Raw genomic sequence first — 917500 nt, forward strand, 5'->3', positions numbered from 1 at the left:
GATCTATAATTAAACCTATTTTAAACGTCTACTTTAGGTCTATAAATCAACCTAAGGGTCTATAAATCAACCTAATTTAGGCGTCTATTTTAGGTCTATATATCAACCTATTTTAGATCTAAAAATCAACCTATTTTTAGACGTCTATTTCTGGTCTATAAATCAACCTATTTAGATCTATTTTAAACGTCTACTTTAGGTCTATAAATCAACCTAAGGGTCTATAAATCAACCTAATTAAGGCGTCTATTTTAGGTCTATATATCAACCTATTTTAGATCTAAAAATCAACCTATTTAGACGTCTATTTCTGGTCTATTTTAGATCTATAAATAAACCTATTTTAAACGTCTACTTTAGGTCTATAAATCAACCTAAGGGTCTATAAATCAACCTAATTTAGGCGTCTATTTTAGGTCTATATATCAACCTATTTTAGATCCAAAAATCAACCTATTTTAGACGTCTATTTCTGGTCTATAAATCAACCTATTTTAGATCTATTTTAAACGTCTACTTTAGGTCTATAAATCAACCTAAGGGTCTATAATCAAACCTAATTTAGGCGTCTATTTTAGGTCTATATATCAACCTATTTTAGATCTAAAAATCAACCTATTTAGACGTCTATTTCTGGTCTATAAATCACCTATTTTAGATCTATTTTAAACGTCTACTTTAGGCCTATAAATCAACCTAAGGGTCTATAAATCAACCTAATTTAGGCGTCTATTTTAGGTCCATATATCAACCTATTTTAGATCTAAAAATCAACCTATTTTAGACGTCTATTTCTGGTCTATAAATCAACCTATTTTAGATCTATAAATAAACCTATTTTAAACGTCTACGTTAGGTCTATAAATCAACCTAAGGGTCTATAAATCAACCTAATCTAGGCGTCTATTTTAGGTCTATATATCAACCTATTTTAGAATCTAAAAAATCAACCTATTTTAGACGTCTATTTCTGGTCTATAAATCAACCTATTTTAGATCCAATTTAAACGTCTACTTTTAGGTCTATAAATCAACCTAAGGGTCTAAAAATCAACCTAATTTAGGCGTCTATTTTAAGTCTATATATCAACCTAATTTAGATCTAAAAATCAACCTATTTTAGACGTCTATTTCTGGTCTATAAATCAACCTATTTTAGATCTATTTTAAACGTCTACTTTAGGTCTATAAATCAACCTAAGGGTCTATAAATCAACCTAATTTAGGCGTCTATTTTAGGTCTATATATCAACCTATTTTAGATCTAAAATCAACCTATTTTAGACGTCTATTTCTGGTCTATTTTAGATCTATAAATAAACCTATTTTAAACGTCTACTTTAGGTCTATAAATCAACCTAAGGGTCTATAAATCAACCTAATTTAGGCGTCTATTTTAGGTCTATATATCAACCTATTTTAGATCTAAAAATCAACCTATTTTAGACGTCTATTTCTGGTCTATAAATCAACCTATTTTAGATCTATTTTAAACGTCTACTTTAGTCTATAAATCAACCTAAGGGTCTATAAATCAACCTAATTTAGGCGTCTATTTTAGGTCTCATATATCAACCTATTTTAGATCTAAAAATCAACCTATTTTAGACGTCTATTTCTGGTCTATTTTAGATCTATAAATAAACCTATTTTAAACGTCTACTTTAGTCTATAAATCAACCTATGGGTCTATAAATCAACCTAATTTAGGCGTCTATTTAGGTTTATATATCAACCTATTTTAGATCTAAAAATCAACCTATTTTAGACGTCTATTTCTGGTCTATAAATCGTCTATTTTAGGTCTATATATCAACCTATTTTAGATCTAAAAATCAACCTATTTTAGACGTCTATTTCTGGTCTATTTGAGATCTATAATTAAACCTATTTTAAACGTCTACTTTAGGTCTATAAATCACCTAAGGGTCTATAAATCAACCTAATTTAGGCGTCTATTTTAGGTCTATATATCAACCTATTTTAGATCTAAAAATCAACCTATTTTAGACGTCTATTTCTGGTCTATTTTAGATCTATAAATAAACCTATTTTAAACGTCTACTTTAGGGCTATAAATCAACCTAAGGGTCTATAAATCAACCTAATTTAGGCGTCTATTTTAGGTCTATATATCAACCTATTTTAGATCTAAAAATCAACCTATTTTAGACGTCTATTTCTGGTCTATGAATCAACCTATTTTAGATCTATAAATAAACCTATTTAAACGTCTACGTTAGGTCTATAAATCAACCTAAGGGTCTATAAATCAACCTAATCTAGGCGTCTATTTTAGGTCTATATATCAACCTAGTTTAGATCTAAAAATCAACCTATTTAGACGTCTATTTCTGGTCTATAAATCAACCTATTTTAGATCTATTTAAACGTCTACTTTAGGCCTATAAATCAAGCTAAGGGTCTATAAATCAACCTAATTTAGGCGTCTATTTTTAGGTCCATATATCAACCTATTTTAGATCTAAAAATCAACCTATTTTAGACGTCTATTTCTGGTGTATAAATCAACCTAAGGGTCTATAAATCAACCTAATTTAGGCGTCTATTTTAGGTCTATATATCAACCTATTTTTAGATCTAAAAATCAACCTATTTTAGACGTCTATTTCTGCGTCTATAAATCAACCTATTTTAGATCTATTTTAAACGTCTACTTTAGGTCTATAAATCAACCTAAGGTCTATAAATCAACCTAATTTAGGCGTCTATTTTAGGTCTATATATCAACCTATTTTAGATCTAAAAATCAACCTATTTTAGACGTCTATTTCTGGTCTATTTTAGATCTATAAATAAACCTATTTTAAACGTCTACTTTAGGTCTATAAATCAACCTATGGGTCTATAAATCAACCTAATTTAGGCGTCTATTTTAGGTTTATATATCAACCTATTTTAGATCTAAAAATCAACCTATTTTAGACGTCTATTTCTGGTCTATAAATCGTCTATTTTAGGTCTATATATCAACCTATTTTAGATCTAAAAATCAACCTATTTTAGACGTCTATTTCTGGTCTATTTGAGATCTATAATTAAACCTATTTTAAACGTCTACTTTAGGTCTATAAATCAACCTAAGGGTCTATAAATCAACTAATTTAGGCGTCTATTTTAGGTCTATATATCAACCTATTTTAGATCTAAAAATCAACCTATTTTAGACGTCTATTTCTGGTCTATTTTAGATCTATAAATAAACCTATTTTAAACGTCTACTTTAGGTCTATAAATCAACCTAAGGGTCTATAAATCAACCTAATTTAGGCGTCTATTTTAGGTCTATATATCAACCTATTTTAGATCTAAAAATCAACCTATTTTAGACGTCTATTTCTGGTCTATGAATCAACCTATTTTAGATCTATAAATAAACCTATTTTAAACGTCTACGTTAGGTCTATAAATCAACCTAAGGGTCTATAAATCAACCTAATCTAGGCGTCTATTTTAGGTCTATATATCAACCTAGTTTAGATCTAAAAATCAACCTATTTAGACGTCTATTTCTGGTCTATAAATCAACCTATTTTAGATCTATTTTAAACGTCTACTTTAGGCCTATAAATCAAGCTAAGGGTCTATAAATCAACCTAATTTAGGCGTCTATTTTAGGTCCATATATCAACCTATTTTAGATCTAAAAATCAACCTATTTTAGACGTCTATTTCTGGTGTATAAATCAACCTATTTTAGATCTATAAATAAACCTATTTTAAACGTCTACGTTAGGTCTATAAATCAACCTAAGGGTCTATAAATCAACCTAATCTAGGCGTCTATTTTAGGTCTATATATCAACCTATTTTAGATCTAAAAAATCAACCTATTTTAGACGTCTATTTCTGGTCTATAAATCAACCTACTTTAGATCCATTTTAAACGTCTACTTTAGGTCTATAAATCAACCTAAGGGTCTAAAAATCAACCTAATTTAGGCGTCTATTTTAGGTCTATATATCAACCTATTTTAGATCTAAAAATCAACCTATTTTAGACGTCTATTTCTGGTCTATAAATCAACCTATTTTAGATCTATTTTAAACGTCTACTTTAGGTCTATAAATCAACCTAAGGGTCTATAAATCAACCTAATTTAGGCGTCTATTTTAGGTCTATATATCAACCTATTTTAGATCTAAAAATCAACCTATTTTAGACGTCTATTTCTGGTCTATTTTAGATCTATAAATAAACCTATTTTAAACGTCTACTTTAGGTCTATAAATCAACCTAAGGGTCTATAAATCAACCTAATTTAGGCGTCTATTTTAGGTCTATATATCAACCTATTTTAGATCTAAAAATTAACCTATTTTAGACGTCTATTTCTGGTCTATAAATCGTCTATTTTAGGTCTATATATCAACCTATTTTAGATCTAAAAATAAACCTATTTTAAACGTCTACTTTAGGTCTATAAATCGTCTATTTTAGGTCTATATATCAACCTATTTTAGATCTAAAAATCAACCTATTTTAGACGTCTATTTCTGGTCTATAAATCGTCTATTTTAGGTCTATATATCAACCTATTTTAGATCTAAAAATAAACCTATTTTAAACGTCTACTTTAGGTCTATAAATCAACCTAAGGGTCTATAAGTCGACCTAATTTAGGCGTCTATTTTAGGTCTATATATCAACCTATTTTAGATCTAAAAATCAACCTATTTTAGACGTCTATTTCTGGTCTATAAATCGTCTATTTTAGATCTATATATCAACCTATTTTAGATCTAAAAATCAACCTATTTTAGACGTCTATTTCTGGTCTATTTGAGATCTATAATTAAACCTATTTTAAACGTCTACTTTAGGTCTATAAATAAACCTAAGGGTCTATAAATCAACCTAATTTAGGCGTCTATTTTAGGTCTATATATCAACCTATTTTAGATCTAAAAATCAACCTATTTTAGACGTCTATTTCTGGTCTATAAATCAACCTATTATAGATCTATTTTAAACGTCTACTTTAGGTCTATAAATCAACCTAAGGGTCTATAAATCAACCTAATTTAGGCGTCTATTTTAGGTCTATATATCAACCTATTTTAGGTCTAAAAATCAACCTATTTTAGACGTCTATTTCTGGTCTATTTTAGATCTATAAATAAACCTATTTTAAACGTCTACTTTAGGTCTATAAATCAACCTAAGGGTCTATAAATCAACCTAATTTAGGCGTCTATTTTAGGTCTATATATCAACCTATTTTAGATCTAAAAATCAACCTATTTTAGACGTCTATTTCTGGTCTATAAATCAACCTATTTTAGATCTATTTTAAACGTCTACTTTAGGTCTATAAATCAACCTAAGGGTCTATAAATCAACCTAATTCAGGCGTCTATTTTAGGTCTATATATCAACCTATTTTAGATCTAAAAATCAACCTATTTTAGACGTCTATTTCTGGTCTATAAATCAACCTATTTTAGATCTATAAATAAACCTATTTTAAACGTCTACGTTAGGTCTATAAATCAACCTAATCTAGGCGTCTATTTTAGGTCTATATATCAACCTATTTTAGATCTAAAAAATCAACCTATTTTAGACGTCTATTTCTGGTCTATAAATCAACCTATTTTAGATCTATTTTAAACGTCTACTTTAGGTCTATAAATCAACCTAAGGGTCTAAAAATCAACTTAATTTAGGCGTCTATTTTAGGTCTATATATCAACCTATTTTAGATCTAAAAATCAACCTATTTTAGACGTCTATTTCTGGTCTATAAATCAACCTATTTTAGATCTATTTTAAACGTCTACTTTAGGTCTATAAATCAACCTAAGGGTCTATAAATCAACCTAATTTAGGCGTCTATTTTAGGTCTATATATCAACCTATTTTAGATCTAAAAATCAACCTATTTTAGACTTCTATTTCTGGTCTATAAATCAACCTATTTTAGATCTATAAATAAACCTATTTTAAACGTCTACGTTAGGTCTATAAATCAACCTAAGGGTCTATAAATCAACCTAATCTAGGCGTCTATTTTCGGTCTATATATCAACCTATTTTAGATCTAAAAAATCAACCTATTTTAGACGTCTATTTCTGGTCTATAAATCAACCTATTTTAGATCTATAAATAAACCTATTTTAAACGTCTACTTTAGGTCTATAAATCAACCTAAGGGTCTAAAAATCAACCTAATTTAGGCGTCTATTTTAGGTCTATATATCAACCTATTTTAGATCTAAAAATCAACCTATTTTAGATGTCTATTTCTGGTCTATAAATCGTCTATTTTAGGTCTATATATCAACCTATTTTAGATCTAAAAATCAACCTATTTTAGACGTCTATTTCTGGTCTATAAATCAACCTAAGGGTCTATAAGTCAACCTAATTTAGGCGTCTATTTTAGGTCTATATATCAACCTATTTTAGATCTAAAAATCAACCTATTTTAGACGTCTATTTCTGGTCTATAAATCGTCTATTTTAGGTCTATATATCAACCTATTTTAGATCTAAAAATCAACCTATTTTAGACGTCTATTTCTGGTCTATTTGAGATCTATAATTAAACCTATTTTAAACGTCTACTTTAGGTCTATAAATCAACCTAAGGGTCTATAAATCAACCTAATTTAGGCGTCTATTTTAGGTCTATATATCAACCTATTTTAGGTCTAAAAATCAACCTATTTTAGACGTCTATTTCTGGTCTATTTTAGATCTATAAATAAACCTATTTTAAACGTCTACTTTAGGTCTATAAATCAACCTAAGGGTCTATAAATCAACCTAATTTAGGCGTCTATTTTAGGTCTATATATCAACCTATTTTAGATCTAAAAATCAACCTATTTAGACGTCTATTTCTGGTCTATAAATCAACCTATTTTAGATCTATTTTAAACGTCTACTTTAGGCCTATAAATCAACCTAAGGGTCTATAAATCAACCTAATTTAGGCGTCTATTTTAGGTCCATATATCAACCTATTTTAGATCTAAAAATCAACCTATTTTAGACGTCTATTTCTGGTCTATAAATCAACCTATTTTAGATCTATAAATAAACCTATTTTAAACGTCTACGTTAGGTCTATAAATCAACCTAAGGGTCTATAAATCAACCTAATCTAGGCGTCTATTTTAGGTCTATATATCAACCTATTTTAGATCTAAAAAATCAACCTATTTTAGACGTCTATTTCTGGTCTATAAATCAACCTATTTTAGATCCATTTTAAACGTCTACTTTAGGTCTATAAATCAACCTAAGGGTCTAAAAATCAACCTAATTTAGGCGTCTATTTTAGGTCTATATATCAACCTATTTTAGATCTAAAAATCAACCTATTTTAGACGTCTATTTCTGGTCTATAAATCAACCTATTTTAGATCTATTTTAAACGTCTACTTTAGGTCTATAAATCAACCTAAGGGTCTATAAATCAACCTAATTTAGGCGTCTATTTTAGGTCTATATATCAACCTATTTTAGATCTAAAAATCAACCTATTTTAGACGTCTATTTCTGGTCTATTTTAGATCTATAAATAAACCTATTTTAAACGTCTACTTTAGGTCTATAAATCAACCTAAGGGTCTATAAATCAACCTAATTTAGGCGTCTATTTTAGGTCTATATATCAACCTATTTTAGATCTAAAAATCAACCTATTTTAGACGTCTATTTCTGGTCTATAAATCGTCTATTTTAGGTCTATATATCAACCTATTTTAGATCTAAAAATAAACCTATTTTAAACGTCTACTTTAGGTCTATAAATCAACCTAAGGGTCTATAAGTCAACCTAATTTAGGCGTCTATTTTAGGTCTATATATCAACCTATTTTAGATCTAAAAATCAACCTATTTTAGACGTCTATTTCTGGTCTATAAATCGTCTATTTTAGGTCTATATATCAACCTATTTTAGATCTAAAAATCAACCTATTTTAGACGTCTATTTCTGGTCTATAAATCGTCTATTTTAGGTCTATATATCAACCTATTTTAGATCTAAAAATAAACCTATTTTAAACGTCTACTTTACGTCTATAAATCAACCTAAGGGTCTATAAGTCAACCTAATTTAGGCGTCTATTTTAGGTCTATATATCAACCTATTTTAGATCTAAAAATCAACCTATTTTAGACGTCTATTTCTGGTCTATAAATCGTCTATTTTAGGTCTATATATCAACCTATTTTAGATCTAAAAATCAACCTATTTTAGACGTCTATTTCTGGTCTATTTGAGATCTATAAATAAACCTATTTTAAACGTCTACTTTAGGTCTATAAATCAACCTAAGGGTCTATAAATCAACCTAATTTAGGCGTCTATTTTAGGTCTATATATCAACCTATTTTAGATCTAAAAATCAACCTATTTTAGACGTCTATTTCTGGTCTATAAATCAACCTATTTTAGATCTATTTTAAACGTCTACTTTAGGTCTATAAATCAACCTAAGGGTCTATAAATCAACCTAATTTAGGCGTCTATTTTAGGTCTATATATCAACCTATTTTAGATCTAAAAATCAACCTATTTTAGACGTCTATTTCTGGTCTATAAATCAACCTATTTTAGATCTATAAATAAACCTATTTTAAACGTCTACGTTAGGTCTATAAATCAACCTAAGGGTCTATAAATCAACCTAATCTAGGCGTCTATTTTAGGTCTATATATCAACCTATTTTAGATCTAAAAAGTCAACCTATTTTAGACGCCTATTTCTGGTCTATAAATCAACCTATTTTAGATCTATTTTAAACGTCTACTTTAGGTCTATAAATCAACCTAAGGGTCTATAAATCAACCTAATTTAGGCGTCTACTTTAGGTCTATATATCAACCTATTTTAGATCTAAAAATCAACCTATTTTAGACGTCTATTTCTGGTCTATTTTAGATCTATAAATAAACCTATTTTAAACGTCTACTTTAGGTCTATAAATCAACCTAAGGGTCTATAAATCAACCTAATTTAGGCGTCTATTTTAGGTCTATATATCAACCTATTTTAGATCTAAAAATCAACCTATTTTAGACGTCTATTTCTGGTCTATTTTAGATCTATAAATAAACCTATTTTAAACGTCTACTTTAGGTCTATAAATCAACCTAAGGGTCTATAAATCAACCTAATTTAGGCGTCTATTTTAGGTTTATATATCAACCTATTTTAGATCTAAAAATCAACCTATTTTAGACGTCTATTTCTGGTCTATAAATCGTCTATTTTAGGTCTATATATCAACCTATTTTAGATCTAAAAATCAACCTATTTTAGACGTCTATTTCTGGTCTATTTGAGATCTATAATTAAACCTATTTTAAACGTCTACTTTAGGTCTATAAATCAACCTAAGGGTCTATAAATCAACCTAATTTAGGCGTCTATTTTAGGTCTATATATCAACCTATTTTAGATCTAAAAATCAACCTCATTTAGACGTCTATTTCTGGTCTATAAATCAACCTATTTTAGATCTATTTTAAACGTCTACTTTAGGTCTATAAATCAACCTAAGGGTCTATAAATCAACCTAATTTAGGCGTCTATTTTAGGTCTATATATCAACCTATTTTAGATCTAAAAATCAACCTATTTTAGACGTCTATTTCTGGTCTATTTTAGATCTATAAATAAACCTATTTTAAACGTCTACTTTAGGTCGATAAATCAACCTAAGGGTCTATAAATCAACCTAATTTAGGCGTCTATTTTAGGTCTATATATCAACCTATTTTAGATCTAAAAATCAACCTATTTTAGACGTCTATTTCTGGTCTTTAAATCAACCTATTTTAGATCTATAAATAAACCTATTTTAAACGTCTACGTTAGGTCTATAAATCAACCTAAGGGTCTATAAATCAACCTAATCTAGGCGTCTGTTTTCGGTCTATATATCAACCTATTTTAGATCTAAAAAATCAACCTATTTTAGACGTCTATTTCTGGTCTATAAATCAACCTATTTTAGATCTATAAATAAACCTATTTTAAACGTCTACTTTAGGTCTATAAATCAACCTAAGGGTCTATAAATCAACCTAATTTAGGTGTCTATTTTAGGTCTATATATCAACCTATTTTAGATCTAAAAATCAACCTATTTTAGACGTCTATTTCTGGTCTATTTTAGATCTACAAATAAACCTATTTTAAACGTCTACTTTAGGTCTATAAATCAACCTAAGGGTCTATAAATCAACCTAATTTAGGCGTCTATTTTAGGTCTATAAATCAACCTAAGGGTCTATAAATCAACCTAATTTAGGCGTCTATTTTAGGTCTATATATCAACCTATTTTAGATCTAAAAATCAACCTATTTTAGACGTCTATTTCTGGTCTATAAATCGTCTATTTTAGGTCTATATATCAACCTATTTTAGATCTAAAAATAAACCTATTTTAAACGTCTACTTTAGGTCTATAAATCAACCTAAGGGTCTATAAATCAACCTAATTTAGGCGTCTATTTTAGGTTTATATATCAACCTATTTTAGATCTAAAAATCAACCTATTTTAGACGTCTATTTCTGGTCTATAAATCGTCTATTTTAGGTCTATATATCAACCTATTTTAGATCTAAAAATCAACCTATTTTAGACGTCTATTTCTGGTCTATTTGAGATCTATAATTAAACCTATTTTAAACGTCTACTTTAGGTCTATATATCAACCTAAGGGTCTATAAATCAACCTAATTTAGGCGTCTATTTTAGGTCTATATATCAACCTATTTTAGATCTAAAAATCAACCTATTTTAGACGTCTATTTCTGGTCTATAAATCAACCTATTTTAGATCTATTTTAAACGTCTACTTTAGGTCTATAAATCAACCTAAGGGTCTATAAATCAACCTAATTAAGGCGGTCTATTTTAGGTCTATATATCAACCTATTTTAGATCTAAAAATCAACCTATTTTAGACGTCTATTTCTGGTCTATTTTAGATCTATAAATAAACCTATTTTAAACGTCTACTTTAGGTCTATAAATCAACCTAAGGGTCTATAAATCAACCTAATTTAGGCATCTATTTTAGGTCTATATATCAACCTATTTTAGATCTAAAAATCAACCTATTTTAGACGTCTATTCTGGTCTATAAATCAACCTATTTTAGATCTATTTTAAACGTCTACTTTAGGTCTATAAATCAACCTAAGGGTCTATAAATCAACCTAATTTAGGCGTCTATTTTAGGTCTATATATCAACCTATTTTAGATCTAAAAATCAACCTATTTTAGACGTCTATTTCTGGTCTATTAATCAACCTATTTTAGATCTATTTTAAACGTCTACTTTAGGTCTATAAATCAACCTAAGGGTCTATAAATCAACCTAATTTAGGCGTCTACTTTAGGTCTATATATCAACCTATTTTAGATCTAAAAATCAACCTATTTTAGACGTCTATTTCTGGTCTATTTTAGATCTATAAATAACCTATTTTAAACGTCTACTTTAGGTCTATAAATCAACCTAAGGGTCTATAAATCAACCTAATTTAGGCGTCTATTTTAGGTCTATATATCAACCTATTTTAGATCTAAAAATCAACCTATTTTAGACGTCTATTTCTGGTCTATAAATCAACCTATTTTAGATCTATAAATAAACCTATTTTAAACGTCTACGTTAGGTCTATAAATCAACCTAAGGGTCTATAAATCAACCTAATCTAGGCGTCTATTTTAGGTCTATATATCAACCCATTTTAGATCTAAAAAATCAACCTATTTTAGACGTCTATTTCTGGTCTATAAATCAACCTATTTTAGATCTATTTTAAACGTCTACTTTAGGTCTATAAATCAACCTAAGGTCTATAAATCAACCTAATTTAGGCGTCTATTTTAGGTCTATATATCAACCTATTTTAGATCTAAAAATCAACCTATTTTAGATGTCTATTTTTGGTTTAAAAATCAACCTTTTTCAGACGTCTATTTTTGGTCTAAAAATCAACCTATTTAGACGTCTATTTTTGGTTTAAAAATCAACCTATTTTAGACGTCTATTTTTGGTTTAAAAATCAACCTATTTTAGACGTCTATTTTTTGTTTAAAAATCAACCTTTTTTAGACGTCTATTTCTTGTCTATAAATCAACCTATTTTAGATCTATTTTAAACGTCTACTTTAGGTCTATAAATCAACCTAAGGGTCTATAAATCAACCTAATTAGGCGTCTATTTTAGGTCTATATATCAACCTATTTTAGATCTAAAAATCAACCTATTTAGACGTCTATTTCTGGTCTATAAATCAACCTATTTTAGATCTAGTTTAAACGTCTACTTTAGGTCTATAAATCAACCTAAGGGTCTATAAATCAACCTAATTAAGGCGTCTATTTTAGGTCTATATATCAACCTATTTTAGATCTAAAAATCAACCTATTTTAGACGTCTATTTCTGGTCTATTTTAGATCTATAAATAAACCTATTTTAAACGTCTACTTTAGGTCTATAAATCAACCTAAGGGTCTATAAATCAACCTAATTTAGGCGTCTATTTTAGGTCTATATATCAACCTATTTTAGATCTAAAAATCAACCTATTTTAGACGTCTATTTCTGGTCTATAAATCGTCTATTTTAGGTCTATATATCAACCTATTTTAGATCTAAAAATAAACCTATTTTAAACGTCTACTTTAGGTCTATAAATCAACCTAAGGGTCTATAAATCAACCTAATTTAGGCGTCTATTTTAGGTTTATATATCAACCTATTTTAGATCTAAAAATCAACCTATTTTAGACGTCTATTTCTGGTCTATAAATCGTCTATTTTAGGTCTATATATCAACCTATTTTAGATCTAAAAATCAACCCATTTTAGACGTCTATTTCTGGTCTATTTGAGATCTATAATTAAACCTATTTTAAACGTCTACTTTAGGTCTATAAATCCACCTAAGGGTCTATAAATAAACCTAATTTAGGCGTCTATTTTAGGTCTATATATCAACCTATTTTAGATCTAAAAATCAACCTATTTTAGACGTCTATTTCTGGTCTATAAATCAACCTATTTTAGATCTATTTTAAACGTCTACTTTAGGTCTATAAATCAACCTAAGGGTCTATAAATCAACCTAATTAAGGCGTCTATTTTAGGTCTATATATCAACCTATTTTAGATCTAAAAATCAACCTATTTTAGACGTCTATTTCTGGTCTATTTTAGATCTATAAATAAACCTATTTTAAACGTCTACTTTAGGTCTATAAATCAACCTAAGGGTCTATAAATCAACCTGATTTAGGCGTCTATTTTAGGTCTATATATCAACCTATTTTAGATCTAAAAATCAACCTATTTTAGACGTCTATTTCTGGTCTATAAATCAACCTATTTTAGATCTATTTTAAACGTCTACTTTAGGTCTATAAATCAACCTAAGGGTCTATAAATCAACCTAATTTAGGCGTCTATTTTAGGTCTATATATCAACCTATTTTAGATCTAAAAATCAACCTATTTAGACGTCTATTTCTGGTCTATAAATCAACCTATTTTAGATCTATTTTAAACGTCTACTTTAGGCCTATAAATCAACCTAAGGGTCTATAAATCAACCTAATTTAGGCGTCTATTTTAGGTCCATATATCAACCTATTTTAGATCTAAAAATCAACCTATTTTAGACGTCTATTTCTGGTCTATAAATCAACCTATTTTAGATCTATAAATAAACCTATTTTAAACGTCTACGTTAGGTCTATAAATCAACCTAAGGGTCTATAAATCAACCTAATCTAGGCGTCTATTTTAGGTCTATATATCAACCTATTTTAGATCTAAAAAATCAACCTATTTTAGACGTCTATTTCTGGTCTATAAATCAACCTATTTTAGATCCATTTTAAACGTCTACTTTAGGTCTATAAATCAACCTAAGGGTCTAAAAATCAACCTAATTTAGGCGTCTATTTTAGGTCTATATATCAACCTATTTTAGATCTAAAAATCAACCTATTTTAGACGTCTATTTCTGGTCTATAAATCAACCTATTTTAGATCTATTTTAAACGTCTACTTTAGGTCTATAAATCAACCTAAGGGTCTATAAATCAACCTAATTTAGGCGTCTATTTTAGGTCTATATATCAACCTATTTTAGATCTAAAAATCAACCTATTTTAGACGTCTATTTCTGGTCTATTTTAGATCTATAAATAAACCTATTTTAAACGTCTACTTTAGGTCTATAAATCAACCTAAGGGTCTATAAATCAACCTAATTTAGGCGTCTATTTTAGGTCTATATATCAACCTATTTTAGATCTAAAAATCAACCTATTTTAGACGTCTATTTCTGGTCTATAAATCGTCTATTTTAGGTCTATATATCAACCTATTTTAGATCTAAAAATAAACCTATTTTAAACGTCTACTTTAGGTCTATAAATCAACCTAAGGGTCTATAAGTCAACCTAATTTAGGCGTCTATTTTAGGTCTATATATCAACCTATTTTAGATCTAAAAATCAACCTATTTTAGACGTCTATTTCTGGTCTATAAATCGTCTATTTTAGGTCTATATATCAACCTATTTTAGATCTAAAAATCAACCTATTTTAGACGTCTATTTCTGGTCTATAAATCAACCTATTTTAGATCTATTTTAAACGTCTACTTTAGGTCTATAAATCAACCTAAGGGTCTATAAATCAACCTAATTTAGGCGTCTATTTTAGGTCTTTATATCAACCTATTTTAGGTCTAAAAATCAACCTATTTTAGACGTCTATTTCTGGTCTATTTTAGATCTATAAATAAACCTATTTTAAACGTCTACTTTAGGTCTATAAATAAACCTAAGGGTCTATAAATCAACCTAATTTAGGCGTCTATTTTAGGTCTATATATCAACCTATTTTAGATCTAAAAATCAACCTATTTTAGACGTCTATTTCTGGTCTATAAATCAACCTATTTTAGATCTATTTTAAACGTCTACTTTAGGTCTATAAATCAACCTAAGGGTCTATAAATCAACCTAATTTAGGCGTCTATTTTAGGTCTATATATCAACCTATTTAAGATCTAAAAATCAACCTATTTTAGACGTCTATTTCTGGTCTATAAATCGTCTATTTTAGGTCTATATATCAACCTATTTTAGATCTAAAAATAAACCTATTTTAAACGTCTACTTTAGGTCTATAAATCAACCTAAGGGTCTATAAATCAACCTAATTTAGGCGTCTATTTTAGGTTTATATATCAACCTATTTTAGATCTAAAAATCAACCTATTTTAGACGTCTATTTCTGGTCTATAAATCGTCTATTTTAGGTCTATATATCAACCTATTTTAGATCTAAAAATCAACCCATTTTAGACGTCTATTTCTGGTCTATTTGAGATCTATAATTAAACCTATTTTAAACGTCTACTTTAGGTCTATAAATCCACCTAAGGGTCTATAAATAAACCTAATTTAGGCGTCTATTTTAGTTCTATATATCAACCTATTTTAGATCTAAAAATCAACCTATTTTAGACGTCTATTTCTGGTCTATAAATCAACCTATTTTAGATCTATTTTAAACGTCTACTTTAGGTCTATAAATCAACCTAAGGGTCTATAAATCAACCTAATTAAGGCGTCTATTTTAGGTCTATATATCAACCTATTTTAGATCTAAAAATCAACCTATTTTAGACGTCTATTTCTGGTCTATTTTAGATCTATAAATAAACCTATTTTAAACGTCTACTTTAGGTCTATAAATCAACCTAAGGGTCTATAAATCAACCTAATTTAGGCGTCTATTTTAGGTCTATATATCAACCTATTTTAGATCTAAAAATCAACCTATTTTAGACGTCTATTTCTGGTCTATAAATCAACCTATTTTAGATCTATTTTAAACGTCTACTTTAGGTCTATAAATCAACCTAAGGGTCTATAAATCAACCTAATTTAGGCGTCTATTTTAGGTCTATATATCAACCTATTTTAGACGTCTATTTCTGGTCTATAAATCAACCTATTTTAGATCTATAAATAAACCTATTTTAAACGTCTACGTTAGGTCTATAAATCAACCTAAGGGTCTATAAATCAACCTAATCTAGGCGTCTATTTTAGGTCTATATATCAACCTATTTTAGATCTAAAAATCAACCTATTTTAGACGTCTATTTCTGGTCTATAAATCAACCTATTTTAGATCTATTTTAAACGTCTACTTTAGGTCTATAAATCAACCTAAGGGTCTATAAATCAACCTAATTTAGGCGTCTGTTTTAGGTCTATATATCAACCTATTTTAGATCTAAAAATCAACCTATTTTAGACGTCTATTTCTGGTCTATAAATCGTCTATTTTAGGTCTATATATCAACCTATTTTAGATCTAAAAATAAACCTATTTTAAACGTCTACTTTAGGTCTATAAATCAACCTAAGGGTCTATAAGTCAACCTAATTTAGGCGTCTATTTTAGGTCTATATATCAACCTATTTTAGATCTAAAAATCAACCTATTTTAGACGTCTATTTCTGGTCTATAAATCGTCTATTTTAGGTCTATATATCAACCTATTTTAGATCTAAAAATCAACCTATTTTAGACGTCTATTTCTGGTCTATAAATCTTCTATTTTAGGTCTATATATCAACCTATTTTAGATCTAAAAATAAACCTATTTTAAACGTTTACTTTAGGCCAATAAATCAACCTAAGGGTCTATAAGTCAACCTAATTTAGGCGTCTATTTTAGGTCTATATATCAACCTATTTTAGATCTAAAAATCAACCTATTTTAGACGTCTATTTCTGGTCTATAAATCGTCTATTTTAGGTCTATATATCAACCTATTTTAAACGTCCACGTTAGGTCTATAAATCAACCTAAGAGTCTATAAATCAACCTAATCTAGGCGTCTATTTTAGGTCTATATATCAACCTATTTTAGATCTAAAAAATCAACCTATTTTAGACGTCTATTTCTGGTCTATAAATCAACCTATTTTAGATCTATAAATAAACCTATTTTGAACGTCTACTTTAGGTCTATAAATCAACCTAAGGGTCTCTAAATCAACCTAATTTAGGTGTCTATTTTTGGTCTATATATCAACCTATTTTAGATCTAAAAATCAATCTATTCTAGACGTCTATTTCTGGTTTAAAAATTAACCTATTTTAGACGTCTATTTTTGGTTTAAAAATCAACCTTTTTTAGACGTCTATTTTTGGTCTAAAAATCAACCTATTTTAGACGTCTATTTTTGGTTTAAAAATCAACCTTTTTTAGATGTCTATTTTTGGTTTAAAAATCAACCTATTTTAGACGTCTATTTTTGGTTTAAAAATCAACCTATTTTAGACGTCTATTTTTGGTTTAAAAATCAACCTATTTTATACGTCTATTTTTTGTTTAAAAATCAACCTTTTTTAGACGTCTATTTCTGGTCTATAAATAAACCTATTTTAGATCTATTTTAAACGTCTACTTTAGGTCTATAAATCAACCTAAGGGTCTATAAATCAACCTAATTTAGGCGTCTATTTTAGGTCTATATATCAACCTATTTTAGATCTAAAAATCAACCTATTTTAGACGTCTATTTCTGGTCTATAAATCGTCTATTTTAGGTCTATATATCAACCTATTTTAGATCTAAAAATAAACCTATTTTAAACGTCTACTTTAGGTCTATAAATCAACCTAAGGGTCTATAAATCAACCTAATTAAGGCGTCTATTTTAGGTCTATATATCAACCTATTTTAGATCTAAAAATCAACCAATTTTAGACGTCTATTTCTGGTCTATAAATCGTCTATTTTAGGTCTATATATCAACCTATTTTAGATCTAAAAATCAACCTATTTTAGACGTCTATTTCTGGTCTATAAATCAACCTATTTTAGATCTATTTTAAACGTCTACTTTAGGTCTATAAATCAACCTAAGGGTCTATAAATCAACCTAATTTAGGCGTCTATTTTAGGTCTATATATCAACCTATTTTAGATCTAAAAATCAACCTATTTTAGACGTCTATTTCTGGTCTATTTTAGATCTATAAATAAACCTATTTTAAACTTCTACTTTAGGTCTATAAATCAACCTAATTTAGGCGTCTATTTTAGGTCTATATATCAACCTATTTTAGATCTAAAAATCAACCTATTTTAGACGTCTATTTCTGGTCTATAAATCAACCTATTTTAGATCTATTTTAAACGTCTACTTTAGGTCTATAAATCAACCTAAGGGTCTATAAATCAACCTAATTTAGGCGTCTATTTTAGGTCTATATATCAACCTATTTTAGACGTCTATTTCTGGTCTATAAATCAACCTATTTTAGATCTATAAATAAACCTATTTTAAACGTCTACGTTAGGTCTATAAATCAACCTAAGGGTCTATAAATCAACCTAATCTAGGCGTCTATTTTAGGTCTATATATCAATCTATTTTAGATCTAAAAAATCAACCTATTTTAGACGTCTATTTCTGGTCTATAAATCAACCTATTTTAGATCTATTTTAAACGTCTACTTTAGGTCTATAAATCAACCTAAGGGTCTATAAATAGACCTAATTTAGGCGTCTATTTTAGGTCTATATATCAACCTATTTTAGATCTAAAAATCAACCTATTTTAAACGTCTATTTCTGGTCTATAAATCGTCTATTTTAGGTCTATATATCAACCTATTTTAGATCTAAAAATAAACCTATTTTAAACGTCTACTTTAGGTCTATAAATCAACCTAAGGGTCTATAAGTCAACCTAATTTAGGCGTCTATTTTAGGTCTATATATCAACCTATTTTAGATCTAAAAATCAACCTATTTTAGACGTCTATTTCTGGTCTATAAATCGTCTATTTTAGGTCTCTATATCAACCTATTTTAGATCTAAAAATCAACCTATTTTAGACGTCTATTTCTGGTCTATAAATCTTCTATTTTAGGTCTATATATCAACCTATTTTAGATCTAAAAATAAACCTATTTTAAACGTCTACTTTAGGCCTATAAATCAACCTAAGGGTCTATAAGTCAACCTAATTTAGGCGTCTATTTTAGGTCTATATATCAACCTATTTTAGATCTAAAAATCAACCTATTTTAGACGTCTATTTCTGGTCTATAAATCGTCTATTTTAGGTCTATATATCAACCTATTTTAAACGTCCACGTTAGGTCTATAAATCAACCTAAGGGTCTATAAATCAACCTAATCTAGGCGTCTATTTTAGGTCTATATATCAACCTATTTTAGATCTAAAAAATCAACCTATTTTAGACGTCTATTTCTGGTCTATAAATCAACCTATTTTAGATCTATTTTAAACGTCTACTTTAGGTCTATAAATCAACCTAAGGGTCTATAAATCAACCTAATTTAGGCGTCTATTTTAGGTCTATATATCAACCTATTTTAGATCTAAAAATCAACCTTTTTTAGACGTCTATTTCTTGTCTATAAATCAACCTATTTTATATCTATTTTAAACGTCTACTTTAGGTCTATAAATCAACCTAAGGGTCTATAAATCAACCTAATTTAGGCGTCTATTTTAGGTCTATATATCAACCTATTTTAGATCTAAAAATCAACCTATTTTAGACGTCTATTTCTGGTCTATTTTAGATCTATAAATAAACCTATTTTAAACGTCTACTTTAGGTCTATAAATCAACCTAAGGGTCTATAAATCAACCTAATTTAGGCGTCTATTTTAGGTCTATATATCAACCTATTTTAGATCTAAAAATCAACCTATTTTAGACGTCTATTTCTGGTCTATAAATCGTCTATTTTAGGTCTATATATCAACCTATTTTAGATCTAAAAATAAACCTATTTTAAACGTCTACTTTAGGTCTATAAATCAACCTAAGGGTCTATAAGTCAACCTAATTTAGGCGTCTATTTTAGGTCTATATATCAACCTATTTTAGATCTAAAAATCAACCTATTTTAGACGTCTATTTCTGGTCTATAAATCGTCTATTTTAGGTCTATATATCAACCTATTTTAGATCTAAAAATCAACCTATTTTAGACGTCTATTTCTGGTCTATAAATCGTCTATTTTAGGTCTATATATACACCTATTTTAGATCTAAAAATAAACCTATTTTAAACGTCTACTTTAGGTCTATAAATCAACCTAAGGGTCTATAAGTCAACCTAATTTAGGCGTCTATTTTAGGTCTATATATCAACCTATTTTAGATCTAAAAATCAACCTATTTTAGACGTCTATTTCTGGTCTATTTTAGATCTATAAATAAACCTATTTTAAACTTCTACTTTAGGTCTATAAATCAACCTAATTTAGGCGTCTATTTTAGGTCTATATATCAACCTATTTTAGATCTAAAAATCAACCTATTTTAGACGTCTATTTCTGGTCTATAAATCAACCTATTTTAGATCTATTTTAAACGTCTACTTTAGGTCTATAAATCAACCTAAGGGTCTATAAATCAACCTAATTTAGGCGTCTATTTTAGGTCTATATATCAACCTATTTTAGACGTCTATTTCTGGTCTATAAATCAACCTATTTTAGATCTATAAATAAACCTATTTTAAACGTCTACGTTAGGTCTATAAATCAACCTAAGGGTCTATAAATCAACCTAATCTAGGCGTCTATTTTAGGTCTATATATCAATCTATTTTAGATCTAAAAAATCAACCTATTTTAGACGTCTATTTCTGGTCTATAAATCAACCTATTTTAGATCTATTTTAAACGTCTACTTTAGGTCTATAAATCAACCTAAGGGTCTATAAATCAACCTAATTTAGGCGTCTATTTTAGGTCTATATATCAACCTATTTTAGATCTAAAAATCAACCTATTTTAGACGTCTATTTCTGGTCTATAAATCAACCTATTTTAGATCTATTTTAAACGTCTACTTTAGGTCTATAAATCAACCTAAGGGTCTATAAATCAACCTAATTTAGGCGTCTAATTTAGGTCTATATATCAACCTATTTTAGATCTAAAAATCAACCTATCCATCCATCCATCCATCCATCTTCTTCCGCTTATCCGGGGTCGGGTCGCGGGGGCAGCAGCTTCAGGAGGGACTCCCAGACTTCCCTCTCCCCAGCCACTTCATCTAACTCATCCCGGGGGATCCCAAGGCGTTCCCAGGCCAGCTGAGAGACATAGTCTCTCCAGCGCGTCCTGGGTCGTCCCCGGGGTCTCCTACCGGTGGGACATGCCCGGAACACCTCCCCAGGGAGGCGTCCAGGAGGCATCCTGATGAGATGCCCAAGCCACCTCATCTGGCTCCTCTCAACGTGGAGGAGTAGTGACTCTACTCCGAGTCTCTCCCGGATGACCGAACTTCTCACCCTATCTCTAAGGGAGAGCCCGGACATCCTGCGGAGAAAACTCATTTCGGCCGCTTGTATCCGGGATCTCGTTCTTTCGGTCACGACCCATAGCTCGTGACCATAGGTGAGGGTAGGAGCGTAAATCGACCGGTAAATTGAGAGCTTTGCCTTTTGGCTCAGCTCTCTCTTCACCACGACGGATCGGTACAGAGTCCGCATTACTGCCGACGCTGCACCGATCCGCCTGTCGATCTCGCGCCCCATCCTCCCCTCACTCGTGAACAAGACCCCAAGATACTTAAACTCCTCCACTTGGGGCAGGATCTCATCCCCAATCTGGAGAGGGCATTCCACCCTTTTACGATCGAGGACCATGGACTCGGATTTGGAGGTGCTGACCCTCATCCCAACCGCTTCGCACTCGGCTGCAGACCGCTCCAGTGAGAGCTGGAGATCACAGCCTGAAGAAGCCAACAGCACCACGTCGTCTGCAAAAAGCAGAGACGCGATGCTGAGGTCCCCAAACCGGACACCCTCAACGCCTCGGCTGCGCCTAGAAATTCGTTCCATAAAAATTATAAACAGAATCGGTGACAAAGGGCAGCCTTGGCGGAGTCCAACCCTCACTGGGAACGAATCCGACTTACTGCCGGAAATGCGGACCAAACTCTGGCATCGGTGATACAGGGACCGAACCGCCCTTATCAGTTGGCTCGGTACCCCGTACTCCCGAAGCACCCCCCACAGGACCTCCCGAGGGACACGGTCGAACGCTTTCTCCAAGTCCACAAAACACATGTGGACTGGTTGGGCGAACTCCCATGCACCCTCGAGGATCCTGCTGAGGGTGAAGAGCTGGTCCACTGTTCCACGGCCAGGACGAAAGCCACACTGTTCCTCCTGAATCCGAGGTTCGACCTCCCGACGGACCCTCCTCTCCAGCACCCCTGAATAGACCTTACCAGGGAGGCTGAGGAGTGTAATTCCCCTGTAATTGGAACACACCCTCCGGTCCCCCTTCTTAAAGAGGGGAACCACCACCCCAGTCTGCCAATCCAGAGGCACTGTCCCCGATGTCCACGCGATGCCGTAGAGACGTGTCAGCCATGACAGCCCCACGGCATCCAGAGCCCTTAAGAAATCCGGGCGGATCTCATCCACCCCCGGGGCCTTGCCACCGAGGAGTTTTTTAACTACCTCAGTGACTTCAACCCCAGAGATTGGAGAGTCCGCCTCAGAGTCCCCAGGCCCTGCCTCCACAATGGAAGGCGTGTCGGTGGAATTGAGGAGGTCTTCGAAGTATTCTCCCCACCGACACACGACGTCCCGAGTCGAGGTCAGCAGCACGCCATCTCCACTGTAAACAGTGTTGACGTTGCACTGCTTCCCCCTCCTGAGACGCCGCATGGTGGACCAGAATTTCCTCGAAGCCGTCCGGAAGTCATTCTCCATGGCCTCGCCAAACTCCTCCCACGCCCGGGTTTTTGCCTCAGCAACCGCCGAAGCCGCGTTCCGCTTGGCCATCCGGTACCTGTCAGCTGCCTCGGGAGTCCCGCAGGCCAAAACGGCCCGATAGGACTCCTTCTTCAGCTTGACGGCATCCCTTACCGCCGGTGTCCACCAGCGGGTTCGGGGATTGCCGCCACGACAGGCACCAATGACCTTACGTCCACAGCTCCGGTCGGCCGCCTCCACAATGGAGGCGCGGAACAAGGTCCACTCGGACTCAATGTCCCCCGCCTCCCCCGGGACGTGGGAAAAGTTCTGCCGGAGGTGGGAGTTGAAGCTCTTCCTGACAGGGGATTCCGCCAGACGTTCCCAGCAGACCCTCACAGAACGTTTGGGTCTGCCAGGTCGGACCGGCATCTTCCCCCACCATCGGAGCCAACCCACCACCAGGTGGTGATCAGTTGACAGCTCCGCCCCTCTCTTCGCCCGAGTGTCCAAAACATGCGGCCGCAAATCCGATGACACGACTACAAAGTCGATCATCGAACTGCGGCCTAGGGTGTCCTGGTGCCAAGTGCACACATGGACACCCTTATGTTTGAACATGGTGTTCATTATAGAAAATCCGTGTCGAGCACAGAAGTCCAACAATAGAACACCGCTCGGGTTCAGATCGGGGGGGCCGTTCCTCCCAATCACGCCCTTCCAGGTCTCGCTGTCATTGCCCACGTGAGCATTGAAGTCACCCAGTAGAACTATGGAATCCCCAGCAGGAGCGCTCTCCAGCACCTCCTCCAGGGACTCCAAAAAGGGTGGGTACTCTGAACTGCCGTTTGGTGCATAGACACAAACAACAGTCAGGACCCGTCCCCCCACCCGAAGGCGGAGGGAGGCTACCCTCTCGTTCACCGGGGTGAACCCCAATGTGCAGGCGCCCAGCCGGGGGGCAATAAGTATACCCACACCTGCTCGACGCCTCTCACCGTGGGCAACTCCAGAGTGGAAGAGAGTCCAGCCCCTCTCGAGAGGGCTTGTACCGGAACCCAAACTGTGCGTGGAGGCAAGTCCGACTATATCTAGTCGGAACTTTTCTGCCTCGCACACCAGCTCGGGCTCTTTACCAGCCAGAGAGGTGACATTCCATGTCCCAAGAGCCAGCTTCTGCAGCCGGGGATCAGACCGCCAAGGTCCCTGCCTTTGGCCGCCGCCCAGCTTGCAATGCACCCGACCCCTTTGGCCCCTCCCACAGGTGGTGAGCCCATGGGAAGGGGAACCCACGTTTCCTTTTCGGGCTGAGCCCGGCCGGGCCCCATGGGCGAAGGCCCGGCCACCAGACGCTCGCCTTCGAGCCCCGCCTCCAGGCCTGGCTCCAGAGGGGGGCCCCGGTGACCCGCGTCCGGGCGAGGGAAAACGTCGTTCAATAATGGTTTGCATCATAAGGGGTAGTGTGAGCCGTGCTTTGTCTGGCCCCTCACCTAGGACCCGTTTGCCATGGGTGACCCTACCAGGGGCATGAAGCCCCAGACAACATGGCTCCTAGGATCATAGGGGCACGCAAACCCCTCCACCACGATAAGGTGACGACTCAAAATCAACCTATTTAGACGTCTATTTCTGGTCTATAAATCAACCTATTTTAGATCTATTTTAAACGTCTACTTTAGGCCTATAAATCAACCTAAGGGTCTATAAATCAACCTAATTTAGGCGTCTATTTTAGGTCCATATATCAACCTATTTTAGATCTAAAAATCAACCTATTTTAGACGTCTATTTCTGGTCTATAAATCAACCTATTTTAGATCTATAAATAAACCTATTTTAAACGTCTACGTTAGGTCTATAAATCAACCTAAGGGTCTATAAATCAACCTAATCTAGGCGTCTATTTTAGGTCTATATATCAACCTATTTTAGATCTAAAAAATCAACCTATTTTAGACGTCTATTTCTGGTCTATAAATCAACCTATTTTAGATCCATTTTAAACGTCTACTTTAGGTCTATAAATCAACCTAAGGGTCTAAAAATCAACCTAATTTAGGCGTCTATTTTAAGTCTATATATCAACCTATTTTAGATCTAAAAATCAACCTATTTTAGACGTCTATTTCTGGTCTATAAATCTTCTATTTTAGGTCTATATATCAACCTATTTTAGATCTAAAAATAAACCTATTTTAAACGTCTACTTTAGGCCTATAAATCAACCTAAGGGTCTATAAGTCAACCTAATTTAGGCGTCTATTTTAGGTCTATATATCAACCTATTTTAGATCTAAAAATCAACCTATTTTAGACATCTATTTCTGGTCTATAAATCGTCTATTTTAGGTCTATATATCAACCTATTTTAGATCTAAAAATAAACCTATTTTAAACGTCTACTTTAGGTCTATAAATCAACCTAAGGGTCTATAAATCAACCTAATTTAGGCGTCTATTTTAGGTTTATATATCAACCTATTTTAGATCTAAAAATCAACCTATTTTAGACGTCTATTTCTGGTCTATAAATCGTCTATTTTAGGTCTATATATCAACCTATTTTAGATCTAAAAATCAACCTATTTTAGACGTCTATTTCTGGTCTATTTGAGATCTATAATTAAACCTATTTTAAACGTCTACTTTAGGTCTATAAATCAACCTAAGGGTCTATAAATCAACCTAATTTAGGCGTCTATTTTAGGTCTATATATCAACCTATTTTAGATCTAAAAATCAACCTATTTTAGACGTCTATTTCTGGTCTATAAATCAACCTATTTTAGATCTATTTTAAACGTCTACTTTAGGTCTATAAATCAACCTAAGGGTCTATAAATCAACCTAATTAAGGCGTCTATTTTAGGTCTATATATCAACCTATTTTAGATCTAAAAATCAACCTATTTTAGACGTCTATTTCTGGTCTATTTTAGATCTATAAATAAACCTATTTTAAACGTCTACTTTAGGTCTATAAATCAACCTAAGGGTCTATAAATCAACCTAATTTAGGCGTCTATTTTAGGTCTATATATCAACCTATTTTAGATCTAAAAATCAACCTATTTTAGACGTCTATTTCTGGTCTATAAATCAACCTATTTTAGATCTATTTTAAACGTCTACTTTAGGTCTATAAATCAACCTAAGGGTCTATAAATCAACCTAATTTAGGCGTCTATTTTAGGTCTATATATCAACCTATTTTAGATCTAAAAATCAACCTATTTAGACGTCTATTTCTGGTCTATAAATCAACCTATTTTAGATCTATTTTAAACGTCTACTTTAGGCCTATAAATCAACCTAAGGGTCTATAAATCAACCTAATTTAGGCGTCTATTTTAGGTCCATATATCAACCTATTTTAGATCTAAAAATCAACCTATTTTAGACGTCTATTTCTGGTCTATTTTAGATCTAAAAATAAACCTATTTTAAACGTCTACTTTAGGTCTATAAATCAACCTAAGGGTCTATAAATCAACCTAATTTAGGCGTCTATTTTAGGTCTATATATCAACCTATTTTAGATCTAAAAATCAACCTATTTTAGACGTCTATTTCTGGTCTATAAATCAACCTATTTTAGATCTATTTTAAACGTCTACTTTAGGTCTATAAATCAACCTAAGGGTCTATAAATCAACCTAATTTAGGCGTCTATTTTAGGTCTATATATCAACCTATTTTAGATCTAAAAATCAACCTATTTTAGACGTCTATTTCTGGTCTATAAATCAACCTATTTTAGATCTATAAATAAACCTATTTTAAACGTCTACGTTAGGTCTATAAATCAACCTAAGGGTCTATAAATCAACCTATTTTAGATCTATAAATAAACCTATTTTAAACGTCTACGTTAGGTCTATAAATCAACCTAAGGGTCTATAAATCAACCTAATCTAGGCGTCTATTTTAGGTCTATATATCAACCTATTTTAGATCTAAAAAATCAACCTATTTTAGACGTCTATTTCTGGTCTATAAATCAACCTATTTTAGATCCATTTTAAACGTCTACTTTAGGTCTATAAATCAACCTAAGGGTCTAAAAATCAACCTAATTTAGGCGTCTATTTTAAGTCTATATATCAACCTATTTTAGATCTAAAAATCAACCTATTTTAGACGTCTATTTCTGGTCTATAAATCAACCTATTTTAGATCTATTTTAAACGTCTACTTTAGGTCTATAAATCAACCTAAGGGTCTATAAATCAACCTAATTTAGGCGTCTATTTTAGGTCTATATATCAACCTATTTTAGATCTAAAAATCAACCTATTTTAGATGTCTATTTCTGGTCTATAAATCAACCTATTTTAGATCTATTTTAAACGTCTACTTTAGGTCTATAAATCAACCTAAGGGTCTATAAATCAACCTAATTTAGGCGTCTATTTTAGGTCTATATATCAACCTATTTTAGATCTAAAAATCAACCTATTTTAGACGTCTATTTTTGGTTTAAAAATCAACCTTTTTCAGACGTCTATTTTTGGTCTAAAAATCAACCTATTTTAGACGTCTATTTTTGGTTTAAAAATCAACCTATTTTAGACGTCTATTTTTGGTTTAAAAATCAACCTATTTTAGACGTCTATTTTTTGTTTAAAAATCAACCTTTTTTAGACGTCTATTTCTTGTCTATAAATCAACCTATTTTAGATCTATTTTAAACGTCTACTTTAGGTCTATAAATCAACCTAAGGGTCTATAAATCAACCTAATTTAGGCGTCTATTTTAGGTCTATATATCAACCTATTTTAGATCTAAAAATCAACCTATTTTAGACGTCTATTTCTGGTCTATTTTAGATCTATAAATGAACCTATTTTAAACGTCTACTTTAGGTCTATAAATCAACCTAAGGGTCTATAAATCAACCTAATTTAGGCGTCTATTTTAGGTCTATATATCAACCTATTTTAGATCTAAAAATCAACCTATTTTAGACGTCTATTTCTGGTCTATAAATCGTCTATTTTAGGTCTATATATCAACCTATTTTAGATCTAAAAATAAACCTATTTTAAACGTCTACTTTAGGTCTATAAATCAACCTAAGGGTCTATAAATCAACCTAATTTAGGCGTCTATTTTAGGTCTATATATCAACCTATTTTAGATCTAAAAATCAACCTATTTTAGACGTCTATTTCTGGTCTACAAATCGTCTATTTTAGGTCTATATATCAACCTATTTTAGATCTAAAAATAAACCTATTTTAAACGTCTACTTTAGGTCTATAAATCAACCTAAGGGTCTATAAATCAACCTAATTTAGGCGTCTATTTTAGGTCTATATATCAACCTATTTTAGATCTAAAAATCAACCTATTTTAGACGTCTATTTCTGGTCTATAAATCGTCTATTTTAGGTCTATATATCAACCTATTTTAGATCTAAAAATCAACCTATTTTAGACGTCTATTTCTGGTCTATTTGAGATCTATAATTAAACCTATTTTAAACGTCTACTTTAGGTCTATAAATCAACCTAAGGGTCTATAAATCAACCTAATTTAGGCGTCTATTTTAGGTCTATATATCAACCTATTTTAGATCTAAAAATCAACCTATTTTAGACGTCTATTTCTGGTCTATTTTAGATCTATAAATAAACCTATTTTAAACGTCTACTTTAGGTCTATAAATCAACCTAAGGGTCTATAAATCAACCTAATTTAGGCGTCTATTTTAGGTCTATATATCAACCTATTTTAGATCTAAAAATCAACCTATTTTAGACGTCTATTTCTGGTCTATGAATCAACCTATTTTAGATCTATAAATAAACCTATTTTAAACGTCTACGTTAGGTCTATAAATCAACCTAAGGGTCTATAAATCAACCTAATCTAGGCGTCTATTTTAGGTCTATATATCAACCTAGTTTAGATCTAAAAATCAACCTATTTAGACGTCTATTTCTGGTCTATAAATCAACCTATTTTAGATCTATTTTAAACGTCTACTTTAGGCCTATAAATCAAGCTAAGGGTCTATAAATCAACCTAATTTAGGCGTCTATTTTAGGTCCATATATCAACCTATTTTAGATCTAAAAATCAACCTATTTTAGACGTCTATTTCTGGTGTATAAATCAACCTATTTTAGATCTATAAATAAACCTATTTTAAACGTCTACGTTAGGTCTATAAATCAACCTAAGGGTCTATAAATCAACCTAATCTAGGCGTCTATTTTAGGTCTATATATCAACCTATTTTAGATCTAAAAAATCAACCTATTTTAGACGTCTATTTCTGGTCTATAAATCAACCTATTTTAGATCCATTTTAAACGTCTACTTTAGGTCTATAAATCAACCTAAGGGTCTAAAAATCAACCTAATTTAGGCGTCTATTTTAGGTCTATATATCAACCTATTTTAGATCTAAAAATCAACCTATTTTAGACGTCTATTTCTGGTCTATAAATCAACCTATTTTAGATCTATTTTAAACGTCTACTTTAGGTCTATAAATCAACCTAAGGGTCTATAAATCAACCTAATTTAGGCGTCTATTTTAGGTCTATATATCAACCTATTTTAGATCTAAAAATCGACCTATTTTAGACGTCTATTTCTGGTCTATTTTAGATCTATAAATAAACCTATTTTAAACGTCTACTTTAGGTCTATAAATCAACCTAAGGGTCTATAAATCAACCTAATTTAGGCGTCTATTTTAGGTCTATATATCAACCTATTTTAGATCTAAAAATTAACCTATTTTAGACGTCTATTTCTGGTCTATAAATCGTCTATTTTAGGTCTATATATCAACCTATTTTAGATCTAAAAATAAACCTATTTTAAACCTCTACTTTAGGTCTATAAATCAACCTAAGGGTCTATAAGTCAACCTAATTTAGGCGTCTATTTTAGGTCTATATATCAACCTATTTTAGATCTAAAAATCAACCTATTTTAGACGTCTATTTCTGGTCTATAAATCGTCTATTTTAGGTCTATATATCAACCTATTTTAGATCTAAAAATCAACCTATTTTAGACGTCTATTTCTGGTCTATAAATCGTCTATTTTAGGTCTATATATCAACCTATTTTAGATCTAAAAATCAACCTATTTTAGACGTCTATTTCTGGTCTATAAATCGTCTATTTTAGGTCTATATATCAACCTATTTTAGATCTAAAAATAAACCTATTTTAAACGTCTACTTTAGGTCTATAAATCAACCTAAGGGTCTATAAGTCAACCTAATTTAGGCGTCTATTTTAGGTCTATATATCAACCTATTTTAGATCTAAAAATCAACCTATTTTAGACGTCTATTTCTGGTCTATAAATCGTCTATTTTAGGTCTATATATCAACCTATTTTAGATCTAAAAATCAACCTATTTTAGACGTCTATTTCTGGTCTATTTGAGATCTATAATTAAACCTATTTTAAACGTCTACTTTAGGTCTATAAATAAACCTAAGGGTCTATAAATCAACCTAATTTAGGCGTCTATTTTAGGTCTATATATCAACCTATTTTAGATCTAAAAATCAACCTATTTTAGACGTCTATTTCTGGTCTATAAATCAACCTATTATAGATCTATTTTAAACGTCTACTTTAGGTCTATAAATCAACCTAAGGGTCTATAAATCAACCTAATTTAGGCGTCTATTTTAGGTCTATATATCAACCTATTTTAGGTCTAAAAATCAACCTATTTTAGACGTCTATTTCTGGTCTATTTTAGATCTATAAATAAACCTATTTTAAACGTCTACTTTAGGTCTATAAATCAACCTAAGGGTCTATAAATCAACCTAATTTAGGCGTCTATTTTAGGTCTATATATCAACCTATTTTAGATCTAAAAATCAACCTATTTTAGACGTCTATTTCTGGTCTATAAATCGTCTATTTTAGGTCTATATATCAACCTATTTTAGATCTAAAAATCAACCTATTTTAGACGTCTATTTCTGGTCTATAAATCAACCTATTTTAGATCTATAAATAAACCTATTTTAAACGTCTACGTTAGGTCTATAAATCAACCTAAGGGTCTATAAATCAACCTAATCTAGGCGTCTATTAGGTCTAAAAATCAACCTATTTTAGACGTCTATTTCTGGTCTATTTTAGATCTATAAATAAACCTATTTTAAACGTCTACTTTAGGTCTATAAATCAACCTAATTTAGGTGTCTATTTTAGGTCTATATATCAACCTATTTTAGATCTAAAAATCAACCTATTTTAGACGTCTATTTCTGGTCTATTTTAGATCTACAAATAAACCTATTTTAAACGTCTACTTTTTAGATCTAAAAATCAACCTATTTTAGACGTCTATTTCTGGTCTATGAATCAACCTATTTTAGATCTATAAATAAACCTATTTTAAACGTCTACGTTAGGTCTATAAATCAACCTAAGGGTCTATAAATCAACCTAATCTAGGCGTCTATTTTCGGTCTATATATCAACCTATTTTAGATCTAAAAAATCAACCTATTTTAGACGTCTATTTCTGGTCTATAAATCAACCTATTTTAGATCTATAAATAAACCTATTTTAAACGTCTACTTTAGGTCTATAAATCAACCTAAGGGTCTATAAATCAACCTAATTTAGGCGTCTATTTTAGGTCTATATATCAACCTATTTTAGATCTAAAAATCAACCTATTTAGACGTCTATTTCTGGTCTATAAATCAACCTATTTTAGATCTATTTTAAACGTCTACTTTAGGCCTATAAATCAAGCTAAGGGTCTATAAATCAACCTAATTTAGGCGTCTATTTTAGGTCCATATATCAACCTATTTTAGATCTAAAAATCAACCTATTTTAGACGTTTATTTCTGGTGTATAAATCAACCTATTTTAGATCTATAAATAAACCTATTTTAAACGTCTACGTTAGGTCTATAAATCAACCTAAGGGTCTATAAATCAACCTAATCTAGGCGTCTATTTTAGGTCTATATATCAACCTATTTTAGATCTAAAAAATCAACCTATTTTAGACGTCTATTTCTGGTCTATAAATCAACCTATTTTAGATCCATTTTAAACGTCTACTTTAGGTCTATAAATCAACCTAAGGGTCTAAAAATCAACCTAATTTAGGCGTCTATTTTAGGTCTATATATCAACCTATTTTAGATCTAAAAATCAACCTATTTTAGACGTCTATTTCTGGTCTATAAATCAACCTATTTTAGATCTATTTTAAACGTCTACTTTAGGTCTATAAATCAACCTAAGGGTCTATAAATCAACCTAATTTAGGCGTCTATTTTAGGTCTATATATCAACCTATTTTAGATCTAAAAATCAACCTATTTTAGACGTCTATTTCTGGTCTATTTTAGATCTATAAATAAACCTATTTTAAACGTCTACTTTAGGTCTATAAATCAACCTAAGGGTCTATAAATCAACCTAATTTAGGCGTCTATTTTAGGTCTATATATCAACCTATTTTAGATCTAAAAATTAACCTATTTTAGACGTCTATTTCTGGTCTATAAATCGTCTATTTTAGGTCTATATATCAACCTATTTTAGATCTAAAAATAAACCTATTTTAAACGTCTACTTTAGGTCTATAAATCAACCTAAGGGTCTATAAGTCAACCTAATTTAGGCGTCTATTTTAGGTCTATATATCAACCTATTTTAGATCTAAAAATCAACCTATTTTAGACGTCTATTTCTGGTCTATAAATCAACCTATTTTAGATCTATTTTAAACGTCTACTTTAGGTCTATAAATCAACCTAAGGGTCTATAAATCAACCTAATTCAGGCGTCTATTTTAGGTCTATATATCAACCTATTTTAGATCTAAAAATCAAACTATTTTAGACGTCTATTTCTGGTCTATAAATCAACCTATTTTAGATCTATAAATAAACCTATTTTAAACGTCTACGTTAGGTCTATAAATCAACCTAATCTAGGCGTCTATTTTAGGTCTATATATCAACCTATTTTAGATCTAAAAAATCAACCTATTTTAGACGTCTATTTCTGGTCTATAAATCAACCTATTTTAGATCTATTTTAAACGTCTACTTTAGGTCTATAAATCAACCTAAGGGTCTAAAAATCAACCTAATTTAGGCGTCTATTTTAGGTCTATATATCAACCTATTTTAGATCTAAAAATCAACCTATTTTAGACGTCTATTTCTGGTCTATAAATCAACCTATTTTAGATCTATTTTAAACGTCTACTTTAGGTCTATAAATCAACCTAAGGGTCTATAAATCAACCTAATTTAGGCGTCTATTTTAGGTCTATATATCAACCTATTTTAGATCTAAAAATCAACCTATTTTAGACTTCTATTTCTGGTCTATAAATCGTCTATTTTAGGTCTATATATCAACCTATTTTAGATCTAAAAATAAACCTATTTTAAACGTCTACTTTAGGTCTATAAATCAACCTAAGGGTCTATAAATCAACCTAATTTAGGCGTCTATTTTAGGTCTATATATCAACCTATTTTAGATCTAAAAATCAACCTATTTTAGATGTCTATTTCTGGTCTATAAATCGTCTATTTTAGGTCTATATATCAACCTATTTTAGATCTAAAAATCAACCTATTTTAGACGTCTATTTCTGGTCTATAAATCAACCTAAGAGTCTATAAGTCAACCTAATTTAGGCGTCTATTTTAGGTCTATATATCAACCTATTTTAGATCTAAAAATCAACCTATTTTAGACGTCTATTTCTGGTCTATAAATCGTCTATTTTAGGTCTATATATCAACCTATTTTAGATCTAAAAATCAACCTATTTTAGACGTCTATTTCTGGTCTATTTGAGATCTATAATTAAACCTATTTTAAACGTCTACTTTAGGTCTATAAATCAACCTAAGGGTCTATAAATCAACCTAATTTAGGCGTCTATTTTAGGTCTATATATCAACCTATTTTAGATCTAAAAATCAACCTATTTTAGACGTCTATTTCTGGTCTATAAATCAACCTATTTTAGATCTATTTTAAACGTCTACTTTAGGTCTATAAATCAACCTAAGGGTCTATAAATCAACCTAATTTAGGCGTCTATTTTAGGTCTATATATCAACCTATTTTAGATCTAAAAATCAACCTATTTTAGACGTCTATTTCTGGTCTATTTTAGATCTAAAAATAAACCTATTTTAAACGTCTACTTTAGGTCTATAAATCAACCTAAGGGTCTATAAATCAACCTAATTTAGGCGTCTATTTTAGGTCTATATATCAACCTATTTTAGATCTAAAAATCAACCTATTTTAGACGTCTATTTCTTGTCTATAAATCAACCTATTTTAGATCTATTTTAAACGTCTACTTTAGGTCTATAAATCAACCTAAGGGTCTATAAATCAACCTAATTTAGGCGTCTATTTTAGGTCTATATATCAACCTATTTTAGATCTAAAAATCAACCTATTTTAGACGTCTATTTCTGGTCTATTTTAGATCTATAAATAAACCTATTTTAAACGTCTACTTTAGGTCTATAAATCAACCTAAGGGTCTATAAATCAACCTAATTTAGGCGTCTATTTTAGGTTTATATATCAACCTATTTTAGATCTAAAAATCAACCTATTTTAGACGTCTATTTCTGGTCTATAAATCGTCTATTTTAGGTCTATATATCAACCTATTTTAGATCTAAAAATCAACCTATTTTAGACGTCTATTTCTGGTCTATTTGAGATCTATAATTAAACCTATTTTAAACGTCTACTTTAGGTCTATAAATCAACCTAAGGGTCTATAAATCAACCTAATTTAGGCGTCTATTTTAGGTCTATATATCAACCTATTTTAGATCTAAAAATCAACCTATTTTAGACGTCTATTTCTGGTCTATAAATCAACCTATTTTAGATCTATTTTAAACGTCTACTTTAGGTCTATAAATCAACCTAAGGGTCTATAAATCAACCTAATTTAGGCGTCTATTTTAGGTCTATATATCAACCTATTTTAGATCTAAAAATCAACCTATTTTAGACGTCTATTTCTGGTCTATTTTAGATCTATAAATAAACCTATTTTAAACGTCTACTTTAGGTCTATAAATCAACCTAAGGGTCTATAAATCAACCTAATTTAGGCGTCTATTTTAGGTCTATATATCAACCTATTTTAGATCTAAAAATCAACCTATTTTAGACGTCTATTTCTGGTCTATAAATCGTCTATTTTAGGTCTATATATCAACCTATTTTAGATCTAAAAATCAACCTATTTTAGACGTCTATTTCTGGTCTATTTGAGATCTATAATTAAACCTATTTTAAACGTCTACTTTAGGTCTATAAATCAACCTAAGGGTCTATAAATCAACCTAATTTAGGCGTCTATTTTAGGTCTATATATCAACCTATTTTAGATCTAAAAATCAACCTATTTTAGACGTCTATTTCTGGTCTATAAATCAACCTATTTTAGATCTATTTTAAACGTCTACTTTAGGTCTATAAATCAACCTAAGGGTCTATAAATCAACCTAATTAAGGCGTCTATTTTAGGTCTATATATCAACCTATTTTAGATCTAAAAATCAACCTATTTTAGACGTCTATTTCTGGTCTATTTTAGATCTATAAATAAACCTATTTTAAACGTCTACTTTAGGTCTATAAATCAACCTAAGGGTCTATAAATCAACCTAATTTAGGCGTCTATTTTAGGTCTATATATCAACCTATTATAGATCTAAAAATCAACCTATTTTAGACGTCTATTTCTGGTCTATAAATCAACCTATTTTAGATCTATTTTAAACGTCTACTTTAGGTCTATAAATCAACCTAAGGGTCTATAAATCAACCTAATTTAGGCGTCTATTTTAGGTCTATATATCAACCTATTTTAGATCTAAAAATCAACCTATTTAGACGTCTATTTCTGGTCTATAAATCAACCTATTTTAGATCTATTTTAAACGTCTACTTTAGGCCTATAAATCAACCTAAGGGTCTATAAATCAACCTAATTTAGGCGTCTATTTTAGGTCCATATATCAACCTATTTTAGATCTAAAAATCAACCTATTTTAGACGTCTATTTCTGGTCTATAAATCAACCTATTTTAGATCTATAAATAAACCTATTTTAAACGTCTACGTTAGGTCTATAAATCAACCTAAGGGTCTATAAATCAACCTAATCTAGGCGTCTATTTTAGGTCTATATATCAACCTATTTTAGATCTAAAAAATCAACCTATTTTAGACGTCTATTTCTGGTCTATAAATCAACCTATTTTAGATCCATTTTAAACGTCTACTTTAGGTCTATAAATCAACCTAAGGGTCTAAAAATCAACCTAATTTAGGCGTCTATTTTAAGTCTATATATCAACCTATTTTAGATCTAAAAATCAACCTATTTTAGACGTCTATTTCTGGTCTATAAATCAACCTATTTTAGATCTATTTTAAACGTCTACTTTAGGTCTATAAATCAACCTAAGGGTCTATAAATCAACCTAATTTAGGCGTCTATTTTAGGTCTATATATCAACCTATTTTAGATCTAAAAATCAACCTATTTTAGACGTCTATTTCTGGTCTATTTTAGATCTATAAATAAACCTATTTTAAACGTCTACTTTAGGTCTATAAATCAACCTAAGGGTCTATAAATCAACCTAATTTAGGCGTCTATTTTAGGTCTATATATCAACCTATTTTAGATCTAAAAATCAACCTATTTTAGACGTCTATTTCTGGTCTATAAATCGTCTATTTTAGATCTATAAATAAACCTATTTTAAACATCTACGTTAGGTCTATAAATCAACCTAAGGGTCTATAAATCAACCTAATCTAGACGTCTATTTTCGGTCTATATATCAACCTATTTTAGATCTAAAAAATCAACCTATTTTAGACGTCTATTTCTGGTCTATAAATCAACCTATTTTAGATCTATAAATAAACCTATTTTAAACGTCTACTTTAGGTCTATAAATCAACCTAAGGGTCTATAAATCAACCTAATTTAGGCGTCTATTTTAGGTCTATATATCAACCTATTTTAGATCTAAAAATCAACCTATTTAGACGTCTATTTCTGGTCTATAAATCAACCTATTTTAGATCTATTTTAAACGTCTACTTTAGGCCTATAAATCAACCTAAGGGTCTATAAATCAACCTAATTTAGGCGTCTATTTTAGGTCCATATATCAACCTATTTTAGATCTAAAAATCAACCTATTTTAGACGTCTATTTCTGGTGTATAAATCAACCAATTTTAGATCTATAAATAAACCTATTTTAAACGTCTACGTTAGGTCTATAAATCAACCTAAGGGTCTATAAATCAACCTAATCTAGGCGTCTATTTTAGGTCTATATATCAACCTATTTTAGATCTAAAAAATCAACCTATTTTAGACGTCTATTTCTGGTCTATAAATCAACCTATTTTAGATCTATTTTAAACGTCTACTTTAGGTCTATAAATCAACCTAAGGGTCTATAAATCAACCTAATTTAGGCGTCTATTTTAGGTCTATATATCAACCTATTTTAGATCTAAAAATCAACCTTTTTTAGACGTCTATTTCTTGTCTATAAATCAACCTATTTTATATCTATTTTAAACGTCTACTTTAGGTCTATAAATCAACCTAAGGGTCTATAAATCAACCTAATTTAGGCGTCTATTTTAGGTCTATATATCAACCTATTTTAGATCTAAAAATCAACCTATTTTAGACGTCTATTTCTGGTCTATAAATCGTCTATTTTAGGTCTATATATCAACCTATTTTAGATCTAAAAATCAACCTATTTTAGACGTCTATTTCTGGTCTATAAATCGTCTATTTTAGGTCTATATATACACCTATTTTAGATCTAAAAATAAACCTATTTTAAACGTCTACTTTAGGTCTATAAATCAACCTAAGGGTCTATAAGTCAACCTAATTTAGGCGTCTATTTTAGGTCTATATATCAACCTATTTTAGATCTAAAAATCAACCTATTTTAGACGTCTATTTCTGGTCTATAAATCGTCTATTTTAGGTCTATATATCAACCTATTTTAGATCTAAAAATCAACCTATTTTAGACGTCTATTTCTGGTCTATAAATCAACCTATTTTAGATCTATTTTAAACGTCTACTTTAGGTCTATAAATCAACCTAAGGGTCTATAAATCAACCTAATTTATGCGTCTATTTTAGGTCTTTATATCAACCTATTTTAGGTCTAAAAATCAACCTATTTTAGACGTCTATTTCTGGTCTATTTTAGATCTATAAATAAACCTATTTTAAACGTCTACTTTAGGTCTATAAATCAACCTAAGGGTCTATAAATCAACCTAATTTAGGCGTCTATTTTAGGTCTATATATCAACCTATTTTAGATCTAAAAATCAACCTATTTTAGACGTCTATTTCTGGTCTATAAATCAACCTATTTTAGATCTATTTTAAACGTCTACTTTAGGTCTATAAATCAACCTAAGGGTCTATAAATCAACCTAATTTAGGCGTCTATTTTAGGTCTATATATCAACCTATTTTAGATCTAAAAATCAACCTATTTTAGACGTCTATTTCTGGTCTATAAATCAACCTATTTTAGATCTATAAATAAACCTATTTTAAACGTCTACGTTAGGTCTATAAATCAACCTAATCTAGGCGTCTATTTTAGGTCTATATATCAACCTATTTTAGATCTAAAAAATCAACCTATTTTAGACGTCGTCTATTTCTGGTCTATTTTAGATCTATAAATAAACCTATTTTAAACGTCTACTTTAGGTCTATAAATCAACATAAGGGTCTATAAATCAACCTAATTTAGGCGTCTATTTTAGGTCTATATATCAACCTATTTTAGATCTAAAAATCAACCTATTTTAGACGTCTATTTCTGGTCTATAAATCGTCTATTTTAGGTCTATATATTAACCTATTTTAGATCTAAAAATAAACCTATTTTAAACGTCTACTTTAGGTCTATAAATCAACCTAAGGGTCTATAAATCAACCTAATTTAGGCGTCTATTTTAGGTTTATATATCAACCTATTTTAGATCTAAAAATCAACCTATTTTAGACGTCTATTTCTGGTCTATAAATCGTCTATTTTAGGTCTATATATCAACCTATTTTAGATCTAAAAATCAACCCGTTTTAGACGTCTATTTCTGGTCTATTTGAGATCTATAATTAAACCTATTTTAAACGTCTACTTTAGGTCTATAAATCCACCTAAGGGTCTATAAATAAACCTAATTTAGGCGTCTATTTTAGGTCTATATATCAACCTATTTTAGATCTAAAAATCAACCTATTTTAGACGTCTATTTCTGGTCTATAAATCAACCTATTTTAGATCTATTTTAAACGTCTACTTTAGGTCTATAAATCAACCTAAGGGTCTATAAATCAACCTAATTAAGGCGTCTATTTTAGGTCTATATATCAACCTATTTTAGATCTAAAAATCAACCTATTTTAGACGTCTATTTCTGGTCTATTTTAGATCTATAAATAAACCTATTTTAAACGTCTACTTTAGGTCTATAAATCAACCTAAGGGTCTATAAATCAACCTAATTTAGGCGTCTATTTTAGGTCTATATATCAACCTATTTTAGATCTAAAAATCAACCTATTTTAGACGTCTATTTCTGGTCTATAAATCGTCTATTTTAGGTCTATATATCAACCTATTTTAGATCTAAAAATAAACCTATTTTAAACGTCTACTTTAGGTCTATAAATCAACCTAAGGGTCTATAAATCAACCTAATTTAGGCGTCTATTTTAGGTTTATATATCAACCTATTTTAGATCTAAAAATCAACCTATTTTAGACGTCTATTTCTGGTCTATAAATCGTCTATTTTAGGTCTATATATCAACCTATTTTAGATCTAAAAATCAACCCATTTTAGACGTCTATTTCTGGTCTATTTGAGATCTATAATTAAACCTATTTTAAACGTCTACTTTAGGTCTATAAATCCACCTAAGGGTCTATAAATAAACCTAATTTAGGCGTCTATTTTAGTTCTATATATCAACCTATTTTAGATCTAAAAATCAACCTTTTTTAGACGTCTATTTCTGGTCTATAAATCAACCTATTTTAGATCTATTTTAAACGTCTACTTTAGGTCTATAAATCAACCTAAGGGTCTATAAATCAACCTAATTAAGGCGTCTATTTTAGGTCTATATATCAACCTATTTTAGATCTAAAAATCAACCTATTTTAGACGTCTATTTCTGGTCTATTTTAGATCTATAAATAAACCTATTTTAAACGTCTACTTTAGGTCTATAAATCAACCTAAGGGTCTATAAATCAACCCAATTTAGGCGTCTATTTTAGGTCTATATATCAACCTATTTTAGATCTAAAAATCAACCTATTTTAGACGTCTATTTCTGGTCTATAAATCAACCTATTTTAGATCTATTTTAAACGTCTACTTTAGGTCTATAAATCAACCTAAGGGTCTATAAATCAACCTAATTTAGGCGTCTATTTTAGGTCTATATGTCAACCTATTTTAGACGTCTATTTCTGGTCTATAAATCAACCTATTTTAGATCTATAAATAAACCTATTTTAAACGTCTACGTTAGGTCTATAAATCAACCTAAGGGTCTATAAATCAACCTAATCTAGGCGTCTATTTTAGGTCTATATATCAACCTATTTTAGATCTAAAAATCAACCTATTTTAGACGTCTATTTCTGGTCTATAAATCAACCTATTTTAGATCTATTTTAAACGTCTACTTTAGGTCTATAAATCAACCTAAGGGTCTATAAATCAACCTAATTTAGGCGTCTGTTTTAGGTCTATATATCAACCTATTTTAGATCTAAAAATCAACCTATTTTAGACGTCTATTTCTGGTCTATAAATCGTCTATTTTAGGTCTATATATCAACCTATTTTAGATCTAAAAATAAACCTATTTTAAACGTCTACTTTAGGTCTATAAATCAACCTAAGGGTCTATAAGTCAACCTAATTTAGGCGTCTATTTTAGGTCTATATATCAACCTATTTTAGATCTAAAAATCAACCTATTTTAGACGTCTATTTCTGGTCTATAAATCGTCTATTTTAGGTCTATATATCAACCTATTTTAGATCTAAAAATCAACCTATTTTAGACGTCTATTTCTGGTCTATAAATCTTCTATTTTAGGTCTATATATCAACCTATTTTAGATCTAAAAATAAACCTATTTTAAACGTCTACTTTAGGCCTATAAATCAACCTAAGGGTCTATAAGTCAACCTAATTTAGGCGTCTATTTTAGGTCTATATATCAACCTATTTTAGATCTAAAAATCAACCTATTTTAGACGTCTATTTCTGGTCTATAAATCGTCTATTTTAGGTCTATATATCAACCTATTTTAAACGTCCACGTTAGGTCTATAAATCAACCTAAGAGTCTATAAATCAACCTAATCTAGGCGTCTATTTTAGGTCTATATATCAACCTATTTTAGATCTAAAAAATCAACCTATTTTAGACGTCTATTTCTGGTCTATAAATCAACCTATTTTAGATCTATAAATAAACCTATTTTGAACGTCTACTTTAGGTCTATAAATCAACCTAAGGGTCTCTAAATCAACCTAATTTAGGTGTCTATTTTAGGTCTATATATCAACCTATTTTAGATCTAAAAATCAATCTATTCTAGACGTCTATTTCTGGTTTAAAAATTAACCTATTTTAGACGTCTATTTTTGATTTAAAAATCAACCTTTTTTAGACGTCTATTTTTGGTCTAAAAATCAACCTATTTTAGACGTCTATTTTTGGTTTAAAAATCAACCTTTTTTAGATGTCTATTTTTGGTTTAAAAATCAACCTATTTTAGACGTCTATTTTTGGTTTAAAAATCAACCTATTTTAGACGTCTATTTTTGGTTTAAAAATCAACCTATTTTATACGTCTATTTTTTGTTTAAAAATCAACCTTTTTTAGACGTCTATTTCTGGTCTATAAATAAACCTATTTTAGATCTATTTTAAACGTCTACTTTAGGTCTATAAATCAACCTAAGGGTCTATAAATCAACCTAATTTAGGCGTCTATTTTAGGTCTATATATCAACCTATTTTAGATCTAAAAATCAACCTATTTTAGACGTCTATTTCTGGTCTATAAATCGTCTATTTTAGGTCTATATATCAACCTATTTTAGATCTAAAAATAAACCTATTTTAAACGTCTACTTTAGGTCTATAAATCAACCTAAGGGTCTATAAATCAACCTAATTAAGGCGTCTATTTTAGGTCTATATATCAACCTATTTTAGATCTAAAAATCAACCAATTTTAGACGTCTATTTCTGGTCTATAAATCGTCTATTTTAGGTCTATATATCAACCTATTTTAGATCTAAAAATCAACCTATTTTAGACGTCTATTTCTGGTCTATAAATCAACCTATTTTAGATCTATTTTAAACGTCTACTTTAGGTCTATAAATCAACCTAAGGGTCTATAAATCAACCTAATTTAGGCGTCTATTTTAGGTCTATATATCAACCTATTTTAGATCTAAAAATCAACCTATTTTAGACGTCTATTTCTGGTCTGTTTTAGATCTATAAATAAACCTATTTTAAACTTCTACTTTAGGTCTATAAATCAACCTAATTTAGGCGTCTATTTTAGGTCTATATATCAACCTATTTTAGATCTAAAAATCAACCTATTTTAGACGTCTATTTCTGGTCTATAAATCAACCTATTTTAGATCTATTTTAAACGTCTACTTTAGGTCTATAAATCAACCTAAGGGTCTATAAATCAACCTAATTTAGGCGTCTATTTTAGGTCTTTATATCAACCTATTTTAGACGTCTATTTCTGGTCTATAAATCAACCTATTTTAGATCTATAAATAAACCTATTTTAAACGTCTACGTTAGGTCTATAAATCAACCTAAGGGTCTATAAATCAACCTAATCTAGGCGTCTATTTTAGGTCTATATATCAACCTATTTTAGATCTAAAAATCAACCTATTTTAGACGTCTATTTCTGGTCTATAAATCAACCTATTTTAGATCTATTTTAAACGTCTACTTTAGGTCTAAAAACCAACCTAAGGGTCTATAAATAGACCTAATTTAGGCGTCTATTTTAGGTCTATATATCAACCTATTTTAGATCTAAAAATCAACCTATTTTAGACGTCTATTTCTGGTCTATAAATCGTCTATTTTAGGTCTATATATCAACCTATTTTAGATCTAAAAATAAACCTATTTTAAACGTCTACTTTAGGTCTATAAATCAACCTAAGGGTCTATAAATCAACCTAATTTAGGCGTCTATTTTAGGTCTATATATCAACCTATTTTAGATCTAAAAATCAACCTATTTTAGACGTCTATTTCTGGTCTATAAATCAACCTATTTTAGATCTATTTTAAACGTCTACTTTAGGTCTATAAATCAACCTAAGGGTCTATAAATCAACCTAATTTAGGCGTCTATTTTAGGTCTATATATCAACCTATTTTAGATCTAAAAATCAACCTATTTTAGACGTCTATTTCTGGTCTATAAATCAACCTATTTTAGATCTATAAATAAACCTATTTTAAACGTCTACGTTAGGTCTATAAATCAACCTAAGGGTCTATAAATCAACCTATTTTAGATCTATAAATAAACCTATTTTAAACGTCTACGTTAGGTCTATAAATCAACCTAAGGGTCTATAAATCAACCTAATCTAGGCGTCTATTTTAGGTCTATATATCAACCTATTTTAGATCTAAAAAATCAACCTATTTTAGACGTCTATTTCTGGTCTATAAATCAACCTATTTTAGATCCATTTTAAACGTCTACTTTAGGTCTATAAATCAACCTAAGGGTCTAAAAATCAACCTAATTTAGGCGTCTATTTTAAGTCTATATATCAACCTATTTTAGATCTAAAAATCAACCTATTTTAGACGTCTATTTCTGGTCTATAAATCTTCTATTTTAGGTCTATATATCAACCTATTTTAGATCTAAAAATAAACCTATTTTAAACGTCTACTTTAGGCCTATAAATCAACCTAAGGGTCTATAAGTCAACCTAATTTAGGCGTCTATTTTAGGTCTATATATCAACCTATTTTAGATCTAAAAATCAACCTATTTTAGACATCTATTTCTGGTCTATAAATCGTCTATTTTAGGTCTATATATCAACCTATTTTAGATCTAAAAATAAACCTATTTTAAACGTCTACTTTAGGTCTATAAATCAACCTAAGGGTCTATAAATCAACCTAATTTAGGCGTCTATTTTAGGTTTATATATCAACCTATTTTAGATCTAAAAATCAACCTATTTTAGACGTCTATTTCTGGTCTATAAATCGTCTATTTTAGGTCTATATATCAACCTATTTTAGATCTAAAAATCAACCTATTTTAGACGTCTATTTCTGGTCTATTTGAGATCTATAATTAAACCTATTTTAAACGTCTACTTTAGGTCTATAAATCAACCTAAGGGTCTATAAATCAACCTAATTTAGGCGTCTATTTTAGGTCTATATATCAACCTATTTTAGATCTAAAAATCAACCTATTTTAGACGTCTATTTCTGGTCTATAAATCAACCTATTTTAGATCTATTTTAAACGTCTACTTTAGGTCTATAAATCAACCTAAGGGTCTATAAATCAACCTAATTAAGGCGTCTATTTTAGGTCTATATATCAACCTATTTTAGATCTAAAAATCAACCTATTTTAGACGTCTATTTCTGGTCTATTTTAGATCTATAAATAAACCTATTTTAAACGTCTACTTTAGGTCTATAAATCAACCTAAGGGTCTATAAATCAACCTAATTTAGGCGTCTATTTTAGGTCTATATATCAACCTATTTTAGATCTAAAAATCAACCTATTTTAGACGTCTATTTCTGGTCTATAAATCAACCTATTTTAGATCTATTTTAAACGTCTACTTTAGGTCTATAAATCAACCTAAGGGTCTATAAATCAACCTAATTTAGGCGTCTATTTTAGGTCTATATATCAACCTATTTTGGATCTAAAAATCAACCTATTTAGACGTCTATTTCTGGTCTATAAATCAACCTATTTTAGATCTATTTTAAACGTCTACTTTAGGCCTATAAATCAACCTAAGGGTCTATAAATCAACCTAATTTAGGCGTCTATTTTAGGTCCATATATCAACCTATTTTAGATCTAAAAATCAACCTATTTTAGACGTCTATTTCTGGTCTATAAATCAACCTATTTTAGATCTATAAATAAACCTATTTTAAACGTCTACGTTAGGTCTATAAATCAACCTAAGGGTCTATAAATCAACCTAATCTAGGCGTCTATTTTAGGTCTATATATCAACCTATTTTAGATCTAAAAAATCAACCTATTTTAGACGTCTATTTCTGGTCTATAAATCAACCTATTTTAGATCCATTTTAAACGTCTACTTTAGGTCTATAAATCAACCTAAGGGTCTAAAAATCAACCTAATTTAGGCGTCTATTTTAAGTCTATATATCAACCTATTTTAGATCTAAAAATCAACCTATTTTAGACGTCTATTTCTGGTCTATAAATCAACCTATTTTAGATCTATTTTAAACGTCTACTTTAGGTCTATAAATCAACCTAAGGGTCTATAAATCAACCTAATTTAGGCGTCTATTTTAGGTCTATATATCAACCTATTTTAGATCTAAAAATCAACCTATTTTAGACGTCTATTTCTGGTCTATTTTAGATCTATAAATAAACCTATTTTAAACGTCTACTTTAGGTCTATAAATCAACCTAAGGGTCTATAAATTAACCTAATTTAGGCGTCTATTTTAGGTCTATATATCAACCTATTTTAGATCTAAAAATCAACCTATTTTAGACGTCTATTTCTGGTCTATAAATCAACCTATTTTAGATCTATAAATAAACCTATTTTAAACGTCTACGTTAGGTCTATAAATCAACCTAAGGGTCTATAAATCAACCTAATCTAGGCGTCTATTTTCGGTCTATATATCAACCTATTTTAGATCTAAAAAATCAACCTATTTTAGACGTCTATTTCTGGTCTATAAATCAACCTATTTTAGATCTATAAATAAACCTATTTTAAACGTCTACTTTAGGTCTATAAATCAACCTAAGGGTCTATAAATCAACCTAATTTAGGCGTCTATTTTAGGTCTATATATCAACCTATTTTAGATCTAAAAATCAACCTATTTTAGATGTCTATTTCTGGTCTATAAATCGTCTATTTTAGGTCTATATATCAACCTATTTTAGATCTAAAAATCAACCTATTTTAGACGTCTATTTCTGGTCTATAAATCAACCTAAGGGTCTATAAGTCAACCTAATTTAGGCGTCTATTTTAGGTCTATATATCAACCTATTTTAGATCTAAAAATCAACCTATTTTAGACGTCTATTTCTGGTCTATAAATCGTCTATTTTAGGTCTATATATCAACCTATTTTAGATCTAAAAATCAACCTATTTTAGACGTCTATTTCTGGTCTATTTGAGATCTATAATTAAACCTATTTTAAACGTCTACTTTAGGTCTATAAATCAACCTAAGGGTCTATAAATCAACCTAATTTAGGCGTCTATTTTAGGTCTATATATCAACCTATTTTAGATCTAAAAATCAACCTATTTTAGACGTCTATTTCTGGTCTATAAATCAACCTATTTTAGATCTATAAATAAACCTATTTTAAACGTCTACGTTAGGTCTATAAATCAACCTAATCTAGGCGTCTATTTTAGGTCTATATATCAACCTATTTTAGATCTAAAAAATCAACCTATTTTAGACGTCGTCTATTTCTGGTCTATTTTAGATCTATAAATAAACCTATTTTAAACGTCTACTTTAGGTCTATAAATCAACATAAGGGTCTATAAATCAACCTAATTTAGGCGTCTATTTTAGGTCTATATATCAACCTATTTTAGATCTAAAAATCAACCTATTTTAGACGTCTATTTCTGGTCTATAAATCAACCTATTTTAGATCTATTTTAAACGTCTACTTTAGGTCTATAAATCAACCTAAGGGTCTATAAATCAACCTAATTTAGGCGTCTATTTTAGGTCTATATATCAACCTATTTTAGGTCTAAAAATCAACCTATTTTAGACGTCTATTTCTGGTCTATTTTAGATCTATAAATAAACCTATTTTAAACGTCTACTTTAGGTCTATAAATCAACCTAAGGGTCTATAAATCAACCTAATTTAGGCGTCTATTTTAGGTCTATATATCAACCTATTTTAGATCTAAAAATCAACCTATTTAGACGTCTATTTCTGGTCTATAAATCAACCTATTTTAGATCTATTTTAAACGTCTACTTTAGGCCTATAAATCAACCTAAGGGTCTATAAATCAACCTAATTTAGGCGTCTATTTTAGGTCCATATATCAACCTATTTTAGATCTAAAAATCAACCTATTTTAGACGTCTATTTCTGGTGTATAAATCAACCTATTTTAGATCTATAAATAAACCTATTTTAAACGTCTACGTTAGGTCTATAAATCAACCTAAGGGTCTATAAATCAACCTAATCTAGGCGTCTATTTTAGGTCTATATATCAACCTATTTTAGATCTAAAAATCAACCTATTTTAGACGTCTATTTCTGGTCTATAAATCAACCTATTTTAGATCTATTTTAAACGTCTACTTTAGGTCTAAAAACCAACCTAAGGGTCTATAAATAAACCTAATTTAGGCGTCTATTTTAGGTCTATATATCAACCTATTTTAGATCTAAAAATCAACCTATTTTAGACTTCTATTTCTGGTCTATAAATCGTCTATTTTAGGTCTATATATCAACCTATTTTAGATCTAAAAATAAACCTATTTTAAACGTCTACTTTAGGTCTATAAATCAACCTAAGGGTCTATAAATCAACCTAATTTAGGCGTCTATTTTAGGTCTATATATCAACCTATTTTAGATCTAAAAATCAACCTATTTTAGATGTCTATTTCTGGTCTATAAATCAACCTATTTTAGATCTATTTTAAACGTCTACTTTAGGTCTATAAATCAACCTAAGGGTCTATAAATCAACCTAATTTAGGCGTCTATTTTAGGTCTATATATCAACCTATTTTAGATCTAAAAATCAACCTATTTTAGACGTCTATTTTTGGTTTAAAAATCAACCTTTTTCAGACGTCTATTTTTGGTCTAAAAATCAACCTATTTTAGACGTCTATTTTTGGTTTAAAAATCAACCTATTTTAGACGTCTATTTTTGGTTTAAAAAATCAACCTATTTTAGACGTCTATTTTTTGTTTAAAAATCAACCTTTTTTAGACGTCTATTTCTTGTCTATAAATCAACCTATTTTAGATTTATTTTAAACGTCTACTTTAGGTCTATAAATCAACCTAAGGGTCTATAAATCAACCTAATTTAGGCGTCTATTTTAGGTCTATATATCAACCTATTTTAGATCTAAAAATCAACCTATTTTAGACGTCTATTTCTGGTCTATTTTAGATCTATAAATAAACCTATTTTAAACGTCTACTTTAGGTCTATAAATCAACCTAAGGGTCTATAAATCAACCTAATTTAGGCGTCTATTTTAGGTCTATATATCAACCTATTTTAGATCTAAAATCAACCTATTTTAGACGTCTATTTCTGGTCTATTTTAGATCTATAAATAAACCTATTTTAAACGTCTACTTTAGGTCTATAAATCAACCTAAGGGTCTATAAATCAACCTAATTTAGGCGTCTATTTTAGGTCTATATATCAACCTATTTTAGATCTAAAAATCAACCTATTTTAGACGTCTATTTCTGGTCTATAAATCAACCTATTTTAGATCTATTTTAAACGTCTACTTTAGGTCTATAAATCAACCTAAGGGTCTATAAATCAACCTAATTTAGGCGTCTATTTTAGGTCTATATATCAACCTATTTTAGATCTAAAAATCAACCTATTTTAGACGTCTATTTCTGGTCTATTTTAGATCTATAAATAAACCTATTTTAAACGTCTACTTTAGGTCTATAAATCAACCTAAGGGTCTATAAATCAACCTAATTTAGGCGTCTATTTTAGGTTTATATATCAACCTATTTTAGATCTAAAAATCAACCTATTTTAGACGTCTATTTCTGGTCTATAAATCGTCTATTTTAGGTCTATATATCAACCTATTTTAGATCTAAAAATCAACCTATTTTAGACGTCTATTTCTGGTCTATTTGAGATCTATAATTAAACCTATTTTAAACGTCTACTTTAGGTCTATAAATCAACCTAAGGGTCTATAAATCAACCTAATTTAGGCGTCTATTTTAGGTCTATATATCAACCTATTTTAGATCTAAAAATCAACCTATTTTAGACGTCTATTTCTGGTCTATTTTAGATCTATAAATAAACCTATTTTAAACGTCTACTTTAGGTCTATAAATAAACCTAAGGGTCTATAAATCAACCTAATTTAGGCGTCTATTTTAGGTCTATATATCAACCTATTTTAGATCTAAAAATCAACCTATTTTAGACGTCTATTTCTGGTCTATGAATCAACCTATTTTAGATCTATAAATAAACCTATTTTAAACGTCTACGTTAGGTCTATAAATCAACCTAAGGGTCTATAAATCAACCTAATCTAGGCGTCTATTTTAGGTCTATATATCAACCTAGTTTAGATCTAAAAATCAACCTATTTAGACGTCTATTTCTGGTCTATAAATCAACCTATTTTAGATCTATTTTAAACGTCTACTTTAGGCCTATAAATCAAGCTAAGGGTCTATAAATCAACCTAATTTAGGCGTCTATTTTAGGTCCATATATCAACCTATTTTAGATCTAAAAATCAACCTATTTTAGACGTCTATTTCTGGTGTATAAATCAACCTATTTTAGATCTATAAATAAACCTATTTTAAACGTCTACGTTAGGTCTATAAATCAACCTAAGGGTCTATAAATCAACCTAATCTAGGCGTCTATTTTAGGTCTATATATCAACCTATTTTAGATCTAAAAAATCAACCTATTTTAGACGTCTATTTCTGGTCTATAAATCAACCTATTTTAGATCCATTTTAAACGTCTACTTTAGGTCTATAAATCAACCTAAGGGTCTAAAAATCAACCTAATTTAGGCGTCTATTTTAGGTCTATATATCAACCTATTTTAGATCTAAAAATCAACCTATTTTAGACGTCTATTTCTGGTCTATAAATCAACCTATTTTAGATCTATTTTAAACGTCTACTTTAGGTCTATAAATCAACCTAAGGGTCTATAAATCAACCTAATTTAGGCGTCTATTTTAGGTCTATATATCAACCTATTTTAGATCTAAAAATCAACCTATTTTAGACGTCTATTTCTGGTCTATTTTAGATCTATAAATAAACCTATTTTAAACGTCTACTTTAGGTCTATAAATCAACCTAAGGGTCTATAAATCAACCTAATTTAGGCGTCTATTTTAGGTCTATATATCAACCTATTTTAGATCTAAAAATTAACCTATTTTAGACGTCTATTTCTGGTCTATAAATCGTCTATTTTAGGTCTATATATCAACCTATTTTAGATCTAAAAATAAACCTATTTTAAACCTCTACTTTAGGTCTATAAATCAACCTAAGGGTCTATAAGTCAACCTAATTTAGGCGTCTATTTTAGGTCTATATATCAACCTATTTTAGATCTAAAAATCAACCTATTTTAGACGTCTATTTCTGGTCTATAAATCGTCTATTTTAGGTCTATATATCAACCTATTTTAGATCTAAAAATCAACCTATTTTAGACGTCTATTTCTGGTCTATAAATCGTCTATTTTAGGTCTATATATCAACCTATTTTAGATCTAAAAATCAACCTATTTTAGACGTCTATTTCTGGTCTATAAATCGTCTATTTTAGGTCTATATATCAACCTATTTTAGATCTAAAAATAAACCTATTTTAAACGTCTACTTTAGGTCTATAAATCAACCTAAGGGTCTATAAGTCAACCTAATTTAGGCGTCTATTTTAGGTCTATATATCAACCTATTTTAGATCTAAAAATCAACCTATTTTAGACGTCTATTTCTGGTCTATAAATCGTCTATTTTAGGTCTATATATCAACCTATTTTAGATCTAAAAATCAACCTATTTTAGACGTCTATTTCTGGTCTATTTGAGATCTATAATTAAACCTATTTTAAACGTCTACTTTAGGTCTATAAATAAACCTAAGGGTCTATAAATCAACCTAATTTAGGCGTCTATTTTAGGTCTATATATCAACCTATTTTAGATCTAAAAATCAACCTATTTTAGACGTCTATTTCTGGTCTATAAATCAACCTATTATAGATCTATTTTAAACGTCTACTTTAGGTCTATAAATCAACCTAAGGGTCTATAAATCAACCTAATTAAGGCGTCTATTTTAGGTCTATATATCAACCTATTTTAGATCTAAAAATCAACCTATTTTAGACGTCTATTTCTGGTCTATTTTAGATCTATAAATAAACCTATTTTAAACGTCTACTTTAGGTCTATAAATCAACCTAAGGGTCTATAAATCAACCTAATTTAGGCGTCTATTTTAGGTCTATATATCAACCTATTTTAGATCTAAAAATCAACCTATTTTAGACGTCTATTTCTGGTCTATAAATCGTCTATTTTAGGTCTATATATCAACCTATTTTAGATCTAAAAATAAACCTATTTTAGACGTCTATTTCTGGTCTATTTGAGATCTATAATTAAACCTATTTTAAACGTCTACTTTAGGTCTATAAATCAACCTAAGGGTCTATAAATCAACCTAATTTAGGCGTCTATTTTAGGTCTATATATCAACCTATTTTAGATCTAAAAATCAACCTATTTTAGACGTCTATTTCTGGTCTATAAATCAACCTATTTTAGCTCTATTTTAAACGTCTACTTTAGGTCTATAAATCAACCTAAGGGTCTATAAATCAACCTAATTTAGGCGTCTATTTTAGGTCTATATATCAACCTATTTTAGATCTAAAATCAACCTATTTTAGACGTCTATTTCTGGTCTATTTTAGATCTATAATTAAACCTATTTTAAACGTCTACTTTAGGTCTATAAATCAACCTAAGGGTCTATAAATCAACCTAATTTAGGCGTCTATTTTAGGTCTATATATCAACCTATTTTAGATCTAAAAATCAACCTATTTTAGACGTCTATTTCTGGTCTATAAATCAACCTATTTTAGATCTATTTTAAACGTCTACTTTAGGTCTATAAATCAACCTAAGGGTCTATAAATCAACCTAATTTAGGCGTCTATTTTAGGTCTATATATCAACCTATTTTAGATCTAAAAATCAACCTATTTTAGACGTCTATTTCTGGTCTATTTTAGATCTATAAATAAACCTATTTTAAACGTCTACTTTAGGTCTATAAATCAACCTAAGGGTCTATAAATCAACCTAATTTAGGCGTCTATTTTAGGTTTATATATCAACCTATTTTAGATCTAAAAATCAACCTATTTTAGACGTCTATTTCTGGTCTATAAATCGTCTATTTTAGGTCTATATATCAACCTATTTTAGATCTAAAAATCAACCTATTTTAGACGTCTATTTCTGGTCTATTTGAGATCTATAATTAAACCTATTTTAAACGTCTACTTTAGGTCTATAAATCAACCTAAGGGTCTATAAATCAACCTAATTTAGGCGTCTATTTTAGGTCTATATATCAACCTATTTTAGATCTAAAAATCAACCTATTTTAGACGTCTATTTCTGGTCTATTTTAGATCTATAAATAAACCTATTTTAAACGTCTACTTTAGGTCTATAAATCAACCTAAGGGTCTATAAATCAACCTAATTTAGGCGTCTATTTTAGGTCTATATATCAACCTATTTTAGATCTAAAAATCAACCTATTTTAGACGTCTATTTCTGGTCTATGAATCAACCTATTTTAGATCTATAAATAAACCTATTTTAAACGTCTACATTAGGTCTATAAATCAACCTAAGGGTCTATAAATCAACCTAATCTAGGCGTCTATTTTAGGTCTATATATCAACCTAGTTTAGATCTAAAAATCAACCTATTTAGACGTCTATTTCTGGTCTATAAATCAACCTATTTTAGATCTATTTTAAACGTCTACTTTAGGCCTATAAATCAAGCTAAGGGTCTATAAATCAACCTAATTTAGGCGTCTATTTTAGGTCCATATATCAACCTATTTTAGATCTAAAAATCAACCTATTTTAGACGTCTATTTCTGGTGTATAAATCAACCTATTTTAGATCTATAAATAAACCTATTTTAAACGTCTACGTTAGGTCTATAAATCAACCTAAGGGTCTATAAATCAACCTAATCTAGGCGTCTATTTTAGGTCTATATATCAACCTATTTTAGATCTAAAAAATCAACCTATTTTAGACGTCTATTTCTGGTCTATAAATCAACCTATTTTAGATCCATTTTAAACGTCTACTTTAGGTCTATAAATCAACCTAAGGGTCTAAAAATCAACCTAATTTAGGCGTCTATTTTAGGTCTATATATCAACCTATTTTAGATCTAAAAATCAACCTATTTTAGACGTCTATTTCTGGTCTATAAATCAACCTATTTTAGATCTATTTTAAACGTCTACTTTAGGTCTATAAATCAACCTAAGGGTCTATAAATCAACCTAATTTAGGCGTCTATTTTAGGTCTATATATCAACCTATTTTAGATCTAAAAATCAACCTATTTTAGACGTCTATTTCTGGTCTATTTTAGATCTATAAATAAACCTATTTTAAACGTCTACTTTAGGTCTATAAATCAACCTAAGGGTCTATAAATCAACCTAATTTAGGCGTCTATTTTAGGTCTATATATCAACCTATTTTAGATCTAAAAATTAACCTATTTTAGACGTCTATTTCTGGTCTATAAATCGTCTATTTTAGGTCTATATATCAACCTATTTTAGATCTAAAAATAAACCTATTTTAAACCTCTACTTTAGGTCTATAAATCAACCTAATTTAGGCGTCTATTTTAGGTCTATATATCAACCTATTTTAGATCTAAAAATCAACCTATTTTAGACGTCTATTTCTGGTCTATAAATCGTCTATTTTAGGTCTATATATCAACCTATTTTAGATCTAAAAATCAACCTATTTTAGACGTCTATTTCTGGTCTATAAATCGTCTATTTTAGGTCTATATATCAACCTATTTTAGATCTAAAAATCAACCTATTTTAGACGTCTATTTCTGGTCTATAAATCGTCTATTTTAGGTCTATATATCAACCTATTTTAGATCTAAAAATAAACCTATTTTAAACGTCTACTTTAGGTCTATAAATCAACCTAAGGGTCTATAAGTCAACCTAATTTAGGCGTCTATTTTAGGTCTATATATCAACCTATTTTAGATCTAAAAATCAACCTATTTTAGACGTCTATTTCTGGTCTATAAATCGTCTATTTTAGGTCTATATATCAACCTATTTTAGATCTAAAAATCAACCTATTTTAGACGTCTATTTCTGGTCTATTTGAGATCTATAATTAAACCTATTTTAAACGTCTACTTTAGGTCTATAAATAAACCTAAGGGTCTATAAATCAACCTAATTTAGGCGTCTATTTTAGGTCTATATATCAACCTATTTTAGATCTAAAAATCAACCTATTTTAGACGTCTATTTCTGGTCTATAAATCAACCTATTATAGATCTATTTTAAACGTCTACTTTAGGTCTATAAATCAACCTAAGGGTCTATAAATCAACCTAATTTAGGCGTCTATTTTAGGTCTATATATTAACCTATTTTAGGTATAAAAATCAACCTATTTTAGACGTCTATTTCTGGTCTATTTTAGATCTATAAATAAACCTATTTTAAACGTCTACTTTAGGTCTATAAATCAACCTAAGGGTCTATAAATCAACCTAATTTAGGCGTCTATTTTAGGTCTATATATCAACCTATTTTAGATCTAAAAATCAACCTATTTTAGACGTCTATTTCTGGTCTATAAATCGTCTATTTTAGGTCTATATATCAACCTATTTTAGATCTAAAAATCAACCTATTTTAGACGTCTATTTCTGGTCTATAAATCAACCTATTTTAGATCTATAAATAAACCTATTTTAAACGTCTACGTTAGGTCTATAAATCAACCTAAGGGTCTATAAATCAACCTAATCTAGGCGTCTATTTTAGGTCTATATATCAACCCATTTTAGATCTAAAAAATCAACCTATTTTAGACGTCTATTTCTGGTCTATAAATCAACCTATTTTAGATCTATTTTAAACGTCTACTTTAGGTCTATAAATCAACCTAAGGGTCTATAAATCAACCTAATTTAGGCGTCTATTTTAGGTCTATATATCAACCTATTTTAGATCTAAAAATCAACCTATTTTAGACGTCTATTTTTGGTTTAAAAATCAACCTTTTTTAGACGTCTATTTTTGGTTTAAAAATCAACCTATTTTAGACGTCTATTTTTGGTTTAAAAATCTACCTATTTTAGACGTCTATTTTTGGTTTAAAAATCAACCTATTTTAGACGTCTATTTTTTGTTTAAAAATCAACCTTTTTTAGACGTCTATTTCTTGTCTATAAATCAACCTATTTTAGATCTATTTTAAACGTCTACTTTAGGTCTATAAATCAACCTAAGGGTCTATAAATCAACCTAATTTAGGCGTCTATTTTAGGTCTATATATCAACCTATTTTAGATCTAAAAATCAACCTATTTTAGACGTCTATTTCTGGTCTATTTTAGATCTATAAATGAACCTATTTTAAACGTCTACTTTAGGTCTATAAATCAACCTAAGGGTCTATAAATCAACCTAATTTAGGCGTCTATTTTAGGTCTATATATCAACCTATTTTAGATCTAAAAATCAACCTATTTTAGACGTCTATTTGTGGTCTATAAATCGTCTATTTTAGGTCTATATATCAACCTATTTTAGATCTAAAAATAAACCTATTTTAAACGTCTACTTTAGGTCTATAAATCAACCTAAGGGTCTATAAATCAACCTAATTTAGGCGTCTATTTTAGGTCTATATATCAACCTATTTTAGATCTAAAAATCAACCTATTTTAGACGTCTATTTCTGGTCTACAAATCGTCTATTTTAGGTCTATATATCAACCTATTTTAGATCTAAAAATAAACCTATTTTAAACGTCTACTTTAGGTCTATAAATCAACCTAAGGGTCTATAAATCAACCTAATTTAGGCGTCTATTTTAGGTCTATATATCAACCTATTTTAGATCTAAAAATCAACCTATTTTACACGTCTATTTCTGGTCTATAAATCGTCTATTTTAGGTCTTTATATCAACCTATTTTAGATCTAAAAATCAACCTATTTTAGACGTCTATTTCTGGTCTATTTGAGATCTATAATTAAACCTATTTCAAACGTCTACTTTAGGTCTATAAATCAACCTAAGGGTCTATAAATCAACCTAATTTAGGCGTCTATTTTAGGTCTATATATCAACCTATTTTAGATCTAAAAATCAACCTATTTTAGACGTCTATTTCTGGTCTATAAATCAACCTATTTTAGATCTATTTTAAACGTCTACTTTAGGTCTATAAATCAACCTAAGGGTCTATAAATCAACCTAATTTAGGCGTCTATTTTAGGTCTATATATCAACCTATTTTAGGTCTAAAAATCAACCTATTTTAGACGTCTATTTCTGGTCTATTTTAGATCTATAAATAAACCTATTTTAAACGTCTACTTTAGGTCTATAAATCAACCTAAGGGTCTATAAATCAACCTAATTTAGGCGTCTATTTTAGGTCTATATATCAACCTATTTTAGATCTAAAAATCAACCTATTTAGACGTCTATTTCTGGTCTATAAATCAACCTATTTTAGATCTATTTTAAACGTCTACTTTAGGCCTATAAATCAACCTAAGGGTCTATAAATCAACCTAATTTAGGCGTCTATTTTAGGTCCATATATCAACCTATTTTAGATCTAAAAATCAACCTATTTTAGACGTCTATTTCTGGTGTATAAATCAACCTATTTTAGATCTATAAATAAACCTATTTTAAACGTCTACGTTAGGTCTATAAATCAACCTAAGGGTCTATAAATCAACCTAATCTAGGCGTCTATTTTAGGTCTATATATCAACCTATTTTAGATCTAAAAAATCAACCTATTTTAGACGTCTATTTCTGGTCTATAAATCAACCTATTTTAGATCCATTTTAAACGTCTACTTTAGGTCTATAAATCAACCTAAGGGTCTAAAAATCAACCTAATTTAGGCGTCTATTTTAGGTCTATATATCAACCTATTTTAGATCTAAAAATCAACCTATTTTAGACGTCTATTTCTGGTCTATAAATCAACCTATTTTAGATCTATTTTAAACGTCTACTTTAGGTCTATAAATCAACCTAAGGGTCTATAAATCAACCTAATTTAGGCGTCTATTTTAGGTCTATATATCAACCTATTTTAGATCTAAAAATCAACCTATTTTAGACGTCTATTTCTGGTCTATTTTAGATCTATAAATAAACCTATTTTAAACGTCTACTTTAGGTCTATAAATCAACCTAAGGGTCTATAAATCAACCTAATTTAGGCGTCTATTTTAGGTCTATATATCAACCTATTTTAGATCTAAAAATTAACCTATTTTAGACGTCTATTTCTGGTCTATAAATCGTCTATTTTAGGTCTATATATCAACCTATTTTAGATCTAAAAATAAACCTATTTTAAACGTCTACTTTAGGTCTATAAATCAACCTAAGGGTCTATAAGTCAACCTAATTTAGGCGTCTATTTTAGGTCTATATATCAACCTATTTTAGATCTAAAAATCAACCTATTTTAGACGTCTATTTCTGGTCTATAAATCGTCTATTTTAGGTCTATATATCAACCTATTTTAAACGTCCACGTTAGGTCTATAAATCAACCTAAGAGTCTATAATTCAACCTAATCTAGGCGTCTATTTTAGGTCTATATATCAACCTATTTTAGATCTAAAAAATCAACCTATTTTAGACGTCTATTTCTGGTCTATAAATCAACCTATTTTAGATCTATAAATAAACCTATTTTGAACGTCTACTTTAGGTCTATAAATCAACCTAAGGGTCTCTAAATCAACCTAATTTAGGTGTCTATTTTAGGTCTATATATCAACCTATTTTAGATCTAAAAATCAATCTATTCTAGACGTCTATTTCTGGTTTAAAAATTAACCTATTTTAGACGTCTATTTTTGGTTTAAAAATCAACCTTTTTTAGACGTCTATTTTTGGTCTAAAAATCAACCTATTTTAGACGTCTATTTTTGGTTTAAAAATCAACCTTTTTTAGATGTCTATTTTTGGTTTAAAAATCAACCTATTTTAGACGTCTATTTTTGGTTTAAAAATCAACCTATTTTAGACGTCTATTTTTGGTTTAAAAATCAACCTATTTTATACGTCTATTTTTTGTTTAAAAATCAACCTTTTTTAGACGTCTATTTCTGGTCTATAAATCAACCTATTTTAGATCTATTTTAAACGTCTACTTTAGGTCTATAAATCAACCTAAGGGTCTATAAATCAACCTAATCTAGGCGTCTATTTTAGGTCTATATATCAACCTATTTTAGATCTAAAAAATCAACCTATTTTAGACGTCTATTTCTGGTCTATAAATCAACCTATTTTAGATCTATAAATAAACCTATTTTGAACGTCTACTTTAGGTCTATAAATCAACCTAAGGGTCTCTAAATCAACCTAATTTAGGTGTCTATTTTAGGTCTATATATCAACCTATTTTAGATCTAAAAATCAATCTATTCTAGACGTCTATTTCTGGTTTAAAAATTAACCTATTTTAGACGTCTATTTTTGGTTTAAAAATCAACCTTTTTTAGACGTCTATTTTTGGTCTAAAAATCAACCTATTTTAGACGTCTATTTTTGGTTTAAAAATCAACCTTTTTTAGATGTCTATTTTTGGTTTAAAAATCAACCTATTTTAGACGTCTATTTTTGGTTTAAAAATCAACCTATTTTAGACGTCTATTTTTGGTTTAAAAATCAACCTATTTTATACGTCTATTTTTTGTTTAAAAATCAACCTTTTTTAGACGTCTATTTCTGGTCTATAAATCAACCTATTTTAGATCTATTTTAAACGTCTACTTTAGGTCTATAAATCAACCTAAGGGTCTATAAATCAACCTAATTTAGGCGTCTATTTTAGGTCTATATATCAACCTATTTTAGATCTAAAAATCAACCTATTTTAGACGTCTATTTCTGGTCTATAAATCGTCTATTTTAGGTCTATATATCAACCTATTTTAGATCTAAAAATAAACCTATTTTAAACGTCTACTTTAGGTCTATAAATCAACCTAAGGGTCTATAAATCAACCTAATTAAGGCGTCTATTTTAGGTCTATATATCAACCTATTTTAGATCTAAAAATCAACCTATTTTAGACGTCTATTTCTGGTCTATAAATCGTCTATTTTAGGTCTATATATCAACCTATTTTAGATCTAAAAATCAACCTATTTTAGACGTCTATTTCTGGTCTATTTGAGATCTATAATTAAACCTATTTCAAACGTCTACTTTAGGTCTATAAATCAACCTAAGGGTCTATAAATCAACCTAATTTAGGCGTCTATTTTAGGTCTATATATCAACCTATTTTAGATCTAAAAATCAACCTATTTTAGACGTCTATTTCTGGTCTATAAATCAACCTATTTTAGATCTATTTTAAACGTCTACTTTAGGTCTATAAATCAACCTAAGGGTCTATAAATCAACCTAATTTAGGCGTCTATTTTAGGTCTATATATCAACCTATTTTAGGTCTAAAAATCAACCTATTTTAGACGTCTATTTCTGGTCTATTTTAGATCTATAAATAAACCTATTTTAAACGTCTACTTTAGGTCTATAAATCAACCTAAGGGTCTATAAATCAACCTAATTTAGGCGTCTATTTTAGGTCTATATATCAACCTATTTTAGATCTAAAAATCAACCTATTTAGACGTCTATTTCTGGTCTATAAATCAACCTATTTTAGATCTATTTTAAACGTCTACTTTAGGCCTATAAATCAACCTAAGGGTCTATAAATCAACCTAATTTAGGCGTCTATTTTAGGTCCATATATCAACCTATTTTAGATCTAAAAATCAACCTATTTTAGACGTCTATTTCTGGTGTATAAATCAACCTATTTTAGATCTATAAATAAACCTATTTTAAACGTCTACGTTAGGTCTATAAATCAACCTAAGGGTCTATAAATCAACCTAATCTAGGCGTCTATTTTAGGTCTATATATCAACCTATTTTAGATCTAAAAAATCAACCTATTTTAGACGTCTATTTCTGGTCTATAAATCAACCTATTTTAGATCCATTTTAAACGTCTACTTTAGGTCTATAAATCAACCTAAGGGTCTAAAAATCAACCTAATTTAGGCGTCTATTTTAGGTCTATATATCAACCTATTTTAGATCTAAAAATCAACCTATTTTAGACGTCTATTTCTGGTCTATAAATCAACCTATTTTAGATCTATTTTAAACGTCTACTTTAGGTCTATAAATCAACCTAAGGGTCTATAAATCAACCTAATTTAGGCGTCTATTTTAGGTCTATATATCAACCTATTTTAGATCTAAAAATCAACCTATTTTAGACGTCTATTTCTGGTCTATTTTAGATCTATAAATAAACCTATTTTAAACGTCTACTTTAGGTCTATAAATCAACCTAAGGGTCTATAAATCAACCTAATTTAGGCGTCTATTTTAGGTCTATATATCAACCTATTTTAGATCTAAAAATTAACCTATTTTAGACGTCTATTTCTGGTCTATAAATCGTCTATTTTAGGTCTATATATCAACCTATTTTAGATCTAAAAATAAACCTATTTTAAACGTCTACTTTAGGTCTATAAATCAACCTAAGGGTCTATAAGTCAACCTAATTTAGGCGTCTATTTTAGGTCTATATATCAACCTATTTTAGATCTAAAAATCAACCTATTTTAGACGTCTATTTCTGGTCTATAAATCGTCTATTTTAGGTCTATATATCAACCTATTTTAAACGTCCACGTTAGGTCTATAAATCAACCTAAGAGTCTATAAATCAACCTAATCTAGGCGTCTATTTTAGGTCTATATATCAACCTATTTTAGATCTAAAAAATCAACCTATTTTAGACGTCTATTTCTGGTCTATAAATCAACCTATTTTAGATCTATAAATAAACCTATTTTGAACGTCTACTTTAGGTCTATAAATCAACCTAAGGGTCTCTAAATCAACCTAATTTAGGTGTCTATTTTAGGTCTATATATCAACCTATTTTAGATCTAAAAATCAATCTATTCTAGACGTCTATTTCTGGTTTAAAAATTAACCTATTTTTGACGTCTATTTTTGGTTTAAAAATCAACCTTTTTTAGACGTCTATTTTTGGTCTAAAAATCAACCTATTTTAGACGTCTATTTTTGGTTTAAAAATCAACCTTTTTTAGATGTCTATTTTTGGTTTAAAAATCAACCTATTTTAGACGTCTATTTTTGGTTTAAAAATCAACCTATTTTAGACGTCTATTTTTGGTTTAAAAATCAACCTATTTTATACGTCTATTTTTTGTTTAAAAATCAACCTTTTTTAGACGTCTATTTCTGGTCTATAAATCAACCTATTTTAGATCTATTTTAAACGTCTACTTTAGGTCTATAAATCAACCTAAGGGTCTATAAATCAACCTAATTTAGGCGTCTATTTTAGGTCTATATATCAACCTATTTTAGATCTAAAAATCAACCTATTTTAGACGTCTATTTCTGGTCTATAAATCGTCTATTTTAGGTCTATATATCAACCTATTTTAGATCTAAAAATAAACCTATTTTAAACGTCTACTTTAGGTCTATAAATCAACCTAAGGGTCTATAAATCAACCTAATTAAGGCGTCTATTTTAGGTCTATATATCAACCTATTTTAGATCTAAAAATCAACCTATTTTAGACGTCTATTTCTGGTCTATAAATCGTCTATTTTAGGTCTATATATCAACCTATTTTAGATCTAAAAATCAACCTATTTTAGACGTCTATTTCTGGTCTATTTGAGATCTATAATTAAACCTATTTCAAACGTCTACTTTAGGTCTATAAATCAACCTAAGGGTCTATAAATCAACCTAATTTAGGCGTCTATTTTAGGTCTATATATCAACCTATTTTAGATCTAAAAATCAACCTATTTTAGACGTCTATTTCTGGTCTATAAATCAACCTATTTTAGATCTATTTTAAACGTCTACTTTAGGTCTATAAATCAACCTAAGGGTCTATAAATCAACCAAATTTAGGCGTCTATTTTAGGTCTATATATCAACCTATTTTAGGTCTAAAAATCAACCTATTTTAGACGTCTATTTCTGGTCTATTTTAGATCTATAAATAAACCTATTTTAAACGTCTACTTTAGGTCTATAAATCAACCTAAGGGTCTATAAATCAACCTAATTTAGGCGTCTATTTTAGGTCTATATATCAACCTATTTTAGATCTAAAAATCAACCTATTTAGACGTCTATTTCTGGTCTATAAATCAACCTATTTTAGATCTATTTTAAACGTCTACTTTAGGCCTATAAATCAACCTAAGGGTCTATAAATCAACCTAATTTAGGCGTCTATTTTAGGTCCATATATCAACCTATTTTAGATCTAAAAATCAACCTATTTTAGACGTCTATTTCTGGTCTATAAATCAACCTATTTTAGATCTATAAATAAACCTATTTTAAACGTCTACGTTAGGTCTATAAATCAACCTAAGGGTCTATAAATCAACCTAATCTAGGCGTCTATTTTAGGTCTATATATCAACCTATTTTAGATCTAAAAAATCAACCTATTTTAGACGTCTATTTCTGGTCTATAAATCAACCTATTTTAGATCCATTTTAAACGTCTACTTTAGGTCTATAAATCAACCTAAGGGTCTAAAAATCAACCTAATTTAGGCGTCTATTTTAGGTCTATATATCAACCTATTTTAGATCTAAAAAATCAACCTATTTTAGACGTCTATGTCTGGTCTATAAATCAATATAAACCTATTTTAAACGTCTACTTTAGGTCTATAAATCAACCTAAGGGTCTATAAATCAACCTAATTTAGGTGTCTATTTTAGGTCTATATATCAACCTATTTTAGATCTAAAAATCAACCTATTTTAGACGTCTATTTCTGGTCTATTTTAGATCTACAAATAAACCTATTTTAAACGTCTACTTTAGGTCTATAAATCAACCTAAGGGTCTATAAATCAACCTAATTTAGGCGTCTATTTTAGGTCTATATATCAACCTCTTTTAGATCTAAAAATCAACCTATTTTAGACGTCTATTTCTGGTCTATTTTAGATCTATAAATAAACCTATTTTAAACGTCTACTTTAGGTCTATAAATCAACCTAAGGGTCTATAAATCAACCTAATTTAGGCGTCTATTTTAGGTTTATATATCAACCTATTTTAGATCTAAAAATCAACCTATTTTAGACTTCTATTTCTGGTCTATAAATCGTCTATTTTAGGTCTATATATCAACCTATTTTAGATCTAAAAATCAACCTATTTTAGACGTCTATTTCTGGTCTATTTGAGATCTATAATTAAACCTATTTTAAACGTCTACTTTAGGTCTATAAATCAACCTAAGGGTCTATAAATCAACCTAATTTAGGCGTCTATTTTAGGTCTATATATCAACCTATTTTAGATCTAAAAATCAACCTATTTTAGACGTCTATTTCTGGTCTATAAATCAACCTATTTTAGATCTATTTTAAACGTCTACTTTAGGTCTATAAATCAACCTAAGGGTCTATAAATCAACCTAATTTAGGCGTCTATTTTAGGTCTATATATCAACCTATTTTAGATCTAAAAATCAACCTATTTTAGACGTCTATTTCTGGTCTATTTTAGATCTATAAATAAACCTATTTTAAACGTCTACTTTAGGTCTATAAATCAACCTAAGGGTCTATAAATCAACCTAATTTAGGCGTCTATTTTAGGTTTATATATCAACCTATTTTAGATCTAAAAATCAACCTATTTTAGACGTCTATTTCTGGTCTATAAATCGTCTATTTTAGGTCTATATATCAACCTATTTTAGATATAAAAATCAACCTATTTTAGACGTCTATTTCTGGTCTATTTGAGATCTATAATTAAACCTATTTTAAACGTCTACTTTAGGTCTATAAATCAACCTAAGGGTCTATAAATCAACCTAATTTCGGCGTCTATTTTAGGTCTATATATCAACCTATTTTAGATCTAAAAATCAACCTATTTTAGACGTCTATTTCTGGTCTATAAATCAACCTATTTTAGATCTATTTTAAACGTCTACTTTAGGTCTATAAATCAACCTAAGGGTCTATAAATCAACCTAATTAAGGCGTCTATTTTAGGTCTATATATCAACCTATTTTAGATCTAAAAATCAACCTATTTTAGACGTCTATTTCTGGTCTATTTTAGATCTATAAATAAACCTATTTTAAACGTCTACTTTAGGTCTATAAATCAACCTAAGGGTCTATAAATCAACCTAATTTAGGCGTCTATTTTAGGTCTATATATCAACCTATTTTAGATCTAAAAATCAACCTATTTTAGACGTCTATTTCTGGTCTATAAATCAACCTATTTTAGATCTATAAATAAACCTATTTTAAACGTCTACGTTAGGTCTATAAATCAACCTAAGGGTCTATAAATCAACCTAATCTAGACGTCTATTTTCGGTCTATATATCAACCTATTTTAGATCTAAAAAATCAACCTATTTTAGACGTCTATTTCTGGTCTATAAATCAACCTATTTGAGATCTATAATTAAACCTATTTTAAACGTCTACTTTAGGTCTATAAATCAACCTAAGGGTCTATAAATCAACCTAATTTCGGCGTCTATTTTAGGTCTATATATCAACCTATTTTAGATCTAAAAATCAACCTATTTTAGACGTCTATTTCTGGTCTATAAATCAACCTATTTTAGATCTATTTTAAACGTCTACTTTAGGTCTATAAATCAACCTAAGGGTCTATAAATCAACCTAATTAAGGCGTCTATTTTAGGTCTATATATCAACCTATTTTAGATCTAAAAATCAACCTATTTTAGACGTCTATTTCTGGTCTATTTTAGATCTATAAATAAACCTATTTTAAACGTCTACTTTAGGTCTATAAATCAACCTAAGGGTCTATAAATCAACCTAATTTAGGCGTCTATTTTAGGTCTATATATCAACCTATTTTAGATCTAAAAATCAACCTATTTTAGACGTCTATTTCTGGTCTATAAATCAACCTATTTTAGATCTATAAATAAACCTATTTTAAACGTCTACGTTAGGTCTATAAATCAACCTAAGGGTCTATAAATCAACCTAATCTAGACGTCTATTTTCGGTCTATATATCAACCTATTTTAGATCTAAAAAATCAACCTATTTTAGACGTCTATTTCTGGTCTATAAATCAACCTATTTTAGATCTATAAATAAACCTATTTTAAACGTCTACTTTAGGTCTATAAATCAACCTAAGGGTCTATAAATCAACCTAATTTAGGCGTCTATTTTAGGTCTATATATCAACCTATTTTAGATCTAAAAATCAACCTATTTAGACGTCTATTTCTGGTCTATAAATCAACCTATTTTAGATCTATTTTAAACGTCTACTTTAGGCCTATAAATCAACCTAAGGGTCTATAAATCAACCTAATTTAGGCGTCTATTTTAGGTCCATATATCAACCTATTTTAGATCTAAAAATCAACCTATTTTAGACGTCTATTTCTGGTGTATAAATCAACCTATTTTAGATCTATAAATAAACCTATTTTAAACGTCTACGTTAGGTCTATAAATCAACCTAAGGGTCTATAAATCAACCTAATCTAGGCGTCTATTTTAGGTCTATATATCAACCTATTTTAGATCTAAAAAATCAACCTAATTTAGGCGTCTATTTTAGGTCCATATATCAACCTATTTTAGATCTAAAAATCAACCTATTTTAGACGTCTATTTCTGGTCTATAAATCAACCTATTTTAGATCTATAAATAAACCTATTTTAAACGTCTACGTTAGGTCTATAAATCAACCTAAGGGTCTATAAATCAACCTAATCTAGGCGTCTATTTTAAGTCTATATATCAACCTATTTTAGATCTAAAAAATCAACCTATTTTAGACGTCTATTTCTGGTCTATAAATCAACCTATTTTAGATCCATTTTAAACGTCTACTTTAGGTCTATAAATCAACCTAAGGGTCTAAAAATCAACCTAATTTAGGCGTCTATTTTAAGTCTATATATCAACCTATTTTAGATCTAAAAATCAACCTATTTTAGACGTCTATTTCTGGTCTATAAATCAACCTATTTTAGATCTATTTTAAACGTCTACTTTAGGTCTATAAATCAACCTAAGGGTCTATAAATCAACCTAATTTAGGCGTCTATTTTAGGTCTATATATCAACCTATTTTAGATCTAAAAATCAACCTATTTTAGACGTCTATTTCTGGTCTATTTTAGATCTATAAACAAACCTATTTTAAACGTCTACTTTAGGTCTATAAATCAACCTAAGGGTCTATAAATCAACCTAATTTAGGCGTCTATTTTAGGTCTATATATCAACCTATTTTAGATCTAAAAATCAACCTATTTTAGACGTCTATTTCTGGTCTATAAATCAACCTATTTTAGATCTATAAATAAACCTATTTTAAACGTCTACGTTAGGTCTATAAATCAACCTAAGGGTCTATAAATCAACCTAATCTAGACGTCTATTTTCGGTCTATATATCAACCTATTTTAGATCTAAAAAATCAACCTATTTTAGACGTCTATTTCTGGTCTATAAATCAACCTATTTTAGATCTATAAATAAACCTATTTTAAACGTCTACTTTAGGTCTATAAATCAACCTAAGGGTCTATAAATCAACCTAATTTAGGCGTCTATTTTAGGTCTATATATCAACCTATTTTAGATCTAAAAATCAACCTATTTAGACGTCTATTTCTGGTCTATAAATCAACCTATTTTAGATCTATTTTAAACGTCTACTTTAGGCCTATAAATCAACCTAAGGGTCTATAAATCAACCTAATTTAGGCGTCTATTTTAGGTCCATATATCAACCTATTTTAGATCTAAAAATCAACCTATTTTAGACGTCTATTTCTGGTGTATAAATCAACCTATTTTAGATCTATAAATAAATCTATTTTAAACGTCTACGTTAGGTCTATAAATCAACCTAAGGGTCTATAAATCAACCTAATCTAGGCGTCTATTTTAGGTCTATATATCAACCTATTTTAGATCTAAAAAATCAACCTATTTTAGACGTCTATTTCTGGTCTATAAATCAACCTATTTTAGATCCATTTTAAACGTCTACTTTAGGTCTATAAATCAACCTAAGGGTCTAAAAATCAACCTAATTTAGGCGTCTATTTTAGGTCTATATATCAACCTATTTTAGATCTAAAAATCAACCTATTTTAGACGTCTATTTCTGGTCTATAAATCAACCTATTTTAGATCTATTTTAAACGTCTACTTTAGGTCTATAAATCAACCTAAGGGTCTATAAATCAACCTAATTTAGGCGTCTATTTTAGGTCTATATATCAACCTATTTTAGATCTAAAAATCAACCTATTTTAGACGTCTATTTCTGGTCTATTTTAGATCTATAAATAAACCTATTTTAAACGTCTACTTTAGGTCTATAAATCAACCTAAGGGTCTATAAATCAACCTAATTTAGGCGTCTATTTTAGGTCTATATATCAACCTATTTTAGATCTAAAAATTAACCTATTTTAGACGTCTATTTCTGGTCTATAAATCGTCTATTTTAGGTCTATATATCAACCTATTTTAGATCTAAAAATAAACCTATTTTAAACGTCTACTTTAGGTCTATAAATCAACCTAAGGGTCTATAAGTCAACCTAATTTAGGCGTCTATTTTAGGTCTATATATCAACCTATTTTAGATCTAAAAATCAACCTATTTTAGACGTCTATTTCTGGTCTATAAATCGTCTATTTTAGGTCTATATATCAACCTATTTTAGATCTAAAAATCAACCTATTTTAGACGTCTATTTCTGGTCTATAAATCGTCTATTTTAGGTCTATATATCAACCTATTTTAGATCTAAAAATCAACCTATTTTAGACGTCTATTTCTGGTCTATAAATCGTCTATTTTAGGTCTATATATCAACCTATTTTAGATCTAAAAATAAACCTATTTTAAACGTCTACTTTAGGTCTATAAATCAACCTAAGGGTCTATAAGTCAACCTAATTTAGGCGTCTATTTTAGGTCTATATATTAACCTATTTTAGATCTAAAAATCAACCTATTTTAGACGTCTATTTCTGGTCTATAAATCGTCTATTTTAGGTCTATATATCAACCTATTTTAGATCTAAAAATCAACCTATTTTAGACGTCTATTTCTGGTCTATTTGAGATCTATAAATAAACCTATTTTAAACGTCTACTTTAGGTCTATAAATCAACCTAAGGGTCTATAAATCAACCTAATTTAGGCGTCTATTTTAGGTCTATATATCAACCTATTTTAGATCTAAAAATCAACCTATTTTAGACGTCTATTTCTGGTCTATAAATCAACCTATTTTAGATCTATTTTAAACGTCTACTTTAGGTCTATAAATCAACCTAAGGGTCTATAAATCAACCTAATTTAGGCGTCTATTTTAGGTCTATATATCAACCTATTTTAGATCTAAAAATCAACCTATTTAGACGTCTATTTCTGGTCTATAAATCAACCTATTTTAGATCTATTTTAAACGTCTACTTTAGGCCTATAAATCAACCTAAGGGTCTATAAATCAACCTAATTTAGGCGTCTATTTTAGGTCCATATATCAACCTATTTTAGATCTAAAAATCAACCTATTTTAGACGTCTATTTCTGGTCTATAAATCAACCTATTTTAGATCTATAAATAAACCTATTTTAAACGTCTACGTTAGGTCTATAAATCAACCTAAGGGTCTATAAATCAACCTAATCTAGGTGTCTATTTTAGGTCTATATATCAACCTATTTTAGATCTAAAAAATCAACCTATTTTAGACGTCTATTTCTGGTCTATAAATCAACCTATTTTAGATCCATTTTAAACGTCTACTTTAGGTCTATAAATCAACCTAAGGGTCTATAAATCAACCTAATTTAGGCGTCTATTTTAGGTCTATATATCAACCTATTTTAGATCTAAAAATCAACCTATTTTAGACGTCTATTTCTGGTCTATAAATCAACCTATTTTAGATCTATTTTAAACGTCTACTTTAGGTCTATAAATCAACCTAAGGGTCTATAAATCAACCTAATTTAGGCGTCTATTTTAGGTCTATATATCAACCTATTTTAGATCTAAAAATCAACCTATTTTAGACGTCTATTTCTGGTCTATTTTAGATCTATAAATAAACCTATTTTAAACGTCTACTTTAGGTCTATAAATCAACCTAAGGGTCTATAAATCAACCTAATTTAGGCGTCTATTTTAGGTTTATATATCAACCTATTTTAGATCTAAAAATCAACCTATTTTAGACGTCTATTTCTGGTCTATAAATCGTCTATTTTAGGTCTATATATCAACCTATTTTAGATCTAAAAATCAACCTATTTTAGACGTCTATTTCTGGTCTATTTGAGATCTATAATTAAACCTATTTTAAACGTCTACTTTAGGTCTATAAATCAACCTAAGGGTCTATAAATCAACCTAATTTAGGCGTCTATTTTAGGTCTATATATCAACCTATTTTAGATCTAAAAATCAACCTATTTTAGACGTCTATTTCTGGTCTATAAATCAACCTATTTTAGATCTATTTTAAACGTCTACTTTAGGTCTATAAATCAACCTAAGGGTCTATAAATCAACCTAATTAAGGCGTCTATTTTAGGTCTATATATCAACCTATTTTAGATCTAAAAATCAACCTATTTTAGACGTCTATTTCTGGTCTATTTTAGATCTATAAATAAACCTATTTTAAACGTCTACTTTAGGTCTATAAATCAACCTAAGGGTCTATAAATCAACCTAATTTAGGCGTCTATTTTAGGTCTATATATCAACCTATTTTAGATCTAAAAATCAACCTATTTTAGACGTCTATTTCTGGTCTATAAATCAACCTATTTTAGATCTATTTTAAACGTCTACTTTAGGCCTATAAATCAACCTAAGGGTCTATTAAATCAACCTAATTTAGGCGTCTATTTTAGGTCTATATATCAACCTATTTTAGATCTAAAAATCAACCTATTTAGACGTCTATTTCTGGTCTATAAATCAACCTATTTTAGATCTATTTTAAACGTCTACTTTAGGCCTATAAATCAACCTAAGGGTCTATAAATCAACCTAATTTAGGCGTCTATTTTAGGTCCATATATCAACCTATTTTAGATCTAAAAATCAACCTATTTTAGACGTCTATTTCTGGTCTATAAATCAACCTATTTTAGATCTATAAATAAACCTATTTTAAACGTCTACGTTAGGTCTATAAATCAACCTAAGGGTCTATAAATCAACCTAATCTAGGCGTCTATTTTAGGTCTATATATCAACCTATTTTAGATCTAAAAAATCAACCTATTTTAGACGTCTATTTCTGGTCTATAAATCAACCTATTTTAGATCCATTTTAAACGTCTACTTTAGGTCTATAAATCAACCTAAGGGTCTAAAAATCAACCTAATTTAGGCGTCTATTTTAAGTCTATATATCAACCTATTTTAGATCTAAAAATCAACCTATTTTAGACGTCTATTTCTGGTCTATAAATCAACCTATTTTAGATCTATTTTAAACGTCTACTTTAGGTCTATAAATCAACCTAAGGGTCTATAAATCAACCTAATTTAGGCGTCTATTTTAGGTCTATATATCAACCTATTTTAGATCTAAAAATCAACCTATTTTAGACGTCTATTTCCGGTCTATTTTAGATCTATAAATAAACCTATTTTAAACGTCTACTTTAGGTCTATAAATCAACCTAAGGGTCTATAAATCAACCTAATTTAGGCGTCTATTTTAGGTCTATATATCAACCTATTTTAGATCTAAAAATCAACCTATTTTAGACGTCTATTTCTGGTCTATGAATCAACCTATTTTAGATCTATAAATAAACCTATTTTAAACGTCTACGTTAGGTCTATAAATCAACCTAAGGGTCTATAAATCAACCTAATCTAGGCGTCTATTTTCGGTCTATATATCAACCTATTTTAGATCTAAAAAATCAACCTATTTTAGACGTCTATTTCTGGTCTATAAATCAACCTATTTTAGATCTATAAATAAACCTATTTTAAACGTCTACTTTAGGTCTATAAATCAACCTAAGGGTCTATAAATCAACCTAATTTAGGCGTCTATTTTAGGTCTATATATCAACCTATTTTAGATCTAAAAATCAACCTATTTAGACGTCTATTTCTGGTCTATAAATCAACCTATTTTAGATCTATTTTAAACGTCTACTTTAGGCCTATAAATCAAGCTAAGGGTCTATAAATCAACCTAATTTAGGCGTCTATTTTAGGTCCATATATCAACCTATTTTAGATCTAAAAATCAACCTATTTTAGACGTTTATTTCTGGTGTATAAATCAACCTATTTTAGATCTATAAATAAACCTATTTTAAACGTCTACGTTAGGTCTATAAATCAACCTAAGGGTCTATAAATCAACCTAATCTAGGCGTCTATTTTAGGTCTATATATCAACCTATTTTAGATCTAAAAAATCAACCTATTTTAGACGTCTATTTCTGGTCTATAAATCAACCTATTTTAGATCCATTTTAAACGTCTACTTTAGGTCTATAAATCAACCTAAGGGTCTAAAAATCAACCTAATTTAGGCGTCTATTTTAGGTCTATATATCAACCTATTTTAGATCTAAAAATCAACCTATTTTAGACGTCTATTTCTGGTCTATAAATCAACCTATTTTAGATCTATTTTAAACGTCTACTTTAGGTCTATAAATCAACCTAAGGGTCTATAAATCAACCTAATTTAGGCGTCTATTTTAGGTCTATATATCAACCTATTTTAGATCTAAAAATCAACCTATTTTAGACGTCTATTTCTGGTCTATTTTAGATCTATAAATAAACCTATTTTAAACGTCTACTTTAGGTCTATAAATCAACCTAAGGGTCTATAAATCAACCTAATTTAGGCGTCTATTTTAGGTCTATATATCAACCTATTTTAGATCTAAAAATTAACCTATTTTAGACGTCTATTTCTGGTCTATAAATCGTCTATTTTAGGTCTATATATCAACCTATTTTAGATCTAAAAATAAACCTATTTTAAACGTCTACTTTAGGTCTATAAATCAACCTAAGGGTCTATAAGTCAACCTAATTTAGGCGTCTATTTTAGGTCTATATATCAACCTATTTTAGATCTAAAAATCAACCTATTTTAGACGTCTATTTCTGGTCTATAAATCGTCTATTTTAGGTCTATATATCAACCTATTTTAGATCTAAAAATCAACCTATTTTAGACGTCTATTTCTGGTCTATAAATCGTCTATTTTAGGTCTATATATCAACCTATTTTAGATCTAAAAATCAACCTATTTTAGACGTCTATTTCTGGTCTATAAATCGTCTATTTTAGGTCTATATATCAACCTATTTTAGATCTAAAAATAAACCTATTTTAAACGTCTACTTTAGGTCTATAAATCAACCTAAGGGTCTATAAGTCAACCTAATTTAGGCGTCTATTTTAGGTCTATATATCAACCTATTTTAGATCTAAAAATCAACCTATTTTAGACGTCTATTTCTGGTCTATAAATCGTCTATTTTAGGTCTATATATCAACCTATTTTAGATCTAAAAATCAACCTATTTTAGACGTCTATTTCTGGTCTATTTGAGATCTAAAATTAAACCTATTTTAAACGTCTACTTTAGGTCTATAAATAAACCTAAGGGTCTATAAATCAACCTAATTTAGGCGTCTATTTTAGGTCTATATATCAACCTATTTTAGATCTAAAAATCAACCTATTTTAGACGTCTATTTCTGGTCTATAAATCAACCTATTATAGATCTATTTTAAACGTCTACTTTAGGTCTATAAATCAACCTAAGGGTCTATAAATCAACCTAATTTAGGCGTCTATTTTAGGTCTATATATCAACCTATTTTAGGTCTAAAAATCAACCTATTTTAGACGTCTATTTCTGGTCTATTTTAGATCTATAAATAAACCTATTTTAAACGTCTACTTTAGGTCTATAAATCAACCTAAGGGTCTATAAATCAACCTAATTTAGGCGTCTATTTTAGGTCTATATATCAACCTATTTTAGATCTAAAAATCAACCTATTTTAGACGTCTATTTCTGGTCTATAAATCAACCTATTTTAGATCTATTTTAAACGTCTACTTTAGGTCTATAAATCAACCTAAGGGTCTATAAATCAACCTAATTCAGGCGTCTATTTTAGGTCTATATATCAACCTATTTTAGATCTAAAAATCAAACTATTTTAGACGTCTATTTCTGGTCTATAAATCAACCTATTTTAGATCTATAAATAAACCTATTTTAAACGTCTACGTTAGGTCTATAAATCAACCTAATCTAGGCGTCTATTTTAGGTCTATATATCAACCTATTTTAGATCTAAAAAATCAACCTATTTTAGACGTCTATTTCTGGTCTATAAATCAACCTATTTTAGATCTATTTTAAACGTCTACTTTAGGTCTATAAATCAACCTAAGGGTCTAAAAATCAACCTAATTTAGGCGTCTATTTTAGGTCTATATATCAACCTATTTTAGATCTAAAAATCAACCTATTTTAGACGTCTATTTCTGGTCTATAAATCAACCTATTTTAGATCTATTTTAAACGTCTACTTTAGGTCTATAAATCAACCTAAGGGTCTATAAATCAACCTAATTTAGGCGTCTATTTTAGGTCTATTTATCAACCTATTTTAGATCTAAAAATCAACCTATTTTAGACTTCTATTTCTGGTCTATAAATCGTCTATTTTAGGTCTATATATCAACCTATTTTAGATCTAAAAATAAACCTATTTTAAACGTCTACTTTAGGTCTATAAATCAACCTAAGGGTCTATAAATCAACCTAATTTAGGCGTCTATTTTAGGTCTATATATCAACCTATTTTAGATCTAAAAATCAACCTATTTTAGATGTCTATTTCTGGTCTATAAATCGTCTATTTTAGGTCTATATATCAACCTATTTTAGATCTAAAAATCAACCTATTTTAGACGTCTATTTCTGGTCTATAAATCAACCTAAGGGTCTATAAGTCAACCTAATTTAGGCGTCTATTTTAGGTCTATATATCAACCTATTTTAGACGTCTATTTCTGGTCTATAAATCGTCTATTTTAGGTCTATATATCAACCTATTTTAGATCTAAAAATCAACCTATTTTAGACGTCTATTTCTGGTCTATTTGAGATCTATAATTAAACCTATTTTAAACGTCTACTTTAGGTCTATAAATCAACCTAAGGGTCTATAAATCAACCTAATTTAGGCGTCTATTTTAGGTCTATATATCAACCTATTTTAGATCTAAAAATCAACCTATTTTAGACGTCTATTTCTGGTCTATAAATCAACCTATTTTAGATCTATTTTAAACGTCTACGTTAGGTCTATAAATCAACCTAAGGGTCTATAAATCAACCTAATTTAGGCGTCTATTTTAGGTCTATATATCAACCTATTTTAGATCTAAAAATCAACCTATTTTAGACGTCTATTTCTGGTCTATTTTAGATCTATAATTAAACCTATTTTAAACGTCTACTTTAGGTCTATAAATCAACCTAAGGGTCTATAAATCAACCTAATTTAGGCGTCTATTTTAGGTCTATATATCAACCTATTTTAGATCTAAAAATCAACCTATTTTAGACGTCTATTTCTGGTCTATAAATCAACCTATTTTAGATCTATTTTAAACGTCTACTTTAGGTCTATAAATCAACCTAAGGGTCTATAAATCAACCTAATTTAGGCGTCTATTTTAGGTCTATATATCAACCTATTTTAGATCTAAAAATCAACCTATTTTAGACGTCTATTTCTGGTCTATTTTAGATCTAAAAATAAACCTATTTTAAACGTCTACTTTAGGTCTATAAATCAACCTAAGGGTCTATAAATCAACCTAATTTAGGCGTCTATTTTAGGTCTATATATCAACCTATTTTAGATCTAAAAATCAACCTATTTTAGACGTCTATTTCTTGTCTATAAATCAACCTATTTTAGATCTATTTTAAACGTCTACTTTAGGTCTATAAATCAACCTAAGGGTCTATAAATCAACCTAATTTAGGCGTCTATTTTAGGTCTATATATCAACCTATTTTAGATCTAAAAATCAACCTATTTTAGACGTCTATTTCTGGTCTATTTTAGATCTATAAATAAACCTATTTTAAACGTCTACTTTAGGTCTATAAATCAACCTAAGGGTCTATAAATCAACCTAATTTAGGCGTCTATTTTAGGTTTATATATCAACCTATTTTAGATCTAAAAATCAACCTATTTTAGACGTCTATTTCTGGTCTATAAATCGTCTATTTTAGGTCTATATATCAACCTATTTTAGATCTAAAAATCAACCTATTTTAGACGTCTATTTCTGGTCTATTTGAGATCTATAATTAAACCTATTTTAAACGTCTACTTTAGGTCTATAAATCAACCTAAGGGTCTATAAATCAACCTAATTTAGGCGTCTATTTTAGGTCTATATATCAACCTATTTTAGATCTAAAAATCAACCTATTTTAGACGTCTATTTCTGGTCTATAAATCAACCTATTTTAGATCTATTTTAAACGTCTACTTTAGGTCTATAAATCAACCTAAGGGTCTATAAATCAACCTAATTAAGGCGTCTATTTTAGGTCTATATATCAACCTATTTTAGATCTAAAAATCAACCTATTTTAGACGTCTATTTCTGGTCTATTTTAGATCTATAAATAAACCTATTTTAAACGTCTACTTTAGGTCTATAAATCAACCTAAGGGTCTATAAATCAACCTAATTTAGGCGTCTATTTTAGGTCTATATATCAACCTATTTTAGATCTAAAAATCAACCTATTTTAGACGTCTATTTCTGGTCTATAAATCAACCTATTTTAGATCTATTTTAAACGTCTACTTTAGGTCTATAAATCAACCTAAGGGTCTATAAATCAACCTAATTTAGGCGTCTATTTTAGGTCTATATATCAACCTATTTTAGATCTAAAAATCAACCTATTTAGACGTCTATTTCTGGTCTATAAATCAACCTATTTTAGATCTATTTTAAACGTCTACTTTAGGCCTATAAATCAACCTAAGGGTCTATAAATAAACCTAATTTAGGCGTCTATTTTAGGTCCATATATCAACCTATTTTAGATCTAAAAATCAACCTATTTTAGACGTCTATTTCTGGTCTATAAATCAACCTATTTTAGATCTATAAATAAACCTATTTTAAACGTCTACGTTAGGTCTATAAATCAACCTAAGGGTCTATAAATCAACCTAATTTAGGTGTCTATTTTAGGTCTATATATCAACCTATTTTAGATCTAAAAATCAACCTATTTTAGACGTCTATTTCTGGTCTATAAATCAACCTATTTTAGATCTATTTTAAACGTCTACTTTAGGTCTATAAATCAACCTAAGGGTCTATAAATCAACCTAATTCAGGCGTCTATTTTAGGTCTATATATCAACCTATTTTAGATCTAAAAATCAAACTATTTTAGACGTCTATTTCTGGTCTATAAATCAACCTATTTTAGATCTATAAATAAACCTATTTTAAACGTCTACGTTAGGTCTATAAATCAACCTAATCTAGGCGTCTATTTTAGGTCTATATATCAACCTATTTTAGATCTAAAAATCAACCTATTTTAGACGTCTATTTCTGGTCTATAAATCAACCTATTTTAGATCTATTTTAAACGTCTACTTTAGGTCTATAAATCAACCTAAGGGTCTATAAATCAACCTAATTTAGACGTCTATTTTAGGTCTATATATCAACCTATTTTAGATCTAAAAATCAACCTATTTTAGACTTCTATTTCTGGTCTATAAATCGTCTATTTTAGGTCTATATATCAACCTATTTTAGATCTAAAAATAAACCTATTTTAAACGTCTACTTTAGGTCTATAAATCAACCTAAAGGTCTATAAATCAACCTAATTTAGGCGTCTATTTTAGGTCTATATATCAACCTATTTTAGATCTAAAAATCAACCTATTTTAGATGTCTATTTCTGGTCTATAAATCGTCTATTTTAGGTCTATATATCAACCTATTTTAGATCTAAAAATCAACCTATTTTAGACGTCTATTTCTGGTCTATAAATCAACCTAAGGGTCTATAAGTCAACCTAATTTAGGCGTCTATTTTAGGTCTATATATCAACCTATTTTAGATCTAAAAATCAACCTATTTTAGACGTCTATTTCTGGTCTATAAATCGTCTATTTTAGGTCTATATATCAACCTATTTTAGATCTAAAAATCAACCTTTTTTAGACGTCTATTTCTGGTCTATTTGAGATCTATAATTAAACCTATTTTAAACGTCTACTTTAGGTCTATAAATCAACCTAAGGGTCTATAAATCAACCTAATTTAGGCGTCTATTTTAAGTCTATATATCAACCTATTTTAGATCTAAAAATCAACCTATTTTAGACGTCTATTTCTGGTCTATAAATCAACCTATTTTAGATCTATTTTAAACGTCTACTTTAGGTCTATAAATCAACCTAAGGGTCTATAAATCAACCTAATTTAGGCGTCTATTTTAGGTCTATATATCAACCTATTTTAGATCTAAAAATCAACCTATTTTAGACGTCTATTTCTGGTCTATTTTAGATCTAAAAATAAACCTATTTTAAACGTCTACTTTAGGTCTATAAATCAACCTAAGGGTCTATAAATCAACCTAATTTAGGCGTCTATTTTAGGTCTATATATCAACCTATTTTAGATCTAAAAATCAACCTATTTTAGACGTCTATTTCTGGTCTATAAATCAACCTATTTTAGATCTATTTTAAACGTCTACTTTAGGTCTATAAATCAACCTAAGGGTCTATAAATCAACCTAATTTAGGCGTCTATTTTAGGTCTATATATCAACCTATTTTAGATCTAAAAATCAACCTATTTTAGACGTCTATTTCTGGTCTATTTTAGATCTATAAATAAACCTATTTTAAACGTCTACTTTAGGTCTATAAATCAACCTAAGGGTCTATAAATCAACCTAATTTAGGCGTCTATTTTAGGTTTATATATCAACCTATTTTAGATCTAAAAATCAACCTATTTTAGACGTCTATTTCTGGTCTATAAATCGTCTATTTTAGGTCTATATATCAACCTATTTTAGATCTAAAAATCAACCTATTTTAGACGTCTATTTCTGGTCTATTTGAGATCTATAATTAAACCTATTTTAAACGTCTACTTTAGGTCTATAAATCAACCTAAGGGTCTATAAATCAACCTAATTTAGGCGTCTATTTTAGGTCTATATATCAACCTATTTTAGATCTAAAAATCAACCTATTTTAGACGTCTATTTCTGGTCTATAAATCAACCTATTTTAGATCTATTTTAAACGTCTACTTTAGGTCTATAAATCAACCTAAGGGTCTATAAATCAACCTAATTAAGGCGTCTATTTTAGGTCTATATATCAACCTATTTTAGATCTAAAAATCAACCTATTTTAGACGTCTATTTCTGGTCTATTTTAGATCTATAAATAAACCTATTTTAAACGTCTACTTTAGGTCTATAAATCAACCTAAGGGTCTATAAATCAACCTAATTTAGGCGTCTATTTTAGGTCTATATATCAACCTATTTTAGATCTAAAAATCAACCTATTTTAGACGTCTATTTCTGGTCTATAAATCAACCTATTTTAGATCTATTTTAAACGTCTACTTTAGGTCTATAAATCAACCTAAGGGTCTATAAATCAACCTAATTAAGGCGTCTATTTTAGGTCTATATATCAACCTATTTTAGATCTAAAAATCAACCTATTTTAGACGTCTATTTCTGGTCTATTTTAGATCTATAAATAAACCTATTTTAAACGTCTACTTTAGGTCTATAAATCAACCTAAGGGTCTATAAATCAACCTAATTTAGGCGTCTATTTTAGGTCTATATATCAACCTATTTTAGATCTAAAAATCAACCTATTTTAGACGTCTATTTCTGGTCTATAAATCAACCTATTTTAGATCTATTTTAAACGTCTACTTTAGGTCTATAAATCAACCTAAGGGTCTATAAATCAACCTAATTTAGGCGTCTATTTTAGGTCTATATATCAACCTATTTTAGATCTAAAAATCAACCTATTTAGACGTCTATTTCTGGTCTATAAATCAACCTATTTTAGATCTATTTTAAACGTCTACTTTAGGCCTATAAATCAACCTAAGGGTCTATAAATCAACCTAATTTAGGCGTCTATTTTAGGTCCATATATCAACCTATTTTAGATCTAAAAATCAACCTATTTTAGACGTCTATTTCTGGTCTATAAATCAACCTATTTTAGATCTATAAATAAACCTATTTTAAACGTCTACGTTAGGTCTATAAATCAACCTAAGGGTCTATAAATCAACCTAATCTAGGCGTCTAATTTAGGTCTATATATCAACCTATTTTAGATCTAAAAAATCAACCTATTTTAGACGTCTATTTCTGGTCTATAAATCAACCTATTTTAGATCCATTTTAAACGTCTACTTTAGGTCTATAAATCAACCTAAGGGTCTAAAAATCAACCTAATTTAGGCGTCTATTTTAAGTCTATATATCAACCTATTTTAGATCTAAAAATCAACCTATTTTAGACGTCTATTTCTGGTCTATAAATCAACCTATTTTAGATCTATTTTAAACGTCTACTTTAGGTCTATAAATCAACCTAAGGGTCTATAAATCAACCTAATTTAGGCGTCTATTTTAGGTCTATATATCAACCTATTTTAGATCTAAAAATCAACCTATTTTAGACGTCTATTTCTGGTCTATTTTAGATCTATAAATAAACCTATTTTAAACGTCTACTTTAGGTCTATAAATCAACCTAAGGGTCTATAAATCAACCTAATTTAGGCGTCTATTTTAGGTCTATATATCAACCTATTTTAGATCTAAAAATCAACCTATTTTAGACGTCTATTTCTGGTCTATGAATCAACCTATTTTAGATCTATAAATAAACCTATTTTAAACGTCTACGTTAGGTCTATAAATCAACCTAAGGGTCTATAAATCAACCTAATCTAGGCGTCTATTTTCGGTCTATATATCAACCTATTTTAGATCTAAAAAATCAACCTATTTTAGACGTCTATTTCTGGTCTATAAATCAACCTATTTTAGATCTATAAATAAACCTATTTTAAACGTCTACTTTAGGTCTATAAATCAACCTAAGGGTCTATAAATCAACCTAATTTAGGCGTCTATTTTAGGTCTATATATCAACCTATTTTAGATCTAAAAATCAACCTATTTAGACGTCTATTTCTGGTCTATAAATCAACCTATTTTAGATCTATTTTAAACGTCTACTTTAGGCCTATAAATCAAGCTAAGGGTCTATAAATCAACCTAATTTAGGCGTCTATTTTAGGTCCATATATCAACCTATTTTAGATCTAAAAATCAACCTATTTTAGACGTTTAATTCTGGTGTATAAATCAACCTATTTTAGATCTATAAATAAACCTATTTTAAACGTCTACGTTAGGTCTATAAATCAACCTAAGGGTCTATAAATCAACCTAATCTAGGCGTCTATTTTAGGTCTATATATCAACCTATTTTAGAACTTAAAAATCAACCTATTTTAGACGTCTATTTCTGGTCTATAAATCAACCTATTTTAGATCCATTTTAAACGTCTACTTTAGGTCTATAAATCAACCTAAGGGTCTAAAAATCAACCTAATTTAGGCGTCTATTTTAGGTCTATATATCAACCTATTTTAGATCTAAAAATCAACCTATTTTAGACGTCTATTTCTGGTCTATAAATCAACCTATTTTAGATCTATTTTAAACGTCTACTTTAGGTCTATAAATCAACCTAAGGGTCTATAAATCAACCTAATTTAGGCGTCTATTTTAGGTCTATATATCAACCTATTTTAGATCTAAAAATCAACCTATTTTAGACGTCTATTTCTGGTCTATTTTAGATCTATAAATAAACCTATTTTAAACGTCTACTTTAGGTCTATAAATCAATCTAAGGGTCTATAAATCAACCTAATTTAGGCGTCTATTTTAGGTCTATATATCAACCTATTTTAGATCTAAAAATTAACCTATTTTAGACGTCTATTTCTGGTCTATAAATCGTCTATTTTAGGTCTATATATCAACCTATTTTAGATCTAAAAATAAACCTATTTTAAACGTCTACTTTAGGTCTATAAATCAACCTAAGGGTCTATAAGTCAACCTAATTTAGGCGTCTATTTTAGGTCTATATATCAACCTATTTTAGATCTAAAAATCAACCTATTTTAGACGTCTATTTCTGGTCTATAAATCGTCTATTTTAGGTCTATATATCAATCTATTTTAGATCTAAAAATCAACCTATTTTAGACGTCTATTTCTGGTCTATAAATCGTCTATTTTAGGTCTATATATCAACCTATTTTAGATCTAAAAATCAACCTATTTTAGACGTCTATTTCTGGTCTATAAATCGTCTATTTTAGGTCTATATATCAACCTATTTTAGATCTAAAAATAAACCTATTTTAAACGTCTACTTTAGGTCTATAAATCAACCTAAGGGTCTATAAGTCAACCTAATTTAGGCGTCTATTTTAGGTCTATATATCAACCTATTTTAGATCTAAAAATCAACCTATTTTAGACGTCTATTTCTGGTCTATAAATCGTCTATTTTAGGTCTATATATCAACCTATTTTAGATCTAAAAATCAACCTATTTTAGACGTCTATTTCTGGTCTATTTGAGATCTATAATTAAACCTATTTTAAACGTCTACTTTAGGTCTATAAATCAACCTAAGGGTCTATAAATCAACCTAATTTAGGCGTCTATTTTAGGTCTATATATCAACCTATTTTAGGTCTAAAAATCAACCTATTTTAGACGTCTATTTCTGGTCTATTTTAGATCTATAAATAAACCTATTTTAAACGTCTACTTTAGGTCTATAAATCAACCTAAGGGTCTATAAATCAACCTAATTTAGGCGTCTATTTTAGGTCTATATATCAACCTATTTTAGATCTAAAAATCAACCTATTTTAGACGTCTATTTCTGGTCTATAAATCAACCTATTTTAGATCTATTTTAAACGTCTACTTTAGGTCTATAAATCAACCTAAGGGTCTATAAATCAACCTAATTTAGGCGTCTATTTTAGGTCTATATATCAACCTATTTTAGATCTAAAAATCAAACTATTTTAGACGTCTATTTTTGGTTTAAAAATCAACCTTTTTTAGACGTCTATTTTTGGTTTAAAAATCAACCTATTTTAGACGTCTATTTTTGGTTTAAAAATCTACCTATTTTAGACGTCTATTTTTGGTTTAAAAATCAACCTATTTTAGACGTCTATTTTTGGTTTAAAAATCAACCTTTTTTAGACGTCTATTTCTTGTCTATAAATCAACCTATTTTAGATCTATTTTAAACGTCTACTTTAGGTCTATAAATCAACCTAAGGGTCTATAAATCAACCTAATTTAGGCGTCTATTTTAGGTCTATATATCAACCTATTTTAGATCTAAAAATCAACCTATTTTAGACGTCTATTTCTGGTCTATTTTAGATCTATAAATGAACCTATTTTAAACGTCTACTTTAGGTCTATAAATCAACCTAAGGGTCTATAAATCAACCTAATTTAGGCGTCTATTTTAGGTCTATATATCAACCTATTTTAGATCTAAAAATCAACCTATTTTAGACGTCTATTTCTGGTCTACAAATCGTCTATTTTAGGTCTATATATCAACCTATTTTAGATCTAAAAATGAACCTATTTTAAACCTCTACTTTTAGTCTATAAATCAACCTAAGGGTCTATAAATCAACCTAATTTAGGCGTCTATTTTAGGTCTATATATCAACCTATTTTAGATCTAAAAATCAACCTATTTTACACGTCTATTTCTGGTCTATAAATCGTCTATTTTAGGTCTATATATCAACCTATTTTAGATCTAAAAATCAACCTATTTTAGACGTCTATTTCTGGTCTATTTGAGATCTATAATTAAACCTATTTCAAACGTCTACTTTAGGTCTATAAATCAACCTAAGGGTCTATAAATCAACCTAATTTAGGCGTCTATTTTAGGTCTATATATCAACCTATTTTAGATCTAAAAATCAACCTATTTTAGACGTCTATTTCTGGTCTATAAATCAACCTATTTTAGATCTATTTTAAACGTCTACTTTAGGTCTATAAATCAACCTAAGGGTCTATAAATCAACCTAATTTAGGCGTCTATTTTAGGTCTATATATCAACCTATTTTAGGTCTAAAAATCAACCTATTTTAGACGTCTATTTCTGGTCTATTTTAGATCTATAAATAAACCTATTTTAAACGTCTACTTTAGGTCTATAAATCAACCTAAGGGTCTATAAATCAACCTAATTTAGGCGTCTATTTTAGGTCTATATATCAACCAATTTTAGATCTAAAAATCAACCTATTTAGACGTCTATTTCTGGTTTATAAATCAACCTATTTTAGATCTATTTTAAACGTCTACTTTAGGCCTATAAATCAACCTAAGGGTCTATAAATCAACCTAATTTAGGCGTCTATTTTGGGTCCATATATCAACCTATTTTAGATCTAAAAATCAACCTATTTTAGACGTCTATTTCTGGTCTATAAATCAACCTATTTTAGATCTATAAATAAACCTATTTTAAACGTCTACGTTAGGTCTATAAATCAACCTAAGGGTCTATAAATCAACCTAATCTAGGCGTCTATTTTAGGTCTATATATCAACCTATTTTAGATCTAAAAAATCAACCTATTTTGGACGTCTATTTCTGGTCTATAAATCAACCTATTTTAGATCCATTTTAAACGTCTACTTTAGGTCTATAAATCAACCTAAGGGTCTAAAAATCAACCTAATTTAGGCGTCTATTTTAGGTCTATATATCAACCTATTTTAGATCTAAAAATCAACCTATTTTAGACGTCTATTTCTGGTCTATAAATCAACCTATTTTAGATCTATTTTAAACGTCTACTTTAGGTCTATAAATCAACCTAAGGGTCTATAAATCAACCTAATTTAGGCGTCTATTTTAGGTCTATATATCAACCTATTTTAGATCTAAAAATCAACCTATTTTAGACGTCTATTTCTGGTCTATAAATCGTCTATTTTAGGTCTATATATCAACCTATTTTAGATCTAAAAATAAACCTATTTTAAACGTCTACTTTAGGTCTATAAATCAACCTAAGGGTCTATAAGTCAACCTAATTTAGGCGTCTATTTTAGGTCTATATATCAACCTATTTTAGATCTAAAAATCAACCTATTTTAGACGTCTATTTCTGGTCTATAAATCGTCTATTTTAGGTCTATATATCAACCTATTTTAGATCTAAAAATCAACCTATTTTAGACGTCTATTTCTGGTCTATTTGAGATCTATAAACCTATTTTAAACGTCTACTTTAGGTCTATAAATCAACCTAAGGGTCTTTAAATCAACCTAATTTAGGCGTCTATTTTAGGTCTATATATCAACCTATTTTAGATCTAAAAATCAACCTATTTTAGACGTCTATTTCTGGTCTATAAATCAACCTATTTTAGATCTATTTTAAACGTCTACTTTAGGTCTATAAATCAACCTAAGGGTCTATAAATCAACCTAATTTAGGCGTCTATTTTAGGTCTATATATCAACCTATTTTAGATCTAAAAATCAACCTATTTTAGACGTCTATTTCTGGTCTATAAATCAACCTATTTTAGATCTATAAATAAACCTATTTTAAACGTCTACGTTAGGTCTATAAATCAACCTAAGGGTCTATAAATCAACCTAATCTAGGCGTCTATTTTAGGTCTATATATCAACTTATTTTAGATCTAAAAAGTCAACCTATTTTAGACGCCTATTTCTGGTCTATAAATCAACCTATTTTAGATCTATTTTAAATGTCTACTTTAGGTCTATAAATCAACCTAAGGGTCTATAAATCAACCTAATTTAGGCGTCTATTTTAGGTCTATATATCAACCTATTTTAGATCTAAAAATCAACCTATTTTAGACGTCTATTTCTGGTCTATTAATCAACCTATTTTAGATCTATTTTAAACGTCTACTTTAGGTCTATAAATCAACCTAAGGGTCTATAAATCAACCTAATTTAGGCGTCTACTTTAGGTCTATATATCAACCTATTTTAGATCTAAAAATCAACCTATTTTAGACGTCTATTTCTGGTCTATTTTAGATCTATAAATAAACCTATTTTAAACGTCTACTTTAGGTCTATAAATCAACCTAAGGGTCTATAAATCAACCTAATTTAGGCGTCTATTTTAGGTCTATATATCAACCTATTTTAGATCTAAAAATCAACCTATTTTAGACGTCTATTTCTGGTCTATTTTAGATCTATAAATAAACCTATTTTAAACGTCTACTTTAGGTCTATAAATCAACCTAAGGGTCTATAAATCAACCTAATTTAGGCGTCTATTTTAGGTTTATATATCAACCTATTTTAGATCTAAAAATCAACCTATTTTAGACGTCTATTTCTGGTCTATAAATCGTCTATTTTAGGTCTATATATCAACCTATTTTAGATCTAAAAATCAACCTATTTTAGACGTCTATTTCTGGTCTATTTTAGATCTATAAATAAACCTATTTTAAACGTCTACTTTAGGTCTATAAATCAACCTAAGGGTCTAAAAATCAACCTAATTTAGGCGTCTATTTTAGGTCTATATATCAACCTATTTTAGATCTAAAAATCAACCTATTTTAGATATCTATTTCTGGTCTATAAATCGTCTATTTTAGGTCTATATATCAACCTATTTTAGATCTAAAAATCAACCTATTTTAGACGTCTATTTCTGGTCTATAAATCAACCTAAGGGTCTATAAGTCAACCTAATTTAGGCGTCTATTTTAGGTCTATATATCAACCTATTTTAGATCTAAAAATCAACCTATTTTAGACGTCTATTTCTGGTCTATAAATCGTCTATTTTAGGTCTATATATCAACCTATTTTAGATCTAAAAATCAACCTATTTTAGACGTCTATTTCTGGTCTATTTGAGATCTATAATTAAACCTATTTTAAACGTCTACTTTAGGTCTATAAATCAACCTAAGGGTCTATAAATCAACCTAATTTAGGCGTCTATTTTAGGTCTATATATCAACCTATTTTAGGTCTAAAAATCAACCTATTTTAGACGTCTATTTCTGGTCTATTTTAGATCTATAAATAAACCTATTTTAAACGTCTACTTTAGGTCTATAAATCAACCTAAGGGTCTATAAATCAACCTAATTTAGGCGTCTATTTTAGGTCTATATATCAACCTATTTTAGATCTAAAAATCAACCTATTTAGACGTCTATTTCTGGTCTATAAATCAACCTATTTTAGATCTATTTTAAACGTCTACTTTAGGCCTATAAATCAACCTAAGGGTCTATAAATCAACCTAATTTAGGCGTCTATTTTAGGTCCATATATCAACCTATTTTAGATCTAAAAATCAACCTATTTTAGACGTCTATTTCTGGTCTATAAATCAACCTATTTTAGATCTATTTTAAACGTCTACTTTAGGTCTATAAATCAACCTAAGGGTCTATAAATCAACCTAATTTAGGCGTCTATTTTAGGTCTATATATCAACCTATTTTAGATCTAAAAATCAACCTATTTTAGACGTCTATTTCTGGTCTATTTTAGATCTATAAATAAACCTATTTTAAACGTCTACGTTAGGTCTATAAATCAACCTAAGGGTCTATAAATCAACCTAATCTAGGCGTCTATTTTAGGTCTATATATCAACCTATTTTAGATCTAAAAAATCAACCTATTTTAGACGTCTATTTCTGGTCTATAAATCAACCTATTTTAGATCCATTTTAAACGTCTACTTTAGGTCTATAAATCAACCTAAGGGTCTAAAAATCAACCTAATTTAGGCGTCTATTTTAGGTCTATATATCAACCTATTTTAGATCTAAAAATCAACCTATTTTAGACGTCTATTTCTGGTCTATAAATCAACCTATTTTAGATCTATTTTAAACGTCTACTTTAGGTCTATAAATCAACCTAAGGGTCTATAAATCAACCTAATTTAGGCGTCTATTTTAGGTCTATATATCAACCTATTTTAGATCTAAAAATCAACCTATTTTAGACGTCTATTTCTGGTCTATTTTAGATCTATAAATAAACCTATTTTAAACGTCTACTTTAGGTCTATAAATCAACCTAAGGGTCTATAAATCAACCTAATTTAGGCGTCTATTTTAGGTCTATATATCAACCTATTTTAGATCTAAAAATCAACCTATTTTAGACGTCTATTTCTGGTCTATAAATCGTCTATTTTAGGTCTATATATCAACCTATTTTAGATCTAAAAATAAACCTATTTTAAACGTCTACTTTAGGTCTATAAATCAACCTAAGGGTCTATAAGTCAACCTAATTTAGGCGTCTATTTTAGGTCTATATATCAACCTATTTTAGATCTAAAAATCAACCTATTTTAGACGTCTATTTCTGGTCTATAAATCGTCTATTTTAGGTCTATATATCAACCTATTTTAGATCTAAAAATCAACCTATTTTAGACGTCTATTTCTGGTCTATAAATCGTCTATTTTAGGTCTATATATCAACCTATTTTAGATCTAAAAATAAACCTATTTTAAACGTCTACTTTAGGCCAATAAATCAACCTAAGGGTCTATAAGTCAACCTAATTTAGGCGTCTATTTTAGGTCTATATATCAACCTATTTTAGATCTAAAAATCAACCTATTTTAGACGTCTATTTCTGGTCTATAAATCGTCTATTTTAGGTCTATATATCAACCTATTTTAAACGTCCACGTTAGGTCTATAAATCAACCTAAGAGTCTATAAATCAACCTAATCTAGGCGTCTATTTTAGGTCTATATATCAACCTATTTTAGATCTAAAAAATCAACCTATTTTAGACGTCTATTTCTGGTCTATAAATCAACCTATTTTAGATCTATAAATAAACCTATTTTGAACGTCTACTTTAGGTCTATAAATCAACCTAAGGGTCTCTAAATCAACCTAATTTAGGTGTCTATTTTTGGTCTATATATCAACCTATTTTAGATCTAAAAATCAATCTATTCTAGACGTCTATTTCTGGTTTAAAAATTAACCTATTTTAGACGTCTATTTTTGGTTTAAAAATCAACCTTTTTTAGACGTCTATTTTTGGTCTAAAAATCAACCTATTTTAGACGTCTATTTTTGGTTTAAAAATCAACCTTTTTTAGATGTCTATTTTTGGTTTAAAAATCAACCTATTTTAGACGTCTATTTTTGGTTTAAAAATCAACCTATTTTAGACGTCTATTTTTGGTTTAAAAATCAACCTATTTTATACGTCTATTTTTTGTTTAAAAATCAACCTTTTTTAGACGTCTATTTCTGGTCTATAAATAAACCTATTTTAGATCTATTTTAAACGTCTACTTTAGGTCTATAAATCAACCTAAGGGTCTATAAATCAACCTAATTTAGGCGTCTATTTTAGGTCTATATATCAACCTATTTTAGATCTAAAAATCAACCTATTTTAGACGTCTATTTCTGGTCTATAAATCGTCTATTTTAGGTCTATATATCAACCTATTTTAGATCTAAAAATAAACCTATTTTAAACGTCTACTTTAGGTCTATAAATCAACCTAAGGGTCTATAAATCAACCTAATTAAGGCGTCTATTTTAGGTCTATATATCAACCTATTTTAGATCTAAAAATCAACCAATTTTAGACGTCTATTTCTGGTCTATAAATCGTCTATTTTAGGTCTATATATCAACCTATTTTAGATCTAAAAATCAACCTATTTTAGACGTCTATTTCTGGTCTATAAATCAACCTATTTTAGATCTATTTTAAACGTCTACTTTAGGTCTATAAATCAACCTAAGGGTCTATAAATCAACCTAATTTAGGCGTCTATTTTAGGTCTATATATCAACCTATTTTAGATCTAAAAATCAACCTATTTTAGACGTCTATTTCTGGTCTATTTTAGATCTATAAATAAACCTATTTTAAACTTCTACTTTAGGTCTATAAATCAACCTAATTTAGTTGTCTATTTTAGGTCTAAAAATCAACCTATTTTAGACGTCTATTTCTGGTCTATAAATCAACCTATTTTAGATCTATTTTAAACGTCTACTTTAGGTCTATAAATCAACCTAAGGGTCTATAAATCAACCTAATTTAGGCGTCTATTTTAGGTCTATATATCAACCTATTTTAGACGTCTATTTCTGGTCTATAAATCAACCTATTTTAGATCTATAAATAAACCTATTTTAAACGTCTACGTTAGGTCTATAAATCAACCTAAGGGTCTATAAATCAACCTAATCTAGGCGTCTATTTTAGGTCTATATATCAATCTATTTTAGATCTAAAAAATCAACCTATTTTAGACGTCTATTTCTGGTCTATAAATCAACCTATTTTAGATCTATTTTAAACGTCTACTTTAGGTCTATAAATCAACCTAAGGGTCTATAAATAGACCTAATTTAGGCGTCTATTTTAGGTCTATATATCAACCTATTTTAGATCTAAAAATCAACCTATTTTAAACGTCTATTTCTGGTCTATAAATCGTCTATTTTAGGTCTATATATCAACCTATTTTAGATCTAAAAATCAACCTATTTTAAACGTCTACTTTAGGTCTATAAATCTTCTATTTTAGGTCTATATATCAACCTATTTTAGATCTAAAAATAAACCTATTTTAAACGTCTACTTTAGGCCTATAAATCAACCTAAGGGTCTATAAGTCAACCTAATTTAGGCGTCTATTTTAGGTCTATATATCAACCTATTTTAGATCTAAAAATCAACCTATTTTAGACGTCTGATTCTGGTCTATAAATCGTCTATTTTAGGTCTATATATCAACCTATTTTAAACGTCCACGTTAGGTCTATAAATCAACCTAAGGGTCTATAAATCAACCTAATCTAGGCGTCTATTTTAGGTCTATATATCAACCTATTTTAGATCTAAAAAATCAACCTATTTTAGACGTCTATTTCTGGTCTATAAATCAACCTATTTTAGATCTATTTTAAACGTCTACTTTAGGTCTATAAATCAACCTAAGGGTCTATAAATCAACCTAATTTAGGCGTCTATTTTAGGTCTATATATCAACCTATTTTAGATCTAAAAATCAACCTTTTTTAGACGTCTATTTCTTGTCTATAAATCAACCTATTTTATATCTATTTTAAACGTCTACTTTAGGTCTATAAATCAACCTAAGGGTCTATAAATCAACCTAATTTAGGCGTCTATTTTAGGTCTATATATCAACCTATTTTAGATCTAAAAATCAACCTATTTTAGACGTCTATTTCTGGTCTATTTTAGATCTATAAATAAACCTATTTTAAACGTCTACTTTAGGTCTATAAATCAACCTAAGGGTCTATAAATCAACCTAATTTAGGCGTCTATTTTAGGTCTATATATCAACCTATTTTAGATCTAAAAATCAACCTATTTTAGACGTCTATTTCTGGTCTATAAATCGTCTATTTTAGGTCTATATATCAACCTATTTTAGATCTAAAAATAAACCTATTTTAAACGTCTACTTTAGGTCTATAAATCAACCTAAGGGTCTATAAGTCAACCTAATTTAGGCGTCTATTTTAGGTCTATATATCAACCTATTTTAGATCTAAAAATCAACCTATTTTAGACGTCTATTTCTGGTCTATAAATCAACCTATTTTAGATCTATTTTAAACGTCTACTTTAGGTCTATAAATCAACCTAAGGGTCTATAAATCAACCTAATTTAGGCGTCTATTTTAGGTCTATATATCAACCTATTTTAGACGTCTATTTCTGGTCTATAAATCAACCTATTTTAGATCTATAAATAAACCTATTTTAAACGTCTACGTTAGGTCTATAAATCAACCTAAGGGTCTATAAATCAACCTAATCTAGGCGTCTATTTTAGGTCTATATATCAATCTATTTTAGATCTAAAAAATCAACCTATTTTAGACGTCTATTTCTGGTCTATAAATCAACCTATTTTAGATCTATTTTAAACGTCTACTTTAGGTCTATAAATCAACCTAAGGGTCTATAAATAGACCTAATTTAGGCGTCTATTTTAGGTCTATATATCAACCTATTTTAGATCTAAAAATCAACCTATTTTAGACGTCTATTTCTGGTCTATAAATCGTCTATTTTAGGTCTATATATCAACCTATTTTAGATCTAAAAATAAACCTATTTTAAACGTCTACTTTAGGTCTATAAATCAACCTAAGGGTCTATAAGTCAACCTAATTTAGGCGTCTATTTTAGGTCTATATATCAACCTATTTTAGATCTAAAAATCAACCTATTTTAGACGTCTATTTCTGGTCTATAAATCGTCTATTTTAGGTCTATATATCAACCTATTTTAGATCTAAAAATCAACCTATTTTAGACGTCTATTTCTGGTCTATAAATCTTCTATTTTAGGTCTATATATCAACCTATTTTAGATCTAAAAATAAACCTATTTTAAACGTCTACTTTAGGCCTATAAATCAACCTAAGGGTCTATAAGTCAACCTAATTTAGGCGTCTATTTTAGGTCTATATATCAACCTATTTTAGATCTAAAAATCAACCTATTTTAGACGTCTATTTCTGGTCTATAAATCGTCTATTTTAGGTCTATATATCAACCTATTTTAAACGTCCACGTTAGGTCTATAAATCAACCTAAGGGTCTATAAATCAACCTAATCTAGGCGTCTATTTTAGGTCTATATATCAACCTATTTTAGATCTAAAAAATCAATCTATTTTAGACGTCTATTTCTGGTCTATAAATCAACCTATTTTAGATCTATTTTAAACGTCTACTTTAGGTCTATAAATCAACCTAAGGGTCTATAAATCAACCTAATTTAGGCGTCTATTTTAGGTCTATATATCAACCTATTTTAGATCTAAAAATCAACCTTTTTTAGACGTCTATTTCTTGTCTATAAATCAACCTATTTTATATCTATTTTAAACGTCTACTTTAGGTCTATAAATCAACCTAAGGGTCTATAAATCAACCTAATTTAGGCGTCTATTTTAGGTCTATATATCAACCTATTTTAGATCTAAAAATCAACCTATTTTAGACGTCTATTTCTGGTCTATTTTAGATCTATAAATAAACCTATTTTAAACGTCTACTTTAGGTCTATAAATCAACCTAAGGGTCTATAAATCAACCTAATTTAGGCGTCTATTTTAGGTCTATATATCAACCTATTTTAGATCTAAAAATCAACCTATTTTAGACGTCTATTTCTGGTCTATAAATCGTCTATTTTAGGTCTATATATCAACCTATTTTAGATCTAAAAATAAACCTATTTTAAACGTCTACTTTAGGTCTATAAATCAACCTAAGGGTCTATAAGTCAACCTAATTTAGGCGTCTATTTTAGGTCTATATATCAACCTATTTTAGATCTAAAAATCAACCTATTTTAGACGTCTATTTCTGGTCTATAAATCAACCTATTTTAGATCTATTTTAAACGTCTACTTTAGGTCTATAAATCAACCTAAGGGTCTATAAATCAACCTAATTTAGGCGTCTATTTTAGGTCTATATATCAACCTATTTTAGACGTCTATTTCTGGTCTATAAATCAACCTATTTTAGATCTATAAATAAACCTATTTTAAACGTCTACGTTAGGTCTATAAATCAACCTAAGGGTCTATAAATCAACCTAATCTAGGCGTCTATTTTAGGTCTATATATCAATCTATTTTAGATCTAAAAAATCAACCTATTTTAGACGTCTATTTCTGGTCTATAAATCAACCTATTTTAGATCTATTTTAAACGTCTACTTTAGGTCTATAAATCAACCTAAGGGTCTATAAATAGACCTAATTTAGGCGTCTATTTTAGGTCTATATATCAACCTATTTTAGATCTAAAAATCAACCTATTTTAGACGTCTATTTCTGGTCTATAAATCGTCTATTTTAGGTCTATATATCAACCTATTTTAGATCTAAAAATAAACCTATTTTAAACGTCTACTTTAGGTCTATAAATCAACCTAAGGGTCTATAAGTCAACCTAATTTAGGCGTCTATTTTAGGTCTATATATCAACCTATTTTAGATCTAAAAATCAACCTATTTTAGACGTCTATTTCTGGTCTATAAATCGTCTATTTTAGGTCTATATATCAACCTATTTTAGATCTAAAAATCAACCTATTTTAGACGTCTATTTCTGGTCTATAAATCTTCTATTTTAGGTCTATATATCAACCTATTTTAGATCTAAAAATAAACCTATTTTAAACGTCTACTTTAGGCCTATAAATCAACCTAAGGGTCTATAAGTCAACCTAATTTAGGCGTCTATTTTAGGTCTATATATCAACCTATTTTAGATCTAAAAATCAACCTATTTTAGACGTCTATTTCTGGTCTATAAATCGTCTATTTTAGGTCTATATATCAACCTATTTTAAACGTCCACGTTAGGTCTATAAATCAACCTAAGGGTCTATAAATCAACCTAATCTAGGCGTCTATTTTAGGTCTATATATCAACCTATTTTAGATCTAAAAAATCAATCTATTTTAGACGTCTATTTCTGGTCTATAAATCAACCTATTTTAGATCTATTTTAAACGTCTACTTTAGGTCTATAAATCAACCTAAGGGTCTATAAATCAACCTAATTTAGGCGTCTATTTTAGGTCTATATATCAACCTATTTTAGATCTAAAAATCAACCTTTTTTAGACGTCTATTTCTTGTCTATAAATCAACCTATTTTATATCTATTTTAAACGTCTACTTTAGGTCTATAAATCAACCTAAGGGTCTATAAATCAACCTAATTTAGGCGTCTATTTTAGGTCTATATATCAACCTATTTTAGATCTAAAAATCAACCTATTTTAGACGTCTATTTCTGGTCTATTTTAGATCTATAAATAAACCTATTTTAAACGTCTACTTTAGGTCTATAAATCAACCTAAGGGTCTATAAATCAACCTAATTTAGGCGTCTATTTTAGGTCTATATATCAACCTATTTTAGATCTAAAAATCAACCTATTTTAGACGTCTATTTCTGGTCTATAAATCGTCTATTTTAGGTCTATATATCAACCTATTTTAGATCTAAAAATAAACCTATTTTAAACGTCTACTTTAGGTCTATAAATCAACCTAAGGGTCTATAAGTCAACCTAATTTAGGCGTCTATTTTAGGTCTATATATCAACCTATTTTAGATCTAAAAATCAACCTATTTTAGACGTCTATTTCTGGTCTATAAATCGTCTATTTTAGGTCTATATATCAACCTATTTTAGATCTAAAAATCAACCTATTTTAGACGTCTATTTCTGGTCTATAAATCGTCTATTTTAGGTCTATATATACACCTATTTTAGATCTAAAAATAAACCTATTTTAAACGTCTACTTTAGGTCTATAAATCAACCTAAGGGTCTATAAGTCAACCTAATTTAGGCGTCTATTTTAGGTCTATATATCAACCTATTTTAGATCTAAAAATCAACCTATTTTAGACGTCTATTTCTGGTCTATTTTAGATCTATAAATAAACCTATTTTAAACTTCTACTTTAGGTCTATAAATCAACCTAATTTAGGCGTCTATTTTAGGTCTATATATCAACCTATTTTAGATCTAAAAATCAACCTATTTTAGACGTCTATTTCTGGTCTATAAATCAACCTATTTTAGATCTATTTTAAACGTCTACTTTAGGTCTATAAATCAACCTAAGGGTCTATAAATCAACCTAATTTAGGCGTCTATTTTAGGTCTATATATCAACCTATTTTAGACGTCTATTTCTGGTCTATAAATCAACCTATTTTAGATCTATAAATAAACCTATTTTAAACGTCTACGTTAGGTCTATAAATCAACCTAAGGGTCTATAAATCAACCTAATCTAGGCGTCTATTTTAGGTCTATATATCAATCTATTTTAGATCTAAAAAATCAACCTATTTTAGACGTCTATTTCTGGTCTATAAATCAACCTATTTTAGATCTATTTTAAACGTCTACTTTAGGTCTATAAATCAACCTAAGGGTCTATAAATCAACCTAATTTAGGCGTCTATTTTAGGTCTATATATCAACCTATTTTAGATCTAAAAATCAACCTATTTTAGACGTCTATTTCTGGTCTATAAATCAACCTATTTTAGATCTATTTTAAACGTCTACTTTAGGTCTATAAATCAACCTAAGGGTCTATAAATCAACCTAATTTAGGCGTCTAATTTAGGTCTATATATCAACCTATTTTAGATCTAAAAATCAACCTATCCATCCATCCATCCATCCATCTTCTTCCGCTTATCCGGGGTCGGGTCGCGGGGGCAGCAGCTTCAGGAGGGACTCCCAGACTTCCCTCTCCCCAGCCACTTCATCTAACTCATCCCGGGGGATCCCAAGGCGTTCCCAGGCCAGCTGAGAGACATAGTCTCTCCAGCGCGTCCTGGGTCGTCCCCGGGGTCTCCTACCGGTGGGACATGCCCGGAACACCTCCCCAGGGAGGCGTCCAGGAGGCATCCTGATGAGATGCCCAAGCCACCTCATCTGGCTCCTCTCAACGTGGAGGAGTAGTGACTCTACTCCGAGTCTCTCCCGGATGACCGAACTTCTCACCCTATCTCTAAGGGAGAGCCCGGACATCCTGCGGAGAAAACTCATTTCGGCCGCTTGTATCCGGGATCTCGTTCTTTCGGTCACGACCCATAGCTCGTGACCATAGGTGAGGGTAGGAGCGTAAATCGACCGGTAAATTGAGAGCTTTGCCTTTTGGCTCAGCTCTCTCTTCACCACGACGGATCGGTACAGAGTCCGCATTACTGCCGACGCTGCACCGATCCGCCTGTCGATCTCGCGCCCCATCCTCCCCTCACTCGTGAACAAGACCCCAAGATACTTAAACTCCTCCACTTGGGGCAGGATCTCATCCCCAATCTGGAGAGGGCATTCCACCCTTTTACGATCGAGGACCATGGACTCGGATTTGGAGGTGCTGACCCTCATCCCAACCGCTTCGCACTCGGCTGCAGACCGCTCCAGTGAGAGCTGGAGATCACAGCCTGAAGAAGCCAACAGCACCACGTCGTCTGCAAAAAGCAGAGACGCGATGCTGAGGTCCCCAAACCGGACACCCTCAACGCCTCGGCTGCGCCTAGAAATTCGTTCCATAAAAATTATAAACAGAATCGGTGACAAAGGGCAGCCTTGGCGGAGTCCAACCCTCACTGGGAACGAATCCGACTTACTGCCGGAAATGCGGACCAAACTCTGGCATCGGTGATACAGGGACCGAACCGCCCTTATCAGTTGGCTCGGTACCCCGTACTCCCGAAGCACCCCCCACAGGACCTCCCGAGGGACACGGTCGAACGCTTTCTCCAAGTCCACAAAACACATGTGGACTGGTTGGGCGAACTCCCATGCACCCTCGAGGATCCTGCTGAGGGTGAAGAGCTGGTCCACTGTTCCACGGCCAGGACGAAAGCCACACTGTTCCTCCTGAATCCGAGGTTCGACCTCCCGACGGACCCTCCTCTCCAGCACCCCTGAATAGACCTTACCAGGGAGGCTGAGGAGTGTAATTCCCCTGTAATTGGAACACACCCTCCGGTCCCCCTTCTTAAAGAGGGGAACCACCACCCCAGTCTGCCAATCCAGAGGCACTGTCCCCGATGTCCACGCGATGCCGTAGAGACGTGTCAGCCATGACAGCCCCACGGCATCCAGAGCCCTTAAGAAATCCGGGCGGATCTCATCCACCCCCGGGGCCTTGCCACCGAGGAGTTTTTTAACTACCTCAGTGACTTCAACCCCAGAGATTGGAGAGTCCGCCTCAGAGTCCCCAGGCCCTGCCTCCACAATGGAAGGCGTGTCGGTGGAATTGAGGAGGTCTTCGAAGTATTCTCCCCACCGACACACGACGTCCCGAGTCGAGGTCAGCAGCACGCCATCTCCACTGTAAACAGTGTTGACGTTGCACTGCTTCCCCCTCCTGAGACGCCGCATGGTGGACCAGAATTTCCTCGAAGCCGTCCGGAAGTCATTCTCCATGGCCTCGCCAAACTCCTCCCACGCCCGGGTTTTTGCCTCAGCAACCGCCGAAGCCGCGTTCCGCTTGGCCATCCGGTACCTGTCAGCTGCCTCGGGAGTCCCGCAGGCCAAAACGGCCCGATAGGACTCCTTCTTCAGCTTGACGGCATCCCTTACCGCCGGTGTCCACCAGCGGGTTCGGGGATTGCCGCCACGACAGGCACCAATGACCTTACGTCCACAGCTCCGGTCGGCCGCCTCCACAATGGAGGCGCGGAACAAGGTCCACTCGGACTCAATGTCCCCCGCCTCCCCCGGGACGTGGGAAAAGTTCTGCCGGAGGTGGGAGTTGAAGCTCTTCCTGACAGGGGATTCCGCCAGACGTTCCCAGCAGACCCTCACAGAACGTTTGGGTCTGCCAGGTCGGACCGGCATCTTCCCCCACCATCGGAGCCAACCCACCACCAGGTGGTGATCAGTTGACAGCTCCGCCCCTCTCTTCGCCCGAGTGTCCAAAACATGCGGCCGCAAATCCGATGACACGACTACAAAGTCGATCATCGAACTGCGGCCTAGGGTGTCCTGGTGCCAAGTGCACACATGGACACCCTTATGTTTGAACATGGTGTTCATTATAGAAAATCCGTGTCGAGCACAGAAGTCCAACAATAGAACACCGCTCGGGTTCAGATCGGGGGGGCCGTTCCTCCCAATCACGCCCTTCCAGGTCTCGCTGTCATTGCCCACGTGAGCATTGAAGTCACCCAGTAGAACGATGGAATCCCCAGCAGGAGCGCTCTCCAGCACCTCCTCCAGGGACTCCAAAAAGGGTGGGTACTCTGAACTGCCGTTTGGTGCATAGACACAAACAACAGTCAGGACCCGTCCCCCCACCCGAAGGCGGAGGGAGGCTACCCTCTCGTTCACCGGGGTGAACCCCAATGTGCAGGCGCCCAGCCGGGGGGCAATAAGTATACCCACACCTGCTCGACGCCTCTCACCGTGGGCAACTCCAGAGTGGAAGAGAGTCCAGCCCCTCTCGAGAGGGCTTGTACCGGAACCCAAACTGTGCGTGGAGGCAAGTCCGACTATATCTAGTCGGAACTTTTCTGCCTCGCACACCAGCTCGGGCTCTTTACCAGCCAGAGAGGTGACATTCCATGTCCCAAGAGCCAGCTTCTGCAGCCGGGGATCAGACCGCCAAGGTCCCTGCCTTTGGCCGCCGCCCAGCTTGCAATGCACCCGACCCCTTTGGCCCCTCCCACAGGTGGTGAGCCCATGGGAAGGGGAACCCACGTTTCCTTTTCGGGCTGAGCCCGGCCGGGCCCCATGGGCGAAGGCCCGGCCACCAGACGCTCGCCTTCGAGCCCCGCCTCCAGGCCTGGCTCCAGAGGGGGGCCCCGGTGACCCGCGTCCGGGCGAGGGAAAACGTCGTTCAATAATGGTTTGCATCATAAGGGGTAGTGTGAGCCGTGCTTTGTCTGGCCCCTCACCTAGGACCCGTTTGCCATGGGTGACCCTACCAGGGGCATGAAGCCCCAGACAACATGGCTCCTAGGATCATAGGGGCACGCAAACCCCTCCACCACGATAAGGTGACGACTCAAAATCAACCTATTTAGACGTCTATTTCTGGTCTATAAATCAACCTATTTTAGATCTATTTTAAACGTCTACTTTAGGCCTATAAATCAACCTAAGGGTCTATAAATCAACCTAATTTAGGCGTCTATTTTAGGTCCATATATCAACCTATTTTAGATCTAAAAATCAACCTATTTTAGACGTCTATTTCTGGTCTATAAATCAACCTATTTTAGATCTATAAATAAACCTATTTTAAACGTCTACGTTAGGTCTATAAATCAACCTAAGGGTCTATAAATCAACCTAATCTAGGCGTCTATTTTAGGTCTATATATCAACCTATTTTAGATCTAAAAAATCAACCTATTTTAGACGTCTATTTCTGGTCTATAAATCAACCTATTTTAGATCCATTTTAAACGTCTACTTTAGGTCTATAAATCAACCTAAGGGTCTAAAAATCAACCTAATTTAGGCGTCTATTTTAAGTCTATATATCAACCTATTTTAGATCTAAAAATCAACCTATTTTAGACGTCTATTTCTGGTCTATAAATCTTCTATTTTAGGTCTATATATCAACCTATTTTAGATCTAAAAATAAACCTATTTTAAACGTCTACTTTAGGCCTATAAATCAACCTAAGGGTCTATAAGTCAACCTAATTTAGGCGTCTATTTTAGGTCTATATATCAACCTATTTTAGATCTAAAAATCAACCTATTTTAGACATCTATTTCTGGTCTATAAATCGTCTATTTTAGGTCTATATATCAACCTATTTTAGATCTAAAAATAAACCTATTTTAAACGTCTACTTTAGGTCTATAAATCAACCTAAGGGTCTATAAATCAACCTAATTTAGGCGTCTATTTTAGGTTTATATATCAACCTATTTTAGATCTAAAAATCAACCTATTTTAGACGTCTATTTCTGGTCTATAAATCGTCTATTTTAGGTCTATATATCAACCTATTTTAGATCTAAAAATCAACCTATTTTAGACGTCTATTTCTGGTCTATTTGAGATCTATAATTAAACCTATTTTAAACGTCTACTTTAGGTCTATAAATCAACCTAAGGGTCTATAAATCAACCTAATTTAGGCGTCTATTTTAGGTCTATATATCAACCTATTTTAGATCTAAAAATCAACCTATTTTAGACGTCTATTTCTGGTCTATAAATCAACCTATTTTAGATCTATTTTAAACGTCTACTTTAGGTCTATAAATCAACCTAAGGGTCTATAAATCAACCTAATTAAGGCGTCTATTTTAGGTCTATATATCAACCTATTTTAGATCTAAAAATCAACCTATTTTAGACGTCTATTTCTGGTCTATTTTAGATCTATAAATAAACCTATTTTAAACGTCTACTTTAGGTCTATAAATCAACCTAAGGGTCTATAAATCAACCTAATTTAGGCGTCTATTTTAGGTCTATATATCAACCTATTTTAGATCTAAAAATCAACCTATTTTAGACGTCTATTTCTGGTCTATAAATCAACCTATTTTAGATCTATTTTAAACGTCTACTTTAGGTCTATAAATCAACCTAAGGGTCTATAAATCAACCTAATTTAGGCGTCTATTTTAGGTCTATATATCAACCTATTTTAGATCTAAAAATCAACCTATTTAGACGTCTATTTCTGGTCTATAAATCAACCTATTTTAGATCTATTTTAAACGTCTACTTTAGGCCTATAAATCAACCTAAGGGTCTATAAATCAACCTAATTTAGGCGTCTATTTTAGGTCCATATATCAACCTATTTTAGATCTAAAAATCAACCTATTTTAGACGTCTATTTCTGGTCTATTTTAGATCTAAAAATAAACCTATTTTAAACGTCTACTTTAGGTCTATAAATCAACCTAAGGGTCTATAAATCAACCTAATTTAGGCGTCTATTTTAGGTCTATATATCAACCTATTTTAGATCTAAAAATCAACCTATTTTAGACGTCTATTTCTGGTCTATAAATCAACCTATTTTAGATCTATTTTAAACGTCTACTTTAGGTCTATAAATCAACCTAAGGGTCTATAAATCAACCTAATTTAGGCGTCTATTTTAGGTCTATATATCAACCTATTTTAGATCTAAAAATCAACCTATTTTAGACGTCTATTTCTGGTCTATAAATCAACCTATTTTAGATCTATAAATAAACCTATTTTAAACGTCTACGTTAGGTCTATAAATCAACCTAAGGGTCTATAAATCAACCTATTTTAGATCTATAAATAAACCTATTTTAAACGTCTACGTTAGGTCTATAAATCAACCTAAGGGTCTATAAATCAACCTAATCTAGGCGTCTATTTTAGGTCTATATATCAACCTATTTTAGATCTAAAAAATCAACCTATTTTAGACGTCTATTTCTGGTCTATAAATCAACCTATTTTAGATCCATTTTAAACGTCTACTTTAGGTCTATAAATCAACCTAAGGGTCTAAAAATCAACCTAATTTAGGCGTCTATTTTAAGTCTATATATCAACCTATTTTAGATCTAAAAATCAACCTATTTTAGACGTCTATTTCTGGTCTATAAATCAACCTATTTTAGATCTATTTTAAACGTCTACTTTAGGTCTATAAATCAACCTAAGGGTCTATAAATCAACCTAATTTAGGCGTCTATTTTAGGTCTATATATCAACCTATTTTAGATCTAAAAATCAACCTATTTTAGATGTCTATTTCTGGTCTATAAATCAACCTATTTTAGATCTATTTTAAACGTCTACTTTAGGTCTATAAATCAACCTAAGGGTCTATAAATCAACCTAATTTAGGCGTCTATTTTAGGTCTATATATCAACCTATTTTAGATCTAAAAATCAACCTATTTTAGACGTCTATTTTTGGTTTAAAAATCAACCTTTTTCAGACGTCTATTTTTGGTCTAAAAATCAACCTATTTTAGACGTCTATTTTTGGTTTAAAAATCAACCTATTTTAGACGTCTATTTTTGGTTTAAAAATCAACCTATTTTAGACGTCTATTTTTTGTTTAAAAATCAACCTTTTTTAGACGTCTATTTCTTGTCTATAAATCAACCTATTTTAGATCTATTTTAAACGTCTACTTTAGGTCTATAAATCAACCTAAGGGTCTATAAATCAACCTAATTTAGGCGTCTATTTTAGGTCTATATATCAACCTATTTTAGATCTAAAAATCAACCTATTTTAGACGTCTATTTCTGGTCTATTTTAGATCTATAAATGAACCTATTTTAAACGTCTACTTTAGGTCTATAAATCAACCTAAGGGTCTATAAATCAACCTAATTTAGGCGTCTATTTTAGGTCTATATATCAACCTATTTTAGATCTAAAAATCAACCTATTTTAGACGTCTATTTCTGGTCTATAAATCGTCTATTTTAGGTCTATATATCAACCTATTTTAGATCTAAAAATAAACCTATTTTAAACGTCTACTTTAGGTCTATAAATCAACCTAAGGGTCTATAAATCAACCTAATTTAGGCGTCTATTTTAGGTCTATATATCAACCTATTTTAGATCTAAAAATCAACCTATTTTAGACGTCTATTTCTGGTCTACAAATCGTCTATTTTAGGTCTATATATCAACCTATTTTAGATCTAAAAATAAACCTATTTTAAACGTCTACTTTAGGTCTATAAATCAACCTAAGGGTCTATAAATCAACCTAATTTAGGCGTCTATTTTAGGTCTATATATCAACCTATTTTAGATCTAAAAATCAACCTATTTTAGACGTCTATTTCTGGTCTATAAATCGTCTATTTTAGGTCTATATATCAACCTATTTTAGATCTAAAAATCAACCTATTTTAGACGTCTATTTCTGGTCTATTTGAGATCTATAATTAAACCTATTTTAAACGTCTACTTTAGGTCTATAAATCAACCTAAGGGTCTATAAATCAACCTAATTTAGGCGTCTATTTTAGGTCTATATATCAACCTATTTTAGATCTAAAAATCAACCTATTTTAGACGTCTATTTCTGGTCTATAAATCAACCTATTTTAGCTCTATTTTAAACGTCTACTTTAGGTCTATAAATCAACCTAAGGGTCTATAAATCAACCTAATTTAGGCGTCTATTTTAGGTCTATATATCAACCTATTTTAGATCTAAAATCAACCTATTTTAGACGTCTATTTCTGGTCTATTTTAGATCTTTAAATAAACCTATTTTAAACGTCTACTTTAGGTCTATAAATCAACCTAAGGGTCTATAAATCAACCTAATTTAGGCGTCTATTTTAGGTCTATATATCAACCTATTTTAGATCTAAAAATCAACCTATTTTAGACGTCTATTTCTGGTCTATAAATCAACCTATTTTAGATCTATTTTAAACGTCTACTTTAGGTCTATAAATCAACCTAAGGGTCTATAAATCAACCTAATTTAGGCGTCTATTTTAGGTCTATATATCAACCTATTTTAGATCTAAAAATCAACCTATTTTAGACGTCTATTTCTGGTCTATTTTAGATCTATAAATGAACCTATTTTAAACGTCTACTTTAGGTCTATAAATCAACCTAAGGGTCTATAAATCAACCTAATTTGGGCGTCTATTTTAGGTTTATATATAACCTAATTTGCGTCTATTTAGGTTGATTTATAGACCTTAGGTTGATTTATAGACCTAAAGTAGACGTTCTAAAATTAGGCTTCACCTTTATAGATCTAAAAATCAACCTATTTTAGACGTCTATTTCTGGTCTATTTGAGATCTATAATTAAACCTATTTTAAACGTCTACTTTAGGTCTATAAATCAACCTAAGGGTCTATAAATCAACCTAATTTAGGCGTCTATTTTAGGTCTATATATCAACCTATTTTAGATCTAAAAATCAACCTATTTTAGACGTCTATTTCTGGTCTATTTTAGATCTATAAATAAACCTATTTTAAACGTCTACTTTAGGTCTATAAATCAACCTAAGGGTCTATAAATCAACCTAATTTAGGCGTCTATTTTAGGTCTATATATCAACCTATTTTAGATCTAAAAATCAACCTATTTTAGACGTCTATTTCTGGTCTATGAATCAACCTATTTTAGATCTATAAATAAACCTATTTTAAACGTCTACGTTAGGTCTATAAATCAACCTAAGGGTCTATAAATCAACCTAATCTAGGCGTCTATTTTAGGTCTATATATCAACCTAGTTTAGATCTAAAAATCAACCTATTTAGACGTCTATTTCTGGTCTATAAATCAACCTATTTTAGATCTATTTTAAACGTCTACTTTAGGCCTATAAATCAAGCTAAGGGTCTATAAATCAACCTAATTTAGGCGTCTATTTTAGGTCCATATATCAACCTATTTTAGATCTAAAAATCAACCTATTTTAGACGTCTATTTCTGGTGTATAAATCAACCTATTTTAGATCTATAAATAAACCTATTTTAAACGTCTACGTTAGGTCTATAAATCAACCTAAGGGTCTATAAATCAACCTAATCTAGGCGTCTATTTTAGGTCTATATATCAACCTATTTTAGATCTAAAAAATCAACCTATTTTAGACGTCTATTTCTGGTCTATAAATCAACCTATTTTAGATCCATTTTAAACGTCTACTTTAGGTCTATAAATCAACCTAAGGGTCTAAAAATCAACCTAATTTAGGCGTCTATTTTAGGTCTATATATCAACCTATTTTAGATCTAAAAATCAACCTATTTTAGACGTCTATTTCTGGTCTATAAATCAACCTATTTTAGATCTATTTTAAACGTCTACTTTAGGTCTATAAATCAACCTAAGGGTCTATAAATCAACCTAATTTAGGCGTCTATTTTAGGTCTATATATCAACCTATTTTAGATCTAAAAATCGACCTATTTTAGACGTCTATTTCTGGTCTATTTTAGATCTATAAATAAACCTATTTTAAACGTCTACTTTAGGTCTATAAATCAACCTAAGGGTCTATAAATCAACCTAATTTAGGCGTCTATTTAGGTCTATATATCAACCTATTTTAGATCTAAAAATTAACCTATTTTAGACGTCTATTTCTGGTCTATAAATCGTCTATTTTAGGTCTATATATCAACCTATTTTAGATCTAAAAATAAACCTATTTTAAACCTCTACTTTAGGTCTATAAATCAACCTAAGGGTCTATAAGTCAACCTAATTTAGGCGTCTATTTTAGGTCTATATATCAACCTATTTTAGATCTAAAAATCAACCTATTTTAGACGTCTATTTCTGGTCTATAAATCGTCTATTTTAGGTCTATATATCAACCTATTTTAGATCTAAAAATCAACCTATTTTAGACGTCTATTTCTGGTCTATAAATCGTCTATTTTAGGTCTATATATCAACCTATTTTAGATCTAAAAATCAACCTATTTTAGACGTCTATTTCTGGTCTATAAATCGTCTATTTTAGGTCTATATATCAACCTATTTTAGATCTAAAAATAAACCTATTTTAAACGTCTACTTTAGGTCTATAAATCAACCTAAGGGTCTATAAGTCAACCTAATTTAGGCGTCTATTTTAGGTCTATATATCAACCTATTTTAGATCTAAAAATCAACCTATTTTAGACGTCTATTTCTGGTCTATAAATCGTCTATTTTAGGTCTATATATCAACCTATTTTAGATCTAAAAATCAACCTATTTTAGACGTCTATTTCTGGTCTATTTGAGATCTATAATTAAACCTATTTTAAACGTCTACTTTAGGTCTATAAATAAACCTAAGGGTCTATAAATCAACCTAATTTAGGCGTCTATTTTAGGTCTATATATCAACCTATTTTAGATCTAAAAATCAACCTATTTTAGACGTCTATTTCTGGTCTATAAATCAACCTATTATAGATCTATTTTAAACGTCTACTTTAGGTCTATAAATCAACCTAAGGGTCTATAAATCAACCTAATTTAGGCGTCTATTTTAGGTCTATATATCAACCTATTTTAGGTCTAAAAATCAACCTATTTTAGACGTCTATTTCTGGTCTATTTTAGATCTATAAATAAACCTATTTTAAACGTCTACTTTAGGTCTATAAATCAACCTAAGGGTCTATAAATCAACCTAATTTAGGCGTCTATTTTAGGTCTATATATCAACCTATTTTAGATCTAAAAATCAACCTATTTTAGACGTCTATTTCTGGTCTATAAATCGTCTATTTTAGGTCTATATATCAACCTATTTTAGATCTAAAAATCAACCTATTTTAGACGTCTATTTCTGGTCTATAAATCAACCTATTTTAGATCTATAAATAAACCTATTTTAAACGTCTACGTTAGGTCTATAAATCAACCTAAGGGTCTATAAATCAACCTAATCTAGGCGTCTATTAGGTCTAAAAATCAACCTATTTTAGACGTCTATTTCTGGTCTATTTTAGATCTATAAATAAACCTATTTTAAACGTCTACTTTAGGTCTATAAATCAACCTAATTTAGGTGTCTATTTTAGGTCTATATATCAACCTATTTTAGATCTAAAAATCAACCTATTTTAGACGTCTATTTCTGGTCTATTTTAGATCTACAAATAAACCTATTTTAAACGTCTACTTTTTAGATCTAAAAATCAACCTATTTTAGACGTCTATTTCTGGTCTATGAATCAACCTATTTTAGATCTATAAATAAACCTATTTTAAACGTCTACGTTAGGTCTATAAATCAACCTAAGGGTCTATAAATCAACCTAATCTAGGCGTCTATTTTCGGTCTATATATCAACCTATTTTAGATCTAAAAAATCAACCTATTTTAGACGTCTATTTCTGTTCTATAAATCAACCTATTTTAGATCTATAAATAAACCTATTTTAAACGTCTACTTTAGGTCTATAAATCAACCTAAGGGTCTATAAATCAACCTAATTTAGGCGTCTATTTTAGGTCTATATATCAACCTATTTTAGATCTAAAAATCAACCTATTTAGACGTCTATTTCTGGTCTATAAATCAACCTATTTTAGATCTATTTTAAACGTCTACTTTAGGCCTATAAATCAAGCTAAGGGTCTATAAATCAACCTAATTTAGGCGTCTATTTTAGGTCCATATATCAACCTATTTTAGATCTAAAAATCAACCTATTTTAGACGTTTATTTCTGGTGTATAAATCAACCTATTTTAGATCTATAAATAAACCTATTTTAAACGTCTACGTTAGGTCTATAAATCAACCTAAGGGTCTATAAATCAACCTAATCTAGGCGTCTATTTTAGGTCTATATATCAACCTATTTTAGATCTAAAAAATCAACCTATTTTAGACGTCTATTTCTGGTCTATAAATCAACCTATTTTAGATCCATTTTAAACGTCTACTTTAGGTCTATAAATCAACCTAAGGGTCTAAAAATCAACCTAATTTAGGCGTCTATTTTAGGTCTATATATCAACCTATTTAGATCTAAAAATCAACCTATTTTAGACGTCTATTTCTGGTCTATAAATCAACCTATTTTAGATCTATTTTAAACGTCTACTTTAGGTCTATAAATCAACCTAAGGGTCTATAAATCAACCTAATTTAGGCGTCTATTTTAGGTCTATATATCAACCTATTTTAGATCTAAAAATCAACCTATTTAGACGTCTATTTCTGGTCTATTTTAGATCTATAAATAAACCTATTTTAAACGTCTACTTTAGGTCTATAAATCAACCTAAGGGTCTATAAATCAACCTAATTTAGGCGTCTATTTTAGGTCTATATATCAACCTATTTTAGATCTAAAAATTAACCTATTTTAGACGTCTATTTCTGGTCTATAAATCGTCTATTTTAGGTCTATATATCAACCTATTTTAGATCTAAAAATAAACCTATTTTAACGTCTACTTTAGGTCTATAAATCAACCTAAGGGTCTATAAGTCACCTAATTTAGGCGTCTATTTTAGGTCTATATATCAACCTATTTTAGATCTAAAATCAACCTATTTTAGACGTCTATTTCTGGTCTATAAATCAACCTATTTTAGATCTATTTTAAACGTCTACTTTAGGTCTATAAATCAACCTAAGGGTCTATAAATCAACCTAATTCAGGCGTCTATTTTAGGTCTATATATCAACCTATTTTAGATCTAAAATCAACTATTTTAGACGTCTATTTCTGGTCTATAAATCAACCTATTTTAGATCTATAAATAAACCTATTTTAAACGTCTACGTTAGGTCTATAAATCAACCTAATCTAGGCGTCTATTTAGGTCTATATATCAACCTATTTTAGATCTAAAAAATCAACCTATTTTAGACGTCTATTTCTGGTCTATAAATCAACCTATTTTAGATCTATTTTAAACGTCTACTTTAGGTCTATAATCAACCTAAGGGTCTAAAATCAACCTAATTTAGGCGTCTATTTTAGGTCTATATATCAACCTATTTTAGATCTAAAATCAACCTATTTTAGACGTCTATTTCTGGTCTATAAATCAACCTATTTTAGATCTATTTTAAACGTCTACTTTAGGTCTATAAATCAACCTAAGGGTCTATAAATCAACCTAATTTAGGCGTCTATTTTAGGTCTATATATCAACCTATTTTAGATCTAAAAATCAACCTATTTTAGACTTCTATTTCTGGTCTATAAATCGTCTATTTTAGGTCTATATATCAACCTATTTTAGATCTAAAAATAAACCTATTTTAAACGTCTACTTTAGGTCTATAAATCAACCTAAGGGTCTATAAATCAAATAACCTAATTTAGGCGTCTATTTTAGGTCTATATATCAACCTATTTTAGATCTAAAAATCAACCTATTTTAGATGTCTATTTCTGGTCTATAAATCGTCTATTTTAGGTCTGTATATCAACCTATTTTAGATCTAAAAATCAACCTATTTTAGACGTCTATTTCTGGTCTATAAATCAACCTAAGAGTCTATAAGTCAACCTAATTTAGGCGTCTATTTTAGGTCTATATATCAACCTATTTTAGATCTAAAAATCAACCTATTTTAGACGTCTATTTCTGGTCTATAAATCGTCTATTTTAGGTCTATATATCAACCTATTTTAGATCTAAAAATCAACCTATTTTAGACGTCTATTTCTGGTCTATTTGAGATCTATAATTAAACCTATTTTAAACGTCTACTTTAGGTCTATAAATCAACCTAAGGGTCTATAAATCAACCTAATTTAGGCGTCTATTTTAGGTCTATATATCAACCTATTTTAGATCTAAAAATCAACCTATTTTAGACGTCTATTTCTGGTCTATTTAGATCTATAAATAAACCTATTTTAAACGTCTACTTTAGGTCTATAAATCAACCTAAGGGTCTATAAATCAACCTAATTTAGGCGTCTATTTTAGGTCTATATATCAACCTATTTTAGATCTAAAAATCAACCTATTTAGACGTCTATTTCTGGTCTATAAATCGTCTATTTTAGGTCTATATATCAACCTATTTTAGATCTAAAATCAACCTATTTTAGACGTCTATTTCTGGTCTATTTGAGATCTATAATTAAACCTATTTTAAAACGTCTACTTTAGGTCTATAAATCAACCTAAGGGTCTATAAATCAACCTAATTTAGGCGTCTATTTTAGGTCTATATATCAACCTATTTTAGATCTAAAAATCAACCTATTTTAGACGTCTATTTCTGGTCTATAAATCAACCTATTTTAGATCTATTTTAAACGTCTACTTTAGGTCTATAAATCAACCTAAGGGTCTATAAATCAACCTAATTAAGGCGTCTATTTTAGGTCTATATATCAACCTATTTTAGATCTAAAAATCAACCTATTTTAGACGTCTATTTCTGGTCTATTTTAGATCTATAAATAAACCTATTTTAAACGTCTACTTTAGGTCTATAAATCAACCTAAGGGTCTATAAATCAACCTAATTTAGGCGTCTATTTTAGGTCTATATATCAACCTATTATAGATCTAAAAATCAACCTATTTTAGACGTCTATTTCTGGTCTATAAATCAACCTATTTTAGATCTATTTAAACGTCTACTTTAGGTCTATAAATCAACCTAAGGGTCTATAAATCAACCTAATTTAGGCGTCTATTTTAGGTCTATATATCAACCTATTTTAGATCTAAAAATCAACCTATTTAGACGTCTATTTCTGGTCTATAAATCAACCTATTTTAGATCTATTTTAAACGTCTACTTTAGGCCTATAAATCAACCTAAGGGTCTATAAATCAACCTAATTTAGGCGTCTATTTTAGGTCCATATATCAACCTATTTTAGATCTAAAAATCAACCTATTTTAGACGTCTATTTCTGGTCTATAAATCAACCTATTTTAGATCTATAAATAAACCTATTTTAAACGTCTACGTTAGGTCTATAAATCAACCTAAGGGTCTATAAATCAACCTAATCTAGGCGTCTATTTTAGGTCTATATATCAACCTATTTTAGATCTAAAAAATCAACCTATTTTAGACGTCTATTTCTGGTCTATAAATCAACCTATTTTAGATCCATTTTAAACGTCTACTTTAGGTCTATAAATCAACCTAAGGGTCTAAAAATCAACCTAATTTAGGCGTCTATTTTAAGTCTATATATCAACCTATTTTAGATCTAAAAATCAACCTATTTTAGACGTCTATTTCTGGTCTATAAATCAACCTATTTTAGATCTATTTTAAACGTCTACTTTAGGTCTATAAATCAACCTAAGGGTCTATAAATCAACCTAATTTAGGCGTCTATTTTAGGTCTATATATCAACCTATTTTAGATCTAAAAATCAACCTATTTTAGACGTCTATTTCTGGTCTATTTTAGATCTATAAATAAACCTATTTTAAACGTCTACTTTAGGTCTATAAATCAACCTAAGGGTCTATAAATCAACCTAATTTAGGCGTCTATTTTAGGTCTATATATCAACCTATTTTAGATCTAAAAATCAACCTATTTTAGACGTCTATTTCTGGTCTATAAATCGTCTATTTTAGATCTATAAATAAACCTATTTTAAACATCTACGTTAGGTCTATAAATCAACCTAAGGGTCTAAAAATCAACCTAATCTAGACGTCTATTTTCGGTCTATATATCAACCTATTTTAGATCTAAAAAATCAACCTATTTTAGACGTCTATTTCTGGTCTATAAATCAACCTATTTTAGATCTATAAATAAACCTATTTTAAACGTCTACTTTAGGTCTATAAATCAACCTAAGGGTCTATAAATCAACCTAATTTAGGCGTCTATTTTAGGTCTATATATCAACCTATTTTAGATCTAAAAATCAACCTATTTAGACGTCTATTTCTGGTCTATAAATCAACCTATTTTAGATCTATTTTAAACGTCTACTTTAGGCCTATAAATCAACCTAAGGGTCTATAAATCAACCTAATTTAGGCGTCTATTTTAGGTCCATATATCAACCTATTTTAGATCTAAAAATCAACCTATTTTAGACGTCTATTTCTGGTGTATAAATCAACCTATTTTAGATCTATAAATAAACCTATTTTAAACGTCTACGTTAGGTCTATAAATCAACCTAAGGGTCTATAAATCAACCTAATCTAGGCGTCTATTTTAGGTCTATATATCAACCTATTTTAGATCTAAAAAATCACCTATTTTAGACGTCTATTTCTGGTCTATAAATCAACCTATTTTAGATCTATTTTAAACGTCTACTTTAGGTCTATAAATCAACCTAAGGGTCTATAAATCAACCTAATTTAGGCGTCTATTTTAGGTCTATATATCAACCTATTTTAGATCTAAAAATCAACCTTTTTTAGACGTCTATTTCTTGTCTATAAATCAACCTATTTTATATCTATTTTAAACGTCTACTTTAGGTCTATAAATCAACCTAAGGGTCTATAAATCAACCTAATTTAGGCGTCTATTTTAGGTCTATATATCAACCTATTTTAGATCTAAAAATCAACCTATTTTAGACGTCTATTTCTGGTCTATAAATCGTCTATTTTAGGTCTATATATCAACCTATTTTAGATCTAAAAATCAACCTATTTTAGACGTCTATTTCTGGTCTATAAATCGTCTATTTTAGGTCTATATATACACCTATTTTAGATCTAAAAATAAACCTATTTTAAACGTCTACTTTAGGTCTATAAATCAACCTAAGGGTCTATAAGTCAACCTAATTTAGGCGTCTATTTTAGGTCTATATATCAACCTATTTTAGATCTAAAAATCAACCTATTTTAGACGTCTATTTCTGGTCTATAAATCGTCTATTTTAGGTCTATATATCAACCTATTTTAGATCTAAAAATCAACCTATTTTAGACGTCTATTTCTGGTCTATAAATCAACCTATTTTAGATCTATTTTAAACGTCTACTTTAGGTCTATAAATCAACCTAAGGGTCTATAAATCAACCTAATTTATGCGTCTATTTTAGGTCTTTATATCAACCTATTTTAGGTCTAAAAATCAACCTATTTTAGACGTCTATCTCTGGTCTATTTTAGATCTATAAATAAACCTATTTTAAACGTCTACTTTAGGTCTATAAATCAACCTAAGGGTCTATAAATCAACCTAATTTAGGCGTCTATTTAGGTCTATATATCAACCTATTTTAGATCTAAAAATCAACCTATTTTAGACGTCTATTTCTGGTCTATAAATCAACCTATTTTAGATCTATTTTAAACGTCTACTTTAGGTCTATAAATCAACCTAAGGGTCTATAAATCAACCTAATTTAGGCGTCTATTTTAGGTCTATATATCAACCTATTTTAGATCTAAAAATCAACCTATTTTAGACGTCTATTTCTGGTCTATAAATCAACCTATTTTAGATCTATAAATAAACCTATTTTAAACGTCTACGTTAGGTCTATAAATCAACCTAATCTAGGCGTCTATTTTAGGTCTATATATCAACCTATTTTAGATCTAAAAAATCAACCTATTTTAGACGTCGTCTATTTCTGGTCTATTTTAGATCTATAAATAAACCTATTTTAAACGTCTACTTTAGGTCTATAAATCAACATAAGGGTCTATAAATCAACCTAATTTAGGCGTCTATTTTAGGTCTATATATCAACCTATTTTAGATCTAAAAATCAACCTATTTTAGACGTCTATTTCTGGTCTATAAATCGTCTATTTTAGGTCTATATATTAACCTATTTTAGATCTAAAAATAAACCTATTTTAAACGTCTACTTTAGGTCTATAAATCAACCTAAGGGTCTATAAATCAACCTAATTTAGGCGTCTATTTTAGGTTTATATATCAACCTATTTTAGATCTAAAAATCAACCTATTTTAGACGTCTATTTCTGGTCTATAAATCGTCTATTTTAGGTCTATATATCAACCTATTTTAGATCTAAAAATCAACCCGTTTTAGACGTCTATTTCTGGTCTATTTGAGATCTATAATTAAACCTATTTTAAACGTCTACTTTAGGTCTATAAATCCACCTAAGGGTCTATAAATAAACCTAATTTAGGCGTCTATTTTAGGTCTATATATCAACCTATTTTAGATCTAAAAATCAACCTATTTTAGACGTCTATTTCTGGTCTATAAATCAACCTATTTTAGATCTATTTTAAACGTCTACTTTAGGTCTATAAATCAACCTAAGGGTCTATAAATCAACCTAATTAAGGCGTCTATTTTAGGTCTATATATCAACCTATTTTAGATCTAAAAATCAACCTATTTTAGACGTCTATTTCTGGTCTATTTTAGATCTATAAATAAACCTATTTTAAACGTCTACTTTAGGTCTATAAATCAACCTAAGGGTCTATAAATCAACCTAATTTAGGCGTCTATTTTAGGTCTATATATCAACCTATTTTAGATCTAAAAATCAACCTATTTTAGACGTCTATTTCTGGTCTATAAATCGTCTATTTTAGGTCTATATATCAACCTATTTTAGATCTAAAAATAAACCTATTTTAAACGTCTACTTTAGGTCTATAAATCAACCTAAGGGTCTATAAATCAACCTAATTTAGGCGTCTATTTTAGGTTTATATATCAACCTATTTTAGATCTAAAAATCAACCTATTTTAGACGTCTATTTCTGGTCTATAAATCGTCTATTTTAGGTCTATATATCAACCTATTTTAGATCTAAAAATCAACCCATTTTAGACGTCTATTTCTGGTCTATTTGAGATCTATAATTAAACCTATTTTAAACGTCTACTTTAGGTCTATAAATCCACCTAAGGGTCTATAAATAAACCTAATTTAGGCGTCTATTTTAGTTCTATATATCAACCTATTTTAGATCTAAAAATCAACCTTTTTTAGACGTCTATTTCTGGTCTATAAATCAACCTATTTTAGATCTATTTTAAACGTCTACTTTAGGTCTATAAATCAACCTAAGGGTCTATAAATCAACCTAATTAAGGCGTCTATTTTAGGTCTATATATCAACCTATTTTAGATCTAAAAATCAACCTATTTTAGACGTCTATTTCTGGTCTATTTTAGATCTATAAATAAACCTATTTTAAACGTCTACTTTAGGTCTATAAATCAACCTAAGGGTCTATAAATCAACCTAATTTAGGCGTCTATTTTAGGTCTATATATCAACCTATTTTAGATCTAAAAATCAACCTATTTTAGACGTCTATTTCTGGTCTATAAATCAACCTATTTTAGATCTATTTTAAACGTCTACTTTAGGTCTATAAATCAACCTAAGGGTCTATAAATCAACCTAATTTAGGCGTCTATTTTAGGTCTATATGTCAACCTATTTTAGACGTCTATTTCTGGTCTATAAATCAACCTATTTTAGATCTATAAATAAACCTATTTTAAACGTCTACGTTAGGTCTATAAATCAACCTAAGGGTCTATAAATCAACCTAATCTAGGCGTCTATTTTAGGTCTATATATCAACCTATTTTAGATCTAAAAATCAACCTATTTTAGACGTCTATTTCTGGTCTATAAATCAACCTATTTTAGATCTATTTTAAACGTCTACTTTAGGTCTATAAATCAACCTAAGGGTCTATAAATCAACCTAATTTAGGCGTCTGTTTTAGGTCTATATATCAACCTATTTTAGATCTAAAAATCAACCTATTTTAGACGTCTATTTCTGGTCTATAAATCGTCTATTTTAGGTCTATATATCAACCTATTTTAGATCTAAAAATAAACCTATTTTAAACGTCTACTTTAGGTCTATAAATCAACCTAAGGGTCTATAAGTCAACCTAATTTAGGCGTCTATTTTAGGTCTATATATCAACCTATTTTAGATCTAAAAATCAACCTATTTTAGACGTCTATTTCTGGTCTATAAATCGTCTATTTTAGGTCTATATATCAACCTATTTTAGATCTAAAAATCAACCTATTTTAGACGTCTATTTCTGGTCTATAAATCTTCTATTTTAGGTCTATATATCAACCTATTTTAGATCTAAAAATAAACCTATTTTAAACGTCTACTTTAGGCCTATAAATCAACCTAAGGGTCTATAAGTCAACCTAATTTAGGGCGTCTATTTTAGGTCTATATATCAACCTATTTTAGATCTAAAAATCAACCTATTTTAGACGTCTATTTCTGGTCTATAAATCGTCTATTTTAGGTCTATATATCAACCTATTTTAAACGTCCCACGTTAGGTCTATAAATCAACCTAAGAGTCTATAAATCAACCTAATCTAGGCGTCTATTTTAGGTCTATATATCAACCTATTTTAGATCTAAAAAATCAACCTATTTTAGACGTCTATTTCTGGTCTATAAATCAACCTATTTTAGATCTATAAATAAACCTATTTTGAACGTCTACTTTAGGTCTATAAATCAACCTAAGGGTCTCTAAATCAACCTAATTTAGGTGTCTATTTTAGGTCTATATATCAACCTATTTTAGATCTAAAAATCAATCTATTCTAGACGTCTATTTCTGGTTTAAAAAATTAACCTATTTTAGACGTCTATTTTTGATTTAAAAATCAACCTTTTTTAGACGTCTATTTTTGGTCTAAAAATCAACCTATTTTAGACGTCTATTTCTGGTCTATAAATCAACCTATTTTAGATCTATTTTAAACGTCTACTTTAGGTCTATAAATCAACCTAAGGGTCTATAAATCAACCTAATTAAGGCGTCTATTTTAGGTCTATATATCAACCTATTTTAGATCTAAAATTCAACCTATTTTAGACGTCTATTTCTGGTCTATTTTAGATCTATAAATAAACCTATTTTAAACGTCTACTTTAGGTCTATAAATCAACCTAAGGGTCTATAAATCAACCTAATTTAGGCGTCTATTTTAGGGTCTATATATCAACCTATTTTAGATCTAAAAATCAACCTATTTAGACGTCTATTTCTGGTCTATAAATCAACCTATTTTAGATCTATTTTAAACGTCTACTTTAGGCCTATAAATCAACCTAAGGGTCTATAAATCAACCTAATTTTAGGCGTCTATTTTAGGTCCATATATCAACCTATTTTAGATCTAAAAATCAACCTATTTTAGACGTCTATTTCTGGTGTATAAATCAACCTATTTTAGATCTATAAATAAACCTATTTTAAACGTCTACGTTAGGTCTATAAATCAACCTAAGGGTCTATAAATCAACCTAATCTAGGCGTCTATTTTAGGTCTATATATCAACCTATTTTAGATCTAAAAAATCAACCTATTTTAGACGTCTATTTCTGGTCTATAAATCAACCTATTTTAGATCCATTTTAAACGTCTACTTTAGGTCTATAAATCAACCTAAGGGTCTAAAAATCAACCTAATTTAGGCGTCTATTTTAGGTCTATATATCAACCTATTTTAGATCTAAAAATCAACCTATTTTAGACGTCTATTTCTGGTCTATAAATCAACCTATTTTAGATCTATTTTAAACGTCTACTTTAGGTCTATAAATCAACCTAAGGGTCTATAAATCAACCTAATTTAGGCGTCTATTTTAGGTCTATATATCAACCTATTTTAGATCTAAAAATCAACCTATTTTAGACGTCTATTTCTGGTCTATTTTAGATCTATAAATAAACCTATTTTAAACGTCTACTTTAGGTCTATAAATCAACCTAAGGGTCTATAAATCAACCTAATTTAGGCGTCTATTTTAGGTCTATATATCAACCTATTTTAGATCTAAAAATTAACCTATTTTAGACGTCTATTTCTGGTCTATAAATCGTCTATTTTAGGTCTATATATCAACCTATTTTAGATCTAAAAATAAACCTATTTTAAACGTCTACTTTAGGTCTATAAATCAACCTAAGGGTCTATAAGTCAACCTAATTTAGGCGTCTATTTTAGGTCTATATATCAACCTATTTTAGATCTAAAAATCAACCTATTTTAGACGTCTATTTCTGGTCTATAAATCGTCTATTTTAGGTCTATATATCAACCTATTTTAAACGTCCACGTTAGGTCTATAAATCAACCTAAGAGTCTATAAATCAACCTAATCTAGGCGTCTATTTTAGGTCTATATATCAACCTATTTTAGATCTAAAAAATCAACCTATTTTAGACGTCTATTTCTGGTCTATAAATCAACCTATTTTAGATCTATAAATAAACCTATTTTTGAACGTCTACTTTAGGTCTATAAATCAACCTAAGGGTCTCTAAATCAACCTAATTTAGGTGTCTATTTTAGGTCTATATATCAACCTAATTTAGATCTAAAAATCAATCTATTCTAGACGTCTATTTCTGGTTAAAAATTAACCTATTTTAGACGTCTATTTTTGGTTTAAAAATCAACCTTTTTTAGACGTCTATTTTTGTCTAAAAATCAACCTATTTTAGACGTCTATTTTTGGTTAAAAATCAACCTTTTTTAGATGTCTATTTTTGGTTTTAAAATCAACCTATTTTAGAGGTTTAAAAATCAACCTATTTTAGACGTCTATTTTTGGTTTAAAAATCAACCTATTTTATACGTCTATTTTTTGTTTAAAAATCAACCTTTTTTAGACGTCTATTTCTGGTCTATAAATCAACCTATTTTAGATCTATTTTAAACGTCTACTTTAGGTCTATAAATCAACCTAAGGGTCTATAAATCAACCTAATCTAGGCGTCTATTTTAGGTCTATATATCAACCTATTTTAGATCTAAAAAATCAACCTATTTTAGACGTCTATTTCTGGTCTATAAATCAACCTATTTTAGATCTATAAATAAACCTATTTTGAACGTCTACTTTAGGTCTATAAATCAACCTAAGGGTCTCTAAATCAACCTAATTTAGGTGTCTATTTTAGGTCTATATATCAACCTATTTTAGATCTAAAAATCAATCTATTCTAGACGTCTATTTCTGGTTTAAAAATTAACCTATTTTAGACGTCTATTTTTGGTTTAAAAATCAACCTTTTTTAGACGTCTATTTTTGGTCTAAAAATCAACCTATTTTAGACGTCTATTTTTGGTTTAAAAATCAACCTTTTTTAGATGTCTATTTTTGGTTTAAAAATCAACCTATTTTAGACGTCTATTTTTGGTTTAAAAATCAACCTATTTTAGACGTCTATTTTTGGTTTAAAAATCAACCTATTTTATACGTCTATTTTTTGTTTAAAAATCAACCTTTTTTAGACGTCTATTTCTGGTCTATAAATCAACCTATTTTAGATCTATTTTAAACGTCTACTTTAGGTCTATAAATCAACCTAAGGGTCTATAAATCAACCTAATTTAGGCGTCTATTTTAGGTCTATATATCAACCTATTTTAGATCTAAAAATCAACCTATTTTAGACGTCTATTTCTGGTCTATAAATCGTCTATTTTAGGTCTATATATCAACCTATTTTAGATCTAAAAATAAACCTATTTTAAACGTCTACTTTAGGTCTATAAATCAACCTAAGGGTCTATAAATCAACCTAATTAAGGCGTCTATTTTAGGTCTATATATCAACCTATTTTAGATCTAAAAATCAACCTATTTTAGACGTCTATTTCTGGTCTATAAATCGTCTATTTTAGGTCTATATATCAACCTATTTTAGATCTAAAAATCAACCTATTTTAGACGTCTATTTCTGGTCTATTTGAGATCTATAATTAAACCTATTTCAAACGTCTACTTTAGGTCTATAAATCAACCTAAGGGTCTATAAATCAACCTAATTTAGGCGTCTATTTTAGGTCTATATATCAACCTATTTTAGATCTAAAAATCAACCTATTTTAGACGTCTATTTCTGGTCTATAAATCAACCTATTTTAGATCTATTTTAAACGTCTACTTTAGGTCTATAAATCAACCTAAGGGTCTATAAATCAACCTAATTTAGGCGTCTATTTTAGGTCTATATATCAACCTATTTTAGGTCTAAAAATCAACCTATTTTAGACGTCTATTTCTGGTCTATTTTAGATCTATAAATAAACCTATTTTAAACGTCTACTTTAGGTCTATAAATCAACCTAAGGGTCTATAAATCAACCTAATTTAGGCGTCTATTTTAGGTCTATATATCAACCTATTTTAGATCTAAAAATCAACCTATTTAGACGTCTATTTCTGGTCTATAAATCAACCTATTTTAGATCTATTTTAAACGTCTACTTTAGGCCTATAAATCAACCTAAGGGTCTATAAATCAACCTAATTTAGGCGTCTATTTTAGGTCCATATATCAACCTATTTTAGATCTAAAAATCAACCTATTTTAGACGTCTATTTCTGGTGTATAAATCAACCTATTTTAGATCTATAAATAAACCTATTTTAAACGTCTACGTTAGGTCTATAAATCAACCTAAGGGTCTATAAATCAACCTAATCTAGGCGTCTATTTTAGGTCTATATATCAACCTATTTTAGATCTAAAAAATCAACCTATTTTAGACGTCTATTTCTGGTCTATAAATCAACCTATTTTAGATCCATTTTAAACGTCTACTTTAGGTCTATAAATCAACCTAAGGGTCTAAAAATCAACCTAATTTAGGCGTCTATTTTAGGTCTATATATCAACCTATTTTAGATCTAAAAATCAACCTATTTTAGACGTCTATTTCTGGTCTATAAATCAACCTATTTTAGATCTATTTTAAACGTCTACTTTAGGTCTATAAATCAACCTAAGGGTCTATAAATCAACCTAATTTAGGCGTCTATTTTAGGTCTATATATCAACCTATTTTAGATCTAAAAATCAACCTATTTTAGACGTCTATTTCTGGTCTATTTTAGATCTATAAATAAACCTATTTTAAACGTCTACTTTAGGTCTATAAATCAACCTAAGGGTCTATAAATCAACCTAATTTAGGCGTCTATTTTAGGTCTATATATCAACCTATTTTAGATCTAAAAATTAACCTATTTTAGACGTCTATTTCTGGTCTATAAATCGTCTATTTTAGGTCTATATATCAACCTATTTTAGATCTAAAAATAAACCTATTTTAAACGTCTACTTTAGGTCTATAAATCAACCTAAGGGTCTATAAGTCAACCTAATTTAGGCGTCTATTTTAGGTCTATATATCAACCTATTTTAGATCTAAAAATCAACCTATTTTAGACGTCTATTTCTGGTCTATAAATCGTCTATTTTAGGTCTATATATCAACCTATTTTAAACGTCCACGTTAGGTCTATAAATCAACCTAAGAGTCTATAAATCAACCTAATCTAGGCGTCTATTTTAGGTCTATATATCAACCTATTTTAGATCTAAAAAATCAACCTATTTTAGACGTCTATTTCTGGTCTATAAATCAACCTATTTTAGATCTATAAATAAACCTATTTTGAACGTCTACTTTAGGTCTATAAATCAACCTAAGGGTCTCTAAATCAACCTAATTTAGGTGTCTATTTTAGGTCTATATATCAACCTATTTTAGATCTAAAAATCAATCTATTCTAGACGTCTATTTCTGGTTTAAAAATTAACCTATTTTAGACGTCTATTTTTGGTTTAAAAATCAACCTTTTTTAGACGTCTATTTTTGGTCTAAAAATCAACCTATTTTAGACGTCTATTTTTGGTTTAAAAATCAACCTTTTTTAGATGTCTATTTTTGGTTTAAAAATCAACCTATTTTAGACGTCTATTTTTGGTTTAAAAATCAACCTATTTTAGACGTCTATTTTTGGTTTAAAAATCAACCTATTTTATACGTCTATTTTTTGTTTAAAAATCAACCTTTTTTAGACGTCTATTTCTGGTCTATAAATCAACCTATTTTAGATCTATTTTAAACGTCTACTTTAGGTCTATAAATCAACCTAAGGGTCTATAAATCAACCTAATTTAGGCGTCTATTTTAGGTCTATATATCAACCTATTTTAGATCTAAAAATCAACCTATTTTAGACGTCTATTTCTGGTCTATAAATCGTCTATTTTAGGTCTATATATCAACCTATTTTAGATCTAAAAATAAACCTATTTTAAACGTCTACTTTAGGTCTATAAATCAACCTAAGGGTCTATAAATCAACCTAATTAAGGCGTCTATTTTAGGTCTATATATCAACCTATTTTAGATCTAAAAATCAACCTATTTTAGACGTCTATTTCTGGTCTATAAATCGTCTATTTTAGGTCTATATATCAACCTATTTTAGATCTAAAAATCAACCTATTTTAGACGTCTATTTCTGGTCTATTTGAGATCTATAATTAAACCTATTTCAAACGTCTACTTTAGGTCTATAAATCAACCTAAGGGTCTATAAATCAACCTAATTTAGGCGTCTATTTTAGGTCTATATATCAACCTATTTTAGATCTAAAAATCAACCTATTTTAGACGTCTATTTCTGGTCTATAAATCAACCTATTTTAGATCTATTTTAAACGTCTACTTTAGGTCTATAAATCAACCTAAGGGTCTATAAATCAACCAAATTTAGGCGTCTATTTTAGGTCTATATATCAACCTATTTTAGGTCTAAAAATCAACCTATTTTAGACGTCTATTTCTGGTCTATTTTAGATCTATAAATAAACCTATTTTAAACGTCTACTTTAGGTCTATAAATCAACCTAAGGGTCTATAAATCAACCTAATTTAGGCGTCTATTTTAGGTCTATATATCAACCTATTTTAGATCTAAAAATCAACCTATTTAGACGTCTATTTCTGGTCTATAAATCAACCTATTTTAGATCTATTTTAAACGTCTACTTTAGGCCTATAAATCAACCTAAGGGTCTATAAATCAACCTAATTTAGGCGTCTATTTTAGGTCCATATATCAACCTATTTTAGATCTAAAAATCAACCTATTTTAGACGTCTATTTCTGGTCTATAAATCAACCTATTTTAGATCTATAAATAAACCTATTTTAAACGTCTACGTTAGGTCTATAAATCAACCTAAGGGTCTATAAATCAACCTAATCTAGGCGTCTATTTTAGGTCTATATATCAACCTATTTTAGATCTAAAAAATCAACCTATTTTAGACGTCTATTTCTGGTCTATAAATCAACCTATTTTAGATCCATTTTAAACGTCTACTTTAGGTCTATAAATCAACCTAAGGGTCTAAAAATCAACCTAATTTAGGCGTCTATTTTAGGTCTATATATCAACCTATTTTAGATCTAAAAAATCAACCTATTTTAGACGTCTATGTCTGGTCTATAAATCAACCTATTTTAGATCTATAAATAAACCTATTTTAAACGTCTACTTTAGGTCTATAAATCAACCTAAGGGTCTATAAATCAACCTAATTTAGGTGTCTATTTTAGGTCTATATATCAACCTATTTTAGATCTAAAAATCAACCTATTTTAGACGTCTATTTCTGGTCTATTTTAGATCTACAAATAAACCTATTTTAAACGTCTACTTTAGGTCTATAAATCAACCTAAGGGTCTATAAATCAACCTAATTTAGGCGTCTATTTTAGGTCTATATATCAACCTCTTTTAGATCTAAAAATCAACCTATTTTAGACGTCTATTTCTGGTCTATTTTAGATCTATAAATAAACCTATTTTAAACGTCTACTTTAGGTCTATAAATCAACCTAAGGGTCTATAAATCAACCTAATTTAGGCGTCTATTTTAGGTTTATATATCAACCTATTTTAGATCTAAAAATCAACCTATTTTAGACTTCTATTTCTGGTCTATAAATCGTCTATTTTAGGTCTATATATCAACCTATTTTAGATCTAAAAATCGACCTATTTTAGACGTCTATTTCTGGTCTATTTGAGATCTATAATTAAACCTATTTTAAACGTCTACTTTAGGTCTATAAATCAACCTAAGGGTCTATAAATCAACCTAATTTAGGCGTCTATTTTAGGTCTATATATCAACCTATTTTAGATCTAAAAATCAACCTATTTTAGACGTCTATTTCTGGTCTATAAATCAACCTATTTTAGATCTATTTTAAACGTCTACTTTAGGTCTATAAATCAACCTAAGGGTCTATAAATCAACCTAATTTAGGCGTCTATTTTAGGTCTATATATCAACCTATTTTAGATCTAAAAATCAACCTATTTTAGACGTCTATTTCTGGTCTATTTTAGATCTATAAATAAACCTATTTTAAACGTCTACTTTAGGTCTATAAATCAACCTAAGGGTCTATAAATCAACCTAATTTAGGCGTCTATTTTAGGTTTATATATCAACCTATTTTAGATCTAAAAATCAACCTATTTTAGACGTCTATTTCTGGTCTATAAATCGTCTATTTTAGGTCTATATATCAACCTATTTTAGATATAAAAATCAACCTATTTTAGACGTCTATTTCTGGTCTATTTGAGATCTATAATTAAACCTATTTTAAACGTCTACTTTAGGTCTATAAATCAACCTAAGGGTCTATAAATCAACCTAATTTCGGCGTCTATTTTAGGTCTATATATCAACCTATTTTAGATCTAAAAATCAACCTATTTTAGACGTCTATTTCTGGTCTATAAATCAACCTATTTTAGATCTATTTTAAACGTCTACTTTAGGTCTATAAATCAACCTAAGGGTCTATAAATCAACCTAATTAAGGCGTCTATTTTAGGTCTATATATCAACCTATTTTAGATCTAAAAATCAACCTATTTTAGACGTCTATTTCTGGTCTATTTTAGATCTATAAATAAACCTATTTTAAACGTCTACTTTAGGTCTATAAATCAACCTAAGGGTCTATAAATCAACCTAATTTAGGCGTCTATTTTAGGTCTATATATCAACCTATTTTAGATCTAAAAATCAACCTATTTTAGACGTCTATTTCTGGTCTATAAATCAACCTATTTTAGATCTATAAATAAACCTATTTTAAACGTCTACGTTAGGTCTATAAATCAACCTAAGGGTCTATAAATCAACCTAATCTAGACGTCTATTTTCGGTCTATATATCAACCTATTTTAGATCTAAAAAATCAACCTATTTTAGACGTCTATTTCTGGTCTATTTTAGATCTATAATTAAACCTATTTTAAACGTCTACTTTAGGTCTATAAATCAACCTAAGGGTCTATAAATCAACCTAATTTAGGCGTCTATTTTAGGTCTATATATCAACCTATTTTAGATCTAAAAATCAACCTATTTTAGACGTCTATTTCTGGTCTATAAATCAACCTATTTTAGATCTATTTTAAACGTCTACTTTAGGTCTATAAATCAACCTAAGGGTCTATAAATCAACCTAATTTAGGCGTCTATTTTAGGTCTATATATCAACCTATTTTAGATCTAAAAATCAACCTATTTTAGACGTCTATTTCTGGTCTATTTTAGATCTAAAAATAAACCTATTTTAAACGTCTACTTTAGGTCTATAAATCAACCTAAGGGTCTATAAATCAACCTAATTTAGGCGTCTATTTTAGGTCTATATATCAACCTATTTTAGATCTAAAAATCAACCTATTTTAGACGTCTATTTCTTGTCTATAAATCAACCTATTTTAGATCTATTTTAAACGTCTACTTTAGGTCTATAAATCAACCTAAGGGTCTATAAATCAACCTAATTTAGGCGTCTATTTTAGGTCTATATATCAACCTATTTTAGATCTAAAAATCAACCTATTTTAGACGTCTATTTCTGGTCTATTTTAGATCTATAAATAAACCTATTTTAAACGTCTACTTTAGGTCTATAAATCAACCTAAGGGTCTATAAATCAACCTAATTTAGGCGTCTATTTTAGGTTTATATATCAACCTATTTTAGATCTAAAAATCAACCTATTTTAGACGTCTATTTCTGGTCTATAAATCGTCTATTTTAGGTCTATATATCAACCTATTTTAGATCTAAAAATCAACCTATTTTAGACGTCTATTTCTGGTCTATTTGAGATCTATAATTAAACCTATTTTAAACGTCTACTTTAGGTCTATAAATCAACCTAAGGGTCTATAAATCAACCTAATTTAGGCGTCTATTTTAGGTCTATATATCAACCTATTTTAGATCTAAAAATCAACCTATTTTAGACGTCTATTTCTGGTCTATAAATCAACCTATTTTAGATCTATTTTAAACGTCTACTTTAGGTCTATAAATCAACCTAAGGGTCTATAAATCAACCTAATTAAGGCGTCTATTTTAGGTCTATATATCAACCTATTTTAGATCTAAAAATCAACCTATTTTAGACGTCTATTTCTGGTCTATTTTAGATCTATAAATAAACCTATTTTAAACGTCTACTTTAGGTCTATAAATCAACCTAAGGGTCTATAAATCAACCTAATTTAGGCGTCTATTTTAGGTCTATATATCAACCTATTTTAGATCTAAAAATCAACCTATTTTAGACGTCTATTTCTGGTCTATAAATCAACCTATTTTAGATCTATTTTAAACGTCTACTTTAGGTCTATAAATCAACCTAAGGGTCTATAAATCAACCTAATTTAGGCGTCTATTTTAGGTCTATATATCAACCTATTTTAGATCTAAAAATCAACCTATTTAGACGTCTATTTCTGGTCTATAAATCAACCTATTTTAGATCTATTTTAAACGTCTACTTTAGGCCTATAAATCAACCTAAGGGTCTATAAATAAACCTAATTTAGGCGTCTATTTTAGGTCCATATATCAACCTATTTTAGATCTAAAAATCAACCTATTTTAGACGTCTATTTCTGGTCTATAAATCAACCTATTTTAGATCTATAAATAAACCTATTTTAAACGTCTACGTTAGGTCTATAAATCAACCTAAGGGTCTATAAATCAACCTAATTTAGGTGTCTATTTTAGGTCTATATATCAACCTATTTTAGATCTAAAAATCAACCTATTTTAGACGTCTATTTCTGGTCTATAAATCGTCTATTTTAGGTCTATATATCAACCTATTTTAGATCTAAAAATAAACCTATTTTAAACGTCTACTTTAGGTCTATAAATCAACCTAAGGGTCTATAAGTCAACCTAATTTAGGCGTCTATTTTAGGTCTATATATCAACCTATTTTAGATCTAAAAATCAACCTATTTTAGACGTCTATTTCTGGTCTATAAATCGTCTATTTTAGGTCTATATATCAACCTATTTTAGATCTAAAAATCAACCTATTTTAGACGTCTATTTCTGGTCTATTTGAGATCTATAATTAAACCTATTTTAAACGTCTACTTTAGGTCTATAAATCAACCTAAGGGTCTATAAATCAACCTAATTTAGGCGTCTATTTTAGGTCTATATATCAACCTATTTTAGGTCTAAAAATCAACCTATTTTAGACGTCTATTTCTGGTCTATTTTAGATCTATAAATAAACCTATTTTAAACGTCTACTTTAGGTCTATAAATCAACCTAAGGGTCTATAAATCAACCTAATTTAGGCGTCTATTTTAGGTCTATATATCAACCTATTTTAGATCTAAAAATCAACCTATTTTAGACGTCTATTTCTGGTCTATAAATCAACCTATTTTAGATCTATTTTAAACGTCTACTTTAGGTCTATAAATCAACCTAAGGGTCTATAAATCAACCTAATTCAGGCGTCTATTTTAGGTCTATATATCAACCTATTTTAGATCTAAAAATCAAACTATTTTAGACGTCTATTTCTGGTCTATAAATCAACCTATTTTAGATCTATAAATAAACCTATTTTAAACGTCTACGTTAGGTCTATAAATCAACCTAATCTAGGCGTCTATTTTAGGTCTATATATCAACCTATTTTAGATCTAAAAATCAACCTATTTTAGACGTCTATTTCTGGTCTATAAATCAACCTATTTTAGATCTATTTTAAACGTCTACTTTAGGTCTATAAATCAACCTAAGGGTCTATAAATCAACCTAATTTAGACGTCTATTTTAGGTCTATATATCAACCTATTTTAGATCTAAAAATCAACCTATTTTAGACTTCTATTTCTGGTCTATAAATCGTCTATTTTAGGTCTATATATCAACCTATTTTAGATCTAAAAATAAACCTATTTTAAACGTCTACTTTAGGTCTATAAATCAACCTAAAGGTCTATAAATCAACCTAATTTAGGCGTCTATTTTAGGTCTATATATCAACCTATTTTAGATCTAAAAATCAACCTATTTTAGACGTCTATTTCTGGTCTATAAATCGTCTATTTTAGGTCTATATATCAACCTATTTTAGATCTAAAAATAAACCTATTTTAAACGTCTACTTTAGGTCTATAAATCAACCTAAGGGTCTATAAGTCAACCTAATTTAGGCGTCTATTTTAGGTCTATATATCAACCTATTTTAGATCTAAAAATCAACCTATTTTAGACGTCTATTTCTGGTCTATAAATCGTCTATTTTAGGTCTATATATCAACCTATTTTAGATCTAAAAATCAACCTATTTTAGACGTCTATTTCTGGTCTATTTGAGATCTATAAATAAACCTATTTTAAACGTCTACTTTAGGTCTATAAATCAACCTAAGGGTCTTTAAATCAACCTAATTTAGGCGTCTATTTTAGGTCTATATATCAACCTATTTTAGATCTAAAAATCAACCTATTTTAGACGTCTATTTCTGGTCTATAAATCAACCTATTTTAGATCTATTTTAAACGTCTACTTTAGGTCTATAAATCAACCTAAGGGTCTATAAATCAACCTAATTTAGGCGTCTATTTTAGGTCTATATATCAACCTATTTTAGATCTAAAAATCAACCTATTTTAGACGTCTATTTCTGGTCTATAAATCAACCTATTTTAGATCTATAAATAAACCTATTTTAAACGTCTACGTTAGGTCTATAAATCAACCTAAGGGTCTATAAATCAACCTAATCTAGGCGTCTATTTTAGGTCTATATATCAACTTATTTTAGATCTAAAAAGTCAACCTATTTTAGACGCCTATTTCTGGTCTATAAATCAACCTATTTTAGATCTATTTTAAATGTCTACTTTAGGTCTATAAATCAACCTAAGGGTCTATAAATCAACCTAATTTAGGCGTCTATTTTAGGTCTATATATCAACCTATTTTAGATCTAAAAATCAACCTATTTTAGACGTCTATTTCTGGTCTATTAATCAACCTATTTTAGATCTATTTTAAACGTCTACTTTAGGTCTATAAATCAACCTAAGGGTCTATAAATCAACCTAATTTAGGCGTCTACTTTAGGTCTATATATCAACCTATTTTAGATCTAAAAATCAACCTATTTTAGACGTCTATTTCTGGTCTATTTTAGATCTATAAATAAACCTATTTTAAACGTCTACTTTAGGTCTATAAATCAACCTAAGGGTCTATAAATCAACCTAATTTAGGCGTCTATTTTAGGTCTATATATCAACCTATTTTAGATCTAAAAATCAACCTATTTTAGACGTCTATTTCTGGTCTATTTTAGATCTATAAATAAACCTATTTTAAACGTCTACTTTAGGTCTATAAATCAACCTAAGGGTCTATAAATCAACCTAATTTAGGCGTCTATTTTAGGTTTATATATCAACCTATTTTAGATCTAAAAATCAACCTATTTTAGACGTCTATTTCTGGTCTATAAATCGTCTATTTTAGGTCTATATATCAACCTATTTTAGATCTAAAAATCAACCTATTTTAGACGTCTATTTCTGGTCTATTTTAGATCTATAAATAAACCTATTTTAAACGTCTACTTTAGGTCTATAAATCAACCTAAGGGTCTATAAATCAACCTAATTTAGGCGTCTATTTTAGGTCTATATATCAACCTATTTTAGATCTAAAAATCAACCTATTTTAGACGTCTATTTCTGGTCTATAAATCAACCTATTTTAGATCTATTTTAAACGTCTACTTTAGGTCTATAAATCAACCTAAGGGTCTATAAATCAACCTAATTTAGGCGTCTATTTTAGGTCTATATATCAACCTATTTTAGATCTAAAAATCAACCTATTTTAGACGTCTATTTCTGGTCTATTTTAGATCTATAAATAAACCTATTTTAAACGTCTACTTTAGGTCGATAAATCAACCTAAGGGTCTATAAATCAACCTAATTTAGGCGTCTATTTTAGGTCTATATATCAACCTATTTTAGATCTAAAAATCAACCTATTTTAGACGTCTATTTCTGGTCTATAAATCAACCTATTTTAGATCTATAAATAAACCTATTTTAAACGTCTACGTTAGGTCTATAAATCAACCTAAGGGTCTATAAATCAACCTAATCTAGGCGTCTATTTTCGGTCTATATATCAACCTTTTTTAGATCTAAAAAATCAACCTATTTTAGACGTCTATTTCTGGTCTATAAATCAACCTATTTTAGATCTAAAAATAAACCTATTTTAAACGTCTACTTTAGGTCTATAAATCAACCTAAGGGTCTATAAATCGACCTAATTTAGGCGTCTATTTTAGGTTTATATATCAACCTATTTTAGATCTAAAAATCAACCTATTTTAGACGTCTATTTCTGGTCTATAAATCAACCTATTATAGATCTATTTTAAACGTCTACTTTAGGTCTATAAATCAACCTAAGGGTCTATAAATCAACCTAATTTAGGCGTCTATTTTAGGTCTATATATCAACCTATTTTAGATCTAAAATCAACCTATTTTAGACGTCTATTTCTGGTCTATAAATCGTCTATTTTAGGTCTATATATCAACCTATTTTAGATCTAAAAATAAACCTATTTTAAACGTCTACTTTAGGTCTATAAATCAACCTAAGGGTCTATAAATCAACCTAATTTAGGCGTCTATTTTAGGTCTATATATCAACCTATTTTAGATCTAAAAATCAACCTATTTTAGACGTCTATTTCTGGTCTACAAATCGTCTATTTTAGGTCTATATATCAACCTATTTTAGATCTAAAAATAAACCTATTTTAAACGTCTACTTTAGGTCTATAAATCAACCTAAGGGTCTATAAATCAACCTAATTTAGGCGTCTATTTTAGGTCTATATATCAACCTATTTTAGATCTAAAAATCAACCTATTTTAGACGTCTATTTCTGGTCTATAAATCGTCTATTTTAGGTCTATATATCAACCTATTTTAGATCTAAAAATCAACCTATTTTAGACGTCTATTTCTGGTCTATTTGAGATCTATAATTAAACCTATTTCAAACGTCTACTTTAGGTCTATAAATCAACCTAAGGGTCTATAAATCAACCTAATTTAGGCGTCTATTTTAGGTCTATATATCAACCTATTTTAGATCTAAAAATCAACCTATTTTAGACGTCTATTTCTGGTCTATAAATCAACCTATTTTAGATCTATTTTAAACGTCTACTTTAGGTCTATAAATCAACCTAAGGGTCTATAAATCAACCTAATTTAGGCGTCTATTTTAGGTCTATATATCAACCTATTTTAGATCTAAAAATCAACCTATTTTAGACGTCTATTTCTGGTCTATAAATCAACCTATTTTAGATCTATTTTAAACGTCTACTTTAGGTCTATAAATCAACCTAAGGGTCTATAAATCAACCTAATTTAGGCGTCTATTTTAGGTCTATATATCAACCTATTTTAGGTCTAAAAATCAACCTATTTTAGACGTCTATTTCTGGTCTATTTTAGATCTATAAATAAACCTATTTTAAACGTCTACTTTAGGTCTATAAATCAACCTAAGGGTCTATAAATCAACCTAATTTAGGCGTCTATTTTAGGTCTATATATCAACCTATTTTAGATCTAAAAATCAACCTATTTAGACGTCTATTTCTGGTCTATAAATCAACCTATTTTAGATCTATTTTAAACGTCTACTTTAGGCCTATAAATCAACCTAAGGGTCTATAAATCAACCTAATTTAGGCGTCTATTTTAGGTCCATATATCAACTTATTTTAGATCTAAAAATCAACCTATTTTAGACGTCTATTTCTGGTCTATTTTAGATCTATAAATAAACCTATTTTAAACGTCTACTTTAGGTCTATAAATCAACCTAAGGGTCTATAAATCAACCTAATTTAGGCGTCTTTTTTAGGTCTATATATCAACCTATTTTAGATCTAAAAATCAACCTATTTTAGACGTCTATTTCTGGTCTATAAATCGTCTATTTTAGGTCTATATATCAACCTATTTTAGATCTAAAAATAAACCTATTTTAAACGTCTACTTTAGGTCTATAAATCAACCTAAGGGTCTATAAATCAACCTAATTTAGGCGTCTATTTTAGGTTTATATATCAACCTATTTTAGATCTAAAAATCAACCTATTTTAGACGTCTATTTCTGGTCTATAAATCGTCTATTTTAGGTCTATATATCAACCTATTTTAGATCTAAAAATCAACCCATTTTAGACGTCTATTTCTGGTCTATTTGAGATCTATAATTAAACCTATTTTAAACGTCTACTTTAGGTCTATAAATCCACCTAAGGGTCTATAAATAAACCTAATTTAGGCGTCTATTTTAGGTCTATATATCAACCTATTTTAGATCTAAAAATCAACCTATTTTAGACGTCTATTTCTGGTCTATTTTAGATCTATAAATAAACCTATTTTGAACGTCTACTTTAGGTCTATAAATCAACCTAAGGGTCTCTAAATCAACCTAATTTAGGTGTCTATTTTAGGTCTATATATCAACCTATTTTAGATCTAAAAATCAATCTATTCTAGACGTCTATTTCTGGTTTAAAAATTAACCTATTTTAGACGTCTATTTTTGGTTTAAAAATCAACCTTTTTTAGACGTCTATTTTTGGTCTAAAAATCAACCTATTTTAGACGTCTATTTTTGGTTTAAAAATCAACCTTTTTTAGATGTCTATTTTTGGTTTAAAAATCAACCTATTTTAGACGTCTATTTTTGGTTTAAAAATCAACCTATTTTAGACGTCTATTTTTGGTTTAAAAATCAACCTATTTTATACGTCTATTTTTTGTTTAAAAATCAACCTTTTTTAGACGTCTATTTCTGGTCTATAAATCAACCTATTTTAGATCTATTTTAAACGTCTACTTTAGGTCTATAAATCAACCTAAGGGTCTATAAATCAACCTAATTTAGGCGTCTATTTTAGGTCTATATATCAACCTATTTTAGATCTAAAAATCAACCTATTTTAGACGTCTATTTCTGGTCTATAAATCGTCTATTTTAGGTCTATATATCAACCTATTTTAGATCTAAAAATAAACCTATTTTAAACGTCTACTTTAGGTCTATAAATCAACCTAAGGGTCTATAAATCAACCTAATTAAGGCGTCTATTTTAGGTCTATATATCAACCTATTTTAGATCTAAAAATCAACCTATTTTAGACGTCTATTTCTGGTCTATAAATCGTCTATTTTAGGTCTATATATCAACCTATTTTAGATCTAAAAATCAACCTATTTTAGACGTCTATTTCTGGTCTATTTGAGATCTATAATTAAACCTATTTCAAACGTCTACTTTAGGTCTATAAATCAACCTAAGGGTCTATAAATCAACCTAATTTAGGCGTCTATTTTAGGTCTATATATCAACCTATTTTAGATCTAAAAATCAACCTATTTTAGACGTCTATTTCTGGTCTATAAATCAACCTATTTTAGATCTATTTTAAACGTCTACTTTAGGTCTATAAATCAACCTAAGGGTCTATAAATCAACCAAATTTAGGCGTCTATTTTAGGTCTATATATCAACCTATTTTAGGTCTAAAAATCAACCTATTTTAGACGTCTATTTCTGGTCTATTTTAGATCTATAAATAAACCTATTTTAAACGTCTACTTTAGGTCTATAAATCAACCTAAGGGTCTATAAATCAACCTAATTTAGGCGTCTATTTTAGGTCTATATATCAACCTATTTTAGATCTAAAAATCAACCTATTTAGACGTCTATTTCTGGTCTATAAATCAACCTATTTTAGATCTATTTTAAACGTCTACTTTAGGCCTATAAATCAACCTAAGGGTCTATAAATCAACCTAATTTAGGCGTCTATTTTAGGTCCATATATCAACCTATTTTAGATCTAAAAATCAACCTATTTTAGACGTCTATTTCTGGTGTATAAATCAACCTATTTTAGATCTATAAATAAACCTATTTTAAACGTCTACGTTAGGTCTATAAATCAACCTAAGGGTCTATAAATCAACCTAATCTAGGCGTCTATTTTAGGTCTATATATCAACCTATTTTAGATCTAAAAAATCAACCTATTTTAGACGTCTATTTCTGGTCTATAAATCAACCTATTTTAGATCCATTTTAAACGTCTACTTTAGGTCTATAAATCAACCTAAGGGTCTAAAAATCAACCTAATTTAGGCGTCTATTTTAGGTCTATATATCAACCTATTTTAGATCTAAAAATCAACCTATTTTAGACGTCTATTTCTGGTCTATAAATCAACCTATTTTAGATCTATTTTAAACGTCTACTTTAGGTCTATAAATCAACCTAAGGGTCTATAAATCAACCTAATTTAGGCGTCTATTTTAGGTCTATATATCAACCTATTTTAGATCTAAAAATCAACCTATTTTAGACGTCTATTTCTGGTCTATTTTAGATGTATAAATAAACCTATTTTAAACGTCTACTTTAGGTCTATAAATCAACCTAAGGGTCTATAAATCAACCTAATTTAGGCGTCTATTTTAGGTCTATATATCAACCTATTTTAGATCTAAAAAATCAACCTATTTTAGACGTCTATTTCTGGTCTATAAATCAACCTATTTTAGATCCATTTTAAACGTCTACTTTAGGTCTATAAATCAACCTAAGGGTCTAAAAATCAACCTAATTTAGGCGTCTATTTTAGGTCTATATATCAACCTATTTTAGATCTAAAAATCAACCTATTTTAGACGTCTATTTCTGGTCTATAAATCAACCGATTTTAGATCTATTTTAAACGTCTACTTTAGGTCTATAAATCAACCTAAGGGTCTATAAATCAACCTAATTTAGGCGTCTATTTTAGGTCTATATATCAACCTATTTTAGATCTAAAAATCAACCTATTTTAGACGTCTATTTCTGGTCTATTTTAGATCTATAAATAAACCTATTTTAAACGTCTACTTTAGGTCTATAAATCAACCTAAGGGTCTATAAATCAACCTAATTTAGGCGTCTATTTTAGGTCTATATATCAACCTATTTTAGATCTAAAAATTAACCTATTTTAGACGTCTATTTCTGGTCTATAAATCGTCTATTTTAGGTCTATATATCAACCTATTTTAGATCTAAAAATAAACCTATTTTAAACGTCTACTTTAGGTCTATAAATCAACCTAAGGGTCTATAAGTCAACCTAATTTAGGCGTCTATTTTAGGTCTATATATCAACCTATTTTAGATCTAAAAATCAACCTATTTTAGACGTCTATTTCTGGTCTATAAATCGTCTATTTTAGGTCTATATATCAACCTATTTTAGATCTAAAAATCAACCTATTTTAGACGTCTATTTCTGGTCTATAAATCGTCTATTTTAGGTCTATATATCAACCTATTTAAGATCTAAAAATCAACCTATTTTAGACGTCTATTTCTGGTCTATAAATCGTCTATTTTAGGTCTATATATCAACCTATTTTAGATCTAAAAATAAACCTATTTTAAACGTCTACTTTAGGTCTATAAATCAACCTAAGGGTCTATAAGTCAACTTAATTTAGGCGTCTATTTTAGGTCTATATATCAACCTATTTTAGATCTAAAAATCAACCTATTTTAGACGTCTATTTCTGGTCTATAAATCGTCTATTTTAGGTCTATATATCAACCTATTTTAGATCTAAAAATCAACCTATTTTAGACGTCTATTTCTGGTCTATTTGAGATCTATAATTAAACCTATTTTAAACGTCTACTTTAGGTCTATAAATAAACCTAAGGGTCTATAAATCAACCTAATTTAGGCGTCTATTTTAGGTCTATATATCAACCTATTTTAGATCTAAAAATCAACCTATTTTAGACGTCTATTTCTGGTCTATAAATCAACCTATTATAGATCTATTTTAAACGTCTACTTTAGGTCTATAAATCAACCTAAGGGTCTATAAATCTACCTAATTTAGGCGTCTATTTTAGGTCTATATATCAACCTATTTTAGGTCTAAAAATCAACCTATTTTAGACGTCTATTTCTGGTCTATTTTAGATCTATAAATAAACCTATTTTAAACGTCTACTTTAGGTCTATAAATCAACCTAAGGGTCTATAAATCAACCTAATTTAGGCGTCTATTTTAGGTCTATATATCAACCTATTTTAGATCTAAAAATCAACCTATTTTAGACGTCTATTTCTGGTCTATAAATCAACCTATTTTAGATCAATTTTAAACGTCTACTTTAGGTCTATAAATCAACCTAAGGGTCTATAAATCAACCTAATTCAGGCGTCTATTTTAGGTCTATATATCAACCTATTTTAGATCTAAAAATCAACCTATTTTAGACGTCTATTTCTGGTCTATAAATCAACCTATTTTAGATCTATAAATAAACCTATTTTAAACGTCTACGTTAGGTCTATAAATCAACCTAATCTAGGCGTCTATTTTAGGTCTATATATCAACCTATTTTAGATCTAAAAAATCAACCTATTTTAGACGTCTATTTCTGGTCTATAAATCAACCTATTTTAGATCTATTTTAAACGTCTACTTTAGGTCTATAAATCAACCTAAGGGTCTAAAAATCAACCTAATTTAGGCGTCTATTTTAGGTCTATATATCAACCTATTTTAGATCTAAAAATCAACCTATTTTAGACGTCTATTTCTGGTCTATAAATCAACCTATTTTAGATCTATTTTAAACGTCTACTTTAGGTCTATAAATCAACCTAAGGGTCTATAAATCAACCTAATTTAGGCGTCTATTTTAGGTCTATATATCAACCTATTTTAGATCTAAAAATCAACCTATTTTAGACTTCTATTTCTGGTCTATAAATCGTCTATTTTAGGTCTATATATCAACCTATTTTAGATCTAAAAATAAACCTATTTTAAACGTCTACTTTAGGTCTATAAATCAACCTAAGGGTCTATAAATCAACCTAATTTAGGCGTCTATTTTAGGTCTATATATCAACCTATTTTAGATCTAAAAATCAACCTATTTTAGATGTCTATTTCTGGTCTATAAATCGTCTATTTTAGGTCTATATATCAACCTATTTTAGATCTAAAAATCAACCTATTTTAGACGTCTATTTCTGGTCTATAAATCAACCTAAGGGTCTATAAGTCAACCTAATTTAGGCGTCTATTTTAGGTCTATATATCAACCTATTTTAGATCTAAAAATCAACCTATTTTAGACGTCTATTTCTGGTCTATAAATCGTCTATTTTAGGTCTATATATCAACCTATTTTAGATCTAAAAATCAACCTATTTTAGACGTCTATTTCTGGTCTATTTGAGATCTATAATTAAACCTATTTTAAACGTCTACTTTAGGTCTATAAATCAACCTAAGGGTCTATAAATCAACCTAATTTAGGCGTCTATTTTAGGTCTATATATCAACCTATTTTAGATCTAAAAATCAACCTATTTTAGACGTCTATTTCTGGTCTATAAATCAACCTATTTTAGATCTATTTTAAACGTCTACTTTAGGTCTATAAATCAACCTAAGGGTCTATAAATCAACCTAATTTAGGCGTCTATTTTAGGTCTATATATCAACCTATTTTAGATCTAAAAATCAACCTATTTTAGACGTCTATTTCTGGTCTATTTTAGATCTAAAAATAAACCTATTTTAAACGTCTACTTTAGGTCTATAAATCAACCTAAGAGTCTATAAATCAACCTAATTTAGGCGTCTATTTTAGGTCTATATATCAACCTATTTTAGATCTAAAAATCAACCTATTTTAGACGTCTATTTCTGGTCTATAAATCAACCTATTTTAGATCTATTTTAAACGTCTACTTTAGGTCTATAAATCAACCTAAGGGTCTATAAATCAACCTAATTTAGGCGTCTATTTTAGGTCTATATATCAACCTATTTTAGATCTAAAAATCAACCTATTTTAGACGTCTATTTCTGGTCTATAAATCAACCTATTTTAGATCTATAAATAAACCTATTTTAAACGTCTACGTTAGGTCTATAAATCAACCTAAGGGTCTATAAATCAACCTAATCTAGGCGTCTATTTTAGGTCTATATATCAACCCATTTTAGATCTAAAAAATCAACCTATTTTAGACGTCTATTTCTGGTCTATAAATCAACCTATTTTAGATCTATTTTAAACGTCTACTTTAGGTCTATAAATCAACCTAAGGGTCTATAAATCAACCTAATTTAGGCGTCTATTTTAGGTCTATATATCAACCTATTTTAGATCTAAAAATCAACCTATTTTAGACGTCTAATTTTGGTTTAAAAATCAACCTTTTTCAGACGTCTATTTTTGGTCTAAAAATCAACCTATTTTAGACGTCTATTTTTGGTTTAAAAATCAACCTATTTTAGACGTCTATTTTTGGTTTAAAAATCAACCTATTTTAGACGTCTATTTTTTGTTTAAAAATCAACCTTTTTTAGACGTCTATTTCTTGTCTATAAATCAACCTATTTTAGATCTATTTTAAACGTCTACTTTAGGTCTATAAATCAACCTAAGGGTCTATAAATCAACCTAATTTAGGCGTCTATTTTAGGTCTATATATCAACCTATTTTAGATCTAAAAATCAACCTATTTTAGACGTCTATTTCTGGTCTATAAATCAACCTATTTTAGATCTATTTTAAACGTCTACTTTAGGTCTATAAATCAACCTAAGGGTCTATAAATCAACCTAATTAAGGCGTCTATTTTAGGTCTATATATCAACCTATTTTAGATCTAAAAATCAACCTATTTTAGACGTCTATTTCTGGTCTATTTTAGATCTATAAATAAACCTATTTTAAACGTCTACTTTAGGTCTATAAATCAACCTAAGGGTCTATAAATCAACCTAATTTAGGCGTCTATTTTAGGTCTATATATCAACCTATTTTAGATCTAAAAATCAACATATTTTAGACGTCTATTTCTGGTCTATAAATCAACCTATTTTAGATCTATTTTAAACGTCTACTTTAGGTCTATAAATCAACCTAAGGGTCTATAAATCAACCTAATTTAGGCGTCTATTTTAGGTCTATATATCAACCTATTTTAGATCTAAAAATCAACCTATTTAGACGTCTATTTCTGGTCTATAAATCAACCTATTTTAGATCTATTTTAAACGTCTACTTTAGGCCTATAAATCAACCTAAGGGTCTATAAATCAACCTAATTTAGGCGTCTATTTTAGGTCCATATATCAACCTATTTTAGATCTAAAAATCAACCTATTTTAGACGTCTATTTCTGGTCTATAAATCAACCTATTTTAGATCTATAAATAAACCTATTTTAAACGTCTACGTTAGGTCTATAAATCAACCTAAGGGTCTATAAATCAACCTAATCTAGGCGTCTATTTTAGGTCTATATATCAACCTATTTTAGATCTAAAAAATCAACCTATTTTAGACGTCTATTTCTGGTCTATAAATCAACCTATTTTAGATCCATTTTAAACGTCTACTTTAGGTCTATAAATCAACCTAAGGGTCTAAAAATCAACCTAATTTAGGCGTCTATTTTAAGTCTATATATCAACCTATTTTAGATCTAAAAATCAACCTATTTTAGACGTCTATTTCTGGTCTATAAATCAACCTATTTTAGATCTATTTTAAACGTCTACTTTAGGTCTATAAATCAACCTAAGGGTCTATAAATCAACCTAATTTAGGCGTCTATTTTAGGTCTATATATCAACCTATTTTAGATCTAAAAATCAACCTATTTTAGACGTCTATTTCTGGTCTATTTTAGATCTATAAATAAACCTTTTTTAAACGTCTACTTTAGGTCTATAAATCAACCTAAGGGTCTATAAATCAACCTAATTTAGGCGTCTATTTTAGGTCTATATATCAACCTATTTTAGATCTAAAAATCAACCTATTTTAGACGTCTATTTCTGGTCTATAAATCAACCTATTTTAGATCTATAAATAAACCTATTTTAAACGTCTACGTTAGGTCTATAAATCAACCTAAGGGTCTATAAATCAACCTAATCTAGGCGTCTATTTTCGGTCTATATATCAACCTATTTTAGATCTAAAAAATCAACCTATTTTAGACGTCTATTTCTGGTCTATAAATCAACCTATTTTAGATCTATAAATAAACCTATTTTAAACGTCTACTTTAGGTCTATAAATCAACCTAAGGGTCTATAAATCAACCTAATTTAGGCGTCTATTTTAGGTCTATATATCAACCTATTTTAGATCTAAAAATCAACCTATTTAGACGTCTATTTCTGGTCTATAAATCAACCTATTTTAGATCTATTTTAAACGTCTACTTTAGGCCTATAAATCAACCTAAGGGTCTATAAATCAACCTAATTTAGGCGTCTATTTTAGGTCCATATATCAACCTATTTTAGATCTAAAAATCAACCTAATTTAGACGTCTATTTCTGGTGTATAAATCAACCTATTTTAGATCTATAAATAAACCTATTTTAAACGTCTACGTTAGGTCTATAAATCAACCTAAGGGTCTATAAATCAACCTAATCTAGGCGTCTATTTTAGGTCTATATATCAACCTATTTTAGATCTAAAAAATCAACCTATTTTAGACGTCTATTTCTGGTCTATAAATCAACCTATTTTAGATCCATTTTAAACGTCTACTTTAGGTCTATAAATCAACCTAAGGGTCTAAAAATCAACCTAATTTAGGCGTCTATTTTAGGTCTATATATCAACCTATTTTAGATCTAAAAATCAACCTATTTTAGACGTCTATTTCTGGTCTATAAATCAACCTATTTTAGATCTATTTTAAACGTCTACTTTAGGTCTATAAATCAACCTAAGGGTCTATAAATCAACCTAATTTAGGCGTCTATTTTAGGTCTATATATCAACCTATTTTAGATCTAAAAATCAACCTATTTTAGACGTCTATTTCTGGTCTATTTTAGATCTATAAATAAACCTATTTTAAACGTCTACTTTAGGTCTATAAATCAACCTAAGGGTCTATAAATCAACCTAATTTAGGCGTCTATTTTAGGTCTATATATCAACCTATTTTAGATCTAAAAATTAACCTATTTTAGACGTCTATTTCTGGTCTATAAATCGTCTATTTTAGGTCTATATATCAACCTATTTTAGATCTAAAAATAAACCTATTTTAAACGTCTACTTTAGGTCTATAAATCAACCTAAGGGTCTATAAGTCAACCTAATTTAGGCGTCTATTTTAGGTCTATATATCAACCTATTTTAGATCTAAAAATCAACCTATTTTAGACGTCTATTTCTGGTCTATAAATCGTCTATTTTAGGTCTATATATCAACCTATTTTAGATCTAAAAATCAACCTATTTTAGACGTCTATTTCTGGTCTATAAATCGTCTATTTTAGGTCTATATATCAACCTATTTTAGATGTTGGAAATGCGTTGCTGAGCACCCATCGCTTGATATGGAGGGACGCTAAAAATCACGTAAGGGCTTGTCTTTGATTAAATTGTATGTACATAATGTAAACAACATTGCACATATGTTATTTTTCACAGGAGTGCTGCATTTCTATGCCATTGTCACAAATCTTATTTTTTGAGGAGCAGGCAGCGGGAATAGGGAAGAGGTGAGTAACCTGCACTGTACATATGTACATACATGTAGTTGAGTTTTTTTTAGAACGTTCATTTTAAATAGCATGCATTTGCCTTCAACTCCTATGTCTTCTTCGTTGCAGTGCAAAGATTGTCATACACTTGCATCCAGCTCCTGCCAACAAGGAGCAAGGTCCTTACCAACAAAGCAAGTTTTCCTACATCAAGCTCTCTTTTAAAGAACATGGGCAGATTGAGGTAAAACCCCACCACTATTGCTTTAAAGTAACTTTGGAGTCCTCTATACGGAAACTTAATTCCTCAGTCACCTCGGCCGTCAGGGATCCGACCATCAGTGTACGAGCACTTAAAAGTCCCGTAATATGTCCACTTGATAGTGCTTTTATTTCATCTCAAGTTTTTCAGGAGGCTCAATGAGGAGATGACACAGAAGAGATGGGAGAACACACCCGCTTCGCAACCAATCGAAATAGGACGCGGCTCACAGGTTTGAACGCACCCTCTCGTTTCTTTCTGGTGTCGGAGAGGGGAACGTTCTCATGTGATGACTGTCCATTTGAAATACATCCCACTGGATGGCAGTGTTGCTTCCCTTTTATTTTGTGTTGAAACTGTGCATGTGTCCCTTTATTCACACATCATCGAATTGGCTATAATGAAAATTGCATCACAGATCACAATTTCATTTTCATACACTTTGGTTTAAATCTCTTCGAATGAAATCACAATGACTCATGCAAGTGGTATTTAACAGTCTGAAACAATCTCTACAAAATATATCTCCACTCTCTGCTGACTATTTGTTCCTGCTGTCTTGGTTCCTCTACTCTAAAAATGTGAAACGACTTCTCTTTCCTTTCCATTGTGGTCTTGCAGGCAGGAAGGACACGCGCAGTCGGGATTGTTGGCATTGAGCGTAAAATAGAGGAGAGGAGGAAAGAAACGGACAAAAACATCTCAGAGGTGTTGTAAAATATCTTGGCTGATTGTGTTGTGGCCAAAGTAAACAAAAATGCCCTTACAATGAATACAAACATTGAATTGTGACAATTTTGTGCTTGTTACACTTTTTGTCCCCCTTCTGTAGGCCTTTGAGGATCTCAGTAAGCTGATGGTAAAGGTAAAGAACATTTGTTTGTGAGATTAAAAACAATTAGTGGACTTTACCAAGTGTGTGTCTTCTCTCTTCTCTCCTCAATCAGGCCAAAGAGATGGTTGAGCTGTCCAAATCCATCGCTAATAAGATAAAAGACAAGCAAGGGGACATAACAGAGGATGAGGTCATAACTTGAGCTAATCAAGGTGGATGCTTGCACATATGACACGCACCACAAAAACGTGTTATTTCTACTTTCCAGACCATCCGCTTTAAGTCCTACCTGCTGAGCATGGGCATCGCTAACCCCGTCACCAGGGAAACACATGGCTCTGGCACACATTACCACATGCAGCTGGCTAAACAACTGGGAGATATGCTCCTGGCCCCTCTGGAGGTAAGCATTCCATACCACTTGGGCCGCCATCTTGTTGATCATTTTCGACCTTCTCAGGAGCGCGGAGGCATGATGGCGCTGTCCGAGGTGTACTGTCTGGTCAACCGGGCTCGAGGCATGGAGGTATTCCCATCGTCCAAAGTAACACAACCAAAACTTCATGGATTTAAAGACGCTAACAGAGATGTGTTTTTTTTCCCCTTGTTTCGACAGCTTTTATCTCCGGATGATTTATTGAATGCATGCAAAATGTTTGAGCCCTTGAAACTCCCACTGAGGTGTGTGTTGTTGTTTTTTTTTCTTCTAAGAAGCTTTCCCACTGCAATTCCCACCTAAAATCAAAACGACATACAAAATAAGAGTGTGGTCAGAGCACACTACTAAATGTCCAATCCTAGAATCGCCCCCTTGTTGACCTACATAGAAGAACCAGCCAGGCTTTTCCTGCCAGGCTTCCTGTTTTTCAAAATGTTGACCACTTGGGTCACTTCCTGAGATTTTGTACCGAACAAGACCTTCCGCAGTAGTCCTTGACTTGTATGGCAAAAGATGAGAAGTAAAATGGCATGAGAAAAGATTGTCAAATCATGACAGCACCACACTTTTACCTTGCGCAGGCTGCGTGTATTTGATAGTGGCGTGATGGTGGTCCAGTTGCAGTCTCACAGCGAAGAGGAAATGATCGCCTCAGCCCTGGACAACGTGAGCTTCGCTGTTACTTGGCAAAGAAGTCACGTTTGATGTCATTCCCTTTCTTCTTTCCTATCAGGTGACAGAGAAAGGGTCTTTAACAGCAGAGGAGTTTGCTAAACTTGTGGGTCTCTCTGTGCTTCTGTCTAAGGAGCGGTAAGTGTCAAATATGGTGACGCATCACCATCATTGCAATGAAACAAAGATTGTCTTTGCCCTCCATATTGCAGTTTGCTTCTGGCTGAGAAGATGGGCCATCTTTGTCGAGATGACTCCGTTGAGGGTTTGAGGTTCTACCCAAACACCTTTTGAGGTTTTGCATCCATCCTGGATTAATTAGATAGGTGTCCTCGTTGTGCATTCTCTGCTTCTTACATTTAGAACTAATAATAACCGATTCTTGTGAAAACCAAAGTGTACACAATTCAGCTTGGTAGCGGTCAGGAAAGGAATGTGTATGAATGAATCTTGTTGTAAATAAATGCCACCTGGGCCTCTTTTTTTCGATTTGTGTTTACTGCTGTGGGTCACTTTCATTGCAAAGGAAGCTCCACTTTCTTTTTTAAATCGTTCTCCAGAGGTAACATCAATGTATGCCGACCAAACTGATGCAATTAGCCAGCCACGTGGCGCAGAAATGAGCAATATAAATAAACCCATTTTAAACGTCTACTTTAGGTCTATAAATCAACCTAAGGGTCTATAAATCAACCTAATTTAGGCGTCTATTTTAGGTCTATATATCAAGCTATTTTAGATCTAAAAATCAACCTATTTTAGACGTCTATTTCTGGTCTATAAATCAACCTAGTTTAGATCTATAAATAAACCTATTTTAAACGTCTACGTTAGGTCTATAAATCAACCTAAGGGTCTATAAATCAACCTAATCTAGGCGTCTATTTTAGGTCTATATATCAACCTATTTTAGATCTAAAAAAATCAACCTATTTTAGACGTCTATTTCTGGTCTATAAATCAACCTATTTTAGATCTATAAATAAACCTATTTTAAACGTCTACTTTAGGTCTATAAATCAACCTAAGGGTCTATAAATCAACCTAATTTAGGTGTCTATTTTAGGTCTATATATCAACCTATTTTAGATCTAAAAATCAACCTATTTTAGACGTCTATTTCTGGTCTATTTTAGATCTATAAATAAACCTATTTTAAACGTCTAGTAAATTGAGCCAAGATCAAGATTTTGCAAATTAATAAGGGTTGGGAAACTTTGTTGAATGACCCTACCTCGACAGTTTAGTTTTGACTATTTTAGGTCTATAAATCAACTTATTTTAGGTCTATAAATCAACCTATTTTAGATCTATAAATAAACCTATTTTAAACGTCTACTTTAGGTCTATAAATCAACCTAAGGGTCTATAAATCAACCTAATTTAGGCGTCTATTTTAGGTCTATATATCAACCTATTTTAGATCTAAAAATCAACCTATTTTAAACGTCTACTTTAGGTCTATAAATCAACCTAAGGGTCTATAAATCAACCTAATTTAGGCGTCTATTTTAGGTCTATATATCAACCTATTTTAGATCTAAAAATCAACCTATTCTAGACGTCTATTTCTGGTCTATAAATCAACCTATTTTAGATCTATAAATAAACCTATTTTAAACGTCTACGCGAGGTCTATAAATCAACCTAAGGGTCTATAAATCAACCTAATCTAGGTGTCTATTTTAGGTCTATATATATAAACCTATTTTAGATCTAAAAAATCAACCTATTTTAGACGTCTATTTCTGGTCTATAAATCAACCTATTTTAGATCTATAAATAAACCTATTTTGAACGTCTACTTTAGGTCTATAAATCAACCTAAGGGTCTATAAATCAACCTAATTTAGGTGTCTATTTTAGGTCTATATATCAACCTATTTTAGATCTAAAAATCAATCTATTCTAGACGTCTATTTCTGGTTTAAAAATTAACCTATTTTAGACGTCTATTTTTGGTTTAAAAATCAACCTATTTTAGACGTCTATTTTTGGTTTAAAAATCAACCTTTTTTAGACGTCTATTTTTGGTCTAAAAATCAACCTATTTTAGACGTCTATTTTTGGTTTAAAAATCAACCTTTTTTAGACGTCTATTTTTGGTTCAAAAATCAACCTATTTTAGACGTCTATTTTTGGTTTAAAAATCAACCTATTTTAGACGTCTATTTTTGGTTTAAAAATCAACCTATTTTATACGTCTATTTTTTGTTTAAAAATCAACCTTTTTTAGACGTCTATTTCTGGTCTATAAATCAACCTATTTTAGATCTATTTTAAACGTCTACTTTAGGTCTATAAATCAACCTAAGGGTCTATAAATCAACCTAATTTAGGCGTCTATTTTAGGTCTATATATCAACCTATTTTAGATCTAAAAATCAACCTATTTTAGACGTCTATTTCTGGTCTATAAATCGTCTATTTTAGGTCTATATATCAACCTATTTTAGATCTAAAAATAAACCCATTTTAAACGTCTACTTTAGGTCTATAAATCAACCTAAGGGTCTATAATTCAACCTAATTTAGGCGTCTATTTTAGGTCTATATATCAACCTATTTTAGATCTAAAAATCAACCTATTTTAGACGTCTATTTCTGGTCTATAAATCAACCTATTTTAGATCTATTTTAAACGTCTACTTTAGGTCTATAAATCAACCTAGGGGTCTATAAATCAACCTAATTTAGGCGTCTATTTTAGATCTATATATCAACCTATTTTAGATCTAAAAAATCAACTTATTTTAGACGTCTATTTCTGGTCTATACCAGACCTAATTTAGGCGTCTATTTTAGGTCTATATATCAACCTATTTTAGATCTAAAAATCAACCTATTTTAGACGTCTATTTTTGGTTTAAAAATCAACCTTTTTCAGACGTCTATTTTTGGTCTAAAAATCAACCTATTTTAGACGTCTATTTTTGGTTTAAAAATCAACCTTTTTTAGACGTCTATTTTTGGTTTAAAAATCAACCTATTTTAGACGTCTATTTTTGGTTTAAAAATCAACCTATTTTAGACGTCTATTTTTTGTTTAAAAATCAACCTTTTTTAGACGTCTATTTTTTGTTTAAAAATCAACCTTTTTTAGACGTCTATTTCTTGTCTATAAATCAACCTATTTTAGATCTATTTTAAACGTCTACTTTAGGTCTATAAATAAACCTAAGGGTCTATAAATCAACCTAATTTAGGCGTCTATTTTAGGTCTATATATCAACCTATTTTAGATCTAAAAATCAACCTATTTTAGACGTCTATTTCTGGTCTATTTTAGATCTAAAAATAAACCTATTTTAAACGTCTACTTTAGGTCTATAAATCAACCTAAGTGTCTATAAATCAACCTAATTTAGGCGTCTATTTTAGGTCTATATATCAACCTATTTTAGATCTAAAAATCAACCTATTTTAGACGTCTATTTCTGGTCTACAAATCGTCTATTTTAGGTCTATATATCAACCTATTTTAGATCTAAAAATAAACCTATTTTAAACGTCTACTTTAGGTCTATAAATCAACCTAAGGGTCTATAAATCAACCTAATTTAGGCGTCTATTTTAGGTCTATATATCAACCTATTTTAGATCTAAAAATCAACCTATTTTAGACGTCTATTTCTGGTCTATAAATCGTCTATTTTAGGTCTATATATCAACCTATTTTAGATCTAAAAATCAACCTATTTTAGACGTCTATTTCTGGTCTATTTGAGATCTATAATTAAACCTATTTCAAACGTCTACTTTAGGTCTATAAATCAACCTAAGGGTCTATAAATCAACCTAATTTAGGCGTCTATTTTAGGTCTATATATCAACCTATTTTAGATCTAAAAATCAACCTATTTTAGACGTCTATTTCTGGTCTATAAATCAACCTATTTTAGATCTATTTTAAACGTCTACTTTAGGTCTATAAATCAACCTAAGGGTCTATAAATCAACCTAATTTAGGCGTCTATTTTGGGTCTATATATCAACCTATTTTAGGTCTAAAAGTCAACCTATTTTAGACGTCTATTTCTGGTCTATTTTAGATCTATAAATAAACCTATTTTAAACGTCTACTTTAGGTCTATAAATCAACCTAAGGGTCTATAAATCAACCTAATTTAGGCGTCTATTTTAGGTCTATAAATCAACCTATTTTAGATCTAAAAATCAACCTATTTTAGACGTCTATTTCTGGTCTATAAATCAACCTATTTTAGATCTATTTTAAACGTCTACTTTAGGCCTATAAATCAACCTAAGGGTCTATAAATCAACCTAATTTAGGCGTCTATTTTAGGTCTATATATCAACCTATTTTAGATCTAAAAATCAACCTATTTTAGACGTCTATTTCTGGTCTATAAATCAACCTATTTTAGATCTATAAATAAACCTATTTTAAACGTCTACGTTAGGTCTATAAATCAACCTAAGGGTCTATAAATCAACCTAATCTAGGCGTCTATTTTAGGTCTATATATCAACCTATTTTAGATCTAAAAAATCAACCTATTTTAGACGTCTATTTCTGGTCTATAAATCAACCTATTTTAGATCTATTTTAAACGTCTACTTTAGGTCTATAAATCAACCTAAGGGTCTATAAATCAACCTAATTTAGGCGTCTATTTTAGGTCTATATATCAACCTATTTTAGATCTAAAAATCAACCTTTTTTAGACGTCTATTTCTTGTCTATAAATCAACCTATTTTAGATCTATTTTAAACGTCTACTTTAGGTCTATAAATAAACCTAAGGGTCTATAAATCAACCTAATTTAGGCGTCTATTTTAGGTCTATATATCAACCTATTTTAGATCTAAAAATCAACCTATTTTAGACGTCTATTTCTGGTCTATTTTAGATCTATAAATAAACCTATTTTAAACGTCTACTTTAGGTCTATAAATCAACCTAAGGGTCTATAAATCAACCTAATTTAGGCGTCTATTTTAGGTCTATATATCAACCTATTTTAGATCTAAAAATCAACCTATTTTAGACGTCTATTTCTGGTCTATAAATCGTCTATTTTAGGTCTATATATCAACCTATTTTAGATCTAAAAATAAACCTATTTTGAAAGTCTACTTTAGGTCTATAAATCAACCTAAGGGTCTATAAGTCAACCTAATTTAGGCGTCTATTTTAGGTCTATATATCAACCTATTTTAAATCTAAAAATCAACCTATTTTAGACGTCTATTTCTGGTCTATAAATCGTCTATTTTAGGTCTATATATCAACCTATTTTAGATCTAAAAATCAACCTATTTTAGACGTCTATTTCTGGTCTATAAATCGTCTATTTTAGGTCTATATATCAACCTATTTTAGATCTAAAAATAAACCTATTTTAAACGTCTACTTTAGGTCTATAAATCAACCTAAGGGTCTATAAGTCAACCTAATTTAGGCGTCTATTTTAGGTCTATATATCAACCTATTTTAGATCTAAAAATCAACCTATTTTAGACGTCTATCTCTGGTCTATAAATCGTCTATTTTAGGTCTATATATCAACCTATTTTAGATCTAAAAATCAACCTATTTTAGACGTCTATTTCTGGTCTATTTGAGATCTATAATTAAACCTATTTTAAACGTCTACTTTAGGTCTATAAATAAACCTAAGGGTCTATAAATCAACCTAATTTAGGCGTCTATTTTAGGTCTATATATCAACCTATTTTAGATCTAAAAATCAACCTATTTTAGACGTCTATTTCTGGTCTATAAATCAACCTATCTTAGATCTATTTTAAACGTCTACTTTAGGTCTATAAATCAACCTAAGTGTCTATAAATCAACCTAATTTAGGCGTCTATTTTAGGTCTATATATCAACCTATTTTAGGTCTAAAAATCAACCTATTTTAGACGTCTATTTCTGGTCTATTTTAGATCTATAAATAAACCTATTTTAAACGTCTACTTTAGGTCTATAAATCAACCTAAGGGTCTATAAATAAACCTAATTTAGGCGTCTATTTTAGGTGTATATATCAAACTATTTTAGATCTAAAAATCAACCTATTTTAGACGTCTATTTCTGGTCTATAAATCAACCTATTTCAGATCTATTTTAAACGTCTACTTTAGGTCTATAAATCAACCTAAGGGTCTATAAATCAACCTAATTTAGGCGTCTATTTTAGGTCTATATATCAACCTATTTTAGATCTAAAAATCAACCTATTTTAGACGTCTATTTCTGGTCTATAAATCAACCTATTTTAGATCTATAAATAAACCTATTTTAAACGTCTACGTTAGGTCTATAAATCAACCTAATCTGGGCGTCTATTTTAGGTCTATATATCAACCTATTTTAGATCTAAAAAATCAACCTATTTTAGACGTCTATTTCTGGTCTATAAATCAACCTATTTTAGATCTATTTTAAACGTCTACTTTAGGTCTATAAATCAACCTAAGGGTCTAAAAATCAACCTAATTTAGGCGTCTATTTTAGGTCTATATATCAACCTATTTTAGATCTAAAAATCAACCTATTTTAGACGTCTATTTCTGGTCTATAAACCTATTTTAGATCTGTTTTAAACGTCTACTTTAGGTCTATAATTCAACCTAAGGGTCTATAAATCAACCTAATCTAGGCGTCTATTTTAGGTCTATATATCAACCTATTTTAGATCTAAAAATCAACCTATTTTAGACTTCTATTTCTGGTCTATAAATCGTCTATTTTAGGTCTATATATCAACCTATTTTAGATCTAAAAATAAACCTATTTTAAACGTCTACTTTAGGTCTATAAATCAACCTAAGGGTCTATAAATCAACCTAATTTAGGCGTCTATTTTAGGTCTATATATCAACCTATTTTAGATCTAAAAATCAACCTATTTTAGACGTCTATTTCTGGTCTATAAATCAACCTATTTTAGATCTATAAATAAACCTATTTTAAACGTCTACGTTAGGTCTATAAATCAACCTAAGGGTCTATAAATCAACCTAATCTAGGCGTCTATTTTAGGTCTATATATCAACCTATTTTAGATCTAAAAAATCAACCTATTTTAGACGTCTATTTCTGGTCTATAAATCAACCTATTTTAGATCTATTTTAAACGTCTACTTTAGGTCTATAAATCAACCTAAGGGTCTATAAATCAACCTAATTTAGGCGTCTATTTTAGGTCTATATATCAACCTATTTTAGATCTAAAAATCAACCTTTTTTAGACGTCTATTTCTTGTCTATAAATCAACCTATTTTAGATCTATTTTAAACGTCTACTTTAGGTCTATAAATAAACCTAAGGGTCTATAAATCAACCTAATCTAGGCGTCTATTTTAGGTCTATATATCAACCTATTTTAGATCTAAAAATCAACCTATTTTAGACGTCTATTTCTGGTCTATTTTAGATCTATAAATAAACCTATTTTAAACGTCTACTTTAGGTCTATAAATCAACCTAAGGGTCTATAAATCAACCTAATTTAGGCGTCTATTTTAGGTCTATATATCAACCTATTTTAGATCTAAAAATCAACCTATTTTAGACGTCTATTTCTGGTCTATAAATCGTCTATTTTAGGTCTATATATCAACCTATTTTAGATCTAAAAATAAACCTATTTTAAACGTCTACTTTAGGTCTATAAATCAACCTAAGGGTCTATAAGTCAACCTAATTTAGGCGTCTATTTTAGGTCTATATATCAACCTATTTTAAATCTAAAAATCAACCTATTTTAGACGTCTATTTCTGGTCTATAAATCGTCTATTTTAGGTCTATATATCAACCTATTTTAGATCTAAAAATCAACCTATTTTAGACGTCTATTTCTGGTCTATAAATCGTCTATTTTAGGTCTATATATCAACCTATTTTAGATCTAAAAATAAACCTATTTTAAACGTCTACTTTAGGTCTATAAATCAACCTAAGGGTCTATAAATCAACCTAATTTAGGCGTCTATTTTAGGTCTATATATCAACCTATTTTAGATCTAAAAATAAACCTATTTTAGACGTCTATTTCTGGTCTATAAATCGTCTATTTTAGGTCTATATATCAACCTATTTTAGATCTAAAAATAAACCTATTTTAAACGTCTACTTTAGGTCTATAAATCAACCTAAGGGTCTATAAATCAACCTAATTTAGGCGTCTATTTTAGGGTCTATATATCAACCTATTTTAGATCTAAAAATCAACCTATTTTAGACGTCTATTTCTGGTCTATAAATCGTCTATTTTAGGTCTATATATCAACCTATTTTAGATCTAAAAATCAACCTATTTAGACGTCTATTTCTGGTCTATAAATCGTCTATTTTAGGTCTATATATCAACCTATTTTAGATCTAATAATAAACCTATTTTAAACGTCTACTTTAGGTCTATAAATCAACCTAAGGGTCTATAAGTCAACCTAATTTAGGCGTCTATTTTAGGTCTATATATCAACCTATTTTAGATCTAAAAATCAACCTTTTTTAGACGTCTATTTCTTGTCTATAAATCAACCTATTTTATATCTATTTTAAACGTCTACTTTAGGTCTATAAATCAACCTAAGGGTCTATAAATTAACCTAAGGGTCTATAAATCAACCTAATCTAGGCGTCTATTTTAGGTGTATATATCAACCTATTTTAGATCTAAAAATCAACCTATTTAAGACGTCTATTTCTGGTCTATAAATCGTCTATTTTAGGTCTACATATCAACCTATTTTAGATCTAAAAATCAACCTATTTTAGACGTCTATTTCTGATCTATAAATCGTCTATTTTAGGTCTATATATCAACCTATTTTAGATCTAAAAATAAACCTATTTTAAACGTCTACTTTAGGTCTATAAATCAACCTAAGGGTCTATAAGTCAACCTAATTTAGGCGTCTATTTTAGGTCTATATATCAACCTATTTTAGATCTAAAAATCAACCTATTTTAGACGTCTATTTCTGGTCTATAAATCGTCTATTTTAGGTCTATATATCAACCTATTTTAGATGTAAAAAAAAAACTATTTTAAACGTCTACTTTAGGTCTATAAATCAACCAAGGGTCTATAAGTCAACCTAATTTAGGCGTCTATTTTAGGTCTATATATCAACCTATTTTAGATCTAAAAATCAACCTGTTTTAGACATCTATTTCTGGTCTATAAATCGTCTATTTTAGGTCTATATATCAACCTATTTTAGATCTAAAAATCAACCTATTTTAGACTTCTATTTCTGGTCTATAAATCGTCTATTTTAGGTCTATATATCAACCTATTTTAGATCTAAAAATCAACCTATTTTAGACGTCTATTTCTGGTCTATAAATCGTCTATTTTAGGTCTATATATATCAACCTATTTTAGATCTAAAAATCAACCTATTTTAGACGTCTATTTCTGGTCTATTTGAGATCTATAATTAAACCTATTTTAAACGTCTACTTTAGGTCTATAAATAAACCTAAGGGTCTATAAATCAACCTAATGTAGGCGTCTATTTTAGGTCTATATATCAACCTATTTTAGATCTAAAAATCAACCTATTTTAGACGTCTATTTCTGGTCTATAAATCAACCTATTTTAGATCTATTTTAAACGTCTACTTTAGGTCTATAAATCAACCTAAGGGTCTATAAATACACCTAATTTAGGCGTCTATTTTAGGTCTATATATCAACCCATTTTAGATCTAAAAATCAACCTATTTTAGACGTCTATTTCTGGTCTATAACTCAACCTATTTTAGATCTATAAATAAACCTATTTTAAACGTCTACGTTAGGTCTATAAATCAACCTAATCTAGGCGTCTATTTTAGGTCTATATATCAACCTATTTTAGATCTAAAAAATCAACCTATTTTAGACGTCTATTTCTGGTCTATAAATCAACCTATTTTAGATCTATTTTAACGTCTACTTTAGGTCTATAAATCAACCTAAGGGTCTAAAAATCAACCTAATTTAGGCGTCTATTTTAGGTCTATATATCAACCTATTTTAGACGTCTATTTCTGGTCTATAAATCAACCTATTTTAGATCTATTTTAAACGTCTACTTTAGGTCTATAAATCAACCTAAGGGTCTATAAATCAACCTAATTTAGGCGTCTATTTTAGGTCTATATATCAACCTATTTTAGATCTAAAAATCAACCTATTTTAGACTTCTATTTCTGGTCTATAAATCGTCTATTTTAGGTCTATATATCAACCAATTTTAGATCTAAAAATAAACCTATTTTAAACGTCTACTTTAGGTCTATAAATCAACCTAAGGGTCTATAAATCAACCTAATTTAGGCGTCTATTTTAGGTCTATATATCAACCTATTTTAGATCTAAAAATCAACCTATTTTAGACGTCTATTTCTGGTCTATAAATCGTCTATTTTAGGTCTATATATCAACCTATTTTAGATCTAAAAATCAACCTATTTTAAACGTCTACTTTAGGTCTATAAATCAACCTAAGGGTCTATAAATGAACCTAATTTAGGCGTCTATTTTAGGTCTATATATCAACCTATTTTAGATCTAAAAATCAACCTATTTTAGACGTCTATTTCTGGTCTATAAATAAACCTATTTTAGATCTATTTTAAACGTCTACTTTAGGCCTATAAATCAACCTAAGGGTCTATAAATCAACCTAATTTAGGCGTCTATTTTAGGTCTATATATCAACCTATTTTAGATATTAAAATCAACCTATTTTAGACGTCTATTTCTGGTCTATAAATCAACCTATTTTAGATCTATAAATAAACCTATTTTAAACGTCTACGTTAGGTCTATAAATCAACCTAAGGGTCTATAAATCAACCTAATCTAGGCGTCTATTTTAGGTCTATATATCAACCTATTTTAGATCTAAACAAATCAACCTATTTTAGACGTCTATTTCTGGTCTATAAATCAACCTATTTTAGATCTATTTTAAACGTCTACTTTAGGTCTATAAATCAACCTAAGGGTCTATAAATCAACCTAATTTAGGCGTCTACTTTAGGTCTATAAATCAACCTAAGGGTCTATAAATCAACCTAATTTAGGCGTCTATTTTAGGTCTATATATCAACCTATTTTAGATCTAAAAATCAACCTATTTTAGACGTCTATTCTGGTCTATAAATCAACCTATTTTAGATCTATTTTAAACGTCTACTTTAGGTCTATAAATCAACCTAGGGGTCTATAAATCAACCTAATTTAGGCGTCTATTTTAGGTCTATATATCAACCTATTTTAGATCTAAAAATCAACCTATTTTAGACGTCTATTTCTGGTCTATAATCAACCTATTTAGATCTATAAATAAACCTATTTTAAACGTCTACGTTAGGTCTATAAATCAACCTAAGGGTCTATAAATCAACCTAATCTAGGCGTCTATTTTAGGTCTATATATCAACCTATTTTAGATCTAAAAAATCAACCTATTTTAGACGTCTATTTCTGGTCTATAAATCAACCTATTTTAGATCTATTTTAAACGTCTACTTTAGGTCTATAAATCAACCTAAGGGTCTATAATCAACCTAATTTAGGCGTCTATTTTAGGTCTATATATCAACCTATTTTAGATCTAAAAATCAACCTATTTTAGACGTCTATTTTTGGTTTAAAAATCAACCTTTTTCAGACGTCTATTTTTGGTCTAAAAATCAACCTATTTTAGACGTCTATTTTTGGTTTAAAAATCAACCTTTTTTAGACGTCTATTTTTGGTTTAAAAATCAACCTATTTTAGACGTCTATTTTTGGTTTAAAAATCAACCTATTTTAGACGTCTATTTTTGGTTTAAAAATCAACCTATTTTAGACGTCTATTTTTTGTTTAAAAATCAACCTATTTTAGACGTCTATTTCTTGTCTATAAATCAACCTATTTAGATCTATTTTAAAACGTCTACTTTAGGTCTATAAATAAACCTAAGGGTCTATAAATCAACCTAATTTAGGCGTCTATTTTAGGTCTATATATCAACCTATTTTAGATCTAAAAATAAACCTATTTTAGACGTCTATTTCTGGTCTATTTTAGATCTAAAAATAAACCTATTTTAAAACGTCTACTTTAGGTCTATAAATCAACCTAAGGGTCTATAAATCAACCTAATTTAGGCGTCTATTTTAGGTCTATATATCAACCTATTTTAGATCTAAAATCAACCTATTTTAGACGTCTATTTCTGGTCTACAAATCCTCTATTTTAGGTCTATATATCAACCTATTTTAGATCTAAAAAATAAACCTATTTTAAACGTCTACTTTAGGTCTATAAATCAACCTAAGGGTCTATAAATCAACCTAATTTAGGCGTCTATTTTAGGTCTATATATCAACCTATTTTAGATCTAAAAATCAACCTATTTTAGACGTCTATTTCTGGTCTATAAATCGTCTATTTTAGGTCTATATATCAACCTATTTTAGATCTAAAAATCAACCTATTTTAGACGTCTATTTCTGGTCTATTTGAGATCTATAATTAAACCTATTTCAAACGTCTACTTTAGGTCTATAAATCAACCTAAGGGTCTATAAATCAACCTAATTTAGGCGTCTATTTTAGGTCTATAAATCAACCTATTTTAGATCTAAAAATCAACCTATTTTAGACGTCTATTTCTGGTCTATAAATCAACCTATTTTAGATCTATTTTAAACGTCTACTTTAGGCCTATAAATCAACCTAAGGGTCTATAAATCAACCTAATTTAGGCGTCTATTTTAGGTCTATATATCAACCTATTTTAGATCTAAAAATCAACCTATTTTAGACGTCTATTTCTGGTCTATAAATCAACCTATTTGAGATCTATAAATAAACCTATTTTAAACGTCTACGTTAGGTCTATAAATCAACCTAAGGGTCTATAAATCAACCTAATCTAGGCGTCTATTTTAGGTCTATATATCAACCTATTTTAGATCTAAAAAATCAACCTATTTTAGACTCTATTTCTGGGTCTATAAATCCACCTATTTTAGATCTATTTTAAACGTCTACTTTAGGTCTATAAATCAACCTAAGGGTCTATAAATCAACCTAATTTAGGCGTCTATTTTAGGTCTATATATCAACCTATTTTAGATCTAAATATCAACCTTTTTTAGACGTCTATTTCTTGTCTATAATCAACCTATTTTTAGATCTATTTTAAACGTCTACTTTAGGTCTATAAATAAACCTAAGGGTCTATAAATCAACCTAATTTAGGCGTCTATTTTAGGTCTATATATCAACCTATTTTAGATCTAAAAATCAACCTAGTTTAGACGTCTATTTCTGGTCTATTTTAGATCTATAAATAAACCTATTTTAAACGTCTACTTTAGGTCTATAAATCAACCTAAGGGTCTATATATCAACCTAATTTTAGATCTAAAAATAAACCTATTTTAAACGTCTACTTTAGGTCTATAAATCAACCTAAGGGTCTATAAATCAACCTAATTTAGGCGTCTATTTTAGGTCTATATATCAACCTATTTTAGATCTAAAAATCAACCTATTTTAGACGTCTATTTCTGGTCTATAGATCGTCTATTTTAGGTCTATATATCAACCTATTTTAGATCTAAAAATCAACCTATTTTAAACGTCTACTTTAGGTCTATAAATCAACCTAAGGGTCTATAAATCAACCTAATTTAGGCGTCTATTTTAGGTCTATATATCAACCTATTTTAGATCTATAAATAAACCTATTTTAAACGTCTACTTTAGGTCTATAAATCAACCTAAGGGTCTATAAATCAACCTAATTTAGGCGTCTATTTTAGGTCTATATATCAACCTATTTTAGATCTAAAAATCAACCTATTTTAGACGTCTATTTCTGGTCTATAAATCGTCTATTTTAGGTCTATATATCAACCTATTTTAGATCTAAAAATAAACCTATTTTAAACGTCTACTTTAGGTCTATAAATCAACATAAGGGTCTATAAATCAACCTAATTTAGGCGTCTATTTTAGGTCTATATATCAACCTATTTTAGATCTAAAAATCAACCTATTTTAGACGTCTATTTCTGGTCTATAAATCGTCTATTTTAGGTCTATATATCAACCTATTTTAGATCTAAAAATCAACCTATTTTAAACGTCTACTTTAGGTCTATAAATCAACCTAAGGGTCTATAAATCAACCTAATTTAGGCGTCTATTTTAGGTCTATATATCAACCTATTTTAGATCTAAAAATCAACCTATTTTAGACGTCTATTTCTGGTCTATAAATCAACCTATTTTAGATCTATTTTAAACGTCTACTTTAGGTCTATAAATCAACCTATGGGTCTATAAATCAACCTAATTTAGGCGTCTATTTTAGGTCTATATATCAACCTATTTTAGATCTAAAAATCAACCTATTTTAGACGTCTATTTCTGGTCTATAAATCAACCTATTTTAGCTCTATAAATAAACCTATTTTAAACGTCTACGTTAGGTCTATAAATCAACCTAAGGGTCTATAAATCAACCTAATCTAGGTGTCTATTTTAGGTCTATATATCAACCTATTTTAGATCTAAAAAATCAACCTATTTTAGACGTCTATTTCTGGTCTATAAATCAACCTATTTTAGATCTATTTTAAACGTCTACTTTAGGTCTATAAATCAACCTAAGGGTCTATAAGTCAACCTAATTTAGGCGTCTATTTTAGGTCTATATATCAACCTATTTTAGATCTAAAAATCAACCTATTTTAGACGTCTATTTCTGGTCTATAAATCGTCTATTTTAGGTCTATATATATCAACCTATTTTAGATCTAAAAATCAACCTATTTTAGACGTCTATTTCTGGTCTATTTGAGATCTATAATTAAACCTATTTTAAACGTCTACTTTAGGTCTATAAATAAACCTAAGGGTCTATAAATCAACCTAATGTAGGCGTCTATTTTAGGTCTATATATCAACCTATTTTAGATCTAAAAATCAACCTATTTTAGACGTCTATTTCTGGTCTATAAATCAACCTATTTTAGATCTATTTTAAACGTCTACTTTAGGTCTATAAATCAACCTAAGGGTCTATAAATACACCTAATTTAGGCGTCTATTTTAGGTCTATATATCAACCCATTTTAGATCTAAAAATCAACCTATTTTAGACGTCTATTTCTGGTCTATAACTCAACCTATTTTAGATCTATAAATAAACCTATTTTAAACGTCTACGTTAGGTCTATAAATCAACCTAATCTAGGCGTCTATTTTAGGTCTATATATCAACCTATTTTAGATCTAAAAAATCAACCTATTTTAGACGTCTATTTCTGGTCTATAAATCAACCTATTTTAGATCTATTTTAAACGTCTACTTTAGGTCTATAAATCAACCTAAGGGTCTAAAAATCAACCTAATTTAGGCGTCTATTTTAGGTCTATATATCAACCTATTTTAGACGTCTATTTCTGGTCTATAAATCAACCTATTTTAGATCTATTTTAAACGTCTACTTTAGGTCTATAAATCAACCTAAGGGTCTATAAATCAACCTAATTTAGGCGTCTATTTTAGGTCTATATATCAACCTATTTTAGATCTAAAAATCAACCTATTTTAGACTTCTATTTCTGGTCTATAAATCGTCTATTTTAGGTCTATATATCAACCAATTTTAGATCTAAAAATAAACCTATTTTAAACGTCTACTTTAGGTCTATAAATCAACCTAAGGGTCTATAAATCAACCTAATTTAGGCGTCTATTTTAGGTCTATATATCAACCTATTTTAGATCTAAAAATCAACCTATTTTAGACGTCTATTTCTGGTCTATAAATCGTCTATTTTAGGTCTATATATCAACCTATTTTAGATCTAAAAATCAACCTATTTTAAACGTCTACTTTAGGTCTATAAATCAACCTAAGGGTCTATAAATGAACCTAATTTAGGCGTCTATTTTAGGTCTATATATCAACCTATTTTAGATCTAAAAATCAACCTATTTTAGACGTCTATTTCTGGTCTATAAATAAACCTATTTTAGATCTATTTTAAACGTCTACTTTAGGCCTATAAATCAACCTAAGGGTCTATAAATCAACCTAATTTAGGCGTCTATTTTAGGTCTATATATCAACCTATTTTAGATATTAAAATCAACCTATTTTAGACGTCTATTTCTGGTCTATAAATCAACCTATTTTAGATCTATAAATAAACCTATTTTAAACGTCTACGTTAGGTCTATAAATCAACCTAAGGGTCTATAAATCAACCTAATCTAGGCGTCTATTTTAGGTCTATATATCAACCTATTTTAGATCTAAAAAATCAACCTATTTTAGACGTCTATTTCTGGTCTATAAATCAACCTATTTTAGATCTATTTTAAACGTCTACTTTAGGTCTATAAATCAACCTAAGGGTCTATAAATCAACCTAATTTAGGCGTCTACTTTAGGTCTATAAATAAACCTAAGGGTCTATAAATCAACCTAATTTAGGCGTCTATTTTAGGTCTATATATCAACCTATTTTAGATCTAAAAATCAACCTATTTTAGACGTCTATTTCTGGTCTATAAATCAACCTATTTTAGATCTATTTTAAACGTCTACTTTAGGTCTATAAATCAACCTAGGGGTCTATAAATCAACCTAATTTAGGCGTCTATTTTAGGTCTATATATCAACCTATTTTAGATCTAAAAATCAACCTATTTTAGACGTCTATTTCTGGTCTATAAATCAACCTATTTTAGATCTATAAATAAACCTATTTTAAACGTCTACGTTAGGTCTATAAATCAACCTAAGGGTCTATAAATCAACCTAATCTAGGCGTCTATTTTAGGTCTATATATCAACCTATTTTAGATCTAAAAAATCAACCTATTTTAGACGTCTATTTCTGGTCTATAAATCAACCTATTTTAGATCTATTTTAAACGTCTACTTTAGGTCTATAAATCAACCTAAGGGTCTATAAATCAACCTAATTTAGGCGTCTATTTTAGGTCTATATATCAACCTATTTTAGATCTAAAAATCAACCTATTTTAGACGTCTATTTTTGGTTTAAAAATCAACCTTTTTCAGACGTCTATTTTTGGTCTAAAAATCAACCTATTTTAGACGTCTATTTTTGGTTTAAAAATCAACCTTTTTTAGACGTCTATTTTTGGTTTAAAAATCAACCTATTTTAGACGTCTATTTTTGGTTTAAAAATCAACCTATTTTAGACGTCTATTTTTGGTTTAAAAATCAACCTATTTTAGACGTCTATTTTTTGTTTAAAAATCAACCTTTTTTAGACGTCTATTTCTTGTCTATAAATCAACCTATTTTAGATCTATTTTAAACGTCTACTTTAGGTCTATAAATAAACCTAAGGGTCTATAAATCAACCTAATTTAGGCGTCTATTTTAGGTCTATATATCAACCTATTTTAGATCTAAAAATAAACCTATTTTAGACGTCTATTTCTGGTCTATTTTAGATCTAAAAATAAACCTATTTTAAACGTCTACTTTAGGTCTATAAATCAACCTAAGGGTCTATAAATCAACCTAATTTAGGCGTCTATTTTAGGTCTATATATCAACCTATTTTAGATCTAAAAATCAACCTATTTTAGACGTCTATTTCTGGTCTACAAATCCTCTATTTTAGGTCTATATATCAACCTATTTTAGATCTAAAAATAAACCTATTTTAAACGTCTACTTTAGGTCTATAAATCAACCTAAGGGTCTATAAATCAACCTAATTTAGGCGTCTATTTTAGGTCTATATATCAACCTATTTTAGATCTAAAAATCAACCTATTTTAGACGTCTATTTCTGGTCTATAAATCGTCTATTTTAGGTCTATATATCAACCTATTTTAGATCTAAAAATCAACCTATTTTAGACGTCTATTTCTGGTCTATAAATCGTCTATTTTAGGTCTATATATCAACCTATTTTAGATCTAAAAATAAACCTATTTTAAACGTCTACTTTAGGTCTATAAATCAACCTAAGGGTCTATAAGTCAACCTAATTTAGGCGTCTATTTTAGGTCTATATATCAACCTATTTTAGATCTAAAAATCAACCTTTTTTAGACGTCTATTTCTTGTCTATAAATCAACCTATTTTATATCTATTTTAAACGTCTACTTTAGGTCTATAAATCAACCTAAGGGTCTATAAATCAACCTAAGGGTCTATAAATCAACCTAATCTAGGCGTCTATTTTAGGTCTATATATCAACCTATTTTAGATCTAAAAATCAACCTATTTAAGACGTCTATTTCTGGTCTATAAATCGTCTATTTTAGGTCTATATATCAACCTATTTTAGATCTAAAAATCAACCTATTTTAGACGTCTATTTCTGATCTATAAATCGTCTATTTTAGGTCTATATATCAACCTATTTTAGATCTAAAAATAAACCTATTTTAAACGTCTACTTTAGGTCTATAAATCAACCTAAGGGTCTATAAGTCAACCTAATTTAGGCGTCTATTTTAGGTCTATATATCAACCTATTTTAGATCTAAAAATCAACCTATTTTATACGTCTATTTCTGGTCTATAAATCGTCTATTTTAGGTCTATATATCAACCTATTTTAGATCTTAAAAATCAACCTATTTTAGACGTCTATTTCTGGTCTATAAATCAACCTATTTTAGATCTATTTTAAACGTCTACTTTAGGTCTATAAATCAACCTAAGGGTCTATAAATCAACCTAATTTAGGCGTCTATTTTAGGTCTATATATCAACCTATTTTAGGTCTAAAAATCAACCTATTTTAGACGTCTATTTCTGGTCTATTTTAGATCTATAAATAAACCTATTTTAAACGTCTACTTTAGGTCTATAAATCAACCTAAGGGTCTATAAATCAACCTAATTTAGGCGTCTATTTTAGGTCTATATATCAAACTATTTTAGATCTAAAAATCAACCTATTTTAGACGTCTATTTCTGGTCTATAAATCAACCTATTTTAGATCTATTTTAAACGTCTACTTTAGGTCTATAAATCAACCTAAGGGTCTATAAATCAACCTAATTTAGGCGTCTATTTTAGGTCTATATATCAACCTATTTTAGATCTAAAAATCAACCTATTTTAGACGTCTATTTCTGGTCTATAAATCAACCTATTTTAGATCTATTTTAAACGTCTACTTTAGGCCTATAAATCAACCTGAGGGTCTATAAATCAACCTAATTTAGGCGTCTATTTTAGGTCTATATATCAACCTATTTTAGATCTAAAAATCAACCTATTTTAGACGTCTATTTCTGGTCTATAAATCAACCTATTTTAGATGTATAAATAAACCTATTTTAAACATTTACGTTAGGTCTATAAATCAACCTAAGGGTCTATAAATCAACCTAATCTAGGCGTCTATTTTAGGTCTATATATCAACCTATTTTAGATCTAAAAATCAACCTATTTAAGACGTCTATTTCTGGTCTATAAATCGTCTATTTTAGGTCTATATATCAACCTATTTTAGATCTAAAAATCAACCTATTTTAGACGTCTATTTCTGGTCTATAAATCGTCTATTTTAGGTCTATATATCAACCTATTTTAGATCTAAAAATGAACCTATTTTAAACGTCTACTTTAGGTCTATAAATCAACCTAAGGGTCTATAAATCAACCTAATTTAGGCGTCTATTTTAGGTCTATATATCAACCTATTTTAGGTCTAAAAATCAACCTATTTTAGACGTCTATTTCTGGTCTATTTTAGATCTATAAATAAACCTATTTTAAACGTCTACTTTAGGTCTATAAATCAACCTAAGGGTCTATAAATAAACCTAATTTAGGCGTCTATTTTAGGTGTATATATCAACCTATTTTAGACGTCTATTTCTGGTCTATAAATCAACCTATTTCAGATCTATTTTAAACGTCTAGTTTAGGTCTATAAATCAACCTAAGGGTCTATAAATCAACCTAATTTAGGCGTCTATTTTAGGTCTATATATCAACCTATTTTAGATCTAAAAATCAACCTATTTTAGACGTCTATTTCTGGTCTATAAATCAACCTATTTTAGATCTATAAATAAACCTATTTTAAACGTCTACGTTAGGTCTATAAATCAACCTAACCTGGGCGTCTATTTTAGGTCTATATATCAACCTATTTTAGATCTAAAAAATCAACCTATTTTAGACGTCTATTTCTGGTCTATAAATCAACCTATTTTAGATCTATTTTAAACGTCTACTTTAGGTCTATAAATCAACCTAAGGGTCTAAAAATCAACCTAATTTAGGCGTCTATTTTAGGTCTATATATCAACTTATTTTAGATCTAAAAATAAACCCATTTTAAACGTCTACTTTAGGTCTATAAATCAACCTAAGGGTCTATAAATCAACCTAATTTAGGCGTCTATTTTAGGTCTATATATCAACCTATTTTAGATCTAAAAATCAACCTATTTTAGGTCTATAAATCCACCTATTTTAGATCTATAAATAAACCTATTTTAAACGTCTACTTTAGGTCTATAAATCAACCTAGGGGTCTATAAATCAACCTAATTTAGGCGTCTATTTTAGATCTATATATCAACCTATTTTAGATCTAAAAATCAACCTATTTTAGACGTCTATTTCTGGTCTATAAATCAACCTATTTTAGATCTATTTTAAACGTCTACTTTAGGTCTATAAATCAACCTAAGGGTCTATAAATCAACCTAATTTAGGCGTCTATTTTAGGTCTATATATCAACCTATTTTAGATCTAAAAATCAACCTATTTTAGACGTCTATTTTTGGTTTAAAAATCAACCTTTTTCAGACGTCTATTTTTGGTCTAAAAATCAACCTATTTTAGACGTCTATTTTTGGTTTAAAAATCAACCTTTTTTAGACGTCTATTTTTGGTTTAAAAATCAACCTAATTTAGACGTCTATTTTTGGTTTAAAAATCAACCTATTTTAGACGTCTATTTTTGGTTTAAAAATCAACCTATTTTAGACGTCTATTTTTTGTTTAAAAATCAACCTTTTTTAGACGTCTATTTCTTGTCTATAAATCAACCTATTTTAGATCTATTTTAAACGTCTACTTTAGGTCTATAAATCAACCTAAGGGTCTATAAATCAACCTAATTTAGGCGTCTATTTTAGGTCTATATATCAACCTATTTTAGATCTAAAAATCAACCTATTTTAGACGTCTATTTCTGGTCTATTTTAGATCTATAAATAAACCTATTTTAAACGTCTACTTTAGGTCTATAAATCAACCTAAGGGTCTATAAATCAACCTAATTTAGGCGTCTATTTTAGGTCTATATATCAACCTATTTTAGATCTAAAAATCAACCTATTTTAGACGTCTATTTCTGGTCTATAAATCGTCTATTTTAGGTCTATATATCAACCTATTTTAGATCTAAAAATAAACCTATTTTAAACGTCTACTTTAGGTCTATAAATCAACCTAAGGGTCTATAAATCAACCTAATTTAGGCGTCTATTTTAGGTCTATATATCAACCTATTTTAGATCTAAAAATCAACCTATTTTAGACGTCTATTTCTGGTCTACAAATCGTCTATTTTAGGTCTATATATCAACCTATTTTAGATCTAAAAATAAACCTATTTTAAACGTCTACTTTAGGTCTATAAATCAACCTAAGGGTCTATAAATCAACCTAATTTAGGCGTCTATTTTAGGTCTATATATCAACCTATTTTAGATCTAAAAATCAACCTATTTAGACGTCTATTTCTGGTCTATAAATCAACCTATTTTAGATCTATTTTAAACGTCTACTTTAGGCCTATAAATCAACCTAAGGGTCTATAAATCAACCTAATTTAGGCGTCTATTTTAGGTCTATATATCAACCTATTTTAGATCTAAAAATCAACCTATTTTAGACGTCTATTTCTGGTCTATAAATCAACCTATTTTAGATCTATAAATAAACCTATTTTAAACGTCTACGTTAGGTCTATAAATCAACCTAAGGGTCTATACATCAATCTAATCTAGGCGTCTATTTTAGGTCTATATATCAACCTCTTTTAGATCTAAAAAATCAACCTATTTTAGACGTCTATTTCTGGTCTATAAATCAACCTATTTTAGATCTATAAATGAACCTATTTTAAACGTCTACTTTAGGTCTATAAATCAACCTAAGGGTCTATAAATCAACCTAATTTAGGTGTCTATTTTAGGTCTATATATCAACCTATTTTAGATCTAAAAATCAACCTATTTTAGACGTCTATTTCCGGTCTATAAATCGTCTACTTTAGGTCTATATATCAACCTATTTTAGATCTAAAAATCAACCTATTTTAGACGTCTACTTTAGGTCTATAAATCAACCTAAGGGTCTATAAATCAAACTAATTTAGGCGTCTATTTTAGGTCTATATATCAACCTATTTTAGATCTAAAAATCAACCTATTGTAGACGTCTATTTCTGGTCTATATATCAACCTATTTTAGATCTATTTTAAACGTCTACTTTAGGTCTATAAATCAACCTAAGGGTCTATAAATCAACCTAATTTAGGCGTCTATTTTATGTCTATATATCAACCTATTTTAGATCTAAAAATCAACCTATTTTAGACGTCTATTTCTGGTCTATTTTAGATTTATAAATAAACCTATTTTAAACGTCTACTTTAGGTCTATAAATCAACCTAAGGGTCTATAAATCAACCTAATTTAGGCGTCTATTTTAGGTCTATATATCAACCTATTTTAGATCTAAAAATCAACCTATTTTAGACGTCTATTTCTGGTCTATTTTAGATCTATAAATAAACCTATTTTAAACGTCTACTTTAGGTCTATAAATCAACCTAAGGGTCTATAAATCAACCTAATTTAGATGTCTATTTTAGGTCTATATATCAACCTATTTTAGATCTAAAAATCAACCTATTTTAGACGTCTATTTCTGGTCTATAAATCAACCTATTTTAGATCTATTTTAAACGTCTACTTTAGGTCTATAAATCAACCTAAGGGTCTATAAATCAACCTAATTTAGGTGTCTATTTTAGGTCTATATATCAACCTATTTTAGATCTAAAAATCAACCTATTTTAGACGTCTATTTCTGGTCTATTTTAGATCTATAAATAAACCTATTTTAAAAGTCTACTTTAGGTCTATAAATCAACCTAAGGGTCTATAAATCAACCTAATTTAGGGGTCTATTTTAGGTCTATATATCAACCTATTTTAGATCTAAAAATCAACCTATTTTAGACGTCTATTTCTGGTCTATAAATCGTCTATTTTAGGTCTATATATCAACCTATTTTAGATCTAAAAATAAACCTATTTTAAACGTCTACTTTAGGTCTATAAATCAACCTAAGGGTCTATAAATCAACCTAATTTAGGAGTCTATTTTAGGTCTATATATCAACCTATTTTAGATCTAAAAATCAACCTATTTTAGACGTCTATTTCTGGTCTATAAAACGTCTATTTTAGGTCTATATATCAACCTATTTTAGATCTAAAAATCAACCTATTTTAGACGTCTATTTCTGGTCTATTTGAGATCTATAATTAAACCTATTTTAAACGTCTACTTTAGGTCTATAAATCAACCTAAGGGTCTATAAATCAACCTAATTTAGGCGTCTATTTTAGGTATATATAACCTATTTTAGATCTAAAAATCAACCTATTTTAGACGTCTATTTCTGGTCTATAAATCAACCTATTTTAGATCTATAAATAAACCTATTTTAAACGTCTACTTTAGGTCTATAAATCAACCTAAGGGTCTATAAATCAACCTAATTTAGGTGTCTATTTTAGGTCTATATATCAACCTATTTTAGATCTAAAAATCAACCTATTTTAGACGTCTATTTTTTGTTTAAAAATCAACCTTTTTTAGACGTCTATTTTTGGTTTAAAATTCAACCTATTTAATACATCTATGTTTGGTTTAAAAATCAACCTTGTTTAGTCAATTTTTGGTTTAAAAATCAACCTTTTTTAAACTTTTATTTTTGGTCTGAAAATCAACTTAATTTTATCTTTATCAGTGGTACAGGAATAACCAATTCACATGTACGGATCAATATGCTTGTTAAACCCAAACAACTTCTGTGCATTATTTATACAACTTACGGCTTGTTCAGACTTCAAAATTCCAAAATATGATCATATTTAATGTTTTTAATTTAGATGTCTAGTAAATTGAGCCAAGATCAAGATTTTGCAAGTTAATAAGGGTTGGGAAACTTTGTTGAATGACCCTACCTCGACAGTTTAGTTTTGACTATTTTAGGTCTATAAATCAACCTATTTTAGGTCTATAAATCAACCTATTTTAGATCTATAAATAAACCTATTTTAAACGTCTACTTTAGGTCTATAAATCAACCTAAGGGTCTATAGATCAACCTAATTTAGGCGTCTATTTTAGGTCTATATATCAACCTATTTTAGATCTAAAAATCAACCTATTTTAGACGTCTATTTCTGGTCTATAAATGAACCTATTTTAGATCTATAAATGAACCTATTTTAAACGTCTACTTTAGGTCTATAAATCAACCTAAGGGTCTATAAATCAACCTAATTTAGGTGTCTATTTTAGGTCTATATATCAACCTATTTTAGATCTAAAAATCAACCTATTTTAGACGTCTATTTCTGGTCTATTTTAGATCTATAAATAAACCTATTTTAAAAGTCTACTTTAGGTCTATAAATCAACCTAAGGGTCTATAAATCAACCTAATTTAGGCGTCTATTTTAGGTCTATATATCAACCTATTTTAGATCTAAAAATCAACCTATTTTAGACGTCTATTTCTGGTCTATAAATCGTCTATTTTAGGTCTATATATCAACCTATTTTAGATCTATAAATAAACCTATTTTAAACGTCTACGTTAGGTCTATAAATCAACCTAAGGGTCTATACATCAACCTAATCTAGGCGTCTATTTTAGGTCTATATATCAACCTCTTTTAGATCTAAAAAACCAACCTATTTTAGACGTCTATTTCTGGTCTATAAATCAACCTATTTTAGATCTATAAATAAACCTATTTTAAACGTCTACTTTAGGTCTATAAATCAACCTAAGGGTCTATAAATCAACCTAATTTAGGTGTCTATTTTAGGTCTATATATCAACCTATTTTAGATCTAAAAATCAACCTATTTTAGACCTCTATTTCTGGTCTATAAATCGTCTACTTTAGGTCTATATATCAACCTATTTTAGATCTAAAAATCAACCTATTTTAGACGTCTATTTCTGGTCTATTTTAGATCTACAAATAAACCTATTTTAAACGTCCACTTTAGGTCTATAAATCAACCTAAGGGTCTATAAATCAACCTAATTTAGGCGTCTATTTTAGGTCTATATATCAACCTATTTTAGATCTAAAGATCAACCTATTTTAGACGTCTATTTCTGGTCTATTTTAGATCTATAAATAAACCTATTTTAAACGTCTACTTTAGGTCTATAAATCAAACTAAGGGTCTATAAATCAACCTAATTTAGGCGTCTTTTTTAGGTCTATATATCAACCTATTTTAGATCTAAAAATCAACCTATTTTAGACGTCTATTTGTGGTCTATAAATCAACCTATTTTAGATCTATGAATAAACCTATTTTAAACATCTACGTTAGGTCTATAAATCAACCTAAGGGTCTATAAATCAACCTAATTTAGGCGTCTATTTTAGGTCTATATATCAACCTATTTTAGATCTAAAAATCAACCTATTTTAGACGTCTATTTCTGGTTTATAAATCGTCTATTTTAGGTCTATATATCAACCTATTTTAGATCTAAAAATAAACCTATTTTAAACGTCTACTTTAGGTCTATAAATCAACCTAAGGGTCTATAAATCAACCTAATTTAGGCGTCTATTTTAGGTCTATATATCAACCTATTTTAGATCTAAAAATCAACCTATTTTAGACGTGTATTTCTGGTCTATATATCAACCTATTTTAGATCTATTTTAAACGTCTACTTTAGGTCTATAAATCAACCTAAGGGTCTATAAATCAACCTAATTTAGGCTATTATTTTAGGTCTATATATCAACCTATTTTAGATCTAAAAATCAACCTATTTTAGACGTCTATTTCTGGTCTATTTTAGATTTATAAATAAACCTATTTTAAACGTCTACTTTAGGTCTATAAATAAACCTAAGGGTCTATAAATCAACCTAATTTAGACGTCTATTTTAGGTCTATATATCAACCTATTTTAGATCTAAAAATCAACCTATTTTAGACGTCTATTTCTGGTCCATAAATCAACCTATTTTAGATCTATAAATAAACCTATTTTAAACGTCTACGTTAGGTCTATAAATCAACCTAAGGGTCTATACATCAACCTAATCTAGGCGTCTATTTTAGGTCTATATATCAACCTCTTTTAGATCTAAAAAATCAACCTATTTTAGACGTCTATTTCTGGTCTATAAATCAACCTATTTTAGATCTATAAATGAACCTATTTTAAACGTCTACTTTAGGTCTATAAATCAACCTAAGGGTCTATAAATCAACCTAATTTAGGTGTCTATTTTAGGTCTATATATCAACCTATTTTAGATCTAAAAATCAACCTATTTTAGACGTCTATTTCTGGTCTATAAATCGTCTACTTTAGGTCTATATATCAACCTATTTTAGATCTGAAAATCAACCTATTTTAGACGTCTACTTTAGGTCTATAAATAAACCTAAGGGTCTATAAATCAACCTAATTTAGGCGTCTATTTTAGGTCTATATATCAACCTATTTTAGATCTAAAAATCAACCTATTGTAGACGTCTATTTCTGGTCTATATATCAACCTATTTTAGATCTATTTTAAACGTCTACTTTAGGTCTATAAATCAACTTAAGGGTCTATAAATCAACCTAATTTAGGCGTCTATTTTATGTCTATATATCAACCTATTCTAGATCTAAAAATCAACCTATTTTAGACGTCTATTTCTGGTCTATTTTAGATTTATAAATAAACCTATTTTAAACGTCTACTTTAGGTCTATAAATCAACCTAAGGGTCTATAAATCAACCTAATTTAGGCGTCTATTTTAGGTCTATATATCAACCTATTTTAGATCTAAAAATCAACCTATTTTAGACGTCTATTTCTGGTCTATAAATCAACCTATTTTAGATCTATAAATAAACCTATTTTAAACGTCTACGTTAGGTCTATAAATCAACCTAAGGGTCTATACATCAACCTAATCTAGGCGTCTATTTTAGGCCTATATATAAACCTCTTTTAGATCTAAAAAACCAACCTATTTTAGACGTCTATTTCTGGTCTATAAATCAACCTATTTTAGATCTATAAATAAACCTATTTTAAACGTCTACTTTAGGTCTATAAATCAAACTAAGGGTCTATAAATCAACCTAATTTAGGCGTCTTTTTTAGGTCTATATATCAACCTATTTTAGATCTAAAAATAAACCTATTTTAAACGTCTACTTTAGGTCTATAAATCAACCTAAGGGTCTATAAATCAACCTAATTTAGGCGTCTATTTTAGGTCTATATATCAACCTATTTTAGATCTAAAAATCAACCTATTTTAGACGTCTATTTCTGGTCTATATATCAACCTATTTTAGATCTATTTTAAACGTCTACTTTAGGTCTATAAATCAACCTAAGGGTCTATAAATCAACCTAATTTAGGCTATTATTTTAGGTCTATATATCAACCTATTTTAGATCTAAAAATCAACCTATTTTAGACGTCTATTTCTGGTCTATTTTAGATTTATAAATTAACCTATTTTAAACGTCTACTTTAGGTCTATAAATCAACCTAAGGGTCTATAAATCAACCTAATTTAGACGTCTATTTTAGGTCTATATATCAACCTATTTTAGATCTAAAAATCAACCTATTTTAGACGTCTATTTCTGGTCTATAAATCAACCTATTTTAGATCTATAAATAAACCTATTTTAAACGTCTACGTTAGGTCTATAAATCAACCTAAGGGTCTATACATCAACCTAATCTAGGCGTCTATTTTAGGTCTATATATCAACCTCTTTTAGATCTAAAAAACCAACCTATTTTAGACGTCTATTTCTGGTCTATATATCAACCTATTTTAGATCTATAAATAAACCTATTTTAAACGTCTACTTTAGGTCTATAAATCAACCCAAGGGTCTATAAATCAACCTAATTTAGGTGTCTATTTTAGGTCTATATATCAACCTATTTTAGATCTAAAAATCAACCTATTTTAGACCTCTATTTCTGGTCTATAAATCGTCTACTTTAGGTCTATATATAAACCTATTTTAGATCTAAAAATCAACCTATTTTAGACGTCTATTTCTGGTCTATTTTAGATCTACAAATAAACCTATTTTAAACGTCTACTTTAGGTCTATAAATCAACCTAAGTGTCTATAAATCAACCTAAGTTAGGCGTCTATTTTAGGTCTATATATCAACCTATTTTAGATCTAAAGATCAACCTATTTTAGACGTCTATTTCTGGTCTATTTTAGATCTATAAATAAACCTATTTTAAACGTCTACTTTAGGTCTATAAATCAAACTAAGGGTCTATAAATCAACCTAATTTAGGCGTCTTTTTTAGGTCTATATATCAACCTATTTTAGATCTAAAAATAAACCTATTTTAAACGTCTACTTTAGGTCTATAAATCAACCTAAGGGTCTATAAATCAACCTAATTTAGGCGTCTATTTTAGGTCTATATATCAACCTATTTTAGATCTAAAAATCAACCTATTTTAGACGTCTATTTCTGGTCTATATATCAACCTATTTTAGATCTATTTTAAACGTCTACTTTAGGTCTATAAATCAACCTAAGGGTCTATAAATCAACCTAATTTAGGCTATTATTTTAGGTCTATATATCAACCTATTTTAGATCTAAAAATCAACCTATTTTAGACGTCTATTTCTGGTCTATTTTAGATTTATAAATTAACCTATTTTAAACGTCTACTTTAGGTCTATAAATCAACCTAAGGGTCTATAAATCAACCTAATTTAGACGTCTATTTTAGGTCTATATATCAACCTATTTTAGATCTAAAAATCAACCTATTTTAGACGTCTATTTCTGGTCTATAAATCAACCTATTTTAGATCTATAAATAAACCTATTTTAAACGTCTACGTTAGGTCTATAAATCAACCTAAGGGTCTATACATCAACCTAATCTAGGCGTCTATTTTAGGTCTATATATCAACCTCTTTTAGATCTAAAAAACCAACCTATTTTAGACGTCTATTTCTGGTCTATATATCAACCTATTTTAGATCTATAAATAAACCTATTTTAAACGTCTACTTTAGGTCTATAAATCAACCCAAGGGTCTATAAATCAACCTAATTTAGGTGTCTATTTTAGGTCTATATATCAACCTATTTTAGATCTAAAAATCAACCTATTTTAGACCTCTATTTCTGGTCTATAAATCGTCTACTTTAGGTCTATATATAAACCTATTTTAGATCTAAAAATCAACCTATTTTAGACGTCTATTTCTGGTCTATTTTAGATCTACAAATAAACCTATTTTAAACGTCTACTTTAGGTCTATAAATCAACCTAAGTGTCTATAAATCAACCTAAGTTAGGCGTCTATTTTAGGTCTATATATCAACCTATTTTAGATCTAAAGATCAACCTATTTTAGACGTCTATTTCTGGTCTATTTTAGATCTATAAATAAACCTATTTTAAACGTCTACTTTAGGTCTATAAATCAAACTAAGGGTCTATAAATCAACCTAATTTAGGCGTCTTTTTTAGGTCTATATATCAACCTATTTTAGATCTAAAAATAAACCTATTTTAAACGTCTACTTTAGGTCTATAAATCAACCTAAGGGTCTATAAATCAACCTAATTTAGGCGTCTATTTTAGGTCTATATATCAACCTATTTTAGATCTAAAAATCAACCTATTTTAGACGTCTATTTCTGGTCTATATATCAACCTATTTTAGATCTATTTTAAACGTCTACTTTAGGTCTATAAATCAACCTAAGGGTCTATAAATCAACCTAATTTAGGCTATTATTTTAGGTCTATATATCAACCTATTTTAGATCTAAAAATCAACCTATTTTAGACGTCTATTTCTGGTCTATTTTAGATTTATAAATTAACCTATTTTAAACGTCTACTTTAGGTCTATAAATCAACCTAAGGGTCTATAAATCAACCTAATTTAGACGTCTATTTTAGGTCTATATATCAACCTATTTTAGATCTAAAAATCAACCTATTTTAGACGTCTATTTCTGGTCTATAAATCAACCTATTTTAGATCTATAAATAAACCTATTTTAAACGTCTACGTTAGGTCTATAAATCAACCTAAGGGTCTATACATCAACCTAATCTAGGCGTCTATTTTAGGTCTATATATCAACCTCTTTTAGATCTAAAAAATCAACCTATTTTAGACGTCTATTTCTGGTCTATAAATCAACCTATTTTAGATCTATAAATGAACCTATTTTAAACGTCTACTTTAGGTCTATAAATCAACCTAAGGGTCTATAAATCAACCTAATTTAGGTGTCTATTTTAGGTCTATATATCAACCTATTTTAGATCTAAAAATCAACCTATTTTAGACGTCTATTTCTGGTCTATAAATCGTCTACTTTAGGTCTATATATCAACCTATTTTAGATCTAAAAATCAACCTATTTTAGACGTCTACTTTAGGTCTATAAATCAACCTAAGGGTCTATAAATCAACCTAATTTAGGCGTCTATTTTAGGTCTATATATCAACCTATTTTAGATCTAAAAATCAACCTATTGTAGACGTCTATTTCTGGTCTATATATCAACCTATTTTAGATCTATTTTAAACGTCTACTTTAGGTCTATAAATCAACCTAAGGGTCTATAAATCAACCTAATTTAGGCGTCTATTTTATGTCTATATATCAACCTATTTTAGATCTAAAAATCAACCTATTTTAGACGTCTATTTCTGGTCTATTTTAGATTTATAAATAAACCTATTTTAAACGTCTACTTTAGGTCTATAAATCAACCTAAGGGTCTATAAATCAACCTAATTTAGGCGTCTATTTTAGGTCTATATATCAACCTATTTTAGATCTAAAAATCAACCTATTTTAGACGTCTATTTCTGGTCTATAAATCAACCTATTTTAGATCTATAAATAAACCTATTTTAAACGTCTACGTTAGGTCTATAAATCAACCTAAGGGTCTATACATCAACCTAATCTAGGCGTCTATTTTAGGTCTATATATCAACCTCTTTTAGATCTAAAAAAACCAACCTATTTTAGACGTCTATTTCTGGTCTATAAATCAACCTATTTTAGATCTATAAATAAACCTATTTTAAACGTCTACTTTAGGTCTATAAATCAAACTAAGGGTCTATAAATCAACCTAATTTAGGCGTCTTTTTTAGGTCTATATATCAACCTATTTTAGATCTAAAAATAAACCTATTTTAAACGTCTACTTTAGGTCTATAAATCAACCTAAGGGTCTATAAATCAACCTAATTTAGGCGTCTATTTTAGGTCTATATATCAACCTATTTTAGATCTAAAAATCAACCTATTTTAGACGTCTATTTCTGGTCTATATATCAACCTATTTTAGATCTATTTTAAACGTCTACTTTAGGTCTATAAATCAACCTAAGGGTCTATAAATCAACCTAATTTAGGCTATTATTTTAGGTCTATATATCAACCTATTTTAGATCTAAAAATCAACCTATTTTAGACGTCTATTTCTGGTCTATTTTAGATTTATAAATTAACCTATTTTAAACGTCTACTTTAGGTCTATAAATCAACCTAAGGGTCTATAAATCAACCTAATTTAGACGTCTATTTTAGGTCTATATATCAACCTATTTTAGATCTAAAAATCAACCTATTTTAGACGTCTATTTCTGGTCTATAAATCAACCTATTTTAGATCTATAAATAAACCTATTTTAAACGTCTACGTTAGGTCTATAAATCAACCTAAGGGTCTATACATCAACCTAATCTAGGCGTCTATTTTAGGTCTATATATCAACCTCTTTTAGATCTAAAAAACCAACCTATTTTAGACGTCTATTTCTGGTCTATAAATCAACCTATTTTAGATCTATAAATAAACCTATTTTAAACGTCTACTTTAGGTCTATAAATCAACCCAAGGGTCTATAAATCAACCTAATTTAGGTGTCTATTTTAGGTCTATATATCAACCTATTTTAGATCTAAAAATCAACCTATTTTAGACCTCTATTTCTGGTCTATAAATCGTCTACTTTAGGTCTATATATCAACCTATTTTAGATCTAAAAATCAACCTATTTTGGACGTCTATTTCTGGTCTATTTTAGATCTACAAATAAACCTATTTTAAACGTCTACTTTAGGTCTATAAATCAACCTAAGTGTCTATAAATCAACCTAAGTTAGGCGTCTATTTTAGGTCTATATATCAACCTATTTTAGATCTAAAGATCAACCTATTTTAGACGTCTATTTCTGGTCTATTTTAGATCTATAAATAAACCTATTTTAAACGTCTACTTTAGGTCTATAAATCAAACTAAGGGTCTATAAATCAACCTAATTTAGGCGTCTTTTTTAGTTCTATATATCAACCTATTTTAGATCTAAAAATAAACCTATTTTAAACGTCTACTTTAGGTCTATAAATCAACCTAAGGGTCTATAAATCAACCTAATTTAGGCGTCTATTTTAGGTCTATATATCAACCTATTTTAGATCTAAAAATCAACCTATTTTAGACGTCTATTTCTGGTCTATATATCAACCTATTTTAGATCTATTTTAAACGTCTACTTTAGGTCTATAAATCAACCTAAGGGTCTATAAATCAACCTAATTTAGGCTATTATTTTAGGTCTATATATCAACCTATTTTAGATCTAAAAATCAACCTATTTTAGACGTCTATTTCTGGTCTATTTTAGATTTATAAATTAACCTATTTTAAACGTCTACTTTAGGTCTATAAATCAACCTAAGGGTCTATAAATCAACCTAATTTAGACGTCTATTTTAGGTCTATATATCAACCTATTTTAGATCTAAAAATCAACCTATTTTAGACGTCTATTTCTGGTCTATAAATCAACCTATTTTAGATCTATAAATAAACCTATTTTAAACGTCTACGTTAGGTCTATAAATCAACCTAAGGGTCTATACATCAACCTAATCTAGGCGTCTATTTTAGGTCTATATATCAACCTCTTTTAGATCTAAAAAATCAACCTATTTTAGACGTCTATTTCTGGTCTATAAATCAACCTATTTTAGATCTATAAATGAACCTATTTTAAACGTCTACTTTAGGTCTATAAATCAACCTAAGGGTCTATAAATCAACCTAATTTAGGTGTCTATTTTAGGTCTATATATCAACCTATTTTAGATCTAAAAATCAACCTATTTTAGACGTCTATTTCTGGTCTATAAATCGTCTACTTTAGGTCTATATATCAACCTATTTTAGATCTAAAAATCGACCTATTTTAGACGTCTACTTTAGGTCTATAAATCAACCTAAGGGTCTATAAATCAACCTAATTTAGGCGTCTATTTTAGGTCTATATATCAACCTATTTTAGATCTAAAAATCAACCTATTGTAGACGTCTATTTCTGGTCTATATATCAACCTATTTTAGATCTATTTTAAACGTCTACTTTAGGTCTATAAATCAACCTAAGGGTCTATAAATCAACCTAATTTAGGCGTCTATTTTATGTCTATATATCAACCTATTTTAGATCTAAAAATCAACCTATTTTAGACGTCTATTTCTGGTCTATTTTAGATTTATAAATAAACCTATTTTAAACGTCTACTTTAGGTCTATAAATCAACCTAAGGGTCTATAAATCAACCTAATTTAGGCGTCTATTTTAGGTCTATATATCAACCTATTTTAGATCTAAAAATCAACCTATTTTAGACGTCTATTTCTGGTCTATTTTAGATCTATAAATAAACCTATTTTAAACGTCTACTTTAGGTCTATAAATCAACCTAAGGGTCTATAAATCAACCTAATTTAGATGTCTATTTTAGGTCTATATATCAACCTACTTTAGATCTAAAAATCAACCTATTTTAGACGTCTATTTCTGGTCTATAAATCAACCTATTTTAGATCTATTTTAAACGTCTACTTTAGGTCTATAAATCAACCTAAGGGTCTATAAATCAACCTAATTTAGGTGTCTATTTTAGGTCTATATATCAACCTATTTTAGATCTAAAAATCAACCTATTTTAGACGTCTATTTCTGGTCTATTTTAGATCTATAAATAAACCTATTTTAAAAGTCTACTTTAGGTCTATAAATCAACCTAAGGGTCTATAAATCAACCTAATTTAGGCGTCTATTTTAGGTCTATATATCAACCTATTTTAGATCTAAAAATCAACCTATTTTAGACGTCTATTTCTGGTCTATAAATCGTCTATTTTAGGTCTATATATCAACCTATTTTAGATCTAAAAATAAACCTATTTTAAACGTCTACTTTAGGTCTATAAATCAACCTAAGGGTCTATAAATCAACCTAATTTAGGAGTCTATTTTAGGTCTATATATAAACCTATTTTAGATCTAAAAATCAACCTATTTTAGACGTCTATTTCTGGTCTATAAAACGTCTATTTTAGGTCTATATATCAACCTATTTTAGATCTAAAAATCAACCTATTTTAGACGTCTATTTCTGGTCTATTTGAGATCTATAATTAAACCTATTTTAAACGTCTACTTTAGGTCTATAAATCAACCTAAGGGTCTATAAATCAACCTAATTTAGGCGTCTATTTTAGGTATATATAACCTATTTTAGATCTAAAAATCAACCTATTTTAGACGTCTATTTCTGGTCTATAAATCAACCTATTTTAGATCTATAAATAAACCTATTTTAAACGTTTACTTTAGGTCTATAAATCAACCTAAGGGTCTATAAATCAACCTAATTTAGGTGTCTATTTTAGGTCTATATATCAACCTATTTTAGATCTAAAAATCAACCTATTTTAGACGTCTATTTTTGGTTTAAAAATCAACCTTTTTTAGACGTCTATTTTTGGTTTAAAATTCAACCTATTTAATACATCTATGTTTGGTTTAAAAATCAACCTTGTTTAGTCAATTTTTGGTTTAAAAATCAACCTTTTTTAAACTTTTATTTTTGGTCTGAAAATCAACTTAATTTTATCTTTATCAGTGGTACAGGAATAACCAATTCAACTTAAGGGTCTATAAATCAACCTAATTTAGGCGTCTATTTTATGTCTATATATCAACCTATTCTAGATCTAAAAATCAACCTATTTTAGACGTCTATTTCTGGTCTATTTTAGATTTATAAATAAACCTATTTTAAACGTCTACTTTAGGTCTATAAATCAACCTAAGGGTCTATAAATCAACCTAATTTAGGCGTCTATTTTAGGTCTATATATCAACCTATTTTAGATCTAAAAATCAACCTATTTTAGACGTCTATTTCTGGTCTATAAATCAACCTATTTTAGATCTATAAATAAACCTATTTTAAACGTCTACGTTAGGTCTATAAATCAACCTAAGGGTCTATACATCAACCTAATCTAGGCGTCTATTTTAGGTCTATATATCAACCTCTTTTAGATCTAAAAAACCAACCTATTTTAGACGTCTATTTCTGGTCTATAAATCAACCTATTTTAGATCTATAAATAAACCTATTTTAAACGTCTACTTTAGGTCTATAAATCAAACTAAGGGTCTATAAATCAACCTAATTTAGGCGTCTTTTTTAGGTCTATATATCAACCTATTTTAGATCTAAAAATAAACCTATTTTAAACGTCTACTTTAGGTCTATAAATCAACCTAAGGGTCTATAAATCAACCTAATTTAGGCGTCTATTTTAGGTCTATATATCAACCTATTTTAGATCTAAAAATCAACCTATTTTAGGCGTCTATTTCTGGTCTATATATCAACCTATTTTAGATCTATTTTAAACGTCTACTTTAGGTCTATAAATCAACCTAAGGGTCTATAAATCAACCTAATTTAGGCTATTATTTAAGGTCTATATATCAACCTATTTTAGATCTAAAAATCAACCTATTTTAGACGTCTATTTCTGGTCTATTTTAGATTTATAAATTAACCTATTTTAAACGTCTACTTTAGGTCTATAAATCAACCTAAGGGTCTATAAATCAACCTAATTTAGACGTCTATTTTAGGTCTATATATCAACCTATTTTAGATCTAAAAATCAACCTATTTTAGACGTCTATTTCTGGTCTATAAATCAACCTATTTTAGATCTATAAATAAACCTATTTTAAACGTCTACGTTAGGTCTATAAATCAACCTAAGGGTCTATACATCAACCTAATCTAGGCGTCTATTTTAGGTCTATATATCAACCTCTTTTAGATCTAAAAAATCAACCTATTTTAGACGTCTATTTCTGGTCTATAAATCAACCTATTTTAGATCTATAAATGAACCTATTTTAAACGTCTACTTTAGGTCTATAAATCAACCTAAGGGTCTATAAATCAACCTAATTTAGGTGTCTATTTTAGGTCTATATATCAACCTATTTTAGATCTAAAAATCAACCTATTTTAGACGTCTATTTCTGGTCTATAAATCGTCTACTTTAGGTCTATATATCAACCTATTTTAGATCTAAAAATCAACCTATTTTAGACGTCTACTTTAGGTCTATAAATCAACCTAAGGGTCTATAAATCAACCTAATTTAGGCGTCTATTTTAGGTCTATATATCAACCTATATTAGATCTAAAAATCAACCTATTGTAGACGTCTATTTCTGGTCTATATATCAACCTATTTTAGATCTATTTTAAACGTCTACTTTAGGTCTATAAATCAACCTAAGGGTCTATAAATCAACCTAATTTAGGCGTCTATTTTATGTCTATATATCAACCTATTTTAGATCTAAAAATCAACCTATTTTAGACGTCTATTTCTGGTCTATTTTAGATTTATAAATAAACCTATTTTAAACGTCTACTTTAGGTCTATAAATCAACCTAAGGGTCTATAAATCAACCTAATTTAGGCGTCTATTTTAGGTCTATATATCAACCTATTTTAGATCTAAAAATCAACCTATTTTAGACGTCTATTTCTGGTCTATTTTAGATCTATAAATAAACCTATTTTAAACGTCTACTTTAGGTCTATAAATCAACCTAAGGGTCTATAAATCAACCTAATTTAGATGTCTATTTTAGGTCTATATATCAACCTACTTTAGATCTAAAAATCAACCTATTTTAGACGTCTATTTCTGGTCTATAAATCAACCTATTTTAGATCTATTTTAAACGTCTACTTTAGGTCTATAAATCAACCTAAGGGTCTATAAATCAACCTAATTTAGGTGTCTATTTTAGGTCTATATATCAACCTATTTTAGATCTAAAAATCAACCTATTTTAGACGTCTATTTCTGGTCTATTTTAGATCTATAAATAAACCTATTTTAAAAGTCTACTTTAGGTCTATAAATCAACCTAAGGGTCTATAAATCAACCTAATTTAGGCGTCTATTTTAGGTCTATATATCAACCTATTTTAGATCTAAAAATCAACCTATTTTAGACGTCTATTTCTGGTCTATAAATCGTCTATTTTAGGTCTATATATCAACCTATTTTAGATCTAAAAATAAACCTATTTTAAACGTCTACTTTAGGTCTATAAATCAACCTAAGGGTCTATAAATCAACCTAATTTAGGAGTCTATTTTAGGTCTATATATCAACCTATTTTAGATCTAAAAATCAACCTATTTTAGACGTCTATTTCTGGTCTATAAAACGTCTATTTTAGGTCTATATATCAACCTATTTTAGATCTAAAAATCAACCTATTTTAGACGTCTATTTCTGGTCTATTTGAGATCTATAATTAAACCTATTTTAAACGTCTACTTTAGGTCTATAAATCAACCTAAGGGTCTATAAATCAACCTAATTTAGGCGTCTATTTTAGGTATATATAACCTATTTTAGATCTAAAAATCAACCTATTTTAGACGTCTATTTCTGGTCTATAAATCAACCTATTTTAGATCTATAAATAAACCTATTTTAAACGTCTACTTTAGGTCTATAAATCAACCTAAGGGTCTATAAATCAACCTAATTTAGGTGTCTATTTTAGGTCTATATATCAACCTATTTTAGATCTAAAAATCAACCTATTTTAGACGTCTATTTTTGGTTTAAAAATCAACCTTTTTTAGACGTCTATTTTTGGTTTAAAATTCAACCTATTTAATACATCTATGTTTGGTTTAAAAATCAACCTTGTTTAGTCAATTTTTGGTTTAAAAATCAACCTTTTTTAAACTTTTATTTTTGGTCTGAAAATCAACTTAATTTTATCTTTATCAGTGGTACAGGAATAACCAATTCACATGTACGGATCAATATGCTTGTTAAACCCAAACAACTTCTGTGCATTATTTATACAACTTACGGCTTGTTCAGACTTCAAAATTCCAAAATATGATCATATTTAATGTTTTTAATTTAGATGTCTAGTAAATTGAGCCAAGATCAAGATTTTGCAAGTTAATAAGGGTTGGGAAACTTTGTTGAATGACCCTACCTCGACAGTTTAGTTTTGACTATTTTAGGTCTATAAATCAACCTATTTTAGGTCTATAAATCAACCTATTTTAGATCTATAAATAAACCTATTTTAAACGTCTACTTTAGGTCTATAAATCAACCTAAGGGTCTATAGATCAACCTAATTTAGGCGTCTATTTTAGGTCTATATATCAACCTATTTTAGATCTAAAAATCAACCTATTTTAGACGTCTATTTCTGGTCTATAAATCAACCTATTTTAGATCTATAAATGAACCTATTTTAAACGTCTACTTTAGGTCTATAAATCAACCTAAGGGTCTATAAATCAACCTAATTTAGGTGTCTATTTTAGGTCTATATATCAACCTATTTTAGATCTAAAAGTCAACCTATTTTAGACGTCTATTTCTGGTCTATAAATCGTCTACTTTAGGTCTATATATCAACCTATTTTAGATCTAAAAATCAACCTATTTTAGACGTCTACTTTAGGTCTATAAATCAACCTAAGGGTCTATAAATCAACCTAATTTAGGCGTCTATTTTAGGTCTATATATCAACCTATTTTAGATCTAAAAATCAACCTATTGTAGACGTCTATTTCTGGTCTATATATCAACCTATTTTAGATCTATTTTAAACGTCTACTTTAGGTCTATAAATCAACCTAAGGGTCTATAAATCAACCTAATTTAGGCGTCTATTTTATGTCTATATATCAACCTATTTTAGATCTAAAAATCAACCTATTTTAGACGTCTATTTCTGGTCTATTTTAGATTTATAAATAAACCTATTTTAAACGTCTACTTTAGGTCTATAAATCAACCTAAGGGTCTATAAATCAACCTAATTTAGGCGTCTATTTTAGGTCTATATATCAACCTATTTTAGATCTAAAAATCAACCTATTTTAGACGTCTATTTCTGGTCTATAAATCAACCTATTTTAGATCTATAAATAAACCTATTTTAAACGTCTACGTTAGGTCTATAAATCAACCTAAGGGTCTATACATCAACCTAATCTAGGCGTCTATTTTAGGTCTATATATCAACCTCTTTTAGATCTAAAAAACCAACCTATTTTAGACGTCTATTTCTGGTCTATAAATCAACCTATTTTAGATCTATAAATCAACCTATTTTAAACGTCTACTTTAGGTCTATAAATCAACCTAAGGGTCTATAAATCAACCTAATTTAGGTGTCTATTTTAGGTCTATATATCAACCTATTTTAGATCTAAAAATCAACCTATTTTAGACCTCTATTTCTGGTCTATAAATCGTCTACTTTAGGTCTATATATCAACCTATTTTAGATCTAAAAATCAACCTATTTTAGACGTCTATTTCTGGTCTATTTTAGATCTACAAATAAACCTATTTTAAACGTCTACTTTAGGTCTATAAATCAACCTAAGGGTCTATAAATCAACCTAATTTAGGCGTCTATTTTAGGTCTATATATCAACCTATTTTACATCTAAAGATCAACCTATTTTAGACGTCTATTTCTGGTCTATTTTAGATCTATAAATAAACCTATTTTAAACGTCTACTTTAGGTCTATAAATCAAACTAAGGGTCTATAAATCAACCTAATTTAGGCGTCTTTGTTAGGTCTATATATCAACCTATTTTAGATCTAAAAATCAACCTATTTTAGACGTCTATTTGTGGTCTATAAATCAACCTATTTTAGATCTATAAATAAACCTATTTTAAACATCTACGTTAGGTCTATAAATCAACCTAAGGGTCTATAAATCAACCTAATTTAGGCGTCTATTTTAGGTCTATATATCAACCTATTTTAGATCTAAAAAATCAACCTATTTTAGACGTCTATTTCTGGTCTATAAATCAACCTATTTTAGATCTATAAATAAACCTATTTTAAACGTCTACTTTAGGTCTATAAATCAACCTAAGGGTCTATAAATCAACCTAATTTAGGTGTCTATTTTAGGTCTATATATCAACCTATTTTAGATGTCTATTTTTGGTTTAAAAATCAACCTTTTTTAGACGTCTATTCTTGGTTTAAAAATCAACCTATTTTAGACGTCTATTTTTGGTTTAAAATTCAACCTATTTAATACATCTATGTTTGGTTTAAAAATCAAACTTGTTTAGTCAATTTTTGGTTTAAAAATCAACCTTTTTTAAACGTTTATTTTTGGTCTGAAAATCAACTTAATTTTATCTTTATCAGTGGTACAGGAATAACCAATTCACATGTACGGATCAATATGCTTGTTAAACCCAAACAACTTCTGTGCATTATTTATACAACTTACGGCTTGTTCAGACTTCAAAATTCCAAAATATGATCATATTTAATGTTTTTAATTTAGACGTCTAGTAAATTGAGCCAAGATCAAGATTTTGCAAGTTAATAAGGGTTGGGAAACTTTGTTGAATGACCCTACCTCGACAGTTTAGTTTTGACTATTTTAGGTCTATAAATCAACCTATTTTAGGTCTATAAATCCACCTATTTTAGATCTATAAATAAACCTATTTTAAACGTCTACTTTAGGTCTATAAATCAACCTAAGGGTCTATAAATCAACCTAATTTAGATGTCTATTTTAGGTCTATATATCAACCTATTTTAGATCTAAAAATCAACCTATTTTAGACGTCTATTTCTGGTCTATAAATCAACCTATTTTAGATCTATTTTAAACGTCTACTTTAGGTCTATAAATCAACCTAAGGGTCTATAAATCAACCTAATTTAGGTGTCTATTTTAGGTCTATATATCAACCTATTTTAGATCTAAAAATCAACCTATTTTAGACGTCTATTTCTGGTCTATTTTAGATCTATAAATAAACCTATTTTAAAAGTCTACTTTAGGTCTATAAATCAACCTAAGGGTCTATAAATCAACCTAATTTAGGCGTCTATTTTAGGTCTATATATCAACCTATTTTAGATCTAAAAATCAACCTATTTTAGACGTCTATTTCTGGTCTATAAATCAACCTATTTTAGATCTATAAATAAACCTATTTTAAACGTCTACGTTAGGTCTATAAATCAACCTAAGGGTCTATACATCAACCTAATCTAGGCGTCTATTTTAGGTCTATATATCAACCTCTTTTAGATCTAAAAAACCAACCTATTTTAGACGTCTATTTCTGGTCTATAAATCAACCTATTTTAGATCTATAAATAAACCTATTTTAAACGTCTACTTTAGGTCTATAAATCAACCTAAGGGTCTATAAATCAACCTAATTTAGGTGTCTATTTTAGGTCTATATATCAACCTATTTTAGATCTAAAAATCAACCTATTTTAGACCTCTATTTCTGGTCTATAAATCGTCTACTTTAGGTCTATATATCAACCTATTTTAGATCTAAAAATCAACCTATTTTAGACGTCTATTTCTGGTCTATTTTAGATCTACAAATAAACCTATTTTAAACGTCCACTTTAGGTCTATAAATCAACCTAAGGGTCTATAAATCAACCTAATTTAGGCGTCTATTTTAGGTCTATATATCAACCTATTTTAGATCTAAAGATCAACCTATTTTAGACGTCTATTTCTGGTCTATTTTAGATCTATAAATAAACCTATTTTAAACGTCTACTTTAGGTCTATAAATCAAACTAAGGGTCTATAAATCAACCTAATTTAGGCGTCTTTTTTAGGTCTATATATCAACCTATTTTAGATCTAAAAATCAACCTATTTTAGACGTCTATTTGTGGTCTATAAATCAACCTATTTTAGATCTATGAATAAACCTATTTTAAACATCTACGTTAGGTCTATAAATCAACCTAAGGGTCTATAAATCAACCTAATTTAGGCGTCTATTTTAGGTCTATATATCAACCTATTTTAGATCTAAAAATCAACCTATTTTAGACGTCTATTTCTGGTCTATAAATCGTCTATTTTAGGTCTATATATCAACCTATTTTAGATCTAAAAATAAACCTATTTTAAACGTCTACTTTAGGTCTATAAATCAACCTAAGGGTCTATAAATCAACCTAATTTAGGCGTCTATTTTAGGTCTATATATCAACCTATTTTAGATCTAAAAATCAACCTATTTTAGACGTGTATTTCTGGTCTATATATCAACCTATTTTAGATCTATTTTAAACGTCTACTTTAGGTCTATAAATCAACCTAAGGGTCTATAAATCAACCTAATTTAGGCTATTATTTTAGGTCTATATATCAACCTATTTTAGATCTAAAAATCAACCTATTTTAGACGTCTATTTCTGGTCTATTTTAGATTTATAAATAAACCTATTTTAAACGTCTACTTTAGGTCTATAAATCAACCTAAGGGTCTATAAATCAACCTAATTTAGACGTCTATTTTAGGTCTATATATCAACCTATTTTAGATCTAAAAATCAACCTATTTTAGACGTCTATTTCTGGTCCATAAATCAACCTATTTTAGATCTATAAATAAACCTATTTTAAACGTCTACGTTAGGTCTATAAATCAACCTAAGGGTCTATACATCAACCTAATCTAGGCGTCTATTTTAGGTCTATATATCAACCTCTTTTAGATCTAAAAAATCAACCTATTTTAGACGTCTATTTCTGGTCTATAAATCAACCTATTTTAGATCTATAAATGAACCTATTTTAAACGTCTACTTTAGGTCTATAAATCAACCTAAGGGTCTATAAATCAACCTAATTTAGGTGTCTATTTTAGGTCTATATATCAACCTATTTTAGATCTAAAAATCAACCTATTTTAGACGTCTATTTCTGGTCTATAAATCGTCTACTTTAGGTCTATATATCAACCTATTTTAGATCTGAAAATCAACCTATTTTAGACGTCTACTTTAGGTCTATAAATAAACCTAAGGGTCTATAAATCAACCTAATTTAGGCGTCTATTTTAGGTCTATATATCAACCTATTTTAGATCTAAAAATCAACCTATTGTAGACGTCTATTTCTGGTCTATATATCAACCTATTTTAGATCTATTTTAAACGTCTACTTTAGGTCTATAAATCAACTTAAGGGTCCATAAATCAACCTAATTTAGGCGTCTATTTTATGTCTATATATCAACCTATTCTAGATCTAAAAATCAACCTATTTTAGACGTCTATTTCTGGTCTATTTTAGATTTATAAATAAACCTATTTTAAACGTCTACTTTAGGTCTATAAATCAACCTAAGGGTCTATAAATCAACCTAATTTAGGCGTCTATTTTAGGTCTATATATCAACCTATTTTAGATCTAAAAATCAACCTATTTTAGACGTCTATTTCTGGTCTATAAATCAACCTATTTTAGATCTATAAATAAACCTATTTTAAACGTCTACGTTAGGTCTATAAATCAACCTAAGGGTCTATACATCAACCTAATCTAGGCGTCTATTTTAGGCCTATATATCAACCTCTTTTAGATCTAAAAAACCAACCTATTTTAGACGTCTATTTCTGGTCTATAAATCAACCTATTTTAGATCTATAAATAAACCTATTTTAAACGTCTACTTTAGGTCTATAAATCAAACTAAGGGTCTATAAATCAACCTAATTTAGGCGTCTTTTTTAGGTCTATATATCAACCTATTTTAGATCTAAAAATAAACCTATTTTAAACGTCTACTTTAGGTCTATAAATCAACCTAAGGGTCTATAAATCAACCTAATTTAGGCGTCTATTTTAGGTCTATATATCAACCTATTTTAGATCTAAAAATCAACCTATTTTAGACGTCTATTTCTGGTCTATATATCAACCTAATTTAGATCTATTTTAAACGTCTACTTTAGGTCTATAAATCAACCTAAGGGTCTATAAATCAACCTAATTTAGGCTATTATTTTAGGTCTATATATCAACCTATTTTAGATCTAAAAATCAACCTATTTTAGACGTCTATTTCTGGTCTATTTTAGATTTATAAATTAACCTATTTTAAACGTCTACTTTAGGTCTATAAATCAACCTAAGGGTCTATAAATCAACCTAATTTAGACGTCTATTTTAGGTCTATATATCAACCTATTTTAGATCTAAAAATCAACCTATTTTAGACGTCTATTTCTGGTCTATAAATCAACCTATTTTAGATCTATAAATAAACCTATTTTAAACGTCTACGTTAGGTCTATAAATCAACCTAAGGGTCTATACATCAACCTAATCTAGGCGTCTATTTTAGGTCTATATATCAACCTCTTTTAGATCTAAAAAACCAACCTATTTTAGACGTCTATTTCTGGTCTATAAATCAACCTATTTTAGATCTATAAATAAACCTATTTTAAACGTCTACTTTAGGTCTATAAATCAACCCAAGGGTCTATAAATCAACCTAATTTAGGTGTCTATTTTAGGTCTATATATCAACCTATTTTAGATCTAAAAATCAACCTATTTTAGACCTCTATTTCTGGTCTATAAATCGTCTACTTTAGGTCTATATATCAACCTATTTTAGATCTAAAAATCAACCTATTTTAGACGTCTATTTCTGGTCTATTTTAGATCTACAAATAAACCTATTTTAAACGTCTACTTTAGGTCTATAAATCAACCTAAGTGTCTATAAATCAACCTAATTTAGGCGTCTATTTTAGGTCTATATATCAACCTATTTTAGATCTAAAGATCAACCTATTTTAGACGTCTATTTCTGGTCTATTTTAGATCTATAAATAAACCTATTTTAAACGTCTACTTTAGGTCTATAAATCAAACTAAGGGTCTATAAATCAACCTAATTTAGGCGTCTTTTTTAGGTCTATATATCAACCTATTTTAGATCTAAAAATAAACCTATTTTAAACGTCTACTTTAGGTCTATAAATCAACCTAAGGGTCTAAAAATCAACCTAATTTAGGCGTCTATTTTAGGTCTATATATCAACCTATTTTAGATCTAAAAATCAACCTATTTTAGACGTCTATTTCTGGTCTATATATCAACCTATTTTAGATCTATTTTAAACGTCTACTTTAGGTCTATAAATCAACCTAAGGGTCTATAAATCAACCTAATTTAGGCTATTATTTTAGGTCTATATATCAACCTATTTTAGATCTAAAAATCAACCTATTTTAGACGTCTATTTCTGGTCTATTTTAGATTTATAAATTAACCTATTTTAAACGTCTACTTTAGGTCTATAAATCAACCTAAGGGTCTATAAATCAACCTAATTTAGACGTCTATTTTAGGTCTATATATCAACCTATTTTAGATCTAAAAATCAACCTATTTTAGACGTCTATTTCTGGTCTATAAATCAACCTATTTTAGATCTATAAATAAACCTATTTTAAACGTCTACGTTAGGTCTATAAATCAACCTAAGGGTCTATACATCAACCTAATCTAGGCGTCTATTTTAGGTCTATATATCAACCTCTTTTAGATCTAAAAAATCAACCTATTTTAGACGTCTATTTCTGGTCTATAAATCAACCTATTTTAGATCTATAAATGAACCTATTTTAAACGTCTACTTTAGGTCTATAAATCAACCTAAGGGTCTATAAATCAACCTAATTTAGGTGTCTATTTTAGGTCTATATATCAACCTATTTTAGATCTAAAAATCAACCTATTTTAGACGTCTATTTCTGGTCTATAAATCGTCTACTTTAGGTCTATATATCAACCTATTTTAGATCTAAAAATCAACCTATTTTAGACGTCTACTTTAGGTCTATAAATCAACCTAAGGGTCTATAAATCAACCTAATTTAGGCGTCTATTTTAGGTCTATATATCAACCTATTTTAGATCTAAAAATCAACCTATTGTAGACGTCTATTTCTGGTCTATATATCAACCTATTTTAGATCTATTTTAAACGTCTACTTTAGGTCTATAAATCAACCTAAGGGTCTATAAATCAACCTAATTTAGGCGTCTATTTTAGGTATATATATCAACCTATTTTAGATCTAAAAATCAACCTATTTTAGACGTCTATTTCTGGTCTATTTTAGATCTATAAATAAACCTATTTTAAACGTCTACTTTAGGTCTATAAATCAACCTAAGGGTCTATAAATCAACCTAATTTAGATGTCTATTTTAGGTCTATATATCAACCTACTTTAGATCTAAAAATCAACCTATTTTAGACGTCTATTTCTGGTCTATAAATCAACCTATTTTAGATCTATTTTAAACGTCTACTTTAGGTCTATAAATCAACCTAAGGGTCTATAAATCAACCTAATTTAGGTGTCTATTTTAGGTCTATATATCAACCTATTTTAGATCTAAAAATCAACCTATTTTAGACGTCTATTTCTGGTCTATTTTAGATCTATAAATAAACCTATTTTAAAAGTCTACTTTAGGTCTATAAATCGACCTAAGGGTCTATAAATCAACCTAATTTAGGCGTCTATTTTAGGTCTATATATCAACCTATTTTAGATCTAAAAATCAACCTATTTTAGACGTCTATTTCTGGTCTATAAATCGTCTATTTTAGGTCTATATATCAACCTATTTTAGATCTAAAAATAAACCTATTTTAAACGTCTACTTTAGGTCTATAAATCAACCTAAGGGTCTATAAATCAACCTAATTTAGGAGTCTATTTTAGGTCTATATATCAACCTATTTTAGATCTAAAAATCAACCTATTTTAGACGTCTATTTCTGGTCTATAAAACGTCTATTTTAGGTCTATATATCAACCTATTTTAGATCTAAAAATCAACCTATTTTAGACGTCTATTTCTGGTCTATTTGAGATCTATAATTAAACCTATTTTAAACGTCTACTTTAGGTCTATAAATCAACCTAAGGGTCTATAAATCAACCTAATTTAGGCGTCTATTTTAGGTATATATAACCTATTTTAGATCTAAAAATCAACCTATTTTAGACGTCTATTTCTGGTCTATAAATCAACCTATTTTAGATCTATAAATAAACCTATTTTAAACGTCTACTTTAGGTCTATAAATCAACCTAAGGGTCTATAAATCAACCTAATTTAGGTGTCTATTTTAGGTCTATATATCAACCTATTTTAGATCTAAAAATCAACCTATTTTAGACGTCTATTTTTGGTTTAAAAATCAACCTTTTTTAGACGTCTATTTTTGGTTTAAAATTCAACCTATTTAATACATCTATGTTTGGTTTAAAAATCAACCTTGTTTAGTCAATTTTTGGTTTAAAAATCAACCTTTTTTAAACTTTTATTTTTGGTCTGAAAATCAACTTAATTTTATCTTTATCAGTGGTACAGGAATAACCAATTCACATGTACGGATCAATATGCTTGTTAAACCCAAACAACTTCTGTGCATTATTTATACAACTTACGGCTTGTTCAGACTTCAAAATTCCAAAATATGATCATATTTAATGTTTTTAATTTAGATGTCTAGTAAATTGAGCCAAGATCAAGATTTTGCAAGTTAATAAGGGTTGGGAAACTTTGTTGAATGACCCTACCTCGACAGTTTAGTTTTGACTATTTTAGGTCTATAAATCAACCTATTTTAGGTCTATAAATCAACCTATTTTAGATCTATAAATAAACCTATTTTAAACGTCTACTTTAGGTCTATAAATCAACCTAAGGGTCTATAGATCAACCTAATTTAGGCGTCTATTTTAGGTCTATATATCAACCTATTTTAGATCTAAAAATCAACCTATTTTAGACGTCTATTTCTGGTCTATAAATCAACCTATTTTAGATCTATAAATGAACCTATTTTAAACGTCTACTTTAGGTCTATAAATCAACCTAAGGGTCTATAAATCAACCTAATTTAGGTGTCTATTTTAGGTCTATATATCAACCTATTTTAGATCTAAAAGTCAACCTATTTTAGACGTCTATTTCTGGTCTATAAATCGTCTACTTTAGGTCTATATATCAACCTATTTTAGATCTAAAAATCAACCTATTTTAGACGTCTACTTTAGGTCTATAAATCAACCTAAGGGTCTATAAATCAACCTAATTTAGGCGTCTATTTTAGGTCTATATATCAACCTATTTTAGATCTAAAAATCAACCTATTGTAGACGTCTATTTCTGGTCTATATATCAACCTATTTTAGATCTATTTTAAACGTCTACTTTAGGTCTATAAATCAACCTAAGGGTCTATAAATCAACCTAATTTAGGCGTCTATTTTATGTCTATATATCAACCTATTTTAGATCTAAAAATCAACCTATTTTAGACGTCTATTTCTGGTCTATTTTAGATTTATAAATAAACCTATTTTAAACGTCTACTTTAGGTCTATAAATCAACCTAAGGGTCTAAAAATCAACCTAATTTAGGCGTCTATTTTAGGTCTATATATCAACCTATTTTAGATCTAAAAATCAACCTATTTTAGACGTCTATTTCTGGTCTATAAATCAACCTATTTTAGATCTATAAATAAACCTATTTTAAACGTCTACGTTAGGTCTATAAATCAACCTAAGGGTCTATACATCAACCTAATCTAGGCGTCTATTTTAGGTCTATATATCAACCTCTTTTAGATCTAAAAAACCAACCTATTTTAGACGTCTATTTCTGGTCTATAAATCAACCTATTTTAGATCTATAAATAAACCTATTTTAAACGTCTACTTTAGGTCTATAAATCAACCTAAGGGTCTATAAATCAACCTAATTTAGGTGTCTATTTTAGATCTATATATCAACCTATTTTAGATCTAAAAATCAACCTATTTTAGACCTCTATTTCTGGTCTATAAATCGTCTACTTTAGGTCTATATATCAACCTATTTTAGATCTAAAAATCAACCTATTTTAGACGTCTATTTCTGGTCTATTTTAGATCTACAAATAAACCTATTTTAAACGTCTACTTTAGGTCTATAAATCAACCTAAGGGTCTATAAATCAACCTAATTTAGGCGTCTATTTTAGGTCTATATATCAACCTATTTTACATCTAAAGATCAACCTATTTTAGACGTCTATTTCTGGTCTATTTTAGATCTATAAATAAACCTATTTTAAACGTCTACTTTAGGTCTATAAATCAAACTAAGGGTCTATAAATCAACCTAATTTAGGCGTCTTTGTTAGGTCTATATATCAACCTATTTTAGATCTAAAAATCAACCTATTTTAGACGTCTATTTGTGGTCTATAAATCAACCTATTTTAGATCTATAAATAAACCTATTTTAAACATCTACGTTAGGTCTATAAATCAACCTAAGGGTCTATAAATCAACCTAATTTAGGCGTCTATTTTAGGTCTATATATCAACCTATTTTAGATCTAAAAAATCAACCTATTTTAGACGTCTATTTCTGGTCTATAAATCAACCTATTTTAGATCTATAAATAAACCTATTTTAAACGTCTACTTTAGGTCTATAAATCAACCTAAGGGTCTATAAATCAACCTAATTTAGGTGTCTATTTTAGGTCTATATATCAACCTATTTTAGATCTAAAAATCAACCTATTTTAGACGTCTATTTTTGGTTTAAAAATCAACCTTTTTTAGACGTCTATTTTTGGTTTAAAAATCAACCTATTTTAGACGTCTATTTTTGGTTTAAAATTCAACCTATTTAATACATCTATGTTTGGTTTAAAAATCAACCTTGTTTAGTCAATTTTTGGTTTAAAAATCAACCTTTTTTAAACGTTTATTTTTGGTCTGAAAATCAACTTAATTTTATCTTTATCAGTGGTACAGGAATAACCAATTCACATGTACGGATCAATATGCTTGTTAAACCCAAACAACTTCTGTGCATTATTTATACAACTTACGGCTTGTTCAGACTTCAAAATTCCAAAATATGATCATATTTAATGTTTTTAATTTAGACGTCTAGTAAATTGAGCCAAGATCAAGATTTTGCAAGTTAATAAGGGTTGGGAAACTTTGTTGAATGACCCTACCTCGACAGTTTAGTTTTGACTATTTTAGGTCTATAAATCAACCTATTTTAGGTCTATAAATCCACCTATTTTAGATCTATAAATAAACCTATTTTAAACGTCTACTTTAGGTCTATAAATCAACCTAAGGGTCTATAAATCAACCTAATTTAGATGTCTATTTTAGGTCTATATATCAACCTATTTTAGATCTAAAAATCAACCTATTTTAGACGTCTATTTCTGGTCTATAAATCAACCTATTTTAGATCTATTTTAAACGTCTACTTTAGGTCTATAAATCAACCTAAGGGTCTATAAATCAACCTAATTTAGGTGTCTATTTTAGGTCTATATATCAACCTATTTTAGATCTAAAAATCAACCTATTTTAGACGTCTATTTCTGGTCTATTTTAGATCTATAAATAAACCTATTTTAAAAGTCTACTTTAGGTCTATAAATCAACCTAAGGGTCTATAAATCAACCTAATTTAGGCGTCTATTTTAGGTCTATATATCAACCTATTTTAGATCTAAAAATCAACCTATTTTAGACGTCTATTTCTGGTCTATATATCAACCTATTTTAGATCTATTTTAAATGTCTACTTTAGGTCTATAAATCAACCTAAGGGTCTATAAATCAACCTAATTTAGGCGTCTTTGTTAGGTCTATATATCAACCTATTTTAGATCTAAAAATCAACCTATTTTAGACGTCTATTTGTGGTCTATAAATCAACCTATTTTAGATCTATAAATAAACCTATTTTAAACATCTACGTTAGGTCTATAAATCAACCTAAGGGTCTATAAATCAACCTAATTTAGGCGTCTATTTTAGGTCTATATATCAACCTATTTTAGATCTAAAAAATCAACCTATTTTAGACGTCTATTTCTGGTCTATAAATCAACCTATTTTAGATCTATAAATAAACCTATTTTAAACGTCTACTTTAGGTCTATAAATCAACCTAAGGGTCTATAAATCAACCTAATTTAGGTGTCTATTTTAGGTCTATATATCAACCTATTTTAGATCTAAAAATCAACCTATTTTAGACGTCTATTTTTGGTTTAAAAATCAACCTTTTTTAGACGTCTATTTTTGGTTTAAAAATCAACCTATTTTAGACGTCTATTTTTGGTTTAAAATTCAACCTATTTAATACATCTATGTTTGGTTTAAAAATCAACCTTGTTTAGTCAATTTTTGGTTTAAAAATCAACCTTTTTTAAACGTTTATTTTTGGTCTGAAAATCAACTTAATTTTATCTTTATCAGTGGTACAGGAATAACCAATTCACATGTACGGATCAATATGCTTGTTAAACCCAAACAACTTCTGTGCATTATTTATACAACTTACGGCTTGTTCAGACTTCAAAATTCCAAAATATGATCATATTTAATGTTTTTAATTTAGACGTCTAGTAAATTGAGCCAAGATCAAGATTTTGCAAGTTAATAAGGGTTGGGAAACTTTGTTGAATGACCCTACCTCGACAGTTTAGTTTTGACTATTTTAGGTCTATAAATCAACCTATTTTAGGTCTATAAATCCACCTATTTTAGATCTATAAATAAACCTATTTTAAACGTCTACTTTAGGTCTATAAATCAACCTAAGGGTCTATAAATCAACCTAATTTAGATGTCTATTTTAGGTCTATATATCAACCTATTTTAGATCTAAAAATCAACCTATTTTAGACGTCTATTTCTGGTCTATAAATCAACCTATTTTAGATCTATTTTAAACGTCTACTTTAGGTCTATAAATCAACCTAAGGGTCTATAAATCAACCTAATTTAGGTGTCTATTTTAGGTCTATATATCAACCTATTTTAGATCTAAAAATCAACCTATTTTAGACGTCTATTTCTGGTCTATTTTAGATCTATAAATAAACCTATTTTAAAAGTCTACTTTAGGTCTATAAATCAACCTAAGGGTCTATAAATCAACCTAATTTAGGCGTCTATTTTAGGTCTATATATCAACCTATTTTAGATCTAAAAATCAACCTATTTTAGACGTCTATTTCTGGTCTATAAATCGTCTATTTTAGGTCTATATATCAACCTATTTTAGATCTATAAATAAACCTATTTTAAACGTCTACGTTAGGTCTATAAATCAACCTAAGGGTCTATACATCAACCTAATCTAGGCGTCTATTTTAGGTCTATATATCAACCTCTTTTAGATCTAAAAAACCAACCTATTTTAGACGTCTATTTCTGGTCTATAAATCAACCTATTTTAGATCTATAAATAAACCTATTTTAAACGTCTACTTTAGGTCTATAAATCAACCCAAGGGTCTATAAATCAACCTAATTTAGGTGTCTATTTTAGGTCTATATATCAACCTATTTTAGATCTAAAAATCAACCTATTTTAGACCTCTATTTCTGGTCTATAAATCGTCTACTTTAGGTCTATATATCAACCTATTTTAGATCTAAAAATCAACCTATTTTAGACGTCTATTTCTGGTCTATTTTAGATCTACAAATAAACCTATTTTAAACGTCTACTTTAGGTCTATAAATCAACCTAAGGGTCTATAAATCAACCTAATTTAGGCGTCTATTTTAGGTCTATATATCAACCTATTTTACATCTAAAGATCAACCTATTTTAGACGTCTATTTCTGGTCTATTTTAGATCTATAAATAAACCTATTTTAAACGTCTACTTTAGGTCTATAAATCAAACTAAGGGTCTATAAATCAACCTAATTTAGGCGTCTTTGTTAGGTCTATATATCAACCTATTTTAGATCTAAAAATCAACCTATTTTAGACGTCTATTTGTGGTCTATAAATCAACCTATTTTAGATCTATAAATAAACCTATTTTAAACATCTACGTTAGGTCTATAAATCAACCTAAGGGTCTATAAATCAACCTAATTTAGGCGTCTATTTTAGGTCTATATATCAACCTATTTTAGATCTAAAAAATCAACCTATTTTAGACGTCTATTTCTGGTCTATAAATCAACCTATTTTAGATCTATAAATAAACCTATTTTAAACGTCTACTTTAGGTCTATAAATCAACCTAAGGGTCTATAAATCAACCTAATTTAGGTGTCTATTTTAGGTCTATATATCAACCTATTTTAGATCTAAAAATCAACCTATTTTAGACGTCTATTTTTGGTTTAAAAATCAACCTTTTTTAGACGTCTATTCTTGGTTTAAAAATCAACCTATTTTAGACGTCTATTTTTGGTTTAAAATTCAACCTATTTAATACATCTATGTTTGGTTTAAAAATCAACCTTGTTTAGTCAATTTTTGGTTTAAAAATCAACCTTTTTTAAACGTTTATTTTGGTCTGAAAATCAACTTAATTTTATCTTTATCAGTGGTACAGGAATAACCAATTCACATGTACGGATCAATATGCTTGTTAAACCCAAACAACTTCTGTGCATTATTTATACAACTTACGGCTTGTTCAGACTTCAAAATTCCAAAATATGATCATATTTAATGTTTTAATTTAGACGTCTAGTAAATTGAGCCAAGATCAAGATTTTGCAAGTTAATAAGGGTTGGGAAACTTTGTTGAATGACCCTACCTCGACAGTTTAGTTTTGACTATTTTAGGTCTATAAATCAACCTATTTTAGGTCTATAAATCCACCTATTTTAGATCTATAAATAAACCTATTTTAAACGTCTACTTTAGGTCTATAAATCAACCTAAGGGTCTATAAATCAACCTAATTTAGATGTCTATTTTAGGTCTATATATCAACCTATTTTAGATCTAAAAATCAACCTATTTTAGACGTCTATTTCTGGTCTATAAATCAACCTATTTTAGATCTATTTTAAACGTCTACTTTAGGTCTATAAATCAACCTAAGGGTCTATAAATCAACCTAATTTAGGTGTCTATTTTAGGTCTATATATCAACCTATTTTAGATCTAAAAATCAACCTATTTTAGACGTCTATTTCTGGTCTATTTTAGATCTATAAATAAACCTATTTTAAAAGTCTACTTTAGGTCTATAAATCAACCTAAGGGTCTATAAATCAACCTAATTTAGGCGTCTATTTTAGGTCTATATATCAACCTATTTTAGATCTAAAAATCAACCTATTTTAGACGTCTATTTCTGGTCTATAAATCGTCTATTTTAGGTCTATATATCAACCTATTTTAGATCTATAAATAAACCTATTTTAAACGTCTACGTTAGGTCTATAAATCAACCTAAGGGTCTATACATCAACCTAATCTAGGCGTCTATTTTAGGTCTATATATCAACCTCTTTTAGATCTAAAAAATCAACCTATTTTAGACGTCTATTTCTGGTCTATAAATCAACCTATTTTAGATCTATAAATGAACCTATTTTAAACGTCTACTTTAGGTCTATAAATCAACCTAAGGGTCTATAAATCAACCTAATTTAGGTGTCTATTTTAGGTCTATATATCAACCTATTTTAGATCTAAAAATCAACCTATTTTAGACGTCTATTTCTGGTCTATAAATCGTCTACTTTAGGTCTATATATCAACCTATTTTAGATCTGAAAATCAACCTATTTTAGACGTCTACTTTAGGTCTATAAATAAACCTAAGGGTCTATAAATCAACCTAATTTAGGCGTCTATTTTAGGTCTATATATCAACCTATTTTAGATCTAAAAATCAACCTATTGTAGACGTCTATTTCTGGTCTATATATCAACCTATTTTAGATCTATTTTAAACGTCTACTTTAGGTCTATAAATCAACTTAAGGGTCTATAAATCAACCTAATTTAGGCGTCTATTTTATGTCTATATATCAACCTATTCTAGATCTAAAAATCAACCTATTTTAGACGTCTATTTCTGGTCTATTTTAGATTTATAAATAAACCTATTTTAAACGTCTACTTTAGGTCTATAAATCAACCTAAGGGTCTATAAATCAACCTAATTTAGGCGTCTATTTTAGGTCTATATATCAACCTATTTTAGATCTAAAAATCAACCTATTTTAGACGTCTATTTCTGGTCTATAAATCAACCTATTTTAGATCTATAAATAAACCTATTTTAAACGTCTACGTTAGGTCTATAAATCAACCTAAGGGTCTATACATCAACCTAATCTAGGCGTCTATTTTAGGCCTATATATCAACCTCTTTTAGATCTAAAAAACCAACCTATTTTAGACGTCTATTTCTGGTCTATAAATCAACCTATTTTAGATCTATAAATAAACCTATTTTAAACGTCTACTTTAGGTCTATAAATCAAACTAAGGGTCTATAAATCAACCTAATTTAGGCGTCTTTTTTAGGTCTAAATATCAACCTATTTTAGATCTAAAAATAAACCTATTTTAAACGTCTACTTTAGGTCTATAAATCAACCTAAGGGTCTATAAATCAACCTAATTTAGGCGTCTATTTTAGGTCTATATATCAACCTATTTTAGATCTAAAAATCAACCTATTTTAGACGTCTATTTCTGGTCTATATATCAACCTATTTTAGATCTATTTTAAACGTCTACTTTAGGTCTATAAATCAACCTAAGGGTCTATAAATCAACCTAATTTAGGCTATTATTTTAGGTCTATATATCAACCTATTTTAGATCTAAAAATCAACCTATTTTAGACGTCTATTTCTGGTCTATTTTAGATTTATAAATTAACCTATTTTAAACGTCTACTTTAGGTCTATAAATCAACCTAAGGGTCTATAAATCAACCTAATTTAGACGTCTATTTTAGGTCTATATATCAACCTATTTTAGATCTAAAAATCAACCTATTTTAGACGTCTATTTCTGGTCTATAAATCAACCTATTTTAGATCTATAAATAAACCTATTTTAAACGTCTACGTTAGGTCTATAAATCAACCTAAGGGTCTATACATCAACCTAATCTAGGCGTCTATTTTAGGTCTATATATCAACCTCTTTTAGATCTAAAAAACCAACCTATTTTAGACGTCTATTTCTGGTCTATAAATCAACCTATTTTAGATCTATAAATAAACCTATTTTAAACGTCTACTTTAGGTCTATAAATCAACCCAAGGGTCTATAAATCAACCTAATTTAGGTGTCTATTTTAGGTCTATATATCAACCTATTTTAGATCTAAAAATCAACCTATTTTAGACCTCTATTTCTGGTCTATAAATCGTCTACTTTAGGTCTATATATCAACCTATTTTAGATCTAAAAATCAACCTATTTTAGACGTCTATTTCTGGTCTATTTTAGATCTACAAATAAACCTATTTTAAACGTCTACTTTAGGTCTATAAATCAACCTAAGTGTCTATAAATCAACCTAATTTAGGCGTCTATTTTAGGTCTATATATCAACCTATTTTAGATCTAAAGATCAACCTATTTTAGACGTCTATTTCTGGTCTATTTTAGATCTATAAATAAACCTATTTTAAACGTCTACTTTAGGTCTATAAATCAAACTAAGGGTCTATAAATCAACCTAATTTAGGCGTCTTTTTTAGGTCTATATATCAACCTATTTTAGATCTAAAAATAAACCTATTTTAAACGTCTACTTTAGGTCTATAAATCAACCTAAGGGTCTATAAATCAACCTAATTTAGGCGTCTATTTTAGGTCTATATATCAACCTATTTTAGATCTAAAAATCAACCTATTTTAGACGTCTATTTCTGGTCTATATATCAACCTATTTTAGATCTATTTTAAACGTCTACTTTAGGTCTATAAATCAACCTAAGGGTCTATAAATCAACCTAATTTAGGCTATTATTTTAGGTCTATATATCAACCTATTTTAGATCTAAAAATCAACCTATTTTAGACGTCTATTTCTGGTCTATTTTAGATTTATAAATTAACCTATTTTAAACGTCTACTTTAGGTCTATAAATCAACCTAAGGGTCTATAAATCAACCTAATTTAGACGTCTATTTTAGGTCTATATATCAACCTATTTTAGATCTAAAAATCAACCTATTTTAGACGTCTATTTCTGGTCTATAAATCAACCTATTTTAGATCTATAAATAAACCTATTTTAAACGTCTACGTTAGGTCTATAAATCAACCTAAGGGTCTATACATCAACCTAATCTAGGCGTCTATTTTAGGTCTATATATCAACCTCTTTTAGATCTAAAAAATCAACCTATTTTAGACGTCTATTTCTGGTCTATAAATCAACCTATTTTAGATCTATAAATGAACCTATTTTAAACGTCTACTTTAGGTCTATAAATCAACCTAAGGGTCTATAAATCAAACTAATTTAGGTGTCTATTTTAGGTCTATATATCAACCTATTTTAGATCTAAAAATCAACCTATTTTAGACGTCTATTTCTGGTCTATAAATCGTCTACTTTAGGTCTATATATCAACCTATTTTAGATCTAAAAATCAACCTATTTTAGACGTCTACTTTAGGTCTATAAATCAACCTAAGGGTCTATAAATCAACCTAATTTAGGCGTCTATTTTAGGTCTATATATCAACCTATTTTAGATCTAAAAATCAACCTATTGTAGACGTCTATTTCTGGTCTATATATCAACCTATTTTAGATCTATTTTAAACGTCTACTTTAGGTCTATAAATCAACCTAAGGGTCTATAAATCAACCTAATTTAGGCGTCTATTTTAGGTATATATATCAACCTATTTTAGATCTAAAAATCAACTTATTTTAGACGTCTATTTCTGGTCTATTTTAGATCTATAAATAAACCTATTTTAAACGTCTACTTTAGGTCTATAAATCAACCTAAGGGTCTATAAATCAACCTAATTTAGATGTCTATTTTAGGTCTATATATCAACCTACTTTAGATCTAAAAATCAACCTATTTTAGACGTCTATTTCTGGTCTATAAATCAACCTATTTTAGATCTATTTTAAACGTCTACTTTAGGTCTATAAATCAACCTAAGGGTCTATAAATCAACCTAATTTAGGTGTCTATTTTAGGTCTATATATCAACCTATTTTAGATCTAAAAATCAACCTATTTTAGACGTCTATTTCTGGTCTATTTTAGATCTATAAATAAACCTATTTTAAAAGTCTACTTTAGGTCTATAAATCGACCTAAGGGTCTATAAATCAACCTAATTTAGGCGTCTATTTTAGGTCTATATATCAACCTATTTTAGATCTAAAAATCAACCTATTTTAGACGTCTATTTCTGATCTATAAATCGTCTATTTTAGGTCTATATATCAACCTATTTTAGATCTAAAAATAAACCTATTTTAAACGTCTACTTTAGGTCTATAAATCAACCTAAGGGTCTATAAATCAACCTAATTTAGGAGTCTATTTTAGGTCTATATATCAACCTATTTTAGATCTAAAAATCAACCTATTTTAGACGTCTATTTCTGGTCTATAAAACGTCTATTTTAGGTCTATATATCAACCTATTTTAGATCTAAAAATCAACCTATTTTAGACGTCTATTTCTGGTCTATTTGAGATCTATAATTAAACCTATTTTAAACGTCTACTTTAGGTCTATAAATCAACCTAAGGGTCTATAAATCAACCTAATTTAGGCGTCTATTTTAGGTATATATAACCTATTTTAGATCTAAAAATCAACCTATTTTAGACGTCTATTTCTGGTCTATAAATCAACCTATTTTAGATCTATAAATAAACCTATTTTAAACGTCTACTTTAGGTCTATAAATCAACCTAAGGGTCTATAAATCAACCTAATTTAGGTGTCTATTTTAGGTCTATATATCAACCTATTTTAGATCTAAAAATCAACCTATTTTAGACGTCTATTTTTGGTTTAAAAATCAACCTTTTTTAGACGTCTATTTTTGGTTTAAAATTCAACCTATTTAATACATCTATGTTTGGTTTAAAAATCAACCTTGTTTAGTCAATTTTTGGTTTAAAAATCAACCTTTTTTAAACTTTTATTTTTGGTCTGAAAATCAACTTAATTTTATCTTTATCAGTGGTACAGGAATAACCAATTCACATGTACGGATCAATATGCTTGTTGAACCCAAACAACTTCTGTGCATTATTTATACAACTTACGGCTTGTTCAGACTTCAAAATTCCAAAATATGATCATATTTAATGTTTTTAATTTAGATGTCTAGTAAATTGAGCCAAGATCAAGATTTTGCAAGTTAATAAGGGTTGGGAAACTTTGTTGAATGACCCTACCTCGACAGTTTAGTTTTGACTATTTTAGGTCTATAAATCAACCTATTTTAGGTCTATAAATCCACCTATTTTAGATCTATAAATAAACCTATTTTAAACGTCTACTTTAGGTCTATAAATCAACCTAAGGGTCTATAAATCAACCTAATTTAGATGTCTATTTTAGGTCTATATATCAACCTATTTTAGATCTAAAAATCAACCTATTTTAGACGTCTATTTCTGGTCTATAAATCAACCTATTTTAGATCTATTTTAAACGTCTACTTTAGGTCTATAAATCAACCTAAGGGTCTATAAATCAACCTAATTTAGGCGTCTATTTTAGGTCTATATATCAACCTATTTTAGATCTAATAATCAACCTATTGTAGACGTCTATTTCTGGTCTATATATCAACCTATTTTAGATCTATTTTAAACGTCTACTTTAGGTCTATAAATCAACCTAAGGGTCTATAAATCAACCTAATTTAGGCGTCTATTTTATGTCTATATATCAACCTATTTTAGATCTAAAAATCAACCTATTTTAGACGTCTATTTCTGGTCTATTTTAGATTTATAAATAAACCTATTTTAAACGTCTACTTTAGGTCTATAAATCAACCTAAGGGTCTATAAATCAACCTAATTTAGGCGTCTATTTTAGGTCTATATATCAACCTATTTTAGATCTAAAAATCAACCTATTTTAGACGTCTATTTCTGGTCTATAAATCAACCTATTTTAGATCTATAAATAAACCTATTTTAAACGTCTACGTTAGGTCTATAAATCAACCTAAGGGTCTATACATCAACCTAATCTAGGCGTCTATTTTAGGTCTATATATCAACCTCTTTTAGATCTAAAAAACCAACCTATTTTAGACGTCTATTTCTGGTCTATAAATCAACCTATTTTAGATCTATAAATAAACCTATTTTAAACGTCTACTTTAGGTCTATAAATCAACCTAAGGGTCTATAAATCAACCTAATTTAGGTGTCTATTTTAGGTCTATATATCAACCTATTTTAGATCTAAAAATCAACCTATTTTAGACCTCTATTTCTGGTCTATAAATCGTCTACTTTAGGTCTATATATCAACCTATTTTAGATCTAAAAATCAACCTATTTTAGACGTCTATTTCTGGTCTATTTTAGATCTACAAATAAACCTATTTTAAACGTCTACTTTAGGTCTATAAATCAACCTAAGGGTCTATAAATCAACCTAATTTAGGCGTCTATTTTAGGTCTATATATCAACCTATTTTAGATCTAAAGATCAACCTATTTTAGACGTCTATTTCTGGTCTATTTTAGATCTATAAATAAACCTATTTTAAACGTCTACTTTAGGTCTATAAATCAAACTAAGGGTCTATAAATCAACCTAATTTAGGCGTCTTTTTTAGGTCTATATATCAACCTATTTTAGATCTAAAAATCAACCTATTTTAGACGTCTATTTGTGGTCTATAAATCAACCTATTTTAGATCTATAAATAAACCTATTTTAAACATCTACGTTAGGTCTATAAATCAACCTAAGGGTCTATAAATCAACCTAATTTAGGCGTCTATTTTAGGTCTATATATCAACCTATTTTAGATCTAAAAAATCAACCTATTTTAGACGTCTATTTCTGGTCTATAAATCAACCTATTTTAGATCTATAAATAAACCTATTTTAAACGTCTACTTTAGGTCTATAAATCAACCTAAGGGTCTATAAATCAACCTAATTTAGGTGTCTATTTTAGGTCTATATATCAACCTATTTTAGATCTAAAAATCAACCTATTTTAGACGTCTATTTTTGGTTTAAAAATCAACCTTTTTTAGACGTCTATTTTTGGTTTAAAAATCAACCTATTTTAGACGTCTATTTTTGGTTTAAAATTCAACCTATTTAATACATCTATGTTTGGTTTAAAAATCAACCTTGTTTAGTCAATTTTTGGTTTAAAAATCAACCTTTTTTAAACGTTTATTTTTGGTCTGAAAATCAACTTAATTTTATCTTTATCAGTGGTACAGGAATAACCAATTCACATGTATGGATCAATATGCTTGTTAAACCCAAACAACTTCTGTGCATTATTTATACAACTTACGGCTTGTTCAGACTTCAAAATTCCAAAATATGATCATATTTAATGTTTTTAATTTAGACGTCTAGTAAATTCAAACAAGATCAAGATTTTGCAAGTTAATAAGGGTTGGGAAACTTTGTTGAATGACCCTACCTCGACAGTTTAGTTTTGACTATTTTAGGTCTATAAATCAACCTATTTTAGGTCTATAAATCCACCTATTTTAGATCTATAAATAAACCTATTTTAAACGTCTACTTTAGGTCTATAAATCAACCTAAGGGTCTATAAATCAACCTAATTTAGATGTCTATTTTAGGTCTATATATCAACCTATTTTAGATCTAAAAATCAACCTATTTTAGACGTCTATTTGTGGTCTATAAATCAACCTATTTTAGATCTATTTTAAACGTCTACTTTAGGTCTATAAATCAACCTAAGGGTCTATAAATCAACCTAATTTAGGCGTCTATTTTAGGTCTATATATCAACCTATTTTAGATCTAAAAATCAACCTATTTTAGACGTCTATTTCTGGTCTATAAATCGTCTATTTTAGGTCTATATATCAACCTATTTTAGATCTAAAAATAAACCTATTTTAAACGTCTACTTTAGGTCTATAAATCAACCTAAGGGTCTATAAATCAACCTAATTTAGGCGTCTATTTTAGGTCTATATATCAACCTATTTTACATCTAAAGATCAACCTATTTTAGACGTCTATTTCTGGTCTATTTTAGATCTATAAATAAACCTATTTTAAACGTCTACTTTAGGTCTATAAATCAAACTAAGGGTCTATAAATCAACCTAATTTAGGCGTCTTTGTTAGGTCTATATATCAACCTATTTTAGATCTAAAAATCAACCTATTTTAGACGTCTATTTGTGGTCTATAAATCAACCTATTTTAGATCTATAAATAAACCTATTTTAAACATCTACGTTAGGTCTATAAATCAACCTAAGGGTCTATAAATCAACCTAATTTAGGCGTCTATTTTAGGTCTATATATCAACCTATTTTAGATCTAAAAAATCAACCTATTTTAGACGTCTATTTCTGGTCTATAAATCAACCTATTTTAGATCTATAAATAAACCTATTTTAAACGTCTACTTTAGGTCTATAAATCAACCTAAGGGTCTATAAATCAACCTAATTTAGGTGTCTATTTTAGGTCTATATATCAACCTATTTTAGATCTAAAAATCAACCTATTTTAGACGTCTATTTTTGGTTTAAAAATCAACCTTTTTTAGACGTCTATTTTTGGTTTAAAAATCAACCTATTTTAGACGTCTATTTTTGGTTTAAAATTCAACCTATTTAATACATCTATGTTTGGTTTAAAAATCAACCTTGTTTAGTCAATTTTTGGTTTAAAAATCAACCTTTTTTAAACGTTTATTTTTGGTCTGAAAATCAACTTAATTTTATCTTTATCAGTGGTACAGGAATAACCAATTCACATGTACGGATCAATATGCTTGTTAAACCCAAACAACTTCTGTGCATTATTTATACAACTTACGGCTTGTTCAGACTTCAAAATTCCAAAATATGATCATATTTAATGTTTTTAATTTAGACGTCTAGTAAATTGAGCCAAGATCAAGATTTTGCAAGTTAATAAGGGTTGGGAAACTTTGTTGAATGACCCTACCTCGACAGTTTAGTTTTGACTATTTTAGGTCTATAAATCAACCTATTTTAGGTCTATAAATCCACCTATTTTAGATCTATAAATAAACCTATTTTAAACGTCTACTTTAGGTCTATAAATCAACCTAAGGGTCTATAAATCAACCTAATTTAGATGTCTATTTTAGGTCTATATATCAACCTATTTTAGATCTAAAAATCAACCTATTTTAGACGTCTATTTCTGGTCTATAAATCAACCTATTTTAGATCTATTTTAAACGTCTACTTTAGGTCTATAAATCAACCTAAGGGTCTATAAATCAACCTAATTTAGGTGTCTATTTTAGGTCTATATATCAACCTATTTTAGATCTAAAAATCAACCTATTTTAGACGTCTATTTCTGGTCTATTTTAGATCTATAAATAAACCTATTTTAAAAGTCTACTTTAGGTCTATAAATCAACCTAAGGGTCTATAAATCAACCTAATTTAGGCGTCTATTTTAGGTCTATATATCAACCTATTTTAGATCTAAAAATCAACCTATTTTAGACGTCTATTTCTGGTCTATAAATCGTCTATTTTAGGTCTATATATCAACCTATTTTAGATCTATAAATAAACCTATTTTAAACGTCTACGTTAGGTCTATAAATCAACCTAAGGGTCTATACATCAACCTAATCTAGGCGTCTATTTTAGGTCTATATATCAACCTCTTTTAGATCTAAAAAACCAACCTATTTTAGACGTCTATTTCTGGTCTATAAATCAACCTATTTTAGATCTATAAATAAACCTATTTTAAACGTCTACTTTAGGTCTATAAATCAACCCAAGGGTCTATAAATCAACCTAATTTAGGTGTCTATTTTAGGTCTATATATCAACCTATTTTAGATCTAAAAATCAACCTATTTTAGACCTCTATTTCTGGTCTATAAATCGTCTACTTTAGGTCTATATATCAACCTATTTTAGATCTAAAAATCAACCTATTTTAGACGTCTATTTCTGGTCTATTTTAGATCTACAAATAAACCTATTTTAAACGTCTACTTTAGGTCTATAAATCAACCTAAGGGTCTATAAATCAACCTAATTTAGGCGTCTATTTTAGGTCTATATATCAACCTATTTTACATCTAAAGATCAACCTATTTTAGACGTCTATTTCTGGTCTATTTTAGATCTATAAATAAACCTATTTTAAACGTCTACTTTAGGTCTATAAATCAAACTAAGGGTCTATAAATCAACCTAATTTAGGCGTCTTTTTTAGGTCTATATATCAACCTATTTTAGATCTAAAAATCAACCTATTTTAGACGTCTATTTGTGGTCTATAAATCAACCTATTTTAGATCTATGAATAAACCTATTTTAAACATCTACGTTAGGTCTATAAATCAACCTAAGGGTCTATAAATCAACCTAATTTAGGCGTCTATTTTAGGTCTATATATCAACCTATTTTAGATCTAAAAATCAACCTATTTTAGACGTCTATTTCTGGTCTATAAATCGTCTATTTTAGGTCTATATATCAACCTATTTTAGATCTAAAAATAAACCTATTTTAAACGTCTACTTTAGGTCTATAAATCAACCTAAGGGTCTATAAATCAACCTAATTTAGGCGTCTATTTTAGGTCTATATATCAACCTATTTTAGATCTAAAAATCAACCTATTTTAGACGTGTATTTCTGGTCTATATATCAACCTATTTTAGATCTATTTTAAACGTCTACTTTAGGTCTATAAATCAACCTAAGGGTCTATAAATCAACCTAATTTAGGCTATTATTTTAGGTCTATATATCAACCTATTTTAGATCTAAAAATCAACCTATTTTAGACGTCTATTTCTGGTCTATTTTAGATTTATAAATAAACCTATTTTAAACGTCTACTTTAGGTCTATAAATCAACCTAAGGGTCTATAAATCAACCTAATTTAGACGTCTATTTTAGGTCTATATATCAACCTATTTTAGATCTAAAAATCAACCTATTTTAGACGTCTATTTCTGGTCCATAAATCAACCTATTTTAGATCTATAAATAAACCTATTTTAAACGTCTACGTTAGGTCTATAAATCAACCTAAGGGTCTATACATCAACCTAATCTAGGCGTCTATTTTAGGTCTATATATCAACCTCTTTTAGATCTAAAAAATCAACCTATTTTAGACGTCTATTTCTGGTCTATAAATCAACCTATTTTAGATCTATAAATGAACCTATTTTAAACGTCTACTTTAGGTCTATAAATCAACCTAAGGGTCTATAAATCAACCTAATTTAGGTGTCTATTTTAGGTCTATATATCAACCTATTTTAGATCTAAAAATCAACCTATTTTAGACGTCTATTTCTGGTCTATAAATCGTCTACTTTAGGTCTATATATCAACCTATTTTAGATCTGAAAATCAACCTATTTTAGACGTCTACTTTAGGTCTATAAATAAACCTAAGGGTCTATAAATCAACCTAATTTAGGCGTCTATTTTAGGTCTATATATCAACCTATTTTAGATCTAAAAATCAACCTATTGTAGACGTCTATTTCTGGTCTATATATCAACCTATTTTAGATCTATTTTAAACGTCTACTTTAGGTCTATAAATCAACCTAAGGGTCTATAAATCAACCTAATTTAGGCTATTATTTTAGGTTTATATATCAACCTATTTTAGATCTAAAAATCAACCTATTTTAGACGTCTATTTCTGGTCTATTTTAGATTTATAAATAAACCTATTTTAAACGTCTACTTTAGGTCTATAAATCAACCTAAGGGTCTATAAATCAACCTAATTTAGACGTCTATTTTAGGTCTATATATCAACCTATTTTAGATCTAAAAATCAACCTATTTTAGACGTCTATTTCTGGTCTATAAATCAACCTATTTTAGATCTATAAATAAACCTATTTTAAACGTCTACGTTAGGTCTATAAATCAACCTAAGGGTCTATACATCAACCTAATCTAGGAGTCTATTTTAGGTCTATATATCAACCTCTTTTAGATCTAAAAAAATCAACCTATTTTAGACGTCTATTTCTGGTCTATAAATCAACCTATTTTAGATCTATAAATGAACCTATTTTAAACGTCTACTTTAGGTCTATAAATCAACCTAAGGGTCTATAAATCAACCTAATTTAGGTGTCTATTTTAGGTCTATATATCAACCTATTTTAGATCTAAAAATCAACCTATTTTAGACGTCTATTTCCGGTCTATAAATCGTCTACTTTAGGTCTATATATCAACCTATTTTAGATCTAAAAATCAACCTATTTTAGACGTCTACTTTAGGTCTATAAATCAACCTAAGGGTCTATAAATCAACCTAATTTAGGCGTCTATTTTAGGTCTATATATCAACCTATTTTAGATCTAAAAATCAACCTATTGTAGACGTCTATTTCTGGTCTATATATCAACCTATTTTAGATCTATTTTAAACGTCTACTTTAGGTCTATAAATCAACCTAAGGGTCTATAAATCAACCTAATTTAGGCGTCTATTTTATGTCTATATATCAACCTATTTTAGATCTAAAAATCAACCTATTTTAGACGTCTATTTCTGGTCTATTTTAGATTTATAAATAAACCTATTTTAAACGTCTACTTTAGGTCTATAAATCAACCTAAGGGTCTATAAATCAACCTAATTTAGGCGTCTATTTTAGGTCTATATATCAACCTATTTTAGATCTAAAAATCAACCTATTGTAGACGTCTATTTCTGGTCTATATATCAACCTATTTTAGATCTATTTTAAACGTCTACTTTAGGTCTATAAATCAACCTAAGGGTCTATAAATCAACCTAATTTAGGCGTCTATTTTATGTCTATATATCAACCTATTTTAGATCTAAAAATCAACCTATTTTAGACGTCTATTTCTGGTCTATTTTAGATTTATAAATAAACCTATTTTAAACGTCTACTTTAGGTCTATAAATCAACCTAAGGGTCTATAAATCAACCTAATTTAGGCGTCTATTTTAGGTCTATATATCAACCTATTTTAGATCTAAAAATCAACCTATTTTAGACGTCTATTTCTGGTCTATTTTAGATCTATAAATAAACCTATTTTAAACGTCTACTTTAGGTCTATAAATCAACCTAAGGGTCTATAAATCAACCTAATTTAGATGTCTATTTTAGGTCTATATATCAACCTATTTTAGATCTAAAAATCAACCTATTTTAGACGTCTATTTCTGGTCTATAAATCAACCTATTTTAGATCTATTTTAAACGTCTACTTTAGGTCTATAAATCAACCTAAGGGTCTATAAATCAACCTAATTTAGGTGTCTATTTTAGGTCTATATATCAACCTATTTTAGATCTAAAAATCAACCTATTTTAGACGTCTATTTCTGGTCTATTTTAGATCTATAAATAAACCTATTTTAAAAGTCTACTTTAGGTCTATAAATCAACCTAAGGGTCTATAAATCAACCTAATTTAGGGGTCTATTTTAGGTCTATATATCAACCTATTTTAGATCTAAAAATCAACCTATTTTAGACGTCTATTTCTGGTCTATAAATCATCTATTTTAGGTCTATATATCAACCTATTTTAGATCTAAAAATAAACCTATTTTAAACGTCTACTTTAGGTCTATAAATCAACCTAAGGGTCTATAAATCAACCTAATTTAGGAGTCTATTTTAGGTCTATATATCAACCTATTTTAGATCTAAAAATCAACCTATTTTAGACGTCTATTTCTGGTCTATAAAACGTCTATTTTAGGTCTATATATCAACCTATTTTAGATCTAAAAATCAACCTATTTTAGACGTCTATTTCTGGTCTATTTGAGATCTATAATTAAACCTATTTTAAACGTCTACTTTAGGTCTATAAATCAACCTAAGGGTCTATAAATCAACCTAATTTAGGCGTCTATTTTAGGTATATATAACCTATTTTAGATCTAAAAATCAACCTATTTTAGACGTCTATTTCTGGTCTATAAATCAACCTATTTTAGATCTATAAATAAACCTATTTTAAACGTCTACTTTAGGTCTATAAATCAACCTAAGGGTCTATAAATCAACCTAATTTAGGTGTCTATTTTAGGTCTATATATCAACCTATTTTAGATCTAAAAATCAACCTATTTTAGACGTCTATTTTTGGTTTAAAAATCAACCTTTTTTAGACGTCTATTTTTGGTTTAAAATTCAACCTATTTAATACATCTATGTTTGGTTTAAAAATCAACCTTGTTTAGTCAATTTTTGGTTTAAAAATCAACCTTTTTTAAACTTTTATTTTTGGTCTGAAAATCAACTTAATTTTATCTTTATCAGTGGTACAGGAATAACCAATTCACATGTACGGATCAATATGCTTGTTAAACCCAAACAACTTCTGTGCATTATTTATACAACTTACGGCTTGTTCAGACTTCAAAATTCCAAAATATGATCATATTTAATGTTTTTAATTTAGATGTCTAGTAAATTGAGCCAAGATCAAGATTTTGCAAGTTAATAAGGGTTCTTATATAAGGCCTATATATCAACCTCTTTTAGATCTAAAAAACCAACCTATTTTAGACGTCTATTTCTGGTCTATAAATCAACCTATTTTAGATCTATAAATAAACCTATTTTAAACGTCTACTTTAGGTCTATAAATCAAACTAAGGGTCTATAAATCAACCTAATTTAGGCGTCTTTTTTAGGTCTATATATCAACCTATTTTAGATCTAAAAATAAACCTATTTTAAACGTCTACTTTAGGTCTATAAATCAACCTAAGGGTCTATAAATCAACCTAATTTAGGCGTCTATTTTAGGTCTATATATCAACCTATTTTAGATCTAAAAATCAACCTATTTTAGACGTCTATTTCTGGTCTATATATCAACCTATTTTAGATCTATTTTAAACGTCTACTTTAGGTCTATAAATCAACCTAAGGGTCTATAAATCAACCTAATTTAGGCTATTATTTTAGGTCTATATATCAACCTATTTTAGATCTAAAAATCAACCTATTTTAGACGTCTATTTCTGGTCTATTTTAGATTTATAAATTAACCTATTTTAAACGTCTACTTTAGGTCTATAAATCAACCTAAGGGTCTATAAATCAACCTAATTTAGACGTCTATTTTAGGTCTATATATCAACCTATTTTAGATCTAAAAATCAACCTATTTTAGACGTCTATTTCTGGTCTATAAATCAACCTATTTTAGATCTATAAATAAACCTATTTTAAACGTCTACGTTAGGTCTATAAATCAACCTAAGGGTCTATACATCAACCTAATCTAGGCGTCTATTTTAGGTCTATATATCAACCTCTTTTAGATCTAAAAAACCAACCTATTTTAGACGTCTATTTCTGGTCTATAAATCAACCTATTTTAGATCTATAAATAAACCTATTTTAAACGTCTACTTTAGGTCTATAAATCAACCCAAGGGTCTATAAATCAACCTAATTTAGGTGTCTATTTTAGGTCTATATATCAACCTATTTTAGATCTAAAAATCAACCTATTTTAGACCTCTATTTCTGGTCTATAAATCGTCTACTTTAGGTCTATATATCAACCTATTTTAGATCTAAAAATCAACCTATTTTAGACGTCTATTTCTGGTCTATTTTAGATCTACAAATAAACCTATTTTAAACGTCTACTTTAGGTCTATAAATCAACCTAAGTGTCTATAAATCAACCTAATTTAGGCGTCTATTTTAGGTCTATATATCAACCTATTTTAGATCTAAAGATCAACCTATTTTAGACGTCTATTTCTGGTCTATTTTAGATCTATAAATAAACCTATTTTAAACGTCTACTTTAGGTCTATAAATCAAACTAAGGGTCTATAAATCAACCTAATTTAGGCGTCTTTTTTAGGTCTATATATCAACCTATTTTAGATCTAAAAATAAACCTATTTTAAACGTCTACTTTAGGTCTATAAATCAACCTAAGGGTCTATAAATCAACCTAATTTAGGCGTCTATTTTAGGTCTATATATATACCTATTTTAGATCTAAAAATCAACCTATTTTAGACGTCTATTTCTGGTCTATATATCAACCTATTTTAGATCTATTTTAAACGTCTACTTTAGGTCTATAAATCAACCTAAGGGTCTATAAATCAACCTAATTTAGGCTATTATTTTAGGTCTATATATCAACCTATTTTAGATCTAAAAATCAACCTATTTTAGACGTCTATTTCTGGTCTATTTTAGATTTATAAATTAACCTATTTTAAACGTCTACTTTAGGTCTATAAATCAACCTAAGGGTCTATAAATCAACCTAATTTAGACGTCTATTTTAGGTCTATATATCAACCTATTTTAGATCTAAAAATCAACCTATTTTAGACGTCTATTTCTGGTCTATAAATCAACCTATTTTAGATCTATAAATAAACCTATTTTAAACGTCTACGTTAGGTCTATAAATCAACCTAAGGGTCTATACATCAACCTAATCTAGGCGTCTATTTTAGGTCTATATATCAACCTCTTTTAGATCTAAAAAATCAACCTATTTTAGACGTCTATTTCTGGTCTATAAATCAACCTATTTTAGATCTATAAATGAACCTATTTTAAACGTCTACTTTAGGTCTATAAATCAACCTAAGGGTCTATAAATCAACCTAATTTAGGTGTCTATTTTAGGTCTATATATCAACCTATTTTAGATCTAAAAATCAACCTATTTTAGACGTCTATTTCTGGTCTATAAATCGTCTACTTTAGGTCTATATATCAACCTATTTTAGATCTAAAAATCAACCTATTTTAGACGTCTACTTTAGGTCTATAAATCAACCTAAGGGTCTATAAATCAACCTAATTTAGGCGTCTATTTTAGGTCTATATATCAACCTATTTTAGATCTAAAAATCAACCTATTGTAGACGTCTATTTCTGGTCTATATATCAACCTATTTTAGATCTATTTTAAACGTCTACTTTAGGTCTATAAATCAACCTAAGGGTCTATAAATCAACCTAATTTAGGCGTCTATTTTATGTCTATATATCAACCTATTTTAGATCTAAAAATCAACCTATTTTAGACGTCTATTTCTGGTCTATTTTAGATTTATAAATAAACCTATTTTAAACGTCTACTTTAGGTCTATAAATCAACCTAAGGGTCTATAAATCAACCTAATTTAGGCGTCTATTTTAGGTCTATATATCAACCTATTTTAGATCTAAAAATCAACCTATTTTAGACGTCTATTTCTGGTCTATTTTAGATCTATAAATAAACCTATTTTAAACGTCTACTTTAGGTCTATAAATCAACCTAAGGGTCTATAAATCAACCTAATTTAGATGTCTATTTTAGGTCTATATATCAACCTACTTTAGATCTAAAAATCAACCTATTTTAGACGTCTATTTCTGGTCTATAAATCAACCTATTTTAGATCTATTTTAAACGTCTACTTTAGGTCTATAAATCAACCTAAGGGTCTATAAATCAACCTAATTTAGGTGTCTATTTTAGGTCTATATATCAACCTATTTTAGATCTAAAAATCAACCTATTTTAGACGTCTATTTCTGGTCTATTTTAGATCTATAAATAAACCTATTTTAAAAGTCTACTTTAGGTCTATAAATCAACCTAAGGGTCTATAAATCAACCTAATTTAGGCGTCTATTTTAGGTCTATATATCAACCTATTTTAGATCTAAAAATCAACCTATTTTAGACGTCTATTTCTGGTCTATAAATCGTCTATTTTAGGTCTATATATCAACCTATTTTAGATCTAAAAATAAACCTATTTTAAACGTCTACTTTAGGTCTATAAATCAACCTAAGGGTCTATAAATCAACCTAATTTAGGAGTCTATTTTAGGTCTATATATCAACCTATTTTAGATCTAAAAATCAACCTATTTTAGACGTCTATTTCTGGTCTATAAAACGTCTATTTTAGGTCTATATATCAACCTATTTTAGATCTAAAAATCAACCTATTTTAGACGTCTATTTCTGGTCTATTTGAGATCTATAATTAAACCTATTTTAAACGTCTACTTTAGGTCTATAAATCAACCTAAGGGTCTATAAATCAACCTAATTTAGGCGTCTATTTTAGGTATATATAACCTATTTTAGATCTAAAAATCAACCTATTTTAGACGTCTATTTCTGGTCTATAAATCAACCTATTTTAGATCTATAAATAAACCTATTTTAAACGTTTACTTTAGGTCTATAAATCAACCTAAGGGTCTATAAATCAACCTAATTTAGGTGTCTATTTTAGGTCTATATATCAACCTATTTTAGATCTAAAAATCAACCTATTTTAGACGTCTATTTTTTGTTTAAAAATCAACCTTTTTTAGACGTCTATTTTTGGTTTAAAATTCAACCTATTTAATACATCTATGTTTGGTTTAAAAATCAACCTTGTTTAGTCAATTTTTGGTTTAAAAATCAACCTTTTTTAAACTTTTATTTTTGGTCTGAAAATCAACTTAATTTTATCTTTATCAGTGGTACAGGAATAACCAATTCACATGTACGGATCAATATGCTTGTTAAACCCAAACAACTTCTGTGCATTATTTATACAACTTACGGCTTGTTCAGACTTCAAAATTCCAAAATATGATCATATTTAATGTTTTTAATTTAGACGTCTAGTAAATTGAGCCAAGATTAAGATTTTGCAAGTTAATAAGGGTTGGGAAACTTTGTTGAATGACCCTACCTCGACAGTTTAGTTTTGACTATTTTAGGTCTATAAATCAACCTATTTTAGGTCTATAAATCCACCTATTTTAGATCTATAAATAAACCTATTTTAAACGTCTACTTTAGGTCTATAAATCAACCTAAGGGTCTATAAATCAACCTAATTTAGATGTCTATTTTAGGTCTATATATCAACCTATTTTAGATCTAAAAATCAACCTATTTTAGACGTCTATTTCTGGTCTATAAATCAACCTATTTTAGATCTATTTTAAACGTCTACTTTAGGTCTATAAATCAACCTAAGGGTCTATAAATCAACCTAATTTAGGTGTCTATTTTAGGTCTATATATCAACCTATTTTAGATCTAAAAATCAACCTATTTTAGACGTCTATTTCTGGTCTATTTTAGATCTATAAATAAACCTATTTTAAAAGTCTACTTTAGGTCTATAAATCAACCTAAGGGTCTATAAATCAACCTAATTTAGGCGTCTATTTTAGGTCTATATATCAACCTATTTTAGATCTAAAAATCAACCTATTTTAGACGTCTATTTCTGGTCTATAAATCGTCTATTTTAGGTCTATATATCAACCTATTTTAGATCTATAAATAAACCTATTTTAAACGTCTACGTTAGGTCTATAAATCAACCTAAGGGTCTATACATCAACCTAATCTAGGCGTCTATTTTAGGTCTATATATCAACCTCTTTTAGATCTAAAAAACCAACCTATTTTAGACGTCTATTTCTGGTCTATAAATCAACCTATTTTAGATCTATAAATAAACCTATTTTAAACGTCTACTTTAGGTCTATAAATCAACCTAAGGGTCTATAAATCAACCTAATTTAGGTGTCTATTTTAGGTCTATATATCAACCTATTTTAGATCTAAAAATCAACCTATTTTAGACCTCTATTTCTGGTCTATAAATCGTCTACTTTAGGTCTATATATCAACCTATTTTAGATCTAAAAATCAACCTATTTTAGACGTCTATTTCTGGTCTATTTTAGATCTACAAATAAACCTATTTTAAACGTCTACTTTAGGTCTATAAATCAACCTAAGGGTCTATAAATCAACCTAATTTAGGCGTCTATTTTAGGTCTATATATCAACCTATTTTAGATCTAAAGATCAACCTATTTTAGACGTCTATTTCTGGTCTATTTTAGATCTATAAATAAACCTATTTTAAACGTCTACTTTAGGTCTATAAATCAAACTAAGGGTCTATAAATCAACCTAATTTAGGCGTCTTTTTTAGGTCTATATATCAACCTATTTTAGATCTAAAAATCAACCTATTTTAGACGTCTATTTGTGGTCTATAAATCAACCTATTTTAGATCTATGAATAAACCTATTTTAAACATCTACGTTAGGTCTATAAATCAACCTAAGGGTCTATAAATCAACCTAATTTAGGCGTCTATTTTAGGTCTATATATCAACCTATTTTAGATCTAAAAATCAACCTATTTTAGACGTCTATTTCTGGTCTATTTTAGATTTATAAATAAACCTATTTTAAACGTCTACTTTAGGTCTATAAATCAACCTAAGGGTCTATAAATCAACTTAATTTAGGCGTCTATTTTAGGTCTATATATCAACCTATTTTAGATCTAAAAATCAACCTATTTTAGACGTCTATTTCTGGTCTATTTTAGATCTATAAATAAACCTATTTTAAACGTCTACTTTAGGTCTATAAATCAACCTAAGGGTCTATAAATCAACCTAATTTAGATGTCTATTTTAGGTCTATATATCAACCTATTTTAGATCTAAAAATCAACCTATTTTAGACGTCTATTTCTGGTCTATAAATCAACCTATTTTAGATCTATTTTAAACGTCTACTTTAGGTCTATAAATCAACCTAAGGGTCTATAAATCAACCTAATTTAGGTGTCTATTTTAGGTCTATATATCAACCTATTTTAGATCTAAAAATCAACCTATTTTAAACGTCTATTTCTGGTCTATTTTAGATCTATAAATAAACCTATTTTAAAAGTCTACTTTAGGTCTATAAATCAACCTAAGGGTCTATAAATCAACCTAATTTAGGGGTCTATTTTAGGTCTATATATCAACCTATTTTAGATCTAAAAATCAACCTATTTTAGACGTCTATTTCTGGTCTATAAATCGTCTATTTTAGGTCTATATATCAACCTATTTTAGATCTAAAAATAAACCTATTTTAAACGTCTACTTTAGGTCTATAAATCAACCTAAGGGTCTATAAATCAACCTAATTTAGGAGTCTATTTTAGGTCTATATATCAACCTATTTTAGATCTAAAAATCAACCTATTTTAGACGTCTATTTCTGGTCTATAAAACGTCTATTTTAGGTCTATATATCAACCTATTTTAGATCTAAAAATCAACCTATTTTAGACGTCTATTTCTGGTCTATTTGAGATCTATAATTAAACCTATTTTAAACGTCTACTTTAGCTCTATAAATCAACCTAAGGGTCTATAAATCAACCTAATTTAGGCGTCTATTTTAGGTATATATAACCTATTTTAGATCTAAAAATCAACCTATTTTAGACGTCTATTTCTGGTCTATAAATCAACCTATTTTAGATCTATAAATAAACCTATTTTAAACGTCTACTTTAGGTCTATAAATCAACCTAAGGGTCTATAAATCAACCTAATTTAGGTGTCTATTTTAGGTCTATATATCAACCTATTTTAGATCTAAAAATCAACCTATTTTAGACGTCTATTTTTGGTTTAAAAATCAACCTTTTTTAGACGTCTATTTTTGGTTTAAAATTCAACCTATTTAATACATCTATGTTTGGTTTAAAAATCAACCTTGTTTAGTCAATTTTTGGTTTAAAAATCAACCTTTTTTAAACTTTTATTTTTGGTCTGAAAATCAACTTAATTTTATCTTTATCAGTGGTACAGGAATAACCAATTCACATGTACGGATCAATATGCTTGTTAAACCCAAACAACTTCTGTGCATTATTTATACAACTTACGGCTTGTTCAGACTTCAAAATTCCAAAATATGATCATATTTAATGTTTTTAATTTAGATGTCTAGTAAATTGAGCCAAGATCAAGATTTTGCAAGTTAATAAGGGTTGGGAAACTTTGTTGAATGACCCTACCTCGACAGTTTAGTTTTGACTATTTTAGGTCTATAAATCAACCTATTTTAGGTCTATAAATCAACCTATTTTAGATCTATAAATAAACCTATTTTAAACGTCTACTTTAGGTCTATAAATCAACCTAAGGGTCTATAGATCAACCTAATTTAGGCGTCTATTTTAGGTCTATATATCAACCTATTTTAGATCTAAAAATCAACCTATTTTAGACGTCTATTTCTGGTCTATAAATCAACCTATTTTAGATCTATAAATGAACCTATTTTAAACGTCTACTTTAGGTCTATAAATCAACCTAAGGGTCTATAAATCAACCTAATTTAGGTGTCTATTTTAGGTCTATATATCAACCTATTTTAGATCTAAAAATCAACCTATTTTAGACGTCTATTTCTGGTCTATAAATCGTCTACTTTAGGTCTATATATCAACCTATTTTAGATCTAAAAATCAACCTATTTTAGACGTCTACTTTAGGTCTATAAATCAACCTAAGGGTCTATAAATCAACCTAATTTAGGCGTCTATTTTAGGTCTATATATCAACCTATTTTAGATCTAAAAATCAACCTATTGTAGACGTCTATTTCTGGTCTATATATCAACCTATTTTAGATCTATTTTAAACGTCTACTTTAGGTCTATAAATCAACCTAAGGGTCTATAAATCAACCTAATTTAGGCGTCTATTTTATGTCTATATATCAACCTATTTTAGATCTAAAAATCAACCTATTTTAGACGTCTATTTCTGGTCTATTTTAGATTTATAAATAAACCTATTTTAAACGTCTACTTTAGGTCTATAAATCAACCTAAGGGTCTATAAATCAACCTAATTTAGGCGTCTATTTTAGGTCTATATATCAACCTATTTTAGATCTAAAAATCAACCTATTTTAGACGTCTATTTCTGGTCTATAAATCAACCTATTTTAGATCTATAAATAAACCTATTTTAAACGTCTACGTTAGGTCTATAAATCAACCTAAGGGTCTATACATCAACCTAATCTAGGCGTCTATTTTAGGTCTGTATATCAACCTCTTTTAGATCTAAAAAACCAACCTATTTTAGACGTCTATTTCTGGTCTATAAATCAACCTATTTTAGATCTATAAATAAACCTATTTTAAACGTCTACTTTAGGTCTATAAATCAACCTAAGGGTCTATAAATCAACCTAATTTAGGTGTCTATTTTAGGTCTATATATCAACCTATTTTAGATCTAAAAATCAACCTATTTTAGACCTCTATTTCTGGTCTATAAATCGTCTACTTTAGGTCTATATATCAACCTATTTTAGATCTAAAAATCAACCTATTTTAGACGTCTATTTCTGGTCTATTTTAGATCTACAAATAAACCTATTTTAAACGTCTACTTTAGGTCTATAAATCAACCTAAGGGTCTATAAATCAACCTAATTTAGGTGTCTATTTTAGGTCTATATATCAACCTATTTTAGATCTAAAAATCAACCTATTTTAGACGTCTATTTCTGGTCTATTTTAGATCTATAAATAAACCTATTTTAAAAGTCTACTTTAGGTCTATAAATCAACCTAAGGGTCTATAAATCAACCTAATTTAGGCGTCTATTTTAGGTCTATATATCAACCTATTTTAGATCTAAAAATCAACCTATTTTAGACGTCTATTTCTGGTCTATAAATCGTCTATTTTAGGTCTATATATCAACCTATTTTAGATCTATAAATAAACCTATTTTAAACGTCTACGTTAGGTCTATAAATCAACCTAAGGGTCTATACATCAACCTAATCTAGGCGTCTATTTTAGGTCTATATATCAACCTCTTTTAGATCTAAAAAACCAACCTATTTTAGACGTCTATTTCTGGTCTATAAATCAACCTATTTTAGATCTATAAATAAACCTATTTTAAACGTCTACTTTAGGTCTATAAATCAACCTAAGGGTCTATAAATCAACCTAATTTAGGTGTCTATTTTAGGTCTATATATCAACCTATTTTAGATCTAAAAATCAACCTATTTTAGACCTCTATTTCTGGTCTATAAATCGTCTACTTTAGGTCTATATATCAACCTATTTTAGATCTAAAAATCAACCTATTTTAGACGTCTATTTCTGGTCTATTTTAGATCTACAAATAAACCTATTTTAAACGTCTACTTTAGGTCTATAAATCAACCTAAGGGTCTATAAATCAACCTAATTTAGGCGTCTATTTTAGGTCTATATATCAACCTATTTTAGATCTAAAGATCAACCTATTTTAGACGTCTATTTCTGGTCTATTTTAGATCTATAAATAAACCTATTTTAAACGTCTACTTTAGGTCTATAAATCAAACTAAGGGTCTATAAATCAACCTAATTTAGGCGTCTTTTTTAGGTCTATATATCAACCTATTTTAGATCTAAAAATCAACCTATTTTAGACGTCTATTTGTGGTCTATAAATCAACCTATTTTAGATCTATGAATAAACCTATTTTAAACATCTACGTTAGGTCTATAAATCAACCTAAGGGTCTATAAATCAACCTAATTTAGGCGTCTATTTTAGGTCTATATATCAACCTATTTTAGATCTAAAAATCAACCTATTTTAGACGTCTATTTCTGGTCTATTTTAGATTTATAAATAAACCTATTTTAAACGTCTACTTTAGGTCTATAAATCAACCTAAGGGTCTATAAATCAACTTAATTTAGGCGTCTATTTTAGGTCTATATATCAACCTATTTTAGATCTAAAAATCAACCTATTTTAGACGTCTATTTCTGGTCTATTTTAGATCTATAAATAAACCTATTTTAAACGTCTACTTTAGGTCTATAAATCAACCTAAGGGTCTATAAATCAACCTAATTTAGATGTCTATTTTAGGTCTATATATCAACCTATTTTAGATCTAAAAATCAACCTATTTTAGACGTCTATTTCTGGTCTATAAATCAACCTATTTTAGATCTATTTTAAACGTCTACTTTAGGTCTATAAATCAACCTAAGGGTCTATAAATCAACCTAATTTAGGTGTCTATTTTAGGTCTATATATCAACCTATTTTAGATCTAAAAATCAACCTATTTTAAACGTCTATTTCTGGTCTATTTTAGATCTATAAATAAACCTATTTTAAAAGTCTACTTTAGGTCTATAAATCAACCTAAGGGTCTATAAATCAACCTAATTTAGGGGTCTATTTTAGGTCTATATATCAACCTATTTTAGATCTAAAAATCAACCTATTTTAGACGTCTATTTCTGGTCTATAAATCGTCTATTTTAGGTCTATATATCAACCTATTTTAGATCTAAAAATAAACCTATTTTAAACGTCTACTTTAGGTCTATAAATCAACCTAAGGGTCTATAAATCAACCTAATTTAGGAGTCTATTTTAGGTCTATATATCAACCTATTTTAGATCTAAAAATCAACCTATTTTAGACGTCTATTTCTGGTCTATAAAACGTCTATTTTAGGTCTATATATCAACCTATTTTAGATCTAAAAATCAACCTATTTTAGACGTCTATTTCTGGTCTATTTGAGATCTATAATTAAACCTATTTTAAACGTCTACTTTAGCTCTATAAATCAACCTAAGGGTCTATAAATCAACCTAATTTAGGCGTCTATTTTAGGTATATATAACCTATTTTAGATCTAAAAATCAACCTATTTTAGACGTCTATTTCTGGTCTATAAATCAACCTATTTTAGATCTATAAATAAACCTATTTTAAACGTCTACTTTAGGTCTATAAATCAACCTAAGGGTCTATAAATCAACCTAATTTAGGTGTCTATTTTAGGTCTATATATCAACCTATTTTAGATCTAAAAATCAACCTATTTTAGACGTCTATTTTTGGTTTAAAAATCAACCTTTTTTAGACGTCTATTTTTGGTTTAAAATTCAACCTATTTAATACATCTATGTTTGGTTTAAAAATCAACCTTGTTTAGTCAATTTTTGGTTTAAAAATCAACCTTTTTTAAACTTTTATTTTTGGTCTGAAAATCAACTTAATTTTATCTTTATCAGTGGTACAGGAATAACCAATTCACATGTACGGATCAATATGCTTGTTAAACCCAAACAACTTCTGTGCATTATTTATACAACTTACGGCTTGTTCAGACTTCAAAATTCCAAAATATGATCATATTTAATGTTTTTAATTTAGATGTCTAGTAAATTGAGCCAAGATCAAGATTTTGCAAGTTAATAAGGGTTGGGAAACTTTGTTGAATGACCCTACCTCGACAGTTTAGTTTTGACTATTTTAGGTCTATAAATCAACCTATTTTAGGTCTATAAATCAACCTATTTTAGATCTATAAATAAACCTATTTTAAACGTCTACTTTAGGTCTATAAATCAACCTAAGGGTCTATAGATCAACCTAATTTAGGCGTCTATTTTAGGTCTATATATCAACCTATTTTAGATCTAAAAATCAACCTATTTTAGACGTCTATTTCTGGTCTATAAATCAACCTATTTTAGATCTATAAATGAACCTATTTTAAACGTCTACTTTAGGTCTATAAATCAACCTAAGGGTCTATAAATCAACCTAATTTAGGTGTCTATTTTAGGTCTATATATCAACCTATTTTAGATCTAAAAATCAACCTATTTTAGACGTCTATTTCTGGTCTATAAATCGTCTACTTTAGGTCTATATATCAACCTATTTTAGATCTAAAAATCAACCTATTTTAGACGTCTACTTTAGGTCTATAAATCAACCTAAGGGTCTATAAATCAACCTAATTTAGGCGTCTATTTTAGGTCTATATATCAACCTATTTTAGATCTAAAAATCAACCTATTGTAGACGTCTATTTCTGGTCTATATATCAACCTATTTTAGATCTATTTTAAACGTCTACTTTAGGTCTATAAATCAACCTAAGGGTCTATAAATCAACCTAATTTAGGCGTCTATTTTATGTCTATATATCAACCTATTTTAGATCTAAAAATCAACCTATTTTAGACGTCTATTTCTGGTCTATTTTAGATTTATAAATAAACCTATTTTAAACGTCTACTTTAGGTCTATAAATCAACCTAAGGGTCTATAAATCAACCTAATTTAGGCGTCTATTTTAGGTCTATATATCAACCTATTTTAGATCTAAAAATCAACCTATTTTAGACGTCTATTTCTGGTCTATAAATCAACCTATTTTAGATCTATAAATAAACCTATTTTAAACGTCTACGTTAGGTCTATAAATCAACCTAAGGGTCTATACATCAACCTAATCTAGGCGTCTATTTTAGGTCTGTATATCAACCTCTTTTAGATCTAAAAAACCAACCTATTTTAGACGTCTATTTCTGGTCTATAAATCAACCTATTTTAGATCTATAAATAAACCTATTTTAAACGTCTACTTTAGGTCTATAAATCAACCTAAGGGTCTATAAATCAACCTAATTTAGGTGTCTATTTTAGGTCTATATATCAACCTATTTTAGATCTAAAAATCAACCTATTTTAGACCTCTATTTCTGGTCTATAAATCGTCTACTTTAGGTCTATATATCAACCTATTTTAGATCTAAAAATCAACCTATTTTAGACGTCTATTTCTGGTCTATTTTAGATCTACAAATAAACCTATTTTAAACGTCTACTTTAGGTCTATAAATCAACCTAAGGGTCTATAAATCAACCTAATTTAGGCGTCTATTTTAGGTCTATATATCAACCTATTTTACATCTAAAGATCAACCTATTTTAGACGTCTATTTCTGGTCCATTTTAGATCTATAAATAAACCTATTTTAAACGTCTACTTTAGGTCTATAAATCAAACTAAGGGTCTATAAATCAACCTAATTTAGGCGTCTTTGTTAGGTCTATATATCAACCTATTTTAGACGTCTATTTGTGGTCTATAAATCAACCTATTTTAGATCTATAAATAAACCTATTTTAAACATCTACGTTAGGTCTATAAATCAACCTAAGGGTCTATAAATCAACCTAATTTAGGCGTCTATTTTAGGTCTATATATCAACCTATTTTAGATCTAAAAAATCAACCTATTTTAGACGTCTATTTCTGGTCTATAAATCAACCTATTTTAGATCTATAAATAAACCTATTTTAAACGTCTACTTTAGGTCTATAAATCAACCTAAGGGTCTATAAATCAACCTAATTTAGGTGTCTATTTTAGGTCTATATATCAACCTATTTTAGATCTAAAAATCAACCTATTTCAGACGTCTATTTTTGGTTTAAAAATCAACCTTTTTTAGACGTCTATTTTTGGTTTAAAAATCAACCTATTTTAGACGTCTATTTTTGGTTTAAAATTCAACCTATTTAATACATCTATGTTTGGTTTAAAAATCAACCTTGTTTAGTCAATTTTTGGTTTAAAAATCAACCTTTTTTAAACGTTTATTTTTGGTCTGAAAATCAACTTAATTTTATCTTTATCAGTGGTACAGGAATAACCAATTCACATGTACGGATCAATATGCTTGTTAAACCCAAACAACTTCTGTGCATTATTTATACAACTTACGGCTTGTTCAGACTTCAAAATTCCAAAATATGATCATATTTAATGTTTTTAATTTAGACGTCTAGTAAATTGAGCCAAGATCAAGATTTTGCAAGTTAATAAGGGTTGGGAAACTTTGTTGAATGACCCTACCTCGACAGTTTAGTTTTGACTATTTTAGGTCTATAAATCAACCTATTTTAGGTCTATAAATCCACCTATTTTAGATCTATAAATAAACCTATTTTAAACGTCTACTTTAGGTCTATAAATCAACCTAAGGGTCTATAAATCAACCTAATTTAGATGTCTATTTTAGGTCTATATATCAACCTATTTTAGATCTAAAAATCAACCTATTTTAGACGTCTATTTCTGGTCTATAAATCAACCTATTTTAGATCTATTTTAAACGTCTACTTTAGGTCTATAAATCAACCTAAGGGTCTATAAATCAACCTAATTTAGGTGTCTATTTTAGGTCTATATATCAACCTATTTTAGATCTAAAAATCAACCTATTTTAGACGTCTATTTCTGGTCTATTTTAGATCTATAAATAAACCTATTTTAAAAGTCTACTTTAGGTCTATAAATCAACCTAAGGGTCTATAAATCAACCTAATTTAGGCGTCTATTTTAGGTCTATATATCAACCTATTTTAGATCTAAAAATCAACCTATTTTAGACGTCTATTTCTGGTCTATATATCAACCTATTTTAGATCTATTTTAAATGTCTACTTTAGGTCTATAAATCAACCTAAGGGTCTATAAATCAACCTAATTTAGGCGTCTTTGTTAGGTCTATATATCAACCTATTTTAGATCTAAAAATCAACCTATTTTAGACGTCTATTTGTGGTCTATAAATCAACCTATTTTAGATCTATAAATAAACCTATTTTAAACATCTACGTTAGGTCTATAAATCAACCTAAGGGTCTATAAATCAACCTAATTTAGGCGTCTATTTTAGGTCTATATATCAACCTATTTTAGATCTAAAAAATCAACCTATTTTAGACGTCTATTTCTGGTCTATAAATCAACCTATTTTAGATCTATAAATAAACCTATTTTAAACGTCTACTTTAGGTCTATAAATCAACCTAAGGGTCTATAAATCAACCTAATTTAGGTGTCTATTTTAGGTCTATATATCAACCTATTTTAGATCTAAAAATCAACCTATTTTAGACGTCTATTTTTGGTTTAAAAATCAACCTTTTTTAGACGTCTATTTTTGGTTTAAAAATCAACCTATTTTAGACGTCTATTTTTGGTTTAAAATTCAACCTATTTAATACATCTATGTTTGGTTTAAAAATCAACCTTGTTTAGTCAATTTTTGGTTTAAAAATCAACCTTTTTTAAACGTTTATTTTTGGTCTGAAAATCAACTTAATTTTATCTTTATCAGTGGTACAGGAATAACCAATTCACATGTACGGATCAATATGCTTGTTAAACCCAAACAACTTCTGTGCATTATTTATACAACTTACGGCTTGTTCAGACTTCAAAATTCCAAAATATGATCATATTTAATGTTTTTAATTTAGACGTCTAGTAAATTGAGCCAAGATCAAGATTTTGCAAGTTAATAAGGGTTGGGAAACTTTGTTGAATGACCCTACCTCGACAGTTTAGTTTTGACTATTTTAGGTCTATAAATCAACCTATTTTAGGTCTATAAATCCACCTATTTTAGATCTATAAATAAACCTATTTTAAACGTCTACTTTAGGTCTATAAATCAACCTAAGGGTCTATAAATCAACCTAATTTAGATGTCTATTTTAGGTCTATATATCAACCTATTTTAGATCTAAAAATCAACCTATTTTAGACGTCTATTTCTGGTCTATAAATCAACCTATTTTAGATCTATTTTAAACGTCTACTTTAGGTCTATAAATCAACCTAAGGGTCTATAAATCAACCTAATTTAGGTGTCTATTTTAGGTCTATATATCAACCTATTTTAGATCTAAAAATCAACCTATTTTAGACGTCTATTTCTGGTCTATTTTAGATCTATAAATAAACCTATTTTAAAAGTCTACTTTAGGTCTATAAATCAACCTAAGGGTCTATAAATCAACCTAATTTAGGCGTCTATTTTAGGTCTATATATCAACCTATTTTAGATCTAAAAATCAACCTATTTTAGACGTCTATTTCTGGTCTATAAATCGTCTATTTTAGGTCTATATATCAACCTATTTTAGATCTATAAATAAACCTATTTTAAACGTCTACGTTAGGTCTATAAATCAACCTAAGGGTCTATACATCAACCTAATCTAGGCGTCTATTTTAGGTCTATATATCAACCTCTTTTAGATCTAAAAAACCAACCTATTTTAGACGTCTATTTCTGGTCTATAAATCAACCTATTTTAGATCTATAAATAAACCTATTTTAAACGTCTACTTTAGGTCTATAAATCAACCTAAGGGTCTATAAATCAACCTAATTTAGGTGTCTATTTTAGGTCTATATATCAACCTATTTTAGATCTAAAAATCAACCTATTTTAGACCTCTATTTCTGGTCTATAAATCGTCTACTTTAGGTCTATATATCAACCTATTTTAGATCTAAAAATCAACCTATTTTAGACGTCTATTTCTGGTCTATTTTAGATCTACAAATAAACCTATTTTAAACGTCCACTTTAGGTCTATAAATCAACCTAAGGGTCTATAAATCAACCTAATTTAGGCGTCTATTTTAGGTCTATATATCAACCTATTTTAGATCTAAAGATCAACCTATTTTAGACGTCTATTTCTGGTCTATTTTAGATCTATAAATAAACCTATTTTAAACGTCTACTTTAGGTCTATAAATCAAACTAAGGGTCTATAAATCAACCTAATTTAGGCGTCTTTTTTAGGTCTATATATCAACCTATTTTAGATCTAAAAATCAACCTATTTTAGACGTCTATTTGTGGTCTATAAATCAACCTATTTTAGATCTATGAATAAACCTATTTTAAACATCTACGTTAGGTCTATAAATCAACCTAAGGGTCTATAAATCAACCTAATTTAGGCGTCTATTTTAGGTCTATATATCAACCTATTTTAGATCTAAAAATCAACCTATTTTAGACGTCTATTTCTGGTCTATAAATCGTCTATTTTAGGTCTATATATCAACCTATTTTAGATCTAAAAATAAACCTATTTTAAACGTCTACTTTAGGTCTATAAATCAACCTAAGGGTCTATAAATCAACCTAATTTAGGCGTCTATTTTAGGTCTATATATCAACCTATTTTAGATCTAAAAATCAACCTATTTTAGACGTGTATTTCTGGTCTATATATCAACCTATTTTAGATCTATTTTAAACGTCTACTTTAGGTCTATAAATCAACCTAAGGGTCTATAAATCAACCTAATTTAGGCTATTATTTTAGGTCTATATATCAACCTATTTTAGATCTAAAAATCAACCTATTTTAGACGTCTATTTCTGGTCTATTTTAGATTTATAAATAAACCTATTTTAAACGTCTACTTTAGGTCTATAAATCAACCTAAGGGTCTATAAATCAACCTAATTTAGACGTCTATTTTAGGTCTATATATCAACCTATTTTAGATCTAAAAATCAACCTATTTTAGACGTCTATTTCTGGTCCATAAATCAACCTATTTTAGATCTATAAATAAACCTATTTTAAACGTCTACGTTAGGTCTATAAATCAACCTAAGGGTCTATACATCAACCTAATCTAGGCGTCTATTTTAGGTCTATATATCAACCTCTTTTAGATCTAAAAAATCAACCTATTTTAGACGTCTATTTCTGGTCTATAAATCAACCTATTTTAGATCTATAAATGAACCTATTTTAAACGTCTACTTTAGGTCTATAAATCAACCTAAGGGTCTATAAATCAACCTAATTTAGGTGTCTATTTTAGGTCTATATATCAACCTATTTTAGATCTAAAAATCAACCTATTTTAGACGTCTATTTCTGGTCTATAAATCGTCTACTTTAGGTCTATATATCAACCTATTTTAGATCTGAAAATCAACCTATTTTAGACGTCTACTTTAGGTCTATAAATAAACCTAAGGGTCTATAAATCAACCTAATTTAGGCGTCTATTTTAGGTCTATATATCAACCTATTTTAGATCTAAAAATCAACCTATTGTAGACGTCTATTTCTGGTCTATATATCAACCTATTTTAGATCTATTTTAAACGTCTACTTTAGGTCTATAAATCAACTTAAGGGTCTATAAATCAACCTAATTTAGGCGTCTATTTTATGTCTATATATCAACCTATTCTAGATCTAAAAATCAACCTATTTTAGACGTCTATTTCTGGTCTATTTTAGATTTATAAATAAACCTATTTTAAACGTCTACTTTAGGTCTATAAATCAACCTAAGGGTCTATAAATCAACCTAATTTAGGCGTCTATTTTAGGTCTATATATCAACCTATTTTAGATCTAAAAATCAACCTATTTTAGACGTCTATTTCTGGTCTATAAATCAACCTATTTTAGATCTATAAATAAACCTATTTTAAACGTCTACGTTAGGTCTATAAATCAACCTAAGGGTCTATACATCAACCTAATCTAGGCGTCTATTTTAGGCCTATATATCAACCTCTTTTAGATCTAAAAAACCAACCTATTTTAGACGTCTATTTCTGGTCTATAAATCAACCTATTTTAGATCTATAAATAAACCTATTTTAAACGTCTACTTTAGGTCTATAAATCAAACTAAGGGTCTATAAATCAACCTAATTTAGGCGTCTTTTTTAGGTCTAAATATCAACCTATTTTAGATCTAAAAATAAACCTATTTTAAACGTCTACTTTAGGTCTATAAATCAACCTAAGGGTCTATAAATCAACCTAATTTAGGCGTCTATTTTAGGTCTATATATCAACCTATTTTAGATCTAAAAATCAACCTATTTTAGACGTCTATTTCTGGTCTATATATCAACCTATTTTAGATCTATTTTAAACGTCTACTTTAGGTCTATAAATCAACCTAAGGGTCTATAAATCAACCTAATTTAGGCTATTATTTTAGGTCTATATATCAACCTATTTTAGATCTAAAAATCAACCTATTTTAGACGTCTATTTCTGGTCTATTTTAGATTTATAAATTAACCTATTTTAAACGTCTACTTTAGGTCTATAAATCAACCTAAGGGTCTATAAATCAACCTAATTTAGACGTCTATTTTAGGTCTATATATCAACCTATTTTAGATCTAAAAATCAACCTATTTTAGACGTCTATTTCTGGTCTATAAATCAACCTATTTTAGATCTATAAATAAACCTATTTTAAACGTCTACGTTAGGTCTATAAATCAACCTAAGGGTCTATACATCAACCTAATCTAGGCGTCTATTTTAGGTCTATATATCAACCTCTTTTAGATCTAAAAAACCAACCTATTTTAGACGTCTATTTCTGGTCTATAAATCAACCTATTTTAGATCTATAAATAAACCTATTTTAAACGTCTACTTTAGGTCTATAAATCAACCCAAGGGTCTATAAATCAACCTAATTTAGGTGTCTATTTTAGGTCTATATATCAACCTATTTTAGATCTAAAAATCAACCTATTTTAGACCTCTATTTCTGGTCTATAAATCGTCTACTTTAGGTCTATATATCAACCTATTTTAGATCTAAAAATCAACCTATTTTAGACGTCTATTTCTGGTCTATTTTAGATCTACAAATAAACCTATTTTAAACGTCTACTTTAGGTCTATAAATCAACCTAAGTGTCTATAAATCAACCTAATTTAGGCGTCTATTTTAGGTCTATATATCAACCTATTTTAGATCTAAAGATCAACCTATTTTAGACGTCTATTTCTGGTCTATTTTAGATCTATAAATAAACCTATTTTAAACGTCTACTTTAGGTCTATAAATCAAACTAAGGGTCTATAAATCAACCTAATTTAGGCGTCTTTTTTAGGTCTATATATCAACCTATTTTAGATCTAAAAATAAACCTATTTTAAACGTCTACTTTAGGTCTATAAATCAACCTAAGGGTCTATAAATCAACCTAATTTAGGCGTCTATTTTAGGTCTATATATCAACCTATTTTAGATCTAAAAATCAACCTATTTTAGACGTCTATTTCTGGTCTATATATCAACCTATTTTAGATCTATTTTAAACGTCTACTTTAGGTCTATAAATCAACCTAAGGGTCTATAAATCAACCTAATTTAGGCTATTATTTTAGGTCTATATATCAACCTATTTTAGATCTAAAAATCAACCTATTTTAGACGTCTATTTCTGGTCTATTTTAGATTTATAAATTAACCTATTTTAAACGTCTACTTTAGGTCTATAAATCAACCTAAGGGTCTATAAATCAACCTAATTTAGACGTCTATTTTAGGTCTATATATCAACCTATTTTAGATCTAAAAATCAACCTATTTTAGACGTCTATTTCTGGTCTATAAATCAACCTATTTTAGATCTATAAATAAACCTATTTTAAACGTCTACGTTAGGTCTATAAATCAACCTAAGGGTCTATACATCAACCTAATCTAGGCGTCTATTTTAGGTCTATATATCAACCTCTTTTAGATCTAAAAAATCAACCTATTTTAGACGTCTATTTCTGGTCTATAAATCAACCTATTTTAGATCTATAAATGAACCTATTTTAAACGTCTACTTTAGGTCTATAAATCAACCTAAGGGTCTATAAATCAAACTAATTTAGGTGTCTATTTTAGGTCTATATATCAACCTATTTTAGATCTAAAAATCAACCTATTTTAGACGTCTATTTCTGGTCTATAAATCGTCTACTTTAGGTCTATATATCAACCTATTTTAGATCTAAAAATCAACCTATTTTAGACGTCTACTTTAGGTCTATAAATCAACCTAAGGGTCTATAAATCAACCTAATTTAGGCGTCTATTTTAGGTCTATATATCAACCTATTTTAGATCTAAAAATCAACCTATTGTAGACGTCTATTTCTGGTCTATATATCAACCTATTTTAGATCTATTTTAAACGTCTACTTTAGGTCTATAAATCAACCTAAGGGTCTATAAATCAACCTAATTTAGGCGTCTATTTTAGGTATATATATCAACCTATTTTAGATCTAAAAATCAACTTATTTTAGACGTCTATTTCTGGTCTATTTTAGATCTATAAATAAACCTATTTTAAACGTCTACTTTAGGTCTATAAATCAACCTAAGGGTCTATAAATCAACCTAATTTAGATGTCTATTTTAGGTCTATATATCAACCTACTTTAGATCTAAAAATCAACCTATTTTAGACGTCTATTTCTGGTCTATAAATCAACCTATTTTAGATCTATTTTAAACGTCTACTTTAGGTCTATAAATCAACCTAAGGGTCTATAAATCAACCTAATTTAGGTGTCTATTTTAGGTCTATATATCAAACTATTTTAGATCTAAAAATCAACCTATTTTAGACGTCTATTTCTGGTCTATTTTAGATCTATAAATAAACCTATTTTAAAAGTCTACTTTAGGTCTATAAATCGACCTAAGGGTCTATAAATCAACCTAATTTAGGCGTCTATTTTAGGTCTATATATCAACCTATTTTAGATCTAAAAATCAACCTATTTTAGACGTCTATTTCTGATCTATAAATCGTCTATTTTAGGTCTATATATCAACCTATTTTAGATCTAAAAATAAACCTATTTTAAACGTCTACTTTAGGTCTATAAATCAACCTAAGGGTCTATAAATCAACCTAATTTAGGAGTCTATTTTAGGTCTATATATCAACCTATTTTAGATCTAAAAATCAACCTATTTTAGACGTCTATTTCTGGTCTATAAAACGTCTATTTTAGGTCTATATATCAACCTATTTTAGATCTAAAAATCAACCTATTTTAGACGTCTATTTCTGGTCTATTTGAGATCTATAATTAAACCTATTTTAAACGTCTACTTTAGGTCTATAAATCAACCTAAGGGTCTATAAATCAACCTAATTTAGGCGTCTATTTTAGGTATATATAACCTATTTTAGATCTAAAAATCAACCTATTTTAGACGTCTATTTCTGGTCTATAAATCAACCTATTTTAGATCTATAAATAAACCTATTTTAAACGTCTACTTTAGGTCTATAAATCAACCTAAGGGTCTATAAATCAACCTAATTTAGGTGTCTATTTTAGGTCTATATATCAACCTATTTTAGATCTAAAAATCAACCTATTTTAGACGTCTATTTTTGGTTTAAAAATCAACCTTTTTTAGACGTCTATTTTTGGTTTAAAATTCAACCTATTTAATACATCTATGTTTGGTTTAAAAATCAACCTTGTTTAGTCAATTTTTGGTTTAAAAATCAACCTTTTTTAAACTTTTATTTTTGGTCTGAAAATCAACTTAATTTTATCTTTATCAGTGGTACAGGAATAACCAATTCACATGTACGGATCAATATGCTTGTTGAACCCAAACAACTTCTGTGCATTATTTATACAACTTACGGCTTGTTCAGACTTCAAAATTCCAAAATATGATCATATTTAATGTTTTTAATTTAGATGTCTAGTAAATTGAGCCAAGATCAAGATTTTGCAAGTTAATAAGGGTTGGGAAACTTTGTTGAATGACCCTACCTCGACAGTTTAGTTTTGACTATTTTAGGTCTATAAATCAACCTATTTTAGGTCTATAAATCCACCTATTTTAGATCTATAAATAAACCTATTTTAAACGTCTACTTTAGGTCTATAAATCAACCTAAGGGTCTATAAATCAACCTAATTTAGATGTCTATTTTAGGTCTATATATCAACCTATTTTAGATCTAAAAATCAACCTATTTTAGACGTCTATTTCTGGTCTATAAATCAACCTATTTTAGATCTATTTTAAACGTCTACTTTAGGTCTATAAATCAACCTAAGGGTCTATAAATCAACCTAATTTAGGCGTCTATTTTAGGTCTATATATCAACCTATTTTAGATCTAATAATCAACCTATTGTAGACGTCTATTTCTGGTCTATATATCAACCTATTTTAGATCTATTTTAAACGTCTACTTTAGGTCTATAAATCAACCTAAGGGTCTATAAATCAACCTAATTTAGGCGTCTATTTTATGTCTATATATCAACCTATTTTAGATCTAAAAATCAACCTATTTTAGACGTCTATTTCTGGTCTATTTTAGATTTATAAATAAACCTATTTTAAACGTCTACTTTAGGTCTATAAATCAACCTAAGGGTCTATAAATCAACCTAATTTAGGCGTCTATTTTAGGTCTATATATCAACCTATTTTAGATCTAAAAATCAACCTATTTTAGACGTCTATTTCTGGTCTATAAATCAACCTATTTTAGATCTATAAATAAACCTATTTTAAACGTCTACGTTAGGTCTATAAATCAACCTAAGGGTCTATACATCAACCTAATCTAGGCGTCTATTTTAGGTCTATATATCAACCTCTTTTAGATCTAAAAAACCAACCTATTTTAGACGTCTATTTCTGGTCTATAAATCAACCTATTTTAGATCTATAAATAAACCTATTTTAAACGTCTACTTTAGGTCTATAAATCAACCTAAGGGTCTATAAATCAACCTAATTTAGGTGTCTATTTTAGGTCTATATATCAACCTATTTTAGATCTAAAAATCAACCTATTTTAGACCTCTATTTCTGGTCTATAAATCGTCTACTTTAGGTCTATATATCAACCTATTTTAGATCTAAAAATCAACCTATTTTAGACGTCTATTTCTGGTCTATTTTAGATCTACAAATAAACCTATTTTAAACGTCTACTTTAGGTCTATAAATCAACCTAAGGGTCTATAAATCAACCTAATTTAGGCGTCTATTTTAGGTCTATATATCAACCTATTTTAGATCTAAAGATCAACCTATTTTAGACGTCTATTTCTGGTCTATTTTAGATCTATAAATAAACCTATTTTAAACGTCTACTTTAGGTCTATAAATCAAACTAAGGGTCTATAAATCAACCTAATTTAGGCGTCTTTTTTAGGTCTATATATCAACCTATTTTAGATCTAAAAATCAACCTATTTTAGACGTCTATTTGTGGTCTATAAATCAACCTATTTTAGATCTATAAATAAACCTATTTTAAACATCTACGTTAGGTCTATAAATCAACCTAAGGGTCTATAAATCAACCTAATTTAGGCGTCTATTTTAGGTCTATATATCAACCTATTTTAGATCTAAAAAATCAACCTATTTTAGACGTCTATTTCTGGTCTATAAATCAACCTATTTTAGATCTATAAATAAACCTATTTTAAACGTCTACTTTAGGTCTATAAATCAACCTAAGGGTCTATAAATCAACCTAATTTAGGTGTCTATTTTAGGTCTATATATCAACCTATTTTAGATCTAAAAATCAACCTATTTTAGACGTCTATTTTTGGTTTAAAAATCAACCTTTTTTAGACGTCTATTTTTGGTTTAAAAATCAACCTATTTTAGACGTCTATTTTTGGTTTAAAATTCAACCTATTTAATACATCTATGTTTGGTTTAAAAATCAACCTTGTTTAGTCAATTTTTGGTTTAAAAATCAACCTTTTTTAAACGTTTATTTTTGGTCTGAAAATCAACTTAATTTTATCTTTATCAGTGGTACAGGAATAACCAATTCACATGTATGGATCAATATGCTTGTTAAACCCAAACAACTTCTGTGCATTATTTATACAACTTACGGCTTGTTCAGACTTCAAAATTCCAAAATATGATCATATTTAATGTTTTTAATTTAGACGTCTAGTAAATTCAAACAAGATCAAGATTTTGCAAGTTAATAAGGGTTGGGAAACTTTGTTGAATGACCCTACCTCGACAGTTTAGTTTTGACTATTTTAGGTCTATAAATCAACCTATTTTAGGTCTATAAATCCACCTATTTTAGATCTATAAATAAACCTATTTTAAACGTCTACTTTAGGTCTATAAATCAACCTAAGGGTCTATAAATCAACCTAATTTAGATGTCTATTTTAGGTCTATATATCAACCTATTTTAGATCTAAAAATCAACCTATTTTAGACGTCTATTTGTGGTCTATAAATCAACCTATTTTAGATCTATTTTAAACGTCTACTTTAGGTCTATAAATCAACCTAAGGGTCTATAAATCAACCTAATTTAGGCGTGGTCTATATATCAACCTATTTTAGATCTAAAAATCAACCTATTTTAGACGTCTATTTCTGGTCTATAAATCGTCTATTTTAGGTCTATATATCAACCTATTTTAGATCTAAAAATAAACCTATTTTAAACGTCTACTTTAGGTCTATAAATCAACCTAAGGGTCTATAAATCAACCTAATTTAGGCGTCTATTTTAGGTCTATATATCAACCTATTTTACATCTAAAGATCAACCTATTTTAGACGTCTATTTCTGGTCTATTTTAGATCTATAAATAAACCTATTTTAAACGTCTACTTTAGGTCTATAAATCAAACTAAGGGTCTATAAATCAACCTAATTTAGGCGTCTTTGTTAGGTCTATATATCAACCTATTTTAGATCTAAAAATCAACCTATTTTAGACGTCTATTTGTGGTCTATAAATCAACCTATTTTAGATCTATAAATAAACCTATTTTAAACATCTACGTTAGGTCTATAAATCAACCTAAGGGTCTATAAATCAACCTAATTTAGGCGTCTATTTTAGGTCTATATATCAACCTATTTTAGATCTAAAAAATCAACCTATTTTAGACGTCTATTTCTGGTCTATAAATCAACCTATTTTAGATCTATAAATAAACCTATTTTAAACGTCTACTTTAGGTCTATAAATCAACCTAAGGGTCTATAAATCAACCTAATTTAGGTGTCTATTTTAGGTCTATATATCAACCTATTTTAGATCTAAAAATCAACCTATTTTAGACGTCTATTTTTGGTTTAAAAATCAACCTTTTTTAGACGTCTATTTTTGGTTTAAAAATCAACCTATTTTAGACGTCTATTTTTGGTTTAAAATTCAACCTATTTAATACATCTATGTTTGGTTTAAAAATCAACCTTGTTTAGTCAATTTTTGGTTTAAAAATCAACCTTTTTTAAACGTTTATTTTTGGTCTGAAAATCAACTTAATTTTATCTTTATCAGTGGTACAGGAATAACCAATTCACATGTACGGATCAATATGCTTGTTAAACCCAAACAACTTCTGTGCATTATTTATACAACTTACGGCTTGTTCAGACTTCAAAATTCCAAAATATGATCATATTTAATGTTTTTAATTTAGACGTCTAGTAAATTGAGCCAAGATCAAGATTTTGCAAGTTAATAAGGGTTGGGAAACTTTGTTGAATGACCCTACCTCGACAGTTTAGTTTTGACTATTTTAGGTCTATAAATCAACCTATTTTAGGTCTATAAATCCACCTATTTTAGATCTATAAATAAACCTATTTTAAACGTCTACTTTAGGTCTATAAATCAACCTAAGGGTCTATAAATCAACCTAATTTAGATGTCTATTTTAGGTCTATATATCAACCTATTTTAGATCTAAAAATCAACCTATTTTAGACGTCTATTTCTGGTCTATAAATCAACCTATTTTAGATCTATTTTAAACGTCTACTTTAGGTCTATAAATCAACCTAAGGGTCTATAAATCAACCTAATTTAGGTGTCTATTTTAGGTCTATATATCAACCTATTTTAGATCTAAAAATCAACCTATTTTAGACGTCTATTTCTGGTCTATTTTAGATCTATAAATAAACCTATTTTAAAAGTCTACTTTAGGTCTATAAATCAACCTAAGGGTCTATAAATCAACCTAATTTAGGCGTCTATTTTAGGTCTATATATCAACCTATTTTAGATCTAAAAATCAACCTATTTTAGACGTCTATTTCTGGTCTATAAATCGTCTATTTTAGGTCTATATATCAACCTATTTTAGATCTATAAATAAACCTATTTTAAACGTCTACGTTAGGTCTATAAATCAACCTAAGGGTCTATACATCAACCTAATCTAGGCGTCTATTTTAGGTCTATATATCAACCTCTTTTAGATCTAAAAAACCAACCTATTTTAGACGTCTATTTCTGGTCTATAAATCAACCTATTTTAGATCTATAAATAAACCTATTTTAAACGTCTACTTTAGGTCTATAAATCAACCCAAGGGTCTATAAATCAACCTAATTTAGGTGTCTATTTTAGGTCTATATATCAACCTATTTTAGATCTAAAAATCAACCTATTTTAGACCTCTATTTCTGGTCTATAAATCGTCTACTTTAGGTCTATATATCAACCTATTTTAGATCTAAAAATCAACCTATTTTAGACGTCTATTTCTGGTCTATTTTAGATCTACAAATAAACCTATTTTAAACGTCTACTTTAGGTCTATAAATCAACCTAAGGGTCTATAAATCAACCTAATTTAGGCGTCTATTTTAGGTCTATATATCAACCTATTTTACATCTAAAGATCAACCTATTTTAGACGTCTATTTCTGGTCTATTTTAGATCTATAAATAAACCTATTTTAAACGTCTACTTTAGGTCTATAAATCAAACTAAGGGTCTATAAATCAACCTAATTTAGGCGTCTTTGTTAGGTCTATATATCAACCTATTTTAGATCTAAAAATCAACCTATTTTAGACGTCTATTTGTGGTCTATAAATCAACCTATTTTAGATCTATAAATAAACCTATTTTAAACATCTACGTTAGGTCTATAAATCAACCTAAGGGTCTATAAATCAACCTAATTTAGGCGTCTATTTTAGGTCTATATATCAACCTATTTTAGATCTAAAAAATCAACCTATTTTAGACGTCTATTTCTGGTCTATAAATCAACCTATTTTAGATCTATAAATAAACCTATTTTAAACGTCTACTTTAGGTCTATAAATCAACCTAAGGGTCTATAAATCAACCTAATTTAGGTGTCTATTTTAGGTCTATATATCAACCTATTTTAGATCTAAAAATCAACCTATTTTAGACGTCTATTTTTGGTTTAAAAATCAACCTTTTTTAGACGTCTATTCTTGGTTTAAAAATCAACCTATTTTAGACGTCTATTTTTGGTTTAAAATTCAACCTATTTAATACATCTATGTTTGGTTTAAAAATCAACCTTGTTTAGTCAATTTTTGGTTTAAAAATCAACCTTTTTTAAACGTTTATTTTTGGTCTGAAAATCAACTTAATTTTATCTTTATCAGTTGTACAGGAATAACCAATTCACATGTACGGATCAATATGCTTGTTAAACCCAAACAACTTCTGTGCATTATTTATACAACTTACGGCTTGTTCAGACTTCAAAATTCCAAAATATGATCATATTTAATGTTTTTAATTTAGACGTCTAGTAAATTGAGCCAAGATCAAGATTTTGCAAGTTAATAAGGGTTGGGAAACTTTGTTGAATGACCCTACCTCGACAGTTTAGTTTTGACTATTTTAGGTCTATAAATCAACCTATTTTAGGTCTATAAATCCACCTATTTTAGATCTATAAATAAACCTATTTTAAACGTCTACTTTAGGTCTATAAATCAACCTAAGGGTCTATAAATCAACCTAATTTAGATGTCTATTTTAGGTCTATATATCAACCTATTTTAGATCTAAAAATCAACCTATTTTAGACGTCTATTTCTGGTCTATAAATCAACCTATTTTAGATCTATTTTAAACGTCTACTTTAGGTCTATAAATCAACCTAAGGGTCTATAAATCAACCTAATTTAGGTGTCTATTTTAGGTCTATATATCAACCTATTTTAGATCTAAAAATCAACCTATTTTAGACGTCTATTTCTGGTCTATTTTAGATCTATAAATAAACCTATTTTAAAAGTCTACTTTAGGTCTATAAATCAACCTAAGGGTCTATAAATCAACCTAATTTAGGCGTCTATTTTAGGTCTATATATCAACCTATTTTAGATCTAAAAATCAACCTATTTTAGACGTCTATTTCTGGTCTATAAATCGTCTATTTTAGGTCTATATATCAACCTATTTTAGATCTATAAATAAACCTATTTTAAACGTCTACGTTAGGTCTATAAATCAACCTAAGGGTCTATACATCAACCTAATCTAGGCGTCTATTTTAGGTCTATATATCAACCTCTTTTAGATCTAAAAAACCAACCTATTTTAGACGTCTATTTCTGGTCTATAAATCAACCTATTTTAGATCTATAAATAAACCTATTTTAAACGTCTACTTTAGGTCTATAAATCAACCTAAGGGTCTATAAATCAACCTAATTTAGGTGTCTATTTTAGGTCTATATATCAACCTATTTTAGATCTAAAAATCAACCTATTTTAGACCTCTATTTCTGGTCTATAAATCGTCTACTTTAGGTCTATATATCAACCTATTTTAGATCTAAAAATCAACCTATTTTAGACGTCTATTTCTGGTCTATTTTAGATCTACAAATAAACCTATTTTAAACGTCCACTTTAGGTCTATAAATCAACCTAAGGGTCTATAAATCAACCTAATTTAGGCGTCTATTTTAGGTCTATATATCAACCTATTTTAGATCTAAAGATCAACCTATTTTAGACGTCTATTTCTGGTCTATTTTAGATCTATAAATAAACCTATTTTAAACGTCTACTTTAGGTCTATAAATCAAACTAAGGGTCTATAAATCAACCTAATTTAGGCGTCTTTTTTAGGTCTATATATCAACCTATTTTAGATCTAAAAATCAACCTATTTTAGACGTCTATTTGTGGTCTATAAATCAACCTATTTTAGATCTATGAATAAACCTATTTTAAACATCTACGTTAGGTCTATAAATCAACCTAAGGGTCTATAAATCAACCTAATTTAGGCGTCTATTTTAGGTCTATATATCAACCTATTTTAGATCTAAAAATCAACCTATTTTAGACGTCTATTTCTGGTCTATAAATCGTCTATTTTACGTCTATATATCAACCTATTTTAGATCTAAAAATAAACCTATTTTAAACGTCTACTTTAGGTCTATAAATCAACCTAAGGGTCTATAAATCAACCTAATTTAGGCGTCTATTTTAGGTCTATATATCAACCTATTTTAGATCTAAAAATCAACCTATTTTAGACGTGTATTTCTGGTCTATATATCAACCTATTTTAGATCTATTTTAAACGTCTACTTTAGGTCTATAAATCAACCTAAGGGTCTATAAATCAACCTAATTTAGGCTATTATTTTAGGTCTATATATCAACCTATTTTAGATCTAAAAATCAACCTATTTTAGACGTCTATTTCTGGTCTATTTTAGATTTATAAATAAACCTATTTTAAACGTCTACTTTAGGTCTATAAATCAACCTAAGGGTCTATAAATCAACCTAATTTAGACGTCTATTTTAGGTCTATATATCAACCTATTTTAGATCTAAAAATCAACCTATTTTAGACGTCTATTTCTGGTCCATAAATCAACCTATTTTAGATCTATAAATAAACCTATTTTAAACGTCTACGTTAGGTCTATAAATCAACCTAAGGGTCTATACATCAACCTAATCTAGGCGTCTATTTTAGGTCTATATATCAACCTCTTTTAGATCTAAAAAATCAACCTATTTTAGACGTCTATTTCTGGTCTATAAATCAACCTATTTTAGATCTATAAATGAACCTATTTTAAACGTCTACTTTAGGTCTATAAATCAACCTAAGGGTCTATAAATCAACCTAATTTAGGTGTCTATTTTAGGTCTATATATCAACCTATTTTAGATCTAAAAATCAACCTATTTTAGACGTCTATTTCTGGTCTATAAATCGTCTACTTTAGGTCTATATATCAACCTATTTTAGATCTGAAAATCAACCTATTTTAGACGTCTACTTTAGGTCTATAAATAAACCTAAGGGTCTATAAATCAACCTAATTTAGGCGTCTATTTTAGGTCTATATATCAACCTATTTTAGATCTAAAAATCAACCTATTGTAGACGTCTATTTCTGGTCTATATATCAACCTATTTTAGATCTATTTTAAACGTCTACTTTAGGTCTATAAATCAACTTAAGGGTCTATAAATCAACCTAATTTAGGCGTCTATTTTATGTCTATATATCAACCTATTCTAGATCTAAAAATCAACCTATTTTAGACGTCTATTTCTGGTCTATTTTAGATTTATAAATAAACCTATTTTAAACGTCTACTTTAGGTCTATAAATCAACCTAAGGGTCTATAAATCAACCTAATTTAGGCGTCTATTTTAGGTCTATATATCAACCTATTTTAGATCTAAAAATCAACCTATTTTAGACGTCTATTTCTGGTCTATAAATCAACCTATTTTAGATCTATAAATAAACCTATTTTAAACGTCTACGTTAGGTCTATAAATCAACCTAAGGGTCTATACATCAACCTAATCTAGGCGTCTATTTTAGGCCTATATATCAACCTCTTTTAGATCTAAAAAACCAACCTATTTTAGACGTCTATTTCTGGTCTATAAATCAACCTATTTTAGATCTATAAATAAACCTATTTTAAACGTCTACTTTAGGTCTATAAATCAAACTAAGGGTCTATAAATCAACCTAATTTAGGCGTCTTTTTTAGGTCTATATATCAACCTATTTTAGATCTAAAAATAAACCTATTTTAAACGTCTACTTTAGGTCTATAAATCAACCTAAGGGTCTATAAATCAACCTAATTTAGGCGTCTATTTTAGGTCTATATATCAACCTATTTTAGATCTAAAAATCAACCTATTTTAGACGTCTATTTCTGGTCTATAAATCAACCTATTTTAGATCTATTTTAAACGTCTACTTTAGGTCTATAAATCAACCTAAGGGTCTATAAATCAACCTAATTTAGGCGTCTATTTTAGGTCTATATATCAACCTATTTTAGATCTAATAATCAACCTATTGTAGACGTCTATTTCTGGTCTATATATCAACCTATTTTAGATCTATTTTAAACGTCTACTTTAGGTCTATAAATCAACCTAAGGGTCTATACATCAACCTAATCTAGGCGTCTATTTTAGGTCTATATATCAACCTCTTTTAGATCTAAAAAACCAACCTATTTTAGACGTCTATTTCTGGTCTATAAATCAACCTATTTTAGATCTATAAATAAACCTATTTTAAACGTCTACTTTAGGTCTATAAATCAACCTAAGGGTCTATAAATCAACCTAATTTAGGTGTCTATTTTAGGTCTATATATCAACCTATTTTAGATCTAAAAATCAACCTATTTTAGACCTCTATTTCTGGTCTATAAATCGTCTACTTTAGGTCTATATATCAACCTATTTTAGATCTAAAAATCAACCTATTTTAGACGTCTATTTCTGGTCTATTTTAGATCTACAAATAAACCTATTTTAAACGTCTACTTTAGGTCTATAAATCAACCTAAGGGTCTATAAATCAACCTAATTTAGGCGTCTATTTTAGGTCTATATATCAACCTATTTTAGATCTAAAGATCAACCTATTTTAGACGTCTATTTCTGGTCTATTTTAGATCTATAAATAAACCTATTTTAAACGTCTACTTTAGGTCTATAAATCAAACTAAGGGTCTATAAATCAACCTAATTTAGGCGTCTTTTTTAGGTCTATATATCAACCTATTTTAGATCTAAAAATCAACCTATTTTAGACGTCTATTTGTGGTCTATAAATCAACCTATTTTAGATCTATAAATAAACCTATTTTAAACATCTACGTTAGGTCTATAAATCAACCTAAGGGTCTATAAATCAACCTAATTTAGGCGTCTATTTTAGGTCTATATATCAACCTATTTTAGATCTAAAAAATCAACCTATTTTAGACGTCTATTTCTGGTCTATAAATCAACCTATTTTAGATCTATAAATAAACCTATTTTAAACGTCTACTTTAGGTCTATAAATCAACCTAAGGGTCTATAAATCAACCTAATTTAGGTGTCTATTTTAGGTCTATATATCAACCTATTTTAGATCTAAAAATCAACCTATTTTAGACGTCTATTTTTGGTTTAAAAATCAACCTTTTTTAGACGTCTATTTTTGGTTTAAAAATCAACCTATTTTAGACGTCTATTTTTGGTTTAAAATTCAACCTATTTAATACATCTATGTTTGGTTTAAAAATCAACCTTGTTTAGTCAATTTTTGGTTTAAAAATCAACCTTTTTTAAACGTTTATTTTTGGTCTGAAAATCAACTTAATTTTATCTTTATCAGTGGTACAGGAATAACCAATTCACATGTATGGATCAATATGCTTGTTAAACCCAAACAACTTCTGTGCATTATTTATACAACTTACGGCTTGTTCAGACTTCAAAATTCCAAAATATGATCATATTTAATGTTTTTAATTTAGACGTCTAGTAAATTCAAACAAGATCAAGATTTTGCAAGTTAATAAGGGTTGGGAAACTTTGTTGAATGACCCTACCTCGACAGTTTAGTTTTGACTATTTTAGGTCTATAAATCAACCTATTTTAGGTCTATAAATCCACCTATTTTAGATCTATAAATAAACCTATTTTAAACGTCTACTTTAGGTCTATAAATCAACCTAAGGGTCTATAAATCAACCTAATTTAGATGTCTATTTTAGGTCTATATATCAACCTATTTTAGATCTAAAAATCAACCTATTTTAGACGTCTATTTGTGGTCTATAAATCAACCTATTTTAGATCTATAAATAAACCTATTTTAAACATCTACGTTAGGTCTATAAATCAACCTAAGGGTCTATAAATCAACCTAATTTAGGCGTCTATTTTAGGTCTATATATCAACCTATTTTAGATCTAAAAATCAACCTATTTTAGACGTCTATTTCTGGTCTATAAATCGTCTATTTTAGGTCTATATATCAACCTATTTTAGATCTAAAAATAAACCTATTTTAAACGTCTACTTTAGGTCTATAAATCAACCTAAGGGTCTATAAATCAACCTAATTTAGGCGTCTATTTTAGGTCTATATATCAACCTATTTTAGATCTAAAAATCAACCTATTTTAGACGTCTATTTCTGGTCTATATATCAACCTATTTTAGATCTATTTTAAATGTCTACTTTAGGTCTATAAATCAACCTAAGGGTCTATAAATCAACCTAATTTAGGCTATTATTTTAGGTTTATATATCAACCTATTTTAGATCTAAAAATCAACCTATTTTAGACGTCTATTTCTGGTCTATTTTAGATTTATAAATAAACCTATTTTAAACGTCTACTTTAGGTCTATAAATCAACCTAAGGGTCTATAAATCAACCTAATTTAGACGTCTATTTTAGGTCTATATATCAACCTATTTTAGATCTAAAAATCAACCTATTTTAGACGTCTATTTCTGGTCTATAAATCAACCTATTTTAGATCTATAAATAAACCTATTTTAAACGTCTACGTTAGGTCTATAAATCAACCTAAGGGTCTATACATCAACCTAATCTAGGAGTCTATTTTAGGTCTATATATCAACCTCTTTTAGATCTAAAAAAATCAACCTATTTTAGACGTCTATTTCTGGTCTATAAATCAACCTATTTTAGATCTATAAATGAACCTATTTTAAACGTCTACTTTAGGTCTATAAATCAACCTAAGGGTCTATAAATCAACCTAATTTAGGTGTCTATTTTAGGTCTATATATCAACCTATTTTAGATCTAAAAATCAACCTATTTTAGACGTCTATTTCCGGTCTATAAATCGTCTACTTTAGGTCTATATATCAACCTATTTTAGATCTAAAAATCAACCTATTTTAGACGTCTACTTTAGGTCTATAAATCAACCTAAGGGTCTATAAATCAACCTAATTTAGGCGTCTATTTTAGGTCTATATATCAACCTATTTTAGATCTAAAAATCAACCTATTGTAGACGTCTATTTCTGGTCTATATATCAACCTATTTTAGATCTATTTTAAACGTCTACTTTAGGTCTATAAATCAACCTAAGGGTCTATAAATCAACCTAATTTAGGCGTCTATTTTATGTCTATATATCAACCTATTTTAGATCTAAAAATCAACCTATTTTAGACGTCTATTTCTGGTCTATTTTAGATTTATAAATAAACCTATTTTAAACGTCTACTTTAGGTCTATAAATCAACCTAAGGGTCTATAAATCAACCTAATTTAGGCGTCTATTTTAGGTCTATATATCAACCTATTTTAGATCTAAAAATCAACCTATTGTAGACGTCTATTTCTGGTCTATATATCAACCTATTTTAGATCTATTTTAAACGTCTACTTTAGGTCTATAAATCAACCTAAGGGTCTATAAATCAACCTAATTTAGGCGTCTATTTTATGTCTATATATCAACCTATTTTAGATCTAAAAATCAACCTATTTTAGACGTCTATTTCTGGTCTATTTTAGATTTATAAATAAACCTATTTTAAACGTCTACTTTAGGTCTATAAATCAACCTAAGGGTCTATAAATCAACCTAATTTAGGCGTCTATTTTAGGTCTATATATCAACCTATTTTAGATCTAAAAATCAACCTATTTTAGACGTCTATTTCTGGTCTATTTTAGATCTATAAATAAACCTATTTTAAACGTCTACTTTAGGTCTATAAATCAACCTAAGGGTCTATAAATCAACCTAATTTAGATGTCTATTTTAGGTCTATATATCAACCTATTTTAGATCTAAAAATCAACCTATTTTAGACGTCTATTTCTGGTCTATAAATCAACCTATTTTAGATCTATTTTAAACGTCTACTTTAGGTCTATAAATCAACCTAAGGGTCTATAAATCAACCTAATTTAGGTGTCTATTTTAGGTCTATATATCAACCTATTTTAGATCTAAAAATCAACCTATTTTAGACGTCTATTTCTGGTCTATTTTAGATCTATAAATAAACCTATTTTAAAAGTCTACTTTAGGTCTATAAATCAACCTAAGGGTCTATAAATCAACCTAATTTAGGGGTCTATTTTAGGTCTATATATCAACCTATTTTAGATCTAAAAATCAACCTATTTTAGACGTCTATTTCTGGTCTATAAATCATCTATTTTAGGTCTATATATCAACCTATTTTAGATCTAAAAATAAACCTATTTTAAACGTCTACTTTAGGTCTATAAATCAACCTAAGGGTCTATAAATCAACCTAATTTAGGAGTCTATTTTAGGTCTATATATCAACCTATTTTAGATCTAAAAATCAACCTATTTTAGACGTCTATTTCTGGTCTATAAAACGTCTATTTTAGGTCTATATATCAACCTATTTTAGATCTAAAAATCAACCTATTTTAGACGTCTATTTCTGGTCTATTTGAGATCTATAATTAAACCTATTTTAAACGTCTACTTTAGGTCTATAAATCAACCTAAGGGTCTATAAATCAACCTAATTTAGGCGTCTATTTTAGGTATATATAACCTATTTTAGATCTAAAAATCAACCTATTTTAGACGTCTATTTCTGGTCTATAAATCAACCTATTTTAGATCTATAAATAAACCTATTTTAAACGTCTACTTTAGGTCTATAAATCAACCTAAGGGTCTATAAATCAACCTAATTTAGGTGTCTATTTTAGGTCTATATATCAACCTATTTTAGATCTAAAAATCAACCTATTTTAGACGTCTATTTTTGGTTTAAAAATCAACCTTTTTTAGACGTCTATTTTTGGTTTAAAATTCAACCTATTTAATACATCTATGTTTGGTTTAAAAATCAACCTTGTTTAGTCAATTTTTGGTTTAAAAATCAACCTTTTTTAAACTTTTATTTTTGGTCTGAAAATCAACTTAATTTTATCTTTATCAGTGGTACAGGAATAACCAATTCACATGTACGGATCAATATGCTTGTTAAACCCAAACAACTTCTGTGCATTATTTATACAACTTACGGCTTGTTCAGACTTCAAAATTCCAAAATATGATCATATTTAATGTTTTTAATTTAGATGTCTAGTAAATTGAGCCAAGATCAAGATTTTGCAAGTTAATAAGGGTTCTTATATAAGGCCTATATATCAACCTCTTTTAGATCTAAAAAACCAACCTATTTTAGACGTCTATTTCTGGTCTATAAATCAACCTATTTTAGATCTATAAATAAACCTATTTTAAACGTCTACTTTAGGTCTATAAATCAAACTAAGGGTCTATAAATCAACCTAATTTAGGCGTCTTTTTTAGGTCTATATATCAACCTATTTTAGATCTAAAAATAAACCTATTTTAAACGTCTACTTTAGGTCTATAAATCAACCTAAGGGTCTATAAATCAACCTAATTTAGGCGTCTATTTTAGGTCTATATATCAACCTATTTTAGATCTAAAAATCAACCTATTTTAGACGTCTATTTCTGGTCTATATATCAACCTATTTTAGATCTATTTTAAACGTCTACTTTAGGTCTATAAATCAACCTAAGGGTCTATAAATCAACCTAATTTAGGCTATTATTTTAGGTCTATATATCAACCTATTTTAGATCTAAAAATCAACCTATTTTAGACGTCTATTTCTGGTCTATTTTAGATTTATAAATTAACCTATTTTAAACGTCTACTTTAGGTCTATAAATCAACCTAAGGGTCTATAAATCAACCTAATTTAGACGTCTATTTTAGGTCTATATATCAACCTATTTTAGATCTAAAAATCAACCTATTTTAGACGTCTATTTCTGGTCTATAAATCAACCTATTTTAGATCTATAAATAAACCTATTTTAAACGTCTACGTTAGGTCTATAAATCAACCTAAGGGTCTATACATCAACCTAATCTAGGCGTCTATTTTAGGTCTATATATCAACCTCTTTTAGATCTAAAAAACCAACCTATTTTAGACGTCTATTTCTGGTCTATAAATCAACCTATTTTAGATCTATAAATAAACCTATTTTAAACGTCTACTTTAGGTCTATAAATCAACCCAAGGGTCTATAAATCAACCTAATTTAGGTGTCTATTTTAGGTCTATATATCAACCTATTTTAGATCTAAAAATCAACCTATTTTAGACCTCTATTTCTGGTCTATAAATCGTCTACTTTAGGTCTATATATCAACCTATTTTAGATCTAAAAATCAACCTATTTTAGACGTCTATTTCTGGTCTATTTTAGATCTACAAATAAACCTATTTTAAACGTCTACTTTAGGTCTATAAATCAACCTAAGTGTCTATAAATCAACCTAATTTAGGCGTCTATTTTAGGTCTATATATCAACCTATTTTAGATCTAAAGATCAACCTATTTTAGACGTCTATTTCTGGTCTATTTTAGATCTATAAATAAACCTATTTTAAACGTCTACTTTAGGTCTATAAATCAAACTAAGGGTCTATAAATCAACCTAATTTAGGCGTCTTTTTTAGGTCTATATATCAACCTATTTTAGATCTAAAAATAAACCTATTTTAAACGTCTACTTTAGGTCTATAAATCAACCTAAGGGTCTATAAATCAACCTAATTTAGGCGTCTATTTTAGGTCTATATATATACCTATTTTAGATCTAAAAATCAACCTATTTTAGACGTCTATTTCTGGTCTATATATCAACCTATTTTAGATCTATTTTAAACGTCTACTTTAGGTCTATAAATCAACCTAAGGGTCTATAAATCAACCTAATTTAGGCTATTATTTTAGGTCTATATATCAACCTATTTTAGATCTAAAAATCAACCTATTTTAGACGTCTATTTCTGGTCTATTTTAGATTTATAAATTAACCTATTTTAAACGTCTACTTTAGGTCTATAAATCAACCTAAGGGTCTATAAATCAACCTAATTTAGACGTCTATTTTAGGTCTATATATCAACCTATTTTAGATCTAAAAATCAACCTATTTTAGACGTCTATTTCTGGTCTATAAATCAACCTATTTTAGATCTATAAATAAACCTATTTTAAACGTCTACGTTAGGTCTATAAATCAACCTAAGGGTCTATACATCAACCTAATCTAGGCGTCTATTTTAGGTCTATATATCAACCTCTTTTAGATCTAAAAAATCAACCTATTTTAGACGTCTATTTCTGGTCTATAAATCAACCTATTTTAGATCTATAAATGAACCTATTTTAAACGTCTACTTTAGGTCTATAAATCAACCTAAGGGTCTATAAATCAACCTAATTTAGGTGTCTATTTTAGGTCTATATATCAACCTATTTTAGATCTAAAAATCAACCTATTTTAGACGTCTATTTCTGGTCTATAAATCGTCTACTTTAGGTCTATATATCAACCTATTTTAGATCTAAAAATCAACCTATTTTAGACGTCTACTTTAGGTCTATAAATCAACCTAAGGGTCTATAAATCAACCTAATTTAGGCGTCTATTTTAGGTCTATATATCAACCTATTTTAGATCTAAAAATCAACCTATTGTAGACGTCTATTTCTGGTCTATATATCAACCTATTTTAGATCTATTTTAAACGTCTACTTTAGGTCTATAAATCAACCTAAGGGTCTATAAATCAACCTAATTTAGGCGTCTATTTTATGTCTATATATCAACCTATTTTAGATCTAAAAATCAACCTATTTTAGACGTCTATTTCTGGTCTATTTTAGATTTATAAATAAACCTATTTTAAACGTCTACTTTAGGTCTATAAATCAACCTAAGGGTCTATAAATCAACCTAATTTAGGCGTCTATTTTAGGTCTATATATCAACCTATTTTAGATCTAAAAATCAACCTATTTTAGACGTCTATTTCTGGTCTATTTTAGATCTATAAATAAACCTATTTTAAACGTCTACTTTAGGTCTATAAATCAACCTAAGGGTCTATAAATCAACCTAATTTAGATGTCTATTTTAGGTCTATATATCAACCTACTTTAGATCTAAAAATCAACCTATTTTAGACGTCTATTTCTGGTCTATAAATCAACCTATTTTAGATCTATTTTAAACGTCTACTTTAGGTCTATAAATCAACCTAAGGGTCTATAAATCAACCTAATTTAGGTGTCTATTTTAGGTCTATATATCAACCTATTTTAGATCTAAAAATCAACCTATTTTAGACGTCTATTTCTGGTCTATTTTAGATCTATAAATAAACCTATTTTAAAAGTCTACTTTAGGTCTATAAATCAACCTAAGGGTCTATAAATCAACCTAATTTAGGCGTCTATTTTAGGTCTATATATCAACCTATTTTAGATCTAAAAATCAACCTATTTTAGACGTCTATTTCTGGTCTATAAATCGTCTATTTTAGGTCTATATATCAACCTATTTTAGATCTAAAAATAAACCTATTTTAAACGTCTACTTTAGGTCTATAAATCAACCTAAGGGTCTATAAATCAACCTAATTTAGGAGTCTATTTTAGGTCTATATATCAACCTATTTTAGATCTAAAAATCAACCTATTTTAGACGTCTATTTCTGGTCTATAAAACGTCTATTTTAGGTCTATATATCAACCTATTTTAGATCTAAAAATCAACCTATTTTAGACGTCTATTTCTGGTCTATTTGAGATCTATAATTAAACCTATTTTAAACGTCTACTTTAGGTCTATAAATCAACCTAAGGGTCTATAAATCAACCTAATTTAGGCGTCTATTTTAGGTATATATAACCTATTTTAGATCTAAAAATCAACCTATTTTAGACGTCTATTTCTGGTCTATAAATCAACCTATTTTAGATCTATAAATAAACCTATTTTAAACGTTTACTTTAGGTCTATAAATCAACCTAAGGGTCTATAAATCAACCTAATTTAGGTGTCTATTTTAGGTCTATATATCAACCTATTTTAGATCTAAAAATCAACCTATTTTAGACGTCTATTTTTTGTTTAAAAATCAACCTTTTTTAGACGTCTATTTTTGGTTTAAAATTCAACCTATTTAATACATCCATGTTTGGTTTAAAAATCAACCTTGTTTAGTCAATTTTTGGTTTAAAAATCAACCTTTTTTAAACGTTTATTTTTGGTCTGAAAATCAACTTAATTTTATCTTTATCAGTGGTACAGGAATAACCAATTCACATGTACGGATCAATATGCTTGTTAAACCCAAACAACTTCTGTGCATTATTTATACAACTTACGGCTTGTTCAGACTTCAAAATTCCAAAATATGATCATATTTAATGTTTTTAATTTAGACGTCTAGTAAATTGAGCCAAGATCAAGATTTTGCAAGTTAATAAGGGTTGGGAAACTTTGTTGAATGACCCTACCTCGACAGTTTAGTTTTGACTATTTTAGGTCTATAAATCAACCTATTTTAGGTCTATAAATCCACCTATTTTAGATCTATAAATAAACCTATTTTAAACGTCTACTTTAGGTCTATAAATCAACCTAAGGGTCTATAAATCAACCTAATTTAGATGTCTATTTTAGGTCTATATATCAACCTATTTTAGATCTAAAAATCAACCTATTTTAGACGTCTATTTCTGGTCTATAAATCAACCTATTTTAGATCTATTTTAAACGTCTACTTTAGGTCTATAAATCAACCTAAGGGTCTATAAATCAACCTAATTTAGGTGTCTATTTTAGGTCTATATATCAACCTATTTTAGATCTAAAAATCAACCTATTTTAGACGTCTATTTCTGGTCTATTTTAGATCTATAAATAAACCTATTTTAAAAGTCTACTTTAGGTCTATAAATCAACCTAAGGGTCTATAAATCAACCTAATTTAGGCGTCTATTTTAGGTCTATATATCAACCTATTTTAGATCTAAAAATCAACCTATTTTAGACGTCTATTTCTGGTCTATAAATCGTCTATTTTAGGTCTATATATCAACCTATTTTAGATCTATAAATAAACCTATTTTAAACGTCTACGTTAGGTCTATAAATCAACCTAAGGGTCTATACATCAACCTAATCTAGGCGTCTATTTTAGGTCTATATATCAACCTCTTTTAGATCTAAAAAACCAACCTATTTTAGACGTCTATTTCTGGTCTATAAATCAACCTATTTTAGATCTATAAATAAACCTATTTTAAACGTCTACTTTAGGTCTATAAATCAACCTAAGGGTCTATAAATCAACCTAATTTAGGTGTCTATTTTAGGTCTATATATCAACCTATTTTAGATCTAAAAATCAACCTATTTTAGACCTCTATTTCTGGTCTATAAATCGTCTACTTTAGGTCTATATATCAACCTATTTTAGATCTAAAAATCAACCTATTTTAGACGTCTATTTCTGGTCTATTTTAGATCTACAAATAAACCTATTTTAAACGTCTACTTTAGGTCTATAAATCAACCTAAGGGTCTATAAATCAACCTAATTTAGGCGTCTATTTTAGGTCTATATATCAACCTATTTTAGATCTAAAAATCAACCTATTTTAGACGTGTATTTCTGGTCTATATATCAACCTATTTTAGATCTATTTTAAACGTCTACTTTAGGTCTATAAATCAACCTAAGGGTCTATAAATCAACCTAATTTAGGCTATTATTTTAGGTCTATATATCAACCTATTTTAGATCTAAAAATCAACCTATTTTAGACGTCTATTTCTGGTCTATTTTAGATTTATAAATAAACCTATTTTAAACGTCTACTTTAGGTCTATAAATCAACCTAAGGGTCTATAAATCAACCTAATTTAGACGTCTATTTTAGGTCTATATATCAACCTATTTTAGATCTAAAAATCAACCTATTTTAGACGTCTATTTCTGGTCCATAAATCAACCTATTTTAGATCTATAAATAAACCTATTTTAAACGTCTACGTTAGGTCTATAAATCAACCTAAGGGTCTATACATCAACCTAATCTAGGCGTCTATTTTAGGTCTATATATCAACCTCTTTTAGATCTAAAAAATCAACCTATTTTAGACGTCTATTTCTGGTCTATAAATCAACCTATTTTAGATCTATAAATGAACCTATTTTAAACGTCTACTTTAGGTCTATAAATCAACCTAAGGGTCTATAAATCAACCTAATTTAGGTGTCTATTTTAGGTCTATATATCAACCTATTTTAGATCTAAAAATCAACCTATTTTAGACGTCTATTTCTGGTCTATAAATCGTCTACTTTAGGTCTATATATCAACCTATTTTAGATCTGAAAATCAACCTATTTTAGACGTCTACTTTAGGTCTATAAATAAACCTAAGGGTCTATAAATCAACCTAATTTAGGCGTCTATTTTAGGTCTATATATCAACCTATTTTAGATCTAAAAATCAACCTATTGTAGACGTCTATTTCTGGTCTATATATCAACCTATTTTAGATCTATTTTAAACGTCTACTTTAGGTCTATAAATCAACTTAAGGGTCTATAAATCAACCTAATTTAGGCGTCTATTTTATGTCTATATATCAACCTATTCTAGATCTAAAAATCAACCTATTTTAGACGTCTATTTCTGGTCTATTTTAGATTTATAAATAAACCTATTTTAAACGTCTACTTTAGGTCTATAAATCAACCTAAGGGTCTATAAATCAACCTAATTTAGGCGTCTATTTTAGGTCTATATATCAACCTATTTTAGATCTAAAAATCAACCTATTTTAGACGTCTATTTCTGGTCTATAAATCAACCTATTTTAGATCTATAAATAAACCTATTTTAAACGTCTACGTTAGGTCTATAAATCAACCTAAGGGTCTATACATCAACCTAATCTAGGCGTCTATTTTAGGTCTATATATCAACCTCTTTTAGATCTAAAAAACCAACCTATTTTAGACGTCTATTTCTGGTCTATAAATCAACCTATTTTAGATCTATAAATAAACCTATTTTAAACGTCTACTTTAGGTCTATAAATCAAACTAAGGGTCTATAAATCAACCTAATTTAGGCGTCTTTTTTAGGTCTATATATCAACCTATTTTAGATCTAAAAATAAACCTATTTTAAACGTCTACTTTAGGTCTATAAATCAACCTAAGGGTCTATAAATCAACCTAATTTAGGCGTCTATTTTAGGTCTATATATCAACCTATTTTAGATCTAAAAATCAACCTATTTTAGACGTCTATTTCTGGTCTATATATCAACCTATTTTAGATCTATTTTAAACGTCTACTTTAGGTCTATAAATCAACCTAAGGGTCTATAAATCAACCTAATTTAGGCTATTATTTTAGGTCTATATATCAACCTATTTTAGATCTAAAAATCAACCTATTTTAGACGTCTATTTCTGGTCTATTTTAGATTTATAAATTAACCTATTTTAAACGTCTACTTTAGGTCTATAAATCAACCTAAGGGTCTATAAATCAACCTAATTTAGACGTCTATTTTAGGTCTATATATCAACCTATTTTAGATCTAAAAATCAACCTATTTTAGACGTCTATTTCTGGTCTATAAATCAACCTATTTTAGATCTATAAATAAACCTATTTTAAACGTCTACGTTAGGTCTATAAATCAACCTAAGGGTCTATACATCAACCTAATCTAGGCGTCTATTTTAGGTCTATATATCAACCTCTTTTAGATCTAAAAAATCAACCTATTTTAGACGTCTATTTCTGGTCTATAAATCAACCTATTTTAGATCTATAAATGAACCTATTTTAAACGTCTACTTTAGGTCTATAAATCAACCTAAGGGTCTATAAATCAACCTAATTTAGGTGTCTATTTTAGGTCTATATATCAACCTATTTTAGATCTAAAAATCAACCTATTTTAGACGTCTATTTCTGGTCTATAAATCGTCTACTTTAGGTCTATATATCAACCTATTTTAGATCTAAAAATCGACCTATTTTAGACGTCTACTTTAGGTCTATAAATCAACCTAAGGGTCTATAAATCAACCTAATTTAGGCGTCTATTTTAGGTCTATATATCAACCTATTTTAGATCTAAAAATCAACCTATTGTAGACGTCTATTTCTGGTCTATATATCAACCTATTTTAGATCTATTTTAAACGTCTACTTTAGGTCTATAAATCAACCTAAGGGTCTATAAATCAACCTAATTTAGGCGTCTATTTTATGTCTATATATCAACCTATTTTAGATCTAAAAATCAACCTATTTTAGACGTCTATTTCTGGTCTATTTTAGATTTATAAATAAACCTATTTTAAACGTCTACTTTAGGTCTATAAATCAACCTAAGGGTCTATAAATCAACCTAATTTAGGCGTCTATTTTAGGTCTATATATCAACCTATTTTAGATCTAAAAATCAACCTATTTTAGACGTCTATTTCTGGTCTATTTTAGATCTATAAATAAACCTATTTTAAACGTCTACTTTAGGTCTATAAATCAACCTAAGGGTCTATAAATCAACCTAATTTAGATGTCTATTTTAGGTCTATATATCAACCTATTTTAGATCTAAAAATCAACCTATTGTAGACGTCTATTTCTGGTCTATATATCAACCTATTTTAGATCTATTTTAAACGTCTACTTTAGGTCTATAAATCAACCTAAGGGTCTATAAATCAACCTAATTTAGGCGTCTATTTTAGGTATATATAACCTATTTTAGATCTAAAAATCAACCTATTTTAGACGTCTATTTCTGGTCTATAAATCAACCTATTTTAGATCTATAAATAAACCTATTTTAAACGTTTACTTTAGGTCTATAAATCAACCTAAGGGTCTATAAATCAACCTAATTTAGGTGTCTATTTTAGGTCTATATATCAACCTATTTTAGATCTAAAAATCAACCTATTTTAGACGTCTATTTTTGGTTTAAAAATCAACCTTTTTTAGACGTCTATTTTTGGTTTAAAATTCAACCTATTTAATACATCTATGTTTGGTTTAAAAATCAACCTTGTTTAGTCAATTTTTGGTTTAAAAATCAACCTTTTTTAAACTTTTATTTTTGGTCTGAAAATCAACTTAATTTTATCTTTATCAGTGGTACAGGAATAACCAATTCAACTTAAGGGTCTATAAATCAACCTAATTTAGGCGTCTATTTTATGTCTATATATCAACCTATTCTAGATCTAAAAATCAACCTATTTTAGACGTCTATTTCTGGTCTATTTTAGATTTATAAATAAACCTATTTTAAACGTCTACTTTAGGTCTATAAATCAACCTAAGGGTCAATAAATCAACCTAATTTAGGCGTCTATTTTAGGTCTATATATCAACCTATTTTAGATCTAAAAATCAACCTATTTTAGACGTCTATTTCTGGTCTATAAATCAACCTATTTTAGATCTATAAATAAACCTATTTTAAACGTCTACGTTAGGTCTATAAATCAACCTAAGGGTCTATACATCAACCTAATCTAGGCGTCTATTTTAGGTCTATATATCAACCTCTTTTAGATCTAAAAAACCAACCTATTTTAGACGTCTATTTCTGGTCTATAAATCAACCTATTTTAGATCTATAAATAAACCTATTTTAAACGTCTACTTTAGGTCTATAAATCAACCTAAGGGTCTATAAATCAACCTAATTTAGGTGTCTATTTTAGGTCTATATATCAACCTATTTTAGATCTAAAAATCAACCTATTTTAGACCTCTATTTCTGGTCTATAAATCGTCTACTTTAGGTCTATATATCAACCTATTTTAGATCTAAAAATCAACCTATTTTAGACGTCTATTTCTGGTCTATTTTAGATCTACAAATAAACCTATTTTAAACGTCTACTTTAGGTCTATAAATCAACCTAAGGGTCTATAAATCAACCTAATTTAGCCGTCTATTTTAGGTCTATATATCAACCTATTTTAGATCTAAAGATCAACCTATTTTAGACGTCTATTTCTGGTCTATTTTAGATCTATAAATAAACCTATTTTAAACGTCTACTTTAGGTCTATAAATCAAACTAAGGGTCTATAAATCAACCTAATTTAGGCGTCTTTTTTAGGTCTATATATCAACCTATTTTAGATCTAAAAATCAACCTATTTTAGACGTCTATTTGTGGTCTATAAATCAACCTATTTTAGATCTATGAATAAACCTATTTTAAACATCTACGTTAGGTCTATAAATCAACCTAAGGGTCTATAAATCAACCTAATTTAGGCGTCTATTTTAGGTCTATATATCAACCTATTTTAGATCTAAAAATCAACCTATTTTAGACGTCTATTTCTGGTCTATAAATCGTCTATTTTAGGTCTATATATCAACCTATTTTAGATCTAAAAATAAACCTATTTTAAACGTCTACTTTAGGTCTATAAATCAACCTAAGGGTCTATAAATCAACCTAATTTAGGCGTCTATTTTAGGTCTATATATCAACCTATTTTAGATCTAAAAATCAACCTATTTTAGACGTGTATTTCTGGTCTATATATCAACCTATTTTAGATCTATTTTAAATGTCTACTTTAGGTCTATAAATCAACCTAAGGGTCTATAAATCAACCTAATTTAGGCTATTATTTTAGGTCTATATATCAACCTATTTTAGATCTAAAAATCAACCTATTTTAGACGTCTATTTCTGGTCTATTTTAGATTTATAAATGAACCTATTTTAAACGTCTACTTTAGGTCTATAAATCAACCTAAGGGTCTATAAATCAACCTAATTTAGACGTCTATTTTAGGTCTATATATCAACCTATTTTAGATCTAAAAATCAACCTATTTTAGACGTCTATTTCTGGTCCATAAATCAACCTATTTTAGATCTATAAATAAACCTATTTTAAACGTCTACGTTAGGTCTATAAATCAACCTAAGGGTCTATACATCAACCTAATCTAGGCGTCTATTTTAGGTCTATATATCAACCTCTTTTAGATCTAAAAAATCAACCTATTTTAGACGTCTATTTCTGGTCTATAAATCAACCTATTTTAGATCTATAAATGAACCTATTTTAAACGTCTACTTTAGGTCTATAAATCAACCTAAGGGTCTATAAATCAACCTAATTTAGGTGTCTATTTTAGGTCTATATATCAACCTATTTTAGATCTAAAAATCAACCTATTTTAGACGTCTATTTCTGGTCTATAAATCGTCTACTTTAGGTCTATATATCAACCTATTTATAGACCCTTAGGTTGATTTATAGACCTAAAGTAGACGTTTAAAATAGATCTAAAATAGGTTGATTTATAGACCAGAAATAGACGTCTAAAATAGGTTGATTTTTAGATCTAAAATAGGTTGATATATAGACCTAAAATAGACATCTAAATTAGGTTGATTTATAGACCCTTAGGTTGATTTATAGACCTAAAGTAGACGTTTAAAATAGGTTTATTTATAGATCTAAAATAGGTGGATTTATAGACCTAAAATAGGTTGATTTATAGACCTAAAATAGTCAAAACTAAACTGTCGAGGTAGGGTCATTCAACAAAGTTTCCCAACCCTTATTAACTTGCAAAATCTTGATCTTGGCTCAATTTACTAGACGTCTAAATTAAAAACATTAAATATGATCATATTTTGGAATTTTGAAGTCTGAACAAGCCGTAAGTTGTATAAATAATGCACAGAAGTTGTTTGGGTTTAACAAGCATATTGATCCGTACATGTGAATTGGTTATTCCTGTACCACTGATAAAGATAAAATTAAGTTGATTTTCAGACCAAAAATAAAAGTTTAAAAAAGGTTGATTTTTAAACCAAAAATTGACTAAACAAGGTTGATTTTTAAACCAAACATAGATGTATTAAATAGGTTGAATTTTAAACCAAAAATAGACGTCTAAAAAAGGTTGATTTTTAAACCAAAAATAGACGTCTAAAATAGGTTGATTTTTAGATCTAAAATAGGTTGATATATAGACCTAAAATAGACACCTAAATTAGGTTGATTTATAGACCCTTAGGTTGATTTATAGACCTAAAGTAAACGTTTAAAATAGGTTTATTTATAGATCTAAAATAGGTTGATTTATAGACCAGAAATAGACGTCTAAAATAGGTTGATTTTTAGATCTAAAATAGGTTATATATACCTAAAATAGACGCCTAAATTAGGTTGATTTATAGACCCTTAGGTTGATTTATAGACCTAAAGTAGACGTTTAAAATAGGTTTAATTATAGATCTCAAATAGACCAGAAATAGACGTCTAAAATAGGTTGATTTTTAGATCTAAAATAGGTTGATATATAGACCTAAAATAGACGTTTTATAGACCAGAAATAGACGTCTAAAATAGGTTGATTTTTAGATCTAAAATAGGTTGATATATAGACCTAAAATAGACTCCTAAATTAGGTTGATTTATAGACCCTTAGGTTGATTTATAGACCTAAAGTAGACGTTTAAAATAGGTTTATTTTTAGATCTAAAATAGGTTGATATATAGACCTAAAATAGACGATTTATAGACCAGAAATAGACGTCTAAAATAGGTTGATTTTTAGATCTAAAATAGGTTGATATATAGACCTAAAATAGACGCCTAAATTAGGTTGATTTATAGACCCTTAGGTTGATTTATAGACCTAAAGTAGACTTTTAAAATAGGTTTATTTATAGATCTAAAATAGACCAGAAATAGACGTCTAAAATAGGTTGATTTTTAGATCTAAAATAGGTTGATATATAGACCTAAAATAGACACCTAAATTAGGTTGATTTATAGACCCTTAGGTTGATTTATAGACCTAAAGTAGACGTTTAAAATAGATCTAAAATAGGTTGATTTATAGACCAGAAATAGACGTCTAAAATAGGTTGATTTTTAGATCTAAAGTAGGTTGATATATAGACCTAAAATAGACATCTAAATTAGGTTGATTTATAGACCCTTAGGTTGATTTATAGACCTAAAGTAGACGTTTAAAATAGGTTTATTTATAGATCTAAAATAGACCAGAAATAGACGTCTAAAATAGGTTGATTTTTAGATCTAAAATAGGTTGATATATAGACCTAAAATAGACGCCTAAATTAGGTTGATTTATAGACCCTTAGGTTGATTTATAGACCTAAAGTAGACGTTTAAAATAGGTTTATTTATAAATCTAAAATAGACCAGAAATAGACGTCTAAAATAGGTTGATTTTTAGATCTAAAATAGGTTGATATATAGACATAAAATAGACGCCTAAATTAGGTTGATTTATAGACCCTTAGGTTGATTTATAGACCTAAAGTAGACGTTTAAAATAGATCTAAAATAGGTTGATATATAGACCAGAAATAGACGTCTACAATAGGTTGATTTTTAGATCTAATATAGGTTGATATATAGACCTAAAATAGACGCCTAAATTAGGTTGATTTATAGACCCTTAGGTTGATTTATAGACCTAAAGTAGACGTCTAAAATAGGTTGATTTTTAGATCTAAAATAGGTCGATATATAGACCTAAAGTAGACGATTTATAGACCAGAAATAGACGTCTAAAATAGGTTGATTTTTAGATCTAAAATAGGTTGATATATAGACCTAAAATAGACACCTAAATTAGGTTGATTTATAGACCCTTAGGTTGATTTATAGACCTAAAGTAGACGTTTAAAATAGGTTCATTTATAGATCTAAAATAGGTTGATTTATAGACCAGAAATAGACGTCTAAAATAGGTTGATTTTTTAGATCTAAAAGAGGTTGATATATAGACCTAAAATAGACGCCTAGATTAGGTTGATGTATAGACCCTTAGGTTGATTTATAGACCTAACGTAGACGTTTAAAATAGGTTTATTTATAGATCTAAAATAGGTTGATTTATAGACCAGAAATAGACGTCTAAAATAGGTTGATTTTTAGATCTAAAATAGGTTGATATATAGACCTAAAATAGACGTCTAAATTAGGTTGATTTATAGACCCTTAGGTTGATTTATAGACCTAAAGTAGACGTTTAAAATAGGTTAATTTATAAATCTAAAATAGACCAGAAATAGACGTCTAAAATAGGTTGATTTTTAGATCTAAAATAGGTTGATATATAGACCTAAAATAATAGCCTAAATTAGGTTGATTTATAGACCCTTAGGTTGATTTATAGACCTAAAGTAGACGTTTAAAATAGATCTAAAATAGGTTGATATATAGACCAGAAATAGACGTCTAAAATAGGTTGATTTTTAGATCTAAAATAGGTTGATATATAGACCTAAAATAGACGCCTAAATTAGGTTGATTTATAGACCCTTAGGTTGATTTATAGACCTAAAGTAGACGTTTAAAATAGGTTTATTTTTAGATCTAAAGTAGGTTGATATATAGACCTAAAAAAGACGCCTAAATTAGGTTGATTTATAGACCCTTAGTTTGATTTATAGACCTAAAGTAGACGTTTAAAATAGGTTTATTTATAGATCTAAAATAGGTTGATTTATAGACCAGAAATAGACGTCTAAAATAAGTTGGTTTTTTAGATCTAAAAGAGGTTGATATATAGACCTAAAATAGATGCCTAGATTAGGTTGATGTATAGACCCTTAGGTTGATTTATAGACCTAACGTAGACGTTTAAAATAGGTTTATTTATAGATCTAAAATAGGTTGATTTATAGACCAGAAATAGACGTCTAAAATAGGTTGATTTTTAGATCTAAAATAGGTTGATATATAGACCTAAAATAGACGCCTAAATTAGGTTGATTTATAGACCCTTAGGTTGATTTATAGACCTAAAGTAGACGTTTAAAATAGGTTTATTTATAAATCTAAAATAGACCAGAAATAGACGTCTAAAATAGGTTGATTTTTAGATCTAGAATAGGTTGATATATAGACATAAAATAGACGCCTAAATTAGGTTGATTTATAGACCCTTAAGTTGAATTGGTTATTCCTGTACCACTGATAAAGATAAAATTAAGTTGATTTTCAGACCAAAAATAAAAGTTTAAAAAAGGTTGATTTTTAAACCAAAAATTGACTAAACAAGGTTGATTTTTAAACCAAACATAGATGTATTAAATAGGTTGAATTTTAAACCAAAAATAGACGTCTAAAAAAGGTTGATTTTTAAACCAAAAATAGACGTCTAAAATAGGTTGATTTTTAGATCTAAAATAGGTTGATATATAGACCTAAAATAGACACCTAAATTAGGTTGATTTATAGACCCTTAGGTTGATTTATAGACCTAAAGTAAACGTTTAAAATAGGTTTATTTATAGATCTAAAATAGGTTGATTTATAGACCAGAAATAGACGTCTAAAATAGGTTGATTTTTAGATCTAAAATAGGTTATATATACCTAAAATAGACGCCTAAATTAGGTTGATTTATAGACCCTTAGGTTGATTTATAGACCTAAAGTAGACGTTTAAAATAGGTTTAATTATAGATCTCAAATAGACCAGAAATAGACGTCTAAAATAGGTTGATTTTTAGATCTAAAATAGGTTGATATATAGACCTAAAATAGACGTTTTATAGACCAGAAATAGACGTCTAAAATAGGTTGATTTTTAGATCTAAAATAGGTTGATATATAGACCTAAAATAGACTCCTAAATTAGGTTGATTTATAGACCCTTAGGTTGATTTATAGACCTAAAGTAGACGTTTAAAATAGGTTTATTTTTAGATCTAAAATAGGTTGATATATAGACCTAAAATAGACGATTTATAGACCAGAAATAGACGTCTAAAATAGATTGATTTTTAGATCTAAAATAGGTTGATATATAGACCTAAAATAGACGCCTAAATTAGGTTGATTTATAGACCCTTAGGTTGATTTATAGACCTAAAGTAGACTTTTAAAATAGGTTTATTTATAGATCTAAAATAGACCAGAAATAGACGTCTAAAATAGGTTGATTTTTAGATCTAAAATAGGTTGATATATAGACCTAAAATAGACACCTAAATTAGGTTGATTTATAGACCCTTAGGTTGATTTATAGACCTAAAGTAGACGTTTAAAATAGATCTAAAATAGGTTGATTTATAGACCAGAAATAGACGTCTAAAATAGGTTGATTTTTAGATCTAAAGTAGGTTGATATATAGACCTAAAATAGACATCTAAATTAGGTTGATTTATAGACCCTTAGGTTGATTTATAGACCTAAAGTAGACGTTTAAAATAGGTTTATTTATAGATCTAAAATAGACCAGAAATAGACGTCTAAAATAGGTTGATTTTTAGAACTAAAATAGGTTGATATATAGACCTAAAATAGACGCCTAAATTAGGTTGATTTATAGACCCTTAGGTTGATTTATAGACCTAAAGTAGACGTTTAAAATAGGTTTATTTATAAATCTAAAATAGACCAGAAATAGACGTCTAAAATAGGTTGATTTTTAGATCTAAAATAGGTTGATATATAGACATAAAATAGACGCCTAAATTAGGTTGATTTATAGACCCTTAGGTTGATTTATAGACCTAAAGTAGACGTTTAAAATAGATCTAAAATAGGTTGATATATAGACCAGAAATAGACGTCTACAATAGGTTGATTTTTAGATCTAAAATAGGTTGATATATAGACCTAAAATAGACGCCTAAATTAGGTTGATTTATAGACCCTTAGGTTGATTTATAGACCTAAAGTAGACGTCTAAAATAGGTCGATTTTTAGATCTAAAATAGGTTGATATATAGACCTAAAGTAGACGATTTATAGACCAGAAATAGACGTCTAAAATAGGTTGATTTTTAGATCTAAAATAGGTTGATATATAGACCTAAAATAGACACCTAAATTAGGTTGATTTATAGACCCTTAGGTTGATTTATAGACCTAAAGTAGACGTTTAAAATAGGTTCATTTATAGATCTAAAATAGGTTGATTTATAGACCAGAAATAGACGTCTAAAATAGGTTGATTTTTTAGATCTAAAAGAGGTTGATATATAGACCTAAAATAGACGCCTAGATTAGGTTGATGTATAGACCCTTAGGTTGATTTATAGACCTAACGTAGACGTTTAAAATAGGTTTATTTATAGATCTAAAATAGGTTGATTTATAGACCAGAAATAGACGTCTAAAATAGGTTGATTTTTAGATCTAAAATAGGTTGATATATAGACCTAAAATAGACGTCTAAATTAGGTTGATTTATAGACCCTTAGGTTGATTTATAGACCTAAAGTAGACGTTTAAAATAGGTTAATTTATAAATCTAAAATAGACCAGAAATAGACGTCTAAAATAGGTTGATTTTTAGATCTAAAATAGGTTGATATATAGACCTAAAATAATAGCCTAAATTAGGTTGATTTATAGACCCTTAGGTTGATTTATAGACCTAAAGTAGACGTTTAAAATAGGTTTATTTTTAGATCTAAAATAGGTTGATATATAGACCTAAAATAGACGATTTATAGACCAGAAATAGACGTCTAAAATAGGTTGATTTTTCTATTTCTGGTCTATAAATCGTCTATTTTAGGTCTATATATCAACCTATTTTAGATCTAAAAATAAACCTATTTTAAACGTCTACTTTAGGTCTATAAATCAACCTAAGGGTCTATAAATCAACCTAATTTAGGCGTCTATTTTAGGTCTATATATCAACCTATTTTAGATCTAAAAATCAACCTATTTTAGACGTCTATTTCTGGTCTATAAATCAACCTATTTTAGATCTATAAATAAACCTTTTTTAAACGTCTACGTTAGGTCTATAAATCAACCTAAGGGTCTATAAATCAACCTAATCTAGGCGTCTATTTTAGGTCTATATATCAACCTATTTTAGATCTAAAAATCAACCTATTTTAGACGTCTATTTCTGGTCTATAAATCAACCTATTTTAGATCTATTTTAAACGTCTAGGTCTATAAATCAACCTAAGGGTCTATAAATCAACCTAATTTAGGCGTCTATTTTAGGTCTATATATCAACCTATTTTAGATCTAAAAATCAACCTATTTTAGACGTCTATTTCTGGTCTATAAATCAACCTATTTTAGATCTATAAATAAACCTATTTTAAACGTCTACGTTAGGTCTATAAATCAACCTAATCTAGGCGTCTATTTTAGGTCTATATATCAACCTATTTTAGATCTAAAAAATCAACCTATTTTAGACGTCTATTTCTGGTCTATAAATCAACATATTTTAGATCTATTTTAAACGTCTACTTTAGGTCTATAAATCAACCTAAGGGTCTAAAAATCAACCTAATTTAGGCGTCTATTTTAGGTCTATATATCAACCTATTTTAGATCTAAAAATCAACCTATTTTAGACGTCTATTTCTGGTCTATAAATCAACCTATTTTAGATCTATTTTAAACGTCTACTTTAGGTCTATAAATCAACCTAAGGGTCTATAAATCAACCTAATTTAGGCGTCTATTTTAGGTCTATATATCAACCTATTTTAGATCTAAAAATCAACCTATTTTAGACTTCTATTTCTGGTCTATAAATCGTCTATTTTAGGTCTATATATCAACCTATTTTAGATCTAAAAATCAACCTATTTTAGACGTCAATTTCTGGTCTATAAATCGTCTATTTTAGGTCTATATATCAACCTATTTTAGATCTAAAAATAAACCTATTTTAAACGTCTACTTTAGGTCTATAAATCAACCTAAGGGTCTATAAATCAACCTAATTTAGGCGTCTATTTTAGGTCTATATATCAACCTATTTTAGATCTAAAAATCAACCTATTTTAGACGTCTATTTTTGGTTTAAAAATCAACCTTTTTCAGACGTCTATTTTTGGTCTAAAAATCAACCTATTTTAGACGTCTATTTTTGGTTTAAAAATCAACCTTTTTTAGACGTCTATTTTTGGTTTAAAAATCAACCTAATTTAGACGTCTATTTTTGGTTTAAAAATCAACCTATTTTAGACGTCTATTTTTGGTTTAAAAATCAACCTATTTTAGACGTCTATTTTTTGTTTAAAAATCAACCTTTTTTAGACGTCTATTTCTTGTCTATAAATCAACCTATTTTAGATCTATTTTAAACGTCTACTTTAGGTCTATAAATCAACCTAAGGGTCTATAAATCAACCTAATTTAGGCGTCTATTTTAGGTCTATATATCAACCTATTTTAGATCTAAAAATCAACCTATTTTAGACGTCTATTTCTGGTCTATTTTAGATCTATAAATAAACCTATTTTAAACATCTACTTTAGGTCTATAAATCAACCTAAGGGTCTATAAATCAACCTAATTTAGGCGTCTATTTTAGGTCTATATATCAACCTATTTTAGATCTAAAAATCAACCTATTTTAGACGTCTATTTCTGGTCTATTTTAGATCTATAAATAAACCTATTTTAAACGTCTACTTTAGGTCTATAAATCAAACTGAGGGTCTATAAATCAACCTAATTTAGGCGTCTATTTTAGGTCTATATATCAACCTATTTTAGATCTAAAAATCAACCTATTTTAGACGTCTATTTCTGGTCTATAAATCGTCTATTTTAGGTCTATATATCAACCTATTTTAGATCTAAAAATAAACCTATTTTAAACGTCTACTTTAGGTCTATAAATCAACCTAAGGGTCTATAAGTCAACCTAATTTAGGCGTCTATTTTAGGTCTATATATCAACCTATTTTAGATCTAGAAATCAACCTATTTTAGACGTCTATTTCTGGTCTATAAATCGTCTATTTTAGGTCTATATATCAACCTATTTTAGATCTAAAAATCAACCTATTTTAGACGTCTATTTCTGGTCTATAAATCGTCTATTTTAGGTCTATATATCAACCTATTTTAGATCTAAAAATCAACCTATTTTAGACGTCTATTTCTGGTCTATTTGAGATCTATAATTAAACCTATTTTAAACGTCTACTTTAGGTCTATAAATAAACCTAAGGGTCTATAAATCAACCTAATTTAGGCGTCTATTTTAGGTCTATATATCAACCTATTTTAGATCTAAAAATCAACCTATTTTAGACGTCTATTTCTGGTCTATAAATCAACCTATTTTAGATCTATTTTAAACGTCTACTTTAGGTCTATAAATCAACCTAAGGGTCTATAAATCAACCTAATTTAGGCGTCTATTTTAGGTCTATATATCAACCTATTTTAGGTCTAAAAATCAACCTATTTTAGACGTCTATTTCTGGTCTATAAATCAACCTATTTTAGATCTATAAATAAACCCATTTTAAACGTCTACGTTAGGTCTATAAATCAACCTAATCTAGGCGTCTATTTTAGGTCTATATATCAACCTATTTTAGATCTAAAAAATCAACCTATTTTAGACGTCTATTTCTGGTCTATAAATCAACCTAATTTAGATCTATTTTAAACGTCTACTTTAGGTCTATAAATCAACCTAAGGGTCTAAAAATCAACCTAATTTAGGCGTCTATTTTAGGTCTATATATCAACCTATTTTAGATCTAAAAATCAACCTATTTTAGACGTCTATTTCTGGTCTATAAATCAACCTATTTTAGATCTATTTTAAACGTCTACTTTAGGTCTATAAATCAACCTAAGGGTCTATAAATCAACCTAATTTAGGCGTCTATTTTAGGTCTATATATCAACCTATTTTAGATCTAAAAATCAACCTATTTTAGACTTCTATTTCTGGTCTATAAATCGTCTATTTTAGGTCTATATATCAACCTATTTTAGATCTAAAAATCAACCTATTTTAGACGTCTATTTCTGGTCTATAAATCGTCTATTTTAGGTCTATATATCAACCTATTTTAGATCTAAAAATAAACCTATTTTAAACGTCTACTTTAGGTCTATAAATCAACCTAAGGGTCTATAAATCAACCTAATTTAGGCGTCTATTTTAGGTCTATATATCAACCTATTTTAGATCTAAAAATCAACCTATTTTAGACGTCTATTTTTGGTTTAAAAATCAACCTTTTTCAGACGTCTATTTTTGGTCTAAAAATCAACCTATTTTAGACGTCTATTTTTGGTTTAAAAATCAACCTTTTTTAGACGTCTATTTTTGGTTTAAAAATCAACCTAATTTAGACGTCTATTTTTGGTTTAAAAATCAACCTATTTTAGACGTCTATTTTTGGTTTAAAAATCAACCTATTTTAGACGTCTATTTTTTGTTTAAAAATCAACCTTTTTTAGACGTCTATTTCTTATCTATAAATCAACCTATTTTAGATCTATTTTAAACGTCTACTTTAGGTCTATAAATCAACCTAAGGGTCTATAAATCAACCTAATTTAGGCGTCTATTTTAGGTCTATATATCAACCTATTTTAGATCTAAAAATCAACCTATTTTAGACGTCTATTTCTGGTCTATTTTAGATCTATAAATAAACCTATTTTAAACATCTACTTTAGGTCTATAAATCAACCTAAGGGTCTATAAATCAACCTAAATTAGGCGTCTATTTTAGGTCTATATATCAACCTATTTTAGATCTAAAAATCAACCTATTTTAGACGTCTATTTCTGGTCTATAAATCGTCTATTTTAGGTCTATATATCAACCTATTTTAGATCTAAAAATAAACCTATTTTAAACGTCTACTTTAGGTCTATAAATCAACCTAAGGGTCTATAAGTCAACCTAATCTAGGCGTCTATTTTAGGTCTATATATAAACCTATTTTAGATCTAAAAATCAACCTATTTTAGACGTCTATTTCTGGTCTATAAATCGTCTATTTTAGGTCTATATATCAACCTATTTTAGATCTAAAAATCAACCTATTTTAGACGTCTATTTCTGGTCTATAAATCGTCTATTTTAGGTCTATATCTGTCAACCTATTTTAGATCTAAAAATAAACCTATTTTAAACGTCTACTTTAGGTCTATAAATCAACCTAAGGGTCTATAAGTCAACCTAATTTAGGCGTCTATTTTAGGTCTATATATCAACCTATTTTAGATCTAAAAATCAACCTATTTTAGACGTCTATTTCTGGTCTATAAATCGTCTATTTTAGGTCTATATATCAACCTATTTTAGATCTAAAAATCAACCTATTTTAGACGTCTATTTCTGGTCTATTTGAGATCTATAATTAAACCTATTTTAAACGTCTACTTTAGGTCTATAAATAAACGTAAGGGTCTATAAATCAACCTAATTTAGGCGTCCATTTTAGGTCTATATATCAACCTATTTTAGATCTAAAAATCAACCTATTTTAGACGTCTATTTCTGGTCTATAAATCAACCTATTTTAGATCTATTTTAAACGTCTACTTTAGGTCTATAAATCAACCTAAGGGTCTATAAATCAACCTAATTTAGGCGTCTATTTTAGGTCTATATATCAACCTATTTTAGGTCTAAAAATCAACCTATTTTAGACGTCTATTTCTGGTCTATTTTAGATCTATAAATAAACGTCTACTTTAGGTCTATAAATCAACCTAAGGGTCTATAAATCAACCTAATTTAGGCGTCTATTTTAGGTCTATATATTAACCTATTTTAGATCTAAAAATCAACCTATTTTAGACGTCTATTTCTGGTCTATAAATCGTCTATTTTAGGTCTATATATCAACCTATTTTAGATCTAAAAATCAACCTATTTTAGATGTCTATTTCTGGTCTATTTGAGATCTATAATTAAACCTATTTTAAACGTCTACTTTAGGTCTATAAATCAACCTAAGGGTCTATAAATCAACCTAATTTAGGCGTCTATTTTAGGTCTATATATCAACCTATTTTAGATCTAAAAATCAACCTATTTCAGAAGTCTATTTCTGGTCTATTTTAGATCTATAATTAAACCTATTTTAAACGTCTACTTTAGGTCTATAAATCAACCTAAGGGTCTATAAATCAACCTAATTTGGGCGTCTATTTTAAGTCTATATATCAACCTATTTTAGATCTAAAAATCAACCTATTTTAGACGTCTATTTCTGGTCTATAAATCGTCTATTTTAGTTCTATATATCAACCTATTTTAGATCTAAAAATCAACCTTTTTTAGACGTCTATTTCTGGTCTATTTTAGATCTATAAATAAACCTATTTCAAACGTCTACTTTAGGTCTATAAATCAACCTAAGGGTCTATAAATAAACCTAATTTAGGCGTCTATTTTAGGTCTATATATCAACCTATTTTAGATCTAAAAATCAACCTATTTTGGACGTCTATTTCTGGTCTATAAATCAACCTATTTTAGATCTATTTTAAACGTCTACTTTAGGTCTATAAATCAACCTAAGGGTCTATAAATCAACCTAATTTAGGCGTCTATTTTAGGTCTATATATCAACCTATTTTAGATCTAAAAATCAGCCTATTTTAGATGTCTATTTCTGGTCTATAAATCAACCTATTTTAGATCTATTTTAAACGTCTACTTTAGGTCTATAAATCAACCTAAGGGTCTATAAATCAACCTAATTTAGGCGTCTATTTTAGGTCTATATATCAACCTATTTTAGATCTAAAAATCAACCTAGTTTAGACGTCTATTTCTGGTCTATTTTAGATCTATAAATAAACCTATTTTAAACGTCTACTTTAGGTCTATAAATCAACCTAAGGGTCTATAAATCAACCTAATTTAGGCGTCTATTTTAGGTCTATATATTAACCTATTTTAGATCTAAAAATCAACCTATTTTAGACGTCTATTTCTTGTCTATAAATCAACCTATTTTAGATCTATAAATAAACCTATTTTAAACGTCTACTTTAGGTCTATAAATCAACCTAAGGGTCTATAAATCAACCTAATCTAGGCGTCTATTTTAGGTCTATATATCAACCTATTTTAGATCTAAAAAAATCAACCTATTTTAGACGTCTATTTCTGGTCTATAAATCAACCTATTTCAGATCTATAAATAAACCTATTTTAAACGTCTACTTTAGGTCTATAAATCAACCTAAGGGTCTATAAATCAACCTAATTTAGGTGTCTATTTTAGGTCTATATATCAACCTATTTTAGATCTAAAAATCAACCTATTTTAGACGTCTATTCCTGGTTTAAAAATTAACCTATTTTAGACGTCTATTTTTGGTTTAAAAATCAACCTTTTCTAGACGTCTATTTTTGGTCTAAAAATCAACCTATTTTAGACGTCTATTTTTGGTTTAAAAATCAACCTTTTTTAGACGTCTATTTTTGGTTTAAAAATCAACCTATTTTAGACGTCTATTTTTGGTTTAAAAATCAACCTATTTTAAACGTCTATTTTTGGTTTAAAAATCAACCTATTTTAGACGTCTATTTTTTGTTTAAAAATCAACCTTTTTTAGACGTCTATTTTTGGTTTAAAATTCAACCTATTTAATATATCTATGTTTGGTTTAAAAATCAACCTTGTTTAGTCAATTTTGGGTTTAAAAATCAACCTTTTTTAAACGTCTATTTTTGGTCTGAAAATCAACTTATTTTTATCTTTATCAGTGGTACAGGAATAACCAATTCACATGTACGGATCAATATGCTTGTTAAACCCAAACAACTTCTGTGCATTATTTATACAACTTACGGCTTGTTCAGACTTCAAAATTCCAAAATATGATCATATTTAATGTTTTTAATTTAGACGTCTAGTAAATTGAGCCAAGATCAAGATTTTGCAAATTAATAAGGGTTGGGAAACTTTGTTGAATGACCCTACCTCGACAGTTTAGTTTTGACTATTTTAGGTCTATAAATCAACCTATTTTAGGTCTATAAATCAACCTATTTTAGATCTATAAATAAACCTATTTTAAACGTCTACTTTAGGTCTATAAATCAACCTAAGGGTCTATAAATCAACCTAATTTAGGCGTCTATTTTAGGTCTATATATACCTAACCCTAACCCATAGGTCTAACCCTAACCCATAACCCTAAACCTATTGACTGAGCCCATTGGATGTGCATTGTTTTAATTGGAATATCCGAAGAACCAAAGGATGACATGAACCAATGATCATAAAAATATATTGCTTGGCCATAATGAATATTTTAAGCAATAAACATTTAGGAACACTTTGACCTTTCACACTGCGGTATGTATTTTTGACTAAACCTTTGTAAATATTTTTTGTGCCTAAATTATTTTCACACCATCTCTGCAAAATTCGCTTAGTTAAAATATCCCTGAAATGAAGAAAAGATCAAATAGGAAGGAGTTGATTTGGGACTTGTTGTGTGTTTTCTGGGGGAAATTACATTGCTTGGGGAATTAGAAGATGATACAATGTTGTTAGTGACCTGAATGCTGTCAGTCACTTCCATAAATGTTGTACAGAGGCTGAGATTCCCTTTTTGGCATGCACAAACTTGGTCAATAAAGCTGATTCTGATTCTGAAAAGCAGAGGGGGGAAAAAACAATAAGAGCGTAAAACAATGGTGAGCACGCGAGGTGTGTCTCCCACTCATTTGAGCAGCGCACGACAACTGCATGTGGACTTCTCCAGACATTGGAATAAATCCGCAGTGTTGTCATCGTTCTGAGCGAAACCGCGGAGAAAAACACACTGATGCTGCTGCTGCTGCTCCAATGAGTCCGGGCGCGTGAGTACACATTTTTATCGGACATTTTCCTATGTTGAAGGCGTCTTTTTGTTTGTCAAGCAAGGTTGATTTTTGGGGGGGATAATTTACTGACATGTGCACAGTGTTAAAAAGAAAAAGATCATTTTTGGCCTGGATTAAGATTGATTGACAATGCGCATTGCGACCAATTTTACTGTATACAAAGTTGCGCTGTTAATTTGATTAAGATTCACACACACACACACATATAGTCTAAACCTAATGTACATTTTGTGAAATGCCACGTTTGCAAACTTTTTTTTTGTAATTGGTGTTTATGAAGCGAATTGCATATGGTTGTATTTAAAAACCCAATCACAAAAGACAATAGGGAACCGCAAAAGAAATGTGAACAAAAGTATTGGGACAGTTGACAATTCCAAAAAGCATTTGTTTTAAATGTCCCATTTTTTGTCATGTTGAATCCTAATATTATGGAAATGAATATGTGGACCTTTATAGGCTACATATATTCACAGTACGTGTGACATTGACGAGCAATTTCGTACTGCATTTTTGTGATTTTAGAAGCAAGCAATGGTAGAAGAAGGCGGCAATGAGGTGTAAGGTGAAGAACGAGACATCGGAATGCCACGAGCTGTCTCCTTTCTTTCTCTGTTGCTTGGCCTCACGGGATATGGTATGTGTGACCAAATGGAGTCCATCAGTGATTGTCAAAATGTGTTTACGGGTATGCGTACTTCCGTGAACACTGCACGAAATGTTCCAACTGTGCAAAACATGACAGCGGCTGCAATATTTTTACGAGGGCTACCTATATTACAGGAACTGCATGGTAGTTTGATGAGTGTGATGCCTACTGTGGATATCATCACTTGCATTCACAGTTCTATTTTCTGATTATTTTGTTCCTTAAACTATGACTAACACCTCTCATGGTCTTTTCTGTGCCCTCTGCTCAAGCTTTGGCAGGGCTCAACATCTGGCCCTCCTTCCACGTTGCCCTTAGCAACGCCAGTGTATTTGTGGACTACAGCACAAAAACCAACAGCAGCCTCATCGGCCATCTGAGTGTATCTCTGGTTGACATGAACACCAACAGCACCCTCCTGACTCGGACTCTGCCTAACAACCAGTCTGCTGGTAGGGTGGAGTTCAGCTGCTCCTGTTTCCTGTATGCTGGAACTTTCCGCTTCCTGCTGAAGCAGATCAGCACGGCGGAGGAGTCCCACCCAAATGGGACGGAGCGTTCGGAGAGTACCACGTGGTGGTGGAGTTCAGAACTGCAGGTGCAGTGGCCCACGTTTCACGTTGCGGTCGAGAGGGTCGGGAACCACTCGGGAGCTTTTCAGGCAAGTAGCAACTAAAAATCGAGTCTTTTTTTTTTTCATTGCAGCAAATGTGGGCCGGAATTCTGAAGATGCTAAATCCATCATGAGGATTGATGTTTTCATATTTTGTTGACTTTGCTTTTCCTCTCTCCAGATCGGCTTATCAACCAATGAGCACTTCCAGCCTTGCTCCAGCATCGTCCAACCTGCTCTGCTGCTAGAAGTCAGCTATATGGAATACAACCAGATTGGCCGAAAGGGCATCAATAAGGTGCAAGCCCGCACGCTCCATCCCATCCAACCTCTCCGTTCCCAGACGATCAAGCTTCCCTGTGCTTTTCCATTTACGGAGAAAGACTTCATACAAGTATCCCTGCGCTCCCCCCATTCAACGCAGGAGGTGAAAAGCTCCGGACCTCTCTACCTGTCCCATATCTTCTCCTATAAACTGCTGGTGGAAAACGCCAATACCTACAAGAGTAGGTGTGAAGGGACTGTGACGGTGAAGCTCGTAACTCCACCTTGTGCGCACATTGATGGCAAAGTACTGCTGTATAAGGACGGAGTTGTTGGAAGAGGGGGAGCAGGAGGAACAACAGCGATGGGCTTCGGGCAAGAGGAGCCGTCTTCTCCTCCGTTGGCTTTTAACTGGCTCACTCAAGGAGAGAACGAGACGGAATTCAACTGCTCTGTTTTTTACCCGGGAAGGAGTAAGTACTGCTTCCGATTTGTGTTTAACTACAGCCGCTCGCCTAGTCCGGCTCAGACCTGCCTGGTGGTGCACAGGAGCGAAGGTGAGCAGTTTGGTGTTCCTCTATTGTAAGATTTCGCTTAGGCATGATGACCTCAATGTGTCTTATGATTCAAATGAATTTCATTCAAGTGTACTGTTTAAAATGTTCTTTTTGTGTGTGTGTCAAGAATCATGGGGACCCTGGAAACAGTGGAGTGTGTGCAGTGTGAGCTGTGGAGAGGGGGTCAGGGAACGTGTGCGGGAGTGTTTGTTGCCCTCTGGCGTGGAAGGGAAGCAGTGCACTGGAATGGTGAAGGAACAGTCCCTCTGCTCCCTGGAAGACTGTGCAGGTACTTATGCTAATGCCATCAAATCGAAATATTGCCAAACATTTGAAGGATATTTCTCACCCTCCAGCACTTGCAGCTCCATCTCTTCCTCCCGTGGCGGCTGGAGTCGGTCCCTTCGGTGGCAACATGGTGGCCATCGTTGGCATCTCCCTCTGCCTGGCCGTCATTCTGGCCACCGTGGTGATCACCCTGTGGAGGAAGCTCTGCCGTACCCCTCGGTGCAGCTCCGTCCGTAGAGGCTCCGCGCACTCCCCGGGCGGGCGCAAACTCTCCGACGAGGCCTCCGTTTGCGGCGCCGGCCTCCAGAGACCGAGCTCGGTCGGCGTCGGTTCGACCCAGATCCACAGGCCTTCCCTGGGCGGTCCTCCTCTTCCTCAGACAGGGGTGATGCCTCTCTCGCAGGATCCAGAGAGGCTGTCACCCACTGGTCAGAAGGTCCTGCCTCCCATTTTTGGGTACGGAATTGAATCGGGTTTAAAAAGCAGTCAGGTTGCGGTGTAAAATGTGTTCCGTCTCCTCCTAGGTACCGCTTAGCTCAGCAGCAGTTAAAAGAAATGAAGAAGAAGGGCTTAAAGGAGGCCACACAACTCTACCACGTGTCCTCAAGCCCGGTTCACGATACTTCGCTAGAGAACCCGACGGCACCGATCAATTCCCACATTCCATCACCCATCGCATCGTCCTTTTCTGAGCCACCGTCGCAAACTTCTCGGATCACGCCGGACCGACCGGGTCCCAGAGTGGATCTCATCTTGGGTCCTCAAGTATCCAAGTGGCGAGACCGCACTGCCGATTGGGTGGAGATGGTGGAGAGGAGTAGCGTAGCAGGTGTCGCCGACAGACCCGTGACAAACACGTATCGCAAGAATCCAAATTTCCGAAGGACCGCCAGTTTTACGGAGACAAAACCTCCGCCTTCATGTGCAGGACACTACCGAGACAGAAGCATGACTCAGGTGAACCTCACAAATTTGTCATTTCCGTTCTATTTTAGATGATCAACAATTGTTTAATTACTCTAAATGACTGTTCAGGTGGGATGTCGGACCCTTCCTGAAGGAAACTCGTGGTCCAAAGAGAGAAGAGAGAGGTCTCCATTTAGCGCCTACCCCATTCCAGAGCATGATACCCCAAAGTGGGCCCATTCTAGACCCCAGAGGGATCCCCCAACACAGACTTCCACTCCCTATCAAGTGAAACACACGGGAACCAGTACCTCGACGAAACACGTGGACCACTGTGGCGCTGAGGAGAAACAGCCGAAGGGCAGAGCGGGAAGCAGAGCTCCTCACGAGGGAATTTCAGGGATCGGCGGCCCACTCACAAATCCTGACTGTCAGTACGGAGCAACCGTGAGTGTGGAACGGGCCGAGCAGAACTGGAATCGCCGCGGTCCGTCGCCGGTCCAGAGGAACATGCTGGCGCGGAAATTAAAGGAGGCTCAGTCCTGCTCCAGCGTCAGAGGGCGTCAGCGTAGCTCCACCTTCAGCGTGTCGTCATCCGAAAAGAGGGAAGAACACGGCCGCCCGCGTCCCGGTTCGGGATACTACGTCGGCACTGAGAGCGGAGCGACGGGTGCTGCGTCTTTCACCGGACGAGAATTAGATCACCGAGAAATGTGATGAACTTTTCTCAGGAGAATCGAACAAGATTAAAGTCGTCCAGATTGTTTTGTAATCATTCCAATTGTGCCAAATAACAAGGTTGAAATAAAACGTTTTGCCACTGCTTTATATCAAATGAAACCGTTTTCCCACACGAAACCTGCAATAAATTGAGGCCATTTATTTTGATCACGGGTTATATCGCTTACATTGCCTATTTGTAATGTTGCTACGTTACTGTCAAAGAGTAATGACATATATGATTTAACCTTCCCCGCCACCGCTGCCCATGGCGTCCAAGAAGAGCAGAGGACGAACCTTCATGGCGGTGTGTCGAAGGGAGTACCAAAGGCCCCTCCATGTGCCCCACACGATGCCGTTATCAAACTGGCCCTTGTACTCCCCTTTGCGGTAGAATTTTCCATTCAAGTTGGCAAAATGGCATCTGTTGGCAGAAAGGAGAAATGAAGCGTCAGCATATTATCTCCAGATGCGACGTAGTGTTGTCAAAGTAGTCTCACCTGTTGTACCACCAACCTGCGTTGTTCTCCTGAGCACAACTGCCTTGAGTGTAACGGTCATTGTCCTGTCCATGACATCATCTTTATAAAGGATATTCCACACAAGTGTGAGCGGTCAACTACTAACCTGATCCCTCGTGCTGAACTGCATGCTGCTGAGACCCGCGGACCAGCGCTCCACCATCCCCCCACCGCCTGCTAGAGCATCTCCAGCTTTTCCGCTGTACGTCTTGTACCGTAGCCGGTAGCGATCCTATCGGAAAATCCAAATCGTCATCTATATGACTTGAAAAGATGCAATCATGAAAGAGGAGAATGGCGATACCAACAGCTTCATTGCTGATGCGGAAGTTCTCGTAATACGCATGACTTCGCTGTCCCGCCCAGTCCATCAAGTCTATCTTCACCAGATTACGACCTCGGGACACAGATAGTGTTCAGCGTAAATAAATGGACAGAATGTAATAGCTTTGTCGAATTCTTGCTTACCGTCCGACAGCAGGGAATAGATGTGCTCATTTCCTAACCAGAACTCGTCATTCCACAGCTTGAAGTCGCCAAAGCCATCTCTGTAATCCACCCAGTCCCTTTGAAGAGACACACATACGTACGTATATGAACAAGAGGATGAGATCAAATCATCGATCATCAATAGAACACCTGTCAAAGTCAACTTTTCCATTCCGCCTTCTCTGGAACACTGTCCACCCTCCTCCGTCGTCCATGTCGCAGTAGACCAAAAGTGGCTCTTGGTCAATTTTCGGTCTGATGCGGTAAAACCCACTGCTTGGTCTTATTCTGTCAAACAGCTCGGAGCAATCTAAAAGCAGAACAAAAGAGAATGATGACAAATATCCGATGAGAGAAAGAAAGACATATCGGACCGGTTGTACCTCGGTCGTGGACCATCAGGCTTCCAGCTGCTGGAAGAGGCGTCGTCAGGGTCGTGTTTGAGTCCGACGGAGGAGTCGGAGCAGGTGAAATCTGCCGGAAGAATTGGTCCCTCTGCAAGTTTTCCACCTGCCAGGTTCTGATGACAAGTTTGTTTTCCAGTCTCTTTATGCTTCGCTTGAGAGCTGCAACATCTGGACTGCATCCCTTTGAAAGAAAAACGGATTCAAAATCCATCGAGCCACAAGTAGATTACTCACCGATGATGAAGTCTTGGTTGGGAAAACCAGGAAAAACATCAACATTGGGAAGGACGTCTAAAATGATAGCAAACATTTCACTTCAATATATTTAACGGCTCGACATACGCAGTATCTACCTACCTTCATTTTGCAGCGTTCCTTTTGTTGTCTCCGGACTCTGTGTTCTGCAGTCGGAATTGAGTTCAAGATGGGTTGGGTTGGTTCTGCATGGTCCGCATTAGAGGAAAAACATTGCCAAAGGTTTTTCCTTCCCCTCTGTCAAGCATTCCATCTTTCAGGAAGAGTAGCTGAGGTCATCCTTTTGATTCCGGGAATGACTTTGAGCATTCTTCTTGAGTTGATTTCATTATTTGTGTGCACGTGAAAAATGTACGTACAGCAATAGAGACAATTCCTTTTTCTCCGTCCTGAACGATGCTTTTTAAATAATGCCCGAGTGTGGAATCAGGTAGACTGATATATTGTTTTATTGTCATTGTGCAGAGTAGAGGTACATAGCCAATGAAATGCAGCTAGCACCTAATCAGAAGTGTAAAAATAAATTTTAGACTGCAACATAAGTGATGCATCAGGTTATGTACAATGATGTTATGTACAATGAAACAACCAAGTTACAATATACAAGTCATATATTATTTAGGATGTAAACACATTTACAGACTCATATATATACAGTGTCAATTCGTTGAAGAGGTTAAATCTGTGCGACATATATAAATAGCGCAAATACCACGTCGATAAAAGTGAGTGCCATGTTGAACAAGATTCCAGCATGGATGAGCTTAAAAGTTGAAGCTGAATCTCATCTCTCAAGAGTCTTTCAGTTTGCTTTGTGTGCATTTCCATGTGGAACTTAATGGCATCTTAGAAGGAAAATAAAGTGCTGTGGCATGTCCATAATTTAAAAAAAAAAAAACACTGTAAACTGAGGATTCATTAAAAAGGGTGACTACGACTGTTGTGCAGTTTCTAGATTCTCTTTTTGTCTTGGCTCCATCATCCGTCCGTCCCACCTGAGCCTCAACAGCCTCCAGTATCAGCAGCAGTGATTCCGAAAGCCTCAAAGACGCAATGAAGCTTGTCTGTGCCTAACTGCGCGTTGGTGGAGGCCTTATTCTGGAAACGCTCGAGTAAGCTTTGGAGCTCTTCCTCTAGATTCAGTGCGGCGGCAGACTGCTCAGTCTGCGCGGTGGACGATTCTTCTTCAAATCGCTCCAGTATAACGTGGAGCTCTTCCGCTAAGCTCTGAGGCTCCGACGAATTCACAGTTAATGCTCTGGCGTGTTTGTCATGGGGTAGGGGCATGTAATTGACGCCGCTCAGAAGCTGTGAGAATTCCATCCCGGATGAAGTTGGAGCGGCTGGAGGCATGAAGTTATGCACAAAAGTAGGAAGGCTGGCTTTAGCCTGCTGCTGCTGCTGCTGCTGCTGCTGTTGTTGTTGCTGCTGTTGTAAACATGCAAGGTTGCTCACAGACTGGGATTCTGCCGGTGCAGGGTATCGTTCAGGCCCCATCATGCCCGTCTGGACCGGAGCCACGCACATCCTGGTGGGCTGCGGAGCTTCAGAATCTTGATGGGGAAAAAAAAAAAAATCAGTCCACAACAAGTTGTGTGATCTGCTTGAATTTCAAAACGATCTTGACTATCAGTTTGTGTAATGCAAAGAAAAAAACGACCTGTACCGGTAGCATTGCCCCTCATCCTCTTCCTCTTTTTGCCCTACAGGATAAAAAAATAATAATCATAAATCAGCAAATATGAACAATATATCCCAATCAATGAAGAAAATATTGGACACACACATAGTTGTCACACATGGACCAGTTGGGATACAACTGGGCGTGACGTCTCCTCTCAACATCTGCTTCTTCGTAGTATTTGGCCTGGTCTTGCTGCGGTAGTGAATTCCACTGTGGACACATAGCAACAACTTGGAAATGTGGCTATTTGATGATCTGATCTGATTTGATGCATTTAGGTGAATGGAATCTTTTTTCAGAAATGTAGATTTGGGGTCACCATTTCTCCCAGGATGACATTTACTGACGCGCTGTCTTTCTTATCCAGTTTTCCCATGAGAGCTTTGCGATGCTTCCTTGCAAACACCATGAAGGCATTTGGTGGTTTCTTTATGTACTGGTGGTGCTCCACCTCATCGTCGGCATCTCTCCTATTAACCAAGCGAGACGGTTCGGTTTTTATCCGAAATAAAAATAGAGACATCACCAGATAAAAACAAGAGCTGCAGTTTTCAGTGCTTTCATCCAAGTTTGATGATTTGAACTATGCCACGAATGAAACATTCCATTTAGATTGTAAGGGTAACATCGTTGCAGGTTCAAATGTGAACAGGAGTGTTTAACACTTACATAAAGACACCTGGAGTTAGATTGGGGTTCCCTGGCATCATCATTGTTGTGCCTCCCATCTGAAAAAGAAAAGAAAACCAAAAAGGAGCAATAAAAAAAACTGTTGCGGTAAAAAAAAGAAAAAAGTGGCCAAGTCAGGTTTTACCATTTGTGGAGGAGCAGCAGCAAAATTAACTGATGTCGGTGGAACAAAGTTTTGCACGGGCCACCAATACGGCACCTGCTATGGAAAAGACATACAGGCCATATTACGGCATTGCCAAAACACATCACATGTACCAGCAGTGAGCAACATTTATTTCATGATCCAGCTCATTTTCTATCCGCCCGTAAAAATACATTGAGTTGTTTGGCCATCAATCGGATTGCAATATGAGGCCGGCACATGGAAAATGCCTAGAGAGCAAATGGACTTTTTTTTTTTTTTTTTCTGCGACAAATCCTGCAGCCAAGACTTGAAAACTCATCTATAGACTTGTAAAAAGTGACATAAGTAAGATTGTGAGAAGGCACGTCAAAAATGTGAAAAGTTCACAATAGGGAGAAAGGGAAATGATATTGAACATTTTGAAGCAAATTTGCTGCAGACCACTGTAAGGTCGGTCTTCTTTGGGTAACACTAAATGTGATGCATGATCCAAGATGGTGACCTCATATTTCATTGTGAACTCTTGGATAGCATTCCATTTGAGCTCTGTTGGAAGTCAGCGATATCACATGCAAATGGCATCACCATGTCAGCATGTCAACAAAGGCGCATCTCAGAAATGCTTTTTGCACGCTTACCTGGCCATGACTGTAATATCCTGCAGCACTGTTCATGTACATGACTGGCTGAGGTCCGTTGAACATGTCCGGAGCAGCGAGGGTCGGAGCTTGCTCCGCGAAGCGAGGTAAGGCCTGGTAATTGAACCGCACGTCTCTCGGATCACAACTTGGCCACATTTGATCCATTTTGTCACATCGTTTGCAGCCAGCAATGCGGAAGCGGCAGCAAAATGGCAAGATTGCACATCTCCAACTCAACTCAGGTGACTTGAGTGACGCGTGCGGGCGGAACACGCACAGATGCGATGACGGATTTCACACAGTTTTGTAAGCGACAACATCAACTTTCACATAAATAAAACGTCTTCCGTGACACGTCCTACTACACACACGTTTAAACTCTACAACATCACGTAATGCAATTGTGACGTCCCACGTGTCGAGCGTCAGCATTTGCGATGCGCGCAGGACCACGCTGAATTTCAGTGCCATTGGAAAATGCATATTCATCATAATTATACAGAGATTTAAATAAATAAATAAATAAATAAAACACTGATAAGTAGACGTAGTATAATTTAATACTTTGGGGGTAAAATTTTGATTTAGGAAACAAAGGAATTTTAAATAAGGTGCAGGAACAATTACAATACAATCATATAACAAGATTAAAATGATAGCAAATAGCCTAAAATACAAATGCATGCAGTATCTCAATAAATAAATAAACGAATACATTTTAAAAAATAAATTTGGGACATTATCAAGGATTATGTTCATGGCTCAAAACTAAGGATGAGCTGTTCCAGAGAGAGAGAACTGATTTTTTTTTTCACGTTTCTTAAGACCAGACAATAATCAGTGACATAAGTTCTCTTTTATTTACCAACAAAGAGCGGACAACGTTGAATACTGGCACAAAAAGTGAGGAAGCAGAGTTTGTTTTTCTGGTCAACATCAGCATTACATGATCAGTAGTAGAACACAGATGAGATTCTTCTGACAATGACCGAGGAATTATTTTGACACGCACAAACAAGGCAGTGTGGGTTAACCTGCACCCCCACGTAATAAGGCACCCAATTTTCTAACTGTATCCAACTTGCTATCATTCCACTCAAGATTATAGGCACAAACTGAATCTTTTGTCTTACATTGTGCTCATGTTTGCAAGTGTGTTCATACGAGTCAGCGGTACCCTGTGCAACAGTAATGTCACGTTTAAAAACATAAAATAGCCTTAAAAGGATGTTGAGCAATGTAGTCATACCAAACTGACCACAAAGCCCGGGTTGCAATTTTCTTTCCATGGTCAAACGTTTGGGTAAAACTAATGAGGCCTCTTTTCATGCTGCAATGAATGTTCCATTTATATTCTATTGGTCTTTTCAAAAAATTTGAACTTGGTGTTGATCTTGTTTGCTACTTTATAGCTGGACCAAAATTAGACTCTTAATTCCCTTTTTAATTGAAAAAGCAACTATGGCAATGAAAGTGCCACTGTTATGAACATAATAAAACAGTAGTGTTTTTAAGAAAGTCAAAGTCTGTCGTTAAATGAGATGATTCTGTAACCCAGAGCTACAATATCACATTGCTCTACGTTCAGAATGACACGACAACACTGTTTGGACTGGTACTCTCCCTTCACTTGTTTTGCCGAACCTCAGATTAAATATTTTTGCATTTTTGAACATCCATAACACATTTTCCCATTTCACTTTATATTATATTTGCATTTGCTGTATAATTAATTGAAAAAATATATACAAACATGAAGGCTAAGCTAATAAATTATGTTTTAAAAGAAAAAAACAAATGTTTCATTTCCAATCAAACTCAGTGCTAAACTGTAATCAGTTAATTCGCCACAGGTCCACACTGCTCCCTAGCGATGGATGGGTTGAGCTCCAAGCAAGTAGACGGCGACACCGGCTGGCTGGTCCTTAAGTTAATAACCACTATTTCTCAAGTGACCTTCATATCAGCTTGTCCTTTGTGGTTCTACATGTAGAGTGGGCCAAACTCCACATAAAAACTAAATAAAGGGGACATTTGCAAATGAATCCAGGCGCAATTTTTTCAATTGTTGTTAACATTGAAAAAACAGCAAACTGTCATAGAAATGAAGTATTAAAGAGGACTAGAAAATGCAATCAAAACTTGGGGGCCTTTGCCAATAATAATCAACATACCTTTACTTTTGGTCTGTACTTGAGGTAGGTTGTTCTGATTTGCAAACTGAGAATAAGGGGGAAAAAAAAAACACGTGAATGGGCCTGGACATGTTTCATCACAGCAGTAATGTGAGCGAGGCGTGTACCTGAGAAGTATGTGCAGATACGAGCCCAAGCCTGTGAAGATGTGCCACCAGGCATGGAACTGTGTCACCACTCCGACACCAGGGGGCAGTCTTTGTCTACTGGCTCTACCATGCAGTAAGGAACAAGACAAGTCATATGACCATTTGGAAAATAACCCGAGTGCAATTAGAGCCACCATACATTAGAAACAGTCACCTTAAGGAGTCACAGAGAATATTGTCAATGTTCCACAGAAGAAAGCCTAACAGAAATATACCCAAGGAGGTGTAACACAAAGGCCGTAACCATGGGTACACCCTACAAATGAGACAAAAGCCAAATTGTTATTTTCGGAATATTAACGAGACGACATTTCCAATGCAAATAATCCACTCGGCCAATTTACCACGTAACAATGAAGACCGATCGCAACACCAGACACGCCACCAAAGCGCCGTACATGACCTGAAAAAGACGAGTCATTCTGAAAAGCAGCTCTATTCATTGTTAGCTCTGCTCGTTTGAAGATAGAAGCTTTGGCGTCTATAGCCGTCAATGGCAGGGAATGAGTTTTCCGTGTTTATTTAAGAAGTACAAGAAAGTGAAGGCACACTGAGCCCCAAAAGCAAACAAGCAAGATCACAGAGCGGAAGGCAAACTCACTTGGTGAAACACTGGTTCCTTCCACTGTAAATAAACCTGCAACAAAAAAAAATCCATTTGGGGAAAACTGCAACAAGAGCTAACAAAGTGATAATAAATACTCACCACAGTTACTGTGACGCTGAAGATGAATAATAACGCTACAGGAAACCAGCTAATGCTGTTCCCTTGTTTGAAGCACTCGTATCTAGAAAATAATAGATACAGTGTTCTTATTCAAGAGTTGTTTTTTTTTTGATGTGTCCACTGTATTGGGAATCTTTAAAAGCCTGAAAGCTGTAGCCACTTACAGACAGTAGACAAAGACACACGTGCTGTAAATCATTGGCAACTCGTCCAGCAGCTGCAAATGGCAGTCAACAAAGCATGTATTGTGTTATCGACGTCGAATTGATTTATTTTGTCTCAAATAAATGAATAGCTGCCTCAGTGCATGATTATTTTGTGCAACGCTGACCATCACTTTGACTTGCTTACCTGCATTTCATAGAGCAGTGTCATGTGGAAGCACCAGGAACCAACACCGACAGCTGAGTGACACAAGGAAAATGTCACTGGAGCCTTCCTTAGGATGACTTCAGCATCTTTTTAAAACACAATCATGAAAAGGACTGACCTGCAAGTCCAAGGAAAGAGAAGATGTAGCACAACTCAAGGCCATGGCGAAATGTCTGGATGGCCCCGCAGATGGGAGGAAGAATCATAATCAGGTTGCTTACGGTGTTCCCTGCGCAGGCAACCAAACCAGGGCATCGTAGTGAGAGACAAGATTGTGAAGCTGGTGACAGTTCAAGGACTGCTTTGACGTATGACAACATCTTGCTATCTGAGGAGAACTTCCACAAAGTTCAAATCATACAACTCCATCATTGTCTTTGTATGCTAAATCAATCAATAACTTTGGACTAGACTGATTTATTACAAGTGCAGTGGAGATCTAAAAAAAAAAAATTCTACCTGGGTGCGGTGATGTGCAAACAAGACCTTATCAGTTTGAAAAGCAGAACACCTTGAGTGTTTTCTCAACGGGCACCTTCTACTTAGAACTGCAGGTGACTGATCGGATAGACTTTGGTCAGTGACTAAATACATTTATTATCTGTATCATATCATTACTAGGTTACTTTGCAATGAACCATGGAGAAGAATGGCACACATTTGATTCAAGACAAAGATTTGGAGTCTATTCTTTATCGCTGCATTCCATTGTTACCTGAATGACCGTTACCATGCTGAAGCACAATCCCTGTGTCCTCTGTATAAACAAAAGCTCCAACTGACAGAAAGGGGCGGGCTGGGGGTGGGGGAGGACAAAACCTGGCTTTTGGGATTTTTTTTTTTTTAATCCAATTTCAGGCACCATTACTATACTTGCACAGTTTGATTAGGGAGGTAGTTATTTATATTATTCTAGATGTGTGGTTGGGCACTAAGTGGTTGCATAATTGCCAATGGTGCATCGGTGTATCTAATAAAGTGACCAAGCATAGTCAACAATGGCTTGTTAAGAATGGGCTGTTATCAAGAAGAACATCCGAGCCAGTTGAGATCCTGCTGCTATTGTTTCTTGAGAAACCTGTTTTTGCTTTTTGCTTTCTTTGTGTCATGGTCGCGGCGGAACACCAGCGTGCACGTTGAGCGGAAATGACATTTGCATTGAAATCATGGGGAATATTAATGCACATTTTTTGCGTGGGCCGGAAATATTCAATGTCGTGTGAATATCAAGCTTGCATCGCATTTCGATGACAAATAAAAAAAAAAACAACACATGCATTGCGTTGACAACCCCCCGATTGTGTTACTCACAGAATTCGGCGATGTAGTATGAGACGACATAATTCTCTTCACACCAGTCGAGCGTGGAAGTGGGCCGCCCCCAGTATCCGTGCCTGTCCAACGAGGGAGCCATGATGGGAGCGGAGGAGTTGGTGCTGGGCGGCCACTAACGGATTTGGAGTCCCATCCCCGTTGCGCGAACCCGGCCTATGACAGCTGGAGATGGGAAGCGGTTCAGCACATTGGGGCGTGTTGACGTCATTGCCCTAGTGTCATTTGACGTGTACTGCACACTAGATACTGTACACTAGAGGGCGCCAAATATTTTGTTTATCATTCCGATTGAAAATTTGCCCAGGAGACATCGTGAAAAAAAAAGATCTTATTCAAATTCCCTTGAAAACCAGCATTCCACAAACACGCCCATGAAAAACCTTGTATGAGTGATATGACCACATATCTAGAATACCTCTTGGTCATATTTGAAACTGAAATGTCAAGACAAACAACGAAGCTTCATCACTTTTTCAAAACTCAACCTGTATTTGACAAACCATATTAGACTGGCACACTGAGACAGCCTTTTTTATTTTATTCAAGTAAATTGTATTCAAAGTCATTTGACAACGTTGCACCAATGATACCGTCTTAAAGGATGCTCTGAAGGAAGACACTCCTTTTCAAATGCTTGTGGAATGGTATCAGTGTGTGACAGGAATGTACTTAACTAACTAACTATCTCTCTCACACACACACACACATGCACACGCGCACACTCACACAGGTAAATAAAGACAAGTCAGCATGTGGTTATAATTCATCCCTCATCTTTTCTCCCTTTGGCCTGACCATCCTGCCAATAAACAAGATGGAGTTGGTCTTCTTGTCCTTGACCAAGAAGATGAAAGGATGGTCTACATAAAAAAGTTTGGGGGACTTCAGCTTGTCAGAGCTAAATATGCTCGTGTCCATCTCATTTCCTTCCGTGGACAGTTCCATGGTGGCTGCATGGAAGACGCTGGACAGGTAGAGGTCCTTTTTCCCAGAGATGTTGGACAAGTCTGCTTTGGATTTGTTCACTGCCTCTGTCAGGCCCAACTTCTCAAGATGTTTCTAAGGACGAATGGCCAGATAGATCCTGCAGGATGAACTATTTCAAATGCAGTTGATGATAATTACGTACCTGCAAGTTGTGACTGACTTCCATGCTAACTTTGGGCATGGACAAAGCCACTGGTGTCTGCTGCAGCTTACTCAGCCAACTATCCAGCTGCTTCTTGTTCAGCATTTTCTCAACTCTCTCCAGACTTTCCACCTGATGTGGCATGATGAACACCACACTCGACTTCTTATGAGCCAGCGGCATGTTCAGAATCAACACATTATTGGTGGCGTCGTCGTAGAAGTCGTAAAAGCCTGGTAAAACAAATGATGACATCGCGGTGAATCCAAATAAAAGAATATTTTGATTTCAAATCCAGACATTTCACAAGATGCTGTTGAATTCTACACTGCCGAACTACCTGTGCGGTGCATCATCTCTATTGAAACAGTGTGGCTATGGGAGGCCATGAATCCACGCTTGTCAACCATCTTGGGATGGAACTGCTCATCCCAGTGAGCTTTGAAAAAAAAAAAAAGTAAATTCTAATATCCGTTAATCCATCCATCCATCTTCCGCTTTCCTGACGTTGGGTCACGGGGGCATAGCGTCCATCAAATAAGAGAAAATAGTTTAGCTCTTTCATTTGTTTTGATGAGGTAACCTGCACCCCAAAGTCAGCCAGGTTGGTTCCAGCGCACCCGTGACCCAAGTGAGAAGAAGCTGCATCGAAGATAAATGGATCAAATGCTACGATCCATATTTCTACTTACGTTTGAAAAACATAGCGTCGATGATCATGGCACCATCAGTCTGTTCTACAACCTTTGTGACTTCAGGCACTTTGCCATCAGTGGACTTAGCAGCCCATTCATTGATGGCATTCAAAGCACTTTTCTTATCTTTGAAGTTGATTTTGGAGTTGTCGCAATTGTAATGTTTTTTGCTGCTTTTCACAAAGGCGTCCACAAATTTAACCGTGTTGGGTCCGTACAGACGCTTGCTCATCTTCCAGGTGACGTTACGTGCCTCGGGGTCGCTCACCTCGGTCAGGAGCTCGGCCAAGCCGGAATGCAGCTGCTCGTCTGTCACTTTGGCCGCATTCAGAACACTTTTGACTTGAGAAGCAGTCGAGGCTTTTCCTCCGAGGGCCACCAGACCCAATGAGGAGGCCACCACCACGGGAGAAATAAGGATGTTTTCCACATTTTTCTCCTTTGCCATTTCTTGGTAAAGACTGAAGGCCACCTTGGCGCTGTTGTCAGCCAACGTGGTGGCGCCTTTGCTCAGGACTTTGTCGGCGGATTCGGCCGTGGCGGCCGATGCTGCTGTGGCCAGGAGGGCCAGCGCTACCAAATGTATCCACATGGTGAAAAGTCTAGAAGTGAGAAGACATGAAGAAGAAAGGATAAAAGGCCAAATAGCTCTAACGGTATAATATCTGAAAAATCCAATTTCACTGAATGCACAAAATTGTGTTCATGTCTAGGAATATACAAGAAAATGAAAGAAAGCACAATTATGGCCTGCGCTCCAGCAAATGCTAGTTTTTCCTCTGAGATATATTTCGAAAATAATATCTGGGATAGTGGGTTAGACATGCAATTCAAAGATCTCTCTAGAAAAGTATTACATAACAGCCACGTAGACAGCAGCTGGGTGTATCTTAGCCCAAACCCAGGTCTCAGAGCCTTGGGTTAACTATTATTATTGTTATTTTATTTTTTATTTTTTAGCTGAGACTATTATATCAATAATCAGATTTCTGGAAAACCATTTTGAAAGTCATACAAAGACAAAATATGTGCAATATGTTTCAATTGTAGTCAAAATGTCAAAGCTCTGACTCTGCTGTGCACTTCAACTCGACTTTCAACGTAGAATATTTCACAAATGCCACATTCACTAGCCTACAATGGCATCACTAGTGCATATTTCAATCTTAACTTGTGATCTCTTTCCACATGCATGCCTGGGCAATAACACTCCTCACAATACTCGATCCCCTCCCTCTATTTATACTTGTATCTTACCTTATTAGGCCTTTTCAGCAATTCCAATGCTCGCTCCAAATCTCTTTCCAAACGCAAGTCGGACTCTTTCAAATGTTTCTTTTCTGAAGTCAAATGTTGGTGAAAGAGTTGCAGAATTCCAACTCGCTTTTCAGTGAAGAAAAATCCCTGCGCTGGAGTCTTGTTTCCACGATGTCCCGCCCATGTATCCAAGGGCAGGAGGAGAAGAATCCTCCCCGCCCCCCTGCTAGGTCCTAAAGCCCGAGATTGCTGGACTACAAGAGCAGTCAGACACCCTGGATTATTTTTTGTAGGACCATATATGTATGTTAAAGCAAAACATGAAGTTGACGTTATTCATGGAATGTATTCATTCATCTCTGGAAAGTACACAAGCCTCTTGAGTATGTATTCTTCCAGCTGGTTCTTCTGGGAATACGAACTTTGGCAAGTGAACATTCTCGTTCCACATTTCCCACTGTGCCCATCCCCCCCGACTGCAGGCGTTGTTGTGGATTTTTCAAGCAGGAAGTTGCAGAAGAAGCGGATGTGTGTCCGGTAGACTGCTACTCTTCTCATGGATCTTATTTATTTGTGTAGAAGCACATCAGGCCTTGAAACTAAATGTGTTTTTAAATCGTTTTCATTGACGAATTGTCCTCCAGATGATCACAGTTTTTCTAGCTGGAAATGATTTGCCAGGCCTTCACTGCAGCCACCTGGTCAGGAGTGTCCAGGAGTGCATTATTCAGGCCAGATGTGAAGGGCAAAGGTCAAGCACCAGAACTGAAAGTGACAATTCTTTTGCAGTCTTTGCATTTTTATTTTCTGCTTTTATATTTCCAACCGAATTAATCTGGAAGCACACAACAGATTTGAATGAATTACTTTGCTTTAATTCTCCTGGAATGTAGAAAAGCTTCAAGCGCCCTCTGCTGGCTCGATTAATATTACCACTAGAGGTCCACAAAAAGCAATGACTAAATCGAGTCAAGTTTGCAGTAATGCAGTTCCACATTATTACCATTCATCAACATCATTATTATTATGATTATCATCATCAACATGCATGTTTGGGAAATTGTCTCTCATGTTAATGATTATAATGCCTCATCATTTTCATCTATGGTTTAACTCGCCCTAAATCTGATGGGACAGTCTGCAGTTGACCCAAAAGTGGACAAGCGGTATGATATTGCTACTACTGACTTGAGTCCCACAGACCGTGAAGTGGCCCTCACTGGTGCATGTACAATGTTTGGGATTAGAAGGATCTGACCTAAAGCTAAGGGTTAATCTCTGACTGTTCTTCTCGGAATAGATCTCTTACAAGACTAGCTGACTCAACTACTCTACCTGTTTGCCATCTAACCCCCCTAGAGTGAACTTGTTATTAAACATTCCATTCTGCACCTTGAACTTGGCTCACAACACAAGAAATCCCTTAACACTCATGATTACCTCCATCCTGCATGTCAACCTTCAAAAGTGGTAGGAAGAACAATCTCACTTCTCAGCGTCCGTCCGTCCACCTGTTGGACATCATCCATTCAGCCAATTGGTTTTGTTTCACCACATGGGTTATTCCAGAACCAAAGGACAATGAAGGTTCAAATATTTGCGGGGTGTTACATTTGAAGGAAAAATGCAATCATTATATGTAATATTAATTATCATCCTATATTTTCCTGCGTTAAGAGACTTAAAAAAGGAATAACATGGAATAAATCCTTTACCATTGAATCAAGTCATTTCTTAAATGTCAATATAATCTTATCTAATGAGAGTAAATGGTGTGCGCCATAGCTCCTCCCCCACACGGAGGAGCGGATTAGGCGCAAACGAGAGGTGCACTTGCGTCTGTCTCCAGAGCAACAGCTATTGAACAAAAGATTAGAAGAAAACACATGAATGCAAGCTTTCCAACTCTTTTGTATTTTGGGGCCATTCTTGGGCTCACGTCTGATTGGATCAAGTTGAAATGTACTTTGAAATAACGACGTCATGTCAACAACACCCGAGGGCTTGAATCTTGCAAGACATTTGGACGTCTTCAAGTCTTCCTGTTTTCAGGTAAGACAACTCTATTGCCCCTTTACGTGATCTCTTCTAGCTTCTCATTTATGGTTCTTGGGATAATTAGAATTAAGCTTTGCAATTTGTTTTTCCATGATGTTTTACTGTATCAGACCTCACCATTGGAATGATTACATGCAATGTGGTGATTAATGGCAAGAATTTAAGATATCAGTGAGTGAAGAGATTGCATGCATGCAAGTTGAAAATGAATGGCTGATGTTCTATATACATGTTTTCGAAGAAATATTGAGTTAATGGCATCATGCGTAGCAATTGAATCCAAGCATAAAATCTTCTACAGAAAAATCTGTCATTGTTCTTAGAATGATCACTTTTCATTTCCAAAGCACTAGATGCATCAGTGCTCACTATCAGAGTGTCAGCTACAGGCATCAGTCTAGACAAAAAGTGCTATTATTGAACATCCCTAATGTGTAGGTTATACAATTTTTATGAAGGAGTGAATAATGAAAGACTAAAAAAAGTGACAGGAATAAATGACCAGACTGATATAATGGTTCTCTGTCATTGATCTTCTTGAGTCTTGCTTAATGATCATAATAATGATTCATATTCTTCATTATTCCATTCATTCCTACTTATTTGGTTTCAAATGATGGTGGCATTATTTACAGTTTGGAAACACTGCAATATCATTTATTATTATTATTCCCTCATTTGTATGTCGCTTTCCCGACTCTGAGGTTTCTACCCCAAACAAAGTAGTGTTGTCATCACAATCTTGTTTTGTGTTAAACAAACCTTTCCTAACATGATGTTACAAGGTCACTTGTTTTGTATTGCTCTATGTCGGCTTGAAATAAATACAGGCACAAATGTGTGAAAAAAAAAAATCATTCTGTCATTTGTGTTGAGAAAGAAAAGGTCTTTTGTAAACAATGGTGGTGCACCACCTTTTTGGTGCTCTTCAGGGTTCCCAGGTCTGTGTGGGATGCTAAGAAACTGCTGGTGCGTTGTGGCTAAAGGAGCATGGTGAAACACCAACCCTTGCAGGTCTATGAAAAGCAAGTGCTTGTGTCCTTTGTCACCGGCATCTACGGTTGTCGTTGGAAACGCTACCAGCGCTCGCAAGACGACACCTCCAGGGTAAGACCGTACTTTTCATCTATTTTTGTTTTGCACCCAATCTGGATGAAGACATTTTTCTTCTAATTACCTCCCAGTGTCTTACGTAAGCTGGTGGAAAGGGTGAGGTACCAAAGCTGATCACTGGTCAACAGGACGTGTTAAGTGGCCTATCATTGCCTCGCTCTCCTCTCATGTGGAATTACCTCCTGATCCTGTTAACTATTGAGCGAGCGAGTCCTTGAGTGCTGGACAAGCTCTCCTTGATGTCGCTCTATAATATGTTTGAAGAAGCCATACGATTGCAAATGGAATTGTCAGATGCACAAAGATGATTATGATTGATGATTATTATTGATTGATTTCTTTTCTTTTCTTTTTTACAGTGGGAGTGTTTGTGGTTTATCATCTTGTGCAGCTCCTTTCTCCTGCTTCTTATTTGGGCCTACTTCTGGTTGGCGGCTCAAAATGATTTTGACGAGTTCAACTGGCGAGTCCGCTTTTCGACATCCCCAATGTTATTAGGAACGATTTTGTGATTGTGTTGAAATTGCAGGTCAGTGTATAACCGCTCTGGTGAATGGAGGGATGAGACCATCCCCATCCTTGCAAGCACCACCGTGGGATTTAGCTACATTTCAGTCTTGGTGGTGAGAGGGCCTGAATAAAAATCATCAATCAATAAATAAATAATAATAAACATTCATCAACATTTTTCTTCATTAGATCTTGGCATTTTTCCACATATCCTTGGGACAACAGCTTAATCTCTACTGGCTCCACAAGGTGTAGTGAGTTACTACGTATATAGTATAGCTTTATAGTTTTTTCAATGAGCTCATCTTTTCAGATGGGAGTGCTGGCTACACTTGTCACGACTATCTCTGGTGTTGTGTCTGTCGATGACATATGGGCGGATGAGTGGGACGTCCTCCTCGTGTCTCTGCAGGTTTGTTTATACTCCAAAGAAAATGACATCGGAAAAAAAGGATTTGAATTGTTTATTATGGCCACAAAAAGATTGGACTGTGACTTATTTTGTGTTCTTCTTTTAGTTCACAGCACCATTCCTTCACATTGGCGCTCTCACAACAGTCACAGCTCTTAGCTGGCTGGTTGCCGCTTATGTTGTTCGCAGAGAAAGATCTAGTAGGTGTTTGCTTCAATTTCATCCAGACCAGAAAGTAGAAGAGCTATGTCGTGATTAAAATGATCCTTTTTGTGTGTGGATATGTTTTTCATATCCGCTGTCAACTCATGATTTCAACGGCTTAACAATTCCTCCAGCCAACACATGCTAAGCCTCTCCGTTGATGAAGCAGAATACATAAAGCTCACGCCTCTGTCTTAGATTTCCAGATGATGGTGTTAATCACCTACATCATCATTGTGATGGCCCTTTATTTGGCACCGCTCACATTCTCCTGCCCCTGCGTAATGGACAGTCGCCACCTCAGGCCTCGCCCAGACGTCATCGGTCGACGAGGAGCTCCTATGGTGAGGTGTTTTTTTTTTTTTTGCTACTGTTGTCGCCGTGATCAAATAATATGTAACGATAAATCAAATCATGAAATAATAATAATGTTGTCTGTTTATCTCTCAGCTGGCCCCGGAAAACACCATGGTGTCCTTCAACAGAGCCCTACAGCATGGAGCCAGCTCCCTGGAGGCTGACGTCACTTTTAGGTTATTGAACTGCCATTTTGGACATTTTCATCTCGGTCTCAAGTCTTGAGTTAATTTTCTATCTCTAGTATGGACGGCGTTCCATTCCTCATGCGAGATGGCACCTTGAGACGAACCACCGATGTTAGCAGGGTTTTTCCTGCCAGACAGCGTGATGATGGCGCTTTCTTCAATTGGACAGAGTTACGTTCCCTTAACGCAGGTCGCTGGTTTCTGGAGGTAAAGGATCCCATTGATACGCACTCCTAAAGGGAAAGCAACTCATTCATATCCGTGTTCTCAGAGGGATCCTTACTGGACAGTCCAGACGCTTACCGGGAGGGATCGCAGCAGAATAGTCAACCAGACGGTTTGCAGTTTGCTGGAAATGCTTCGTCTGGCAGTCAGGGCCAACGGCTCGGTGCTTCTCAACATCCGAAGGCCCCCCGCAGGCCACCCTCGCTTTCGGAGTTGGTTCACGGACACAATGTGGGCTGTGCAGAAAGCCGGCATTTCCCACAAGAGGGTGAGGACTGTAGCTCCCTCTTATATCTGAATTCTTTTCATATCATTTTCTGAATGTGAATAATAATAATAATGTATTCCATCTGATGAGGCTATTTCTGTTTCACATGTGTTTGTGCCAGGTGACATGGAGCCCTGACACGGACAAGGGGAGGCTCCGGGGGTTCCAGCAGACCACAAATGAGAAGCTGTCAGTGGCAGAGATAAGGCAAAGGGGCATTACAAGCCTGACGCTTCACTACAGCAAGGCCAGCCACAAAGATATACAGTAAGGGATTTGAAAAGTGGCCGAATCTTGAAGAACGTAACTTTAGAATGAATAGACAATTGCCAAAATTCCAAATAGTCAGATGACTGCAGACATGTACCTTCCTTCCCCCATGCAGGGAGTATCTGGCCAACAATGTGAGCGTGACCGTCTTCCCGGTGAACCAGCCGTGGCTGTACTCGCTTCTGTGGTGTAGCGGGGTGCCTTCCGTCTCCTCTGATGCCCCCCAAGTCCTCCGAAAGGTGCCTTACCCCATCTGGCTCATGGTAAACAACTCTCATGGCTGCCATTGCAGCAAGGTCACACGCTGACATATTTGTTGAGCGCGTTCTCTCGTGGTATTGTCTGGTAAGCGTTTGATTTCTCTTTCTTTCTTTGCTCCCCCTTTCAGAGTCAGAATGCTTACCGCTTCATCTGGATCGCCTCAGATCTTCTCTCACTTGCTGTGGTCATCATCATTTTCAGTTTCCAGAAGTAAGTACACATTGCGCAGGGACGTTAATACTGTTTTTGGTTTGAGCAATCATTCCGATGATTTGCAACTCGCTATTTTGTGTTTGACTCCACCGACCTTGTTTCACTTTACTGCGTTCACTCTGCTGTTTTTTGTCTTTCTTCACTATCCCCCTTTTATCTTGTCAATGTTTTCATGTTTCACCTCTACGCTCTAACCTCTTTCCCCCCTTCTGTCTGTCTTTCTCCTCTGATGTCCTTATTTTGTGTGGTGCTCTGTCTGATCTGCATGCAACGTTCCTCCGCTGCCCCTTGGCATCTGTCAGCTATCATATGATCAGGTAACGGCTACAGCTGCCTTGCCGTGCCTTTGTTTCTTTCTCCTTGTGCTTTTTCTGCCTGGCACCCATTCCTTACACCATACAGTTTGATGCACAACCTACCTTTACAACCATTTTGTGTGCATCAACACGATGAAATGCGTGCTTGTAATATATTATTGAAACATGGAACAGGTGGAGGATGAGTGGGATGCAGAACTGTAACCCCGAGCAGATCATGCTGAGCGCTGTGCCGCTTCGATCTCATCGGGATGTCAACATCATGAAGGAGAAGCTCATCGTTTCAGGTAGTACAGCTATAGAGCGAATCGTTTTTTTTTTTTTGTGTGTTTAAAAATAATGTATGTCTTTCAGAACTCAACAACGGGCTAACAAGTACAGAGGAGCTGTCGTTGTATCCCGAGAATGGCAATGCCAGATACGCTCACGGAAACTCATTTCACACGGAACAAATGGGATGCTAGATTACTATTGTCGTGTTTTCTATTATAGTACACGTGTCTATAATACACGTTCGGTATATTGCACTTGTTGGAATACACATTTCCAAATTGTTAGTATGCATACATGCAAGCAAAGCTATGGTTTTTAAATAGTTTTTTTTTTTTTTTAAAAAGTTGAATGTATTTTCTTTTTCATTATATTCTGTGTTTAGAAAGTGGACTGTGTATTGTTATCTATGTATGATACATTGATGTAAATAGAACATATTTTAAATATTCGTCCATTATGAAAGACTTTTCAGTGTGGTTTTTTTTTTGGGCCAATGCGCTTTTAGGAAATCCATAGACTATTGAGGGTATGCAGTGCAGGGCTTTGAAAGTCTCTGAATTGTCAGTATCAGATGATATGACTGCCATACCACCATGTTTTAAAAATATTGAATAGTGACATCTTTCACGCGGATGCCTTGAAACCGATATGGGTTCAATATTAAGGAAGGATTTTTGTCATTATTATAATAATAATTAAGATTTGCATTTTTAACTGTTTTGCCACTTTGAACAATTGACAACAGTTGTTAATAAAAGTGATTCCATGGACTGAGACTTTTCTTTACCTTTTAAATACATTTGATTGTGCACTTGGAGATACTTTTATAATCTGTGTGGGGGATATTTTTACTCCGTTCCGTTGGATCTATTATCTATTTTTATCGTTGATGTCCCAGTCTCGACCAAACAAGGTAAGAATGGGTGCAGCCAAAAGGTTTCTCCAATCCGCCATCTTTATTACCCGGAAGAACTCAACGATGCCGAATTGGAGATTTGCCGAAAGACTTGGTTTCATTGAGGGGTCACTTCCTTCAATCTATGGAAACGTCGGACACGGTAAAGCGGTAAGCTTGAGATCACACACAAATTCTAAACTGTACTTTAATATTATTGTGTGTCTATGATGCCCTCGTTTTCATAGCATTAGCTTAGCATCAGTCTTTCTGCAGATTTGAGCAACGTGCGCTCTGTAGTTTTACTTCTTGTGGATGTATTTTGAGGCGTTGTATCAGATGAATTGAACTTTGACTCCATTCTGAATTGGTGTTATTCAGTCATTTTATATGTTGTCTTTCCAATAATTGATCATCACATCAAATATTTTACTTGTGCAAACAGAAATCTTACATTTGCTAGAATCAATTGTTGGGAGTCAGAGCTCAACATGAGCATGCCCCTGTACAATGTTTATAATTATGTTGATGCAAGTAAATATAAACAATGGTTCGGGCCATTAGATCTCATTTCCCGAAGCTGTCATCTGAACAGGTTCGCAAGGAAATTGAAGCTCTGTGTCCTCTCGGCTGATGTCAGAGGTCATGTGGCAGCCCGAGTCTCTCAGGCAGGTATTTGTGTCTCCTTTGGTGTTCTCCGTCTTGGCCTCTTCATTGGGCTCCTTCTCCAAGTGACAATTAGCTGTGGTGAAGAAAACATACTGTCACAGCGTTGCATAGGACTAAGGACTCTTCATCTTTAAAACAAAAAAAGTTCCGTTTTGTTAGCCTTAAAATTGCATTTAAAAATATATAAAAATTTGTACAATGTCAACATTCAGAAATGAGATCAAAACCGTTTCATTCAATGATAATGAAGCCAAATGAACTTTTTCTTTTTAAAATTCCGAATCATCTTTCTGTAGTTCTGACATGTATAAAAGGTCACGTGATAGTTATAAAAGGTCTGGCACGATGCCACGTGAGTTCCTCACGACTCACTGTAGCGCAGTTGTTGCAAGGACTCGACAGCAGCGAGCAGACGATGCCTGTGCTCTGGATCAGTCACTTTGAGTTTTGTCAGGTGATGCTCCTCCAACCTCATTAAGTCATCTACTGTTTGATAGCCGTTCTGCTGCAGAGAATCGGAATATTCCTGGCCGTACAAGTGCACAAGTTCGAGTCAGCAAAGTACTCGGCGATATCAAATGTTCTGGGCATGACAAATAAAAACAACCTCCAAACTGAGGCGCCTCAACACTTCGTGGATAGTGGATCGACATTTTTCTCTGGCTTTGTGTGTCTCAGGAAGTTCCTCCGTGAACTCGTCCACGTAGATGAATTTAAAGGTGCCTATTTTGTTGTTCAGCATCCCAGTCCATATTCCCATGGGGCGCTTCTGGATGATGTCAATCACGTCACCGACCTGAATAAGACGTTATTGATAATGTGGACATTCAATTGGGAATATTGACAGCTTTCACTTGAATATTTCTTCACTTCTTCCAGTCGAATACCTTGAGTTTGAGGGATTCCGTGTCATACGGACTCGGCATAAACTCTGTATGGACTCTGGCTCGACCACAGAAGTGTCTTGCGCAAACGGGCTCATCCTCCAGCCGGAGACTGTCTCTGTTACTGGAACAATCACTGGTGACTCCACCTGAAATGGGAAATTACAATCAAATAGTGGCATTTGGATGAAGAAAAAGAAAGTTGGCCAGTGATTCCAATTGGAATGATTTTTCTTGTATTCTTACTTGAGGAACTTTGTCTACTATAGAGGCTTTCCATTGAATTACTGGAGAGCTTGCATCCTTCAGCGAGTATCCTTCCGACACCAGATTCTCTCTTCTTAGATTCTGCTTTTGGGGTGTCGACACGCTGCAATAAAAAGCTATATGCTCAAGATTCATTTTTTCCAGTCAGATCAAATGATCTATGCCATATCGATGGATTTGTGGACGTACGATGACAGCTGAAAGTTGTTTCTCCGCTGTGGTGTCAGCCCGTGGTGGGTCCTCAGTCTGGTTCTGGCTCGGTTTGGATCCATTCTTTTCCAGCTTTAAAACAAACGGTATAAGAGAGCTGATGATCACAATGCACACTTTCAAGATAAATGCTTACCAAAGAGCGTGTCAAAGGCGACAGCGCCGTGCGGGTGTGAAAATCTCCAAATTTGATCATCTGTCGGGGCAAGTGGGAGATTAAATGCTATGACAGATGGACGACAGCTGCCCAAATGATGTATTCCTTGGCATTTGTTTTTTTTTTTTCCATTTCTGTTCTGAATCTAGGTCAACCTCCAAAAGCCATACAGTGTTTAGATTTTGGGGTCACAAAATTGTTTGGGTGACCCCAAACTTTTGAACGGTAGTGTAAATATTATTGTGTGAAGGCGAAGGCCTTCACACATATGTTATTCTACACCATTCTCTATTATTATTATTATTCTCTTTTATTCTCCTCACTTTTTTGTCCAGTTTCATCTTCCACATAATTCATCCGATTCACTCCATTCCACTTTTCACGTATTCCAAATATTCACGCGAAGAGCGCTTCCATTTTTCTCGTTCCGAAAATTTTCCGTTTCCGCAAAATTCCCCAAATTCCGACAAATTTTTCCCCATTCATTCTTAATGGCACATTCGACATTTCACATTTACGTCGTTCCAATTTGAAATTCACATCATTCAGCACATTCTAATCACACTCGGAAGGATTCTCGACATTCCCAAAATTCCCAAATTCGAAAATTTCACGTTTTCACGTTAAAAATTCCGACAAATTTTCACAAAATTTCGTTTTTCACCTCTAACTTCTACATTTTTCAACCGATTCAACTCGTTCCAACTTTCAACTGTTCATCTTTTTCCTACCTATTCCACAACGTCCCACTTACCAAAAACTTCACATCTTTTATTTTGAAATTCAACCAAAATTCTCTAAAATTTCGTTTTTCTACTCTAATTTCTACATTTTTCAACCGATTCAACCCATTCCAACTTTCAACTGTTCATTATTTTTCTACCGATTCCACAACTTCCCACTTACCAAAAGCTTCACATCTTTTATTTTGAAATTCACACCCAATTCCTTTTCCCTTCTCATTTCTACATTTTTCAACCGATTCAACCCATTCCAACTTTCAACTGTTCATCATTTTTCTACCTGTTCCACAACTTCCCACTTACCAAAAACTTCACATCTTTTATTTTGAAATTCACACAGTATTCTCCAATATTTTCTTTTTCCCTTCTCATTTCTACATTTTTCAACCGATTCAACCCATTCCAACTTTCAACTGTTCATCATTTTTCTACCTATTCCACAACTTCCCACGTCACAAAAACTTCACATCTTTTATTTTGAAATTCACACCCATTTCCCTTTTCCCTTCTCATTTCTACATTTTTCAACCGATTCAGCCCATTCCAACTTTCAACTGTTCATCATTTTTCTACCTATTCCACAACTTCCCACTTACCAAAAACTTCACATCTTTTATTTTGAAATTAACACCCAATTCCTTTTTCCCTTCTCATTTCTACATTTTTCAACCGATTCAACCCATTCCAACTTTCAACTGTTCATCATTTTTCTACCTATTCCACAACTTCCCACTTACCAAAAACTTCACAGCTTTTATTTTGAAATTCACACCCAATTCCTTTTTCCCTTCTCATTTCTACATTTTTCAACCGATTCAACCCATTCCAACTTTCAACTGTTCATCATTTTTCTACCTATTCAACAACTTCCCACTTACCAAAAACTTCACATCTTTTATTTTGAAATTCACACCCAATTCCTTTTTCCCTTCTCATTTCTACATTTTTCAACCAATTCAACCCATTCCAACTTTCAACTGTTCATCATTTTTCTACCTATTCCACAACTTCCCACGTCCCAAAAACTTCACATCTTTTATTTTGAAATTCACACCCATTTCCTTTTTCCCTTCTCATTTCTACATTTTTTAACCGATTCAGCCCATTCCAACTTTCAACTGTTCATCATTTTTCTACCTATTCCACAACTTCCCACTTACCAAAAACTTCACATCTTTTATTTTGAAATTCACACCCAATTCCCTTTTCCCTTCTCATTTCTACATTTTTCAACCGATTCAACCCATTCCAACTTTCAACTGTTCATCATTTTTCTACCTATTCCACAACTTACCAAAAACTTCACAGCTTTTATTTTGAAATTCACACCCAATTCTCCAATATTTCCTTTTTCCCTTCTCATTTCTACATTTTTCAACCGATTCAACCCATTCCAACTTTCAACTGTTCATCATTTTTCTACCTATTCCACAACTTACCAAAAAACTTCACAGCTTCTATTTTGAAATTCACCACAAATTTTCCAAATATTCTACATTTCTCAAGTAATTCAACACGTTTCAACATCGTTCGGCAGCATTCCCCGAAGAAGTTATTCATACATTTCGCCTTCACACGCAATTTCTCCAGAAATTGCAAAATTCTAGTATTATAATAAAATATTATGAATTAAATATAAATTATATTTTATATTTGTATAAGATTATATATAATCTATGAATATAAGTATACATATATAGTATAAGATTTTTTACACAGAAGATTATATATATAATCTATAAATAATTATCTAAATAAATATATACACTACCGTTCAAAAGTTTGGGGTCACCCAAACAATTTTGTGACCCCAAACTTTTGAACGGTAGTGTATGATCTATCTAATCTATATATAAAAGCCATTTCTAGCCTGTACATACCTGTAAGGGAGAGTTGAACATCATCTAATGTACACAATGGCATGAAATCTTACTTTGTCTTGTGTGGGTTGAATCTCTCTGGTTGAATCCGCAATGGTGGCTGATGAAAATTCCAATTCTTTTCTGTCCAGTTCCCGAATGAGACTCTCAAAGCGTTCCCATTGCGTTGCCTGAGGAAGCAACAAGTTGCTAGCGCAAAGCCATGGCGGCTCATGTCCAGGTGGCTGGCACGTAGAATAGAAAGGCGAACAGGCCTGAGAACACTCAGCTGGGTTCCAAACACATTTCGTCCTTAAATCCTCATTTGGGTTTTTCACTTCTTCTCGCTGAGCATCTCCAGAAGATTTTTTCTCAGTCCGTTTGCCGAGGCCGACGCAGGTCAACACCGGGTTGCTGTTACTCAACACGTGGGATGAATTACCTGGCGACAAGTCCATTTGTATTATAACACCAATCACGCTGCCCCAATGTGGATCCAAAAGTCAAATACTCACTGCTCTTATTCGGCCGGTTCTTTCCTTTTCCAGAAGCATCCTGATTTCTTTTTTTGGCTTGCACCAAATCCTGAAACCTCTTCAATCTTCTTGCTGTGGAACTCAGCGCTCCATCTTTCTCTTCTGCACTTTTACCACTCTGCAATATCACAGCGTTCATACTTGAGTGAGCACGATGTTGCTTACATTAAGACGACGAACGGGTCTTGTCATTTTTTTCTTCAGCTCTTTTCCTCAAGACTATTGGCCATGTGAAAAGGTGCAGGGTCCTTTCAAGAAGGTTATAAAAGAGATTAAAGAGAAGGGGGAATCTGATTTGGGTTGTTTTCAAACATCAGGAGATTAAAGAAGTGCGGGAGCTTCTTTTCACTACTCGCTCGGACACGTAGAGGATAAACGGCTTGCGTCTCACATGCGATGACACGTGCGCTGACACGGGCATTGCTACCTGCATGCCTGGCGCGCAAAGTCATGTGAGCAAAGGATTACGCAAAGCTAAACTCTGCTCAGCCAGGGGAATCATTGTAATGAGTTGTCTTTGAGTGACGTCTGAAAATCAGATGAAAATAAAAATTCCTTGTAATATAGCTCTCTTTTTTTTTTTTACCTGAACTGGTAGAGCCTCTTTCGTCTTTCCAGACTTCAGCTCCTTCGTTGGATCTTCAGTGCTGCTTTGACAGCTGACTTTTGAGGTCCATGTAAAGATCAGGAAGGAACTCAGTTAGACAACATTTGTGTGCTGGCTGAATAAATGCAATAAATCTTCACCTACCCGTCCTCAGTTCTGTCTCTTGATCATGAACATCATTTCCGAGACCCGATGCTGTCCAGCAAGTATAATCTGTTTCTGTAAGAGAAAACACCCTTTACCAAAAGCCTCTTTATACAACATGTGATTCAAAAGATAAACATTATTAAAGAGAGTCCAATATGAAAGTAAATACTTTCCACTAACCTGATCTTTCCTTTTCTATTGCTGAAGTTGGGATACAAGACCTACAAAAATATTAAGGAAAAAAAGTTGTATAATAGTTGACTTAAATGACTAAATGAGGCACATACCTTCTATTGTTTCTTTTTAATCGGGCATTATTTGATGTTTGGACCTTGGGGGGGGGGGGGGGGAAACAAACAAATGAACTTGAAATATAAAAAGAAAAGAAAGCCCAAAATGATGAAACTATGAAATGTTTCAATAATGACATCCATATTTTTAACTGGCTTCAAATCTGCCCCTATGATGCAATTGCGGTGTTTGACTGACTTGTAAGTCGTCTGCTAAACTTACATAACTGATATTTGGATCTGAGCCAGTCCATTGAGCTCTACGCCTGAGAAGAGGGCTGCAGTGGTACTTTGGTAACACGTCCTTCAGTGATGAATCGTGGGGTGCTTCGTAGATGCTCTCTGAGGAGCCATCCTGAAGACAAACAAAATAAAAGTTCAAAATTAAAAAAAACAGTCAGTGTTCATTATTATTATATATCATAGCAGTTGATGTAAAGACAAAAAATACACTCTCTTGTATAGTTTCAATAGGCAAGTGGTCATAACATTGTAGCTAGTCTTTGTATTTGGATTAATCATATGAAACAGCATAGAGAGATTCGTGTCAACAATAACGTCTTTATCGCTGCACACAAGGATTATCTTTCGAGTATTACCCGATATGTTGGGCAAAAATGGATTCTTACCAGAGTGAAGCAAAACAGATTCATCATTCATCAATCGCTGTGCCCAAGACAGTCAAGCCAAGTGGAGCAAAAAGAAAAAGAGTCTGACTACTTTCACACATCCCACCAGTGATGTAAAGGCTCACCCATGCTCACCCCATGCTGCCTGCAGCCCAATAGCCTAATCCCAGTTTAAAATCCCTCCCTAATCCAATAGATGCAGTGAGGCGGCCGGCCGGCCGGCACTGTCCAACACAGTCCGGGACACCCGTTGCAACAAAACAATCAACAACCATACGGACGGATGGACGGACGGATGGGCCTTTTGTCTGGAATGATTACAATGAAGCGGGCAAAGTTTCTTTGGCTTTTTTTCCCCAATAAGGTTAAACGTAATCCACTGTGCTTTTTGTGTCTAAAGGTTTTAATATTACAATAGAAAAGAAAGAAGCAAAAAAGGTCCAGGTGTGTATTTGGACAGCAACAGTCACTTTTAATAATTTTGTCACTACTATACTATACTATACTATACTATACTATACTATACTATACTATACTATACTATACTATACTATACTATACTATACTATACTATACTATACTATACTATACTATACTATACTATACTATACTATACTATACTATACTATACTAAATAAATTGAGATCTTCGAAATGTGGGTGACTGTAGACTTTACAATTTAATAAGATTAAAAAAATCATCTGTAATTTTCCAACAATATGGCATTTTCTATTTGGCAAATATGTCCGCTTTCAGGCGGATTTTGGCCTTTGTAAATCTCAATGGAATCCTCCAGGAGATGGCAGTGTCCTCCCCTTTGAATTTCCACCACTGCCTGCCCTCCCTCCCTCACTGTTGACTACCTCGGATTCAATTGAGATCAATTCTTGCTTTTGTCTCTCCGTTGAGATAATGCAGGAAACAAAGTTTAATCAGTTAGCTCCGAATGGCTTTATTTACATTACTGAAACATTTGCACTTTTTCTTTTTTTCCCCTCTTGCAGCCTTTTACTGCTCTGAGTGTTAGTAAGAATGGCCGCCGTGGGATCTTGCTGTATATTACTTGCATAAATTTTATTCAGTGCAGCAAAAGTCATTCTTGCACCTTAATTAAACACTCTAATTCCTTTTTGACAGTCCGAATGAAATATGCAGCTCCATCATGTAATACGCTCTTCACTGCACAAAATTACAATATTAAATCTCGGTGAAACTTTGGGCCTATACCTGCTGCGGTTACAGTTTGACCTCTAGTTTGAGTTCAAATTCCGCCATGTTTTTTCAGAGAGGAGCTGGAGGCAACACCTTCGACCTCTAGTTTATCCTGACATTCCTGCGTTGACCTCTGACTCGGTGATGTACAGAGTCTCAAGCCGGAGGTGGTGACCCGGTGACCTTTCTTGCAACCTTTTGAACTTTTGACAACCTCTCGTCCCAGTCAAAAAGTGAAACGGTCCGTCCCCTTGGAATACAGTAAACGACCTCTTGTCCGCCAAAGGTATGCATGTACGGTGACCCCTCTGACCTTTCATTAGCGCTTCCTTTTATTACGCCGCTTCCTCTTTGCCTCGTCAGCACAAGGGGGATGGTGAACGAACGGAGGGGAATGAGAAAGAGGGAGGAAAGCAAAGGCACGAGAAAGAGCGATGGCAAGGCAGAGAGAGAAAGTGATAGGAGTGCAGAAGACGGAGCCAAGGAAAGACAGATTGGCAGCATCTGCTGTGTTGACTAAAATGTCACCTTTAAATGGCTTCCCTCTCCTTGATGCTGGACCTCCCTATCTGATCTCCATTCTCCTTGGGAGTTGAAGTTGCCATGAGCGATGAAGGACACAACACAGAGCTTATATAAATAGGGCTCCGGTTCAAGATAAGCGTATAGTCAAAAAGAAATACTATTTTTCATACCTCCCACGGCTCGACGGGCGCCGCCGAAATGCTCCACCGTTTGAATGCTAAGTCAAAGGTCGGCGTGTCACGTATGACTAAGATAATTGGATTTTGTGCTGCGCTGACATTGAGAGCTGTTATGACCTATATCATACAAATACTATTTCCCAGAGCATTCTGTGGATGAATATCTCTTCTCGGCCTGCCTATGTTACGTAAGCCTCGCTTCTCTTTTGAAATACTTGAAAATTCACCATGGAAAATGATTGTAGTAATCATTTCAAAATGAGCCTGAAGTTGTGGCTGGAAAGGGAAAGAAAAAGTCGTGTTAGTATTCAAAGTAGATCTCAAATGTTAAGCGTGCCCAATCCTGGTCACAATTGCAGACACTGTTAATGGCTTGTAAAAAAAGAAACCCTCACAAAATACCTAAAAATAGACCAACCATCATTGCGGCTTTTATATTAAAGCTAAATCTGCCCTGAAGCAAACAAGCCGCTTTTACGTCTTGTTAAATTCTTGGGGGGGGGTCGTCAGGATTTTCCGGACTAGGTTAGATCACGCTGACATTGGCACCATGTGTTGGCACAGCAGTGTCATTCTTCAAGCCACTTCTATCCTAAATGTCACTCTCACAAAGCCATCTCCAGTCATGTGTCCCAGGGGCCATATTCACCCTTCAACCATCAGGTTGGACTAATGTCACAAAGAGGACATGACACCAGGCAGGGCCAGTCAATTGCCGAGGGCACGGAACTGAAGAAGGCCCCCGAGAGATAGCCGACATTGGTCCATATCAACGACAAAACAAACAATGACGCTGCTTTAGATGTTGCTCTGACAACAACTCGGGAATCATGCGCAACCAGCGTTATTGTCGGTTTGATAGCCATTGAAAGATGGAGGATATCAAACTTTAAACCTTTTCCCCAACTCTCTGTTTACTCCTCTTTAAACTAATCTATTGTGTCACTAGGTCGTTAAATTTATAGACACACTGAGAAATGTAACGAGGCTAAGCGGATGTGTGATCACGGCTAGATTGCGAGGAACCCCCGTGAACACCTTTTGGTGGTGCTTCTACTCTTAGCCCTAAATGTCCTTTGGTGACCCAGAGTTCACCAGCTAGGCTTTCATGACCACTTTGGATGGTGACAACCTGGCTAATTAATTGGCCAACATCATTTTGGAGTTTGCAAAATTCATTTCGACAAGTCAAATAAGTGTGACAGGCATAAAAATGGTTGAAATGTGTCTATGGGCAAAATATTTGCTGTTTGACAAGGTTTTCTTTTCACTAGGCTGCACTTGAACAACAAGACGTGTTTTTCAGCAGCCGCATAAGCAAATATCAAAGGCGCAAATAATGAAATGCTTCCTTTGCATCTAAAGATAGAATAGGATAAAAGTGTTGTCAAAAACATCAAATGGATAATACGTTTGTGACCTAGTTCCATCCCTTAGTATACTCCATTGTTCTGGATAATGTCAATTAAAAAAATCCCCGCATAGGCATGTAAATCTCGACAAAGCCCCTGTCACTGACAAAAGGGTTTGTCATTGGGAGGCAGGCGCTGCGGAAAGTAGGACTCTGCAACCTACACATTCCAAATGAGAAATACCACATCAAATGAAAGTCACTGTCACTTATCACCAACAGAATCCCACTTCTGAGAATCCAAAGGTGAAACTTTGGTGCTGCTTGCCGCTGACGGAAGACAAAGATGAGAGAGTTTGACCATTTTTACAATTTCCACCATCTATTCGTTCACTGCTCTTATGGATGAGATACATATCATCTGTAAAGTGTTTGGATGGAGGTTGTTCAGAAAGGTGAAGTGTATCCAGAAGGTCTCAGGGGGCACAAAGATGGCCCCTGACATCTTCCTCAAAGGTGTTTCAGACAACAAATAGCAGTTGTGCCTCCTGTCAGCCTGCGGGCCAACTGGGGGTCATGCATGACACTGTGCGCCTTGACAGCACAAGCCCCCCCACCCCCCTCCTTCTTCCCCGTCCAGCGCCAGGCTGAAGCCCCGTCACGAGAGAGACGAAAAATCCTTCTTTCCTTAAGGTGCAATGAAAGGTCAGGAGTGTGTGTGTGACTCACCACGTGGTTGACATCATCGGGGAGCCGAGCTGCGGGGAAGATGGGATGAGGAGAACGAACAGGTGGACGAGGGATGGTGAGCAGTGGCAGATAGGTGGCGGGAGTAATGAGTCGGTAAAAGGCGGACAGAATGACAGGGTCATGGTGGAGGCGGAGCCACATGCAGGTTGAGGTAATGGACTATAGGGACCGACCGTGTTTGTCTTGATGCGGCCAATCCTTTTGTTGTGTTGCGGATGTTTTATACACATTGGAGGCTTTTTAAGCATACTTCCTGTACATGCCCTGTTTTTTCCGCAACAATTGGCTCCCAGCGGACCATGTGATCACTCGCTGTACTCTGGTTTGTTTCTTCCAAATCCTTTGGTAGTGCATTTAACAGCCCCGACCGGATGAGAAAAATAAAGTCAAAGAAGCCTTTGCTCGCAAGACGTTTGCCCCTGCAATTAGAAAAAAGTCAACTGACATAGTTGTTCTCTATCCATCGACTTAATTGAACATTCATTTTGGAGAATGTGTAGAAAACTGTGAATGAGATCTGCTCACAATTATTCCACCACACCGCCTCATATTTGTATTTCCATTAGTAGTTTAAAACCATTTTATTTGATATTTATATTATATTTATATTATTTATAATATATTTGGGGGGGGGTCAATTTATTATTATATTATTTATTTTATGATTATTGTATGATTTTTCTCTCTCTCTGCAGTGTTTTTGTCACCCGAGAAGGCCAAAAAAAAAAAATCAAAAGGCATATCAGATAGCACGAGCTTATCGGACATTTCCCCCGCATTTGAATTCCGGAGGTGTCTGCCACTTCATACCTCTCTAATGGCTTTCTTTCTCCATCAGTGCTGTCTCACTATCTGACTCTAATGTAGTTAGGCACTAGACATTCTCTCAATATTCAACCAATTGCACTTTATCTGCCCGCAGTGCTCGGTGGCCTTCGTTCTACCTGCTCGCACATATCAAGAATTGAAAGCCAAGAGCACTTGGTCTTTGACAGCTTCCTGAGTCTGAATAGCATTGAGGGAGGCTGAGTGCAAGATTGAGATTGATCAGCAGTGAGACAGTGGCTGCGCCGCTTGCTGAGTGTTTTGGAGTTTTTTTTTAAGGTCACCCTCTCCAGAGCCAAAAGGCCACATCAATTTCGGAGCCCTCATGAGGAGGCGCCGCATATTCTCCTCCATCACTCAGCCCCCCTGTGGAGAAAGCACATCTGAAGGTGTACTTGATTTGTGTGGAATCGAGGACCTTGCATGATCAGAATAGAAAATAAACAGACCCAACGTGAGGGGGAAAAAAAGCAAGTGACAGGAACGTGGAGCCATGGGAAGGCACACAGCTGGAAGCCATTGCCCCCGAAAGAAGGTCAAACTTTCTGTCCTTTGTAAAACTTCATAAACAGAGACAAATCCGTATCAAATTAAAATGGACAGATCCACCAAAGATCAACTTGAGTGCATCCACATTCACTCATACACATTTCGAAAGGCCTGCTAGGACAAAAACAATGAGGCGGCCGGCGTTCAGACAGCTTCAGGGAAGAGCAGCGAGTGGGAGGCCACTTTGAGATAACATCACAAAACACATAGACAAGGAGAGGGGAAAAGGAGTCATCAGAGATCAGGGTGACCCTGTGTCACTCAGGAACATCTTCTGCCTACAAGCTAAAGGAAAACTCAACAGCTTGCGACAGAGTTATCTGCCCCCCCCTCACGTTAACGTCACTCAACCTTGACAGTGGCCATGTCCTCATATAGCGGGGCAAAAACATGGCCCACCAAGCATTTGTCAGAAGACTACAGTATAAAAGTCACAACTCCAATCGGGTGGTAATAGGTTGCACCCAACTTCTTTGTCAAGGGCAATATTTTCCCACGTGGCTGTTGTGTCTGAAAGGTACTGACAGGGATTGAAGTCAACATAGTGAGTGGCCTAACAGAATCAGGCGGTGTGAGAAGAGAAAGTATTCACTTCTTCCACCCTCTTTGTGCAATTTTGCTCAGACTCCAGACTGGATCAGACACGGTCATGCATGAAATCCTCCTTCAAGATTCAACAGCATTCCAAAAACAGATTCAGATGCTACCTGTTTAACATGACTTCTGCACTTGCCCAAGTGTAAACATGTAAAGGCCAGCATTAAATTGATAACCTCGCCGCAAATGACCGGCCCGTGTTGACCCCGTATGCTTGGCGAGGCCTAAGGACACGCTGAAATATGTCTGGATGGGATTTAATGCAGCGGCCGGCCATCCCCTTCTTAACCTGACCTCTGTGAAACATTGTTCATCTCTCCCTCAGGTCCTTTGTTAGTACAGCACTTCTTCACTTGATGCAGTCATTTGCATTTGAGCAAATAAATGGCCACCCGTGGCTCTTGGCCCTGCTACCAAGTGTGACTCTTCTCTGAAGCCATCCCAAGGTAAAGAGGAGGGAGGGGGTTGTTTGTGCTGCTCCAAATGTGAGGGGTGAAAGGAGACCGTGAAAAGTTGAAATGAGTTCAAAAAGACACAATAAAATTAGTTCAAATGATGGGAATAGAAATAATCCATTTTTTTAGGGATGCATTTTAATTATTAATCACCTGCCATGCGAATGCAAACATGTACTATATATATTCATATTTTGAGTGTGTGGTACTGTTGATTTATTATTATTATTTTTTTAAATATATTTTGTTTTTTCCCTCAACAGATCATTTATGGTGTGTTTTTTCCAAAATAGGTTTTACCAGTTTTACAGTATAGCCGCGAGGTTTCAGAAAAAGATTCCACCTGTTGCTGAACTTAACCTAATTAATAAATACTACTTAAATTATTATTATTATATTAATAAGAATGTTTCTGCCTAGTTTGGTGGTATAGTAGATCACATAGTGTACTTTCAAGAAGGCATGATTACCTTGTTGTTGACTGGCAACCTCACCAGAACGACTACATGACTTTAATTCTTCAAATGGCTTATTATCCAGAATAATCAATAATCAGGAGCCACATAGCCATGATGGCTGCGGCAGTTGACATTTTGGAAATGCGCCGCGGCCAATCGTGCCAGGCCCGACCGAGACTGCAGATCAATAGCCCGCTAGTCAGTCGCCGCGGTGCAATCTGGGAGCTTCCTCTGGGTCACAAAGGAGTATGGAGCGCAGGGCAGGGCAGGCTTCCCTGGGCAGGGGCTGCTCATGTTATTTAAGATGGAAGCCCGAGCAAGCGCTGTGTGTTTGTGTTGCAGTCGCTGATGCGTGAAATGGAACTCAGGTAGCCGAGCGGGCCTCGGGCCTCGCTTGTATCTTCCGCCAAGTGATTACTTTACTTCATTGATTTTTCTCCCTCCTCCACTGATCTGAGAAGATCACTGGAAAGAGAGAGAACAAGAGAGGGAGAGCACGGCGAGGAACCATTGATTGACCTCGTGGCAAGATTCAACGATTGACAGCAGAACCTTGTGCGGTATTGCTCCCTTTTAGCCCGTTAATCGATGACCCAGATCCCCCGTACATTCGGCGGGTATTGCTTTATAAATCCTTACAGAGAGGAGCGTAATCCAATCGTTCAAAAGATGGAGTTTAGAATTTCACGTCACATGACCTGAAGAAGTGCCAAAGGTGTCAAACACATTGTAACTTTCATTAGCATTAACATAGCAGTGACTTGAGGTCACAAGGTCAGTGTCACACCTTTCCCGCTCGCACTGTATATCAATGGATCTTCACCAACCAGATGAGCGCAAAACATGTCAGTCAGTCAAAGGTCAGCCCTAGCTAGAAAACAATTGAACAATAAAATATGATCCTTTGCCATTGGGTCAAGATTTTTGTTCTTAGCCAGTCAATAGAGAAGGTCAAATGCAGGTCCATTGCTTGAGCATCGTTAGACACGGAACCGTAATAATTAAGACCTGAGACCTGTGCTTAACATTGGCAAACTCTGGCTCTAGAGTGATAAGTGCATGATCCGAATCAATAAGATGCACAGACCCATTGCCACGTAGGAGAGAAAAGAAAAATCAATATTGTTTTATTTGCTCTTATAATAGGCTTGTCCTGTTGCAAATGAGCTCTGTGGCTACCTTAAACGTGTCTGCTTGCGTCCGTCCAATCAGCAGGCAACGTCTTCAAATGGACCGTTTGGTATATTGCTCTGTTCGGTTTGCGGTTTTGGGCCTTCAAGCACAGATGGAGAAAGGAAGGTCTTTGGAATGTTAATGCTGTCAGACACAAATCTGTCGGCTATATAATGAAAAGCATCGTAGCCATTAATCCTCTTCATATGTTCTATAGATACAGAGATGGGACAAGTTAATCTGGATTTAGCAAACAAGATTCATAGGATTGAGTCTACGGCCATGTCGGTCGGGGTGTGGATGAGAATAATGATTTATAAGATTGGAATCAGCCAGGTAATGGATGGCGTGGGGCATTTCCGATAATAGAAGAAAAGGTCTAGAATAGGAAGTCATTAATAGACTCAACAAATCTATTCATTCAGAGAAAATGTACCTTGTCCCTCCTCTAGTTGAATCATAGATCACGCTAATGTTCTGGAAGATTTAACCTGCCATTTTGACTCACTCTCGCCAGCCACTTTTAATTTTGGGTGGGAATGTTTTCATCAGCCTGCTACTGATACTGTCTTAAATGTGTTCTTCTCAAATCATCCTTTTCCTTGCTTGGATACGTGACTTTCCTGCTGGTACAGATGACATTGTGTTCATTCACATACGCAATTAAAACTTTTTTGATACCCTGACATTTTCATTTTATTAACATATATTTTTCGCAATAATCAGATTGTATTAAAAGTCTGATCATTTCTGACTAAACTTCCTAATAATCAGACAGTTTTGAAAAAGCTACATCTTTATCTGGTTATGGCTAGCAAGCAGTCCAAGGTCTGGAAAATGAATCAAATCTTTTGCGCCATTCGAAAGCTTTCTTGGAATTATGAGCACAATCTCCAGCATTTTAATTTACGATGAATGCCTGATATCATTGTCAATGCTTATCGCCCATATCACACAGGTGTTGAATAATCTGGGTTCACCTGAACGTGACCTGGTGAAAAATAATCCAGGAAGCAGAAAGGTACTCAGTAAAGTGTTGCCCTTGCTTCATCAAATTTGAACACTGCGGTTTGCATATCAACACCGAGGCTGACGGACAAAGAACAGCTTCAAAATAAATATTTCCTTACATGTCTAAAAGTGTATTTGAAAATTGCCAAAAAAATAAAAAATTAAATACTCACCAATATATCATTAAAATGAACTCTTTGCAATGATGACCTTGTAACGTTGCTAACTAAAACCATGACAACAAAATCATTTGTTGTCAAGAGTAAATGAGCACAAAGGTCAAAAAGGAGGCAGACTGCATCTGAGTTTTGACTGTGCCACCTTTTCGGGGATTGCAAGTCCTCCTGAATCGTCCATTATTACCAGCACTCATACAAACAAATCAATAACACTGCATTTAAGGCTATTTCACCCCTTAAAGATTACCCCCCCCCCCCCCCCCCCCCCCTGCTCTCCCTCTGTCATCACCGCCTCCACAAACTTCATTATAAAAATATTTGCTACTGTATTGCTCCTTTGCCATAAGTCTCCCGCAGTTTCACCTAGGGGCACTATTTTGTTGTGGCCGCTAATAAGACTCCATAGATTTGGGTGTTATCACTGACAGGCGTGGTCAGGGAACAGAAGCTCTCTCCAGCCTGCCACCATCAGACACTATAACCCACTTGCCCCCGTGGCTCCGGCCAACTGGCCCTTATGCCCCTCTGACACATCACGGCTATCCTTAGTGGGTGTGGGGGTGTGGGGGGGGGTGCTGCTAATGCTGCCGCTGCTGCTGGTACCCACAGCACTGCCTACTGCAGCCAGGCCCTCAATGGCCCTCGGGCTGTTCTGTCTGTTCAGCATCTCCCTTTAACCTTCATCTCGGAAACAATAAAACAAGAGAACAGACGGGAGGAGGCGGAGAGAGAGGGAGGGAGGGAGGGAGGGAGAGGGTGTGAATTTGTGTGTGTGTGTGCGGGGGGGGGAAAGACGCAGCAGCGGTAGACATTTGACACATCTCCTTAAGCCAATGTCTACTTTATTATCTTTGGCAGCCCTTATTGGTAGCACTAATCAAGCGGAAGGCAGGAGCGCTGTGTCGGAGGCTAACGCCGCGTGTGACAAATATATTATTAACTGGAGGGAGACGGGCGGGCGACCTTGGCCATGTCACCTGAGGACCCCACTGGAGCTTGCTCTGCCAGCAGGAAACGACCTTCATATGAAATCCCCGCAGAGGTCAATAAACTAAATAATTCACAAAGGTTATCATGCTGAAATTCTGCTCAAAGAGACTCAGCCAGAGATGGCAGATCTCTGAACTTGCGAGCGAGCGGCTAAATGAGAAATGGTGTCCTTGTCACCGTGCAGTCTCTTTATCACGTTTATAGGAGCGTGTCAGGGGACGATGTAAATCCCCAATCTCTCTATTTCGTCACTGCCGCCACTCTTCTATCGATCCGTCATTCTTTGGCAGAGATGCTGGGGGTTGACAAGGAGGCTTAGGCAACGGCATTTTTCAACATAACGACTCTATTTACAATCATATTGACAGCTTGTATGTACAGGGGTCCATCAGACCCTCACCCTCACCTCATTGGAATACACAAATTACGATTGTCGCTACGCAGTTGTGTTTCGGGCTCAACGAATCCTAAACAACACAAGAGGAATCAAGGCAAATCTATCCTGGCGGGCAGCAGACAGACACGGCTGCACAGTTAAAGGTCACGGTCGGAAAAAGCAACAGCAGGGCGGGGTCGATCATTGAATCTGTGCTATAGTGCTAAATGGCTTCAGTTTACCATTCCTACCAATGTCATTTGTCGCCAATTGATTTCAAATGAAATGATCGATGGATAGATATTCGTCAAGTGACTCCACGGCCAGTTAGCAGCGGCTAACTATTTTGCAAACTCTGCTCATATTCTTATGCTTTCCAAACGACCATTCGGAAGGGAAAAAAAAGTGCTCAACGTAGCGGCAATTAAAATGTCATTTCAAAAATCTCCTTCTTGTCGCAATAGTGTTGAAGCGTGAAATATTTCACCGCTCAAATGGTTCAAGTTGAATGTAAACAGTGTCTGCTGCTGTCTTAGCATCATCTGCCTTTGAGGCGTAGTAGCAGATCGGACACATCGCAGCCATCAGGCCTTGTCATGAGGAGCAATCATGTCTTCAAATAACATCAACAGCCGTGCTCCTCCAGGAACACATGTGAAGACATGACATGCGTATCAAATTTCCTCTGCGTATCTACGTACATATATACGTGTCTGGTGAACAAGTGTGACTTGAGGCGTTTGTGCTAGCAAATGAATGCAAGTGCTTGAGTGGGTGAGGGATAGAAAAAGGAATAAGAGAGACAGCTGGGGGTGCAGGCAAGGGATGAGAAGGATAGACTTTAACTGTCTGAAGGACAAAGCTACTGACCCGCGGATCATTCCGAGGATTGCCTTTCAGTTTCAGAGCAAGGTCAGGCTGCTTATTTTACCTCCGTGTTTTGGTTAATCTCTTTTTTGTGTGACACAAACAAACACGCACGGCCTGCACGTACGTATGCAGATGCCGGAATGAAGCCGTTCTCATAGCGCCTTGAAAGAATGGCAGCCAATGTAGGATTTGCTATCAATAAACATTCGATGCGCTGGCTTTGTGCCTACATGACGATGGTACTTGTCAGGAATAGCAATTGGCGGAAAAGATCATGATCATGATGGCGCCGCGGATGGCAGCCACGGTGAGTCGCTCTCTGTTTATTTGTCTTATTTTGTGTGTTTTCTGTGTCCTTTGCTGCCCATCCCGGATCACTTTTACCAGAGAAGCTCTGTTAAACATCGGACAGACTTCTTCTGGTACTTTCTCTCCTGTTCTCTCCGATTCAGACTGTTTGTCGGAGATTCTAGCCGGAGCGGCGGTGCTGTACAAGCTAGCGCACAAGCTAGCGCGACGGCGGCGGCGCGGTAAGCGAGCCGGCGCACTCGTAAGGCTGAGGCAGAAAGGGTTCCGTTCTGCCCTACCGTCAATTCATCTGGCGAATGTCCGCTCCCTGGCGAACAAGATGGATGAACTGCTGCTCCTCACTTCAAGGAACACGGACTTCAGCGGATCCGCCGCGCTGTGCTTTGTGGAAACGTGGCTTAGCGAACGAACCCCCCACCACGCCGTGGAGCTAGCCGGGTTCAAGCTAGTGCGAGCAGATCGCAGCGCGGAGCTCTCCGGAAAATCAAAGGGAGGTGGTGTCTGTTTCTACATTAATGAACGTTGGTGTACTGAAGTCACGGTGTTGAAAGAGTTTTGCAGCCCTCTCCTAGAAACACTTTTCATAAACTGCCGGCCGTTCTATTCACCACGGGAGTTCTCCTCGATTGTCATGGCGGCTGTTTACATTCCACCACACGCACGCCCGAGTGAAGCCACGCAGATGCTGGCTGACCAGGTAACAGACATGGAGAAACTTCTACCAAATTCACTAATCATTGTTCTAGGTGATCTTAACAGGGCGAACCTCGCACACGAACTCCCCAGATACAGACAGCACGTAACGTGTCCCACCAGAGGGGCACAGACTCTGGACCACTGCTACACCGTGATCAAGGATGCATACCACTCTGCGGCTCGTGCAGCTTTAGGACTATCGGACCACTGTCTAATTCATCTGATCCCGGCCTACAGGCAGAAACTGAAAACTTCTAAGCCTGTGGTGAGGACTGTGAGGAAGTGGACAGTGGAGTCAAGGCAGGACCTCCAAGCCTGCTTTGACTGCACCGATTGGGGAGCTTTCGAAGCTGCAACTTCAGACTTGCATGAACTCACTGACACTGTCACATCATACATCAGTTTTTGTGAGGATCTGTGTGTGCAGACTAAGACCTTCTGCACGTACAACAACGACAAACCTTGGTTTACACCGAACCTCAGGAGGCTGCGCAAAGTCAAGGAGGAGGCCTACAGGAGTGGCGACCGCGAGCTGTTCAGGCAGACCAGAAACGCGCTGAACCAAGAGGTCAGGAAAGCCAGGAGGTGTTACGGGGAGAACCTGAAGAGACACCTCTCTGCCAATCCTGATCCCTCAACGGTGTGGAAAGGTCTGCAGAGCATCACGGGCTACAAGAAACGAACCACCCGTCCTGTAGAGAGCCCAAGACTTGCTAACCAGCTAAACAAGTTCTACTGCAGGTTTGATCGGTCCTCCCACACAACGGGACCTCCTGCAACACAATCTACATACTCACCTCTCCCCACAACTGCTCTGTCCACACCTCTATCATCGTTGTCACCCACTCACTCTCTTGCAGAGCCCGCGCCCGCACTCCAGGTCCGCGAGGAGGAAGTGCGCCAGATGTTCCGGAGACAAAAGACCAGGAAGGCACCGGGCCCAGACGGCGTGTCACCTTCCTGCTTGAAAGTCTGCGCTGAGCAGCTGGCGCCCACCTTTGCACGGATCTTCAACCGTTCTCTGGAGCTGTGTGAGGTGCCCTCGTGCTTCAAGAGCTCCACCATCGTTCCAGTAGCCAAGAAGCCCGCCATCACAGGTCTGAATGACTATAGACCCGTCGCACTGACATCTGTGGTCATGAAATCGTTCGAGAGGCTAGTGCTGAACCACCTGAAGGAGGTCACGGGCCCCCTGCTTGATCCCCTCCAGTTTGCCTACCGGGCAAACAGGTCAGTGGATGATGCGGTCAACATGGGACTGCACTACATCCTGCACCACCTGGACACCCCAGGAACGTACGCCAGGATCCTGTTCGTGGACTTCAGCTCGGCGTTCAACACCATCGCCCCTGACATCCTCCAACAGAAGCTCATCCAGCTTGCGGTGCCTGCCTCCACCTGTCAGTGGATCACCAGCTTCCTGACCAACAGGAGACAGCGTGTGAGGCTGGGGGGCACCACATCTGACACCCGGACCACCAACACTGGAGCCCCTCAGGGGTGCGTCCTCTCCCCACTGCTCTTCTCCCTCTACACCAATGATTTCTCCTCAGGTGACTCTCGTGTGAAGCTCCTGAAGTATGCAGACGACACCACTCTCATCGGACTGATCCAGGACGGTGATGAGACTGCGTACAGACAGGAGGTGGAGCGGCTGGTCCACTGGTGCAGTCAAAACCATCTGGAGCTGAACCCGCTCAAGACCGTGGAGATGACAGTGGATTTCAGGCGAGACCCTTCACCACTTTTACCCCTCACTATCCGCAGTAATACTATTCTTTCCACAGACACCTTCAAGTTCCTGGGAACCACAATCTCTCGGGACCTGAAATGGACCGGCCACATAGACTCTGTCCGGAAGAAGGCCCAGCAGAGGCTGTACTTCCTGAGACAGCTCAAGAAGTTCAACCTGCCGCGAGAGCTTCTGAAGACCTTCTACACTGCCATCATCCAGTCTGTCCTCTGCACCTCCATCACTGTCTGGTTTGGATCGGCCTCCAAACAAGACAAGCACAGACTACAACGGACAATCAGAACTGCAGAAAAGATCATTGGAATCAACCTCCCATCTATCCAAGACTTGTACCTGTCCAGGACCAGGAATCGGGCAAGGAACATCTCTACAGACCCTTCTCACCCGGGTTGCAGTCTGTTTGAACTACTCCCCTCCGGACGGCGTTATAGAGCTCGGTACGCCAAAACCAGCAGACACAGAGACAGCTTCTTCCCCCAGGCTGTTGCTCTGATGAACTCACACCACTCATAGAGTCTCAGAGACATTACTGTGCAATAACATCCTGCTCCTCACACCTTCTTGAATTTGTCTACACTGTTTTTGCATTATTCACATGTCCTGAATGTTGTTAGTCACCTAAATGTTGAACAGAGGGTGTGTTTCTACCGAAGTCAAATTCCTGTTTGGCACGCTCAAACATGGCGAATAAAAAACTCTTGAATCTTGAATCTTGAAAAGGTCGTCACACGCAGCTCATGTCTAAAAAAAGGAATAAAATATTCATCTTTATTTGAATCCATGCAAAGAATAATGAGGTGCAATTTACCTTTGTACTATATTGACAAGGCTTAAGGAGCTGACAGTTGTCATTGCTCGGCAGCTCATTAGTGGCTGCACTACATTTATGTCAACACGTTTAGTGACAGTCAGAAGGGGATGTTGAAGCCAAAGCCGTCCCGAGGGAGGGACGGACGGACGGACGGGGAAGCATCTGCCGAGGAGACGCACCGATGGGCGCTTGAGCTACTGATGAAGGCTTCCGTGGAAACGCGACAACACACAGCCGAGCTCGCTTTCCTAATGTGGTTGCAGGGAGCTTTGCAGGCCAAAATACTTATCCGTGTGTGTGCGTGCGGCGCTGTGTGTGCGCGTGGGTTAAAGTGCCCCAGCATGTTCCATGCTGATCTGATAATGAGCGAGCAGGGTCAATAGGATGTTAACGGCCCCGTGGGAACGGCAAGTGGTGGATGGGCGGAGGAAGGACGAGGGCCTCGGGACAGCGAGCTGTGTTCGAACTGATCGCCGTACGTGGCTGAGTGAGAGCGGGACGGTGAAGTACCTCTGACTCGTTTGCTTCAACCAAAGTTGAAGTCGAGTGAACCCAATAGTAACCCAAATGTATTCCGCGGCTGACTTGGGTTCGGATCTCATAGCCCAATATGGCTTCAATGTGATTTTGTTGAATCCAGTGTGAGCAAAAATGGGTTTCAAATAGAATCAATTGTCATTTTCTATTTATCTCTAAGCTCTTAGTCATTATGCTTGCAGATGTTGAGTAAGGTTACAAGAGCCGTAAACCACCTAGATGAATTGGATCATCTCAAAGATGAGTACCGTTTTTTTCCATGTATAATGCGCCCCCATGTATAATACGCACCCTAAAAATGGCATGTTGATGCTGGAAAAAAGCCTGTACCCATGTATAATACGCACCCAAAGTTAAATTTTGCGCATTATACATGAAAAAAAACGGTAATAGAATCGCATCCCACATGTGTGTCAGTGGGAAAACTCCATTTACATCTGACGATGGAGGTGCATGATCGAGAGCTTTGAAAACACACACACACACACACACACAAACAAAAGTATTCAGTGTCACGCTGATTCACTGGGTCATTGTGAGCAAGAAATGCTCGCATGTATGTGTGCCAAGGGAACGACACGGGGCTCATGAAGCGAGAAACGGAAAAAAAAAAAAAAAAAGGCTTGTGTTGGCAGGCATTTCAGTCAAATCCCTTGTCAGTGCTATGGCTCCGCCTCTGCCATCTGATATTCAAATACACAGGAAACCGGAGGAGAGCTCCTCCCAGACCACCCGCAGAATCACCGGGGATTAGTCAAAGAGACCCAACTGGGTCAACAAGATGCAGGGCCGGGGGGGGGGGGGGGGGGGGGGGGGGGACCGCGACACACGCACACGCCCGCCCGCCCGCTCGCCCACGCAGGAGTCGGTCGGTCGGCCTAGTCCCGTCTGCTTTTCTATTCACACGTGTGAACTCTCTAACACGCTCAAACGCGGAGAGACAGCCACACTTACGCAGTGACCTGTTTTCTCCGTACTTTGACAGTTATCCAAAACAACTCCAAAATTCCTCTTGATTTTTTTCCCTTTCAGAACAGGCGGCTACGGGTAAAGCGCGTTAGATATGAGGACAGGCGCGGGGAGATGTAAACATTCCCACTGCTGTCATCCATCTGCCTTCAAATTGCCTCCTCTTTGCTTTCACTATAGGAATATTAGAAAATGGATCATTTCGCTAAGTGTCGCAAGAATTGAGATCTTAAGAACGTGTGTGTTTGGGTCGTGCCGACTATTTAAATATCAACCGAGCCATGTCGTAATCTTTAACAAAATGGATGTTCTTTTTTTTGGTTGTTGTTGGTTTGTTGTTCCAAAGGGAAAGGTCTCGCGGCCTCAATCATGCGGCGGCGCCAGCGGAGTCAACGAGTGTTGAATGGGAAAGAGGACACCTTACTCACTGCGAGGGCATGATATCATTTTGCAAAAGCAGCACGTCAAGTCTGGACCATTTGATGCTGGAGCACAGCAGAGAAACCCAACACGAAGCTGTTGAACTAAATAACACTGACATACCTGGACGGGGACCGTCGTATCAACTGTCTGTGCGTCAGTGGCCCACAAGCTATTTCTCAACACCTCGTGATGACCTCAGTCGAATACAATTTTGCTTTCATGGAGCTCTTTTTTTTTTCAACATATCGTGCTGATTACTTCTCAGACAAGAAAATATTGAGAGACGGACGGCGGCGTTGTACGAGAATAGTCTCTCAGGCACAGTTTAATCTCTCCGACACACTTCAAGGACAAAAGCAGAATATTTACCGAGATGACTGAGATGGCTGTTTAGCATGTCTGCCGTAATCCAGTCATAATCACTCTTGTCTGTTTATTTTGCACAGAGGTCAAGCGCTTTTTTTCTTCCCCCTCGGCATCCACGCTTTGTTGCACCAATGAAGACAGTTTCACTCGTTAATGAATAATCTACTCATCATCAGTCCATTGCTGTGTCTGAACCCAAAAAGAAAAAAAAGCAATGTCATTGTGTTTCATGTTCATTCAGTTCTTTCGCTAACCTTGTCATAATTCATTTTGTGGCGCCAAATCTGGGTCTTTAACTAACTACGCTGTATTTTTAAATATTTGTCGTGAAACTCATTTAGGTTTCACCTGTCACTTGTGTCATATGGCCCAAGATGAACCTTCTCTGCGGCAGTTTGTGCGGAATGTCACAACTGTCCCATACTGATTTCAGTTCAAAGGTTACAGTATGGTGTGACTTCCAAATTCCCTTTGCTACTTGCACCTGCCTCCTCCCAGAGAGCCAGGCCTAAACCTTGGGGGTGCCTGAACTGGGGAGACAAAGGTCAAAGGTTAATGTCTGCTGACACTCTGGTTCTCTTCCTCGGAGACAATCAGGCGTCTGAATCTAAACTCACGTCTGTTTGCACTGCCGGGCCAATGGAGAGCAAACCTTTGACCCCCCCCCCCCCCCCCCCCCCCGCATTCACATGTTTTCCATTCGGATTTTTGTCGACGTTCGTAAATGTTCAATGGAAAAGAGTAGAAGTGTATTGTATTATTTTCCGCTAATAATACTCGCCACTTCTTTTGCGCTGTCGGTGCCAGGATGCTTTCCTGCGCTTACCAGTTCCATCAACACAGCTCCTTATTATTATTAGGATTATTATTATTATTATTATTATTATTATTATTATTATTATTATTATTATTATTGCCCTTGTAAGCTATGTCAGCTTTACATTTTTTGTAAAGCAAAATCTAGGTTATGATGTAAGCTCATGTTTGTCGTCGGGTTTTTTGGTGTTGAAAATAATATTTCCATTCTTTTGCTGACAAGATTTAAAATGCCAGAAGAGCTGAATTCCTATTAACCTTCGAGTAATGACACACATTTGAGTAAATGTCTTTTGTTGCTCGCAGCCACAATTGTTAGCAACGGGCCAAGGTTTGCAAGCAGCCGGTTAACAACGGTGCACAATCTGCTATTCCTCTGTCCCTGACAGAATGTGTTCAATCACAAACATAAATAAAATCATAGTGAAATGTTGGTCAAAATGTTTCCCTCCACCTCAGGTCAAAGGACAGAGTTCTCGGAGCCACATTTCTGTGAAAAGATTCGAGGGCAAAGTTCAGCATGTTGGGGGAAGGAATGAAAGGGAGGATATTGTATCTCAATTTATGTGGCATTCAGGGTTGGAGTTCAAAGATGAAAGGTCACACCAGTGCAAAGGTTACTAGGCGAGATACCATCCAACATGCTCAACCAGTCAGGTTCTGCTAACTTTAGGCCGCTCCGTGCCGCGATAGAAACAAAAACTCCAACTTGCGCTGCATTAAGATTTACTTTTGATGTATCCCACATTGGTCGGGACTTTTTGTAATCATGCAAATTGCTAGAAGCACCCACTGTAAATAGTCCAAATAAAAAGAAGAGGGAGAAGAAACAGAGAATGTGGCAACGTGGCACGCTCATGCTTTTGCTGTTTACGATATGGCCAATGACCTGAATGAATCTTGTATAAACAGTAGCACGAGGTTACACCAGGTTAGAAGGGACTGGCTAAATATAAATGGGCAAGAGTGTATCATGATGACAGAGCTATTGCGCGCACACACTACTCCCGCTTCTACCTCGACGACATACTACTACTACTATTACTACCACTACTATTCATGGCGAGAGTACACCCATTTTGAAAGAAGACAACGCGATTGTTGTCTTTTTCTTCCTTACGAGAACACTGATGTTCCCCTGGCGCTCCTTCGAGACATTTTGTTCAAGGCCACGTTGACATGACAGACTGCATGGCAACAGACTCAATATCTAAGATTAGCAGAAGATGTTTGTGAGCAAGAAAAAGTGCATTTGCAGCATAATTGCTCGATATCCATCATAGCCATCACTTTTGAACCAATCCGGGGTCAATAAAAAGGGGCTATGGGCGCATCTGCTGTTTGTGAATGACTTCACACTTTAGTGACATGCTTTCACACCTGGGAGCAGCCCGATCAAGGGCACCCTGCAGCATTTGTGAAGTTCATTTTAGATTGGTTACTTTCTGCTGAAACATGCAGCATATATTCAAGACGATGGCAGCTACTTTCGTAAACTGGAACTCATCCAATCATTTTTTTTAGATACGGTATGCTGACGTGAAGCTTCGCGGGTTGTTATCCTATTCTAATTGTACTGTAATTCTATCATGTAAATTAAGATATGCACCTTGATGCCAATCTGTCTTGTACTGTTCACTCTAAATGCAAAGGCGATGTCCAATTTACAGATGATGTAGCAAACGATGTGTTGCCCGGGACACAAATGTTTCAAACAATAACACATTTGGGAATGAGGGAAGATACAGTCCATCTATTCTACGTCAATCATAGTTCACGATCATTACAATCGATGATAACAAACTCTTCTTTCCTGTAAGTCGTAAACATTATTTTTGGGTCATGCATATGACTCCATATATAAAATGAATACTGATTAAATAAGCAAACATTGGTAATATTATGATTTGTTTTCATTTTAGAGAAGTTTTATCTTGCAGGCATTACAATAAAATGTGGTCCATTTGATTCCAGTGCTATAAATGATCCGTTTCTCTTTTTTAGTGAATTGTTTTTCCCCATATACGTATATATATATATATATTTTAAACAGGTTTCACGCGTGCATATTTGTCTTAATGCATCAGTTGATACGACTCCGATGACGTCACTCGATGTCTATTCCGTCAAACCCAAATACGTTGTGGGTCACGTTGGAATGCCTGTTTACGATGCATACTGGATCAATGGAAGACCAAAATGACCTCATTGTCATTTCCGCGTCGTCGGTCCGTCCGTCCAACGTCTGTACTTTATTGCGCTTCTTCTGTGGGCGGTGGAAGTGCGTGTTTCTTTAAGGGTGGTGTCAAAGCAGCAAGCGGGGAGGAAGGAGGGAGGGAGGGAGGGAGGAGTGTGATTGTCCCCGCTCCGCTCGGTGCTCCACAGAGGGGGACACCGCGAATAAACAATTCCCACAGAGCGCCTGGCCATACGGAGCACCCCTCCGATCCGATCGGACTGCACGAAGACCCCCCAAAAATCCAATAAAAAAAGAGTCATTGAGGCATTTCTGGACTATGTTTTGATTTGGAAAGCCCGACTCGCCATTTTTTGCTGTGGTGCCCGGAGTGACAAGACAGATGTATGCCGTTTTCAATGGATTTGTCTGCCCGTGTCGAATATTAATGCGCTGACTGACTGGCTGGCTGGACACCGCAGGTAGGGACATTTATACACAACACCGGGATGCAAAATCACATTTCAAAGAACGAAAAACACCCACAACGGATGCAATGTGGACTACTCTGCCCTTATTCGAATGGATTTTATTGAGGGCAGGCGAGGTTGCTTGCATGCATGCATGAGTGTCAGAAGGAGCGTATGGATGGAGCACCGAAAATGCTGCATGTGATCAAGTATAAAGCCGCCGACCGACCGACCGACAGTCGCGATCTGCATAGCCCAACAATAAAAACTAGTCCCAGGCCAGGCGTATTTTATGCATAAAATGTTGATCGAAAAAAAAACATGCAAGTTGTGAATAATGCATCGTACAGCGACTGGAACGTTGTCACATCAGCATCGCAGTTGTTTTAACATCATTGGCAATCTATTGAATGATTTGGTCGTAGTTTTTGAATGCTGCATGGGGAGTTAGTGTAGTTCATGCCTACGGGACTAAACAACAAGGCAGCCTCAGATATTACATGGCATCAACAGTGTGTGTGTGTGTGTGGGGGGGGGGGGTAATTGTGATCAGGTTTGTCATTTGAATATTGTATTTGCTTGCTATTCGTCCCACATAATGTTGATTTATTTTTTTGCCATTGCATTCATTAGTTTTCTCATTCCAGGTCATCTACTCAGTGAGGACTGAGCAAGTAAGAGGAAAACAAAATCGGCCTCTATATGTGATCTCCAAAGCCCGACAATTCCTGGCATGGGTCATGAGCCATAAATATCAGTTTTGACTTGCCTTCCAACTACGAAATGGAGAGAGAAACATTCTGTTGGTTACTTTGTGTTTATCGTGGTGACGTTGGCGAAGTTCAAAGTTTTGCATTGTGTAAATAGCAGTCTTTGACTGGCCTTTGCGTGTGGCTGTGGTGTTTTCTTCAATGTCCTGTTGCTCCATTTGACTTTGGCAAGAGAGCAGAGGCAAAAGGTCATACGTTGAGGTTTGCGACAAGTTGCATTAAAGAAGGCAAAGGTTTGAAAAGGTCATGTTGGAAAGGCTCCCAGCGGAGCAGAGCGGAGCGGAGCGCCATGATGTTGCAATAAACGTCTTGAAAGGAACCATGTGTTCACTTCATGTGCCACCTTTCACAAACCCAATTTGGCGGAACTCAAGTTTATATTCATGTAGAGAGGGTCTTAACTTTTTTTGGAAAGCTGTGTCTGGGGTTCTACCATTTAGCCTTCCTTTTGTCGAGTGTTAAGCTGCTTAATTATTTGACCCGAACTTTTTTCAAGGTTGTTCACTTTGCCCTATTCACAGCCAAGCTGGAAAGTGGCAGGTTAAAGTTTTTGGGGAGGCTGCTGAAGATTCACTCAACTATTTCCTATGTGAGATTTTGTTCCTTATGATGTCATCGGGAAATGACATTTGCCCAAGAAATGCTATGCTAACACTTTCAAGTCTGCCACAATAATATAGGAAAAAACAACCACTAACAGTTTTGTACTGAGTCACTCTTGGGGGCTTTTCGAATGCGCAGGACATTTACTGCTTTAATGTTTTGATTTATTCCAGACCTGGGTGCTGCCCAACACTGTGTTTTGGCCACTCAACATTGTTCAAGGGCACTTTGACAGTAGACATAAAGGAGCAGAAGTGCATTCTCATCTTCGGGAATCACACCGTAGACCTCCAACTCATTTCTCTAATTGTGTTTGGGCTTTATATCGGGAAGCAATATGCATTGAGTTGGTGTCATTAAATGTTCACTTTAATAGCTGTTTTCCGTTCCACTATTTTCGATGGGAAGACGACGTAAAAAGAAATTTGCCAGTGTCCGATTTGAATTTGCCCTCGGAGGTTGGAGTGTTTTTTTTTTCCCCCATAGCAACTTTGATGGGGCGAGATGTACTCATAGCTAGTTAAAAAAGCCCACAGATAAAAGTTTAAATTCCAAGGTGGATTTTTAGCTTCAGAGACCTCAGTTATGGCAGCGTGACCATCCTCCTGGCTCCTGTTGGTGTTTCTGTCATGAACAGAAGGCGACCAAAGTCAATGGGATTCATTTTGATGACACGGCAAGAATGCCTTTTTACAGCTATCGCTCTTGGATGCGGGCTGGGATGACGATGGAATGCTAGCAAGAAGGATGGCTCCATCCACTGCAAGCATCTGTTGAATGGCTTTTCAAGCACCTGCAGCCCTCCAATCTAACCTTCACCTCCAACCCTGAAGCTTGCACGCGTCACCTTGGCACAATGACAAGGCCCCTCAATTATTTCTATCCATTGATTGTGACTGATTGAAATGGTCTTTCAATTATTGCGACTTTGCGGAACAATGGCTTCCTATGGCTTGGATTGTTTCAAATTTCAAATGCATGTTTATCTGGTCCAAACATCACACGTGAATCGACAACATTGGGTTATTTCTGGTCATTTTCATTTCTTCCCGCTTCCTTGTTCCTCATTCAGGTTTCTTCTTGATGGGCTGCATTCCATTTCACAATTTACAGTCAGCAATTGTGACTTATCCAATGTTCCTCTCACAATGATCTTTACTCTTCTCACACATTTCATCTTGAGCATTTGTCACATTACTCTTAACACGCATTGGACCACAGGATAGTCTTCCATGTTTCTCATGAAATACTTGCCGTTTGTCCTCCTTGATCAGAAGGAGCTAAAATTGGGTCAAAACCAGACCAGTTACTTTGACGTGTACACCAGGCCTTTAACTCATTCACTGCCAACCAACCCAGTTAATAATATCTTTGACGTCAATGCCGCTGACTGACAAAAGAGAACATGCGAGTCAAGTCAATGTTAAGCGACTGAGGCTTTTCCAAGACAAAGCACGTAGGAGCTGCTCAGCTCGGAATCTCCGCTGACGTAAAATTGAGAAGTGATGTGAGAGGAGTTGACTCCCTTCCTGGCTAGGCTAGTGCGGTCACAGTGGAGTAGAAGTGACGACCTCCCCTGCTTCTCCTGCACCGCTTCTCCTCCTGCCCTCGGGCTGGAGAGGTGCAGTAGGAAGGTTTCTCTACCGGAGTCGGCTGCTGCAGTCAGACAAGGGGAAGGAAGGTCTCTGTTGCCACAAGCAGGCTAATGTCGCACAGCTAAAGTGGGGAACGATGGACAGAAAAATCCAGGATTGCAAAGGAAAAAGTTGTTTGCGCCATTTCTTAACTCATTCAGTGCCGTTCTAGACGTGAAAGATCTTAACAATGCTTCGGAGAATGTTGAAAGATGTGCCAGAAAAGCCTTGTGATGGGAGTTCTCCAGCACCTTTTATAGCTGATGATATTCATGTTGTCCCCCCCCCCCCCAGTTATATAAATGGCATGGCTTAAGAAGTCTTTGGTTGAATGCTAGAACAATGGGTCACACAAGTCTCCGGAGACAGAGGTCGGCTGTTATTCAACTGTGTCTTATTTTAACCAGTTTATGTGGCAGCGATGAAGGGGAGAAGCTGGGGGCTAAGTGAAAATGCCACTCATTCCCAAAGAGTCCCTGGCCTCTCTCTTCAAGGTTACTGCCTTGTCTTTGGAAGTTGAGGTATTGATGCATGAGGCTGTCTGGCGCTACATTCAAAGTCCAAGGCTGTCACTGGAAGCATACCGTGCTGTCCTTCCCAACTTCTCAGTAGCTTGTCCTTTTGAGAACCTTGAGCAGCCTAGGCAAGGGCACAATGTCTGGTGCAGTAAGCCGGTGCAGGGCAGGCAGGCAGGCTGGCTGGCTGGCTGAGTTTACGTAACGTTGTGCATGAAACATGCCTGTATGACTCCCTTGACACGGAGCAGCACAGCTAATGTACCTCTTCAACATCACCCCAAGCATGATGGTGGGAGGGGCTAGACTCTAGATCTACTGAAGTTGCAGGGATCTCGCTAGCCGCTAGAGAGATCCCTGCAACTTCAGTAGATCTTTTTCTTTGAAAAGCTTTCATTGGAAATGACATTTTCCTGAGCAATTAACGAGAGAGGACTTTTCAGAATTTATGAATGAATGATGGATATGTTGCACAGGCAGCAAGGGAGGGCGGGAGAGAGGGGAGCGGCAATGGAAAATGGAACCAAGAGGTACTGTGTCGTTTTAAAAAGTAGCTACATATACATTTCCGGATTAAAGGGGAGGGCAATTTAAAAAAAAAAAAAACCTTTACAATAATATATTCTGTCTACGAAGGCTGTATTTTGATGAAATGATTTCCTCAGTTTGGCCTACTTAAGACTTTGACAATACTGCATTTCCTCATATTTATCCAATTTATTGAAATAAGTTCCAACAAATATTTCTCAGCACCGTCGTAGATCTATAAATTTGGTATCGAGAACAAGTTGAGTGACAAGTGACATTTTGTTGTAACCTAACCAGTATGTCCCTGCCCCTTGTTTCATTTTGTTAGCCACTAGCCCACTTCCAAATCCATTAGCAAGGTGACGATATTCAGTTTTGAGAGCAGAGTAAACGGACCGCAACACGAGTTCAGGGAACTTGTATTTGCAAAGAGGCCATTTGAGGAGGAGATGACGAGCCCGGCGCCCGATGACTCCGGGCAGCCGGATGACCTATTACTTAGGCAAAATGGACCGGTGACCAGAAGATTGCTGGCTCATACTCCACTCACCCTTCTGCCCTTGGGCAATGGCAATTAACCTGGATTCCTCCAGTAAATATCCAGCTGGAGAAAGGAAAAGAGATGTGCCAGAGTGATCAGCGTGTAAGTGACTTTGAATGAAAGTGTCCACTAAGCAAGAAGATTAAAACTGATAATCAAATTAGAGCTTATGATTCCAAGCTAGGAAAGGCGGGACGGACGATGAACATACTACATTGCTCACTGCCTTCTGTCATGTTTTCCTTTGGCCTAATGTCGTGACCTTGACCTGATTCTTCAAGAGGCTTTTGAAGTAACAGTCGTGTCGTAGTAAATCCAATCATGTGGCACCCTTCACTCCTATGAGCTCTCCTTGACCTTCTATGCATATAAGGATGAGGGGGGGTGGAGACCCTTCTGATGGCCAGCTTTACAGCTGTCACTCAATTGGGTCATCGGTCCCAAGGTCAAAAAAGGGGTTGAGGTCAGACCAGAGTTAGCAACAACAATTTGGATCGAATTGGCGACTTCCAGGCTCTGACTCTGATTTGAGCAAAATGAGTCGGTTCCGTCATCTTTTCGGGAAATGTTTGTTTCATGCCCTCAATGATGCTAAGGGTGAGCTCAGCTGTCTCTTTTAGCTGACTTGGGTTATTTGTCGTCCGCGCACTCTGCCTACAGCTGCTCGGCGGCCGGCCGGCCGGCCCGCTGTCTCAGATTGAAAGTATTTTTAAGCTTGCACGTTAACATGTCTGCCACCTTTATAGTGACCGTATGGCCAACTCAATTGGGATCCCTCTAAATACGATTGCATAAATGCCCTTCACCTTCAGAATACAGTTAACCTCTATAGTTCAATGAGTAGTTAGTTATCTCTGCTGTGTATTTCTGGTTGTTTGCGTGCCAGACGCAAGCCATTAAAATACTTTTGGAGATTACTTGGAAAATAGCAGAACGTGCAGAACACAACTCCCATAGCTTATATGACCACATTGGAAAAGGAATAACTCAGGAGTCTTATTTATTTGATTTTATTTTTAAATTGAGCTTATTTGGGTTTTTGCACGTGCTTGCGTAACGGGAATATTGCTAATATCAATAGCTAAATAGTAGAATCATAATCAATACAGTCATGGTGTTACATTTGAACTTGTTAATTGCAAATTCTAAGTGGAAATATAAGACAGCAAAAAGTTGTATAATGGATTTGTGATCCATTGCACACACGCACGGGCAAAGAGGAAGTGTCACAGGGTTTTATAACGCTGTTTACGCGTCCGGGGGGCCAGTAGTGGCGAAGGAGCCAGACGAATGCGCTTTATTCAGGGCTGCTTTCATTCTAATCCACCTTTTCTCCCATTCAGCGTTGACCTTGCTGCTTATGAGGAGGCAGGCCTTGACCTACATCAACCCCTTTAACTGGAACTAGAAACCTAACCAGCCTCTGATGAATAAATAGACAAGGCACCGTTTCTATTATTTATTTTTATATATAATGTCATTATGGCTGTCAGGTCTTTTTTTTTTGCACAAAGTATAATACAGCAACGCTCGTCAGCGGGTCTGGCCAGAATTGAAAAGTAGAACGCCGTGCTCCATCACTTGTTTTCGAGGCAACAACATGGTCTGTGTGCAGCGGCCGGGTCACCATTAGCACGCATGAGCTTAATACTGGGCTGGTGAGGTTTTAGTGGCAGGTCAACCCTCCTCCGGGTTTTAAAGCAGCAGCATGTCAATGCAAATCAGTACATGTGCAAAACAAGCATCTGCTGGAATAAAAAGGACCTATGCAGGCAACCTGTTAGCGCAGGCTAATATTCCTAATGCTGTAATTGTGTGCTGAAGGATGTAAACAGTGATGAGTACGCTAATTTCAAGTCAGGTCCAAAAAATATTGACAAATAATACACGTGAACTGCTTTGACATCTTTTCATTCTTCTTTTTTTCTTCTCAACGTTTGACATTTCGTGTGCTGTTCAATCAATCAAATGAAAAACAAGAATGCCTATGCAATAAGATTTATGTTTATCCATACATCACATTATAAAGGAAGGTTTCCTGGAGGTCAAAATGTGTTTGAGTCACCAATTCAGCCATCTTTGTTGTTTACATCGGCTTTTGGGGTCTCAATTGGTAGGGTCAACCTCCGCCTTGAATAAAGCTCTTCACGAGAACACCACATGAGCAAATGACGGTCGAGGTTTTGTTTGACTCGACTTCCCTTGAACAAGAGCCCTTGCTTGCTTGCTTGTACATTTTGCATCGCAGACCTCGATTGTTCAATGTGTCTCTTTTAGAAAGCAAAGAGGATAATTAAATGTCACCCCTGTACAATTATAGCTCCTTAACAATAGCGAAAGAATGGTTGCTAGGTGACACTAAGGCCCCATCGAATGATGATTTTTGCCTGCCTCGTTAATATTTTAAAAGAGCAGTCAAAGGTGTGTGTTGATTAATAAGGCTTCAAGAGAGAATTTTGCCCGATTATAGCCTGACAGTAGTATTCCTATTTGAAAGCTGTCCAACGTGCCAGTCCAAGAGATCCATCCGTGCCAATGTATAGAAGGATTACAAAAGCAATGCAAGCTTAATGTGTGTAGGGTTTGCATGAGAGAGCTGTGCATGATCACAAATATATCATGACCTGAACAAACCCACACAGCGGCAGGCAGGCAGGCAGGCAGTGTTGTGCTACCAGGCATCAGGCACATAATATCTCCTCTAGCCAAGAAGCTCATCATTTCCCCCCCCTGAGATGACATGTGGTATTTTCATGGGTGTTAAATGACAGCCATGTCCATGATGTTTTTTTTCTTTAAAAAAAAAAGGCAGATCACTTTCGCTATTCGGAGTAGCTGACGAGATAAGGGCTACCTAGAAGAAGTGGTTAGATGGGTGTTTAACCTCAGCGGCAGTTGTTGTATTAAGGCGTGGGAAGGATTGCTCCAAACATACAGCAGGCCAGCTGATAAAGGCTCGCGTCGCAGCTCTTCATTCCAAAGGCCACCAGATCTGCGAGCTTGCCTTTTAAACTCCCGTTCTTTCTTTGTCTTCCTCTCGCTTATACTGTCTCCCTCGATCATGCTCAGTAGAACTCCTAGCACCATCTTAGGGAGGGGAAGGGGGAGAAGAAAAAAGTGGGTCAGGGTGACCTATTTTTTTTATTTTTTTTTCTTTCTCACAGTTCACCGAGGCAGAGGGTGGCGGTGTTATCGTCAGTTAGACGAGGAGCAGGGCCTGATGGGGAGGCAGGGCCTTGTCGCTAGACGCAGCCACTCAGAACTGGGTCAGCGGCAGAGGCTACGTCTTGTAAACGGCTTGTCATAGCGGGGAGAAAAGCTGCAAATGAACCATAGATTATTCGCCCCGAGATGAGCGCCCAGGTCGAAATAGACAACGCACGTACGTATAGAAGGAAGGAAGGACGGACGGAAGGAAGAGCAAGGCTTACAGTCGAGGAGCGTGTGAAGTTCTGCCACTGCCTTTGAGCTCCTCTCTGGCCCGCTCAGTCTCCAGTAATAGCGTTTGATTACTGCAGTCAGACCTGACAAGCTCAAAGCCCCCAGCTGCATACGCTCTTAAGTAAAAGATCTTTTCACATTTCAATTTCTCTGACACACACGCTTTGCTAAATTTAGCCCGCTTCATCCCAGATTTGCCCGACTTGATTCAGGTCAGGTTATTTACTGTACCAAGTTCAACTATGGTTTAGATAGAATGATGCAGATTCGTTGATGCAATTAGCTCTTTGCGTATCATCTCGCATATATGAATAGAAAAGTTGACTTGATCTTAATTTGTGCAATATTACTACTAAATGGGCTGAAAAGTTTGTCAGGGACCAAAAAATGCCCACCTTATTATTATTATTAGGCACATTTTTGAGAAAATTAAATGTTTTTAAGTGTGCCTTATAATAATTAAAAAATGCTCATCTAGAATAGTAATATATTTTTTTAAAATCTGCAGACGCTAGTAGAAGAAAATTTTATTCATAGGAACACCTGATTATTAGGCGCATTTTTGCAAAATGAAACATTTCTAAGTGTGCCTTATAATAAAAAAATTTAGAATAGTCATTTAAAAAAATGAAATAAAAAATAAAATAATATATTTTAATATATAAAATAATATAATATAAAATAAAAAAGTGCCTAGTAGAAAATTTGAGTCAAATGGAATGAATTTTTTACAAAATAAACACTGAGTTGCTGTCATTGTACTGTGTAGGAGATCCCCTGAACTGAGGCTTGTTCTTGTCTTTGGAGCAATGCAATTTTCAGGCAGTAGCGCTTACTCGTGTTTCACTATGTGGAACAAATCTGCCTGGAACAAATCTCCAAGGACACTGGTGCCTCCACAAACAACTCTGCCTGCTTTTTGGGGCTCTTCAGCACAATTCTACATTTTTGTTTTTTTAGCAAAGGTGTAATACTAACAAACAACGCAATGTCCCGGGGAAGGACTAAACATGTCGGGAGGATCGGATTAGCAGCAAGACTCCGGCTAGAACACACACACACGCAGTGGAGTCACGAGCCCTTGGAAGCACTGCTGTAAGCACAACTGTCCAATGTTATTCTTAGCCCCAGAACCTGATGTCTCTGTGTGAAAGCCCCTTAACGTAGCTAATTGAGGAGACTGCTCATGGCTCATGTCACTCATCAACAGCATATGCGCCGTCTTGTGTGTGTGTGTGTGTGTGTGTGTGTCAGGCCGATTGGCGAGAAAGCCATTGCGTTGATCATTTAACAAAGGTCTCTTTTATTGCGCCACCTTTAGCAGATGGTTTCCACGATGTGCGAGTTTTGACATGGATAACGTTACACTTTGGAAAAGGTCAGGCATGGTGGGCCAGTCTCTTTGAGCTTCCGACCATCCGATACGTGAACTTTGAACTTTGTTGGATTGATTTTTAAAAGCGCAAGGCAATCGTAATGGTGTCTTGAACTTTGGTGGCCATATTTACAGTCGCCACAATATTTTCATGCCGATAAGAAGAAGTACGTATGTTTTTATAACGGTCTGCACTTAGCTCTTGTTTAAGAGGCAGCAGCAGCAGCAGCAGCAGCAGCAGCAGCAGCAGCAGCAGCACCTTGGACTTAAGTGTTTACTTTGGAAAATCAAAGGTCCTGATCGGGACGGCAGCAGGTCAGCCATCAGCTTGTCAAAACACGAGTCCTAAGGTTCTTAAATCCCAATTGTGATTGGCTGCTCAGCTAGGCAAGAAAAGCCGGCGGCCCGCTTCTTCACACTTGAAGGTTGGATGGGGTCGGAAGTTTGTATTTTTGCCACTGGTCTGAAAAGTTCAAATTCACTTTCTATCCGGTGGAAAGGTTAAAGATATAGCGTCCTGATAAATCCCTTCCCGGGAAAAAAACAGATAAGGACGCTCTTAGGTTGACTAAAAGCTGTGGAGAATAGGTTGTGGGAGTAAGAGGATGACCGAGATGTCTATCAGGCTGCTTTTTTTTTTTTGTGCGCAGATTCAGTTCAAGGGCGCCCGTAGGCGAGGCAGCTCTCGCTCTTTCCGTGCCAATGCTGCTGTTCAAGGTCATATGAGCTAGCCCTGTGACATTAAAGAGGAACAGGAAAAGGGGAGGGTGTGTAAAACCATCAACCGCAGACACGCGCACACACACTCGTACACACCACATGGAATTGCGCTTTTAGGTATGTGAAGTAACGACACTATGGATTTGAGAGCATTCGTGCAGGTTTCCTCTCTGCTTCAGACATGCTCAGCTAGACGTGTAGATATATTGAGCGTGCAGGAAAGCTGAGGCGAGGAGAGTCACTAAAATGAAGTTATTTAAAGAGACTGGCTTCCAAATGAGCTTCACTTGAGAATTTCAGCTCACGTTGCAAAATCTGCGAACTCGTGGTTGGTTGGATGAGCAGACGGTTTCCCCCAAAAACCAGCGCGAGTCAATATTTCAACATATTTTGAAAACAATATTCGTAGTTGAATATTGTACAGTGGATTATTTTTCAGATCATCAAGTTTTTTTTCAATTTGCTTTTTGAATATCTACTAATCAAATAATTCATTCCTTCATGCGGCAGATTCATCCTCAAGGAATTTACCGTTTTGTTTTTTTACTCAAGTCCTAATTATAAATTGCACAAGTAAAAAATGCATCATGAAGTAGAAAAATACACTTGAGCATTACAAAAAGCTTGATTTGAATATAACCGAAAACCATCAAATTGCCTCAAAAAATGGGTGTGATTATTCTACAATGATCTCACTTTTCTATGCCTATTCACATATTTGTACGATTAAATATGAAATGGTGCTTTCCGGCTATCATTTCAATCCACTTTGTTACGTCTAATTAAAGTCCCTAGGCACCGTACTCTCTACTCAGACAGGATTTACCGGATAAGTGTCCCTCACACTCGTGATCAAATCCTTTCCACCATCAACCACTCAAAGCTGGATTTGAAGTGCTTCAGAACCCTTCTGAACTGGGAAATATAAGAAGGAAAAATGTCTCCTGTACTCAGTGCACAGGGCTGCCTGACGGTCTTTCATCAGACCCCTATATCAACCCAGCTGGCATTGAACCATTCTAATGCTTTTCTTTGATTAAAGTCAATAAGAGCGTTTGACTGTACAATCAATAAGTACAGGCAGGCAGGCAGGCAGGCTTGAGCAATGAATTTCTCCAACATAAATCTCTGGGTTTGGTTTTTGCTGATTACTTTGCCCTCCATTACTCAAAACAGATGTGATAGATGATCCAATTATCTGCTATTTGTCCATCATTTGCTATCTGCTGCAAGTCAAAGATGGTCCAAAAAAATGTAACTGGCTACTGTATACATGTTGACCTGATGACCTTTGGGTTTGTTTTATTGGCCGACGACTGATCCAAGTAGCATCCGGCCGGGATTATGATCTATTCCATCTTGTTATTCCAGGTCATGCTCAACACTCGTTTCATCCAAATAATCTCCTTGACTGAAAATGTCATCTGTGCCTCTTTTTGTCGACAGGCCTCAGATAATAGACATACCTGTCTAAACTTTAGCTGACCTCGCAACTCCTTCCCAGCAAAACAATACACTGACACTTGCAGCTGAAGGTGTTCAGCCCCTTCTTCCCCCCTCCCGTGGTGGACAGTAGGTTCTTGCAGTCTCCCTCTGTAATGTTCTGGTGTGTGTGTGTGTGTGACAGCTGCCTAATTGGGCATTCTCCCCTCGTCGTAGCGCCTTCTCTCCTCTCCTCTCCCCTCTCTCCTCCTGGGCTGGGGCTGCTGACGAATGGCAGCGGATTACAGATGAGGACACTGTGACCTGCCTGACCTTGCTGCACAGCCGCGGGGGAGAAAGAGGCGGGCGGACGGACGGACGGGAGGGGAGGGGGGGAGCAAAGCACAAGGGGTGGGTGGCTTGGTTGGGGAAGACAGGGTGCGAGCGCCGCCGCAGAGGGGCGGAGCGAGCGGGGGCGGGTGGCCGGGCTCTGTGCTCACAGGTTGGAGGGGGTCAGTAGAGGACGAGGTCGCGCAAAGGTGGGGGCCATATGAGGATGGGAGGGGGTCTGCCAGGTGGCTGGGCTAGGTGGCTGATCAGACAAATGACAAGTGTAACTTGACAGGATCTGCCCGGCCTCCTCTTCCTATCCCTCCCTCTGTCCATGTCAGTATGTCAAGGACATGAGCCCCCAGCACTGCAGCACCCCCCCGCCCCATTTTTTTGAATTTGCCCCTTCCCTGATCCTCTTCTTAAAAGTAAAAAAAGCAGCTTCTTCGCAACCTCTGGCTACATCCCCCTGATGTATTAGACAGTCATAAGGTGATCGTTGAGCGTGGTGAATTTCAATTTCAATGTCGATATTTCCATGCCCCCACGCCATTCTGAGACTGCCAAGGTGAGGCGTGCGTGTCTTCTTGTTAACAACGGTTAATGCCACTGGTTATATAGATAATAAAAGATCCCTGCCGATTGATAGGGTGCTGTTGGTTTACCCTTTTTACCAAAGTCATCTGACCACCATTTTGTTCCGTATTCATAATTTTTCCACGTGCTACATTGCAGTTGAGTGTGCGAGGTGTCTGCTAAAAAATGGGTTGCTCATGCTGAGTCCCATTTTGACTGGCTGTGTAAATTTAGATTTAATCTTCCTGCGTGTGTAAGCAGAGAATGCTCATCTAATATTAGCTTGCAAAGTCAAGCTTGTTGCGCGAGGCCTTTTTTGCATTTGCCGACTCTTTCTTGTCGCTTTGACCTGCTGCAGGTTGTGTATGTAGTAGCACCACTCACTGCCAAGCTCTTTTAATCCCATGCCCTGGTGCACGTAGGCTTGATTAGTGGCAGCAGTTATCTGCGCAGAAGACGGCTCGCCCCGCTTTAGCTTTTGGTCAGGTCTGGGGCACCGGGGGGTTAAGTCATGAGAAAGGTGAAGGAGGGAGGGATGGAGGGATGGAGGGATGGATGGATGGATGGATGGATGGATGGATGGATGGATGGATGGTGAGGAGAACAAGGGAAAAGGGGAGGGTGCCAGACTGATTAGTATTCTCAAGGAGCACTTTTGCCACTAGAGCAAATTGATTAGTGCACTTTACCTGTATCAGCCTCCACAGCGAAGGATGACAAGGTATGGGAGGGAGCATGATGTTGGTGTTTGTTCACCTCCCAACCATAGAATTGGAATTTGGCTCAGAAAGGATTCTTATAAGCACCTTTTATCAAGATGATTTTCTTTCTCCATTGCCCAGCAATGAAGCCTCCAATCATGGACACGTGAATTTCCAAAAGGCAAATCTCCATGATAAACCTTTATGTAGTCAACTTGGATTGTCCAAGATAAATGAATGACAAATGCATTTTTTTTTTGTTTGCTCAAAACGACTAACTCCATTGCCACGATGAACACATTGGATCCAGAAAATAAAAACCATGCCACAGTGAGTGAGTCAATCAATTGAGTGGGCAGGTAAACAAGAGCCCAGGACCTAACTTGTTTACCTGCTAAACTCTAGAAGAGTTTCTACCTTCTGGATCCTCTTCAAGTTGACTTAAAAAGACAAAATAGCAAGCTGCTAAGTTGCGTTTCAATATTTGGTGAATAATTTAGATTCTGTTCCAGTGTCTGCAATATAGGTCATTCTTTTCTCGGTTATAAAAGCTACTGGTGTGCGATGACTGGGTCAGGCATCAGGATCAGACACAGCACTAATCTGATTGAAGTCTCCTGTTGGCTGGCTTGGGTTCAGCTCTTCTTTGCCAGCTGGACCGCTGCTGCTCGAGACTTTATTGTTAAGTTTACCCGTAATTGTTACATACTTGATTGGGTTAAATGTATCCAATTAGAATGATTTAAACACTCAGTCTTTAGCTTGGGCTGTATTCTAGCTAACCTGTGTAGGCGAGTGACACGGAACAAGTCAAGGTCAACTCGGGAGTTTTGTAAAAACCAAATATCTTGTCGAAATGTTTCTGCCTTGAACTTGCGTTGTGTCGTATCCTCCCTCCTTCAGCGCATCCCAAATTAGTCACAGCAAAAGGGGGAGGGGGAAAAAAGCAATACTCGTAAAGATGGACATCTTGCTGACTCACGGCAAAAAGGCCTCTTAAGGGCTGATGCCAAGGATATTATGAAAATGATTCATTAAAGGCCAAGGATTTGAGCTGGTTTTTACCTTGCTTTCAGGGCAGCCTGGCAGTGAGACATTTGATCTCAATTGCAAAGTGGCCCATTTCCCTCTGCAGTCGACAGCTCTGCCTTTTGGCGTGCTGGCTGGCTGGCTGGCCACGGACGGCGGGGCAAGCGGCTCTTCTTATTTCCAGCTCTGCTGTTTACAAATGGAAAATGTGTGTTGGAACAGAAGGGAAATGAGCACCATTTTGGAAAGAGCATGTAAGCAAAAGATAACCTCGGAGCCCAATTGGAATAAATCGTGGAGCAATTTATGCTAGCCACGGCTCATTAAGAAGGAATGTGTGTGTGTGCATGTGTGTATGTGTGTGTGTGAGCGCGTGTGTGTGTGTTTAATTGATGCACTAATTTGCAGCCAATCAGGAAATGGCCCTTGGGTGGGTCTTGCAAATGGAAGACAAATATTTACTATAGACATAAATATTTTTGTAAGCATATTGTTCGAAACGGGTCAAGAAAGTGAAAGTATTTGGTGCTGGCTTAGTCCCATTTCGATGACTCTTCTATTTGGGACAAAGCCAAATTGTTTATTCTCAAATGGAGTTAACTCCTTCACTGCCAACCCAGTTAATATCTTTGACGTCTACGACCATCAATGGCACTGAATGACTCTGAAATTGACCTCACCAATTTTTATACTTAGTATTAGCGTTTTCATTGCGCGACCGTCCGGCCATGCGTTTGCCTGTGGATTGCATTTCTGCATTATTTTATCCTGAGTGACCCTTCTCCAAAAACATTGACTTCTCCGAGCTCTCCCGCTGTTTGCTAGCTAGCTATTCTCTTGTTTACCCCCTTCAAGGTGACTAGGAGCTTTTAATTCAACTTCCCTCAGGTGCACTCAAGAACTGCATTTGGTCAAGCAGCAGCAGCAGCAGCAGCAGCAGCAGCAGCAGCAGCAGCAGCAGCTTCTGCTTTGCCTTATTTAATCATTGGCACGCCATATTGAATTTGCAAACAGCGGTCACACCGCATGTGTAAGCAGGGGATGGATGGGCTGCAGATTACATGATCTATCGGTGTATAGGCGTTGCCTCTCCTTTTAAAATTCCTTTAACCTTGACTCCCCTAAACAACACATCTGCCAGGCTGGTGTCAGACATTAGTACACACTGCTCGGGCAGCATTGTCACTTTTTATTAACGCCGAGAGCTTTTCTACGGACACCAGCTGTTGGATGAAGTGCAAAAGCCTTAGTTACATAAATGACCTTGACTTTGAAGACTTTGCTTCAGCTACCCCCCACCCCCCACCTCCCTTATAATTCTTTTGTTTGGTCTCATACATTTTAAATGGATTACCGTTCGTGACAATGAAGGTCATTTTGGAACTTTTTTTTTATTCCGTGATAAAAGAAGACTGCATAGGCAAGTATGTTCATGCGGAGGTCATGTGGAAGAGTAGTGAAGGTCACATTCTGAGACGTGTAATCTGCGGCATCTGTGTCGAAATGTCATGCGGGTGTCTCGTGTGTGGAAGCAGCTAAAGGTTCTTTGACCTTTACTGTTCCCTTACATAGAAGAGAAGACGGAAAGAAAATGACAGGATTCGGAGTCAGGGTTGAGGAAGCTTTTCGCCCTCCCCAACACTATTTGTCCGAGCTCACTTGCGTGGCAAGGCAGTCGCGGTAAAAATCCTTTTCGAATTCGACCTTCTCTGTCATTGGCTGACATTGTCCAGGATAATAACCCCTAAACTGTAGAGCAGTGAGTTGGTGCTATGGCATCCCATAGGGAGGGGGTCAAGCATTTTGGGGACCACTACGAAAGAGTATGAGAGGCTTTAGGCGCTGAGCGTAGACTTTAGAGGACAGCTTTCCCTAATGTATTGAACATCTTTTGGTCATGTCGCGGCTTTAGCGGGGCTCTCCTCCCATGTATCTCAAGAGCCCCTACTTTTGTTTACACTTATTATAGTTCCTGTGCTCGTCCTGCTTTTAAAAAGGGCAAATCGAGACAAGGTCAACCGCATTTGGCAAGATTAGCCGTATCCCACCCCCCCCCCCCCTGTTGAAACAAGACAATGAAGGATGATATTTAAAGTAGCTAGCTGCCATCTAAGTGGGAAATACATGCGCACACCGGATCAAACGGTGGTTGCGGAGGCATTCCATTAAAATTGCGTTAAGCTCACTGGCGGGAAAATAGCCCTAATCCTGTGTATCTAAGCAGCATGACAGCAGACGTCAGATGGCCCAGTATGACCAGGTTGGCTTTTGTTGTCATCAGATTTAGGTCAGCAGCTTAAAGATGGCCTTTATCAGTAATTGATGCCAGTGGCCCGACCACTCTTATAGATTTGCAATTTGATTACATATTGCACTTTAACCAATTCATTGATCAACGCTTGTATAGAAGAAGTCTAAGAATGTTTTGTTTTAGTCCTGCTCAGACTTCATCGCAGACAATCTCAATGCAATTTCTAATCCCATCTCATTTTCAAGGTGGAATTAAAAGGACAACGTCGTTAAACCTCAGCATTTCAACCGGATTAAAAGTTCACCGCATTGTTGTTTGGACCCATACTCACATTCTCTGTTAGATATTTAGACGGACAACTGCATGGGTTGCCATAACCTTTGGTCACTGCTGTCTGACCGTGTGACCAACTATGTTGGTCCACTCAGCGGACACCTAAGGTGAGCAGGAGAGCTGAAGCGAGGCAGAAACTCTGTATTAATTAACCTTTATGGGAGGTGTCCATGACTGTCGGGAAGTGTTCTGTATCCATGGAAACCATGCTGACAAGGTTCAGAGATGAGGTCTCCCAGGGCTGCTGCACCACTGACACTGTCACAGTAACTGGCACTGTGGCACATCACACATCCACTCTTCTTACAGTTGTGTGCTGTGAGAGACACTTCTGATCCATGAACCCTCAATGCACACCCTCGAATTCCTGACACACACTTGGTCAGCAACCACTATGGTCTCACCGTATTTTTTCTGTCGGAACAAGACGATGTCAGTTTGTTTCTGTTGTTTGCTAATATCAATAACAGATAACTTGAAGGTCACATTGCTGTCCATGCGTCATTCCAGATAAAAATGTGCCCCAAACATTCTGCAGTGACAAGTACCCACCACGTGTGTATACATATTTAGATACAGTGCAACCTTAGTCCTTATACACAGTCCTTCTACATACATCTGAACCTAATATCATGCGAGTGGGTGGACGGATCACGTTTTGTGAAGAGTGAGGATGGAAGAGCATTTAGAATCTACTGAAATTATTCACAGCTCTCACTAGGCACTTGTTTTTTGGCTGTGTGGGGCTTATGTCTCAAGACCTGTTTTCAGGGTTGTAGGCTTGAATTTTCCATTTGGATCCAATCAGAGCTAATCTACATTTGGGTAGCTGTGGGGTTTGCATTGGTGGTGCTGATGCAGTCAATGTGAAATGTTGCCAACTGTGGCAGACAAGGTGTTGTCGTAAGATTGGCGTGCCAATGAGTGCGTTGAACACTTTCCTCACGTTCTTTGTTTCTGCCCATCTTCTGTAGGTCCCCCCCATGTGAGACGTCGTGCAAAGGTTTGCCGCTGAAACCCGAGACCATGGAATGTTTCAACATCTGTCCAGCGATATTCCGCTGATGTTCTTCATAGAAACGGCGACATTCTGACAACCTATGGTGTTTCAAGGTAATCACCCCAATGTTGACTGTGACTGTTTTTTATGTAATTGAGCGACTGTCAACCTGATGACGTAGTTGCCATTTGTTTCCTTGTAGCGCTGCTGAACCATACAAGGGGATCCTAGTATTGAACATGACTCATGGGGAGGAGCCTGGCCCTGAGACACACAAGGATTCAGCTGTTTTAACTTATCTGGAAGGTTTACTGATGCATCCGGTGGTGGCCGGGCCTGGGGCCACGGCAAGCAGGAGGTCGGAGGCTGCCCACAGCAACCAAGATCAGGGAGATAAGGTGGGGGGTCCATTTCAGCTCCCTACTCACGGACCCACGGCTCCAAAGCCTGGGAACAGTGGACCGACCATGGGTGCTTCACAGCACTTGAAGAAGGCCCGCCTCTTGCGCTCTGGGGCTTGGAATGATCCAGGGAACCACTGTTTAAGTTCACCACCAGTGGAGCTTAATGGCCAAGTGGGAGGCCTGCAGAATGGGTCACAGGAGGATTCTCCTCATGGAGGTGAGAGTACTCTTTTGGCTTCCCTGCTTCAGTCATTCAGCTCACGGCTGCAGAACGTGGCCATGTCTCAGCGCTCGAGCAAGCCGCCGAGCGGACGCTCCTCTCCTTCCACTGCGCCGCCGCCGCCGCCCGCAGACAAGGAGCCGCTGCCGGTGTACGGGACAGCCTCGAGCCGTTTGAAGGGCTTAATGAGAAAGAGCAAACTTCAAAATCACAGCAACACCCCTTACAGTCGCCGGGGACACAGTCATGACAAACCACCGGAATCACCCCGGGCAGCACACAACGCCACACCCCCTTCTGCCGCGACAGCTTCGGAGTCGGTATCCTGCGCGGACCGTTTGAAGGCTGTCGCCAACCTGGTGAAAGTACGTTCCAGTCCAGCCCCTTCGCCCAAGCCCAGTGTTGCCTGCAGTCAGTTGGCCCTACTGTTGTCCAGCGAAGCTCATCTCCAGCAATACTCCAGAGAGCATGCGCTCAAAGCGCAGCTCTCAGGAAGGTCTGCCAGTGAAAGACTCGCTGCCATGGCAAACCAGCAACACGGCCTTGACCAAAGGCCTCAGAGTGTGGGCGGCGGCGGGACTTTGTCAGAGACTCCAGAGACACTCAATTGTTTAACCAGCCAAAACGGAGTGACCGCGACACACACGCTAACGACAACACTCCCTGGGTTGGCCTTGTCCAGTCCGCAGAGCCCACCTTTGCTGTGCGGTCACATCCAAAGCTCCTCACCAACTCCCCCGCATACTCTGAGCCACTTTCACAGCCAGCCGCCGAGGGAAAAGCGAGGCTTTGACTCACGGCCCACCCGCCCCCCCCAGACGTGCAGCAGTTTGCTGTTGCTGCTGCTCAACAACCATAACAACCAGAAGCAACTGACGAAAAATGGACACCTGCAGGATAGTTGCAGTCTTCTACCCCCGAGCGGCTCTTCATCGGTTACATCGGATAGCGAATGTTCCACCCATGAGAAAAGTCTAACCAAGGACAGCAGTGACGCAGAGACTTCCCACTCAAGCTGTTCCCCCATGGATCTCTCGATGAGAAACTGGGCCAAGAGACAAGTTGCAGGGCCCAAAACTCCCACCCCTTGTTCCGCTTCTCCCTCGCTTTCCACCTTTACACACACTGCATCCACTTCACCCGCTGCCGTTTCTTCCAACGCAACGCCATTCTCTTGTCATTCTTCCGCTCCACCTACTAATTCTGTTTTCTCACCACTGCCCACCGTTGTTTCTTCTGCTTCCAATTCTATTTCTTCATATTCCTCTTGGTCCGCCTCTACCTCCTCCTTGGACAAACTCACAGAATCTTTATTGAGAAAGTGGAAGCCCGATGTATCAGGAACAGACATGGTGAGGAACAAAGAGCATGAAATGAACCCAGACTTAAAATCCCAATCTAAGGTGACGCTCATGCAGCTTCTGCTTGACCGCAGAAATAACGATATCGTCGACAAGAACACGGATGAGGATTTGCCGCTCGATATAACTATGGCCACCATGACTCGAAGTCAGCCTAACGTGTCCTGGGAGGAGTCCGGGACGAAAAGCCCGTTAGATAAGCCTGTAGCCCCAGTTCGTCCTACAGGCTCCCCAATGTCCCCGCACCCTCCCACTCCCCAGGTCCAGTCGAGCCCGTTGGATTTGTGCAAGTCGAAATCCTTCCCTGCTGAGAAGGCTCCGGAGCCCGCCTTCAGTGCCAGTAAACTGTTACAAAATCTGGCTCAATCTGGCATTGCTTCATCCTCCCCACCAATCCCATCTGGCAAAGTGTTGAGGCAGGAGCTAGATAACAGCAGGCCTTTAGCCCTACTGGAAAGGCTCAGTACCCCAAGCAGTCGAAGCACCACCGCCACCCCAATCTCTGACATACCTCCACGGAGTAGCACCCCTTTAAATAGAAAAGAAACCTTTCCTCCCCCTTCACAGATCGAGAACCTTTTGGAACGGCGCACTGTGTTGCAGCTTCTTCTAGGGGCGGGTTCGACGACAGCTTCGGCTTCAGTCAGCCGCAAAGACGGGCCTGAAGGGAGTGGTCGGAGGAGCGCAGAGTTGCAAGGGAGGACTTACGACAGGAGCCCCAGCGTCTCAAACATCTTTGATAGTGCTAACGTTGATGCCAGAGTCAAAACAGAGGAAGGGCTGGGCCCATCCCTTTCTGAGGACGTCAACAGCAGAAAGAGGCAGACGACCGTCCCTCTGTCCGTCCCAGACTTGAAGGCTGAACATCGACCAGCTGAGGTTATCGCCAAATACGGTCTACTCAGCCAGTTGCTTAAACATCAGACAGCCACGTACTACACTAGTGCTGTTGTGCAAACGGATTCACAAAGCAGACAGGTCAAAGAGGAAAAGAGAGAATATTGCAGCCCCAGTCCGAAGAAGAGACGTTTATGTTCGGACCAGAGCGACCGTTTGGACGGTACCAAGTCTCCGAGAGCATTTCAAAGGGGTGAAGCGACTCTTTTTGCCAACCTCGGTGCCCAGGTGGCACCTGACCAGCAGAGGCATCCGAAAGAAGAGGAACTCCCAACCAGGAGTCCAGCAAGAGAAACCTTTAGCAGAGAGAGTCGGGGATTCAATGTGCTGAAACAACTGCTGCTCTCTGACAACTGCCTGAAAGAGTTGTCTCAGCAACATCGCGGAGCATCCAGCCCTTCCGTCCTGCAGGCCAACGGCAACGTCCTCGCTCAACCTGCCCCTAACCACAGCTTCCTCCACCTGCCCCTGCCCAGCTGGCACCCTCACGGTTCGCTCAACTCAGGGCTTTTAGGTAGCGTCAGAACACTGCCCACCCCTCCGCTAAATGACGCTCATCATTCAGCGCCATGGCAAGCGACACACAAAAGAGAGCCGCCCAATCTTGTCAAACAGGAGCCGGAGAGCCCCCTTCAATGGAATAACAGTCAGGAGAACGATGAGGCTTGCGACTCCAACCCGGACTCCCCTAGGCTGTCACGTTCCAACCCTATCCTGTATTACATGTTGCAGAAGGGCAGTGTTCAGCTAAGAAAGGAGCTGAAGAACCAGCCGGAAGCACCTCGCTCTGTTGTGAAAATTAAAGAAGAGCCAATCAGTGACATGCATGCCTATGAACAAAGCTCCACCCCGCAATCGCCAAGCAAGCGCAATGACAAGCACAGCCATGACAACCAGAGGCTGAGTCAGTCATCTGAGTAGAAGTTGTATAATCAAATATAATGGGATGAATTATTGATTTCTTTTTTCTTTCTTCCTACTGCTTGCCAAATGGGTTGAGAGAGAGAGAGAGAGAGAGAGAAATGACAAAGAGGGGGAAAAAATGCTGGTTCAAATCGCACATTTTGTTTTCTTGAAGTGGTTCAGTTTGACAAAGATCTATATTGGGCTAGACTTACTACTGAAACAACCAAAATTCTCAAAATAACTCATTTGCATTTTTATTTGATCGCGTTTTTCCATGACCTACGCTTCCTATTTGACGGTAAAAAATGATTGCATTTATTTGATATCACCATCTAATGTCTCCATTGTTGCCTGCCATTAACAAACATATTATTGACGGTACCAAAAAAAAAAAACCGGCAGCACTCAGTCGAGTGTTACATTCTCCATCCCAGCGGTTATAGCGAAATCAATATTCACACTGTAGCCTTGTTAAGTCAGGGTTCAAAGTGTAATGTAATATAACGACAGTGTGATTTTGCCAAGAGAAATGTGATTGGTCACCGACCGCATTTGTTGTTTGATTTGATTTCAACTTTTCCACAGTGCAAATTCAGGGAGGCGTGTTAGCAGCAGCGTACGGTGTCGTTTTTAGTCAATTGTGACGCATGTGTGGTTTTCTGCAAAATGGGAAAAACGTCACGCTTACCCCCCCCCCCCCCCCCCGGTCATTTCTATTTGTGCACAAAGTTTGACTATGAAGCACATTGGCTTTGACTCCTCATTTCTTCTCAAGGAGCGCCCCGAGGTTGCACTATTGAAGCCAAATCCTCCTTGTCCTTTTTGCAGAATAATTAAATGGCATGTGATAATAATGTCAGTATTGTTATCTGTTGACAATTTGACAGCTAGTGGTTTTCCCCCTCCATTTCTTAAATGTTGTGCTTTCTATTCTAGCCCTTTTTGTGGTCATCTCTTGATTCATAAAAATTTCCCTCCCCCAAAAAAGAAAAAGAATTGCATGATAATGAAGAGAAGACCACGGGGTTGTTTTGGTCAAACCGTCGACTGACTAATACTGTATTCTTTTCGTTTTTAATTCCACACGCCGCTTTTCTCCACTTTGTCGTGTGATCTTTTGCAACCCATATTCATACTGTTCTGTCTCTTCGGTAATTGATACAATTTCACAAGGGTTCAATGTATTTGTGTAAATAGTACTTTCAGTATGAAAGATGACTATTTTGTAATGTTTGAGCAAAGATATTACCCTAGTTTTTATTGCGCTGATATGTAAATATGAATTATATGCGTACAGTTGTACATAGAAAAGGAAGAGGATGATATGCCCATCATTTTTGGTTGTTTCTTTTGGGGTTGGATGGTTTGTTCTTTGCATGTGTCTATGTGGTCAATGATAATCTATTCTGCGCCGTGTTGTGTAATAATGTCTGACTCTCCTCACTGCTGCCTGTTGCATGCAGACGCATGGGAACCTACCTGTGTATCCATCCCCATTGGTGATGGGGGAAAAATGTTAAGTCTTAAAAATAGGTCTCTTTTTTTAAATCACACACACACACACTTTCTTTGAGAAGATACGACGGTCTTTAAATAACCACAGACTGTTGAACAATTTGATGAAAAACGTGAAGAATAGAAATGTGCATTGAATATTTTTGTGATTTTTTTTCTTTTTTCTGTTACTGGTTAACAAAGCTCCATGTAAGGGCTTTAGTGAAGAATTGACGTACAATCATAGATTCGCAATGTGCATCTAAGAATTTGTAGCTGCAATTACAACAACAACAACAAAAAAAAGGGTGGTTCATTTTTTTCATGTGAAGACCTGAAACAGTTGTTTTTTTTTATGTTTTCATTTTTTGGTGTTCATTTGCACTGATATCTCTGAAATAAAGTTCTGAAATGCATGACCTAGTTGAATGTCTTCCACTTTTTCTACTTTGACTTTCAGAAGCTGCCTCATGGCACGTTGGAGGGTGACGGATTGAACAGGAAGAATTTGATGGTCGAGTGTGTGATTGTTGCTTGATGGCATTTTGAAGAGCAATGTATATTTGAAAATGGCCGGCAATTTGAAAATATAGTCATATCGTTTTATGCAAAAAAGATTTCTGCAATATTCGGTGCGTTCTGATGTAGGCCATGTTGTGTTATCATTACAATGCGTGGCGGGCCACAACCGGCCCACGACCCGCACCTTGCATGCCGTGTGACTCAGTCGTCCACGATAAAGAGGATTACCGTAAAGGACATGGAAGTCGAGCAGCGAGCGTGTCATTTATGGTTTTATCAAAGTAAAGCGAGAGGATGTCCTGTATGGGCTCCCAAAACATGGGCTCCCGAATTGGCTGCTGCCCACTAGTGCTGAATGTTAACAAAGGCAGGAAAGACAATGGCGGGAAGGAGGGAGGGAGGGAGGACACGTGAAGGTCACAACACGTATGATGAAAGCCCAAGAATTTGACTTCTTAGAAGCAAAAATCAATGTCATTTTAAAGTCAAAATTGTTTTGGGTAGGGTGGAATGTCATCGGAGCTGTGCCGGGCTACTTTACAAAGCGTCTTTCACACATGACCTTTTCACAGCGGTGTTCAAGCTTACTTGGTTTGAATGTAAAAGGCAGCCAGCAAACAAACGCCTTTTTGTCTGTGGTGCGCTTGTGAGAAAGCAGCACAGTTCCCTTCAGCCTTGACTTCCTCTTTTTATTTTTCTTCTTCAATTTAATCCTCCCCATGACTGAGTGCACTCTTTAAACTCCGAGTCACCCTTCTCCTCTGTGAACTTCTCCATTTCGAGATTGTTATCAAGGCTGAACCACGGCTAACCTCTTGATTTCCTCTAATTGCTGAAGCGGCGGCAAACATAAAGGGAGGGAGTCACAAGTTTAACCTGAGGTCAATGTGTAAAACTTGACAATTGACTGTTTGTCTGCGTGCACTCTCGCCTCCATTTCCTGACCTCAGCCCAAAGACCAGCACGCAGCATGTGTGGAAGTAGATCCGAACCCCCCACCCCCCCCCCCCCACCCCCCTCCCGCAAACGTGTTGCAAAACAACACAACACACTTTATTCCCATTCATTTGGCACTTGCATAAATGACAAAGGCATTTTTGGACAGTGCCTCCCTTTGTTCAGTCACGTAAGAAGACGCAGGTGTCCTCGTCTCACTCTGTCAATATGAACTTTGAACCTCACGTGTTATATAAACTAAGGTTTTGTGTCGTATATCTGACAGTGCCCAAACATAACAGACACTTGCTTTATTGATCATATTCTGGAAAAGAAAACAAGGTGTACGCACACTATTAAAAGCTATAATTACAAAAATAAGATATCATATTGTCAACACGTATAAAATAAGAAACATGTTTTTATGTTTTCCATATTTTAAATTGACATTCATTGGATTACTTAACAATTGATCGTTGCACTTCTGAAATAAATGTATTGGTCCATTGTGATCGAAAAGTCATTATTTTAATTTCAATTAAATTGTAATGGAGGTTTGACAGCAGGGGGGTTTCTTTCTAACATTATCTGGCAGCATTATGCTGGTTTTTTTTGGGGGGGGGGTGCAAATCTGCAGTTTTAAATGAACCTAGTCGCTTCACATTAGATAACTATTTAATAACTTGTTTTTCAGAGCCGTTCTTAGTCTTTGTCACCTGTGGGTATTTGAGAGGTTTCTGCGATTAAGGGTTGGATAAATCAATTTGTCTTGACTTGAAATGGAACCCGAGTTGTGCTATGCCTGGATGAGTGTTTAAACATGAGCTGCACCTAAAAGTCAGACAACAGTGAAAGAGGTTAAACCACACACCTGGGGAAACTCTGACTCTGAAAAAAAGAGGTCAAACTGGTTTATTTTTCCAACCTTTTTTTTTTTTTTTTTTGCTGGTTCTCCTTATAGTGCTTTTGAAGATGTACCGCTTTGTGAAGTCTGTTCCTTCTCCCCAGGGGTCAGAACCTTTTTTTTCCTTTTTTTTTTTTCGCCACAACTCCTTGACCTGACCGGGGCGATCCTGTTTCCGGGGACAGGATCAACTGTTGGCTTGCAGCTGTGTGACCTCCCCGCCCTCACTTGCCCCGCTCCCTCACTTTAAACATTTGTGTATGGGGGGGGGGGAATGAACAGCACAGATGGAATCTTTAGTTTTACTTGCAAGTCCAAACAAAAAATTGGACCAAAGACAGCTCGTGCTCATCTTTAAAAACAAAAATGGAAGGTAGTACTTAAAAATAAAGCTAACGCTATTAACTTTCCAGCTAAAGTCACTAATGGCTTTGCCCAGCGTCCGCCATGGCCGCATCCAATCATGTAAACTGAGCTAATGCAATATTCATGCGAGAGTCCCTGAGGCTCACTGTGCACAGCCTGTCAGTTTGATAGCTCTTGGCTGACACTGAAAGAACACGGATGATATTTGCCATGTCAGATAAGCGTGTTTTACAAAGTGGCTTGGGAGCGCGAGAACCAATGTCAGTATCCCCGACCATCTCATGCCCGCTGTGAAACTTCCTTTCAAGTCCTTTTACAGGCACCCGTTTGACATTCATTTGGGTGTTTATATTTGAGAGGCCAGCAGGAGATATCTCCTCTGTGGTTAACTGAAGAGTCAACATCTTGTTATTTTCACTTTAGTCTGACCCAAAATAGAGAGCTATTTCTTACGCATGCCGTATCATCTACTGAAAGCGTCACTTATTTCCTGTAAAGCGGTAAATGATGACTCGGTGGATAATCTGCAAAGGTCATGAACTCCCCAAGTAAACATTTTCCAAAAGAAGAATTAGAAAGTTCAGTCCGGCTTGCCCTGTGGACTTTGTACTGTGGAGACTAAAGGACAATTGGAGTTTATGTAAGGTGTTTATAAAATGTTGTCAAGTGGAGTTGCACAACTATTCTGGTTTAGGGGATAAATATATCAATTGCTCTTTAAGGGAATAAAAGGGGGACTTATTGCCTCTCATCCTAACTTTATGTATGACCCTTTTTATTTGATCTGATCAATTTCATGAGCTTCTGCAAACATGTTTGAACTCTGGCTATTTTCATTTTGTCAATCAAGTCAGATGATAGCAACAACTATCTTGATTGTGACCATGAATTCATGAGTTTAAATTCTGATTGGCTTCCTGACAGCATTCCAGATTTTCATGACTGATCGCTCAACCCACCGCCTTAAGGTCAAACTGTGATGTATCTGCTCAGGCAAGATGGCTACACAGGGCTGTATAAATAAAGCACACTGACTTCTTATTGAGGTAATATATATGCACGGTCAATAGTTTTGCACACCGCACACACAAAATATCGATTAAGCCGCAATACTAAAAACATACCTTGTGATTTATAATGCAACTTGATTTAGCCAGTGAGATCATTTTCATGAATCATTCATTTCTTAGTCCACAGATCAGCTGCTGTATACTGTATGAGCGAACGCTAACAAGGTTGCGCTTGAAAGGAAGATGTTGCCATCTGCTGGTTAAACTCTCAGCCACAGTACCGGCACATGCGGAACAAATCGATCAATCAATCTATCAATCAATCAATCTATCAATCTATCAATCTATCAATCTATCAATCTATCAATCTATCAATCTATCAATCTATCAATCTATCTATCTATCTATCTATCTATCTATCTATCTATCTATCTATCTATCCATCTATCCATCTATCCATCTATCCATCTATCCATCTATCCATCTATCCATCTATCCATCTATCCATCTATCCATCTATCCATCTATCCATCTATCCATCTATCCATCTATCCATCTATCCATCTATCCATCTATCCATCTATCCATCTATCCATCTATCCATCTATCCATCTATCTATCTATCTATCTATCTATCTATCTATCTATCTATCTATCTATCTATCTAGTCTCTTTCATCAACATATTTTAGTTATGAGCATTTTCTATCTATCATGTCTCTTTCATCAACATATTTTAGTTCTGAGCATTTTGAGAATATGCCCTCATCATTTCCATATTCAGAGTCATGCCATCAATATGTATTTGTGCTAGTTGGATGACACAGTTCATGTTAATGCATGCATGCTGACTGCTTGAGTTTAACAACAATGCTGATTCTGAGGGTGACCCAGTTGTGCGGCCATTCGCTTCTTATGTAAAAAGAATAAATCAAATTAAAGTTGAATGACTTAATGTTGGACTTGATGAGCATGATTGATCAAGTATAGCTAAATAACAGTTAGATTTCAGAGTGCATTCACAACATATTCAGATGAATTAAGGGTCTGTGGAAATGCAGTTATTGCCATTGCAGTTTGTTACACAAAATAAAAATGGGTAAACAGTAAAAAAAAAAGTGGTTCTTGGTACTAGTCATCCTAGAATACTAGACTTAATATGATTTTTTTTTTATCACAAGCCATATGGATAACCTGTATTGGGAAAAAACATTTGATGTTAACATTACTTTTTTTTTTTTTTAATTTTATTTCTAAAAACGGATGATTTTCTATTTCAAAAACCAGATATTTCTATGAGCGCGCATTACGTTATGATGGCTCGTGACGTCATCTCGTTAACACAGACATGAGTAATCGATACCAGATCACCGGGAGGGAGGCGGCAATGTTTTCATGCCTTCTGACAATCTGGCCAGCTCACTCTGCTATGGCACCCGTAATGTCGCAGACTAACAATTCCCATCCCGTTTAAATCACTTGAGCAAAACGAGTGCGTTTTGCTTCTCCTGCTTTTATTTGCCCAGCATTTCTACCTGAATCGGCCATGACTGTAGAGCAGAATGTCCTCCAGCAGCATTCTCAAAAGGTAAGCTTCAAGCTAACTGTGGCTAGCTAACTTTTTCGTAAGTGCAATGCCGTGTTGTTTTGGCTTTCATTCTTATTAATAGGTTATGCGTTTCTGGGTGGATCGCATCACCTTCAAGTCTAATATATATATATAGGAGGTTTGCGATTTGCATTTCGATCGAATGCGATTTGTTTACAGGAGGCCTTGCTTCTCTTATCGTAGTAACACACTAGCTAGCCAATGTTTTGCTAATTGTTAGCAGTCCAGCCCATGTTTTGCAGATAGTGAAAATTGCGTTGCTATTATAAGCGATCTGCTCGCTGACCTTTGTGAACAAGCTTTTGCACGCCGCACCCGTTTAGTAATGTTAGCCAACCGTGGCGTCGTGAGAAATAAACAACGCCAAGTGTTTGTGTTATGTAAATTCACTGGCATTGCCTTATTAACTAGAATGGAAGAGCGAGCAACATTTTGTGTGTTATAAAAGTTACAACAACGCCTTGGTGTCTTTTGTTTGGTAATAATGTTCTCTGTTTTGGGCGCGCTAATGTGGTCGAGGTTACTCATGTCCAAAGTATTTGATGGCTTTGTTTACATAGCATAGCTAGCAAGCGTCCTCATGCAATTGAACAAATTGTACTTGTCATTTGACTTGAATGAGGACGCTCAGCTGTTTTCCAATGCAGTCAAAAATTCAGGCTGCAAAATTCATGACATAATTCCAAGTGTGATCATTTGAGAGTTGATAGTTTTTTCCTCGGCAGATTTTGAACTTTGTTTATGTTTATTGTTGACAGAAAACATTCAAAAGCAAATTGTGAGACAATGGTTGAGAATTCCCCCTTTCATTTCATGGTATTCACGTCTATATGTGTTAAGCACCTTAGGGCAGGCAGAGCACATTTGGTTTTGAAGCCACTCCCTTTCCCAGCGAGCAGAAGTATTGGGACACACCTTATAAAATTACGTAGCATTTAATATTTGCTGGCATAAAAATGCATTGCAAGGACTGGATCAAGCTTGCAACCCGTCGACTTGACCAGAAACTACCCTTTAATCGCTATCTGGTGTACGTGTTGAGCTTCGCTTCAATTTGTGCTGGGAAGTTATTGCTAAACAAAGCCACAACATCAAATACGAGATTGATGAATGCACTTTATGAACTAACTGGCACCCTTGAGTGCTGCCTGCTGCACCTGTGAAAATCTCTGGCGCTTCTCTTCCTCTTGCCGCCCTGCTTTGTATACAAAGTGCACTCATTCATTTAAGTGCAATTATGGAATACATGAGTGTGTGCTGAGGCCATTTAATTCTGCTAAGATTGACATCAATAAGCGGATGAACATGGTGGATAAATAGTCATCCCTATTAAAAAAAAATATATATTTTTTTAGCAACCCATCCATCTAAGAAAGACATTTTAATCGTGTCTATCTTGCTAAGCTTGTCCATCTAGCCAATATACTTCCTTGGCACCAATGTACTGTACTATTGTCCAATTAGACATAGATTTGGCGCCTCCTTGTGGCATATTTTGTAATTGTAGAAAGGAATTTTCCATTTTTTACTCTAATTATGGTCCATTTTTTTTAGAAAGCCCAAAGCGAATGACATGTTATGTTTCTGTACCCTTTTAACGACCCTTGCTCTTTTCCCCTCAACAGCATCAGCAGACACTACTAAACCAATTACGAGAAGTCACAGGCACCACAGATGTTCAACTCCTTCAACAGGCCTTGCAGGTAATTCATAGCACAAATGAATTGCATCTCTCGCACAGGCTTCTTCACTTAGATGAGGACTAACATCATTTGGTCCATGTCTTCGATTTCATTAACGAAATGGAATGACCAGATTATTGCAATGAATCACTCGTGCTGAGTGTTTACGGGCCTTAACTTGTTTGGTCAATGCAGGTGAGCAATGGAGACCTGGCTGAGGCTGTGGCCTACCTGACAGAGAAGAATGCCAAGAGTCCACAGCAAGACGAGACCACCTACTATCAGACTTCCCAGGTGTCCAATGACCGATATATAAGCGTGGGCAGCCAAGCAGACTCAAGTAAGCATCTTCGCCTGGCCGAAAAGTATTAAATACATGTTTCGACATTAAAGACCGAAAAATGAGAATCAATAAAATCGCCACTTTCCTAAATCCAGTAGTTGGAACTGTTGATGCACAGTAAATTTTCACTCATTATGCTTTTGCTGTGGTTCAGATGTCATTGACCTGACCGGAGATGATAAAGATGACCTTCAGAGAGCAATTGCCCTCAGCCTGGCAGAGTCCAACCGGGCATTCCGGGAGACCGGCATAACCGATGAGGAGCAGGCCATCAGCAGGTAACAAACAGGCTTGCCCTGGGAAGAAAAAAAAAATGTGTATGACCAAAGGGCTATTATGCTTGATCATGTTTCCACCATGCCTATGTTCCTTAGAGTTCTGGAGGCAAGCATAGCAGAGAACAAGGCAAGTCTGAAGCGCACCCATACGGAAGTATGGAGCGATTCGCCCAACCCACATGACAGGAAGAGGATAGACAACTGCCCCGTAGGCTTGAAAAATGTTGGCAATACCTGCTGGTTCAGTGCCGTCATTCAGGTGGGCGCACCCAAACACACAAGCACGTGCATGCAAACGGATTAAACACACACTTGTTTTTGCCATTTTCCAGAAAGAGAAAAAGATTTGCTGTAAAATCCTGTGAATAGAAGTCTGTTTTGTTTTGGGATCCAGAATCAAGCGAAGGGGTCAATTCAAAGAGAATTAAAAGCAAAGTGAAGAAGAAGGAAAAAAAAAACTGTAAAGAAAATGTATATAATTTGTCCAGAGCTGAAATATGCCAGCCGAACGAACACCGGACACTATCACATGTTGCTGAGCTCCTCTGTAACGTGACTCTCGACTTTAGAAATGCAGTCAACAACATTCTTCTTTCATAACATGATCTGAAATGAAAGAAAAACCTGCCACATGATGACTTGAAGCAATCATATTTCATATCTTATTTTGTTATGTACTTGCGTAACAGATTACTCATTCCTCTGCAGTTTTATTTTCACTTTTGTCCACGCGCCTCACACATCTCTAACACGAGACCGACATTCTGTGAAAATGTATTACCGCCTAGATTGGTAGCGGGAGAGGAAGATGCATTCCCACTCACATTCACACCTACAGAGAAATTTCTCTTTATGCGATGGAAGGCGAAGAGTAAAGATTTTAGCCAAGAAGCCGAAAAAAGCCCCCCCCCCCCCTCACTACTGCTGTTTTTAGCACCGCTAGCCACACTTCAAAACAACACCGTCAGCAATCTGAGCGTTGCATCCACTGTAGGATTTTTTTCCAAATCTTGCGAACCGAGATCCATCTCTTTGAATGCAATTCAGGCAGGCTGGACTACTGGCTGGGCCACTCATTCAATAGCAATGCTCGAATGGATTGTTTGAAATTTGAGATATTTCCATTCAATTTCCCTCCCACAGTCTCTGTTCAACCTTCTGGAGTTCCAGCGACTGGTGCTTAACTACTCCCCACCAGCCAGGGTTCATGAACTGCCCCGAAACCAGAAGGTAAGACTTTTCCACCGCTTTAGTTCCTGCCCTAAACTCTTCATTCTCTGACTAGGAACACAGAAACCTTCCCTTCATGCAAGAGCTGAGGACCCTCTTCTCCCTCATGGTTGGGTCCAAGAGGAAATATGTGGATCCGTCACGGGCAGTGGAAATCCTCAAAGATGCCTTTAAGTCCAGTGAGTCACAACAGGTATGCCAGAACTTGCTTATGTCAACACGAAGCGGCCGCAATAACGAATCGATCGATCTCGATGAGGTTTAAACACACACATAGGAGTGCCCTGGTTAATAAAGGGAACTTATTACAAATAGGATTGAAAATTGCCAACTAGTTCAAATGAGTCATTTTGCAGCTTCTGTAGAATGCTATGTTTCATATTTAATATTATACTAATGATACTTTTAATTATTATAATAATATTATATTAATATGAATATTTTTAAGTTGTGCCTTCTCTTAGCGGCACATTTTCTTTTTTTTTTTTTTGCTAACTCAGCTCCAGTGACTCTGGGACACTTAACCTTTCTTATCTGTCGCAATTAATCCTCCAAACCACATCATCCCTTGCTGAACTATGCAAAAACACATCCGACAATGTCCGAGTTGAAAACTCTTTGATTCTATAAGCCTGTGTCTTTGTCGCGGTTAACTGGGGTCAAGCACTTTGCCTCCCCACTCATCAGTCTTGTCACTTGCTTTCAGATTAGTCAGGTTAGCTATGCATTGACCCGAATCAGCAGGCAGTCCTGAGGTGCGCGGTGACCGCGGGCTGGCGGGCGGGCGGGCGGGGTGTTAACGTTTCTTTGAAATTCAGCAATTTGTGAACTCCTCTGTGAAGATGAGTCATCTCAAATGTGGAGCTCAGGGGGCCCTATCAGCACGAGTTGAATTTCTTGACCTACTTTGCCTCTTATCATCTCCGCTGAAATTGGCAAAAAGTAGCCATGTTAAGTGTGCACTGCGTGTTACTTCCTTTTGCTTTACAGCAGGATGTGAGCGAGTTCACACACAAGCTTCTGGACTGGCTGGAGGATGCCTTTCAAATGAAGGCTGAAGAAGACGGGTAACTACATCATTGACTTTTAAAGGGCTCATAAAGCGACACGCTAATTAGAATGAAGGCAAGCCTGCACGCACCTTTGGCCCGGTCAGCGTTATCTCGATTTCCTTGCTTGCAGAGACGAGGACAAGCCAAAGAACCCGATGGTGGAGCTTTTCTACGGGCGATTCCTTGCCGTGGGTGTCCTGGAAGGTGAGATGGGGTGTCAAATTAAAAATCAATAAAAGCCAAAAAAGTGAAGTTATCAGAGAAAGACTCGGAGTGGTTTGATTGCAGTCACCATAAAAGCTGTCCGTCTTTGCCCCCCTCCCCCCCGGTAATGAAAGGTGACCTTGTCTTAATGAGATACTCTGAATGGAGAGTAGGAGTGCTGATGCATTGATCGTGGAAGACCTTGACAGCTGATTGACATTGTGCTTATTATGCATGACAATAGTGGCCCACAGCCATCAAAAAACATGGGCCACTGGGCTTTGCTGCTCATAAACTCAACTTAATGCTGCCACATCTGCATGTCTGCTAGCAACTCCTGCTTGTTATTTTCGAGCTCAATGTTGGAGCGTAAACAAACAGCTGCGTAATGAATGAGCGTCTTGCTGAACACGAGAAAGTCAGCCGAGGAGAGCCTGAGCTGGACGGAACATCTGTTTCAATCTCACGGCGCAGACTGCGCTTGGAATGGCTGCCAATGACTAAGTGCTTGTCTGATTGTTACGTCTCCAGGTAAAAAATTTGAGAACACCGAGATGTTTGGCCAGTACCCGCTGCAGGTGAACGGCTTCAAGGATCTCCACGAGTGTCTTGAGGCAGCAATGATCGAAGGGGAGATTGAATCCCTGCACTCTGCAGAGAATTCTGCCAGGTCTGGACAAGAGGTGAGCAATTGCCAAATTGAACATTAAGACATGTGGTGTGAACTTAGAAACATTTCCCCAAACTTTGTTTCCTTTCAGCACTGGTTCACAGAACTCCCTCCCGTGTTGACCTTTGAGCTTTCAAGATTTGAGTTTAATCAAGCGCTTGGACGGCCTGAAAAGATCCACAACAAGCTGGAGTTCCCCTCCATGCTCTTCATGGACAGGTGATCAACTTTATTCTGTATTCCTTGCTTTGATGGATTAGTATTCATCAACAGGCAATTAAACCGAACCTTCTGATCTTATCTGATTTTTTTTTTCTTTCGTCAGATACATGGACAGAAACCGAGAAATAACCAGAATCAAGAGAGAGGAAATCAGGCGGTTAAAAGAGCATTTGACTCTGCTCCAGCAGAGATTGGAAAGGTATATATTTATTTTTTTCTCCATCAGTGCAAATTCAACAGAATATGCTAAGGACATCACGCTGTCACTTTAGATTCCGTTTGTATCAGTCTCTCTGTTTCCACCAAGGTATCTGAGCTATGGGTCCGGCCCCAAGAGGTTTCCTCTGGCAGATGTCCTCCAGTATGCAATGGAGTTTGCCTCCAGTAAGCCTGTATGCACCTCGCCTGTCGAAGATATCGACTCATCAGCCCCTCCTGGTGGCACAACTGGACTACAACTGCCCCCTCCCAGGTACATTTAATAAAAAAAAAAAAATAAGCATAACATGGGAATGGATGTATTATTCACTCCCAAAATAAATGGAATATTAAAAATACCAATGATGCAGTGTTTTCATATTGAACTCATCTCATAGTAGAAACATATTTCACTGTGAATAAACATTCTTAACTCATTTGGTACCCATGTGGTACACTCAGCAGCTCGGCCGAGCAGGACTCTTCGGCTTCGGCGGAGAGCTCAGGCTCAGGCTCAGGCTCTGCCTCGGGCACGGCGGCCCAGCAGCAGAGAGCGCCCGTCCACAAGCCGTTCACCCAGTCCAGACTACCTCCTGATCTCCCCATGCACCCCGCACCACGCCACATCACTGAAGAGGAATTGAGGGTGCTTGAGGGATGCCTGCATCGATGGAGGAGCGAAGTTGAAAAGGACACCCGCGGTACTGCCCGTCATTTGCTCTAGTTAAATTCTGCATGGAGTACTGACTTTGTTTGTGTGCTATTCATTTGGCTAGATCTACAGGAGAGCATAAAGAGAATCCTCAGAACCATTGAGCTGATGTACTCGGACAAATCAATGATGCAGGTGATCATTCTACTGAAATGCAGCAGTTGCGATATGTCCTGAAAATGTCCTTTGTGTCAAGGTTCCTTACCGGCTTCATGCAGTCTTGGTCCACGAAGGCCAGGCGAACGCAGGTCACTACTGGGCCTACATCTACGACCCACACCAGCGTTGCTGGATGAAGTACAACGATATCGCCGTTACGAAATCCTCCTGGGAGGAGCTTGTGCGGGACTCATTCGGAGGCTACCGCAACGCCAGTGCCTACTGTCTCATGTACATCAATGACAAGAAGCCCTTTCTCATAGAAGGTAGGCGGAGACTGAATTTCAAATCATTTGTCATACTTTAACACTTGTCAACCATTTCTGTGAACACAGAAGACTTTGATAAAGAAACTGGCCAGGTACTGAGCGGCATGGACAAACTTCCGCCGGACCTGAAGCAGTATGTCAAGGGGGACAATGAGCTCTTTGACAAGGAGATTGTGGAGTGGAATGCACTGCAGGCTCGGAAGGCCCAACAGGAAAAGTTGGCTTTCGCCGCGGCTGCGGCAGCGGCTGCGGCAGCGGCCTCGACAGCGTCCAGCGCCTCCTCACCTCAGCCCATGAGTATTGATTGCAGCCCTCCAGACAATGCAGGTCAGAGTTCAACTGCCAGGCATTCACAATATATACAAAATGTGATCGCCGGTTCTCAATTCTCCTCTACAGCACTCCAGCAGGATCCCGAGTACATGGAGCAGCCGTCGCCCACCAGTGACTCCAAACATCTCCAGGAGGACACGGAGAGGGCCATTTCCAGGGCGAGTGCTGAACAGGAGGAGAGAAGCCCCGAAGCACTGTTAAATGCCGTATGTAGAACACAAAAAGTCGTAACACACCACACTTGACTTGAGTTTTAAAAACATGCACAACCTGATGATTTAGAATATTCTTTGGTTGACTGTACATCCCATCAGTCACTGTCTTTTCTGTCCAATTGCATTCTTTTCACCCTTGCGCTTCCCCTCAGCCTGAAGTCCACTTGAGCACCCCCCCAATCCCAAGTCCTGATTTTGTCATGGAGGACGATTCCCCTGTCCACCACACCGTAGAGGTGGCCATTCCCGATGTGGGGACCTTTGTCATTGAGTCAAAAGAAGGGGGGTACGATGATGAGGTAGACCGAGAGATCCAGTTGTGATGGATTTGATTCTCATGAATGGCTTTAGACTGGAAATGCAATAATATGACGCTCTTCTTGCATGGCCCTTCTAAATAGTCTGCATTTGGGTGGAACTGTATTTGGGGGAAAAAAAGGCAAGCTGTGTGAAGCCCCTTTCATCATTGCGTTCATCTTGATTGATGATAGTGGCAAGTGAAGTTTACATTGAGCACGACTCTAGCATAAATATTTGATCACCTATTTCTAATTCTGCTCAGTCTTGTCCTTTGTACAGCGTTGGATTTGATGGCTTGAATTGTGACCAACAGTCAGTCACCCCGTCAAACCCAGCTGTCAACGAGGAATACTTGGAACTCCAAACGCGATGGCTCTATTCCTCACGATAATAAACGCATGGACTGCAGAGTGATGCATGTCTGGCATTTAGCATTTCAAAGTGTCTAACTGTGAGATTGCCCGCACTTGTTCCATCGTGAGAGAAAGCCTATGATTTTGTTTAATGCAGTTCCTGCTTCCCGGGCAGGCAATGATGACCCCAAACATGCAGGGTGTAATTATGGCTATTGGCAAATCCAGCAGAGTATATGAAAAGAATGGGCCTGAGGCAGCCTTTTTTAAGGTACCGTCGCTCCCTCACCTTTTGCATTCCCCCTCCACCCACTTCCGCCTTTCCCATGCAAATCAACGTGTTTGTCTTTTTCGCTCTTTCCACCACCGTAATTGCGATCGCCGGTCGGTCGGCGTTGGGCAGAATCTCCGAAACCAGGAAACCCCAAAAATGTTGAACCATTATCATTTCATCATGGAAAAACAGCTCTTTATAATAGTTTGATTATTTTGTTTTAACAACAGACACATCCATCTTGAGAAAGCTGTGGAGTCATCTGCAGTTTTAATGATCATGTGACATTGTTTTTGCGGTCAGGCACTCAAATTAGAATACGCTCGACTCGTGAGGTTCGCCCAAGAAGACACTCCCCCAGGGAAGGACTACAGACTTCATCACGTCATTGTCTACTTCCTCCAGAACCAGGCACCCAAGAAGATCCTTGAGAGGACTTTACTCACTCAGTTTGCTGACCGGAACTTGGCATTTGATGAGAGGTACACCATGCGAGACATCCTCAAGACATTTTGAAAATCTCCTTAAGCTTTCAAATATGTTGAACCATCTATTTTTGGAAACGATTCAACCCAACTTGTTTCCATGCTTTCCTAAAATGGCCAGCAGAGGGTAGCAGAGACTTGACGTTTCTGAGTCAGCCTGTTTGTATCATGTCAAAGACAGTGCTTCACAATTTTCCTTCAACCTTAAGTTGACGCGTAAATCCAAAAAGACACGGCGATATGACTTTCCACATTACTGACAGATATCAGAATTGCCTTACGCCCTCCCGATTATCTCTGTGTGTTATTTATCCCGATGACACATTCTTAAATCTTTCTCCCCATGCTTGTTGGCCTCTATCCAAATTCCTGAGTGAAAAATTGATTTCTCACTTCTCTATTTTGAGCAAGATAATTAGATTTATGTGTCCATGTGGCCTCGATAGGAGCCTCCAGAGGAGTGTTTCACTTTTCCTCTCAACACTAAAGAGTGATTCATTAGGCCAAGTTATGGCCCGGGGGCAGGCTCGACGGTTTCATCTCCTGACAATGACTCACCATCAGACCTGATGCCACTTTGTCTTCCTTCCTCCCCTGCAGATGCAAAAGTATTATGAATGTGGCACGTGCAAAACTGGACCTAATTAAGGCCGAGGAGGTCAACATGGATGAGTATGAGGTCAGTTGGGATTTCCCCTTATCTATCATGCATTCCTTTTCGATGACTTATCTCAATGCGCTGCCCTTCTGTAATGAATATATTTTTGTCACAACACAGATATGGCATCAAGACTACAGGAACTTCCGAGAAACAACCATTTTTATGATAACCGGCTTGGAGCTCTTCCACAAGACAAAGTACGGATTGTCGTCTTTCAATATCGTTCATTTTGTTTCTCACGCCAACGTTTACGAGAATGCCACCTGCAGAGGGCAGCAAAGTAGACACTGCACAAGCATTCACTGTTTGTTTCCAAGATGGCTTTTTTTTTTTTGTTCTCATAGCAAACCTACACACAATCTGATTGTTGCTTCCTTTGCAGTTATGTGGAGGCGCTGATATATCTGATATACTCGTACCAGTACAACAAAGAGCTTTTGTCCAAAGGAGCGTACAGAGGACACGATGAGGAGTTCCTTGGTCATTACCGTCGCGATTGTTTGCTGGTGAGTATTCCGTTATAACAGTATTCCATTTGTAGGGTTTTCAAGGTGACAATGAAAATCCCCTCTACCTACCCCTCCCCCCTTTTTTTTTAATTTTATTTTTAATTTCATCCCCACTGAGCTTTAGCGCAGTGTGCTCGGTTCGAGCCGGTGGTATTTGAGTGCGATCAGCCTGGAGCTGATCTTTAGCAGTGCGCACTCAGTAACCTTACGCCAGCATTGTGCTTGTAATGTAATCATTGGAGTGGGAATAGGAAGCAGGAGGGCCAGCGAGTGTAAACACATTAGCATGTCCTCAGCTAACCTCACATTTTGGCTCGGTGCATTCACATGGGTCGTTTGAAATCTCCGTTCGGAACCCCTGCTTCAGCTCTTTACCTCCTGCTCTTGTTTTAATTGAAAACATTGCCAACATTGACATAGTTAATTCACTTGGTTGTTTTGTGTAGCCAACCTTGAATCCCTGGACGCCAAGCTGATTTAAGGGGAAACTTTTTTTCTTCCCCCCCCCCCCCCCCCCCCCTCTCAGAGTAGGAGGTCACCGAGTTTGTTAGAGCAAGATGTTTTTTGTCCAAGCACAGTATGAGAAGTTTGTCTCCCCCTTAGGTCCCACCTAAAAGAATCAGGATGAATGGTGGGCGTACTTTTTTTGCACAGAGAGAAGAAGACCAGTTGTGTTCCACAGCTATGAAACACATTTTGAATTATCCCAGTGAAAAAGTGAGGTTGTTAAAAACACTGGAAAGGGCCAATTCCTAAATGCTGGTTTATTTGTAATGCACATTTCACAAAAGCATTGCACAAACAAAATATGACCACATTGCAAAAATGTAATAAAATCATCTAAAATAATTACATTCAACGATTGTTTTTTTTTTAAAGAAAAACAGAATGTATTGAATTTAGTTAAAAGTCAAGTTTACACAGTAATGTCTGATAATATACGTAAATTTGCAGGCTCAATGGTTTTACTTCTAAGTAGGAGCACATTTCTAGTATAACATCTTCAATGTCTTTCATGCTCCATAGAAATTAAACGAGCAAGCGGCAGCCATGTTTGAGTCCGGAGAGGAACCAGAGGTGACCACTGGTTTGGGAATCATGAATGAGTTGGTGGTGCCCTGCATCCCCTTGCTGCTGCTCCATGACACCGAGAGGGACCTGCTGGCAGTGGAAGACATGAGGAACCGCTGGTGCTCTTACCTGGGTCAAGAAATGGACTGTGAGTTTTTTTTTGACGCAAAAAATCTATTAATTAGACTAGCGCTGGGAATATTAACCGTGGCGTGCAACCCCTGCCCTTTATTACTATTGGCAAAAAGGCATTGTTCTTGTGTGAGTTGTTATTCAAACATATTGCAACACAAGTTTTATTTTCCCAATTAAAGAAAAATCCCCAAATGATCCGTGAAATTACGCAACAGTGTGTAATTTGCCAAAAATCACATTTGCCAGGCCAAAAAGAGGAACTTTGGCCACGCCACGTCATGTCGGCTCTGCAAGATGTTTACAGAGACAAAAATGAAAGGGCACTGTGTACGATAGACTCGATAGTCTTTCAGATTATTTTAAGCGGTCCTATTAATCAGCAGTTGGGTTGCACTTAAAAGAGTGCCTTTAAACATTTGTGTTCCAAGCTCCTATCACTTTGGTCCAGCAAAAGCTTGTTCTGGCTAATGTTCAGGAAAGGCTGACTTTTATCACCCAGGCCCACGCTCTCCAGTCTTGTCAAAGTCTAAATATTTGCTCATTTGATGTCTGAGCTCTGAATGAGGATGCATTTTTCTTATCTTTCTCTGTCTGGCCATTTTTATGTCAATAGCCAACCTCCAAGAAAAGCTGACTGACTTCCTCCCCAAGTTACTGGACTGCTCGACGGAGATCAAAAGCTTCCACGACCCCCCCAAGGTGCCCGCCCACTCCACCTTGGAGCTGTGTGAAAGATTCGGCCGCATCATGACCACACTCTGCAAGGTGGCCAACCACGGGAGATGAGCTCTGCAGATGGAACCTCTCTCTCTCTCCCTCTCCCCCCTTAGGCTCAAAAATCCCATGGACCTCTCTTAACCCATGCCTTCCTTTAGAAATCCAGGGCTCACTTGCTTTCTAGCGCTTATTCCTCTGTTACTCTTTTGCTGCCATTACCGATATTTCATTTATTCTACGCAAAAAAAAAACCCAACAGAGGAGGTTTAATGGGGAGAGGACAAAGTGGACTGTTTTTGGAGGGAAGATGAAAAGCGAAATGTGGGTGGAGCACAAAAAAAGCGACTATTCTGCAGCTAAAAGCCAAGCACATTCAGTATCAGCTTTGCGAGACAACACAAATTTGGGGGTGCTCCTAGTTTACAAGTGTTGTCAGCGTCCCCCCGACCGACCGACCGACCGACCGTGTTACAAAGCTCTTTTTTTCAAAGCATCCGCCGTCTCTGCGTGCATAAAAAGGTTTGTCTGCCTGCTCTGCCTCCAGCTTGGTGCAGTATTACTACCATTTGATTCATTTTTCTAAGAATGAAAACGATGAAACTTAAAGAAACTCTCAGTAACTCAAGCGGCTCTTATGTATTTGTGGGCTGCTCCACGATTAGATGGTTTAAGTGCTGTGGTGGCCAGCCATGGACTCTCTCTCTGTGGCTTGTTAATAAATCCATAGAATAAAGTTTTATTTATGGCCCTTTTAGGCCAAATACATACTTGTCTTGTGATTTTCTTTGAGTAGTATGTGGCGAACATTTGTATGTTTTTGGGATGGGGGAGGAAAGCAGAGTACCCGACGTAAAGCCACGGAGCCGGAATTGAACCCACAACCTCTGAGGCGGACGTGCACTTGGGTGAGAAAAGCTTGTTGAACAGCCACACCAAAGTTTTGAACCTTCTTACACATTTTCCTAATAGAGCCACTTTTGTAAAAAAAAATCACCCAAACTTTCAAAGTGACGCTTTCTTCATTTATCAGCAATATCATTTGTGAACTCCTTTCCCCAAACACAACAGCTCACCACGATGACTCGCTCAGGATGAAAGCAGCTATTGTTGCGCGGCTAAAAACACTGAGCGTTGTGTCCATTGTGACTCTGCTTCCCGCCCGGCGTCAAAGCACCATAGTGCAGCTATGCTTATGTGATCGCCTCCAGAAATTGAAGCACACACAGACACAACTCCCCTCCCACACACACACACATGCTGTCTGTCTGACCCCGGAGGTCAAGGTGCATTGACTTTGAGGGTCGTCTAACTGGGCCTCTCGAAACTCTTGCCTCGCATTCCAGCTCCACAAAGAGGGAGGGGTGGGGAGGGGGAGTTGTTAGAAGCCGGGCTTATTACCAAAGCGAGAGAGATAGGGGGAAAAAAAAGGAGGGATTTTGGGTGGGAGAAAGCCAGAGGGAGTGGTGGGGGGTTGAAAGAAGCTGGAAGGTATTATCCACCGTTTCCTTGCCTTCGTAGAAGTTGTGGCGGCCGGCACGGCGCGGCACGGCGCGGCACGGCGCGTTCCCTCCCACGAAAAACTTGAACCTGCCGTTCCGCTTGGGCCTTCTAAGTGGCTCACGTGGTTTCCTTCCCCGCTGCTTGTTGCTTCCCTGCTCCCTCTCTCCCTCTCTCTCTCTCTCTCTCTCATACTCCCTCTCTCTTGTTTGTCTCGCTCAGTTTCCCTGGGCTGTAAGAGGATCACTTTGTTTCCGTTAAATCCCCCCCCCCCCCCCCCTTTTTTCTTTCCACGGTGCCACAGTCCCTCATGGTGGAGAGGGTTGCATTTGAGCAGATAGTGATGGGGGTGCACAGCTGCGAGAGTCCCCTCCATCTCTCACTGCAGCAGAACTAATGTCTACACCCCCCGCCCCCATCTGGTTCTACCTCTTTTGCTCTCACTCTCTTCTTTCCGCCTCTCCAAGGGGGTGGGGGTGCCGTATGGAAAGAAAAATGGACGGTGTATCGGACAAAAGGGAAATGTTACCTTCTCTCTTTGGGATATTGGCATCTCTGTGTGGTAAGTGTTTCTTTTTTCCTTTGTTCTTTTATAGCACTTTTCAAAGTTTGTTCATCACTTTGAAAAATGTTGATTTTGGGGGAAATGCATTTTCACCATATGGTGGTTTGCTTCTAAATTGAAGGGAAGGGAAGGGAAGGTTTCGAAGGGTTTGGGGGTCAAGGTAGAACGAGAGAAGAGATGGACTTGAGCCTGACTGGGGGAAGGGAAGGGAATGGAGGGGGGGGCTGAAACTTGTACTTTTAACTTGACATGATCAAAAAAATTCAGTTGACTTGTGGTTATTCATATGGAAGAAATCAGTCGGCCAGCTAACCAACGCAAACTAATGTTGTGAACTTTTTGGTTGCATTTTGTGCGTTCCACAAGTCATCAAAGCAGCGAGTTGATTGTTTTGGTAGCTCTTGATTTATTATAAAGCTATCGTGAAACAAACAAACACCTTCTTTCTCAATCTTTCAATTTTTCATAGATGATAGTCAATCAAGTTATGACTCAATATATTAGGTGTTATTTTGACGGCTTTGAACCTGATACCTAAACGGAACTACACTTTCCAAAGAGGGAAAATGTCCCCGAGCTATTCTGATTTGTCAACTGTAGAAAATTCATGGATGTATTTCATCTACTGTACATATGTGTTGTTATTATAAGTAGCAAATAAAGATATTAAAACTTTAACCAGTCATTAAAATGATATCAAGACATATTAACATAAAGCGCACTATTCCCATTTTTTAACCTCAACTCCCATTTTGTCACCAGCTGCCAACACGCACCGTACAGAACTCCTTGTTTGACTCGCAGGGCAAATCGTCATGGCGCCGTTTTCCCTCAACGTGCCATGGGAAAAAAACGAGAACCGTTATTGGCATTCTCGCAGTCGTTTTTATTTTGAACAATAGCTGCTTGACAGACTGTAAAAGTTGCAAAATGTGTACATGGTGCTGCTAAAAATACCCATATTTAGTAGCAATGTTTTTGCTCTCACCGCCCTAAAAATACTTTCAACATAACAGCACCACACATTTGATTTGGACTGTGCTGGTCACCAACTGGGAACAGGCCAGATGCGGCCCGACGGCCTTACCTTGCCGAAATCTGATATTTCGGTGTCCTTCCAAACTATCATTTTGTCTTGGCACTCGTGTTGTGCAATTAGAGCAACATATTGTAGGCATTTTTAAGACTTGTGAGAACCAGGGAAGGCTTTTTATTTTTGCCCACAACCTCTGCTGATTTCAAAATATCCACAAATTAAGTGCAGTGGAATGTAGCTCTCTATTTTCAGCAAGTGGGTCGCAATCTAATGACGCTTATGAGCTGATAATGAGGTCTCGCCATACTGTCAAAATGTTGCACTATTAGCTCGAGCACCTGGGATTGAGTTTATTTTGATCAAGGCCTTTGATAATATGGCAAACTTATTATTAAGATGGTGTCCGCGCAAGGTGAAGACTTTTTAGTATTGTTGTATGGCTGGTTGTCGTCAGATAACCTGCTTGACCTCTGCAGCCAATTATAGCTTGTGTGGTTATAAATTAGCCCACTTGTTGTTTGCAAGCAGTGAAAGGAAAAGCTCACTTAGGAGCTGTGATTTATTAGTTGTGATCCTGCTGCTGCTGCTGCTGCTGCTGAATAACTAAGCTGACATTCAGGATGAAAGTAGCAAATGGACACAGAGTGAACAAGTGAGAAATCTTTTAATTGCAACATCAGCAAATATTCAGACAAATTTGAGCCACTGTAGAGGACTTGATACAGTTGGCTGGGGACCAGTCTTTAGTTATTATTATTATTTTTCCAATAGTTCATTTTTATTTTGTTCTGTAAAATTCAGTTTCAGATTTGTTCGTTTGGAAGGTTGCTTTTATCATTGTGATCATTATTCTAAACCAAACTGAAGACATTTTGCCCATGTCAATCAAATGTCTAGGAATGCACTTGATGAGAGGAAGAATGTTTTTGCAAATTTGAACCCTGCGAAATGACTATTTACATCACGTGGCTGCACAAGAAATTTGAGCAATCTTCACAAAATATTTACCGACTACTGATGATTCTTAAATGACATGCTTTTGTTTCGAAGCAGTTTCCTATGCTGGGTCAAGAGATCAGAAGCAATTTGTTGATGCTGACAAAAGCTCATTGGTTAGTAAAGTGGGCGTGGCCTGTTTAGCATCAGTAAATTAGGGTTGATGTGAGACGTATGTATGGATTTCTTTCTTCCGTGTGGGCAGCGGCGGCGGCGGCGGCGGCGGCGGCAGCGGGTTGCAACCCTGGTTGAGGAGGGCTTGACACGTAATGCGGACACAATGGGCAACGGCAAACATTTGCACTGGGACAAAGGACGTTCCTCTCGGGTCACTGAGGGGCTAACTCTTCCCATTGTCTGAGGGAAGTGATCTTAACCCTTTACGGGGTTCTCATTCAAATACTTATAAATTTCAACTCCAGACATTTGGTGATTTTTTTTTTTTCTTCAAAACATGATTCACTTGATTGTAAATGTAATGAGCTCCTATTGTAGTTGCAATTTGCTTCTCAATATTGCAATTATTATTCATTTTCAATTATTGGTGAGGACACGGCAGGTTCGTCCTGGCTTGTAGTTAGTTACTTTTTTTTTTTTCAGGTGATAAAGCCATATTATGTCGACACCATTTTCTAATCATCTCATTTTCAAATCAGCAATATCAGCACATAAATAAATATTTTTTTTTTACCATAGTGTTGTAGATGATGCTGTGATAAAGGTCAGCTGTATTCTGTTAGCTAAACAGCCATCAACTTTGGGCTCTAATTTATTACCCTGTCGACAAGGCATCAATTAGTCGTAATTGCAGCGTCTTAATGATACTCGACTTAATTCTAGGCCTTAGCAATTTAAAATTGCAAACATACACTTTGCTTGTGTCAGTGTTACTCCACATTGGCCTGAAAGCAAAATCACCCAAGATGTCCGTGCGATGGAGAGAGACAAAGAAATCTCTTCTTACATGGTCAATATATTCCCATGCAGTTGTTGGACGTGGTGCGTTACTTCTTGCGAGAAACCCAATGCGTGTTTGTGTGACTGAAGGGCCATTATGGGACAGGCTTTTAAAGCCAGACTTGGGAAGTGGAAACCTAATACTGCCTGACTGCTGCTCTTGTGTATATGAAGCCCACAGCTGCGAGAAGAAGAAGAAGAGCCACCGAGCGAGCGAGCGAGCGAAGAAGGGAGGAGAAGGAGGAGGTGTGCTCAGTAATTAGGTGTCTGGTTTTGTATTGACCAGTCTGGTACTGAGACCTTAGGGAGCGTTAAATTTGCTGCTGTTGAAAGTGAAAGGATTATGCACCCCAAATAAATTAAACGGGAGCAATGAATATTGAGGGTGGGGTGCACTACTGTTTTTTGTCCTCTCCTCTTCAACCAGAATTTGTCTTTTTTTTTTTTCTTTGATACTACAAACCTTCATGTTGGGGGTAGATGACATTATTGTGATAACTAACCTTGTGCAATCGTTTGCTCTTTGCTTCTATTTCCATTGCAACTGTGAGCTGCCTAATGCTCTAATACAGTGGTGCAAACTCACAGTTGCATAAATCTCTAAAGCTCACAGAACCAATTTGCACGGCTTTAAAATACTGTATAAAAGCTTTTTTTTGTTTTTAATTCATTGTTTATCTTTTATTAAATAAATTGTACAAAATTGCATTCGACAGTTTTCAAAATTCTAGTCATGAATATTTGCATTAGGCACTACCACAGTCTTATCACGCAAAAATCAATTAACACATCACCGATGTAAATAATACAGGGGGTCCAGTCTCACTCCGTAATGTGACATCACCAATGTGGGTGGGCATTTTCCTCCAAGCCCGAGTTACACAGAACCGATTTGAGCGACCTGTTGTGTTTTCTTTAGCTGCTTCAGGTTTTCCATTACATAATGCATTTGGCTGGTGATTGGCTGGCAAGCAGTCCAGGCTCAGGGTGGACCCGGACTTTTGTCCAAAATCAGCGAGGATAGGCTGCAGCTCACCCGTCCATCACCATGGTAGTGGGATGTAGGAGGAGCTGCATGCCTGCACCAGTGGTGGAGCTAGAGGGGGGGCTGCGGGGTAGTATCACCCTCTTTGGTGATCAAAACAGGAGTCACATTTTTTTATAATCATATTAAATTATTAGTTGTGGCGTCAATAAACAAACACCAAATGAGGGTTTGCTTTCATTTAGTTATTGACCTCTTGGTGCATACTTTGATTTGGACACAAGAGGGTGGCATAAACCGGGTTCTGTAATTAGGCATACCTGCTGCACCTATGGGCAACTTCCACCAAGTAAACATAGTGCAACTAACTAGGTGCACTGGTTGAGACCGTCGGTGCATGGGGAAGGCAGACACGCACTGGTAAGTAGCTGTGCAAATCCCTTATCAGACACCTCCCCCCCCCCCAGATGTGCGGTACATAATTGACTTCTCCTCGGTTCCAAGCAAAGAAAAACAGCCCCAAAGCGTGCTGCGGCCTCCATTATGATGCTCTTTGGATGATGAGCAGTGTCTCCGGCATGCTTTTGGAATTCTGGCATATTTTCATACATGCATTTCAGAGATTTTGCAAAATATAGATAGCTTAGAATGTTTTCATTTGTCACATCTGGCTTCCATTTGGAGACATGACCACAGGCATACTGAATCAAGATGTTGTCACACGGCAGTACATATGTTCATCTACATATATATCTATATCTAGATGTATATATATATCTCAGCATTTCTTCCACTGCTGCTTAGTGAAGAAGCAGGCCGACTTATTTTATTTCAGGCATCACTGCAGTCGAGGAAAAAAACAAAACAAAACAAAACAAAACAAAACAAAACAAAACAAAACAAAACAAAACAAGCAGTGAATAAGAATTGAGGTTTTAGTATGTCTGCCAGCTGTTGCGAAGGCATCGGTCCTCCTAATGTGACTGCAGCAAGCTTTGGTCTCCTGGTGCTCAGTGGCTGAAATTAGCTGTCTCTTTTACTCCGCCCCCTTTTTGCCTGGTTGCTCTTGGTTTTAAGTCGTCATTCAAACAGATCCAGCGAACAAAGGTTTGTCTCCGGCTAAGCAGTGGAATGGAACAATAGAAGCTTGTGACATTGTTACTGTGTGCAGCAGGAGGCCATGAGGAGGATCTAAGTAACTTCAGGCCAAAGTGGCCTGACGGCGGCTGCAAGGCTGAACAAATTGCTGTATATTTTTCTCAGCCACATTTTATTGCACTCTTCATTTTATGATTTGATTTTCTTGATCTATTTTCCAGGCCCAAGGCAGGGATGCTTTCTAATTTTAATTTAATTCTTTCATTCAATTTTTGTTTTCACGTCGATTTTTTGGGGGATGCAATTTACAAGCAAAAACAAAATGTTGACTGTGTCCAATCATGCCATGCATGTTTCAGTTTAATTCATTTCACTCTCGTAGAACTATTTTGGAACAGAAAAGCTCTCTTAAAAATGCATTTTTTTGCACAAAATAAGCAATACTTTGGAATACCTCATTTATGGCTCCAATTCAATTATATCAGCCGGTCTGCAGTTTTTAGTTAAAAATCAGAATTGTATTGCTTTTCTCTCATTTAGATTAAAAATGTTGCCTTTTCTTTTTGTGGGCCTTGCAGGAGGTCACATGGATGAATGAAACGCACCGTTTTAGAATGAATCACCGAAACAACCAAAGTCGTCATTTGTCCTCAGTGAATTTGAAATATGACTATGCAATTTGTACGCTGTCATGAGATGCAAGCCAGCGGTGACCTTGACTGTCGCTGAACGTGAGCCCATCCAAAAAGACATTGCGTGACCGAGTCACTTTTCTATTGTTTTGGTGTCAGTCGGAGCCATTCCTGGCAAACGTGTGTTTTCTCACCCTGTGGCAGCTGCCACGGGCAACCATCTCCGTTGCTGCTTTTTTTCTTTAGCATAGCCCGTATTCATATGGAAATAGAGGGCAAAGGAGAGACAGAATCTCACATCAACTTGATCCGGTCATGAATGCTGCTAGTGTTTGGAGCCAGCCTGAGCTGGCTACAAAAGGCACTGTGCGGAACTCCAACAAACTGAAGATGCTCATATTTTCACTTTGGATATTATCCACTTGTTTCTTTTGTGCAACAAAAAAAAATGCAATGGCCAAATAATATTATGGGTTGAAAATGTTTGTATTACGCCTCATACAGGTCGTTATGCCTAGAATAAATCTATTTGCTCAAATTTAGAAAATAAGAGTCAAAATGATTCATTTTAATTTGGTCATCATTGGGACATTACCGATATATCCGATGTTTTTTTGGGGGGGGATTGTGATTGAGTGCATAGTCCACGGTTGGGTGACGATAATTTGCTTTTATGTTGTGTGGAAATTGTTATTGTATAGCCGGTTCCCATTGCTAGTAAAACGAGAGCGTGTTTCCTACTTTGAGCGTCTCTGCCACAAAGGGCCTCCCAGACCGACCGGTCTGCTGTGTTCGGATAGCAGCGGGGATCCATCAAACAAGATTTGCTTCGGTGGATATGCTGTCGGCATTATTAGAGTCCAACACCCGCATTCAAAACTCACTTATGACTGTGTGCTCACCAGCATGTGGCTAAGCTTATTTAATAGACTAAAAAAAAATAAAAAATAGTTATAATAAATTTACATTTTGCCAAACACAATTAATATATAGTATATATATTTTTTTTAGTAATATATGACCCCAATACAATTCCGCTTCCCAAAAGTCAGCGTCCAATGTGAGTCCATAAAAAGCAAAATGTGTTTGGGGAGGGCCCGAGTGTGTGTGTGTGTGTGCTGCTTTGTCTCGCCATTAGCAGCTATTGAAAAGACAATCACTTGTTAACACGGCCAGGCCTTAGCTGAATTAGTGTGCGTTTTTGTGAGCGAGGGAGGGGACACTCCTCTAGTGTTATGACGTGGGGGGGGGGGGGGGGTGCTTTGACATGGCAAAAAGCACCACTCTGACATTGCACTGAATAGGGAGGATTTGTTGCTCTCCACCTAATTAAACAGCACTTTGACTAATGGTTATGGTGTAGGGCCTTTGTTGCAATTCACCTTGTGAAGCACCTTCCAAAGCACAATGTTTGACTGGTGACATGATGGTGGAATCCCTGCCGTGATGGCTCATACAGACGCTGCTGAGATTTCCAGGCTGTTTATCTTCGATTGTTTTCGTAAACACCAAAAACGAGGTAATAGACGTGATTCATTTGACCTTTGGCATTTTGCATTTTTACGACATGGCAATTATTATTTTCTTTTTACTATTTCAGCAAGAGATTTTTTTTTTTTTTTTAAGTAAAGGTCTGCTGGAAATGCAATTGAACCTCTAATGCTAATTACATTTCACATCACTTTTCTTAACCAGGAATTTGGAAAAGCTGAAGATTGTGTTTAATTTTTTATTTGGATAATGTATTTATTATTTATAAGGCTAATCTCCATTTCATTCCGAATCTGTGACCTTGACCCGTGAAGGATTTCATTAATATCCGCCGGTCAACACAATGCTTATTTAGAGACAATTTTTTTTTACGTGTTGGTACACTTTGAATTGCAAAAGAAGTAGTCCCTAGAAATGTCATCTGCGTGTCTTCCACCTTGTCGTCACAGTTTGCTTGCTGGGAGTGTGACTGGAACATCTCATTGCTTGCAATTTGTCTTGTATTTTGTTTGCTTGGCTGGATTGTAATGATGTGTGAGAGAGCAGACATTGCCCAGTTCCACTTTGCATTTGGCTTCCTGCGTTTCCAGGTAGGATGACTGAGGCGGAGGCATGTCGTATGTCACATTTGGCAGCTCTGTTCTTTCTCTCTTTATCCACAAATGTTCCATACGTGAAGACGGGAGTCTTCTTTTTTTTTTTTTTTTAATCAATTCGCTTACCATAAGCCCTGCAAAGAACACAATTTCATTTAAGTTTCGCAGACAGCATTTTTTGGGGTCATTCAACTGTCTCTGGCATTAGCGTTGTCATGGCAACCCAGGATTACCGACTTTAGTGTTCCACTCTTGTTAATCTTTATAGGTATGGGTTCTTCAACTTTACACCATTGGCTGATAAAAAGCTTGCATTTCCAAATGATGGTGTTTTTTTTTTTTTTTTTTTTTTTTAATATAAGACTTGAGGATTTTGGTTAGTAAAAACTCACAAAACAGATTTAAGAGACTCGCATCATTAAAATCAAGTCCACAATTTGGTTCTTAAGGCATTGTAATTATTTGCTAACACAGTTTAAATGTATTTGTGATTGCAAAATTTCCAATTTTGACTGTTGTCATCATGATTATTTGAAAAGGCATTGGTGTTGTACAAAATGTCTGTCGCTGTTGTTTTTGCACTTGATTGGGTTAGTTGTCTCGGATTTTCAGCGCCAAAGCTGCTACTCGCTGTAGAGGCAGCCGAACACAATAGCATTAGCTTCTTCCTTGACTGCTTCTTTTGCTTTCCTTTGAATTTGCTCTTTTTCTGCTGGCATTGTGCCCCCTTAATTGGCCCCTGTCACATGCAAGACAGTGGAAAGCGTCCGCCGCTTCTCAGACTTTTATTTTCATTGCATAAAGCCACTTCATTTTCCATAGAATGCTATTCTGTTATTGATAGACTTGGAATTTGGGGGGGATCATTTTTATATCAATAGGAATAAATACAATAACTAAAAAAAAAAATGAAACTGACGTTATTAGAACTGCTAGTAAATGGTGTGATGGAATTAATTCCCCAGGTTTTGGAATTAAAATTCAATCCATACTATCTTATGTCAATTTAACTAGAAAATGAGTTTTAATTTATAAATGGTATTGATCAAATTGTCACGTTATTCACGGCTTTATGCTTGATTGAACAATATTGATATGTTGACCTTGATCATCTCACCTTTGCCAAACGCTACATCCCACTTGTGTGTTTAATTTCCCCAGTTGCTTCATCGCAACATTTCAAGTAGTTTGCCTAAATACTATGGATTGGATCTTTTTTCTAATTGTTTCCAATTGCAATAAAGGTTATGGCAGTAAAATGGAAACATTTATTGTTTCCCAAAATGAAAGGTCTATGTCGTCTTTATAATGGCATTTCCGCACAATCCTAATTCTATTATATACATTCACGAAATAGTTTCATTGATATGAATCAATTAACATTTTTGATATTTTAAGAAGAAAATACCTTAAGTCAATTCTTTTATAGAAATGAAAAGCAGCAAATGCACTTTTGGTACCCAATCTGAATAAATGACAAATTTAGATACTACAAAAATGAATGAATAGGTAAATCAAGTTTTTCCATTTTTGGAGAAAACATCCCAACCAAGTCGGGGCCCCTGCGAGGAGGGAGGGAGGGCAGACTGCTCGCTAAGCTATCCGTTTCACACACACACGCGGGGACAGAAGGTTCGATATTCATTCGATCGATGAATGAAAAAGCACAATGGCCAAATCGTACGGGGTTCCTTTTCAAACGCGCCTCGTCTCCGATGTCCCCCCCGCCGCCCCTCCGCCTGAGAGCAGTCGCTGGGCGGCTGCTGCTGCTGCTGCTGCTGCTGTGGCAGGCAGGCAGGCAGGCAGAGAGAGAAAGAGAGAGAGGAGAGCAAGGGTTACATCAAGGCTGCTCCCTGGACCGTGCAAACAAGTCTAGACCGGTGACCTGTTCAATGGCTCCTTTTGAGGAGTGGGGCAAGTTCGGGCAGAGCCGGGAGAAAGACACGCAGAGCCCCTTTTCACTGGCAGCCTGCGATCGACAGGAGGTAAGGAGGGCCGGCCGGGAGGGCAAGCATCTGCTTCCATGGTTACGGGCCGGCTATGGGGACCCGACAATTGAGAAAGCTCCGTTCTCATGCTCCCACAGAGGCAATGTCACGCATTTGGGAAAAAATGCCCGAGCGGAGGGAGCGCCTTATCAGGGAGGAGAAATGAAATGAAATGAGAGCTTTTCACTTTGCATGGACTTGAGAAAGAAAGAAAATATATTTCAGATGTTTTTTTTGTGCAACGCGCAGAAATGTGTGTTTTTCCTTTTCTCAAGTTCAATTTGAAATAGGAAAAATTGCTCGGAGGAAGTTTGATGATTTACCAACGCAGGGATCAAAGGTCAAGGTTTATACGGGGAAGTCCTTTGTTGAGGTGCAGGGACATCCTCGTCATGAAATTTCTCTCCAACCCGCTCGAAGCCCTTTTTTTACCATTTTGAATAATATTGTGTTAAACAACAAGCTGGCTAATTATTGCAAGACCCCGCCTGGTGTTTGTTGATGTTTGGCTACGAGCAATGTGGGCCGACTTGAATGGGTGTGTTGGGCTTTCCTTTCAGCACAGAGGCAGGCAGGCGTGTGTTGGAACGTTGAATTTGCTGGTGGAACAGAAGGGACAGATGGCCGGCTGGCCGACCGGCCGGCCCTCAGGAAGGGCTCAGGGTGCTGGATTTGCTCTTAGACCGTGGGAAAGTCTCTGGCTGACTTCACCTGCTTGGGGGGGCTGAGGGGACTGGATTAAACAGCATGAGAAGAATTTATACGAACTAAAGCCGACGACGGCGTCTTTGATCGTTTTTGTTTTTTTCACATCTTGTTAAATAGAAAAAATGCGACGAAAGATATATATTTTTTTTATATTATTTCTTTTCTTTTTTTTTTTGCCCTGAAGGAAACCATTTGCAATGTGATTGAAAAGATATTGAGTTCAAAACATATTATCTGATGTGTTTGATCATCCCTTTCTCTGCATTCGATTACCGCCGCACTCTGATATATTATCATTTCAAAAAATAATGTGGATATTTTGCTAATCTTTCATCTGAGTAATTCAAAGCCACCCGATAAATACATCATCACAAGAGTCATGCGGCAAATGTGTCATCACTGTGTCTGTTTGCATTTGCCATGAGATCAGTTGGGCTGGAACATGCGCACACGTGCAATCGATGAGGATGTCGCTTTAAAAATCTGCCGACACGTGCAAGATTCCCTTTCAAAGCATCCAAATCAACTGTCAAATCTTTAGCATAAAAAAAAGCGCTGGAAACTGGGAGACGGATCAGTGTAGACAAGCAGCCCTTTTTATTCATCGGCCAGAAATTCCCACGTCTGATCCGAGTGCAGATTTCAACACGGGAAAATCCACTGTGCTCGATTTCAAATGCTGTCGATTAGTCTTTTGATGTTGGATTAAAAAGAAAAAATGGAGATTTGCTTCAGATTACTCCTATTTATTTGTATCATTTTGTAATTATTAAAATGGATTGTATCAATTTAGGAGAAAACACATTTGTTTCATTTCCTCCAAAATATTCTCTTGAATTATAATTTACAAAAAAAACAACAACCTGCTGACATGTGAATTGAATTTGAGCAGGAATCGAGTGCTCTCAAATTGAAAAAGGATGTTTTGCTTGAAGGAGGGAGCAGGAGTGTGTTTGGGGAGGGAAAAAAAAAAATCCAACTTGACCTTGAGGCACTTAAAAGCAGCGTTAGTGTGCTCTTTGCATTCACTCAGGTGTGGCATTGGCGGTGTTTATCCAACACGGCGGATGACATCACGTTATCCTCAATCGGCTCCGTTTCCGACGAAAGCGGCGAAGCCTCGTCTGTTTTGCTTCCAACTCCGAGTAGCTTTGAGGGCCCCGATGTTTTCCTTTCACCTGTTATCTCGGCTTACTTGGCATTCAAACGCTGCACTCATCTCCAGATATCATCGGCGTGCTTTTATTGTACAAAAATCACGAGGCTCATCAGAGAGGCTCGTGTTAACTCGACACTCGTTTTGTAGAACTTCATCAAGACAGTGGATGGACATTAATTGGCTTTCTGGACTTCATTCCCCTTTTGCTTCGTGCAGCGTTTATAAATACATTTTTTTTTGGGTGCGCTATGGACTCGCTGACCCAATTCACATCATGGTTTATTTTATAGTGGTAATTTGCCATTGGCTTGATGCTTTGGTTTCAGAAGACCACATCATAAATCATTTGTGCTGTTCCGGCAGAATAATTGCACTTTCTTTCAGAGGCTTGCTTTTACTTGGCGTGTGCAGAAATGCCTGCTCGGTACTGGTGTGTTACGCCTTTTAAATGCTAGCGACGACGTGATGAATGGCAATGGGCTAAGCTAAGTTGAGATGTATTGACTTTTTCAGAATTGCAGTTTTGGACCCATACTGCTAAATGAATCAAACTATTGTAAGACCAAAGAATGGTCAACTCCAAAACTACAACTGATATCACAATAGAGCAAAAGTCCATTTATTAGAAGAAATCCAGTCACTGGAAAACTTTATATGCGTACTTCTCCCCATAACATTTTCATAATAATTATTGACATATTTTTTTAATTCTTGTGCCGCGTGTCTTGATTCGCTTCCACCAGCTCTCATCAGTATTAAATTGAAGCGTGATGGCAAATTACCGCCCGGTTTTAACCTGCATAGCCCACATTAGTGTTGTAATGCTTTATTGTTTTATTATCTCCTATTGAAACCATGGCCATTATCCAGGCCATGGTAAATGAAAACAAAATGAACTCTATTTATTTGGGTTGGGATTTGACTTGAAGCATTTTTTTTTTTAAACAAAACGTGACGTGATAACACGGCGGCAATCCACCGTAACACCTTTGAGGTCATTACTGGCCACAAAAAGCACCCCTGCGGTGTGTGACACATTCCTCAATGGGCTCTTCCGCCACATTTAAAGGGTTAACAGCAGACAAAGGGAGCTGGAAGCATGTAGCCCAGCAGGGGGGACCCCCGCTGGAAACACCAGGCAGCCATATAATCCCTACTCTGTCTCATCCTCTTTTCACTGTCTGCCATCATTGCTAGCAGAAAGAAGATCCAGCACCTCATAACTCTTCATTGATTATTAAAAAGTGGTTGTTTGATTTGATCATTTATTGGTAAATTGTAACGCTTTGAATATATCATATATATATATAAGCAGATGTGTTTATTTCCAAGGCTATAAATCACTACCGACGAGGGGCTTGATTGTATCCTGTGAATAATGAAAGCAATTACATGATATTAGGTTCCACACAAACCTCTGAAATTGCCATTTCCCAACACCACATTAGATGTGAATGTAAACACAAGCACAATTATGAGCTGATGGTTCTGATGGCTTAACGGCACCAGCACAAGGATCTAATTCCTACTTTGGCTCAAGGCTTCCCAAAATGATTTCCATGTTGGGAGATCATTTGTTTTTGTTCTATTTTGTAGCGCTAACCCTCTTCCGGGTCACTCACGGGTGAGTGAGGCGAGATTCCAACTCAACTGCTATAACTTGAACATGCTACCACTTGACATTCCAATTTGCATGCTGCAGGGTGAATTCATGATTTATTTCTTGATGCATGTTGGCTGTTCTATTCACAAAGTGCTTCGAAAGCTAATAGGCCGGCCCATTCTGATTCACCTGCAGCTCACCTGCTTTATTAGCTACATCTGCCCACACTTTTTACCCTCCTAGGTACAAATGAGCATTCATGCAATCATCAAGTACTCCTCCTTCTCTCACGCCTGCTTATGACTTTTAGTGCAATGGCTGCCTGTGTGAGAAATCCTTTTTTAAGTAAGAAATACAAAAGTGTGTGTGCGGCTTTTTGTTGCTGAGCACGGTTTATACAAACGCGGAACAAAGATGTGAATCACATCAAATATTTGAGCTCATTTTCATATTTCAGCATGGCATTATCTTCAGTGATTTAATGTGTGTTCAGTCAAACGATAAAAAGTTGTGCGGGGATGAACATGTTGACTGTTTTTCTTTCCTGCGAAGGCAACATTTAATGAAGGGAGATAAGAGCTAGGTCCAAAAGAACTAGTTTGCCTTTTGAGAATAACCAGGCAAATTAACTTTGGCTTCGCCAGCATAATAGAGTAACGACGATGTGTGTCACAGAGTTTGCTTAGTGTTGATGATCCTTGCTTTCTTTCGATCTAGATTTTAAATGGCTGATTTTGTGAAGAACTGGATGTGTGTATACAACCAAATGAGTTTTTGTCTCTCTCCCTCCCTCCCCCACTGATACATCTATCACATGATGTCTGACCAGGTTGGAAAATCTGTCTAATTTTTCCACCCCTGTCTGGTTTGCAATGGTTTATCCCATCCCAAGGGGGATCTCCTAACCCCTGCTCCCCCCCATTGTAATTTGAACTTTAACCCTGGTCTGCGGCCTTTCAGGATATGAAACGACCCCCAAACCTCACCCCCCCAAGGAGAATGTTTTGGCTCCCTCTCTGTTTTTTTAGCCTTGATGTACGCATCAGTGAGGACTAGGGATGTATATTGTGACAACAAATAAGTTGGATACGATCCAAAAACATTGGCATTTTCTGCCTATATAATAATAAGAATGAATTTGCGTCAACTGTTAATTCTTGCTGGAGGACCATCATTTCGTCTGACAAAAAAGTGTGACCAAAAAATGACAGATGCTCAAAAATTTGGTGTTAAATTGAGAGGGACAAGCAACATATGTGAGGCTCCAGGAACAGACTGTGATTCCTTCCCTGTTGGTTATGTTGCTCTTTAGTGAGACACGGGTCCTTGAGTTGAATTGGAGCAAAACCTCCAATTAGTTTTGGCCTGGGTTCTCACTCAACTGCATGGTTAGCCTCAGCATAGATTTAATTTCAACAGTTTTGAAAAAAATACAACGCGCCCGACACAACTTCAAGACCAGCTCGACCAGCGCGATATATTGCGTGTGGCTCAAAAGCCAGCCATTCCGTTTCTTTTATGCCACTTGCCACTCAAATTGACCGCTAAATTCTGTCCATTCTTCATATTTATGTCATGTCTGGTTTTGAATGAAGTATTCAGTAGGTAACTAGTACTATTTTGATCGAATGAGAGTTGTGCAGTTGTCGCTGAGGTTGCTTTTGCGATAAAATCTTCACGTTATAAAATACATTGAAACATGAATGCATTTGATACAAAACATTTCATGTATGTTTACCAAATATTTCTAATGAGGTGCAATTCAATTTCTTTTTTGTGTTATGAAACAAACATGGCATTTGACCTGAAATCTTAAGTAAGCAGAAGGCTTATAGAATAGAATAAAATAGCTCCACACCACATTAGCCTTTCCCGCCACCCTCCTCGGGGTAGTGGGCAGCGTGCCATGTTGGGGTTGTCATGACTCCTGAAAAAGACAGTGGCAGTTTTTGGGAGGGGGGCAGACTGGGGCTAATATTTTGATTCAGACAAAGGATGCCTTCACAGTGTACGCTGAATACGGCGGGCGCATGGCTTTCTGGTAGGAAATGATGAGATCTCTCTAGCCAAGATTCGGCAGGCGGGCAGGCAGGCGTGCACGGGGGGTGGATAGTGATGCTAGCAGAAAAAGTTGATATGCAGCTTTTCTCTTCTCTGTTCTGGGTCGTGACTCAGAAAATGGCGGATGCGACCCCGCTGAGCTGAGCATGTATTTTCCCAGCTCACTTTAAAGCAATTGAAATGACTTCATGCTGCTCGTTCGTATTGGGACGAATTCCGATAATAAATCAGACTGTGGCAATTTCATTGTCTGCTCTCTTCTCGTGTTGTCGCACTGCGACCGTCGGAATATTCCATTGCGGGTGGCTCTCTGGCACTGGCACAGTTAATGGTAGCTGACCGTGGCATGCTTGATTACACTGGCATTTCTCTCGCTCTCAGCTCTCTGCGGTTTTGGCGAAGTTGAATAAACCTCTCACCACGCTGGCATTCAGAAAGGAGACCATTCTAGCAGTTTTGTGGCCTGCTTGTAAGGGATTCGACTCATTGATGTTAGAACAAAGGATTTGTGGGAAACGCATTGGCACCATATTCGACCAAAGTCGGTTAGCCCCAGAAATTGGTTTTCTTCATTTTTACTTGTACCCACGTTTGATTTGATTTTTCCGATGATGGTACTAATGACTAAACAAAACTGTTGTGACGAGCGCCATTTGGAGTAGTAACAATGTGCTTTTTTTGATCCCCTCCTTTTTAGGGACTTGAAGTCCAAAACAACCCTGGCCAGAAAGAAAGGCGATTGAGGAAAACATCCATGAAGGGTAGGTTGGTTTCCGCTATTGTCTCGTTCATGATTCCAACAGGGATCATGTTTAGGATCAACCCTTAAAGAAATGTTGACCTCACTTTGAACGGGTCCGTGAATAGGTTGTTAGTCCATTCTCAGCGCCTCTGTTTTGCTACTTTGGCTATATAACCATGTGGCGCAAACCCGTAGATCCGATCTTGTGGCAAATCTGACAGCACAAGCTCGCCTCTGTGGGTCTCTGTCATTGTGGTGTGAACGTCGTCTTTTTTTTTTTTTTCTTGCTTTATTGCATATTGTTCTGTAATTCTGCAGTACATACATTGGATTCATGTTCACATAGTATTTCGAGCATGATGGCGCTGTGTAAAGTTTAAAGTGGGGTCATTGAAGAAAATGTGTGCATCCGGGTTGAGGTAGTAGGTTGTATGGTTTAGAATTATACCCTGGGAGTTAACTGTACAACCTTCTAGCTTTCCTTGGAGTACACGTATGACTTCAGAATGTCCATAATACGGCAGTGGTCCGTCTCCAATGCTGCACTTTACAAATCTCAGCGCTTTCCTTTCATGATAGACTTGACCTTTAGCTGTGGTCGATGGCCAGTATTTTTAGACGACTAAGTGCATTGTGGTTAGTCCGAGTATTCACGCTATATCGACCCCACACATGCGTACGGCTTGATGCTTTTTTTTTTGTATATTTCGTTTATTATTCATTATATCAATATATCATTATAGCGAGGGTACCTGTTTTTTTTGTACTTGTCACTTACAATATTGTCAATATTGGACAATATGTTATTGTATCATATAAAATCAAGTAATGGCGCCAATACCAAGATATGGCAAAACATGATTTGCTACAGTTACAAGGATAGCAAGAGGCAAGTGTGACCCGGGTCTCTTACCTTGGAAGGAGCAATTTGACCTCAGCAGTGATTAGTATATATGAAGTTACACTAACATGCCTGCTGGTGATCCAGTTGCAGCACTGAAAAGCCAAAAGGGATTCTATGAATATGATCCTGGTAGTTCCCTGGCAACCTGAGCCCTTTTCCCTATATGATCATACATTGCCTTGGAAAAAACAAAAAACAATAACTAAGAAAGTGACCAGAGACGTTTATTCTCTCAACTTCATGTGGGTGGAGGATTTAGTGGAGGCCTCTTGACGCACTATTGAAATATCATTCAACAAACTCCACAGTATATTACCATTTATTTAAGCTTCAAATAAAAAAAATATAAAACTATATTATAAATATGATAAAAAATAGAACGTAAAATTTATATATTCTCAAATAAAATACAAAATATAGATATAATTAAAATATAAAAACTATACATATTAAAAGTTCAGTGAAATCACCACATAACTTCAGATCCTATTTATTAGCGCACGGAGAACTCATTTTGTCTGCTATGAAGCTATTTTGCTCAGAAGAATGGAATGAACCTGTCTCAGGATGCTCTCAAATCCAGCTCACTCTCCTTATTAGTGTGTGCCCAAACGCTTGGTGAATTTTGCTTTACGATAGGAAGAGCCAACATTGAAGGATCAGAAAGAGACGTTGCTACAAACGCTGGGCTGCTGCTGCAAGATAATTATCCCCGCTCTAACTTTTCCGACACCTGCTGCTTGAAACACAAAGAGGAACCCGAGGCCCCCTTTAATGGTCTCTGTAGTCTCTCCTGTTTTTCTTAGCAAGGAACGGTAATTGGAGTGCACATACAGTATTATATAGTATGTATGTATGTATGACTTAGTTTTCCCTCCAGATGTGAGGAGCAAATGATCTGTGCTTGGAATCATGCTGTCTCAGCATTCTCTTGTCCAAATGCCCTCGCAGCACATCTATAAGTCCCGCCTTCCAGCTGGGCCTTCGTTTCTGGCATGGTTGAACAAATAAATGATGGGATTAGATAGAGATGTTTCAAGATGAGCATTTTTCCTCCTATTGGCTGCCATAATAGCTCCTTTGAGAGGTCCGTCGACGCAGAACCTCAAGGTTCTTCCGTTATTTAAAATATCCATTTAATAAAGAGTGAAATGACTACGCCGGGATGCATTTAGAAGGTGTAAGACAAAAAAAAAAAACTCCACTCTGTCTTAAACTCATGGGTGATGCTAGTTGTGGTTGCCCTCAAGTGGCCAGATGTAATGTTGGAAGTTTGAAATAGTTTTTACTTTGTTTTGACTTTTCTTTAAATTAGATGAAGCTTTTGTTGTTGTTAAATGCTTCATTTTAGTAGATTTTTGTTGTTGTTCTGGCTTTATTTGTCAAATCAAAGAGGCCACTAATATTTGTTTTCATTTTTTTAAAAGCACTTTTACTTTGTGTTCATATGACTATTTCAATTTTAGTGACTTCATTCGTTTTCCTTAACTATAAAAAAAAAACATGCATGCAAAAAAAATGGTCTGCCCGTTGTTCAGATGGCGAACAAAGCCACGCAACGGCCTGTCCCAATCTGAAAATGCTCCATTCCGCAAACCCATGTGTCCCTTGTGTGAAGTTACTTTCCCACATGATCAACAAAATAATTGCAATTTCAAGGGAGAACAACTTGTGTACTTTCAAAGAGAACCCAATCAAATATTGCAAGCCGTATAAAATAATGCCACGTGCCAAATTGAGCTGTTTTTTCCTGGAGCGTTGCTTGTGTCTTTAAACACACTTTTCACAGCCATTGGTTCAAAGTTGTTGACGTCACAGACGAGCAGACCTTAGCAACAAATTGCATGACTCGAGGAAAGCGGGATCACCGGCTAGACACTTGTATAAACTCCCTGATTAAAATCACTATACAATAAGAAATGAAAGATGTCCGCTGCAGCATTGTCCGAGCTCCTCTTCCCATATTCTCTGGACGCGGTCACGTAAATGGCAAATGAATAAACATAACACGCCAACGGCAGACGACGACGGGGGGGGGGGGGGGGGTCATCGATCTGTCTGGAGTCGGCCCCTCTGTGAATGCTGCATCAGCCACTCTTCTCCTATTGATACGCTTTTGCCCCTTGACCCCTGGGACAAATCAATGGCATTGATTGGAGAAGGGCAGGGACAAGGGCAAGATTTGCTGACTGGCCCGACAGCTAGTGTGACAAGACATGATGGTCATTAATGTCCCGCTGGTGGACCGAGCCGGCTGGCTGGCTGGCTGGCTGGGAAGGCGTTGCGCAACACTTTGTCTCCTAGTCCCTTCCCCCCTTATACGCCATCATCCTCTAAATTCGCTGACATGATTTATAAAAAAGAATCATCTGGATACTTGGAGCGATGGCGAAGCACTAATTGTTAAGCAAAAAAAAACAACAACAGTGCAAGTGCGCTAGTGTAATGTGGGTTCATAGTAGGTGCAAGAATTACAAAACAAGCTGTCCTATTTTCGGAAAGGCTTTGAAACGCTCCCTCCCAGTGCAGTTGAAACGGATCTAAAAATGTCTGCTGTGTGAAACGGCAACTGGATGGCTCCTCTGTCACTGCACGCTATTGTCTCTTGCAAGGCATTTTCAAATGCTTGCTATTTGCAGTCTAGACTAGAAAAAAGAAGCGGCTAATGTTTGCCTGTGTACTTGGAGGGGTGATGGGCGGGTCGTAGCCAAGCTCCAGACTCTGCAGTGTCACTGCTGTAATGGAGCTGATTGATCACCTATACGGTCGCCTGCTGGCCCCCGCCGGCTTTAGCAAGTCGCATCGCAACCCCCCTCCCTCCCAACCCTCCCTCCCTTTCTGCGCCACCGCCGCTATCGGCGAGCCAATCTGGGAACCATCCCCCCTCCTATAGACTTCAACCTGGCCACGGTTTTGACATTGGCTGCAGGATTTCCTTGTCCGCCTCTTCTGCACTTGGCCCGCCGTCGGTTTTTCCGTAGTTTCCGCACACAAGCGCGGCTCCATTTTGTCGGCCATTTTCTAATTTGAGTATAAAGTGGCGCTGTTGTTTTCCGTTCTTATTTAAGGGCATGATCAATCAACGATAACATTTGCAGCAGATCGCATTCCCTGCCCCCTCGATGTCACGGGGGGTCATAGCCCAAATCTATCAAGGGTATTGAAAGCAATTCAAGTCAGAGACTCGGTCGGACAGGCTGTCGAGGGCAGATGTCGTTTGAACGTCATGTGAGCGTTTTTAACATAATATACATTCATTTATATGAGTATATCGATGATATTTGTTCGTACAGGAGATTGCAGCGCTCCATTTTGCTTCGTCCGCAATTCAATATGTGTGTGTGACTATCTCACATGTGTGTTTGTTGTGTCTGCCACTTGTGTCATATGTTTTCTCAGATGACAGTTTGCTCTCAATTATATATGCAATATCTGCTTAATAGTGTTTGTGCGTGATAGATAAGGCTTGGTGGTACCAGACCATGCAATTCCCTAAGTGTGCCCCCCCCCCTACCCGACCAGCACCGCCATTCCGCGGGCAGACAGTTTTGCTGCAGTATGTGTTTGTCTGAGCACGGCTGGAAAAGAGAAGAAATTGATCAGCATAGGGTGGAACGTGTTCACCAGCAAAGGCTGGGTGTGTGTGTGTGTGTGTGTGTTTGTGTGTAAGAGAGAGAGGGAGCGAGAGAAAGAGCAAGGGCTGTCGCTGCAGACTCCTGCTGCAGTAGCTCACTTTGGGCAAGCAGCTGCAGACAGCAGAGACAAGCAGACAGGTACAGACCTGGAGTCATCATGGGAGGGGGGGCAAGAAGTGGAAGGAAGGCAGTGGAGGATGGAGAGTTAGGCTTTGGGGAGCGCAGGTCAAATGGGGAAGGAGGGGGGGATTGATTGCGGCGGCGGCGGCAGGCAGGAGCAGCTGGAGACAAACGTTTTTGCCTTTTTTATTTTGAATTCTGTGACGGGAGCTCGTCTTGTCGGATGCTAGTCGCAAGAGATGGAAATGTGAAAGTGGGGCGCTTCTGAGTGTCATGACATGTCTGCTGCCCGCCCCAGTGTCTGGAGCAGAGAGGCGGAGCGCTGATTGCTTGGTAGAGGTGGTGGTGTTGGTGAAGGCACTGAGATGGAGCTGATAATGCAACAACTGCGACGGAGTCATGCTGCAGAGGGGGGGGGAGGGGAGGGGAGGGGAGTTCCCACCTCACTGACCTGCATCTGGTGGCCACTTGCCCCAGACACCTCAGCCCCCTCGTGCCCTCGTCTAACTCCTTGTGCCGCCGCATCCCTTCCTCATCTCCAGCACAAAGGAGGATGGAAAAAAGGCAAAGTCGGTGGCAGGCGGGCGGGCGGGCAGAAGAGTGAGTGTGCCAGGCTACGTGTTGTTGAGCGCAGAGCGTTCATTTCCGGAAGCTTGCACTTTGCTCGGCCTTCCCCAGAGAGGAGACAGTCAGACATCTATTTGATTTGGTTTTGGGTTTTTTTCTCTGAGGGGGAGGAGCTGGGGGTCTGGATGGGATGGGGTAGGAACGGGGAGGGTCAGATGTACATGATATTATGTCTCTATTATTTATCTGTAATTTGCCATTTTCTCACATCTATTTATAGGTTGGTAGTGTGTGTTTATTTTGGTGGTTGCTGGTGCCAATTGATTGTGTGCCATGCTTTCTCACGATGGCGACACAGTGGGAAGCTGTGAAACTCCTTTTTCTTTTTATTATTATTATTATTTTGGTTGCCGTCATCTAGAGCAGCTTCCGAACAGAACCGAGCATATATGATTATTATTTGGAAATGCGATTAGTCAAGGTGAGCAGGTCCAGGTCATGCCGTCCTAGCGGCGACAAATGCAGACTGATGATCAGTGGATCCGGCCGAGGAGGACAAAAAGGCGGCTTGGCTGGCTGCAGGGCTGCAGGGCTGCAGGGCTGCAGGGCTGCAAGGCTTTTCCTTTTTCAAACACAAAGGCTAGCTGCACAGAGCCAGGCTTGTGGGTTTGTCCGAACGTCTGCTTGGTGAAATTAGAACCATGATTTTTGTCACCGCGTACGTCGTCGGCAACAAATGTAACCCGTTTGTCTTTCTTTGTTGTTGATGCTGATTTGTCTTTTGTTATATTTTGCATGCGGAAGCAATTGCATGTCTGTCATTATGAAGAATCACGCTCAACCCCCTGGACAAGTTATGCTGAGTCTTTTTTTTTTTTTTAAGTCTCCGGAAGGAAAATAAATTTGCATCAGGCTAATTCTCAGTCTCAGTATTTGGAAAGCGGATGACTATAAGCTGAGCAAGAAAAAAAGGTGACTGCAGCTCCTCGGTAGACTCTGTCGTACTTCACCTGCTCCCTGAGACCCTAACTTGTGAGCTCTCTTGATAAAAAATCACGGGTTAGGCTCTTGGGACGCGGGCGGAGGGCACAATCGACTTTCAGGCGCTGGCCAAAATACACAATGAAATATGATCTTGTACGAGAAAAGGACAGCGTGATCTCTGGAATGTGCATGTCTGCTGGATTGTTGTACACTTGGGGGGGGGGGGGGGGGGGGAACCACGTCATTTTCTGTAGCACTTTATCCTCACCAGGGCATGCTGAAGTCTAGTTTTGAGCGAGAGGCGGGGCACACCCTGTACTGGTTGTCAGCCAATGACTATACACCCAATTTTTTCAACCTTGCGGTGCAAGGAAAATATATTAAAGATTAGGAACGGAAGAACAGCACCACACCCCAGACCGGCCCTGACAGCACAGCGTAGAAATGCCGAGACTTAGCCAATAGCTGTGCTTTTCTCGTGTCTTCGTTCTGGCACATCCGCTGCTCTTTTTTGTCATCGTAATAAATCAGTGTGTTTTCCTCAAGCATTAGAAGAAGTTCCTTTAGGTTGCACTGCATTTTTTTTTTTTTTTTAGATTAAGCCTTTTTATATTTCTCATAAAAACAGTTGCTGCTATAGATTTTACACCTCTACGTAAGTTGTAAGGTTATTTTTGTACTATTAAAACAAAAACACTAATGTTCATCGTGAGTGGCAATTTAATATGTAGCAAAGCTTAAAGTGTGATTTTTGTCAAAAGCAACTTTCTATAAATCCACATTTAAACCGGAGCTGTAATGTGGAAGGCCTGTCTAGAAAATGAGCATGAATACATTGAATTGGCCTCTTATGGACATCCCGTCATTATTATAAATGAGGTGTAATGGGGAAAAAAACATCACAGCTGTTCAAAGGTGTGAAGTAATTCATCATTTATACCTTGACCCGATTTGACGACTCCTCAGGCTGACCTTTTTTTTTATTATTTTTTTAATGCACATTAAAAATGCAGCCCCAAACACTTTTTCAAATCTGTCAATCCAATCCCCTTCTCTCCATCTCTTTGTCTCCCTAATTATGTTTTTTCCCATTTGGTTTCACGGGCGATGCCAAATGATCAGACAGTGTCTGTGCTACAGAGCCCCCCCAGCAACAGCTGAAGGGACACCATGCTCCATGAATACCAAACAGCCAGGCACAGTGCGACAAGTGCCGAGCGGTCGGAGCTGGTGCCTGGCCACAAAAGAGCCAGACGCTTTTATTAGGGTTTGTCTGACACCACGCGGCACCCAAGCCATGAAATCATCAGCGGCAAGGCAACTTGCCCGATGGTAACAAAGCTTCTGCCAAGTATCCCCTAAATAAAAATCACCTTGTAAAAATCAGCCCCCGGCTAGTTTGTAAATGCAATACGCTGGGGATTACAACTTAGTTGAAAGTCAAACTCTTTCTCCGACGTACCGCGGGTGGAAAGAAGAAGAAGAAGAAATAAAAGCTCAAAAGGTTAGCTCATTTGCTTTCTTTGTACTTCCTTTAATCACCATTGAGTGTTTTGTGTGCACTTTCACTAATACACATTTGTCAAATAGAGAATCTTTTTTCATTTCGAAAAACAGGTCACTGCCTCATTATATCAATAGTCACAGAAGATGGCCTTGTGTATTAAAAATGGAACTCCGATCAGGTTAAAGATGACTGTATTAAGATCTGCTGTATTATTCGTTTGTTTTAATTGGCTATTTGATAATAATAATAATAATATATTTTCATTAAAAATGGCCAAAAGCTGAAGAGAAATATGACAAAGGAAGAGGACTCATTCCAGCCCTTGAATAAACGGAACAGTAGAGCTGACGGCTGGAGATTAGGCTGCATTGTTCCGAGGCGGTCGTGTCGCACAACACCTCGCCACATTGCTAAGAAGGACAGATTCATGTTTTATCCACTTTGTTACAATCGAGGGCTGACAGATGTAATGAGATAAGTGTCTGAGAAGGATGATTTCCCCTTTGCTATTTTTATTTATTTTTCCAGGTTTTGTTGTTTGGTGAAACCGCATGTGTTTAGTGGATCGCTTATCGCAGCAGGGTGGAATGAGGAGGAGAAGGAGGAGGAGGAGGAAGAAGAGGGGGTCGGCAGGTATGCTTCATAGCAGTGCCGCGTCGAGAAAGAAGAGGGGGCGCTTTTGGGGGGGAGTGTCTGAATTTCCAGACACTGCGGCAGGAGGCCAGACAGTCACCTGAACACACACACACACACACACTGATGCACCTGCACGACAACATTCAGACATTTTACCACCAGCTCCGCCTCTTAAGCCAATTTAGTTTGCAATTCAATAAAGATTATAAATGGTAGCCCCCTGTAATTGTATTGGCTAAATGCATCCAAGACAAAGTTCCTCCCTAGATTCTTCTTAGATTACAGTGAGCAGTGTTTAAAGCGAAAGGACAGTTGAGAGATGAAGTCGAGGACTCTCACTAGTAAGATGTGATTGACAACTAAGCCTAAATAGAGAAGACCTTGTGCCTTCTGAGTCACTTGTCTCAGCATGGATGCTCTCAAGGTGGATTTCTTGGGTGTGCAATTCCCCCCTTGGTCCTGCGGGCCCTGCTGCCTCCCTCCCTCCCTCCCTCCCTCCCAACCTCCCTCCCTCCCCTTCTTCTCTCATCAAGCCCATCTGTGATTTACCTGAGAGGCGTTGCCAGGGAAACTCGGTATCGGGCTTGCGGCTTGATGGACTTATTGAACCGTAACGGGCTGGGATAATTGTCCTCTGTCTTCTAGGTTGGCTATCCTGTGACCGAGATTCGAATGTGACCTACAACTGCCGTGGCATTGTTGCTATGGGAGAAGAAATGTAATCCATTTGCCAGCAGATAGACGTTATTTATTTCGTACAGATTCTCATGTGCATGATACAATTGAATCCCTCCAACGAGTGTGGACGAAAGCTGGTCATGACCGTAAAATGATTTCTGTGTTGTCAACTGTGTGGACTGCAAGAATTGAAAAAAGTTAACAAAATATTTTCAAAAAGGAAAGAAAAATCGGTCACTGCAAATCTGTGGGTGTCAAATTGCAAATATGTCTGTAATTAGGAGTTGTAATCCCACCATTCACCACTACATGGCAATCATGGATATAGTGACCACAATGCACAGTACCCAATATTACAAAGTAGTTTTTTTTGCAGCTTTTCCAAAAATGCAACTTCTATATGTGATCTTTTTTTTTTTTTTTTTACACATTTGCTCAATTTGTTTTCGTCTATACCACACAAGGCTTGTCCTTCTTTGTGGGTCACAGGTAAGATGCAACTCTTGGTGGCTCTCTGTTGGGTGTAGGACCCTCTTGATTGTCCATGTACTCGGATTTCGATAAGTGAATAAAAGTCAGACTGCTGCAAGTCTGCATGAGATAATGAGGCCCGAGTCATTTGGAAGCGGCTCAGGTGCCCGCTGTGTACATGAAGAGACCGAACGACCTTCTGGCCTCGCTCTGTCCCACAGCAGTCACTTAAAACAATGATAGATGACAGTGCCCTTCCTCCTCCAGCGCCGTCCTCTCAACATTTCTCCCATCTTCTAAGTAACATCTTTGACTTCTTTTCATTCTTTCAGAATGAGGAGGAGGAGGAAGATGCAAGTGAAAGTGGTCAGGTTTGAAGTGAAGTGGAGGAGACAGTCCAGCCAGCGCCACCCGCGTGCGTCTCAAACCCCCCAAGCTCCGCATCAGTATGCAGCGACTGTTGCTAAGGTGATAAAACCGCTGGATGGATGGGGGGGGGGGGGGGGGTAACTGCAGAAACATCAATAGTGCAATGGAAAGCAGGTGAGGACAAAGACACAGAGAGTTGGGCGTGAGACTGGAGGGCAGAAAAGCATGGTTACACTTTCCTGGCCTGTGTACATTAACTGGCCACCATTTTGTGAGTGCTGCCGTTTGATGTTAGCAGTAAAAAGCATCTCGCCCTACAAATTTAATGACAGTAAGTTGGGTTGTTTTAACATTCATTAAAAAGGGTAAAAGTCCCTGAAAAGGAGCTACAGAAAAAGCAAATCTTGCTACTGTCATTGTCAGATTTTATTCTGAGAAAGTGCCATAGAAATAAAAATGGATTTTATTTGATTGTACTGGTTAACTGGAATTTGTGCATATATTTTCTTTGACATTTTTTTAAATTCTGCTGCTGTAACAAATTTCCTTTTCAAAATGTCAACTTTACAAATAGATCAATATTAGTGTATACTGAGTGACAGTAGCTACTCAGTATAAAGGAAAACCATTTTTGATCCAACTCTTATATTTCATCTGCGTAAGAATATCTGTATTTTCTCACTATGTGCTGTGTCAGGTAGGTTTTCCTAAATGTGTATTTTGTCTTGCAGAGCTTTCCACTATGTGATTTGTACCCTAAATAAACAGATGGCAAAAGAGAAGGTTTTCTGGCTTTCTGTGTGTACATATGTAATGTGGCATTTTAAAACAAACAAAGGAGGAATCCGCCAATTTCCTCTCAAAACAATCTTCATTCCCCCATGATATGTAAGATATTGGCTTTGTTGCCACAGGCAGCATGAGCTGTATAAGACAAGAACTCATATTTTCTGAGTGTGCGCAATGAGGGAGGCAATGCGGCCAGGCTGCAGATATCATCCATCTCCCTGTCAGCGGCCCAAGGGCTGCTGGGAAAAGTAGCAGGCACCTCCCCATTTGCAACAACAGACGCTGCGCTGCATTCAAATGTTCCAGCGCTTTCGAGAAAAACCTGCGGCCCTCCTCCCTCCCTAGGCTGGCTGGCTGGCTGGCCTCACCAGTACGCAGAGCCATTAAGCCCATGAGCCAGTCTGGCCACCAATGCTGTGAGTCATCTCAGCATAGAGCAATTGTTGTGATTGGCAGAAGCAATATAGTTCCACCTAAAGCACAACAAATTGCACAAATGTGGTGACATCACTAAAAGAATTCCTTCAATCAGATTAAATATCTACATGGGGGAGTTTGGGAGGGCTGCGTTGTGACAGCCGCTATAATTGGATTACATACTTTCTGCCTAGCTGTGACTAATTGTTGTTAAAGCCATTGTTCAACATTCTATGGCTTTTGTGATAAGTCCGGAACATTCCAAGTGTACTTTTTGTGGCCGAGCGTTACGCTTCAGATAAATTGCCTCAAACCATCACTACCACACACACATTAGGCTGCGAGACATGGAAAAGGAATGTTTTTCTTAGCTATACTAAATTGAGAGTTTATGTGAATTTTGTATTTCGCAACGGCAAATTCAATTGTGTGAATCATTTTGGGCTGTGTAAATAAAAAGATGAAATTCATGTTCAGAAAATGTTAGTTCAAAATGAAATGTGTAAAATGTTTGTTTGGTATAGACTTGCACTTACTGAATGGACACTGTTTGGTACACTACCATAATTGCTCTAATTCATAATATATATTTTACAAATATCATAAAAACCGAATACTAATTGTTCACACTGTCTGAAAGATAGTTATTTGCACCTTAGTCATGTATATTTTTTAGCTTTTAAATACATTTTATTGTGCACTAGGAGTCTCTAGCATTGTAGAAAATATGAATCTATCCCTCCAGGTGTTTGCTAGATACTTTTCTCATCTATTTTCGACTCCGTTCGGTTTCATCTATTATGTATTATGCATTTTTATCGTTTATGTCCCAGTCTTTGGGGCGGCACTACTAAACAAGGTAATTATGGGTGCAGCCAATCGGTTTCTCTAATCCGCCATCTTTTTTACCCGGAAGGACTTTTGTAGTCCAAACAATTCAACGATGCCGAAGTGGAGAGAAGGATTTGCCAAAAGACTTGCTGTCATTGAGAGTTCACTTCCTTCCATCAATGGAAACGACGGGCACAGTAAAGCGGTAGGTTTGAGATGACACACAAATTATAACCTGTATTTTACTTTTATATTATTGCCTGTCTATGATGCCCTCGTTTCCATAACATTGGCATCAGTCTGCAGATTGTGTGCAACGTGTGCTCTCTATTTAAAAAAAAAAAAAGAAACGGTCAGCAGAAAATTGAAAATAGATTTTAAATAAATTGATGACAACTTTTAAAGATTATTGACTTGTTATGAAGTGGTGTCTAATTAGAGTAGCCAACATTATTTTTGAGAGGTGTTATATATATATATATATATATATATATATATATATATATATATATATATATATATATATATATATATATATATATATATATATATATATATATATATATATATATATAACTTACAATAAGACCAGGTGCTGTATGAAAAAAGGGGATTTCACTTGAGACATTGGACTTGACTTTTCCGTGACTTGACTTACCCAAGTCAAAATGATTTGAGACCTGCAGGTTATGACGACGAGCCAGTCTCTGACTTCTCCGTCCAAACCTGTGCATCATTTTTCACAGTGTCACAGCGTAATGATTGCAGCCAGGCATCATTCCTCTTGTCCTGCTGCTCACACCGTTACAGGAGCGGCATTTGGGGGCATCTTTGTCCTTCACAGACACCTGTTGAACACATCCATTGAAGACAGGCAGATATTCTGCTCTCAGTCGTCAGTGCAGTTATTAAGTCAAAATAATGTCTAATCATCTCACATTTCAATCACATAGTGTTATGAAACCAAGAGGGCAGGTGCAGTGTATGGGTCATTCCCAAAACATCTGCGGCCTGTTTTTTCCCCGAAAGGAGCTCTGGCATCATCTAGTGGTACATTGGAAAAGTTCACTTTGCCAAATAATAATAATAATAATACATCATCCTTGACAGCAGTATAATAATTGTAACAGCAGCAACCTTTAGGGCTTGAACCAAAAGTAGCAACAGCAATAAAATCTTACTTTCACACATCCAATTTCTGACAAACTTCTGGTGTACGTAACAATTCTTACATATTAACCAAACAGGATTTCCCCCCTAACTTGATGTGGTGCCTCATGTAATGCAGAAATGCAAGTGAGCATCAATTCCTCTGTTTACAAAATGACAAGTGGCTGTCAGTAGGCATTAGACTGACATGACTGTTACCCACGGAGATTTGGCAGCAGGTGACACAAGTGCACCTACGCAAATGTGACGGGCTCCAGCGTTCCTTGTCACAGCGGTGGTTTTATGCAAATGCTCTGGTGAAATGCACACTGTGTATTTGTGAATAATACTCGCTATGATTTAGTCAAAATGCACAAGGAGTTGGATGGCTTTCAGGCTGTCGCAATCTTTTCATTATCTCACTGTGATGACTCTCTTTGGACACCAGACTAGATCTTCCATGGGCATGAATGATGTGTTTGTTTGAAAGGATTCATCTGAATTTGGCCCCAAAGTCAATTGTCTGCAGGAGGGAAATGAGACGCTTGTTTACATGTGACATTTTCCATTTTCCGTGTCACCTTTTAGCTTGTCTGGTAGAATTTGTTTGGGTAATGAAATTCAACTGGAAAGGGCAAATTGATTTAATTGACTCAAGGAGAGGTTTTACCACTCAACTTTTTGTGTTTTTTTTAACGCAAGTGCAAAGGCGATGGTTATTTTTCCAGTCTGTAGAGAGGCATTTGACATTTGGAAATGTGTTTTTCAGAAATGAAACGTAACCTCGGCAATGTTTTTGCAAATGTCAATAAAAAAGCATGCTCCCTGTCTGCCAACTCTTATCAATGATGTCAGTAATGTTGTGTGTTTTGTTTTCTGCATACTCCAATAAAAGCCCAAAAAAAAAAAAACACGTATTCATGAGCATGACAATAAAAGGTCTTATCTTAATAAAATCTGTCTGTTGACTAGGTTCATATAAATGATGTATTATTGTAAGAGTATAGAAAATATACCTGGAATCACCACAGAGTGGCGCTGTTACTCAAAAAGTAATCATGGCGTAGTTCATTTTGAATTATTTTCATCCATTTAATCTTTTTAATGATGGGCTACATATTTATTAGTTTTGATTTTGTAAAATCAACATAAATCTGTGAATGACAGTGAGTCACTCAAAACGTGAAAATAATTATAATGAAGTAATTATCATTATTGCAGGCTGGATTGATCAGGAGTTATTTTCATAAAAAGGATCAAATCGCTTTCCATTAGATTTGCATAAATATTTCAGTGTGTCATTTCCTGTAAGTGGTTTGTCAACAGAGTAATGGACAGGAATTCCTAGCGGCATTTGTAATTAGAGATCGACACAAATAAATTGAGTTTTGTATGCTGAATAATACATAAATCTGTCATTCTTTATTAAAAACACATTGGATTTTGTCGAATATTATTACTAACTTCAGAATAATATGCCTTTAAGTACTAAATGTAAAAAGGTGTCCTTGAATTACTTCAGTCATAAAAAGTATACCCTGAAGTGCTGAATAACAAGTGAACCACTTCTGATTTATTTTTGAAACCGAGCATGGTCAAGTCAATTCTAAATAAGTAAATAGGCTCACCAGGGAGAGTTTATAAAAAAGGGAACAGCGCAAGAGAGAGAGAGAGAAAGATGCCGCAACATGCATCCTCAAGTAGAAGTGGAGTTTTCTCGGCTAAAATTGGACAGACATCTCAGGCATCAACCGTGACAAATGTGTTGTTTTTCCTAGATTGGAAGGATAACAACTTTGGCGTGGAATGAATGTTGTGGCTCTTCTTTGTGTTGACTTCTTTTCCCCCTGAGATGTGACTACCTGCAAAGCTCCATTTGAGTATTATTTGATTTCACTCCATTTCTATTTTTTGTCTTTCTGTGTAAGATCCTCACTATTCTGGCTATGGCCTGAATTGCTCAATTGGATTTATTCAAAGTTAACCACAATGTGACGCTGTTGACTTTCGGTTCTTGTTGACCTATTTGTGCTGAAGGAAAGCAACCAAATTACAAGTCCCATCAATTCCCCCGCCGTTAAATCATTCGACATGATTTAATGTAGTCCACTGGACGAGCAAAGTTTTAATTCTTTCCCCGATACTGATTGAAGTAGAAGTGATTTATAATGAAGGTTCCCTTCCCGATGTCTTTGTCCTACGCTGGTGACAATGCGGACACGTGCGTACATCTGCTGCTCGCTCACGTAGGGAAGATCACTTGACTTGATCATCATGCAGCACTCTTATCTTCCTTCTCCAGTGTTCTCTTGTCTTTCACCGGTGTGGCTTTCACCTTGACGGAAATGCCACATGCTTTGCATCCTTAACTTGAGGAGAGTAACTCCAAGCAAAGTGGCACTAAAATGTCAGAAGATATCAATCCATTGAAAGAGGTTTTTGTGACAGATGACTTCGAGGCTTTAGGTGGGGCTTTGCCAACAAAGCTTATTGTGAAATGACCTGTGAATAAAACACCTGTTTAAGAGAATTCAAATAAGCCTCCAAGCTGAAAGATGCAACTTAGTCTCCCTCTATCCATAAAGAGAACTGCTGAGACACTTTTTTTTTTGCCAAAAAGGTGGGCATGATGGTGAAGAGCTTATGTCGTGTGTGTGTTCCTCACACTCCAAAGGATTTGTGTATTTGCTTGTCAATGTTTTTGGCTGAAAGAAAGATACAGACTGTAATCGCTCTAAGCCACTCTCGAAGCTGTAATGTTATTATTTTTTAAAAAACCTGAAAATATACTCACATATTTTTGCTATTTTTATCAGCCGCAGTCTGTTTGAAAAGGAATTTTGAATCAAGCTGATGTGGGCTTCTGAAATGAAGATCATCAATACCTTCAGTCATTCAATTTCACCAACTGGAGTTTTACAATGCAATGAAAATGGTTTTAATTAAAAGACGCATTTGACAGCATTGCCAGTGTGCAGCAGCAGGGAACAAATCTGAGAGCCATCAGGTAGACCTGTCGCTATCTTCTGCGGGTGTACCACAAAAGAGAATATGACAGAGAAGATGAGGGAACTATTTCCATCTTCAATTTGCATCTCATTCTTTCGACGCTATGCTGGATAATCCACTTCCGGTGCCACACGCACGCACATCTTGTGAAATCCTCTCTTAGCATTGCTGTTCACACAAAGGTCCAGCTTAGAGGCTTCGGCGTTCACCGTACGATTTGTTTTCTCCTCTAATCTCTCGTTTGGTTCCACTCGAAGGACATCTGGCCTGACAAAGAACCGCTTGGTCCTCTTCCATTGGCCATTGTGTGTGGTTTGCTCTCTATTTTCCATGCCATCATCTGGGTAAATATTCTCTCGGAAGTCCGCTGAAGTTCCTGCTCTGTAGTGCCTCGTCGACAGTACGAATGAAGGCGTCAATCATTCGCCTCATGTCGGGTGTAAACGGGTCAAAGGTTAACTGCCGGGCCCGTTTAAAGTAGCCATCTTGGTTACTCTGAGCGCAGATAAGCCGCTCGTCAGTGGCGGTGACGTTCAGGAAAGCCATGATGAGCCGGAGCTGAGGGAGAAGAGCCGTTTGTAACTCCTCGTAGTGTACCACGTGTAGGTGACGTCCAAACTTCAACCAACTCAATGCGTGGGATGCCCACCAGGGGGCGTAACTGGAGACGAATTCGGGCCATTCTGCAATAAAGAGCGGAACAGGGTTGCACGGACAGATGTTTATTTTATGTTATTTTATTGTGATACGCGGGGGAAGCTTTTCATACGCACGCCGTGACGTGTTTTCATTCAGAAGCTTTTGTGTTGTTGTCATTCGGAAGGCCTGTTATGTTAGAATGTTGAACAGGGTACTTTGATCGTAAGATTGCATTAACACATAGTGCATTTCGTTATTCTTTCTTTTGTTGATTAGCTTGTGCTACTTTGTAAAATGGCTTCATTTCTCTTAAATACCGTGGATTGATTTCAAATGAAAGTGAAGCGATTTGTCTTTGTTATGGTCATGCATAATGTATGTTTCGGATTATTTGGGAACATTTGCATCAAGGAAAAATAGTTGACTGGTCTATTTGTGCACAGAATGTGCTGCCTGCATGAGTCAGAACGATGATGCTTGTAATGATTACTCTGGGTCCAATGCGCCATGATGTCCGTTCCAATGCTGAACAAAAGTAGACTGGATTTTAGATTAGCTTGGAGCTGGTCTAAATTGTGGCGTAGTTGGTGTTGTGTGATTTTGGTGAACTTGATTGAGATGCAGATTCTCTCTCTGCTCAGTTGAGTGTGGTGGATGTAATATTATTTCCCATCATTCTGATTCGTTGTATTTATTTCATTTTCCACAGGCTCCACATCTAAGGCAGACATTGCAAGCAAAGTTCTGTCCTGAAAAGTCCTACATTGCCTAAAGAGCTAAACTGCAAGCATAAATCCCATGGGACCTTCATTCCTTATGAAGACAAAATACTGTATGTTTTAGAAATGATTAATTCATGCAAAATGAAGATTTAAACTCATGGTCAGCACACTGCCCTTTCTAATGTTTATCTGTTCAAACCATACAGTCCACACTATTTGCAATCATATCAATTTCCCCACCAGTGCTAATTACTTTTTTCGAACAAAACTATCTATGGGGTCAATGGAGGACAGCATGAATTCATGCATGCGGTTAATTGCACTTGAGAATCGGAGGGCTCGACTCCATAATCGTTTCCGTACTGACGTGTCGTTGGAGACGGCCATTTTTCTTTGTGTGCGGTATTGCCCTGGCTGGCAACTCGAATGAATTTTTCATTTTTTTTGTCTCCTTGTCTCGGCGCCTAGGGGATAAAATAGGAGCTTATTTTCAAAGCTCACAGTACTGTGTGAGAGCGATCGATAGGATAGGGGGGGGGGAGGATTTTAGTCGTCCTGGGAATTTGCCTACTTCCTGTGTAGTATCAGAGATGGGAAAACAAGCAGCCAGCCGTAGCTGCCACGTGACTCATTGCCAAGTCCCCACGCGTGATGCATCAAATTGTAAATATGGCGGTAGGTACGAGGCAGGCCTCAAATTGGACCTGATTCAAACAACCACGATTTCTCGAGATCACAATACGAAGCGTTACCTTTGCTTTTCCATTGCTCATCGGACGCATGTCCTAAATGTCCAGCGCATTTGCGGTTGAATTCAGCCATCAGAGACCGATAAGGATTTCGAATCAGCAGGATGGCCGAGTCGAACATTTCAATCTCTTTCTTTCCACTCTCGTGAGTCTTCACGCAAATGCTGCGACCGCTCCGCCAGAAGTCTTTCTCTCCTTTGAAACCTGGCAGAAGTAGAAGCCAAGCCAAATGATCATCTATCTGCAAGGCAGCTGTTTAGACATGATGCCATTCCCACCTCTGCTATACAAGGTGCCGTCAAAATAGAAGCTGCCCGTGTAGTAGCCCGTCATCAGCTCAATCAGGTGTCGGACCCAAGTGTTGCCGGCACCGGGGAAACTGGAGAGAGCCACAAGTGAGCTGGATCTCTTAGGTAGAAACATCCTTTCCTTGCACCTGGAGTCTGGATTTTTTGAAATTGAAAGAGTGCAGGGTGAATTAATTTCAAGTAACCCCAAAGTAATAAGCCACCAGAAAGTGATAAGTGCATATACTGCAAGAATTCCATCCTACTAAATAGCTCACCAAGGACAGGTGTATGATAGACCTGATAGTAGTCCTGCATAATGAGCGTTGTTGCCGTGGCGTTACTAATGGCGCTCAGGCTAGTGTTCTCCATGCATCGATTTTTAGCAAATTGCTGGTCCAAGTTGAAGAGAGACGACGTCCAAGTACAGAAACAATGGGGATGCTTGAACACAGCAAGCGGGAGCTCCTACAAAGCAGATGCACAAATGTTCACGTGACTCATCTGAGTGCCCTTTTATATTTTCTCACATGTTCCTGCACATTGATAACACTCGTTTATTTTAATCATGCAGACAGCTTTGGGCGGGCCTATATAGTCGCTACCCAATATTTGACATTGTATTTTCATTTCAAATCAAATGCTGGGATGGAAGTCCGCCACAGGCAATACGGGCCTTGCTACAATGGTTATGTTTGAAAAAATGTATTCAAACCTTGTCGGTGCACGTCTCGATGCAGGACTGAGTGGTTAGATTGGTTTGAAATGAGTGGATAGGGAAGTTGTTGATAGTGGCATTCACCAATTTGAAGCAGCCTCGGTGGTGAGCGTTCTTGACTGGAGCAAAAGCAAGCAAGCAAAAAAAATAAAACAACATTAATTAGGACTGAGATTTCCAATTTGAGCTCATAATTTAGAATTAGCTTTCAGGGTCTTTACACTTGACTCCGTAAATGATCATATGGAACTGAAAAAGAACAAATTCTAACCAACCAAGTTTCAATAATCGATCAGGAATTTTTCAAAATAAACCTTCACTGTATGTATTAATCCGTGTATTTATGGCGGAGTGCTGAATACAGCCAGGTGGGAATCAATGTGAATTATTTCCAAAGCTCACAAAAACACCCAAGGCATGTTTGTATAAATCCTCAATGGGCACGGCGGTAGGGTAAGAAGGGATAGAACATATTTTTCAACGATTTAAAGGTGGCCTGAGGAAATGGATGGATTGAGAGGCTGAGGCTGAGCTGCTGTCGAATTGCTTTGTCAGCAATTTGACACTGACGTACTTTGTGCAGGCCTTCAGAGAATGCATCTTGGTGAATCGATGCATTTAAAATGCACATCCATTATAGGCGAGTTTGCGTATTCCAGCCTGGCCTCTATTCCCCAAATGTCAACATTTTTGGGATTCCCCAACCCCACTTCATCTTGTATGTGCAGATTTTGTGTAAGGACTCACATTTTCTGTGACCAGGCATCTGCTCCTGCACTTTGTAAATGGAGAGACGCCCCACTCCGCCACAAGGAGAGCTCCTTTCACCCCGACACGCCAGATTACAATCCTCCTCGGCAACCTGCGGGCTATTGATTTTGTTGCCACAGTGACATTCGGCGCCGTACTCCAATCCTGCAAACTGGTACCCACTAACAGCACACACACACATGATCATTTCAATGCATTCTTTATGTCAAAACTCTTCATATCTAATCCATAGTACACAATGTCAAAGTTCTACCACATCTAGCAAATTATTATTATTTATTTTTCAATATTTTTTTATTGAGCTGCCGTAAGTCACACGTGCTGTGACTTCTTTTCCGCACTTTCCATCTTTTTCCTCTGTTCTCGGGCAAAGACAGAGGAGCTCATCAAAAGTGACCTTTGCATACCAGCTTTTGACGCTTTCTCGTAAATTGCCTTGACTTTTTCGTTTTTTGCCACTCGCAGTAATTGGCCTACTGTCTTAACGAGCAAGGATTTGAGTCGGCGTGGATTAGGGGTGAAAGAGGGGCTAAGGTTTGATTGGTTGTTTGAGTTGTCAGCAGCAAATCTGCAGGTATACAAAAGAATCCTTCCTTTTCTGATTTTGCTTTCCACCTGCTTTTCTCCACATGATTATGCAATCATGCTCTGAGATTGCATTTTTTTGTGGAGCCACCGTAGCTGTCATCACTTTAAAGTGTAAAACACGCAGCTCCCCTGTCCTTCCTTTTGCAACTTGCATTTGCTTCTTTCACCCAGCCTCATCTTTTACTGTCATCTAGCCAGCTGGCTCTCGGCTAGCTCAAGACACAGGAGGCTTTCACCAAGGAGCCTGAGAGCCAAAGCATTTACTCAAACAGCAAGGCTTCTGTTCTGTTGTCCCCACATTGGTGGAAAAGAAAAAATGCATTACCTTTCTGAGCAGGTGTCATGACACAGAGAGCTGGTCATTTTCCGCAGGTCATAAAGCAGAATTCCTCCAAGGGCACGCTCGCTGGTGTTGTGCGAGAAGCAACCAATGTAGGTCCCTAGATGGATCAGAATCTTTTTTTAAAATGTGTCTTTTCTTCCGTTTCTTCAGAAGACTTCATTGTATATCCCCTTAATCATCCTTTTCCGTTATATATGATGTCTTTTATTTGTTGGCGAGGTGTCTGCTGTTTTCCGTCGATGGGTGCCCGGAATGCAGTCCGTGTTGACTTTTCAATTTATTTCAGAATCTCTCCCGAGAGTCTGTTTTTGCTTTTAACATTTCAAGGCTACGACGGTTTGAGCTTCCATTTTCTCTTCTTTTCTCCCCTTACTAAAACGCGAAAAGGTGTTGCCGAAGATAAATGTGGCGGCACTGAATCTTTGCACCACTCTATGGAATTGATGAATTCAATCTGCCCGAAATATCCTCTAAGGCTCTTGACTCGATCGGCAGCCAGTCGAAATGTTCGAACCTCAAAGCCCACTTTCGACCAAGCTATACTGTTTGTGGGGATTTGTGCTGTCAGATGTTGTCAGGTACTGAAATACCAAATCAAAATTCCAAGTAACCGGCAGTTCATTGGTTGTTTATCGACAACACAGGTGTCAAAGCCAAGGCCCCCGGGGGCCAGATACAGCCCGCCACATCATTTTATGTGGCCAGCAAAGAGAAATTGTCCATCAACCGAAAAGACCAATTGTCTTTACTTTCAAAAGATATTGCTTTATTACTATTCATCTTTTTAAAACATTTGAACCATTTTTACTAGTCCCTGATTTCAAAACGAATTATTCCTCAATTTGTTGTGTAGCATATATTTCATCAAATTTCTCCACAAATTGCAAAAGACTTTTCGTCCTGCACTAAAAATAAATCCTTTTTGGAGAAGACCGTGTCCTCCTGCTTTGCCTGCTTCCCAGTTGGTGCTGCTGGCCAACATGAGCCTTGAGCTTGCCAACCAAGCCACTTCTCAGCCAGTTAGGCCTCTTGTAATTTGTCCGCCACTCTTTCTTCACCCTTCCATCATTCCTTCTACACCGTACTTTATCTGCATAATGTGGTGATTTTTTTTTTTTTTTTCTATGAGTTAGTACAAATATTCCCATTCATACATATGCACTAAATAGCTGACTGCTATTGGCATTGCAATATAATTTCAATGTCAAAGATTTCTTTTTATGCTTTCAAAGAAAGAAGAGAAATGACAAAACAAGCTAACCTTGGGCACCATAGAGTTGATATTGTTTGAATTCAGTTTCATTTTATTGTGCAGTAAAAGCATCAAATAGTTTACTTTATGGTGAAGCAAGGGTGGCAGCACCTGGGACAAGTCTTCATAGCTGCCTACCAATACTGCGCTAAGCTTTGGCAGCAAGGTCTTGAATGGAAAAAAGAAACAGCAGCAGATGCTGCATTGGAGCATTAAAAAAAAGAAAGCTAGCGGTGGAGGAGGCATCTTGCATGTTGATGCATCAGCCTAGGTTAGAGTGCTAGCTCACTAACGCACACAGCAGGCGCTTTAATCAAAATGAAGAAGCAGCCAAAGGCACTTGCAGCTGGGCTTAATGGAGGGAAGCGGCCCAAACTCTCGGACTGAATAAAAATGAGCGCGCTTGGCTCCGACACTGGGCTGCCTTCTTAAATTCCAAGACAGATGGCGGAGCTGGATATAACAAGGAAAAGGACAAGGGACATTCCCGTCCGTCTAATAATCCTCACCGTTGGTGATGCAAAGAAAAGAATGAGATCGATATCTTTGGTGTAAAAAAAAAAGAGCAGGAGAGGAATAACGCCATGACTTGAAACGCATAATATAGGCCTTTCTTCCAAATTGATGCCAGCGTCGTATGGTGAATAGTGAAACATTGCTTGGCATTTGGCCAGACAAACAATATGATTTGGCCTGTATCAACAAATGGAAAATAATACATATGCACTCTAATTCCAGCCAGCGTGAAGCTGGATGACTCAGATGCGTGACAAATGATTTACTCGGAGCCTGCCATTGTGTGCACGAAATGCCAATGCACTTATTTTTATGCATGAGTGTCTTAACATAAAAGCAGTCCTGGCAGATTGTTAGTTGAAGAATGGGGTCTTCTCGGACTTGCTTGACGCATTTGAATGGCATGGAATGACTCCCCCAGTATTGTTATTGAAATGCATCAATTCTCTTTTCATCTCTAGTTTGTGAAATATCAAATGGGATCTAGTCTCATGGGGCTCATGTGGGGATGACTAAAAGTTTTAGCCTTGCAGCATTCTTCTTGTTGCAGTGAGGTTGCCAGGTAACCAGCAGAGACTTGACAAACTTTGAGATCCCAGCATGAGAGCCGGCCGGGCCAACTATCCACTTAATATTCCTCTTTATACTAAAGATGCACACTCTATAGTGCTTGTCAAGGAAACCAATTCCTCTTTTAGTCTTCTTTTTCTTCATGATACAAATAGAGGTCGACTTTTAATTATTATTTTGACTGTTTATTATTTGATTTGATTTTTCTTTATGTTTCTTAAGCTCATTTATTAAAAATTCTGTTGTTTTTTTTCTAACTGGTGTATATTAATGGTGCTTTATTTTCCCTCTGGCAATCCCCCCTCCAAACCACGATGGATTTGTGTAATTAAAGACTGTGTTGGAGTTCTACTTGTTTTATAAGAACCTCTGCCAGATGGCACTTATTAAAACGGATCTTTTTCCAGCGCTCAACATTTTTCCTCTGTATTACTCCTTAGTGACTAGATAATTCTCTTGACAATAAAAATGGTTGAGGAGCTCATGTGTGATGCTTTTTATGAATGAGGCAGGAGAGAACATTTTTCATTGGTGGTCATTTCCACTGTATTCGTCGTCTCAGCTAAAATAGTCAAAGCGCTGATGGGCAAGGAAAGAAATCTGATGGACCAGCTAGATATTGGAAAACCACGTGTATGTACGTCTATGAATGTGTATAAAATTCCATACGAGACTCATTCCATATCTTAGCCATATGCATAAGAGCAGCCCTTGTGAGGGTTAATTACAAATGTATATCTGTTTTAAATCCAGCGGTGACATACACTACCGTTCAAAAGTTTGGGGTCACAAAATTGTTTGGGTGACCCCAAACTTTTGAACGGTAGTGTAAATATTATTATAATAAAATATTATGAATTAAATATTATCAATTATATCTTATATTTGTATAAGATTACATATAATCTATGAATATTAGTATACATATATATATTATAAGATTTTTTACACAGAAGATTATATATATAATCTATAAATAAATATATACACTACCTTTCAAAAGTTTGGGGTCACCCAAACCATTTTGTGACCCCAAACTTTTGAACGGTAGTGTACTTTCAGAGTCACTGCGAGGATTCCAATCTAAAAGATGGAAAGTAAAGTGTTCTAAATGTTCTCAGGTCATGATTATCTGCTCATGAATGAATAATGAAGTCTGCTGCGAAGGTATGACGTGTGCCCCTTGTCTTACCGCAGCCTCAGACACAAGTCTTCACAGTCAGACACAAGTATATACCATAAATGTGTAGGTTTTCACCTTCATACATTATTCAGCAGTCTGATGATATTTAAATGCCATGCATCTTCTCTTCCATTGCGTGTTTTCCAATGTAAACCAGGTTTGACAAAACAACAAAGGTGCGCTTTCTGTTAATGCAGCGGAATGATGGATGGATGGATGGATGGATGGATGGATGGATGGATGGATGGATGGATGGCGGTACCTTTATGGCTGAGCTTCTTTCGGACAGGAGCCGCGTTCTCCGAGCTCTCTGGCAATATAGCGTGAAACCAGTGGCGATGCAGGTGTTGGACTCCCGGGCTTGGAGAAGGCCAGTGGCGTCCCACCTTGCCAGATGCAAACTGTACCGTAGCCCATCTGGAGCGTATCCTCAGGCCCAAGCCTGCAGTCTGGAGGGTGGTCGGAGGTGCCACCAGCGACAGCGAGGGAGGAAGCGCCAGGAGGCTTGTTGGCTGGCCCACTCGAACGTTGGAGCGGTGCATGAGCAGAACGCTGCCTGCCATGAGATAGGCGATTCCCAGGCAGAGCAGTAACATCTGAGCCTGCTTCAAGGGGCAGTGCAGTCTGGAGAGCAGCACCGCCATGCCCGCTCCGGTTACAGTCTCTCATCAGAAAGGAGGGCCATTTTATGGATTAGGTGGCGCCAGAATGACACATCTAGTAACCTACTTCATAATCTTGGCAGGAGCTGCAGCTTTTGGCAACGTCGCAGACATTTAGTCTCGCTCCGTCGTCGGCACAGAGTCCAACAATTGGATGCGTCACAGCAGAGTGGGATTTAATATCCCGCTTTGTGCTCGCTGACTCCGGGGCGACCCTTGGACACATGCGCATCATGTAAAAATGCAGGCAAATATCTGTCACGCAGTCTAAATTGTTTTTGTTTGTGTCTTGCAGCATCGTGCAACATCATGCAACATCTTCCTTGGTGTCTGGTGAGTTTTTGCGCTTCTGATGTGTCTCTCTAATTCATAACCCTGTCTGGAAAGTTCTTTTGTTTGCAATTTCTGAGGCTGAATTCTATTGGAGGCATCAACCTTTCATAGCATTTTTAATCTGGATTATCTTTCAGTGCAGATGTTCCATTTATTTGCAGCAGTGCATTTTATCAACACGATCTCTACAATCTAAGACTCGGGGGAAATGACACCAAAAATCAATTCCGTAATTTGTAGTCGAGATGCTTAAGACATAAATGATGGTCACTTTCAAAAGACTCTTCTGTTCTGTCCACTTTTTTGTGTGACCAAAAGAGGTCTCTCGGTTCTCTTCCCGCCTCACACTGCACCCACAAAAGAATGTCTAGGGGTGCGGTGCTCCAGAGAACACAAGCAACAGTTTGCTGAACAAGTTAGCTTCAACTCCACATTGGAATGAGTTCCATCACATGATATCTTCCCTCTTTTGTTCAAGCGGTAGCAATGACGGCAGCCCGAACACGTCACGTATGAAATCATCCAAGGTCTGCAATCTCACACCTCCCCACTACGTATTTACATGAGAGAATGTTTGAAGCTTACCTTCACGAGCGTGTATCCACCAAGAGCAGCGATCACTTTCTTTCACGGGTTATGGCCGTCCTGCCTCCCTCCCTCCCTCCGGTCACCTCAGCTCGCCAGCGTTCTCAAAGCTGCTTTTATATAATCTCCCTCTCTTGCTCGCTTTCTGTCTCTCGCGCTCTCTCGCTCTTCCTGGCTTTCTCTCTCCTTCGCCCGCTTGCTCTCACGCACTCTGAGACGTACTGTACCGCTCGTCCGTGTGTGTGTGTGTGTGTGTGTGTGTGTCTGGAGGGAGCCAGTTTGATTTGCATTGATGATGTGCGCGCATCGCGGCGGCTTCACTGTACAAGAGGGGGAAATAAATACCTCAAGCGGACTTAAATGTTGAAAAGACAATTGACTTGGTGGAAGTAAATGAAGACAAACATCAATTGCTGAGTTGCTGCCTCTAAAAAAAAAGAATCATGAATGCTTTGCCATGATCATTTAGGTGAAGCACAAAGAGTGCACTCAATATGAGTCCCAGCTGACGCGTCGGGTCTCGGTCAACCGTGTGTGACCCAGTTGGCGTCTTTATATTTCAGCACCGCGGACAGCGCCTCTTATGCGCCAAGAGATCGAATCAAAGAGTGACGAGCAAAGCGTGTGATCACGGCTGGTTGACCTTCAAACTAAGCCTTTAAAAAGCAATATAGCCTGGCTGGCGTGGTGTCTCTAACTATCCGTGCATGGATTTAGTGGAAGGTTTTCAAGTGCGGGCGGGAACAGATCCACAACCGGTACCACTTACCATACATTGTGGGATTTTAACTTCTGAAAATCCAGCGTCAGATTGAGTTTTAATTTCACTGCAATGTGTACTCGATGTGCGCAGTAAATATAGCCATAAACGTATCTAAATAAAAGAATATATTTACGTTTGAATCAGATTGATAATAGAATTAAATCGAGCTGGAAATTGTGAGGTAGATAGATAAATATAAAAGGGTAAGCGTACTAAACAGTGCTTAAGAGAGCCAACGCTTGTCATCCACGTCGTCTTGTGGCCGGCTCCCAATTGCATGGACTCCAACCGGCATGGCACTGAAAGGCCACACTGCTCCACTCTCGCCTGTGAATTGCCCTTGTTCACGCTTCATGCTTGTCCTTCTTTGTGTCTAAAAAAACCGAAATGAAAGACAGCTCAAGTTTGACTTTCTCCTTTGATGCCCTCGACGCTGCCGCGCTTGCTTTGTTCACTGACTTCAAGCCTTTTGATGCTTCCGTGTCATGATTTCATATGACGTTTTGTGCTTTATCTTCTTGCTAATCCGAGTGCCTGCTGATGGACAGAGAAAATCACTGCTTTCATGGCATTTGTGTATCTTCTACTCAAGTTAGCGATTTTTTTTCATCATCATGCATATTTGCTCCCTTGAAACTCTTGCTGTTCCCGTCTTTTTCTACGCAAACTCGTAGACATTGATCGCCGTAGACGAGGCGGACTCATGTTTCGGTCTCTTCTTGCAGCACAATACCTCATTTATCTAACTGCATTTTTATTTGATTTATATTGATTTATATCTACTGCCAATCAATCCTTCCTGTCATTTGAGACACATCTTTTTGTAAGGGGTCACAAAAACGATTTTATATATTAGCCCGTCGGGAAAATTTTGTTTATATCAGTCGGTAAAAGTCTTTTGCATCATTTGTGGAGTGCGGTTGCGTAACGTGCTCTTGACTCATTTGTCAATTTATTTTGGTAGGCCACTCGGTATCTCATAGTGATGAGACAAGAGTCTGTGAAGATTGCAGTTGCTAAGGATAAATTAGCTTGCTAAAGTGGTTGCCCATTACTCACTGCCCACATACTTTCTTCTAGCAAAAGCTTGCAAGATGACTTTCTGATGAGCAGGTGCAAGGCTGCATCTGGAAATTTCCAGCAGAGAGCTTCCCTTTGTCACAACACCCTAAAGATTCGCTTGATGACCGAGGGTAAACAACGACGTAAAACTCTTGGGTTGCTTTTATTTCACAAAGATGGAAAGGTAAGAAGCGAGAAAAAAAAAACACCTCTTGAATAATTGCACACCCTGCAACTAGCACACGTCTGAAAGAGGAGAGCCTGAAGTGATAAACATATCCGTCTATCTTCAAAACTGCTATTCAGCATCTTGTTGGCGCCCTTCCGGGATATTGCCGAAGGTGACTGGACCGCATCTTTCTTCTCTTCTTTGAGATTTGTATCACTTGCCTGCCAATTGCATTTGAGCCTCTTTTTCTCTTTCACCCATTCACTACCAGTGACGCCGAGAGTCAGACGTGGAAGATCTAAACTGGGCTGGCAGTGAATGAGTTAGTTTTGTCAGGACAATGCCCTCTCGCTATTCATGCAACCTCTTTCTTATCTTGTGCATAGTCCAATGTTATCCTGGCCAGGTTCCCTTTGAGCATCTCATCCAACATCCATTAGCTCATTTCCCGCTCTTTGAATCCATCGATTGCTGTCACGCTAACAGTGCAAGACCTCGGCATGCTCATTCCGATTTGCATTTCAGACAATAGTAGTAAGCCATAGAAAGGATGGAAACGTCCCACATTTGTTTGCGTGCTTGATTTATGTGCAGCGAGAAACAAACAAAAGATTGCCCATCGCCTGTGTAAACACACGGGAGAATCCACCAGGTGCCGCGATTCCAGAACATTGCAAATTGTATTCTTTAATGGCTTGTGTGAAGCACGCCATTAGCGCTTTGCGCTCATTGTAATAATCACCCCGAAGCAAGTCATTAAAACCTGGCGCATGTCGAAGAAGCATTTTGATTAAACATATAAAATGCAGGCTGGATAGATCCAATTCAATCATCATCATGGCCTGTTATTTCCCTTCCTGTTTGGGTTTTGGGATGTTGTCTCTGGCTAGGCGGGCCTGGCCTACTTTGTGGTTCCTGCTTCCACCTGGTTCCTGCAGCTCCCACTGACAGCTTCAAAGATGAGCTCACTGCTTTTACTCCTTGCGAGGTTGTTGTTGACCCTCCCTCCTATGGCTGCTACGTCGACTGGGGATTACCTAAGCTACCTCGCTCACAGCAACTGAACTCTCCACTCCCGTCTTGCCGAGAATTTTGTCTTTCAGTCTGCCCGTCCACTTCTTAACCCATTCACTGCCAATGACGCCTATAGAGGTCTAAGATGGAAAGTGAATATGTATGTTCCCATATTTCATTTGTGAAAACCAATTTGAGTTGTGCCAACTTTCTCTTTCTCTTCGCTGGTGTGCATCCATTGCAAATTGTTTTTTGGTTTGTTTTTGTCGCGGCTCCTTTTGAAAGCGCGCAACCTTTTCCGCCAGCAAGGAAGAGCGAAGGGGTCTGACTGAGTCCGAGGATTTGCTGTTGGCATTCAGGTGCCATGCTTGACTGCTCTTTTGATACAATGTGGAATATCTATACACTATGTGGAATATAAAATGAATGGCCATTCTTGAATCTCTTTTTGTGGACCTCACCTTTTGAAAGTAGCTGCAGGAGCAGACGAATAATCTTAGTCTCCACGCTGAACCAAAACACATTCCACTTACTCTAGCCAGTTGATAACCTGTTGGAAATAGAAATTAATTTTCCCTTTGGCCATCTGTATTTGCGTGCTTCTTCACTTTGAAGAACAAGGAACGCTAAGGGAAGACAGGAAAAATAATTACTTAGCGGAGAGACAAACGGCAACAAGCGGCTTATTTTTTCCCCTCAGTCTATTTTTATGAGTGGGGTTGAATTTTATGACTGTCGCTAAATCAGCCATGTTCTTGGGCTACAGCACAGCATAGACATTTCAATTAGTCAGCCAGGCACTGGTGAAGAAGAAGAAGAAGAAAGGTGTGTGCTTACTCCTTGGTATTTTCTGAACATGATGAGCAAACTTGGGGCTACATAAGCTCCCAAACGCTTTTGCAATGATGACATCAAAGCCTTGGTGTGACTCTTGAGAGCCAGTACACAAATTGAGGAATTGAAATTTCAAAGGAGATTAATTTGGCTGCAGGCACCATTAGCAGAAAATCCCTCCTGTAATTCATAGAGAAGCCCTTCTGATCGCTTCACCAACATTGTTTTTTTTTATTTTTTTCAGAGTGCCCATGCAAAACAGAACATTACTTGTCAGTCAAGGTTATAACGATGCAGCCACCCCACCCACCATCCCTCGGTCCTCCCGCTTCTCTCAAAGGTCATCTTCACACTCACTCGTCAGAATGAAAAGACCCGGCATCTCTTATCTGCTGCGCTTTCCCGTCTGACTGATTTCACTGTATTACAACATTTGCACTTCATTTGCATTTGCACCAAGGGCAAAACACAACATCAAAAGAATTTTTAGCAAATGCGCAGGCTATTTGTATTTCGTTGCCCAAATGGATTGGTGAGATTTGAAATCGTTGGTATTGATGTCTTTGTGCAAATGAAGTTTTTGGGATGCGGCGTGATTTGATAAGCGACACTTGCTTTGATTTTCTTGAAAGGAACTTGGCTTCCTTTCCCCAATCTGTGCTCCGCATCTCCTCGTACATGTCGAAATAAGCAAGCAGATGAAGCGTGGTCAGAGCTGCACATTTTCTCTTTCAAATCAAACACTGGCTCCTAGTCTGGTTCTACCATCTGGGAGGTCCGAGAAGACGGCCCAAACGAAATGGTACTGTATTGTCTTTGTTCTCCCACACAAAGACAGAGGCAGCAGCCCATTAAACAATGAGCACCCGCTTTGCTGCTCCACACATGGCAAACCTTTTGTTGTTGTTGTTCTTAACCCCCCCCCCCCCCCCCCCCCCACACACACACACACACACACACACACTTGGTCCTTGTTTAATGTCTTGTTTCATTCCAGCATCAATCAGTCAGCTTGCTGCTTTCTTCAGGCACAAGCTTCAGACTGATTACCTTTTAGGAGTTCAACGGAATGACAAGGAGGCCAAACTAATATCTGAAGTGATAAATGGGAGCTAAGTGACTACAAGCCATTGGGTCTTGGAGCAATAGCTAATCATTGCTTTATCTTACGTCATTAAAACAAAGAGAGGAAATGTGATCTGGACACTTCTCATGGGGTGTGACTTTCAAACCTCAATTTGTGTGAGTGCCAGTGAAGCAGCAAGATAGCAAAGTCGTGTTTGAAGAGCGCTCCCACAGCTCATTTATTTGACCATGCCTCATCATCGCATTGAATTACATGGATTGTTTTTTTTTTTTTTTCTTGGATAACTCGAGCACGAACAAACGGGAGCTCTTGCCTTATGAAGAGTTACCCTTGTTGCATTATGTATTTGAGCCTTGGGTGTTTTCTCATTGCTATTCTGAAGACGCTAACGGGGCCCAACGGCTTTAAATTTCTCGTAGGCTTTTTTAAAAATGGGGCAGCTCCAAAAAAGGGGCAGTTATTCTACAATAAGGACCTTAGTGGCTTGTGATCCTCCCCTGGAGTGCCCCATTAAGCGAAAGAGTTGCGCGCCGGTCCCGGCCGTTAACACGTGCCTCATTCATTACCCCTCTTTTTTCTGACTGCATGTTAAGTAGAAATAATGGAGCTCGGAGTAGCTTCGGGATATCCTATTCATCTTTTAAGGAGCACCAACCCCATCCACCATGTGTGCGTGTTGCGGTCATGGGATGGCCTCTGTTGTTGCATCATAGATTTTAAGAAGCTGACAGAGTAGAGCTGTTTGGGATTTTTTTTTTTTTTTGCTCAAGAGGTGTTGGATCATCCTTTGTGATTCACAACCGTTTTGTAAAGCGTCACCGTTTTGCCTGCTACTTTGTAGTTATCTGTGTGTTGATATTGGTCAGTTGTGGAGTTGAACCCCAATATCCCAATACAAAACCCCAACTCGTTCACTCCCATTGACAGCTATAGACGTCAAAGATATTCATTAATGCCTCATTAGAGAAAGTTTTCTTTGAATTAAAACCGTTCTTACCTTTTATAGTGTTTTTTTTTTCTTAATTGATGCGCTTCGAAATGCATTTAAATGCATAATCAATCGTGAACTAAACCTTTTGCTCGAAATGAAATCTAAGCTATGAAAATTCCCCAAACTGGCTACCGATCGACAAGGGATCTAATCAATTTAGGAAGTCCAATGCCAGTGATTAAAGATGTGCTTTAGGCATGGGGTGAAAAACAAAAAACAAAAAAAAGTAGTTTAGCTCTTTTTAATGCCAGTCTGCTTATTTAATGGCAAATAAGTGACCCTGTTTTGCTCATTCATTTGAAATCGGACTAATGTCAGCGCCTCACCTGCCATGTCACCCTTTGGAAGCGAACCATAATGGCCATGGCTTGACAATGATGTTTGCTCTTTGATGTTACCATCTCAGCACCCAAAAATAAAAACCTGGTCATTGTACTGATCCATCTGCTTCAGACAGCTGGATCCCATTAGTCACATTTATCACGTCGTTTCCATTTCAATAATTGCCATATCTGTCTCAAGATTGGAAAAGAGAAATGGTTCAACGATCAAATTTCCGTGGCATTACAAGCAAAAAGAACATCTCAGTGAAAAGGAAACTACTGTAGAGTGAAACCAAGTAAGACTGACACATAAACCCAGAGGATAAAAGCATAAAAAGAAATTGAGGTTGGGATTGAAAACAGCAGCATCGGGTTAGGGTTTATTCATTACTTGGGTCATTTGTGAGCAAAAAGAAAGTGATTGCTTGGACTTAAACCACAAAGATTTTTTTGCTTTCCGCCCATCTATTCTGTCAGGTTGAATACATAAAAAAAAAATGGATGCACAGGCATTCAAAACCAATCTAGTTGGAAAAATCTATTTGTGAGAGGCTGATTAGAAGTAGAAGGGCGGAAACGAACCCAGAATAATTAAAGACAGCGCGGCGCAAGTAGCCCTCCAATTACTTCACAAGGTGTCGCTTTATATTCCTGAGATGGGGCCTCGTATATGGGAACAGAAGAGAACAATTTATTGTCATTATTTAGGCACCCTCTGTTATGCACCCACTTGATCCAGCCTCAGTGTCCTGCTTAAGGTTTTCAAGCCGAGGGGCTAGCATGACACATGTTAAAATAGTGGGAGAATGAAAGAATTCACTTTCACTTAAATGGTTATATATAGTCTTTTTTTTTTTTTGCTTGGCACTATATAAAGCTGACAGGAGTTTGAAAAAAATAAATAATACTCTTCTTGTTGTGGTCCAGTGTTTCCATCTAGTGTTTGCTAATGATACTGCCTGCTGCTCTGTGAAGTCAGACAGCCCAATAAAATAAAAAAAACAAGCTACAACTTGTTTCATTTGTTGGAAAATGGCAGCGCTAACATTTACAGGGTGGGAATTTTCCATGATAGGTGTGCAACAATGAAAAACAAGAAATGAAACGGAATGTCCAAGTGATACAGTAGTGAAAATAAAAATGGCACATTACTGAGACTGCTAGGGACAAAAATAAAAACAGCTTCATAAGAGGCAGATAAGTGGTGATGTCATGGTGTTTGTGAGTGTGTGAGCACGTATGGAGAGCATACATGCATCTTCACTCTTGGGCTTGACTCATCCCATTATCACGCAAGCACACGCTTGTGCCTTTGCATCATTTCGCTCATCTTTGCTTGCATCCGTTTGACAGCCAGAGGTGTTGAGGAGGCGGATCTGTCTGAGAAAAAGATGCATCATTGGCACACTCCATTCATTTGTTGGAGAGATGAGGTCACTTCCAGCTTGACTCAGAAGTCCGCATGAATAAAAATAGACATATCTTTTCATATTTAGTATATGAATAATGTTATTCCGTACCATTCCCCAGGAGTAACCTGTGAAAAAACAAATCCTCCTAAAAATGAAAAAGTTGTTCCTCAATTTGCCTCCTCTGTTCCTGTTTGCATTACGCTGCCAAGGCTCAACGACAAAAGATTACACTCAAGTGACAATAAAGCAGGTGCCTGCTGTCAGTGGAGATCATTTGGTGCCAACTGCAAATTTAGAGCAACTTGTAGTAAAAAATAAAAATAAAACAATTCCAACGATGCTGGTGTGTAAAACAGAATGCATGAATATGAAAATCCTTTTCTTGTGTTCATTTCCACCATACTGTGATTGCATCTTTGATTAAAGATCTCCAGAGCCAGACAAGATCAGAAAGAGGCAGTGCAGCGAGTGTGATGTGCCAAAAAGGGAGTAGAGCAAGACATGCTGTCATTGAAAGCTCCCCTCCCCACCCCACATCGTCTCGCACTGGTGAGTCAAGTTTTCCCATTGATTCACGTCTGTTGAACAACACTCAAAAACTGAAGTCACTCTCGTTTTTTTTACGTTTCCTCTTCCTATCACTGCACTCCTCCTCATGGTTTATCTATCTCTCCTTCCCTTTCCTTCAAGCTTGTTGCTGTTCTTCTTTCAGTTGTTGGGAGAACTTGAAGCTGTTTAAAAAAAGAACAACAAGAAAAAAAAAAACTTTATTGCTACCTTCGGGCCAGTACAGGGGATTTCACCACACTGATGATGGGGCTCACTCGCTCGCTCGCTCGCTCGCTCTTCCTTCCTGCACCCACATAAATCTGTCGCTGCACTTCCTCCTTATATATATTCATGGTATGCTCCTTGGCAGGGAAAACATTTTTTGGACTGACAAAACAAAGTCCAACTGGGAGGGGGGATGATGCTCTTTTAATTTCTTCCTCTTGTTTAATTTGTCCGTGGAACCGGAATTTCCTGAGGAACTGAGTCTAAAAAGATGCTGTATTGCAGGTTGACCTATGCTCTTCTTCTTTTGTCGACTTTTGCCAAGAAAAATGACAAGAATGGACTTGCAAGGACATTTTTCAAACGACTGAAGGACCTCTGTCATCGCAGACACGGAATAGTCAAGGCTGCTGACCTTAGGCTATAATCAAACACACACACACACACACACACACACAAATACACACCCATTCCTTGCACACCTGGAAAGTTCGATTTGAGTTGTGCATACGATAGTAAGTAACGATAAGCCAATCCTATAAATAAATGTACACAGGAGTCATATAGTATGCGCATTTAATTTGGAAGTTTTTCAAATGACTTTAAAATATACAAACAATATATAGACAGTCACAGCTTTTAGGCCAAAAGAGTAAATAAATATTATCAAAAATGGTTGTGTAACGAACGCATCAAGACGCTGTGATTCTTTCAAATACACTTGTGCGGATCTTCAACACTCAATGAGAAATAAACGGAGAGTGAAAGTGGAATTTTCAATCCGCATATGACCATTGTGAATGTTTTCACCATCTTTTTCACATTTTTCAAATCTCTGCACCTGCTTATAGGTTTATGTGCACTATTGATTTTGAAGAAAAGGATTTAAAGTGTGCCTTATAGTCTGTAAAAGACGCTGAATTTCAATACTGAGTTGATTAAATCAGCAGAATGAAAGAAACAAAAGCAAATAATGAACCTCTACCCCCCCCCCCCCTAAAATCATTCAACTGTCCAACAATGTTCACAGCAGTGTGTCTGATCCCGCAGAGAGCTTGTGCTCAAACTCCTGCAAATAGTTCATCTGCCAGGGACGTCCCAATGCTGGAGAAGGCTCCACAAAAGTGTCAACGCACGCTTGGGTGCAGGAGCCCCACATTCCGGGCAGAGGGCTGGGCGGCTGGCCGCCACAATGGCCGCCGTAGAGCTGGCCCTCCGGCGGATAACAAGGGTAGTGCGGTGAAGGGGGACATGAGGACGCAGCGTTCGCCACGTAACGGCCCTCTCGGGGCTGCGTCTGCTGGGAGATGGACGCGTGCCACGGAGCGTAGCTCTGATGCTCCAGATGAGGGATGGCATCAAGTCGAGATGCCGTCATGGCCGCCGCTGAGCGGTCGCACTCCCCGTGGGCGCAAGGCTTGCTCGGAGGGTTTGTGCTCAGGAATACGGAGAGAGCAGAGATACGATTGATGGCCCTTTGCAGCGTGGCGATCTTTGAGAGTCGTTTGCCGCTCAGGTCGTGATTCAAAGCCACGCGAAGAGCATTGAAGGCCTGGTTGTAGTCCATGATGCGTTTTCTCTCACGGACGTTGGCCGCCACCCGTCGAGCTTTGGAGCGGACTGGCCTCAAGCGCTTTTTGCTCTGGCCTTCCTCCGGGTCACCGGGGCTGCTGGTTGAGCTCTCGCTGTCTCCAAACGGCGTCTTCGGACTTGCTCGGTCCTCGCCTTGGCCAAGAGCGCCGAGGTCCAATTCGTCCTCGGAAAACTCCGACTCTGCGATGCTGCTGCAGCTCATTGTGGACACCAGTTGGAGATACGGAAAAGGAATCTCTGGGCTGTCGGTGTTTGCTGCTGCTGTGCCGACAGCCCTGCGACGCTCTTCTTTTCGACTCTTCTGGTTCTTCCACGGGACCGGCTGGCTGGCTGTCTTTTTAAGGCTCCTGAAGTCACATGGTACAGTCACCTGTGAGGAATGGTGCACTCTCTCCCTCTCCGGGTTTATGAGTAGCCTCCAGCCAAATGGCATTGTCGCCACCTCCTCCTCCTCCTCTGACTCTCCCTCACATCCCTTACAAGTTTCAACACTTGCGTCCCAGCATAAACAAAACATACAATTGGAAATGAATCCAGGAACTTTCTGGCCGAGTTGTCTTTATTGGTTTGAATGTGCGAGACGTTGTGCAACCTTTTTTCTGTCATTTGTATCAAAAGCAAGAAAGATGTCATTCATTGTACAACATGAGTGCCAGCCTATCTTTGAAACACATTTCTTTCCTCTTTTCTCTCTGGGAACTGTCTTATCTAACACAGGTTGGATTTGTCTTGTCTCAAGAGCAATGAGCTCCCCCCCCCCCCCCCCCCCTCAGGTTTAAGAGGGCATGTAATTTAGAGTATCTTCCCTGGAAACCATCCTCATAAATCAGGCTTGGGCAGCACCTCAGGACAATGAGGCGAGCAGAGCCTCAACTTCAAAGAAAAACAAGGCCACATTGGAACCTGTAATTGCTGATGGCTGAGGCCGTCTGTCTTCCAGAACTTGTTACTCTTCAATATGTGTTTTGATTTTTTTGAATTGACTACCAATTATTTAAGTCTTGTCTTCTAATAATGCCTTTGTGATGGCGGAGAGCGTGTAAAAATATATATATATATATATTATTTTTTTTTAATTGACTACAAATTATTTAAGGACAAGTCTTGACTTCTAATAATATCTTTGTGTGTGTGTAAAAAAACCATACACCTACGTACTTACCTACAAATGACCCTGCTGATTTTTTACATACCTTAAATCTCCAAAACCTTTTGAAATGTTCAGCTTTTATTACATGCTATGGATTTATGGCTTTTACAAACATTTGAGATTGACTGCGGTGTCGTAAAGACCGCCCCGACCGCCCCGACCGACCGACTACAGAGTGGGACTCTCGTTCCTTTTTGACAGGTGACAACACAGCAGTAATTATCAGCCGCCAGGAGTAAATCACAAAATTTGATCACACAACTCAGCTCACTAGTGATGGGATAACCATTTTCAAGGAAGTGCTACCTTCCCATTGCCACTGAATTTGTAAATGTCCCGCTCAAGCCCCAATAATGACTGGTTGTTATCCGTTTGTTATTAGAGGTCTGTGTGCCAAACGTGGATGTATATTACCAAAGGGGGTAGTTAGGGCTAATAAGCGACTAAGGTCTGGCTTCGCCCAACCTTGGCTTTGCGCTGGTATGTTAATGCGTGTTTTTGCCTATTGCAAGGAATTTTCTCACCTCTATAGAATGTCTGTCAACATATGTATGCATGTAGGTCTTTGCAAAGCAATACTGTCATCTAGTGGTATTTGTGTAACTTTTGCAATTGGCAGCACATTAGGCCTGTTTAAGAGCACTTTTTATTTTAATGCTTATTTAGCAGCGGTAGTTCAAATATAATCATAATTCGATGTATAATAATACAAATGCAAGGGCAGTGATTGTTTGATTTGGTTGCACATGGCAATGAAGACACCATGGCTTCTTTCTACTCCTTTTGCACTTCGGAAGCTTTGCATTGAAAAAAAGGTTGGACATTCTTTCCGCAAAGAAGTCAGTCATTACACTGGGTTATCATTAAAGGGCCCATTCGCAGTGTTGGAACATGTGGTCAAGGTTAACGGTCTGTAGGCTCGTTCCCACACAATACTTAAATGGCGCCCCCTAACTGTGCGAATGCATGTTTTTTTATGTTTGCCGTACTTTGAGCAAATATTAAATAAATAAGAATAAAATAATGTTGATTTTGAAAAAAGTAGCCTATTTGATACACCACTTGGTGTAAGATGCACTTTTCCCCACTAGATGGTGGAAGTGGGCTACAAAACGTGTTCGGTAGTTACCATCTGCAAAATACCTCAAGTTCTACTTGACCAAAATAAAAGCTTTGGACTCTCCGCAGACTGGAGGTTTCAAGGTTTGGTTCCGTGACGTTACGCTCCGCAAAAAAATTGCGTGTACGTTTCTGCTCCTTCAGTATACTGGTCAGTCCAGTTTCAGCACCATGGTCAGCGCCCCGCCCCGTCAATGACACTCACAGCCACGCCCCATAGCTATCAGCGCTCATTGCCTGACTTTTGTTCCTCAGCAGGTCATCACCAACATCTGCTCCCGGCTCCCCACTTAAACTCTGTCACTTCCTTGTTCCCCTTTTTCCACAATAAAGAAACTTTGTGTTTCCCTAACCTATTAAACTCACTGATTTATGACCCATAAACACAGTTCTAAAATAATTCTCTCTTCATTTTATAAAATAAATAAATAGTGAAAAAATGAAATGAAGAAACAGTGCAAAATTTGAAAAAAAAGACATTTGTAAAAAAATGACCTGCGTGAATTAAAATAAATGTATTCGATGTGAAAGTGAGGCGTTTTCATGCCCTGGCCTGAAATTACAGCACACACTGCTTTTGGATTTGTAAGACGTGTGCTCCCATTGCAGACTGTCTTCAAGCAGCAGCAGAGTGAGCATTGATCCAAATCAGTCAGCTGCCCATGTGTGCATGCAACCTCCCTCTCATTGACTGCTTTCCAATGACCCCTCCTCCATCCCAAATCCTGCTCCTGCTCCTGCTCCCGAGTGCAGTCATTTTCTAGTGCAGAGAAATGTCTCTGGTGACACTGAAGGGTGACGTAGGCTCTTTCCTCCATTCTGTCTTTCATCAGCACATCACTACCTCCCAACATCTTTTACCTCGTCCCTCATTTTCCCCCTTTTTATATTCCCTCTTCCTGCCTGCCTCTCCCTATCGCCCTGCCTCTCCCTCCCCTCCCCTCCCTAGCCCCCCTCCCTCCTTCTCTCTCTCTCTTGCTGCTCTGGCACTGCAGTGCTGATTGTGATTGCACACACACATGCACTCACTCACACACACACACGCACACACACACACACACACACACACACACACACACAGAGCATTGGTTGCTGAGAGGTAGGACTGCAGCAGCATGCGCCAACGGCGCCGGGGCTGCTCGGGTAGCGGGAGGACGGCGAAGTGAAGCGAGAATGTTGTCTGCCGTCTCACGTCAGCATGCATCATTGGCGCGGTAGCAATGATGCATTTCAAGAGCAGATAGCTTATGTTCTCCTGCCTCCTCTGCACTGCCTCTGCATCCTCTTCTCCCTGCTCCTCCCACTCCAACTCTTCCTCCTCCTCATCCTCCTCCTCCTCCCGTCTACTGCTTCACTAGACAGGACTATAGATTGACCAGGACTAGCAAGTGCTGGATGATCAGGTTTGCGCCGGCTGGGGAGATTTCTCTGTGGCTACATCTTCTCTCATCCCTTGGATTTTAATTGACATTTTGATGCGAGAAGACAAGTGGCCACCGGCAAGATATCGTGGACGTGTGTGACACTCCTCAGCAGCGTTGCTATTGGCTCATTTCCTTGTTTTTTGCTGCTTGTTTTTGCCTTTCCTGGCTAGCAGGCACTGCAGCATCAGGACCGCAAGACGGATGAAGTAGTAGGGCATGAGGACCCTGGGCCATCCAAACCAAGGGCTGGAGTGCTTCCATTGCTACCACTGCTGAGGTGCTTATCTTGATTTTTTTTTTCTTCTTCTTCTTCCCCCCTCCAGAAAAAGAGTGTCTGGTGGGGGTGGGTGGGTGGTGAGAGCACAGGTATCCAGGCCCCTGCAGAGCCGGGGGAGAGCAGGGTGGCTCGTGCGTAGAAGAAGCAAGCAGGACGTCCTGAGGGAAAGGGCCGGCTCAAGCCTTGGCCTCCTGATGGTGGCTATTTTTGTCTCCCCTAGCTGAGCGACTGGGACAGAGGGTGAAGAGAAGATGCTTATGGCCCGAGACACGGCGCGAGATGAGGCTCAAAAGCTACACAGGAAGTGGCTGAAGCACCAGGCCTTCATGGCAGAACTGGCCCGGAACAAGGAATGGCTGGCCAAGATAGAACAGGTGAGTGCATGCGAGCGAGGCATGATGCAGGATGGAGAGAGAGGTCACATGGTGAGGTGGAAGTGTCATGCGTGCCAGCAGAATAAGAATGCACGTCTAAGTTGAAGCTAGCCCAAATTGGGAGACTCATTGATCATCGCCTTATTTCTGGGCAAAGGCGGCGGGCATCCTGAATAACATTCTCAAGGTTAGGAATGTTTGCTTTTCACATTCACAGGTGACACGATGGCTTTGGCCTCTCGTGCAGCGTTGTTTAAAGAAGGAGAAAAAAAAAAAAAAAAGAAGCACAATTGCGTCAGCCCGTTCAGCTCACAGTTGATTTTGGGGACACGACGTTCACGGCAGCAGTGATCAATAGAGATAATCTTCATTTTTTTCCTCGCTCATATAGAAAGGCGGGATTTGTTGAAGACAGAAACCCCCGTACCTACTTTGCTAGCAAGCTAGTACGTGTCCTCTGCTAAAGTGGGCTATTGACATGTAAATGAGCCAAGTTAGCGCTGGACGTGTTGCAAAATATTTTGCTACTTTCCTTCAGGAATTGCATTCTCTTTTGACAATATATGCACTGAAGAGCTTTTAGCCCTTTTGATTGACACTTTAGCTTCATAACATACATCTGTATGAGAATCATGAAAGAATGCAAAAATCCGATATATGATATTGTGAAATCCAAATGCATTTTTGTTTCACCCACAACGTGCCGACGTTGTGTTTCGTTAAATCGTGAACTTGCTTCCGTTGACTGTAATGATCTTTATATGTACATGAATTTACTGTTGTCTCCAAGATGAAATATTCATGAGATAGTGATGTCACTAATTATATCCATGGTCCTTGAAGACAAGCCCCACTACTGTTTGGTAATGTATCAGATGAGCCATTTTGGCTGCATGTAGTATATGTCAAAGGGATTTTAAATGTAATAAAAGAAAGAATATATACTCCAGCAATGCTCTTTTGAGTTTGGAAAGCTCCTGAATAACACAAATATTTTCATCAGTGTTGTTGCAAATTGTTGTCCACTATATGTTGTATCCGAATGTTCACAAGTGATGTTGTACAAAGTATAAGAATCTTTTTTCTCTTATGCATTTGCACCTCCAATGGTTAAGATGCACATACTGTACGAATAGAAAGTATTTTTGGACTGTAATGTAATCAAGCTTGTTTTAGGGATGGCGCTTTTAGAGGGAGATTGCAGTCACTCTCTCAGAATGAACTCTTATTTTGATCTTGAGGAAAATAATGCTGCATAAAAAGAGTTGCTGTATCCATTTGAACCTGCAATATCATAAAGCAATGCTTAAAAAAATGCACTTTAGCCTAAATTCCCATTGCAAAGTTTCACAAAGACTGTTATATGAAACATAAATGAAAAATGTTCATCGCTCGCTCTTTAGTGGATGGAATCAACGTTTCCCGTCAATAACCTGATAAGCTTGTGCTAGCGAGAAAACACCAGCTGCATTGATCGTGCTGCATCTTTTGATTCAGAATTCATATTGCGAGAAAGAAGCCCAGATACAGGACACAACAAGGTGTATTAGACTTACCATGCACGATTTGTAGGTCAGCCCGAGGCCAAAGTTTGCTCCGTTCCCTGCATCTCTGCAAGCAGGGGGTCGCTGTGTTATTCCATCTTATTTTTGGCCGGCCGCAGAAGCAAATGGATGTAGCTACTGCGTCTTTTTTTTTTTCCTCCCAGGCCAAACAACCGACAATGGTTCATCAGCTCTCGTGCTATCTTTTGAATGATATCATGAGATTTTTTCCCAGTGTTCATCTTCTCCATATGTTGTAGCGAGTGTGGCAGTGGCTCATCCTATACCAAGCGTCCCTTGAAGCCACGGCTGACATTAATGGAGTGAAACTCCGAGTCGCTCAGCCAAGAAATGACAATCGTCCACATCATGCATCTTCACTCTTAAGACTCACTGCAATGATTTGAATCCACTTTGCTGTTTTTCTCAGGAGGGCCAGGGGTTGATCCAGGAGAAGCCCGAGTTGCGCACAGTTGTGCAGCAGAAGCTGGAAGAGATCAGGGAGTGCTGGTCCGACTTGGAGAGCACAACGAAAGCCAAGGCTCGCCAGCTCTTTGAAAACAACAAGCCGGAGCCAGCGGTGAAAAGCTACTCGGACCTCGACAACCAGCTCTCCCACTTGGAGCGCCAGCCCCCCCAACTCGAGCAGGCGCATCATCTGCCCACGTTCAATGAGCAGCTCCAGAAATTCCAGGCGAGTACACCAATAAGGAACGGATGGCTCACGCTCCCTAGAACAAAACATGGAATTCATATTGTGGAGATAGATATATGATATAACGTAATAATAATAATATTTGAAAGAAAATGATAATAATGCTATTCCCACTCCCTAACCATGACTAGTTGAACCTTTCCTGTAACTAAAAGTGGACTGCTTCCTCTTGGTATAGGCTATGGAGTCTCAGTTTGGTGACATTTACAAGGATGTTGAGGAACTGGGTAGCTTGCAGGGCGTTTGCCTTCCCCAGCGAGGTCTGATGGCGGGTGACAAGGAGGGCGCTGAGCAGTCAGGCATGGTGGAGACCCGCATTGTTCGCCTCATTGAGCCCCTGAAGGAGAGACGCCGCATCCTGCTGGCTTCCAAAGAGATGCACCAAGTGGCTCAAGACCTGGAAGACGAGATGGTCGGTTGGCTCGGAATCTTCTCCTTTGGAAAGATTGCTTATCTCCTTTTTTACTATTTGATAGCTTTGGATTCAAGAGAGGCTTCCACTGGCATCATGTAAGGAATATGGAAATAATCTTCAGAGTGTGCAGCAGCATGTCAAAAAGAACCAGGTGACTATCGCAAAGACACATTTTGATACGAAGCGCTCTTGAGATGGACCTGAGACTCTTCTTCTCCAGACTCTCCAGAGGGAGCTGACAGGGCGGCGAGCTCGCGTTGAGGAGGTTCTGGACCGAGCGGGAATCATTGCATCGCTGCGCACTCCCGAAGTGGAGTTTGTGCGGGAAGGGGCCGGCCATGTGCGGCAGCTTTGGGAGGTGTTGCAGTTGGAGCTGGAAAGGAGATGTGTCATTCTGGATGCTGCACTCCAGGCTCAACAATACTACAGTGAGGCAGCCAAAGTGGAGTCCTGGTTGTCAGGTCAAAAACTCCAGCAGGCCAATGACGAAAAAGGCACGGTACGGACAATGCCGGCCGGGAGTCCGTCAAATGATTTGGAAAGGCGCCGCTTGAGTACACTTCCGACGCTTTTCTGCTCCTTTTCTGTTTTTTTAGGACGAGGCCAGTACCCTGCAATTGTTGAAGACTCACCTGGCTCTAGAGCAGACGGTGGAAACGTACGCAGAGACCGTGGGTATGCTCTCGCAGCAATGCCAGCAGCTGCTCGAGCTCGGACACCCAGAGAGGTGTGACACGACTCATCCTTTGACTTTCCCCTCACCTATCGGGCAGACTCGGACCCAATTTGTTCTCTTTCCACAGTGAGCAAATCACCAAGCAGCAGTCCCACATAGACAGACTCTATGTGTCTTTGAAAGACATGGTGGAGCACCGGAAGGTCAAGCTGGAGCAGCAGTACTGGCTTTATCAGCTCAACAAGGACGTGGAGGAATTAGAGAAATGGATCACCGAGCGGGAGGCTGTAGCAAGTTCCACCGATCTTGGCCAAGACCTGGAGCATGTTACGGTGAGAAACGGGGAATAGGCCGTACATTTCCGAGCATTTATTGATCGGTTGATCGGTTCCCCCCCCCCAGGCACTTCAAGAAAAGTTTACCAAATTCGCCTCGGAAACAAACAGCGTTGGTCAGCAGCGGATGGAGCAGGTGAACAAAATGGTGAACGAAATGATCGACTGCGGTCATTCGGATGCGGCAACCATCGCCGAATGGAAGGATGGACTGAACGAATCCTGGGCCGACCTCCTGGAGTTGATGGAGACCCGTAGACAGATGCTGGCCGCATCCCACCAGCTCCACAAGTTCTTCACTGACTGCAAAGAGGTGCGTGGGTTTGTTTCGGGCGGGGTTTTGTCCGGCTGATATTTTGAAAGCGCTTGTGTCTGGCCTTTGTAGGTTTTGGCACAGATTGCAGGGAAGATGAAGCAGCTGCCAGAGGTGAGGGCATGCCAAGCCAACATCACCAATCCAGCCACCCTGCAGAGACTTATGCACTCTTTTGAGCATGCCCTTCAACTGTTAGTTACACAGGCAAGTGCTAGCAAGCCCTTCTAAAAAGAACATCAATCATATCAGTTATGATTCTGGTTTGAGCGGACTTTGCTTTTTTTTTTTCTATCTCGGTCCAGGTACGACAACTCCAGGAGAACGCCGCACAGCTGCGTACTATTTACGCCGGCGAAAAGGCCGAGGCCATTATGGTCAAAGAGCACCGAGTGATGGAAGCTTGGAAGGAGCTGTTAAGCTCTTGCGAGGCCAGTCGTGTCCAGGTCACCTCGGTGACAGACAAGGTGCAGTTCTTCTCAGTGGTGCGCGAAAATCTCATGTGGATGGAAGGCATCATGGGCCAAATCGGATGGGACGAGCCGAGGTAAGATCTCGGCCGCTGTTGGCGTGTCAAATGTGTCATTGGGCATCATGTTCTCCTTCCAGGGATTTGACCGCGTTGGAGGTCATGATGAAACAACACCACGAGCAGAAAGTTAAAATCGACGGCCGCGGCAAAACCATCCAGCAGTGCGCGGATCTGGGCAAGATCCTCATAGCTGCTGGCAACCCTGCTTCTGAGGAGGTCAGGCGATGGAACGAAATGAATGACGTGAGCACACGAGTGATCTAATGGTACGTTTTGCAGATTAAAGAGAAGTTGGATGCCCTTCTGGCCAAGCAGAAGGATCTTGTTGAGAAGTGGGACAAACACCAGGAACGCTTGCAACGCAGTCAGTAGCTTGCTTCTCCACACAACACAATGTTAGATCAATGAAGCACGATGGCAATTGTGGCGTCTCATCTTCTCCAGAACATGAGAGATTCCACTTTGCCCAAGAGACAGTCAGGGCAGAAGCCTGGCTGAAGGCAAAGGAGCCTCCAATCACCTCCAAGCAGCCAGAGGGGGGGGGACAGACCCCGGCCCAAAGCGACGAGGTGGAGCAGCTCATCCTTCGCCACGAAGCCTTCCGCAAAGCTGCTGTAACCTGGAAAGAGCGTTTCAGCTCTCTCCGCCAGCTTTCCGCAGTAAGTGCTTCAATGAGTTGGATTCCAGCAGCAGAAAAAAGAACAAATGTCCTTTTTCAGGCTGAGAAGAGAAAAGAGGAAGATAAAAAGACGCCGCTGTCCAGTCGAAGGATGTTCCCGCTATCTTGCCTGACTCCCGGCGGCGGTTCCTCGTTGGGTTCCACGCCGTCGTTCATGAGGCAGACGGTCCGCGCCCAAATAGAAGCCACACCCTTGCAGAGCGGCGTGGAACCGGCTGCCCCGATCCCGAGGTTGTCCTCGTCGCTCGCCAGCTACAAGCCGCTCATAAACGGATCGGGCTATCACAGTTTGGAGCCGCAGGGGAGTGGGAAATTGGTGAACCCCTGCTATCTTGGGATGAACCATCAAGCCATTGGAGGTGGGAGTGACTCTGCTTTTTCAGTGCTGACTTCCAAGTGTGGAGGACAAGACACTTCCACTCAGCATGTGATAAACAACCAAACAAGCGATGGCGCTGAGAACTCTGGCTACTTCGGACTGTCTGCGGCTTGCCTGGGCAGCTCCGGCGGGGGCGGCTATGCCATGCAAAGCCATCCGGGCGGTGGCCGCTTAGGAAGTTCGGGGAACCTGGCTCAGGAGCAAAGCAGCGGAGCCATTCCCGGCTTCCTCCAGCAGCCCAATATGGGAACTTCCGGTTACTCGTCGCAACCTCCGAATATGGGAAGCTCCGGTTACTTGACGCAACCTCCAAATATGGGAAGCTCCGGCTACTTGACGCAACCTCAGAATATGGGAAGCTCCGGTTACTTGACACAACCTCAAAATATGGGCAGTTCAGGATACTTGGGACAACATCCAAGTTTAGGGAGTTCAGGATATTTGGCCCCACAGCCACACTTAGGGAGTTCAGGATTTATCGCTCAGAATTACCACACCAGTGGAGGGGGAATGGGTAGCTCGGGCTACCTGGCACAAAATCACTACAGCAGCGGAAGTCTGGGCAGTTCGGGATACCTGGCGCCTAGCGGCGGCATCATGGACCCGAAGATGGCTTACGCGTGGCAGCACTTGAAAGCTGACTTCATGCAACCCGGGATCAATCACATCCACAAGGCTGTCAACCCCCTCCTGGAGGCCAGTCGAGTCCAGCGGGAACAGTACGGCGATATCCCCATGGCGGACACCGTGGGCCCGGAATCAGGACTGGAGCTACTCCACGGCCGTCTCCAGAGGGATCCCCGGGGCAGCCGCTCAGACCCTCAGATGGACCACCTGAGACGAGAGAGGGAATACAAACTGGGGAGACAAACGTCCAGCGAGCAGGAGATCCAAGCCAGGCTGAACGAGCTTCCCATGATCGTGCGCCAGGAACGCTACCGGAGACGCTTGGAGAGGCAGTCGTCCAGTGAGCAGGAGGGGAGCGGCAAGCAGAGGCTGCACCGACAAGACTCCAGTGACCTGGAGGGTTCGGTGAAAGATGCTTCTGACAAACGCTCAGGGTAAGTAAGTCGGACCTGACTGGTGTGTATCTTGAGCTATGGCAAAACAAAGTGTGTCCTTGGAGATGTCTGGAAAAATACCAAAGCTTAGTCCAAGCCGCCCCTGGGCACATTTGCACCGTGCCTTTGCTTGAACACACAAATGTAAGGCATGACTTGAAGAAGAAGAAAAAAAAAGCAGACTTACTGTACATAAATTGAATTTTCTCTTCCTGGCTGACTCATGTTGTCCTCTATCACTGCAGGGAAAAGAGATCCACAATGGCAGAAATTGTCGAACAAGCCCAGGAGCGAGAAGCAGCCAATGTAAGTTACGAAGAAGCAGCAGAATGCTCGCTGCAACTTGCTAAAGTGTCATTTTTTGAAATGCGCTTCATCAGGCCAGAGGAGAACCTTACCGTCCTCCGAGCAGCCTCTCGGCTCCAGTCACACGCTTTGACGGTCGCCCTCGCGCTCGAGACCGACCCAAACCCAGGAGGAGGCCCCGCCCGAAAGAACCCGAGGAAAGTCGGCGCTCTCGATCGGCTCCGGCCACCGGCGCCCCGACCACGCCCCAGCCGCCGTCACACACAGCGCACAACGAAGGATTCCTGTATCGCAAAAAGGCCACCAGCTCTGATCTTGAAGCTCAGCAGAGAAGCCCCACCAGGTATGGAACGGAACTCATCTTAATGATAAAGGGAATATAAAAGCAAACCTTCTCTCTTTCTCAGCAAATCCTGGGTGAATGTCTATTGCGTGCTGAAAGAGGGCAAGCTGACCTTCTACAAGGACGCCAGGAATCACAACGCAACATATAACGGAGAGCCATCGGTGGACCTTTCCAACTGCTCTTTTGATCCTTCTTTGGGATACAAGAAAAAGAAGAACGTCTTCATTCTTCAGTAAGACAGATAGATGATGATGGTGTCTTTTCATACATTGAGATCTGTTAAAGGAGCTCTATCCTTCTATTTGAAGCTTTCCGCAATTAACTATAGGCATATTAATGATGGACAGCTACCTTGCGAAAGTGGGGGGGTCACTATGGGGGTGGTCATCTCCATCACAAAGTGAGGAGCCGGTTGTTTTCCGGGGCTGCTGCTTAGAGAGGAGGCAGGAGCAAGGAATGCTCCAAGATGAGTGAATGTTTTGGTGAGGAACTTTCATTTCCACATGACTCCAAGCTCCAAAAAGATGATTTAGCCAAGATATTGCTCCTTTAACTTGAATTCTTTACAAAGCATGAGAAACCGACTGCCTCTGTTTTTCATTTCTCTCAGAGTCAACGATGGAAATAATTTATTAGTATTCCATGCAAAAGATGAGGTAAGAGCATTTATCAAGATCCACTTTTATGGCAAGGCAAATTTTGATCTTTATTTTTGGGGGGAGATTTTAACGTGCCACTTTTGAGGTCAACTAAATCTAAAAAAAGGTCATATGAGAAAGTAAACCGCTCATGTGGCTTGCTTGCTTGCTTGCTCTGCAGGAGGATCTGAAGGCTTGGACTTCCAACATCACCACCTGTATAGATGAGCACGAGGCCATGGCCAAGTGGGACAAACCCGGCACTTCGGGCATGGACCATGACCGTTCGGAGAGGAAGGAGAGGTCCGAAGGCGACGCCGACGCCAGGTCCGAGAGATCGGAGCTCGTGGGCGAGGAGCGATCCGAAAAGGAGAGGTCAGAGAAAGGGGACGGCTCCGACAAGTTAGACACGTCTGAAATCGCTGACAAGCTGGAGGGTGGGGCGGGGGGCTCCAGCACATCTGGAAAGAGCAAATGAAGAAAAAGTCTTGCTGACAATTCATTGCTGGTTGCTTGTATGAATGGGAAGGAAGCATGTTTGCAGAGTTGGAACACAATGAGGTTACCGCCCTCCCGTGGACAAGGTTAGCATCCTAACTCATCCATCCATCCGTCCATCTCCCAGCCAACCTCCCCAAAACCCAAAGCAGTGCAGCAGTGCTTGCTCTGCGCCACCTAGTGGTGGGGGGCTGCCATTGTTTCATCTATTGGATTCATACGTTTCAGTGACTGATTACACCATGTCTGTCGGTCGGTCAGTCTGTCAGTCAGTGGAGACCCACCTGAAAAAAGAATTGTTCACAATAATTCTAAACTTTTGAAGCAATATACTTTTTTAAGTTCTTCGCTCTTGTAGCGAGCGATGAAAGCAAATGAAGTTAGTTGCAAATGTGATGATTTGATATGATTTCTCATGGTCCGCCCCCTCCCCAGTCTTGCACCTTAGATACTTCAAAACATACAGTACGGAATCTTGAAGACGTGTTACCCCACCCACCACATGGTAATCATGGATCATGTTATTATAACGGAATGCTGGTGTTAGCCACTTTTTTTTGGGATGTCGTTAAATACAAATTATTTTTTTGTCCCCATCCATGTCAACGAGAACAACAAAAAAGAAAGGGAGCTGTCTATGAAATGCTCACGGTGACACTATTTGACATAATGCCTTTGTACACAAAATCTGAACACTGCATGAAATCTAATAGTCTCTTAGTGCACTTGTTTGACTTTTTTATGTTTATTTGGAGGAAATTGCAATAATTTCATGTGAGGAAACATTTTTGCAATCATACTCACAAAGTAGGTTTGTCTTCCATCCACACTTCCAAATGCCTCCTCCTGGAATGATGAGAAATTCTTATCATCGATCTACAGTATTCCCCCCCCCCCCCACACACACACACAGAATGTACCATTGTGTCTGAAGAATTGTAAAAAGCCGAAAGTGAGGGAGAAGCTCTGTACCGTTTTATTTTGAAGAGCAGCTTGTCAACAGCGAGCTCAATTGCAAATCTATTTGAAGTCATGAATTGTATATATCTTTGTGTGTATATCAATAAATAAATAAACCCTGTGCGCTAATAAAACAGTACACTAAAGTGAAATGGGTAAAAGCAAAACATTTATATTAATCCACTCAAATAAAAACATTACATTTAAAGGAAAGTATGCAAATTAGAAGTCTCTCATGAATTACATAGCGTATATAAGTACACCGATATCTAGTCAGTCGTATGAGCCACGTTTACCAGGGAAAGGCAACAGGAAATATGCTTGTATTTTTATATTCTTATGTTTGCTATATTGGCCCACAGCCCAAATAAGACCATCTAGTTGATTGAGTTGTCAGTGTGTTTGTGAGAGGTGTGTTCAATGTATGTATTAGCAACACGTGGAAATCAAGAAATTATCGATGGCAAGCACAGGGTTCTGTCAGATACTGTTTGTTGCCCATGTCGTCATTCTTTTACATGTTTGGGAAGAATAGGATAGAAATGTGAACAATGCCGCCATTTTGACACAACCTGCATAAATATGTCCTCCACTAAAGCTGGATTGTGGCATTGTGTAAACGTTGAGATGAAGAGGTCCATTTTATCATCATTGCCCCTTGAAAAATAATATATATATATATATATATACACACACACACGAGTCTTCCTTTGTTTGTAAACACCAAAAGATACTTTCCAATTCAGTATTGGGACACCACACCACATGAGGAATGTAGTGACAATGTGTGCAGAGTCCTTCTGCAGCCTTCAAATTATTCAAATGAGAAAAGATTTTCCGATGTGAATGTTATTTTTCCTGTCACTCATTTAACAGAAGTGCCATGTCGTACGGTTTGATGAAAGAGCACTAAAGAAGACTGGTGATTATTCAATTGTCATTGCAATACAGCGTTTTATCATTCACGTGGGAGCGACAATATTACAATGTGGATGTAGTTGCTCCGATCCATGTTTGCTCTCCATCACTTTTATGAAGCACGCTGGGGACTTCTTCCCCCGTCCTTTCCGCCATGTTTTGAGCAACTCACCTGAAGAGACAGCACAAACTGTGACTGATATAAAAAAAAAAAAAAATGCAAACTTTGTTTCCTTCATTGATTGTCTTAAAGTGTGTATGTCTTTGTTACTTTACATTCAAACCTGCTGCTAAGACATTAATAAACCTCCGAACTTGCTGATGCTAACATGACATTGAATATGTGGACACATTGTGTACTGTATGATCTGCAGTTCTACTCACAAGACACATTCAAATGTTTCCTACTCAAAACATCACTGTAGAACAGGTGGCATGACTCCAGCGTCCTAAAATATTTTCTGCTGAAGATATTGCTGCTCACCCTAGACTCTTTATTATTTGTATTATTATTTGTAAGATATGATCAGTTAGCTGAGCAGTTTGAAAACAAAATTTGAGTTGTGGAATTTTCAGACACAAGACATTTCTCTTCTCATCTCACATCCATTTGTACATTTGAACTCCGCCAGTAAAACACTCCAATAATTCAAATTCCACTGCAGACCTCAATCGGAAATCCATTTAAGGGGGGGTTTATTTCAAAGTTTGTGCCCCTATTTGTCTCTCTATGTTCAATAAAAGAGTAGAGCACGAACTTATCGACGCTGCACTTGCAGCTTTTTTTAAACAGTAATTAAAAGGTCGAATTTCCTCCAATATATAGTTTTAAAAATGTTAGTGAATGGGTGAAACGTATGAGCGTTTAAAAAATAAATAAGTAAATAAATAAATAAATAAATAAATAAATAAAGGCTTTTGTTAGCACTGTAGTGCCAGCGAGGGGGGACGGGACGGGCAGGGTGGTGGGCGACTGTTCCATAAAAAAAAAGAAATGATCAGACATGTATACATTATGGCACAAGTCCTGCACAACTTGATGTATGCTTCAAGAATGTACATTAACATTATGATTTGTTTATTGAATTGAATTACATCTAAATTATATCTGTCTGTGGAAATATGGTGATGTATAAAATCAGTCCATCCCTTCACTTTGCTATTGTCTTCTTTCCCCTCTGAAGGTTTTTCTACATACTGATGATTGTGTTACAAATACTTTCATGTACAGTGTAAATCCCCTTCAAGGAAATTTAATTTATATACATATGATACATCTGAATCTAATGGTGACTTCAAGTGTTTTTAAATATTTCCATCTGTTCATTTCCTTTGGGCCGAGCCCCCTCCGGCCTGCACTTGTGAACTGCTCCAACATTTCCAAGCGATGTAAAAATGGAAAAAATATTGCCATTTCAGAAAAATCCGCTTTTAATATTCATGACTTTCTTATTTCTTAAAATGGACCAAATTCAAACAGATGTCTTCCTTTATTCCAGCTCTTTCCCGTGCCGTGTATGGATGATTTTGTGTGTGTTTTTAAATAAGGTTTTCATACTTGATTTGACTGTATGTTAAATAAAGAGCGCTTAGTCACGTGGCCCAATGTGGAGGTACTTGTGGGCGGGGCCTGCTGAAACACCAACTACGGAAGCTCGCCCAACCCGGAAAAAAAAATGGCCTTCGTTGGAAAAGTGTCCTTCTTGTTGAGGAACGCTGTCAGGGGCTCGCGTTCTTTTAGTTCTTTTAGTTCTTTTAGAGCTTTAACATGGCGCCGAGCTGTCGTCTGTGGTGGCACAGTCGTCGCAACTGGATTCTTAGGTTACCAATATAACGTAAACAAAAGCATTCCTCTCGCCGTCGTTCACGCCGAAGAGCAAAAGGTGAGTGTCGTGCATAATAATAATAATGCATGACCTGCCTGTTTTAAATGACTGTTGCATACTTCTTTTCTCTTTCTCTTTCAGGAGAGCGCAGCCCCCCAAATGTCAGCCCGAAAGAGGCGTTTCATCCAGTTTGCCTCAATTGTCTATCAGGAAGAGCCCTACATGACACCAAGAGACTTCCTCTACTCGGTCATGCTGGAGAATGTTGATCGTAAGCTTGGATTTATTCATGTTACACTTTACAAAACAATAACCATCGTCTCATTTGATTTGTCCAGCTCAACCACCTATTTATGTATGTATGTATATATGTATGCATGTATGTATATATGTATGTATGCATGTATGTATGCATGTATGTATGCATGTATGCATGTATGTATGCATGTATGTATGCATGTATGCATGTATGTATGCATGTATGCATGCATGTATGCATGTATGCATGTATGCATGCATGTATGCATACATGCATACATGCATGTATGCATGTATACATGCATGCATGCATGCATGCATGCATGTATGCATGTATGCATGCATGTATACATGCATGTATACATGCATACATGCATACATGCATACATGCATGTATGCATGTATACATGCATGTATGCATGCATGTATGTATGTATTTAATTATTTAATTTGTGTTTCCCGTGCTGTAGGAAAGCTCCAGAAGAGAGTCTTAACAAAAAAGGTAAGTGTGTAGTTTCCCCACTTTGGGTAAGTTCAAGGATAAAAAATGGTCTGACATCTTTGTAGGAAGTGGAACGGATGACAGTCGCCGCTTCCAAAGCGTGGCCTGGCAATACTTTGTTCAGACTTTGGGGAGATCACGGTAAGCTGAATAGGCTGAATGGTTTGGATGCAAACAGTTCCAAAGTTGAGAGAGGCTGTCAGCGTTCGATTTGCCATCACAGTGTTTGCCTGTCCGTTGCTGCGATTCATATTTGTACTTCTATGATTTGATTGTATTTTCCATTGATAATTGTGACATGTTGTCATTATCCAGGCTTGATATCCTACACGGAATACCTCTTCTTGCTGACTATTCTGACAAGTAAGTAAATGTCATTTGATGCTCATCACGATGATGACATTCGACTGCCACGGTTTGTCAACATTTCCTGGAGATATTTTTCAATGATACATTCTGACGACTCCGCTTGTGTGATGACTTTTATTCGACATCAATCAGCTGCTTTGTGTTTGCAGAGCCACGCACGGGATTTCACATCGCGTTCAAAATGCTCGACGTGGATGGCAACGAGCATGTGGACAAAAAGGAGTTTCTGAAGGTCAAACAAAATGGCGGTTGTACTACCACGTGTATTTTAATAGTCTTTAATGTCACGCTGTTTGCGTTTGTAACGCTGCCTGATGCTGCCGCAGTTGGAAGGTGAGGGGAGCACAAGTGCTCCAGGTCCCATTTGCATCTGTGTAGCATGACTCAGCACTTCTCTTTAGCGCATTCCTTTCAATAGTCCCGTGTCCTGACCAAGCATGTGAATTCTTCACTTGACTTCCTCTTTAAGCCTTTCTTTTTTTTGCAGTTGTACAAAGAGACTGCTTTCCAGGATTAGAAGTGCATGTTTTCTTTTTTTCTCTTCGACACCTAGTATGATTGATGATGATCATTGTTTTTTTTCAGCTTAAGAAAATCATTGGAAAAAGTAAAAGGAGCATTTCCAAGGATGACACAGAGGTGATTTTTTTTTTCTCTCTTTCTTTCCAAAAATTGCTGACGTACTAAAATGCTGGACTCTTGCAGATAGCAATTGAGGACAGCGACCAAGTGAACACGACGCTGCAGGCGTACTTTTTCGGAAAGAACGGGCAAAACAAGTTGCAGTATCAAGAATTTCAAAAGTAATGGGACACCCGATCACTTCGCTCGATACACTGTCAGAGTTCTGTTAGCGATCCGGAACGCTTTGTCCATCTCTTAGGTTCATGGAGGACCTACAGGCTGAGGTTCAGGAGATGGAGTTCCTGCAGTTCTCCAAAGGAATGGATACCATGCGACGGGAGGACTTTGCAGAGTGGCTGCTCCATTATACCAACGAGGAAGACAATGAGGTCTACTGGGAAAACATGAGGAAGAGGATCCCTGCCGGCCAGGTACGCTCGCAGCCTAATTGGTCTCTCATTGGCTGCCAATTGCAACGTACTCCTTGCCCTCTGCAGAGCATCACGTTCGAGGAGTTCAAAGCCTTCTGCCTGTTCACAAACAACCTGGAGGATTTTGCTTTTTCCATGAAGATGATCAGTCAAGCCAACCGTCCTGTGGGAATGGGTAAGCTAGAATGCACAGCAAGGGAGATGATGGGCATAGTTGATTGGATGAGATTTTTTTTTCCATCTTCTGAAAACAGCCCAGTTCAAGCGGGCCGTGAGGATAGCCACAGGCCACGACCTGTCTGAGAACGTGTTGGACACCGTGTTTAAGCTCTTCGACATGGACGGCGACAACTGCTTGAGCCACAAAGAATTCATCGGAGTGATGACGGACAGAGTGCTGCGTGGGCTCAAGGTAGGTTCCCATCACCGTGGCTTACGTGCTCTAGAAGAAAAAAGATCACGACCACGTTAAATAAATGATACATTGAATATCGGAGTCCGAAGACTAACATTCTGATCCTCTTTGCTAGTCGACGTGGCAATTTCCAAGAGTTCTTGCTTTGTTTTATGCGATAAACATATGCAGGTGCATCCACAGAACGGCTTCTCTGGCTACTGGAAATGTGTGAAGCGCGAGACCCTGAAGGGAGCTAAGGAAGCGCTGGGAAACGGCAGATGTCCCATCTGAGCGTCGGATCCAGCGAGGGAAAGCAACCATGAGTGATTGCATCATCAGTGAGCACACGCACAAAAGAAAACTATGAGTACAATATTCAAGAGCCAATTTTGTAACAGTGTCATTTCAGATTTGATCTGCTTGGTGTATTTGTACTTCAATAATACAGTCTTGCAATAAATCAATTCAGTACAGTGTTTGTTTTGAGTGAATGTGTTATTGGTTAGAATGGGCTTCGGCGTACTCCAGCCTACCTATCCCGGCAGTCATCCGGCACTAGGCGAGAGACACCTTCAACCCGTTGCAGAGCACACAGAGATGAAACAACCATTTGCACTCGCACTTATGGCCAATTTGGAATGCTCCATCAGAGTCACTTGGAAAACATGTTGGAACGCGGCCCCGAGGACTAGAGCTTGACACCCGTGACCTTTGACCATGAAATTTCCCGAATAAAGTGGCCTGTCCACTTGAAAATGGCGGTGTACCTAATGGAGTGTCTGTGTGATTCCCTCGTTAAGCGCACCTGCGTGAAAAGTTTTAGCTCCTGTTGAACGTGAAAGAAGCTAAAAGTTTTCACGCAGGTGCGCTTAACGAGGGTCACTTGGAAAACATGTTGGAACGCGGCCCCGAGGACTAGAGCTTGACACCCGTGACCTTTGACCATATTTCCCTAATAAAGTGGCCTGTTATTAGGCCAGTGCTTCTCAATTATTTGCCCCACTATTTGAGAAGCACTGTGCTATAGCCTAGGTGACTGATTCACAATTTGGTTTTGTCTGATAATAGATATTAAATAAAGAAAACCAACTGGCTAATTGATTTGTTTTAATTGAGAGAAAAAAAAGCATCAGCAAAAGCATTTCACTAACTGACCAGGAGATGGCGACAGCGCGGCATCTGAAGACCATGGATCGTTCTGCTATGCCGGTTTAAAAAAAAAAAAAAAAACGTAATTAGCTAGGGGTCAAAGGTCAAAGTTTACGGTTCAAAGTTCACCCAGGGGTCAAAGGTCGGTTCAAAGTTCACGGGGTCATGTGCACATTTTCGATTTTTAACTAGAGTTGAAATTTCAGGATTCAAAGGTCACCCAGGGGTCACCACGGGGTCACCGCGGGGTCACCACGGGGTCACCGCGTCACCACGGGGTCACCGCGGGGTCACCGCGGGTTCAAAGTTCAGGGTTCACTTTTTTTTTTTTTTTTTTTTTTTTTTTAAGGTTAACCTTTATTTAACCCAGTGCTTCTCAATTATTTTCTGTTACGCCCCCCCCCTAGCAAGAAGAAAACTATTCGCGCCCCCCCTCCCCACCGTGACTATCCTAACTTGTCTTGTAAGTCGTAAAATGTTGCACTGTCGCAAACGTGACAGAAGTAACAATGAGAGCGCCACTGCCCCCTGCTGTAGTAAACGCGCAATTACACTTTATTCTAGTACTGCCAAAAAAAAAGCCTGTTCCCCAGGGTCACACGCGCCCCACTATTTGAGAAGCACTGTATTAGGCACACTTGAAAATGGCGGTGTGCCTAATTTTATACAGATTGCCATACGGTGCCACTACTTGGGTGGTGTTTGTATTCTAATTAGCATTATGTTAACAAATGTAAAGCGGGGTACACTTGCATTAAGAAAAATCACAAAGGAGACAAATACTGTTCACACCACAATATAATTTCAGTAAATGAGGGTACAATGTTGTGGGGTTTGTTTGGTATTTATTGAATAAAGTTTGTAAAAAAACGTTTGTCTGAGAATCTGTTGCACTTTTTGAACAGAAATAAACAGTAAACAACAGCCAGGCAGCAATCCAACTACTGTAATTTGCAATAATTCATCCACTGAGATCACAAGTATGTTGTTAACCTTTGAAAAGGGCGGTGCTAATTTTTGTCAAATTTTGAGAACGCAAATAAAGCTTCTCTCTGTGAAAGAAATGAGTGAGTGGTGGCATGGTTCAAAGTACATCCAACATACAACCAGTAAAATAAAAAATGTGAGTGGTGGCATGGTTCTAAGTACATCCGACATACAAGCACTAAAATAAAAAAAATGACACTCGAGTATGATGCCATCTTTGGTCTTCTTACTATAAACAAAGCATAAATGAATGAAGTTTGAATTGTATCAAAAATAGAAATTACAGCCACATTGAAAGGAAATTCATATATCGGACAGACCTACACGAAACAGAATGAGATGACATCAATCATATCCTTGGCTTTAAAAAAGAAAAAAAATCCTTTGAGAACATGTTTGACATTCGTTTGTGTGTGTGTGGAGCTTATATCGATCGGTCAAACGAACAGTATCAATGTGATCCATCTGTATTTGCCAATATTATACACAAACAGGGAGGGGGGGGTGGGGCTCTAGTTTTATTTGATAAAAAAAAAAGGTGTGCTTTCTATTGTAGACTTTGAAAATGGCTTGATGAAGTCTCGTGTCCTTTAAGCCAACAGTCTCCTCCTCATCCTCTTAGACGCACGCACGTGGCGTGGCGTGGGAGCTCTTGGGTCCTGAGAGGCACATGTTGAACTGCAGAGAGGGCAGATTCTGCTGGATGTGGTCGGGAAGTGCTTTGGAATCATCGTCGTCGACAGCCTCTACGGAAAGAAAGTAGGACAGGACGGGAACGGTCATGCCACGATGGCTAGGAGATCAAACTTCTCCACCGACAACGCGGTCATACCATTGCTCGGAGGACGGCGAGGAGATGTCACGGGTCATTCTCCTTCTTTACTGTCACGTCGCCGTCCCCGGCCAGAATAGTGGAGATCTCGCCCTGCATGAAGGCCCAGGGCACGGTGGAGCCGGCCAGGGGACAGCGCTCTCCGCTCGGGCAGTACACCTCCCCTCCTTGGCCCTGGCTGCGGATGAAGCCTCTGGTGCAAGGAAAGCAAAACTTGTGGTGCGGTACCGAGGGACACTGGACAAAATGGGTGTCCTCCAGGCGCTCTCGGCAGAGGGTGCAGCAGAGCAGGGCGCCCTGGCTTCCGCCGGTGGTCGACTCGCCGCCGCTGCCGGTGCTGCTGCTCAGGCCCACAGAGCCCTGAGAAACCGAGGTGGAGGCGCCCCCGGAGGGGCTGCTGGTGGCCGTGCGTCCGGCCCCGGAGGAGTGGGCCGAGGACATGCCGGGGCTGTCTCGGGCCACCTGGCCAGAGCTCAGGCTGTCGGCGACGCCCATAAGCGCAGACATGGGCGAAGGCTGGCTGTGTAAACGAGGGGGGCCGTCCGGAGGGGCGGCCATTCCCGAGAGAGGTTCCATGCCCGGGTAAGCGCCTCTGGACCACACCTCTCTGGACGGGTGATCGGCTCTCCCTTCGCTCTCGCCGTTCTCAGAGCCCGGGGAGGCCTTGCGGCGGCGAGTTGCGCTCCTGGCCGGGACGGAGCGCGCGGCCACCGCCATGGGCAGGCCGGCATCGGGCTGCGGAAGAACCTCGGGGATGGGCGGCTCCTTAAACATGCGCACGCCGTCGTTTAAAAGCTCCGACAGTCCCCTCCAGTCTCCGCTCCCTTGTCGCTTTTCGTATTCCACGTAGCGCAAGCCAGAGTTCACCGCTTTACCCGCATCCTTGGCGGAGTCGCGGAACATCTGCCTGACAAGGTCCGGAACTCCAGAAAAGATGAGCCCGGAGCCAACGGGGTACTCCACAAAAAGCTTGAGCTCGAACTCTGGATTGGCGCTGGCGTCAAAAGCCAGAACCCGGCCCATCAGATTGTGGTCTTTCCTGAAGCGCACAGTAAAGGGCACACAGGTGCTTAAAGCCAGGAGAACATCCCGAACAACTTTTGGTTTGTTGGGCCAGCCTTCCACCTTGCTGCGCGCTACCTCGTTGAGTTCAGCCATCATTTCGCTGTTCCTCCACGCCGCGGGGTCGATGCTCACCAAGGCGGACGTGCTCGCTCCCACGCCCAGAGCCACAGCCTGTCTTCTCGCAGCATCGCTCATGATGGGGCCAGCCGAGACGGCAATAGGAGCCGCCCCCGTTCTGGAGCCTGATATTGGCGCTAGGAGCCCATGCGGGGATGCGACTAAGCCCTGGGCAATCAACGCGTGGGATATCGTCCCGTGGAGACTCGGAAGAGCGCTGGCCATCGCCCTGCGAGTGTTCGGGCTCTGTCGGCTGCTTTCCTCCTCGGCTCTGTGCAGACCATTAGGGAGGCGAGAAGATGCACCGTACTCACCCCTACCCCTGTCGAGACGGTCTGCGTGCGAACGCCCGGCTTCCATGGGTCCGCTCGAGCTGGCCTTGCCCTGCTGTGGGCCAGGGGACCTGCCCTCCAAAACTCCATGCGTGCTCTTCAGTTGCCTGGCTGTTTCAATGAGGAGTTCGATGCGATCCGCGCCGTCGTAGTTGACGCATCCCCGGCATACGGCCTCGCTAAACTCCCACAACATGGCCCAGGGCATCTTGGGGAGATCGCACAGGTAGCACCATTGGCGTCTCGAGGAGGGCTGCGATGTGGAGGACATGTTGTTTACAGGCCCTCGACCAAACTTTCTTGGCTAGGCCTAAAGCTTGCGATCAACGGTTCCGACGATTCTCCCTTCTTCGACCACAGCTCACCACATTGCGCACGTCTTCAAATGATCATCTAGCCAAAAGGTGCCTCACTAGACCACTGTGTTCGAGCACGTTTACTAGTTTGCAACGTCTTCTTTCTTGATTTGCTCGCGTCGATCCGTGCAGAGGGAAGTAATAGCGCACAGGACACCGGAAACACCTACGTACTTTGCGGCCCGGGGCATCATGGGACTTGGAGGCTTTTCACCTCCTCCACAGCTTGGTCATCCATCACATCCCCAAATTCCAAGTGTGGCCATTGGACAGACAAGGACAATTCAATCACAAACTCTTTCCTCACAATACAATTCCAATTTTAATATCGTCATGCTCTAAATGTTTCTATTAAAAAAAAAAAAAAGTCAAGCACAATTCAAATATTGAAGAAAGAAATCCCATTTGAGATATTGATGACATGTAGTGTCTGTCTTACTGTACTGTATAGTCAAAATTGGGTCACAGCTCACTCCTACAATGTTTCCAGGATTTATTCTGAAAATGTTCACAGTACCTATCAACTAAATGTTAAGTGATCATCATTTGCACAAGCCAACCAAACAAGTCATGTTTCAATTTTCTTTCAAATCACATCGCTGCAATTAGCACATTACACAGCTTGCCAATAAATACATTATACGGTTGTTGACCTTGCGCAGTGAAATCCCTTCCATTGCAAAACAAAAGGCTGGGATGACATCAAAATAGTTCAGATTGGGGGCTTGATAAGATACATGTACGTTGCAAAGAAGAAATTGTGTCATCACAAAAATATCATAAAACACAACATCCCTATTTATGTCAATAATGAGTGAATATTTTAATAGGACATAAGAACAGAACTACATTAGAGTTTATGAAAAGAAATAAAATGTGACATTGTTTGAAGCGCTTGGATTTAGCTGCTGGCATGATGGGTGGTTGAGAAACATAACTTCAAAGTGTAAGGGTAAGGCCCACCTAGAAAAAGAAAAGGGGGAAGAAAAGCATTCCTTGACAAGCTCAAGATAATGAATGAATCATCCGTGTAAGTCCTTACTGGGGTTTTTCATCTGGTGATGGTTCATCATTGCCAGGGCTTCCATGGCATCGTTAACGGATTCCCACTCAAGCAAACCTGATGAACTTCGCTCACCTGTCGTGCCACACAAGAGACATCAAAGATACCATATGGCTGTTGAGAAGTCGTTCTGACATATTAGCATACAAAAACACTGTTATGCTTTGTGTTGTTTTGGATTGGATTGATGTTGGGCATCCTTTCATTCAAACCTTTGGGTGGGTGTATAGGAGCTCATATGCCTTTCAAGAATGAACAATACTGTTGCCGTCGAGCGGAATCCTTACCTCGCCACCACCGTTATTTTGAAAACAAACAGCGTTTTGGTTTTTCCTTCAATAGCGCAACCTCTTCTGAACACTTCATATTGGTTCTAAACCCAAATATGTTGAGTAATGAACAGTATTGTAATCTCATGATGGGCAAAATTCCATTCCTTAACACAAAAAACATTTTCTACTCATGGTCTTTACTCACTCTTCCCACTGAAAAGTTTCACACTTGAAGGGCTCTTAACTCCTAATTCATCGCAGATCTAGAAGAGGAAAACATAGGTCAGTGAAAATGAAACCAATACCACCTTGTAGTTGGGCCGCTATTATATAAACATTGTATTGTTCAGATCACAGTTTCCATCAAAGGTTGAAAACGTTTTGAAATGATTTCATGGTTGTTGTTTTTTTCCATCACAAAAACCAGCCGTTTAATAAGGCTAGACGTTTTTTAGCCTTGTGGCTTTTCTCACCTGGTTGAAGATCTCCTCAGAGATGTCAGGCTGTGCGTTAAAAAAATGCAGGACATTGGTGGGGTGTTGGATTCGGTTCTTGGCTGCCTGCTCCGGTGAGGTGAAGCGGTTGTTGCGAGAACCGTGGAAGTCTTTGAAGCTACTGCTGTTGTCTTCCAACTGGTAGCTCTGTCCCGGCACGATAGCCTGCTGCTTGGACACACTGCCGTGCAAAAGCAATCGATTAGTACCTGGATCACTTTTTTTCTTTTTTCACATTTTCTATCACCCTTACCAGACGTTGAGTTTCTGTCCAAAAAGGAAGTTGTTGTTAAGATGGGAGATAGCCCTGTCCACAGAATAGCAGTCCCCCATCTCCACCATTGCAGCTCCAGGTTTGCTCTTCATGAACTTAACCTGCAGGAAAAGGAGATATGCAGGTGACGACATGCCGACAACCTTCCTTTGAGCCAATTTTGAAAAGGAGCATTCCTCACCCTCTCCACATTCCCATAGAGGCAGAAGATGTTAAAGACCTTATCAGCATTAATCTTTGCCGGCTCAAGACCGTATACCATAAGTACGGGCGAGTCTGCATGAGGGCCGTACTCGGGGGGCGGTGGCCCGTATCCCGCGCCATAGCGCTGGTTACCACGGCCACGTCCCCCCATACCGGGTCCCATGCGGTGGGAAGGAGGCCCGTAGCTGTCGTCGCTGTAGCCGTGATAGCTTCCCTGAGGGCCACCTTTACGGTAAGAAGAGAAAAACAAACCAATGACCCTGCGCACCATTCCTTCAATTGCAATGAAACGATTGATACCATAATCAGGTGGGTGGTCCCCGAGAAGAGCAGGCTGCCTTTGGCGTTTGTTTGGATTTGCGTTTGGGTCTACGTAGGGTACAGTCAAAAATAGCAATTCAAAGAGCTTGCCGACAAGATAGCGTGCTGGAAAAATGACATTGGTGACTGTGTGTTATGGGACAAGGTGACAGGCATGCAACTTGCATCATAATTGTTGACCGACGGACGGTACGATTTCGGAAGCCAACTATGACATAATGGAGATTTGTTTGTTACTGCTACCCTAGTACAAACACGAACACACCTTGTGAATTGTTCCAATTGCCTTCACCGTCAGCATCTGTGCAGGTACACATATACATGTCAAGTAAAAAAACAACAACCGGGGGGGGGGGGGGGGGGAGAAACACATTTGATACACATGGATAATTACAATCAAATCAAATTATAAGTGTGCAACAGTTTGCATAACAAAACAGTCCATGTGAACACAAAACAACATTTTGGTATGCAGCAGTCGTAATGACAAGAACTGTGATCACCATGTTATGTGCTTTAACCACAATACAGCACAGTCATTCATTTGCTCTCTGACATGAAAACGATTTTCTTAATTTCATTAAAAAAAACCCCCAAAAAAGTCACAATTACACTAGTCAACAGCAAACTTTTATGTCTCTAAACATTATTGTGATTCTTTACATTTATTGTAGCACATCAGGTTTGTGAGATGTTTTCATTTTTGACCTATAAAAGCTTGTGCGTCAAACAGATTTGACCATGTGTTGTATATAATATGCCACCTAACAATGTTTAAATATCACAGTACTAAATATACTACATATTATTATTACGATGAAAACCTGATGTGCTTGAGAAATAAGAGAAAAAATCTAGAAACATTTACTTGCGTCTCTGTTAAAAAAAAAAAGACTAAAATAAAAATTGTTGACCAGTGTTATTTGACCACATTATCCAATCCAACTCGAGCTGCGTCATACATTCATTAAAATCTATTTGAGCTGCTACCAGCTTTTTTTTTTTTTTTTTTGGTACAGCAACTTGACTAGACAAGCGCAAATTTGAACATTGGTCCACAGTAGAAGTCAGTTTATAACAATTACATCAACTTGTCACTGAGCAGTACTTACAGCACCATACATGAAGTATTGGACACAGTGGGCAGGTAGGGGGTAGTCTTCAGCAAAGGACGCTTACCCTCCAAGCTCAACTCCTTTCCAATTTCCTTTTTTTTTTTCCTCTTCTTCTTCTTCACGTCTTGCTTCTTTGCATCCCCACCACCAAAGATAAGTACATCCACACATCCATGCTTGGCTTTTGCTTTTCATTTTTTCAAAGTTGCTATGACAAGCATCTCCAGCTTACCGTGGTGACCACAAAGCAGGATTAGTGCATCATTTGAGAGTGGGCTGTCTGTCCACAGACACACTGAGCCAAACCTGCATCACACGGGAGGTGTTAAAGGCGTCACTGTGGGCCAGTGCAGGGTGGAGAGGAGAGGAAAGAAAAAAAAAAAAAAAAGAAGAAACAGAACAGCACAGAAGGGAAACAGGTGGGAAGGTAAAGGGGGGAAAACAGAATACCAGTCCAAAAATGCTGCGCTTTGGAAGAGGATTTGTAATCTGTTTGCATCTGTGTTCTTATGCTTGCTGAATGTTTCATGCTTGTGTCTTCATTGGATATTTCTTCAGGTGTAAAAATGCCCACTGACTTTGATTTGGTTTAATGGCGGTCGGTCACTTGTAGAAAAAGGGAAGAGTGCTTGTTGCTTGTATATCTGCATGATGATGTGCTGTGGTGGCCGTTCCGCATTGTATGCAGTCGTGGCTCGCAGTGTCTGCCGTGTGTTCGCTCGCTCGCACAGGAAGGCGGGGAGGCGTGCTGCGTTACTGTTTCGACAAGACGCCGGGGCCTCTTTTGTGTCATCTGTTCCCTTGAGTGTTTGAAAACTCCTTTGTGGATCCCTGTCGTACGTAGTGTTACAGAAGGACTAGCCTGAGGGCCGCCTACCCCCCACCCTCCCCATGGCCGGGGCTAGGAAGTGCGTCCGGCAACAACCAATCAATGTACTGTGTCAAAAGTGGTTGCTCCTCAAGGTTCTGAAGATGTGCTGTACTGGAAAACCAGATGGTGGTGGTGGTGGTGGTGGTAGATGCTTATCAACAAGATGGCGCTGTGTTGGCTATAGGTGGTGTTTGAATATTTCTGATTGTCCGTCACCCCCACGATAAAATGAATCATTCCCTTGTAGTGGAGATAGAGGTGATGAAGTACTGCCTTGAGGTTGTGTTCCAGTGTTTGTTGTCCCACTGTGTCCAATGTATCCCAATGACTTGGGGTGCCGATGTATTGTCGCTGTCGAGGTTGTTGTGGCTTTGGCAGCATGTGTCTGCTTGGGAAATGAGGTCAGTCTGTATATGGCTTTGCATGGCCAGAACATGAGGAGTACCTCGAGAGGCAGCACAAATGTTACAATAGTCAAGTTCTTTGATTGAGGGCTTTTTTTCTCTCTTTCTTTTTCAGCCAAACTTGCCCGATTGTCGCCAGTTTTAGAAATGTAGCGACTAAATCGAAACAACACATGGAAGTACTACCTTAAAGGGAATCTCCAGATAAATATTTCCTTTGCAAAAATATATTCAGATAAAAAAAAAAAATGCCACTCCACATTAATCTCATCAGAACACGGTGTTTAGACTAGCGTGGGCACATAGAATATTTTATCGCAAAGAAAATACCTTCAATTCCTGTTGAAACACCTGACAGCAAGGCATAGATTTCAACAGTGTGTCTAATATGTTAAAATAATACCAAACATCCCAGGATTTTTTTCTTTTTTTTAAAAGTTATGTGCTTCATTTTCAGATTTACTATCGTGTACATGAGTGCACTTTGAACAAAAACTTAATGACTTCAGCCTGCTGTAATTTTATTTCCCACGAGCCTTTTTCCCAATCTCACTTGAATAATTCAAAATGCTAAGAGTGCGCTTGCTCTATCAATCGCTCTTTACGAGAGCAACGCAACAGTATTGATTTAAATGTTTACAACCGCGTCAATCAAGAAGACTCGCCGTAGTGGCCTCTTTATTACTTAGTCAAATTAAACATCAACCACATTCAAAAGGAATATCATGCCAATGTGAACACAATACTTTTGACTTTGGCAAACTAGGATTAAAGTCCTGAGATCAGAGTCCATTTTGTAAACGATGTGTTTCATTTAACAATGACTAAAATCTCCAATATGTTTGACTCTTACATGATCTAGTGGACCGACCGGAAATGTTGCGCTGTGCAGCTGTGTCATTCATGCTCTCGAGGGAATGTGGGACCTAAGAGGTGAATGGTAATCTTGTGCATGATGCTGTGACTAGAGTGCACTGGTCTTTCTTCATGCATCGGACAAAACAATTGGCTGCCAATCAGGTTACTCCTCATGCCCTTAACCTTGTGCCTGCTGCTGCTGCTGGCGCTGCTGTGTAGCAAGGAAATGCATTCAACTGTGATTGTACCAGGGGAATAATGCCTTGGAACAAGAATAAGCATGGCGAGCGAGCGAGCGAGCAAGTGGAGGAAATCAATAGCGATCAAAGGCAATATTCCCATAGTAAAGAAACCTAACATTTAGTGACATGAAAGGTAAAGAGAAAGTAGAAAGGGGGAAGGGATGCTAACAAACTTACCTTGGCCACTCAAGTTAGGATTTGTGTAGTCCCATGTGTCCTGGTCATTCTTGAAGACATTTAGGCGTGCTGGCTGTGGATTGAGTTACAAAAGAAAGCCCAAGAGTAAATATTTGTACAAATGATGACATGATACCTCATACCTTGGCATATTCAATCTTCAGCGTGCAGCAACCAGAATAGATGTCTGCTCCATTGAGCGAGGCTTTGGCTCTCTGGGCACTTTGGACAGAGTCAAACGTAGCAAGTGTTGAGTTAAGGGGGCCTTTTTTTTCCCGAAGCAGATTCATAGTCATTCCTGAGCTTTCTATTTATAATATATAAAATTTTTTAAATATTGTCCACAAAAACAAAAAAGGATATTCAACCATGGCCTGAACACCGTTCTTTCTGAAGATGACGATCCGCTGGACAGGCCCGCAGTTGTTACATATGGTGTACAACACGTCCTGTAGAAGTCAATTGGAACAATCAAATACCATTACAAATATACTTTCTCTCCAAATGTCCAGTTCACTTTACCGTGGTGATTGGGTAGATAGGGTTGATGATGGTGAGTAGCAACACGTTGTTCACACTCCGCGTGTCGTCCGAGTCTCCTGGCCGGGAGATCTTTTGGCTCGTGGAATAGTTGATGAAAGCAGGGTGGCCTCCAATGTAAACCTGGTTCTCTGCTGCATATGTAACAGCAGCGGAGGATCCATTCATGTCCTCGTACTCCACTAAGGCCTGGCGCTTCTTGGGCATCATTACCACAGAACTATGACGAGGAGGTAAAAATCCATCTCGGTAAGGAAAGAATGAATGAAACAACCTCCAAAGCCAAAAATGTGCAAGTGGATGAATACCTGACCGTCCCAAACTCTTGCAAGGCTTCCACCAAATCAGTCTCCACAATACCATCAACCAAGCCCCTAATGTGCACCACCGGGGAGGGTAAGGGTTTATGGGGATCATCGTAGCTTTCCTGAAAATAATGTCATCGCAAAGCAAAGATGCTCATAAACAACCAGCAAAGCAATGTGGGAAATAAACCCATCTCTACCCGAATAATTGAGACGCGCCCAAATTGGGGTCTTTGAATGAAAAGTGCATTGAGGTTAGCTCAAACCATTAGCAATTATTAACAGTGGACTTCGACGTTAACGGGAGGGGGAAAAGCAATTCGATTTGGAATTTTAGGGATATAACAATGATTTAACTTTGAAGGCTCGTCTACTAAATTATCTACAACTCTCAGGAAAGAGACTAGTTGGAAAAGGCGAACAATCGTGTGATCACATTTATGTTTGCTTAACCGCTAGCTTCTTGGCTACTGAAGCGCATGAAGGTTTTGTAACGATATACATGTGTCGAAAGTCACATGTCGTGAAATAAACAAGTGCGTTAACAATGAAATAGTGCAACAAGAAGGCACGTCTACCGTTGTCATCCCTCCGTCCTCAGTTTTCTGTCGTTTTGTTGCTCTGCCTCCTTCTCCGTAGAAGCGACCTGCAGCAGCAGCCATGTTGTCCTGCCCCTTGTGCCAGATTAATGATGCATTCAAAATCCATGGGAAAGCGCAACTTCACGTTTCAAACATGCCAACTTTCGCAGGAATTTGATGAGGCTACAGTAAACGATTTAAGAACTATGTATTTGAAAGAGAAGGAAACACTTTTTTTTTTAAATCCTTGCAAAGAATCACTGAGATCGCGCTTTAACATTGAAGACAATCTGTGCTCTTTTTGTAACAACGGCATTGAACCAACTGACCATACGTACATTAGCAAAAAGTCACATAACGTTTGGTGTCACTTTCAAGAACGGGAATGGGGAGATCCCTGCAACTAAACGATCGAAGAGCTCATATAAAAGCTCGTTTGACGTTTTTTCGACGGCCAACGTTTAAACGAGAAACAGGAAACGGCTCGCTCCCGTTCAATGGAGATGGCAGTACTGCCCCCTGGCGGATGGGAGAGGGATTTGCTCTCAGACGCCTGTGTGCGCGTGTGTTTATTTCTGACATTTTTAATCGGTAATAATGTTTAGTTGTGTTTTAGAACATGCAATGATTTACAAATACGGAACGTGAAATTACAGTTTACAAATCAAAACAGATGCATTTTTTAAGGGAGAATCATTATATTCTGATCTATCCTTGCCATAATGTGACTTAAAAGAAGTAAAAATGTCTGCATTTATTAGTAATCCAACAGGAGTCATTTGCAGTCGCCAAGAATAGCCCAAATTGCTTAGAGAAACACATTTAGTAGCAAATGATTACAATTTAGTAGCAATTCTAAACTACAGTTGATGACAAAAAATATCAATTTGATAGCACATAAACAGGGTAAATCCATCATATACAGTAGTAAATGACAACAACCAAATACCGATATGTCATGACAAAATAAAATCAAGGAAATTGAGAAGCAGAGGGGTGCTAAAATCCATTATTCTGAAGCTATTTTAAAACGTGAGCCATTTCATTCAAAAGCCCCAATAAACGTAAAGGGGAAACAATTCCTTTCTAATGCAGTTTATGAGTCATAAAGCATCAAGCCAGCCTAAAATTCATTTTGACATCCATGAAATTAACACAATATACTCAGTATGAATACAATGGATTCGTGCTGCAATAGATATGCAGGTTTGCATGTCCAAGTCTACGTATTTATTTGATAACATGCCAGAGGTGGTGATAGGTCTTCTAAAAATCCGTTCTTTCCAAAAGAATACTGTACATCCTTGTGCAATGAGCGTTCCCATCGACGCTTTCTCAGAAGCCTTTTATATGGCAGTAGGCCTCCAAACTAGAGAAGAGAATGTAAAGGAACCAGAGTCCAAAAAGAAAGAATGATGTCAGGATTTTGGGGATCCGTGGGCCTCCCAGCTCACCCCCAATAGAGGGCCTCCGGCGGATCATCAACGCTCCCATTGCGAAGAAGGCAAAAATGGTAAAAAGCGTGACAGAGAAGGCCAGTGAGCCGACATCAACACGAAAAACTTGACCTTTGACTTGCCAATAAATGGCAGCCACAGACCAAGCTACACCAATACCTAAAAAGACATTCACTGCATTGCTTCCAGTTACATTTCCCACTGATGCGTCTGCGTATTGGTCCTGGGTTGCAGCCACTTTGCTGGCAAAGGTATCTGGGGATGGATTCAGAGTTCAGCATTAAAAACGGCTGCAACGAATGAAATGGATGAGAAGCGCTCCATGCTCTACGTACCAGGAAGTGAAGTCCCCAGGGCTACAAAGACCACTGCAGTGACCGTGTCTCTCAGGCCAACTGTGCAGCCAAAATGGGAGGCAAGGTCTCCAATAATGGCTGTTAGGATCCCAACCACAGATATTGACACGATAAAACACGCCCACCCGTTCCAGTACTGAGTCGGCGGGACAAAAGCAAAGAGGACTTTCCAAAAAATGCACAACATGTGCATGAAATAGTCAAAGCAGTTGGGCATGGCTTGATCTTCGCCCTCGTCATCTCTATCACCTGTTAGAAAGACGACAACAAAAAGTGTCAGTTCCAAAAGCAGATGAGGACGGACGGACGGACGGACGGACACGAAAGTCATAAGCCACTGACCTGCGCTGACGGTGACAGCTTCCATGAACTGCTCCCTCCATGAACGTGAGCCAATCACAGATGCTAGGTTTGTATCTTTAAGGAGTTTATCCACAGTATTCTGTCAGATGAAATAGGCTACTTTAGGATTGTTCAGTAATAGCAAGCATTTCTTTCCTGAGAGATTACAAATGAAACAATAACGAAAGAAAGAAAGAAAATCTATCAACAACTCTGTACGTAAACAATAATTTACCACCACACAAATTAAGATGAATATCATTCTAAAACACCTTCCTCTTTTACACAGAGATTATGTAACAAAGCTGCCTGTAACAATGATCCAAACATCATGCATAATGGAGGAAGGTCAACACTACCCGAAAGAGTGTTCGGGATTAGCTGTAGCACATACGTATGTCTCGAAATAATATTTTCCAGCTCTGTGCAGTTTTTAAAGATAAGGCCAAACACAACGGGCTTAGCACACAGAGATTCAGGGGTGTCAAACATAAGATTTGCGTGCCAAAAGTGGCTCACTACAACCTTACTTGTAAATAGCCACAATAGCATTTATATTTATATGTCATGCAATCATGTCAAGAAAAGGCATGAGGCACAAATACGCAGCATTTTCTGCATATCCAAAAGTGTGTGATGAGAAACTGAAACGAGAAATACTCCATAACAACAGCACACCGCCCAAAGCGTACCTGGTCGAGCATTCCATTGGAAGTCTGATGAAAAGGTGCCATATTGTTAGTCAATCAATGAGATTAGGAAGGAAGTCACCTTCATAATTCATTCAAACAAATCAAATCTCAATATTAACACTATAGAAATTTAAACAAATGAAAAGGTCCATTTTGGGTGCGGTCGTCAGAAATACAATATACAGTGGATTCATTGTAAGGCAGTCAGCCAGCTACACACCTTAAAGTCACAGGCTTCTTCTATGATGATCTCCATCCTGCTGTGCTCTCCGAGAATGGGCTTACCCATCTCAGAGATCCTCCTAGCCTCTTCCTCCTCAGGGCTGGGGTGACCTGTCAAGGATCAAGCAGAAATTGACGTTGATGAGGAGATGCTGTGCCGCCACCAATATTTGCACGTCTGGGAGTCAAATTTGAAAGGTTGCTGTAATTTACAAAGTAGCCTGCATGCATGTCAAAACTCAGTGTTGGCTCAGAAATGAAGAAAAGAAGAATGCTTCGCAGCACCGCACCCTTCAAAGCAACCGACAAACAAAAGTGTCTTACCCTGATTAAGCAGTAATGCTGTAAAAAATAAATCATGACTGTTTCCATGTTGGTATGACAACAAATCATTTGACATCAATCAAGCAATCATATTCCATCACCCTAAAAACATACAAATGTAAAGTGGCTCCGCTTGTGCAATAAACAAACAACACATACGTATTTAGTGACTTACCAGAGAGTCCTCGCTTGAGCCATTTCGGCTCTTTGAGCACTAGGAAGAAATTTTCCCGTTTTTCATACTCTTCCACGTTTAGAATGTGAATTTTCAAGGTGTTGCTGGAGACATACAAGATATACACAAAACATAGTTAGTACCCAAATTATGAATGGGAAGCCAAATGAAATGTGGACTCATCATTATCTCAACAGCATTTCAGCATTGTTTTTACCAACATCCACATATCAACTATTTGATCACATGACGTTCAAAACAGCAACAATGTACGTTCTTCCGGGGGAAAGGCAAACTTTTCTTTTGGTTTCCTCACCTGGTCTGTTCATTGGTAAACTGCAGCTCACCCTTGGCCTGCTCGTAGTCCACTCCAGCTTTGGCACTGCCGTCCTCTGTGTGATATGGTATAGAAACGGTACCCCTGGAGCCTGAGTTCCTCACCACTGTCGCCGTCAGTGTGCCTGTGCTCTCACTCACCCGCAAAACCCCCTGACCAAAGGTGAAGATGCCAGCATGGTCATCATCCAAGATAGTGACAGTGGCAACCAGCGGCTCCACCAGTCTGCCCTTGGGTGAACATCCCGTCCCTTCATCACCACCCTCCTCTAACCTCAAATTTTGAAGACGGACAAAGAAATGTTCGTCTTCTTCAAAGACGTCATCGTCCAAAATTTTTACCTAGGGGAAAAAAAAAAAAATCTTGTTTTTGTGTTCTATGACCTATTATCATTGTCATAAATATTATTGCCAAGCCATTTTTTTCTTTGCCCACCTTGATTTCTTTCCGTGTCTCTCCGGGCTTAAATATCAAGGTTCCTTCAATAAAGTCATAATCAGTTCCAGCATTGGCAGACCCATTTTCTGTACAGTAGTCCACATAAAAGGTATTCTGAGATGTACCGCCGTCGAGGATCACCCAAAGGCTCAGAGTACCACAGTTCTCAATACACTGATACTGGGCACTTTCGAAACAAATGTGAGAGCACGTAAGTTTGTCATCTCCTTGTCCGCTACGGCGTGAATGTTGAGAAGCATGTCTCCTCAGTAGGTTTCCAGCACCTATCAACAAGCGAGTGGCCTGGACACGGTAAAAAGCTCGACTCTTCTTCTGACGAACCAAAGTGGAGTAGTTGGCCATTTCGATGAGCTGGTCTAGGTTTTTCTCAGGGTGTTTGTCCCGTAGGTCTTTGAGTCTACGAAGCACCTATCAACGAAAGGAAATAATTCTGTTTTGAACCACATGTCTTGCCATGTGGGGGGTCTTCCCTACCTCATCTTGGCTCTGGTCCATCTCACTTGGCGTTTGTACAGACACTGTCACACTGGAGGAGCTTCTGGGGCCATCGGAGTTTTTTTCATCGATGATCATCTCAGGGCCACCTTCCATTTCCACCACAATACCATGTCTTTTGTCAGCGCGGTAACGTTTGTGAAGATATTTGTAGAAGAGCAAGCGACGGTCAGCGATCCAAGCCAATAACACACACAGCGGGAAGTAAAGCAGGGTCACTGCGGCTTCCCATACCTTGCGACATACAATGGCAGCTTTTAGTCATTTGCGATTGCCATCCAACGTGTCCAAACGCACCTCTACGATCCCAGGCGAGATGACGGCCAGTATGAGGTAGAGCCAAATGTAGGCAAAGATGCTCCAGAAGGATGTAATAAAAAACACCCGCAGGTGTTTGATCTTGCGAGACTCTCCGTCGGGGATCACCCACACGCATATGCCGATGATCACAAACATATTGAAGGCGGCGCTTCCGACGATGGTGCCTGGGCCCAGCTCCCCTGCGTGAAAGTTGTGCCCGCATACCTGTCAAGTGTGCAAAAAAAAAAAAAGAAAATTCAGCACCATCGACGGTTACTGACGTCAAAGCATGGTACTTTTGAAGTGGTTCTAAAACGAGGGCGCTTTATTGTCACGTCAACAATTTGGGTCGCATACCTCAATGACAGAAAGCAAAATCTCAGGAGCAGAAGAGCCGAGAGCCATGAGTGTGAGGTTGGAGACGGTCTCGTTCCAGATTCGCACGGTAGTTACCGTTTTCTCTCCGTTGGGTTTGGTAATGGTTATCTCTTTCACCTGCAACAGAGATCGATGTCTGCCAATGAGGTCATCAAAGAGTCTGTAATGCCAACGAATTGAAACGGCTGTGACCCGTACCTGAGAGGTGATGACTTCAATTGATGCCATAAAACGGTCTGCAATGATGGACACTCCAAGGAAAATGTACATGAGACAGAGGAAGTAGATGATAGCTCTTCCTGCCCTCTCCCCTTGAGGAGGGTTGAGTGGCAACCACACCGGCAACAGAATCCCAGGTTTACACACCACATGGCCCGCACAAACCCGCTTGCCAGATTCGGTGAAATTAGGCGACTGCGGAGGGCCAGACGCTCGTTCCATAACCTGCGGCCTGAAGGAGGTGCAAGGGTTGGAGAGTAGAACGAGCCCGAGAAGAACAGGGACTGTTGGAATGTGGGTAGGTTTTGCTTCCATATCTCAGAAATGCCTGGGGGGAGCCGCTGGGTCCCAAGTCTGAAAAAACAGAACTTCGTAATAGATCCCATCTGAAGCAAAACTTTGAAAGACTCGACGGAAACGGCGGCAGATTCGATTCAACCTAAACGTGTCCGACTTAGCAGATGGCCACAAAGGCTTGGAGATGGGCTAAAAGTAAACTGATCTGTCTGAGTCATCTTGTCGACTGATCAAAATGCCCTGTGAGAAACTAAAGACACAACGTTAAGCCATGCAGCTCTTGCGATTGTCTTTCTTTGGCAATGCTCATTCATCCCAATTAAGAACACGCAATGTCTTTTTTTTTCTTTCTTTCAAAAGATTCAGAGCTTGGCGACAATGTCTCTGTAACGTGGATTTGAAAGAAACGAGTTTAACATCATGATGCAAAATGTTCCCATCAGTTGCCGTGCACATGTTTACAACTGACACCAGTCTCCTTCACAGCCAGAGTGTTTTGGGACCTTGTGTGCGGGAGCCTAATTTATTTATGGCCATTGTAGCTTTTAAAGCTGCTGAGCAAACAAGAGCTTCCAACTCATTATGGCAAAAGCAATGCAAATAAGGAAAACAATACGGATTGAAGTAGGTGTCACTTGAAAAGTAAAGCAGGTAGTTGAGTCTCGCTAGGTGAGAGTGACGGGCTGTTCCTGCTACCTCCCACGCGGGCGAAGCTACACTGCATTGCGCGTTGTGACTTGAAACGGATACTTGGCTGCTTCTGCTGCTGCTGCATCTTTGATGCAGCCTGAGCTCTGCCTGATGGTTCTACAGTTGTGATTCAGGAACACAGCTAACAGAGCTGCTGCATCACATTTCACTTTCCAAGCAGTGCTATGGTTACCACCACCTCAGACTAAGAACCACCTTACACCAGAAGCTCTTACGTATACACAAACAAAACACCAAGTCGTAAAAAGTGACTCAGTTGATGAGGTTAATAATAATCGGACTCCTCCCGATAGCATTGAGCACATGGTTAACCAAGGTTTGTTAAAGAATTATCAGGTTGTTTCCATGATATGTCCAAACTTTCCATGATGCATAATCACTGCAAATGTTTAGCAAGCTTGACGTGTCCCACATAAGTGTTTTGTTATGTTAGTCAGGGGATACGTGACAAGGTGATCTGCGACAGGAAACGTGGTTTCTTTGCAATCGTGTTATTATTTTAAAACACAAATATATATCGAGATGCTTTTAAACGAGTAGAGAAGTCTGTAAATGCACATAGAAGGCTTTCGCGTCTGTTCCTCAGTATGTTATGAATGACCCTCTGCATACAAATGACCACCATCCATGTTTTCTATGAAGGAAAAAAGCAACGTAAGCCACGCGTTGTGTGACGCCTATCAATCTGGAGAGGAATACAAGCCCGTTTAATCACAAGGTTTAGTTTACAGCGTGGCAGGCAGGGACAATGCCTCCCTCCCTCCCTCCCCCCGCCGCTGCACATGTTCAATGATATACAGTACTTTTAGCTGACTTCATTGAGCTCTATTTAGACTACTTCCTTATGCACATCCCATCAGTGAACTTAAGTGATCTTTCATTAGTCATGGAGAATACATCGATACATTATTGTACGTTCCTCAGTGGCACGATGAAGCACTTTAAGCAAGCTAAAGAGCAGCCACTCAGGCTTCTTAGTTAGCTTCATTAAAGCAAACAGTATAACAATGTAGATTCATCATATTGTTCTGAGGTCATCATATTCACTTTTAAGTTTGTATTACAGTTGATAATGTTGAACGTTAACTTCCTTCAGGAAAAATGGTTTTGGAGATCGGATCTTGTACACAATATGTAAAATGGCACCTCATTGCTGTTATGTATATATATATCATATGCAGAGGGGATTTTGGGCTTACCATTAATAATGTACTGTGGAAAAGCAAACATGATTTGACTCATAGTAAACAAACATTCCAGAGTCCCTAAAATGTCTTCCTGGATGCTAACTCCAAAGGACAGGACAGGACAGGACAGGACAGGAGGGAGACAGATGGAATGAGAGAGGCTTAATGAAGCCGGACATGAGGTGGACACATAGGGCTTTTTGACAAGCTACTGACAGCCAGGAGACAGCAGCTTCTAAGGTTTCTATTACATGAGATACTCAGTCTGGGCATTGGCAACCTTAGAAGTTACCACTTCTCTCCACTTTAGGTGGAACGCAGTGCGCTTTGAAAAGAAATACTCAGCACGTTGCTGTTGTTTTTAAATGATCGCGTAGGAAACCCAAAATGTGACCGCTGTGGACGAGATTGAGATTCACAGGTGTGAAGAATGATTACCCATCCTAAGGTCACTTATTTCCTACCTAGAGAAACACAAAAGTCACGTTATGCACTAGTTCCCTTTATTATTTCCGGCATTGCCGCTCTCAGCCTAGTTACGAATAACTAAATATTAACAAAAAGTGCCGAGGCGATCAACAGACCTTCACATGTAATGAACTAGTCAAGACGGTGAAAACAAAATGGACACATTTGTTACACTTACTGACAGTTGATTCTCTCCAAAACGGGGGCTTTCACTCATCTAGGAGCATTGCTGCAAATTCCTCCTCTCGTAAACGACATCATCAGCAACTTATATGGCACATGATAGACCTTGGACAGTTCCCTAAAATTCAAATAGCCGGTCCATCAATAAGAGACAACTAATCAATACTATGTGGGTAAAGCAGAGCCTTTCAAACATCTTTACTAAATCATGGGGATGAAAAGTTTTCAGTGGGGGAGATAACAAGAGCGTTTTACTGATTGATCCAGGGGGAAATGTGAGAGAAACGTGAGGTATAGTATAGCCCTTTGTCCCGTGGCACCTGAAATGGCACGCGTATCATTGCCTGTGCACAATGCTGGAGCACTTGGGTTGCTACAGTGGGGGGGCGGCTGGCAGCGAGCTTGCATTTCAGCCAAGTAGCAGCAAGCAGTCAACTTTTCGCTTTTCTCCTCAGAGCCACAGGACCATTTTTTATTTGAGATTAGAATCAAGTCGTGGTGGGTGCTGTGTAAAACATCAATCCAAATAGAATAAAATTGATTTGCAAACCTGAGCTACTTACCGTCTCAAACATGGGCTGCAGTTATACCCACCGGGATGACGATGTTCTCCTGCACCAGCCGCAACATCGGATCAACCTGCAATGAGACAGCATGAGTGGTCAATTCTGACATACATATATATTGTATATATCTTGTTCTCATGTAGCTGAACAAGGTAAGCAAAAGAAAATCTCTCTGTATGAGGGATTGTTGGTTAGGGGATGTGCCTCGTAGTTGTGAGGTTTGGGTTTCAAATCTCAGCTACTTCCCTCCTTGTGTGGAGGCTGCATGTTCTCCTAATGCCTGCTTGGATTTTTTTTCTCTTCTCTCCCCCTCAGAAAACAGAGCAGGGTAGCCCGTCACTTCAAATTTGAGGGTCACTAAAAGAACATTTAGGGGTGCGCACTGTGAATTGATTTGCAAAGTAAATAGGATCACTGAATTACTGATAGTTACGTTTTCAATCTGCATTCACTTGACTGGTTCTTTTATCTGAAACAAATGATTTTAGGTTGCATTGCCTGACCTGTTTCGGCTTGTACTTCCGCCTTCATCAGAGTGTCCTTCAATTTGCATTGTATTGTGCAAGGTTCAATTGATGGGACTTTAAGTCCATAGCCTAAATACAAGTGAAAGCTGGAGTTACCAAGGTTTTGCGCAATTTAAAAACAAACGCTGATTTAAATACTATTTTCAGTATCCGTGGAAAATTTGCCTCCGCATCGCCCAATCAGAAACGATACGTCGCTTTAAAAGATGAAAAGGCGTCACTTTTGGTTTTATTCAACAATTTTAATTGATGGCAAAATGTAAATGATATTTTATCTAGGTTGTATATTTGTTGATGTTTCAAATGAAAATGGTCATTTTGTTTTGAATATTAAAGGACTATTTCATGTGGCTTGACCGAGCCCAATTGGATGGAAAACTGCAAACTATCTTGACCTCTGAACTTCTTTTTGTCGACTTCTTTGTGTGCCCTGCAGATAGATGACTGTCAACCAGTGCAACCCTACCTACCTACCAACCTACCAACCTAGTACCTACCTACCTGCCTACCTACCTACTGCCCAAAGTCAGCTGTGGCTCCAGTCCATTTGCGCACTTCTCCAGGACCAGCGTAAGACATCGTCTGTTAAGTCTCTTACCTTCTGGTTTTATGGTACAGCTCCGTTGACAGGTGACATTGTTGCAAGTATGCAAGATGTCGACTATGCCGGATCGTCTTAGAGGAAAAGTCGCGGAAAAAAACTTTGCCGGTGGACGCTGATGCTTGGTCACGTGACGACGCGCACACTGTCTCCTCCTCCCAGTTGTCCCAACTCGAATGAATCATTGAATGGATGCGAAAATGATCAGGATCAGCGTGTACATACGAGATTCATTGTGACTCGGTTCAGATTCATTCTTTTCCATTCTTATAAATCTTCTAGATCGTATTTCTTTCGGCATGGCCCGTGTAAATAAATAGACTAACGTAAACTATATGCTTTGGTTTAAAGGTGAGCTACATTGAATCTGCAGGATTTGTCCCAAATGTATTACCAACTTACATTATACCTAGTGCTTAATCATTGAATGCAAACGTTTTAGAGATTGCATACGTACATTATAATTTGTTTGATCAAGTTTGGTGTGCGTAATTGCATGGCCCAGCAGGGCAACCACACAACAGAATAGAAAAGAAGAGAAGAGAAGAGAGGAAAAAAATCCATTCCATTCCATGTGTAACATATTCTAGCAAGAGTTGCCTACCAGGGCCATTTTATTTTTCAGTCACAAAGGTCATGGCCCTAATGTCTAGCATGCAATATAATATAGGATACGTATGGGAAACACGGAGCATCAAAAAGGGAATTGTTTCAGTTTGGGAAGAAAAGTCTGCACATTTTATTCAATTTGTCTAAAGTTTTCTTTTGCTTCTGTGAAGCCTAGCAAGGCAGCCAATGTATTGCTATAATCTATCATCTGAGGAAATCCCAGCAGCCTATTGAGAAAAGATGCGTCTATGAGCTGCTTTTGAGTGCTTTGACAATAACCGAGCTGCCAGTAAACCTTGTGGCGTAGAAGCCATTCAAAAATTGGTTCTTCACTCTGTGCAAGAAGTGAATGTACCTCACTCCCGGGCCATAGCCAGAGAACACGTGTGACACCTACAGGTCAACAGAGAGGCAGGCAATGAAAAACACATCAAACCCAAAGAGCACATTGGGTGGAGGCAAAAGGAACTTACCTCCTTCCACGTGAGGGAATAGACGCTCAAGTCCTCAGTGGGGTTGACAGAGTGCTCGGAGATCACCGTGCTTTTGTCCGCACCCAATAACTTCACATGGAGTTGGTAGATTGACCGATGCAGTTGACTCTCCTCATACCTAGTTCAATAATAATAATAGATTCATTTCATTTCAGGCTGCAAACACAAACCAGGTTCATAAGAAACCATATGATAATGTTGCACACTGTCCATGATGGGTGAGTCACCCACCAGTCTTGAATGACTATTTCTGGTTGAAACTCATCCAGCAGCTCATCCCAAAGACCTTCTGCCTTTAGGTCCAGCGTCTGCTCCAGTGTAAACCAACTGACAAAAAAAGAGAATATGTATTTTGCATATCATGATGCTAAATGTAAATATAAATGGATTCTATTCCTCCCTTACCATCTGCTCCACACATTACCTGTACTGCGGTAAAGCACAGATCACAGCCCCTGCTGGAATGCCACTGGTATCTTGAGGGAGAACCTCTATGTTGGTGGTCCAGCCAGTGAAGTCACCTTCAAATTGAAATTTTCGAATGAAATCACACACTTGACAGACGTGCAAATCAGTGTCATTACCTTCCGGTTGGAAAACGGGAGGGCCACGCATGGGAAATTCTGGCAAGTCGGCTTCAGGTGGAGCCATATCTTTACTCAACCCTGTGCATTGAGGACAAAAGGGCAAAGGCCACACCTGTTGAGTTAGCAAATATTACAAAGCCAAACCCAAAATCACACGTAAAGGAAGTTTAGAGGGCATGTTTTTGGAATGTGGGAGGAAAGCCATGCAATCATAGGGAGGGAGAACATGCAAAGTCAACACATTTGATCACAACATTAAGTGAATTACTCACTTGACTAGCTTTTCAAAAAAAAAAAGTGACATGCAACGAATCTGAGGACTTTTGTAATTTTAGTGTCGACTTATTTAGACTTTATTGTAGACAAAATGGTTTTTTTTTAATCAACTCAACTCACATTTTTAAATGGGAATGACAAAAGGCCAAAGGTTTTGCAAGATGTTGTATAAAACCAAACACTCTCCCCTGTGCTCATTTTTGGGTTTGAAAATACCCTAGAAACATTTTGGATCAAACCACATTCTTTTACAGCTCCTAAATCACATTTCAATGAAGTGTTTGATCATAAAGACAAATTACAAAAGTGGAATTCCTCAGTCAGGTTCTACCTGCAAACGAATCATCCCAAAAGTCACACTCAGTCATGGGAACACAATGGCTTGCTCAAGTAAGCTAGTACAGTTGTGTTACAGTTACCATGAGGAGACGGGTTCTTGAGCAGATTCCTCCCAAATGGTTTGGCTTCATGCACAGACTTCCAGTCCAGGCTCTGTGGTGCCGGCAGGCCCTGCAGATTCCACTCCTCCTCACATTTCTTTTTCCACTCAGCGGCACTCATGGTTCAGGCAACAATGTGTGTTGTGTTTCAAGCAGGAAGTTCTTTAGGACATTTATTGCAGTGTGAGTGTGTGCACACCACACCCAGTGTGTTGCAACGTAAACAAGGCCATGCAAGCTGCTGTCCAGATTCTTAAAGGCACAGTAAGCTTTTTTTTTTTTTTTTTAGCGGCAATCCCCCTCAGTGTCTTTTCTGCAAGTTGTCAAAGATGCGCTATGTCTATTTGAATCGAGCTTTATAAACCATTCTGCCATGTTGCCGGGGAAATCCGGGGTTTTTTTTGGAACAGAGTGTATTGTATTATGTTTGAGGCAGTCCAACCAAATCCCGGACGATTTTTGAAATTCCCCCCGGACGTTTTTATAAGGCTCAAAAGTAGGACCTGATGGTGACCTCCAAATGATCTCGAAGCTATAGAGATTTGGGAGTTTTCCCTTGGCCTCAGGGCATGTTGTTAATATTTGGCATGTGAAAACCTTTTGGTTTCTGTGATTAGGGCCTGTATAAATTTGACTCGACTCGATGCGGGTGGCACAGGGCCATCCCAAAATCTGTGATGTCATAAAAGGAGGGAGGCTGCGTGTGCATCAAACGTTAGGCTTTCATTTCAGAAATAGAAGGAAGACTTCAGCAGAAAGTGCCTGTTTTATTGAAGGAGAATTTCAACCAAGTGACTTTGTTTGGACTTTTTTACTTGATGCAGAAATGAAATTTGGTGTTGTCTGCAGCGGAGCATCAATTTCAACACACACACACACACACAGTTGTAGTTAGTTAATGTGCTGGTGCTGTGCCGTTGTTCTCGCTTTTGATTTCTGCTGAGTCAGGGCCGCCGTTGCAGAGCAAGTAGCGTTTGAAGTATCTCCTGAAGCGCTTGTCCCTCACGCCGTATATGATGGGGCTGATGGCGCGGGGCAGGACCTGAATGAGGATGAAGCAGCCGAACAAAGAGTCTTTGTAGTTCTTGGGGAACCAGCGGAACAAAGCTTGCTGGAGCGCTGGGACCGCATACGTGGTCATGCACAGCAGAAGCTGAAAACCGTGCAGCATGATGGTCCTCTGAGCCTTCTTGGCATCCTTGCTGGCCGATTGGGCCACGAAGAAAACCTTAAAGTACGTGAAGAAAATGACCGGCCATACAAGAAAAAGGTATACAAGGTAGGCATATTTCTGCTTCTCAGCCAGCAGCGGATTGGGGAAGACGTTTAGTCGCGTGCAGAAGACCCGAGATGAGAAGTACTCCAGCGGCTCGGTGGCCAGGGTTACAAAGAGGTCCGGCAGGGTGGAGATGAGGCTGCAGGTCCAGATCAAGGCGATGAGGGCCAGAGTTCTCCTGACCGTACAGATGCGAGCGTGCTGAAGCGGAAGACACACGGCGATGTAACACTCGGCCGCCATGCACGCCAGGTTGAGGGGCGTGTTCTCGTTGGTGAGGGCGGCCGGCAGGAGTATAGCGGCGCACGCCGACACGCTGATCCTGTAAAGGATGTAACTGATCAAGAAGAGGATGAGGCTCATGGTCGTCTGGATCATGTCATTCACAGCCAGATGGAAGAACAGGATATAGCGAGGGTCCGAGTAGAAGATCTGAACAGAGATGGGAAAATCCAGGTGCATATGACACATCCCCAAAAGTCCAAGATGGTGTCTTACCTGGTGCTTGCAGAAGGTGTAGATGAGGCCCACGTTGATGTAGTTGATGGACAGTCCCATGGCAAGCACCAGCAGGTTCTTGGCCACCGCTTTGCCCAGCGAGTCTCGGTACTGGATGACGGCGCTGGCGTTCCCCGACGCGGCTTCGCTCATGTCCCCTAACGACAAATCACATTCAATCGTTGAACTTTCAATATGACGTCGTTATCATTGAATAAAATGGAAGTGCTCATGAAGATCCTGAGTGAGAGCAGTGTGGGCATGCGTGGCTGTGGCCGTGGGTGTGGCTGTTTAGTCAAAGTCAACTAGTCAAGACTCACCTGTGTCAGGTGCATACACCTGAGTCCCCATGCCAGCCCTTCAGCTCTCTTTTATACCCCAAATTGGATGATCCAGCGCACATGCGCACACAAACACACACTCACACACACACACAATAGCACAGAATGCCACTGTAATATTTTGCGACTATTTCTGAACACAAACATAAATTGAACGTTTTAAAACAATCATATTTCCCTGTAGAGTTTACATGAAATGTTTATTATTTATTTTTGGTCCAACATTAACATGTTTATACTGTTAAATCCTTTGTTGTGTTTCTTAGGGAAATATTCCGGCGATGAAGCAGAAAGATTTCACTACGTTTTGGGGGCGCACATATTGATTTCCGGCCCGTGGCAAGAAGGACATTTGAAGAATACTGAGTTGAAAGCATTCTTGCTCTACTATGACTTTTTGCATTGTCCAGGCAGTCTGGAATCACGTGCCCGCTCGTCCATCCCAGGACCTTGGACAGCGCCCTGCCCTGGCTCACAACAGTAACAGCCACGTCACAATGACACACGCACCCAAGTGCCACCAATTTGTTCAGTTGTGTTGCAGGATTCAGAAGAGACTGAAATATTGGTTGCCATCATCATCATCATCAGCTTGTGATGCAACGACAACAAAACAAGTCCTCGGATGTGGCGTGACCTTTCAGGTCTTTTCTCCTCTGAGGATTCGTTATCGCGTGAGGGAATTCTCCTAGGAACGTCGACTGGATGACTTGATGAATCCGCGGAGGAGACGTTAAAGGTCAAACAGCTTGTTAGGAGAAATGTTGTGCCTGCTCATAAAGTAGCTGTGTTCCGAAGTTCTCGTCTCTTTGCTTAATGGGTGTTACATAACAACGCTGCCTGATGATTTATGAGGCGATCCACTTCAAGCAGTTGAACAACAGGAGACATACCTTCATGGCTTCAAAGGAACTCCATACTGATAAGATCAATCCTATAACCCCAATGTAAGCGCTAACAAATAGTTCTCAAATATAGAAAAATATTTATCATAAAAATATGAATAAATCAAAAATAAATGACCAAATAAATAAGTACATATTTATTAAGCTTCAGTTTTAAATTGTATTCCACAAAATACATTTCTATTCTATTAATTGTAGTATGACCTTGAAGTATACAGTAGTTGATCCCAACTGGACTATTGGGCCACTGGCAGGCAGGATGGAAAAAAACGAACACACAAGATATGTTTGGGGTTGCATAAGTGCATCTTTCATTGACAGAGCAGCACGGCTCTCCGAACATCCCTTGGTGCTAATAGCTTTTGAGCATCCTGTGCCAAAGGCCCTTTTGATATTCCAGTCTCTCCTGGCTCGCTTTCTCATGCCCTCACGCTTGAAAATATTCACCAGGTGCCAAAGAAGATACCACCAGCCAGCCTGCCACTCTGAATTGGGATTTGTAAAGCTTGCCAAGTATTCATTTGCATTTGAAGATTCACCTCATTCAATACTCAGTGTGCAGCTGACCATGTCAAATAATACATTTTGAGAAGGTGGCTAGTGGACTGATGGGATGAAACTAAATCAGGGTCGGGGGATGAGTTCATGCTTGTCAGGGCAAGGTGGGTGGAGGCGAAGCCAAGCAAGCGAGCCTGATATAGTAATTATAGCATTCCTTGTCCACAAGATGGACGGACATGTGACTCCTGCTGGTTTTAGTTACAAAGACACCAAGTGGAAAGATTTTGCCACTATAGCGCCATGCTCCAGCTGGGGGAAAAACAAAGTGTTTCCATTTCAAATTTGACTTTTTGGAGTAAGTCGAGTAAAATCGGAGCCGTAACTTGCCATCCATCATGATTGATATTTATCTTTATTTTGCATTTGTGTTCTCTCAGTAGTAGCCAACAAACAGGTGTTTGATTTTATGCGAGCGGGGTTGAACCCTTAAATATGGTGTTCTATTCAAGTATTATTATTTATAGAGGCTTTGCACGTCATTGTTTGTCCTTGCCAAGCCTCTAGTGTTACTTTCCCGTGCAGTCAAATATCACTTGAGAGACTTTAGTCCTGAACATATCTAAAAATTTGCTCGTGGTATGCAATGGACCCAGATGCAGCTTGACACTGAGCTATTCTGACCTAGGTCAGTGCAGTTGGCGTGCATTCCTTTCCAAGCGACAAGCTGTATATGCGTTTCATTTCTATATCTTGATGGTACATTGCATGTTGTCAGGAAGTGCGTCGGTGTTATTTGCGGAATGCACAGTACATACATCACAGCGCTACCCTGAGTGGCGGCGACTCAAATGTCAGCCGCTGGTATATGGTGTCGTTGGCAGCACCCACCACTATCATTTTCACCCTGTAACCGAAGAAGAAAAATGAATCTTATACGATTGTCGCTATTTTGTAATAGAGAATACGTGTCTCGTCGGAGTCTGTTTCGAATGGCTTGTATTCATTTTGACGTGATGAGCGGAATTGTACGGATGGCTGAAAAGGTCTCATTTGGATTTGGCACCTATAGAGTCACCAACCTGATATATGCAGTGCCATGAAAAAGTAGGGTGAATTTTCCGGGTGCTAAATGAGCATTTTAACATGGCTAAAAGCTAAAAAAGAAAAACAGTTAACAATGTTTTAAATGGCAGTGATCTGATGGCTAAATATTTCCTCCGGCCGTATTTACTTAAGCTAATGCGGATGAATGGAAAAAGTCCACCGACCCTTCCCAACTTTCACACCTGACACCCAGACCCAGAGCAAGAACCTTGCTCAGCTTTTTTCCTATCAATCCTTCACTGCCATCCATTGGTGCTATGTATGGGCGGTTGCCTGTTGCTACAGCTGTGGGCGTCCTTCTTGGCTGCCTGCGGTGTGCCCCTGTCCTAAAGTTTGTATCCCGGTATTCGTGCACAGGCCTTGGCCAATCACAGCAGGCGGAGCAGGCACTAAAATGGCAAGCGCAAGGCTTGGGTGTCAGCCCCGGTATATAAACAGGGAGCAAAGCCCCGCAAATCCGGGTGACCCCTAATTTGGCCGCAGTGAACAGGATCTGATCCCAAGGACTGTTACCTCTATTCTTGTCTAGTGTGCAGGTAAATATGACATTTTCTTGGGTCGATTCAGCAAGGAGGATGAAGATGGCGTATTTGAGGATTCTGAGAAGGATGTCAGATGCCAATAAGATATTTGCTATGATGCTGCATGGATTCGATGATTTTTGACTGAAGGCAGGCCACATATGAAATGGTTTTAGGGTTGCGGGACTTTTTTTTTTTTTTACTGTATTCTGTCTATTCTTTTGGCGGCTCAAGACCGTTTGGCATACATTTGTCGATTCTCATGGAAAGATCAAGCCGTTCCAAAAAGTCCTTTGTAATGATCCAATTGGTTCCAGTTGATTAAATGTCACTGCATGCATTAGTTTGGATCGCAAGTCAAATATGTCCCTATAGACGAAAACGGAACTCGTTCGGTGCCATTGACGGTGACACACGTCAACGATATCAACTTGAATGAGTTGAGAAAGGCACGGCTGCTGCAGCTTTCCAGTCCTATATCGCCATCTTAACTTGGACATCATTTGATCCCAAGCAAGATACAAACGTTTTCTCATGTAAAGAGTTCGTGCTAAGCAGTAGAATGAGAACAAGGTTGTGAATTTTCCAAAGGGCAACTCACTTAGCGGCGGACGTGACCCAGCTACAAATAGCTTCCCAACAGACTCTATTTTAAGTGGACATATGATACATTGGAACCAAGATTCCTGCGAGGCCCATAAAACAAGTGCAGCTGTCTCTTTTGAGCGATTCCATATCATGTCATTTTTCAGATGATAATCGTATCCGCTTTCTGACGTTCGCTTCTGTTGGCAGTGTGAGAAAAGCAACCATGCCTTTCGGAAACACCCACAACAACTTCAAGCTCAACTACAAAGTTGAGGAAGAGTTTCCTGACTTGTCCAAGCACAACAACCACATGGCCAAGGTTCTGACCAAGGATATGTATGGCAAGCTGAGGGACAAGCAGACACCTAGCGGCTACACCCTGGACGATGTCATCCAGACCGGCGTTGACAACCCCGGTATGACAAATGCATCAGTAAATGGAAAAGATTGGATCTTCAACTCAACCAATGTGTTCCTTAGGTCACCCCTTCATCATGACTGTTGGCTGCGTGGCTGGCGATGAGGAGTCCTATGAGGTTTTCAAAGATCTGCTGGACCCCATCATCTCCGACCGTCACAGTGGATACGGCCCCAACGACCTCCACAAAACTGACCTGAACTTCGAGAACCTGAAGGTGGTTTGGTGAAAACAACCTCAACTAAAACTTGACACTAACTTTGTTGTTGTCAATAGGGTGGTGACGACTTGGACCCCAACTACGTTCTGTCCAGCCGCGTCCGTACCGGCCGCAGCATCAAGGGCTTCACCCTGCCGCCCCACAACAGCCGTGGCGAGCGCAGAATTATCGAGAAGCTGTCCGTTGAGGGTACGACCCGATGCGTTCAAACATTTGGACGGGAAACACAAAGGCTGATGATCTCATGAAAAGCAACGGAGCTTAGAAATGCTGATCCCTATGTTCCTCCAAAAATCACCAGCTCTGACCAGCCTGGATGGTGAGTTCAAGGGCAAGTACTACCCCCTGAAGACCATGACCGATGCTGACCAGGAGCAGCTGATTGCTGATCACTTCCTGTTTGACAAGCCCGTTTCCCCCCTTCTGACTTGCGCTGGTATGGCCCGTGACTGGCCCGACGGCAGAGGCATCTGGTGAGTGGCAACCATCAAACCCTTTTTGAGGAAACCGGGCACAATTTAAAAATAAGTCTCTTTTGTATGTAATCGAATGGAGATTATATATATATATGTGGCTTTTTTTTTCTTTACTTCTGTCTCAAGGCACAATGACAACAAGACTTTCTTGGTGTGGGTGAACGAGGAGGATCACCTTCGTGTCATCTCCATGCAGAAGGGCGGCAACATGAGGGAAGTCTTCAAGCGTTTCTGTGTTGGCCTTCAGAAGGTACCATGGAAAAGAGTGGCTAGAAGAATCAAAAGCAACATGTTCATGTCTTTTTTTGGGGTTGCCAGATTGAGGAGATCTTCAAGAAGCACAACCATGGTTTCATGTGGAACAAGCATTTGGGCTACATCCTGACCTGCCCCTCTAACCTGGGAACCGGTCTGCGTGGCGGCGTCCACGTCAAGCTGCCTAAACTGAGCACACACGCCAAGTTTGACGAGATCCTCACCAGGCTGCGTCTGCAGAAGCGTGGCACAGGTATGAACGTGGCTCTTCCCGAGTCCCCGATTTGCTCTTCAAAACATCTGCCCTGATCCTCTCCTCTAAAGGCGGCGTCGACACCGCGTCCGTCGGTGGTGTTTTCGACATCTCCAACGCCGATCGTCTGGGATCTTCCGAGGTGGATCAGGTCCAGATGGTGGTTGATGGTGTCAAGCTGATGGTGGAGATGGAGAAGAAGCTGGAGAAGGGAGAGGCCATCGACAGCATGATCCCTGCCCAGAAGTAAAGAGGAACAACCCTGTTTTTTTGTTGTTGTTTTTTCTCATGACCATTTCACAGCAGCTCATGGAGAGACTCTTGACTCTGCTCACCTTTACCTCCTTCCATCTTTTTTCACGTTCTCTCGTGTTGGTTGGTTGGTAACATCCTAGGATCAATCCATGCTTCGCTAGGCTCCCCCTGGCAAACGTGGCAATACCTACTTTTTGGTATAAACAAATGAGAATTATTGAAACTGTTCACTGCTCAATAAAAAAAATTGCCCCATTAATAAATACATCCAAAATGTGTTCTCTATGTCACAAATAATTTTGACTTTTTTCAAACCATTTCAGCGTGTTATTTATTTTATTATGACTTGCAGTCGGGTAGCAGATGGATCCAATCTGCCAATGAAAAATAACATGAAGGAAAAACTGCTGACATTTTGGACATCAAACTAAGAGAAAGTGAAAGAAGGAATGCCAACATCAGTGAATTTTATTAACCTTCAGCTCCATGTTCTCCACAACCACTCAAGCTCAGTTTACAGTTGCTTTTTGTTATTGTTGGGGAGGAGTTGAAAGAGCAAAGCAGTGAAAAGGCAACCAAATTTGTCATCATCGAAGCTCTTTTGCATACATCATTTTTCCCTTCCAAAATCTCAATTATTATTATTTTTTAACAGTGCATGTTAAATACTGAGCCGTTCTTAATTCAAAATACTGTACCTTTACTACAAAGGTTTTTTAAAAAAACTTGGCTAGATTGCACCTTTATTGTTTCTCCATCTTCCACTAATGTGGAGTTGTTTGCTTGATAGCCTTTTTTTTATTTATTTTTTTGTCATCTTGAGTTGGTTCCACTGCAATGCTTCACCTGATACACAACACAGTCGGTGTCTTTCTATGGCTTAAATGCAACACAGGGCTTGGATAAATAACATCAAGGATGCCAATCCAAATAGGGATTTCCAATGAACTCTCTTTGAGTAAGTCATGTGGGTACATTTCTAAAAACAGACCTAGCTTGTTGTTGTTGTTTTTTTGCTGCCCTGATTGTAGTTAACAATACGAAGCCACTGTCTGCTGTCTGTCCACGTGCGAGAGGGGAAAGAAAGCTTGCAGCCACGTCGAGCACACGTTTCTTGATACTGTATAGATTTAGGTTCAGTCTGCATTTTGGCAAAGCTACCACTCCTAGCTGTGCATCATTTCTCCCTTTGAATCCAAACACTGAAGTCATGCGGGATTGCAAGTGGCTTCTTTTTTTTCCCCATTGTCACTGACACAAACAGCTGGAAATGAGATTGACGTTCTCTTGCTCTAGCTATAAATAAACCTTGAGCTCTAAGATATATACTATTTTCATAAATTGTATATACAGTCATCAACTGACTGATATAAATCCTGTTTTAATGATATTATTCTAAAAAATAAATGAAGTACCTGTGCAAATATCCACAAATTGAAGTGTTTCACATTTAAGACATTGGCGCCCTCCAGTGGCTAATTGTGGGTATTCCACTGGAAGGAGCTGATTCAAGTCAAAGCAAAGTGCATTGAGGTCTAGATTACCTAATGCAAAGATATACCACAACGAGTTAACGCCCAGGCAGAGGACAGGGACAGTGTCCACATTGCTTTTCGCCTTAAAGAGGAGGTCGACTCGCCCTCCTCGCCGACTGAAAGAGCACACCCACGCCCACGCCCAAACACACACACACACACACACCCACACATCAGCGATGAAAAGCTGTCATACATTGGTCTGTTACGTGATTGTATAATGACTCCCAGCACAAACACGGTCTCGGGGTTGAGGGGAAAAGCAGATGACTGAACGTGTTGAGCTTGGCATCCCTGTTTCATAGTAGGTGTGAAAATGACATGGACATGAGGGATGGATGGATGGATGGATGGATGGATGGATGGATGGATGGATGTTAGTTTGGGGTCACCATGAGAAAAGCCACATTTGAGAAATAGTATTAACAGTAAATCAGCAGCCAAACAACATGAGCTCTGCAGCCTACGTCAATATCACAGTACGGTATTCACTAAAAACAGGAAGGGAGAGAGAGAAACCAAAGCAGTCGTGGCTCTTTCTGTCTTTTGTACATTAAATATACTATATACGGTGTGTGAAGGCGCTGGGGTAGTTCACTTTAAAGGCAACTGGACTAACGAGAAGACGGGAAAACAAAACGGCCTGTCTCCGATACTCCCCTTTTGTACGCAACAGCCCGCAGTCATCAAGAATGGACAGACAAGTTGATATAGAAGAAGAAGAAGAAAGTGGAGTGTGTTTTCATGTGATGGCTTTTGCTACTTGGCTCGTCCACTTTGGTGATGGTGCAGAGTTGTTGTGATAGCACAACAGCTTACTACTACCCTCATGGTCACTAATAAATGGACGCATCCTCAGCTGCCCCATGAAATCATACTGAAGTGAATGAGGGCTACAGATTCGGTCAAGTACTAGGTGTCAGAAGAAGTGCTATGCATTTGAAGAAAAGGTGAAGGGATGACACACCAGGATCCTTAGAATGCTTCAGACAAGCACCTTAACACGAAAACCTGCCATTCCTTAAGCCCTTGATTATTCATAGCCTGGCCAAATTTTGGATGCATTAAATAAGTGCATTGCTGTTAGCATGGTTTAAATTTAACACTGAGAAAAATGTGTAAAAAAAAATAAATAACATGAAATAATATATTCATTTTAATTTTGTCTCCTTTCTTTTCGGCTTGTATTCAAGAGTTGAACGTACCAGTCCATTGCAATGTAATTATATGAAATATCCATTTTTACCAGATTTTTTTAAGACAAGCTTAATAGAAAATGTTGCAATTAAATATCCCTTAAAAGAACTTTGTACAGTCGTTTATCCCCTCTCGAGTACCATTTCCACCTTAAGACCCGTTCATAAAAAAAAACAAAGGAAATTGAGTCCAACTTTGGCCAGGATATGAATATTATTGGGCTTAACGATGTGAACATCGTTTCAGTAAAAAGCTCCATTCATTGAATGCGCACTTTTCTGCTCATCTGCCACCTGGAAATGTGTCGTGAAGCCAAAAACACCCGTCGGCTAGTTAAGCCCACCGACCGTGTCAGTCAGCTTCGGACTGGCAAACCCTGCCCTGCCCTGCTCTGCTCTGCTCTCATCATTGACCTTAATCCAGCGCAGCAATGTGGACTCATCAAAACAACACAACTCCACTGCTTGCCTGGCACCGAGCCGGCCCATCTCCAGAAGTGCATGAAAAATGGAATACGGAAAGATATCAAGATTAAAAAGTGGACCAGCTTGTCAGTCAGTGAAAGACAATGTATTTCTGCACTAGTAAAAATAAGAGTGAATCAAAAACAACTATCGGAGCAATAAATTACAAAATAATATTAGAATTATGGCTAGAGTAGTAGAAAAAAATATTCAACTAGATTCAGTCAAATCCAGGTCCAGTGGGTGAAGTTTCTCAGCGAGGAGAGCTGAGCTTTTGCGGAGTGATTGGATGGGGGGGGCGAGGGGAGTGGCTAGAGAGAGGGGGCGCTCGCCTTGCTGCGCGTGTGTCTTTGTAAGGGTCAAGTGTGCGTGCGTGCGTGCCGGGAAGAGACCCCTTGCCGCTTCTCCGCTGGCTCGCTCTATCATTTTCAAATTTGCCGCACTCTTTCAAACACTCGCACACACACTGACACATCCCCGGCGGGCGGCAGCAGCAGCAGCAGCCTCCGTTCAGAGTTCCAGATCCTTGGATATTTGGGTGGCGACGTCCCGAAAAGCAAGTGGTGCCCCCCAGAGTCGTGTGTAGCGCACCCCGTTTGAAGTGGCGGAGGCGCCGGCGGAAAGATGGCACACCTCGGCCTCAAAAGCCACACGGCCCCCTGCCACGCCACGGGTGCAGGAGAGCAGAAAGGGGCCGGCATGGTGCACCTGGCAGCCGCATCCCAGTGCTGCCTCACGCAGAGCCAGCACAACCTCCGCAGGGTCCCGCCGCCCACCGCTTCTTAGATCCCGGCCACGTCCGACGGTCCTGGGCTCGGACGCTTTTTGATACCCAGGTAGATGGCAACTGCCAAAGGAGACAGACGTCCGCTTTTACCGCACTCCAACTAAAGGACAGCAAATCAAACACTGACCTTGTGAGCGCAAATCTCCTGATTCCCTCAGATTCATTTGTGACCCTGCAAGACAGATAGACGCCGTAAGAGCTCATCCAGAACTTGAAGCAAAATACATTGAGATGACGTTCGGAACAAGCGCAAGCACAAGCAGGACATACTACGTATTATCCGCCAACCTTTCTCACGTCAATTTGAAGCATGCATCCATTGCTCCTCAGAGTACGTCCCACAATGCGCATTCCAGTAACGCATGGAATAAACATTGAATGAGTTTCAAGGCATTGACCACCACAAATCGATCATGAAAACTCTCTGGCAACACTGAGCACATAACGTAAGCAGCTGGAAGGAAACCCTGCCATTACGATCCATCAACCCACTTCTTCAGGCATGAAAACTGCATGAACCAGACATGTGTGCTCCACTTTGAATCAACGTTCCATTGTTTGTTTTTTTTTCCAACGGCGTGTGTGGGTGGAGTCCACAATGAGCCTTCGTTGCAGTTAGGTAGGAAGAGTTCTGGCTCTTCACTACAGTTGGTGGTCCTCAATTTGTTTTCCAACATTCATGCAAATTTGGGTCAAGTTTATTATGTCTAACGCACAAAATAGTGACTTATTTTGACTTATTTATAACAAAACAAAAAAAGCATGGTGTCAAAAATGAGCCTCTCTCCACAATCAGGGCCGTCAAAAAAAAAACCCTGCAATGCATTCATGTCCGTAGCCCAGCAGACAGCGCTATTTTGCATTCTTGCTGTTTTCTACTTCATATTTATTGCAGTGTTCAAATTTGTAGATTCACTTTGCTATCTGTTTGCCTAGCAGTGTAATCATTTCCCTTTTTTGTCCGTGTGTTCAATGCAACCAGAGTAGACGTGGATGACGCAACGACTCTTCAAACAACAAAACAAAAGGAAATCAAGACTTAAGTCATGCTTAAAACCTACTTTGAAATAAAGATCAAATCAAATAAAAAAAATAAAAACATGCAGAGTGGCAACAATTAATAAATAGGGCCGTACAGAAAAAAAATCAGTGAGGCATTCACGGACTGACGACGCAAAAGTTCCGTGGCAGACGATGGAGCGGCGCAGGCACACAAGAAATAAGCAAGACACAACGGGAACTTACTAACGGTTTTTGATCCTTGTGGAAGAGTGCAACCCGACACTGATTTGTTTGAGCCCTGGCGCTTGGACGGGTCAAGGTTGACCCTGATGCCGTGACAGTAGGAAAGCAGAATAAGAAACAATGGAGAAAAAAGGGCGGCGGCGAAGGGAGGGAGGGAGGAAGGGAGGGAGGTGTTATTACGTGGAAGATCATTGAATGGCCAGTGGTAGAGGAGAGTGTGTGAGTGTGCTGCGCTTTGATTCGATCCGTCATGTGTGATTATGACGACGAGAGCAAGAGGGGAACACGGGGATAATCTGGGGTCACAGAGCGACTTGCAAATATGAAAACATTCTCGTACCATCCTAGCAAGGTTGAACGCAAGTTGAAGAAATGTTTCACTGTATTATTCGAATGTCTTCTTTTTCTTTGCGATAGTTACCTGCGAGTGATTTTGGAGGTCAGTTTGGTGAAGAGGTTGGAGGTGGCCCTGGTGCGAGCATGGGGCAAAGGGCTGGCATCGTGGTGGGACAGCGTGGGGGAAGTGGGCGGGGCCGAATAAATGGGAGGCCCACGGTCTCTCAGCTGTCCCCCGTGAAAGGTGCTGCGGATTGTGGAGCCTCGAGTCAAGCGGCATCGGTCTGAAGAAGAGGAAGACGCCGCTCCGCCTCCGGATATGCTGAGTGTGGAAGGAGAGGCCGTGGGCATGCGGTGGCCCAAAGAGCTGCGTTCAAGGAGAACGACAACAAATGATCGAGTGCATTCCGTACTTTGAAGAGTTGAACATCACAAGTATTTTCACGTCACTGGCTGAAGTTTTTTTTCCACCAAGGAAACAATTCATCAGCCAGCAACCACTTAAGTTGTCTTTGCGTGGTCAGTGTTGAGCACTTTCTTTTTTTATTTAAAAAAAAAAAAAAAAAAAAGAAATTTGCTTCGGCCATTATTTTGATTCTATCTTTCTTGTACATTCACAATGATTATTCTTGCTGTCTTAGAACATAGCCTTTTCGTGACCGGGCAAAAACGAACACCGTAAATCTGCGTGGAAGCGCGTTCGAGAAAGTATTGCACAAAAATCAGCATGCATGTCTATGAAAATGGAGTTATCAGGTATCATGAATAAAAAATAGGCAGCCAACAACTAAATGAGTGAGTACCTGTTGTCTTTGCCATTCTGCAGGAGCGAATGCCTGTCAGCGCCCGAGCGATCCGTGCACACGTATGTATTGCGGCGTGTCATTGCGCTTCCGGGGATGTTGTTCTTCATTGTGAAAAGGAAAGTGAGAAGCACTTTTTTTTTTTTTGCTCACACGGAAACGGGAATCGAACACAACACTCACCGTGGTGGCGGTCATGTCTTTACGGCGGTCCGGTATCTCAGACTTGTTCGGGTTATTAGCGCTGCTCACCATGGGACTAGAAGGAGGAAGGCTATGGCTTCCCATCACGCTTACACTGGCCTTACGCGAAGGCATGCGTCCCTCTCGGAGCTCCCTCTCGCCCGTGCTCGTCGGGCTCCGTTTGGGATGCATGACGGGCATGGACGGTCCGCCTTTGTTGTGGAGGACAGCAGTGCAAAGACAGACAAGGGATTCATATAAGGAGTATTCTGCATGAAGAGTGGCTTCCAAAGGGAGCTCGGCACAGTAACGCTTTTGGTCGGACCACCTGAAGCCCCGAGCAAAAGTAGATACTCACAGAAGTCGCTGTGTCGTCGCTGCCTGTGGTAAGTGGAGGCACTGCGCTGGGTCTTACTGTGGGAGGAGGAGGAGGTGGAAGAGGAAGAGGAGCCGGTAGCTGTTGAAGAGTGTTTGTTGGTTCCGTTGGTGACGGGGCTGGGCCGCACCCTCGCCAACGACAGGCTACTGGCTGCGCGGGCCTCGCTGCCCTCCTAAAATCACAAAATGAGAAGCAGCGGAAATCTCATTTCATTGGCATCGTTGGGTATTTCAAATACGATTTATTTCATTGATTTGTTGAAATATGATTCATTTACAACCAGATTTTAAGCACATTCTTAGAATTGAACAGAGATGTTGGATTTAATTAGGGTTAAATCATTTTTATTCTATTTTGGGGGGGTAAATAAAGATGGCACATTTTAGACCAGTACTCAAGTCAATAGCCAAGAATGGAATGGCCAACTTCACAACTGTTAAGAGATTTCTTGGCACGAATCGTTTTGACTCGAAAGTGGCCGGCCAATCGGTTGCCTTTATTGAGAGGCTGCATTAAGAACCAGTGAGAGATGAATAACGATGAATCATGACAATCCCAGTTGGCAGGTATCAAGGGCAACAGGGATGTCAATCAAACCATACCACATTCCCTCATCCCTATATGATCAATAAAAAGAGATGTGTATATAACTCACATCGCCTTTGCGGCCCAGCAGTAAGTAGGTAGCCGTGACCTCATTGTATTTCTGATTGAGCAGAGAGTCCTTGATTTCATCGGGAGTGAAGCCCATGCCGACCATCACCTCTGAAGCACACAAACAGTAAACGCTGATGTCAATCATCCGGCGCCCTGACAACGTTGACCGTCTTCAGTCGGCGTACGAGCCGTATAATAATATGAAAGCGACCCGACTCACCGATGCGGGCGGGATCGCTGTAGTCTTCCACTGGTTCTATATGGGGCTTTAAGTCCTCACCCTCGTACCCTGAATTGATCCACTTGTCCTTCATAACTTGCTGTGGAGACATAAGGAAAAAAAAAATACATTTCTAAATAAAAAAAATAGATAAAAAATGATATATCAAATATATGAGTCTGTTGAACTGAGGCAAACACTGGCTATTTTTTCTCCTCACATCTAGGGTGCAGCGTTTGGCGGGATTGAGCACCAAGAATCGCCGAAGGATCCCTTCACAGTCTGTGGACATGTAAAAGGGCACGCGGTACTTTCCCCTCAGCACACGCTCCCTCAGCTCCTGTTGGGTTACACAATACACATGCTGAAGCAACACATGGGCAAAAGGGAAAATCACGTTTGGGGGGAAAACAACGCTGTTATGGCCCGGTATGTCATTGCAATTGTTTTTCTGTCTGTACCTAAAGAAGGCTTTCTTTAATCCTTAATAAGACAAATAGTTTAGTAGTGGATAAATAATTGCATGAAAAAAGACAGTAGTTGGGAAATTGAAAATATATATTTTTTGGAAGTGCTTCCACCCATCCTCTTCCTCATGCTGCTAAGTGATTCATTGCCTGGTGAGATGAGAGCCAGTTGCAAGCAGCTTTAGGGATTATTTAAGATTTGGTGCCGTCATACTAAGATGGCCAACAAACAAGGAAGCTTTTATTTGATTTTGTTGGTATTATTTTGATTTGATCAGAAAAAGAATGGCAGTGAAAGAAAAGGGATTTTTTTTTCCCACTCCAGATACAATGCTTGTCACTTCTTTTATGGTCAATCTGACTTGCAAAGGAGTCAACAGACATGGTGTCTGGTTGCCAGTGTAACCAGAACTCATGGGAAAACATTGTCGGGAGCTTTTGGCACTTTTTCCCCCCCCCCCAGACCGGGCTATAGCCTAACACAGTCCCCATCATTCCAAGGGTGAATGAACAGCGTGTTGATTTACTATCCAGCAAAAAGTCTTCTGTCGTGCTATGCTCACAGCAAGGTGATAGTCTGAAATGTCTTCAGTTTAGTGATGAAATGAAATCTTGATATATCAAATCATAATATGATGGCAACATTTTATTTATTTCATTCTTATTGGAGGGTCAGGATAGTTGTTGAACCCTGATGGACATGTTTGATGGAGTGTAGATGTTGCTACGACAACACTAAATCATCCAGTCCTACAATAAATATGACCAGCTAAAGTGGGGGCATTTTCGGGGTCAACAGCGGGACATCACACAACCTACACGCGTCTAACCTATTTTGCGGCGTGATATGCTGTTGAAGATTAGATTCTCGTCAATCAAAAAAAATAACCCACATTATTATATTATTTTATTGGATAATAAAATAATATAATAATTCATATTATTATTTTTAATATTATTATATCTTATAGAGAGATAAAGAACTCAACTGTAGTTAAAAATAAAATAAAAATATTGCCTCAAGTCTCCAAACATAAAATTTAGAACCAAGTGAGAATTTTTGGAAGAACCTAGATGGCATAATGCAATTTTTGGTGCCACTTGCCACCCACTTGCCTTCAAGTTCTGCCCATCAAAAGGCAGCGAGCCACTGACAAGTGTGTACAGGATGACTCCGAGACTCCAGACATCCACTTCTGGTCCATCATATTTCTTTCCCTGGAAAAGTTCAGGGGCAGCATAGGGTGGCGAGCCACAGAAGGTGTCCAGCTTGTTGCCAAGTGTGAACTCATTGCTGAAACCAAAATCTGCAATCTTGATATTGGCGTCTGCATCCAGCAGGAGATTCTCGGCCTGTGCACATGCAGAGGAACAGAAGCCAAGTATGGAAGAGGAGTGCAGAGAATGATGAAGGAAGTCATAGGATGAAGGAGGAGAAAGTGAAATGAGATTAGGTTGGAAGACAAAACCTCACCTAGAATGGGAGGGAAAAAAGAAGGATGTATGGAACAGATGGGAAAGGGGGAGGAGGGACTCCATGTTGTCCGACAACACCGATAGCTTCACGTGACTCATGCGTGTGCTCCGTAATCTAGTCCAACACATGCCAGCATTCGCCCACTTTGAAATTCTCCATACTGTGTGATTAAGACGCTATGGGGCCATTTCCACACACAAAGATTAAGACTAGTCTGAGATTATGTCTTGAATTTGCCTTAATCCAAAAAACCCCAAAACAGCTTTCTTACCTTCAAATCTCGGTGGACAATATTCTTAGTGTGGCAATAGTGGACAGCGGAAACAATCTGCAAACGTAAAGTGATTTTACAAATATTATTCATTCAATTTGAATTCTATGAATACATATAGATTTTGCTGCATAAAATATTTGTTTTTATACCTGTCGAAATTTGGCCCTGGCTTCAACCTCCTTCATTCTTCCATGAGACACGAGGTAGTCAAACACTTCACCTGTGAATGGGAATGGTAAACAGAAAAGAGAAATAATATTTTTTTTTTTTTTCCAGATAGCAGCCATGATTGGTCGGTGGAGAAATGGAATGTGCCACTGGCTCACATTAGCATTTCCTATTTGAGTGCTTTTGTTCTTCTCAGTAGTGCAGTGGAGTTGGCGGGGGAACAAAACGTTCCCTACTTCTTTTCTCACTATTACCAAAACGGTGCAAATGTGCTTGTGGGTAATGTGGCTAATTCCAATTTCTTAGTGGCACATTTTACCCACCTCCACTGGCATACTCCATGATCAGGTAAAGGGTCTTATCAGTCTCAATCACCTCGAACAGCTGCACTGTGGCGCAAAACAGAAACCCCAAATCAAAATGTGGTCACGTTGCCGATACAAAGCGGAGTCTTACTTACCTATGTTGGGGTGATTCAAGCCTTTCATTATTCGTACCTCTCGAAAGAGCTGGAAAGACACAACATCAATAGAATACAATACATCACATTTTGGCACTTCACTTATCAATGTAGTCATTTGTTTCATTCCGAAAAAAAAACAAAAAAAAGGAGATGCAAATATTTGTGTTGTAACATTTAGGTTTGATATCAATAGTTAAATACAAGATGAACTTTTTGTGTTTAGTTGCCAATGTGCATCTTTTGGTTGCCAAGCCCCCAAAATTCTTTAAAAAAAAAAATCATTCAATTTAAATAGATAAAAAATATCATGAAAATCAAAAATAAATGAAAATATTTAAATGAGAAATGGAGAAAACAAAGCCCTCCAATGAAATGAACTCAATGGAAAAATTCCTCGTGCTAGTTTCACTTGGTTTCTCTCCCATTTGCCCTCATGGCATGTTGTTTCTCCCTCTATTCCCTCCTCCATGTCTCGCCATCTTCTCTCTTTGCAAAGGCCAACGTCACTGTTGCCATAGCAACCCAGGTATTAAGACTACCATCTTTCTCAGCTTCTCCAGCTGTGCTTATGTGAATCTTGGCATATACGTAGTAGCGCTGTGTGATTGTCATGTTTTCCTTCCCAGCAACAGCATAGCAAATGACCTCAATTAGGACAATTTCCATTGTCATTTTTGCAAAATCTCTCCGCCTGATTTTGCCATCTGTGCCTCTCCTGCCTGTACATTTGCTGACAGATTTCCCGTTGCCATTAAACCATGGGCATGTGAGGAAATGCCGCCACCACCATCATCAATGGCGAATTGTAAAATGACAAATCCGCTGTCATGACCTAAATGTGGTCTCTCTCACAACAGCTGGTTGGCTACCAGAGTAGGAAGACTCGCTACAGACTCGGTCGGGTCAAGCATTTATGATGTAAGCATCTGAGCTAAAAAGAACAAACGACTAGGATTAACGGATGTCTGCGATCAAAAGGGCAGCCCATCGGAAATTGCGTTTATTTACAAAAGCACAACGACCCAAGGTCATTGCTTTTGTTGGACAAAAATACAAAGACTGAGAGGAAGAATTATTTTCATTTTATGAAAGGAAAGGGGGTGATTTAAAATGCCCATTTCTGGGCATGTAACAATCTAAAAAAAGATTCCATTTTTCATTGACGTTCTCTGCAATGGTCGCCCTGGAGCAATGCAACTCGTGCTAAGTATGAGAAGGACCGACTTACGCTTCAGTGATTGAGACACTTTGGCCCATATGTGCACATAAGCGGCATTAAGGGCAAATATGGCTTGATTGGATGCTTCTATGAAGGCTTCATCTCTTCAACATGAGCTTTTTACGCTTACCTGACCGATTCAGTCATATTAGGCCACACATGGCAGAGCACAAGAGCTTTTGACCTGCCATCTTTGGATTCTATCTATGTGTCCAGCTCGAGATGACTATACAGCGGACCCCACACACGATTATATAGACGTATATAGATGGTTTTCTTTTTATTGGCGGATTACAGGATTACACACTGCCACCTACTGGACAGGAACTATTTCTATGTCCACTTTTATTTCTGTGTCTTTATAATGGTCACTAATTTGATGCCAATTGGCATTATTCGCAGGGCAGCATAGCGAAAAGCGGCGTTCTGAGTGCTATGCTGCAGTTGCCCTTGATTGCTGCCAAAAAAAAAAGTGCACTGGCTTCGTTTGACCTTCATGCATAGTGTCCACCATTTAGGCTCAAACGTGCTGACCAGCAGGAAAAAGTTGACCACGGTGAGCGTTTTGAAAAACTCGAGTGACAATATATTGGCCGCAAAAGCAAACATCTAAAAGGGCGAATCTGTCTACCGAAATGTAAATAAAGAGGATCCAAAAAGAAATACAAGAGCCTTTACCTTTACGTGTGGGCTGAAATAAATTCCCACTTTCCTTCCACTTTGAGAGTGCGGGAAAAGAGTTGAAAATGCTTTTTCCCCTTCCCTGGTTTTCCTTCACATAGCAAAGCCGGCGGGCATTCCGATTTCAATCAATTAAGGTGACAGAGTCATTTCACTCGGAACATTCATCTGTTGCTGAAAGGCGACCGACCATTCCCCGTAAACTTCCAAAGGTCATTGTGAAGTGGTACAATTGACCAGTCGGTTACTTACCATTATTTGAGTTTTTCTTTTTTTTTTTTTTACAGAGGATAGTTGTAAATAGTTGAAAGCACTTCTCTGCGTGACAGCGCAGTCACTTACCTTTTGTAGGCTGGTTGGATTCAACTGAGTTTTGTCTATGATTTTTATTGCGACCTGGAAGACAATTATTTGGGGAGAGAAAGATTTGTAATGATCTTAACACAAGACAATTCAAATTAAACATCCTGCTTGGCCATTTGGAGATGATTTTAATGATGACAACATTAGTGTGGCTAAAAATATTGCAAATGTTTCCCTTGATTTCTCCATAATCGTTTGATAGCTTACCTCTTTGCCCGTCAGGATGTGGCGCGCCAGCTTGACCTTGGCAAAATTTCCCTTGCCGATAGTCTTGAGTAAACGATAGTTTCCAATGTGAGGCTGCTCGTCGGAGCAGGAGGCGATAGAGTTCCTGCACCGTGCACCCAGCGAACGGCTGGACTGACTCGTCGCCTTGTCCGCACGGCTGGCCCCCAACAACACATGCTGCAAAACAAAACAAAAAAATGGAAGCTTTAACATAAATATGACTTGGCCAACATCGTCACACAGTGCAGGGACTTTGTTTTTACTTGGTGCAGTTTCAAAAGGGCATTTTGTGAACAACCTGATTTGCCAGCATAACGTTACATACCAAGGGATAAAGTATGCAAATAGCCGTGCATATATTCACTTCGCGCTATTAAAATTCATCAACACTTATGCAAGAAAGGCAAAGCAATTGGTAGAGTGACAGCTAAAAGCAGAAGGCAGAGGAAGCAAGCACCATGTCACAGTGACAAGTGGATGAGCTACGCACGTACGTACGTACGTACACAAAGACAAACAAAGAAATGGAGGTTAGACTCAAAAAGGGAGCAGATGCTGACACAGTAGTCCCTGGCCAGTTCCGGGCTCCAAGGCATCCATCGCACTTCCATCCACCCAGCATGCCATCTACGCACACACAAACAGGCATGTACAAACTCTCAGACGTACCGCCATTCCTCCTCTCACGACTCATCCAGAGCCCATTTGGAATAACCATAGGCAGTGAGAAGCCACAAGCAAAAGCAGTGTGGGCTTTTTAAAAAATAAAAATAAATGATATTAACAAGAGGCCCGAGCATGTGAATCCACACGCCAACCCTTCCTCAACTGTGGCAACATCTCGGCTGTTCAAATCACTCATCTACCATAATCACTTCATTGTGGAAAGCAGATCAAGATTATTCTAATGGAAAGGGTGGCTGTCAATTCATAATCAATCATGCATGCATCTTGTAAACCCTCACACACACACACACACACACACACACACACACTCACGCTTCTCTGGCTTAACCACCTTTGTGTGCTAAAAGCTCTGCTAACAATCAAGGAGGTGGGGGGGTCACATGCAACATCAATCTGTGCTAGATGTATACATGTATAGATAGATAGATAGATAGATAGATGTATAGATGGATGTATAGATGGATGTATAGATGGATGTATAGATGGATGTATAGATGGATGTATAGATGGATGTATAGATAGATAGATAGATAGATAGATAGATAGATAGATAGATAGATAGATAGATAGATAGATAGATAGATAGATAGATAGATAGATAGATAGATAGATAGATAGATAGATAGATAGATAGATAGATAGATAGATAGATAGATAGATAGATAGATAGATAGATAGATAGATAGATAGATAGATAGATGTATAGATAGATAGATAGATAGATGTATAGATAGATAGATGTATAGATAGATGTATAGATAGATAGATAGATAGATAGATAGATAGATAGATAGATAGATAGATAGATAGATAGATAGATAGATAGATAGATAGATAGATAGATAGATAGATAGATAGATAGATAGATAGATAGATAGATAGATAGATAGATAAGATGCACGCATAAGATGCATCTCCTTTGCAATGTAGTGGATGCATACATGGCGGTCGCTGTCTGCCTGCCAGCCAGTGGCTGGCTGTAGGGTTGGGCGCTAAGCAGCCTGCGCAAGCACTGACTGCACATCATTCCATGCAGTAATCCCCCCCTCGCGTCATACGAACAAGGCAGGCAGGTATGCACTATACATTTGTTTTGGCCTGCATGTGCAGCCGTCCCACCCACCTGATTGCCGGAGAATGCATGCATGCATGCACACAGAGGAAGCAGCAGCGGCGGCGGCGGCGGCGGCGGCGAGGGGGTATTGTGACATCACAATCTCCATACAGCCTTATAATAAGATGTGACAGCTGCTTTTATGGCTTTCTGCGCATATTGGTTATTGCATGCAGAGGGCTGCTTCCCTGCACCGAGCTATACATGCATGCAGAGGCAATTCGGGGTTTGCCCGTTTTTTTTTTACACAAATATAAATCCAATCAATTTTTGGAGTCCCAACGCAATCACGAGCAAACACATCGCGCTATGTATCCAACCCGTCAAATAAAAATAGCACCGAATGCATGATAATGAAGATGATTTTGAGAACGCATTTCTCCCCCTAATGCCCCCCAAAAGAAGCTTTAGGCTGCAGCTGCACTTACATGGTCTCCAGTGCTCCTGTCGTTGCCAGACGGTAATGCAGATCGAGAGGACATGTTTTTTCCTCCCCTTTCCCTGAGTGACAATCGCGGCGTGTTTTGAGTGAGCGCTTTTGTAGGCTCCACCGGCAGAATAACATCCGCCGTCCCGAATCAATCTGCCTCTTCTTCAACCGGCCGAGCCGCGGTTGAGAGCAGACCTCTGCCTGTCATGGCAGGAATTGATATCCGGAGGGGGGTGTCCTCAAAGCAGCTGCATCTTCCATCCACCATGCACTTTGCAGAGGGGGGGGGGGGGGAATGGAGACCAGAGAACACGGTCGATCGGCGATGCAGCAAATGCAAATCCGTAGCATGGAATAAGTGCTAAAATGCAGAAATGTTTGGCCGGAGCCCAGCGTCTCTGTGGCGACTGACTGACTGACTGCCTGACGGCCTGACTGACTGACTATCCACCCCCTGGCTTCATTGCTGCACAAAATAAACACGGCTTCTTCTGGATTGTGTCATCTCTGTCGCGCACATCCAATCTTATTTGGGGATTTGAGCCCATCGATGGCGATGCAGCACGCCCGCCCGCTTGACAGCAGCTCTCGGGAGACCCAGTCGAAGAGGGAAGGAAGGTGCAGCGGAGAAATAGGCCGAAGTGCTCACAAATCGGTATTCTCGCTCGCTCCCTCGCTCGGTGTGCTGCGCTGCGCCGCGCTGCGCTGCGCCGCTGCACCACTACGCCACGCCACGCCACGCCACGCCACGAAGAAGAAGAAGAAGGAGCACTGAGTGGAGTGACAGGACTAACAAGACTTAAAAAGCATCAAAGGCTGCACGTCGGCCTTGATCGTAAGCACTGCATCCATCCATCCATGCATCCATGCCCTTGAAGCAAAATGGAACATTCCCCAATCAGATCATTCATCGTGCTGCACCCTGCGATCGCGCAATATTAAAAGGATTCTTTCAAAAAACATAATAATAAAAGACGTTTGTTGCTTGCAAACCTCGGCAACACATTTAAACCCAAGTACATGCATTACAACATTAAAATACAGCCATCCAATTAGTCAGGTTGGTTTCTATTCATTCTGAATGAGCAGACTATCTAGATGGCGGGGCTGGTTATTAAAACTGTAGCAAACACTCACAGGGTAAGAACTATTTCATTTGATAGTGCTGCTTATGTTTATCTAAATACAATTGTTAATGTTCGGTAACTGTGCTTTTATTTTGAAAATAAAATCTCCACATTTCCTGCCAAAGTTGTATTGGATTTTTTTCCTTACACGGGCGCAACGCCAAAAGGGACAGGTTCAACTCAACGTTGACGCATATTTCAAATTAAACGCGGTCGTTTTATTGCAGTGCATCATTTAAAGGTGCATATTTTGCTTTGATTTTCGGACTTGGATTCTCACCTACAACACCTGCACGTCGCCACCTAGTGACGGGCAAAGTAAAGTCTCCTGAATCAGCCATCAGTTCATCGACGCTTCGAGCACATTAGCTCTCTACTGACACCTGCTGTACAAAGACAAGTATAGCAGTTGAAATCATTTTCCCCATGTGGCCACTAGATGTCACGAGTGAGCTAGAAAGTGCACACCGTCTTGCTCTTCTGTTTTCTCCTGCAGTTGTCCTCTTTCCGCACATTTTGCACACAATACTCAACAAAGGAGGTTTGGGTCATACAGATTACCCTGACAAGTCTGAGTAAAGAGAACCAAGTTCATGTGTCAAAGGGTTGAAGGGAGCGATTATTAAAAGGGGCCAGCTTCGCCAAGCACTGTCAGCAGGAGGGCAGAAGGATATGGAGTCATTAGGCTCCCGCTTAAATGCTTTCCTGATGAAAGATTGATTGTGGTTCAGGGAGGGCTGCATTAATAACTCTCCTTGGCGCTGCAAGTGTTCAAATGATCCAAAGACAGACAGTAAGCATGCAATGTGAAAGAAGAAAGAGTGCTTGGCCTAATTTAGGGCTGAGGGACTCAAATGAATGTCACGTCAGACAATAGGCATACGTATTACCACCTCATGCAGGGCCAGCGCAAAGAAAGAAAGAAATATCCGTTATCTGTACTGCTTTTACCAACAGGGTAGATAGATAGATAAATAAATACAAATTCAACTCCTATCCACATGGAGTTTACCACACGGGTTATGCTTGAGGTCGGCCCAACCTCAAAACAATGTGGAAATATGCAGGGAGGGGTACTGAATGGACCCTCCTCCTGATAGTAGCGCAGAGGTCATGTCTGTGTTTACCCTTCTATTCACCTTCTTCAGACCTATTTGCAAGTCTGTGGCAGTGGGTTTACTCAAAATGTGACCAGGGCTTTTTGCCTTTCCTGCAACACCTCTTCCTGGTGGGGTGAAGAACACAACCTGCTTGCGTAAATAAGCCTAGGGAGAAAGCACAAGGAGCCAAAGGTGAGCCGCCTGTTGCCATATTTCACAAGAGGAACCATTGTTTAACGACAAAATGCAAAGTAGTTTTCCTCTTTGCAAAATAGCAGGAGAAAAATGTTTAGCAAAGCAAAGGGGGGGGGGGGGGGGTGGCTGGTTGGGCCGGGGGTCGACTTCTTCACAAACAACAATTGCTGCCTTTGTCCCACAAAAGGCTTCATTCTCAGCCAGTCGATCGGTAATATTGGGCAAAAACAACCGTTTTTATCTACGAATTGATGGATGTATCATTGGCTGGTTTGTCTTTGGAAGCAGTCCAGTCCGGCCGGGTTCGCGAGGCAAATGGGATGTGCTCACGTAAATACCGCTCCAGCAGCAAACGCCTCGCCCTGTTTTTCTCTCTCTATTATAGAGACGTCAAAATCATTTAAACAAAGGAAAACAAATAGGCCCACAGGTTGGGATGTTTACAGTCTCAATGGCAACAGGCCAGCACAACATTCATATCCACCCGGGACATTCTTTTGGGGGATTCATCAAAATTCTCATGCAGATGTTTCGGTCATAAATTCCAAGAGTGACCAATTTCATAGGAATACTTTCCAAGAGTTTATTTTGGACTGTAGGTCCAGTTATGAACAAAGGTGAACTTCCTGTACTGGCTTTGAGAGCGATGATTTAATGTCTGCTCACAGTGAAATGAACATTTTGTCATATCTAATCTGGAGCACGCACCTCCACACTTGATGGAGACCCCAGATAACATAAATCAGGATATCCCACCCGCCGTGACAAAGTGTACCATTGTTTTGCTTCAAGTGGGCAGCCATCCTGAGTGACAGTATGTTCTGGACACGCTAAGTTCTCGCTTTGGCATCTTGCCGGAACCAGACCTTTACGCGTGTTACGCAATGTGTCTGCTGAACTTGACCACACCTCAGGCAAACGTGCCACATAAACATTCATTATTAATTAGCATTAATTAGCGTTTTGCTAAAGGAATATACCTATATATATAATTTTATACATTTTATACACACATACATATATATATATTTTTTTATACACATTTATATAATCAGCCTGAGCTGAGATTCCTTTCTCTTATAAGGCAGACTGCCAAACATCAATCCCTATATGCGCAAGAAATTGCAAAACAATGCATGTATGCTGCATGGACTTTGACCAGCCAGGAAGAAAAAGCCATTGGAAGCCAAGAACCCTGATAGCACTGGATAGCAGCCGTCCTTATAGATATACGAAGAATGACAGGCAGAAAAACAAAAGGAAAAGTCTGCACGCGTGAAATTGCATGACAGTGAAAACAAAGACAGGGCAATGCTTGCTTCCCAAAACAAACAGCAAATGCAGCCAGATGGATTTTCCATTGCGGCCGTGTTAATGAGAGGAAGTAGAGGAGTACTTCCCAGGGATTGCATTGTGATACTGACGACGACTCTTCCTCTTTCAAAGCTCGCAGATCGAGAAACCTCCATCAAGAATTTCTTCCTACCTGCCTTTCTCATTGGCAAATGCAATTCCCCACATGGGATGGCTGAAAAACAGAGCGTCCGGCATCCGCCATTATCTTGATATATGAAAGGATGTGTGATAATGATTTCACAGAAACATCCAACAGACAATTGACATTGCCAAAGCCAACATTCAAGTGATTCCCATTTAATGGTTTTCCCTTGTCCGTACTCTGGCTGCATGGAACTTGTTCAAACGCACACACATTATGGCTGCATGGAACTTGTTCAAACGCACACACATTACTGGGGGCAAAAATAATGAGGCACTGATTAGAGGTTAACAACTTGGCAAACTAGGTCATCTAGAATTGAATTGTCTAAACTTTAACAACTAAGATATTGAATGATTTCTTTTTTTATGAATACACTTTTGATAGCCAAGTTTAACAGTCTTGAGAATGATTTTATTATCCAGATAAATTCCTATATGGAGTTTTTCCACTGGCCCTTGAGCAACTTTGACATAAAAAAAAAAAAAAAAATGAAATAACTCACATTCACCACACATTCACACAGAATGGCCGAAAGGAAATTCCCCCCAGGGCTAAAGGTAAACTTGGCTCCAATTAAAGCATCCGTTTGCACCTCACAGGACAACAGGAAATCTTTGTTTACCGCAAAACATCCCGTTCTTGGCCTCGGGGTCGTGTGACCTTTTTTGATATACACAAGATGAGCGTCATCGAGTAAGGTCGGTGGAGCCCTATAGTTCAAGATCTGCCATATCCTTAAGGGAAACAATTGAAACACGTGTGCATTGGTGTTTATATTGAGGCAGTGTTGCTTCTGCGTCACAGCCTGCTCTGTTTGATATACGTATTGTTGAAAATAGCTGCTGCTGCTGCTGCTGCTGCTGCTGCCGCTTGACACGCCCATGTTCAGGGAGCCCAACAGCTAAAGTTAGAAGCAGGGAGATGGGAACAGGACAAGATTTCTAGAATAATAATAATGATAAATATTGAAGCTCATTTTCCTCAACTTTACACCTAAGCATCATTATTATAAAATGATATACATTTTAAATAGATATAATATAAACATATCAATTATTATATATATATATAAATTCCATGAAATATTATTTATAAAACCGGGTCGGTCAATCTACCCAATCAATGGGTCTTTATTAAGTTTCCAGCAATAGATCCATATCATTCACAGTGAAGAGTTCAACACATCACTCTTGTGTATAAACCAAACGTGGGTACAGTATATATATACATATATATATGTATATATATAGATGATAAACAACAAAGCATCATATTGAATTGCCTCTGCTATGATGGCATTATCATTTTAGAAAGCTGATGATGAATTGTTTCTCAACTCATTCAGAGCCATTGACGGTTATAGACGTCAAAGATATTCACTGGGTTGGCAGTGAATGAGTTATTGACTTGTTGACATCAGAAATAAAACAAAAGGTCATGTCGTGTTATGTGAGTGTGATCAGAAGGAGCAGTACCTCAAGTCAAGTTTCTTTACGGAGGGTCGGCACGCTCCATTTTTTGGCAAGGTGCATATATGTCTCATCTTATCACAGTGTGACTGCAACTGCTCTTCTTCACTTTCACACCATTTTCTCTACTCTTCTCTGTTAAATTGATTCATGTCATCAACGTCCTGATTGTCAGCGGAGTGAAGTCTTGCCTTTCTGCCACTTGCCTTTCTGCCACTTGCCTTTCTGCCACTTGCCCTTCCGCCACTTGCCCTTCCGCCACTTGCCCTTCCGCCACTTGCCCTTCCGCCACTTGCCCTTCCGCCACTTGCGTTTGTGACACTTGCATTTCCGCCACTTTTTCTACGGTTTCGCCTCGGTCGGTGCTCCGAGAACCAATTGGTGACAGCCATGGCGAGACGCAGGAATCCCAGGCTAATGCAGTGCATCTCCGAAGTTATGGGGATATCAGTAAAGATGGCGTGATCCCGGCTGATTAAGGTCGAGCCGCATTGAAAGTCTTTGACTATGTTGAGGATCTCGAGACGCTCCGTCTGGCGCATCATGCCTCGGATATTCAGCAGGGTGGAGACGTGCTTCTGCCTGGTGTGAGGAAGGACACGGACAGACGGAGGTGGTGAGTGGAAGGTGATGACATGGGCGTCCTTAGGACGGACAGTAATGACTTTGCATCACATCCGTCCATCTGAGTCATCTGTTTCTGGGAACCAACTACTGGTTTTGAATATTATTCCACTTGCCGGAAGGGCTGCAGTCACTATTGAATATTGTTAGAATTGATTATCCTATCCATTATTCCGTCAATCCATCGAATAATTGGATTCATTCTGTCAGAATTTTTTCTTTAGCTTCAAAAATATTTTCGGTATCATTTGGGTCACTGTTGCAAGTAGGATTGATAGGCATTGTTTTCCAAACGTTTTTGATGAAACACAAAAGATAATCCAGTCAGGACTAGAGACATGATTAAGCATCATGAATAACAGAGTAAACAAAAAGGGTCTCAGGTCTATGGAGCTATCTCTCTCTCTCTCTCTCTCTCTCTCGACCCCCCCACCCCCTACGTGGCACCAGTCTGTCTCCTGCTGGGTGGCAGGAACAGGAAGTACTCGGCAGCAGCTTCCTGTCTGCTCTTTGGAGACTTCTGCGTCACAGGCGCTAAGGTTGCCAAGTGTCATCTCAGTCTTAATCTATGAACAAACATCTTTGACAGTTGAGCCTCACTCCCTCCCTCCCTCCTAGCCCGAGGCCTCGTCGCCTTATTCACTCAAAACAGAATAGCAAATCCAAAAATAGCAAAGTTAATGGATGATATGTTTTCATGCGCCTTTCCTTGTTTTGATCCATTGTGACAAAAAAAACATACATATTTCCCCTGGCTGGACGCCAAAAACAACAGCGAAAGCATGCAGAATATAAATCCAGAAAGGTTTCTTATAGACACATCCTGACAAGATCTATTCACATAAAGAAAATGCGTTCAACCCTTACCGAATATCTGGAAACTCTTTGACCAGTACAGCAACCTCCATCTGGATGGAGGGCGTGTCTTCGAGAAGAACAACGTCAGCTAGGTGGAAAATGAGACTGTCCAACCAAGATGAACTTGATTCCTGAAACAAACACGCAAATTGGATTATTTACCCTCATAATAATTTAAGCATTGGGTTTATTCATTGGTTTGCTATTGTTACCATTACTTAGAGATTCTTATATGTTGTCTGTATAAGCTACTCGAATTTCCTGAAGAGGTTATCTAAGGCATGAATAAAGTTGAGTCAAAGTTTCTCAAAGGCAAAGCAAAAATGTTTACTAAGTAAATCATAAAATTCCATTTTTCCCGCCTATTGTTTGCCTCCAAAGACAGCGGAATTCTTTGCTTTGACATTTGCTAAAAATAATCCTTTTCACCCCGTCACTAAAAATCCGCCTGCCCCCTCCCTGCCTCGCCGGTTTCCATTTTTCACAGTCAATTCATTCTCCTCCTCAGCGAAAAAGGCCATCAAGGCCATCCCGCACCGCACCGCACCGCACTCACTCACTTCAAAGTCACCCAGCTGACAGGAACAGGAAGTTCCCTCTGAACACAGCAGCTTCCTGTTGTCAAGCGAGGTGACGGACACTTGTTTGAACTCGGGCACAGAAAGAGGGCAAATGGCACGCTGTCAGCCCAAGTTGTTTTACAGCCTCTTCCCCTTTCGGGTCAGTGCTAACGTAAGCTGCGATCATCCATCTCCAACTCGCCGGCTGCAACCATTTGTCACAAGTCACTGCGGTGTCTGGCTTCGTCCTGACTTCGGAAGTTGGAGGGGCAGGCTCCATTCTCAGCAACCATCCTATTCTGTCCTAGTCCAGACTTTTATCTCGGCATTACCCCATAGGAAATTCTTTCGAATGAAGCACTCACCAAATCCTGAAAGAGTCCTTTAATCTGTTTGGCTTCGTCTTGTAAGCGGAAAGCCATTCTCTTTCTCATCTTGGACGAGGTGCAAATGAGCCGACCCCGCATGATGGCTCGTACGTACTCGACCAGGACCCGACGGTGCACCTCACCCACCAGCGTCTATGTCGTTGGGGAGGAAAAAAAATCCAATGAAAATATTCTCTTATAAACCTGGTCAAACAATCCATACCTGATACGGTGGAGGATCCATCCGTCGGAACTTTTTGAAGTGTTGTTTAATGCTCGTTTCGATGGCCCCGAAGGTATCTGTGTTGGTCAGCCATTTTCTCTTGATCATTTTGTCAAAAAACGGCTGGAAATGACAACGGATGATTCAAATGGGAGCGAGCGGTCCGACTGACTGAATGCGACGACGACGACGTTACTGCTTGCTCACCCTAATGTGCTCAAACAGTCGATCGGCCAGCACCTTCACAGAATGGTTGATGATCTTGTCCAGGGAGGAGTTGGCTCTTTTTGCTGAAGCCTCACTGGCCTGCGGATCACACTGCCTGCAGCGCTCCACAAAGGCTCTACCGTGTCCAACAAGAACATGAATATTCATATTCTGAAAGCCATCTTCAAAACAAAAATCACAAGATCTGACCTGAGAGGAGGGCAGCAGTTGACTAGCGCTATGGTCCTGGAAACATATCCATCTCCTCGATCGCCAAACTCTGCCTGGGTCTCGTGAAACATCTGTGCTTTTCTTTGGAAACTGCACACAACATTTGCTTTGAAAATAAATCTGGATCCACAAAACACCAAAGCGAAGCGTCCAGCAGAAGCAATTTTGCATGAAGGGCAAGCCCAGATCCCAATTTTTCAACTCACCTATGAAGAAAGTCAGCCAAACCGATGAGACTAAAGCGAGCCACCCTTGCCCCTAGGAATTGGTTCACAGAAGTAGATTTGTCCAGATCCACCTTCAGCCTCTGGAATTGTCAAATTCCTCAGTTATGTATCGTAGCAGTTAAGTCTGTAAATGTCCCCAGACAAAAAAAAAAAAGGACCTGAATGACCGACGGCGCTAGGTGGGACTGATACTCCTCAATGTGTAGCGTCTGGGCCCATCGCCTCTCTTCGTCATCCAGAACCTGAATGAGCTCTTTGGACACCTTCTCCTGCAAATCCAATAGACACATGAGCCTTGTCACATCAGGCGGGGCAGTCAAATAAAACACTTTTCTTACCTTGACAATGCTAAGACACTCCGTTTCCAATTGGTCGACCGTGTCTTGCGACAGAAGAGGCTCCAGGGAACCGTAGTTGATTGGCGTGGCGGTGCCAATGGTTCCCAGGACATCACTTGGAAGAGAAAAATGTGATTCAAAAAAAGGTATTTGAGTGGTTTTCACGCTATGACTGATGTACTCTACCGGTTGTAGATGTTGTAGAACCAATCCAACAGTGAATAGACATCGGTAATCTGCAGCGGGCCACGGGTAAGTGTTCGTAGACGTTTAGCCACGGCTTGATGATAACTTTCCACGTACACCTGGAACGCAGAAAACTCCTCGGGGTAAACGGACACGGCATTCCTCTTGGCCGCGTCCAGGTCATCCACCATCCGACTCCTCAGACGCTCCAGGTACGAGGCCAGCTGGCCCGCCTGAGTGTCCGCCTGGTTGGGCAGGCTCCAGTCAGCAGCCTCCGCCACAGCTTCTCTCCACTTCATTTTCAATCGTCGAGGACGGTGGCTTTGTTGGATCTGGGGAGCTGCGTCCAGATCTCGCTCTGGCGTGTTCTTCTCTCTGAGAGCCCAGGCCATATCCGCATTCTCCTCCTGCTGAATAACCAGTACCACATACCCGAGGTTGTGTCTGGCACTGGGCTGACGGAGAGACTCGCGGACCACATCCCACATCTCTCTCATTAAAGCCTCATAGAGAAGCTCCACGTCTTTCTCTTTACGGCGGCTTGAATCCTGAGTTGCGTTGGAGCTGAGCGACTCGTCCAAGGATGAACAGGATAAAGGAATCATGCCAGAAGCCCCCAAGTGAGCAGGACTGACGACGGGACTTGACGGCAAAAGAGAGAGCAGCTCACACTCTCGTTCCAGCTCCTGGATGTGCGTGTCAGCAAGGAGCAGATCTCGATGGTTGACTAGCTGTAAAATCTCCAGTACTGTTGAGAGTAAAGCATACACCAAATTAGTTTCAGTGGTCTGGAAAAGATCTCAGATACATGAATGAATGAATGAACTACAGACTAAACCCTGGACATTGCACAAAGGTCCACGCGACTTTGATGGCTCCTGAGTCGGATCTATTTTTGTCTCTTTTCCATGACAAACATTGTTCCCTGTGGAGTCAGTGGAGCAAAACTACGTTGAACGAGGGTATAGGAAGTGCACTCGTTTCCTGGTCCAACAGACCGCTGATTGAATCCAATGACTCAGGATTATGTGGAGTTCACGTCAGTCGCAATTTATTAGGCAAGGAGCCATATAGTCAAAGAAAGATGGAGGCCGTTGTCCCCAAGAATTACAGTGGAACCTCACATTTATGGACCGACCCACCAACGCGCTTTGGATTCAACACAATAAAGTGGTAGTCATAGCATCACTTGTGATCAGAGATATCCTGGTTGCCTACCTGAGAGGGGCTCTCTGGTTTTGACCACTGGTTCTTTTTCCTCGCTTTCCTCATCAGTCTCCTGTGAAGCCTGGTCAGACATGGATTCCCTCTTCATCTTGCCAAGGCTGACCATCCTGAGGAAAGAGGGCCGCCTGGATGCCTCCGCCTCACCGTCTGCACTCAGGTCCCCACAGGGCAGGCTTTCTCTGCGCTCCTCCTTGCGACGGCCGCCGTTAACGCTGCACAGGAACCGCACAATTGAAAACAGAAATAGGGAGGGGGTGCAGATGCCTCACGCATGACCAAACGGATCGATACGTCGATTGTTTGACACTTTTGCCATGTATCGCTTGTTGATTCCAGAATGGTGTATGGCTTATGCAGTCGCCATTTCCTTTGTATGCTTTGTCCCGTTGTCGTGTCAGCTTTTATTATGTTATACAGGCCTAATGTCTTGCAAAGGCTCAGGTTGTACCTGAACGTGTTCAATCAACCAAACTTCATGAACTTGTTTAGAATTTGGACGAAAGTGACCTGAACGGAATGCATTTTTGCTGCATATACACACACACACACACACGTTTACACATGTATATCTAGGCAACAATTGTGTGTGGCCATCCTCACCGGAGTAAAGTCATAAATCCTTCTGAGCTTCTGCGTGGTCCTTTCCTTTTTTCCCGTTGTGTTGGGAGTGTGTTTGAGTCTCCAGGGCTGTAGTGGGGTAAACTGTGTCCCCACACACTCCGTCCAGATTTGCGGAGCCCCTTGCCCAATTTTCCAAGGGTTCTCAGTGGCGACACACCACAAATGCGCTCCAGGGTTCCCCTTAGCGGCTTTCCTTTAAGAGTTCCCGCTCCGTGCCTCTCGGCATTCAGCTCGTTTTCCTCCTCTTCTCCATCTCGAGAGGACCTGAGCTGGAGGTTACCTCCCATGATGAGCCCCACGTCACCGTCATTCCTCTCGTCCTCATCCAAGTCAACGTCCTCGAAAGGGTTCAGGTTCTTTTTCAGATCCTTCAGTTCGTGCAATTCATTCAGATCATTCAAGTCCTTGAGGTCCAGGTCAAGCCTCGGGAGAATAAGTTCACCATTCACTCTGGGGAACTCATGGCAGCTCTTTGACCTACCTGGGAGCTTCTTTAGAATGGGCATGTTTGCACTTGAGATTGGGACTGTTGAACAAGAACAAGGGACACAAAAAAGAACGAGTCCATCACTCCAACTGTGCCGTTTCTGTCCTTTCTACGGAAATGACAAATTCATGACAAATATTTCAACTGTATTTGATGCTGTGATGATAGACAAACGCAAGTTTCATCATCTATTAGCAACGTTACCTGTATCACTCACACCTGTATGGATAAAGAAACTTTTTTAGAAAACACAATCGAGCGATGGAGCAAGGGGAACGCCACCAAAAGTGCAGTCTTACCTGAGAAGAAAACGATCCTTGTAGTATTTCAGTAGCGTGTCATCCTGGAGTGTGCAGGCTTTGTGTGTGTGTGTGTGACTGATGAGTGCGAGAGTGTGTCTGAAAGTACTCGTGGGCTCGAGAGAGCAATGTGGCTGCCCGTGGTTTCCTGGCCAGCTCTATTGTGGTGGAAGGTGATATGTTTTCCTGAGGAAAGGCCTGTCCTGTCGCTTCTACCCCTCCTACACCAGCAAAGCTCCAACCCCCCCTCTAACGTCTGTCTTGGTGTGGCAGAATTTGAGGGATGAATGGATGCCCTTGAGTGCAAATTCCATTCATGCATCAGCGGCAACGTAGCTGAAGTGAGCAGCAACGATGATAGACGCTTGGCTTGATGCCACATGGTTTGTAACAAAACTTCACGGCCGTAATAGTCAGGAAACTGCCGGACGTTTGTTTGTGCCTGTGCATGAAGTATGGTTGTCAAAAATCTTTTCTTTGAGCTCTACCCACATTTGTTTATCATAGATGGCACCAAAAATACGAGTTGATATAGAAGACATGGTGGTTCTTTGTTACAACCTACCGCCACTAGATGCTTGGGCAAGATGTAACGGTGAAATAAAAAATGCCGTGAAATGAAATTAATCATTATTTATCACTCGCTGATTGGTGGTGCCATGGTACACTCAGCTGACTCGAGTGCTTGATGATGATGGTGTGCATGTGGGTGGGGCTCCATATGGACCCTCTGACTGGCTGCCGATCAATTCAGGGTGTGGTCTGCCTTTTGCCCCATATCAGCTGGGATAGGCTCCAGCGACCCTTGTGACCCTGAACAGGATGGAGGGAGGGAGGGAGCACCATACCCGGCCGGACTCCCCTAAGGCAAAAGCTTTCTTGCAAGATACAATGGTGAATTCTTGTTTCTGCCACCTAACGGACACTTTGGTAATTGACCATCGTCCCATAATGGGACATAGTGTAGTCAACAAAGAAATACTGCAAGGCTAGCTTGGTGGTTTCATTTTAATAGACTTGAAGAAACACAATTGAATCATGACTATGATGATGGATGTGTCAAAATATACATGCATTCTATTTGACTACACTTTTAAATGAATAATAGTTTAGAAATAACGGTAATAAGTTTGAACTTGTTTCTTCTCTCGCACTGTGCCACAAGCACGTCATTGGCAGTCAGAAACCAAATTCTCCAAGCACAACTGTTTTGTATATCCACTGGCAAGGATTTGACAAACCAAATCATATGGATCATTAAATACATGAGTGTTATGGGTTTTGAATGACTGTGTGTATATATAATGGAGGTTGGGGCAGCTCGTCAAAGGGTCTGGTTCTGGCCTTGGTGGAAATGGTGTGGTTTGTTGAAGTGATAAGGTTCATGGCGATGGTGGCTGTGAGCGATGACGGGATGCTCCACGCCTTCACTCTGCAGCTCTTCCTCCTTATGAACTCCCTGTAGCTTCTCCACCAGCTCTCTGACGAAGGTCTTGACAAGAACACAGCACCATCGTGTCACATCAAGTGCAAGGATTTTCCTACAGGTGGCGCTAGTGTTCACTTTCCAGTCTTTTCTACTTTGTAGATTTGCTTTTTGCAAATGCAGTCATGTACTGACTGCTCCTTCTAAATGGTGGGCCAGTGTCTTGTCTGTTTTTGTTGTTGTTTTTTGTAATACGAAAATACTAACAGCCCTCAACGGCCAGCCTGATCAGGACAAAATAAAAAGTGATGCGTGGAATAAAACCAAAACATTACCTCAGTGTCTTTGTTACACTTTGTAAGAAGCTCCTGTAAAAAACGGAATACAAAACGTTACATGCAGTGGAATATATTTCAAGAAAAGCAACAGCCTTTGTACCGTTCAACCTTTTGACTTGTCCTTCATCTTAAAATGTGGGACATATTCATTGTATATCTGCCACACACGGAGAATGGCATCAAATGTTCGAGCCTTTAAGAAAGTTTCTTTACCTGCAGTTTTTGAACACGTTCCACATCATCAGGAAGGTCAATGAAGTCATCAATATTCACCTCTTCAGGCATATCTTCTTCCTGATACCACCACATCAGATAAAGATGCAAAACATTTGAAAGGTTCTCATGGAAAGGCCACATCCATATCAAAATCGTGTGCGGCGCTAGATACCAGAGGTCAAACTCCTGACTAATGTTTGTTCTTCTAGTTAGCGGTACTCAACTGAATTGATTCATCAATCATTGTAAGACCCAAAAGCTCTTGTTTTCCTTTTCTTTTTTTTCTTTTTTTTACCGGGTCAATCAAATCCGAAAAGTTCCTCACTTGCAAAGACTCATAGAGCTTGAAGATTGTTTAACGCTATCTGAAAACTGAAGATTGCATGTCAGTCCTTTGTGGCTTTGAATACTAACACTGTTGTTTGGGCATAATTGCACCACAGAAGCTTCCAACAAATGGCCATTGTAGCTATTGTATCTATCGGCTGTGTGTCTGCCTCAGAATGACACATTCATTCATTCATTCCTCTTCAACACTGTACTCTGTGTCCCTCTTTCTTTCCACTCTAATTTGGAGGCGTGCCGCAAGACCAATTAGAAGATTTTTACGAGTAAACTAAAAGAAGGCAAGGGGCAGCTACAGTATCTGCAAAGATGCACACTTGTTTATCTCCATCCTGTCTTCCCTCCCCTTCCTTATTCGCCTCACACTTCCAGACAGGCCATGTAAGGAAATAACTCCTGAGACAGATTACAGATATAGGAGAATTGGACACGGGGGTTGTCCTTCTAAGGAGAAACAGACCTGCCCAGTGGCCACCTCTGTTAACTCTTAGAACACGAGATGGACCAGGAGATAGTCAGGACTGTCAAGCCTTGAATGATCCCCGTCGCCTGATTGCAATGACAGTTCCAAACTATTTGGTGGCTCAGGTGGAAGAAAACAATAATGAACCTAATCGGTTGTATTGATGATTTGGCAAAAAATGAGAAAAGGAGATGAGCACAGTACCTGCGGTTGTGCCTCCCTCTCGTGGGACCCACCTGACCAGAGTAGAGCACGTCAAGACGCTCATCAATCCACTTCTCCACATCGAGGCGTCTCTGCAGCTCTTTGCGGTTGTATTTGACCGTAACCCGGGCATGTCTTTTGGGGGCATGCCCCCCGCTGGATTCCTCAAGCGGATCTTCATCTAATAAATGAACGTCCCCGCTTTCTCCAGGTTGGGTACCGGTCCGGTCGGATGCCATGTTCTCTCTGTTGTGTACTGGTCTGACTGGTTTCGCGTCTTCTTCTCTCTCTCTCTCTCTCGCTCTTTTCTTTTTTTTTTTTTTTATTTAAACAAGCTGAAGTGGATCGAAGCGTTGGGAGGCGACGACAGGGCATAGTTGCGCCGGACTGTGTTTTGTTTTCAAAATGGTGCTTCCATCACATGTTTATATGGAAGCCCATTAACGTTCATGCTATTTGGTTAACACATGAGTCCCTTGACGTAAATTATGTCGTTGTACTACAAAAGTAACTTTATTTTGTTTTACTGTTGAATTCTCCTTTAAATAAACAGAGAGAAAACTGCCCTGGAATTAGTTTTCGCTTTTATGACATATCATGGAAAATAAAATGTTTTTCCTTTTAAATATATTTTATTGCGCACTTGAAGTCTCCAGGATAAGTAGAAAAAAAAAATCATCGAATCCCTTTAGGTGTTGCAGGGAGACTTTTAAATTCGGTTTGGGGAATCCTTTTTTTTATTATTTTAGGATGGAAGTTTATTTTTTCAATGGATCATTACTTAATCATCTTTTCTTCTAAAGGAAAGGAGTATCTACTTGTAAACTAGGTGTCTCAACTTCATTGCATGACATCAAACATGTTTTTATTTCACAACAAATCCACATTACGATCAACTTAAATATTAATGAAAACACAACACCACACACACACTTTGGCATGAACACAAACAATGGCACATGACAGGGCAATGTGATCAGTTAACAGTCAACTGATGATCCCTTTCTCCCTCTATCCCTGCCATGAATAACTTTGGGACATTTTATCTTCCGTCGCCCATGAAACTAATAAAAAAAAGAATAATGTTTGTCTTCATTCAGGATCATATAAATATATTTCTGTGACAATCAAAGTGAAGCCGTAAACATTGTTTTTCCAAATAAATAAATAATAAAGTATCGAAAAATGATGGTGCGCACAATGAGGAAAAAATGAGCAAAGGAAGATTGAAAAGCAAAAGAAAAAACAAAAGCAAAACAACAAAAGACAATGTCAAAGACAATCAGAAACCAAGTCATACATTGGAGGCAAATTTCCCAGCAGTCGGCTACTGTAACTTCATGTATTTGGTTTGAGTTGTAGGTCCTACGAAAGATGGATGATAAGAAGTTTTTTCTTTGGGTCTTAAATGTCAAAGAGGTACACCCCATATAGTTTTTTTTTAATCATCTTTGTAAATGATCTTCATTCGAGTAGTCCATCGTTTGGTCTGTTGTTGGACAGCGGCTTTCTTCAACTCGTCAATTTTGCTCCTCGTGGACAGAGGAGCGACAAGTGCTAATTAATATTCATTTCCTTGCGTTCTTCACCTGAGGCCAGCAAGTGAACCAAGGCCTGCCTCATCCCTCCATATAAATTCCGCCCTGCCCAGGCTGCTCTCCACAGGGTTGTGTCTGTACCCTGACCTTCCTTCCGAACAGGGCGCAAAGCTGAGGCGGGCTGTGCTGTTGCTGATCTTGAACAGACCGTTTGGGCTGAGGAAGGAGTCTCTCTCGCTTCCTCCCAGGTTGTTCACCGTCTCCAGGTCATTGTAAACTGCTGTGTCGCTGAGCTGCTTCCTTCCTTGCAGCCTCCTGCGCCTCCTCAGCAAGATAATACCGGCCGCCAGAGCCACCACCAGGACGGCAAGAATGCAGGAGATGGTCAACGTGGCCGAAGAGGGCTGCGAGCTTTGACGCAAAGCCGGCTTGAAACTGGGCTGGAGCGTGAACTCGCAACTGGGACCCATAAATCCTTTGGGGCACTGGCACACGGGCCCTGTGAAGTGAGTGAAGCAAGTGCCGCCGTTCTGACAAGGACGTTCGCCGCATGCGTCCGAGCGCACGCTGCAGTTCTTGCCGGTGTAGCCCAAGGTGCAGGAGCAAATGTAGTCATTCACACCATCTTGACAGGTCCCGGCATTCTGGCAAGGGTTTGAAGCACAGTCGTCCGTGTTGACTTGGCAGTTGGCGCCGGTGAAGCCCGCCTGACAGCGGCAGAGAACGCTCTGGCCCAGGTCTAGACACTCGCCACCTGAGAGGGGGAAAAGCACTTGGTCAGCATCGGGCAGACCAGACTCAAATGCTTGCAATGCAAATTTGGAGCGTTTAAAAATGCTAGCTGGACACTGCATGTGGTCAAATCAAGAAAGAGAGAAAGAAAGAGAGAAAGAAAGAGAGAGAGAAAGAGAGAAAGAGAGAAAGAAAGAGAGAAAGAGAGAAAGAAAGAGAGAAAGAGAGAAAGAGAGAAAGAAAGAGAGAAAGAAAGAAAGAAAGAAAGAGAGAAAGAAAGAGAGAAAGAAAGAAAGAAAGAAAGAAAGAAAGAAAGAAAGAAAGAAAGAAAGAAAGAAAGAAAGAAAGAAAGAAAGAGAGAAAGAAAGAAAGAAAGAAAGAGAGAAAGAAAGAGAGAAAGAAAGAGAGAAAGAAAGAGAGAAAGAAAGAGAGAAAGAAAGAGAGAAAGAAAGAGAGAAAGAAAGAAAGAAAGAAAGAAAGAAAGAAAGAAAGAAAGAAAGAAAGAAAGAAAGAAAGAAAGAAAGAAAGAAAGAAAGAAAGAAAGAAAGAAAGAAAGAAAGAAAGAAAGAAAGAAAGAAAGAAAGAAAGAAAGAAAGAAAGAAAGAAAGAAAGAAAGAAAGAAAGAAAGAAAGAGAAAGAAAGAGAGAGAAAGAAAGAAAGAAAGAAAGAAAGAAAGAAAGAAAGAAAGAAAGAAAGAAAGAAAGAAAGAAAGAAAGAAAGAAAGAAAGAAAGAAAGAAAGAAAGAAAGAAAGAAAGAAAGAAAGAAAGAAAGAAAGAAAGAAAGAAAGAAAGAAAGAAAGAAATTTTCATACGCCCACAAGGGGGCGCAAGGTTACCGTTTAAACAGGGCCTATTGCTGCAGCGATCCAGCTTCTTTTCACAGTTGGAGCCGGTGTAACTGGGTGGGCAGCGGCAGGTGTAACCCCCCGTCGTGGTCTCCACACACGTCCCGCCGTTGAAGCAGGGACCATCGGCACACGTCATTGCAATGATTTCACAGTTTTTGCCGTAGAATCCTTGCGGGCAGGTGCACGAGTAGTCATTTTCGAGGTCCTGCGGAACAATAACCAAAGCATTCCAAAGTGGCCAAGGAATTGCATTGTATTCAAATGAAAAATGCAGAAGCTCCAACTTGGTTGTTTGTGACACGGATTTCAAATCAAGCATTTTGACTTCTCTCTTTCAAATAAATACACTAACTTACATTGCAGCTGCCTCCATTTTTGCAGGGGTTGCTGTCACACTCATTGGTTTCCAGCTCACAATTGGTTCCCCCATAACCAGGCCTGCAGGTACAAGTGTAGCTGCCTTGACCCGTGTTGGTGCAGGTTGCGCCGTGGGCGCACGGCTTGTGGTTGGTGCAGTAGTTGAGATCCTGGTCGCAAAAGAGGCCCCCCCAACCCTCCTGACAGTTACACTGCCAAGGCTGGCTGCAGGTGCCGTGGAGGCAGCCCGGGTAGCGCACGCAATCGCTGCACGAGGGACCCTGCCAACCCATGCGACATTTACAGCCCCCCGGGGCCTCACAGTAGCCGTGCCTCTCGTTGCAGTCCGCAGAGCAGATGGCTAGGGGGAGGAAAAAGAAAGAGAGATGGGGTGGAGGGGGGGGGGGGGGGTGATTACAAAAGGCACGCCTTTGCATACATCTTCCACACACATATAGAGGTCTGTCTGACCCCAGCCCCCCTTTCAGACTTCAATCTTGGTTAAGTATTAAGCCGAGCAGCTGGCAGGCAAGGCACGCTGCCTGGGGATGCTTTCTTCTTTGTTTTGGTTTTTATCTCCTTACTACATACAAACAGATCACCTTGAAAATGGTTTGTGTCATCACAACCGCAAAGGCTTTTTTGTGTATCAGAAAACAGGAGGTCAATGGGACAACAATTTACAAAACACACCTTAACTGGATAGCACCGTTGTCTTTTACAATAAAAAGAGACCAGAGTCTCGAGTTTCTCTTTGGCAGGCAGGTCCCAAATGTTATGTATTTGTTTGCCAGAAGGGACTAACTTTTGTCTCAGTTCAAATACCGTATTTTCCGGCCTATAAGGCGCACCGGACTATAAGGCGCACCTTCAATGAATGGCCCATTTTAAAACTTTATCCTTATATAAGGCGCACCGGACTATAAGGCGCACCATTAATGCATCATGTCAGATTTCTAATCATTCTCCATTTTATCTTTTTTATTTCAACTTCAGACGGAACAAATTACTTTATAATCATAAAATAATGATCCATAGTCTTTTTGAGTCATGATTCATAGTCTTCAGCGGGCCACTTATGATTGATTTCATGACACAATACTTCGGGCCAGTTTGAATTTAGGAATTTGGTCCATATATAAGGCGCACCGGACTATAAGGCGCACTGTTGGTTTTTGAGAAAATTTTAGGTTTTTAGGTGCGCCTTATAGGGCGGAAAATACGGTAGTTCAAAAAGTTGAATTTCACCTGGAGTAGTCCCACTCAAGTCCTTTTTTCTTTCTTTCTTTTCTTAGTGGTGCCAAACTCATCTTTTGTCACATGCTTCATCTTAGTTAGGGTGACACTTTATGACTTACGTTCAGAGCAGTAGTTTCCTTTCCATCCCTCCAAGCAGATGCGGTTGCCCTCCTCGTCACAGGTGTAATGACCCAGCGTGTCGTCCCGCGGCCTGCAATACTCGGCGCAGCCGTCTCCAAAGTAGAATTCGTCACAGAAGACGTGGTAGGAATATCGCAGCTCGCTCTGCTCTCCAAAGTGCACGTCCTGGGACCAGTCCTCCCCGATGGCCAGTCTCCTCTTGGTGGCCAGGCGATTCACTAGATTGTTTTGGTTATCTGCAGACAAAATTCCGTTTGAATTCATTTCAAACATATTGCCATCACGGGAAGGTCACACAATGTCACCCACCTGTGTATTCAGTTGGGGATTCTGCGTTCCATGCTTCAATAATCAACGAAAATGTCCCCTAAAAAAATACGGGATGAATAAATATCCATCCATTGCCACCATTGAAATCATTTCATCATGATATCGAGCTTACCGGCCATTTGAAGTGGAACGGCACCCTGATCGGGGCACTGCTGGAGATGGACGTGTGATCGGCCCTGATGACATTGGTTTGCCCGGTCCCAAACGTGCACGGAGGCTCTGCGGAGATCACATCTTCCGGATGCTTGAGGCAAATTCGAAAAAAGATGTGGCAGTCCCTATGCCGTCTGCAAATTCGCTGCGCCGTGTGGAATGAGTTGATTTTCAACTCAAACACTCCGGAGCATAACACCTGAAATGACAAAACAGCAGGATATTTCAATAGATAGATTCTGCAACAAGTTTAGATCATTCAAGTTGAGGAAATCCACTTACAACGTGCACCAAGGCCAAAGCCGAAAGGTATCTCAGGTGTGCATGTGCCATTTCCTCGGACTTTTTCCAAATTGATATGGACGCAGGCAGTAATTCCACACAAACAAACAAAGAAAAAGATAACAGTCCGTCAAAACATAAATGTCTTCCTTTTGCGTTTTCTCCTCGTTTGTGGCTAACCCTATTTTACACGTTGCACTCGACTTTGTTTTGGGTGCTGCAGCGTAATGATTGCTTTTATACCCGGCCGCTGGTTGGTGACGCGCGTCACGGCCAAAGAGGTGGGTGGAGTCGGAGGAGACCTCAGGGGAGGGAGGCAAGTCTGCCTGCAGGGATTTACATACATCTGGCTGGACCCAACTCATTTGGATGGAGAAGAAGCTTTTTAGAAGGATATGGATTTGGTGGGTTAAGAAATACCTGCAGGACAACAGGATGCGAAAATACTCTTTTTCTATTACACGCCTAAAAACCGCCTCGAACATAACATCTGTTAGACGCAAAGTTGATTTTATTTATTATTATCCTATTTACTTAGATATACATATAGCAGACACTATAGCACATATGGTCCACTTTTTTTTCTTTAGCACTGAACCTTATAATTGCTCTGACGCGTGTGGGGGAGACAAAAAGTGTGTTGGAGGCGGGCGGGCGGTCGGGCGGGGGGTCCCTGGATAGGACTAAAGGCTATTCAGACGCCTTAAGCGTTTGTGTGCGCGTGCGTGTGCGTGCGTGCCTGTATCACATTGCCTTTGTCTGGCTCTCAAGTGAACAGCTGTATGATAATAAACGGCACATGGTCGGTCGTGTGCAGCGCCATCCCTGCTGCTATTGTCTTCCCAGAGCGTGACCCCCCCCCCCCCCCCCCCCCCAAAAAAAAAACACACACACACGCGCAACACCCCTCCCCAACGCATACACACACTCATCAAATCCAATTTTGCAGGGTGGGCTGGCCGTTCGTTGCTGCACCTGTCGTTGGAGGGTAAAAACACCTTAACTGTTGTTTACATACCAGAAGCTACAAACTCATGAGAGACAGTGTGTGTGGAGGGGGGGGGGGGGGGGGGGGTCACTCTTAATTAAACTGCTGCTATTTGACTTATTTTGAATGAAACGACATGTCACAAAAAAGGCCAAGCAAAGCACTACTGTAGCCTGGCCCCATGGCTGAAGTCAGCTAGGGTACGTTCTCGTTTGATAAGCCAAATGTGAAGGCAGCCCTATTCATATTCTAATGAGGGGGCTGGGGTGGGGGGTGGCGCGTGCCTAAGTATACTGACCGACTTCCTTACAATAAATCAGAAGATGTCTTTGTGTTTATTCCCAATAGGGGTTGCAGTATAGCGTCTGTGGATGTTTTTTGGTGTGCTATCAGCAGTGATGTCAAATAATCCAATGCCCCTACTGACATGGCCGCCAGCCACTAAGGAACGCACGCCTACCAGCCACTTCCTGCCTGTTGACAGTCTTATGATTGACTTCTTCATTGGCAAAATAGTAACTATGGCAGGGAATGAACACATTCTACATTTACAACATGTGTGAGAGAAGGTTTTAGATGAGGTGCTTCATGGATCAACAGTGCCTGCCTGATGCATATCTTTTGGGGGTGTCAGCTGAGCAGATGGACAACGCAGCCACTCCGTGTGCATACGTCTTACTCGCGAGGAGTGTGACATGAGCGTGCCATGGGGCATGGGAACCGGAGAAGAGTCATGTCACCCTCCCCGACGGACCTCCCATTCGAGAGGCCAGCATCTGGCTCTTGGAGCAGCTTGAAAACCTTCTCCCTAAGGTCCCGTGAAGAAAAAGGGGGAGTTCAGCAAACCTGAGCCGCCCGGGCGGGCTCTCCAGGGAAAAGTCAGCCTGCTGTGGCCGCGTCCACCGTCCTCGCTTTGTGTCTGATGCGTCGACAATCGTGGCTCGGCGGTGTGCTCATGGGTTGCATCTTTAGATAAACGTCTCGAAACTGGAATACAAAGCAGGAAAGAATTAAGGAAGGAGTTCATGTCACAAATACACATGCAATTCCGTAGAAACACACGAACAAGATCTTTTTTTTCTCCATATTCCAATGTTTGGGCCAATACCACATTGCAGTAAACACACAGAAAAGAGGCATTAGGTGATTGATGAAATTGCCGACATCAGCGAGCGAGCGACAACGTGACACAAGCCAGCTGGGACGTAAATGTGTGACTTTGAAGAAAAAAAAAAAAAGTGTGACATTGATTTTTTTGATTTGTTTTGTGGCTTTATTGCTTTGAATTCAGGCAGCTGGGTGGGTCCATTTCTGAGTGCGCCGTCAAAGCGGACTGACTGCTCTTGAGTGACAGCAGCCAAAAGACAGACAGCCGACTCGGGTGACAAACTCAAGTTATCCACGTCAAATTGTTAACATTGATGTCAATAGCTAATTGTTGCATCCTGAAAGGCGTCCATCCACAGGCGTGACTCACCTTGATCCCGCCACCAGCAAAAAAACGCCGGAGCCTTTATTTGCACCGACTACTTTTATTAATAGCGTGACATCCAAGAAAGTGTCACTAAAAGTCACATACATGAGTGTGACATTGACCCAAAATTCAGGAGGGGTTCTCGAAGACGAATTGGAATTCAAATCCATGACTGCGACATTTACCCAAGATTCAGGAGTGGTTCTCGGAGATGAATTGGAATTTAAATCAAAACACGAAAGCAGAATCTTCAAATCAGGTAAAGTGCATTTTCAGAACTCGCCGATAAACGGCGCTGACGTTATTTTCAAACGGTTTCATTTGTGACTCAGTATGGTGGATTGAAGCTGTTGCAGTAGTTCTGGGGATCCTCTCTCTTCTCCAACTGGGTGTCATCATAGCCATGATGGGCCAATGTCAGTGACGTGACGAGCAGTTGAAAATGGCGTTAGCGCTAGCGTCATGGACACTAAATGTGTTTGTTTTGTTGCAGACTTGGGAGTGTGCCCCAAAAATGCTGCCATCTGCCGCAATCTCACTTCACAACATTTCCAGCTGCAGGACATCTACAACATGTCGGTAGAAAGCAATGTTCAGTTGAAGGCCAACATCTCTTTTCTGACTGTAGAGAAAAACAATCTTGAGGTGGAGCAAAACACCCTCCTCGCCGAGACAGACACCCTCACAAAGAAGAAAGCCGTCCTCCAAACTGAGATAGAACAGCTCAACAAAAAGATAGAGATGCAGACCTCATACTAAGTACCATCCAGAAGAAAAACAAGATCAAATGTGATTGCTGTTTGTTATGGTATTTTGTACTCCGAATCGATGTGCATGTTTGCCTTCAAGTCTCCTTTTGGTTCAGGCTAACGGTGTCGTGGAGAAAAGATTCGCCGGGAGCCAGACACTGTTAAGAGATGCCCGGTCGGAAACAAGTGGAGTGGTCCTCTCACTCGATTTTGCTTTATTGTTTGGATGCTTTGATTCGGGACTTTAGACTTTGTGCCATTCGAATGGTATTACCTACCCATTGACTTTCATCATTTGTCTTTGGAATTCCTGCTAAGCATGATGTCATGGGGAAGAAAGCTTTGATTCAATATTTAGATTGTAATTCTTATTTCATGGCAACCCTAATAAAAAGAATTCATGACATTTGTATAGCGCTTTTCAAAAACCCAAAGACCCTAGAAAAGCTAAGCCGGCCGGCCGTATATCGGAGTTACTGCCCCTTCCTAATCCAACAGTGGAAGTGAACTGTTTGACTATAAGCAGCAGATGTACCAGTTGAGACAAGGCCACCTCCCTCCCTCCCCCCACGCAGGCACGCCTCAGTCCCACCTTTGCTGGTCCCCAAGCCAGACTCTCAGCTTCTGCAGCAGATGGGGGATGAAAGGAGGAGCTGGGAGGATGGAAGGCATGCAAACAACAGGCATAATAACTGAAGACAAGGAAAGGTCACACTGGTCAACTGTGGCAAGGGAAAGGAGGGGGCGGGGGGGAGTTGCAGAAGGATAGATCGATATATACATTTTGGCCATTTATACTGGGCCCCTCTAAATGCATCACTCTTTCTGCCAGATGTCAACAAGTTCTTTAAGCTTTAAGAAACTAAGCAAAAAAATTTTTTTGGGGGGGGGGGGGGGGGTAAACTGTATTTCTTTCATTTTTATTTTCTAGGGATGCTACATTAAACCAGCTTGAAGCAAAAAATCATTACAATATGTAAAACATCAGTATTTGGACTGCTTGCAAGATATGTTTAAAAAAAAAAAAAAAAACAAGTTGATGTTAGTATGTTTTTCTAAAGGGTTATTTTGTAGTCTTTTTTTGTCGAGAGGAAAGAACTTACAATTCAGTACAATGCTGTTTTACAGACACTCTGTACAGAGAGAATAATAGCTTTTGAGTGAGGCTTAAGTCCAGTGTTCAAGGACAGCCTAACGAGCGAAAGCAAAAGAAGATGGAAAAAGAATACAGCTGCCTGTTCAGGACCCCACCCAGGGAGACACGAGCTGGCTACCCAATGCCTTCCAGCTATGCAGGAAGCGCCACTACAATGTTGAACTTCTATTCAAGTGCAGCACACGCACAGTTAGAGCAGCTGTTTAACCAGAGGAGGCAACTTTCAAATAAAACCACAACTGAAAGCATGACTATATTGCTGACTGTGCATTTCAAAACATTGAGACTGCTAGTTTCATGGCAACTCAAGTTCCTACTGTCTTAATGTAAAAACAAACATTTTTTTAAAATTCATCCACCTGCTCCAATCAGCACAAGCAAAGTGATACTTCAACCTTACCTCAATATTTCACCATGAATCATTCAAAAACAAAGTTTACTGAGTTCAGTAGCTATAGTTGCTTTAAAATGATTGTGCTGACCTAGTAAAGTTAATAACACTTCTCCTGGGCAAACAATGACGTGGTATGCTGAGAACTACATGTTCATTCGGGTGACCGTGCTCTCTTCATCCGTTGGCAGCTTTTACTAACTACCACAGCGCCCTCTAGTGGACGTAGCTAGTACCATGTGCTATTGGACGCAGGTGAGTTTCTTTTACGAAGGCATTTAACACATTATTGTTCCCCAAGAATAAGGCAACACCTTCGATGCAATTCATCTGATACAACTCGTCAAAAAGAAGTGAAAACATAGAGTGCACAGCTCTAAAATCTGCAGAAAGACTGATGCTAAGCTAATGCTATGGAAACGAGGGCATCATAGACACGCAGTAATATGAAAGTGAAATACACTTTATGATTTGGTGTCATCTCAAGCCTACTGCTTTACCGTCGTTTCCACAGGTCGAAGGAAGTAAACGAACGCACAATGAATCGAACGGCAAATCCTCCATTTCGGCATCGTTCAGATCATTAATTGGACTCCGAAAGTCTTTCCGGGTAAGAAAGATGGCGGCGGATTGGCGAAACCGTTTGGCTGCACCCATCATGACCTTGTTTGGTCGTGCCGCCCCAAAGACTGGCACATAAACGATAAAAAATACATAGTAAATATTAGATCAAACTGAACGGAGTAAAAATATCCCTCAAACAGACTATAAAAGTATCTCTATATAGATGGATAGATAGATAACCCTTTTCGACAATCTTGGAGACTCCAAGAGCACGACCAAATGGATATAAAAGCAAAAAAAAGTGGATTTTCCATGGTGGCAAACTTTTAAGTGAGGGGGGGGGGGGGGGGAGCCCAAAATATTGACAGATAGTTTATTGAACATCTGAATGAAAAAAATTCTTTTACGTAAGTTCTAATATATAATGCAGTAAAGAATGTAAAAAGGAAAGTATAGCTTTAAGATATATGGACCATATAATGGTCAGGTGCTGAAAACTACTCAAGGTTACAGTACTCGTGATACTCTATACACACACACGCCAGGGAATACTTATGGACTCTCGAATGTCAGCAATAAAAGCAAAGAAATGCTTTCAAAAGTGGTCCATTCTTTTCAATGCAATGACAGAAGTATCACTTTCAGTAGCAAGAAAACAAACCCACCCACAAAAAAAGTCCAATTTGACCGCTCGGACAGGCTTTCTAGCAATACAGTTGGAGGATTTTGTTTTTGAACGACTACAGTCAATAATTTTTTTTCTAGAAATGTTAAACTTGAATATTTAAGAGAGTAAAAGTGAGGATCTGGCTTTCTTTTTCTATGTGTGCACAATTATTAGGCAACTATTAGTGTGTAGAATTATGATGCAACTCACGTAAAAATGGAAAGGTTCCCATCTCACTTGTTTATTTTCATTTGACAAAGTGAGACTAATGAATAATTTAAAACTGACTAACATGGAAAAAAAAAAATGTGATCAATAGAGCCACCCTTCTTTTTAATAACAGTTGTGTCTTTTTGGCCCCATTTCAAACAAGTTGCCTAATAACGATGATGAACACTGTGGGGTGCTCCAGCATCCCTCTTTACACAAATACACATCATTTGAAAAGCATTCAAGCTTATACAGCATGGAGTTGGAAAATAGGCATCAAAATGATGATGGTGGTCAAAATACGCACTTGCCTAATATTTCTGCACGGTGTACCGTCTCTACCCACAATGGAATATCAGTCAAGTACTGTCATCAATAAAGTAACCAGTGTAAAATCCAAAAGAAATTGAAGCGTTACGTGGCCAAGTCTGGGGTCAGATCCGGCAACGTAATGCTATAACGCTGGCCGTCCGTTGAGCTTATCGTGCATGAGCGTGATGGCGCTGCCCGTAAAGTCTCGAAGCACCTGGACAGTTTCTCGTTGGAGCTGCAGGGACTCGCGCACAAATTCCTGCTGGGTTTCCGCAAGCTGCTGCACCGACTCGGACAGAAGCTCCAGCGAGCGGGAAACCGTTTCCAGCAGGACGTTGGTGGCATGCTGCTCCTGGAGGCTGGCCGAAGCATTTTGTAGCATGCTTTCCCTCACGTTTGCGCTGGGCAGACCGCTGAATGGAATTGAGGCTGTCAAGGTTGAAACGCGAGAGGAAGTAGGAGCTTGTTCTTGTTTATGGAGGCCATTCTTTCCTTGGTGATCCCCTCTTAGTTTATTTGGGAAACTTGAAGGGAGCGTGTCGTCATCATCCCAGTCTGGGGGGGGACAAGCAGACATAGGTGATCAAGCAGACCTAGGTGAAGGTGTGTCTTTTAAAATGGATCCCATTGATGACAACTCACCTTCTGATACAGGTATTTCAAACTGCACGTCAAAGGCAGTATGTGATGAGTCCCCTGAAAAATGAAATGAAGCAAAAATATGACGATAAAGATGAACAGTCACCAATCAAATTCCCAAAGCAGTAGTTGGATCCTCTTTGCTACCTGACTGCGCAAATCCACCTGAAGACATTGCCGGAGGCCGAGACGATTCGTCGGCACCGTTCGGCGAACTCTGCATTCCAACCATGTCGTCCTCGTCCATTTCTTCAACGTCGTCGTCGTCGTCGTCGCAAAGAGGGCCTAAGTCACTGTTGATCTGATCTTCCTGATCCATCTCCAGAATCTGAAGCACGACTTTCTCGGTTTGGTTAAGGTCTTTGGAGAGCCGCGAGTTGATGCCCCGGTTTGGCACCTTGCCTGAGCGCATGGCAGCAACTTTCCGCTTGGTGTCACACTTCAGGTCTGACCATTTCTTAATGACCTCAATGACCTCTCGCTGACACTCGCCGATCTCATTGACACGAGCTGCGATTTCAGCCCATGTGCGCTTCTTCACATCTGTTGGCACGCCACGGTTGAATTTGCCTGAAAAATGGTGATATTGTTGTCACGACAACATTGGTCCCGCTAATAAACGGACCAGCTTAGCATGAGCATTTAGAGACATACCCACAATCACAGAGCGATGTTTCCTCACTTCATCTAAAAGGATGTGGACCTCACTGAATGTGAAACGCGCTTTCCTTTTCTTGAAGCGTATGACACTGTCTTGGTTGAAGAGTAACGTTGAAGACATCCTCCACAAAACAGCGTCAGTGGTTCTTCAGCCGCTTCGTAATTGACTCTCAGCTCCAACTTCCAGATGAGTCTGCCAAAGGGTTGATCATGAATGACATTGGATTTTTGACATTGTGACTCAAAATACAACAAGTGAACGACAAGGCTAACATTTTGTGCTATTTGAGCACAAGGTGAGAATAAACCTACACGCGTTCCAGCATTGACTACTTTGCTCGCAAGAATAAACTTTACAGACACTATTTACAAATAACTATATGCATGTATCAGACAAAATACTTTGGTCGAAAACTGGCGTATATACCGAAGAGTTTGGTAGCGTTTGCATTATTTCAGCTCGGCTAGTTCTCCAAAGCATTGATTGCTAAAGCTAACGTTGACTCAGGTTGGCAGCTAATAATGCACAGTTTTTATTCTCACCACGTGCAGTAGATGAACTGCTAGTGTACGTCTTTATTGCATATGCGGCATCAACATAGCAAACCTGCACTTAATTCAATAGAAGTTGTTTTATGGCAGCATTGATGCTATTCAAGCTCAGCTATGCTTTCTTTGCAGCCAAGGCTAATGCTTGTCCTAAGCTAACAAAAAGAAAGCGCAGTATTCGCACGTACTGGCGATTGGAGGGCAGGTCAACTTCCAAAGCGCAAGTCGAAAAAGATCAACTCACCCGAGTCCAAAAGTTTACATTTGCTCTTGAAGCATTTAAAGTCCTTATCAACAACAAGCTAGCTAAAATAAAGCTAGCGGGAAGACTCCCATTCAAACTATGTCCGGTGACTAGTTCAGGTCAGGTGGCGCAATTATGCTTCAATGCCCCACAAATCAGAAGACAAATTAAAAAAAACTTTTCATTTGTATTACACGACCCATAGATGTGTCCAAAATAGTAGACACTTAGATTTTTTGGTTTGCTTGCCTTTTGATGACTTTTTTCTGATTGTAAAAGAGCTCTTATTTTGAAAGAGAATCACTTCCGAGAGAGCGAGAGAGAGAGAAAAACTGAATAGATAAATTAGATTTTTTAAATTTTTATTTAATTTAATATTGTTTATGATGAAAAGGCATGTCTCAATTAAGTGTTGGTAATTTAAGAATTCAATTCAAATCAAGACACGTTGATCACACCTTTATTTCCAATACAGCACACGTGTGTATTTCAACGAAAAGTTAAGTGCTTATAACTAGAATGACAAAAACTTTGAAAAGGCACCTCAATTATTGGCTGCATGCATTAGTAGCATACAAATCTGTATTGTGTATTCATTCACACATTATGCTGGTTCAGGCATATTCCCAGAATTTGGAGTTGTAACAAATGGTAACATGGGCAGGTGGGACTAATATGGAACATAAAATGACATAAAATGACAAAAACACCTATCAGCCTGTAATCCAAAACAATGTCTCTATGTTAAAACATGCTATCAGGAGAGGACAAGAGATAACATTTCAAATTTCCATTTGTATGTGTGTGTGTGTGTGTATATATATATATATATATATATATATATATATATACATCCATATTATATATATATATAATATATATATAATTATATTATATAATATATATAATATAATATATATATATATATAATATATTATATAAAATTAATTGATTACAAGACTTAGCCAACATTTGCAGGCTAGACTTAAAACAATGTACTTGATGTAATGCAAAATAAAATGTGAATTAAAAGGCAAACAACTAAACATCTTTATGGCTGTTTTGGAGGAGAGAGGTTTGCCCTTTAAAATTGATCCTGACTTTCACAATTTTAATGTTTTTGTCAACTGAAATGTTTTTGATTCAGCCAAACTATTTCACATTTTATGTGGTCTATAATTTGGATTTGACGCTTCACATTTCATTTCGGACTCGAGTACAGTCAAAAAGCAAATGTCAAATAGCAAAGCTAACGACTTAAGCTCAACATGCAATTTATCATGTTGGCTAACAGCTTTCTCTTCAGCGGTGTGACCATTGTCAGTGAAGGTTTGTGCTTCTTTGATTGACACAGCATTCATATTTGCTTTACAAGTAATATGGCACATTCAACAATACGCTAACAGCTTCAAAATGAACATTTGCAGACAGTGAGTGGGCTGAATAAAATGGGAAGTTGCTGGAAGATGGTGATATATATAGCTACAGACCATGTAAACAAAGTAGGACTCTCCTGGGCTCAAGAATACATGGTCAACTGAAGCCACTGGGAAAGACACAAGCATAGAGAAAATGTAAGATTTCATCCAATGACCGAGTTCTCAGTGAGATGGGATTACCTCCTGAACATTGACTTTGATACTCCCGTTGTTGTCCTTATCCAGCGTTTTAAAGGCACCTGAACAAAAAGGTACATCTTAGTGCCAGCGCCGAAACATCGCAACGTAAAAGGCGATTTCTTTGGAACTTACGGCACATGGCGTCCAGCCTTACGAGACAGCCAATGTAGTTGTCAAAATCCAAGTTGCCGCTCTCGTCGCTGTACCTGCGAATGATCATCTGGAACAGCTGCTCACTCAGAGGAAAGCCTGCGCAAGACCATTTCAACAGTCCGTATTAAATCCATCAAATTCAACTATATAGTGCATCTGAAAAGCATTCACGGTGCTTGATTGTTTTTCTTCCATATTTTATTCACATCCCAAAATGCAATTAATTCAATTAAAAAAAATAATAATAATGTAAAAAAATCAACACAATTCTAATCCATAATTGCTCCCCACAGGCAAAAACTCACCAGCAGCTTTGAAAGCGTTGGGCAATTCATCCGCCCCAATCACCCCAGAGCCATCAGTATCGTAGGTCTTGTACACTCCCTAAACAACAAGAGCGTACGTCCATTTTTTTCAAACATGCATTCAAAAATGGAATCTTGTAAATCAACTTGCCAAATTTAAAACTGAAACGGCATAAAGATTTGTTACTTGATTGCAGTGTAATACCAAAAATACTTTGCCTGTGTTGCCATTGTTCCACAATCTTTTTTTTTTTCTTTCTGTGACTCAGTGGTAAGGATTAACAGTGACCACAGGAATGCAACGGCAAAGAAAGGAAACACCCATGTAGAATAAATGCGCTGTTCGCGATACTTGCCTGCCATTTCTTGATGTTGTTCCACAAGTATTTGAATTCATGGAAGCCGAGTTTTCCAGTGCTGTCACTCTGGAACATCATTAAGGTCATCAAATATGTCATATTTGCCTAAGGTGTACACCCAGTTTACATGGCACTTAGTGTGACTTATCTTTCAAAAGCTTTTGTGTCACCTGTGAAAACATCAGCTAAAGCCCTAAAAAAAAAAGAAAGGAAGGATACATCCATGACTGCCACCATGCTTCTGCAAGACTCAATACTGAAGCCATCCGTCTTCAGATCTCCATCTGAAACACACGCAAGGCTTTTTTCCTTCTGCGATATAATATCAGGTGCTACATTAAGATCTGATGAACTTACGTTTTCCAATAATTTTGTTGAGGATGTTCATGAGTTCAGCAGGACTCACTTCCATGTCCTGTGAGAATTCAAAAAGTAGAACTTAAAGTGCACCCATGCAATCAAATGTCATGAAGTTAGAACAATCAAGGTCAGAAGATGGGGGGGGGGGGACCAAGTATGCGCTAGACCACGAGACAGTTTCAACAATGAAACCAAGTTGGGCAATCCACTCACATCTCCGGCCAGTTGCTGGAAGACTCTGCGGAACTGTTTCTCCTCATCGTTCTCATGCTGCTCGGCGTATGCGATGGGTCTGCGAGGTGGAGGCTTTGAGAACGTTGCAAACTTTATCATTAGTCTCGAATTAATCGTGCACACATTGAGCTAAATAGGAAACGCCTGTCACTCACAGGTTCCGAGGGCATGAACGCGGCCGGGTCGATGTTGCTGCAAAAAGCACAATTCAAATGATAAGGTGAAAAAAGACACTGCGTTTTGAATTGGGATGATTGTGTCGTATCTTACCCGATGACATTAATTAGGCCACCGATGAATTTACTGGCAAATGACATCTTTAGTCAGCTGTGAATTTCAAAAAGTAACAGATTATTCCAAAATCCAGCTATTTCCAGGGACAATCACTGATGAAGAGGCAGACTCTCGTTCCTTGCAAATTAAGTCATTTATTCGCAGTTCGACGCTAGTGACAGGAATGACGTCATTTCCAGAATGACGATCAGGAAAGAAAGCTCATATTGAAAAAAGAAAACTTTCAATATGTCGTTTGAATCAACTAGAAACTGTCTTAAGCCAAACTCAGGATTGCAAATATTACAGGGGAAAATATCTCGAGAAAAAAAAAACAAAAAAATGAATCGGGCCGCCGCTTGTAAAACACAATATGGAACTTGGCGTGCCGGGTTAAGTTTGGAGTGACACGCCCACAAGCAGCAAACGTTTCCTGGGTGGCAAAAGGCTGCCGCACCCCAAGCGCTGAAAGACGAACTTTTATTTGTTTTGTTTGCAAAACACAATAAGCCTTAACAACAGCAAACTGTCATCTGTACAAGTTATTCCTTGACGCTTTCTAACTATATCGCAACGTGATGTTTTTCCACTGTTTCTTGGCTGAAATAAATTGCGGAAAAAAACACGTTATGGTCATATTTGCAATATTTTTAAACGTATATTATCAGCAATTTGGATTGAAACCTCAAGACTACAAGAGCGACATTAATCCGAGGCAGCTAATACAGTAGGCTAAAGGCTAACACGAAGCTAGCCATTTTACGAGCAAGGGCACAACCAACCTTGCCCGTCGAACCGGATCAACCTTTTCTTTTCTTTTTGCTAATAGTTCTCCAGCCCTGCATGGGTTGACAGTGACATAACATGCGCAAAGACTTACCGCAGTGCGCAAGTAGTTAGCGAGAAAGTCGGCCGGTGTTGGGCAAGTTTCGAAGCAGCTGGCCTGGCACTGAAGATCCCCCGGTTCGTCTGTCCGTCCGGTTTACCGTGACCACAAACACAACCTGATTGGAGCAAGTAGGAAGGGAATATGGACTACAAGAGTGCAAACTGTATCCGTCCTGCTGCCAGAACCGCACCTCTAATCTCTTATTTGCATGCTCACTCGCTCTTGCGTGACTGCCATCTACTGGAGTGAGTGAGACCAAAGCGTAAAGACGACAAATGGAAAGTTGGGAAGGTGTTTCTTTTTCAAAATTCAAATTGTATGAATCATATTTGCATCATTGAAAAATACAAGCTGTGTGAAAACCCCTGGCTGTTTTTCTTTTATGACATTGTATTTTGTTCCTATTTGAATTTTCTATTTCATTTTGTTGAAAGCCATAATTGTTTAGTATGTTTGACACAAATATATAAAAATAAATATATTGGGGGGTGTCAAAGTGTAAGAATGAATATTTTTGCTCCAGTTAAATGAGCAGCAACACTGGTAATCAATGCAGTTCATACTATATTGTAATATTAATAAAAATATTAGAATCTCTGGATTACAACCTAGTAGCTGTGTTTGATAATATGTGACGTGCAGTGCAGTGCAGATATGTCTCCTTCAGATAGATCCCACTCCAGCTAAAATGACTCCATCCATGAAACAGAGGTATCCATGGTTACATCAGGAGCCATGTTAAGAGAGCCTGAGTGCATGCGTGTCTATTCTCAAGCAGTCATTACCCCTACCCCCTCCCCAAATTCATCATTTGAATACATCGCCCTTTCACCTCAAGACTTTCTAAATGACATTTGCAGTTTATGCTTTCAATCATTTTGATGATAGACTGCTTATTAAACATCTCTGAATTATGAATGTAAATATGACTTGGGCAATTACCTGTGTGACTTTGAACGATTGAAATGATGAGCTTGGCCATTTCAGGGGCATTGAGGCTGCGGGGTGAAATATTGCATATGGTAGCGTCCCAGTGCGACATATTTGCAGTCTTCAGAACAACCTGTTTCCTTGACAACGCAGTTTTATCATTCAAGCCCATTGCTACCTTGTCTCAAAGCAGGAATCAAATGTGGCTTGGATTTCTCTCGCTGCAGGGATTCACAACACAGCTCAGACTGGGATGAAGCTGTGGAGAAAGCAGCCTGGGAAATTAATTCCTACTCGCATTGCATATTCAATGAGTGACTATACAAATAGTCATTAGGCATGAAATGAAAGCAGCACTGAATTAAGGAGATTGAAATTGGTTGTTGATAAATGCATTCGAATATACAGTGAGTATTTGAGCTAAGCATTGGATGTCGTATTTGTGGCAGTGAAACAATCCGGAGGCAACGTTACGTCGTAGGACTGCTTCAAAATGACGCGACGGTGAATTCACCTACCTTGGGTGTTTTTGGAATGCGGTAGGGAAGCAGAGTATCCGCGCAGGCAGGCAGGCACGGGGAGAACATGCAAACAATTGGCAAACATGCCAATTCATGTATACGATCTATTTGTGAATATAATCATTGATATGGATCCAATCTCTGCTCGCATTTCAAATGAGAGTCCTTACATAAAATGAAGGTTAAATTTCAATTTGTTATGACCAGTTTGTATAGTCTGCACTGGTTTATTTATTGGTTTGGCTCGTTTACAGCTCATGATTCAGAAGCAACACTCCAGAAATCAATCACATTTCAATTTCATAGGATGTATTGTTTGCTCTTCTACGTCAAGACAGACTTGGAGAGGACAAGGTGGAGAAAACCAAGAAACAAGACAAGTGATGTTAAAATGAACATTTATAATGACTCTGTTGCCGTCGCAAAAATAATCTTTAAAAAACAATTCATTATTAACACTGAAATGCTGACTTCACTGGTAGTCCACGAGTCATAAAACACAACTCACTGAATTTCTTTTACAAACACAGTACTACAGTTACATTAAATAGTCATTACCGTTAAATCTATTTATGAATAATGTTCAAATAAACACATAAAACAATGACACTTTTTTTTTCTTTTTAAAATCTTCCCACCACTCTCCCTCCCTCCCTCCCGCCTTGTAGCTGTCTTTTGTTGTCTTCAACAGTAATCATCGAGGAAACACTCTGCTTCGGCGATGTTTCTTTGACAAAAGGCGAAAACAGACTGGCAGCATAACAATGGTGCCTGAGCTCGAATGTTTTTGAAAATTACGGTGATGTTTGTCACGCGGAACGGATCCGATAAGCGTTCCAATCGACTAACGTTAAGTTATGTAGGCTTGCTGCCTTTTGGCTCAGTGCAGAATTATTTGGCACTCATTCTGACAAAGAAAATTGCCATAAAAACCTTTCACACATTTCCCCACAATGGCACGAAAAGGCATCGTGCTTACGTTTGGGAATATCATTTGGAAATATTTGGGCCATGAAAATCCTTCACCTTCTTACATTCTCCTTGGCACAAAAAGAAAGAAATGTTCCCAATTAAAATACATCACTTTGCGTGACTTGAATAATTAGCGTGTATGCTGTCAGTCCATTTTTTTTTTCTCTGAGATGTAACAAACAGAGGTAAACCCAAGTTGGAACCAAAAGCAAATCAAAAGGTCTAATATCATAATCATGTTGTAATGTACTGGCATGCTCCCCTTCAGTGTTCAACCTTGCACATTAGCCAAAGAACCAGAAACAAAACAAAATAATCAGAGCAGTTTGACAGTAAACATGGTGAAATAGATCCAAAGTAGACATGAGTTCCTGGGGATGAAAAAGTCAACCAAGTTCATGGGAGGATAAAAACAAAAATGGCCACCGTTGCCGATTGGCAAGAATCTTCTTTTCTCAGATGAAAGTTGTCAGAAATAGCATTTAAAGGGTGAACACAGTATCATGTGCTCATCGAACTGAAACGCAAACAGCGCTATCGCATAGGCGGCTGTTTGACACCGAGGCAGGCGCAAGGTAGATGAGGTTTTTAACGGGGGGGGGGGGGGGGGGGCAAGCAGCCTTAGCCAGTCTGTAGTGTTTAGCAGTCCTAGCCTTCTTGTGAAAGGGCGACCAATGTCCGGAATACATGTGGAGTGAATAGACTTTTTTTTTTTGTTTGGAATGATACAGTAATCCATTTGGCATTCAGATATGGAGAAGTAAATGCAAAGGGGGGCCGGAAGCCGAAGAGAACCACACACAAATATTACTCGTGTAACACGGCCTTCAGCGTTCAAATTGTTTTCCTCCGTTATTTTCGTCATGTCGAGGTGGCAGAGAGAATCATCATTTTTGCTGGTGCTGATTACGCCTCTCAGACTTGACTGTCATGTCAAAAACAAAAAAGCATCCCTTAGTTGCCTTCAGCCCACCCCCCCCAAAAAAAGAAAATTGGCTGGATAAATGATGTCTATTTTGGAATTTTCAAGACCAGTCAACAAAGATAGATATAAAAAAGACAAACTATAGATCCCTCTCACACATTTGTTCAAAACAAAGCACTCGGTGATTGACACAAACGTCTGCTGAAGGGAATGTGAAGGACAATGCGTTGGAGAGAGAGAGCGAGAGAGAGCGAGAGAGAGAGAGAGAGAAGAAACGTGTGCTACTTCTCGATTTTTGTCAGAGACTCCAGCCCTTTCCATCATTCACCCAACAGGATTAATAAATACAAATTACATCATCATAATAAAAAAAAAATAAAAATGGTTTGCTTCAATTCACACCTACTATGACCGAATAATCAGTAAAGTGCAATTATGCAACACCAAACAAATGACATAATGCGAGTGAAGTGGAAATTGGGTTCAACGTATCTGGTTCATGACAATGGCCGTGAGAGGCCTACCTGACTATAGGTGAAATCTGACATAGATATTAACTCTACATGTTTGTGACATTCCTGATGAAATCAAAAGTCATGGATACATTCATAGATTAGAAGTAGAAGCTTTCAAATGTGACAGGTTATACGAGGCTCAACCTGTTGGTTCAATAAATGGATGTCGAACAGCCACGTGTGTCTGATTAGGTGAAAAAAACAAAAAAAACACAAAACAAGGAGCCAATCCCATTTTCACATTTGCTCGTTTTGTTTCAACGTCTTCCTGAACCGACGATGTCTGGAGTTATCAACTTGAATCTGAGATGCGGGTGCTGTTGTGTCAGTGCTGTTTTTCTGGGCCAACATGACAATAATAAACTCCTTTCCAACTCACCACATTAAAAACACAAGTTCGTAAAAACATGAGGCGAGAAAAACTGAAGTACTCTACATTTGACCGCATGCAGTGTCGTGAATGTGACGTACGAGTCGCCTCGCCAATTTTTGTCGACTTTTTTTTTTTCCCCCCTCCAAAATGTTTTTCTTTGATAGCATGCATTAGAAGACGTGCAAAAAGATAACACCTAACTCCACAAACACATTTGTTTCGATCGTTAATGGCTATGTTATGGATGCTTATAACATGTTATGCTTACTTAGTCCATGCTGGCCAATAGAGAGACATTGTGAAAAAACAGCAGTACTTAAGCCACAGGTCAAACAAACACGCAAGGGATGCATGGAGTGTAAAACGACATGGATCCATAAAAAGCACAAACTTTTTTTACTCGTATTCTAGGATGTACCTATGGGATCAAAACAATGCACAGACAGTTTCTTGTCCTTTTTGTTTTCTTACATCATGATTATCTTTTGTCAACTTAAAAGACAGTGTTTGGTTGGCACTTGATCAGCACTTCTAAACAAGTTCTTGATATTTAACAATTGATCGATCGCACACCGAGCATTTCAGAAGCTGCAGAGGGAGGTCTAGTTTGGCACAGGTTGTACTATGGACTCTATTATTACTTATTGTCTTATCAAGACTTGACCGTGTGGTCTTCTATACACCTTGTCCCGTCCGGAGGAGCGTATTTCGAATCGACGGACCCGCCCGACATCTTTTCAACTCAAATGTTTTGTATAGTCGACTTATCAAATAGCAGCATCGTCATCACTTAGAAAAAGAAAAAAAAGTACATGTAAACCTATTCATTCAAAACTTGTAGTAACTTCAAAGGTTCATACAACAGACATAAAACACAAAAACAGGACAACATGCTACTATATTGCTTCCAATATTCTTTACATTTTCTTACTGTCAAACTAAATGATCAGTGACAGGAATATGGACACCACCACCACCAGCACCACCAGCGACCGAGCGACCGAGCGACCGAGCGACCGCTTGATGAGTCATCATAATGCACAAACAAATCGCAAAGCTAATCTTAATCAGGCGTAGTTGGCACTCTCATCATCCACACAAGTATAACATAGTTCACATTGTATCGACAACGCTGGACTGCATTTAGACTACAAACTAGAATAGCTACAATAAAGTACATATAGATCATATGACGTGACATATTGTATTCCACAGAAATGAAGTCTAGTCATTTTTCAGATAAGAGGATATGCATAAAGGATGTCATTGTTTCAGCTTGAGGTCACTTCCCCACGTACTTTTCCTCCGACGTATGCGCTCTGATCGCTTTTGTGACATGAGCTCCGTTTTTTTTTCAGCCGACATATGAATAGTCATGAATGCTCAACCCATATCTGCTCTCATCTGGGAAGAAGAAGAAAAAAAAAACAAAAAAAACAAAGTCTGCTTCCATTCTTTTTCAAAATCTTACCTGTTCTCGGATTGACTGAATTGGACACTTTTTTTAGAGTTAAAATTGCTGGTTGGTCTAGTAGTGGGTGTCACAGTTTTTTTTGGAGGCAGGTGTTTTTCTGTGCATTTTAAGCCCGGTCAACTCCTGGCAAAATAGTATCGTACCCTTTCGACCTAGTGCATAACTCCCACCGGCAGCGCAGCACGCCCCCCACCGACACCGCTCATGAGAAGACGAGACGGGAGAGAGGAGAAAGAGGGGGAGAGGAGAGCACAGTGTACTGTACGGTAGGGTTGGGGGGGGGCGGGGAGGAAGAGAAAGAAAGAAAGAAAGAAAGAAAGAAAGAAAGAAAGAAAGAAAGAAAGAAAGAAAGAAAGAAAGAAAGAAAGAAAGAAAGAAAGAAAGAAAGAAAGAAAGAAAGAAAGAAAGAAAGAAAGAAAGAAAGAAAGAAAGAAAGAAAGAAAGCACAGAGAGCTAGCAGGTCACAGGTGGAACCCGAGAATGACGACAAAAGTGCAAGAGGGGGAGAATAAGATGTTGAGAGAAAGAGGAAAGTGAATGAGGTGCAGAGAGATATATTGTATTTGGCACTGTTTTGACAGAGGTTTGAAGAATAAGCTCCCTGCAATCAAGCAGTCCAGTTGCATTGATAAATCAACCCACCCGCTCCCTTGTTTTTGTGCTTCTATTTGATTCGACTATGCTAAACCCACTGGGCAGTACAATGTTCTACTATTTCACACGTAGCCAGATTGGTGATGAAGAAGTCCAGGAAGAGAGGCCCGCCCCGTTACGGCAATCGCCTGAACAAAATGGTTAGTCGGACCATCCTTCGGTCCGAAAAAAGGGAAGGGAGGGACGGAAAGGGGGGGGAAAAAAAATGTCCACAAAAATATATTTTCTTGGATATTACTCAGCTGTAAACACAAACCTCACGGTGGTTTGTTTGTTCAACTTTTGATTGGAAGATGTTTCGTTTGGGGCCGGCCGGGGCTTAGCTGTCACAATTTGAGAGCGTAAAAAAGCAGTTTGCCTATCAGAACACATCCTCTAATTTAAGAGCGCTGTGCCTGTGCTGACGGCATTGGAAGATATTTAGGATGTCCCTCTTGTCAGATCTTCAGCTCTGTGTAACATACAGTAGATGTGCACGTGGAAATACACACACGCACGCACGCACGCACGCACGCACGCACGCACGCACGCACGTATCCCAGAAGTGACAGACAAGCTTCACATTGTGTTCGTAATGTCTCACAGTGCAGTCTTCGTAGACTAAGAGTACTCAAGATGAACACAATGGATAGCAGCACAGAGGGAAGCCAAGGTATTCTTTTCAGTGCTTAGAAATGCTCAAAAGAGTTGGCCTCCCCACTTTAGATTAACTATTACCCCATGAAAGACAGTGATTGAAAAAGATTGACGAGATACTCTGGCCCATGTGTTTTTTGGGATTGATAAAAGGCTTGCCCGGATGACGCCAAAAACTCCTTTTTGTCTCCACGCAAATGGAGAAGGATGGCTCAGTCGGAAAGTGTGACCGAGCGAGCCTTCTTTTCGAGTGGCGCTCGATTTCCCTTTCATTAGAGGATGCCTCTGAAATTGGAATATTTGCTACCCTTAAATGTAAAGGCAATCGTTTTTGTTTGTTCACAGACGCACTTCTTACAACTTGAGCGCGCAATATTTACCTGCGTTAATTATAGGGATCACGTACACCACAATAAGGCAAAACCACCCTCGGGTATTTTTGGGCCGATTTTACGAGATCAACAATGCTTTCGTCATGGGTCAGATTTTCTGGGCTGAACCAAGTGGGAGATTTGGACGGCATCATGGGGAAGGGATATCGGAAATCCTGTAGCACCAATAAAAGGGTAAAACAACTTATTTGGGGGGTTTTGTTGCCATGACGATATATTTGAATGTTTGTGCATTTGTGGGAGCTATGTGTTTTCATGTTAAATATATATATATATATATATTAATACATTCCTGTGTGTCTCCTCTATCCTCTCACATGGATTATTGAGCCCCTGAACTATACTCGCAAACTGCACTTGTTTAGTTCACACTGGGCTTGACTTTACATTTCTTTCACTGCAAAACATTTGATCCCTGTAAATAAAAAATAGGCAATATTTTTTTTTTTACATTCAGATCAACCTGCATTGGCAGGTTTAAATAAAACGTTTGAATTGAATTTGATCATATTAATAAATAATGGCTAAAAATATAAAATACCCCAATTTAGAAATTTCAATTACAATATAAGATTTCAACAAATGTCAACATAGGCAAATCATTTGCTTTTTTTTCTTTTTTTTGTGTAAAACGGCTCCCTCATAATAGTGCCTTCTGCATTGTATACAAAGATTTGCGGAACAGCCCCATTATTTTGGCTGTAACCTCACTGGACGCACTCAACTCACCGGGAGCTGAGGTCCGCGACTGACATCGAAACCGTTGAACCGAGATTAAAAAAGAAAAAAAAAAAAAAAAAAAGTAAGAGTAAAAGTAGATCAGCAATGAGGTTTTAGAGGAAGGTGAAACTTTAGATCTCACCCTTGAATCTGCAGCTTGGCAGTGGAGCACTTCAGCTCACTTTGATCGCCATCATCAGAAAGGACTCGACACAAACTTTTAAAAAACAGCAGGACGCATCAGTCCTAAAACACATTCAAATTTCACACACGCACACACACTTGTCTTCGGTGCCCCCCCCTCCTCCGCCTCCTTTTTTGATCCTCTCATTTGATTCTAAAATATTAAACAAATATTTGGACATTTCCCTTTCTTCCCCATTGTGACCCTCTAGGAATTCCCCCTCTAGCTCTGTCCTCATCCTTTCCCTTCCTTCCTTTCATTCCATCCTTCCTTCCTTCCTTCCTTCCTTTCCTTCATCTCTCTTTTAACCCACTTTTTGCGGGTTGGTAGCACGCACGCCCTGCTCGTACGTGATCCGCTGGCTGATCAGATACTGCGCCGCTTGTGTAGCTGCTGGCGACCCTGTTATGGTGACTTTACGGTTCCGGGTACCAGGGATGAACTCTCCCTTTTTGGAGATCTGGATGCGGGCTCCTGTTAGCTCCTGGTACTCGACCAGCGTTTTTCCTCCTTTGCCCAGAATGGCACCCACCAGATTTTCGGGTACAGCAATTTCAACCACGTCCTTGGCTCCGTCTGCGAGCTTCTCTGTGGCTAATAGGGAGGAGGCCATCAGCGGGGACGAAGCGTTTAGGTAACCGTTGGAAGCACCTGTAGCGGCCGCGAGAGAACCCAGGGAGAAACCGCCCAGCCCCGTCGCCGGGTGGCCGGCGCCGCTGGAGGCGTCGCTAGCGTAGGAGGCTAAGAGGTTAGCTGCGGCGGCGGCCGCCGGGTTAGCGCTGGCCGCGACCGCGGCGAGGACACCGGAGGCTGCTGCGGGGTTAAGGCCCAAGCCCAAGGTGTTGGTATTGTAGCCATAGCTGGCCAGCGTGTTGAGGGCCGATGTGATGGCCAGGAGGTCGTTGCCAGAGAAGCTAGACATGGCGGCAGGGAAGCCGCCCATTCCCGTCAAGCCGGCCTGGCCCAGAAGACTGGAGGCGGTGGCGGCCGCCGCCGCTGCGTTAGGCAGCACCTCGGCCGTGTTGGCGTACGGGGATCCGGTGGGGTTGGAGTTAGCCACCGGCCCGGAGACGTTGGAATAACTGATGTTGAGGCAGCTGCTGCTCTGAGGGTCCTCTTGGATCTTTTGGACTATGATCTCCACTGCCTTACGGTTCTGCTCAGGCTCCCCACTGATTGTTACCACTCGCTCCTGCAGGTTGATGCCCTCCGGCTTCTGGGAGAGCTGCACCCAAGCCCCTGACTGCTCCATCACCGCTTTCACTGTAGCTCCTCCCTTGCCAATAATCAGCCCAGCTGTGCTGTTGGGCACAATCAGTTTGGCCTGCAGAAAAATATAAACCATATACGGATATAGTAGCGGCAAATTGGAACCATTTAAGAGCACAAACAAAACAAGGGACGCTTCGGACCGAGTCGCTCGGCGCTTTGCTAGCACCTGCTAGCACTCGGCGCTTTGTTAATCCTGGGGGGTTTAAGCTACAGCTGTCACATGGCTCTGTCTTGCTATGAAATCCTGGAGGTAAAAATAACCCCATCCCCTCACTTTTTCCTGACCTTACCAGCCTGCGGGTCACGCCTCAGAGACTGACTAACAGTGCTAACGTATAAAGTCCTGAACTGTGCCTACCGTACACAGTAGAGACCACACGCACGGCAGCTAGAGTGATGGATGAGGTGACAACTCCCACCAAGGCCAACCAAAAATATCTCAATCGGCCTCTCGGAGAAGGCTGAAATGTAGTCCATAAGCGAGACTCTCGGATGAACTCATTTACCGCCAGCCCAGTTGAGATCTTTGACGTCTATGCTTGTCAATGGGGGTGAATGAGTCATGTCGAGATCAATTTAGTAGAATGCGGTCCGAATGGGCCCGTCCGCCCATCCATACTTTTTCGGGGTTTTGCCAAGGTGGCAGCAACTTTATACCAGATCTTTTTTCGAGATGATGTCTTGACCACGGTCGCTGTCCGCAAAGTCTCGGCTTCACCCAAACGCACCTGTTTGATACGGTCGGGGTTGACGGTGGTCTGCGGCTGCAGTATGCTGACGGGTTCCGGCTTCTGAGCACTCTGGGGCATTTCGCGGACTTTTTCGGCAATGAAGTTGTGGACGCCGTTGAGGGCTTCAACGGTACCCTGTATCAGACAGACGCGCTCTGTTGTTCCTACAATGACAGATTGCAAACACAAGCCATCGGTTACTTGAATACGCTTGGAATGGATCGATGGCATTTGCCCAAATCTACATTCACTTCCTGGCAATGGAAGAAAATGTTCCTTGACATTCGACAAAGCGACCCAATTACCCAGCTATTGCCCCCCCCCCCCCCCCATTTCTACAATCAACGGAGAAACAGCTGAAAGAAAGAAGCACGCTTGGTTAGTGAGCCACAGGGGGGGTAGAAGGATTCCTCTTCAGTGATGTAACTCTTTCACCGAGTCTTACTTGCTTTTCAGTTCTAAGAGGCTCAACAACCTCTTGGGTTCTTTCTACACCCACATTGTTATGCTCAATTTTAAAAAACATTCGCCCTTTTGTATCAACTTTCCTGTCTTGCTCTGTTCAATTTCCTTGTTGCTCAGAAAACGACAACGCTACTCGGGAGATTGCGGACCCCCGAGGGTGAACGTTTCTGCTGATGTGAATTTCCAGACACATTAAGCGCGCAGCTGATGGGTTCTGGCCCACGCGACCCACCTTGCCACCCCTCGACGATGAGAAAATGGAAATTGGTTTGGCTGACATATTATGCTTATTAGTTCATTAGTCTGCCAAAGGGGAAGCAACACGGACAAAACACAGGAGTGCCAACGTGATCTACTTTCAAAAGTTTTTCTTCAGTCATGGCTCCAATGGAGAATTAGGGGCGCAATCCCCAGCGTTATTCTAAGCCCCTAATTGCCCTTCGTCATCATAATGTGAGTTCCAAATGATGAGCAAAGGCCCAGCACTCAGCCAACGGCCATCTTTGGACTTAAAAGTGAAAATCACATTAGGAATGACCCGTGTGGATAATGTCCTGTGTTGCTCAAGAGCAAACTCCAGTGGGTCTCAGGTATATGTCAGGCTCTTTACATGCGGGAAAAGTGCTAGTTTTAGAATATCTCTGGGGCAGCATGACTGTCACGGGAATCTAGAGGAAAAATATCTTGAACCTTGCATTCGCCCATATTGTCAGCATGTGAGAAGAGCAGTGACTGATTTGTTTTTGAATTTTCTTTGTGATTTCTTAGAACACCAAAGAAAAAAAAAAGGTTTGCAATTACCGTAATTTTCGGACTATAAATCGCGTTTTTTTTTCATAGTTTGGGGGGGGGGGGGGGCGACTTATACTCTGGAGCGATTTATATACATATATATGCTTCTTTGGGCATTTTATGGCAGGTGCGACTTATACTCCGGTGCGACTTATAGTCCAAAAATTACGGTACATCAATTTTCTTTTTCTTAACTTAATCGGACTCATCACTTTTGTGAAGAGAGATTAATTGCATCGGTTGACACGGGTGAGTGTATTTTATATCCACGGCGGTCTGAATAAATCCTCCTTTACAAAGGAGCCAGTTTATGCATTTATCCAAACACAAGGCATGCAGAGAAGCAAATAAGCAGGCAGCAAATGAATTGGGACCACACAGTTGGTGCTGTTGCACCTGCTGGTCATTTTCGAAGTGACAAAGTGACAGAGGGAAGCGTGCCAGCCAGCCAGCCAGCCAGCCAGCGCAGGCTTTTAACCTAATGTGTGCTTTTATGTCAACGCATAAATAAATTCCTAACACGTCACTCTTTTAGTTCAACTATTGTTGCTTTATAGCCATGTTCAAAGGAATGCAAAATCCAGGGTAGGTTTTAAAATAAACTGCGTGTGTAATGTTCTATTAATCCTCGACAGTGCTTTTCATTAGTTGCAAAAAGATACACCACACACATCCGTGAAACACTAATTGTCCAACAAAAGCACTCTCACCACACTGTGTATGAATATTAAAAGAGCGTTTGTGTACTATAGCCATAATCACATTTTTGCCTGCTGGCAGAAGCAAAAAGAAATCATAAATGACGAAAAAATTGCTCGAGTAATTTATGTGCAAGCGTGTTGCCGAGAAATGCTGCGGCTGCCAAAGAAGCTTTAAATGTTAGCAGTGATGACGTGCAAGCATCTGCCAATGGAATGGGACAATTCTCCATTTGACCACCTTGCCCTATACTGTCGGTGATTGATTCGGCCATATCTTCTCTGAGCTACGCTGTTAATATTTCAGGTCTTGAGTCGCAGGGGGTACAGAAATGTTCCTGAGAGCTTTGTCAAAGATAGCGGTGATTCTCTTTCATCGAGAGTTTGGATGAACCAAATTGTAATTCTTCTCCTTAGTTGCCTAAGATAGAATTGAGACCCATGTAATCCCGCCGCAGTTTTAAATCGACTGTAAGGTGAAAAAACTCAATTAAATGACGTGAGAATCAAACAATTAACAAAGAGTTCCATCCTTATTTGGCAATCGTGCATTCTGCAGTGACTTTATGAGTGGATATTTCATGAGATGTATGTGGGGGAGGCAGTTAAATCAGAACCACGACTAACAGTAGAAGAAGATGATTTCCCAATTAGCCTGTAAAAAATATCAATTGGGTATATGCAAGACTACTTTTTTAATGGTGTGTATGTTGTGTCTCGGGAAAACATAACATCCAGTATGAGGATATCGCGGAATGCAATGAACAAGCTGCTAACTGCAGCAGGCTTAGCTCTTTCAAACTCATGCACATTGTGACAAGTGACAACATTTGGGAGGTGAAAGGAGAACATCTTAAGAGTGTGGTGTTAATGGTCCCAGAATGCCATAAAAGCTGCCTGTGCCTGGCTTTAGTGAGCTAGCTACCAGGTGTCTAGGGGAGGCTTGTAAAACAAAGATTTGTTTTAAAGCCAAATGTGTCCAAAAAAAAAATGCATTCCATGGCAGACTTGCAAGTCATATTTTAATATGAGGTCATCATAAGAAGCAAATCTTAAAGAAAGCCAGGGAAGGGAGAAGGGGAAGAGGAAACTTGGCCTGTGTTGGAGGAGCTGGAGTACAGCTGGGAGAGGGGTCACGTCTACTGAGAGAGATTGAAACAGGCTATTTCTGGGCCGGGCCAGCCAGGCCTGGGCCGGCCCGGCCCGCCCCGCCTGTCCCCTCTCACATACAATCATGCATCATCCCCACTCTTCGCTATCTCCACTCACTCATCTCTGCCATCCACACCGAGGCCTAATTTTACAGTCCCATCAGGACTTTTATGTTTCTGACGGCGGTGGGTGTGAGGTGAGGCCTGGCTGTCCCCATCAGGACTTTCATGTTTCTGACGGCGGTCGGTGTGAGGTGAGGCCTGGCTGCCCTGGCTGCCTACTGCCTGCCTGGCTGGCTGCAGGAGAAAATGGCTGCAGCGGTTGTTGTCTCCCTGCTTTTTCCCGTGAGTGATGGTACCGCTGCTGGTGTGTGTTGAGACTGCCGCAGGAAGACAGATGAGGGCGTGATCTGTGTGTAATGGTATTAGCATGCTACATCAGCCAAAATGGCCAGTGATGTATCACCAAAGGTAAAGCACGTCGCAGCAATATCTCTTTGTTTAAACATGGAGCTATTTCAAATGAAAGCACTTTATTTCGGAGCAGTTGTTACTTGCGTGGGCCAATCCAATCCTTGCCAGCAAGCGCTCGCCATGAACTCATCTTGTCACTCGTCACAATTACGAGACGGGCAAAGCAAATGGGCCGAGCCGGTGGCGCCCTATGACGACGTGAACAATACAAAGAGATAGATGCCTTTGTGACCGAGACCACCACATATTTTCCGATTTAAAAGCAGTCAATTGTGTTCGAAATATGAGGAGTACAGGGATGATATGCTTATGAGTGCATCGTTCTATAAACATCTGGACCTAAAATAAGCAGTGAGGTGCACAGCACCTGTTCCTATTTTTTTTATCTTCTAGCGTTTTGAAGCATCCCCTGAGGCATGAAGGACAAACACAGACTCTTCTACGGCTCGGGAATTTGTGTATGGGGGGGGGGGGGGGGGGGTTTATAATAGAGCAGCCTTCACCTGTTGCAATGTCTGTGTTTCACCAAATAGAGCACATCCCTCTTGAATATTTTTTCAATTAAATGTTAAGGAACCCAGAATACTGAAGAAAAAAAATGACAACTAAATCCATAGGCATGATTATTACGTATAATTCAGATTGGTGGTTATAACATAATATACATAGCACACACGCACAGTGGCTAGAAAAAGTCTACACACCCCTGTTCAAATGCCAGGTTTTGGAGGTATAAAAAGATTACATTTTGGAATTACTGCCAAGACATTTAACTGTATTCCCATCAGACCATAACACATTTGCCTGAAAAAGGATTTTCTTTGTGAGATGAATAACTTTAAGATACACACTATGATGAGGATGATGACAGAAATCCCTGCAGCTCCTTGAATGTTGCCGTGGGCCTGTCGGCAGCCGACCTGAGCCATCTTTGCTATCTTTTCATCAATTTTGGAGGGGCATTCACTTCTTGGTAATGTCACTATTGCTGCTGCTGTATTTTCTCCAGTGCTTTCCATTCTACAATGAATGACCTCAGAAATACTTTTGCATCTTTTTCCGGTCAGATATTTTGGAACGGTGCAAAAGCTCTCTGTGGACCATGGCTTGTGTGCTACAACTTTTTTTTTTTTTTTACAAGAATAGTGAAAGACCTCTTACCTGGGTAGAAATCTTTGGATTTCGACAGCTTAATGGTGGCACCCGTCTCTTTCTGTAGTTGTACAATGGTCTGGCCGCCCTTGCCGATGATAGAGCCGGCTGCATAGCTGGGAATCAGCACCTTCAGGAAGTATTCACCCTCCTCTGTGAGAGACAGAGAGACGCGGAATGTAAAAAAGGGGTCATGTTTCATAAAGTTGCCCTGCAAGATGATCATTTACACCAGCCAGGCAGGGGTGTCAGTAGTTCAGGAGTCACGGGCAGCCTAATTTGATGTCAAGTGGGCCAGACCAGGAAAATCATATCATCATTTCCCAATAACCACAAAAAAAAACCATATTGAATGAATTATACAAAAGAGCTCAGCTTTCTTTCGAAAGGAATTTGCAACTGTTTTGTGATAGCTCATAGGTGTTTGAAAGTTAAGAAATACACAATCACAAATGAAATGCATTTATAAAATTCAATTTCCCTCCATGTTCAGAATAAATATGGAAGCCTACATTGAGTCCTGAACCATACAAACTAACTTGAGATTTGAAACATACATCTAAAAAATAAGTCATCACAGCCCCAAAAATGTATTCTATGCAATCAAAAATACGTCGACATATTTCATGGTTTCATCACACTGAACTAAATATGGGATTGCGCATTTTTAAACCCTAACCACACCAAAGATTCATTTTCACAGAAGGGGCCAACATCCAGCTGGCCACACTGAACCCTCTAGCAGGCCATTTTGGCTGCACCAGCCTTATGTTTGACACCCACCATACTTGGGTCTCATTAGCTTCACAGCCAAACAGTAGCACACATAGCAACGTTTAAATCAGTCTAGTGGTGTGTTCTGTGTCCTGTCCTAGATATTTTTCAGAGGAAATGATGACCTTCTTTCCGGCTTGCGAGGGCCTCATTTAAGCTCTTTCCAGTGGCTGTGTTCAAATGCAAAGCCATAACAACGTCACTCGGCATTACTTGCTTATTAGAAAAGGAAGGATGCGGACGTTTTCAATGCAATGAATGAAGCAACATAGCCATGGATCAAAACAAGATGGCATGAGCAGTCAAAAGCACCGATGAGTTTAGATTGCTACCGTTTGGAAAGGGGCTGCCAAAAGCCTTTCTCAGCTTTTCCCATAATAGTAAGAAATTGACAACAATGCATTGCTGCCAATAAAATCTGGACTTTAATAAGGAGGCTAAATTTGTATTGACCTTGAACGTAAATCAATCCAGAGTGTGGCAACGATTTTGTGCGAGTCCAGAAAGAATGATGTCATACTAAACATTGTCCACCGACCGGTCGGTTCGGTGGTATTCTGGAGCCCCGCTACAAACGATGCATCCCGATTCCGATGCGGTGACGTCATGTTCACTCTTGTTCGGTTGCCTCAAGGGTGATGCCACTTATATCGGCAGAGATGTAAAGAAACATGCTTGCAGTTTTTTGGAATGATCATTTTTGGCTAATCATCCACACAATCAACGGTGGCAGGAGAAAGACAAATGGATCCGAGCGGACCCCAATGAATGAAAAGCAACCTGTTGCCACCATTATCGAACATATTTGAGAGAACATGGTAGTTGAACGTAAAGAAAGTGCCTAGCCTCAACGTAAGGCTCTCTCCACTTGACATTAATATGCCCCGCATGTTCCATTCAGACACACATTTGTTTGGAGTGCACCACCCAAAATGAAAAAAGCCTTGTCAATCAACCAGCTTCTCTCCATTTGCTATTTCTATCGTCCAAATAAAAACGTAGCAATACCACTATGTGTATTTTTTTTTTTCCGCATCGCCTAATCTTTCGATTTTCACGACGTGCGCTGGCAATCTGCTCGTACGCACTCCTCACATTGAAAAACAATAAAATGACCTTGGTGCAAAAAAGAAAGATCACGCACCATCGACATGGTCGCCGGCAAGTATTTGAAGCCGCGACTACTATTGCCGAAATTCGATCAAATGTCAGCACGGCCGAGAATTTGAAGGGAACGACGAAGCCGGTGGCGGAATCCAAACGTGGAAAGACCTGTTGTTGACAGACGAGCCCAAACCCACTGCGTAACTTTCGGCTTGGCATCAACTAAACCCGAGGGGGGGGCCGGGAAACCACTACGGTTCTCTCCGTCACCCTTGCGGTCGTGTTTGCAGTCATTAGTCAATAATTAATTCCAACCTAGTGTCTGAGAGAGATGACAGTAACAGGTTTTCACGGCATCATGTGGTAGAGTAAACACGGCAATCTGTTGCTGGGGCACATTGGGACGCTGAGCCGGTGGGGGTGCTAGTTCAAAGCCCTTCTTACAATACTGGGAGGGGAGATGCTGAGCCAAATAGATTTGGTTAAGTCATCCAAGGGGGGTGGGTCAGGACGAGATGCCGTCCGTCCGTCGGTCGGTCGGTCCACGCTCCCTCCTTCCCACAACCGCTAGGTACCTCATTCTGCATCTCAATCTACGTACTAAGCTGGCTGCCACTAAAAGCCGGCGGGAGCAAAACGACCGCAAACGGACACATGAATGAAGTGAGCCAAAGTCAATGTCTTGGAGATGGATCAATTCAACAAGTCAGAGGAAAAAAAAAAAAAAAAAAAAGAGTTTGGAGGGCTTACCCATTCTGAGATCTGCTGCTTCTCCGGTCCTGTGTCAGATCGCCATCAATGCCGGGACACAATCTCAAAAGGGTGTCTTAACGTAACCCTCGGCATAGGTGCGAGCGTAGTGTTGAGGAATGTGGCCGCCGGACCTTTTTTTTTTCTCTCTCTCTCCCCACTGAGGTGTGTTTCATCGGCGGGTGCAGAAAAAGAGATTTCACCGCAGCGTCCGAGTCATGCCTGCAGCTGGCCACAGCCTCAATTGTCTGCAAAAATGCTAATGCAGACTCTCCGTGTTTTCAGTGAAAGACGGCACGCATTGTTCCAGCCTGCATCGGTGTGAAGGAGGAGGGGGGGGGTCTTCCCTGCCGCATCACCCTTTTCACTGCTCTCATCCATATTCATCGAGTGGCCCGTCCATCTGCGGCAACGCGCCCGAACGACACTCGGCTCGGCCAATGGCTGCTCTCCTCTCGCCGCCGCGTCATGTCCCCGCCCCCAAAAAGCCAGTCCCAAAAATTGAATTTTCTTCCCCTACTCCGCCTCTTTTGACGCAGCACTATAAAGTACGGCAGTCCCTTCCCTCACTTTTTTTTGGTGGAACCCGACAAGGTGAAGCATTGAGAGGGGGACGGGGGGGGGGGGGCGTCTTCGTCCGTCAACGGGCAAGCATGTAGCGTGACCTTCACCGCTGACCGAAGCCGTCTATTGATAACCTAGGCTAGATGATAAAAAATGTGGAGGAGGAGCGATCGGAGACGGCGTGCCTGCCGTACGCCACCCACTCGCCTTGCCCCCTCCCTCCCACCCCGGTCCCTTAGACGGCCATGTTTGAGAGGGCGGAGGGGCTCATCAACCATTGCAAATGGCAGTGCCGCAGAATGGCGGAGGGGGGTGATGAAGCCAATCACTACGCCTATAAATCCCCACACCGAGTGGGATCTTAAGAGAGTGCACATAAAGAGGCGCAATGTGCGGCGTGTCTTTTCAACTGGCTGCGTGTAGACACAGCGGGTCCGGCGTCATTTAACACAACATTGTGCCGGCGAAAAAGGGAGGTGCTTTTGCATCATCATCATCTACCGTGAATCCAGGCCTAATATTGCTCTTGTAGCCTTCTAGAATATTTGACCAGTGTCATACTGACTGTATATAGACACAGCTTCCCCATAGACTCAATGGAGCTTTCACTTTGCTCTATCTTCTTTCCTACCCCTCCCTCTCTTGCTCTCTCTTGTTCTCTCTTTCCCCCACCACCTGGCAAATTCACAGTCGGCTCACGTCACATCGCTCTGCAAGGGCACCTGTGTCCTTCCCACCCAAAAATTCAAAGAAAAAAATAACAAGTAGGCCTCACATTCCTGTGCCAAAGCCCCATTAGCGACACAAATTGTAATCCTAAAATCAAGTCACGCCAGCGTTTTGTATATCACTACGCACTTGCCAAGAAACACGGGCTCGACCGAAAGGAATGAAATATGTTCATTTTGAGAAGAGGAGGGCAGCGGTGATAAAAGAAGAGGGATCAGCCTCATTTGCCGTGTCTTTGGCTTCTAACGCTCGACGAGGGGGGGCCTCGGCTCGGCTCGGCTCTAAGAGCACAGGCGCTCTTTTCTTTGTTACAACTGACAGTCGTGTTAATGATCAGTTTGCTACAAGGAACACGATCAATATCAAATGCGGACGAGCGCTGGGTGATGATAGTGCAGGCTCACTAGCGTCTGTCGTACAATACGACGTCATGGGAGGTGATACTGAACGCTGCGTAGCATTTGTAATTGATGCACCAACACAAATGAATGGCGGGCGTTGTATTAAATCGTGGCGCATTGTGGTGCATGGCTGACATGCATGCATGCATGCACCTTCCATGTGACTCTCAGCACATTTCATTGAAAGTGGCATCGTATGACTTGCAAATTGCTCTCAATTCATAAGCGTGAGCTCTTAACTTGCAAAGTGAGAAGGCCGTGTGTAAGTTCTTGCCACCTTTGACTTCAGGGGTGCTAATGCAGGACAGATGGAGACTGGATCCATTCATTCAGTCTGATGGCATCAAGTAAGAGATGACATTTTAGAGGAGAGGTGAAAAAGAAGGTACTCCTTTTGGAGAAAATATGAGACAAAATGGACAGAGTGCCAGGGAGATAAGAGAGGTTAATCATTCTGTCAACTGATTGTTGAGAAATGTGTACGGAGGCAGAATGAAGTGCACGACGTGGCTGTAATGATATTACCTAATGAGCTACACTCACGCAGACGTCCTCTTTGCGGAAACAAAAGTTCACAACATTTAAAGGGGGAATCAGCCACGTCATCAAAAAGTTGGGAAAGTGACAAGTAACAAGTTATTCTAGTGAAATCTGCTTTCTATGCCAAAGATCAAATTTGGCAACTTAGTGAGCAATGATTCCGATTCAGTTTATTCTTCTTCTTACATGCTCTGTCTGCACCTGAGAGCATGTACGTAGGTTTAGGTTCAAGCGGGGTGTCACCTCACCGTGAACTTCCAACCAGATGTCTGACCTCAAGGACTCACAAGACACTGCACTGTCAACCCTATTCTGTTTTAATTTCACACTGAGCATAATTCAAATTTGTCAAGGGAGATTTAAAACTGTATTTTATCTCTTTTTTTTCCTCGCTGCCAAACCTTTTTATGTCCCGCGCGGCAAACGACAACTGAACAGAGAAACAGATGGTTAACGGTGAAAAGATTACTTCCAATGTTCTTCTCCTTTGCTTTTTAAAGACTTTGCACAATAGAACCCATCACTTCTGCTCTGAATGGACGTGCGAGGCAAAGAGGGGGGGGCTGGATTGATATGCAAAAGCGACCTGCCATAAAGAGGCCACTGTGTCAAGGCGTGTTGAAGTAACAACCGCATGCCACACACACACACACACACACACACACAGACACACACAAATACCACCCCCCCCCCCCCCCCCCCCTCCAAAAAAAGCGCCAAATGCACAGGTGCAGCACGTAGGGGGGTTGAACACACTGCGTGAATGTGCATCTAAGCTACGCTGGCTTGTTTTGCAAGCGGCGGGTTCACGTGCAAGAGCGCAAATTGGTGTTCCACAAGTGATTGCAAAAGCGTTGTCGATGGGGAGGATGGAAGAATCGCCACGGAAAGAGCTGCTTGTTATTGGCTTCTTCTTACCTCCAGTATTGGTGCGCTTGGTACAGCCAGCCTCCTCCGCCGGAGTTTCCAGCGGCCGCTTACGGGAGTCCGAGTTGTCCGCCTCCATGTGGCTTTGCTGCAGGTTCGCTGTTGAGTATATCCCGTTGTGGTCCATTGCTGCTTCGACACCACCGGCCATCATCTTTCCCTCCCCCGGAGCTGGAGATAAATTTGTGCTAGTCGCTTACTCACACACTCGCACGCGCGCGCACGCATGCACACAGCGCCCTCGCCAGCAGCAGCAGCAGCAGCACAGCCGGATGACGCGCACCGCCAAATGAACAAGTTTTGGGGGCTTGAATGGTTCGAGTGGGACTCCACTCTCCGCCGTCCCTTACTGAGCTAAATATAAATTCCATTGAAGGGACAGGCGGGCGGTCTTCAACGTGCTCTCCAAGAGCGCGCTCTTTATTGTTGACGCGCAAAACAAAACAGACCTGCGCCCTCCTCCCACAAAAAAAAAAAAAAAAAACTATAATAATGGTGGTGGCACTTTACGAAGATAACCAGCCTTTAAAACTAAGCTTCGACGCTAGGAGGGGAAAAAATATATTTTTACCTTTATTTAACCCCATCTTTCTCTTCCATGTCCTCAAACGCAGCTGTTATTATACGTAGAAACGTAGTTGGGGACCTTCAAAACATTTACATTCACTTTTGTGAGATACTGTTTGTGTATATGACACTCTCTGACAGTTTGTCAAAAATAAAAATGGACCATATGTGACGTCAGAGGTTTACACATGAAATATGGCTTTTTGGACAACAACAGAAATGTAACCTGACATGCAAGTACATGCACATTAAAAGTCTTAAAGTTCACATATCATGATTATAAAGCCTTCCTTTTTCCATTTTACTCCTTCAGTTGTGGTCTATATAAAATTTCCCAATATTTATGAATACGTCTTGTAAACAAGCACTGCAGTCGTTAAGCAGTAAGCTAATGCTAGCGTTAGCGAGAAGCTGACGAATGCATTTAACACATGATTGATATGAAAGTGAAATATTATTTTTGTGTCATCTCAAGCCTACCACTTTACTGTGTCCGTCGTTTCAATAGATTGAAGGAAGTGAACCCTGAATGAAACGCAAATCCTTCTCTCCACTTCAGCATCATTGAGTTGATTGGACTGCAATCAAGATGGCGGATTTGTGAAACCTTTTGGCTGCACCCTTTGCCTTGTTTGGTAGTCCCGCCCCAAAAACTGGGACGTAAAACGTAAAAAAAGATGTGATAGAAAATGGATCAAATTGAAGAGGGTTAGAAAATATCCTCCAAACAGATTATAAAAGGATATCTGCAGCGCCTGGTGGAATTAGATTCAACTTTTTCTTCCATCCTGGAGGCTCCAAGTGCACATTAAAATGTATTTAAAAGCTAAAAAGTGGATTTTCCATCTATCTGCTTTAATTGGATAAAATGTTTTGGTCAATAATGCTGAATACCTTTACAAAGTTATGAGTATAAATATGAAGGCAAAATAATATTGATACTTTTTTTTTTAATGTACCACCAAAACACTTTTTGTTAATTTGCAGATGTATGAAGAGTGATGTCCTCCTTAGCAATATCCTTTTCATGGGTATGTCGACCCTCAGTTGAGTTTGGCTTGGAGTCAACACTCAGAGCTGCCACCCTCCTGGCAAGACGCTCCAAGACCAGATCAGCAGTGCTGGTGAGACTATGCTACGATGACACAGAGAGCAAATAAAAGATTTGTCAACTTGATACTATTCTCCAGGTGCTCATTTCAGGTCAGCAATACACCGTTTCCACTTTTGTGCTGAGTTGGCGAGAAAGTCTCCAAGGCAGCGGTGCAGAACAGCGGCTGTGGATTTGATTACAATCATAAATCTCTTGTGTGCCACCACATACCTGTAAGATGTGCAGTCCCTTCAGCGTGAGGACAGCCAACTCTCTCAAACCATCCCCAGTCAAGTCCAAGTAGATGATTGACAGCAAAGGACTCTTGAAGCTCCGTCGCCACAACAACTCAAAGCGTCCTTCTTCTCCTCCTGTGCCATACTGGAATTTATAACAGAGAAGTTCCTACACAGGTGGATGGAAAAACAGTTTGCACAGTTATTCATTTGGCCTTTCTCATCATCCATCCATTCATTTGATATAGTAGAAGAAATGTGGAGACTTGTGTTGGTCTCCTGACTTTATGACCTGTCCGTATGTTCCCAGCAGCACTTCCTTCTGGCCATCAAAATCCAGGTCAATAACCAGAGCACAAAGCACAGCATCCCACTGGTCACTGTCGGCGAGGCATAACGAGTGGGACAAGCCTCTCTCGTGGACATTTCTAGAAAACAATAGGCCGGTGGAACTCTGGAGTAATAGTATCCATATGTTTTTTTTTGCTTGTTCATTCATGACCAAAACATGATAAACGGGATCACCTGTAGACAACCGCCATCTCTATTGTGCTAGTTATTAGAAGGTTGTAGCCTTCAACTCCAAAACCTGAAAGAAAAGAACAGAGACTTCAATATAGTATGACTTCAATGCTCATTTAACTTTTAGTGGTAGTTGCCATATTGGTGATATTATACATTGGATATCATTCTTTTGACTTTATTTCTTTGGGCCAAGTATGCTAGCTAAAAAGAGCAAGCTATTCTTGTTTTGGGTGATTTCCCATGAAAAATAGAAAGAAAAAAGAGACGTGACTTTTTTCTCCGTCGGGCATATCAGGCTCTGTTTGGCAGAAGAGAGGAAAAAGCAGCACAATGGAGATTGGACTGTCAAACTGAACGCGCCAGCTCTGCAGAACCTCTGTTAAAAACACAATACATCCATTTACTAAAGACACATGCACTTCTTAGCTCAAAGATTGTGACTTGAACCACTGCAAGTGTTGCCTCACCTGGCTCCCACTGTTTGACTAAAGCCAGTCCAACACAGCCGTTCTGGCAGCCAAATGCAGACAGTCTCCGGCCATCGGGTATGCACAGCATGTCCATCCATAAAACACTGGGAGGGGGGAAGAAACACAACAATCAAGAAAATATAGAGAGAGAAAATATAGATATGGATAGACTCACTTGCTGGGCAATTGCTGTAGCTCTGGGAAGAGTCTCTCGACTGGCTGCTCTTCAAACTGGTGGAGTGAGGCATTCTGTTGAAAACAAAAGTTAGGGTCATCACCAATGGGTCAAGCTAAAATGGACTTATCTAAGCCAAATATTGGAATCTGGGATATGCCACAGCACACAACCTCCTTATACAGGTGGATCCTCTGGTCGTGACCACTAAGCAGAAACACGGTCTCTCTGTCTCCATCGTCACTCTGCACTCTAATACGAGAGAAATAGATACATGGAAGAAAAAGATCGAATGAAGCTGTTGGTGACCGTACTGAGGGTATGCATCATGGAACTTACTCTGTGTTGTACAGCTGAAAGGGTGTGAACTGCAACTCCAGATTTAGGCAACTTTCTGTTAACATCAGTTGAAGATGCATCATTGGAGAAGGAGGTTGAGTTGAAGTGGCCACAAGTGTACTCACGTGCAATTGACTCCAGGTTGAACTCGGAGCCAGGCTCATAGTCGCAGTAGATATTCAGGAATGGGGTGGCTTTGTCCCCAGAGTCCTGTTCGAAAAATAACAATGATTCAAATCTTCAAATCATATGCTGACTTTGCAATATTTACCTTGATGAATGTGATGCCCACCACAAGGCCACTTTTGGGTGAAGACTTGTTGAATGCATCGATTGACACAATCTCTGCATCAACTAGATAGATGAGGTAGAAGAGATTCCAGTTCAGCAATATTGTTTGAAAAATCATTGTCAATCGTAAAATCAATATTATTAGACCTTGGGTTTGGGGCAATTACCAATCAAATCACAATAATGATTTCAAAGGTATGACTTTTGGACTGTTGGGAGAGAAGTTGAATCATGTATTGGAAAGTAAACAACAGATTGATTTCATTTAGCTGCCAGATCAATCTACCTGGGATGTAGGTGAACTGAACTTCTTTGGCCACTGGTCTAATTTTTTGCTGCAGCTCTTGGTAGGTGAAGCTGACAACCTTCCCTTTGAGTGTAGCCGCGAGCAGCTCTTGTTCCCCGGCCTGACACAGTCCATAAATGTTACTCTGGGAGGGGAAGCGGCTAAAACTGTCCTCCACGAAGGGATACATCTCTCCGAACATGATGTAGAACGTTAACAAGCTGCCCAACACCGCCAGGAAAGTCAAGTCTTCTCACTTTGCATCGCTTTAATTTAATAGCTACTCCCGTTTACTGGCTGCAACCCACAATGCTTTTAATGGCAACAACTTTGAATAAATAAACATATTTTATTGGTATCTCGGATAACATGGTCTTTTTCTTCTTCGTCTTTTTCTTCTTCTTCTTTTTCTTCTTCTACGTCTTCTGCTACTTCTTCTTCTGCTGCTTCTTCTTTTTTTCTTCTTCTTCAAGCGAACAATCGTGCCTACGCAGCGGCCATTTTGGAAGGGGCAACATCGCTGTCGAAGGCAATGCATTAACGCTGTGACTTGCTCATTAATGTTAAACAAACGATTGGCGGAATGTTTTTTTGAATGCCAATTGATCTCAGTTGACAGAAGACAACTTTACCATAAAAATTAAAACGCAAATTTAATTTCTATCCTTTTTATTTCTAGACGTATTTGTTTTGACTCACTTGCGCTTGTCAACATTTTCATCGTCTGTCCACTAGATGTCAGTAACAATTCACTCATCAATTTGTCTCCACTTTTATAAAAGGCTTCATTCTTTTAAAGGTCGTTTGCTTCATCTGTCCAGACTCCAGAAGAAGGAGTCATTGAATAAGAAATGAGCCAACCACAACTAGATCCTGATTAAACAATAACTGTCACTTCATGAACCATGCAGGACTGGGTCACACAGACCCACACGAGGAAGACAAAATCACTCAAAATCACTTTTAATTTCCACCAAGAGACCAGCCTACAATTTAGAGAGCGGACCTAATATTCAGTGATGGAGAGTGTGTTATATTATGGCAATGGAGAGGCATGCTAGGTCTGTCCATCCCAAAGTGTCAAGCATACAGTAAAGCTGTTGCTCCATATTGTGATAGTTCAGAGGTGACAGTGTGCTACACCCCCTCTTCTCCTAATAGCACTTGCTAATCCATCTGGAGGATTACTGTCCATTGTAATCACTCATCCTCCCCACTGACACACCTCAACTCACACCGCACCCGGGACTCATTCCGTTCACCTATACACGTATAGGTGAACAATATATAGCTAGCTGGCATGATGCAACAGATTTGTTTGCAGTCTTTTTTTTTTTTCTTAATCAAACGTGACTATTTTATCTTCATGGCACACTTTTGTAATCATACTGAGCTCCTAAAAGACTGCATGTCTAAAGTGTTTTGAAAAAAGCTGCAATCATTATCATTGAAGTAGATTTTAAAAAACGGTCTTTCATGAACATAAAAGCATTTAAGTCCATAGAATATGTTGTCGTCTGTTGTAAATAGATTCATTTGTTGTTTAGAATGAACCTTGGGTGGGGAAAAAAACTCATCTCAAATCACAATTGCAATATTAAGGGCAATAAAAATCACAATTACATTTCAAAATTGATCCGCCCAACTAAGCACGCACTCCCACTTTGAGGTAACATTCTCTCCCTTTTTCCATTGATCTTGTGTAAATGTTGATAATCCCTGATAATAAAAAGAACGACTGCATCTTTGTTCATATCAAACTAGACTAGAAATGGGGGGGGGGGGGGGGGGGGGTTGCGTGGCGGACTGCGGACTGCATGCTATGAGTCTTTGCTGAGCTGCTGGTGGCACCTGGTTTGCACAGAGGAGATTAACGGCGTGTGCGTGCGTGCCGAGCGAGCGAGCGAGTGATTGGGACTGACAGCGAGCGGCCTCTGTATTGCTGGCTGGCCTGCAGATTTAGCCGACCTGCTTTAGACGCTCTAATCTGGATTAACTACAGCAGTGTGTCAGTGGTGGACGGGAAGTAGGATCCTCCCCCATCTTCTTTCTGCCCCTTCACCTGCTTCTTCTCGGTCTTTCCATCTTCAGCCCTCCCTCCCTTCTTCTCTACCTGTGTTTCCCCTCCTTCCTTCTTTCCTTCCTTCATCCACGCTTGTTTGTACCCGTTCAAGAGAGAGATATAAATAATAAATTAAAGCTTGCCTCATGGCCTGCGCCGCTGCTTTTAGTCCATGGTTAGGGGGAGGATATAGTCCAACAAGGATTAGAGCAGCTCAGTCTTCTTCCACATTTGTCTGTTGTAGCTGCAGAATTGGCTGTTCCACTTGGACATGGTAGACATGATGATCATTCATGTGGAAAACGTTAACAAAATGAATATGACACCATGAAGATGGCAAGCTTCCAATTTAAAAAAAATAGAAATGTTCCCGTAATCGTATTTCCGTGGCCTTGTGAAACTCACTTGACCGATAAATGTTTTCCATTCCATTTCATAATTATTTCAAAGTTGAAAAAGAGCAACAATACATCGGTTAAATTCCATTTTCTCATATTCTTAGCAAAGCTTACAAAACTGCAACAATCCAAAGTTGGACTTGCTTTGTTGAGATGAAATGATCCATTTGCATGTTGCTCTCGTTTCCTGGGTTCAAAATTCACTCCTTGGTGCACTTTGGATGGCAATAGTTCCTTTCAGCTTCTGTCCCGGCCGGCTTCACCACTGAAAGGATTGTTCTGTCTTTCCTTCCTTTATCTGGTGATAAGAGACTTTTCAGATCAAGCATATTATGATAAATCAAATGAGCTTTGTCGCTTTTGTGCAGCCAAGTGTTTGTGAACGTGAGTGACGGAGAGCGACAATGAACGTGAACGCAGATGTTGGGTGGAAAACAGAATGTGATGGCTTGTCTTTTTACAAAATATAGAAAAATATATCATATATTTCCCGCTGAAAATGGAGATTGGCGATAAATGTCATAAAAAATGAGTTGTAGTTTCAGGTCCTAAAGCCATTGGGCATCTAAGACCTAAGTATCTCTAATGCTTTGCTGTAATCAACCTTATGTACGTTGAGGTGGGCTGTTGACTTACCACCATTGCTACTAAAGGGCCTCCTTCTGGTCTGTGGACGCTAACTGTTTGACTCACAATGCTCTCTGCTCAGAAAAATCCGTTTCAAACACGCCAGCCAGCCAGCCAGCCAGCAACAGTGATGCTTAACCTAGCCTCATACATTCCACTTTTTTTCTTTAAAACAAAATACACCTTGAATGTCAAGGCCAGTTGACACCATTTCAATTGCAAATGTCAGTCTGTGGTTCTGATAGTGTTTGGGCCTGCAGAGAAGACTCACCTGTTTTCTGGGGATGGTCATGTGACGTTTGCAAGTTGGACCGTGATTGGTTGTTACCTGAGCTGTGAGCACGTGATATCAGTCAATAGCAAAAGGGAAAATATTGAAAGGTAATAATTGCAAAATCAAAATGAATATGAACATTTGACAGCTGCAAATGGCTAAATAAGTAAGTCTATTTTGCGTGCGCCTCTTCAATTCAACAATTTCCACCTATAATTTGCCTTTTCGTCTTCCAATCCGTGCAGCATATATCATGGGGGACGAAATATTCCCACTGAGTTTCACCAAACGAGCACAAGTGTGCCTTCCACCTGTTGCGTCTGCGCGTGCGTGCGTGCGTGCGTGCGTGCGTGCGTGCGTGCGGTGGGCGGGGTTAGCCGGAGCCAACTCTCGCCCTCTAATTAGCAGCCTATGCGGGCGAACCGAGTCAGTCGAGCATCTTCTATCTAGCCATCAAGTCAAACTCGAGGCCGAGACAACCTGTGCGACAACTCGGAGGAAGAAAACAAGAACGATGCTTGGCACTCACCATCTTCCTCCAAATTAACCAAGTGAAGTTTTTCCTTTAAAAAGCGCACGACTGGGAATCACGGGGATTGTGCGCATCTCAGCTGTTGCGTCCAGTCCAGTCCAGTCCAGTCCATCCCACACACAAACAGGAGCGTCGGGATTTAAGAGGCTGCAGTCAAGATGATGTCCTACATAAAACAACCTCATTACACCATGAACGGGTTAAATTTGCCCGGCCCGGGGATGGACGTGCTGCACACAACTGTCGCTTATCCGTGTAAGTAAAAAAAAAAAACCACAACTTTTATCTCATTTTAATTGTGCTCGTTTGTTTCCCTCTGTGGATGAACTGAAGTGTTGCATTAATAACCTCAAGCGGTATCGAAATCTACATTTGAAAACATTTCGTTGTTTGAAAAATCATCATTTAATTCAATTCCATTCATCCATACCGTTTATCTTCACGAGGTATATTTGATTTAAATTGAATCCAGTTCGGCAATATTTGTGTTGAACTAACAAAATATTGAGAACAGGCAAATGCTTATTTTTTATGTTTAGGCCGGAGACAATTTTCTTCTTCTCATTTTTATTATTATATATGTATATATATATAAATATATATATGAATATAGTATGTATAGCTATCCTCCCGTTGCGTCTGCACGCGACGCAACAAACCTGAGTGTTTAACAATGAATTAGTTAAAATAAGTTAAATATAATATATATACGTATATTTGCTTGTTGTTTAATGTGAGTCAATGTGACCTGAAACATAACAGGTGAAATTAAAATGTGTTCCAGCTTTAGAAGAAAAGAAAAAAATATCCAGGCTGTTTTTAAAAATGAAAAGCAGATTCGATTGTGCGCGTTCCAATCCTAAATCAGATGAGCTTTACGTGTTTCTGTTTCCTAATTTAAGCCTGCAGTCAAGTAGATATTCCGTTAAATGTGGCCGAGAGAGGCCAAACGCTTCTTCTCACTTGACTCGTTCTGAAACAAATACTCTGAGGCGTTTGGCCGTGGCGCCCCGGAGTGCGACTTTGACTGCGCAAACTAAAGTGCGGCGAGTAAAGTTTTTCTCCCTCTCAGGGGGAAACTGACAGCTGACACTTGAATATTTCAGTATAATGAGCAAATACTCGCGAAACGTTCCTCGCAGCAAAGTCAAGATCACTAGAGGAGATTCCCAACTGTCTGTCTGCCTATCTGTCTGCTTGTTTGTTGTCACGCCGATCTCCTTCGGGAAAACAAATGAGGAGCAAAACAACGGAATATGCTGACATCTCCCTTTTTAATAAAAAAAAACCCAAAAAATGTTTTTATCTGCAGCCACGCCCAGGAAGCAGCGAAGGGAGAGGACCACCTTCACTAGAACGCAATTGGACATCCTGGAGGCCCTGTTCTCCAAAACCCGCTACCCAGACATCTTCATGAGGGAGGAAGTGGCGCTCAAAATCAACCTGCCTGAGTCACGTGTGCAGGTAGAGGACGTCCAAAACATTTTTCACCTTAGAATACAGTCAAGATGCATGGGATGTCAGACATCAACACTGAAACAAGGCTGTCAGAGTGACAACCCATTTTGCATCACATATAGGTCCAAAAAAGGAGAGAAGCTGTTGTTTTGAGAAGACCATAAACCATAAAAAACACACATTTATTCATTTCATTTGAATATCTCTAAATTCAAGGACAAGCATTATGGAAAAAAGAGATGGATTGAAGATTTGCTTTTCCATGAGCACACACACACACACACACACACACACACACACACACACACACACACACACTGTTAAGAGTGACATTTCTTTAGCTTCAAAAAAAAGCTTCAACAAAGTGCTTGGTGATGACCCTAGCTCTCACGCTCTGCGTCCAGGTGTGGTTCAAGAACCGACGGGCCAAGTGTCGTCAGCAGCAGCAGCAGAGCAGCGGGCAGTCCAAACCCCGCCCCCCTAAGAAGAAGGCCTCCCCGGTGCAGGAGGCCAGCGTCCCCGATCCTGTTCCCAACCCGGGCTCCTTCAGCCCCTCGTCGGTGCAGTCGGGCCCCGGTCTGGTCCAGAGCTCGGGAAACACGGCCGTGTCCATCTGGAGCCCGGCCATCTCCCCCCTCCCCGACCCGCTGGCCTCCTCCACGGCCCCCTGCATGCAGAGGCCCTCCCCTTACCCGATGAGCTACGGCCAGCCGTCGGCCTACGCCCAAGGCTACGCTAGCACCACCTCCTACTTCACAGGCCTGGACTGCAGCGCCTACCTGTCCCCTATGCACTCGCAGCTATCTGGCACCGGGGGCGCTCTCAGCCCCATCACCGTGCCCTCCATGGGGGGCTCCCTAAGCCAGTCGCCCGCCTCGCTTTCTTCGCAGGGTTACAGCACCGCTTCCTCCCTGGGCTTCACCTCGGTGGACTGTCTGGACTACAAGGACCAGCAGGCCTGGAAACTGGGATTCACTACAATGGACTGCCTGGACCATAAGGACCAAAACTCCTGGAAGTTCCAGGTGCTCTAGGAAGCGCCATACATACATAGCGCGCGCGGCGTCCACTTTGTTAGTGTGAGGCATGTTGCGGATTTCTCTTTTGTATAAATTGGATTTGACTATCAGGCTAGCTGTGTAGGGAACAGGCACGTGCATAGACATTTTTTGGGGGGAAAAAGCAAAATGATTTATACAATATCAGTAAATGGTGTATATATTTATTGATGTGTCTATTGTGTTAACACAATTAATACTGTCAATTTTAAAACGGTGAATAGAGAAGGTAGAGGAAATGGATGGAAAAAGTCTAGAAACCCCTTCAAATGTCAGATTGTCGTTAGATACCAAAAATGACGAGATCAATCTTTGCATAACTATTTCCACCAATTTCACATATTATGACAACTAGAAAAAAATCTTATGTGGGCGACAATTTTCACAAGAACTCCAAAAAATGTCAAAACACTAAGAAGACAATTGATGACATCATGTGAAATATTTGCTTTTGAAATATTAACGAATGAAGGGGGGGGTAATGGGTGTCAGCAGAAGGGGCATTTCTTAAAGGGTCACCATCAGGGTCACCATCTACTGTCGGGGTCAATCTGTGCACGTGCCTGGTAGAGAAGCTTTTTATCTGAAGACAAGACAGCAGAGGCTACCAAGCTAAAAACTTCTTTTTAACCACCAGATCAAAAAGCCTTTATCAATTTCTAGGAGACCTGGTCATGAAAACACAATGAGAGTGAATTTCTTTCTTTCTTTCTTTCTTTCTTTTTTCTCAATGTCATTTGTTCGCAACTATATATATTCTCGAGCGTTTGTGTACTGTTCTACAATGTTTGCGTTTAGTGTCATCGTCCGAGTCAGTTTGATGAACGGCGATTAGGATCTTCTGTTTTTAGTTCGATGTCATATGAAAGTGTATTGTGCGCTATCGTGCGCTGCAAATCATTCTTCAGGAGTCTGCACGCTTTGAGACGCTTTGTTCCGGTGAGCTAGAGGTCAGTATGAACACACCGTGTTCTGGTCAGGTCCAAAGCGTCATGTTCGTCATTTCCTTGCTCCGTCCGTCCGTCTTGGTTATTTTGGTTGATCTGATTCTGGAAGTGTCCCAATCCTCTTAGCTTCCCTTCAGCAATGCCCTAAGTGAATTAGTCAGGATTATTGCCTATGCTCCTCTCCTTCTTTTTCCAAACTCTCTTGCTTTTCCCCCTTCCCTCCATTTGGTCTTTTTTCATTTGCTGTTCATGTGTCCTTTGTTTTAATCGCACGCCTTCGATGACAGTTTATCATAAAACTCAAGTACTTTTGACAGTGGCTGAAACATTTCCACTAAGGCCTATCGCTATGAATCTCAGCGCTCCCCCTTCTTTCGCCCATGGCCGCACTCCTCTCCTCTCCTCTCCTCTGACAATTTGGTAATCCCAACATGACCTGATTACAGCCACGCAAACAGCCGATACATACAACAACATGTTTGTATGTGGCGTTCCTCCAATGCTTCCAACTCCAGACATATCATGACGTTTAAAGCATCACATTTGCCATGTTTGTACATTTTGAGTTCTATTACGCTTTATTGTGTCGTTGCATAGAGGAATGATCAATTGATTGTAGGTGCGGGAAAAAAAAGTACATTAAATTGACGCGAATGGGTCACTCCAAAGAGATGTTGGATGTAATCTTCATCGAAATAAAACCTGATTTTACTTTGTATGTGGAGTGACTATTTCTGAAGAGTTCCATGGAACAGAAATGGACGACCAGCACTTCAAATCACTTTTTTGCACTCTGCACTGATTTAATCCCACTCTGTGCACAAAATAATCTCTTCCACCCTCCTCGCGTGGTGTGATTGGTTAATCCCTGCATCTGTGCATCCTGATTGGTTAACCTCTCAGAGAGGGCACATTACATTTGTGCCCCCCCACACACACACACACACTGGGACAGAAAGACAGAAGGACATTTGTACTGTAATCCTGGGGAGGAGCAGATGTAATGGGGGAGGGACACAGTGGAGAGCAAGACGATACATTTAGTGTACGTGTGCACGGAAAAAATGTTGCTAAACAACTACAGGAAGAAATTCTACAATTTACAATATTTTTTTTAAATAATGCACTTTTCTGTCCACACATATGGGGTAAACATCACACAAATGTATCATGTCTTTGTCAGATCATTGCAAGTTATCAGAGATAAACGTAAGGAATATTTAAACCATGATAGTACCCCTGGAGAATTATTTGACCATAGTGACACCGCCCAACCAAGGTGTGTCCTGTAATCAGTACCACAGGTGTCTTGAAAGTTGCCATCTAAAGCATAGCTAGGTGTTAAAGAATGACAAGCAGTTTCCACGATGGAATTCGTAGGAAAGAAACGCTCACCGACAATGCAGCAGGCATAGCGTGCGTCACGTCGCGCAGGCTGGACTGCAGAATGGGCCCCTGTCAAGCCACTTGGCCTGATGTTACACTGCCACCTAGTGGCATCTCTCTATACCGCAAGCATAACACGGTGCTATTTTTTATAGGCTGTTAGCAAACCATGTTGAATGCCACTTGAGCAAAAGAAACACATCGACTTTGGTTTCTTTTTGACATATATTTAATGCTACAATATGAGAAATTTGGAAAATACAAAGATCAGCTTATTCATACATTTGAAACCCTTGAGTATTTACTAAAAATATAAAAGAAAGCAATGGGATTATAGTGTGTATTACAAACTTAGAGAAAGGGATAGAGAAGTGAGAGATGTGAAAACCCAAAACTACGGTTTGCCCACGAGGCAACGACCGCTGGTAAAACGCCGCCCTATAGTGGCTGCATTTTGCAAATACAACTATTAATGATGGACAGAAGCCCTGTCCCGATTTTCAAATGACTCAAAGTTGAAAAATTTGAAAACTGAGAAGGAGGAGGAAAAAAACACCCCAAAAAACACCTTCACCATGTTGGAGTTTTCATGCTTTGATTCTGTAAGTGGAAGGGATCATTTGTGATATTGATGAGTAAAACAAAAAACACCATAAGCACAATAACCCTAAGATATTTTGCTTATTGATTACAGCTGGTTGAAAAGATCAGAGTTCACACATGCGCACAAACTGACTGACTGGCTGGCTGCACACATTTCAGAGGCAGAGTTGTGCTTTGAGAAGTATTGGGGGGGGGGGGGGGGTCCTGACAACGGACTATGCGGGTGTAAGACAGGGCAGAAGTGTTGGGGCTAGTTTTAATAGCACCCTGCTGTGGAAGTTGCAGCTCCCCTTAAGCAGACTAGCCCCTCTGCAGCCCAGGAATCCACGTGGACCCAGAGGTGTGACCGGTGGTGTCTGGATAAGCCCCGCCCCCTAAAAGCCAGCATGGGCAAATTTGCATGCCCATGTTCGTCTGATCTTCAACACTGTGGAAGTGCACGAAAAAAGTACCCTAAAAGATTTGGTGAAGACGATGAAACATCAGAGAGCAGACATCGACATAAAGTAAATCTACCTTTTAAGAATCTACTGACAAGCGGAGATAGGAGTGAGGATAGGTCAAGAAAGAAAAAGGGAACAAATGTCAAAAAAAGGAGCTTTCTAAGCACGCTCGCCACGGATTCGGCGGGCCAGCTGGATGTCCTTGGGCATGATGGTGACCCTCTTGGCGTGGATGGCACACAGGTTGGTGTCCTCAAACAGTCCCACCAAGTATGCCTCACTGGCTTCCTGCAGGTAACATGACACATTTAAAAATAAACACAAACAATATCTTACATTTATAAAAGTAACTAAAAGAATCTAATTAGAGTGAAAATGTCATTTGTTTTCATTTGACCCCTGATTTAAAAGAACAACACTCTAAAAGTAATCCTAAACAATATTTCAAACAACAGCCAAAATAAAAAGTGACTATAATGACAAACTAAAATAAAGACACGCACCTGCAGAGCCCCAATGGCAGCGCTCTGAAAACGCAAGTCAGTTTTGAAGTCCTGCGCAATCTCCCTGACCAAGCGCTGGAAGGGCAGTTTACGGATCAGCAGCTCTGTGGACTTCTGGTACCGACGAATCTCCCTCAGAGCCACGGTACCGGGCCTGAGAAACAATGACAAAAAACAATCGCAAGCTCTTGGTAAACACACACACACACTTTAAAATGTACCTCCTCACTGCATCTTACTCTCCATTATAATTTTGCCCAATTTGTCGAACCTTCTACCATTTGCCATATCGTGATTGGTTGCTGTATTCAAATTATTGTCTCCATGAGTTGCCAAGGTTACCTGTAACGGTGGGGCTTTTTAACACCACCGGTCGAGGGGGCACTTTTACGAGCAGCCTTAGTGGCCAGCTGCTTACGAGGAGCCTTTCCTCCTGTGGACTTACGGGCGGTTTGCTTGGTACGAGCCATTACCACTGAGTATCAACCTAGAAGAGGTATCACAGATTAATACTCATATGCATGTAACATGACTTCATATAATGCAACTCAATGCAGTACTACATTGAAGTGTTATTTTGGTCCAATATCAATGATTGAAGCAAAGCAAAGGAAGTTTCTTTTTTCCAACAACTGTCAGTGAAATGGAGGAACGTTGAAATGACTCAAGTCAGCTCGATCTCAATGCTGAAGTTTACTTGCTAGTCCAAACAACAAGGCGATGGAAGAGCTAACGTGACTGTTGCCAAGGTGACAGCGTTGATGCGCCTGGAAATAACATTGCTTACAAATTTCTTTCATATCGGTGACAACACCCATTCGTGTGTGCTCAGACGGTTTCTTTGTCATAATGACAGCTAAAAAAAAAATGTAGTTACTTTTCATAAACTGTCTGCTTTCACATTCTGCTTATATTTGACCATTGGTTGGAGATTCAGTCCGTCAAGCGCTTCTTTCTCCAAGTGGTCAATACATTGTGACGCTTTGAAAGGCACCAATCAACGCTGTCTTTCACTCGCCTAACAACCAATGAGCTGTCATGTTGCTGTCGTTGAGGGCGGGGACACGGAATAATCGCTCGCCTCTGGACCGCAGGATTGATGGCCGCATATGAGACGTTAAAAGACTATTAACATTGAGTCGGACTTTTGCTGAGATTCACTGTCAAAACACGATTATTAAAAGGTTCAAAACATCCGCGAGTGCCTATGAAACTATGTGAAGCGACTGCTGAAGCAAAGCAGCAGGATCAAAATCGTCGATGAAAAGAACAACCGTCCGTCGGCGTTTCGAAGCACCGAGCCCGTTTCCTTACTTGTACACGATCGAGGGGCCCGGCCAGCTTTTCCGCTTTATCGTCGACATTTTGAACACAAACGACAAAATGATACGGACACATTTCGCATATAATATCAACGTTGAGTGGCGGGATGAAAATATGACCGAAATGGACTCACCAAGGGTATTTGAAGCGTAGTTTCGTCGCAGTGACTCGAGCGTGTTGTTGCAGTGTCAGATATTTACTATCTCGTACGTACACAATGGAAGGGAAGGAAGCGCGGGGAGCAAAATGGCGCCCGTGTCAATCATGGCTCCCACAATGCAACAAATGTCAACAAAGAGTGCAATTGCGCATGATTTACCCCATACGGACAACGACATTATAATTCATTCCAAAATGTTGTAGTAGTCATACGTATTTCGGAAGTTATACCATACTGATCAAATGTAGGTTTAGGAAAAGTAAGCAAGTTTTTAGCAAGATTGTAAAACCTGACAAAGCCCCAAATAACAGGCTGTTTCATCTGCTTAGACAAACGATTTACGTTAACTCAACATTACATCAATGTCAGCATATATTTGTGTTGGAAGCAATGTGGATCGCGGCAATTAAGAGAGTAAATATTATTTCTGATGCTTGGGGACATTTGGGCTCATTTGATTAGTTGGATCAGTGTATAATAACTGCACGTGTAAAGATGGTTTTAATGCAGTTTAGCTAAAAAAATTAGTGGGATTGTTGCTATAAAACAGGTAGGATGACACTGTCAACACAATCACCTTAAAAAATCGAATCCTGCAAACCTGCGTCATGGATTAATCACTGACTACTTTCAACACGCTGTATATCTTTTATTTGACTTAATTATTAATCTAGATTGATGTAAAGACGTCATAAATAGGATTGGAAGGCAATCGCTGCACCCTCGACCATTACATTTAAAATAATCCTTGCTCTAAATGTCATATATATAGCTATAATATATATATAATATATATAAATATATATTATAGAGATAAAATGTAGCTGGAGTAACGGTGATTCCTAAATATTTCAAATTGAGAATTGCTGCTAAAATGGCATTAGCACTCAGAGCTATACCTTTAAAGACAAAATTGAAAATGAAATTGTCAGTACGTGATATGGGGTCATTATTACCTGAATTAAGATGTTAAAGCAAGAAACAAAACAAAAAAAAAATGCAACATCATTGACACATTGTTAAGTGCTATTCCCCAACAGTTTTCTTTATTTTAGATCTAAACTTAAAGTACCCAATGGTTAGAGACAAGTATTTCACATTGAAGTACACAGTGCCTTACTTGTGGCCCAACTTGAAAGAAAGAGGCTTAAGTTAAGGTAAGGCAAGGCAGGGCAGGAGGAGCAACATTTGCAAGGGATATACTGCATCAAACCATTACAGAATACAACTCCATTGTTTTGAACTCCACTGGGTAGTACCAAATGATTTTCAGCCTGAAATACACATTTCAATAATTAACTACATCAATGGTTTGCATAATATGGGCAAGAGCAGCCCCCCAAAACAATTCTACAAAGTGGGATGTTTGTTGCTTTAGAGGAAAACAAATGCTCAACTTTTATTAATGATAGAACAGCTCTCACAAATGGATCAACGCAATGGGGAAATGAAATGTAACTAAAGGAAAAAAAACTCTTTCACATCTGTACCTAGAATTGACCATCTCTTTTGCTTTTTACTGCACCCCCCCCCCCCTTCTAACGAAGTACCAAAACATTCCATCAGAAATTGGAGTAAATGTACAGAAAATGGCACAGTCACAAAGAACATAAAAGACACGCGATATGAACTGACGGATTCTTGTCAAGTTCACAAAGACGTATTTTCCAAAGACAAACATGGACACAGTGTACTGCCTACCTACCTACCTACCTACCTGTGTGCATATGGGTTGGGTGTGACGCTGATTACACAATGCTCCACTCAGACCTTGTGCTGCAATAAAGAAAGTCATGAACAGTGAAGTACACAGAACTGTTCTGTAAGAGAGTGCATGCATTTCTAAAATGCAAAACTTGTCCCATTTATGCTCAAAGCCAGTGGCCACATGGGAAGACATCCCCTTCAACTATAGATTAGTGTGCGTGTGTCTATAAAATATCTTATTTTATGTATCTTAATAGACATTTGTGGTTCCTGTTTAAAGTCGCTCACATCTTTCATGTTATACATTATGACGAACACAGCAAAAATGGGCTCTTGGTACATTCGGGACTTTCTATAAAAAGTCTTCTATTTTCCTTTAAAAATACGGAAGAGCAAAAAATATAGGCGGTACAACAGTCCACTGTCCTGCAGAGGCTGATCAACCAAAGTCTCTCTTTTCTTTTCAATTATTCCGTACATATTTGTGTTTCTGGCCTCTGGATAGCCAGCTCACTTTGGAGGAAGGCTCCCTGGCCTAATGCTGTGGAATACGCCGACGCTCTGCTGCTGCTGCTGCTGTTGTAGGAGTTACAGCCGCCGCCTCGCTTCTCAACGGGGCCCTGGGCCTGAGGTACCGGGTGGTAATCGTCCAAATTGTCGTAGTGGGATTGCACCGGTTTGCGATACGAGTAGTCTCCGTCCGCTTCAGCTTTGCAGTGGGCCAGCTGTTCTTTGGGATGATCTTCCGCAGCGTGATAGCTGCTTGTCATTTTCCCTTTGCCGTGGTGGCGCTCAGCATCGCTGCACTCGTAGCGTGTCTGGAAGCTCCTCTTGTTTGCGTGTTCCGGCTGCCGGTGCTTTTCAGCCGAAGCCTTGAGGAGATTGGCTTCGTGTTGCCCGCTCTCCTGCTGATGCGCGGCGCCGACGGAATGAGACGACTGGCATTTCTTGGAGCCGCTTTGCTTGTCTGACCTGCCACGCGTGGGAGCACCTTGCTTGTCGCTCTCCAAACATTTGGGGTCCGAGAGCACGTGTCTGGGCAGATAGCGACCGTCTTTGCTCTCGGTCGTACTCGACAAAGCCTTACCTGGATCGGACTTGCTGCGCGAGTGCAGGGTGTCGTAGCCGGCGACGTCCGATAGCGAGCCCACGTTGTCGTACTGCGAGAGCACCGGACCTTTCGTCTTCTGCCTGGCCCGACTTTCTCTGCGGATAGACTGCATGCGCAAACATTCCCACTCCTCGGGGTCCCAAGAAAGGTAAGAAGGAAGTTCCTTGAGGCCGTGCCCAGGTGGCATATCCCTGCTCACAAAGCTGTGCTCCTTTCCAGGTGGGAGAAGGTTGCGAGCCAGGTAGTGGTACCCTGTGGCCTTCCCGCCCGCTCTGCAAACAAGGCTCCCCGAGTCTGGACAGGCCGAGTGGACGTGGCGGCCACGGTTGGTGCCGTGAGGCTCCAGATCGTAATAAGGCCCCTCCCCGGAAGACGGACTGTAGCGGTACTGGACTCGGCCGTTCTCAAAATAAGGCTGCAGTTGAGTCACGTGATAGTCGGCCTGCTGCGGGGCTTGTTGGTAGGGTTTGCACTGATACACGGGTCGATGGTAATAGAACATGTCGTCGGGAGGAACTTCCGTCCTTTGGATGGGTACGGTGCGGATGGTGGCGGGAACGTGGAGCGAGTGCACTCTGCGAATGGTGGGATAGCCGTGGTTTCGGTCCAGGCTGTAACCCGAATGGCTGGCGGCGGCGCCGTAAACACTGCGGGGGTTTCCTCTGGCCTTCATAGAATGGTGGTGGTAGGACCTTGGGCCTAAAGTGCTGTACTTATTGTCTACTCGGGCACTGTAAGGTATCTGAGGTTCGGACTTTGACGCGTAGGGGAGGTGCGAGGGGATGCTGTTGGGTCTGTAGTGGTGCGGCACGGGATGCGGACCCATTGAAACGGGTCTCTGGTGGTAGTACACCACTCCTTGAGGCTCCAGAAGAAAGGCTTCACTTTTGGCGTGGTAGGGACGTGCGGAGGATTGACGAGGAGAAACGGGATGGTGGTGAAGGGCCTCGGAAGTATGGTAAGAGGCTGCTTCAGCTTGACTGAGTGCGGCTGTGGCTAGTTTGCTCTCCATGGTGCGGACCGGAGGGGCTGGAGGTGCGCATCCAGCGGGCTCCTTTTTAGCCGCCGACTCTAGGCAGCAGGGTTGTGTTGGATTTAGGCTCTCGTAAGGCCGATCCACGTGCTCAGAAGAGATTGGTGTCGCTGTTGAATTAGCCTTTGATAGTGGCTGACTTTGAATTTGCATGTGGGACCGCTGCTGGCGCTGATTTTGTGTCGGTGACAACACCGCCGACTTTTGGGCTTTCGGAGCTGCCCCAGGCTGCTGCTCTGAGGAGGAGGAGGAGGATTTCGCAACACTTGTGAGCTTGCCGTCTTCCTTTGGCTTCACCTAAGACAGTGACATGAATGTTAAGCTGTAAAAATCCCACAACGCTGTCGGAGACAACAAACAATGATTATAAATATGAATTGTTGAGTTTCATGACTCACTTCCGCAAGATGTTGTGGTGAGCCTCTGGTGTCTTTGCTGTGGCTAATGGCTGCGCTGCTCCCACCGGTGCTAACTTTACCGGTGGCATGTGCCACCAAGGACTGACTTTCCGCCATCCTAGTTGGAGAATTCAGGTCGGCTGTGCTTTGAGGGATGACCTTTTTATTATTACGTGCGTCTGAAGGAATAGAGTCCATTTCAGGGGGGGGTTCGAGAAGAGTGGTCGAGCCCGCGGCACTTTCTGGCGGCCTGGTTGTCACGCTGGTTAACTCAAGCACCGGCTGTTCTTTCGACGGACTTGAAGAAGAGGGAATGCATCGGATGGCGGTGACCGACACGTTGCTCACTCTCTCGCTTGCCTCTTCGTTGGAAGTGCGGAAATGCGGACCCGATGACGCACGGCCGTCAGAAACGCGTGGCGTCGGGGTCTCGCCAGACCGAGGGTGGGACTGTATGGGATGTGCTGACTCAGCAAGAACCAGCGCCAGCGTGAGGGTGGCATCCTTAGGAGTAGGGGGGTTGCCTAGGGAATGTGTGCTGGGGAAATCCTTGGAATCTGGAAACAAGTGAAAAATCAATTTGAAGCCAAGTCAGTCTACACCCAAGCGTGAATATTACGTTGGCGAGCTTCTTACCTTGTTGCCGGTGGCTTTCACGTGACACCAGTTGAACGCTGTCCTCTGGCTTGAGCGCTTCACCATCCACGCTCGCCAACTTGGACTGGAGCTCCATTTGGAAAGCTTCATTTCGAGACGGCTCAGCTTTCAGACAAAGAGGAGAGTCTTTGGGAGAAAAAGGTTCTGGAGGTGCCACCGCTTCAGCCAGAGTCCTTTCAGGCATGGGAAATATCTCCAAAGCGGCGCTCTTGCCACTTCTAATGGGGGACACGGCTTGTGTGGGTTTATCAGCGTACGTATGAGACGTGGAGAGTTTTTGGCTTTCCGCCTTCTCGACTGCAGCCGGGTTCAAATCTGAGGGCAACAAGGATGCTGTCAAGTTGTCAAGGAAGGAGGAAGGCAGAAGGTCAGCTCCATTGGTCTTTCCCCAGAGGCTGCTAGGGCCCCTCCTCTTTAAAGTTGAGCCTTCCGCTCCCGCGTGCCGATCAACCGGGGGGAAGGCGTAAGCGGCGTCGGGGAGGCTGCCGCTGCTGCCGCTGCACTGGAAAGACATGGGGTCAAAGTCCAAGGAGGCCATGCCGATGTCCGGTGGGCTGAGGTCCACGTCTTCGCCGGCTGAGCGCGGAGGCGAGATCAGAGCAGGTACGCAGATGGGGCCGTCGTCTCCGTCGCTGTCCTCCGCGGCGCCGAGGTTGTCGAAGGAGTTGCAGTGCTGGCGACCGTCCGACAAGTCGCCGTTGAATGAGGCTGAAAGGGCGTCGCTGCTCGATCGGGGTCTCCGGGGACGGTACACCTTGGACTCTCCTGAGAAGAAAGAAAATGACTGAGCTTCATGAAAACATCATTTGTTGAGGATCTAAGAGCCATGAGAATTCTTTTGAAACCAAGATACATAGAAAAATGTATGCTTCAATTACCTTCAACATTATGCAGAGAACTCAGCGACTCTTCACTTTTAGCAGATCTTAATGTCGCTGTATCTCCTCGACCTCCTAAAACAATCCATTTGAGCAATCAGCATCTCGGCCAGGAAATATTGAATTTTGTGCAATGTGGAGAAGTTGAGAAAGGAAAGACACACCGGCTAGAGCCATGGCCTTGAGTTCGTTGGGCTCACTGGGGTTGCGTTGCAGCTTGCGTTTGGACATAGAGGAAGACTTGCCCAAGTTGAAGAAAGAGCGCCAACTACCCACGGGAGACTTCTTTGATTTAACAGGGGGCCTCTTCCTGTCGTTAAAACAAGGAAACTGTTAAGTTGGCGAAGACAGAATTGAGAAAGGAAAAAAAAAAAAAAAATCTTCACCAAAAGACCAACCTCTCTGTGGGAAACTCAATGACCGTGTGGAACTTGCCCTGTAGGGCAGCAGGACCTTCTCCAACCTCAATGTATTTGCTATCTTCAGTGACTGGAGAGTTAATCTGAGCCTGAGTTCTGGCCTGAGCCTCCTCCAAACTTAGAAGTTTGGTCGAGGGTGATGAAATCAGCAGGGACTTGGGTCGCGACAACGAGTTATGACCTGCGGACACGTACGTAGCGTGTGAGTAGAGGCAACAGTGAGTCATGGGACATTTTGATGGTTCTACCTGCTCCCTCGCGAATGAGTGAGCTAAGTTTGGTGCTGAAGAGAACATCCACATGATTGAGAATGAACTCAACCACAACTGACTGGATTCGGACTTCCATGAAGGCCGCCGTGCCGCTGAAGCATGCCGATTCAATCTGTTTCGATCTGGGAAAGCAAACAAAGACACATTGAGCGCGTTTGTCGAGGCAATGCGTATCTATGCTCCGCTTACCTCAGCAGGTTGGGGGCCCAGACAATGGCCAGGTTCTTACTGTGCATGTTGGTGATGTAGCTGAATGCCGCCAGACGGGAAAGGTGTCTCATGAGAAACTCGAGCGTTCTACAAGAGCCAAATACACTATATGAACTTTCTTGTTCTCGTATCGTTGAAGAGATGAGCCGCACTCCTTACATAAGCCACAAGGGGGCAGTGTGCTTCTACTCTGACCTGTAATGTGGAGGAGGAAGTTGTTGGATGACGTCGTGGATTTTAATGAGTCGCTCTTCGTCTGTTGCTGCTGAGACAGCCTCCTAAATACACACAGCAGCGCTGTTACTTGCAGATCAGTAACAGAAGTACAATCATATTTGCATGGACTCTGAAGTGAACAGGAAGCACTTCTTACAGAGAATTTTTCATACAGCTGATAGGTGAGCAAGGGGTTGGGCAGTTCTCTGAAGTAGAGCTTGCACAGGGAACCAACACAGTGGATGTCCTGTACGTAAACATCTTTGGTCAGGTCGGGGATTTGCTCAGAGTCAAACTCGTGCCTGATGAGAAACAAAGAGCACAAAGACAGATTTCTTTTAAATGGCAAACACCACGGAAGAATGTTGCTGAGATCTTAAGTATCGCAGATGACTACTAATTCTTCGTATCCTCCCGGTGGAATGCAATAAATAGGAAAGAACACTAATGTTCCCTTAGGAAGATGTGCAACGTGACAGTGCTAGTGGCTGAAAAGTGAAATTGGACCCCGCCCGCTAAGTGAGCCGTCCCACACGTACACAAGCACATTCCAGTCAGGTAATGTATATATTTACATGTAAGCAGAGACGAGAGACCGCATGAATAACAACTATAAATAACAATGCTCTCCTGCTGGCTCGATCAGGCTCATACCGCAATTTCTGGATATTGGAGGCAATTCCAGAGAGGCGGTAGATACCATCCACCACACCGTGCTTCTCGATGAACTCGGTGCAGCTCTTGAGTACCTGGGGAACTGCAGACGGGCAAAAAAAAAAAAAAAAGGACTGTAAACACTCTAAGCAAAAATCTATCAATTTATCTGAGGGAGAACCAATCCAATTCAGTGACGTTTTGGAGTGTGACTCTCTCACCATCATGTCCAGAGTTGAGGAGGTGCTCGCCCAGGTCGCAGCCAAACACCCTCTCCCGGAGGATGCCCCTCTGCTTCAGCTTCTGCTTGGTGGGCCTGGACTTCATGAAGGAACGCAAGAAGGTGATCAGCTTGCCATGCTTCTTCGACACTGAGGACAGAAAGTAGGAAGGACGCATATGAGAACCGCCACATCAGATACAGGAGCACAACATCATTTTGGCTTCATTCGAATGTATCGAAGCAATTGTCCCCAAAATGTATTTTCCACGAGGTCATTACTATATTGCATCATTGGTTCGATTTTCCCTGGCTGATGGAGGTCCTCCTCAAAACAAGGAATGTGACAAAATCACAGCTAGTACTCAAGCTGGAAACATTTGAACTGGAACCACAGAAAATAATAGCAACCCATAAAGGACTACAGCCTTGCCACAAAGTTAAACACAGTTAAGTTGCTTCTAATCCGATGGTATTTTTCAAACGGTCATAAATCTTTGACATGTGGCCGTCTGGTGTAGGGTGGGGATCCAGATGACGATAGCTGAGGAAATTTGAGCCTGCAGCCCTTGCTTGGCATTTGAATACCGAACGGATACAAGTCAAAAGGCGTTGTAGCTCCACTGGCAGGTTTAAGTTGGAGCTTGTGTGTGACCAAAATGTTCCCCATTGAGGCTTGGCTATTGCGAGGCGGGGGCAAGGACATGAGGCCAAGCATCACAGCAGAAAACAATTATCCACGTCATGGCAAATGTTCATTCTTTTCCCTGCTTCAAGCCCAAAGCCACAGCCCTGTCAATGTAATCAGAGAGAGACTTTTCAGAGGAAGCAGTTGGGCAGGAAAATTCCAGCACCATAGAAACGCACCAGTGATGTTACAGAGCGACTCGGTAGAGACAAAGAAAAGCCTTGAGCCGGAGTTATCTGATACAACTACTGTGTGCCTGCCACCTTGCCCTGAATACAAAAATCAACATAATGCTCTTAGAAGGACGGGCCAAGTCTATTGAGTTTGGCCGAAACCCCCTCTGGATTGAACAATTGTACACACCCAGTTACTGTTGGTGCTCAAGCGGGAAACTTTACAGCTCTCCAGGAAAAGTTTTTTTCTTCCTCCTCCTCCCCCCCAACAAATGCCTGACTTTATTTCTACTGTAGCAATAAACCAAAAAAGAAATATATTACATGGCAGCACTGTATTATTCTGCCAAGAAAGCCCATACTAGTTTTGTCTTCGAAAGCAAAGGCGTATATTGTTTGGAGAAAGCACAAGATGGTGCTTCCACACATTTAACATCTGCTGTCTGCATTGCAAAGACTGACCGACTGACGACTGTGTAAACAAACAGCGTAGTCATGACTTTGTTTGAATCAACGTGTCCAATAACAGACCTTACAGCTATTAATGGTGACTCAACAGGAATTTGGGGCAGTAGGTGAACAGAATAGCCATGATTTACTGTTGATATGAATGGATGGATTCACGGGGTTGCTGACGTCATTTCGTTGCCTTCAACTGCTGCAATAAAAAAAAAAAAAAAAAAAGATGTATTCTCTTCTAGCAACAGATTTCGGGGTATAGAAACATTTATGCTGCGGTGATTATCACGTTTACATCGTATGTCGTAATAAGGAATGGAATATTGACAGACCAAGACAATCACTATTTACTGGATTGGTTGTGCTACAAAATGAAGATCAAATACTGTCAACGTTTTGTATTGTGCAACGCGTAAATGAACCTTAATTACATTTAGGGATAAATAGTCAATATGAAGGATCATATCTTTGAGCAGATTTAATTTTTACGGCGAATGCCATTCATTCCAACACGCAAAAACAAAGAGTGCATTACCGGGAAGTACGACTCTGAAATGGACATTCTAATGCTTACTTTTTTTTACTATTAATGTAGAACACGAATGGGTCTATCTTCTTACCTTGTTTCCACAGTACAGTACGAGGCTCGCCCCCCACCCCACGGGCTCGAAACAAATAAAGGTCCAACCGTACGCTCGTCTTTTTCTTCCGTAACTGGACAAAAGTGGGCCAAGACTACATACAAATGTTGAAAAGGAGGAAAAAACGGACAAAACGAGAGACGCGGACCACTTTGTCCTCTTTGCTCTGTCAGCTAATAACTCCACGCGCGTGCTCACGATACAAGACGTGCGTGCGCGTGCGTGCGTGAGCGCGCCTGCGCTCAGGCATTTGGTTTCCATATCGACTCGCGCTGCCTTCAAGTGCTCCAACATGTGTGGTACATTCCAGACCTACACTCGGTTCAACTTCGACTTCTGACATTAAAAACGGGAACATTCCAAAGTCGATACTAATCAAGAACAACTAGCCCAATGGGTAATATGATGATGTCATCGATTTTTTACCGTAATAATACCATAGTAAGAATACCATAAAGGTTGACCTCGTGACTTATTACGGTGAAAGCACACGCAGCGCTGTAAATAATTGCTATGGGTGTAGGCCAAAAATGCTGATTCAGCAGTACACTTCAGGGAGCAAAATGCAAAACAACTGCTTATTTTGTGTGTCAACAGGAAGAGCTATCATGGAATTTAAAATGAACATCAACAGCTTCAATCTTTTTTTCAATGAATGATGCAGACAGCAAACTCAGGCAGCAATAACAAATGAAACACTGATTAATTATGCTACATGAGCAGTCACGCCACACTGTATGTATGTAGTTGAATTGTATACATTTCGACGACCTTTCAACTTTCTCCCCCATCGGGGCCCCGCTGCTTCCCCCAAATGTTTGTAATTCCTGAAATGAGTTGTTGAGGAGGCATGTGGATTCAAAGTCAAGCTCAACTGATTGGTTGATGGCCCACGATCATGGGACTCTTCCACTTCATGTGACTTCAACTTAACACTCACCATTACAGTGCAATGTGGTGTTCATTATGATATATGTCATCGCCAAAAGTGAGATGCATTCGTCAAGATTACTCATGTGGAGCGTTACACAAGGGACCTGGAGAATTTCACAGCCCAGAGCACCAGGAAATGAGCCGGGATCCTCGGGAACAAATCGGACTCTGCGTCTCACACATTTTCTGTTCAATGGCTTCCTCCCTCCTTCACGTAAGCAGCTGTTTGAGCTCATTGAGTTTATGCTCAAGCAGCTGCCCAAATCACGTGTCCCCAGACGTGATGACAATCAGGGGCTTGCTCTACATTTGGCCCAGCAACTAGTCAGTGTCAAAGGGGAAAAAAAGGCTGAATATGCATTTTGAATGACGACTACAGTAAATGCTTTGGAAAGCGCAGATTGGATCAAGGAAGAGCAAGTACATTCTCTTTTTTTTTTTTTTTTTTTCCCGTGCCGGTAGCTCCCGACAGGAATGCGTGCTCTTTTAGTCGCCATGGAGAGGGAGACAGCGATTCATACTGTTGCAGAACAAAGCTTAGCACTCAATGGATGGGTTTACAGGCCCCCCCTTGGTGTGAAAGGATGAAATAAATCATGGCTAGTCAGGACCCAGAACTGTGACACCCCTACCACGCTCTTTCAGTTTTGGACTTGCACAAACACAGCTGGACCTCATCCAGACTCAGGATACATTGAGCACTTTGGAGAAATGCTGCAGTAACCTGGCTCACCCTTCAACTCATTTGCATATAGCACCTTTAGGGGCCAAGACAGAAAGAAAACTGGAGACAAGATTGTTCTCTTCTCTGAATACCCTTTTCAAAGTGGGGATGCAACTACTAGTATAATCAGCAACCGTGCAGCTTTCTTCTCTCATACACCAATTGCATGTGATGATGCCCGGAACAATTATTCTGACAAACCTAAAACATCATTATGCAAAGAAGAAGATCTTGATGTTTGAAGATTGAACCTTAAATGCAAATAGGACTATTGTTTGCAATTTTTCACATGGGCCTACAAATGTAGGCAACAACCAGATGATGATCACATTTACTATATTTGAACATCAATTTATATTTTTTTACGACTCTCCCCAAAACCATCATTGATGTGACACATTTGCTTTGAGGTACCACAACAAATGAAAGTGAAAGTGTAGCACAAAACAAACATTACTGTGGCTCGGAAGCGATCGGCGTTTAGGGCAGCACAACAAGGAGCTTTTTCTACCTGAACTTAGGCTGTAGTGGTTAAGCGGGTCGGCCACCCATGCATTGTCCTGTATTACACTCTCCATCTCCAAATCTGCATGCATCCCGACGAGCAGATGGACCAACAGAAAGATGGACGGATGGATGGACGCATGAGAAAAGCAGCAGAGGGAGAGAAGCACTTAGAAGCAGTCTTCCATCACAACAAGGTCATTGCGTCTCAAATCGTGTGTAGTCCGACAAACAAACTGCAACACAATCACAGTTTCTATGTGTAAGTGAGCGAGGGATGCATGGAGCGGGTGTACTTGGATACCAACACGCACAGGGAGGGAAGAGACTCCATGAGGCGGGCGGCAGGCCAGAGCACGGGGACGCTGAGGCAGAGGAGTCAAAGTCAAACACATCAAGACACATGCAAGTACTGCATCCCTACACTTCCATCGTGTGTGTGTGTGTGTATGTGTGGAGACGTCACTATTAAAGATGCATCAAAGCAATGAGAACAAGCAATGCGGGTTGTAGTTCTGACAATCAACTTAAGGCTCGCTCTGCCCGTTCAGCTTAATAATGCTTTCGGTAGCAGCGGAGTTTCGAAAAACAGAAATGGACCATGTGCATGCAAGAGAACGCAAACACACAGTGTCGCTCCAAGCAAAGTTGGAGAATGTGCAGACATCCATTGAAATATTCATCAGGCGCTTGATGCTTCTTTCTGGTGGTTAGCAGCCAGCTGCGATAGTCTCATTCCAAGGCAAGCCAGATTCTTGTGAATTAAAACATCATCAATCAGCCTTTGGTGTTAAAATTTACAAGTACAAAAAAATGTGCAGTCCATCCTAGGCAGAATATTGTGCTCAAGATTTGTTACATATGTATTGGAATATTCCAGTCATATTTTGGACATGTTTATTGGCTTCCATACAACTAGATTAGGCATACAAAGTGCAGCCTTATCGCTCAAGTGCCGTGAAGCATCGCTTCCTCCCGACAACATTTCACTCCATGCTTTGGAAGTAAAGGGCAAAGCCTACCTGGCTTTGGCACCGAGTTGCTCATGGACTGTGGCACTTTATCGTTTATGAGCTCCACGCACTCACTGGGAAAGTAGCCAACCTGGAGGCAGAGAAGGCACAAAACAAAAACAGACTTAGAGCACTAATGACTGTTGGAAACTCTTGACAGACAGCTGAGTTGTAAATAGAGAGGGGGGGGGGGGAGTCAAAGCATCGCAAAAAATGTGAACTTGATTCTAGTGGCCTTGGGTCCATTTAGCCTTAATTCCAAACTTTGCTTCCTCATTGGCCATGAAGAAAAGCAGACGCACCTGAAAGCCGTGCTTCCCCCTCCACCACGTGGTGTCTTCTTTCGGAGGCATGTCAATGACTGAAACAATGTCACCAACCTGAAGGCAAGAGAAAAGGCTCAGAACCCAGTCGAAAGTCAAAGTCTGGATTCATGTTTCATTTCACTTGTTACGTTTGTAAAATCGAGCACGGCTCCTGGACGAGCCAACTAGTTTCCAGTGTTTTTTTTGCTCTCTTGAGGTCTCCAAAGTGGAATGGAATGCATTCTCAGACAGTCTGAGAGAACCATTGAGCGAGCGAGTGTTGTGTGTGGCTGTCACCTCAAATGACAGCTCGTCTGAAGCCTGCGCAATGTAGCGCTTGATCACATGGGCGGCTGCAATCGCCGGCACGTTGATGGATGACTCTTCGTGGACCAAAAGATGATTACCTTTATTGTCAACCTGCAAAACAAAGACGTGACAGTGTCGTTCGAGTTAGGGATGGAAAGGCAAGGAACACAATAACTGCTGAGTCAACTTCTTCCGCAAATGAGGAAAGTGTACAGTACTACGTACCTCCATCCACGTGAGGGCGGGCCCGCAGTTGATCTTGTTGTCAGCAATGGCTGAAAGCCGGGAAAGGTAACCCAACAACATCTGGGAAACAGACTAACATGGAAGGAACAATTAAAGGTGAAGTTTGAAATGAAAAAAAAACAACAACACTTTTTGTCATCAGCTGAAAGCTTACTAAATAGAGGGATTTTTCTTCCTGACATCTTTTCTCTTTATGACTCTGACTCAGTTTGTTGGAACACTACAACTGTAAAATGGAGTTTCTGGAAAAGGTTTTAAGAGTGTCATGTGACATCCTTGGAAGAGGTTCTTTCCAGTCCACATGCACGCATCGCATGCACGCATGCACAGAGCTCACCTCTGCTTGATCGGTCAAAGTGTCAAATCTTGGCAGCTCAGGCAGCTGGGAGAAACGCCGGTCATATATGCAAAGGTGCAGGTGCTTGTCCAACACACGGAAATCCTCATAGCTACGCTTCACAATCCAGCTTCGACCCTGAAAAAAAGAAAACAGTCGAGTAATGGTTCATTTGGGCGTGACAAAAGCTACCTGACCAATTTCTCTAAAAGCTTGGCATTTCTTTTCCAACATTGTGGAAAGCTGCACAGTGGGAAGCACATCTGCCTGAGTTTTGAGCTTTCATTTGAATGACAGCTCCACTTTTCCTGCGCCACTTCCTCCCGCATTCATGCATGTTAGCAGAGGCTAAGGTTAGCGTCATCACTGCCATTCCATTTTTCTTGTCTCTTTCAACGCCAACTAAGGCAAAGCTCCAAGTTGCCTAACCAAGTGAGAGAATCTTGCGGCCTGAAAAAGTTTCTGTGTACTGGGGCCAAACCCGGAGCACTGAGATTTCAGCACAGCACTCTAGCCACTGATTCTTTTGGCGGGGCTGAAAAGTCTTCGTAGGCTCAGTGAACACACATGAAGCTTTACTGGCCCACTTTCATACTGGGAATCCAGTTACCAGCCACACAACTAAACGATGCTGCACCAATCGATATTTCTATTCAAAATTGAAACAGAAGTATTTGCAGTCTCTTTTTATATAAAGGATGATTGAAAATATTTCCAGTGGCTTGAAGTACTAGATGGAATTTCCAACTACATACTTGTGTGTCATTTTCAAGGACGAGGAAAAGCAATAGCTTCTGCGGATGGAATAAAAAAATTTAAAAAATGGCAGGAGAGGAAACGGCGGGCAAAGCTACTCTGCAGCTGGACTACGTCTGTTTGTTTGGGTTCATTTATGCACATGGCGTGTAAACACAAATGTAACCACGTTCAACTGGCACATGGGGAGATGAAGGCTAGCACATGAAACCGAGCTTCCGTCCATAATAATTCACTTTTGGGATGGTTCTAAATAATGAAGTCAAGAGACGACGCCACAAAGTACGCTCGGTTGGAAACTCAAGAAACTGACTTGGAACTCGTAAACATTTCAGCCCTAGTGATTGTCACAGTGCGGCCACATCGAGTGCTTGGCCTTTGAAAGGGTTGTGACCTATTTCAGCAAACCAATGTAGTCAAATCTTTTTTTTTTTTTAATGAGTCATTCTGAATTTAAATCCCTTGGATGATTTCAATTATTGTTTATGAGGACAAGCTCACCTGGCAGGAAATATGAACCAAGTACACAAGCTCCTTGGACTCTTGGCTGTTGCGCGTCACTTCACTCTGTTCATCGCCAAGAGACAACTGAAAGACAACACAGTAAGGAGCATTTCACGTTTTGACGTTCATAAGATGCGGCGCCACGCTAACTTTGAATATTCCGTCTTAATCAGAAGGGAGCGGCTAAATTCCCCAGTGGCTTGACTTTTTGCTTGAAAAGGATTTGCTTTTCTACTTTCTTCTGCTGTGATGCTTTGAGAAATGCTTTTCAAAAGATGAGAGTAAAAGTTTCGCGGCTACAAAGAGACAAAGCTTGTAAAAAGCTTCTTCTCAACAAAGACGACAAGTTCAAATCAGTTCCACTTTTCTTGTTTCAAATGATTTGGTCTCCGTCTATTCCTTCTTGGCCCGCTTTCACTCCCAAACAGAATCAAGGCGCTGGCTGGAAGGAAAATACCACTGCAAGTGAGGAGCGTGCTACGCTCTGGCAGCAATTTCACTTTCCTTCCAAAAGTTGCTCCTGGTATGTCAACGATATGAGCGCTCGCTTGAATGTCCAAAACGACAGTTGTCAGCCCTGCATTCAAGTCTTTGTGCCTACCTCGAAGAAAGGCAGCAGGTTGACTCACAGCTGCGCCCTAAAAGCACATGCTATTAAAAGTCATTCTAAAGATACACGGAAATTTCCAGCGGTGCAGGAAACCATAAACACAAGCGTGCTCAAAACAGCAATTTGATCTCCAATGGAAATAACACGATAGATAGGCTTGCCACTGAGCACGAGTAGCACGAGTAGCACTCGCATTCTGGAAACCATATCCACCTTTGATACAATAAAGTCATGCTTATCCATCAATACGTAGTGGACCATCCATAAAATAGCAAGAGCATGTTGCTCAAAAACAACAGCCACACACTTGAGTACTCACAGCAATGTCAAATGTGCTTTTCATGTGTTGCCCATGTTAGCCGGCACTCTTTCTTTCCTTCCTTCTCGGAGATTCACACCGCCACGTTCCCCCTCCTTTAGTGCCCAACACCTGTCTCCAGTCTCTTTTTCTCATAGCGTCCCACAGAGTCCAGTTTCAGGAGCAATGGGCAGGAGGACGTTCAGGACAACACTGGCAAAAGGAATACTTGCAGCAGCTTGTGAGTGAGGCTGATGTTTAAATGGTAGATTCCTCAACAGGACAGCTTTCATCTCCTTCGTTTGCCGCCGCCAGCCATCCTGCTATTGGGACCATCAATCCTGATTCTTTCCTTTGCTTTTGGGCCTTCTTGTCAAAAAAAAAGCATACCGAGTGGCCACTACATTGAATCAGCAACACAAATGAAAGAGAGAGTCCAAAAGTTTGCGGCTGTCTTCTCTGCAGATTCTGCCACGCGTGTTCACACGCTATTCTCTCTCTCTCCCTCCTTCCTCCTCCTCTTCTTCAACCCTGTCTGACATAGGATTTACTCCACCCCTCCCCCTCCTTGTGTCCTCATCTTCCTCTCCCGTCTTGGCCGGCCGGGACAAAGAGAGAGGATGGAGGGAGAGCCAGAAAGAACAAGGACATGAAGGGGGCAGGAGGTAAATGGGGGTGAAAAGAAAAAGAAAAACTGCGTTTGTCCCTTTCACAATAAAAGAGATGCAGGGAAATTGCTCCAGCATGTGACTTTGATTTGAGTGGCCGCAGGTCAATCAAATTATTCTTCCAATGTTGACCCAGTTAGATTTAGAGATGGCGTGAAGAGATACAGTTTATATATTCCAAAAAAAAGTGACCTGACCTCTCAGATACAGAATTTCAAGAATGAAGGAAACCGCAAGTACATGAAAGAAAAAAAAAAGCAATACTTGCAGGTCTTTTATCAAATATTCAAGTGATTCTGTCTCAGTAGCCAAGCGTGTAATGTGACATACTTCAGACATGGATATCTTACATGATATCCGCTAAGCTTTTCAGACACCGTCTACTCTATTTCAGCAAAACATCTGTCACAGACTAAAAGACTCACCACTAGATTACATACGCAGGCACAAGCAACATTTTTGGGACAGGCACCTCCCTGCCTGCCTGCCTGCCTGCCTGCCTGCCTGCATGGCTGGCTGCCTGCATTGAAGGAAGTTTACATTTAATTGAAGATCAAAACAAAACTTTGGAAAATATCAAAATAAACAATGGGGGATTTTTTTTCTTTTTTTCTTTGCACCAGTGGTTTCTTATTGACCAGCTGGGCGTCAGTTGAGTGGCCAAATCCTGGGAAGATCATGGAAGAGCAGATGCGCATGGCCTTGAGCGAGAAAGATCTTTGGATCGTAGACAGAACACATTATTTAGACTTCTCTCCTGGTATTGCTTGGAATATATTTTAGCCTATTAAACAGTCAAAATATCCCATTTATGCCTGTGCTTCCAATGATGAGTAATCAAAGAGGCCTCAACTAACCATTTTTTAGTTAATCGATCATTATTTCATTGATAAATCTGTGAATCAGACCGACCGAGCAGAAAATGCACATTAACGATGATTGGCTTTCCGGCTTACTTTGTAACATGTCCGAAAATTGGCAAGAAGTTTGGTCATTGTTTTCAAAATTAAAAGCAAATATCTGATTTCGACAATTGAACGTTTATCCAAATAAAAAAAAAAATCATACAGATAACAAAAATAAATCAAATCTAACAATAATATATACTAAAAATAATATAAATCAATTAATCTGATCATCAATTACACCCCTTCCTTTTCACTTGAGCCTTCCTCAATCCTCAGATTGCATGAGAGAAATCCAAAGCATTCACAATCAAAGGGATGGCAACATGGAAAGGAGGGCGGTGAGAATGAGTGCACGCCAACTGCTCTTTTGTTTTCTCCAAGCGGGGCCGGGCCGGGCCGGGCCGGGCCGTGCTGGCTGGCTGGCTCAAAACAGTTACATCATCCTTAGCAAACAAAACAAAATCCACAGATCTCTTTTGTGAGACCATGTGACAGGGGCTCAACATCATCTTATTGCTAGGCAATAGCCCGACATTGCTTTGTCTACGCCGAGAGACTCAACAATCGAGAGTTAAAAGCAATCGGATCGGGTTTGACCTTTAGCTTCAATAGGCGTTTGTGATTTGCAAGGCTGGCTGTGCGCGAGCCTCACTGCGACACGGCACAGTTGATGGATTGGATCTCACTGGGGAAGGGAATTCATTCCTTTGCGTCACCCCTTGCTCTTTTGTGTGTGTGTGTGTGTGTGTTGCTCAGCCAATGGGATGAGGAAGGAGAAGATCGATAGAAAGATGGATGGCCGGTAAGAGCGCAGACAAAATGAAGTAAACATGTCACGTCAGATGCAAGTCATGCATCGGCCATGCAGCACCACACCATTGGGGGAGCTGCTCCACAAGGTAGGCTGACCAAGGTGTCACTATTAATTAGCTTCTATTCATTAACAAAAAGAAAAACTCAGGCTGTCATAATGGTGAGGTGAAAAAAATGGCACTTCCTTCCACATCTGTTATCCAAATTCAGGGTAAACATAATAGACGTGTGTTCTGAAGCAAAGCACATCTTTGAAGGCTTGACTCATTCGGTCGTTACATAAACCGTTCCTTTCAGTGGCTTCAACAAAAAGACAGACAGACAGAGCTCTGAATTCATTTTTCTTTGAGGAGGGAATCGCTGATTGCAAAGAGGAGAAATAGCATCGTTTAGTGCCTCTGTCCTGGCTTGTCTACGTGTACGTTGGAGAACAGAATGTACGGACAACAGAGGCTACGGTCATTAAATTTCACACGTAGTAGGCAGAAATTTGACAAGAACGACTCTTTAAAACACAGTGGGGGGCACTTGCAACTTTTACAAAATCACATCAGCAAAATTGCCCAGGAATGCACTTTACAAGAAGCACTATGTCAACCATTAACTGGCACTTTAAACACACAGCAAATAAATGACAATTACAGCAACAATGATGATGCCTGCAGGTGAAGCGCTCTCAAGTAACAGCAAATTAGCTGAATGCTGCCCCCTACTGGCTTCCGCCCAGAAGCGGTGAAGCCGCTGATAAATAAAGTCTGACAAAATAACAAAAGTGGGTGGATTCCTTCATTCTGACAGCTTCAATCTTAATCCAATTGTTGAACAATGAATTGTGACACAAATAGGAGAGCATATTGTAAGAAGAAAAATGACATTACCTGTATTGTGCCAAAGTCCACATTTTCATAATGGAAATGAGCACATTCGGCCAGTTTGGGAAAGTGGCCCTTGGTAAAGCAAAGTCTACATGGGAAAAACAGCAGAGGGTCAGTCAGAACACTCGAGAATAAAACACAGAGTTTACTTTAGTGCAGACAGTGAACGTAATAAGAGGTTGCAGATAGAAATAGAGTGCGAGAAGCCATGCAGACGCATGATTAAAACAAAGAACGGAGGCAGATAGATAGATAGACAGGCTGTTGTGTCTACTCACTTCTTCACATTCTTGACCTTCATGCTGGCTGTGCTGCTGCCGCACGACGAGCGCACGAGCGGCTCGCTCCGCATCTCGGGGAACTCGGCGCTTCTTGCCTGAAATTCCGCAAAACAAATTCAGTCGGGATGACCTTCAGATGGCTCGGCGTCGTCGTTTGCGCTCAGCATCGCACTTTCCTATTGCATGCTTCAAAATTCTTGACGCCATTTGCATATGGTCATGACACATCTACTTTGAAACTCTGAAACATTCGGAACCTCCACAGCAATGCGCGAGAACCAATTCCCCACTCGGAGAAGCGTATATAGAAATGTAGCCACCCACGCGCAACGCCTCCAATTCTTCTAAAGCTAAGCCGTGTGTTTTCTTTACCTTCCAGCATAGCGTGTGCGCACCACGCTTGCATTATCCGGCAACGCCAGCACATTTTAGTCCGAGCGTTGGATTAGCGAATTAGGTGTTGACCTGAAAACCAAACATCGGAGCGGCAAAATGTCCCCCGTGTTGCCACTTTACATGTCCATTCAAATCCATGGAAGATATAGTGGAGATGACATCACGTTTAATTTGCGGCCCGCCAAGACAAATCCAATTCATGTCAGTACTAAAATTGGCTTCACTTTTAAAAGAAAAATCGAGATACTGCTAGCACACCCATCTTTTCTTTTTGGTAGCAGCTGACTGGATGTGTCCAGCAGCCCACATGGAGCAAATGACCTACTTGTTCACTGGCGGTGCACTCCATCCAAGTCGGAAAGGTGTAGGCATTTTTTTAAATGAATTGCTCATGTTGAGAGAGAAAAAAGGGTGTTTTATCCAGGACCATTTTAAGTGGCTAACCATATCCCAGTATTAAAAAAACAATCATTTCATTGAAAATAACTGCAATTGCTCATCTACGGTTAAAAAAAAGAATGACAATTTAAGAAAGTGGAATGAGGGGTCGGACGTGACAGTTAACAGTTGCTGAGCGTTTCTTGTCACTTCCTTTAACCACCAGAGACATGAATAATGGAAGTTACTCTGGTAGAGACTAAGTGCACTATAAAATGTTGAATCAAGACGAGTCGACGGAAAAGGCCTCCAAATCCAATATTCATTAGCACGGTGCGCTAGTTGATTCTCTCCCTCTTGCCCAGTCAAAGAAGGCAATAGATTCCAACAAGGCACGTCTGCAGGTTACCATGGAGACGGCCTCATTTTCACTATACCTTTGCAAGAAGTCAAACCTGAGACTAGAAAAAAAAACATTAGCGGTGTATTTGACAAAAAACGTATCTGACGTGTTTTCTCTTCAGGATGAACCTTGTTGAAATCATGAAATGATAATAAAAGTCGATAAATATTTGTGCAAAGAGCAGCGACGCATCAGTTAGCTAGCTATCATCTTCCATGTGTGCTCGTGTTTCAAGCAGCAGAGCACTCATTGTCTCTTTAGACGACATCTTTTCTTTCTCAATAAAATAGAACCAAGGATACGACCCACACCTCAAAACACCATCATGACGAACGGAGTGCGTGTGTGTGTTGATTTGAGTGTCTAACCATGGCGCTGATTGTCTCTTCCCAGTCAGGTCTCTCTCTGGGATGAATGTGAGCCAGTTCAGGCACTGTATCGTCGTCCTCCAGATGTCGTCCAAGTCCAAGGCTCCTGCGTGCATGCGTGCATCAAACACAACAATCATTAGCATCAAAAATGGGACATAGTAAAGCAATGTTGCAGATGCACTCCCCCCCCCCCCCCCCCCCCCCCCCGCTATAAACAAACAAACCAAAAAGTGTCGCTCCTTTGTCCGCCATGTGTGTTTACTCAAAAGTAATCTCGGGGGATTACGTCGAAATATATAGGAATGAAATTCTTTTGTGTTGCTTGCTTGTGTCTGTCTACACCTGAATTCATGCAGCACAAGTCATTGGAAGTTGATGTGTGGGTTTTGTGTAGGCCACAGTTTACTAGGTTATTTCACCCAGATTACCGAGCACTGAATGCAAATAGAAGCTCCTGTGTGATATGAACTAGTTTTGAAGTAAAAAGAGGGATTATATGGAGCGTTTGTTTTGTGGATGCAGCAAAACTGCCTTCGGCCATGCTAACGCAGCGCAGCCCCCCTCATTCATTTTCAATGGAGCCCATCTGCTGCCGCAGCAGCTACAGAAGGCCAGCAAAAAAAAAAAAAAAAAAGATCAGCTTTAACTCCCAAAAACTTGTGACATTTTATGGAAATGCACTAACCAATTCAATACAATGGAGTCCTGGGTGCACATTAGAAACTACCGCTTTAATTGGATCGCATGTTAGGATGCGGATGAAGATATTAAAACATGACATCGTGCACTTTGACCCCGTCCGATTCATCCCCCCTTGATTTTTTGGTCATAATACTGAACTACTACGATTTAATGTATGCTAAGCTACTGCTGCCATGGTAACCAACCCGGGGCAGGATTTCGACTTAGTTCAGGACTGTTGTAACAATGTGCTGAGAGCAGGTGGGGACTGAGCTACATCAAACAACAGACTGATATTCAGATTGGCATTTACAGAAGAAGAATTGGAGGTCTGTTTGATAGACCTGCTCCAATATGCAGTCATTGGTTGAGGGAAGTCAATAGATTCCAAAAGAGAGCTGAGCTTAGTTGGGCATGAAATGTAATCTGGATGTGGCCATATCCCACGTGCACACAGTCGTGAATGAAAATGCCTCCAAAGCATGTGGCCACAAACAAAGCAGAAGAATTTCCCTGGCTCCCTTTTGGGCCAAAATGTCCTTGAATTTGCGTGTGAGCAATAAAGCATTTGGGCAAGGCTTGAGCTTGCACGCGGGATGACAGTGCACGGATATCGCATATCGAGGTGTTGGTGTAGCAATGACGTAGCTGAAAGCTAATACGCTTGGGCTGGTCATTGAGCTGCTAGTTGAAGATGACAAGTAGTTGCTTGAAGGGATGTGGCTGTGATGGTGACGGTGCAAAATCATTGGACTCATTCAGCTCCATGTGTGTGGAGCAACCTCCACCTTCTCCTCCTCCTCCTCCCCTGCATGCAGATATTGCTATCATTTCTCCTTGAGGCATACCAATTCCAAATGATGCCACCCTCTCCTGTCATCAACATGCACACAAACAGAAACATCTGCTTCTCAATCCTAGGAGCACTTGTGACAGCCACCAAGCCAACTAAGCCGAACCTTTAGGTGTGGTCCTCTCCTAAGTTGCGCAACGGTGGTCGCTTGTGCTGCGTGTGGCCTTACCTGTCCAAGATGTCAAGGCTGGACGTGGATGTGGCTCCCGCCAGTCCAAGTGCTGCGCTCCCCACCGCTGCGGCAGCCCCGCTGCCTGCCTCCATGATACTGACTCACCGCAATGTGGATGGAGCCTGCCTGCCTGCCTGCTTGCCAGAGAGGTCCAGAGAGAGAAAAAGAAAGAGAGAGGGACACAGAGAGAGAGCGAGAGAGAGAGCGAGAGAGAGAGAGATGTGCAGCCTGCTTGCCTGCCTGGCTGCCAGAAAAATGGCAGGGGGAGCAATAGAGAGAAAAGAGGGAGAGAAAAAGACAGATGAGATCAAATAAATCATCGCTATAGACGCAAGAAGGAAAGCCGGGGGGTGTCCACCATTGTGACAGACATGGCAGACAAGTGTCATTTGTGTGGGAAAAGCATATTCATCCAATCATTCCACACGCAGAATTCTGCCAGCGTATCAATCAACAATTCAACAGACATATTAGCCGCACAGCTTGGTAGTGCCTGCCGTGCCTCTCTCTATCTTTGACCAAATGATTTCTAGCAGCCTGCGGCGGACAAATGGAATCATCTCAAAAAACAATCTGCGCACGTATAAAGAGGGAAAAGCCTATGCCGCTTTTCCTGCTCATCAATGACGATGCATTGCACACGCCAAGGAGGGGGCGGGCCGCGAGGAGCGACAAGCGTGGGAGGAGAGCATCCACAGACAACACAGTAAAGCAGCTGCTGCTTCTTATTGAGCTGTGGGAGGATCAAAAAATAGGCAACTGTCACTTGAGTCCATAAACTCAGCCATGACCTATTGTGTAAACATACGAGACTTGCCCAGCAAGTCTTCGGTTGCGTAGCTTTTCTCTTTGCATGTCATTAACATGCTCCATTTGCTGCCTTGTTTAGTTAAGATGTCTCACAGGACTAGGATTTGCTTTAATGGAACTCGTGCTATTTGCTGAGAGCTGGAAACTTCTCTGTACGATTGCTTTTTCGGCATGTGCAAGTAAGAATGGCTTCTAAAAAACACAGCAAAAGCTTTCAGGTAGAAATCCAATATTTGCAGAGTGCTACAACACGATGGGCGTGAAACATTGACCCGAATGCATCATGACACCCATCAACCTAATTTACACAATAGTAATGAGGCCACTGGATGGTCCAACTAGCGAGCAACTAGACAACTCGACTTAGCAAGGCCAGCCTGCCCGCCCGCCCGCCGTCTTTCTTTAAAGTGCCCCTGTAGAAGCATTTCAGGCGACACGAAGAATTGGCAAGGAGACGTTCATACACTAGGAGAGTTGAAATAAAAAATAAAAAAAAAACTGTTCATAAAATCTCCTTAACTGCCCTTTAAATGTGGATTTTATGACGACCAGAGCTTATGAGATTTAAAAAGTCATGTAAGGGCCAGCGAGTTGTCATAATGCAGAGCAAAAAGCGTCAATCTTGTGACAGCCAATACAAGGTAAACATTATAAAGCATTTCCTATGTCCTATTGTCTTTCTATTCTTCAGGATTACAAAGTTGGCATCATTGTAAAAAACAAAACAAAAAAACAACAACATTATTATGCATTCATATTCAATACACCATTTGTTTATACAAGGAAAGCATACTTGAATGGCTATCGTTGCACTTTTTGGTTTTAGAAAAACTCATTTTGTTTGGTCCAAAAGGAATTTGCAGTGTTTCAAATGTTCTCAATACTTTTTACATGGTCGAACATGATGTGGTTTCGTTCCAAAAAATCAATGAGCGCCTGAACGCTGGTGATTTCAATTACTAACAAAAGTCGTCACCAGGCCAAGTCATGAATGGACACCATTTTGTTGAATCCTGATCTCATTCAGCCCCCGCTGTTGGATACCTTGACAATTTCCTAATCAGCGTCTGTGTCAATGCCAGGATTGTTTATGGGAAACTGGCAAGTCTTTTGGGAATGTCACAGCAACCCCTCTGAGGCCACGGGCAGGCGGGAGATGCTTTTTCACACTGCCTTTGCAAAGACTCTTGAAGCTCTGAAGACAGCCCGGCCGCTTGGCACAATTAAAGAACGGGAGCAAAGGATCTGCAGTGCGCGCCAAGACCCTCACAATGCAGCAGTATCCAAAGCCTGGGGTCAGAGGTCAAGGCTGGATTTGTGTATGGCCTCCAACACAGAGACAGACAAGGAAAGCTTTCAGAGATTGGCCACTTTTGTGTGGAAAAGAAAGACTAGAAAGACCATTTGGGGAAAAAAAGCAAACTGTAGTCGTCCACATGAATTTGGGGGAATGTTCCGTCGGCTTTTCAGCCAATGGCGACGTGAGCAGCAAACGGCATCTTTGGATGGATGCAAACATGGCTGCGGAACTCCAAGAACAAGACGAGGAAATGTTGCCGACGGAAGGATTAATAACTCCAGATCAAAGTGACACATTCAACTAAAGGGTGGAATTGAATCACATCAAGCTTCAACATGCTTGGAATGCTAACATGGCTCTCAGGGGAGAAAGAGAGAAAAAAAAAGAAAGCAGCGCAGTTACACCGAGAACATACTGAACCGTGACCCAGACAGCAAAAAAAAAAAAAAAACTGATGAAGCATGCGTGGCTCCTCAAGTATTGCTGCAATCATGGCAGAAGTACATTTGGGCACTTAAGATCAGGGGATGCTTTGAGAAGAATTGTCCATTTTTGTCTATGTGAAGCCCTTTGAGAATGACTGCTTGTGATTGAGGGCTAGACAAATCAACTTGACTTGACTTGACACTGCAGGTTGGGTCAAATAAGTCATGAATCTGTCTCAACAGCTATGAAGAGTTGCACCAGGCAAACACTTTGTCCTCTTGAAATGTTTTGGCTTGCAACGGCACGCCTTTAAGCCAGGCATCTGCTAATGCTGATTTCTGTATCTGACTCGTTGAATAAGAATGAAAGGCCTGGGTGGATATTTGATGAAGCCCTCATTTAATATGGTATGAAAAAGAAGCCTGAAGAATCTTGGATCAAAGAACACATTGTTTCTGTTCTTCATTTATGACGATCTCATTTGTTGTACGACTTTGCTTCATGGACAGCACTTTGCATGCAGCGATGGTTGTTTTAAAGGGCTCCACAAATAGTTGAGCCTAACCTACAAGACTAAAACATTCCTGCCGACTAAATCTTCTTTTTGTCATACAACCTGGATAACAAAACCATGTTAAATTGCAATCTGTAAAAGAATCACAGGAGAGCAAACTCATACTGCCAACATATCAAACTAAACTAATAATACGCCTCGTCCTTGCTTGACCCATGCACCAGACATCATGACAGACAGCATGAACAGCAGAAGATCTGGCAGAACAGAAGCCCAAATAAAGGGGTCCTCCCTCCCTCTCCCCATTGCTGGCGGATCCGATTAGCCAAGCCAGTGCACAGTGCACAGTGCACAACCATGAGTGGGCTTAGTTCCTTTCACACATGCACGCCATTTCACATGTGCAGACTCGACTGACTTGTCTGCTCCCTACCTAAACAGTGGCTGAAAGTAATATGCTGCAATGGAGAACAAACACAATCCACGTGACAAGCTGCTAGGTAACACAAGAAGAAGCAGCAGCAGCACAAGTACCTCACTTGAGCTTGCTCCTGCTGTGGCGTCCGTTCGACGACCACCCGTCGAGTTTCGATTTCACTGTCTGCGTCAGGTTCTTTTGCCTTAGCGCCGATTGGGTCCACATCGCAGCTTTAGTCCGAAAAGTGCGATGACGGAACGAGTAGTAGCACGTTTCCCATGAATGAAACGGACGGCAACAAAAAGACTCACTCCCCCGAGGCTCAGCAGCACTTTTCAGCCAAATCTCCGTGTGGGATCCTTTCTTTCAAATCACAGATCTTGACGTAAAGCTTCTTGGTTGAACAGTTTTTTTTCCTTTTGCTCTTTTCACCTTTCTGAAGAATCAAATGCGTCCGTGCATCCATGTGCAAGTGAATGGAGCACAAGTAGGAAAGGAAAGGAAAGCAGAGCAGAGCACAGCAGCGGCGCTCTGGCAGTGTTGCATTCGCGGGAGTCGAAAATACTAGCTTCAACATCATCGCGACAGAAAGGGGCACATTTATCACAAGTGTGGCAAAACGTTGATATTCATCTTTTTTTAAAAAAAGAAAAAAAAATGAACGGAACGGTACATTTTATTTCGGCCTTTTTTTTGTTTGTGAAGGATGCATCTTCATCAGTCGCTTTAGATAAAGGAAAATCAAAGTTTATCAAAGTTTTGTTAAAATGCATGATATAAATGAAAGTCAAAGTCTCGCTATTTTGAAGACAATGCTGTGCTTGTGTAAATAGAGTAGTTTGGATCGCTCAACCCATCGGGGTACCGCTTGACCCAATATTGTTCTTGACACAAATCTGCCCTCTAGTGGCTCGTAAAGGAAACTCCACCGGTGACGTTTTGGAGAGCGCCAGGTCAACTTGTCTGCAGATAAACCATGTCGTAAAAAAACACAAGACATTTGTTCATTTATAGTTCGTTTATTCTATTTCAATTTAATAGGACTATTTTACAAACAGCATTAGACAGGCTTCTGTCTGTATCAGGGCTGGAAAAAAAATAAAATACACAACAACTAAACATACACAGGCAAGCTGAGCCAGATTTTCTCCAATCAGTGAAAATCAATCAGCAAATAAGCACACACAAATTAAACACAACAATGTGCCATTTTACTCGAAGGACTCATGTGGAATATAAAAATAGAGGGAACTTCAATATAATCCATCATGAAAGAAGCGCAGTTATTCTCACATGGGTGCTTTTCTTTTTCAGAATGGGAATAGAAAACTTTTTTTGACTTCATGATATGTATTTCAAAGTTAGCAATGCATTTTCAGTTTTACCCAGTCGAAACATTTTGTTGCCAATCAACCCTCAGGCACAAAGAAGACTTAACTATCAAAAAGCGACCGCCGACACCGACACCATCGATTGGAGGCGGCGGGCGTGATCCAGAGAGGTACAGTACGTGAAAAGTCGTGGGAACAAAGCCAAAAAAGGATGAAGCAATTTAGCAAATTGATTTTCAAAGTGTCAAACATGCCTCCAATAAAAATGAAATGATTTTTTTTTTTTTTCATTTTTGATAGCAGACAATTTCTTTAATGACATGATTTGTCATTTGGTCTGATAAAGCAGAAAAAAAGTAAAGTAAATATAGAATATTTCTGATCCACAAGGCTTTTAATACAGTGTATCAATTTTATTCTTTCTACAAGGAGGTGCAAAAGTAGACATGTTTCCCCCCCCCCTCTTTTTTTCTTTATGTTGACCTACTTTTGCACCCCGCTGCATCATCACTATTTCGTTCGAATAAAATATTTCTGTCAAAAAATAATTTTGGACGACTTCACTGTCAATTGTGTATTTTCCTTCAACTTAAAAGCGTCACATCAAAAGTGACATCTCCACTAGGTAAGGCATTCAGCATATGATGCTATTAAAAAAATAAATAGTCTTTTCTTTTCTGGTGGAATGTATGAAAATGTTCAGTTCTCTGGTATTCAGTTCATTTTCTCTTGAACTTCAAGCAGATAAAGGTCGGCTTGGCTTCCAAGGCAGCAATTAAATGATTCATTGATAAATGTGAGATTTACGTATAGGAGTCGATCACTGCTGCAGCTGGCAAGAATTCAAGGTCATGTTAGGGACATTGTATTTGCAAATGACTGTATCTTCAACAAGTTGACGACAACCCACCAAAGATTTAAGTGGCACTAACCAAAGTAAACACTCTCATTTGTTTTGTCAGGAAAATGAAAATAAAGCTCATTTGGTGGCTGCTTTTCAAAAGGAATACAATCACTTGCAAGTACAATTTGAGTGGAGCACAAAAAAAAAATATTTTCAAATTCGCAACTTGCTGCGGCAGTGAGCTGGCGGGGAGGGCTGGGCCTTTTTAGTCGTCCTTTTCATCAGCCTGGCTTTTCTCTGCGTTGGAGGAGCTTTCGAATCGTTGGGAGGCAAGGATGGCTTGATGAGACATGCTCTTCCTTGCAACATCGCTCTTCCTCCACAGCGTTATTTCCTGCAACACCAGAAGATAAAAATGTTTACACATACACAGTTGAAAGCATGACCGAATTTGACTTGTCCAGTTCACTTGCTATTGTGTCAAAGGTCTGTCTGAGGTTTCCATGAGCCACTTGCGTTGGGATTTGAGCCATAGTTGCACCAGTGTACCTGCTGTTTGAAATAGCGCCTCTCCTCCTCGTCGATGAGGACCAAGTTGAGGTAGTAGCGGACTGAGAACTTCTTGTTGACGTCCCTCATGGTAGGCGTTATCTCATAGCCTGCTAGGAACAGCCTGATGGGGATGGACTCTCCTGCACAAGTCACACTTTGTTAGACCAGCAGATGGATCCGTCACTGTGGAAGAAACCTTTCAAATTACCTCGGACCGGCGCGCCGTCCATGATTTCGTACTTGGCGATGGTATCGTTCTCGTGGTAGACATTGGGCCCGGTGCCAGTTGTTTCCCGCTTGATGATGTCAATCTCCATATGCTTGATTTTAATTCGCACGAGCAAAAAGTAAATCTTGCCGACAATGACGTCTTTGAGGTGATACCTGCAAAGGACGCGGACACCCTAAAGAACACTTTCAAGCGGCCACGGGCGTCGCCGCTGAAACCTACTTGGATTTGTTGTACTCAAACTCGATGTGTAGACAGTCCTCGATGCCGACTTCCATCTTGATGGAGGAGTTGATGTCGGGGTAGGTGCTGAGCGTGTGAACCACAATGTCCACCTCTTTGCCGATGTCGCTCAGTCTGCGGGCGACTGTGGCTCTCAGAAAATAGCTGGAGGCAAAAGATTAGTCTTGAAATGGAAATAGCTGTAGGCAAAGCACATTGTTAATACCGTCCATTATTCAAACGAAGCAGAGTGTACATCCGCTTTTAATAATTGCAGCTAAACGGTGGTCCCGGAGGTGGAGCTCATGTTGTACATATTGGACGGCTCAGGAATGCAAACTCACCGTAATTTGACATTCTGCCCAGTGTAAGCCTCATAGGGCTTTTCCACATGCGTGAACTCAAAGTCAAATGTCTGCGACTGCGTGAGCTCCCCTGGCCGGGCCAAGTCTTTCACCAGGGACACAAACTCGTGGTGGTTTCCCCTGTCGTAGTAGAGCTCTGAAAGACATTTTCATTCTTTTTTTTTTTCTTGCCTGACATATGACCGCACTATATATTGGACTAAATGTGGCCAGCTTTGGTCTGTGAAATATTTGGTCGACCATCGAAAATAAATGACAGTTAATGATGGCAAAATTGACATTCCGGACGCGATTTGGCTTGGACATGGATGGTCAGGTGACCTGTGAGCGAGAACTAGCACATCTGTCACGAGACCGGAGCCTTTCGGCACACTTTTGACAGCCAGCCGCCTGCCTGCCTGCCTGCCTGCGTGCGTGTGGAAGACATTGGGGCGCAGCGGTATTGTGACCGAGCGTTGAATCCATTCTCCTGCAAAGTGTCCGCCGGCCGTCGCCTGTCAAGACGACGTGACTGCAAGGGGCGAAGGCGCAGTCGGTGCAGGCCACCGCCATTGGCTTACCTATCTGGCCAACAAACTCAATCTTGATTCCGTTGTGCTCCAGCCTCTTGCCGGGGTATTTGAGGTTGACGTTGACCTTCCCCGACACCGTCTCGCCGTCGTAGAAGAGGAAATATTTATCCTTTTTGCCGTCCTCGCTTTTATGCTCAGCTTTTTTCCTCGTTTCGGCATCATTGAGAACTATATCGACGTCCGCACTTTGGCCAAAACCAAAAAAGTTCATCGTTGCTGGTCAGGCTTGTTTTTTGGTTTTGTTTTTCTCCGTCAATAGAATTTGTAAGCAAATGTGCTCGTTGTTCTAGCGATCGTTTGTTTGTATCGTTCAAGTAGCTTCTCAGTTGTTTGACGAGCCCTACTAGTTTCAACTGAGTTACTACGCATGCGTCAACAGTCACGTGGACTCTTACCACTTCCGCAAGTAGGTTCCCCCATCTTTTTCAGTTTCCCTCATCAAACAGAATATTCAATTGAAATATGCAAGGTCCAGGATATGTTTGATGCTGTTGAATACATGCAATAGCAATCTTTTTTTTTATAGTAAGCTGTCTCCGAGTGGGATGGATGTTCAATGGATTCAACTTGGAACTGAGGATGTAATTGCAGAGTAGCGCCGGTAGAGGTCCAACTTGAACAGTCGATGTTATTGAAAGAAATCCAAATAGGAAAGATGCGCAACGATCAAGTGATCCAACATGATACAAGAAATCCCCCGAGCCGAGCCGAGTTGTTCAGATATGTTGTCGAGAATGTCATTATTTATGATGGAATGCAAGCAGTGGAGACATCTTGTCAATGTGTCAGTTCATCATGTCATACTGAAATATTTTGTAAATGGGTCTCATCCTTGTGGCAATTGTGATTTCCTCCCCATCCCTTCACTTGCTGCTTTACCACTCACTCCCTCACGCTATTCTGTCTTGTTCAGTGTTCACTTGCATGTGCTAGTAAACAAAAAAATGTGAGCTAATACGCATGGATCAAAAGCCATAGGAATCCCTATTAATATGACAAGTGAATTGTATAGTGAATGGACAAATCCCCCCCTCCCACCCAACAAGCCCTGGAAAAGCATGTCCGAGTTTAGATGACAGCATTTATTTCTTGGCATTGAGTGAATAATACAAAGTTGGAGCTCCGTTTTCATTGCCCTTGACTAAAAAACAAAGTTACAGCGTGATAATAAACTGTTGCTTTCTGTGCGAAACAACATGCAAATCCTACACAATTGACCATTTCACACTGACATGTGATTTGTGAAAAGCAGAATTTAATGAAAGAGTTTCATTTGCAACAATGCGGCAAGAAGTGTGCGTTGATGTTTTTTTTATACAAACTGCAGTCAACACAAGCCAGTAGTATCCTTTTGCCTAATAGTGTGTCCTTACCAAAAATATTTTCCACTATATATATAGGCACAACAGTAATATATATTTCTATGTCTATTTCAGCCTGTCTAGTGTAATCTATGGGGGAAAAAATATATACACGTTTGCAGATATGTAAAAATTTGGATTACATCATCCCTCTCAAACGCCATGTTTGCGGCTAACTGAATGAGCAACACGAAACCTCAGGCAGAATAGCAAATGGGCAAAAGAAAGATCTATTCTAACGGCAGAAGGCACTTGGGAGGAATGAAATTTGTATAAATGAAGGTGGAGCCTCACTTTGGATCCATTAGTGATCTCAAATGAGTTTGTGGTATGGAAACTCACTTGACTGTGTTAATATTTTAACAAGGCGGTATGAACAAATTCCTATGTGCAAATGTTTGGGCAGATCATCTCGAGCATGAATTACATTTCCCAAGAAAAATGTCAAAATGGTGAAAGTGAATTGCTCAGCTGTTAAAGAACTAGAACAACGTTAACAACAACAACAACAACAACAAGGTGTGGAGTAACATTTTGCTGGCCACATGCCTTTTTATCAGTCATATGAATCCAAACTTTCATACTCCTTTTCTGATTGGATCTATTTTTCATTATCTTAAAAGGAGGATGCAACACAAAGTAAGTACCTATATACAATCAGTAAAAGTGTTAACCTTCCAGAGCTCGAAAAGTAATAAATGTAACTTTTAAAAGGATATGCTCCGCCCCAGCCACAAAGAAATCTGACATGAGATGAAAAGGGCATTTTTTGAAGGCTGGCTTGGTTGTTCATTGCATTTCTGTCTTTTTTTTTGTCGAAGCGGCGAGGGGTCTGGAAGGCTAACTCGTACACCCTGTCAAACTTGGATTGTGATCATGTCATAGTGAACGACGCACAACAAACAGGACAGTAAAATCGCTATATACAAGATGAACAGCAAGCTGAGAAGGACACTTAAAAAAAAAAAAATGAAGAAAACGCAACGCAGCACTGATTGTGTTTCACAGCATTGGACTGGCACTCTTCAAAAGCTCTTTCTAAGACAACAAACAAAACAGAGGTCCTTTTTTCTTTTTTTCTTGTTGTTTGTGTTTTGACAAAAGAACCTGGGCACGGCCATCTCAGCGGACAAAGTTCAATATGCAAGACTGCTCACGAAGCGCATGTCGATATGCAGAACGTTTGTTCTTTTTTTCTTTCTCTACCGGTGGCAAAGGTAGAAATTCTGACAGGTTGATGCAAAGTGGTTAAAGTAACATATTTAAACCCACAACCAAATAATAATTACAATAAAAAACAAAACACAGTTAGTATTTTACAAATATTTAAAAAAGTAAACCTTTATCTATAGGCATTCAAAATATATCCCATCAAAAATAGTCTGACAAATTTCAACAGTAGAAAATAAACGTTATAGAAATGACAAACGGCTTGAAGCGTCATGTAGAAATGTGTCATGTTTGACTGATTTTGGTGGGACTATGTGTTGTCAAATATTTCATCCAAGTGGATTTGAGAAATGACTTTCAAATCCATGCTTGAGCTCAGCAATACGTATGGAATATGAAAATGTTTTTGCAAAATCTTGTCACCTTTGGCAAAAAGTTGGATTGAAAAAGTCACGTCGAGAGCTCAAGGCCATGAACTCGGTGACGAGACCGCCGAGACCGCAGCCGCACATGTCACTTGTTTCACTTGGCACTTTCCCACTGTCATCCTTGCGTCATTTTCATATCACAAATGACGACTTATGTCGAAAGTCACCCTACAAAAAGGAGCAAAGACGCCATTTTAAATCCAGCACACTTGCATTCAACACAGGGTCATGTCGAGCTGAGATGGCCCTGAATAAACAAATCAAACATTCATAGCTAAATCAAAGTTCGGAATCCCCCCCAAATATCTTAGCATAATAATAATATCAAAAATAAATAATAGGCGTACCTCGTCCTCCGTCCGCACATAGTCCACCCCGTCTCCTTTGGCTGGAACTTTGTAGCTACAACACAGATCACGTGGAGGTGAATGCGTGTCCAACATGTGCTCTTGGACGGACGCGCGGACGGACGGACGGACGGGCCCACGTTTGTTTACCTGTTCCCTGCCTGCTTTTGACTTGCGAAGTAACCCCGCTTATAGGCGCAGCAGATCCCGGCCGATATACATATCAGTACGACCACCACCACCACCACTCCCAGGACGATCCCCACCACATCAATATCATCTGTGGACACACAAATGGGACATTTCTTAAAGTTAAGTTAAAGTTACTTTTAACTTTAACTATGTATCTCAGATTGGAAGGCTTCAATGGGATTTCAATTGGTTTCAAGGACTACGGTGGGTTTTCCTTTCATTACCACAGAGCGGGCGGGGTGGGGGGGGACAAACATTTCTGCCCACGGGAGCACTGTATAAATAAAGTAGTCCATGAACTCCGATGAACTCTTAGAATCTGAATTTCAACGATGTGTTGATCCGGCACTTACAGACTTCCATCTTCTGCGGCGCACACTCAGCATATCCTGCATCGTTTTTCGCTCGGCAGTAGTACTCGCCGGCGTCTTCTTTTCTGACTGAGATGAACTTCTACGTAAGGGGAAAGAAGAAAAGAGACGCTCAGTGTTTTCAAGTGTGTAGGTAGCCATTTGTGAATGCTGACAATCTTTAGTAGCACTCAGATGTCAATGGTTTCATGTTATCCATCTGTTGCATTGTTTTCCCACCCGCCAGTATAGAATTCACAGTCCGATGGTGACGGGCACAGGTGCGAAAAGAGCTCGTATCGTCCAAACCTCGTTGGTTTACAGCTGCCACCAACAAATGCCTTTGGAGTTTGACACAAAGGAGGAGACTGCCGTACGATTTGGCATCACGGAGGCCAGCTCGCTCGCTCGCTCGCTCGCTCGGGTGAGTTAGCGGGGCGAGCAGCGTCCGACCTCCAAAGCCAGTCCTTTGCGGAATGTGCGAACGAGGACAGCACATTCATTCCCCTTGTGGCTCAAGCCCTCCTGCACCATCAACTGTCTACCCAAAATATCCCGCCTACCCCTGGGCGGGTGGGCCGGCGTCCAGCCACCGTTCCTGCCTGCCTGCCTGCCTGCCTGCCTGCCTGCCTGCCTGCCCCACCCTCCTCGCTCATGCGTGTCCTCGTCCAAAACACATACTCACCAGAATTCCTGTTTCCGAGTTGAGCGTGTATGACGAGTTGAAGAACTTGATGCTGCTCTTTGGGTCCTCAGGAATTTCCTCCCTGTTCTTGAACCACTGGTACTGAGACTTAGGGAAACCCTCTTCCTCCGAGCAACTCAGCTCGGCCGACTTCCCGAAAGGTACCGATTTGGGGACGTTGCATTTCGGAACCACCGGCTTGACTGTTGTGGAGAAAGAAAGAAAGAAACAAGAAAGGAAAAATGATACAATGATTCGACGCAGAGCCGCCCCGCCGCCTTCCTCGCAACGAGGATGCGTTTGGGATTTTTGAGCGATGCCAAAAAATGCAAGCAAAACATGCGGCCCTTGCTTTCTTTAGCACTGCGATTGAGAGCAGATGCAGTTTCAGAGCTTTCCCCTTATAGCCCAGAACATGCCTTTGCAGCTGGGTAGGTCCAGTCCGCTCACAACACATCCTCACATGTATGCCAAAGGCTTGGTGCGACCTACAACACGGTGTCATCTTACCGCATCCAAAGTGTGAACTCACCGGGCAAGGTCTCTCTCTTTTAAGGGCAAAATGAAATCGTGTTATTATTAGCCTCAAATTTGGAATCCTCTTCTTTCGCTCTCGTATTAATTTCACCATACGGTGACGTGAAGATCGCGATGGGACATGTTGAGATATTATTATTGGGAAAACCTCCAGAGGGCAGATTCCGGATCAAGGCAAAAAGAGTGCTTCATAAGTTTATTTGTCTCTGATTAAAAAATGGTCAAACTTTGTTGTCTGACCCCAAAAAATTGGGAACCAGCGATTGAGCGTAGCGTACCTCGAACGACAAGATCAATGGCAATCTCGTCAAAGGACTTGAGGTCTTCGGCAGCTGTGACCTCGCAACGGTATTTTGCCGTGTCCAACCGAGTCGCGTTGGTTATCACCAAGGTGGCAGGTTCTCTGATCACCGCTCGGTTCTCCAAGTCACCTGCGCAAAGAATAACGTCAACGAGTGAGTGACCGAATAAACGGCTGAATTTGCGTACGACGGACGGCTTTACCTGAAACTTTGTTGTTGAAGTACACATAGCTCGGTCCCTCCGCTTTAATCTTTTTCCACTCGATTCTCGGATTGTTCGTGGAAATGGAGTCGATCAAACACGATAATTCAATTCCTACCGAGTGGACGAAAAGACGGCACGTCAGCACAAGCAGCGAATCCTTTTCTTTCCTTCTTTTTTTTTTACTTACTGTCAAACTCATCCGTCCACGGCGAATCGTTGTCCGTCTTCAGTACAACTGCCAACACACTCAAGTAGCCTTCAAAAGAAAGAGACAAGGCCATGCGAAACAAGATTTTCCGCTGCATTCATCTTCGTGATGGTGATGATCTCACGCTAATTTGCACAATACCAGCTGACGTGCTCCAACCCATGCGCCGCCGTGTTCCTTTTAAGACTTGGGGGTACATATGCTCATACCATCAACTCCCTTGAAGGAGATGAATGTCAATCCCATATGATGATCTTTCTTCCAATGCTTTTGTTTTTCTTCATCTTGCATTTCTAGTTGTGTTTGTCAAACTATATTGTCAGTGTGTGTGTGGGGGGGAGTTGTTTCCATACACTGGGTAATTGTGCACAGAGGCATGTGCTCTTTCAGGGCAAGCTCACCACGCCACGCCAGTAGTTCAACTGGCTGCCGAGCCCTTTTCTCTCTCTCTCTCTCTCTCTCGCTCTCTACTCTGTGGGCCTGACGTTATTGCCTGATGCTTCAAAAAACACTGGCCCAAATAGGGAGGGAGGGCCAACAATCAGCAGTGACCACTGGCAGAGCTAGGATATTTCTAATGGGTGGTGGGGTCACGGGGTGCCCAAGGATATCGGCCCCCTCCCTCTCTAGGTCCGCCACTGGTGTACAGTATGTATCTTAATGAAAAAAGGATCGGCTAGGATAACCGGAGCTTGCCCTTTGGAGACGTGGCAAGTATCTAGGGGGGAGGTCACCTGCTAAAGCAGACCATCTAAGCTGATTATCCCACTGCCTTTTTTGGAGATCATGACAAGACGACAGCTTGTTTAGTGCAGACGTAGCAAGATGACATCATCACGCTTGAAAATATCTTTGGAGAAAAACTTGTGCATGTGAAACATGTGACGCAGGGCTGCACAACATGTACTGTGTAACTTTATCAGACTAGGCCAGGCATGCTTAGGAGTCCAAAATATCCGAATGAAATGGAAACCAAAGATGCCACGGACAATAACATTCTGTTATTCCCTACAACAATGCCAACGACATCTTGTTTGAAACGACGACACCTAAACGTTCTATCATCGGGTATCATGACGTACATGATCAGCTTGGAATATTTGGGATGACTCTTCTTTGCTGTCTGCCAGTCAACAAATGGATATCAAAGTTGTTGTTTTTTTAAATCCTTACTTGCTGACCCTACCATCTGTAATCTTCTGCTTTAATTCCTTTCTAAAGTCTCTCTCTCTCTCTCCTTCAGGTTTGACATCACAGACTGAGGTTTTCTTGATTCCTGCACTGAGTAATAAAGCCTCCCTCCCTCCCTCCCTCCTTGTTCTGTTGTAATACACCGTTGGCTGTGATGGTGAGGTCGGTATCATAAATAGAAAGGTTCAATTAAGCAACCTCGAGATATTCCCTGCCTGCCTTGTGCGTCGTGCAAAGACTATTCCCACGCCCTACCAAAGCATGAACATCAAAGTATCCGCGCACACACACACACGATATCAACCAGTTGCCGTTTTCGATGCGAGGGCTGCTCGTCGACGATGAAATGAGCTCTTGTTATGACCAAATATGGAGCAGTTGGGGATTTGATGTTTTAATCCATTCTATTATTCATCCAGCTGAGTACAGTCAGTTCAATAAATGTACACAGAAGATTAATTTTCTCAACTAGTTTGACAAAAATGAGTGTTGCTGCTGCTCCAATGCTGGCTGGCCGGCTGGCCGGCTCCTGCAACTGATCTATTTGATTCGAATGACATGACGGGCCTAAAAATGTCTGACCTTATCAGAGGTTTGACCGCCTTTTCACATGAGAGGTAAAGGGAGCAACACGTTGGACGCCAGGTGCATGTGGAGGGAGCGAGCGAGCGAGCGAGCGAGCGTGGATTTGCACAAACGCCACATGTCCCGCATAGCCCATTTATTCACTGCAACACTCCCAATTTAAACAGGGATGCCAGCCACAGGTCAAGGACCACGTAGTCGAGAACCGAAAGAAAAGCTTTTGTTTTATATTATATTATATTATATTATATTATATTATATTATATTATATTATATTATATTATATTATATTATATTATATTATATTATATTATATTATATTATATTATATTATATTATATTACATTGCATTATATTACATTATATTATTAAATGAGGTTACACCGCCCGCCACATTCATTTCTTTCCATTTGTCTAAATATACAGAAATATTCAGTGACTCAAGAGTGACTCATCGGATAAGCCTTGGTAACAGATGAATCAGAGTACCGGCAGGTAATTCCAATGTCTTTCACGTTATCCAGGTGTCGACTAACAAGGTGCAGTTTAGTGCCACCGGGCCTCTTTGCGTATGCATTTATGTATGCCGCATTTACATATGTTACTGGAGGCAATTATCTGGAAGCCCATTCGGGCCAGGCCGGGCCGGGGCGTTTGCCTTACTGCTGGTGAGCCCTCTGAGGGCGGCAGGGTCAAATACTCCGCCGGAGCCAATGAGGGGAGCTGGGGGGAGGTGACGGTGTCACCGAATGCCTAGGAACCTGTCACTTTAGATCAGCGTTCATGTTTGCATGTGGCCGCTTTGACTTCCAACAATTACGGCAAGTTCACAGGCTTGGATTAAGGGGAGGCAACTTCTACTACTATTCCATCTTTCCCTTCAGATCATCAACGTTTGGAAAAATACTTGCTCGAGGGCTCTAACAAGTGGCCAAATACACAAAACAATTCGCTGGCTTTGTGGCGTTTCACAGAATGCCAAAACGAGGCCTGCTATTTCTCAATTTAACAACCCTAACAGAAAAACAAGTAGGACTAGAAAGACATATTTGTACTCCCTGAATGGTTTTATTCAAAGTGACTTACAAAGTCCAGAAGGTTGACTGGCCATCAGCAGCAATGAGCATACATTTAAATGCTTTTCTGTCCTTAATTTGCTCTGTCAGAGAATTCTTCCCATCACAGCATCATCGTCTTTGACAACCAGTGCACATGGATATCAAGGGTAGCAGTAGTCCTGATGGTCCACATCAAGTTTGTGCATTTCTTCTGTCAGTCCAGTGCAAGGCCAGTTATTATTGCTGATAAGGACAACCAAAGAATTCAGAGTGCAGGTCAACTCTAAAAATAGTCGATCAGAAGCAGCACCAGAGTGAGCCCACTAATTGGGATGGCTAGGAAGCGCAACGTTTCAACCTTCCGCAGCGTTTCTGACAAATCTAAAGACCAAATCATTAGCTGCTGCCGGTTTTGACACTTGAAGGAGACAGTAAAAGCCTTGTCAAAACAGTTTGGGGCGCAAAGCCAAGCGTGGGAGCAGGCCTCCCCTGGCGCAGCAATTCCGTTATGCCAACAATGTGACATGGCACACATGTTGGACGTCCACATGAATTGGTGAGCTAGCTCCGTGGCGGCACTTTAAGGACCATTGGATACCCAAGAGTGGGGCTTGGATAATTCAACTCACACTTTTTCCGCTGGAGTTGAAGTGAAATAAAGGCCAGGCATGATGCTTTGCTTTGCTATCATGAAAATTTGTGCTCCATCACACCAGTGGCGGTGCCAGAATTAGCTCCTCGCCACACTGCACACAGATGGCATCACTCGTGCTCATTACAAATGCTTCACATTCTAGTTGGGGGCTGCCCGACCCCTTTCTTAATCCTAATTAGGAATGCAATTTCCACGCAGGCCTCTTCCCAGCATGATGAAAATAAATGTTGGATGATGGCAAACACGACATCACATGAAAGCCAAAGTTGCAATGTTGCGGATAACAACATTCGACCGCTTCCAAATTTCAAACGTCGTTGAAATGTTGACAATCATGCCGTCCGTCCGTCCGTCACTGTGAATCAACCAATCCTTTCACTCCAGCATCATAAAAGTCGACACTTCACAGGCTAATCAAGTTGATGTTACAGGGAGCAGAAGCACTTTGCAGACATCAGCATGGAGTGGAGAGAACCACCATGAGCTCATGCCCAACTCACAACGGAACAATACACACACAAAGGCAGACAACACAAACGTGTTGACTTAGCAACTCCGATCTGCTTTATCTGCCTGACTTCCTGCGTGGGCTAAGGACGCCCGCCCGCCCGCCCGCCCGTCGAGGGCTAAAGTGAAAGGGCGGCGGACACAACAACTGCTCGCACAACTCTGCTGACTTTTAATTCTCTTTTCATTAGTTGTGCATTCAGGCTCCGTCGGATTCAGTAGTTCATTGATTTAATTTGCCTGCATGGACACTTTTCTCATGGCATCAAGGGCGCCCAATCCCACAGAGCACACAAGGCAGGCGTGCCGTGCCATGCCCTGAGGAGCATTTCTAGCTTGAACTTTCTCAAATGATGAAAATAAATGATGTACAAGTCCGTCGTAGTACCTTCATGAAAAAAACAGGATGCCGAGTTCAACGATGAAAGAACCCTGGGACCAAATCAGGGCTGTTCCTCTCTTCAAAACACCGACAACCCCCTTAAGACAACAAATGTTCATACAAAGATTTAAATAGTAAATAGTTTGTGAAGGCTTGCTGAGTTGTGGAATAGGGAATGTAACTTGGACAACAGCTGGGACAGGAAACCATCTGAGGCTTCTGATGCTGCGCACCACAAGCGACCCCCCACCCACTGCCGCCGTGCTTCCATCACCTGCTCCGAGTGGAATCCATCATGGGTTTCCCTCGGAAATACCAGACGGACTTTGGCGCTGGAAAAGCCACCGATACACACCTGAACCTCCATTTTACACCCTTCAATTCCTTACATGATAGTGTCAAAAAGATTTCTCTTATAGAGTTTTACAGCGTGTAGAATATTCCATCAGTTAGCAATGTGTGGGACGGGCCTGCAAGGAATATTCGGACCGCATGGAATTCTTTGAGTGCGCTTGACACACCCGCTCCTAATAAGCCGTGACTAATGGTCGAAAATGCTAAAAGACCATCGTAATCTTCTTAGAGGCATCACTGACTCACTTATGAGTGTTGGACATTTAGTTTGGATCCCTCGTGATGGAGACTGCTATTCTCATTTTTCCAGACATCCATCAGCAATTTACAGAGATGCACATTTGCCACGTTGAAAGCTAATAAAAGCATGGGATGATTGCTCCAGCTCAAAGCAGTATGCTAACATTCAAGTTAACGTTTCATGCGAGACGGCCGGATCTATTTTCTCAAACGGTTGCTCGGATTTTCGCTGGGGAATCCTTCATGATTTAGTCATTCATGGAAACATTGCGCTGTTTTTTGTGGTAGAAAAAAATGGCAAAAACTGAAGAACTGATATTTTGTTGTTTTTTTTTTAATCGCAGTGACCCAAAAGTAACAGTTTTGCAACAGTTTAGCACATTCTTGTGACTCCAGTTCACAGGGAGACGCCATTTGGCACACATCGCCAAGGCAATGAACATCTCGAATTTCTCCACAAAATACAGATGAGATAAACTGGACTTGCATCCCATGTCATGATCGTTTTAAGTGATGGGAGGTCCACGGTAATTGTGGCTCTCAAAGGAAGCATCTCCCTGCTGTAGAGCATTTGTTTAAGCTCATATGTTTACGTGTTGCTAATGACCGTGGAATTTATGCTGATGTCTCAATTAAAGTCTCAGCCAGGAAATGGCATTTGCGATAACGTGCTCATTTGGGCTATTGCTCGGGATGACAGGATATGAAGTTTAAGGTTTGGAATTGTTTTCGAACAACAACAATTAGAGTATCCCTTTACAGCAGAAAAAAAAAGTAATAGAATCAGGAAATGTGTGTAGAATGTTGGTCAGTTCCTTCCTCTTGTTTTTCCACTTAGGTTTTATCTCGGGCTGAAACCCAGTCAACTTAAGAGTTATTAATTACTGCGACGACACATGACAAAGTGGTGAAACCCACCCAAATAGCTTCCCTTTTCACTTTTGGTTCCTATGACACGGAAAAGCAAGCAGAGCCCGCATGTAAAGCCCTTCATTCTATCGGAGCTCAGACAGAGGCCAGCCACCATGCTACAAACGCATCGCCTATGTCTGGCATCCGGACAACTATTTCAGGCACGTGCATACCCCAAAATATGCGCTCACACACACACACGTGGCAAGTGGTGCGTGTGTGTGAGAGCTGGATCTGAGCTTCAAGTCATGCATTGGCCCCGATACAGACCGTTCAGGATCCAGGTGATGTTTTGTGACAGAATCAAGAAAGTGCATTAATGCTGCTGCTGCTGCTAGCTAGCATCTTGAATTATTGATTCTAGTTCTATTCAACAAGTCACGTTTTGATACAACAAGTTTTGTCCCCCCCCCCAGAACATTGGAATGGTTAGAAAAATATTTGAAGATAGCAACAGCTAGTGAATATTTGAACATTTGACCAAAGAGCCATTGGTGTATGGACCGAAACAACCCAAGAGTGAGCATGGTCAACACAGACCGTGGCCAGGGGCACATTCTCCAAAAAATGACCCGGACTTGAGGTTTAAAGTGTGCTCAAGCATACATGGCCTCGTGAGTGATTTGTTGTCGTGACTCACTCACAAAAATGAGTCAAGGCCATCCGACATCAAAACATGTGCTTGTTCTGCAACCTAAAAAAAAAACGACAACAAGAGAAAACAGGTCACACACCTCCCCAACCATTGTCCAGTGTGAAAATGGCTGGTTGGTAGCAAGCCATGGTCGATTGGCTCGTATGGGATCATGTGCTCGAGAGTACATCTTTGAGCAAAAATAGAAGCTGGCATTTGGTTTCTATCACGCTGGAAATACTGTCCGACACGTTTCATAGAATCAAATTCCAATTATTGGTTGTTACTTTACTCAGCTGCACTCCAACACTTGACCTATTGTGCTCGCAAACTGAACTCCAGTTAGTGTTCTTGAACACACGCACCGCTAATAACTCATTTAACCGGGCACGGAGATTTCTGCATGGAGCCGTCATTGCCAAGTGTGGATGTAGTGAGTCATTCATTTGTGCAATGAAGTCAGAGATGTATAATTTCTGCCCCTCGGGATCTCCCTAGCGATGCGATCATGAAAGATACGATGTAGCTTGATGACGTTGCCAAACAGTCATCTATTCCAAATGATTTGCCCAAAACAACATTGTCCTTGAAGAACCATAAATATTCTCATCATAGAAATGTTTGAGAGAAGTCCTTTTTCAGAAGGATTATCAAAGACCCCATTTTCAGGTGGAGCCAATGGTTTGGAAATAACTCATGGTGAACACCTGAGCTTTAAAGCGCAATTGCCTCTTTCTTTACAGCCTGGTAAACCCAGAAACATCAAATGGTTCCTGAGCCATTTTGTGGTTTTAGTGTGGAAGTCTCTCATCCATCTCGTGCATTGCCTCGGCAAAAAGGAAAAGGCTAATTAGTTTGCTAGCTTCCGGATGTTTGATCAATGGTGGCCTGGTTTGACCTATAGATGGATGCACTGTTGCTATCCAGTAAAGACACAAGCAGAACTTACTGTGTTTTCCTCCCTCAAGGGAGCATGTGACCCTACCCCACCCCACCCCATCCTCCGATAAATATCATCAAACAGGAAGTCATTTGTGTGCTGTGCACAGATACGTATTTAACGGTTCAGTGCAGCAAGAGAAAACATTCATGCTCAATGGCCTCCTACTCTTTCGTTTGTATTGACAAGCGGCTTATGAGATATTTGACCCAATCTGTCAATTTGTCTGGAATCTTTCTTCACAGCTTGCCCTCCTCCTCTCTGCTGTTATCAGCAGGACAGACGGACTTTCTTTTTATCTTTCAGGCAAACAGGTGGCCGGCCGGCCGGCCGATATTGTTGCACCTCATGGAGGAGGTTTTTCAAGCTCCATGTGTTTTCCATTTGGAATGTTACATTTGCTTGCATGGACACTCAGCTTTGGGAGGGACGCTGTAGATATTTCTGGTGACGCCTGCTTGCGCCACAGCTCCAAACACCTCCACCCACTCAGGCTCAGCTGTTTCGGCCAATTCCAGAGGAAGCAGCCGTGTGCCGCCGCCGCATTCGCCGCATTCGCTTTATACACTTTGGGGTCCGCAAGAGAGAAATATTCATGACAGCCTGTAAGGAATTGTTTTTATGATCAACTTTGTCAAAATTGGGAGTGAGCAGTACTCAGTCAGTCTCCCCCTCTCCCGAAACATCGTTCCTTTCTCGCTGTGACATCTGAGCCCAGAGCAAAATGTCAATATGCCAGAGCTGACTCTCACTCAGGGCTTTCTGATATGAATAACTCCTGACTTGGAACAAACAAATGCAGAGCATTAAGGGACGCCTTTGTGTTTGTGTCTGCCGCTCGATTGCGTGCCATTCTCTGTGTCCTCCAAACATTTGCTCGCAAGCTTTGGGTGGGTCAGGAAACATCTGACAACATACGGGCTCCTAAGGGAGCGACTGACTATCTGCAGTCATCTAAGGGGATATTGACTCCTGTCTCGCCGAGCCAGCGCTCGGCCGCACACGCCAAACAATGTGTTTGGTCGCGTCAGTCCATGAGTAGCAGTTTGAGAAGCGCTGTTGTGTGATGAAATGGCTTATCAGCAGAGTACATAACAACAACCAGCTCTTTGACTTATCTAACCATGCAGATAAAGAGATGGCTCCAATTGGATTCCGTTGTCATCCATGAATGGAAACAAAGATAAGGTAGAGGCAATCTTCCAGGAAAATAGTGTCAAATCTTGAACTTGAAATGATGCTCTACCACACTCAGAGTCAACAAAGTCAAAGTAGCCCGCTCAAAGTTTGTATTTGATTCAAACGAAGCCACTTTGAGCATCTTCCGGAGTCTCACATCGTTTTGCTCCGTCCACTCTTGGCCAAGACAGAGCAGATGCTCGCTCTTCTTTGGAATATTCCAAGGCAAAGTGCTCAGATGAAGCCTAAAATGCCGATGGAAAGTCTGCTGTAAGCATGTGCACTTAAAATAACAATGGCCTGTGTCTTTTGCTCCGTTGACAGATGACTAGGATGATATTTACAGCTATGTTGGCTTTAGGCTTCACTTGGAATAGCTGAGGCCCATTGAAGAAGAAGGCAGACAAGGGAATGAAACTGCAACTAAAAAGGCACATGTGACGATAAATCGATAGAACGCAAGCTTGTGTGGCCTGGAGACATCCACATGAAAACAACGTTTGACGCAGCGTGACTCCAAAAATAAATGTATTTCAATTAGTGGTGGCCTATCAGCAGCTATTAGTATTTCACAACACAGCCTTTAGGCAGCTTCAATCGAGCCAGATTAATGCTGTTTCTAAAGACACGGCCAATGCTGGCTCAGAGCCAGTCGACCACATGGCTAAGCCCCTGTCCGAGCAAGACAAAAGAAATTCTTAAATCTTCACCAGCTCACTGCTCCCTCTGAAAATGTCAATTGTTCTCCTGCCATGCCCTGTCACAGATTTGCTTCGGGGAAACACTATCAAAAGTAGTGACGAAAGCCTCCGAAGCCTCAGGTTATAAGTATACGGTCAATTATGTGTGTCACATTTTTGATTTTGCAAGTCATGTTTCAAAGTTCATGTCCATCATCCCTTTGAACCCACAAACATCTTTTGAGTAGGACAGATTGTGTCTAAAGTGGAAAAAGGCTGCAGTGTAATTCAGATTAAAGCGTTTATACACGTGAAAGATCCCAGGAGGGTCTCATGTCTGTACTTTGATGGCTATTTTGGTCCCACTCTTGCCTGAGAATGAACCTGTGTCCAAGGGTAAGACGGAGACATGTTAAGGTAAGGTAAGTGAGTCCAAATAGGATAGGAGCAGTGTTTTGAAAATCTAATAAAGGTACACTGCCTAGGCCAAACTACTTGATTGGACTATTCTATGGCTCTTCCCTTGTGAGTGATTTTCTTGCTTGGTCAGAACGAAATCAGACTCAAAAAGGTCACGTAAACAGCCCTGCTTCCCGGAACGGCTGCTCACGTAGCTCAGCAGCAACAAGTGGCTTATTTAACGATGAGTCATTTCAAACCACGCGGCTACCAAGATGATTTGTTCCTGATATATTTCTTTCCAAACCCTCCCTCATTGTTATGGTACGAACAACTGGAAAACCCAGAGTTCGCCTCTACAGGTGTGCGTTCATCACTTCCAGCTGTATGCTGATAAAACGGCGGCGAAAACACATCGAGCCGATTCTGGTCGCGGGAGAGAGCGGGGGCGGCCAGGCAGGCAGGCAGGCAGAGGACACCGACTGGCCCGACTCCTCCCGCGGACAGCCTGCCTGCCCGCCCGCTTTATTCAGCCGGCAAGAAAAACCGTTATCTCGCATCACTACTTCGAACATCGCCACCGCGGCCCCACAGCCACGCTAAATAGTTAACGGCACGTCCACAACCATGTTTAATTCACAAGCACCGGGGCGTCCTTTGAACTCCAAAAACAAACTTTTCCGAAAAGTAAGCAAAACGCGATGGGGGGAAGCGACGATGGCGACGATGTTCGTTCTTGCGATGCGGGCGGGCGGGCGGGCGGGCAAACGATGAATACGAGCAAACTGAGAGTCGAACGATGGCTTGGGCGAACTGATCAAAAGCGGCTTAAAAACACTCGACCTGCTTACTTAGTCTTCTGTTAGTAAATTGTACCAAAATGGCGACTATATATTTGTAAAAACACGAGTCAGTCCGTCTCTTTTCCAAGGTAGACGTTCTCGTCCGTCTGGTGTGAGTTTTAGTGTTGGACGAACCTTGTCTGATGGGATCTCTTTTCTATCCAGCGCTCAACTCCAATCGCGAACAAACAGCGGCACAAGTAGCTGCACTTAAACTGGCGCGCTCCTTGTTGACAAAATACAAGAACCGTGAGTTGATTTCGAGCTTACTTACAGTGAGTTGAGAGGAGAGTCAGGAGGCAAGCCAGACGCGCTTTCGCCATCTTGGAGTCGACGCTGTGCTCGCTTTGACCCGTGGTACATGCGCAAAGTAGCCTAAACAGATTTGGCAGCGGATTGAGAGGGAGAGAGAGAGACACAGAGAGAGAGAGAGAGAGAGAGAGAGAGAGAGGGGGGGGGGGGTTACGTGAGGGGAGGGGGGAGGATTTCCAGTAGGTTTCCATAGCTACCGGAAAGCATCAGTCAAGTGGCCGAGAATTCCTGGTTGGCTTTTGTTTTGTTTGACTACTGTGGCCTTGTGGTGCATTGCAGTTACGCCAGGGAGCGAGCCCACCAGTGGAGAAAAAAAAAAAAAAAAAAAAAAAAAGCGACTGGAACTCGTCTTGACTGACACTTCCAACTTGTGACGTAGAAGGTGTCTGCTATCTATCCAGAGACGAAAATAAAGTGGAATGGAACTACAAGTAAAACAATACAGTCAAGTGACACAAATTTAAGGTCGCATATCCTGGTCGGCGGGGTCACCCGTGTATTCTAGCTGACCTCAGGCAATTTTTCAATGTTAGATTAGACCTCGGGGCTTTCGTGTACTTATCTCCCAAGGGCTGAGAGTTAGTTGTACAATTGAAAATGCTTGTGTGTGTAAAATTATGATGAAGGATTTCAGGGCAAAGTCAATAAGATTGCTTTAATCTGTTCATCTGTTTGCTGTTGTTGCTCAATTTCCACTCAACGTGTCAATGTACTGTACGTAAGTCCAAATACGATGCTACTTTTTCTCACCTGAACGTTTGTCATGCTATTTTTTTAATCGTTAAAATATCAAGATTGATATAGAAAGCCTTTGTGGATCAAGCGGCCTGCCAGATGGCGGCAATAGGCCGCGGCATCCCGATGGACCTTGACTGTTATTGCTTTAATGCCAAAATAATCCTTCACCAGGACCAAACTACAACTCGTAGAACTTTGATTTATAAAATGGATGATAAGGGATAGAACAGAATCCCGCCCATTCCTAATCATGGGCCAATCATTTCTTTTAGAAAGAAAGTCAATCTTCCACAACTTCAGTAAAATCACAAAAATTGTAGCAAACCTGGTTTTGCGTTTTCAAATCGACTGGGCTTTTCTGGGCTGGTCTTTTAATTCATGAAGTCCATACTAAGAAGTGGCTCGACTGTCACATTAAACGCGTCTTTAGGGTTGATTGTGTACGTCTGTAATAGGACTAATTGTGGGAATTATGCTTGCAAAAACAAACAAACAAGAGACAATATACATTTGTTATGTACATCTTTTGTGGACTTTAAAGAAATATTTTCCAAAACAATGTGAATTTTAAATGACAGACTGTCACTTTGGAGTTTTCACCGAATTTCCAAGCCTTTGGATGATGATGTACTAGCCATATTACAGTAGAGTGGGCCAGCTTCATTTGGAGTGAACAGGTACACTAGGAGACATCTATCTGCACATGTACTTTATGCACTTCACTTATTTCCATGGAACAATGATGTTGACGTCCCCCAGAGCATAGACAGATACAACATAGCTAAATTATGCACCAAATGCATCAAGCTTTCTACTTTGTGAGCTTGATGGGAAGAAATAGACCTTTGGAACACACACACATGCACGCACACACACACACACACACACACACACACACACACACACACATTTTTTTTCCCCTCCATTGTGTTCCTTGTGTCTTTTGAATAATAGAAGTGACTTGAGATGTATTGAATTCTCAGATTTATTTCCAGCGCTTCGAAAAGCTGGCCTAAGAGTCGATCGACTAAAGTGTATTTTGAAATCTTTTTTTGCTCGTGTCCCTTGTACGGTAAATACCCGGACATACAAGATGAACTAATGACCTCTTGTCTGATATTCTACTTTTCTGTGTTGAATTTGAGCACATTGTTCCAAGACTTTTGCATGTAGTCCAGTGCATGTATGGTGGTCCTTGCGGGGGGGGGGGGGGGGGGGGGCACCAGTCACTGTAAACAATGTGAAGTGTGGCACAGTGGTGTCCTCATTACAGCCCAAACCGAGGGAGCCATGTGCCACCAGACTGACTGCACATGAGCAAAGCCTTCTGCTGCTTTCCCTCCCTGAGGCAAGCCATTTGTCATTCTTCTCACACATCTTCACTTACCACTTGTAACTGTTCCCATACGTCCATACGTACGTACTACGTCTTGTCGTATTGTGACTGCAAGCGCAACATGGACGCGCAGCTTACCAAATGGACCGAGCAGGGGGAAGGAATGCATCATCGGTTCTCTTGGATGAATGCATTTTTGAGATTGGATTACAAGGATGATCAGAAAACAACAGCAACCCTGCAAAAACAATAGCTGTCATTAAAGGTGTCAGTTAGGGCTGTAACAAAAACGACAAATCTGTTCTGGGCCCTGCAAACGTAGCTATAATTAAAGGCATCAATAACAAGAACGACCGGTAAATAGAAAATCAATAGAATTGAAAATAAAAAGGATAAATAAATCCAATCAATCAATCTAATGGATTCTCTCCTGCAGGCCCTGCAAAAAGTAGGTCTAATAAAAGGCATAAATGAGTGCAGCAAAGCAAAACTATTTCCATTTGGATTCAACCAATATGAATGGAATCATATAGCATGTCTCCAGCAGATATGTATCAAATCATCTTTTATCAGAGCGGGGCAGTGTTTAAAAGCAAAGTGAACACGTGCGGGACATTTGCATGGACATCATTGAAGCTGCGAGTGCTGGCTGCAAGAAGGACCAGTCACCCTGCATCTGGACTCCAGAGGAAGATGCACAACCCCTGCAGGAGCGAGCGCCAGGACCACCGAGACGCTTATTAGCCTTATGGGATGACAGAGCTGTCCAAGCAAAAGAGAAGCCTTCCTACACAAAGAGGCCATTTAGGGGAACCTTTGACGATACAAAAATGAATTTAGTCACGGCTTTGCTTGCAATGCTAAAAATACATGAAAGGGTGCCATGTTGACACTGATTAGATTGCTGATTTGCTGGCACCGATTTCACACATCTTTTTATTCAGTGTTTGCAAAGCAGAGCGTCACACCAAATCAACGTTGATTTGAATGTGGAATGTTCGCTTTTCCCAAGGTGCGCATACACGAATCTCCAACTAGCACTATTAGCATTCCATTGAATGCAATGCCGACATACTTGTGCACTTCTTAGCAGGTACAGAATGATTTGGATTCCTTTAAATAGTGCATCCACATGATGCCGCATTCACTTATCAAATTCGACACTCCTACCGTTTCCTATGTATGCCTTGTAATGAATTTATACATGATTTAAATCCAATTAGAGGCTGATTAGGCAAAAGGCACGATTCAATGTATGATGTCATTTGTCAACCTAGTTTTAAAGTAGCAATGCTGAGGCTCCTTCTGAACAACAATCAAGACGGCTATTGAACATGGACACGTGCAAAATGAACACTTGAATCGGCAAACGTTATGAACATTTGCACAGACTAGTATCGGAATCAGCTTGGATCGGAGCCAGTGATACATATCATTACTGCACCAAGGTTTGTTGTTGGTGTAAATCTGCTTTTTACGTCCAAAAGTAAAAATATTAATTGTTCCTTTCATGTGGGATAAATTTGACGTCCGCCGACATTTCGTGTCATTAAAAATGGAAGTCCCAGAGTCGAGTGTTAACTCCAAGGACCATTCCGTATTCAAGGCGAGGCCGTAAATCTCGTGCTGTATTACACTTGCTTGGTGAAACGCTATTTCTGGCTCATTTATGCTCAAAGAAGCAAGTGAACCCGCAACCTCAGGGATGTGGAAACATTGAACTCAAATTGGATGTGTTCGAGCCGTCTCGGAAGGGACGGACGGACGGAGAGGATTAACTTGAGAAAAGAAAGAGTCCTGCAGTGAATGAACTTTGAAACATCGGATGATACGTCGTACTTAACACAAGTCCATTCTTTCCACAGGAATTAATCCAGCTCAGCTAATAAATGAGTTTCTTTAAATTGTCCATTCAAAACCTTTTGTCACCAGTTTGATCCAAATGAAAGTGTGCTATCATTTTTCTTTCCCATGCTCCATTTTTTGATGTCCTCCCAGTTTCTCTGGCAAATATTAATGACCCATAATCCATTTGATATGAGTGAGTGATCAGACTTTCTGCAGGGCAGGGAAGGATCCTCTGGCGGCCGCGGCAAGAAAACGACTGTGAATAATGCGAGCGTGCGCTTCTCGTGCCGATAAAGCAAGCTCCCTCCCTCCCTCCCTGCCTCCCTCCCTCCCTCCCTCCCTCCCTCCCTCCATATGATGCTCCAAGCCGTGCGGATTGGAAGCGGAGCTGCCGAGATGTCACTCTGGATCTCTGAACTGGGAGATGCCAGGTCACTGATCCTGTCAGATAGAAGAAGACTTTGAAGTGGGAGCTCCTGTAAATTTGACTAAGAGTGAAGATGAAACCACTGTAGCATGACACATCTCATGAATTAAACAATGCTCTTATTAACTCAAGTGAACTGCAGAAGTTGTCTCTCGGTGCTCGCCTGTGATCATTTTTTTTTTTTTTTCCCCTTCAAAGTCGTGTTTGACCACATGTGCGGGTAGAGAGCTTCTTTCCTAGTGGGATGGCATGGAAAACTGCTGCGAGTGGGGGGAGGTGACGGGATCTCCGATGCAGCCGACCAAAAATGCGGGCCAGATGCATCTCAATTCCAATTAGGTAATGGGAGCTGACAGCAGGCATGAGCGAGACACACACACACACACATGCGAGAAGGGCTCAATGGCTCTTCACAAGCGGCATTTGGCCGGCCAATGTCCCAGGGCAGGTGGGTCCACCTCAAAGATGAAGACGTGAGATGAGGAGCGGCCATAGAAACGGGATCAATAACTGACAATGACATTGCATCATGATGTGCACGGCGGTTATGCCATCACCAATGAACTGCCAAGCCAGTGGACGTGTCTATAAGCATCATTGGCACTGAATGTGGCCTGGCCCACCTGTCCTTGATTCTTGAACATGTGTGTACTCCTTGCCTGCAGCTGTCACCGATCCCAACATTCTTGGCATGCATGGCACACAGCACAGCACAGCACAGCACAGCACAGCACAGCCAAGGCAACAAATTGCCCGCTTGGTTAAATCCGAGTGAGCACTTGACGGCGGCAACGGCGGCATGCTGCCTTGCCACCTCCAGTGAGGCACATAGCCAGATTTGGGTCCTCTCCAGCTGCCTGTGGGCCGGCCGGCCGGCCGGGCTCCCTGTTATATGTTTTCAACGTGCAAACATCTGTGCAAAAACATGAGACGGCTTCCGATATAAACAGCAAAATGAGAAAAAATGAAGTGGCTGCATCTTCCAGATGCTTTACCAGTCTCAGTGTCTCCCAACAATCAGCTGGGCCCTTTCTTTTCTTGGAGCTGACATTATTTTCAAGTCGCACGCACCATGCACCTGCATCTGGTGGCTCGCTCATGACTCAGCCATATGATAAGTAAGGTCCTGGAATGGCAGTAAAAGGTCAAGTTTGCATTCCGTTTGTTTCTACAAACGAACTCGCACCGCACTTTAGTAATCTGGTGGTGGGCGATGATTTTGATGCTGATCTTAATTTGCCGCAGAATAAAGAAAAAATGCCAACCTGTCAGAACAGAGAAACATCTACATTTATGTTGATTGAATAGATTAATAATAGATTTTAACGGATGCACATATGGAATATTGAATTAAGGTTGCAATGACATCTAGTTTGTTAATTTGACTGAATATGATGATGTGTGTGTGTGTGTGTGTGTGTGTGTGTGTGTTATGGTGGTGAGAATGAGATAATTGTGGAATGCCCCCAAAGTAGGCCAGCTTCTGTTGTGGATCAGGATTGTGGAATTCTAAAGCACCACGTGTATCTACAAAATGTGCAGATAGTCATCTATACAATATAGTCGTGTATTTGTGACATTTGTAGCCAGTTAATTGTACATCGATTGTGAAGCTATGCTACTTTTCACTGCAATCCTTTTCACAATGTTAATAATCTAACAAATCCTTCTGTTTACAATGTCTATTTCTGATCCTTGGATTATGTGTCACGTGATACAATGCTCCAGTTTTACATTTCACAACAATCCTATGCATAGACTATAGATTCAACAATGATGTGGTTTTAATCTATCTGCTTTAGGATCGCATGTTCAGTTCAACAAAGAGCGAGCTGCAATTCTAAAGTCTATCAAGTCAATCAGAATCTCATCATTATTTCTACAATATGGCACAACTACTGTTTGATGCGGTGATTTGAAGCTCGAGGGTCTTATCTGTACCAGTACTTAAATTAGCCTAGCTGGAACTAACTGTGTTGCTGTTTTTGAAATGGGCCAAATAGGTTCAATCCACAGCAAAAATAGAGGAATTGGCCTTTTGGGATAAGGGGAGAAAACCTTTTCAGCAAGGCTATGACCTTTCCCTTCATCCACTGTTTTGGGCTAGCCGCTGCCTAAATGCCAGAGAGCAAAACGCTTGTGCAGCTCTTGTCACCCCTCCATGCAGTCTCTTTTCCTTTTGCAAGTAGATAAGCCTGCGGAGGTGATTTAATTGGGCAATCAAAGCGTTCCCTGCCCAGAGCCAAAACCATGGGTTGGTTGTCAGTCTCATATGAAATCAAACATGGGCACCGGCAGAAGAAGAAGAAGAAGCAGCAGCCAAACCTGAGTTGATCTACTTGTCAAGGTTGGCAAGGTGTAATATCCCTGAGATTTATGGATTTTTTTTAGCCTACCAAGTGTTATTGCCCGGTGATTCATTTTCAAGCTAGGCACCAAGGCAGGTGCTCTTTTTCTCACTCGTATGGTCAGCTGCTCATCTCACAAGGGGAAAGAATGCAAGCATCATTTATTTATAGACCTAAATAAAGACAACCTTTGAGGATTTTATTGTTGTTGTTTTTTAAAACATTGCATATTATTTGCCTGGTTCCTGAAAGACCCATTGCGTGAATTGGATCTCTTTAGCATTTATTCAAATGAGTTTTCATGCATACAATCCGTTCAAAACCAAAGGGCTGTTTAGTGGAAAGAGTCATTTTTCGGACCCCTGTCAGTCATGTGCCCTGAATCGTGATTACTGTTCTTCCCTTTACGGCGCCCGGGAATGACCCTCATGACCCCAGCAAGAAGTTCAGGGGGTGTTGCATATCATATTGTATCATATGGAGTCGCTTGTCAAATCAAATGAGTAGTAGAGCCAGGCGCAATCTCCACGCAGGAAGGCGAGGGATAGAATTGAACCAGATCACCACCTAGTGACTGCCTTATATGGTCCAGTTGTGGCATTTGATTTTTGTTCTTTTCCTTTTATGCCATGGGCCAAAGTGTGACTTACAGTATTAATGGATTGCAGAGGAGGACAGATCAAATGTTCTCGAATCCAAAACAGGCGCAGGTCATCTGACAAGAGGCTTTGGGGGCACCGAAGAAATAATTGAACTCAACCTGATCTTTAACTCCTTGCACAAGCTTATTAACGAAAGAAGGGACAGAAGACACAAATACGACCCCACTCGGGCGAAGTCAGAAAAAAGGGAAAACGTGGGACCAAGCGCTGTTAACGACGCTGGGGTCGTACACACACAGACAGACAGACAGACAGACAGGGTGAGCCCACCCAGTGCTATTTGCAGTTGGGGTGTAGCTAGCAATCTGGCGCAACGACAGTACTGGTTCCCTCAAAGGCCTCCCTCACGAGGCGTGGGCTGAGTCAAGTTGTTGAACAGATGTACAGCAGGCTCCACTGGGAATTGGCTTGTTTGGTGTGCCAACGTTGATGCTGGATTACCGTGCTGCTAGCACAGAGAATTTTTAGCAATCCAAAAGGTAGGTATGGCAAAAAAAAAAAAAATCAAGCATCGGGACATCAAAATACATGCTATTGAGGGATACACATTTTAAATACGCACCAAATGGGCTCTACTTGGCAAGAATCGGTTAAGGGTGAAAGATCTTATGGCACTTTTGATTGACTGAATTCATCCAAAATCATTAAACAAGTGGACATTTGTGCATATGTGACTTAATAGTATGAAGTCAGCAAATTGTCTTTGCAAAATAATATTGTGATGATACAATCCAAACTTGTTCAGTCTTTGAATTCCATGAGACATTTCTCTCTCCATCCGCGGTGGCAAGGCGACGTACCCAAATAGGGGATGTGACGTTGCGGACAAAAATGAAGCAACAGCGTCCTCTGCTGACAGCTCATCACCAAAACACTCAGACGTCTGGTGACATTATGACCTTTAATCAGTCGAACCATTTTAATGCTGGGTGTTGTCACAAGAAAGCAACACACCATCATCTTTTGTATTCTCGGTCTAATCAACGCATGTCGATTTAAACTTGAGCAACTTGGGTAACCTACTGATGCTCTTGCATCATACATGTTACAGAGACATCATCAAAGACAGACATGAGAACAATACGGAGTTTGCTTGTGCTGGGCGCTAGACAAAAAGCATATTGACAAGCGCCATTGATCTTGCTGACCCAGACTGAGTGATCCCAGCACACATTTGTGGACCTGCTTTCCTAGTAAAATGAAAAACTATCCCATGGTTATCCCATGACTGCTTTCAACTACATGGCAATTAACACAACACAGTTTTCTGCTTTATCAAAAAGAGAATACATCAACTCACAAGACTGCCAAAATAGAAATGAAAAGTGCTTGTACCGGACACAGTTGATCATATTTTTGTGCCCTTCTTGTGCATTGACCCAAGAGCAGCGCCCCCCCTCCAGGAGTCCCGCAGAGCAGAGGCAGCACGACGGGTTCGAAATGATCATGCATTAACAGGCTGTCTGATGTCAACGGCAACTGAGTCAGTTGAATTTCAAACGGTCCATATTTAGACCTAACTGGGTTACAGAGCTGACGCACACTTTTTCAAGTGCATCAAACAGCATGAATCATAACGGATTGACATCGTTACTGCACTCCACCATGGAAATATTTCCTTCACGTTGAGTGAATCAAAAAATGGCAAGAATTGGATTTGACAGAGCAACGACTAACAGGAGCAGGAGGAGGTTTCCGCTCGTGTTATTGCGCAGGATGATGGTGCAGCTCCGCAAAGGCTTCACAAGCCAACCCACCTTGAAACGGCATCCTCTGATGTTGCGTTAAGGTTCTGATGGAAATCTGACAATCCAAGTCAATCTGTCAGGGAAAGCGTTCACGTGCAGCCTCAAAAGTCTTGTCAAATAAATAAGAACCATATTAATTGATCGATTCCTACCTCTGGATTTGTCGGGTATTCCTGTTCGAGGTTGACGGTGCCCAGAATGCAGAGGATATTTTCAATTTATTTTTCATTTGGTGATTTATAAAAAAGCCGAGAGTGTTGCGTTTTGAATATTACAAGCATCATCATCACGTTTTACATCATGTCCACATGGCTACTGTTAGTAATAAGATCTTTAGAATGCGTTAAGAGAACCATTTAGTGTGTGACGTGGTTGACGTAATTTCTTCAGGTTGGAGTCTAGAAGCTCCGAGTCGCTCTTAAACGTGAAGGCATCAAACCGGCACAGAAGTTGACACTGCAGCTAACCAATGAGCGATCGGCCTCCTCCCAAATCCACCAATGGAGGTAGCGCAGAGGCGGGCTCGCGATGACCTAATGATTGTTGCTCGGTCTCCAAGAGTCGTTTGCTGTAGTCCCATTGGCGCAGGTGATCTGTCTCGGGATGAGAGAGGAGAAGGAGAAGGAGAAGAGGAGAAGAGAGGAGAGTGGCGGCGTGTCGCGGCGAGGGGAAGGGAAGAGAGGGAGGAAGGGGAACGCTCCGGTGGACAAGTGACCTGGGCTCGCTTTGAATTCCAAAAGGACAGCCGCTGGAACGAACGCTCGACGATGACAGCACAGCTTCACCGAATGGGGGGGCCACTTTGAGATATGATGTGCTTTCTTTCCGCTGGGGAATAATACTATGATTTGGTATGTGGCCACTTTGATAGCAAGTGTATTCAGCACCCGAGGAACGGCCGCTCAAGGTGAGTCGAACGTTCGCTTTTATGGACCGCCGACTTCTGCTCAAAGTTGAACCCTTCTCTCACGGGTTTTTCTCTGCAATACTTTTGGATTCAAATGGCCGACTTGACCAAGCCAAGGGGCTTATTTGCTAGCACGAAGCAATACATTGAAATGGAGGGGCTTGCAAATGTGGGGACTGCAATACATCATTGAGCTGCTGCTATGTGCATTGTCGCGGTCTTCAGGTGGACCCTTTTGCAGTTTAGGGCTTTGGAGCAAAGTGGAAGGTGAGCCAGCGGTTGCAGCAGCATGCACCTGACTTCCCAGACGGTCAACGTCAGTGCTAAGGGACTCCACTCGAGTCGAATACGATTGCATGGTGGCTTGCCCTAGTTTTACCACTTTTGTCCGCCAGAGGGAACACTACCTGTGTGAGTGAGCGAATGTGCGTGTGTGGGCTTGACGTCGTCATGAGCCTGCACACTGCTGCGTCTCCTCAAGTTGGGGTCACCGGAGCCCATCTTGTCAATCTTAATGTTAAACCCAACATTTTGCTTCACTTCAGCAGTGTGGGATAGATGGTTGAAAGTGCGTTCAATCAAGCGATTGACCCTGACCTTGTGATTGACTGAGAAGAAGCTGCTCAGAATCTGGCCCTTGTCGTTCAGAAGCAGAACATTGATGGAATTCCAAAAGGTGGCCGGCTGCTGTCTCACTTCAACGTGCCGTCCAGACGCAACCATGTTTATTGTGCCGTCGCCTCGTAAAGTGCTATTCAAACGTCGGCACGACAGCTTTGGACCTCAATGTGTGTTCTGCACATCCGCACCGAGCAAATAGTTCAATTCAGAGTGCTTGTTGGTGCGCTTTCTTGAATGAATTGTTCACTGATCCACTCCCAGCTGTCTGGCCTAATTCTACCAGTCAGCAGGAGGTAAGAAGCTCAAAAGCCATTATGGAGAGCAACATTGAAAAAGCAGCACGGCATTCCAGAAGAGCAACATATGTCGACCACGTAGCATACATGCCATTGTCTGGCCTTTAGTTACCACCAGCAGATGATTGTATTTCAAAACCAGGACAAAGTCATCAAAGTTACCCAACTCACCCGCTTTACTTGGCAGATTGATATGATATAATTTTTCCTTTATCTTTCCTTCTTACTTTCTTTGGATCATTGCCTCGATCATCATGCATGTTCCCTTGGGTATTTGATTGTAAATCAACGAAATCCTAATGGGACGGACGGACGGACGGACGGCCGGGGAGGGGAGATTTTGCTGGGGTTTCCATCTGGATCCTTTGCGCTCTCTCTCTCTCCCGCTTTCATCATCAACATTGAAGTCATAGCACCAAGGGCCCTGTTGGTGCGCAATTTCAGATGATGTCACCAGCAGCCAATCAACACATTGTAAAGCTTGAAAGCGTGTGTGTGTGTGTGTGTGTGTGTGTTCATTCTCCACCACTGGGAATAGCGAGCGAGCACACACTTATTATCTGGTTCTACTGGCGAGCACGAGCCATCTCCTATTTGTGAGCTATTTTTCATTTAGAAATTCTTCTGAATTGGAGAATTGACTATTTGGCTTCAGTGGACGCAATGGGATTTATGAAAGCAGTTCTATTAAAAAAAGAACTAAACACATCCTTTTCTCATTCCATTCCCTCTTTCAACTGATGAGGGCAAGACAAGACGAAAAGATTGTGTCTCGATAGCTCACGTTCGAGTGGCCTTCAGCTTGCCTTCTTGATTGATCACTAGCAGGCGTTACCATCCCGATTGATAGAACCTTAAGCTTAGCATATGTTTTTCTTATCAGATAGAAATAATCCCTCAAAGAGCCTGACTCTCAATAAACGTATTGGTCTATGACTTTTGCTGCTATTCTGATCAAGCTGTGGAATTAGACGTCAGACCTTTGTGATTTTTCCATTGATTTTGGCTCATCCAAATAATAAAACGTCACAACATTGACTTGAATTGCAAAAATTCATTATGGAGATTTTTTTTTTCTTCTTCATATGTTCTTGTATTACATTTGTAACATGACAAATGCTACAGATGCTTAAAAGTCCAACTTGAGCATTGGATGTGTTCCCGCAGGTGCCCACGGAGTGCGAGAGGAGCCCCAGTTTGTGACGGCACGTGCAGGCGAGAACATCATCCTGGGATGCGATGTGTCCCACCCTTTGAACGGCCAGCCCTACGTGGTGGAGTGGTTTAAGTATGGAATGCCCATCCCCTTCTTCATCAACTTTCGTTTTTATCCTCCACACGTGGACCCAGAGTATGCTGGTAAGATGTGTTGAGTGACTTTTGAGATTGAACAAAAATCCAAGTCTCTGCAAAACGGAGAAATCAAGCCATCATTCCATTGTTACTGTCATAGTTCAAGTTCAAAGTTCAAAGTCACTTTATTGTCAATCCCTTCATATGTCAAGACACGCAAAGAAACCGAAATTCCGTTTCCTCCATCATAGTTGAATCTTCTTACGACTGCTCCTACCTCGAGTGTAAAAAGGAAATAAGCCAAATCGAAACAACACCTTGTTTATTTGGTGAACGTACCGATTCCAAATCGGTCCTCATTTTTTTCTCGAGCACATCAGGTTTTAGAAATGATCATAATAAATGACCATTCTCATCATCATTATTATTAATGATCATTAATTAATATATGAATCAATGAAAAAGATGTCTTGTCTCATGGCCTAAAGTAGTTGGGATTATTGAGGACGGCCTTGGCTTTGCTGATGTTTTGGAGTCTCAGAAATCCTTTGTTGCGCTCATCTGCTATGATGCAATTACCGGTCGGCACGGAGCAAAGGGCATTTGACCGACTGAGCCTGTAATGGTCCTGTCCAAATTTGATATGCTGTTGCGTATGAATATCCAGCGACACCATGTGCTGTCACATTTTGGCCACTTGCCACTCATTAGCGTAAGTTACGTCCCTGCCCTCGCCACCATGTAGCTTCAAGGCAAAGTGGCTTTGTGCCCGTGAAGAGAACATCTCAGCCCCACTGAAGCTGACAACTGTATTCATCGTCACCAGTCACTTTTGATGTCGGGTTACTGCTCTTGCTCTTGCTCTTGCTCTTGCTCTTGCTCTCGCAGGTGCTGTTTGGAAAAAAGGTGACACACGCTGATGTTACACACTTTTCAAGCCTTGCCTATTTATATCTGAGCTATTTGAAGCTTGCTAATATTCACTCGGCATTTTTTGACGTTTTCTTTTTTCTCTCTCCGTACACTGCTCACCTCCTCATTACATTCACCTCACTCAGCTGCCTTCCTGCTGATCTCATCTGTATTTCTTTTCTCTCCAGGCCGGGCCAGTCTATACGGCAAATCCTCCTTGCGGATAGAAAATGTTCGTTCGGACGACCAAGGCTGGTATGAGTGTAAGGTGCTGATGCTGGAGCAGCAATATGATACTTTCTACAATGGAAGTTGGGTGCATCTAACTGTCAACGGTAAGAGAAGTTGGAGCCGAAATTTATTCGGAAGTTTATTGTTCTATTCATGATTTGAAATAGGACAATTCTATTTGTATGCCTCTCCAGCCCCTCCCACATTCACCGATACGCCCCCTCAGTACGTTGAGGCCAAGGAGGGAGGAAGCATCATTTTGACCTGCATCGCCTTTGGCAACCCCAAACCCTCGGTCAGCTGGTTGCGGGACAGCAACCTTCTGCTCACCGGTGCCAAGTATAAGGTCTCCCAAATAGCCACCTTTGACTCCATCGATTGAATGGAAGCAGGCAGAAATGTCAAAGCGCTTGCACTTTTGTACCTTCAGGTCTTTGATGGAAGTTTGACAGTGCTGTCCATCGGCCGAGAAGATCGCGGTGCCTATACGTGTCGAGCCTTTAGCCCCCAAGGAGAGGCCGTTCACACAACACGGCTGCTAGTTCAAGGTGGGGAGCTCATGTTAAATAGCAATGACCACTTTTTAGCCAACGTGCGTGCAAGGCGTTTAGAAGGGCGCCACGGCGCTCCGCTCGGTGCAATGTAAGAAGAGAATAACCAGCGAGGTCATTAACTGCTCTGCGGGTTTTCCGTCGAGCGCGACGCACATTTTAAAGACCAAGGACAAAAGGAGGAGAGTGAAGTCAGCTAGCTCTGCATCATTCCAAAATTGCTAAGTCATAGCGCACGCCAATTCATCTTGAAATAAGTGGTGGGATCCAAAAAGTGGGATTCTGTAACCAGAGCGTGTCATTTCAGGAACACCTTTGTCAGCAAGACTAAAAGTTTTTTTTTATTTTTTTTTTTTAAAAACATTCTTGGGAGGCTTAGCAAAGGAAAAAAGAGCCATCAGCTTTTGTAACTTAAGCAATAGATCAAGTTGAGCAACAACTCCCAAAATGAATTATTCATTTAATGCATAATACAACAACAAACACAGCCCTGTGCGTTCTTTTTTTTTTTTTTTTTGACATTTCCAGAAAGTCACTCTTGGTGTTATTTCCAGATTGTTGAACGGGATCCCTTCATTTACCAAAACAGATGGCGCTGCAAATATTCCCCCTCGTTTAATTCGTAGATTGCAGCCAAAGCTGGCCAAAGCAAAAGTCAACCCCTGCCTGCCCGCCTGCCCGCCCGCCTGCAAAGTGTGACGCAATCTCTCAGGATTACATGTTGACATTTTCAACAGATTGATTTTCAGGCAAAAGCATGTTTACTTCCAAAAAGAACAAAAATGATCTTCAGTTCTCCTGCTCACGTCCTTAACCGGACCATATTTCAAATGATATCGATTGTGCCCGGGCAATATTCCGGCCCCTGAAAATATCATTTCTTCTTAAACCGGTAATACAAAGCCCGAGATAAGCTACGATATGTTCAGTTGACCAGCTCTGTATAGTTTATAGCAGAGATGGATTAATAGAGGTCCTCCTGGAAAGCCATTGAGCTGCAGATCAACTACAGTGCCAGCAAATCTCCAGCGCTCAGCTGGTTCCAAATAGGGCAGGTTGGCACACATGCGCCTCTACACACACACACACTAGCACACTTTTGCTGCTTGTCTGGCTAAGGGGTGGCAGATGGAAATACTCTGCCTGTTAAAGGATCAGAATGTGGACCACAGATCAAAACTAACATATGGGACTAGCAATCTGCGTGTGTGTGTGTGAGATTGGGTATTCCCGCAGAGGAATATTAACTGCATGCCATATAGTACCTCCGATGAATTCAGTGATCCAGTGTTTGTAATTCGCTATGAATAAGTAAAGGTTAGCCATGTGATGAAAATGAAAGACCCCCCAACAAGCCCCCCCCCCCCGAGAGACACTTTAAATGGTGTGGAGCGAGCATCATCCATCTGGCAGTGCAAGGATCACTTGTAAAATTGTCATAATCCTTTTCTGAGTGCAGAATAATTGCGATGACGAGAAGAAAAAGCTGTTGCTTTTGTAGCCTCAACCTTTTTTTTTTTTTTATAACACTGTGACAAAGGTAGGTCGAAAATGTGCTCTATTATCAGGAAGCAAATGGGACCTCTTTTTTTCTCCTGTGTGTTGTCCACCAGGCCCTCCGTTCATTGTTTCGCCGCCAGACAACATCACAGTGAACATCTCGCAAGACGCCTTCTTCACCTGCCAGGCGGAGGCCTACCCCCGCAACTTGACCTACACCTGGTTCTGGGAGGAGGACAATGTCTTTTTCAAGAAGTAAAGAGCATTTTTTGAGAGCAGCCATTACTCTACTCCAACCCAAGAAAAGAAAAGATTTCATTTGAATAACAAATGCTAACTGAACAAGCTATTATTGCCAAGACAGAGTTTGAGTCCCTTCTCAAGCTGTCTAGATAAGGAAAAAGGAGCAAGATTAAAGTCTCCGCTGACCAGAATGAGGGCGATGGGATCAAAGATGTGTGAAAATGTAATCTCGGGATCGCAGCGTCCACTCACATTTGTTACAAGATCAATTGAAATGGAAAGAAACAATTGCAGTTTTCTCACAGTTGTTCCGTGGAGAGAGGAATCGAATCATTGAGCTGACAGCCGATAAAAATCTCCTTTTCCTTCCTTTCCGCAGCGACCTCAAGCGCAGAGTCAGCGTTCTGATCGACGGCTCCCTTATCATTGCCCAAGTCAAGCCAGAGGATGGCGGGAAATACACTTGTGCTCCTAGCAACAGCCTTGGCCTACCGCCGACTGCCTCTGCGCACCTGACTGTGCAATGTGAGTGAGTGAGCGCGGCTCGAAACGTACCTGACGGAATTTCGAAAAGCTCTTTATTTTTCTCCTCTGGCGGCTCTGTGCTTGTTTGCCATTAGCGGTAACGATGGCAACAGTTCCGGAGTTTTCAAAGCCATCTATGTCTGTATGGCAATAGGATATTTCAAATGAGCCACCGTCCCATTTGTGTCCAATATGTACACCGACCGGGTCTAAAACGACGCCGCCTCCTCGTGTTCTCGCAATGTCCACGAGTGCTCGTCGCGAGTAACTACAGAAAAGCTGGCCGAGCTTTTGACACTTGGAATGGCAATGCTCAGTAGTCAAGGCAACAGATGTTTTGCATTCCCTCGCTCGCCTGCCTCTTACGTACATTAGCGTGTGCCATGTGTGACAAACAGAAGCAGGAAAAAAGAGAGAGAGAGAGAGAGAGAGAGGGAGGGAGGGAGGGTGAGAGACGAGATTACATCATTGCTGTTAGAGCAGGTATGTTTCTCTGTAAGACTGCAGAGGCCTCTCTCTTTCTCCCTCCCTCTCTTTCTCCATTAGCGCCCACCTCATCTGCGCTCTCATCCGACGCCATAATTCTACTTTTCAATTCCTGATTTTGCTTTCCAGTGAATAATTGCATCTTCCAGTGGGAAGCGGTGGGTCGTGAGCCCTCGCTGCGTCTGTGAGCTATTTTTAGAAACCCGGCTGATATTCTCGTCTGCCGGCGCTGCCCGCGGCTCTCCTCCGGGCTCGTTTCGAACTTTGGAGGTTGCAAACTGAATCCGGCAATGTCACAATAATGTCTTTATTTGCTGGCCGCCACCCTGACGCAACCCCCGTTTTTTTTTTTTCCCATCTCCACTTTTTCGCAATACCAGATGTGGTTATTATCACGCTCCACAGTCGCACCACCTCCTACCTCCTCTGCTGGGTTCTCTCTACCTTACGTCATCTGTAACATTTCTCTCTCTCTCCCTCTCTCACCTCAAGCTTGTGCTCTCTCCCTCGTTTGTCCTTCCTCTGTCCTGCCAATTGTATTCACTCGTTCCTGCCTCTTCACACTCCTCCCATTGCGTTTGGCTTATTTGTTTGAAGCTATCCTCTTTGACCTAACTGGTTGCATTTTGACCCTGGTGAAGAAAAGCTATTTCAGAAAATGCACACGTGAAAGGCTAAAGTGACGGGAAATAAAGCAAATGATATGTACGTCAATATTTCCCCTGTCCTTTCTTGTGATTTGCGTTTGAGCAGATCCTGCCCGCGTTGTAAACATGCCATCCGTACTCTATGTGGCCATCGGTTTGCCGGGCTTTATCCGATGTCCTGTCGATGCCAACCCGCCTGTAACGTTGGTGAAGTGGAAGAAAGACGGTCTCCCGCTCCGGATAGACAAGGTAAGATGACGCGCTTATATCTATTATGATTAGGGCGAGAATTGGCCATGACTGACATTTACAGTACCCTGGTTGGAGCCAAATGGACGATGGGAGCATCCGTGTGGCAGAGGTGACGGAGGACTCTCTGGGCACCTATACCTGCATGCCTTACAATGCCCTGGGTTCCATGGGATGGTCCCCACCTGCTCCCCTGGTGCTAAAGGTACACACACAAATAAATATCTCTAAATATGTCAAATCAATATCCACACTATCTATCCAACTCAAATGATTGCATGATTGCTACACTCACCTCATCTGACTCAACCTGTGTAGGACCCCCCCAAATTCTCAGTGGTCCCTGGAGGGGAGTACAGACAGGAGGCTGGGAGGGAACTGGTTATCCCATGCGAGGCAGAAGGAGACCCTTTTCCCAATATAACATGGAGGAAGGTACGTACGTGGCGGCGCCGGTACCCTCGCTATCATACGCAGCGATGGACGACAGTAACCCGTTGAGATGTTTCCAGGTGGGAAAGTCCAATAAAAGCAAGCACAACGTTTTGCCGCGCGGCAGCTTACAGTTCAAGTCACTTTCAAAGGAGGACCACGGGGAATGGGAATGCGTCGCCACCAACGTTGCTACGAGCATCACTGCCAGCACGCATATCCAAGTTATAGGTAATGCGCACACGGCTCAAGTACAAACAGTGGTCACGAGTCAACCACCCTCCTGCAGGCACAAGCCCTCACGCCCCCACCGGAGTCCGTGCGGTGGCATCCTCCACCTGGGCCAACGTCTCGTGGGAGGTGGGCTACGACGGAGGCTTCCAGCAGACATTCTCAGTCTGGTACGGCCATGTGTGAGTCATCCCAGCTTGCTTGGCTTCCTGCTTTTTCTCCTGGTGGTATTCCCCAAAAGGTCGGGATTGCGTTCAGAACGGCCTGATCCCCTTTTTGACATCGAGCCGCCGTGCTAAATGAACCTTTCAGTCGGGTGGAAATGTGAATTCCCCTCTCTTTACCTCGAGCGCTGCTCTTGCTGCTTTGCTCTGCTTGACTGTGTGCCGTCCATGTATTTTGATCACCTGACACTGATTTCTCCCACTACGGATGGGAACATTCAAATTGAAATCATTCATAAATAAATAAACCGATCGATCGATTCTAATGATATTGAAAATGTGCTCCCGTAGCATTGTTTTCCCAAGATTGTCGCAAATGCTGCATGTGCATATCGACTCCTGAACGTCATCGCATGGACAAAGGGCAAAATGCAAAGCTAACTGCAGCATGGGCTGATCATCAAATCAAAGTGCTGCAGTTGATCATGTGATAACTGTGTGTGTGGACACTTTAGGGAAATCAATATTGACACTTGAATTGCAAACTCTTATCAAATATGGAAATGGATGACATGGGTATTGAATGATGATATCCTCCAAAGTCTTGTGTCTCTGCCACTCACCTCCAACCATGACTCTTGTACAGGCTAAAAAGGGAGCGTTTAGGTCCACATGATTGGCTCTCAGTAGCCGTGCCAGGCGGCCAAGAGTGGATGGTGGTGCCTGGCTTGGAGCCCGAGACAACATACCAGTGCAGCGTCCTCGCTCAAAACAAACTTGGCACGGGACCATTCAGCGAGGTTGTCACTGTGACCACATTAGGTGAGCATCTGTTGCTGCCTCTGCATTTTTGAAATGAGAATGAATTCATTTCATGCCAAATGTTGTCTTCTGCCAGTATTTCCTCTAAGTACCCCTGGACCACTGGTGCTACTTACCCCACCACGGTGCCTCACAGCCAATCGCACGCAGCAGGGAGTCCTGCTTACCTGGATCCCGCCCGCCAATCACACAGCACCGATCCAGCATTACGTGATGGAGTTTCGCTTGGGGGAGCGATGGGAGGTCCTGGATGACAGCGTCCCCTCAGGCGACACGGAGATGCTTGCTCGTGACCTCATTCAGGTAAAACACACCAGTAAAGAATCCCAATGGTTCTCTTCAGGTGGCTGCGGGTTCAACGACTAGGAAATGAACAGAACATATTTTTGGGTGACTAATAAGTTCTGACACTTTCATCTTAATGTCACATCTATTTCTCTTCACCCAAACCATCTTGCCGTGATACGTCATGTGTGAGCTTCTGACTCAGTGCCATCATGCTGATGCTTGCATCACCCACCCACTCACTCACATTTCTCCTGCAGTTCATCACGCCACATCTGCTCCCTTCGATACCTTTTCTACTACTGCTTTCTTATTCCACTGAAATGATATTCCTTGTTTTTATAATGAATGAATCCAAATAAATGATCTTCTTCTTCTTCTTTAAGGAGGCCTGGTATGAGTTTCGCGTCATGGCCGTCATGGACGACACAATCAGTGATCCTAGCAACATCGTCGGTGTGTCCAGTACAGGTAAGGCGTTGTTTGTTTTTTGTTTCTCACCATTGCCATGACTTTTCTTCTTCCTCCTCTGTAGACTTCTTTCCACCGCCAGAGATGGTTGAGGAATCAGGTTTGGCGCGACCGGTTGTGGCTGGCATCGTGGCGACCATCTGCTTCTTGGCCGCAGCCATCCTTTTCAGCACGATGGCGGCCTGCTTTGTCAATAAGCAGCGGAGACGCAAGCTCAAAAGGAAAAAAGGTAAAAAAGTTTTTCCGCTAGTCAATCCAACGACGTATCCTTTTTCGAAATCATTTTCCGTGTTTGACTTGTTAAAAATAGTGCCGTGAAGCAATTTATTTTTTTTTCTTCTTCTTCCAGATCCACCTCTTTCTATTACCCACTTAAGAAAAAGTATGGCAACGCCGTAAGTACACACGACTCACTTGAATCAATAATTGATCATCAGTTCCCTAATATTACAACAATGACAAATGACTTTGACTATTGCGCAAACCCAAAACTTTATGAGCTCGGTATCATGGAGAAGCGTTACATCGGTCGCGGTAGCCGAGGTTATCTTGGATTAGGTCTCCAATCGTTTGTAAAAAAAGAAGGTATTTCAATGCAACTTGTTGTTGTCGTCATTTGGATGCATCACGTATTGATTGACACAATGTTCTTGTCTCCAGGCAATCTTCAGGAAAGGCCAGTCCGGAAAGCATCGGCTCCAAGACCTCCCTGTCACAATCGTCCCAGGATAGTCCTGAGCAACACGGCAAGAAAGCCTCCCTAAGTCCAGCCAAGAAAGAGGACTTGTCTCTCTACAAGAAGACCAAAAGAGCAATCGCGAGCAAGAGATACACCATCTCCAAGCAAGAAGCCGAAGCGACCACACCTATCGAACTCATCAGCCGTGGCCCCGATGGGCGTTTTGTCATCGATCCGGCAGATGGCGAGTTTTCCGTCAAGCCCCGGCGAATCCAGGGTTTTCCTTTTGTGGAAGAATCCGACCTCTACCCTGAATTTCGACAGTCGGACGAGGAGAACGACGATCTTCGGCCTCTTCCGCCAGTTATGGCCCCTCTGCGGCCTCACCAGATCTCGCCCATCTCCGGTCACGAATTCTACCTCCAGCCTCCGGCCTACAGTCCTCGTTTCCAGAGACCCTTTGAAGGTATGACTATGATGGAGAGCGGTCGACTGCAGGCCGCAGGGCAGATTCGCGGCTCTCTCCATCACAGGGCTTTCTATGGCTACCTGGGCTCCCACGGGGATCACGAGCCTCCTCCTTTTTATATGACCGATACCAGTCCCCTTAGCTCCGTCATGTCCTCCCCTCCGTACCTGAGCGAAGGTCCCTTTGCTTACCCTCTGATTCCAGAAGAAATGGGGGAAGGCGATTTCACACAATATGCCGTCTCTGGCTTCCCTTATCCTCTGACTCTGGCTCCTTCCTCCCATTCGCCGGAATTTTGGCGGGGAATGGATTTGACCTTCTCCACGGTGGAGGGTCCCCAATTCCTTTTCCCGCCACGCCACTCCACTGTCCATCTCCATCGCCACGATTCTCCCTACCCCCCCCCAGCCCCTGTTCTTCCACTGAGTGCTTTCCACACCTCTTCTCTCCCAATGCCCACCTACCCGTCCGTATTGCCACTGGAAGCGCCGCAGAGCTACTCCAGCAAGTCTCCCAGCAAGGCCAAGCCTCGCGGCTCTCCGGCCAGGCGTTTGGCAGCCGCGCAAGAGGCTCATTTCGCTCAGCTAAGACAGCGCGCGAGTCGCGGCGCGGCCGTTCCGGTTTTGCCTTACGCCGATCCGACGGCCCGCACGGGCCCGAGCGCCCTCAGCAGCCTGGACACCCGCTGGTTTGAATCCAGCCCTGGTTTCAGTCCCAGACAGGCTCGTAGGATGGATTCGGCCGCGCACCAGGTGGTTCTCCAGCCCTCTCGACTTTCCCCTCTCACCCAAAGCCCCTTGAGTTCTCACCAGGGATCTCCCGAGATGGTCGTCCGTCCCCGACCGCGGCCCAACATCGTAGCCCCGGGGATGTCTGGCATTACCCTCCTCCCTCCTTCCGCAGCCACCTTCTCAAGGAGATCTTCCCCTTCTTCCTCACCCGCACTAGGCCAGGGTAGCAGACGATCCAGTCCCGGCTACCGTTCCCACATGGCCTTTGCTTCGTCGGCGAGCAGCTATCCGGCTTCGCAGTCGCCGTCACCGGCCGTGGAAAGGAGCAACGTCTTTGGCCAGGTGCCATCTCACAGGAGAACTGAGGAGGAGATCCTTCCGTCTGAGCCCTCTCCATCCCAGTTGTCAGCTTCAGGGTAGGTAGGGAGTGATTCATCTGCTTGACCCGTGACGCTTTGAAACGTGACTTGACTTTGCTTGCTAATCATCTAGCAATTCATCTTTGAAAAGAATTGGCATCAACTCTACAGACATACAAAAGATCTCAAATTATTATGATTTATAGATGTATATGAACCGAAATGGAAAAGACATGAACTTGCTTCCACCTAACGGAGGAATGGAATTGAATCCCCAGATAAATATCTATCCATCGTTACGTCTCCATCCGAGCGTTTGAGGGTGCCTGTGTCATGGCGAGGGACGCTTTACGGAGCCGGGCAGGCCCTGCGGCCCATCCTCGGCCCGCTTTCATGCTCAATTGTCCCCCTCCACCTTTCTCCAGATCTTTCTTTCCCAGTCTTGATCCCTTTGAAAGTTGTCGTTGGGCCAAGTGTGTCACAGGGCCTGTCTGCTTGTCGTGTTTTTGCGCCATGTTTGTCTGACTTGGGGCCAGTATGGTAAGTGAGTGGCTTTGAATAGATCCTGGAGTCTTACGTGCTTTGTTTTTGATTGATCTCAGCTATCTGGGCAGCGTTGTTGTGACCAAGTCGTCTACACCGCAATAGGTAAGGGTTGGATCCATGTCTGAAAGGGGGGGGGGTTAGCAGGTGGGGCTTTATTTATTTTCTTGATCACCTCGTCCTTTAAAGGGGAATACAAGAGATGAGGCTCTGCTCAATTTGGGCCTCCCTCAGTTCTCTTTTGTTTTTGCAAAGCAAGCACTGCCGTTCAGAATCGAAAGGGAGCAGCCAGCAATATCGTATTTCGGCTTCAAACAGCAAATGTGTCATTTCCACAATTTGGCGGCAGCCGCCAATCGCCTTTTTGAGCGTGACGTTGTGGTTTTTTTCTTTTCTTAAATGAGCTTCAATAAACATCCAGTCAATGTTCTCTTTTGACATGTTTAGCTTTTGTAAGTGGAAAAACCTCCGGCCAGATTTCTCTCTTTCTCTCTCCCTCCCTCTCTTCCGTTGCCAAGCTAACTCGAGACACACGCCCGTGCACGTCGTATGATCGATCCCATTTGAAGTCCTCTGCGTGCGGGCTGAAAAATAACCGTTGACCATTTGAATAGCTTTCGATGAAATGTTGTGGGAAATTTGTCAAGCAAGTGGCACACTGTGCCAAGTTCAAGTGAGCTGATGGATGAAAAACTTTTTGAATGTATTCCCCTTTAAAGTTCTGTTCCATGTGCAAACTGCCATGCATGCCATTGCTAAATCCTCCTCCGTCCCCCCCCCCCCCCCCCCAAAAAAAAAGAAAAAAAAAAAAGGAAAGCCAAACAATTCTATTGATGAATTCTTGTTACATTTCTTGTCCTAGTGCTTCGCTTTTCTTTGGCTTATTTTTCATGATGTGACTGTTCCCGCGTAGTCATTTCCCCTCCAGCCATCTCTTCCCCCTGTCAGCATGGTGAAGCCCATTGTAGACAGTTTCCATGTCTATGAATACATATTGATAATGCTTTGTTGCTCAGCTGTGATTTTTTTCTTCCTTGTTCTAATGATCCTTGGTTTCTCTCTGTAGCCACTGTGGAAAGATGGCCGCCACAATTATGCTTTTTGTTTAGTGTGCATAAATAGCGGGCGGGCGGGCTGGTGGCAAAAAAGAGAGACACCTCCCTATTTGGATGGGAGCATTTCAAAATGAGAGAAATACCTACATAGTCAGTAGATGCAGTTGTCCTGAAAAGGAACAGTGGTTCATGGAAAGATGTATTTCACAGATGCCAGAAGTCAGGTGTCTCATCTTGAACAATGTGTTGCATGGATCAAGCAGGACTGAATTAGAATGAGTATGCCCTTGAAAAGAGATGGACGGCATGGAGTTAGCCCCTTTCCCCCTCTTTCTTGTCCTGCTTTAGAAAACGTCGAGGTGCGCCGAGTGTCCTTTCGGGGTCTGAGAGGATGGATGCTCTGAAATACCAACGCATTCGAAAGGCTAAGAAGGTGACCGTGAATAACAATAATTCCAAGGCCAGGAGGAAAGCAGGTACGGCGCAATTCAGAGTGGGCATGGCCATTTGAGTTTTGCTCCACGTTCCATCCGCTTAACACATTTTGCAAGCTGAATTGGCAGCATATTCGTCTTGCGGCCTTTGCTGACGGAAGATCTTTGCTGCAGGTGTCTCCAGCTCTCAGACCCAGCAGGCTCCCATCACTCAGGTACTTCAGCCCGAAGAAGCGCTCTACCTCCACAGGAAAAAGAAACGTCTCCGGATTCACGATCCGTACAATCGCTTCTCTGCTCTGCTGTACCGCCGGCCCCTTCCAGAAGATCAAAAGGCGATTTTGGCTTGTATGGACAACGTCGAACTAGACCAGGCCACCTTCCTCTGAAAATAAGGTCGTATCGATGTTCCATGACAATAACATTTACGCATTTCGATTGCTTAAACCGCCTCGACATTGAACAGGACTCAGCTCAATATTTATTGGACCCGGATGACAATCCCTCCAAAATCGGATTTAGATTCTAAATCTAAATTGTGCTCTCTGAAAGCAAACCATCTTCCTTCAATGGTCACGTTGAGTATGCTTCTCAATGTGTTGATCAAACCAGAATGATAGCCGCCGCAATTTTTCGCCGGTGCAAAAAGTGATGAGAAAAATGTGCAAAAGTCAAACACAAGCTTGCGCTGCCCGGTGAGCAGGTTGGGACTTACGTACGTGTGGCTTCTATTTCGCACATCGTGTTATTCAAGAAAGGTTCTCTGATGAATGCTTTCTCTGAAATCATGTGACAGCAGTCGGCAAAAGGTCATATGATATTGCGGCGGGACGAACATGAAAACAAAATAGAAGCAAATGTAAAACTATTGTTAAAGCACCTATAGATATGGTTTTATTTTCAATCATTTTAGAAACCAAAATTTGAAGAAGAAAAAACCAATTCATCACTACACAATAAATGAATTTAAAATAGAATCTTTTTTTTTTTTTTTTTTTTTTTTTTCATGATGAAAAGCAAATTAACGATTAATTTGTACCTGGACCGTCATTTAACACTTTGACTTAGTCATTGGTTGCGGTCAATAACAGTAGATTGTATGTTCATAATGAAGATTAGATGAAAGTTCCCTAGTTGAGGAAAAAAAAAATCGACTTACCGCTGTCTCGTTTGTGTTAATAAAACTAGAAAATAGCTGTGAGGATATTGCTGATGGGCATAGCACTACGAACGCCGTTCTGTGTCGACATCACATTTGTCAAGCTTTTCAGAACCTTTCAGACGAGCGCAAGAACAACTCCATTCTAATCACACAAAAGTATATTTTGAAAAATCCTCACGGTAGGTGCGGTGGGCTGTGAGCTTTCAAAGCGGTGGCTGATTCCTTCAACTTGTACGTACATTCAGTCACACCACTTGAAAGTCAATCTCACTGGGGATTTCATCTCACCTGCTTTACGGGCTGTAGCTATGCGCACGCACGCACAACAAGTAGACAACCTGGTGCTAACCCATGCTGCACATTGACATACGGACTGGACTGGACTGGCTTATGTATTGTTGTCAAATGCATTTTCTCTTTAACCCAAGTACACTACCTACAAATGGAATGCAATGTCATTGTCCAACATTTTTATCAAGCTTCTTCCAGCAAAATGGTGGTGGTGGTGGGGGGGGATGATGGCTACCCCACAAACAAAGATCCTCCCTCATCTTACACTGGCTGACACACTCTACATCAGTCACAGAGAAGGAAAAGTATTGATGACGTGAAGTATCACTTTTGTTCCAGTGTACAGATGGAGAAGAAGAGAAAAAAAAAACACATACTTTCCTTACAGTTTGTATATAACGTCTTAAATAAGCATACATCTTTTTTCTTTTTGGGTAGAAGGAGGTACAGTAGAATGCACATGTTGAAAACTTGAGTGGGGGATCTTAGCGTAGGTTCCGTTTTGTAACAAACCAATGTCAAAATGTGAGTAAAAGACATTCTCCAATATAGCAATTAGTTGATTATTAGGGAGCCAAGAAATAGAAACTATATGAATATAATCTACTACATATGGATGTGTGGGGCCCAAATGGCTCTCTATATATTTGAGGACACTTGATGTTTTAAAAGAATGTACGAGTCTATATTTATTTTTATATCCATCTGTGCTTATATGGTAGCAGTGCAGTAGGGGAAAAAAACAACAAAAGAGAATGGTGCACTCCAATGGATTTCACTGTACTGTATACAAACACAGCAACCTATTTTTATAGCAACGTCTGCTCGCCATGAATAGTAAATAGGAGTTGGACTGTGGGCATTGGTCTTTATTTCATCCTTTTGATTGGGATTAGTTGACGGTATCCACAATTTGGGGCTTACAGAAATGATGGCATGCTTACCCTTTGGATGGTGCTCTCTTTCTTTCTTTGTTGACTTCACAATATGTACAACTGGAATGCATGTATTCATCATTTGTAACGCAGCCATTCATAATGCTGCTTGCAACCCACGTGCAAAGGTGTTTTTTTTCTACTTTCTGCTGAAGCACGAGCATGTTTTGGGGGTCACGTGATGTTAACTGGGTCGGTTCGAGCATTTCAGCAGCTTGCTGGCTGCCATTCAATTCAGTGCTCTACATTGCCAAAACAACCTGTACATTCTGAAGACTGGTGCTATTTCCAAACAGCTGTGGTGCTTTTTTGCTTTTTAATTCATTGTATTTCCTTGCTTCAGACGAAATGTAGCCACACACACTTGTGTGTTGCACTGTAGAACCCGGCCGGCCCAGCCCTGTGGCCTTTAGCCGTTGCTTCTGAGACGTGACAGCATTACAAAGTGGCAAGCAAATATTAGAGCAAGGGCATTTTGATTTGAATACATCCTCATGACCAATTGCCTTTCTATTTGTGACTTTTTTTTTTTTTTTCCAAACTAATTCGGATATGCTCACCACATACATACCGTGATGAGGTCAATGAAAGAATTGGAAGTTGGAGTCTGTGCGCATCCAAAGCTCACCACTAGATGGAGACAGGTGTGCATAAAAAGTAAAGCATTAGAAGTCGTGAAAAAAGGACTTTTAACTCCCATCAACCAAAAAGGTGTATAATATTGTAGAGGAAAAAATCATTTTAAAAAATCATCATTCAATAAATATATAGTTGAATAGTTTTCTGAAGGTCAACTCCTATCTATTCATGAAAGCCAAACTTCAGTCTGAAAACTGTAGTTTGTGTTTTGTTTTCTTCATGTTAGGGTTTCCTTTGAATCCATAAGCCAAATGCAATACTACGGAAGAAGGACAAACTGTAGTTTGGTTTTCCTTTTTTGTTGTTGTTGTTGTTGTCACTGTCAAATGCTTTGAGTGTGCTTACAATAACTCAAACAACTCAGTACCTCAAAATGTCTCTTTGTGCGATTCATCCAGAAACGTAACAATCTATTCCAGTCTGTTCATTGGCTGAGAAATTCTTGCAAATTCTTTCTTTTTATAGATCTTCTTTGAGACATTTACAATTCTTGTTCACCCCAATGAATGAAAAATGGATTGAACTCAAACAAAGTGTCACTTGTTTTATTTGTCTTTTCAAATGTCTTGGTATGCTTGAACTGTAGTTGTAAATTCATACTGGTGTATATTACATCAATTTTTATTGATTAAAAAAAAAGTTTCCATTTTCCAAGACAATGTATGTTATTGCACAAAGGCAAAACACAACATCTCTCCACGTAAGAAGAGCGAGACCAGTCACAAAGTGAGCATTTCTTTCTGTTTTCCCACGCTAAGTCCATTTGAGGCTTGTCGAGTCCATGATCCACCAAAGTAACCAAAACTACAACGAAGGATTTCGCTCGACACGTCGCGTCAGTCATTTGATCAAGTGTGACATCAGAATGACTTCCTGAATATATTTGTATCGTCGATCTAATCTGCGATTAAAAAAGGAACATTTGAACTGGGGATTGAAATACCCCCTCAAAAAAACAACAACAATGAGTCACTTCCTGGTCGCCAACTTTCTCTCGCGAGATTTGTCGTTGCCTGGCAACCAACGTCAACTGGCCATCAACAGTCTTCGAAATGACACTAGGTGAATTTCCGCTCTTTGGCTCGTCAATCGCGGTAAGTCGTCTCGGGATTTAAAGCGTTTTATTACAAAATGGTCATTATTTACAATGAAGAGCAACATTTGATCCTTTTCGTTTCATTCGTCAACTTGACTACAGACATCTGGCTGAATATTTCCACCAAATTGTACAAAGGGATGGAGTGAAAAGCCAGATGTAAATATTGGGTTATTATTCACAGGTTGGAAATAAATCCAACAAGAGAAGACATGGCTGAATCATTGGAAGAGTTCCAGATGGTCCTCAGTGAGCTCACCGAGGAACCAAACATGGTCAAGATCCGTGTAGAATATGAGAAACTACTCAATGCCCTGACTAAGTCGTACAACAACGAGAAAAGGCTCATGAGCAAATGCAAGGAACTGAGTGCAGAGATGGCGTCAGCCTCCAACAAATTAGAAGCTTCCCGCAAGATTTCTCAAGATGACGAAACAACAATGACTTCACTCAAAACGGTACGTATAGCCTGAGTTCAATATTGTCCACGCATAGATTGACTCAGGTAACCCCGACCCAATCCCTTCCACAGGAATTAGATAAAGCTTGGAAAATGGTGGATAATGCCTACAATAAAGAGCAAGTCCATTTGGAGACAATCAAACATTTACAAGAAGAGGTTGCCAACTTAACACGGGTAGTAGAACAACTCAATATAGCCATTGCTAACCAAGATCAGAGGTGAGTCCAGCAAGCCATGGGTACAAATGCTAATGCTAAACGCTCCCACCGTGTGTTGATTTGAAAAAATGTCTTTTCAGCGATTTGCTGAAAATGATCGAAGACTTGACGAACGAGCGCGATCGCCTTCTGACAACCGTGGAGAGTCTCCGAGAGCAGCTGAGCATCACCAGTGCGGGCAAGCAGAAAGCAGAGACTCAAAGGGAGGATGCCTTGAACACCATTTCCCAGGCAGGTACACGGACGGACGGGGCGAAAAGGATTCCTATGAAACCAACTTGTTCCTTTCTCTCCATGTAGCTCCAACACGAGGTTCAGTTACAACAGAATGAGATTTCCCGTGAGCAGAGGTTTAAAGAGAAACTGGAAAAGGAGTTGAAGGAGATGTCCCTTGACTTGGAAGCAAAAGTTCGAGAGATCCAAACCATTGAAAAGGACTTCCAAACCTCCAAGGATGAGCAGCGGAGATTAGCGCAACAATTGAAAGCAATGAAGGTCATCTTCATCACAGACATCCATCCATCATTTCAGTGCTTCGATTTCGATGACAGCATGAATGAATGATTTCCCCCCCCCCAACAGTTTGCCTTTGATAAAATCACCAAAGATCTGGAGCTGTTGCAAAACAAAACCAACAAGCTGCAGCGCGACCGAGATCATCTCATATCGCTCAAAGAACACCACTTTTGGGAGAATCAGAAGAATTTAAACGAGATTAAGGTGCAGAGTACACATGAGCAACACGAGTTTTTTTGGTTTCTCTTCCTACTGCCTCTGTGTCATTCCTCATTCCTCCCACACCTGTCAGGTAAAAGATGAAACCATAAATCAGATGCGCCATGAGATTACCAAAGAACGAACATTGAAAGAGGCCGTCCAAAAGAAGTTGCGTGTGATGGAGGAACAGAAAGCGGACGTGGAAGTACAGAGAGGGATTCTGAAAACTCGGCTCACCGGTCTAGAGAAAGGTATGCGATGGGCTTTTGGAAAGGAAGCATGATGATGCATTGAGCTCAAGTATTCCACTGGTGAAGAAAAAGGAATGTGACCAAATGCCCAATCTACGGGCCCAACTTGTCCTTCTGCAGAGTATGAAGCCACAAAGAAGCAAATTGAAGCTGACAAGAAAATCATTGCTGACGTGACCAGGGAACGAGACATGTTGTCCAAGGTATTGTATGATTTGATTTTTTCGAAATCCCATCACACTTGAACCCTGTTGGTTCCTTTCCGTGTTTTGTCCATGCCCATCAAAAGAACGTGTCCAAAGCTACGGATGCGCTGGAGGAACAGCAGTGCATCGTGATAGAGCTCGAGACGGACAAAAGGGTGCTCCAACAAGAGATTAACGGTTACTGCGTGGATGGACAGAAATTGCGCAAGACCATCCAGGAGCTGGAAAAGGAACGGGACCGCTTCATCAATGACAACAACAACCTCTTGCAAAAGGCAGGTCATGTCTGAGAACCTCCTCTTTTATTATCGTCAAATGAATTCATTCCGTTTTTTTTTTGCTTTTGGTCTTGCTGGAAAAGGTGCAACAAAAAGTCAATGATCTTGAAACAAGCCAGATGGCAGTCCATAACTGGAAAAAGAGAGTGGCAGAGGAAGAGCTCAAGCTGCAAAGAAAAGAGGAACTCTTGGATTCTGTCATCACTGAAAGGAACCACTACGGCAAAAACCTCGTGGAAGCTCAGGCAAGAAGGATGGACCGGTTGTGCACTTGTTTGAAGCGCTTGTTTGATGGACGTGATGCTTCCACCCTACCCAGGATGAAATTGCAAAGTTGAAGATAAAGAATAGGGCCATGAACACCCAGAATAGTCAGTTGAAGGAGGAGATAGAAGCAAAAGAGTCCACTATCCACAAAGAACAGGCGCACCACAAGCGCTTAGGGCGAGATAATGACAATCTCAAGGTACCACATAGATATATCGTTTATATTCATTTCCCTTTTTAAAAATCGATTATTTATCATTCCTTTATTCTTCCCTCATGCCGCTGTTTGAACATTCCAGGGCCAGATGAAAACAATAACACTGCAACTGGAGGAAGAAATTCGACGTGTCGAGAATCAGAAAGCGGAACAAGAACGACTTCAGACAATCATAACTGACAAGCAGATGGAATACATGCAACTGAAAAAGCTCATTGATCAAGTAAGAGCTCAAGCCTACGTGGCGTGAATTGCAGCTCCACATCCATCCACTTTTGCTGCCATTTCCAGGTGATCAGGGAACGGGACAACTTGGGGAAGCAGCTGCTAAAACGCGATGACGAACGAGCTCTGTTGTACGAGAAGATTAAGATCCAGCAATCCATCATATGCAAGAGGGACTTTCACCACAATCAGAAGCTGGAAGACATCCGACTCCTCAAATTGGAAATCAAGAGGATCAGGCGGGAAAAGATTATCTTGGACAAGGCTGTACCCAACGCGGACGATCTTAAGTACGAAGAAAGGAAATCGGTGCTTGGAGACTCTTTCTTTCTTCTCTTCGGAACTAATTGTGTCTTTGTAGACGAGAGTTGTTTGCCCTGCAAAGGGAACTGGCCAGAGAAAGGACGAGGAACGGTGTCCTCGAGGAACAGCTGAACCCCATCAATATTCACAGATGGAGGCGACTGGAGGTAAGTCCATCCAAACGTTATTGCCAATCCGATCCACGTTCATGGTCGGCGCGTGGAAAATGGCGAAAGCATTAACCCCTGTGAAATGATTGTCGCCGACAGGGTAGTGACCCCTGCAAGTATGAGCTGATCCAGAAGGTTCATACTTTACAGAGAAGACTTATCAATAAGACGGAAGACTATGAAGAGCAAGAATTCTTATTGCAGGTGTCGTGATGATTCGGATGATTTGATTTCCCTCAGTCTTGGATTGATTCCAATGCAAATGTCATTGTCTGTTTTTGTCACAGGAAAAGGAGAAGCTCTACGTCGAACTGCAGCAACTCTTGGCTCGGCAGCCGGGCACCGAAGCGCTTGAGCAGCTTCAGCATTGCCAGTGGACGTTGAGGGAAAGGACCAAAAAGTTCATGGTAAGTTTCTCTTTCAGATACCACCGTTGGCTTTGGAAACATCTCCTTTGATTCATTCCACAGGCACTGACTGCAGAGGTGAGAGTGCTGGATTCCAAGTTGAACGAGTACAAAAGTGAGAATCAAAAGTTGATCAACGAGATGGCCGACCTCAAGAAGAAATATTTCAATCAGAAAAAGCTACAAAGGTGAGCTCTGATGAATCCAGATTGGCCTAATTCAGATCTGCAGGCCTTTGACGGACCTTTGATCAGTCTGATGTCAGTTCCAAACTAAGCAAATGTTCATCTCTGTTCTTGCTTTTTATTTGGTTTCTCTTTTAATTATTACTTGCTGTGTCTCATCATCTCAGTGACAAGTCCAAAAGCAAGGGGGAACAGTTGGTGCTACCTCAGCTCATCAACAAGCCACAATACTCTGGTGGAGGTTTCAAGTTTGATGACCTTTTCAGATGATCAATCAACACTTGATTTGTTTCAAACATACTGAGTGGAGGTGACGATCACAAAAGTACGCTTTTTTCTCAGGAAGTGACCATTGTCAGCTGCCTTCAAACATAACGTTACATCTGAAGCGCTTGAATATCCAGGGAGAGTGGAAAAGAAAGAAATCTTGAAAGCATTATAAGAATATTTTTTAGAGCTATTTTTAGGACTCATTTGACATTTTTGGTGTGTGTGTGTTTCCTAGCACGCAACTGTACAAGTGTGTTCTTACATGCGGAGGGAGCTTTGTGTATTTTGATTTAAAGTACGCACAAGATTAATTGACAGCTTTCTTCTGAGCCATTTGAAATAATTGTCATGAAATAAAGATCCTCGTTGATGGTGCCTCACGATTTGCTGCTATTTTTAGATTTGAAATCCTATTTTGGACCGATTATTTCTTGACTTGTTTTTTTTAATGGAATTGAAATGTATGCTATGGGGGAAAGCGACAGCTACAAAGATGCAAAGTGATGGAATGAAAAATGAGCATGGGTGAGGAACATCATAAAGAGCTGCAATCCTTTTATATTGAAGCTTGGATTGATGTGCTGCACCATCCATCCCCTTCCCCCCGACCGAGCCTGCCTCATGAATATGTGAGCATGAACGCTTGCGTTGACAGACAAAGGGGAGAGAGAGAGATGCTGGCAAGGAAAGAGCAGAGCAAGGGAGGGGAGGGGCTGAGCTGATGTCATGTTTGCTGCGCAGGCGCTGCATGAGCTGGGCTGGCTGGATGGATGGCAAAACAAGGGACTGGGACGGACGGACAGAAGGAAGGAGGGAGCACACATAAGGGGGGCTGAGGGAGGGAAAGGATACGGAAGGATCTTAAAGCCATTTCCTTTCTTTTTCACTCCCATTTGAATGTAGCATCCCTTCATTGGTGACAGGAACATCACGTCCACATCCACTGCAGGTAAGCAAGCATCAGTGTGATATTCCTTTCACCATGACCGAGCCACCGACCAGGCGGGCAGGCAGGCGGGCGGGCCCCTCGTGATTGGGATGCTTGTCTTGCATCGCCATCTTTTCATAAGGGGGCTTGTATTCATCATTTCCTCCATCTTTTATTCCTCAATTCTTGCTTCTCTTCTCTCCCTCCCCCCACATTCCTTTTTTTCCCCCCTCCCCGATGAGCTGATGACATACACTTGCTTGTCATCCATTAGTAGCTTGGAGTCTCCCTCTGCATACAAGGTGGAATCCATCTTAGGTGTTCTTAGGCATTGTGGGGGGGGCGAATAAAATAGATAATAAAAATAATATCAAAATAATATAACAATAATAATGATAACATCAAATCAATGGTCCCGGTGATTGTAAGCCAACTGTCAATCCCTGTGGATCCGATTCTCACTTAGTAAAGGTTGGATGGAAATCTACTGACACGCATTCAAGGCACACATTAGATACCACAGACATGTGCGTCGTATTCACTGTTTCCAATCCTTATGTAGAAATTTGAAACATTTTTGACTCATTCATATCAAACAGAGCTGGCTGAAACGAAAGTTCTTTGCAAACTGTTTCTTCTGAATTCATGATTCATTGGCCTTTCATCTAACAATAAGAAATGACCTGATGAGGAAGCTTGATTTTGCAATATAAGCACGATAACACTCCCCATAGAAATAGAATCTCTTTTTATAGAATATGTATTTTGACAAATCCGTTTCTAATGGCGTGAAGGTACTTCATTAGCACGAAAGCCAATTTATCGGATTCCCTTTGGGACACGCTTCCCTTCTGGTCCATCCTCTTCCATTACCTCTTTGTCTAGACAACACTGTGCCATTTCTCATTCGCTTTGGAAAGACAGGCTTCCGTTAAATGACCGTGACAGAGAAAGAATTCATTTGGCGAGAACTGATCAAAATAGAAACAGGACAGCTGGTGAAAGACGGACAACTTTGTATTACTCAGATTTAAGATTAAGCCTCATCCCGCTTTACTGACTTCAATTCTCTTAGCCATAGCTAACGTGAGATAAGGTGGCATCGACGCTACAGTAAGGAACCTTGGAGCAACATGACTTGTATCGTCCTAGCATGAAGAGAATGAGATTCTCATATGTATCTGCCGTCATTAAAAGAGCAAAGCTAGCGATGGTGACTCGACTTGTCTCTCAACAGCTTTTGGAGTCCGAAAGTGAGGGGATACCATGGAAGCCCCTCTCGTGTGTTTGGATGAGGAGTTTGAGGACCTCCGGCCTTGCCGTACGGATGAGTATGACCGCCCGGCGGTGCTCAAGCACCCCTCTTACACCACCACCACCACCGTGGTCCCGCTGGTCTCCATCACCCGAGAGGACTTCTCTGAGCTGGAGAACTTTTCCGAGATGATGAGCTTCAAGTCTATGGAGGACCTGGTCAACGAGTTTGATGAGAAACTCAACGTCTGCTTCCACAATTACAACACCAAGACCGAGGGCCTGGCGCCGATACGCAACCAGTCGCAAAACCAAGAGGAGGAGGAGCGCCTCCGGGATGAAGAGTGAGTCGTTCTTCAGATCTAGTGACGAGTCCGTTACAGCCAACGAGTATCTTAGTCTTAAAGCTTCTAAAAATGGCCGTGAGTCAAAAAGTCAGGAGGAAGATTACACGGTGAATTATTCATCAGTGTGCAGCGTTGTGTGCTTTCCTTGTCTTTGGCCCTGCCCTATCAAGAGTCAAGAGTTCCTGCCCTGCCCTGCCTTGCCCTGCGGCAAGCGTGTGTCGTCACACTGTGCAGTGGGCTATTCGGATTAAGAATAGCCTTGTTGTGGGCACAAGGAGAAAGAAAAACGCTAAATGAACGTGACTTATTGAATTTTCAAGCGGGGCTCAGATGAGAGCTGAGCAGGTTATGGACTGCAAACCTATGAATAAATAGACAATATAATTCAAAGCTTTTTAAGAGAAAGTGCATGCCACCACCGTGCTTCCAGAGTGTGTCATGAGTCGAATAATGTCCACTATGTGAGCGAGCTGAGCGTGGGCAGCACCAAGCCGGTCCTGAAACGCCCTCTGAGTAGAGGAAAGAAAAAAAAACTGCAAAACAAAGGCTGTTTCTCTCCCAGTTGATGTCATTCCTCCTCAAACACAGGACAAGAGAATCCGCTGGCTGGCACAAGTTTTTGTGAGCGCTATTCAATCGATTTCTCCATTTCGAGCAATTTTGCAATGTTTATTTTATTCACGTGCTTGGTTCTTTTGCAGCCCACGGCTCTGCTCCAATGCAAAAGTTACATTTGTTTGAATTTTGATTGAGAAAAGAGCTTCATGGACAAAAGTAGAAAACAAAGCTTGAAATATTCACTTTGCTGTCTTTTTTCCTGTTGCGTTGCAGTGTGTGGGATGCTCTAACTGACAATTACATTGCTGCATGGGACGGTCCAGACTCGGAAGGATTCAACGCCAATTTTTCTGACAAAGAGGTAGGCAGCCGGCCGGCACTCACATTCACACTGAGTGGAAAGTCAAACTATTCCAAAAACTACCATCCATTCATGAAATAATTCAATTCATCAAATGTTTCATTGATTCAATTAACTCAATCTTTTTTTTATGAATGTATTATCAAGCAAATCAAGAAATGAATACATTGAAATGGTTTCAAGCGAATCCATAACATTTGACAAAAATTGCTGGTCGAATTAGAATTCAATGGATGACAAATACCCCAATGGGGAAATAATGCCTATTTTACCGGTAAACAGGATATCACATTTCAATTGGAATCTCATGTCAACCACTTTCGCTCTTTCTCCAACTTGTGTTTCTCCAGATCCACGAAAAAGAGGAGGAAGAAATGAATGAGAAGAACGACAATGCCAATTGTCTGAACGAAGAGCCTCTCATCACAGCAGATCAGGTTTGCATCCTTTCGATGCATTCAAATGATCAGCGGAGCTAAACCCAAGTATCCTCCTTCTAGGTCATTGAGGAGATAGCAGAGATGATGGAAAACTCCCCGGACCCCGGTGAAACCGAGGAAGAGGACGAGGAGGAGAGCAGTCGTTGCTCCTCCAGGACTCAGCCTTCCCTGCTGGAGGAGATCCGACAACTGTCCCGAGCCTCGAACAACAACTGCTCTTATGAAGGTTTGCAAGGCCTTTCCAATCATCCATTAGCCTCCTTCTAAGGCAAATAAAAAGTAAAAAAGTCCTCCTTTCCTCCCCCATCTCCCGCTCCATTCTGCAGGCCTGAGTCTGATGCCCGGCTCCACGCTAGTGGAACTCTTGCACCGCGTGGAAGCCGCCATCCGAGAGTACTCGGAGGAACTGGTCAGTCAGCTGGCACGGCGCGACGAGCTGGAGTTTGAGAAAGAGGTGAAGAACACCTTCATCGGTGCCCTGATGGACGTGCAGAATAGGCAGAAGGAGCAGCGAGATAATAGCAAGCGCCGACGCCGGGACAAAGCTTTGAGCCTGCAGGGAGGAGTGGCTCTGGTGCCGGTGCCGGCGCCGGCCAACGCGGCCCATACTGGCACCGCTGCTCGTGCCGACAAGACGCCGAGCATGCCCGTCAAGGTAAGCAACATTGAAACTATTTGTGTTTTGCTCACACCTTGTATTTGGACATGATTCATTCAACTCAACTCATTCCAATTTTAAACCGTACAGGCTCATCATGTAAAAAATCCGATAGATCAATCTTTTTTATATTCATATAGATATTTGTCATATGGTTCTTTGTCATTCCACATTCATCCAGCATTTCTGCATTCACACTAATTTCTCCATAAAAGGCCATGATTCTTAAATCTCTATATTGTGTGTCATGTCGATGGAAATGTTCTCATTGAATACTTGCGTTAGAGGAACGTGAAAGCAGACTGCGGGTTCCTTTCTGATCAAATGTCCGTGGAAATGTTCTCATCGAATACTTGCGGAACGTGAAAGCAGACTGAGCGCCTGTGATAATGCATCTCAAGGCCATTAGCGGATCTTCCAGGAATGATGTAGGAGACATTTCCGGAGAGCAAACAACTTAATGGCTTCTCCTGCTGTGCAAAGCAAAACATCACGACTGGACCTCATTCGACGCTGACTATGTCTGAATTGTGTTGACCTGCAGCGCTTCAGTATGGAGGGACTATCCAACATCCTTCAGACGGGCATAAGACAGACTTTTGGAAGCACAGGCAATGAGAAACAGGTAGCAGCCATAATGGCCATCCTTTTCAAATGAAACATTTCAGCCTCAAATGGATTGATATGAAATCCATTGAAATAATCAGATTCAAGTTTGTATTTGGATCTCCTTCGATCCCAATATCAGAAGTGCCAAATGATGCCAAATGATTTGGATGGAAACGACTAAATGATCCCTTCCCCCTATTTCTAGTATCTGAACACAGTCATTCCTTATGAGAAGAAAAGCAGCCCACCCTCTGTTGACGACCTGCAGATGCTAACAAAAAGTAAGTTCCTGCGAAAAGACTCTTTTGTATTTATTGCAAACATGTCCCCCCCCCCCCCCCCCCCCATGTAGTTCTTTTTGCCATCAAAGAAGACAGCGAGAAGGTGCCTACGCTGCTAACTGACTACATATTAAAAGGTACAAGAACATGGATTTTAAAAGTAGCCCATGAGAAATAGGACATTTCCAATATGACTAATTGAGCTCTCCTTCTGCAGTTTTGTGTCCTACCTAAAGCTTGGTACCGGCAGTCAGGCGGGCAGTCAGTCAGTCAGTCAGTCAGTCCGACAGGCAGGCAGGCAGGGGCGGGGCCACGGTGTGAACTCCTCCTTTTCCCGCTGGCCTGCTCGCAGCATGACCCTTCTCCTCATCGGTGGCTATTCCGCCGCCGCCGCCACCGCAACAAACATCAACCTTCTATTCACCTCACCTATGACGATTGCTTCTTGCTGAGCTCATCCTCGCACTTAATCATGCTTTAGCCTGCCACTGAAATATTTCAAGCGGGACGGCCAGATCCCTCCCTCTTTTAAAGGACTTCACTCATGGAGCATGACACACACACACACACACTCACACACAACATGGTGTTTCTGCATTGTATTCCTCTGTTTTCCTTCTTCTTTATTCCAGTCATGAGAGTACATTGCATTGATAAATGCCGCCACCACCCCGAGCTGTATTGTTTCAATTTCTTTGACTACATAAGCCATGCACTGTTTTCTGATCACTGTAGCGGACGGAATGAAAGAGAAAGCCATCAAGTCAGGTGCAGTGCATTCTTTCGTAGCTTTTCTAATCTCTTTTCATTTGTCTCAAACATTTGATAGAAACGGATTTTTCTACTTTGATTTGATGTCGCCAGAGTGACAGCTGCTGCTGCTGCTGCTGCTGCTGCTGCTGCTGCTGTGTATTCCGTATTAATCCGTCCGTCCGTCCGTCCACAGTTGACCTTGGCTAGCGAGCCACCCTTGGTCAATTAAGGTGCACACATTGGCATATGTGATGTGTAAATGAATCTTACATTGTTAAATTGCAAATTCTAATAAACATGCTACCCTAATCCAAGTGGTGCGCAGTCTATTTATTATACGTGACCTGCTTCACGCCTCACCATACAGGAGGATAAGTAGACCACTAGATGGCGCTAAAGACCACTACATAATGGAAAATCCCCTTTTCTAGCTTTTAAATACATTTTGTGGTCTCCAGGATTGTAGACCGTTTCATCTAATTTCCCCAGGTAGTGCAGAGACACTTTTATAATCTGTTTGAGGGATATTTTTCACTCGGTTTAATTGGATCCAATTTGTCCCAGTCTTTGGGGCGCCATCACCAATAGAGGTAATTAGTGGTTGCGGGCAAACTTTTGCAAGTCCGCCATCTTTATGACTCAAGGATGCCACTCAAGATGGATTTTCTGAAAGACTTCGTTTCATTGAGGGTTCAGTTTCTTCATGCCATGGAATCAGCGGACGCAGTAAAGCGGTAAGGCGCTATGTTTGGACTTGTTGTGTATTTCGAGTAGTTGTATCAGATCGACTGCATCTTAGGTGCTCTTTTATTCTTGGTGATGTGTTAAATGCATTCGTTGGCTTAACTTGACTGCAGTGCTTGTTTACAAGACGTGTTCATGAAGATTGTGAGGGGATTTATTTTGTGACGTGTTATCAAAAAGTTTGTGGCGGAAGTAAAGGCTACGCCGCTTAAAAACTACAAAAATGTCTGACAGGGGTGTGACCTACCTACCCCTTAAAAACTACAAAAATGTCTGAGCGGGGTGTGACCTTTTAATTGCATTTAAACGCACACCTCTCTTAGAATTTTTAATTGAAAATATTATACAAAGCATTTTTACAAATAAGAATATGGAAGATAGATACAAGTGCACATCTTGTCTAAAACTGAGACCACCGTCAGCAATAAACACATTTGGCCTCCAGTTTGTCCATTTTAGTTGATAGCACTTCAGTTTAAAAGAAAATAAAAACAATCGATCATAAAAAACATAGTTTCTTTAGAACATCCAAAAATACTGTTGGAGATGTTTTCAATCAATTCTGTTCTGTTCAATACTGCCGTTGATGAATTGTCGCTGCATTTATATAATCCAAGTAGTTCTTCTCGTCAAACATTTTTCTTTTCATTCTTGCACAGCGTTGAGATAAAATCAATGAACAATTTCACTTCCAGAAGGGGCCAGTACAATGCCAGTGTCAAGACAACCTCGAATATTGGATTGTTTTATACAATGCCGCACACATTTAATGCTTCTTTTTTTTCTAACCACATCGAAATGTCTTGTTCAAAGAAAGCAAAGCATGTAATGAACATAAGTATGTGTACTGTTTTTCTTTGGTTCAGTATCCAGTGTTCAAGGCAGAAATAACTTAACACATAATCTCAGTTTATACCCGCATTACTGTTGCAGCGTTCATACTTTTCTCACTGTAATACTAACAACAAAAATAAAATAAATAGCATATTTACATTTCTTGTGCTGCTTGCAAATAAAATTGTGGTTACTCAAAATAACTTTGTCACTCTGTTAGGGGGAGTACGACGTTTGTACAATTTTGCTGCAATGCCCTCAAGATTTATGAGTAATCGTTTTAACGGCTGGGCATCTTTCGTTTCGTTTAGTCTTTTTCACTTAACAAGTGACATTTCACAATTGTAGCTAGAGTCGCTGAAGCTTAACAGCTAACAAAACATGAAGGCCTCCATGTGTCAAGTTACAACTGAGCAACCCAAAATAGTGCTCTGCTTAGAAAGTAGCTGAATAAATGGTTCGTTATGTCTAAAAGAAACGACATTGGAAATAGAACAAATAAAAGCTGTTGAAATTGAATGACACAATAAAAAATGTAAAAATTGTAAGGTAGAAAAGATTGAACAATGTAGCTAGCTAGACAGTGCGTGATGACTATAAATAAAAGACTTCAACCACCAGGAGTGAGTCCTAACATCTTAATAAGCTTTGCTAAATACCAAGAACCCAGTCCTCCATGAAAAAGAACTCCAGGTGGACCCTCCCAAGAAGGTCAAGGGGACTTGAGGTAATGGCGATTAGACAAGAGATCCGGCCTGGTTCTGCGCAGGCACCATAATGGGCACCCCACCCATGCGGCTGATGTTGGAGCCTGTGAGTGTGGTGGACGAGGGAAGCGGCGGAGGCGGCGGAGTGGCCGGAACTTGGAAGTGAGGAGGATGGCTAAAGCTTTGCGGGAGCATCTGCGCCTGTGGCAGCTGGGTGTAACGTTCCGGTCTGCCTTGGGACCCCCCCCCGTTGGCCTCCGAAGAGTCGCGCGGTAGGGTGGCGTCGTTGTTGTAGCCGTAGTGCGTCGGGGTGGACACTCCCTGATGGCGGGAAGGACGGTAGCCGGCTACGCTGCCGGTGGCCGTGACCACGGAGCCCGTGTCGGACGGAGGGCGCTGGGGGTAGTGCTGCGAATGCTGCAAATGGTGGTGGTTGTGTTGCTCTCTGTGTTGCGGGCTGGAGGCGATGGAGGACAAGGTGCCGTTCTTTGAGATGATGTCGGAACCCATTCCGCTTTTAGCCCAGGACACGCGTTTGGGAGCCTGAGCGTCCTCTCTGGATTGTGGACAAAGGTGTGAAGGAAAGTTTGGTTGAATCTGAAATGTTCTCTACTTTTTCTCATTTCGTTCCAGAAGTTGCCACTGGATCAGAGCAGTTAATAGGTCAAGTGTTTCATTTGATTTTGGTCGGATTGATTATTTGGATTCTTTGCCATTTGACCCAACATAAGTTATTGGTGTCTACTTTATGTGTATCTGACTAGTATTATTTGCGCGCTGCAAGTGGAAGTTGTTTTTTTTGGGCAGCTAGGTGCAACAACTTTACGCTGACCCTTCTGTCAGTCTTGTCCAACTCACTTGATTTCATTAGCCAGGTCATCTTCATTGTCCCGTTGCTTGGTCTTCTTAAGGAAAAAGACGAAAATGAGTAAAAGGCAGAGGATGCCAACCACTGTGCCCACAGTGGCGCCAACAATCACTCCAACTTTATTGGCTGTAGAGAAAATCAGAGCTCACAAATAATACATGGATGGAGAATAAAATGCATCAAAGGGAATGAAGATGCTTTCAAAGAGTCAAGTGAGATTACTAGGTGCTAATAGTAAGAGTTCTACATACGATTGGAAATCTCCAGGTTGATGAAGCAGATTTCAGATCCGACTTCATTGCTGGCATTGCACACATACTTCCCTGACATGTTACTGCTCAGGTTACTCAGCTTCAGAAGGCCCGTCTTCTCATCTACAATGTCATTGAAACAGGACAAGCATCATGGAGGCGTGGCTTCACAAAGTGGACGGCCACGCTCTCTACTCACTGAGCATGGGGGAGAAGAAAACCTCCGAGGTGGGACTTGTTCTCTTCCACTTATACAATGGGATCGGCTTGCCGCTGTTGGACTTGCAGCTCAGAGTCACGTTCCCTTTCTGCACCGGTTCCCCGGATAAAGTGCACTTTGGGACAGCAGGGGGCACTGAAGAGCAAAGTGGGGAATCATTGGATGAGTCGAAGGGTCCGTCGTCGGCTCCGTCGTTTCTTACCTTTGACGTCCAGGCTGAGCTCGGCAGTGAGGCCAGGTTTATCGGGGATGATGACTTGGCAGAGGTAACGTCCCGAATCGGACTCCCGGGTGTTGTTGATGAACAGAGACACGTCACGAGAGGGCATGCTAGAGGTGAATCCGACTCGGCCCTTGAACGCAACACTCCCCACGCTTATGGAGCCTTTGGTGTAAGCGATGATCTAAACGTGACGAGCAGAAAGACATTAGCGGAGCTTAGCGGCGGCGGCGGCGGCGGCCAATTCATTTCTTACCAAGTGAGTGTTGTCAGAAACAAAGTTCCAGAGGATGGTGTTTGTGCTCAGGTCATTATCGCCAGGCACCGTGTTGTATGACGCCTTCAAGACCACCATGTGACCCTGCAGTACATCCATTTGAGTTTGGGCCATCAGGATCTCCGCCCAAATGCCTTCAGGGAAAAGAAACAAAAGGCCACACTCACGTTTTGAGAAGGAAGCGAGTCGACATGTGGAAATCCCACCACAAGGTCCGTTGACCCAATTCTAGCGCAAATGTCCTAGGCTGTAATGTAAAGGGAAATCCAGAGGGGGGCAGCGCACAGCTGCAACACTCTCTCAATTGAAGGCCCGTGCAATCGTATGAATCTCGGACGCAAACGTTTGACTGAAACGGTTTCATAAGATCCTTCATCCTCTTGCATGGATGCAAAGTCTTTGATGGCATCAAATGTTGCAATCATCTGTAAATAAGGTCAAGTTGTCAGGATCCCCAAAAGATGCAATGGACTTTATGCTGTTGAAGACTCCATCTATTCTAACATCAATGGACCGGCAACATTGCCCCGTGGAAAGAGATCTGAAGCGAGTAGGTGTAGCTATCACTTTCCTTGCCACTCTGGAGAGAAATGAAGCAGATCAGTGTCAGTGGAGAGTGACAATGAAGGCTTAACTCTCCAGATGATTGCATTAATTAAGTGCGTCTACAAGCAAAGGGAGGTGAAATATGGCTCGGCTTGTTTGACAATGAGGCTTGGGGAGATCTGCTGAACCAATGAGCGACAATGACGCATATCAAGTTGGTTGCTGACAAAAAATAAGACGTTTCATCCGCAAAGACTTTGGGTTGGGGTAAGACAGAGGTCAGAGGTCGCCTGGCGTGACACTGAATACATGAAGTGACATAAACGGAAGCTTTTGCCCACCAACGATTATATATCCAAAAGATCAAGTCAATGAATACAAGTGAAAATGCCATGACGGCATTTGACCATGCAACGACTCGGGGGCAATGACAGACTGCGCTCGGTCTGGTCGACGAGCACAACCAGGACCGAGATGAGCTTTATGCTTTGGGACACGATTCTTTGGTCGTTGCAGCACCTGTCCTGGTGGCTGCTTTCACATTATCTCGGCCGTGGCGGATGTGAACGTTTGAGTCGAGTGCGCTCAGGCGTCTTCTGCGACCACACAACAAGACAACTTGGGCAGAGTAGCTGCCACTTTTTGCTTACTCCCATTCAACCAGTACATGGCCGGCCGGCCGTTGTGAAATTCGACTCAACCCTTGGTAGAACAACCTGTTGGAAATTTGATGCGACACAAACCTTGTTTTTGGTGTAAGTCATGATAACTGACAATACACGACGAGGTCGAGTCGTGAAGCGTTAAAGAGTCATGAGCTTGAATGGCATCCAAATGCAGGGAAAAGCTGCTCTGTCCAGGTGGACCGCTTCAACGATTTTGGGCTTCCCGAGTTGTTGCTGTAATGCCGTTGCATTGAATGGAGTTGACGTGTTGCTAATGAGGAGGGTGCTACAATGGTTGGGTGGGAGAGGGAGGACACGCAGCGGACACATCAGCGCTGACGATGAGATTCAAGTGTCATCGCATTCCTCCGTTGAGTGAATTCGCTTCAGCGTCAAGTGTGTAGTGTACACACGAGTTGCCTGCCCGCTGATTTTTTAATTTTTTTTTTGGGAGCTGCAACATCAAGTGTTCTTTCCCTCCATGAAAGTATTTCCTGGGTGTGAACGTGTGATCTTTTAAGCGCAAAGCTGGTGATTACAAGAACCGCTTGGGATAGATAGCGTTTGTTTATTTGTTCGAGGCCTAAGTGCAGATAAGGCATTATTTTGATGGCACCCATTTTTGCTTAGGGTGGAGTGGGTGGGTCACTTCCTCTGAAAATCTTATCAGGGACTTTGGAGTCAACAGTGCCTTCTCTTTATTAGATGTACAAGGTACCATGAGGACATTATTGAAAATGTTTTTTTTTTAAATATTCACTGTGTTTTGCTCAAATTGTTTGCTTTGTTGTTGAACTCATCAGATATATATCATGTGGATTAAATCTTCATTCGTTGACATTCAAATGACAAAACGATTATGAACTATTGAGCCTTTTTTGTTGTTGTTGTTTTCTTTCCCCAGTGCATCTTTAGCGACACATTTGACATAGTCAGAAGAAAAGGTATTTCATCATAAGGCAGCACTATTGAGCAATTGGGGCCCAATTGTATTTTTTACATCATCCAAAGAAGGCCCTGGCAGCGACGAAGCTTTTATAATGATCCCAATGTAGCACTTTGGGGATTTGAATGAATCCAAGGCTGTTTTCTAGATCTCCCCACTCACACAGCTGTTTCCTCACATGTGATGTCAAATGAATCTCATTATAGTGACGCAGATGAATTTCAAAATTCGATGATTGTTTTTGGCCAATGCAGGACTGTGCAATCACATGCACACGATTCCGGGCTGGAAAGTCATCATCTGATAACCATGCGACTGTATTTTTTCCATTCTAATTAAAGGGGAGACAGAGGAGCAGCAGCAGCCATTTGAGGGAAGGGAGAGGGGCAAAACATGTTTAAGATGGCGGAGGGCTTGGGATCAATCATTTGACTGCCGCTTGTGATTTCAAATGCAGATTTCATCATGGAGACGCTTTTCCAATGTTTCTACATCTTACTGGGTTTGGAATTTGTGCTGCGATATCGACATTCACCCTGCAAAGTGAAATATCGATTTCTTTATCTTGATTCTTTATGCAGATTTCCAAATATACACTTGCAATGGAGCCTCTTTTCCATACAGATATCAAAGAACTTTCTTCAGGCATAAGAGCAAAGGCCAAACTCTGCTCGTGTGAGCGACACCAGCCCCGCATATATTGTGTACATAACAAATAACAGGTCGTTCGTGAAAAAGCTTCCATCTGAACCATTACGCCCTAGAGAAATCAATATAATGCAACCGTAGCCTGACCGGTAGCTTGTATCGGGTTAATCGGCAGCATTCTGAAGAAAGCACAACCACGTTCAGCGTTTATTTCAAATCAGCTCATTGCTGGTTCTGTTCATGAAACTTTCTGCAATCCATAATGACGCGCTCCCAGTGAGCAATAAGCTCCGCCTCTTTTCACTGAGATGCTGCAGGCACAGATGCTAATATTTTGATCGCTGCATCTGTGTGACTTGCCTCATTAGTGAGAGGAAAAAAAAAAAAAAACATGACTGATTATATATTCATATTACTGGCTAATAATCTTGCGGTTGTTCTTTCGAGTTCAATTTTGGTCATTGAATAAATATGTTTGGAAATCAATCAATAATCTATCTTATTAATCATGATCTCAATATTATTATTAAAACAAATCATGATTATTTTTTCCATAATTGCTCAACCCTACAATTCAATGCGTGTGAATTCAAAGGCCAAGGTTATAAAAATGTATTCAAGGGATTTTGCTCAGAGGTCATAATTACTATTTATAATGATAATCATTTCATGATATGGTTATGGCTGACAGACATATAGTTAGGCTAGCGGGAGATCAGGTTGAGCTATTCTAAACTTTGAAAATGACACCCCCCAGCAACACTGTAATTACCCTTATTGTGACTCTAATGATCTTAGAGCCGCAGCCGGCGTTGCTGGAATAGGATTGGATATTGCAGCACCAACGACACTGTGGACTTTAATAACACACACCGCCGTAACATTTGTCACTTTTTATGCCATCCGCGCAACAATACAATTCTTCCTTTCCACAAGTACTCCGGATAACACGCTAAGGGTGTCGGTCGGTCGGTCGGCATGGCGGCGGCTTTAGCTCCGCTCTCTGCTGCACTCAGACTTGATTGGGTTGGATGGCGAAGCTGCCGGGACTCTGCCGCTATAAGCCTCAACACTACTAATCCTATCAACGTTCAACGGTAGCTCGTGCTGCAGGTACGCAGGCTCCCCAAGGAAACAATCACATCTGCTGTTGGGAGGAGAGATGGGACCACCACCTCAATTAACAACTTGACTTTGATGTTAATCCACTCGAACAGTTCACTCGAGAAAGTAGGAAATACCGATCCATTTGCAAATATGTAAAAAAAAAAGTCCACCTTTCTGGTTTAAGGAGAAAGCCATGAGATGATTGAAAAGGCTAGCACTCCAGCAGAAAAGAAGGATGGACACTTTTCTTTTGAGTTTCGGCCAACTTTCCCCCCCATTTTCATTATGGACGATATGGCCTGTGACCAAGCTGTGTGATTCCCAAGTGGAAAAGAAACAGGAGACAGGTTCCAAGTCACAAACGCTCTCTTCATGAGGTCAGTTAACCCAACATCCCCCCCCCCCCCCCTTTGTCTCATTAACAAGTAGACGGTGGAGATCTAGTTGCAGGAAGGATGGGCGGAGTTCTGGCCGGCCACATGCAAACACTGAATCCAAAGATGAGGAGCTGACGGTAGAATCACTTGATTATATCTCAAATATTAGCCTGTGCTTGCTGAGCAGCTCCCGACCAACTCGACTTCTGCGAGGGAGCATTTCCTTTACGCCGAAATGTAACACATTAGCGGGATCGAGTGCTTGGATATAGAGAGGAGAGAATCATCAGGAAGAAGGAATGTTTCTGGAAGGCCTTATCTGAGCCCACCAGGCTGCCGGGATGGGAAGTGGAATGTCAGGAGGGAAAGAGGAAGTAGAACCACGCAAACACACAAAGGCAGCGAAGCGAGCACGCATGAATAGAGCGAGCCGTCGGTCCGTCCCAACCAGCACGTAGCCTTTCCTGCGTTATGTGACTTGTAGCTACAGCATGGTTGCAAAGTTTGCTTTTTTTTTCGTGTGAAAAAATGGCTAGCTCTTTGGATATACGATACAAATGTATCTCTTTTTGTGTCTTTTTGAAGACGTCACCAAATTGCCTTCTGTGTAAATGTGTTATTTGGCAAATATCAGACGCCGACACCCCAGCGTCTATTGTGCTGCCCTGTCGCATGTAGTGTGAAATAATGCATGGACTCCTGAGAAGGGCCACTTTGTCACTCTCATTTTCCTGAGTGGCCTCATGGTACACAACAAGCAGCTCAACTTCAAGTCACAACACAATCCATATTACTTTGGGGACAGGCCCAGCTAATGGAACCCAGTAGGTCCATTTCTAGTGGGATGGCTGGATTTTGTGGCCATGGAGGCAATCTGTGAACACATGGCCATATATGCTGACAGGGCAGGAAGTACAATGACGCCAGCCGGCCCCCCTGTGACGGAAATAACAAGCACCATACATAATGGAAGACTGGATCCTTCGACGTCCGCTCCTTCCGAGACCTTCCCTTTACTGTCAAGATTTGTTAGTGGCCCAACGCGTGCGTCCCATGAGAGAGTTGTGTGAACAAACACATGATGGCGATGAGATGATATCCATCTGTCGGGGTCTCGGAAGCTACTTGCACTTGATCTGCCCAGTCATCCCTTGGGATAGGATGAATGAATGCTCATTTTCAAGGGACAAGCAATGCAGATGGAGAGATTTGAGATCACAGCCAGAATTTGGAACAGACCCCGAAAAGGAATCTCACAAGATGATATCTCTGATGGCTGTACAATGACAATCCTGTATAGTTTTGACACATTGCGGGGAAAATAAGTTGGTCCGAGGAACCACTTCTCCATATTTGACTGTATTTCTGGGCTGAGAGTCCAGCCAAGAATTTTGAGCAACAGTAACAAAGCATTGCAAACGATTCATAGGTAAAATGGATGGCGATAAATGCGGCAAATTACAGATGGTTACATTCCACAAGAAGCTGGGATATTTTTGGGAACTTTCCCCCAAACTTTAGTTTGCCGTCTTGGAAAACGAGCAACATAAATTGCACTGGCACAATCCCTTTGGTGACTCGCGTGGCGCCGTGCGCTAACACGAGACGATGTGGCCATTGCGTTAGTGAGTCCTGCCGAGCGAGCGCCGAGGTAGCAAGAGCGCACGGGTCCCGTGATTCGAGGGGACACGCGGCGACGACTCGAGGGGCCGTGTGTGAATCGACTTAAAGCAACGCAGCAGGGGGATCAAATTCCAAGGTGCTACAAGTGCCTGGAAAGGAGCTCTTATATAAGCAACCTGTCCTTTGTGATAACCATCCTCCCATTGCCACACATTTGAGACATTAATAAAAGATGTTTTGGATGTTTTCCCACCGCAGCTACAATGAAGCGCCGAGTCCGACTTTCATGGGCACTAAACAAAGCTGCTCTAATTGACTGGCTGGCTGTGAAAATGACAATAGAACATCAGCTCATGTTTACGGAATAAGTCAAATGAGCACACGCATGTGTCCCGTGTTATTGTTGCTTGCACCGTGTATGGGAGGACTAGAATTCTTATTGGGCTCCAACAACTCATTTCTGGTTTGCTCGTTTATTGCTTTATTAGATGACACGTTTTTTTTCCCACAAACGCAAAATCCCTCGATAAAATGCACAGGACTATAATCAATAAAGAGATAAATGAGGAAATGATGGGACATAAATTGCCCGGACCCATCAACTCAAATGAAGTCATGAGAAGGGGAGATGGTCAAAAATAAACAAGTGTGTATCACCTTTTACATCTGTGCAACACACACACACATACATTCCTGCCTGGTCCAGTACTTTGGCCTGGTCCGCCTCTCAGATTAACTGTAGCCTGCTAATTTGCTCCAATGTCAAGATTCCTCATAATCCCGCTCTAATCCTCACCGAGTCGATTAAACAGTCAAATCTCCATCTGATGCAATCTTCATTTAACATTTTACTCCTTCCTTGTCCTCCTTTTCTCCCAGCGCAATCCTTGACTGGGCAGAAAATCTTTGCTTTGTCTTCATTCGTTTTCGCTATTGGCTTTGCGCTTGTTATAGCGCTTTTTTTTGTTTGTTTGTTCTGGCTCTTAGGGAAATGCAATAGTTACCGACCGGCCTGCATTTTCCAGGGATTGTCCAATTTGTAGTCGAGCATGACTTTCGACTCCACTTTTCTTCCGTGTTGCATGAGAATTCAAGAAAGTCAATCTGAATTTGCTCTTTTCCTTATGGAGAATGACTCGTGACTGGAGCCTCAAAAACATGTTGCGTTAAAATGAGGATTTTCATTTTTTATGACAGCTTCATGGAGATACTTAATAGGGCTTTTGTGTGCACATAAATGCATGCCAGTGTGCCTACTACAAGCAATGCTTTTCTATTGTATCGATTTGTATGTTTCAGCAAATGTCTTGCACAAATAGAGGTGCAGACATGCAGATGTTTTCACAAACAAGCCAGTGTCGAATCACAGTACAGTACAACAAGCAAGCACTCGTTAGAGTCAACGTTTCGGGTTAATGGCCCTCATGAATGGAAGGTTAAAAAAAAAAAAAGAAAAAAATCAGTGAATGCAATGATGAGTCACTAATGAAGGTTAAAAAGATCAATGGGGATGCTGGACTGAGAGGAAAAAGAATTTGCACCTCATTTACTGTTACCAGAGGAAAAAGGAAATAAATAGATATACTATATATAATATATGGCTTGCAGAACTGCTGACGAAAACCGAAATGTGGAGCTTCAGGTGCAAATTTCCATATCAGTAAGAGTCAGCAAGCTGCTCAAGTTCAAACCTAAATGTAATCCTGATAGATCCTGTTTAGCATTCAGTTGAGAGACTTGGGTCTCTTCAAACATGCACGAGGAAAGATTATGAGGGCTTTCTGCGCCTCTCTACATGGAATAGTAGTTCTGCACCGAGTGATGGAGAAGAGCTCGTTTGCGTCACACTCCAAACACTCGGGGTGACGTCAAGACGGCGCAGAATTCTATTTGAGTCATTAGTTCCACTGTTGTCCCCTTTCCTGCCTTGGGAGTTCTTGCTCCATTGTTATGGCCACAATTCTAGAACATTCAAGGAAAGCCATGTGATTGTTAAGCCGATGACGTCTTTCTCAATATATAACCTTATTTCCATTTTCCACTTAGAACAATTCAGTCATTTTGTTTTTCATTTTTCAGTCGTATTTTTTCATTTTTCATGAGGCCGACTAAAGGTTATGTTTAAACAAGAGGTGTGGTCGGTCACTTGGACGGAGGGAAGTCCAACCCAATTAGAAAGGAGCATAAAAGCAGGATATTGCAACATATCCCCTCTCATCTGTACTCGCTGTGTGTCAGTGAGAGGAAGAATACACGAGGCAAAAGTAAGAATAAACAGCAATTGTTTAGGACTTAATGGTTGTGCAAGGCCTTCAGCTACATCAACGGACCTCTCTCCTCAGAGTGCAATTGCGGATGACAGAAAAAGAGCTAAGCGCTTATAATTACATGCACCACTCGGTGAGGTCAGAGATGAGAAAAGAGGAGGGAAGGAAGGAAGGAAGGAAGGAGCTTCATCAAAAATATCCTGTCATTGAGATGCCAACTTTGGAGGTGGCCAATGAAAAGTGGCAATAAATAAAAAGAAACTGGTGCAACATAGACCCTCGTGCTCTAACCCTCACGGCTGACCTGAGACACTGATGCTGATGAGATGCTGGAGCTGCAGCTCTCCCTCAGGAGAGATTGGATGAGCGAGCGCAAGGAGGAGGAGGAGAAGCTCCCAAGAAAAAAGAGCAGCACACGGAGGGACGGGCGGGGGCGGGGAGGAGGAAGGTAATCATACTGATAAAAGACAAAAGAAATGCTTGTGCGTGTGCCGAAACATAAAAGAAGGCCGGCGGGGCGCGGGGGGGGGGGGATCGTGACTAATATTAATTCAAATATATTTGTCATGGTAGCTGGACTATAGAGCTAAGGCTGCCAGACATAGTTGAGGCAGGAAAAAAAATTGAAATACTATTTGAGGAAAAAGTCATGAAAAGTCACGAGGCGGAAGATCTGCAAAGAACAAGAAAAAGTCTTTTCGGTTTCAGTCACTCATTCTTCTTCTTTTTTTTCGTCCTCATTCAAGGCCAATGTGTTTGACATCGAAATTGTGTGACGGGAAGAACAAGGCAACAGACTTCCTCTCAAGGGGACACGGATGTCCTTGTGCTTAAGAGATTCATTCCCAAATCTGAGAGCATCGCCATATAAATAAATTACAATACCATGTTGCTGTTTTATATTTAATGAAGACTTGTGCCTCGACATTCAATTATCGTTTATCGTTTGCTATGTGGAGGTGAATGCTCGCTGGCTCACTCACGTCCATTTGCTTCGAATCAGTTTGTTAGCAAAAGAGTCGGATTTATAGATCGTTCACTTCAGCAACATCTGTCTTAATATTCAAAAGAAGTACATCGTTAGAAATAATCATTCAACGTGTAGACACATTCAAAAGCAAAAAAAGTGCTGCAAATGTTGCTATGATCAATTGAACTAAAAGTGCATATTGTCAGTATATATCATCCCCTTTGTTTTGGATGCAGCAGATAAATATTTCAAAGCCTTTTGGGGTACATCTAATTGTGTGAAAGTGTTTCTTTGCTCGTTGTGCCTCAGTACAGCTCAAATGCCCCAAAGGCCTTTGCTTATAAAGGGAAATGTGCTTTTGGGAGTTTGCAAACATATTTTAAGGTTGTGTTAAACTTATAATCATATTAATATCTAGTATTGGAGTGCTCGTGTGGATTGGTGGGGCCGAGGAATGTGCAGGCAAACTGTATGAACTTGTTTTCTCGGAAGTGTTGTGTATAGTTCTAGACAGGGAGTACCGGACGAGATAATCTCAAGGTCGGTGAGCTACGAGAACAACGAGCAACTATATGAAACCAGACTTCGAGGGGAAAACCAAACCGTCTGACCTCAGCGACACCTGGACGGGGAGGAGATGGCCATCCACCAATCATCTCACAATATTTTGCATGCTTTAATATTCATATTGTGTTTCTTTAAAACTGGGCAACCCGGAAGAATGTGTCGTCTTTGGTGGTCACAAAAACGCACGAGTTTTAGTGTGAGGGACCCGGGACCCAGGCCTGTATTAGTGCGCTTTGTCAGGAATAAATAATTGGTAAATTTGGTCTAATTGATCTACTGGTCTTCTCTTTGACAGAACGAACTCGCAAAATTGTTAGGTGCGCCAGTGTGTGGATTAGGACATTGCAATTTATGTGTTAAGTGTTGATCCCAATTTGGAGTCAGATCAATAACTAGAATCCGTAACCTAACACTTAATAGCCTGCTTGTAATGACTTTTTTTTTTCCACACTGTTGCCTGTTGACAGCATGACCTCACACAAAATGTCCGCCTTGTACATTATATTTTCGGATATGGTGCGGATGGACATAATATATTGCAATAATAATAATAATAAATAAAAAAATATATATAATTCAAAATGTTTTACTTTTTTATTTATTATTATCATCGCAGTAGGGAAAGTGTTATCCAAACAACGACGATACGACAGCAATGAATGAATCCAGGATTGTGTCAATGTGCCTGATGTCATAAGTGCATCAGCCCCCCCCCCACACTGAAATACCTCAAGTAAGAGTAATTGAACACCGCCTATGTTGTCTAAGCCAGTGCCCTCAATTCCCGTCTGCCATGGGCTTTATTAACTTTTTTTCTTTTTTGATGGACAGGTCGAAGGGATGTAAGGTGGCAGTTGTTGTTGACTTCTGGTTGCAACATCTGTCCAAGCCACGGGCAGCTTGGATCGTTTGCTCACTCGACAATTCTTGCTTGTATTAAGCAAAAAAAAAAAAAAATCTATTTATTAACGCAACAGCAAAGTTCGAGGTATACAGTCCAATCGATTTCCGCATTGCCCAGTTTGAATTTGACTCTTTCATTGGGCAAAAAACATTGGATAGTAAAAATGAATTCATATCAAAAACTTCATTATAGCGAGAACATTGCATTTTTTGTTTTGCACTGAGACGGAATCCCCAGGAACTATTATTAGTCAAATAAGAATGACAACAATGTGCTTGAAATAACAATAGACCCCCAAAACATGTTTCTGCTAATAAACTGAATTTGCAAAGCAAAATATCAAAACATCATCAAAGTGATGGACGGCGAGAAAGCCCCAAAATAGAAGAAGATAGGACGTGCGTGTGCCTTTAAGAGGGTGCATAGAGTCTGATGATGGGAAAGTCAAGTCGTAACTTTCTCATGACCCCGAAGAAGAGGCCTTTTCCTTCTGACTCCATGGATGGAGATGGGATGTCCTAGCAAAGATTCCGTCATCAATAGTCCTCTTCGCGGCGCTTCCATGACTTACCGACGCTATTTTGAACACTCGTTCGACAAGAGTGTTGATGTAAAAATGAGGTCAAAATATGAAAACCCTATTTAGTAGGATTCTGCTAATACCACCGTGTTCCCCATTTAATATAGTGTGACATCCTTAATCCGGTAAATGGGGCTTTAATTAAGGTGATCAAATTAGAGTAAGGTGTTTAAGACCAAGATAATTACAATAACGGGCAATATGAAAAGAGGATTTGGAAATAGTTTGGAACTAACTGGTGAAGAATGCGACCGCCAGGATGAACTTCTCCGACGTACGTATAGAACCACAAAGGATTACTAGCGGCACGAGAGTTTGAAACAGTCAAGTGGCCCGCGGGGGAAAAAAGTGCGCCGTTGTATTTCCGTGTCATTACGTATGTAACAATAAATCCCCCAATCCTTTCTCAAATCAAAATTGCACCAGTTGCTGGGGACACACATGAGCTTCAAACAGCCCTAATCCCAGCTCAAAGTGGAAAAGGAAAAGGAGGGACTTTGCTACCCATCCATTTCGTATTGTTCCAAGAAATGGGCAATTAGCGATAAGGTTGTCAATTGAACCAACCAACCAACGAACCAACCAACCAACCAACGAACGAACTGCGCTGGCTGCCTTCTCTGACCTTTCCCTTTGCTCGGGACACGCGAGATTTGTCAAATGTGATGTTTTTCAACCGACTCTCCTACTCGATGACAAGTAGGCGTTTTAACTTCCAACGGGTGAGGGATCAGTGTCCTACAAGTGTGTTTAGAAAAATACATGAAGCTAAAAATAACTTTCAACCCCCTCACTGGTAAATCACTGAGGGTTGCCACAGACAATCTGCAGTGGAAATGAAGCTTTGCCCTCCCTCCTCATCCCAATGGAGCCTTTGAAGCTTGTGTGGATTGACCTTGTTAAATAAGTCAAGTCCATCGTGGACCCACCTGGAAAACAAATGAAGATGTGCTTTTGTCCAGAATAAAATAGTACCAGATTTGATCAGCAGCTCAAATATGGATGCGAGTAAGAATGGAATCGACACGAGCGTAGGTGTCAAACCCGGGGCACGGGGCCCAGATGCGGCCCGCCAAGACAAAATGTGCATCTGGCTTTAGCCACGATGTCTTTAAAAGGGTTGTACAACGTTTAAAGGTTATTCATCAGTCAGTAGCCCAAATATTCTCTGTTCTTTTGGGTTTTTTTTCGTGATTTTTGTCCCCGCAAAATGACAAATTCAGGTCTTATCTTGTATGTTGCAGGACGTTTGCTCACTTCCTGCCCTAATGCACACGTCAACAACACGGTCTTAAGGAGCACTGAGCCTTCCTGTATCCAAAGGCCGCCATTCATGAGCACTTCCTCCATGGATCCTGCCTGGCCTGCCTCTAAGTGTTCCGGACACACCTGCAGGACAACTGATTGTCAAGGTCAGCTACTGTGACTCCCATGTCCTGTTGTGTGTATGTGCCGCAAAACTGAATCACGGTAAATGAGCAGAGTAGTTTCGGAGTAAATTGTAGCTGCAAAATAGCCCAGGGGTGATTTATCTAATGGAGTCCTCCCTCATGGTGGGAAGAATCAGGTAGCAGGTGATCTGCTTCCCTCCATCAGGAGGAGGACAAGGAGGAGCAAGGCAGCCTGAGATTGCCCGTGTCAGCTCATGACATTGTTTTGGCAACAGTGTAGAAAATGGGACACTTGAAGCGGCCAAAAGAAATCTCAAGGAAAATGCTCCATAGCTTTTATGTCTGAGAGTCACCGGCACAATTGTCTCTTGAAAGTTGAAACTAAGTGTCCTAGTTAGCCCACATGAGAATTGCTTCGTTTTGTAATACAAGTTTATTCTAAAAGCTGGTATCAGTGCCAAATTCTGCTCAGCCAAAATGGCCACCCTTAAAACATGATACTATGTACATGATTATGAGCATGAAACAGAAGCTCCCATTGGGATTTTTCTTGTTAAAACAGCATGTTTGAAATGACCTTGCAATGTAGTCTATGGGGGAAAAAAAACACGACATGGAAATTCACCGAAGAGAAAGAAATAATGTCGGTGAAAAACCGAGACAAACGATCCTTTTCTCAGACAGCCCTCCAAAATGAATAATTGATAGCTTGTCGTTCATAAAACATTTGGAAAAAATCTTGAGTATCTGTATCATGTCCCAATTTTCTAAATCTGAAAGATGACGGGCGGACGGGCGGACGGGCGGACGGGGGGGGCTGCGTTTCCATATAGTTATCAAGCAAAGTAGGAGTTTTAATACGTTGCTCAAGAGAGTGGCGGATGAGCCAATGTTGCAGAAGCTATAAAGGGATTACTCGTCCCTGGAAGACATAATCATGTTTAACACATTTTTGCCCAAATCCTGACAAATACTTTTTTTTTTATTATTTAAATATACCCCTCCACCCACTGGCACGCCCAGCAAAAATACAATTTTAGTTTTTCCTATTCTTCTTCTTCTTCTTATATTACACGGCATTGTTTTTAATATATTTGACACTTTATATATACTTATATATTCCATTTTGCTTACCTGACAACCCCAACAGGCAGGTAAATGACAGCACAGTAAGTTTCCACAAAGTAGCCTCCATGTTTCAGGTCGCCACAGTCTCGCAGTCCTTCCTTCAACACTCTCGGGTGCTCTCTCTCTCTCTCTCTCTTTTTCTCTTCCCTTCTTTTTTTTGGTGGGCTCCGACACAGCACTCCAGGTGCTTGGCTCTGCCTCCCCGCACAGGTAGGTGTCAGATGGTCAAGGGACACTTCAGGTGAGGAAATATGGAAGCCGCCTGAGACACCCTCAGTCCACCAATGATTGATTGGCCCTCGACTGGAAAGAAAGGTGGAGGAAAAAGTTCAAAAGCGATGGATGGATGGATGGATGGATGGATGGATGGATCAGCAGCTTCACCACTGGGACGTCGTGCGCTACACCTCTCTCACAGATGTAGGAACGAGAAACTCGGCAACTTGTCGTCGCCGTGTTCTTTACAGTGAGGGGAGGGGGGGAGAGAGAGAGAGAGAGAGAGAGGGGGGAGGGACCGAGAGAGAGGGAGAGAGAGAGAGAGAGAGAGAGAGAGAAAGAGAGCGACTGTAGCTTGAGCCTGCAGAAATCTGCCCCCAAAAAATGCCTTTTTATTGAAACCACAGTGTGGTTTCAGCATATTTCTATAAATGTTTAGGCCTATCAAGCGATGGAGCACAGGTGTAACCAAATAAACATGTGCAAGATAGCTTCATAAATAAATACATCAATAATAAGCAAAGCCAAAAATGCTTTTATGGTAAAAGCAACACTTTTCCAGATGAGCCCCCAGCCAATGTGAAAATATGCTATGGTGGCTCACAGAAGTGCTCCGAGTGCCTTCATTTCATTTTTCTAAGGTGAACATGTTGTGCTGATGCTAATGCAGGACGATTGCTCAATTACCAAAGGTGAATATGGGTTCATGTTGGGAAGAACTCCAAGGAAACGGCCTTTGACCTATTTGAGGATCAAATCGATTGTTTTGGAACTTTCGACGGCAATTTGGAGCTCCAAATCAACTCTTTTTTAGGAAGGGTTAGGGAAATTATTACCTTGATTAAGAGCTGGGTCGTTTGGACAGTGGTACTCTGCAGCAGTACTATCACGTCCGATTTATTTCCAGGAGCAACAAGGCTACAATATAGTGCTAAATTAATGAGGGAGGGAGGGAGAACTCACCGTCAGTCCATCCGCAAGAAGTCATACATTGAGTACAAAGCATCTAAGAAACCAACATCCAATACAAGATTGCATTGTATAAAGACTTGAAAGCAAATCACGTGCTCCCACATTTCCCAAACTTGAACCTTTTGTATTCAATTGAAATCTTGTTGACATCTGCCACCTTGTGGTCTGTACATGATACTTTATGGCAACATGGGGACCTTTGCCTTTTCCATTCTTCTTTCTTTCTTTCTTTTTCTTTTGCCAATGCTGCAGTGCCTCAATTGTCCAAATGTTCTGATCATATTTGGTAAATACCGGTTGTAACTCCATGCAGATAATGTCCAGTTCTTTTTCAATGATGGCTCTTGTCGCCACCCTGTGGTCGTCAGGGTAAACTACAACTCCCGTTCATCCACAACGGAAACAGGATGAACCTCATGCAGAAGATTATTATAGAGAGCTTTGAGGAGAAAAATAGGAAATGAATGCAATCAATTGCACTGCAAATAACTTGGATCAGACAAGCAAGGCTACCGTTTCCACATTGACACACAAGGCCACACACAATGAGTGTGTAGCAACTCAAAAGTCAGTGGCCCATTTATTGTTTTTAACAATGACAGTGACCTCCACATGACAACAATCAAGAACAAGGCGTCAGCCAATCAAATCGAAAACACTGTTGACTGCTATTGCAGACCAAAACAGATTTCAAAAGCTGGATTGCACATATATACTGTATAGATATTTATTTATTCATATAAGTTAATGTCAATATAAGGTATATTTTATATCTATACTGAATATACAGTACATTCATTTGATTGCAAATCAAAAGAGAATATCGCTTTTTCTCGTTTTCTTTGAATCAACGCTGGACAGTCCTTGACTGGCACATTGCACATAAACTCTGAAATGATTCTGAGAAAGGCGACAGTTTCACATTTTGTAGTCAGCCTGTCTGAAACCCCTTTTTTTTGTCCTCTCTCTCTCTTTCCCCCAAACCACAAGAACATGTAAACTTGTGGTTGTACTTTGCATTACTTTCATCAAATTTCTAGTGCTTCTTCAGTTCAGGGTCAACCCACGGGGAAGTCAAAGTACTCGAGGTGTTTTTGCAATGTGGCTGCGATATCAGACGACACCTTTGAAGTGAGGGCTGAAAGTTCTTGACTTGATTCAAGTTTCAAATGGTGACACATTTGAATTAAGGCCCCGCAGTTCATGAGTCTGTACTTTGAGCACTAGTAATCTGATATCTCTTATGGTCCATCACTACTAATTCTACTGAGGTAGACATTCATTTGTTCATTTGGACAAATAAATAAGAGTTGTTCCCATTTCCACAGACATGTAACCATTTTGCGGATGTGTCATTTTAGTCTCAAGGTCCAGTCGCAACCCAACTAACTGGTCACCTTAGCTTGGTTGGGCATCAAATGCTTCATTGTTGTTGTACTTCAAAGAATAACCAAGTGCAGTTTCCAGGCACTCCACTAAGGAACCCGCAGACAGGAAGTCCAGATCCACCTCGATGAATTTAATGTAAATTGCTAAAGAGCCAGGCTCATTTAAGACCCAGTTGCGACAGTTCTCTTGAAGAAAATGAGTCAGCAAGGAGCCCTGACTTTGGAGGTATTTTTTGGCAGGAATCTGAAAATTCTCTAAGAGACACTGTTGAATGGTCCTATCTTCAGCAATGCCAAGGTAGCAGTAAGTGACTTTAGGCCCAGTGCTGTCACTATTGCCTGCTCCATCAGTCTGACAGTTCTCGGACTCGCATCGAGCTAAGCTGCAGTCGTGAATCTCGCTTTGGGGAGAGGTCCGACCCGATGACCTTGCCGCCTCGTAACCGATAGCGTAGAGTCCGTACGTCTTGGGGAGATCCCCGGGGAGGAGGTAGTGAGATGTGGACATGCTGCACCCTGCTTCCCTTGACAAGGACACTGGAAGCCAATCCACCTCCATGTGCAGCTCTAAGCAGCGCGCTTCGCTGATGGTAATGTCCAGGAATTTGTAGTAGACCTTCTTCCAGTTCATCTTTTGAACTTTGGTCATGACGGTTTTGCCCTCGGGCTTCTCTGGATTGAAGTACTCCCGAAGCCGCTTTCCCAGCGGTACCTGCGAGCTTATCTCGGCATAATGGTAACGCACGTCTCCTCGCCAGCGCGTGTCGTAGCCGATGCCGAAGACGGCTAGCTTGTTTGAGAGGTGCAGGCGGGAAAACTCGGTCCAAGTTTGAAAGTGCTCCCATTTGAGCTGCACCGATTCCAGGATACGTATCAGCGTCTGCATCGTGTCCTTTTTTCTGAAAAGAAATGGATTACGATTATTATTAGAGCCGCCTTTCTTCTATGATGCACTGGCGGACGGGTGAAATTTAGTGAAGGAAGGAAGCGTGGTTGAAATTGTCACTTACTGGATTTGCTCCGACAGCTCTGCTTGAATCTGAAGAACTCTGCTTTTCGGCATATGGATTTCTTCTACCAAAAAAAAAAAAAAGAAGTGGAAAATTCAGCGTTCTTCCAAACTTTCCACCCTACCTGCCCAAATACCTACCGGCGGCGTCCACCTCTCCCTCCTGGAAAGCCGAATCCAGCACCTGATTGCACCAGTCCTCCTGCGAGAAGTCTTCCAAGGTGCTGCCGTCCGATTCCATCTCCTGGTAAAGTCCGCTGCTGTTGATGAGCACCGGAGCACAGCTTTGGGAATCCCAGCCTCCCTGACCAAACACCTTCTCCAGTTGCTCTATGGTGTAGCTGCTCTTCCTCTTGCCGATGCCATGCTCCTTCACGCGGCTGTAGCAACGGCGAAGTGTCTGTGCAAGTGAGAGAAATGGTCAGCAGAGATTTGGGAATTTTTATCTATTTATCTTTTATTTATTTAATTTATTTATTGCTGTGCTATTTTCGCTTTACAAACGATCTTAAATTACAGGGATAGATAGAGCTGAAGGCCAAAACCACCCTTATCCAAGTCGTTGACCCACTTTGTTTACTAGAGGTTCCACCCGGAAGTGCCTATGACGTCATAGTCGAGCAGTCAACAGAGTTCATCCGCGAACCAAGTAGCGGCGTGCGTGTCATGACTGATTTGATTGATTGATTGATTCTAAAGCAAGCAACGTGTTCCCATATCCAATCCAGTGTACCTTCATCCTCTCCCGGCACTGAGACGGGGTCCTCTCGTAGCCCAAGTCCGACAAGGCTCTGGACACCCGCTCGTACATGGCAGGGCCGGGGGGCTTGGCAGTAAACATGGTGCCCGCCACTTCCAACTGCTGCATCTTGGCCTCCGTGAGCCGCTCGTTCCCCCACACGGCGATCAGGGCGTTTGTTTCCGAAGGGGTCCACGACATACCCCGACAAGCAGTGTAGTTGTTGGAGGATGAGCCCCCCGCCGCCGCCGCCGCCGATGCCGCCGTCCGGGAGCCAACGGAGCCCACGTTCAACGGCGAGAAGCGGTTGGGGGTGGAGGGACCGGAGTGGTACTGGTCGCTCAAATCCTCCGACTCAGGGGATGGCACCTCGGTTTTCGGGATCTTCAACGGCCTCGAGAGTTCTGGTGATTGTTCTGCGTTGCTGGACGCCGCCATGTTCACTCGGTTGCCCAGGGAGAGAGGAAGGGAAGGGAAGGCGACGCTCGCTCCGGTCAGGCATGGACAAAAACGCGGTGCGGAACCGTGGATTGGATCGGATGGATGCGCACGTGGAGGCCGATGCGACAAAAACAACCCGATGTTTTGATTTGGACTCACTTTGTGCGCTTGAGCTTCTCCAATATGAAGAAGGTGGCAACCAGTGCTAATGCATGATTCCCAGTGCTCCTGTCACTGCTGCTTCTTCTTCTTTGTTTTCTTGCATTTCTTCTTCTCTTTTGCCAAATGGTTTTGCTGCTATACCTTCGCTGGAAAGAAGGTGGCAGTCATGCACAGAAAGGGAACATGAGGAGGGAAAAAGGGAGCTCCAATTTGGATAGTAAAAAGTCACACCTGACCAGCCAAAAATGGTCATTTATGTCATTTGATTTATTGAAAAACAATGCCATGTAATATACCGTTTTTTTCCGTGTATAATGCGCCCCCATGTATAATACGCACCCTAAAAATGGCATGTTGATGCTGGAAAAAAGCCTGTACCCATGTATAATACGCACCCAGATTTTGACTCCTACTTAAGTCCGTGAACGTAAAATTATTTCAGAAAAAAGATCATCATTGGGAACAACCGGACGTTATTCTGCCGGTCAGTATCACTGCGCCTGCGCTAGCAAACTCGATAGCGAAGAAATGTTTCGGATTTGTGTAGGGTACATTGTGACAGCAAACGAGCAGGTGATCGAGCGAGCGTCTGATACGAGAGCATTGTGTTCGTATGGAGTGTGTTTGAAGTGAACAGCAGAGAAGAAAGCGCATCTATAATGGCGGCTTCCGTATGATATCCAGATTTAAAAAAAAAAAAATTTTGTACCCATGTATAATGCGCACCCCAGATTTTAGGACAATAAATAAGCTAAATTTTGCGCATTATACATGGAAAAAAGTGGTAATAATAATCCTATGTATATCATTGACGGATGTGACATCAAATGGACTATTGGCAGTTTAAAAAGTGAACACAACATGCTCAGCTCACAAAATGTTTCCATTTCTACCATCAGAAAGTGTCCCAAGGAACAAGGCAGTCGTGTCATCTTCGGGCACTGAACCAGACCCTGTATTGGATTTGGAGGCAATAATTGGTCATTTGACGGCGCAGTTGATGGATCATGTCATTGTTTCCTTGATCATTGCTGTGACTGGCTTCCTTTAGGGACCGCTGCCCACTTCTGCTTGCTCTGCCATCTGTCCACCTTTAGGCTTTATGTGGCCTGTGGGGTCCTGACCTGGCCAAAGAGACACTAACATTCTTTTCAGGTGAACGTTAAAAAAGCTGTTTCAATATTAGTTCTTTATCACAACCCAGTCACAGTAGACATAAAAAAATAAATATATATATATATATATATATATCATATGTCTTCTATCTAAATCAGTGCTTCTCAAATAGTGGGGCGCGCCCCCCTTGGGGGGCGCGGTGCTATTCCTGGGGGGGCGCGTGTGACCCTGGGGAACAGGCTTTTTTTTGGGCAGTACTAGAATAAAGTGTAATTGCGGGTTTACTACAGCAGGGGGCAGTGGCGCTCTCATTGTTACTTCTGTCACGTTTGCGACAGTGCAACATTTTACGACTTACAAGACAAGTTAGGATAGTCACGGTGGGGAGGGGGGGCGCGAATAGATTTCTTCTTGCTAGGGGGGGGCGTAACAGAAAATAATTGAGAAGCACTGATCTAAATGAATGCTCTTATTCTGGCATTCAGTCCACTGATGTCAAATTCTCCCACACATTGTGAAACAAAAGAAGCCCCTCCCTGCCTCCCGCCAAGTTCTCTGCAGACTCCCTCTCTGGCGCTCTCATCAGAAGCATCCCAATCAGCATTTAGCTCTTTAAGTTCCTCCAGCTGGGCCCTGCCGTGCCTCCGTCCCAGCGGATTCCACTACCCTGAGCTAAGCTCCCCCGAGCGACAAGGGGGTACCAGGTGCCACGGCTGAGCGAGATGTCCTGGTAATTTGCCTTGACGCACCCTAACACACGCACGCCCTCCTTATATCAAGGGCAGAGAGGGACTATGGACATTAAACACTGTCTCGTTAAGTTTCTTTCGACAAGACGGGCAACCTAATGAGAGGCCATGTCATGAGCAACAACATCTGATCTCCACCAGCTCAAAAACAAACCATCCAGGTAGGCTCGCCGGGTCAGGGCCAAAGTCATGTCACGCCTCAGTAAACGGATGGGAATATCAACGGGTCGGCTCCAAGTTGGTGCGCTTCCAAAGACAAATAGAGAGAGAGTTTTACTTCCACATCTCCACACTGTTTTGAATTTGATTTCAATGATTGTGTCATGTTTATAAGCTACTGCACAATTTCTTCATTGGCTTTGAAATTATATTAATGTAACCCAATTTGTTCAATATTTTCCGAATAAAAAGAAATCAATAATAATAAACCAAAATTCCAAATAAGTCAAAGGTACATGCAGTGATGTTTTTTTTCCAAAAGGGCAGCAGCTGGGTGCCATAAATCAATTCTATTTAAATATCACAGACAGCTTTTTAAATGAGGGACATTTCTCAACATCTCATGCATATACAATTAAGAAACACCTCGTTAGCTGGTGATTACATAACTTATGATGCAACTAAAATGCTAAATCGGAATAGAAATGTCTTGCTTTTGTTTTAGCGGTTTAATCGATGCCGGTGCAGAAGCTGTCTTTGGGTTGTCACGGCAACATGATTCCCATTCTTCTTAAAGTTACGCTAAGTCTGACCAAAATAAATCCATTAAATATTTGCAATGAATTGATTTTTTTTAGTTTTGGCTGATGCAGAATTGAGTGAAATATCGGACAAAATCTTGACCTCAAGTGTCATTGTTCATGAAGGGAACATGGTTGAAGTTGGGGGATGATGGCTCTATCTCACCATGGTGAATGATTACAAAGGTTTGCCCGTCCGTGCAGACCCCCCGCCCCCCCCCCTCCGAAGCTCAGGTGTGGAGCAGCTGAACAACCTAGGCCTGTCGACAACTCAATACACCATTAGCCTCTTTGGAGAGAATTTCCATCATATCATATACTACATAAAGGACAAAAGACGTGACACTGGCCTTTTTTTTTTTTTTTTATCCAATCAGTGTCCGGATTGTAATTCTAATGGGATACACTGTTTTTGTGACACACACACACACACACAAACGTGCAAAAATGTGAAGAAGTGGAAACAAAACAAGAAAAGTATTCGGTGAAAGTGCAAAACAAAGAGAATTGCTTTCAGAATGAAATTAGAAAAGAATTTGTGAGTACAATTTGGTGACTTTGACAAGAATGACTTTGCCTAGTTCTCTAGCACAGTCCGTTTTATTTATTTTTTTTGCGCTGGTAAAATGCACTCCTCTACGGCCGGCCGGGTGTGCGCTGGACCTTAATTAATATTAAAAGATTGTAATCTAGAAGGGCAAGATCCCCCTTTAGTGACGGTTCCCCAGAGACACACAGCTAATTAAAGGCCTACCCATACCAATGAAGTGTTAGCAGTCCCGAATTGGCCTGATCAAATACATAACTTATGTATGGATTCATAAATATACAAACCTGAGATAAAGAGTATAATACTTTTGGAGGTGAGATCTGAAGTGTGACTATGTACGTACCGAGATAAATCAATCGTTTATATAAGATAAGATAAGAGGAACTTTATTAATCTCACGTGTGAGAAACCACATTTCGGAATTTGGATTTGATTGATGAGCAGATGCACTGTTTTCATGGACACTCACTCCAAATATTGATCTGAATTGTCCTTTTCTTTAGTGACTCAGCTTGAGCTTTTTCTCTTCAGATCAACCAATTCAATTTCAAGTATGTCATTAGAGACAAGTGTTTAGTAGGCAAAGGCACAAAGATCCGAAAGCGCTCATCAAGAAGGTGCTTGTCCGTTTCCTTTGGACATGTGGTCGTAAAAAGTCTGTCTCTGATCAGAAGGTTTTTAATGACGTCGTTTCCTGACAGACCGACAATGAACTTTTGTGCCAGCGGCTTGGCTGCGCTAATAGTTTCAGTGACTTGTAACAGTATCGGTCGGCGCCAGCGCTACCAGCGGTGGCGGAATAGCGTCCGGTAGAGATGCTCGGGTCTCTGCCCTAATTGCTATGAAAAGCTCCTTTTTATGGAGAGGCCTGGTGCCCTTTGAGGGATTTTCTTCAGAGGAGGCCAGAGGAGGTTGGCTGCCTACTAAAAGCACACCATATGGAGGAAGACAAAAACATTGCAGCAGCAGAAAAGGGAAGTAGTCAAATGTGACCGTAGTTGCCATGTCTAGCAAATCCAAACAAACATGGATGGATGCTGTTATTCCAAGTCATTTGCTGGGACCTGTCCAGTGGAGGCAAAGTTAACCAAGCGAGCAAAGCCTGATCATAAATGGATGGGTGGGGACTCGACTAAATAAAGACGGACAGGACGACAATAGCTCCATATTGTTGTGTTGTCTGTTAATCATTCCCCAAACGCCTCTGGCTTCAATAAAAAAGAATAAAAGAACAATTTGGCCAGCCTCAGCTGTGAATAAGCAAGCTATCACGCAACACAATAGCGCAGTCCCGCCGTTGCGCTCTCCGACACGCCCCGCTCTTCACCACCGCCGTCTTTGTTAATGTTGTCCGTCAAGCATATCATTTGCCTTCAAGGCCAGATGGTTCAAATCCATAATTCACAACAGCCCACCACCAACAACATCCAAAAATGACATTTTTGGCACGACGGCCCACCTCTTTGCTTAATTAGTTGCTAGGGGGGCCATGCATGCACCTGGCTGGGCCAGTCTACCTGTGCTCTATCTACTGTGCTTTGTCCATCCATCTCATTGACATGGGTCATGAAGAGAGAGCCCCATATGTACAGTAGGATGTGTCTGTAGCTGCACAGAACATCATGTTAAATATCCAGCGCCATTCTAAAAATATGACCAATTTATAATAAGCCCAGGTAATGGTCACTATTCAGTATCAGTCAGTGTTTTTTTTCTTTTTCTTCTTGCATGTCATTTGTGGAAAACACAGAAAAAGAAAATGGGACAAATTGTGTCCAACTTGGTGTCCTCACACAGTTTTTGCTGGTCATGGGAATACATTTGGGGAGAATTTAGATTGATCAGATAACTCAACAAACAACCTGAGTGATGGCCAAATGTGTGTTTGTGTGTGTAAGAGCATTCATGAAATTTTGACGACCGTTTGCAATTGATTTTTCCCTGGAGTGTGTTGAAGTGCGCCTGCCTGCCTGGGGAAAGCAATCAAGCTGAAAAGTTTTCTTCAAATTCAGGGGGGTTGACAAATAAGTCATCTTTTTCCGCACCAATCAATAGCTTGCAGGCCTCTTGACTGTTACACAGCGATATTTGCCCGCTCTATCGCTGATTGGAATGAACTCCATTTGGCGGAGGGCCACTAGGAATGATTGTGAGAACGCAAAGCAGCAGACGTATTGCCTGTTTTTTTTTTCTTCCATGTGAAGAGGGCAACTCATCAAAAGTCACTTGGAGATATCAGCTTTTAAATTTGCTCAAGGCAGACAAGGTCCCAGACTTGCCTAAATTGCCACCTTACATTAGAATACCATTGCATATTGAAATGAATCTTTTGCATTTATCTGCATTCATTTGGAATCTTAATGGTATGACAATAAGAGAAAAAAATGAATTGAATTCATGAGATGCAAATCTGTGACAGATCCATCTTTTCCCACTAAATCTCCTTCCGGTTACGGCTAATTGTTGTATTGTAGTGCAATTACCCAGCGTTTGTTCAGGCTTTACACAGTCTGCTGGTGGGCTGCGGCTTTGTTCAAGCTCCTCCCTCCCTCCCTTCCCTTTAAAGAGAACATATTTCCCTATTTCTGAATCAGTGCAATGGAGCTCAAGTCTTGAAGTAACTCACACAACTGAGCAGAACTAGTTTTTACTAGAAAGGAAAGCTTCGTTCTCGAGCAATCCACAACCCTGCTCCCTACGTCAATCCATGCAACATGCTGTAAATAATAGTAACCCAATATCAAAATTACAGCTGAGAATGAGAGGCTGAAGTTATTGGGATAGCTCTAGTGTTCATTGGGGGGGGTTAGTTGACACAGAGTCCCAGAGGGAGACGTTGGCCATTTTGCTCAGGGATGGTTCCATCTGGCCGCCACACTCAATGTATATGATGGAGGTGGCAATTACACCTCTTTGGCATATGGGCAGTGGCAGACGCCCAGCTCTAATCATCATGCTTGCCAACTCTTTTGCAGTACAGGTCACTTGCACATACGCGTTGCCCCCTCCCTCCCTCCCAAAGTTAGTCTTCACTAACTGCCCAGTTGGGTCGCTGAGTCTGGCAGCTTGCCGTCAAACGTCCAGCTGGGAGAGTGGAGTCGCTTGTCTTTGCCTCTCCATGCTTAATCCCAAAGGGCAAACTGCAGCAGCAAAAGCCAGACGTGGCCGCAGATGTGCTACCTTGCGGTGTCCCGTGGCATAGCGACTGTATGATGCCAGGCTGACTGCAGGTGCAAAACAAACGAATATTCCGACAAAGTCCCAGAGTTGCTGATACGGACGGCATGCTTGGACAAAACCAGTGCGGAGGAAGTTGGCGGAGAGGTCTCATGAATTGAAGAAGAGGGTGAGCGATGGGGGTCGTCACAGCAACTTTGAGTGTGGAGGAACCCCGATGGAGGGCGAGGGGGGGCAAGCAGGATTATTAGGAGTCACACTGAGGCTGTCAGCGGGGGAGTCCAGTGGCCACATGCGCCCGACCATCCTGCTTCCATGGCATATATGTGTCAATGAGGATTTGTAGACCGACTGCCCGTTATTGTTACAGAGGGCACATTCATCAATATGCATCTGCACACATCAAGCATAAAAGTGGCAACTACAATTAGAGCCATTTCCATTGGAGACTGACACTTAAAGTATCAAAAAATCCCATTCATTTCACTTGGAATGAATTGAAATAGAAGAGCCCACTCAAAAGTGGAAAACAGAAATCTGCACTCATAATACGGTTTATGCAAATTGTTGACAAATGTGCTTCTCAATATGTTGCAGCTTTTTATTGATTTATTCGATCAGGATGTATTCATCCAAATATTTCTTAGCGCACGTATCTAGGATGAAATGATTTTTTTGGTATTATGAAGCAAAAACAAACACAGCAGGAAGTGGCTGGGCTTTTCCCGTCCGTCTTCACAACTCGTATGCATTTGTTTGCTTGTGTGATTTACAGTAGTGACAGTGACAATAAGTCAAGTGTCCGCTGCCACCCTTATTCAAAGCCTCCTGGGATGATTATTAATATAATAATTAAACATTCATTGCCCACAGCACCTGCTCTCCTCCGGACCCCCGAGAGAGAAGAAGAGATGGGATGGAGGGAGGGATGGAGGGAGGTGCGCAGGAGGAGCCAGAGGGGAGGGGTTGCTGAGAGGAGAGCAGCAAATCCAAAGGGGTCATCATCACATTGGTGGATTCTTTTACACCAGTCAGAGGCTTTTTTTGGGGGGGTTTGTGTGAAAGGAGACAGCATGTGAAGTTATGTGATTGCAGAACAAAAGAAGAAAGGAGGAAGGAGCAATCCCGGGAAGGAAGGAAGGAAGGAAAGCGCTGGACTCAATTGCTCCCCCCCCCCCATCTGTAATCAATTGATCAACTCAATTTTTCCTCACTATTCAATCTGTTTTTTCCCCTTTCTTGATTTGATCTTAGACCAAAAGGGCACTTTTTGAAGAGCAAAAAAAGAGGCAGCAAAGTTGTGCAGCAGCAGCAGCAGCAGCCTTTTTTTGGAGTGAGTGTCTATCAAGATGCTGCGCTATCTGCTGAAGACCCTGCTCCAGATGAACTTGTTCTCCGACACCATCCGAAACCCCAACAACGCCACCGATTTCTTCTTCAACACCTCGCTGCCATCCTTCAACAGCTCTCTGCTGGATTGGGGCAACTTCAGCGGCTTCAACGGTAAGAGTCAAATTGGAACCTCCTCTTTGCTTCCTTCACCTTTTCTCGGGGCAGAGCAATGCAAAACGGACAGCTTGTGTCTTTTGTCATGCTAATGCAGTGGAGGCAAGTGGAAGGAAATGCCAGGAGAGGAAATCCAAGTCGTGTGAGCTTGACATTCAATTCAAACACCATTCCAAAGTATTCTTCTTTTTTTTACATTTTAAACGAGTTTCTAAAAGTTACGAGCTGAATGAAACTACATAATATGACTCAAAGTGGTTTACGTAAGCTGCTGTTTATTTGTTTTTTTTACGGTGCTGGAAAGAATTCTGTTTTGGTCGTTTCTGAGCATTTGTGTGTCCCTGCAGTTTGGTTGTGTGCATTGTGTCACAGAGGACAGGAAGCAATAGATATTGAATGGCAAAACCAGCACAATGATTAATGGAGTGTAGATTGAATGCGGTGTCCAACGTGAGCTCAAACACGGAGTCACAATGAATCTATTAAGAGAGAAGACAAACGTGCCTCGTCCGAGTCAGGCTTCATATTCTCTTTCTTGATGTCCTTCCCAAACCATCAAGAATAGTCTGCAAAAGCGGACTTCATATAAAACCGTGTAAAAAAAAACAACGTACGGTATTGAGCTTGCAAAAATAATGAATGAAAAAAAAAATAGAAGGCTGTGGGAGGACAGCTTGGCTCATCCTGGATGTCCAAATGAAAATCAGTGAGGCCCAATAACCAATTTAGGATGGACAATTTACTTACACATAGCACAAAAGTAGACTGTTGGCAAGTTGATCCATTTGGTGGTTGTTCACGCGCCATCATTTTTTTTTTTCTCCCCCCAACCTCAAATGACGCATGGGGACTGCTTGTTAACTAATTATGTGCGTGACAATCAATATAGTCACGCAATTAACGCTAAGTAATAGAGGTGCATTTGAATGATTGGAAAACTCATATAAAAGCATAACATATATAACTCATTAGAGTTGAAATCACAACCCTACACTAACTGGAATAATACACCTCATTTTGAACATTTATGACTTTTTCTAAAAGTACCTATTGATTTAAAGCCACGTCTTGCGCCTTGAACTATTATCTTGAAATAATATTCCCACTGGTTAAAGCTTCCTAGTGCGTGTCTGTCTGTGTGTGCGTGTGCATATTTAGCCACTAATTATCCTTTCATATTTCATTATTCCAATATGTCCACCCCCCCTCCAACCACATGACTTTTTTTTTTCTTGAAAATCTTTTTGCATTCAACACGCTCTGTCATGTTTTATCTCTGCAAAGCTGACAGTGGAATAAAAAAATCAATAGTGGATTTACAGAGGAAACACTCGCAGTATGGTGCCCATCAGGCAGCCAGGCAGGTGAAAGAAGGGAGGGTTAGCTTGCTTTCATTCTTTCTTTCCCAGGCGTTGCTCGTTCCACTCCATGCTGTACCTGTTGCACCAAACGACAACAGCATTGAAATGTGTGTCATTGTGCTGCTTTCAACCTGGCTCTTTTCATCCTCATTTGTTGACTATATGCATTAATAATGGATTTCTAGGGACTATTTAGGCGGCCGGCCAGATAGGTTTGTTTATTCCTATGGAGCGTGCACTTCTGTTTCTCACCGCACTTGAACTCCACAAGAGTAAGTTTTGGGACTAAGTCCCATGACAGGTGAAATTCAAATGATAATGAGCGTGCCACATTCGCTGTCACAGCAAGACTCCTATGGAGCCTTTTTGGATCATTAAAAAATGACCTTTTTTGTTTTGTTTTAGCAGCACACGCACCGTGGTTGATGTTGCCAATGCGACTGTGACTGCCTCTTTGTAGTGGCATAAAAAGGGAATGTCTGATGAGTGGGGAGAACAGAAGGGGAGGGGGCTTGATGACCCATATTGATGGCACTTGGCCAAAACAAACCCCTATTGTGGCCCTGTAATGATGCATGATGCACCTTTTCAAGCCTCCAATTGAATGTTTTCTAATTTTCCATTTTTAGTATCATGTACGTAGTTCCTATTTGGTTTTCCCATTGGTAAAAAGTGAGGCAGACTTGACTCTGCCTCACTAAAGGACATCTCGGCTGCTCTAGAGGTTTTGCAAACGATCATGTCAAAGGGAGTCGTCGTGTCACTCTGTTGCCACCTTCTCTGCTTTTTCCCGTCTTTATTTTGCACATTCCTGTTATCTGCTTCACCTCGTTTCCAATTCACCTTGACTTTTTCATTTGGCAACAATGTGACTCATTTCATGTCAAATAGAAAAAGACTGTTTGAGTCCATTTGAATTTCATTTGCCGTTTTCTCCTCCACCTTATCTGTCCATCTGCCCCTCCCGTGTTTCTCATTAAGGAGGCTTGTGGGCTTTATACAGTAGCAAAAGAGCATCAGGAGGTAGGTGCTCAGCAGCAGTGGAGCAAGGCTCCCAATTACCATCAAAGGAAGATCTTGATGTATTTTCAACAGCTCTAAGCTTGAGCCTACTCATCAAGCAAGGCCTTGCCTTGCCTAGGCCGCTGGATCCTCCAAAGGCTTATCAATGAGCCTTTTTTATTTCAAGCCTCAATCTATTGGGACAACACTGATGCCCATCCTGAATTGATCCTCAAATGTCATTTTCGGTTCCAAAGCTGCTTTGGACTCAATTATGCACGATGAGGGAAAGCTAATCACCTCATTTTAAAAAAGGAGCTTTCTGGAGAGGGCCTGGCCCGGCCCGCCGTCTTCCTGCTTGGATGCTGCTAAGTGGTGTTGACTGGATTCTGGTCACAGTATGACTTCATTTGGATGATATCAGGCCACAGCTGCGCTACATATGCTAATTGACTATTGCTCATTTGAACAATTTATTCATTTCAAAAATAGAATTGTGAAAAGTTCATAAACAGCACCATTTTTTGTCTTGAAATAGTATGGCTTTGTCTTGATGGTACTTTTTTTTTTTTTAATATTAAGATCAATATTGTTCACATGTCAATACAATTTTTGTTTTATAATCTATCAACTGGGGGGGATCATTGTATTTTGTGTATTGTAGCCCTATTCTGTCCATTATTAATATCCTAATGGTGACACGCGCTTGAAACAACAACAAAAAAGATAGTTTAGCTCAGAAATGTATTTTTATTTTATGTACATCAGCGGGCAGGAATGGACATGAGGTAGCTTTTGTGCTGAGGAGGAGGAGGAGGAGGAGGAGGAGGAGGAGGAGGATGTGAAGAGCATGCAGGGAAGAAGATGAGGAAGGGCACGGTTTTCTACTTTGTAAGCAGGAGCGCGCCACTCTGCATATGCAAATAGAAGCAAGGATGACTTTTTCCATCATGGCGAGGATTTAAGCACATGCAGGCAGATCGGACGGGGATTAGGATAGACATAAGACAGTGCTTACATGCATACATATGATGCCATATGGGCAAAAGCAGAATTGTTTGCAAACTTGAAAGAAAGAAAGAAGTCATTGATTAACGATAGAATGATGTTACTTGATGTTCCACTTAAAATGGTGTCAAACCCTAAAATCAACCAATTCTTAATAAAAATTGTGCAACTGTCAACAGGTATTTTGGCCCACTGGATTATCACTCCTCGTGAGCAAACTGATCCATCCGTCTCAGGTTTGAACTCTGGTTTTGTCTTCTCCAGAATGCATGTTGCACTTTTCACAGCTGAGGAATAAGAATAAGGCTCACCGAAAGCCACCGTTTTTATCCCTAGCCATTCTTTAACTATATATGTATATTCATATAATTATTAATGATATAATACATAAATATTATTAATGATATAATATATAAATGTTATTAATGATATCATATATGATAATTATACAATATATAAATAGGATTAATTATCAATATTAATGTGTTTGACTAAAAACTGCACCATTTCTATAAGAGTCTTAATAATATGATAAAATATGATGAAATATGGTGGCTGTTAAATGTATCATCGGAATAAGCGTTCATTCAACAGTCATTAAAATCCCCATCCATCAGCGTTCCTTCTTTATTAAAAAACACAAAGCTAGTCATTGTGAGAGGAGGAGTTCATGCAAAAGTGTGTGGTGGGGCAGCGAGGTCAATCAAAACGTGGGGTTAAGTGCGCTGATGACTCTGGGGTCGCAAGAGAGGTCACAACCCTTAACCCATCTTCAAATCCCCTCTTGACATCATTACTCAGGTGGCTGGCTGGCTTCCTGCCACTCACATCTGCCTGGTGCATAGATTCTGCTCATCAACTTAGATTCTGTGACGAAACATAAACGAGGACCTGAATAGGATGAAATGAATGACTATATTATGATCATGCTTTTGAACAGAATAGCTATCTATCTACTCATCATTTGAGGACTCTTGCAGCAAAATTGTATGGCCGCGCCAGTCCAAATCCCTTTCACATCATCCAAATCGTAACGTCAGTAATCCTTTGAATCTCTTTGCTGCCGAAGAATCATGTTCATGATAACCCTGGAGGATCAGCACAATTGGTCACGTATACCGAAGATGGTGACGATGATGTATGCGTTCTGATCCCACTCAATCCTTGCAGCATTTTAATTCACGTTTGGCTTAGCGTGCACAGATGGGAACATTTGCTATTCCAAAAAAATACTCAACAGATGGATGGATGGATGGATGGATGGATGGATGGATGGATGGATGGATGGATGGATGGATGGATGGATGGATGGATGGATGGATGGATGGATGGATGGATGGATGGATGGATGGATGGATGGATGGATGGATGGATGGATGGATGGATGGCAGAAGGTTAAGGCAAAGTCGCTATGGAAACTGGACTGCGAGGCTTGCGGGAGTGATTCGGAATAGCGGGCAGCCAATTACCGCTGGATACACGGGAAAGAGCTTAGTGGTCAGAGGTCAATAACGCTTCCGCTCACTCTTACCATAAATATGAGGATTGCTTCTTACAAAGAGTTTGGTGGATGGGTGAGTGGCAAAGACCCCCAAGGCTAATTTGCTTGATTTCAATTGTCTGAATCATACAATATGGATTTTCTTATTTCAAGTCAACAGGTATCTCTCGATGTTGAGACCAGCAGCTTAGCAGCAGGCCCTCCCTCTTTCAATGACTTCATCCTTGCATGAAGTGGATCCCAGGTGATGAGGTCATAGCACAGCATCACGTCACGTCACCTGACCTTGGAGCACAGCTGTGCTCACCTGGACACAAAGGGAGCAGCAGCAACAATGAAGCTATGGACTAAGTGATGAGTCAGTGCAGCATCACGTCATCTAAGGCCTAGTCGCTTTGTGTGACTCAATCCATCTGCAGTGCAAGGATAAATCAATCGAAGAAAGAACAGAGGCAAAAAAAACAACAACTAAATGCTACCTAGTTAAGAGTAAGTGAATATGTATCACTCAAGAGGCAAAGAACTTCAACCATATCAGTTCTACTTGGATAGAAGAACAAGTGCGACCTCTGGTGGAGCGTAGTAGTACATCAGTGGCGTCTTTGAAAAGCATGTACAGATCTTGTAATACCTAGTTTGAACGGAAGATGTCAGTACCTTCTCAATGCTAAATGAAAAGTCTGGCTTCAAACTCGTTTTGTTGTTTTAGCTTTTGGCCACTAGAGGGAGACAGAGGTTTTGCTATTGATGCAGCACACAAAGAGCATGGGCAGATGAATCTGCAGTTGAGAACTTGAAGCAATGGGCTGGTGCTTTATGTTCATTCATAAATAGCTCATCGTGGTAAAAACTATATGATGTTTTGACACATTTGCTTAGCTTTTTGGCTTTATTTCTCTTCAGTGGTGTGAGAGCAGGTGAGACCCATTGCAGACTCTCCTGGCCCATCCCAACCTCACCCAGCTTTCATCCATCCATCCATCCATCAGTCTATCCTGGCATTTGGAAACGCCCCCCTGAATTTCAAATAGATGAGTGTTTTGGCGTAGCAAAATGCGAAATGTCATCTGAATGGAGAGATTTCATGCAAGAGGCAAGAGTGAAGCAAGCGCATCATCAATCATGATCATGCCTTCCATTTCCATTGGAATAGTTTGCTTTGGGCCAGTCAGTCAGTTAGTCAGTCAGTCATTTGTCTCATGTGTGGCTGTAGCGCTCCCATTATTATGCAGCCAAAAATCACTTTTGGGCGGTTTTAGCAGCCAGTTGGAATGAAGGCTGGACTTGGCTTCTGCCTTTCTATATTTGTAGTAGGCAGTCAAGCATTGATGACTTACAAAAGACATGATGGAATTTTCCCTCCTTGGCTGGCTGAATGTTCTTTTCAGCAGGGAAAAGCGGGCGCAATCCCCATCACAGCCAGAGGCAAGGCAAGGCAAGGCAAGGCAATGCGACCTTCAATGGCTTGTTTGTCTTTCCCGGTGTGTCCTGTGCTGCATGGGCTTCACTGTTGAAAATGTGTTTGTTTCCAAGGGACAACTACGAGAGGTCAACGTTGAAATGAAAGAATGAGGGTGACAACTTTTGCACAATCCAAACATGCTGAAATTGTAAAAAAACAAAGGGCCATTTTAAGAAGTGGTGTGTGTGTGTGTCATTCAATCCCTTCAATTGATAAAGAGAAAATAGCTGCACATCGTAAAGTGTGTCTCTGTAGAATGAATGATCTCAGGCAGCTAAATGAAATGCTACTTGATTTGATTCCCGAATGATGTTACTCAGTCGAAAGTGAAGCGCGGCGTAAAAGTTGATCTTTGTATTCGTCTGTATTTCTAACTTGTAAGAAGTCGCATTTGCTAATTGTGAATGGACACGTTTGTTGAAAAGTCATTTCACTTGAAATTGCAGAATGCAATTATAGAAAAATACAACCTTGGTCAGCCATTATGCCGAGCTTGACGCTTTCATTCTACAACAGAATGATGTTAATTGAAATCTATTTATCATGGGGGTGGTGTTGCTGGCCCATTTTCTTCCCAATTCAATTGTGCAATAATGATGACAAATCGTCCCTTCCATTATTCATATAAGTCAGCCTTTTTGTAGTGTAAAGGCCATTTTGCCAGGTGTTGACAAAGGATGCAGGATACAGGAAGTGCGTCCTGGCTTCACTCAGCATAGGTTTACATATCAAGACCAAGCAGGAAGTCCCAGCTTTTTATTTATAGTACTATTTCATGTATTGCGGAAGTTACTGCAATACAATATGGAACAAAAAGAAGAAAGAATCCTACTTTTAGACAAAGCAACAAAGTGCAAAGGATAAATGATTGCAGTGTGGAAAAGACACAGCACACTGGCTGGGAATGATGCTTACTTGTCTTCTGCTCCGTTGTGTCTCTATCATCCTATTAATAAAACAACTTGCGCTGTGTTCTGAAATAACACCAAAGAGGTTGCTGGAAATAACAAGCTGACACCAATACTCAGTCAGTTGGGGGGGGAGCAAAATAATTCAGTCCATTGGATGCGTGAAACCATGTTGGTTTTTGCAACTAACTTGTCCCTTTCTGCCCCGGAGGTCAGATATGAGGAACATGCATTTGTCATTTGAATAGCAGAAAAGGCTCCAGAACAAATGATCTCATTTGCATTCAGGAGACATATCCCAACAACAAGTGGGGAAATGACTATGACCTGTATGGTGCTTTTCGTAAGGTCGAATAGAATCTTATCAGACGTTTTACAGCCTGATCGTGTTGTTCCGAGCGAAATGTGAGCGAGGCATTGTCTGACTATCACACTGCTTATCAGAAAGAGCATTGGATTGAAATCAAGCAAGCACAGTGCTGGAGCCTAAAATACCCTTTGATTGGAGCTGCTGGAGCCTGAAGGCCTCAGGCGTTTCTCAACCAATAACCAGAGCCGATCGAGGTGCAAACAGGTCATTTCTATTTGTTGCCACTGCATGTGTTGCCGCGCAGGTTAGGAACACAACTGGATAAGAATAGACAGGAACTGAAAAGGGAGGGAGGGAGGGAGGGAGGGAGGGAGGGAGGAAGTGAATGTGACAGAAATCCATATTTGTGACGGCTGCAAAATGTGGAATCCGAACTTTGATTGAACTTAGCATGTATGTTAATGTGAGGAACAAATACAGATGAAAACAAACGAGGGTGACAAAAGTTGATGCGACTAAATAAGTCAAAACTACACGATAATAATGAAAAGAATGAAAGAAAAATAGAATGTGATCGTGTTGTAAAAAGAGTCAATTATTGCTGTAGCTTTTCTCCTGAGAGCGACTCGTTAGGTATGCAGGGAGCAGATCATTTGTCTAACACAAAAAGTCAGTTGGATAGAACTGCAGCAGCAGCACCTAAATTGGTCAATTACTCTAATGGAACTCTTTTTTGTTTTGGGTGGGGGAGGTGATATTTGTGTGGGAGGATGACCGTGTGTGTGTGTGTGTGTCAATGGGGGTTAACAGGGGGGCGCACGCACATAATGATTTTGTTTACATCTGTGTTGGATGGAAGATTTTTTTTTTTTTTTTTGGGTGACCGTTAAATCCAACAGTATGCAATCGGAACAGCCACCAAAGTGACTGCTTGCAAATGGATGCCTATTGTCATCTGATCGGCCAAGAAGCCACAACACACATGGGGAGTCGCTATCAACAATGTGCTAAGGACCGTACATTCCCCCAGGTCACGCCACGCCACAGCTCATGCCGTAGACGTCATAAATAAAGATACACAATGCCTCCCTCCGAGCGCTGTCCCTTCACAACATCAGCCGCTGGGGACGTTGTAAATAAGAGCGCGGGGGGGCAGTAAGGGGAGCAGACATTAAAGTGGGAACCTGTGTGTACGCTATGAACCTGCCCATCTCTGGGTAAGGGAGACAAAGGCAGGAAGAGAGGATGATTGATAAAACAGGAGGATGGATGGGTGTCAACAATGACTATGTGGTCCCAGTGTTGTCATAAATTCAGGTAAGGTGGCTTTGTTGCAGCTGCAGAGCTGAAACCAAATCATCCAGCAATCCTTTTTCTCGGAATAAGGGATTCAAATGCCTTGCACTACAGGATGCTGAAATCATCAGCTGGAGTTGCCTACTGACAAGAACTGGCCTTGCTCTCATGGGGATAAAGCCATCTTTTACAAGAAGGGGAGAAAAAGAAGCAAGGGGTCATGCAGCTCTGATGAAAGGTGTGCACAAGTGTGTGTGTGTGTGTGTGCATGGCTTAGTGTGTTTTGGTATTCATCTTGTTTTGGGGACATGGATTCCCACTGTCACTCAGCTTGTGATTTGGGCACCAAAAAGCAGGTCTCAACCTCCTCTACTATTTATTTATTTATTTATTTATTTATTTATTTATTTATTTATTTATTTATTTATTTATTTATTTATTTATTTATTTATTTATTTATTTATTTATTTATTTATTTATTTATTTATTTATTTATTTATTTATTTATTTATTTATTTATTATATTCACAGGATACAATATAATTAAAAAAAAGAGAAAAGAAAGGAGCCTCAGTATCAGTGACATGAATGAGTGTCCCTGCGGGCCCTATGAGGTTCCAAAGCCTTTTGGAATGTTCAGACCTTTTCTCTCCCTGACCTCTCACAAGAGTATGGATGGAGGCTCTCGCCAATCATCTCACATTTTGCCCTCAGGGTAGTGAAGCTTAACCCTGACAGCTAGCAAAGAGGCTTGAGATGGTGCCACTTTTCACCAGGCTCGCTCTTCACACCAGACAGACAGACAGGGAGGGAGAAGAGTCATGAAGGAGACTGCCTCAAGGTCTGGAATCAAACCGAGTTTAAAAACAGAAATATCCTTGAGGGACCTTCAGGGAGTGTTCATAGTTGAGCAGCGTACGAGATTCTATAGGACCAGGAAAGATATGCCCTACTTGCTACTTTTCCAGCTGCACAACTTTCAAGCAGCACTGTTAAAAAATTGGAACAAAATGCAGTTGCTTTTCCAATACTTATTTCTGGGTAGAAAGGCCATTTCTTTTTTTGCTTTGCCGGTCGGTGGGAGATACAACAGCTATTGTTAGAAAATGTCTACTCGACCAGATCAGTATCGTGCTGTGTCAGGCAAAGGAGAACATATCTTTATTAGATGTTTTTTCCAAAATAAATCAGCTGACTACCTATATTGAAAGAAGGATTATGTTTCCGTTTTCAGTTCACCAGAGACAACAGCTCTGCCCTGGAAAACATCATTTTTTTGCTCCAAATAGAGCATGAATCATAAGATTGCCTTGATATTTGAACCATGCATACAAAAATGTCAAATAGTATGTGGTGGGTGTAAGTGCTTGTGTGTAAAGTTTGGAATGGTTGTTTTATTTCAATATGTCTGGCCATCAATATTCAGAAAACATTCTAACAAATGAATTTCACAATAACAACATATAATCATAAAGATGCATCATATACAGATCAAGAGGAAAAAAATAGCGTGAATATATATACATATGCACCCCCTAGAGACTCTGCCTGTTTGTTTACTTGTCGCTAATGTCATTCCTGACAGTAACGCATTTTCAGACATGGCACGCTGGAATGCTTGCTGTCACGTAGCATAGTTGAAAAGGAAGGCGAGGGCTTCATGTGAACGCCAGGTGAGTGGCGGCGGCGGCCTGAATGAAGTCTGTTGAATGCAGTGCAGAGGAGAGCATTTTCCGGCAGCTTTGTCATTGCTCGTGTGTTGGAGCTTGGAGGGAAGGCGGTAATTGCAGCCGCTCGCTAACCCTCCTCCTCCTCCTCCTCCTCCTCCTCCTCCCCAGAGCCTCAGTGCACACTTGGAAAATTGCAAGAGTCATTTCATCACCAAGGATGGGAGCTCCACAGAGCGGCTCGCCAGCTAAATTACAGAGCAGGTCCCAAAGCACATGTCTTTGCTGACCCGTTGTGCTGTTCTGACTCAGCCAGAGTGGATGGCTATTTTACAGAAGATTCCTTTGCCAGAATACACGCGTGAACAATGTGTGGAATGACGGAATGGAAATGCTTTCATGTGTAAATATAAATAAATAGTAGGACGTATTTGGAGATGTCATTTGTCCATACTATGGTGTTGACGAGAAAAATGTCCAGCTTCTTATCTCCAGACTCATTTCCTTCCTGTTTCGAAACCAGCTATAATGATTGCTTGTACAACAGTGATGGGAATCCAGATAGTCTGATACTGACTGGGTGCGTTCACTCATACCTACTTCCATTTGTTATGGAAACATGTTTAATATTTCACAACATTTTATTTGATATTTTATTTCCACCATCAAAACACATATTATTCATACAGAGCCACAACTGGTGTCTAGGCCCCCTATTATGGATTAATTGAATGGCGCGATGAGATGACAATCTAGCTGTTTATTGATCTGCCTTTCAATTAGATTGGCTGCTACCCAACCTCACTGAGACGCACAGTACAAAAGGGAGGGAGGATCCAGAAGAATTTCTGTTTCACATTGAAGTGCGTTTATATGATGGAATACGTTTCCCACAAAAGTCGAGCTGGAAGTGCATTAAAGCAGAAGCCATCAGGCAATTTAATAGAGATGGCATGTCATCTATTACTCAGCTACCGCACTGCGCCAAAACTCACTGATGGCTTGTCATTGTAATTCACTTGCTAAACTGGATAATGAGTCTAAATTTGTGGGGTACTTGATATCACCGACAGCAATGGCAAATATTTGACAAAGGCAGTAAAGTAGAATCATCAGTCACAGCCCAGTGGAAGCTCGCTCGCTCGTACAGTGCGAGAGCTTCATCATGTTTTATTCAATCAATGCTCAGTTCATCAGTTTCACCAATTAAATTTAAACACGTACATGCATAAAATATGAAACAACCATCTGGGGTGTTCTGCGTGCTCCCTGATTTCTCTCTTGTTCGAAAATAGAGTCCGCAATGGCGCGTTCAGTCCTTTTTAGCCTGCAGTGTGTTTGATATCCAGGCGTGGAACAATCCATTGCCTTTTTATTCATGTCAAGAGCTGCATGTTTACCAGGTTTGTGTAACCCCTAATATTGACTCCCCTCAACGGCCCTCAAAGCCAATCTGGCCTTATTGCTTCATGCCCGATTGTGACTCTTGATGTGTCAGGACTCATTGGCTGCAGCTTGCCATATCTCTTGGCACATGTGATATTGCTTTTCGCTTTTCATCAAGAGCCGGCCGGCCGGCCGGCAAGCATACACGCAGATAAATAGGGCCATTTTGCACTCAGTGTGCGGAGTGTCTTTTTGTCTCTTAGTGCTGTACCATTTGTTCCCACTGCATGGTTTGTAGAAATAGCACCACGTTCAGCACAATCAAAAAGTACTTCATGTATAATGAAAATTTGCATTCAGAGTCTTCTTTTTGTCAGATAAGCTCTTGGAGATAATGAATGGATGGATGCGCAATGTGTTCTTCCTTCCCGTGTTTCTGCAAGCTGGCCCTTTAAGAATTGCAGCACCAGAAGTCAAGCGTGCCGCACGTAAAGCGATGGCCAAGTCTTCAACGTAAAACAGCACTTGGCGGCCGTCTCTTTTAAAAATTCACATTTTCTAAAGTTTCCAAAAATAGAAAGAACATTCGTCTCGCCGGCTAAGAGAAAGATTCGCGCGTGAAGGACAGTGTTTTATGTTCATGTGGAATGACACTTTATTTTGAAAATTATACCGGAAACAATTTCCGCACGCTCTTGTTTTCTTGTAAGCATTTTGCGGACACTCCAGCCAGCCAGTTTGTCTCAGGCACCGGACACGAGAGAACGTCGACGGCTCGCTGCCTGCTGGCCGGCTGGCTGGCTGCCTGGATGCATGGATGGATGGATGGATGGATAAATGGATGGCTGCTCTGTCATGACCTGGCTGCGACTGGACCGTTCGCTCGCTCGCTCCCTCGCGAGTGTTGGAAAAGTTACCTTGGGATGTGGAAAGTCTGATTTTGATTAGAGCAGCGGCTATGGTGCTACCTGTGGAGTTGGACTCTATTTATGGAGACTTCATTTAACAGCCTTGGATTTGTCCTTTCCCCAACCTATCAAACGTTCCGGTGGGTGTATCATGGAGTATCGACTAACCCTACTGCTTTTATGTCCATTCTGGAGTTTGGCTTATGGTAAGTTGAGTTTTGCGTTCGTTTGCACCGATGCGCCTCACATCATCAGCTACCATCTAAAATTCAAAAGCGGATTTGAATTCATCAACATATAGGTGGAAAAAGTCACTCTCAGGTTTCCTCTTATATGGAATGTCATTTGTTTGCTTCTATTTTTGGCAATGCACATGAAAAGTACCATGTGTAAACAGAACAAGTTTTTTATGTTCATCTTTATTACTGAAGCAAAACTGATGTTATTTAAAAGGACACTTCAACCATCAGACATATGATTAGCCCATGTGCAGCCCTGCCAGGGGACCGAGCTGGCCGACCCAAGGGATCGAAGACTCGGACCGGCATCTGCTCCCCATTGAAATGTGACATGGGTGGGAGTCACTTTTGCTCATTTATATGACTAGGCCCAGGACGAGTTGTCACATCCTCCTCTGCACAAACAATGACAGTAGTGCCATCTTTCCCATTGACTGCTAAATATGCAGTGTAGGCAGCCATTGACACCAATTACAACTGCAATCATTGATTCGACCTGAAAGGAATGATGGAATAATTCTATTTGCTGCTGCAATGGAGACATAGCTTACTGATTTGAAGTCCAAGTTTATGCACGCTTTGTTTTTTTTTTAGCATGTCCAAGATAAAACGTAACTACTCCGACTGCAATAGAGGGATTGAAGAGCCACATGCAAATGCATTGACAGGAAGTGTTGCCAAGTCACAAGGCCCATTCCAAGGCCCGACAAGTGGAGCCAAGTGTTTGCCCAACCAAGTAAGGTGACTGTTAGCATCAGTCAACACGGTTGTCTCTCCCCTCATGGCCTTGGACAGACTTTGTTTGCCATGCTCTCTACTGCAATAACTGTGGGACGACTTCCCCCCGCCCGCCCAAACAAGCCAGTAACCAGATCAAACAGCTCACACCAAACCTTGACAGCCATACTGAGGGAGGCTAAGCATACAGCCAACTAGCATAATGAACAAGACCTACTGTATGGAAAGCTTGAGTTGAAAAGATGGACTTGTGGTACCACATTTACATGTGCACAAAGCTGTGGATGGCCCTCAAAGATGCATAATAAAGAGGCAATTTCCTTTGGCGTAGTTGCTCCTACCCATTGAGATGCTTAGCAATGCACACCCGCTGGCTTGCCCAGTGCTTTGTATTCTCATGTAAGTGGCTCTTTTTGCCATGCCTGCAGGGTCAAGGACTCGACTCGGTGGCTGCAGCAAAAAAAAAAAATGAATGTACAAGCCTGCCAATTTAACTGTGAACACGGAATTTGCAAATCAATTCCCATGGCTTTTGGGGGAAACCTTGAGGAGGACTTTGGCTTCTGATGAGGCAACGAAGCTGTAAAACAACAAACAGCACAGGTTGAGCAGACTATTTCTAGCCACTATTCCGATGTGAAATTTGGCAATGACATTTCTCTTTCTCAGTGGGCGCTGGATTTCATATTCCCTGCAGGGCAACAGTGAACAGAATCCATTTCTATTGTGTGTGATGACACCTATGTGTGCGCGTGTGTTTTCCTTGTTGCAGGATCTCGACCCAGGTTAGAGGATGCTGCTCCGCGAATCGTCGAGCATCCATCTGATTTGATTGTCTCCAAGGGGGAGCCGGCCACCCTCAACTGTAAAGCCGAGGGGCGTCCCACTCCCATGGTGGAATGGTACAAAGATGGGGAGCGTGTGGAGACGGACCGCGAGGACCCTCGCTCTCACAGGATGCTCCTACCCAGCGGTTCCCTCTTCTTCCTCCGAATTGTACACGGGCGGCGGAGCAAACCCGATGAAGGGATCTATGTGTGCGTGGCGCGCAACTACCTGGGGGAGGCGCTCAGTCGCAATGCATCTCTGGAAGTGGCAAGTGAGTAAGCGAGTGCTCTGACAAATGGGATTTAGTTTTAATGATGTGTGAAGCAACATCTATTGGAAACATATGGCTTGGAGATGACAAGGTACAAGGTTAGCTTAGCTTGCCAAAGCAGTTTTCACTGTGGTGTCTTATAATCATCACTCAGAATGCCACCCCTGACCTCGGGATCACGTCTCCTGACAGCTTGAACCCCAAGGACCCAAACAATAGCCCACATAGTCTGTCTGTGTATATCTGACAGAGTGCGACCTCTGTCATGTTGTGTCCGGCCGGGGCTCCGTGACTTCACTCCATGGTAGACAGCTTTGTCTCAGGGGGGAGAAAAAAAAAGAACATAATAGCTCTTGCTGCTGCTGTATTGCTGGAAAATGTTCCGGAGGAGGAGGAATGCAGGTCACTGCTCATTGGCAGCTTCTTCAGAACAGATGTTAATTGATTTTTCAAATGCCACACTTGCCAGCCAGCCAAAAGCCACTTTTGATATTTGCTTTGGCCAACTCAATGAGAAACACACTGGACAATCTTCATTTGACTTTATCTCTTTTAAAGAGGCTGTGGAATAGCTTCCTTGCACGCCATTCAGAGCAATGCATTCTGGTATGTTTGTTTTTGTTGTTTTTTTTGACCGACCATCACGCACCGCTGCATGCACATTAAGTTGACCAGTACAGAAAATAAGTCCTTTTTTATTTTTAATAGTTCTCCTATGACTTGTGTGCGCCTTTAAAAATATCTTTCTGCAAGATGTGTTTTCATGCTTGACTAATAGGATTACAGCTTCATATGGTGGCTCGTACAGGTTTAAAAGAGGGCCATCAGATGGCCGAAGCGAGGCCACGAGCTTAACCCCCCTTTTGCATGATCTGGACCTGGGCCAAAGAGAGAGGAACTCGGGGGTCGGTCGGGTGGATCTGGTGGGGCTTGCTTCTTTCTACAACAGGTGGCGGGTGTGAGGTTTAACCTTCTCCTCCCCCCCAAAGGACACACGGCAGTGTGCCTGCCACAGGGGCTGCGGAGAACAATTGCTCCAACTGATCCTCATTATCTCTCTGAGCTGCACTGTCAGACACGCTAAAGAACTGCTCGTTTCTAGTCCAATCATATGCACAGGAGCTCCTCACCGAATAACTATATTATTTGATATGTTTTCATAATAGAATGAAAACATTGCGCTTTATTTTGTCTTACTTTTTGTTTCTCTATTCAAATGTCTCACTGAGGTTTCTCTCGTAAGGAACATGAGCAGAGAGTCATTTGTCCTGCTTTTTTTCCTACTGACTGAACACAATGAAATATTGTAAGTGTGGGCAAACAATTGTGCAAAATGCTTATTGATTTTTGGCTGTGCGTATTTGTCGAGGATTCATTTGTCAATGAAACGGTCAGCCACCTTAAGACTTAGAAAAGGTCAGCCAGTTGTTTCATTCAACTGGAGCGAAATGGATTTCTCCTCCAAGATCCATATGTTTTGGGCCTTTGGTGAGCGCGTGGAAAATGAAAACCGTTGTCCTTCCTCCAGCCCCTTAGTCTTCATTCTAAATGTGTGACGTTGCACAAAGACGAAAAAGGGCAGAAGCGGCGGGAGTGTCTTTGTTTTTTGCAGGCAATGTAAACAAAAAAAAAAATTATTATCATCATTATAGTATCGTTACTATTATTTTTTTAATTATTATTTTGAAATGAATGATTTTTGTATTTATTGAAGCAGTGCTTCTATAGCTTTCCAGAAGGCTGAGGGCAGCAAGGAGACAAGGTGGGAGTCATTTGCCTCACAATAGATCTTTTTGGCAATCGACACTGACCCTCTTAGCCCGATGCTATGGGGCACACGACATCCGCTCTTTCCAGATGAAAGTAATCCTCTTTTCAAGGCCAGACAATTGCTTTATTAGCTGACCACACACAGGAGCGTGGACCACCCCTGTGAAGGGGCCCTCTGCTTTAGTGAAGGTTGAAGGAAGGGCTGCCATTGTTTTTATTGCGCTCCATAGCGGTGGCCGTGCATGCGTTACTTTGCCAACCTCGCTTTGACATACTATATTATTATGAGTGGAGAAGAAAAAAAACAGACTGCAGTCTGTGCTGCTGCCAAATAAGCCCAAGCTCCATCTCGCCATCTTCCCCAAGCCCGCCCCTCCCCTCCCCTTTCTCAGCCCTCCGGATGTGACAGAACGCCTCTCTGTGGAGCAAGGCCTCGCTATTTACGAGCGCCATGAAACATCACACCTTGATAGATAACCTCATCATCGCCCACTTCTGTGTGGCAATATCTCACATGAATTCAATTTCCAAAAGTCAAGCCGCAGTGATTCAACATTGTAAACAGGATCTGAGCATGGCATGAAAATTCAATTGAACGTTTGCCTGACGATGATGAGGTTGCGCTAAGTGTTTTATCTATGCTAATCGCAGGCTTAACATCTGTTTGCAATGCATCACACTGACTTGGAGATTTCATTTCAGCCTTATCTGAGCCCGGTGGCAAATAATTCCATTTCGACAAGTCTTCCGGGAGAAATAAGCTTTTGCGCTGCGTGTATTTTCTGTCTGTCTGTCTGTCTGTCCAGCTGTGGTGTTAATGGTTAACGTACGAGCCTCTGGGGATGAGCCTCTGGAGCAAACGGACTGGACGGACGAGGTCATTTCATTTGAACGGCGGTTTCTTTCTGTCACAAGAGGAGAGACGTTATCTGTTGATTGTTGGCAACATTGCCATAAAGTGACTCTGTCCTAATAGTAGTAGCAATGCATTCTGAATGAAATACATCAATAAATAGAGAGATGTAATAGATACCCGCGATTGAAATAAATCAACAATAAACAACAACAATGATATTTGATGTAGCGGAAAGGCAGGGTGAAAGTGCCGACATCTGTCCGATCAACAAACCACTCCCTCGGCCAATATCCTGTGTGGGCCCGTTTCATCACAGTGCTGATAGGGATCAGAGGGGGTCCACTCGGGATAATGAGCAGCTCCAGACGGGGCCTCTGTTGGGACCCTGAGCGTGTACTATATTGCCTGGAGAGAACACAGATGACATGCTTGTGTGCATCTAAGCAGCCATGAGCATGGAACAATAGGGAGGGAGCAAAAAGGCAACATTTGATCATGTGGCCTTACGCTGAAGAAGGTTGCTTGCTTTTGGGAGAGAACACATGACCAGCAATATCTGCCCAGATCTTTCTTTTCTTTCCTTTCCTTGATACCCCGCCCCCTCCCAGCAAAGGGACCGCGGTTCATTCTCTATCTCCCGTATGAATATTTATGCGTTGGGGCGTTGGGGGCTGCTGTCAAGTATGGACGCGCCGTCCTTAGAGCAACGCAAACAGCAATAAAGCTCTTTTAATTACAAGTGAGCAGCAGCAGCTCACCCCAGATGTGATTTTTAAAATCCAATCAAATGTTCAAATGAAGCCTTGGTTGGCCTTGGTGTTTTTCACCTATTGCTAGATCACGCGGTAGCTAGCTTGTGTAGCATTTCGTCTTAGTGAGTGATCGTTGTTCACAAAGATATAAAGTTGCCTGACTCAGACCTGGGCAATCAATTGAAATGTGATTTCCATTTTGCCTTCACATTGTCTCAAATACAAATAGAAGATGCATGATCAGGGATCCACGGCGGCCATCTTGAACTCATCGGCAACTTTTTAACTTGAACCTTAACTTTAAGAGGAGGTCTTGCGATTCCTTTCCTTCTGAATTTTAAGGAAACAAACCGGGAGCCACTTTGATTGGCTGAAAGTGCCTTGCTCCCACAACGGCGCAAACGCCCTCTTCTGTTTGCACTCATGCTCAAAGAAAGAAAAGTCCACCCTATGCGTATGGTTAGACTGCGCTTCACGCTAGCTTGCTCTGAAAATAGGGCCCCTGCCTAATCCTTATCTTTTCCCTTGTGCGTTACTCTGGACGCTGATGAAAGCATGCCGGATGGGGATTACTCTGGCTTTGTGAAAGGGCTTTTAGGAAAAGGTCAAAGTGCATGTGTACTTGATATGCATCCTCAAGGGTCTGATGGGTAATTGCCGCTACCTAATAAACTTTTCACCCTATTTCCACCCAGATATATTGTGAGTTAGTAGTAGCATCACGTATGACATATTTTGGCAACTTTAAATGCGGACGAGATTTTCATATCAGGATGACTTATTCATACCACTCCTATCTCTGTAATGTAAGTCAATCAATCAATGCTGATATCCCCCAAGCATCAATTAAACATCCCGTATTGCCTTGATGTCAACATTTTCAACTCTCATCAAAGAGCAGCAGTTGCAGGGGGAAATCCTTTTGGAGGACGCGCCGAGACGTTTTTGCCATCTGTTCTCCCGCTTTCGGGTGACGGGAAGCTTTTAGGGCAGGAATGTCATAGAAAGTGATCCATTGGTTTTTCCCTCCTTTGTGGCATCCCTGGAGTGGCTTAGAGCCAGCCGACTTGTAGCCTGCGGGCGGGCGGGCGGGCGGGCCGCCTCGTTTGTGGCTTTGGCCTCGTGGTGCTATGAAGGCATCAAGCGCAACATTGCCTTCCAAATGTACACTCAGGTGGAAGTGAGCCAATCCTTTTCCGCTATCTCTATTCTCTTGCCGCTGTCAATGGCGTTGATTTGATCTGAATTTGTACGCAGGAGCGACCCACTGTCAGAATTGCAATGGATTTATGCACGTGAATTTGCCAGGGGGAATCGTGTGGATGAGAGTGAATCATTTATTTCCCTTCATTATTAATGACAGTAACGGAAAAGAGAACCCCAAATGAATCCAAGTAGGATTCACACTTTTTTTCCTGACTATAGTGGGACATGATTTAGATGATGTTTATTGTGTAAGGGGAAGTAAAGATATTTTTGGTATCATTTTTTGGATCAAAGTTTGAAAAATGTGTCAAATTTGTCTCTTTTTTTTTCTCTCTCTCTCTTCTTCCCCAGTTCTAAGAGATGACTTTCGCCAGACTCCCAGCGATGTGGTGGTGGCAGCAGGTGAGCCGGCCGTCATGGAGTGTATTCCTCCCAGAGGACATCCTGAGCCCACCATCTCGTGGAAGAGAAATAATGTCCACGTCAACGACCGAGATGACAGGATCACAGTAAGTTGACGTTCTCCAGGCAGAAAGAACGAGCCAATTTCTTTGCTGACTTGGACGTCTGGCTTCCAAATACAGATCACAAACGTTGTTGCACATTTGGCTGTATTGATTTCCTTTTTCAGATCCGAGGGGGCAAACTAATGATTTCCAACACCAGAAAAGCTGATGCTGGCATGTACGTGTGCGTTGGCACCAATATGGTCGGAGAAAAAGACAGCGATCCAGCTGAACTGGTAGTATTTGGTAAGAATTGTTTTTTTTAAATATTGACTTCTTTGACGGGAATATTGAATAGCTTGAGAAAGTTAACGGAAAAGATGTACGTTGTCGTTCTCCGTAGCAGTGGTGGAATGTTTCTCGGCTGGTTGCCGTTTTTCTTGGCTTGCTCTTTTCACGTCTCCCCTAGTCTGGGCAAAGCTCTCAGCAAACCAGTGATTTGGAAGTGTGTATTGATCGTCGAAAACAAGGCGAAAATGGCCATGTTATTTCTGCCTCCTAACGGCTCTTTCTTTGATTATCGTGAAGCTCATGGGTAGATTAGGTTTTGGGTTTTTTTTGCTTTGAATGATACAAAAGTAAAGTGAAAATCAGCAAGTTGGCTTTAGTGTCCTTGTCTGGATAATGATCCTGCAAGAATAGCAATCGCACAAATCCAGAAGTGTGATTGCGTCTTGTCTTTTTAATCCACATGAGAAGAATCTAATGGGATCCAATTCAAGTGCTGTGCTAATGACAGATTGTGTTTGTTATGGTTCTTGTTGTTGGAGGTGTGACACTCCCTCTTTATCCAATCAAAATGTCTTTCCTTTCAGAGAGGCCGGTATTCACGAAGCAGCCGGTGAACCAAGTGGTGTTGGCTGACGATACGGTGGACTTTTTTTGTGAGGTTCATGGCGATCCAACTCCGACCATTCGCTGGCGGAGAGAGGAGGGGGAGTTGCCTCGAGGAAGGTAACACAGACAGACAGACACTCATTGTACTGGAAAATCTCTTTGCAAGCTATTGCCAAGTAAATGACTCCCTTTCTGATTTCACATTTTGTGTGCATATTAGTAAATACAAAAATCAATCGGATCCACTTCTAGTGTATTTAGTCCGATATGAAGAAAAATGTCCCCCTATTCAGAAAACAATGTGTTTATTAATCTCGTACACGTTTGCTCGACCGATGTTGGAATTGACACCGGGTTGACGTGTTTGCAGATACGAGATCCGCAGCGACAACAGTCTGCACCTGAAGCAGGTGCGGGCCCAAGACGAGGGCACTTACACGTGCGTGTCGGAGAACAGTGTCGGCAAAGCCGAGGCGGCGGCTTCCCTGCAAGTCCATGGTAAGACCAAATCTTGTCTACGTATCGTACGTGTGTGTTTCGATGACCATGCTTTGCAGGGTTTGAAGTCATCTACTGTAAAACTGTCATCAAATGTCATGGAGGATGGCACGGAGAGAGACTTTGCGTCTGCATAGAGCCGAAAAGAGCCCAGCGAGCATTATGCCGCTGGGTACCGACGGCTCGCTTAGACTAGATGGGAGATCAAGTGAAAGAAAGTCGGGCTTTAAGTTCCTTTTCAAGTCTCAATTCTTCATGCCTCTAGAGAGAAAGGCGAGATGAAAAAGAACTGAAATGACATTAGAATAGTGGCTTCCTTGAAGAGATGCACTCAACTGCCAAAAGTCTCATTTGACGTGAGAAAAGGGAATATTTTGTCCACTGACAACATGCTGACATTTGAAAAGGACATTCAAAAGTACTTGCAACGACAAACACAGCCTGCTTGTTGATGTCAGACATATTTGTATGTTTCTTCATTGACCCTATTCCTTTATTTGTCCCACAATTCCAGAAATTCCGGTTATAAAACAGACTGAATAAATATATGATACGTACACGATTGTGTATTTGTAGCTGACTGAAGAAGCAGATTGAACGCGGGTCATTGCCTGCAGCTACAGGACAATAAGAATAACAACACACTGCTTTTTGCGGAGCTCTAACTCATTACACGTGTCCAGTCTATTTCATGTACTGTCTAACATCCCCATTCATTCATTCATCATCTCATTCTTCTCTCTTTTCATTTCCACCCATTTTGCCTCCTTCCATGGCAGTTGGATCATCCAGTGAGTATCTCATTTCATGCCATTTCTGTATGTTTGAGAGAGTGTGTGTGTGTGAGACTTAGTACATCATTTTGGGAGGAATTGTTGAGGGAAGAACTATAATTAGCAGCCAACCACTAGGGTTGGAACGACTACGTTATTTCCCACAATTGTGCGTTGTCAGCCGTTTGCAATGCAAGTTGAATTGACTATCTAATGTGGAATGGAGTGTAAGAGCATACAAGCGTATATTACACCACTTCCAATGAATTCAACTCAATGGCCATGTGCATGTGGGTGTCATTTGAAAATGCTTTTTTTTTTCTTTTCTCTCCTCCTCTTTTCTCCAGTGCCCCCTCAGATGGTTGTGCGGCCACGGGACCAGATCACAGCACCGGGTCGCACTGTCACCTTTCTGTGTGGCACAAAAGGAAACCCTCCACCGGCTGTCTTTTGGCAAAAAGAAGGAAGCCAGGTAAGAAATGCTCATGTTTATTTTCAAATCAATTCTTCTCAAAAATCGCATCAGCTTTGATAATGATGGTGCATATGCCTGATGAAGAACTTGATAGGCCTTCATTCTTTGCTTGGTCTGTGTGCTGTGTGTGCTATTGCACCAGCATGACACTCACCCACGCACTCAACACACACACACATACACACCTTCCGATCATTTTTCTCAGCATCATAGCGCGAGTGTGCGTAGGCTTGCACAAGTACAAATGTGTCCATGTGTGGGTTTTGCACAAGTGTGTGATCAGCTTTCCAACATGTTGGAATGTACTGAAAGATGAGATGACGAGAGTGTGTGGGTGCTGTGGCGAGCGAGGTTTACACTTGACTGTATAAATAACATTTCATAAAAAAAAAAAAGCCAGCTTAAACTAGGAGCATGAGCATCCACGCGCTAATGGAGACACATCCATCAGATACTAGCTAATAAGCATCAGATGTTGAATACGGATCTGACGTGGATTCACCTGTCGTTTGTTTTTCCTCCAGATTTTGCTGTTTCCCATTCAGGAACTCTCCCAAGGGCGTTTTTCGGTGTCGCTTAGCGGTGAGCTAACCATCGTTGACGTCCGCGTTGAGGACTCTGGCTACTACATTTGCCAGGCCATCAGCGTGGCAGGCAGCATACTGACAAAGGCCTTACTAGAGGTGGAAAGTGGTGAGTCACGCACACGCACACGCACACCATTCTATGTAGGCGAGTGGCACAACCAACAGCGCATAGGCAAGTTGCTACATTCATGTCCAATTGTTTCCCCTAATTGGTTGATTGTTTGATTTTGAGGAAAGAAGATGGAGCAGACACATTTTACTTTGAAGGTTCACAGATACATTGGACCCCCGCCCCCCTCTGTTTTTTTTTAGATTTCAATTTTGGATCTTGCGCTATAAACGTCTCCCACTGGGCTGGAGGCATAATGCTTAATCTCCTTTCAATGTGCACTGATGTAAAGTCAAATGACAACCCCCCCTCCCCCAAATGAGCAGACAGTAGGGGGTCTTTTCGGATGTAATCAAAGTAGACAAGTGGCACGATGCAAATATACCAAGTGCAACATATGTTTGTCTCAAAGAGGCTTTTGGTCTCTCACCACTCCTTGATGGACTTTTCACATCATGGTCCAGAAAAATCCTGGATTGGTTCGAATCTCAGGGAGCAAATAAACGTTTGTGGTCGTGACTGATGATTTTCATAAATATGTCGAAATTCTGAAAGCCACGGTAGGTAGACAGGTGGCTAACCTTAGAGGCTAGGACTAAAATGTCCAAATGTTGTTCATCTTTTGAATCCCCCCCCACAGCGCCCTCCGATCACGTTCCCCCCATCATCCGGCAAGGGCCGGCAAATCACACGTATGCACCGGGTTCCACGGCACAGTTCCACTGCCACGTCATGGGGAAGCCCACTCCCACTATTCAGTGGGAGAAAGATGGCCAAAGGATTCTAGGGAGTGATGCTCGAATCCGTCTGATGGAAAATGGCACGTTCCAAATTGCCAATCTTCAGGTATGTCCATTGGATCTAAATGTAGGCTCGCATAATTCCCTGTCTTTGGTTTTGTCTGTATGAGCAGCACTCAAAAATATCTTTTTTTATAAGTCGCTGAATAAGAGGAGAGAGCAGAAAAAGATTCTCAGCCTTGAGGCGTGACCAGCACGATCATGATTATGCAAGGCCATTAGCGATCATTTGTGCTTTTCTACTCCGTGCTAATGAAATCCATTTGGCACACAAGTCCCTCTTGGATAAGGAGCAACACCTGAGGTCACCCAATTGCATTGCAGCAACTTGAGGAGGGAGGAGACTGATTGATAGCGGCCTTTTTAATGACTAGCCATCATTAATACTTGTAATTAAATTCTCAGGACATTTGAGATCTGGATAAAAGATTGCGCCGGATCTAGAGAAGCAAGATAAGGGGTGAAAGAAATGGACGAAGCTTTTCCAATTTTCAAAGGGGTGAAAGCAAAACAGTTGTTCTTCACGGTAACATCCTTGCTCACTCTAGGATGTGTGTAGCTCCCTTGTACAAATGTGGCATCTGTGCACCAGCGGCTAGATTTATTGCACACTGGATCATTTGATTTGCACTGAATATCAAGTAGCTGTCGGGCGGCTTTAAAGACAGGCAGGTAGGTAGGTGCCTGAGAAATTTCTAACTGGTCGCTCATTAAAATTCAGTCTTTGATCCTTCTTTTAAATCTCCTGCTCTGGCAGCCAGGGATTACTGGAGATGAGGAGCAGAAAAGGCACAAGGTTGACTTTTGCAAAGAGTGGAGAGCCAATCATTTACAAGTTGAATGAAGCATACATGACAAAAATGTCGACTGTAAAAGCAATTTATTGATGGATATTAATGAGCGTTGTCGCAATTTCTTCTTCTTTCTCTCAAATGCAGTCGCCGGGTTGGCCGTTAATTAGGTCGCAATGTTCTGCCAACTTCCTCGACGTTCAACCAAGCGCGAGCGACGCTTTCTGTCATTTTGTCACATCACCGCTAATGAGTATATGAACGTTAAAAGCCGGCCGATGACTTTGTGACTTTTGTGTTGCCAGGAAAGCGACTCTGGCGTTTACACTTGTCTGGCTGCCAGCTCCAGCGGTGAGACAAGTTGGAGCGGAGTGCTCACAGTCAAAGGTGAATTTCTTTTCTTTTTCTATTTCTGCGTGCTTCTAATCTATGCCAATGTGAGCTTCCTGTGCTTGGCAACGGATTAAGATGAGAGAAAAACAACAACAACAACAAGTATTTCTAACACGGCATTTGTTGTCGAACGACAGAGAACGCCGAGCCGTCAGTGGCTCAGAGCACCGAGCCTTTCCAGTTGCCGGGTCCGCCACACAAACCTATTGTCACAGATGTGTCCAAGAACAGTGTCTCTCTGACATGGCAAGCCAATGCTCACGAGGGAGGAGCTGCGGTCACCTCCTACATCGTTGAAGCCTTCAGGTGACTTTTAGAAATCCAATCATGTTCTCGCACTTTTCCACAAATAATGCTGACAACAACCAGTACGGTAATACTAAGTTGGAAACCTTGGAATGTTTTTGGAGTATTGTATTCTAAATGTAGCACTTGTAATTTAGAACTTAATTGATAGTTCTCAAATTCCTACATTTAGAGAGTATTTTTTGCTCTGGAAATAGGAGTTATTGTTTTTCTAGAGCTGTCGGACCGACAGATTTTCTCTTTATTTTATGTCAACCCGTTAGTTGTCTTATGTGAATTCATCCAAAGGTGTGTTCTACCTTTTTTTTTCTTTCCATCTCGTTTGTTAGGAAACAAAATGCTAACATGCTTCAGAAGATGAATTGCATTGTAGCACGCTAATTTGCAGCGTCATTAACGAACATGTTAAAGTGACAGCCCGTTTATAAAGTCTCGCCATTCCTCGGATGCGGATGAATATTGCAAAACACGCACACTCGCAAATGCAGCGCACATCTTTTTGCCATTTGTGACATCTTTTTAGCGGAACGTTACATCGCACGCCATGCGAGGAGCCTTAAGCAATGATTGGCCTTGGCGGCCAATTTAACGTGAATAAAATGGCAGTAGCGTATCCTACGGCAAATCTTGATGAACGCGTCGAAAGCTCATTTGTTTTGTCACCATCTATTCCAGCCAATCAGCCGGCAGCACTTGGCAAACTGTCGCGGACATGGTGAAAGTGGAAACGCACACCATCACCGGCCTTCTCCCCAACACCGTCTACTTATTTATCGTCCGAGCCGTCAACGCCTACGGCCTGAGCGACCCGAGTCCCATCTCGGAGCCTGTCCGAACACAAGGTCAGTCCGAAAGGAATTGAAGGGGAAGCCGCCGAGTGTAATCTCGACCTGCGTTTGGTTCAGACGTGAGTCCCACCGGTCAGGGAGTGGACCACAGACAGTTGCAGAGAGAACTGGGGGAGGTGGCAGTCCAACTACAAGAGCCCATCAGAGCGACGACATCCTCCATCCGAGTCTCCTGGGCTGTAAGACTCTTGCTTTCTTTGTGTTTTCTCCTTTCATTATTCCAGGGAAGGTCAGCGCGTGTGATTGCTTCCTCCAGGTCGATCGTCAATCTCAGTACGTGCAAGGCTACCGTCTCTCTTACCGCCCCAGTGGAGGAACGTGGCTCCTCCAAGACATCAATTCCCCCTCTGAGCGCAGCACTCTACTCACCGGCTTGCTTAAAGGAACTGAGTATGAAATAAAGATCCGGCCTTATTTGGACGAATTTCAGGGGAAAGACAGCCGTACCATACTGGTTCGAACCCCAGAAGAAGGTAAGAAAGACTTCCACTAAAGCGTCATAAATCAACAAAGTATAATCTTATTCTTCAGCCTCATTTTGGGTTCGGTTAATACTCCCCATGTTGTTTTAACGTTTAGCTCCGGCTCACATTTTGCTTCTATTGCTCGATAAAAACTTTGGATTAAAAATAACCGTTTGGGGTCACGTGCAGCCTTTTGTGTCTTCCATACGAAGCCTTTCTTCTGCCTTTTAGTGCCGAGTGCCCCGCCAAGAGCTGTTACAGTGGCAACGGTGAAGCAAAGCAACACCTCCAGCATCATCGTGTCATGGGAGCCTCCGCCCAGCGACATGCAGAACGGGATCATCCAAGAGTACAGGGTAAACACCTCGGACATACGTACAACGTTATTAGAAGAATGCCGGCTCATCTTTGTTTGTCAACAGGTTTGGTGTGTGAGCGCTGGCAGTAGCAACCAGACACGCTACTCCATCAACAAAACAGTGGAAGGCCACTCCTTGTCCACGGCACTGAAAGGCCTCACGCCTGGCGTCCTTTACCAAGTGGAGGTGGCGGCCGTCACCGGCGCCGGCGTGGGCACCCGCAGTCAGCCTTTGCCCGTCCTCATCAGTGAGTCCGCAAAATGGCATCGCGCTCACCCCTGCTCTCGTCTCGATTATTTCCATCCGCTTCTTTCTCCCAGAGACGGCAGCCGAACAGCCGTCGGTGACGAGCGACCGCAACGGGGAGAGCGACGCCAGTCTGGCCCAGCAGATTAGCGACGTGGTCAAGCAGCCGGCGTTCATCGCCGGCATCGGCGGCGCCTGCTGGCTCATCCTCATGGGCTTCAGCGTCTGGATCTATTGCCGACGCAAAAAGAGAAAGGAGTTGAGCCACTACACCGCTTCCTTTGCTTACACGGCCGCAGGTTAGTTAGTTAGTTAGTTAGTTAGTTAGCGAGCAGCAGACTTACTTGCACTTTGGCGCAATGACGCTCTGCTCTTCTTGTAGCATGCGTGTAAGTTGCATCCTCTTTGTCTTCTCTAGTTGGATTTCCTCATGGGGACGGACACAATGGAAGGTACTCACTCATAGGGACTCCATAAGGACATCCTAATGTGTCTTCCGTGCTGTTTTTGCTGTGAAGCTGCGCTCTTCCCATCTGGACGCTGGTGGATGGCGTTCTGTCCAACACCAGAATGTGTGTGTGTGTAGGCCAGGCGTGCTGGGTGGCAGCATGGGCAACTACCCGTGGCTGGCAGACTCTTGGCCCACCACCAACTTGGTCCACAGCGGTAAAGAGGCTGTCCAGTGCTGCACCAGCAGTCAAGACCCGGCCGAGCGCTACTATAATGGTACAAAAGGTGGCCTTTTCAGCCAAACGTGCATGGTCAATGGTGAGCTGGTCCTCTTCTCCCAACGCTGCGTAGAAGCCGGCATCTCCAACTACCTGAATCAGACGGAGAAATGCAGCATGAGCGGCTCCACCGAGGGGCCCATTTACAGCACCATCGACGCTAGCGGCGAGGATCTTCACAACTTCACCTCCACCGCTCCCTATGCCTCCACCACCATCACGCCCTTCTCAAACCAAGGGAAAAGCCCACTTCACGGCGCTGAGCAAGATGACGGACACTGGATCATCTCCGGGCCTCAGTACGCTCAACCGGATCGCTGTAATGGTGAGGACGAAAGAGCATTCAATGTGGCTGCCATGCTTGAGAGAATTATTGATCAATCCTGGTAACCCGACACGAATTAAGACTGAAGTGTTGAAAGCCATTTGCTGCAGTGTAAGAATGATACGTGAATGATTTATCATTCAGTCACTCCGTTTCCATGCTAACGTTATTCGGATTTTTTTCTTCTCTTCTTCAATCAGACGTTTTCGTTCATTTGTATTCATATTTTATTTCATCAACTAAGGCCAAATTTCCCATCTTCAAATGATTGCAAGTCTAAAAGAGCAACTTGTTTTCTAGGTAAGCCAAAGCAGAAGGCCATGGGGAAGGCTGTTAAGACGCCATCTTTAACATGGATGGAGACATTGCCCCCACCTCCCCCACTTGGGGAGTTGGAGCCCCCGGAGAATGAAGACACGGAAATAGGGTGAGTCTTGAAAAATGGGATGATTTGCTCATCTTCTCCAATCCCTTTCCTTTTGCTTGCAGCTCAGACCAAGAAGAATGGTGTCCTCCCCTCCCGGAGAGGACGTACCTGACGGAAGGCTGTGAAGACGTCTACTCCCACGGGAACAACGCCGCCGCCGCCTCCTCTCCGGCGACTTCTTACAGTCACCGGTCCACCGCCACGCTGAGCCCGTCGCCCGACGAGGAGACGCGAGCATCCCGTGACCTGCGCCGGCAACAAGAGGAAAATCACCTCCCGCGGTACGTTAGGTGGATCCTTGGCGTTTGGCTCTGAGCTGAGGAGTGTCGGTCGCCTTTGCAGCAGAAGGCTACCGTGCGCTCCAGTGCCAGTTCCCCAGGCGCCCAGCGCAGCGCTCACCCAGTCCAGCCAACAGCATCTCGCCTCGTCGGAGGTTGTTGGCCCGTCCCAGTGCCAAAGTCACACGGCGGCGGCGCGCTGCCGACACAATGAAGACGACGACGACGACGTCAACGCGACTACGCCCGCCGGTATAGTGTGCACACGCAAAATAAACTCACATGCAGGAATTGAAGATAAGTATTTTGGAATGAAGACTAAAATACATTTAACTCATGAATGCTGATTTATTTTTTTTTTTTTTTCTCACGCTCTCATTTAGTGCATAGCCGGGCACCACCAGCAGATGCATGCTCTCCACTCAACCAAAAAGGTCGTGTAAAAAAAAAGCCTACCAAGACTTCCGTTTACAGGAGAGAACTACACGGAGGTAATGGAAAGCCATTGTTTTTGTCATTGTCTGCTGTATCCTAATCCTGAGTCTCGACTTGTATACTGTTTGTGCTTGTCTCCTCAGACCTTCCTCCGCCTCCAGAACCACCCCCAGAGGAGTGCATGGAGGCTGCTCAAATGCCCAATGGCTCGCTCTCCTCCCTGGAGAGGAGGAGCCAGTACGACAGTGGTGGCCACAAACGCAAAGGCTCAAGACAAAGACACGCGGATGAAAGTAAAACCATTTTGGTTGATTTTGAAATGAACTTGACATGGACTGGACTCGGTCGGTCGGTCGTCTCGTCGGGGTCGGCCCATCCCTGATTGTGATTAGCGCTTGCGAAAAATCAATGGCCTTAATGTTTCCACTCTGCACTTTTGACACCTTGCACATGAAAGCATCTGGAGTGCAAGTGGACGTGAAATGATTTGACATGGCGCGAACAGTTCAATGTCAAAGCAGTAACTTCCAGAGATGACTTCGTAACATTGAACCGAGGTGCAGAGCCGTGACTAAAAACCCATTCACTTTATTCCATAGCCGCACATGGCGAGGAGGTGACGCTGTACGCTGGTAAAGCCGGTTACCTTCCCAGGAATCACATGTCCGGTAATTGCTCGACCACAGGAAGCTCCTCGTCCCGGGGCTCCACGGGCTCCCGGGGGATCAGCGCGGCCAGGAAAAGCAGCGAGGTAGGATCCAATCATGTCTCTTTAATAATTGAAGCATCCAGCTCATTATGAGCACACATTAGAGAAGTTTGTAGGGTTATGCTGCATAAGACACAGATCAGCAACTCGCTAGATTAGGAGTCGCCAAAACAGTCAAATGTTGAAAAGCATTTCATCCATTAAAAACGCTTTTAACTCATTCACTGCCATTGACGGTGATAGACGTCAAAGATATGAACTGGCTTGGCCGCGAGCGAGTTAAACGGGTGTATCGCACTACTCAAGAGAGGCTGCACAGTAAGTAAGAAGATTGCATTTGTACACGCCTGAGAGAATATTTTTGAAAGGCACTCCCTCCCCTGCAAGCCAATGTCGTTGATGGCATAGCAAGGTGTGAGCGCTCAATGGGAAGCAGTCGTTGTGAGGCTGCACACTTTTGCCAGTCACAATCACACACGACAAGAAGCAATATGAAAGGAGGTGGAGCTGTTAACTTTGAAGGGATCACCATAAAGTTGCTTGCCTGTGTACGGAAAAAGGAGAAAAAATAACACGGCCTGCTAGGTCAGTCAGTCCACCAGCCACCCAGCCAGCCAGCCAGCCAGCCAGCCCCTGCTGACCCCAACGTACATCTGGTGTGGGAATGGCGCACATAGACAGGGCTGGCTCCCTTGTACGTCTGCTATTGCCCAGGTCAACCTCAGCCCTTAATGGCCGCCTTGCTGAGAACATGAAAGCTTCATTGCTATAAAGTTTGGGGTGCTTTCACAGGAAGTCTGGCTTAGGTTGCCTCCTTCTTCCTGTTTTCTGTCTTTTGCCCGGCCGGAGACGGCGAGGTGTTGCCGTCGTTTGTCCCTTTCATTTGACGGGTGGTCGCATTGATGTGTATGAGGCATTTTCCTCGTATGATGGATCAGAAATGAAGAATCCGGCACTAACAAAGTGAGAGAATGGATGTATGTATGTATTTATTTCTTTTTATTGTCTTGTCTTTTTTAGGAAACTAGATAAGGTCATCCATCTGTGAAGAGACCGCTGATGCCTCCATTGTTCATCATCTTTTAACTGTGGACACTGTGATCTATAAATAAGACTCATGTCATTGTTGTGAAAGAACAAAAGCAGACTCTCCATTTTTTTCTTTTATAGTGATTTGTTTCTCTGATTGTTGATGAGCTATCCAGTTTTTGTTTTTTGTTTTTTTTAATCCAGCTATCCGATTTGTAAATACCTGTGTGTTGTTGGCTTTGGATACAGGGAAAGAGACTAATATTGTATTTATGAGGACTGAAAATGAAAAAAAGCTCATCTTTGATTGTGCCCATGTTTTGGGTGGAAACTTTTTCTGCATTAACTACTGTTGCACTCTTCTTGGTGATGGCCAAACAATAGAAAATATCAAGCACAAAAGAAAAAGCCAAAATGGCCAGGTTCTTCTTGCTCCTGGAAGAATGCTCTGGTCTGATTGGGAGACCTGCCCCCATGCAGAATGTCGCCATGTCTCGGTCTGTAGCCCTTTGTTTCTGTGCAGCAGACAGACAGGCAGGCAGACAGACAGACAGACAGGCCCCAGTAAAGTCTGATTGTAATCCCGCCCCTTCCACGCTTCTCACGTTGTCTGAGGGATGCTTGGCTGCAGTCGTAGAATTACATTTCTCTCTCTCTCTCTCTCTCTCTCTCTCGCCCTCTATCTGTCCCTCATCTACAATTTTTTGTCTGTCAGTCTGTTGACTGGCTTTTTGTACCATTTTTGTTTTGTAAATGTACAATAAAATTCATTTGCTGACTTCATTTGCACGGGAAATCACTGTGAATGAAATGTCTTCCAAAAATGCTTCGCCTTGGCATGTTTCATTTTCACAAGTCCATTTTGAAGGCCATCATCCTCGCAAAAACACCCTATAACAAAGTATCTCCAGGGCTTCCTTGGCAATAAGAGCTTACACTATGATTTGTTGACACCAAAAAGCAAAAGCAATTCCTCAATTAAGTGACAATTTCATTCAAGACTTTTCAAGTTCACTTCCAGATTGTTAAGTCTTTCAACCTCCAACTTCATTTGGATCCCTCAACACATTCTATTATGATGCCTTGTTGATTAAGTCGAGCATGCAACAGCGACGATGGATGACAGTTAAGAAAAAAGAGTTACGTGACTGACCTTCAACAGAATGACCCGCACTCTTTATCCTTTAATTCCCCCCATCACCTTCCTTCCCTCCATTCTCGTCTGTGCTATAAATCACTAACTCGTTCATTAGGCTGTTGTCAGGGCCAAAACGCCCACTGCACTGGAGGAGCAGCAGGCCAGCCGGTCGGCCAGCAGCAGAAAGACACAAAGAAAGAAAGTGATTGCATCATTTCAACTCGAAAATGCAACCCCCTAATTTCTATGTTAATTTGCCGCTGACAAGGGAGATGGATGGATGGATGGATGGATGGATGGATGGATGGATGGATGGATGGATGGATGGATGGATGCATGGATGGATGGATGGATGGATGGATGGATGGATGGATGGATGGATGGATGGATGGATGCATGGATGGATGGATGGATGGATGGATGGATGGATGGATGGATGCATGGATGGATGCATGGATGGATGCATGGATGGATGCATGGATGGATGCATGGATGGATGGATGGATGTCCGTGACTTTTTGGCTGCTGTGATACGACAGAGGAAAGTAAAAGAAATCCTTTTTGTGATCGTAAAGGAAATGAATAAGGCAATTCAATGAGGCTAGGAATGAAATGTTGCAATTGCTTTTTTTCCTTTCAGCCCCAAAACACACTTGCATGCTATGATTTGAAGTCATCTTGTATCTGCCGTGCTGTACAAATGCAGCGCTAACAGGGATCTCGAAGGATTGTTTCCCAAAGACAGACTCCAAAGGTTGCCCATGGCAACAGCGGAGTCTATTTCAGTGTTTGGAAACACATTTTTCCATTTAAGGTTACACTCTAATAGAGGGCATGGTGTGAAGTGACACACCCGATCCAGCAAAGAATGCTGTTTATTAATCATTTAGGGTTAGGGGTTGGTGAAATCGAATGGGGTGTGAACAAGGAAAAAGGTTAAGAACCACTGTAATAATGGGTGCAGCCAATCGGTTTCTCAAATCCGCCATCTTTATCACCCGGAAAAACTTTGCTCGTCCAAACAAGTCAATGATGCCGAAGTGGAGAGAAGGATTTGCCGAAGGACTTGGATCCATTGAGGGTTCACTAAGCCTTCGAGCCATCGAAACGACGCACACAGTAAAGCGGTAAGCTCATGAACTGTATTTCACCTTCATGTTACTGCGTGTCTATGATGCCCTCGTTTTCATTAGCATAGCATTAGCATCAGTCTTCCTGCTGCTTTTAGTGATGTGCGCTCTGTTTCTACTACTTGCGGCTGTATTTTGAGTAGTTGTATCAAATGAATTGCTGTTTTATTCTTGTGATGTGTTAAATGACTTCGTTAGCTTCTTCGCTAACGCTAGCTTCCTGCTTAACTTGATTGCAGTACTTTGTTTACGAGACGTGTTCTTAATTACTGTGAGTTTAATTACTGCAATTATATATATAATATGGTTGCTTGGACTGAAGTTTACGTGCGCGCACAGTTAGCATAACTTCTTGTAAACTGTGAGAAGAATCTCCATGCCACAATTTAGCAAGATGAATGAGCAACTCTTCCAGTCGAGCAGAACTAGTGTTTCACATTAATTGCAAAGCACAGTTTACCCCCATAATCCTTGTCTTGTATCTGGGTCACTCGGGTCAAATAGGACTGGGGACATTGAGTAAAGAAGGGCTTTACTGTCTGCTCAATTTATAAGCTGCATTGCACAAGCCCAGGCAGGATCATCTTTTTATGTGGGGTATTTAAAAAAGAGCTTTGTCCTTTGCCAGTTAGTCTTCGGTGAAGTCTCACTGGAGAAGGACAATTAGGAGAAAAGGTGAAAACATTTGAGAAAACACAAGGAATCATTTGCATTTTGCTGCATTTTCAATCAATGTTTGTGTAGGGATTATCCTTCATGTCTCCTTCACTTAAAGCCATATGGTTCTTCTGGAAGCCTCCAGCTCCACTGCGCCACACCGCTAGCTCAGAGGCTCACATACTCTATGTAGTAACGTGATGAATCGAGTCTGACGTATATTTCATGTAAACACACACATGTGCATGGAAATAAGAAATATGCCAGTCGTTTTATTTTGGAACATTTCATTAAATGTCAAATAAGATTTAATTCCAACAAAACTACCAAATCAATCTGTTAAATGAGTCGAAAATATTTCCTGAAACATCTCCAAGCAGATATGATCTCAGATTAGTTAAATATAATGCAAATACATTGAAAGATAGATATCTTCTACTTCTTCAAAACTACAGCTACTGTTTGCATAAAGGCAATTCATACAGTGAATATAAAGAAATACTTTTTGACATCTTTAAATAACCACTGCCCCACAGTCAGATGGTTGGAATGGAGCCACAAATCCCCGGCGCCACCATTTTATGTCTGTACGAACAAAATAATCCGAATGTGTGCCAGTAAATATGAGGGGCTGGCTGTCAGCTCTTGTAAAATCTTGCAGAAAACATCTGCTGTGAGGAAAGCTCACTTTGTATTTCTCGGGCTTAAGCTCACTGGATGTTTTTTTCCCAAAACATCAGGGGAGAACATCCCAAGGGAGCTTCCTTCATTATCTGCCTCTCTAATGAGTGAAAATAATACAAGGTGTGGGTCCAAAATGACAACACAAAAGTCATTAGCAGGATGCTACATACACTAGTTACATATACTTCCGTAAAGTGACCTGAGGGAAAAAAAAGACCGAAATACAAGCTCAGACAGAGTGTAAAAGAGCTCACACATCCATCCATCAATCATCTCTTTGGAAACCCAAAAGTGGCCCATTTAAGACTGGACAGCGTTTACTATAGATACCTGAGCCTTCCTACATCTGAAAGGGTTTTGTATTTGTGGCAGGATAGTGGGCTCTGTACTGAGCCTCCATTTCCTCCATCCACTTCATGCTCCAGTCCCACGCCGGAACAGAGTCCATCTCCCGGAGTGTCTTGCCTTCAGCGCAAAATGATGGAAACAGGCCGCTGAGAGGGGAGGCTGGCGGAGAAAAGTCTAAACACACAAAAGAAAAGAAAAGTGTTATTTTTAGAGATCTGCCCAATTGAAACGGTGGACATTTGGGATGACTTATAAAACGAGTCCGCCATCTAGTGGAGGAATATAAAACGACACCAAACTTTTTGGGGAGGCTTCAAATGTTTTCCGTGACTCCGCAAGCCTGTCAAACATGTCGATAATGCCAATACCTGACAGAGAAGCTCCAGAGACGGACTCAGTTGTTGCGAGAAAGTGGGCAAAATTGCTACTGGCATTGGTGTAGCAGCTTTCGACTGAGCTGATGAGGCTGCTGCGGGCACTTGCAAAGTTGCCATCCGTAATGGAGCTCCAGGTATTCCACAGGGAGCTGTCCCAGTCACTGTAACAGGAGGAAGGTGAACTTTGAAAGCGAGCGCGGCGTAATCCGACCGCCGGGGCCTCGGACCAAGTGTCAGGGACCGTCGGAGTGCGAGGCTTGAGCTCACGAAGAGGTTGGGCACTGGTGAGAGACGAAATGGTTTTATTTTCAGGAAAAGGCTCGGCGTTTCAAACAAAGAACTACCTGGATTTTTCAAGTTGTGGATGAAGTTCCAGATACTGAGTGGCTTCCTGCGCCGTCAGGGTGCCATCATGTTCTTCATCTAGAGCTCGGTACGAGTGGTACTGAGTGGTATTGGTGGAACCTGGCTGCAGGTAGTCGCCTGAGATATCACACACGGACTGGAGAGAGCCCAGATCCATTGTGAGCTTTGTGGAGCGGCTGGATCTGAGAAGATTGTGGAACAAGGCATCCATTTTTTGCTTTGTTTGATAGAGAGCAAAGGCAATCCTCCGCTATTTCGATGTCTTACCCTTCGTCTGAGCTCACGCTGTGCGTGTCTGTCGCTTCGTCCAAGTTGAAGAGTTGCGGCGGTGGCGGCCGCGCATCAATTAGTTGGAGCGACACGGAATCGTGCGGCCCCCGAAGACAGTCGGCAAACTGACGGTACTCTGGAAAAGTGGAAATAGCAGCTAGAAGACAATGAGAATTGGAGGCGGAGTGACGCCATTTTGAAGCCTACCAAGCTGGCCCGATGGAACCTGACTGAATCGGTGTGGGTTGAGGGAAGATGGAGGAACCTGGGTCCTGCTTTGTAATATGGGGACGCTGTTGACAGCATGTAACTCTGCAAGTGAAAGTGAAGTCCTTTGTGACCTCCTAAATATTGCAGTAACAGACGTCTGTCTGTCTGTCTGTCTGCTCCCTCCTCCCTCACCTTGCTTGATGTATTTCTTGTGCCACGACTCCCTCAAAAGGCCCATTTTGGGCTGAGGCCGAATGGACTGTTTCCACGGTAACATCTCCTGACTTGTGCGTGGCTGCGTGAAAATCTGAATGGTCTCAAAGCCTTGCTCCTGCGGCAAAGCATGAGGCATTTTTGGGAAAGGCCTGGGGCTGTTGAAGGTCTTGAGCCCGTTTGCCATGAGGTCAACGTAAAAGGTGCCGTAGACGCCGCAGTTGTCGGTCACCATGGGAACAGCCGAGTCCACGCAGCTCGAGTGCTTCTTGCTCGGGACTTCTGATGAAACATGGATTGCGATACCATTGTAGCAATCATCGGCTGAATGAATTACGGCTGATGGAAAAGTCCACCTGAATCCTTCAAGATCATCAAAGTGAGCCAATGACTTCATTTTGATGTTCTGAAAGAAAAAGAGTACTCGCTTGGTTTGTGATCTTGAGCCCACATGTCTTGGTACTTCTTGTTAAAAGGGGGTCTCCAACTCCCGGAGATCCATGGAGAGTCTGAAGATGTCATCCTGAAGAGAAGGAATCCCCTTTCAAACGTCTGAACAAACACCTGACTCTTTCTTTACCTGTGATTGATGAAGATATCGTCACTGGCTTGTCTTTGAAAACCTAAAATCACACAAAGACCAATCAATCAATCAGTCAAACTTTTGAGCTGTTTCTTTCTCACCTTTAGGCGCCCTATCACGTCCTCGTATTAGGTGACGCATTTTGCTGTGGCGTTTCAGGAGGCAAACAGCTGCAATGGTCAAAATACACCACAAGAGGGCGCCACTGATGCCAATCAATACAGGCTCCTGGAGCAGCGTAAGCAAGGGGGACTGATCCGGTGTGTGGCTTCCTGACTCCGAGGTCATCCTTATCTGTGGATCTTTGGGAAAGGGAGAGCGAATGGGTTAGAAAGCGCATTTGCACAGCACAGCAAATGCTTCAAACCGCTTACTTATGACAAATCCATGGGGGTCACTTGGCACCCCTACCCCAGCCCCATTCACTGCTGCAAGGGTAATCCAGTAGCGCTTGCCTGCTTGGAGGGAAAAAATATCAAGCCAGTGCTGCTTGCTATCTAAAGTCCAGTTTTGGTACAGCTGCTCATCGGACTCCACACACCACACCTGAACGAACGAATGAAGAAAGCGTTTGCGTTTTAGCATCTGGACCAACTGACTACCATCTTAGTTGAGCATTACCTGGTAACCTTGTATGATCCCGTTGTGAGTTTCCGATGGAGGCGCTTCCCAGTTCAGGTGGATAGAGCTATTGCCATCGTGGTTAATAGTTATGGACACAGCCAGTGGGGCTGCACTGGGAACTGCGAGAGAAAGGAGTCCATTGAAAGTTTGGAAAATGCGAGCGGACGACGATTGAACCACGGATCGCTCACGTGTCTCCGGAACTCTCAGGAGCCGGGTGTTGCTCTCCCGGCCGTATAAAGCGCTGCCGTAAGGACGAACCTTAAACTCGTATTCGTAGCCTCTCTTTAACGGGCCCACGTGTGTGTGAAAGTTTGCCGCCGTCACCTTTTTTGCAAGCCAGTCTGAGCCGGCAGGTAGAAGGGAACGGTGGAGGACTTCAAAGCCGTCCAGGTAATGACTGGGTGCTGACTGGAGCTGAATGATCAAGTCCCACAACAACAACAACAACAAGGAGGAGGGAATGAATCATGTCAAGATGAGCAACCACATCTGTGAAACAAATACCTTCCATTGCACTTGAGCGTCGTTGGAGCCCGGGGCGAGCATGGTGACATTTTCCAGAGCCAGTCGCAGGGCAGACACTTCGATATGGAGATCTTTCTGCTTAGTGCTGGCGGCAGCTACAGCAAAAAACAAATATGCTCGAGTTAAAAGCAGGCAAATGATTTTCAAAATGGCATGACTCCTTCTTAAATGGGACTCGTGACTAGGGAACGTCATTTAAGCAGGATTTCTTGAAAAGCCTTCAGTGATAGCGGCAGCAGCATACCTTCCACGAGCAGCTGTGCAGTGGCGCTGACCACGCCAACGTCATTGATTGCGGTGCAAATGTACTTGCCAGCATCTTGGCTGCTCACGTAATGGATCTGAAGCGTCTGGTCGGGATTCACAAGATACCTGGACACAAATTGCTGAGCCGCTAACAAAAGCCAAACTGAAAGAACACGTGTGAATTCTTCTTAAAAGAAAAATCGCACTTTGAATGGATGAAAATCAATACTACCTTCCATTGGGAAGCGGCCCCTGGTCTCTGCTCCAGACCACGGCAGGTGGAGGGTCCCCCTTTGCCTGACAGTAGAAGTGGGCAGACTCTCCCATTCTCACCGAGACATTTTCCGGCTTGACCACTAGAATGGGTTTTGCTGCAGTCCAAAAAAAGGAAATGTGTTACATTCCACTTGGAATCAAATGCAAAATCTGGAAAGATCTAACCCACCCAGCACGGTAAGTCGAGCGGCTCTGCTCTCGCGCACCCCCATAGTGTTGCTGGCCACGCACACATAGGCACCAGAGTGGTTCTTCTCTGCAGGAGCGACGATAAGCTTTCCGTTCAGCTCCTGTAGAACACACACACACACTCGGTCAATTGTATCGGATCTGGGTTTTTTGTTTTATTTTAGGATCTCGAATGACAACAGCAAGGATGAGGGGGGAAAAAAGGCTAATAATGGACTTTAGCACAGGACTAATCTCTTGAGTAAAAGATTTGATTTGAAGCTATCCAAAGACTTGATCTTACAGTGTAGTGGAAATCAGTGTAGTTGATTGGCAAGCCATCTTTTGTCCACATAATGCTAGGTTCTGGGTGTCCCACCGGGGGGGCGCAGTTGAAAACAGCCACCTCACCCTCTGCCACCTCCACGTCACTGGGCTGCACGGTGAAGGCCTCCTGTAGTGCTACCGAAAAATGGGTGACAATGAACAACATCACCTTAAACAGAACTGGCCAATCAGAGACTCTGGAACAACAAGGACAACTGGCCAATTAGAGACTCTTGAACAAAGGTCTTCGAATCGTTTGTTTTAAATGTTGCAACATTTGGTTTGTCTTACCTGCAATGTGCAAGGACGCATTGTGGCTAACGGCTGTTCCTGCACTGTTCCTAGCCACGCACGTGTAGATACCTTCATGGGATTTGCCAGCAACACTCAGGAAGAAGAGCCTATCATCTGACAAAACCATGGGCTGCGCTCGGCCATCTCCTTTGGAGATCTGGAGAGGCTGGCCGTTGTGCAGCCACTGGATGCTCGGCAAGGGGTTGCCATCTCCCCGGCAGGAGAACGTGGCGGGTTTTCCAAATTTCACCACGACATCAGAGGGGTGGTGCACGATACGGGGTGGCACGTCGTCCGCACAAACTCTGGCGCCTGTTAAAACAACTTCTGACATTCTTATATGGGGATACGTTTTTCAGCTATATTGCCCAAACAATGTTGGGAGGGTGTAGAACATGAATGCTATTGTTTGAACTTCCTGCAGCATTGGATGACCACATCCGAGGAAACGGGGGGGTCTGACCAGCTTCCTGATAGGAGAGGAAACTCGGGAAGAACCTAAGAACCCGGGAACCCCCCCCCCCCTGATCAACAGCATACTCGCAACAATCACAGAAGGTACACACCTTGATAGACTTTGCAGCTCCTGTAAATTGGTGAAATTGACCAAAAATATAGACTGGATTTTTGAACTTTGGATAGATTTAATTGTATTTCTGACATTCCAAATGACTTCATTCTGCAACTAAATACAAAACAGATTGTGTTATTCAACAGCGACTGCCCAACTAAGGAGCCGTCCTTCATGCGGGAAAAGCGGAAATGCCTCAAATAACAGGTAACAACTACCAAGCCACATTGTCGTCGTGCCTGCCCCCCCCCCCCCACACACACACACAAAATTCAAATCATCATGATACATTGATGTGGTTCAAAATAACGGAGAAAATCCAAAAAGGTTTCTCTTTTTCTCCAAATCCATGTTCACAGAAAAACAACTTTACCTGACAAAAGAAGTGCCGCCGTTATCACGTGGAGCAGCGTGAAATCACCTCTGGACATCACTGCGGTCAGGCCAAGTGAAGCCAGACTCTGGCAACATTGTCTATTTTCGGATACGCTGGAAAACGGCAGCGCTAAACCAACGCGTTGCCAAGGCGAATTTCAAAATAAAAGACTTAAAACCTAAACGCCGACGCTTTGGATTCCCCACCATTTGAACCGAGACATTTGCTTCGGATCCAATGTATTTTCAAAATGAAAGTACTCTGAAAAGTAATATTAGTCATTCTGGTTTTCACACGCATCTGTTCCACCTCTGATGTTAACTTACAAAAATGTCCTCTTAAAAATAATGCCTGTTATTGAACGAGTCATTCGAAAAGATAAAGGCAGTTTCCAAAATAAAAGCCTGAAAAATAAATTGGAAAAAAAAACAATGTCCTAGAAAAACAATGAAGAAAGCAGCAACCCAACCCAACCCAACCCAACCCAAATTCTAATTCAAGTTCTGACAGATGTGAGTGAAAATGGACGAGCTCACCTTTTCTGCGGTGTGGCCTGCTCCTGCTCCTGCTAGCTGTGTGCCGAGATCCCAGAGAATTGCTCAAATGCACCTTTGGCTTCTTCTGCTCCACTTGTGTTGAGCACAGATCTTGGCATTTGCACCTGTGTGAGTACTCAGCCCAAGTCGAGAGCCAAGATACATAAAGTAGCCACACGCTGACATTCATATTGAATCCAAAAAGACACCCACGTTGGTTGGAGGTGCCACACGCATGCAGAACGAGCAGAGTGAATTACAAAATTCCAACCCACTGGATACGTTTAACGTGATCATCCATAACCCTGCCTGCTTTAGCTCACTCTCTGGCTCCCATTCATCCTCCTCATTGGGCCCTTTTTGCTTGGGAAATGGAAAAGAGGGGGAAGAAGTTGGGAGGGGAGGCGCCCTAGCACCAAAACCTCCGTCCGTCCGTCCGTCCCTCCGTCCCAGAAAAAAGAAGCCATTCCATGCTGGAAAGTGGTAAACATTGCTATCTGGTTGATTGAACATGAACTGAGAGACATTCTTCTGGGCTAAGTACCCAAACATTTGCGTCCTCCCCAAACATGAATGAATTTTGGCGGCGTCCGTAGGGCAATTCAAGGGCAACGTGGCTGAGAATGAGAAGTTGTGCTTGAGTGCCTCTGAATGCACAATCTACGGCAGAGCCCAGCACATCCCCTTTTCCCTTTCCAAACTTCACACTCTCCAGCTTTTCGTCTTGCGTCGCTCTCACTTTCTCCGATGTTCCCGCCCACGTCTCTTTATACGTCCAGCTGGCCGTGGCACAAAGACTTGCTTTCCAATGATCCCTCGAACCCCCCCACTTGCTTTGTTCTGCTCATTTTCCCACTCCTCAGATGCTAAACTGAAAATGGGGAAAGCAAAAAGGCTCGACCGTATGGTAGAGGTGAGAACAAAAATGGCAGCCGAGGGATGCATGGATGGATACTGTTGGATATTGGAAAGCAGGTCTTTAGGGATTGCAGTCTTCAAGACATCAACATTTCTTCTTGTTGGTTTCTCTGATGTTTTCTGGTAAGCATGTAGCCAAACAAAAAGCCTAGCCAGGTCAGAAGTTCCAGATTTCTGCATAGTTTTGCACCCAGTATAGAGATGTATAGAGATGTGGGCCGGAACTAATAGGATTGCTTTGGAGTCCTTTTTTATTCTACTGGTTGGTCGGTTGGAATTCCAGTCCACGTCTCCTCAGGCTTCAAAACAGGAAGAGGGCGAGTGTTTTATTGAGAAACTCACCAGAAGCATCTGCTCGATTATACATAGCATGAGAACATTGGAATGATCCAAATTGACAGTGAAGGCATTACGACAGTGTCTATCTAGTGGCTTTTAGAAAAGAACACATGTTGATGCAAAAGCCATTCTCCAACCAATGACAAGTTGGCCCTGGGAAAGTTTCTTCACTTATTTGGGTTCCACAGATGAAGATAAAGCGGGCCTCTTGCTGGCTTCTCTTCTTTTTTTGGTCGTTGACATGGGCGGGCGGCGTTGTGATGCAGTGCCAATTCTTCTAGTGTGTTCTCAAAGCTTTAGCGTAGACTGGCTCCAAGAAATGAAAGGGGAGGAGCATGAACAGCCCGCAGAGAAAGATCACACTCGCTAAAGCCAGCAGCACGTAGCGAGCGATGAACAAAGTGTCCACTATCTGTGGAGGGAAAAGGGGAAAAAAAGGATAGATTAGACAGAAGCAAATCATTTGAAAAGACCGTCATTGACATTAACATCCTGTTTCTTTCATTTCAGATCCATTGCGGTGGTGCCCCAATACGTTTGTATCCATATGTCACAAGCACAGGAAGCCCCTTGCGAGATCATTTCCAGGTTAGATGTTGGAATGACGCAACCTGTATACGCGAGTGTGCGTTTAGAAATAAGGTAGGTGGGCTTGCGCCATTGAATGTTTCTCACCTTTTAATTTGCCAATAGCCAGCAAGTTGGAAACCAAAGTGTGGGACATTATTAATAGATTGTGGTTGAGTGTGTGGGAGGCAGGCGGATGTCATAAAGTGGAAATTAACTACCCTTGGGATGGGAATTAATTAGTACTGTGATTCCCCCCCCGTTTACTTTTTTTGAACAATTTACCACAGGCTCAGATAACTGCCCCTCTCCCAATAATATATTGAATCTTGCATGAAAATCATTTGGATGATTGAATTGGATATATTGAAGTATGCGAGATGATTGAAATCTGTGCTCCAAAAATGAATGAGCCATTGCGATGCTTCTTTAGCAATGGTGGCATATATGGCATGGCATCTTAATTAGAAATTGACATCATTTCAATCAAATAAATACTTCTTTATTATTATCCATCCATCCATCCATCACAATGAGTAATCAGAAAATGATTGAAAAGCAACGTATACTTCTTTGTCTTTGGAAGCAGATGGTGTTGTTGGGCTTCGAGGGAAAAACACGAGTGCCAGGGTAATGATGAGAGCCAAGAGGAAGACCGGAATAACTCCTAGCCTGGGGAAGGGGGAATAAATCAATAAAAGGTACACACTTACATTTCATACAGTGAAGACAACAAATCAAAGTCATGTCAATAGGCATATGAGCATGAGATGTTTTGGATTGTTTTAATCAATAATAAGCAATAATGAAATAAAAGGGCACGTATTTAAGAGCGGTCCTGTGATTGATGATACAAAGCCATCAAAACGTGTATTGGTTCGTACTACTTTGTAAAATGTAGTTTTCCCCCCCTTCTCCTTTTGTATTCAGAGCGTATTGAGTGTTAAGAGTGTGTATTGATTGAGGCTGCTCTCACAACAGTGATCCAGTAGCTCTTTGCAGTATAAACCCAAGCAGGAGAGTCACGATTAGAACAGCTGCAATGATCAACATGCCTTGACCAACCCAGGGAACTGGACTATCCATGTTGCTTTAGGTTGGAAGCCGCTGGATTCTCTTGGATCATTAGTTTATAAAGGCGCAAGATTGGTGACGAGTGTGACGTCTTTCTGCAATCACTCACTTAGATGATCCTGATGCCCTCAGCAGAAACAACCAGAGCACAAAAGTCGCGATCCAAACAGCAGTGATGACCAAAACGCCTGTGCCGACTCCCAAGACTGTAGTAGCCATTTGATGACGGTTTATCGGGCAAAATCCGTCTTGACTATGAAACGTTGTTACGGTGCTATTGCAACTGTTAGCTGAGTTTGCTAGCCTTTACGCAAACATTGGGCTTTGCATAACAGTGGCGACTGTACATTAGCATTCCGATACTTTCCAATGTGCTGCCTTGGTTACGCAAATGTGCCTTGTTCATGTTATTGCGTCCAGTAATTAAGTCTAAACAATAAGAAATTAGTTTATCTCAATTTGAACTCTCGCCCAACGCGTCCGATCGTCTAATGCTTCTTAGTAACAGCAAACTCAAATGTAATTGGTTCTCTGAAATCCTGCCTAGCCTATCGAATTCGTTGTTGCTGAAACACCCGGGCCTCGTGGGGATTGGAGAAATAGCAGCTTCTGTGTTTGGGGGTCTTGTTTCCACAGCCATCAAAGGTTAAATTCAGAGGTCTTCCATTTTGTTTGTCCGGTACGTATTCGGTTGCAATCGGTAAACTAAACGTGTCGCAGCATCTAAAGCGGCGGGCGCACGTGAGCTATGTATAATACATGTAAAATAAAGTCGGTGACAAAATGACTTGGGATGAGAACACAAAGACGTCACTGCATTCTTATTACGCATTTGTAGGTTTGTTTAACTCTCATCCAAACTCGTACTGCATGTTCCAAGTACATTATAGTACACTTAAAGTACAGTGCAGTGTTGTAATTCATGTCGAACTCAAGGCATGTAGTTGTTGAAGGCAGCCAGCAGGGGGCGGGCCTGATCAACCTCCAAAATGTGGTTTTGGGCAAACTGGCTATAGTTTGCTTTTGAATTAATTGGAAGAAAAGCGAGTTGTTACTCCCACCCCTTTTCGAACATGTATATGAAATGATTGTCTTGTCTTTCTCTCTACGATTTGTCGCCATTGTCATTAACAAATTATTTTAAAGGGGGGGGGGGGGGGGCCTGTCTTGGACCTGGAAACTGTATTTTACCGTCTGAAACAAATTAGGATGAGATCAGATGATGCATGAGTGTAAAATTCTAAAACGTGCATGGATGAGTAACTGCTTTGTCCAATTTTACACAATGAATATTTAATATTCCTCGCAAACACTGTTCCGATTATATCGTATTATTGTTATTACGATAAAGAAACTAGGAGAATTTGCTCAAAGCGTTTACCGGCTGAACACAACGCGTTTGTGCAGCATAAGGCTTTTCAATTCTTTTTATTTCAACGGAGTCTACCAAGTAAAGGCGTTTTTCCGATGGACGCTTAAAGGCATCAGCGCGAGCGACTGTTATGTGCTGCCGAGAAAATGGGGGAGCGGAGCGGAGACATAGCACTAGGTGGGAGGGGCTTGCTAACGCTGACGTCACTCGCTGCGTGGAGGAGTATAGGCTGTGCTGTCAAGCCTGTGTCAGTCTGATGAAGATTGGCATGCAGGTAAGCTGTCATTCATTTTCAATGTCACTGCTTGGGAGCTGCCGCGGCTGCCGTTGCTGCTGCCGCCGCTGCTGCCGGGCTTTACATTTCAGCGGCCCTTTCCCCCCCTCATTCCCCCCCCCCCCCTTCTTTACAAAAGGCAGGACATTGTTCATGGACTCAGTCAGTCAGTCAGGCAGCCAGGCCAGAGGAAGGGAGGGAGGAAGGAAGGGAGAGAGGGAGGGAGGGGGAAGTAGAGGAGGGGAGGAAGAAAAGAGGGAAAGGAGGGAATACGTATTCTTGTGCTGGAGGGACAGACCAGTGGATTTTTTTTCTTTCCTTTTTTTTCCCCCCCTCCGTCTGGATTTATGTGTCGGCGATTTTTCTGCCCAATGCACGTCAGATGTATTTTCGACGCTTTTTATTGTTGTTTATGCAACATAATGCTCTCGACGGGCTTCTTGTTTTTTCCTTTGTTTTTCTATGCATTTGTCGCTCACAAATGAAAGAGTAGAAGAGATCGCAAACGAGTCATTGCTGTGCATTTCAACCTTTTGTCTTCACCGCGTTCGATCCTTTACATTTCAAAATAATTCAAATATGAACCGAAACGCCAAAGTAATGCTGGCCATATACTCGGACGCTTTTGTCACAGGAAAACTTGCAATTGTTGATATTAAAAAAAGATATATATATTATTTTTAATTTAATTTAGACTGTGTTTCTCTTTCCATTGCTTAATCAACATTCATTTGCCCCAAAAATATTCTACACTGAAAACTCAAGAAACAACACGGAATTGCTATAGATGTTTTTTCTTCTTCTTCTTCTTATACAACTGTTCATCCTGTCTTTGTTGCCATTCAACATACCGTTGTAAATGTATGCTTAGTTATCAGTTTTTGAACATTATGAAACTACTATTCAATGCTTGCTTTTAAGCTGGCGGACTAAAAGAAAGTCCCAAGAAAATGTTCTGTCTTTGGGGAGCTTACTTACCACTTGATATCACCTAGGATGGATTTTATTGCTAACCATGTTTAGGATACTCCTCATTAGTCTTCACCTTGTTTGATTGACTTGGATGAGCCCACGCCAGGGAGTGGTAGACTAGACTACTTGTCTGGTTATGATTTGAAATGTTGTGAGTGGAAGTTTAAAAGTCCCCGATTGACTTTGAACTCAAGAAAATATTGATTTGAAATTCTTTATTATAGTCAGCTTTGAAGCATCTGCAATAGATGACAAGCACACGCACAACAATATAAAGAATATAGCCAGACATTATCCAAAGAAGTGAACTGAAATGAGAAAGTATGTCTTAAATGTATGTTGTAAAATAGGACAGGTGAAACAACAATGGCCCTAAGCAGCAAATCATTTCAAAATTCCATTTTTACTGTCAGACAAATTTGACATGTTTCTGAGGATGAAGTAATAATGTTGCTGTCAGCATGTGACTACTTTTTTCGCTCCAGAAATAAAAGTGTGGCACTGTACTGCAAAAGACACGAGTTAGAAAGAATCCCCAGCAATCACCGGTGGCGATGTTTGTTCATTGCATTGTCAACCATGCTGAGAGCTTAATTGATTTGTGTCATTGGACATGCAAGTATTCTGACACTATTGACATATTTCTGATGGGGAGCAGCTTTTTTCTGGAGCAATTGCTAAATAGGCTGTTACCATGGAATCATTGAAGGATAGACTATTGTATTGATTCGGGCTGCATCTGATGATTATTTTAATACTCGCTGAATCTGTTATGTTGTCGATTAATGAATGTATTGAATAAAATATGTTGACAATTCCTTTACGAACAAACGGGACATTATTATTATTATTATTATTAAATTGACATACATTCATTTTGATTCAGTTAGTACTTCGGTATATAACGTGAGTTGGTGCCAAAGTCGAGTTTTTTTAAAAGGATATTTCGAGACATCAATAGTTATTATTCAAGGATCAAGCACAAAATCAAATTAGCAACAGCTTATTATGTATTCTGCATTTAAAGACGCTGAACCTCATTGTGCCTTTGGTTCTTATCTCTTGTGGAATGTCGATAATCCTAATAAATGAGGAGTGCTTCACACACAGAAATATGAAGGCTTCCAGTAAATCCCCAATTTATTATACTCCAGAATCCTGCTAATCGCTCAAGTGTGTGACGTTCAAAATATTTGAATTCAATTGAACAGCAGATCATTGAAATCTTGGCAAACAGATTTAGTGTATATATATATATGTTATCAAAAAACTACCATTTAAAATCCTTCACAAGATTATTTGCAGCATGCGTACGAGATGTTTTTATCCAGGATTAAGAACGATATCAAGTTTTGTCGTCTTCCTCAAGTCAGCTAATTTTAGGTGTGTTTTTTCGGGGCTTGTATTTGCCTCATGCCGTGCGTGAGCTAGCTGCTCCACATGTTGCAGGGCTAATGGCAAGTATGGCTTTTATTACAATGACAATAAGTAGAGTGGCTCTCGCTCGCATGGCCCACGCGGATGTTCCGGCCGGTGTTTGTCTGTCACGTCACTCCATAATCCAGACGCAAAAATCACTTGGCCGGTCCGTATTCGTCTCTTGATGAAATTGCCGTCTGTGTTCATAGTGGGCTAATCATGCCATTAGTTGTTCTTCCTCAATTGAAATGAAAATGTGTGTCTGCTTTGTCTTATTTTGGATTGTTTTTTTTTTTTGCCGAGCGCATGCACAGTGGTATCCGTTTGTCCCCCCTGCAGCAGCAGGAGCAGCAGCAGCAGCAGCAGCAGCAGGGTTTCTGTTGTTCCTCCACTCTTACTTTTATTGCAAAGTAAACAGAAGTTCCAAACTCATTAAATGAATGTCTTTTTATAATGACTTGACTCTATTGCTTTTTGCCTCCTGGGGATATAAACATTTACAGTATGGCTATTTGTATTTGAGTTGCGGCAAAGAAGGTAACCGCTCCCGGAATTGAAAGAAAGCATGGCGGCGTTGTGACGAAATCCCGTGGGGGCGCTCCCACGTCATTTGGGTACAAGTCAGCTGTTTGCCCCTTGTGCGCCGTATTGAAAATGACTCAGCCGGCCGGCCGAGATGGGCTCCAGCAGACTCGTGACGGACGGACGGACGGATTGCTTTGGCTGGTGTCTCATCGGATTGATGTCATGGCCCATTGAAGGCAACTTGAGAATAATCCAAAGTTTGACTCATTGTTGGGAGTTTTTAGTGCTTTGTGACATGATCCTTAACTTGATTTTCATCATGTAATCAACGATTGAATTAAAGAGCAGAGGGACGGCAGGCAGCTAAGCGCCCGCACACCCACTCTAACTTAAAGGTTCTTTTCCAAAGGTTGGTGACAGCACTAACGTGACTTCTAAACAGCAGCTTGTAGACGGAACAATGTCATGTAAGCGCTTCATTTCTCTCCCTGAATCTCGCGTGGGAAGCACGTGGTTGTCTCGTTCATCGTCAGTGTGGCGCAAATGGAAGTTGGAAATCTGATAGCGTTGGATTGTTGATGTAGTTTGGAAAGGAAATATTTAGGAGGGAGAGGCTGCAGGGTCAAAACTAATTCAGTGCTCAAGTTCTCCGCGGTGACACCTCACCATGGCATTTGTTGTTTCAAGTCATTCCATTTCCAAGAGTTTCCAGATAGACTTTGTGTCACTTCCACTGCTGTGACATTGTGTAAAAGCAGAATAGAATGATTGGATCGACGCAAAGTAGAAAACGGTGTCTCATTTTTAGCATTGGTAGACGCAGATGGTGGAAAATGTCTTCTTGATTTCTTTGGGCAGGCGTTTGAAAGCGTGCTAAGCACATGGACAGTACGAGCGAGCACTTTGTCCTTGTCGGATGAGCACTCTCTTCTTTTGCAGACAGAGAATTCATCCCGTGAAAGGTGGCAGGCATTTCAAACAATTTTACGAGCAAGTTTTTCCAAAATACAATGAGCTCATTCCTAAAAACAAAACTAATAAGAACTACTGCAACTTTTCAAACGCTACATTTGATACGACCATAAAATGTGTTCATTCATTGTTTTACATTTTTTCTGTTTTTCTTTGTTGAAAAAATGGCTCAATATATTCACAGTCCCCCTTTTTGCAAGAGTGAATATTTGTGTCTACAAACGCCACACAGCATGTCAGCTGGGATGCGCTCAATTCAATTCTTGTATTTTTCTCCCTTCAATCATTGATTTCAAAGAAAAAACAAATGTTCTGGAGTAATCAATCAATCAATCGTTTTGTGTCCGCTGCATCTGCTCTGATTGCACATGCTCAAAAAGAAACAAGGAGTGTTGTTTTTTTTGGTCTGGAAATCTGCTTTGCTGTATTTTTCTATTTGCTGCTGTGCTTCATGGCCCCACTCATGTTACGCTTCATTGTTTGTATGTAAGAATTTTGCGCGTGGAAAATATTAGGACTGATTACAAATCAGTTCATGGTAAAAGTGTAGATGTGCTTTTTCTTTGTGGAGCAAAAAAAGAGTCCAACAAAGACATCCTGACCGCTATGTTTTTCTACACATCACAAGACAGGCTCAGCAGGATGCCGTCTGTTAAGTTGGTCACTGCGGCAAGCACCAGAATTCCTTCTCCTTTTTTTCTCTTTTTACTCAAACAGATCCCCAATCACAAAGTTGACCTTTTTTTTTTTTTTTCTTCTTCTTACAAAACCACACTCTGAGCAAAAGGACTCAACAGACGAGTTTCTAGTATTAAATGAGTGAACGGTGGAGCTTCCTCAGACTCCGTTCAATCGTGCCGCTATGCGTAAGTAAAAAGACATCGTATGTGAAGACGGACAGACGTCTTTGAACGCGCCAATTCTGTATGAGCAGTTCCCTTCTACTGATCTCATTTCCAATGAGTTTGCCGAGTTACGCTGCCCGAAATCCCATTGAATCCGATTGAGAAAGGGATTGTACCTTTGGAAGTGATGATACCTCAAGTCAGGGCACCTCCAGCTGAAGCTGGAAATTTACCAGACAACTATGCGAGTGAGTGAGTGAGTGAGTGAGTGAGTGACTTGTTTGGTCTGGCACAGCTGTCCTTATCGGTCGCAGGCTCGTTAAATGTCGGACTTATCCCCGTGGCGATGCTGCACCGGTTCTGGTTACCCCTGTGGGACTCCAAGCTAAAGCCATTGTTTTGACGCCCTGTATGCTGGCTGCATTGACTGCTGGCGGAAAAACAGCAAATATACGTACACAAAAGATGTTTGAAGTCATGCATGAATGCATACTAACCTTCTTTTCTTTTTTACATTTGCGGATTTGCTGCGCATGATCTATGTACGTTCGATACTCCAAACTATCCAAGAGTTAGTCCGGTGACGTTTCAGGCTTTAGAAGGGCGAAGCAGTCATTTTGTCGAATGGCTCTCAAAGCAGTAAAAAAGTGTCTGTGTTTGATTGAGGTGGAATTTTTGGCGGAATGTCATTTTGGCTATTAGCACCGAGTCTGTGCATGCCAATTGATCCTGCTGTTGTCATAGCAACATGAACCACTAAACCTCTGTGCAGCTGTTGTTATGGAAGTCCACGAACAGCTGGGGGCCATAGCCGCAGAGACATTGTGGGAAAAGTGTCTCGTGGGTGACTTATTTTCCACCTTGACCGCAAAAGAGTGGAATCTTGAAGACGTCCATCAGGACGGTGGCTTTCTCTTAAAGAGAATGCAAATTTCACGGAGGAAGAAGAAGAAAAGGGAAGGATTCTTAGGCACGCTGTAAAGTCGGATGAGATGTGTTTGTGTGCCCACCCACTCTTGGGCATGGATACCGCTAACTGTGGCTATGATAGCGAGCGAGCTACCATAACTAGCTATTGTGCGTTGCTAGCTCGCTAACCTATGCGCTAAGCAAAATTCAATACATGTAAGGTGAATGTACTACTTGGCCTATCTTTTGGTGCAAATGGATTTCAGCATTAGGGAAAGAAGCAAAGGTGTTTTTAAAATGACTTTCTATTGAATCGATTTGAAAGGTATCATTGCCATGGTAAAAGAGAGCCAGCCCTAGTGTTCACCTATATTGTTTTAACGTGAGCTTACAAACGGTTTTACATTGCGCACGTGAGCGGAACAAAAAAAAGCTTGTTCTTGTCCTTCTTAGCCCCTCTAATACAGAGACACACATAGGCCCTCTGGTAGTGGCCGCCTAACTAGCGCACAGTAGTCCCCACTGAGCAGTGCTAAAGTGAATAAACACCATCCCATCTGAGGCTGTGTGTGTGTGTGTGTATTGCTGGAGGTAGGAGGCCCGTCGTGAGCTCTGACCGTACTCCCACTGTTCTGGGGGAGCTTTAAGCGAAAGATCAGGTGTCCTGCCCTGAATGCATGATTGAACTTCAATGTTTTGCATGTGCGCCATAGCTCCACTTTAGTGGCGTGGAGCTTCATGAGGGAGGAGCTGTCAGTCAGTTGCTCGCTCAAGAGAATTTCACCAGATTTAGCGTCACCACGTCGAATGAGTTGTACACTATTTGGTTTGCAAATCTCCCCCCTCTTGACCAACCTGGTTGAAAAGAAAATGTCATAGTAATGATGATTGTGCTTGATGCGTTTAACATAGTCATCTGTTGACAGGCTCTTTGAGAAGACCTGGACCCTGGGCCGCCACGGCGCAAGCACGAGTCAAAGCTGCTGTTATGCTGCGGGCGAGCTAACTGTAAGTAAAACATCCGCTCGCATTGAAAAAGGAAGGAATCAATCAAAGTACTATACCATAGCCATCTGAAATGGACTCAAACCTGCTCGAAGCATTGACCTGCTGTGACAGTACTGCCAAGCTCTGTTATGCAACCCTGATTTGGTTGGATGCTGGAAATGACTTGAATACAATTAGACATATAACACCACAGTAAATATCTATGTATACGTATAGAAAGGCATCTGCAGACACAATAAAAAGATAGCTTATGAGGCAGCTGCACACATGGCAATGTTTAGCTGAAAGCTTGAGGAGGTCTGGTTACACTGTGCCATTTTGGTGTTCCTCCATAAAGGAAAGACTAATCACACAGCTAATGTCCGCAAACCTTTTAAGTGCTTGGCGTGCTCAGCCGTCCTCCGAACATAGCGGCCTCTTCAAGATTTGATTTTCCTCTTCATTTTGACGTACATTTCACGCAGTCATCCCGGCTGCGGGGTGGGCCCATCTTACTTTAGCAATGAGACCTTGGCTGCTGTTGACGGCAGGCAGCCGCTTGATGTTCTATTGTGGACAAGCCACTTGGGACTCACTATTGCGGGAGCCAGCCTGGCGTTTCCCGTTTGAGCCTCGGACATTGGCTTCTTGCTTTGGTACTTGATTTATCAGCCAAAAACTCCATTACACCCCCCCTGTCCTTCTCATGCCCCTTTGTAGTCTAGGTCCCCCATTTTCAGCCCCCCCTTACATCATTCAGCCGCAGAGACCACTGTGCTGTTGTCCGTCCGTCCGTCCGTTGGTTGGCTAGCATTTCCGTTTAAGTAGGGGAGCTTCCCCGATGGAAGGTCTTTCCAGATCATGTTTCTGCCACCTGTCAGTCAGCTTATGAAGTAGGGGAGAGGGGCCAAGCTCACTTGATCATGCAGTCGAGTGAAGAACACCAGTGATGCCGTTGCAATTTGCATTAGTCACCCAGACATTTTCAATCCCCTTTTGACATTTTGCTCCGATTCTCTTAACATAATGAAGTCATGTTTGGACTCGAATGGCGTATTAAAACAGATTGGTGTTTTGCATAGCCACTCTATTCTTGTCAAAACAGACGGAAAGGCAGCGCAAAACTCAATTGTAATTTTAGAAAGCATTATTGATGTATTTCAAAGAGCCAAGCTGCAAATCCCCCAAAAGTCTCTTTGTTCTCCCTCCAGCAATTGTGAAAGTTGTCAAGAATTGAAAGTTTGGACCATGGCTCTGCAAATGAAGCAATATGGCGTGGCTCACAAACACATCCTTCCTGACCTCGCAAAAGTTGAAGGTTCCGCTTGTGCGCTTCATTATTATGTTCGCAGTATGAGCTCCCAATTCCTCCCATCACATTTACTAGCTCTGTGCAAGATTCCATCCATATCAATTTTTGCACTCTTTACCCCTAGCAAGCCTAATTGTAATTATGTTGATTTAACTTAGGCTCCCTCCGTGTCATTTGAATAGGAGCTTATTAGTGGGAATATCTTTTTCTATTTATTTATTCCCATTTCTCAGCATTCCTGTCGCCGTTTCCAATTACTCTTGTCGTACGCCTGTAATTGCCTGGATGCTAATGGCCGCGAGACAATCGTGCTAAATGAGGTGAGGCCAAGAGGCTAGGAGCCCGACTTCATTAAGAGCTAATGGGATTTTATATGGGGGCTGAAGACACAGCTCATCAAAAACAGAGATGGAAGGAAAACAAAACAGATGGCTGGCTGGCTGGCAGAGCTAAATCACCAATATTCTCACAAAAAGCACAGGTTAGTCTTCCCTTTCCTCGATCTCCATGAAGCTTTTTTATCTTCTTGCAAATGACTTTTTCACCATTCTTCTTTTTTTTTTTTGATACAGAGGGGAAAAAAATTGCATGGATAGATGTCCCAATATTTATTCTTCATCCTCATCATCTCCCTAAATTTACAAAGCACTCTATGAAGATGTATTTATCCTATTGTATTAACATGTTTCTTTGCATACCGAATCTAAATGTTTGGTTTATTAAGTAGTTAAGAAACAAAACATTTTTCACTGTTAAAGTTGACATTTTTGCACCCACCCACCTTCTGTGCAAACACACTCCATTAAACACTCTTGTGTTGTGTTCAGCGCCAAATACATGACTGTACATTAAGCTCGCAAGACAAAAAAGCACAGCTACTGAGTAGGTGAGAGGAATGTGTGATTTCTGTGTGTTGTATGAAGAGCGGAGCTTTGTGGACTTGGAGAAGGCCGTGTACCCCAGAGACATAGTGGCTGCTTTTCAAGCAAGTGTCACATGACTACGTCATTTGATGCTGTTTTGAATTGAAAAGAAAAGAGACAAGCATTTTTATGTTTTCAGTACTATGTGACATGACTGACTTCAATAAATGGGTCACTGAAGAAAAAAAAAGCCCAATTTAAAAAGAATTATTTACGTACCCCTGAATGGGGAATAAGCACCCAAAATAAATCGGGGCTGGCTGTATGTGTTGTTTCCATAGAAACAAACCTGTGAAAAGGTCACGGTCAAAGGTTTTCTCAGAGAAAAGTTAGACAAGATGAGAACAATGGCAATTTTATTTTCCAGCATTTATAAAAATGAAGAATTGGTGTAGTTGCCTCTCTGAGAAGCCAGAGCCTCCACACACACACACACACACAAAATCTCTATTGATAATAATTTATTTCTCTCTTTTGAAGTCAACATTTGAAAAAGGAGAGTGGTCGGTTATTGGCTTTTGTGTTTCATTGCAGATATGTCAAGCGCTTGGCCCCTCAATCACCGAGCGGCAGCTCCTTCCTTTCCTCCGCTTCCTCTCAACTCATTTTAATTAAGTCAGTCTCCGTGGCATGGTAAGCAAAGATAATTGGAGAGGCTTTTTTGGATGCCATTTACTCGAAAGGACACACTTGTTCACATTTTCTCACTTTTTCCTCCACTCTCTGGCGAGGATTTATCACAGCCCCCCCCCCCCCCCCCCCCCTTTCTAGTCTGTCAATCCAACACACAAATATAGATGGATGGCTAATTTGCCAATTTTAGTCTACACTGAAATGTAGATTGTATTGTTACATTGTACAAATTGAAGTGTACAAGTGTGTATCTTTCCCTAAAATTGGACTGGGCCTTACTTCAAGGGGTCTACAGTGGGCCGGCTGGCCGGCCGGCCGGCCGGCCACCCATCCAGTCAGCCGCCTAGGGGAGATCCGATGTCTGTTGGTGTTGAAATAAACTCCAGATGTCCTGCCATCTGAAAAGAGAAGGGGCGGGCTTAAGGCATGCATACCAAGAAGCAAAATCAAACTTTTGGGAGGCAATCTTAAATCAGACGATAATATAACCATTTGGCCATAATGAAGTATTTTTTTCCTGTTTGTTGTACCCTTTTTTTAAACAGAGTAGGCAATTCAGTAGTCCTTGATCAAGCATGTGGCGCTATCGGAATATTATTTTTATCTTTGTTTCCCTCTTAGAAGGCTCCTCTTCAAGAGAAGGGAAAAAAAGCATCTCATTAGAAGGCCTTTTTAGTGATGTTAATGAGTTTATCTGCATATATTCCTCTCGTCATTTGGGAATTCCAATGGATTTTGGACTATTGTAGTTTGACTTGAATCGACTTTTGGGAAGGCAAATCCCAATATAGCTGTAATAGCCACATTTGCATAAAAGACAACAATTGCCATGCGATTGGCCCACCGATGTCATTGTCAGCACTAAGAAAGGACGCAATGAATCTCGCAAAGTGTCATACCCGAGGGAAGTCTTTATTACTGCTGTAGTCGGATATATGAAGGACGTTCATCAAGAAGTTTAGCATGAAGAAACCAGGTGAAGAAGGTTTGACTGAATTGAAGCATGACATGAAAACACCAGAGCAATATTTTGCTCGACCTCCAAATCAACCAAAAAACGGACATTTATGGAATCTTACTAGCATTGTTTTCATTTCATTGTTTTGTGCTCAATAAGAAAGTTCAAGAGCATTGGGGTCATGCCACTAAAACGACAACAAAGCCTCGCACTACTTGTGTTCAGCACAAAACTCATTGGAATGAATTGGTGTTCAAAAAGTGGTCCGGTGAACATGGCCAGATAAATAAATCATACCAGCATGAATTTGAAGTGTGGGTTATCGAGGAGCAGGGAGTTGAACACGGACTCGCTGCTACAGGTCCATCCAGGTTAATGAGGTGGTCAGGGAGTGGCAACAAAAGTGCTTTCTGTATATTGAGCTAGGTTAACCCTGGAGAGGCGCATTTGTAGCCCAAACATCTCAAGTGAGACAATATTTGTTTGCCTCTAGCTGTGTATGTACCTGAGCGTGTGAATTTGGACAATTTTGGATTAGCATTGGTGTCGGTGGGTCTTTTGTGTGTGGGTAGTTGCCAGTCATTTCCTAGGATTTGATTTCCCATTTTTCAACCCGCACCGTGTTCTAAAGGTCCAAGATATTTAGCTAAAAGCTGACAAGTCTGAATGGCACAAAGTGTTGTCAATGCGGTTGCCTCCTGCTTAGCAAGAGCCATTTCAATTAAGCATTGAGAAGAATGAACCTCTATCCATCCATAATATTGGGCTTTGTCCGCTATAGAACGGCGGCTTGTTTGAAGTAGAGGCCAGAGGCTGCTATCATCATCTGCGTATGCAAGCCGTAACGGTGACTCATTTTGCATTTATTAGGCAAGAGCCTCAAGTCTACACCTCGCAGTTGTCTGAAAGTTGAATATTGAAGAGAATCCCCGTACTGCGTAAAATCCATAAAGGACGTGCGCGTGTGCGTGCGTGCATGTTTGCCTCCGATCCAAATTCCCAGACCTCTTTGATGTTACTTTTATGCCCACTTTTTCATTTTCTCCATTTAATGCTCGCTGGTGAATTTTGATTGCTGCTACAGGCAATTTTCAAATGGTACAATTTGTGTAATACTGTCATGTATGAAGTCATTGAACCACTTAAAAGTGACTTTTGTAATCAATTTGAGACTACCGTGCTTGTAGTATACTGTTTTTCTATCTATGTACACTCCTGAAATGGATATGCGTTTGTGTGTGTGTGTATTTTTATGGCCGGGCGGGCGGGCGGGCATTGTTCTCTGCTCCAAATTGCTATTTTGTGGTTTTATTCCTTGGAGGGATAGTGAAAGTTGAGAGCCCCTCTAAAATACTGTGCCATAATTGGAATTGCTTTATCTTCAGTCTCATCAATTAATGCACAATTTTAATCACTAACACACTGGCTGTATTTTGCAATTAAAATGAGGCCAGATAAGAGAGAAGATGCCTTTAAGCTGATAACACTTGGAATGAGAGTAACACAAAGCCAAGACACAAATGATTGAAACCCCAAATACTTCTTGAGTGTACTTTCATGTCATCCACCTCAATTGCATTGATGCTTCTGTGGTACGTACTGTGCTTAAATTGAATCTGTGGTTTCTTTTTGGAATGATTTTGAAGCTTTAAGCTCACTAAAACTGGATGTTGGATTTCCTGAAGCGTGCGTGCGTGCGTCCGTCTTTCGGTACCTTCTAAGGCTTTATTATTAGCATTATGATTGAATGTATTATTATGATGACTATTATTCTACTAAAACAGCACTCCCCCTCAAGTTGAAATTCACAGGATATTTCACATAGGTTATCTGTAGCTTGGGGAAAGTTTGCCTGCTGTGCTTGCCTCGAGTAAGTTGGGGTGATTGCAGGGGGCCTATTTGTGTGTGCACGCGAGCAACGCAACGCACCCCCAAAGCAATGAGCTCCTACAGTGTGGCTGAATGTGACAGTGGCATTCCACAGGGTAAAGCATTTAGCTGTGTGTGTGTGTGTGTGTGGGGTGGGGTCCTGGCCGATAGCAATTAGCCCACTGGCAACAGCCCTAATTAGCCTCTTGATTGTCTCGATAAGGCTTCAACAATGAGCCAGCTGCCTTGGTGCAAAGTTGCTCCACTCTGCTTCCAAGCGATTCCTCCAGCAGGCCACCCAGCGTACAGCATTACGAGCGATCGCCTTCTTTTGGAATGACCGCGATAGTATCCGTATCGTAAATCCATCTTTTGTGTCTTTCTCAGTCTCAATGTGACGCTATCCCATGATGCAACATGTGTCTCCGGCACCTGCAGTGATAATGATGGCCACCCAGCGCGTTCCTCCACCATCGTACCAGGAGAGCCAACAGGTTAGTGGGAATGGAGCAAAAAGTCAAACAGGAAGTCAACATTGAAAAGGTCACTGGATGGTGGCTGTCCATTGATCCCACCCACCGTTGCTTGCCTGATAGTTTTGTGATCATGAGCCCCACATCTTTAAAATTTCAAGTGTGCCGCAGCAATATAGTATATCGTCTGAAATGTTGCTTCAAGACGCAACCAGCATGCCCCCGGTGTGTCACGCTTTGTGTGACCAACAGGTCAGTGTTAATTAATTAGCTCTGAATGTATCTGGATCTAGCCATTGTCCCACAGTGCGAGGGCAGGTTGAGTCTCCCTCCCCTCTATCATCATCATCATCATCATCATCATCATCTTCCACCTCTGTCTGCTTTCACCCAGAGGATTAATGCAAGAGGAGAGAAGCATGTTGGCAAAATGCAAATGAGAGCTAGTTAAGTGTGAAGAAGCTCATTTATTTCCCATTTGGTGCTGGGATTAAGACTTGAAGCTTTCACCCTCCCCAACCTGTCACAAAAGTGGGGGTGGGATGCTGCACACATAACGTCGCCTTAAGAGAAAATGAAACAAATTCTGCTTGCCAATTGACGCAGATCTTTAATATGACTTGATTTACTGACTTTCTTGATTAGGAAAAGAGCTAGCTGCCTTGTTGTGCAAAACATTTTGCCGTCAATTCTCATTTGTAGTCTGCCTGCCTGCCTGCCTGCCTGTCTGCGTGAAATACACGTGGCACTCCATTGCGTTGGGGAAGCGATTCTTCAAAGCTGCGCGATGAGTCGAAGAAGAAGAACGGTTGTTTACAAACGTGTACGCTGCCGCATTCTGAATTTTGCTTCACAGATGACGGGCACAACTCAGCAGAACAGCAAGACCCCGCAGGTCCATATCCCAGCAGCCACTGCGGGAGGAAATAACTCTGTCAGTGTGACCCTTGACCCACAGACTCAACTTGAGTCTGACAAGAGGGCTGTTTACAGGTTGGTAAAAGGCATGGAGTATTGCTATTTTGCACCAGCAGTGATGAAAAATACAAATACACAGTTTGTTTTTTCGCAAATATCAAATGGCTTTTAAGCCTTCGCAATACGGTTAGGTGCCAAGTCTGCTCTCTATTTGAAATGGACACGCCGGACGGCCGCAAATTGGGCTCGCTGCGCCGTAATCACATATTTCAAGTGGGCGTAGGCTCTTGTGTTGATTTAAAAAAAAATAGAATATGGATGCACCCTGAGCTACCATGAAATAAATGATTCCAAATGTTGCGATTTTTTTCTCAGGCTGGTTTGTTTTCCTGTACAGACGGTAAATTAGGAGGGGGGGGCGGGCCAAATGAGAAGCGAGGTGCCTCTGTATCTATCTATCTATCTATCTATAATGATGACACTGCAGACGTCGTGTGTCGGACCCGCTCCCCGGGTCCCACCCCGGGGTATCCGCCGCTCGCCCCTGCAGCCTGAGGTCGCTCGGGCCTGAGGCCTGCTGCTTGCTTTGATGTGAGCAGCCATCTTCGGAGCACTTTGTCTTCTAATCATTCCCTCCTCAATAGATGGAGATTTGATCAAAGTGAAAAGAGGTCAAATCTTTTTTTCCACCAATTCTTGTGGGATTTAATGTTGTTTTTCCACTAATGACTAGATTTGCCATTTTTACCGGAGCGTGCGGATTCCTCGCTGCATTCCTTCCTCCTTTGTTTGGTGCCGAGTAAATGTGTGATAGGGGAATTAGCCTAATGAGTTGTGGCACTTACTATAAAGATCCTTCTGGAGCCTGTGCATCCTATTAAAAACAAACAAAAAAAAAGCCCGTCTTTCCTCCGAGCTTGCAGTGATGAAGGCTACTTTGGTGTAGCCATGTGAATACGATGCTTTTAATGAATAGGATAGCCAAATGAGAATCCGCCAGTTTCTCTGCATTTGAGCTGCACCGTTGAGTATTTTTAGCAGTGTGTGTTGCTGCTGCTGCATGGCACAAAATAGGCTATGCCTCTTTGTTTCAGCAAGTCACGGGGTGCTGGTCTCCAGCTGCTGCTGCTGCTACAGGAAACTGTGACAAATGGTTATTAGTAGTTTCTTTCACATACACATTTCTTCTACGGAAACATCTTTGTGTCAATTTGGCCATGTCTGTTTTTCTGGCACAAGAGTCGCCTCCAGCTAACATAAAAGAACAGATTGTTTTGTATTCCGCAGCTGCCGCCACGGAATGCTCCCTGGAAGGCCTGTGATATGATGTATGTGTGTCGTCATTTGATTCACAAACCCAAATTGTCCTCCAGAATCCAACTGGATCTCACGGTGCAGCCAATAGGTGTCAAGTCAATCTAGACAAGGTTCCAAGCGATCTGGACTGATAGCAGTGGCACACGAGAGCGTCGTCGGCCGGCTCTTCTGGACGACCCACCCCGCTGACCTGTGATTGTCTGTTTTGGACTTTTTCTTTCCTGGGCACACACAGTGCAATGCCAGAGGGTGGCAGATAGTGCTGACTCCGCTGGCTGGCTGTCCTGTAAATGGCTGTTTTATGGCCCTTGTAATGATCCCCTAGCCAGCGATCTTCACTCTGTCGCACTGCAGATAGAAGCAAGCTGCTGCTTATGGCGCCCGACGTGATGGGGTTAGGGTTGAAGGGCTCGGGGTGCTCGCTCGCTCGCTGGCTCGCTCGGAGAAGGTATTGGCAAGCAAGCGCTCATTGGAGTTTGATGGCCTTGCAGCCGTGCGCTTCTATTCACGTTGATGAAATTGCGCCTTCCCTCCCCTCGGTTTGAATTCCGACTTCCTGTGTCAAACTTATTGAAATATTTGAAATGTTGTTTTTAAGGGGCTCCAAGGTTCTCTAAAATTCATTTTTGCAATGTATCTCATTTTTGGATTTGTTAAATCACACATTTGATTGATTCCCATCCATTATTTGGAGCCACCCTTAACAGGAGCTGATGTGTAGAGCACCAGAAGTGACTTTTTTTTTTTTCTTGTTTGTTTCCCCGTTCTCATTTCTCTCCACAAGTACACATTATTAAAGCGACAGACATGCCGAGGCTCTTTACCGTGCATGTAAGGCCTCCTACTTACTATGCTGGCCACGTCTGACTGAAGGAGTGACATTAAATTGGGATCAGGCAGATTAGAATATAATATAGAGCACTATTAGAGGATGCAAATGAGAGTCACAGGTTTCGTCTGAGGAGGGGCCGAGCCGTGCAAGTGGAAGACAACACTGGATTAAAAAGCATTTATCCATTCTATGTCGGTTAGATAAACATTGATGTTTTGGACTTGTGAGTTGCGCTTTTCTTTTCTCCCCCCCCACCCCCCCCCTGTCTGGTTGTACACATTATCGCTACTCATGAATGATCCCTCTTGTTTCCGATCGCAATTCTAGATAACATGTGACTCTTTGATGGCCCCTCTGGCTTTATTTGTCCCCAGACATCCGTTGTTCCCCCTGCTGGCATTGCTGTTTGAGAAATGCGAGCAGGCGACGCAGGGATCCGAGTGCATCACGTCCGCCAGCTTTGACGTGGACATTGAGAACTTTGTTCACCAGCAGGAGCGCGATCATAAGCCTTTCTTCAGTGAAGATCCAGAGCTTGACAACTTGGTGAGTTCAATGCAAAACATCCGATGTATTCAATGGATTTTGTTAGCTGGAACGAGGGCAAACTCGATCAATCGGCATTTCACTCGTGCCCGACTCGCCGAGGTGTACAGTGAACGTTGTCGTGGCGAGTGCGGCCGGCCAGCAGTGAGTCAAATTCCAAGTTCTGACTCTGTAACCTGGCAACAGCTGGTCAAAAGCCATCCTCAGCATTTGGCCTGAAATAAATGAATAAGTGAGTGAGTGTCAAGTCACATGCATACACGAGATATGAGCAGCTCCACCAAACAGAGCGCGGAAAGCCTGTTGGCATGTTTGGACACCATGAAAATGTGTCAATAAATAGTGTTGATTAAACGTCGTCTGTCTGAAAGATGCCGGCCCGAATGCCATTTTGTGGACGAGGGAGGAGAAAATGGATACAAAGGCTTCTTTATAGCAGATGGTAGAAACAAGTGTAGGTTGACCAAATTCTGGTTGGATGCTGATGATGTGCTTTTCCAGATGGTTAAAGCCATCCAAGTGTTGCGGATCCACCTATTGGAGCTGGAGAAGGTCAACGAACTCTGTAAGGATTTCTGCAACCGATACATCACCTGCCTCAAAACCAAGATGCACAGTGACAACCTCCTTCGTAATGACCTGGGGGGGGGACCGTATTCTCCCACGCACACCAACCTCACCATGCCCCAGGTCAGTTTTCCGCTGGATATCTCTTCTGACTGGTTTCGAGTTCTTATTGCGTTTGATTCCTCAGGAACTCAGTCAGACCTCGTCTCCGTCCATGACCTCTGTGTCCAACCCTACGGGGATTGTGACAGCCAGTGGGGCTTTGCAACAGGGCAATATTTCTGTAACCACCATCAATTCTCAAGTGGTGTCAGGTACGAATGAATTTTTATCGAAAGCTTCTTGAAAGTGACTGGCATCATCAGCATGATAAAGCTTCTTCAAGGTTCTGCCGGAAATGTATCCATCTCATAAATTGCTGTTATTTCTCATTTTCAACGATACATCTGATCAATGTTAGTAATATTGACAAATGTATCATTACCGATCTCCAACTCCATCAAATGGTCCATGTTCGCACATTATTAGCTTTCGCAATCACGTTTAGTAAGAGTGTTAATTATCCTTCACAGGGCACGTGGCTGACAGACAGACAGACAGACAGACCCTTCTAATGTCAAGCGTGTTGAGTGAAATGTTAATCCTGCCCTCCGGAAATCCCTTTTAACTTGAAATAAATCAATGTGTCAGCGTTTGATTGCTGTACATTGAAGCGCTTCAACACACTTTGTGTCTTGATCAAGGCTAATTAAAAGCCAGTAACAAAATCACACAACCTCAATTCAACAGTTATTGCTCTTTTGGATTCCGTTTGATAGAATCATATACACTTGATAGCCATTTTATTTTAAAAGTAGCCAAATTTCGGAACGCTATTATATGTACGTTAAGACTCCATTAGTTGTGCGGCAAACTGTTTGATTCTCATGCCAGTCTTTTGTCATGCCAGGCGGGACGCTATATCAGCCGGTTGCCATGGTGACTTCGCAAGGACAAGTGTTAACGCAGGCACTGCCGCCGGGAACCATTCAGATCCAGAATTCACAAGTAATGGCCAACATTTATTCCTTGATACACGATTTTCTCAACGCCCCCCTACTGACTCGTAAAAGACTCGTATAGGGGTTACAGAGGAGGGACACTTTAAATTGCAGCTCGCCACCCGTGCATTGAGAAATTCTTTTCAATTTTTCTCAATATTTTGTCAGTGTTTCGTTTTTTCAAGATTGCTCATCCCCCTCCCCCCTTTTTCATACAAACGGCTGTTTGGGTTGCTCCCGCCCTCAGCTCTTTGTCATTGGCTAACATGAAACGAGCTTGGCGATTGGCCGGCCTTAGTGTTGCATTCAAGGACAGGCGTAAAAAGGATGTTTGGATGCAGCGAAATCTATCTAGTATCATTGATTTTAAAATGTGAAAATATTGAGTGTTCAATAAATAACTCAGCAGCAGCAGCCACTTTGGGTTGACCTTCTTCTCACTACCTTTTGTCAACGCTCCACAGTTAAATGTTGATCTGTCAGCTCTATTGGACAGCGAAGACAAGAAGTCAAGGAATAAGAGGGGGGTCCTTCCCAAACAAGCCACCAACATCATGCGCTCATGGCTCTTTCAGCATCTCATGGTGAGGCAACCAATTGCATGTCCAATGGATGATGTTGAGCCCTGACAAAGGCTGTCTTCTATTTGTCCCTCAGCACCCGTACCCAACAGAAGATGAGAAAAGGCAAATTGCTGCACAGACAAACTTGACGCTTTTGCAAGTGAATAACTGGTAAGATGTCATGTGCTTATCCTCTGCTGCCATCTGCTGGTTGTGTCATGTCTCTACTGCACTGGTCAAGAACCAATTTGAATCAGGCCCTTTGTGTCCGTCCCTCTGCTTATTTTGGACGCTGATTTAAAAATGACTTTCTGCAGGAACTTCATTTGACCTCTCTGTTTTCAGGTTCATCAATGCTCGGCGGCGTATCCTCCAGCCGATGTTGGATGCCAGTAACCCTGACCCAGCTCCTAAAGCAAAGAAAATGAAATCCCAGCATCGTCCCACGCAGCGTTTCTGGCCCGACTCCATTGTAGCTGGAGTTTTGCAAACGCACCGATCCCAAACGGGAAACAATTCAGACGGTACTTTCTATGATATCAACACATTTGTAGAAATTGAAACACTTCCCTGCCATCTAAAACGCGTCGGTACTTGATTGATGATTTGTTGGATTGTGTTTCTTAACAATCGTGCGCGTGAATTCCAAATGTGGCCAGCTAGATGAATGACCTGGGCTGAACTGTACAAAAGGAATGAAAAGTCAAGCTTGCATTTTCACCACTAGGTGCCACTATTGATTGATTAGAAGTAAGCAGCTTAGGAAACAGAGCTAACAAATAATCATTCATAACAATAGGTCAGTGATGTTGTTGTAGCGTATTCACTTATCTTCGATTTCCGTTAATGTCGTTGTCGAATCGATCTGCAGCTGACTGATGACCAGTCCGGGGTATCGTCTGCCTTTTGCCCAAAGTCGGCCGAGATGGCCGCCGTCCGTCTCTCTCAACTGGTTCAAGTGTGGAGACATGCTATGACTAATTGATTATTTTTCTTCTTCTTCATTTCAGACCCGCTAAGCCTAGACAGCCTCCAGTCGCTGTCATCGGACTCTGCCACTCTGGCCATGCAGCAAGCCATGCTGGGAGCTGACGACTCCATGGATGGCACCGACGAGGAGGAGGAGGAAGAGGAGGAAGAGGAAGGAATGGAGGAGGAGGAGGAGGAGGAGGAAGAGGAGGGGGAGGAGGAGGACGGAGAGAATGAAAACAATAGGGGAAGAAGAGACGGCAGCATAGAGCACAGAGAGGAACTGGAGTAGTCTGAGAGGAAGGAGGGACAAACCAGACGTCCAATGAATACATTGACCTCACTCGCATCCATTCACATGGCTCATTTGGGATTCCGACACATTGCACTCTTGCCATATTCAATATGCATTTGACGCCATGCAGAACAATCAGGGCTTCTTCCATTGAGAATCCAATACGACCCGACCCGTACAGGATAATAGAGCTGCAGTGGGCTTGCTCCAAATAATCCAATGTGAAAGAACTTTATGCTTGGGAGAGCCTGATGTGTTTGACTACTTTCAATTTCCTCAGAGCACAGAAACGCACGAGGTTTCCAAAGGCAATATTTTTGCTTGACAAAACAACAGTAGTTGGGCTGGGCCGGGCCGGGCCGGGCCGGGAGGGGCCGGGCGTGGGGCCATTTCGAAATATCTGCACAATACTTGTCGATGCCTGTTCAAATATGGGTTCTCAGGTCGGACAAACACTGAGCATTTTTCTTCCGCTCGCGCGACATATTTGAGCTACCGAATAGCCTATTAAGCATGATCCTTGAACTTGACCTTTGAACTTTCTGTTGGACATTAGCAAATTTGAACCCGGTAGGCTAGTGTTCTTGATGATTTGCCGAATTTCTGAATTTGCTTTTTCTTTTTGCTTGGGCTCATAAGGCAGCTGAAGCAAGAAGACAATGATGGCTGCTTGTGTGCACATGCCGCTAGGCTAGGTCCTTCCGAATGTGCTTGGCTATTTTGCGTGATATCGTTTGACGCCGGAACGTGGCAACTCCCCGCCAAACTTTTCATCCCACGGTTTGGAATATGGGACTGAATAAGCCATCGTCATTTACGAACTGACTTTTTAAAGGAAGAAAACCATTTTGCAGAAGACAAACACCTTGTGGAAGACAAGTCTGCCGTTTTACGCAAAAGATTTTCAAGAAGCAATTTTCATTCTGTTTTGTACCAAACTACAAATGAGATTCACTCATTTCAATGGTGAAAAAGTCGAAAGGAAAAAAACAACAACAACCCACGTTCGATTTCATGTTCCGAGTGGTGACTGTGAAGTATGTTGCTCATTAATCTTCTTTTCTCCACTGCTTTTCTTTCTTTTTTTTTTTTTTTTTTTAACTCCATCTTCCAGCGCAAGTGATGGACGACGGGGAGTATTTATATTTCATTTGTACACTTCTTGTCATAATCGACTGTGTTTCAATCGACCAATTTTAATAATTAAACAATGTAAATGGATGATGTATTCTTCTTCTATGCATGTCATTCAGTCAAGCCAATTGATAGTTTTTTGGGGGTTTTTTTTTTTTCTTTCTTTGAAACATGTACTGTCAATTTCAGACCTAAGCGGTAGAAATGCATGCAGAGTGTAAAATGAGTCTCTTTAATGATAGGGGCTGAATAAACCACTGTGCTGTCGGTCGCTCGCTCGCTCAGGCAAGCCAAATCTGCCCAATTCCACCCGTATCATTTGTTGTCCTAAAGGTCTGCCATTTGGGTGGCTGCATGCTCCCCAAATGTCTTCTCTGTAATTAGACTTGGAGCTGGCCCATTCTGGTTCAAGCCAAATCCAAGCTCTCATTTACTGAAACACGCCCAAAGTACATAAGGCGTTCAAAGCGCTTGTTTTGCAGCTCCCTTCTTTTCTACCATTGGAGTCAGCTGGAAGGCATCCATCCACTAGGTAGGTGCTTCTTCTCTATGTGCTGCTGATTTTGATGGATCTTTTTATTGATGGATCTTTTGATGAGAAATAGACAACACGCTATTAACAGGACTTTGTGAACATTTAGGTGTTGAAAATGGCCATTGCCAAGGAAGCGGCGAGGGCCATGCTAGCTGATGCCCTGTTGCCGAGCAGTGCCGTGCCGAACCGGATCAGCCATCTGGAGTTGGAACTTCCTCTGGACAGGGTGATCAAATATGTCTCTGTTGGCCTCCCTCTGTTGCTGGTCTCTATGGCCTTTGCTCGGGAGGTGTCGCTCGGTAAGAAAGTCTCTTTGTTTACGCTCCCTTTGCTATTGTCTCTTATTTTTATTTGCGAGTGTATGAATAGAGAAATATAGACGTAAGTACTGAAATGGATCATATTACAGAGTGCGGTTGAATTTCTTGCTAAACTTTGCAGTGCGCAAAAGTACAATAGGAGAGCCTAGCTTCTTAAATAAATCAAATAAAAAAAAAACTGCTATATGATCTAATAATACCTGACATTTGCCAAGAACTTCAAGACGTAAATTGTCAGTGGATAAGAAAAAAACATGGGCAGAATACATCTTTGTATTTTTCCCAGCTCTCAATGGCGTCAGATAGATTAGAAAATGTTGCTTAAATTGCAAACATGTTGCGGACCACGATTTGCTTCTTATTACTTAGACAAGCTGACGTCGGAAGGTATAATGAGAGACTTCTTGCAGAGCAGATGTGGAGGGAGGGAGGGAGGGAGGGAGGCTGGCTTTCAAAAATAGAAGCCCTATTTTTTGCCTTCAGTCAGTGTTGATGGGGCACAGCCCGTGTGTGTGTGTGCGTGGCTGTTTTTGGGTGGAGTCGACTTGTGAAATGACATGCGTGGCTGTGTTAAAGTACAAGTTGAAGAAGCCCAAATTTGGGAAGCAGTCACACCTTTGTTTGTTGAAAGGCCTTTTGCAAACTTGATGTCGGTCGGCACCTGCTTGTTTTGCCAAAAGCCGTTTCCATAACAAAACGGGCATCTAATGTCGCCAAAGTCCTTTTGGTCGTGAAGCTTGTCATTTGATCACGTTTGTCACACCGACCGGGACTGAGTGCTCAGCATGTGGGTGGAGTTAGTTCAGTCATCGTGTCTGCTTTTTTTGCTTCTTCTTCTTTGAGCATGTTCCAGAATGTAGGGCAGCCCCTTGGAAGGAGTGGAGCTCTTTACAAGCCCTAGGCTTCGTCTCCCTCCTTGCACAGTTATTGATATAATAATATATGCTAAACAATAAACTAAACTAACTAAACGCCTTTGTACGTGTGCTTGACGAACAACAGTATTCCAAATGCTAACAGAATGTAGGTCAGCCCCTGGGAAGGGGTTTGCTTGAAGACAATGGACAGCAATTTGAAATTTGCCATCTTCTCAGATGACGGCCGGTGCTCATCGTGTTGCCTTCTTTCTTCATCCCGCAGGCCCACAGATCAGCTGTTTTCCTCCCAGCAACTTCACCGTGAAGCAAGCCAGCTACGTTGATACATACTGCTGGGACTCCCTCATGCATCACGAGTTTGATAGCAATGGCAACTTTGAGGAGCGCTCCCTTTGGGTGCACAAAGTGAGTGACGTCGTTTTGCCTCTGTTACCGATCCAATCGGATTGCTTTGTTGGTGCAAACCAAGCTGAAAGTAGCCCAAAGGAACTGCATCGTCATTGTTTTTGCTTCCCGCCCGTTTCCCCCCAGATGTTCCCGTATTCTCTTCTGGCTATGGCAGTGCTCATGTATCTGCCGGCTCTCATCTGGCGCCAGCTCGCTGTGCCTTCGCTGGGCTCCGACTTGCTCTTCATTATTGACGAACTCGACAAGTCGTACAACCGCTCCGTCCGATTGGCTGGGAGCATCCTGGATATGCGTCACAATACCAAGAACCCGTTAACATTTCAGGCGGAGCTGCAGAGGTAAGAAATGATTGCTTTGCTTACCAGGTGTCTTTGTTTAAAATAGACAAGAAAGGCATCGATAGATCATGGGAAGAGAAATGTACTCGCTCGCTCGCTCGCTCGCTCGGGCTTGCCGTTGTTAAAAAGCTTTGAGAGAAACTTTTTCTCAAGATGATGGAGTGTGTCTTTTGGGTTTTTGGTCCATTCATCCACACTAGAAAGACTCCCAATTACTGCTCAAGTTCACTTTTACACTTGTATTATGAGGTTGAGGTCAGGTCTTGTTCCGAGCGGTCAAGTACTCATTCAACCGTGGATTTATGGACCCTATTTTGTGCATTGGGGCGCACACAGTCATACCTCAAACGAAAAGAGCAAGATAAGGAAGAATCATAGAAACCAAAGAAGTCATGCCAATGTGTTTGCTCTTCAAATGGGATGGTACTGCTGCTATTTGGCATTTCATAGACACTCCTCATTTCTTCCTGCCAAATCCAATGTATCGCGAAGGTTTTAGTAGATGAGGGCAAACATTTATGGAAGGCTACAATGGCTAATGTGGTAAGCGACGGCCACTAGTTGAAAATAGAAGGCGCTTGTTGGCGCATGTGCTCATCTGCTTCTCCTTGTGTTGCCGTGCAGAGCAAAGAGGAAGCGCTACTTTGAGTACCCCCTTCTGGAGAGATACATGCAGTGCAAGCAAAACTCCTACTTCCTGGTCAGCATGCTCTTCCTGCGTGGCTTCCTCCTGCTGACCTTCATGACGGCCGCCTGCCTTTACCTGACTTACTTCCACCTGTCCGCCTTCCTGCAAGATGAGTTCAGCTGCTTTGTGCGTAGCGGCATGCTCCGGGATCACAACTGGATTCCCGAGCTGGTTCAATGCAAAATGATCGGCCAGTTGGTCTTTCAGGTTATAAGTGTGGCCAACGGCGCCATCTATCTTCTCTTGGCACCCATTGTAGTCTTCAGTATCGTTCGGCTCTTTGTTTGGGACACCACCTTCATCTCCGTCTACGAGGTGCTTCCCGCCCTGGACGTGGTCAACAAACGCAGGCTGGGCTGTCCGCTGAACGATCTCAACGTGCTCCTGCTTTTCTTGAGGGCCAACGTCTCGCACCTCAAGTCGTACGGACAGGTTAAGGCTTTGTGCTCTCTGGCGCCCCCCGCGGTTGGTAAAACGACAGCAGGACAAGGACTCTCCGCAATGCTGAGCCAAGAGGAGTTGGAAGAGCGGGACGAGGCCGCCTTGGAGTTGGCCGAGGAGGTGCAGGAAGCCAAAGAAGAAGGAAAGTTCAACCTTGTGGATATCATGACCATTCTGGGAGCGGCACAGGGGCGGATTGTAAACAGCAGTGAACAACGCCCAGTGGTGGAGGAGAATATGAGTTTTGGTACCGTAACACTGATCTACACACTCAAACGCATTCTACTCGTGGCTATTTTCACTTACATCGTTTGGGATGCACAGAAACTTTTTTAAGTCCATTTAACCAGGGATCAATGCTGTCAAAAATAAAAACCATATACAATGTATATCCTAGTCCATTGCTCTGCTCCATTTTTAGTCGACCATTTTACCGCTTGATTGATTTGCGCAATTCCATACGGAGTCACCTCTATATGTCAAAGGGAAAAAAAGCAATGGTGAATGTGGAAGAGATGGATTTGTAGAAATTCTAACTACCTCTCTGTCTCTTCACAGAGCCAAAGCGTCTGGGCTACCATGAGTTGAAGGAGACGGCACCATTTAGTCATTATTAGGCCCAATCAAAGTGAAAAGCCGGGGCAAGGAAAGTTCCAACAACGTTTTGGGGCTGGACGGCTCATCCCGTCGAGCTAAGTGTGTCACCTTCATGAAATGGGTGGAGCAAGCCTCAAATTCAGCCATTTCGATTTGATGTGATCTTGCATTGATTCCCAAAGCAGCCCTTGGGTGTCTCTTATTGACCAAATACTTGTTTTACAAATAAATGCTCTCCAACTGAAATGTGATTTCCAGGGGATTTTTCCACTTGCTGAAAACTACAAACCTCTGTCCTCATTCTAAGAATGAATTGCAATGGGTGCTTGACCAGTGATTGCATTTGTTGCAAACTATTTGACACGACTTTGCCTTACCAAGCGAGACGGACGGACGGACGGACGGACGGACGGTGGCTTCATCTGCTGGAAAAAGTGACACAACCTTATTGTTTGTGTCGGGGTAAATCCTCGCCTTGTGCGGCTGACTGAATCTATTGAGTGGCTGCTCTTTATTCAGTCTGTCCATGTTTTTGCTTGGCCTCGGTCAGAGGCTGCTCTATTGTCTGCCGGCCGGTCCGGTCCGGCCCGGCCCATTCTTGCATGATATGAATAGAGATAAGCCCTGATTGTTTCTATCAACCACTCGGGGTGCAATGTTGACGCGTAGCGGCAGGAAATGATGTCACTGCATGGGTGGACAAAACGGAAGACGATCTTCTGGTATGGTATGGTATGTTGCTGCAAGCAAACAAAAAGACGTTGATTTAAGTGAAAGGGAATGGAGCATTTTCCAATCAATATCAGCCCATTTGCTTTCAGGGCATGCATAATGGATGTCAAGCAGAGAATTTGCTCCTGGCCTTTTTCTCTGTTCCTATCCTGGTTTCTATGATCTGTCAGGTGTGATTCATGCGTGGCGTCATTCTTAATTGCCCTTTCTAAATGCTTGCCGGCAAATGTCGCCTTTGCTTAGAGTGGAGTTTTGGCGAGGTCAGCAGATGTAGCCACCCTGCTGTAGGTTCAACACAATTAAGGCAAAAACAAATAGCTGTCATTACTTTGTACTCAGTATACGGACGGATGTTGTTGAAAATGCAGGTGATTAGGATGAAATATTGTTTCATCTATTTTCAATGCACTAATAGAAGTTCCCCCCCCCCCCAAATGCTTCAAGCGACATTTTATGGCAGGAGGGTTTGCTTGCGGTGTTTACTCTGGACCGTGATTAAGAGCACATAGCTTGGATTTCGCTGAGGTCGGGTTCATTTAAAAAGCATTAGGGCACCACGCATAATGAAAGAACGGAGATATCCTTCCAATTATGTCTTATCTTTGTCTTTGGATTTGTCCAGCACAAAACCACATCACAATTCTTTGACGACAAGCCGTTCGGAAAAGTAAACAACAAGACCGCGCATGTATTGATGAAGTTACAATACGAGCCGCTCCCTTAAAGCTCAAGTGTGAAGTCGACGTGACCTACCGCATTGTAATGGCTAAAATGATTTCAAGTATTCTCACCTAGCTGCTAAAATACATCCATAGCAACGCCCTTAGCAACCAAGATGCTAACGTTGGGCAATCTCTATAATCTACGACTTGTTTTGCTTGGGAACTAACCGGCTCAGAAGTTCCCATTGTCTAAAAGCATTAGCATCGTGGATGGATGGACGGATGGATGGATGGATGGATGGATGGACGGATGGATGGATGGATGGATGGATGGATGGATGGATGGATGGATGGATGGATGGATGGATGGATGGATGGACGGATGGATGGACGAATGGACGAATGAATGGATGGACGAATGAATGGATGGACGAATGAATGAATGAATGAATGAATGAATGAATGAATGAATGAATGAATGAATGAATGAATTTTGTGAGCGAGCTGAGTAAATGTTGCAATCTTAATTGCAAGCTTTTGTAACTCCCATGACTGTAGATAGCCTTCCATACGGCGTACACCTTCGGGTGCTCCCTGTTTATTGTCGGAAGAAGGCTGCAAAGATGATGTGGGACTGATCAAAACAATAGAGAGAGAGAGAGGAGGAGAGTCGTTGCTGCATGGGAGCGGGCTTGCATTGGACGCGATCACGCATTCAGTCCACAATTAAGACTGAAGAAGATGCAGATGCATCTTTGGAAGAGCATCCATTTGACAAGCTGAGGACGCGCGGCCGCTGCTCGCTCGCCCGTCCGTCGCCTTGTCTATTCGCTCTTCGTCCGACCTCGGGAATCCGTTTCCTCGAGCAGCTGACGCTCTTTCTCCTTGGTTTGCACACGCTCGGATCCCCACATAGACTCGCGGGTGTTTCATAACAAGGCTGTTTACTTGGAGCGAGCGAGAGAGAGAAAGCGAGAGAGAGAGCGAGAGAGAGAGAGAGAAGCTCCGACGCCAATTCTAGCAGGCATCTTATTTGCCGAGTGGAATTTGCGGAGCGCAGCGCTTAAGACGCCAAAAAGGAGTCGATTCGAGTTGTCCAGCACAAGTTGCGCAGTGAGAGGAAAACATGGGCATTTGCGGCTCTTGGACGGCGACTGGGAAATGCCTCGTCGTGCAATTGTTCTTCCTTGTACCTGCAGGAGTTGCGCTCCGAAGCGGCGGCGGCGGCGGCGGCGGCGATCCTGCTGCCTTAAAGGACAACATTAGCGTGCGACAAGGGGACAGCGCCGTGTTAAAGTAGGTGGGACACGCTCGATCTCGATTCATTCATGCCATTTCTTACATTGCTTCTTGGGAGTGCCTGCGTCCTCTGTCTGTCTGTCTGTCTGTCTGTCTGTCTGTCGGGCTGTCTGTCTTTCCATGTGTCTGTCATGTGCAGCCACAGGGTGCGTGCGTGCGTGCGTGCGTGCGTGCACGCGTTAGCTCTGACAGCTCTTCTGCCATGCAGTTATTAAGCCTGTTCAGAACGCACACGAATGCGGCGACATACATAGGTGTTTTCTGAGATGAAGGATTGCGCTCGCTGCTGCAAGCATCACTGGCAAGCATGCAAGTTCACGGACAAAGGACACAAGTCAGCCAGCCTCCCTTGTTCGTTGCCCTTGAACGTTATTGATCGCTCGCTCGCTCGCTCGCTCGCTTGCTTATTGTCTTGCTTGGTGAGGATGCAAGGAGCTGAGAAAGCCAAAGCAGCATCAGCACCAGCATCAGCATCAGCACCAGCACCAGCACCAGCACCAGCACCAGCACCAGCATGGCTGGTCGCTCTTGAGATCGATGTGTGCGTGTGGTAGATCTCAAGGTAGGCCAATGCTTTCATTTCAAAGGGGCTGTTTGATTAGTCAAGGCGGTAGGTATATTTTCATTTGAAAAAACTCGTCAATATTTGAAGGAGGGTAGTATTAAGGTGTTGTCATAGATTAACAGCACTATCTTTTGTTCAAATCACAGCCATTTCTTTTGGCTTGGTGTGTTTAGTGTATTTGGCTTTTTTTTTTTTTAATTGGCCTACCTTGTCAGATTGACTTTTGCCTTCACTATATGGAATCGATAAAGCTGTTAAGGCATTGTTTTCATGTAGTGTTCTTTTGGGGGGCAGAATGCAGTGGATATGAAAGGTCAACACGCCCCTGCCTGCCTGCCTGCCTGCCTGCGTGGCTGCCTGCCCGCGTGGCTGCCTGCGTGGCTGCCTGCTTCAATATGGGGGAGTTGTTTGTGATAAGCTTGTTTGAAAATAACAATGGCACATCTTTTTCAAACTTTTTCACCCATTGATGTGACTTCATAATTGAGAAGGGACAAAAGTCAAGAGGGGAATTAAAAATCTAGATGGAGTCTTTTTTGGGGGGGCCTTGCAGAAGCCTGAAATGATTCCTAGCTGTTTCCCTTCTACCTCGACGAAGGCTACTGTATGTCAACACTGCAGTGTACACGCCATGTCCCCTAAAGTCAATGCAAGTTTGACATTTCAACTCTTGGAGCATCAAAGTTGTATTATGAACTCAGCTGGAAAGACATTGTTGTTGCACTCAAATGGTAGGAATGCAGGTCAAATGACATTGTGACAGCTTGTCCGCATTTGGAAGTGCTGGTGTAGCAGCCAAAGAGGGAAGGAGGATTTCCCCCACTCAATTGCTGCTATCACTCTGCCGCCATGCCGCCATGCAGCCAGCCAGCCTCTCTCTTTCGCTCCTATTGGTTGCACTTGCTGACATCAACGTAATGCCACTCTTGAATTGAGCATTTTTCATTTGGAGGGTGCGTGGCGTGGCGTGGGGTGGCATCGGAGCAACCACCCACATTGACATGGTGTTCCATCCTTGCGCCTTCACACCACAGCCTATACATAATGAATGGCTTTGTCAGCAGCATGGTGCATGTTGCCAAGTGCAATGTGAAAAGGCCTTCATGAAATCAACGTTCCAAATCCCATGGAGTGTGGTCACAACACCCCGAGGCTTCTCTTCGAAAGCAGCCCAAAAAAAAAAAAGTCACCAAAAGCCAAGCTGAACTTGATTTGAGGCCTGCTTTTTGCATTCCACTACCAAGTAGATAGTAGATGCATTCTTTCGAAAGGTCAATACCAATATATTGAAATGTCCGACATCCCCGCAATCATTTGATACGTTGAAGTGATTTGTGTTTTCGTCGGTTTTCAGTGCAGATATTTTAAAAGGGGCTATTTGGAAACAGACACAAAACCCAAATCATAATCATTCAGATCCAATGATCTGAAACAATGAATTGTGATATGCCCTACCCAAACCCAATCTGAATTCATACTGTGACCAGTATTCAACATTCTCTGGGTTTCGTTGGGCCTTAATTGAAAAGAACCCTTTTCATTATTTGAATGGATGGCTAATGTACGTATTCATTTTCAAATGAATGAATAGTTTTCTCATGACAAATTAGCAGCAGATGTGTCTGAAATGCGAAATAAGCATCTGCTGAAACCCTGGAAGCAGTCCAAGAAAGCAGAGGAAACATCCAATGTGGTTGCGCTGCATGCTAACACCTTCCCAATCTGCAAACTGATCAACACCCGACCTCTTCAGCCTTGTTCATTCCAAACGAAGGATGCATTAATGCCATATGCTAAGGTGTTTTTAATTACAGAAAGACTTCTGAATGTGTACTTGCATTTGTGCAGGTTTCTTCATATCCCTGTCCATTGACTTTTGCACAATGCTTAACGGTCAAGTGGAACATGTGATGACTTTTGGCAATTCCTGGAAGCCTGCAGCCAGGATTTTCTGCACGTTATCAGATTCTGTCCATAATCATTCAGATTGGTGAAAAGTCATTGCAAGGTGTGATTGACAGCGATATCACCTACGAATCTGGCTATCGCTGCCCCAGACAAATTGTCAATTTGGATTCCGGAGTGCCTTCTGTTTCAGACATCACGCATAGTGAGGTGCGGCCTTGTGCAGGGTGTGTGAAATGATCTTTGCTAAAAAAGATCCAATGATTCAAAGTCTTCCATTCTTCTCATGCATGTGTGTCCCACAGTGCAAAGGTTGTGGGTTGAAATTCGGTGCATGGATTTTGTGTATCTTTCCCCCCCCCCCCCCCCCCCCTCTGCTTATGTGCACACACATAAGAGCAGTTCCTCGCAAATAGAGCATGTGCAGAACACTGGAGTCTTTTGTTCTAAACGCCGGAGAGCTCAGTCTCATCCTTTGGGTGGCAACGGCACATCATGGTCATACGTATGCCAAAGCCTTCCGGCGCTTCCCTAAAGCTGTCATCCATCCCAGACGTTGGGGAGCCTTTTGTGCCATTTTGTCTTTCTAAGCTTCATCCATATGACTCTGTCAATGTAGTTTGGCTTTCTTTTGAGACTTTGAGAAATTCGGATGGCAACGGTAGTAAGTCATCCAATGAAATGCTACGGAGCTTGCTCATTTAGCCACCCGTGCCATGATAGCAAAGTGGCGCTCGCTGGAGGACCCTTTGACATGCTTACAATGGCTGAGGAGGGAAACCTCAACCCCTGGCTTCGGAGCCGAGCACTCTACCGTTGAGCCACGCCGGCCATTCCGTTGAAGGCCGTGAGATGATTTTTATGGATGCTTTGGCCGTGACTCTGACTGCGCTGTAAGAGTGTGTGGGATTTTTCTTTTTTTTAATCATCATCGAGACGTTATTGAAAAGGCCTCTTCATGAATCAAATCTCTTGACTGAATGTTCTGCCCTTGACTTTTGCTAATGACAATCACTTGATTTGTTTTTTCCAGATGCGGTCTGGACAGTAAAGTGTCAAAGGTGGCGTGGCTCAATCGCACCACCATTCTTTTTGCCGGCAAAGAGAAATGGTCTCTGGACTCTCGCGTCACTCTGATGGAAAATACAGCCGTCACGGAATACAGCATCCAGATCCAAAATGTGGACGTCCATGACGAGGGACCCTACGTCTGCTCCTTCCTCTCCAATAAGAAACCAAAATCCATCAAAGTGCATCTCATTGTGCAAGGTGGAAGAAACTTACCCTCTGTCTTTTAAGCACTTTGAAAAGCTCTTTTTCATCCTGGCAAAATCCATCTATCACCTTCTCCCTTTATTTTATTTTTTATTTTTTTTGTGCCCCTGAGAGATTTCTTTTTGGCCTCTCCATCTTCAGCTTCCTGTCACTAGAATGGAATGGAAATGGAAACACTCCCACTCCTAGCGTTTGCTTGCTTGAGGGGGGAAGACGTATCTGTGTGTGTGTGTGTCGCTCATCAGCGACCTGCCTGCATTATTGATCATATCATTGATACGTGAACAAACAGCTGTTATAAATATGGCTTTGGTGCGCTGCCTTTTTTGCGTGTCGACTGCTTGGATGTCTGTCTTTTGTATTTGTCATGTGTTCGACGAGCCAATCAATGGGTGTTTGCTAGCTGCATGACTGTACTTTCTTGAGCTTCTCAAAAAGCTCCTGAAGATATGTTAATAGGTGAGATATGATTATGCTGTTTAAAAAGAGCTCTTTGAGAAATCAACACCAAAGGTCATATGATTAATAAAGTGCTTTTTTTTTCGGACTCAAAAAGCATGCCAGTCAGACTTGTCGTAAACCGAAAAAGTTGGGTCGTTTTTTTTGTCATCATGGCGCGATTTCATTTGCATATCATAAATGATGCATTCAGTCAATATTGAGTATGTCAGCTCAAGCAGCTCAATAACATGAAATAGTCCCATTTAATTATAGTAACAATTCTAGCCATAGTTGTCAAGATGACATTTTCTCCATCCAATTGTGTTTGCATGCTTGTCAAAAGACCATTTTGCTAATGAAAGAAGTCAGTCGTGTGGAATACGACGAGCCGCTGGATTTGTCATCAAATGCCGGCTAATTGATTCCCAAACCAGCCGTTATTTTAAAGCAGATTTTTTTTTGCCTCCCTCCCCCCCACTTGCTCTTTCATTCGTAGTCAATGACAATTTTGTCTTTTTTTTTTTTCTTTTCTTGTCAGTACCTGCCAGGATCACCAACATATCAGCCGACGTCACCGTAAACGAGGGCACCAACGTCAACCTCGTGTGCTTGGCCATGGGTCGACCACAGGCCAGCATCCAATGGAGGCATCATTCCCCGAGAGGTAACGTTTCCTCCTCGAAAAATGGGCCTTTTTCCACAGAAAATACAATATTCCCACGCTCGCTTGGGTCAAACGTTTGTCTTCCACTTTCCAATATATGCAGATAATAAGGAAGAAAGAAAGAAAGAAAGAAAGAAAGAAAGAGAAAGAAAGAGAAAGAAAGAGAAAGAAGGAAAGAAGGAAAGAAGGAAAGAAGGAAAGAAAGCTTCTTTCTCACATTGTCGATGAGACCTTGCATAGGCCGACATCCGTTCCCAAAAGGGGCCAGAGCGTTTATTTCAGGAGTTTGAGCTTTACAAAACGCAGCCTTGGTGTGTTCAGGTCCAATCAATCTTGATTTGGCTGGCAAACTGGCTGGCTGGTTTATTGTGGCTGGCTGGGGGGGGTCTATTGTGTTTAGCCCTTACAACCCTGAAGTCGAGCTAAAAAAAGGATTTGGGAATTAGAATGCGTGTGCTATTCTAATTTTGTCAGCTCTGAGTATACGCAAGTGTGAGTCATGAATTGAGCTGATGTTGTGCCTCCGACATCAATTGTTTATTTCTCTGTGTTGTCATTATCCACGCTGGTTCTTTACCAGCACAATACTGGCAAGCTCTCCACCTTTTTGTACAAATGAATATCAATTCAGTATGCTCATTTGAGTTGTGCTCTTTTTAACTATGACATTCTAAATTGAATGAAGATGTGAATCTGAAGATGGAAGTCGTCGTTCCGCTGCCTGATGTCAGTCAATAGGCCAATTGAAAGATTTTCTCATGTATATTCAATGAGATCGCAAATTCATTCTGCATACGTCACTTCATTTTGCTGGTGGTACGGCAATGAGTCATTCACATGCGCAACAGTGCTCGTGTTCTCGTCCACATCTTCGACCAAAATTATTTATTCGATGCAAAAGCAAAAATAGTTCACAGAAAGTCAGTGGGATTTTTTTTTCCTTTGATAAAAACGGAGTATATTGTGCTGCTGTTATCATTTGACATGATTTGATTTGTTCTGCTGTGCTGAGAAAGCAATTTTTGCTATCACAATATATCAAAAAAGCACTGCCCCCATTCTGTCAAAATGTTACACAATGGGCCAGGAAAAGGGGGGGGGGGGTCTTCTTTGTTGCCTCTGAACAGGCTGTTTGAGAAGATGTGCTCCTAAAGCCATTTTGGAGCCTGAGATCGACATTTGGACAATTGAACGGAAATGTTTGTCAATGGGAATCATACAGTGGGCACTTCAGAGGTGCACATTCCAATAAGAAGTATTCCCATGAAGTCAATCTTCACGTTTGATGCATCAACTTGGAATGAGCTAACTCCAATGAAGTGTGCAGTCCACACGTAATGGCTGCTGATGTCTTTTGAGCGCTGCCAGCCAACTCAAATTGACATGAGACAAAGCCGCCACTCGCAACAATTGGAGTTTATTTTACAAGGTGTATTATGACGGCATCCCAAGCACCCGGCGAAGCTTGAAAACAATTTGTATTCCCAGTTCACGTCACGTTAGTTCTCTTGTCACATGCGTAAGCGGCATCTTCACGCAGGCTTTATCAAAATGCCACAAGGGGATGGTACGCATGGACGCGTCACTAGTGGATCGTTATTAATTATCATCAAGTGGGATTATCAGGCTGAAGACACACACCCACCGAAGCCACTTATTTATAACTTCCAGCGTCATCATGAATTTCGGGAACGATCGACTTTGTTTGAATACCGTTCAAGTGCTCCTGTATTATGATGATGTGAAACAGATCGGATTCTTGGAAAAGATCGCCAATTGTTCTCGGCTTTCTTAGACAATAGTTGTTGGCCTTTGCAGGGACCTATTCTATTCAGCATGTACGATACCATGGTAACGGCGGAAATGTCTTACAGTAACCTAGCAACAAAATTATACCTAGCTTAAGAAAAGCAAACTTGATGTTTATTTTCCGACTTATATGAATGGGATGATTTTCGTGTCATAATTGGGAGTGCTCAGCTTCTGTGGACGCCTGATAACGGTCCTGATCCTATTCTTTTGAAAAAGGATTTTCCATGGACTAAACAAATGTTGTCCTGAATCTGTGTTCATTTTGAACTATGTATTGACACTTCTCTTTGTAATCCTCTGACATTTTTTCTATAGACCATATCAAGGTCAGTAGACGTCAATTTTGAATGTAATGTCTTTTTTTTTTTTTTTTGTCTTTCTTTCTTTCTTTCTTTCTTTCTTTCTTTCCCTTTTCCAGGCACTCACACATTTGTAACAGAAGGAGAGTATCTGGAACTGGCTGGCATCACCAAAGATCGATCCGGATCATACGAGTGCATTGCTTCAAACGACATTTCCGCCCCCGATGTTAGGACGGTACAGGTTGCGGTCAACTGTAAGCAGCGGCAGCAGCAGCAGCATTATTTGCATCATTCATGTATTTGATGGATCTTTCTGTGTCACCTAGATCCTCCCTTCATTTCTAAGGCAAGGGCCACGGGCACAGCAGTTGGACAAAAAGGAGTTCTTCAGTGTGAAGCCTCCGCTGTCCCTCGAGCCCATTTTGAGTGGTACAAAGAAGATCGCAGGCAAGTGGAGCTGAATTTGGCCATTCCGACCAATTTCCATGGCTCACTTTTGTGTTGCTTTTTACTTTTCCTATCAATCAACCACTGGAACAGGCGTGGGCAATTGCGCTCGTCGAGGCCCGGCCGCAATTGCCCTGCATGTTTTCCATGTCACCCTGTTGCAACGTGCCTGATTCGAATGCTCCGATAATTAGCAAGGTCTGCAGAAGCTGGGTAACATGCCTGATCATTTGAATCAGGTGTGTTGCAGCAAGGAGACCTACCTACCTATAAAAGGTGCAGGACAGCACCGGCCGGCCGGCCTGCATGTCCTGCATGTGCAATTGGCCACCCCTGGACTAGAAAGTTGCTCCTGTCTATCTTTCAGGATTTCCAATGGAATAAATGGAATCAAAATCGAGAATCAAGGCAAACAATCAATGCTCATCTTCTTCAATGTTTCCGAAGAAGACTACGGGAACTATACCTGTGTTGCCATGAACACCATGGGGATCACTAATGCCAGCATCATTCTTTACGGTGAGTTGATTTCATTCATTTCTTTTTGCCATTGGAATATGTATGTTGAGTGTGGCTGTCCTGCATGGTTCCCATGGTTCCCTCCTAAATATGCACCTTCCGCTCCCCAAAGTTGGAGCAAAAAAGCTCACGCTTCTTAAAAGTAGTGTGTCATCTAAGCTAGGTAAGCACTTTTTCAAGTTCCACGGATGACATTTTGCATCGCCCATCAGGACCTGGCGCAATGCATGATGTCAACAGGGCAGCTACTTTGCCCCAACTCTCCTTATGCAACTTGCTGCTGATGACCTTCCTCTACCTGCTGCTGAAGTTCTGACGTTCCACTGGAAGTTGAGAAAAAAAACAGACTGTTGTCATGTAAATTGAACAAAATGAAAAAAATCAAGAGGCACCAGTGGTTTTTATTTCTTTTGAGTTTTTCCTCAATCCAATTTCTTTCTTTGGCATTGGAGTCAGCCACTTCAATGTGCGGCTTCAATCGAACGAAAGGGGGAGGGGGGGGGGAATCGGAATTGTGCATACTAATTTAATGCTGTTAAGGTCCTGACTTTGTGTATTCCCAAAACTTTTGTATGTGGAAAAAAAAAACAAGAAAAATAATACATGTAACTGTTGATGGTTGACTGTTTATTGCCCAATATTGGAGTGCACATTCTGATTATTATTATTGTGTAATGTCTACGCGTACAACACAATTGAACGTTTTTTTAAGTCAACGATAAAAGGGAAATTGAGTTTAATCTGACTGTATTTTTACAGTTAAGTATATGCAAAGTAGAATATGACACTCTTCATGATAAGCAGTAAAAGAAAAAAAAACAGTACACAGTGAATTCTCAGGCAAGTCCTACTACATAATGCATCTAAATTGTATTTACATTAACGTGTAGAAAATGTATAGACTTGTACAGAAGAGAAACATGTTATAATTTGCTTAGTTTGTTTATGTATAGGATATAAAAGAGAAAGACTGCCCTTTGTGTCACAGCAGTTTCATTGCATATTCATGCAAAAGCACTGATGTGCTTTTTTTTTTTTTTTCTTCTCCTTCTCTCTCTCTCTCTCTCTCTCTCTCTCTCTCTCTCTCTCTCTCTCTCTCTCTCTCTCTCTCTCTCTCTCTCTCTCTCTCTCTCTCTGCTGGCTGGGGTGTGACTTGAACACGTAATGCAAATGCACTCAGTTTGTATGAGTTGTATGACTTGATTGTGGTCGGTGTGTGTATTTTGTACATGAGCTCGTCCTTTTACTCGTTGTCGGTCGCAACTCACTTATGCAATCCGCAAAAGAAGCCCGAAAGAAATTTAAATGAAAGTTTGAATTGAATCACGTTTATTTGTGCGAATTACACTATCTTTCATTTATTTTATTTTTTTACAATTGTGGACACACCAAGAAAACGACAAGTATGGGATTTTTTTTTAACAAGCAGTGTTTCCCATATTCTGTATGGTGTTGAAAAATTCCAGTCAATAAAATGCCTTGTCTATACAAATAGTAATCTTGAACGAGTATTGTTAGTACATAAATAGTGGAAGAAATACATTTAACCTCTCTTTTGAATTTTAGTTTGACTCTTATTTTAGAGCCTTAATTAAATAGTGTTATTTGTTTATTGAACCTGTAATTATCCAGGCAAGGTTATTGAGAAGAGATGATCATGTGCAAAACAAAAAAACCCAATCACGTATAAATACACGAAAAAATACTGTATATGCACTTTCAGATTTGATTTGCTGGCTTTAAGATAGAAACAATATTTCAAGCTGAGAAGTCAAATCATCTTCAATGAATGTAGGTGCATTTTGAAACTTTCATGGCTGAGTGTCTTAAAGCCAAATTGATTCAGATCAATGGGTGTGGACCTCCAGTCCGTCCTCGGGGGCTGGCCACGTTCCAATATGTTTTCCAAGGTACCCTCGTTAGCGTGAAAAGATTTTGGTCATTTTCACGCAGGTCCACTTAACGAGGGAATGTTGGAAAACATGTTGGAATGCCCCCCCCCCCAAGACTGGAGTCCCACACCTTCAATGTATCTTTATTTGGGTGCATTTTAATACAGCACATTTTTTGTTTGCCTTGGCTAAGAATTTGATTGTACAGCACAAGTGATTTTTGAAGTCATGTTCTATGATGTTGTCCAGTTAACTCATGTGCACTTTAAATTGAGTAACGTGTCGATTAGAAAAGAAGAGGAAAACCACTGACTGATGTGTGTGGGAATGCTTTTCTTGTGACAACCATGATACGTATACACTATGCTTGTGGTGTCGGTGAATGTGGCGACTGGACATGAAGATCCAAAAGCCTCCAAAGTTAGGGATGGGTCTGACCCCTTTTATCTCAGATAGTGTCGATGATGTCAATTTCTTGCCATTAAATGACGATTAGCTTTGGCATTAATTCAAGTTGTATTATGTACACATGATTGACCACCGTCGTCCATCCCGTCGTTTTGTTCATTTTTCAGTCCGCTGTATGAAGAAGACGCGTTTACGTTAGCAGATAGCAAATTGTCAGCCACTCTGTGCTACTTTTTTTGTTTTGTCGTTCAGAAATAGAAAAGTAAGCAGTGTGAGACTTGATTATTTATTTCATGTTGATTTGACAGTGTTGTTCAATAAATAATCAGTTCAACAAAGTATCGGTGGATGCAACTGTATTGACACCTGATCAAAAATCGGTTTTGAAAAAGCAATGCAAAAATGACTTTCCCTAATAATTAGTGACAGACTGTAACTCATTACATTTAGGAAATGATTGGGCCAACACTGTTTGTTTCCTCTGAGTTCCAAAGTAAATATTGGAAAAAGTAATCGTGAGAAATAAAGCCGTCGCCGTGGAAACGAAGGCCAGCCAGTTTCAAGGCTGGGAGTGACGACGTGATTCCGCTTCAAAAGCAGCCCTTTCTCAATAAGAAAATACTCGTGCTTTTTTTCATTTCAAATGTAGCTGTAGAAATAACCAAGGCGATAGATTTAGTCATGGAACGTTGAATGAAAAGGACCATTTTGTGACAATAGCTGAGTTTAATTCTTTGGGTGATCAAAAATGTGCATATTACCAAACCTATCCATTTGTATGTAAAGGTGTTAAAACAGTCCAACAGTTGAGTTGCATTTGAACCCCATATCACCCAAAAAAAAAACCCCCACCAGTCTCTTTCTATCTTGAATGATCGTCTTTGTTAGTAAAAACAAAAGGAACAACAAACACTCGGCAAAACCAAAATATTGCCGAAATAAATACAACTTCATATAGTTTCAAAAATAAATAAATACAATGAAATGATTTTACAAAAAAAAGAGCTAAGCTAAATCCGTTTCACTTTTCTTCTCCAGCTGACCTTGAGGTATGTATTTAAGATTCATTTTCAACACTTGCTTAAAAAAACGCCTTATCCCGCATTTGACGTAGCATTCACAGTCGTTTGGACTATCATCAAATATTCTTCTGAACGTTAGGAGAAAATCCAATTCAATTGTGCCATCCTCCAATTCAACAAAATGGAAACTGCATATAATCGATATCACGTGTATCAACGGTGCAGCTTTGTGGACTGCTGAGCAGAAGTAGTATGTTTGCAAATTGAAAGGGAAATATGTACGTCTCATTCTTCAAAGTTTGAGCAGAAAGAGCAGAAACACCACGGAGAGGAGACAGGCGTCTATGTGCATGCCCAAGGCCGATCCGCTGCCATCCTGAACTGCTCTCGGACCTGAGGGAAACCAACGGCTATTATAGTGCGCGCACACAACACCGAGCTTTTAAGCTCATTAAAAAGATACTTACAGTGAAGGGAAGGCGAGCATGCAAAAATGAAAAGACGTGTCACTCAGAGAGATGAGAAAGAAAGATAAAACACAGAAAGATTAAGGAGGGCTGACACTGATCATTTGCACAAATATTTACACATGACGTGCAAAACATTTCTATATCGGAAGACGTGAGATTAGTGCAAATGGCGCTATCTGTCATGCTGAAAGGATTGCAGCAATAATTGCACATCCATGTCCAATACTGACCTTGCAATAGTGTTGAGCTAGTGGGTTCAATTGCCACTACAAAGGGGGGAGGGGGGGAATAAATCAAACACAGCAACATGTGGGAAACAAAGACATCAAATTTGAGTCACCTCGCTGACTTGTGCATTGGGGTTGCTAAGATACATCAATCAGAACGAGGACTACATCAGTCAATGGGATGGATGTCTAGCAAGCCAATGAATTCCTTTTTTGACAACATTTAGGCACAATTTCCACAAATTGATGCATATTCCTTAAAAAAAAAAAACTAAATTAGTACAAATAATTATTCATATTCTATTATCATCTTAATATTATTCGGAATCCTTTTTTGAATTTGCTCCAGTCTTAATGTTAGAGAGCCTATCTTAGAAGAAGCCAAGCTATGTCAAATATGACATCCACTCAATTCACAGGTAAGATTGGAGACACACACACACACACACACACACACACACACACACACACACACACACACACACACAACATTCACAGTACAAAAAAACCCAGGCAGGAGCTATTTTGAAGGAAGGAAAAATAACATCCTTTTAGGAAGAAAAGGCAACACAGGTTATCTGTTGAGGCAAGCCCTTAGAAACTCACAGACTTACCATACATAATAAAGCTTGTATTGGAAGTCCCAAGTTTGTTGACGGCAACACAGGTGTAATTGCCGTAGTCACCGTCGGAAACGTTAAAGAATGTCAGTTTGGAGAGTGAGCCGGTGTTTACTATCTCCATGCCGTCAAAGCCATTGAGGAATCTGGTGATTAAAAAAAAAAAAAAGAGAGAGAGATAGAATGTAGCTCCTGCTGTTTGTGCCATTCCAAAGAAAGAAAAAGCAGCCAAATACCTTCTGTCATTTTTAAACCACTCAAAGTCCGCTTCAGGCACGGCATCAGCCTCACACTCCAGCACGCCTGGTTGTCCCAGTCTAACGCCAATGTCTCTTCCCTCAGACACAGTGGGAGCGTCTGAAACCAAAGGCAATGGGCATCATCTGGCTCATGAGAGCGTGGATCTTTCACCACTCACAGTTGACGGTGATGTCGAGCGTTTGGGCATCTGCGGCGATGTCGTTGACAGCTCTGCATTCGTACGTTCCCGCTCTGTGTCTGGCGATGGACGGGATTCGCAGGTACTCGCTGTTTGTTTCCAGGTCGGCTAGACACCCACCGCAACGGTGTTCAGCTCTATTGCTTTGGGCTCAAATGAACATTTCCATCTGGTACCTGAAGGTGAGATGAGTTTCCAGCTAATGGAAGGTTCGGGTTTCCCGTTGGCTCGGCACAGCACGCTGACATTGGAGCCTTCGTTAACCACCATATCTCTCGATAGATTGACGATTTTGGGTGGGACTGTGAAAGTTCATAGAAACCTGTTAGAATCCAAATCCAGCTGAGCTGTAGTATTTCCAAGGGCAAACATGGGGATGAATATTCGGCGGATGGGCTCATTCTTCCTTCTCTCGTCTTTTGTTACCTTGAACAAGGACGTGCACAACATTGGTTGTAGGTCGCCTGCTGGTCTGCACAGCACAGACGTACTGGCCCTCATCTGTCATGTCCACATTTTCAATCTTGATGGTAAACTCCTCTTGATTAAGTGTCACCAGACTCACCCTTGCATCCACGGACCATTTTTCATCTCCGGCATATAGTATACTTGAGCCATTTAGCCAGGCCGTGTGTGTGACAATTTCCCCCTGTGCGCACCTACGCAAGGAAGGAAGGAAGGAAGGAAGGTGGCAAAATAGGAGCAACAATTGGGAATCCATGAGATTTAACCAATGCTTCCGTTGAGAGTCGTTTTTAATAAGTTTCATGTTTTTGCCCCAAGACCCTTTATCCAAAAAGAGGCAATTCCAGGCAAAGTGACACGGACGCTAGCCTTTACATTTCCTATCCAATGACGTGAACTGACGTTCAAGTTTCCCGACAGCATTTGAATGCGGCATCAATCCCTCTACGTCTCTCTCGTAAGCCTCCGAAAGCACAGAGGTCGCCAATCTCTTCGACAAAGTCGAACGGCGGTGCAATAACATCTCTTTTTTTTTTTAATCCCTAACCTACAGCAAGCACCCCTACGATCTTCATTTCTTCTCACATATCTTTGCTGTCGTTACAGAAGCACTTTGAAACAAAGTTCACGCTGTACCATGTGTGAATGAAATAACCGAAAAAGCTTTCTTCATTATTTGGAAGTGCGGCGGCCGACTTACCTGAGAGTGACTGTTTCTCCTTGTCTGACGGTAATATTGTCCATCAAGTTTTTGTCGTATTGAGACTGGCCTTGACTGTGGACGGCGGGCAAGCCTGCAGGCACAAGAAGCCAAACCCTCAGACAGAGAAGGGCTGCGCACTTGCAAAAAATCCCAACGTGTCCATGAACAGACATTATATCCCATGTGAACAAAGAGTCCACGTTGACCCACTGAACATACTCTTAGAGATGATTACAACAACCCCCGCCCCCCCCCCCCCGTTCATTCGTCTTAATCCAAATCTTGTCGTTTAGTTGTGGCTCACAGACAGACGCAGGCCCTTATTCCAACGCCACTTAATAGAATAGTAATCCCTCCTGACAGCTTGCAGCCACGTCTATCGGTCAAGATAGCAGCAATTAGTAGGATTATTCGCAAAAATATATACTTGTAATATTGAACGACCTTAATAGTGACGAAATGAATCCGAGCGAGTTGATTCATCCCAACGTGATTTGCAAAGATCAGTACAACTGCTGTGTTGAAAATGGGATCTAGCCAGGACGTTGGATACATTTGTTCCAATTGTTAGACAACCACTGTTTTGGATGATGTTTGCTCCAATCCAATTCTATCCAGTCGAAAAGCACTAAGCCCTTTTGTACATATGTGCACTAGAAGTATAGAGTATCAAACGCCCATGCGGAGAGATTTACAGCGATGGCGTCCATCTGTTTTTCGACACGGCTTGTTCTAATTTGGGTCCCGGCCGACTTACATATTCAAAGAAAGTTGAACAGTTGCCTTTGAGCCGGCAATCTGTCTAGTGTACAAAATCTCAGGTCAAAGAAAAAAATGCTTGGGAATTGGCTGAAATCACATGGAAACATTCGGAGCGATCTGCTTGCTTTGACTTGTGTGAGCACAAGCAATGACATTTGATATGCCATCGGCACGGCAGCGCAGGCAAATTCAATTCCAGCACAGGCAATAGAATCGACTCTCTCGTTGACAGATTTCCACATCCCCGGCCGATGGAATAGCCGCGGAAATCCTGCCAAAAAACATCGGATGAATGACACGCAGGTAGGAAGGAACTTGTGACTTGTTTCATCCACACACAAGCCTGTTTTCATTTAGTGGATCATCAGCCTCAGTCATATCAAATGGCTCATGCCAGATTGTTAGTAGGTCTCCGTGGATTGTTTTGATGGACTTTTTAGAAAATGGCCGCCAGGGTGCATGTTTCAATCAAATTGTACATTGTTATAATATTTAGTTGAAGTGTTTTTAATCCAATGAAATCACCCGTGATGGAAAATGGCCACCCTGGTGCGTCTTTCAATCACATACATTGTTACAATATTTAGTTGAAGTGTTTTGATCCAATTAAATCATAAATGGAAGAAGAAAGATGGAAAGTAGCAGTCATGGGGCATGTTTTTATCAAATGAGATCGTAAAAATGAAGCTTTGGATTCATTTCCTGAGGCGTCACTGCTATCAAACAATGAAGTTTAGTCGCAGGGCCCACAGCATGGGCACACAAATGGCGTGGGGAAAGCAGGAAGAAATCCTTCCTTTCCTGCCTCTCTCATCTTTTGCCAAACAGCAAACGGGTCAATAAGCCGTCATTATAGAGCTTCACACTTCGCTGGCTGCAAATCGACTGCCAGCGGGAAGATGGAGTAAGGCAATGATGCCAAAGCTGATGATGAGACATCATCGCTCATCTTGACTGCATGCCGGATAGAAAGAAAGAAAGAAAGAAAGAAAGAAAGAAAGAAGGAAAATAAAAACAACTTGCTAGAGTAACACGATTTATTACCTCAATATGGTGCCACCATATTTACTTTGGTCGCCCAGGGGGAATTGGGGGGGGCCTTGTGGGCTTCATATTTAGCTCCTTACTTTGTTTTTTCAGTGGAGAGGGAGTGAAAAGAATGCACTAGATCAAAGTTTCAACATTTGAAACTTGTTTTGCTTTTAGTAACTTGCTAATAGGATACGCTATAGCGCTTTTTCCATTTGGAGAAGAACCAAATATGTTGAGTATGTGAAGAACAGCGCATCAGCGAGGCTGGGATGATTTTTAGTCAAGCAGCCGGGTGGCAAACTGCGCGCCTTAATTGTTCGACTGAGTTAGGGCAAAAAGCAATCCCATCTCAATGACTACCCACTGACACTTTACGGCGCTTAGCCGACCGAGCAGCAACATGGGCTGAATATAGAATGAATTGAACATCAGTTGGCATGACTGATGTGAATGTGCAAAGTCAGACAGACGTCAGACAGCCCAGTCTGTCTTGGGCAACGCCAGTCCGTGATGGAGCTTTTCCTTTCCCTGCACGGCTGCATTTATTGTATCTCGCCAATCTTGCCATTAAATCAATTCTTTGCAGGAGAGAGGCGCTCTCGCTCGAACAATCTGAAGTAGCAGCGCTGGGATCATGAAAGCGGAGACAACTGGAAAGATGGAGCAGGAAATGACTTCTCGGTGTGCTGGGCTGGGCTGGGCTGGACTGCTGGAGCCATAGGAGAGAGAGCCTGTTCCTAATGCACCACCACCAAGCTAAATACGTGCACATTTCCACTCACGTCTTCTTTGATCGCCGCCACAAGAAGTTCTAAAGACCATTGAGTGGACTTTCTAATTGCCTAACTGTGCTCAGTTCTCCTTGTTTTTTGAAACGCCATGACTACATCAGGGTCACGCTAGGCTAATAATAGACAGACGCCTTCAGCAATCAGCATCGTCACTTCACAGTCCTTCCAACGGAAATAGGACTGTGCCGATGAGCCATCCAGAGAGAGATTAAGTAATGGATTAACGCCACCTAGTGGAGAAGTGATATCTTTTAAATGGGAACGAAATTTGGATTTCATCCCCGTCACACACTTCACCCATGATTTGGACAATTAGCCTTCACTCAACATGTCCAATTTGCTCCCTCTGAAACAATCTTTCCTTTTGATGAGCAAGTCTAAGGAGTATCCCAATCTAAAGTGAACCATGCGCTGAACCAAGTGGTTTCCTTCTGGCCTTCTAAACGTACAGTTACCTAGCAATAATCATTCCATTCAAATTCACCTTCAGGCCACACTGCGGATGTTTTAATCCTCCCGTGCATCACCGCAAGTATCGACATGATGTCAAAAAAATAGGGAGGGCAAAATCCTGATAAGGATGAAATGAAAAAGAAGGGACTCTCCCTCCCAGACCAAGGTCTGCTAAATGAAAAAGAGGATGCTGGGCATGGCTTCGCTCACCTTTCTTGGCTCGGCCGTGGGCCGCTATGATATTCACTAATGAATGGAACGTGAAATGAATGGATGCTTTCATTCTCAGTTCTGCCTCAGGTCCACCGTGCTGGGGAGGCCATCTGCTGCCCATGGATCATGCTCGGAATTGATTATTTAAGGGTGAATGGAGGTATTTTATTTGCGTTTCACCAACCGGAACATTTGAGTGAGCGTAGTCGTTCGGCTCGCAATTGAAGGAGGAAAAGTATTCATTGTCTGGTACAAAACCGTCACCACAAGGCCATGGGTGAAATATCCATGGAAAGCAGCTCTCAATATAGGATAAGTTCACAAATGCCACTTGTTGTTATTATTGGAGTGACATTTTAGCGTGCAAATAAATAAAGCACAAGATTTGGGCAAGAGGTACGTATGGACAGCTCACATCAATAAAACATTGCTATTGTGGTGCTGAAGGAAAGCAGACCAACAACATAAACACCAACACAGCCTTAGTTCCATGAGAGAATGAATCCTCTATGCGGCCCACTACCACATGATCCACAGACTGGTCCTGGGCTCGGGGACCACTACTCTACAGCATGTTCTGCTCTTCCTTGAGGACTTCCTTGAGCCTGATTCCTTGAAAATGCAGACAGAAGAGTGGATAATGGCTTCATTAGGAGGAAGGGTTAGCAGCCACTGATTAAGGCGGATTAAAAAGCATTTGCGGAACCTCGAGTGCTGCATTTTCATCCCCAAGACGCTCATTTGAGTCAACTAACAATTGACTGTAGAAGAAAGAGAAGCTCCAGAAGGCGGCCGGACGGCCGGGTCTCCTTCTCCTGATTCAAATAGTCACATTGGTACGGCTTAACTTGATGCAACTTGACCATGAAGTCAGTGTGGATTAGGAACTACTACTTAACTTGTCAGCGAGAAGCTCCTTGGCATGGCAAGAGCTTTATCGTGTGTCCAATAATCACCACTGACATACAGCATCTATAAATCTGTATAAATATATTCCCAAATAAGCGTCAGGTTCATTCCACAGAAAATAAATATAGAGTCAAGTAAGTGGCATGACGACTACTCCACTTGAGTGAGAAGGTTGAATTAGTCGGCTACTGCGACATCCAATCAAACCGTTCGTGAGCGGCCCAGCGAGCGACAACAAGTGGGAGAAAAAATAAATAAAAACTGTTACCGACCTTGCCCTATCAACAGGACGGCCATCCCAACCAGCATAGCCCAATATATTGGCTGTGTCATCTTCATTGATCTGCGCGTCTTTATTTAAAAAAATCCCAAGTGTTTTGATCCACGTACGCGTCGCGTCGCGTCGCGTCGCGTCCTCCTCTTTGGGGTAGGCAGACAATCCACCAGCACCAGCACCAGCACCACCAGCACCACCACCGCGGCGGCGACGACGCTCCAAAGTCTCCTTCAATATGAGATAGTGTTGGCTGGTGAGTGAACGATGGGTTCAAAAGAACGCATCTTTTCAGTGAACGGGAGTGATCGAATCACTCCCTAAAGTGAGTGATTCGTTCTTTTTTCAGTTCATATGACTTCAACCAGTAGGTGTCGGTAACGCCCAGCAGCTAGTGCCAACCCGCCGTAAAACAAAACGAAGAAGAAAATGACGTCACTTCCCGTTCACGAACGAGTCGTACGGGTCACTCAGTGAACGTCCTGGCGTCAACTATGTAAAGCAGAATGTCGTCGATTTGCGATGAGCCAAGGAAAGAAAGAACCACCACTTCTTTTATGCGCGTTTTCTCCAAGCTATCGGCTAACTTGATTGCATGAAGGAATGCGCCGTTATGCAACAACGGGGAGACAATGCTCCTCTTTGTGTAATCTTGGTTTTATAACACAAGTTTTTAAATAACGTGTATGCATATGTGCGCTTAAATATTGTTATCCAATATATCTACTGCAATTTCGCATTAGATTGCTGCTTTGAAATGTACTTTTAATATTATTATTTTTAATAAACATTGATGTTAAAACTTGTCTAGTGTTTTATTCCTTGTTTCTTTATTCGCCAATTAAAACATAAAAATCTGACATTTGGTTAACTGCTTTATATGACAATATGTGTAGATACACCTCATGGACACTTCAATAGGTACATTATCTGTTTATTTATTATTTATTATTACTCTTATTATTTATTGTTTGTGCCTTTTTGTTTATGATGTTTTTTACTTTTGCGCTATGCTTGCTGGCTCCGTTTTGCTCCTCTTATTTATTGTGTTATCTGTTTATTTATTATTTATTCATCACTCTTACTATTGATTGTTTAAATTTTTGCCTTCTTGTTTTTATATGGTGTCGCGTACTTGTATGTCTGTCGTGTTATGTGTCTCGTCACCGTGGGATAGAGAAAAACGTAATTTCGGTCTCTTTGTGTGTTGTGACGTGGAGAGATTGACAATAAAGCTGACTTTGACTTTGACTTTGACTACACGAGGTGCAAAAAAAGAATAAATAAATAAAGCGTTAAATGCACGACAAACACACATTTATGTACATTCTGACACCAGGGATCGAAGCAGCAAGAGCCCGTGTCACTATCCTGTAACTATTTTAACCGTGAAACTCATGGTCGTCTGCACTGTTTTGTACTAATGATGTGCATTCCAGTTCTCAAGTGAACTGAATCTTTAGAATCAGTTCACTCAAAATATTTGTTCAAAAGAATCGTTCCCCGAATCGTACACTACACTTTCTTATTTATTCATACCCTCGTGTAGTGTGCCACTTCAATAGGGAAAAAGCTAAAGTGAAAAGTGCCACACCCCCACCTCCCGATTGGCTGTTTAATCTGTGTCACTCGGACACTCCATTAGGTATACCGCCATTTTCAAGTGTACCTAATAACAGGCCACTTAAATAATATGAAATATCATGGTCAAAGGTCACAGGTGTCAAGTTCCAGTCCTCGGGGCCGCGTTCCAACATGTTTTCCAAGTGACCCTCGTTAAGCGCACCTGCGTGAAAACTTTTAGCTTCTTTCACGTTCAGAAGCAGCTAAAACTTTTCACGCAGGTGCGCTTAACGAGGGAAGCGCACGGACACTCCATTAGGTACACCGCCATTTTCAAGTGTACCTAATAACAGGCCACTTTATTAGGTAAACATCATGGTCAAAGGTCACAGGTGTCAAGTTCCAGTCCTCGGGGCCGCGTTCCAACATGTTTTCCAAGTGACCCTCGTTAAGCGCACCTGCGTGAAAACTTTTAGCTTCTTTCACGTTCAGAAGCAGCTAAAACTTTTCACGCAGGTGCGCTTAACGAGGGAAGCGCACGGACACTCCATTAGGTACACCGCCATTTTCAAGTGGACCTAATAACAGGCCACTTTATTAGGGAAACATCATGGTCAAAGGTCACAGGTGTCAAGTTCCAGTCCTCGGGGCCGCGTTCCAACATGTTTTCCAAGTGACCCTCGTTAAGCGCACCTGCGTGAAAACTTTTAGCTTCTTTCACGTCCAGCAGGAGCTAAAACTTTTCACGCAGGTGCGCTTAACGAGGGAATCACATGGACACTCCATTAGGTACACTGCCATTTTCAAGTGTAACTTATTGATTTCCCTATTGAAGTGGCCTGTGATTAGGTACACCTCATGGACACTACAATAGGTACACTACACGAGGTAAAAAAAAGAAAAAATAATGAATAAATAAGAAAGTGTAGTGAACGATACGGTGAACGATTCTTTTGAACAAAGTGAACTGATTCTAAAGATTCAGTTCACTTGAGAACTGGAATGCACATTGCGAGTACAAAAAGGGCAGACAACTGCAGGCTTCATGGATGAAATAGCCGACTGGATAATGACAAGGATTTTTGCTCTGTAATAACATGGTTCGATCCCTGGTGTGAGAAAGTACTAATATGTGTTTTTATTGTGCAATTAACCCTTCATTTATTGATTTATTTTTTCACCTCGTGTAGTGTACCTATTGATATGTTCATGAGGTGTACCTACACATGTCATTTAAAGCAGTTAACCAAATGTCAGATTTTTATGTTTTAATTGGCAAAAAAAAAAAAACAAGGAATAAAACACCAGACAAGTTTTAACATCAATGTTTATTAAAAATAATAATATTAAAAGTACATTTCAAACCAGCAATCTAATGTGAAATTGCAGTAGATATATTGGATAACAATATTTAGGCGTGTATATATATACACGTTATTTAAAAACTTTAAAAAGTGTTATAAAACCAAGATTACACAAGGAGGAGCATTATCTCCCCGTTTTTGCATAACGGCGCATCCCTTCATGCAATAAAGTTAGCCGTTAGTTTGGAGAAAACGTGCATAAAAGAAGTGGTGCTTCAGTGAGTGCTTCTTTCTTTCCATCGTAAATCGACATTGTGCCTTACAAGCCAGGAGGGAGACGCAACACGTTCACTGACTGATCCGTTGATGCACGCACGGGAAGGAAGGAAGGAAGGAAGGAAGGAAGGAAGGAAGGAAGGAAGGAAGGAAGGAAGGAAGGAAGGAAGGAAGGAAGGAAGGAAGGAAGGAAGGAAGGAAGGAAGGAAGGAAGGAAGGAAGGAAGGAAGGAAGGAAGGAAGGAAGGAAGGAAGGAAGGAAGGAAGGAAGGAAGGAAGGAAGGAAGGAAGGAAGGAAGGAAGGAAGGAAGGAAGGAAGGAAGGAAGGAAGGAAGGAAGGAAGGAAGGAAGGAAGGAAGGAAGGAAGGAAGGAAGGAAGGAAGGAAGGAAGGAAGGAAGGAAGGAAGGAAGGAAGGAAGGAAGTTGACCCATTGACTCGTTTGCGAACGGGAAAACCACGATTCGTTCCCGCACTGATCCGTTCTCGCGATGAACTGGAAATGCGAATCACTCACTCATTCGTTCACTCACAGATTGGTTCGTTGGTGAACGGGAAATGCAATTCAAACTCGTTCGTAAACAGGAAGTGAAGTGACGTCATTTTCTTCTTCGTTTTGTTTTACGACGAGGTGGCACCAGCTTCAATGGGCGTTACTGACACCTACTGGTTGAAGTCATATGAACTGAAAAAAGAACGAATCACTTTAAGAAGTGATTCGATCACTCTCGTTCACTGAAAGGATTCGGTCCTTGAACCCATCGTTCACTCACGAGCCAACACTATTGTAGATGTTACCGAGCCGATTATTCTTATTATTATTTATAATTGGGGGGGGGGGGGGCAGTTGTATTGTTTGACGTATATGTTGTTCCCACGGGATGTTGTAATGTAGAGAAAAATGTGTGCGTTGCCGTTGTCGACATTGCCGTGTGTTTACTTGATTGTTTTTTGTCTAGTGTATTGCTTAGTTGTGTGTTATTGAAGTTTTTAAAAAAAAAGGATCAGTGTGTACGATGCGTTGAACGATTGGTTTGAACGAATTTTTTGTGTGAACTGATTCTAAAGATCCAGTTCACTTAAAAGTACTGGAATGCACATCAACGCGCACACGACGCTCCAAAGTCGCCTTCAACTATGAGGTTATACTGCAAATAAGTTGGTGTTCATACGCTAAATTGCTTCCGGTTTTTCTTTCCAAAATAAAACTAAGAATGTTGAATGAAGCAATTGCGGCTGAAAATGCTTCCACCTTGTCCGCATTTCCCGAATGTGTATTGGTAGCTTGATGCATCATCTACTGACTATTCTTAGTATTTACCTGAACACGCACTGCAGTGAGATTCAGACGTTTCCCTGAAGAAATTCCCGTGACAGTATTTCTTGAGTATTTCACGAATATTTTCTATAAACCCCTTAGGTGTGTTTGTCGATACCGTGTTCTTACAATTAAAATACTGTCAAGATGGTACACATTTGTCACATGATATCAACCATGCAGGCAGAATCAACGGACCACTTCACCTTGAGTTAAGTTCAAACACAAGCATGAACAGATATGTGGATTCACCATGGCAACAGGGATTCCATTGAATTAAACATATGAAATAGATATGATGACGTATTATTTTAGGGTTTTTTTTGTGTGTCATGAATACATTCCCTTAATCAAGTGGAATTTGTGTATAAGGGGGAAGGCCAAGAGCAGTGCTCTAGCGCCCTCTATTGACCACTGGTGAGCATAATGCGGGCAACATTCAAATGCAATGAACAACGAAATGTTGTATTTATATTTTGAAGATGATGTCTTCCTTATGCAAGATTAGCATTTTAAGCTAAATCATATTGGATTTTGAGTCAGGCCCAGGCCACCACCACCACCAGCACCACCATCATCATCTCTATTTTAAAACTATTCTATCCTTTTATCTCCGATCAAATCAGCGGTGCTGCTCGTCTTGGTCGACTTTCGCTGTGGCTCCGTGTAATCACATTACAGAGGGCAAAGGGATTTGGAAGGTAACGAACATATGAATGCAAAGAAGCTTGCTTGCTTGCTTGCTTGCTTGCTTGGGGCTGTGGTCACTTTCGGCCGTTTGGGGAGAGTTAGCAAGAGAAATCCATTTTTCCTAACGCTCGGGCTTGAAACCCTAACCCTAGTTTGAAACCTAACTTAGGCTTTCAAACTAGGGTAAGGGTTTCAATGGCATTCTTTGCCTGTAAGATTCTTTTATTTTATTTGGTACATTTGAATTCTACAGTTGATGGGAGACAAGTTTGTGTTTGGTTGTTTGAGGTTGCAGCAGCGGATGAAAGTTCTGAGTCAGAAATCCAGTCGGATCTGCAGTAAAGCAGGTTACGACAGAGAAGCGTGACTAAAGGGATTTTAGGGTGAAGCACATCACAGATGTCTTATCCCCTTACTTGTTGGCCTGTCTGCAAGGACAGACAAGCATATGTTCCATTTTAATTGGTTCCAATTATATTCCATTTTAAAAGTCACTTTTTCTTTTGAACTGATGCCATTCCGTTTCTTTGGGAGATATGTGAACACGATTAGAAATGGCAACATAAAAAAAAGGAAGTTTGGTGAATATATTCATATTGGGCCTACGGCACTATTAATATAGTACCAGTAATAATTAGTGACATTATTTTCATAAATTCACATACAAAATGATGATCGTCATTTTTCCCAGGATTGATCCAGTTCAACTTGCGTCCGCTAGAGAGCTCCCTTGCTCTTCACTCATGTTAAATGCTTGGTTGTGTCGTGTAGCAAGCAAGGCCTCTCAACAGGCTTCGCCGCTTGTAATCTTATTTTTCTAGGGATCTTGCAAAAAACATTGAATGATGTCAAACTATTTAGAAAAATGGTGCAGCTATCTACATAAACAAATTGCAACACTATAAAACACACCAAATGAGACTTGAATGGAAATGTGGCTTGGCTAAAGATATTAATAACAGCTACCTGGCAAGATCATTCATTCATTCATTCGTTCGTTTGTTCATTCATTAATTCGTTCGTTCGTCCATCCGTTCGTTCGTTCGTTCATTCATTCATTCATTCATTCGTTCATCCATTCGTTCATCCATTCATTCATTCATTCAATAAAAGGATCATGAATGATTTTTTTTTTTTGCAGCAGCAAAAACCTGCTTGCCTGTGGTTTTGGGGGCAGATAAGGGGAAGAGGTAAGTTACTTCCATGTTTGTTCCCCCAAGAAAATGATTTTCCTGCTAAGCAACATCCATAGCTAGGTAGGAGTGCGGTGCGAGGAATGGTCCTAATTGGTGACAGACAGACAGCCAGCTCTACTCATCGTCCTTCCAGTGTCTGCTGCTCATATTGACTCCCCTGCAAAGCATAATTGCATTAATCAGGCCAATTTCCCTGTGGGCAGTGGTTTATTTCCATCATGAAATGCCTGATGAAATCTTTAGACACTGCGTATTAGAGAACAATCCCGGCAAATAGCTGATACTGTTAACCAGTCACAAGCTGCGCCGAGGCATCGCTCAGCTCTAATTTGAAAGGGACTGAGGTGATAATGCGATGTGTCATCCTTTTGTGAGTGTGCATTAATGGCCATGGCAATTGATGGCAAATCAACTTCTTTCAGGAGGAAGAGAACAGAGTAGCAAGGGGGGGGGGGGGGGGGGAGAGCAAAAGAGCATTGACTGGCAAACTGCAGAGCCACAGCACCCTTTAATCCATGACTTCTCCTAATGGGGAAGCTTTAATGCATCCAAGGCGCTACATTTCACTCACTCACTCACTCACTCACTCACTCACTCACTCACTCACTCACTCACTCACTCACTCACTCACTCACTCACTCACTCAGTCACTCACTCACTCACTCACTCACTCACTCACTCACTCACTCACTCACTCACTCACTCACTGCCTCACTCACTCACTCACTCACTCACTGACTCACTCACTCACTCACTCACTCACTCACTCACTCACTCACTCACTCACTCTCTTTCTTTCAAATACAGCTCTCTGGAAATATGATGACAATCATGGGACTTCATGTTGCAGTATTTTTAGGATGTTTGGAAGTATGCATTCCAAAAAAACGGTCAACAATTCTTTTCATTGTATCACATCCGGTCATATTTAACTGTCTATTTTTTTCCATGTTTTTGTGAAAGATTGTGTTGAGGGTTATTGTTTGTGCAGGTGCATATACATTTTAAATACGTTTTTTTTGTTGACTTGTATTCGTTCGATTTCTTTTCGACTCGCTATACTTTTTTTTTTTTCATTTTTTGCTGCCGTCACAGTTTGCTTTACTTAAATGCCTCAAAGTGGTTTGAATTTCAAGTTCACTATTAAAGTCGAAATTGACATTGACAGCAAATGAGTCATCAAACGATCGAGTAAACAATGGCTAGGAATAGTTCTGGTGGATCTATTTGGACCAAATCAATCCACATTTGTTGGTTGTGGTGGAGCTTTGATACAATCCACCTTTGGAACTCCACACTGTCGCTCAAATGTGTACTGTGCCTGAAAAAACAAATGCGACATGCGTGCACTCTTTATTGGACAGAAATGAGAGGCGAACTCCATCTCTGGGATGGATCCTAAATGTTGCACATCCTAAATGAAGGGTGTCTATGATTTGATGAAACTAAACAGCCCAATGTTTGCCTTTAATATTTGCATGAACGCATGGACGTATTCCCTCTTTTTTGAACGTCCACACCAACATCTTATTTCCCTACGAGAGACATCTTAACAATAGCCAATTGTTTTTCCATTACAGCGAAAAGCCCAAGCAATCTACGAGCAACCTATATTTGATCAAAGTGGCCAGGTGAAAATGGAAAGCAATATGCATGGGTCCTGCCCTTAATTTGCCCATACATTCTTGTGCATTTCCAAAGAACAGGTGGCTTGGCACGTGGGCTGCCGGCGCCAAGTGAGAACGGCAACAGCTGTTCATTTCATGCTGCCTGCACCTTTGCTGACCCCATTTGGGTCTATGCGCCGGCTGAGACAGTGGCGAAATTAGCTGCATTACTGCAGCGGCTCGAGCTGTGATTCTGCCCACATTCTGTCCATTATAGCGGCCCCTCCGTCTGATTAGCCCCAACACACTAGCTAACATGCCAAATGACTATGTACTTGGCTTCCACATGAGCTTTCGTTCACTCAGCGGCGCCCAGAAGATAGAAGAGGAACTTCCCAGAGTATGCCGATTAGGAAGCAAACCAAGAAGCAATAACCTTCATAGTTTGGGGTTTAATTGCCCGCTTCACTCTTATGATTTTGGACTTCTATTCATTTACAATTTGGGCTTTGTTTTGCTTCCCTTTTATTAAACGACATGATCCGCTCTCCACTCAACTAGAGTATAAACATATTAGAATAAGAATCATATCAAACACAGCTCCCCACACGACAAAGAGAATATTTCAAGTATCATTCAAGTAATAGAGCAGGAAGAATAAAGTAAGACTTTATTGCATAGTCATTTTAAAAGTGTAAAAAGCTCCTATATCTTAAGAAATAATGTTCTCTCCATTTTTGACAGGAGGTATTTTACCGGAAACCCTTTTTCTTTTTAATATCGGCTCTGAACACAACAGCAGCCTAAGTCCTATTGATTGCGGCTGAATTAAAAGTACCTGACGTAGGGCGTCTCTAATCCACAGGGTCTTTTAAGAGTCACCTGCTCTGACAAATGGGCCCCTAATGTGTTCTTAAATTATTTTATTGATAGGAAGGGGACAGTCACTCCAGGTACCCATACAAACGGACTTAACATGCTGTGCAAGGGTCAATTTGGATTCCATTTTCCATTTCTTCATTATCCGCATTTTAAACCATACTGGGAGGGAGGGAGCCTTATCGTTTGAGAGTACTTGGAAATGTTGATATTTGCTTGCATTCACAATGGATTCTTTTTTGGAGTGCACGGGTGCCTTTTTCATTACAGCTTGGTTAAGCGCTTTGATCGATTGATTGATTGATTTATGAGAGTTGAACGTCCCTTTTACATCAATCTGGAATGTAAATATTCGATGTAGCGTAAACGTTACGCCATATCAAATATTTCCATTTACTTCATAATGTGCAACAATTATTTTGTGTCAGAAACCAATATTTAAATAGGGACAAATTCGATCAACAATACTATTTCTATATTCATTGTCTTTCTAGCGACTGCTTTTGTCTTTTTTTTGTCTTTAATATAAAACATGGCACTTTTTCAAAACAATCTATTCCAAATGGTAATTGAGAGGAAAGGTGTGCCAGAGCTTTCTAACTGCTACGCTTTATAAAATGTAAATTGCTAATTGGTTTCTTGTTTGTATGACCTTTGCTTAAGTGCCTGAAAGCCTCTTGCAAATTGTCCACATGGGCACTTTACCTCATGAAGGAATTTCAAAATGATATTTGACAAGCTCCATGAAAGAACATTTGTCATGTTAGATTCACACTTATTACCAATGTCATCAAAACATTCAGTCGATGTACAAACTAGCGAAGAGGATCATTTGCGAAATTGCCCGGTGAACTGCTTAATTACTCACTGATGGCCTCATCAATTGTCTCCGGGAGCTGCATTCGCTCCTCGCCACTTTCTTTCCATGACGTCTTGACTAAAACAGGTGGCAGGCAAGTGAGCAAAAAGAAAGAGTGTGGCTGGCTGCCAACATGAATTAGACGGCAGTGTGAAATATACAGTAGGATAGGAGCCATGCATGTAAGCGTGATCATTGGTTTATTTCTACTCTCTTAATTTGAGAGGTGAGGCTCCGAGAGACAGGAAGTGTCACACCCCAGGGGTGGTGTGATGCTTCAATGAGAGCATTTGCTTTGGGAGACCAGCGTGGGTGGATCCCTGCTGTAGCAAGTGAACATATAAGCCCTTCTTTTCCCTCTAGATGAAATAAATGGCTTTTGCTTTGCCTTTTGGTCACCTTTCCTTCCCATGGCCCGAGCAGACAAGGCGGCAGTTTGTTCTTTTTCTTCTTGCTCACTTTGGAGGAGCAAATGAGCAGCGAGAAGTCCATTAGCAATGCGCCACCCAGCTGGGAGTCGCTCGGAGGAGGACAGACACCACCACTTGTTCATCCGGTAGCACAGATCAAGCCAGCGTGCGTCAAGTAACAGTAAGCGGGGAGAAAAGACTCAATCAAGTGGTCAGCAAAAGGGGGGGGTGCGGCATCTGCCCCTATGCACGTTTGCTTAATTGGGTTTGACTCCAACAATTACTGGGTAATAATGGGCTTTTCAGCCAAGCCACGTTGCAGTCAAAGGCAGTGGTGCAGCAGAAACAGAGAGAGGCAGAGAGAGACAGAGTGGGAGAGAGAGAGAGAGAGAGAGAGAGAGAGAGAGAGAGAGTGGGAGAGAAAGTGGGAGGGAGGGAGGGAGGGAGCAATCAGGAGAATTGGCAATGGACTTTGGTTAAGCAGTGGTTATTGAGTCTTTGATAGGACTCCAGGAGGCCAGGGCAGCAACAATGACAGAATTAATGGGCAAGGCACGATGAGAATGTCAGCTCAGCATGCGGCCGGCCGGCCCGAGTGGCCTTTGAGCTGCCTTCTGACGCTTCTGCCATTGTGCTCGCCCGAGCCGCGACATTGTGAAAAGAAAGGCTTGACCTCTTGCTGGATCTCATCATCAATGCATTTTTTTTTTTACAAGTGCTGCTCATAGAGCAATATTGTTGACTTCTTCAATGTGTGGGAAAACATACTTGAGGTCATTTTGGGAACAACAATCTTCGCTGATATTCCGTTATCGAGACAAACAAACATTCAGACACAGACGCTTGCTTTTACTGTATTAGAGAACAAGGATGCTTTCATTTTCTCTGTGACCGGAATCTGATGACGATGACTGATGATTTTCTTTTTCACGCGGAAATGTTTCCGAGCGAACCGACAGCGTCTTTGATGTCTTTGTTGAACACAAAATGTTACTAAAGATGACCGCATCTGATTTGTATTCCACATGATTTATTCATGTTTTTCGGGTGTTTTCAATTTTATTTTAAAATAGGGACAATGCACATGAAGGAACAGGACAACATCTAGATCTGCTGCAAAAGTGCACATAGGTTTTCATCGATGCATTTCATCCTACGTATGTGACTACAAAAGGTGTATAATAAACTTAAAAAGAAAACCGTGACCTTTAGGTAGTCAACACTGTGACTAGTTGACAGTATGTCTGCAGATTGAAAGCAGCAAGCTAAAATTCTTTTTGTCCACCTACCAATGTTTTTTCCCCCAAGACTTTAAAGCACCTCTGGTGTCACTCATGATTATCCATCACGATGGGCCCATTTTGACACTTCAGAATCAAGTCACAACAAACAGGCCCCACACACACACACACACACAACAAAATGGCTTTTCTTTGATATAATTTGTGGAGGAAAATGACAAAACACAAGCTGGAATGATGTGTAAAGTCAAGTTTGGTGGGAGAGAAAATGGAAAAATTTAGGGCTATGTGCCACACTAATGGATATCCTTGTAGCTGAGAGAAAATGGGACCCAATAATGTGTCCTTAATGTCTGCCAGCACTCTTTCTGAAAACGTATCAAAAGAAAAGTCCCCTGCCATTTCTGCCAGCAATCACTTAATGGGGTAGGTAAATCTAAAAAAAAAAAAAAGAAAAGGACAAAAAGGCATGCGCCATTTCTGGCCTGTGCAGATGGAATGACTTTATAAAGCAAAAGAAATCATATCACGCAAAGAAAAGCACAAGCTGCAAACAATAAAAAGGGGAAAACATCCATGCTTTTGAAAATTCATTCAGCGGCCGGCCAGCCAGCCGGCCGGCCAGGCGCAAAGCAAGACCGCCCGCCCGCCCGCCCGCCCGCCCATCCTTAAGTGCAGGCACTGACAAGAATTTCAATTATTTCATTAGGAAGAGAAAATAAACAGGCTTAAGTGTTGTGATTTCTGCAGTCTTTCATAGATCAATCTAATGTGCGCTCACACTGGAAATCAGGCGAGATGGAAGGCGAGTGAGTGAAGTAGAGTCTCCCTAAAGCATGCAATTAAAATGCTAAATTAGTTTCTTGATATATTCATTTAAGTAGTTAAGTGGAGAGCTTTTTCTCCCCACAACTGTCTCATGGGTGGATGAGGAGAGGCGGCGGCGGTGGCGGCAGCGGCGGCAGCGGCAGCAGCAGCATCCACTAGCTGGGTGACAATTGCCATTCATTTACGGAGGACCGGCTGAAAGCACTTGCTGCACAAATGTTGTCATTTGAAGGCTTTAAAACACCATCCAGACCAGTTGATTTAACCTATTAGGCAGAGTATGTCTGTGACATAAAGCATTTGCTTCACTAATGTCAATCATTTTTAGAAGCCCATTAAACATTGTTCTGGCCTTGTGCTTCATAAATGGCACAGCATGGGAAATAGCCAAATGTCTATTTGTTTTTCTTCTTCTTACTGCCGATGTCACACACTCTATTCATAAAGCAGTTGCAGGCTGCTCATCGATGCCATGTGCTACTGGGGCGCCGCCGCCGCCGCCGCCGCCGCCGTCGCCGCCGTCGCCTTTCTAAAAAAAACAAGACCCTTTCGGGGTTAGTTAACGCCATTTCCAAATTCTGGACCTCAAAGTCCATCGCATTTTAATCTCTCAAATAATGAATATGAATTACAAAATGGCAGTGCATGGGTCGAATGGAGAGAAGATTTGAAATCCACATTTTTAGTCAGCACCCTTGACTTGATCGGACTCCAATAAAGATGGCGGATTTGCGAAACCGTTTGGCCGCACCTATGACCATGTTTGCTAGTGCCGCGTCAAGAATAAAAATACTTCTTGGAAAATGGATAATAAAGTCTCTATATATTCATTGCGTGTGTTTTTAATGATCACCTTGTCCATTAGTGATCCAACCTAAATGGGCAAAAATTGCATGTTCTCTTCTGTGACAGAGGCATCATTTCCACTTTGACTGTGGCTATCAAATGGCCCCTGCATGGCTGCAACACTCAGGGTGGAAGAAAATAGGCTGCGCTCTATAAAAATGAAGTTATATGTAAGTACAGCACTCAAATCTGGGGGGGGGGGAGAAAAAATGCTTTTTCTGGGGCATTTTGTCCCTGTCAATTGGTCTATGCAACTTGCTGTAATGCAGGTAATGGAGCTACTCTTCTCCTTTCATCTTCAAGCTTTGTGCATGTGTGAATGTGGACGGAGGGATGGATGGATGGAGGCACAGGAGAGCAAATACACTCTGCTGAGGGAGCTCTACTCTTAGATGAACGAACACAGGTGCATGGACTGTGACGTACGCATGCGCTCCAAATTGAAATTGAAATTCACGACTTCACTTGGTTTGCCTCTCCAATTGTTTTTCTTCATTTCCAACGTAAGCAGCTCAAATGAGCTGAATGGAAGTGAACTTTTAGGACTCAGCGCTCGCTCGCTCGCTCGCTCGCTCGGTCAGTCGGTGGGCAAGATGGCATTCATATGCTTTGCACAGGTTGCCAACCGTTCATGTGAATTGGAAGTTTGGAACTAGTCATTTGGTTTGCCTGCTATCTGTCTGTCTTCCTTCTTTAATCAAGTGCACTTGCTTTTTCAAAGTACATCAAAGATGTATTTGGAGATAAGATTGAAAACTGCCCCTCAGAAATCTGTGTCAATAACAATCAGTGCAGTTTCTTTTGTTTGATGATGAATTTACAAACTAAAAATGCATGCCTATTATGCTGTTAAGCAACTGTAATACGTAAAGAGGTGACGCAGAGTCTTACGACGGACTTTTTGAGCTAATGAAATTGCCGCAAAGCCGCTTAACGGCGCCCGACCGACCGAAGAGGAGATTCGCTCGCTCGCCACGCATCTGATCCATTTCTTTTCCAATTTCTGCTTTAGTTATCCCGGCCTACGTGCTTTTTTGACGCTCGTGCAGTCAGCGCATGCAGGAGCACTTGGTTGTTTCCGTTTCCTAATGATTAATTGTTCCTTTTTTAATGAACGGCCGATTTTCTTTCAATTAGTACCAGAATATAGAATACGTGCACTGAAGCCTCCTGCCGCCGTCTTTTGTTTGTGTGTGTATGTGTGTGTATATATATGTATTTTTTTTATTTTATTTTATTTTTTTATGTCAACTATTGTTTTCATCACAATCATCTAGTTGTGCAATCACTTGTGTGCCATTAATTGGTTCCCTTCTGTTCCATCTGACCAAATGTAAATCCTGCATGCGCTGCACATTCCGGATTGCAGTCTCCGCTGTAATATCTTCCTAATTGCCCAAATTAGCATTGGAGGCTGATTGTGCCTATACCTACATGAAGGCACTTTAGCATGAAGTGTCATGATTAGAAATGTGACGACAACACCATATCAACAAATGATAGCAAACAGCTTTGCGTCGTAAATGGGCACGGGACATGTAGTCTGGTCGATTTTAATTCCGACAATTACAGTCCATTTGGAGCAAATTGCAAGACCGACTTGTTGGAACCTATTATTCCCGTTACATCCCATTCAACAAGTGAAATGAAGAAAGAGCGCACAACTGGCTAGCTGGGCGTCCCCATACTTCAAGATTATATCACCAAAGACAAAAGTAACTCCTTTAGAACAATTCAATTAAATGTTGAGCCATAAATATGTCAGATGCCGTGTGAAGCGATAAGATCTCAAACATGTATGCAGCTTCGGTGCGCTCCTTTAGATTTTTTCCTTTCAAATAAATAAATAGATAAATTAAAAAAATATATATAATTTTTTTTTAATTTATCTATCTATATTTATTTATTTATTTATTTTTTTACGCTGTTAAAGCAATCACTGGATTGGCCGAAATTAAAAGCAGCAAGTGTCTCGGGAGGTAAGTGGTTGTGCATAAAAACAGCATCGTTGCCTGGTAACCAAAAGAAGAAGAAGAAGAAGAAGAAGAACAACAACAACAACAAGCCAGCACTGTTTGTTTCCACGTGAATGACGAACACACTGCTTTTCTGGGTGATCGGCGTTTCACCAAGTGCACAATTTCACCCAATCGGAGCTCAGAGCGCGTCCTTAGCTTCTCCCCCGCCCATCTGTACTCTAATTGGCTGGTGGGTAAATCCATTTTCACACTCGGGGCTGAATAAGAACTTGCTGCCAATCTGATATGCTGTTGGATCGGGCCTGCGTTTAAAAGGCAAAGAGACAGCAGCAGCAGCAGCAGCAGCAGCAAGGCGCCCATGTCTTTTTAAAATCAGGCCTCCACCAAGTCACTTTGATCATGAATTACCCATCAGCGGCTCCTACGCAGAGGTCCACGTCCTTTTTTATAGAAGACATCTTATTGCACAAACCTAAACCTCTGAGAGAAGTGATTCAATCGCCTTTCTGTACCTCCGTGGCCTCCCGGATGCCGATCCTGGAGTATGGATACCCATTGATGCCAACGCCAGTATTAGCTCCGCATCCACATCATCCGCTCCACAAACCAGAACATCACCAGTACTTCTTCACATCTGGTAAGTAGAAAAAAATTGTCATGACCAAGAGCAAAACCTTTTCAAACATATACACATATTATGAAAGCTGGAGGCTTCATTACGCCTCCCCGTTTTATAAAGCAAAATTGGACTTTTAAATATTTCATCATCGAGACGTGGAAATCCATCCCTCAGGTAAAAATGCAGCGCCATTTTTTCCCCAAAAAATTCAAAATAAATGAATAAAAATGAAGTATTGCAATTCGTTAGAAGTGTCGTCAATAAAGGCAAACGAGGGCGAGAACGATGCTCGTTTTTCATTGACACACACACACACGCAATATGATTTTAGTTCTCATTTTTTGAGTTCAGAATTTGACATTCACATGCATTTTCCTGTCTAAATAGGATAAGCAAAAAATAGCACTTTCCATTGAACTAAATGGCAACTTGGAATGCGCCGTGCAGTCGTCTTCTCAAAGTTCCATCTCCCTCCCTGTCCGTGCGTGCACGCAGGTATGCAAATGCCGGCCTTGTTCCAACACCACGCCGACTTACCGGGGAAGCACTGCAGACGCAGGAAGGCCCGGACGGTTTTCTCCGACTCGCAACTCTCTGGTCTGGAGAAGAGGTTTGAAATCCAGCGATATTTGTCCACACCGGAGAGAGTGGAGCTGGCCACTGCGCTCAGCCTTTCCGAAACGCAGGTATGCATTGCGCTTTTTACACACAGCGCAAAAGCGCAAAAGCGCAAAAGCGTAAAAGCGCAACGCGCTAAGGGCCAGCATGCATGCGCCGTTTGGGAGCAGTCAAACCAAAATGGGAACGAATTTTAGGGGGAAAAAATACAGACATTCAAGAATATATTAAGATGATGAATTAATAAGCACCAGAGTTCCAATGAGGATTTAAGGCAACCGATATGGCGCGCGCTGCGCTGCGCTGCGCTGCCGACAGATTGTTTCATTTGTATTCACTTGTAATCAATAATGCATGAAAATGGGAGACCGCTGTATTATTATTTTTTTTTAACTTGCAAGAATCCGGCCTATATTTGATCCATTTGTTCAGACATGGTGAAAATGCATGATGACTTTTCCGTGTGGTTTCCAATTGACACATGCAGCAATCGCATGCCCCCTCCCTCCCTCCCTCCGTCAGGTGAAAACGTGGTTTCAGAACCGGCGGATGAAGCACAAGAAGCAGCTGCGGAAAGCCCAGGATGAGCACAAGACACCCAGGCAGTCGGAGAGGAACGCAGAGAACTCAAGCGAGAGTGAATTGACCGACAAGAGTGGCAAGGACCTGAAACGTCCACTGGATCGGGACACGTATTTGCTGGAAGACAACGACGACGATGTGGATATCGAGGATGATATTTGCTCCACGGATCATCTCCTATAGTAGGCTGCGTGCATTTCACATGCAGCACATTGGATACGTTTGTAAATAACTTTATATGATTACAAATATTTAGCGTTGAGGGGCAAAAAAATGATAGGCCTATATTGTCATGCTCATTTATGCACCGGCTGTGATATATTGTCATGCTCATTTATGCACCGGCTGTGATATTTAACATTTGTCTCTTCATCTCTGTAAATAAATTGGAAATGATGCATATGATGCAACCATTTCTGTTAGAACATCTACTTTTTCGCAAACCGGTGCCTTCGGGGTTTTTTTTTTTTTTTTAAATGCCGACGAATAACTTTCTATATGTAGGCCATAAATTATTTTGGATTTAGTTTTTTTGTTTCATCGCTAGACCCTGCTCTTAAATAATTTACTGCCATTTATATGAGTTTGAAGTGAACTATCGATCTATCTGGCGATCATTCCGGGGCCCGGTTTGAAGTCTGCGCGCGCGCGCGCGTTGTGCTTTTAAAATGTGGCAAATACATGAGATATAGCGTAACAAATAAAGGATAAGGCATGTCGCGAAGAACGGCCGGTAAATGCTGCCCGCCCGCCCTTGCTGCCAATCGGGTTTGACCGGTGTGCTGTGATGTATGTGCTTATCTTTAAATTTCTCATTTCTGAGGACTATTCGTTTGCTTCCTCGGTGAAATAAAATATTTTCAGTCAAACTAAATAATGGAAAAAAATTAATAAACATGTGTAACCTGACTTTGGTGGTGCAGCATCATATTCCGGTTTCGACTTAGTTGATCAACTCCAAAAAAGCTGATTTACTGTCAATTATTTCGTCTGTCCAAAATAAAAATAAAAAACGATCGCGTGACGAAATAACGTGATAATAATGATCAATCCCTTTCATGACCTAATTGAATAATTTCATGACCCTAATGAGCTGCAGCTTCCTCCTCCAATTGATATTTGCAAATAACATACACTTGTCTTTTTTCCCTATTGAATTTCTCCTCCTGCTTTTTGTGTCTTTTGTATTCAATTTGTGCTCGTGCCTTTTGAAGAACAAGCCGTGCCCGGCCGCGCCGTGCCGCGCCGTGCCGTGGCCTGCCCCTAATGTGTTTCAGATTATCAGACAGCAGGGGGAAATAGAAAAATAGGCTGTGCAGAAGGTGATCAATTAAAAGATTAAGCGTTTTGCAACACATGGCTGCATCTGCATTTGGGCCTAATAGCAGAGCCATCAGCTCATTTTCTCCAAGCCCGCCGCCTCCTGAAGCATCCTTCTCACATCAAAGCATCCGCATCATCTTTCCAATGGGCAGAAAGGGATGCTAATTCCAAGCCCTTCATGTATACCACTGAAAGACTCCTTCAATTAACTGGCTTTCAATGGGGGCGGGGGGGGGGGGGGGGGGGGGGTCGACTCAAAAAGATGCAGAGGACATTTCTCATTCAATTAAAAGCGGCTGTGTCATTTGTTTCCCATCAGCCAGCCATCTGAGGATTTAACACTAAAAACAGAGCGCTTCAAAGACTATGATGGGTTAAATAGAGACACTAAACGAATTCACCTATTTGCGAGATAAATAGAGCTTTGATAATAATATCAGAGCGCAATTAGGAAAATGAGCTGCGTTTGAGTGCTTCCCACTCCCTAATGGCAATCTCAAATAATATAGAAGAAGAAGAAGAATAGTGCCCTCAGTCCAATTGCGACCTCCATTTTCCTTCCATTGAAGCTTTCAAAGTAAAATGGCCAAATGATTTTTTTTCCCACAAAACAATGTGTTGCATGATGAAAGCAATTGGGGGGGAATTCACAGGGCAACGTTGAGCAATAGGAACAAGTAGCAAATGCATCATCTTGCGTTTATTGACGACTGCCACGCATTTCCCCCCCTCATATGACGTGCACCTTTCTGAGGAGGGCCTCTTTTTCTTCTTGGTGACGTTTGGTAAGAAGGTCAACTTTAGCCGTGGGGGAAATGTTGCCGCCATCGAAACAAGGCGTGACGGAATGTGCTGACTCTTGTTTTTGATTGGATTTTGCTTGAGGAGGCTGAATGACAGGCTTGGCTATGGTTCTGGCGTACTCCAAAGCCTGAGACACAGACAGAGAGAGAAACTCAAATTGATTGACTGCACATTCACACACTCAACCAGTGCAAATACATGATGTCGGCCATTTTGACTTGAGTCGAAAGTGCGGTGTCACGTTTTTCAAAGCGACCTACTTTTAACATACGATGACAAATTGTGTTTCTACAAAGAGGAAGAAGATGTGAAACTCCAGACACACCTTCATCCTGGCGATTTTCCCGTCTTTGCCCACCGGGTCCTTGGCCAACAGAAAGGGGATTTTTCGGATGTTTTTGTTCCTCTCGCGAACCGCGTTTGAATACAGCTTCTGTTGGGTCATCTTCTCAGTCTGGCAATGGTCAAAGAATGGGAACAAACAAACAAAAAGAAGGAAATTCACATGCAGATCAATTATAAAGAGGAGCCTCTCTCTCCACACAGCCCAGCCCAGCCCAGCCCAGCCCAGCCCAGCCCAACAAAAGCAAAGCCAGCAAGCTATGAAAAATGACATCTATCATTCACTAATTGGCTTTACCCCGGAGATGCGCAGGCCTCAATTTGGACTAAATGAGTCAAACATGCTCAGTTTGTACAACAGGAGATTAAGGAAAGCTATATTGCAGCCAAAGAGCACTTCACTTCTAATGGCTACTCTCATTTGCTTTGTAAATGTCATGTTATCTGCCGAGTGAGCCTTTAAATGATGCACTGAAAGCAGAGCTGTACGGCATATCCGATTCGAAAGAAAAACAGAATGAGTTGCAAATTCCGTATTCTTTTTTTTACCATTGTGTTACGTGACTTTTAACAATACTCAATGGCATGAAGGAATTGACAATAAAGCTGACTCTGACTCTGACTCTGACTCTGATGGAGCGAGCCATCATGAAAGATGACATCATCATCATCAATCAAGTTGAGTTCTTTTGGAGGGTGCTACTTACATTCTTTTGAACTATTGCGTAGTCAGGACCGAGACCTTGCAGCTTCACATCTAGCATCAACTCCTTGTATTCTTTCAGGCTGTATGTCTGACAATTTGGAGGAGAGAATAGTCCAAAATATTGAGAACATTCCATTCAATGGTAAAACAGAATTCAAGTCAGTCAAAATGATGTTGGGAATTTCTCGACGAGCGGGTGGTGTGAAAAATGTCAACCGTTTTGATTGACTTTTTCTTTCTTTTTTTTCCTAGCCCTGGTGACCTACTCACTCACTCACTCACTCACTCACTCACTCACTCACTCACTCACTCACTCACTCACTCACTCACTCTATCATCGAACCCATCTTTACAGAGCCAGCAGTTCTGTGGCCATCTTATTGCAATTAAGTGTATCTTAGAGGACCTGATGCTTTGCGCCATGAGTAACTAAAACCCTTCAAATGGATTAAGCAGCCCATGCGAAGACTGGTGAGGGGATTACTTGGGACTTCAAAGGAGCATAACATCCCGTCCGTCCATCCGTCCGTCCGTCCGTCCGTGTATGTGGAGCTTACAAGCGTAATGTTACGTTTAGTGCTGCACCAAGAAATGGTCATTCTACAGAAGGCAGCAAGGGATGTCAAAGAACAAAACAAAGACGGTTCATACGATAAAAAGAGCAGCAAACACAACGCGTCTGTCTCCAAAAGAGAGAGATTAAATGAGGGGAGAAAACTCAAGAGCAAAGCAACCTTATAATTGGGTCTCGTCCCCGTCTTATCGTCCATCTGTGCCAAGAAATCAGTGGAGCCGGTTCTATGGTGGGAATTGATTGTGTTCACACTCGGACTAAAGCGCATCTTCGGCATAATAGGTGGCAGCTTTGAATAGACTCTGGTGTCGTGTGAAGTACGCAAAGGCATTGTGGGGGCGCTGTCCAGACTTTGCTCGAGCCAATCTTCATTTGGTTGGCCCTCTCTAATGGATAAGAAGAATTTCATTGCACTTGCGCTCAAACACACAATTCTCTTTTGACAAATGACGATGTATGTTGGATTCAAAAGTTTACAAGAAAGCACCTTTGCCATTCGGGCCCTTTTTCCATGCTCCGAAAGTCAGGTTCCATAATCCCTTGTTCTTTACTTTCTTCAAAGATATGGGTGACCTGGGGATTAGAGTTGCTACAACACTTTAGATAAACAAAGGATGCCCCCCCCCCACCAAGCAATAAAAATGAAACACATTTTAAATACATACAATTGACCATTTTGCAAAGATTGTCCGCTAATTAAGCGATAACATATAGCACATACCTTCAGTTGTTGGATTAAACTTTGTTGCGCATCTGAACTCTCTTTTGGACACACGGCAGTAGCTTCCTAATGAGTACAAAAAGAAAGGAATTCTAATCAACTGGTGTACACCGAATAGTCAGTAGGTACCAACATACAAAATGACATGATGAGCCTGTCGTTGGCTTTTGACACCAATCAAATGGAGCCAATAATCTGGCCGCAATTGCGTTTGGAGGATGATAACCTGCGTGATATCTTTTCTTCTAAATTGGGAGGAACGGTAATTGCTTCTCTACGTCACAACAAAGTCTGTCAATTGAACACGGCTGGCTTCGCTTTTTTGCCAATGATGACTTCAAAGAGGATATGGGATCTTCAATTGCATTTAGCCACTATTGGAGAGAGCCTAGGTCATCTTGATTGGCTCTTTAGACTGAGGCAGGGGCAGAGGCCTTCACAAAGCTTTGGTCGAAAGCTATTAAAAGATTGGACATTGTTACCCTGGCTTTGAAGTGAGGGCCTGCCTGCCCGCCCGCCCGCCTGCCCGCCTGGCCTGGCTGCCTGGCCGCCTGCCTGCCTGCCTGCCTGCCTGCCTGGCTGCCTGACCGACCGCCCGCCCGCAAGAGCACAAGGAAGGCAGCGCGAGTGCAATAGCACAAGATTGATCTGCTACTTGTGTTATTATCAAATAATTCTAGGCTCAATGAACCTTCTCACTGCCTAATGCCACAATAGCAAGCAATTGCTGCATTCGAAAGGGGCGGACATTTAATAGTGGCTCCTTATCGTGGCATGATAACGGAATAATTATCCCCTGGGAGGAATTCAAATGTTTTGCTATATCGATGATATGCTATGGCAACCTTGCAATAGGCACATACATAGAGTAGGAGAGCAAGAAAGGCAGGATGAAACACCTTTTATTCGTTGTTTTTTTGGAATAGAAAATGGAAATCTCTTGAGTGAAATCATTACACGAGAACAATCCTTTTGAGGTAAGACGTGTATGGCAATTGGAAACTAATGAGCAAATTCAGAGGGATATTAACAAAACCCAAGGGTTCAAGAGAGGGAAAGCCTCCAGCTCTGTTTACCGCCACACAAAGCTAACAGCTCTTGACTATGTAAATGGTGATGATATGAGACATTGTAGAGGACTGGGGCTCAGATGGGTGGACAAGGTTGAGGGTATTATTGCCACAAAAACAGTCCTGTGGCCCAACAAATGGTGAATGCGTGCTATCCAGACCAATTATGCCACTGTGCCAGGTGCATGCATGCATGCATGCAGGGAGGGAGCGAGGGATGGAGGGATGGAGGGATGGATGTCTGAGAGCCTATTGGGAGGGAGGGAGGGAGGGAGGAGAGGAAGGGGAGCCATGTCTCTGATCTTCAGTTTGGACAGATCAAGTCATAATAAGCACGATATAGTCAGCCAGATACGGATGGATGGATGAAAGGCTGGAAATTCATTTTCCAGGTGGCCTTCAAGCAAACATCATTGCAGATTTGCCATCCAAACTCTTTACGATGCAATGATACCAATAAATGGGAAAAGGCTTGGGTGGTTGATGCTGCCAATGCAAATGAGACCCTTCACATATTGGACATCTTTAAGTACTTGCAACGCACACTTTTTGGATTGATTGATTGATTAAAAGATGTCAACAGCAGAAGACGTGTGCATCCAACACGTAACAACATATGAACATGTCTCGTAAACAAGCGCCGCAGTCGAGTTAAGCAGTAAGCTAATGCTAGCGTTAGCGAGAAGCTAACGAATGCATTTAACATATTATTGTGTTTGCCAAGAATATAACAGCACCTTCGATGCAATTCATCTGATACAACTCGTCAAAAAGAAGTGAAAGCGCACAGCGTTAAAATCAGCAGAACGACTGACGCTAATGCTATGCTAATGAAAACGAGGGCATCATACACACGCAATAATATGACACTTGATCATTTGGTGTCATCTCAGGCCTACCTCATTACCGTCGTTTCCAGAGAGTGAACGAACGCTCAATGAATCGAACGGCAAATCCACCCGTTCGGCATCGTTCGGATCATTAATTGGACTCCAAAAGTCCTTCCGGGTAAGAAAGATGGCGGCGGATTGGCGAAACCGTTTGGCTGCACCCATCGTGACCTTATTTGGTCGTGCCGCTCCAAAGAGCGGAAAGTGCGCTTGGCAACAAGGTTGTTTTTGCCACCCAATGTTTTGCCAGCACTTGTTTCCCTCATTTCTATCTTTGGTGTTTTTCTGCATTTTCATTTCTTTATTCTGTCTCAGTGTTCAAATGAACCTACCTTTAAAATGATAGGCTGTCTCGCAAAATGAGTGAGGGATCAAATATTTATTTCCTCCACTGTAGCTGCTATATAAACCAGAGCAACCCTCTTTATGAGAAGCAATCATACTGAATAAGATTTTTTTTTTTTTTTAAACGACAAACTTATCTCCACGTACCTTTTTCTCAATGTGAGGCTTCTTCTGTTGAAGTGCACGCATATTCACATAGGATCCATAACCAGAGGTGCTTCGGCCCAGTGTTATTTTGTTCCGTTCTACGAGGTCGTCTGAGTGGGCGTGTCGTTTTTTCTTTCCCAGAGTATGAGAACTGTCTGTTGGGGCTGAGATTTGAAATGATCCTCCAGCTCCGTGTCGCTGCACTTCCTTCCGCTTGTACTTTTGACGAGATTCCTCCAAGCGCATTGCTTCTGTGTGCTCAAGAGATCTTCTGATCGTTTTGTCCACATTGGCAAAGCTGACTTGGTCATCTTGGGGGTGTAAGTGGTACGGCTGATTGCACTTACTATCAGAAAGATTCGGAGACATTGAAAGTGTGTCAGCTATATATCGGTATCCTTTTAGAAATGGGGTCTGCGACGGACTATACGTTTGTTTATTAAAGTTGTGAGGGACAGGGACCACGGCGGAGCTCTTTGAAATCTCGGTGATGACATCTCCCTTTTTGATGGCGCTCCAATCTGGGTCACAGCACAATTCCGAGGAAGCGTCGCTGGCCTCCAGTTTGCTGTCAAACAAAAAAAGTTCGAAAGTAAATAGCTAACAGAGATTGCCATTCTATATTTACTCAATCATTTTTGTATTTTTACTTTCCGCCAGACAAATGAAGTGAATTTGAACAGTCATATCAGGGGAATAGTTCACAGATCGCATTTCCAACTCATGAGCAGTGTACAAAATAGTCGTATGAAATAAATGTTCAATGCCAATCAATTGCAGCTCTTTTGTGCTGTCATTGGAAGAGAGCCTAATTCCCGACAAACATCATGACGTGTGTGTGTGTGTGTGTGGGACCGAAAGGCCGGGTGATAGATACTGAGTCAAACTAGTTAAGAGAAAGCATTCAAACACGCAGCTGGGTGTGATGGAAAAATACAGGATTTACCCACGAGTACACAAAAGCAAGCGGAAAAACCATGACAATGAAAGAAAATAGTTGTATAGCCTCAAACATTAGCTTCCACTATTGAGTGAAAAATACAGTGCACGGAGATGAATGGAGCTGCTCGGATAGAATTTGTTCACTTGAATGAGGAATAGGCATTGGGTTGTTGTTTTTTTAAAGTATGCAGTGGCATTGTGTGAAAAGGCTTATCTGTTTCCAGGAGTACGTCAAAAGAACTATGAGAACATGATGACGGGGAACAGAACTGCGTACTCTACCTCGTTCTGTTAGATTGAAAGCATTGTGTAAATGTACCAAGGTCATTTTCCTCTGAAACATGATGAGCATTTATCACACGTTAATGACAGTAGGAGAGTACATTTCCATTTTGGGCTCATTTACTATCTATCCTTCAGTGCCTGAAGCAGAAGAAAAGGGAGACTCCCAAAACAGATTTAGCAAGACATTAAATAAGGAAATAGACTGAACCTATTATTACTACTCCATTCCACATTCCTCGTAGTGAGTCATTTAACCCCAAATGTTGTCAGCACTGCACAACACAACCATTGCGTAACACGACTGCCATCTACTGGCTACTTGGTATCGGTTGGTTTATCGAACATACAAACATGACATCAAATGTTTGAATTGATGAGAAAGGAGGGGAAATAGAGATCATCTATTTAGGACCAGTGGAGCAAGTATTAAACTGTCTGTCTGTTACTGAAACTTACCTCGTCTTTTCTGCGGCTAGCTAGCTAACTAGCTGCTTCCCGATGTTTTCAGGGAGGTATTTCAGACCGAAGACACAGATATCGGACACGTATTTTGTCGAGCAGAAACGACTGTGAACGTAATGTGCTGGATCGTCGATCTTGAAGTGAATGATCGGGAAAACAACAACAATGGCGACATTGTAACCATAGAGACAGACGCGTACACTTCTCATGTTGATCGCTAGAGGGAGCCACTCTTCATTAGTATTGTGCTAACTAGTCGGCTCAAGCACAATTCGATGACCTTTTGAGCGATTTGGACACAGATTTGTTTGAAAGAAACATCAGACATGCAGAAAAGATTTAAAATTTTACAATCGAGTTCCTGTGAGGTATTAAGGTACCATATGGCGTGGTGCAGACACGGCTTTAAAGACCTCATTCATAGAGACTCGTTCGGTTTACTTCATTGCTTTATTGAAGAGCAGTCCTTTATCATTTTGCTTTAGTTTCAAGTTTGTTGTGGTGGACACCTGGGCTATTATTTGGGAGAGAGAATACATTGGGTTGTTTGCATGTGGAAGAAAAAGAAAGGTCTTTTTCAGTCTGTAAGTAGCAGCAAATATAGCTATGGCAAACAGCTTACCTGGTCGCACCAAGAAGGGGGGGGGCTTTGCTTGTGCTTGCCTGTGACTCTAGTAGCTGGGTTCTAGCTGGAGGGTTAGCCTTGGGGTGAGCATCTAATGCGGTTTTACCGAAATAGTTTGGAATTTCCACCGGGCACCGGCAGTAGGCTGGCATCAAATGGATCGCACCACCACCACCAGCAAGAGGAGACAGATGCTAAAGACAAGTTGGCCGACTGGGACGTTCAAAAATACTCGTCTATTGGTTCACATTTGCATGAGACTGGAGCTTACAAAGACTTGGTTTTGATGCAACAAAAGGGGTTTACAAGTTTTAATGACCTCCAACCATAAGCACAATCTTTCGACTTGACAATCCAGTTGCAAACAATGAACGAAAGAAAACCCTAAACCCAAATTTTATTACTATCGCATGAATAAACCATGATGGAATGTTTAATCGACTTCCTCGATGGTTGGGCCAGAGGATCCGCCGCCACCAGGAGCAGCACCGCCAGCACCAGGGAATCCACCAGGCATACCTTCTGGCATACCACCTGGCATGCCTCCAGCACTTTGGTACAGCTTTGTGATGATAGGGTTGCACACCTTCTCCAATTCCTTCTGCTGATGTTCATATTCCTCTTTCTCAGCAGTCTAACCATAGAGGGGGGAGGAATAGAATAAAAAGGTGAACCAGAATGGCCAGGACTCGGACTTACTGAAGAATCCATCCAGGGTTTTTTTCTGCACATACCTGGTTCTTGTCAAGCCAGCTGATGACCTCATTGCATTTGTCCAAGATGTTTTTCTTGTCATCGTCGCTAATTTTTCCAGCAAGCTTTTCGTCTTCCACTGTTGACTTCATGTTGAAAGCGTAAGATTCCAGGCCATTCTTGGACGACACCTTGTCACGTTGGACGTCGTCCTCCTCTTTGTACTTCTCAGCTTCCCGAACCATGCGCTCAATGTCATCTTTGCTGAGACGTCCTAAAATGAGAAGAAAACATTCAAGCCAAGGCGCGCGCGCATACCTCCATTTGTCATGATCCAAGTCAATGACCAACCACATTACCCTTGTCATTGGTGATGGTGATCTTATTCTCCTTGCCGGTGCTCTTGTCAACCGCAGACACGTTCATGATGCCGTTTGCGTCGATATCAAACGTCACTTCAATCTGAGGAACTCCACGAGGTGCCGGAGGAATTCCGGTCAGCTCGAACTTGCCCAACAGGTTATTGTCCTTGGTCATAGCGCGCTCGCCTTCGTAGACCTGTTTGTTGGGAGGGCAGAAACCGCATTGAACATTCAAGCACAAGTGGAGAGGACTAACATCATTTCAATCCTGACCTGAATGAGTACGCCTGGCTGGTTATCAGAGTACGTGGTGAAGGTCTGAGTCTGCTTTGTTGGAATGGTAGTGTTACGCTTGATCAAGACAGTCATGACACCTCCCGCCGTTTCAATGCCCAGAGATAACGGAGTAACATCCAGGAGTAGCAGGTCCTGGACATTTTCAGACTTGTCACCTGACAGAATGGCAGCCTGGACAGCTGAGAAACCAAAGCAGCCATGTTACAAGAGGTGAGGAAAAATGCCATCCAAACACTTTTCCCTCATGTAGGGAGTACGGTTGGAATGGCCGCTGCAGTCCAATTGGTGGCCATTTGGTCTTGAACACTTACCAGCCCCATAGGCAACGGCTTCATCTGGGTTGATGCTTTTGTTCAGCTCTTTGCCATTGAAGAAGTCCTGCAGCAGTTTTTGGATCTTAGGGATGCGAGTGGAGCCGCCAACCAAGACAATGTCATGAATCAGCCCTTTGTCCATCTTGGCGTCACGCAGCGATTTCTCCACCGGGTCCAAGGTGCCACGGAAGAGGTCGGCATTGAGTTCCTCGAAGCGAGCTCTGGTGATGGAGGTGTAGAAATCCACTCCCTCGTACAGAGAGTCAATTTCAATGCTGGCCTGCGTGCTGGAAGACAAGGTGCGCTTTGCCCTCTCGCATGCTGTACGCAGACGGCGGACGGCTCGCTTGTTGTCGCTAATGTCCTTCTTGTATTTGCGCTTGAACTCGGCAATAAAGTGGTTGACCATGCGGTTGTCGAAATCTTCCCCGCCCAGATGGGTGTCGCCGGCAGTGGACTTGACCTCAAAGATTCCATCTTCAATGGTCAAAATGGACACGTCAAAGGTGCCACCGCCCAAATCAAAAATGAGCACGTTCCTCTCTGCCCCAACCTGAAACGGTCAGATTTCCCAGTTCAATTTGTTAGGTCGCCATATCAGAAGCATTCCAAGCGGCCAAACTTTGAACTCACTTTTTTGTCCAAGCCGTAGGCTATAGCGGCTGCAGTCGGTTCGTTGATGATACGCAAAACGTTGAGACCGGAGATTGTTCCTGCGTCCTTCGTGGCCTGCCGCTGGGAATCGTTGAAGTAGGCGGGCACGGTAATGACGGCATTGTTGACTGTCTGTAAACAAAGTTTGTTCATTTACTAAACGCTTTTCTCATTGTGCACTCACTCACCAATCATTCATTGGAACCTTACTTTGCCAAGATAAGCTTCGGCAATTTCCTTCATCTTTGTCAGCACCATTGAGGAGACCTCCTCAGGGTAGAACGACTTGGTCTCACCCTTGTAGTCAACTTGAACCTTAGGGCGGGTGTTGTCATCAACTACAATAAATGGCCAGTGTTTCATATCCGATTGTACAACGGCATCATCAAACCTCCGCCCGATTAATCGCTTGGCATCTGTAGAGATAAAAGGCAAAACAGGAAAATCAAGGTGATTTCATTAGAGTAAGTCATTACGTAGCCATAGTGATTTATCGCGCATGTACTTACCAAAGACCGTGTTGGTAGGGTTCATTGCAACCTGGTTCTTGGCTGCATCCCCTATGAGCCTCTCAGTGTCTGTGAAGGCCACATAGCTGGGTGTGGTCCTGTTGCCTTGGTCATTGGCAATGATTTCAACCTTTCCATGCTGGAATACACCAACACAGGAGTAGGTGGTCCCTAGATCAATGCCAACAGCTGGTCCTTTAGACATGCTTGCAGTTTCTCTGGAGGAGGGGGGGTGGGGGCACAAAGAAAATGATTCAAAGTAGTTCTACAATCATTTACAAAAAGTTACACGTTCTGTTTAATGTTTATTTGTCCATCCCGTAGAAATGATCACAGCCATAAAAATCGTGTTCCCCTGCACACCTCGTGATCTACATGGTTGGGCAATCCTGCGCCACCCACTGCTTGGATGGAACAGCAAGTGCTGCATTGCACTGGCATTTCCCTGGATGTCCACTTGGTGGCACTTTACATAATGACAATATTCATTCATTGTCTTCTATGAAACATGACTCAAGAATGAACAAACACGCCATGCATTATCTCTGGACAGGGCATTTTTTATTTTGTCAGATAATTAGCAATAGCAGAATCCGTTCAAAATGAAGAACGCTTTAAACGGCGCTTACGTGCTGAATGTATCGATTTAGATTGGAAAATTTCCTCATCGAGGGTGTTGACAACATTCGGGGAATGCTGACCGGCCGGCTTCCTTCCCCTTTGAAAAGAATTAACACCCGACTCGCCGCCATTTTGACTGGTTCGTGGCGGGCGGTGAAATGAAAAAATGCTAACTTAGTTGGGAATTCAGTCAAACCGCGGTATGTCGAGTGCCGCTCACCGTTGAGTGACTTGAAGTCAAAATGTGATTTAATCATAATTTGAAGATCATAAAATGGCGACTATGACGCCAGCTCGTATTCTACAAACGGACGTTAACGTTTCATTCGAATTTCAGAAAAAGCAGATGTGGCATCTTCAAGGAAATTAAATGAGTCGAGCTTTCCTTTTGATGTGGCTTATGACTTCGTATCTTGTCAAGAAGCAGAACGCAAGTGAACCGTTAGCTTGCGAGTAAACCGTTAGCTTTGAGAACCTTCGAGAATGTCTCTGATCCTCTCCGCCCTCACCCACGGAATAATCTCTGCGCGCTCCCGTAAATACGATTTGTTTGAACGCTGCGGGGAAACGGAACGCTTAAAGATGATGGGAGAAACATCAGGGTCATTTAAATATGTCCGAACACGGGTTCATTCCAAACAATGAAGTGATAGAAATCATGCAAAACTGTCAATCATGAATCCAGCGTACGATTGTGTCAAAGCATCAAATAAAGCAATACTTGCGTGACTAACCAAAGCAGTGGGTGATTGAATTTTGAAAGAAGAAGTCGTAGGGAAGGAAGGTCTTGGCTGGCGGTGCCTTATCCTTGGCTGGTGGGGAAGCAGTAAAAGGAAGCGCTTGGGCTCTGGCCGTTCTTTATTTCGGAGCAAGCACCCAATCACACGCGACGTTTTCCATGCGTACGCAATGTACAGCCAATGGCCAACCTTGTGACGCGCCAACGTGAGTGACCGTTTCCCGTGTGACGTAAGTGTTACGCAAAATGGCGTGCCAACCGCATGGCTTTGAAGAACGCTCATCAATTTCGAGAACATTCTATGCTATTCTAGAAGATGCTAATGGGACAAAAACAGAGTCAAAAACAGAGTCAACCAGTTAGGATTTCACCTTCTTGACAAATCATCAGAAATTTAGACTTATAACGAGCTCAACTAGCTTTTATCGGGGTTTTTTAGCTTAGCAGTTGAGTTTGAGCGCATCACTTGTCGGTACCAGTAATCACCGATCTTAAGACGCAAGTCCCGTTCTGAGATACCGTTTGTACATATGTATTCAACTGAAAAAATACTTTTTTTTTATATATACCATATGTATTCACCTGAAAGAAAAATGATTTTACTTTTTTTTTTTTTTTTTTTTTTTTTACCATTTGACCAACAAAATGAGCCTTCTAAGAAACCAGTTCCACGAATATTTGCAAGTCAGTTGTCGGAAACAACGACCCTGTTTTATTCAATTTGATCTAGAATTCTGACAGACTCACAAGCCAGACAAGGGACGAGAGTACGTTACTTACAAAGAAAAGTAGAGAGGATTAATGCAAATGTGTGTTCTATATCGCGAGACATGCTTGAGAACTATTGCAGATAAATCTGGACATAAATACAGTAAACAACAGACCAGATTCAAATGACAAACGCTTGTGAGCAAATGAGTAGTAGCACTTTTAGCAGTTCCTCTTGGTGCGGACGAGAAGGTTTCTCTGCAAATTGACTTCGAGATTCCCAACAGATTTGCTGCCAGGTGGGTCCGTGAGAAGAGTCAGTTTGTTAAACACTCCACGCCCAAAGTAGTCAGCCACAACAGAGAATCCATCATGAGAGCCCTGTAACTGAAAAGAACAAAGACGGTCTTCTATTTCCCCCAGAACAACGACACAAAGGAGCGTGTTACTACTACTACTACTACTACCTGTCTATTGAAGCGGTCATGCAGGTCACGCTTCTGGTCCTGGGTCCGTAGCATGTCCATGACTTTTCGGTTTTCCGGCGCACACGTTGGGCACTCGGCCTCGTTGTCAGCATAACTTTCAAAGCAGTGTTGGTGAAAGGAGTGGCTGCACAGGAAATGAACTGATGGCAGCTCCAGGGGACTGTTGCACATGTTACATTTGGTCTTCTGGAATATCTTGGCACTGTGGGGATTCAATTGGGAGTTTTTCTGGTTGTCATGCGCAAATAGGAAACGCATCTATCTACCTCGTCTGGAGCTCCTGGATCTCAGAGCGTAGATGGGAAGTTTCTTCCTGATATTGGCCGATTTTGCGTTCGTCGTCCTCAATCTGCTGGCTTTCCCTCTGCAACTTGTTGATGAGGTAGTCTTTGATAACCGATAGGGTTGCTGTCGAGTTGTGTGCCAGCGTTTGCACGACTACAAACACACAGACGTAAAGCTCCAGCACTCCCCGCGCACATTCCAAGTCTAAATGAATGTTGGAAAATACCGAGTAAAGGTGGCATCAGATTATTCTGGTCAATGTGACTCAGGACCTCGCTGATGTAAGCCTTGCAGTCTTCTTCCTTTCTGGCAAAGTAACCCAAGGCTTGTTCCCACAGGCAACCTTCTTGGTCCCCATAACATTTACAAGCTTCAACCACTTTATCATAAACCTCATTCTGCATGTGATAGTGCATAATCTGTTGGTACCTGCAAGGGGGAGGAAAGCAAATGTCATGTCGAGATAATTGCAATAAATGATGAGCCTGTGGCCAAGTGAAGTGGGAGTGGTTGGATTTGGGTTGTGCCTAAATCCTGTAACTTGTTTTGATCTCAGGAATGAATTTTCAGTCACATTTGTTTGGACAACATGGATGCAGTGTGCAAGCAGACTTGAACTTACAGTTTGCCCTTCTCATACAAGTAAAGGACCCCTTCTTTAAAATTGTGCATTTGACAGAGGACCAGGGCTTTATCGAACACAGTATTGTCACTCCTGAGTAGTGACAAGGCTTCACCCTGCAGGATCTTTTTTCTCTGCAAGGAATAAAAACAAGATGATTCAAATTGCTTTGCAACACGTATATGGCTAACTGGTTCATCATTTGATTGCGTCGCTCTGACCTCAGGGTCCTGTTCATGTGCCCAGTCTTGCAGTCGGAGCTCAAGCAATGTGTCGTAAACACCTTGAGAAGAATTGGGATCCACCTCAATCATATGCTCGAGGTAGGCTTTGAGCTCCCGTGGGTTGTTAGCAAAAATGGGAATGAACTCCTCAGAGTTTGCCTGAAAGACAAATGCAGAATTGTGAGCGCATCTCTTCATGAAAGGGGGCCAGATAACGACAAAGGATAACAATTCATTTGTACCCTTAAGGATCTCTCGTAAAGAAAATAGACACTGGCCCCACCCACCTTGCAGAACAGGTTCCTCTCCAAGTGGCTGTCAATTTCAGCAGAGTCCCCACTCGGGTGGTAGTTGGTGCATAAGCCTTTCAGAAGCAGCGTCGTACCTTCAGGAATATGATGCATTAATGTCTTGCCATAACGCTTCATGTTGCTTTCGGCTTGTTCAAACGATAGCCGCCCAATGTAGCGCAAGCCTTCGTCGTAGTTCTGGGTTGGGGAAGAAGAAAGCAAACGATATCAGTAGCTGAGCGAGAGAGAGATTTTGTTTGGATATGATGGAGTCACAATTGCTTGCATGTTATTCAGGATTTTTACCTTGAGATCTTCCAGTTGAATCTTTAAATACCACTCGTGGTGCATGTGCTTCTCCGCCAAGAAAACAGCATGGCTGTGGTAGCCGGCCTGTCGGAGAACCTTAATGGCAATCTCGACGTCAAAGTGCACCTCACTTTCACTGCTCTATTGACAGTACACATGGGAATAGAAAGAGTATCAACATTGGAGTCCACGTTTGTTCTCTGTAATGGAACCGTAAATCAATATCATTGCTTTTTCTTTCTTTTTTTTATTCCTAGTCACCTTAATAAACTCTTCCAGCTTCAAACTGTCCTTCAGCTTTGTGTAACAGTTGAGCAGCAGCGTGGTATGGTCTGCGTTGGCCAGAGACTGCCTGTGCAATGCTTGGAGATAAGCCGTCAAGTTATGGATCCTCTGGGCATCCAGGAATTTACGAATAACGTAAGACGGCTCCAGTTTGCCAATTGTGCTGTGGGAAACGGAGACAAATGTGGAAAAAAAAAAAAAAACTTTTGGGAAAAGCACGTTCCGTGTAATCTTACCGGATGTACTGCTGAATGGCACCATCGTGATCTCCCTTAAGGTACAGGTGATCCCCGTACTGTCTGAAGATCTCGGACAATCCGTCGCTGTCCAAATGCTGGCTTTTAGCTAGGTTTATGGCCATCACAAATAAATTCTTCTTAAACAGCATCTATAAGCAAAATAAAATAAACAAGATCATAAATAATTCTAAGAATAAATAGTAGGTTGATAATAATCAAGTACCCTAAGGTGTCTACACTTACTTCCAGCTTGGTCTGTGTGTCCTTTTCCTGGAGAATGTGCATTTGACCATCTCTGGTGAGGACGTAGAAGGAGCCCCACTCAGCCACCACATCAATGACGTCTTCAAAGACGGCACTGTAGGCAATGAACTTGTTGTCCAAGTCGTAGATAGTCAGAAGTTGTTTATCGGACGGAGAACTGCCAAACCTTGTCCTGTGTCGGCATCAAAACGCAGACATTTTTGACTTCATGGGAATCGTCCGAATGGAACGCAACCATTCAGCTAGGATCACTTTTGGTGCTTACTTTGTATTCCTAATAAGTAAGAAAAGATATCCCCGATGCCAGCGGGCCAAAAGCTTGGTTCCATCAAAAGCAAAGCAGGGACCTCGCTCGTCGGGTTGGTACAGATACACACATTCGTCACCAGCCACAATGAATTGAGAATCCTGAGAAGGATCTGTGAGGGATGAGCAGTGAAGAGCACACCCATGGGTATCCAGCTCCACTTTTGGATACTCTTTCACTGTCAGCGTGTAGCACTAGAGAGAGAGCTTACAATCAGTCACATTATCATTGCCATTGAGAGCATTTTAAAGTCGATTAACAATAGCACAACCAGATATTCTAGTTGTTCTCAGACTTACGTGGACTTTCTCAAGAGTGGCAACATACAAATGTGTGACTTTAGCGACTTGACGGAAGGCAAGGCCCGTGACTGGGATAGTCCCCTCGTGCAGAGTCAAGGTTTTACTATGCCGATCTCGAGTGATGTCACCTTTGGTCAGAACCACACTGCCATCTGTGAAGCCTAGCAAGAGACACGTGATGTTCTTTTAGCCTGTGTCAAGGAAGGTCATGTAGTGAAACCTTTCTTAGTCCCATACCAATGGCCATATAGTTGAGGTTCTCATGTACACTGAGGCAAGAAACTTCGGTTGGTTTGTTGCCTGGAATTGCAGGGAAAATTCTTGTACACAGGGGACTTCCACTGTCTTTTTTGTCTAAGTTCCAGACCTTTACCTGAGGAAGAAAAAAAAATGGATTCAGCGGTTTGTCCATCACTGGCTCGACTATTCCGAGCTTTAATAAAGCACCGGGGGACTTACGAGAGGGTTTATTCCATGTTCGTCCTGTCCCACTGTTACAAGAATACTGTGTTGTTTCAGTTGGTAGATATGTGTTACTCGTAATTTATAAGCCTGAAAGGTTGTCAGCTGCAAGAGTCGTGTCAAAAGCCAGATGTTACCATCCATATGTAATGTGGCTAAGGAAACAAATGCAAACAATACAACAAAATGCAAATAAATGCAGCTCATTTCGGAACTTCCGCGGAACGTTTGGAGAGGTGACACACCCAAATATGTCAAAAACTTTTGTCAGATGTGGTCATGGATAAATTGTCACAATATAGGACATACCTGCATGACAAATTACACGATTAAACTGCATTTAGCATAACAGAACATAGCTGAGCAGGCTAACTAGTGAAGGATATCTCCGAGAACAATGTGACCACGTCCAGAGTCACAGGCCGATATGCCATTTGGAAGAAGAAAGAATTTCCCATTATCCTGAGGATCCTTAACTGTATCTTTGTCAAAAAAGACAAACTTTCTCCACTGTAAGAACGCGGCCATCGTAGGCTAACGGACGCTAAACACAGCAGGGAATCACGTGACAGCTCGGTCACGTGAGTAAACCGGAAGTTTGGCTTGAATTACTTTTTTTTTATTCAAACACAAAAAACAAGTATAAGAGCATACCATAGTCTTCCAGTTGCACAGATCAATACAAGTAAACGGACAAAAATAAAACATTCAAACAAATAAATGATATATATATATTTTTTTAAATGGGGCGGCATCTGCATTACGCAGGAAAAGGAAGCCGCGTGTGATCAATTTGTACACCGAGCTTTCCGTTTTGAACTTTTGTTCATTTCCAGAGCGTTTTACAATGCAACACATTCACCCATTCATACACCAATGTGAGGCTGCTGCCATGCAAGGCGCTGCCAGCCAGCCAGGTCCACACTTGGGCTTCAAGGACAATTCGACACCAGGGTTGAAGATCGACCCCACAAACTTCGAGTTGAGAAAGGAACACTCCATCCACATTGTCTGCCTATAATATCATATGTAGACATTAAAGTCAAAGTCTGATAAAGCTGGTGAGCTGCACATGGGAGAGAACGTGCACGTGTTTCTCCTGCATTCTGCGGTATTGTCACATTTTAAAAAGCAAATTTTAAAAAAAGTTCATCAACCATCTCCATGTTATTTGTCAAAAGGCCTGTATTTTTCTTCTCTCTCTCTCTCGCTCAAGACTAATTGTTAGAATTGTTTTGCAATACACATTTTATTAAACAAATCAATGAGAAGGAATGCTGACGCTGCATTTATTCTTTTATTTGTATTTTTTTCTAATAATCATCCAAGTGGAAAAACCCCTCAATAGAACGGCCCTTTTCATTCAAATTAACTGGAGATAACAGCGTGCTATTTGAAATAGCACACCAATAACTTATTTCTGTCAGTGGGCACTCACATAAGCAGTGGTGCAGGTACCCAGACATACTATACAGAACATCATCGCTGACGTCAGATGAATGTGGAGGGGAAGTACTTGAACATTTGAGTCACATCATTGAAACAACTCCATATTCCTTTCCTCCTAATACGCTACGTTGATATGATCCAGTCTGATTGATACGGAATTTCTAGATTTCCTCTTGCAGCTTCTAAGGGCACAGACGTGTGTATGGTACACGTTGGCTGTCCAATCAGCGTCAGCATACAACAACAATACGGATAAAAATACAGTGCAGAGAAGGCGGCGGGACAACTTAAACACGTGGGGGGGGGAGAAAAAAACAAAAACGTGAAATTCCTTTACCGTGTGAAATGTACGCTGCTAAGAGACCAACATATGAAAAGGAGAACGAAGGCCTGCTCAAGTCTTTAACAACAAATGGACATCGGATCAAAAATGAAAACATTTACATCATCAATAAATATTGTTGATTCTTTTCCCAGTTCCAGTTGTTATAATTCGTCATCTATGTGGTTCTCAGATTTGGCTTTCTCAGTTCCTAAAAACAAGGACGACGCGAGAGGAAAAAAAGATCAAACATGTTTGTGACAATATGAAGTCAGTTCAGTTAATCATCAGAACGTTGTACTGCAAACCAACCTGTTTCTTCTTCTTCTGTGAGCTGTGATTTGCTATCGGATTCTATCTGAGCCGTGCTTTCCTCTGTGGACGTGGCATCAACGGGCAGCTTCTCTTCTAAGCTTTCTACATTTGAAAATGTCAAGTTAGCAGTTCAGTTGTGGAATAGAGGAAAGAAACTCCTACTCATCAGAGCGTGTGCATGTGCCACCCACCACTGGTTTTGTCAGAGTTCTCCTCCACTTTCTGTTCGGCCGTGGTATTGGACGTGCTGGTTTTATCAGAGCTGGTGCTATTCTTGGCCTTGTCTTTAGACTTGGGTTTGGCAAACTTTGCCTTGTTGAGCAGATAGTTGACTTCTCGGTCCAGCAGGTAAATCTTTGTTTCAATGTCTTTGGCGAGCATGATCGGACGCTCTTTCGGAGAACGCTTCTCCTGCTCGGCCGTAGTCTCGTTCCTCCACGTCTGGACAGACCAAAAGGGTTTTTTGATGCATTACTTTATAAATCCATTTTTCAGAGGTCTAGTCCAACATTTCTTGGTTGCACCCATAATTTGGACCACATCACATTAAACTTCACTTACCATCGTCTCATTGATGACCTTTTCCAACACAGTCAGTTCAACTTGGGAAAAAATTTGATCATCCTCTGGAATGAGCTTTGCACTCCTTTGAAGGAATTGGGACACGTCAGAACAATATAAAAGTAGCATCTGTCTCAGCCTTTCGTGTTGATGCTCACCGCAAAAAGATGCTGGAGGTATTGAGCATACTGTCGAGGGCGGCGAGGCGATCGGGCCACTTGCGTCGCTCTTCCACCCTAAAAAACATGTCCTTGCACAAATGCTTGAGCTGAGAAAACCTTTCCTTTAGCTGGCTGGTGGCGGCAGAGTAGCCCTCATCATCCATCCACGCAGATGCTTCGCTTAGCTTTGAGGAAATCTGCTCCTTCTCCTCATCTGACACCACCAGCTGGTAATCCTCCTGGTATAATTTGTCCTGTAAACATCAAGCACATATCATGTGGAGCTGTGGGGTTGTTGTTGTTTTTTCTTTTTTCTGACCACTATCTAGTGATGAAAGAAAGAATGCTTGGATCTCACCTGAGTTTCAAAGATAAATGCTTCCAGTGTGTTGAGCATCTTTTCCCTTTCCTGTTTGGCCAGGTCTCGATCTGTCAAATCTTGCAGCCTGGGGGGAGGAAGAAGAAAAAAAAAAAGCAGAGTTCAGAGAAAAGTGAGCCGGTTGGGGTAAGGGGGAGTGATTTCTTACTTATTTATTGACGCTTTGAGGTCATTATCAGTGGGATCCATCACATCATTGATGACTAGCTCAATCTTGATGTCTTCCGAGATCTTTGCCTTTTTCAGAGGTTTAGCTACGTTTTCATCGTCGGATTTCTTTTCAGCGTCCTTTTCCTCCTACAGAGTAGATGTTGACTCTTATTGTTACTGGGATGGGAAATTTCAATCGTCATACTTTACCTTGTTGTCATTCAAAGGGCCTGCATCTTGGGCCTTCTCCTGGTTGTTCTCCTCCGTAGCACTCTTCTCTGATTCCTCCTTGGTACTCTCTCCCATTTGGGTATCCTCGGCCTTATTTTGATTCTCGCCAGCTTTGCCAGAGTCATCCTTATCATCCTGAATACACAAATTATATATATATAGATTTTTTTTTTTTTTTTTTTAAGTACAGTGTAAAGTATTCAGACCCCCGTAATTTTTCTTTTTTTTTCCTCCACCCTTTGTAACATTAGAGCCATTTGCCAAAATAATGTTACCTGAACAGGTGCAGTCACATTTGGAGCAAGCTCTGGGGATCCTCCTCCAAACAATGTGGATATTGTGTTTCCTAGTTCTGTAAGATAAAAAAAAGAAAGTGAATGCATTTTCGGTTGTGGTGAGGTCATTATCAAGGTCGCAAAAAGCAGTATCAAATACGCAACATCATGGAATCAGAGTCAAGGTTGGGGCGATGATGGGTTCCAAAAAGAATTGTTTGTGACAGCCCCACAGTACTTCCCAGATAAACTGTATGTAGACAATGTGCCCCAAAGCAAACTTAACAAAAAAACAACATACTGGTTAATGTGGATTCTTCCTCCTTCTCCTCCACAACGGTTTCAAAAACAGCTTCCACCTGTAAAAAAATAAAAATAACCAGGTGCCATCAGGCGTGTTGGGCGGGCCACGCATCCAGGCCGGCCGGATAAACACTTACTCGATCCAATAGGAGAAGTCCACTTTCATCCATGTTGAAATGGGCCTTAATCCCTTTGGACTCTGCCTGCGTGTGCTTCTGAAAGCTGCTGCCCACTCCGGACAACTTGACTGTTGTCAGATTGAGAGAGCCAAACACACTGCAGGCCAGAAAATAGACACAGCATTAGCATGACTAGCAGTGATGAGCATTTGACACTTTGTATATACATGAGGTCTACCTAAGGTCTTCCTGTGACAGGAAGCCGACATCCCCGTAGTTGATGTTGAAAGCAAAGTCGTCAGTGTAGCGGTTGAATGTGATGACCTTTCGCTGGGGATAGGGGGCCATCCTCTGAAAGAGGATACGTTTGCTGTGTTTCAAGCTTTGGGCACCTTCCTCCTCAGCCTCGCGAGTGAAATCCACCTAGAAATGGAATGACAAGTGCGTAGAATCAGAGGGATGTTCTACTCCAACAAAAGAAAAGCAAAGTGTACATTCTCAGTCAATAAAGCAACGAACAGAAGGATTTATTATTCCAAAGCGAAGCGACCTGAATGGGGAAGACAGCTGCGTCTCGAACCAGGAACGGCGTGACTTTGAAGGCCTTACTGAGAGCAGCAGCCTGATACACGGCTCCCATAGCGGCCGCCTCGTCCGCATTGATGCTTTTTCCCAATTCCTCTCTAAATTCCAGGAGATACAACGATGAAGCCCTTAGCATATTGGAAGCGGACTTCAAGTTTCCACTTACTTGCCTACTGCTTTGAGCAGCACTTCCTGAACCTTTGGGACACGGGTGGAGCCACCAACTAAAATCACCTGTTCAATTTCATCCTATTGCAACAAACAACTAGATAGTGAGTGAAGGACGCACAACCATTTCTGAAATACAGTGCGAGCAAATAGTGAATACAGACCAGATTCATTTCTGCAGCAGTGAGGGCATCTTGCACTGGCTGAGGCACTCTTTCAAATAGATCAACACAGAGCTCTTCAAACTCTGCTCTGGTGACCTTGGCCTTGAAGTCAATCTCATCGATTAAGCCTTCCACCTGCAAGGGACAGTGCACGAAATGGTCCAGATCAGACATTTCCCAAAACCGGAGCCGGCTTGCCACTTATGGGGGAGGAAGATGGCTTCACCTGGGCCATGAATTCCATATTTGCACTGAGCACTGTCTTTAGCCTCTGGGCCTCCTTTAGTAGCTTGGCCATGGCACGGTGATTGTCTCTCACATCTTTGGTGGTCTTTTTCTGCTGGTTGAAGAGTTGAGCCAAATGATCCCGCAGGCGCAAATCCATCTCAAAGCCACCCAGTCCACGGTCAAAGCTGGAGAATCGATCCCAAGTCAAAAGCCACATCAGGGCGCCGCCGTCCGTTGACCTCGAAAAGTAGACTTTTGACCCACTCACCCGACACCTCGAATCTGCAACTGTGGCTGGCTGCCAGATTCCTTTGTTTTCACCGTCTGGTATGTGACAATGGTGGCGCTTGTGCTGCCTGAGCCCATATCAAAAAACATTACATTCTGAAAGGAAGCAACGCAGCAACAGACGTTTGGTCAATGGCTACTTCCATCTCAAAAGAACGCTTGATCACATACAGTTAATCATTTGACGTCTGAAATGTACCTTTCCTGTACTGTCAATATCTTTCCTTCTAAAGACCCCATAATTCAAGGCCACGGCCGTGTTGTCGTTGATGAGTTGAAGGACCTTGAGCCCTGCCACGTGTGCAGCCTGCAGGACAGACCTTCGCTCTGCCTGATTAAAAAAGGCTGGAACGGTGATGACTGCATCTTTGATTGGCTGCTCTGTGATTTGTAGAAAGACAAATGAAGATCAACGACCGTTGTGAAATTTGCTGAAGAAGAAACTGACCTGCAAACTCCTGAGCCAGTCCACGAGTATAGTTGAGCATCATCCCAAGAAGCTCTTCTGCTGTGTACTGCACTTTCCTGAGACATACGATTTTTTTTGGGGTGTTCATCATTACCGGACAACAATTGTCACACAGGTTGAATGAAGGTCGTCAGCATTTGCCATTCCGAGGCCGGCAGACTTACTCGGAATCTTTGAAATAAACCGTCTCTCGAACGGGGTCAACCTGCAGTTGGTGCTCAGGAAAGCGTTTGTGGTAAAGCGCTATCTGTGGGTTGTTGTGCTTTTTACCCAGGAGACTTTGCAGGTGTCGATAGACGCTTTTGGGATTCTTCACAGACTGAAAATGGAACAAGCCTATTGAGGAATTCAACAAGCATATTGCATATGCTAGGCTTTTCCAAGACGGTGGGTGTAGCCCTTACCACTCCTAAAGCACTGTCACCGAAAAGGCGTTCATTTTCCTTGAGACATACAGCCGCTGGCGTTTTCCTCCTTGACTCTCTACAAATAAAACGAAATGCCATATTCATATATTAGTGATGTGAAGCAGAAACGCATGCTTGTTGCTACCCACTTGTTGAGAACAATCTCCATTGGCACACCGGGTTTAACGATTGCCATCTTCATCCATTCGCTCCCTACATCGATTGACATGACAGCCACAGCCTCTGCAAAGGAATACCACAAATCAATTCAGAGTTTCACGACTTGTTTGCACTTTGCAGTAAGGAAGGAAGACGAGAGCAACAAAATGTGCAGCTCATACCTGTGTGAGAAGGCAACATTGCAAGGACAAGGCAGGAGAAGGCAGCCAAAGGAAACTTTCTCCAAACCATGATGAGCTGAAATGATCAAATATGAAATCATCAATCTTTGTCATTGGACTAAATCAAAAGACCTCATCGATCGAAGACGTGAATGTGATGCATTGTAAAGCGCTATGGAAAGCACAAGTCGCCACAATTCTAAATGAAAAGCGTTATGGACGTGGAGTCCGTTTACTCCATGACACGTTAACGTTTCCATTCAGTGGCGTACAAAACAGCCATACCAGGAAAGCATTTCTATTCTGCAAGAAAGCCCTGCATTAAAGTCGTACGTACGATATGAAATGGAACAACATTGTTAGCTAGCAGGACAGCATGGGCACAACTAACATTGATGTGAATGGACCTTTCTTCAGACTACAACTGCAGACACAACGAACAACCATTACGTACCCTCTTTCGTCTTTCTTCTGATATTAAAGGGCCACTTTGGAGGCAATTTAGATGTTCTGGCTTTTAACAGTGAGCAGTTTTAGCCCAGCTTATCACCGGCTTGACTCGATCAGTTGGGCCCAGAACGCGGCGTCACCTCATTGGACCCACCGAAGGACCACAAAAGTCAAGCTCAAATAGTGCATACTATTTCCGGTTGGCACTACAAAATGCGTTTGCTTGACGCCTAAATGTTTCTTTGGTTTTATGTTCCAAGGTTTGCTTAACTATATTACAACGTTCATTCGGGCGAATAAACTATCATTCGCAATACCCAATACAGCAAACGATTGAAATTAGCAGTCGTTATCATTTTGATCATCAAAACGCAAAAGAGTTGGTAAGAATATGCATTGCATATATACTAAGGATGAGATTGACGATAAGAATGGATCGCTGTTCTTAAATGAAAGCCTTTCAGTCTGTTTGTAGAAACAAGTTTACGATCTTAATTTGAAAGACATGTTATTACCATCCGACAGGTAACTTGATGCAATGGAAGAACCTAGAAAGGCACGTCCGTGAACACCGATCCCACATTTAAGACCCGACCCCTCAAGGGCTACGCACAATCCAGTGATTGGTCCACGTGGTGTGATCAAAAACGTAAACACAGCCAGTTGGTCCACGTCCACGAGGCGTACTTTGAAAAGGGTCAACAGAGAGGGAGGGAGGGGAGCCTCGTCATAATTGCATAGCGGTCTGTCCGACTTCTGCAAGACGGATGCGTAACCTTACGAAGCAGTGTTGTGCCTGAACGAGTTCAATGAACAAAAGTTCAGAACTGTGAGCTCGGTGTACAAATTGATCACACACGGCTTCCTTTTCCTGCGTAAAGCAGATGCCGCCCCATTTAATTTTATTTTATATATATCATTTTTTTTTTTATTTGAATGTTTTATTTTTGTCAGTTTACTTGTATTGATCTGTGCAACTTGAAGTCTATGGTATGCTCGTATACCTGTTGTTTGTGTTTGACTAAAAAAGTCATTCAAGCGCAAACTTCCGGTTTACTCACGTGACTGAGCGGTCACATGTTTCCCTGCTTTGTAGTGATGTGCATTCCAGTTCCTTTAAATGAACCGAATCTTTAGAATCAGATCAGCAAACTCCACATTCGTCTGACGTCAGCAATGATATTCTGTATAGAATGTATGTCTGGGTACCTGCACCACTACTTATGTGACTGACAGAAACAAGTTATAGGTGTGCTATAACAAATAGCACGCTGTTATCTCCAGTTAATTTGAATGAAAAGGGCTGTTCTATTGAGGGGTTTTTCCACTTGGATGATTATTAGGAACAAATACAATTAAAAGAATAAATGCAGCTTCTCATTGATTTGTTTAATAAAAGGTGTATTGCAAAACAATTCTAACAATTAGTCTTGAGAGAGCGAGAGAGAGAGAAGAGAAATACAGGCCTTACTATGCCTTTTGACAAATCACATGGAGATGGTTGGTGAACTTTTTTTTTTTTATTTGCTTTTTAAAATGTGACAATACTGCAGAATGCAGGAGAAACACGTGCACGTTCTCTCCTATGTGCACGCGCGCGCACGCACGCACGTCGTGTTCACTTCCTGCTACTAGCGAGCATGCAGGCGCTGACACTTTACAACATCGACTCGTTTCTTTTCAGAGGTGGGCCTTCCGTCGGAGTGACGGATGTGCATTTTGATGACAAATGATGAGAAACTTTCAAAAATGACAGAGTAAGCACTGACGGAAGTCGATTTTTGACCATCAAGCACCAACAAACCTCTCGTCTCAGCCCGTTTCATTGACGATTTGAAGTGGCGGCCAATTTTCACTCGTTTTGCCGGTCGGTCGCCTGACTTAAGTTTTGTTCGGCTTGACAAAACGGTGGCGGTGACAAACCCCAACATGTGTCCAGGCCACTAACCAAACGGCAAAATAGAGTAAATTGCTCACCTCTATTTATTCGTATTTGGTTTGATTATTTTACGTTTTCTGCGTCGTCGCTTCCCCTGAGAAACGTGACCGTTTAGCATCCCTGGTCTTGTTTACACCTTAGCTAAGGAACAGCTGCTAACAACACCAAAGCTAAAAAAAGCAAAGAAAAAAAGCCTACTTTCTGTACATCGACGCTACGCGTGGTGACGTCATCAGCCTGCAAACAAAGGGCAAGAAAAAGTTTATTGCGCACATCTGGAGGTCAAGCTTCCATGGCGGAAAGGGTCGTGATGACGTCAGCAGCGTGCGTTCAAAGGTTTTCACTGAGCGCGGGGGAAGATTTCACTTTCCAAGCAGTTCAAGCAAACAAAAAGAAAACTTAGGAACATCCCAAGAATGGTCAGCATATCCAAAGTCGCTAATCGATAGAGAAAAAAAATCGCTTGGGTGTAAACGGGCCAAAAATCACGTGACTAGAAAGCCGGGAGCTTGCGTGTCAACTTCAAATGCATGCAATCGGAAAGCCGAAGAGCGCACGCACGCTCGTGCACACCCACAGACAAGAAAACACCAGGCGAAGAAATTTTGCGCAGTGAAGGTCGAAGCACTTGAAGTAGACTAATGAGCTAATTTTTTTTGAATATTTTGAATTATTACTATGTCATACGTTTGTCTGACTCGGCCCAAACGTGGACTGTTTGGGAGGAAGCAGACCCTCGAAGTAAGTGCAGGTGTTTATGGAAGCTCGCGAGGTCGCAAACGAGAGAAGGAAGCGTCTGGATGGAACAAAGGCTAGCTAGCAATCAATCACCAAAACAACATTTGGATTCATCCTCTTGGTTACCTGACAAAAGACACATGCACCAGCCAGCCACTTTCTGTTGAGGATCAATAAATACACATTTCAGCCCTCCTCCACCGTGTGGAGGGCCTCGTTCGTCAGTACCACGAAAAGCAGCCATCAAGGGCTGTGTCCGAATGTCCACCCTTATCCCCTCACACAGTGGCCCACCGTAGTGAGACTCAGCAGCTTTGACAAGCCCACACCCAACTATTTGGAGGAGCCTGTGGCTTGGGGCTTCATGACTTTTTGCGGGTTCTTTGAAAGGCTCCTCGGACACTAACACCATTCATATGGGGAAGAGCGTGCAGATTCGGACACAGGCAATGAGGGGCGTGGAGGGAGGTCGGGTTGGGGGGGTGGGGGGGGTTGGTGTGATCGGTTGATTGATTGATTGATTGATTGATTGATTGGTCAAACGGACGAACAATGAAGGTTTGGCCCCGTCCGTCCTCAGCTCCTTCTCTTCCCGTTTGTCGACGGGAGCGGCCTGCTGTCAATCAGTTGGTCGTCAAGGCGACGGTGACCTTGTCACAGGAAGTTAGCTAGGTGAACACAAATACTATATGTAGAATGAAAGCTAAAGCCGTAGCATGCTAGCCTAGCCGCTGGGCGGCCCAGGCGCGCGCGCCGTACTTGCTGAGCGTGGAGGGCGAGCCCGAGCGGTGGAAGTGGACGATCTGCCACTTGCCGTCGCGGCGGTGCCACACCCTGGTCTCCTCCGATTGGACGGTGCGCGGCGCCCCGTTGCTGTCGATGTACTGAGTGACGCGGATGTAGGCGATGCAGGCCGCTTCCTCGCCCACCAGGTGGATGTGAGGGTTCAAGATGGTGGTGTGCACCGGCTTGCTGTTCTTGGACCACACTGCGCCCAGACACGCGTTTGGACACACGAAAGAAGGCAGGAAGAGGAAAGGCACTCACGATTTTCAAAGTAGAAGCGATGGAAGTCCAGGCCTTCCACCAGGTTCCCCAGCGCCTCGGGTTCAAAGGCCGTCACGGCCGGGTCGCACATCTTGCTGAGGGGGAAGCGAGCGCAGGATGCGGCTCAGGCGCTTGCCTTGCCGGCCTGCTTTGGCCATCGAGGCGCCGACTTACGTGTAGCTCTCAAAGTCGCCGTTACTGATGGCCTCGATCAGCATCTCCGTCACTTTGATGATGTCCTGCTTCCTCACTGGCACGGAATGGGAGGGAGGGAGGGAGGGAGGTAGGGGGCGCACTGACTACACATCCGACCCGTGGGTCACGACTTTCCCTTCCCCGGCCGGCACCCGCCTACCTCGAGTGTCCTCGTCCTCGATGGTGGTGTTTGTGCTCTCCGACGACTCCTGCGACGACAGCAAACGCGGATTGCAAATTGTTCACGAGCGGTCCCCTGCGGCCGCTTCTACTCACCTTGACCCCGTCCGTCTTCTTGTTTCCGCTCTTCCCTCCTGCGGGCGGGACGGCGACAAACACGCACAGCAGCAACAAAAGTGTCAGCGACAGCGCAAAGAGTGCCGCTGCCTGGACCAACGGCCACATGAGCGCTGCTCCGGCTATACGCTACGACTAGTCGACAATGTCCAAGTTTCAGAATCCAACATCCCAGCAGCGAGCGTGCAGTCCACCCACCAAGACAAGCGCCAATGTGTGGACGTGGGCTTGGAGTGCAACAGGAGTCATGTACGAGGCCACTTTTAGCAAACACTTGACACCAAACATTCCTCAAACGTGACAGAAGAAACACAACAGATAGACACGCAGCTTGGGCACCATAACAACAAAAAACTGGGACTAGATTTAGGGCTAAAAGCGGTGCAGAACTAGGTTGCAGTCTAGTCCTAGAATCAGATCTCAAGTCTCCCGCCAGGGTCAAATACGAGATATGCGGGATGAGATATAGGGTTAGGACCGGGACAAGGTTTAGTACCAGGACCCAAAATTGGATTGAGGTCGAAATCTAGATCTGTGGCAAGGACCAGGTTGTGGTTCAGATCTAGCATCATGACCAGGACCTGGAATTTGTGATCTTGTTAAAGTGAAAGGTAGCTACAACAACAGAAGCTATGAATAGACTACAAGGTGATTGACATACGACCACAGCTGCCGACACACCCACCCACCCACACACACACACACACACACACGCAGTATACTAGATGTGATCATTGTGTGCTAATCTGCTGCTAACATGTATGTCAAAGGTGAGAATGCAAGCTCAGCCCCTCCGCTAAAATTGTTGAGCCCATTTATCTGTTGAGCCGACCCACCTGAGAAGTTGCGGGTGGCCAACATCGTCGTCAAGATGGCGCCCTGCGAGGAAGGGAGCGAGAAGAGAGAAAGTAGGAAGTCGGAAACAAGCCACGTGGCCCAATTTTGCAAGCCATGGGATGAGCCCTCGGCCTTCCTACCTTGAGCTTGCGGCGGGCGTTGAACTTCTTCAGACATTCCACCGTCTCCTGTCTGTGCATGCAGGACGCCACCGTGGAGCGATGCTGCATTAACACAAACGCACGCACGTCACGTCACGCGTGGCCCTCGACCAATCACCAGAGAGGTCGACGCTCGCTCGCTCGCTCGCTCGCTCACTCACAGAGATCCAGGGATGTTTGAGCGCTTCGGCGGCCGAGATGCGTTTGGACGGATTGATGGTCAGCATCTTGTTGATCAGATCTTTGGCCTCGGGAGTCACCGTGTCCCACTCGGGGGACGGGAACTGCGAAGGACAAGGGCGCCAAGCGTCACGACAACCGGCGAGCGAGCGGGCGGGCGGCCGCCGTGTCATGTGACCTCCTACATCATACGCTCCCGCTTTGATTTGCTGATACAGACGGTGCTGGTCTTCATCCCAAAAGGGAGGATAGCCCACCAGAAGGATGTACAGGATCACACCTGAGGGCCCAAAACACACACGTGAGGATGCAAAAGACACAACCCAGGACACGTCTCAGAGTCCACACCTCAGGACACAAAAGAACAAAACCAAAAACCGCCATACGCTCGAGGACACCGACCGAGGACACGCCTGAGAATGGAGAACAAATGAAGACGTGAAACATACAAGCAAGGATGCTCGCTCTGAGGATGGCAAAAGAGACAACAAACTGAGGAGATGTCCAACACCCAAAAAAATCAAGGACACATACAAGACGCACGGGAAGAGACACCTGAGGGTGAGACGTACGCTCCCTGAGAAGACAATACACACCTGAGGACACAAAATACACACCCCAGGAGACAGGACACACCTGAGGAGAAGAAACAAAGAGACAAGTGGAGGGAGGATGAACAGAGAGAACAACATACACAAGACGCAAGAGGAGAGGAGAGGAGAGGAGAGGCGTGAAGGAAAAAAGGACAAGTGTAAAGGAGGAAAAGAGAAGAGTCAAAGAGACAAGGATAGTGGCGGTGGCGTGAAGGAGACAAGGTGGCGACGGTTGGAAGCTGACCACAGGCCCAGAGGTCAACGGCCTTTCCGTAGGGATCCTTCCGCAGAACTTCGGGAGAAAGGTATCCGGGGGTCCCAGCAAAGCCTGAGGACACGCACGCGTGTAAGCAGTCGCCTTAGCAACACGGTTGCTAGGTGATGGTCACGGTGACACAGACGACGCCACCGCTGCGTTCGTTCCCTACACTATGAGGGATGGCGACCGTGCGTGATGACAATGACGGCGATGACCGTGTGACCGTGACGTCATCTCACCAAACCAGGCCTGCTGCTCGCCCTCCACCTCGATGGCCAGCCCAAAGTCAGCCAGCTTGACCGCCGCCCCCTTGGACTTGGAGGCCAGCAGCAGGTTCTCCGGCTGTGCCGCAACAACACGCGTGCTAAGCATGGGCAAGCCGCCGCACCAAAGAGGAGGGAGGAGGAGTCACGGCAAACCTTCAGGTCGCGATGGACCACGCCCATCTGGTGACAGTGAAGCACCGCCTCGAGAATTTGCTGGATGCAGTGGCTGCGGACAAAAAAGGCAAAGGGGTAAAAAGGGCACAGGTGGAACACGCCGGCCGGCGTCCTCACCTGGCGTCGGCTTCGCTGTAATACTCCCGGGCGACGATATCTTCAAACAACTCGCCGCCTGTCACCCTGACGCGCGCGCGCACACACGCTAGATGGAGTCGGCCTTTCCCACACCCCAATTAGGACGTCGGCCGAGACCACTCACAAGTCAAAGATGAGGTAATGATGAGCCTCCTCCGAGATGCTGTCGTGAAGCCGCACTGCCGGGGAGCGAGGAGACAAGCAAGGAGGCAAGATGAGAAAGAAAATCCCGGAGCAGTCTTTTGAACGCCGCAACTTTGCCGATTCAATTAGGCGGACGACAGCGGTGGCCGAGTGTCCGACGGCAGCTCCGTGTGGGCGGGCGGGCGGGCGGGCGGACGATGCTCCGCACATACCGAGGAGGCTTACATAACCCAGCTCGCTCTGTGTGTGTGTGTGTGTGTGTGTGTTGCCAGGCAACAGTGTCTTTAGGTGAAAGCGTCAAAAGTCTACCGGCAACACACAATCGGTGCGGAGGAGTGAAGAAGAAAAAAAAAAAAGGCACATGATTTCTTTCTGAGAGCTTTTTCCACACGCGCGCGTGTGTGTGTGCGTGCGTGCGTGCGCACGTGTGTGTGGTGTGTGGGCGCACGTGTGGGCCGCCGCATCGGCAGAGACGGGCCTTTTTTGCATGCCGTTACAAAATGAAGGCAGCGTGCGTCAAAATGCATTTTGTGGCAAATTGATGCTGATATACCGAAGGAGGTTGGGTTGTTCAGTTTTGGTTAATGAATTTAAAAAAAGGCGGAACTCAACCATATCGCCGCTCTGTCGTGTTTTCGATTTCTGTAGCCGCATCTTGCTCACGTGATGATGATGATATCGCATGAATTATGGACAGGCGAGCGCCCCGTCCATAATTCATCATGGTCTTCCTCAGGCCTTTTCCCTCCAGCGACTCACCAATGTTAGAATGCTTGAGCAGGCGGCAAATTCGGGCTTCGCGGTCCAACTTTTGATGATCTGCCGACAGAAAGAGGAGAAGAACGTTTGAATTTGGGCCAAGACGTCATCGGGCCGCGACAGACGGCAGCCGGCTTCACGCGCCCGCTTCCGCCCGGCAGGCGTTGACCTTTGCCACGCCGGGCGCCCACGGCCGAGCGGTGGCGTCTCACCTCGCGCCGACAGCTTCTTGGTGTTGATGATCTTGGCGGCAAACTCCTGACCCGAGAGCACCTTCACGCAGCGGCGCACCACCGAGAAGGCGCCCCTGCACGCCCACGACAAGATAGCGAGGAAACAAATGAGCGAGGGAACCAGAGAGTAGAGGACTAAGGACGAGAAGGAAAGAGGAGATGGCGAGAAGGGAAAAAGAAAGCGGTGAGGTGAGGTGAGTTGAGTAAAGAAGGGTGGGATGAGGACTCGAGGGAGACAGGAGATACAAGGGAGAGAGGCAGAACTCAAAGAAAGAAGAAACCAGGGAGAACGGAACCAGGGGACCCAGGTAACGAGGGAGAGTGCTTTGCAAACAAGGGAGTAAGGAAAGCAGACTTAAAGGACACGAAAACGAGGATACGCACGAAACAAGGCAACGGGGGAAGCCAATGAGGACGCAAGGAAAGGGGATGGTGATCAGTTGATGGATGACAGGTCATCAATACGCAGCTTTGCCAGAATGAATACGTCTGCCACTTTTTCTCTTATGTAACACACCTGGCTGCGTGTGGGGGATGAGGTGAGAGAGGTTTGCCACTCATTTCTTCTTCTCACCATCCCTCCATCTCTCTCGTCTTTATTAAACACCGGACGGACGGAGCACATATCAAGGCTCCGTAGCGCCGATGCAAAGCGCACGAATAATCAACTTACTTTCCCAGCTCCTCGTACAGTTGATACTCCTCGGTGAAGCGAGTGCAAATGACCGTTGCCATGGTGACCCGGCCGGCGCTGGAGCGAGGGTCAGGCGCTGGGGACGATGCTGATGGCGATGAAGGTTCGCGGCTGGACGGACGGACGGACGAAGACCGCAGAGGAGAAGAAGGAGGACCGCTTTGTTTCGACGCAAGATGAAGATGGAGGGGATGGCGAAGAGCGGCTCCTCTCCAGGTTCTGCTCGCCGCCTACTCAGAACCCCCCCTCCACACTGTTAGCCAGCCAATCATTGGCCGGGACGCCCGCATGCAGGGTCGCCATGGCAACTGCATCCTCATTTTGTCGATGCCTAGGCAGCAGCTCCGGTGAATAAAAAGTGCAACCATTTCACAAAACATTTGGTATGCCTTGAAACACTTCATCAATCTTTAACTCTGGCCATGTGTTCCCGGCGCCGCCAGTCACGTGATTCTTTCCAACAAAGGTCACGTGCAGTTTTTTTTCCTCCCACCTAAATCAACCTTTGCCGCCCTCTGCTGGTGACGCTTATTACGCGTGGCCCCTCCACAAGGAGAATAAAAGTGGTCCAAGACAATCATGACATCATCATAGACATGTATTCTGATCAAGTCAAGCGTCCAGATGGATGTATCCTTTTTAAAGCAATCGTCCAGATAGACAAACAACGTTTAGCTTCCTTGGCGACGACGCTCTCCAATTGGTGAGCTGCTGGATGGTTGCTATGGCAACAGCATTCTCCCTCATTCTCTTCCCGTTACCTTGACCGTCCGCTTTGAAAAGTTCAAAGGTCACGACTAACAGGAGTCACTGCGGTCTGACGTGCCTCGGGATGTATTTAGCGCCTCCGCTAAGGCTTAGGGCCGCGGCTTTCGGCGATCAGTCGCTTCACGCCGACCATCCATTGGCTGACTTCGGTCACGTAATCCACCATTAGCGAGCGATGGATCTCGTCAGCCTGGTCCCAGTGTCCCGCCTGCAATTCTGGAGACGTAAGCGTGCGGCACAGTCAGTCACAAACAAAGAGGAACCGCGACGGTCAGACGGACGGACGCAAAACCTTGAGACAAGGCGCTCATGCGTCTCCTCACAGGAAGACTCAGTCGACCCGATGTCCAGCTGTCCTCGAAGAGGCGGAGTCTCTTTTCCATGTCGTTACACACCTGGGGCTGCGCAGACAATGCCTGCCTGCGTTCAAACTCACGGGATCGTTGACGACATCACCAACGGGTCACGCAACTCACCGCCACGTCCACCCTGCACCTGGCCAGCACCCGCTCCAGAACCTCGACCACGTCCTCCAAGTTGGGCTCGGCCTCAGATTGGCCAGGGTCCTCGACGCCCCCAATGCGTCCTGCGGCGCCCTCGGGAGGCGTGGCCTTCCAGGCGGGCGCGCAACCTGCAGACATTTCGCACCGTGTGACGACAACTTCAGCAATGCGTCTACATCAGTGCTTCTCAATTATTTTCTGTTACGCCCCCCCCTAGCAAGAAGAAATCTATTCGCGCCCCCCCTCCCCACCGTGACTATCCTAACTTGTCTTGTAAGTCGTAAAATGTTGCACTGTCGCAAACGTGACAGAAGTAACAATGAGAGCGCCACTGCCCCCTGCTGTAGTAAACGCGCAATTACACTTTATTCTAGTACTGCCAAAAAAAAAGCCTGTTCCCCAGGGTCACACGCGCCCCCCCAGGAATAGCACCGCGCCCCCCAAGGGGGGCGCGCCCCACTATTTGAGAAGCACTGGTCTACATTATGGTGGCGTCTGACCTGCAGGAGGAGGGGCCAAGCCACAAGGCGGCGGACCCGAGGGGCCCGAAGGAAGAGTTGTAGGAAGGGCCGCGGCATCTATCGATCAATCGTGGAGAAGATGATGGCACACTACTGTGTACAACATGAGCATGACTAACTTGATGCAACTAAGCCAATCTACAACACTATACATGTTGATGACACCACACACTTGAAGTCACATGATAATGGTGACTGTCAGGAGACATGTCAACCACAACACAGTGGGTGCCACTCCACACACAGGTGCGGCCTGACAAACGCTCTACATGTACAAGAACCGCTGTGAGACCTGGCAGCGTGGGCCTCTTGTTCAGAAGGTTCTTCTGCGGGGTGCGGGCCGTCTGGAGACCGTAGGAGAATTGAGGGGGGTCGTTCCATCCTCGCTCCTGGTTACCTGGACGGTCACACGACCATGAGCACTCATTTAATGCGTTACCTTGTCAGGGCGGCATGCAAAGTTGTTACGTATGTCATTTCATTCATCTGTCACTATCAAAGGGAACCAAACTTGGACTGTGTACATGGCAACATGTCGAGTGTGACGTGTCGGGCTAGTAGCCAGCTAGCAGCTATCAAGCCACTGGCAATTTTAAGTGACCTATTTGCTAACTTCATACTTAATCCTCCTACCTGGCTTGACATACATTTCATCCATTATGTGTCGAAGTTGAGGAGACTGTTTTCTGTACTACGCCATTAAAATAACTGAAGCGCCACCGACAAACCAGCTACATACACACAACGCAATTTTATTTCCGGGTTCGGGGGGGGGGGCGGCGTCAAGATGACGTAGGTGCTATTCCTCTTCTTTCCGGCGGTTGGGGACCAAATGGAGCATTACCGCCACCTACTGGCTCAGCCAGGTGTTAGCGTTCGATGAAGTTCTTCGACGGAGATTTGATGAGGTCGTGGCGCGACGTCATCGGAAGGCGGGGCGAGAGCCCGGCGCCTTTGACGTCACCGGAAGAAGGCGCCAGTCATTGTTGACGTATTCATGAGGGCGGGAGGGAGGGCGGGAGCGGTAGTGTCTCCTCCCTCCATCAGTGAGACAAGAAGACCATCACACAAGGACACCAGACTGATGCTGTTGCCGTGGAAACAAGGACACGCAGAGAAATTGAAAAACCTTAATTCGGGCCTATGAGTTTGCGGACGCGTGTGAAGGTTTATGTGTGAAGTGTGTGAGTGTGTGTGTTGGGGGGCGCTTATGAGTGTGTGTGCACTCTGGAGGGCAAGCGGCTGATTGGAACCATGATGGGCAAAGACTACATGTTGGCCATCGTCATTGTTAACTGTGACGGTAAGAGCTTTTCGGAAAATCAACTTTGTCACACGCAAACCTGACTGCAATGTGCACACACCATTTTCGGTATTTTCAAAGTAAGACTGAAGTTAAAGAAGAATTAAGAAGCAGAGGTTGAAAAGAAGCCTCTACTGCACTTCCTGTCTGTGCTGCTTTATTAATTATTCAAGCCTCTTCCTGTTCAGCGGTGTGATTGACTTGCAATCGATTGACACGCAGCATATTTTAACGCTAAGCGCAAGTCAGCCCCCCCCCCCCCCCCCCCCCCCCACACACACACAATACACAACTGTACTTGGACGGTAAGGTGAACCGATGGTGGCCGGATGTTGTGACGCTCACTGGCGCCATCTAGTGGCGGAGCGGCCGAAGCCGAGTTTGATGTCACATTTGCTATGGCTTCATTAGACAACATCTGGACGGACCAGAACCTTCTGCTTGACCCAGATCTTCCCTCTGGCTGGAGGACCATCAACGACTCCACGGGAACCTACTACTGGCACGTGCCCACTGGCGCTACCCAGTGGCAGCACCCTCGCTTGGAAGGGAAGCCAGCACTGCTTGATGCACAGGTAGCAAGTCTTTTTTTGTCGTTTGATTTGGATTCCCTTTTCTGTCTGTGGGCCAATTGCACTGTTTTTTTTTATGCTTCCCGTTAGTGGCAAAGGTGGACTCTTGTTTGTCTTCTAATTCTTTTGGATGATGTTTGCTCCTAGAAGGACGAACAAGGACCACCAGGCTTCAGTGCAGTCCCACCTGACACCAGGTAACACACACACACACACACACAGACACACAGTATGCACACAACGTGTATTTGTTGCAGTTGTAGGTCTCAAAGGTCTGACACCTCTGGTTGCTATGGCAACGACTCCCAGGTATGACACGACACACACAATGCATCACATTTAATCTGCGCTTAGTCTCATTTATTCCTTTCTGTCCACTTCACGTCTTCATATCTGCCCATCATGTGGCCATCTGGCTTCTCCTTCATGGTCATCTGTCCATCTTCAAATCCCATCCATCTGTGTTGACGTCCGTCTTAAATCCGCTCTGTCTACGAACGGCGTGCGGCAGTGTTTCTCGGTGCGCTCGCTGGGCTGGCTGCAGGTGGAGGAGGACGACTTGTCGCCGGGCCGCAGCAGCCTGGCGGTGGGCAACGTCATCCAGCAACTGTCCGACGGCGGCGAGCAGACGGATGGGGTCTTGGGAGAGGTGAGACACGGCTCCGCCTGTCTGCCAGTTAGTTCTGACGGACGTCTGTCTGTGTGTCCGCAGGGCCGTGAGATGAAGCTGCTTCTCAAGTGGGACGCGCTAACTCTGGTGGACCCGTTAGACCGCACCCCCTTGTACCGCCAGCCAATCGTCGACATCCGCGTATGGGGAGTGGGCAGCAACAATGGCAGGTGAGCCAGCTGGCCGGCCGGCGGCACCTTCACGGGCTCTCTGGCCCGTCCTCCTCTTGTCACCCACCGCAAGACACGGCACCTGCTTGGCTTTTGGTGCTAGGCTAAAACCAAGCTCACTTTGCTAGGCTAACATGTCACTGATCCCCGTCTGTCTCTTTGAATGCCGCCACGCCCGCACCGGCAGGGACAGGTAACAAGCACGCACGCACGCACCAACACGGATGCACGCACCCACGCGGCTCGTGCCGTCGTGAATGACGGCCACCGGCCGGCGCGTGTGCTCGCCTTCAGGGACTTTGCCTTTGTGGCGGCCGACAAGGATAGCTGCGTCCTCAAGTGTCACGTGTTCCGCTGTGACGCGCCCGCCAAGGCCGTCGCCGCCGCGCTGCATCGCGTGTGCTCGCAGGTCAGTCACGCACCGTGTCGCTCGTGTCACACAGACACGCCAGACAATGATGCATGTCATGCGATGGTGATGTCACGTACCGTCACGCAACAATGTCACTGACGATGCTAGCGCACGTGCGCGAGGGTCACGCGCACCACACCCGATGACATCACGTGCGGGATCTTTCGAAACAACTTTTCAAAATGCGCCCCTTTTGCCATTCAAGTTAAGCAATGCGTAAATGAATGGGAGCGCGAGAACGCCATGACCATGATGTCCCGTCGTTGCCGTCCGTCCGTCCTCAGACCATGACCCGGCAGACGTCCCGCTCTCTCTCCATGTACAGCGTCTCGCCCGAGGACCCGCCCCGACAAGGTGAGGAGCCGCGTCGCCCGCTTCGCCCACATCGGCCCGCTGACTCCTCCTCCTGTCTTTCAGTGGACTTCCTGGAGGCGGGGCTTCAGCGCGTCCACAAGTTTGACGTCCACTACGTTGGCAACCTGCCCGTGTCCCGCGGCATGGGTAGCCGTCAGGAATGTCACATGAGGGATTTCCGGGGCCGCACCACACCCTTTGGCTCTGAAGCATGCCCTTTCTATTCCGCAGGCATGGAGGTGTTAAACTTGGCCATCGAGAGCATCATGAACTCCACCCGCCGCCACGAGTGGGAGGCCGCCGTCATCCACGTGACCGACAACGTCCTGTCTGTCTTCAAGGTACACTTGCTTTACTGACTTGCACGTGAGCTGCATTCTTTTACTTTGCAACTTTGACCTGCAGCAGCAGCAGCAGCAGCAGCAGCAGGAGCAGGAAGGGGAGGAGCCAGTGTGGGCTTGCCAGGTGCGTTTCCTCAGCTTCCTGGGCGTCGGTCACGACAGTCGCACCTTCGCCATCATCGTGGATGGCGGCCGGCAGCGTTTCGAATGTCACGTCTTCTGGTGCGAGCCGGACGCCGGCCCCTTGTCCGAGGCAGTCCAGGCAGCGTGCGTGGTGAGTTTGCTTAGCGTAGCTTAGCATTCCATCAGAGTTGAACTCTCCAAGTATTCCCACCACTGATGTAGGACACGTGGTCCTTTCAGGTTCAGTATCAGAAATGTTTGGTGGCTCAGACGCCGCCGCCCAGGAGGCGGCTTTGGCATGCCACCGGACCCAAGGTCAAACGCGCCAACTCGGTGGATGGCGCCACTTTCCAAAGCGGCGGCGGCGGCGGCAGCCATGGCGGGGTGTCGCCTATGAAGGGAAACGGTGGCTATAGCGGCAGCGGTGTTCGCAGGGGCATGATGGCCTTCTTGGACACCTTCCGCAGCAAGCATGCCGCCGCCTCCTAACAACGGAGGACGCTCGGTCCCTCAGGAGACCTCGACTTGGACTTCCTGCTGACCGCCAACGCGTGGTCACGCAATCACGGATGTCTCCCGAAAAAATAAATTCGTGTTGATCTGATTGGATGCAGCCATCATTTTTGGGGGGGGGGGGTCACAAAAAGCTTACAGTAATCCTCCTAACCCCGGTAAAACATCTTCATCTACATATTTCTTGCTTGGAGGGAGGAGGGAAGGAAGAAGGGGAGGAGGGCGTAATGGAAGGCGTGACCTCCCCCAAGGCCACGGGAGCCGTCAGACGTTGAGAGCGTTGACGTTGGACGTGCGCGGCTGAGTGGAAAGGTAACTTGCCCATCTTCTTCTTCTTGCACTAACTTGCTTGAACATTTATGGATGAAATATCTGATGAAAGCTTTTAGGTGGCTTTGGGAGCTTAAGATCAGGGGATGCTTTGAGAATAATTGTCCATTTTTGTCTATGTGAAGCCCTTTGAGACTGACTGCTTGTGATTTAGGGCTATACAAATCAACTGAGGTGTGAATGGACCAAATAAGTGCTTACAAGTTGTGTTGCGCAACAGTCAACGACACAAACTTTTCCTTCAATTATTTCGACAGCATTCTCAAGTTTGCATTTTTATCCGCGTATGCGTCGTCCGTCCAACAATCAACAGTGCGAGGACAGACTGTCGTCGTGGCAACGCATCTCAATTGGATTAGCGCTGCTATGCGTGTCTGACAGCGCAGCATTGTTGGCGCAGTCATCCCATAAAAAGTGCGCGTGTTGCTCTGACGTCATCAGTGATATCAACTTTGTCCTTCCAGATGAGCGCTGACCATCCCCCCCCGTATGCCCCGGCTCCACCGGCGCAAGGTGTGTGCCAATTGCTCCAAGGTTAGGTTGCTAGCTAGCAAGTGAAATAGATAGATAAGGGAATAGGACTGTAATAACCTTGGTTTTGCTTATTTGTGTGTATTTCGGGTTTCAAAGAACTTTCCACCGATGAATTTCATTTTTCATGACAAATGCCAACGGGCTGACGCATTGCCAGGCACCCGACCGAACCAAAGCATTGCTGCAATGTTTCTTTGTGAATGGCTGTTATGGAATCGGGCGCTGACGAAGGACAAAAATGTCAACTCAGTGTAAATTGTCTGTGTGTGTATCTGTTTGGGCCAGTAGGCTTTGGAAGTTTGGCGGGCGCCGCGCCCTACCAGGTAAGGAAGGACACGCTTGCTCAGTGGCTGGCGTTAGTGTGGCGGCGACGTCTTATGACATCAGTGTGGGTCGCAGGCGGCGCCCTCCTCCTACTACCAGGGCCCGCAGGAGTACCTGACCCCGCCCGGCTACCCCAACCCCTTCTACGTCGGCCCCCAAGGCTGGGATGCTCCCAAGACCTACGGGGGGCCGCCCAAACACACGGGTAGGTTGTTTCGGGGATAATGGGATCTACTCGGCTGACCAAAAGATACCTATGTGTGTATAGATGCAATATATCACAGTGTGTGTGTACCCGCATTCCAGTGTATGTGGTGGACCAGAACGAGGGTGCGGCCCACGTGGGTCGTGGTGGCGGCGGCGGAGCTTTGAGGTCGCTGTTGTCGGCGTGCTCCACCCTTCTGTGTTGCTGTTGTCTGTGTGACTTACTGACGCGTCACTTGTAACCTGGCCAATACATCTGGCTTGTTGCTATGGCCACCGTGCCAACCGTGTCATGCCATCACTTTTCTGGCGGACCCAGCAAACTAATAAACCTACTTTGGCTTGTTCCATTGTTTGTGATGAAGCTGTGATGTCATGACTCCTTCATGCATTTTTGGGGTGCACGTTTCCCTCCTCCAACACAATTGATTCAAATGATCAGGGTGGCTAGCTGCAATAGTTTGACACCTGTGCTGCTCGAAAGCTCCAACTTGATTGCTGCAGTACCGGGGAAAGGACCACAAGGGGCGCCAGAGCGCTACGACCTCTTGCTTCTCAATTAAAGACATCATCCTAAATAATGACATATCCCTGATGAAGCTGTGAGCCAAGTGGCAGATGGATAATCAAATAAACCAATAAAAGCGCCATCACCAATTATAAGCGGTACTTTGTTGACAATGAAATTGGCGTATTTACACGCTTGTTCTCTCTCCCGCTCTCGTGGGAATCAATAAATCTCATGTGTATATGTGCGCACGCACAGCCTTGTATAGTTATTGGTTGGGTACAGCTGCCGCTCTCATGTCACCTCCATTCCCCACTGGGACACACACGCACACACACACACACACACACACACACACACACACACACACACACACACACACACACACACTGATTGATGTTGACAACATGTTTTCGCGCAGCAAAGATCAGCCACTGCAGGTCAGGGGTCAGCTAATGCACAGCTGCACTGCTACAGGCGGTGACACAGATGATGATGATGAGGAGGAGGATGAAAACGACGAGGAAGGGGATGATGAAGACCACGAAGACGAGAAACCTTCTCAAACAAGACATGAGAGCTTCAGAACAAGAGTGGCCCCAGGGAGGGAAAAGGGAATCTGGGATAATGAGGAGCAGGAGGAGGATGAAGTTGATGATGATGTTCAACAGAAGGAACCTCCGTAAACAGAAGTGCGAGCATCATAACACGAGTGGCCCCAGGGAGGGAAACTGGAAGAGGGAAGCCAGAACGATGATGAAGAGGCGGGAGATGAAGACCGTGGCGATAATGATGAGGAGAATGATGAAGTGGAGGATGAAGAGGATGTCCACCAGCGTCAACGTGCTTTTGTACATTTAATCATCTTGGGCCAAGTCTGTTCAACGGCCCTTTGGGTTGACGTGAGCTCATCGGACATGACCCATTTCCCGCCTTTCAGCAAACGACTAGTTCTCCTCTTTGTGCCAACGGTTGCCTCTGATGATGCTTTTCTTTAGAGCGGGTTGACTTTCGGGTTGGGTACCGCTCCCCTCCTCTCCGGTCGACATCTCAACTAGGTCCGAGATGAAGCGTGAAAAGAAAAAAGAAGTGGTGCCAGAACGCTCTCCTGGGCTACGCCGGCCCTACAACCACTTGAATCCGCAAGTCAGAGAGGAGGATTGTTGTCTGACCGCAATGAAGGCAGAGGAGCTCGAGATGCCGAGTACCATTGGATGATGCGCGCGTGACTTTTGTCAGCCGCTTCCTGTCGCCCGCGGGCGGCCGCACACACGCTCAGCTAAAGAGCTAACGAGCAAAGGTTGACAGACGCCTTCCATTGTGGGGAGGAGGCGGCGTGAACGAGAGGAGCGCAAAGGCTGCTGGTGTAGCTAGGTGGGGAAAAGACGGCGCCCACGCAGGAACTGAACAATTTGTTTGTGCTGAACGCGCACGCTGAAGTCAGCAGAAACAGCACGCCTCGGCGCAAAGCTGCTGCTGCTGCTGCTGCTGCTGCTGCTGCTGCAGTTGAAAAACAAAGCCCACGTTGCCTGACCTGACCATGTCATCTTGATATTTGAAAGGTGCTGAGGAGGCAAAAACACCCAGATGCCATATGGAGACAAATGGACCTCATTTGCATATTCTGCCAACCGGGCTCGATAAACGTGAAGATTTCGCAACGTGTCCCCTGAACGCAAAGGAGTGACCACCGCCATCACGGAGCCCATCCCGCCACTTCTGTTGACTTCCCGGGAATGTTCCAGAACGTCTCGCCCGGGGGCCCTGCGCTGGCGTCCCCCAGCTGTGTTGCTCGTGGACCCCCCCCCCCCCCCCTTCCCCCCGTTGTCCCGCGAGGCCCCCAGCTGGCGCAAGAACACGCCTCATGCCGGCCTTTCCGTCTTCACCTTCCTCCTCCCGCTCGCATCCTCATTTTCTTCCTCGTACTCTTGATCTTGGCCTTCCTCGGGGCTCACGAGAGCATTAAACGACCCACCATTGAATTGTGGGGAATGGCTGATGCTAACACACACATTGTGGACAGGTCATGTGACACGCCACACACCAACGTCCTTAAACGGCCACAAATGCTCGGGCTAATGGACACGGCCAATGTGTTTACGTAATCCAAAGTCTGTTTAAGCGTGTGTCCAGAAGTCTCAAAATAAACTTTGCGTGTCTATTTTAAGCCACTCTTGACGGACACATTTGACGATGCCATCATCAGGTGTGAAAGGCTCATGAAAGATGCATGCGACCCCCAAATAATTGATGTTGTTGTGGGATCGTTCATGCATGTGAGGTATTTCAATGGCCGCTTGCTCCATTAGTCTAGGTGTTTGTGTTGTCATGGTAACGAAGCTTTGAATCGCACCGAGCCAACTCCCTGTTAGAGAGAGCTCATTGACTAATACTCACTGATGATGAGGTCATGTGACTCTTTCCTGTCAATCATTTCACCCAACTTGGTGATGCTGATTTGTCAGGAAGTGTAACGTATAAAAGTGGTCAGAAATAAAAAAGCTCACTTAGGTGCAGCCAGGAACTATTTTGCACTGGCCCGCCACCAGCGGGGGACGGACTCGCTGAGCCAGCCCAACGCCGTTAATGGTCTCCCGCATGAATAAAACAGCGAGGCGGCCGGCTTCCAGCCGCGTGCCGTCGCCGTTTCCCGTCGAGTCGACATAATTGGTCGCAAACTTCGGGTCAACTTCCTCGTCCCGGCTGCACGCGTTATGCCCATGAATAAGTAACGACGTATTGTGCCGCCTGCTGCTTGACAGGCGCGCACGCTCCTTCACGCCGCGCTGAGCCGTGGTGGAAGCGCAGACAGGAAGTGGACCGGTTAATTAGATGGCGCCATCCCGAGATGTACTTTCCGCTTGTGCGGGCCGCTGGCTCCGCCCCCCTGGTGGTAGACAAGACTGACTCTCAGGCGCCAAGCGGCTGCGTCCACGACGCCTCAACCCTTTACGACGCAGACGGATCTCAAACTTGGATCATTTTTGGAGACAGGCCACACAGTGAGACGGCATATCATGTGGAAAAGACTTTGGCTAAGAGCTAAGACATTGGCTGATTCGATTTGAAGAACTGTTGAAGAGCGGAGAATGTTAATCAACTTTCTGCTCATAAGATTCATGGCAACGACTGAGATGAGGTAAAAAGTTGGACGTGTGTGTGTGTGAGCTAATTTGGAGGAGGACCCAAGGGGTGGAGCTAAGTTGTGGGGAAAGCCCACCCTGCATTCTCTCTCTCACACACACACACACACACACACACACAGTGTGTGTGGGACAGCTGCAGCGCTCGCTCCGGAGGCTGTGCACAAGCCAGGAGAAAGCCGAGGTGAGACGAGACGAGAACCATGAGGACTCCGCTTGCTTTGGCGCTCGGCTTGGCGCTCGCTACCGCCGCCGCTTTTCCTGCCAGCGTCAGCATAGGTGAGCTCACCTCACCTCACACACACACACACACGTTGCGGTTTACGCCATGGCACAGACTCACTCACCCATCACATAAATGACGGCATCAACTTCCTACACGGCTCCCACTTGATGGTGTCCCTCACATCGACAAGATTTAGAGCATGCATATGTGTTTGCGTGCAACGTTCTAAAGTGTGTTGAAGTTTGCCCACATGAAGTCATCACACATTGATTTGAACTTAAGTTTCATTTTTGTGTGCATACGTCTGTTTAAGTGTGTACAAATGTGTGGACTTGAGTGTGTGTGTGTTTGTGTGTGTGCATGAGAACGTTGTTGTGGAGCGTGAGAGCGTTGAGCGAGTGGCGCGTGTTCTCAATGAATGATGTCCTTGACGCCAGAGAGTGATTGACAGCTGTTAAGAGACGTCCAATTAGATGACAAGATGCTAGCCAGGCCCCGCCCCCGGTTTGTTCATGTTTTCCGATGTTTTGCGGCGCCCCCCCCCCCCAACACAGGAGGACTTTTCCCGGCCGGGTCGCACGAGCAGGAGGTGTTTCGTTTTGCCATGGCGCAGCGCGGCGCCGACGTTCCCAAGCTGCTGCCTCAGATCGACGCCGTCGACATCGGCAGCAGCTTTGCCATGACCTACGCTAGTGAGCGCCACGGCCGACCGCCGTCAGTCGTCGTCATGGCCAGCCTCATCTCAAGGATTGTCGTAATCATCATCCTCATCATCACCAGCTTCATGTCCATGATTGCTCTCATCTTCATCACTTTCATCACCCTGATATGGGGGAGGGGCTGGCTCCCAAACGGTGGCGTCCATCAAAGGTTGTGGCGGTGCATTAAAGCGCGCCCGAGGGTGTGTTGTTGTCCTCTCAGCCAACAATGCGCTGACCTCTTTCGGCCGAGATTTGGACAAAAGACGCCGGCGCAACGTCCCGCACGCTCTCCCGACATTTGCCGTTCTCCACTTCCTTCGACTTCTTCCTTGACTTCTGGCGGGCGGCACTCGCCCATTTGGTCCTACTTGCCGTCCGGTCTCCGCTTCCTGTTGTCTTTTTCCACTTCCTGTCCTTTGCTAACAGCTAGCCAACAGGTGTCGTCATTGTGTGGGCGTGGCTGGCGGGCGGGCTCAAGCTTCCTGCCGGCTCGCCACGCCCGTAAAATCTTTGCTTTGCCGCCGCCACAAACTGTGCGCGTGGCCTCAGTCTGTTCGCAGTTAGCCAAAGGCGTGCACGCGCTGATGGGCGTGTACGACCAGAGGACGGTCAACACGGTGTCCTCCTTCTGCGCCTCGCTCCACGTCAGCTTCGTCACGCCGTCGTCGCCCACGTTGGCCGACGGCCCCTTCGTGCTGCGGCTGCGGCCGAGTCTGCGAGAGGCGCTCATGTCGCTGCTGGACCACTTTGGCTGGCGTCGCTTCGTCTACATGTACGGCGCCCATGAAGGTGAGAGATACGTCACGTGACGGGGGCTTGCGGCCAGACGCTCATCCGATGGTGCGTTCAGGCGTGTTGGTCCTGAAGAAGGTGTTGGAGCGGGCGGCCGAGCGAGGCTGGCAGGTGACGTCGGTCAACTTGGACTCGCTCAATGAGTCAGGCTTCATCCAGCTGCTGGCCGACCTGGACTTCAAGAAGGAGTACCAAGTGGTTCTGGACTGCGAGTCGGAGCGCCTCGACGGCATCCTGGGCCTGGTGGGTCCCGTTCTCCTCGCCTCGCCACTTCCCGTCCCATCCGCTTCCTCGCCCTGACGGAGCGTTTGTTTTCATTGTGACAGATTTCGGCACAGAGAAGAAACCTGAAGAACTATCAGTACATCCTCCTCAACCCGGTTTGTCTTGATTCCGCAATTCTTGATCCGGTTCATCTGGATTCCCAAACATTCCGTGATTCAATTTGGTAGTTTGTGTACACTGTCCATTCGTATCTTGTGTGCGCGCCAGGGCTTTGTGGAGCTGAACCTGACTGAGTTCCACGCGCTGTCCCCCAACGTAACGGGCTTCCAGCTGGTCAACTGGTCCCACGGGTCGGCGCTGAAGGTCCAGAGGGACTGGATTAACTTTGAGCCCAAGGAGGGCAAAACCACGCGGCGCCCTCTGCGGGTACGAAGCCGCTCCCCATGGCGCTCGTGACGGCGCCCCTGACGGCGACCCCTTTGCTCCGATTGCTCAGTACGCCGGCGCGCTAACCTACGACGGCGTCGGCGTGGTGGCGGCGGCCTTTCAGAGCCTCCGACGCCAGCGCATTGACGTCGCTCGCCGCGGGAATGCCGGAGAGTGTTTGGGGAACCCCCCCGCGCCCTGGGGGCAAGGCATCGACATACAGAGGGCGCTGCAGCAGGTCACTCGCACGCGACACGTACACGCTCGCATGCGTGTAGACGAGCGCTAACACGGACGACACCGTCACAAATGTGAACACGCCCAAGGTAACAAAGGTGTGCGTGTATGTGTGTAGGTGCGTCTGGATGGTTTGACAGGTCGCGTCCAATTTGACGAGAGAGGACGTCGGACCAACTTTACACTCACAGTCATGGAACTGAGCCGAACTGGACCCAGGAAGGTGTGTGTGTTTGTACGTGTGTGCGCGTAAAGAAGTTGCATCTGTACGCCCACCGTGATATTCAGGTAGGTACGTGGAGCGAGCAGAGAGGCTACATAAACACGGCCCGCTACAAGCCTACCCCGGAGGAGTTCTACGGGCTGCAGAACCGCACCTACGTGGTCACCACCATCCTGGTGAGCCCAACCAGTACAGCCTCAGCGTCTACTGCACTTTTTTGGGCTAGCCCAATCTTTGGTAGCTTTAGGCGGCTTCATCCTCAGGTCAGGTGACAAAGGAGGCGGGGTCTTATGCTTCCAGGAAGCGCCTTACATGATGCTAAAGAAGAACCACGAGCAGCTGGTGGGAAACGACAAGTACGAAGGTTACTGCGCAGAGCTGGCGGCCGAGATCGCCAAGCACGTGGGCTTCGCCTACCGGCTGGAGCTAGTGGGCGACGGCAAGTACGGCGCCCGAGACGCCGTCAGCAAAATGTGGAACGGCATGGTGGGGGAGCTGGTCTACGGGGTGAGGGCGCCGCTCGAATCGGAGCCGTTCGTCCTATCGGAAATGTCATTCCTGCGTTGACTTGCAGAAGGCGGATGTGGCGGTGGCGCCGCTGACCATCACGCTGGTGCGCGAGCAGGTGATCGACTTCACCAAACCTTTCATGTCGCTCGGCATCTCCATCATGATCAAGAAGCCCACCAAGTCCAAGCCCGGCGTCTTCTCCTTCTTGGACCCGCTGGCCTACGAGATCTGGATGTGCATCGTCTTCGCCTACATCGGCGTCAGCGTGGTGCTCTTCCTGGTGAGGCCCCGCCCACCTACGCCAAAAAGGCTTTGATGCCAGTGGTTGTCAACGTGGCAGGTGAGCCGCTTCAGTCCGTATGAGTGGAAGGAGGAGGAGGAGGAAGTTGAGGAGGAAACTCCGCCCACCTCTTCCAGACACGCCCCAGGTACGACATCATGGGCGTTACTGGCATCGCCATCGTGATTTTCATAAACGGCCAACGGTCAGCGTCTTCATCCTTGCCATCATCATCGTCGTTCGTCATCATGGTTTTCACCATTCTTTGTCCTCGTAAACTGCCAACGCAATCTTGGTCGTCGTCTTCATCCTTGCCATCATCTTCACATTCATCACGGCTGTCGCCGTCATCGTCATTCCAGCCAGCGTGCGTGGGTGCGTTTAGTTTTGCGTGTTCCCGCCAGGACCAAACGGGCGGCAGTCCCCGAAAGACCAAGAGAAAGAGAGTCCGGAACACACCAACCACTTTGGCATCTTCAACTCGCTCTGGTTCTCCTTGGGAGCCTTCATGCAGCAAGGATGCGACATCTCGCCCAGGTCTGTTCCCGCGCTACTCCGCCGCCGCCGCCGCCGCCACCACTGCGAGGTCGGTCCGTCACGCCGCGACCCCGCTGCCGCAGGTCGTTGTCGGGTCGCATCGTGGGCGGCGTGTGGTGGTTCTTCACGCTGATCATCATCTCCTCGTACACGGCCAACCTGGCCGCCTTCCTGACAGTCGAGCGCATGGTGTCGCCCATCGAGAGCGCCGAAGACCTCGCCAAGCAGAACGAGATCGCCTACGGCACTCTGGAGGGCGGATCCACCAAGGAATTCTTCAGGGTCAGAGGATCCTTAGATTGTTGTCATACTTTTATTTTCGGCAAAGAGCGGTCCCATTTGAAGCACTTCTGTCTTCCGTTTGTCGGTCGCTCCTCACCCACAGAGGTCCAAGATCGGCGTCTTTGAAAAGATGTGGTCGTACATGCGCGGCGCCGACCCGTCCGTCTTCGTCAAGAACACGGACGAGGGCGTGAGCCGCGTGCGCAAGTCCAAGGGCAAGTACGCCTACTTGCTGGAGTCGTCCATGAACGAGTACATCGAGCAGCGCGCGCCTTGCGACACCATCAAAGCGGGCGGCAACCTCGATTCCAAAGGCTACGGCGTGGCCACGCCCAAAGGATCACCCCTCAGGTACTTCCTTAGCATGGCTCGTCTGTCCGGGTAACCCCGTTAGCGTCTTTTCACTCCCTGGCATCGTTAGTTTGGTTAGCTTTCTTAGCTCGGCAAACCTTTATTTGCTTCGTTAGACTTGATAAGCGACTTGTTAGCTCTTTTGCTTCATTACGCTCACGTGCCACTTTTGACCAGCTACTACTTTGCGATAGTACGAGCTGTTGCGGCGTGTTCACGTGCTATGTGCTATTGCAGTACGTTGCGGAACTACTGCGCATGTTTTTATGGATATCACACCTGTGTGTGCATGGACGTCGGTGTCTTTTTGTCTTATCTGTGCCTCTCTCTTCTGTCTGTCTGTCTGTCTGTGTGTCTGTGCGTCCGTTTGTCCGTGAGCCCCAAGCGACCCCAAAGTTTGTCCCTCTGCTCATCTGTGTGTCGGCCGACCGCGGCTGCCGACGGCTGACGCCTTTTAACGCTTTGGTCAGTGATGCAATTTAGCTTAGCGACATGCTAGGAGCACACGTTTCCATGGCATGACATCAACCCCATGTTGCCTAGCAACCGTCACTCACAGCATCCCAAAATAAGACTTGACACGTCGCTTTTTGCGTTTGACTTCTTCTTCCTCGGCCAGCACGTAATTGTTCACCTCGCTCATTTATGCTTTTGTCCACATGACGCACGACTCAGCACTTTTACTACAATAACGGGGAGGACAATTTTGGATCTAGTTGCTTAGCAACGTCGCTCTGTGGGCGTGCGCACACGCACGCGCGTGTGCACAACCATTTAGTGTGTTGTGTGGGTGTATTTTGGCGTGCTATGATTGAGTCCATGATTTTTGCGTATTTCTGTTAGGTGCGCATCCTTTGAGGATTCGTTTTGTGTGTGTATGTCTTTTCTTTTTTTAATTTGTGTGTGTGAATGAATATGGACGGTGTGTGTGTGTGTTTGCGTGCACGAGTGCGCATTTGAGGACATTAAAAAGGCACGCGTATGCAAACCCTGCCTACTTGATAGGACTCCCTGTGTGATGGCGTGTTCTTGTTTGTGTTCAAACGACATCACGTCCGTCGTATGTCTGATATGCGCGCGCGTATATTCTCAATTCGAAAGCGGCGACCCGAACGAAGCATCCGCACGTTTGCCGAGGTGCGGGCGCGACGTAGCGCCTGGGCGTTTTGTGGCGTGTGTTAGCGCTAACATAAGATAACATGGCGGCGGCTGTTGATGTTATGTTATGTTACATGTTAGAATTCCGGTGAACCTGGCCGTGCTCAAGCTCAATGAGCAGGCCGTGTTAGACAAGTTGAAGAACAAGTGGTGGTACGACAAAGGTCAATGTGGACACAAGGACGCCGGCCGGAAGGTCAGTTAGAGGTCGCTTGGACACCCCCATCCCCAACCACCCACCCACCCCCGCTAGCTCCCACAACAAAAACACCCACCACAAGTCCTTCTCTTCTTGCTTGTTTGTTTGATTTTCTTCCAGATATTTTTCTGGATGTTTTTTGGGGGTCGTTTGTTTCCATCTTTTACAGTTGCTCGAGTTGTCCTTTAACACGAACTTTTGTGTTATTTTCATTATCACCAGTTTTTTTCTCCCCCCCAAGAGGAGCATGAACAAATCGGCATGAGTCCGGCAACCCACGGAGACCCCCCCACCCCGCAATGCAATGTAACCTTTGACATCTCCTTGTGGCCCCGCCCACTCCTTTCCGTTTTGATGTCAAAGGTCACGTTTTTGCCACCCAAACAACAATGCTTCTGTCTCCAATCAGCCACCAACTCCCCGTTAACATCCTCTTTGTTTGCCTTTGACTCCCCGCTAACGTGGTCTTGACTTCATTTAACCTGACGCAAACTTCAGCCTGTCAGCTTCATATTAAGTTCACTCCCTGCCGATAAGTTCCTCGCCAAATGCTTGTGAACGTTCACAAAGTTTTGTTTTGGTTCAACGCACATCTACGGCGCGAGGCAAACCGAAATTTCCCAGGGGACACTTTGGAGAGAAAAGCATCCTCAAGTCACATGACCCCCCCCCCCCCCCCCCCTCCCCACTCAGCTGCATGCAAATGAGGTCATGTGACATCACACACGCCGCTAACCCCTTTGCGACATTTGCATTTTTTAAGAAACTCCAAGGAGACTTTTTGAGATTTAGTCCTTACGTTTTCAAGAAACATATCTCCATACAAATGTTTGGTATATTTGTCGAAGTTGAGCTTTTTTTTAAATTAAATTAGAATTGAAAGGAAGTTTTTTCGGAGGATTTGGCTATTTCTTTTATTTTTTATAAAGCTTTGAAAGTACTTTCCTATAAAGTTTCTTAAGAAATGTCAATTTTTTAAAGAAACTCTTTTATTAATTTGGGGTTTCGTTTTAGTATGATTTTTTTTAATGACATCATTTCCACCTTGAGATGTACTTTTTTTTGCAAGAACCACCCACCCCCCCCCAACTATTTTAAAGACAGTGTATCCATTTTGTTGAACCGACGCACGCCTTCTTCCGTCGGACACGCCCCCTCCCCATTACGACACTCCACTTCCCATCAGCCGCTGCTGCGTTACTGCGGCAACACAGACAGCTGGTTGGAATGGAGTGGGAATTGCGGGGTCCAGTGTCATGATGGGAATTGTAGTTCTCTATAGTCCCGCGCCTTTTGAAAGCGTGAACAAAAACCGAAGGCGCGAAGTTGCGCGGCGGCGGCTTGCCGTTTCTTGACCCGACCCGTCCGCTCTGACAGGACAAGACGAGTGCGCTGAGCCTGAGCAACGTAGCGGGCATCTTCTACATCCTGATCGGTGGCCTGGGCGTGGCCATGATGGTAGCCCTGCTGGACTTCTGCTACAAATCGCGGCTAGAGTCGCGCAGGATGAAGGTGAGAAAGCGAGAAATTGTTTGCACCAATTTGCTTGATGGCTGCCTGGGGAGGTAGCCAGCCAGCCAGCGGGAACAACGGCAATAACGCAGGCGCATTACTAGCACGCACGCACGCACACACACACAGGCCTCACATGATCCAAGAATAACGAGGCTAATGAAGTCATTTTCCCTGACACCACTAAAAATTGCGCACGACTATAATGCACACGCTGGCACGAAAACATTCTCACGATGCTATTTGCTATGCGAGCAAATGGTGACGTCGCCCTCCCTCACAGGAGCTGATCGACGCCGCCATGCTGAGCAGCAGCTTGGGCGGGGCCCTGAGCCTGGCGGGGGGCGGAGCCCTGGGCCTAGCAGGGGGCGGGGCCCTGAGCCTGGCAGGAGAGAACGGCGGCGCGGTGGCGCAGGAGTTGGCCCGGGCCAGCGCGCCCGGCTTGGTGTGCGCGAGCAAAGCCGCCGGACTGGGACTGCCCTCCAACCTCACGTGAGCGCCCTCTCGGACCGGCGAGCCTTTTAACGCTTGGCCGGCCGGCCGGCCGCCGAGATGAAGCGAGGGCACGCCAACGTATCAGCTGGCTTAAGGCCGGCAACACGAAACGTCTTCTACCGCTTCTTTTCGAGCCTGCCCTGCTGCGTGGAAGCTCATTTGCATTTTGACTTCTCTCACGTCTTTTGCTTGCTTGTTGAACACGAATAAAAAGTTCAAGTACAAAATGGAGTCGGGGTGCAATGAACAACAAGTTGGATGCTCCGAGCACCGAATTGTGAAATGCAATACGACATTCAGACATTAGTTTAATTATGGCAACAAGCATAACAACAATATTAAATGTGGACCCACATTCACACACTAGTGGTACTCCTACCTTGCCCAGCGCACGTCGGGCCGACCCGCTGCCTTCGGTGCACGACCGTTAGGGATGGCGTACTCACAGTTTTGGTGAGAGATGCAGATGGCGTGCAGAACTCCAAAAGAGGGAGAAGAAGTCAAGTTTATTTATATAGCCCTAAATCACAAGCAGTCGCATATACAAAACAAATTGACAAGTATAAGTAAGTAAGAAGAACAAAACGGAAGTAAGAAAAGTGTAGCAAGAGGAAAAAAAGCATCCATGAAAATTGGCATGGCGCGAGGAATGAACACATACTCAGTCTAAGCCAGTAGCAGGAAAAAAGAAACAGTGCTGAGTCCATGTGCTAACTTAACTTTTTCTCAACTCTCATGAGCAGTGGCAGCCGCAGCTAACTCACATCAGGCTACTGGGGAGGCTAATGGCAATTAACAACCATGCTCATTTGAAACCAAATGGACAGTTGTCATTTTCTCAACATACCAGTCAAATGTAATTACCTGTTTGAGTCCAGACGTCCAGTGTAGACAGGTAGCTCATGCCGATGTTATGGACACAAAGTTCCATAACAAGTGCGTGGGACAACCTCTTTCTCCTCGGCTTGACCAGGTAAGCACGTGACCACGCCCTCCAATGGCGGATGACCACTGACGCCATTGGTTCGGGTTATCTTCTTGCATGGCATCCGAATGTTTGGAGATATGTCTGTTCCTTGTATCTTTTCAAATTATAGAAAGACATCAAATACAACACGTGTATGTATTTATTGTCCTTAGCGACTTGATTCGCGACGTCACATACTTACGGGATAGTATGCGGCTGCCATCTTCCGGTGGTTTGAGAGCTCCCGCTATTGGCTAAATAAAGTCACATGACACGCAAGGCGACTCGAATGCTTTTTCCTATTGGCCAAATAGAGTCAACGAGAAAAACTCCACTTTGGTGAAAAAAAAATATCTTGTGTTCTCAGTACGTATACAAAAACGCTTTGTTTTTTATGGTTTGAACATTTTGTAACGAAACCATCCACACACTTATACCCTTATATAGATTTTTATCCACCAGCAATGGCACAGACCTCGTGGCGCAACGGTAGCGCGTCTGACTCCAGATCAGAAGGTTGCGTGTTCAAATCACGTCGGGGTCAGTTTCTTTTAGTGACATTTTTTGACGATTTGTTTTGATGTCATCGGCAAAAAGCGCGACAAATACAATAAACCTTTACCTTTAAGCACTTTACAAAACCCTCACAATAAAGATGCACAAGTAAAGATTTAGCAAAATATCCTTTATTGTACAAATACACATCAAAAGAGCTTAAAATATAAAATGGCATTTAAGAACGCTGATTGGCTCCCAAAATGTCCAAGACAAGTTCCTAGTTGTCTGTTAAAAGAGTTGCAGTTAGAAAAATAAAATGTCTATTGACTATTGTCTATTGTATCCCTTTCTTTTGGGCTGGGCTCCTCAGTCTCCCTTTTTCCTCCGAAACGTCGGAAGAAGGAAATGAAGCCAAAGGAGCCGCTGGCGGGATTCCCGACACAGGCCGCCCCGGAGCCGGACGAATACGAGCGATGGGCGGCGGCCCTCTGGAACAAAGTCCCCATCCGGAAGGCGGCAGCGGCAGTGGGCAGGGTCGGCGGCTGGCGCGTGGAGTCCACGGACACCGAGCGCCCTCGTGGACCTGTTGCCGCGCTTCCCCAGAAGGCGTCGTCTGGCTCTTGGGCATCCGCCGTGACCCGCCGCCGAGGGCGGCGCTGCCGGGAGCAGGTCAGCGGGCTCAGGATGGTCCACGGCGATCCCACGTCGCCATTACTTGCGAAGAAGACATCTCTGGTTCTGGGACGAGGGGTGCGTGGCGTCGACGGATTTTCCTCGCCGTCCCCCTCGACTTTGGCATGTTTCTTCTCGGGACTCTCCGGTGCCATTTGTTGGTCCCCGGTGGGAGGCTCCGGCGGCGTGGGCGACCGGGAGTTCCTCTGGCACCTGCCGATGGAGAGCAAGCTGTGCAAGGCCGACTCCAGGCTGCATTCCAGGGCCGGCGGGGGTGCGGGCGCGCGTTTGGCGCTCACGCGGAAACTCTCCCGGCTCTTGAGACGCTGCTCGGCCGCCTCGCGCTCACGATTCTCCTTTGGTTGGGAAGGAAACATTTTCTGCTTTGAAAAAGCGCCTCGTGCAGTAGAAAATAAACATTGCTACGAGAAAGAATTCCTTTCTGCAGACTCCTCTTGTCAAGTTACTTAAAAAAATGGTAGAGGCGGGATTTGATGGGTTTTTTTCCGCCGCTACGTGGCAAAATGTTCATTGGAGAGCCAAAAAAAGCCGCTTTTTTGGCCCACCGAGCCAAACGACACTCTCGGCGGCGAACCTGCACAGCGGTGACAAAGCGTCGGCAGAAGTTGTGGAAGATGGCGCAGCATTCCTCCAGCTTGAAATTTTGTGGGTCCTCGCAGAAGAACTCGGCCACGGCGAAACTCAGCACCTCCAGCTCATGCAGCGACGAGTTGACGTGACAAAGCTCGTCGTCGCATTGCTGCAAAAACAAAACATGCATTCTGACAAAATACTTTGAATAGAAACTTTTTTTCCCCCTCACTTGTTCAGTTATTGTAAGTGTCGCATTTCCAATGTCATTCATGAATGTTTCTACACTGACATAAGATGACTTTTCTTTCAAACGTACAATTGTTCAAAGAGATATAACTGATTTTAAAAATGAACAAATGAAGTCCAATTTACCGTGAAGAAGGGCGCCATCTGCTGGTGGAGTTGAATATGTCTGCTGGCATACAGTTTGACCTCCTTGAGCTTCTGCACTTCTCTCTCCAAGTCCGCCAGCACGTCCTCTTTGCACACTCTTCTCACGAGTACACAAACAATCTCTAGCAATGATAACAAGACATCTACAAGAAAATAACATGGAGATGACGCTCACCTGGCTGCCATTCCGAGGTGCGTCAGCTGGCTGGGAAAGGTCAGCAGCTTGGAGTCAATGTCCTCTGCTTGCTATTGGCAAAACAAAAAATGGGGAAATCATACCAACAGCGTCTTCTCCGCAAATACTCCACAGGAGCCGTTTGACCTTGGCGACGTAGTGCAGGAGGTTGACGCCCGGCTTGTTGGCCTTGGTGTCGGCCAGCTTGAGCAGCGATGTCATCCTGAAGCCGATGGCCTCTGCGCCGAAGCCGCCCTGCGCGCCAAATCGTTTTGCCCGGCGTCCGAGCACACGTAAGTTGGACGGCCGAAAGGACAGAAGCAGCAAATACTCACAGCGTTCATGTAATTGCCGGCTTTCAGCACAAGGCGGATGACGGCGTGAAGCTCGTCGCAGTCCAGCAGTTCTGTGCGGGAAAACACACTCGTCGACAGGGAGTAATTAGGCTAGCCAAGTCTAGCCTAAAGCTAGCATGCATACCGTCCGCTGCTTGGATCATGACGGCCAGCGACTTGTTCACCTCCTCCATAAGAGGTGAGAACTCCCGGCGCAGGACCATGGTCTTCAGTAGCTCCTCGTAGCTGCGACAGTTAGCCCAAGTACGCTAGCAATGTTAGCGTAAATTACCTGTGTTGTATTACCCCCCCTCTCGAGTTAGCGTGGCAATGTCAATATGTTCACTTCTGCGGTGTGAATGGTTAAAAGAAAAAAGCAAACCAACATCTTTCTTCTGCTAAGATTACATCTAATACATCTAAACATTTACCGCTGCCTCCGATTTCTTTACCTTGAGTATCGGTGGCGGATATGGTTAGTGTTTGCATTTTTCGACTCACTGGGGCACTTTGACCAGCTCCACCATGAAGCGATCGGCCTCGGATAAGAGCGACACGTTCCCGCTGTAGGACAGCAGCTGCTTCACCTGCGACCGGTTTCACGAGCATGCGTGAGTGACGGCCGACGGACGGCCGGAGTCGTCACAACGAGCGAGGACGCGCTCGCTACCTCGCCTTCCTCGGGCAGCAGCCTGCACAGCTCCTTCAATTTGCCGCAGTCGCGCCACTCGCCCTGGACGATGTCCTCCAGTAAATCCGCCACTGGCCTGTAGGAGGAGCCACCATACACTCGCTTTGTATTGTTTAAAAGATTTGTTGTGCGTGCGTGTATGATCATCATCACAAAGGGGGAAGTAAACAGAAAAGTCGTGTTTTGCACGAGCGTCCGAATTTGGGAAGCGTGTGGACTTGGTCTTCCTGATTTGAAGGCTCAACCCCCCAACTATTTTCATGACGGAATATTTTTACAAAGTAAAATTGAACAGCTTCTATTTGGTTTATTAATAAAGAAAGACGGGAAAAATGTTACCTCTTAAAATATCGGAGGAAAATGCCGATATTCATGCTCCTTTTGGCATCCAGAATGCTCACCTGAAAACACAAACAATTTCATCACGTTAGAGGAACTTTGCTGGGGAACTTGGCACTTCCCTTGCTGGAAAACTTCCCACCTGAGCCTGGGGCGTGCAAATGTCACCGTTGTCACGGCCACGCGGTCCCCGGAGGCAGGCCCTGGCCTGGGCCCGCCGGTCCACGCGGCTGAAGAGCTCGTCCATGCTATGGGTGTCCAGCACCAGGTCTCTGGGGGGCAGAGTCCACACGTTGACTTTGCCCAATACGCACTGGCTGGGAATGGTGTCCCAGTTGAGCTTCTTCATGGAGCGCCGCCGCGACGAGGATGGCGGAAGGGGGAGAGGAGGAGGTGGCGGCGGCGGCGGACGAGGAGCAGGTTGCACAGAGATCTGCGCTGGCTCCATCACGCCCAAGAATGAGAAGGTCCCACTTTCTGCAAGCAAAAGCGCAGCACTGCCTGATCCACAGAATGCATTCGAGTCGATTCCAGCACCAGACGCTTTGGACAATTCAATATTTCACTTGCGTCGATCGATTATAACATTCTGACGCAACCATTTTGATTATGGCTTAATCGTTCAGAAACCTTTGTGGATCTCAAATGGTCCAAATCTTCGGAATTTCAACCTTGACAAAAATAAATATTCTCCCTTTTTTGGTTATCCTCCATGACAGCAGGCTGATTCACTTTTAGGGAGGGAACTAACAATGATCGGAATCATTTTCTGGTACATGGGTAAATCTGATTAAAATGATGGATCGTTGCTCCTCTATTGCGTCCGCCGGCGTTGATGCTGCCTACTCCATTTCAATCAAAAGCGATTCGACCAAGTGCGGTTCGTATCATTTTAAAAGGTATTTTTCGTAGCGTCACGACAAGTGAAACACTACTCACATTAATATTTGACGAAAGTAGCGGTCCAATACGTCCAAACGGCACCGTAGGCTTTTTGGAGTGAAGTCAGCATGGTAAAAAGAGTCAAGGTTTGCCGCGAGGAAATACGGACGTCGGAACCGTCCCAGGCAATCGGATCGCGGATTGATGGCGGCCAAATGCGTCTGCACCAATCAGATTCCCTTGACGTCATCACTTGAAATAGCCACAAGGTGCGGAGGGACGCAAGGTGCAGAAGCATCTCCACCAATCACATCCGGACGTTGGACTCGGGGCCCGCCTACCGCCCAAATGCTGCTAGGCTAGGCTGCGGCGCCCTCCCGTGGGGATCAATGGTTCTGCACGATCTGGAGTTGATATTTTGACCCCAAAACCCGAATGAAATTCATTGAGAGTGAAACACACTTTTAAGTTGAAATCAAAAGAGTGGCATTTTGACCGAGTGCTGTGTCACATGTAGTCTAGTAGTGTATTTTGCACCACCTGTGCTCCCTCGCGATGCAATGCAATGTTCTGCTGTGTCACACGCCACAAAGATGATGCAGATGGGAGTGCCTGCCTAGAATAGAATAGAATAGAATAGAATAGAATAGAATAGAATAGAATAGAATAGAATTACTGTCATTGTAGAGCAGGCCACTAGCTATGTTGTACCGACATACTGCCAGTAGGGGGCAGCAGTCAGGGAGAGAATGCTGCCTTCGCTTACCGTTGGAAATAGCTCAATTTCAGCAACCTCGCTCGCGAATACAACACGTCATTTAAAAAATAGACATCTTCAACCCCCCAAATAAAACGTGTTATTTGGATGTGTACGTTTCTGTTTGAAAAACATGTCAGTCCATGGTCAACAGCCTTCCAACGTTGGTCTTTGAAAGGAAAGTGTCTTTTTCCCGAGTTGATGAAGAAGGCAGCTATGACGGAACGAAAGCGCCCAGGCAACGCTGTCACAATAAAAGAAAGGTCTGACAACGTTTAGCATTGGATTGGAGCCCTCTTCCGGCGTCTCGCATTCTTGCTCAATCATGGATTTGGAGATCATATGAAGCGAGCAAAGGTTGTGTGAGGTGCCACGATTGGAATTGTAACGCGTTCGTCATGCTGTTGTTCTTTGACGAGCCCAGCTAGCCTAGCGTTAGCCCGGCCTTCGTCGAGGCTCCACTGTGACGTTAGCGTCGAGCTCAAGCTAAAGCGGGGCCGATAAACCATGGCGATTGTGTCGGGCTCCTGCGCGCGGGTTAACGGCTCCCGGAGCGGGGCGGCGGCTACGGCGGGCCCAGTCCCGGTCCCGACGCCCTCGTCCGGCCACTCGCAGCCCATGATAGCCGTGTGGGAATGGCAGGACGACCTGGGCCACTGGCGGCCGTACAGCGGCCAGGTGAGCGCTTACATCGAGCGCTGCCTGTCGCCGCGGGGCCACCGGGGTGGCGCACCCGGCGGCGCCGCCGCCGCCACCACCATCTGCTTGGGCCAGTCGGACCCCAGCTTGTCGCCGTATCTCATCGACGTGGCCAGTCTGAAGCAGTTTCGACAGGACACAGGTGAGTGAGTGAGTGAGTGAGTGAGTTCCTTGAACATCGTTTCAAAGGCCCTGCTAAGTAGCTTAGCACGTTAGCCTTGGGGCGTTTGTTGTCATCTGAATGACAGAGCTGCTCCGCCGGATTCGCCGGACAAACCAGGCTCAGACCCGTCCAGTTGAGTCAGTAACAGGAAATGTTTAGGTCCCAACTGAAGGGTGATGCGTTAACTACGGTGGCCGAACGGCTGTCAGAGAAAAGGCGATAACCGAAGCAAATGGAAAAACAAATGCCGGGCGGGCGGGATTGTTGACATGATATTGAAATGACACTTGACTTGGTCACATTAACGGTCTGTGGCATTTCAACAAAGAGCTTTTGAAAATGACTTGACATGTTGACTTGAATCTTGCTCCAGGCAAAACCCGGTCAGTACGGCGCTCCCTGTTTGCCCAGTCGTCAGGCTTGGGCAGCGGCGTGTACTGGGAGTGGGCCAACGACGAGGGTGGCTGGACGCCCTACGAGACGCGCACTTCCATCCTCCTGGAGCACAGCTACCAGGCCCGACAGGGCACGGCGGACTTGGGTCCGCATGGCTACAACTACATCGTGGACCTCACCTCCCTGGCCCAGGTCAACAAATCGTCAGGCTTCAGGCGGCAGGTGCGGCGCCAGTGCAACCTTCCCTACCCGCTGGCCTCCTTCGGACCCCCGGCCATCCCCTCCGGGCCCTCGGCGCTTCCTGCCGGCGTCCCCCCTTCCTCCTCTTCGGCGTCGTCTTCTTCTTCCTCCTCCTCCTCCTCCTCCTCTTCCGGGGGCCCGGCCTGCTCCTGCCAGCAGTGTCTTAGCCACGGGGCCACAGGTCCCATGCCCAGCCGCTCGCGCCACTCCTTTTCATCGGGCAGCCTGAACCGGCCCAACCTGCAGGGGCCAAGCAGGGCGGCGGCGGCCCACCCGACCTCCGTCTACTCCCCGTACCCCCGCAGGCCCCTCTCTGTCGGGGGGATGTCCTGGGGGACTCCCTGGCCCCCGCCGCCTTCTGCCAGCCAGCTGGCCGCACCCCTTCTGAGCGGCTCTTCTAGCGCCAACGGCCTAAGGTTGGCGTCTTGAGTACGTGGAGCTCATGCTGGCTGGCTAGCAGGGACATCAACTAACGGCTCAAATTGTTTGCCTCTCGCAGCGTTCCTTCCATCCCCGTTCAGCTCAACGGCTCCACAAGCGTCAGCTCGGCCCTGGCAGGTAAAAGAAAACTGCGCCTTTCTGCGCTTTGCTCGTCTTTGATTTTTCATCTTTGGGAGATTTCGCTGCCGGTTTTACGTGCCTCTACTTTCTCTCTGCTTTGGTCTTGTCGAGAGCCTCGACCTGCTCACTGTACAAAATGTCCATCGGGAGGGAGCAGAAGAGCACGGGCGTTTTGCTTTTCAAAATTGAACTGTTGCTTCTAATGAGGAAATCAATCGTTTTTGGCCAGACGTGGTTTTCATGACAACTGTGGCAGCTCCATCTCATCCGTTTTTATTTTTCAATTTGTTCCTTTCCGCTCCTGCACCTCACCTGCTTTGCCCCGCCTTGGTCCTGCCCCCCCCCCCCCCCCCCCTTCCCCCCCAAAACACCCACCCCGCTCCAGGCATGGCCTCCATTTTGATGTCGGCGGTGGGACTGGGCGTGCACTTCACCACCACCACCACCACAACCGCCCCCCTCCCGCAGCCTCCTCCTCTTCCTCCGCCGCATCAGCAATTCTCGCTCCCGCCGCCGCTGCCCGTCCGCTACCCCCCCGCCGGCCGACCCAGCAGCAGCAGCAGCAGCAACAGCGGCGGTTCAGTTAAGAGGGCCAAGAGGCAGCACAGGAGAGGTAGCTACCACGCCGCTCGCTTGGAGGAGCCTGTCGCCACCTCCATTGGTCCTCTTGTCTCCCGTTCTGCCATTCTTAGTCTTGTCCTTCTCGTCACCTGTCATCCATCCAGCCATCTTACCTCCAAGTATAGGCGGGGGGGGGGGGGGTGGGGGGGGGGCATACTCATACCGGTCTGAAAAGAAAAATGGATCATCTCTTCTTTTGTTGTGTACCACACCAGCATCCATCTGCCTCGTGAGATGCTATCAGAGGCCAGACGGGTCCGCACGCCGCAGTGCGGCACGGCCGACACTGGCTTCTCCTGCCCTTTTGTGTACAAAGCGATGGGCGGCGCCGCCGGCCCGCAACAGCACGAAAGCCCGCACCAGACCATTGTCTTAAAGCAAGTTTGGGGTGACTGCGCCCACGTACTCACCGCCATAGTGGCGTCAAAATCCGACACCGGTTCCTCCCGCTACGTGGTTTTGAAAGCAATTGACAACGTCCCACATCACCAACTTTTTTTCCCATCTTTGACTGTCTTGTCCGTGCCACCCGCTAACTGGCTTTTGCATGCTGCGCAAAAAGAAGCTGTGAATTTCCCCATGAGATTCTAAAGGCTGTATTCCCTTTTCAGCTTCTGTTCAGAGAGCCGAGGAGGTGATCCGACGTTACATGGAGGCGGTGCCCGGCGTCCCGGACGAGGTTGTGCTCTACTGACTGCATGTTTTGCAACTTTCTTTCTTTCTTTTTGTCTGTTCCTGACACCTTCCGTCGCACTTCCCAGGACTGCATCATCTGTATGGATCAACTGTCCAATCCCTCCGGCTACGAGGCGCAGCCGCCGGCTACGACGGAGGAGGGCGGCCAGGGCATCTTGCCGGACGCCGTGGGGAAGTTTGTCAAGTGCGGGCACACCCTGCACATGCTCTGCATGCTGGCCATGTACAACAACGGCACCAAGGTACGTACGGATGGAGAAAATGATTCTTAAAATTGAAAAGGCTGCTTTCACAAATTTTTAAAAAAGATGAAATGGGCAACTACGCACTTTCCCTAACACACACGCACAACAAAAGTGGTTTACATCAAAAGTATACATCGGATCAACTAGTCACTCTCCCCAGGACGGCAGCCTCCAGTGCCCCTCGTGTAAGACCATCTACGGCGAAAAGACGGGCACGCAGCCAAAAGGCAAGATGGAGATTTACAGCATCCCCCAAGCGCTGCCCGGACACCCCGACTGCGGCACCATCCAAATCATCTACAGCATCCCGCCAGGAATACAGGTGGGCCGCGCTCTGGGCCAGACATGAGAAGCGCCGTCGCTCGCTCACGGTGGCTGCCTCTTTTGCGCTGCCTGCCGCAGGGTCCCGAGCATCCCAAGCCGGGACAGCCCTTCACCTGCCGGGGATTTCCTCGCTTCTGCTTCTTGCCCGACAGCGACAAAGGCAGGAAGGTAATATGTTTTGGGAGCCACCCGCGCTATGTGAAAATCCCACCCACCAGTTAGCTAAATGCTAACTGGCTCAGCATGATGGGGTCGTCCAAACAAAAGCGACTTGAACCCACAACCCGTTGTGGTCTTTCCTTTGTCATGAACAAGGCCAACATTATCCACATTCAACAGCAAACAATGAAGGCTAACGCATTCCCACAAACATAGAAAAGCTTTGTTTGACTGACCTTTTCCATGACTTGAGTTTCCTTCCATGGCTCTGCCTTTCGATGACATCACTCCTTTTCCTCGGCAGCTTTAATTGGACACTCGTGCAGTGTGTTGTGCATGCGTGCACAAGTTCATCAAATGTAAAACATGGCTCATGATTCAAAATCAAAGTGCTCTCCGAAAGCATTCCATCCCAAACATTTCCTCCTAACAAGCCAAGCGCACCCACCTAGCCCAATCAACTGGGCTTTGAAAACGTCTCAGAAGTGCAACAGAGTCAAATAACACCTCGGGGTTCGTCACAATAAATTCACCCCTACCCCGTTTTTTATTTTTTTCCATCTTACCTCATCCTGTGTCCTTTTTTTGTACGAGCAAAGGTTCTGGAGCTGCTGAAGGTTGCGTGGATGCGCCGCCTCATCTTCACGGTGGGCACGTCCAGCACCACCGGCGAGCCCGACACGGTGGTGTGGAACGGCATCCACCACAAGACGGAGATGATGTCCAACCTGTCGGGGCACGGCTTCCCGGATCCCAACTATCTGGACAATGTCCTGTTGGAGCTGGCCTCTCAGGGCGTGACCGAGGACTGCTTCAAAGCCCCCGGCCCCTCCAGCTAAGTGCGTGCCCCCCCCCCCCCCCAAAGAAAAAAAAAAAGAAAACTTTTCACCTCCTACTATTGGAAGGGGAGCCTAATAGGCGCTGGAACTGCAGCACGCTGTGTAAAAGTGAACACAGTTGCTGTAATAGCCCGTCTGATGCAGCTCCATTCCTACAAAGCTTATTCCGGGGAAAAGGAAAGCGTTGTGCTATAATCTTCATTTCTAGCTTCATCAAGCACGTTTTCCGCTCGGTGGACGTGACCGCATCGATCATTCAAGACTCAAGTAGCACTTTAGTTGTGACGGCGCAGAATTTGAAAAACTTCTAACAAAACCGGGGGGCAGAATTATGCAATTGAAAGCGTAGCAAAGTGATGCGGCCCTGGGAGTACTTGGGGGGGGGAGTCCAAGTTTGAACAAGCGGTGAGCCACAAGTCAGAAAAGACATGTTCTTCAACACATGCTTTGGTTAACATTAGCATCGGATCCTGCACCGTTTGACCAACTGGACTGGTCTATTTTGCTAAATGGGTGTACTTTGTCTTTTGGTTAGCGTTGTAGCCAAATCCTGCACGGCTTGATGCTCCACTGCCAATCTGAAGACAAAAAGCCAATTAAGCGCTCCAATGGTGACAATCACGGACGGCCGGCCTCACTTCCTGTACTCACATGAATGATCCCGCCTCTGGCGGCGGCACAAGTCACTGCAATAAACGATTGATGACAACAAAGAGACTCGATGGTATCAATTGAGAACTACGGAAAACAAAGCAACTATGCAAGGCAACACAATTTATTTGGAAAGGCCTAATTGGCGTTAAGGTACAGCATGTTGGTTCACATGGGGATTAGTCATAGCATTCTTTACTGTTAGGTCAGGGACAGTAGGCCCCTCCCTGCCTGCTTGATACATTCAGACTGACCTCTTTGCTTTAACCACATAATATAATAATGGTACATATAGGCAAAAGCCCCTCGGAGCATTTATTCCATATCCTTGATATCTAGCAGAAGGTCCATGGACTTTACCACGAGTATGTCTGTATGCTACTTAATACAGAGCTTAATGTTAACTCGTCAAATTGTATCATGTCAAAGTTGTCCTAATGCGCAGAAATGTCATACGGTAGGTAGCGGATAAAAAATAAAACAAAAATCCTGAAACTTGATATTGAATAAATGCTCAAACGGCTTGTCATAAACGTGCTAACGTACAAAAGGCTGTGTTCATCTCAAAGCCCTTGAGAGGGCAGGGCGTCCATACGCTGGATAGAATGGAAAGAAAAACAAAGGACAACTAGTTAGTCTCTTTTGCTCAGTAGCCACCAGCATCTTAGCTGGGTAAGGGTCACACGGTCCTTAACTAGGTTGAAGCTATCAACTGCCGCGCTGGCTTTGCGTTCTAATCAGCCGGTCACAGTGACGGTAATAGCGTTAGCTGACGACCAGAAGATGTAAACGGCCGCATTAGCGTTGCGCTAGTTAGTCAGGATGAAGATGTAGCTAGCTAGGTCAGCTCATCAGCAAGTGGCCACCTTGAGTCAAGCTGTAGACGGACGGCTATCTTAACTTAAGCTTCTCGTGCGTGCCAGCCGTTAGACTGCTCCTTCGGCTTTTTAATTCCAAAGTATCAACTCAGAGTATGAGACAGGCCCCCAAGCGTTAGTGTTTTAGTTAGCATCCCTGCACGCGGCGGTGTTACACTTTAATAAATAGAATAAATAAAAAAAGAAGGTACAAACATTAGTATACGATATGACTTAATAGTGTCAGTAATGATGCCGTGGATGCTAATGTGACTTCTTTTTAGTGCCAAGTTAGCAAAGCAAACAACAGCAATGCTGGCAGATTGTTGACCGCGCCATTTGTGGGCTTTGACTGGCCTCAGTAGTTCACTTTTCCTGGTACTTGCATGTTGACTCCGCTGTAGTCCACCATGTACATTGGCCACTGCTGAGGACACAAAATGGCAGGCAGCAGAGAGTGAGTCAATCAGTCGTGACGCACGCAAATGGATGGATAGCCAGAGCCGAGAAAGGCTCCATTTTGTTCCATCTCACATATGTAACGCCACGTACCATGACTGGAATCTGATTGGCTGATGGGGCAAGCTCTGCGGAGGAGGGGGCGGGGCCTCGCTGGCTCTCCTGGACGCGCTTGCGCTTCCGCCGACTGGTCGAGGCTTGGGGCGCTAATGCTTAGGCAACAAAAACAAGTTCAAGATCCACAAAAGGCTGGTTCAGACGGATGTGATGATGATGATGATTGATGATGACGACGACTTGCTACCTGTGTTGCAAGGCTGACTGCACAGTTCAGAGAAAGGCCTGTGAGAGACATAAAAGTTAGCATTGGGCATTCCTATTAGCAGTCGATCCATTTTGGCACCCAATTTCTCAATCTCAGTCGCTGTCAAGCGAGCTGTTATCATTGGAATAGCAACTATTAGCATTTGATCCATTGTGAAAGGGAAAAAGTGAAAACTAAGCATAAATTGCCGCTTGCTTGCTAGCTTACTGTAGCTGGCTCTTGACGCTGAAGCTGATTTTGTCTTTGGCATGGAGGATCCTCTCCAGGCAGGCGGCGTCGTAGGTACCCGGGTTCCGGAAGGGCACGTCTTCGGGGAGGCCTTCCACCTCCACGCTCTCGGGGCTGCCGCGGATCAGCTTGTACGGCACGGCCACGGCGCGGTCAAGCCCCAGAGCCTCGCCTAGAGACAAAGCAACGCTACAAATGTTTCCCAGACGGCGGCGGCGGCAGCGGCGGCGGACGATGTCTTTGCTTCCTTACCGTATTTCTTGTTAAACAGCTCCTTGACCTGCTCGCGGAGGACCACCTTCTCCCCAACTCGGTTGACATCGTCGTCATCTAACAGGAGACAAAGGGCATTCATCCACAAGCTAAGCTACTAAAAGGTGAGCCACAACCTACCAACCATTTATGCTAGCGTAGGCCTTCTTGAGTAACGTGACCCGGCGAGGTGCTGAAGAACATGATGAGGGCTTTTAATCAAGGGAGCAGTTTGAGCACGTGTTGCTCTGTACTCACCAGGTTTTGGAATGAGTCCTTGGAAAGGTCTGGAAATGGATAGGCGGCGCTTAGGTTAGCTTAGCTTAGCTTAGCTTGATTTGACAGCCACAAGATGGTTTCCAACAATTCAGCATTCACCTGGTGATGGTGAAGTTAATTTGGTCAGCGACAGCCAGGATGCGCTCCAGGTTCTGCGAGCCGAAGGTGCAAGGCTTGCGGAAGGGGATCCCGGGCGGGAGTCCCTCGATGATGACCGAGTCCGGGTTGTTCTTGATGCGCTTGTAAGGCACTTGCACCGGGTACTTGATGCCCAGCGCCTCGCCGTACTTTCTGTTGAACAGGTCCTGGACCTGCTCCCGCAGCGTGTTGGCCAGGTCGATCCTGGACAGCTTGGACTCCAGGCACTCTGGAGATGGAAACGGCTCTCATTTGGGCTAGCTACACAGAGTCATCCAATGAGGCGGTACCTGAGAAAGCGGGTCTTTTGGACAACGCAGTAGCGTCCTCTGTTTGCGCTGTCACTTCCTTCGCATCCAGCTCTTTATGAAGAACCAACCATTCAGAAGGTCAAACCTTTGAACCGTCTCAGCAGCATGGAGCCAAAATGGAAAAATCTGCATTCAAACTTTCAAACTCACCCGAGTCGCAGACGGAAGGCATCTCTTGCTTGACTTGCTCGCTCAGCAGCTCGGGCCTACGGACACGATGAGGCCTGGCGTCAATGACGCCGGCTGGCTCGGCCTTTGTTTGGCACGAGGCCGACCGAGTGTGGGTGCTTCCGCTCACGTTTTGATGACAAACTTGATGCGGTTGGCGGCGGCCAGGATCTTGCGCAACTTGGCCGCCCCGAAGCAGTTGGGCCGCCGCAGGGCGATGCCCTCGGGCAGCCCGCTCACAAACAGGTCCTCGGGGTACGTTTGGAACTTGGAGTAGGGCACCTTGGCTGGCTCGGGGAGGCCCAAAGCTTCAGCTGAGCAACAAAAGCATGTTGAGAAATCAAAAGGTGCGTCCAAAAATCAGCTACAAGGTCTTTGTGCACTTACCATACTTGATGCTGAATAAGTTCTCCACCTGTCTGCGCAGCTGAAGAATCATTTCACCAATGTCCTCCACCAGGCTGCCTGCTGATTGACAAAGACAAGTTTTCATGTGAAAAAAGAAAAGAAGTTTGGAAAAAGCCTTACCTTCAGAGGGTCTTCGGAGGTTGAGCGCTGCCGTGTTGGGCGACAACACTTGGGCGGCTGCAAGGACAGCATCAGAGAAGTTTGAAACGCTTGTACGGTTCCGACGAGATTCCTCAACGACTTTACTTGTTGCTTTTAGCTTATTTGTGAATTTGGTTTGGAGGGCCATGTATTTTGCAGTTTGCAAAAGTGAGCGCTTGGATTTGTCGTGTGCGCTTGCTTACCTCTGCTTTGTCTCCTGCAGTGGTCATTTGCCAAAGAAAAGAAACTTAAGCAAAGCACAGTCAAAACAATAAAAAAAAAAAAAAAGGCATGTGCGCTAAACCCCAAGTTCGCATTTGTGCGGACTCTCCTTATGTGGAAGCAAATCAACTTGCTGAACGTTTAATATTCTTAATAATAATACAATTGATTTATAAGGCGCCTTTCAAGGCACTTAAGGTGGCCGGCCGGCCGGCCGGCCGGCCGGCCGGCCGGCCGGCCGGCCGTACAGACATAAAATGGCCGGAGATTGTGATTGCTTCATTTTTTTTTTGCTACTTAAAGAGAGTGACTGCACAAATGTCGCCTTGGGTCCCCCCCCAGACAGCTGTGTGTTACACTGGGATGGGGAGGCTCATCAATCATCTTACTAGTGCAACTTGCTAGTGGAAGAAGCGCTACAGTGGGGGAGGGAGGATGGATGGGTGGATGGATTTGGCTTGGTTGGTTGGTTGGATGGATGGGTGGGGTTGGATCTGGCTGGCTGGATGGGTGGGTGGGTGGCTGGCTGGCTGGCTGGCTGACTGGCAGGGCGGATTTGCATGTGGCAACTTCACTAAGGTAAAGTTAATCTGCGAGGCCCGAAACAACAAGCAAGCTACAGGGGCGGCGGGCGGGCGGGCGGGCGGGCGGGCCGGCGGGCGATCTGCGAAGCCGGTGAGGGATCAGTGGGTGGTCCGGGAAGGTGGCTAGGGGGGAGCTTACCTGCGAGGGGGCCCGAGGGAGAGGACGCGGCCCGACACCAGGGGCCGGGCTCAGACGCGGCCCGACACGAGGGGGCGGAGGCGGGCTCGGGCTCGCCGGCCTCCTCGGCGTTGGAGCCGGCTTGGAAAAACAAGAGCAAGGTTTGCGATACGCCACGTTTCCCCCGTTGCATTGGTCTGACTTACCCGGCACCGTAACTTGAATGATGTCCCCGTCCGGAGGCTCCGTTTTAATCCTCTTAATGGGGAGGCAATCTACCGAAGGACCTGCAGGGGGCATCGTCGTCATCATCATCATCATCATCATCATCATCATCTTTCTCCAGCCCAGATGGCCGGCCGGCCGGCGGGCTTCTCTCTCACCTGCTGCGCACTCAGCCAGGGGACTGGCGCACACGCTGGTGGACCTGTGCAATTCAACACACGGGACGGGACGGGACAGCTCATTAGGTAGGGGTCGTTTGTTGGCCCTGGCTGCCTGCCTGCCTGCCTGCCAAAACAATGCAACGCGCTCTGACCAGTCGCTGTGAGGATTGACTGGCAGCTCTGCGGCGCCGGGCGTGAGACTCAGGTTCTCGTCTTCTGGGGCGGAGGACCCCGCGTCCTGCTTGCTTTCTTCCTTCGACATCTTGCCGGCGGCGGCGGCTTGGGGGAGAGCCCAGAGCATAAAAGACAGTGGGTGGGTCAGGTTTCTGAGAATTCTTAACAAATGTTACCATGGCAAAGCTTGGGGCCCGAACATAGACAGTTCCAGGCATCTTGACACACTTGACGTCAATGATAATTCCATAGGATAAATGAGTGCACGTGCTGAATTGCTGAACTTACCTGTGAAAATCTTTTCATCAAACATCCTGTAAGGCAAAGCAGACAGTGAGCTTTTCGCCAATGTACTCGCAGTGAGCTTTTCGCCAATGTTCCTCGAAAGGAAAGCACGGACGTACCGCCTGACCGCAAATCGGATGGCGTGGCGCTGGTCCAGGATGCGTTTGAGTTTGGGGACCCCGTAGGTGCACGGGCGCTTGAAGGGGATCTGGTCCGGGATGCCCAGGATCTCCACCGCGCCCGGGTCGCACGCTATCTTGCGGTACGGAACCGGCACCATGTGGTCCAGACCCAGGGCCTCGGCTAGAAAGACAAGAAGAAAGGAAATTGTTTTTATGCCTCAAAATGGGGCGGGCATTGGGAAAAATGGGCCGGTCCATCTTTGCTTTGAAGGCAGATCCCGCTCGCCTCCTCCTCACCGTATCTGCTGTTGAACAGAATCTGGACACATTCCCTCAACGTGTTAATATCCTCCGTCTCCCGAATGAAGGAGTCCCATTTTTCTGCGGAGGACCATGGAATGAATATTTGGATTTCATTTGTGTTTCCAGCCAGCCAGCGAGCGAGCGAGCGAAGGCATACCCGATTTCTCGTGTACGATGGAGAAGAGTAGCCTCTTGGAAATGTGGACACTCGCAGGTGTCTGACCCTGCTCACCGGCTAGTTTTGTCGTTTCATCTACGGATCAAGAAAAACACAGCGACAGGAAAGTCAGCGGGTCCGGTTGCGAATGCGGGCGGAACTCCCGACCGACCGACCGAGCGGCCGGGGGTGCTACCGTTGCTAGCGGCAGCCTTCCCACACGTGCCCTTGTCCGTCCAGTCGGCCAGTCGGTCCTTGGCCAGGCTGAGGAGCGACGTGGCTTTGAAGTCCGCCGTGCCATCTGGGTGGGGTTTGGAGGAGATGGGCATGCCGTACAGGACGTTTGAGAGAACAGAGTTGGCGGAAGTGGCGGGACTTGGCGGTGTGACTACCTGGGCAGTAGTCTTGACTGGGCCAGCGCCGCTCTGAGCCGCGGGGCTGCCGGAAGAGCTTTGATGGCCCAGCTCTGCGCTCGCCGACTTGGACAAGTCTTCCGCCGGCCTGCGCGACAGACCGGAGGAGGAGCCGCGTCAAAGGCCTGCTCTCTCTCCCAATTCGTCTCGGAGCCCAAAGTAATACGCCGGCCGGCCGCAAACCGTCACGTCACGCTTAATATCAAAATACGAGTCGTCGAGCCCTAACTGGCCGTGAAGCCAGAACTGGAAACGGTCAGCCGTGTTAGGTGCTGACCTTGTGACGGTGAACCGTATCCTGTGGCTTTGCTCGAGAATTTTTACGAGCGTCTTGGAGTCGTACTCTGACGGCTTTCTCAAGGAGACGCCCTCTGGGAGACCGTGGGCCGCAAGGCAAGCGGCTGGCTCCTTCTGGAGCCGCTCATAAGGCACGGGGACTAGGGTGCTCTTTCCAGCCGCTTCACCTGCGCACAGCGACGGGGAATCCGTGAATAGGTGTGCCACAACACTCAAACACTTTGACAACTGGGGAAAAAAAAAGGGCTTACTGTAGAGAACGCTAAAGACCTCGTCCACCATTTTCCGCAGGACAAAAATGTTGGACTGCGCGTCCGTTTGCGGCGGTGGCAGCGGCGGCGGCGGCGGCGCTCTGCCCGTTTTCGCACGCTCGCCTTCCTTTCCCGCCTTGCCCAGATCCACATCCTGGTCTTTGCCAGAGGTCACGTCGGGCAGGTACGAGGGCGCCCCTACAGGCAAAGGATGAGAGTGGCATGGAAAACCGAGCGCAAATGTCCTTTCGCCCCAAATAACTCTGGGCAACACGTGGGAGGAACTTACGGCAAAACTTGTAGAATTCAGTCTGGATTTCTCTCCTGGAGTTGAGGAAAATGCGGCCCTTTTCTGTACCAACTGCGATAACGCTGTCCTCGTGGACGGTGACACAGGCCACCTCGGCGTTCAACTTGGACATGGCCATGCACTGGACAAAAAGCTCCCTTACTACACACATCTGGTAAGTTGCGTGGCGGCGGCGGCGGCGGACTTACCACCGAATCCAGGGCCGACACCAAGCTGGTGAGGATCTCCTGCCTGGCAGACGGATCGCAGCGGGAGGTGGGCCGCACGCCATCACATGCCAGCTTCCTCATTTGAGACATGGCCGCTACAAAGACAACAAGAACACACTGTGAGCAATTTCTTAGCATCCGATACTAACGTACTAGCATCCGTTTGTCATCGATAACAGAGCATGTGCGAGTCCTACGTTCACATCAGTCGCCCCCCCACCCGCCCCCCTTCAGCGCCTCCGCCTGACCACGTCTCAATCTGTTATCTTAGCATCGGTCAGCCGCCTCAGTCACATGTCGTTGGGCGAAGGGACGAAGACGGGACTGGCCGGCCCGTTGCCACGGCAACCCCAACCCGTCTCCTTGGAAACTAATCTCGGGGCATGCCAACAATGTAGCGCTGGCCCTTTAATCTCCGCAGACACCGCCGAGCATTATGCCGGTCGGGGCTCTGGCTCAATCGACGGAGGAGGAGGAAGAAGATGGATGAAGAGGACGAGGCAGGCGTGGCCGTCCGTCCGTCCGTCCGTCCGTCCGTCCGTCTAAATGCGTTCCCCCCGAGGCCGCAGCAAACATTCACCCACCGATTAGGGCCTGACAATAGACTGAGCCTGATCAGGAAGTGACGGTCGGACGGAGCGCAGATAGAGAGAGGAAGGAGCATGAGAAATAACACGCAGTCAATGGCAAGGACGTACAAAGCTGCTGCCTTTGTGGCAAAAGTGGCCACCAGACACAATTTGACAAAGTTGGTGGGAACAGTGTGGAAAACAAGATGGACTATGTATGGTACAGTGTCGAATCCTGTGAGATTTCAACTTGGCTTGACTGAGTTTAAAGTCAAGCGTAACCCCGACATCAACGACGAGCCTTGTTGCTTTTAGTAACAAATAAACACACAAAATGAAAGGAGGAGCGAGCACAAATCAACAACTGGCGTGCTGTCTGTCAAATAAGGCCCAAAAAGTTCACTTGAACTCTACTTATGATTGTGTTCAAAACAAAACAAACAAACTAAAAGAGGACTTTGAAACGCTCCGTTTGGTTGCACAGCAGCTGGCTTTGTCGTGTGCTCCTAAATAACCTTTAAGCAGACACTTGAACGAAGGACAAGCCAAAAGACTATTGACGCCGCGCACGCACTCTTGCTCTTGCTCTTACAAAACAAGACGGGAGAGTCTTTTTCATTTCGCCGCTGTCTGTCTTCATTGACTGACATTCTTGACTTCAGCAAGCAACCAAACGCGAGCTAATTAGCTAACGGGCTAGCTAAGTAGCTGGCTAGTTAGCTCGCGAGCTAACATTAGCACCCCCCCCTCCCTCTCGTTGATGTCGCCGCGAAATAATCTATCGATTCTTCACGTACAATCCACTCATTTCTCAATAAATATACAATGTATGATACGGATAACGTTTGGGAAGGTTGAAAGATGTAAAAAAAGAAAAAAGAAAAAGAACCCATAGCTCACCTTAATTCGCGATTAAATCCGCCTGGTCGTTTGCTGTCAATCCCAGAATCGTTTTTTTTTTTAATCCATCGTTAAAAACGCACAAATGTCGCTCAACGCACTTTTTGTCTGGGGGGGGCAGACGTAATCCCAACCTGAATATTTGTATCTCTTCTCTTGCTCTTGTTTTCTCCCCTCCGGAGCACTAGTAAGAGTACTAGTGTCCTTTTCGCAGCCCTCTTCTCCTTCTTTGTTCTGTAATCCAGTAAAATTGAAAGTCATTCGCCCTTCTGCTAATCCCAACCCCAGCTCAACGGCGGCGTCCATTGGCTGCGGCCGGCCGGCGGGGCCGAGCTGGATTAACCGGAGAAACTCCGGAACGGGACACGATCGGGGAGGAGGAGAAAGAGAAAGGAAATTCCGAGCGTGGATGTGGATGATCTTTTTCTTGCATCCGTTCGTCCAAACGAGTGAACGTGCGTGGAAGCCTGCGCCAAATGAATACACAGCACAGCATACATTTAGCCAGTTAGAAATGTTGCGAAACGTCAATGAAGAAGAACAAAAGGAGTTATTGTGAACTGGTTCAAAATAAAAAAATATATATAGAACAACGTTGTAATTAGAATAACAATGTAAACACAGCTTTAAAAAAAGTGTGTGCTGTTTATCCCGTATGATCGTCGTAGAATAGAATAGATCTTTATTTGTCATTGTCACACATGTACAACGAAATTGAAGTAATTGAATAAGTCATTAATTTCATGTGAACAACAAACAAATGAGCTAGCCCCGGTTGCCAATGTTTCACTGGAAGAAATTCAAATAGTTCTGTGAATATGAAGAAACAGCAGCCAGTGAGAAAAGTCTTTGGGTGGTAAATATTTAATGAGTCAGCCTGGGAAAGCATTGCAGCATTAATCCCGATAATGAGAGTTCCCGATACAGTACAAGACTGGAGCTCTTCTTTTGCCATCCACAAAATCTTTAAGAATAGCGGCTAGACCTTTTGAGCCCGAGGAAAGCACCAGTAACATTGCATTCTTAAACGTGTGTACATTATTTGTCACCGTCTGCGACAGATTCTTTCGCATTGGCGGTGACCGATCCCTTCAAGCGCACAGAAATACTTTTGTCATCTCTGCGAGTCGATCACTTTAAAGCAATAAATAAAAGAACAAACAAAAGTGACCTCGTGGTAAATTCTCGGACATGAAGCTTTGCCGCTACAGTAAGACAATGAAAGTTGCTTTTGCCGGAAGATCATTTCTCTCGGGAAGGCGTTTTATTTACAGCGCTCGGTCCTCGCTCGCAACTGGATGGATGATAGGTGCTTTTTCGTCGACCGTGCGTGCGTGCGTGGTTACGATATCAAGTTCATACGTCCGACACCGCAGGATCGATCGATCGGTCGCTCGCTCGGACGTTCTTCTGAGTCCCGTTTGATGCTTTCTCGCCTTGTATCAGCGCTGCTGCTGCTGCTGCTGCTGCTGCTGCTGCTGCTGCTGCAAACACCGACCACCCCCCCCAAACATAGAAAAAGATGTTTTAGTACCACCGTCAGGATGTACGCCAGCCACCGTGGTAAAGTCACTGAAAAAAGATACAGACGTCTTGATCGCTGTCGGGCTCCTGATGGTGAATTCCGTTGGCTGACTTGTGGGCTCCGTGCATCTGAAGGAGAAGAAGCGCATGAGTGATGGATGGAGAATGATTCTCCTTTTTCAAGAGTATGCCATCCTTAGCACCTTACCGGGCTTTTCTCTGGATGCTTCCTCATGGCCTGCACCAGTTGGTCCACCTGCTGGTTGTGCTCCAGGGCCGTCCTCAGGGCGTCCTCGGTGCTGAGCAGCTGCCGGCGAAGGCGGCTCACCTCGGAGTCCAAAGCCGAGGGGTCCAGCATGGAGTGACGGCGGTGGTCCGGGGAGAATGTCTCACGGCCCTGGAATAAAAGTCAAAGTCAGCTTTGAAGGCAAGTAGCACTGCACTTCTCGCGCTCGTCTTCAAAATTGTCAAATGAGTCGTCCGTCTCTCACCAGCACGAGGAGTTTATCCCGAAGCGTCTTGATGTCATCCTGCAGTTTTTGCTCCTTCACCTTCCACTCGGCTTTGCGCATTTCACGGTTCAGATCTTTGTCCATCTCTCGAGAGTGTCGACGCGACTCCAGGAGCAGAACCCTCAGCTCGTTTAGGTTCCTGGTAGCGACCGAGTCGAGAGACGCTTGCAAAAGAGCCTCGTTTCAAAAAGATGCAAAGAGATGCTTAGCTGACCCTACCCCTCTTTCTTCAACAGCTCTTGGCTGATGCTGAGCAGCTGCCCGGAGGCATCGTGGGACTTTCTGGTCATGGACTCAAGCTCCGCCTCCAAACGCACCTTCTCCCGCACGAGGGCTTCGGCCTTCCTTTCCCCCGAGCGAACTTTGCCCTCCAGAACTGCCGAGGGAGGGGGGGGGGGGGATCTGAACCAGTGTTGACTTTGTTTGAGTAAATATTGTACTGTTGTCAGGTAGACTTGCCTGCAATTTGAGATTTGAGAGCTTCAACTTGGGAGGTGAGAGTGGAGACCTCTTTTTCCCTTTTCAGGAGCTTCTCCGTGGTTTCTGAAAAGAGGACAATGCTTTACATGTGTGACAGAAGTGTAGATAGAAACTGTAAACCGTTATACCTTCAATGTTCTGCTCGAGCTTCTTGTCAGAAAGGTGGTTCTCTTCAATCACCTACGAGAATCAAGCGTTAGATCTAAGTGGCCATCAGGCGGCGGTGTTGCGCATCATCGCTCACGTTAGCGTCGTCGCGCTCGGTCTGGATGGCCTGCAGCTGATTGGCCGTCACCCTCAGCTTCTCTCGCAGCTTCTGGACCTCCTCTTGACCGACCTCGCGCAAGGATCGGGAGTCCGCTAAGTTTTTCTCCGAAATCTCAAGCCGTTCCTTCAGCTCTCGAGCGCTCCGGTCGCTCTCCCGTTGAAGCGCCTCCATCTCCGCCAGCCTTTTCTCAGCCCTCTGCAGTTTGTCGGCTCCGGCTTCCTCCAAGGCCTCACTACCGATGTGCTCCTCGGCCTCCTGGAGGCGAGCGATGAGGTCTTCGCGTTCCTTGGTGAGGATGGCGGCTTCGATTTTGTACTTGGCCTTGAGGTTCTCCACCTCGAGCTGATGCTCCATTTTCAGGCCCTCCACGGTGGCCCGAAGCTCTTGTCCCTCGGGCGCGGAGCTTTCAGCGGAGAACGAGGTCTTGAGCTCCTCCAGGGACTGCTGGTGGTCGCTTACCAGAGAGTCAAATTTAGCCTGCGCCAAGACGAGCAAAAGAGCATTAAAAGATAGCTAGCTAGCCGAGATGAAGACGTGGCTCGGGAAGGAATGGGATGGGCTAGTTACCTTCCAGGCATCCATCATGTCCATGTTCTCCTTAGTGGCCTGCTGGACCTTCAGCTTCAACTCACCAATCTCCTGGTTCTGTTTCTCCGACAGCAATTTTAGCGCCTCGGTCTCCCGTCGACTGGCCGCCAACGCCGCCGGATTGGATTGAGATTCGAGCGCTTGGGCGGTGACGGCGGCGCCCGGCAGCTGACCCCGAAGGATCTCCATCTCGGCCCTGGTTCGGCCCAGCTCCTTTTCCAGCTGCACGATGCGACTTTGCTCCTCCACCGTGGTTTGCTGGTATGGGGAAGACCAGAGGAATGTTAACCATCCTATTTGGGGAAGAAAAGGCCTTCCCAAGTGCCATTTCCATTTGCAAGCAATGCAATGAGTCCAAAGAGAGCAACGGACGCATCCCTGTCCGTCTTGTGTTAAAATGGGAAATTGTGAGAAGAGCGCAGCCACTGTCGCACGCATCCATTGGAAGCGAGTCCATTGCTACCTTGAAGGCACTACTTGACTTTTTTGCTTTGGAAGACAACAGCACACAAGAGGAAATATAGTAGCAAAGTGTGTGGAGAGTATCCAGAATCAGGTCTCATGTTTTTGAGCAAATGTGGTCACCTTGGTCCTCTTACCCAACCCCAAGGATGCAGAGTCATGCTTGCATTTTCCCTGTTGGCAAAAACACACTTTACTGCACCCAAGTACAACTGGGAGTCCATTTTGGGGGGCAAGTGATGAAATGCCCCAACAGGGAGCATTTGAATATAATCAAGTCACGCTAACAATCCCGCCTAGAAACAAGGACTGCTCGGGAAAAATGGGCCAATAGTAAGCGGGACTTTTCATCGGTGCTGCCCCTGGAATCCCCCCCCCCTCCCCCGGACAACAATTGATGGATTACCTCCAGGTCTCCTTTGGTGATGGACTCCTCCTCCACTCTGAACTGGAGGTCCTCCACTTTCCTGAAAACAACAGGGGCTTTTACCCAACGGGTCTTGAACTTGACTCATTTGGAGCTTGACTGCAGCCAAGACTTGACACTCAGAGATGATGCGCTTTGGCGGGTGCTTCTGTTTTGGTCAGCAACAGGTGACAGACAGCCTTCCACGTTACCTTTTCTCTTCCTCCAGCTGATTGGCGAGCTCCACCTTGGCTTTCTGCACGCCGGCCAAAGCGGCCGTCACTTGCTGCAGGGCGCCCTCGTTCTCCGACACATACTGGAGAGGACATCGGGTCAGGACGGACGTACGAGCGAGCGAGCGAGACATGATCTGGCTAACGTTTGCCACCTGCACATGCTGCGACCTGAGGGCGATGAGCTCCTTCTCCACCTCGCAAATGCGGCTGGTGGCTTTGGCCATGTCGGCGCGCTCCAGGTCGCGCTCAGCCAGCAGCTGCTCGATGTGCTGCTGTTTCTCCTTCAGCGCCTCCTGCAGGGCGGTGGTGCCCGAGATCTTGCGGGCGTAGCGCGACGACGTCTCCGTCAGCTTGGAGGAACAAAAGCAGGGGGGGAAACAAAATTGAGGTGAAAACATTTTTCCAGCCACTAGAGGGTGGTGTTTGACAAATGTCACCATTGATGCATCATCTATGAATATGATCTTCACTATAAGATCATCAGCATTCGCTATAATTATGGCCCATTCCTTTTCAAATGATCATTTTGGGGTTGCAATTTATCCGATGAATCGTGTAACCTATTCTAAGCCTCTCCTTTACATTGATTTGTATTTGATCACGTTCTTTCGTATTTTTCCGTGTTCTTGAGGAGAATTTGCTGCCGAGGAGTGTATTTGAGGAGAACCAACGGCGCTTAATCACAAGGGACGGACCGGCCGGCATCAGTCAAGCCGAGCGAGCGGGCGTTCTGGCTCACGCAGCCATCTTTACGACTGACGGAGAATGAAGCAAAGGTTGCCGGCAATGAAGTAAAGTAAAAAAAAAAAAAAAGAGGCCAGCAAAATCAACGGCACGTCGTCCCCTTTGATGACTTTGGAGGTTGCTCGAGCGAGCGCAAGACCTCCGAATGATCTCACCAGGCCGGCGCGGCTGGGTCGCCCGCCCACCGACGAGGCCACCGAGCTGACGGAGCTGATGGACGAGCTGCTGGGGCTGTGAGCCAGCGACGACACGCCCATGGCCACTCGCTTGCTCTTCTTGGCCTTGGCCGGGCTGGTGGACGGGAAGCCGATGCGGATCACCTTGTGGATGGGCGCGAACAGGCCAAACTTGTGGAGGCACTGGAAATATCTGCCAGGACAGAATGCAATGAGGCCACTTGTGAACACTTTGCGGCTTTCTTTTGTACCTGGTGCCAGCCACGGCGCCGTCGTTCTTGCCCAGAGGCTCGTCCAGCTCCACGCCGCACCACTCGCCCTTGGCAAAGTCCGTCTCCCCTATGTAGCGGATCACACCCATCTTGGAGCCTCCCACCTGGCAGCAAAGACAAAAAGAGCCATTCAATAGTGGATGCTTTGATGTTCTATTTCGTGCACTAGAACCTGTTTTCAACGCCATCAATCCACGGCGGATGGACGCACGCAGGCGACCCTCACCAAAACACGATCTCCGGCCCTCAGGTCCTTGTCGGCGCTTTTCTTGACGGAGCCGCTGTCAGACATGTTGGAGCCCGACTCGTTTCCCGTCTTGACGGCGCTGTTGAGCAGGCCCTCTCGGAGCGGCGGCGCCCGCTGCCCGACGAAGCCCCCCCCCCCGCCGCCTCCTTGCAGCAGCGTCTGATTATGGGCGCTGAGCGACTCGACGGACAGGCTGTCGCTGCCCTCGGCCGCGGGCTGTCGCGTGAGCTTGGAGGGCCGCGTGAAGATGCCCTGCAGGGCTTGGCACTCAAAGTAGCGGACGCCGCCCACCGAGCCGTCGTTCTTGCCCAGCGGGTCGTTGAGGATGACGCCGGCCCACTGGCCCGGGGCGAACTGGGTCTCCCCGAGGTAGGCGATGACCCCGGCTTTCACGCCGTTCACCCACACCTGCTCTCCCACCGTGTAGTCGCCCGCCACCTCGTCGCCCTCCTCCGACGCTTTGGGCGGCGTGCTGGGCTTGACTGGAGCATCTGGAGACAAAGTAGAAAATGTTGATGTGCAAACTCTTCATTGAGCCATTGAGATCATGTTAATCCCTGATATGGGCAGAGGCGTCCGCACCGTCGATGTCATGCACTAGCGCAACAAAAGTTTGCATTGCGTAGATTTGAGAGAACGGCCAAGTTCTACCAGGCGGTGTCACTGGCGACATTGTGAGCCTCTCCTCATTGATCCCTTTTGACCGTGGCGAAAAAGAAGCAAGCTGTGGGTGTCGGCGTGCACCACAAGGGCGCAGATTGGTTGCCCGCACTTTGATTGGTGCCCAACAAAGTGGGTCAGCGAGACGTAACTGCAATTAAAGGCGCCATTCTTCCCCATATTCACACACACACACACCAATGGGGCTGTGATTGGTTGCCCTCTGTGGGCCGCTCCGAGTTGAAGACCCGCCCGAGGCTCGGTGGCCCCATTGCCGGAGCTTTCTGCCCCAATTGCTGCCATATGTTGCTGTTGTTGTTGTTTGACAAGTCGCTCACCAAATTTTCAAACTCTGCATATCCTGCTCAACTTTTATTTTTTATCAGGAGCAGGTTAGAGGAGCACTTGGGATATAGAAAAGAAAAGAGGAAATGGTAAACAGTTCTATGCGACCATCCAGGCCTCTTTTTTTCTGTTGCCAAGGCGACACGAGGGGGGGGGGGGGATAAAAAGGGAGCCAAAGCAGAGCGAAGACCAGCGAGACAAGCCTCCACTTTGAGCATTGTGCTGGGCCAGTGTGAACAGCCGCCATTCATCCCCCCCCCCGTCCCCCGTCGACGCACAATGAACCCTCCCCTCCCCTCCGCCTCCTCACATTGGCAGGGTACGCACCTCTCGTCCCCGGCCCGCCTGGGTTATTTCCAAGCGCTTCAAATGCGGTCGCGGACGGCAGCAGATGGAGGAGGCCGAGCTAAAGATCAAGTTGGGAGTTGTTTACGACACAGCTGGCCTATTTTCTCAAGCAGGTGTCGCAATTGAGGCGATTGTTTGTGGAGGCAAAACGGTTGGCTACAATGAAACGCAACCGTTTCAAAGAGCCCCAAAGAATTCCAACCTCTTTGAGGGCACGTACAAGTCAAGCGTACTTTTCAGTTGTTACATCTTTGCTAATGTAGCATTTGTCTTTCCATCCTTGTCGGCAGATGGCAGCTCGCTAACAGAGGTGAGGAGGCCGCATGCAACATTTCACAGATTATCTTGACAGATGATCCCCAACCGGGAGTAGTTGTGTGGCAATTTAAGTTGCGAGGAACAAACAAACAAACAAACAAAAACGGAACTCTGGACGGACGGGTTGGACGCGACAAGCGAATGCACCTTTTTGGAAGGCGGAATCAAGCGGGAAGCTAACGTGAGCCTTCGTCGTTGATGTCGCAAATCCTCCTTTTACACCATCTACTCAAAGCCCGGTGGGATGAGTGCTTGCTGATCATTTCAACGACACAATGGGGATCACTACTCTCAGAATGATCCTGTCAACATGGCTGAATGCAATGTAGTGGGCATGCTAGCATGACATCAAAGGTGTCATTCAGTGTGGGTACTAGCTGTGTTTACATCTAGCAGCCTGTCATGTCATGTCATGTCATGTCATGTCATGTCATGTCATGTCATGTCATGTCATGTCATGTCATGTGATGGAGGGCGGCCGCCCATTTCGTCGAGTCGAAATTCCCAGGAATATGTCCGGCCGCATTTTCGACTACGTTGCTCTCAAACTAGCAAACAGATTTCCCAGAATCTTTGTCAAGGGGCTGACGGAAGGACAATGTAAAAGAAGCATACATTCTTTATCCTCAAATGTATGCATTAAAAAGAAAGAATTGGAGTGAATCAAGACTTTTTTTTTTTTTTACAATGATGACAGTTCAGATGTAACCGTGAGAACGTGCATCATGTGTATTCCGCCAAATAGCAGCTCACGTAGCACAGCTGTGAGTCAGTAAAGAGCGTAAACCGCAGCAATGACCACCAGACATTTTTCTTCTTCATCCTAGCGGAAGAGGAGGAAGTGACTTACTGTCCTTGGGGGGCACGGGGGAGCTCGAGGTTGCGCTCCTTCCCATCGGGCTGGAATGCTTGGGCCCGCGCCCGGGGATCTTCAGCCCGCTGGACTTCAGCATGTTTATTGTGGATAAAAAAAGGCGCTGAAGGCACTAAACCACGAGGTGGTGATCATCTCCCTCCATGTTGTACTAGTGGAAATGCAGGAAAGGTGATGAAGACACTAAGAAAATGGAGTTTCAAACAAACAAAGTTAAGAACAAACTCGCAGAATGAACTCTTAGCAAACATCACAGCAGCATCCATTCACAAATTAGAACGAGTTATCTTCTCCCAAATATTAAGAGCGGGTGAGTTTTATGCACTGCGGTGGCAGCCCAAAAACAAACAGTGTTCCTTCCATAAAGCCCGCTGTGAGGATGCCACGCAGCTCGCTAGCTACAAATGATCATCATCACCCCCACCCTGTTCCAAATCTTCTGCCATGACTGATTGACACATGCAGAGCTTTTCAATGGCTTGAGGATGCTGCTAAGTGATCCAAATGAAAGCCTCCGCCGTCTTAAGGCCTGCACCTGATGGTGCTGAGGAGGGTGGATGGAAGGGGGGGGGGGGGGGGGTAGATAATGCGCACCTCCACCACCACCACCACCAAAAAAAAAAAAAAATGCAACCACTTTGATCCCTTGCTGAGAGCCTAGTCTGCGGCAAGGGAAAGGAAAGGCTTTTCTACTCACAGTGAGACAGGGTCCAGATCATGTAGAAAAAGGAGCCACAGAGGGGAAAAGGGAGGATGCCACTCCCTGGGCCGCCGGGAGGATGGATGCAAATATGGATGCTTCGGCTAGCAGAAAGGGAGAGTCCGCCGCCGCCGCCTCCGCGTGGATCCGTCCTACCGGTTAGCACTTGGCTTCCCTAAAGCGTGCATCAAAAAGCGCCCTGACGTCTCCCCGAGATAGATGTCTCTTTCGCCCCCCGTAAGGCTGTCTGTCCGACTTTTTGCCCGCGACCGCGAAGGCATCAGGAGCAACTTTTCTTTCTTTCTTTCTTTCTTTCTTTCTTGCGCGCGCCACCCACCCACCGCACCCGTCTCGTCTCGTCTCGTCTTCCCGTGACTTCCTCCGACGCTCTCTATACTCCCTCGCCCCTTCTCCCGTCGGTGTGTTTTCGTTTTCTTTCTCTCTCTCTTTTTTCTCTTCTTCCTCTTATTGTTGGGAGGGTTAGCGCAGCCTCCCCGTGACTGACTCAACCCACACCGGCGAGACGGAACAAAGGGGCCGGGGAAGCAGAGCCTCCTGGGGGACGGATGAGAAGACTACAGCCTGTCTGTCTGTCTGTCTGTCTGTCTGTCTGTCTGTCTGTCTGTCTGTCACCCCTCCTCCCTTACTGTCAATGGCACACTCCGTTTCAAAGCAGAAAGAAGGGTTTCAATGTGCCCTTACCACCTGCTTAATAGACACACCGATTCCAACGCTCCGATTGATTGCTATCCGCCGCATAATTGCCGCCCAACCGTTATCTATTATTGTGAAACACAGTGACACTAAGGCCTTCATTCCCAATGGTTACGTGTCCGACGCTCATCTGGAAACACCCGGCCGGCCGGCGCTCACAAAAGCAGTTGTTTTGGAGAATCAACGGGCAATTCTTGAATTAAACCCACGACGAATTTAAATACCAAAGAAAATGTTGAAATAAACTGCGATGAAATCATGAAATGGATCAATAAATCGTGCCGAAGCGCAGGGACTTCCAAAATGAGGAAATTCGGATTGGAATTTAGTGTGAGTGAATTATATTCTATTATTATAGGAGGCGTCATAGGGCAAATGTGTGACGTTTTTCAACACCTCACAGCCTGTGCCAAGTCCAAATCTTCATTCGAATCTTTCATTTGACAAATTACAATCTCGTTGTGCACTTCCGGGCCGGCGAGCTATAGAGCGACCCGATTGGCCCCCGCACAATCACGATGCTCGTCATTGAACGAACGTCACGCTCGTTTAAAACAAAACAAACATAAAAGCAACTTTTATATTCATTTTGATACTTCATTTAATTTCACTGACCTGGAACGCGGACAAATATTTGGATGAAACAATAAAAGGAGAATTTTATTGGGATGCCTTCACTGTTAGTCGTCTTTTGTATGCAGTTGCACCACATGTCGGCTAGAGGGCAGCATAAACATGCAAACAGGCTGCTTGGATAACTGGCTGGTCCTCACTTACTATGTAATGCCCCCTCCCCTCTTCCTCTTTTTTCTTCAACAAAACATCACTCCAAAACATACAAAACCGACCAAACAAAGAACATGCCTAGAAATGTATCTAACAAGATAATCACACATATCCACTGAAGGTATTTTAATGAAGTGCTTAGCTCGTGGTGGGTGACATATGCAAATGAAATTAGGGCTTCCTCAGATTTGCATTTTTACTGAGGAACTTTCCTTTCCTGACTGTATTATAATTGGCTAAACTAGAAGGAGCAGTATAATGAATTGAACTGAAGCATTAAATCATGATGAACCGATTTAATTGTCTGCCTTTTTTTTGGTTGCATCTTTCCAGGGTTACTGAAATCTATTATTTGACCTGTACTCAATGGTGTGAATTTTGGTGATAAATAATAAAACGAGGCAAAATGATGGGGCTAATTTTCAACTTCTTTTTTTTTTCTTCATCGGAACATTTCCGGATAAAGACATCCCTGTTCCATTTCCCAATAAAGGCCTCAGTGTGTGTGAGCCCAGTGGATGTGGCACTCACCAGCACTGCGGGATTATTCCGCTTTTTTCTAATCCCATTACGGCACGGCGTGCGTGCGGGAGGGAGGGAGGGAGGGAGGGAGGGAGGGAATACTGTAGGGCCAACAGGGGAAGATGGCAAAGGTTGCTTTCTTTCACCAATGAGAGAATGATTAACTGTCGCGTGTGTTTGACAGGAGGCGACGGCCCGGATCAGATGGCGACACCCGCGTTCGGACGAGGATGAGGATGCTACGCACGAACACGCACATCCATTGTCCTGCCTTTCAAATCCACCTGCTTCGGAAAATGCATTCAAAATCCTGAAAAGTGACTTTTAGTGTTGGGTTGTAAGGCCGCCGCCGCCGCCGCCAATATGTTGAAGTGGACCGGAAAAGTCTGATTTTTCCACCTGGGGAAAGGAGCAAGAACAGGAGCGAGTGATTTCTTCACATAGCGTGCAACGTAAGTGGACTTTTTTGCCTCTTTGATTGCATCAGGTTTTAGTTCCACAACAGAGCCAAAGGTTAGATCTAATTTGACATATATATTCTACAAAGCTGAACTGTGGCTTCACAAACTGAGACAAATGGTCTTGACTTTTGATTTGATGAAAGTAAGAGTTCCCAACTCCCATACTGTACCTCGAAACATGCAGAGGATTTCACGTCGAGTCCAAAGATAGTAACGATTTCTTCAAAGGAAAATCTGCTCCTACAAAAATCAAACAGAAAAAAAAAGGTTGGCTTTTTGGGACAATAAATGAAAAGATGATTTAATTGGGCTAGCTGCTAATAGCTAATTAACAACAACAACAACAAACAGGATGACAGCGACTGGACGCTCTATTTAGCCAGTTCGACACTGTTAATTGGTAACTTGTTACTGTCTTTCTGGACAGGAGCGTTTGGGCGCCATGGCCTCTGCGGCTCTGGAGCTGATGGGCTTCTTCCTCGGCCTGCTGGGTCTACTGGGCAGCCTGGTGTCCACGGTGCTCCCTTTCTGGGAGAATACAGCACATATCGGCTCCAACATCGTGACAGCCTCAGGCAGCACCAAGGGCTTGTGGATGGAGTGCGTCCATCAGAGCACCGGGGCCTTCCAGTGCGAGACGTACAATTCCATCCTGGCTCTGTCCTCTGACCTCCAGACGTCCCGGGCCCTCATGGTGGTCTCTCTGGTACTGTCCACCTTGGGCCTGGCCGTCGCCGTCCTGGGCATGCAGTGCACCGTCTGCCTGGAGGGCTCAGGGGAACTCAAGAAACGGGTGGCGGGCGTCGGCGGGTGCTTCTTCCTGGTGGCCGGCTTCATGACTCTGGTGCCCGTCTCCTGGAGCACCAACAGGGTAATCCGGAACTTCTACAATCCCAGCGTACCCGCCACTCTCAAGTTCGAGCTAGGCGACTGTCTTTACTTGGGCATAGTCTCAGCTGTGCTCTCGATGCTGGGGGGCAGCATGCTGGCCATGTCTTTCTGTGAGGGGCAGGACGACAGAGGAGGACGCCACCGTATGGGGAGGCCGTATGGGGGCGGAGGCTACCCCTACCCGGTGGCTGGAGGTGCTGCGCCGCAGCCGCCGCCGCCGGTGGGAGCCACAAGCCTGCAAATGGGAGGCCTCAGCGTGAACAATAAAGGGCGCACGTTGGTTCACAGCGGTAGCGGGAGCTCCGGGGGAGTCCATGTGAAACCCCTGACGGCAGGATATGATGTCACAGGATACGTGTGATGATGTCACAAAACATGATAATCACGCTCCACCTGTGATGTACAGTATGAATGCTACAGACTGCTTTTTCAAAGTGAAATAAATAGCGCCTTGTTTGGAAAGACTTTGCCTCAAATGCTGATGCTATGCTACTAACGTGGATAAAACAAGTCAGCCACGCACACATCCATGACGAAGATGGGACCTAGTTTTATTTCAATCTCCCTGAACTACCCCACAAATATAAAGTACACATTAAAGTCCATTCAAGAGCACACACTACCCAAACGGATCAATAGCCGGCCGGATGTGTCAACTGGGCCCGTATTTACAAAGACTCTCAGAGTCCTCTGAGAATCTGGCTGTCCTGATTTTGCCGACCAAGGACGACAAATAGCCGATTGTCATGTCTCAAACGTGGTCAAAGGTGAACTTTGAGTGAATTTGCACCAATGGGCCACAAATGAGGCAGAAAAGCTGAAAACACGGTCAATATTGACAAGCACAAATCCTGACCCCCCCCACAGTCATCTCAATTATACAATCAAATGGGACTCGCGTTGGTTTTGCAAGAATGTACTGCGCGTTCCTGAGATTGAGAAAGGGACGTTTTCTTTACGAGCCCATTGACCCCGTCCGTTCGTATATGATGCGTTCCGGTTTTCATGGTGAAATACAAACTGAACATATCAAAAGTGGCATGACGATGATGACCCCATAAAGAGATGAGACATTTACCCTTATGACACGACCCGGCAAAAAGGAAGGAGATGATTTGAGTGGCTCGCTCGTCGCGGTTTTGGACCGACCGACTCTTGTCAAGTGTGAGTATAGTTTCAAAAAGCCTTGTTGATCATTTTTTTGTCACACCTAAAATCTCAGCCTCTATTGTCTTAAGCAACCATTGGTGCATTTGGACTCCTTTTTTTAAGATTCAAACCTTTGGTCAAATTTGGAAAAGGATGCTATAAGAATCATGGATTTGATTTCTACTGACTGCACTTTACAATTGAGGCAAATATCTCAGTGCTACAGGTGAAATGATAGCAATAAAATGTTGCTGCATTTCTCCAAACACCGGCGTATGTTTTGCCATGCCTCCATTTTGGATCAAACGTTGCAATGCTTTACTTTTGTCGCAGCCACCATTCATATGAAATGCTAGACTCGCTCGCTAACGACTAACCTAGGAAAGAAAGCTTGCTCGCTTTGATGAGTTTTGTTGCCCAAAACCTGGAGTGAGCTCCCATGACTGCCTTGGTCATGATTTAGTTGTAGTTTGTAAAGCTGCTTTTGCTGCACGAACAAGCTCCTAAGCGTCTCAAAAAGCTTGCTTGCAAGTTAACCAAGGGCAATTCTTCACAGTTTGCTGATTGTCATCAAATAGTCTGTCTGTCAGTCAGGCAGTCAGCCAAGCGTTATGGGGTTTCATTTGCTCCCTCAGGATCGCTATGGCTTCTGCGTCTCTGGAGCTGTTGGGCTTTTCGATGGGCTTGACTGGCCTGGTGGGCAACCTGGTGACCACGGCGCTCCCCTTCTGGGAGGTCTCGGTGAACGCCGCCGCCGAGGCCACAAAAGTGACGGCCAGGGACAGCAACATGAACGGCCTGTGGATGAGATGCTCCCACGAGTTGAACGGGGCCTTCCTGTGCGAAACGTACAAGTCCTTCCTGATGATGCCCTCCGATCTCCGGATCTCCCGAATCCTCATGTTGAGCTCCCTGGGGCTGAGCGTGGTGGGCCTGCTCATTGCCGTGATGGGCATGCAGTGCACCGTTTGCATGAAGCGGTGCGAGTCGTGCAAGAGACGGGTGGCAGGCATCGGTGGCGTGTTGCTCTTCGGCGCCGGCACGGTGGCCTTGGTGCCCGTCTCCTGGACCGCCAACATTGTGATCCGGAACTTCCCCGCCAGTAGCAATGCGTTGCTCAAGTTTGCGCCGGGCACTTGCCTCTACTTGGGCATGGCCTCGTCCGTGCTCTCCGTGCTCGGCGGCGGCACGCTAGCCTTGTCCTTCTTTGCCGGGAAATGCTGCGGAGGGCGTCGGGGCGGCTACACGTACAGGGGCCACGGCGGGCAAATCCCCTTTGCCGTGGCGCGAAAGCCCACCATACTTCAAATGGGAGACATCCCCGTCAGCAGAGGACAGATGCTGGTCGGAGGCGGCGCCAGGAGCTACCCGGGAGTTCTTGGGAAACCCGGAGGGTCCGTGTATGGCGTCACACGATAGCTGTGATGACATCACAAAACATGAAAGAAAAGGTCAGCCGAGTTGTTGTTGTTTTTTCTAAATGAAAGAAATGCCTCGCGCTACCACAGTGTGCTATTGTTGTATTTATCCACTGTGGGCTCGTAAAACCTTTTATGGTCGATTGAAATGAATATGATTTTGGAGGAAGTTTGGTTGCAATGCTAATGCTAATGCTATGGGTCTGCCATTTGATGCTACAATAAGTTCAAATCGGTCTGAGAAGATAACTTCCAAACACATCTTGATGAATGGACTTGACATTGAGTTAACTAAGATTGCGTCGAAATGAAAATCCACCAGGTTGCACTGGAATAATGAAAGCCTTATCTGAATTCCACAAATTCCGGGACAGTACCCACTAATTGGGACATTTTCTAATCCCGATGCAATTCCCCTCTAAAGCCACGGGCCGGCCGGCCGGCCGCTCTATTAGACCCTAACTTCACAACATCACCACCTAGTGTGCAAAAGAAACATTTGAAAGGTCTTTGACAGTCTTTGTTTGAACCACCCCCATGGAGGCCAAACCGTCCTGTCTAAAATACAAACATGAATGAACTGAAGTTTCCCCTTTGCTTTCAACTCAAGTGAATTAGATGGGAGTGTTTTTATAGATACAACTAGACACAATCCAGTGAAATCCAATAAGAAAAATAGAAAAACTTTTATTCTTTGTGTTTTACTTTTGACGTCTTTGCTCCCCGCTCATCGACTTCCTTTCGCTCGCGGCCAAACTCCAACACCAAAGGTTTCCCTAGCAACCGGTAACCATGGAGCAGCTGCAAAGCCTTCTGGGCCGTTTCCATGTCTCGGCACACAAACGCACACGTAAATAAATATCCTGTGAATTTCGCAGTAGGTTCTGTAGGAGCCAGCGCGCACTCACCTGGCAGTGTGACAAAGGCCTGACCCTTCATGCGACCCGTCAGGAGGCGGTAGAGCAACGGGGGTCCGCCGCCGCCGGGTCTTTCGAACCTGGAGAACAGCGCCACCAGCTGGGCCACTGACACTTGCGGACTCAGGTTCTTCACGCACACCACCTGGGAAGGAACATCTCAATTAGTATGTGTGAATAGCACAAACAAACATCGCCGCACGTTTACTAATTCTGAATGAATTATTTTCCACAAGATGGCACCAAAGTTTGAACTCATTTATTGGCCGGCCGGCCGGCCGTACTTGGGAGGCTTTTCCAGCCTGGTAGTTTCGGAATCTCGGGATGCTCCGGATCTCCTCCGAGCTTGCCCGGTTCTCCCGGATTTCCCGGTTCGTCACGGGCACCACCTGCCCCGTGACCGTTAGCGGGCGACCCGAGCCGGCACCGTCTGCCCCACGCAGGCTGCCGATTTGCCGGCTGATCTCCAGCGGGGGGACGAGGTGGCGCTCCGGCGCTTCTGCTGAGCCTTCCTCTGATTTGCCGTCGCTTTCCTGTGGCAGGGCAGATGTCAAAAGGCGTGACGTTCCGGCACTTTCCACACCCTGGGGTGGCTTGCTGAGAAGATCTTTGTACAAGGAGTCCATTGGATTTGTCGTTTCTTGAGGGCCATCTTGCTTATTTGCATCTGGAAGAAGGAGCAAGTCTTTTTATACCTCTTTGTGTTTGTACCACTTCCTAAAAGAGTGACATGGAGCTAAGAAATAAACAAGCACCTTAAATAGACCACTAGAGGCAAAAAGAGATGTGTTTCAAAGACGTTCATTGCTCATCAGGCATCCTTTTGAGAAAGAAAAAAGCGCTTAACTGCTGAGTCCGATCAAGTGCCTCCGTTTGTCTGCTAAGCCCATTCAAACATCATAGCAAAATAGTAGCTAGCACCTACCACCGGCATTTACGTAACTGCCGTAAATAGACCCCCCCCCCCACCCGAGCGTTAACCGTGTGCTCACCTCGATGGTAGAGTGCCGTAAGGAATCCTTGGCGGTCGCTGCCCTGGAAGAGCGCCTGCTCAATCTCCATCTCGCGCCGGGACAGCGGCTGGCTGGCGGCAAAGCGCTGGGGCCGCGCGAGAAGCTTTGCCCGGGCTGCGATCTTGTCCTGGATGACCTGGAGGCGTTGCCGCTTGACGCCAGGAGCCGCGCAAACACCGTGACCCTGGAACAAACGCAACGGTTCGTCGCACGGAAATGGAGCAAAAACTCCAGCGGCGTCTACCTGTTCAGGTATTTCCGGGGCATCCCTTTTCTGCCACAGCTGGATCTCCGGATCGGTCAGGCCCAGCTCTCGCAGGCCGGCCAGCTCCTGCTCGTCCTCTTGCAACGCCTGGAACTGAGACAGGCTATGCACGCCGGACGCCTGTTCGCCGAACGGCTTGTAGAGTGCCGCTGGTGCAAAGCTCTCCTTCTTGGCCACACATCTGAAGCGCACAAAACCATACAAGTACTTACTAATTGCACAGGTGAGCCTTTTCACACTTCCCGTTGTACGACTGCTGTGAATATAAACGTCTGAAAACAATGGACAGCAACAATGGATAGTTGGCGAGGTATGGTTGCTTTCATTTGGTTACCTTTCGACATCGACTTGGGTGTGGAGTTGCCGTAGCAGAAGGCCGTGAAGCTGCCGCTGTCCCTCTGTCTCCTGCTCCTCCAGCAGCGGGCCATCCTCACAGGATCGCCGGCTCACTCTTAAAACGCACAAATGAGTCGATATTAGTTCCATTACTTGGGTCGTTTGTTAAAAAACGCATTGGACTAAATAGCTGGTCGATGACACAAGTGCCCAGGGCCACTCTTAGAAGATGTGAAAAATGAACTAATAACGACATCATGAATAACACTTTCGACTGACAATTACAAAATCGGGATTGAAAAAGAAAATCATAAGGAAATAGCATAAATAAATGGTGGCAAAATAATGCTAATGAATAAAGGTGCTATTGTATGAATCCTATCCTATAGGATGTTCCTCGGACGCCAATTTTAGTGGCGTTCTTCACTGATTCTAATCCGATTCAAACTATAACATGAACCATGAATGATTATGTTATTCGTGTACTGCAGCGGGCCGAGAAGCTAACGCTAGCCGAGCAGTCGCCTGTTCACTTTTGCATAATCACCGCAAGACCAAATAAATTATGCAAAACATATCAATAGGTTAAAGATTGAATGCAATGCTGTTAGTGCTTGTTGATAAGGTGAAGTTTAAAACAAACAAAAAAGGGGGAACGGCAGACCGGCTGTGTTTACCTTCGCATACTTCCGCGTTTGTCTCCTACTTCTGGTAAATTGCATCATGGGAAATACATGTTCAACTGGTAAGATAACTTGCAGAGTTGCCTCGTTTCCTTCACATAATAACGGTTAATGTAAAGTAACGACACATGATATGTAACGATGAATAGTATTTATGCTTAAAAATGAAGCACGGTGCTGGTTGAGGCCATAGTTCCACCCGCGTTCGGCTCCAGCTTCCGGTGCGAGGCATCATGGGAAATGTAGTCAAACCTTTCAAATTGGAATTTCGTCCTGCAGAGAGCCTTTTCTCTTTCTAAATGGCTCTTTTCTTAAAAGTGTAGTGTAAGCGTTGGATGGCAGGAGGCTCCGCATTGGGGACATTTCTAACCATTGTTTGTAGATTTTGTCCAGCAGCAGCAGCAGCAGCAGCACAGCAGTTAAATGTATTGTTATGCTGCAAAATGACACCGGTACAGTTATCATAGATAGATGGTCGCGTTGGCTCCCTGTCAAAGTTGGCTGGGGTGTCATATTTATCAGATGCTGCAAAGCAGAGTCCAAAGCAGCCCTCCCCGCCCTGCGAGTGTGTCCTCAATTTGCCTTCCGGATGACGTCACTAAGGTAACATGGGCGCTCTCCACGCATGATAGCGGCATGTGGAATATTTGAGCGGTGGTTGGGGTGCGGGTGCGGGTGCGCGCCTGCACTTTGAACGCATTGTCAAATTCGGCCGTGCACTCGTGCAACGGCTCGGCTCGGGCTCCTCCGCAAAGGGCGCTTTCTGCGCAGCAAGTGAGTGACAGAGATGAGGGGTGGGGACGCAGGGTGGGGTCACAAGCAGGGAGAGGCGGAGGAGGAACAGGCAGAGAGAGAGAGAGAGAGAGCCCAGCCCTTCAATGCACGGCAGGGAACGGCAAGAACCAGAGGCGCAACGCTTGGCTTGATTTATTTCCCTTTTTTATTTTTGGGGAGGGGGCTTGCAAAGACAAACGACGCTGCGGACATGAACTGATCGGAAGAGGCACGCACCACCGTGCTGCTGCTGCTGCTATACCCCGAATATCCACAGCACACCGCCCCCTTCCTCCTCCTTGTCCTCTCCCATAAGCCCTCCTTTCTCCCCTTTCCCCACATTACAGCTATACACACCCAACCCCCTCCCCTCCTCCTCCTCCGCCCCCCTGCCCCTCCACGAGATGCACACGGAGAGCCGCCACAAAAAAGTAAGTGCACGTTCTATTTGACACATTGTGACGTTGTCAGTGCGGTGATGCGGCTCTTTCATAATGTGGACGGGCGGGCGGCCGGCCGGCCGGACGGAGTTGCTGGCGAAAACGGGCGAGGGGAGCAAAGGAAGGCGCGATCTGCAGCCTCACAGGACACCATCTTATTTCTTTTAAAGCCCCCCCACGCGCATGCGCACAGATGAAGAGCCAGGTGCACTTCCGGCTGCCATTGCTGTACATCCTTTGTTTATGAAGGGTAGGAGGGTACGAAATGAGTTCATTTGGAGAGAGGTGTGTGTGTGTGTCCGTGCGCGCGTGTGTGTAACTCTTCACGAGAGCGCAGGTTGAATATGGGTTGTTTATTTCACAGTAAACAAATTGCTGCACTGGGATTGACCGGCGGACAGTTTTCTTGGTTATGTGTCTTGTGATTGACTGGAATCACTTTTCTGTATTGGCCCCGTGATTGACTTATGTGAGTGACACTTGCCAAATGTGCTTGCTTACTTAGGCTGCAAAGCTAGTTTCCTGTCTGGCTGCAGGCTAATGCTGCGTTCAAGACCGCTGGCAAATGGGGAAAATGCAGACATGCGGAATTTCCCAGCTTTCTCAAATGCAGCGGTGGGAATATTGGAAAGCACACCGTTTTCGCCAGTGCTTTCCAGCAATGTCTTGCACAACGTGTGTGTGTGTTAAGTACAAGATTGAAAACAACAATGGGATGTGGGATGATGCCCACCTCTGTCAATCGTTAACAGAGCCGAACAAAGTTTGATAGCACTACTGAGATTGTGTGTGTGTGTGTGTGTGTGTGTTTGTCCATCGTACGGCCATTTATCGCAAGAACACGTTGGTCATGGCGACATTGGAACATCGCCGGAGTCCGCTGCATTATCATCAGCAGGTCGTCGCAGCAGATATGCAGACAGTCAGTCCGTAAGAGAGAAGACAAGTGGCAGTACATCAGGCCAAAATTGAGATCTTCTACTTGAATCTGACAGGTCACAACGGAAACATTACAAGAGTTACGCAAAGTCCATTTTGGTTTTGACCCTTCTGGTCCATTTTGCAATCGATAGCCTAACGTACCGGACTTTCTCGATAGGGTGTTCTTTGCAGAAGGTCGTGGAAGCTTCCCGCGGAGAGAGCCTGACATGGGAGAAGCTCATTTGATGCGCTGGCTCAGTATTTTGGTATCAGGTGGCTTGAGCGGATGACCAGTTAGTCAGTCAGTCGGCCAGCTGGCTGCTTCTTCTTTCTGCGCGTCGACAGAAACGAGCGCGAGGTAAGACGACATGGTGTGAGGAATGGGCCGAGCGCTTCGGGGCCAGCCCGAGGGTCGCCGCTGGCGGGCGGCGGCACGTCGGGGTCGCCGAGCGGCGACATTGTCAGCGACAATTAACGAGCGGCAGGTCGTCGGCGTGGTGCGCGGCAGAGGCGGGGAGCGAAAATTAATGTGCTGCGCTGCCGATAGTGGCCATGGAGGGGACCTGATATTCATGTCTTATCATTTTCTAGCGGGACATTTGATCATTTCCCACGCCACACGGACATAGCGACATGACAAGGCAACGTAAAGCCCACAGTGTCGTATGAGGGAAGATGTTTCTTGAGTCAATAAACTGGGGAGGAAGTTGGCTCATTTCCTGAAGCTGCAATGAGGACGTTATTTTCTTCATTTGATGCTCCGCCCTGTTTGAGCTTTATTTATAGATGTACACACACAACTTTCTCAAGAAACTTCGTCTCCTCCCGGATACCCCCGGCGCCAATAAAAAATAATTTCATGCCACAAATGCCAAGAAGTAAATATAAACTGCAGACAGCATAAATAAAGACCAACATACAGCTCACCTTGTGGCGGTGTTCACTCTGGAGGTCTGAGAGTTTGCCCTCAGTCTCCTCTTGGATCAAATCAGCTTCATGGCAATAACTGAAAAAAGCACACATGCAATTGTTAGCTTGGCAAGTGCTGCGTTGTGCTACTGCACAGTCTCCACTTGGATCAACTACACCCTTAGTCTCCACTTGACCTCACTCTCTTCTCAGAACAAATGCATCTCCATAGCAATCAACACATGCTGAGAATAACAAAAGTCAACGCAAAAAGGCTCATGTTAGCTTAGCATGTTGCATCAGCGTGGTACTCGGTAGTCAGTCTCGCCTTGGGTCAAATACGCCGAAAGGTTGGACTGCTCTGCTCGTCGTTTCTTATTGCGCCTCATCTCGAATGATTTCTCGCCGTTTTTATGAATGCTCTGAAATACGTGCTGCTTTCAGTTTCTCTTTGGTTCCGTCAACGCTCGCTGACAGCGCCATGCACTCGGTGTCCTTCAACACAACGTTTGGGGAACCTTCTGACCACAGAAGCTGCTCAAGCGTGTTTGTTTGCGCTGTATGTATGTATGTGTGCGTGTGCGGATAAGAGGGTGTGTAGGGAAGTGGCGGCCAGCTTTGCGTCAGCAGGGTGTGGTGTGATAAGAGGCAGGCGGCTTCTCTAGCTTGGCTCACTGCTCGCCAGATGGAGGGAGGACACACCCGGTGTTTCGTTTCACTCTCATGTGCACTCTGTGCGTGCGTGCGTGCGAGGACTCGTCTTGGTTCGGGGTGGTCGTTTTTGCAGGCAAAACTGGAAAGGCCACCCCGCAGCAAACATTGAAACGCATTTGATCAGAGAGGAGAACGAGGATTGCCCTTAGTCGCTCTCCTCGATCCGATAGAAATACAAACTATCTGACAGAGATGGTTTTGTTAGTGCACCAACATTTTTGCAATTGACATTCATTTCACGTTTACTTCAGTTTTTTTGTTGCTCCCCCCACGACAACTCAAGTCTTATTTCCATCTCGCAATTTCCCTTTTTCATCTCTCACTGCAGTCCAGCATGTCAGAACGACTTTTTAGGGCTGAACTTGACGTGAACCCGGAGCGTGCGGTCACTGTATTTTTACCCTCGTTACTCACGCACATTGTGCAAAAAAATAAATAAAAAGATCCTCTGCAATGTGATGTGTTTTTGCTTTTTGCTGGGATGCCTTGGGGGAGGTCTCCGCCTCCGAGCAGCTCGTGGGAGCGGGCAGCCGCGTTACCAGCGCATATGTGTGGATCCTGCAGGGGGCATTTCCCCACCCCCCACCCCAAACACACACATGGTGAGGACCTGTGTGTGTGTTTGTGTGTGCAGTGACAGCGAGCGAGCGAGCGAGCAGAGCGCTGACCCAGTTAGACTCGCCTGTCCCGCCTACTTTCTCTCACGCTGTAATGGGGGAAGCATGTAATAACGCTTAAGTGGAGCTATGCTAATATGCTAGTCTGCTAATCATAGTGGCAGATCGTCCAAACATTAGCCAGCAACTCGCCAGTTTTCATGTTGGTGGTATCCACATTTTTTTGGAGGGTTTCAAAAGATTTGGATGTTCCTACGGTTTTGGCGTCCACTCGAAGGCATCATCAAAGTGATTGTTTTTGTATTGGTACAGAAGAGGACTGGTGGCAAAAGGGTGAAATAGTGACAAATGGGTGTATCATTGATGTCCATTCAATTTGCATTGGGGCCTTCCCTGTTGTTCTTCTACAATGTTCAATGGTGCTTTTCACTGTGACGTGATGGTGGCTGGATGTTGTGAATTTTGCTAGCCCCATCTACTGGTAGGGGTCTGACGCACACGTGTGTTTACTTTTTTTTTTCTTTATATCTCAAGACAAACATTTTTTTAAATTCTCTTGAGTCAAATGTGTGCACAAAATAAAATATCGTTAACAATCACACAAAAATACTGAAGCAAAAGTGGGGTTATCCTTTGAATGTATTTAACAAGCTTTTGGCTGCCAAACTTTTGACTGTTTGACTGTGCTCCAATCCACTTTGCCGGACGGACGCACGCACCTCCGACGTGACTCTTGCGTCTCCTTCCGAGCTGGTAGCCGGCCGAGCGTTAACGCGTGGACGCGGTTCACGCTCGGCTGGCCTTTTAGCGGGTAAAAATAGCTTGTTATTAAAGTGCCGGGGACAGAGATGCGTTTGAAGCCCTCGCCACAAATACTTCAGTCTCTCTTCAAATGTGATGGCGGGAGTAAAAACGGAAGAAAAAGAAACACCTTGAATAGTTCCAGTGACGTTTCTTTTGTTGGCATGAAGAAAATGTTTGCAGTCTGGAACAGCTGAAATGACCCCATTATTATTATTATTATTATTTTTAAGATAGGTGCCAAAAGGGTCACAAATTGCCTGCATATGTCATGAGATGGTGTCAAAGCACTACTTTTCTATTAGACAGGGATATTGCCTGACTAAATGAAGCACCTACCCCTAACTTCCACATAGTTCCTTGGCACAAGGATGCCACAAGATGGTGCCAAAGCTCTACTTTTATATTAGAAAGGATTTTGGGATGAGTACAAAAAGGGGTGCAACATTTTTTTCTCCCCAAACACTATTTTTTCACTGTCTCCTCAACCTTTTTTTTTCCCTTCTTGTCTTTTGGTTCTTGGTCGTCTCCTTGGCTAACCAACCCCCACCCTCAATAACCCTAACCCTCCCCGACTTCCTGTGTGGAGATCACAAGCTGACAGGGTCGCGCCCACCCCACCCTTTTTTTTTTTCTTTTTTTCTAGTTCCTGGAACTCTGCACTCCCAGAGTGAGGCCCCTCCTCTGGCAGTCTAGTGGTCCTCATAAGGTCTTCCATGCTAACAGAACCCACCCCTAAACCCACCCCACCGAAGCCTCCACCCTAACTGCCTCGTCCGAGTTGGATTTGCAGACAATTTCTACTCTTGCCTTTTCTGAGTGGACCCGGTTGGAGTCCAGATGACTTCTTATTAGCGGGTGCTCCAGATTAGGTCAAAACAAACCTTGAGGAATTATTGACTAATCCTTCTTTGTGGTTGCGGCCTCTCGGGCTGCCTCACGTTAAGGCCGTCAAGGCCAAAAGACATTTTTGCAAATGTTTTGGAGCCTTTTTTTGGAACACGGTTGGAGCGAACAGGGCTCTCAAACACATTGTTAGCGCTGTTGTTTCTCATTTGAAGAAAAATTGTCCCCTAGTTTCCGTTTTATAATTTGAAATGTATGCAAACAAAAAAATGTTTTGATGTCTACCCTTGATCAAACCAACTGCATCCTTGATTAGGTCTGTTTGGCTAAATATCAACAAACAATGCAGAACGCTACAGTTGAGCGAGCCAAGGAATAGCATCTGTGTCGCAGTGTTAATACTCGAGAACACAAATGGTGGAGCAACACAGACAGATGATGTCATGATACTTGCAGGCATACATATATATATATATATATATATATATATATATATATACACATATATATATGATTTGATTTTCCCCCCCGTGTCAAAATCGCAGTTGCAATGCACGCCGGGACATTCGAAAGTCAATCTTTGGACAAGCGAACTGGAGAAGGGTGTTTAATTTAGCCGGCGGCTTAACAATAGCGCTTGTTTCCCCATTCGACGGGGCGCGCTTGCACTGTCCTTACAGTTTCCCAAGCAGCACCCCTGTTGTGTTTTCCTATTTGGTTTCACGACTTGGGCCCTGGACTCCCGGCTGTTTTCAGAATCTTGCTTGAGGTGAGGGGGGGTAGATTTACACGATTTTTGAACTTAAGGAATGATAATGTTGATCTTTTTTCTTTCTTATTGTTACCAAGTGAAATTGAGGCCCACTGTTTGCCATAAGGACGCCAAAAGTGTCCCCGGTTACGCAAGTGCTAACCAAAACAGCAGCAACTATGGTGGCAGATCATTCGTCGATGAATGGGGGTTTGAGTTGCCTGAAAGCCAATAAGAATCTAAATGACAAAGTTTTGCAGAATCAAATGGATTCAGAGTAAGCACTTCAATTAATATCGATAATATAAAAAATATCGTAGGCGGGAATGTTTAAAAGTATGTATGTTGAAGGAAAGTGGACAATTGCAAGGAGGCTTGCGTTGGTCAGCAGAGTGGGGGGGAAGGTGTGGCATAGAGAGAGAGAGAGAGAGAGAGAGAGAGAGAGAGAGAGAGAGAGAGGCCTTTACCTTTGTTTCAAAGCACAGAGGGGGCTCTGTCCCTCTCACAATGGAGTTCATGCGTGTTTGGGAGGGGTGACGCAGACAGTCACACCCCGTAGCCGATTGGTCCAGGCCACACCTCAGTGTGGAATCCGCTACGGCCGAGTCACATGACAAACACTCTTTGACGATCGAGTCCGCGGAGGCCCAGACTGGCAAAAAAAGAAATCACTCTGTCATTTTGTAGGCATGTCAATCAGCCGCAAAAAAAATAAATTCTCAAGAAGCCATGCCCGAAGACAGGATGATTGCCATTTTTGCACTTGAACAATCGTTTGCTTGTGGATCCAAATCATGAGCAAGGTCATTTTGTGATCATTTTGGGCTTTTTCATCCTTCTACCAAAATAGCCAGCCTTCTGCTTTGCTACAAATGCTAAGTAAGCTAACCTGCTCTACACAATGCCCAGAGATGGCATGTGGGCGGAGCACGTTAGCCAACTTTGACTTTGCTCTCCAAAGTTGAGACGTCTCCATTACAATGCAGCTCGCGTTTCAGCGCATCAATAATTGAATACGCCCACTCGTTTGTACTTCCACTGCTGTGTGACTCTGGTTAGCATTTAATGCAAGTTTAACTTTGGTGGATGCACTTTGAGACTGCTTTTAGTTCATTGCTTCCTTCCACATGGAGTCCTTTGTAAGTTCCTCAGACACACCCTGGAAGAAATTTGTTAGCTAGTAAAACAAACGCCAAATCAACTCAGTGCTAAACAACAACAAAATAGTGCCCATTACGAAAACGTTTCAATTGTAGGCGATTGCTTTAACTTTTGCGTCGGACCTTTTTTAATCCGAACGAAAATGATTCATCAACATTTTCAGTTCCACATAGCATACGTCGATCTCAGTAACTGACATGTTTGTTTATTACTGATGCAAACTTTGCCGTAAATTAAATTGAATTGAATCTACCATCCCAGAGTGCATTTGGTCACACCGTCATCATTTTTGGAGCACGTGTCAATGTACTAAATATCCTGTTTAAGAATCAAAGCGGCCATTTTCCAAGGCACATTTAGCTAGGGACTTTGAAGTCACTACTGTGATGTCCTGTGACGACACGTTTCAAGTGATTATGAGATCGTTATTGTGCTCATGCTAAATATGCTATCGGTCGGAGGGTGGAAGGTGGAGCATTTGAAAGCTCAAGGAGGTTGCTTGGATGGTTGGTTGGTGTTGGTGAGCTGAGGGGCGGGGAGGGCGTGGCATGTCCAGATGTTTACCTTTGTTTCAAACCACTTTTGGCCCTTGAAGTAGCTAGACTTGTGTTAAGGTCATCCTTGGTTTGGCATTTACTTTTGGGCGACTTTGGAACCGTCTGGTACGTTGTTGTGACCATCCATGGAGGAAGTTCTTTGAGGAAATGGTTTGTTTATCAGGAGTTGAGACTTATGTAAATGTGCGTGTGTGCGGACAGAAAAGGCCTCGCCAGCCACACCTCATTGTGTGTGCGCGTTTCCAGAAAAGGGTGTGTCCGCTTGCCTGGCTGAAAGGGAGGGAGGGAGGTAGGGAGGGGCGACTCCTCCCTGCTCCCCCTCCCAACCTGGCTCTCGTTTTCTGGCTTGTTATTCCTCGCCGGCTCCTCATTCCCTCAGTGGAAGCCTGCCTCCACATTAGGCCTCCTTTTTTTCCTTCTTCTTCTTCTTCTTTCCAACCTCTGTCCTTTGAAAAATCTCCTCTCTCTCCCTACATCAAAGTGAGGTACTAAATGTTCACGTCTTACCTCCTCCTCAACTTTTCTACCTTCACTCCTGTCCATGACACTTTCCTTCTCCTTTCAGAGGAGGAGCGGTGCCCAGAAGAAGAAGAAGAAGCAGCAGCAGCAGCCGCAGCCGCCGCCGGTCGCTGCCCTGACGCAGGAGGCCGCGCCGCCCTCACCGGCCAAGGAGGAGGAAGAGGAGGAAGAGGAGGGAGAGGAGGCGTCAGACATGCCCTCAGTCCAGATCAAAGCGGAGCCAGAGGAGATGGAGTGCACGGTGAGGGGGAGGAAGAGGGAGGAAGAAAGGGGGGGGGGAGTACGTGTGGTGGGTGTGGGTCCATTTGAGGGTTAGCAAAGAGTGCTTTAGCAATGAGCATCCAGCAGTTAGCATGAAGCGGCTTTTAAAAGTGGCTAGCATTTAGTTAGTTAGTAGATAGCAGGTTGGGGTTGGTGTCTGGTGATGAGAACCAGTCACATCAACTCCTATGTAAAATGTGTGTGGGGACGCCACGTCCCCATGTTTTGCCTTGAAAAGTTCGAGAGCGAATGTTCTCCCAGAGATTGCAACATGAAAAGTGCCCATGCTCGCGACGGTATGTGAGAATGCGGGATGAAGACGCCCAGCCATGTTCCGATGGCGAGATAGATAAGTACACCAGGAACTCAGATGATGTTTGCATCTCATCTTCATCCCAGTGAGTTTTCCCCCCCAGCTTTTGTGCTGCTATTTATGAACTAGACAGACATGAGGGTGGATATGAGACATTTTCGTGTTTTTCACTTCTCCCAATGTCCAATGATCTCTGACTGTGTGAAAAAGGTCAAAAGTTCATCTTGGGGAAACTAGAATGAGACTTGTGGCACATTTAGCCCCAAAGACAGACTTCCCTTTGTTCCAGGAAGCATCAGAGCATAGCGATTTTAATCCAAGAAGTTCCCCAAGGCTCACTGCTCGGACCCTTTTTCATTTCACGTCGCAATCACATGACTCTGTCGAGGCTCAGTTGGTCAGTGAACAACACATCATCTGATTGCTAACAGTGAGGAGGTTGGTTTTTAAGAGGTGGTTCAAATGGAATGTGTGTGTGTGTGTGTGTGTGTGTATATCTACAATCAGCTTGACTGTCATTGGACATTGAAGCATATGTTGAGAGAAAGGAGAAAATTGCTCACCTCATCCTGTCGCTGCTGCACTTTTATACTTTGTAGTCTTGGTCTCTTCTTGGTCATAATGTGTCCATGAACATCTGGGGATACACATTGAGATAAAGCCAGATTAAGCCCACATGCTAACATGAATTGACCATTTTGGACCCTGGAGTATTATACTTTACAGTTTTCAGTCCGCTGCTGCTAGCTGCTGCTACTAGCTGCTGCTGCTAGCTGCTGCTAGCTGCTGCTACTAGATGCTTCTAGCTGCTGCTACTAGCTGCTGCTGCCCTAAGTCTCCTCTTGGATACATGATTAATCGCAAGTTTGGAGGTTACATGCTATACAATTACTAGGTATGATACCATTTTTGTAAAAAAAATCCTAGCCAAGAAGATTTGAACCTTGGCAGAGGTCTGATCCGTACACAGTCACCATCCCCAGTCTCGTCTTTGTTTTCGGGCCCCGTTTTCTCACTGCCCTTCGTCTCCCCTTGGATAAAATTGGTCACCGAGCATCTGGGTCAGCCTCATTAAATGAAACGTCGGGTGCAAAGTTCACCACCTGGACCTTCAATGGGTCGAAGCTCTTACTTCCTGCTCTACCTTCATTCTTCTTCTAACATCACCTCGCCCCAAATAGGATGTGTTGAGGGGAGCGGCCGGACTGCGCTTCCGCTCGTTGTCGCCGTAGCAACCGCGGGAGTTGCCCAAAAAGACTCCTCCGTTCCCACCGCACCTCCCTCTGCCACCTTTTTCCACTTCAGCCAATAACACACCCCCACATGCGCACACAGACACACACACACACACACACACACGCGCACGCACATACATACACAACCACTGAATAGCTACCAGCATAGCAAACTGAATAGCTCTGTAATCTCTCTTTCTCTGCTATACACACTCGCACAAACAAGGCCTTGTGTGCGAGTGAGTGTGTGTGTGTGTGTGTGTGTGCACGTAAACAAGTCGGTTGTCCTCCAGCAAACAAGAGCAGTCATGCACGACGTTGGCAGCAATCACACACACACACAGAAGTACACTCGCACACGTGTTTGTCATGAGAGGTTAGCGGCCTCGCACTCGAGCCAGGAGGCTTTCGTGTGTGTGTGCGTGTGAGACAAATCAGCAAAAGGACACAACCATGCACAATTTTGTTGGGGATGGATGGGGGAGGGGGCAGTGGGAAAGGCGCGGTAGCAAATGCGGCGACGCCTAAGCTGGTGCGGGCTGATGATGTCATCACTCCCATATGGTGCGTTCGAGAGCAACGGGAGGTTTCAGAGCTCCGACGAGAAGGCGGCGCAGGGGAAAGACATCCCGGCCGGGTGCATCGCAATCGATTTCCAAATCAAGTGCCATTTGAACAAATAGCAGAGCAATTGAATGCTAGTAAATTCTTGTTAGCGCCTCACTGGCTAACAAGTCCGGACATGCCACCAGCGGGGTTGCAGAGTTGAAACTGGAGTCCGGCAGTTTTGGCAGAAGAAACCATGTGACAAACCCACATTTGTCGACCGCTAACCTTAACGATGCCGACTGACAATAACAAAACGTTTGTCATGTTTTTACAAATGAGTTTTCATTTTGCCCTGCAATCGGTCAAAGGAAGTGTAACAAAACTCGTTGGCTAATGTTTTAGCAATGTTGTCATGACTATCGCATGTCACACAATAGAGCGCCATTGTTTAGCACGTAGCAAATTAGGAAAACACTTGTGATGCCACAAATTGAATTGGATTTTGCACCAAAAGTTAAAAAGGTCTCAAAAAGTCCATTGAGTTCTTCTTTCCTCACTGCATGCTTTGAGCCTGAAGGTCTTCTTCCGCAGGCGGAGTCCATGACTTTGCGGTGGGTGTCGCTAAGCAGCCGCCGCCGCCGCCGCGTCGTCAACAGCGCTAGCGTTGGGTTAGGTAACGTCAGGGTGGGGCTAGCGGGCTACGCTAACAGGTGGGCGAGGCAGCCGGCGGGTGGGCCTAGGCCAAGGAGAGGCGGCCTGCTGGCATCTTTTCTGGTTTCTATCCAAGCCAGCTGTTGTTTTTGCTCACTTTCTTTTTTTTTTCTGATATCCGAGCGTAACGACCGTGCCGCTCAGCTGCACATGTTGATGAAAATGAACAGTCGCGCTGTGGGCTTTTTTTTTTTCCCTCCCTCGATCCTCGGCCTATTGATAGGCGCCCCGAGCGAGAAAAACGCCAGCGAAAATGACAGGAAGTGAAAGCTAACGAGACTGTCCGGCGGCGTGCTGCGCCATTGCCGTTGGTGACTAAAGTCAACCCATGATAAAAGTATAAATCGTTTAGAATAGTAAAACTCTCAATGAGAATAACATTAGAACATATTTCAAGTAAATGTCAAATCATGAAATGAATAAACAATACAATACATTGAAGTATCTTCAGGTGACCTTAAAGGGAGGGGCGGCGGACGGACGGACGGACGGGAGCCCAATGCGTTAAAGGGCATCCTGCCTTCGCCGGGTTCCGTGTAAATCCCATCGATTCGCCATTTCCTTCCGTGGCCGGGCGGCGTGAATGAATTGTGAGGCGAGGACATGGTTGACCCACTTTCTGAAGCGCGCCACACAAAATGGCGGCAAAGCAAAAGCCACATGGGCGGGAAGGGTGTGGTTGGCGCAAGCGAGCGGGAAGATGTCGAGAGGGAGGGAAGGAGAAAGGTGAGCGAGGACGGATGAGGGTGTTGCCGGACGGGGAAGGCAAAGGAGTGCCACAACGTGGAGGCGGCTGATAGCTCCCCAGTTTCCATGGCGACGTGAGGCCCTTTTTTTCCCGCCCACTCTTCCCCCTTCGTCTCCTCTCGCCGCCTCACCTCTTTGCTCTCCTATCGACATGTTCGACTTACGAAAAGAAGAGGACATTTTGGTCTGTGTGTGTGTGTGTGTGTGTGTGCGTGTGTGCTCGCGTGCCCGGCCTTCCGGTTGTCCCGCGTCACCCGATCTAAAAGAGCCAAATAGAGGCCTCGACCTGGCCCTCGCCCAGAGCCGAGCCACGCTCAACTGAACTGGAAGGAGGCCAGTTTCTTCTTCTTGTGCTTCTTTTTCTCTCTCGTCCACTTCCCCCCTCAGCCTGCTTTCTGGTTGCATCCCACACAGCGGGCCATTGTTTTCCCCCGTCAACGACATGCGGCGAAAAGCAGGCAGGCCCTTGCCGGCCGGAAAAAGTCTTAGTTAGCATTCAGCTCCTCGCCTAGGTTAAAAGTCACGACGTGTCGCTTCGTGAGAAAGTATGACAGCAAGAAAGAAATCATGACATACTTACGACCCGAAACGAACGGGTCATGTTAGTAAAAAGTCCCAATGATGGTCACGCACACACGCATATCTGGGTGTGGTGAAATTTGTCCTCTGCATTGAAGCCATCCCCCTGTGATTTGGATCCATCCCCTGGGGGAGAGGGGAGCAGTGAGGAGCAGCGGTCCCGCCGCGCTCGGGAATCGTTTGGTGATCGAACCCCCCAATTCCAAGCCTTCATGCGAAGTGCCAAGCAGGGAGGCAATGGGTCCCATTTTTATAGCCTTTGGTGGCCGGGGTTTGAACCCACAACCTTCCAGTCTCAGGGCAGCGGACACTCTACCACTAGGCCACATGAAACAAAGTGATATTTTTATTCTAGATTGCGCGACATTCTGATCAAACTGTAAAATTTGGTCCCCAAAAGTCACATTTTCCAAAAATGAATTTTCCGTTGTTCTTTCCTCGTCTGTCAGGCTGACGTCGGAGACGAGCGTTCCCACCAAAGTGACCCCGACGCAAAGACGGACGCGCGGAGCTGCAAGACCGAGCCGTACTCGCCGAGCCCAGCCGAGGACCAAACGGAACCGGTGGACCTGTCCCTGCACAAGCCTCGCTCGTCCTCACTGCCCACCGTCAACGTGCCCGTCAACCCCGCGCCGGGAAGCGGCCTGGCACAGCCTGGACTCACGGCCACGCCCGTCACCTCCAACGTACAGTCCATAGGATCCATGGTGAACAACAGCTAGCCTAACTTTTAAAGCGCGCGTCAACACTCGCTAGAAGTGATGGGTGACGTACTTGCTCCCCCCCCCCAGGTTTTATCGCCGGGCTCCATTTTGGCCACGCAGGGCGCAGGCGGCCAACAGATCTTGCACGTCATCCACACGATCCCGTCGGTCAGCATGCCCAGCAAGGTGGGCCAGCTGCAGACCATCCCCGTGGTGGTGCAGTCCTTACCCTTGGTCTACACCGCCGTGCCCGCAGACAGCGTGGCGGCCGCCACCGCGGCCATCACCGTGCCGCTCATTGGCAGCGACGGACGGTCGGAAGGCTCAGGTCAGGAACGCCGGCCCATGCCTCTCATAGACCATGGATGACTTGTCTGTAGTTTCTGTACCTTTTATCGGAACTTATTGTGGCGCTAAAGAGTAGCTGGAGCCACCACTCCATTTAGTTAGCTATTTGCTAGCTAGCTTGTTGTCTCGATTCTATTCGTATATTTCAGGCAAAGATCTTATGGCGAGGAAGTGAGGGTTAAGAGTGCATGTTGCTTTTTTTCTTTTAAATGGGCGGTGCCTGAGAGGGAGTGGGTGGAATCATTGTCTCCAGAGAGGAAGAACATTTCATTTTGCTATGTGCGTGTCTCGGCACCAAATTGCACGCATCGCTCCTTTAGCGTGCCACACCCTTGATCCTTCCCTCGCCTCCGTGCAGCGTGGACGTTGTTTATCCTGCAGGGTGTAACGCTTCCACTCAACTCTCTGCCCTTCCAGTTTACGTCTGCAGTATACTTCAACTTTTCATATTTTCCTTCATAGCAGCGTATAGACAAAGTCATGTAGCGTAAGCTCATGGAGGTCAAAAGAAGCTAGCGCAAGATAGCATAACGCAGAGTCATGTCGCAGTGCAAGCGGGGCAAAGCATAAAGTAAGGTCGTGTAATACTAAGAAAACATGAGCAAAGTAACATTGCATAAAGCTAGCATAGCATAAGCTAATGCGATGTAAACAATGTAAACCTCACGGTATAAACGTGCAGTGTAATGCCAACAGGGTAATGGAAATGTAGCGTCACATCAGAATGTTTTTGCATGATCGCCTGGTCTTGTTTTGCTCAGTTCGCATTAAGCCCGGCTCGACGTCTCCGGTGGAATATCACAGCGACAGCGACGTGGAGAGCGGAACCGAGTCCGGATCGGCGTCAATCAGCGCCCAGAGCCTGGATGCAGGGTGAGCGCACACGCACCGCATTTATTAGGATTAGCGTTACACGCAAATATTCAAGAGTTTTTATTCGCCGTGTTTGGAATTTGACTTGAAATATGTACTTAACGCATCGGTCCCGGAAGGTTTTTCGTTTGTTTGAGTCTGGAAATAAGTCAGAGTGTCTTCTTCACACCTACATGGGCGAGGCGTTGCGGTGTTAACGGAAAGTTAGGGTGTGGACCTTGGAGCTTAGCTGTTATCTGATGTGCGAGTGCGCACGTGTGTACGCCACACCTCGTTTTCCAAGTTGCCTGTCACTGACCTTCCTTTACCGGGCCCATAGAAGAAAGAACAAAAGGCTCTGTAATGGCTTAAAAGGTGGAGGAACACTCTAAAACCAATGACACCAATACCAAATCTGACGTAATAGACGATAGGCCCCTTCATGCAAAACATGAAATGTCATCATAGAGACAAAACATGTGCAAAAGAAAAAGAATCAAATATAAAGTTAATGAAAACAAAATAAACAAAAACCCTCACTCGCTAGCTATACAGACAACTTAATGTATATTAAAAAAAACGATTGTATCTGGTTTGTGACTCGAGTAGCTATTTGGCACCCCCTGGTGGCCTTCCAGACTCACTGCCTACCACACCATTACATTGTACAAGATATTTCAGTCTACTTCTGTTGGGCCTCAGGTCCATGTTGGACTTGGAGCCAGCGGACCCCGACTCCCCAGATGTCAAAAGGCGGCGGATCCACATGTGCGACTACGAAGGCTGCAAAAAAGTCTACACCAAGAGCTCGCACCTCAAAGCTCACCGACGGATACACACAGGTGAATACGGAAATTCTGACAGCTGATGTTCCGCTGATGCGCCACGCTGTAAACGAGGGAATTCGATGTTGTTTATTTCAACGCTAGCATTTCAAAGTCAACTAGCTTAAAGCAAATCAGAGCATTAGAGCAGCTAACGGAAATGACGGACGGTCCATGACTCCAAAAGCTTGAAGAAAGTGCTTAAGCCTGCCTGCCTGCCTGCCTGACCTTTGCTCCCTCCCGCCCTGTACAGGTGAGAAGCCTTACCATTGCACCTGGGAGGGCTGCACCTGGCGTTTCGCCCGCTCCGACGAGCTGACTCGGCATTTCCGCAAGCACACGGGCATCAAGCCCTTTCGCTGCACCGAGTGCGACCGCTCCTTCTCGCGCTCCGACCACCTGTCCTTGCACCGCCGCCGCCACGTCATGATGTGAACTCCTTTGGATTGATTGTGGCTTTTTTTCTCCCGTCGCCTTCAAAACAAACTTTACAACTACAGTTCTCGGACTCCTCTTCTGCAGGAGTACCAGGCATTCATGGAGCTTGAGGATTTCTTTTTCCACTCATCCGTCGTCCGCCCAGACATTTTTTCCCTATTTTCTTTTTCTGGCAGGAATGCGAACCTTTTCAATGCATTGGGCACGCTCGCTCGCTCGCTCGCTGTCTGGCTGCAGCACAGGCCGTGACGTAAGATGCGTTTCCTTCTTGGGGTGCGGCATTTCATTGTTTAGGATCCAAAAGTAGAAGGCTGGACGAGACATTTTTTTGGTGGACGTCACCCCCATCCCCCCCCCCCAATCGCAGGACCGCCCTACCTATTGAATGCATTTTTGAAGTTGTCACATTGTAGCACAGGAGATGACGTTGGGTTTTTTTTGCCTTGGGTGCGGCATTTGATCATAAAACTAGATGTTTGGACAGCCGGGTCTCTCTTTTTTTCAATTTCCTAACGCTGATAGATTCTTTTTTGTTGCATCACAGGAGTTGAGCTTTTTATATCCTTGGGGGTGCGGTGTTTAATTTTTATGGTCTAAAAGTAGTTTCCTGAACAAGTCATTTTGTTCTGGATTTCAACCCCCCCCCCCCCCCCCCCTTTCTTTTTCTTTACCCTTTTAATGCATTTGACAAGTTGTCTCGATGCACAGGGAAGGTTGGACAGTGATCTCATCCTTGGGATGTGGCGTTTCATTTTTAGATGGAAAAGTTAACACCCTGAATAGCACATTTTGCCAGGTGAATGAAAATGCAAATTTGTTGTCAGGCATACGATATGTCGTTCTTGGGGTGCGGCATTTACTTTTAGATGAGCAAACGGCTTTTCGCAATAGGACCGACCGAGCGACCGCCCAAGTCCAACTGTGTTAATTTTGGCATTGTTCAAAGTGGTTCACTGCAGCACAAGTCCATTTTTAATCCATGAAGCGCGCGGCGTTTCATTTCAACTATGAGGAAAAATAGACTTCCAGACGACGGACGACATTTCTCATGTCTTTCATTCGGGTCTTCATCGTAAGCAGAATTTCCTACAGTATAAATTGACACAGAGTTCACCTTCGGTGTGAGCCGTTTCCTTTTGCCATCGGGTTTTGGGACACTCCTTATCAATTCAGGCGCGCTATGACAACTGTGAACTTTCTAAAGACTTTTCCCATCGCATTTTTCGTTGCATATCCTGCACACACTTTAAGAAGAAAAAAACAGTATTTGCGTGTTATCGTTGAGGTTTGTCTACGCTTTTCCGACCCGTGTGGCAGAGTCTGGCTTTTGTCGTTTTGAACTATTTCTAGTCTTTGGTCGTCTTTTAAACGCTGTGAAGTAGTGGTCGGCGGAGAAGTTCAAACCTTATCGCAGGGAAATACGGGAACTTTTACCCGACTTTGCCAAGTGGTCGCGCATGTTTCTTTTTTTCGTCTGCATGTTTTGCGACAAATACATCATCTGAATTTTTATTTTTTTTTTACTTAACGAGTGTGCATTCTGGGCACGTTGAGCTTGAACCGAAGTTGGGGATTATAGGGGGGGGGGGGAGCTTTCAATATTGGGGAGGGGAGAGTGGCGACTAACAACATTTTGAAAAGTAGGTCACGGGAGCGAAAATGCCATGTGAATTTCCGGTCGGATGAGACAAGAAACTACGTCCAACTTTGACGCATAAAACATCCGAACGGATTCTTGTTCGGAGGGATTTTTGTTTGCGCGTTTCCCGCCTTTTTTATTTGGTCTGACTACAAGAAGAAAATGGAAAAAGCACATCTTTCTAGAAGAGTTTATGCATTCTTTTGTAAACATTAAGGATAAAGACGGCAACAACAAGAAAAAGAAAACAGAGTTGAAAAAAAAGAATCCGTGTACATAAATGTATATAATTAAAAAGTAAATGTAACGGGTGGAGTTCTATTTTTAACACTGACTAAATAATGTGAACCCCTTCCCTCTCCTTTTTTTTTTTTACAACTTTTTTTGTAGTTTCTTACAAATGACAATAATAAGAATAATACTATTGGTCCCAGTTGTGTTGTGCATATTTGTGTTGCATGGAGAGTTGCCCTCTTGTTTTCAACAAGTGACGTTGGCGAGCATGTCGCCGTGTGTGTGTGTGTGCGTGCGTGCGTGCGAAAAAGCCTGGCTTTTTTGAGGATACAAATATGTTACCTATAAAAAGAAAAGAGTTTGATATGATCACTTCTGCACAAAACCTTTAAGGAAAGAAAAAGTTCCACATGGGTACCGATGTTTGTTTGAGCAACAGCAAGCTAGTGGTTAGCCCTTTGACGATTTTGTGTGCCAATTTGTCCATTTTTGTTTTGTTTCACATTTTTCTACAAAAAGAAGAACGTGAAATAAAAAAAGAAAAAAGACACATGCTAAAATGCTAGCATGCAGCCACAAGTGACAAAACTATTGCGGTGTGTTCAATCAACGCAATCATTTCTATTATTTTGAATTCTAGCCACCAAAAGCTAACAATTTGGGGTACTGATTCTGTGTTGATTTTGATGGGCTAATTAGCAATAAATGCTAACGTTTTAGAAACCAGGCTTGCCTTCTGCTCTCAATGATCAAAGTCTTATCACGCAAAAATCCCCAAAATAGACACTCACCGTGCTTAGCTATACCTGCTAACATATGTAGCTTCGATGAAACTATTTCGAACAATCATAAATAGCGTCCAAAACCTTGTTGTTGTTTTTTTTAGCTGATGATAATTATCTTTTTTGGGGGGAGGGCTTGTTTAGCTAGCCTAACCTATTCTGTATGTTTGACAAACCTATTTTAAAAAGTCAAATTTGAATGGCCACTTTTGTGCGTCTTACTCGCTCGCCATCCATCGCCACTTTTATCTTGGACGTTTTCTTAACCCCTCCCTGATGAATGCAGTAATTTTTAGCGGGCCAGTACTCTTTATTTACTCAGTGCAATGCAGTTATTATGGTTAGAATAATAAGAATAATGAGAGGAATATTATAAGAATATTTTTTTTTTGTATTTGTGTACAGAACAAAGAGATGTAAAGAAGGAAAAAAAGAAACGTGAGCTTTTTGATACTGTGATTCTACTCTGGTGTTTAAAAAGTCCTTTGTTTTTCTCTTCTGTATACTTGTGATGATTACTCCTCATCCTCCTTCCTTCTTTTATAGAATAAACTTGTTTTTGGTGCAATTTACTTCCTGTGTGTGTGTGGGTTGTTGTTGTTTTTATACTGGAAAGGTGAAGATGCGTGTGCAGTGAGATGCAAACGTCACTAGGTGGTGCTGTGCCCAAGGCAAATAAGACGTCCCCTTCGTTAGGTTTGAAGAGGGACGGCTGGACCGATGGTTAGCGTTGAAAAAGGAACGTATCAATAATATACATGGCTTCGGGTTTTAAACTAGGGTTAAGGTTTGGTTTAAGTTTATGCTTAGTGTTACTGGTTAAGGTTAGGTGTAATGTAGGCGTAGCATTAGTGGGAATTTTGATGAAGAAAAATAGCACTAATATTACAGCATCGCACTTATAAAAGCACAATAATGACACCTTGATTTTTTTATTTTTTTTTTGAGTCCTACTCTTTCCTCCCATGAGTCACTCCCAAAAAATGCATTGCCACCATCCCGCCGAGCAAGCTGCTTTTAATGCAGTGCCTCGTTTGACTGATAGGCATGTTGGGACAAATGCTGCCGCTGAGTTTCACAGCCTCTCACCTGGAATGCACTTGCAACATCCTACTTCCTCCCCAAACGTATTTTACATTATGCATGGGAAACAGTCCAACTTCCTGTTCCAAGTTGATGAAGCCATCCAGGAAATAGACCTCCTCCATGACCTTATCTGAATAATTCTTGTGGATTCCTCTGTATGCTTGACATCCTGCTACTCTCTCTACCAATTGAACAGTTGAATGTCATTTTGCTATTCAAGGGACAAAGGCGCGCTATGTGGTAACTTGAGTACATTTAACTTCAAAATGGACCTGTACAGGTTCCACACCACTGAGAATCAAAGTCGTCTTTGGGAACCACTGCACCAACCAGTGGCCCAGCTCAATACAAGGTCAGGTTGAAAATGGACCTGTGTGACTAAAGAAAGCGTTGCAGGCGCTATTGCAGAATCACGCTAACAGGACCAAACAAGCGTTTGACGGTGAAAGCTTAGAAAACAACAACAACAACAACAACAACAACAACAACAACAACAACAACAACTGAATCATTTCCCCCCGGGAACAAAGATCACAGAACATCGCGGAAAAATATACGTACCTACGTACACAAACATTGACTTGCTTGCCCTGTAACGTTTTTCAAAAAGCGCGGCGACTAATGATTGGAAATCCATCCAAAATCTAAAAGAAAAATGGAGAAAAACGATGCATTTGTTTGTTTCACCTCATACGTAATGCAGGTTAAGTGCATGTATTGATGCATGAGCGCAATACAAAAGGGAGCCAGCCTCCTTTGCACAAACATGCTCGGCACATTACAACAACAACAGAGTATGGCAAGAAATGATGAGGGCGTTGTCCTCGCGTGACCACGACGACCGCTCCAAAGACGCGAGCACAAACACTCCAATTATTTCTGAGCGACTCCACCCTGTCTGTGTCTTTTTCCTTCAGATTCTCATGACTATTCTCACGATGACGATTCTCATCATCTTTTGGCTAAGGAACGACGTGTTTAACTGTCACCAAATTCCCAATCCATTCAACTAAATATGTATTGACGCTTTCTCTTCTTTGTGGATGGCATTTCAATTGGACATGCCCCCCAAAAAAACCTCACTGTCACTTTCCAACTAAAACCACATTTTGTATTGAAAAACAGAATTTCTTAGAGTCTTGTTATTTCTGGGTGAATTCATCGGAACTTTCTATCAACTTTGCACTTTTGGGATGGACCTTTCTATGAGAATAAAGCAAAGGGGGACTCACCGGACAAGCTGCTGTCTGGCGGCTGAGCTTTGGAAGGAGAACCGAGGTCGTCAAACCCGCCAGTCCGTTAACTCGTCTTCATGTGCTGCACAATATTTCCTCTTTTTCTTAGCGTTGTTCTGAGGCGACCCTTCAAGGCGTTTTAGAAAGTCAAGTTCTACACGTGATGCTAATTGGCGCCGAAAACAGGCAAAGCAGGTGCGCCCCTTCTTCTTCGTTGGTGTCACAAATGTTCTTCTTCGTGTGGGCGGGCGCTTAGAAAGAAAGAAAGAAAGAAAGAAAGAAAGAAAGAAAGAAAGAAAGAAAGAAAGAAAGAAAGAAAGAAAGAAAGAAAGAAAGAAAGAAAGAAAGAAAGAAAGAAAGAAAGAAAGAAAGAAAGAAAGAAAGAAAGAAAGAAAGAAAGAAAGAAAGAAAGAAAAAAGAAAGAAAAAAAAAAGGCAACAAATGGATAGACTCAAAGCTTGTATAGCGATCTTCCTTCAATGCAAACGAATTTGATCAAATTACATTTAAGTGACATTTGTTTTTCTTAAACTGTTTAAACTGCTCTTTTTTTTACACCGGGTTTGACCCAAATGAGCAAAAGGCAAGTCACACGTTGTCATTTCTTTTTATTATTTCATTGCAATTATTTTTTTAACTAAAAAAAAACAACAACTCCACAAAGGCAAAAGCCTTTTTTTGACAAACATTCCGATTCAATCCTGATGCAAAGTCGTAAAAAGCCCAAAAATATTTACAGAAAGAAATGAATAATTCAAGACACTTTTTGTCATTTATGTACACATTGCGTTCAGAGAACTTGAATCCTTACAAAAGCATGAAAAAGTCATCAGTTAGCATTGAAATAAGACAATTTTACTGCAGTGCTCTCGTGTGTGGATGATGGAGGCCTAGCCTACAAAGTATATTTTTAAAAATATTTCTTTTAAATGACTGAACAAAAAATGGCACCAAAAATATTGGATTACATACATCGGTTGCCATAGAAGCAACCGGCACAAACAACAGCCAATGACTGAGCCCTGTGACCTCCAAAACGGGCAAAACCAGTCCATGACTAAGTCCCATTTGGTTTCATTTTTCTTTTTACGCACTTCAGATAAGTTGAAAGTCATATGAACAAAATACGGGGGGGAAAAAAAGGATTTCTTTGCATATGCACAATAGCTCTATAAACATTATTTACACGAGAGCAGGGGCGGGGCATCCACCTGTCCCACAGAAAGTTTGGGAATTTGTCAAAGAGAATTAGCTGAGACGGAGTATAAAAAAAATTGCCACAAAAGGTAACTTGAAAATGACTTTACAATGTACATAACGGCAAAGAAAGCAAACTTCTCGGCAGAGCAGATCAGGCAAAGGTGTTTTGATTTGTAGTTTAAGTCAGAGATGTTTGAGCTCTGCTCTGCATGTTTTTTTGTTTGACCAGATTTTTCAAAAGATGTTTTGTGATTAGGAAACCCAGAGAAGGAAAAAGCGTTCCTTTTTCCCGATTTGTCCGCACTTCCTGCAGCGGCTCTTGTTGAGGCGTTCTCAGTTCTGGTGGCGCTTCATGTGCAGGGCCAGGTGGTCGGAACGTGAGAAGCAGCGGCTGCAGGCCACGCATTTGAAGGGTTTGGCGCCCGTGTGTTTGCGGTAGTGTCGGGTCAGCTCGTCGGAACGGGCGAAGCGCCAGTCGCAGTTGGCCCACGTGCAGCGGTACGGCTTCTCGCCTGACAACCACAACATGACGCCGTCAGAAAGAAGACCGAAGCGGCAAAAACAAAGGAAATATATGGCATAAATAAATGTTCAATGTAAAGGTGTTTTGGCTGGGAGTATGAAAAATAGTGGCAAGAAATGACGCCCAGGCAGATTCAACATTTGAAGACCAGGAAATGAATAGGTTTGTTCCCTTATTAATAATAGGGGGAAAAAACTTGAAAAGGTGAAACGTAATGATCTCAATCCAAGCAGACGTTTAATGAACCGCACCCAAACGTTTGACATTTGAAATGTGCCAGCTGATCATCGACAAAGACTGAGAAAAGACGTTGAATGGGCTCCTATGCAAACATAGCGCAAGAAACACAAAAGATTAAAAAGCAGGACGAGAGAAAACATATCAACTGAAAAGAAGATAAGAGAATGAGATCTTCATTCAGTTAGTCAAGCTTTTCTACTTTGGAGCGGTGAGCAAATAGGCGGACTTTTCAGGATGTCACAGTTGATCCAAATAGTAGTTGAAAAAGGAGCAATGTCACAAAATGCCATCAAGAAACAGCAGATGAGCTGGAACAATTGTTAACTTCCTACAACATCAACACTATCAAAACACTTGATAAACCTTCTGAAATCCACAGCTCACAAAATTGCTCCACACTTCTAGACAGTTTCTACCATTACCAGCAAACATGCTAATTAAAAAAAAAAACAGTATATGGAAATATCAACCGGCAAACTCGCCAGCTTCACCAAATCGAATTGTATCCAATTCGTACCAATCAATATTTGTGGCAAAATGAGCTAGCAGACTAGCTCCCTTTCCAAAGTATTGTGGCTTTATTGGCTCAAAGTGGGTTTCCCTTGGCCGAGAAGCTTACTTACAAGCTAGTCCTCCTATCAGCCAGTCTTTTTGGCCGTTTGGGTCATCAAGCGCTCATTACCGACACCGATTAGATTAGCACCCAACTATTGAGCAATCAATCAATGGTGACATGGGCAAGTCGTTAACGGCGACGGGACGAGTCCAAAGGGCAGGCAGCAGGCGACCGCAATAAACTGGCGCGAGCGTCAATTTACAAACGTTTCCCCCCAAACATTCTCCAGGCTCCTATTGGAACCAGACCATACAATAGAGTACAATGTTTGTATGGCCAAAGAGCCCCGCAGGTGTGCGTGCGCTCGCTTGACATAGATTACGATCCTCCGTAAATTGCCGACTGAAATCCGACTCGAGCTGGATAAACACTCTCGGCTGGTGTCGTTTTCAGAACAAGCTTAGGGAAAAGGTCAGCTGTCTTTGAGGAGGCCATTAGTGTATGATTTATATGTCCAGAGATGAAAAACTAGCATGACTTGTCCCTAAAAATACAATCAAAGAAAAGTAAACTGTAGTAGCCAATACATTCAAATCGCACCGATAGTTTTCAATAATTGTGCGGCCGGCCCGAATTTGCCTCTGCCCTAATTCTTTTTTTCATCATCCAACTTCGAAGTAGCACTCCAAAGTGTCATTAATAAGCATTGAGTGCTCAACTGTTTGTGCAGCTGGCAAATTAGAAAGAAAGCTGAAACACGCTAATGTAGCATGTGTGCGCATAGAAGCGCCTTCCAAACGCTCCCGTCAAACACCACAGAACAAAACACGGCAAAAGTGCATCCATCACTCGCTCGCTCGCTCGTTCGTTCGTGCACACAAAAGGCTTTTTGTGTCCTTGGACGTTTCTCTTCCAATAGGACGATTGAAAAAGTGCAACGCCATGATGTCATCCACTTTGCGCTCCATCCGTCCGGGCTCTTTCGTTCCTCTCGAACTAAGTCTTGTATCACAATAGTAACATTTTACAACTCCCTGCACATGCTTTTACTGAGGCAAAGAGTAAACACTTGAAAGTCGTTCCAGGACGCCCATAAAGTCGTTATCAGCTCACCTAGTGTTTGGAAAGAGGGCTGGCTGACTGGCTGGCTGGCTGGCTGGCTGGTTGAGCGTGTGTGGAGGGGTGACACACAAGTTCACGCTCAAGGTTGACCCCCCCCCCCCCCGGCTCCATACACAGATGTGGGAGGGGCCAATTGTTATGATAACACATTTGTGAATGACTTGCTTTACTGCCACAAAGTCCATCAAGATTTCGAATCAGTTGTTCACATTCACGAAAACAACAAGACTGCTCAGTTTGGGCTAAAGACCCGAGCGGCGGGCGATGTCCAACCCAGATAATCTGGACTCTGGGTAACACCCTGGACTTGTTGCCAATCAATCTTTGGGCATGTTCACATTTGATTTTTTTGGCAATAGAAGCGGGGTAACACCCTGAAGGATATGGCCGATTTAGTCACGGCTCTTTTTCGGACGGCATGACCACCGATTTGAACACAGAACCTCGAAACTGCGAGGCAGCCGCTTTGACCACATGCCGCACCGTACCGACCGCCGTAGAAACCGCCAATGAAAATATTGCAGCACAAACATGGACGACAGCGTCCGAGTTTCTTCCCTTGCTCCGTTTAGCCGTAAGGACCTTGCCGTTCCACATACTTGACTCGTGAGTCATCGCCATCGACCGAACAGAACAAAACAAGACGGGACAAGTTCAATTTGGCAAGCGAAACCTGCTAATGAGACGCTCTGACCACACACTGGGGCCCTTTAGCTGAGCTAGCTAGCAGCTATTCTATCGAGCTATCTTTCGAGAGATGGCTTTTCAATACATAGCTAAAGATCTAAATGTGAACTACTTTGCTCGATTGTGTAACTACTTTGTAGGTACAGCTCATGATTCCGATCGCTAGCATTGTTACCTCCGGCTACGTTTTGGTTCTCGTGTTTAACTTTCTCACTGCTGTTGTTCACGGCGCCAACTTTCCCACGGGACCCGTTTGTGTTATCTATTTATGACATTTACACTCTTTCAATGTCCCGCTTTTGAGTGTATCGCCATCTTACAAAAAAAAAAACTAACACGGGAAAAAAAAGGAACAGGGTGGTTTCACCTTACAAGGGGGGTTCTACCGAAACCGGCCTTGCATTCGAATGCATATGGCGACGACAACTATGCCCCTCAATCTTGTTCTGAAAAGGTCTAAAAAAGCAGGAGTAACTGGTTTTGGCCTTGGCTATTCCACATTTCCCTTTCCTCCCATCCACGCCCTCTTTCTGCTCTTTCTTTCTTGCCGGGCAGGTTTGGACATGTAACACGGCCAGGAGAGAAAAAGTGAATTCTTTTACTGTTACTCCAGGATATTAGCACGCTTGCTTACAGCCTTATTAGTTGTATTTTGGATGTATTCATTTTGATTCTTACCCGTGTGCGTCCTCTGGTGCGCCTTCAGATGTGAGCTCTTTGTGTAAACTTTGGTGCAGCCTGCAAAATGAGAACAACAAAAATCATAATGTGAGTCAAGCTGATGGGAGAAGAAAAAAAAAAAAAAAAAAAAATGGAAAAACAAGTTGAGCATCTCGGTGAAACGACAACAAAAGTAATTGGCACCTCGGATGAAAAATTTGCATAGAAGCGTTTTAGCCCGTTTCAAAAGGAACACATTGTGCTTGAAATGTGTGCCAAGGAGGAAAACGGTACTTAGCGGAGGTGAACGGGCGAGCTATTGTCTGAAGGAAAATGAACATTTTATCGTGTCAATTAAATCTGTCATCGAGTGGCATGGCTTTCCAATAATAGCTGGTTAACGCTTTAGCTTGCTTGTTTCACGGGTACTTCACTAGATATGGCGATGCAAGGAAAGTGGCTAATTTGCTATCTAGAGAACCTTCAAAATAATGCTGATAAACCGCAAAGGTTGGATCTTCCATGAAAAAGCCGGATTAGCGACACAGAGTGCGCTAACTAGCATTCAAAGGTTAGCTTGGAACCGGTTACAGACCTGGATAGTCGCAGAAGTGGATCCTCCTCTTCTCCAGCTCCGGGTTGTTCCGCCGGTTGTATTTGGGCCCCGTGAGGACACCCTGGCCGTGCGTCATCAGCATGGCGTGATGAGACAACCCCGTGACTTTTGTCCCAGCCACCAGATGCTGTTGGTACGGAGGCGGCGGCTGGCTGGCCAAGCTCAGCAGCTCGGCCTGAGCCTCGGGGCTGCCCGGCTGCGAGTTTGGGGGCGAGGGTGGCAGGCTGTGGGGGCCCGCGGGTTGCTGGGTGGATGCCTGGTAATAACCGTGGTGGGCCCCCAGCTGGTGCTCAGCCAACACGTAGCCGCCGGCGTTGCCCAGGTTGAGCATGGTCCGACAACCGGACGCCGAGGGTGCGGAGTGAGACAGAGTCATGGTGAGGTCTGCTGTGCTGTTGACAGGCATGTGGTAAACCTGCGGCTGGGGGGCCGGAGGTCCTATGTGAAGCTCCGTGTCCAAACTCTGCTGCTGCTGCTGCTGCTGCTGCTGCTGCTGCTGGGACCCGCCGGAAAGGGCGACGCCTCCGGTGTTCAGGTCCGGCTTGATAAAAACACCGTTGACCACGGGCAGCACGTTGAACACTGAAGTGAAGTCCGGCAGGGCCTGGGTGGCGGCGGCGGCGGCGGAGGAGCAGGGCACCTCCAGTCCGGGCTCTGTCTTGATCTGCGTCGTTGCCAGGCTCTTGGAGTTGTGGCGGTAGAGACCCGTGCGTAGGTGAGAAGAGCTGGGGAGGATGACGTTGATGTTGAGGCTGTAGGGAGCGCCGCCGGGCTTGTCCTCGGAGAAGTACTCGTCCACCACCGAGGCGCTCTCCCGCCGGTACTTCTTGTCGCTCAGGTCGATGGCGGGACTCAAGAGCGAGCTGGTGATCTGCGGGAGGTATTTGTCCATCTCCAACTGGACCTGGAAGGACAAGTCGCCGCCGACAATAAGAAGGAGAAGTCCGTGGACCAGGTGGCTAAGTGGAAGCCTGAGGCTACAAAATCATGACCACTCACTCGCTCACTCGCTCACTCGCTCACTCCCTCACTCCCTCACTCACCCACTCACCCACTCACTCACTCACTCACTCACTCCCTCACTCACCCACTCACCCACTCACCCACTCACCCACTCTGTCAGTGATTTGAATGGAGAACAATCGCAGCCAGGTTCCCTCCCGCCTTCTAAAGCACCAAGCTTTGATCCGAACAAAGTTGCGGCGGGTGAGCTAAGGATCAACTGTTAGATGGGCCGGAAGTACGGAAACTCCCCTTCTCGTCCAATAAAGTCAAAAAGGGAGCTGATAAGAGACTCTTACTGTTTTGTTATCATCGGACGGCAGGATTCATAGCGGGATCAGTCAAGCGCCTTCTCCAATTATTAACCAAGCGACTGAGTGTTGATGCCTGGAGACATTGTTCAAACCTGAGCGAGAAGGGTTTGGATTTCTTGCGCTTGTACTGTACTTTGTTTATCCAAAACATTCTTAACTGTGCAGCATCTGCTGCCATGCAGACTTTGTACCGGTCTGGTGTGATCTGGTGTGGTGTGGTGTGGTGTGGTGAAGAAGGAGCTGAGCCTAAAGGCAAAGCTCTCGATTAACCGGTCGATCTACGTTGAAATTGTTATGCCGTAAACGTTAGCTAAAAATGCTAATCATCTGTGTGTTAGCACTAACGCGACTAGCAAAGCATTTTCCCATCTGTTTGTTGGCAGTCAATTGTTTCAAATGATTTTAGCTTAGCAGGTTATGTCTTTATGACTAGATATCAGATGCGAGATATGAGTAAGCAGACATTTTTCAAGCATCATGAGAGTGAGAAAATGTTTCTTCCGATGTCTTGGTCAGATTAGCTTCCTGGTAAACGGGTCATCTTCATTCCAAAGGTGATTTTTTTTTGGGGGGGGGAGGGGGGCTTTTGTTCTTATTTGTCAATTTTCTCAGCCCTTCTTTTTTTGTGTCTATTTTGACTTGACAGAGCTTACATTTGACCCCATGGCTTGCATGCCTCCCGACGTGGGTACACACCCGTGTGGAGAGGATTTTTCATTTCTTGTTTGTCTAGCATGTGCGTTACAGGATTCCCGTTTGGCTTCTTACGCCAGCGACTCTGGATTAAGAGCTATTCAAACAGAGGACAACACCTTCTATTTCTTTCATTCAAACCATGTCTTGTCTGATCTTGTTCAATGCCTGATCTCAACCTTATGTCAGCATCAAAACCTTAGAGACTGCGCTGATATTTTATGACGCAGTGAGCGATAACCAGGCTTGTTTTGAATGACTATTATCCTCCATCCCTTCCTCGCCTTCCGATTGAACTCCAAAATGAACATGACTCAGGCGACCAGGAAACTGCTTTGCTAACATGGAAAACATTGACTTGGCTATTAATTTTAAGACTTCCTGATGGAGCAAGCGATAAGTCGTAAGGCAAAAGCATCCATCAAAAAAAAGTTCATTTGTGAGCTTTGGACGAATATATTTGAATTCCATTTGAAATGCTTCGTACACTAGCATAGAATCGTGTGATTTGGTCATATTGGATGAGTTCTCGAGAGGGAGCCACCTTTCAAAATGTGTTAGGCGAACATGCAAATAATATGAGCTGCTCCACGCTTAGCCATTAGCGCTTCAGCCCTGAACCTAGCAAAGTACTCAAACATGTGAGCATAACCACACTGCGCAAAACTCGAGAGCCATTATCCTCAGTTAGCTAAACATGCTAATCGGCGACTAGAACTATTCTACGATTCACCATGAAAGTGTTGAGCGACTAATCTAGATCAACTGAATTGCTTGGATTTTTTTTCCCCTGGCACACTTGATGGTCACTTGGAGATCTCAATCTCTTATCACTCAAAGACGAACTTGCAAGAACAATGGCCACAATCCTTTTCAAGGATGCCAGAGTGCGTGTGACGGATTTCTGCGTCGCTGCTTTGCGTACATGCAAATACTCCTCGCATGTTGTCGAGGAAGAAGAAAGAGCGGCGCAATGACAATACCCCCGAAAGAAATGTTTCCCCTCCGAACCTAGTTACGCCGTATCTGAATATTGATCTGCATTAGGCGTGACCGTCAGGTTACTGTGTAACCGGCGCCGTCGTCTTACGGCCGCTGATAGAAGGGCTAAAGAATCCTGAGAGTGCTTTCATATGGGTTACTCATTCTGCGGTTATGGCTGGCGGGACACGAAAGACATTCCCGCCGCCAAGGAACATCTTCATCAAAGCAACATTAGGCTACTGCAATGTGGCGCTGGGTCAAAACATAAGACCCCTTTCTGAGGTAGTCACGCAATAGCTCGTGTTTGACTTCAACGTCAAAGACAAACAAACTGCACGAAACAAATGTACGGGACTCGATTCAAAAAAGCCAGCCAGCCAGCCAGCGACGCAGGCAGCCAAGCAGCCAGGCAGGCAGCCAGGCAGGCAGGCAGGCAGGCAGCCAGGCAGCCAGGCAGCCAGGCAGGCAGCCAGGCAGCCAGGCAGGCAGGCAGGCAGGCAGGCAGGCAGGCAGGCAGGCAGCCAGGCAGCCAGGCAGGCACGCTGAAAATCTTGTGTCAAAAAGATCACATAGTTCACTCTGAGACGCAAATATAAGAACCATGCGGCCAAACAAAAGCAAGCACATAACAGGTAAACCTGTATGACCCCCCCCCCCCCCCTCCACATCCACACACACACACAGTCCTCCCCGCGCTTGACTTTCTCATGGCGGTGGGCCTTTGACGGCTGTGCCTCGAGGCGGCTTATGGAGATGCGGGCCCTGCTCAGACAGGTCGGACCACATACTGCTGTCACGACACTGACTAGACGCTCACTTCAAACGACAAAAAAAAGGAAAAGAAATGACCCAAAAAAAAAAAGGTCTGGAAAAGATCAAATGGAGATAGCACCAAAAAAAACCAGAGCAAGTTTACAGTTAGCATTTACAGTTGAAGTGGTGTGCAACGTGAGGTAAGTGGGTCATGGAATGGCCCCACAGGAGCTTTGAAAATGATCCGCTGCGCAAATTCTACTTTTGAACGGAACAATTAAACCACAAATGAATGATTTTCTTGTCCAAAAATGTCTGAGAATCAGGACTGATGTCTTTTAGCAAAGCTATGCAGCTCTAAGCATCTTTTTACAACACTATTTTTGTGACAATCAACGTCTTCTACCGCAATTGGCGCATTTTGAAGACAATGAATGTCAATATCTTTTACAACACCTAGAATCCACTTTTTGGATGGAAATGACCATCAACTTCATTTGAGCGTAATTCATGCCTACAATTTGCATCGTCACGTCTAATGACAGTCAGCGTTGTGACCTTTGACTTTCGCATCTCTGCCTGTTTGATGCCAATTCCACTTCTTTTAACCCCAGTTACCATCTATCTTTTTGATTTGAAATGTCATCATGTCTTCTCTCGCAATTTGTCATATCTTTTGATGCCAAATTGCATTTTAGCAATTTTTGCGAGTCCTGGCTGGCAGCAGAAGCTTCTTTCCTGCCTGCCTGGGTGCCTGCCTGCCTGGGTGCCTGCCTGCCTGGGTGCCTGCCTGCCTGGCTCCTGCCTGCCTGCAGTATTTGCAAGCTACCAACAAAGCGCAACTTTCACGCGCCGTGCGCTGCAGCCGTCCGGCCGGACGGGAGCTCCACATCGTTCCTGCCTGGCTAATTCAACTCGCCAATCATGACATCACATGACGAACGCACGATGTTCCATGAGAATGCGGGAGGGAGGGAGTTCGGCTGTCTTTAAACGTTCGCTTTTTGTCTATTCCCAACACGTAATAGTAGAGAGAGATTCTCTTTAGAAGACGTCAAGCAGGACTTTAACCCGCGCAGGTGAGCGCGCGCGCGTATGTGACAAGAGTAAACACGCACGCACGCACGCACGCACACACACACGCGCGCTTCACATCGACGGGTCGGCGGACTCTCACCCCGGGCTTAACGTCTTCAAACACGGATGAGTCCTCGGCACCGTCCGCTGCTCCGGACATCCTCACCGGCTTTAGCTGCGTGAAAACCACCCGCTCGTCGCTCCCCTGCGGCGTATTCATGACCGGCCCTACACTCGCTGCCATTTCAAAAGGTTCACTTAAGGTGAAATTCTTCTTTTAGAAACACATGTATTGTTTTTATTATTATTACTATTATTATATTTACCGCAGCAGCTGAAAGAAGCGACACAGTAAGTCCAGCAAAGTCTTCCGCGCTCTTCTTACCTGTGTGATCTTTTACCTGAGCTCAAGTAGAGATTGCAACTACCAATCAGATGAGGGCACGAGGCTAGCTGGCCAATCGGCTGCGAGGAGGGCGGGACACACCTGCGCGTGAGCAGGAAGCGAGGCGCAAGCCTCATGTCATCATCAGCACGAATAAATCCTATTTTCACTTTTCTCATTCCTTGAGTCTGCGCAGTGAAAGAAACAGCACCTTACTTGTACGTGTATATTGCTTATGTTGGTTTACTACAAAACGACGGTGTTCAATGCAGAATAAAGGAGTGAAAAGAAATATAGAGTAGCTTTTTGACAGTAGTTCAAGTTATACATTCAATAATAATAATAAGGAACGTTGGCTTTCTCGTTCAAGCTCTGCTTGGCATGTAAAGATCGCATGGAAAAAAAGCTCCACTGCTCTTGAAGTCATTAACAGTAATAACACTGGGAGGTTCCCTTTGCCCTTTTCATTTTCATTTAATTGCTGTCAAATGACATAATTGCACAATGATTTCGAATGAAAAAAGAAGTTCAGTCGATTTACGTCAGCAAGAAACAAGACGATGGATTCTAGTTCACATTTGTGGCTAAAAACTAGCATTGCCCAATGGAGTTTTTCCTGCAGGTCTGAACGGTGTCAAGATTTCCAGGCAAAAAGAAACGAAATACACATTTCTTCTGTCTCCATCTAAGCGGCAACATCAAAAGAGCCATGAGATTTGAACCGGAATAGTCGGATTCCTCCCTAATGGCGACCTTTTCTTAATGGGGATCCATCAAAACACATGGGCAGGCAAACGCCCTTTATTGACACAAATAGCAACCAGGCAACACCATTGTGCTAGCCGTTTGGTTAATGAGCAAACATTGATTCATTTTCCAGATAGTTTTGGTCCATTCTACCGAACGCAACGACAGTAGGGTGCCGAAGCTCGTTAGCCAACATGCTAATGGGAGCCCAAGTTACTATCCTTGGATAAAGCTACGCGGTTGGCAACCTGAATTAACCAAATGTTAGGCGACCGAGCTACTATCCGTGGATAAAGCCCGTGGTCAGGTCATCCACATAGACATGTGAAATGAGAAATAGCTTACAAAAATGTTATGATGTTACAAACGCTACTGCCTAGTTGTAAATCACAGTATTAAACAAGATGACACGTCAGTGGGTGTGTTGAAGACAAGCGGCGGGCGCAATTGGTTGACCGGCCTCCTCGTATTGACCGAAGGCGGAAAGGGTGAACACTTTGCCATTGTTCTCAGGAATGACGCCTCTTGTTTGCCTCCCTTTAAGGCATTGATCCACTTTGGTGGCGCTTTGTCAAGTTCAAGACGAAAAAATGGGTCCAACTAAACCAGGATACGTAACAGTGAAGAAGTGACAGGTCAACACCTGTTTGTATTCATTTGCATCAATCATATTTCTTTCCTATAAATCATGTTTTGTATATAGTTAGCTAGCTAACTAGCCACATAGCGAGCGAGCTAGCTAGACTAGCTCTATACGCTGTATAGATATAGACTGCAAATCCAAATGTTACGTATGTATCGCTATTCAACTGACGGTGGAACATCATCCGACCGACTTCAGAGCTATTCGATTTTGTGGCAAAGTCATTCTTCTGTACTGCCCCTTCCTTCTTACTTCAGAGCTACTCGATTTGATGCAAAGTCATTCTTCTGTACTGCCCCTTCCTACTTACTTCAGAGCTACTCGATTTGTTGCAAAGTCGTTCTTCTGTACTACCCCTTCCTACTTCCTGTCACCCAAAAAATGACTCCAAATTCTTGTAGCGACTCAGATGTGACCACGCAGTGGTTATGATTTTATAGCCGCCGTCAGACCTTTTACAGCCTTGCCTGTTCACGGCTTTGTGTAAAGTCCCCAGCGCCCAAAAGAATGACTCATTCAAATCAAGAAATGATACTTGCCGATTCCAAAGAAGGAAATCAAATGATTGGTCAATGTGCACAAAATAGCAGTGCCAGTCACTCGACTCGACTCGACTCGACTGACTTCTGCGACATTTGCAACTTTTTAAGAAATCATTAACATTAGAGGAGGCCGAATTGTCTTATCAGTAGGAAAAGGAATAGACTTTATGACTGGACGTCAGGGCTGGCTGTATACGTCGCCGCTACATTGCACAACACGCACATTAGGATGGAAGAAACAATTGTCAAATGGAAAGAAACAGTCCTGCTAATGATGGTGAAGGAAGTCAAGGTGAAAAATGCACAATTGCTTGTGTGTGACATGACAGCAAGGCAAGAAGCTAAATTTCACCATCACCTGTATTCATCACCAGCCGTGACCATATTTGGGCGCAAGGAAGTCCCTGGAATCCCTCCTGAGATGACGCCACCTTGAAAACACGGGAACATAGCAACAGGTCGGCCAAACGTTCCTCCAAAGATGGAAATCTCATTGTTTCCGTGTCAAACATAAACATCGTAACGTTCGTGTCCTCTGAACATTTCCTACCGATGCAATTCTTCTCATATCGTAGTTTGTTCAAGAACAAAAAGGCCCTTTTTAGCAAGTCAGCAATGTGGCAGGATTTGTGGGGCCCATCAAAAAAAGAGACTGGCATGAAATAGGAGTCGACAACATTCCCAGGGAGATTCCCAACGCGGCCGGCGACGGTGCGATCGATCGACCAGCGTCAGCTTGTGCGCCACCTTACACTTGGCGTGTGTGTTAACAATGGGAAACCGATGCCGCATCCAGTGGAACACGATACGATGGCCTTAATGCCGTCTTGGCACACGCGCTCGCTCCCAGGCTAGCGACACATTCTACTTGCCGTCGCGCCGGCGGGCCCGTTACGTCCGCCTGCCTCCCTCCCTCCCGCCGTGAATGAGAAACGAGCTAACATCCAAAAATGCGTCTGCTTCAAACCTAATGGGCTGAGATGTCTGATCACCATTGACATGTCCGGCCAATTTCACGGTGACGCCGATGGTCATTGCTTGATAATGTCTTCATCTCGTCAGATGGATGAGTCTGACTTTGACTTCCCTGACGGAGTATTTGATCCGACGGTCCCATTTTACAACAGCGCACGCCATAAAGGTTGCTCCACATTCAAGGGTGACTGACCCACGACGGGATGAGGATTTGGATGCATCCGTCCGACGTGTCTGAACAAACGCAAAATGACTTGACTTCCTCTTGTTGCGTCAAATGCAACATTCCGGGCTCAGACGCTGGGGGAGTCCAACGGTAGAGGACTTCCAGCGTGATGGCCGCGGGGCGGATGAACGTCAATTGGTGCTATTATCACCTTGTTCTTTCAAGGTGGATCAAGGTACAAAAGAGGACAAGATAGACCGCACAACTATGGATCAGGGACCACGAATCCAAGACCATGGACCGGGCGGAGACCGTGTTCACAAAGCGCCAACAATCAATGGGAAGCCCTCAACACAGAATGTTCCTTTGAGTTTTGAAAGGTTTGCGTATAACAAAGGCTTTTTAAAACGATCTTTTCAGGAAGACGTTTGACACGGATTTCGACGTCCGCCAACGACATCCGTGACGTCATTCATTTTTCTTGTGAATCCGTAGGTGTGCTGAGTCACACTTAACAATGTGCCTTCAAAAGCCTGCACACGCACAAAGCACAATCTGCACCGCTGACATTTTGGAGGGGAGCCGAGAACAAAAGATTCGTCTTGGCGGAGAACGAAACACGGTTACTACAGCAAACACAACTCAGGCTATTAATTAGAGCACTGGATGAGAGCGAATTTTCTTGGCAGCCTACAACATTGCTGGGGAGGAGGAGTAACCAAGTACAAGTCAAGTCAAGTCAAGTCAAGTTGATTTGTCTAGCCCTAAATCACAAGCAGTCATTCTCAAAGGGCTTCACATAGACAGAAATGGACAATTCTTCTCAAAGCATCCCCTGATCTTAAGCTCCCAAAACAAGGGTGCCGTCATTTTCACTTCCCTTTACTATTTCGTCTTCTTACTCAAAGGATTCATCTCGACAGTTACTGTCTGCACATTGTAGCCCTTGCCAAATCTGGCTTGTTACTTTGGGATTTTTTTTGGTTCCCAAGTCATTGTCCTCAGATTACTTTCCTCACCCACCTCTGTCTGACCTAGCCAACGTGACGTTCTTAAAGCAGGCGGGCAGGCTCTTCCTCCAGCTTTACATCGGCTTCAACTTCCCCCTGCAACAGGCGGATGGATGGATACTTTGGATTCATATAGGTGCAATGACAGCTTCTTTGTCGTGGCCTGTATAGTGGTGTTTACTTTAAGATTACTGCCGCGCACACACAAAAAGATGCAACCTTTGACCGGCACCATTGTGACACTTACTGTATGAGTACATGATGGATGGACGGACGAGTGTTCAAACACTCAAGCCTGAGAGAAGGCGGAACTCCATCGCACTCAAACTTTGTCCAGCACGTCAACCAGGACACACCCAAAGATCAAGCTCGTGTATTGCAATGATTATCGAACAAATGGAGATCTTAGCGCCAAGGCTTCATACGAACTCTAGCGCCTAGCTGAAACGCCCTAACCCAAAGCCCAAAAGGTCACATCTTCATTGACATCAGCTGAACACCAAGCCTTACTCCAAAAGCAGAACCTTTAACACGATGCGGATTCCAGCTGCTTTTCAGGTACACGCACCACATTTCAATACATTTCAGAGGTTCACACTGACCTCTAGTGGACAAGAAGAGGAAAACATTGATCAGTTCTTCCAAACAGCATACGCACGCGCACGCGCACGCGCAAGGTGGTTGAAGTGATGATGAGGTGTCACATTTCCGCCTTCAAGGTCCTATGCTAAGCACATGTGAGCCAACCAGGAAAGATCAATGCGTGTGTTTGTGTGAGTGTGTGCATTTGCGGGTCGGAGCTAATCATAGCCGCTTTAATGACCCCTCCAGAGAGACCCCGGGCGCTCGCTCGGTCGGTCGGGCCGGCCGGCCGGCTGGCTTAATCCCTGTCACCTTACCTTGAGACGCCCCCGGCCACCTCAGTTTGGCTGTCTGGGGGGCGTGTCCTTTGTAGGTTTACGTAACATATCTTGTCTTATTGTATCATATCATATCGGCATCACATGAAACGATATCTCACTTTTCAGTTCCTATACGTTTGTATCTTATTTTTGTTGGTTGTGTAGCTTATTGTCTTCTCCCCATATTTGATGATCTTTGACTCAGTCTTTAGGTCGTTGTAGTAAACTTTCAAACAATTGCTACTTGAATTGCGTTGCGTGTCTTCCAGTTGAGCACAGTGCTGCTCAGCATGTCGTGGCACAAATCGGTACTACGCCGAAGGTGAGCAATTCTAAATTCGGATTTTGCTGCCCCTTAGCAAATGATTGTTTCCAAACGGCGAAGCAGTTGGGGCTCCCAGACGTAGCAGAGACTAAGAAAGACTCCCATTCACCACCAGGGGGCGCCAAAGGACAGACCTTGCCGAAAGGGCTAAGCCAAGAGAGAGACGAGTTGATTGGAGGGATATGTAGTTCTGGGCTAATTAGCACCTGATGTTCTTTTAATGAAGACCCCCGTGGGACAGAAAACTCTCTGCCTTCATAATTAAGACGCCAGCATTTGCATAGAAACACACACACACACACACACACACACACACACACACACACACACACACACACACACACACACACACACACACACTGTCACGCACGTGCTAATGAGCTCAACAAGCTTTCTAATCAAAACATCAGCTCACAAATTAACAAAGGGGTTGCTACCTCCATCATGAACGACTTTGCTTTTAATTTGGTGCAAGCCCCCAGGTCCGAGCTTGTGGTTTTTTTTCTCTTTTCATTTACGTTCATTAGTGGCAGCCAGCGAAACGCTGTTTTTTCGCTCTCTTTCCTGTCGGGATTGTCGGCCGGCCGGTCGGCCAGCCGGTCGGCCAGGGCTCGCCGACTGCCATTAGAGGGCCATTAGACCATTAAGGCCGCTTCCTCCGGACCGCCGGCTCAGGGGTTGAATTTTACTGCACCTCCGAGGCCCCCCCCCCCCGTGCAGTGATAGCTACCAAAATTCCCTCTTGAAGCTTGGCCTCTTAGCATCGACCTCGCTGCTATTTCAGCTAACGAAAAAAACACAACAGGACAGGACAGGACAGGAAGTGTCTCTTGGTCTGAAAAACGCATTATTTCAATGACGTGAAAAGTTTTTTTAAACATACTTTTTTTTTTTTTACATTATGCTCTGAAATGTTTTGCTTTTTGTGAGTACGCGTGTGTGTGCGTGTGTGTGTGTGTGTGTGCGCATGCTTGCGTTGTTTAAAGTTTCATGCGGTGCTATGTATGTGTCAGTCATCAGCGTGGTCCATTAAAGGGGCAAAAAAGATGAAATATTAAAGTGACACTGCTTTCACTCACGACCAGCTCAGGCCTCCAAAGTTCAGAGTTGATGACGGCGAAGCGCTCGGAGGAAAAAAAGTGGGTTGAAGGGTGTCGGCCTCGGGCCGACTGGACGAGGCCGGAGACCCAACGTTGGTGCCCGCCGGAGGCGTCAATGGAGTCGCCCGACACAACCAGGCGGCAAGCGGCGGGCGCAGCAGTGCTCTGACACCTCACTGCAGAGAAACAGACAAACCAGCCCAGAGCTTTAACAATCGGTCTTGCTGAACAGCAGTTTTATCTCTTCTTATCTTGATCTTATCTTTGTCAAACATGAGATCATATTACGACATGCTATGGTTTTGTACGGCAATGTACTGTGCACGTGCACGTGTTTGCCATCAATACTAAGTGGAGATGAAAAACGTAAGAATGAAGGACAAAGTGAGTGTTGTCTATTGATCAGATGTCGCAATGCCGTGCCGATGCACATGTAAATGTGTGTGCGGCGGCCCAGAGGGAGCGTGTGCTCTGTGATCCAGGTAATGCGGAGCAAGCGTTGAACAAGAAGGCCAACACGTCCCCATCCATCTTGACTTGACGCCAAGCCCATTTGGCGCCCGCCCATGTCCCGATCGGCGGGGACAACAGTCCGCAGAGGACCGACCGACCGACCGTCTGACTAATATGGCTTCAAAAGACCAAGCATTTATTGATAGTATCGCTTGATTTGGTCTCTTCCCCATTCAACTGCAAATTAGTCAGGCCATCCATCGGCAACGACATTTCCTCATCGACCGCTCG

The 917500-nt window shown here is 40.4% G+C and overlaps 61 protein-coding genes, 5 long non-coding RNA genes, 1 other non-coding gene and 1 pseudogene across 125 annotated transcripts; 25 read left to right on the forward strand and 43 right to left on the reverse strand.

The window, feature by feature from the left end:
* Window positions 1–141537: 141537 nt before the first annotated feature.
* On the forward strand, window positions 141538–144418 carry LOC133168498 (vacuolar protein-sorting-associated protein 36-like; the record flags this gene model as incomplete). Its single annotated transcript, XM_061300109.1, has 13 exons — window positions 141538–141596; window positions 141669–141739; window positions 141851–141965; window positions 142126–142215; window positions 142605–142691; window positions 142816–142848; window positions 142931–143008; window positions 143087–143221; window positions 143279–143344; window positions 143435–143499; window positions 143839–143923; window positions 143991–144067; window positions 144142–144418. Coding segments are annotated over 13 exons (1043 nt in total), but the record flags the coding sequence as incomplete, so codon positions are not given.
* A 130896-nt stretch (window positions 144419–275314) lies between these two features.
* Window positions 275315–279735, forward strand: LOC133167881 (thrombospondin type-1 domain-containing protein 1). Of its 4 annotated transcripts, XM_061298964.1 has the most exons (9): window positions 275316–275611; window positions 276161–276272; window positions 276557–276945; window positions 277079–277195; window positions 277322–277718; window positions 277846–278007; window positions 278075–278462; window positions 278531–278963; window positions 279042–279735. In XM_061298964.1, the coding sequence occupies exons 2-9, from the start codon at window positions 276221–276223 to the stop codon at window positions 279627–279629; spliced, it is 2526 nt and encodes an 841-aa protein (XP_061154948.1). In that variant the 5' UTR covers window positions 275316–275611; window positions 276161–276220; the 3' UTR covers window positions 279630–279735. The 4 variants fall into 4 exon arrangements, with proteins under 4 accessions (XP_061154947.1, XP_061154948.1, XP_061154946.1 ...); XM_061298963.1 differs by having other exon boundaries at window positions 275315–275611; window positions 277079–277634; XM_061298962.1 differs by having other exon boundaries at window positions 275317–275611; window positions 277079–277718.
* Window positions 279736–279762: 27 nt separating this feature from the next.
* Window positions 279763–281572, reverse strand: fgl1b (fibrinogen like 1B). Its single transcript, XM_061298969.1, has 9 exons — window positions 281407–281572; window positions 281284–281340; window positions 281026–281230; window positions 280793–280952; window positions 280622–280719; window positions 280462–280550; window positions 280260–280385; window positions 280133–280197; window positions 279763–280056 (listed from the first exon to the last, which is right to left on the reverse strand). The coding sequence occupies exons 1-9, from the start codon at window positions 281410–281412 to the stop codon at window positions 279876–279878; spliced, it is 987 nt and encodes a 328-aa protein (XP_061154953.1). The 5' UTR covers window positions 281413–281572; the 3' UTR covers window positions 279763–279875.
* Window positions 281573–281730: 158 nt separating this feature from the next.
* On the reverse strand, window positions 281731–284643 carry LOC133167884 (transcription factor 7-like 1). The gene is made up of 7 exons (XM_061298968.1): window positions 284444–284643; window positions 283803–283880; window positions 283658–283716; window positions 283308–283458; window positions 283091–283198; window positions 282971–283007; window positions 281731–282857 (listed from the first exon to the last, which is right to left on the reverse strand). The coding sequence occupies exons 1-7, from the start codon at window positions 284609–284611 to the stop codon at window positions 282307–282309; spliced, it is 1152 nt and encodes a 383-aa protein (XP_061154952.1). The 5' UTR covers window positions 284612–284643; the 3' UTR covers window positions 281731–282306.
* A 640-nt stretch (window positions 284644–285283) lies between these two features.
* Window positions 285284–289407, reverse strand: acer3 (alkaline ceramidase 3). The gene is made up of 11 exons (XM_061298971.1): window positions 289201–289407; window positions 288008–288118; window positions 287869–287921; window positions 287682–287734; window positions 287497–287578; window positions 287392–287427; window positions 287135–287193; window positions 286945–287046; window positions 286749–286853; window positions 286621–286666; window positions 285284–286463 (listed from the first exon to the last, which is right to left on the reverse strand). The coding sequence occupies exons 1-11, from the start codon at window positions 289301–289303 to the stop codon at window positions 286410–286412; spliced, it is 804 nt and encodes a 267-aa protein (XP_061154955.1). The 5' UTR covers window positions 289304–289407; the 3' UTR covers window positions 285284–286409.
* A 332-nt stretch (window positions 289408–289739) lies between these two features.
* On the reverse strand, window positions 289740–292506 carry serpinh1a (serpin peptidase inhibitor, clade H (heat shock protein 47), member 1a). The gene is made up of 5 exons (XM_061298967.1): window positions 292306–292506; window positions 291046–291650; window positions 290694–290792; window positions 290354–290586; window positions 289740–290283 (listed from the first exon to the last, which is right to left on the reverse strand). The coding sequence occupies exons 2-5, from the start codon at window positions 291638–291640 to the stop codon at window positions 289981–289983; spliced, it is 1230 nt and encodes a 409-aa protein (XP_061154951.1). The 5' UTR covers window positions 291641–291650; window positions 292306–292506; the 3' UTR covers window positions 289740–289980.
* Window positions 292507–294085: 1579 nt separating this feature from the next.
* On the forward strand, window positions 294086–299744 carry gdpd5a (glycerophosphodiester phosphodiesterase domain containing 5a). Its single transcript, XM_061298966.1, has 16 exons — window positions 294086–294357; window positions 295296–295470; window positions 295836–295939; window positions 296006–296099; window positions 296176–296235; window positions 296300–296398; window positions 296505–296598; window positions 296801–296946; window positions 297053–297135; window positions 297204–297354; window positions 297419–297640; window positions 297762–297907; window positions 298026–298173; window positions 298299–298381; window positions 298876–298988; window positions 299056–299744. Exons 2-16 carry the CDS (start codon window positions 295354–295356, stop codon window positions 299163–299165), a joined length of 1770 nt encoding a protein of 589 aa, XP_061154950.1. The 5' UTR covers window positions 294086–294357; window positions 295296–295353; the 3' UTR covers window positions 299166–299744.
* A 277-nt stretch (window positions 299745–300021) lies between these two features.
* Window positions 300022–324046, reverse strand: samsn1b (SAM domain, SH3 domain and nuclear localisation signals 1b). Of its 4 annotated transcripts, XM_061299421.1 has the most exons (15): window positions 310864–311424; window positions 306462–306593; window positions 306236–306279; window positions 306129–306169; window positions 305946–306020; window positions 305781–305857; window positions 305174–305312; window positions 304733–305100; window positions 302036–302095; window positions 301879–301971; window positions 301669–301792; window positions 301426–301571; window positions 301146–301334; window positions 300911–301064; window positions 300022–300611 (listed from the first exon to the last, which is right to left on the reverse strand). In XM_061299421.1, exons 1-15 carry the CDS (start codon window positions 311023–311025, stop codon window positions 300430–300432), a joined length of 1986 nt encoding a protein of 661 aa, XP_061155405.1. In that variant the 5' UTR covers window positions 311026–311424; the 3' UTR covers window positions 300022–300429. The 4 variants fall into 4 exon arrangements, with proteins under 4 accessions (XP_061155405.1, XP_061155406.1, XP_061155408.1 ...); XM_061299422.1 differs by lacking the exon at window positions 302036–302095 and having other exon boundaries at window positions 300024–300611; window positions 310864–311423; XM_061299424.1 differs by lacking the exons at window positions 306236–306279; window positions 310864–311424 and adding an exon at window positions 323986–324046 and having other exon boundaries at window positions 300032–300611.
* A 3339-nt stretch (window positions 324047–327385) lies between these two features.
* nrip1b (nuclear receptor interacting protein 1b) lies at window positions 327386–351160 on the forward strand. Of its 2 annotated transcripts, none has more exons than XM_061299312.1 (3): window positions 327386–327705; window positions 345437–345575; window positions 345644–351160. In XM_061299312.1, the coding sequence occupies exon 3, from the start codon at window positions 345702–345704 to the stop codon at window positions 349263–349265; it is 3564 nt and encodes a 1187-aa protein (XP_061155296.1). In that variant the 5' UTR covers window positions 327386–327705; window positions 345437–345575; window positions 345644–345701; the 3' UTR covers window positions 349266–351160. The 2 variants fall into 2 exon arrangements, with proteins under 2 accessions (XP_061155296.1, XP_061155295.1); XM_061299311.1 differs by having other exon boundaries at window positions 345665–351160.
* LOC133168061 (uncharacterized) lies at window positions 333730–335861 on the reverse strand. Its single transcript, XR_009718147.1, has 3 exons — window positions 335716–335861; window positions 335454–335603; window positions 333730–335371 (listed from the first exon to the last, which is right to left on the reverse strand). It is a non-coding gene; the product is annotated as an uncharacterized LOC133168061 (long non-coding RNA).
* A 4673-nt stretch (window positions 351161–355833) lies between the features above and the next one.
* usp25 (ubiquitin specific peptidase 25) lies at window positions 355834–368925 on the forward strand. 10 transcript variants are annotated; one of them, XM_061299299.1, is made up of 26 exons: window positions 355834–356069; window positions 357716–357793; window positions 357968–358112; window positions 358270–358393; window positions 358490–358652; window positions 359537–359623; window positions 359679–359816; window positions 360614–360690; window positions 360806–360879; window positions 361411–361562; window positions 361641–361768; window positions 361875–361970; window positions 362079–362243; window positions 362432–362670; window positions 362746–362816; window positions 362878–363106; window positions 363176–363436; window positions 363509–363648; window positions 363810–363956; window positions 364468–364581; window positions 364888–365066; window positions 365670–365748; window positions 365848–365927; window positions 366113–366236; window positions 367266–367458; window positions 368059–368925. In XM_061299299.1, the coding sequence occupies exons 1-26, from the start codon at window positions 356028–356030 to the stop codon at window positions 368229–368231; spliced, it is 3498 nt and encodes a 1165-aa protein (XP_061155283.1). In that variant the 5' UTR covers window positions 355834–356027; the 3' UTR covers window positions 368232–368925. The 10 variants fall into 10 exon arrangements, with proteins under 10 accessions (XP_061155283.1, XP_061155287.1, XP_061155284.1 ...); XM_061299303.1 differs by having other exon boundaries at window positions 363179–363436; XM_061299300.1 differs by having other exon boundaries at window positions 362435–362670.
* A 1033-nt stretch (window positions 368926–369958) lies between these two features.
* Window positions 369959–396929, forward strand: LOC133168058 (uncharacterized). The gene is made up of 3 exons (XR_009718145.1): window positions 369959–370221; window positions 386232–386295; window positions 396111–396929. It is a non-coding gene; the product is annotated as an uncharacterized LOC133168058 (long non-coding RNA).
* Window positions 396930–402241: 5312 nt separating this feature from the next.
* wscd1b (WSC domain containing 1b) lies at window positions 402242–412342 on the reverse strand. The gene is made up of 9 exons (XM_061299765.1): window positions 412261–412342; window positions 410943–411557; window positions 407142–407256; window positions 406205–406389; window positions 405455–405576; window positions 405018–405207; window positions 404731–404895; window positions 404456–404656; window positions 402242–403025 (listed from the first exon to the last, which is right to left on the reverse strand). Exons 2-9 carry the CDS (start codon window positions 411322–411324, stop codon window positions 402679–402681), a joined length of 1707 nt encoding a protein of 568 aa, XP_061155749.1. The 5' UTR covers window positions 411325–411557; window positions 412261–412342; the 3' UTR covers window positions 402242–402678.
* Window positions 412343–421769: 9427 nt separating this feature from the next.
* bhlha9 (basic helix-loop-helix family, member a9) lies at window positions 421770–422567 on the reverse strand. Its single transcript, XM_061300275.1, is given in 2 exon segments — window positions 421770–421793; window positions 421795–422567. Coding segments are annotated over 2 exon segments (714 nt in total). The 5' UTR covers window positions 422485–422567.
* A 3936-nt stretch (window positions 422568–426503) lies between these two features.
* LOC133168284 (spectrin beta chain, non-erythrocytic 4-like) lies at window positions 426504–431175 on the forward strand. The gene is made up of 10 exons (XM_061299743.1): window positions 426504–426626; window positions 428601–428864; window positions 429064–429297; window positions 429362–429451; window positions 429521–429799; window positions 429897–430027; window positions 430104–430308; window positions 430379–430636; window positions 430709–430831; window positions 430930–431175. Exons 1-10 carry the CDS (start codon window positions 426504–426506, stop codon window positions 431173–431175), a joined length of 1953 nt encoding a protein of 650 aa, XP_061155727.1.
* Window positions 431176–438573: 7398 nt separating this feature from the next.
* micu2 (mitochondrial calcium uptake 2) lies at window positions 438574–441824 on the forward strand. 2 transcript variants are annotated; one of them, XM_061300034.1, is made up of 12 exons: window positions 438574–438824; window positions 438909–439038; window positions 439496–439527; window positions 439593–439668; window positions 439843–439890; window positions 440046–440128; window positions 440482–440535; window positions 440602–440699; window positions 440780–440951; window positions 441018–441126; window positions 441206–441363; window positions 441538–441824. In XM_061300034.1, the coding sequence occupies exons 1-12, from the start codon at window positions 438618–438620 to the stop codon at window positions 441637–441639; spliced, it is 1269 nt and encodes a 422-aa protein (XP_061156018.1). In that variant the 5' UTR covers window positions 438574–438617; the 3' UTR covers window positions 441640–441824. The 2 variants fall into 2 exon arrangements, with proteins under 2 accessions (XP_061156018.1, XP_061156020.1); XM_061300036.1 differs by having other exon boundaries at window positions 441550–441824.
* A 1453-nt stretch (window positions 441825–443277) lies between these two features.
* LOC133168005 (interferon regulatory factor 2-binding protein 1-like) lies at window positions 443278–446362 on the reverse strand. Its single transcript, XM_061299197.1, has 2 exons — window positions 444317–446362; window positions 443278–444230 (listed from the first exon to the last, which is right to left on the reverse strand). Exon 1 carries the CDS (start codon window positions 446099–446101, stop codon window positions 444344–444346), a length of 1758 nt encoding a protein of 585 aa, XP_061155181.1. The 5' UTR covers window positions 446102–446362; the 3' UTR covers window positions 443278–444230; window positions 444317–444343.
* Window positions 446363–446664: 302 nt separating this feature from the next.
* Window positions 446665–454391, reverse strand: hnrnpl (heterogeneous nuclear ribonucleoprotein L). Its single transcript, XM_061299198.1, has 15 exons — window positions 454246–454391; window positions 453905–454000; window positions 453330–453448; window positions 453004–453241; window positions 452845–452930; window positions 452625–452721; window positions 452482–452554; window positions 449080–449115; window positions 448794–448862; window positions 448471–448718; window positions 448269–448390; window positions 447995–448196; window positions 447727–447784; window positions 447229–447324; window positions 446665–447149 (listed from the first exon to the last, which is right to left on the reverse strand). The coding sequence occupies exons 2-15, from the start codon at window positions 453986–453988 to the stop codon at window positions 447088–447090; spliced, it is 1590 nt and encodes a 529-aa protein (XP_061155182.1). The 5' UTR covers window positions 453989–454000; window positions 454246–454391; the 3' UTR covers window positions 446665–447087.
* A 230-nt stretch (window positions 454392–454621) lies between these two features.
* slc8a2a (solute carrier family 8 member 2a) lies at window positions 454622–463291 on the reverse strand. Its single transcript, XM_061300266.1, has 13 exons — window positions 462505–463291; window positions 459643–460017; window positions 459424–459561; window positions 459064–459291; window positions 458746–459000; window positions 458248–458679; window positions 457792–458153; window positions 457476–457579; window positions 457301–457318; window positions 456975–457087; window positions 456063–456162; window positions 455700–455969; window positions 454622–455619 (listed from the first exon to the last, which is right to left on the reverse strand). The coding sequence occupies exons 2-13, from the start codon at window positions 459976–459978 to the stop codon at window positions 455243–455245; spliced, it is 2733 nt and encodes a 910-aa protein (XP_061156250.1). The 5' UTR covers window positions 459979–460017; window positions 462505–463291; the 3' UTR covers window positions 454622–455242.
* A 1489-nt stretch (window positions 463292–464780) lies between these two features.
* nccrp1 (P1, F-box associated domain containing) lies at window positions 464781–466825 on the reverse strand. Its single transcript, XM_061300108.1, has 6 exons — window positions 466589–466825; window positions 465891–465971; window positions 465731–465827; window positions 465538–465633; window positions 465286–465424; window positions 464781–465205 (listed from the first exon to the last, which is right to left on the reverse strand). The coding sequence occupies exons 1-6, from the start codon at window positions 466728–466730 to the stop codon at window positions 465059–465061; spliced, it is 702 nt and encodes a 233-aa protein (XP_061156092.1). The 5' UTR covers window positions 466731–466825; the 3' UTR covers window positions 464781–465058.
* Window positions 466826–467445: 620 nt separating this feature from the next.
* On the reverse strand, window positions 467446–468536 carry LOC133168437 (odorant receptor 131-2-like). Its single transcript, XM_061300006.1, has 2 exons — window positions 468384–468536; window positions 467446–468317 (listed from the first exon to the last, which is right to left on the reverse strand). The coding sequence occupies exons 1-2, from the start codon at window positions 468534–468536 to the stop codon at window positions 467505–467507; spliced, it is 966 nt and encodes a 321-aa protein (XP_061155990.1). The 3' UTR covers window positions 467446–467504.
* Window positions 468537–471610: 3074 nt separating this feature from the next.
* ckma (creatine kinase, muscle a) lies at window positions 471611–474498 on the forward strand. The gene is made up of 8 exons (XM_061299398.1): window positions 471611–471770; window positions 472551–472759; window positions 472824–472978; window positions 473038–473170; window positions 473283–473454; window positions 473584–473707; window positions 473776–473965; window positions 474037–474498. The coding sequence occupies exons 2-8, from the start codon at window positions 472567–472569 to the stop codon at window positions 474213–474215; spliced, it is 1146 nt and encodes a 381-aa protein (XP_061155382.1). The 5' UTR covers window positions 471611–471770; window positions 472551–472566; the 3' UTR covers window positions 474216–474498.
* Window positions 474499–474672: 174 nt separating this feature from the next.
* Window positions 474673–490274, reverse strand: mark4a (MAP/microtubule affinity-regulating kinase 4a). Of its 2 annotated transcripts, XM_061299397.1 has the most exons (18): window positions 489596–490274; window positions 487346–487543; window positions 487118–487171; window positions 484873–484921; window positions 484736–484801; window positions 484394–484464; window positions 484242–484298; window positions 483610–483846; window positions 482247–482366; window positions 482027–482126; window positions 481805–481914; window positions 481129–481321; window positions 480771–480982; window positions 480588–480691; window positions 479870–480151; window positions 479449–479531; window positions 478331–478375; window positions 478199–478263 (listed from the first exon to the last, which is right to left on the reverse strand). In XM_061299397.1, the coding sequence occupies exons 1-18, from the start codon at window positions 489647–489649 to the stop codon at window positions 478199–478201; spliced, it is 2100 nt and encodes a 699-aa protein (XP_061155381.1). In that variant the 5' UTR covers window positions 489650–490274. The 2 variants fall into 2 exon arrangements, with proteins under 2 accessions (XP_061155380.1, XP_061155381.1); XM_061299396.1 differs by lacking the exon at window positions 479449–479531 and having other exon boundaries at window positions 474673–478263.
* Window positions 490275–490934: 660 nt separating this feature from the next.
* Window positions 490935–501678, reverse strand: exoc3l2a (exocyst complex component 3-like 2a). Of its 4 annotated transcripts, none has more exons than XM_061300084.1 (14): window positions 501446–501678; window positions 501351–501365; window positions 500639–501185; window positions 500030–500250; window positions 498812–499559; window positions 498626–498740; window positions 498446–498556; window positions 498267–498367; window positions 498040–498150; window positions 497830–497965; window positions 497623–497745; window positions 497397–497552; window positions 496481–496602; window positions 490935–491989 (listed from the first exon to the last, which is right to left on the reverse strand). In XM_061300084.1, exons 3-14 carry the CDS (start codon window positions 501163–501165, stop codon window positions 491905–491907), a joined length of 2556 nt encoding a protein of 851 aa, XP_061156068.1. In that variant the 5' UTR covers window positions 501166–501185; window positions 501351–501365; window positions 501446–501678; the 3' UTR covers window positions 490935–491904. The 4 variants fall into 4 exon arrangements, with proteins under 4 accessions (XP_061156068.1, XP_061156065.1, XP_061156066.1 ...); XM_061300081.1 differs by lacking the exon at window positions 490935–491989 and adding an exon at window positions 494623–495571 and having other exon boundaries at window positions 501446–501668; XM_061300082.1 differs by lacking the exon at window positions 490935–491989 and adding an exon at window positions 494623–495571 and having other exon boundaries at window positions 500639–501255; window positions 501446–501668.
* A 757-nt stretch (window positions 501679–502435) lies between these two features.
* On the reverse strand, window positions 502436–504712 carry ppp1r14aa (protein phosphatase 1, regulatory (inhibitor) subunit 14Aa). Its single transcript, XM_061300029.1, has 4 exons — window positions 504470–504712; window positions 503423–503503; window positions 503207–503239; window positions 502436–502937 (listed from the first exon to the last, which is right to left on the reverse strand). Exons 1-4 carry the CDS (start codon window positions 504674–504676, stop codon window positions 502770–502772), a joined length of 489 nt encoding a protein of 162 aa, XP_061156013.1. The 5' UTR covers window positions 504677–504712; the 3' UTR covers window positions 502436–502769.
* Window positions 504713–505285: 573 nt separating this feature from the next.
* dlb (deltaB) lies at window positions 505286–510265 on the reverse strand. Its single transcript, XM_061300028.1, has 7 exons — window positions 510058–510265; window positions 509735–509974; window positions 509602–509659; window positions 509271–509528; window positions 507912–508273; window positions 507544–507760; window positions 505286–506729 (listed from the first exon to the last, which is right to left on the reverse strand). Exons 1-7 carry the CDS (start codon window positions 510106–510108, stop codon window positions 506023–506025), a joined length of 1893 nt encoding a protein of 630 aa, XP_061156012.1. The 5' UTR covers window positions 510109–510265; the 3' UTR covers window positions 505286–506022.
* A 5473-nt stretch (window positions 510266–515738) lies between these two features.
* Window positions 515739–518948, reverse strand: zgc:153990 (uncharacterized protein LOC768125 homolog). 3 transcript variants are annotated; one of them, XM_061299474.1, is made up of 5 exons: window positions 518661–518948; window positions 517862–518060; window positions 517355–517777; window positions 517211–517264; window positions 515739–517123 (listed from the first exon to the last, which is right to left on the reverse strand). In XM_061299474.1, exons 2-5 carry the CDS (start codon window positions 517986–517988, stop codon window positions 516711–516713), a joined length of 1017 nt encoding a protein of 338 aa, XP_061155458.1. In that variant the 5' UTR covers window positions 517989–518060; window positions 518661–518948; the 3' UTR covers window positions 515739–516710. The 3 variants fall into 3 exon arrangements, with proteins under 3 accessions (XP_061155458.1, XP_061155459.1, XP_061155460.1); XM_061299475.1 differs by having other exon boundaries at window positions 518605–518948; XM_061299476.1 differs by lacking the exon at window positions 518661–518948 and adding an exon at window positions 518411–518574.
* Window positions 518949–519104: 156 nt separating this feature from the next.
* capns1a (calpain, small subunit 1 a) lies at window positions 519105–523057 on the reverse strand. 2 transcript variants are annotated; one of them, XM_061299478.1, is made up of 11 exons: window positions 522844–523057; window positions 521961–522017; window positions 521846–521882; window positions 521670–521762; window positions 521454–521511; window positions 521316–521380; window positions 521090–521162; window positions 520738–520812; window positions 520412–520528; window positions 520280–520338; window positions 519105–520206 (listed from the first exon to the last, which is right to left on the reverse strand). In XM_061299478.1, the coding sequence occupies exons 2-11, from the start codon at window positions 522005–522007 to the stop codon at window positions 520180–520182; spliced, it is 651 nt and encodes a 216-aa protein (XP_061155462.1). In that variant the 5' UTR covers window positions 522008–522017; window positions 522844–523057; the 3' UTR covers window positions 519105–520179. The 2 variants fall into 2 exon arrangements, with proteins under 2 accessions (XP_061155462.1, XP_061155461.1); XM_061299477.1 differs by having other exon boundaries at window positions 520738–520816; window positions 521094–521162; window positions 522844–523054.
* A 2915-nt stretch (window positions 523058–525972) lies between these two features.
* LOC133168598 (RNA-binding protein Nova-1-like) lies at window positions 525973–543971 on the reverse strand. Its single transcript, XM_061300260.1, has 4 exons — window positions 543664–543971; window positions 537893–538036; window positions 533149–533315; window positions 525973–532472 (listed from the first exon to the last, which is right to left on the reverse strand). The coding sequence occupies exons 1-4, from the start codon at window positions 543824–543826 to the stop codon at window positions 531453–531455; spliced, it is 1494 nt and encodes a 497-aa protein (XP_061156244.1). The 5' UTR covers window positions 543827–543971; the 3' UTR covers window positions 525973–531452.
* Window positions 543972–545169: 1198 nt separating this feature from the next.
* Window positions 545170–548072, reverse strand: kptn (kaptin (actin binding protein)). The gene is made up of 12 exons (XM_061300151.1): window positions 547655–548072; window positions 547349–547431; window positions 547203–547287; window positions 547078–547132; window positions 546912–546990; window positions 546739–546812; window positions 546561–546667; window positions 546365–546469; window positions 546094–546157; window positions 545861–545996; window positions 545564–545737; window positions 545170–545374 (listed from the first exon to the last, which is right to left on the reverse strand). The coding sequence occupies exons 1-12, from the start codon at window positions 547854–547856 to the stop codon at window positions 545216–545218; spliced, it is 1323 nt and encodes a 440-aa protein (XP_061156135.1). The 5' UTR covers window positions 547857–548072; the 3' UTR covers window positions 545170–545215.
* Window positions 548073–551460: 3388 nt separating this feature from the next.
* crx (cone-rod homeobox) lies at window positions 551461–554048 on the forward strand. The gene is made up of 3 exons (XM_061299758.1): window positions 551461–551802; window positions 552860–553011; window positions 553410–554048. The coding sequence occupies exons 1-3, from the start codon at window positions 551706–551708 to the stop codon at window positions 554037–554039; spliced, it is 879 nt and encodes a 292-aa protein (XP_061155742.1). The 5' UTR covers window positions 551461–551705; the 3' UTR covers window positions 554040–554048.
* Window positions 554049–557183: 3135 nt separating this feature from the next.
* h3f3c (H3 histone, family 3C) lies at window positions 557184–559560 on the reverse strand. The gene is made up of 4 exons (XM_061298782.1): window positions 559402–559560; window positions 558288–558432; window positions 557946–558099; window positions 557184–557730 (listed from the first exon to the last, which is right to left on the reverse strand). The coding sequence occupies exons 2-4, from the start codon at window positions 558413–558415 to the stop codon at window positions 557602–557604; spliced, it is 411 nt and encodes a 136-aa protein (XP_061154766.1). The 5' UTR covers window positions 558416–558432; window positions 559402–559560; the 3' UTR covers window positions 557184–557601.
* Window positions 559561–560444: 884 nt separating this feature from the next.
* Window positions 560445–586510, reverse strand: arhgap32b (Rho GTPase activating protein 32b). 5 transcript variants are annotated; one of them, XM_061298778.1, is made up of 25 exons: window positions 586087–586510; window positions 582500–582742; window positions 580794–580899; window positions 579246–579343; window positions 578971–579055; window positions 574793–574879; window positions 573536–573673; window positions 573178–573270; window positions 572941–573063; window positions 572641–572718; window positions 572348–572429; window positions 571640–571690; window positions 571333–571407; window positions 567205–567354; window positions 566984–567086; window positions 566487–566631; window positions 566309–566391; window positions 566093–566200; window positions 565880–566025; window positions 565611–565812; window positions 565377–565522; window positions 565213–565287; window positions 564314–565099; window positions 563678–564234; window positions 560445–563576 (listed from the first exon to the last, which is right to left on the reverse strand). In XM_061298778.1, the coding sequence occupies exons 2-25, from the start codon at window positions 582592–582594 to the stop codon at window positions 561603–561605; spliced, it is 5586 nt and encodes a 1861-aa protein (XP_061154762.1). In that variant the 5' UTR covers window positions 582595–582742; window positions 586087–586510; the 3' UTR covers window positions 560445–561602. The 5 variants fall into 5 exon arrangements, with proteins under 5 accessions (XP_061154762.1, XP_061154761.1, XP_061154763.1 ...); XM_061298777.1 differs by having other exon boundaries at window positions 582500–582746; XM_061298779.1 differs by lacking the exons at window positions 571333–571407; window positions 571640–571690 and having other exon boundaries at window positions 582500–582746.
* A 459-nt stretch (window positions 586511–586969) lies between these two features.
* Window positions 586970–590457, reverse strand: vps26bl (vacuolar protein sorting 26 homolog B, like). The gene is made up of 6 exons (XM_061299310.1): window positions 590074–590457; window positions 589493–589649; window positions 589149–589313; window positions 588906–589081; window positions 588695–588837; window positions 586970–588539 (listed from the first exon to the last, which is right to left on the reverse strand). The coding sequence occupies exons 1-6, from the start codon at window positions 590294–590296 to the stop codon at window positions 588411–588413; spliced, it is 993 nt and encodes a 330-aa protein (XP_061155294.1). The 5' UTR covers window positions 590297–590457; the 3' UTR covers window positions 586970–588410.
* Window positions 590458–591146: 689 nt separating this feature from the next.
* Window positions 591147–606947, reverse strand: jam3b (junctional adhesion molecule 3b). Its single transcript, XM_061300110.1, has 10 exons — window positions 606938–606947; window positions 606703–606861; window positions 595850–595918; window positions 595660–595773; window positions 595434–595586; window positions 594619–594821; window positions 593937–594036; window positions 593542–593671; window positions 593392–593446; window positions 591147–593212 (listed from the first exon to the last, which is right to left on the reverse strand). The coding sequence occupies exons 1-10, from the start codon at window positions 606945–606947 to the stop codon at window positions 593177–593179; spliced, it is 1029 nt and encodes a 342-aa protein (XP_061156094.1). The 3' UTR covers window positions 591147–593176.
* Window positions 606948–616405: 9458 nt separating this feature from the next.
* On the forward strand, window positions 616406–633294 carry igsf9bb (immunoglobulin superfamily, member 9Bb). 2 transcript variants are annotated; one of them, XM_061300040.1, is made up of 20 exons: window positions 616406–616754; window positions 618839–619030; window positions 620065–620211; window positions 620302–620453; window positions 620538–620655; window positions 622272–622413; window positions 622781–622926; window positions 624166–624308; window positions 624373–624513; window positions 624627–624743; window positions 624821–624971; window positions 625030–625153; window positions 625782–625957; window positions 626034–626260; window positions 626629–626713; window positions 626778–626942; window positions 627063–627108; window positions 627374–629008; window positions 630898–631025; window positions 631158–633294. In XM_061300040.1, exons 1-20 carry the CDS (start codon window positions 616691–616693, stop codon window positions 631370–631372), a joined length of 4314 nt encoding a protein of 1437 aa, XP_061156024.1. In that variant the 5' UTR covers window positions 616406–616690; the 3' UTR covers window positions 631373–633294. The 2 variants fall into 2 exon arrangements, with proteins under 2 accessions (XP_061156024.1, XP_061156025.1); XM_061300041.1 differs by having other exon boundaries at window positions 625030–625141.
* Window positions 633295–635031: 1737 nt separating this feature from the next.
* cfap58 (cilia and flagella associated protein 58) lies at window positions 635032–639658 on the forward strand. Its single transcript, XM_061299747.1, has 18 exons — window positions 635032–635104; window positions 635291–635564; window positions 635639–635787; window positions 635868–636018; window positions 636088–636282; window positions 636370–636507; window positions 636596–636755; window positions 636876–636958; window positions 637045–637236; window positions 637323–637484; window positions 637559–637705; window positions 637806–637946; window positions 638015–638238; window positions 638310–638418; window positions 638521–638625; window positions 638709–638828; window positions 638892–639016; window positions 639181–639658. Exons 2-18 carry the CDS (start codon window positions 635319–635321, stop codon window positions 639281–639283), a joined length of 2550 nt encoding a protein of 849 aa, XP_061155731.1. The 5' UTR covers window positions 635032–635104; window positions 635291–635318; the 3' UTR covers window positions 639284–639658.
* A 414-nt stretch (window positions 639659–640072) lies between these two features.
* Window positions 640073–645781, forward strand: fez1 (fasciculation and elongation protein zeta 1 (zygin I)). The gene is made up of 10 exons (XM_061299483.1): window positions 640073–640232; window positions 641449–641809; window positions 642644–642731; window positions 643082–643168; window positions 643232–643397; window positions 643498–643826; window positions 644374–644454; window positions 644644–644719; window positions 644791–644856; window positions 644937–645781. Exons 2-10 carry the CDS (start codon window positions 641478–641480, stop codon window positions 644951–644953), a joined length of 1242 nt encoding a protein of 413 aa, XP_061155467.1. The 5' UTR covers window positions 640073–640232; window positions 641449–641477; the 3' UTR covers window positions 644954–645781.
* Window positions 645782–646531: 750 nt separating this feature from the next.
* esama (endothelial cell adhesion molecule a) lies at window positions 646532–663736 on the reverse strand. The gene is made up of 7 exons (XM_061299482.1): window positions 663319–663736; window positions 649573–649727; window positions 649299–649500; window positions 649076–649231; window positions 648877–648999; window positions 648616–648751; window positions 646532–648313 (listed from the first exon to the last, which is right to left on the reverse strand). Exons 1-7 carry the CDS (start codon window positions 663377–663379, stop codon window positions 647788–647790), a joined length of 1359 nt encoding a protein of 452 aa, XP_061155466.1. The 5' UTR covers window positions 663380–663736; the 3' UTR covers window positions 646532–647787.
* Window positions 663737–665010: 1274 nt separating this feature from the next.
* Window positions 665011–668343, reverse strand: LOC133168494 (myb/SANT-like DNA-binding domain-containing protein 2). Its single transcript, XM_061300107.1, has 4 exons — window positions 667631–668343; window positions 667039–667297; window positions 666899–666962; window positions 665011–666787 (listed from the first exon to the last, which is right to left on the reverse strand). The coding sequence occupies exons 1-4, from the start codon at window positions 668072–668074 to the stop codon at window positions 665899–665901; spliced, it is 1656 nt and encodes a 551-aa protein (XP_061156091.1). The 5' UTR covers window positions 668075–668343; the 3' UTR covers window positions 665011–665898.
* Window positions 668344–688707: 20364 nt separating this feature from the next.
* Window positions 688708–708252, forward strand: robo3 (roundabout, axon guidance receptor, homolog 3 (Drosophila)). Of its 3 annotated transcripts, none has more exons than XM_061300237.1 (29): window positions 688708–689092; window positions 690636–690648; window positions 690707–690962; window positions 695898–696055; window positions 696178–696298; window positions 696868–697006; window positions 697260–697387; window positions 698167–698178; window positions 698508–698632; window positions 699160–699328; window positions 699972–700177; window positions 701228–701309; window positions 701453–701621; window positions 702297–702463; window positions 702527–702648; window positions 702726–702942; window positions 703165–703289; window positions 703356–703539; window positions 703613–703837; window positions 703957–703990; window positions 704125–704264; window positions 704340–704591; window positions 704892–705018; window positions 705081–705299; window positions 705361–705548; window positions 705680–705787; window positions 705875–706024; window positions 706331–706482; window positions 707461–708252. In XM_061300237.1, exons 1-29 carry the CDS (start codon window positions 688968–688970, stop codon window positions 707470–707472), a joined length of 4125 nt encoding a protein of 1374 aa, XP_061156221.1. In that variant the 5' UTR covers window positions 688708–688967; the 3' UTR covers window positions 707473–708252. The 3 variants fall into 3 exon arrangements, with proteins under 3 accessions (XP_061156221.1, XP_061156222.1, XP_061156223.1); XM_061300238.1 differs by having other exon boundaries at window positions 705364–705548; XM_061300239.1 differs by lacking the exon at window positions 698167–698178.
* A 2384-nt stretch (window positions 708253–710636) lies between these two features.
* Window positions 710637–717292, reverse strand: robo4 (roundabout, axon guidance receptor, homolog 4 (Drosophila)). The gene is made up of 19 exons (XM_061300240.1): window positions 716853–717292; window positions 715906–716220; window positions 715592–715749; window positions 715289–715409; window positions 715076–715214; window positions 714842–714969; window positions 714577–714692; window positions 714261–714486; window positions 714067–714188; window positions 713820–713991; window positions 713547–713747; window positions 713443–713485; window positions 713291–713385; window positions 712842–713144; window positions 712647–712751; window positions 712437–712575; window positions 712148–712351; window positions 711795–712084; window positions 710637–711600 (listed from the first exon to the last, which is right to left on the reverse strand). Exons 1-19 carry the CDS (start codon window positions 716908–716910, stop codon window positions 711419–711421), a joined length of 3117 nt encoding a protein of 1038 aa, XP_061156224.1. The 5' UTR covers window positions 716911–717292; the 3' UTR covers window positions 710637–711418.
* Window positions 717293–718609: 1317 nt separating this feature from the next.
* On the reverse strand, window positions 718610–720534 carry tmem218 (transmembrane protein 218). The gene is made up of 3 exons (XM_061300243.1): window positions 720399–720534; window positions 719785–719887; window positions 718610–719060 (listed from the first exon to the last, which is right to left on the reverse strand). Exons 1-3 carry the CDS (start codon window positions 720506–720508, stop codon window positions 718926–718928), a joined length of 348 nt encoding a protein of 115 aa, XP_061156227.1. The 5' UTR covers window positions 720509–720534; the 3' UTR covers window positions 718610–718925.
* A 360-nt stretch (window positions 720535–720894) lies between these two features.
* On the forward strand, window positions 720895–747364 carry pknox2 (pbx/knotted 1 homeobox 2). Its single transcript, XM_061300112.1, has 19 exons — window positions 720895–721935; window positions 728504–728585; window positions 731334–731432; window positions 734647–734753; window positions 735589–735725; window positions 738174–738345; window positions 738847–739035; window positions 739100–739226; window positions 739862–739959; window positions 740417–740536; window positions 740610–740686; window positions 740861–741039; window positions 741526–741772; window positions 743247–743259; window positions 743555–743747; window positions 744909–745051; window positions 745178–745392; window positions 746017–746768; window positions 747080–747364. The coding sequence occupies exons 4-19, from the start codon at window positions 734667–734669 to the stop codon at window positions 747136–747138; spliced, it is 2808 nt and encodes a 935-aa protein (XP_061156096.1). The 5' UTR covers window positions 720895–721935; window positions 728504–728585; window positions 731334–731432; window positions 734647–734666; the 3' UTR covers window positions 747139–747364.
* Window positions 747365–747498: 134 nt separating this feature from the next.
* On the forward strand, window positions 747499–759239 carry opcml (opioid binding protein/cell adhesion molecule-like). The gene is made up of 7 exons (XM_061300241.1): window positions 747499–749808; window positions 753315–753550; window positions 754536–754661; window positions 756892–757029; window positions 757102–757222; window positions 757590–757741; window positions 757954–759239. The coding sequence occupies exons 1-7, from the start codon at window positions 749639–749641 to the stop codon at window positions 758055–758057; spliced, it is 1047 nt and encodes a 348-aa protein (XP_061156225.1). The 5' UTR covers window positions 747499–749638; the 3' UTR covers window positions 758058–759239.
* Window positions 759240–760386: 1147 nt separating this feature from the next.
* Window positions 760387–768642, reverse strand: ntm (neurotrimin). Its single transcript, XM_061300242.1, has 9 exons — window positions 768420–768642; window positions 763985–764078; window positions 763246–763478; window positions 762996–763121; window positions 762799–762927; window positions 762617–762737; window positions 762375–762526; window positions 761764–761799; window positions 760387–761456 (listed from the first exon to the last, which is right to left on the reverse strand). The coding sequence occupies exons 1-9, from the start codon at window positions 768484–768486 to the stop codon at window positions 761356–761358; spliced, it is 1059 nt and encodes a 352-aa protein (XP_061156226.1). The 5' UTR covers window positions 768487–768642; the 3' UTR covers window positions 760387–761355.
* Window positions 768643–773347: 4705 nt separating this feature from the next.
* Window positions 773348–781636, forward strand: LOC133168586 (uncharacterized). Its single transcript, XR_009718242.1, has 2 exons — window positions 773348–773580; window positions 781502–781636. It is a non-coding gene; the product is annotated as an uncharacterized LOC133168586 (long non-coding RNA).
* Window positions 781637–783247: 1611 nt separating this feature from the next.
* bsx (brain-specific homeobox) lies at window positions 783248–785941 on the forward strand. The gene is made up of 3 exons (XM_061300246.1): window positions 783248–784051; window positions 784529–784719; window positions 785174–785941. The coding sequence occupies exons 1-3, from the start codon at window positions 783814–783816 to the stop codon at window positions 785414–785416; spliced, it is 672 nt and encodes a 223-aa protein (XP_061156230.1). The 5' UTR covers window positions 783248–783813; the 3' UTR covers window positions 785417–785941.
* Window positions 785942–787238: 1297 nt separating this feature from the next.
* On the reverse strand, window positions 787239–791806 carry jhy (junctional cadherin complex regulator). Its single transcript, XM_061300245.1, has 7 exons — window positions 791673–791806; window positions 789704–789769; window positions 789470–789555; window positions 789143–789368; window positions 788410–788496; window positions 787686–787814; window positions 787239–787487 (listed from the first exon to the last, which is right to left on the reverse strand). Exons 3-7 carry the CDS (start codon window positions 789514–789516, stop codon window positions 787287–787289), a joined length of 690 nt encoding a protein of 229 aa, XP_061156229.1. The 5' UTR covers window positions 789517–789555; window positions 789704–789769; window positions 791673–791806; the 3' UTR covers window positions 787239–787286.
* Window positions 791807–794766: 2960 nt separating this feature from the next.
* On the reverse strand, window positions 794767–798817 carry hspa8 (heat shock protein 8). The gene is made up of 9 exons (XM_061299337.1): window positions 798654–798817; window positions 797299–797516; window positions 797000–797205; window positions 796769–796921; window positions 796133–796688; window positions 795798–796000; window positions 795522–795720; window positions 795204–795436; window positions 794767–795103 (listed from the first exon to the last, which is right to left on the reverse strand). Exons 2-9 carry the CDS (start codon window positions 797501–797503, stop codon window positions 794903–794905), a joined length of 1956 nt encoding a protein of 651 aa, XP_061155321.1. The 5' UTR covers window positions 797504–797516; window positions 798654–798817; the 3' UTR covers window positions 794767–794902.
* Window positions 798818–799331: 514 nt separating this feature from the next.
* On the reverse strand, window positions 799332–804020 carry vps11 (VPS11 core subunit of CORVET and HOPS complexes). The gene is made up of 16 exons (XM_061299997.1): window positions 803826–804020; window positions 803441–803585; window positions 803219–803354; window positions 802979–803142; window positions 802638–802873; window positions 802352–802544; window positions 802106–802257; window positions 801846–802032; window positions 801582–801725; window positions 801273–801473; window positions 800983–801144; window positions 800762–800895; window positions 800366–800568; window positions 800121–800292; window positions 799834–800056; window positions 799332–799753 (listed from the first exon to the last, which is right to left on the reverse strand). Exons 1-16 carry the CDS (start codon window positions 803969–803971, stop codon window positions 799589–799591), a joined length of 2763 nt encoding a protein of 920 aa, XP_061155981.1. The 5' UTR covers window positions 803972–804020; the 3' UTR covers window positions 799332–799588.
* A 701-nt stretch (window positions 804021–804721) lies between these two features.
* On the reverse strand, window positions 804722–810972 carry hyou1 (hypoxia up-regulated 1). The gene is made up of 24 exons (XM_061299800.1): window positions 810813–810972; window positions 810359–810434; window positions 810167–810260; window positions 810015–810093; window positions 809775–809929; window positions 809590–809666; window positions 809341–809522; window positions 809122–809237; window positions 808852–809038; window positions 808626–808760; window positions 808460–808542; window positions 808259–808391; window positions 807947–808131; window positions 807727–807865; window positions 807588–807645; window positions 807287–807363; window positions 806991–807146; window positions 806779–806927; window positions 806610–806697; window positions 806249–806505; window positions 806091–806175; window positions 805721–805970; window positions 805527–805631; window positions 804722–805425 (listed from the first exon to the last, which is right to left on the reverse strand). Exons 2-24 carry the CDS (start codon window positions 810426–810428, stop codon window positions 805379–805381), a joined length of 2907 nt encoding a protein of 968 aa, XP_061155784.1. The 5' UTR covers window positions 810429–810434; window positions 810813–810972; the 3' UTR covers window positions 804722–805378.
* Window positions 810973–812313: 1341 nt separating this feature from the next.
* On the reverse strand, window positions 812314–818836 carry LOC133168297 (calcium/calmodulin-dependent protein kinase type II subunit alpha-like; annotated as a pseudogene).
* Window positions 818837–820042: 1206 nt separating this feature from the next.
* Window positions 820043–822046, reverse strand: sra1 (steroid receptor RNA activator 1). 4 transcript variants are annotated; one of them, XM_061298551.1, is made up of 6 exons: window positions 821888–822046; window positions 821547–821651; window positions 821234–821311; window positions 820707–820861; window positions 820523–820631; window positions 820043–820446 (listed from the first exon to the last, which is right to left on the reverse strand). In XM_061298551.1, exons 1-6 carry the CDS (start codon window positions 821910–821912, stop codon window positions 820313–820315), a joined length of 606 nt encoding a protein of 201 aa, XP_061154535.1. In that variant the 5' UTR covers window positions 821913–822046; the 3' UTR covers window positions 820043–820312. The 4 variants fall into 4 exon arrangements, with proteins under 4 accessions (XP_061154535.1, XP_061154536.1, XP_061154537.1 ...); XM_061298552.1 differs by having other exon boundaries at window positions 821902–822045; XM_061298553.1 differs by lacking the exon at window positions 821234–821311.
* A 222-nt stretch (window positions 822047–822268) lies between these two features.
* On the forward strand, window positions 822269–825803 carry apbb3 (amyloid beta (A4) precursor protein-binding, family B, member 3). 7 transcript variants are annotated; one of them, XM_061298549.1, is made up of 13 exons: window positions 822269–822557; window positions 822969–823132; window positions 823280–823326; window positions 823387–823438; window positions 823641–823778; window positions 823842–823969; window positions 824157–824162; window positions 824264–824378; window positions 824666–824735; window positions 824799–824882; window positions 824967–825076; window positions 825141–825350; window positions 825440–825803. In XM_061298549.1, the coding sequence occupies exons 1-13, from the start codon at window positions 822509–822511 to the stop codon at window positions 825686–825688; spliced, it is 1422 nt and encodes a 473-aa protein (XP_061154533.1). In that variant the 5' UTR covers window positions 822269–822508; the 3' UTR covers window positions 825689–825803. The 7 variants fall into 7 exon arrangements, with proteins under 7 accessions (XP_061154533.1, XP_061154526.1, XP_061154527.1 ...); XM_061298547.1 differs by having other exon boundaries at window positions 822270–822557; window positions 823277–823326; XM_061298548.1 differs by having other exon boundaries at window positions 822270–822557; window positions 823277–823326; window positions 825144–825350.
* Window positions 825804–825950: 147 nt separating this feature from the next.
* LOC133167704 (cysteine-rich and transmembrane domain-containing protein 1-like) lies at window positions 825951–827468 on the forward strand. Its single transcript, XM_061298555.1, has 5 exons — window positions 825951–826024; window positions 826507–826555; window positions 826865–826899; window positions 826976–827105; window positions 827207–827468. Exons 2-5 carry the CDS (start codon window positions 826507–826509, stop codon window positions 827344–827346), a joined length of 354 nt encoding a protein of 117 aa, XP_061154539.1. The 5' UTR covers window positions 825951–826024; the 3' UTR covers window positions 827347–827468.
* A 2800-nt stretch (window positions 827469–830268) lies between these two features.
* Window positions 830269–838910, forward strand: LOC133167697 (glutamate receptor 1-like). 2 transcript variants are annotated; one of them, XM_061298533.1, is made up of 18 exons: window positions 830272–831034; window positions 831536–831673; window positions 832232–832471; window positions 832533–832717; window positions 832801–832854; window positions 832967–833125; window positions 833196–833363; window positions 833481–833585; window positions 833651–833761; window positions 833886–834092; window positions 834160–834375; window positions 834436–834523; window positions 834780–834912; window positions 834996–835194; window positions 835298–835545; window positions 836785–836899; window positions 838280–838414; window positions 838698–838910. In XM_061298533.1, exons 1-18 carry the CDS (start codon window positions 830959–830961, stop codon window positions 838908–838910), a joined length of 2790 nt encoding a protein of 929 aa, XP_061154517.1. In that variant the 5' UTR covers window positions 830272–830958. The 2 variants fall into 2 exon arrangements, with proteins under 2 accessions (XP_061154516.1, XP_061154517.1); XM_061298532.1 differs by lacking the exons at window positions 836785–836899; window positions 838698–838910 and having other exon boundaries at window positions 830269–831034; window positions 831536–832471; window positions 838280–838408.
* LOC133167706 (uncharacterized) lies at window positions 838299–840120 on the reverse strand. Of its 2 annotated transcripts, XR_009718087.1 has the most exons (4): window positions 840079–840120; window positions 839774–839991; window positions 839289–839388; window positions 838299–838393 (listed from the first exon to the last, which is right to left on the reverse strand). It is a non-coding gene; the product is annotated as an uncharacterized LOC133167706 (long non-coding RNA). The 2 variants fall into 2 exon arrangements; XR_009718086.1 differs by lacking the exon at window positions 838299–838393 and having other exon boundaries at window positions 839108–839388.
* Window positions 840121–840348: 228 nt separating this feature from the next.
* trnaw-cca (transfer RNA tryptophan (anticodon CCA)) lies at window positions 840349–840420 on the forward strand. The gene has a single exon. It is a non-coding gene; the product is annotated as a tRNA-Trp (tRNA).
* Window positions 840421–840540: 120 nt separating this feature from the next.
* On the reverse strand, window positions 840541–845352 carry LOC133167701 (FH2 domain-containing protein 1-like). The gene is made up of 13 exons (XM_061298541.1): window positions 845222–845352; window positions 844513–845071; window positions 843716–844050; window positions 843574–843635; window positions 843214–843310; window positions 843045–843130; window positions 842689–842789; window positions 842544–842614; window positions 842356–842463; window positions 842209–842279; window positions 842013–842130; window positions 841642–841806; window positions 840541–841402 (listed from the first exon to the last, which is right to left on the reverse strand). Exons 3-13 carry the CDS (start codon window positions 844019–844021, stop codon window positions 840695–840697), a joined length of 1893 nt encoding a protein of 630 aa, XP_061154525.1. The 5' UTR covers window positions 844022–844050; window positions 844513–845071; window positions 845222–845352; the 3' UTR covers window positions 840541–840694.
* Window positions 845353–845719: 367 nt separating this feature from the next.
* dtx2 (deltex 2, E3 ubiquitin ligase) lies at window positions 845720–850868 on the forward strand. 2 transcript variants are annotated; one of them, XM_061298539.1, is made up of 9 exons: window positions 845720–846053; window positions 846448–847126; window positions 847210–847268; window positions 847657–847884; window positions 848504–848571; window positions 848654–848830; window positions 848994–849155; window positions 849236–849325; window positions 849916–850868. In XM_061298539.1, exons 1-9 carry the CDS (start codon window positions 845720–845722, stop codon window positions 850153–850155), a joined length of 2037 nt encoding a protein of 678 aa, XP_061154523.1. In that variant the 3' UTR covers window positions 850156–850868. The 2 variants fall into 2 exon arrangements, with proteins under 2 accessions (XP_061154523.1, XP_061154524.1); XM_061298540.1 differs by lacking the exon at window positions 847657–847884.
* A 46-nt stretch (window positions 850869–850914) lies between these two features.
* On the reverse strand, window positions 850915–860113 carry gtf2ird1 (GTF2I repeat domain containing 1). Of its 5 annotated transcripts, XM_061298538.1 has the most exons (27): window positions 859365–859454; window positions 858183–858298; window positions 857974–858115; window positions 857685–857882; window positions 857414–857600; window positions 856920–857224; window positions 856724–856819; window positions 856561–856644; window positions 856261–856444; window positions 856145–856170; window positions 855835–855961; window positions 855680–855723; window positions 855503–855583; window positions 855318–855437; window positions 854352–854408; window positions 854211–854291; window positions 853954–854137; window positions 853806–853861; window positions 853635–853706; window positions 853306–853573; window positions 853186–853214; window positions 853073–853120; window positions 852928–853005; window positions 852655–852847; window positions 852427–852464; window positions 852216–852334; window positions 850915–852090 (listed from the first exon to the last, which is right to left on the reverse strand). In XM_061298538.1, the coding sequence occupies exons 1-27, from the start codon at window positions 859420–859422 to the stop codon at window positions 852022–852024; spliced, it is 3060 nt and encodes a 1019-aa protein (XP_061154522.1). In that variant the 5' UTR covers window positions 859423–859454; the 3' UTR covers window positions 850915–852021. The 5 variants fall into 5 exon arrangements, with proteins under 5 accessions (XP_061154522.1, XP_061154521.1, XP_061154520.1 ...); XM_061298537.1 differs by lacking the exon at window positions 859365–859454 and adding an exon at window positions 859673–860113 and having other exon boundaries at window positions 855680–855961; XM_061298536.1 differs by having other exon boundaries at window positions 852216–852328; window positions 855680–855961; window positions 859365–859460.
* Window positions 860114–860520: 407 nt separating this feature from the next.
* On the reverse strand, window positions 860521–869424 carry clip2 (CAP-GLY domain containing linker protein 2). 10 transcript variants are annotated; one of them, XM_061299690.1, is made up of 18 exons: window positions 868830–869424; window positions 868109–868283; window positions 865567–866078; window positions 865320–865444; window positions 865048–865261; window positions 864301–864498; window positions 864125–864228; window positions 863913–863973; window positions 863630–863680; window positions 863024–863302; window positions 862433–862933; window positions 862317–862368; window positions 862168–862251; window positions 861928–862084; window positions 861688–861847; window positions 861405–861593; window positions 861263–861325; window positions 860521–861159 (listed from the first exon to the last, which is right to left on the reverse strand). In XM_061299690.1, the coding sequence occupies exons 2-18, from the start codon at window positions 868209–868211 to the stop codon at window positions 861115–861117; spliced, it is 2898 nt and encodes a 965-aa protein (XP_061155674.1). In that variant the 5' UTR covers window positions 868212–868283; window positions 868830–869424; the 3' UTR covers window positions 860521–861114. The 10 variants fall into 10 exon arrangements, with proteins under 10 accessions (XP_061155674.1, XP_061155683.1, XP_061155682.1 ...); XM_061299699.1 differs by having other exon boundaries at window positions 860521–861138; window positions 868109–868315; XM_061299698.1 differs by having other exon boundaries at window positions 860521–861141; window positions 868109–868315.
* Window positions 869425–870976: 1552 nt separating this feature from the next.
* Window positions 870977–872635, forward strand: cldn2 (claudin 2). The gene is made up of 2 exons (XM_061299705.1): window positions 870977–871306; window positions 871743–872635. Exon 2 carries the CDS (start codon window positions 871758–871760, stop codon window positions 872565–872567), a length of 810 nt encoding a protein of 269 aa, XP_061155689.1. The 5' UTR covers window positions 870977–871306; window positions 871743–871757; the 3' UTR covers window positions 872568–872635.
* Window positions 872636–872736: 101 nt separating this feature from the next.
* rbm41 (RNA binding motif protein 41) lies at window positions 872737–878211 on the reverse strand. Its single transcript, XM_061299701.1, has 8 exons — window positions 877982–878211; window positions 877303–877419; window positions 876948–877149; window positions 876683–876887; window positions 875975–876357; window positions 875682–875835; window positions 875479–875603; window positions 872737–874774 (listed from the first exon to the last, which is right to left on the reverse strand). Exons 1-8 carry the CDS (start codon window positions 877987–877989, stop codon window positions 874547–874549), a joined length of 1422 nt encoding a protein of 473 aa, XP_061155685.1. The 5' UTR covers window positions 877990–878211; the 3' UTR covers window positions 872737–874546.
* A 584-nt stretch (window positions 878212–878795) lies between these two features.
* Window positions 878796–897785, forward strand: klf8 (Kruppel like factor 8). Its single transcript, XM_061299704.1, has 7 exons — window positions 878796–879192; window positions 887044–887238; window positions 891842–892099; window positions 892184–892424; window positions 893206–893317; window positions 893999–894138; window positions 894374–897785. The coding sequence occupies exons 1-7, from the start codon at window positions 879166–879168 to the stop codon at window positions 894553–894555; spliced, it is 1155 nt and encodes a 384-aa protein (XP_061155688.1). The 5' UTR covers window positions 878796–879165; the 3' UTR covers window positions 894556–897785.
* On the reverse strand, window positions 879540–889247 carry LOC133168257 (uncharacterized). Of its 3 annotated transcripts, XR_009718174.1 has the most exons (6): window positions 888296–889247; window positions 888135–888208; window positions 885228–885412; window positions 881050–881128; window positions 880285–880453; window positions 879540–880189 (listed from the first exon to the last, which is right to left on the reverse strand). It is a non-coding gene; the product is annotated as an uncharacterized LOC133168257 (long non-coding RNA). The 3 variants fall into 3 exon arrangements; XR_009718175.1 differs by lacking the exons at window positions 888135–888208; window positions 888296–889247 and adding an exon at window positions 886986–887000; XR_009718173.1 differs by lacking the exons at window positions 885228–885412; window positions 888135–888208; window positions 888296–889247 and having other exon boundaries at window positions 881050–881638.
* Window positions 897786–900125: 2340 nt separating the features above from the next.
* klf5l (Kruppel like factor 5 like) lies at window positions 900126–910365 on the reverse strand. Its single transcript, XM_061299703.1, has 4 exons — window positions 910062–910365; window positions 905118–906042; window positions 904541–904600; window positions 900126–901246 (listed from the first exon to the last, which is right to left on the reverse strand). Exons 1-4 carry the CDS (start codon window positions 910203–910205, stop codon window positions 901068–901070), a joined length of 1308 nt encoding a protein of 435 aa, XP_061155687.1. The 5' UTR covers window positions 910206–910365; the 3' UTR covers window positions 900126–901067.
* Window positions 910366–917500: the final 7135 nt, after the last annotated feature.

The sequence above is a fragment of the Syngnathus typhle genome, linkage group LG15, assembly GCF_033458585.1.
Source record: "Syngnathus typhle isolate RoL2023-S1 ecotype Sweden linkage group LG15, RoL_Styp_1.0, whole genome shotgun sequence".
In the NCBI taxonomy this organism is placed as follows: Eukaryota; Metazoa; Chordata; class Actinopteri; order Syngnathiformes; family Syngnathidae; genus Syngnathus; species Syngnathus typhle.

Coding starts and splice junctions, on each gene's coding strand:
- hnrnpl (XM_061299198.1), bottom strand. CDS start 453,988: ATGGCTGCTGCTGCAGGTCGCTTCTACGGAGAAGGAGGCAGAGCAACA. Junction 452,555..452,624: donor TGAAGATTGAATATGCCAAG/GTATGAGGTATC, acceptor CTCAATCCACAG/CCAGCACGCCTAAATGTCTT. Junction 447,150..447,228: donor TCACCAGATGAAAAACCCCA/GTAAGGACTTAC, acceptor TTCTTTTTCTAG/GTGGGCCTTACCCTTACACT.
- ppp1r14aa (XM_061300029.1), bottom strand. CDS start 504,676: ATGGCATCCGACCGGACCGGTACCCAACCTGGAGAAAGCGGGGACGTT. Junction 503,240..503,422: donor AACGTGTTCAAAAACTGCAG/GTAAAGAAACTT, acceptor CGTTTTTTACAG/GAGCTTCTTACAAAGTGTAA. Junction 502,938..503,206: donor AGTGTAACAAAGACACTGAG/GTAATGTTTTGG, acceptor GTTCTTGTCAAG/ACCTTCGTCAGAGAGCTGGT.
- opcml (XM_061300241.1), top strand. CDS start 749,639: ATGGGCATTTGCGGCTCTTGGACGGCGACTGGGAAATGCCTCGTCGTG. Junction 757,030..757,101: donor GGTACAGGTTGCGGTCAACT/GTAAGCAGCGGC, acceptor TGTGTCACCTAG/ATCCTCCCTTCATTTCTAAG. Junction 757,223..757,589: donor TGGTACAAAGAAGATCGCAG/GCAAGTGGAGCT, acceptor TCTATCTTTCAG/GATTTCCAATGGAATAAATG.
- klf5l (XM_061299703.1), bottom strand. CDS start 910,205: ATGGCAGCGAGTGTAGGGCCGGTCATGAATACGCCGCAGGGGAGCGAC. Junction 904,601..905,117: donor CCACTTCTGCGACTATCCAG/GTCTGTAACCGG, acceptor CTCATTTTGCAG/GCTGCACCAAAGTTTACACA. Junction 901,247..904,540: donor GCACCAGAGGACGCACACGG/GTAAGAATCAAA, acceptor TGTGGTTGTCAG/GCGAGAAGCCGTACCGCTGC.
- LOC133167697 (XM_061298532.1), top strand. CDS start 830,959: ATGAGGACTCCGCTTGCTTTGGCGCTCGGCTTGGCGCTCGCTACCGCC. Junction 832,472..832,532: donor CATGTACGGCGCCCATGAAG/GTGAGAGATACG, acceptor TGGTGCGTTCAG/GCGTGTTGGTCCTGAAGAAG. Junction 832,855..832,966: donor AGTACATCCTCCTCAACCCG/GTTTGTCTTGAT, acceptor TGTGCGCGCCAG/GGCTTTGTGGAGCTGAACCT.
- hyou1 (XM_061299800.1), bottom strand. CDS start 810,428: ATGGTTTGGAGAAAGTTTCCTTTGGCTGCCTTCTCCTGCCTTGTCCTT. Junction 809,667..809,774: donor GTTTATTTCAAAGATTCCGA/GTAAGTCTGCCG, acceptor CGTATGTCTCAG/GAAAGTGCAGTACACAGCAG. Junction 809,039..809,121: donor TTGCAGATTCGAGGTGTCGG/GTGAGTGGGTCA, acceptor TCGATTCTCCAG/CTTTGACCGTGGACTGGGTG.
- LOC133167884 (XM_061298968.1), bottom strand. CDS start 284,611: ATGGATCAAATGTGGCCAAGTTGTGATCCGAGAGACGTGCGGTTCAAT. Junction 283,717..283,802: donor CTGCTGCTCCTCCACAAATG/GTAAAACCTGAC, acceptor TTTCTTTTTCAG/ATGGGAGGCACAACAATGAT. Junction 283,459..283,657: donor CTAACTCCAGGTGTCTTTAT/GTAAGTGTTAAA, acceptor CTTGGTTAATAG/GAGAGATGCCGACGATGAGG.
- LOC133168494 (XM_061300107.1), bottom strand. CDS start 668,074: ATGGCGGCGTCCAGCAACGCAGAACAATCACCAGAACTCTCGAGGCCG. Junction 667,298..667,630: donor AGTGCCGGGAGAGGATGAAG/GTACACTGGATT, acceptor TCACTTGCACAG/ACACTTCGCCGTTGCTACAG. Junction 666,788..666,898: donor GAGCTGTCGGAGCAAATCCA/GTAAGTGACAAT, acceptor ATTTCTTTTCAG/AAAAAAGGACACGATGCAGA.
- igsf9bb (XM_061300040.1), top strand. CDS start 616,691: ATGATTTGGTATGTGGCCACTTTGATAGCAAGTGTATTCAGCACCCGA. Junction 616,755..618,838: donor CCGAGGAACGGCCGCTCAAG/GTGAGTCGAACG, acceptor GTGTTCCCGCAG/GTGCCCACGGAGTGCGAGAG. Junction 622,414..622,780: donor GACAATGTCTTTTTCAAGAA/GTAAAGAGCATT, acceptor TCCTTTCCGCAG/CGACCTCAAGCGCAGAGTCA.
- dtx2 (XM_061298539.1), top strand. CDS start 845,720: ATGGCGATTGTGTCGGGCTCCTGCGCGCGGGTTAACGGCTCCCGGAGC. Junction 846,054..846,447: donor GCAGTTTCGACAGGACACAG/GTGAGTGAGTGA, acceptor ATCTTGCTCCAG/GCAAAACCCGGTCAGTACGG. Junction 848,572..848,653: donor TGCCCGGCGTCCCGGACGAG/GTTGTGCTCTAC, acceptor CGCACTTCCCAG/GACTGCATCATCTGTATGGA.
- robo4 (XM_061300240.1), bottom strand. CDS start 716,910: ATGTCCAGAGGTGATTTCACGCTGCTCCACGTGATAACGGCGGCACTT. Junction 716,221..716,852: donor GGCGGCACTTCTTTTGTCAG/GTAAAGTTGTTT, acceptor TTGTTTTAACAG/GCGCCAGAGTTTGTGCGGAC. Junction 713,145..713,290: donor GGCTCAAGATCACAAACCAA/GCGAGTACTCTT, acceptor ATGTTTCATCAG/AAGTCCCGAGCAAGAAGCAC.
- gtf2ird1 (XM_061298534.1), bottom strand. CDS start 859,422: ATGTCAGTCAATGAAGACAGACAGCGGCGAAATGAAAAAGACTCTCCC. Junction 856,445..856,560: donor TCTGTTCAACAGCAGATACG/GTGAGGAGGAGG, acceptor TTGTCTTTCTAG/CCGAGGCCCTGGGTCTGGAC. Junction 854,409..855,317: donor TCCCTCGGGCCCCCTCGCAG/GTAAGCTCCCCC, acceptor CTGTCCTTGCAG/CCGCCCAAGTGTTGTCGCCC.
- LOC133168437 (XM_061300006.1), bottom strand. CDS start 468,536: ATGAGCGAAGCCGCGTCGGGGAACGCCAGCGCCGTCATCCAGTACCGA. Junction 468,318..468,383: donor ACACCTTCTGCAAGCACCAG/GTAAGACACCAT, acceptor ATCTCTGTTCAG/ATCTTCTACTCGGACCCTCG.
- exoc3l2a (XM_061300083.1), bottom strand. CDS start 501,165: ATGCCCATTCTAAAGAAGCTCCCAGGTAGGTCAAAGAGCTGCCATGAG. Junction 498,557..498,625: donor AGTGTCTTAGCATTGTCAAG/GTAAGAAAAGTG, acceptor TTGGATTTGCAG/GAGAAGGTGTCCAAAGAGCT. Junction 497,553..497,622: donor TGGATCCTCCACCGTATCAG/GTATGGATTGTT, acceptor CCAACGACATAG/ACGCTGGTGGGTGAGGTGCA.
- samsn1b (XM_061299421.1), bottom strand. CDS start 311,025: ATGTGGCTCCGCCTCCACCATGACCCTGTCATTCTGTCCGCCTTTTAC. Junction 305,313..305,780: donor AAGAGGCTCTACCAGTTCAG/GTAAAAAAAAAA, acceptor GTGATATTGCAG/AGTGGTAAAAGTGCAGAAGA. Junction 301,972..302,035: donor CGCCTTTGACACGCTCTTTG/GTAAGCATTTAT, acceptor TTTGTTTTAAAG/CTGGAAAAGAATGGATCCAA.
- LOC133167881 (XM_061298962.1), top strand. CDS start 276,221: ATGCCACGAGCTGTCTCCTTTCTTTCTCTGTTGCTTGGCCTCACGGGA. Junction 277,719..277,845: donor GGTGGTGCACAGGAGCGAAG/GTGAGCAGTTTG, acceptor GTGTGTGTCAAG/AATCATGGGGACCCTGGAAA. Junction 278,008..278,074: donor CTCCCTGGAAGACTGTGCAG/GTACTTATGCTA, acceptor CTCACCCTCCAG/CACTTGCAGCTCCATCTCTT.
- rbm41 (XM_061299701.1), bottom strand. Junction 876,888..876,947: donor CCCCGGAAATACCTGAACAG/GTAGACGCCGCT, acceptor CGTTTGTTCCAG/GGTCACGGTGTTTGCGCGGC. Junction 876,358..876,682: donor TACGGCACTCTACCATCGAG/GTGAGCACACGG, acceptor TCCTTCTTCCAG/ATGCAAATAAGCAAGATGGC.
- pknox2 (XM_061300112.1), top strand. CDS start 734,667: ATGATGCAACATGTGTCTCCGGCACCTGCAGTGATAATGATGGCCACC. Junction 740,687..740,860: donor CTTTTGCAAGTGAATAACTG/GTAAGATGTCAT, acceptor CTCTGTTTTCAG/GTTCATCAATGCTCGGCGGC. Junction 745,052..745,177: donor GCTCCCTTTGGGTGCACAAA/GTGAGTGACGTC, acceptor GTTTCCCCCCAG/ATGTTCCCGTATTCTCTTCT.
- cfap58 (XM_061299747.1), top strand. CDS start 635,319: ATGGCTGAATCATTGGAAGAGTTCCAGATGGTCCTCAGTGAGCTCACC. Junction 635,565..635,638: donor CAATGACTTCACTCAAAACG/GTACGTATAGCC, acceptor TCCCTTCCACAG/GAATTAGATAAAGCTTGGAA. Junction 638,829..638,891: donor AAAGGACCAAAAAGTTCATG/GTAAGTTTCTCT, acceptor TTCATTCCACAG/GCACTGACTGCAGAGGTGAG.
- klf8 (XM_061299704.1), top strand. CDS start 879,166: ATGCACACGGAGAGCCGCCACAAAAAA. Junction 887,239..891,841: donor CAGAGGAGATGGAGTGCACG/GTGAGGGGGAGG, acceptor CTCGTCTGTCAG/GCTGACGTCGGAGACGAGCG. Junction 892,100..892,183: donor TACAGTCCATAGGATCCATG/GTGAACAACAGC, acceptor CCCCCCCCCCAG/GTTTTATCGCCGGGCTCCAT.
- mark4a (XM_061299396.1), bottom strand. CDS start 489,649: ATGTCCTCTCGATCTGCATTACCGTCTGGCAACGACAGGAGCACTGGA. Junction 487,172..487,345: donor ACATCCTGACGGGCAAAGAG/GTAAGCTATCAA, acceptor ATTGTCTTCCAG/GTCGCAATAAAAATCATAGA. Junction 482,367..483,609: donor TTGATGGGCAGAACTTGAAG/GCAAGTGGGTGG, acceptor GTAACCCAACAG/GAGCTGAGGGAGCGTGTGCT.
- kptn (XM_061300151.1), bottom strand. CDS start 547,856: ATGTTCGGAGAGATGTATCCCTTCGTGGAGGACAGTTTTAGCCGCTTC. Junction 547,432..547,654: donor TCAGTTCACCTACATCCCAG/GTAGATTGATCT, acceptor TCATCTATCTAG/TTGATGCAGAGATTGTGTCA. Junction 545,997..546,093: donor GAGATGGCGGTTGTCTACAG/GTGATCCCGTTT, acceptor ATTGTTTTCTAG/AAATGTCCACGAGAGAGGCT.
- apbb3 (XM_061298542.1), top strand. CDS start 822,509: ATGATGGGCAAAGACTACATGTTGGCCATCGTCATTGTTAACTGTGAC. Junction 822,558..822,968: donor CGTCATTGTTAACTGTGACG/GTAAGAGCTTTT, acceptor TGGCTTCATTAG/ACAACATCTGGACGGACCAG. Junction 824,736..824,798: donor CGAGGACCCGCCCCGACAAG/GTGAGGAGCCGC, acceptor CCTGTCTTTCAG/TGGACTTCCTGGAGGCGGGG.
- cldn2 (XM_061299705.1), top strand. CDS start 871,758: ATGGCCTCTGCGGCTCTGGAGCTGATGGGCTTCTTCCTCGGCCTGCTG.
- hspa8 (XM_061299337.1), bottom strand. CDS start 797,503: ATGTCTAAAGGACCAGCTGTTGGCATTGATCTAGGGACCACCTACTCC. Junction 796,922..796,999: donor CCGAAGCTTATCTTGGCAAA/GTAAGGTTCCAA, acceptor CTTTGTTTACAG/ACAGTCAACAATGCCGTCAT. Junction 795,104..795,203: donor GCTGGCTTGACAAGAACCAG/GTATGTGCAGAA, acceptor CTCTATGGTTAG/ACTGCTGAGAAAGAGGAATA.
- tmem218 (XM_061300243.1), bottom strand. CDS start 720,508: ATGGCTACTACAGTCTTGGGAGTCGGCACAGGCGTTTTGGTCATCACT. Junction 719,888..720,398: donor AGGGCATCAGGATCATCTAA/GTGAGTGATTGC, acceptor CCCCTTCCCCAG/GCTAGGAGTTATTCCGGTCT. Junction 719,061..719,784: donor CTGCTTCCAAAGACAAAGAA/GTATACGTTGCT, acceptor TTCCCTCCACAG/ATAGTGGACACTTTGTTCAT.
- nrip1b (XM_061299312.1), top strand. CDS start 345,702: ATGACTCATGGGGAGGAGCCTGGCCCTGAGACACACAAGGATTCAGCT.
- clip2 (XM_061299690.1), bottom strand. CDS start 868,211: ATGCTGAAGTCCAGCGGGCTGAAGATCCCCGGGCGCGGGCCCAAGCAT. Junction 863,681..863,912: donor TCACCAAAGGAGACCTGGAG/GTAATCCATCAA, acceptor TTTTGCCAACAG/GGAAAATGCAAGCATGACTC. Junction 861,848..861,927: donor GAGCTGTTGAAGAAAGAGGG/GTAGGGTCAGCT, acceptor GGTCGCTACCAG/GAACCTAAACGAGCTGAGGG.
- fez1 (XM_061299483.1), top strand. CDS start 641,478: ATGGAAGCCCCTCTCGTGTGTTTGGATGAGGAGTTTGAGGACCTCCGG. Junction 643,169..643,231: donor CTCTCATCACAGCAGATCAG/GTTTGCATCCTT, acceptor TCCTCCTTCTAG/GTCATTGAGGAGATAGCAGA. Junction 643,827..644,373: donor CGCCGAGCATGCCCGTCAAG/GTAAGCAACATT, acceptor GTTGACCTGCAG/CGCTTCAGTATGGAGGGACT.
- ckma (XM_061299398.1), top strand. CDS start 472,567: ATGCCTTTCGGAAACACCCACAACAACTTCAAGCTCAACTACAAAGTT. Junction 472,760..472,823: donor GACCGGCGTTGACAACCCCG/GTATGACAAATG, acceptor TGTGTTCCTTAG/GTCACCCCTTCATCATGACT. Junction 473,171..473,282: donor CGAGAAGCTGTCCGTTGAGG/GTACGACCCGAT, acceptor AAAAATCACCAG/CTCTGACCAGCCTGGATGGT.
- LOC133168284 (XM_061299743.1), top strand. CDS start 426,504: ATGCTTATGGCCCGAGACACGGCGCGAGATGAGGCTCAAAAGCTACAC. Junction 426,627..428,600: donor GGCTGGCCAAGATAGAACAG/GTGAGTGCATGC, acceptor TGTTTTTCTCAG/GAGGGCCAGGGGTTGATCCA. Junction 429,452..429,520: donor AGCATGTCAAAAAGAACCAG/GTGACTATCGCA, acceptor CTTCTTCTCCAG/ACTCTCCAGAGGGAGCTGAC.
- h3f3c (XM_061298782.1), bottom strand. CDS start 558,415: ATGGCTCGTACCAAGCAAACCGCCCGTAAGTCCACAGGAGGAAAGGCT. Junction 558,100..558,287: donor AAAAAGCCCCACCGTTACAG/GTAACCTTGGCA, acceptor ATTGTTTCTCAG/GCCCGGTACCGTGGCTCTGA. Junction 557,731..557,945: donor CTGCCATTGGGGCTCTGCAG/GTGCGTGTCTTT, acceptor TGTTACCTGCAG/GAAGCCAGTGAGGCATACTT.
- sra1 (XM_061298551.1), bottom strand. CDS start 821,912: ATGGATGAAATGTATGTCAAGCCAG. Junction 821,652..821,887: donor TGAAATGTATGTCAAGCCAG/GTAGGAGGATTA, acceptor GTGACCGTCCAG/GTAACCAGGAGCGAGGATGG. Junction 820,862..821,233: donor CTTGGCCCCTCCTCCTGCAG/GTCAGACGCCAC, acceptor AAATGTCTGCAG/GTTGCGCGCCCGCCTGGAAG.
- capns1a (XM_061299478.1), bottom strand. CDS start 522,007: ATGTCATTTGCCAGTAAATTCATCGGTGGCCTAATTAATGTCATCGG. Junction 521,381..521,453: donor CAACAAAATTATTGGAAAAC/GTAAGTTCATCA, acceptor CGTGTGTTTCAG/ATGGAGATCTGAAGACGGAT. Junction 521,163..521,315: donor GCATGGTGGCAGTCATGGAT/GTATCCTTCCTT, acceptor ATGATGTTCCAG/AGTGACAGCACTGGAAAACT.
- robo3 (XM_061300237.1), top strand. CDS start 688,968: ATGGAGACTTCATTTAACAGCCTTGGATTTGTCCTTTCCCCAACCTAT. Junction 690,963..695,897: donor TGCATCTCTGGAAGTGGCAA/GTGAGTAAGCGA, acceptor CTTCTTCCCCAG/TTCTAAGAGATGACTTTCGC. Junction 701,622..702,296: donor TACATCGTTGAAGCCTTCAG/GTGACTTTTAGA, acceptor CATCTATTCCAG/CCAATCAGCCGGCAGCACTT.
- LOC133167704 (XM_061298555.1), top strand. CDS start 826,507: ATGAGCGCTGACCATCCCCCCCCGTATGCCCCGGCTCCACCGGCGCAA. Junction 826,900..826,975: donor CGGGCGCCGCGCCCTACCAG/GTAAGGAAGGAC, acceptor TGTGGGTCGCAG/GCGGCGCCCTCCTCCTACTA. Junction 827,106..827,206: donor GGGGCCGCCCAAACACACGG/GTAGGTTGTTTC, acceptor CCCGCATTCCAG/TGTATGTGGTGGACCAGAAC.
- zgc:153990 (XM_061299474.1), bottom strand. CDS start 517,988: ATGTCTTCAACGTTACTCTTCAACCAAGACAGTGTCATACGCTTCAAG. Junction 517,778..517,861: donor ACATCGCTCTGTGATTGTGG/GTATGTCTCTAA, acceptor ACCATTTTTCAG/GCAAATTCAACCGTGGCGTG. Junction 517,265..517,354: donor AGGTGGATTTGCGCAGTCAG/GTAGCAAAGAGG, acceptor TTCATTTTTCAG/GGGACTCATCACATACTGCC.
- vps26bl (XM_061299310.1), bottom strand. CDS start 590,296: ATGAACTTTTTTGGTTTTGGCCAAAGTGCGGACGTCGATATAGTTCTC. Junction 589,314..589,492: donor GGGCAGAATGTCAAATTACG/GTGAGTTTGCAT, acceptor TTTTGCCTCCAG/CTATTTTCTGAGAGCCACAG. Junction 589,082..589,148: donor TTTGAGTACAACAAATCCAA/GTAGGTTTCAGC, acceptor CGTCCTTTGCAG/GTATCACCTCAAAGACGTCA.
- dlb (XM_061300028.1), bottom strand. CDS start 510,108: ATGGCACATGCACACCTGAGATACCTTTCGGCTTTGGCCTTGGTGCAC. Junction 509,529..509,601: donor ATCCCCAACTGAATACACAG/GTGGGTGACATT, acceptor TTTTGTCTGCAG/ATAACCAAAACAATCTAGTG. Junction 507,761..507,911: donor AAAATGGAGGCAGCTGCAAT/GTAAGTTAGTGT, acceptor ATTGTTCCGCAG/GACCTCGAAAATGACTACTC.
- LOC133167701 (XM_061298541.1), bottom strand. CDS start 844,021: ATGGAGCCAGCGCAGATCTCTGTGCAACCTGCTCCTCGTCCGCCGCCG. Junction 843,131..843,213: donor TGCTGCCCGAGGAAGGCGAG/GTAGCGAGCGCG, acceptor AACCGGTCGCAG/GTGAAGCAGCTGCTGTCCTA. Junction 842,131..842,208: donor CACCTCGGAATGGCAGCCAG/GTGAGCGTCATC, acceptor ACTCGTGAGAAG/AGTGTGCAAAGAGGACGTGC.
- micu2 (XM_061300034.1), top strand. CDS start 438,618: ATGGCCTTCGTTGGAAAAGTGTCCTTCTTGTTGAGGAACGCTGTCAGG. Junction 440,700..440,779: donor CAGTATCAAGAATTTCAAAA/GTAATGGGACAC, acceptor TCCATCTCTTAG/GTTCATGGAGGACCTACAGG. Junction 440,952..441,017: donor AGAGGATCCCTGCCGGCCAG/GTACGCTCGCAG, acceptor TGCCCTCTGCAG/AGCATCACGTTCGAGGAGTT.
- crx (XM_061299758.1), top strand. CDS start 551,706: ATGATGTCCTACATAAAACAACCTCATTACACCATGAACGGGTTAAAT. Junction 551,803..552,859: donor CACAACTGTCGCTTATCCGT/GTAAGTAAAAAA, acceptor TTTTATCTGCAG/CCACGCCCAGGAAGCAGCGA. Junction 553,012..553,409: donor TGCCTGAGTCACGTGTGCAG/GTAGAGGACGTC, acceptor CTCTGCGTCCAG/GTGTGGTTCAAGAACCGACG.
- usp25 (XM_061299299.1), top strand. CDS start 356,028: ATGACTGTAGAGCAGAATGTCCTCCAGCAGCATTCTCAAAAG. Junction 363,107..363,175: donor GAAGCCCTTTCTCATAGAAG/GTAGGCGGAGAC, acceptor CTGTGAACACAG/AAGACTTTGATAAAGAAACT. Junction 363,957..364,467: donor AAGGGGGGTACGATGATGAG/GTAGACCGAGAG, acceptor TGTTTAATGCAG/TTCCTGCTTCCCGGGCAGGC.
- wscd1b (XM_061299765.1), bottom strand. CDS start 411,324: ATGGCGGTGCTGCTCTCCAGACTGCACTGCCCCTTGAAGCAGGCTCAG. Junction 407,257..410,942: donor AAAGAAGCTCAGCCATAAAG/GTACCGCCATCC, acceptor TGATCCATCTAG/GGACCTACATTGGTTGCTTC. Junction 403,026..404,455: donor TGAGCAATGGAAAAGCAAAG/GTAACGCTTCGT, acceptor TCTTTATTGCAG/AATGGCCCGAATTCGTCTCC.
- gdpd5a (XM_061298966.1), top strand. CDS start 295,354: ATGGTGAAACACCAACCCTTGCAGGTCTATGAAAAGCAAGTGCTTGTG. Junction 296,599..296,800: donor TGTTCGCAGAGAAAGATCTA/GTAGGTGTTTGC, acceptor CCTCTGTCTTAG/ATTTCCAGATGATGGTGTTA. Junction 297,641..297,761: donor CCGGCATTTCCCACAAGAGG/GTGAGGACTGTA, acceptor TGTTTGTGCCAG/GTGACATGGAGCCCTGACAC.
- jhy (XM_061300245.1), bottom strand. CDS start 789,516: ATGGAACCTGACTTTCGGAGCATGGAAAAAGGGCCCGAATGGCAAAG. Junction 789,369..789,469: donor AAAGGGCCCGAATGGCAAAG/GTGCTTTCTTGT, acceptor CTTATCCATTAG/AGAGGGCCAACCAAATGAAG. Junction 787,815..788,409: donor ACGCAATAGTTCAAAAGAAT/GTAAGTAGCACC, acceptor GACCATTGCCAG/ACTGAGAAGATGACCCAACA.
- LOC133168598 (XM_061300260.1), bottom strand. CDS start 543,826: ATGATGGCCGGTGGTGTCGAAGCAGCAATGGACCACAACGGGATATAC. Junction 533,316..537,892: donor ATCCAAAGATTTCTACCCAG/GTAAGAGGTCTT, acceptor CTGTCATTGTAG/GAACAACAGAGCGCGTCTGT. Junction 532,473..533,148: donor ACCCCGACCGTATCAAACAG/GTGCGTTTGGGT, acceptor ATTTTTCTGCAG/GCCAAACTGATTGTGCCCAA.
- serpinh1a (XM_061298967.1), bottom strand. CDS start 291,640: ATGTGGATACATTTGGTAGCGCTGGCCCTCCTGGCCACAGCAGCATCG. Junction 290,587..290,693: donor AGAGATGATGCACCGCACAG/GTAGTTCGGCAG, acceptor TTGTTTTACCAG/GCTTTTACGACTTCTACGAC. Junction 290,284..290,353: donor AAGTCAGTCACAACTTGCAG/GTACGTAATTAT, acceptor ATTCGTCCTTAG/AAACATCTTGAGAAGTTGGG.
- bsx (XM_061300246.1), top strand. CDS start 783,814: ATGAATTACCCATCAGCGGCTCCTACGCAGAGGTCCACGTCCTTTTTT. Junction 784,052..784,528: donor CCAGTACTTCTTCACATCTG/GTAAGTAGAAAA, acceptor GCGTGCACGCAG/GTATGCAAATGCCGGCCTTG. Junction 784,720..785,173: donor TCAGCCTTTCCGAAACGCAG/GTATGCATTGCG, acceptor TCCCTCCGTCAG/GTGAAAACGTGGTTTCAGAA.
- slc8a2a (XM_061300266.1), bottom strand. CDS start 459,978: ATGGAAGCAAAACCTACCCACATTCCAACAGTCCCTGTTCTTCTCGGG. Junction 459,292..459,423: donor TTTTGCTTTCTGTCATTGAG/GTATGCGACCCA, acceptor CACACTTGACAG/GTATGCGGGCACAACTTTCA. Junction 455,970..456,062: donor AGCTGTCACCGTCAGCGCAG/GTCAGTGGCTTA, acceptor TCTTTCTAACAG/GTGATAGAGATGACGAGGGC.
- vps11 (XM_061299997.1), bottom strand. CDS start 803,971: ATGGCCGCGTTCTTACAGTGGAGAAAGTTTGTCTTTTTTGACAAAGAT. Junction 801,474..801,581: donor TTCAACTGGAAGATCTCAAG/GTAAAAATCCTG, acceptor TCCCCAACCCAG/AACTACGACGAAGGCTTGCG. Junction 801,145..801,272: donor AGAGGAACCTGTTCTGCAAG/GTGGGTGGGGCC, acceptor TTTGTCTTTCAG/GCAAACTCTGAGGAGTTCAT.
- nccrp1 (XM_061300108.1), bottom strand. CDS start 466,730: ATGAGTGCCGCTGAGTGGAAAAAGAAATGTGAGGAGGAGTGGAATCTG. Junction 465,972..466,588: donor CAAGAACCCGTCTCCTCATG/GTAACTGTAACA, acceptor CTCAATGCACAG/GGTTGAGTAAAGATATGGCT. Junction 465,206..465,285: donor ATTCCCTCACGTGGAAGGAG/GTAAGTTCCTTT, acceptor GTTGACCTGTAG/GTGTCACACGTGTTCTCTGG.
- arhgap32b (XM_061298778.1), bottom strand. CDS start 582,594: ATGGAGGCAGGCAGCGGGGCTGCCGCAGCGGTGGGGAGCGCAGCACTT. Junction 579,056..579,245: donor AAGGTCAAGAATGTGAAGAA/GTGAGTAGACAC, acceptor TTTCCCATGTAG/ACTTTGCTTTACCAAGGGCC. Junction 565,813..565,879: donor ACTCATTCGCGAGGGAGCAG/GTAGAACCATCA, acceptor ACGTGTCCGCAG/GTCATAACTCGTTGTCGCGA.
- fgl1b (XM_061298969.1), bottom strand. Junction 280,551..280,621: donor CTATTCCCTGCTGTCGGACG/GTAAGCAAGAAT, acceptor CTGTGTCCCGAG/GTCGTAATCTGGTGAAGATA. Junction 280,386..280,461: donor TCCGCATCAGCAATGAAGCT/GTTGGTATCGCC, acceptor ATTTTCCGATAG/GATCGCTACCGGCTACGGTA.
- esama (XM_061299482.1), bottom strand. CDS start 663,379: ATGGAGGCTACTTTGTGGAAACTTACTGTGCTGTCATTTACCTGCCTG. Junction 648,752..648,876: donor CAACCTGGAGATTTCCAATC/GTATGTAGAACT, acceptor TTTTCTCTACAG/CCAATAAAGTTGGAGTGATT. Junction 648,314..648,615: donor GACCTGGCTAATGAAATCAA/GTGAGTTGGACA, acceptor TCCACAATCCAG/AGAGGACGCTCAGGCTCCCA.
- LOC133168005 (XM_061299197.1), bottom strand. CDS start 446,101: ATGTCCTCCACATCGCAGCCCTCCTCGAGACGCCAATGGTGCTACCTG.
- jam3b (XM_061300110.1), bottom strand. Junction 594,822..595,433: donor CATTGATCTTGTCGTTCGAG/GTACGCTACGCT, acceptor TCTCCACAACAG/TCAAGCCGGTGGTTCCGAAA. Junction 593,213..593,391: donor ATGTGCGGACGGAGGACGAG/GTACGCCTATTA, acceptor TCCTTTTTGTAG/GGTGACTTTCGACATAAGTC.
- ntm (XM_061300242.1), bottom strand. CDS start 768,486: ATGAAGATGACACAGCCAATATATTGGGCTATGCTGGTTGGGATGGCC. Junction 762,928..762,995: donor GAAACTCATCTCACCTTCAG/GTACCAGATGGA, acceptor GTGGGTGTCTAG/CCGACCTGGAAACAAACAGC. Junction 762,527..762,616: donor TGGTTTAAAAATGACAGAAG/GTATTTGGCTGC, acceptor TTTAATCACCAG/ATTCCTCAATGGCTTTGACG.
- acer3 (XM_061298971.1), bottom strand. CDS start 289,303: ATGGCTCCCTCGTTGGACAGGCACGGATACTGGGGGCGGCCCACTTCC. Junction 287,922..288,007: donor CTCTTTCCTTGGACTTGCAG/GTCAGTCCTTTT, acceptor TGTGTCACTCAG/CTGTCGGTGTTGGTTCCTGG. Junction 286,464..286,620: donor AGTACAGACCAAAAGTAAAG/GTATGTTGATTA, acceptor CCCTTTATTTAG/TTTTTATGTGGAGTTTGGCC.